The sequence below is a fragment of the Callithrix jacchus genome, chromosome 6 (assembly GCF_049354715.1).
Source record: "Callithrix jacchus isolate 240 chromosome 6, calJac240_pri, whole genome shotgun sequence".
In the NCBI taxonomy this organism is placed as follows: domain Eukaryota; kingdom Metazoa; phylum Chordata; class Mammalia; order Primates; family Cebidae; genus Callithrix; species Callithrix jacchus.
The window spans coordinates 66,459,903-67,613,335 of record NC_133507.1 but is presented as its reverse complement, the minus strand read 5'-3'; the positions used below and the strand labels follow the sequence as shown (position 1 = coordinate 67,613,335).

Below are 1,153,433 nucleotides of genomic sequence, written 5' to 3'. Positions count from 1 at the left end.
ATCCCAAGTTTGTAATTTGGCTAGCGTTTAAAGTAGGGTACCTGGAAACAGAAGGTGTTAAGTATCTGAGTCCACATTACCTGGACCATCTAGGTGGGAATCCTTTATATAACTTGTTACCGCACAAGAGGAAAGACCAGTATTGCTCACAAATAAGGTCAGAGTGTAATTTGTGACACCAGAGGTTGGGGTTTATTGTGCCTTGTCTTCTAGCATATTGACATCTGCAAGTCTCCATCCTCCATGAATTCTGTCAGTCCACAGGAACACAAAAGAAAGGCTGTGAAATATCTGATACAGGAGGCCATTGGTTCAGTTTTGGATAGATATAAGGCTTAATTTTGTTATGCCCAGTCCAGAATTTTGATCAATCTGTTTTTAATCTTTGGTATCTGCTAGCCTAATGAGTATCCAAAGTTACACAGGGCTGACTTTGGAAGTTTTTATAATATAATATCTGGTGATTTGGCAAGTGTTTGCACCATAAGAGTCAGGGTCAGAACTGCTTATGACCTTTGTGAAAGACTTAAGGGTGCTGTGGGTGGAATCAAACCACAGGCTTTGACTGCAGTGCCTCATTACTTAAGTAAAGTATGTTACTTAAGAGAAGTTCACCATTATCCCTATTTATACTGCAGAGAGAAAAATTCCTTTCTGATGACTTTACTAGAGCAAGGACAGTCTTTGAGGTCTTACAGAGATTCTCTGTGCCTAATTGACTCACTGAAAAGAAAATAGTGTGTTGTTGTTTTCTAGGTGGTGAATGCCACGCCTTAACATACATCCATTCTCCAAACTTAATCCACTAGACACTTGCATTGGCAGGAACAAAAATAAGTTCAGGGTTTTACTTTGCATAATCTAGATGTTGACGTGGTCAGTAGTCAGATTGATTAGTTATTCTAGCAAGGGTCTGGAAGACTGGTACAAAGGGTTGTCGCATTTATGCCTGACATGTTGGGAAAATAGTGAGGGCTAATGAGAGCAAGACACAGTTTTAAGAAAGGTCATAGTGGAGGAGCAGAGGGTGGATAGTTAGATGGAGACAATCTTCAGTCAGCTTTTTAAGTAGGCTATCAGCAGATGGGGGCGGGAAGCATCTGTCAGGAAAAAAGAGATTTTTGTGTTTGTTTGCTTGTTCCTTTGTTTTAAGGAAGAGTATAGAGAGATCTAAAAGGGGGAGAAAATAGGTGGGAGTAAAATTTCTTGATCCCTTGTCTTGAGAAAAGCTGCCTACTTTGAAAAAATGCCATCTGCTTCTGGGGCTTGGGAATTAGCCCTGGAAATCCTTACTTTAAAGTCACCTGTAGTGATCTTTCAACTGACTTGGAAGTACCGATCAGGATCTAGCTTGGTGTCACTTGTGTGAACCCAGGAGGATTTTTCTTTTATTTTAATGGCAGCATAGGTAGTCAGCTGTATTTCATAAGGGCCTTCCCAATGAAATAACAGTGTGTGCTTTCCTCGAAAAATGTTGATGGACTCACAGTCTCCTCGTTGAAAAGGATAGCAAGGCTTGTCAGTTGGCAGAGGCCACATCCTTTTTACCTGATGGTGATATGCTTCAAGTATACATCAGTGAGTGCCTGTACATAGGTAGACATAGCATCACGTTGTTTACTTAAATCTATATAGTGTCTATTCAACCTAAGAATGGAAGGTTTAGGTATGCCAGTAGGCATAGGTTAGCCAAACACTATTGCAAAAGGGGTTAATCCATATCTTCTATTTGGAGTATTTTGAATTTTTATAAGGCCCAGAGATAATGCCTTCAGTAATTTAAGTTCAATTTCTCTAAAAACTTTTCCTAAAATCCATTTAATGTCAAGATTTGCCTTCAGGATTGGCAATAGTATGGGGTATGAAATTTTAGTGAATATCTGAGAGATTTTGCAAGTAAGTGGTTTTCTCCTGTTGTAAAATGAGTCCCTCAGTCTGATTCAGTCCACAAAATGATGCCAACACAAGGAAAAATGCTATTCATTTCTTCATTGTTGTGGTGTTAGCACATCTAGTCCGATAGCATTCAGTTCACTCACTAAACATGTAGACAATAACCAGTGAGAAAAGCCTAAAGCTGAAAGTAAATCTATAAAGTCTATCTGGAGTTCTGCAAGGGAGGTTTGGGGCTTGGAGGACTTGCTCAGGAATGTTGGTTTCCTCCAGAGATTTGGTGAGAGTTATAAGGAATGTACTAGAAAATAATTTGGTCAGAAATTTTGTATATCCCGGGGCAATTGTAGACCCCAATTATATTTTAGAACTTTCATCATCCCATATCTGCACATGTATATATATATATATATATATATATGTGTGTGTGTGTGTGTGTGTGTGTGTGTGTGTGTGTGTGTGTCCCATTTGATGATCATTAATATCAGCCAAAGATAAAGGCAAGTTTATAAACTGGGCAGAATAAGGATTAGGGAGCCTGTTTTTGGCTGCACAGTTAACAGCTTGTCTGCCCTATCATCTTCTTAAGATACACTATCAGTCTCCTTAGTGTGGGCTGTATAATGAACATTGGCCATTTTAGTAGGAAGATGAATAGCCTGTCATAAGGCAGCAAGTATATGTCCACGGGCAATAGGAGCACCAGCAGAAGTTAGTAGTCCACAGGGTTGCCAGGTTGTGCCAACAGCATGGCAGACTGTGAGAGCATATCTGGTGGATACTGGCTGTTTTTCCTTTTGCCAGTGTGCACATCCTTCGCTCATTTAGTAGCATGTGTTTACCAGGCAGGGATTGGGGTCAGGGGTGGAGTGGTAGTACTGGGGCTACACTGTAGTTGCCATGATTTAGGGAAAGAAGTAGCAAGGACCAGGAGCAAGAACCAGAACAGGGCTGGGAGCACACCGAGACCAACTTGGCTGTAGAGACCCCCACCCAGGCGGTGCTGAAGGCATTAAGAAGCAGAAACCCAGATAGAACAGCAAAGTGGGACTATCTGGGGGCCAATAGCATTCAGAGCTGAGAGCCTCAGGGGGCTGACAGCATCCCAGGCTGAGGGCCTTGAATAGACTCTGATCCATGTTTTTAGTATCTCTGAACAGGTGATTATTATTAACAAATAGGTGTTCTCTGTTTTCTCATAGAACCAAGATAAACTAGGTAGGCAGTTGGTGCCTGCTTATCACTGATCAAAGACAAACTAGAAAGTATTCTCCAGAAGGGAGCCACAGGAGCAGGATCACATATCTCGTGATTAAAGAATTGTTTTAACCAGTGTATGATATACAGATACTGTTTGCTACTTTAGAATGTCCCAAGCACTTTGCCACTTGTGGGGGCTGGCCAGGTTTTCCTTGCCATCATTCTCAGCAAACAATAGAATTTATCATACATGTTAGGTCTTGTCCCAAAAGGGGCAGGCCCCAAACTACACTAAAAAGAGACATCTAATTTGCCAAGCCAGGGAATATTTATTTTTGAGCAAACTGTATTAATTTATTTACAATTATAATTTATAAATAGTAACACAAACATCTTTATATTAATATTATGAAAAATGTCCCATGGCTGAAATGGGTGAAAAATGAGACTTCAGTACATTTCTAAAGGAGTGCCAAGAAAAGGGGAAAAAAATGCAATGCGACAGTTTTGGGGAGAGTTATATCAAATATGCACCCAGGTGCAATTTCATGCAGATGTCTTCAACCACTCAAACTGTTTTTATTAGAAACTAGAATAAAATCTCCTTAATTATGTTGCCTTCTATTCACTTGATTTTCAAAAGCAAATGAAAATGACTGGCTGTTAACTGGGTACATCCAAATATTTATCTTATTAACCCCTTAGAGGTGATTCATTACATTTTAGAACATGGCAGATTGTAAGTATTTGCTATTTCCCAAATATATTTTACAAAACATCATTCCATAGTCCCAAATGTGTTCCTGGATTTCTCTTACCAAATGTGTCTAACATGGACCATTATAAATTAATGGAGAAAGCTGCAAAATACAGCAGAGCCATTTTCAGTACATTAAGACAATAAAAACAATTTCAACCAACTGGAACTTCAATGAGAGGACAAAACCAAAAGAAGAGAAAGAAATTCAGAAAATGATGACAAAACAATTGTACTTTATAAGGTCTCTGATTCTTTGGACTTTATGTAAGTGGACATTAGTGTGGTCACAGAACATAATCCTCAAAGAGGATAAATCAATATGTAAGCCAGGGAACATTTATTCCTTCTTGAGTGGTGGATTACATAATTAGAAAACCATATATAAGAGGGCCTTCTAATTCTAATGTGTGCTGATTTGTGAATAACAATAATCAAGGAAAAAAAGGGTTTATGCTTATTATTGGATTAGAGTGAAAAATGTCATCTTTTTAAAAACTTAATTTAATTTTTTAATTGCATTTTAGGTTTGGGGGTACATGTGAAGAACATGCAAGATTGTTGCATAGGTACACACATGGTAGCGTGATTTGCTGGCTTCCTCCCCAGTCACCTATATCTGGCATTTCTTCCCATGCTCTCTCTCCCCAACTCTCCACCCCCCACTGTCCCTCCCCTATTTCCCCCTGATAGACCCCAGTGTATGATACTCCCCTCCCTGTGTCCATATGTTCTCATTGTTCAACACTCGCCTATGAGTGAGAACATGCAGTGTTTGATTTTCTGTTCTTGTGTCAGTTTGCTGAGAATGATGGTTTCCAGGTTCATCCATGTCCCTACAAAGGACATGAACTCATCATTTTTGATGGCTGCATAATATTCCATGGTGTATATGTGCCACATTTTCCCTGTCCAGTCTATCATCGATGGGCATTTGGGTTGGTTCCAGGTCTTTGCTCTTGTAAACAGTGCTGCAATGAACATTCGTATGCATGTGTCCTTATAGTGGAATGATTTATAATCCTTTGCATATATATATATATCCAGTAATGGGATTGCTGGGTCAAACAGAATTTCTATTTCTAGGTCCTTGAGGAATCACCACACTGTCTTCCACAATGGTTGAACTAATTTACATTCCCACCAACAGTGTAGAAGTGTTCCTATTTCTCCACATCCTCTCCAGCACCTGTCTCCAGATTTTTTAATGATCCCCATTCTAACTGGCATGAGATGGTATCTAAATGTAGTTTTGATTTGCATTTCTCTAATGACCAGTGATGATGAGCATTTTTTTTATATGTCTGTTGGCCTCATGTATGTCTTCTTTTGTAAAGTGTCTGTTCATATCCTTCACCCACTTTTGAATGGGCTTGTTTTTTTCTTGTAAATCTGTTTTAGTTCTTTGTAGATTCCAGATATCAGCCCTTTGTCAGATGGGTAGACAGCAAAAATGTTTTCCCATCCTGTTGGTTGCTGATTCACTCTAATGACTGTTTCTTTTGCCATGCAGAAGCTGTAGAGTTTGATTAGGTCCCATTTGTCTATTTTGGCTTCTGTTGCCAATGCCTTTGGTGTTTTGGTCATGAAGTCCTTGCGTACGCCTATGTCCTGAATCCTTTTGCCTAGATTTTTTTCTAGGGTTTTTACGGTGTTAGGTCTTATGTTTAAGTCTTAAATCCATCTGGAGTTAATTTTAGTGTAAGGTGTCAGGAAGGGGTTTAGTTTCAGCTTTCTGCACATGGCTAGCCAGTTTTCCCAGCACCATTTATTAAACAGGGAATCCTTTCCCCATTGCTTGTTTTTCTCAGGTTTGTCAAAGATCAGATGGTTGTAGATAAGTTGTGTTGCTTCTGAAGCCTCTGTTCTGTTCTATTGATCTATATCTCTGTTTTGGTACCAGTACCATGCTGTTTTGATTACTGTAGCCTTGTAGTATATTTTGAAGTCAGGTAGTGTGATGCATCCTGCTTTGTTCTTTTTGCTTAGAATTGACTTGGCTATGCGGGCTCTCTTTTGGTTCCATATGTAGTTTAAGGTGGCTTTTTCCAGTTCTGTCAAGAAGGTCATTGGTAACTTGATGGGGATAGCATTGAATCTGTAAATTACTTTGGGCAGTATGGCCATTTTCACAATATTGATTCTTCCTAACCATGAGTATGGAATGTTTCTCCATCTGTTTGTGTCCTCTCTTATTTTGTTGAGCAGCAAGTTCTCCTCAAAGGGGTCCTTTACACTCCTTGTTAGTTGTATTCCGAGGTATTTTATTCTCTTTGTAGCAGTTGTGAATGGCAGTTCATTCTTAATTTGGCTCTCCTTAAGTCTGTTATTGGTGTAGAGGAATGCTTGTGATTTTTGCACATTGATTTTATATCCTGAGACTTTGCTGAAGTTGCTTATCTGTTTCAGGAGATTTTGGGCTGAGATGATGGGGTCTTCTAGATATAAAATCATGTCGTCTGCAAATAGAGACAATTTGACTTCCTCCTTTCCTATTTGAATATGCTTTATTTCTTTTTCTTGCCTGATTGCTCTGGCTAGAACTTCCAGTACTATATTGAATAGGAGTGGTGAGAGAGGGCATCCTTGTCTAGCACCAGATTTCAAAGGGAATGCTTCCAGTTTTTGCACATTCAGCATGATATTGGCTGTTGGTTTGTTGTAAATAGCTTTTATTATTTTGAGATACATTCCATCAATACCTAGTTTATTGAGGGTTTTTAGCATAAAGGGCTGTTGAATTTTGTCAAAGGCCTTCTCTGCATCAATTGAGATAATCATGAGGTTTTTGTCTTTGGTTATGTTTATGTGGTTAATTATGTTATAGACTTGCATATGTTGAACCAGATTTGGGGTGGAGAGTTCTGTAAATGTCTATCAGGTTTGCTTTTTCCAGGGAGTTCAAGTCCTGGATTTCCTTGTTAATTTTCTGTCTGGTTGATCTGTCTAATATTGACAATGGGGTGTTAAAGTCTCTCAGTATTATTGTGTGGGAGTCTAAGTCTCTTTGTAAGTTGTTAAGAACTTGCCTTATGTATCTGGGTGCTCCTATATTGGGTGCGTATATATTTAGGATCATTAAATCTTCTTGTTGTATCGATCCTTTTACCATCATGTAATGTCCTTCTTGTTTCTTTTGATCTTTGTTGGTTTAAAGTCTATTTTATCAGAGATGAGAATTGCAACTCCTGCTTTTTTTTTTGCTCTCCATTTGCTTGGTAAATCTTCCTCCATCCCTTTATTTTGAGCCTTTGTGTATCCTTGCATGTGAGATGGGTTTCCTGGATACAGCACACCGATCAGTTTTGGCTTTTTATCCAATTTGCCGGTCTGTCTTTTGATTGGGACATTTAGCTCATTTACATTGAGGGTTAATATTGTTATGTGTGAACTTGATCCTGCCATTTTGATGCTAGCTGGCTGTTTTGCCTGTTAGTTGATGCAATTTCTTCATTGTGTTGATGCTCTTTAGCATTTGGTATGTTTTTGGAGTAGCTGGTACTGGTTGTTCCTTTCTATGTTTAGTGCTTGTTTCAGGAGCTCTTGTAAAGCAAGCCTGGTGGTGATGAAATCTCTGAGTACTTGCTTACTCACAAAGGATTTTATTTTTCCTTCACTTATGAAGCTTAGTTTGGCTGGATAGGAAATTCTGGGTTGAAAGTTCTTTTTTTTAAGGATGTTGAATATTGGCCCCAACTCTCTTCTGGCTTGTAGGGTTTCTGCTGAGAGATCTGGTGTGAGTCTGATGGTCTTTCCTTTGTGAGTAACCCGACCTTTCTCTCTGGCTGTCCTTAGCATTTTCTCTGACATTTCAACCCTGATGAATCTGAAAATTATGTGCCTTGGCATTACTTTCTTGAGGAATATCTTTGTGGTGTTCTCTGTATTTCCTGGACTTGAATATTGGCCTGCCTTTCTAGGTTGGGGAAGTTTTCCTGGATAATTTCCTGAAGAGTATTTCCAGCTTGGATTCATTCTCTCCATCACATTCAGGTACACCTATCAAACGTAGATGAGGTCTTTTCACATAATCCCATATTTCTTGGAGACTTTGTTCATTCCTTTGTACCCCTTTTTCTCTAATCTTGCCTTCTCATTTTATTTCATTGAGTTGATCTTCGACCTCTGATATCCTTTCTTCTGCTTAATCAATTTGGCTGTTGAAACTTGTATATGCTTTACGAAATTCTAGTGTTGTGTTTTTCAGCTCCATCAATTCACTTATATTCCTCTCTAAGTTGTTTATTCTCATTAGCATTTCATCAAATCTTTTTTCAAGGTTCTTAATTTCTTTGCATTGGGTTAGAACATGTTCTTTTAGCTCACAGAAGTCTCTTATTATCCACCTTCTGAAACCTGATTCTGTCAATTCATCACACCCATTCTCCATCCAGCCTTGTTCCCTTGCTGGTGAGGAGTTGTGATCCCTTGCAGGAGGAGAGGTGTTCTGGTTTTGGGTGTTTTCATCCTTTTTGCACTGGTTTCTTCCCATCTATGTGAATTTATCCACCTGTTGTCTTTGTAGTTGTTGACTTTCAGATTGGGTCTCTGAGTGGACATCCAATTTGTTGATGATGAAATTGTTTCTTTCTGTTTCTTAGTTTTCCTTCTAACGGTCTGGCCCCTCTGCTGTAGGACTGTTGAGGTCCACTCCAGGCCCTGCTTGCCTGGGGATCACCTGCAGTGGCTGCAGAACAATAAGGGTTGCTGCCAGTTTCTTCTTCTGCTATCTTTGTCCCAGAAGGATACCTGCCAGATATGAGTCTGAGCTCTCCTTTATGAGGTGACTCTTTGGATATATGGGGGTCAGGGAGCTGCTTGAGGAGACAGTCTGTCCTTTATAGGAGCTCAAATGCTGAGCTGTGAGCTCTGTTGTTCATTCAGAGCTGCTGGACAGGTACGTTTAGGTCTGCTGCAGCAGAACTCATAAACCCCCTTTTTTTCCCTGCAGGTGCTCTGTCCCAGTGAGTTAAGGGTTTATTTATGAGTTTCTGTTGTGCTGCTGCCTTTTTTCAGGGCTGCCCTGCCCAGTGCAGAGACAGCTAGTCACTGTCTGCCTGCAGAGGCTTTGCTGAGCTGCTGTGGGCTCCACCCAGCTGCTGTGTGAACTTCCCTGAAGTCCTGTTTAAATGGGTGTAGTTAGAACTGCCTTGGTAATAGCGGCCCACCTCTATTATGGTGGGCTGCCTCAGCAATGGTGGGCTGCCTCAGCAACGGCAAACTACCGTAGTGGTGGACTGCCTTGGTAATGGTGGACACCCCTCCCCCACAGAGCTGGCCCATCCTGGGTTTAGCTGTGCTTGCTGTGAAACTCTCAATCCAGAGTATTTCTGATTGCTGTTTTTTTTTTTTTTTTTTTTTTTTTCAGGGGTGGGACCAGCTGAGCCTGATTACCTGGCTCCCTGCCTCAGAGCTTTTTTTCCTTTAGTTGAATGGTTGACTGTCTCCCAGGTGTTCCAGTCGCCTGTTGAAAAGGCACTGGGATCTGTGTGATTTCCAATGTGGCAACCCACTGCTCTGGCTGAAAGAGTGGTGCTGAGATTCATGATGCTTTTTTGCCCAGGAATCTCCTGGCCTGGTTCCCTGTTTCAGTCCCCCTTTTAATCAGATGAATGAGCAACTCTGCCTTCCCAGAGCTCCAATCACCAGCTAAAACAGCACCTGGACCCATGTATTTTGTACGGAGAACTGCCACTCCAGGGTGCCGGCAAAACAGCCGCTGGCCAAAACAACCGCGCCGGCCAAACCAGCTGTGCTGGTGACCCATGGGGCTCCTCCGCCTGGGAATCTCCTGGTCTGTGGGTAATAAAAATCCATCTGGAAATGTGGTGTCCACTCACCCTCTGTGCTTTCACTGGGAGCTGCAATCCTGAACTGCTTCTAATGAGCCATCTTGGATCCCTCATCTTTTTTTTTTTAATTGTGGGGAAGTAGACACAACATTTACCTTCTTAACCATTTCTCAGTGTATAATTTTTTTAACCAGAATAATCTGAAGCTTATAATATAATTTTAGTGAATTAAACATAGAACTTCAAATTATTCATGTAGGACTCCCCTTTTCCTTGGCAAGATGGCAGAGTATGACTTAACTACTCATATCATATCTCTTTTGAACTGGGATCTTGTTTCTGCTGCTTGAGTTGCTCTTCATAAAGCAAATATAAGAAGGAAAACAATAACTACATAGAAAGTTGGGTCTTCCCAGTGATACCACATAGTAGCTTTTGCTATAGTGTATGCAAATGCCTTCATTCTGGTGAGATTCCTCATGCTTTGAGAGAAGAAATGACAATAGTTGTAATCCTTCAAATAGAAACAGAACAAACTGGAAAGATGTTTGGAAAGGCAGAAATTACAAGGTAAATGCAATCCAATGAGAATGGTCAGATGCTGTTTGGCTCCTTGGCTGAAAAATATAGTTTTGGATGGAAATATTGACATAGGTTCTGCAGCCTGTTTCTCAGGGTTGCTTTTTTTTTTTTTTTTTTTTTTTTTTTTAAATTCTCCACAGTGATTTCCCTGACCTAAGCATGTTTTAGCCTTTTTTCCTCCCATTTCCCTCCATGAAATTATAATACCACAGATATACTATATTGTATTTGTGTTTATGTACTATCTGGAATATATATATATATATTTCTGTGCTTCATTTGTAGGAAGAGTGTTGCTTTTGCCCTCAATAACCAATTTTCTTTCCCTTGGGGGCAATATTGCCCTCATTCAGAATGCATGCTCTGGAAACATGCACTTCTAGCATGAGTGTGTCAGTGACTCAGGATCAGCTGAGTATCACTGTTCTTTTAGAGTGCTGCTTCCAGCACATGATAGAAATACTGAATTCATTCTGGGAAAGCTCACATCTGAACTCTTTTCTTTTCTTTTCTTTTGAGACAGAGGCTTGCTCTGTTTCCCAGGCTGGAGTGCAGTGGCGCTATCTAGGCTGACTGCAACCTCTACCTCCCAGGTTCAAGGGATTCTCTTGCCTCAGCCTCCTGAATACCTGGGATTACAGGCATTTCCCACCACACCCAGCTAATTTTATTTAGTAGAGACAGGGTTTCACCATGTTGACCAGGCTGGCTTCAAACTCTTGACCTCAAGTGATCCACCTGCCTTGGCCTCCCAAAGTGCTGGGATTACAGACATGAGACACTGTGCCTGGCCTCATCTTTGTGCTGAAAGACTGAATATGAATATGCAGAAAGTAAGTGGCAAGACTGTGCCTGACAATTGGACTCTGCCCCACAGCCTCTATTGCAATCACCCAGAACAGTCAGGATTATAAATTTTGCTTCTGATTCAGGACCAACCAGAAAAGTATTTCTATGCTCCCCATACCAATCTTGTCAGATGTCCTGCTTTTAGTTAGCCTACCTTCTGTTTCTTATGCTAACAGGCTTTGATCAGAGCACATGTGAAGCCTTTCCTGTTTTTATCTATAAAGCTTTCCCCTTGCCCTGCCTACCTTTGAATCTCACTTAGCTGCTTGCTAAGTGATGGTGACTGACTCCCTTGCTACAGTAAACATTGAAAAAATAATCTTGTTTGTTCTCATTTGGGTGGTTTTCATTTATTTCCATATTGCAGAATGGGGATGCAGCCATGGAAGGCCTTACACATTTAAGACACCACTGATAATAATTGTTCCACTCCAGTGTTTTAGCAACAAACATGTCTCATTCATCCACCTCTGTTGTCTTCAACTACCCCTACAGCTGTGTTAACATTACTTATCTCATCCTTTTCAGCCATGCTGTTTTAATAGCTCAGATGTGTCTCTGCTATTTGACTGCAGTAGCCTTAATATTCAAAGGTGCTTGGAAATGCAGGAAGTTAGTAAAAGATCTAGCCAAAGTTTTTCAAAAGAAATTCTACATAAAAATGCTGTTGAAAGCTTTACTTTGATGGGGACCAGGAAAAAAAATCCATGCTCAAATGTTTACTTTTTGAGTATATCATTAGAAATATTTATGTAAGACTTTCTGATATATCCACTAGAGTATTAGCATTAGTATGTTGGCAGATAAACTAAAAATGATCTCGGGAGAAGCTGAAGGATGACTAATACTGAGAAGTTACTATGCCAGGAACTGTCCTGAGAATATTAAGTTGAACAAGTCAGGATCATCTCCAGGATTACAGTTTACAACCCAGTTTACAGTTGTTAATCCATCTGAGCTTGCTAGCAAAACTCAGAAAGCTAGCAAAGACTAGCAAGACTAACTGAGATAATTAGGCTTTATTGCCCCCACCCCCAACCCCACTTAAGCATTTTTCAGAGGAAGCTGAGGAAGGAGATTAGAATTCCTGGAGGCCACATTAATCCACTGGGCTATGGATCTGACATTCAGAGTGTAGTGGTCCTCCTGGCTCCATCCTATAAGTGTCCTGTTTCCTTCCTAGGTCTTGCCATCTCTTTTTCAAAGTCTCTTCTATGCCAATAATCCCTATCTGTAGTATTTCCTTCCAACCAGTCCCCTTCCAAAGCCCCAATTTCTTTCTCTATTCTAACCAAATTTCATTAAAGATTTCATATTTAAGTGACAGCATGCAATATACAGAGATAGAGACTTAAACAGTGGTGACCAGGGTTGGGGATGGGGAGAAAATGGGGAGATGTAGGTCAAAAGATAAAAAGTAGAAAATGTAGGATAAACGAGTTGAAAGATTTAATATACAACATGAGGCCTCTAGTTAATATTAGTGTATTGCACTCAGGATTTTTGCTGAAGGAGTATCTACTTCATAGCTGCTTTTGCCATAATGGGGTTGGGTAACTATGTAAGATGAAAGGATATGTCAGTTTGTTCCCCTCTAGAAACCATTTTGCTATACATATGTATTTTATAATATAGTGTATACCTTTAATATACATAATAACATTTATTAAAAAAGAAAAAACTTCATCTATTCTGATAGACTTGGTGGAGGCTGACAGGATTGACATAACGTGTTTCATCAGGACTTTTGGAGCTGAGAGGCCTTTCCCAATTCTAAAAAGTTGTGCCAAAGATATGCCCTGCTCACACCTCCTTCACTCCTTGGGCATATTTTATTAAAGTGATCTCTCTGACCTTGCTTTGAGTGTGGCAGCCATGCTCTATCATTTGTTACACCAGTGCTGGGCTAGAGTAAACTCAGCCATGTGCCAAAGTTGACAACATGGAGACAGCCGCTCACCAAGCCACCTACAAGGCTGTAGGGAGAAGAGAAACAAGTGAAGACTTTACAGTCAGACAAGCCTGGATCTGCAATCCAATTGCTATTTGCCCTTGATTGTTTTTTTAAAAACCTTTATTATGTACCCTTGGCTGTTTTTTTAAAAACCTTCCTCTCAGAGTCACAGAGATTTAATGAGGTAAGAACTGAATCATCTCAGTTACGTTCAAACCTTCCAATGTATCTCTATGCTGATGTTTCTGCTTGTATTTCTCTAGCTGTAATCTCTCATCTGGAGTCTGGGCCTTCTGGAAATCCCCACCTAGATGACTCACAAGCCCATTAAAACTAATTTAGCCAGAGAGAGTTAATAATTACCAACTCTACTCAGGAGTCCTCCTTGATGCTTGCTCACTCCTTATCCCACACACAGACTTCTCTCCTTTTTCAAACTTCATCTATTCTAAGCTCATTTCATTTAAGATTCCATATATAAGTGACAGCATGCAATATATAGATAGAGACTAAAACAGTGGTGACCAGGGTTGGGGGTGGGGAGAAAATGGGAAGATGTAGGTCAAAGGATAAAAACCTAATCTCCCTTTTCTTTGTCCACGTCTCTCTATGCTTGCTCTTCCACCTTTGCTCAGGCCTTCCACTCTTCCAGACCAGGGCATTGCCCAGCCTGTCTAACTAGCCTTTCCTCTTGTCATTTTTCTCCATGGCAGCCTCTTTTACTTTCCTGCTTAAAATTAGTGGCTTCCCCTGCTGCAGGATCAAATCCAAATCCCTTATCCTGTTCTGGTCCCTGCTTAGCCTTCCTTCTCATGGCTCCTCCCCAACCTCTCACCACCTACACTCTAAGATACATGCATGCATTTCTAAGAATTGAATTGCAATCTCTGTTTTGCTCTCTCCTTTGCTTTTGAAACTTCAAACACAACGTTCCCTCTGCTTGAAGTTCGTTCACTTTGTTTTTCATTTAGCTAAGGTCCTAGTCAATGATTGCAAGTACAGTGCCATCTTGTCCAAGAAGCTTTGCCACCCACTGCCCTAGTAAGGTGCACGGCTCTGTGCTCCTAAAAAGCCTTGTGCCTCACTGCTTTTTAACAAAGCACTCATCACTCCGCAATGCAGTTATCTAATGTAATAATTGCTAATATTCATGAACCCCATGCTAGGTCTGGACATTCCTGTGAGCTCTTTACTTGTAATAGTTCATTTAGTCCTCATAACAGTTCCATGCAGAAGTACCATTATCATCCCTGCTTTGCAGATGAGGAAATTGAGGTGCAGAAAGGTACATACTCTTCTCAGTATTACATAGCCAGTATTTTAACTCAGGAGGCCTGACTCCAGAGCCCTATAATTATCTACCATTATCCAGTAATATTCAAGGATTTTGTCTCTGTTTTTCACTGAAGCACTCCTGGGGCCTAGAATAATGTCTGGCACATAAGAATTGCTTATTATTGAGTGAATAAATGCTGACTCATTTGTGTCTTTTCTTCCTGATGGGCAGGGATTGGGCTTTATTCCATTTATTTCTAGCAGCTAGCTTGGAACCTGGCACATAAGAAAATTGCTAAGTTTGTCTCTCTGCATAGGGTCTTTGCTACTCTGAGAGTTCCATGATTTTGTTTTGCCGTAGTGCTCTTCTGAGACCCTGTATTCACCCCACCATACCACAGCACACTGCTGCGTGTCAATTTTTAGTGCTTAGAAAAAAATCTGGTCAGCTGCTGCTTGACAGCTGGAAAAATAGAGCTGCACCTGAGCCAGTTTTGCACCTCAGAAAAGCAAGGGGGAGAATCTCCTGCCTCACGCGGTGTGTGGGAGGAAGGCTGAATCATCAAGTTCTTTGAGTTCCTTGGGAAAAGATAACTCAAAGGAATATTACACAACATGGAGAAATAGGAGGAAAATAAGCAGAGACACAAAAATGACTCAAGTGTTGAAAAATATGATCCACACAACTAAAAATATGTTTCAATTGAGTTTGAAGAGGAAAAGTCTGGGTGTCAACATTCCAGTGGCCCAAAGGAGTGTACATGAATGGGCTTTGGTTTGAAGGATGGTGAGCAGATGGTCACTGGCCTCACAGAGAAGGGGGATGTGCAATGGGGCCTGGAGGCCCTCTGAGGATCTGAAGCAGAGAAAGAGCACAACTTTACCAGGGACAAGACAGCCCCAGCTTCAGCAAAACATTAGAAAAGAGTGTCCTCAGTTCCATGTGACCCAGGCAGAGGGAGGAATAATGGTAAATCCTGGGGGGTTGGTGTATTATACATTTTTCTTTTCTAAATGAGCACTTAAAATTCCATGTAAATTAAAAAATTAAGTTGTAGATTTTTTCTAGAAACTGACAACTTTGGGTGGGAAGGGTAGATCAGGCTCTCATGGACATGCAAACAATTCTCATGTTCTACTCTCTGGCTTCTCTAGCAACTGACGTTTGAGAGACATGTTGGTGTAGTAGATGGAACATGAACGGTGGTCCCTACTGCTCTGTAACCTGGGTGAGTTGCCTCTTTAGGCTCTGCCTCAATGCCTTTTTTTTTTCTTTTTGAGATGGAGTCTATTCTGTAGCTCAGGCGGGAGTACAGTGGCACCAACTCGGTTCACTGCAATCTCTGCTTCCCGGGTCCTAGTTCAAGCAATTCGCCTGCCTCAGCCTCCTGAGTAGCTGGGATTATAGGCATGTGACACATGTCAGGCTAATTTTTGTATTTTTAGTAGAGATGGAGTTTCACCATGTCAGTCAGGCTGGTCTCAAACTCCTGACCATGTGATCCTCCTGCCTCGGCCTCCCAAAGTGCTGGGATGGCAGGTGTGAGCCAACTCGCCAGACCTCAGTGTATTTTTTTGAGCAGCACTTTACAAACAATGTAAATACTAAAGAGATATAAAGGATATTTAAAACACTACCCAAAGGGCATATGATATGCTTAATGAATGAGAATAAAGTTGTCATTAGAATAATATTTTTACCATCTTTATTTCCTTAATTTCTGAAGTATCGCCCTATCATAAAAAAGATTAAAGTAGATCCCAAAATCAGAAGAGTTTTTTATTAGAATGAAGGACCTGAATTGGTTTTCCAGATGGACTCACTTGTTAAAAGGGGATTGTGACAAGTATTTATTCAACAGTTTGTTCCACAGCCGGTGTTTGGGCTATTGGAAAGGAGGTGCTATATAAGTGTATTGTAATAATGAATGCCCTTAGGCAAGAGGGGAATTGTGTAAGGAGATGTATTCTGTAATTCTTTCATGTATATTCATCTTTTCTGTCCAAGTAGAATATACACCCTTTATGGGCAAGGAACACCTCTTCTAATTTGTATTTATAAACTATTTTTTCTTTCTCAGGGCTTTCAAGGACTGAGAATGCACATATGGATAGAACAAATCTAGAAATTTAAGCTACTTCTATTGCTAAACAAGTATAGAGTTTCATATAAATATAATTCATAAAAGGTATAAATGGCAAGAGTTTCCACTCAAAGATTTTGTGAAACACCTGGTATTCTAGCAACAGTGGCAAGGCGTGGCATCCCTTAGCCCCTCAGAGACCTCTGCCCTCGGCAGATGTGACCGCTTTCTTGGATCTCAGGAGTGCAAGGGTGAGTGTGCCAGCATCTCCACCTCTGTGGTCCTGCTGTGCTCACCAGGCCTTCTAGCTGCTTTGAGAGGGAAGTAACCAAAGGATTCTTCCTTTTGAAAGGAGTGAAATAAAATCTGGACAAACCAGGTTCTCAAATGAAAATCCATGGATCTTCCCATTTTCCAAAGAAGATTCTGTTTGTTTGTTGCTGTTGTTTTTTTTTTTGCATATACTCCATTGAAGGTATTGCTGGTGGACAATTTTCAGCAGCATTTTTTTCTGTTTTTGAGAGGCATTGATTAGTAAGTAGGATCTTTCTGTTCAGCAATTGCCCTTTGAAGTTTTATTCAAGCACAGAATTTACTGTAAAATGACCAAACTTCATTCTTTTAGAGAAAACATAAAGTCTGAAGCATATACACTATCGTATTTCTGGACTTCTAATCCACCCAGCCACCCCGTATGAGGTTAATTTTTAGGAATTGGTGAACAACTTCTAATGAGAGTTAAAATATGACATTGGGGATAATCTGTAGGATATTACTACATGGCTGTTACTTGCTTTTGGCATTTTACTTAATGATTGGGTGGCAGTAGTTCCTGATAATGGAAAGGGATTAAAAAACTGCATGGAAAGATTAGACATGAACCATATGAAACTGCTGATCTTTGACCATTTTTGAGATACAAAAATAAATATTTAATATAATACAACCTAATATGTTAAGGTTTATTCATAAAACAATACAGTATATATTCTGTCAAATATTAAATTGACATTGGAATACTGACATAGTATACTTAAGGAGATACACTCAAAACTGTTTTAAATACAGCTATAAAAATTCCATAATAATGGGTCATTGATGACACAATTGTGTTATATATTGTATCCAGTAATTAAATAGAAGCCTTGTAATTATGGTAACTGATATAAACCAATGTATTAATATTAGCTTACCCTAAGCCCTGGAGTCAATAACATTTTATGAAACAACTCTTAACTATGTTATATGAGTCAGAGGCAAACTATATAGAGGTTTAGGAGCTCTTCCTTTATCTTCCTGAAGTCTATATATTTGTCTTAGTCAGTTCAGGCTGTTATAACAAAGTACTATGTATCGGGAGGCTTATAAACCACAGAAATTTATTTCTCACAGTCTGGAAGCTGGAAATCTGAAGTCAGGGTACCCACCTATTCTGGCTCTGATGAGGATCCTCTTCAAAATTGCAGACTGAAGGCTTCTCCTTGTATCATCATGTGGCAGAAATGAAGCAGATTAGCTCTCTGGCTTCTTCTCAGAAGGGCACTAATCCCATTCATGAGGGTTCCCCCTTTATAATCTGTTTTCCTCCTAAATGTCCCATCTACAAATACCAGCATATTGAGATGAGAGTCTCAACATAAATTTGGGGGAATACAAACATTTAGTCCACTGCAATATTTCAATAAGAAATACTGTGAAAAAAAATTAAAACTACCTTGCACATGAATAAAAAGTGCTAACATGTAAAATTAATGAATATGGCTGATAATAATTTTGGTTGACTGTTATAATGAGTACTCCAAGAAATATATGAAATATTTTTGTTTTGAAAAAGTTCTGGCTAATGTCCAAAAGTCATCCCTCCCCCGTTTATATTTTGGTCCCAGGTACAGTAATAATTTACAACTCTGAATTATCCAAAACAGTGAATGCTTTTCCCCAGTCTGTGCACATCTCATAGACAGTCTTATTAATAAGGAAACTAACTAGTAGCTGATGCCATCATGCAGCATAAACATAAGAACACCTAACAGGCTCACTAATCTAGGGGTGCATTGCATCCTGTGGGAAGCAAGAAAATGCAAAATTGGAATGACTGCATCTTTACCTAAGAGAAAAGACTGGATTACCCTTCTGTCAATTCCAGGGTGCCAAATTGAGACGCCCCCAACCTCAAAGATAAATATATTAAAATGCTCTATTGCTTTATTACTAGAGATTTTACTTCTGGATCTGCAGTTTTTGTTTTTTTGTTTTTTCAATGGAAGCGTTGTACTTTAGCACTCATGGGAAATCTTTATTTCCATCACTGGGGAGTGGTCATTTAGAATTGTTTCCATAGCCAGTTGTGGTGGCTCACACCTGTAATCCCAGCACTTTGACAGGCTGAGATGGGTGGATCACTTAAAGTCAGGAGTTCAAGACCAGCCTAGCCAACATGGTGAAACCCCGTCTTTACTAAAGATACAAAAATTAGCTGGGTGTGGTGGTGCACACCTGTAATGCTAGCTACTTGGGAGGCTGAATCAGGAGAATCGCTTGAACTTGAGAGACAGAGGTTGCAGTGAGCTGAGATCACACCACTGTACTCCAGCCTGGGTGACAGAGTGATACTCCATCTCAAGGAAAAAACAAAAACAGAATTGTTTCCCCATGGAATTCCATGTGATGGTATTTTAGCTGTATCAGTTGTTTCAGTGTTTTCCTTGCAGTATTTCTGAGGAGTGTAACAAATCTTCCTAGCAGCCTACAATGTGTTCTCCCTCCATCACATCCAGTCCCAAGACTCGGCCTTCCCACATCCAGTCCCTACTGCCACATAGGGCTGCAGGTTACCAGCACTTCTCTTATCTAGCCTGCTGACTCCAGGCTCCTTGCCCACCTCATTTCCTACTGCTCCATCAATTCTCTGTACTCTGCTTTGTGAGACTGATCTCAAATGCAAGTGGGGTTCTTTTGTTTCCAATCCCTTAAACATGTCTGTAAATTCCTCCACAACATCACCTCCACTCCCTGCAACCTTCTTGGTCCCGACCTGTCCTTCAATCCAGGCCTTTGCTTATTCAGAATCCTCTCTCAGGAACACTGTCCTTGCGAGTACTCCCAATTGCCTGGACCTGTATAGCCCCTATTTGTTTGTAAAGCTTCTGCTTAAATGCTGCTTCCTTCAAATTGCCTTCTTAGATCTGGAAATTCTGAGTGTCCCTGGTATCTTTACTTCTCTTCTCCTTTAGCACTAACTGTACTATACTGCACTGTCTTTTTACTTTTCTGCAATTCTCTGCAGTCTGCAAATGCAACCACTGTATTCCCAGGGCCTAGCACATTGCCTAGCTCAGAGGAGTCACTGAATGCAGGCTTGTTGAATGAGCAAATGAATGAATGAATGAATGAATGAATATGGACAGGCATAGAAAATACACAATAGTGCTTTGAGCAGAGCTCCTATTTTTGAAGAGATTACAGTCTGCTTTACTTTCTGTATATTGGATGATTAGATGGAATAATAAAAAGAATAACTTTTTAATTACACCTGGCTTTATAATTTGTCAGCTCTGTCAATTTGAGTAATTTGTACAATCTTCCTGAATCTCAAAATATAAATCAGTACAGTACAAAAGATGTCCTCCTGGTGGAGTTCTTGTGAGCACTAAAGTAAGCAATGTTAAACGTGTGCCATAATAGACACTCAAAGATGCTGGCTCCTCTCCTTGCCAATGGGCAGCTCTGCTTCCACTTAACTCACATCTTTGGTCACCATGTCAGTGAGCTCGAGATGCTCCTCCATCATTTATGTGATTGCAAGCCTATATAATTTAAAAAATCATATTGAAGAAAAAAAACTAAGATAATTTAATCAAAACAATTAAGATAATTTAATTAAAAACAATATTCATACATATAATACATTAAAATAATATGTATTAATAAATAACTTATAAATGTTTAAAGCATTGTGTGTCAAATATCCCATCCTACTGAACAGGATAAGTAAACTTAAAATTAGATTTCAAGTCTGGGTGCAGTAGCTCACACCTGTAATCTCAGCACTTTGGAAGGCCGAGGTGGGTGGATCATCTGAGGTTAGGAGTTCAAGACCAGCCTTGCTAACCTGGTGAAACCCAGTCTGTACTAAAAATACAAAAATTAGACAGGCATGGTGGCACATGCCTGTAATTCCAGCTACTGGGGAAACTGAAGCAGGAGAATCGCTTGAACCTGGGAGGCAGAGGTTGCAATGAGTTTAGATCATTCCATTGCACTCCAGCCTGGGCAACAGAGTGAGACTCCATTCCCCCCACTCTCCCCCAAAAAAGATTTCAATAGGCTGAGCTCCATTTTATAGTGTAGGGTTCAAACTTTAGGCTACTATACTTAATTTTATAGTACATTATCTTAAATATCATGGCAATTAAAAATACTCTTACAATTTTATATTTTAAATGGAAATAAAATATATAACTTAGAGTTGTATTTTTATACATGGTGACTAATGATATAAATTTTAGACTACATTTTTCCTCTAAATAATGACAGTAACTATCTGCTTTATTTCACTATGTAATAAATTAAGAGACATGCAGACAAAAGATAGAATTTCTTCATTACTGTTACTTTACCAGTGAAAGTATATACCCCATACCAGGGCACGAGAGAGTGTACTGAGACAGCTTTATTTCCACAAAATTTACAACCCAGTGGCTAGTTTTGCATGCTTTTCTCACCTGCTGGATTGTGGCTAATCATGGCCAAGTATTTTGATGCTGTTGGTTTGGCTCTTAAATGAAACTGGATCCTTATAACAAAGTTCAAGAATTATTGTCGGCTTCTCTGCATAACTTAGAAGCATCTCCAAAGGCATATGTACTATTGCCCTGGCAGACATATATACACGAGTGCAGTGTAACACCTCTATTCTCCATGCTTGGCAAGTTAATGTGGATGTTCATTTTTATAGCCGCTAACTTATTAGCTGTGGATTACGTTGTCACTTTGTGTGTTTCATTTCCAAGCATAAGAAGTGTGAGTGAGTTCTAAGACATGTGAAATGAAGGATCAGCTCGCAAAAGCTGGTCTTGAAGGCATCAGAGTAGGGATAAAGACTTCATCATGCAGTTCATAGAGCCTGCCAATTCCTTGATTGACAGCTCTCTGTATGGCAAGTCTTGAGGGATTGGGTATTTAAATCTTAATTACAAAAAAGTGTTACAGAATACTAAAAATCATTCAAGGAAACTGGAAGGCTTATAATGTAGCATTCCACTATTAATCTCTTATACAGAATAGATTTGATTGACAAGATCCATACAAATAGTGTAAAGGAATTTAGAAAATCAGTACAAAACTGAAAGGAAAATTTTAAACAATGTGCCACAAACGTGTTCTATTTTATAATTTAAATTGCTCCACAATCATGTATGCAAAAATAAAATAGATTAAAACAAACTTTGTTATAGGATATAATTCTAGCTGGCCTAATAACTAAAATCTCATTAACAAGATTTAAACAAATAAAATCACAATACAAACAACTGCTTTGCTTAGGAAAAAAATCTCAAGAACTTAATATAGAAAAAAAAAAGAATTGGATTTCAAAAGATGGAAATAAACTAAATATAAGGAAAAGTCATTATAATAAAAATTGAGGAGCATTCAAGAGCATATCTTTGCATGTCCATGTCATTCTCCTGCTAATTCATTAACTTAATTCATTAACTCAAATACTAATTAAGAGACCTAAACTGAAAGTCCAAACCTGTTGCCAAGTGCAGAGAATAGGGAGATAACAATGTCAGGGTCATACATAGTCCAGTGGAAAAATACTCATGAAAACAGGTCAAAGCAATAGAATGTCATTGAAGTTATGAGTTTAAAGTCTGTATAATTTTTGTTCTTTCATATTCCTGTATCCACTCTCTATCCTTTTCACCTTTGCGCTTTTCCTTGGGGAGGGATTTATATTGACTGTATCAGTGGGTTCTTGAATTAGTCAGAGTTCTCTAGAGTAACAGAACCAATAGGATATGCAGTTGACCCTTGAATGCAGGGGTTAGGGGCACTGACCCTCTGCACAGTCAAAAATCCATGTAGAACTTTTGATTCCCCAAAGCCTTAACTAATAGCTTACTGTGGATTGGAAGACTTAACACAATATAAACAGTCAATTAACACATGCTGTGTGTTATATGGATTATATACTGTATTTTTATGATAAAGTAAGCAAGAGAAAAGCAAATGTTATTAAGAAGATCATAAGGAAGAGAAAACCTACTGACTATTCATTAAGTGGAAGTGGATCATCACAAAGGTCTTTAACCTTGTTGCCTTCATATTGAGTAGACTGAGGAGGGCGAGGAAGAAGAACAGCTGGTCTTGCTGTCTCAGAGGCTGGAGAGGCAAAAGAAGAGGCAGAAGAGGTAGAAGAAAAGGCAGGAGAGGCAGACACATTCAGTGTAACTATGGGAAAAAAAATGATGTGTAAGTGGACCTGCACAGTTTAAACCCATGTTTAGGGGCAAACTATATCCATATATATATATATATATATATATATATATATATATATACATACATACACACACACACACACACACATATGTATATATATATGCACACATATATATAGATAGATATACAGTTTGCCCCTAAACTATATATGTGTATATATATACATATACACACACTCTACCCGAATTTAGAGTAGGGTGCATAGACCCCAGCTCTTAGTTTCTTGATGAGAAAACGGTCAAAGGCTTTTTTTCTACTTTTTAAAGCTATCATGATCTGTGATAATTTATCTTGTTAGACGCAAAAACAGATGTAGGACACTTAAAAAGCATCATTTTTTTTTTTTTTTTTGGTAATGTGGTGACCATCTGAATGATCCAGATGCTTATGCATACGAACAGTATCATAGTTGGAATTTTTTCCTTAAACTTTAAAATTGATAATTAAGACCAAAAACTGAGGACAAATGTGGTGGCAAGTATTTCCCACTTTAAAGGGGTCATATAAAGAGATTTATTATAAGGGATTGCCACATGCAATTATGGAGGCTGGGAAGTCCCATGATCTTTCATTTGCGTGCTGGAGGTCCAGGAAAGCCTGCTATGTGGGCCTCCCTTAGTCTAGTCAAGTTGACACATAAAAATTAACCATCACGGTTCCTTTGCCTTTTGGCTTCTGGTTGAGTTCAGCCAGTGAAGACTCTGGTAGCAGATAAGAGGAAAGGAGAAGTGTGAGGTGGTGTACTAAGCGTGTCCTCAGCTTTTTCCACAGCCTTTATCTGTTTCTCAGAAGTCACAGTGGCTTTCTTGTAATGTTTTTCAATTATCCATGGGAACGTGCCATTTGTTTCCTGCAAGTCCCTGACTGATACATTGTGGGGCATTAAATCCTGTGGGGATTCCAGAAAGACTTCACGGAGAAATTAGCAATTGAGTTGGGTCTTTATGGAGGAGGAGGAGATCCTGAGGGCACAGGGGAGAAGCTCCAGGGTCTTGAGCAGAGAGCAAATAGATGAAAGAAAGGAAAAAACTAAGATGATTTTGGATGTGGATTGGAAGGGCTGTTTGGGCTTAATATAAAGAATATAAGCAATAGGGTATTTTGGTGAATTTTCAAGCAGAAGGTAACTGATAATAGTAAAAAGTGGTGTTTCTCAGAGATAACAATTACATTTACCCTTCCAATGAGAATATTTTTGAGATTTTCAAGATTAACTTAAAATGTTTTTATTGTAATATGTATCCTGTATGTGTCAGTTTTAACTAGTTATATATAAATTCATTTTGCTTATAATTTTTAAACAACTAAAGAACCAAAATTAACTTACATAAAAGATAAAAACAAAACCATATAAACTCTAAAATCCAAATTAACATTAACTTAATGTAAAGGATGATGTTTTCCTGAAATGAATGTGTAAAAAATGATTAAGTTCATTGTTTATAAAGGAGTTCAACATGCCTGTAATACCTTGTGTTTTAGGATGACTCCCTTCTTCCACGTCTTTTCACTGCTGTAACTTTTGAGTGTCTTCTCTCTGTACAATGTGCTGTGATGTCATCTGACCTTCATTTAATTTATCGTCTCCCTCAAAAGTTAGCTGCTTAAACAACCACTATATTATGCTTATGGATTCTGTGAGTCAGGTATTCAGACGAAGTGCAGTGGAAATGGCTTGTCTTTGCTCCATGATACCTGGGTCTCAGTTGGGAAGACAGGTGCTTTGATCCTGACTGTCACCAGGGACCTCAGCTGCCACTGTTGCAGAGGCCTCTCCACCTGCCTTTCCATGCAGCCTCAGGTTCTTCAGCATCATACCCTCAGGGTAGCCAGACTTGGCTCCCAAGTATCCCAGCCCACAAAGTAAAACTTGTGTCATGTCTTTCATCCTAGCTTCAGAAGTCACATGATGTCACTTCCCCTGTATTCTACTGGTTACAGTGAGCCACAATTGTACCCAGATTGAGATCAAGGGTGTATGGAACCCACTTCTCAGTTTCTTGATGAGAAAACGGTCAAAGACTTTTTTGCTACTTTGTAAAGCTATCATAGTCTGTGATACTTTCTTTTGTTTGACACAAATACAGATGTAGGACACTTAAAAAGCATCCTTTCCCCCTGCTTTTTTGGAAATGTGGTGACCATCTGAATGATCCAGATGCTTATACTTATGAACAGTATCATATTTGGGATTTTTTCCTTAAACTTTAAAATTGCTAATTAAGACCAAAAGCTGAGGACAAATGTGGTGGTAAGTCTTTCTCACTTTAAAAGGCTCATATGAGCCCTTATCCCATGGAAGAGAAAGTGCAATGAGGTCTGCATGAAGAAATACCTAGTGCTTGCTACTCTGCAAACTATACTGCCTGGTCACATGCCAGGGTGGCACTCTGCCATCTGGATATCTATCTCCTTCACCAGCCAGTTGCAAACCACTCATTCTGGCCAGGGACCAATATTGAACAGCACTTGTGAATCACTTCATATCCTCTCAGTCTACCTCAGCAGCCACTGTTGTGGTGACCACTTCCACACAGACTTAGCAGCTTCCCACAGGTACCAGCGGACAGCAGCTTTCCTCGACACAGCATTCTTTCATTGTGCCTTTTGCTTCCTGCCCCATGTTTCTCAAGTGCCATGGCTTTGGGTTCCTGCAAGGACCAGCTTGGCACTCATGCATGTACAGCCTGGAGGTGTAGGGAAATGAACACCCACAAAGCCATCTCTAATGCAGGAGGTGGGAACTGACAAATCAATGCTTCCCCTTTTCATTACTTGGCAGCATTCTAAGATACATTTCAGAATAATCTCCAGAAAGTCCTGTGGATTGAACACTAGTCACCCTTAATGGCAGCCAGTTTGTAAACACATCCTTTGATTTCCTCTTTTTCTTGCTTCATGCTCCTGGGTCCTAACCCCTGCACTCTGGACTCATTTTCTAAATAAACTATCCACCTGCAAGCCTTTATTTCAGGCTCTTTTTCTGAGATCCAGACTATGCTAAAGTCCAAGGAGCTGCTGGCGGGAATTCATATTATTGGTGCCCAAGGAACATTGCTCCAACTCAAGGCCAGCAGTGAGGAGAAAGTGTCAGGAAAGCTAGGCTGGGGCTCCTGTGACCTTAAGGCCCCAGTCTCTGTTTTCACCTCTGTTGTGTATCTGTCCATTTCTGGCTGATATGCTCATTAGTGGCATGGAAACTAGACAAGGTGGCTGCTCTGTAAGGCACAAATGTGTTCTGTAAACCAGAACTTCAATATGATTTAAAATACTTGATGTGTGTGGTAATTCTCTTCCAAAGTGGACTCTAATGGTTCTTGCCTCTGCAAAGTCATGTCCTACAGTCCCCTTCCACAGTGGACAAGGCTCGCCTGTGTAAACAGTAAGTTATTATAGAAACAATATTGAGTGTTCTATTCAAGACTAGATTATGAAGGATGTTGTAGCCTCCACCTTGCTCTCTCAAATAACTTGCTCTTGGGAAACCAGTTCATGAGAACATTCAAGAAGCCCTGTGGAGATGTCCATGTTGTAGAAAAACCAAGCTCATGCATTGCATTCTGTGTTTGTCATAATGTAATGGCATAATATAAAAATAATGTAATAAATTTTGTACCAGTCCCCAGAAAACCTTGGGGCTCATTCATGATATGCCTATGACTAATATCATTTTTAAATGTTTATGAGATATTGAGAAATCTCCTGCCCACAGCCAGCAACAACCCACCAGCTGTGTTAGTATTCTATTGCTACTATAATGAATTACCACAAACTCAGTGGCTCAAAATGACACAAATTTGTTATCTTACAGTTTCAGAGATCAGACGTCTAAAATCAGTCTCACCAAGCTAGTCAAGGGGTTGGCAGGGCTTCTGGAGACACTTAGGGGAGAATGTGTGTTCTTGCCTTTTTCAGTTTCTTGAGGCCACTTTAATTCCATGGCTCATGCGTCTTCCCTCGCATCACACCAACCTCTTGCTTCTGTCTTCACATCTTCTCCTCCTCACCCAACTCCTCCTGCTTCCCTCTTAAAAGAATCCCCATGATTGCATTGGGCCCACATGGATAGTCCAGGATAATCTTCCACTTCAAGATCTTAATAGAGCCTCACCTGCAAAAACTGTTTTAACATATTAACAAACTTTGGGGATTAGGACAGTGGCATCTTTGATGGGGCCATTATTCAGCTTACCACACCAACTATGGGAGTGAACTACCTTGGAGGTAGACCCTCTGTCACCGCCCAAGACTTCAGATGCTTTGCAGCCTCTGCTGACAACTGGACTGCAAAAATGCCCAGATAAGCCATTCCTAAAGTCCTGATCCACGGAAACTTTGTGAGATGATACCAAGTTTGTATTATTTTTGTTTTTGTTGTATTAGTTTGTTTTATTATTTTGTTTTATTATGATTGTTGTAAGCCATTAAATTGTGAGATCACTTGTTACTCAGCAATAGATAATGCAAAATGAAAAAGTTTATTAGTATTTAAAAGTCCATTTACATTTTCATAGAAAATTTTAATACTAGATTTATTAAGGAGGAAATGACTTTTAGATTCTTTAGATTCTCAGATTCTATTTTATAATTATAGCTGTTGGAAATATTTGATTAGTTATAAATAAATGAATTGACAGTTTTACCTACTTAAAAGAATAAAGTTTTTATTGATGCCAAATTCCAAAAAAAAAATAGAGAGATTTAAAAATCTTATTCTGGGCCTGCATAGTGGTTTACACCTATAATCCTAGTGCTTTGGGACACCAAAGAGGAAGGCTCCCTTAAGGCCAGGAGTTCAAGACCAGCCTAGGAAACGTAACAAGACCCCATCCCCACAAATTTTTTTTAAAGTTAGCTAGGCATGGTGGTACATACCTGTAGCCTCAGCTAGTCACAAGGCTGAGATGGGAGAATCACTTGAGCTGGGGAGTTCAAGGTTGCAGTGAGCTATGAATATCATTGCTCTCCAGCCTGGGCAATTGAATGAGACTCTGTCTTAGAAAAAAAAAAAATCTTATTCTGGGCTGAGGGAGGGCAATGAGGGAGAACAGGAGTGACTGCTAATGAGTATGGGTTTTCTTTTAGGGATAGTAAAAATGTCCTAAAATTAGATTGTGATTAGGGCTACATAACTCTGTGATATCAAACTCATATTAAAAACCACTGAATTGCACAACTTAAATGGAAAGATTACATGGCATATGAATTATATCTCAATAAAACTGTTAAAAAAATCTTATTCAGGCATAACTAATCTGAAGTTAGAAGTCAGGATAATGGTTTCCCTGTGGAGGGGAGAAGTGACTAAGGAAGCACCAGGTAGGCTCTGATGAGTTTTATTTTATTTTATTATATTTATTTTATTTTTCAGACAGACTCTCTCTCTGTCACCCAGGTTGGAGGCTGGAGTGCAGTGGTACAATCTCAGCTCACTGCAACCTCCGCTTCCTGGGTTCAAGCGTTTCTCATGCCTCAGCCTCCTAAGTAGCTGGGATTACAGGAACAAACCTCCATGCCTGGCTAGAGAGTTTTATAAAAAATTTGGCTGCTGGCAACATGGATGTATTTGTTCTGTGAAAATTATTAGGTACTTAAAATTTGTGTGTTCTTCTGTATGATTATTATACTTCAATAAGTTTTACCTTTAAAAGTTATATAAAAAAGCTGAAATGGCATTATGCAAATCCCAGTTCTCAGTGATGTGTATAGAGTATGTAATAATCGTTGCTCTATCAACAATTAAGGATATGCATAGAAATGGGAACTGTGACAGAAACGATGGCTTTTGGATAGAGTCGGTTTACTTACCATTCCCATATGCACCTTATTCTTTCATTACGAAGCAACTTATTTTTAAAACCTGAATATATTAAGGTAGTATTTGTAGAAATTTGTCATTCTAATAGTTATTATTAGAAAAGTCATGTTTAGAAAGTACATAGGGGCACTTCATTTCAAAAATCTGGCATGAAGATTGTGTTCAAAGAAGCAAGCTCACTTTAGTTCTTACTGAATCTTTTGAAAAGATTTTATTTGGAAGTTTCATGAAAATTCAATAGTATCCTCCCTCATGCATTGTATTGTGTTTTTATCATAATATAATGGCATCATATAAAAATAATGTAATACATTTTATACCAGTCTCCAGAAAACCTTGGAGTTTACTCATGATGTGTCTATGACAAATATCATTTTTGTATGTTTATGAGATATTGAGAAATATCTAGGACACAGTTTTCAAAATGTAGATGTCAAGAACTGTGAAATGCAGTGAGATTAAATCTTACTGCAAGCTAGTAGGTCAGCCTGCCATAGTCATAGATGCTGGCAGAAGCCATGAGATTCCTGTATCAGAGACAACAGTCTGTTATTCACAACTATGGAAGTAGCCAGAGTATCGTCGATTTTGCACTAAGTTCATGTAAGTCCAGTTCCCACATAGCAACATGAAAAGTATCTGGTGATATCTCCACATGCAATGAACCATGTTATAGGAGAGAAACCCCAAGCTTTGGGAAACGGAATCTTTTATAACGGTTATTACAGTCTTTTTTTAATGGCCTTTGTCACAAAGGGAGACATTATCTTCATTTTTATTTGACAGTAAACAAACCTGCCCTTTGCCCTGGAGGTAAGCATTGTCTGTATTCCCAAGGTTGTTTGCTATACAAATATGCTTGGAAAGATAGTCTTTATGAAAAACAGTTGGTGCCTATGCTGAAAGGCATACAGAAACATGAGAGATTAATAGAGAATTATCTCCCAACAATTGATGGGGACCTCTAAAGGTCCCTAAGACCTTTACTTGGGGACCCTATTAGGTCAAAACTTTTATAATTATGCTAAAATATTATTTTCAGTTTTCACTTTCATTCTCTCATGAATTTACAGTGGAGATTTTTAGAGGATTACATGAAATGAGATGATGGCTATGTTTTTAAAATTTGTTTTAATTCTGATACAGTAGATTTTGATAGATGTAGCCCACATAAACAAAAGCTCTTTGAGGTCTTCAATAGTTTTTAGAATGGCAAAGGAATCCTGAGACCAAAAAGTTTGAGAACTGCTGCCCCAAGACAATCATCAGAGAGAAAAGACCTTGGAGTGCTGTTTGTATAAGACTGAGTGGAAAGGGGACTTTGAGACAATGCTTCCAGAGATCATAAGTACTTTAAAGGGAAGAAGAAGGGGAGGTCAATATTTTTTCCCTGAGCACATGCCTGCTTATACAGTTGACTGCTGAACTGCTACTATGCTAATTTGAGCGGAAAGTGCAGAAATTCGAAGAGAGATGACAGGGTGGTATGAAGAGCCAACAATGCCATTGTGGCCACTCCTGCCCATTGGTGTGGGAAGGGTGCATTTCATGATTTTTCTTTGAGTCACTCAAATGCTTTATGCGATAATCAAGCTTCAGTTATCTTGCCAGTACCCCCTTCCCGAAGAGCTGTTCTCTAGGTGAAGCTGCAAGAGAGTTGGGGTAGGTCACTGGGGAAAAGAGATGAAAGCCATGGACGTTCTAGTAAGTGCTGGTATATGTTTAATTGGCTTTCCAAGAGGAAATAAAGAAAGGAGACCAGAGTTATAATTTTTGCTAATTTCTGTAGTGTGAATTTTCTCACTATGGTCAATTTCAAGCTACCAATGGATTAACAACCAGCTCACAAAATTCCTGAAAATTTAACAATAGGCTGATATGAGTCAGTGTACAACTGGATATAGAGATTAGAATAAGTGAAATCAGGACAGATCTCCCATACCCAAAGCAATGCAGTGAGTGGGTTCTCCCACAAGAACACACTATTCCCAAAAGTGAAATTTGCACTGTGTTCCCCTAAAGAGCTAGTGTCTGGACTTCTACCACATCAAGAAAGTGTAGCCCAGAGAGAACCATGTGATAGCACTTATTAATTAAGCAGGACTCAAATACCCCTTTACATAACTCCTCTTCCTCCACCCACCCAGTCATCTAGACAGTGGAGCCACCAAAAGAAAGTGAGGACCACACCTTTTCTGTCCTTCAGGTTTCAGGCCATGGGTCAAGTAGCACGAGCTCTGGGCAGAGGAGTGAACTCTATGAGAATGATGTTTTAACTGGATTAAAATTGATTAGACTGGAACCAACCTAAAAGTAACAGGGAAGGGAGGTTTATCCTAGCACAATTGAATGCAGCAAATTGGAGGAGAAAAGAAAACTGTTTTAGGTTTGAACCCCTCCAGTTCAAACTGTTTGATAAACTAATTATGTGCATATTTTATTGATTTGAATTTCATTATTGAAATAAACACCAACCAAAAAAATCTCCTAGGTAACAGAGAGAAAGACACTCTAACTAGACTGAAATGGGCCAGGCGCGGTGGCTCACACCTGTGATCCCAGCACTTTGGGAGGCTGAGGCAGGCGGATCACCTGAGGTCAGGAGTTTGAGACTAGCCTGACCAACATGGTGAAACCCCATCTCTACTAAAAATACAAAATTAATCAGGCACCGTGGCACATGCCTGTAATCTCAGCTACTCAGGAGGCTGAGGCAGGAGAATAGCTTGAACCTGGGAGGCAGAGGTTGCAGTAAGCCAAGATCACGCCATTGCACTCCAGCCTGGGCAACAAGAGCAAAACTCCATCCAAATAAAAAGACTGAAATGGGAGAGGTGAGTTGTAGAAAAGAACTATGGGACTGGCTGAGGCACAGAGGCAGGTTCCTACTCTGTCCTGGGTCAGGTGCTATGGGGACAAATTTTCAGGCATGTCCATCAAAGTTTTGGTACTTTGGAATCAAAGAATCCCACTTCTCTAAGATAGGCAAGAAATAACGTGAAGAAGTTAGTACAGAGCAAGGGCTCAATGTATGGTCTTCGGGGGCTTAATTGTTCCACTTATTATATTTCTAAGATTTATCTGTACTCAACTGTGTATAGCTGTAGTTTACTCATTTCCCTGATGTGTCTTTTATTGGGTAAATATATTACGATTACATGTCTATTCTTTAGCTGATGGATATTTGTGTTGGTTTCAGTTCCATGTTATAATTGTGCATACTACTGTGAATACTGTCTTGCTATTGATGTCAGGGATACTATGAGGAAGAGGACAGGTATTTAAAATGTTTTAATTCTAAAGCTGGCGGGGGACTTCATAAGGGTTTATTTTATTGGTATGCTTTATAGTGTGTATATGTGACCACCTGAGGTCAGGAGTTTGAGACAGCCTGACCAATATGGTGAAACCCCTCTACTAAAAACACAAAAATTAGTCAGGCATAGTGGCAAGCACCTGTAGACCCAGCTACTAGGGAGGCTGAGGCAGGATAATCTCTTGAACCTGGGAGGTAGTGGTTGCAGTGAGCCGAGATCATGCCACTGCACTCCAGTGTGAGCAACAGAGTGAGACTTCATTTCAAAAAAAAAATCATATTATTTTGTATATTATCAAATATTACATTTTAAAAGATAATAAAATAATGCTATGGAGAAAATAAGTAGAAAGGCAGAAAACTAAATATGACATTATGATATTATTTCCATAAAGCTCTAAAACAAGCAAAACAATGTTATCACTAAACTTGGTACATTTCACATGATAAAACATATTCATCAGCTTTAACTCAGTTGATTGTTCAGATAAGACTATTCCTACTTCAACATCAACTTAAATTATGTCTTCTAAATTGCAGACAAGCAGCTAGAATCTAAGTCTTCATTTTTACCAAGTATCATATTAGGATTCCATTCTTATTTGCTGTCTTCCTATGGTAGTTTTGGAAAGCTTAAGTTCCAGAAATAGGTATAAAAATTAACTCTTCACTTTCCTTTCTTCTCAGGATGTTATACATGTTTTTATATGATATATCACATTTTTTGTTATAAAAGCAATACATTTTTATTACAGTAAATTTGGCAAAGACTATCCCAACTGTGTTCATGGGATTCTTTCTACTCTTGTTTCTATGAGTGTATTTATATGTGTACCTGTGTGTGTATATACATGTGTATTTTAACAAAGGTTAGGGATGATCTACCGACACTGGTTACATAATCTGCTGTTAACTTGAATACTTTCCATCTACCCGTTTACGAAGATTCTTTGAAAGCATAGATTTCTTTTTTTGTTCTGTTTTTGTTGTTGTTTGTTAGAGACATGGTCTCACTATTTTGCCCAAGCTGGTCTCAAACTCTTGAGCTCAAGAGATCCTCCCACCTTGGCCTCCCAAAGTGCTAGGCTTAGAGGTGTGAGTCACTGTGCCCCGCTGAAAGCATAGCTTTTAATTGTTGCCAAGCACTTAGTTGTATATAACATTTAAAAATCCTCTTCAATAGTGATTTTAGTTAAGATTTTGTTATTTTGTTTTTAAATGTTTGATCACTTTGACAATCACATGGTGAGACCTAAGCTAGTAGTCAGGACTACAACTCTGAATCCACTGTTTATTTAACTATTATAAATTCTTGAGGCTAGGGACAATGCTTGTTTGTCCTGGTTAGCCTTTAAAGATAGTCTGTAACAAACCACACTTACATTCATAGCCTTGGGCCATCTTCTCCCACAGTGAATCTGGACTTGTCCTGTGTAGTGACAATAGAATTCAGTGGAAGTGAGGCTGCGTGACTCTGAGCTAGGTTATACGAAACCTTGCAGCTTCTGCCTTTGTCTCTGTGCTCCAGAAAATGTTGGAAGACATCTGACTACCCGAGGCTAACTTGCTGTAAGAAAGCCCAAGTTGGCCATGTGCATAGGCCATATGCATGAAGAGAGAGAGAAGGTCTAGACAGCTCCAGATGTTTCTAGCCATCCCAGCTGTGGGCACACAAAACAACTTGGATGTCCAGACCAGTCAAGCCTTCATATGCCTCTAGCTCCAACCACTATATCTTTGTCTCTACATGAGCAACACCAAGTGGGAACTGTCCAGCTGAGTCCAATCAATTCACTCAAAGAGCATAATGAATTGTAGTTTAAAGGCATTAAGTTCTGAGATGGTTACAGAGAAGCAGAAAATCAAAAAACTACTCCACCTCTGTCTCTTCAGAACCTAGCATGAGGCTGGTATACTTGGTATATTGTAAACACTTGAAAAACATTTGTTGCATGAGTAAATAAGCTTACCAGATGACTTGCACACACAAATAATATGTGTACAATTGTGAAATTTCCTCATAATTAAAATGCTAAAAAATAGCTCACTTTCTATTTTATTACTTATTTTCTCAGTTTCATTTTCCACTGGACTGACTGAGTTAGTATTTGTACAAACACAGTAAAGCCAAACGCCGTAAATGCCTGAAATTTTTCCTTTCTTCAGAGAATCCCACTTCTTTGATGAGATAGGCAACGGGTAATGGGAAGACCCAGTGCAGAGCAAAGTCTCAGCCATAAGTACCATTTTTTGTTCTTCACACTCTTTGTTACAGGAGCCTCAGTGTTCGCACAACCACACTGCACAACTTACAGGGAGATTTCTGCACATCTGAAGCATCACCTAAAATAAGGAGCAGTGTATGCCACTCAATATCAAAGTCTCTTTAGATGTAAGCTCAGGCCCTGAGATGGGCTCTGTCATGTAGGAGAGGGCATGCCTTCCACTCTGAACTTGTGCCGTCTTGCCCCAACCATTGAGAAATGTGGCAAGCATAAGCAAACCTTAGAATTCCCACAAACAATCCCCATGAACACATGGGAAATTCATTCCAAGGGAAAATTTTAGTAGAAATCACAAGCACCAACTTGAGACTTCTATAAAAACGACATGAAACACACTGGAAAAGGTGGGCCTATGTAGGTTGTTGCCAGATTTCGAATTCACAAAGTGGTGCACTCTTCTCAGGTTTGTTATGGAGGCCTGGCCACTTGCTGTGTACAATGGGAGATGCCTGGAGAGCCTTCTTCTCACTTTAACTTTTTTTCTAACTAATCTATTTCTGATTTTAGCTTTCAACATTTCTGTGCTCAGATTATTCACTTTAAACGGGCAACCCATGGACTCTCTTCTCTGTTCTCCCGGAAACTGTGGGAGCTGAGTGGCTTTCCATGATATGCACTACTTGGTCTCACCCTGGAGCAGAGAAGATTTTGCCTTGTACAACTTCAAAAGGCCCTTTGATAAGTTGATTTTGGCTTCTTAACTTAAATATAGAGCAATCCAGCTTATTATCACTTCCAGTTTGTTTTTAAAATAAATTCTTTCTTTATCACACCCACAAATCCATCCAAAGAATGTTTAATTTCCCCTTAAATAATTAAGAAAAGTTACCCAAGATATTAACTGCAGAGTGAGACTTGTGGTATGATGCAATGTCTTACAATGTCCCCTCTGCTCCAGAGTCTTGTCCTTTAGTCTTCAAATTCAGAATATTCAGCTATCAGGCCACCAAGGGGGCTTACTGCATGCATGCGCCAGATCATGACAGGCTAATCCTGAATGGTCAAATCCAACAGGCTCCTTGGTGAAACAGTAGACCAACCTGCATCATTTGCAATGAATGAAGAACTAGGTCAAACTGCAGAGCAACTGCTGCGAATAGGGATACTCTGTCATCCACAGAATATTTGTTATTAAGCCACATATTAGAGTTCCTTCATTTGTAGCTTGAGAAGTGCTGATTTAGACACAATGAATTGAAACAATATCATTAGTTTGTCTCAGCTTTAATGATTCAGCTGAGTGTCAGCTGCTCCAGGAAGCCTTGTGTGACCCGAGAGCAGTTTGTCTCTATTACACCACTATTGTGCAATACACTGCTGCAGTTACATGTCTCTGTTCTCCACTGCATTGCTTTCTCCTGTTCTCCTTGAATAAACTAATCACAAGTTTGGCTTTGAAGAGTTCATGAATGGATGTATGAATGCTGAATGAATGAATGAATGAATGAGTGAGTGAATGAGTGCAGTGTCAGATGTGTAATACTGGAAGAACACTGGTCACAATGGTAGCTGTAGAACTCCAGAACTTCTCCTGACAGTATTATCCTTTTTGCAAGGTTTTGAGGAGTAAAACAATGAGGTAAGCTGTATTATTTTATTAGCAAATGTATAATTGAGTGTCTACTTGGAGCCAAATACTGTAAAAACATTCCAAAGTGCTTTAAAAATGATATTGTTTCTCTTTATTTTATAATAGAATTGGTTGGTCAATTTCTCTAACTGTACATACACCACTAGGCAGGGTGGCTTTCCATTGTTCTGTAACATCCTGTTTTTGTATTTTCCAGCTAGGAATTCACATTTCCTCCTAACTTACTTTTATTACTACTTTGTAGTACTATAGCAGTATAAACGGTCCTGTAGAGAGCTTGAACTGTGAGTATTTTGATAACCTTTCTTTATGGTCATGCTTGGTTTAATTTGGACATGATTCAGGAAAAAGAAAAAACAGAAAAGCAACACTCAGATTTGTTTTTTTAATAATTCAACATAATCCTTTAAGGATGCAATGCCATTTTATTTTAATTTTTAATTTTAGTTTTTATTATGCTTGATGTGTTTAATTAGAGTGATTTGAATACAGAAAACAAGTTTGATAGAAATTTGAATTTAAGTTTGTTTGGCAATTGGATACCAGAGAGAAATGTAAGAAATATTTTCAAAATTTGAGAACATTTTGGCTCTTAAAAAGTATGTATTATGTAAGTTAATGTTTACATGACTTTGAAATGGTACAGGCACTAATATATGACTGAAAGGAAAACTTAGAGAAAAAGACATCTTCACTTAGGAACAGCTGAATTTGGGAACTAACAAGAGCAAAGCAAATAATTCAGTAAGTTGTTGCAGGGAATAAATTTACTATGGTAAAAACACCATTTACTTTGAGAACATTCCTATATTTTTCAAAATAACTCATAAGATCATTTTGTATAATGGATGAGTTTCTTTTAGTGGTCATGGTTTCATAATTTATAAAACCTAAAAAATGTCTAACCTTCTAGTTAGAGCTTTTATTTTTGTACTTCTTTTAGAAGTACAAAATTCTATGCTATGACATATTAATTTGCTATGGGTTGAATGTTTTAAATTCCAAGAGATATGGCTTCCAAAGGCACTCACATAAGCAGGCAGAAAGGACAGAGTTATTGAATCCCAACAGTTATTTAAGTCAAATGGAGCATATGCAATCACAGCTTCAATTATGGTTCTGAACCAATGAAAAGGTTGAGTTTCAAAACTATGAGGTTTGGGTATCAGACTCATTTTCATAGAAACCCTGATATAAATGACACATAAATTCCCAATCCACTCCATCAGGCCAATTTAATGGGTGTGATTGCTGGAAGGGTAACCCCAAATCTGAAGTTGGGGACTTGTCTCATTGATGACGACTGTACTTGAAGGGTTGCTTGTGGTGTTGTGTGAGTGGTCTTTGTGGTCCTCATGTCCTGAGGCTGAAGCCCTGTGAAGGGAGCTGTACAGCCTCATATAGAGAACTGTGAAGGTTTGTTACTGGAAAGATGTCTGAAGTAGCAGCTGCTTCAGACAGCAGAAGGCTGCAGAGGGAGAGTTTTGGGTTCTGTTGCTAGGGTGTTGTGGTGTTGTAATCCAGAGACTTGGATCAACCCTGGGGAGGACACACATGGTATTGGAAGACATGCTGGTGTGCAGATTCTGCCATGGCAGAGACAGGGAAGGTGTGACTGGGCTGCATGTCTTTCATAAGTCCTGTCTATAAGTCATGCTATTCTAGTTGCTTGGCTGAGTAACAAATGACCCCAAATCTAGGGGTGCAAAACAGGATTTCATCATGTTCATTGAATCTTTGGATAGAGCACAGGGAGGATAGTTTTTTTTTTTCTATGAGGCCAGGTATCATATCCAGAAGACTCAAAGGCTGGGACTAGAAACATATGAATGCTGGCTCACTCACATGTCTGGAGGGTGCTTCTGGCTGTTGCTGAGGGTATTTCTAGGACTGTTGCTGTGGACTGAATGATCATGTCTTCCACAAACTTCCATGTTCAAATCTAATCCAGAGTTAGGTGGCATTTGGAGGTGGAGCCTTTGGCATGTCATCAGGTCCGGAGCTAGGAACACTCATTAATGGGTTTACTGCCCTTATAAGAAGAGGTCGGAGAGCTAGCTCATCCTCTTTCCACCATGTGAGGACACAGCAAAATGCAGCTGTCTGTAAACCAGTAAGACAGCCCTCACTAGAACCTGTCCCTCCTAGCATCCTGATCTTGGAATTTCAGCATCCATAACTGTAGGAATAAATGTTTGTTGTTTGAGACACCCAGTTTATGGTATTTTGGTATAGCCGTCCAAGCTGACTAAGCAGCTGTCAAGTGGAATAGCTACACATAACTCCTCCATTTGGCCTGGACTTCCTCTCAACATGGTGGCTGGTTTTCAAAGATAAGCATCTCAAACAGGGATGGCTTCGTGGGTTTGTGTCCTGTGTAATTACACAAGGCTCACACACAGAAGAGGGCTCTGTGCTTGTCACTGTTTTGAAAGTCTTAATTTTGAATAAGGGGCTGCTCATTTTCGTTTTCTCCTGGGTTTCACAAATTTTGTCACTGGTCCATATTAGAGAGAGAGAGAGAGCATGCAAGAAAGAAAGAGAGTGCGGCTGGAGGGGTGGGGGTTAAGAGGAAGTAGCCAGAAGCTATATTGCCTTCTTTTACCTCAACTAGGAAGTCAGGAAGCATCATGTCTACTACACTGTATTTGTTAGAAGCAAGTCATTGAGGTATCCCATATTCAAAGGGAAGATAATAGATTCCACTGCTTGATGGAAGGATGTCAAGGTTCTGGGAGAGTATGTGGGAACATAAATATTGCTATGGCCATTTTTGGAAAATACAATCTGCCACACTTGCTTTGCATATATTTCTGCAGGTGCCACCTACTGGGTTAGTTTTTATTTTGTTTCTTGTGTAATAGAGTGTTAAAATTAAAGTTAGAGACTGAGACACCAAGATAGAATTGATGTGATATTCCAAAGCCAGTTCACAGTATGTGAAATTTACATTCCACGACTTGAATCCCCTCAACCATTTTCAGAATGAAAAGAGTTGACGTGCAGGAGAATTTTGAAATAATTTCTTTGGAAAGATCAGTTACTCCATTCTGGTTTACCCCATGTTTAGTAAGGGAGACCTCCAAGAGTCCATTTGGAAAGTTTTGAATTATATTCCTTCAAGCTAGGAGCAATTCATGCTGTAAAAAGTCAAAGAAGATAAGACAAGAAAGGCAAGAGGATAAGGCATTATCTTTATTTTTTATTAATAATCTTGTATGTTATTAAAATTTTGTATTTATTTTTTTTATTTAAATTAACAGCTTTATCTTATTAAAATTAGTGATCTTGTTGTATTTATTTATTTATTTTTGAGACAGAGTTTCGCTCTGTTGCTCAGCTTGGAATGCAGTGGCACAATTTTGGCTCCCTGCAACTTCCTTCTCCAGGGTTTAAGTGATTGATTCTCCTGCCTCAGCCTCTGTAGTAGCTGGCATTATAGGCGAGCATCACCATGCCCAGCTAGTTTTTTTGTGTGTTTGTTTTTAGTAGAGACGAGGTTGTCACCATGTTGGCCAGGGTGGTCTTAACTCATGACCTCAAGTAAACTGCCTGTCTTGGCTTCCCAAATTGCTGGAATTGCAGGTATGAGCCACCATGCTCAGACTAAAATTCATGTTTTTAAATGGTAATTTAATCAGTAAGGTATTTATTATTGCTACATAAAACAGACTTAGATAGGGGCTTCTATGGTTAGGGAAATTTGTAATTTGTAGGCTCAGCAGATACATCAAAAGGACGACAGGAGATCACATGCACAAAAAATATGCACCTTTGCAAGAAGCCCAGACTACGCACTCCTTGAGGCCCCTTGACCATTGCCAAGTCTCCTCAAAGGTGTTAGGGAGGAATCTGTTCTAATCATCCCAGGACAATCCTGAATCCTCTCCAGAAAAGGGGAAGGGAGGTCAGGGAGCTGCTTTGCCTATGCACATGCAGATGACCTTCACAAATATTGAATCCAGGCAGAATGGAGAGATTATATCTTCAGATTTCAAAGAGCAAAGGAGTATTTTCTGTGGACTAGATATATGTGGGGTTATTGGGCAAGTGAGTCAGTGTGGATCTTTTTATGAATTTGTCCAAAGGCCCTAGATGATAGAAGGACTGGAAGACAGAATTTGAAGTTAATATCAGATAAAGGCTAAAGAAGGACTCATGAGTAACTCCTAACTAACCATTCTGGTTTGCCTGGATCTCAGAAGTTTCACAAGATGTGGAACCTTTAGGCTAAAATGGGAATTTTTCTGTGGGGATGGTTGGTCACCTTACTTACCTTAGGCCACCCATAATAGGATGTATTAACCCTGGATGAGACTACAGGGTGGGGGCCAGGCAGGGACCCTACAGGACGCCTGTGAAAGTGCCCATGAAAGAAAAACTCATCTGCAAACATTTGCCAGGCCTGAACAGCCCAAAGCTGGTACAAGAAGGACATTTCCTGCTCCTTTACCATGTCTCTCTTCTAGCTCTGGCCTTAACCCAGAAACTGGCTAGCAAGCTGCGGGGACAGCACAGAATTGGGGAGGGAAAACACCAGGTGGGGAATAAAGAATAAGCCATCCACAGTGGAGCAGTCCAGGAACAGGAACGGGAGAAGGTTCAGTGCTAAATCAGTTTCGGTTTCTGGTTATGTAAGATGTTCTGATTACTGAATTCCACTCACTGTTACTAAAAGGATTGTAGGATGTTCTTGTCCTCACATACACACCCAAGAGTATCTAGAAAAGTCCTGGGATGCACCTGAATGTTCAACTAGGGGCAAGGGAAGGTTAACTCCACTGAACACGTGAAGGGGAGTGCTGTGATTTTATGATGGGTTGTGCTTGTTCAATATACTTCTTATACTTGAAATTTCAAAAATCCTGCTCCAAAGAGAAGTGTCAAATAGCATGTCAAGGAAATAACTTGTTGATTCCTCTACTTTGTAAGGATTATGCACTTTCTATGAACTCTTTAAAATTCCTCAAATGATGAATTTAAGTTAAATTCACTCAGTCTCTAATGGCTATCAAACATCAAATACTTTCCTCTTCCCTAGGCTGGAGGCTTAAGGACTCCAGGAACTAAACATCAGATTTTCCACAGAGAATTGTGGGTTGATTTGTTCTTTGGGATGATTGTCAGATATTATTTATCTTCCTTTACCCTCACTGTTCCCCTCAATCAGATGAACCCACCTGCTATGGCTACCTGTGCTCAGCTCATCTCAGCACAGCTGCTTCCACTGGGGTCCTGACCCTCATGAAGTGCCCCTTTCGCAGGCACTGGCTTGTCAGTGCTGCTACTTATTTCCATCCAGCCCTGTGCCATCCATACCTGGCACCCAGTCTCAAGAGCTGATGCTGATTCTCTGGTCTCTTTGGACCAATCCGTTAGATGCTTCTGACTCAGTTGCTCAGGATTTCTGTGTTAGAAAGAAACTGCCTGGGAACTGCTTCTTGATTTTTCTGGATCAGGCTTCTGGTCTTAACTCTGTTAAAACTCTTGATATAATCTTAGACAGTTGTTTTAACCTCTGCAAGCCTCAACTGGGATAACAATAGTTGTGTTGCCTAGGGATACAGTGAAGAAATCAATTAGTAGATGTGAAAACGCCTTGTAAAAGTTAGGGAGTAAATATATGCATAGTAGTGCATATATATGCATTACTACAATCTGGTTACCATGCTGGAGTTGGGATTTCCGATATTATTACCCTTAACTTTACCCTTCTCCATCATTATGGCATCTCTTGGCTTTTTGCTTAGATCCTTGATCTTCAGGACCTGATGTGCTGAATGTTAATATCCATCTGCTCACTGAGATGATCTTACCAGGCTCGATGTCATCCTGTTGCATCATACAAAGGTCATTTTCTTGCTCTCTTTCAATTCCAGGGGAGCCACCTGAGCCTTCTCTCTTTATTTTTCTTTCTGACCTAATCTCCTATGGAGACCTGTGCAATTCCAGTTCAACCAACACTCTGCTCTTTTCTTCCTTCACAACTATCAAGCAGAGGAAACCGAAGATGTTCCAACATGTTCTGGAAGCCAGGTGAGGAGAGTTTTTTTTAAGAGGGAGTGAGTGAAAAGTTCTGTCAAATGTCAAACTGTTTTCAAGGAAGATGAAACCTGAGAATTGACCATTGGATTTAGTAATGTGGAAGTTACTGGTGAGCTCGAAAAGAGCAAATTTGGGAAAAAAAATAAAATAAATTTCAATTAAAGTAGGTTCAACGGTGAGCAGGAAGAGCTAGATTAAGAGGAAATTTTTTTTTTTTTTTTTTGAGATGAAGTCTCACTCTGTTGCCCAGGCTGGAGTGCAGTGGTGCAATTTCAGATCACTGCAACCTCCACCTCCTAGGTTCAAGTGATTCTCCTGCCTCAGCCTTCCAATTAGGTGGGACAGCAGGCAGGTGCCACCATGCTAGGCTAGTTTTTTTGTATATTTTAGTAGAAATGGGGTTTCACTGTGTTGCCCAGGCTGGTCTTGAACTCCTGACCTCGTTATCTGCCCTCCTCTGACTCCCAAAGTTCTGGTATTACAGGCGTGAGCCCCCATGCCCAGCCTGTTGTTTTTGTTTTATTTTGTTTCATTACTTTTTTTTTCTTAAGGTAAGGAAAATAATGGGCAATAGCTGGAAAGACAATAGGATGATGAAAGGTTTTACTAGGCAATACAGACAAAAAGGAGAGACTACGTTGATAAGACAGGAGAGAGGAAAATTGCTGGAACAATGACTTGAGTAGGTTAGAGCAGATGAGATCTAGTGCCATACTAGGGGCTGGCCTTCAGAAATTCGGATGGCTCAACTATATCGCAAGAAAAAAGGTGGAACATGTATACACATATGCATAAATGGAGGAAATGGAGGATTTCTTCTGATTGCTTCAGTTTTTTCAGTTACACAGGAAGCAAGGCCATCAGCTGGGCATGAGGATGGAGGAGGAGGTGTTGGAATCTGAGAAGAGAGAAGTTAAGAAATTACCACATTGGAGAGTAGAACAGTAAATTATCTAGGGAAATACAGTATAATTGCTAGGCAGTGTTAATCACCCCTATAATGTTAATGATCATGAATCTATATTAATGTTACTAGTGGAATTTTCACTAGATATATTCATTTGTGTGAGTGTAGTCACAACGTAGGCAGAATGCCAAATTTAACTACGGTTTGGCTTTATCCAAGAGAGTCTGATGAACAAGAGTAAGGCAGAGAAGATGGGGGCATATTTAAGGGAGTGATTATAATGAGTGACCACGAAATTGAAACAAGATGATGACCGAGTGAGTGAGGCTGCAGGAAAAACCAGCAGGATCAACAGATTGAAGATGGCAGGATGGATTTAGCCAAGTGGCTAATTAAGGAAGAGAGGTCCAGGCAGATTGTAGATGTTGGTGAGGTGGGGATGGGGGACTATTGGAAATGAGTTGAAAAAATAGCAGTTATTGACCAGAAAAGCAAGCCACTTAAAATGGATGTTATGGAGGGTTTGCAGTTATGGTAAAGGTACAAGGGTTTATCCATGAGAATGTGTGGCCAGGGTAAAGAGGAGGACAGGATCTCTAGAGGTGAGGAGGCCAAGGAACTGAGAGAGCATCATCCATAGGAATATTGAACTCACTAATAGGTAGGAGAGAAGTAGAGGTAAACAGAGTGAAAGATTGGCAACAAGTAACCAGTGCTGGTGACAGTGGAGTCCCTGGGTATAGATGACCTCAACAGACCCTGTCACTTCCAGAATGCATGCACATCCGGCTTAAAATGTTCTGGTCATTCCACACACGCAAGTGGATAACGAGGGACCATTCTTTCATGCTCATGTTCTTATTCTCACCATTATTCTTTTTCAGTTGTAGTTCAGCTCATGAATATTAGAGAAGAAAAAAAATAGGAAAGGATATGAAGTGATGATAATTCAGTTGGTTTAGTCCTGCTGAGTAATTAATTTCAAAGTGGGGTTTTGGAACCCCTGGGGTTCCGTAAGACCTTTTTCAGGTTATAACTATTCTCCTAATGATACTAAGATGTCATTGGCTGTTTTTGCTCTTTTTGCCTTGTGTTTTCCAGAAGCTAGACAGCATACAATAGCAAAATATGATCATAAAAACTGAGTACAGAAGCAAACATGAGAATCTACCTGTCTTCTGTTAAGTCAGCAATTAGAGATTTCAAAACATGTAAAACAATGCCATGTTTCTCGTTATTTTTTGCTTTGGAAAATACAATCTTTTTCATAAAAATATTTATGTTAACTTGTAATGGTACTATTCTTTTAACTTAAATGGATAAAACAAAAATTTAGGACTTTCTGTTTAATTTTGGATATGCGAAATGTTAATAGGTATAGCCTGCATAAACAAAAGTCCTTTGGGGATAGTCAATTTTTAAGAGAGTTCCAGAGACCAGAAAGTTTAAGAAGCTCTGATTTTTGTCACTCGCTAGAAGGTGAAGACTGGGAAGGCTGAGAGGTTGGACATATAGAGAGTAGTGGGGCTGAAGAGTCCTGCATGAGCACTTCTAACCACTGTGACCTGCAGTATGTGGTAACATCAGCTCCCTGAGGCTCTAGCAGGGGACATGCGCATGAAAGTTTCATAAAGTTTCTCTCCCAGTTACGAAAGTTCTCCTTACTTTGACTCTCACTAGACGTATTTATTGAATCAGATTGTTATGAAAAATTGAACAATAAATCAATCTGTATAAGAAAATGGCATATCTTTGCAGCTTACTTTTCTTTTCTTTTTTTTTTTTGAGACGTTGCTCTTGTTGCCCAGGTTGGAGTACAGTGCCGCCATCTTGGCTTACTGCAACCGCTGCCTCCCGGGTTTAGGCGATTCTCCTGCCTCAGCCTCCTGAGTAGCTGGTATTACAGGTGTGCGCCACCATGCCTGGCTAATTTTTTGTATTTTTAGTAGAGATAGGGTTTCACAATATTAGCCAGGATGGTCTCGATATCCTGACCTTGTGATCTGCCCGCCTCCACCTCCAGAAGTGCTAGGATTACAGGCATGAGCCATGGTGCCCGGCCTGCTTTACTTTTTTGATTATGAAAGCAATACATGTCACTGTAGAAAATTCTGAAAAGCATTAAGAGAATAGGAGTTAGTTATAATTTTACCTCCCAAAGAGAATGAGTTAGCTTACTACCTGTTTTCTTCTGTCTCTATTTTTAAAAACAAATATGTTATCATGCTGTATATATCATTTGAAATTATTATGTTTAATGGAGCAAAATATCCTGTTTGAATTATATAATAATATATTTAGCCAATCTGCCTATAGTTGGTTAGATGTGAAAAGATTCTCCCCCTTTTCTCCTCTTTTATAATGAATGTTTGAATATGCTTTTCTCTCTATCTCTCTGGATTACTTTATTCTGCACACGCACACACACTCACGCCAAGAACTATATATATGCAGTTGTCTACATCACTGGTTCAAAGCATTCATTTTGCTGAAGGAAATAAATAATGCAAAGTTAGAACTTTCTTAAAAAATTGATATATTTGACGTTACTGATATTGTTAAATTTATTAGCAATTCCAAGTGCCATTGTAGATTTTTAAAAAATTGATTTAATAAATCTAAATTTTATTTGATAAATTAATGGATAAAAAGGATTTTGAAAACGAAGACATAATTGAAGACGAATAGTGGTGACAGCAGGTTTTAGAAGATATTGTAAAACAAGAATAATTAAAACGGCATGGCTTTATAGGAAGGATTGACAGATAAAGGAATGAAATTCCTAGGAAATATTATCTAGCATATATAAAAATTTAGTATATGATTAAAAGGAGTATCACAAATAAGTAGTGTCACTAATGAATATTCAATAACTTATGTGAAAATATCATTAACTCTGTGGAAAGAAGTAAATAAAAACAAAAATGCAAATCCAATTTCTGGTTATTGAGATAATTAGAATAAAAGATGTATGGTGCCATCTAGTGGTTAAATATGTAATTGCACACATATTGTTCTATGTAGCGTCTAATGGCAGAAATTTAAAGCGGATGGAGACTTGAAGGGAGGTAAATTATTCATTAATAAAAAGGTTTACATCTCACACTTCAGCACTAATTTAAGAAAACATTTTTAAATACTGACTGTTTCAGAGAATACTATAAACTGCAGCCTATATAGTGATCCTGCATGAACATACAAGATATTGCAGTTCCAGACATTCACATAAACAAGCATGCCAACCTGTCAGATTTTTTTTAGTAACACAATGAAACAAAAGAACAATTTGAGTAAAAGTGTGCTGATTGAAAATTCATATATGAGAGCAGAATCTGCCAGCAGTTATAGTTTTGAATAAAGAACACCAGGGGAGCAACCTGTCCTGTGGCCCATGGGGCCTAAGGGAGGGCCGGAGCCTGCCCTGGGCCAGAGGCCAGTGCGGGTGGGTAGTTCCTGGGCTTGGTGGAGACTGCACCTCTCCCTGCTGGCCTCAGGCACAAGCTGCACAAATGCAGTCATCTCCGTACTGGGTCTGTGCCTTCAGTCTTCCCATTGATGAAGGCTGCTGCAAGGACACATGGCTAATCTAGAGAGCAGTCCTGCCTTCCATCTCTGGGAACGCACCCTCTTTCCCATCCAGTGGCTGCAGCAGCAGCTGCCCTGTTGGATTGCACAGAGCTTCCTGGCCCCAGCTCCTCGGTCCAGAGATGAGCTCCTAGACTAAAGCTGGGCCTGTAAGTCCTCTTCCTTGGAGTGTTGAATTTGGAAACAAGAGAATTGGGCCAGTCTATCTCTGGATTGTCAAGACTGGGAGCTTAAAACTCAGAAGCTTTGGGTGTCCATTAGTGTAAGCTGGAGAAACAGAAAGAGCAAGTGGAGAGGATGAAGCCCAAAGAAGCAGCAGCGGGCGATGAATGAGGCAGCACCACTGTGTTCCCCTCCGCTCTGTTGCTTCACTCCATTTGGATGCTCACTCTTCGGATTCCTCGGATTCCCAGTATTCCTCAGATAAGCCTTTCCTTTTGCTGAAGCAAATGTAAATGTTTTTCTGTCCTCTACATTCAAAAGTCTGCCGATAAATCTTTTGAAAGGACAAACCTGATCTGTATCATTCAATGGCTGCTCATTACCTGCACATCAAGGGCAAATTCTTTAACATGACTTTTGAGGCTTCTTCTGACCTCTGAAGCCTCATCTCTGACTTGATCTTGCTGTCTCCCTCCTCCCAGTCCCCTCTATCCTCCGTCTGTTCTCCATGTTCCAGCCATATCCCAATGCCTCTCACTTCCCATGCTGCTGCACTCTACTAGCTTCTCCCCACACTGTTCCCTCTTCATGAAATACTTTTCCACCAGTCGTCCCCCAAAAGTACTGATTCATACTTCAGATCCCAGCTTGGGCATTATTTCCTCCAAAAATTCTCTTAGACTGGGTTGGTTGCTCTTCATATGCTATCCCACAGCACCTTGTTTGCAACTGTGTTGTAGCTTTTACTGCTTGGCATCTAAATGGCCTGTTTATTTGGAGGAGACACTAAGCTCTGAGGAGGGAGGACAGTCTGGGCCTCACTGTTACACCCCTGATGTGTTGTACTTTACCTAGAATACAGTTTTCACCCAAATATTTGTTCAGTATACAAATGAATATATACAGAGAACCATGACTGTTATCTAAGTGAGAAACACTGAGGCCCAAATGGGCTGTAAATCTTTTCACAGGAAAGTGTCCAGATAGCCTCATTTCTGCTTAGAGTCTATAAATTTCTAATAACATTTTTGAGAGCTGTTGTCTCAGGCTTCACAACCAGACAAATGCTTTTAATATATGCAACTTTCTCTTATGCTAAATCAGAGCGAAATGCACATGAATCGATATAAGGATTATCTGCATTTTGTGGACATGGGTGGTCCAGACACCCACAAGGAGATAAATAAATGTTTGAGGTGGGTCCTTCAATGATTTTTACAACGGATGCCAATTTGGCAAGCATGACTGGGCCCTACCAGTGTGAGGAACCATGATTTTGGTATGATGTTGGGGAATTTGTGGCTTCCATCTGCTGGTTATCTCACAAAATGTAGAGCTGAGAAAAATCACATACTGATTAAATCATAGAATCCCACACTTGGAAGGGACTTCATGAGATGATCTGGGCCCGCCTCCTGAAGGTCAATGCATAAATCATCTTGTGCAGATGGCTGTTTATACTATTTTTAAAGCTCTTTAAGGATGGAGATTACACAGCTTCCCTTGGTAGTCTGATCTTCATGGTCAAGAACTTCCTTTTTTAAAAGCCCAGCTCCTTACTGCAGTTTGGCTCATTTCCTCTATTTTTCAGCTCTCTGTGAACATGGAGAGCACATAATCAACCTTTCCTGGTAATTATCTCTGGCCCACACCCATACTCTTGTGATTAATTATTAGGATTTATGCTACTTTCCCCCTCCCAAGCTATGCAGTTACAATTCCTTTATTTTTTCAGAAGACTTATTTTTCCCTCTTCAATTACTTTTGTAATTTATACTTTTTCTCCTTAGAGTCTGTCCCATAGCTCATTATATATAACTCGTAATAGCAGCTCTCCTCAAGTCGTAATCAGCTGTAAATAAATAGCAAAGCTTGTGTCTTATCTTACTCCAGTATCATATTTGCTGTTTAGATCACAGCATTTCCTTTTTGTTTGTGGTGTAGATTAGGTTCCACAATAAACCTCAAGCTTTTTACTGTCAAACTGCTACTTTCTATGTGTAATATCTGTGTAATTTGTCTTTGGTTTTTTGATAGACTGAGTAATGCCTCCTCACCCCAAAGATGTCCATGCCTGGTCCCCAGGTCTATGAGTATGTTACCTTGCCTGGCAAAAGGGACTTTGTAGATGTGAGTAAGGGTCTTGAGAAGGGGAGAGTATCCAAAATTATCCAGGTGGGCCCAGTGTAATCACAGGGGTCCTTATACAACAGAGGCCAGGGCTGGGTGCAATGGCTCATGCCGGTAATCCCAGAACTTTGGGAGGCTGAGGTGGGGGAATCACGAGGTCAGGAGTTCGAGACCAGCCTGACCAACATGGTGAAACCTTGTCTCTACTAAAAAAACAATACAAAAATTAGCCACGCATCGTGAGGTGCATACCTGTAATGCCAGCTACTCTGGAGTCTGAGGCAAGAGAATTGCTTGAACCCAGGAGGCAGAGGTTGCAGTGAGCCAGGATTACACCACTGCACTCCAGCCTGGGTGACCAAAAACAAAAACAAACAAAAAACACAGAGGTCAGGAAGATCTAGGTAAAAGAGAAAAGATGGTGTAGAGATGGGCTTTGAGGATGGAGAAAAACACCACAAGCCAAGCAGTGCAGCCGCAGGAAAAGGTGAGGAAATGGATTTTACCCCCGACACTCCCATGGAGAAGTATGGCCCTGACCTGCCCACACCTTGATCACGGCCCACTGAAACCTGTTTGGGCTTCTGACTTGCGGAACCGTACAGTAATACATTTGTGTTGTTTTACGCAGCTAAGTTTGTGGTGATTTGTTACAGCAGCAATAAGAAACAGACACTTTACAAATGTAAATCTGTGCTTGTCTCAAACTTCATGCTCTTATTCAACAGAGCATTTTTTGATTTATAGAGGTTTCTTGATACTGTGTTCTCATCATCCAAAGCCACATCACAATAAGTGAGTATTTACTAGGCTATTGATAACCTAAACTTCCTGTCAACTGTTTTAAAGGAATTTCTGTACTCGAGGATTCCACTTATTGAACAGATACTATGTGCCACTTAGTTGAGCTTGGAATATGCTATCTCCCTTAAGCGTGACAACAAAACCACAAGGCAGAGATGATAATCCTAGCCCCGTTTCACTGGGGCTTGCAGCAGTGCAGCAGTGCAGCTAGTTGCTAACAGAGTTGACAGTCAAGCTCCAGCCTGCTTAATTGTAAAGTCTATCTTCTCTTCCATGATGACCTGCCACTGTGCTGTGCTCAGTTTCTCTAGTGGAGTGCAAAATTGTGAAGAATCTGAAGCATTGAATTTTCAAGGAAGATGTGTTACTATATATGTAATTTTCTTGGAAAAAAAAAGCTACTTTCCTAGAAATGCTATGTAATTATTCCAGATGTCAGATTGAAATGATTCCAAACATCAAAAACAAAATTATAATTGTTGAAAGTGAGAGAGATCACTCAAAGACATTAGTTGGGAAAGCAAAAGCTCTCTCTGTCTTGGCAGAAACCTATAATTTCCGCGGGGAAATATCATTTCTAAGAAGCAAAACTTCTGAATTAGTTTTCAGCAAAGTATGCTTTAAATACTTCTGTCCTATGAAAGTTTCTGACATTGTGTCATTCTTCTGTTGGATTTTGTTGCCTACATAATTTGACATGTGAGACAAGGAGGGATGCTATTTTACTTCCATGATCCTCTTCCTTTTCTCGTTCTGTTTGGAAGAGAGGAGAGTGCAACTTTATTTTTAATACTAACCTTTCCCAACTACGCTTTCCATGTGGTCTGCTGAGGCTGGGAGGATATATACATTTGTTTTCAAGTCATCTCATTTTAAACTGACCAGCAAATATTTAATCAGCTAACAACTACCCTTTGGTTCTGCTAATTAGCCCTCGCCCTGAACAATTAGTGAATTTTCTTAATGTCATAGTAAATACTATGCAGATACAGCTTCAGTTTCCACCTGTCTTCCACACATGCTACTGTGCCTATGTCCCTGATACATAAATCTGACAGCTTCCCTCCCTCCTGTATTTCCTGGAAAATCTCAAAAGACCACAGCGATCTACACTGTTATCTGCATCCCTCACTTCCTCGTCTCTTCTTAACGCACTATAATTCCATCTGCTCCATCATTCCTTTGTAAGATCATGACACTTGTCTCACAAAAATTTGAGTTCTTGTGGGGTAGGAGTGGGAGTAGATGTCAACTTAGTATCTTTTATGTGTCCCAAGCTAAGCCTCCTGTTTCCCCTCCAGCCTCTAAAACCCACTCTTTGACCAGTTTTTACCCTTCCATGAATGGCACAATTTAGACGTCAAGCCAGAAATCTAAGATGTAACTCTATACTGCTTTCTTTTATCCATGCCATCTTCATTACCTTATAAGGAGTAATTCTGGGTCTGGTGCAGGGGCTTACACCTGTAATCCCTACACTTTGGGAGGCTGAGATAGGAGGATCGCTTGAGCCCAAGAGTTCAAGAACAGCCTAGGCAACATAGTCAGACCTTGTTTCTACATTAAATAGAAAAATTAGCAGAGCATGGTGGCATGAGTCTATATTCCCAGCTACTTGGGAAGCTGAGGTAGGAGGATGGCTTGAGACTAAGAGGCAGAGGTTGCAGTGAACCAAGATTGTGCTAACGGCACTCCAGACTGGGCAACAACAGAGCGAGACCCTTTCTCAATAAAAAGTAATTTCACTCACTTCCTCCTGCTCACTCTTGGTTTCTTAATTGAAATTTTCATCTTTTTAAAAAAATTTAATTTTGTGGGTACATTATAGGTGTGTATGTTTATGGGATACACGAGATATTTTGATACAGGCATACAATGTGTAATAATCACATTAGGAGGATATGTTACTATATATGTAACTTTCTTGGGGAAAAAAAAGCTGGTTTCCTAGAAATGCTATGTAATTATTCCAGATGTCAGATTGAAATGATTCCAAACATCATAAACAAAATTATAATTGTTGAAAAGTGATCTATCACCTCAAGCATTTATCCTTTGTACTACAAACAATTCAATTATACTCTTTTAGCTATTTTTAAATGTACAGTTAAGTTATTTTTTATTATAGTTACTCTGTTGCACTCTCAGCTTTTAGGTTTTATTCATTCTTTCCATTGTTTTTCTTTTTTATTCACCCATTAACCCACTTTCCTTCTCATTCCCCCACGGCCCTTCCCAGCCGCTGGTAGCCTTCCTTTTACTCTCTATCTCCATGAGTTCAATAGTTTTAATTTTTAACGCCCACAGATTAGAACATGCAAAGTTTGTCTTTCTCTCCCTGATTTATTTCACTTAACATAATGACATCCAGTTCTATCCATATTGATGCAAATGGCAGGATCTCATTTTTTTTAATGGCTGAATAGTACTCTGTGTATATGTACATTTCCTTTATCCATTCATCTGTTGATGGACACTTAAGTTGCTTCAAAATCTTGGTTATTGTAAAAACAGTGCTGCAATAAACATGGGAGTGCTAATTTCTTTGATATCCTCACTTCATTTCTTTTGAATGTGTACCCATCAGTGGGATTGCTGGATCATATGGTAGCTCTATTTTTAGTTTTTTGAGGCACCTCCAAACTGTTCTCCACAGTGCTTATACTAATTTACATTCCTACCAACAGTGTGCAAGGGTCTCTTTTCTCTATGTCCTCTCCAGCATTTGCTATTGCCTGTCCTTTGGCTAAAAGCCATTTTAACTGGGGTGAGATGGTATCTCTTCACAGTTTTGATCTGCATTTCTCTGATGATCAATGATGTTGAGCACCTTTTCATATACTTGTTTGATATTTGTATGTCTTCTTTTGAGAAATATCTATTCAGATCTTTTGCCCATTTGGGCAAAATCAGATTACTAGACTTTTTGCTAAGGAGTCGTTTAGGCTCCTCATATTTTGACTATTAATCCCTTGTCAGATGGGATTAATATTTACAAATATTTTCTCTCATTCTGTGGGTTGTCTCTAAACTCTGTTGATTGTTTCTTTAGCTGTGAAAAAGCTTTTTAACTTAATGTGAACTCATTTGTCTGTTTTGCTTTTGTTGCCTGTCCTTGTGGGGTTTCCTGAGTAATAACTCAGAAAATCATTGTCCAGATCAATGTTTTAAAGAGTTTCTTCAATGTTTTCTTTTAGTAGTTTCATAGTTTCTGATCTTGATTTAAGTCGTTAATCCATTTTGATTTAATTTTTGTATATGTTGGGAGATAGAGATCTAGTTTCATTCTTCTGTATACAGATGTATAGTTTTTCCAGCACCATTTATTAAAAAGACTGTTTTTTCCCAAATGTATGTTCTTGGCACCCTTGCTAAAACTGAGTATACTGTAGATGTATGACTTTGTTTCTGGATTCTCTATTCTTTTCCATTGGTTTATGTGTCTATTTCATGCCAGTGCCATGCTGTTTTGGTTACTCCAGCTCTGCAGTATAATTTGAAGTCAGATAATGTGATTATTCTAGTTTTGCTCTTTTTGCTTATTATAGTTTTGGCTATTCTGGGTCTTTTGCAGTTTATATAAATTTTAAAATTTTTTTCTTCTTCTGTGAAGAATGTCATTGGTATTTTGAGAGATTTTATTCAATTTGTAGATTGCTTTGGAGAGTGTGGAAATTTTAACAATGTTTATTCTTCCAATCCATAAGCATGGAATATCTTTTGACTTTTTTGTGTCCTCTTCCATAGTCTTTATTATTTTTTAGCGGAATTACTGAAATACTTCCAAACTGCTACTTTCCTTTAATTTTTGAGTTTGTGTTGTTGTTGCTGTTTTTATGAAACCAATGGGGACTTCTTAGGTGGAGGTGACATACATATATATGTATGTCCAAAACAAAAGACACCTGTGGTATTAAGATGGCTAAAATAAGAATTTTATTATTATTTTCTGAGTCAGATTTTCACTCTTGTTGTCCAGGCTGGAGAGCAATGGCATGATCTCGGCTCACTGCAACCTCTGCTTCCAGGGTTCAAGTGATTCTCCTGCCTCAGCCTCCTGAGTAGCTGGGATTACAGATGCCTGCCACAATGCCCAACTAATTTTTTTAGTAGAGATGGGGTTTCACCATGTTGGCCAGCCTGGTCTCAAACTCCTGACCTTAGGTGATCCATGTGCCTCGGCCTCCCAGAGTGCTGGGATTACAGGTGTGAATTACCATGCCCAACCAAGAATTTTATTTTTAATGGTGAGAGAAATTGAAATGAGACTGAAGACATGGAAATGTAGGGGTCAGCTTTGAAACATATGTGGACTAGTGGGCTCCTAAACACTCGCCTCTCAGAATATTATGCTATAATTGAACACCAATAGATAAAATGTAGTCTATGTGAGCACATATTATTCCATGAGTATTTGTGGTGGTGAGAGGAGCTGAGGTTTTAGAATTATAATCAGAATCACCAGCTATGGCTTCAAAATAATGAGTTATTATTACTCAATATTATCATTATCTTGTCTTCATGTTTATTTTATTATAAACTTGAAACATGATAGCTCTTTTACTTTTTCCTCTTTATTTTTATTTCATTTGTCATTTATTATGATACACTTGTGACATTCAAAAATGTATAAAGAATAATTAAGCCAGGCACTGTGGCTTACGCCTTTAATCCCAGCACTTTGGGAGGCCAAGGTGGGCAGATCACTTGAAGTCAGGAGTTCAAGACCAGCCTGGACAACATGGTGAAAACTTATCTCTACCAAAAATATAAAAATTAGCTGGGCATGGTGGTGCATGCCTGTAGTCCCAGCTACTTCGGAGGCTGAGTTGGGAGAATCTCTTGAACCTGGAAGGGGTAGGTTGCAGTAAGCTGAGATCACACCACCGTACTCCAGCATGGGCATCAGAGTAACAGAGTGAGACCGTGTTTCAAAAAAACTAAAACTAAAAATAAAATAAAAAGAATTATTTAATGAATACCCATATACTCACCACCGACCTTAAAATATATTCCAAATATGGTAATGATCAGTACCTGTGCCCTGGTGCCCCCTTCTCCCCTGCACTCCCAACCACAGATAGCCCACTGTCCTGAAATTTGACTTCTTTCTTTCTCATGTATATTTACTTTTAATACTTAAATTACAAGGACTCTAATTTACCTAATGTAGGATCTCAGCTACTTTACCCAACTGTCGAAACCAAAAACTTAGGCCTAATCCTTGTTTCATCACTTTTCTTATCCTGGGGTGTGTTGGCACTGGTCTCACCTACTGAGAAGAGGCAGTTGTGCACATCTCCCAAATCCACGTTCAGTTTGGGATTGTCATGGTGGGAGTAGTTACATGATGGGAATTGGCAAATACTACAAATCAGGGATCTTCCCTGACCCTCCCAGAATGGTCTGTTAGATGCTTACCTACACAATACTGCCCACCACTCATCTTCCACATCCAACTAGTTCTGTTAGTTATCCTCCAGATTGTATTTCGAGTCTGCCCACTAATGTCAGATCTATTGCTACATCCTTGACCAAACAATTATTAACTTTTTCTGTTTTTCTTTAATTAAGAAGTTTCAAACACAGACAAAAGTAGAGAGGATAGCATAATAAACTCCTCTACATCACCTAACTTAATAATTATCTACATTTTGCCAGTATTGTTTTATTTATTCCCCCTCCCTGCTTTTTATTGTTGTTGTTGTTATTAGAGAGAAACTAGAGTAATTGAAAAAAATTTCCATATTATTTCACTCAAATTCTTAATATTCATATCTAAGTCTATATCAGGATATTATTACTCTCTAACAAATTAATGGTCATTCCTTAATATTATTAACACCCAAATTATTTTCAGATTTCCCTAATTTTAAAACAATGCCTTTCTGCAGCCTTTGGTTGCTATATTTTTACTGTAACAGATTCTTTCCTTTTTTTCTTTTTTAAAAAATTATTTGATAAACTTGATAATTTATCCTATAGAGTATTACACATTTTGCATTTAGTTCACACATTCCCTAATATTCTTTTTTTTTTTTTGAGACGGAGTTTCGCTCATTACCCAGGCTGGAGTGCAATGGCACGATCTCGGCTCACCGCAACCTCCGCCTCCTGGGTTCAGGCAATTCTCCTGCCTCAGCCTCCCAAGTAGCTGGGATTACAGGTGCGCGCCACCATGCCCAGCTAATTTTTTGTATTTTGAGTAGAGACGGGGTTTCACCATGTTGACCAGGATGGTCTCGATCTCTTGACCTCGTGATCCACCCGCCTCGGCCTCCCAAAGTGCTGGGATTACAGGCTTGAGCCACCACGCCCGGCCCCCCTAATATTCTTTATTAACTGATATTCAGATTAAGAGTTTCTATTAGATGCAAGTTCAAGTTTTTAGGCAGCACTAGCTCAGGGTGGTGGGTTCTAACACATCACATCATAATTAGTATATTCACATATTGCTAGTCTGATCCATGCATAACCCAGTTCCACACCAGTTTTTCACCTAATAGTTTTAGTATCTTTTGATGATAATTCACTGGATTCAGTTTTTTCTTTCAGATTGCAAAATGGTGATTTTTCTCATTCTATAATTTTATTTTCTATTTTTTAGCTAGGTTTCTATAGAAAAATCTTTCTCTCATCAACTATTTAGTTACTCTGAATAATAATTGTTGCAGAAAAGGAATAACAAATGCCTCTCTCTTTTCCTATATCTGTCATTTTTTAGAGCAACGAGTTGGTATCTCAGCAATCATCAATTGTAATAAATACTTTTTATAAAAAAAAAGCTTTTCTAGGCCAGTCACAGTGGCTCAGACCTATAATCCCAGCATGTTGGGAGGCCCAGGTGGGTGGATCACCTGAGTTCAGGAGTTTGATACCAGCATGGCCAACCTGATGAAACCTAGTCTCTACTAAAAAACACAAAAATTAGCTGGGGGTGGGGGCGGGGTGGTGGGCACCTACAATCCCAACTCAAGAGGCTGAGGCAAGAGAATGATTTGAACTCAGGAGGTGACAGTTACAGTGAGCCAAGATTGCACCACTGCACTCCAGCCTGGGTGACAAGAGTGAAACTCTGTCTCAAAAATAAATGAATAAATAAATAAGCTTTTATAGAAACATATTAAATCTGAAGAGAAGTTGAAAAAATAGCATAATGAATACTTATATGCTATTCACATTCTAGGTACACCAGTTGGTAGCACTGTCACATTTGTACAGGCTCCTTCATTGGCCTTTGAGCACCTCCATGTTTTCTGGCACCACAAGATATTCCAAACTCAGCTTGTACTGTACATGTCTTGGAAGATTCAAGCATTTCTCCAAGCTGCCTTTCATTTTTTTACAGGGATTTTTAAACCCAAATTAGTGTGTGTGTATTTGTGTGTATAGACATATATTCATGTATATGTATGTCCACAAATAAGCATATATTGAATATACGTTTATACTAATATCACCAATTCAAATCCACATAGCACTTACTCTCACCTTTCCTATTCCACGTATGTTTCTCCCTTCTCCCTTTCTAACAAACTCAATATATTTACTCATTTGTTCTCTCCTTCACCACACATGAAGGAGTTTCAAAATTAGTATATCAATAATATTAGTAAAAACAAAACTTATCTTTATAAGCTGATACTCATTCTTTTTTTCTAATGGCTACATAGTTCCCCATTTCATAAACATATCTTGATTTGTTCGATCAGTATCCTATGGATGGTGATTTTGATTGTTCCTCATTTTTCACAATGAATGATCAATATCTGCAAAGAATAACCTTGTGCATATGTAGTTTTGAATGCTTGGATGTGTATCTTTACGGTGAATTTCTAGAATTGCGGCTACTGAGTAGTTTTGGCAGAGTGTCAAATTCCCCTCCCTGAGCAGTTACTACATTTTGTATGGTCATCTGCACTGTTTGGAAGGCTCTGTGTACTGACAGGCTTGTCAACAGAAGTTATTGTTAGGTTTTTGAATTAGAAATACTATCTCATTGTAGTTTTATTTATATAGGCTTATATAGTTTTATTTGTATATCTAAATGCATTTATTAAGGCATAATTTAGTTTATCTATCACAAAGTACAGAAGTCTTAAGTGTTAATTTTGTTGTCTTTTGATAAATGTATGGTCTTGCCCAGGTTATCCACACCCCAATCAAGATATAGAACATTTCCATCATTCCAGAAAACTCTTTTATTCTCATTTCTACTCAGTTCCACACTTCCTTCTCCCAGAGGCAACCATTAAACTATTCTATTACCACTGCTTAGTCTGTCTTGTTCTTAAATTTTATATGCATATAATAATGTAGTATGTCCTATTTTGTATGTGGCTTCTTTTCTGCAACTTGTTATTTGTGAGATTTATCCCTGTTGTTGCATGTCTTATTGCAGTACAGTAGTCTATTGCATGAATATACAATTTTTTTTACCCATTCTTCTATTGATGAACATTTTGGTTGTTTCTAATTTTTTTCGCTGTCATGAAGGCCACTGAGAACATTCTTGGTTCAATCAATTAATCATTTAATTTTATTGATGTAACTTGATTTATTCAGCAAGTATCTTACAGATGGCGATCTGGCATGTTTACATATTTCTGTTAGTATATATGTATATATATGATAGGTGTATATTTAACTGTATAGGAAATTGCCAGTTGTCCTAAGCAGGTGTCCAATTTTATACCATCACCAGGAGTATATAAGACTTCCAGTTATTCCACATTTTTAACATCATTTAGTCTGCTGCCTTATGCAGATTTAATATGAGTATATAATGCATTAATTATATTTTACTGACACTTTATAATGAAGAATAGGTCTTGATTTTTGTCAAAGGTCTATGCAATATGGGTGAAGTTAATAAAAAGTTTCTGTTTAGTTCTCTTAATATGGTAGATTACATTAATGGATCTTCTAATATTGAAACACCCCTGACAATTTTAGAATATGTTACATTTGGTCATAGTGGATCATTAAAAATTTTAATATGCTATTAAATTATAGTTTCTGGATTTAAGAATCTATATTCATAAGTGAAATTAATCCATTTATTTATCTTTATCAAGTTTAGGTATCAATGTTATACTCAGTTTATAAAAAGAGAATGTTTTTTGTTCTGACCTATGAAACAGTTTATACAGCATAATTACCCATTCTTTAAAAGTTTAGTAGAGGTTACATAGCAAACCATCTGGACCTGGCACCTCTTTATGAGGTAACTCTTTTCTCCATTTCTTCTATGTAAATTGGTTTATTTAAGCTTATACTCTCCACTGGTATACATTTTTTAAAGTTACATTTTGTAAAAACTTTTACCAATTTCTTCTAGATTTTCAAATACATTTGTTCAGCATTTCCAATAGTCTACTTGTTTTGATTTTTTTCTGTTTCAATGGTTGTTTCCCAGTTCATTTTAAGTATTGTTGGGTCATTTTTTTTTCCTTGCTTAGGCTGGCTAGTAATTCTCTCTTTTGTTGTTTCTTTTCAGAGAATAATTTTTATTTATTAGTGCTGTTGTTTTTATTTTGTTTTCTACCCTTTTTTACTTTTATTATTTCCTTCTGAGAGTTTAAAAAATCATAAATGGGTTTTGAATTTCAACAAATGTGTTTGCTTCACTTATTAAGACAATCATATACTTTTATTCTTTTTATTTCTGTCAATTGCATCAATTGTTTTGCAAATCACAAATCAGCTCAGAATTTCTGGAATGCACCTCGTTTATCTTTACTGTATTATTTTTATATATTACTGGATTTGATTCTTTGATGTTTATATAGGATTTTTCATCTATGTTCATGAGTTAGATGGGTCTGTTGTTTTCCTTTCTTGTAAAATCTGTCAGATTTTTATATTACAGTTATCCTGGTTTTATAAGCTGAGAAGTATTCCCTTTCTTTCTTGGTATATTTTCTTCCTAAGATGTTTAGAAGAATTCACCTGGAAAACCATCTGGGCTGGAGGTTTTTTTGCAGAGAGATGTTTAAAATAACAGATCCAGTTTCCATAATAGATAAAGGGCTATTAAAATTTTTCTATTTTTTCATCTGTTTTAGTAACATTTTTAAAATTATTTTTTTATTTCATCTAACTGTCAAATTTATCAGGCATATAACTGGTATGTAATATATTTTTATTACCCTTTTATTGTCCATAAGATTTTTAGAGATATCACCTTAATTATTGATATTAATATTTTTCTTATTTTTTTTACTAGTCTTGCTAGGAATTTATTAATTTTTTTTATTCAAAGAACTAACTTACAGTTTTTAAAAAATTTTTATGATAGATTTTCCCTACATTATTTTTTCCTCCTCTTTATTTCCTTTCATTTGCTGTCTGAGATTAGTTGTCCCTTTTTTCCCAAACTTTTGGCGTAGAAGTTTTGCTATTGATTTTTCAATTTTTTTCTCTCTTATCATTGCATGTATAGCAATACTTTTCCTCTAAAAACTATATTAGTTAGATTTCAAGTTTGAATTTTATTGCATCTGCATTATTATAGAGTACAAAAGTATTTTTTTTAATTTTCTTTATGATTTCTTGTTTGACCCGTGAGTTATTTAGAAGTTATTGTCTAATTTTAAGCAGTTGTGAATTTTAAGATATCTTTTGTTATTGATTTCTAGGTTAATCCCATGGTGGTTAGAGAGCATAGTATGAATTATTTCAATCTTTGAAATTTGTTGAAATTTTAAAATCCAGCATAAACTCAATCTTGGTAAATATTATTTGTGCACATTGAAAAAAATGTTCATTTTGTTGTTATTGGGTATGATTTTGTAAATATTGTTTATCTTGTTGATTGTGTTTATTGAATCTTACAGACTTTTCTGTTTTCTTCACAGATATTAAACAAATTGTTTAAGTCGTCCACTATGATCACAGATTTGTGAACTTTAAAAAAAATGCAGCCATTTTAAACCTCATCTACTTTTAAAGCTATGTTATTTGTTGCACAAATATTTAGAATGATTATATATTACTGGTGAATTTATTCTTCTATCATTTTGAAATGTTCTTCTTTATCTGTAGAATGCTAATTTTTAATAAGTCTACGTTCTGATATTAATATAGCCACATAAGCTTTCTTGTGTTAGTATTTGCATGTTATAAATTCTAGAATCTTTTTATTTTAATCAATCTTAATTTTAATGAAGACATACAAGAATTTTTATGTCTTTATATACATACTTCTTGTAATTGTTGATTGAATGTTTCTACTCAGTTGGATGACCTGAGTCTTCAGTTTGAATATTTAATACACTTATCTTTAGTTTACAACAAAATGTGTTTAGTTTTATTATATTTTGGATTATACCTGCCATTTTACTCTGATTTCTGTTTGAACTAGAGTTGATCCTCATTATTTACAGATTTCATATTTGCAAACTCACTAAAATTTATTTGTAACCTCAAATCAATACTCAGAGCACTTTCATGGTTACTCACAGACATGTAGAGTGGTGAAAAACTTAAGTCCCCCAATGCACACAATTCCAGCTGAGAGAGAAAAAAGGTGTCACTTTGCCTTGTTGTTTCAGCTCTCATATGATAAATAAGTGTCCTTTAAGCAGTCAGTTCAGTACTACTTTTTCACATTTTCGTACTTTGGTGATTTCTGTTTAAAAATGGCGCCTGGCTGGTTGCGGTGGCTTTTGCCTGTAATATCAGCACTTTGGAAGGATGAGGCAGGCAGATCACTTGAACCCAGAGTTAAAGACCAGCCAGGGCAACATAAGGAAATGCAAAAGTTATCTGGCTAAGGTGGTGCACACCTGTAGTCCCAGTTACTTGAGAGGCTAAGGTGGGAGGATCACTTGGGGCCAGGAAGTTAAGGCTGCAGCGAGCCATGATTACGCCACTGCACTCCAGCCAGGTCTTGCCTGGGTAACAGAGCAAGACCCTGTCTCAAGAAAAAAAATAAAAAGGCTCCCAAGTGTAGTGCTGAAGTTGCTATCTAGTGTCCGAAGTGCAAGAAGCAGCTAAATTTGTGGCTTCATGAGATGACTACTGATTTCTAAAAGCATAGTGGATAGCACTGTTTTGAGGTTGAAAGCTAAAGAACGGCATACGTTACCCAAGGTCAAGCAAATGTTAAACCCTTTGCAGCTAGTACTGGCTTCTGTATTTTAAAAGGTGATACAGCATGAAAAGTGTTAAATTTGCAGATAAATGAGGCAGCTTCTGCAGATTAGGAGACTGCAGAAGAATTTTTAAAATACCTGTTAATGCAAAATTTAAAAAATTCTGCATTATGTAGGGAAAAGGTTATGTGGAAGAGCAGATTTTCTTTTTATTTAGTGAAAAATCTCTAATTCTTTATTTGAAACAATGTAATAAAAAATTAAAAACACTCAGGTGACTCTAGAACATAAAAGCAAAAAAACTTGCAAAATTTGCAATAAAGTAAAAGGAAAACAAACCAGCAAATACTGTATACTCAGTCTCAGCAGAAAGGGAATAATTGCAATGTAAAATGCTTGAGTATTCCTAATTTCACCTATCAAATCATATTTTTTTCATGTGATTATGACAAATAATCCAGGGATGTTGACCAACAGCCTGCAATGAACAGGTCACCCCACAGCACAGAAACTATGTAGCAAAAATGTTAACACTGGGGAGTTTGAAGAGCTGTTCTGTCCAGAATATGTCCAATCTTAATGCATATGTGATTCAACTGGGGGATCTCATTCAAATGTAGATTCTGATATGGGACTTTTAGGATGGGTCCAGACATTCTGTATTTTGTAACTGTGTCCCTGTGGATGTTGATGCTACTTGTCCTGTTGTGTGGTCCACTCTTTGAAGATCAAGGCTGTGGTCTCGTATTAGAGTCACATAGAAATATTTTGAGGACTTCTCCAGCAAGAATCCTATCACATTTCATATTCAAATATATGTTTTGAACATTTTTAAATGCCTACCTCCTCATTTTCTATTAACAAAAGATTATATGTTTATTCCACCTGATTCCTTTACTCTTTCATGTTCATTATTTAATCTTAGTCTACAATTAAGGATATAAAATGTCATACCATACAAGTATTATGCTGAATGTTCTTCAATAATTCTTTTTTTTTTTTTTTTAACAGAGTTTCTTTCTTGTCACCGAGACTGGAGTGCAATATGGCAATCTCAGCTCACTGCAACCTCTGCCTCCCAGGTTCAAGCGATTCTCCTGCCTCAGCCTCCTGAGTAGCTGGGATTACTGACGCCCAGCACCACATGCAGCTAATTTTTGTATTGTTAGTAGAGACGGGGTTTCATCATGTTGGCCAGGCTGGTCTCAAACTCCTGACCTCAAATGATTCATTTGTCTCGGCCTCCTAAAGTGCTGGGAGGGATTACAGGCATGAATCTCTGGACCTGGTCTCTTTTTTGTTGAATGCTTTACTTATATTCCATTCTGAGGGAGTCCAAGGTTCTGGAAACCCGCTTGAACTTGAATCAGGCTAACACATCCCCATACTACAAACATGACACTCAATGAAATTAGCCCTGGGTATTTCAACTCTGACTATGGAAACATGCCTTTTAATTTTAATTGTCTATACCATATTCATTATTTCCCTTATTCTTACAATAGGATCCTAAATTTTCTATGGGATCCAATATATCCAGCTGAGAGACATTTCCCAGCCTCCTTTGTAGCTAGGATGGGTCATCGGACACATTTTTGGCCAACAAGACATAATTGAAAATCTACTCGGTATTTTTGGGGAATGTTTTACTTTCTCTAAATTGGTACATCCCCTTGCAGATTGTTAGTTCTCCTTTCCTACATGTCTTCTTCTTGTTTTTGCCTTTATCTTCTTCCTCTTTCTCCGTCTTCTCCTTCTTTTCCTTTTGTGTCTTCCCTGGAAAGCAGAGCTAGAGATGGAGCAGCCACATTTCAATCTGGAGTTACCACTGGAGGAAAGCCATGTTAGTGATGGCAGAGTAGAAAGAAAAAGACTAGGAGCTATCCCTGACATGTTTACCTTTGGTCTTCTTGCCTCTGGGCTTCTGATTTTGTGAAACATATTACCCTTTTATTAGTTTAGTCTCTGTTGTGGGGTTTATATTACACACAAACACAACACCTAACTGATATAGTCTACTTAATTTCTACACTTGAATAAATCCTCACTCACTTCCTTAGCTTCCTTTCTCAACGACATCTCTTCGTTTGCATCTTGAACTTCAGGACAGATTTATCTAGTTCTGTTTTTGACCCTTGGTACTCTTTTGAGCTTGATTCACATTCACTGTCTTATGCTTCTCCCTTCCATTTACCTCTGCTATGTGCCAATTTTCTTAGTGGACTACTTTCTCTCCTTTGTATGAGCGCACCCTGGATTTCTGAGTGCTGGTGCATCACTGTGTATGTTCTGAGGTGTTCTCAAGGTTTTGACTTTGGTTTCCTGAAAACACACACACACCCCGCCCCTGCCACATGCATGCCTGCATGAACACGAAGGTATATATTCAGTTTCCAGATCAAATTTTAGTTATAAATAGGACATTTTAGGCCACCTGTGGATAATTGGTGTAGGGGTGGTAAAGACAACACTTTGCACAAACAAAACATACTGAACATCTGAAAGTTACCTTGAACTCCTTCAGTGAGAACTGTGAAAAGTATTGTACTTTTATCTTACCAGTTGAATACTTTAACAATCAACATAGCCATCTTCTCCTTAAAAAAGTAAGAAAATGAACAAACAAAAACCCTCCCATGAGAATATATTTGTGTAGCCTGTGAGCCTCCCTCATTGAGATGTTTTGGAGGAAGATATGATGGTTTTGGTTTTGGAGAAGCTGACAGACATAATTTTGATACTTATATTGGTCACTTCTGCCCTGAGCTGCCCCGTGGCAACCATTTTAGGATGAATACTTCAGGCTGCTATTTTTACTGAAATCTCATTATAAGGCAAAAATACAGTTATAGTCAAAGACTTCTTTAAGGAATGATGATGATTGGACAATTTTAACTTTATATTTTCACATGAGGAACTTAGTTCCAGAAAGCATATTTGACCTGCTCAAAATCCTACAGCTAGCAGTAGCCTTAGTTAGACAACTGTGGTCTTAAGATAGCTATCCATTTCAGGAAAAGCTCATCACTAGGTAAACGAGTGAGGGTGATTATTACAGGTATTAGTTCAAATTCACTACTGCTGATCAAAGTATATAAGTAATTTGCAAATGTGGGAGCACTATAGAGATAGAGAAAGAGAGTTGGCAGTGCTGAATACAGCAAAGAAATGTCTCAGGCTTGTCAATCACCATCAGACTGTCCCAAGATACTGGCATTGCAGGATAAAGATAACAGTAAAAGGCATGATGGGAAATCTCAAATGCCTGTAGGTTCGGTGTGCAAGTAAAGTGGGCCAGAGGTAAGTTCCTTGATGTCTGCCTGCATTATGTAGGTGGGGTGTGTGCGCATGCATGGGTGTGTGCTGGAGCATTACATGAGCCGGGAACACCCGATCCTTTAGTAAGAGGCAGGTGCTACTTAGCTATAGGATAGACTTGCCTTTTGGGTCTAATATTGACTGATGACCTACTTTTTCAAGAGATGCTAAAAATCAATAGTTTTATATGAAAGACCCTGGTTTTTCAATGTTGGCTCAAAATGTTAAAAGTTCAGTGCAGCCATTTGAAGCATGAAGTCATGTCTGTGCACAAGATTTGACTTACAGGCTTCAGCTTAGCAAGCAGGGGTGCATGGAAGGAGTGAGGCATGAAAAAGGGGGGAATAAAGAGAAAACAGACAATGATAAAGAAGCTTGAAAATTTTATTTGATTGTGTCTTGCTTAGATACACTGAAAGCTGGTCATTTTTAAGACAAAGGTTTCAAGAAGAAAGTTATCTTTCCAGTTTCACCAATTTGGCTGTCAGTTATTCGCTTCTCCTATTATTATAATTCAGATATGTCATGATTGGAATAATTTACATTTACAAATCATATCATAGAAAAATAATTTCATTGCTAAAGGTAAACAGGTTGGGGTACTTTATCCAAAATAAGAAGAAAACAGAATCTAGCACTTTTATATTTTAAAGCTGATATTTTAGCAATATTTTGACAAAAGCTTATTTCATTTATAATTTTTGGCTATGCAACACTGAAAGAAAATTTATTTATTGGCATGCAAAGCAATATGGCCTTAGAATACACCTCTTAAATTTACAGGACTTAACATTTCAAACATCCCAAGTGGCTAGCAGGTGATGTGGTGAAGATGATCTTGAATAGTTTATTTCCTAGAGATTAAAAAAAGAAAATTATTTAACATAATTATAATAATAAGATGATATAGTTAACTTATCCAGAAAATATTTCAATGAATTATTTTGATAAAAGTTGCTTATTAATCTCTTCGTCTATAAATCCCTCTGTCCTATGGACTCTTAAAATATTTTCATTTAAAGATTATTTATCCTAAACTCTGCCCATCAAAGCAATTAAAGATTTATAAATAATTATTTAAAAAATCAAAATCCATCAATATAGGTATTTCTGGTTTCCAGTTTTTACTACTCCTCTTATAAAGTATGTAATATTGTATATACCTCATTTTACCTTTGTGCTAAAATTTCAGCATACATAGCAATTTTTGATGTGACAATATGTGAATGATATAACATTTCCAATGTTTGATTTCTATCTGTGTTTCTAGCTTCTTGATTCTAATAGACAGTAAATATTTCTGGAATAAATGAATAAATGGATAAAAACTATAATGATACAAAACAAACATAATGATGTACTCTTACAGGACTTAAACATGCATAATTATTTCTTATATGATGAGATATTACAGACTTTCCCCCTACATGGAGAAAAATTTGTAGTAGTATGACAGTCAGTATTTGTGAAAGCTTGATGGTTTTTGAATTAACTAAAAGGCAATCACCTGTCAGTGATTTTGGTTTGAATCAACCAGTTTATAAAGTCCCTGGCAGCAAGATTATCAAGGATTGTGTTCATCTCATCAGAGAAAGAACCATCAGCATGTCTGCGGCCAAGTTCTTCAACAATAGCGACCTCTTCCGGGAAACTAAGAAATAAGGGTTAAATTTGGCATTTGATTAGACATTTTAAATAAACGATCACAGATTTTCTACACGGATAAGATGCACAAGTGTCTTGAGGAAACAATAAAGGATTATGTTTATAGAGGGCATATTATGAAACACCTGATGAAAACCCATGTGAACCACCGGAAAGAGAAAGTAGCAGAGCTAAGATCTAATACTAAACCTGCATACTTTCATGCCCTTTTCAATCTTCTAGGTTGTTTCAAAGATTTTAGTATATTGACAATACAGAAACTATTATTGAGATCATTAATTTGTCTATAATTTAACAAAATATATCGTATCCTACAAAACCAGAGATTGTTGGAACAGCCTTGCAAAATGCAGTAAGGGGTTAAAGCTTCGTCTGTTTTAGATTTTCTTTCACTGGTTTACCATTGTAGAATTTTTGGTATCCCTTTAAAACACTACAAAATATCATCAAAAGTAAGAAACTATTTTACCATTGGTTTTACAAGTTTGATTGTTAATGTTTTAAAAAAACAACTATTATGCTAGTTCTCTTTCATCTTGAGATCTCTAAGTTTCAGTAAGCTTGTTTTAAATCGAATTTAAAAATCAGAGTTGAACATAAGTTCTCTGTCTCTCATATTTCAAATGCCAATAAAAACAATCAGGAGAAAACGAGAAGGTTTAGGGGTCTGTTTGGTTGTGTTAAGGTCCAAGCAGGCAGTTCATGGTCTTGGTTGCATTTTCAACTTTGATTATTTAATAAATATCGATCTGACAACCCCATACAGAATTAGATATGTAGTTAAATATGTGGATGCCTTTACCTATCTGTACTTTGCGTATCATTTTATCAATGTCTTATGTTTGGTCACTCTCAGTCTTTACCACATTTTTATCTGAATATTTATCAACACATAAATATATGTTGATCACACATGTGAATATTTAAAGTTAAGCTTGAAATATTACATGTTTTCTTGAAATATTTGAAGTTTTCAGCACTGTTCCTTAGTAAACAGTCCTAGTTTAAACTTGTTTCAGTGTAGTTATTAAAAACACCCTGTTTACTCTCAGAGGTGGCCTGGTTTGGCTAAATATTTAATACATCATTATCATACAACTATAAGGGGGATAAAAATGTAACCTGTTTGGCTCTATTGTTACCCAAAACGAAACAGACTTGACTTTTGCATACTGTTTCTCATCAATAGGAGTTATTTCCTTACTTTGCAAGACTATACTAATTGCTTCTATAATTCAACTCCATATATAGATAACTGTAGTCTTAAATTTTCTGCATCAAGGCAAAAAATGTCAAATAAGAATGTACAGACTTACTCTCGCCTTCCTCGGCCTTTCACCAGCCAAGCAATGAATTCCTTGGCAGCTTGGCCTTCCAAATAAGAACTTACATCACTGGTAAAGGTCCCTTCAGCATGTCTCTCAAATTCATCGTGACGTTTGGCAATGTTATTTCTGAAAGAAATGTGAAAGTTAATTTGAAGATCTGTCTCTTTGGCAATATGGTTCTCACCTATAAGCAGTGGCAACTTTGGGTTCAGGATTCTATGGAGAGGGGGTTAGGGAGTTTAGGAGATGAAGTTTGCTAGGGGATTTGTCGTGAAGCTACGTTAATGTTCTGGATTGAAGACTGGTGGAAGAGGGCAAATAACAATTAGTGGGCTAAAGCTCCCTTTCCCTTCCCAGCATACCCATCTGCAATCCCCAGCTTACATATGCCATTGGTTATTAAAACTGCCTTACCTTTGACTTTAGTCTCAAGAGATACAGGCTATACATTGTGCTATGTGACTTGCAAGCAAGGCAGCTGTTTGTTATTAGTAAATATGGGGTCAGCATTAGTTAATTGATTTGAGGGAAAGCAAAAGACCATCTTGAATTGTCACCAAAAGGACCACATGATATTGGATTAAAGAAAATGTATGATCTGCTAGTAACAAGGTAAGCAAAGAAGATGACCCCATATCAACATCAAGAGTGTGCAGAGCGCCATGGAGGTGAGCTGTCAGCTGCTGTCAGCGTCTCGGGCACATATTACCCCATATCACCTTATCTTAAAGGCATAGCCAACACTGCCTGAGTGTGAGGATTGCTTTACATTAATTTACCAAATTGTGGCATTCCCATTCTAGAAAATGAGGACAGTTGTTTTCATTTTTATAAATTTGTGATTTCTCACTTTTCACTGTAGTCTTTAACAGGGACGTCTCCCGTTGTCTGCTTTGACCATGATAGCCATCTTCCTGTGCTTGTGCCCTTTACTTTGGGAACCTTTGGTTAGCAATTCTATGTTGCCCATTCCTCCTGCTTGCTCCTCCTTCTCTCTCTGTCTCTCTCTTTTCCTCCCCCCCACTTTCTTACTCTCGCTTTCTCTGTTCTCCATTCTATCCAGACAAATCCATGTCCTTTTCCTGATTTTTAGATATCTTCAGCTACTTTCTATGCATAACTCCCTTCCCCTTGTGGGCCACCCTCCAAAAAAATTGTGAAATTCCACCATCTCTGTGAAACCCTTGCAGTTAATTTCCTCCAGTAGCCTAGATGCAGCAAAAAACCCAACACTCGTCAAAGAAAATCCAACATTAAAATGTATGCCTCACGATAGGCTTGTGTTCTTATTTGCTGCCTTCTCTCTCTATGCTGTGTAGCTAGGCTGTAATTTTAAATGCATGTCTTGGATTTTATTCTAAAGAAAAGGAATGCATCTGTTTCCATTCCTTACCCTTGGCTAGGGGATAATTTTAATGTTGGGTTTGAACCCCACAAGAGAATGTTATATTTGCTTGATCTTTTGGTAAAAATTAGATTGGTGACCTCGTAGGTCCACAAAAGTAAATTTTCACTTTAAGGGAAATCAGTAAGCTCGTAAATATTGCTAGGACTACCACTGGGAAAATAATTTAAAGTCTATGTCACACTGGAGATTGAGTAAGTGGTTTAGAGGGGTGCAGGTTAAGACATTCAGAGGCATAGTACAGAGGAAAGCATCCCCAACCCTGAAAATCTTCAAAATTCTAAGAGCTTATGGGCACTGTCTTATGTTGAACGTAAGAACTTAATAATGTCAAGAGAAATTTTAGACCTATTTAATACATTTATGTGCAAGTTTTGAATCAGGTTTAGACTCCTACCTGTTCCTCTTGGTATTCATCAGCCACTGCACAAAATCTTGGGCACGCCTGGAGTCCAGATACTTGCTGTAGTCACTGGTGAATGTGCCCTGTGAGTGGCGCTTGTCCTCATTCATTTGATCAGGATCACTCAGAGGGTCTGTCTGGGAAGCTGAGAATGATCTGTGAAGAACAGTCATGGGTACAACATAAATCTCTCTTCAAGAGTAGACTCACTTGAGAAGCATCTTCACTACAAAATACAAGACCATATAAAACAAAAAGGCCCAGCTACTCAGGAGGCTGAGGCAGGAGAATTGCTTGAACCCAGGAGGCGGAGATTGCAGTGAGCCGAGATTGCACCACTGCACTACAGCTTGGGCGACAGTGCGAGCAGGACTCTGTCTCAAAACAACAACAACAACAACAAAACAAAACGATAAGGCAGGCATCCAGAGTATTTTGGTAGGTAGTGTAGACAGATCTTCCTTTGCTTGTCATGAGAATCCCATCGTTTTAGTATAGTTGCATACATTATTATTCTGAATTCTAGTAACATGTTTCTCAACTGGCTTCTTTTTTTCTGAAATAGGATTAAATAAATCTTTTTCTACTAATTAATCTACTCATGATTATGCTAATAGTGACAGAAGAGAGTAGTGACTTGAATATTTTAGAAGAGTGAAGAATCCCAAATCATTTCTTTGGGCAGCAGATTTATGTTTCCAATTTTGTTTTGCCTATATTAATATGAAAACAGCACAATTATCTAGTTATATGGTGGCTAATAGTGGAAGGAAGACAATTAAAAGTTCAAAGAAAGGCAAGAAAAAGGACACTTGCTAATTTGAAACTGTATTATGAGTAATCCATATGCCAGCAATCAACAGTTGGTTGGCATGGTAAATACATGAGAAAATAGTCAATGTAATTAATAGTTAGAAACGAGATACTATTTTTACCTACGAAATTAGCAAAGGTTGAATACTGAGGAGGATATTATGATTCTATACTGCTGATGAGAGTGTGCATGTGTATGAACTTTCTGGAAAGCAAGTTGGCAAGGTATTATAAAGGTTTAAACTCATTCAGACCATTGACACAGTATTTCTACAACTAGAAACCTATGTGCAAAAAAATAGTAAGAAATGTAGGGAAAGTGTGTATATAAAATGTTGTTTACAACATTCTTTGTGGAAGAAATGTGAAGACCTCTTAAGTGTCCAGAAGAAATAGTTAAATAAATATATTGTATGTTTATGAGATGAAATAGTATGCAGCTATTAAATATCATGTTTAACATATTTTTAAATAATAAAATTGTATCATAAAACAATGTTAATATATTAAGAATGATACAAAGCCATATAATGAGCCGAGAGACATTTATGTACAGTTTACATAAAACACAGGAAAGTAATATACCAAATTTGTTTACTTTGAATAGTTTTCTTTGGACAGTAGAATTTTAAGTTCTTAATATTTTTTGCGTATTTTTTGTAATTTCTGTCAGGAACATGTATGGCTTTTACATTTAGCAAGAAACAATGTTATTTTTAAAAGGAAGAAAAAAGAAAATGGTTTATGTGAATAATTGAAATAATCTATTATGCAGTGTGTGAGTAATGAATTGATAGATAGGATCATCTGAAGATTTCAAAGAGCTATAATTTCCCATGTAACATGTTTTTCAACATTTCTCACCCCTTTGGTTATGAAAAACACATACTCTGATCTACACTCCAACAAAGTCTGCTTTTATCACGAGGATACTTTAAACATTTGGTCATGGTGCAGAATATTTACTGAGACCCTATTCACTAATCATAGTTTCACAGGCTTTATTCTAACCATATCACTAGGTTAGTTTGAGACTATGGATTTAATACCTGGATTTCTCCTCTGTGTCTTGAAGGGAACGTTGCCAGCTGCCTTGTACCAGCATTACAAACAATCCAGCCACAAAGTAAATGCTTTTCATTTCTGCTGTCTGTCAGAACACAGAGTGGGGGTAGGGTGAGGGGGACAAGCAAGCATTTTTTAAACGTGTCAGTCTACATTAGTTAGATTTGATTAGATAAATATCATAAGCAGAAAGAAAAAGCCAGTGTTACCAGTTTTATTCTGATTATATTTCCACCTTAATTTTAAAGAGTAGATTATATTTTTCTCCCTAGATTTTTTTGGAGGCAAAAACAGAATACAAAAGATGCATTCCACCATTAAGCTGTTTCATTAATGTAGGGACATTTCTGTTTAATAATTAGAAGGCTCATTTCCAGACTGGAAATTAAAATGTCCACAATCAACATTTAAAATACCCACTGTAGATGATACGCTACATATGGTTAGCCTGAATGGCACCTTATCCATCATGCCACCCCCCTCACTATCAGTCTGGCTTTCAATTAATAGTCCTTCACTTCCAAGCATTTACATTATACTGCATTTCAACCATCTTAAAGCAGCCTCAGGCTACAACTTGGCATACCAGCTGTCGGTTCAGATGTATTATTCATTTATATTTTAAATAGTGTAACTTGGTCTAGACTTTGTAATTATAAAGCGGCCAACAGATTTGAGGTATTTTAGGGTGCTTTGACCTGTTCTAAATTAAAGGGAAAAAATTATTTTAAAGACAAGCAATTTGCAACAAGAACTAATGCTTCTGGCAACCTGAACAATCACAACTAAAAAACTAAGAGATTACTATCTAAAAGAAAATGAGAGCTTTCTTCTAAAGTCATAGAAGTCCTCAGGTCGTTTTCTAATTGGACTTAGATGAGGACATGTAATTCACTGCTGGTGACACTATAGACTTGGTTATAGGACACACCTGATAGCTTATCCTTGTGTCACAAGCAGATGCCTTGAGAAGCCATAGTATGTTAAGGACGTGACGATGCAGTGTGGATGGGGACTGGGACCAACATGAATGTGGGACAAAATGTCCCCACAGAGCAAGCTCTTCTATTTTCTGAATGGGAACCTCAAGTTCAGTATTTGTTATGGATCTCTGCTACTTTGAAACCCAATAGTGTTTCATTTGAAAAGTGGGCATTTCAATCCAAGTTTGATTATGTTTATCCATAAATAATTTGAATGATTATTTTTAGCAAATGACATTTGGTTTGGAATAAGGATTTTACAAATACCATCATTTTAAACTATCAATCTTTTCCTTCACATCTTAGCTGTATTCACTATCTATCTCTGGCACTAAAACATAGAGACTGGAATACCTTCAGCAGTAACATCTTTCTTTGAAATATTAAGGTTTTTGTAGACTGAATGGATGTTTAGACAAAGGAACATAATAGGAATTATATATTTACCCTTTTTCATTCATCAACTTTAAATTACCAATTTGACATTTTGCCGTGCTTCAGTTTAACCAGTTAGCAGACTTTGGAAACCTTGCCATTTATTTAGGTAGTGTCTTCTGATTATAACTCTCAATTGTTATATCCATGCTTTCAGAAATATTTAAATATTAAGTAAACACTTCTTTTTAAAATTATACCACTGTGGGAAAGTTCTTATAAAAGACTGAGTGCTGTCAATTTACTCTTAAATAACTCAATTCACCCAAAGTCCTAAGCATTTTGTAGTATCTCCTATTATGTTCCATTAAGGCAGACTTAGAGCAGGAGGTATTCTGCCACTTCAGGAGCTGATGGAAGAAAGAACAGCTATACACAACATAAACAAGTGAGAGTTTTGTATCTAATAATATTACCAACAATAAATGACTTCTTCTGAAGAAGGAACTGACTTTAAAAATCTCACTTATTTGATTTTGAAAGTCTACCAAATTGTGAAAAAAAGAATAGTTAATTAAATGTTTGAATACAATTGCTGGGAAAGTAAATATTTATGTTATTTTAGTATCAAAATCCTACTCAATAAGAAAATAATTTCCACTTAATTTCCCCCTCATTAGGTTTAAAGAGAGGCTGCAGTTTTGTAAGAACTACAAATTTCCACTTAAATTTGAAGGAAAATATGGTAACAATAATAAGTAGGATGTCTTACAGAAAGATTAATCTTAGATCTAAAAAAGAAGACATATATTCTATCCCCAAATATATTGGCATCATAGTCTACATAAATACTTTTTTAAACTGGTTAGCTCATTTTATCTAATAGGTCTTCAGTTTGTATGGAAAAATATACCACTTAATCATTTACTACATCGAAGATCTTTGTAAATTTGTTTTTTGTCTTTGGGAGCTTAATCTAAAAAGACAAACTAAAATTTTATTCCAGAGAGTAGCCATTTTAGATTTTATTACTATTTGTCCTTAATACACAGTAAATAGTTGTTAATCTATGGCTTCACTCAGATCCATCCAAAGAAAACCCCAAAATAGATGATACTTGTTCTCTGCACCAAATATGCTATGTTGCTTTCATGGACTTTGATTTTTGATAGATGTCTGAAATTTGAATATTTGAAAGATGATATTGATTTTGCTCTTTTGGAAAACGAGAGATTTTAATTGGTAAAGAGCAATTTCTATTATAGCCTCCCTAATGGACACATTTCTGCTTACTTTAAAAGGCGCCTTCTGTTCAAAGTAGTATACACATCTATCAAATCCAAGAAAAATATTTATTCTTCAAAATGTTACCAATTATTTTAAAATACAATTCTCATAACAGTTAAGTCTTATAACAAGTGCATTCATCTTTGTTTTTCTTTCTAGTTCATATTTTTGCATGGGAGTATTTTTCCAACTCGCTTTGTGGCTTCGCTGTATTAAAGTACACATAAACTCATTTGATATAACTTTTTCATCTCAGTTCCTCTCTGTGTACAGAACAACATTTTAATTTATAATACTTTGATCCCTTAAAAATACTTAACTGTCCCCAAAACAGGCTTTACAATTTTGTAATCATCTTACCTTCCAGTAGTGTGCTGTGGAACAGAGCAGGTGAAGAGAGAGCAAGCCCTCTTTGGGAACTTTTGATGTGCTCTGTGTCCTGAGCTCTGCACTTCTGCACCAAGGCACACTGCTTTTATATACTCTCCAGCTCTGTTTAGCTTCACAGATATTACGCTGACAATATAAATTTCTCATCTGTAAATAATGAGTTTTTGTTACAAATGATTTCCCTCGCCCACTCACTTTACTCATCTGCATTCTATGCCTGTATTGGGTGAGAGACCTCAGAGACCTGGAAACTTTTTAGATACTCTTAGAATGGAAAGAGCAGTTTGGAAATTCACCTTCCACTTTCAGTCATGCATGAAAATCACTTAATTTCTTAAAGTGAATTTTGATGTTGAAGACAAAAGACCTTGAAATTACATAGCCCATGGCCAGCCTCGGTTTGTGCATGGCCTCATTTGATGTTCTTACAAGTCTTCTGGTTTACTACCTAGCCACAATGAATTTACCTGAATATAGCAATAACTTTAGTCATTCATCTATCTAAATAAAGGTCATTCATTCAACACATACTTATTAAAAATCCTCTTTTCCTCACTACATGGAATTTATTTATGTTATGTTTGTGGGAAATTTAAGGATGTTGATTAAGTCCCAATGTGTCCTGTTTTAATAAATTGAATTAAGGTGAAAGGATGGAGCAAAATGAAGATTGAACATCCAAGATAGCTAATGTTAACAGGGAATAATCTGGTATATTTTTCCTCCTAATGTATATTTAAAATCTAATTTTACTGATAAGAGAGTGGGGTACTAAGTTACAAAAGAATGATATATGAAGAAAACTGTTGCAATGAGATGTATGCTGTCGTGTTTCCTGAGTTTTATGTATGACTGGCCACATAGACCTTTAGTGATCTGTAAGATCCAGCAGAAATGATTCTGGTCACTGCAGAGAAATAGAAAAATGGTCAATAATCTGGGCAGACGGCATAAGAAGTAGTGTCAGCATAATTTGATTTTAGTTTTGCTGCTATTGATCACCTCTGTGACCTTGGTCAAGTCACACACTCTCTTTGTGCTTCTGCCTTCTTATTTGTAAAATGAGAGGGGTTGGTAAAAGTCTCTTCTAAAATAAAAATTTTATTCCATGTTGCAAACTCATCACAACATTTCCTAACTAGATTCTAATATAACCAACCACATGATGTAACTGATGACTTGTATGGAGGTAAATCATTGAGGCACCTGGAGAAATATTCCAAATGAACCTAATTGTTCAGTTTGTGCATGAGACCAACGTTTGAATGTACAGCTACTTACAGGCCATAGAGATCAGTTCCAAATCAGACTAGGAGATCTCACTGAGGTGTTTTTGTGCTGGTAATTATTGATGCTAGAAAGCCTTGCTATAAACAAAGTGTGGTCCAAGGACCAGCATCATCTTGGAGCTTGCTAGAAATGCAGAATCTCATGCCCATCAGAATCTGTATTTTAACAAAATCCTCGGGAAATCTGTGTTCATATTAAAGTTTGAGAAGCACAGCTGCCTAAAATATCCATCTCACTGTACCTCCTCATTGTTATTGCTGGTGTCTTGATCTGAGGCCTGCTTCTTGGCACTACCAGCAGAGGGGGTGAAAGAGCAGAGAAAGGTGTTACGCCTCAGGTCAGTCTAGAGATTAACACTTAGAAATAAATACTCTAATATCTTGAAAGAGTGGATTGATTTAATATATGATTACATTGTCTTTCTGGCTACAATCTTCATGCGACTATTAGCTGTATTTTTTAATTGTTTTGGCAGATTCCGTTCAATTTCCCCGTTGTCTATTTGAGTAGATGTTTCTGTCTGTCTCTGTGTCTCTGTCTCTCTTTTTCCTTTTCAGACTCTTCTTGTTTGTGAAGCAGCCCTAAGAAAGAAGATCTGCAGATGATGTATATAAAACCCTCAACATAGCACTGGCCTCTCAGTAATTATCCTCTCCCAATATTTAACTACCAAACATTTTTCTTCCCCTCCACTCAACTTGCTTCCGTTATTCCAGAAGTGACATCCCAAGTTGTTCCAGAAAATTTCTTGTGACTTTACCTCCAGCCCACTGACACTAATTCCTAGGTTCCCTAGTACAATAAGGATGTGTATCCCGAAGATGTATAAGCAATAAGAACCACATTGAACCATGCACTGTTCTCCTTTCTAGGAGGGGCAGGTCAGGCTTCTTCATGGACACTGAATTGTCAGAAATTAAGACAAAAGTCAAGTGCAATTTGGACTTGCAGATCTTCTTCCAATGACTGTTCCAGCATGAGCCTCTACTTGGCCTGTTCCCATCAATACAGTTATTCCGTGATTTACACGTGAGGCAAGGAGAGGGGTAGCCCTATATTTATATGATTAGTATCATATATGATTTCTTTATGATGTTTACTACTAAGGACAGTTTCCACAGATTTACAATCCGTGCAGTTGCACGAGGCTGCATGCTTGTGTTAATGCTTTTATCATCTTGAAATTCTTAATAATTTACACAAAACCGTGTCTTGTGGGGTTATTACATGTTTATTTTCTGTAGCTGCTCAGAATACTTAGGTAGGAATATTTGAGAATGGCAAAGATCCAGGTTCACAGTGTGCTGTGGTGGGAAGTCTATGGGCAGGGAGAACTCTCAGGCATTGCTTGTGGGAGTACAAAATGTTAACTATTTTGAAAAGAAATTTGGTAATATTTATTAATGCGACAAATACCTACCGTTTTTGGCCCAATAAGGCTAAGGCACTATTCTGAACATTTATCTCACATATATTGCTATGTAGCTATGTAATGGTGTAGGTACAAGGTTGCATATAATAGTAACAGGTTGGAATTAATCCAAGGGGCCAGTAATAGAACACTATTTAGGGGGAAAAAAAAGAACGCTCTCAATTTACGGATATGGAAATACTCCAAGATATGTTGTTAGTCGAAAACAGGAAAGTGCAGAGTGGGTATGTAGTAGGCTACCTTTTGTTTTAGAAGGGAGAGGGGCAGAAATACATGTATATTTTTCATAATTGCATGAAAACATTGGAAAAGACAAAAAACTGATGAAAGTGATTACCTGTAGGGTGTAATGTAAATTAGTGGGGTGCATGTGGACAGGGACAGGATGCAAAGTATACTTCTATAGATATACCTGCTATATGGTTTGGATTGTTTGACCATTTGATTGAATTACCCATTCAAAACAAACAAAAAATATAATTTAAAAAGGAATGACAGTACAACTACTTTGGAAAAAAAGTTAAAAACTTTAGAGCTAAACGTACCATCACCCTTTGACCTAGCAATGTGCTTCAGGATAGTTTATCCAAGAGAAATGAAAGCATACATTCACAAAATGACTTGTAAAAATGTGTTCAAAGAAGGTTTATTTACAATACTTAAAAACTGAAAACAACTGAACTATCCATCACCAAGAGAAAGAATACACAATTTGTGATATGGAATTCATACAGCAACAAAAATTAAGCAACAGCTGACTTGGGCAGCAATGTGAATGCATTTGCAGACATTATGCTGCATAAAAGAAAATGGACATGAACAACTTTCTACTGTATGAATCCATTTATAGAAGTTCAAGAACAGGCAAAACTGATGTCAAAAAAAAAACCCCTCAGAATTGTGGTTGTGTCTTGGAAGAGGATGGGAGAGGATTGCCTAAGAGAGAACTTTCTGGGGAGTTAGAAATATTCTATACTATGATAAGGGTAGGTTTTACCAGGTTTGTCTTATTATCAAAATAGTACAGCTGAAACTCGTGATTTTTAATTTATGTAAATTTTACCTAAAAGGAAAAAAAAGAATAGTTAAAATAAAAGAAGTCTGAAATGTGGGCGGAGGTACAGATGAGGCAACCATGGCAAAATACTGATGATAACTGTTGAAGCTGGCTGGTGGATAAACAGGGTTTATTGTGCAATTCTGCTTATTTTATTTATATTTGAAATTTCCCATATTTAAAAGTTAAAGCCATAATCAAATGATAGTGGGGATGGGGCATTAGCACCAATTGGTCAGTTACTTTGGAAACCAAAGAGGGACTTTTCAGTGACTATGGATTAGCTAGGTAAAATAAGTGAACTTCATTGACACATGGTGGCAACGACCCTGGTTGAAAAACAGTAGCATAGGCCAGAGCCAAGACAATGAAAAAACAACTGCAATGAAGGCGGAGAGAGGGAGCCACCACACAGAGGTAATGGAATCAAAATCACTGCTCCTGTCTTCCCAGTGTTATTCAATACCCGTCCCTAGGATTTGCCTCAGCTCTGTTTGACAAAACTGCAGTAGTGACCAGTCAAGCTTTCCTGATATGCTTGAGGTCCATTTTTGATTCTTGGGCAGTATTTGAATACGCTGTGCTATAGTCTGGCAAGAGCACACTGTATTAAGATACCATCCAAGGGTTGGCAATGAGGGTCTTCTGAAAATAGGTGTGAACCTTCAAAAGAGCAAAGAAAAGTTATGTATAGCATTTGAGGAAAAAATTGTTATTGATTAGTTTTAGCTTTGAAGATAAAACCATCAAGAGCCACTTAACAAGAGCATTTGAAAAGTTAGAAATTGAGTACATACAATATAATAACCAGATGTCCTTCACATCTCTATGGGTGATTTAATGGGCTCAGGGATCCAGGGATAATAAAAGAAGAACTTCCAGGGGAAGTTCTGAGTTTGCCAGAGGATGTGAGAAATACCCTTCCTGAAAGATATTTAAAAATCAGTTCATGACCCCATCCATCTGGAAGGATTCTGAGGAAGCCTGCTGGGGTGGGGGAAAGATTCAGTAGTAAGATCAATGGACAGTCTTCCTGCCCTGAGGCTCCGAGACCCTGCAGACAGCCTCCTCACAAGTCTGTGCAGAGGACTGTGTGGCATCACGGCTTTGCATTCGTTGATTTTATCTTTTGCAAAATCCCTGGTATAATGAGATGTTTAAAATTGTTCTAAGTTTCAGTTGTTATTTTTATTCCTAAAGGGAACAAGAGAGAGAGAAAGAAAACAAAATCATATTTGTACAAAAGAATCTTATCTCATAATTTACAAGCAGAATATATATTTATATGTATAAATACATATATATCATTGAATACATGTGTTATGCTACTATTTTTCGCATATTGTAGCTATAAAAAACAAACCATATGTCATTACATTTATCCAACCTCTTGCTCATCTGGAAAGACTTTTTTTCTTCAAGCTTCTAAGAGTCTTTAACGTGAACCAATTAAATCATTGCAATTTTTTAAAGTCTTCTGTAAAAGGAAGTAACTTCAGCCATTAGAAAATTTCAAATTTGAAGTCTGAACACTAAAAAAATGCAGAGAATGCAAAACTGAGTGATAAAGACTTTTTCCTGTTCATTATACCTTGTAATAAGACTTGCCCCTGCCTGAAACTTACTCAGTATTGCCAAATTGTATTTTCTCAGATGTATTATCAAGATATGCCCAGTTTTCTGGTGAAATTAAAATGCTATAACCATAGAAGGGAGGATAATTCATAAAGCCATCTAGGCTATTACCCTATTTTTAAGCAGAGCTTTATTTAATTTATTAGAATTCATTGTTTGACTATTTTATTTTACAAAGCTGGAGAATAAATTTCTACATTTCCATTTTATAATAAATTGTCAAAATAATTTATTTATACAGTCAAAAACATTTCTATGACCAAAAGTATTCCATATCTGTGTTCTAATCCTGGCTCTTACTGAAAAGTAAATCATTTCTTTGTTGCCATGTTGTCAGAAGATGAAAAAACTGACTTTTCACTTTCATTTTAATAAGAATTCTCCTCATAAAGCACATTTGACTAACTATAAGCCCTTTCTAAGGCTGAAGATGAGTCTCCCTTTGTTTCTTATATGTCTAGTCCATGATAACCAGCATTCTCCTCCATAAATTCTTATCAACAAAACTCTAAAGGTCAAAGACCATGGCTTTTACACCTTTGTTTGTGTTTTATTTTCCCCACAAATAATGGGCAAAACTTACAGCAGAAAAAATTCAAATAATCCCTAATTTTAATATAAATTTTTAATATATTAAAATATAAATATTAAAAATGGTTTTAATTTATTAAGCATCAATTTGCCTCTAATGTTTTTATGAACACTAGTCCTAAATAAATATATTAAGACAGTTGACATTGATGCAAAGTATCAAGTAAAAATTATAAATTCAGAGCCACACTTGACTAAACACATGGGGTAAACTGTAATAGTCATTCCTTCCATTGGTTAGCACATAGCTTCAATCAGCTATTACTTTTTAAATTTCTCACCTGGAATTCATATAGAGATTTAATCGTAGGCAACAGATTTAAAAATAGTAAGATGAGCAGAATAGAAAAGTATTTGTTTTGTTTGGGGCCAGCATCTATTACAATTCAGAGATGAGTGTGAAGCCTTCTAAGAGTAGAAATAACTTCTATTTCCTGAATACGTACCAAAGGCAAAGCTCTCTGAGTATATTATTGTCTAATCCTCAAAATACATAGCTAGTTTAATATTTTTGTCTTCATTTTACGAATAACAAGACACAGGCAACCAAGTTGCTTAAAGCCATATCTGGGTCTGAATACAAGACCCCACTACTTTGCAACTTTCCTAGAGCAAGGCTTTGCAAAGTAGTCCTGGGAGGCCATGCAAAATCTCCTTAGCTCCTCAAATCAGCTTTGACTGCCGTCTGAATCTATTCAGAACTTCCGGATAGCTAAGATAGCAAGACATCTAAATGATACACAATTAGTGATTGAGGTATTTTTGGGCTTAGTTTTTAAAGCATGTATGATTCAGTGGTTTTTAGTATATTCAGAATGTTGTGTCACCATTACCATTATCTAGTTTCAGAACTTTTTCATCAACCATAAAAGAAACCCCGTACTCACCAACAGTCACTCCCTCTTGCCCTCTTTCCTAGCTCTTGACCACTGATCTACTTTCTCTGTACACATATTTGCCTGTTCTGTGTATTTATATAAATGGAATCACTCAACATATAATCTTTTTTGTCTGATGTCTTTTATTTAGCATAATATTCTCAAGGTTCATCCATGTTGTAGAAGGAATCAGTACCTCATTCCTTTTTATCGCTGAAAATGATTCCATGGTACGTATTTACCACATCTAGTTTACCCATCTGTCGGTGATGGACATCTGGGTGGTTTCCACTTTGGGTCTACTACAAATAATGCTGCTGTGAAGACTCATGCACAAATTTTTGTCTGGACTATGTTTTTAATTCTCTTGGGTAAATACCTAGGAGTAGAATTGCTGGCTTATATGCTAACTCTATGTTTAACTTTTTGAGGAACTGCCAACTGCTTTCCAAAGCGACAGTGGAGATTCTGTTTTTTAAGAATCAGATCCACGAATTTTGGATATGTCACACGATTGACTTTTTCGCCCTTTTCAACAGCTACAGATTTCAATGAGGATAATAAAAGAGCATAAGATTGAGAGCTCAGTGGTGCGGCAGGTCTTGGCACGGAGGAGAGACCATGCTTTTTGCTTTCTCTAAACTGAATTGGAGTGTCAGTGAGAAGGAGGCAAGATGAGGCTGGATGTTGGAAAAAGTCTCCTTGGAAGAGCTGCTCTACTGAGTGCAGTTTAGCAGGAAGCTGAAAGTCGAGAATGTAGGGGTCAGAAAAGGGATTTTCTTATATGGCAGGTTTAAGCACTTTGAGTGCTCATGGGGTCTAAGATATGGATCTGGAATAGTGGCGGGGGTGGGGTAAATCCTATGGTTTCCTTTGTGCTTTATACAGAGACATAGTGGTATGAATGGCAATTCGGTAAAATAATTATAACTTAAATTTTATTTTTTTCTTTCAATGAGCATAAAAATATTCCTCTTATTGGCAACAACAGTGGATCAAAATTTTTCTAAAGCACCTGAGAGCCCAATTTCCTGGGCTAGTCTATTATATCAGAAGCTTTAAACTGCAATTTAGAAATAATGCAACAATTATTATAGATTACTTATACTGAAAATTATTACAAATAAAATTGTCAAAAGCAGTTTTTGAAAAATTATTGAGGTGACATTTACATAACAAAATCAATGCTTTAAAAGTGAACAATTAAGTGGCATTTAGTACATTTGTAATGTTGTACAATCACCACCTCTATTAGATACCAAAACAATTCCATAATTCTAAAATAAGAACCCATGTTCAATAAGAAGTTTCTCCTCATATCCCTCTCCTCACATCCTTTGGCAGCCACCACTTTGAATTCTGTATGGAGTTACATATTTTGAGCATGTCACATAAATTAAATCATACAATAGCTTTTGTGTTAATGCATTAGAGATTCATCCATGTGGTAGTATATGTTAGTAGTTCCTTACCACCACAGTGCAATAATATTCCACTGTATGTATATACTACTATTTGTTCATCCATTCACCCATTGATGGACATTTGGACTATTTCTGCTCTTTGACTATGGTGAATAATACTGCTGTGAACATGCTTGTACATGCTTTTGTTTGAGTATATCTTTTAATTCTTTTGAGTGCATATATATATATATATATATATGCATGTGTGTGTGTGTGTGTGTGTATGTGTGTATAGGAGTGGAATTGCTGAGTTATATGGTAATTCTACGTTTAGCTTTTTAAGAAGTTGCTAAAGTGTTTTCCTCAGTGGCTGAGGCATTTCACATTCCAACCTGCGATGCACAAGAGTTCTGGTTTCTCCACATTCTTGCCAATATTTATTTTATTTTCTGGAATTGTAATGGTCATTTTTGTTGGCATGATGTTATACCTCATTGTGGTTTTGATTTGTGTTATCCTAATGGATAAGGATGCTGAGCATCTTTCCATGTGCTTGTGGACATTTGTATGTTTTCTTTGGAGAAATGTCTCTTCAAATCCTTTGCCCATTTTAAAATTGTGTTGTCTGTTTTCTTATGGTTGAATTGTGTTTTTAATATATTCTGGATACTGAACCTTACAAATAAAGTTATATAGGTATATGTGTAAGTATGTATGTGTATATAGCTATGAGACATATATACAAATATGTATATAATATATATTGTTATTTACCAAAAAGGAATGAATGTTAATGGTAACAATTATGCATTTTAATAAATTATACATCTTAATAATTACCTTCATAGTTTCCATTACTTTACTTATTTTCTGGAAAATATAACACAAGGATGATACTAGGATTTCCTTTAGGTTTCACTGAGCATGGCTTTTTTCATCAAAGAAGATTATGTCAACAATATTTTATAGCTCCTGATACTGTAACTTGAAAAAGTAAATAGTAAAAGTACTCCGGATATGTTGGAAGTGCTTTTGCAACCTGGAGGTAGATGTGTGATTCTTTGAAAGCATGAATTGATATCCGCTAACTAAAAATGGGGAGAGACATAAAAGACTTTTTCTTTGAAACGGAGTATCACTCTGTGGCCCAGCCTGGAGTGTAATGGAGCAATCTCAGCTCACCACAACCTCCACCTCCCAGGTTCAAGCAATTCTCCTGCCTCAGACTCCCGAGTTGCTGGAATGACAAGCACACACCACTATGCCCAGCTAAGTTTTGTATTTTTAGTAGAGATGGTGTTTCACCATGTTGCCAGGGTGGTCTCAAACTCCTGACCTCAAGTGATCCAACTGCCTCAGCCTCACAAAGTGCTGGGATTACAACCATGAGTCATAACACCTGGCCATAAATGACATTTTACCTGTAATCTTCTAAACTGTACTTTTTTGTTCTTCTAAAAACCTAATCTAGAGGAATAAAGCCTCAGGTTTATACACTCATTGTTCCTTATTTCTGGAGCCTCTGCTTTGGCAGCCTGGGTGCAGTTGGCATGACACAGTTGATGGCAATTTGAGGACCATCCTTGTGTAATATCTTGCAAGTGTCCCCACCACCCTTCCCCCATCTGTAGTTCCATGGTCATGGTATGGAAGTTGGCAGGAGAGCAAGTGTTGGAAGACACAGTGCAGGGGTTACATGAGAGAGAAGATATCAAGAGGCAGCAGCATCAAGTGGAGGAGAGTGATGGGGAGACTAAAAAGCCAGTGCCATTTTGAGTCCAGTTATGAATTGGATTTTCATATTGATTGGTGTGTTTGGACAGACACACAATTTTCCTGGGGCCAGAAACAAGATGTAGACCCTATAGAAGTTATGAAGTTACAGAGGGAGGCACAAAACTTCAGTTTCAAAAGCAGCTGTCAAATGTTTATTTAGCAGTCACTTAATGACGATTTCATTATGTGTACTTACATTCTAATAATGGCTTATAAGGGCCTGCTATTAGGGTTGTGTTTATTTATACTCCCTTATGTATTCAATATTTGATTAGTGACATTAATAGGCAACAAAGCCATCTGAAAAGGCATTCCACATATTTCTTCTAGAATACCTGAGAAGAGGCACTGCCAGTGTTACACAGTGGTACACAAACTGTGGTCCAGTGGGCCTGGATCTATGAAATCTTAGGTGAGTACTATAACTTACACCTCATTTTCCTAGTCAGAAATATATTTATTTTAATTTCTAATTTACAGAGTTTCAAAAATTAAATGGAAGAATATATATGGAGCACCTGGTATACAATTCACATCCAAAAGAAAGCAATCAAATTTTCCTTAAAATAGAAATTGATACCCACAGCCCAAATCTGGCACACAGATGAGTTTCTTTTACTCATAAATTAGTTGTCAAGGGTTCCAAATTGAGAGTTTACATTATAAAAATCCAGTTTTCCAGTTTCTTTTGACAAATCAGAATATCTAGCAACAATAACAATATTTCCAATGGCAGCAGTTTGAGCCAGTAGCTGTTATCCCTTTAGTGCAGTAGCCAGCTCGTCAGAGTCTCAGCCTTAGTTTACCAGGAATCTTCTTGACCCCTTTCTTGAGTTGCTTTATTCATTCTGATCAATTGCCTGGACTCAGTGGTTCTTGAGATTGGGAACTCTACTCCATGACACCTGTTGTATTTATCCAATACAAGATTTTCAGCTATCAATTTAACTCACATAAAATTATGAAAGAAGATGTTGGATGGTGATAGTGATAGTAGTCCTTTTGAAAATGTTATCACCAGGTGTGGTGGCTCATGACTGCAATCCCAGCACTTTGGGAGGCCTAGGTGGATGGATCACTTGAAGTCAGTAGTTCGAGATCAGCCTGGTCAGCATGGTGAAACCCCGTCTCTACTAAAAACACAAAAATTAGCTGGGCTTGTTGATGGGCACCTGTGATCCCAGCTACTTGGGAGTCTGAGACAGGAGCATCAATTGAACCTGGGAGGCAGAGGTTGCAGTGAGCCGAGATTGTGCCACTGCACTCCAGCCTGGGTGACAAGAGCAAAACTCTGTCAAATAAAAAAAAGAAAGAAGGAAGGAGGAAAAGAGGGAAGAAAGGAAAAGAAAGAAAGAAACAAACAAACAAACAAAGAAAATGTTATTATATAATAATATAACCATCTAGCAAGTTGCCATGGTGGGTCGCTGCCCTCACTTTTACTGCCTAAATCAGAGAGAACACTTCAACCTCAGTGTTTCTAAGGGATCTGCAGTTGCCATCCAACCAAATATTTCCAACTCCAACCCAAAAATATAGCCTTAAAACGGACTCTTGAGAGCTTCATATTGAGAGAAACCACTATAATCCCAGCAAGATGTTGAGATCCACAGGAGAAAATAGTAAATGAAAACACAGAATTGACTCCTATTATTTAACCTACAGGCCTCAGATTTTGGAAGATGATTTAGGGATCAGGAATTGCCTTACACTAAGTCCTAAAGGGATACCAAAGAATTCTTAAGGCTTGCAAAATGTGATTTGGAAGCCATGGATCTAGCACAGTACCTGTGGCATATAGTGAGTAATTGAATCTCAGGAGGATAAGGAGATTGCCCAAATGACAAGAATTAGAATTCTTTCCTCTTGAATTTGTTTGCCAACTTTGCAGGTACACGGGACTACACTCTATTGTGTCAGTGGGATACTGGGAAGTTCAGTTTACCCATGTTGAATGATCAACAACAAAAAAAGATCTAAAATGCAAAACCTTTGCAAGAGATATTTCACTGATTTATTTTTAATGACTCCAAATTTATAATGAATTTAAAATTAAAATTTAAAAGAACCAAGCAAACCAACCGGACTTTCAGGTTTTGAACATGTAATTTCATCCGGGAGACAGAAACAGAACATGGGTATCCTTGTTTTATAATGTAAAAGAAACCACTAGTACTTGAAATATACTTATTAACTAAATATATTTTTTAAAAAGTAGTGTTGTTTTTAAAATAAAACCTGCTAGAGTAATCAATCACATTCCAGATATTTATTTGTCATTTTCCAGCCTGAACATTTGTGCCAAACTTCCTCAGCCTGCAGTGTCCCGGTGGTGATTCATCTAGAGGCAGCAAGTATCTAAGTTAGGACAGTGAAGTAGGCTGTGTTTCCATTTCCTAATCCAAATTATTTTTGTTTCAAAGACTAACTTCTTTTAGATCTCTGGCTAAAATTCATGTCCTCCCTAACCTTATTCTCCTGACCGGGACAGGGATTTTTCTTTCTCTTTGCTTTGAGGAGGACAACAGCAAGTTCCTATTATACACTAAGTTCCAGAAAGGGCATGATCTGTACCTACTGTCAGATTTCACATCAGGATTCCAGTTTCACGGGCTCTCTCATCCACAGAATGTGAGGATACATTCAGCAAATACTGTTTGAGGTCCTCCTACATTATTCCAGGTACTGTCTAGATCCTGGAGACAGAGAAGTAAAAAAAAAAAAAAAAAAAAAAAGACAAGCTCTCTGCTCAGAGGGAGCTTGTACGTGATAGGGAACAACAAGTATAAAAATAAATCAAATTCTTTAATTTACATCAAAGAATTTCTGATGCTTCTAAGTGCCCTCAAGGAATCAAGATTAAATAATGTGGTTGGAAGTATCTGGCTGTGACAGAAACAATATGAAATCCAGTGATCAGGGAAATTCTCTCTGAGGCAATGACATCTGAGCTGAGACCGAGATGGGAAGTAGACAGCCAAGTGAAAAGCTGAGAAAAGATGTTCCAGACCCTGGCACAGAAATAAGTTTGGCCTACACAAAATCCACAGAGGAGACCAGGGTGGCCGCAGTGTGGTAGGTGATGAGAAACCGGTGGAGACAGGGCCAGAGAGGAGGGCCACGGTGGTGCTTTACAGGCTGCACAGGAAGCTGGGTAAATGTACTGCCCATGTCCTTCAACTACACATTGCCCTGGCAGTTTGTCTTTCTCAAAGGTGTTTCACTGCTAGCAAATATTAGACTCCTTAGACAGGTGTTGAGTGAGATACAAGGATGAACAACTTACTTAAGGTAAGTACCAAGGAAGATGAGCTTCCTTGGATATGTATGACTTCAATATTCGTTATTCCTAAAAGGCCATCTTGTTTTACAAATAAAGACTCGTGTATAAGTGATTGAATACACTTATACTACGTTCTCCAGCATGGGAAAGAAACTACTGGCTCCCAACTAAGACTACTAATTTCTTGAAAATTAGTTTTAATGGTCATTGAAAATGACCATTAAAAAGTTGTTCATTTTATGCAGCTAACAAACACCTACAAAATACTTACCATGTGTAAGACACTGCTCTACAAATAATAACTGTTTAAAACAACAATCGATTCCATGGAGTAACAATGGTTATTACTTCAATTTCACATATAAGGAAACTGAAACAGAGAGAACTTACGAAAATTTATCAACATTGCATAGCTTATATGTTACTAAACTGGGATTCAAACCAGGTAGATTCACTTTAGCCTCCATTCCCTTACCCATTACAGTGCTGCCCCTAAAATGAGATGTAGTAAACATGCTCTGTTTACAAAATTGACAAGTGAGCTATGTTGTATTTCATTTGAAAAAAGAAATTTATTACATTGAAAAATACTGCTTTAATCTTCTGAAGGAAATTAGAGAGCAGCATTGTTTCCTGTGGATGTAAAAAGCACTTGTATATTTTAAAACATCATCACTTTTTAATGATCATTTCTCAAAGTTGGAAATTCCGTGTAGTACCAATGGGATATAAGGAAATTTTCTCACATATCTAAAATGTTCTGTTGTGTTCATAGATATCTAAAATGGTGTTTCAATAACAAGCCTAATTTTGCAAATTGACAGTAGTTTTTTAACATACAAATCACTTTTTAATATTCTACTGTTTCATTATGACACTTGTTTCAAATATTCACCTTCTGTAGCAGTGACAACAATTCCTGGCCATAAAAATAATGGCTATTTAAGATGTTTCTATCTTTGCTTGTCAACAAACAGTAAATATGAAAGAAGGAAGATGAGTTGTCAAGCCATTGTGGCATGACCCTACCTTGATTGTACAAGGTACAATCTTATTGACACAATACTGGTTCTCTATAACCACAGGGCAAAGGATGGAATGCTATCCCAACGAGTATCTGTTAAAACATATACTGTCAATACAATGTTTTAAGTACATAAAAAATGGAGTATTAGTTAGAAACCAATGGAATAAAAGCAGACTGCTCTAGCTTGCCAAAGATATTACCTGTGTGTCAAAAGAAATGTATTTATGACCAGCATGTTAGTATTGCATGACAGTAATCCGAGCAGGTGGTCATTCAAGGTTTATGCTAGAAGCCAGATCGTTTTCCCCATGAATATCTTGGTAAGGTCTAAGCTTATTTCTCCCGGAATTAAAAATTATTCCACTTCAAATTGCCAAGGTACCTGTCCATAATGCCAAGGAAGTGTTTTAGCAGTTCTCTTTCACAGGCTGAGAATGATTTACTGCGTTCAGAATTTTTCAATCTGTTTTATTGGATAAACTCAAAATATCTGTTTTATTGGATAAATTCAAAATCTCTGTTAGGTGCCTTCTTTCTTCTTTACAAACAGCATAATTGAAAGCATTGTTTTGGTAGAATCTTCTCAGAAGACCACATTATCACCATTTAAATTAGCCCAAATTCATTTTACATTTGCTTATTTTACTGTTAACTTTCCCAGAACTATTTTTTTTTTTTACAATTAGAACATCTGAATTTTAATTACATTACCATCAAGAAGCTCATTAAAGTCACTTAATTGGCAACATTTCCAAAAAAACCTTAGCTGGGTTTAATATATTTTAAAGAGTTACTGTCAAAGTATAATTTCACCATTACAAACAGCTTGGCAACAACATTTGCATAAAGATCTGTCAGTTTCTGAAAAATGCTCAAATGTTGGGAAAATCAGATTCGTTAAGTCGCCTTTACTGAAACAGTCTAGAAATGGAGAAATTGTCATATATATTCATCTTTGTAACCCCTGCAGTACCCAGAATACTACTATGCACAGCATAAGTATTCAATAAATGTTTCCTTAAGGAAATAAATAACGCATTTCATAAATAAAAGCAGATTAAAAAAACATTAAAAACTCCAGTAAAAGTTTTCTCATTTGTGTTACATTTAACCAAATACTCATTTGCTTGCTGCTTTTTTTTCTTACTCTACGAAATATTAGATGGTCATCTAAAATTTTGAAACCTTTAAAAATAGCTGTCAGGCCAGTCTTGTGGGACTAAAATTTGAAATAATTTTTAGAAATTAATTGTTTTATGGCTTCCCCCTTACACTAGATTTTTTTTTTTTTAATCAGGTGGTTACCTACAGTACCTAAAATAGTGGCTTGCAATTGCAGTCGCTGAATGAATGAATGAATGAATGAATGAAAATCTCATTTGTTGTATGTGAAGGATGATTATGCTTTGCATCTTTAATTAGGTTATTGGGAGACCCCCTTTCCCATGTCTCATATCTGAGAATAAAATGTGGTAAATGATTATTATTATTATACTTCAGCTTTTTACAGATAGAAAAGGCAAGATCTTTTTAAAATTTTTCTTTTAGTTTGATATTTTCTACTTAAAATCCCTCCCTTTTGTACTTCATGTACCTTTTATTTTCCTAGCTAAAGTAAGAATTTAATAAAGCTGTATGAAAATGTGAACATTTAAAAAACTGCCACATAAGTTGCTGCCTTGCTCTCACTACATCCTCAAAGTCTTGCAGTGTTTGATACACAATCTGACTCAGTAAATGTTTGTTGGATAAATGAATGAATAAATAACTGAAAACATATGGAGAGTTTTGAGGAAGACCTAGGCGATTCTACCTGAGGGGGTCAGGGAAGACTTCATCAACAGTAATATATCTTTCATGAATACAAAGGCATTCATTCATTCAACAATTAGTGAGTTTCTGTGATATGGCACATTCTAAGACAAGGACAGTGAAGATTTCTCTCTAGGGTACCACTGTTCAGCAGCACTTTCTGTGATAATGAAAATGTTCTACATCAACATTGTCCAATATGGTGCTAACCATGTGGCTACAGAGCAGGGAAATTTGGCAAGTGTGACTAAAAAGTTTTATCTAATTTTAATCTAAGAGTCTACAGAAGCTGGTGTCAGGGGAAGGGTTTGGAAAACATGCATGGGGACAGACTGTCAAGGGCTCTCTGTGTCATGCTGATTTTGAGTGTTGTTTTGTAGACAATGGAGAATCATTGAAGGGTTCTAAGTGGGAAAATGACACTATTAGTTTTGTCTCAGCAGTTGCCTCTGTGGCAGTGCGAGCAAAGGCCTGAGGTTGAAGACCACTTACTGCACATTGATATTAGAATCCAGTTTTGCAAATGTCACAAAGGCAGAAAATCAGTTGGAGAAATAGCATTTTTCTTCTTCCTATTTGTAATGACCCTGTGGTCTCCCTAGATAGAGTATTAGAAAATGACTGGTTATTAATCTCTTCCTAGATGGAGAGAGTGAATAATGAGAAAATCTCTTGGGCTTGCTTCAGATGCTGCTCTGTGTAGAACAGAGAGAGAAGATGGTAGCTTCCTTTGATCCTCAGGGCATTAGTCATTGCATGAAGCAGGAGAATAGGAGCTGTGGACAGTCCTGAATCTGGGGAGTTTTTGTCCAGAATTCCTGACCACCATAAAACATACCTTCCTGATGTGCGAGGTGGAGCTATGTGGCCTGATTTGGGGGCAATGGTTTCAGAAAGCAGAAGTGGAAAGAATACTGGATTGGGAAAAGTCAGAAAACTCTAGTGAAGACTGCATGTCTGCTCTTTGTGGCCTTCCTGCTGTAATATTCCAGGCCAGGATTTGTTCTGGCTACAAGGCATGAGAGGATTTAACCTGCAACTGGAAAGAAAGTATCAGGCGAGGGTTGGGGAGAAATTACCCAGGGCAATCTAGTGCTAGGGGTTACACAATGAAGAGTCCCTTAATCAGTAGCATGGTGGATACTTCCAACATTCATTCAAGAAATATCTTCTGGTGACCTGATACAGATCTTTTTATTCTGAGGCAATCACTGAGATGGCAGGTCACCAGTACTTTCTAATTGAAGGTGATAATAACTGACAATGCATTGCTTTGAGACTGTAGGCATTACAGTGATTGTTTTCCAATATGAACTTTATAATGTAGAACTAAAACTCCAGAAAAACCTCATAGATCTAAAATTTTTCTTTCTAGCTATTGATGTCCATTTAATTTACTTATTTATTTATTTTTGTTTGGTTTGGTTATAGGTTAGTGATCTGAAGGCAGTTACCATTACTAGCTCTAAAAATTGATTCAAAATAGGAACACTTCCAAATTAGAAGCATTTTTTAAAAGGAGCCTGAATTCAAATGTCTGACTTTATCTTTATCGAAGGCTTTTGGCAATGTTGAAGAAATCTTCTGGGAGAAATGTAATAAACATTTCTTGGAGGGACAGCATAGAGTGCAAACATCTCAAACGTGATTCACTTACATTTTCTAAACAATGCTTTTGCCTACTCTGAGCTGTTGGTTCCAGTATTTGGAGTTTTCATGACAGAAAGCCAAGACCGCTTCTAGATTCTTCTCCTCCATGATCACCCTAATATTATCTATGCACTTGCTTTGCACAAACACTTCTTCCTGTGATAGAACCCGGAACCTGAAATCAATGAATACAGACAACACAATAGCACTTGAACTTTTGACTTTACTATTTTTCCTCAAACAAACAGGTGATAAAACACTGTTCAAAGAAAAATGCCTGACTCCATTTTGTCTTCTTTCACAGAGTACCAGAAAATGTAAACAATACTTAGCTTGAACTTCTGAGTCCTCATCATTTTTTTTTAACCAGCCTTTAGAACAACATTCATTTGTTTGTTTATGCCAGCATTTTACAACATGAAAAATAAAACAAGCAAATGGTCTGAGGCATTTATATAAAGTTTTCAGATTCTGATACAGGCTTGCATCTGCATCGTTTTTAGTCCGACAAAGAGAAACACTGCTTGAGGAAGTGGGTCATGTGGGTGTATAAGTGGTTCGTGGACTGGCCGAATAACCCGTGGTTCTGGTCAGAGTACCACTGAAACACAAAGAAAGAAAATTTTTTTATTCCTCTAGCCACAAAATGCAATTAGCTTGGACCTTTTTGTGCTTTCAGGACCTGATAATATTTCTATTACGGGGAAATTCTATCTAAGAACACTCCAATAAATAAAATAGCTTACATGTAAATATTTACAGCAGGAAGATTTAAAGAGCTTTCATTAACCTCCACTACTGTTTCAAATGCTTTAAACATATTTTAGATCTCAGTGGCTGAGCCCTCGCAACATTCAGCATCCTGGCAGATCAGGATCAGGAATTAGAGTTTCCAGAAGTGATGTACTGGGTTTGTTACTTTGCTGCTTTGGAGCGTGGTTTTCTTATTTGAAAAACAAAGGGGTTGGATTTGATTTTCCCTAAGAATCCTTGTAGCTCAAAAATTCCATGAGGCTTTCAGCCTGTGAATCTAATTCCTCTCTGTTGCAGAAAATCTACAATATAATGTATTCATATATAACCATAAATACCCTTTATAGGAGTTAAAAATAGCATTAAGAAAGTGAAAGATAGTATTATAATTTATTGTTGGAGAGATGCCACTAAGATTATTGCTTTCACTGAATAAACGTAGCAGTGGTCATGATGTAATAATATATATTTACTAAGTTGAATTTACTTTGGGGATCACAATAAAAAAGGTCAGAGAAAGCTCATCTCACTCTGTACATTTTTAAAAATTTGATATATAATCGTTGTAGATCTTTTAGGGGTACAGGGATATTTTCATGGTTGAATCAATGTGTAATGATCAAATCAAAATAACTGAAATATACATCACCTCAAACATCTTTCCTTTATGTTGGGAAAATTGTAATTCTTCTCTTCTAACTACTTTGAATTATACAATCAGTTATCAGTGGCCATAATTTCCCACTGAACTTATTTTTTTCTATCTAACTGTGTTTTTGTACCCCTTAACCAACTTCTTATACCCCCTCCCCATTTCCTTCCCAGCCAGTAAATTTTTTAAACAAGTCTTGAAAAGATGGGGGGGTCTCCATTTCAGGGTTTTTGTTCAACATAAGCAATTGAGGGAGCATTTGTGAAAGGAAAAGGTAGCTACCAAGAATCCCCCCACCCCCCGCCCACTTGCTTTGGCTTTTACCTTATTTTCTTTACTGGTTCTATTTCTCATTTCTCATGCAACCTGGATTTTACATTTGGCTCATTCATTCATTCACTCACTCAGTAAGAAGCTGAGCATCTCTGATAGGCCAGGTGTATGCCAGTGGATGAGAATACATAGGTGAAAAGTTCTCTAACCCCCAATGGAGCCATATGATTTCAGGGAGCCTTAGAGGTTTGTGATGACATTCTGGAACTGCTTCTTACTGAACAAACAGAATCTTCTAGCTCCTTAACGATGCTCAGGTTTTGCAGGGACTCTAAGCATGTAGTTACACTTACGTACACAGGATTTCGGAACTACTGGATGTTTGAACTAGAAGATCATTTAATCTTGTGACCTCCTTTATTTTACATGACTCAACTGGGAACATGAGAGGTGATGTGGTTTGCCTCGGGTCCTTCAGGAGTTAAAGAAAGATCCAAGATTCATTTGTGAATGTTCTGCCTACCCTATCCTGCAGCCTCTTTGTCAGATTTTACTTTAAAAGTTTAAAAAAATAAAAATGTGAACCCCTCCTTTTAGTTTGAGGGTCTAAGGCCGTGAACATGAGTAAAACAAAATTATGTACCATTGCTTGGAAATCCACTTGTGCATTAACCAGAGCTTTAGCAATCTGTGCTGAGTTTTGAAAGTGCACATTATCTGCAACAAAGAGAGAGAGAGTTAAAGTGCTGCTAAATACCAGAAAGCATAGAGTGACAATGTACTGCCTGGAAATGAACACCAACAATTATCTAGTCATGCATTTGACATTGTCAGCAGTGAGTAATCACACTCAGATATGGAAATGTCCCTGACTCTTAGGTACTGACCCTGAGCATAGGCATAGGAGGATGCTTAATGTTTCTTAAACAAAGTGATGCTGGCTCAGTATTTTTATGTGTAAGAGTCTTGCTTAAACCTCACCATCTGCTGTTCCGTGGATGAGAAGATAGTCTACATTTCTGAAATATTCTGCTCTTGCCATCACAGTTGAATTCTGGAAAAGAGAAAAAAATTAACATTTTAGTTGCTGCAAGTTCTAATAGAAAACTAGCTAAATCATTGTGCAATGGACTTAGCACCAATACTGAAATTATGTATTGCTTTGGTTGATAAATATTTAAGAGTCAGAGCAACACATTTTCATCATCATTTGCATTACTTCCATCTGATTCTTAGTTTGAAAAACTGAAAGTTTATGTGTCATATGTTACATATGAGTGAGACCTTAGGCATAAATGATGCCCGCTCAAGCTGTGTAGGGGTTGGGGGTGGGGAGGAAGATTGAGAAAAGAGAGGTTAGGGAAGGGAGGATGGGAAAAGAAAGAACAGAATCCAAAAGGAGTAAAATCCTTTCTAGTGATGTGTTTTGCAATTAACAAAAGATTGTATTTGTTTAGGGACCCGGAATTAAAACTGTTAACTCTGAACTACTGCTTTAAAATTATTTAGCTTATTGGAAATTAATTAATAACCTAAATAAAATGGCAACACTTACTTTATAGTGCTTAAGATTATCATCCTTTGTTGGGAGACCCATGAATCTCTCTGTGTAGATAGACGCTATAAAATACATAAGAATACATTGTTTGCATGTGATGCATGTCATTTCATTAACCAACAAGATCTTCTAGTTTAATAACTTTTTATCCATTTTCCCATCTTGAGCTCTTGAGGTATATTCTTCCTTTACTTTGCTATAATGATTGGCCTCAAAGAATATGTGTCATCTCTGCAATTTGCCTCAAAGTGGTTAGAGAAGTACGAAGGAAGAGATTATGGAAACAGGAGCATCTAAACATTTTCTTTCCATGACTAATTTTAGTATTTTTCACTCCTCTTCTATAGGGGCAAATGCTGAAGTAGAAATGACCTGTAGAATGGTCTCAATATATTTTAAGGAAAATCACAAAACCAGCCATCTTTAGGACTTTTACTGATATTTCATCTGAGATGAAAATATGTTCCCCAGATCCATTCCCCCTACACACACACATAGATGCACACATTTTTTTTTTCTTAATAGAGATCCCCTACAAGTCATGATAGGTTTATTTCCACCCCAAAACAGAGGAGAGAATCTGATGAAGCCAATTTTTGTGTAATTATTAGAGTTCCTTCCAAATAATCATCCTGCATTTATATAATGATAAAAATAGGCACACACAGGAGTATTTCTCCCATAAAGTTTTTGTGACTTCGATTTCTGGAGCAATGGAGCTGGCAATTGCTAACTGTGGCATGGAGGTGAATTGCTTGGCCTCTGGCCTGACCACACAGAAGATGTGCTTAAAAGCCAATTATGCTGTAGCTGTGTGCCTGCAAAAACAGAGTTAGCTCTGATTTTAAAGACTTGGTTAGGCAGGGAGTCAAGGTTTCTGGGAGAAAATAAGATATAGTGAATTATGAAAGAGGCTTTCCTCACTCTTGAGATTTCTTTGATTGTTACGACATGTTTATAATGAATGATATAAACAACTTTGTTTATAGATTATATTTTCCCCAGTGATGTTGGGGTGAATTTTACTGCACAATCAATTTTCCTAGCAACATCAAATATAGAGTAATTATGTGTTAAATGCTTTCACAGTAATATTTATGAATGTTTCCATACCATAATATTCCCAGCTGGAGACTGGAGCCACTGCTATCCCGCATTTGAAAAGACCAGTTCCAGATGCAAGGGCCAGTGATGAAATGTATCCTCCATAGGACTGTAGAGACATTGTTACCAATCAGACCCAGATTTACTTTCATAAGCTTTCCTCTATATGTTTATAGAAACTCTACTCACAACCCAGACCGAAGGGAGCTGGAGAATATGGCTAAGGGTGAATTAAATGCCTATCTTACATCCTCGGCAGCAAGCTCCAGAGAAATGACCAGACATATTGGTCATTTCATCCCTAATGTATTAGAAATGCTTGGTGTGCTGATCAGAACAGACTCTCTTTAAACGTGGGAGGAGCAGTTTAAGAGATAGATAGAATTGCAATTTGCTTTTGCAAAAAAAATTATTGTTTTTTCTTTATATCTTTCCAACTAGGACCTTGCTGGAACAGGAACTGGATTTTACTTGAAAGAGATGCAGGGAAAAAAAAATTACCAAAATTCAAATGTAAGATACATCCTCACAGTTTGCAAAAGTCCTGTGAGGCAGAACATGTATCTATGTATTCACTTATTTATTTTCACAACAGAATACTAAAGGATGGCCATGAGAACTTTTTGGATAATTTAAGACATGGCCATCATTTGTGTGTGATGTCCTGGTACATGTTCTGGTTTCAGGATTTCTGACATAGCAAATCAAAGAAGGAAAACTCATCGGTGTCTTTAAAAACCTTATATTTCTTCTGGCAAATGTAAGGAAAAGGAAATAAATACAAAACAGGATGCAAATTGCAGAGTCAGGAGTAGGTTTAGCTCTCAGAGATTTTCTTCTCCAAGGAACAAAGAGGTGATTCAGAAATGGGATCCTGTTAACAGAAAGAGATCTCTGCCCATTTCACTTGGAAATTTGAACCTTTTCTTAAATATGAAGAAATGAACAGGGCATCCAAATAAGGTTGCATTGCCTCGTGAGAAGCAAATTTGGTCTGTACAAACACGCTGTAAGAGAGGTGCTTCTCCTGGGAACGTGGACTAAGCAGTTGTCTGGGACATGGACCAAAAAAAATGTGTGCACTAGATTAGGAAGTGATTCTCAGTGTTTATTCTTGCCCTGATGCAAGGACGTCTCTAAAAATCATAAGGGGACAGTGTGACTCTCCAACTAAAGCCATACCTTGTTTTAATGACCTATGACCATAGATTTCTGGGAATCACTTCCCTCAGATCAGGACAGATCATATCTTCTTTCCAGAGAAAGTCACTCTTTAGAGAGGGAGAATGAGTGAGGGAGAGAGAGAGATGTAGACAGACATGGTGCTGGTAATAGGTCAGTGGCAGGGGTCTATTTTTAATTCGGAAAATGCATGGAATGGGAGAATCAGCTAAACAGTCTTGCTGAATCCAACAGTTAAATAAAGAATTCTCAAACTAATTTACGGTTTTATATTTCTAGCTCTGGGGAATTTTATTGAAGACCTTTAGCTACAAAACACAGAATAAAAGAGGGGGCTCCGATTGTACCATGAACTGTTTGTTATACTTGGAGGAGAACTGAACCATGTTTTAATAGGGGAATAGTATATTTTAAAAACAGAAGATACACTTTGGGTTTGAAAATCCTTCTTGCAAGTGAAAATTCTCTGTCTGGTTTAAACTTTCACTTATAATTTAAAAAATGACTTGTTTTGATTAGCAGGTTTGTAGCAACTTCTGCTGAAATGGAAGGGGTTTCCTTCCTTCTTAATTTCAAGTTCAAGTGAGAGCAGAGTAACCCTGAGACTTCTAGAAAAAAAATTATTATCATTTACGGTTTTATTGGCAAAGAGTGTTTACTACAAATAAAAATACTGAGTCCGGCTTCTCCTTTCCTATACCCCAGAGCAGGAAATAAAGTGAGACTTGAGATTAAAATAAAAGACTTTGCATATCATGAAAAGGTTTTTGAAGATTTCTGTTGAAAATCTCAGGAATTATTAATCTGTATCTATTCATTGATTAGGTGATAGTGCTGTATTTAAATAAACTTTTCCTATTTTCAGAATGAATACAAATTTTCTGTGGGAATTTGTAAGAGCAAAAGCAATGATATCAGCAGCACAACAAAAGAAGGTGTACTTTAAATTCTCGGGCAGCTTGGAAAAGCTATTCCTATTGTAGAAATGAAGAGGGGGGAAAAGAGAAAACCCGAGTTGACTTTTTCCTGCCCCCCCCTCCATGAGTGGGGCTCCCAGGCAGAGTGGGTGGCTGTTGCAAGAAAAGAACCCACAGAGCAGATTGGCCATGAGAATTCTGGAATTTTGTCCTTTGCACTTAGACGCCTTGCCATTTTGTTTAAATGAAGGATATCTTTAAAAACATTCTTAGAAGGGCACAGGATTTTGAAGGAGGGTTTACGAAACACTCTTATTTGAGGCATAATGTACACTGGAACATTTTACCTCTAGGCAATAATAATAACTAGCTAACAATAATGTGGTCAGGGTTATTGCAATGGCCTTTGTGATCTCACACAATCTGTCTCCCTTCTCCCACCTCATTTCTCCCCTTCCTTTCTCTTCCCCTTGCTCACTGGCTCTCTTGATGTTCTTTGAACTCTCCAAGCATGATCTGGCCTCAGGACGTTTGCAAATGCTGTGACCTTCTGCCTGGAATGCTCTTTCCGCAGACATTGTCATGCCTCACTTCCTCTCCTCTTCAAATGTCACCTCAAATGAGCCTTCTTTGCCGTTCTGATTTAAAATCGTACCAACCTGTACCATCCCTCTTTTTGTTTTGTCTTTTTCCACAGTGCTTAACGTCATTTAACACTCTCTATATTTTACTAATTTATCTTGTTTATTGTTGTTGTCCCCAACCATTCCCAACTCCGTAAAGGTAGATATTTTTGTCTGTCTTGTCAATGAATGTATGCCTATCACTGAAAAGAAAATAAGGCCTGAGACACATAGGAATGGAATAAATATTTGCTGAGTATGTTACTTTGCTATTACTTCATTTAATCCTCAGTTTCTCAGTGAGGAAATTATTGCTGCATTTCACAATGAGGAAACTGAGGCTCAGAGCAAACTTACAGTGGCTATGGAGTCAGTAAGCAGCAGAGCTGGGACTCAAACCCAGGACACTTGACTCAGTCACCCATGCCCCTTCCTCTGTATCCCTATACTTAGGGCAATCTCTTTTGGGGAAACTATAAGTTTAGAGTCTAATATAGTCTCATTAGAGGTGCATTTGTCCTACTTTTACATCGTTGATCACACATAGCAATTCAAATTACTTATAATTAGTCACTGGGAGAGAAAGGAACTAAGATTAAATCATGAACTAATGCTTATTCAACACCACCTGGCTAGGCCTATATTAACAAAGCAAAGCCCAGAAATGAGGCTGTTATTCTAATAATTTAGGCAAAACCCTTGCTGCTCTTCAATTGTCAGAATAATTGTGTTGAGTCTTCTTTGCATATCAGGGTTTTGCAACTCTGACACTATTGACAGTTTGGGATGGATAATTATTTGTTATGGGGGTTGCCCTGTGTATTATGGGATGCTTAACAGCATCCCTGGCCCCTACCCACTTGATGCCAGTAGCACTCCCCTAGTGTGACCATTAAAAATGCCTCCAGACATTGTCAAATGTCCCAAGGAGCAAAATCACCCTGGTTAACAACCACTGTCATAAACAAACACTTCTTAGGCACTGTGGTGGGCATGTAGTGAATATTTATCAAGCAGCTAAAACCAGGGTTAGTGGGCTTTGTTTTTTGTAAGCCAGAAAATGAAAGGAGAAGATAAAAGGGTTTCTTCTCCATTTCTTGAACTCAATAATGGAGGGTAATGTGGGATTTGGAGATTATTGACTAATTGACTCCAAAAAATTTTGTCTGGTTGGGTATGATGTATTTCCCTGACCACTATACTAAAACTTCATGGAAACACATATATTTATCCCTAATGTGAAACACAATAAGAGCTAAGTATGGTAATTTTCAATGTCATTCTCTTTCCCATTTCCAATTTGCCAGAGGTCCCTGCTTATTACATTGTATAAGAGCACACAGAGCTATGACCTCTTTTAACTGCTACTTCCCTGCCTAAATTCAGGCCTTTTATATCCGTTTTCAGTATTACTGCTCTCCTAGCCCCTTGTCCCATCCTCTCCCCACATGTCAGATTATCCTTTACTTTGCAGCCAAGATTATCTTTCTAAGACACCAAAACCATGCCCTGTTGACTTCAAAAGCACCTTACAAAGTGGTGTCCATAAAAAACGTTGTCAATATGTGTTCTGGGATGGTGCAGGAATAAGGAATTGTGGAATCAAATACTTTTTGGTAATATTGTGTTAAACAAAACTTGACAGTTTTCTTTACCAGTCTTTATAGAGCCTATATACACTATTACCTAGAATTTGTGATTTGCCAAATTATTAGACCATAGAACATTTTCTTGGTACTAGTGGGGCACATTTGAGGGGAGACATGGATTTATAGGATTAAAGTCAGTTTAAACAACATCATAGATGCTTGATGTGGCCAAGTATTGTGCTAAACAAACACAATTCTAGCTTTGTGCTCAGAAACAAAGCTAAAATGAGACACAGTCCATTCCTTTGATGAACCTACATTCTCATGGGAGAAACTAACTAGACAGATGAAGATAAAACATGATAATTACTATAAGAGAAATACAAAGAGCTACTGGAGCACAAAGAAAATAATTTCTGTGTTGACTCTTAAAGAGCAAGTGTGAGTTATCCATTTGACAGTGAGGAAGAGGTGGAGAATGGAAGAAGAGAATGGACGTTGAAGATGTGAGAAACAGCATGTACAAAACATGGGAACAAGGAGGCATGGCTATGATTTAAATTATTCAAGGCACAGGGAGAAGTGGCAAGAAATGAGAGCGGACAACTAAGCTGGAATCAGATCGCCAAGGGCTTTGCATGCCAAGAAAGCTGTCTGGGCTTAATGATGCAGGCAGTGCAGAGTCCTATAAAATGCATAAGCAGAAAAGCCACACAGTAAAAATTGTTTTGGAATGATAACTTCATTAACCACATTGGACCTTGTAAGACCAAAGCAGGAGGATAGTTAAGAAGCAATTAGAATAGTTAAAAGATGCCACCCAACCTGTCCTCCATGGACCCAATCATCAGCATTACCTGTGGTCTTGTTGGGAATAAAGACTCTTGAGCCCCATCCCAGAAGCATAGACTCCAAATCTCTGGTGTCTTAACAAGCTCTACAGGTGATGCTTGTGGAAACTAAAGTTTGAGAATTTCTGGCTTAAATTAAAAATGAAGAAACTTAAACTAAGTCAGTGTCAGTAGCAATGATGAGAACTGGCTTTGAGGTTTAAAGGTAGAATTGACAGAACTTACTAATCAATGGAATTTTGAAATCAGGGACAGAGGAGGTTGAAAACAGCTCTCAGCTTTCTAATTTGGGTGAATAAGTGTGTGGAGAAGCCTTAATGAAGATTAAGGCTTGTTTTAATATAGACTTTAAGAAGTTTACCTTAGGTGTAAGTTAAGTTTGAGGCCCACATGAGACATGGGAGAGATGACCGAAAGGCATTTGAAACATGGAGCACAGAAGAGTGTGCTGGTGGCAGGGATCTGTATGTTATCATCATCTTTGATGCCACAAGGGTTTGCCAAAGGAAAGGAAGACTAATGAGGGTCAAGGTGAGATCCAGACCCAGAAACACCAATATTTAAATAATAAATGGAGGCCTGGTACGGTACCTCATGCCTGTAATGCAGTACTTTGGGAGGCCGAGATGGGTGGATTGCTTGAGCCTAGGAGTTTGAGACCAGCCTGGGCAACATGGCAAAACCCTGTCTCGAAAACAAAAGAAGGAATATTAGCAGGGCTTGGTGGCATGTGCCTGTAATCCCAGATACTTGGGAGGCTGAGGCAGGAAAATTGCTTGAATCTGGGAGGTGGAGGTTGCAGTGAGCCAAGATTGTGCCATTGCACTCTAGCCTGGGGGACAGAGAGAGATTCCATCAAAAAAAAAAAAAAAAAAAGTATAATGATCGTAGATTCACAGAAGAATGAAGAGAAAGATGTCACAGCCATGCACAAAGCCCCTTCCCTTTAGGTGGACTAAAAGCCTGTCTGTTATCTGTATACTTACTTATTCAGACTCATTTCCTACACTTTCCTCAAGATGCTTTACAGTTTTCAAGTTTCAGGGATCCCTGGCCAGCTCAGTCTTTCCATGTGCACCATGCTCTTTAACTCAAGTCCTGGGCATTATGGTTTTCCCTCTGCCTGGAATGCTCTGTTCCTCAGCTATCTTCACCAATCTCAAATGCTAACTTATTTTGGAATCCTTCCTTAGCTCTACAGCCATAATTATCCACTCTTGTCCCCCTGTACTCTACAGCAAGTTGCATCTCTCTTAACACTTGGAACATTGCTGAGCCAATGCTTATTTTGTTGTCTGTTCCCCTACAAGAGGTCTAGGACTTAGACTTACCCATCTTTTCATGCCCTATGGAACCTAGTACAAGACCTTGTAGAAAATGTACTACGTGGATGAAAGAATGAACAAGTCAGTGATTAGACAAACAGATTCATAAACATATGTTAAATCTGAAGAACTGATTTAAAAACCCAGTATAGTATTAATGTCTTTATCTACATACCAGTTCCTCCTGCTCAGATGTTATATCACGTGGCTCAAATTTGCTCTCAGAGTCAACCTCACAGTTACCACCATGTTGGAAAGTAAGCAATTGAGGGGTGGGGGTTCTAATGTACTATTTCAGTTGCATTTGTCCAACTAGATGTGGTGTGAATCTATTATTGAAGAATTTCAGGCTGATAGGGATATATTTTTGGGTGATGAGTGGGTTTTTAGAAAATCATCCCACGTAGATGGTTTTCTACCAAACTAATACCTAGAATGCTATAAATAAAATGAAAAGTTCTACTTTATGGTTATTTCAAAGCCTGCAGCAAAAGCAAAGTCCAACTCTAAGAGAAATGTTAATGATTATATGTATATGTTCAACTTAAAATTAGAATCTTTCAAGGATTTGTTTTAGGAAATTTTATAAAAATGGATGATAGGGTAGGTATTCTCTGAAATATTTCACTATAGAAATATTTCATTTATTTCTACTCATTTGAATTTTATTCTGTTTAGATATTTAACATTTGATAGTTTTAAGAAGGACCAAATGGCTTGAAGTAACAACTGTCTTCAAATTCCTAACAGCTCTTCATCTGGACACTGAGCTGAGTGGAGCTGAATCCTGCAGATTCCCTTCAATATTGGGTTTCATTCCCTTCTCCTGGTGCAGGCCACTCTCAGAGAAAGCCAAGAAAAACAACCCAGGCACAAATGGCTGCAAATTGACTTGCAAATGTACAAATTCAGACCAAAAAGTGAAACAGAAAAACTTCTTTGAAGGGTAATTATCATAATTTATAATGGGCAAATCTAAACTCTTTCCAATACTTCTCTTAACTTTCCAGTGACTTAATAGTCATAACTGATAAGTTTGGCCACTTCCTTTAAATGTGTATTTTCAAAATATGCACAGCTCCTCAAATGTGAGATGTTTTCTCCATGACCTATAATTAGGAAACTAAATAGTACTTCTCTCCAGTTAGACAGACGAACATTCCGTCTAGTAAAATAATTTGATTGCCAAATAAAAAGAAGCAAAATCAAACAGCTAAGACGTGACTGCTAGGCTAGGTAGGAAGGAATTTATATTCTGAAAGTTACTGTGATTTCAAGTTGTAGCTCAGATTTTTATAAAAGAGAAATGAAAAATAAGAGATATATATTTAACTCTAAAATAACAAAGGAATTTAAATCTCTGATGGATATGGTTCAGTTCAGTATGCTATAATCTAGTAACAAAGGCTTAAATAAAAATGTGTCAATTATGAGTTAACTTACTGTACAGGAAAGAAAAGATAGAAAAAAAGAAACAAACACTTAAAACCACCACTTTGAAGCCCAGATTATCCAAATTGACTGTTTCCATTGACAGATTAAATTATGTTGCAACATTAACATTTCATGAGAAACCTTCTAAACGAACACTTCAGAAAATGATGATTGCTGAACTGAATAACAGGCATAAAAAACATAAAACAACTCACCCAGCCCCATATGGCTATTCTTTTTTCATCAATGAAACCCATTTCTATGAATTTTCTGAAGTAAAAGAAACAAATTTTTAGAATGTTAAGTGTGTACACATGACATTTACTTCATTACACAAGCATACTTAATCCAAAAATTTAATAGAAATGCTGCATTTTCTTTGTTTAAACACATGCATAATAAGGCTGCATTTATAAATAGTTAAAACAATATTATCATGTTTTCTGCAAAGAGATAAAAGGATCCTCTTAGACTCTATTGTACAGTTATTGAGTGGTAATCGCAGAGCGGTAAGGTCTTGTATCCTAATTGTGGAAGGGTACCTGAGACTCATGGAAGCCAGAATACCAGTTCATAGTAACACAGGAAGTAGCAGTACCATTGAGCAGGACCAAATTTCCAAATTCCCAGCTAGTGGAAAGAAGGAGTTTGTTCTTGCTGCTTTAAATTGCATTAATTTCTTATCACCTTATTTGTTTAGTTGTTAATGATAATCACCATTTTATTTTGAGTGACATTTGAGAGAAATATACAACCCTCTTCCATTTTGTACTTAGGCATCCTCAATTCATGATATATGGGGCAATTACAAGTATCTTTTAAAATATGGAAATAATTCCTTTACAGCTCCATCACAGAAGAGCATCCATTTGAAAACTATGTTGAAAATAAATTTTTCTCTAGGAGCAAAGGGCTATGCTGAAGGACAACCTTTAAAAAGTCATGGGAAACACTCAAAATGGAAGGTTTCAAGCTAATTTCTATCATATTCCCCTGAGGGCTGGTGTTCTAGAGCAATTGTGATTTATCTGGGGATTGGTTTGATAAAAACTACAGAAAATTTCAGAGAAATAGAAGCCAGAGTAGAATATAGCAAACTGGATCAGCCATTGCCGAAGCCACTGTATACAACAGTAACAGGAAGGACGGGAGGAGACCAAAGTGAAGCACACAGTCGCAGAAAAACACCACATTCTTGTTCCATTCAATCACTGTTAATGACCTTTCTCATCAGTTCTTCTCTGGAAGTAGAACTGAGTGATTTTCATTACTTGAATAATGTAGTTTCTTAAAGGGATTTCACAGCAACCATTTCACTCTTGCATTGATTCAACATGCACGTTTCTGATGCATAGAGGAGTTGGGCAAATGCCCGGGACAAACAGATGGGAAGAGGCCCCGTTAGTCACAGCTTACCCGACACTGATTCTGAAGGACACTGAGGAGTCTACAGAGAAGAAATGCAGTAGCAAACGGAAAGTTGCTACCTGTGTGGATGCTGCTTATGGTATAGCAGAGAAAATGTGCAGCAAATTGTGGCACTTGAGCAATTCTTGCACAAACTTCACAAACCAAATGAAAGAAGAGAAGGTTCACTTTCTTGTTAAAAAAAATCTTGCTACTAGTGCTTGAAGACAGTTCTGAGCCATAAAATCAATCGAGATTTTATGATTTCCCAGAAGCTAGCAATCATACTGCCTTACATCTGGGGTAAAAAGTAAATAACAGGTGATACACGGGAACAGGAAACTCTTAACAGCTCTCTTCCTAGGTTTATTCTGAAAGGATGACATTTACAGGAAATGATAGTGCAATAGTTAACATGGAAATGAAACATTAACACTGGATGTGGCAGGACTAGGTTAAAGGTTAGCTAGATAAGCTCAGCACTTCCAGACCAAGGAGGCACTATAAAATTCACCTTCAAATTCTGAAGAGTTTCCCAGAGGGTTGTAAATACTGTTGATAATGCAGTTATATCAACAAAATGTCAGTAATAAATAAAAAGGATGTTTTTCTAATTTTGGAGGCTGGATTGAACTTTATAATTTTTATCTCATAAAAATGGCCTGAAGCAAAGGTAAACTTGGAATCCTAGTGATCAATTATTATCCTATTTTTGAAATATCCTTATTGATACCATGTATAAAAGCATGATAGAATATTTCATCTCATATAATACTTTCCCACCACTAACCTTCAAGTTTTCAAGTTGTGGGAATATAAAAAATCCCAAATATACTCCAAATGAGCAAAGTTGCCCTTATAACCACCAAAGTTTTAAGGGTCTCACATATGTACCATTTGGAGAGAAGCCTAAAGAAAGCAGGTTCCAGTCTGCTTTATGTTTGTGGCTTCAGAAACATCTCTTCTGAAGCATTTTCTTTCATATAGACAAAGGTTATACAATGATATAACTTCTTTTTCACCTAATTTGCTTTGTTTAAATCTATTTGTTGGCCTTGAGTAGTATTTACTGTTGTTTCCAAATGCGTATGTACAATTTTCTTTTGGTATGTCAAAAACTTAGCCAGATTGCGTTTTATAAAAGATTCAGGGGACAAATTTTATTCTCTGAGAGGAAATTTAAGTAGAAGTATTATAATCTCAATTCCCCAGGTCAGATATTCAGTGTCTGATTCCTCACTTCCTTAGGAGGTATATTGATTGACTAATTCCCAGGATTATCATTCTAAGTCTATCCTGTTTAGCTTTTGTTTTCTCAAAGCATTGGCTTATAAGGTTTCATTTTCACTGTTGCATAAGAATGATTTCAAGCAAAAACCAAGGCCAGCTCATCATCTGTCATCACTACTGTTGTTTATGGGCTTTGCATGGGACCACATAGCGCCCATGTTTTCTGGGGTGTTTAACAAGAGTTTGATCTAACAACAATGTTGTCCCTTCAGAGTGTAGGTGGCTTATTCTCTTTTACCAGATCATAAGCACACTGAAAACAGAGATTGTAAATTGCACAATTTTATACAAGGTGTTCTGCAATGGCAGGTATTAATACTAATATCAGATATGTTGCTGAATGGCTGAGTAAATGGGTGAATATATGTTTTCCCTACAGCAGGAAGACTTTCTTTGAATTGCATCCTAAAAATGGCTCAGAGAAAGTAAAGGTATCTGATTACCATCTCTAGTCCATCTTCAATTCTAAATGCCAAAGACAAACTAGTATTACTGTGAAAATCAGTAGAAGCTAGAATTTATAGCTTTGTGTTCTGTATGTTGAACATCATGGCTCAGGTTTAATGTTTCATTTCACCCAAGCAAAATATTGAGAAGGTATTTCTTCTTAGGTTCAAATGGTGCATTTGTGGTAATAAACAAATGCATAAAAGTATAATGATATATTTTGTTGTTACTGTTGGGTTTTGATGAGGATGATGATGAAGACATGATTTTTTTAACCAATGCCAAAAGAAACCACTTTTTAGCTTTTTCAGCTTTGGAAAAGATCTAATTAAATTACCAATGAGGCATAATTGTTACCTCTGTTTTCATATAGTTCCAGGATTACATGTCCTTGATGCTTATTGTGTGGTTTAAATGCAAATAGATGTGAGGCACAGTGCTAAAAAAAGTTCCTCATGGAATTAGGCTATAATTCTGAGAATTGTGTTAATGTTCTCATTAAGATACACAACAGCCTTTATATGAGAAACTGATGTCTCAGTGAGGTTTTTCTATGAACTATCTTGTTCAAACAAGTTAATAGTTGAAAGGCCAAAAGTCTAAATCCATAAGAAAGAGGGAGCTTCCAGAAATTGAGTGATAGCTACAAATTTTAGTATTAGTAACTTACTTACTAATTTGTCATACTGTACTGAGATAGATTTTATGTTTTATTGAACATTTTGTGTGCTCTTAGCATGAAAAAACACTTGAAAATGTATGAGTTATGGATTTTTATTTTTATTAATATTTTAAAAAATAATCACTTGTGAGTCTAATCTCTTCTGCTTTGATTAGAGACAAAAATATAGAAAAGTGTTATCTAGGCCTGGCTCCTGGCTGTAAAATATTATCTTAGTTCTGCATGTTGTAGTGAAATAATTAAGTGTTGGTGACAGTAAGGAGATAAAAAATGTACTAAAGAAATTTCCAAATTGCTGTGTGCCTGTGAAGCAGTGTTTGACCTTTAGCTCTGCACATGCATATATATTCATGACTAAAGAGTGCAATTAGCCTACCTTTTAGATTTATAAACTATTATTCTCTAGCTTCACCTACTCATAACATAATAACAGAAACCCAACAACTATAGAGACATTGCAAGAAATATTTGCACTGTGTTTCTAAAGAAGTCACAATTTTGATACCTATATAGTCCTATTTCCGAAAAAAGTGATTGAACCATAAACCATGTTTGAAAATATAGTTGTGAAGAAGAAATCAGATTATGAATCTGTCTGTCCTCTAAATGTTTTCATAATATAATTTCTGTTGTGTAAAATGACTCAGATTTGTCAGATGAAAATAGGCAAACACTTTTATGCTGCCATGGCTGACTGATAGCTAGTTTAACCACAAATGAATGCCTAACATCTAAAAGTCTGCAGTGATGATAAAATCTGGAGCTGTTTCTACACTTATGAGGTAGAATCCACAATGCTTGAACAAATTCAGACATTTGTTTGCCTGAAGATCATCATTAGAGTTAAGTTTTTCTATCAATTGTTAAGTAATGGAACTAAATTAAAAGAGAATGAATGACAGCACATCAAAAGAGGTTGTCATTTAGCACTTGAAATCATTTTTATATACATTTATTAGCTCTCTTCCATGAATACTTTTATTCCATATTTGGCAAAAATACCCCTTTAAGATTAGTGATAGTTTTAGACCAAGTTAGAAAGAGAGAGAGAGAAAAAACAGAATGAAGTCATTAAGAATGAAGAAACACAATAGTGATTGCATGACTTTTGTTGAACGTTGACGTCTGCTTGAATGAGAAGGTGCTCACCTGACAGCTGTAATCTGGTCTTCAACTTCATAAACACCCAGCTTTCGATACACTGCATACAGAAATTTGTCACCTTGGAAAGCTGTTCCTCGACCATCCACCAAGGCAATGACCATCCCTTCCTTACTTGCAAGATAAGATATCCAATTAACAGCAAATACAGACCTTACACTCTGACTGCAGGGACCACCATACCTAAAGGGAAAAAAAAATCTTTGATTCTTTTATAAAACTAAATTTCCCATCCTTGCCAAGCATTGCTTCTAGTAATTCCCAGTACAATTATGTGATAAAATAACAATGGCGTTAGAACTGGCTCAAAATCAAGAGGAGTCCAGGCTTTTCCCAGAGGTTTGCTACAAGGAAGTTGTTTTGGGACACAGCCTCTCCTATTCCCCAAAACGGATACATCTAGGGTTGGCATTTCAAGGAATATGTGTGGGTTTTTCGTCATTTCTGCCACCTGCCACTTGCTAAAAGCAGACATAAGATATACTAAAAAAAATGCTTGGTGTTTTAAGCAAATTGTGTGTAGGTCAGCACTGATTTTGGGTGTGATTCCACTAAATGTATTCTATTCCTTTATTTCATTTCTAACTCAATTACATAAGACGCGAAGATGATTTACAATATTTTTTTTGGCTGCAATTTCTCTATTTCAAAGGTATTCTGACACATTCGGCAAATTGCCATACAAAGGAAATTTGACACAGCAAATGCAAGCAAGTCCAGCTAAAATCTCAAAACTTCCTCAATCTATTTTAAATAGCCATATTTTATTTACTCTGATTAGTTGAGGAATATATAAAAACAGCATCAATAGGAACGGTTACCAAGGAGAATGGTTCATTCTATTTCATAAATGTGTATTTCATCTAACATATTTTCAGTAAATAGTTTTTACACCAAAGAAAATATTACATACACTTGAATTAGCAAGGGATACTTCTTTGATCTGTCAAATTGAGGAGGAAGAATCATCTTGTACCATAAAGCTGTGAGGAAAAAAAAAGGAGAAAAATCTATATTCCACAGTACTCATAGCATCATTTATTGTCTTTAATAGCAATATATACCATAAGATCAATTTACAACTACTGAATTGTTAAGAATTGAGGATATATTTAAAAGTAACTTTCATTAAATTTTTGTGTTTAATGTATAAATGACTAGAAATCTTGAATTACTGTTCGTTCTAGAAAGACACACTCTAAAATTAAAATTAGTTAAGTTCTTATTAAAAAATGTCAATGTGGAAAGGAAGCTATTGAAAAAGTATAGGATCAACCGTATTCACAAACATATTAAAGATATTTAGTAAAACTAAATATCATTAGAGTAAGATTATTTTAAATGAAATCCTGTAAGATGAATAGATCACAGAATTTGCACTCTAATGTTTACCCTACACTTTTTTGAAAGCAAGAAAATTGCTCAGCTTCATATCTATAAATGAAAAGTTTTTAAAAGATCTTACTAATTTCATCTACTTCAAGCTTCTTAATTTCCTCTTTAGGCAGCTGGATATTTTTCAGAGCATCTTCCAATTCCTTGTTTCCTTCCAGGATTTTAATTTCTGAAAAAAGTTAAATGTTCATTTTAATCAAAAGTATTTCCATGAACAATTTTTTCCTTAAAATTCCTTTGACTTCAATATGGGTGAAACTGAAACTGTGAAATGCTTGCTTAAGAAGTTTCATATTGACAAATGTATTTATAATCCAAGCTTTAGAGCAGATACACGCTTGTGAAGGACATCACATTTTAATCACTATCTCCTTAATTAATCCTAATGGTATCAAAACACATTTTGAGCAAAATCACGGGCGCAACAATGTTTATTCAACCATGTTTTTCCCTCTAAACCTATTTTGTTTTTAAGTTTAAAGCCATGACCTAAGTAGGCTTTATTTTTTTTATCATATACTTAAAAAAATGTAGTGGAAATACAATCTGGATTCCTAAGTCTTCAAATTTAAAATAATTAATTGTGTAATTACAAAGTTTTTTTTAAATTTTCAATTTAAAGTTGAATATTATTTATGTGATTTTAGAAATGTTTTTTTTTCTTACCCATTTCCTGTTGTACTTGACTAACATAGGATATTTTCCCTTTTTTGGAAATTGAATTACTGTGTATGATAGTCTTTCAAATCCTTTCTCTCAAGATAGTTATATATCTGAGTAAGACAACAATACACATATACACACAATATGCTCTTTCTCTGTGTTAAACCTTCAAAAATCTAAAAACTACTATGTATGCTTGAATACAGTTATATTTCACACCTTAATATTTGAAAAGGAACAAATCTATTACTCTTCTGAATCTGTAGATTGGTCATAGATGCAAATACGTTTCTAGCAATAGAGGGCTTTTTGTAGGCTTTATTTTGAACCTGGGATTTACATCAGCATCTTCTCTAGAAAAGTTAATCTTTCAATTATGTGCAGTTCTAGCTTTATCTTTTGAAAGAGGGGCTGGATGACTTGTGAGATATGTTTATTTCTACAAAAGATGTCCATGGACTTCTTGTTTTTATGCCTTTTTGAAAGAGTGGTCTCTGAAGAGAGGGAACTGGAGGAGTGCTTGTAACTATACTAAATTTGCCAAACCACTTCTCTTGTAACTCTCAGTTTTCATATACTCATGGCATTTTGCTCCAACATGTTATATTTAATCTTAGCACAAGTATAGATGTTTTGGGTATGATTTGTATAAGATACATAATGAATTTCACATTAACTTTGGGTAATCCATCAGGGAAGAGATACTTATGACACCTTAAAAATTAAAACCGAAAAAGTAAAATGAATACATAATTCTAAGTACAGTAGAGCCAACCCCTTCATTCTTGCATGGATTCTGTGTGTGGAGCTGCCATGGATAAAGAGACTCCTGTGTGGACCAAGCACACAGAGTGGCTGATTGATTGACTGATTGTTATTTTTATTATTTTACCATAAGCACTAGAAGTGAGAGACAATATCTGGGTGTTGTCATGTTTTTACGGCTTTGACTCCTTCTCCATTCTGTTCTTAGCTGTTGAACTTTTCTGATACATGACTTAATGAAATGCCAAATTTAATCTAAATGCTTTTATGGTTCAGAGTTGCATTTTTATGGATAGTGAGTGGGCAGTTTTTTCATCTCTTGGAGCACAAACGCTATCTCGCAGGGCTGTGGGGAGAGTGAGAGGTGGCAGCTGGCTTCTCAATAAGGCTGTGCATTAAAAATCTATAACCTAGCAAGGGGAGTACAGGTCAAACTGTACCTTTTACTTTTTCACCCATCACTGTATACTCAGTACCCTGCACACACAGTACCTAGTATCTGGCGTGAAGTATATGCTCCATATGTATTTGTAGACTCTTCATTGTAATAAAATTGAGTTGTCAGAATGATGGGTCTTATACTTGATTTCTTTTTGAATCGTTTACTATCCCATATTGTTCGTTAATTAAATTATGTAAAGAATCCATGGAAAGGATGATTAATAGGGGCATGTCATGAATTGGTTAATTTTAATGAGCATTTTCTGTGCCCAAAGCAACTAACCTTTAACTAGGCCCTCCCTGTCAATTCCAGCTCTTCTGGATTCCCACAGAATCTGGTTCAAGTATTACTTGCTATTTTCAAATAACCTTCCCCCTCTTTGCAGGGAAAATGAAACCATTTCATTATGTTCCAACTTTCATACAATTATACTAACAATTTCTTTATTTTCTCCCATCTCATCACAAGATGTTAATCTCCTCACCTCTCTCTGAACTGCATCCTCTCTCAACTTCTTAGGAACCTCCCTCCTCTAAGTTTTCAATCCATTTTTTCTCCTGATTTCCTCTATCAACATTTACTCATACTCAAATGTTTATCCTCTTTCAAAAACAGAATTAAACCTACAACAATCTTTTACAGCTTCCATCCCACCAATCCCCTTTTCTCATCACAGACCGACTGGAAATACTGCCTTTTTTAACTCACTTATGCAGACCTAATTTTGCTTTAATCTGGCTTCCACCTCCACTGCTCCACTGAAATCGCTCAGACCAAGCTAATGTCAATCTCCCTCTTGCTGAGTCCATTAATTTAGAGCAAGTCTTCCTTCACTCTCTGCAGCATCTGACACAGCTGATTATTTCCTCCTCCTTGAGCTCCTCTCCTCCCCTGCTTTCCACAATACCATACTGTCAAGTTTATCCCTCTGCTTCTGTTCCCTCTTGGTCTCCTCTCCAGGCTCATTTTTCTCCTTCCATTTCTAAGTGTTGATGTTCCATTCAGTTTTGTTGTACGCTCACTCTCCACTAACTCTATGCACTCTTGTTTTGTCCATTCTGCTCATATAATCCACTTCCAAGGCCTTAGTAGCCATGCGCTCCATAAACTAATGACTTTCATCATTATCTCAGTCCAAACGGGTCTTCTGGCATCCAGATCCAAAATGCTGTCACTACAGAGCAGCTCCATTTAGATATCCCATCAGCCTCTCAAACTCAACATTTAAAACAAAATTCATCATCATCCCAAAGGCTGGTCTCCACAATGAGTGCTCTATGTCAATAAAAAACCATTAATTTCAAGCCAGTTATCCAAACAGCATCAACACCTACGTCATATTCATGAGTTTCAGGTTTGTGGTAGCTATCATTAGGAAACATTTCCTAACCCCTCAACCCAGATGAGCTGCTCTTCCTGTGTGCCTCCAGGCTTTCGGTAGCTCTCCTATCTTAGAACTTACCCAACTGTATTGTAACTGCCCATTTCCATGTTCATATTCCCCACTCATTTATAACCTCATTGAGGACAAGGACATTATCTAACCTGGTATCTCTTTATTTTATAGACCCAGGAACTAGCACAGTGCCTGGCTTAATGTGGTAGAAGTTCCATAAATATTTGTTGAATGGAGATTGCTGACACTAAACCCAATGTAAATAAGAGACACAGCATCTGCTGCAAATCAGCAGCTGAACATTTACTGTTAAAAATACAAATTTTCAAGCATAATATAAGACGTACCGTATTAAAATCTTTGGGGAAGGTCTGCGAATCTGTATTTATAATGAATACAGGAGAATAATTTCACATTAGGCAAGTTGTGGAACTGTGCTCTGAAAGAATTTGAATTCTATCTTTTTCAGTTAGCACTTATTTAATTACGTCAGACATATTTGAGGTCAACACGAACACTACCTATTTTGTAAATAGTGAGTAAAGTGATAGAGCTTCAAAATCAGTACAGAGATTTGCCAGGAATCTAATAAGGATCTCAAGAAAGTAGAAATTCATGGTATGGAAAAAGAAAGGCTGGCTATTATATTGCAGTCATCATAAAATGAGAATTATACACTGATGGTGATTTCTATTAAAACAAATCCTTGTCTACTTGAAATCAATCTCACTGACTGAGGTGGCCAAATTAAGAAATAAAACCCGTTATTCTTAAAAGTATTTCCTTATTAGACACAAGGTTTAAAAAAAAAACCTTAAAATGAAACTAAGTTCACAGTCCCATAATTACAATGTCTGTCCTGTCCAGAGTTCCTGAATCGACTCCAGTTTTTTTCTCGTTATTTTCACCTGTATTTGAGCCATTGAGCTGACAGCCAAACTAATCCCAAGGCAGTCTCCTGACTTGTCACCAAAGCTGTCCAGGGACAATTGCAGGCACGAGTGCTGAAGAAAGTGATATCTGCCTCATTGTCCCCAGCCTCAAACAACTCCAACCCATAATGTTGCTTAATAGTAAATCAAAATATAATAGACAGCCAGCAGGAAGAGTATCAGAACAATTAGACACTTGGACAACTCTGTTGAGAGCAAAAACGTCATCTTTGAGATGTGAACTATTCTGAACCCATATCACAAATACAGGATACAGGAGGACTGCCTTAATAGCAGTTGAAAATGGAAAAAGCCTCCAAATTTCAGGGCATTCATACATGACAACAATGTGATGTAGCTGTTAAAACAAAAAAAAGCTGGCATGCCAGTCACCTTCTGCTCTGAAATGAAGAAGTTACATGTAGAATTTGTTTCCGGTTTGGGATGTTAACACACACACACACACACACGCACGCACACACACACACACACAAACAATCCCCTACCCCCAACCCCCTGAGCAAAAAAAATCCTAGGAATTCTATTTTGGAAGGAAGATCGTACTGAATGTGCTAAGTTTTTTCCCAATTCTAATCTGTGCTTTTTATAAGGCTGATTGGAGAAGATAGAATTAAACTCTCTGATATAACTCATCTGTGATATGCCAGGTTCTCATTGCAAAGAATTATTAAATTTCATAGGATCATGTTTGACCCAAATAATATCCAAATCTGTGCGATAATAAGTTGTGTGATAACAGGATTCTGTTGCAGTTACCCTTGGTGTGGGAAAACTGTCCTGCTTTCTCTAGCGGAGTATCACAGAGATTTCAGGATTTCTTGAGACAAGATAAATAGCATGCAAGAGAGAGAGAGTACCTTGATCAGTGCGTCCATCATGAAGAGTAGAAATAGGGATACCCGGGCCTGTGTGCAGGATGAAAACAAAATCATGGCTTAGTGTTAAAATAACACTTTGTTTTCAAGATGGGCTGCTGGTTGTATTTATGATTAGTGTCAAGTGCCAGTACATCTTTTAATTCTGCAGCTATTTTTTCCCCATAAAGAAGAAAACATCACTTTTAAGTTACATTTAAACAATACATGAGATCAAAGCCCACTCAAAGAACAGCTGTGAGAGAAGCCTTGCCTGTGCACTTTTCCAAGACTAATCCTGAATTGTTAATATCTAATTACACAAATGCACCCCAGAAGCTGCAGTGACAAATGGCCTTCTGGGAAGATGTCATGCTGTATTGGGCCAGTTTTGACTGTGTCTTTATTATCAAATAACCTTCATGACTACCCAGATTGTATTTTCAATCTGGCTTCTTGGTTCAATGTTCAGTTTATTTGGATGGGTAAAATCCAGTATTTTTTCCATGCAGTAATACATGCAGAAGTTTATATGGGATATACTTCCTTTAAAGAAATGCTGTGGCAGGTACCTGGGAAGCAGTTCTGGAAGGAAGTTTTGGGGGTGGTATTGAGATGCACACTTCTGGGTGAAGCGGAGGAAGAATAGGACAGGGAAGGAAGGTGGAGGTCAATACTGTCACATAAAGACCCCTAGATGACTTGTAGAGTTGTCTTCAGTAGGGCAACAAGGCTGGCCTTTAACCTCTAGCATGGAGCAGCCATTGGATATGGTCTGGGAGAAGAGAAAACTCCAGTGTGTGGTGGGGGAAGGTAGCAGTAGGGGTGGTCAGCTGTGAGTCGTGAGCCACTAGCACTCTCAGCTGGAGAAATGAGCGAGTCAGTCCTGAAGATGGGGATGAAGGGATCTGGCTGGCACACCAGTGTCCACTACATAGTCCAACATGCATTCAGCTTCTCTGTGCAGAAACTGGCCATTTTAACAAGACCTACAAATAATTAAAAACTAACTATTTCTTACCTGAAGTACAGAATCAAATAATGTCTGGAAGTATACCTTTTAAACGTAAATTTCCTCAGGTGCTCAATAGGTTAAAAGCAACAAATGTGGAAGTTGGGGATAGTTGTTCATTTGCTCAAAAAATGAGACAAATGAACAGGATACAGGTGAGGATGCTGCCTTCTGTGTGGAGGGAACCCATTAGAATAGCATGCTTGGCCCATGCAAAGCAGAGGAAAAATGAATTTTTTGTAGAGTTCTGAGAAGACTTGGGTATGAGTAGCTCCTTCTGTTTTGCTTCTGGCATCTTTCTGCCTGCAGAGAACATGCTTTTGATCTGTTCCTCAGTGCTATACTTGTGCCAGTGCCAGGCTCCATGGGGGAAGATTGTGGCTGCCCTGTTGTACCCATATTTGTGTAAGTACAATTCTGGGGTGCAATATTGGGTATTGGAAAGCCACACAGCTTTACCACATTTTCCAACCAGCCTTTACAAATAAGAAAGATAATATTTTGGTTTCCCATCTGAATCCTAGTCTAATTTGGAAATGAGAAAAAGGGATAGTATTTATTAGGCTCCCTCAGGACCCAAAGGTTCCTGTGTGGAATCTCAGAATTTTATAGAATGTTATTGCAGAGATTTTTATTTTGATCAGTTTTTCATCAAAGTTATGAAAAAGGACAAATACACATATTACACTTTCGGTAAGCATGTAAAGATGTGAGCATGAATCTAAATTTCTAGACTAAACAACCAGTATCTAACTTGTGGAATTTTCATGGGTGCATAGTTTCAGTAATGGAAACATGCATATCTTTTTCCTTTTTTTGCCTAAAAAATGAGACCAATTAATGACTGACTGCATTTGACACTGGACGGAGGGTATGATCATAGCAGCCTAAACATCAGTCCTTGAGAAACTTATCTTGTATGCTTTTGTTCCATCAGCATCATCGATATGATTTTACCTGTTTAAATCCTGTCAACTGGGACTTACTCACCATCCCTTGGGAGAGTTTGAAGTTACATAATGAGGCTTTACTCTTAGTCCTGAAGGGAAAGATTTCAAGGTTTTTCCTATGATGGCGCAGTGACTCATTTTACTGGAGCTTCAAAAACACCAGACGATGTGATGCTTCCCACACAGTATATTTTTTGCTAAATGGGAAATTACCATACTGCCGAGGAAGAGTGAGTGGTGGAAAAGTCAGGCGATTCAAGTTCTAGAAAGGACTCTTCCACCAACTTTTGATAAGAGTTTAGGCTTTTATTCTTCATTTCTTCAGTGGGCACATAGGCTCAAGTAAATATTAGGAAGACAAAGTAATATAAAATGTGGGACAATGCCTTCCCAAAACATTAGAGCATTATACAAATGCAGAACGTATACATATATAAGAACATGGATGTAAAAATGTAGTGTCACTGATGCATTCCTCAACAAATACATCAGCATAAAACCAGTTTTTTGGTAGACTTTGCAAGGCACAGCAATGCTTTGATATTACCTCATACCTATGTTAATGCTACAAATATTGAATGTCCATTATGTATTAGACATTCTTCTTGGTCTTAGGAATACAAAGATGAAAAGAAAGTAGCCCTCGCCTTTCAGGAGAAAAAGATAGATAAACAGATGACTCAGTATGGTAAGCTCAATGATACTATGTGCCTGGCATGTAAGCTTTCAATCTATGTTGCATAAATACATAGCTTGGGTTGAAAAATGTTGCATATAACTTGAGAGGGACATTTAATGTATACCTTTAAATGCCAGTAACCACAATCAGCACATATGGTCATGCACAACAATCTCTTGACATTTCAAAGATGCCACTGACCAAACATTTTATGAAAGTGTTATTTCAAACCGACATCTTTGTGCTATCTTGAAGAGAGCATTTGGGTTAAAATGCTTAGTCATGTCCACATAGTCAAAGGAGCTGCAGCTCAGGTTCAGGGGCCAGGTGGCTGGACTGAGCAAGTGGCATATTAGGGTGGCCTTCATTCTGGTTTCCTTTATGGAATCTTCAGGGCCTCTGCAACTGAGCAGGGATATCAAGCAGTCAAAGATTCCGTTTGTTCTTTTTAAGTCACATACCCCTACCAGGGGAGCTGATACCAAAATAGGAGGGTAGCATACATTTTGCAATACCTTTTCCAAGTACTCTCTCTCCCAGCCCCAAGACAGGAATAAGTTGGGGGAAGTGACAGAGATTGGAGAATTGGAGATTCCCAAGTCCCCATAATGACTACTTAGACCCCGATACATTTCACTGATCTATATTGGCCTCTTAACCTAACCTGTTTTATTGCTTGCCACATGCTCAAGATATAAATAAAAGGTTGTGCATAAAATAAAATTATATGGGTAGAAATTATTCATTAAATGTACATATGTCCTAAACAATCAGGAATTTTTTGTGTGTGTTTTATTACCTATGGGTTTTCATATTTGAATCCATTGCTAACAATGTTTTCCAAATTTAAAAGGACAAACTGAGTGACAAAGGTTCATTTTCTATCCCCATTGAAACTACAGGTTAAGGAATTACTGACCTCTGAGGTGGGGATCTCAGGTTTCTAAGCCATTGTTCATTCCCCTGGCTGTGAGAGTTTGACATTTCTCTGGGCAAATGGGGCCGAAAGTCCAGCCACCATTTTATCAGAGAACACTTGTTTTTCTGGTGTTGCTCAAGTCCTGCCAAGGCTAGCTGGTAGATTGCCTTTGCATGCAATTTTAGTGCTGCAGAATGTGGTGGTTAAGAGCATAGGACTTAGAGGCAACAGACCCTTGCTTTAAGCCTGGCTGGTGCTTAGCAGCAGTGTGGACATTTGGCACATTACTCTGTTACCCCAAGCTCTGTTTCCTTAGCTGCAAAAAAAGTGAAGATAATAATACCTTCCTATTCTCCCTTCATTTTTTTTTCCCAAGCACACGATAAGATTGTTATGTATAACAGGTGCTCATTAACTGTAGCTAAGAATTGATCAGATAGAGGTGATGAGGATGACAACAGTGGCCATGGGGATGGTACGCTTATGTGAGGTTCGTTACCTACCATAGCAGATAAGTGCATAGTACTTGGCGTAGTCGCTGAAAGTTGCTGTGTAATATTGGCACCTTTCTTTCCTTAGATGGCAAGTAACACACTTCTTGCTTGGAGGATAGCTTCCAATGCTAATTCTAGAGGGAAATGAAAATAAAACTAAGCTGAAATTTTGAGATTGTATTTATCAAAATGTACTACTCCATGTAAAGTGACTAATTTACATATTGACATCAAACCCACTCTATTTTTCTGTTGCCAATATCATTTAAAGTAAAGGGGAATTACAGTATTTTGATGTAGCTTGATTTTTGATCCATCTTTGCCTTAATAGACACAAACCTTGAGGAAGAAGCCCTATGTGGTTCCCCTGGAGTGGGAGAAATATCTAACAGCTCAAATGGCAGTGAGGTAGTCACTTCCCATAACCATTCAAGTCTTACTCTTCACATAGTGCTTGGGAATGCATAGTTCTTCATCTTGTTATCTCTCTTTTTCCACCCCATGGCAAAACATAAAAGGAAAATCTGGCAATATTACCAAGAAAGAGTCCCTGTTCTTACCATATATCAGGAAGGGGAAATTAATAATAAGCAAATTGGAAACAAGAAATCGCAGTTCTATGTGCCTTCTGTGCCTTCATTCCTTTCAGCAGGAAATTTGGGCTCGTGGAAGCTCAGACTGGGAATGCCCCCTCCACGCAGTCTACACAAGCCAATCTGCGTGGCCCACATTGGCCCCACATTCACTCTGCAGAGCCATCTGTGTGGTTTCTGAACAGGGTGATTGATTGGCTTTAATACACAGACTCGGGGACCTTATCCCATACCCTCAGAATCAGAATTCCTGTGGAGGAGTTTAGATGATGTCATGCCAGGGTCTGGGCAGGTCAGGACCTCGTGATAAAGTAAGATCACGATCCAGGAGGGAACAAAGAAATATGACAGAGGGAAAATTTCTTATTTTCTCATTTCTCATTTCCTCTGTGAGGGTCAATATGCTGGCATATGTCCTCACTTAGGTGTGACCTTGGAAACACTAGGGAGGTAGTTAAGTGCAAGGGCTCAGAGATCAGCATGCCCAGGTACAAATCCTGGCATCAACATTACCTGCCTCGTAGTGCTGTAGGAATTAAATGAAGTTACATAGGTAAGTCAGATTAAAAGGTGCCTGGTATATAATAGACTATCAGCATGTAGTAACTATTGTTTTTCTTTCCACATCCAGAAAGGGCTGTTGAGGGCACCATTTCAATCATCAAGGGGACAACTGGACTAAACTTAAACCCTAATATAGGAACAGAGATGAGTTATGCCAAGGTGAGCCACAGTAAAAGAAATCACATATTATAAGAATAAAAACAATGCCTGGTTCATACTAGGTATTCAATAAATGTGTGTTCAATAAAGAAGTGTCCTCAATTACCTCTATATTTAGTTAAAGTGTTTAGCACCAAAATAGCATCTAGCATTTAGATGAACATTCAAATTCCTTGTTTTTTTTTCCATTTGAAAACAAATATTTTGAATTGGCTAACATTTTAGAGAGTGTGTGTTTTTAATACTGATGTAGTATACAACATTCTCCAAATGTTTTCTCTCAATTCATAAAAGGATTTTTATTGCATTCCACACTTTAAAAATATTTTCCATCTCCTGGGGATGATGATTTTTTAATATTAAAATATAAATATATAGAAATATCAGAACAAATGGATATAAATTACCTATAGATATTTTTTCTTCCTGGGTAATCTTCAAATTCATTGCTAGAATAAAACCTGAAAATATATTCAGAAATTATTAAGTATTGATAAGTAAATGATAATATAATTGTTACTAATATATTAACATAGATAAGCATTCATCCAATTAAACTATTTGTTAATTGGCACTTAGGTACACAAATAACTGCCATTCATAACTAAACTTTGGGTATTTATTCTGACTTCCAAATCATTAGCAGAAGATCAAATTATGCTGAATACTGTTTTTATTATAGGTGTATTATATTCTGATCCATTATGAAACATGCAAAATAAATTAAGAAATTTGATTAATATTGCACCTTGTTTTTTCCATGATTAAGAAGAGTTTACTTGTTAATCTGTACTATATTATTTAATTTTATCTGTGATTCTGAGTGCGCCTGGAATTTATTTTATAGAAGCTCTGTCAATAGACAGGTTTGATACTAATGGAGCATATCACACTGGATACCACACACAGGGCATGTACGTCTAGCCAGATGCAAAACAAGTTATGAGAGAACGCGCTTGCTACTTAAGTATCCGGGTTCTGACTCTAATCTGTCTTAAAATAGCTGTGAAGTGGGAAATACAGTTTTATGACACGTTTTTCACTCTGCTGTGTGTACATCTGAGTATCAGAAACAGTCATTTCTCCCCAGGAATGTGAGAAGTTTGGAATAACTGAAGTTTGGTTTAATTCTCAGGGCAATTAGGCAGTCCAGTTCTCACTGCATCCCAGATACCATAAAAATCTTATTAGCACTAAGAAAAAAGCAATGGAATACAATTCATTTATAGTACCAAATGTATCTCCTAAACTAACATCTTTCTATGCATCTTTACTAACTTCGCATAACTCCCATCGTCACTTTCCCTTGCCATCCCCACATCACCTTAAACTCCTTTTGAAAAAAGGACTCAGGATCTTTCTCCAACATCTGCCTGCTGCTTCTTTGTTACGTGGAAGCTTCCCTGATTGTCTCCCTCTCTAACCCTTGCAGTGGAGTCCAGTTTCCCTCTTTTCTCTCTCTTTTCCCTCACAATCTTGCTTTGCCAGTCCTGTTTAGCCTTCATCTGTCTTTACCATCCACCCCGTTCTGTCTTCTTCCATTTATAGAGAGTGTGCATTGAACTCCTCTGTGTCAGGCGCTGTGCTGAAGGCTAAGGATGCAAACAAAGAAGGAGGTGCAGTTTTGTCTTCAGAGCATCTACTGCATTGCCACTATTCTAGTTCACGCCTCTTACGACCAGAGCTGGGGCTCTCCGCCTTCAGTTTTTCCCCACCTTCTTAACACATTATGCCTACCTGTTTTGAACATGTCACTCCCCCTTACTCTAGTGATTTTAATGGCTGCTCCAAAAAATATCCAAACACCTTTGCCTTCCATTCAAAGAATTCCAAAGATTGGCAATAGACTTCTGACAAGCTTTTATCTCATGAGCCTGGACTAATGGTCTTCACCTTTTTCTCCTAGAATTCCAGCTAATAGCTGGCAGATTTTGAACACTAAGAGAGGACTCCTAGATGCAGACTATATTAGAAATGATAGAAAGTATCCTTTGGGAATTAGAGAAGTTTCATCATAAATGATTATTTGAAGATGGTTTATTTAGATAGTATGTGGAATGGACTAAAGAGGAAAGAACTGTAAGAAAGCAGTTCCCTGTTGAGGTTAATAATAACAGCCTTAGATTTAATGCTTTAGAATTGAATCCTAGTCTGCTACTAACTAACTGTGGCCTTTGGCCAAGTTAATTAAATTTTATGAGTATCCCTTTTCTCATCTACAAACTTAGGATAATCATTTCTACTTTACAGTATCTGGCACACCGTAATTGCTCCATAAACGATAGCTGTTATAAATAATAATGTTAAACTTATATAACAATGAATCACTACAAAAGATGTTCCATATCTATGGGCTGCCCTCCAGGGAATTTTGAAACTTGCTCATTGCTTCAAGTGGTGAAGAGTAAAATTTGCCTTTAGAACCAGTTATTATTTTAAAATCATATACTTTTTATATAATCACCTAAGTATCAGAAAAGAAACGATCACCTACTGAAGACTTTTTTCCAAAAGGAAATCATTTTGACTAGTTATTTTAAAATGTGCAATCATAAATGAACTCACAACTGTCTGAATTATAGAGTAACAAAAATCTTCTCAACTAAGAGAGTTGGTACAGTATCATTTATGTCCATCGGTGCCAATTAAAACCTGAATGGTGCATCGCGCTTCGTGCAATACTTACAGTGAATCCTGTGTTACTCTGAATATATTTATGGCCTCCCACTTGCCACTTGTAATTTGAATAGCATTTTCCTATAAAAAGACAAACATTATGTTGTGTGAAACTGAGCGTTATTTGAGCAACCTCAAGTGAATGATCTTTGAGGAGACAAATCTTGGAAGGAACGTACCACAGTGTCTTTGATATAGTGAATATGTTTGTAGCCATCCTTGTCGCTAAATATTTTGTAGTATGAAATGGCATCATAGCTGAAAACTGGTGTTGAAACAAAGAACTGAAAAAAATTAACAGAGGTTATGTTCAAAAGACAAACCAAACTTAAACCATAGACTTTTTTAAAATTTATAAAAGCGATGTATGGTCATAGTTATAGAAATCAGAATGTCTTGCCTCCCCTGTCTTCTGTCATTCACATCTGAAATCCCATTCTTTCAGATAAACAGCGATGTAGTGATTCTAACAGGCACTTGAACATGCCAATCACTGCTTGGTTGCTACTGCATACCCTTGGATTTATAATGTTTAATTTGATTAAATTTCTAAGTTGAAATGTATGTGGTTTGAAACAGAGGTAAAATAATCACAAACAAATGTTGATATTTAACCAAACCACACTTTAAAATGAAGTATTTGACTACAGTGTGATGCTCATTAAGACTTATACCTCTTTTAATCCTTGATTTGTCTGATGCCAAGCACCTAATGCCAATGATTCAATGAAGACATTTTAATGATTAAAAGATCATGGCTTCTAAGCCACAGTTTTTAATGGTGAGGAGGGGCTTCTGGACTTTAGATAAAAAGGTTGCCTATGTTGGGGGAGATTTACTCCTTGAGTGCAGGTAGAAGACTGCAGACTGACCTTAATGTTCTAGTTTGATCTCTAACAGGTAACTCCATGCAGAACTTGCTGGGAACCACTTAATTACCAAAGGCATGCTAGGCTCTAGTGTGCCTTAAAACAGAAAGAGCCACACCTCAACATTCTAAATAGTAAATATAACTTTAATTCTGCAAATGTTCTTATTCTGAACTTCAGAAAATAGCTTCATATTTTTTCCATTTAAAAATTTATTGACTTGTCTTAGATTTGCTGACTTTTTACCCCATTGGTCATTTTTTGGTGAAATGACTGCAAATCATTAAAAGAATTACATGAGGAAACAGCTACTCTACATCATGCAGAGGAGATTTAAAGCCAGCTCTCTCTAGTTGGTGTCCCTCCACATGAGAACTGCATCAAGTACAACTAAAAGCTACCAGTATCTTTTAGCTACAAATACCTATCCTGCTGAGACGTAGTGTGGGACCCATTTGGAGCAAGAAGAGAGTGGAAGAAGTCACTGATTACCCCATATTTGATGCCTTTTTGATACAATTGATCATTATTTCTTATGAAATAATTATAATTGTGTGACATTAAAATGCAACTAATTTGATGTGATATCTGTAATGGACTAAGTTCCCCCAGAATTCACGTCCACCTGGAGCCATGGAATGTGACCCTATTTGGAAAAGGAGTCTTTCCAGATGTAATCAAGGTAGGAATCAAACATGTGCTTGTACTGGCTTAGTACAAATCTAATGACTGGTATCCTCACAGGAGGGGAGGACACTGAGAGATACAGGGAAGAAGACTATTTGAAGACAGAAGCAGGGATTAGAGTGATACAGCTATGAACCAGAGAATGCCAAGGGATTTCTAGAAGCCATCAGAAGCTGGAAGAGACAAGGAAGATTCTTTTCTTGAGTCTTCATAGGGAGCAAAGCTCTGCTGACACCATGATTTCAGACTTCTAGCTTTCAGAATGGTGACAGAATAAATTTTTATTGTTTTAAGCCACCAAGCTTGCCATAACTTATAGCAGCCCAAGGTAACTAATACAGTACCCCAAGCCTTACCACATTTACCTAGAATCCATAAATCAGTTAAATCAAATAAGTAGGAGGGGATTAACCTGAGGCTTTCTTTATAATTTGAGTTCCTATATAATGAAACACAACTTTAGTATATATACAAACCAAAACCTAACCATAAGTCCAGCAAACAGGGTTCCAGTCAATCATAGGCAGCCATCATTTCACACCACATCCAAATAAGGTAGATGCCTCTTCACTCTATGACCCAATAAGGTGAACTCCTAGCTATAGCCAACCAGGGATTTATCTACCTTGCTTCTATGTTTGGCCTATAAAAGCTGGCTGCTCACATTACTTGGCAGAGCTCTCAGAACCTCTTCTGGTTCTGAGTGCTGCCTTATTTATGAGTTCTTTTTGTTCAAATAAACAACTTACATTTAACTTGTTTAAAGTTTTTCTTTAAAATGAAAAAAAGAGGAATAAACGAGAAACAGCTGCCTCCTTACATGATTTCTACATTAGTTTCATTAATAATAAGACCAACCTTGGTAGGATTTTGCAAATTGAGACTAATACTTCCTAGTGAAATTAATAACCAAGAGGCCCAGGAATAGGAAATTCTGATTAGCAATTTTGTGGGTAGAATTTTATTACTGTAAGTCTTTAACAAAATCTTTCTCTCATTTCAGAATGAAGTTTCACCTTCTTAGCTAAATGATAATATACATACTTACTAGTAACCTCTTATAATGTCTCCTTTTTTTTAAAAAAATGGAATTTCACTCTTGTTGTCCATGCTGGAGTGCAAATGGCATGATCTCGGCTCATCACAACCTCCATCTCCCAGGTTCAAGAGATTCTCCTGCCTCTGCCTCCCAAGTAGCTGGGTTACAGGCATGCATTACCAGACCCGGATAATTTTATACTTTTAGTAGAGACAGAGTTTCACCATGTTGGTCAGGCTGGTCTTGAACTCCTGACCTCAGGTGATCCATCCACCTTGGCCTCCCAAAGTGCTGAGATTACAGGTATGAGCCACCAAACCCAGCCTATGTCTCCTTCTTATTCTTCACTGTGAAACACAAAAATTGGTTCTATATTGCCTTAATCACTAAATTAAAAGATGAATCACATAATTTTTACAAGGGGGCCGGGCGCGGTGGCTCAAGCCTGTAATCCCAGCACTTTCGGAGGCCAAGGCGGGTGGATCACGAGGTCAAGATATCGAGACCATCCTGGTCAACATGGTGAAACCCCATCTCTACTAAAAAATAGAAAAAATTGGCTGGGCATGGTGGCGCGTGCCTATAGTCCCAGCTACTCAGGAGGCTGAGGCAGGAGAATTGCCTGAACCCAGGAGGCGGAGGTTGCGGTGAGCCGAGATTGCGCCATTGCACTCCAGCCTGGGTAACAAGAGCGAAACTCTGTTTCAAAAAAAAAAAAAAAATTTTTTTTACAAGGTACCACATTAAAAAAAAAATTGTATGCAAGCCTGCAGTCAATTAAGCTAAGGGACTTTTAAAGGAGCTTTGTTCTAGATTAAAACTTAACATTTAATTTTTATTGAAAAGAAAAATACAGGGCAGAGTGTTATGTTTTAAGATATTAGAATCAGGCAAACAGGAAGAATATTTCTGATAAGCAAAGACTGTTATCTTCTTGCCTTTCATTGCACACATCGAGGACAGCTGCTTTAGATGAACAGCTCGGGTGAGGTAGAGTGTGAAATATGTCCACATTCATTTTGCTAGAGCTAGGCCCATAATGTGTTCCAAGTTAAGTGCTTCTTGTAAGTCACACCTGGACCCTAGATAAGCACCCACACTAAGTTCTCCTCAGTTTTAACGAAGCCCATACACTGGTTTCTTTATCAAGCTTGGATTTCCTGATAGATAACTAATCTCTATATGAAGTGCAAAGCCATTTAAAATATTTTACTTGGAAGAAGAGATTATTTACCTCCATGGAATATCTTGCTATAGCTGTTAAATGACCTAAAGCTGATTCCCTAAACTTAGTGCACATTTATTTGATCAAAAGCACAAGCTTTCAAGCAACAAGAAGAAAATTCATTTTTTTTTGAACCAAGGGATTTTTTCTGCCACCTAAAGAAGATGTAGTGTATTGCTTAAATTATTTTAGAACAATTGGTGTGACTTTGCAGTATAAGCATAATGCCTTCAGTGCCTGTTTTTCAAATTTAAGGAATTAAGTACAAGTTTCCTTTGATTAACTCTTCACTTTTCTGTCTGTTCTTTACAGGGCAAAAGAAAAAAAACATGTTTTGTGTTTTATTGTTGTTGTTGTTTTGCTTTGAGACGGAGTCTTGCTCTGTCACCCAGGCTGGAGTGCAGTGGTGTGATCTTGGCTCACTGCAGCCTCTGCCTCCCGGGTTTAAGTGATTCTCCTGCCTCAGCCTCCTGAGTACTGGGATTACAGGTGCACTCTACCATGCCTGGCTAATTTTTGTATTTTTAGTAGAGACAAGATTTCAACATGTTGGTCAGGTTGGTCTTGAACTCCAGACCTCGTGATCCACCCATCTTGGCCTCCCGAAGTGTTGGGGTTACAGGCGGGAGCCACTGCACCTGGCCAAAAACAATGTTCTAAAAGCAAATTTGTTGTTATTTTTTCTGATTGAATACCAAAAAAGAAGTTAGGTTATTAATCCTAAATTAAGAGACTGGATATGTCAGTACTGGAGGAAACAAGTGGTATGTTAAGCCCTCAGAAACCTGTTTGCTAGTTCTGTGCCTGCAACTAACAGATCAGTTACTTTTAGCCAGTCATTTAATCTCCCTTTTAAAATTCATAGGTGATTTCTGAGAGTCTTTTTTCATTTTAAATCTTTCACAAATTCAAAAGAAACCACATATTGAAAATAGCTTTTAAAATTTATACTAATATGACTATCCTGTATACTTTAACTAAAACCCTATAAATGTTACTTGAACCAATGTCTAAAATATATACACATTTCTAGTTTTTTTTTCTGGTTAATTTTATTAATTTGCTAGTTTGATTATAGGTCAAAGGAAGCTATTGAATATGCAATATTTTATGACATATGAGTTATGGCTATAAAAATTATGACTAAACTTTTTCAAAAGGCAAGTCAGAACTTACAAAAGTTAATTAATAATTCATTTAAAGATAGTGTGTTGGGAGGATGTAAACTTACTCTTGAAAACGATCATTGTAAATAAATTTTGATATTTCCTCTTCTGGAATTTAGAAGTTTTACTGACTAGTGGATAGATGTTAAGAGATTGAGATTAGTACATAAAAATAAGTTGCTCCCAATAGAATTATAAAACTATGAATATTAAAGTGATCTGGCACAAAATCACATGTCCCAGATAAATAACTCATTTGCTCTCTAGATTTAGTTGGGAATGACTTTTGATTTAATATAAGGACCTCATTTTCTCTTAAAGGAGACATATGTGCCTCCACTGAGGGTAGGTATTTTTCTTAAAAGTTCTACAGCTCTGCAAGCAATTTATTCATTCATTCAGCTTAGTTTGATGAGAATGCAAGGTTGGTGCAATACAGATTTTTTAAGTTATTAAGATATAATTGACCTGAAGATGATTATAAATAGGATCTTTCAAAAGATGCATTCTAAAATGTTTCAAAGTGTTTTGAACACTGCAGCATTTTCAAAATAAATGTATATAGATGCTCAAAATAATGTCTTTGAAAGGGTTTTTGGTATTATTGTTGATCTAATTGTAAAATTTACATTATTCATGTAACTGTATAGTAAATCTAGTTATATTGTCATCTTGGAGAACATAACTAAAAATATTTTCAAGTATTCTTCCTTCCCTTTATTCTTTACTAGAAATCTTTGTAATGTAAGTAAACTGGTAGATTAATTTTTTTTCTAAAAATTTCAAATACCAATCTAAGAATAACCTTTCTAAAAGATAAGATTCAGACTGATTAAGAATCCATAAAATTTAGAGAATACTTTTCTTTCACTGAACACTACTATTTTTTCCTGTGCTATACAGGACAGTAGGAAAAGTGAATTTAAATAGGAGGGTTTGTTTCTTTTTCTGAATTACATACTTATCTTTATTATCTTGTTACCTCAATGTAATTTACATTTACTGTATATAATAAATAAAGTAAATATTCCCTAGTTAATGAATAAAACAGAGGTATTTTAATTAAAGACAAAGCAGGGCCGGGCGCAGTGGCTCAAGCCTGTAATCCCAGCACTTTGGGAGGCTGAGGTGGGTGGATCACGAGGTCAAGAGATCGAGACCATCCTGGTCAACATGGTGAAACCCCATCTCTATTAAAAGCACAAAAAATTAGCTGGGCATGGTGGCGCGTGCCTGTAATCCCAGCTACTCAGGAGGCTGAGGCAGGAGAATTGCCTGAACCCAGGAGGCGGAGGTTGCGGTGAGCCGAGAGCGCGCCATTGCACTCCACCCTGGGTAACAAGAGCGAAACTCCATCTCAAAAAACAAACAAAAGCCAAGCATACATTCAATAGCATGTAAGCTAAAATTACTGGATACAAAAAAGTGTACAATGAAGACTTTTTAATATTTGAAGATTGTCACTTTACAATTTATCTTCTTCCTAGCCAATTTAAGTTTAAATTTTTATATAATTTATCATCTTAGCACTGATTTCTGAATTTTTTTTTGTCCTTGGATCAAGGGCTAATGTGTTAAAACAGGTCCTAAGAGTTTCCTTTTTCATCACATAATGTGTCCAAAACTTAGAGAAGTAGCCTTTCCTCTTCCAATACTAATTGAATTGAATTATATGCTTGTAGTAAGTGGCAGCATCTACCAATCTTCACTTATTCTCTTCTCTTAATTTTTATTCTTCATATACTATATAAAGTACAATTGCTATTACCTAAAGCATGATTTTGCATTAAAAATCCCCGCAAATTATTGGATAAACCTATCCTAAACTTCCAAATATAAATGATCACAAACAACGAAACACACATTTTACTATTTTATACCAAATCATTATCTAAATACTGGAAAGAGTATACATATATGAAATTTGGTACATGTTATATGAAATTTAATAAGAGGTAGACTGTCTTTAAATTACAAGGATAACCAATGTGCTTATTTTTCTTGGATTCAAATGGCTAGTAATTATTTTACCTTATGAGGGGTTGTGTTTCATTTTGAAAAATTATCTATATTGTATTTCTTTAAAAAGTAATATTAGTCATAGATATCAAGGATTCAGTTGACAAACTTAAAATTGAGACATGAGGAATATGTTTTTTTGATAGAATTCTAAAAAAAAGAATATTGAAATTGTCTAGCACAAAATCACTCAAGAGATTACTACCTATGTGTTTTTCATTTTGATATTTTTCTCTATGAAAACAAGTAGTACCAGTTGGGCACATTGCAAATAGTCCTTTGATAGCTGAGAATGTCAAGTTTCATTAAAACATAAGAAAAAGATAACAAAATCATACTCCACCAGCCCATCCAGTTCTGCTTTCTTCTATATGCTCCTGTGTCTAAAAGACAAAAGATCACATCAAACATAGTATTAGGAGAACATGTTTTTTTTCCTAAATATAATTTGGACATTTGGAAACAGTTAAGCTGCCTGATCAGAGTGTACCATTACTAGTCAGCTAACTTGAAATTTGAGTTTAAGAGGACAATATTAAACATCTCATGTAACGGCACTGTTGTATACACATGGGTAATTTTCTTGCAGATCTTTAATAATTATGCTTAAATCTTCCCTGAAGCAATGACTTAGAATTATCACATCTATGGAGGCCTGGCACAATCCACTTGATGTGGTGTGGTAAAACAATGGAGTTTAGGTTAAATTCTTTCTGTTCTGGGTCTTATGAAGTAGCCAAAATTTTTAAATTTGCCTGAATCTTATTTTGGTTTATATTTTAGCATAATAAAACTGATTATTTACTGAATAAATATATAGTAATCCTAAAAAAAAGAATAGACTTTTCTAGACAAATAATTAGAAAAAGAAGAACCTTATAGGTAAAATAAATAGCATAGAGACCAGACTAGCTTAGTCACCCAACAGATGGCTCAGTATGGCTAAGTGGAGAGTGACTACAGGAAAGAGTTAAAAGATGAAGGAGAATGCATATTTATCAGCAAGATCTTGGAGAAACTTTATGGTAGCCTAAGAAGCTTCCATTTCTCCTATTTGGTAAATCGTTTGAAGGTCTTCCAACTCACAATTTGGAAAATATAATTATGAACATGATATAGCAGATAAATTAGAAGTGGGTAAGATGGAAGTAGGCAGAGGGACCAACTGGAAGGCTATTGTAATGTTTGAGAAAATAATGATTCTAATCAAGCTCTAATCAAGCTCATGGCAGTGAGAATGGAACAGAGAAAATGTAGCCACACATATTGAAAAGTTCAAATCCTTAGAAATAAGTCTGAGAGTTATTGGCAAGTATAATATAAAGCTCTGGTATAGATTAAAACTACCCAAAGTGAATGAATACAGAGTTGAGACAGACAGCAGGATAATCAGCAGACCATTTTCTATTTTTGCTACGGACACAGCTATGAAATATATTTCCCAGCCTTCCTTCAGTTGACCATGGTTATTTGATAAGTTCTAGTCAATGGTGTGTGAGCAGAAATACCTCATGCTACTTTTAGGCTTACTCTATAAAAGCCTCACATACATTATTTTTCATTGTTTTCTCCATCTCTTAGCTGGATGTTGATGCTCAGGTTTGACAAACTTTGGAATAGTGTTGAAAGCCAGTTAGCAGAAATGCCATCACTTGGGTTCCTTAATGACTATATGGAGCAGAGTACCTCATTCCCCATCCCTCACCACATACCACTTACCCGGACTCACTATGGGATAGTTACATGAATGTGCAACAAATTTCTACTGTATGAACCCACTGAATTATTGGAGGTTTTTTATTGTTGTTATAGCAGTGAGCCTACCTTGCAAATACATTAACTTGGAGAATAATAACATTTCTAGAGAAGTCAGAAGAAGAGCTGGAAAGGAAAAGAACAGTCAGTGAAGCAGAAGGAGAACCATGAGAAGGTGTACTGTCATAAAAGGCAGGGGAATAACAAATTTTAAGAACACAGTCTGGATTTTCTCTTACAGGAATAGGCCAATGCCTCAGAGAGAACAAGTAAGATGAGACTTGGAAAAAATAGTGAAACTTTTTGATTTATTATTTTTAGCCATAAAAGTAAAATTACTTTTAATTCCCTTTTCAGAGGAGGAAGTATAATATAAAATATGTTTCTTTCTCTATAAATTTCTTGATAAATCTCACTAATGTAATTTTATTACCAGTAACTGTTGCCAGTCTCCTTTGCCTCTTTGTTTTGGGCATGACTCTCAGCACGAATAAAATGTTGCTGGGTCACTTAACCTTAAATATTGTTTTCAAAATGTGTGCCTGTACACATGCACACACACACACACACACATCAGTCATGAGAATGGTTTCTGGGAAATTCAACACTGTTCTCAAATCTAAAAATGTGTTGCATGTATTTATCAAACTATTTTGAAACAGAGGTGTTTAGAAATTCTAAGGTTATTCAAACATGATATTCTAAATTTAAGCACTGTTTTCTGGCTGTAAAACTAAAGTTTATATTCCAGGGGCTTCCACACCTCATTGAATGAGCATCTTAAATGTTCTGTCAGTTTGGATTAAAGTTGTCTCAGATTTTGATAAATTAGAATTTCAGATTTCAAAGCAATCACAGTTTTAAAATTCCTAGTTTTAGGAGCTAAAAATTGTGTCTAAATTATAAATATCATCATGTTCAAACTAATAAAATTAAAGCAATAGTCCCTAATACCCAGATTTATTGAAAAGTTTAAAGATATAGTCACACAAAGCTGACTAATCTAATTAACTAGTATAATCAAGATTAGTCTATCCTTTCTTTGCCTATGATATTGCACTAAAGCCAAAATCTTTCTGCTTTGTATATCAAAATATATATAAGATAAAAATACGCTTCTAGCATATTCCATCAAAATTACTCAAGCCTCTCACAGACACAGTAGTGATTTAAAAAAATATTTTTAGCCTGAGTAATGTTGACTATTATAGTCCTGATATATTTCCAAACAGACTCATGACTTTTTTCTTCCAAAACATAATGTCCTAATTTCTAGATGAAATTTAGTGATTTACTTTTATTGTTCTGTCCTTTTCTTATTACTTTATAAAATATGATTGTTCTATGTTTGTTTTAATGAAACATTTCTTCATAATTAGAAGTCCCATGTAATGTACCCATCAAATTTCCTATTTGAAGAAAACATTTTGTATCTCTTAGACTCTAATATGAGTAATTAAGAACAGGCCTATTTTAAAGGTTATACATTGGTTAAGCAGTTTTTCTGACTCATTAATTCAACAGATTACATTTGAATTTGAGCAACAGAAACAATTAAAACTCAACAATAAATCTGTGCTTAGTTTTCAAGGCTTTTTCTGCCCGAAATTAGTACATATGTAGTACTATCCTAAGATAACAAGATAACAGAATAATTCGATCTAATATATGTCATGTTCTCAGTACTTCTCATTTGATTTTAAAATCAGAATATTTGGGCCAGGTGCTGTGGCTCAGGCCTGTAATCCCAGCATTTTGGGAGGCTGAGGCAGGTGGATCACGCGATCAAGAGATTGAGACCATCCTGGCCAACATGGTGAAACCCCGTCTCTAGTAAAAATATAAAAATTAGTAGGGTGTGGTGGTAGGCACCTGTAGTCCCAGCTACTTAGGAGGCTGAGGCAGGAGAATCACTCGAACCTGGGAGGCAGAGGTTGCAGTGAGCTGAGATCACACCACTGTACTTCAGCCTGGTGAAAGAGCGAGAGTCCATCTCAAAAAAAAAAAATCAGAATATTTGGCTTTCTTTTGATAATATCCATTTTGTTTAGAATTTTTCATTTAAAAATTTTAACATTGAATAGAACATGCCCCATTTTCATTTCTTCTCTGTTTTTTTTGTTTGTTTAAAACATATGTATTTCCCTAGTAGACCCATGTAATGGTTTCATCTGCATTATTTTGCTTTTTATTGGACTGTTAATGTTATAATCTCTAAAGGCTGGTTTACCATAATAATTGAGAACCAGATATCTGATTTTCCCAGTGTCATGATGTCCCATTTTTTCTTTTTTGGTATTCAATTTCAAGGTTAAGTCATTCAAGAAAATAAAAGGTATCCTATTTAATAAAATGATGGACCCGTGAATACGGAGTGCTTCTTTGCAAAGCAGTTGGGAGTTGAATGCAGTAATCCTGGCTTTACAGCATAAAATGTTAGCTATAAATGAGTCCCCACTATTGTGCTCTGATCTTCGGAAATACATATCTGTGACTTTAATATACCCTACCTTTGGACAATCCCATGTCTGCCAGTCTTCCCTGAAATCACATATAGACAAGACAGAAACATTCTGGATTCTTTTTAGCCACTGCAAACATACACGTTCATCAGTAACCCACGTGAGCCAACTGAAATAATAGTCACTGCAAATAAAATAGAAACAGTCACAAGCACAAACTAGTTTTACACACAAATAATTTCTTAATTTTTTTTCTAAAGGATATATTTCATTATGATACCATATTTATTTAATAAGAAAGACAAAGTGTTCCTTCCTCTGGAGAGAAAGTTTAAATATCTCTACTTACTTAAAAAATATCTATGAGGGTTTCTTCATCTAATGAAATTATTTCATATATGGGTTTTCTCCCCATTTCTGGATTTTAACATCTTAGAAAAGAATTTAAAACATAATGCCAAAGCTACTGCTTAATCCAGAGGGGGAAAAATGTAATAAACTGGCTATTTTGCACAAGTCAACTCAATTTTTCACCTTTTAATTAGTTGAGAGAGAGACAAGCGTGATAAAAGGACAGTCTTTGTCTCCAGGCGAATTCATGTTGGAAGCTAAGTTTTAGCTGTGAGATCAAGTATTGAAATTTAGGCTTGTGGAATAAATCACAGAAAACATGCAAAATAACTCAAATAGTGTTTGGCACATATTAGACGTCAGTGATGGCAGCAATGATTATATGATTCTAAGGATGAATGTGTAGCTAGAAAACATCAGCATAAAATGAATCACAAAATTCATTGGAACATGAATCATGAAACATCGATGTAAAGGAAATCACAGAGCTGGAAGGGGTCTCAGGCTCAAATCCTGGCTTCATGTCCTAATAGTTATATGCCTTTAGGCCAGTTACTTAACTATTCTAGTTTTACATAAAATGAGATTAATATTACCTATTTTAAAGATTGCTGTAAACATTGGCTGAGAGTGCTTAAACCACTTATGAACCGTGCCTGCCACATCATGAGTGTTCAGAACATGTTTGCTACTACTATTTTATTGTTAGTATTTTGCAGCTGTTTAAACAAGCCTCTGGAGTCCTTGTGTTATGCTCATTTCACTTGCCACCAATGGAGAACGACACTTTTAAAAAAATGATGTATTGAGTCAAGTTTTCATTGACTCTATCGTAATGGGGAACAGCAGATAATTAAAAAATGTAAAGTCATGTTGGATTATACAAAAGTGGAGTCATCTTAGCAAGGCCCAATAGAGGCCTCTAATGGGGTTCTTGTCCCTATTAGTGATCAGTCATTTGATCCTGGTTGTTCTTCATGAGGCAGGAGGAGAAGACCCAAACTTGGCCTGCTAGGCATTGGGAAGTGTTAAGAAAGCACAGCAGGCAGGGCTTGGGTCCCTCTTCCCCTTATCCACTTCAACCAGAGAGACCACAGAGGACTGACTGAAGGTCGCTGTAATCTGGACTAATCAGACAATCAAACATAGGGCATCACGTTGGGGAAGTGAGAATGCTTCATGTCCCTGCCTGCCTACAGTTCATCTCTAGACAATTCTAAAACCAGATAAATGAGAATAACGTGCTTCACAGTGAAAAATGCTAATTTTTAGAGAGGGTTAGCTTATCTTCTCTTATGTATTATACACATGTGATTCACATAGATCCATAAACGGTGGCTTGAGATTAAAGCCAGTCAAACTTGAAAGAAGCCCAGGTGAGGACACACATGTATTTTACTATCTGCTTCTTGGTCCCAAGTTCATATATGTACATCTGAGGAAAGTTTCACTTAGAATGATTACCGAGGTCATGTTTATATGTGCGAAAGGGCTAATTTTGAGAAACCAATTAAGAAAACTTATTTGTTAATTTTAATTTTGTATATCTTTGGCTTTGTATGAAATTTTTATTTACTTATTTGTTTTTCCTTCTAGCATGCATAGCATAAACTCACTAGAATATAGACTAGAAAGATGGGAGGGATATGAGATGAATTACCTTGAGGCTATCATTGCCGGAACAGGCACTTCCTGGGGACCTAAATATGCAGGGTAAGTGGTATCAATAATAAATACCCGAACAACAGGATTCTTAGCTCCAGCCTGTCAAAAAAATTAAGATATATAAGCTCATAAAATTTCAAGTACCACCAACATTTTAAAGAAACTTTAGGAATTTAGATATATTTTTCTAAGCTAATAATATTACATACATCACTGTGGAATACATTCTATTTGTAGCATGACCAGGAATTTTATTTCAATTTTACCTGCAGGGCAATTACAAATGTTGTGTCAACCAGAGTGAAAATAGATATTTTAAAGTTCTAATGAGAGAGCTTTAATTTATAGGGAAAATCATTTTTGATATATAATTGCGGTTTTGTGATCTGTATTCTCTTTTCTGATTTCCAAGACAGATCTCTCTCATTTTAATTATTGGATAATTATAATAATAATCATATCTCTGTATGCTAAGAAGAGTTCAGAGGGGGATTAATTTGGAAGGAGAATGGAAAGGAGAAATAAATGAAAGAGACTTTTTGCTTTTGCCGTATGATTTGGTCTAGGACAATCACCAAATGCTCAGTCTCCTACCTGATTGTATTATTACTGCCACCATCTCCAAAGGATTAGGGAAATTTCACCTCTAAATGAAGTACCACGAGATTTACACTTTTCTTGTTTTTGTGCTTTCTATACTACTGTATGCTTAAAATTTACATGACAGTGTAGCTCATACCTAGACAATTTCTTAGACGTCCTCTGTTATTTTGCTGTAGAAAGAGAGAATCTTGCAGTTGTAATAAAATTTAAATCCACCAAATACAGGTACACAGTTTTTAATGACTCAGTGCTGTTTTAATTTATCTAAAGAACTGTTTGATCTACCCTAGGACCTCCCAGTTTCATTCCCAAGTTTTGCAGGGACTTCCCTTAGTTCTTTGGAATTGTCGCACATCTTCATCTGATGCTAGATGTTTTAGCAACTTTAAGCCTCAAGGAAATAGGAGAATGTGGGTCCCAACTTCCCAATCATTAACAGTTACTCTTCAATTCTGGGTTCCCCATCTCTTCTTACTCCCATAGATCCTCCCAAAGATCTGAGTTATTTCACATCTTGGGTCCCCCAGAAGTGACAGGCCTCTCCCAAACATCTTCAGCTTTTAGAGGTTTTATACCGCTTTTAGACTTTTAACATAAACATTAGACTATCTGCAATTCTATTTCTTTTTCTATGGCTACTTTGGCTTGCCTAGAATGCACTTGTGCATATGCCACATCCATCCATCTTTGTCACACAGGGACCCACTGTATCTAGCCATGATAATGTTCCCCTTGGCAAGTAAAAGCAATAGGATCCAAAGAACAAATAATGAATTCTAAAATCTCATCCGATTCCTTGTGCAGGAGGTGAATTTGTGCTTTGATTCCATATTTTTTCTGATATCTTTTTTACATTGAAATTAAGATATGATGCTTCTTCGCTGAGACCTGATCATTCTCCTACTACACACTCAGGTCTCCTCCCTCCAGACGTGAGACTGAATAAAAAGACTGTATAACAACTCTATAATGTTAAATATTCAAGAAAGTATGGGCTCACACCATGTCTAATTCTTTCAAGAGAGAAATTGAGACTTATAAATTTAATCTATCTTGTATATCCAGAAAAAACTATAAACCATGCCTGCTTCTACCTGACGGGAACATCAAATTTGACATTTGTATTTCTCATTCTAGTTTGCATTTACATGAGAATTCAAGAGAGAATTGCAAAACAGAACTTTACCCTGAATTTGGAGCATGCAATATGAAAAAAATTAAAATTAAGTTAAGCTTGTTTTTCCTCCATGATCAAGACCATATGTTTTTCAAAGATTCTGCAATAGATTTTGCAAAGACTACTTCATCCAGCACAACCAGATGTCCAAAGCAACAGATGTCCACATAAATAATAGAGCACAGTACGATGTTTGCTTTACAATGCACAAGGATAAGAAGCTCTCCAAACTTGTTGATCCCACCTTCACTCATGGTAAATCATTGCTCATTTTGATACCAGGAAAATGAAAGCATCTGCTGAAAGTATTCAACATACCTTTGGGTATGGAATATTTATTGTTCTAGGATATTGTCCATCACCATAATAGGAATAGGCAATAACTGGTATATCTGTATCATTAAATTCCACATATGCCAAAAATTTTCCATTAGGAGACCACCAGAGAGCATATTTTGTAGCAAGCATTTCCTCTGAAAAATAAGTGCTAGCATATTAACTATAATTACATCTTATTCCTAAAATCATTGTAAATACTTCTAAATAGCTATTTATTGACTGAAATAATTTATTTAAAGTGAATGTGACATATGTCATACTTTGGTTATTATAAAATCACGTAATCTGAGTTAAGACAAATAGTTTAACCTTTATTCTATATCAAACATCAACCAGTCTTGTTAGAATATGACATTAATCAGAAATGTAACTTTTAAAATAAATGATGAACATGTTGACAATAATTCATGTTTTCCTTCATAAATGCTTCTTGTTTTTATTAGTCACCTAAAATAGCGAAAAAAGAAAGAAGTATAATTGTACAAGAGAGTGACATAAACATTAAAAGTTGCATTTCCCTCCTAGGAATTAAAAAAGAAAACAGAGTTAGTAGATAGATATGTAGGCAGATAGATAGATAGATAGATAGATACTAGAAGTCTTTTTAAAGTCCAGTTAAGTCCAGAATTCCACCTGTTCTAGAATGAGGACAAAAATCAACAGAGTATCAGAAAGTAAAAATATTTTCCCACAAGATAACATAGACAGTGGTTTAGTTTTGAAAAAAAAAAATGTCTTTCTGAAGAAATACTAAACTTGAGAAAATGTACTAATGCACTACCTAAGAACCATATACCTTTTGGATTTTAAATCATTACTACCACTTCATAGTAATGTTAATGAAAATCAATTCTACCAATTTTCTGGTAAAAAATTTGTTCTTTTAAAATATGTATGCTCTATTCCTAACCTAGTGACAACTTTCAGCAATGCTGCCCTTCTTGAAAATAAGATACTACTCAGCTAAATCTTACTAAATAAATGAAATTATTTTAAATTAAAGCCTAAAGCATTAGCAATAAGAAAGGAATATAGCTTACCTTCGTAAACCCAGTCTGGGATTCCATTAAATATTTTATTTTCTCTTCCATTAAATGTTATTTGAAAAGGTGGATCTCCTGGTCTTTGTTTCAAATAGATATTGTTTTGATAGACATATGCCTAGAAGTGGAGATAAGTTAGTCAATAAGGGGAAAATTCCACAACAAATTCAATGAAGCCTGTACATTTGTTTAATTATTCATCTAATACCTTTAAAAGGAGTGGTAATAAAAATTCATCTAATACCTTTAAAAGGAGATTCAAAAAATATTCACAACTAAAATATTATTTTAATAAGTCAAAAAAATTCAGCCAACCCACATTAACATTAATTATAAATTTTAAAGTCTGAATTAAATAAAGAATAAAGCCTACTGTTTTCTTAGTTGTTTTATTACCCCCAAATAAATAATTATGTATATTGACAGAAAGTAGAATAAATCTCTGAATATTAATAGCTAGCCAGATCTAATCTTTATTTAGAGTCCTTAAATAAGAGCTTGGACCAAATTTCATGTTGTCTGAAGCTAGTCTGGGAAACTTGTGAAAACCATATTTTTCCTGAGCTTTCTGGCACAACGCATTCTGGCTGAGTATAAGGATAAAGTTTTTGACTGCTATATTTAAAGAAGTCTATCCATGAGCTTGAGATTTTGCGGAATTCTCAGATGGGTTTCAATTTATCAAAACTCTTCCCGTTTTTAACCACTAAAATAGTCATGAATGTATTTTTTTTTCTTTCAGGCAGGGAAATTTAACAAAGGCCAAAATCAAATGGCTCCTCTTTTATTTACATGATTAAACACTTCAAAAATTTAAACACTTACTAATTTACTCCCAACAGGCGACCAGCATAAATACTGAATTGGACGAGGAAGCTCATTTCCTCTTACAAATTCTCTAGAAGGAAAGAAAGAAAGAAAGAAAAACAACAAACCTTGCATTCAATGCAAATAAAAATATCTGTATAAACAGAAAAAATACACAAACAATTAAAATTAAGTATCAGCCCCTCTGCAGCTACAAACCTAACGAAAAGAATGCAGGAATGAAGAACTGGAGACATAGGTGGTGGTTGCTGTTCTTCCAGTAGTTACTTAAAAGTCACTTAACTTTCCTGGGTGCCAGTTTTCTGACCTTCATAGTGAGGTGAATGGATTAAATACAGACTGTGAAAGTGAGGAATGGCTCTAGAAGTTATCTAATAGAACCCTCTCATTTTGCAGAAAGTAAATATAAGGTTTAGCCAGCTGATAGAAGTTTTTAAGGCCACATTGCCAGTTCTTGGCAGACCTTGAATTAAACTCAAGTCTTTTTAACCCCTGGGATTGTAAAATTTGCACACACTAGACTGAAATGGTCACTGAAGTGCCTTCCAGCTCTGAAATTCTATAATTGTGCTGAAGTTTAGTATGTGCTCTTCTACATTCTCATTCACAACCCCCATCTCTGTGAATGCATATGCATTTCAAATTTTTGAAAATAAGATGCCATTTGACAATCTCCCCAGGGATCTGACTTGAAATCAGAAAAGGAAAGGAACATCTGATCTCAAGCTAAACTGAAAAACGGATTGTATACTGGGCACTATGCCTTAGGCTTGTAAAGTCCTCCACCCATGGGGAAATTTCAAATAGTCTATTGGCCAAAATTCTCACTTTGATGCTTAGAGTCCCTCTGCAAGTATTCAGTTAAGTGACTTGCATTGTGGAGCTTTTGTAGTTCTTCAGCAAGAATGCATTCAGATTTTTATAAGTGTTACAGAGTCATAGAATATCATGCTTACTTTTTGACTTTTGTCATATTGAAGACTGTATTAACAATTTCATCAAGATTGCCTTCGTGTGAAGGCAAAGCAAGACTTGCTTCCAAAGCACAATTGGAGGAGCCTCAAAAAAGACTCCCGTCCAGCCCCTCCAAAAAAACCTCTCCAACGTGGATTTAACATGTGCCCGACATTTCTGCCTTTCCCACTGTTTTAATGTTTGGACAATTGTGAAGATATGTAACACACACTGCTTTGATGTAACTTTTTAGGTGCCTGCATGAGGCCTAGCAAGTGATGAGGGAACATGGCATAATTTTGGATGGGGAGAGTAATGCCCATGGAAAGTGACCATTGGTGCTGCAATGAGAGTCCTGGCCGCCAGAGAGAAGTAGGTGAGTACCCGGCCCTTGGGTGATCCAGAACATTTTGAAAGGGATGCTAGAGTCCAGTTAAAGGAATGACCCAGGCCTGGCCTGCTGGCTCACGCCAGTAATTCCAGCACTTTGGGCGGTGGATTACTGGAGGCCAGGAGTTTGAGACTAGCCTGGCCAACACAGAGAAACACCATCCCTACAAAAACACAAAATTACAGGCGCACACCTGTAATCCCAGCTACTCAGGAGGCTGATGGGGGAGAATTGCTTAAACTCGGGAGAAGGAAGTTGCAATGAGCTGAGATCGCACCGCTGCACTCTAGCCTGAGTGACAGCAGGGAGACATTCTTCACAATTTGATCTCAAGCCAGTGCTCATGTTACCTTTGATACTGTAACACTATCTCAGTTTTCTACATATAGTGGAATTATCTATGCAATCACTCAGACAGCACTAAGCTAAAAATCTCAGCGAAAATCTCAGCGCATGTCTCAAGCCACCACAGCTGCCATTTTCTGTTTTCTGAGTCACTAAGGTATGAGATAAGGCGAGGGAGTATGCTTTACAAAGGTGTCCATCTCCTCAGTCTTGCCTCCCTAGCTTGAAATGAGTACTATCTTATTTTCTCTATGCTAGATTTTAATAGAGTCTTCAGAGGCATATAAAAGACTTGAAACTAGTGGTATTCAGTGATGCCTGTAATCTCAAGCAATTTGCCATCTATCTTTTACTTCCTAAATTATGCTGTATTACCCACTCCCCCACAGAAATCCAAAATATTAGACAGTTGTGCAGAAAACAAAAACAAATAGACAAAACCAGTGGTTAGATTGAATTCACTGCAGAAAAACTAAATAATTAATGTGATTTTAGGCCATAAAGCTTATACAATCTATGATTAAATATTAGGATTATCATCCTTTTGAATGCTGTTCAATTTGGTGAACCTCAACAAAAGAATTTCAAAATGATTAAAAGAAAAGCAAAGACATAATGAGAGCCTTGATAAATTGTACTGAAAGACTAAGATTCCCCACTCACTAACACAAAGGTTTCTAAAGAGTAGGACTGGTGCCCCAAACTCATTTGCATCTCATTGTTATATGTGTTTCACAGAGTAGGGGCTCAATAAATATTTCTTAAATTTGGTGATGATATGGATTCAGAGACAAGAAGGACTCAGAATGCATTAGACAGATTTTAGATTCTACTTTAAGAAGAAGTTCCTATTTCTTAATTTGACAGTTTAAGTAGATCAGAGTAATTCTTTTCTGAACGTTTAAAGGAAGTAGATAATTTTTTTTTGAATTTTTGTGCTCTTGCTAGACAAAAGGAGAAATAGACCAGAAGATATTTTTTCAATACCTCTTCAAGCCATATAGTTATTTCTCCTTTTATATAATAGCAAAGAGGATATCACATTAAGATGAGTAGCTAGCGCAATTCATTGTCCACCCTTAGCCAGGGTGATTTTTCCAAAGTGCAAATCTGATCATATCATTTTCCATTTAAAACCTTTGAATGAATCCCTATTGTCATCAGAAAGAAATATCTAAACTCATTTTAATGATATCCTCATTATTATTTGATGCTTCCTGGCCTTGACTATTGCCTAATCTTCACCACCTCCTCCTAGTCAGCAGGCTCCTCCTTCAGTTTCAAACAAATTGACCTACTTTGCATTTCCCCGATTGCACCATGCTCTCCCTCCCTTCTTTAGGCCTTTACACATTCTTCGTACTGCCAGAAATTCTCTTCGTCAATCCTTTGCCTATCTGCACGTTCATTTAATTTTTTTCTTTTAAATGGTAAATGTTTCAAACAGTTCAAAAATATATATCTAAATAAAGAAAATGGTATTGTTTGACAATTTACGTACCATCTAAGTTCAAAAGAATGTTTAATATTTTACATTTCAAATGTTTTTTCATTTAAAAAATAATTTTAACATTTTGTCATTTTCATAATAATTAATTTTAAAACAATTAATGGAGTATGTTTTCAGACACAGCTAATGCTGCATCTGTCTCCCTCCCTTCCTCTTCCCATCAGAGAAATAGCTGCTCTCCTAAAAATAGTGTCTCATTCCCAAGAATGTTTTTGTACTTTCCTATATACATTTTTTCCATAAATAGCACATATTTAATTTGATCTTCAAAAACAGAAAAACCAAAACGATATTGTGAATAAAAATGCAAAATATTAGTCAAATAAAAAGAAGTGGGTATCCCATATAAGTATTTTCTGGAATGTTGTAAGCTTTATGAAGCTTTTTGTGTACATATATACTGTATTACTAAAAAGTAAGAAACAAATATCAGTAAAAAGATAAAGCCTTCTTAACCCCAAATCAGAGTTTGGAATGAAAACAGTCTAAATACTAGATTTAAGAAGTATTATTAATTAATAAACAGAGGTGTTTTACCCATTGCTAAGGTCATAGATGTAATATGTTGCTGTGTAAGAGTATCTCCAAAGCTGTCAGAAAGAAGAGAGACAAAAAAAAAAAAATTGCAGTTATCAAAAAGCTTATATCAATAAAGTATAATCCTATATCATTCAATTCAAAGTTCAGAATTATAAAAGGACTACTTTCACAAGGCACTAGGAAGAATATGTTTCAATTCCAAATGAGTCTTCATTTAAAGAGTCTTACTGTGGACTTTTGTGCCGTTTGTGCAAGTTCCAGAACTAATCTCAGCAGTGATTCAACCCTCACTCCATAAAAAGCATACCCACAGAAATTTCCTAACATAAAAAGCTTATCTTTGCATACTCTATCCCAGAAATTTTCCCTTCATGTTTTACCTGTATTGAAGTAAAACCACAATGATTTCCACAGCCCATAAGGATTACCCTGCATCTGGGTAATTCATTCTAATTATACCCTTTAAAACTGGGTTAAGAGAATTTCATTCAACATGTATTTTTGCTGCAAAATGCTTGCCTTTTTTAAATTCAGTATAGTTTTTAAAAAATAATAATTGAAAAATTAACTAATATTTAACTTATAATTCTTCCTCAACAAGACTGTTGGTTTTCTTGTTAAGTATGTTTATGCTGTTGTTAATGAATAATGCAAGTATTACTTTGGACTCTCTTTCTTAAAGGGCTTTCAAACTTATAACAAACAAGCTCCATAAGATTGAAACATGTCTTGCTGAAGATTATTGGTGACCAGGGCCTGAATATTTAGAGATAAAGACAGATTCTTGCTTTCTCTTCTTTTTTAAACCACCTTGTGGGTTAGTAGGACATATAATTGGATATAACCAAATTAAATAATTGATACCTTTGAATAATCACTTTCTAAATAAATAAATTGCCGATCAGGTGATAAGCCGTAACTTGAAGCATTCACACTTTTCTGAAAGTATAAGGAGGTTGATTAGAATACAGAAAAGATAAAAAAGAGCCATGTAATTTGTAGTTTTAAAAGAATATTATATCACTGACATACTCCTACATACAAAGATTTTCAATGCAGTTAAAAAATTAATGTGGAACTTATTATAATTCAAATAAATTTACTAGATACTATGGGAGTAGGATGCAAAAGATAATATATACTTTGTGATTTCAAGAAACTTACAAACTTGTTAAGGAGTAACATATTACAAATTAGAATCTTCCATAAAATATTCAATATAGCATTGCAAAATCATTAAGAAAGAAGTGATTACATTCAAATGAGAGGATTCTTGGTTGCAAAAAGGAAGAGAGTATTATCTAAACTTGGCTTTAAATAATTAGCAGGTTTTTCAGGGTGGAGAAAGTTGGAGGACTGAGAACCCAGGGATAAAAAACAATTAATTGCCCATACTTTATAACTACCACTTATTAAGCATTTATTCTGTGTTAGGCACTGCCCTAAGCACTTTCAAATGTTATTTTATTTAATTCTTTTATTAACCAAAAGAGGTATTATTATATTCCCACTTTACCGAGGAAAGCACTAAGGCCTAGTAAGGTTGGTGTAGTGATACCCCTTACCCAAGGTTTCAGGACCAGTAAGGGACTGAGCCAGGATTTGAACCTCAATTGGTCTGACACTAAGGACTGAGTTCTTAACTCCTATCTTATGCTATACTATATTCAAAGAGGAGGAAAAGTACTAGGTGATTTAGAAGGAGGCAAAGGCAATAGTTTAATGGGACTAGCAGAGAAGACTGGAAGACTTTAGTGGAGTATGGAGCTAGGAAGGCAGGTTGGATCCAGATCAGGTGCTAAGACTTTGAACTCTGTTTCTTGGTCAGTGAAGAAATGGCAAAGAATTCTGAAGGGAGGCTGATGTTGGATACATACCATGGTTCTATTACTCAAAATGGTATAGGATTGTCCTGTTTCAATATTATAAAGTACTATATTATTTTCTGCAGATTTATGTAGATATTCTTGTCCTTTAAACAAGAAAGAAAACAAAATTTGAAATGATCTCTCTTAACAGGAAATACATTCCTAACAAAAGAAACCTCTCCTATCTCACAGACCTACTTTATTTTCCCTCTATGTCCAGTACATATTGCTTTGCAAAATGTAAAATAATAAGTTGGTGGTAGAAGGAAGAACGTAGAGTGCTTTGTTCTACTTCACACAAAGATGCCAGATTTGCCAACAGCAGCCTTATTTTAGCTGATTCAGGGTGCTTGAAATACAATTTTGTTTTCTCTGAGCTACAAAGGGGATATACTAGTTTGAAATAGTAAATTTCTTTTGCAATAATTAACATAAATTACATTTAGATTATGTTTGATTCAACTTAAAACTCACTTTATATTAATTTTCTTTTCTAAAGAGAAAAATGAAAATATTTAATTTGTTCAGTGAATTAAAACATGCAACTAAAATGTCATAGGCTATTTAGTTGATCTCACTATTTATTTGATTGGATTTGCTTTATAACATCCTATTTTGAAAACCTATATGAAAATATCAATTTTGTGACCCTTAAAGGGTTCATTGTCAGAGTGAGATTAACCAGATTAATGATGGAATTTCTCCATTGGTAAAACTTTTGTGAATTTTCCTAAATAGGAGTATTTCTACCATTCTCAAAAGTGGTTACAGGCATTCAAATTATTTCAATAATGCATTTTCCACTTTTCTTTTTTCTGTTAAAAACCCTATTGGCTTCGTTACTATGGGGCAAATCCAGTATGAATGGTTTTGTCAAAAGTGCTTTTTTGAGCATTCGAATCATTCAGATAATTGTTCTTTTTGTACATTTCCACTGATATGGCTTCAGTTACTATCGAGATGCACTGGCACTAAAATAAAAACAAAATAAAATACATTTTTAAAACCCCAAAAGATAAAAAAATAATGCACTTACCTGAAATCCAGTTTGGAAAAAATGTTTTATAAGAAAATGTCCCATTTAAAATATCCTGTAGTGTGAGTGTTGTCATTGTATTTTCTTCAGAGCTATGAACTTTGGGGGGAGAGCAAACACATTCTTATTAAAAATAAAGTTAATATCTCAAATAAATTCTAAGCCTGGCCTTCATCTGTTCTTTCTTACATAATTGTAAGATCTGCTATTTGCTAAGTGCTTGCTGAACTTCTATCATAATAACTATTATTATTAATAGTAGTATCTCCTTTTTTGTAGACAGGGTAATTAAGAGTTAGGGAGGTAGTTTCACTGCCTGGAAGGGAAAACTTGCAGGAAACTGCAGAGGAAGATAAAGATTACAGAGGAAGACCATTCAGAGTAGCTAGAACATGATTCTTCAGGCAGTGAAGAGTTGCCAAGGTTCTCCAGAAGGAAGATGACATGAAGTTCCAACAACGCTAGTCATTGCAGAGTTGGGGTTACAGACAATGTAGGTTTGGCTAAAATCCCAATCTCTTCACGGGTAATTCACTGTATTTCCTCACACAGGTTTGGTTCAGATCTCAACTAATTTGTCAATAACGTATTTTAGCATACCAGTTGATCCAATGAGATTGGCCAGAACCCTTACCTTAAGAAATCTCAAGAGAGGCATTATGAATGTAGGTAATTTTCTCGTATTGACTATGGATTTTTATAAAAAGAAATCAGACCAAAAGGAAAAGATAACCCCTGAATCTATGCAAAATATCTTAGAAATCCCAAGTAGAGGCTTTTCTGTAGAAAAGCTAATCTAGTGTAATTCACAAACCACAAATAAATTCAATCTATATTTGAATCCTCAAAACAATTGTGTTTTTCAAACATGATCTCAGGACAAACATTTATTACAGAGCTCTGAAGCAAGCAGCTATACCAGCAGATAATAAGGCAACCAAAGCCCAGTCCCCTTTTATGTCCATATTGCCATTCTCCATCTCTCCCACCTTACTCTTTCCATAGGCCACTACAACTTACAGGAAGGTCCTATACCTTGAATGCCATTTATGAATCTGGCATTTGTCCAGGTGAAAACAAAACTGTCAAAGATAAGAGCTATAACTTTATCCTGCTAAAACTCTTTTGTAGCCCTCCACGACTCTTCAGGTGAAGACCACAAATGATGATCTGGATGGACTACAGGCACTGGCTGGTATGGGGCACTCTACCCTGCCAGCTCTTCCTGCTCCTCTCACATTACTTTCTAGACACAAACAAGTCAGGCTTTCTTTTCCTCAAATACTCTTTCTGAAGGGTGTCTACAGCCTTTCCCACCCTCTCACCTTTAATGCTCAATCAAAAACTATTTACTTCCTCTGGGAAGCCCTTTCTGACTCCCTGGTTTAGATCAGGTTTCCTTTTACACCTTCTCATAGACCATGTTCCTTGCTTTTAGAACACTTGTCTTGGTTGTAATCATGTGTGTATTTGAGTTATTATTTGATTAATATTTTTCCACATCCCCCTGTATAATCAAAATAGTAACCATAAGGGCAAGAGTCATGGTTTGTTTTTCTCATATCACATCCTGAGCATGTAGCACATACATTTAATAAATAATTGTTGAATGAATGAATGCATGAAAGGAAGGCTGACTAGATGGCTGGATGGATGGCTGGTTGGGTGGCTGGCTGGATGAGATGTGTGCCTTTTCTTAATTCTCTGCATGGTTTTTGGTAAGTAGATCTCTGGTACCTTGGCTTGCTCACTGATAATATAAAGAAATGGACTAAAAGATGCTGGCAATCTCTTCCAGCCATGATAGATTTTTAAATCTGAAATTCAGCCAGCTCTATTAACATTTTAATGTTCTGCTATGTAGTAAGAGCAAAAAAATAAAATGGAATAATATCATCTGTTATTAACCGATTTATGCTGATGCATGTATGTTCCAAACATTTGATTAGGATCATGAGTTTATTTGTTTTCTTAATTTGCAGAAACTTATTCCATAGTTGTTAAGAACAGTGGCTGGTGAGCCCCTTTGCAACTAGACACTGAATACTTAATAGAATTGTTATCCGATTTTTAAAAGTAATTATCTTTCTGTATTTTCTATGCATCCTAAATAAGGCTGTATATACTATACAGTTATTTGTAATGAAATATCTTCTATTTAGTGAAATGGTCTTAATGTAGAATTCATACCATTGATTTTGTAATTCTCATTCAATGCATAAATGCCATTTATTACAATAGCATTAGAATAATTGCCAAGTATTGTATTTAATTCAATTTTATTTAACTTTCCTAAGAGCAAATTACAATCTATTTCTAATATAATAAAGGGAAATTTATCATACTATTTATAGTGGAACTCATATTCCATTTGAGATGCATTTAGTTTGTGCCTACACAATCCTGAATATCTAAATGGAAAATTATAAAATGTAGTAAGTCCGTTTACTGTGAATACCAAGATAACACATTTTTTAAAAGAATGCTTTTGTCATTAATTCAATAAATGAATATAACCTTAGTTTTTTTTAAAGTATGAATAATGCTTCACTTATGACTGGTGACATAATTTTTTCTATTTAAGCATCTTTGCATATAATTTTCCTCATTTGTAGTTATGTTCAATTAAGACACTCATAGCTATGCTTAATCTTTGTTTTCATAGAAGCCTAAATTAAGTGAGATAATTCAACTAAAACATCTAGCTCTATACATGGCACATGGTAGCAGTCAATATATGTTACCTTTTAGTATTATCATAACTCATCAATATTTTCAAATAAATATTTTAGATCAGTTTTTCCCAAACAGCTTTGTCCACAGGGAATTTTTGTTTCTGACTATTTACTAAAACCAGAGTTTGAAAACACAGTTCCAGACAAGGCTATTAGTATATCCAATTAAGCTTTACTTCTATTCTAGTTTAATGAAATCCATCAGTCATATTTAAACATTTTGTCTATTGCCTAGCTCTATAACTGAACTGTTACAATTAAAATCATAAGTGCAATTGATACTAATATTGTACAATGAATAAATAAACCATAAAAAACAAGTTTCAAATTACTTTTTAAATACCTACTCATTTTCCTTGTCATATTATTAAAAAGCATTTTGATCTTATTGGATTTCTTAAAATGATTCTAAGAATTTGTTATTTATTCCTTTAAACCTCTAATTTAGATTATCCAGGAAGGTTGTACATGATACTAAATTTCATATTACTGCCTAGTTAGCAATTAATTTTATATGAGTGCATAGTAGCTATAAATGCCAACAACCAATATAGAAAACTTAGCATATGACTCAACATATCTGTAATGTTAAACATGTATTAATTGTACTACTAATTGCCACAATGGGAATAATCCTCACCATCACCCAAGAAGTGATGAGTGGATGTATGAATAATGTATCAACATGAGCCAGCTACATGTATGTGGGAATAGATTTCAGGCACAAATCAGGATGGGATGATGACGCCTAACCTCACGTTAGCTTTATAAACCACCTCATATGTGATGTATCCAGGGCTTAGGAAGTGTAACTATGTTGATGTCAGACTGGATACATTAAATTCATCTCCAACATAATTGGAGAAATTTAAATTAGGCATTCTTCTCTTTCTGCTAAAAATGACCACATGTTCATAAACACGGTGAAGTAATGTGTCTCCTCTGAGATGCTGCATTCAGTCACATGTTAGAATAAAAATACAACATAAAGATTAGTTAGAATTTTCAATCGAAGCTTTGATTCTTTACACACATGAGTTTTTGTTTTCTCAACATTTATCTAAATGTATTAAACCTGAATATTTTTCATCTCTATATTTATGTGGCAAAGAATTGTGTAAGTCATAGTTCTCCACCCGTAAAAGTAGAAGCAATGATTGATTTTTCTCACTATTACATGCGCAGTTGCTAGGACAGTGCTTGACATAGCATGGGATCACAATAAATATTTGTTAAAAAAAATAACAAAACAAACTTGACAGATTTTGTGTTCACTTGTTTTGGGTAATTTTCCCCCAAAGATATATCTGCCCTTACTTTCCACCCTCTATTGCATATTGTAAATTTCATGTGGAGACTTTTTTGCCTTCATTTAAATATTTCTAAAAATTTGGTTCCTGGAGCCCCTTGGAGTGTGCTTATATAGAAAAATTCCTAGTACTTACTTCAAACCTACTGAATCCAAATCTCTGGGGTGGGGTCCTGGTAGGTTTAATTTAATTTTTACTCAGCCTCCTTGATGATTCTTCTGCAAAGGTTCAGAATCTCAATTTAAGAATTTCACTGAATCTATTCTGCTTAAGCACTCCTGTGCCTATCAATAGGAATCATTCCTTGACTACAAACTCATGGTAGGTGGGTGAGTCTGGCCTGCACAGTAATACACATGTCAGAGGGAAGAGATTCCACATAACTGAGTATAGACCATGACTTCCAAGGAATGTAAATGGTCTCCGTTAATGTTTATGCCCCTGTTCAGTGACATTGCTCATTGACTTCGAATACATTGACGTCTTGAAGTATATTCCCTTTCCCAGACCTGGAAAAGTAGACAAAAGACAAGGGGACTGATTCTGCCTCAGACTTGATTATGTAAGATTATGGAAAAAGCATTAGAGTCATTGTTTTCTAGTGTTTGAAATGTGTGTATGTGTGTGCCTGTGTGTAAATAAGTATAAAATCTATCTCCACAACACCAAATACACTAAAAAAGTTCTAGATGCCCAGAAAATATTCCATTAATAATTGTTGGATGAGTAAATGAATGTTCATATTCCTTTCCAAATAATGTTTTAATATTAAATGTAATTATTTGATGATTTTGGAGGATTAGCTTTGACATCTATAATTTTTAAATTCTAATGGTTGAATAGAAGTAAACATGAATTCTGAAAGCATATCTCTCCTCTGTATATTTTAACTCTTACTTGGTTAGCCCTTAATTTCTTTTTGGCCCATCTTTAGCATAGTTACTGATACACTACTTACACTACTTAAACACTCTAATGCTTTAATTATTTGCATTTTCAACTTATTAAGCAAAGCTGAAAATTATTTCAATTAATAATAAAAAATTACAATTCACAGAAATGATTCACAAGCAAGTAATGATTTACTATTCTTCTAATTCTTTCTTAAAATGTTGTGCTTCTGTATTAGACTTCTGTTTCTGTCACTTGATTGTCTAGTATTAAAAATTAGGAATGGGTGTCAGAGCAGAGACATTTGATGTTAGTTCTAATGTTCATCATAAACCAAATGAGAAAATTAAGTGGGCATAGACCTTGCTGGCAGGTCTTTTTGTTTTCACTTTTGCACTTGATTTGTAATTGATGCATATGAGGTCATACCAAGGAAGGGGACTAAGGCTCCTGGGCAAAACACACCCATCTTCCTCCTGACTCTGCAGAGGTGCTACCTATGGGGAGGCATTGTCTCCAGTCATCACATCGGGTCACGTTTGTTTCTGAAGTGAGCAGCAAAGCTGGCAAGGATAGGAAATATTAGGGGGGAAGATACTATTTATAAGCTAATATGATCAAATTGGGACAAGACTGACAACTTTGAAAAAAAAAAGTACATGAGGTAGCTTTAGATGAATAATAGAAAGTGTTATAATTTACTAAGTTCTTGTACACACCAAGCATTCTACATGCATAGTCCTGTTAAATCCTCACAGTAGCTATCTGAGGTATACATTATTGTGAAGATCATTTTACAATAATGATCTTTCATTATTTGGAAATGAAATCTTTTCAGATTTGGAAATGAAAATTAGCAAGGTGAACTAAAGGAAAGCTGGGGTTTAAATTCAGCGGCATCCTGTTTTAGATGCAGCGTACTTTGCAACTATACTATAATTAAAGTATAAGTGTACACATAATAAAACAACATACGACAAACACAAAAATAGGCAAGAACCAAGCAACACACGAAGGAGTAGAAGGAATAATTATACCCCAAAACCTAGGTGAAGAGAAAGTGAGGCAACTTGAGCTTTTTCAATGCTAATAGGTTGCTAGCTATAACACTACTAGTGATATTATTATTACTCTCTACCTGAAGAATGTCTCAGCTCTAACAGCAATTTTCCATAGTTTTCTCTTTGTACAACACTGAATAGCATAAGCTATTCAAAAGACTTGCCAGACTTTAAAAAATAGCCCTTTTGTGTGTTATATTCATTGTTGAGTTACGTTATTTTAATTAGGGTTCATTTATTTTTCCGGATAACTAAGGCCTTCAAAGATCATAAGATATGCACATAATGTGCAAGAACATGAATGGCAGATGACCCTTTGGTGATCCTGAAGATGAAAGCAAGCCTTGTTTATTTTTGAAGACCTCAGTCTCCTTTGCCAACTCATTTTCTTCTAATGACATTTTGGCATGACTGTTACTGCTGCTAGGTGGGCCTTGAGGACGAGCAACTTTCCTAGGCCATTTCATTCTCCCAGGGTTTCTACTACATATCCCTGGGCTGACCCACCCCCTGCCACCGCTGCCACACCTGACTTTCACTGGGTTGTCCTTTGAACTCCAGACATGTATATTAAACTTCCTTTAAAACCTCCACTTACATATCTCACAAGAAATTCAAAATCAATATGTTAAATGCTAAGAAAAAAAAAATATTCCATGCTCCTTTTCCAAATTTCTCCAAGTAAATACCACTACCTACAATTCATGTAGTTTCTCAACACAAATAGTTTGGTGTGATCCTTGACCTTTCTCTTCCTTAACCAACATCCATGCCTGCCAGGGCTATCTACTATATCTCTCACTATTGTCTGATTGTCTCCATTTCTACTGCACTCCCAAGGGCAAGCATTCAATAGATAATAGGCTTTAACGGATGCCTAAATGCTCCTCTGCAATTTCATTCTTGGTATTTTGTTGTGATTTTGTTTTGCATTTTGCAATGACTAATGATGTAGGGCCTCACTCATGTGATTATTAGTCATTTGTACATCTTCCTTGGCAAAATGTCTGTCCTTTGTTTAGTTTTTAATTAGGTTGTTTATCTTTTTATTATTGAGTTGCCAGATTTCTTTATATGTTCTAGATGCGTGGTCTTTATTGGATACATACTTTGCAAATATTTTTTTCTCACTTTGTAGGTAGTCTTTTCACTTTTAAAATGGTATTCTTGGCCACCCTAAAATGTTAAATTTTGATGAAGTTCAATTTATGTAGGTTTTCATTTGTTTCTTGCATTTTTGGTCATAACTAAGAAAACTTTGCCTAACTCAAAACATAAAAATGTATCTGTATGTTTTAAGAGTTTTATAGTTTTAAACTCTTAGTTTAAGTCTTTGATCCATTTTGAGTTGATTTTTGTATTTGGTGTGAGGAACTGGATATCCAACATCTTTTTTGTATTTGGTGTGAGGAACTAGATGTCCAACAGCTTTTTTTTGCACGTAGGTATCCAATTGTTTCAGCATCATTTGCTGAAAAGATTTTTCCTGTTGAATTGTCTTGGCACATGCATCAAAAATCAATTAAGTATAAGGCTTTATTTCTGGACACTAAATTCTATTTCATTGATCTATATATCTATCCTTATGCCAGTAAAACACTGTCTTGATTACGTAGCTTTGTAGTAAGTTTTAAAATAAGGAAGTGTGATTCCTCCAAGTTTATTATTCTTTTTCAATATTGTTTTAGCTATTTTGAGTCCCTTGCATTTTTGTATGAATTTTAGGATCAGCTTGTCACTTTCTGCAAAAAAAGAAAGCTATCTGGGATTTGGATAGAGATTACATTTAATCTGTTGATAAATTTAGGCAGTATTGCCATCTTGAAAATATTGAGCTTTATGATCCATAAACATGGGATGTCTTTCCACTTATTTAGATCTTTTTGGATTGCTCATCGGGAGTGTATAAAATGCTATTCATCTTTATACATGGATCTTGTATTCCGCAACCCTGCTGAGCTTTATTAGTTCGAATAGTTTTTTAGTAAATTCCTTAGGATTTCTACAAACAAGATTGTGTTATCTGTTAGTAGAAATAGCTTTACTTCTTCCATTCAAACCTGGATACTTTATATATATTTTTTTCTTACCTAATTGCCTTGGTTAGAACCACTGCTAAAATGTTGAATAGAAATGATGAGAGAGGACATCAAGTCCTGTTATTGATTATAGAGGGAAAACAGTGTGACATCAGCTTTATCTGTAAGTGTAACATTAGCTATTTTTTTTTTTGTAGATGTCTTTGATAGGGTTGATGAATTCATCCTAATCCCAATTCATTAAGTGTTTCTTATCATGAAATGGTGCTACATTTTGTCAAATCCTTTTTCTGAATCTATTGCAATGACTGTGAGGTTTTTGTCCTTTTTTTCTATTAATGAAATTTAGTATATTAATTGATTTTAAAACGTTAAACCAACTTTGTAGTCTCAAGCTAAATCCCAATTTGTCATGGTGTATAATCTGGATTTGGCTTGCTAGTATTTTATGGAAAATTTTTGCATCTATATTTATAAGATATCGATTTATAATTTTGTGTTCTTGTGACATCTTTGGTTTTGGCATTATAGTAATGCGGGTAATATTGGCCTTATACAATGAGTTGGGAAGTGTTTTCTTTCATTTTTTGAAAACATTTGTGAAAAATTTGTAATAGTTTTTCTTTCAGTGTTTGGTAGAATTTATCAGTGAAGCCATCTGAGCCTAAGATTTTTTTGTGTGTGGGAAGTTTAAAATGACGAATTCAATCTTTTTCAGGGTTATAGTTTCATTTATGTCTTCTTGCTCTGTCCCCCAGGCTGGAGTGCAATGGCACAGTCTCGACTTACTGCAACCTCAGACTCCCAGGTTCAAGCAATTCTTCTGCCTCAGTCTCCTGAATAGCAGAGATTATGGGCATGTGCCACCACTGCTAATTTTTGTGTTTTTGTAGGAATGGAGTTTCTCCATGTTGGCTAGGCTGGTCTCAAACTCCTGGCCTCAAGTGATCCCCTGCCTTGGCTTCCAGAAGTACTGGGATTACCACTGCACCCGGCCAGTTATCTGTTTTTTTTTCTTTTTCTTTTTACATAAAATTGTCATATCTTGTTCCTTAAAAAGTCCTAACATATCTGCTTTTTCACCAAGTATACATCATAACCTATATTTAAAATTTAATTTAGATACTAAACAATCCTGCTTTTATTATTAATGGGAATTAATGTTAACAAATATTGTAAGCTATTCTGTTCTTTATTGCATAATTTTAGTCAATTCAAAGGGATACTGGAAATGACAAATAAGTTCTTGGCCCTCTATATAATGAGAAATAAAAAGAGACTGATCTGTAATTGATTAACTGTCCTATGAGAAGATAATTTTATTACATGCCTACTGTATTAATTATTTGCTATATTTTAAGGCTCAATTTGATTGTCTCTGTTTCTTAGGAGCTTTTAGTCTTGAAATTTCACACCTCTGGTTCAAACTTTTGAATATGTTTTTCAGGGTATATCTATGACTGAATATTCTTGTTGAAGTTGTAACTCAATTTGCTTTGGAAATTTGAGACAGGTAAACTCCTCTCCATTATGAGAAATATACAAGGATTTGGATTTCTTTTTAAATTATTTAGAATTTGGAAAAACTCAAAGAGAGTTTGCCAAGATTCATCTGTGATTTTAAAATTCACGTGCAAATTAGATAAGTATAAACTGCAAATTTGATTTCTTTATCTTGACTAAAAAGCTCTTTTATATTCATGAACTTTCTGAAACTTTTTCTTAAACTTTTAGACTTCCACATATTTTTCCCAAAAGAATAGTGAAAAAATAAGCTTAAAACTCTTAAGATGTTTGACAGAATCTGTTTCATAGACTGAATTTTGGTCCTAGCATTTTTTTTTTTTTTTGAGATGGAGTCTCCTTCTGTTGTCCAGGCTGGAGTACATTGGCACAATCTCTGCTCACTGCAAACTCCGCTTCCCAGGTTCAAGCGATTCTCCTGCCTCAGTCTCCTGAGTAGCTGAGATTACAGGCATGTGCCACCACTCCAGGCTAATTTTTGTATTTTTGGTAGAGACAGAGATTCGCCATATTAGCCAGGCTGATCTCGAACTCCTGACCTCATGATCTGCCCACGTTGGTCTCCCAAACTTCTAGGATTACAGGTGTGAGCCACCATGCTCGATGTGTCCTGGGAGGAATTTTAACCTTACAACTTACATATTTATGTCTCCTTTGAAGATGATTTTATCTCACATATATCTTACTTTACCAAAAGTGATTGTTGAAATATAGTAGTAGTATAATGCTACTACCACTAATAACAACAATAGATTTCTCCCTAAAACTCAGACTTTCCAAATGATATTTCTTCTTAAAAGGTATTGATCTCTGTTCTAACCAAATTGTTTGTGACCTTTAAATATTTTCTTCAATGCATTATAAAAGGCAGTACTCAGCTAAATAATCATGACATATTATATATGTGTATATGTGTAGAATCACAATTACATGTGTATATACATATTCTCCTTGTTCATTTGTTTAAATAATTTTGGCCTCATAGCTCTATCAGTTTCCTTTTGGTTTCTTGAACTTCCCAAACACTTTCCTGATACTCAGCCTCTTAAATAGCTGAGACTGCAGGTGGACACCACCATGTGCAGCTAAGTTTTGTATTTTTTTTTTCTTTATAGAGCAAGAGGTTTCACCAGGTTGCCCAGCCTGATCTCAATCTCCTGGGCTCAAGCAATCCTCCTGCCTTGGCCTCCCAAAGTGCTAGGATTACAGCTGTAAGCCAACACATCCACCCACCCTTCTCTTTTTTGCTCTCACTCAGCTTTATTCTCCATTTCTCCACTCTTAACTTCTTATATCTTTCTTCTTTTCTTTTGTTTTGCTTTTGCCCTAGAGCCATCAATGTTCTGTATGAGTGCCTCAGACACAAAAGTTTCTGAAACATTTGTTGTTTCTTTGGGGAAAAAAAAGTGGGGGATAGGAGGAACAGGGATGATATTCTGGTATAAAGACTCCCTACTCTAAGAATTAAGACATTTTTGAAATTGAAATACATCGCATAGAAGGGCCAAATTGCTGTTGTTGAGTGTATATGTATATATTCTCAACAGTGGAGAACACAGACACAGAATGCTATCATTTATGAAGTATTTACTAAGTTAGAAATTTTAGAAAAATAATAGCTAACACTTTTTGAGTATTTGTTCATCACCATGTGGGGAACAAAACAAAACTTTTTGTTTTTCAAAACAAAAGAAAAAAGATATAAGAAGTTAAGAGTGGAGAAATGGAGAATAAGGCGGAGGGAGAGCAAAAAAGAGATTGTATTGACCTCTACACTCAACAGAATCTGAGACGAGGTCAAATAGCTCCTACAATTTCTTTCTGTAAGCCAAGGAGGAATGGTCCAGGAATTCAGAAAATATAAATCATGAAGCAAGTTCATGTAGAGTTTAGTCGCCAAATTCTGCAACCTCTGTACCTTTCCACTTCTAGTTTTTTGCTTGTCACCTCTGTTAAATCTCTTCAAACAAGAAAGTCTGTATGTTTGCCTTCGGGGTCAGCAAAAATAAGGGCAAGTAAAAGAGCTTAGTTTCCACTCTCAGCCTTGTTGCATATTCACACAAGAAGAGGGGTGATGCTTGTGAAGAAGAACTTCAAAAGAAAGAGGGAATAGAGGTAGGAGAGAGGAAAGAAGTCAGTTGAAAGGGTATAAGCCGAAGGCAAGGACAACCTGGGAGTAAGGGGCAGAAACTCATGTGTGTTCCCACTTTGGCAAAACCAAAAAAGGGGATATTTTACAAGATTCAAAAAAAATTTTTTATTATAGTTAATATTTTGCTAATGAGCTAAATGGATTTTTCTCACTTCACTACTACACTTTTATATTTGTTCCTACAATCTAGTTTAATTATTCCTAAACCTTTTTAATCCTGAGGCTAGTTCTCCTGGGATGGAAAAGCCTCTCTCTTTTTTTCTTCTCTTTAGACCTGGTGGGAAATAACAGAAATCCTTCTCTGGTATTTGTGGTATTGACCACGCATCTTTGGGTTCAGAAAGCACTGGATTCTTACTCCCCAACTTGCAGAGAGATAGACTGCTGTACCTCCATATCCTCAGCAACTGGCATGATTATAGGCAAGGAGTTAGTGGGATTAATGCACTAATATGAAAATGAATGAATGAATGTTTCTTAAGTGTGGCTTTACGTTTTTCAGAAGAAGACTGTTTACATACTGATGCATAAAATCCTGGGCTGAGGATACGAGGGATCCTAAGGCAAATGTAAGGTAATGGGATTTCTGATAAAGTGTGAGAGGAGGCTAAGTAGGAGCTCCCTTAGCTTTGAATTCTCTGTTCTTTTTTCCCCTTCCTCCTTCCCTTTCCTGCCTTACCAACTCAGATCCTATTCTCATAGGCACTGGGTGGATGTGAGAGTGAGGACTGGACCTGGCACTCCAGATGGGAGATGATTGAGGAGTGAGGTGTGAGAAGAAAGGAGCAAAGTCAGAAGGGAGCCACCACCCCTAATGTCAGGGCTGCCCATGGCACTGACTTCCCTGGGTCCTTTTCAGGAAAGTAGGTGAATGACTAGTGCCATTCACAAACTGTTTAGTTGACATTCTAAAAAGTTATTTAGCAAGTTTCAAACAGAAAAAGAATGTATAATGGACCCAAAACAATAGTTCTCACCTTATTTATGATTTTTCTATTTCTGAATGAGTATTCTAATTTCATTGAGTACTCGAGTTTAATTTGATTATTTCACCCTATCAAGATATCACTTTATTCTCAGAATTTTCCTGTTAGTTGAAAATAGAAAAGTGTGTTATAAATTACATAGAACTTTTACACTGTATATAGTTTACAACATGTATTTATATGTAAGCTATTCATACCTAAACTTGGAAAGAGGGTAGGGATAGAGATTATGTGTGATTACTCAAATATCGGTGTATGTATATTGCTATATATTATTTGTAAATATGTATATATAATATATTTCTTATTAGAAATTATAATTTGAATTCTGTGGTAAAATTCATCCTTCCCTCTGGACATGGAGGCAAGTGCCCAATAAAATTAACAAACTTTTGCTCCAAGAACATTTATTTCTGAGGGTGCAATGTATCAATTTCAAGGTTGAGTTTCTTTAAAAATCAGGAGCTAATATTTTATGAATTAACATTCAAAGGATCAATATGAGCTAATCCACCACCTGACAACTGCTGGCATGAGGAAAATGTGGTCCCAAGACCACTGAGTTGAGGGTCTAAAAACAATTTTAACATGAAAATTTATGAAAGATATGGACACTCACTAGATACCTCTCAACAGTCTAAGAACAATGCTGTGCTGGCAGAAAACAGGAACAAAGACTGAAATTAACACTGAAGATATAAGCTGAATTCATCTTATGGGTTAACCTATTTCATGTTGTAATTCTATGAAAATCTCATGATTATTTTCAATTTTCCAAAGCATTTTTCTACATTTCCTTTTTAATAGCAACAGTCATTCAGGTCTCATACATTCTTTAGCTGAAGGTATTTTATTGACCCTCCTTTACTATCAATTAACATTTAACCAAAGATATTTCCCACATTTGTTATCACAAACTTTTAGTATTTATTAATACAAATTTTTCCCTTTTTCCTAGACCCAAAGACATAAGATCTGTTATTAGATTTTTTCCATTTCAGAAGCTTGAGTTTCTCTTCATAAATATTTTTATAAAAAGCTATTCCCCTAATATCACTGGATTATCTATCAATATAGTCCTACTTCATAGTTAAACTACCTCTGATATCAGCCCACAGTACCTAGCGAAGTCAGATCAATGTCAATCGAATCCATTTATCACTGATCATAATGCTTGCTTAACAAAGTTTTGTTTTCTAATTTGATGTACAGTGCTACTACATCTAAAACAACAACTCGCTTTTTCTATACAGCTATTCCTGGGAGCTGTATTCTCAGCTTCCTCCTTAAATTTTTGGAAAGACTATTTAGTAATAAAAAAAAGTCCATAGATTCTGTTTTAACTTTTCCATTCTTACTTATTTTAACTTTCCATGAGACAAACCTAATAATGAAAAGCAATGCTAGTTAAAAATGTTGTCTCTAAAGGCCTGTCAAAGCTTGTATTTAGCATATATTTTTGGGGGTTGTGGGGGTGATGCAGCATAGTTCTTAGGTTTTTCTATTGCTGAAATAACACTGTAAATCTCTTCCTACCCGTGCCTTAAATTCCTCAGTATTTCTGGTCTTGCACAACAACATATCTGTGAGCTTATATGTCTTCTTAGAAATAACAGACTTACTTTGGAACATAAGCACTGAGGAAATGTTCAACCACTTGTGATCTTGCATTAGTACATTTTCTAAGCTATTCTAGGCAGAAAGAGCAAATCAGAGAAAGTTCTTACCTCTTGAAGGACGTAAGACAATGCACATCACCAATAAAGCAAGCACAGCAGAGGTGGCAACTCCAGATAGAATTTTTACCCAAGTCTACATAAAATAAAGAGAATTAGGCATACACACAGTTCCTGCTAAATAGTAGAAATGGAAAGATTTTGTTTACACTTAAATCCTATTTCTCTCACCCCACAAAGCTTTTGATTGCCTTCCACTGATCTGGCTATAATTGCTGGAATTCTTCCAGCTCTGCAGGGAAAAACGTTTCTACAATATATTTAGAGCAATTTTCCAATCCCAACCCATTCAGGAAGTAAATACTTATGTACAAATCCTTACTTTCTAAACAATAGAAAAGTCTGATTACATTCAATCCAGCCAACCCTCATTTTTAAGCAATACCTGTGTTTGCTTATACTAACCTTCATTTTTCCAGATGTTTTTGAAAGTTTGCTAATTCTGTCTTCAGAGTGTGGGTCACTGGATCTGTGAAAACCGTTGAAAAGGACCAAGTCTGTCTTTGCAGTTGGAAGCTGAAGTCAGGACAAGGTTTTTTTCTTTCCACGGACTTTTGAATACCGTGCCAAGTTTCAAAAGATTTCTGTAAAATTAGAAACAGATTTTGGGGGCGTTCTTGGCCCTCAAATGAACTGTGAGTGGCTCAAGGGAGGTTTTATAGCCTTCTCATCCTTGTAAATGCTATACCAACATCTGCTTACGTTGACATACAGAGGTTTTTCTTTTTTCTTTCTTTCTTTTGCAAGTTCAGGGTTATGTTTCATTTTCTTCTAGAAATCACTCAGGGATCACTTTAGCAAGTCATTGGGTTTTGTATAGCATTTTTATTTGCCACCAAAAGATGAATTTAAAATAATGAAACTTGCAGGTCTGTACATTAAACATATATCTAATTTTTAACAGAGGAAGAACATTGAAGCCACATAAGATTTTGTGAGAAATGTACTATATAACTGCACTTTTTTTTCCTCTGGAAGATTATGAGGTACTGCAGACAGAAATGTTTTTCTTTCAGCACAATTTCTTTGTCCATATAGCACCATATGCACTTTCAGTAAATACAGAAGTTTAAAAATTCAACTGTCTAAACCCACGGCTGCTTTACTTTAAAGAAATAAAATGCCATCTGGTGAAATTTAGTATGGGTTAGGTGTGTATGCACAGGCTAGAAAGATGGAAAGATCAGTAAGAATAATTTACCAGCAGACCTTTGGAAGAATGGAAATGGCTTTACAAGAGTGGTATTTTTGCTTTCCTCTCAGAATATCTTCTGAGAGAGGAGAACATTTAGTAATTATAAAGATTTAAAAATAAATTAAAAAGCATCTGAAAAGAGAAGTAAATCTTATGTACAATTTCATTTTGGCTAACTCTACATAATTCCAAAGAAATTGGTCATCTTGACAGATTAGTAAAATGGTTGACTGAATTAAAAAAAATACACATACAACAGTTTCTTGGAGTGTTCTGTCTGTTTTAATGCAATTCACTTGGATAGATTTTGTTATTCCACGTAAACACAGTTGTTAAATCTACTGTGTCCTTAATTTTTCCACTAATGGTTTTCTTTTTTGGAAATTTATAATGTTCCCAGCCCCCTTAAAACACTTCATGGCAACCTTTCCTGGATTGTACATGAAAGGTAATGGGGAAATGTTACCAAAACATGTTGCTATTTGCCTTAGTCAACTTGTCTGGCTACTATGGGGCATTTTCTCCAGCAAAGAGCAGGACAGTGGCTTGTGAACTTCCTTTCAGACATTCTCCAGACATCCCTCCCTGAATTCCAGCTTTATGAAAATTCTGTTGAGGAAAATGAATCATTAGACACTTACTGGCAGAGAACTGTATTCCTGGTGGCTTGGGGCTGGGCCCTCTCCTTTGCTGTTGGTGGAGTCACCTCTTTACAAACTGAAGTAATCATTAAGAGTAATATCCAAGGGGTGCTATATACTTGCAGGTATCTCCAAGTGATTGTGCAACACTTAGATCTGAGATAAAAGCCACCAGCCAGGTCCTGGATGAATTGTTTCTGTGTAAGTCCTCCCGGATCGATTGCCTTCTGTGGAACCCAGTGTGTTCTCAGAAGTTCTGTCCTAACCTGCCAAAGCCCCAGAATACAAAGGTAATTTTTAGTGGGTGATTACCAAGACTTTACATTGTAGAGAGAAACAGACTATAATAAATGATTAGGGTATAATTAAAATACCATCCTGAGAGCACGTTAGTTCTTGCAATTAAGAATGCACTGACATGTGATTGGTCTGAGCACCACTTAGGATTCTATGGCTGCATGTGGCCACAAGATACTCATGTAATAGGCTCTGTGAAGAAGTTGGGGTGCTTTAACACACATTTAAGTTGAAACTTAGTAAGGGGGGAAAATGATGAGAGTGAAACAATGTCTTTTAAGTTTTTTTGTTTTCTCCTTGGAAGGTTGGGTAGGTCAAGCTGTAACTTCTGGAAAATTCTTACTAGTTTGAACTGTTTTAAGAAAACTTAGACTGCAGAAATAAAGATGTCAAGTTTTTCCATCTGATTTCATAGTTTAGGAAGGTATTGTTTTTATAGAGTCACACGTGTTCATTCATTTGAGATCATGTGAATGTGTTCTAATTTTCATCCAGACAAGAACTCTTATAAAATTTGTATTTTAAAAATATTATAACATCTTTATGAGCTTTTTTTTTTAAAATTTTGGAGTCAAAATGAAAACGCTTTTGCTAACTTTTTAAAAACATGTAGGAAACTAACTCTTATTCCTACTTTTACATTTGTTCAGAAAACAAAAATGAATCAGACACAGTCTGTGTCCTTAAGGAACTTACATTCTAGTACAAGTATGGCAGGTACATTCTTACATACTTGCTTCCTTCAGCTTCCTAAATCTCTTGCTCAGAAATAGCCTGAAGCTGAGCTTGTGTTCAGTAGAGTTTTCTCACTGGTTGGTGATTTCTGCATGGACCTGGAAGGAGAACCAGAAAGGACACATACCACATGCATGTAATCCTTAGGTCAAGTCTAACCTTTGTTAGGACTGAGACTTTCCTAGGAAAACAACTCTGGATCTATTAAAATGCTATAAAATCAGAAAGGATGACGTTGGCATGTAAAAATGTAAGGACAACAATTAAGACAGTAGAGGCTCATCAACTGAGTTTTTTCCAGAGAGGGGACCTTGTGAGGTTGACGTTGGAATATGATTACAATCTGGTAAGCCCACTGGATATGTGAGCTATGACATAAATCCTTAGGTTATAAGGAGGAGAGCTTACTAGAACTATTTATTAGAAGCCAATGTATGTCTGCAAAAGTGATTTTGATTTATATGTTTTCCCAGAAAAACACATTCAGAGATATATTCCTAGAGTCTGAAGGTAAGACCATGCTGAAAGCGTGAGGATATTATATTTTTATTTAAGGTGGGGAGATGAAAGAGAGATATGTTGATTAATCAAAAGCCATGGCAAATTATTTAAGGGCAAGTTACAAGTTAGGAGAATAAGGGTTAAAGTGCAGGAAACATAAGCCTGATTTTACATTCTTTAAAATAAAAATTTGCTTCTAGAAAGCAAAAGCTCCTAACATCCTACCCATTTGATTCCTCATATTCAATACACATTTATTGTTCACTGTTATCTACAAAGTGATTTAATACATTACTTCATGTGATCCATATCAAAATTCATTTTTCTGATTAGGAAACAGCCCAGAAAAACTAGATAACTTGCCCACGATTTTAACAAGACCTGGTGTTACTATCTTACATTGCTTCTTTGTGATACTTTCTCAAGTTTTATTCCAAAATGATAAATATTTTTAAAAAATTATAATTGACATTTCACTGATTTGTAATTGGGGGACACCTTAGGGATGTGAAGGTAAAATAATTAAGGCTAAAATATTAATGATCTTCGGATCCTCAGAGTACTTTTTTACACATATCTCAAAAACACAATTTCACTCTACAAAGATTGTATTCAACATATTAACTTATTTCGAGTTTTTTTTTATTTAATTGGGGTCTGGTAATCAGATAATTATTTATATAGTGCATGGGTTAAAATCTCTTCCTCCACGGACTTGCTTAAATGAAAGGATTCATCAACATACCCATCATCCATAAAGATTTTTGAGTTCCAAGCTAGGAAGAGTCCTGAGGTCTTCAAAGCTCAAAATAACTATCACATAGTTATAGATCTGGAAGAAGTGGCATAATATAGCACCAGTGAGAAACCATATAGCTCAAACTATTTTTTGAATCTGATCTCTTTTCTAAAACCACAACTGTTACATAAGGAAGAATATAAAGCCACATGCCTCCCAGTTTGTAATTTGTACCTACTACCTTCATCAATGTTAGAATTAGATGTTAGTGTATTATTATCCTATCATAACTAGGGCGAGTTCTCTTTGGAGACCCAAAGGGTTGACTTTCAACATGGGATTAGAAAAGAAACAGAATAGGGACACAACCCCTTTCTTTGAGTGCTGAGGACACAAAGACTCAGAAGATAACTCAGTGCTTCACTGTCATTTAAAAATTGAAATATTACATCTTTTTAGAAGTGGGTAACCAACAAGAAGACTGTTTGAATAATATAAATAGAACATGTAAGCACCTATAGACTTTAACATAATTTATTAACACATATTGTTATTTCATTAACACTTTTAGGTAGAGAATATTGCAACTAGTAGTTAATGTCTAATGAACACTTATTGATAATGAAGCTTTTCTTGGCACTTTGCATGTACTATTGCCTTTCATCCCCAGAACATTTGTACTATTATTAACCTCCTTTTACAGATGAGGGCATGGAAGCACAGAAAATTTAAATAACTTCCCCAAAGTCCCACAACTTATGGGTGGGGGGATGGGATAAACCCAGGTAGTCTCACATTATATAACACAATTTGATTGATTCATGTTTAGGGCTCAGATAAAAGGGTATTTATTGGTACAGTGGTTGGGATGTATAATCCAGCTGGAACCGGGAGGAGTTGAAGATGAAAGGAAAAAATACATGGGCTAATAAACTGGACATTTTGATAAATTCAAAGTATGAGTAGTAGTAGTAACTAGTAATAAGGTGGGAAATAAAAGAGTTTTTTGTTTTCTTTTTTAATGAGATAGCAGCAGGTTGTATTTAAAATTTCAGTTCCAGTTACAACACAGCCTAAGGTGTGCTCACAGAAGTGAGTAGCTAAGATAGAAGAAAGAAGTGAAGATTCTCAGAGTATAGTTGGCAAAGCAGTGAGAGACTAAAATATCCTTTGTGATAATCACCTGGGAACTTAATTCACTGCAAATTATGGCTATAATTAAGGGCAGGGGAGAAATTGTCCCAATTCTTTATAAAACAGATGGAGACATCTCCAGTTTAAGATGCCAAACGGAACATATCATTGCCTATGGAAATTCCATTAAACTGATGGTAAAGGAGGAAAAGGATACAGGCATGACATGAAGAGACTGGAGAAGTATCATCAATAGATAAAGCAGAACAGAAATAGCAACTGCCTGGACTACACCCAGAAAGGAATAATTTTGCTTGGCAGAAGCATGAAACAGTTCCATATTTGAGATGGCATTTACCACTGAGGGTAAGAAAGGGAGATGGGCTGAAAAAAAGAGGACCGGTTGGAAATCTACACATGGACTCTTCACCTCTGGGTGCAAAAATAAAAAAAATGCAGCTACTTATTTATCCCGGGAGTTTGGATGGGAGTCAGTGCACCAAAGTCAATCCAGTCCTCCAGTTTAATGGCTTTCTGACCTTTATTCTTAAGCCCACCAATTATATACCAGGATCTCTCCAGTATCACCTCATTCTTTTGTTGTTGTGACAGAGTCCCACTCTGTCTCCAGGCTGGAGTGCAGTGGCGCAAGCTTGGCTCACTGCAACCTGTGACTCCCTGGTTCAAGTGATTCTCCTGCCTCAGCCTCCAAATAGCTGGGATTACAGGCACAGGCCACCATGCCCAGCTAATTTTTGTATTTTTAGTTGAGACAAGGTTTCACCATGTTGGCCAGGATTGTCTCGAGCTCTTGACCTCATGATCCACCCGCCTCTACCTCCCAAAGTGCTGGGATTACAGGCATGAGCCACCACACCAGGCCTCTCACCTGACTCTTAATCTGCTACAAAAATAAGAATCAGTAGACAAGAATAATATTTTTAAAAAAGAAAATGAATCAAACCCTAAAACATAAAAGAAAAATCAATTTTTTTAAGCAAGATAAATAAATCATTTAAATGACCATAGAGATAATTCTGGGAACAGAAGCCTTTTTCAAAAGTTTGAATTAGCATTCTCAATATCTTGATATTCAACAAGATATTGCCCACAATTTAGAGATGAAGCTAAAAAAATGTAACATTCAAAAAAAACACTGTGATAGATAAGTTTATGTGTCAACTTGCTGGGATAAGGAATGCCCAGGTAGAGGGTAAAACATTTTTTTCTGAGTATGTCACCCTCATTTTGAGGGTGTTCCTGGAAGAAATCAGAATTTGAATCAGCATTGAGAAAAGAAGATCAGTCTTTACCAATGTGGGTGGAAATCATTCAGTGTTAAAGGTCTCTCTCTCCTTGAGCTGGAACATCTATCTTGTCCTGCCCTAGGATCCTGGTTCTCAGACCTTCTGACTTTGAAACTTGTACCAGAGCCCTCCCTGATTTTAACCTCTATAATTGCATAAGCCAACCTATTATGGGTTGGCTTTTTATCTATCATCTATCTATCTATCTATCTATCTATCTATCTATCTATCTATCTACCTACCTACCTATTTCCCATTAGTTTCTCTCAAGAAGCGTGATGAATATGCTCTAATATATTGAAAATATGATCACCGAATTTATTTAAATCAAAATAGGTTTTGTGAAATAAAATTTAGAAAGTCTCTCAGAACAGAAAGACAAAGTTAGATAATATGATGGAAAATTAGGAAACGTAAATTATGAACTCAGGAAGTTTCAGAAATAAAGAGTAAAGAAGGCAAAGGAAAAAAGGTTATTACAGAATGAATACAAGAGACTTTCCCCAAACTATAAAAGAAGATACATTTTTTAGGGCCCACAAAGTGTCCATCACAAAATACGAGAAAAGACTTACACATAATTGTGAAATTTTGTAATACTGATTATTAAGAGAAAATATTATATTCTTTCTCAGAAAAAAATAAGTATCATGTGAAAGAAGCAAGAATTGGACTGACCACACATTTGTCATTGCCAATCAGATACTGCAAAACAATGGTTCTATTTTTTCAAAGTTCTGAAATAAAATGCTAATCAAATTAGAATCTGCTTAGCTAAGACACTGCCAAGTATGAGGACAAAATAAAGGTATTTTCAGATGTGTAATAATTCAGAGTTTATACTCCAAGCATTCTTTTGTAGAAAGTCACTCAAGTGTGTATTTCAGCAAAATAAAGAAGTAAAGTACGAGAGTCATCACTCAGAAAGCAAATGAAGCGATCAGATGCTAACAACAAACATTGTGTGACTTCCTATCACCAGCCACTTCTGAAGTCAGATCTATTTTCTTGAGTAAGTAATTTTCTTCTAAGTTTGGGTTGTTTTTCATATCATTTGTAACCAGGATTCCTGGTATTCACGATATGTTTGGAGGTACTAGGTGAAGTATAAAAGCAGAATCTCTATGTACCTTCTCCACTGAAAACCATAAGAATTGGTGCCACAGAGAAAGAAATACGATTCTACTGAACCAGTTAGCTCAAGAGTAATGGCTAAGTAGTCATAGTAATTTAAACTGTTTATTGATTTTAAATTTTTAGAATTCACTAAGACCTTTATAATCAGAGAAATTATCAACCTTGACAAGTATAAATATAAATGCACACGTAACCAAAGTTGGGAAGTGAAAGAGAGTGAAGAAAGGTGGGTGAGGTAGGCAGAGGGCACGAAAACCTGTGTCCTTATCTCCCAAAACAGATAGTGAAGAGATCTCTCCCGTGAAAACCAGAATAAGCAATGGAGGCACACATAACAGTCCCTGCCAAGTCATCACCAAATGGTGCTGAGGACACATTGCAGGAAGTAAATACTTATATTCATAGAAATATAGAAGCCACATGATTTTTTTAATGTAATTTCAGAAGTTCAAAAATATGTCTACAAACTCATGTGATGGGTATTAGGTCTATTCCTAAATAGTCTCATACAATAGATGAAATTTGTGCTTGGCATCTTTTTCCCTTTTTTGGAATATTTGCTCCACAGTGCAATAAAAAAAATGGGTAAAGGATAAAACCAGGCAGTTCATGCAGGCAAATCCACACATTCAAAAAAGGTGAAAATATAAAAATAAAGTTTCTAAATATTACCAGGAATCAAAGAAATGCAAAATAAAATATCAAAATAGGATCATTTTAATTTGGATGATCAGAGATTAAAAAGACTGGAGAATCACAGTGATAGCGAGGCTATGGAGAAGCTGACACTCATACTTGGTGGTAGAAGAAGGACTGAAAACTTTCTAGAGGGAAATTTAGGAGTAAATGTCAAAATTATGCATATTTTTTGGTATAGCAAATCTACCTCTAGGAATGTGTTTTAAGATTAACATTGGATAAGTGTACAAAGATGCAACTTCAAGAATATTTGTTGAAACCCCGTTTACAACATTCAGAAATTAAAACTGTTTAGGAATTCATCCAGACAAAATCAGACAAATTAATTATGTAACACATAAAAATAAATGATGCAGGTATAAATTTGTTGACATAGAAAATGTCTACAATCTATTGCTTAGTATATCTAATACGACTTTATTTTTGTGGAGGGTAAGAAGGAAATGTTTATGTAGCTGTGTACATAGTGGAAACTCTGGAAATACATGTCTCAGAGCCATGAGTACCAAGGTGAGGGCTTGGTGCCATGGTCTGCCTTGGAAGTCAGTAAGAAAAGTGGTACAATGTCTATAGTATATTTACAAATAGTAGTAAAATCTCACTAAAAGTTGATCTTCTCTTTATTGTCACCCTGTCCAGAAATTCTAAGCTATTTTTGAGATAAAACATTTGTTCCTGCTGAGGCAGATGACTCTACTCCAACCATACCCCTTCCTTGGTGTGCTATTTCATCAGAAGTCAAAATTATGATATCCCAGTGAGAAGATAAAATTAGATAAGAGGGCTAGCTGATCAAGAAAATTACAGAACATATTTCTTTGTGTAAGTAAAAAATACCAGGCCAAGTATAAGGACTTCCAGTCCTTGCCTGGTCTCCCCTCTGGACTTCCTGGACTCCCTGTCCTCTAATTTGGCTCTTGACCCATCAATGGGAGCCTGGGGTCCTCTCTCCACAAACCTACCAGCCATGCCACAGATGCAGCCTTTTTCTTTCATGAGCTTGAATGATTTTTTTATAATCTTATACCCATGGCAAGTTTGAATTTTAAAAGAAAATCCCTAAAAATGCCATGCTTTAATCTAAAATAATGAGTATCTTAACAACGGTGAATTCAGGCACCATGGCTGGCTGATGGGAAGGTTATGTAACTATTTCAGGAAGCAGATTTTAAGGCAGTGAAGAGACTAGGACAGGAGGAGACAGAAGTTTGTGTAGCACATCTTACATCATATCACTCAGGTATCCACCTACTGTTACCATATCCACCTACTGTTACCATACTGAGTAAGGCCAGGCCTCAGGTTTTCAAGAGATAAATCAGATGCTATCACGGAAAATCAACTGGCCTGACTCAAGGTTTGTGTAGTTTTAAGCCCATACATACATAATGTTTCTTATGTGTTTGGTAGAAGACATTGGAAAAGATAAAGAGAATGATAAGAACATAAAATTTATGGATGAAAAAATAATAAAGACATTACCAAAATGAGCTTAAGTCCTTGCTCAAATGTTACCTTCTAAATGAGGCCTAATTCCCCATTTAAAATCAGCTCCCATTAGCTTCCAATTTTTCTGAACTTACTTTTTCCCTCCATAGAACTTACCACCAGCCAACATCTTATAACATTTATTATTTTTATTGCTTATTACCTCTTTCCCTGCATGGAGCTCGATGAGAGCAATCACTTTTGTTTGGTTCACTCATGTATCCCAAGAGCTAAGGAACAATGATTGGCATAAAACAAATATTTAATCAATATTGTAGCCTGAATGAGTGAATGAATGAATTAATGAATTAATGAAATAATGAAGGACAGAGAGGTTATGGAGCTTTCCTTTGGCCCTCTGTGGCCCAACCTTTTAGTACACCAAAAGGGAGCACTTCCAGGTGTGACCAGGAAAGAGTCAAGCTCCTTTTTTTGTTAAACAATTAGATGTCAACCATTGTTATCTAAAAATGGTCATTTAATCCTTGTGCTACTACTTCAGGGTGACTTTCAAGATAAATTCTAGGTTTAAAAAAATTATAATGTGGAGAATTAGTAATAGGAGAATTTACTGCAGCTATTCAGTTATTTTTTTTCCTGAGAACTGAAAGATTAGCAGCTATTTCTGAGAAGTATCTGTTTTATGGATTAGTAAAGTGAGAATTAGTTGAACTTCATGTTTAATTCCTTTTGAAATTTTAATTAGTGAAATTTGAATGAATGCATAATCTAATCAATACTGTGTTTCACTGTCATTTTTTTCAGCAACTGGTAGTTTTTATAAAAACATATGATAGTACTAGAATACTGTAATTAATTATAAGAACAATTATTCGATTAAATTCTGGAAATGCTAGAAATCTCCAAAAATCCTTGTGAGGTTCTTGTGCCAAAACTGTGGGACTCTTTTTTTAACAAGTGATTTACCATACTTTTGGGGGATGACTTGGTATAACATCAATTTTGGTGGCAATGCTAAGCTGATGTAGATACAAAGTTGTCTGGGGGCCTCTGAGCTCTGCAAAGCCTATGGGGCCATCTGGAGCATCAGGCTGCTGAGGGATTGAGCTTTCCCACCAATTGGCACAAACTCTGATGCAGCAAGTTCTCCCTTTCATGCTGCCTCCTCCTCCAGACTCATCCTCTAGAAGAAAGCGTCACAGGGGAGGGAGTTGTGAAGAAGGATGGAGGAAGCAGTAGGCAGGAGAAAGGAAAGCCGAGGAAGGTGGACTCTGTGGAATCACACAATCTGTTCAGGCATTAATTATTGTCCTATTATGTGACTGCCACTAGCATGGGCAGGACTTTGTGAACAGACAAGCCCAAGTTTTAAGACAAGACGATTTGATCTCCCCACACGCTATCTTTTAAAGTGTTAAAAGACTATCAGTCTAGACTAGACTACCAGTCTAAAGCTTTCAGATGCCTAGCAGTGAAGAGAGTGTTCTGGGAAAGCAGAGAACCACAGACACCAGCAGGGGTTATAAATATAAAGGCTAGAAGGGTGGAATTTCCCTGAGGATGAAGACAGAAAATGAAGGCAATTATTTCATTAGAAGATGAAGCTATTAATGGCAGAACTGTTCTGCATCTCTACCCATGCAGATCAGCCCTGGGTAAAGAAAAGACCACTGTATTCTACTGGTGTCAATACATGTACGGACTGCCATATTGTGCCGTTGATATCTTTCACATTTGGGGCTACGTTTCTCATGCTTCAACCCAATGCTGTTGCTGAATCTCAGTTTTGACCATACCCATTATTCAGTTGTCAGTTTGATCTTTGGGAAAAATACAGAAAAAGAAAGGCAATGGAAGTGAACAGAAATGAACAGCCAGAGGGTCAGAGTATGCCCTTGCCTTGCTCACATGTGGGGAAGTGTAAGACACAAAAATGAATCAGGGCCTGGTTCTGCTTTTCCTCTCTCACCTCAAGCACTGCTAATTATCTTGCCTTAGTAAAAAAGAGAATACTTTATATTCTCTTTTAAACTGAGTTCCCTGGAAACAGATTTTCAGATGAAGAGATGCATGCAGAATCAGTTGTATTTTTTTGGAAGGAGTAAGGGGGAGTTTTTCTTATAAGAGACACCTGTAGGAATGTGAAGGAAACAGGATGGGGCAGATTGAAATGCTGAACTGTAGTACAGTGGCAAAAGAGGCCTCAGCCAACCCTTCAGAGACTTCAGGATTTGAACTGTCCCTTCAGAGTTGTCTCAAGTGGAGTAAATGAAATAGATGTATGCCTCTCATCAGGCATTATTTGGCTTCAGTCTACTCCCCAGTTGGCATAGCCTGAAGGGAGGTAGTTCCCTATAGCCTACAACAATATCCACCAGGAGAAGCAGCTGTGAACTGCCAGCAGTCAAATTCACAGCCCCGGGAAGCTGGTTGCCTTGGCCCTGAAGAGGAAATCCTCACAAAGAACCTGTTTTGGTCCATTCCTTCTCTGTAACAAAATGCCTGAGACTGGGTAGTTTATAAACAATAGCAATTTATTTCTTAGAGTTCCAAAGAATGCAAAGTCCAAGATTAAGGCTTTTGGTGTCTGGTGAGGGTCTTCTTGCTGTGCCTTCATATGACAAAAGGTGGAAGGTCAAAAGGAGCCCAACTCACTCCCTTAAGCCTTTGTATAAGGGCACTAATTCCACTCATAAGGACAGAGATCTCATAGTCTGATCACCTCCTACAGACCATTCTTAATACTATCACATTGGGTTTTAGGTTCCAATATGTGAACCTTTGACGAAGCTAGAGTGCAATGGTGTCATTTCAGATCACTTCAACCTCTGCCTCCTGGGTTCAAGCGATTCTTCTTCCTGAGCTTCCCAAGTACCAGGAGTATAGGCATTACAGACGTGCACCACCACACCCAGCTAATTTTTGTAGTTTTGGTAGATATGGGGTTTTATCATATTAGCCAGGCTGGTCTTGAACTCCTGACCTCAGGTGATCTTCCCTCTTTGGCCTCCCAAAGTGCTGAGAAATTAATTTTACCCTCACAGTTCCTCAGCCTCCCAAAGTGCAGGCATGAGCCACCATACCCTGCCAGGGGACACATACTTTCAAACCATTTCAGGACCACAGTGTTCATTATGTAGTCTCATAATTAATTGTTTTATGATATAAAGATGGACCCAACTAGAAAGAGAAGACTTCAAATTGTTAAGAGGAAAACAAAGAACTTCAAAGCCAGGTAACAATCCTCAAGAACAAAACTGGGACTTCATATTTAAATATATGGTGTCTGTGTCTTTCTTAAAAAAAAAAAAAAGGAATGTCTAGAACTGCACTATCTGGTACAGTAGCCACTAGCCACATGTGTCTATTGAGCACTTGAAATGTGGCATGCCCAAATCAAGATGTGCTAAAAGTGTAAATAGCACATCACAACAATTTTAAAAGACTTACTAAGGGCTGGGCATAGTGGCTCACGCCTATAATTCCAGCACTTTGGAAGGCTGAAGCTGGCAGATCACCTGGGGTCAGGAGTTCGAGACCAGCCTAGCCAACAAGGTGAAACCCCATCTCTACTTAAAAACAAAACAAAACAAAACAAAACAAAACAAAACAAAACAAAACAAAACACCTACAAAAATTAGCCGCCATGGTGGGTGTCTATAATCCCAGCTACTCGGGATGCTGAGGTAGGACAATTTCTTGAACCCAGGAGGCAGAGGTTGCAGTGAGCTGAGATCTCGCTATTACACTCCAGCCCGGGCAACAAGAGTAAAGACTACATCTCAAAAAAAAAAAAAGAAAAAAATGACTTAGTAGGAAAAAAATGTAAACTATTTTGTTAATAATTTTTATATCAGTAGCATGTCTAGAAGATAATATGTTGACTATGTTGAGTTAAATGAGTTAATTAATTTTACCTATTTCTTGGGACTTTTTAAAATGAAGCTATCAGAAAAATTTTAAATTAGCTATGTGTATCCCACTGTAGGTTTATTAGGCATAACTGGTCCAGGATAATCTTAAAGTCTGATTAAGTTGTTATTTCAGGCCACGGACTATAGCAGAGCAGAAATGGAAAACACAACATAATGGACGTTTTCCTTATGAAACACTCTCAGTAACATATTTCCCTGGCCTTTCTAAATTGGTAACCTTTTGGGCTCCTCACTTAGCTATGGAGAGACTGAATTAGTTCAGGCTGTTATGCAAAATGCCTTAGACTGGATGGCCTGAACAACAGAAATTAATTTTCTCCTCTGGAGGCTGGAAGTCTGAGGTCAGGGTCTCAGCATAGTCAGGTGCTGGTGAGGGCTCTCTTCTGGGCCTGCAGATGGCCACCTTCCTACTATATACTCACAAGGTAGAGGGATGGGGTAGCAGGAGGAGCTCTCTAGTTTCTTCTTTTGCAAGGGCCACACCTCATGATGTCATCTAAACCTAATTAACTCTCCAAAGGCCGCATATCCAAATACCATCACAGTGGGAGTTAAGACTTCAATATATAACTTTGAGTGCATTAAAAAATATTCAGTTCATAACACAGACCTACATTGATAGGATCTAGGCCATACAACTCATTTGCCCTGGTTGATAGAGTAGAAATGAGCATAGGAAGCCCTCAAGACTCATATGTTACTCTTCTAGGGAACTAGAATCTCTGGGAAGTAAAAAGGTTTGTTCTACTCATATTCAAAAGAGATTCTGACTCACTTTAAACATTTTCCTCAGGACAAGAGAATTGTATCTGCCATGGCTCAGTGTGGATAGACTATGAAATAGCTGGAGCCCAGTGAGCAAGTTTTTGGGTATAATAAAATAGTTATTCCATATGCCAGGAACATGACATGTGCACTGATTGATGACCAAGCAGAACTATGAGTCATATTTAGGGTAAAAATAAGGTAATGCAAATAAATTACTTGCATTTGTTTCTATCACCAACTGTGCTATACTTTCATATTTATTTTATTTATTGCCTTCAATGTCATGCTAGCCTGCTTTCCCCAGCTCATGATTTAATTTGAACATCATCCAGAATCACTCATTCCTCCCATTCCCCATCCCACTGCCAATGACCAAATCCAGATTTTCGTTAACCTCAGCCAGAATGACTGCAACCAGCTTTTTCCTTGATCTTTTTCCGTCCAATTTTTTTCTTCAATCTTTAATTTAGGCTGTTAACTCCTCATAGGCCATCTTTTCTAAAACATGCCATTTCCCTGCTCAAGAATAACTTCATATTGGTTACCAATCAAGCCCGGATACAGTATAGCATTCTAGTAGACTTGCAAAACATGTTAGTCTTTTGCCTTCTCCCTCTTTACCTCTGTTTGGAAAATCCTTCTCTTTTCCTACCTTTAAATAATGTTAAATATGGATCTAACACCTCATATATGCAAGATATTATTTGAATTACTTATTAATTATAATTCAGAATCTTTTCTCAAATAATCTAGAACTTCTCTTGATTGATCCCTGACTTTTATAAACTCTACACCACCTATAATTTGTATACCATGCTGTTGTTGTATGATTATTTTTTTCTAATAATTTTATGCCTATAATCATTGAACTCTCAACGAATTTATTAACTCCCCAAGGTCAGAGATTACATTTTGTATCTCAAGTCAGAAAAGAAAATTAATATTTATTGAATGCTTCCTCTATGCCAGTCACACTCTGTGTTCAACATTTATTATTTAGAATTCTCTAAATCCACTTTTTTTGTGTGTGTGTGCATGCACTCCCCTCATCATTTCCACATTGCCCTGCCAGGCAGCCCTTACCACTCATGCCAAATGACACCAACCCAAGAAAGCAGTAGGTTTACTAGTGTTTCAGGACAATGATGTTGGAATTTCCACTAGTTATTTCTTTTACTTGGGCTCCAGCCTCCTTCCTGTTCCAAGCACTTTGTCTTTCTCCAGCATTTTCTTGCTTCTTCTCTAACTCCTAAATGATTCTGTTTTGCACAAAACAGTTTAGCTATTTCTTTGATTCATTCCCAGTAGTCACAAGAAGGTCTCATCTTAAAAAATAAAATTACCCATTAGGGCCTTTCTAGTGCAATGACAGTTTCTCTCTGTCTCTCTGCCTCTCTCTCTCTCTCTCTGCCTCTCTTTCTCTTTTTAAAATAAAGGAGTTAGTTTTTTGAAAGATATAATTTTTCTCTACTCTGCAAACATTTTCTCATTTAATCCTCCCAATAATCCATTTCACACCAGCTAGTGATACACATTTATTGTGTGTTTACTATGCACCAGGCACTGTTCTAAGCGCATTAGTCATATTATTTCACTTTTTTGAAATATAAAGACAAGACACAGGTATTCTTATTACCCACAGTTTACAGGCTGAGAGTGAAAATTAGCAATTTGTCTAAAAGAATAAGTGAAAGAGCTGGAATAAAAACCTAGGCAGTTTGATGTTGCTGTCCTGCCCCACAGAGAAGGAAACAGACATTAAGAGGTTAAGTGATCTTCTGTGCTCGCTCAGATGGTAACTAATGTGACTGAAGTCTTTGCTCTGTCCACCAGGGTCTCATGTTTCATTCTCTCCTTTTTGTAGCATTTCTGTCCTCTTGCTGTCCTCACTTGGCTTCCCCAACATGTACTTAATGTAACTTAATTGTGTATATCAAATTCACTGAGATCTGAAGGGTAGGTCAGTACTTTTATAAGATTTTTGCTCAATTTCTCCTTTTGTTTGATTTTTTCATATCCAGTCTATCAACAAATCTGCCACCAATAAGCCTCTTATCTAGTCCATTCCATTTCCTCAGCCCTATTCCACTCAGTAGACTTGCCTAGTGCCATCTAACTGCTCTCTCTGCTTCTATTTTATCCCTTTCAACCAATTTGTCAGAGTAGCCAGAGTGTCTATCAATTCTTGTCACTCCCCTGATGAAAATCCACAGTGGCTTCTGATTGTCCTCAGACTGAAATATAGCTCCAGACTTATGTGGCCCTGTGTGAGCTGGCTCTGCCCTCTTTTCCAACCTCATTTTAGGTCATTCTCCTTATTCATCACTTTTTAGTCGCCCTGGTCTTTTTGCAGTTTCTTGAACATTCCAGGCTTTCTTCATGTGGGGACTTGGCCTATGTAGTTGTTTTTGTATGGGAAGCTTTTTCCCTCCACTGTTTAAGGTGGTCCTTTTCTTGTTTTCCAGGTCACCCTCCATTCAGAGTCCCTCCTTAACCTTTATATTCTTTACATGCCATGTCTGCTTCTTGTGCAATAGATAGATAAATAAATAAATGGTGAGTAGATCCACTGGAGAATGGGTATATGAAATGGATGATATTGAATAGATAAATAAGTGCAATGACTGCTAGATCCATTGGAGACATAAAGCAGAAACACACACAATAACTAGAAAACAAGTCTAAGGTAATATGTAACAAATATTTGCCAGTGTGTACAGATTAAAAGCATGATGTGTGAGAGAAGCTAAAATAAAAGAGAGAAGATTAACATAAGGACTAACTCAGAGATGATTTACTGGAGGTAGTGAGACTTTGCTGTGAAGTACTGCATGGTTTTGGATTGGCAGAAATTTTTATGGACAGAGGGAAGCTGTAAGAAATCTAACTTGATAGGATCTGAGAGGTTATGCTGGAGGGTAATAATAATGACTATATGGGGTCAATTTGTGATGGACATATTCATACAGCAATTGTAAATTTATGTTAGTGATTGATTTTTTAAAAAGTATAGTAGAAATTTTGGAGTGTAATATTGCCATTGCTGCTCAAAACTTTTTTGAATATTTCCTGTGAAATGGCCCAGAGTACAATATGCATTTTTTCCTTCAATTTTTTTCCCATTTATTTTATTTAGCAAATATTTGCTCTTTTGGATTAATGCCATTTTTGAAAATAGATGAAAGTTATATAGAGCCAAACCCAGTGAATGAAATGGTGATATGCTATTACTAATATCTAGGGTCAAATTTAATATCTCACTCTACTGATATTAATATCTTTATCTATAGCTGGTTTTCCATCTATCTGTTTGTCTATTCAATATGTCAATCTACTTAATATGTCATTAGTATGCTCTGAAGGGTTTACAGCTGAAGACATTTCAAGACTTAGGAAGTTCAGCATAACTTGAATTTGAATACAACTCCCAAGAGAGAAAAAATTCATTTACAAACTTGGGTTCTGGTGGTTTCTTAAAAAACAAACAAACAAACAAACAAAACTTCCTGCTTTTTTTAAGTTCCATTTTTTACTTAGGTCCTAAGATTCTAAACACATATATTGCATGTAAATAGACAGATTTTATAAAAGAAAAGTGACATTTTAAAGAATTGACTACATTGGTCAAGTCAGCACTCCTTAAGGGATTTTTTGTCATCAAAGTCACAATACAGTGATTCTTTTTTCTTTCTTTCTTTTTTTAATTTGAGACGGAGTTTCGCTCTTGTTACCCAGGCTGGAGTGCAATGGCGCGATCTCGGCTCACCGCAACCTCCGCCTCCTGGGTTCAGGCAATTCTCCTGCCTCAGCGTCCTGAGTAGCTGGGATTACAGGCATGCGCCACCGTGCCCAGCTAATTTTTTGTATTTTTAGTAGAGACGGGGTTTCACCATGTTGACCAGAGTGGTCTGGATCTCTTGACCTCATGATCAACCTGCCTCGGCCTCCCAAAGTGCTGGGGTTACAGGCGTGAGCCACCGCGCCCGGCCTACAGTGATTCTTTAGAAGAGAATCAATGCTTACTTTGGGGTTCTAAAGGGAACAATAATATGTCTTGTAAAAATAAAGAATCCTTAACTGAATAATTTGTGTACAACACTAAAGATAGTGCCTGGCATATATGGTATATTTGGTAAATGCTGGTTCCCTTTCCACTGATCTTGTTTTGAGAATTCAGTATCATCCTCTATGGTTTTATTTTACCTTTATCAATGGTAACCTGCATGTTTTGAACAGGAGCAGGGATAAAGTTCAGTAACGGGGTAAGGGAGAGCATCGAGATAAATAGCTAATGCACGTGGGGGCTTAATACCTAGGTGATGGGTTGAAAGGTGCAGCAAACCACCATGGCACACGTTTAACTATGTAACAAACCTGCACATCCTGCACATGTACCCTGGAACTGAAAATTAAATACATTTTTTTTTTAAACAATAAGTTTAGTAACATTGTCTTCTTTCACAGGAGAGAGAAACTTTTGTTTCAGTTACTAGTGTTACAAAAGTGTTGTTTGGAGTCGGAAAATGAAACTATCCAGTTATGAAATTCGTCCAGCACTGTTTCTAAGTTATTTGGTTAGAGAATTGGTCAGATGTGCTTGAGTCATTTCCTGTGTGAAATACAATGCTCATACATGAGAGCAATTGGCTCTTTGGAAATTATAACTTCTTATGAAGTAATTCTCATATTTTGCTAGTTATGATTGAATCAGTCTGAGTCCAGTCTGAAGGGAGAAACCACATAGTAATATGAGCAGGCAAAGAAGTTTAATGTAAATAATTATGAACTATAACTGTATTGAAATAATAGAGGATTATGTAATAAAAAGTAAAAATTCTAAAGAACATAGAAACAGCAGATATATGAAGCAGCCACCACTGTTAGACCTGAGAGAGAGCATGCAAGGCTGAGATGAAGGCCTTACTGGAGAAAGCAGTCATAGGTGTGGTCACTGAATGGTGAAGTTGTTATGGTGCCAATGGAACTTGCTGGAAATGTTCCCCCTAGGGTGCCAGAGAAAGCTGTTCATAAGAGGTGTCACTTGAGACACTCCACACAAAACTGCTTGAGGAGATGCCAGCAGGGTTGCTGACCACTGAACACTGCTGGCTGCAGTGCACTGTAAGAGCTTGCTGCTGGAGAAAGCCACATAGACTACAGGACCTGGATGGTGGAGAAGCCACCCACATTGCAGAAGCTGGCTAAGCAAGCACATGAGAACAAGGAAGCAAAACCCAACCCTTTCTTCCTGCAATGTATCTCCAGTACCTCCCACTTGCAAAGCTTAATACTGTGCCAGGAGTTAGAGAAGAAATATTTAAAGGGCCCAGATGCTTTTTCAGAGGGCTGACAAAAAAGTTGAATTTGGAGATAAGAGTCAACAAATTGATAACTGGCACTGTTGTTTTCTGATATTGTAGGGACTAAAACTATTAACATGAATATTCACAGAAATTCCCCCTCTCCCTATTCCCATTTCTAAAGTATAAAAACCATTTGAGGTTCTGGTATCCATCAAGTCTGGGATAATGAACAGAGTGAGGCAAGGAAAGAAACATAGTAAAACCATACTGATTTACATTATAAAGGAAGCAATCAAGGAGACCTTGGGAGAAGAGGTCAAAGAGATAAACAGCAACACAGCATGCTCTTTAGGAAGATAATTTTAAGAAGAAGTATACTAAAAAGTAGTGTTCATGCTATACTGAACGGTTCTTTGGGAAATGCAGAGTTAAAATAATTTCTTTAAAATATTGTATAATATATCATTTCTCTTTGTCATTTTTTCATTTGCATGTCAGGAATAAACTTTTTAATTGGTTTTATATTAATTTAGATGCTGATGTTGAGTTTCGTGTAAATACAACTCTATGCTGAGAGAAGCCACAAGAGGCCCAGCTTTAACTGGGTTACACTGGCCACAACATTTTAAAGCTTTTCCAGTATATAACAGACCTTAATCTAGTATTTTGCACGTACATATTTATTGAATCATCGGTTCCACATTTCTTATTTTCAATTTAGCAGGACTTAATAATTCTACATGGCTATCCTTCTGTCAGTTTCTGAGTGGTCATTTTGCATTTATCAAAGTAGGCTAAAAAAATCTTTACTATTCTCCTTAGATCCATCCTCCAATCTACAGCCCAACTCTAAGCAGACAGCCTAGTGTTTGATGCCAGAGAATCAATTTCATCAGTCTTCTACTTTTGTTTCTCCACACTAAACTGTTTCCTTCACTCATCTTTCTCCCCTGCTTCAGAAGTAGCAGCAGTAGCTACCCTTCTGCCCAACCTTAATAGATTTCTGTGCTCTTGGTTTCATCCTCTCCCATCTCCCCAGGCATTTTGTGTCAACACTTAATTCTTCCTCTCTCCCTTTTTTGTCTTAAGTTTCTCCTTGTTTCCCTACTCTGACTTCTCAGCCTGCAAATAGGACTTGAAACTTTGAACCTCTTTTCAAAATTTTATCCCCATCCCTGTCCTTTTTTTTCACAATGCCCATTTAAAGATGTAAAGTTATTACATCCATTTCCTCACTTCCCAATTCATCCTTTGTTGAATAATACCTACTAGGCTAACTTGTTATGGGTCACTCTTCCATAGCCTAATCACATAGTTTAATCAAATTGAGCACTAATCATTGGATGCTGTGAACAAAGATTTACATGCCACCAACTCCCCATCACTCCATCTGCCTCCCTGGTTTCAGAGCAAACTATGATTATCTGGGTATTCTTTTACTCAGAATGGTTATGACCTCACCTGGGCCAGAAGATGACTCTACTGGAGTTGTTACTGAGTCCTTTGTCTAAAAGAATGTTGGGAGAAAATAGGATCTCCAGGCATCTTTTTTAACAGGATGCATGTGATCAGGTCACAGGGATCTCACAGTTTTTCTCCCATCTTTAGCTCCATTCAGATAGTCCTGACCTGTTCCAGAACTGTTAGATCAGAACTTACCATTTTATTCATTAGTTTATTTATTTCTCAATCGCATACAATGGAGTTGAATCTTATGGATATTAGCTCGACTTCTATAAAATTACTTAGAAAAATAAAGTTTGGTAGTATCTTTGAAATGAAACATTATTTTATCTACACACTGCTGACCACGACAAAATTATCTTAAATTATATGCTTTAAAACAAATATATTTTATTTTGAACATAGTCAAAATGACTTTTGCTTTTCTAAATGGTGATTATCATAACAATATTTATTACATTAATCCATAAATTCATACAAGTATCTTTTATGGGTTGTCATGTGTTCCACATTTTTCTTATCCTTACAACATCATTGACACTGTCATCCCCAAGATGGAACAATCCCCAAAGGGACTTTGAGAAATCTTCTAGACATTTCACAATCCAGTGTGATCTTCTTTATTCCCTTCCTGTTGAAAATAATCTCTCCTTCTCCTCTCTTATGGCATTAATCCCTGTCTTCCATATACTACTGATACATAAGAACATGGATAATTTCTGTAAGCAACTCCTGAAAGCAATGTGGACAAGATCCTTATTTTACTCACTATTCTCTGTGGCTAAAATACAGTTTCTTACAAATAGTAGACCTTAAAAATATCTGATAAATGAATTAAAAAGTTGGTCATTATTTAATGTATGTATCTTGCTCAGATAAATTTATTTTTCCTACTTCCCTTCTCATCTCTTATTCTACATGTTTTAATGTGGGTAATTTTTTAAATCATTTTCCTCTTATTTGATTATGTTTCTATTTATTGCCTTTCTCCCATCATTTCTTCTTTTTCATTTTTTACATGGAGGGCAACATTTAAAAATGTTTATTATAGTTTTTTTTGCAGTTTATGTCAAAATAAACAAGTGATTAAAAATAAAACACTGATATTAGCCATTACAGGCCTGTATTAAAGTATCTCATGTAACCTATACAAATATGCACCTACTATGTACCCACAAAAATTTTTTTAAAAAACTAAACAATTGTTTATTACAAAGTTTATTGCATCTGAACTGATTTTTCTCTATGAGATTAGTGGATTTCAACAGAGAGAAAAAAAACTAGTGTAACTAACCACAAAAATATTAATGTTTTAGATAAAGAATTAGGATTCACTTGTCAAATAAGAGAAATCTTCAGAAAATTGTAGTAAATGGTAATTTGGAGTCCAACAGGTTATTTGGTATGAATTGTACAGAGTAAGGTAGTAAAAGTACAAACCTGGGGCAAATGCTGAGGAAAGAATAAATTTAGAAGGTAGAAACCTTGGTGTGGTACCGAATTGGTACTGATCTCAGGTGGGCAAAGGAGTCCAAGATAACTCCAAATTGGTTGTTTTGACCATTTTAGTATTGTACAAATTCTTATAGCTTGATGAATTATAAGATCATCTCCACGGCCTGTTAGGGGTGCAAAATGAAAGACATAAACATCTGGCAGTCCATTGATCCTACGTGTCTATAATAAGACACAAGTTCATAAAGAAAAGCAGAAGCCAGCGTTTGAAAGAGACAGTTAAGATGAAAAACTGCTCATCTTTGGTTCATTACTATTTTATATATGTAACTGAACTAATCACACATTTTTCTTCTTGTTGCTGTCCATTTTTGAAGTTAGTATGGAAAAAAACTAATATACTTCATATTTAAGTAGTGGCCCAAAGATATTCTAGCAACTATATGTTTAAGTATTGCTTTCTAAAAATAGTCTTCCTATAGCCCCATCTAGCATCTGGGCTTTAACTTGGATTTAAAAGTTATGAACTAATAAATAAGGCTCAGCACATTCGACATCTCACCTTTAAGTGAGATGCTTATGGAATGATTGATTTCATATAAGAAGAATTTGGTATACTCTGTGTGAAAAAATTCTAAAAATTATAAAGTAATCTGCAATGCTTTTTAAAAATATTTTGTAACCTATGACTTGAGAAAAATGTTTAGGGATTTAAAAACAAAGATAAGACAACCATCACTTGTGCTGGACAAAAATTACTATTGACATGCCACAACCTAATTATTCTCTCTGTCTCTTTTTTATGCTGTGTATGACTGGGCCAGCACAATAGCACTATTATATTTTCTTGAAGGTGAAGACAGGATCTTATTAAAATTTTGTCTTTATAACAGACCTTGTTAAGTAACATGGTCACTTCATGAATAAGTATTGATATTGATGATATGTATATTTTTGTTATGTCCATAGAAGATCTGAACATTAAATTGTCCCCCAGACACACTGAACAGCATATTCATAGCAACCAGGTTTCATTAGAGATGCTACTTACTTTTTGGGATGAGTCTTTTTTCATTGAAAACACCAGAATTCTTTTCTCTAAGGCAAAACACTCTGCTGTAGGGACTATTAGACTGCAGAGAGGAATCTATAGCATTATTCACTTTCAACAATTACTTGTGACATGCACTAACTAATCACTCTTTGGAAAACCATTTCTTATTTATGTTTGTTTTGCCATAATCGATGCCTTGCATTCAAGATATTTATGTAAACTCTAAGTCACTGTATTTTAATTTCATATGGTCTGAAATGATATCAAACTTTTAGGATTATGCTTTATATTTCTCATCCACCAGGTCTGCCAATAATCTGTTGTCTTGAAAATGCTTGTTCTATAATTTCCTGATACTTTGGGGCCTTTTGAAACTGCTTAAGACACATGAGTCCAGACAGTGTACCTGTTCTATGAGATCCCTATAATTTTTTTTTAACATACACGAGCTACATTTCAATATGTAATGTTCTGAGCAGGTAGTTAGTCCATGGTTGATATTACCACAAGTCATTAGACAAGGTCTTAAAATGAAAGCAGAAAGTGAGCCAGTAGCATGGACTATGAGGATCCTATAGTTGTAAGGGACTTTGACATTATCTAATCCAACCACTCATTTTCCAGGGGAGAGAACAGTGTGAACTAAGGTTGTTCAAAGTTACCTACTGGTTAAAGGTCTTTTTTTTTTCTGACCTTTGTGGCAAAGTCTCCCTCTTTAGCCTAGGCTGGAGTGCAGTGGTGCAATCTCGATTCACCACAACCTCTGCCTCCAGGATTCAAGTGATTCTCCTGCCTCAGCCTCCTGAGTAGCTGGGATTACAGGTACCAGCTGCCACTAATTTTTGTATTTTTAGTAGAGGCGATGTTTGACCATTTGGCTAGGCTGGTATCAAACTCCCAACCTCAAGTGATCCATCCATCTCAGCCTTCCAAGTGCTAGGATTACAGATGTGAGACACCACACCTGGCAGAAGGTCTTATGGAGACTAAAATTCAGGCATTCTAACTCACAGACTGATAGCTAACACATTCTGTAAGTGACCCTAACATATCATGAATATTGAACTGTTCAGTAACAATCAACTGAAATACTGTAATAATCATCGTTAGTTTTTGAATGAAATATATGCACCACAGTTCAAGTTCTCAGGTACCATCACATATTAAGTTTCACACTATTTAAAACATGTATTTTAAAACTTTAAAGTAGAAATAACACTTTTTTAATTGAAAAAAGTTACTGAAAAATATAGATGAAAAAAACCTGATATTTGTTGACACCTCAAAAACAGTCTACATATGTTACAGTAGTACATTTAGCTATTTTATGCATTTGGTTTCTTGCATAGTTTCCAAAACATTCTAGAAGACAGCAATACTTTAAATGGAGTCAGCTGGAGTTTTAAAAAGTATTTTAAGAAAACCATCAATTATATGTGTCTTCTTTTGTCCTCCTGCATACCCAAGAGATCTGATTGGTTAATATTCATCTCTGCTTAGGCATTATAAAGAAAAGATTCAAAACTACTGTAATATCAACTCAATTAATCCATCAAAACTGCAGAGGAATGTTCTTTTCACACCCTCCAACATTTTGTTTCTCCTTAGTCACAGGAGATAACTGTTCCCTTGGAGCAAGCCATCTGTGAGACTTGCTAAGTTTTGGTTAAAATGGTCATTTGTGGCTCTGTCTGAATAATGAGGCTCTTCCTTTTCAAAAGAAGCTGCTTTTCTCCTGGGAGAATTGTCTGTGGTGTTCTGGGAGGGACAGACGCAGACATTTTTCTCTTTATTCTCCAACAACACCCAGTATCTACTCCCTACTAACTGATCCTAGAGTGGAAGGTGAACAGCTGTCCAGGGACACGGGTAATCTTGTTGGAATTAATGGTCAGCCTGAATTTAGCCACTACTGTGTAGTAGTTCTGCAGCGTAGTATTATGTTCCCTGAAGGGAAGGCCTAGGAAGGAAGCCTTAAGCTACTCGATGCTGCTTCTTAACCGGTCTTTAATGGTACTTCATAGCTTTTAAAGTGCTTTCCTACGACATTATTTAGTTGCAAAGACTGGGGGAAGTGACATAGGAGGCAAAGCTCTAAGATGATCCCCACGATTTCCACTGGCTGGAGTGATTCCCTGAATAATCTCCTTGCAGTGAGTTTGGGGAGGACCTATGGATATGACCAGACAGTCACTTCTATGTTTACAGTTAACCTATCTTAGACTCCATCTGAGCAGACTTGAGAGAGAGATTCTTCTCTTGACCATGAAGAAGCAAATATCTAGTTGGGCGCGGTGGCTCACGCCTATAATCCCAGCACTTTGGGAGGCCAAGGCGGATGTATCACGAGGTTAAGAGATAGAGACCCTCCTGGTCAATGAAACCCCCTCTATACTAAAAATACAAAAATTAGCTGGGCATGGTGGTGCACGCCTGTAGTCCCAGCTACTCAGGAGGCTGAGGCAGGAGAATTGCTTGAACCCAGGAGGCGGAGGTTGCGGTGAGCCGAGAGTGTGCCATTGCACTCCAGTCTGGGTAACAACAGCGAAACTCTGTCTCAAAAAAAAAAAAAAAAAAAGAAGCAAATATCTGTGCTGTGAAAGAGACTTGAGCGTGCCATGTGGTAGGGGTGTTGCTGGAGCTGAGAGCAATCCCCAGTGAACAGACAGCAAAACAGCCACCCTAGTCAGCTGCAAGCAAACAAACTCTGCCAAAACTCTGAGTGAACTTGAAAGTGGATTCTTTCCTTTGTGCCTCCAGATAAGAACACTGTCTGGCTGACACCTCGATTGCAATTGTGTGAGACCCTGAGCAGAGAACCCTGCCTTTCTGACCAACAGGACATGCGTTATAATTAATGAGTGTTGTTTTAAGCCACTAAATTTGTGGCAATTTGTTATACAGCAATAAAAAATCAATAAAAAGAAAAAGCAGAGAATATTATGACCATTTCATCGATAAGGAGACTGGTTCAGAAAGATCAAATGATTTGCCTAATTTTATTCTGACAATAAGTGACAGACCTGAGATTGGTACCTTGAATTCTCATCTGTACTCCATCATACCTTGAATTCTCATTTGTACTCCATGATTCTTTCCACAGGACTACAATGCTCCACACTAATGAGAATTATTGGTAAATTTTCCTTACCCCTGCCCACCAACAAGATGGAAAATGGATAATGGATAATATGTTCCTAAAAAGAGCTCGATCCAGAGTAAAACAATCATTTTATTGATTCTTATATCAGCTCTGTAGCATAATTAATACATTAATCAAAATCATATTAAATGTTTAATTGATAGTATTTAAAAAGAATCTTGAATCAAGTGCTAATCCTCATCACTAAATAAACAGTGTTCAGCATAGTCAAGATCTGGAAATGTGATGGGTAATTCAATCCACCTTTTGTATTGTTCCTTTGTAGAACTATTTTTGAAATCCACTACAAAATTTCTTATTAAGAGACAAGGCAAATCTAAGCCTTTGTGGACCATCATTGTTCCCCAAGCCTGGAAAATAAAAGAGAAAACAAGAGGAAAATTAAATGCATATGCAATTAAACATTCCTTTGGGCTAAAGTAAAATCAGGTCCACAACAACTGACTCACCTGGCCACATTTGCAGATAATTTCACCATTGATTTGGTAGTCGGCAAACTTCTTTTGCAGTGCTTTGTTTTCTCTCACAATGTAGAGTTCCCTATAAGTATCAAAGGGGAAGAAAAATCATCACAACTGACAAAATACCAATGGGGTTTTTGTTCATGGGTTGTTGGACCTGAACCTCATCCACATGCATGCGTTATTCTACATGGCATTCCTTCCTTCCCTTCTGCTTCCCAGGCTTGTTATGGCAACTCAGGTAATCTTTCTCTTCTACATATATCTCTCAAAGGGCAAGTTACCTATTGTAACTTCTTTCAAGTTTGTTGGTTATATTAACTTGACTTTAGTTGTTCAGAAATTTGAGAACAAATGATGAGCATACAAAAATACGTGCCTTGGATCAAAATGGCTTTGGTTCGTACACTTCTCCTTTCCTGCTGCAGTGCAGTTTACTTAAAAAATAGACATTTGAAATAGGAATATAATTGAGGGGCTAAAGGATGGAAAGTTGTAAAATCTCAGTTGCACTATTTTGAAAGAACATTTACAATACAACCTGCTTCACCCCTGGTAGAAAAATTTTAAAATGGTTCTTTCTGGACTCACTTGAATGCTGGTGTCACATTGACATGATGCATCTTCTCAATTACATGGATGTCTTCCCCAGAACAGGCTAGGACACTGCAGTTTCTGCAAAGGAGAGTTATTAGTGATGGGTTTTCCTTGTAATGCTTGGCAGTACTTCTCTTGATTTTCATTTTCTTTTCCATTATACTTTGCATCTGTAATTCCAAAATCTGCACAGAGAAAGGAAGAGTTAGTGGTTTTAGGTTTGTTTTCTTTTTTCAGTTTCATAGAAGTAAGTCACTTGAAACTTAAAATACATACTTAGCTCATGGTCTACGAGATAAAAATAATGAGGTAATGATCCCCCAAAGAATTTAGTATACAATCATCTACTGTAACCATGAAAATGTGGAACCTTCAGGTGTTCAAAAAGTAGCCCATTCCATTTCAGAAATTCTATTGTGAGAAAGTCCTTAGCAATACTCAACAAAAATTCTCTGTCTAGCCTACCTATTTATTTTATTTGATTTATTTGTTGATTTATTTATTTAAGATGGAGTCTTGCTCTGTTGCCCAGGCTGGAGTGCAGTCACACTATCTCAGCTCACTGAAACCTCCATCTCCTGGGTGCAAGCAATTCTTCTGCCTCAGCCTCCTGAGTATCTAGGATTACAGTCGCCCGCCACCACACCCAGCTAATTTTCATATTTTTAGTAGAGATGAAGTTGTGCCATGTTGCCTAGGTTGGTCTCAAACTTTTGATCTCAGTGATTCAACTGTCTCAGCCTTTCAAAGTGCTGTGATTACAGGCACAAGCCACTGTGCCCATCCTACCCTTTTGTTTTAATTCTGTTCCATAAAATAGGTCTAAACTTTCTTCCGCATGGAATCTCTTTACTAAACACTGTTATTACATTATGAACATCTTCTCTAATCCATGCTAAGCATCCAAATTCCTTTAATCTTTTTTCATGCTTTATAATTTTCAAACCCTTCACCATCTTAATCAGTCTACTCTTTACACATTTGTGGCAGAAATTGCTAGTTTCGCACTCAGTATCCATTTTTCCTAGGAACAGAACCATAATTTTATTCTGGGTGGAATATGCTAGCTAAATGACTACATTTCCAAACCAGCAGTCAATGACAAGTAAAAAGCTGTTGAGTGGAATTTTCAGAAAATCTTCTTAAAAGTTTGATAGCTGGCATGTGTACTTTTTGTCCTTTCCATTTTCTTCTTACTTCCTGCCTAGAATAAAGATGTGGCAGCTGAAATTCTAAAAGCTATCTTTGACCTTGAGAATGAAAGCCCAATGCTATAATGGCATAAAAGAGAGAGAAAAGGCCTGCATTCCTGCACTTTGGGAGGCCGAGACCAGTAGTTCATGAGGTCAAGAGATCGAGACCATCCTGGCCAACATGGTAAAACCCCTTCTTTACTAAAAATACAAAAATTAGCTGGGTGTAGTGGCACGTGCCTGTAATCCCAGCCATTCAGGAGGCTGAGGCAGGAGAATCACTTGAATCTGGCAGGCGGAGGTTTCAGTGAGCCGAGATAGCACCGCTGCACTCCAGCCTGGCGACAGAGCGAGACTTCATCTCAAAGAGACAAACAAACAAAAACCTGGATTCCTCATAACATCATGGAGCCAACACTGCCTAGATTCCTTATGTGAGAGAATATGTCCATAGACACCTTTATTCTAGGCTCTGTGAGTAGCAGCAGCACTTATTTCATAATAGAAACAATCTAGTTTATTTAACATATGAAACTTGACATAGGGACATAGGGGCTGACAGTGTTTATAACAACCCAACTTTACAGTAAAAAATCTGGTTCTTGAATAATTTACCTCCAAACTGACTTCTCATAGATGATATATTTATATTAAATAATTGTGGAAGTAACTATTTTCTTTAAGACTGAGGGGGAAGTTTTCAGAAAAGTAAGTCATCAGTGCTGATGAACAAAGCCCATCTCTTTGGCTCCCAACTCTACATTTTAGATCTCCCTTCAAGGCAGCCATATATAGCATAGAAAAGAGATTAAACCCTTGCAAGCAAGCTTGGAGTCTATATAATAGATTAACCAGACAAGTACCAAGATTAATTTCCTATGTAATTAATAGCAAAATAATATATTGAAATATTTTTCCCTGGAAGTTTAAATAGGTTACTTTTATAAGACATTTACAGTTCAGTAAGCTGGTAAGGTAATATATCATAGGATCACATACACGTGGGAATTAAGAAATGTGTATAAATGAGACAGAAAAAAAATAAAGTATATAGATTTGTAATCAGAACATAAGAAGTTAAAAAAAAAGCTCTAAAATAGTAAAGGAATTTGAACCAATTAGAGGGGCAAACAAACAAAAAAAGGGCTCATAATAAATACACAGGAGGCACAGCTAAAATCTGCGTAAGTCCAAATAAAGTGCAGAAATGTAGCAAAAGTTGAATCAATGCTAGAGAAAAACATTTATGATTGTCAACTTGCTCCTAGCAGTCTGATTTCATTTTAAGAAGCTCTGTTATGTATAAACCTGTTTATGACATGGAAAAAAAGATTTATCTGTTAATTATCTCCATTCATTGATGGTTGGTTGAAGATTGTGTTGAGAAGGATGCTCAAATCAGAAGAAAGGAGACATCTTCCCAGTAGCAATGTTTTCTACAAGCTTTGAACAGATTACTGGTGGCACGTAGCCTCGCTTTCCTATTGTCACTCCTGCTCTAAGTTCATCTACCTGAAGTAGTTTTAGGAGGGCAAGGTTCTTGGCCAAAGGAGACCTAAAAAGACAGTCCATTCTGCAGCCCCCAAAGGGACATTGTCTTATTCTAAAGAATGTCTGGAAGAGTTTGACCCTTAAACTCCAGAGATTGTCCTAGTGTTGATCCCCAAAAAACTAGTCTTAAAACACTACTCTTTGTAAACATCTATTTGATTCATTCTTTTAGGACATTAACTGGGAGGCAGTAACTTTCCAGTGGCTTAATTTGGTGACAAAAGTTAGAATTGATACTCTAAAATGTTTGCTTTGTCTTGTATTTAACGGGGTTTTAAAATAAAGGTTTGTGTAGAAACCTGGCCAGGAAACCTTGGAGTTGGTAATAGCAGTGCACACCAATTTGAAAGCATCCCTTTAGTGAAACTCTATTTAAGGTAGAGCCAATTCCAATGTTAAGAAACTAACATTCACACCCATATGCAAGGGTGTGAATTTTCTTCTAAATGGATTGTTTGCTATTATAATAGTTACAGTCTTTAATTCAGTGGTATGGGGGATTTCCTGAAATACTATAGAAATACATTCTTTCTTCACTGCATTCTTTTGCACAACTCAAATAACTGTGCGTTAGTAAACTGAGATATAGCTAGGTGACATATTCTGTACTTTCTTATTATTCAGATCCAGCTTCAGTGTCACTCCCTCTAACAGAACTTCCTCAACCACCAAATTGAAAACATCCATCTAGTCACCTGTTTCATATCATCCTATTCTAACTCTCTCATACTTATCTATGTTATACACTTCTTTTTAAAATTTTTGTTTACTGTTTCTCTCCTCCAGACCTCACCAGGAACACACTAGAATATAAACTCCATGTAGCAGGAGTCTTCTGTGTCTTGTTTGCCTCTGTTGGCTGTTCCTATAATGTTGCCTGGCACACAGTAGGCATTTCATTTACATTTCTGAAATTAAAAAGCTGTCCCCGTACAAACGAATTAGATAAAACCAAAATTATCATGTTGGATTGAATCAGTGAGTTGTACTAGTCTTTCTGGAACAAGTCAGCCTAAATTATGTTATCAAAATTTATGGTTGATTTTACTGGAATAAGCAATGGCTGCCTGATAATTTCCAGCCCACCATGGGATCTTGATTCTCTGCATATGAATCTGTATTAAGCACAGTTCATTAAAAAGGAACTTACAATTCAGTACAATTTTTGTCTGGGGAATGAGTCACAAAGGTATCAATGGCAACCACATGTTGCTATCTTTAAATGAAAATCAAATTCAGAAGTGGTCAACAATACCTTATGAGCATACTCCTCTGGTTCCATATTTTGAACATGATGTATAGCTTTATACATCATCTTCTCTCGGAAATCATTAACTGTCTCACGTTCTATAACTCCTGAACTGCTGGAAGCAACCAGGACATAGGTGCTTTCATCAGCTCTGGCTCGACCACGGGCCTGAAAACACAAAGAAATGAAGTGAATGAAAGGGTACGCTCTGATACAAATCCTCCTGGGTTTTTCTTGGAATGGTATTTGCTGCTCAGAATGAAATGATACTGGGTTGTTCAACATGCCAGTCTTCAAATGGATAAAGTTAATAAGCTAGTTATTAACCCATTCCTTGTAAGTCAGCTCTTTGAAACTTAAAATATGCTTTAATACAGAAACAGTGTTCTAGGGTGATGATGGTTAGGCCTCAATGACATCATATCATCCTGTCCAGCCTTTGTGCTCCCAGAGCTTCTTTCTCAAACTATAAGAACCATGCTCATTGACTTGAACTGAGAAGTTGTCTTTCATGGTAGAAAGCTAGGAGGAATGAATGGAGAGAAGGGGTGTCTCTGACCTTTATAGCACGCCTGGTGAGAGGGCAAGTCAGTTTCTAGCACCCTACATTGAATTTTTAGCACATTTTCCCGTGGAAACATATTTAACATGGTGACAACTTTCTATAAGCCTCTTTAGGAAAGTGATATTCAGGTACATTTTGACTAATAGAAACTTCTATGGCCTGGCCCAGAAGCCTAACTACCAACTATAAAATTATACTCAAGGAAAAATGCATTCTAAGTTTTTGGTTTGTTGGTTTTTGTTTTTGTTTTTTTGAGACGGAGTCTCACTCTGTCACCAGGCTGGAGTGCAGTGGCATGATCTCACCTCCACCTCCAGGGTTCAAGCGATTCTCCTGCCTCAGCCTTAGTAGCTGGGACTACAGGTGTGCACCACCACACCCAGCTAATTTTTTCATTTTTAGTAGAGACGGGGTTTCACCACATTGGCCATGATGATCTTGATCTCTTGACCTCGTGATCTACTTGCTTTGGCCTAAGTTTATCACTGACAAATAAACTCCTGAAATAAAATTACTTTCTAATTTGATGGCATTCTGGTTATCTTGGTCTTCTATGACTTGCCTTTTATTCAAAGATCCAGTTTAAATTATTTTAAAAATCCTTTAGTTAATTTTATAGGAAGAATAGTATATCTATTAATCATCATAACACCTATGCATACTTAACAGAAGGTTACAATAATGCAATTAACAAAGGCAGGTAAGCGATAAGGTGAAATGTGAATGAAAACTAGAACGTCTCGCTCTTTTATTCACTTTTGCAGTTATAAGTCTGCCCCCAACCAACATTTTATCATAAAAACTTCTAAACATATGGAAAAATGGAAAGGATAAGGGAGGAAAATGCAGAAACAACAGGGCTCCCTCAGGTTTGGGCATGTGGCTCAATCAGACTTTGTGGTACAGTATACTTTAGGTTCCTGGTCCAGCTCGGAGCTCGCAGACATCCTAGAAATGAGGAGGCTGCTTTTGACGCTTACGAATGGGGCTACTGTCACGGTCCTGGAAAGCCTTAAGGTACAGAAATGGCCAAAAAGGAGTTGATGTTTAAACACAGAACAGATATCTAGTTATCATATGAATTGACAGCAATATGAAAGGCAACAGTGCACAGCATTTAAAAAGTGCTCTTTTAACAGGAAAAGTGCTTTGTTTTTAAAACTAAAGAGATGTTTTGTGCTGTTTGACTAAAAGAAAGCAATTAAAATAGGAACACACAAATAAAAATTAACATAGTAAGTAGAGGTATTTGAATGTACCTGGACCATGGCTATTTCATTGGTGACAAGACCATAGCGGATAACAATGTTACATTCTTTAATATCCAGACCTTCTTCTGCCACTGTGGTAGCTATAAGCAGATTTATTTTTCCAGTGCGAAATTTACTAATGACTTCTTTTTGTTCATTCTGCAGAAACATTTTAATAAATTAAATTTTGTGATGCTAAACACATTAAAATCTTCTAATTAGGAGAAGAAATAATAAATTGCAACTGGTCAGTGTAAATCAAAGGATTAGATCATACATGGATTTGTTGCCATCTGTTTTTGGCATTGAACAAAGAAATAATGGTGAGACAACATTTGATTTCCAATCTGGGATTACCACACAATTAGAAAAATATTTCCATCATCCAGTCTGGAGGTGGAAAGACCATTTTTTCATGCCAAGGAAATAAATTGATGGGTGACTCCAGAGGAAGGAAGGAGGAGCTGTCAGTTGAGAAGAGGATATGACAATCAGAAGCTAAAATGGACATTTTCCCTCCATTATATTAACTTCAGAATCTCTAATATTCAGAGGATAAGATGCAGAGATGCTCTTACATATTGTTTTCAGTCACAGAGAAAATGCACACTGTATATTCATTTGGTCACTTTAAGAGTCATTTGAGTGAGAAGCTATGGAATATTCCTAAAAGAGTACAAGAGAAAATGAAAACATCGGCTTCATCTAGGGAGGGGAGCTGGAAGACTAGAGGTCTAAAGGTATGCCTTGTGCTTTATTAATTTTGAATGAGGTAAATATATTATATAGATAAAGGGATAATACAAATAAAAATAAGAGGTTATACAACTATAATTAAAAGTATTTTCAAATGAAAACAATCTAAATTTTGAAAGTCAATATAAATAAATTAAAATATCCCCTTCTCATCCTTATGTGGGAGGAATGAATGAGAAGAAACCTAGCTTGATATGGACAATGTGGTTTTATTTTCATAACCACTCTCACCAAAGCTGTTGGTCCAGTTGGCATTTGATGCACATCCATACTGTCTTTTGCCCCCATACATTAAACAAAAATAAAGCTGCCAGACCAAAAGTATGTTCTTCTATCCCCCTCCCTTTCTTCTCAGAGGGAGTGTGAGTCCTTATTTGACTCCTAACTGTCGGAGAACCCTGTAGAAAGGCCTCTCTTGAGTCCTCTCTGAAAATTTGTCCCTGCTGTCCTCACTTCTCCCGATAAAAAATGACATGTCCTTGGATTTTAGCAGAAGATGTCTGTGTCTTAATTCAACGAAGTAACTTTAATGACAAAAATTCCGGACAGTATCAGAGGTTCAAGTCACATCATGTAGCTGCCTAACACCATTGCTAAAAAATTTGTTCACCCCAGTTTACAAGCGGAGGATGCAAGGAGTGGGAAAGGAAGGAAATATGTTCTGTATTTTGGCATACAACCCCTAGGTTTGAAAATGAATAAGGAGCAGAAAGTAGCTTGAACATAGGCTTTTCATTTGTACTCTACCTTTTTTCAAAGAGAAGCTGAGCCCTTTTACAGTAAAAGTCATAATGCTAATGCTAATATAATATAAATTTATAAACAGAACTCATAAGAATCAACATAGAGGCTGTGAAATTGAACTTGAGTTTTGCCTGGTAGCTTTCTGGAAGCTAAGACAAAAAGAAAAACATGTTAAGCAAACTATATCTCATAAAAAAGAAGGAAGCAAACTTGTTTTCCAAGGAAAACCGTGCTTTGTCCAGCATTAATTTTATTGGCAATGCTCACATGAGTGCATGAAGAGAGTATAGAGAGTTATAGTAAACCATTTCAAGAATTTTTTTCAGAAAACACTGAAACAGAATTTGCTCCATTGGCTTGAATAGTGATGACTATAATAGAAAGGAAGTATCCATTTGTCCAGCAAGACTCAGGGTCAATATGACTTTAGCCCTCAGAAGAATATTTTACTCTACCAAGACACGATTGCTTCATGCATACTTGTAATGTCTACACAAGTCTTTTTTCTTATCTAAATGTTTTCTACTGTGTCCACAGTAAGCCGTATGTAAACAAAATAAAACAAAACACCTTAAAAAGGAACAGAAAACCTACTCATCAGAATCCCAAATCTCTAATGTATCAAATTCTTTAATTTTTCCAAGTTTTCCTATACCTCTCATTCTAGGTAAACATATTTTGCATAGTTCTAGTTACAATGCACATATTTTTGTGGGAGTTTGAATTTTACACTTGATACTATATTGCAACCACTTCTAAACTTTGTTATTAAGTTCACATGTCACTCATTTTTGCAAGGGAAATTTAACTTAGAAGGTTCTTCAAACTATGTAGGAAAAAAGTGACTCCTAAAGCAACACTTAACCTCTCAAAAACCACAAATTTGATTGCAATTAGACTTAGATTTTATTTCAAAAACAAGTGTTTTATCCTGTAATCGCATTTGTGGGTGGTGAGAGGATTGATAGAAAAAGACTAAAAACATTTGAGAAGAGTAATAAAAGCATTAAAAAAGAAGTCCAGGCTGAGTGCAGTGGTTCATGCCTGTAATCTCAACACTTAGGAAGGCAGAGGCAGAAGGATGGCTTGAGCCCAGAAGTTTAAGACAAGCCTGGCAAACATAGTGGGACAACTTTTCTACAAAAAAAGAAAGAAGAAAGAAGAAAGAGAAAGAAAGAAAGAAAGAAAGAAAGAAAGAAAGAAAGAAAGAAAGAAAGAAAGAAAGAAAGAAAGAAAGAAAGAAAGAAAGGAAAGGAAAGAAAGAAAAGAAAATTAGCTGGGTGTGGTGGTGCACACCTATAGTCCCAGCTGCTTGGGAGGCTGAGGCTGGAGGATTGCTTGAGCCTAGGAGGTGAGTCTTGATCATGCCACTGCACTTCAGCCTGAGTGACAGAGCAAGGCCTTGTCTGAAAGAAAAGAAAAGAAGAGAAAAGAAAGGAAAAGCAATCCAAAAGGATATTTATACCTGCGTCATGGGTTTGAACTCACTGCTATGTCCAGCTCCAATCAGATGGTGGGCTTTGACTCCTACTTGAGCAAATTTTTCATTTTCAGTAATCCACTGGGAAAGAGCATATGCACTCTGTCGTGTTTTTGTAAAGATTATTCCTCGTGCTGATCCCTCAGTCCTAGTATATTGCTCCATTATGGTATTTCTTAATTTGGCCAGCTTTTCATTTTCATGTTCTGGGTTTTCAGCCAGGTTTTTCAACATTTTATTGTTTTCTTTAAGAAATAATTACAATTAATATGTTACCTAGCTTGATGTAGCCATTCTATATGTATACATATATCAAACATCATTTTGTACACAAAAAAGATACAGTTTTGTTGATCAAAATTTAATGAATTAATTTAAAAATGAATCAAAGTTTAAATTAGTGAAACATACAACTAATTACACTAGAAGATTTCATGAATTGTGGCTCATCTACAAATTGTGCTATATCTGACAATTAGGATGGTTTAATAAATAAACTCATTACAATTGTCTTGACAATGCAACTGAATGACCAAATGACTGACTGTGATCATACTACTGGTAACTAATCTGGTCATATCATTAGAAATAGCTCCCATCTGAGTGGGATTTCTTTTTTCAAAAGAAATTTCTATTTTTGAAGAGCTTATGAGAAGCAGTAGGTTCATGTTGAAAAGGTAAATGAATGAGACCAGTACATATTACTTTGAATCTTACCAAAAAATAAAGTCATGAGAAATCTCTCTGTTTTATCCAGTTTCCAAGGTTTCTTTAAATCATCCTCATGTTCATCGCGATCACAATACTCATCATCACCACCCTCATCACTATCGTCTTCTAGGACTGCAAACTTCTTTTCTTTCTCTTCATTATAGAAAGTTTCAAGATGATTATAAGCATCTATCATTCGAATTGTGTCATTAATTTGTAGAGCCTCATTGTACTTCCTCAAATGCTCTGCACAAACACGGTCCTTGCGATTTCCTTCTTTTGCAGCTGTGAAAAAAATGTATGATGTAATTTGAATGATAAGCATATAACCTCCCTAAAATAGTGCCAAGGACTTGAATATATTTATGTTACTAACTCCAAAATTGGCTTCACCTTGGGTTTAAAATGGGCAAGTTAAGGCTCAAAATACGTTATGGGCTCTGAAACAGGGCAAGTTTTCCCACTCCTTGACTTGCTGCTTGAGTTCTGCCTCAGCAAAAATACGTAGCTGATGCACGGAGAAATGGCATGAAAATATATTAGTTGAGTTTGCCTTTGGAGACAGAGCTATTAATATTTATCTCAATACCTTAAATATACAATAAATATGAGACTCTGGAGACAAAGTGAAAATTGGATAGTTTTGGAATCTCTTTCCTTAGAAAAGGAATTAGAACATGTTTATTATGCTTGTCCTACACAGAACACAGAAATTTTATTTGGAACTATATTTGCTTTCAATTTTTTGGGGAATCTATGATATACTCATTTGAATCTTGGAATAAACATAGGATAAACTAAGTGTTAGGTTCAAATCTAAATTACCTTTTTTTTCCATTTGAACGGCCCATTGTTCATAGGGTTGAGTTCCAAAATCTGGCATTGGACTCATTTGACAATAAGTTTGAATTGTTGTCATTATTTCTAGAAGTTTCTCTTTAAATGGATCCTTAAAAATAAAATATACACTTATTCTTATGTATTCTTATTGTTAAAGGAATAACGTTATCTTTGTTAAAATGAGTTCCAGGCTATAATAAATCTGATTCAGAATCTTTGTTTAGACAACGTTAACAGGTTAGTGTCCCATCACTTGTCTGTACATTTACTTTTGTCAACTTCTCTTTTAAGTCTGTCATCAAGCCACACCCACACCAACACCACGTTACCTCTGCTGGAATCTCCAACTTAAAAGGATGGCGAAAGTAAAGCTAATGAATAACATAAACCTTGTATGTTAAAGGTAGTTCAGAAAACACATATTGCTTTAATGCCACCATTATTTAGAAAGCTTACAATGTAACTTAAGAAACATTTACCCTTTGTCAAACTGGTTTCAGTAGTATTTCTGCTAAAACAAAAAGTTGAAGTACAGTCTGAAAAAAAAGTCAGAAATAAAGGAATGCATGCCATATGATTCCATTTATATAAAGTTCAGAATCAGTGAAAACTCATTTTTTGTTTTGGAAGTCAAGATAGTAGTTATTCCTGGGGTATGATAACTGCAAGGGGAACCAGAAGATTTGGAGTACTGGCAATGTGCTGTCTCTTGATTTGAATTTTGTTTACATATGTGTATTCAGTTTATGAAAATTCAGCAATCAGTACACACACGAATTTGTATTTTTCTGTATGTATATTATACTTCAAAGTATATCAAAAAGTTAAGTAAGTTTAAAAAATGGCAAATACTTTTAAAAATATATCCTGAGAAATGTAGTTTTAAAAATCCTTATGTGTAGAAATACAAATTTAAATCTATCAAGTAAAACCAAATAAGTAAAAAAGGGAAAGTGAATAAAATGTATTCAACTCTGCTAGTGCAGCTGGAATAGATAGCAGTCTTCTTCAGAATTAAAAAAAGAGATATATGGAGGCTGGTTACTAACATTGGTTTAGTGCCTACTATATTTCAAGCATTGCTTTCTCTATTATGCATATTTCATATTATTTAATCCCAACATTCTTGTTTCCAATGGTATTATCAAGTACATATGACCAGAATTTGTAGTCCTTTCTAAATTTAACAAAATAAAGCATTGACATAATTTACTGGTCATAATGTCCAAACTGACTCTCAGTTTACTTTTATAATTACTGAAAAATTCATCAAAAAGGCATCATTAAAGTAAATATTTCACTTCTTTACCATTGCACTGTTTTCCTGAGGAAGTAAATATGCAAGTATGCAAATTAGGTAGGATTCCCATTATCATTGCCAAATGTAATTTGATATCAACAAAATGGTTCTGCGGAATGTCATCAAATCAATCTTGGAATATACCAAGAAGATTAAAAAGCCTAAAATGAACTGTCGTAACACCTTCAGCTTAGTTATACATCCCCCTGCCCATCGTCCCCGACTATCCCTCATAACTCATGTGTAGCCAAACAGTGAATGAGCTATTCCTAATGTAAATTAGAAAACTGAAAGAGGACTGGAGAAGAGAATTCACTGTAGTGTTTTGCTGCCAAATATCAGTTTTTTTTTGGAAAAAACCCTGTAATTTGTTTGCTAAAATGGAAAAATAATATTATTCAGATGGTCAATATAAAATAGGCTTAGCCATCTTTCAACTGAATGGGTAGTATTGCCAATGAAATAGATATAGAACATTAAGCCCATACTTCTCTGGTGTTATCTGCAATTGCAAACTTCTTGCATGGCTCCTGTATTTGGTTTTTCAGTTGATCAAGGTTTTCTTCAACAGTTTTAATAGTAAATGCATCAAGACTGGCACATAGCTGAAAAAGACACATTTTTAATATTTATGCAATTATTTTTTCCTTTCACTTTATTCAGTGTAGAATTATTTTTCATGTAAAAAATATGTAGCATTAAATTGTATCATAAATACATAGCATAAAATTTCATGAAAGTAATATACAGCATTTTAACATTGTCTTATTATGGATTTCATTAACCAACAATTGATAACATTTGTCTTAATATAGGGAAAAAGAGCTTCTAAATTAAGTTGGTGGATTATTCCAGGGAAAATGAAGTATTTATTTTCATTTCTTAAATTCCATTTTCCAGGTGGAAAGGTGATATGGAAAGAGTATAACAGTTTGCCGTCATTGACAGAGAATGATTTTGAGATAACTATGTTACATAGGCAGGCATATCAAAGGTCATCTTAACATCTATGGATTATACTACCACCTTCTACACATAAAGCAGGCAATACAAAGCTGGGCGATCCTTAGCCATGTGCCTGGATTATTAGCTTAACATTAGCCCTTAATCCTAGTAATAAATTATATTTTGGAGCCTATAATTGCATCTCAGAATGTGGTGTCTACTCTATAAGCAAGGGACTTAAAATTCAAATGCAAGTGCCTTGGTACGAAAATACTTCTTGGGCTACTCTGATTTATTTAACACTCAAGATCAACAGTAGCACTGTATGTGGTGTTACCATTTTGGGGCAGCTGATGAGCTCATCTTTAAAGATCTTCATATCCCTATTTCCCTTTAATTTTAATTACCTAGATTTCTAGAATCACATGTGAAAGACAGAAAACATGCAGTTTTGAAACTCATGGAATAAAACTTTATTATGTGTGACAACTAAAAACTTTCATAGTTTATGAATATTTCTATATCAAGTAGATCATTAAGTTTAACTATAAGGGTAGATGTTCAAAAGAAGGCATCCTATTTGTCTAAACTTCCCATTAATTACATTACTATCCATCATTTTTATGATGTTTGTGTTTTTGCAATGTATTAAGACATATTACTATTTTATAAAAGGCTGAGTATATTTATTGTACTAAAGCGAACAGATTTCACTTAACTTATGATCAGGGCACTTGAACTCAAACTTATTTAGCAAGATCAAGAGGTACTGGCATTTGTTTTAGCTTTGCTCTCATTGGTTACACATAAAATTATGACTTACTTTTAAAATGTGTTCTTCAGCTTTGGCTTGCTTTCTGGCCCCTCCAACACCAGGTGAAGCTGTTAGTCCCAGTATCTGAGGAAGGGGAATCACTGATTGGTTTTCTTTCTTGAGTTTAATGTTTTTCAGCTTCTGCTTCAAATAACGCCTCATGATGTTATTGTAGACTTCTTCTTTGTTAGTGTGATGACATTCATCAATGATAATCAGAGAAAAGTCTTAAAAGAAAATTCAAAGCGTTAATTTCTCCAGCATACTACAGTAAGCAAACAGCTTTAGACCAGTGAATTGAGCTGCCTTGTGGATGCCCTTTCTTGGGCAGGACACAAGAGCAGCCCACTTCCAGTTTTCAGGAGGGAAATCTAACTGTACTAGCACCTATACACACAGAAGTTCATACATACTAATCATGAAATTCCCTGTTACACATTCTCCTTCTTTAATAGATGAGATTCATAAAGTTTATAGAACTAAGAAGTGTTAGGTGTGGAATTCACACCCGGGTTTACTACAAATCAAATCTCAGGATTATACTTTTGCTTTAATAAAATATTTAATTTTAGGTTGGTGAATTTTAATTACATCAAGTAAAAATGACACTATGTTAAAAGAGAAAAATGTGCCTTGTTTTAACATTGCATTTAGTTGTTATAAATTATTTTTACTTCTTTCCCGTTCTTTCTCCTACCTTCTCATCCTATCCCCACAAAAGACAAGGTTTGTATTTTTATTCCATGGGAAAGGGAAGAAAATCTAACAACATTCACTAGCAAATAAAAGAACTTGTCAGAATAAATGGAAAGTCCAGTGAGTGCTTGCTTTAATAATCGTATTCTTATGCAGAATAAAATGGTCTAACTAAAAACTTACATTTTTTGTTTCCTCCAGGAAGTAGAAGGATTTTAATAAAACCATAAGCAAGAAAAGACCATTTAAACCAAAGTAAATTTTTATAAACAATTAAAAATTAATTAACAAATACAACCTGTGTTATCATTAATATTACTATTAATTAAAAAAAAATAAACACTTCAACTGACCTGACAATTGAACACCAGCATCTTCTCCATTTTCCAAGTTTAAGAGGGAGTTTTCAAGGATTTGAGCTGTACTGATAATAATATCACAGGACTTGACAACTTCTGGAAATGATATTTTCAGTTGGGTATCACCACTTAGTCCAATAACACGATACCATTTCTTCAAAAATGGTTTGAACTCTTTGTGGAAGAGCTGTTCAACTAACAGTACCTTAAAAAAAAAAGTGAAGGTTTTTTTAAAAAGAGAAAGTTAGTCAAAGTCAAAGGAGTATTAATCAAAGGCTTATTCTGTGTTCAGCATTAAAAGAGGTGCTTACGTTATCAGTGAATCAGGCGTAACAACTTACCCATCAGTCCTTTCATTCATCTCTCAATAAGCATTTATTATAGGCTTGTTAGGTGTAGGCATTTTTGTCTGGGACACAAAGATGTTTAAGACTGATTGACAACTTTGGGGAACTCTGTCTAGATGAGCATACAGACCAAAACTAAACAACATAAGACAAATTATTACAACACAATGTAATTATGCTCCCCTAGAAACACACACTAAGTGACAGTTAAGAGAAGATGCAACTAAAAAAACCCGAGGAATTGGAAGGAATTTGAATCTAGTAAGCCTTGAGTCAGTGAAAAGATAAACTGAAGCTAAGGTTGAATAAGAAATACTTTGTTTAATTTGTAGAGCAGGGCCAGGTTATAAACGGCTGTAAACATCAAGCAGAGTATTTTACATTTAGTATAACAGTTTACAGGCTCTCTACCAGTTGTACTGTTGAAGTGATTTATTTCTGTTGTTTGTTTTTGGATTAGACTAGAAGCAGCAGGAACACAGGATTGGAAGAAGCAGGGAACCACAATGAGGAGTTAGGACATTGATCCTAGTGGAGAATAGATGTGAAGTGAAGAAATGAACCGCTGGAATAGCTGTGGTGGCTGAGCAAGAACAAAACTGCAAGTAGACTTGGCAAAAGAAGTGGAAACTTCTGGTACTTGTCAGCTGATTCTGTATGTTGTTACATCTGCTAAAGGTAGGTGGTTTGACACCTGAATGCCACACATTACTAGTCACTCAAACTGCCTTCTGCATTAGGGGGAAAAATATCAGGCACTCTTGAAGGTCATATCCTAGAAAGATTTATGCAATAGAAGCCCAGCAGTGTTAGGATGGCAAATAGAGAGTTGGTAGGAAGAGTTTCAAGGACAAACTTCAAAGAATGCACATTATATTTTTTATTCTCCGTAATTCTACCTGAAATGCAATCAGTGGTTACCTTTTCCTAAGTCTGTAGAGTTTGTGTTTTTCATCTTTTTACTTGAGGAAAGCCCCACTTAGGTGTTAAATAAGGAATGGCTGATCCCCCTGGCTAAGGGGAACATCTTATGAAGAATACTGGTTTACATTATTATTTAGTGGAAATGATGGAGGCTTTGAAAAGTAGATGTCTCTGTGGAGTGGAAGAAAGAGTGGGGAAGAGTTAAAATGAAATCCACGAATTCCAAGGAAGCAAAGTGGACTTAAAATCAATAATGAAGTTGGTGAGTGAAAGGACATTACCTTATCACAAGGTGGAAAGGGTAGAAAGTGTAAGAGGAGAAACTTTCATTTAGTTTAGTTTAGTTTTTTTTTTTTTAACTGAAGTCTCTCTGATCTGCCTGTTATGAAATCACTTGAGAAGTTTGAAAAATACAGACTCCTGAATGGCACTCAAAAATTACTTAATCTAGGGACCATCTCTGGAGACAGAGGCTTGAAATCTTCACTTTAATGACATTTAAGCCTTTGAAATTTGAAAGCCACAGCTTTGCTCTTTTCTTTTCCACAAAGCCATTCCTGAATCATTTTCTGGAAGTATTCTTTCCATTCCATTTATGCAAGACAGAAGGATTCTGTGGAAAAGAGTGGAAATTAAGTGTAGTCAAAAGAGATAGCATGATGCGAAAGGAAGAAAGCTCTGAAAACAGCTACTCCAGCTACTTAATCCTTGTGTACCTTGGACAAGGTCTGAATCATCTTAATGCTCTCAATATCCAGATTAATGAAATGAGGATAATGTTAACCTATTATAGGGTTGTGAAAATTAAACGAAATAGAGGATGCCATCTTGTCAGTACTAAAAGTTCCCTGATATTTCACCCATCCTTTTATTCTAGAAGCAGAGTGCAGTGGCAAGGGAAGACCAGTTGACTCAAAAGATAAAAGGCCAAGTCTCATTTTTGCTGTTTCTTGGCTGGATGATCCCTGAATTGCCAATTAAAAGCTTGGAGCTTCAGTTTTCTGATGGGAGAAATTGGAATAATAATAATGACTACCTTATTGGGTAGCTGTGTCAGTTTAATGAGATAATATATCTGAGAGTGCTTTATAAAGTGCAATAAAATATTAATTATCAACATTTATCTCTCATCTCTCTTCTAGACTGTATATTCCTTGAGGACAAGATCCGCACTTGATTTGTCTTTAAATATACTCCTGCTGAATGATTTAATTAAGAATCTCTGTATTATGGAGTGGCATCGCACCACAAAATTCTGCCCATAAAAGGTGAGTCAAAAATCTTCAAAGGCGGCAGCACACTCTGATGTGCAGAACAAGAAGTTGTCACAGCAGATAGCAGGTGCTAGAAATCCTGATACTCGCTCTGGGTGGTGTAGACTTCCTACTGGAGGACACAGAGAAAGCCAGATGCAAGTCTGACATGGCTAATTGGGAGGTGTGTGGTCCTCTTGGAGCCTTTTCTTGAGATGTGACAGAGTGCCTGCCAAGACTAATCAAACCCAACTGCTACCCACTTCTGCTGAATCATATGGGGCTGCATTGCAGCATCTGAAGGAACCTGGGATTTATCTCTCATGATGTTGAAGCCCTAGATAGGAAATGGAAAGTCTGGGAACACAGGTGGTGTTTTCATTTCTCTCTGCATTCGAAGGCTATAACTTTGGAAAGGACGGAGGAAGGGAAATGAAAGTAAATGGTGTTAGAGAACAGGATGTATCTTTTCTAGATCAAGGGTAACAATACCTTCTTATTGGGCCAGACACAGGATTCAGCTTATGCAGACTTACCGGGACAGAGGTGCTCTGACTCAGTCAAAAATAATTAAAGCTAAAATTAATTATTAAAAAAATGGTATAGTAAACAATTATGACACAGATGAAACAATTAGTAGATGAGTTCCTAGTAATTCTAAGGAAAAAAACAGTAGAAAAGCAGATAAGGGATTAGAGTCAAGTCCCCAAATGTTGACCCAACAATGCAGTGACTGTTGAATAATTAATGAAGATAAATTAATATTTAAATGTAGCCATAAATGTGCATTCATAAGAATCACCTAGATCCAGTGCAATGAAAGATTCCTGGCTAGAATCTAGCATCGAGAGAAGAGAATATTATAGAAAGGAAGATGCATTAGACACATACATAATATAAGACTTGAAAAGATCAATATTTATAATATAAATCAAAGTATTTGAATTTAGGCTCAATAATTGGCTACAAAAAAATAAATGAAGAGTGTTCTAGTGTAAGAGATTTTCAAATAAAAAGGAACTGAGGAATTTGAGTTTATGACAAGGTCCAGATAAGTCTGAGGATGCCAGAGGCAAAAGTGGTCATGAGCTGGGTGTCACATTTCATCTCTCCTGCTTTCTGCACTGATAAGATCTCATCTATAGTATTTTGTCTGGCTCTGGACACCACATTTAAGAGTGTCCTAGAAAAATGTCTGAAAGAGTATGAGCACTAGGAGTGATGACAGGTTTAGAAACCATGTTATATGGAAAACAGTTAAAAGAACTGTAGACATTTATTCCCAGGGACCAAAATCAACATAACTTAGAAGCTACGTGATGCTGCCTTGTCTATGTGCAGGGCTGTCCTTAGGCTGGAGAATTAAGACTTCATGTGGTTGCAGAGGAAGGAACTCTAACAAGTGACTGTGGGATTCCAAAGAAACCGATTTGGATGAATACAAGCAGGGCTTTCTAACAGTGTCAGTGGTTCAAATAATGGCTGGGGCTGTCTTGTTAGAAGGATAACTTCCTTAATATTAGGAAGTTATCCAGCAGAAGTGAGGAACCACTCTGCAAAGGAAGAAAACTGGATCTCGAAGCCCCCTTTCAACTCTAGAAGCCTATAACCCTATAACCGGATAAGGGAAATAAAGGAAGTAGATGAATTAAAACTAACTCCTAGGTGTGGGGACCGCAGGCTTTGGAGGGGGTGGTATTACTAACAAAGAAACAGGTAAATGGAGAAGAAGAGCCTTTGGGAAGGTAGATGGTGAGGCTGAGTTTGAGAAAATGGTGGATGGTCAAATGGTTTCAAAATCATTAGCTTACGTAGCTTTGAATCCAGTTAACTTGGTTCTTTTCTCTGGATTTGGCAATTAAAAGCCTGTTCTCTATGTTATCCAGTTTCATGAGTTATGAAGGTGAAGAGGAAGGAGCAAAAGAAAGCTGGTATTTAAGAGTGGGAGAAAGAGTGATTGCTAGGCCGTATATAATCCAACTGAAATTTCAGAGCAGGGTAGTTATTATTTTGTTCATTTTAAAGATGAAGAAATTAAAGTTAGAATTAACTTTAATCAAACTACCAGCAGGTAAAAATAGTATTCAAACCTATTTCATTTTAAAAAATAATATCCTGTACAAAGGGAATATATGCAGGGCTATGGGCAAACAAATTTGAATGTGTTACCATTACCAGCAAAATAAATATAAGTGTTTTAATAGTGAGTATACAAGTATAAAGGAGAGCTCTTTATACTTAGCAGATGCACACAAAATGCATTTGGAACTACATGATAGGAACCAGTCAAATTATGGATTCTAAGTACTGAAAACAGGATGTAACTAAAACTTCTAGCATAATAGAAATAAAAAATAGAATATTTTACAGTCTACTATTTTTTTTTGTATAGGAAAAGATGAGAATGGAAAAAAAGACTTTCTGATTGAGGAAAAGTATACTCATTTTTATACCATAAAATAGTAAATATTCATATCCCCAATTTATATATTTATAAATTAATAAACTCTAATTTATCTGAATAAAGCTCAAATAAATTGATTTTGTTATATAGTGAAGCAGAAAGACTTATTTATGAAGATGACCTTCAAATACCCTAAGATACAAATTATTGAAGAAAAACCTCAGTTGCATTTAATGTAATATGTGCATATATAATACATATACTTCTTGAGCATTTTAAAATCTATTTAACTTGATGTAGATATCAAACATTCACTGAATTTTTTCTTTATCTCCAAATCACATTATATGTATTCTGGATAAAGAGGACTTGCCATCTTTGACTAAGGGTCAACAGCTAAAGAGGAAGTAAAAAACAATATTTGATCCTTGATTCCAGTGATATTTTGGGGTCATTCATTTTCATATGCAATGATAAATTAGCCAATTAACCTTAAATATAACCTGTGACCAGATAAGGGGAATAAAGGAAGTAGATGAATCAAAACTAACTCCTAAGTTTTGGGGCTACATAATTTACAGCTATTTGGTAAAATGTCCTAGTTTTATTAGAAATTTTTTATTTTCAGGTTCATCACTTAGATATTACACATACCTTAAAAAAGATTAAAAATAAAATAAACAGCTTATTTTGACATTACTCTTAATTAAACTAAATCTGTGTGAGTCATTGCCACAATTGCCATCATAGGAATGTTTAAGAATGATATAATGAAAATGAACAACTAATGTTATATGTTCTTTGAATACCTTATTAACAAGAACTATAACTTTTCCAGACTCAGATGCTTTTTTCTTCTTGTCTAAGTGATCCTTGGCAATGTAAACGGCCACTCTGGTTTTTCCACTTCCTGTAGGAAGGCAGATGATGATATTCTTCCCTTCCAAGGCTGGTTGGGCAACTTCCATTTGGTAAGGCCTGAGTTGGAGTTCTGGCTCGGGGGATACTCTTGCTGCCACATTGTCTTCATCTGAAGAAGGTTGAAAAGGAAAATAAGAGAAGGGACAACAAAATAACAGAGTTTAAAAGGCTGAAACTGAAACTGAACATAGGCTTCTTATACTTTAAACTCCTTTTCACATGTAGTCCAACCCATTTTCTCTTTTCTGTACCAATGAATGTCTGCTCTCTGCATTTGCAGAATAGAACCCAGGCTCCCTGTCACAGAAGGGGCCTAAGGGTGTGGGGGTGAAGAGGAAGTCGGCTGAATAGAGGACTAGGAAGGGCCACCGTGGGGGAGTGTTTTCGCAGAGTGAGTGAATTTGTGGAAAGGGCTGTGGTGCGGGATTGGCAGGTATGGTTGTGAAGGTGTAAGACTTCCCATTTCTTTGTTGAGCCATTATTCCCTGTTTGTTTCACTTAGACCTACCACCTACAAAATCAAGAGGAACTGAGAAAGTAGAAATCATTAGTCTTCTTTGTTCTGTATTTCCCCTTATTTTTTATTACAAAGAAGGTATGACTGCTGATACTATCTTCTTTCATTTATAGAAATTTTATCTGACAAACAAATACCAAAAAGCACACACACACATGCGTACATGCACACACACACACACACACTCACACTCACACACACACACACTCACACACACACACGCAATCTATCTCAATTTCCTTTTTCCATCTGAGGCAACCAGGTTGTACAGAAGTGATATTTAGGGAGTAGGGAAAAAACTCTTCCTATGCTAGCCTTTAATTGGTAGGTTTTCCTTAAAAGATAAAAAATAATTGTGTTGGTTTAAGCTAAATTATGACTAATTTTGCCATCTAGTTGTGAATCGTGATCTTTATTACTTCCTTATGTATATGGCTCCACATATTCCTACTTTTTCTAAAATCCAAAGTATAATATATTGAAAATATTTTCAATTAAAATGGATTCTAAAATTTAAAACGCTGATTAAGTACTAACATACATTTAGGGACATTAAAATAAGATTATTATAACATGTCTTGTTTTAGATATAATATATTTTATTTAGAAATGACCATATTGAACTATATTAGCCAGGGGAAAAGGATCTAAAATTCATAGCTTATAATGTGAAATGAAGTAAAATAAATATTATTCCAATTTAAAATTCCACCTTATGCCTTACATAATCATAAGAAAAAATTAAATAACAGTATCTATCAGTACTTCATCACACATGAAGTAACTGTTCTTTTTCTTATCAATGATTGCAATGAAACTAAACTAACATAATCCCATTAACTTCAAAAAACTTGCTGATGGCTCCATTTCAGCCACTGGGTAATTCTATTTGAGTGGGTTTTAACTTGTTGTGATAGGTAGAAAAATTCACACCAAATACCACTTAGAATTATCTACTAACCTGGCAGGAAATTTGCCTTCTGTATGGATGAGTAAAAACAGATGAAATACATTTAAGCTATCATTGGATCATCTGCTGATTCATTTAATATGATTTTTATGAAAAACTCATTTAAAATCACCAGCATTTAAAATAAACCTTTATAAGTATCCTTTCCAAGCTTGTTTTGAACTCTACAGTATTTACAATGATTCACGTTGTATTATGTTTATGTAAGAAGGCTCTGATTTATTTAAAAACAATGTTACCCCTCTGTAGCTTTCATAGGCTGTCAAAACCCTGATATTTCACCTGTATTAAGATAATTTATCACCCAACTTTCCCAAAAGAGCCAGTATATTTGTAAAGGAAGATGCATTAGAAATTGTCTAAACAAAGATCCAGAAATTTACTACTGCTAAATTCTTATTTGATCTAGGAAGTTTGTTAAAATATAACAATAAATCCTCTTTGTTTAATTTCATCTGAGGTACATTTTTGCATAGATTTTAAGAATACTAATAAAATGCTGCTTCCCTCATAATAGTTGCAGAATAAACTATTAAAGGAGTACATTTTAATAATAATTTCCCCCATTTTCCATGCTTACTACTATATCCTTGGCTAAGAAATATTAAAAAGAGAAACATAATAGCGATTTCCTAAGTCCCTTTCCCAAGAATCTAGAACCAAAACAAATGAGTAAAATATCAATATTACTCATGCATTTGAATTATTTATTATGCTGATACATTTAAGGAGAATTAGAATGTTAAAAGGACTATTGTTTACAATTTAACTTCAGAACCGAAGTCATAGATTTTACTGCTACTTAATTAGGCATGTACCACAAATTTATTCTTCAGTCATTATTGACTGGACACCTATTAAATGCAAGGCACTCACAAGAATACAGTTGTTGTCCTGAAGGACTTCAAAGTCTAGGGCACTATACCACAGTCAGACACACACACAAAATACCTGGTTAGACAGACAGCTCAATAATCCTCCATATTTTTGATTTAAGACTAGGAGATTTGATAGGTGACCCTAAGTTTAAAAAGCAGCACAGTGTGGAGACAGAAAAAATTAGAGTTGGATTCAATGTGAGACTAGCATCCAAAGAAAAAAAGCTGGGTGAGTGCTAAATATTCAGCCTGATTCTTGCCTTATCACATCCTCTGACATAGGGATGGAAGAATTTATCCACAGAAGCAATGAAAAGAGAGTTTTCTCTTCTCTGTCACCAGAAGGAGAGAACTGGGCTGGTATAAATGAGCCAGGAGCCAATTTCTTTTATAAAAGAAGTGTTTGGGTTTTTGTTTGTTTGTTGTTTGTTTGCTTTTGGCTTTCTCTGAAGAGCGTAATCAATTAAACGAAAGTAGCATTTAAAATATGCACAAGCTTTAAATAACACTGTGCCTTCCCTCTACAACAAGTATTGATTAAACATCTTAAAATTAGATTATATCATATAAATGGTCAAAAAAGAAAATCAAATAAGGCTTAAATAATAATATTCTATTGAAACTACACCATGTGGCAAATTTCATTCTCACATTGATTTTGACAGCTGAGTTATTCTTGGAGAGAAAAGGTCTGTCACTGCATGTGTTTGAAATCTACAAAGTATTCCTTTACCTATAGTATATAACCACAGAAAAAGACACCATTCCAGCTGGACAAATATTAATAGGCATTATCTTGAAATAGTAGGGAAACACTTTCTACATAACAGGCCAATGTGTATTGCCAAAAACATTGCCACTTTTTGAGAGGCAGTATATCTTTCTGAAAATGGGAAACAGGAAAAAAAAAGCCTTTCATAATAAAATTAGAATATTTATACTTTAAAAGTACCGGTAATTATGCTTACTATTGCATAACACTTCCACAAAGGAATATAATATGATTGTATTGGGTCACACCTTATGGCCCATACATGGCCTCTGGAGTAGGAGGAAGGACATATAGAATAAAGTCCCTTTTGATGTCAACTTCAAAGATTAAAACATAATTGCACATTCTGTAATACTTTTCAGTGCCTCAATATGTGTTTAACAGTTCACCAATTTATCTAAACCTCCTTTTGAATTGAATTCTATTTTAGCTTACATCAGGCACTTGCGGGTAAGGAATTTCATAATTTTACCATTTCAAAAATTGACTACCCACTATGCAAAGTAATTCTTTGCTCCTAAGTACTGATTCATCTAGAACTTCAAGTGGTGTTCTTTGAAATGTGTTTATCTTCAAAAATGTATTTGCATTTGAAAATGTATTTACTTTTCAAAAGTAGATTGCGTTCAGATTTATCGTGTCTTTCATGCCACATTGAAGGCCAAAAATCAGCAAATACATTTGTTAACAACTCTAAATAGGCAAAATGCCCTGCACATAGAAGGTACACATTAAATATTTATCGAATGAATGGATATCGTTGCAAAGCCCTTACTTAGTCAAATAAAAATCAGGATGATGTCCAAAACCTTACAACAACCTGTAAGAATGATAACTGTTAGTGAGGGTTTCTATTTTGAGTTCTAGCATAGCATGTAATAGAAATGTTAATTATTAAATTGAACAATTTTATGACAAGGATAGAAAAAACAAATATAATACACAGAAATAAGCACATGGCAAGAACTCAATAAACACTGACTGAATTGAACAGAAAATGAATTAACCCTTTTAAATGAAGATTAAAGTTTTGACTGACATTTGGCGAATTGGGTTTCCGCAAACTAATTTGTTCTAAGGGATTCAGGAGTGTCATTGTGAGAAAAGGACATGTGAAAAAAGAGGTGCTACAATCTAATTTGGAAAGCATTTAGGATTGATGACCATCTTTCCATAAACTATTTTGCCCCCTTAGGCCTCTTGGGGGTCTAAATGTTTATAATTCTTCTGACAATGCAGGATAATCTGAATTATTTAATATATTCTTAGGGGAAACAACTTAATCACAAATGAAGAATAAAGTAATTTGTTTCTTAATCTGTCATTTTTCCAATGCTTCTCAGCTGGACCCCTTGCAAAGCATTTTCCTTTTGTTTGTGATTTGTTCATTTTAATTGTGAAATACTTCAAACATATAGACAAATATAGAAAGATATATAATAGACCCCCACTAACCCATCACCTACACTTAATAACGTTAACATTTTAGCTTAGTAATGATCATGGAAATATACACTCAAAGAAAGAAACTATTTGAAATCTATCAGACTAACAAATTAGGAAAGCTGATAACAGGAAGAAGTAATGAAGGTGTGGGGAATTAGGAAGAGGAGCTCTCATTTATTGCTGGTAGAATGTACAACCAATATAGAGAGTAATCTGGTAAAATATTCATTTAGTGACCAAAATATTTTGCTAACTCTACCCCTATTCAAAAGATATTTATATAAATTTTACTTCTTTTACTTTTATATTTAATTTACAGTTAGTCATACTTCCCTTATTGATAGTATTAATTTTTTATTTAAAAATGTATTTGAATTTAAAAAGTAGGGTTTCGAAGTAAGCAAATGTACCAAATTAAATACAGTCAATTAAAATGCAGTCAAATTAATTGAAACAGATCTCATAAATAAAATAGATGACATGACTCTTTGGAAAGTGGCATATGCCAGACCAAAAAGATATGAACTGGATCAAAATTAGAGAGTTTGGTTTTAAGACTTTTGTAAGTTACACTTTTAAAGAAAGTGAATGGCAAAGTTCCAAAACTATTTCACGGTAGAAAAGAATTGCTTTAATTGCATAAATACATTAGGGAGGGTATGAACAGCCCCCATGCTTCCACTATATGGCGTCTTATTTCACACTTTTTAAGGTTTACACAACAGTTAGGCAGTACCTGAATCACTTCCCATGGTGCCTGAATCACTGCCCATGTTGCTGTTATGTCCAAGACTTTCATCTAAGCAGCTGACACTTCCTTCTGCCAAACTTGTGTCTGATTCTGCAAAGGAAAACATTTTAAAATATTTTAAAAATATTTCTGAGAATAAACGTATTTTAACTGCACACCTCTACAGCACACAGTACATACAGTTCAATTCAAGTGGGGAAGGCACACCCAATTATGAATAAAAGGTAAGCACTTCTGGCAGGCTACATTAAAAAAAAAAATCCACTATGGATGAGCAGCTGCTGGGTAGTGATTCAAATACATATTACCTACTTAAAGTACTATACATCCAATATGAGAGCTAATGCACTTTCCTAAGGGTTTATAACTTTTGTTGCCCTTCTACATGTAAATGTTGCCCAAGAAAACAATATTTAGGTTTGATAATGTCTTCTAAACAAAAGTAATACATAGAAACCTTTGAGTTATTTTCATTTAAAATGACAGGGAATTAATAAAGTACAAAAAATTAATAAAGTACCTGGATCTACTGATCAGTTATGAAAATGATAGTTTGGTGCTAAACATAAATGTAAAATATCAAGGAGAGTTTGTTCAAACAGAGTATCATTAAAGCTTGGCATCACAGCTGTTCTAGAAGCTCATGTGAGGTTGGAAATAAATGCTTTTCTTTACTATAATTAGACTAAGCCTCTATCAAAGAGTTATGGTTAGTATGGGTGGATGGCAGTACACACCCTTCATTTATTAATTTCAACATCCTGTTTTCAGTACTCAGGATCAATTCTTTTTGAAAACCTTTTCCTCAAGGGAAGAATTCTTTCCTTACAGTTTATTTCCATACACTTACACAATCTCATCCTCAAGCACCAGAACTATCGTCAAACTGGCAAAAATTAAAAAAAAAAAAAATGGTGATTACTAATGTTGGCTTTGGAATCAGAAGGACTTGTGAAATTTGCTATTCTTTTTGCTCTGAACCTAATAAGCTCCCTTTATTTAAAATGAGGCTAATCCCCCTTACCTCACAGCACTTGATAACCTTTAAGTAATATTAGCTACAACAAGCTCTTGGCACAGGGCTTTAATTGCTGGTGATTCAAACATGAAATAAAAATCAAGTGATGATATATTCCTAGGACAGGAGTTCCATTAGATAATGTTCTTCTTATAATAAATAATATTTTATAACATTTATACTTAGATAATTATTTCATCCTAAAGCTCCTTAACACACCAATGAGGTAGCTCTTAGCTATTTAAAACTAGTTTGAGTGTCATATTAAGGGCTGGAAATAAAAATGTATGAAAAGCAGACACATAGTATGTTTTAATAAAACTTCTCTGAAAAGAGACAATATACAACTCCTCAAAACTGCAAATATTTCCTTTTTCCTTAACTAGTTAATTTTTCAAGTCAAATATGTTAAGATACAATTTACTTACTAAAAAAGATTACTCTTTTTATGTTTATAGTTGAGGAGTTTGACAAATGTATACCATTTTGTAACTTTGAAGAATTTTACATATGTAGACAGTTTTGCAACTACCCTCCCGATTGAGATTTCTAGCACCCCAAAAGTCTCCTCAAGCCTCTTTGTAGTAGATCCCTCTGGCTATCCCCTGGCAACCACTGATTTGATTTCTGTTCCAGTAGTTTTTCCTTTTCCAGAATGTCATATGAATGGATTCATGCAATATGTAGCCTTTTATCTTTTTAAACTCAGCTTATAATAATTGCGATTCATCTATGTTGTTGTGTGTATTACTAATCTGTTCCTTTTTATTGCTGACTAGTGTTCCATTGAGAATCTGTGACATTTAAATCTCCCTTCCAATTTGGATAAGCCTATTTATTTTAAGAGTTATAACAGAATTACAGCCAATGCCAATCAAATATGTAAGACATCTTAAAAATTAAAAGCAAGCTGATAAGAAATTTGTAGAAAAATTCTCAATGGACATACATACTGTTTGAGTATATTAGCACAACATAAATATACTAATGTGAAAATACTGTGCTTATTAGTTGTCGCAGATTAGCTCTATAACTCAGATTTGAGGAATCCCTTATGATCATACGGGAAAACCTGTATATCTCACTGAGAGATTCAAAATATGGCACTCTGCAATTCCCAGAGGTATGTCTTGTTAGAAGCTCAGAGGCGAGTGTAGGATAGAACTGTCAAGTAGAAGAGCGTTTTGGGCAGATGTACTGATGAAAAGAGAATATGATTTGTCAGGAAAAGGCAAGGTGTAAAATGAGATGGGGAAAATGTCATTGCAAGAATAATTCTAGATCTAGAAATATAAGCTAAGATTTTTGAGGCACAAAAGTGAATTTGACATGCTTTTCATTTGCTGTTTTAAATGTAGTATTGAGAACCGAAGAGAATACCAAAATTACTAACAAATACCTAAAATCTAAGACTGTATTATTAAATTTTCCAAGTATAAGATAAATGAAAATTATATTTAACTTCCACTTTATTTCCTAATCACCAGTAATTAAACCTTAATCTTAAACCTACTTCATCTACATGTAGAGTCAAGATTTCTCCCAAGCTTTGTTCTAACATCCGTAAGTTTTGGGAGGGAGCTATCTATACAAAGTGCACGAATAATTTATGAATGGTTTTAAAAGTTGCTACCAAAAATAGGGTACTATTAATAAAGTCTATTATCTGGATTATTTTGATCTAACAAACCAATCAGCAATGTGCTAGGAAGACACTGAACTCAGAGCTTTCACAGATGTAATGTAAATTTAATTTTAATCTCTTAGTATCCTATGTGGTAGATACCCATTATTTCCTGTTTCAGGTGAGAAAACAAGGCCCTGAGAGGTTAACTGATATATCGATATCACACAGCTAGAGTGGGGCAGAATCCCCATTTTTGAATCCAAGTGCAATGTTCCAGTGCTTTCCCCCAACACTAAGCATGACTGATGATTGGGGGTGAAGTTCTGTAAACACAGTGTTAAGTGAAATAATAGCTGTGGTGGTGGTGTTTTTTTAACAGCAAGACATTTTCATTGTATTGTCAAATTTTCTATCAGTCTTGAAACAGTTTATATTTCCATGAAAAGAAGTTAGAGAGATGATACTTTGCTAACACTTCTGGTTTCGTTGACAGATATTCACTAACTTTACATTTAAGCATCTATTCTTATTTTAAAACTTTTCTCTGTGCTCAAATAAAAAGAACACCTCTGTCCTTGTTACATAAAATTAATTACAATAGTCCTGTAGAGATGATTATGAAAATGAAAGTGAATATATAGAGCTCAATTTTTTTTTGTCATTTTAAGTGTATATAAATCTTCAGTTTCTCTACACAAAAATAATTTTGTTTCCTAGGCAGCAAATTCTTATGCATTTTGATATATGCTTTCGCTTTCATAGAAATGTAAGTAAAATTTAATAATAAAAGAAAATATATTGTATTTATTGTAACGGAGAATGCCTTCCTCAGAGATTTTCCTCCTGCATTCACTTTAAAAACCACATTACACACAACACACACACACTCCCAAAAAGCGAGATCAAGAAAGTGCTTATGTGATGCCAAAATTAAACCAACCTGAGTTTAAATGCCAATAATTTCTGAAATTGATTTATTTAGGATTATCTTGTTTTGTTCTTTGTATTTTTCAAACTATGTCAGTCTGAATTTAAGCCCTAATGAATAAAATCGTGTGTTTATGATTTCATAAGTAGATTGTATAGAGTCAATTAAAGACAGGCCTTGGCATGAAAAGAACTTGTGCTTTGGAGCCCAACAGATCGCTCTCCAGATCTGAATTCAGCCACTGTGAACAAGCGAATTAACCTCATACTTAAAAAGGTAGAGAGATAGTAGTCTCTATTTTCTCACTTACTGTGAGAATGATTGTTAGACCAAGAAAATGAAACTCTAAGAGAAACAAATTTTAAATTCTCACTAAAGGAGCTTTGAATATTGAAGTTATATTGTATAATAAGTTCAGTTAAGTTTTATATAGGTGTCATTTCCTCTAGGGAAAATAGCAAAGCTAGCTATGAAACAGAGTAGAAGATGGCAGTAATTGAACTGTTAAAGAAAAGCAGTTACTCATATCAAATGCTATTGGAATGAACGGAAATTATAACCATCCAGTTAAGAGAGAGGATTTTCTTTAGAAATTTTGTAAACAACAGAAAAAAGAACAGCTTTGCCTACAAAGAAAGTGTCTAAGACCAGTCCAAAAGCCATGGGAAAAACCTGCCTTATTTTGCAATCACATCTTGAGTATTTTGCTAATAAGGCAGGAATATTAATTGCAATCCAAGAAATTTCATACTTAACACACTCTAGACCCTAAATACTTTAAAATATTTTAAAATCATTTAGAAACCGAAAATATTGAAATTAAAAAAATTTCAAACCAAAAACAACAAAAAAACCCAGGAGGTTGAAGTCCTTTTTAGATCTATTTCAATGTAAAGTCTGCCCTCTGCTGGATAAAGCTAATATAGCAAGTAGTGGACAAGTAGCTAGGTATTCTTTATTCAAAGACCTAAGCTTCATTAGGTAAAATTCAAATTGATTCTTGCTTCTATTCCTACCAGGTAGTGCCCTTCCTATTTTTGGCCTTGAGGCATTTGTCACTCCACAGTGACATTTCCTTTCTTTCCTCTGGCCTCAGTCTGTCACACATTCTTCTTCCCGAGAGTGGTTTTGCATTACAGCAGGAAACAACGTGAGGGGAAAGGGCCGCTGGGCATATTGAGATAGAACAGCACCAACTGCTCCTGTTCTCCTGCGAGTCAGTGTTGACAAGGTCTTTAAATAGTCCAGCTTCACTTTTCATGGTAATTTCATGTTTATTCTAGTTCTGACCTCGTGATGCGTTTTAGCTTCACCTTTGCAGCTATCCCCGCCTTCCCTCCACTTTCATAATCCTCATGCCTAGAACATCCAAGCTACCCCGAAAGCTTGAAACACGTGTGCACATTTGGGCACACACACATAAAGACTGTATGGGCTTCTCAAGTGGGCTTACACTCATACTGCTAATAATATATATTTCCTTTCCTTTTGAAATAACTTAATCTTTTTTGAGAGGAAATAGATCACTTTTATTTTCAGCTCTATGTATATGGATCCACACACAGGCGCGCGCGCGCGCACACACACACACACACACTCACATTTTGGTCTGTCAGATTTTGCTCTCCGTGCCAGGGAACATGTGTTCCCGCAGAATGGAGAGAAGCCACCTCCACCCACCTTGCATATTCTCTCCTGGATCCAAGCTTCTAGGAAATGAGTTCCCCAAAGAGAAAAATCACTCTCCTAGAGCCACAGGCCCACATGGCTATCCATGGAGCTCCTCTGCTCCTGTTTATAGAATTTCTACTGCTGAAATATTTCTAACAGAATTAAATTTGAAATTGTGTGTAATGAGGTTGGCTTAGATTGTATCATCTATGCCCTTTAGCCTTTGCACTTAGATTCTAACAAAGAAAGGTGGTTATTAAAGAACAGGTTGCCAGGATAACAACACCCACCAGAATGACCCATTCATTCACTGCTAGTCAGTAATGGAGGCAGAAAGTCCTAAAGTGGAGTCAGTCAAGAGCGAGAAGCCAGGTGACCACAAAGGAAGTAAATCTTGGCAATAACAAGATTTGGAGATGGTAAGGCAGAATGTGAATTAGAAACCTCTTTAGCTGGTAAGCACCTTTCAGGAAAGGCTACAGGAGTTCAGCAGACTTAGGCAGGTATGAAGAAAGGATGGAGGGAGATGTGAATACATTTAAGGGTCCCCGGGTAAATGTTGAACAACTGGCTCTTTGGTGGGAGGAGACATGATTTTTAAAAGGTTTGTCAATTTCCATGGAGTAAATATTTGCACCGTGGCCAATTTCAAGCTACCAGCATGATAACCCTGAGTGGAGCTCAGGAAAGAGATTTGCATCCTCTTACAAGCCAGTAAGATCCAATTCCAGCATTCCCCTAGATACAGTCCTCTACTTAAGGACTTCCCTACAATCCTCATCTGAGATAGTCACACAGGCGTTGTACTGGTATTTTATAATTATCCAAATGATAAATGATATACTTTTAAAAGTTTGTGTGTGTGTATGTTTGTGTGTATAAGTGTGTGTGTGAGGCACTGTAAAAATTACTGTTAGAGAAACTCATTAACGTTCACTGATCTTAGAAGTCTTAGATCCTACCACCTTCCTCCACAAATGCTCCTCTGTTATCAAACTGTTCCTCTGAACACATTTTGAGCTTTCTTGTGCCTGTGCTTTCGCTCGTGATGTTCCTGAAACCTGAAATGTTGCCTGCCACCTCTGTTTACAAATCCAGCATTGTGTTCCCAAGGCTCAGATGAAATATCTGATATTCCTCATCTGGCAAGCTTTCTCTCATCAGTCTTCCTTCTTTCACAGATCTTCTTTCTTCATCCTTTAATATAGATCTTGCATCTCTTTACCATGGCTAGATTACCATTTCTTTGTAGAGGCATGCCACTTGTTTTCCTGAATTTGACTATAAACTTTCTGAGAGTGAGTGCAATGCCTCAATGCTTGCTTCTCTCAAAGGTACTACATTATCTGACCAACTCACCTCCTTATTTCTATTTCTCTGGCTTCTGGCCTCATTCACATCCCAAAATTGTGAAGGGAAGATCTGATAGTCTAAATTAAAATCACTGCTTTTGTTAAAACTCTGCTACAAAAAAGCTTTACATACGCAGCCATAAGCGGATATCATGAAAATAAACGCAGCATGTATTAACTGCACTCTAGGGAGATTTCTCTCTGTCTTTCTGTCATAATATCTCTGTTCCCACTCCAGGTATGAATGGTAATCCTCCTAGAACTGTTATGCAACTGTAAGTCATATAACTGACCCAGATAGCTCATGGTAGGGTTCAAATAAAATACAAACTTACATAATCCTTTAACAAGTACCAATATCAATATCAGCATTAGCAGCTCTCTCTTTCTCTTTCTCTCAGCCCAAATTACTGTCTGTCTTTAGGACTGCCTTAGCAGTACTGCTAGTTCTCAATAATTAATAACTAAAGATAGAAAAATAAAAAAGTAAAGGAGTGCTATATGACTTCAAATGAGTCCTGATATAGCATGAGCGATTCAGAAACAGTCTTATTGTAAACTACTGTATCAATTATTTTTTCCACTTAGGTTTCAAATGCTATGGTTTTATTTCTAGAGAGTCTAAAAATCTCTAGATTTCTAGAGGTTAGTGCTACAGAACATTATTCTGGTCCTCAAGTGCAAGGATAAATTTTGTGGCACTTTTACAGAAATTAGTATAGACCAAATCTAAGATTGGACTTTAGTCTATAAAAAGGCAAAACAAAATAACAACAAAAAAAGTGCTATAACAGATTGGGCCAGGGAGAAGAAGGCTGTTTTATAAAGGTCAATTTTTAAACCCCTCCTACAGAACATGATCTATGCAAAATATATCCACAATATATTCCAAAGCATAATGTCACCGGATAAACCTAAGGAGTGGAACATATGGAGAAATATGAGAAAGAAGGTATTAAAGTCTGAAAACAAGCAGGTTGGTAAGCTCATTAGCTGGGGTGGAATTTTAAAATCTTCACGTGAACGAATATATAAATCAAAATATACACATGCATTCACAGTCATGCGCACTGTATATTCACACATGGCACACTCTACACTTACATTATAATCTTTCACGCTGAAACAGTGAAATTCCATTGGCTTTATAAATGTAAAAGCGCCCTCTGCTGGCCAATCTGAGGCATTTGCATTTTCCAGTTTTCACAATTGGGAGCTATAGCACGATGATTAAAAAAGTTTGGGGGGATTTTCTGCTACACTCTGCATAAAACTAAGTTTATACCAAATACAATAAAGTTGCTTAGTTTTAAATGTCACTTAATTTTCTTTTATTTTATTACAGAGCGTTAGTTCCTAAAATAGTATAATAAATAGAGTTGATGTGAAGTAACTACTCACTTGTTTTGACAGAGCAATGGTAGCAGACAAAGACTGATGATGGTACAACTAATTTTACTGTAAGCTTATAGAAGCAAAATAACCCAGTCAATTATTTTCTATAATTAAAATGCTTTGAATAGAAAATGAAAGCAGGCTTTGTGTCCCTCTGATGTTTCCTAGGGAAATCTAGGCTAGAGAAACACCAAAGTTTTGCAGTTATCTTCTTATTATAAGATGACCAGTAGCTTCAGAAAGCAGAACTGTAGCATCCAGCATTAAATTTCCGTTATTAGTCAGAATTGTTCAAATGTTGTTGAGAAATTGTTTTGTTAATGGGAAAGGGGAAATTTTAAAAAAACTGGTGTATCTTAATTACTAACCACTTTTTAAATGAGAAACAATTGATTGCAAATAGAGGTGGGAGGAGGAAAAAGGACATATGTCAGCCCCCAAGTCTGAAGATATGACAAAATCACTCTCTAGAACAATCCACTAGAGAACCCCTAATGTCAAAGAGATATGCGTTTAAAATTAGTTTCAAGGTGGGCCACTGTTACTGAGGGTAGTGTGTCTTACTCATCAGATGTGTTAAGGAGTAAAAGGTGCTAAAACACACACACACATACATAATCTTTGCATTAAAGTTAAAATAATTAACATTTGCAAGCACCAAGACTACTATGCAGTGAGAAAATACTTGGAAAACTAGTTCAGAAATAATAATTACAAATATCTCAATTTAAAATTGCAAATAATTGGAGCCTCTTTTTTCTTTATACACATAAAAATTATATTTACAGACTGTGTACAGCTTAAGTGACAAGTTGTTTTCAATGCTATCTTGGCAACTGTTTGAAATTTTAGCCTAATACAATGGAATTCAAAATAAAGACTAAACATTATCAATATCAAGAAGAAACACAAAACAAAATGACACAGATGCATATTAGAAGCTATGGTGTACGTTCACATTTACCTTGTTAATTGTCACAAAATACCTATGCAGGCAAAACTCTTCCATAGTAAATTGTTCAACAAAAACTTCAATCAAAAGAACTCCAATAATTTATCTGGACTAATGGTACTTTATAAATCATTAATATTCATAATTCTTATTCCTTAAGATAACAAGGAAACAGACACTTGGAATGACAGCAGCAGTCTCTAGAGCAAACACACTACATTTTCATAATTAAGTGACTCTTTGCTAGTGTTCTGGAAGGGACCAGAATGGATTAAACTAGCCTGCTCTCAAATCCACATGAGAAATCCAGGTATGATAAGGAACCTATGGACTAGAAGACCGTTAAGATGTTTATGAATTTGATGGGTCCTCAGACTACCATGCAGTTTACTGTATGCTCTTACATGCTTTCAGATTGTCCTGTATTTTAATACTGTCTACTTTTCTTTCATGTCAATTACTGCAAGTGTAGCTATACAGTTACTACTACTGCTGGGCTGACATCTCCCTCAGTGGAAAGCTCTGTGGGGGCCGAAGCCATTTCTTTTCTTTTCTTTTTTTTTTTTTTGAGACTGAGTGTTTTGCTCTTGTTGTCCAGGCTGGAGTGCAGTGGCATGATCTCAGCTCACTGCAACCTCCACCTTCTGGGTTCAAGCTATTCTCCTGCCTCAGCCTCCCGAGTAGCTGAGATTACAGGCGCCTACCACCACACCAGGCAAATTTTTTGTATTTTTAGTAGCGGGGTCGGGGGGTTCACCATGTTGGTCAGGCTGGTCTTGAACTCCTGACCTCGGGTGATCTACCCACCTCGGCATCCCAAAGTGCTGGGATAACAGGCATGAGCCACCATGCCCGGCCATGAAGCCGTTTCTATTATGTTCCTAACTGTGTTCATGGTACCCAACAAGGTGCCTGGCATATGACAGGAATTTGTAAAATAGTTGTTAAATGAAAGAAGTGAAAGGAAGAGAAGGAAGGAAGTTAGAGTGAAAGGAAAGGAAGGGAAGGAGGGAGACAGAGAGGAAAGAAACCAAGAGGAAAAAAAAATAAACAAAACCCCTTTCTGTTCCCTAATGTCATTATTAAGACTTTTTTTCCCACAAGATGCATCTTTAAGTTTTATACTAAGAAGTAAACATTTTTAAAATTTAAAACTTTTGCCTTTAATTTTGTTAAAATTAAAATTCATAGTAGATTAACTAGAAGATGATGCAATGCATTAGTCTGATCATCTTTGATGATAAAACCTATTTTAAGATGCAGGGTCATCTCTCAGCATTACCTCCATCTTCACTTGTTTCTACTGTGGATTTATAGAAAATGACCAGTAACTCATAGAGGTGTCAGGTAGCCTATAGAGGAAATCCATTAAAACATGAAAACTCCACACTCAGTGGATTTTGGCATTCCTGTAGAATCATGATTTCCAAAGGAAAGTGCAGCTGCTCAAGTGAAAAAACATCCTCTATGTGCTTTAGTCCTGGCAGCAGCAGCATCACTAGAGTTTATGAGAAAGGTGAAATCTCAGGCCTCACTCAGGCCTCACTACTGAGTCATAATCTGAGTTTCAGTAAGACTCTCTCAGTGTAGTTCATTTGAACATTAAAGCCTCAGAAGCATTGCATTAAAAAACAAACAGCAGCTCAAGCCTATAATCCCAGCACTTTGAGAAGCCAAGGCAGGAGGATTCCTTAAGCCCAGGAGTTTCCAGACTAGCTTGGACCACATAGTGAAACCCCAATCTCTGTAAAAAATACAAAAATTAGCCGGGTATGGTGGTGCATACCTGTGGTCCCAGCTGCTTGGGAGATTGAGGTTGGGAGGATCACTTGAGCCTGAGAAGTTAAGGCTGCAGTGACCTGTGTTCCTGCCACTATACTCCAGCCTGGGAGACAGAGTAAGACCCTGTTCCCTCCCCACTTCCCACCCTCCCCCAACAAAAACATCTTACAATCAGGCTAAAAAGCAAGCCAACCATAACAAAAATTGGTACTATTTATGGCAATGAATTGATGTCTCATATACTTAGGTAGTTCATATAAGCCAGCAAAAAGGAGATAAATATCCTAATAGAAAAGTGTATTTTAAAAGTGTTAATAGTTAACAAAACAAAGAATAAATTTACAAAATTCTTTTTCAGCAGAAATAAGAAAATGTAAGTTCAAATAACAAAATACCATTTTTAATAGCAGCCAAATTGAAAAAGGTTGAAAATGATAATATTATTCATTCTCATAGAAGAGAATTCAGGCAAGCACTCATATCCCATACTGTTGGAGAACATGTAGATTGGTACAAGTTCCTGGAGCGAGATTTGACATTAAGTATCAAATGTGTTAAAATTGTATAAATCATTTGACCCAGAAATTCCAATTCTATAATATGTTTTTAAGAAGCAAACTGTGACATAAGAACAAAGAGAGCTACTGATGCATTATTTAAATATTCAATAATTGGTTAATTAATTACGCTGCAACCAAATGGTTGGACTATTATTTAGTCATTAAAAACCAGGCTGTAGAAGAATAATTAATGAGCATGAAAGAAACGCCACTATATACACACATTCAGGTATGTAAAAAGCCCAGAAGCACACATATCCAAATGTTAAATATAATATCCGTACTCTGGGAATAGTGGTGACTTCTTTGTGTGTTTCTACATATTACAGATTTCTCACAATGAAGATATATTACTTCTCTATGTACAAAATAATAAGGCCAGGCACAGTGGCTCATACCTGTAATCCCAGCACTTGGGGAGGCTGAGGCGGCAAATCACCTGAAGTCAGGAGTTCAAGACCAACTTGGCCAACATGATGAAAGGCTGTCTCTACTAAAAATACCAAAGTTAGCTGGGCATGGTCGTGGGCACCTGTAATCCCAGCTACTTGGGAGACTGAGGCAGGAAAATCACTTGAGCCCAGGAGGTAGAGAATGCAGTGAGCTGAGATCATGCTACTGCACTCCAGCCTGGGCAACAGAGTGAGAGTCCATATCTCCCAAACAAAAATAAAAGCAAAACCAAAAAATAATAAACTTTTCAGTGGTGTGCTAGAGTTAGTTTATACTGGCTCACAGGAGCGAACTGGTAACTTTTCAGGAATTTCCTGAGTTTTTAATCACAGCCATTACAAAAGTTAAATTATATAAAGTTACTGTTAAAGAAATTACTTTCAAACAAAGGTAATAAGTATTTAACTCATCACTGAATCATTTATTGTAGTATTTGATCTGGAGGCTATCTCTGCCTTTTGCATCTGTATGGTGGGAATGCTGTACAATGACGTGCCACGGCACATTTCTTCCCAGCTTTGTGTTCAATGATCTTATGTTGGAGGCTTGAAATAAGCATTAACAAGAACATTAAAACCACAGACACTGGCAAATGCTGCAGACTAAGGCTTTTTCTTTCCCCCCAGAGAGCTACTTGTTACATTTACCAGCACACCACAGACTATAGGCTACTACTTTTTGTGAAAACAGAATATGGCCCTTTGGTGGAGAAGGGGAGAAGTGGATTTTCCTATCATGAGCAGATTAGAAAGGGAAAATAATTAAATAATTTGTTTCCTCCAGGCTGTTTCAGTATCGAAAAGGTGGACATGATGTTCTTCAGTCCTCACCGATTAGTTATGCAATTCAAGACAACCCTTGTTCAGCATCTGACCATCTTTCTTTTTATAGCTTTGATTTTAATTTTTACAACCCAGTTGAACCTCTCTGAGTTATCCCAGTTTAAACGAGAGAAAAAAGTAATGGCTCTCTTTTATTTTCAGGGTTCTGGATGCATTAAATTGACTAATCTCTTTGAAAGTACTTTGAAAACCATGAAATATAGGGCATTCTTAGGATACTTATAATGACTATGGATTCCTTATAAGCTAAAATTAGATGCAAATGTGTTTATATTTATAACACCTTGATATTGGATTAGTTTTAAAAAGCATTTTGGCCAATAATTATTTCAATTTAATCCTCTTTAAAGATATTATATTAATATAAGTGTTCACTAACCTTAATGTCCACATTTTCTCCCTCTGATTAATAGGTTCTGGCCAATTGCTTTTTCTTGAAGTAGTAATTAGTAAATTAAAGTATGTATGTGTTTCGAGTACCTGAAACTACAGAAGAATCTGCAAAAGATGATTCTGATGAATTATTATCCATGCCCCAGACCTCCTTCTCCAGATTTGGCTGGTCTGTGGTTGAAAGAAGTAGCTTTTCCACTTCAGGGCCATCATCTTGTGATAAATTCTCAATCTCTGTGAATAAAGGCATTAGAATGCAAATCATCGCGACACAAGTTTTTATAGGGCATACGTAACTGTTACTATTATTTTGAAAACAAAGTGGCAGTTAGTAAGAGAGGTTACCTGAATACATTTAAATATTTTGAAGTTCTGAACAGAACGTAAATTGAATTACAATGCAAGATTTTATACAATATAAATAGCTGTTACTGTTATTCTGAAAACAAGATGGAGAGCCCTCAATAGAGATTTGCTTTAATATATTTTAATATGTTTATATTTTGAAAGGCTTAGAACGTGCTTTTGTTATGGCACAGTATTTTTAATTTTAATATGGACACAATGAGTAGTTCTTTATAATGATTAGATTTTAGCTAAAAATACAGTATAATGATTATGCTAATCATAAGAAAAGTAATTTCCTGTCTGACCATCAGGTTTAGGAAGTAAGTCACTTATTCAGTGACACAAAGTTACATTTAAGGCTGAATTAATGAAAATGCAAATTCGGTAGTTTTCTTTAGCTTTGCTCTTGCCATTTTGTTTCCTCACTGTGTGTTCTGCATGAGACGTACATCTGCTTTAATGTCAGCCTATATTCATGTATTCTGAATTTCTGGGGATTTTTAAAACATTTAATCAAATATTCTGTGTCCTTCCTTTCTCCTTTCTTCCATTCCTCCTTTCTAGATTTTCTTACTTCAACTACATGTAATGGGTATTTTATTAAGGGCTTATGTGGGTTAAAAAGAAATTCAAGAATTTCTGCCTGTATGAAGCTGCAATCTGTCAAGAGAAGACTGATGCCATAAGGAAAATTTTCTAACGTATCATATTTGATTACCTCATCTTAAAGAAAACAGGGAAAACGTGCCCCACTTTGTATGGAAAATTTCCTAAAGAGAATTATTGTGACTTTGGACAAAAAGAAAACTTGGTAATGTCTGCAGTTAGATATTAGGTATGTTTGGGACTATTATAATAATTATTTTGCATTCACCATATAAATACCTTACATATATTAAGTTATTTAATTCTCGAAATAAGCCTGGATGATAAGTAATTTTATGTCTCCATTTTACTGAGGTGATAAGGTTAGTATCTCCAATTTACTGAGGAGTAAACGGAGGCACAGAGAAGGTCACACATTCAGGGAAGGACAAATATACATTCAGGGAATGATGCAGGATTTGATAAGCATCAGGATCCAGAGTCTAAGCTCCTACGTTAGTCTGTTTGTGCTGCCATAACAAATACCATAAACTGAGTGGCTTAGATAACAGAAACCTGTTTTCTCATAGTTATGGACACTGGACGTCCAAGATCAAGGTGACAGCAGGGCCAATGTCTGATGAAGGCTCTCTCCTTGATTTGCAGATGGCCACCTTCTCTCTGTGTCCTCATATGATTAAGTGAGAGAGAGAAAGGGACAAATGTTTCTCTTTCTTCCTCTTCTTAAAAGGCCATAATTTTTATCAGAGTAAGGTCCCATTCTTATGACTCATTTAATGTTTTTGTTTTTTATTTTTGAGATGGAGTCTTGGTCTGTCACCCAGGCTGGAGTGCAATGGCACGATCTCAGCTCACAGCAACCTCCTGGGTGCAAGCAATTCTTCTGCCTCAGCCTTCTGAGTAGCTGTGATTACAGGTTCATACCCCCACGCCAGGCTAATTTTTGTATTTTTTGTAGAGACAGGGTTTCGTCATGTTGGCCAGGCTGGTCTCAAACTCCTGACCTCAGGTGATCCACCTGCCTTGGCCTCCCAAAGTGCTGGGATTACAGGCATGAGCCACCACGCCTGGCCTGACTCATTTAATCTTAATTATATCCTGCCAACACTCTCTGCAGATAGAGTCATATAAGGCTCCATCATGTGAATACTGGAAGGACAAGGACAAAATTTCATCCATAGCATTTTACCACTGACTTCCCAAAATTCACATCTTTACTGCATGCAAAATGCATTAATGTCATCTCCTCAGCCCAAATACCTTAACTCACTGCAGCATGAACTCTAAGTGTAAAGTCAAAAGTCTCACCTAAACATTGTCTGAATCAGACATGGATGAGAATGGAGATGTGATTAATGATGAGGCAAATTCACCACTACCTGTGAACCTGTGAAACCAGATGAGCTGCATGTTTCCTTTCCACAGTACAATGGTGGGACAGGCATAGGATGGATATCTTACTCCAAAAGGGAGAAATAGGAAAGAAAGAATGGGTGATGGGGTCCACACAAACCCAAAACTTATTAATGTAAATGCCGTCAGATCTTAAGGCTTGTAAGGCTTGAGAATAGCTCTGTTTGGTTTGATGATCTGCCTTCCAGGTCAACGGAATGGCAGATTCATTTCTCAGGCTCTGCAAGACAGCCTTGTCCTGCTCTCTCTAAGGGCTCCATTCACACAGCTCTCTGTGAGGGTAGTCCTGCTTCTGAGACACCAGGCAGAGTCATCCTGGCTCACTAAAACCAGAGACAGCCTTGCCCTTTGAAACGAAAAAGGAAACTGCTTTGGCCCCTGGGTCTGCGGTGGAAGGGGCAACCCTCATGACTTCAGAATCACTTTGGGGACATTCTTTCCTTTCCTTAAGAATAGCACATATTCACAACCAAACAGCTCTATGTTCTGGTTCTGTAGGATCCAAAAAGTCCAGTATCCTTTTCTCATTCTGTCCTGTCTTCTCTGTCTCCTTCAGTTCAAATTTGAAGTGTATTTGCTGATATGATCTCTATTCCTGCCTTCCACTGAAATGGCTGATTAAGTACATGAGTGGCACCCACGATCTTGTTATCAATTGGTTGTTCATCTACACCCTAAGTGTTCTCTTTATAACACAGTTTCTCATTTTTTACATTATGAATAAGCTGAGAATTTTCCAAATATTTAAATTTTGGTAACTTTTTGCTTAACAATTCCTTTAATTAACTTCTCTTTTTTTTTGCATTTTACTATAAGCAGGCAAGAGAAATCAATCTGCTCCTTCAACATTTTTCTAAGAAATACTCTTAGCCAAATATCCAAGTTCCTTACTTGTAAGATTGAGTTTTATACCATTTTATAACAAGGATCACCTTTCTTCTAGTTTCCAATAACATTTTTCTCATTTCTGTCTGTGACCTCAGCAAAATCACCCTTAACATCCATATTTCTACCATTCACCCCAAACTCTTCTAGTCTCTAACAATTACCCAGTTCTAACGTCACTTCTGCACGTTTAGGTATTTGTTACAGCAGCACCCCACTTGTTCTTTAGTGTGGGTCACCAGAACAAGACTGCAATGATTATAATTAATTAATTAATAGTTAACTTTCAATTTGTCTTTCTTATATTTTTGGAAACATGGGATGCATGCTACAAAAAGAAAAATAAGAGCAGTTTAAGTGAGATTTACAAATGATATATGAGAAGATCTATAAAATGTTATATTATTACTATTATTGAATGCTTTTTAAAATCTCACATTAGGTAATGTTGTGGTATATTGACAAAACAATTCTTTTATCAAATGCTTAATACATTGTTTAAAATGTATAAAAATGTTCAGAAGAATATGCAGCAGATTTGTTACAACCACTAAAATACTTTCTTCCAAATAATTTAACATTGAATATTGTGTGTATTCAATGTTAAATAATCTTGATAAAAATTTCTGGTAGTTATATTGTTTCTAAAATAAGATAGTAGAAAGAGTGTTGGTTGGAGTAAAAGTGGTATTTGATAAGTTGATCTTTTCCCAGGCATCAATTTCCTCATTTGTACAGATAATAAAATAGATGACATATCACATACCTTCCACTCCTAAAATTTGGATTTTAAAAATGTTGGTATTTAGCATTGTGCCTATCTGCTTTATTGAACTCTCAATCACTAGGCAGAATTTGAACAATCTTCCTCAGTAAAATTACAAATACCTGCATTGCTTTCTGAGCAATCAGTGCCTATTAACTCTTGGACAAGTTCATTGTTTCCTGTTTGATGAAGAACATTCAGAAATGTAGAGAACCAGTTTTCTTTCTGCACAATCCTTTTTAGTAGCTCTCTTACACCTGATTCATTTCCATTGTTTTCTGCCGCAGAAATCTGTTGTAAGAGAAAATTAGAATTAAATAAGATCAAACATCTTTTGAATAACCTTAAACAGGAACTACCTTTTAGAAAAACAGCAATTAAGCATAAGCACAAATAAAGTTTTATATCGAAACACTAAAGAAAATAGCAATGTTACCTGTAGCCAATTCTGAAGTCAACAGGGAAAAAACAATTTCTGGACCAGGTGCCCTTTTAAATATGAACAATTTTTTTTAATAAAGCTATTGAATTATTCAAACCTGACACTTAGAAAATAATTTTTACCTCAGCCATTCCTGAATAAAAAGCACAAGAGAAAGTATCTTTAGTCTGGAGCCATATTATGTCTATTTTTACCTATTTCTTTCTACATATCTAGGGCTGGCTATACCTTTTCAACCTATGGAGTCTATAAATGGGAATTAAACATTTCTTATCTAATTCTTCTTTCTTCATGATTATCATTATGAAATAAGTAATTACTATGTAGATATATTCTTTCCTATTTAATATTTGCACAGTTCATTATTACTATAATCAATTTTTCTCAAATTTGTGTTTATTTAATATTAGGAGAAATTTATTTTTATACCTTTTCTTTGGAAATATGGGGGAGAATTATTTCTATATTCATTCATTAGAGTCTTTTAGCCTTAATTTATTTTCTGTTTTAGATTAATCTAGTACTCATTTGTGTAATAATTGTCACAGTGCACCTCCCCACATCCTAATACAGTGATAAGGATTTGGAGAAAAGATTAACTCAAGCCATGTTTAGACCTAAAAGAAGTTAGGCGGGACATCATTAGTTTTCTGTAGCATTAGGCAATTTACTACATTGCTCTGGACCGGTTTCAATATGTGGAAAACAACGCAGCTGAAAAGAAATTTCAGGATTTCTATATCTTAGCTACACATTAGAATCACCCATGGAGCTTTAAAAAATATTGATGTCTATGAAACACTCCTAAAATATTCTGATTTATGTTGTCTATGTTGGGAACTCAGATATTAAAGAAAAATTAAAGCATCTCATGTGATTCTATCAACCTTCCAGATAAGAAAGATTGACTTAGATATTATCAATGGTCCTTCTCAACAACTGCTAATCTTCCACATGTATAATTTGAATTGTCCAGTTCTTTCCTACAAAATTTATGTATTTTCTAGTTCAATACATATATTCCATAACCATTTATGTCAGAAATTTGTTAGCATGTTTGGAACAATGTCTGGCACTAAGTCAGTGCTAGCAATGATTATGGATGTCATCATTACTAAAGAGTCATCATTGCAAACATCTCACCTGCACAAGCATATACAGCATGATCTCCCCCACAAGGGATAGTTCTGTCTTAGTATCTAGTAGTTAAGCAAGCTGTTCTAAGTAACTTGAATATATTAACCCACCTGCCCAGAAGTAGGTATCAATATTAACCCATTTACAGATCAGAAATCCAAGGCACAGAGATGTTTAGTTACCTCTCTGAGGTCACAAAACCAGTATGAAGCAGAAGTAGAATTTGATCCCAGGCAATTGGATTTAGAGGCTGAATCCTACCGTAACTATAAATATAGCTTGTATTTTTCTCCAATTCTAAGTTCATTTTCTGGCAAGAAGTGATTAAAAATAACTATTTGATCTCAGTAACTTTCAAATGATTTCAGTTCATGTCCTCCACAACATTTTTTAAGCAGATTTTTGCTCATTTTTTTTTTTTTTTTTACCGTTTTTTTTCTAACTCTCCTGGTCTCCTAATGGCAATTCTTTGGCTTCCCTGGTGTTGTAGCATCTCAGTTATCATCTGCTAATTTAACAAGTAACTGCTATAGATGTAAATAAGACTGGTTTCAGTGCTTTCTTTTAACTCAGCCATTCTGATATTTTACTATCCCATCCTTTGATCAGCTTTAAATATATTTGACTGAAGCAATCAAGAAGGATTTCCTTAAAAAGAACTAGTGAGGCACCGTAACAAATACTGTTATTAAAAAACCCTAAGCATATTCTGTCCACAAAATTTTCTTCAACTACTAATCTATTAAGTGGACTTTTACAGTGGAATCATATTTGTCAAGCTTTCTTTGCCTTTACTGAGTCCAAGCATGTAAGGATCATGATGCCATTATTTCCTAAACATATTCTTACAACTTGAAGGTGGAACTACATATATCTGTGCAATTTTAGTAGCCTCATCAAAATGCTGAATTCTTAAGAAATCTTCCCAGTTTTGGTGCTGGAAAGTACATCAACTTCCTTTGGAGCAATTATATGATTTATAAAATTTAATCTGTTCTCCTAAAACATTATAAAGATATTAGATCCCAATATGTAAACACAATTATAGAAATTTGTGGGCGCTGAATATTTAGATTTGAGACTGCAACACACCATGAGACTATTCTCACCCATGGCCCTTCCCACTCGAAGTTTCCTCTATGAAGTTAAAAATGGATGGATGTTTTTATGACTATGTAGTCTATTTAATACATTGTTAACTAATTTATGAAATATAAAATAAAATGAATTTGGGGATAATACAACTCAATGCCTTCATAATCTAAATTCTTTGATGTGAATCTAACGTAGCATCAGGGAACTTAAATAACTTGGCCCAAAGTAAACATATAGTAAGAAGCCAAGATAGACCTCAAATTCATGTGTTCCATTTCTACATTCTTAACACACTTTGTTGCTTCATTTTTATTAAACTTATACGACTGGCTTACCAACACAATTGTATAGTTTAATAAAAATGTCTTCTTCCCTTCATAATAATCTTAGGCAGCTATTTAAATATAATGGTGATTTTTTTTTACCCAGCAGAGTTGAACTCTCAGATAAAAGTAAATCAGGAAACAAAACTGGTATGTTAAAAATAAAGAGTTTTTAATGACCAGTTTCCCACAAAAAGTTAATGTCTTAACCAAATGAATATTATTGTCACATTGACATAGCTAATTTCTTATTCATACTTTTTTTTTTTTTTTTGCAAATAAAATCCTTATCCCTCCTAATTTGCCACACCATACAATGTTCTTGGGGAGACTGACTTGGGTACTCAACTTCATGTTGGGAGAACTGGACTGTTTTTAGCTAGGCTTGTCATGGCATCTCTGGTTCTCTTGTGTAAATGGAAGGTGTGTGCAGTCTCCAGGACTACAGCTGCATTGTGTTCTCAGCTGGCCAGGAGGGAAACATGCACCAATCTTTAGCTGTTCAGCTTGATTACTGAGACACTATGGAAATGTTTATGTGATCACTTCTGTTCCCAGAATTCATGACTGTCTAAGTTGATGAGTATGCCAAGTTGTCACTAAGCATCCTAAAAGAGGAGCAGGGCCATACAGGGGTACCCACTTACTGTTAAGGACCGCTTTATTATAATGATTGATAAAATGCCATATATTGATAAAATGGCATAACATTGCTGAGTCTCTAGTATTTAGAATAGTGCCTTCAATATGGTAGACATTCTTTAATCAACACTGATGAATACCTCAACACAACTTCATGAAAGGACACAACAGTATCTGTGTTTTTCTCCTATCTTTTCATTACTAGTATGGCATCTGGCACAAAGATGAGACTCAATAAATTCAAACTGAATGAATGAATGAGTGAATGAGTTTTGGGGTACTTCCTGGATACAAACCGAAGTCTAAAATCATTTTCAGAAGCTGTACTCAGGGGCGGAAGCTAGGAGATGGGTGGGATTCCTAAACTAAAATAAGAGATCCAGTAGAAAATATCTATGATAAAACAGAAAAAGAATGAAAATACAAGACCATTTTATAGAAGTCTTCATTACTTTGTTACATGCTATTTAAAGCTGTCTAAAAAGCAAATTTGGAAATCTTATGTTCATCATTCATCCATTTTCTAACGCCTGGCAACGCAATCCAATACATTATGTGTTTTCAACACTTATTCCAGACACTTTCAGAAATAAATTCAATCAGTCTATCAATCAAGTAATCAATGCTTATTAGACACTAATCTTATACCTAATTCTGGTTAGGTTCTTGGATGAAAGAAGTCATTTCTTTTTCAAATCAGTGTAATCTAGGGACTTTAAGAAGTATATCTCTGGCTGAGCGAGGTGGCTCACACCTGTAATCCCAGAATTTTGGGAGGGTGAGGCAGGTGGATCACCAGGTCAAGAGATGGACACCACACTGGCCAACAAGGTGAAACTCTGTCTCTACTAAAAATAGAAAGATTAGCTGGGTGTGGTGGTGCTCGTGCCTGTGGTACCAGCTACTCAGAAGACTGAGACAGGAGAATCACTTGACCCCAGGAGGAGGAGGTTGCAGTGAGCCAAGATCATACCACTGCACTCCAGCCTGGGAGATAGAGCAAGATTCCGTCTCAAAAAGAAAAAAAGTATATCTCAATTGCAACATGGGTAATTTACCTAAGTATCTCAAACTTAAATTTAAAAGAAACTGTAATCAGATGAATAGTAATAAAAGTCAACATCATTATCATATCAAATAGCTCTGATTTATAAGCTTTTTCATAAACACTATTTCTGATTTGATGTTGACTAAAATACTGTGAGAAATTTTATGATGCCCATTTTCAAGGGTAAATGTAGTATCAGGGAACTTAAATAACTTGGCTCAAAGTAAACATATATAGTAAGAAGCCAAGATAGACCTCAAATTCATATGTTCCCCTTCTACGTTCTTATCACGCTTTGCTGCTATAAGATAAACATTCGTCAGTGACCCCCACATCAATATAGATTATTCTCCCAAACGTAATGCTTCCTTCTCATTGTCCACCATAGCTTATTTTTGGAACTGGTAATACATGTAAAATGATGCATACAAAAATTATTCCAGACTCTCATAGAGATACTACTGTTATAGCTGCTCGGTCTTTCAGGGCCTTTTTTTGAAATGTGAATCAGAGGGAGAATTTGGGTTGCTTTGGCCTTAACTGCTACCAGTACACAAAAGTCCCTTTACTCTGTATCTTCCTTGTGTCAAATCCCTTACATTACTGCTAGCTGCCTCCAAGCTTGCCAGAATCAAGAACTTGGATAAAATCTAGCTGGCGGAAATTCAATCCAGGCAAGACAAAAGTGATGCTGATAGGCAGAAGTATTTAGAGTAAATAGGGAGAAGTGCTGTTTCGCTGGCAATCGGGACATCATACCCACCAAACATAAACAGCTTTGTGGTGTTACTGGACTCTGTTGCTTCTGGACTTCTAACAGCTACTGTGGCTGGAAATGCCATCTTCCATCTCCAGCTGGCTTGAAGGCTGCATACTTTCTTCCAAATTAAGATTCTGCCACAGTGATGTACACATTTGTCATATCCAGCTGGACTACTATAATGCGTTCTAGCTGGTTCTCAATACACAAAACGACGTAAACATTACAGACAACAGTGTAAAGTAATTTACTTGTTGGGAAAACTGGCCATCAAAATTTGGTTCATGTTTGGGTCTTTGGACAAGCCCTGTGTCTGTCAAGTCTCCAAAAGACCATTAACTTTATTCACTAAAGACGAACTTGCATCATAGGCTATAGCCAATCAATCAAATGCCCAGAATTTTGTAATGAATATACAAACAATGGATGAACCACAAAGAGAAAAAATCATGTGAAAATCATAGTGAAGTGTAGACAAAGCCTTTGACTTTTAGTCATGCTGATAGGCAGAAGTATTTAGAGTAAATAGGGAGAAGTGCTGTTTTGCTGGCACTTTTAATCACATCTTTCAAAACAAGACTTTTGACTTACAAACCTGAGTAAGTCAGATTCAAACAGGTCAGCATTTATACACATCACAGTACATCTTCACTTATCAAAAAACAATTCATATCACATTCAATGTAAAGTCATCAGTAAAATTCGCCCTGTCAAAATGCCACCTTAAGAAAAATCCAGTTTCTTCACTAATATGAAAAACTGAAACTAGCAACACATTCTTCCAATGAATTGCTTCTAAATTTTGATTATTAGAGAATGTTGAAACTTTGATTAAAGAAAGAAAAAAGGTGTGTGTGTGTGTGTGTGTGTGTGTGTGTCTCTATGTGATTGTAATCTACCCATTTGGGCTAACTAAATGGTACAATGTGTAATGTAGGGCAGAGATTCGAAAACCTTTTCTCTAAAGTGCCAAGTAATAAACATTTTATGCTTTAAGGCCACACAGTCTCCAATTGCCTTTGGAGCAGAAAAGTATCCACAAACAATATGCAAACAGACGAGCATGACTGTGTCATATTGACTCAGAACTGTGTCAATAAAACTTTATCAACACTGAAAATTAAAAATTGAAATATCTAAAGACCATCCTTAGCTTGTGGGCCTGAAAAAAACAGTAGTAGGCTGGATTTAGCTGGTGGGCCCTAGTTTGCTGACTCCTGTTCCATGGAACTACATTAAATAAGAAAATAATTCAACACTGGCAAGAGCTAAAATATTAGCTCTGCCATGGTTTTTCCTGGGAGACTATGGGCTGATTATTTAACCTGCCTCCGCTTTCTCATCTGTAAAATGGAGTTAATAACATTAGAAGCCTCAGTGGGTTATTCTGAAAAGGAACTGTAGTAATACATTTTGAAAATGATACAAACTGCACATAGTAAGTGTTCAATAAATGTTACCTGTTAATATACGATTCTAAAGTTAAGTCCTTTTTAGTTCAGTGAAAGAATCAGAGAAGTAGTTCTTTTGTGTTTAAAGTTTCAAACTTGTCTTAAAGTGCATAAATGTTGTCTTCTCAAAGGAACTAACTAGATTTGCCCAAAGATGTCAAGCACATTTCGAATGGGACAAACGCACAAGGAAGGCTGCTTTGCAAAATATGCCTAAAAGGCCAGCGCCATATGAACTGACACCTACCCGGTTTCTGTCTTCAATTGTCAACAGTTCCTCCTCCATGCATTTATCCAAGACGTCTCTAACTAGAAGCTTGTCCACCAGAGTGGGCTGAAGGAGGTTCAGCAGTTGGAGACATTCATCATGAGCGTTCTCAGAGGTTGGAGAGGGCAAGTCAGTGAGCTCAGGGTTCATGTAGCGGGCGGCCAGAGGGCTGCCCGCTCTCCGAAGGGCCTCCACGAATTCCCGAGCCCAGCCAAGGTGCCAGACTCCCTTTTCCAAGGTGCTCAGTAGCAGTTCAACTGCCTGTATGTTCCCGGAGGTGGCAACAGTCCTCTGAATCTGCTCCTTCACCTCTGCAGGCAGAAAGGTCAGGTAGTCCAGCACAGGCTCCACCTGGATGTACATTTTCACCCGGGCCCTAAAGCACGAGATGAGATAGCGGAAACTCTCGTCTGTAGAATACCCATTCGACATCTTTTCTTCTCAGAGAAGGGAGAGGATTCTCCCAAGCAAAGGGTGCTGTTCTCTGCGGGACAGGTGAATTGCGCGTGCCGCTGTCCGCTGCCCAGTTGGAGGAGCAGGGTCTGTCGCCCTGTGCCCGACAACAACGAGGTTGCCCGCAGGGCCTTCCGGCCGGCGCGCGGGGCCGCAAACGCACCTGGGCAGGTGGGCAGGTGGTGGGCAGGGGGGCGGCGCGCGGGGCCGCGGCAGGCAGGTGCGGCCGGCGGACGTGGACTTTGGACTCTGCGGTGCGCGCCTGGGGTCCCAGACACTGCTGATCCCTCTGCACACTCGGGTGGGAGCTTCGAGTCCAGCTTTCTGGCGGGCAGTTCTTATGAATTTGCCTGACTTTGGTTTCTGTTTCGATTCTCTTCGCAGGACTTTGCAAACGTAATCTTCCGGGCGGGGAGGGAATTTCCTTGGGGAGGAGCCACCTATTGGTCGGGGCGGGCGAGAGGGACCTTTGGTCATGGACACCGCGGGAAACAGAAAAGGAAAGCGAATTCTCTCTGGCACCAAGACCAACGCTCTTGCAAAGCTCCTCCTGCGGGTATTTTGTCTTCCCAGCGGGGTTCTGCCTTAACAATCAGGTCCTTTGTAGGCCAAAATGTGTAGGGCATAAAAGCGTGTGATTTGCGACTTTCCAATGGGTAAGTGAACAGAAATGCCGCAGACCGGGACGTGAACAGGGAGTTAACCCTCGGCTGGTGAATGCACACAGGCCTGGCTGAGGGTGATGAGATGAGACGACGAGGGACAGGTGAGAGACGAAGGACAGAAGACATCTTTCCAGAGATGTGGAAAAGCCAGTAGGAAGCCACCTCTGTGCCCTTCCTAAAATAAACCTGACCTCCTGAGGGTTCCCAAACAATACTAACTCGTTCCTCTGGGAATTTGTAGGTGGGTACAAAAAAGTGAGTCACAATAAACAGTTAACTTTACTGCCTCATATTTACATTGCTAGTATTTATGCAGCTTTGACCAGGACCTGGTAACAGATGTGGATGGACTTGAACCACTAACTCAGCTTTGAAGGAAGCCAAGACAGAAGGTTTCCTAGATCCCAGCGTGTAAGTTCCCTATATTCTTTAATATACAACTTTCCTTTAATAAAACAAAACAAAAAATCCCCCAACAACTTATTTTTGATATAGCTGCCATTCTTTTCTTGGATTCAATACAGCAAGTTTTGGCTGGAGCAGCTAGAAACTTAATTAGCAACTAATGTACCACTTGTAGTAAACATCAACATTTGTCTATGTCATGAGAGAAAAAAAACATATTCACACTGAAAAATGGCAGCTTCATTTCGGCACAGAAGCCACATAAATGTGACTTCTTAAGGTTACCACTCACTCAGGAGGCATTCTGTAGCCCTGGGTGGCTGTGGGTGGTAGGCACCTACGTATCATAACTAGAGCCTCATGGTTCACAATTGTATAAAGGATGGAGAAATCATTTAGGTCATCAAAGAGACATATTTAGGAAAAATAATCTGTTAGCAAAGTACATTCAGTAAAGTCTATGTGAGCCAGGAAAACCTGGTGGTGCTTTGAACTGGATAATAGAAGTAGACTCTTGATGAGTGTTTACTAGGGGTATATAAAATATCCAAGTGAGCACTTTATGGTAAGATTTCTTATTTTATTCTCTATCTTATGTAGGAAGCCTTTTTCTACCCCTGAACGAGTGTAGGCTGCTTGAAGAAGGGATATATTTACACAATAACCAGTACAGTACTCACAACTAGTGGGCCCTTCATGATGTCTCTCCCCAGAGTTGTATTTGAGTTGATCCTAGCAGCTAGCATAATGTCAAATACATTGAAAGTTGAAGTAAATGAAACCTTGGCCTTGCAGGTTGACTTGATTTTACCGTTCCTTGTTCCTTCACAGAACCCTACTCCTTTTTTATTTAATTTTGGCAGTTGACCTTGTACTCAGATAGAAGATAATCCAATTAGATGTTTCTACAAAAGTACTCACATTATTCAAAGTATCGGGTCTATGAAAATACCTTTTAGGGCTACTGCAAGAACATACTCCTATCCCCCAGCTGCCAGTGGGTTTTATTCAGCATGTTAAAGCACAAACCAACCAACCACAGCACAGTCTTTTTCCCGGCACTTATCCTTCTGTTTCTTGGTTTCCAACATGGGGGAATGAGAAGGGGTTACTGATTGAATATGGGGAACTAGTTAATGTTATTTTCTTAGTACTACTTAATTGCTGCTTTGGAAGAGAAAGGGTCAAATGTTTGGTATTTGACCTTTTCTCAAATACCAAACATTTAAGCCAAAGATGTTTAAATATTTGGCATTCAAATTATATCATTCATTATATCATCCAGTTATTTAAAATATGTTTATTAAGTATCTATTACATGACCAGCACTGTTCTACGTGCAGTTAATAAAATTAACCAAGTGCCTACTTTTATGGAGTTCACATTCTAATGGGAGTGGGAAGATAGATGCTAAGCAATGACTAAAAAATATGCAGTGTGTCAGGTGAGGATAAATGCCATGCAGACCATAGTAAATCTAGATAATAATGTATATTACAGTTTCACAGGTTGATTTCCCAAATAGTCATCCTCATCTAACCCTATTAGCATCATGTAATACCCAACAATTACAATTCATATAAAGTTCTGGTTTTAGGTATTCACATATAAAAACTTTTCTGCATAGCAGTTTTGGCAAAAAATAAAAGTCACGTATTAATAGATAATTTTTGAAATATTCGTTTTTCAAGTGCTCCTTCCATAGCTTAAAGTCTTTTTAAAACACGTTACTTGCAAATGTTTTTGTTAAAACAGTACTTTTACCTCAAAGGCTAGATTGTAATTGTTTTATTTTAAAATAAATGCTTAAGAACTTGCCAAGATTCCCCTTCATTTGCCTTAAGTCCTGTAGGGAGAAGAGGACCTGGACCTTACTGGGCCCAAATTCACTGGGCATCTGTTGGAGGGGCAAGAGTAAGAGTGGGGTTTGTTTAGTGTGAGGATTTCTAGGAGGGGGCAAGTGAGAGGCTGAAGCTGGATAAGGAGGTCAGGATGGACCTGGAGGAGCAGGGCTTGCGGGAGTTTGCTCCTTTGCTGGGGGTGCTCCCTGAGACAGCAAACAGGAGGGCTAGATCAATCCTACATTGTCGGCAAAGGTCTGGATTGCCTTATAAGGTATAGAAACCTTGCACATATGGGCCTCAGACCATCTGTTCTCAAGTCTACAGAAAAGATCCAATTGCCGATGGTATTCAAATGAATGGTCCTTTCCTGAGGCCAAGCCACTCCTTCCTGTAAACATAATTTGGCCAAACCTTTGTGTAGAGAGCTATGAGGCATTTTTCCTCGAGATTCTGAGGGTCAAAGTAGTCCCAGTGGTTCCGGATATACTCCAGAGGAGTATAAGCTGGGGGTGATAAAGAGAACTGGTTGTCCATTCAGAAAGACAGGGAATAGAGGCATCCCTCATTTCCCTTCCTTTTTTCCCCAAGATAGAGTCTTGCTCTGTTGCCCAGGCTGGAGTGTAATGTGTGGCGTGATCTCTGCCTCTGCATTCTCTGCCTCCTAGGTTCCAGTGATACTCCTGCCTCAGCCTCCAGAGTAGCTGGGATTATAGGCAAACCCCACCATGCCCAGCTAATTTTTGTATTTTCACCACATTGGCCAGGCTGGTCTCAAACTCCTGACCTCAGGCGATCCTGCTGCCTCAGCCTCCTAAAGTGCTGGGATTACAGGTGTGAGCCACCATGCCTGGCCTTCCCTTCCTTCTTTCAGTGAAAAATTCAGGGTATGATGGAGAGAGAAAGTAAGCATCCTCCCTTCACTCTGCACCCCTTATCCCTGAGCCCCAGAGATCTTGGCAGGTGCCAGCCATAGATACCAATTAGGTATGTACCATGAGGCAGGGAAAACCTGGAGAATAGGAATTAACTACCCTCACCTATGCTTCCCTTTCAACCTGCTGTTGGCAAACTTTGAGTTCCTTGGGCCTGTTTATTCCAAGAAGCATGGCCTACTGTGGGGTCGGTTTTAATTTTTTTAAAAAATTAGCTGGGTGTGAGCATGCACCTATAATCCCGGCTACTTGGGAGGCCGAGGTGGAGAATCACTTGAACCCGGAAGGCAGAAGTTGGAGTGAACTGAGATTGCGCCACTGCACTCCAGCCTGGGTGACAGAGCAAGACCCTCTCTCAAAAGAAAAGAAAAAAGAAAAGAAAATAGAGCCTCTTACCCATAGGAAAGAGAGAGGTGGCAGGGTTTCAGATGAAAGACCTGACAGTTTTGCATTCACTCACACTCACATTCTGAGAACTTGGGTGAGCCCCCCAATTGAAACAGGAAAAGTTGCCTGGCTGCTCAAACCTCTAGGGGAGCATACAGACTGGCAGGCTGTGGGGGTCCGATGCCATGGCAGTGTCTAGGGGTAAATATTTACAGCTCCCGAAGCCTCGGTGGGAGTTTGTTACAGGGCACTCTTTTAGTTTTGCTATCTATAGGTGGCTTGTGTTTGTTAACCAGCTCAATTAAACCCTCTACATTGTTGCAAGGACACAGGGCTTTCTGTATCCTGGGTTCTTACCTTAGTGTACTGGAAGAATCAGATCACACCTGGGCTTGGAGCATGACTACAAGGTTTTATTGAGTGGAGGTGGCTTGGGTAAGTCAGAAACGGATTGAGTGGGAAGTTTCCCCCTGGAGTTGGGCCTCTCAGTGGCCTGGGCTCACCACTGGCTGCCCCAGCCAAACTCTGCATCATTCTGCTTCTGCCGGTCAGTGGCCTGACAGCCTGCCAGTGCCTGTCAGTGCTTCCCTATTCACATCCAGCCGTCTGGCTGATGTGCTCCTTTCAATGTCCAGCTGTTTCTGTATCTGCCTGCTAGGGTCTGAGGGTTTTTTTCAATAGGCATAGGATGGGGGCATGCCAGGCCAGGGTGGTCTTGGGAAATGCAACATTTGGGCAGGAAATGACTTTCCTGACCTAGGTCAATAAGATGGAGCCCTAGCTAGGGATCATGCTCTCCTCTACCCAGTACTTCCCTTCCCCACTTCCGTGTCATTTAAAGAGACCACATCTTCCCTTCCCAGCATTTCTGTATCCGTATTATAATTGACAAAGTCTTAAAGTAGGAGTAGGAAGGCGGCAGAATTAATTACTGAAATATTAAGATAAATTGAACCAAATTTTTGAACTGCTAAATCACAAAGGGTTAAACTAAGATTTTAAACAATAAGCATTATCAACTAAAAATTTTTTTAATTACAATGCACTGAATTATATAAATCACATTTTAAAATCTTAATTCATTCATTTGATTCCTTACTTTTTAGTTTTTGTTGTGTTTTATGATATATTATTATAGTTGTAGATGTGAAGATTTTCTAAATGAATACAAGTATGTTTATTGGGGTCCATGGTCAAATATATTTAATGATAGGAATAAAAACTTTATTTTATTGTAATTATTGCTATTTTAACTTTTAAATTCAGGGGTACATGTGCAGGTTTACTACATAGGTAAACTTGCATCATGGGTGTTTGTTGTACAGATTATTTCATCACCCAGGTATTAAGCCTAGTACATATTAGGTATTTTTCATGATCTTTTCCCTCCTTGGACCCTCCCCTCTCCAATAATCCTCAGTGTGTGTTGTTCCCCCCATGTTCTCATCAAATAGCTCCCACTTATAAGTGAGAACACGTAGTATTTGTTTTTTTGTTCCTGTGTTAGTTTGCTAAGAATAATGGCCTCTAGCTCCATCCATGTCCCTGAAAAGGACATGATCTCATTCTTTTTTATAGCTGCATAGTTTTCCATGGTATATATGTACCATGTTTTCTTTATCCAGTCTATCACTGATGGGCATTTAGGTTGATTCTATGTCTTTGCTATTGTGAATAGTTCTGCAATGAATGCATGCACACAGGTGTCTTTATAATAGAACAATTTGTATTCCCTTGTATATATACCCAGCGGTGTGACTGCTGGGTCAAATGGTATTTCTGTCTGCAGGTCTTTGAGGAATAACCACGCTGTTTTCCACAGTGGCTGAACTAATTCACACTCCCACCAACAGTGTGTAAGTGTTCTTTTTCTCCATAACCTTGCCAGCATCTGTTATTTTTTGACTTTTTAGTAATGGCCAATAATTTTGATTTTTAATCGTAAGGCAATGCTACAGTAGGTCAAGCCATTTTATTTGAATATTAAAATAAAAGAATGACCCAAAGAATGCTAGAAAACTTGCTTTCCAGTTGTTTTATTTACTCAAACACACACTGCCCTTGAAGACTATCTTCAATAGGAAGTACTGACATGGCCCATTCAGTCCTGTTTTGTGTTGGCAAAGCGAGCCAGGTGACCACTTATGAAGTTGCTCTCAACCTATCTCCAGATTAGACTCACATGGAAACCTGTATAAAATTATCCTTTGCCTCACAATCTCTATGATTGGAACTTTAGTGCCAGTTATTTTTCTTTTCAAACCCACCTGTAATTTCATTCAGTCAGAGGTGAGAACTAGGAATGAGGGCCTCTGTTAGCCTAGGGTCAACTGAAGATACCATCAATTCTCATTTTTGGTCGTAGTTAAATTCTATAAGGTCACTATTAGCACTGAATTAGTGAATAGTGAGCCACTGCTTTTAGAGAAAATGCAGGGTTAGGTTCCTATTAGCCCCAGTCACATTTTTGTCAACTAGTCAATATATAACCTTGTTTTGTATGTATTTCTGTTTAAAGACATTTTATTTAGCATATATTGTTGATTCATTAACACTGAATTCACAGCCAATCGCCCTATGAATCATACCTGAACAAAGCTCACCTAACATACTTACTTTCTTTTGTGCTCAGGAATGTTTGAATGTACTTCAGCACTGTGCTCGGAAGTCATTTTAAACAGTGAAATTGCTAGCAAAGATGTGATTTCATAAAAATTTGAAATATGTGGCACTAAATATTGACTTATTTATAGCATGAGAGATGAAACAAGAAGGCAGAGCACTGCCTTGTTTGACCTCAGTTAGGAATCTGGGCGTCAGGTGATTCAAATGTTTCACTGCCCTGCACGTTTTCAAATGACTGTGAAAGTGTTATAAGTATTGATTATTTGGGGGTTACAAATAAATATTAGCAAGTTGCTGAAGTCATACATATGAAACTCATGAATAGTATCAACTATTTTATGGTTTGAATTATTGTGTCCCCTCCAAAATTGATGTTGAAATATCATACCCAGTGCAACAGTGTTAAGAGGTGGGGCCTTTAGGAGGTGATTAGACCATGAGGGCTCTGGCCTAGTGGGTAGGATTAGTACACTTTTAATAGTGAGTGAGTTCAGCACATTTTGCCCTTCTGATCCACCATGTCAAGAAATAGCATCCATGGCACTATCTTGGAAGCAGAGGCTAGGGACGTCACCAGATACTGAACCTATCTATGCCCTTGATCTTGGACTTCCCATCCTTCAGAACTGTGAGAAAATAAATTTCTGTTTTTTATAATTACCCAGTCTCAGGTACTTCGTTGTAGCAGAACTAACAGACTGAGACAAACTGTGTGGTGTGTGTGTGTGTGTGTGTGTGTGTGTGTGTGTGTATCCTGCTGGCCTAAGCAGGAGAATTTGGAAACTGGATTTTTTTTTAGATACCTTCCTGAATCATACATAATTCAGTTTGGCTAAAGCTGTAAGTGGACACATATTTTCAGCAATATATGAAAGGACACATAGTCTGGAACATTCATGTGCTAAATTCACTGGCCTGGACAGTGTCATATATTTGCTTAGAACAAATAAAACCTATTATGCATTATATAAAATATATAACTTTACAGCAGTAGCCCTCCTGGACACTTTAGAGCATAGATCCTTAGCTAATATTTGGAAGAATCAAATTACAAATGAATTCAAGGGAAAAGTCCACAATGTCTGTAAACTGGAGAAAAAGTAACGAGTTCAGGAAATCTGAATCAGAGTTACTCCGAAGAATTTTTGGTTAACTCATGCCTGTTAACAAGGCCCATAGCAGTCCTTCAACTTGTGGTTCAGGAAAGAGAATGAGGGACTGAAGGCGGAAGTCCTAGATCATCGAAAAAACTGTTTTGCTCATAGTTAAGTAACTGAAGTTTCTTATATTTTTACCAACCATGAGGAGGGACGTTATGGAGACTATAAGGAAATTCAACTTCCACACTAAAATAATGCAAAGTCTCTTTTATTGCAAGGGCACAGATAGGTTCACCATCCCTAAGATGGTGATGGACGGAGGCTCAATGAGTGGATCTCTGGGTCCCATCTCTATTCCAAAAAGAGTACACTTTACAAAGAATTCATATTTTGGGAATACGCCTTTTTGGAAAGGTGTTTGAAAGTCTCTGATAGGGGATCAAAATATGATATACAAAGAATTCTCACAAAAACAGTCTTTCTTAGATTGCCTTACATTTATATATACCCAACAAGTACCAATATGAATTCAGAGTCGGTAGCTGCCTTTACCATCAGTTTTTCATAGAATCAAATGCTAGAAAAGTTGAGCAAGCTCTGAAATCTATATACCATTTTGTTGAAGGTGGGAAAGGTACTTCAATTCTATAATGCTACTATTGTTATAAATGAAAGAATGGATGAATAAAGCCAGTAAATGAATGAAGAAATGAGATACCTATTTATAAAGATCACAAATTATACCATATTTCGTAATGTAAATGTATACTGCATATTAAAATGTATTTCCTGACAACTGTTTTTCCTCTGAATTCCCAATAAATAGGCTATGTGTTTCATTTTTCTATCTGAGTATTTGTGTTGAGGGTATGTACATTTAGCAGCTTTGGGGAGATTGCATAATCCCTCCTCATCCTTAGAACTCATTCAAAATTTTAGAACCCTCCCCCAAGATGATTTCGTTTCATTCATCCTTTCTCCTTGAAATGCAGTAAGAGTCTCCAGGGATATATTCATCCTATGTGAGAGATTTTTAAATGATAAAGTGATCCAAATTATTTTGTTACTCCATATAATCTAGTTAAAAATACTTCAAGATGAAGTATTTATGATTTTAATAGACAGACAAAAATAAATAAGGCAGCATGCATGGACTGTGAGTGATACCTGATAGATATTTCAGAATGCTTTATTCATTTCAAGAACAGACTGCTTGTGTGCTCACAAATGTGCTGCATGCTGTTAATTACCAGTTAAATGTAATGTTAACATTTAATAATCGTGGAATACCCACAATAAACTATAGAGAAAACCTGAAACTTATCTTAAAAAAGGAATTCTGGAGGCTGACCGAAGTTCTCAGATGAGGCCAGTTACTGCCTAAGGCTCATCTTATTCCCTGGAATCTTGATGACACGGTGTCTACTCTGAGGAGGTAGCAGACACGAAGCAGCTCAGGCCAAATCCTAGACATCGTCTTATCTATGCCATTCTCAGAAAGGTGTAAGTGGGAAAGCCTTCCCTTGCTTCCTTCCTGAGGCTTCTCTGCACAGCTGCTCACAGATGATGTTTACTCTGCCGCCACCTTGTGGGGCTTTAACTATCAGATCTTAACTGCATGGGAACAAATTAAGCTGATTCAGTTAAACAAAATTGTAACTGTGTACAATTATAGATTTTTTTGACCAGTTAACAGAAAAGGGAGATAATCTATATTTCCCACTATGAAGGTAAAATCATGGCTGTATTTAAACTTAAAACATATTTTATAAAGACAGAGAAGATAACCTTCTACTTCATTACCTCTACTGCTAATGTTCTCCCCAAGCTTCAGAAAAAAATCATTTCAAATTAAGCTGCTCAGGGCCCAAGATACTTCTGCTACAGAATCAGGGGATAACAGTGTAAACATCTGTAGGTAAGGGACAAGGTAACATGTACTGAGGATGTTTATAGGGATTGTTCTTATGACTATTCCTATGTTATACCTCCCTGCACCTTCCTTTTGTGATTCCATGGCATTCTGAACTTGCCTCTAGCCACAACAGTCATCTCATTTTGTTACAATTGCATTTTGACTTATCTGCCATTCCTAGTAAGCTATGAGCTTCACAGGGACAGGCAACATGTCTTCCTTATTTTTGAATCCTCAATAGTAGTGTAGAGGCTGGCACATAGGAGGTATTCAATGCATACTCAGTGATTAAATGAACATCAAATGCCTACCACGTGCTAGGAGATGTTAGGAAAATAAAGATATATACCTATGCTTTCCCTGGGCTTTCTATATGTTACCACATTTAGTTTTCACAACTCCATGAGTGGGCCTGTTGTTTTCTCTTGCTCAGTATTCATTCCTTCTGTTTTCAGTAAAACTGCTCCTAGATTTTCTTCTGGAAAAATCACCCATTCCCTCATCCTCAAACTATCTTTGGGTAGGATTGACCCCTTTCCCAGTTATTGAGCTAGAGCCTGGTTAGTGTAACCTAATCAAAATACCCCACTCCCTGGCTAGGTACATGGGGCCCAATTAGAACCAGAGAAATCCCAGCACTTTGGAAGACCAAGGCAGGTGGATCACTTAAGGTTAGCAATTCAAGACCACCCTGGCCAACATGGTGAAACCTCGTCTCTACTAAAAGTACAAAAAAAAAAAAAATTAGCCAGATATGGTGGCAGGTACCTGTAAACCCAGCTACTGGGGAGGCTGAGGCAGAAGAATTGCTTGAACTTGGGAGGTGGAGGTTGCAGTGAGCTGAGATCACACCACTGCACTCCAGCCTGGATGACAGAGTAGGAATCCATCTCAAAAACAAAACAAAACAAAAAACAAACAAAAAAGAACCAGAGAAATAAAAGTGGATATTCTCTGTGGCTATTTGTAACAGTGAGTTATGGTTGGGTCAAGAGTTGGGAGCGGGCCTCCCTCTGTGTCCTAAGAATGGAGGCTGACGGGACAGCTGGAGAAATGTGGGTCCTTGGAGACACTGTCTATGTGCCAGATGAAACTTAATAGAAAGCTAGCGTAGGACTTTGAGTTACATGAGCCAATAAATTCTCTTGTTTAGATATATTGAGTTGGATTTCCTGTCACAATATAAAGAGGACTTACTGATCTTCTGATAGAGAGTATACCCATTTTGCAAAGGAGGGACTGAGATTAAAGAAGGTGCATTATATATTCCAATGTCATACTGCCAACAAAATGGACTTGGAGTCAATTGTCAATCCCTTAGTTTTTTTATTGCACAGTTTCTTCCAGAATTAGCATGGACAATAATGACTAGAGCCAATTAACCTATTCTCTTGAAATCAGAATGTGTATGTGAATGAATAAAATCAGTATTAACAAAGTTAAAAATATAAAATGTTAATAAAGAGAAATTGTCCCAACTCTTACATTGGTATTAATTTATTATCTGCATAATAAGGTTAGCTGATAGTTTCCTACATGGATGTTTCCTAAATATTAATAAGAGAAAATATTGAAATTTAATATCTGAATATCAGCTGATTTTTTCATTATTGTAATACTGTGATAGGCTCATAGCCTGGAGCTACATGGTTTGCTTAGTTAATGGTTCAAAGTTGAGTTCAAAAATAATTTTTCAAATTTATACTTGAAAAGCTGTATTTTAGGCAATAACAGAAATTAGTTTTGTTTCCTTCTAAACATTTATTTATTAATGTGTAGATATACTTAAAATAATGTACAGAAAGATATTTTACATAGGAAATCAAACACATGATGACTTTATCTTTGTTATCCATATACCAAATGGTTTCCATGTCCCTGCTCAACCTTTTTTTGTATCTTCTTCTCATTTTATTATTTTTTTGATATAAATAACTACCATTTTCTTAGACACTTTATGAGCAAGCTCCTGCCTAAAGATTCTGTTGCTAGGTAGCATCCTCCTTTCCTCTCTCATCTCCTCTTCCTTTCTTTTAGGCTGGTTGCCATAATGCCTTTTGTAATGGGTGGCTCAAGTCCTTACTGTAATCATGGAAGTTGAATAAAAACCTAAGTGTCTCTCTCTCTTTCTGTCTTCTATATAGCCGACTTGCTCAGTGAAGTATTTGGATTTAATTAAACACAGATTAATCATTCAATATAATTACTCCATAAATATCTACTTTATGCAGTTTATCTGGATTTTTGGTTTACCTTATAGAACAATTTCATGAGCTGAAACTCTAATTGACAAGTTGCTTAATTTGGGCAGAGTTCGGAATTTAAGTTCTGGAATTTCATTTGGATTTAATTAAATACAGATCAATCATTCAATATAATTACTCTATACATATCTACTTTATGCAATTTATCTGAATTTTTGGTTTGCCTTACAGAACAATTTCATGGGCTGAAACTCTAACTCAAGAGTTGTTTAATTTGGGCAGGTTTGGGAATTTAAGTTCTGGAATTTCTTTTTCTTCAATGTGCTTGACATTTTCCACCTGCCCATAAAGATCTACTTTTCACCTTTTTCTACATTGCTCTGTGCCTGGGGAGGCTGACCTTTGTGGACTGTATCCATGAGCTCCCTTTTCCTCTAGCTTCTGATCAGATTCAGCCAATGGAAACACTAGCAGGAAATCAGAGGTGGGGAGAAGAGTGAGGTTTTGGTATTTATTCCCTAGGCTAATCTTAATGCAGGTCATGGTGCATCTGAGTACTAAAAGTTATGTGTCAGGGGACCCTCTTGATACAATAATTCTACTTGGGTTTTGATACTGCTTTCATGCCTTGCACCTTCTGCCTAACAGTGGTAATGGGTTCTCAACCTTGCTTGCACTGGGACACCATATCAGGCCTGATTGGTGTGTCTTACCTATGTCAACACCTTTGCAAATAGTGACTTTCTTACATTCCCTCAATTACTGTGTCTGAATGTGCCATCTGCTTTTTTGGTGGAAGTGGCAGCGGCAGCAACAGCAACTGAGCTTTATGGCTAAAAGACAGAAAACAAAGAAAGTGTTCAAGATAAACAGATCGCGGGTGGTACATGAACTGGGCTCATTCTACACACTCATAACAGATCATGGGTCCTCATCTACATTAGTACCTATCACAATTCTTACTTCTTTTTGTACCAGGAGAGTACCAAGGTTTTTTCTTTTACTTCAATTTCTAATTTTGGATAACTTAAGCAATGAAGTGTTTTACAGTTTAATTCTTAGGTTTTAAGTAACATTAAAGGCTCTAAGAATAGGACTTCATTCACTCACATTCATTCAAAACTACACAAGCACTGGTGACTGCGTAGCGCAAGGTGACAGCACAACAGTGAACATTATGATCAAATGTCTCCTGTTTTCAACTTTCAGATTTTGTGTACCATTTTCTGAACATGAAAAATAATCAGTTCATGTTTTGTTTTAAAAATATTTTGCAACTGCTTTGATCTGTGTCTACATCCACAATGCAAGCTATTACTAACTTGGTTTCCTCTTAAAATGTAATTGGTGCTACTTATTTCACAAGATTGTTGCGAAGGTCAAATGTGATAACAGGCAAAATAGCTGTGAAAAAATATCAAGTGCTATATAAAAGAATAAGTTGTAATTTTAAAGTTTTTATTAACAGGTTTTATTCCCACCAATAATTTTACATAAATATGAAGGGGGCAGCCTTATTTTACACATAGACAAAACACCTGATGATTAATGTGGAAATGAGATGATCTCATCTTTTAGTCAGCTAATATATATTTAAGAATTGGGCCACTTTTATGTTTTTGATGAAACTATTTTTAATTTTTTGCAACAGGACTACTCTAACTTAACTGACACTATACAGAAGCGAGTTACTAACCAATGGGATAAGCATCAACATAAAAGAATTTGACATATTTCATTTATATCTTTCTAGAGAGACAGCTTTGTGGGTATATCATCCCATGTTATCTAAGTTCAGTCTAAATGATATTTGCAAGCATGCAACTTGGATTTAAAATTTAAGATAGGTATTTTTCTGATCTTGCCTGAAAAGTAGATTACTTTATTGAGGCTTTTAGTCATATGGTTGCTGTTCTTATTCAGCATTAGTTGTGACACATATTGTGATCAACATTATATACATATATATAATTTCTTAAGTTTTCATTGAATCCAAACTGCTTAATGGACTTAATAATCAAAGTGAGGATGTATATATACAGAAAGTATACCAATCATCACCTTTCTGAAGAGCCTTGATAACAGTTTTATGCTAAAATGCACTATTATTAAATTGCTTTAGAGTTTGTACTACTGCCAAAAGAGTACTAGTATTTTCAGAATTAGAAAAAGAAAACTGTGTTATTGAGAGCTTGACTGAAGAAAGGTCAGTTTCTCAAGTGGCTGCTTGAGGTAATAAATGGTAAATAATATTTATTTTTGTATTTGGCATGCTTATTATTTTTCCTCTGTCCTCACTGGTGGGGAGTAACCCTTAGACAGATATTGAAAGGAACAACTTTTGTTAAAATTATTACTGCAAGGTTTCACTTGATACTGTCATATTTTTATGTCTTATGCAAATAACACATATAAAATAATAATAATAAAATAATAACACTTCATTATTCCATATTAAAAACACAATGAATAATTTCTGGAAAAAGTATGATAATTAGTTCGTGTTGATCAATTAAGGAAATCCATGTAAAGGAATATTGGAAATGCAATTAAGGAAATCCCACTGATTTTAGCATAAAAGAGATAAATACTAGGGTGGATCAAAGTGGCAGCACACTAGTGAACATTATGGTTAAGTTTCTCTTTTTTTCAACTTTTGGATTTTGTGTGCTATAAACTGAATTGCTTCCCTCCCCAAATTTGCATGCTGCAACCCCAGTCACCCACATGGGATTACATTTGGAGATAGGTCTTTAGAGATAATTCAGTTTAGGTGAGGTCATGAGGGTGGAGTCCTCATGATGAGAATTGTGCACTTATAAAAAGAGACACCAGAATGCTTGCTTTATCTTCAGAACTTCAAATTCCTTTTGTTTAAGCCACACAGTCTATGGTATTTTGTTATGGCAGCCTGAGCTAACAGACACTGTGTATGTATTTTCTCAAGTGTTATATGGATTTAGAAGTTCTCAGAATTATTTTGCATATGTAATGGGCTATACTTTTAATCTTCTAAATCATAAAATTATTTATATTATTCATTAATTTTTATTATCAATGATACCCGAAGAGGCCTTAATTTCTTAGGCCCTTTCACTTTTATTATCTGCATCAGCAATTTGTTATTTAGGGCCATTTCGGAGGAATCCTCCCTCTTTAAAAATAAATTCTTTGCCATTTGTCAACACTTGCTGCCTATGTATCCAGTGGAGAAAGGTCTGTGAAGATGCAAATGCTGAGTGGTTGGTAGCCACCCTCACCAGAAATTGTTCACTCCAGGCAACTTCTTAGATCAACAGTCCTGACATAGTCACTTAGTATCACAGGTGTCTCAAATTTAACATGTCCAATATTCTTAATTTGGCACTATCCCAAACAGCTCTTCCTCCAGTCTTCACCATGTCATTGAAGGGTAAATCCAAAATACCAGGAAATCCTGCTGGCTATACCTTAAAAACAGAATAATAATCTCACTACTTCTTACCATCTCAACTGCTATACCCTAGTAAGTCACTATCATCTCTAGATTACCAACAGATTGCTAACAGATCTTGTTTCTACACTAACCCCCTTCTGTCTATTGTCAACACAGCTGAAAGAATGAGCCGTCCTAAATCGTATCATGTTCCACTTAGGTTCCAAACTCTTCAGTGGCTCTGTATCACATCCACAGTATAAAAGAAAGTACTTACAACCGTCTGTAAAGCCCTGCATGATCTGCTCCAATGTCCCTGCTCTGCAACCACTCCTGCTGCTCTCCCTCTTGCTCAAACTATTCTGGGCTCACTGGTTTCCTTGCTATTCTTCAAATAGGTCAAGCAGGCTTTTGCTTCAGGACCCTAAGTCTAGTTCTTTGTGGAAATCTCTTCCTATAGATACTTACAAAGTGTCTAACTCATTCATGAACTCTAACTTTTTGCTCAAATCTTGCCTTTTCAATAAGGTTATCCAATTACTCAATTTAGAGCTAGAACCTAGTCTATCATCTCCCTACCCTTAACCTTGACTTAGGTTTCCTTATTTTTCAATAGCATTTATCATCTTCTCACATGGTTTATAATTGACTTATTCATTATTTTTACTTACTATTATCTGTTCTACCTGCTAGAATGTAAGCTCCAGAAAAGCAAGGACATTCTTCCCCTCTTATTGATGTATGTTTTCCACATCTAAAGTGGTGTTACATCATATATGTTCAGTAAATAATTGTTGAATAAATGAATTATTCTATCTAAATGAAATTTCTTAGTGATTTAAAATAAATTCCATTAATGTTGATTTTCATTAGTTGGTATTTCTTATTTATTACATATATATGATTTATATGAGAAAAGTAGGCTCTGGCTTTGTGACTTAAATTTGCTGAGGAGCTGTGACTCTTGTCTCTTTCTCATTTATATAGTGGAAAAGAGAAAATGAGGTAGTAACAGATAGGAAAAAGAACTGCAATTAATTTATTGTTTGTATTTTACTGGTAAATGCGCCAGTTAATTGAATATCTAAACTTATGATAAGACCAATGCCATCAAGATTCAGAAGAAATTCCATAGTTAGACATAATCCTATAAGCTTTATGGTCACCAGAAAGCATGTATCCTGTGTAAGAGAAGTAATTAAATTGGCTAATCTTGGTCAAAACAATGCATTTCCTTGACTATTTCTCTAGTTATATTTTTCACTGTCATTTAAAAACTTTTAAAGCCTTTTTTTTTCTTTTTTGATGTGAATACTTTTATTATATTCTGAAATACAGTACTATGGTTGGGGGGTGGAAAGGAAAGGGAACATAAAATATTTAAGAGACCACATTCTGCAGCTGAACTCTCAGCTTTGTTAGTCACTATGCAACTGCAGTAGTGGGTAAATGAAATACAGTTCTCCACCTTACTTTTCCCATCTGTGAAAAGGGAATAATAGCACATACCTAATTGAGTTGTTTTGAGAAATAATACTTCACAACACACAGTGCCTGGTACACAGTATTCACTCTATAATTATTTTTATAAAATAAAGAGGATTGTATTAAAAGAAAATATTTAAAAAGCAATTTTTATTATATATGACATTTTTGTAAAATACTATTGTTCATAGTATTAACTTGACTCATGGAGACAAATTAACATCAATATTATTAAAAATAACTCTACAGGATTATTTGAATTTTTATACTAGAAAATTTATAATTTGAAACACTAGCTTTAGGGAGAGGGATGCTCTGTTGTTCAAAGTCCTCCTCTGCATCTTCATGGTAGGAACTTTCTTTGGTAGCCCTTTCTCTAAGTTAAGAATCAGGAACTGTGAAGGATCTGATATTTTACCCTATTTGTAAACAAACAAGTAGAGTGCCACAGTTTCATAGAAGGTGGCAGAATGCATGAGATTCCTGAGTCAGATACAAGAACTTCATTATTTCAAGGACAATAGGCAGCATGAGCTTCATATTTCCATAGATTCCTTTCACTCCAAAGTTCCACAGAGCGAAGAGAAGCTGCTACATGGGTGCTGTACATGTTTTGGGTTTGTTATCCAACTGGAAGAACTCCATGCTTAGGAAAGTCCTAAGAAGGCTGCTAGCAAACCTACCCAAACTTTGCCCTGGCAGGAAATACTATCTTTGAAATTAAATGTGCAGAAAGGCAAGAAACCCATGGGGACTTAAATCCCAACTACACAAATGCAGTTGCATCAATAAGGCTATTTTCATCAAAAGGAGATGCACAAAAATTTTGACCATAGCTAGACTAATATTGTAAATGCAAACACTCAATCCTTTCTAAGCATTTCTTTGAATATGTAATCATTTGGAATAAAATTTTGCAATGCTTTGTTCTTTCTTGTGCTTTGTCACTTGATACCTTCATAAGCCATGCCATTTTCCCCTCTTATCAAGTAGGTTTTACTCTTCCCATCTATATATTTATGCCAATAATTTAACCTTAGTGGCTTAAGTATTTCTTACAAAATTGAAGAAACTTACACTTTCCCAAGAGTGGCTTCCACATCAGCAATCTTCCTTTCTCTCCGCCTTTTCCTCTGAGAATTGTTTCACAAGGTCTAACATCCTCCTCTGTAGCATAGCAAACCTACCCAAACTTTGCCCCAGCAGGAAATACTATATTTGAAATTAAATGTGGAGAAAGGCAAGAAACCCATGGGGACTTAACTCCCAACTACACAAATGCAGTTGCACCAATAAGGCCATTTTCTATTTTTCAAATAGATACTCAGCTCTGCAAGGCTGATTTCCTTTGCAAATAGTTAACACTTTTTTTTTGACAGCCTTATTTTTAAGAAACATGTTAGCCCTTCTCTTGTTCTTCAGAGATAACTCAAAATAATATCATTTGATCTTTTTATTTGGTTTTATTTCTACAGCTTCCCTGTCCTTTTTAAGTCAGAGCTACAAAATTCATTTGAGTTCCAGAGACAAATCAGATTTGTCCATTGCTATTACTTAATAAGCCAAAGTAATTGAACATTTAACAAGAGTTTGCCCAAAGGTTGATTGAGATTATGTGCCAGACACCTTCTATATTATCAGTGTATAAACAGCAAATAACTTTTTAGTATATATTCATGTCCAGTGCAATATTTGGGACACACACTAAAAAAAATTAATTGGAAATCAAATTTAACTATATATCCTGTATTTTTTTTTTAATTTGCCAAATCTCACAATTCAGGTGACCATTTATCTACCAAACAAAATCAATAACTTGTTCGTATAATGTGGCCTCAAGTGGGTTTTGGCACAGAAGCACTCCTCTTAGAGCACAGGTGTGGTACTGGTTGCAAAGTTTTGACGTGACATCAACACTATACAAAAGTAAATGTAACTGCAAATTTTGAAATTTACAGATGGGTCTTTGAAGTCCAGCTCAAAAGAGTGGAGGAATAAGTTAAAATAAGTCACAGACCTGCCGGTTTGGGGTTTCCAGAAAGAAAAGTAACTTGGGGAGTTGAAGGCTTGGAGACCTTTCCAAAGAGAGTGGGAAGTTAACAAAAGGCTTCTTAGCAAGTTAGAAGTAGAGCGCCTGAGAACCTGAGCGAGCCAATAAGCAGGGACTGGCTGGGCTCCCGACGGGAGTAGCCAATCAGGGTAGAGATGGGTGAGGCTAGGCTGAGGGAAGGGGCGGACTACAGCAGAGTTGGCTCCAAAGTGCGGGACTCAGCCAATCGGAACCGGGCGGGGGTGGGGCTGGACTGCGGAAGGGGGCGGGTTCGGAGGAGTGAACTGTGCAGTTAGTGCGTCTTTCAGCCTCACCTGTAGCTGCCCCTCCCTGCACCTTCACCTTTGCTTTTCTCCCTGCACAGACAGCGTCGCTGACTCGGAGTGTGACGCTCGCTGCTCGTCATGGCCTACCCGGGATACGGAGGAGAGGTGAGTCCCAGCCGCTTGGTCGTGTCTCTCTCCCTCGCGGGATGTGGCGTCCCCGGAGGCGGTGCCAGCGTGCGGGTCCGCCCGTGGCTCCTGCTCGCGGCGTCCGTGCCTGGTATTCAGCAATGCCCGTACTCAGGGGATGTTGGGAACCAGGGTCGGGGCGAGCGTTGACCCTGGGATGACTTGGAGCTCAGGCGTTCTTGAGGTCCCTCGAGGAGCATCCTGGTGGAGCCGAGGGAGTAACGTGTGTTTGGAAATTTATTTCCTGGAATGTAGGAACAAGCCGCCCTCTTTTTGTTCCAGTAATAATCGGTGGTACATCAGTCCCCCGCCCCCCACTCAATGTTGCTAGAGATCCTCTTTCTGAATTTCTTAACCACTTCTTGTTCTTTAAGTTCCTTATGAATAAATTAAGGTGTATGGTAAATGACTCCTAGTCTTTACTGTTATTCGAATGGCAATCTGTTTAGACTTTCTCCCTCGACCCCAGGCGGGGGCACGTTGCTCTTTCTTACAACTTTTATTCTACATCACCTTTGGGAGTTGCAAGTTGTAATCCTAGTGTCCTGGTAGCTACCCCCTTATTTTCAGAAAGGAACTCAAACCGTTAGTATTGATGTCCGTTGTCTCCAAAATGCGGTGAGCCAGCTATGTTAACAAAGTTAACATTAGTTTGATCCACTGCGGTGTGGGTAGAATATATTTTCTATTTTTATTATATTTGTTTTTTAACCTGAAAACAGAAATTGTGTTTACTGATTTTAACATAGGACTTGACTTTGGGCTATGGTTGTGGTCTTCAAAAGAGTTACTCCTACCCTTGGGAGTTCATGGTTTTTGTTGTTGTTTTAGGGTATGAATTTCCAGGTCCTTAACTTTCACACATATTCGTTCCTTAAATTGATTTGCTTGAAACTCAGACTTACCTCAATTCCCTCTGGCACCTTCCACTTTGTAACGCCTACCCCTCCTCATTCCTTAAATTTAGTAAGGAAGTTTAAAGTGCCTAAGGAATGTAAAGCCTCCTTCAAAGATTAGTCAAGATAGCATAAACCTGTAGGGCTTTAAAAATGTCCCTATAGTTATTTTCATTTGGTTGAAGCTATCTGTTAGAAGTGTGATATATTTACATTTGTTGGTATGCTCTGAATTCATATATATATGATAAAGTGATGTGGCAAGAGTAATATATTTTCATTCAAATAATTTGCTGCTTCCTTATTCAACTTTTGTCGGAGTTCCTGAACTTGATGGAGAGTTCCACGACATAATTAAAAAAAAATCTGTATGTGTTTTGAGCATTTAAATTCCCTTTTCCATGTATTTGAAATAAACAGATATTTTTGGCTGTTATGCTCATATTAATAGTTGGAAAGAGAAGCAATATAGATTAGAGGCACTGATTTTTTAAAAAAGTAATTGAAATATTTTAAGATACATTGGATAAAATTTTGGGATAAAACACAATTTCTTTAATAGGAGTATATTAATAAGAGAGTTGAGACTTTTATAAATCATGTTAAATAAAGGCAACCTATACCTTATTAATGTTTCTTATATTCTTTTAACAAAATGTAAATTGTTAACTACTGGACCTAATTGTTTTGATGGTATACTTTTATCTAATTAAGTGCATGATTCATCTCTGTAGGCATTTCCAATAGATATTTACTTTCTTCTTTTAAGTATTGTTTATCAAAATTGCATTTTTTTTACTAATTGTATACTATTAAAAATTATAACTCAATTATAAAGGACTTTTTTTCTTTTTCATTTCTTATTTTGGTCATAGGAAATGAAACGAAATCTAAAACTTTGTTACATGTTTTTATTGTACATGTTGTATTATACAGGCTTCAGAGTTTTCAATAATAAAAGCACAATTTAAGCACAAAAACTTACATAGATTAGATTTTCACACAAGAAATAAAAAAAATTAATTCAAAAAGTAAAAGAAAACATAAAACTTGTACATTTTATATAATAGCCTCTTTAGGTCTGTTTGAAAATGGAAGGAGCAAGTACCAGACTATCAAAGTGTGTAGATGACACTGTGTGTGTGTGTGTGTGTGTATACTCTATTATAGTGTGTATTACTATATATGATACTGTGTATGTGTATTGTACTATTTTACACTATTATATATACACTATTATACATATATACACATATATACACTATTATATATATGCTTATATATACACTATTATGTAGTAATACATACTGTTTATATTTATACACTATTATATAGTAATATACACACTAAGTTGCTTATGAATAATATATTAAGCAATACGTTAAGTACTATATAGTAATACACACTAATAGTCTGTATATACATATTATGTATAATACATACTATAGTATACACACTATAAAATACACAATATTATATATAGTAATATACACTATAATAGTGTGCATATATATACAGATAAAAGTGTGTACTTTCCAAAGAGTGATGTAAAATTTTGTAAATGTCAAGATTTACAATATGTTGCTCATCGTATTCTTTACAACTATTTAAACTTAAAAACTTTATATGTCAATTTAAAATATGGGAAAAGGGTATATAGTTTTTCAAAAATCTTTTAAGGGGAGGGAAGCAAAATGTTTAAAGAAACTGCCGTGGTTCTGATAGTATCCTGAGGGATGAGATAGAGTTTTGTATGCTGGCCTCTCACTTGTTTCTTTTCAGCTTATTGTGATTTATTCCAGTTTATATACGTGGGATTCTCTGAAGTTATAGATTATGTGATCTACTTTTAACTAAAGCCCTCACAAAATATCAATAGTAAGGATTCAAAAGCATGCAAAACAACATGAAAGGCTTGGACATGAAAATATTGTCTAAGCCTTTCTTTAATCACATTACCTATTAGTAATATAGTGATCAATTTTGACTAATTTGAAACTATTAAGAGGACAGCTTGAAATAAGAATTTATGTAAACCATGTTTAGGGATGAACGTTGTTGGCCAGGGCCCCAGTTCTCCTCCATATGGGCCTTTTCACATGGTTCTTCTACTTCTTCATAGCATGGCAGTCAGGTTCTAAGAGAGAGAAACAGAAGCTGCCAGTCCTCTTAAAATCTTAAATCTGGAACTGCCATGATGCCTTTTGTACTGTATTCTACCAGATAAGGCTGAAACAGGCCCAGCCGATATTGAGGGCAGTGGAGAAATAGTTTGTGCTTTTGGACGAGGGGAGTGGCAAAGAATTTGTAACCATCATTAATCTGACCACCAGGTTCTCAAATTATGGGATTTGCGAAAGTTAATGTTGGAAATTGGGAAGGGAAAATAGATTAAAGGTTATTCCTAAGGACAGATTCTTCGTATAATACTGCTTGCCTGACTTTGTTTGAGAAAACAAGTTGTGTTTGTCCTTCACAAATGGAGATGCTGCTGCTAAGAGTCCATAGCCAGTCTTGTGGCACCATCTCTGCATTAGCTTTTCACCAATGTGCTTGTACTTTGTTTGTCTTCTCTTTTCAAGCAAAGGTTTTTCAGTTTTTCTTCCTTTTGCAAAGCTTAAGGTAAGGAGGGTCACCAATAAACCTTAAATTTAAATTCTAGGATATAGGCTAGGACTTCATTGTCCTCCATGTCCTTGGAGCTCTTGAAACCAAAGCCCAGGTATGTGTTACTGCCACATGTTCTCAGAGTCAAAGCTGTTTTGGGAATTTTGCTAATTTTTTACCTGTGGGTTTAGATTTATCTCCAGATATTGGCCTGGAAGTTTCCTCTTATCAGTACTCTTGAGAAGATGTTAAAATAATGCTTAATGAAACTGTTTGTTTTCAGTATTAGGGTGGTTTGAATTAGCATGCCATTATTAAAAATAGGAAGGTTTTTTTTTTCCTCTTGATTTGGTGTTTGTAATTTAGGTACTTTTATAAGTTCCTTTTCATCTATATTTATCCCTATTTCAAATATATTGGTATAAAGATATTCATAACATTTGTTTATATATATCATATATACTTATTTATAGATATACTAAATATATATTTCTTTCAAATTCTATTTGTGATTATATATCCTTTTTTTATTTCTGAAATTGGCCTCTTCTTTCCTGGTCTGTCTCTTTTCTTCTTTTCCAAGAGTTATTTTTGATTTTTGATATATTCTGTTTTAATGTTTACTGTTTTGTTTTTTTCAGACCTCATTGCTTCATAATCTAGATTTTGACCACCTCTACAAACACATTTCTTAGGGCTCCAGTACTTCCTCCATTAACTCACCCTCACTTCTCTTTCTGCAGCTATTCAAACTACTTGTGAATAATCTTGATATCACTTCCTCCTCTGAACTCATAAAAATGCTAAGTAAAATGCATTTTTAAGGTATTAAAAATGTATACCATTTCCCAAAGTGAAAAGAAATGAAGAGAGCCATAGCAGTAAATAAGTAAGTGTGTAGCTTCTGGGGTCAGATTGTTCATATATATTTGATTACACTTGAGCTCCAGGAGGTTGAGGCTGCAGTGATCTCTGATTGTGCCACTGTATTCTAGCCTGGGCAACAGAATGAGACTCTGTGTCCAAAAGAAACAAGCAGACAGGAATAATGCTTAGTATATAAAATCCCTTAATAAATATTAGTTGCTTATTGTTGTTGATATTCTTGTTATTATTCATTTTGAAGAGGATAATGGTTATACCTAGTCTGTGGTTGGAATTATCATTTTATCAATCCTTTCATTGTCATCTTGCTTTTTAAGAAAGTTTTCTGGTGGAAGATATGTTTCAGCTCAGAGCATTTTCCCATTAGGTTACAATTGCATTGTATTTACCCATGTATTCTTTTAAGTATGTGCCTTAAGGTATACTTCTTAGTTTTACTTTAGGTAAAATCTTGCATTTCTTTTTTTTTTTAACTTCTTCTTTTTGTTTACTTCAGGGATGATAGTAAAACATTTTTTTAAATTGTGCCTCATGTTCTTCTATTGAATTAAGTTCTTAGAGGCTAGCAACTTTCTTTTTTCTTTCACACTTCTTTTAATACTGAGTAATATATGTTAATGAATTGAATTATGTCTTAATGTAGGACATCTAGCACTTTGTAGTTAAAGTTTTTGTGATAATTAAGATTAGAAGCTTTTGGTAACTGTGTTTACTTTTTGATGGCCTTCTAATTTCTTTTAATCCACTTTTATAGATAATAGGTTTTGCATTACTAACTTTCTCCCCTTTCACTCTTATAGTTTGGAAATTTTAACAGTCAGATGCTAGGAGCAGCTCCAGACGTGCTCCTTGGTGGATACTCTGGGTACCCAGCATATTCAGACCCTTATTCCTCAGCTGATGACACCATGTATGCTTACTTCAGTGCTGTTGCTGGACAGGTGAGATGCTAAATTTATTGCATGTTTTAAAATACTATTATTTAAGCGAAATGTCAGCTTTTTTACTTAGGGTATCATTTATAATGATATGAATTTTATATTTTAAATTTATCTAGATGAATTTTCTTCCTGAGATCAGAGATAAGCATAGTCATAATTATTTCATTTTAAAAGTTTGTAGATGTGATACTTGATATACTGTTCATTTGACTAAAAGAGAAAACATTTTTTTCATAGTGGGGCAATGCTATTCTTTCTTACCTAGTATGCTTGCCTTACTGAAATTCTTCTGCAAGGGGCTCCTCTTACTAGTCACTAACACTCTACCAAAACATATATGTTAATATCTTCTTATGAGTTACCATTTTTCTTTCATTTTTTTTTTTTGAGACAGAGTCTTGCTCTATCACCAGGCTGGAGTGCAGTGGTGCAATCTGGGCTCACTGCAACTTCTATTTTCCGATTTCCAGCAATTTTCCTGCCTCAGCCTCTCGAGTAGCTGGGACTACAGGCATGCACCACCATGCCCGGCTAATTTTTTGCACTTTTAGTAGAGATGGGGTTTCACCATGGTGGCCAGGATGGTCTCGATATCTTGACCTCCTGATCTGCCCGCCTCGGTCTCCCAAGAGTTACCATTTTTCTATCACTTAAATGTTTTTATTTCTTTCAGTCTGTTTGACATTTAGAAACATCATACCCTCCCTGAGCGATTGATAACACAAAGCTAAGTAGGCTTAGCCTGTCCATTCTTTTATAGCATGTAAAACTGAGTATTGGAAATTTGAGGAAGGTAGAAAGTATTTAGAACAATTATAAGGAACAATATTTCTATCTTGGGCTTCACTCCTATTTAAAAAAAAATCTCAGTTAAAACCTAAGTATGTCGAACATATGATTGAAAATCACATCAGAATGTCATAAATTTATTCAAGTTGGTAAGTATATTTTTCACAGGTATAGCTATGTCATTTACAGTAACTTTGTTTGTATATGGGTGGTATATTTTCCAGATTACCAAAGTAATCATATTGGAATTTATTTTTACCTATTAAAAATTAAATAGTTTATTATGTTATGTTGTGGTATGGTATTAGGATGCTATTAGTTTCCAGTAAATCTGAGTGATTATTTAAAAGGCTGACTTTCTGATGCCCAATAGTCAATAGGGAAGGGTGAGACTGCCAATTCAAGTACATTAATTCTGTGGGTGAATTGTAACAGATGATATGTGAATACTGTGGTCAGGTGAAGCTTTTCTTTTACTCCTACATAACTGTGACACTATGCAACAATTTATTCTTTTTTAAGTAATTTTATATGTATTTTTCATGTGAACTTTCAAGGAAAATTAAGCAAATATGATATGTATTATACCCCTTTGTATCACTTATTAGTTGTATTTGACAGAAGTGTTGAGTAAATATTGACAATTGGAAGGAATGCAATATTAAAATATTCAAATTTCTTCCAAATTAATTAAATAATGTAATATTATTTGACTCAAATTTCTAAAGGTTTCTTCTTTTTTCTTTTTGGCATTTTCTGCAATGAATCTCTAGTCTGTCTTGTATGCTATGTTATTTAGAATAAATATTATAGTATATCATAATATAACTGTGTCATAAAAATTAATAATTGTGATAGTGTGGTACTAACCTCATCCCATACCATGTGGTAGCATTAATTCCAGCTATATCAAAGGATTGAAAAGAAGGTATATTGGTGTTTATCTCCTATTGTTGAAATAAATGAGCTTTTCTTTTTTTGCAGCTTTACTATATACTACGGTACCTGCTGTATTTGTGTTTTCGTGTACAAAACTTCTTAGAAGAGTGATTAACTAAGACAGTTGTGTGTGTCAGTGAAACATTTGGGAGCATTGTCTTTTAAAGATGTGCTTTTTCTTTTTCTTGATATGTTTCATTACTTGTTCAACAATTTTGGGGGGGAAATTGAAAGCTTTTCTGGGTTTGTGGAATACAGATTGCTGTATGGAGACTGTGGGCCAGAGAGGATTTGGTAAAAGAGATCTACATGAAAATCATCTTGAGTTAGTTGGGCAATGTATCAAAGAGAAGATTTGTAAACTGTGAATAATTCTAGGACAGGCTTTATGGTGAAATAGATTAGGAAAAGGTAAAGAAACTGGCAGAATGGAGGTTCCAACACTAGACTAATGGGCAGAGACAGAATTTCACTCTTGAGTCTTAGCTGCAGACCATATCTCTTTTCTTTTATAATGGTCAAGAAGGATTTATTGGCATAGGTAGAGTTTTATAGAACATTAATAACATTTTATTCATTCCCTTGAGTGTTCACTAGGTCTAATATTCTATTGTAGGAATAGACAATATGCACAGAATTAATGTATATGGCAGACATTCTGTTTTGGCTATCCCAGCTTCATTTACAACCTCCTTTTACCTTTTTTTTTCTGGATTAGAGGCTGGGGAACTATACTACTCACCATCCCAGAAAACTTTGTAGCTACTAAAGGCAGCCATGTGTCATAGGACTGACTATTGACAAGCAGATGCAGTATCTTTGGAAAATCTTTCTATCTCAAATGAAAAAGGCCTTACTGGGAGCAAGCCTTGGCTGTTTTTGCCCCTTCATTCTTCCTGCCTGGAAAGGGGACTTGAGGTATGGAGGTACAGCCTCCATCTTGTGACCCTGGGACACAGGTTTGAGATAAAGACCTATACATAGGGAATGTGAAAAAATGTAGAGATTGTTGACATGTCTAAGTTGCCATACAGCCCTGTTCTGCCTAGCCTCAGATTTATTGTGTGAAACAATAAACCCCTATTGGTTAAACATCTTTGGTAATATTTTTTGCTGTTTACAGCTAAATGTGACCCTAACTGTTCTATTCATTATATCATTGTCATTTTAAACGATTATACTGGGAATAAGCACTATTATACTGGGAAAAATCTATTATCTCTGTTTGACTATGTAATACAGTCATATAAAATCACAACTTAAAGTTTATGAACTGGGCATATATTTGGAGACTTTTTTGACTTTTTCTGAACTATGTCATCATTTTAATTGTCAACAATAAGTTTGTTATGTTTGAACTATTTGATACTTTCCTTAAATGTTCCAGTCTTGTGCTTTTGAATAAATAAACTCCATGAAGACAGGGTTCTGGTCATATTTTCCCTTATTTGACAGACAGGTACTAGGAATATATAGATATTTGATAAATATTTTGATTGGATGCACTAACTATCCCAATTTCAATTTTTAGTTTAAATATTTAGACGGTATTCTTTCATATGTTGAGTTCTATCAAGCCTTGAGGGATTAGGTATAATATCTAACTTATGTATACTGCTCGTAGAACCCAACTACTGAACTCATATCTATAGCCCTATCCTTTTTGGATGGGCCTCATATAATAAATTATGCTCTATGAAAAACATCTGATTTAAGGTTTCTGCAATGTTCTTATTTATAGGATGAAGTATTCCAAACACTAAGGATTCAATCATCAGTTAATTTGGGGAAATTTCGGTTTTTGTCTTTATACCTACATACATGGGCATTACAATAATACCAACAACTTTCAATTTTGTATGCACACTGCTTCTGCTTTTCCACATGGCAACTGTGATATGGGCATGACACATATACCTTTATATTATAGATAAGTAAGTGGAGACTCAAATTGAGAAGTTAAACAAATAGGGCTTGAAGTTGGATATTATTTTAAACTCTTGCTGCCTAACCAAGGGCAGTTGATTTTTATTGATTCTCTACCTGATGCTCTTGTAATTTACTTAGGAAATTCAGCCTTCTATCACTAATGCTACCTAATTCAGTTAAAGGTTTATGTAGTTAACCTGATCATCAGCTTCTACTATAGGAGAAGAAATTCAAAAGTGTCACTTGGATTTTATACATGTAGTTTAGGAATACACTGCTTCTTTGTGAGTTAGTCATTAAGATAACATGTTTTCATAACATCTATGAAAGTATATACTAGCAGAATGCTTTTTGATGGCAATGAATAACTTCCAGCAAAGCTGTTCTGGTTGTTTTTCTAACTCCAAAAATTCTGAAAAGAGAGTTCCATACATTGTACCAATTTTTAAATGTAATTCACATTTGAGTGAGAAATTCCAATCTTTTTAACCTTCTGAAATAGTAAATGAACATGGTCACAGTCAGAAATGCCAGCAGTTTAGTGAAGAACCAGAGGTAGTTGTCTTCATTCTACCAAACAACTAACCTTCTTTGTACTAGATATTCTGCAAGAGCCTTGAATGCAGAGATGAAGGAAACTCAGACACTGACTGAGAAGATTTCTATGTAGTCAGGGAGATACAGACACATAGAAAATGATAACAATGTAGGGAAAGATGTGCTAAAGGTGAACAGGTGAAGTTGATTACAACACCAAGAGTTTTTACTTGGTCTCTGCCGAGAACAGCACTGTCCAAAGTAAATATAACACAAGCCACAAATGTAAAGTGCATATATAATGTCTCACAACATATTCCAAAAAAGTAAAAAGAAATAGATGAAATTAATTTTAATATTTTATTTAACCCATTATATAAATAACCTAACATTTCAACATTTAATCAATGTAAAAATTATCAATTACATTGCACCTTTTTGTTATTAAATATAGGAAATCTAGTGGGCATTTTATATGCACAGAACACTGTAATTCAGACTAGCCACATTTCAAATGCTCAGTGGAACATAGGGCTCATGCCACTGTGTAGAATAGCAGGAGCCTAGTACACTTTTTTCTCAGGTGTCTGCATGGCTTGCTCCTGCACTGCCATAAACGCCTTCAAACATCTTTTAATTAGAGGAAAAATTTTCTAAACTGTCTCCCCTAATCTAAAAATATGCCTAATTCTTTAAAGGTAATTTTCTAACTACAGAATTTCAAATATAGTAAGCAAGATTCCCAGAAAAAGACCAAGAAAGGAACACTTAGATACTCTTGACTAGGGAATACCATACATATGGTTTATTGAGAAGAATGCTGCTTTGTATTTTGTAATTCCTGTTAGAACAACTGCATTTTTAAAAGTGATTCTTTTGCCAAAGATCCATTAGAATATGAGTGTTTATAATATTTCTTAGAAGTAGTTTATAGAAGTTTTTTGTTGTTCCTTGGATCTCTTATGAAGAGTATGTTTTAAATTTGCCTCCTTGATCCTTCATTATGGCTGATGTTTTGCATTTTTACCAAGGTATATAATAGTTCCAAAGAAATAACTTGTTGTAGTCAAAAACAAGATGAGATACTGAATCGTAATGAGAACACTCAACCTATTTCGTTTCCATTGTGATTTCTTGTTTGCATTTAAAAAATTTATTTTCTGTAATAAGTTCAGGCAAGACATGTTTGGACAGTAATCAGAAGAATAGCAGCAAAATACAGAGGGACTCTAGAATTTTGCTAGGGGTAGTGGTGGGAGAAAAATATATTTTCTCTTTCCAGTTAAAGCTTCAGTGTTATTTATAAATAATCTCCTTCCAAAACAGCATGAGTGGGGATGTTTTTGAGACTTTGCTGAACACATTTTAGGCATTTTTCTAACTGTTTTAAATAGAAGTACGATGACTCCTATAAGGTTATCTTGAACCATTATAGGACAGAGTAATTGTGCTATTTTTCAGAAGTAGAAGAAATTATTTATGTTGTATGATATTTTGTAATATGCCTCTGTTGCCAGTAATTGTCTCTAGAATTTTGTAGTTAATTATAGAGTAATGTTTCAAAGAATGCATATGTCTTGATTGGCCTAGAACAGTCAATTAATGTTTTAATATGCTTTTATACAACTGCACATATAAATTAGGTCATAATTATTTTTTAACAGGATGGTGAAGTGGATGCTGAAGAACTTCAGAGATGTTTGACACAGTCTGGTATTAGTGGAACTTATTCTCGTGAGATCTTTTTTCCACTCTTGTTGAAATTTTAATAGGAAATTTATTTTCTTACTTCTTTGTCTCTGTAATTATAATGTTTAAAAAAATCACAATTATATATGAACATAGTTTAAAGAATCAAATAACTGTAAAACTTGTTATAAAAATAACTGTTCATTGTGCATTCCTGTCTCCTCAACACGAACTGCTCATAGAAGAGACTTCTTTTAACTTAAAAAAAAGACTGATTCTTTTGAAATTTGCTTCCAGATTTCAAGATAACATATTTTTTCATGATTGAGGTTCAGTTTTTATGATTGTCAGTTGATATCCTGCTATGGAAGATGAGGATTTCAGTTTATTTCCACCGTAAACTCTCCCGTCTCTGCATCCCACACTGGAACCTTTCCCATCCTGTCCTTCCAGTGTCATTATATATATAATAATTTTGGTTAGGTACATTAGTCTTTACCTTATTTATACTATCTGAATGCTGCTTATAGCTGTGTCTTATGATAGTGTGTAATTACTTTTCCTTTTTATATAATGTTTTGCTTTTCTTGAAATAAGTAGTTGTTGGGCATTCTCTCTTTTTCATCATCCTAGAACTCTGGGACATGTTGTTTTTTATGCATAGCTGTCATGCTGGGATTCTTTCACCATCATTTTGGAGCTGGTTTCCCCATTTCTTTTGAGTTGAATGTCCATTTTACTCCATTTCTTATTGTCCTCTTTTAAAAAATTCATTGTTTTAGTGAAATACGTGAGAGGTAAATTTTTGAGAGCTTATGTATCTAAAAATGCTTTTGTTCTACCTTCAGAATTGACTGTCTGGGCAGGTATAGAATTCTAAGTTACAAATCATTCCCATGCAGAATTTTAAAGGTATTGCTCCATTGTTTCTAGTGTCCCTTGTTGCTTATCTTTCTCTTTCCTGCCTGGATGTGATGTAATTTGTTATTCCTCTCTGGAAACTTGTGAAATCTTTGTCTTTCGTATTCTGCAACTTGGCAGTGAAGTGCCTAGTTGTGTTGTGTGGGGAACTCAGAGGGTATTTTCAGCCTGTCCTGCTTTAGTTGTAGGACATTTTCTTCAATGATGTTTTCTGTTTCTGGAATGCTTTTTGTTTTGACTGGGACTTTGACTTTTCTCATCTTTTCCCTCCTTATTTTTTCTGAACTTTTTGGTAAATTTTCTCAACTTTATTTCCTAAACCTTCTATTGAGTCTTTCATTTCTGCTTTTCATTAAAATCCAAGAGCTTCTGTTTTATTTTCATGAATGTGATGTTATCTCTTATCTCTCTGAGGTTATTAATATATTTTTAAAGTTATTTCTTTTTATATAACCTTTGTTCTTTTTCCAAATTGTTTTTCCCCTCACTTTGTTTTGGTTGTCTTTCATGTTGAATGATTTTCTCAGTAATCTGATAATACTGCCTTGCTCATATTTTAGCTAAAATACGGATTAGAACCAGAGATCATGGTTGGGTGTTGATTATGGGCTTCAGTGTATGGTGGTTTGGCTGGGCAGTGTTGTCTGGGAACTCTGGGTGTCAGTATGTTTAGGGATTCCCTTTTGGGCTGGGTTTTTTTGTTGGCCTTCTACCTGGAAAGGAGAGGTGGACTCAGAGGGTTCTCAAGCCTTTTGTAAATTGTCCTTTAATTGCTTTGTTTTTAGAAGATAGTCTTGTCTCAGCTCTGGTATCATGCAATTCAGAGACCTCTCCAGAGAATAACATTCCAGACTTCTGCTGGATTGGAAGTAGGAGTAGCATCCATCCAACTGAACTGAGGCAGGGAGGGGATATGAGCCTTTGAATGCTCCTTAGATAGATATTCAGCCAATTCTACTGTTTTTATCTCTACTTTCACACCCACTTTCAGAAGTACTGCCAATTCGTAGGCATTTGGGGTCTTCTCCATGGGTTGCTTCTCAGCTTTTCTCCTTACAAGTTCAGGAATCCACGTTCTCAGATCTAGATTGGTTAACTCACATCCGTCAACTCTTCAACTTGCAAAATTTTGTTCCTTTGTTTCTTGACTAATTCTCTTTTTCTCTTAAGTTTTATGCCTTAAAAAATCAGTTTGTTGTCCATTCTATTGGGCTGTGGGGAGGAAGTGAAAAATCTGTCATCTTTCCTGAAAAGTCTCTCTCCTCACTGTTTGTTCAAAATATTTCTTCTTATACATACACATTTCTATTCTGAGAGTGAAGATCTGCTTTATTTGCTGACTCAGTTTTAGCCATCTATTACTATTAATTCAGATTCTCTCACTTTATGAATGTGTGCCAAGTTAATCATAAAGGAAAATAGATATTATTTACTTGCCCAAAAGAAGAAATACTATTCTAGAAATTTCTCACGTAATCTCCTCAGTCTGATAGTTTTATAGACTTAGCTTTGTAAGTTTGGGAAATTACCTTTCTGGGTCCCAGTTTCTTCCTTTTCAAAACTGGAACTGTTATACATTTAGCATGTTTATGTGAAGGCATGTAACACATACCACCTTACTTATAGTAAGAGCACATTGAGTATCTATTGAGTTGTCAATTTGAAGATAGTACAACCAACAATTCTAACATTGATAGCATATTAAACATTTAAAGAAAATCAGCGATTTTTAACTATGGAGTGTTTTATAATTTTTTCTTTAGTGGGTCTAAAATTTAGCTGAAATAATTTTCTTTTTCTATAAAATGTTAAAATGCTATGAATAAAATAAAATAATTTTGAAAATTTATATTTATTCATTCATTCACATTAACAAGCTGCTAGTAAACACTTGGTAAGTTTAAACTGTAATAACGTGATGTTTTTTTTATCAGGACTAGGAAATTCGTCTTGGGATAAGTCAGCATACTAGTTGAATGTAATTGTGAAAAGGTTTAGAAAAACTGAATTTTATCTAAAGGTCATCAGTTGTAGTTCTATAAATATGAAAGTGTTAATATTTCAAATCACCCTGGTTTCAAGATAGCTTGTATTGATTTCTTCTTCCTTTTTTCTCTTCCCAACCTCAGAGAAAAACCAGTTGCTTCTATTCAGATGCTCATTTTTTCTTACTGGGTCTATTACAATAAACTACCAAAGGACTTACCTATTTCCAGCATCACCTCACTTTATAGTTTATTTATTGTAAACTGAAGTTTCTAAAATGGAAATTTTAGAATTTCTCTTCTGCTTCTGAAAATGCTTCAGTGGCTTTTATTGGCCCAAACTTTTTGCAATAGTATTAAAAAGTTTCATGATTTGGCCCTCATTTGCCTTTCTGATGTCATCTTATGTCACTCCCTCCCATGTACTCTGACTCAAGTTTTGTGATCTCTAAGTACATGTCAACTTCTACTTAAACTCCATTTGTCATTTGTGTTGTGAAGACTGGAAGCCTTCCTTTTCTGCAGGCCTGGGTAAAGCCAAGTGCTTTACATTCCTAGAATGTCTCTGTCACAGTAATTTTCAGTTAGTTTATAATTGCTTATTTAAGTATCTTATTCCCCCACTCGATATGACTACTTGGGAGGCAGTAATTTTTTATTAAACAAAGGGTGTTTACCATTCAATAAAAGCTTGTTGATTGTGGTGATTTTATATATTTTGGCAGTTTTTAAATGTTTTATTTTGGAACTAGAGATTGTCATAATTTTACATAGATAAAATTGGGCATATTCTAATTCAAACATTGAATATGTTTTACAGCCTTCAGTTTGGAAACCTGTAGAATTATGATTGCCATGTTGGATGTATCCTTGAATAGAAATAGAAAATAGTAAATACTAGAATAAAGAGTAATTGCTTCCCAAATATTAAGCCAGTTGTTAGATTTCAGTGCTCATAGTAAACTAGTGAACTTGAAAATACTTTGTAATATCCTGATTAAATTCAGGCTTTTTAGTTTGAATGCAGAAATCTATTCATATGATGAGTTTGGCTAACTCTACAGAAGCATACTTAGGTTTTAGTCAATGATTTAGAGTCAGATAAACTTTCTCAGCTATCAGAATTTATTTTTGTTAATAAAACGATCAGAGAGATTACACAGGAAAAATGGGGTTTAATGAATTCAAAGAGCTATGGGCAGCTCTTAATGCCTGGAAGCAAAACTTCATGACTGTTGATCAAGACCGAAGTGGCACAATAGAACATCATGAGTTGAGTGAAGCCATTGCTCTCATGGGTAAGAACATTAACATTCTTTAGAATGTATAAAGCTCTTCTTTGTTCTTTGATTAGATGAATCTTAATTGCTTCAATTTGCTAAGCAATAAAGTGATATATTTTTCACCAGCAAGTTTCTTTGTTTTCAAGGTTGTAGGTAAATTCTGATCAAAGACCTCAACAAAACCATTTTAATTATGATTTTTTTCAAAAGATGATCTTCCATACATGCCTACATTCTGAATTTCTTCCGTTGAGTATGTTTAAATTTATTTCTTTGTTAATACTCACCACTTACATTGTATTCTTTTGTAACTTGGCAAGATCTCTAATTAGGAGCCAAAGCTTGCCTCTGTCAGTCACAAATCTGTACGAAATAGCTTTTCAGCAGTAAAAACCATGTTTTTGTTTGTCTTTTTTTTTTTTTCAGATATAGTACAGAATGCATAGCAGGTACCAAAATACATCAAGCTGGAAAGATTGCATTTTAGAGTAATTTAAAAGTATATAACTTTCTTTTTATCATACCTCTGTTAAGCTAATATTCTTAGTGTACTTTCAAAATGGATAGCAGACAGTGGTGTTTAATTTGCTTAAAGTCAGTGCAGTTCTAAGTAGCTTTCTGAATTGTTTTTATGTTTGTGATTTTATTATTATTTTTTTCGAGATGAAGTCTCGCTCTGTTGTCCAGGCTGGAGTGCAATGGCAAGATCTCAGCTCACGGCAACCTTTGCCTCCCGGGTTCAAGTGATTCTCCTGCCTAAACCTCCTGAATAGCTGGGATTACAGACGTGCACCACTATGCCTGGCTAATTTTTGTATTTTTAATAGAGACAGGGTTTCACCATGTTGGTCAGGCTGGTTTTGACCTCCTGACCTCCTGATTCACCCACCTCTGCCTCCCAAAGTGCTGGGATTACAGGCTTGAGCCACCATCCCCAGTCCCTTGTGATTTTATTTATACTCTTTTCTAAACAAAATATATTTTTATGAAAATTAATTTTTTAGAAGTTAAAATCTGAACCCAATGGAAGTAGACTTATCTTAAATTACAATCTAAAGAATTCAAACTAGTGATTTGTTTGGTTTTGTTTTATAAATAGACATTTTAATTTAGTAGTTAGGGACAATCCAGTCCATATTAACATGTGTAGTTCAGTTATAGATCCTTAATACCTAATGGATTAAACCTGGTCCTTAATTCAGCCTAATGTTGGGAGATTAATATAATCTTATCAGAAAAGTAAACCTCCAGAATTCAATTAGGCAGCTGGATGTAAAAAGGGTATTCTGGATTATTCAAATTTAAGATCTTCATATATATTTAAAAATTCTCAGATTATTTTGGTGAGAATACTATGGGAAAATCTAGGAATTTTATCAGTACCACATTTGGATCATAACTCTCTAATATGAAGTTCAAACTATATTTGCATATAATTACATTAGTTTGCATATTTTAATGCGTCTTTCAATTTATACCTTTATTTTCTTTTACTTTAAGCAGATTTCCTGCATTACGTTCTATTGTATTTAGCTACATGCATAATTTTCTCCTAATGCATTTATTTTGGTTGTTTTCACCTTTGAATGAATTAGTGCCATTTATTCAAGTCTACATATCCAGTAATGTATGGGCAATTATAATGGGCTACCATTCTTCTTAGTAAAGTGTACGCATCTCATTAAAAGCCTTGGGCCATCTATAAGGGTGCAGCAAGTAGAATATATTAATTCATGTTTTTATTCATTTTTTCTCATTAATTTTAAATTTTAGATTTTATGTATATTTTTAAATGGGAGTAATCAAACAGTAATACATATATAGAATTTAAAACTGATTTAAAACATATACTTGGAGTGAATGATCAAAAACTTCTCATTGCTATAAGTATAAAATAGAAAATTTTGGACATCATAGGACTACTAGAACAGAGAACCAATGAAATCAGTGAAATAGTGAGAAAGCTGTTATTATTATTACAGTGTGTGAAGAAACATGAAGAGTTCTAGGGCAAAAAGGAATAATGTTTTTCTGTTTTTATTCCCCTTCAGAGCAATGATGTTGATCCTCAAGTTTCCCTTAGCTATAAAAGATACTTTCAAGTAATATGTTCAGTGGGAAATATGATTTGAATAACAAAGATCATTAGTAATCTTTGCATTAATATTCTTTAAGAACTATAAAAAGTTACATAATTGAAATATTGAAGCATTAAAACCTGTGAAATTAGACATTATTTGAAAATAAAAATATATGACAAATTCATAAGAAGAGAGTTATTTTCTTTTCCTTAGCTTTGACTTTATTACAAAGTTAGAATTGTGATATTTATATACCGATTAACAGGATTAACAGTGAGGGCTTTGATCAATTTCAGTATTAATATATTTTGTTTCTAATTATATTTTTATGGAATAAATTTTGAAAGTTAATTTATTTTAGGACTTCATTAATGAGAAAGCAATCTTACAGTGTTCTTATGTTATTTACATTTAGAAGTTTTAATTTATCTCTTTAGGTTATAGGCTGAGTCCTCAAACATTAACTGTAATTGTTCAACGTTATAGCAAGAATGGCAGAATTTTCTTTGATGATTATGTTGCTTGCTGTGTGAAACTTCGAGCATTGACAGGTATTGACTATTTAAAACTAGGTATAGTATTATGTAGCTATTTTTCTTGAATAATGTGTCTCATTTTCTCCAGCAAATTTATAATAATATCTGCTTTCCCCCTTTATTTACTGTTTAATCTAATTATTTTAACGCTTTAAAAATTAAGGAATAGACATGATAAAAATTGTTATATGTTATTTTTGGAAGGTTTTCTTCATATCTGTGTTGCCTGGGCTATTCAATCACTTAAGATTTGGTTGAATATGACATTATTCTTTTTTTTTTGTAACTGGGGGGGACAAAATTTGTGAAACTGTATATCTTAAATTACAATAAAAAAGTAATTTCTTTGTTTAAAGATTTCTTTAGGAAAAGAGACCACTTGCGACAAGGGTTTGTGAATTTCATATATGATGATGTGAGTATCCTGCTTTTGATATTTATACTGTGTTATAGATATATTCTTGGTAAAAAAAAAAAAATCAGGTGATCCCAAGTACCAATACTGCAAATAATATATTTTGTATACCATATACTTTTTCTATATTTTTCAACTTGACACAAATATAAGATTATTATTGGTATAGGTGCCAAACAATTTGACTTCATGTTAAATTATAAATATTCTTTTCAATTTTTTATGACAGGTTTTTGGAGTTAAAAAAAATGATCTTTCAAATCACTTTTAAGGGCCCAAACCACCATTATTTTTTTAAAAAGTAGTTTACTTTGGTGATATATTTTCTCAGAGAGGGAACAATTTTAATCCAGGACAGATTATGAAGCTGTTCATTTCTCATTTCAAATGGTTACTATTATCCTGATACGCAGGGTTTTTTAAAATTCAAGCGATAAGACAGTTATATTTCACCTGTGCTTTAATGTTTCAGGGCTTTTGTTTTGTTTTTCTTATATTTACTGATGGAAGTTACAGGGTCAACATTACTCTACTGTTATTTATTGTCTTGAATTATAAGCCTTGGAAACAAACTTTCCCTCTTAAGAAAATGCTCTTATGGGATATAATTAGTCAAACACAATTAAAAACCATTTTATTCTTAATAGATAATTATTTTACTTATGTATTAGTTTTTGCAGGGCACTATGGCAATTTGAATATCTAGAATTCTAAACCTGAAGAGACACTGTGAATTCTTTTGCTTGGAGGAAGTGGACTGGATTACTTCAAAAATTTTAAGGGTTTTTCCATTTTCTTCCTACCTGTTGAATCTTTTCGCTTTCTATGTGTTTTTATTTTAGCAGGTAGTTCAAAGCAATAAAAGATTTTTTTTTAATTTGGGATATTACTGCTTTTGGAAAGTTACCATTTTACAGATATGTGCATATTGTCATAAAATATTGGTGTATGATTGATTTAAATAATGCTTAGCCTTAATTTTTAACAATGTAAACTTAGAGGAATGTACTTAAAAGATAGATTGTATAAGAAGTCAAATGATAAAAGCCTAGAAAAAACTAATTTATACTTATCTGAAGGTTACAAATTAGACTTTTAATTTTGTTTGCAGTTGGTGCTGTTTGAGGGTCAGCTAGAAATGAAAGCCTGGATTTTGTGCTATGTTTGTAATATAGTTTGTTCCTTGATCAAATAATCAGAAAAGAAACTTAGAGCTCTTTGTCTGCAAAGAAGAAAATTATCTCCCCAGTCAAATCTGTGATGACATAAGACTACAAAAGGCATTATTTTTTATTTTTTGTAATATATATTTTTCTTCAGTATGTTATATTGTCTTCTCTAAGCAAAAAGTTCTTAATAAACATAGTATTTTTCTCTACACCCTGTTTTGTTAGTAAAGACATAATTCATCTAAAATGGCATCTTCCTCTGAATCTAGACTTTTTGGAAATGGCACATATGATTGATGAAATCAACATTCAAATTTGTCCTAACTAAATTAACCACTCTAATTGTTCAGAAATTATACATTTGACTTATTTGACAACATTAGTGGTGGCTTTGCCATTAAAAATACCAGTAAATGTTGTGAGTGCATCTAGGTAATCTGGGGTTTTGAGCATAGTACACACCACAGCAATTTTTCTGAGTGATATTAAAACTGTCAAAAATGCAAAGTAGAATCACCAGATCTTTAGTGCTTAATATTCCTAGTTACAATTAATGTGATTTATTTCTTGCCAAATACCTCATGTCTTAGTGAAGATTTAATAAACTACATATTTTTCTTATGCTTTAAATGAATATCTTCCAGCTACAGGTGAGTGACATAATTTTATGACTGTTGACCAAATTAATTTATATATTTTATAAAATCCCATGTTTCTTAATGGATGGAGGATAGACAGCAGTATGCTGAACAAAACCTTTCATAAACTTACAGAATTTTAAATCAGCTTTCACTTTAAAAAAATCCTGGAGGGGAAGTGATACATAGTCCCTTGACACATAATTTTATATAATTTGCTGTCAAATTCACTTGATCAGTTTTATAAAAATGTGTGAATAAGTAATCCACATAATTTTGTTCTCTGGCTTTTTTTTTCATGAAGATATATTTGATAATGTGAAAGGACATAAACTGAGTTAATTAAAAAAATACAGAATTATAAGTGTTGTCAGAAAAAGCAGATGTAAAAACACCATGTGTTGTTCACATTGAATGGTGATAATGTGGCTCAGCAACCTGTAATCTTAACATCCAGGTTATATAGATGGTCTTTACTGAACTATCCTGTGGTTAATTATGATTATCTCTCTTACTTGGAGGCTCACAGTCGAGGTAAAACTTTTAAAATGACAAACGGTATTATTCATGTAACTTTCTGCCAAAAGACACTCTGTATTAGAACTCTAACACAGTTCTCATCTAAAAATGTTCCTATGACTTTTGGTCATAGGAGGTCTATGAAGGAGCTTCCATGGTCAAACATATTTAGAAACTCTCACTTTATAAACTTGATAATGTATATTAGCGTCTGAAAACCCAAGGTTAATAAAATCAGTCATGTTTAATTTTATTTGACCCAGTTTTTAAAAAAATTTTTTGATCACATATCCCCTTTCTGTAGCAAAACTAACATTCTGTGCTGATCCAACTCAATTTCCAGGCAACTCTTCTGTACTTTTCATTAGATAGACAAACTTTTATTAACAGAAACATTGGGCCTAGAGAATATTTTACTAGAATTTTTATACTGAAATACAGTTCACTTTTTTGATGGTTTAAAAATAACTGATATAAATATTTGTTATTAAAGATTTAATAGTTTTATGATGAACACAACTGCAATATGAATATAGAGTGGTTGTTTGCACTGGTTAACTTATATCCCAGTTTTTTTAATGATGATGTAAATTATTGAATAATGTACACTCTTAATGTAGAAGTGCTTTTATTTATACAGTTAACATGTTTCCATGTCATTTTGAGAATTTTTTAAATAAACATTCAAATAGCTTGCTGTAAAGTTTCATATCATACAAAATCTGTTACATATATATATTATGCGATGCTTCAGTTCAAATAACAGTGCAGTAATTCACCTATAACTAAAAGACTGCCAAATGATTAAATGTCTTGTATTGTACTTTTATTTTGAGTGGCAGTTTACACATTATAAATTACATCAAGGGTAAATCAATACCGTGGAAATCTTAATTTGGTCCACTTTAAATGTAATTTCAAGGATTTCTCATTTGATCTATTTAACATGCTTCCAGAAAAAAGTAACAAAAAATGTAGTCAAGTTACGTTTATTTCCAAAAGAAGTCATTTAACCTAGAAGAAAGTAGAATCTGTTAATGTAAAGTCTGTGGAGTTAAAAAAATAACAGAAAATCAATTTATTTGTGATTATTTCTTTTAAGTAAAATATAGACATCAAGTTCTCTTTTAATCTTATGGCATTACTAAACTGGACAAACAAAATAAATACTCTTTGTCAGAAATGTGCTCTTCTTTGTCTTTTTATGTTTGACAAACTCATAAATGGTATGTTTTCTTCTGTTTTTCTATGGTTTTCTGGGAAATTAATAGGAATAAACTTGTTAATATCTGGTGAATTAAATCTGGTGAGTAAAATCCAAGACTTCTTTCAGGCTAGCATATTCTGTTTCATAAGCTTTAAAATGCAACCATGGGTATTTTATTACTTTAAAACTTGTGTTAGAAGTTCCCAATTTTTTGGTCTTAATTCAATCATTTACATAGTGAATTAAGCACATTGGAATAAATAAGTAATGCTAAAGTATCATCCAAGAATATAGAGTTTATTATTGGATGATACAAATAAAAAATACTTAGAACTGGTAAGTATTTAGAAAATTTGAGTGCAGACAGGATTTTAAATGAATACTGCCCAGGTAATTTGAAGTCTAGAATGAGGTTATCACAGAGTACATATATTAAACTTTTCCTGTAAGTTAGAATACTGAGCATGAAACTACTTTCCAGCAAAACACTGGGAAACTTAGGAAAAATTTGTCTTACTCAGTATCAGCTCATTTGCTGGGAAATATGTGCTTTAAATCATTTCCTGCCATATCTCTTTCTACTTGTGTTTTAAAATATGTTTTTCTGTCATATAAAGAAAGATTCTTATATACTTAGCATTCCTTTTATCCAAGTAGCTTGGTAATATGCAGCTTTGTGTATTATTTTGTGAGTTTCAAGACTCAGGTGTGCTTCTATATATCTGAATAGATAGTGAGTAGACATTGGCAACACTTCTACATCACTATGATGTGCCATACCGTAAGAGAATGGTGAAGCTCTTTCTCTATGTGCTAGTTATGTTTTCTTCAGATGTGCCCCTTCTGTAACATCAGAGATGGTGGCAATTTGCAAAGCTTATAGGGAGTGAGAATTGGCCTAGATTCTCATTTAATAGCAATGTTCAGGGACAGTTATGTTAGGAATGATTAGGTCTTAATTCTGACATATTGTGAGAGGTACCCCAGCATTTTCCCTTAACCATAAAAATATAAGTATGTGCAAATACATGCATACAGATATTTGCATTCTAGTTGACTGTACTGAATCAAATTTCATTTTGCTGTAATTATTCAATTTTTGAAGGATAACCTGAAGAGTGCTAGTATGAATATACCAGAAACATTAAACATTCATTTTTTGAAAATTATAAGCCATTGTAGAGTGATTTTAAGATTTTTCTGAACTTTTGGATGCATATTTAATTTCCCATTAAATGTGCATTTGGATGCATATTTAATTTCCCATTAAATGCTATCTAAATGTGGTACCCTCATATTTATATTATGGCAGGTGATAATTTATCTTACGGTAAGTTCTAAAATATTTAGCTTCATATTTAGAATCTCATTTTCTGATCAGCCTCAGTTATAGATATCATTATAGTTTTTCTGTTTGTGTTTGGTTTTTCATTTGTCAAAGGGAAATATTCTCTTGGTGTTTTAAACCTTAAAGATGAAGGTTAGGAAATCTAAGCCACTAAACAGACTCAACAGTCCTTAGCTTACATGCCACATTATGGCCAAAAAATGTAATTTACAAGTTTTCTTGAAGGTGGTTTGATATTTTTTCCCCTTAAATAATAGAGATGCAACTAGGGGAGGAATTAAGAAAGTATGAAACTCGGGCAAAATAAAATATCTGGATATTTTCATTCTTGGTTAAAAAATGAAGCAAACATAAATTATAAAAAGTTACTTGCATGTACGTTAATGCCTGTTTATCCATCAGAAATTTTAAGTAAACAATAAATGTTTCAGTCAGTCACTGTTGTGGTCTTAACAGGCAATAATCAGTTAAATATTATGTTTCTTCTATTTTAGATTTAATGCTCTTTGCTACTCAGTCTAGCTTACTAGTGTCCTGATGGAACTCTGTAATAGCTGTAGCACTGTTATGTGATTTCATGAAATAACATCAGCACCACCATGCCTATATCTAGCACTGTTCCTAGTAAAGTGTTGGAAAAAGTTGGCTTGTCTAGAAAGTATCCTACTTAGCTAATGAGATTTACTTTCTTTTTCCTCAAAATAATTTCTTTTATAAATTCTTGAATTTTTCATGTATAAATAGATCAGAAATTATATGCTCATTCTTAAATTATGTATATATGTTTTCAATACAACTTGTACACTTCTTTTAGCTACCAAAAATTTGCAACCATTTTTACATGAAATGTACATTTTTCTTATTTACAGTTATCTGTAGAAGCTTATTGCAAAACTAGTTGTGCAAGTAGATTACACTGTCAATACCACATATCAATCTTTGAAGAAAATAGTTGCTAAAAAATAAATATTTCTGCACAGAATATTTCAAAAGCATTATGATTTCATGCTACATTATGTGCATAAAAACTAGGAAATAGTATGTGTTTTGGTAGATTGTTTCATTTCGTATAAAGCATTCCAAGGTACTTCCTACTTAGCCAGATGTGAGCTGCTTTGTATCAGATGACTGACATTTTCAAGTGATTACACACATTCTTTTTGGAAATGTATTATTCTTTAACTGGTAAACATTCCGATGTAATACATTTTCCCACCAAAATTATAAAATGAAAATTTCAGCTAAAAAGAGGTAATATGCCTTTAATTGAAATCAGTAGGTGGCTAGGAGATAAAAACTAAAGAATCCTCAAGATTTATAATCTTATTTAACATTTGGAAGAAAGATGCCATATCATTTCAGTGCCTTTATAGGGGCCTTTGAGGAGCAAAGATTACTGAGCCTTTAATTTTCCCCAAAATAAGAATGATGAAAATGTGGAATTTTTTATATAGCTAAGCAATATATGTCAGTATAAATAATACAGTTTAAATGCTAACAGTTGTATTTTCCATATAAAAACATTAAAATATACAAGAGGAAGTACAAAGAATATAGGTTAAACATAGTGCTTTAAAACCACAGGTATACCAAATTATTTTACATCTTTCAAAATATAAATTAATGGAAGTCAAAGATGTAGTGACTATAATTTAGGGGATTTATCTAATTTTTGACATTAGCTTTCCAAGAATAACTACGTTAGTCTTGCCACTTCTCATAATAAGTACTGTTTTATTGGGAGTTTTTCTGTAATCTTGCTATTCTCATTTAAAAGTTTGATCACGAATGGTAGAGCAATGAAATTTGTCAATTGATTGTATGGTTCTGTGTTCTGAAAATTGCATTTCTATAGATGTTTTAATGTATTCATAGTAATAACATGTTTTAAATAACTTCTTGTTAGTCATCTCTCAATCTCCATGTAACAGTTTGTATATATAAGCCTCACAGTAGTTTCTTTTCATGCTTTTGTTTATTAATAATTCATGTCTTTCTGTTATTTTTTTGTATTTGACATTTAACCAAAATGTGTTTCTGCCACAAATGCATGTGATGAATTATTGTACTCGGGCACTGATCAATCACAACACTTAATACTGTACATTTAAAACATGATCCTTTAAGTTTGAAAAGTGGTTTAACATCACATCATTGTAAGTAGAACCACAGAAAAAAATTTGAATGGGAACACTTGAGGAATGAGGGAAAGAAGGATGAGCTATTGCAAACCTAGAAAAAACCGGAATGCAAACGTATAAACTATTGAATGGTGGACAAAGGCAATATTTGACAAATATAAGGATGCTTGTATACTGGCGTTCTGCTCTGAGCAACTAGATCTTTGGGAGGTATGTGAAAATGACTTTATCAATTTTTGTTATACAATATGAGTGTATGTGCTGGGTAAAGGAAAGAGCAACAGAAATGTTTTAGAAGACCTTAAATAGTGCTACTGCACTACCACCATATTTCACTATCTTTGTGATGATGCACAAGTCACACAATGATCTTATAGATTTACTGTAAGAAGAAATAACGTGCTTTATGGTTTACAAAGCATTTCTACTATATATTTCAGAGGATCCTCAACATACCCCTTCAAGATATGTTAGATGCTACCTCCATTTTTATAATTTTGGATACTGGAGCTTGCTTTGGGTTTGTCCCAAGAATAAATGGAGAAGGTAGAATTTGAGTTCAGGTTTACCACATTGAGTCCCCTGCCATTTCCACCATTCCACACAAGAGCTTAGCCAGTTTAAGACTGTGTAACGTATCTGTGCAATGGATGAGTGACCTAGGAGTCTGAAAAGAACCATTGCAACTGTAAAATTCTATTTTCTGTAAAAATAGATAATATATTTACTTTCAAAATTGTATTTTGTAAATGCATTTTCAGATATCCATCTAAGGACTAAATCATAGATCTAAAAAGGGACTTCCACAGTGAGCCAGCCTTTATAGAATACATTCTAGTAGTACTGATCGACAGATTACTTTCACATACTTGGCATGTAACATCGATTCAGAGTAGATATGTTTATAAGATTGATACTCTCACTATTATTATAAATAGTATTACTTTAAAGCTATAAACCTAATAGTGCAAAATACAATTAAGAGAAAACAACAGCTATATGTAGGTTTTTCTGAATCAAAAACTTATCTTGGTAACAGCTTTTTTTTTTTTTTTGAGATACTGCACATTGTGCAAAATCTAAATCTTGGGAAATTGTTCTCCTGACTGTTTTTAATGCCATGTTTCTGGATGAGGAACAAGGAACCCAGCATTTCTTTTAGCACCTAGTATGTGCCAGGCACTTTACTATATTTTATCTCATTTCTTCCTCAAGCTTCTGTGAGACAGGTACCATTATCTTATTTTTGGAGATTCAAGAAAAAGACTTGGGGAGGTGAATTAACTTGCTCAGTCACACAGCTATTGATAAATAACTGGTATTGGAACCCAAGTTGGTCTGACTGCAGAATCTATGCTTGCTCTTCTATATTGCTAATTCTCAAATTTTTAGTGTGTGTAAGGATCATGTCAGAGAGGGCTTGTTAAAAGATAATTGCTGGATCCCACCCCTAAAGTTTCTGATTTAGTAGATCTGGGGTGAGGCCAAGGACATGCATTTCTGCCAAGTCCCCAGGTGATGCTAGTACTGTTGGTTGGTGGACCACACTTTGATGACCACTGTCCTATATCATCCTATCGTCTAGTGCCTCTTCAAACTCACGTGATAGAGACATGCTTGTTTTACTGTAAAAATATAACTTGATTTTTTGATAATTTATAAAAACTTTGATTTTTATAAATAATTTACTTACATTTATTTATTTATTTTTTGTTTTAGCCATAGATAAGAACTTTAAAGACTCTACAATATTAAGTTATAAGTTAATGTTGCAGAATTGTTTTTAATCACAAAAGTAGTTTAGAGAAAAGATGCTGTTATTTAATGATAATTATTTTAGATATGCTAATAAGGTGATACATTTTATCATTAGATAATATATGATGGGGTTTGAAAATGACATTTGGATAAGAACATTTGTTTTCTAGTCATTTTAGAAACATTTGCTAAAGTTCAACCTGCAAAAGGACCTTGTAAGCAACTCTTACACAAACATATTAAACCTGACCCCAAATGCCCTGACCTACTTTCCATACTTCTGACTAGAAGAGTAAGATAGTTCTGCTGTGATGACCAGTACAGTATAATGGACTTAAGAAACTATTCTGTCCCAAATCTGCCCCCTGCCTTCCTATGTTTGTTGAATGAGTTATTATTAATTTAAAAACCCCATGAGAACATTGCTTCATCATTTATTATTCCTGGTTTTCTCAATTAATTAAAGAATGTGACTTCCCTATGGGGGAGAATGGTAAGTCTAAGTTTCAGCTCTGCCCGGCAATTAATAACAGCAGGAGAGCATCTGATCCAAACAAACTTTAGATTTTAAATGACATTTTATTTAGGCCAGGGGACTAGGTAACATCAGGTTTAGGAGGAAAGCAAAAGGTGTTATGTTGGTGCTTCTAATTACCTAGAAGGAAAGCATTTGGTACACTGCAATTATGATTGGCTGCAGCAGTTGACCTGGCCTCAGCATGATCCCTAGATGGAGAGCCAACAAAGGGTGGGAGATGATAGTACATTTAGACATTAGATCTTTGGCTGGGAAAGGGTATGAATTTTGTACATCAAGATAATTGCTTTGGTCATCTATAAGTCACTTTAGCCATTGAGTCTTCTGACATTAATGCCCACTAATCCCATCTTTATATTGCTCAGGCTCTTTTTAAGCTAATGTCCTGTAGGAAGAGACCTTCCTAATCCTGTCCAATTCTCTGAGGGTTAAGATTTTAATATAAGCAATTATGTGAAGGGATGAAGAAAAAGGTTTGTGTTGTGCTAGAATTTAAACAAACTGGATGCTTGCACACCATTCCCCATCTTCCTATTTCTTCATGCTTAGTTTTCATAAATATAAACAGAAGTTTTATGTGGAAGGCTGGATTTTATTCATGTCATACCAAATGTTGCAGCTGAGGCATTCATTAATCAATCAGATTTCAATACCTCACCTGCCAAATTCCTCTCTCCCTGTAAATGAACATTGTCTGGTGAATTCATTCTGAATGTTATTGGAACTTAGGCTGGCAATCCTTATGAAATTTGCTGCAGCTGCAAAAATGTGTCCCAGTATGGAAACAAAATCCCAAAATAGTCCTCTGAATCAGAGTTAGCCATTAATGGGACTTCTCTTCCCTGCTAGGCACCCACTGAATGTTTGTTGAATGAGGAACTGAAAGCATCAGTTAGCCCCTAAGTTTGTATCTGCATAACACCAAATAATTTGGGAAACTGGTTATAATTATTTACCCTTTTGTATAATAGTATATATTTGAATTGACTGGTCATTTTGCATAATCCACTTGAACATTTATGTTTTGGTTTTTCAAAAATTAAGCAGGAGTAAGAACAAGTTTGTGCTTACAGATTGCCTTCCACATGGATTACCAATTTATGTGACCATTTAAAAACATGCAGGGGGCAATCTAAGGTCACATTAATCACACTTTAAACAGTACAATAGTTTTTGTAAATTTAAATAAATAGCTTGCATTTGAAGCTGATTAACAGATCCGTGTCAAAGTTGGAAATCCTGAAGGGATAGAAATTCACCCATTTAATCTGCACAGATAAAATGTTCTTAATGGACTAAGAAACTTCCAATAAATTTAAATATTTTTGTTCTGAAAGAAAAGATATAATGGATCAGAGTTCATAATTTTTAAATTGAAAAATAAAATTTCTTAACTAGAACTTGACTGACCATAATCTTAAATTGTAACATTTTCTTCACCTTAATTTTATGAGAGACATATGCTCCCCACAAAAAAATCTAACAGTTGAAGATATTTTAATTGAACGATATATTTCATTGTATGTTCTGATATTCTGAGGTCAATATATATTCATTTTAATCCATGCATAATATATTTTTGTTTAATTTTTCAATTGGCAAAAGTGTTCGAATAACTAAAAACTGAAATTTTACTGATGTTATGTACATTTTCCTTCTAGGCACACTTTTTCCATAGCTGGAAGTACACATCGAATAACATATATTTAATGGAAGCTAGTTTTGCCATGCAAACCCACTGAAATCATACATTCTTTGAAAACTATGTATGTCCACTATTTTTTGTTTGTTTTTTGAGACGGGGGTCTCACTTTATTGTCCAGAATGGAGTGCAGTGGTGTGATCAAAGCCTCCTGCACTCTTGACCTCTTAGGCTCAACCCATCCTCCCACCCAAATCTCTCAAGTAGGTGGGATTATAGGTGTGAATTACCACACCCAGCTAATTTTTAAAAATTTTTTGTAGAGATGGGTTTTTGCCATGTTGCCCAGGCTGTACATTCATTATTTTGATCAAATTCGGGATTTCTTTAAAATTTGAATCACAAGAAAGCCGTGGATATCAGTTTATGTTGGTTACAGTTTAGCAGTTCTTAAGGAGACCACCCCCCAATAAAGCAAAATGAGAAATGTGTTTTTAAGCCTTCTAGGAAATGTGCCAGTGGAAAATACTTTAGATGGTTTGTGAATGTAATTAGTGACAAAATTTTAAATAGAAAGACCTTTGTTCTCATTAATTTGGCCTATGTTTAGTATTTGGAGATGGCTTCCTATACTGTGAGAGGTTTATAAATCAAACTTTGTATTTTTTCTTCCAGTGTGGAGGAATGAATGTAACTTTACACATCTTGATACAGAATGACCTGAATTTGTTTGCAAAAGTGACTAAGTTCCTTTTATCCCCCTGGAATTCCCATGAGTTGAGGATCATCTGAATCTGAGTTGCATCCAAGAACAGATTTATCCCTTGGTTTCTTATTTGCATGGAAGGCATTTTCATATCAAAGTACCGGTTTAGTAAAAGCAGTAAATAGGAGTCTCCATGCAAGAGAAATTGGAGTTTCCTAACATGCATGTGATTTAAAAAATAAAAATAAAAAATAAGGTGCCATGAGATGCTGGCAGTTTTAACATTTGGAACCAAAAGTTCTTATGTATATTTACATCCTAACTGCTCAATTTTACCTTACAAGCTTCAATTTAGGAAAATATACAGTACTTTTGCATATAGTGGTAACTTGTGAGCCCCTGAGTCAAGTAGAGAGGATTTAAATAGAAAAAGGAAAACAGCCATTAAAAGCACTTACATTGTATGTGGAGTAAATAGTACAAAATGAATTATTTCCCTGGAAGACCAGGATCAGAAACATGCCTATGAAGACCCAAGATTCCTACAGTGCTTAGGGATGATTCTGGCAAAGAAGGATGCCTAATTGGATGAAGGTACGTTTTTCTTTGCCGCAGATGAAGCTCTAAAGAGAGATCACTGTCTTGTTTTAAAAGTGAAGTCAAATTGTCTTCTGAAGCTGTATTCAGATGCACCCCACTTGAAAGGGATTCTTTGGATTTAAGTTTAGATTTTTCAAGGTCTAGAAATTCAGGACACTGATGGAAAGAAAACAAAACACATTTTTACAATTCACATTGATAGACAGTCATTGAACAGTATACTAATAAAAACTTAAGCGTTTTCTTTCCTCATTAATCTATATTTGATTAATGGTATTAGCCAACATTTCCCTCCTAAAATGAGTCAAGACATGGGAGACTGGTTATCAGTATAGATAATCCTAAACAAGCATTCCAAGAACTTTTATTTAACCTTGGAGCCAGATTTTTAAAATCAGATTTAAAAAGTATTATTTTACATTGAGTTTTCCAGATGAGTTAAAGTCACAATTTAAGACAAAATTGGGATGAGGAATAGGATCATTTGGTGAGTAAGAGGGTATCAGGAGGAAAGAAAAGATGGGAAGTCAAATCAGTCATCTCTAGTGAGGTAATATTACCTACAAATACTAAAAACGAAGAACGAAATAGATGGTTTTACATGTTTCCCAGTCATCCAAAACTAGGTAAATTAATTTCTACTTTCAGATTTTAAAAATAATGCATTATTTTTCTTTCTGGCACATTACCTTCTGTTATTAGTGTAGTTTCATTTTCCAGGGCAACTTAAATTCCCAAACATCTAAAAAAGTTTTACAAGGTTGTTCTATAAATCCTTATTTAAATCACTGTTCTTAGGTCCAGTTTCACTATAGTGTTTAACTAATTGAGACTAATTCCCAAAATAGAATTAAAAGGGAGCTAGACTACTCATATTAACATAATTCAAAAGGATCCTCTTTGAGGGCTTCAGACGCAGGAGAAAGGACTCTTTAAATTGCTTCTCTTACCATGTTTACCATCCAAGTGAAAAAAAAATTAGAGATCTCTGGTGATGGGTGGGGTACAGACAAGATTACTAGTCTGATGGCATTTGAAACTCCGGTCTAATCTGGCCAGCATGCTATTTCTCCTCCCCTTCCTTCCTGAGACCTCACCCAGCCTTTCTTTGGCACTGCAGCAAATTACAGATTTTTCTTTGAAGCTCTTATTGGACCCAGATTTTTCTCTAAAACCCTTTTTGGAACATAGAAGACTATTTCTTAGATTTCAAAGCTCTACTGCATGAAAATTTAAGCAGGTTGATCCTGTAAAAAAAAAAAAAAGGTTTTCTTTAAAAAAAAATGCTTATGTTTAAAATCATTATTCTACCTTCATTGTTCTTAAACTTTAAATGAATGTAGAAATCAGCGTGGGCTTGTTTAAAATGCAGATTACAGGGCCCATTTCCAGAAATTCGAATTGAGTAGAAACAGAGAGAGGGACAGAAATCTGTTTCCACAGCACCCCAAGTGACTCTGATTTAGGTGACTCATGGAAACATACATTTTGAAAGACACTCTTGATTGGATAGTATCCACACTCACTTGTGAGGATGGGCTGAAACTTCGGTCAGTTTTGATAGATGCTAACGGTTGACTGGTTCTCATCAGCCGGATGATGGGTCTCTGATACTCTGCTCCTGCTGTAACCATACTGTAGGCTGGGGGGACCACAGTGGTTTGTTTCTGCAGTAACTGTAAGATGGTCTGGATGTCAGTGGTCATTTGGGATTCCAGCCTGCAGAACAGATAGAAGTAGGGAAAGACAGTCCTAAAAAAGTCCAGGATTTCAAGAGTATTAAAAAAAAAATTCAGCACTACCAGCAAACAGAATTATGGCCTTGCTTTAAACAAGAAGGACAGGAGAGGGAGCACAGAGATTCTTTCCTGACGGATACTTACTGTGTATGTCTCACTAATGATTCTGATAAAGACTATTGTTTTCCTGCTCATATTAACAGTTAACAGAAAATCAGATGAACAAAATAGACTACATGTTTACTAACCTTCACTGATTTCAAAATGTAAAACACACTGAGAATTTGTTTTTAATCAGTAATTGTCTTTGCTTTTTCATTAGGTTTTACTTAGTTTCTTGTGAACATTTTATTGGCTCTGAAAAAGTAGATTGGTAGCACATTTATTTCATAACTGCAGCACCCAGGATAATTTCTTATGTGTTTTTACATTTATATTACCTTTTTTTTAGCCTTACCTTTTTCCTATTCATATTAAGTATTGTGTGTTATTCATTATATTCTTTAACATTTAATGCTATTAAATACTAAGTTCTTTTTCCCTCTGAATATGTCACGGCCTTTGGTATGTAAGAAGCATACAAAATTTGACTTCACTTGGTTCTAATGACCCATCTGGCCTGCAAAATACCAGTCTATTTTTTTCCCTAAAGCTCACAAGTAGCCAACTGGCCTGTTAATTTTATTCTCATTTTAAATTAAAATTTAAGGGAAAATAGCAAAATATAATTGGTCAGATTCCCTTATTTTGCATGTGTTAACAGCATTAAATACAGAGGAAATTTTGTGGACATAAGAACAGAAAATTTGGACCATATGCCTCTTTAGAAAATTCTTCTAACTGTTCACTTATTTGTGCTGTTTTGCCTCTGAATAAAAAATGGAAAGAAAAGGCCGGGCGCGGTGGCTCACACCTGTAATCCCAGCACTTTGGGAGGCTGAGGCAGGTGGATCACGAGGTCAAGAGATGGAGACCATCCTGGTCAACAAGGTGAAACCCCGTCTCTATTAAAAATACAAAAAATCATCTGGGCATGGTGATGCATGCCTGTAATATCAGCTACTCAGGAGGCTGAGGCAGGAGAATTGCCTGAACCCAGGAGGCAGAGTTTGCGGTGAGCCAAGATCACACCATTGCACTCCAGCCTGGGTAACAAGAGCGAAACTCCGTCTCAAAAAAAAAAAAAAAAAAAAAAAAAGTAAAATCATAGGATTGATTTTGCCCACTTAAAGTCATTCTTGTTTGTAGAATTCAAAGTAGAAATTAGTGTTTAATTTGATAGACAACATAAACCTGGAAAACATGAGAAAATATCTTTTTTTTAGTTTTTGATATTTTGATATTAACACTCCAAATCTTCCTTCTAAGAATCATAACACATTATTCTTACAGTTTTTCTATAGTTGGTAAATATAGCCATACAGCTTTGTGTCTTCTAAACCAATAGCTATGAATTATACATGACTTTGCAAACGTCATTTTTGCAAATGTCAAAAACATACACTGAAAAGGGAAAAATTGAGTTATCAACTGGTTTATTTATCTACTTTTGTTACCTAAGGGTCTGATCTAATTTTTATGCTTCCAACTAAACTGAGCAGACCCATTAGTTCACTGTTATGTGTTATACATATCTTTCTTTCATTTTACTCTTCAAGTCCCAGCTTATATATTATCTGTACTCAAAAAATCTTTCCTTAGTTATCTCATCAAGAATTACTTTCTCCTCTGAGCCTCCAAAGAAAATTCTACATTCATATGTCATCATAAACATTTCTGTACAAATGTATTCCATCACTAACAGCATTCAGTTGTGAGTGGCTTATGCAATGTCTATTAGAATTGAATGTAAAAAGGATTTTAGCGGAAAGACTGGCAGAAGAATTGCATCAACAAGGGAGTTTCAAAACCAAAAATGAGTCAAAAATTATGGTGACGCTTTTGTCATATAAATCCTTTGCCAAACAGGAGCTGTCTCTGAGAAATAATATCTCTTTATCATGGATTCTACCTATTTGAATAGGGTTTATGAGGAACAAAGCTATTGGAAGGTGAGGCTTCAGCATCCACACGTCCAGTAAGTGCAGCCCACTGCCATGAGTGGGACTCAGGCACATGACAGCTCATGTGCAGGTAAAGTGGCTAGTGCAGGGTGAGGACAGAGACTGTGTCAGTATAAATTAGATAACAGCATAGCCCATCTCTGTCAACTTGACATTATTGTTTGTTCCAGGAAAACTTTGAGAAAAATAAAACTACACTAATAACTAACTTTGCTACTTCAGGAAATGTCTATAAATTGCCTTATTAGAGACAGTAGGCTGTTCATCTCAACAAATAATTTTTAATCAAACTTTATTTATCAAGACTCGCTTCAAGTTCCTCAACTTACTGTGTCCATTAGTCCTAAAGTATATCATAAACTTTGCCCAATTCCAAGTTTATATCATAAACTTTGTGTTCTCCACTCTGAAAGGCCCAGACTCCAGTCCTATAAATATTCTGCTTCTCATTTCCCTTTTGAGATATCACTTACACTCTGTCCAGATGGCAGAATCTCTTTCTGCAGTAATTCTGAATACTTAATTTTGTTTTATTAACTAGTTGTTAGATATAGTCCAACAAAAGGGAGAAGTTTACTGGTAAGTTTTTTCTATGCATAGGGTTGTATTTCTGTGTTTATTAAGCTAAGACAAGGGTCTGTTAGCTTAATAAGAATGGACTCTTGGGCCAGGCACAATGGCTCATGGCTGTAATCCCAGCACTTTGAGACGCCAGGGTAGGTGGATCACTCATCCTCAGGAGTTCGAGACCAGCCTGGGCAACATGGCAAAACTCTATCTCTACAAAAAGTACAAAAACTAGCAAAGTGTGGTGGTGTGCATCTGTGGTCTCAGCTACTCAGGAAGCTGAGGTGGGAGGATGGCTTGAACCTGGGAGATCACAACACTGCACTTTTGTCTGGGTGACAGACTACAGAGACAGACCCTATCTAAAAAAAAAAAAAGAAAAAGAAAAGAGAACTCTTCTATTGAGACTAAAAGGCCTGCTTTAGGAATTACAGCAAATTTAAAATAAATCCAGCTTGTTATTTAAAAGCGAAAATAACATAGTTTTAGAACTTTTTCTTCTGTCAGCATCATTATAAAGCTGTGTAAAGTGAATAATTTCATTTCATTCACTCATTCAGAGACCCACAATGTACCAGGCACAATGTTAGGTAGGAGGGTGAGGGAAGAACATGATAATGAACAAACATGAAATCTGATTTCACATTGCTAACAGGAACTAACCACTTAGGAAAGACAAATGAAGGGAATGCATAAATAACCACAACACTAGGCAAAACAAGTGCTCAATGCCATACTAGAGACATGTAGATAAATTGCTCTGTGTGTAATTGAAGGAGTCATTCTAACAGTTTTTACATTTTCTAGTGCTTCCCTACTCAAAGTATGTGTTGTGTTTGTGTGTGTGTGTGTGTGTGTGTGATGGAGTCTCACTCTGTCACCCAGGCTGGAGTGCAGTGGTGCAATCTTGGCTCACTGCAACTTCCACCTCCTGCGTTCAAACAATTCTCTGCCTCAGCCTCCAGAGTAGTTTACAGGCACCCACCACCACATCTGACTAATTTTTGTATTTTTAGTAGAGATGGGGTTCTACCATCTTGGTTAGGCTGGTCTTGAACTCCTGATCTTGTGATCCACCTTTCTCAGCCTCCCAAAGTCCTGGGATTACAGGCATGAGCAACCGCGTCCACCAAAGTGTGCTTTTTAGATCAACAACACTGGACATTGCTGGGGGCTTGTTAGAATGTGGAATCTCTTCCAACTAGGGCTTTTAACTTGGAATCTGCATTTTAATAAGATCTCCAAATGATTCAAATACACATTGAAATTCGAGACACAGTGCTCTAGGATCAGGTCTTAAAGATTTACCTAAATGGGTATATCTGCAGGCGTAACATATAAATATAGAAGAACATTTCTTATGTAAACCTTTAACCGTATCAATCATATAGGTTGATCAGTCATTGAAGCAGAAAAGAAGTGGTAGTAAGGACCTTTCAAGATAGACCATTTTATTTGTTTTTATTGTATTTTGTACTTAATATGTGTATTTGAATGAGACAAATGGTGTAGGAATTTACAGTTCTACATTTAAACACATGCCAAAGTTAAACAGGGTAGACCCAATTCTAGAAAACTCTTTCCTTTGTGTAAAGTAGAAGTCTGGGTTGAGCTGCCCCCTTCAAACTTTTTTGTACACATTTAGCTTGTAGAATAAAATAGAGGTGAAAGTTTGTTAGAAACAGCAGTAGAGTAAAAATGTAATATTTTGGATTTTTAAAATCCAAAACAAGCAAAAGAAAAAGTCTGTGAAAATATCAGAGATAATTGGAAACAAATGTCAAAGAAGATGTAGTATTGGTGGTAGTGTCAACCTGAATAATGAACAGAGGCACTCTAAAAGGAAAAGACATTTATATGGGAATATGCAATGCAATAGGAATATTCATGTCATAGTAAACTATGCACTCATTCTGTGAGGTAAAGACAGATATTTTTTAAAGAAAAATTGGGGAAGACTGCATGATTGTTTTGAAACGATTATTCTTGGCTACAAAGGTCAATAACAAGGGTGACGCTGGGCCGAGATTGGACAGGCAGTTTCTGGTCAGATGCCCTTGCAGAAGTACTTTTTGTGTAAGGTTGCAGTGGCTTCTGTGCAAGGTTGTGGTTTTTATAGAGTCTTCGTGAGCGCTTTTGTTATCAGGCACACAACCCTCTCTTCCTGGCCTTCCCCAGCTCTCTTTGTCAGGGTTTTTCTAACATTAATGTCTCTGTTTTGATGTTGACGACTTTCACAGCACCAATTCAAAACATCTTCAGGAAACACATACTGATATCGGGAACATGTCAAAAAGAGATTTAATTGCACTTTGTGGAAAAGTTTTATGTAGTAATAGCAACTTACTAATGTAATAAAATAGCAATAAAAATTTTTATTACTATTGGGTGATTGCACACCAAATGGATCATAGATAAATGTGCCTTTAAAAGTTTACATTTTTAGACCCAGGACATATTGAAAACAAATGTCTTAAGCAATGATGACTTATCCTAGCAGCAGTGACTGGCACCCATGACAGAGCAACCAGGTGATTCTAAAAATCTCAATTTTAGTTCTGATGAAAGGTCCAAGCCAGAAACTATATGTAGAGTAGGAGAATACACTCAGATGAACATCAGTAATAGAAGTGAAGTTCCTTGTTAATCAAATTTTACCTAGCTGCAGGTACAACATCTTCCATTTTGTATAGCATGGGTAGGTCCCATTTATATTATTTTAGTCCTTACAGTAGCATTGTAAGTAGGTATGAGTCAAAGTAGGCAATGGGGGAAAATTTAAATGATTTGACCCAGTCATCTTGTAAGTCATTAAGAAGCAGACTTAGGACCTTTTCCTATGCTCACCAATTGCAAGTACAGTGACAGCATTGTGCTAAATAAATCCCTGCTGCCTTTGTCATTCATTCACTCGTGTGTTCAGTGACAATAAACAACATGGACAAAATGCACAAAAAATTTTAAGCATAGTGAATAAATCAGTAGTTTATACTATCTAGGCAGAACTCATAGATGTGTTAAGTACAGATGAGTAAGCAAGCAGCTTGTTAAATATGGCAGAATTCGTAAGATATATTAAATACAGACAGCATGCTAGTAACCTGCCAGGCATATCAAAGATAGAACTATGTAACAAACAAGAGTGTGGCTTATACATAGAGATGGAAAGAGCAAATTATTCTCATGTCACCTCTAGGCAAACAACTGTCATCCCAAAACGTGGTCACCCATTGGTGATACATACCAGTATCATCGCATTCTGGCTCCATGTGTGCTGTACCTGTGAAAGGCTGATGAAACACATGGCTGTTGAGCTGGCTAGCTGGAAAGCCACAGCTGAGGTCACGTATATTATAGCTTGTATCCTTGTTATGGAGCAAGTGTGTGCCACTGGCACAGGACATTATTTTTGTCTGAAGGCCTGCAAACCTCAACTCTGGTCTTGGTAACTTCAATATATTACGGCAAATACACGAACATTGTATAAGTCAGAATTGGGGTAATGCAGTCCTTTCACCATGCTTGTGCATATTTGAAATGTGTTAATTACCCCATATGGTTTCCATCTTCTCTCATTTGTGCTTTAAATTGATTTAATAAATCTTGTGATTAGAGCATTTTAATTTAGTCATTGCAGTTTTTTTTTTTTTGTCTGGGACTGCTGGAATATCTTGCCTGGTGGTGAACTAAAAGAAACCACCCAGACTTAGGGGAAGGGATTACCTCCTCCCTAAACTGAAATGTATTCTTCATGTTAAGTGGTTTAGATCAAAGGGGAAGGAAACAAGAAACTCTGTGGGATTTTCAATTCAATTACATTTTTTGACAAGCTGACTGAATAAGTGAAAGTTTAAATCACTTTGTCAGTATTTTTTAAATGCCCTAACACATAACCAAGCTTCCAGGGACATACAAAAAAGTGTAAAACGAGGATTAAAAGAGGAAGGGTGTTAGGTTATGAATTCATTAGGAATTATCTTGAGAGGGGAGGAGGGGGCTTTCTAAGGCAGCCAGTGCTGGTGAAATACTAATTGGATGACAAGTAAAGAAAAAAATAGGATTTATGCTGCCAGAAGTATCAAGTGTTCTAAATAAACGCTCCTTTCAACACAAATTGTTAATTCTGTCAACTTCTAGTCTTATTTTAAAGAAGTAAGTGTATACAGAAATTATGAGATTATGGCAAGAAGAATCTTCCATTTGTAAGGAGTAAAACTGTACCCATGCAAAAGCTTGGGTTATGCTCTCCTTTTGCCCTGTCGCTGCTTATACCTGTTAAGTTGTTCCTGAAGCAGATCTAATCTTTGTTCCACTTCCCCATATGTGAGGTCACTTTCGGTTTCAGAGATACCCCAGGCAGCTCGCTGCTGTGCAGATGAACTGGAGTCTTCAGGCTGGGGATGTGCATTTTCTCGTTCCCAGCTTCTCATGTCAGTGATGTCTGCGGAAAACAGCAAGATGGATGTCAAGCCTCTTAGGTGCCTTTTTGTGTCAATAACACATAGATATCCACAAGACAAGCTGGAAAGGATTGGAGTATAACCTGAGAGACAGAACAAAAGTGTTCAGTGATGTGTCCAGGGGCCACGACCAATTGGTAACAGAGTCCCACTCTCACTCTGCTGGCCCTACCTCCCATATCAATTTCCATGTGAACAAAAACATGTAGCAGGTCCTGAGTGTTGATTAGGATTTTGTTTTCTTTCTGTTTGTGCTAGGAAAAGAGAAGAACAGCCAAACCAAAACTAATTAGAGAGCAATAATTCTGTGCTTTTCTATTAGGAAAGCAGCAGCATAATTTGTTTGCACTGCATTACCTAGGGTTTAAGATTTTTAGGCCTCTTTTCCACAGGATAAGTTGCATAGATATGACAGAGTGGGCGCAAGAAAAGAGCCTTAGAGAAGTGCTGATCTTCAGGGGGATTCCCTTCAGCCAGCCCAACTCAAATACAGCCAAGGGCCCTAAGCCATGAAAAATGGGAAGAGTCTAAAAAGTCCCTGGGTCCCCAGCTACTTTTTCATGTTTTCATGCTTTCTTGTAGCCCCTTCTGTGCTGCCCTTTACTATAATTGCATTGTTTTCTAGTATGTTTTTCTTGTGGTTCTTTTATTTTAAATATTGCTATGTAACTCTACTTTAAAATAAACTATTTGTTCAGGTCTACTATTAAAATGTTCTAAGTGTCTATTATGGGCCAGACACTTGATAAATACAGAGGAATTAAGGAGAAAGGAGGCCATAGATCCTGAACTTGAAGAATTCAGTCTAACAGGGTTGTGATCACTTTTACATAGATATTCATTTTCTAAACTTCTTTTAATTTCCTATTTCTCCTACAATCTCTATTTTTAAGCTGTCAACGTTTGGGGGCAAATATGTCCTTCCCCCCTCATTTTTGTCATACGTTTTGGATGCTTTTGCTGATCTCTTAACCTCTAAGAATGATTAACCAATTGGAAAGTAAGATTCATGAGAAATACTACTGGAGCTGGGAGTCGACTTTGGAGATGAATGAGAAACATTTTTCTTCACTGGGAGGGCTAGTAGGAAGGAAAGACTATCTAAAGCTGGTATTCATTTTCACATGGAAAGAGATTTGAATACAGAAAGTGATTTTGTTTTGATAGAAAGGCTTAAAAAAACTTGACAAGTATCTATGATTAAACACTGAGAAAAGTTATGTAAAGTTATGGAGTTCTTGGCTATTTAAATTTGGACAGAAAGCAACTGAATTGGGTAGGATTAGCTATGATTTTAGAAATAGAAAACAAGACCATTGGACGTCTCAAAGTTCCTTCCTTTCCTACAGTTTCTCCAGGGGTAGTTTAAATGCATCCCCTTTTCTCCAAGTAGAAGACAGACATGTCGATATTCTTTCTTCATGGTTTTCCTCTCACTCACTATCTTTTATCATTGAATATACAGAAATTTCTCAAATGAGGTGTCTATAATTTCTGCCTGAGTAGGGTGAGGCTTAACAAAGGAATTAGCATATCCAAAGTCAGCATTAGGAAAATATAGAATAAGAGTTCCTTCTTGGGCAGAAATGGCTAACAGACCTCAGAAGGCTTGCTTCGAATTCCAGAAAGACTCTTCTTGACTACATCTTTCTTACTATAGGGATCCTGGTTTCATTATTTAAAGTGGCAGTTTACCATTTCTTTTGACATTTTACCAAATGTGGCAAAATATATGTGAACCAAATAAGATATTGTTGGAGTTTTAAGCCATTTATCTGCAGATTTTCACTGAGAAGTAGTATTTGTTATTTACAGACATTTGAACCTGTTTAAAATGCAAAACAATAATGTCTTACCAAACTGAGTTTTAAAGATTGGACCAACAATGCTAAATAAACCTCCAGAGTGTCTATATAAATGGTTTAGTGATGCTGATGCTTGTCGCTGTCTAGTCTGCTGCTAGCCAGTTAATGTAAAAAATCTTTCTTTGGAGAAAACAAGAACTAATAAGATTGAAGTTACATGTTATGATCACAGGTTTTGTGTAAAGAAAGCTTACAGCATTTCTGCCTATGTTTAACAGCTCTCTTCTTCCAAATGATATAAAATAAATTGATTTTTAAATGACAATGGTGAATCACATGCAATGAATTATGGAGGATTATATGTTTTCTTCAGGGATCAAAAAAAAAAGAATTACCTTATTAGAAATGAATGAAATGTACACTCTTATGGTATACATATAATTCCATGATTATAATTTACTCTTTTATTAAAATCTGAAGATATGTAATTAGCTTGTTTTAACAGCAATATAAAAAATGAGGAGTTCAAAGGGGGAAATCCTGGTTAGTGATCTTAATCAAAGGAACATCCTTGTAGACACTTTCTAAATATAGCTCAGAAAGAATCTGCACTTGGTTGCCTTGGAAAATGTTGCTATAGTTGCAAGACACATTTCTGGAAATGGATGAACAGAAAGTAAACTTCACTTTGCTCTGAGTAGACAATTTTCCTAGAGTCAACTTTTGACCTCAATCTAAGTAGCAACAGAGTCCATTTAATTTGTTCTCTTTTCATTTTAGTTTTGCCTAAATGTGCCCCTCTGTTGGATTCAGCATTACAAATGTCGGGAATTTGAGTGAGTGAAATTTCCTATTGATAGCGAAACTAAAATTTGCAGGGGTTTAGTAGTTTGATCTGCAGCATTGACAAGTCACACCTCATTTATTAATGCAGTATGTCACCTTAAAGATCATTAGGGAATGAAATTTGCAGTGAATAAAATTTTAGAATTCCCCATTGGTTAATGATACTAATTAGCCAGGCTAACCATGTGTCACACTGATTGAAGCTATATGATTGACATCAATTCAATTGACCTGCATATTTAGCTATACATTCTCAAGATAACTATTATTTGAATAGGGATTACCCTGTAAATTTTTTAATATTAGAATATATAGGTATTAAATTTGTTAGAATACTATATTTGCATATATGGAAAAGCTAATTAAAGAAAGTTGGAAGAGGTAGCAAAGAAAAGTATAAGAAGAAGGGCCTGAGAATTCATTGTCAGAGAGAGTCATTATACAGTCAGAAAATCCCCAAACTATATCTTTAATAATTTGCCACCTGAAACTCTAAAACTCAAGAGGAAAAAAACAAGCAATTTTTTAGGTTCACATTATGTTGACCTTTGGAGATGGTAGAGATGGTTCAGCAAGTTCTTCAGAACTTCTGACTTCCATAATACAACCTGTTTCTATTTTTAGCACTTCCCAGAATCCATTTTCATAAATAACTAAAATAGGACATTTGGTAATCACATTTAATATTCCATTCTTCCTTTGTGATAAATGAGGTACTATTTTCATTCACTTCATCAAGCTTTTAGATCGTCCAGAGAACACTTGCATATATTCTTGGCTTACTTCAATGTGGGGTCATGAAAAAGTGGATGTGACATGATAGAGAGAGCAACTCTTGCAAAATATAAAGCCTAAACATCCTAGATTCAATAAAATCTTTGTAGCTAAATATGATATTTTGGAATAATGAGGATAAGTAATATTTACTTACTCTGCATTAATGTACTAATTTTGCTATCCTACCAAGCCTAGAACTTCCTATTTTCCCTTCATTTTTTAAATATTCTTTTGATGCTTTGTTAGGCTTTCTTAATCTTTATATTTCTATACATCCAGGGATATATTAAACTATTAAAACTTGAAAAGTAAAGCCTGTGAGAGAATACTAACAGTTGGGGACTTTATTTCAGAAAAAGTACTTTACATGTTATCTTAATAACCACAGCCTAGTTGGTTAAATAATAGTATTCCTCTTTTAATGATGCTAAAACTGAGTCTTGGTGGGTTTGATCAAATCATTTACCCAAAGACATAAAGGGAGCGAGTGTCAGAGCTGCACCTGGAACCCAAGCAGTCTGACCCCCACCTGTTACTGGTACTACTTACTAGGTAGATCTGTAGATCTAGCCTCTGGTATGCTAAAATAGTTTTTCTTCCATGTAATAGTTCTTTATGTTTTTCAGAATTTCTCATTTTTATCATTAAACCTGCAGCTACTAATCAAGCATTATTACTCAACTCATGCACACTTCCTACAACAAAATCTATTCATTTGGGTATTCCTTTTGGTAGGGATGCTAAACCAGAGTTGGATTCAAGACCATACTCTATTTCAAGCCATTTTTCCTAATCTTTCTCATATTTTCTGTAAAATTAAATTTATTTAGCATGTATTACAGTGTGATTGCATTAGCCTTTCATAGTATAATATTATAAGGTTGGGGGTGAGAAATGGGTACAAAAGATACATATAAAGGACCAATTGGTTAGCTGACTGAAAATACTCATTGATCCTCTCTCCCCATTGAAATCACTACAACAGACTTTCCCACAGTTTTCTACCTGACATTATATTGAGTCTGGTTAGTCATGAAAACCTCTCACGCTGGAAGTTTTTGGGCATAATTACCACTTGTTTTAGAATAGTGCGAACACTTGGTAGATGATCTGAAATCTGAATGCTTCACGAATATTTCATGAAGATGAAAACAATTAGATTAACATGTGTCAGTACAGTTCTTAATTTGTAAAAAGTCACCATTTGTGATTAGCACTGAAGAGAGATCATCTGATGTCTAACTCTGGATTACCTTTGCAAGAGTGACTTCTTTTATCTATGTGCATTCTTCCTGAGGTGGGCACTGTTTCTTCAAAATCGAGCCCAGATGCTTTCCCTATTCCTGGAGAAGAATCTACTATTCCTGAGAAGAGCGGCTTTTGTTCATCATCAATGGAGGAGATGAAAGATGACGATCTGCTTTTTTTTTCTTCAAAGTGTCTCTTGGAACTCTGATAATGTCTTATGGTATCTGCAGAGTCTTCAGGATCATTTGTACTGTTTTCTTTGCCAAAATATATCAAAGAAAAGTTATTTTATAGCAGATAATTAAATGTGAGACTGTATGCATATTACACTACCTAGCTGTATATAAACTATGTATATATAGTTTATATATAGCTTTCTCCTATTGAAAATGTAGCTACTTGGATACTTAAGTTTTTAAATTCAAGGGTTATTAGATTATCTTAGTGAAATAAATTATTCATTTCAAAATTAAAAGAATATTTACAATAGTATTAATATTTATGTATCAGAAGAAAACTGTAGGATAACTTACAAACTTGTTTAATTTGCTCAACAGTTATTTGTATTCTGAGAATCTGGTACACTGTTTCTTTAGGGAAGTGAAAAAGACAAGGGAAAATGGGTCCCAATTTTAAAATATCACGACTATGCAACTTGTTACTTGTTTCTTTTTAACCTCCACGTCCTATCATCTGTTTCATTTGCTCTTTCATTGCAAAGGTCAAAATTGGAAGCCTCCTTGTAGTAAAAGGCTGGCAGGCTGAATTTCAACCTTAGTCTGATGCATGTAATGGCCTTGGCATTCCAGGAAGTTTGGTTGTGTAGCATAAGGTAAAGAATATAAAGCTTAAATACAGTAATTAAGGTAGGTTTTACCTAATTACATTAATGCTGGTAGTACATATTGGTTGTTTTATACTGAAATGTCAGAATAATTTCAGTCCTGAAGGTTGTGTTAGAACATATTTCAGCAGGAAAAACTCAAAGAGACAAATCCAAGAACTTGTTTCTATTAGTGTCCTGGGGAGACAGTATAATTCTCCATCTGTTTTCTGTTAATAACTAACCAACAAAACTCCAGAAGGTATATCATTTTCTGGAGAAACGGTGAAGACAGTGTCCCCATCCACTCTGCTCCTGAGTGTGCTTATTTGATTATTTATAGAAGGCCAAATGAACCGATGGAAGGCAATGCCAGAGAAACTTCTAACTGTCTTTAAAAATTCCCATATGGCATAGAAATTCAACAAAGATTTTGTCCCTTTATTTTTTTTAAATCATAATTTAAAATATGAAAAGCCAGAAAGCAGCCCAAGGTAAAAGGAGATAAAATTTAAAAATCAGCTTTATGTATAATTGTTATTGAGGTGTTTATGTTCTGTCAATTAAAGTTAAATCTAGCAAAAGCAGATTGTTTATTTTCTTTAAGATTTCATGCCTGCTCAGTGATTTCATCATTGCTGAGAAAGCCACAGACCTTTCTGAACTCCAGTGTTACAGACATCATTGATTACTTACTGCTACTTGTATATCCTCACTCAATCACTAATCTAATTGGTTGTAAATAATCGAATCAAGTATTCTTACAAAAAACCTTTTCTCTTCAGTGTCATTGGCATGGACTTCCTTAAACCTTTAAAATTCTATCTTGCCATCTTTTTCCCAACTTAGTTTTTAACTTCTCCCCTTCTCTAAAGCCCTCTAAAACTTTGATAAATGTTATCTACTTTTTGAACATATTTTATTCCTTAAAAAATCTGGGTGCGGTGGTTCACACCTGTAATTCCCGCACTTTGGGAGGCTGAGGTGGGTGGATCACAAGGTCAGAAGACCAACCTGGCCAACATAGTGAAATCCCATCTCTATTAAAAATACAAACATTAGCCAGGCGCTTGTAATCCTAGATACTAGGAAGGCTGAGGCAGAGAACTGCTTGAACCCAGGAGGTGGAGATAGCATTGAGCTGAGATCCCACCACTGCACTCCAGCTTGGGCAACAGAGCAATACTCTGTCTCAAAATAAATAAATAAGTAAAAATTAAAAAAAATAGTTATAAACTTTAGGCTAGTAAATGTGAAAAAAAACAATAAAGAAAGTTTCATCTGTCTAAATTGTCCTCATACCTGCTTTGTGAATTGCACCAGTTTGCGCCTCCTAAGTAAATCTTTTTGTAGTCCCTGACTTGGGAACCAAAAATATTTGAATCAGCTCATGCCTCCTATTTTCTCAAAAATGTCTTCATTTCTACACTTTTGTGGAATGTTTTCCAGCAGCATCAAATGTAAGCTGAATTAACCATTAATTCATATGCTTCCAATCGAAACCTGGATAGTGCTAACATGGATATTGGTAATGAATGTACCTCACAAGTTATATCACTTTGTCTCTCTGGCTTGAGAGGTCTTGGGGAATCCTTACACATGGTAGAATGTTCTGTTCTACCTACCACTTCGGGCTCCAGTCTTAGTTTGCTAATTTATGACTTGATTTTGGATGCGTACGAACCAGATTCACCAGTTAACATGTATTGTTAAGTTGAATTATAACTTGGTGATTTCATCTTGAACATGTATTTACAAAATGTGGTGAATGAGAAATTACAATCATTTAGTTTTATAGTAAAATTGAGAAAATTTCTTTGCATACATAGGACAGAATTCTTTAGCAAAATTTCAGGTAAAAGCAGAATTTGGTAAAAGAAGAAGTAAAAATTTGATATCCTTGAATTTTCCCCATTGGTAAGGAGAAAAAAAAACCCAACCCCTACTTTATTTCTGTATTCATTGCTGCTGGACTATCACCCAAGCCATATGAACAATTTATCTGATACAACCCCACTGCAAAAGCATTTTTCCATTCCATACTAGATAAATTAAAGCTTCATTTTCTGCCACATAAAATGAAAGTTGAAATGACAATCTATTTGTGGATTAAAAATGGAAACTGTTCAGGCTTTGGCTGGAAAATTGATTGATGAAATACGTACATGAAATTGGGCAGCTGAAATGCGTTGTAATTAGCCTCCAGGTCCTTCTAAATTTTGATGGACTATACTATTTTTGCCTTTTTCTAGTTAAACTGAATTATTTGATAGACATTAAATAGCAGCAGCTACTATTTTTTTCTTACTTCTATTTATATTCTATGTAGAAATAATATTCTAAGGGCAGTTATCTGATTGCATAATCTCTCCGGTTACCATCATCTTATACAAAGAAAAATTCTTGCCTGCATAATTAAACCTCAAATTTCCTTTTGATTCACAAGATGAAAAACCTCTTTTTCTCCCTTATTTTTAACAAAAACAAGGTAAACAGTTCATCTCCTCCACTTTTTCCACAGGACACAATTCTAAAGCATTTGTGACTTGTCTGATGAGTGTCTCTCTGGGTTTAGAATGGATTCAAGAGCATAGAGTAACTGTCCTAATAGAATGGCTGACCCATTTATCTTAGGAATGATAATATAAAATCCTTCCTTTCAAAAACCTGGAATAAACATTTGTGCTCACTCCATCATTTATGGAGTCTTCCTCTCAGATTAATTACCATTTTTATTTGTCAGACCCAAAAGGGAGACTGGTCAAAGAGAAGCATTTAAGGTGCTCTCTCAGCATTTGAGTTTTAGACTCCCACTGGCGACAATTTAGAAATAGGTTGAGAAATTCCCAGCCAGATGCCTTGAAAAATTATTACATTGTAAAATTGGTGTTTAAAATATATTTTTTTATTTAAGATCACATACGTTAGACCCCCCATAGCTCTAAAGGATGTTGAAAGAGGACTAGATGCATATGTTTTATACAAATACAAAAATTAACAATTTTAAAAATTAAAATAAAAGATGCATTTGGGGAAACTTTGGTTTAGAGGTTAAAAGTTTCAGATATGCATAACGGATAAATTTTGGCACTTTATTGTATAGTATGGTAACTATAGTAAATGTATTATATACTTGAAAGTTGCTAAGAGATTAGATATTAAATGTTCTCCTGACACACACACACACACACATACACACACTGTTAACTATCTGAATGATGAGTGTTAAATTAGCTTGAGTGTGATAATCATTTCATAATGTATACAAATATGAAAACATCACTTTGTATACCATAAATACATACTTTTACATATCAATTATACCTCAATAAAGCTTGAAAAAAATCAAAACATACTTTTATAGATCACTAAAATAGATAACAAAAAGCTAAGCATTATTTGTTATTGAAGAAGATATTTCAAACACATACCAAAGTATAATACCAATATATTTAAATAATTTAATAAAACTAGAATAGAATTATCCCTATTCTATAAAAACAAGTTTATCAGTGAATACATTTACCCCTTCAATAATTTTCAGTGGAGTAATTTTATTTTGGAGAATTACTTTTAAAACTTACTGGTTTTTGAATGGCAATGCAAAATCACTAAACCAGTATTGTAAAGTGATAGCATTTGTTGGTATCCTTTGAAATGCAAAATGTAATGAGTTCAAGACACTTTCACTCTATTTTCTAGAACATTGGATTTTTCCTGTTGAGTAAATATTGAAGAGCTCATTTTAATAAGGTTATATGGATAGGGAAATGAGTAAAGTTTTCTTTCCTACTCTTGGGATGTATGTATCTCTTGAAAAGCATTCTTGTTTGTGTTCATGCATGCAGACTCATTTCGTCCAGTCTTTCACACTGATTTACAACTCTTCAGTTGTTACAGGCAGATCTTTTACACTGTTTCAATTTTTTACTCTTGTGACTTTTTTTATTTTGTCTTTTTTGTTTTTCATGCTTAGCAGTTTGTTCTTTACAATGGAGCATATTGTGAAAATATATTAGTGAAAGTAAGAGGGTCTTTGGAGCTCTGAGAATTGTTTCCTAGATTTTGGAAATCAAGAGGGTAAGAATATTTCCAGGTTAGGAAGGACAAACTCAATATTCTTTAACTTCACAGGCCAGTGTCCCTTTTGCTAAGAAAAATTATTTTCTTTCTAAGTCAATAATTTTTTCAAGTCCTATTTAATTGAGGCTACTTGCCAACTTTATTCTTGAACATTGTTCTTTATGCTTTTGGGAAAAGAAGTAGGACAAGATATAGAGAAGGGATATTAAGAAGAGTGGGTTCAGATACTTCTGCAGAGTTCTGATGGGGAATAGGAGGCAAAGGAATCAATGCCAAATCTGTTGGTTTGGGAGATGTGACCTCAGGTGACCTCAATGCTTTAGTAAAAAATATAGCAAGAGGATTTCTCTTAAAATGCATAACATCAGTGAGAACTAATTTTCACAATGTTTGATAAGTTTCCAAGGAATAAAACTAATAGAGTAAAAAGTTTCCTCTTCAAGGTTCTCCTTTTTTCTACTTACTACTTGTTACAAAATAGTACAAATAATTTCTGCAGAATTCTGTAGAAACAATTTTTTCTGCTAAAGTAACTAGAAAATGTAATGAAAATTAAAGAGGATAAGTATGCAGATACTAATTACAATTCAGAAGGAATTTCCATTTGTCTCCTTGTTAACCAATGAGAAATTTTCTTGAAAACGTTGAGACAAACTTTTGAAAACTAAAGTAGAAATAAACATGAAAAGACTCAGGGCACTTAGCAGACAGCGGATACTCAATGATAATGGACTCCAAGTAACATGGGATTGTTTGTGCCAGGTTACATTATTGCCCTCACTGGATTATTCTCTGCCAAAAAGTCACAGGCACCCTAATTAGCCATTAGTAGCCACTTGGATGCTGTATTTTCTGTCAACAGAAAGGGTTGAGCAGCACACTGCAAATATTTGGTCATATAAGCCCTGTAAGTAAACATACATAAATGTTTGTGTGTAGTGTATAGTGACACTATATATATATATATATATATACACACACACACATTTATATATTTTATAATATATAAAATATTACATACATGTGCATATTTAGATATAATAGATACATGCTATTATACAAATAAACCCTGTATATTATACAATACACACAACATAGAATTTTAGAAGAATTATTACTCTTATGGCTTATTGGACCTGGCTCATACTGGAGTAGGCACAGTCCAACTTTTAAGACCATGTAAATAGAAGTGATTTTTAATCATTTTTCTCGTTTATTTCTCTTCTGCCTGGTCATCTTAACAATGTTCATGGCCACTGAGCAGATCATTGAAGCATCATTTTTGTTCTTCACTTCTGTAATAATATTGTACTTCCATCTCAGGAACTATAGCACTTCTTTCTACAATGAACATTGTCATATTGGGGAGGTCCTGGGCACCTCTATGCCAGAATTTTAGGAATAAAAGATACCTACTTGAAGAAACCTTTAAAAATATAAGGTTCTCTCAAATTTCTACCTGAATTAACAAATCTCTCCCATAGGGAAGTAGGCTTTTTCCTTAGACAAAAAATATACAACTCATGAGAACAAGCCACTCTCATTGACAAATTTATTATGTATTCAATATGAGTGTATAATTTGTTTTTCAGTTTGCCAGAGGTTCCAGATATTTCATTTAAAAATTGTATCTTATTCAATGTGAGCTCTTTAGCACCTTATGGTAGGCATGATTGGAAGTGGAGTGGCTGGAGGCAGGTGTGGATTGAAGCCTGAAAATTTCCGTTGTTCCACTCAATAGGTAGAGAGTGGCAATGCAGGACTCAAACTTTGTCTGCTGCCAGTGACCAGCAACACGGTCTTCCCTCTGGTTCTTGATGCCACAGATGATTTACAGTCATCAACACTCTTGAATGTCTGTCTTCAAGGTTTCCTTTCATATGAACAATGAACTAATACTACATAAATGAATGCATTTCAAGGGAAGATTTCAGTTTCTGTATCCACAAATCGTTTAGCATCAACGATCCCCTGAAAGTTCTCTGTTCTTTATATTATGTGTATTTTTCTCGTATATGTTGATGCTACAACAAGAAGTATATAATGAATGCCTACCTTAAGAGCATTAGATTTGGATGACCAGGACTAAATTGATTTCAGCAAATTTTATAATTGCCTACAACACCCTGGATTCCTAAAGACTTTGGAATAGGCTCTTGGGCTCTAGCTAACTGGAGTTGTGTTTCCACATTGACCAACTCAAGGTAACTTACTGGCACAACCAGGAAACTTCAAAGAGCTGTAGGCAGAAAATCCCTTAGCATCTATACTTTATGTCTAGTTGCATGAGCACAGTACAAATTGTGACATTGCTCTCAGGGCCTTATCAGGAAATAAAAACATTAGATTATTTTAGCTTAAGAATGAGGAAACAAAAAAAGGTTGAAAGGAGATTAAACAAATCTTTAACTATGTGGAGGACATTATTATACTGACAACATTGTTAACCTGTTTTTCATTTCCAGTGAGATAAGAGATGAACTTCAGGATAAGGAATTTAGATTAAGTCTGTGGAAGAACAGATTAATAGTAATGGTTCTGATTTTAGAAAAAGTCACCAAGAAAATAATTAAAGACATTGCAGAACAAAATGATCAACTATCTATGAATAGTCTGTAGTTCTGCAATCATCCAGGGGAATCAATAATTAGTCCAATTCAACAAATATTTCTCAAACATTCTTTGCTAAAGTAATCTACAGTTTAGCAAAGGAAGAGGAAAAAATATACCAGCCATTGTACCGAGCATATTTGGACAATATTATAAAAAGTAAGTGCTTTGAAAATTCATAAAAGAAAGAGAAACTTTACATGTGAGGAGATAAAGAAACAATTCACACTAAATATATCATTGGAGATATTGATAAAAATGTAATTTTAGTGAATGAAACTGGTATGGAATGATATTGTGTATGTATGTGTGTGCAGGTGTGTGTTTTTGAGAATGGGGAAGCAAATTTTAATGAAAGGAATAGTATAAGCAAAACCAAAGAAAAAATGTACATCGAGGAGTGGGCAGTTTGTTTCCATTGAAATGTAGAGCAAGCTAAAGCTAGTAGATGATCTCTTCTAGAAAGAGGATTCATAGAGGAGAAAAGATGTGAAAAAAAGAACTTGGCATAAGAAAGCAATGAAAGGGAAAAGAATAAAAATGAAGATGCTCAAATTATATTTCATTTATTCTTTCCACAGATATTTGTTGAGCATCCGCTGTGCAGCAAGCACTAAAACTACAGGTGGCCAAATATTTTCCACTTCCACAGAACATATGATCTAGAGGTGGACAACATTGATTAAATAATGATGCAAATAAACCCAGAAGTACAATTGGATTAAATGTTGCTGAAGAGATGAACTGATGGGAAAGGAGAGGAGTGATGGGAGTAGTTAAGGGAAGCATATTATGAGATAAGACTGAAGAGGTAAGTTAAGACCCACCCTATTAAGTATTTAGGGCATGGGATGTCCTTGGAGGGCTTTGAATATGTGAGTGACATAAAAATAACTGCATTTAGAAAAAAAAGTCACCAGAAGTCCAGTGTGGAATAGAAGAGAGAGGGGCAAGTTGCATGTGGAAAGGCAAGTTGGAAGGCTTCTTCAATATTCCAGGTGGCAGATTATGGTAGCTTGGCCCAAAGCTGTGGCTAAGGAGATGGGGAGAAGTGAAACAAAAGGAGACCTAGTTTGAAGACTAAATGGAGATTTATTGAAGGTAGTAACAATAGGCCTTATCAACAGAATTGCTGGAGAGGTTGTGAGAAGTTTTGCTTCGAGATACCTGGCTTGTACAATTGGTTGAATAGAGACACCATTTGCACAGGCATGGGAATTGAAGAGGAGACAGGTTTCCATGGTGCACCATGAGCTCAATTTAGGAAATGTTGAGTTTGAACTGCCTTTGAGACTTCAGGTAGATGATTTTATGGACAGATTTTATGGGATATGTGAGACTGAAGCTCAGGTGGTCTGGAATTAACACGTAAATATGCACATCTCCTATGTGAGGATATAATTAAATGATTGACATAAATGGGATCACCCAGGGAAAGAGTATGATATAGAATGAAAATAAAAAGGGGTCTAGGACTATATCTTAAAAATGCCAACAAATTAACACTGCTGTAGAAGATAATAATCTTGAAATTATCCTCAGGGAGTTTATGAAGGTAGGAGGAAAATAGGAAGATTGAAGTATTACAGACGCAAAGAAAAGAGTATTCAAGAAAAAGAGAGGAACTGGTTCATAGTGAAAGAGGCAGCTAAGGGGCCATATAAGGTAAAGACAAGAGTGTTTATTGCATCAGCATGGGGCAAAAGTGGAAGCTTCTTCAGGAAAACTTTCTCTCATCTGCCCAGAACAATTAAATGTACTCTCATCTGGGTTCCCACTGAGGAATACTTATTCTTGTTACAGAGCCTACTATTTAAGGGTGTGTCTACCTCCCTCTCTAGGGAAGATGAGGGATGTTTCGCACAACTTATTTCTCAGAATTTTAAGTAGCTCCTTGAAAATATGAAATGTTAAATAAGTATTTGTTGGCTCTATGAGCAAAGCATAAAAAATAGTCAGAGAAACAGAGAAACCTGGAGAAAACAAGAAGTGACAACTGCCACAGAGCCTGAGGATCAGAAGGACTAATAAATGTGGCCTTCATCCCTGTCATGCATGCTTGTGGGGCATGTAAGAGGATTGTTCTGTTGGTCTGAAATGACAGTCCTCCTTTCAGGACACTGCTCAGAACTATAAGGCATAATCAACTGTTATTAATTAACCATCTTTTAAAAATCGATATACTCTATTTCTTAGTCTGTGATGTCCTTGTGAATATCCGATGGATTTGTTGAATGATATCATTGAGAACTATCAATCAGAAACTGTAAACCAGATTATTGGCTACTGAATAAAGCAAAGGGTCTCCCCTCCTAAAGCCTGAGTAAAATTTACTCTTGAAATCAGAAGTATAATGAACATTTAAGTAAGAAGGTTAATGACCATATCCTCTACATTTAAACTTTAGGAATGGAATGAATTACCTCTCCCTCCTTCACTTTCAGATGACAGTTTCCTTCTCCGTAGTTTACAGTTGTCTCCTTCAGAATCATTCATGGACTGTGATCGTAGGAGATCAGCCTTTGTTAATGGAACAGGACGATAAAATGAAAGATTACTCAATTAGAACATAAGGTACTATCAATAAACTACTATTTCATATTGTTTGAACCACCTTGAGACATTATTAGATTGCAGGCAAATAGCTATAATACTTTGCTTAATACTTGTCACTTAATTATAAAATAAACTGATAGAACAATTTTTAGTACTTTCACCTTTTGCTTAAGATATTACAGTGTAGAAGTTATTTATAAGAAATATTTAGGGATGATGTTGACATTTAAAGACAAAATATTTATTTATGTGGAATGTGTTTTATGTGACCTGATAAAGTTAAAATAAGAATAATACAGTTGATCCTTGAACAATACAGGCTTCAACTGTGCAGATCCACTTATACATGAATTTTCTTCCTCTGCCATTCCTGAGACAGGAAGACCAACCATACCTCTTCCTCCTCCTCAACAGCCTATTAAATGTGAAGATGATGAGATGATGATCTTTATGATAATCCACTTCCACTTAATTAATGGTAAATATATCTCCTTGTCCTTATGATTTTCTTAATAACATTTTCTTTTCTATAGCTTACTTTATTGTAAGAATACAGTATACAAAAAATATATATATAAAATATGTAATTGACTCATTAGATTGTTGGTAAGGCTTCTAATCCACAGTAGGCTATCAGTAATTTAAGTTTTTGTGGAGTCAAAAGTTATATGTGGATTTTCAACTATGCAAGCGTTGGTGCCTTGAATTCCCATCTTGTTCAAAGGTCAATTGCAGTAATTTAAAGAACTTTGCTTAACTTATAGTACTCCAAAGAAAAATGTATAAACTAGTTAAAATTAGCTATGATGTTTAAATGACATGGTAATTATCACAAGGTTAAATTTCACAACAATAAATATAAGGTCGAATTCTATAAACTCTACATTTTGAACCCTTTGTTATTTTGCTCCCAGCTCCTTCTTCCCTCTCTGGTTCATTCTGTCTAATATTGTCTAGCTTGTAAATAAAAATGGAAGCTCCTGTTTATTTGAGTGCTGACTAAACTTTTATATAAAGAAGTTAAGAGAGGTAGGTATTTTTCAAGGCAAAGTCAGAATGAGGTTAGTGACATAAAACCGGGATTGTGACAAATTACTGAATTAAAACCATTATTAAAACATATGCTGTTAATAACTAGACTTTTTCCACCTCAATTAAAAAAAAACTTTCCAGTGTTTTAAAAAGAAATAATTATCTGAACTGGCACATCAGGATATTAAATGGTCTCTAGGGGTCCTTACAATTTCTCTTTCTCTTTTAAGCCTCTCCTGGTACTTGGAAATGACACAAATACCGAAAGTATTAAATCTACCCCCTTTTACCTAACTATTGACTTTAGGATTTTTTCCCCCAGAGAATATATTAGTTACCATTTAAATACATTGGCAAGTATCAGACACTCAATATTTGATTTCTGATTTTAAAAAGCATTCAGAATTGGAGTAGAGTTGTGAAATTTTGGGGGAAAAGGATGGAAGAGGAATAACCTAGTAATAAAACTTGGGTTATAGTATAAGTTTTATAGCCATAGAACAGTAATAGCTCATAAGGGCACATTTTTACAGTAGAAAATTGTGAGAAACATAAGGGCTACACTCGAAGTTTATTCTAGGTTAACTTACATTTATAATTATTTAAACTGTTATTTCTGTTAGACCATATATTCTTCATTCTGCAGCATTAAAACTTACAATGCTGTAAATCCTGACTAATTTGTACTTCTCTGATTTGGAAATTATATTAAATAGAAAACTAAATTTGAAGGAGATTTTTTTCATTATTATTGTGAAGACATTGATAACCAATGTATAGCATAAATGATAGCTGAGAAAACATTTTAACCTCTACGTAAGATAAACTCAAGCAATTTTCAACAGCTTAAAATCATTCATTTCTAGCAAATAATTGGCACACTATAAACAAAGGTTATTTTAACTCAAGTATGTCACCTAAGGGTTTCTACAAGATCAAACAGAATTGATCTACTTGAAATTATGTAACATATATGAAAGCAATTAGGCTGTATTTCTTTCCTTTAATTCATAAATTTTAATATTCACCTGGCCTTTCCTTCCAAGTATTCAAAACTGGCAAACTTTTGCTGCAATACTTTGCTTGATTTTTCAAAAGAATTTGTGCAATTCAAGAATAAAATAAAATGTCAGAAATATAAAAATAAGCAAACAGTTAACATATACCTTTGCACTCTCATGCCTTAGGTTGAAAGTCAACTCTAGGTTTGTTAGAAAGTGATCGGAAAACTCAGGATACATATCCAAAACCTCTAGCAAGTCTTCTCGCTGAATCTTATGCAAGTCACAGTATGTGAGGGCTCTTACATCTGCATTAGACTTTCCAGGTTTGGCATAAAGATGAACCATTTCTCCAAATATATCATTTTTTCCTAAGAAAAGGAAAAGAAAAGAAAAAGAGGCAGAGAAAGGGAATCCAAATTCAATGATTTCCTTCTAAAAGTAAAAGGGGGTCATTAAACAATTAATCAATCCCTGATCCAGAGATTTCAAATGTAAGAGCCAACAGCCCACAGATACTTGGGCAGCAAAGTTTCAGCACCTCAGCTAAATGCCTAGCTCATGTTTGCTGACCGGAAATTTGTCTCTAAGGGTGACTGGTCTTTTTATTTCCTTATTTTGATTATTTGGCTAAGCATCTAAAATGTAGCAAACATACCTTCAGTCCAGTATGCCCCACTTTGCTCACATATAGGGTCTTGCCATACAGTATTTTAAAGATACTTTCAGGTAGGTGTGCTCTGATTTTGTCAATCCAGGAATATGAGAAAGGCCACAGTGAGTCAGATTCATAATCTTTCTGCCTTGGGATGGTCTCTGCAGGTGATGCTGAGCAAGGGGTTATGGTGGCATTGTTTTAACACTTAGTGGATTGGTGGAACAATTGGAACACATCTTGTTTCCTAATACCACTTTTGAACTTGCCCTTAGTAAGTATATCCAATTGCTTAATAAATCTGGTTACATTTTCTCAATGTACATAGTCCTGCTTTTTGTTATATGGCCTTTGTTTGGGAATTTTGTCCTTCTTGCTATTCTGTAAAATCTAGGATTTTTTCAGTGTCTAACTTCTAACAGGCCTTCCCCATCACCTTTGCCTAGTCACATACGACCTGCTTTTCAAGGTCTTATTCAATCAATGACCAAGATAAGAACAACAGCAACAATAACACATATTCATTGAGAACTAATAGGTGCCAGGCACTGTGGCAAATGCTTAGATGTGTTGCCTCAATTTATTCCTAAAATAACTTGATGAAGAAATTACTCACAATTATCCCAATTTGATGAATACAGAAAGCATTAAAGAGATAAACTAATTAGTCTAACTTCACCTTCTTAGCTGGATGAAGTGGAGGGAGGGAGAGAGCAGCCAGAAGTAAATCCTATGCATCCTGACTCCAGAGCCAAAGTTCTTACACACCAGATGATGTATATTTAATCGCCTTCCAATGATTTCCCTGAATGGCATGGCCACTTAGATTTTCCTGTTTCTGACCATCAAAGTACTTAAAATTGTACTTGTGGCATCGATACTTAATAAATACTGATATATTACTTGATTATATAACTTGTAAAGATAATCAATAGCAATGTAAAATAGTACTCTCTTGTATCTATCCTGAAGCTTCTTTTTATTTTTAGAAAAAACTCCTTGGGCATATTATTTTAGTTTTTGGTAGACAACTTCATGTATACTTCACTGTAGAAGCTATCAAAGACTTTTAAATAATAAGGTTCTAATTAATCAAAAAATGCTGTAATATTCTTGATTTACAAGGAAATTCAATAGTGAGAAATTGAACCCCATATCTTAACTTTGTAAGAAATACTGACATTAGAAAGGATACATTAACCACAGTTTAAAAAAATATGTAGCAGCCTTCAAACAAACAGGATAAATGATAATATTTGTAAGGATTTTAGGGGTCGACTTACATGGAAATAGGGACAGAAAAGGGTAATCTCCAGATATTTTTTGTAGTTTTGGTAGCTTAGTGTATATATTACTGCTTTTAAGAAAGCTCTGAACTATATTAAGCATGGGCTTTGTATTTCAATTACCAACATGACTATACATGAGCCAGGAGCAAGCCAGTCCATGGATATGGTTTAGCAACACTCTAAAATTACTACCTGATGAAGCAAGAAAGCTTGTTACCTTCTTGTAGAAGCTAGGACTGGCTGATTTGAAGATTAGAAATGCAATGAAGCATCCTCCTTCCCTGGCAATATAGCAGGGCAAACTGTCCGGGCCAAATCTAGTGAAAACCTAACTTGATTTTGTGACCTTGAAATGATTTAGAATATGTGTTTATTCTTTGTCAGCTTATTGGATAGAAAACAAAATTATACACCTTAGTCAATTTGGTAAATTTAAATAAAATCTAATAAAATAAAATTATCAAAACATATAAGAAAATCACTTGAATATCTTTATTCATGTATTTGAGTTCTATTCTATGTCATACTCTGGTTCTGTACAGCCACAGGGAAAACAAACAACATCCTATCCTATTGGAGATAACTATCAAATGTGAGCATCAAAAACTGAGTGACAGAAAATCATTGAATTACATGCTCACTATTTAAGTAGAACTGAATAATCCACAGGGGAATAATGCAAATTTTTATAGAAGCTAAGGATAGCCATTATCATAGGGAGAGTGAAGCTTAAACCTACCAGCTATGTGGTAGGAGAAGGAAATAATTGACTGTATTTTTCTCTGTTTCATTGTTCTTCCCCACTGTCCTAATACTCTAAAGAAGAACTACAAGTTCACATGGCCTAAATTTATTTTTAAAGAGGCAGATTAAACATGTGCTTTCTTTTCACCCAAACCAGTTGAAGTTATTACTAATTTAATCTCTTTATCACCTCTATCCCTGGTTGTTTTGTTCATAGGTCTATATTAATTACCTAGTTAAGGACTGTATGACTCCATTTCATGAAACAGTAGGTAAAAGTGCAAAAGTGCACAGTGGTTAAATTAAATTCATCAAAACATAAACCCAGTTCATGGCAGGGCTTTGGCACATGCTGGCAAGTATTTCCTACAACACATATATTTTATTTTAAGGTTTTGAGGGATCAAGCATGAAGCTAAGATCATCTAACATAAAAAAAAGAACGTGATTACTATTTCCTTAAATTTGGCTTCAAATGTCTAGGTGGCTGCCAAGAACTTAAAGAGAATCATCGAAGCATTTACACATCGGAGAAAAAGTGAGACAGTTAAGAAAACATATTTTATGTAAGGTTAATTTGGTTTGAATTAAATTTTAAATACAGCTTACAAATTACCCACTACTCTTAAACCGCTCTTATAAATACATGCATCAGTCTTTTTTTCTAATCATTTTAAACTATGCATTACAAGCTAATACTAAATCTGTCACCATGCACTTCTAAAACACTCACCCAGAATAGCCACCACAATGTCATCTTTGAGAATTTCAATGGAGCCTCTGGATAAGAAATAAAGTGCAGTGAGGACATCCCCACAGTGAACGAGGGTGTCTCCTGGAGGTGCATGGGTGGTCTTGAACTTCATTGCCAAAGCTCTGAGGCAACCTTTACTTGCCCCCCGAAAGGCTTTGCAGTTTTGCAGCAATGTCTGGTTGAGATGTAGACAAATGTCAGCTTGTAAGCATTCTGGGAAACCCTTTAGGACCTGAAGAAAAAAAAAGAAAGAGTTTCATACTACCAGCATTCTGGGTATCTCCGCCTGAAATACAGTCTATTTCTTGCTCACAAAACTGCAGGTGTAGTCATCGTCACGCTGGAGTTCCTACAACTTTTCTACCTCGCCTACCTTAATGAATACTTGGTTTGCTAAACATGTCAGAATTTTTAACTCAAATACTTGTTCTCTGAATCAACTGCAGGCATTCAGACTCAATACAAATGCTGTCTCATTAAAATGTAATGCCTACAATTTTTCACACTGCTTCTCTTTCCCTGCATTATGTTATGTGGCATACTGTGCACAGATATAATGCAATGTGACAATTAATAAGACATAACTAATGAAAGGCGGTACAACTAGAAAGACAATCAACCTTGTAAAAGAATCTCAAGTCAATTTAGGTTGCCATTTCTGGTATACATCTTAGTTATAATTAGTAAAAATGTTAATCCTGAAATAGCCATGGTATTTGTAAATGTCACATACCAGAGTGTGCTATTAGTTTACAGTATTTGGAATATTTATGTTTCATATACACATTATGAATACTAAATATTTTGATAAGCACTGAAAATAGAGAAAGGCAAGGAGAACAGCAAAAACACTTTAAAACTGTAGTCCAATATTCTGAAGTGGAAATTGCATCAGAATTTGCAGAGCATACGTAAGCTTCTAAAGTGCTGCTGTTTTGACAACCTATTCAGGGGCTAACTAAAAACTTGTTGAACAGATTAAACCATAGCTTGTGACAACTGCTACTCAATCTGAACTGAATAAAATTATATGTCATTTTCACACAATTCTCAGTATACAATGGTTCAAAGACATTGAACTTTTGCTTCTCTGTGTCCTGCTATTTTGGGTGTTGTATGTAGATTTTAATTTTTATGTTGATATTCTCCTAACAGTACAAGCAAAATTATTTAAATATGCTTTGATGTAGAGGAATGGGACATTGTATAGCACAATTTATAGTGCAATTATGCGATTTGGAGAATTCCTATCTGTTTGGATCAATCTTGGTATGCAATATATAGTTAAAATAGAGCTAAAAGTAATCATGAATTGTTTGTAAGGCAATTCCAATGTATTTGGTTCACAGAGGAACTTCAAATTAAATCATAGGAGAAAAAAACATACAATTATTACTATTTTTAAATATTCAAGCAAGCACAAGGATCCTACTATGTATAGAATCACTTTGATGCAAGTAGTCAGACTGGCATATTATAAAGAGCATCAATAAGATACCTGAAGCACAATAATCATGATATTGTGCTCTTGTTTTCTTCACTGTATGGAGTTACTCACAGAAGTGGATAGGGAGCATTTCAGATGAAAATTCATAAACCTGAATTCTATTCATGGATTTGCCACAGGTAGACTCTTGTACAAGTCACTTTACCAATCTGTGTTTCTCTACCATAGAATGATAATCTTTGCAACATTGAATTTAGCAATAATTTCAATAAACTACTCATAAATAGTGTGCCAATTGTTAGACACATCTCATCCAGCTTGGTGATGCTATAGGAAATCAGGTTTTCATCCTGAAGAGTCTGTATTTCCTGGCTCAGGTCCAAAAGAAATATGCCTCCCCTTGATAAGAGTTTCTGGGCACTCATCTGTAATCTCTCCCCTTAACTGTAACTGTTCTGCTTGGTCTACATGACTGGATTCCTTCCAGGTTCCTTGTTTGATAGAAGACCTCTTCCACATGATAACTTGCCTAGTCTTTTCCTGCTTCTGTGTTTGGTTGCTGGAGGCCCTACCTCCTCTTTGTTGGAATCTTATATCAACTCAGCTTCTCATGTGGAACCAATTGTCTGGGTTTCTGATCACTTCTACCATTTAAACCACTTCTTTGGACTCTTTGGCAAGTGATGCTCCACTGGAGTTGAATAAATTTGGACACAGCATTCTAAAATGTTGGCCACTTTGCTTCGGGGCCAGCATTTTAGAATGTTGTGGCCAAATTTAGTTAACTCCGGTTTTGGGGTGTAGTATAAAATAACCTAGTTTATACTGGCCTCTGCATATGAATTACTTCTCCTCCCTGATGCCCACTGCTGTGGTCTCTGAATAATTCTAAGTAACCTCATGAAGATAAAGATGTATAAAGCATTACACCAAGTTAACGAATTAGGTATATCCATCTATCTCTTAAGATTCACCTGTAATAAGGTACATGAAGGCATTATATTTCACATGAGGAAGATATTGCTATGATTATAGTAGTTAGCATAAGAATCCTGAGCTACTGAGACTATAGCTGCTAATTCTGGCATTTTCCATGAAGAATCCTTAAGTAAATCTTGGAATAGAAAAATTGCATGTGTGTGTGTCTGTGTGTGTGCACACATGCTCATACACGTTTATGCAAGCATGCTTTGAGTTGGAAGAGAGAAAAGAGATAGAGATGAGATTCTCCATTTCCCTGAATGTGTTGTATGAGCTATGGGATGAGATAGGCTTAAAGAGAAGTTCTAGCTTCAACATTTACTAGTGTGACTTGGTTAAATTACTTAACTTCTCTGAAAATCAGTTGCTTTTTTTGGTGAAATTAAATTAATAACATGTATTTCACAGAGTGTGGCCACAATTTAAATGTGTATAAACCCTTCCTTGCACGAAACAATTTTTAATAAACAATTTACTTTGGGCTTCCTTTGCTTTTTCATCACAAACTTGTTGTTCCTGAAAAATTAGTATATTCTTTTTAGTTAGGAATAGAAAGGCAAAAATCTATTGTGTTTTCTCTTTGGTCTGCCTAATAGGATATTCTCCACTAAGTTTTGTGTTCTATTGCCTCAGCAGAGTTTAAATGTTTTGCTCATCATTGCATCATCAGGTTAAGAATTGTTTTTCCTTGCATCTGGCTATAATTCTTGTTTCCTGCTTCTGGCTTGTTATATGTCTTGCAATACTTGTACTTAGGTTGTCACTGTGAGTTGCCCTAAATCCCTTTTGAAATTAGGCAGTTACTAAAATCAATTTACAGATATGTTCTTGGAATTCCAATAGATTTAGAATCACCCACAGAGATTTGCGCATGTTTCAAAATGTTTTTTCTTATTAAATGTCCTCAGCCCCCAACATTCATTCTGTTGGAAGTGACACCCATTGGAAAGGATAACATCAAGTTGGAGGAGCCATAGAGCTGCTGTTGTTAATGGAGAAGATACACAGATGTTGGCATGAACTTGTCTAGGTTAAGGACTTCTTATACGGTGTTAGTCCTTAACAGATTTTCTTAACTTCTTAAGTCAGTCACACAGATCACTGAAGTAAAACTCAATAAAATTAAGAGTCGGCTGTTGAATGTCTTATTAGCTCTATAATTTTAATGGCCTAAATAAGTTAGCAGCTCTAGGATTTGGGTTCTAAGCAAAGGGACTTTAAGAGGAACAGTTAAGAGTAGGAGCTATAGTGGAATAGAGGTAGAAGTACACAAAAGTCTGAAATAAGCGGTTCACTTAAGAAGATATTTACCAGGGCACCCCTTTTCATTGGCCACAGCTGTATTGCCTCTTGGGCTTCCTATTCACTGTACTTGTTTATTTTCAGGGTTGGTTCCCTTGCTAAACTCTGACATAGAAGCTCCTTGTTTATGATTCAGATACTGGCATTTTATCAGGCTTAGCAGATCTGGCTGCAAAGAGTTTCTGTGTCAAAGACACAAGTACAAACCAGGATGCATGCTGATTTGGTGATTGTTGTATCTATTTCCACTATATTGTACATAGCTTTCTTGATTATCCAGCCTTAAAGCTTTGAAGGTACATATCACCTTCCATTGTGCATCTGCAGCCATGGTTTTACTGAGGCAATCTAATTTTAAAGACCAAGAAACACCACCCAGAATCAGTTTCATGGCCTGCAGCTTGAAATACAAGTTATCATTCTTTTAGCAAATATTTATTAAGTATCTGCTTGATATGGTTTGGATATTTGTCCCACTCATCTCACGTTGAAATATTATTCGTAGTGTCAGAGATGAAGCCTGCTGGGTGATGTTTGGGCATGGGGGTGGATTCCTCATGGTTTGGTACTGTCTTCATGATAGTGAGTGAACTCTCATGAGATCTAGTTGTTTAAAAGTGTGTAGCACGTCCCTCCACTCTCTTTCTTGCTCCTGCTCCTGTCATGTGACATACCTGCTCCCTTTTCATCTTCTGCCATGACTGTAAGTTCCTGAGGCCTCTGTGGGAGCTAACCAGATGTTAGCACTATGCTTGTATAGCCTGCAGAACCATAAGCCAATAAAACGTTTCTTTATAAATTACCCAGTCTCAGGTATTTCTTTATAGCAATGCAAGAATGGCTGAATACACTGCTATATGATGGGCACTATGCTAAGCATGGGAGCATAACAATGAATTAAACATGTCTGAAAATATATCTGGACTTCCAGCCTTTCTCTAAATGCCCAAATTAAAACAAAATATTACAGGGATAACCCGAATTTCCCACACTCTACTTTCATGTCAAATTTGGACATTTATACTATACATTTATAATACTAAATGGTTGTTCAAAGAAATTCTCAAGGTAATAATTAATTTAGGGCAAATAAAAAGCTCTAATGTCATTTTTAAAATACTGGCTTGTTTGGGGGCAGATTTAAAAAATTTCAAATTACAGAAAATTTTTTCAAGGCTGCTACAAATCCTTTATCTTTATTATAATATAATATTACTTGAATATTTTATAAATGCATTAACTCCTCTTTACTTGAATTTATGTGAATACAACTCTTCAAGACTTTCAAAATCACATCATGACTTACAAATGAGAATTTGTTCTTTTAAGTGAGTATGAAATGCTTTCTGTGATTGTTAAATCAACCCTATAGTTTAGTACCTGAGGACCCCCAATTTAAAGACATTCAAACACAAATAACCCGACAACAACAACAAAAAAGAGCATTATTAAATCATAGTAAAACTCATAAAAGGAGTCACACAAAAGAGAGCAGAAATGAAAGTATCATTTCATATTAAACATCTGACAAACATGACCAGACAGTAACTCAGAAGTATTCAAAATTATGTAAAACTTCCCTAAAATGTACATATGCTGACACACACTTAATGGCATACAATTATAACATTGTTAATATTAGAAATTAGATGGTATATAAATTCAAATTTTCTTGCACTGAGTAATGAATGCAAAAATGGATGTATGCCGAACTTAATATAAGCCTGAACTTGTGATTTGATGCATGTTCTCATCAAAATCGCATGTCTTATTAGCTTTTAATAATTAATTCTTTAGATTTAGACATAAATTTATACCAGTAAAATAATTATAGAGTCTATTTTATGTGTTGGGGTGCAAATGGAAAAGAAGTTTAGCTCTGGACTGTGACATTTTAATTAAAGAAATGTGTCCTACGCATCAATCAGTGGAGTCAGAAGAGAGAAATATCCTAATAAATAAAGTTGTTTTTCCTATTATATGTAACTATTCTGCAACCTTTCAAGGAGAAAAGATAGATATTAATTTTCTTGATCAAATTTTACCTGGCTGCTGATAAAGGTATCTAAAATGGATTAAAATATTCACAATATATTGACAATAAACTATTACTCTTTCCTTAAATCAAAAATACAAGATTCCATATTTGCTGTTTCTAAGCTCAAGTTCCAAAACACTCTCTCTTATGGTGGTTCCATTTTCTCGATTCTGTTTGGATGAGTGTCAATAATTAAGTTGGTTCTTTTCTTTTTTTAATACCAAAACAAGTCTCTTCAGACTCCTTCCACAGGATTGTAAATTCCTGTATTTGCTTTCTGAAAAGAATGAAAATGTATTCTCTAATAGATATCCCATATTCACATAGTACAAGAAGGTTTATCTATATTGTAATAAAATTTTTTTATTTATTTCACTTAGTATATTTGCAGAAGGAAGAATTCCCAAAGGCAGGCTGAATAAGGCACATTTAGGAAGTCTGAATGTGGCAAATGACTCCTCTAAATAGCACATTAATCATATGGATGACTTTGGCAGCTGTGATAACTGACATTAGGAAATTTTCTCGGGAAATTCTCTAGGTCATTAAATATACGTAAATCTTGACAAATTAGGATTAATTAAAACACAAATTAACACTCCCTATGAAACACTAAACCTCAAGCATGATTATCAAATAGATGAGAAATATATTAAAACCTTAAATCTTTCCTAATGTACAGCTTTAATATTTTATAACCTTTCCTGATTCTGATAAAATCATTGTTTTCAATGTGGGCATTCAGCTTCTTAAAAATCTTTAGCACTTGTAAGATACTAAACCATGTTTTTTGTTGTTTGTAGAAGCTAATGCCTCAACTTAATGAATTCCGTAATTTCTAGGTCATTTAAGATCATTTTATTCCTATGGGTTAACCATTAAGAAATAGTAAACACACGTATTTCTTGTTTCCTTGGCAATTACATGTCTAATACTCCATTTTAACCACTGATCATGATAGGTGGACTCTTATAGTTGTTTTAATCTTAAAAATATGTATTGCCTAGTTAGAAGCCCAAAGTATTTCATCATCTAATTTCTTATTTTACTTTCTTGTGGCTGATGAAAAAAATAAGGAACAATTTTATTTTATAGAGTGCTTGCATAAGGCTACAATTTTGTCAAAGCAGAGCATTATGGAATGCAGAAGTGTGGTGTGGGAATATTTGTAAGTGTTGAGAGAATAAGCTAATTTTCTTCATGTAACTTTTCAACATTTAGCATATGATTTATATCCTTTAGGGAAAAAAATAAGGACAGGATAAAAACCTATCATACATGGACAGAGAGGACAATATTGTAAATCCCAAACCCGTTTTGGTAACGGTAAAGAGTCCTTGAAAAATGAAACAGAATTATCCTTGCTACTTCTCCTTCCTTCTCCTGCAACTCCAGTTAACAGTATAACTATGAGATGTTCCATTGCTTTTGGAAGAAAAGTTAAACTTTATTCTGATCCAAATTAAGTCAGGGCCAAGGATGGGTAGGAGTGTGGGTGATGATGTGTGGGCAGAGGGGATTTATTGCTTTCATACACATGTCCTTGTTACCCAGGCTCTGGAGGCCTTCTGTTAATTCCGCAGAAGGCTGACTTAAAAAAGGGTGCCTCCGGATTTCTAAAATGAGGTCTCAGGGGAAAAGTTGGAACCCATTAAGGTTTCCAAGGGCAACAGAAGGGATCTGCATCCTGAGGAGCATTTTAAGGACCTCTCCTCCTTGCCCCTGCTCAATTATTTGAGAGAGGTATTGGGGGAAGGGATGAACAGAATGTAACCATAGTGGATTCTGTTGAATGCTCGGCAAATAATTCTTTCCAAATGGATTTATTGTAGATGACCTTGCCTACAAAGTAAGGAAAAAGGAGGTACAGGTGATGAAAAGAATAACTTAAAAACCAACATGAACTTAAAATACCATCTTGAACTTGAATCAAGTTTTATGGTTTTAGAAATATTTATCATGTCTCGTATTTTAGCATTGAATTTTTTTATTGAGTTGTCAACATTATGTGAGGAATATACATTGGCGATCACCCCAGTTTTCAAATTTGAAAGCAGAGGCAATGCAGTAGAAATTTTATTTGTAAAAGAGACTCCAGGGCTTCTTCAACCATTTTGACGTGCCATTGCTGTCCATCAAATTGGATTTCTAAAGTTGCTGACGGTATAGTGAGACATAAAATGTTTCCCATTCATCTCATTTTCTGGTTTTGTAGAAAAGTAATAAAGGACAAAAGTTGAGCTCAGATGCCCATTTCATTTTTTACCTGTTGGGTATTTGTTCCTCTGGAATTTTAAGACTGGACAACAATGCAATTATTTTTTAGGGAAAGTAGATGACTGCATTATTAATTATCCAACTTTTTGCAAAATATTAAAAGCTTTCAAAATAGCAAAATATCTCTTCCTTTACCTAACAAATTCTCCTCCTATAAAATGTATTGACTGTTACCTGAGACTCTCAATGTTCCAAATACCAATGTATCTATGTACTTTCTGTTTCTACCACTCTAGTCATGAAAACAGCTGTGTGTGTTCCAAACCTATTTGTGCCAGCTGAACTTGTTAGTCGAATTATATAATTCAATCATATAAGACAAAAAAATAAAATTTTGTGTAAAGGAGGAAAGTAGTGTCTCCCTTGCCCATCCCAACTATGAAAATAAAGGCAAATGCTTCAAAAATCTTTTTATAAAAGTGGGTCATTAAGAAAAATGCAACCGGATTGTTGGATTAGGTGTGAGATCTTACATGTCTGAAAAGTAGAAGTTTTATAGTCACTGAACTCTGATTATAATCCAAGAAATAAGAAAAAAACAATAAAAAGTAACCATAAAAAAGGAGTACTTAGAAATTAAGACAAATACTCAATTGTAACTTTTTGGTAAAAGAGGACATAATTTAGAAAACAATAAAAATGAGAACATTTCATATTATTACTTGTAGAACTACAGAAGCTATGTATACTCAATGCCTTCCTTAGCAAAAACACTCAAACATCAAAATAGTTTAATACAAATGTTAACAATAATAAAGTTATCACAAAAATAAGAAAGAGGGAATTAATGGAGGCAATACTGAAAACAAAAAAAATAGTAGCAAGATAGTTTAAATACCTCTAAGGGTATTTAATAATACCTCTAAGGGTCCTTGAACAAACTCAAATAAAATGTATAAATCTTTCAAAGTTCTGCTGAAGGGAAAAGAGAAAGAGAAAAAATATGCAAGTTCAGGAATAAGAAAGCAGATGTATGGGCTGAAAATACTAAATTTTAAACAGAAAATATTAAGTATCTTATAAGAGAAGTCTATGTACAATTGTACAACTATGGAGGCCTAGATAACATACATAATTCTTGATAAAATTATTATATATAATTAAATATAATATAATAATTAAAATTATTATATTGACTAAGGAAGAACTAGAACAAATAATTTCCGAGTAGAGTGGGAGAGGTGATTAAAGACCCACTAATAAAACAACCAGATGATTTTACAGCTGATTTTTTTCTAACACTTGAAGAGCATATGACCAATGAACATCATTATATACTAGATGTGAAATACTAAACAATTGACTAACCAATAGTATCAACAATGTATCAAAAAATCTATAACCAGAAGTCCTACCCAGAGGAATTAGATAAGAAAGAGAAATAAAAGGCATCCAAATAAAAAGTCAAACTATCTACCTTTGCAGATGATATGATTCTGTATCTAGAAAACCCTATACACTCCACCAGAAGACTTCTAGACTTGATAAACAAACACAGTAAATTTTCAGGATACAAAGTCAATGTACAAAAATCCATAGCATTTCTATACACCAATAACACCCAATTTCAGAGCCAAGTTAAGAATGCAATCTCATTTGCAATAGCCACATAAAGAATAAACTATGTAGGAATACAGAAGACCAAGGAGGTGAAAGTTATCTACAGTGAGAATTACAAAATAATGCTGGAAGAAATGAAAGACAACATAAAAAATGGTAAAACATTTCATGCTCATGTATAGGAAATATAAATATTGTTATAATAACCATATGGTCCAAAGAGATGTACAGATTTAATGCCATTCCTGTCAAAGTACCAAAGTCATTTTTCATAGAACTAGAAAAATTATTCTAAAACCACATGAAACCAAAAGTGTGCCTAAATTGCCAAAGGAATTCTAGGCAAAAAGAACAAAGCTGGAGGCATCACACTACCCAACTTCAAACTCTACTATAAGGCTACAATAACCAAAACAGCATGATACTGGTACAAAAATAAACACAGACGAATGGATGGAATAGGATAGAAAAACCAGAAATAAATCCACAAACCTACAGCCACCTGATCTTCAACAAAGCTGTCAATAACAAACAATGAGGAAGTTATTCCTTATTCAATAAATGATGCTGGGATAACTCACTAGACACATACAGAATATTGAAACTGGACCCTTATGTCTCTCCATCAACAAAAATTAACTCAAGATGCATTAAAGACTTAAATATAAGACCTAAAACCAATAAAAAACCCTCAAAGAAAGCCTATGAAATGCCATTCCAGGCCATGATATTATATGGCCTTTTCAATCTTGGCGAAAAATTAATGACGAAGTTCCCAAAAGCAATTGCAACAAAAACAAAATTGAAAAGCGGAACCTAACTGAATGAAAGAGATTCTGAACGGCAAAAGAAACTATCGAGTAAACAGACAACCTGCAGAATGGGAGAAAATATTTGCACACTGTGCAACTGATAAAGGTTCAATATCCAGAATCTATAAGGAACTTAAGCAAACCAACAAGCAAAATATAAAAAACTTGATAAAAAGTGGGCAAAGGACATGAACAGATGCTTCTCAAAAAAAAAAAAAAAAGTCATACAAGTGGCTAAGAAACATATGAAAGAATACTTATCATCAATAATTATCAGAGAAATGCAAATTAAAACTCCAATGAGATGCCATCTCACAGAAGTCAGAATGGGTATTATTAAAAATTCCAAATACAATAGATATTGGTGAGGTTGTGGAGAAAAGAAAACCCTTGTACACTGACGGTGGGAAATGTAAATTAGTTAAGTCACTGTAGAAAGCAATGTGGAGATTTCTCAAAGAACTTAAAAGAGAACTATTCCATTCAACCCAGAAATTCCACTATTGGCAAATACTCAAAGGAAATTAAATTATTCTATCAAAAAGACACGCCCTTCTATGTTTATTGCAGAACTATTCACAGCAAGACATGAAACCAATCAAGATGCCCATCAATAGTGGATTGGATAAAGAAAATATGGTACATATATGCAATGGAATACTATGCAATCATAAAGAGAATGAAATTATGTCCTTTGCAGCAACATGGATGCAGCTGGAAGCCATTATTCTGAACAAACACAGGAACAAGAAACCAAATACTACACGTTCTCACTTATAAGTGGCAGCTAGACATTGAATACACATGGACATAAAGATGAGAACAATAGACATTGGAGACTGCTTGAGGAGGGGGGATGGAAGGGAATAGTGGTAAGAAAGGGTATCACCGGGCATTATGCTTACTACCTTGGGATCATTTTTACATCAAGCCTCAGTGACACACAATTTGCCTATGTAACAAACCTGCATAGGTACCCCAAAACCTAAAATAAAAGTGGAAGACAGAAAAACATTTAAAAATACATCTTTTTTTTTTTTTTGAGACGGAGTTTCGCTCTTGTTACCCAGGCTGGAGTGCAATGGTGCGATCTCGGCTCACCGCAACCTCCGCCTCCTGGGTTCAGGCAATTCTCCTGCCTCAGCCTCCTGAGTAGCTGGGATTACAGGCACGCGACACCATGCCCAGCTAATTTTTTGTATTTTTAGTAGAGACGGGGTTTCACCATGTTGACCAGAATGGTCTCCATCTCTTGACCTCGTGATCCACCCGCCTTGGCCTCCCAAAGTGCTGGGATTACAGGCTTGAGCCACCACGCCCAGCCTAAAAATACATATCTTTTAAAATCTATGATCCAGTAGGATTCATTTCCTGAGTACAAGGATATTTTAGTAGTATTTGTCTTAACACTTCTTTAATGAAATCAACGATTAATGTTTTTCTTAAAATAATAATTTTATTTTTTAAATTACATTTTTAAAATGAAAATAAACTTTTCAAAATTATTTTGGAGATTCTAGTGAACCAAAAAATACCCCAATAAATGATTGCTATTAAAAAAAGAAAATGAATTTATCTCTTTTTGCTGCTATGATTGTATACTTAGAACATCCAAGATTAAATCCTCAAGAGGACCTCCCACCATTCAATCAAACCAGAACAAACTAAATTAAACCAAACTAAAGGAGAAGTACTATCAGAATGAAGTCAAATTGAACCAAACCAACCAAAGAAAAAGTCCTTTAGAATTTGTTAAAGACAAATTGACCCAAAACTTGGTTACAGAGAAAACTAATTAAAACAAATAAAAAAATTCTAACAGAATTTGTTAAAGAGGCTGGATAGAAGATAAATAGTTTTATTCTTTATTATCTATAAGTAGGTAAAAATGGAAATGTGTAATATATTTTATTCAACTCACTATGCTATATAAAAATCAGTAAAGAAATTTAACAAAATAGATAAAGTTTCTAAGAAGAAAATTATAAAATCTTATTGAAAAAGCTTTTGTTTTTTTAAGATACAAATCAGTGGTTCTCAACCTTGCCTATATATTACAATAGATTAATAAAAACACTGACACAGACTACTATAAGCAATTCTGATTTAACTATTATACTTCATATGATTTTAATGTACAGGATGGATGAGAACTTAATATTTAAATACCAAAGTTATATTTAAATAAGGCTTAGAGTAGACATACAATCCATTTTCTATATTTCCCAAGAAATAACAAGGAAGAAAAATGGCCAGCTTCTGAAAAACTTTAGTGACCTGCTCCTGGCAAACACACAAAGGGTATTTATTAGTGGAATAGTCCCATTTATGGAGTATTTTTAGCAGGATGTTTCTAAATAATCACCGATAGAAGGCCAATCTTTCATCAATAGACTTAATACAACATGTCTTTCTGGAATATGTCATATAAGCTTCACAATGTCCAGAATATAAAATGTAAATCTTTAATGACCAAAAGAGATCCTTTTTAAGTGTTAAATAATCACATATATCATTTAGAGTTCTCCTACATTAAATCTGAGCCAGTACTCATACTAATATGGCAAGGAAGATCTCCGTGCCTATGCTCATAATTTGTTAATCCTTGAAATTATCAGTAAATCTTGATAGTGGTTATGATTTCTCATTCTTGGGAGCTGGATTTAACAATTTGATCTTTAGGTTATCTCCAAAGTCCAACATGGAGTAAGTTGTAACTTAATTAAAACAGTTATTTTTTTTTTTGAAGAATAAATGCTCTCAAATAGCCAAGGGAAATAAGCAAAATAAGATGATTAAGTGCCAACCTACTTTATCAGATGTTAAAATATGATATAAAGCTGCTAAACACAAATTATTCCTTTTTTTCTTTTTCTTTTCTTAGACAGAGTCTTGCTTTTGCTACCCAGGCTGGAATGCAATGGCATAATTTCAACTCACCGCAACCTCCACCTCCTGGGTTCAAGTGATCCTCCTGCCTCAGCCTCCCAAGTAGCTGGGATTATAGGTGCCCACCACCATGTCCAGCTAATTTTTATATTTTTAGTAGAGATGGGGTTTCACCATGTTGGCCAGGCTGATCTCAAACTCCTGCCAGACCTGAGGTGATCCACCCGCCTTGGCATTTCAAAGTGCTGGGATTACAGGCATGAGCCATTGTGCCCAAATAAGCCAAACCATTCTTATACTATACTGAGTGGACAAATAGAGTAGCTTTTAGAGTCTAGATATGTATCCCAATTATACCCAATGATGTAATGTGTGACTCAGGTGGTATTTTAATTAAATATATAAAGAATGGCTTACTTAATAAATTCTACCATGATTATTTCTATTCATGTGAAGAAAATCATTTACAAAAATGAATTTCAAATAGATTGTGAAGTTGTCTTTCTAATCATATACCAGATCTTATTTAAACATTTAGAAAATTACTCATATAATCCAAAGGTTTAGTAAGGTTTTTTTAAAATAGGAAAGGATCTATGAGCTATATAATAAAAGTTGACCAATTAGACAATGCTTAAAAAAAAACAGCAAAACTTTTGTATCCAAAATAGTCCTTAAATAAACTAACATACTGAAAAGACATTAGAATCAAATTATAATATAAAAAGCATTAATATTTACAAAGAGTTCTTATTAAATAACACAAAGATAATTGAAAATATGAAAAAATGCTATGAATGGACAAGTCATAGAATAAAAAAGCCAAATAATGTGTGTATGTATGTGTGTGTATGTATGAGTGAATGAAAAAGGTGCTTAAAATCAATAGTAGCTCAAAAATTGTCATTAGAGTAAAAACAAACTTTCACATATTCATTAAACTAGCAACAATTAAAAAGAACCATGACACCCAGTACTAGTAAAGGGAAGGGGGAAAAGTACCAACATTGTTGATAGAAACATAAATTGTTAAGCATTTTTGGAATGTAATGTTACCATAGCTATTAAAATTAAAATTACATATAATCTTGAACTCAAAAATCCCTTATTTGAGAATCTACCCATAAAAATAAAAGTGTTAGTAAGGGAATTATATGTAAGTGGATTTATTGCAGTATTGTTTGAAGTGGTATGAAACTAGGAATCAAATGAATTCCCAGAAATGAAGCCATTAGTATAAGAGAAGATGCCATTAATATAAATGTAGTATGTAGTTACATAACATTATATTATATATTATATAGTTAGAGTATATAAAATAAACTACTGTGGAATGTATGCACCATTAAAAGGAATGAATTACTTGTATCAGCCAACTTGGAAGTATTTTCACAAGATATTAAGTGAGAAACATGGATTGCACATAATTAAATGTTTTTAATAGATTAAATTATGCAATTATATATGTATGTAAATATATATGTATACATGCAAATATAAGCATAATTATATTAGCATGGAAATTTACTCACATAGATAATAGATAATGAAATGAGTAAAGTAGCGATGTGGGGAGAGAGTAGGAACAGATAAATAAATTGAAGTATTAAAAAAACCCTTAAAAATGCTGCATTTAAAAAGTCCTTCTCATTAAAAAGTAGAGATATTACAATTTTATTTATGTAAAGAAAACATGGGGAGGCAAATAACTTTTTGCCTAAGGAATGCAAGCCCCTTTAAATTATAAGACCTATAGAGTCCATGACATGTGAGAGCAGTTACGTCTCACTTTCCACCTTAAGCTAAATAATTCACCTGCTGTATGGACCCTAGACTGGGAGTCCCACCAATTGCTAGAAATTGACCTAACAACACTATATGCTGGATAACATAAATCATGCCCTATAATTTAACCATGTATAGCTAATCACTAACCAAGCTATTTCTGTAAATCAGTGAGAATTCCTGACAACTTTTCTAATTGCCCCCCTCCTGATTTGTCCTTTTTTAAAAACAAACAAAAAAACAACAACAACAACAACAACAAAAAGCAAAACCAAAAAGACCTTTGAGCCTCTCCTTTGTTCTCTGGAGCATTTCCCAGTGTTTCTTAGGCTGTAAATCCTCAACCTTGGTCCAAATAAATCCTCTATATGAATTTTGCTTCAGTTTCTTTCTTATTGACATATCTATGAAATTTATACCATCAGAGATGATGTTTACCAATTTAAAAACAAATTCTTATAAGTCTATAAGCGAGAAAAATGTACATATATGATATACCCCAAGTATAGCTGCAAGGTGATGTTATATCAGGGTGTTGTCTCTAAATAAAAAGACAGAAGGTACTTTTTAATCACTTTAAAACAAATGTTTATGTACTGTTTGATACTTTACAATTATTCTATACTTTAATTTGAAAAAAGTTAGGTCTTCTTAATGTTTTCTTTAACTTGGCTTCAGTGATTGGTTAAGACATTTTTTCTTTTTAAGAATTGTCAATATAAAGCCATAAGCTTATGAGAAATCATTAATGTTTAATAACACTTTTTTTTAAAAAAATGTATAAATCTCAATCCTGTATACTAAGATGGCTGAGAATGAAGGGAAAGGGAGAATGAAAGCAAAGTGCATAAACTTCCGTTTAATGTTATTCTCATATTTTGAAAGCATGGGACACAAATGTTATGTAACCATAGTCCTTTTTTTCATTTTGACCACTGTCTACATGACTCCACTCTGCTTTTACTCCAAGAATGTTTCCGTTTCTGATTACTCTAGACCAGGCTATATATTTTTGTTTATCTTTTAGAAGTCCAGCTTGCAAAATTTTGCACCACGTAGCTGTTTTCTGGCATTATACTTTTTTGTTCTTTAGATATCTAGTCAAAGGGAATTGCTTTATTTTAATATTCTGACCACAGTGTGGTATTGTCTGATATTAAATGTTAAGAAAGGCTCATAGGCTGGGCTTGGTGGCTCACCCCTGTAATCCCAGCAATTTGGAGAGGCTGAGACAGGCAGATAACAAGGTCAGGCATTCAAGACCAGCCTGGCCAATACGAGGAAACCCCATCTTTACTAAAAATACAACAATTAGCCATGCGTGTTGGCACTCGCCTGTAGTTACAGTTACTAGGGAGGATGAGGCAGGAAATTGTTGAACCCAGGAAGTGGAGTGTGCAGTGAGCCAAGATCATGCCACTGCACTCCAGCCTGGGTGACAGAGCGAGACTCTATCTCAAAATAAATAAATAAAAATAAAATAAAATAAAATAAAATAAAGAATAGCTCATAGACAAAATAGACAAATTTAAGTTAGGCTCTGGGCTAAAGCCCTATCTTGGAAAACACATTTTCCTAGCACCCATACCTTGCAATTCACAGCAAAGAATCAGATGATGGCTTGAGATTCACCTCTATGATCGAAATAAAATAATTTTGCCTTTGTGGAGAGTGAGTCGTTGGATTATTTTTCCACTATGATAGGTTTTCCTAACTACAGACATGTTTTGGCTTTGTGTGGGTTGCACAGCATACTGATCTAAGAAGATTAACAGAAGAGAGGGCAGAATGAATGACAGCATATATGGAAATGATTCAGCATAGTTTTGGAGTGTTAAAAATGCATCATCGGAGGTGGTGTTCCCCACCCCAACCCAGTAAAGATGGTCAGTTTTCAGGTTTCAGATGGTCCCTAAGGTAAGTTTCAGTTTCAGGTTTCAGATGGTCCCTAAGGTAAGTATAGAGTTCTGCTGGGGGTGGCTCACCTGGCTGATAGGAGCCCAATATGCAAAGTAAAGGAGATTTTTTTTTTAGGTATATCTGGCATGAAACATGTAATGATTATGTATTTTTTCCATCCACACTCATCCACATGGATAGCAATATGTCTAAGCAGAGAAAAACAATTAAAATATAACTAAATTTCTGGAGATATTGCTGCTTTAAGGCTATACGATAATTTGGGTTAAGATGGACTACATCTGCATGTTTCACCTTTAGAAAACAGTGATTATGAAATATGACATATTGGGTGGACCATTTTCATATCCATTTATATCAATCCTAGTACACTGGGTATGTCTTCTACTGAAGAAAATATAGAAGTTTTATTTTGCAAAAAGATTTTGGATGGTTTGATTCCATTAGGTTTAAGAAATGCTGAGTTATTCCCATATTTGAATGAAGAGACCTAAAATCATATTTCCAAAGAATATTTTATAACTGAACTTTGATGATCTCTATTTATATTAATTGCTTAACCTGTGCTGATTATCAAGTGATTCGAAACTTAATCAAGTTTGAATTATTCCTGTGCTTCTACCACTGCAAAGTTTTTTGAAACACATCATATCATTCAGCATAAGAAATTTAATCCTACAGTTCTATTCAAATAGGAACATTATTTTAGGAGTTAAAAAACAATTTGAGACATCACTTTCACCTTCCAACTACTATAGGAGTAACATTATTAATAAATGGAGAAACTGAAGTACCAAAGTAGGTTCACCACCTAAGTGTAATGTTTCTGTAGACTTTTATAATATGGAAAGCACTAGGGCATACTGTCATTATTTTTCTTGTCTTTGGATGGGCTAAAAGTCAGATCCTACCACTGAAGAACTCACTTTGCTTAGAAGCAGCATGATTCCAACTGTAAATAAGTCCTCTTTGATGATGGTTGGAGACCAGGATGAAGTGGCCATCATCACTTGTGAAAGATGAACACGTACCATTTGTGACCTAAAAACATTAGATGCCTGTTTTAAACTTGACATTGTTCATGTCAGGGTGTTCCAGATGGTGTTTTCTTGTTCTCTGTGATATTTTGAAGAAATGTAGGGTAAATAGCTTTGGTGTAAAGTAGGAAGGGCAAGTGAACTTGGCCCTTTTAAAAGCAACTGCTATTCAGGGGCTGACTGCAGTAGGTGAACATGAGTGATAAATTTTTGTGTTCATAGTAGTAGACATCTTGCCTTTAGTACCTTACCAGTTTCTCCAGAGCCAGATAATTCCTGTTAACTAATCTATCTGCATATAACAACATCTTTTCAAGTGCATTGTGCAAAACTATTATTTTAATTCAACTCCTAAATGGTACGTAGGTATTTATTTATAAAAAAACAAAAAAGGCAATACCAGTCCTGTGGATTATTATTATTTAAATGTAGTTTTTTTTTCTGCCAATCTTTATGCCCCCTTTTAAATGTATAAAGGATTAGCTGGGTAGGAGTGCATCATATTTTGAAAATTTTATTATAGCTGTATGATACACATATCAGTCTAGGTCATGGACTGTATTTATTAACTTCAGCAGATAAAAAATTATTAGAAAAAGTAAGGGAGATGAAAGCAATACGGTGAAGGCAAGCCATGCTACTTTGCAAATTTTGCTTTTACATTTCTAATGGGGTATACTGTCACAAGGATTGTTTTCATCTGAGTTGCTAATTGAACATAACTGAAAGAGCTCACCATTATTCTTTGCTACAGTGTATCAAAACACTCTGTGATCTAAATATAAAGGTCTGGACCAGATGAAGTCTTTCAAATAAGTGTAGAGAATGAGTGTAACAAAGTTTTTGATGGAGTAGGGTTAGATTGTAGATGCAGAGATAAGCTCTGTGTTAGTACTGGAGGCTACTCTGACAGATCATAGAGAAAGCAGAATAGTTATGAAGGTAAAGAAAATCAAGTTTTTATTAAAATGTTCCTTAGAAATTACATGAGCCCCAATAAATATACATTTCTATTAAACAATATATCATTCTTTATTATACTCTTTTCCACTTTTAACTGACTTTGTTCATTGGGTCCATTACAAGTCCAGGCTGTCACTCAGAATCTCACTACGATTCTAAGTTTGTTTTTAATCTATTAAGCTGAATTAATTAAAATCTCCAAAACTCTCCCTGTCTTGAGCTATTCTTCTATTTGCACCTCCTTCTTTCTCAGGATTCATCTAGTCTATGCTTAACGTAGAAAACTGAATGACACAGTGTAAGTGATACCAAGTTTCCCTTTAACCTGCAAGCTAACACCTTCACCCTTTCTCTTTTCTTTCTGTCCTGTCTTTAAGAAAAACTTACCTACCCACTCTACTGAGGGTTTATACCACTTCCTACTCCTTTCTTATTCCTACTCCTTTCTATGTCTGTATCTCAAAGTTTCCCCCATTAATATCCCAGGCAAAAAAAAGAAAGAAAGAAAGAAGAAAGAGAGAGAGAGAGAGAGAGAGAGAGAGAGAGAGAGAGAGAGAGAGAGAGAGAGAGAGAGAGAAAGAGAGAGAGAAAGAGAAAGAAAGACAAAGAAAGAAAGAAAATATATTGTTTCCTTTTCTTGCTAAAATAAATGAAAACTGTTTCTGTATTTACCCGAGTGGGGGGATGGGCAGCAGATACGTTACAATTGCCATCCTCAAGCAGAAAATCTTCCATAATAACGTTTTTGCACATTTAGCATATTTGGGTTCTAGTGCTTTAAAAATGTTGGAAAATGACGAGTTTAATGAAATTACAGAGAGGTTAAGTGACTTGTTCAAGAGTAGTGGCAGACTGAGAGTTATTTTTTTAGGTCTTCTAAATCCCTATTCTGCATTTTTTTCCTATTATTTGGCCATTATTTGGTGGGGGTGGAGGTGCTATTTTTAGGTAAGGAGTAAATCTACATTAAATGCAGGCATTTCTTCCATGCACATATAATATTAAATTTAGGAGTACTAAATAGTTTGTTTCTCTTCATCCAGAAAGATGTGTGGGCCATGGTCATTGGAGTCCTTCTTCATTCAAGCCAGACTCCTGTGTTTGATGTGAGGCCACTTAATTCTACACTGACATAGAAGATAATTTTCATTACTGTGGTAGTGTTGTAATTAAAACAGTGTTATGTAACCTCAGAAAGTTTCAGACTAAATCAGAAGACAGCTTTGATTTGGAGAAATTCATTGAGATTCCATCAGTCCTACTCTAAAAAAAACCATCTCTTCACTCCTAACTAAAAATTTTAAAGGTAGAAGGAAGAGGGTTTCCCAGAATTAATTTGTGCACATATTACAGATAATTTTTCCTATTGATAAATATGAGATCACACTCAAAAGAACATGATTTAGGTTAGGCACAGTGGCTCACACCTGTAATCCCAGTACTTTGGGAGGCTGAGGTGGGCAGATTACTTGAGGTCAGGAGTTCAAGACCAGCCTGGCCAACAGGGTGAAAGCCTATCTCTACTAAAAATATAAAAAATTAGCTAGGTGTGGTCCATGCACCTGTAATCCCAGCTACTCAGGAGGCTGAGGCAGGATAATTTCTTGAACCCAGGAGGCAGAGGATGCAGTGAGCCCAGATGGCACTGCTGCACTACAGCCTGGGCAATAGAGCAAGACTCCATCTCAAAACAAAAACAAAAGCAAAACAAAACAAAAACCATGATTCTTTCTTTAGCTTCACTATTCTGGCCCATTTCCTTTTGTACTCTGATCCACTTGGCTCAACTAAAAGGGAGTCCATAATTGTTCCTACAGTGCTTTAAATATTGAAACATTCTGGCAATAGCTTTTTCACAAAAAGCAAAAGATGCAGGGATTAAAGGATATAGCTACACTTTTTAGATCATTTCTTTCTTATTTTTTTTGGTCTATCAAACAATCAAATGCTTTTGTTCATGAAAATAATTTTGGGTTAATTAATGCACTATGATTGAATATCTTGTACTTCATTTGGACATGGTTGAACAGCAAAAATGACCTGAAATGTTTCATGAGAAATTATATTTAAGGTTATACTTAAAATAACATGGAATGCTAATGCAAAATACAAATTTAATGTGCTTTTATGCGTGACAACACATAAATTTGAATGATTTTCAACTGCGATTAAATTACAATTTAGTTGACAATACAGAGGGATTTTAAGTGTGGTTTTGGAGGTAAAAAATCCATTTTGATATTTTTGTAACCTCTCAATAGTCTAAGGGCACAGTTGCTTTTTCTCTAATCAACTTTGTTTTGTAAGTAGTGCCTAACAAGTAAGCATCCTTGATTTGCTGAGTGTTCAGAGTTATCTTGCAGTCTGCTTACTCACTTTGCAGTCACAAAATGAGAAATGTAGACACCATATACAAACAAGAGGTCCGTGCAAAGTCAAGCTCTCAAAACCACATGCAAGACTCAGTGGCACATGGTTTAGAGCTCACACACTCCAGGATGATGTAACACAGGCATGCAGATGAGAGGAAAGGAAAGCACCTACATCATGAAAATAGAGGATAATGAAAGAGAATGACATTTTATTTATGACAATTATCTAATGCAAACCGTATACCCATAGCCTTTACTAGAGTCGGGACTGGGGCAGAGAAGTGAATTTTTATGAGGACTGGGAAGCTGTATATAAATATAGTTAGAGGTCAAGTCATTGCTAAAGTTAAGGATTTCTATTCTGTACTTGGCCTCTTCCAGGTTGTCTTCCCCAGTTTCTTGCTTTGTATTTCCTCAGCTACATCATGCAAAAAAGATCAGAACTAACATTGGAAATCATTTAACAAGCTCTAAACCTGACAGATAACAAGGGTGCTCTCCACAATTTACACGAGAATTAAATTGGATATAAATACCTCCTGTTCTTACCGGTGGGTGTTGTGATTCCATTTATTAAGGTGTGAAGCAGACAGGAAAGAGATAAATCTTTCATAAGTACATTGTAAATAGGCAAGTGGTATATAAACCATATTCATAGGTAATAGAGTCAAACAATGAAAAGTAAATAGTTGTCACAAAATAGACTTTATCACAAAAAATGGTCACAAATCTAGAGTTACATGGGGGGGGTAAAATAGTTGTTTTGCTACTGTTTTTGAAATGATCTGGCAGTATGAAACAACAAAAAATGAGTGATATGTTTTGATTAAAAAATTTTGACACTGCTTCAGTCAACCCAGCAGCAGAGTCCCCAGTTGATTTTGAATGCTGATACCTTTGTTAAACAATAACAATGATGGAAATATAGAAAAGTGATCAATATGTAGGTGTTCTTTCTTGTGAGATTAAAGTGTTCCTTTGTGGGATCAATTTATCAAATGAATTTTTCACAAGGAACTTTGGGATGATTAGAAATGACTCATGGAATTTTGTGTGAAAAGTGCTAATTTGATTAGCTCTTCAAATCAACATTTTTGTCATGGCATGTCCTTCTCAATCAAATAAATCACACACGGCTATGATAAACTTATCCACAGATAAATATTACTTTTAAATGGGGCAATATTTGCAATGCTTCCTGCACCATTGCTGCTAATTTTGAACCCTTGCTTCTTCATTAGAATATTACTGGTCAAACAGAAAGTACCACTTTAAACTGCACAGTCTCACTTACACAAAAATTGTTTCATGCAATTGACATAATTAAATATTAATGCTTTTATTTTCTGACGAATTCTTAGAAACAGGGTCCTTGCCCAGTGGAGGAGTAGCCATATGGGAAGATACTCTATTTTTATTATTTTTTTCTGGTGCTCTGTGATATGTCATAGAATTTGGATTTGTTGTATAATTTGTTTAGCAATCAGCCTTTATAGCCAAATTGCCAGGTAAAAGAATGTGGGCAATTCTCCTAATAATAAAAAATAGGTTTTTGGACCACATTAGTATTATTAATTGTGTTGATTTTTGAGCAGTGATACAGAAAGGGAAGTTATGACAGGTGATTGTTGATGTTGAAAAATATAAAGGCATCTGCATTTTCCCCTTGAAAGGAAAGATGCATTAAACCAGGTAGAGTAAGAGGGCACAGCGTAGATTGTTTAAAATATAGAAAAAAAATTCTTAAAACAAGCGTGAAACTTCCTATCATAAAATGCTTATATATAGTTAAGATCCCTGACCTCTCCTAAAAGTTTTCAATTTCCTGTCTTTTAAAGTGTGTTAACCTGGGATCCCTGTTTGGGGGCATCATAATTATTGCTATTTACTTGCCAAATCTTATTGCAACTGGATCCAACTATTTACTGGGGGTGTTGGCAATGAGGCTTTGTAGTGAAAGTCCAAGTCCCAGCTAAAGCAATGCTCTCTCTCACCAGAAATGGGAACTCTACTACACACAGTTATATCAGTTTGCATCATGTTATAATGCCTTTGCCACACAGTATAACTAGATATAGCACCATGCAATGCCATGAATTGAGAATGAGAGACTATCTCCAGGGGAGAAAATACACATCCGAGAGAAGAAAACAAAAGCAAAGGGTTCAAAGCTGGTGATAAACTGGATTTTTTGTTCATTTTGGCTATCACTATAATGCCTGTGGCACTTTCATTTTGGAAAACAGAAATACATACCATGTTCATGTCAATGCCATTGGTGTAAGTCCATGCATGCTGGAAATATTCTTCAAGACGTTGCCTCAGAGGGTTGGGGATTTGGTGAAAGCGAATGAACTCTTTTACTCTCAGCATCTGCATGTGGTACCTGGCAGTTCCCGAGTATAGTCTTTGAATTATTGCAGATACATTCCCAAAAATGCTTGCATACATTAGTGCTGGATTGGATAAAAAACAAAGTTATTGTGGGAACTGCACATAGGCGTGTTTTATATTGTTAGAGTATCAAGCATGTGGATTTTGATTATCTCAGTCTAGTGAGGATTTACCATTGGATTACTGGGGAAAAAAGAAGTTAAACTAAAACTGCTTTACATTTTGTAATTTTAGTGGTAAAGCTGGAGAGGGAAAGTATCCAAATTCATCATGGATTCTAAACGAATGTAAAAACTCAGGTTGTTTATAATATCAGTGTGTGGCTAGGAGCATTCACCAAAGAGAAAATGCCTTTGAAATAAACCCTTTCATTTGAAAAAGAAGGCATGTCATGGCTCACCATAAATACATTTTCTTTTAAAAAGTATGAAGCAAAATCATCTTTTAGGGATTTCAAAACCCTTTCTGAATTGGAGTTAACATGTTAGTTTTAAATTGTAACTTACTTCTGCCTCTTAGCCTCAAATCTAAACTTGTAGAAGAAAAATCTATTATTAAATTTGAGATTATTTTGAACACATTGGGTTTGTTAAGGGATACCAAATTCTTTTAAAAAACCCAGTTTCCTTAGAGTGTTAATTTGTATACAGTTTTCAATCTATTCCAATTCATTTTCATAGTATTTTTGCATAAGAAACATATCTCTGGCTTAGAAAATTCACATAGCTTTATTTTGGTAGGGAAAAAATAGAATATACTTTTGTTCTTTTGTCTATAGGGAGAAACTGCTATGAGATTCCTTGTTATATAATCAGCATTTAGGTAGAATATCTGTATTGGTGCTTCTTCCACTAAATTTTCATGATTTAAAATAAGCTCTTTAAGTACTTTCTCTATTCATTTTTATATTTGTATTCGTTTATAATAATTCTAAAAAGAAATGCTATTATCTACACAGTCAGTCACATCAGGATACACAGTCTGAATGATGATCTTTGGGCATCTATCAGAATCTGAGAGATATGATAATAACCTATGTTTAAGTCACTGGAATAGCTATATACCAGGGTGGGGAAAGCAGCAACAACAAAACAGTGTGAAGTGTTTAATTAAACTAAATTCAAACCACACATTTTATTTCCTCAAATAAATTTTACAAACAATTGCTTCTATAAACCACTTAATCATTTTCCAAGTAGGCTTTGGCCAGATTCCTGCTATGTTTTAAACTAGTACGTTTTCCTGGCCACTTGCTTGCTTTTCCAACTTATCATGTTTGCTTATCTTGTCATGCTTTGTTATCAAGATCCTTGTTTACCATAGATATCCGAAGTAAGAGAATGTCCCAGGGAAAGCAGTAACCCCTTGATTTTATCTATTTAAGGGGATGAAAGCTCGGGAGATATGGAGGTTAATTTTACACCAACTTGACTGGGCCACAGTGTGTCTGGATATTTGGTTACACAAATGTTCTGGTGTGTCTGTGAGGGGTTTGCAGAGGAGATTAGCATTTGGGTCAGTAAACAAGTGAAACAGATTGTCCATCCCACTCTGGGTGGGCTGCATCCAACTCACTGAAGTCCTGAATAGAAGAAAAAGGAGAAGTAAAGGAGAATTTGCTCTCTGCTTGAATGTATGAGCTGGAATATCAGTCTTCTCTAACTTTTGGAGATACACTTAGACTGAAACCACACCATTTGCTCTCCCTGGTCTAGACCCAGCTACTGAGTACAGTTCTTGAGACGCTTTGTCCTCTGTAATCATGTGAGCCAATTTCCTATAATGAATCTCTTTATATCTTTATATTTAAACATATATGTTTATCTAATATCTATCTCTTGGCACTGCTTCTCTGGTCATCCAGACTAACACAGAAGATCTCTAGTGAGGCTGAACTTGCATGTGTAAGAGACATTAATCCTCTGTAAGATAGAGCAGATGTTTAGATCGTATCTTCTACATGAAGAAAAGGTGGGCCTAAATTGTTTCTGAGTAAATGAATAGTTATTTCAAAAGAGAATTAACAATATTTCCCAGAATTTATTACTGTGATCCAAGGAGACTCATGTGAGAAACATGCTTTACTCATCCTAAATGTAGTGGGGTAAGACTTAACATGTAATGCTGTTTTTCCAAAATACCTATCATGTGCTCTGGAAGTAGATTCATTAAGAGGACACAAAATCAATGCTATTTGTTTTACCTAAACCACACATGATCAAGAAATACATGTTTTACCTAAATCACTACATGATTGAGAAAGGTCAGGAAAAATTCTTTTTGCTAAAAAAAGTTTTTAGCAAATTAGATGTTATCTCTACCATCAAAATTAACTGAAATGTTTCTTTAGGTCATAAACAAGCATTTTCCACTAGCTACCAAGATGAGGCAGGTGGATCACCTGAGTTCAGGGGTTCAAGACCAGCCTGGGCAACATGGCAAAACCCTGTCTCTACAACAAACACAAAAATCAGCCAGGTGTGGTGGCCTGCATCTGAAACTAAGGCATGAGAATTGCTTGAACCAGGGAGGCACAAGAGCCAAGATTGCACCACTGCACTCCAGCCTGGCTAACAGAGTGAGACTCTATCTCAAAAAAAAAAAAAAAAAAAAAAAATAATAATAAAAATAAAAGTGATCCGAAATACTTATTTTTAAGAAATTCTGTGATTATGACTTTTTAAGTTATAATAAAGACATTAATCTTTTTCCGATTTTTTAGGAAGAAAATGGATCTAAAAGTTGTAAGCTAGAGAGAAGAATACAATATTTATATTCTGTATACATAATTTAGTTGATGCCCAACTGGAAAAAATATTAATCAAAAGCAAGTTTACAGACTATGGATATCTAGGCATCTCTCCTTAACTCAATATTTTTAGTTTTATAAAATAGGAAGCTCTTATTTCATCCAAAAGGGTCGCTTTAATTTAGGTATTATAGAAATCAAACAAGTGTATCTTAAAACTTCCTTCAGCACACCACGCCTTAATTCTGATATGTTAACCACACTGATACATTTGGTTGGTCAGAGGATATTAGTTAAAACATGTTGACAAACAAATGCATCTGCATTTCTACTACATAAATTTTAAAACTCTGGAACTTAATAAATTACATTTTATTGATGTGTAATTAATAAGTAAGATGTATTTATTTTAAGTGTATAGTTCAATCAGTTTTGACAAATGTATACACCCCTCTAAACACAATCATGATACAGAACATTTGCTTTCACCCTAAAAGTCTGCTTGTGTTCCTTGGCTGCTTTCACCACTCACTTCAAACCTTAGACAACCACTGAATTCCTTTATGACATTACAGATTAGTTTGCTTTCTAGGATTTTATATAAGTGGAATCATAATGTACATATTCATTATGTACATTTGTGCTAACTTATTTTGCTCAGCATAATGTTTTTGAGAATCATTCTGTTGTGTGTATCAGTAATTCATTTTTTTTTAATTGCTGAATTGATTTGCATCATATGGCTATACCACAGCTTGTTTATCTTTTCTCCTGTTGATGGAAACCTTGCTGTTTCTAGTTTTTGGCTATTATGAATAAAACTGCCATGAACATTTGTATACAAGTCTTTGTGTGGGCATATATTTTCATATCCCTTTTAAACACCTAAGAGTGAAATTGCTGAGTTTGTGTATGTTTAACTTTATAAGAAATGGCCAAACTGTTTTTCAAAGTTGCATCATTTTACATTCTCACCAGCAAAGTATAAAAATACCAGTTGTTGCATATCCTCTCCAACATTTGGTTTTGTCAGACTTTAATTTTAACCATTGTAGTGTGTATGTACATATCTCATTAGGGTTTTAATTTGCATTTTCCTGATGATTAATAACACCTTTTCATGTCTTTATTAGTCATTCATATGTTTTTTGTGAACTATATTTTCAAATACTTAGCCCATTTTTAAATTGAATTGTCTTATGAATTTATAAGAATTATTGATATATTCTGGATAGGAGTCCTTTTTTAGATCTCAGTATTGAAAATATTTTCTTCTAGTATATAATTTGCCCATTCCTTTTCTTAATGGTGTTTTTTGAAGAGCAGAAGTTATTAATTTTGATGAAATCCAATTTGTGAACTTTTGTTTTATCATTTAGGCTTATTTTTGTTTGTTTCAGTTTTGGTAATGTGTATAATTCAAATAATATTTTCATTTCATGTAAATTGTCAAGTTTATTGTTCTTCATAATGTTCTTTTCTTATTCTTTTAATGTCCATATGGTTTGTGTTATCTTTCTTTTATACAGGACAGTATCTTATGTTCTTTCAGTCTACTTGAAAGCTTATCAGTTTTACTGATTTTAAAAATTACTTCCATTAACTTTCTTTCTTGTTTTCTATTTTTATTAACTTCTCCTATATCTATTATTTCTTTTCTTCCAGTTGTATTGGGTTTTAATTTGCTTGCCTTTACTAGCTTCTTCTTCTTCTTCTTCTTCTTCATCTTCTTTTTTTTTTTTTTTTTTTTTTGAGATGGAATTTCGCTCTTGTTACCCAGGCTGGAGTGCAATGGCTGGATTTCGGCTCGCTGCAACCTCCGCCTCCGGGGTTCAGGCAATTCTCTTGCCTCAGCTTCCTGAGTAGCTGGGATTACAGGTAGGCGCCACCATGCCCAGCTAATTTTTTGTATTTTTAGTTGAGACGGGGTTTCACCATGTTGACCAGCATAGTCTCGATCTGTTGACCTCGTGATTCACCCGCCTCGGCCTCCCAAAGTGCTGGGATTACAGGCGTTAGCCACCACGCCCGGCCCTACTAGCTTCTTTAAAATACAAGCTTGGATTTTTTTATTTTAGATTTCCTTTTGAAATAAAAACACTTAAAGCTATGGATTTATCTCTAAAAATGCCTTAGGTGCTCTATATGAGTTTTGATACATTTTATTTTTATTTTCATTAAGTTAAAAATAGTTTGTAATTTTCCACGTGATTTCTTTTTTAAACTGAGTTATTTGGAACCTATTTCCAAACATTTGGGGACCTTCTAAACATCTATCAGTTTTTCCTTCTATTCCTTGTCCCCTTCCTCTTTTTTCTCTTCCTTCTTTTATTATTGATTTCTGGTTTCTCTATGGTCAGATAAGTACTTTGTATGATTTTAGCATTTTCAAATTTATTGAGACTGGTTTTGTAGCCCAGCATATGGCTTGTCTACTAGTAAATGTTCCATATGTGCTAAAAAAGAGCCTGTATTCTGCTAGGATTTTATAATTGTCAATATGTCAAGTTTAGCTGAGAGTATTATTTAAGTTTTCTATATTTTTATTCGTTGGGTCTATTTATTCTATAAAACACTGAGAGAGGAGTGTTAACATTGCAAACCATAATTATGAATTTTCTACTGTGAATTTGTTAATTTCTCCTTTCAGTTACATCAGTTTTTGCTTCATGTAACTTAAAATTCTGTAATTGAGTATATACACATTTAGGATTGCTATATTTATCTATTTTATCTTTGGCAATAGTATTTGTTCTGAAGTTAATACCACTACTTTGTCTGAAGCTAATACTGCTCCTCAGATATTCTTATGATTAGGATTTGTATGAACATCATTTTTCATCTTATTTTTATGCTTTATATTTTAAGTATGCTTTCTTTAGACAGCATATGGCTGAGCCTTATTTTTTAAAATACTCTTGATAATTTCTCCATTTCAGTAAAAGCATTTAGATAATTTACATTTAACATAATTATTGATACATTTGGGTTTAAATATACAATTTTGATATTTATTTTCTGCATTTCCCTTTTACTTATTTCCTACAGTATTTTAGATTTATTTTTTTTGTTACTCCATTTTATCTTCCCTTTTGTTGTGTTAGCTATAGTTGTAGGATTTATAACATGCATTTTAAATTAGTCAACATACACTTTAAATAGCAAACTACTATGTCACAAATGATGTAGGATTCTCACAACAATATATACTACTATTTCTTCTTCCCATTTTTTGGTGTTATCATTATCATAATTTTTCCTTCTACATGTTATAAAACCTGCACATTCATTGATATTATTTTTTGCTTTAAAGAGTCAATTTTTTTAAAGATATTTAGAAATGAGGAAAAAGTCTTTCTTTCTTTTTTTTTAAATATACTCACACATTTACCACCTCTAATTCTTATTCCTTTGTGTTTATCCAAATTTTCATCTGGTATAATTTTCCTTTCACTTGAAGAACTTTATCATTTCTTGTAGTCTGCTCGTGAAGAATTATGCCATGCTTTGTCATTTTTGAAGAGCCCTTTAATTAAACAGATTCCTCTGTTGACAGATTTTTTTTTTCTTTAAGCAATATAGGATTTTGTTCCATTGTCTTCTGACTTTCATTGTTTCTAATAAAAAATCTATCAACATTATATTTTTCCTTTGTATAGGATGTGTTATTTTCTTCTCTAGCATTTAAGATTTGATTTCTCTAGCATTCAAGATAGGATGTGTCATTTTTTCTGTAGCGTTTAAGATTTGATTATGATGTGCTCCAGTGTGTTTTATTTATATTTAACCTGTTTAGGGTTCACTAAACTTCTTGCATATGTGGTTCACAGTTTTCATTAATTTTGGAAAAAGTTTTGCTATTATTTTTAAATTAAAAAAATTTTTTTGCTTGTCTTCATCATCTTTATAAATTCCTGTTCTATTTTACTTGATTTTTTTCCTGTTAAGAATCACATTTTTTTATTTCTTATAATATCTATTGAATTTTAAATAGATACTGGGCACTATAAAGTTAACATTCTTCAATGCTTGTAACACTTTGTTTGTCTTAAAAAAAAGTTAGATGTTCTTGCAGGAGTTAAACCACTTAGGAATCAGCTTATACCTTTTGAAGCTTGTTTTATAAGCTTTTTATGGGGCCTGATTAGCCCTAGTACCATAACACTATTTTTTTCTGAGATTTCTATCAAATACCCTGCATATTCAATAAGGGTTTTCCACTCTGCTGGTAAAATTTGAAAATCTCCCACATCTATGTGAGCTCTGGAAATTGTTCAGCTTATAGTATTTCTGGTATTTCTTTGCCAAGTTTTGGGGAGTTTTACCCCATGCATTCGTGACTTAGTATTCTTCAGTAGATTCAAAAGGATACCTATGTAGGTTTCTCGAGCTTTTTCCATAACTACTTCTCCAGTTGTCTGTCTTGCAAATTGCAGCATCTTCGCCTCCATGACCTCTGATCTTGGTGGGTTTTTTTGTTTGTTTGTTTGTTTTCTCAGTAAGACTGCTGGGGCCTGCTTAGGTTATTTCTTCCTTCTCTCTTCACTGTGGTCCAGAAAGTGCCTCTAGGCAGAAAGCCAAGGTAACCTGTATCCCATATTGTTTGTTTTCCTTCTTTCAGTGATCAAACTTCCCTATTAATTTCCCCGTGTCTGAAAACAATTGCCTTATGTATTTTGTTTTTAATAGAAAGAGAGTAAGGTTTTAGTAACTCTGTCATAAATGGAAGCAGAATTCCAGTAACTTTTTTTTATATGCTACAAAAATAAGAAATTCTTCCAATCAAGATGTTTGTCAAGCAGGTCAGAGATGAAATACATTTGCCTTTATTTTTATGGTTTATGTGTTTTAAAAAATTAAATATATATGTTTTATTTATGATATTTAAGGCATAAAATAATGCTATGTTAGAAAACAGGTATAAATATATAAACATCATTTATATTTACAATTATTTGATGATTTCACAGTCTTCCCTTTTTGATTTTGAATTATATACACTTTAAAATGTATATAATTATCTGATTACTGTACTCTGTAATAAACATAGTGCTATTTATCATGTGGATTATTTTAAATTGAAGATAGATCAGTTCTTTACTCGCTCTACACCTAATCTCTAATCCCTCAATCAGGGAACTGTAGGCATTGTTCTTCCTTTCCCCTTCCTTTCTTCTTTCCTTTCCTCCCTTCTTTTCTTTTTAATATAGCACTAGACTATTTCTATTGATTTATTAAGAATAATACATGTTTTCTGTAGATGAACTGTATCTTTTAAGAAAAAATGAAACACTCTTGTCAAATTGGTGATAGTGAGATACACCCTCATTCCACATAACATCATTTATTTGAATAAAAGACTTGGTTCTATATACCTTAATCCAAATGGAATTATGTAAAGTTTTATATCATGCAGGAAATACATTATAGGTACTCCTGGAGAACTGTGCCATGCCATAAATAAAGAGTAAAACTGGGACTTGAAATTTAGCAATAATAATAATACTGAAATATGTGTACCCAAAAATCTAAATATATTTGTAAATGGTGTGGTTTTATCTATGCACATACTTCTCAGACCCACTAGTGGCCTTCTTTCAGCCTGAAAAAATAAAACAACAAATTTGTTAAAAGGTTGTATATACACTAATTACAACTATGTGATTATCAGATTGAACTTTCCCAGCATCCCTGAGTTAAACTTTAATCTTTATTCTGAAAGAAAAATTTGAAGCTAAGTTGTAGAAAACAAGGCAATCAATCTTCTATCTCATTGCAATATAATTTAAGAAAACTAAAAATAAAACATTAAATGCAAATAGTAAATATCTAATGCATATAGATTTTTATACTTATATGCATTTTTAAAAGCTGCTATTTGCTATTTGCTGACTGTGTACAGCAGTACAAAATCCTCACAAGTGGTGTGGATTACTAAGTGGTGAACTGGATAATGTGCATTTTTAAACTTCTTTCTTAAAAATTCTAAGTTTCAAAATACAAGTTTAATAAAATATTATTAAAAAGATATTTTGCTATATATGTGTTTAATTAAGACCAAGTTTTTTCCTTGTTTGATACCTATGCAACTAAAGCTAATGACCCCATAAAGTGTTTACTAGTAGCTGTAATCACAAAATAGTTGGAACTGTGTTCTGTGCTCAGTCTCTCTGGAATGCATATTTCTATTTTTTTCTAGGAGGTTCAACTTCCATTTCTTCCTAAGTACAGTGCTACTTCTGTGTTTGAAGCCTAGACTTGGAATGAATTTGTAGAATGTCTCAATATTATTGAACTGTAATTTGCTTATACAAATGCTAGTAAAATAGAAACACTAAGAAATATGAAAAGTACATTTTACATAAAGTAGACAATAAACTTGGTGAATTTATATAAATTTCATTAATAGGGATTTATCTATCTAAGCCCATTTTATTATCATGTTGACACTTAAAAATCAACTATCAGGATCTATTTTCAACTTTCTATGCAATCCAAGGATGATGTTCTTTTTGAAGCTTTAGAAATAAATCATGCTTAAAATCCAAGATATTTTCCTCATAAAAACCCTCTGCAAACTAGGCATTGAAAGAACATACTTCAAAATATTAAAAACAATCTATTGCAAACCCTCAGCCAATATCATGAATGAGAAAAACTATGAGCATTCCCCTTAAGCAGAAGCAACACAAGGATGCCCACTCTCACCACTCCTATTCAACACAGCACTGGAAGTCCTAGCTAGAACCAGCAGGCAAGAGAAAGAAATAAAAGGCCTCCGAATACAAAAAGAAGAAGTCAAATTCTCTCTCTTTGCTGATAATATGATTCTATACCTAAAAACAACCCTAAGACTCTGCAAAATTTCTAGAGCTGATAAATTACTTCAGTAAAGTTTCAAGATATAGAATCAATGTACAAAGATTAGTAACATTTCCATACACCAATAATGTTTCAAATCAAGAATACAATCCCATTTACAATAGTCAAAAAATAAAAGATCTAGGAATACATATAACCAAGGATGTGAAAGATCTCTACAAAGAGAACTACAGAAGACTGCTAAAATAAATCATAGACGACACAAACAAATGGACAAACATTTCATGTTCATGAATTGAAGGAGGCAATATTGTTAAAACATCCATGCTCCTAAAGCAATTTACAGATTCAATGCTATCCTATCTACCAATGTCATTTTCACAGAATTTCAAACAACTAATATGAAATTTATAGAAAATGAAACAGAGCCGGAATAGTCAAAGCAATACTAAGAAAAATAAACAAAGCCTCACATTACCTGACTTCAAACTATACTATAAGGCCACAGTAACCAAAACAGCATGGTAGTGGTACAAAAAAACAGACACATACACCAATGGAATGGAATAAAAAACTCAGAAATAAAGCTGCACACCTACAGCCATCTGATCAACAAAATTGACAAAAATAAGCAATGTATAAAGGACTCCCTATTCAATATATGGTGCTAAAACAGCTAGCTAGCCATATGCAGAAGTATTGAACTGGGCCCCAATCTTTCATCATCTACAAAATTTAAATCAAGATGGATTTAAGATTGGAATGTAAGACCTCAAACAGTAACAAACCTAGAAAAAAACTAGGAAATACCATCTGTATAACAGATGCTGGGGAGGCTGTGGAGAAAAGGGAATGCTTATATGCTGTTGGGGAAAATATATATCAGTTCAGCCACCATGGAATGTAGTTTGGAGGTTTCTCAAACAACTTAAAACAGAATTATCATTCAAGCCAACAATTCCATTACTGGATATACACCTGAAGAAAACAAAATCGTTCTACCAAAATACACATCCTTTTGTATGTTCACTGCAGCAGTATTCACATTGGAGAAGACATGGAATCAACCTAGATGCCCATCAACAGTGGATTGGATAAATAAAATGTAGTGCATATACAATATGGACTACTATGCAGCCATAAAAAAGAAAAAAAGCATGTCCTTTGCAGCAACATAGATACAGCTGGAGGCCATTATCCTAAGTAAATTAATATAGGAACGGAAAACCAAATACCACACGTTCTCACTTAGAAGTGGAGGGTAAGCATTGGGTACACATGGACATAAAGATGAGAACAGAAGACATGGGGGACAAGTAGAGTGAGATAAAGGGAGGGAGGCAAGGACTGAAAAACTACTTATTGGGTACTATGCTCATGACCTGGGTGATGGGAATCATTCATACCCCAAACTTCAGCATCACACATTATACCCATGTAACAAACCCACACACGTAACCCCTGAATTGAAAATAAAAGCTGAAATTATTTTTAAAAAAATGTAAAAAAATGAAAATAAAAATCCATCATGCTTTTGCCAATTGCTGCCTGGAAATAGCAAGTTTACCTTCAGTGGTTACACAGTGTGATTAAAAAATACATGATAACATTAAAACAACTCTTAACAAAGCTTTTTTAATTCCAAAGAATATATGTTATGAATGATGCTCATGACAGTAACTAATCACTTAGGTCTTGACATAATGTCACTGGAAAAGAAATGTTTTGTCAATGATGGGGGAAAACTACATGTATATTATGTATATATATGTATATGTATGTTGCATGTATATATTTATATATATACACATACACATGTATATGAAAGATCTTTTTCTTGTGATAATTGTTGTGATGATACATATGATTAATACTTTTTATATTTATAAATCTATCATGCAGTGTAAATGAGTACTTCCCATTCTAATATAGCCTTAGCTTGAAATAGAAAATAACCATTGGTAATAAATTACGGATACTCTTTTTATAGCAGTGAAACTGAACTGCAAGTTTCAATTCCTGAAACGGTGTTGCTCCAATTTTATGCCCATAATTTTCTAAGGTTAAAAAAGACCTTTTGGTGTCTCCACTTCACAGAGAGATTTAGATTTGATGGAACACAGTACCCATATATGTAATCCCATTATCTCCTCAATTTTCTCTAATTTTTTCTTTGCCTTACTCTAAATATTGTAGAAATATTAATTTCAAGGTATTATTCTATCCTAATAGACAACAGAAGAGAAAGCTACTTACAGCCAATCAACATGACACAAATTGAAAAGATTTTCTCCGAATTCGTGTTAGGAGATACATTCCCGAATCCTACACTGGTTAAACTGCTGAAGGTAAAATAAAGTGCTGTGACGTATTTGTCTTTAATGGATGGTCCAGAACTTGAGTCACTGTCATTGTAACGTTTCCCAATTTGTTGTCCTAAGGAATCCAACCATCCGATTTTGTCAGTCAGATAAGGCCTTTCTACATTCCCAATCGCATACCAAATGCAAGCCAGCCAGTGAGCAATCAGGGCAAATATGCACATTAGGAGCATTAGAACAGCAGCGCCATATTCTGAATATCGATCCAGTTTCCTGGCCACGCGCACCAGACGAAGTAGCCGAGCAGTCTTCAAAAGACCAATTAATGTTGTTGTCTGCAGAAATAAATGTGCACAGTCAAAAACTGTTGGTAAACAATTCAAAGTACATTTATGTGAAGCGAAGTGGACAAAAACAGCTTAAGACAATATGGTAGTATTAAGGAAAACTGCCTATTTAAATTAAGTATTAAACTTAGTTTTGTTTTTATTTTAAAATGTGATACCTGCTTTGGAAAATACTTTGAAAGTACATGACACGTTAATTCAGTATCATGACATGAAAAACCCATGGAGCAGAGGATCTCTTGTTTTATATTCTAAGTACTTTGCATAACTCCTGTGACTCGTTCTTTCACCAACATACATTCTAGTGTGTTACTGTATGCCTACTAAGGCCACACACTGGGTTTACAGTGTTGAACAAACAGACGTGGTTACTTTCCTAATAGAGACCGTTATTTAAAAGACAAAGGGTCTAATCTAATGAAGAGAAAACAAGATCACAGTCTACTGAGGAGAGGTAGATTTTTAAAAAATAAACAATTTCAGAGAGAGAAAAATGCTATGATTATAGTAAGCAGATAAATATGATAGAGGGTATTTGGAGGCATGGATTGGGGTAGAATCTGCTTTAAAAAGAAAGGCCAAGAAGGGCCTTGTGGAGGAGCTGACATCTGAGTTGAGAATGATCTGCATAATGAGAAGGAGCAACTCAAGCCCCTTCTTCCCATAACCGTGGGAACACTTACCAGATGACAGCATGCATGAATGAGGCACTATATTTAAATGCATTTTTTTTCTTCTTAAATGTGCTAAGCTGAGAAATTATTTCTTGATGTTCCAGTGATATTATAGTTGCATTTTGCTTTTGGCTATGATATGTGTAACTAATTGGGTGATTATTACTGACCAGGTATCTAATGATAGAATACTTCTATAATAACAGGATACTTAACTGGTTGTTTGGACTTCAAATCTGATAAGCACAAATTACAAGTTCATTTCTTAGGTTTCCTAAATAATGTCAGCTATAAGTACTATATAATTCACAGGGCATATAATTATTGCATAGTAACATGGTGTTTACCAATCAATTATTCAGTCATTTTATCTGTTCATTGTTGCTGCTTATTTCCCAAAGCACATCCAATTATCTTAAGAACACTTACATTTTCATTGAAGAAATAGCACAAGGAATAACTACCACACCGTATGTATTAATATTGATGATGACAAAGGAGCAATAAATATTAAAAAAAAATTCATTAAAATGTTCTGGCTGGGTATGGTGGCCTGTGCCTATAATCCCAGCACTTTGGCAGGCTGAAGCAGGAGGATTGCTTGAGCCCAGGCATTTGAGACTGGGCAATATAGTGAGAGTCTGCCTCTACAAAAAATAAAATAAAATAAATCAGCTGGATATGGTGGATGCCTGTAGTCCTAGCTATTCTGGAGGCTGAGATGGAGTATCACTTGAGCCTAGGGATTTGAGATTGCAGTGAGCTATGATTGCACCATTGCACTCTAGCCTGGGCAACAGAGCAAGACCCTGTCTTTTAAAAAAATGTTCTATTAAGTGTTTTATAGTTTCTTGTTTTCCCCTTGTGCCTTAGTGATCACAAAGGAAAGGGGACTTAGTCTCCCCTGAATTATCCTCTGTTAGTATTGAAACAGAGCCTGAATAGTCAAAGCAATCCTAAGAAAAGTAAACAAGGCTGGAGGCATCACATTACTCAACTTCAAACTATACTATAGTATTGAATCCGTTAAAGGTGAGAGGAGTTTGTGTAATTGACATGTATTTATCATAACTGGATAAATTGGAAGTCAGTATTGGAACCCTTTAAAGGTGAGAGGAGCTTGATACGTATTTATCATAACTGGACTCTGGTCTCTACTTATTTGGGGATGTTTAGAGAAGTGAATTTTATCTTTCTCCAATACTGAGTTAATTTTTTAGAGTGCAATGAAGGTAATAGCGTTTTTTTCCCCTTCTTTATAGGTTTAAAAGTATATTTCTTCCCTATGAATGAATGGAGGGTTTAAATTACTATTGTCTGGATCCCTAAGAGAAAATCAAACGTTCAATATAGGTATTATTAATATTTTAGCTTAACAGTTATGTGCTAGGACTTTGGAATAAACTTATGTTTGAATTCTTCCTCCATACCAGTGTATCACCTTGGACAAGTTATTCATGTAATCTCATACTTCAGTTTCTTCATCTGGGAACAAATAATAATGCCAATCTTACAGAGTTACAGATAATACCAATAAATAGAAATTCTTTGTATTTCTATCTAAACATCCTTTACAGTTTTCTTTCCATCAATAAGCAGGAACTTTATGATGTGAAATGAGTTGATAGGACTTCCATCCTTTTAAAATGCAATACTTTGACATCTGGAATCACATGTGAGGAACTTTCCATTCTGGCCTTGCAGCTCCTTTTAGGAAATGGTAAGAACATTGAAAGACAGAGACCTCACGTGGGCACACTGACTGCTGAGACTCTAACAGGAGTCACCCTGGTTCAACATTTCACCACTTTTACACAGCCCGGCTTCCTGAGAAATCAGAAATAATTGTGAATTATTGTTAAAAATTTTCTTGTTTTTGAAGCAAAATTTCTCTCCAACTCTCAAAATAAATGAAGCATAATAATAATTCTTTAGGTAGTTGGTTAAATGAAGTGAAAAGCTTTAAAACAAATGAGCTGTTTTTTTTAACATGTTGTGATAATAAGTATTAAAGACTCTGCTGGTTGTAAAGATGGTAGAGTAAAAATGGTATTATGATAAGAAAAGCAATGAAATTTGCTGTGCATGCAACCTTCCTTTTTGCCTTCCTTCCAAAGAAATCTCTGACACTGCTTCTAGCATTCTATCAAAACGAAGTTAAAATCTATGTAACAGTAAGTCCTCTAAGCAGATAAATCAATATAACTTACATAATGACATACAAGTGACATCTTTTCTGGAAAAAGAAAGTTTAAGATATATGGGACATGTTGAAGTGTCAACATGTATGACAGTATTCATACTAAATAATTGCAGAAGTAATGAGAGAGCCATAAAGGAAGGGGAAGAGGAAAAAATTACTAAGTAGTAATAATACCTCTCAGTTGCATTATAAGGATGTGAATATTGACTTCAACAGTCAAAGCTGTTCTCTTGTGATTCTGTCACATGTACCCCAGCATAACTACATATGCTGGCTTGATAATGTAACAAATGCCTTGACCTTACTTCTATTGTTATAAAATTGTGGCTAACTCAACTGGGCACTCTTTGTTAGCTACAGTTGTGTATAACACATCTTGTAGATGATACACAAGATTGCAATAACTCTTTCCTGCTTACTAGTTTAATATTGCTTTAAAAACTTAAAGTGTATTGCCCCAGATTGCACAATAGAGAGAAGTGATTGCACTAAAATCTAAGAGACAGTAGACTTATAATAATTATCAATCTTCTCCAGACAATTTGTTATGAACTCTTTTTTTTTTTTTTTTTTTTTTGAGGTGGAGTTTCGCTGTTGTTACCCAGACTGGAGTGCAATGCACGATCTCGGCTCACCGCAACCTCCACCTCCTGGGTTCAAGCAATTCTTCTGCTTCAGCCTCCCGAGTAGGTGGGATCACAGGCACGCGCCACCATGCCCAGCTAATTTTTGTATTTTTAGTAGAGATGGGGTTTCACCTTGCTGACCAGGATGGTCTCGATCTCTTGACCTCATGATCCACCCACCTCGGCCTCCCAAAGTGCTGGGATTATAGGCGTGAGCCACCGCGCCCGGCTTTGTTATGAACTCTTAACCCCATTTCTTAGTTTAATAAGTCATCTTTATGTTACTTACAAGTGAGAAAGAGCATCAACAACTACCTTATTATATTGTGCTAAGATCAGAATTTGACTGGGTATAATTGTTTTCAGAATGCATAATTATCTCCCAGTGCATCTAATTTCATGTAATATCCAGTCATTATGGAAATCTCAATTTTTTGATTTTTGAAAATTAACAAATGTAACTATCCATAAACCTATTCACAACAATTTTAAAAACTAGAGAACTGTCTCTTAGATGGTATTTCTTGAACATTTCACTGGTAATAGAAAAATATTGTCTGCTTATCATTATTCTTGGAAGTGACTAAAAAGAGCATAAAAGCTCACTAGATGGCAAAATATGGTTATTGTTATAAAATAGAAACACATAATAAAAATAAAATATAAAAAGAGGTAAGTCATTTTGCAGTACATTGAAGCAAGGCACTTGTTTTCTAGTCCTGCCACTAAGTGTGGCAAAGGGGACATAATGGACTCTTAACAACTCAAGTCTTCACCTGCCAGCTCCCGTACCATCTCAGAACTCAACTCATTTATTGTGATTGAGTAATTTTCCAGCTCTTTTTGCCAAAATGTCACAGTAAAGAAGAGATATGTAAGATTTTTATTTTTAATGCACCTTGTCAATATTATTGTTTTTAATCTAAAATGACTCTTCTTTCCACAAATTCAATTTTTCATTTTGCTGGGTGGCTGATTAATATCAGTTTTAAAACTTTAAAAACATATCCACATCCACTGTTTACTAAAGCCCAAGACACCATCTTATACTGAGGTAGAAGTTAGTTTACTTTATTAAGTATTTTAATTTTTAAACTAAACATTATATATATATATTTTTTTCTAAACAATTGAAGTTATGTATGTATATGAGATACTAGGTCCAGACTCAAGACCACCATGTGATTTTTTTGTACATATTTTACAATAAATAGATTAAGATTCTCTCTTCATGCCAGTGGAATTCTTTTCGAAGGCTTGAAATTAGAATAAGTAACTTCTTATCAGTATTAAATAATTTTCTACTCAAGAATAAATTGTCTACAGTTAAACAGAGAAAGACTCACTAATAAGAAAAAAATCTTTTGTTCAAAAATATTTAAAAATTTTTGAAAAATAATTATGCATATTTTTAGTAAACATTTTTAAGAATCTTATATTTAAAATATATTATTTCAGAGATTTACTCTCTAACATCTTTGCCTATAAATAAGTGAAATAATTATTCTTCTATAAATAAAAATTCATAAGTATGTGATCTTTGGTTCCATCTGCAGGGTTGACAGAATGATCCCTGAAGCTTTCTACTTAATCTATCATTTGTCCTTTCAATAAATATTTGGGTTCAAATAGGGAAATGTTAACATTTAACAAGTAATAAATTTTATTACTCTACATTCACATTTTGCTTTAGATTTCATTTCAACTAATTTTCTCTAAGTTCTGGTATTTTTATACATCATTCAATTATTATTTGTCTAATAAATCTCAATAATATTGGAAAGCAGTTTCTAGTCCTTTGTTCAGCTTGACTATACCATTGCAATATTCTAAGGACACATTCACTAATACAATCAAAGAGATACATTTTGAATGTGTCTGGAAGCTTGGGGAATTATTTAGATTGTCATTTATTTATGGCAAAACTCACAAATACTTCTAACATATAGCTTCTAAAGAGGAGATTTTTACAACTTCACTGGGAAAGTCATTTCAATATTTAACAACCTTTATTATTGAAACTCTTTTATTTTTGTTTTGTTTATAATTAACATTTTATTTTTCTGCAATTTGAACTCACTTTGGCTTTTTCTACCGTAAGAGAACACCGACCATTGAATGATTCTAAACAGTAGTATGCAAATGTTACACCAAATAAATAACTAGGGATGGAATTTTTTAAATGATAATTTGACTTTTCCTGAGAAATATTTTACCAATAGTTATGTTTTATGCCATCTCTAATGAGTATAGTCAACCAATCACATACAAATCAACAAATGATAAACTAAAAGCAAAATAATTTTTCCATTGGGGATCTTATATCTCTTACACATCATCTCATACATTTATGACCAATAGCTCCAAATATAAGCCAATAGAAACTTCTGTCTAAACTCCCAGAAACTAAGGAGATTTAGCAATTTTATGTGTAATCATGTATATGTATATGTGTCCTCAAAATGTGATTTGTTCCTAAAAGTTGAATATGATTATTTATGTCAGATGTTTTAGAAGTAAACTAATGACATCTATTGTAAAGCTCAAGTTCAGCTGTGAAAATGATCAGAGTCTGCACACAGATGCCTGCTAAGATTTTTCTTGCATCCATTTCACAATTCATCTATCAGACTAATAAATCAAACATATCATTAATAGGAAATCCTCTTATCTATTGGAATTTTCCTTCAAAGAGCACGGTAATCACTTAGGTTTCAAAGGTCTTTCTTGCTTGTATTCAGTATTCAGAAAAAACAGTAATGTGTGAAAGGAGAAGGGCCAATGAAGCAAATAATGAATTGCAAGAATCTTAATTTTCTGGGGAGTAAGAGGTTAATGAAGCATGTAATGAGCAGAATTTTATAGATTTTAGCTGTTAATATCTCTGAAATTAAGATTTGCCACAGATGAGCTAAATATGGGAAAATATGAGGCAGATAATAAAAAGTTAACTTTCTGGATACTGAGACAATAGCATTCTTCCTTTGCACCAATGATACAGAGAAAATTTCTCAGTGATTGAGGTAATGGGTTGTATGATGTTTGATGATGCAAAAATTAGGAAAGAGAGAATCCTTCTATTGTCTCTCTGGACAACATTATCATCAGGAAGATATTAATGACAGAGGCAAGCCTAGTTATTGCCAGTATTTATTTTCTTCAACATGTTTTTAACATTATAGAAGATCCTCTATTGTAGGTGATTTCTAATTATGTAGAAAAAAATTAAATGGTTATTTAGAAAAATATGAGCAGTTGTCCCATGTCTTCTTTGGTAAAAATGTATATGACAACATATTCTCTTAGCATTTATTAATACCTTACATATATTATATAATATAGATATATTTGAATCTTTTTCTAGGGTTGAATGTAAATAAAGTAAAAGCATTACAGTAGCTTAACATATGAAGAAATTGGCAAAGAAGACATTAATGTTTGATTGACATTGACAAAATTACATTTTCTAAGCTCATCTGCAATCCTGCAATGGATAGAAAACATTTTAGGCCCGGGCACAGTGGCTCACGCCTGTAATTCCAGCACTTTGGGAGGCTGAAGCCAGTGGATCACTTGAGCTCAGAGTTCGAGATCAGCCTGGGTAACAAATTGAAACTTCTCTACAAAAATTACAAAACTTAGCCGGGTGTGGTGGCATGTGCCTATAGTCCCAGCTCCTCTGGAGGCTGAGGTAGAGGATCACTTGAGCCCAGGAGGCAGAGGCTGCATCAAGCTGAGATCACACCACTGCACTCCAGCTTGGGTGACAGAACAGGAACTTGTCTTACAATTAAGCAATTAAGAAATTATGACTGTTCTTATAACTTGTTGAAAATCACTCTTAATTTGTTCATTTATGTACTCACACATTTATTTATGTACTTATGCATTTATTTAGTAGAAATATTTATCTATGAACACATGAAAGACCTTTCCTGGGATTCCTCTTTATCCCAGATATGGCCACTGGATCTTGTTTGTCTAAACAACAAAATCATCCCTGCCACTTTAAAAAGTGTAAGTTTTAAGACTTTATTTTAAACCTGTCAAATATGTGTCTCCAGACCTATAAGAGATCCACACATGAAATTGATACATGGTTCTTGTACAGAAGCTGATCCAAACCAAACTTTGCCAAGATTATATCTAACTTTTAATTAATGGATCTCATTTCTCTTCTTATACTCACATATTATCTTTCTAGGTGCTCATGGAGTACTTGACTGCCTACATGCCACCTGTAGTTGAATAACCAACAGTCATCACAAATTTAAGGTTGCTAATACAGGAATTTCTTTCCCACAACACAATTTTTCTCCCCAAGGATTTTCTATCTGAATAAATAGATTACCATTTATAATTTTGCTTAGGCAACTCTTCTGTCCTTCACCAAAGGAATGTTTCAATAAGAATAAACAAACAACAAAAAATGTTTGTACCACCCTTAATTCTGCTCTTTCTCCTACTCTTCCATTCAATACTTAATCCATCAACAAGTCTTGGCAGCTCACCTCCAAAATATATCCCCCATTTCTTTACTTTTCTTGATCTTGGTTGCTACCAAGCTGTTGTTTTGTCCTACATCACATCATGTGCTCTGAACTGGTTCCCTGCTCCTACCCTGACTCTCCAATATGCAGATGACAGCCTTTGTAGTCTTCAAAATGTCCATCATAGAATATCATTCCCATTCCAAAGATTCCATTGCAGCGAGCATAAATAAGAAATTCTACATCTCTATGTGATTCGGTCCCTGTCTCTGTCTCCTCAAACCATAGCATTCCACCTCTTATTGTGTGGTTCAGCCTGGCAGCCACTGGCCAGTTTTCTGTTCCTCTACCACAACAAACGCGCTTCCCAAATGTGACATTTTCACTAGTGTTTCCTCTTCTATGTAAAATGCTCTGCACAGTGGTCTCAAGTGGATGGTTGCTCCCTGTCAAGTCTCAACTCAAATGGCCTCTCCTCATTGGCCTTTGGTAACTTCCAATTCAAATTAGCCATCCATCCAGGTCATTCTCTATCATATCCACACATTTTGTTATCGTCACATAATTTACTCTTTCCTGAAACTATCCTGTGCTGTGTTTGTTTATTAACTGTCTTCTGCCCTCTTCTATCCCCTACCCCCTCTTCCTTGATCCTAGAATGTAAGTTCCCGGAGAACGTAAATTTGTCTGATTTACTTCTGAATCTCAAAACACAAGACAGTGCCTGTCACTTTGAAGCATACCCAATAAAAACTTGTTGAATGAATAAAGTATCATTGACTAAGAGTAATGCAGAAAATAGGACTGAGCATATCATTGAACAATTCTAGTTTTCAACAGTCTCATCTGTAAAATGGGAATAGTACTTTAACTTCCTAGGCAGAGGATTGTACTAGATGATTGCTTGTGGTTACTTCTAGTTCTAAGATCTACATTGGCAGCAGTACTAGATTTTAATTTGGTAGTAACACATTATGTTCAGAATTTTCAGAGTATTTTAAAATTCAGACTTAAAATTTAAAAAACACAAACTTCTGAAAACTTCTTCCATTATACTTCTAAGCTTTTCTACAAAATCACTAGTGTTTGCTGTTGGTGCATACATTTTAACTTTGAAAGAATGAGGTTTTATTATATTGTTCATCAACATAAGCTTATTTTGTGTAATGATATGAATTACCTATTATAAGAAACTCAAAGATATATATTAATAAAGAAGTATTTTACTCTCTTGTTTTTTAGTTAAAACCCAAAGTTAGGAGTAGCTAACATTAAGAGTTCAGCTAATTTAAGAACAGCTGATTTTTAAAAAGAATTTTGCTAAATCACATGTATTATCTCATTAGAGTCTCAAATTAGAAAAAAAAATCGAGAAAAGAAGGTAATGTTAATTATCCTCCTTTTACAGATTAGGAAAGTCAGGTTTGGCACTTTGTTTAAAATTATAGAACCCAGGGTCTGGGCAAGGTGGCTCACTCCTGTAATCCCAGCACTTGTGGAGATCAAAGTGGGTGGATCATGAGGTCAGGAGATTGAGACCATCCTGGCTAAAACAGTGAAACACTCGTCTTTTCTAAAAATACACACACAAAAAAAATTAGTAGGGTGTGGTGACATGCGACTATAGTCCCAGCTACTCCAGAGGCTGAGGCAGGAGAATTGCTTGAACCCAGGAGGCGGAGGTTGCAGTGAGCCGAGATCACATCACTGCACTCCAGCCAGGGAGGCAGAGTGAGATTCCATCTCAAACAAACAAACAAACAAACAAACAAACAAACAAACAAACAAACAAACAAAACAAAACAAAAATGTAGCACCCAGGAAAAATGTATTGTTGCATTGCCCTCTTCTTAACTGACTCTTAGATTCATCAGCATGGTCTGTAGGAGAGAGTTTATTTCTAACCAATAAACAGATTTAGAAATAAAATCTTTTGGTTCCCCTTGGTCAAGGAGGATTATCTTATTCTAAAGCCTTCAATGGCTAGGAAGTAACCATTGCCAAGAGGAGTTGTTCTCTTTCTGGAGGAGAAGAGGCACTTGGTGCAAGGCAGGGTTCTTATGTAGAAAAAGACACAATTTTTAAAGATTCAATATACTGAGGTTATCTTTTTCAACCTATTCCCTTGGAACTACTTTTCAAGCATTCTCTAAATCTTTCCATTATAGAATTCAGAAAATTTATAAATGGTAAAAAATAGCAGCAACTATATGAAGTGAACTGTAGGAAAACTTAATTTCTTTTGGATCAAAGAGTCTTTTGAGGAGCTGATTAAAGTTCCTCCATGCCGAAAATGCACAATACATACACTTCTCATATTTTCTCAGTTTCCAATTTTATTAGGAATTGGGATATGCAAGAAGTACTTTCCAGGCTAAGTATTATTTAAGAGAAAGCATTTTTGAATAAGGCATTTCAGAAGGTGCCCTCTTCACATAATTTGAACAAAAAACAAGTCTCTGCTGTCTCAAACCATAATAATGAGTTAAGAAAAACAGAGACATACTTAATATTTGACAGTTTTACCCTGTGAAGTTAATAAGTAGAGATTTTTAAATCCTGGGAATGTGCCGTGTGCTATGGACCACTTGTTTCCAAGTTTAATTTGGTGGGTAAAGAATGGAGAGCGTTTTGCACCTCTTAGCAAAAAACAGAAAGAATTTGATTTGCAATGGCAAAATGATTTCATTTCATTCTTTAGCATCCCCAATTGAAAATTAATTTTATCTATGAGATACAAGAAGCTTGCAAAGCAACTACTCTTTGTGCAGTTAAAACAGATTCACTTTTATAATTGCAATCTTTCAGAAAATAAGAATCTTAAGCAGTTCTTACCTCATCAGAACCAGATCCAAAAATCAGCAAGTCAAAAGGAATTGCTGCAACCATGTCAATCAGGAACCAGCCTTTGAAGTAGTGTATTGCTATTTTGGCGGGATCACTTACCACTTCTTCATTCTGATTTACATATGTTGTTCTGAAGTTTATTAAAATATCTATGATAAACATAATATCCACAATCAAGTCTACCACATTCAAAGGGCTACAAGAATAGCCACATTCTCGTCTTTTCTGTTCTTCTCTGTCATTGAGGAGGAAGGCTGCAGAGTAGGGAGTAAATATAGCAGTGTATATGACCAACAATAGAATAAGCCAGTCCCAGACTGCCTTGAAAGGGCTGTAGTGCAATATCGTAAACTTGTTGATGCGTGGTGTCTGCAGTTTGTATTCGGGTAGGACGTCTGCTCCTAAAGAGAGAACCTGAACATGGAAAAAAAAAAATCATACATTACATAAAATGTCATTTTTAATTTGGTAAACCTACAAAATATTAAGGTAACTATAGAGTAAAATTTACTAGAGAGAATTCATGTAACTTGAAAGTATTCATGAAACACACACATACATTGAATAAACCCATATAAACTCCTATTATGCAGTATATTTGGCTCAAGATAATCACACTGGCATTTCTTGATAAATATCAATCTCACTAAAAAAATAATAAATATTGCTGCTGATATACAACGGAATGTTACCGTTTCCTCTGGAACATAGTACTTCTCAGATGTAAAAATACATGGCTGTTTTTAGAAAATCGTAAAGTTGGTTTTGATATATTAATAATGCAGTTTTCGAATCTAGGAAAGGATTAGTTGTGATGAATAGAAACAGTCTAGTTGGATCCATGGTCTCATTTAATTTACATATATTTAATTTATAATTAAACCTTGATACATTAAACTCAACTCATTCAAATTTTAATTAAGAAGAATCTTCCCACCTGCAATCTGTTTTTAACATTAGGGGAAAAAAGGAAAATGAGATTAAAATGAACACAAAGGAGGCTTTTCCTTAAAATGTTGAGAGAGAGTATTTGATATTCTGGGACACTTTCATTCCAATCTTCCATCACATTTAGAGAATTGCAAAAGGAAAATGCTACAAGGAGATGTTTAGAATACCGACCTGAAAATGTTGCAAGATGTTTAGACTCCAAGTGGTATTCCACTTCCAAAATTTATTCTACTTAATAAGGCATCAAATGAACTAAAACAGTCCACCTTTTAGAGTTTTAGTTTACTTGAAAGCTAAATGACAATTTTGTCTCTACCAAGCAGAAAAGTACATAATTTAGTGATTTAAGGCTAAGTTTTAAAAACAAAAGTCAAAACAAAAAGGTTACCTAGCTACCCAGTAAAATGTAAGCCTTAATATATGTGTTTTAAAAGCTGAAATTTTGTAATGGCTCCACAGATGGCATATAGAGAGCCATTTAAAAAGGGAAATGTGGGTTATAATTTAATGCTATGAATATCCCAAACATATACACTGGCTCTATTTCAAAGTTAATTTCACTGAGTACATTTTCATAGACTAGATTCTTCTAAACACAATTAATATATCATCAGCTTTGCAGCATGGATCTCAGGTAATTCCCCTGAGAGAACCTGAAGAACTTAGTCAAGAGTGTTATTTCTGTGTTTTTGGCAATTCTATTTGTGTTGGTTTTAATTTGACTAAAATAATGAATTATGTCAGATGTAATTGAAATTTAATTCTTATATTTATTGTCATTTCTCATAACATTTTATCCCCATATAATGAGTTATCATTCCTAAAACTTTAAAGTTAAATAACTCCAAAAGAGATACAATATAACTTTTAAATATAACAAAAGATTCAGCTAAAATAGGCAAAGCTGCTTTTTGATAACTGTTAAACTGCTTTAACTAGTTTTGAATAAATTAATAAAGAATCTGACCTGACCATTTAATCAATCCACAGTACTTTGAACCAGCCAGTTTAAGAGAGAACAGGGCTTTATTTTAAGCTATTATGAGAAATGATGGAAGCTAATTATTAGCAAAAGAGCAATCTGGAAAATAAAGTGATTTTGTTATCTGTAAAATACTAGAAGTCCAAGATGATATATATATCATCTTGGACTTCTAGTATTTTACAGATAACAAAATCACTTTATATATATATATATATATATATATATATATATATATATATATATATATATATATGAGTTTCAAAATCCAAGTGGGAATAATTAGATTATTTGTCATTTTAGAAGTACAGATTAATGGAACTCTGATCCCATTATACTTAGTATGGAGGATCAGTGTGTGACATTTTGGTCTGTACAAAATGAATTACATCTCATTCCTTTCTAAAAAACCGTGACTACTCAGTCTATGAAAAGCAAAGTCTGCAAATTTATTTTGGCTTTCAATGTCATTGAAGTCATTTAAAATATGTACTCATTTTATCTTTCTAGTCCGTTCTTTCATTAGATTCCTCTGTGTACCCAGGGTACTCCAGCAAAACAAGACTAAAATTTTTGAGCCACTGAGATCTTTCCATATCACTAAATCCACAAATCTCTGTCATATAAAAAGGTATGTAGTCAATCAAAGAGGACAAATAAGTCACTTTTAATGACAGACACATTTGTGTGAGTTTGCTCACTGCTTAGGTGACAAACTTCTGTTACTAACCTCCCACATGAGGCAATTGCAATACCTCTTTCAGCAGGAGTATAAATTAGAATGCAAGCAGCATCTTGGAACTGTGGCTGAAAATCTTTCCATCTCACATGTGCAGACCTTCATTTAAAATTGAGATGATCACTGTGCTACAAGCTGGAGATGAAATATGGAGAAGATACAGTCCCTGAGATCATGGCGTTTGTCAGTTGGGAGATAGATGTGTGGGAAAATGAGAGTCCTCTTGGGGTCCACTTCACTCAGAGCCTGAGGTTGGTGATGGTGCTGATGGTGGAGGTGGTTGGTCTTCACAGAGGACTTTTGGGAAAAGATGGCAGTTGAACTGAGACTGAATAGGAGTCAGAAAACGACACAGGTAAGGGATCAGGAAGTTGGGAAGGGAAGAACATTACAAGCAGAGGGGACAGAAGGAAAAAGGGCAAGAAAGCATAAAATAATGTGCTGTGTGTTGGGGAATTGTAAACAGCCTTATATTTTGCTGAAGAATAAAATGCCAGGGAATTAAGGTTGAGGATGGCCATGGAGAGGGCCAGTTCTAGGTTGCTGAAGGTCTAATGTGACAGGATAGGGATCTCAGGCTCTGTACTTTAGGTCAACCTTCTCCTAGATGAATAATATACAGGCTCCTGTTAAAAGGAAAGACAATTATTGCAGAACCCCAATGAGGATTTATATTATTCTTGTTTACAACATTAGATAAATATGTTTAAAAATAAAAGTAGATTAGAAATTCTTATGCTTATACCTCTTAATATGACTTGTCAGTTAAATTGTGTACCCTAAAAGGATATGTCAAAATCATAATCCCCAGTACCTATGAATGTGACCAAATGATTTAAATTTGGAAAGAGGGATTTTGTAGATATAAATCAAGTTAAGATGAGACCATAGTGGTTTGGGGTTGGCCTTAACCCAATAACTGAAGAGAGAAGTTTGGATACAGAGACACAAAGACACACAGGGAGCATGTATCACGGGAGCAGATACAGCTGCAAGCCAAGGAATGCTATGGATTGTCCACAGCCACCAGAACCTCAAAGACAGAGAAGCACTGGATATATTTTCCGTCAGAACTCTCAGAAGGAAACGATCTTGCCAACACCTTGATTTCAGACTTCTAGCCCCTAGAATTGTGCAATAATAAAATTCTATTGTCTTTACCCACTCAGCTTGTGGTAGTTTATGATGGCAGCCCTGAAAAAAAGTAATACACTGGCAAAACAAGAAAACATTTGAAAATAAAATATTTATAAAACCAGTGAATTTGAACTATCATTACTAACTTAATATCTGACATTTTTGTATATCAAAATGATTTAAATTTGACTATTGTGTATGGTTTAATTAACAGATAAAATATTTTTCTCCAATATAATATTAATGCATTTGTTGAAAATGTATGTTGTTGGGATAGTACTACTAACTTCAAAGATTTAATTGCCATGTCAAAATAATCTAACTTAATTCTTAATGTGAACTCTGTTACTGTTAGGCTTTGAAAGCGAATTTAAATGGTGTTACTTGAAAAGTACACAAACATTTTTCTTCACTTGACCTTAGCTTTAGAGCATTATTGAGTTCTACATTATCTCTGGTACTGGCAGTTCAGTTTTTTATATTTCAATATGCCTATTGATACAGAACCACTGCAATTGGGTAAGCATAACAATGGAGTATGTTTTGAAAATACATTTGGAAAAATTGGTATGGTACCAAACGTTATGGTACAGGTTCTTTTGACTTTTGCATCATTATGCATGTTTTATGTGATCACTTAATTGTCTCATGACTGTTAGTGGCTAAAAGACTTCAAAAACCTTTATTTATATAGCGTGCCTTAGCATCAGCATCTTGAGGTAAATCCAAATGCAGTCATGGTTACTGCAGTCAGGTAGATGGCAGTACTTTGTTATTAGGTAATCATCTTAATGATTCAGAAGATTCTTATATTTATTGCTTTAAAATTTCACCAAGATATAGGAATTTTAAAGACTTTTCAAGAGAACTCGCTGCCTTCTGAGAGTATTTCTTTATATTGATATCAGTTTGAGAGTTATTAAATGTTATTAGGCAGAGGAATCAAGGTGGCCAAGTTTGGTTATAGATAGATGCATCTGGCAATGGGATGGAGGAAAATGAAAGAGGATCAATACCAGATACTTAGAGATCAATTAGGACCTTGATACTCTGGGAGGGAAATAATGGAAGCCTACACTAGGAACCAGGTGGAAGAGATTAAGAAGAGGAGACGTATTTGAAAAATAAATACATCTCAGAGTATAAGGATGAGGAGTGGAGAAATACTTGTTTCTTTGAAGTTCCAATAATAGCAAATCTTATTAGAGTCAATCAGGTAAAATACAAATCTTTGAAGTCTCAACCATGTTTGGAATAAGGGAAAGAGCACTGGACCTTAAATTCTACAATCTGAGTTTAAAGTTCAGATACATTTTTTCTGATATGCCATTTAATCTCCAGGTCTTAGTTCTTTTTTTTTAAAATCTGTGTAGGCCGGGCACGGTGGCTCAAGCCTGTAATCTCAGCACTTTGGGAGGCCGAGGCGGGTGGATCACGAGGTCAAGATATCGAGACCATCCTGGTCAACATGGTGAAACCCCGTCTCTACTAAAGATACAAAAAATTAGCTGGGCATGGTGGTGCGTGCCTGTAATCCCAGCTACTCAGGAGCTGAGGCAGGAGAATTGCCTGAACCCAGGAGGTGGAGGTTGTGGTGAGCTGAGATCGCGCCATTGCACTCCAGCCTGGGTAACAAGAGTGAAACTCCGTCTCAAAAAAAAAAAAATAAAATAAATCTGTGTAATGTAGATAGTAATCTTTGCAAAAATCCAGAGCTGCCACATCACATCAGATATTATCCACAAAATTATTTGATAAAATGGGAAATGTTTATAGATGTACAAAATATTTTCATTATTGTTTTGAGTTCTAGAGTTACCTGTTGAAATCCTGGTTCAAAAAACCAGCTATACCCAAAATATTTAAAAACTGATTGGATAAAATCAAACATTGACTGAATATTGATAATACTACAAAATTGTTGTAGTTATCTATTTCTTGTAACAAATCAAATCAAAACATAGTGACTTAAAGTAGTTATTTTGTTATTTATGATTCCATGGATCCAAAATTTAGGCAGGTCTTGGCTAGGCAATTTTTTTCTCCACATAATGTCAACTGGGGTCATCAGTGACATTTAGTTGGTCGGGGAGCTTGTGTGGAGAATCCAAGACTTCATTCACATGTCTAGTACATCAGTGAAGATAGTTGGAAGGCTGAGCTCACCCAATATGTTAGAATGGATGGGTCTCTCTCTCTCTCTCTCTCTTTCTGTCTGTCTCTCTTTGTAGACAGTTTGATCAATCAATAGATAAATACTTATGTTCTCTCCTATGGTCTCTTAAGCAGGGTAGTAAGATGTGGAGGCTCAGCACCCTCAAAAGAAGTGAAAACTTTTAGGCTTCTTCACATCAAGTTCTGGAACTTTACAGCCTCACTTATGCCATATTCCATTGGGCAAAGCAGAAGCAGACCAGCCCAGATTCATGAAAGTAGAGGAATTGGTCTCTACCTCTTGACAGGGAAATGATATGCATATGGAAGGGAAGGAATCAATCAGTTATTGTCATCTTGGAGACAAACTGTCACAGAAATTATTGACAACTATTGTTTGTAGGCACGAATAAGATATTGTAGTTATGTGCTTTTAAAAATAGTCTTTACCTTTTTAGAATATGGAGTGAGATAGTTATAAAGAAAATGTTATAATATTTAGGCTTTGCCTCAGAATAATCCAGAGTTGGGGGAGGGGAAGGAGATTGAAGTTCTGATTGTTGGCTGCATATTGATTTTTACTGAAACCGGATGATGGATAGATACTACTCTCTCAATTTTTATAATAAATTTAAACATTTTCAAAATAAACAAGTAAAAAATTTCTAGATTCTTATTTAGAAATGTTTAAAATAGTTAAGAATGGAATTTCCTGATTGCAGAAAGCAATTAGGTCTACAAACATTATGGAGGCTTACCTCCGTAAGAATTGAGTTGGTTCCTTTTTAGGCAAATTTAGATTTCTGTTTACACAGCAGAATGTTTACTTTGCTTTCTGAATATCTAGATCATATTGTGTAGATCTTTGTTCAGCCATACAGACTGCAGATAATCCCAATTTTGCCCAACCTTGAACTCTTTGATATTAAGCTTCTGTTAAGTTGGTGGCTAGGAAAATCATGTTCCAAGATAGTCAGACATGCTAACTGCAGATGCCCATTCCTCTGAGTACACGTAGCTACATTGTTCATCAAGTTAAATTAAAATACAGTCCCATTTCAGAGACTTATCACCTTACGTCTCTTACTGAAATACTTTCACTTTACTATAGTTACATATTAAACTTTCAAGCTTTCATTCTGGATTGAATTTATAAGAAGTATGTTTTTGCATTTCTCTCATAAAACTGCCACTAAATAAAATATTTACATTGTTTAATGTCATTTTAATAAATATTTGCATTACATATTTCTCTTAATATTCACTTCCAGAAAATAATTGGTCTCCCTTAAGGAATTAAAAAGTTTCCCCCCTCTCTCTCTTTTATTTACTTTAAGTTCCAGGATACATGTGCAGAATGTGCAGGTTTGTTACATAGGTATACATGTGCCATGGTGGTTTGCTGCACCTATCAACAAATCATCTAGGTTTTAAGCCCAGCATGCATTAGGTATTTGTCCTAATGCTCTCCCTCCCCTTTCCTCCCGTCCCACCACAGGCCCCAGTATATGTTGTTTCCCTCCCTGTGTCCATGTGTTCTCATTTTTCAACTCCCAGTTATAAGTGAGAACATGCAGTTTTTGATTTTCTGCTTTTGTGTTAGTTTGCTGAGAATGATGGCTTTTACCTACATCCATGTCCCTGCAAAAGACATGATCTCATTCTTGTTTATGGCTGCACAGTATTCCATGGTATATATGTACCACATTTTCTTTATCCAGTCTATCATTGATGGGCATTTTGAATTGGTTTCAAGTCTTTGCTACTGTAAATAGTGCTGCAATAAACATATGTGTGAATATGTCTTTATAGTAGAATGATTTATAATTCTTTGGGTATATACCCAGTAATGGGATTGCTGGGTAAAATGGTATTTCTGGTTCTAGATCCTTGAGGAATCACCACACTGTCTTCCACCAACAGTGTAAAAGTGTTCCTGTTTCTTCACAGCCTTGCCATCATCTTTGTTTCCTGACCTTTTAATAATTGTCATTCTGCTAATGTTGTCCCCCCCAATTCCCTCACACCTTGTTATCCCTCCCCAACCCACCCCACCCCCCAACAGGCCCCAGTGTGTGATGTTCCCCTCCCTGTGTGCATGTGCTTTCATTGTTCAGCAACCACTTATGAGTGAGAACGTGTGGTGTTTGTTTTTTTGTTCTTGTGTCAGTTTGCTAACAATGATGGTTTCCAGCTTCATTCATATCCCTGCAAAAGACATGAACACATCCTTTTTTATGGCTGCATAGTATTCCATGGTGTATATGTGCCACATTTTCTTTATCCAATCTATCATTGATGGGCATTTGGGTGGATTCCAAGTCTTTGATATTGTAAACAGTGCTGCAATGTACATATATGTCCATGTGTCTTTATAATAGAACAATTTATGGATGGATGCAGTGAACCACCATGGCATGTGTTTACCTATGTAACAATCCTCAGCAATCTGTACATGTACTCCAGAACTTGAAGTAAAATAATAATAATAATAATAATAAAGAAACTGCTATTAGTTTTTACAAAGTTCTGGGACATTTGTGTAATAACAATTGTTTTTTGCAAATATAATAAAAAGATTTTTGTTCCAAAAAAAATTGCTATTCTGACTGGCATGAGATGGTATCTCACTGTGGTTCTGATTTGCATTTCTCTAATGATCAGTGATGATGAGCTTTTTTTTCATATGTTTGTTGGCCACATAAATGTCTTTTTTTGATAAGTGTCTGTTCATGTCCTTTGCCCACTTATGATGGGGTTGTTTGTTTTATTTCTTGTAAATTTTGTTTAACCTTCTCGTAGATTCTGGATATTAGACCTTTGTCAGATGGATAGATTGCAAAAATTTTCTTCCATTCTGTAGGTTGCCTTTTCACTCTGATGCTATTTTCTTTTGCTGTGCAGAAGCTCTTTAGTTTAACTAGATCTCATTTATCAATTTTGGCTTTTGTTGCAATTACTTTAGGTGTTTTAGTCATGAAGACTTTGTGCATGCCCATATCCTAAATGATATTGCCTAAGTTTTCTTCTAGAGTTTATATAGTTTGGGTTTTACATTTAAGTCTTTAATCCATCTTGAGCTAACCTAAGGTGAAAAAGGGGTCCAGTTTTAGTTTCTGGATGACTAGCCAGTTTTCCCAGCACCATTTATGAAATAGTCCTGGTTTTTGACAGGTTTGTTAAATACGAGATTGTTGTACATGTGTGGTGATATTTCTGAGGCCTCTGTTTTGTTCCATTGGTCTATATATCTGTTTTGGTACCAATACCATGCTGTTTTAGTTTCTGTAGCCTTGTAGCATAGTTTGAAGTCAGGTAATGTGATGTCTCCAGCTTTGTTCTTTTTGCTTAGGATTGATTATCTTGGCTATGTCAACTTTATTTGGTTCCATATGAAATTTAAGGTAGATTTTTCTCTTTCTGTGAAGAAAGTCAGTGGTAGCTTGATGGGAATAGCATTGAATCTATAAATCACATTGTGCAGTATGGCCATTTTGACAATATTAATTCTTCCCATCCATGAGCATGGAATGTTTTTCTGTTTGTGTCCTCTCTTGTTTCCTTGAGCAGTGGTTTGTAGTTCTCCTTAAAGTGGTCCTTTGCACTTCTTGTAAGTTGTATTCTTTGGTATTTTATTCTCTTTGTAGCAATTATGAATGGGAGTTCATTCATGATTTGGCTGTTTGCTTGCTTGTTGGTGGTGTATAGGAATGCCTGTGATTTTTGCACATTGATTTTGTATCATGAGACTTTGCTGAAGTTGATTATCATCTTAAGAAGTGTTTGGGCTGAGACAATGAGGTTTTCTAAATATATAATCATGTAATCTACTAACAGAGACAATTTGACTTCCTCTCTTCCTATTTGAATACCCTTTATTTCTTTCTCTTGCCTAATTGTCCCGGCCAGAACTTCCAATACTAAGTTAAATAGGAGTGGTGAGAGAGAGCATCCTTGGCTTGTGCCGCATTTTGCTCTTGTGAAGCATTTCCAAAGGGAATGCTTCCTGCATTTACTCATTCAGTTTGATACTGGCTATGGGTTTATCATAAATAGCTCTTATTATTTTGAGATATGTTCCATCAAAGTCTAGTTTATTGAGAGTTTTTAACATGAAGGGATGTTACATTTTATCAAAGGCCTTTCTTGCATCTATTGAGATAATAATGTGGCTTTTGTCATTGGTTCTGTTTATGTGATGGATTATGTTGTTTGATTTGCATATGTTGAACCAGGCTTGCATCCCAGGGATGAAACCCACTTGATTGTGGTGGCTAAACTTTTTGATGTGCTGCTGGATTCAGTTTGCCAGTATGTTATTGAGGATTTTCACATCAATGTTCATCAAGGATACTGGCCTGAAGTTTTCTTGGTTTGTTGTATCACTGCCAGGTTTTGGTATCAAGATGATTCTGGCATCATCAAATGAGTTAGGGAGGATTCCCTCTTTTTCTGTTGTTTGGCATAGTTTCAGAAGGAATGATACAAGATCCTCTTTGTATCTCTGGTAGAATTTGGCTGTGAATCCTTCTGGTCCCGGGCTTTTTTCAGTTGGTGGGCTACTAATTACTGCCTCAATTTCAGAACTTGTTATTAGTCTATTCAGGGATTTGAGTTCTTATTGGTTTAGTCTTGGGAGGGTGCATGTGTCTAGGAATGTATCCATTTCGTCTAGATTTTCTAGTTTATTTGGGTAGATGTGTTTATAGTATTCTCTGATGGTAGTTTGTATTTCTCGAGGATCAGTGGTGACATCTCCTTTATCAATTTTTTATTGTGTCTATTTGATTCTTCTCTCTTTTCTTTTTTATTAGCCTAGCCCATGGTCTATCTATTTTGTTAATCTTTTCAAAAAGCCAGCTCCTGGATTCTCTGATTTTTTTTTAAAGGGTTTTTTGTGTCTCTATCTTCTTTGGTTCTGCTCTGATCTTAGTTACTTCTTGTCTTCTGCTAGTTTTTGAGTTTGTTTGCTTTTGGTTCCCTAGTTCTTTTAATTGTGATGTTAGGGTGTTGATTTGAGATCTTCCTAGCTTTCTGATATGAGTATTTAGTGCTATAAATTTTCCTCTTAACACTGTTTTAGCTGTATCCTAAAGATTCTGGTACATTGTCTCTTTGTTCTCAGTGGTTTCAAATAACTTGTTGATTTCTGTCTTTATTTATGCAAGAGTCATTCAGGAGCAGGTTTCTCAATTTCCATGTCGCTCTGTGGTTATGAGTAATTTCTTAATCCTGAGTTCTAATTGGATTGCACTGTGGTCTAAGAGACTGTTATAATTTCCATCGTTTTGCATTTGCTGAGGAGTGTTTTACTTCCAATTACATGGTTGTTTTTAGAATAAGTGCCACACTTATTCTCATGATGACACTGAGGAGAATGTATATTTTGTTGATTTGCAGTGGACAGTCCAGTAGATGTCTATTAGGTCTACTTTATCCAGAGCTGAGTTCAAGTCCTGAATATCCTTTTTAATTTTCTGTCTCTATCTAACATTGAGAGTGGGGTGTTAAAGTCTCCCACTATTATTGTGTGGGAGTCTAAGTCTCTTTGTAGGAGAACTTGTTTTATAAATCTGGGTGCTCCTGTATTGGGTGTGCATATATTTAGAACAGTTACTTCTTGTTGCATTGGTCCCTTTACCATTATGTAATGATATTCTTTGTCTTCTTTAATCTTTGTTGATTTAAAGTCTGTTTTATCAGAGACTAGGATTGCAAACCCCTGCTTTTTCCTTTCTTTTTTTTTCTTTTTGCTTTCCATTTGCTTGGTAAATATTCCTCCATCCTCTCTTTCCTTTTTCAAAAAGACAACAGGTTATTTGATTAATTGTCTCTTTACTTTTCTTCTTGCAGAAAACTTAGTTTAGAATTATAGAATGATTATTTCTATTTCCCTTTAAATTGTTGACTTGACCAATTTCAATTTTAGTGGCCTAAATGCGAATGTATTCAACTCATATCTCTTTGAAAAGTCACAAATAAGTTAAAATGAATCAAGACAGTGCTTTGGAGCCATGCTTTCTGGAAAGGAAACATTAACTAAGTAAATGTTTTAACAACATGAATAGGATTCTAAGAAGCCAATGACTAAAAAGGAAAAAGCTGCTACACAGTCTTACATGTCCTTAAGAAAGCCAACTTCTCCCACACATTTGAGAAATAACATGCTTTAGAAAGATAAAACATGATTAATTGAACTATCATAAGGATTTTATTTTAGGAGAGAGCGGAAAAAATAAGGAATAAGAAAGGGAAACTCCATGGTATCCAGAAAGATTTATATTCTCTCTTTTCTCAAACCACTAATTAAGTGTACAGTTTAATACAATATAGTTTTCTTTACCAAATGCAATTTTTCTTCAGGCTAGCACACTGCTATTTGTTTAACCTCTAATAGTCAAGTGTTATATAAACCAAAATCTTTATATGAAACAGCACTATTTATTCAATGAAGATCTACTGTGAAAATTTTGTGTGAACACCAGGATTAATAACTACTCTTCACTTTCAAAAAGTGCAATAGGGAACAATTAAGCTTTCCAAAAGATTATAGGGTACTCTTGACAGCTGTTAAACACCATGCTGAGGTGTTGGTTGAAGCTGTTCATCTGTTATTTATCCTTTACTCAGGAATTGCACTTAACTAATAGGCTAGCTGTATTTTTATCTATCACAAAGAGTACATAGTAACAAAATGAATCTTATAGGTTATATGGGAAGGACTTAAACTCTCCAGGCTTTTCAGCATATGATTTGCAAAAAACAGCCATACCCGAGTAACTATCACTGAAACTAGTGACCTCACTGATGATTACCTAGATATTCAAATTATGAGCTGGAAAAGAATCACACAGTAAATCAAAACTGTCACATAGGAAGTCATTTTTTAATTGAATAAAATATTAAAATTAGGTAGTAGAATCACTTCAGCATTCTGTATTTAAATGATTTTGCAAGCCTTAGATTAAAATAGGTATTTGGCTGTGTGCACACGTGCGTGTGTGCGTGTGTCTGTGTGCATGCAGGTGTATTGGGTGGGGTAGGGATGACTGTATAATTGGAGTCATTTAGATTCAGGTTCAGCTAAGTGTTGTTTAGTGTTTTGTTCTGTATATTAGCTATATATACTAATATGAAAAATAGCTGCTTCATAAAATATGTATGAGTCTCAGAATGTGAGAGAAATAGGTTGAATGATAAATAACTTAAACACTTATAATATTTACAAATTACTTTAAATATATGCATATTAAAAATACAGTTTCTTCTAGAGCCATAAACTCAACTCCAAGCCACCTGCCAACAAAATAATACCTCTTGGTTTCGTCTCCCAGCTCCTATGCCATATGGATTTGAGGGACTTATGGCCCACCATGTAGCCAATACCAGATGGTCTCTAGTCTAATGCTTGTTTCCTTTCCTCCTCCTTCCTTTTACCTTTCTCTTGGAAACTACACATGCATTCTTATCGCCATTTTCTTTATCTTTGTCTTAAACTTCCTTTCATTTAGGAAAAAAAGTAGAATTCAAGAGAAGGGACACTTATCATACTAGTTCATGAGTAAGAATTTTGCAAATGTTTCTCAAAAGCACAGATGCCAGAGGAACCAGGTTAGAAATAAGAGAAAGAATTAAATGTTTGGCTGGGACAATGTGAGGTAGAGGCATAGATACCAAAAGGAGGAGGTGTTTGGCAGGCAGTTAGAAGGTCTGAGCCTGGGCAACATAGTGAGACCTTGTCTTTACAAAAAATACAAAACAATTAGCCTGGCATGATGGCATGTGCCTGTGGTCCCAGCTACTTGGGAGTCTGAGTTGGGAGGATTGCTTAAGCCCAAGGAGGTTGAGGTTGAGTGAGCCAAGATTTCACCATGGCACTCCAGTCTGGGTGACAGAGTGAGACTCTGTTTCAAAATAATAATAATATAAAGGAGATCTGTGATAGAGCTCTCATGCTGTTGGAGCTAGAGATTTTATCTTGCAGAATCAATGGCTGAAGATCTGGAAAGTAGCTAAATTTTTCAAAAGAGTACAAAAAAAAAGAGAGCATACATGAAGAAATAACTAAAATGTGGGAAGCAGAACAAAAAGCAGAGCCAGTATTTCTAGTACTTAGCACAATATCTGGTATACACATGTAATGTACATAGTAAGCACCCAAATTCTTCAGCATGTTTGTAGCTTAAAGAGAAAGATGTGCAAATAGAAGTATAGAAAACTATAAAAAATTATGATAGAGACAGCTGCTGTGCACCAAAATTTGTTGTTCTCCATTCATAAAGTAGAGTTTTTGCTAGAATGTGTCTGCTTTGTTGAGAACTACAGTTTCCAGCGCCATGTGCAACCAGGTATGGCCATGGGTCTGATTAGTAGCATATCTTGGCCAAAGTTACTGACATCCAGGTGGATCTTTCCTGCTCTCCCTTTTTCCTCCTACATCGTGAAGTCAGGACCTTCCAAGGCCTCAGGTCTTTAAGTCTTGGGATAGTGGAACCTCCAAATGTAGGAAAGCTGGGTCACCAAATTAAGAACTGATGTTAACAATGAAGAGCATGATCAATGCATGAAAGATCAATAAAGCCACATCTGTATCATGCAAAATCATGTGAATCAGCTTATCCATCGGTTTGATGGCCTTTGCAAGGAAGAGTGCGGTGAATAGCAGTAAAGAAATGCAAAGAAACAGATAGGCTGATGCTCACTTTGCTCAGCCAGGCTCTTTTTGCCCAGGTGGGTGTCCTTAGAATCAGTGCCACCAAAACAAAGGGGAATGTGAGGGATGCTTCTGTGAGGATGGCTTCTCCAACACACCTTTCCTTTGGCAGAAGAAGACCAAACTCACTCTGTAGTAGCCATCACTATGTCTGGGAAGACGCTTAGCTGCCATATGATGCCCTATGTCAGTTTACTTTAGTTCTTGCTTAAAAAAAAATTGAGGATGCATGACACTTACTTTAGTCCTTGCTTTAAAAAAATAAGAAGGATGATGACATTTTTTAAAATATAAAGGATGGAATTAGAATTCCAGCTTAGTTCATCAATGCCTTCTTTTTTAGAAGAGAAGAAATACAGAGACAAAAACACAGGAAAAAATGCCTCAAGATGCTGGAGGCAGCAATTGGAGTGATGTGTCCACAAACCAAAGAACACCAAGATTTCTAACAACATCAGAAGCTCAGAGATGGTCTTAAAACATATTCTCCCTAGAGACATCAGAGAGAGAGAGAGAGAGAGAGAGAGAGAGAGAGAGAGAGAGAGAGAATGGCTCTGCTGACACTTTGGCATTGAATTTTTATCTTCTAGAACTGTTACAGATAAAATATCTTGTTTTAAGCCACCTAGTTCATGGCAGTTTGTTATGGAAGCCCCTATAAAATAATGTAGTGCTATCGTGTCTTTCACTTTGCAGATGTGAAAACAGATTAGCTAATTTTCCAAGGTGGTTTGGTTCTAAAGGGCCTGTATCCTTATACAACAGCATACCAGTAGGTAACTCATCTTTTTGTGGGGATAAAGCTTCTGTTTTCCTACTATTCATACTATTTCCAGGAGAGAAAGAAAATATTTTAAAAGGTATGTGTGGATGTTTTCAAAATACCTTTAACGAAGTCCTTATCAGTTGTGGCCAATGCAGAATAGAGAATTATGTAGAACTACTTCTTGCCTAGAGACTAAATCCACCTTGTTTGGATAGACACAAATGTGTAGGACACAAGAAAGACAAAACAGGAATGCTAGATAGTCATGGATGGGCATCAACAAAATATAAATAAAGACAATTTATTAAATTAGAAATTCAGAATAGGTCAAATATTACTGAAGAGACCAGGCTCTGGAAACCAGACTCTGGTATCTATAACAGGCTCTGGGCCCTATTACATATCCCAGCTCTGCCTTGGCCATTTTAAAATATCCTTTAGTGTCAACTTTCTTACTAGCAAAATGAGGACAACAATATCCATTTCATAGGCAACTGGGAACTAAGTAAGATAACAAATGTATGAAGTTCCACATATAGTCCCTATCTTACCATAAATATTCAGTAAGTAATGATTACTATCATAATTATATATTTTAGGCATATTTAACCAGAATAGCTCAAAATTAAGTTACAAATAATATTTAATGCTAATTATAATTAATGAGTAAACCCAGCTCTCTGGTGTGACCTTGGAACAAGTCAATTAGGCCAAGATAGATAATGCAAAAGATAGATGGCTAGGCCACTAGGCAATGTGTATTTGTTAGTAAGATAAAAATGTTACATCATTTGTGTACATCTCAGTTACCATATCTATTGGTTTTGGGGCCAGGTGCAAAGTGGTCCTTTAGGCAACTACTGTTTTTTAAAAGCCCTCAAACAGTTAGAAAGGGCCCCATTTAAGCAAGTGATGTATTATGTCCTCATAAAAGCAAGGATCCTGGATCTGGGGAACATTTAGTTGGCCTGGTTGGAATACCTATTATAAAGAGACTGGAACATCTGATGGGTGCTTGGAGGACAGAGATTGCATGACTTTCTCTAGTTCCCTACAAGTGATGCAATGGTATTTCTTTAAAATAAAGTCAGTATTTATGGAGGCTCTGTCATTTTTAAAATTTGAGTGTACTTTCCAGAGGTCCTGTAGAAATGATGTAGTAGGAAAGTAAGTTTAGGAGATCTCTGAGATTCTGACATTATTTTATTTTTCTTAACTCACATATGTTGTTTAAACAATTGCACTGAATTAGTGTGATCTTACTATGTTTGCATCATTTACAGGTCAAGGATTAATGCATTTTAAGAAAAGTAATCAGAAACACTACCCATGAGAACTCCAGGATAATGAGGAAAAATAAAAGTGTGTGTATATATGTGAGCAAGCACATAATACTTGACCATGGTGTATTGTCCTGGGATGTATGGGTAAGTTTGAACTCCTGAAGTTATTAAAAGTAATTTAGAGTGTTTGCTTGCAGTTTATTTCCCAAGGAATATGTATTTATGTCCTTTATCAAATTCTCAGTCATCTATAACCAAAAAGAAGTTAAAAAATCTGACTTAGGGCATGGATTTCTATGGATCTCTGAATGATTGTGTATGATCACAAACACATTTAGAATAATCAGTAGAGCAAGAGCAAGAGAGAGAGAGTCAGAGAGAGAGTCAAAAGAGTAAGATTAGGAAATAGAAGACAAAGCATAAAACTATGCAGGTAGCACTAGTAGGGAATGTATTTAATGTCACAAGAGTCATAATATAGCCAAGGATTGCAACTTGCCTGAAGCACAGTTACATGATTCTTCATTATTGACAGAGATTTTCTCCATATTTATAAAGTATATGGTCTGCGAATTCTCAGACTTGTGTTTTGCTGTTTAATAGCTTCGCTAAGTGATGGATGTGTTAATTAGCCTGATTTGGTCATTCCAGAATGTCTACGTGTTTCAAAACATCACATCGTATCTCATAAATATATAGAATTATTATTTATGACTTTAAAGTAAAATTAAATTTAAACAAAGGAAATACTAGTTTCTCATTCCTGCTAAATTTTTCTATCAGGGACTGAGTAAATTCAGTTACTAAGTAGCCTTAGCAAATATATTATCTCCATCAAATTAGTATATTATGAGCCTTACTTGGTTTGGCCAGGTCTGATGGTTAAATCAATTAAGAGTCTGTAAACTCTGACTCTAATCACAGGAATCTACTCAAGTCATTCACTTTAGTAACAGGTTCTTGGAAGGCTGTCATTTGCCTTCGGGACTTATTCTTTTTGGAGATCTGACAAGCTTCATTAGGGATTCAGAAGAGCAAGGAATAGAAAGTGCCAGAGTGGCTATAGGCCAATTCCACAGAACTACAAGAAGTAAAACAAGGTGTCCTCCATACAGTAAGATGTTAAAGCATTTATTTTTATTTTTTCTCCTTCCTTCTCTCCTTTTCCTCTTTTCTTCCCTTCCTTTCTTCCTTTCTTTTTTTTCTTCCACAATAAAGAGTTTTAACAGAAGTCAAACTTCTGGTTTATTGTGTCATGTATATAAAAAGAGGGAATATAATTAGGTTATAGAGTTGTTTACTAGATTCTAAGCTCCCTGATTATCTTAACCATGTTTGCTGTATTTTCTGTACTTTAAACTACCCCATGTGCACTGCTTCCCATATATAAAATGCTCAATGTATTATGTTTTTCACTAGATGGCTAAACTATGACCCACATTGTCAAAAATATGTAAGAAGGATAAAGTTGGCTATTTGAAAAACTAATTTCCATTGTTTAAAATTTAAAGGTCCTTTGAAAAACATATTTCAAAGACTCAGAAATATAGTTCTCCATAATATTATAGGCAAATTGATTACTAAGAATCTATTTCTTCCATGTTCAAATAATAACAAAAAAAAACAACTATAACAAAAAAGTAAAAGAAAAAAGCATTCCACTTTTTAAAAAGTTACCACATAAACCTGCACAGAGACAATTTGAAAAATATTAGATTTTAATAATGATATATTACATTTTTCCAAGGGAGAAAACAAATCATGTATTTTGCTGAAAGCCATGATGAATCTTAAAATTAAGTCTGAAATGGATTCTACCGTAGTCAAGAAAGAGCTATCCCTAAATGTTGGCCAGAAGTACTAATGAAATAACTTCCTTTTTCTATTAAGCAACCATCAACCAAAGTTCTTTAGTAGCTAATCTCATAACTAATTTTAAACCAATGGGTACATGAATCATCTGAAATAAATGAAAAGAAATAAATATGGCATTCTTGCTTATTTAAGAGACTTGATGTGGAAGCATAATTTTGTACCAGAGATTCATTAACTTCCTATTTTTGTGCATCATCTCGCAGGGATAACTTCCTAGGAGGTAATTTCTCTTCATTCCAAATGTTCCTGAATTCCATTTTGGCTGATATTATATTATATATCTCACGAGAAGTTTTTTTAGCTTTGATATTTTTAGATAAAAACTACAAAGATTTTTTATGTCTATCCATGTCTCCTAGAGGGAGGCATGAATCTGATAATACCTAACCGAAACAAAAAGTATTATGCAAGTGACAAAGAACAAATGGAAATCAAGCTAGTTTATGCCTCCTGATGACAACTATCACTTTCTTTCTAACCTCTAGCCTAATGAATGTGTAATAAGATAACTACATTCATGCTCCAGGCTCCTTGGTTTCTTTATTCTTACAACATTTTACATCTTACTGTTAGATAAAATATGCCAGTTTTTTTTAAATACAGCTAAAATTGCTGTGTTTACTCTCTTGTCAGACACATATGAATAACAAAAGGCATGTATGACTCCCTTTGTGACCTTTCATCAAATTTTACATGGTAAGCAGAAGCAATGTCTTTTAACATAACTAATTTCATAAATAATTCTTTTCAGTAATTTTGCCTTATGATAAATGTGTTTAACCTTCTCATATACAGATAAATCAATGAACTCTGTTCTTATTGGCATCTAGAATGGTGGTTCCCTAACCCTTGGATTTCAGAGTTTTGTAAAATTTTTTTAAAATAAAGCATATCATAGGGTTGCCCAGTTTTTACTTAACAATTTATGAATGTTAGGAAAAGCAACTATTTTTCTCTATCGTGATCATTTTGTAAAAGAATATGGAGATGAAACATCAGAAAGGGGAAAGTCTAGGAATAGAAGACAATAATTTTGAGTAAGCAAATTCAGTTTTATGAAGACCTTGCTATATTGTTTCATCTCTATCATTTTGTTCTAGATAGTATTATCTGTGTGATCAGGAAGCACTGCTATGAGATCAGCATATGAAAGAACTGTGAAACAAATTATCTCAAGTAGAAAATAAGTGGGTTGAGCTAAGCAATCTTTAATATCCATTTCAGCCTTAATGTACTCTGAATTTCCAATTGTTACTGCACTATTTATACCATAAAGTATTCCACTAGTCAAAAGTAATCATTGCGTTGGTGATATTAAATGCAAGCTCTATGATCAAAGAAAATTTCCTATTAAAATTATTTAAATTTTATTCTGATTTCCAATATACAAATATATTTTTAAAAGCATACATGTGTCCTATACACTTATTAGACAAGCAATCTGTGGCAGTACAGGACTTAATAATGGCAGGTCTCTGCATACAAAACTTTCTACCTTAGGGTATTTTGTGTTTAATCTAACTGTGCTAAAGTGAAACTTGCCTTATAACACTCATTTCAGTTCCAAGGATATTGTCTTGTATAGGGACAATTCAGGGAGTCATGCTGAGTAATGGTGTGCATCGTACTCTTGCCGCGGTTATAAGCAGAATCTGACTGTAGTTAACTGTGTACATCAATATTATACATTTACAAAAATATCCACTAAGTATCATGTAAATGTGCATCCTGTTGTGCAGTCATGCATTCCCTTATCCCATTTTTATTTTTTTCTCTATGAATTTTGAAGCAGCTATGGATCCAAAGGAGGCATCTATTTTCCCAAATGACAGACTGCCCACCATTAATTACTTTTCAACTGCATCATCAATATTCCATTTTATAGCATGTTACTTTGAACTAAACTCAACCTCTGAAGATAATTGGAATTTACCTAGTATTGCATGAAATCACACTTAACATCTCATTTGTGTACTGCCCTATCTCTTTGTTTAATTCACCACACCTACTTCCTTGCCACTATAAACAGTGATAGGGGATAAGCTTTATAACTGTGTTGCAAATAAGTATATAAATTTATATAAATATTTATGTTAGTATGCTATGCTAGCTAGAGTCTAAAAATAGCACAAGAGAGAAGCTATATGTTAAACATGCTAGGGAGCTCTTGCCTGACAATATTGCATTATGAAAGAAAACGTAAAGGGTACTGTATTAGTTTGTTCTCACACTGCTATAAAGAACTTCCCAAGACTAGGCAATTTGTAAAGCAAAGAGGTTTAATTCACTCACAGTTCTGCAGAGCTAGGGAGGCCTCAGGAAACTTAAAACCAAGGCTTAAGGAGAAGCAAACTGGTCCTTCTACACATGGCTGCAGGAAGGAGAAGTGCCAAGCAAAGGGGGAAAGCCCCTTATAAAACCATAAGACCTCATGAGAACTCACTATCATGAGAACAGCATGGCAGTAACCACATGGGGATTATTGGAACAATGATTCAGGGTGAGAATTGGGTGGGAACACAACCAAACTATACCAGGTACCAAAAATGCATTTCTGTTATTTGTCGTACTTGCCATAGATGCAGAATGATAATTTCTTGAGTAAAGTAAGCACCACCTGAGGCTGCCATTTTGTGTAGTGTTACTTCACCGGTAACTTGTTTGGTTGCTCATTTCATTTGAGAACAGGTAATGGACTTTAAGTGACAGTTACTCAGCTAAAATACTCAAAATTATCTAATTGTCAGTAAATTTAAGAACAATTTAATTGGACACTAACAAATAAGTTGTGAAATGAGGAAAGGTGGTTCAAATATATTAAATGTAAAATATAATAGCAAAAAGTTAAAAGAGAAGGAATCATTTACAAATGAAGAGAGGCATCATTTTAGTCAACCTTTGCTTATATATGTTCTTGAGGGAATGAGCGGATTGCTATAATTAGAATGTCATTTCCAAATAATTCTGTTTGACTTCAGGATGAATTTTAGTTCTTTCCTATGACACTGGGAGGTTTTGTTCTGGGAATTCACAAGATATTAAAAGAAAAACCATACAGCCTGAAGGATTTCACACTGTCTGAGGCTTGGAAAGCTGTGTGAATTGCCTGTCTTTAGGGAAGAGTTCAGTTAGCAGAAGTTATCTTGTCACTGAGAAGGTGAAGAGATTCTTTCACCTAAGATTATGAGATCAACATGTCAACTGAGCTCTAAATGTAACACACTATGTTTGCTATAGTTTGGATGTATGATCCTCCAAATTTCTTGTTGAAATTTGATCCCCAACATGGGAGTTGAAGCCTAATAGGAGATGTGTAGGTCATGGGGTATATCCCTCGTGAATGGCCTTGCACTGACTCACAGATATGAGTGAGTTATTGCTCTATCAGTTCCCTGAGGCCTGGTTGTTCAAGAAGCTGAGACTTCCCTTCTCTCTCTCACCTCCTCTCTTGCATTGTAGTCTATACAAACTGACTTTCTTTTGCCTTCCACTATGAGTGGAAGCAGCCTTAACACCCTTCAGAAGCAGGTGCTGGCATCATACTTCTTGCACAACCTGTAAACTCTGAAGCAGGTAAACCTTTATACTTTATAAATTAACTAGCCTCAGACATTCCTTTATAACAACACAAACAGGCAAAGACAATGCTCAATCATCTGGTGAAATCTTACATTTATGTGATGGGAGCTGACTGCTTTAGTCCTTTTGGGCTGCTATAACAAAATGCCCTAGACTGGGTTGCTTATAAACCATGGGAATTTATTTCTCACAGTTCTGGAAACTGAGAAGTCCAAGATCAAGGCAACAGCAGATTCCGTATCTGGTGGGGGCCTGATTTCTGATTCACAGATGGCACCTTCTTGTATCCTCAGGTGGTGGAAAGGACAAGGCACTAATCTCATTCATGAAGGCTCTTGCCCTCATGATCCAATCACCTCCCACATGCTCTATCTCTTACTAACATCACATTGGGAAGTTAGGTTCATCATATGAATGTAGAAGAGATACAAACATTTGGACCACAGAACTAACTCTGTCAGAGTGTTCAAGTGTTTTGATGCCCACTTCTTTTTGTCTTCTCCATCTGGGAGTAGTCACCCTGGCACTGGTGGGCTCAGCCATGGCTTCACTTTTATGTGTTTGGTATCTGTTTATGTTAACATGGAGGAGTCTGACTACTGGGCATTTGACACTCTCAGAGTTCCAATCAGGGAAGAAAAATTCTGCAGCATTCTGAAAACATTAAAACAACTGAGATACCCAGATCTAAATAAAAATCTTGACACAATTTGACCTATGTCTTCATACCAAAGAATATAAAGTTATCAAGACAACACAAGTGAAATTTGCATATGATCTAGCTTTCAGGTTGTAACCTCAAATTATGCAAGGTTATCAACAAAATATCTTGCAGAAGAATTTAATTTTCTTTTACTATTTCTATATCTTGGACAAGCTATTTATTCTTTTCCTTTTTTAAAAAAGGTGAGGTATTGCTCTGTTGACAGTGTGGAATAATCATAGTTCACTGTAACCTTGAACTCACCGTGAACTCCCAGGATCAAATGACCCTCACTCCTCAGCTTCCCTAGTAGCTAGGACTACAGGTGCATGCCACCACATCTGCCTATTTTTAATTTTTATTTTGTAGAGTAAGGAGACTTGCTATGTTGCACAGGCTGTTCTCAAACAATTCTCCCACTTTAGCCTCCCAAAGTGCTGGGATTATAGGTGCGAGCCACTGTGCTTTGCCTTCATTCTTTGTTATAGTATATTTAAAAATTAAGGTGGGATGTGATAGCTAAATACTGTTATGAAATTTTACGTTTTAATAAAAAGTCTTGTCAATTCATATAAACCAATACATTTAAGAGCAAAATCATATTTTAGAACCATAGCTGAAACTTCAGTAAACACCAATTGAACAACTATGCTTTTCACCCTGTACCAGAAGTACTGCCAGATATGTCCCTGAACTCAAGATGCTCTTGAGCTGACATGGGTAGTTTGCATGGAAATCAATAATATTCAACGAGTAACAAGGGCCAGGCAAGAAGGAGGAACTGACTACTGCAGGCCATCTAAGGATCTTTGACAAGGGTACTAATTGAGTGAATATTATTATTATTATTTTTGGAGACAGAATCTCCCTCTGCCACCAGGCTGGAGTGCAGTGACATAATCTCGATTCACTGTAACCTCCGCCTTCCAGTTCAAGTGATTCTTCCACCTCAGCCTCCCGAGTAGCTGGAACTACAAGCACATACCGCCATGCCCAGCTAATTTTTCATTTTGTTTTGTTTTGTTTTAGTAGAGACAGGGTTTCATCATGTTGCTTAGGACGGTCTTGATCTCTTGACCTCGTGATCTGCCTTGGCCTTTCAAAGTCCTGGGATTACAGGTGTGAGCCACTGTGCGCGGCCATAATTGAGTGAATCTGAAAGGGTATGTACTTTGGGTTTTATTTGTTTTCAGTTGGAAATAATACGCTTTTTAGAAAGAATACATTCCACTAGCAAAGCTTAGTGGTATGAGGGCTGTGGTCCTCAAACCTTTTTTTATGCATAAGGACTACCTAGAAAAGTTATTAAAAGGTAGACTTCCTGCTCTTTGCCCTCTGAGACTAGGTGAAGCCCAGGAATCTGAATTATAACAAGCACCTAAAGTGAATCCAATGCAGTTGGTCTCTCGTGTATATATTTGCATGTTTGAATATGTGTGCATTTGTGTGTATGTATGCTTGTACTTGTGTGTATGCATGTGTTTGAGAGCAGTCAATGAGATAGAGGCTTGGAGATGGTGTGGGTGAGGAGGTCTGTGTGGAGCAGATTCTGTGGAGTTTTAAATGCCTGACTGAGGAGTTTGACTTGTGAGTGAAGCAATTATTATGAAGTTGTAAATTTCAAAACCCCAAATAACAGAAAGTCAGGGAAAAAAATATTGATCTTAATTTAATTTGTGTCTTTAGAACTGTATATGAAGAAACATGTTCTTTGATCTAAACAACTTGTTTGGGTAGCTTCCTCTTCAAAGTCACAGTTGAAATATTCTTATGCAACCAGGACCTGGGGCAAAGGAATGAGTAAGTGGGTGTCAGAAGTAGAATCAAGAAATAAAGAAGGAGACGACATCAAAAATATCTCAAATCATTTTCTTATTAGATCATTATACCCATATTTATTTAGTACCTATTTATTATATACCAGGCACTGGGTTAGGCTCTACAGATATAGAAATAAGAGACTTCTTAGAAGAGGTCATATTAGCATAGGGACCATAGAGAAATAACGAATGGCAATACACTGTGGTGAACACCGTGAGAGAGTTACGCATAGGAGCTGAGGGAGTACAGAGAAAAGCACCGACTGGAAAATTGTATGCATAAGTGTATGCATTTGTGTATGTGCAAGTGTTTCTGGAGAAAAACTTAACTCTCTGAATTGAGTTTTTACGAATAAATGGAAGTTCTTCAGATAAAGACAGCTTTGTAAGAGGTCAAAATTGACTCAACACGGTAGGTTGCTGTGGTTACACAATATGGTGTGAAATGGCTTGGATAAAATGGGGAATTATAACAACAACCTACCCTTTTTAAGGTCTTCCTATGTCCTAGATACTGCACCAAGAACTGCACAAGAATTATCTTACTGAATTTTCACAATAATCCTACAAAGTAGCTATTGCCATTTCAGGTTTCAATGAGGAAACTGAAGTCCCGTAAGGTTAGCAAACTTGCCCGGGGCATAAAAATGATACATGGCAGAACCAGGATTAGAAGTCATGCAACTTGGCTTACAGCCTAAGACTTTAAATATCATTTAATACTGTCTTTATGCACTGTATATAAAGGGTCATAATAAGAAGATTAGACATTCTCCTGAGGACAGTTACCAGCTATTAAATGACGTGATCAGATTAGCAGCTTTTAAAGATCACTTTCATTGGAGTAGATCAAAATTGGAGGTTCTGAAACTAATTAGAGGTAGCTGTTATAATTCCGGAGAGAAAGGCTGATGCCTTGAATTAAGATTTCTGCCTCCTGGTATTCATCCCTTTATGTAATCCCTTCCTCTTCAGTTAGACTGGACTTCCTGACTTGCTTCAAATGCATAGGATATAGCAGAGGTGAAAAGATGTCACTTCTAATGTTAAGTTGTAAAAAAGGCTGTGGCTTCTGTCTGTGTGCACTCTCACACTCTCTTAGACTGCTGCTCTGGAGGAAGTCAGCTGCCGTGGTGTCTCTGAAGGAAACCAGCCTTGCTAGAAAGCTCACATAAGTGAGCTAAGAAGAGGATCATCTGAGGCCAGCCAATAGCCTGGTAAGCTGGCTTGGAAACAGATCATCCCTTGTTGATCTTTGAGATAACTGCAGCCACAACTGACAGACACCTTCTTTCAGCCTTGTGGAAGATCTGGAGTGAGAACTCCCTAGCTAAGCCTCTCTTCAATTCTTGATCCACAAAATCTGTGGGGGTGACAAATGCTTGTTGTTTTCAGACACTAAGATTTAGGTTAATTTGTCACTGAACAATAGATAACTAATTTATGAAGAACTCTTACTTTATTATATTTATATTTCAAGCCCTGGAGACATGTGGTATATATGTGCAGATTGACACTGTTCAAAGATGCCATTTATGTACAGAATACTCTATAGGAGAATTTTTCCAGGAGGACATTGCCATGTTTAATTGACAATAAAGTAATGAATTCAAATTGCCTCACAATAATAATCTGTTGTCTCACAAAATATATTTTGGGCATTTCTAGAATAATTTTGGGAGATCTGATATTGAACTCTATGCCAAATATCATGGCATGAGGCCAGAGAACAGAGCTTGCTTTCCCAGTCTCCACCCAATTTGTCCCTTACTCTGGATATTATGCCAACTCTTTGCCCCATATTTGGGTATATGTAAGAAACCACAAGTCTTACAATATAGTTGTTATTGTAACACATACAGTACAGCCAAGTGACTGTTCAGATACATATAGTGAATGCTTTCTGATAAAGATGAGATTATTATGCACGCCTATAGCTGATTGTCACAATAAAGGATATTTATACCTCTTAAATAACTGCCTTTCACTATTATTATCCCCCAAATAGTTGACAAAGGAGAGGGCAAATTTAACATGGAGTCCTTGAAGGCCCCCATCCACCCACCGGCAGTGTGTACTTTCTCAGCCTCATGAGTCATGGGCTGTGTGCATACAGTTGGCTCAGATGAGCTGGCACCCTTGAAACAGCAGCAGCTGCACTAAACAATTACCCAGCTCTAACTGAGAAAATTTCCCATGGGGGACAAAGAGCCAGCTGGGCATTGCTAGTGCTTATCTGGTGTATATTTGTTAGTTTGTATGAACACTGAAATTCCCAGAGCAGCAATCAATGGGTGAGATAATTCAACCTGGAATATATTAACCCAGAAAATGGCAACTGGAGAAGCCCCTTTTGTTGGGGGCACTCTGTGCCTTCAGCAAAGCAAATTGGCAAGCCTTGTCCTGAACATTTATAACTCACATGAAGCCTCCCAAAGCCTGGCATCTCATTAAAGGAGTCTGGTGCCCATTAATGAAATTCATTTTACCAGTCCTCAGCTTTCTTGGTGAAACTTGCTAAAATAATGCCCTTAAACTGTGTGGTCAAAATTACTCTGAAACTTTATATAGAGCAAACTTTTATAGAGCAAACTTCTAGTGTTAATCTTCTAAGACATAGTCATTATACCAGAGGCTGTATCAAAATATTAATATTTGCCTGGCATTACTATTGGCTAGGAATACCTTGAGAGCACCTTAATACATTCAGTAATTCAGCAAAACTCATTATCTTGAAACTATCGTTTAACTTCTTATGAAGACAGATGCTGAAACTAGATGATTTTTACAGCAGATATTATATTTTAATGTAACATATTTAAAATAAAGGTTGTGAATCTTAAACTAATGAAGTTTTCTTACCAGTTCATTTTAAATTACTTTCATTTTACCAAGCTATATGTCATTTGCTCTGTCTGTATCCTTAATATTATAGGTTCATTAGTATACCTTACTAAATACATTTTAAGACATCCTTAAATACAACTAATCTTGAGATAATTGATAAAACAGAGGTCAATCCTGTACTATCTTTAGTAAATAATAATGGAAGGAAACATCATGTGTCATTCCCTAATGAACTGAAGAATGAATGCCTTTCCAGAGAATAATTGCAAATTTGAAGCTTCAAAAACTAAGTTTCCATTGTTACCACCAGTGAAAACACAGCTTCTCAGATATTAAAAAGTGGTTATGCATATGATTAAGTCTCATATTTGCAATACAAGCTTTTACTTAATAGCAATTAAAAATGCATTAGTCAGGAGCAGAAGCTGTAGCCTTGGGCATCAGATTTATTTATGACTTAGTTACCTCAGGAATTAGGAACTAGGGCACCTAAGGCTTAGGCTAGGCATAGAAGAGTGATCATTCAGGCCACCTATTAATACTGATTTTTAAAGATAAATTTCCTAAATGCAATAAGAAGAACAAGAATGAAGGAGAAACATAAAATTTTTGCCTAGCAGTATCTTGAAAGCTTAGGGCCTTATGATCATTCCTGACATTCTGCAGATTTTCCTGCCATGGTATCTCTTCACTTACTAACATGGACTCACCCCAGAGGAAACTAAGACCCTGAAAGCATGCATCACCAATGCTCAGAGTTCAACTGCCAAGGGGCAGGGAGCACAAGAGTCAAAGCCAAGACCCAGGGCTTCTGGAGCACAAAGCTGCCTGGCTGCTTCACCAGAGACCTTCTTCCTTTGGGCTCTCTTCCTAGTTTCTAAGCAAGACTACTTGAGAAAAAAAAGTCAACAGGCTCTTTCCTGCAGGCTTCAGAGATAGAATAGAGAAGGAGGGACTTTACATGAAGGAAGTTTTATTTATTTTCCATCAGTCAGGCCCTTAAAAAAGCAGGTTGTCATTTCTGTTGTCACAAGGAATAATACTGATACATATAAGAAGCAAGTATAAATATAAATATTTATAAATATAAATTCTACAAAAATATTTTGTTCTAATATTTATTTATTTTCAATAATTTTCTATTACCGGATGAAATACTGTTCCCCTCTTAACAGCCAAATACCATAAGTGATTTAGGAGGGGATATGGTAGAATTCTGACTCTACCTTACCTTTTCAAACAAATGCCTACATTTTCTATATAGCCACTTGCCCACACATCTATCCATCCATCCATCCATCCATCCATCCATCCATCCATCCATCCATCCATCTATCCGCCCATCCACCTAACCTTTATTGAGCAGATTCTGGGAAAACTATGAGAAACAAAAAAGACACAGTCCATGTCCTCATGGAACATAGTCACTGGTGAGGCAAATGGGTATGACACAAATAAGTACACAAATAAAGATTTCATCTCAATTGGGATATGTGTGATAGAAAATAAAAGGAATGCACTGTGAAAGTGTGTGACTGGGTGAATTTAAATCAGGTTAAGGAAGGCATCTTTGAAGAAATGGGCTAGGCCCATCAATAGGGCCTTGGAAACGTCTTCAGACACCTGGATTAACTTCTCAAGGCTCCCAATGACCTGGGTATCTCCTGCAAGAAACTATGTCCATTTTCTATTGCTAATTCCAAGTACTTCATCTCTTCCTAGTTAATTGTTCATTATAGTACCGTAGACTATTACAGGTGGAAGTGGGTGAACAGATTGTCCAGCAAGATTTGTGAACTGCTTAAGGTCAGGGAGCACCATGTATTACCTCAGTGATGAGCATCTCAGAGATTTAATCTACTTGTTTGGGATAAAATGTTGTTAAGTGTAATAAGAACGACTTTAATTAGCATATTTACTCTATGATTCTTCTAATGTTATTCAGGAAAGTATTTTGTTCATCTATAATCTTATACACTAGATATTGCCCTTATTCATTTTGCAAATTCTCTCCTCCACTTCACCTCAACTCACTTCAGGGACGGCACAAAATGATTTCCGACTAAGTCCCCATCTGAATTAATGCAAATTCAAAGTTACAAAGTCCAAATCAATGAGGTTTTGAAGGCCTTATTACACACTGTATTTCCTCACCCTTCAGTCTAATATGGAGCCATAGAATCATGATTCATTGATGTTTCTGGCACTAATTTAATTTCAAATCTCCTGCTTGCCTTCCGTGTAAGGTAGGCCCTCAAGCAGTTAAAGCTTCTGACCTACTTCAGAGTTTCTTTTATGCTCCGGAATGCATCCCGTTTCAGAGAGCAGGTTAAACTCCAAAACATGTCCTTAATCATTGTGACTCCCTGGGCTTTCCTGGTCTCTTTTCAGAAGGAAGCAGAACGGATCCAAATAAAACATATGGGCAATTTTTATTTTAAAGCTTCAGATCTGTTCACAGAAACCACGAGGGAGGGGAGAGATGTATAATACTGCACTCTAAATTTAGGTCAGTGGGAATGACTCAATTATTGAAAAATTCTACCTCTGACTGATAGAATGGGGCCCTATAATGAGAATGAAAAAAAAAAAAGAATGTAAAAGCCTTCTTTTTTATTAAAGCCATTCAATACCTTGAATTTATCTTATATTCATTGATAAGTTGAATATAAATTACTTAATGTTTAAAAATAATGCTAATTATTTATTTGGTAAAGGATACTCTTGTGTTTTGATCAAAGATTTTATTTTTGTCGTGGAAATATTAGAGTTTAGATTCTGGTGAAATGACAAGCTTGTGAACTTTATATATTCTTATAGATTTCAAGCAAGCATGTTTATTTGTTGATGAAAGCAAATGATCAGTACCCAAAACACAATTCAAAACTTAACTGAATTAGCAATTGACTTTGACAATTTAAGCATAAATCATATTTGAAATAAATATATATTTTGCTCCTGTTTATTTCATTTTATACATTAGAAGTGAAATTTATATGCATACTCATAAGTAGGGAACAATAAATGATGTCTCCTAAGATAGAGGCAGCTAAATTCAACTTTAGATAAATTAAGAAATTGTGTGTGTGCATGCGTGCATGTGTATGTGTGTTGAAATGACTGTATGATTGAACTATAGAGTGAAATCAGGTATCAAAAGCTGAAGAGAAATAGTATTGTTACCTAACCAAGGATGCCTTTGGAGAAGCATTGCCAAGAATCCCTCCTAAAGCCCTTTTTTAGTTCATTAATCCCTGCCTTTTAGTCTTTCTTAGAATTGAAAATAAATGCAGGTTGAATGTCAAGATAAGAAATGAAACTTATTTTAATTTCTACTTCATGACAATGTCATTTTAGATTTCATTTGAAGGTATTGTAAATGTAATCTGATATTCCACAAAGCATGATTTTGTCACAAAGAACATAATTTCTCGAGTTTAATGAAGCTATTTTAAGACATTAGGAGAGGAAAGAAAACCTCTAGTTGAAGGCAAGCATTAGATTAAGCTATAAAAAGTGAAGTTCAGGTTAGTTACTATAAGAATTCTGTTTTTTAAAATTTAAGGCTTATTGGAATACTGCTATTTTAAATAGACACTTGTGGTGTACAAATTTTTTTGCGGTTTTCCTGATGACTACATTGAAAATGATTCAGTCTACAGTAAACACAGGAAGCTCCCCCCAATTGCACATTCATTCTCCTCCTTCAGCAGAAGGCTGTTTTAGTAAGCCCCTAACTCCTTCTGAAGGTGAAAAAGGGAAATTACTATAGTAATGGGATTGGGAAGGGACCTAAGGAAGGTGAACTTGTAGAAAATTTGGGAGGATGTAAACAAGAAGGCCTGTATCTAAAACATATCTTTCTCCTGCCATCTCTCACCTTCCTTTCACATACTTCAATCAATAAAAGATTTGTTTGCATTAATGAGTTTCTCATTCATGATGCAAATATATCCCAATGAGAATGAAAGTCTCAATTTTTTCATGCAGCTTTTTTCATGAAATACTCTCATCAAATTTGTGGCATTCAGAAAATATAGATTTTTATTATGATGGGACCTGAGGGGATTTAATTTTAAACAAACTGTGGTTATAATTTTGTATATTACCTGAGAACACTGGACTGGTTATCTGGTAGTCATCCATGATATGAAGGGAACATTTTAGAATGAAAAACTGGCCTTGGAGAATAGTCTAGCTTATATAGAGCAAGAAGTTACTAAGTGAAGGGGTTAAGGAAAAGGAGGTGGGTAAAAGGTGGGTTAAGAGATTGGAACTGTCTCATGCTGCTCTTCCCACAGCCACCTCTGGGACTTTGCCTCCCCTATTCACTGGTCTTGAAAATCACTGTATTCTTTCAGTGACTGCCTTGCACCCATGCTGCCTAAGTCTCCATTCAACTGACATCCTTCTGGCCTCCTTCATGCTTTAATGTCGACATTGCTTCTTCTGGCACCTCCAGACTGGGTTACATGCCCCCTTTCTGCTCAGATTACCCCATGTATTACAGTATAAACCTTGTCACACTTTGATTTTCTCTTATTCTATCTTTTCCCACTCAATTATATGGCAGGGATGTGTCACCACTGTAACCAGAGTTTCTAAAACAGAATCCTTTTCAGATTACGCACCCCATAAACATCTGGAGAACAAAAAAAATTATTTGCAGTTTTGCCTTGGAAATTAAACTTTTATTGAGTGTCTACAACAAAGAAGATATTATGCCTGCTTTACAAATTAGGAATCTAAGGCAGGGAAGAATCGAACAATGCAGTCAAGAACAGTGTCAGCAGTAAATGATAGGGGTGGGAATTTGAATACAAATGATATTCTCTTATCTTCCAATTTGGAAGCTAATGGAATAAGAGGGTCTCAACTTTCTACAATTCAGTCAAGAATGGTCTCATCTAAGATGTTCTATCCAGCACGGTGTATCCTCATCATTTCCTGTCTCTTTTCTCATTAGTAAAAAAGGAGAGAGCAAGGGCAGAGTATATAAAAAGAGGAGTAGAATTAACTTTTTTGTGTCTTATTTGGCTTGCTTGGAACTTAGTACAAACTCAATAAATGTCACATGAATGGATACATGAGAATGCTACTCCCTCTCATCCAGGAAGTATTATCAGATGTTAGAACCGTCTCTTATGAATGCCAAGAATATACTATATGCATTAAATAAAATGTATATTTTATTTATTTCAGTTACCGATAAATGAGTAGGCACTGTTAAGTTCTTTGAGAGATATTTTAGAAGATATTATGATCTTACTTGTAAAGGCATAGTTAAGAAAATGAAATAAACTCATACAGACATTTATACACACAGGCTATCTATCTATCTATCTATCATCTATCATCAATCTATCCATTATCATCTTTTTCTTCATCATCATCATCATCATCATGTAGCTATCTAGCAAGAAACACAAAGCATATGGAAATTAATTGTTTAGTTGTATAAAAATAGACTAAGAGTCTTTCGAGTTTAAGGATGGAATAGATCAGTGCAAGCTGGGAAGCCTATTAAATTTACTTGGAGATGATTTGGATCTCAGAAATGAGAAGGCTTTGATATATAGAGAAGAGTATGGCTATATGTCTAGTCTAGGAATTGCTGCAAGCAAATTTCCAAGGCTTGTCATGAGTAGGACAAGGGGAGTTTAAAAAAAACTGAGCAGAGAAAATGTGACGTGCTGATGGGGAGGGAGAATACAGTGATAGGGAAGAAGAAAGCACAAGTAGTGAAAGTAGTGAAAGAGCACTTGGAGGTGAGGAGGAGATACCCAAATGTCTTCTGCTGTGTGTGTGTGTGTGTGTGTGTGTGTGTGTGTGTGCTTGTTTTTCAGGAAGATAAACAGTTGATTCCAAAGTATCCTTTGGAATTAAAGCAATTTCATGTGGGGCATACTGTAATAAAAGAATTAACCTATTATAATTTACCAGTTTCTCTCTAAGACTTGGGAATAACTGTTGCAAACAATGCTATTACTTTTGAAAAGTTATATTAAGTTTACTGGTTGAACCAGAATCAAGGTGTGTGTCAGGTCACTCAGGTTAAGCATTAAGTCAAAGCAAGAGGAGAGAATGATATTATCCGTGTCTGCTGCTTCCTACAGCTGTAGAACCTTGGGAAATTGAAAATGTTGCAGAAGTAGGTTCTTCAAATCTTCATAGAGTAATCAAAATCTTTCCAACTTTTTCTGGGTAACTATGCCAAAAAAAAAGTTTCACATAAAACTGAAAGTGTATTCTTAATATTTTCTGAAACATACACTGAATGGCAACTGTTAACTGAATATAATTTTACGGCAGCTACTAGCAAGCTATTTTTTGCCTGGTGTAACTGAAAATTCTTGGAACTATCATGCACCAGTAATTATGTTCTGGATTTATTCTCAAGAAGAAGAATGAAAACGAAGAAGGACCCCTATTAATAAGAAATTAACTCCTCAGAAGCTAAAGAAATAAAAGTGGAATGCAGGATAAATAGCAAGGTATATTCCTGATTTTAACATATTCTAAAACTTCATTTTTGAATTTCATAAATTTCCAAATAGATAATTTAATGTTACATATGGTCAGGAAATGGAGGGGCATATATTAAAATAATACATAGGAAATATTTTAAAAATCTTACTTTAGACCAATTATTTTAATATTTGTCATTGTAACCCCTTCGGATCACATAGAATGAAGTGGGTTAATAAGGGGCTATACTAACAAAATCAAGTTTCAGGCTGTTTTCTCCATCTATGGGACATGTATTTTCATACTTTGCTACATGGCCTTTTGAAACAGATTTCAATTTCACATAGAATACTAGAGGGATTCTGCAATGTGGAATTACCATTATTGGCAACAATTAGCAATCCTAATTTTCAGAGATAGAAATAATTTCCAAAGGAACAGAAGTTCACCGTATTCTTTTTTTATAGTCTTGAATATTGTGTTTCTTCTTGACAATTAATATAAATTCTATATTTGAACCTGTTGGCACAAAAGTAGCATCAGATTCTTTTTTGCTGGGAATATTTTCAGAACAAATGAGTAATAACCTTCTAAATTTTCATTACTGTGTTATAAACTATTTGCTTTCCTATGAAGTTAATTTTCTTGAGGCAGGTAATAGAATTTTCATCTTTCAAAAATATCTTGTTCAACTACTTGGTTTTAACTAGTTATGAATACTCATTTCAACTAACAATCCTGTATTTCTTGAAGCATTTATCTTGTTGAAAAGAGGATTGAGACCAGAAGGTGTTAGGCTATGAAGCTGTTGAAATTCTGGCAGTTAGCCACCTCAGGTGAAAAACAGAGGATATGGGTATTAAAAAGACCTTGCTTTCAAATGCAAGTGCCACGTGAAAAGAGCATCTGACTCAGAGTTTAGAAATTAGGGTTCTAGTCTTGGGTGTGCAGTTTACTATTTGTAGGACTCTGGAAAGTTCACTTAATTCAAAATCACTATAAAAATAAGAACTTGGACGATTAGATTCAGTGAAAATATCTAAACAGTTTTGATATTGGGAAGCTCAGAACAAATAGCAGAACTAGACCAAATTTATTGAGAGTGCCCGACAAGTCGAGTTTTTCAAAACACACACACACACACACACACACACACACACACACGTCTTAAGAGAAAGCCAATATATAAAACCACGTAGAATGAAGCAGGTTTTGTTGAATCTGGGGAAGCGTACAGGTCTCAATGCTGTCTCCTAGAGGCCCATTCTCCTTTTTAGCACCCTGTATGCTAAGGAGCTTAAATTTCAAAACTATTCAAACAATTGCTTTAAGACAGTTTTATATGTTTTTAAGGAAGTTTTCCTCCAAAATTGCTACATTAATAATGTTGTAAAGAAACCAGAGAGACTGCAACTGTCAGGATACATCCTAACTTATTCATACAGTATGCAGTAATTCATTTTTAGTAGTTGTACAAAAGATAATTACATTGTGCTATAGTTTGGATGTTTGCCCCCCTAAGCTCATGTTGAAATTTGATCCCCAGTGTTGAAGGTGGGAGCTAATAGGAAGTGTTTGGGTCATGGGGCAGATCTTTCATGAATGGCTTAGTGCCAACCTCATGGTAATGAGCGAATTCTTGTTCTACTCATTACCTGAGAGCTGGTTGTTAAAAAGAGCATGACACCTCCCTGTGTCTCTCTTGCTTCCTCTCTTGCCTTGTGATCTCTGTGCATGCTGGCTTCTCTTCACCTTCCATCATGAGTGGAAGCAGCCTGAGGCTCTCACCAGATGCAGATGCCCAGTCTTGAACTTTACAGCCATCCAGAATCATGAGCCAACAAATTTTTAAAAAATAAATTACCCAGCCTCAGGTATTCCTTTAGAGCGACATGAAACAGATTAAGACACATGAAAAGAAAAAAAGAAACTAAGAAATCTGTGTCTGTGTTGTTTTCTCTGATTTCAAAGAGTTTGAAGATTCAGAATGGATCAAAATTACCTCAAAGGTGAGATTCCTTCAACTTTCTTTCGTGCCATTTTTTTCCCTCTATACCTTAGTGATCTATAGCAGTTTGCCTTCAAAATGCAAACAAATTTGGGGGAATCTATATAAGAAACATATTCAAAATCTTAAAATGACTAATCAGAAGTCTAAGCTGAGGGGTTTAATTCATTATTGGTATCTAAATATAAAAATCTGATAATAATCTTTCTCTTTTTAATACTCATTAGGTTTATGCCTTAGTTCTTGCTTTCAAGTAATAGGTTGTATAAGGTGGAAAGAAGTAATACTTGTTATTTAGACAATACTTTTGCTTCAGGTAACTTTATATTGAACTCTCATACTTGCAGTGTCCATTTGTTAAAATTAAAGAAAACTCTGCAAATTAGAAACTCTTCATTTCTTTAGAAGAAAATATAGGAAGGAAAGAGAAGCCTTTTTAATTGAAAAAAAAAAAGTGAGTTGGTAGAATCTGAAGGTGGTAAGAAAAAGAGTAAGAGAGAATGTATGAGAACTAATCCAGTAATCAATTTTAGTAGTAATTCAGGTGCCTGCAGGTAGGAAAATTTAAGGACCTGAAATCATTATTTTCCAACACAAATCCATGAATAATGCATATAGCTATGGGCATAATTTACAAATGACAGCTTATCACCCCGAAACAGGATTGTACTGGTGAACTGACGGCTGCCAGTCAACTAAGAAAGAGCAGTACAGAGCAACATTTTTCTCCATTACATCTTTTATTTTTCCCTTTTAACTAACTTTTTCACTCAATTTCACTGAACTTTATTTCCTTGACCTGAAAATTAAGACTGTGTTCCTGATAATGGCATAGAAATTTGTCAGCTTGACTCTTCACTTCAAATGTGACAAGGGTCAATAGGAAGCAGGAACTAGACCTGGCTGCAGACCATTTTGTGACATTTTTCCTGCTGCATCAGAAATGAATTGGAAGAGCAACAGAAAAAAGAGAAATCAAGAAAGTGTGGAAAAGACCATGGTTATATCCTGGTTCTCCTCACACCACAGGCCGCTTCAACTCTGCCCGGGGCCATTAAAGTGACATCCTTACTACCAATAACCTCAGCTCATTGGGATGAGGGGGCAGAAAAAGAAGGCTCTCCGTTTTCAATTCTTTGGCTGATAAATGTGGTAGGGGATCAGCTTCAACTACAGTCCCTCCCAGCAAGGAGATGTGGGTTCTTAATTCTTTTCTCCATTACTCTGCAGCCCACATTCTTCCCTTTCTAGCTAAATGATTTTTAAAAGATAGGCTTCAAAACACAGGTGGACTTGGAATGGATATATTTAAAGTAGAAAAAGAAATATAGGTGGTATTTCTTTATTTCCTCCAAGCTAAGTTCTATATTTGGGATATGGTTGAAAAAGAAACCTTTGTGGGCTTCATTAAAACAGGAAGAAAAAAATGTATTCCTAACTTATTCCTAATTCAGTCACTTTTACCCTATGCCTATCTCAAACTTTCCTTTTAAAGAGTTTTAAAATTTCTAACATATTCATTTTGAGCTGGATATATAGCCCAGTTATCTATGAAAATGTATATCCTAAAAAAAAATCACGCCCATATTAATTCCTCAGGATATCAGTGGGTTTTTTTTTAATTATTCATTTATTTATTTATTTTTTGAGCGGCATGCTAACATGGTATCTTTGTGGCTCCATGGTTGGGCCTTTGGTTTCCACCCTAACAGCTAGAGGCTACCTGAGACAGCCCTGTCCCTCGAAAGAAGGGTGGTTATCTGCAGATAGCAAGCAGCAGGGTCTTGCTCTGAAATCCTCAAAGCCTCCACTGTGATTCAGAATGGTGTATGTCTCAAATGGATGGTCCTATTTATCTGCTCTGGTTTTTTTTTTTTTTTCTTTTTTAATCCTATAATGTGAATAGCCTGCATTCATGATGCTCTCTCTGGACTGCAGTCTTGGTCTTCTGTCTACTACAGACTGTCAGTAATTCAGCGATTCATTCATTTGCTTTGATTCTATTCACTGTTCATTCTCCAAAATACATTGAGTGTTCACTATTCGGCAGGCACTATGCTAAGCCCTGGGATTTGTTTGTTTACTTGTAGATAGTTCCTATCCCTGTGGTTTACCACCAGCTGTGGAGAATGGCAGTAGTCAAACAATCACACAAATGCAAATTTATACTTCATACTGAATATAAAGAAGCACCTACTATGAAAGAAACTCCTATGTTGGGAAGGAATCATCCAGCGGTTTTTAACTTAGTCTGTCAATATTATTTCCAATATTATTTTAAATGAATTATTTATAATATTTTTATTTCTTTCCTTGTTACATTTTCTTATCAATTCTCATGCTACTTTAGTTGATTCCCTTGAATTTTCTAAATATGCCAACTTATAATTGTCAGAATTTATTACTTCTACCTTCTCATAAATAGGAAGAAAGCTAGAAATAGAAATGTGTTCTATTGGATTTTTAATTATCAACAATGGGTTTTTAATATCAACAAACAAACATAATTAAAAATGGGTTCTGTTGTGCAAAAAGTTTGAGAAATATTGGCAAATCAAGGTTTTATAATAAATTTATTTAATTCAGGAATTTGTATAACCTTAAACATGCTCATTTTCCACATTAATTTCTGGAGAGGGTACTGTTTGAACCTAAGAAAATATTTCTTCTGGGACATCTTTGGGAGATCAGTATTCTGCAAGGAAGATAGTTTAGAGCACTCTGGCATAGTAAGTTCTCTTAAAGGGAGGGTCTTTCTTAGAGAACTTTAACAATCATTCAATATGACAGTAGCTGCCCTCTCGTCACAGTAGCTACCTAACGAAAGTAAGCTTGTTTCTCCAGTATGACCATGTCAATACGAATTAATGTCTTCATTTTTAACTCAAATATTATGATTAAAATATTACAAAAATATATACCTGAACTAGTAATAATTAAGAAATCTACAGAAAGAGATACAATTTGCACTAACGATTAAAGAAATATACAATCCAAGTCTCTGCTGGATTATCTTTTGGGCTTCTTCAACTACAGAATGAAAAGGTTGGGCTGTTTATACTTCCCAAGTTTGCCTACTCTTAATAATGTGGCAGAAGAGGTTGCAGATGAAATGGAGTTTCATTTTATGTGTAATGAAGAGGGGAGAGTGTGTTCCAAATGATTCCATTGATTAGGAAATTTTGAGAAACCCTGGGGAAGATGATATCTAAGGTTCCTTTAAATTTTAAAATCCTGTGAAGATGAACTGTTTTTAATGAATTCTTTAGAAACAATTGAGTTTTAGAGGGTTTATTATCTAATTACATATTTTTCCATTACAAATGAGATCTGCAAAATATAGAGAAATAGGGCTAGAAGGGGAAAATGTATTACCCACAATCTCACCACCCAGATAATTAATGAGAACTTTTATGTTATTTTACCTTTTATTGTATTGTATTGTCTGTATTGTACTGTATTTTAAGACAGAGTCTTGCTCTGTTGCCCAGGCTGGAATGCTATGGCTAGGTTTCAGCTTACTGCAACTTCCACCTCCTGGGTTCAAGCAAATCTCCTGCCTCAGCCTCTGAAGTAGCTGGGATTACAGGTGCCTGCCATCATGCCCAGCTAATTTTTTTGTATTTTTAGTAGAGATGGGGTTTCTCCATGTTGGCCAGGTTGGTCTCAAACTCCTGACCTTGTAATCTGCCTGCCTCAGCCTCCCAAAGTGCTGGGATTACAGGCATGAGCCACCGTGGTTGGCCTATTTCACCTTTTTATATGGGATTTCTTTCTAAATAAGATTCCATGTTAGAATTCACTTTCTAACTCAGGGAATAGCTGTAATCAATGAAGTTTACAAGGCCTTGGGCTGCTTGGATGTGTCAAAATGCCACGTCTGCTATGGAATTTTTCTGTGATAAATGTCCTTTGTCTAATTCTTGCTCTATGATACATGGAATATTTACTGCTTTAGCTCACTTTCATTAGGCAACCCCCTTAAACTATGTGATTGTCCCAACCCCCAGGCCAGAAGGGCAAAGGAGCAGAGAAACTCTCCCCGTGTCTCTTTTCTGTTCCTGGTTCTGACTTCTATCTCAAGGCTCACAACAGCCGGTGGAGAAAGACCTGAACCATCTTGGAAACAGATATCAACAATCTTTGCAAGGTATCAGTTGCCAAAGCAACCAGGCTATTACCATGTATTAGAAGATAAATTAAATTTAACCTCTTTTGAGCATTTGTATTTACTTCTTTACTTCATGCAGCTGCTTTCAAACTGATTGTTCGACCAATATAACTTTTAAAGGAGATGATACTTTTTTCTTCCCTTAGCTTTAAAATGTGGGATGTAAGAAGAGCAAAAACCACCTGGTAATCATGGAACAGGCCCCAGTGACAAAACTCCTTATCTGAGGAATTTAGAAGGGAGCAAAGACCACCTGGCAATCATCGAACAGCCCATCCAGAGGCAGAACTCCTTATCTGGGAAAATTAGAAGTAATTAGATTTTCTTATGATCTAAAGCAGGCATCTGGTTCCAGATTTCTTTCCCTCTGAAAATCTCATAAGTAACAAAAGTTTCTATACATCTCTGGAATGCCATGCTGAAAATCATTTTACAATCCTATGCTCCCACCATAAGGTCCATAAACATCCCTAAGGAAAAATCCATGCTCAGTCTTCTCACTGAGGCACCCCTCCTGCACTGTTTTGCAGCGTTCTTCCTTTCTAATAAACTTTCCTTTTTCAAAACTGTACTATTGCCGGTAAATTCTTTTTACCAGCCCATGAGTCGACCACTTCCCAGTGCCAGGGCTCTGACAAATCACCTGACATGACGAACATGTAAAATCCAGTAGGTGCTTTTTAACAGCAATTATACATAAATACTTCGCCTTCAGGCTATGGAGTTTGGGTTCACCTTCAAGCTAAGTTGGGTACCAGAATTTCATATAAATGTTACTCCTTCATCATCTATAATATAGAGAAGTGTGATTTTACACACTTATTAATTACCTAGCTAATTAGGTATTTTAAACTGAAATCAAATTTTAATTTAGAATATATGTCATTATGTGATTGTGTTGATGTGCATACAGCATTTAGTTAAAAATAGAAAATTAATTTGTGCTTACTTAAAAATTCCACATTTTTCAAGAAACACTCTTATTTTATATTGATTATATACATAGCATACAACATGCATGCAATAGTCAATAGCTCGTAAAATGTTTTTTATTTTTTCTTCATCATTGGCCAGAATCAGGGGCATCCAATCTTTTGGCTTCTCTGGGCCACACCAGAAGAAGAATAATCGTCTTGGGCCACACATTAAATACACTAAGACTAAAAATAGCTGATAAGCTAAAAAAATGCAAAAAAATCTCATAATATTCTAAGAAAGTTTACAAATTCGTTCTGGGTCACATTCAAAGCCATCCTGACCCACATGCAGCCCATGGGCTGGGGGCTGGACAAACTTGGACTAGATAATAAAATATGTTTATTTGACGAGAGAAGACTAGAAAACATAATCCAAGATCTCAAAGCTCGAGGTCTGTATTTAATCAAAGGCCCTAGAAGACAATGATCTTAACTTACATTTTTTTTGTATCAGCCTTAATGTATAATATTTGACTTATATTTACCAGACACTGAAAAATACTGAATCCATAATTATACTAATGACAATTCTTTCAGCTTCCAGATATATTGTTGGCATTTCAATTTGCATATTTAAATGTAGTTTATATACTAAACTCAGAATATGGGAAAAACATTGGATGGGAATTTCTGGTTTGCTGAACCAAGCTTGCTGGTATTGTATAAATAACAACAAGGTAATGGAAGCAAAATTAATGTTATATTAAATCGGAATTGTTCAGAGGCAATTTTGTACTCCTGCATTACATCCCAAATTTAATGAGGAATTTTGTGATTACCACTATTTCTGGTAATTTAAGATGAATTCAATACAGTTTTATTGAGGTTACGTGATATATATAGGTTTAGATACAAAATGTAGTTTAGGCAAACACGTTAATTATATTCTAGAGGTACGGAAAGAAGTTAGCCAGCTTGCTTTTGGCAGACAGTGAGGGAAGGATCCCTGGAGAACCTCCAACCTGCCTCACAAGTTCATACACCAGATGTTTTTTGAAATACGGGAATTTGCACAGGAGGCTTGCCTAAACATGCCTGCAGAAGACTTAAGCGGCCACATGTGCACATGGGGCATGAGGTGGAGCTACTGGGAATTAGCACCTTATGCAAATAGGGAACCCAGCCCCATCAGCTTAGCTATATAGCCCTTGTATTCAACTGAAAAGGAGGGCAACCAGAAACCTACTTTCAGGACCTCTCTCTTTGCTCAGAGCTTTCCTTTCACTTATTCTACTCCACTCATTCTTCGAGTGTCCATATGCCTACTTCTTCCTGGTTGTAAGACAAGAAGCCAGGCCTAGTTGAGCTAAGGAGCAAAAAATCCTGTGTCATTGTGGGGGCTCACCCAGGATACCTGGAGGGTGAGTAAATGAGACCCAAAATCTTTCACTTTCACTTCCAAGACTTCTCGTCCTCAGACTTTCTCTGAAGGCTGATGCAGGACCAAACTTCTTTTGAGCCAATTACGGATGAGTGGTGCAGCTACAGAGGACAGGATGCTGGATAGGACCCCAACAGCCCCCCTGCCCATCACTCTCAGGGCTTGGGAATGTTGGCCTCGCTCCAATCCAGTCTTTTCTATGGCATTTTCCTTCTTTTTTTGGTGTTGTCATGGCACTAATCTCTTTTTAAATAATGTTAAGGGTGTTGCTGCAAACTGCAGAAATATTCCTAGGAAGAATGAGCATTTGGCCAAGCCATCAAATATACAATTCAGGACAATGTGATTTCCATCTGTTCTTAGAGGTCCCCAGCCCCACCCCAATGACCACAGGTATGTCCTCTCAACTCTCCCCTGCCCCTGCCAGCTGGGGTGCATGGCCATGTCTTCCACATGTACATGCTGCTTACAATGGCCACACAGGGCAGGAATTAGCTACAGCTGCTGCGAGGGTACCACAGCAATCTCGGGAGGCCAAGGCCCCCATGCAGCCTGTTGGGGTCAGTGTTTCCCAGTCACCGTTCCCTCCCACCATACAACTGTGGAGTCTTTCCTCTGGCTAAACTGAGAGGGTACAATGCTGAAGAGTTTCTCTCCCTGGTGGAGGAACACATTTGCATAGAGCTAAAGATTTTCCCCCAGGCATCATCCCCACCCTTCACTTAAGTGGTTCACTTTTCTTTTTCCCAGGGTGTCAGGAGTCAGCCCTGTGGATACAGAGAGCTTTACTACGCAAGAGATTTGTTTTGTTTTGTTTTCCTTTGAAGTCATTTTACTAGGCCAGGACCCCAATTCATGAGACTCCCTTTCCTCTCCATTTTTCCAGGGGGACCCAGCTCCATGGCTTCATCTTAGCATGACTAATTCCTGCAATTAACCCCCTTCCCATTTCATGGATAAGGGTCATGCTAGAATATTAGCATGACCCTAGACAAGGTCTAGGGAACTCAAAGGTTACCAACAGCAGGAAGGAGTCTGCATGGGTAAATGTGGAAAATTCCCACCCACTAGGCCTCCCTGTTAACATGGTGAAAAGCTTCATTGGCATCCATGGGTGGCACCTTGTTGAGGTTGCCAGGACTCAGGGATATAAGGACAAAAGAAAGAATGGGACACCAGATATTTGCTAGGAAGAGAAAGGAACTAGGGACACCTTGTACCCTCTTTCTAAAAGGGTAACCATTCATTTCCAGACTATTGCTCTCAAATGTCTTCTGAATCACTGGGATTCCTTTGGTGGAAAAAAAACCTTTCTTTTCCCTTTTCCTCTTCTGTTCTCTCTTCACAGATGGATAATTGTGTCATGTACCACAGGCCATTTCCCTTAGTATATCCCCAAACAGGGAAAAGTTAATTTCCCCAAACCTTAAACTGCTTAGCTTAAATTGAGCTTAGGGGAAGGGAACGCAGAAGGCTGACATGCCCCATAAAGGGTACGAATCCTCCCCAGTCAGACTTTTGGCCTCACTCCCTTGCAAACCAGTTGAATGAATGATAAAATCACTGTTTATATACTCTGTAAAGTTTTGATTACTGGAAAAAAGGATGTGTGAGTCTTATATTAAGCTGTAGCCAAACTGGTGTGGTTTGTGTGGCTTTCTGAATCATTCTGTCATAAAGAGGGGTACCTTAGGCTGGAACGTGGGCCTAGGACTCCATAAGCCTGCTGTTTAAGCCAGCCCAGCAAAAGTAACAAACTTGGCTGCAGGTCTCCATCTTGTTTTGTTTTTTTTTTTTAATTGCATTTTAGGTTTTGGGGTACATGTGATGAACATGCAAGATTGTTGCATAGGTACACACATGGCAGTGTGATTTGCTGCCTTCCTCCCATCACCTATATCTGGCATTTCTCCCCATGCTATCTCTCCCCAACTCCCCACCCTCTGCTGTCCCTCCCCTATTTCCTCCCAACAGACCCCAGTGTGTGATGCTCCCCTCCCTGTGTCCATGTGTTCTCATTGTTCAACACCCACCATGAGTGAGAACATGCGATGATTGATTTTCTGTTCTTGTGTCAGTTTGCTGAGAATGATGGTCTCCAGATTTATCCATGTCCCTACAAGGACACTGCTCAATGAAATAAGAGGGGACACAAACAATTGGAGAAACATTCCATGTTCATGGTTAGGAAGAATCAATATCGTGAAAATGGCCATACTGCCCAAAGTAATTCATAGATTCAATGCTATCCCCATCAAGCTACCAATGACCTTCTTCACAGAATTGGAAAAAACCACCTTAAACTTCATATGGAACCAAAAGAGAGCCCGCAGAGCCAAGACAATTCTAAGCAAAAAGAACAAAGCGGGAGGCATCACACTACCAGACTTCAACCTATACTAACTACAAGGCTACAGTAATCAAAACAGCATGGTACTGGTACCAAAACAGAGATATAGACCAATGGAACAGAACAGAGGCCTTGGAGGGAACACCACACATCTACAACCATCTGATCTTTGACAAACCTGACAAAAACAAGCAATGGGGAAAGGATTCCCTGTTTAATGAATGGTGTTGGGAAAACTGGCTAGCCATGTGCAGAAAGCAGAAACTGGACCCCTTCCTGACACCTTACACTAAAATTAACTAAAGATGGATGAAAGTCTTAAACATGAGACCTAACTCCATTTTGTTTTATGCCCTTGGGAGCTTGATTTTGTAACCACATGGCAGTACTCTCTTTTGGTCTCTACCATTTTAATGGCCACCTGGTACCAATCCTGGCTTAGAGAATGAGTACTTTCTAGTTAATACTTTTGTGACTTTTACCATTTGCTGATTTTCTTCCCCTCCATGAACAACTTCTAGCTTCCTTTCTTTTTTTTTTTTTTTTTTCTTTTTTATTGGATTTTAGGTTTTGGGGTACATGAGCAGAGCATGCAAGACAGTTGCGTAGGTACACACATGGCAGTGTGCTTTGCTTTTCTTCTCCCCTTCACCCACATTTGGCATTTCTCCCCAGGCTATCCCTCCCCACCTCCCCCTCCCACTGGCTTCCTTTCTTAAATCTTCCTCTCCCTGACCAACCTATAAAGATTCTAGATTTTGTAAAAACTGTTTACCACCTCTTTGAAAATACCTTGAACACTTGTGGTTAAGTCATAACCTTAGTTGAGGCTTGTTGGTTTTACCCGTGATGATATTTTGGTAAAGCTCAAAAGCCAGAATTATTGGTTGCGTGGCATGGCTGAAGCCAGGTAATAAGGAATTTAAAAGGACTTTCTTAAAGTGCACTCAGTTTAATTAAAAATGGATCTCCAAGCTATAAGTATATCTGAAAGGCCTCTATATTTTTCTCTTCTTGGATCTGTTTTGGTTTTTTTTGGAAAGATTTTTTTCCTCAGTCAACTGCATTACTTTTCACCATTTTGTCTTGGCACTCTTAATGCACACATCAGAGGCCGTAAGATAACTTCTGAATTGCCTGGGACTCCTAAGGAAAAACAGAGGAGGTGTCATAGACTCCATTTTGGGAAAAATATGTTTGTTTTCCTCATGGAACCCCAGGAATTAAAAGTAAATTGATCTCTCTCAAAATTTGTTTTTGTCTTCCACCTATGCCTGTTTTTTTTTTTTGGCCATGGAAACTACATCTTTTCCTAGCCCTGCTTCTTGGAGAGCTATATACCCTGAGGCCAATAATCCAATTAGGGGATAGGCAAATGAAAAATCTTACAACTATTGGATATTCTTTTGTCTGTTTAATCATATATGTGTTAGATGTGTAATGGTTATATTAAAAAAGAACTCCAATTAATTGGCTTACAGAAAAATAAGTGCTTAGATCAAATATGTTTTGAAGGATAAATAAAACCTATAATGCCTTTGGGTTCATGTGACTTTTATCTTTAAAAAATAAAAGTCTTAAGTATTATTGGTAAAATACAAATGTCTTCAAAAAGTAAATATGTAGTCTAAATTATGCAGGTCAGATACTAGGTTTGCTAAATGTTTTAAGGTTATAAGCTGCTGCTTTGGCATTTGAGAACTGCTTGACTTGCCTGCTTTACAATTTGGTAACCGCATCCCTAACTATGCTGGAAAGAGAATTTATCTGTGCCTAGAACATAATGAAACTAACTTACCAGGTTTTGCACTAAAATTAAAAATAACTAACAGTTGCCATCATAACCATGTAATTGAGACTACTGAAAATAGATTTATATGCAATTTGTGTAAGGACAGTAAAAGGCATTTTTAGTAAAAGATTATAAGAAAGCATGAGAATGTAAATTTTTGCCTAGGGTTAAAGGATTGTTTTGAAATAGGTAAGATAAACCTGAAGGTTTAAACAAATGGTGAAAGATTTGTAAAAAATAATCTTGCAAAAGAAATTCAGTGTGTGAACATATTGACTAACTTCAAAAAGGTATTATGTAGTTTTTCCATAAATTGTCTATTGAAATAAAGACACAACAGGTGTTCTTAAGGTACTGATCTGTTCTTTAACAGAGATTTGTAAAGGGTTATAAAAGGTTTACAAGAATCTTACCTCATAGTCAATCTGGTTAAGATTCTATACTCTAACCAGATAATTCTACAGATAGAATTATTTATAAGGTTTTATTTAAAATTTGGAGTTGATATTAGTAGTAGACTAATGCATTTGGCTTTCGCTCTCTTAAATAAGATTTTCATGTAATAGTAAAGAATAATGAAAGGTTTTTGTCTTTCTTAAAATTTTTGAGTCATTATTTTGGCTAAATAAATAACTTAGGGTAATTGGGAATTCTGTTTCATAATATCAAGTGCTTTGAACCTTTACCCTGTTTGGCAGGCTTCACAAAATCAAACTTCAGTTTCAAGGTTGTCTTTCCTGACCCCTAACTTTTAGATGCTAGAGAGGGCCCCTGGAGCATCCAAAAGTGAGGTAATAAGGATTGTTTGACATGTTTAGTTATGTGGGATTTCCAAACTGATGTTTAATCTTCTTTAGGTTATATTTTAGTGAACAATATCAGTATATGTTTCAAAATTGTAAAGGATGTCTAAAATTCTAATGTGTGAGTATATACTATCAATCATAATAAAGGTTATTATGTTAAGCTTTTGTAAACCACAGAAAAAATAAAATTCATCAATCATGTTTTTGACTATAACTATCCTGGATATTTTGTCATTCATAGACAATTTTTGTCTTGCTTTGATCCTTTGTAAAAGATGGTTTATAATCAGCTATAGGACTTGGACAGGAGCTCTTAAATACAAGTTTCTGTTATCTTTGGAGATTGTGAGATGGGAATAGAGGGAAACATATGAGACTCACAAAGAGCTGAAATGCTCATGGATATCAAGCAGAACAAGAGTTAACTGATCGACCGAACTAATGGAAAACTGAAGTAATCTTTTAACTTTTTACTTAAAATGTTGCTGATCCTTGTTTTGTTTTCACAATCAAGGAAACTTATTTTGAGCTATTTACAGCCTTTGATAATTGAGTAAGTTATGCTCCTATGAACAAAATTTGGAGCATATTTGTTTCTTTCTGCCTGCCTTCTCCAGAATTTGGAAACTATTTGTGAGTATTTTTAACTTACGGCAATATAGTTACTTGCATCAGTGCAATAAGAATCCATTTTCTGATTTGCTGTTGCATTCGGCTTGCCAATATTTTATTGAAGATTTTTGCATCTATGTTCATCATGGATATTGGCCTGAAGTTTTCTTTTCTTGTTGAGTCTCTGCCGGGTTTTGGTATCAGAATGATGTTGGTCTCGTAAAATGATTTGGGAAGGATTCCCTCTTTTTGGATTGTTTGAAATAGTTTTAGAAGGAATGGTACCAGCTCCTCTTTGTGTGTCTGGTAGAATTCGGCTGTGAACCCGTCTGGACCTGGGCTTTTTTTGTGTGGTAGGCTCTTAATTGCTGCCTCGACTTCTGACCTTGTTATTGGTCTATTCATAGTTTCAGCTTCCTCCTGGTTTAGGCTTGGGAGGATGCAGGAGTCCAGGAATTTATCCATTTCTTCAAGGTTTACTAGTTTATGTGCATAGAGTTGTTTGTAATATTCTCTGATGATGGTTTGAATTTCTGTGGCATCTGTGGTGATTTCCCCTTTATCATTTTTTATTGCATCTATTTGGTTGTTCTCTCTTTTCTTTTTAATCAATCTGGCTAGGATTCATCCCGGGGATGCAAGGCTGGTTCAACATACGCAAGTCTATCAACGTAATTCACCACATAAACAGAACCAAAAACAAAAACCACATGATTAACTCAATTGACGCAGAGAAGGCATTTGACAAAATTCAACAGCCCTTTATGCTAAAAACCCTCAATAAACTCGGTATCAATGGAATGTATCTCAAAGTAATAAAAGCTATTTATGACAAACCAACAGCCAATATCATACTGAATGGGCAAAAACTGGAAGCATTCCCTTTGAAATCTGGCACTAGACAAGGATGCCCTCTTTCACCACTCCTATTCAATATAGTTCTGGAAGTTCTAGCCAGAGCAATCAGGCAAGAAAAAGAAATAAAGGGTATTCAAATAGGAAAGGAGGAAGCCAAATTGTCTCTATTTGCAGACGACATGATAGTATACCTAGAAGACCCCATCACCTCAGCCCAAAAACTCCTGAAACTGATAAGCAACTTCAGCAAAGTCTCAGGATATAAAATCAATGTGCAAAAATCACAAGCATTCGTCTACACCAATAACAGACTTGAAGAAAGCCAAATCAAGAACGAACTGCCATTCACAATTGCTACAAAAAGAATAAAATACCTTGGAATACAACTCACAAGGAACGTAAGGGACCTCTTTAAGGAGAACTACAAACCACTGCTCAACGAAATCAGAGAGGACACAAACAGATTGAGAAACATTCCATGTTCATGGTTAGGAAGAATTAACATCATGAAAATGGCTATACTGCCCAAAGTAATTTACAGAATCAATGCTATCCCCATCAAGCTACCATTGACTTTCTTCACAGAACTGGAAAAAACCACCATGAACTTCATATGGAACAAAAAGAGAGCTCGCATAGCCAAGTAAATTCTAAGCAAAAAGAACACAGCGGAGGGCATCACACTACCGGATTTCAAACTATACTACAAGGCTACAGTAATCAAAACAGCATGGTACTGGTACCAAAACAGAGATATAGACCAATGGAACAAAACAGAGGCACCGGAGGCAACACAACATATCTACAACTATACAATCTTTGATAAACCTGACAAAAACAAGCAAGGGGGAAAGGATTCCCTGTTTAACAAATGGTGTTGGGAAAACTGGCTAGCCATGTGCAGAAAGCAGAAACTGGACCCCTTCCTGACACCTTACACTAAAATTAACTCCAGATGGATTAAAGACTTAAACATAAGACCTGGCACCATAAAAACCCTAGAAGGAAATCTAGGCAAAACTATCCAGGACATAGGAGTAGGCAAGGACTTCATGAACAAAACACCAAAAGCATTGGCAACAAAAGCCAAAATAGACAAATGGGACCTAATGAAACTCCACAGCTTCTGCATGGCAAAAGAAACAGTCACTAGAGTGGATCGGCAACCAACAGAATGGGAAAAAATTTTTGCAGTTTACCCATCTGACAAAGGGCTGATATCCAGAATTTACAAAGAACTCAAACGGATTTACAGGAAAAAAACAAACAAGCCCATTCAAAAGTGGGCAAAGGATATGAACAGACACTTTACGAAAGAAGACATATATGAGGCCAACAATCAAATGAAAAAATGCTCATCGTCACTGGTCATCAGAGAGATGCAAATCAAAACCACATTGAGATACCATCTCACGCCAGTTAGAATGGCGATCATTAAAAAATCTGGAGACAACAGATGCTGGAGAGGATGCGGAGAAAAAGGAACACTTTTACACTGTTGGTGGGAATGTAAATTAGTTCAACCATTGTGGAAGACAGTGTGGCGATTCCTCAAGGCCTTAGAAATAGAAATTCCATTTGACCCAGCAATCCCATTACTGGGTATATATCCAAAAGACTATAAATCGTTCTACTATAAGGACACATGTACACGAATGTTCATTGCAGCACTGTTTACAATAGCAAAGACCTGGAATCAACCAAAATGCCCATTGACAATAGACTGGATTGGAAAAATGTGGCACATATACACCGTGGAATATTATGCAGCAATCAGAAATGATGAGTTTGTGTCGTTTGTAGGGACATGGATGAATCTGGAGAACGTCATCCTCAGCAAACTGACACAAGAACAGAAAATTAAACACCGCATATTCTCACTCATAGGCGGGTGATGAAAACTGAGAACACATGGACACAGAAAGGGGAGTACTAAACACTGGGGTCTATTGCGGGGAAAAGGGGAGGGCCAGTGGGAGGGGGAGGTGGGGAGGGATAGCCTGGGGAGAAATGCCAAATGTGGGTGAAGGGGAGAAGGAAAGAAAAGCACACTGCCATGTGTGTTCCTACGCAACTGTCTTACATGCTCTGCTCATGTACCCCAAAACGTAAAATCCAATAAAAAATTAAAAAAAAAAAAAAAAAAAGAATCCATTTTCTTTCTGCAATAGGTCACAATTGGAGAAACTGGTTGTTTTACCAAGGCTTTGATTGGAAGGATGTGCTTCCCTGTAAGAAATCAAGCTTGACTTGCAGAACCAATAAAAGCTCTTTAGGAACTCTGGCATCATTCTTTATCTACACAATCACCTGTGGTGAGTAAAGAATGTCACTTTCCAACAGGCCCAGGAGCCCTATGTTCTGAGGACCTGAAGAAGAGAGGAATTTGCCCAACTCATAAGTATTTCAGAGTACAAACCCATGGCTGAACTAGGCTTTAAAAGGTCTTATCTGAGATTCCTTGTAGGACAGAGTTCTATCAAAGCCAATTTAAATGCCTATGTAAAATATAACTATTCTTGCTGCACTTTATGCAGATAATCAAGCCAAGTATAAGACTGGTGTTTATTTTACAAAGAACTCAGTCCAATCATGATTTATTTTTGCCAAAAATGAGGACTGGAGACAGAAAAGTTATGTTTCCAAACTTATACACTTGTGATTCCATTCCAATCTCATCAGTTGTTTTTAAGTTTTTGCCTACATTTTAGACTAACCCTGCTTATTCCTGTGAACCAACCAGTGATATCTAGCTCTAGCTCAGAAGAAACAAAAGGGCTGGGTAATGTAAAAATCTAGATCATTATTTTAATTCTGGACAATTATCCTGCAAATCCTGCCAAGTGATAGAAATAAATAGGATGCCCATAACCTGGAGGTTTCTTTGTTTGGGAAAATAAGACCAAGGGAGCTAACCAAAGCCAAGCCTCATATACCCAAATCGTAGCAGGGATAACTATGTCCACAGTTATTTGGGCATGTTAGCAGTCTCAGAATTGTTCAACTGTACTTATTCCCCAGTTTCATTTTGATTTGTGTCTTCTGATAACCCAAATTATTTCTTCTTACTAAAAGGCCATCGAACTTCAAATGGCAATGCAAATAAAACCATGCATGGATGTGCCATTCTTCTAGTGACCCTTAAACAGATCTCAGGAGGAGCTCTAACTGTCACTTTTCCAAAAACAGAACTCCCTGTCAGCAGGAAGCAGTTTAGAATGGTCATTGTCTACTTTCCCCAACAGCAATTGGGGTCTCCACTCCTGAAGTAGGAAATGAAAGTAGTTAGCTAGCTTTCTTTAGGCAGACAGTAAGGAAACAGTGCCTAGAGAACCTCTGACCAGCCCTACAAGTGCTTCCACCAGATGTTTTGTGCAGATAAGGGAACTTGCATTGGGGGCTTGCCTCAGCATGGCTGCAGTGGACTAACTGGATAGCGTGGAGCCACCTGGAATTCACATCTTACACAAATAGGGAACCCAGCCCCATTAGCTTGGATATATAGAAGCCTTTGTATTCAACCGAAAATGGGGGAAACTGAGAACCTGCTTTCAGAATCCCTCTCTCTTTGCTAAGAGCTTTCCTTTTGCTTAATAAATTCTACTCTGCTCATTCTTTGGGTATCTGTGTGCCTAGTTCTTCCTAGTCATGAAACAAGAATCCAGTCTTAGCTGAGCTAAGGAGCAAAAAGTCCTGCATCAGTATTGCGAATTTTGCTTTTATTAATTTCAAGAGTGAATAATCAGTGAGTCTTCATACAAACAATTGTTGAAAATTTACCTTTTTAATTAAGTGTAATTTTTAAACCATGAAATTATTATGGAAAAGTATTGCTATATATACAACCACTTTTAGTTTGTTGTATCTGAAAGACATTTCAAATCCTGTCATTGAAGAAATTTAGGACTAAAGTTATCCAATTTGAAGGAAACTACAGAACATGTTAAACTATTTTGTACTAACATCTATGGGCATACCACCCTGAGTACATGCAATCTCATCTGATCTCAGAAGTTAAACAGGGTTAGTCCTGGTTAATATTTAAATGGGAGAAACTTTGTACTCCTAAGCCTGAGATACTAAATAATTTTAAACATTAGCTAATAAGAAAACATCAATATTATTTCTTCATTAAAATTTTTTGATTACGAGTCAGCCTACATTCCTAAAAAAGTACTAAATCATAAATACTTGTTTTGGATTTCTATAAAAAATAAACATAAATTGAGAGAAACTGAATCACAATGAAGAGATAATGAACCTGTTCACAATGAACAAAGTTCAATATAAGTAAGAGGCCATAATCTTTCAGCTCTTCTTAAAGTCAGTAATATCAGAGTGGTTTTGCTTTTACTGTAACTGAGCAGCATACGACTGAAAAAATGCCTATCCCATTATTCTAATCTGAACTCCACATAAAGTAGATGGGATGTAAATTTAAACAAGAGACTGTGCTGGAAATGAACCTCCATGGCAATGATAGCTTTGTAGGCTTTTTGAAGAGTTTGAGGAGCTTTCGAGAAAATCTGCCATTTTTTCTTTCCTATTTTTGTAAACTCATTCTCTGATTAGTTACTACTAACCATTCAGATTGGAACATTGGGTGTCACAGTCAAATGTTACAAATATGTCCAACTGCCATAGTAGCTCCTGAGGAGATTTAGGTGACAAATGGGAAAACAGAACAGAATCATAATGAGGATATATTTTAGAGACTGAGAACTTCACTTTTGGAATCAGATTACCTCGGTTTGAAGCCTACTTCTATCATTTACTATCTGACCTGACCTAAGCAAGTTGCTTCCTCTCTCTAATGTCTCCTCTATGAAATGCAGATGATAATAATAGCACTATCTCATAGCCCTGTCATATAGATTAAAATTGATAATCCACTAAACCATTCACCACTGAGCCTGGCACATATTAATTACTCAATCAATGTCAGAAATTATTAAAGTTACCATAATTCTACTTTCATGACAATAATATACTTACATGAATCCTAAATCTTGGGAATCTATTTTGGCTCTAACGTTCTACAAAGACTTAAAGATTATATGGCCTTTTTAATATTCAGAAATTTCTTTGTGACCTAAGCCATTTTGTGATTAAATCTGAACTAATTTTCTTAAGTACTTTCCTTAATAGAGCTATAGAAAAATTCTACATGTGGATGAATAGTATATTTTTTCTCATCTGTTCTGCAGATTTAAATCTTCTGGCTCGTTAAGGTCCCTTCATACATCTTATTTTCTCATTATCTCAAAATGGGTTTCCACTGAATTCACCAGACATTTCTCTTAGCAATAAAGGCCAACTGATAGAACAATGTGGTCACAGTTGGACCAATACTAAGTTTAAAGGAAATGTAAACTATCGTTACTTTCATAATATGGCTGTGTAGCATTTATTAAATTAGCATGTGTAAATGCGATATACTGTTACGTAGTGTTTTTCCAAGTAATTTATAATGTCTTGAGTATCTATACAAGATATTATATTTCTTTTTTTCTAGAATCTACCCATCACCCGATGTGGACTCTGTGTGTGTGTGTGTGTGTGTGTGTGTGTGTGTGTGTGAAGAGGAGGGGTGTGTGCATGTGTGTGGTTAATGCTGTTAGTTTGAATTCCTATCTTCATCTCTGCAATGGGCCACTGTTGTTAGGTTCTCTTGCTTTACAGGCTTGTTTCTCCCACTACATTTTTCTGGTGTGACTGTCAGTCAAGAGGTTATACTTCTTCCACCACAAGGATGAACATAGGGCCCAAGTTGGTCAATGAGAGTCGTCTTTTTCTGGGAATAATATGGACACTGGAAGAGAGAAGGTCCTTCTCCCCAAATTACTAACTGTGAGCACTGGGTGAGAGAGGAGAGTTTGAGGAACTTTCTGCTATTAGGTGGGGAGTGCAATCAACACAGAAGAAAGGGAGAGACTGCCACAAGTTATACAAAAATGAATGTAGCCTGCCCCAGAGCAGATCTTTCTCTGTACCTTTCAGTCATTTGGCCCAATAAACTTCCCTTTTCTTTTGATTTTTTGCTTAAAGTGGTTTGAGTTGGATTTCTGTTACTTGCATTCTGTTACAGTATTGACCGAAACAGTCTCATATGGCTGGCCAATAAAGATTTGAAATCCACAGTCCCACCTTCATAAACTATTCTGATACTCTCATTCAGGAAGAGTGGTCAAATACAAAACTTGTCAAAGCTGAACATGACAACAAAATGATACATTTAATCCTAAAAATTAGCACAACATCTAAACTAAACTAGCCTCAAGAATAACAAAATCATAGAAGAGTGTAAAATTGTGGTTCACTTTTATTAAAATGGGGCAAATATAGCCAATAATTTGATCTTCAATTGAGAAGTGCAATTGCTTGGTAAAAGGAGACCTTACCTTTGTTCTCCGCCCAACTTTTCTTACAATTCATTGTTAACTCTTCACCACTCCATTGAAATTTGGTAGAAACGGCCAGCCAAGGGCTTGCCTCCCTGAGGTGTACACTACTGCACATCAGCCTGTACTGGCTGGACTGTAGTGAAGGAAAAAAACACACACACATCTTCTGAGAATTATATTCTCTTTTCTCCAAATAAATAAAGAAGGTCAGATGAAATATGGCATAATGAAATATGACATGATGCATTTCAGAAGATTAATAAGGTCAAAGAGGTCTATGGATCCCAAATAACAGAAAGAACTGGAGGCTTGCCTAACAAAAGGTTTCAGAAGGAAGGCGTTTTGCTTTGGAGATTTTTGACTGCAGACTTAATCTTGCCTTATTCAACCCAATACCCTCAGTGGTTTATTTTTGAATCTTTTACAATGCTACTGTATGTCACATAATTATACTAGGCACTAATCATACAAACACCTCATGCTTCATGCATTCTTTGGTACATAGAGATTCCCACATGTGTTTCACTTCAGATTTTTATTCTTTATCTTGGAAAATTCTCAGCTCCAAAACTCACTTAAGAGTTTATATTCTCCAAACACTAACCCAAACTCCCAATGCAGGTAAAGTTTCCTCTCTTAGCACCGTCTGCACACTCTGTGTTTACCCATAGAAAAATACTTTACATTGCATGATAATGCCAAGGTACTGTACTTGTCTGTCTTCTTCAAGATTCAGAGGCAGAGATTTGCCTTTAAACTCTGAATTCCCAGCACCTGGCACTGCATGTGTATATATTACATATTGATGTACATTATGTATCATATATAATATACATATTGATATATATTATATATAATACACATAATATGTGTGTATTATATAGACATATGTAGTATATACAATACATATATAATATATTATATATATACATAATATGTAATATATTGTATATAATATATAGTGTATATATAATATAATATATAATGTATATCAATAAATGCTTTTGAATGACTAAACAAACACTCAAATGAACAACAAACAAATGAATGAATGAATGAATGAATGATCACATAGTCCCTACATTGAAGGTCACTCTAGCTGAGGAGGCCAATAACTAATCACCTAATTCTAATTTAATGTAAGAGAGATAAGATTCAAGTGGTGAGACAGAACAACATCTATGCTTTTTTCTCTTGATGACTGCTCTACTGTTTGTGCACTGAAGAGTGTTTAAATTTATTGTTGAATAATCTATAAACAAAATCTTGACTTCTTTTAAAGAAAATTACAAGTCTATTATGTGAATAAAATAAGCAAGAACATTTGATTAAGAAAATACTGCTGTCTGTCTACAGCAGATATGTTGGAAATTTCCTGACAAGGAGACTCTCCAGGCAGGCCTAAAAAAGAAATAAAAAAGACAAGTAAAGTGTTTTAGTTATTAACAAGTTGTTTGTGGTGACTAGAGGACAACTGATGTTAAAACTAGTGAATATGGAAAATCAAAGATAGCTGTAATTTCGAAATTTCACAAAAACAAAATAAAATATATAATCCTAAAATTGAGTTATTGAAGAGCTCTGCTGTCAAGTGGTTAAATAAAATTTCAAGAGGCTATGCCTGTAGGAGGAAGTTCTTGATATTTGGTCTCTACGTTGTTTGGTTTGACATGTGGATGATTGGAAGGTTTGCTACTGAGAGCTAAAGGGGGCGCATACAAAGAAGATAAAGCATTGCTACTGATGCCTTTTTTCCCAGTTTGTGGTCACAGCTTTTATTCAGTCCCTTATTATTTCTAGCAAGGACCATAGCAACTTAAGTGTTTTACCTGCCTCCAGAATTTCCTTCCATTCATTGTATTTTTTACAGTGTAAAAAAAAAGTGAACTTATATAAAATATGATCAAAATTATGATATTCCAGCACTTCGAAAAAGTCTTTCACCTGTATTATACCACTCCAATTGGGGTGCTTTGGAAAGTAGGAGGGGGACACTCCATAATTTGTGGAAAGTATAAGAAGCTTTATGAAAACTCTGGAGTTTTTTAGTGGGCTTCATGGTCACTGAGTGGTAAGTAGTCATCTTAGTCCATTTGGGCGGCTAAAATAAAATACTTAGCAAGTTGGTAGCTTACAAACAAGAGAAATGTATTGTCCACAGTTCTGGAGGCTGTAAAGTCCAAGATCAAGTTGCCAGCCCATTTAGTGCCTGGTTGAGGGCCTGCTTCCTTGTTCATAGATAACCTTCATTGTAACTTCACAGTGCAGAAGGGGGCCAAAGAGCTCTCTGGGGCCTCTTTTATAAGAACACTAATCCCATTCATGACAGCACCATACTCATGACCTATTCTCAAAGGTCCCACCTCCAAATGCCATCACCCTGGTGATTATGTTTCAACATGTAAATTTTGATGGAGATACAAATATTAGGTCTATAGCAATATTTAAAACATTGTTAAAACATTATTATGTTACAAAGCTAAATGTGAAAGTCAGAGGGCTTTTAAAGATAAAGCATGAGACCAGAAAAACATGCAAAGCTTCTGATGGAAGCTGTTGCATTTTACTCAGACTCCCAAGACATTTATGTGAAAAGGTATAAAAGGATTATTTTGAAGGCAAATTGTTCAGACTACCCTCTCACTGGCTGAGAAGGCCACTTGTTCTAAAAAGACATGGGCTTTAATGCCTTCATAACTTTGTTATTATGTTTTTTTTTCTACCTGGAATTCTTATCCCTTCCCTTGGCTAACTCTTCCATCAATTTATGCACTCTTTTATTCAGCAAATATTTGATGAACTCCATTCTGCCAGGGTTCTACTAGGCCCTCATGATGTAGGGATAAAGAGATCCTTCAGAGATGGTGAGGAGAGCAGGGGGATCATATAGGAATATTAATAAACATAATAATGATCTGACATTTCTCATTACGTACTTAGTAGTATGATGAACACTTTCCACATTTCTATTTAATTCTTATATCAACTATGATAAATAAGTTTTCCCAGTCCTGAAATTTGCCTTAATGTCACACAATAAATGCTGCTTGCATTCATGACCTACAATAAATAACTGAAATAAAACACAATCCAGTTTGACTCTGATTTATGCTCTTGAAATTTACTGACTATGCAGTTTGATGTAACCTTCTAGATCTGGCTTAAGTGTTTAATCCTGTCTCTTTTTCCTCCCTGTAAATTCTTCCCTTATGGAATAATAACTTTCTCCCTAATATTCTTTATTATCATGTATTTCATTATTGATATTTATATATATATGTTTCCTGTCCCACTACCTGGGAAAGCCCCTAGAGCAGGTGCTTCTCAGATCTATGTGTGTATCACGCTCTTCTGGCACAGTGGATCTGCTGAACATGGCAGGATAGAGTAGCCTCTGTGGTGGACCAAGCACATCTAAAACTTGCTGGGATCACACACAGCTGCCCACAGGCCTTAAGATGTGTTTTGTTTGACCTAAAAAAGTTCAAAGCATTTTTTAGTTTGTCAAATTTAAGAAATAAAGAAGTTTTCTTAAATTCTGCATTTCCAGCTTATCTTTTAAAATGGAAAGATTTGCAAACATTCATTGATTGGTCAAGTATTTCTGCCTAACCACAATTAGCTAGAGCTGTGTATCAGCTGTCTGCTTGAGATGAGGCCTGCAGTCCACAGTTCACCACAGTCCCCACTGCCATGCTGTGCTTCTCTTTGAATTTGATTCCCTTATGCGCTTTCAGGGCCCTGACCCTAATATTTCCAACTTTTCTTCTGTCTTCTCTTAAGTCTCTTGATTTCTATATATTCATATAATGGTCGGAATCTACAAATAATAGAACTTTTAAAGTAAAAACAGATGAAAGGAAAATACAAAGGGATGTTAATGCAATGTGCATAACAGTAAACTGTTACTAAATGTAAGTTAAGTGAAATGCCGAGAATAGAAAGCCTCATTACTACATAAATATTAAAATACATAGAAAAGAAGCTCTCAAGAATGGCATGTGTAAGTTCTCATCTCAAATAAATATAGACGGCACAGGTCTATTTATAACTTGCTCATGGTCTTTTCATAGCTGTTTCAGCTCACATGTAAGAGGTTATCTGGAACGGTACTATAGTGTTGTTTGTAGCGATTACAATTACAGAAAAACTTCGTTAATTCAAAAACTTCAATGCTTGGGATAGAGAATGGGGGCAAGCTTGGCTTTATATTGTAGAGAGTTTATGCAACGATTTGCTAAGCAAATATACTGAGTAAATTGTTCATAAAAGAATTGCTTGCTTGACTAATTTTAGAGTCATGAATTCCCAGCAATGTAAGTGCATTGTAAGCAAAAGCTAGGTACTGCTTAGATTGGTATATTGGTATAATAAGTAGAAATCATTTCTATCTACTCTCTGAAGCAGTATTCCTGCTAGACATAGCTTTTTATACTAGTTCAAGTTGCAGTATTTATTTGAAAACAATAAGATATTGTTTCAATAAAATGTGTAGTTTCACTGACTTTTCATCATCTCAGACAGCTCTTTTCCCCAGGTTAATTGACTTAGGTCTGACTCTTTTTAGTAGAGTAAGTGCAAAAAGGATACCATGGTTCAGAGAAAATCCTAATTAGTCCCCTAAGCTTCAATAGACACATCCATTACATTAAAAAAACCATGCGATAATAATATGAGAGTTGACAGCCAAACAGTAAGTGTCCAAACATGATGAATAGCAGGTTAACTACCTCTACAAATGTAGGAGCAACCATGTCATTAGCCCAGTTTTGCTTAGTCTTGTAATAGACAAAATCATAGTATATAGCTTTATTAATCTGTTATATTAAAGAGTTGCTCAACATCTCAAGATAAATAGGAGTACAAATAAATGTCTTACCTCTACGGATAATCATTTATAAGAAAAATAATATGTTTTATGGTGCAGAAAACAGCCTGTAAAACAGTTGAAATTAATAAGAAAATTGTGTCCTACCTGGGTCACTTTCTCAGTCACATTGTGTGTTCGATCTTTAACCTTGGGTGCAATAATGGTTTTATCTGAAGAAGGAGGAGATGAATTCTTTTTCTCAGTCTTGACATCTGAAAAATTCAGAGTGAGCTGTGGAATCTTGTTAATGGTGCTGTATTTGTTGAGGTTTGAATCCGATGTGGATCCCAGGAGGCTTGACTTGATATGATTAAAGGGCCCTTAAAAAAAAGGAAAGTATTTGTAAGAGTAATATAAGAAGATGTAGAAGAACGAGACAGTTCTCAACGCCCTGCTAATGATTCATGACCAATATGATCCTGATTTGAGTGTGCTAAATGCAGCCAGCTTATACCTGGACATGGAGCTTAGGGTCACCTTGGGTCACGTGGAGTGGCATGTGACTATCTGAGAATAAGACTGGGTTCTAGTTGTGCACCCAGAGAGTAAATGGCAGTAAATAAGCTGTTAATTAGCTTATTTCATTAAAGGTTGGAATAAAAGAAAAAACTACACTCTGTGTTATTGGTCAAATTCTACCTTTAAAGTTGTTTAAAAATTTCATTTTGTAATTTGAGGATTATTTGAGGAAGGACTTAGCTATGGTTAAAGTCACATTGCCCATGAAATTTCCCAAATGGGCTGTTTACCCTGCTCCAATCTGTATTACTCCCCTCTCTGTGTTACTGAGGAGTGACAAGCCATCTAGGTTCTTCATGTTTCCACTACCTATATGAGATTCTCCATAGAGCTTCTAAAAGAGTTAAACCCAGATAAAGGAATTACAGACAAAGCTGGGGAGGGTGAAAGGCCATTTTTGTGTGCATGTGTGTACTCTATTAAAAATTCTAGGATCATATGTGGAATTTTTAGATCGTTTTTTTTCTTTCACTTATATTTAAGACTTGACCACTTTCTGAGAAAAATAAAAGATGCTATAAAAACCACACAAGAAGAATGCTCTGGCAAACATAACTTACAATAGAAGTGACCACAGTTAGGTAATAGGGCATGTCTGGAGCTGATGGTATCTAGTCACTTCTTGAAATTTTTCTTACAAAGATAATTTGGCAAAGTGGCAGGACTCCTGGTTTCCTTGTTGAGGGAGTAGACTGACTTCCTATATCTTTCTTTGGGATGACTCTGTTGTCTGTTGCTTATTGAGAATAAGGAAATTTTCTGAGAAGTATCTTGTGTAATGAGCAATATTACATATGCTGTTATTTAGCTCTTAAAAATTAACATCAGGGAGAATTTTATAAAAATCATGAGCTCCCTATTTTTGTGCCCCAGGAAGTGGTTAAAACATACAAACTGGATCAATAAACTTGTTAGGCAGCATATTTTGCCTTATGTTATTTTTTTCTTTGTTCAAAATGAAGTGAAACTATTTTCAGGATTGAAGTGTGTTTTAAGCATCAAGCAAGGTATAAATGCTTTAAAACTAGACTTAAAGAATTTGCCTTTTGGACAACAATCAATCAACTCAGGTCAGATATAATACTAAAAAAGCAATGCCCATCATTTTGTTTATAGTCACTATGGGGGAAAATCACACTATACTTGTTTATTAATGTTTACACTTTTTTATTATAAAAGTTTAAAGTAATATTAAGAAATTTTCATGTATTTAACAAATACTATGTTGCTTGAGTTACATTTCTGTTGACTCTCTGAGTCTTATCGATAATAATGACCAAGTCCATCTAGAAGAAAAATGTTATGAGCTCTCCAGGCATTTATTGCCTCATATGTTCTCATTTACATATAGAACCTTACTCTCTTATCTATTTATACAAAGATAGAAATAAAAGCTAATGCAATAAATTAATCTAGGCTTCAGATAGTTCTTTGACAGAAACTCCATTCTTCAGGTCTTTTTAGAGGCCTCCAGCCCACATCACTAATTTATTTTATTGTAATGCATACCAGGATAGTGTTTCCCTTTCTGCAACATTCTACAGTTGAGTTCTAGGTTTTATATCTTAATATTTATAATTTGTAAATTATGCTAAGATTTTAGGTTTCTTAGATATTGTCTTTTCACTGACTTTAATATAATATTTTCACTCTTTAGGTTATTTAACTAATAGGGATACTATTAAGAGATTATAGGTAACAGAGCTCAAATATATAGTTAAATTGTATTCAAAACCCAAGCTCATCTTTCCATTCTCTTTCTGCATCATCCTTCTCTATGCTGCATTTCCATAGTAAATTGTCCACAGAGTTGCTTAAAATTTGGGCTAAAATCATGGATCATCGATGTTATCACAGATTCTATGATGTTGATAGAAAGACACCGTGTGTACTTTAATTGCCCTTGCGACCAGTTCCAATAAACTCCACTGAATGGGCTGCACTTATATAAGCGTGTGATTTCAACTGTGGTAGTATGTCACTCTAGGGGAGATTCATGGGGGCATTTTTAGTCATGACAATTACGAAAGGATTTCAGTGTCACAATTCTCCTGCCTTAAAGAATTGCCTTACATGTCTCAACGGCGTTCATGTAGGTGAAAAGCCTGTTTATTCATAAATTGAGCTTTAAAATGAACTACTTCACATATAAATACCACAATGTACTTTTTACATGAGGCTAATATAAATTGAAATTTCTAGAGCTACAACTTCTGCATAGAGGTAAGAATATATATTGTTTTGTTCAGAACATTATCAGAATCGTTCACCATTTTGGAAAATTATGCCACTTTGAGCTACATTCCTTATGGCATTTGAGTGGCCAATATAAAATTTCAGAGTTTAGATTACAATCTGTGTTTGGATCTGTCATTTGTAAATATGTAAGCTAAGAGATTTGAGTCTTCTTTATCAGTGTTGGAACCAAATATTATTAAATTTGCAGAGAATTACCAAAATCACACTAATAAAATTTCCTTCAAAAATATTTCATATAAATATCCTCCTACATATGTAAAATGATATGGAACAATGAAAAGAAAACTATGTCTTAAAAAGACACACTTTTTAAAGATTATTTATTTGTCTTTGGGTTGCCTGTTGGTTTTCAATCTCATTCACAAAACTCCCTGGAGATCTGCCACAACTTCTCTATGTCTTAATTGCCATTTCATTTTCCATTCTATCTTCTGTTTCTCATTACATAACAAAACATGTTTACAGAATCCTTTTTATGTATTACAGGATGAACATATGTCCTGACATCTAGTGGGATTTCTTTCTCCTGTGCAATTCACTACTATTGCATTATATCACATAATGTATCATTTTTAACACTACTATTAAAAGCAAGAGCTAGATCATTTGTGAGAATACCATGCTTCATTATTTTCTCTTTAGTTTGTATTGGTATATTAATCATAATTCAATTTTAGTTACTTCCCATTTTGAAAAATTCATATATAAATAAGTGATACAGTTCTTGACTTCATTGGTGGTTTTGTTTATGCTGCCCATCCATACTCCTGCTGTACCATTTTATCTGGTACTTGTATGAATGTTTTCTCATGTACTCATTGCTTTTAAAACCACATTTTCTTCATATGTCTGATTATTGCATTATGTTTTCTAGTGTAGTTATATTTGAACACTAACATATTGAAATAAATATTTTATTATAAACTGCTTTTCTTTTATTTCTCCCATATATTACAGTTAGGGAATCATGTTGGTATTTTAGAACTAGGTTAAATTATCTTAGAGTTCCATTTCAGGATAGCAAAATAGTATAACAAAATATTTGTAGAGATAAGGAGACATTGAATCTGATATGACTGAGAAACTGGTTGATAAAATGTCATACTCAGATTTGGCCTCAGAATTTGCAACTTCATTACATTCACTACTTGAGGTTCTCTTATTTGCTGGTGAAAGAACCTTCTAAACTGGTTCTCTTTTTTTTTTTTTTTTTGGCTTAGTCTTAAAGAGTTAATCCAGATTTTCTTTTAATATACATTTTAATTAATTCAGCAAAACTTAAAATATTACTTAAAATAACTTGTGCATGCTACTTAGAAAAGGCATTTAAAGTTTATTTAATGCTGTATAAAAAAGATAATTATGCTTCTTTCTACTGATTTTAAAGCAGATGTTTAAATGAAGAAGTCTTCTAGAGTCTGCAAGATAATCAGTGTCGGCTTAGGTTCCTCTAAGCCCATCTAAATGCAAATAAAAAAAAATTCAACATTTTAATTAAGGTATGTATTAACAATATCCCTATTTCACCAATTGTAAACCTAAGCAGACAGAATATGAGGCCAAAAAAGAATAAGAATAAAGGACCACAATACATGGTTTCCTACCTCCTAAGTCTATATTCAGAGAGGCCTTGGTTGAGGATTTAAAGGTGAAAGGCAGCCTCACTGAGAGTGATCATGAACAGATGGGATTTAGGATTCTAATAAAAGAAAGGAGAATAACCTGAAAAACAAAGTAAATAAATTTAAAGGAAATGAATGGGCAGAAATAGAGGGAAGTAAGAGATTCAGTAGAAAGTAATGTAAAATTTAGGCACATAGAGGAGGACTTGATGTTCTTAAGAGAAGCATTTACAAGATGGATGACCAGATTATATTTTTCAATATATTAGGAGAAAGTGGAAAACAGGTGACCAAGTAGACTAAACCAACAGCTAAATAGTGCTATAATATATTTCAAGTGTCTGATTAAACATAAGGTAGGCCAGTTTCCAGCTACAAAGAAATACCTACATTTAGAAATAAAGCTAGAAGTTAAAGCCACAACTGGGAAGAATTTTAGATTAAAAATATTTAAAATTTGTATGAGGAGGCTATTTAAATTTATCATGAGTTATGAGATGCTAATGGGGAATATATTGTTCTTTTAGATGGTGCTGGAAATATAGCAAAGAGCATCTGATAGATTTAAAAAAAAATAATCCTGCTTAAAAAAGTCATTTTTGGGGGCCAAATGTGATTGGAAAGAAGGAAACCAAACAAAGGTTGTTTTAAAATCATCAGGTATTTGTACAATTTTTCATAGGCCACTGAATTTATTTTTAGCTAAAGTTTAATAAAACTCAAATTGCTGAAGTGACTTAACATGAAGGAAGATGCAAATGCGGTGCTTAATAATTAAACTTTGTAAAGAAACACTGTCAGTAAGTATAAGGAAACTAGTTTACCACTTAGATACATAAGAGGCAATCATCAAATTACTTTTCTTCACATTGTCTGTTTCAATGCATGACATTATTTGCAGGAGAAAACTATTTTCATGGAAAATCAATTTGCAAATTCTTATCAAACGAGAAGACACTGGGTAATGGTCCATATAGCCTATAAGAAACAAGTTGCATTAGATTAATTTATTTCGTTTATGAATCAAATAGGCTAGAGAGGAGGTAAAAGCTGTAACAAACCTTGAAAATAGTTTTACTTCCGAGTCATATGACAGATTCATAGATAAACTGGAAATGGAACACTTCAGTGTCAGAGGGAAGCTGGGTTACTTGAGATAACAAGGAGGTGGAAGCATTAAAGGGACAAAATTGTATCATGACTTATTTATGAAGTACAGAAAGTGATGCAGATTTTTATTGATGACTTGGAAAGCAAAATAGACAAAAGCCACTATGTTTGAGGTAAAAATTAGTATATGAATGATGGAGGTAGGATTAGATACCTCTCTCACATATTAGAGAAATTGTGAAAAAATTGTAATACATATATATGTATACACAGAATGTGCAATTTATTTGAAATTACTTTTCCACTCTTTGACAATGGGTTAGACTTTTAATGAAGAACTTTGAAGTATTAGCTTAAGGAGTATGAATGCTAAGGAAATTTATTAAAGGGAAACAAAACAGATCCTAAGAAAGAAGATGAAGTGAAAATTAGCTTTAGAAATAAGATTGAGTACCAATTTGCTGTCTTTTTACTGTGATATTTCATCAGGATTAGTAGTAGTCAGCTATTATCTCTGTCCAGTAGAAATAGATGCAGCGGAAAAAATACATATCAGAAAGGAGGATTTAGGTTACCTCTTTGTGTAACAGGCACTAACACGGACATCCCAAGAAAGTTAAAGAATGGCCTCCTCCGGAGATAAATGTACCACCTGCGTAAGGGATTTAGACATCACCCCACCTGACATGAATAAACCAGATAATCTTGAAGACATTACCAACACATTCCTAAATTATTTATTTTATTATGGTAAATAAATGTTTTTTGGTTGAATTAGATATTAAAATAATTATGATTTTGCATTTTGTACACAAAGCAGTGTAGAAACCTGCATTTTTTTAAGTCTTATATTTAGATCTGATATAGAAGCCAAGTCAAAAAATTTAAATTCATGCTTAATGTAGGGTCCTGTAAGTAATTAGCAGTAGTAATGGCCTTGTGAAACATTTCGAGGCAGACACTTAAACATTGTTAGTAGTTTTTAAAACCAGAGCTTGAAAAATGTAATGTAGACTTTGGAGTGAATGTTTACATTAAATTTTATTGTTTGCAAATGTTTTCTCCTATATGGGAATATAACTTCTTATGTATTAATATATGAAAACTTTCTACGATAGTTTAGAGATTTGTAATGCCAAATTCTGGCTTTGATGATTCTACCATATACTTTAAATCATGATTGTAAAATCGATGTGCAATCTGAAGTCTATGTAATAAATAAAGAATATCTGTATTCAAATACTACTTCTGTTGAAAATGAGAGAGTTGAGAAAAAAGGATTGGAGAGTAAATGAATTATTTTGACACTAAAATTATTATGACACTAAAATGAAATAACTGTATATATATATATATATATATATATATATATATATATATATATATATATATAACACATATGTGAACTAGTAGTTGGAAAAGTAAAACAACTCCAATTTTCTATTTATTGAAAAAAAGTAGATTCATTTATCTCTACATGCAAAAATCATCTGAAAATTAATTAATGCCTACTAATTTACTGTTAACATTGAATCCTAAACCCAGTTGGCAAGAGCTATCTGTATCCTGCTTCCTGAGGTTACGTTCTGAATTATATCAAAGCAAAACACCACACACAGTTGACACTAATTTGCTCAATTTTAGAAATCACAGTGGACAGGCCAAAAAAAAAAAGAATGACGTCGGTGAAATCCCATTTCACTATTAGGGTCAACCTCCATAGACCTTTTTTAAAGTGCTTACAAAATAAAATTGGGGTGGGTTTTGGGGAGATACTGCCATAATTTCCCTGATTTTTAAATTTCCCTAGGCTGCTGACCAAACATCTTTGTTTCCTAGTACCATTAATACATAACCATCACCAACTCTGATTTATTTTAGGGAAGCAATTGAGAAATCAATATACAAAATTTCACAGCAGTCAGTGTACCAGCGACATAAAGGAGAGAGTGGCCAAAACAGTGAATTCTAAATCATGACGGTTACTGGTGGAGACTTGTTCATGCAACACACATGCACAAAATAAGTCACTGTCACCATTTGCACACCCACAGCAGCATGCATGGCCTTTGCTGAAAGACCAAGCCCCAACGGTTTTCAATTTGATGATAATCATATGGTTATTATATTTTGTCATCCTTGTATCTACTATGATATAGTAGAAAACAGAAGTGAATTTAAATTTTTAGCTCAATCCAAATTTATCCAGAGTATTCCCAGTTAAACATAACCCTATGGTAGTTGTAGGTCATGCCAGTGGTTTCAGACTAATGTAGAACACAGTTAAAAATGATTAAAATATAATAGAGAAAAATAGAAAATGACTATCATGCATGTATAGTTTACTACTACAGTAAGCTTAAAACCATACCCCCTGCCATCCAGGAACGTGAAACTAGTTTTAAGGAAACAAAAGAGGAACAAGTGAAGTGATGCTGTCTTGGAGTACTTGGCTTATTTTATTTAATCTTGCACGCAAAATTTTTGTTTTCCTGAAATAGGCTTTTGTGCCTCTGACACACTGGAATATATTTTGCTCGATATTTGTTTATTTCTAAATGATTTAAGTATTTAGGAAGTATTTGTTGTCAACCTAGGCTTATAATTCTTGCAGGCAAAAGGAGCTCATAATCATTTTGGTGACACAGCAGAGAAGTAACAATGTCTCTAGCAAAATCAAGCCATGATGTCTCCACCAGGCACCCCGACTAGCTAATAGGCAGCATGAAGGTGTTGCATTGGACAGGGCATACAGCAGGCAAGTTAACATGCCAAGTAAAGGGGCACGTTGAGCATCAGATGGTGAAAATTGAGTCTGTACATTACCTTTGACATTGCGACCATTGTCTGTTTTGAGCACATAAGGATAAAAAAAGAGAAATATAAAAAGAAGACTAAAATTATATTATATACACTGAATTACCTGTAAAAAAACAATCAGAGAAATCAGAATATGATGGAAAATTTCTCTTCAATTGAAATTAACACTGTGTACTATTCAACTAAGTAACATGCATATTCTAAAAATATCTGTCATAATATACATTCTTATTTAAATATGTGAAGCATTTATCTCAATTTAAATGGATTCTAAAGCACAGATTTTATAATTATGACAGTTTAGAAATAGACTTCCCCAGCTGTCTAAAGTTGTGACAAAAACTTTCAACCTTGTCAACAGCGAATTTGAGTGTCTCCTCTACTGTTACTTAGGATATGCTCAAAGGAAGACTTCACATTATGCATTTTAAGTACTTTTCTGCATATAATTTAACCTAGTATGTTAATAAGGAAAATGTTTCTAAGATAACAGTTTCCTTTTCTTTTTTTATTTTGAGATGGAGTTTTGCTCTTGTTGCCCAGGTTGGTGTGCAATGGTGTGACTTCAGCTCACTGCCACCTCCACCTCCTGGGTAAGTGATTCTCCTGCCTCAGCCTCCTGAGTAGCTGGGACTACAGGCATGCACCACCACTCCCAGCTAATTTTGTATTTTTAGTAGAGACGGGGTTTCTCCATGTTGGTCAGGCTGGTCCTCGAACTCCCAACCTCAGGTGATCTGCCCACCTCTGCCTCTCAGAGTGCTGGGCTTACAGACGTGAGCCTAATTTAGAATATTAATGGCTTTGTGAAAAATCTTAGAGGCAGACACTTAAACATTGTTAATAGTTTTCAAAACCAGAGCTTGAAAAGTGTAATGAAGACTTTGGAGTGAATATTTACATTAAATTTTATTAAACTTGCAAATGTTTTCTCCAATTTGGGGATATAACTTAAGTATTAATATGTGAAAACTTTCTACAATGGTTTAGAGATTTGTAATGTCAAATTCTGACTTTGATGATTCTACCATATACTTTAAATTGCGCCCTGCCAACAGTTTCCTTTTCTCTCCCTTCTTTCCCTTCCTTCCCTCCCCCACCTCCCTCCCTCCCTCCTTCCCTCCCTCCCTCCCTCCCTTCCTTCCTTCCTTCCTTCCTTTTTTCCCTTAGGGACAAGGTCTGGCTATATCTCTCTGGATAAACAAACTCCTGGGTTCAAGAATCCTCATGCCTCAGGCTCCTTAGTAGCTGGGACTACAACAACATCACTCTGCCTGACTCCACTGTGCCTGGCTCCAACTTATATTATTAATCACAATTTTATTAACTTCCCTCCTCCAAACGTTCTTCGATGTATATTTTAAAAACAACAAATATAGATCAAAGAGTCATTCTTAGGCAACAATAATTGCAAGAAGTAAATGAAAGATTAGACTGTTTAGAAAAATATAAACATTTTTATTTATGTTGTCACAATGAATTCAGTATAATAAGTAGAATTTTAAAAATTTTATTTATAATAAAATGGGCTCTTAATATCTGAGATAAATATTTTCATGTTTATTTTGAGATCAACAATCTAAATGTTGCATACTTGCTACTAACAAAATATGCATTACTAGCTATGAAACACACAAGCTTAAAATAAATGTCACTGTCATATCAAAACCATTCATATATATCCAAGAAAAATCTGTTCAGCATTTTGTTGGTATGTATGCTAACACTGTGCCCATTTAAAATCTTGGGATATATCATAATAATTTCAAAGCTTACAAATGAAGTAGTTCTAAGAGTGTGGTATATCGCATTGCTAGTTGATATTGCATTGGATAAAGACATGCAAATAAAATTGTGGCCTTAGATGACAACTCCCTTTCTTCTTTGAGAGAATCACAAAAAAACAAGCAGAGATAGTGGAAGAGATCTTGATTACCCAGAATGAATGTGTCTATAAGAAAGCTGGGTCCAAAAACCATTAGTAAAGTATCAACTGCTTGCAAGTAGTTATAAATTATAATTGTATTCATTAAACCTGAAAATTATATGTAAAGATTTACCAATCCCAAGAAAACTAACAAAACATTACATTATATAGTTATTACTGCTTTGACCTTCCAAGGCAGAGTGTGTCTTGTGCACCTAGTTGAGATCTGCTTGTTATTCCTCCATGACAATGTAAGTACAGCAATTGGAGTAAATATGTAGAAACTTTGGTAGCAGTTTGACAGAGTAATTTTATGACTGATTGATCTAATAAGAAAAAACTTGGCATTTATATTTTATGTCTTTTTTAATATTTCATTTTTCTAGTAGTAGTATTTTTTTTTTTTTTTTTTTGAGATGAAGTTTCGCTCTTGTTACCCAGGCTGGAGTGCAATGGCGTGATCTCGGCTCACCGCAACCTCTGCCTCCTGGGTTCAGGCAATTCTCCTGCCTCAGACTCCTGAGAAGCTGGGATTACAGGCATGTGCCACCATGCCCAGCTAATTTTTTGTATTTTTAATAGAGATGGGGTTTCACCATGTTGACCAGGATGGTCTCGATCTCTTGACCTTGTGATCCACCCGCCTTGGCCTCCCAAAGTGCTGGGATTACAGGCATGAGCCACCGCGCCCGGCCCCCTAGTAGTATATTTTTATTGCATTCACAAATCACAAGTCAGTGATGAGTTAGGTAACAAAATTCTGGTTCTTTATCAAACATGATTTGAAAAGTATGGTTCTAAGGTACTTGATAATGTGGATTAAATGACAGGATAAGGTAAAATATTATGCATTAGTATATCTGCAAAATAGTTAAAGTTCTGTGCAGATAGCCTGTACAGGAGAACTTGTTTTTATTTGAATGAGGAGACCACAATCTGAATTTGAAATCTTGTGCATGATTTCACCTGTTACCTGTTAATCAGTTACATGAATTCATAAAACTATAAACAGTTCTAAAAGTTTTCCATCTTTCCTTATCAATGGCTCAATTTCTAAAATATATGAAATTATAAAGTCTTAAGAAGTGTAGTTTCTTTTTTGCTGATCAGTGATTTTGTAGCTAAAATCCCTCTAAAGATTGCTCTAAAATTTGCTCTAAAATACAGTCTGAATTTATCAATCTATAGTCACATGTTGACTATAGCATAATCTGTAAGAAAGTAATACATTTTCTGAAGATAGCTTACTTTGGGTGAGGGAGAAAAATCGAGGATGATCTTAGCACCAAATGTATGTATAGTACCTGTACTGAGAAATCCAAAAATATTAAATCATTCTTTCTCATAATTGTATCAGTAACTGTGCACTAAATGGAGAGCATATAAATTGAAAACAATGAAGTTAAGTCATGAAATATAATCTAAACTACTCAGCACCATTGTCCAACACAGGCTCTCTGTACAATGCACTAATTATGTATCAGTTTGATTTTCAAATTTATTGTTTTTTGATTTTATTATACTACTGTTATAAGTCAGGATCTCTCTAGGGAATATCTAAAAAGGCAATTTCTGAAAAGTCAGTATGATTGCTAAAAGTGACTACACTAACTAAACTAGCTTAAATATATGCTGATCATTTGAATTACCACATTGAATTTATCATTGCTGTTCAGCCACAGGATTCACTGATCAAAGATCAAATTCTAGTGGTTTCATTCTGTCAGAAGATATTGAGCCTGTCATTTCTAAATGGAATAGGGCCTTCGATGATTATCTAATTTGGGAATTAGCCTTGTATTTTCATTTTTCCCTCTCTTTGGCCCACATATTGAAATGGATATGCTAATTTGCTCTTGTATCTGTTTCTGAGATATTGATTTGTCTTTCTTTGAACTTTTTCCTGCCAACTCTTTCTTTCACCTCGTCTGTTTTCTCTACTTCATGGTACCCTTCAGATAGAGATTCTCTGCATGATTTACTCCTAAAACCTCAGTTTAGCTTCAGAGTATGATGGAGCAGGTAACTCATTGTTTTCTGATCTGCATGATTTTGAAACAAAATTCATGAGCACAGTCCTTACAATGTCACATGGTCTTCTCAATGTTACGCCAATAGTTATTGAGTAACTGCCATGAAGTAGACAATTGTGCCAGATACTAAGGCTGCAGAGCTCACTATGCCAGAGTGCCTATGCTGGAGGAGCTCACAGCAACATAATTGTTTGCTTACATATCTGACAAGAATGACAGACATATAATATACAATAAATACAAAATGTAATCCATGCTGCACTATATGTAAGTATTGGTTTGCACACTCGAGTGTGAAATGATTTAATTCTTCTGGTTTGGGAAGGGGAAAATGGGTTCCTGCCAGTGAGTAGTAGTGTAAGGAAAGACAGACTGGGGAAGAGTATTCCAGGCATAACAAAGTAGTGAAGCAGGAAAACACATGTTACATTTTTTGGAAAAGGCAAATTATTGCTGTGCAGTTGTAGAATAGAATATGTAGTAGGGAAGGGAGTCTTTCTGGGGCTAGAAATGAGGCTGGAAAAATAAGTGCGATAAGCTGACAAAGTGCCTAATACCCCATACTAAGAATTAATGTTTTAAAGACAAAACTAGCAGCAGCCTGGATAGCAGGTCTCTCAAGAATTCAAATCTATGGGAGTCTAAAAAGTGGGTCTGACGTACTCATGCCAGGAAAAGGCAAGAGATTCAACAAAAATCACCTATGGCAAGGTTTCATGGAGGTGCAGGAGTGAGGAAGGAAAAAGACTGCATAGATTTGATTGTAGACTATGGAGACAGGCAGTCCTGAGTTTGAAGCCAGGCTCTCACACTGACTAGCTCTGTAACCTTGGTCTAGTTATATATGTTATTTATTTAAAATATCTGAGCCTCTATTTCCTCATTTATTAAGTAGGGCTTAAAATGATTCCTAAGTTGTGTTTGTTATGAGAGTAAAATGAGACTTAATGTGTGTCAAGTACTTACATTGCTTCAGACATAGTAAGTATTTAACCAACGTTATAAATTACTATGTTCATGATGAATTGTTTCTGCCATTGCTTTTTAAGTATCTTTAATTTCACTGCTGGCTTATATAAGAATGTGAACACAAAGAGGCCAGGGATAAATAAATTCTAATTTTCTTTTCAATTTGGTTTTAGTTGAGATCAGGATTTTCAGGATTTTTTTCCCCTTTAAATTTTTCCCCTTCTTCCTACCTATCTTGCACCCCTGTCAGCTTAGAGCTTTCTGATCACTCAGTACATCACAGTTCCTATGCTGCTCCCTTTAGAAATTGCTGGTCAATGAATAGCCCTCTGATGGCACACAATTCTTTCTTCCCAGGGCATGATCATTTGCTAAATGCAGCAAAATTAATTATGCTTCAGATGATAGTGTTAATCACCTAAGCACATGTTATAATAAGCATTAATTAATTAACACTCCATGTGGTAGGCAGATAATGGTTATCATACTATTTCAGAAGTACAGATAAAGAAGCCAGAAAAAACTAAATTACTCACTAGAATTCAAAGAGGAAATCAGTAACAACTCCGAGTTTAGGACTCAGGTTTTTAATAGCTTTTAATCACATTCCTTTTCCTAATGCATAGGGATTATTGTTGAAACTTAAAACAGTATGCAAATAATCATTTGCTACACATTAATATACGTTTCCATTAAAAAAAATCAAACATACCTTCACTGGCATGCCGGTCTCTAAATATGTTCTTGGGGTGGACGCTGAATCCTTCTATATCGTGAACTGAAGAGGCTCTTCGTATACTACATAAGCTTTCCCTTGATCTGGAATGGGACAGCTGGGAACTTGACTGTAGCATGTCAGGGTAGAGTCGGTCCCATTGCCTTTTGGGAGAGGAATGGTCAAGAGGTCCGGATATATTCACCAAGGGAGAACATTTGCTGGGCTGTATCAAAGCTTTTGTATCATCTGCTTCAGAGGGGCTGCAGCTTTCTTTTGTAGGAGACTTAAAGTGCTTCATGGCTACTGAATCATCACTGTGCTTAGATGAGTCGATGACCACCACATCGGGGTCTTCTTGTGGTAAGGACTGCTTTCTGTAAGTGAGAACTCTCAGAGCAGGGAACTTGAACCCAAAAAATTTCCCTATAAATGGAGACAGGAGAGAGCATTATTATAAAACAAATGATATATCCTGCAACAAAAACAGACATTGTTGACTCATATTTAAATGCCATGTAAAAATAACTGAATTAATAGTTATGGTTGGAATAAGAGATATTGTAGAAAACTTCTCTGAGACCCATGTGAAGTATCATATAAGTAGTAAGAAAACAGTAAATAATTGTATCATGTTTCTGATAATTAGATGCATACCAGTGACATAAAAGCATTTGAATTACAGAAGACTTTTGATAAAATAAAAACATGCATCCACTACACATCCACTTTTCCAGGGAAATTGAAGGATGAACATAGTTCTAAGAAAAGATAATCTAGGGCATCGTATGTCCAGGAACAGACCTAGGAATGATCATAGACTATGTACATGTATGGATGGTGGGGGCTAATATGATGGAGTAGCAGGAAGGAAGTGAGGTGAGGTAAAGTGCAGAACTGGCATATTTAGATTTGTGTTGGTTAACATTGTGAGTCGAGTTTGGGTGGAAAGAGCGGGGTCCACTGCTTATGAGAGGCTCATCATTCCATTTGGAATTCTTAAAGACTTTTGGTTTCAAAGAGAGATGCACTGTACAGGTAAGAATATCTTTTTCCTGTTTTCTTTTTTACGGCCCCCAAATTGGAGAGTATGGCATAAAATGTTATATATATATCTCAGAGTGGTTGATGCACAGGAGGAAAACTAAATATAAACTTTAAGGAGCAGATGTTAAAAATTAAAATATTAACATAAACATAACATTAAACATTAACTTTAATTTTTAGCTATATAACTCACTAGTGGTAAAAACTGTAAAGTAAAACAAGAGAATATGATTTTTCTAGTCCTCAATTTTGCAGTAAATGAAAGAAAGCATAACATCTAGTGCTGGCAAAGAATGCGGGGGAGCATTTTGACATCTTGGTGGTGGGGTTGCAGATTGCTACAAACTCCTTGGAAAGTCATTAGACAATATCTATTAAAATGAAAAAAACATACACTTTTATTTTGACTCAGCGATTCACGTATGGGATATTGCAAAGGCATAAAAATTAGAAAGAGTTGGATTATCTGTTAGAAGGAGAATTAACTGAATAAATTATGGCCTTTTTATTCTTTAGAATCTTATAATATTCTTTGAAAGGTTGCTCAAATACAATGTTAAGTAAGAAAAGCAAGTTTAAACTCCATATGTCTATATAATTTTCATTAAAATTAACAAAAAGTTATATATGTTCATATATGTTATAGGGCAGCAGAGAAAGATATGGAAGAACATACTTCAAAGTTTTAATGTTGACTAACTCAGTGGGTGGATTTGGAAGTAGGGAGGTATAATCTATTGCATTCTTCTTTCTATGTCTTTATTTTTTATGTTAAGCATGAATTTGTTTATAAATTTAAAAACTAATAAGGTAAGTAAACCTTCCACTCCTCAAAGAACATGAAAACATGAGAAAGCATCTAAACAATAATCTGTAACCCAAAGCTTCTCTAAGTATTATTTACAACAAAATGCAAAGATTGTCATTTTTATTGTCACCACAGTAATCTAGGTCCACATCACTCATAGCTTTACAATTAGACACTGACAATAAGGTCTCCTTATTGTCAGTGTCTAATTGTAGACAACTTACATCTTTGGGCAGCAATATTTACTACCTTCTTATATTGTCTAAATGTCATGACACCATTACCTTTAATATATTTACTATAAACTTTTCTTCAATGCATTTAAGATGGTTCTAAAACATGGAAGAACACTCAAAACTCATGAACTTTTCTCCATTTTGAGTATACTCTCCTAGTGGATGGTTTATTTCTATATGCACGTATTCAATTCTGTCTTCAATCCAATGATTCCTAAATATTTGTCTCCAGCAGACCTCTTCTCTGAGTTCAAAACCTGTATATTTAATAGATTCATCAATATCTCCACTTGAAAGATATGTTATGATCTCATAACAAATGCAATTTTATGATCTGACCCTCCAAGACTAGGCCTTTTTTTTTCTTCAGTGAATGACATCACAACCATGCAGTCATATAAGCCTGAGGCTTGAGGACCATTCTAGATACTGTTCTCTCTTTCCCACTCATCCCCAATATTCCATTAATATCAATCCCTTAACTGTGTTCATTTCACTTCCGGAGTGTCTGTTTACATTTCTCTCATCATCACTGCACCTCCATCATTCCAAGCTACTATACTGATTCACATAATTTCTTGCAAGAGAATGCTAATCACTCCTCACATTTGTACCATTATTGTCCACCATTAAAAATAATAATTTTTATTTTGTAAAAAATTCAGAGGATTGGTACAGTGGCTCATGCCTGTAATGACAGCACTTTGTGAAGAAAAGGCCTAATGATCTCTTGAGGTCAGACATTTGAGACCAGCCTGGGAAACATAGCAAGTTTTCCCCATCTCTACAAAAAAAAAAAAAAGCTAGGTATGGTGGCATATGCCTGTAGTCCTAGCCACTTGGGAGGCTGTGGTGGAAGGATAGATTGAGCCTATGAGTTTGAGGGTACAGTGAGAGTGAGCTATGATTGAACCACTGAACTCCAGCCTAAGAGACAGACAGAGAGAGAGAGAGAGAGAGAGAGAGAGAGAGAGAGAGAGACAGAGAGAGAGAGACTCTGTCTCTAAAGAAAGAAAAATTAATATATGATTATGTAAACTATTGCATAATTCCACCCTTCCACTATCCTCCTCTGCTATCAATAACTTTCTCTTTGGGGATGAAGACAAAACTATCTCCATTCTGCAGCTTCATCTCTGTTCTTTGCTCTCTAGAACCCAGTCATATGGAATTTTAATTCCCCTGGGGGTCTGTGCTCCTTTCAGATTGATGGCTTCTTGCTGTTTGATTCTTTTTACTTTGCCTTGCTGAGCTCATCCGTAGATTTTAGCACAAAAGTTATTTCATGGGGAAGCTTTTCCTTCCTTCTGAACAAGATTAACATCTCTTTCATAGCTTTCACCACAGTTAGTAACTCTGCACTTGTTGATTTTCTGTTTAACATTTTTTTTCCAGGACTGGACCATAGGCCTCATAAGGGCAGGGCCCCTGTCTGTTTTGCTCACCATTGAGTCCCAGCTCTGACCAAATGACTTGGCATGGTAAACAAATTTTCACAAATAGATTCAGAATGTGTTCAATTTTGACTGTGGGAAAACTAGAATATTTAATTACTCTAACCATCATAATTAGAGAATCTTAACCTCTTGGAATTGTACTGACTGATATTTAACAAAAAATATTGATTGAGTAGAGCTCCATAGTTCATGGAAAATAGTGAACTCTATACCAGGCCCTCTTTACTTGATTTAACTCATCTATAAGTTTATGTAAAATACCTTGTTACAGTAAATTTGAGAATTTAAGCAGGCTAATTTATTATTATAAGCTTTCATTTGTGGTCCAGCAGTTAATAGTGCTATAAATAATTGAAATAGAATTAAACAGTTATTATTAATAGTTATTATGGATATATAGTTGTACATATTAATGAAGTACATGTGATCTTTTGATACAAGAATACATCGTGTAATGATCAAATCAGGGTAATTGGGATATCCAACATCTCAAGTATTTATCATTTCTTTGTGTCAGAAACATTCCAATTCCACTCTTTTAGTTATTTGAAATACTCAATAAATTATTAACTATAATTTCTCTAAAGTGCTACCAAACACCAGATGCAATTCCTTTGATCTGACTGTATTTTTGTACCCACTACCCATCCCCACTTTATTCCCCATTCCCGCATCCTACTACCCTTCCTATGCTCTGGTAACAAGCATTCTACTACTTATCTCTGGTAAAAGACGTGGCAATGTACAGACAAAGCACAAGTACATTCAACATTAAACTCTGGATTAGTAAAACAAAGAGTAACAAATCTGCACAAATAAGATTAAGGAACAGTGTATCGTGACAACTGTTTTGCAAGCATTCTTACCTATCTCTAATAACTTTTATATGCTCAAGTAAATTGTCAAGTTGAAAATCAGTGAACTGCATAGAAGTCATTTGATTAGTTTTTAATGCACATGAAATTGAGTTTTAAAGCAGTTTACAAATCAATTCTGCAAGCTTATTATGATGCATTGAAAGTCAATGCCTACTTTTATTAATTTTCTATCATTTACTTTACAATCCTCATTTAAAAAACAATTCACTGGCTTTCTTAAATTAATGACCACACAAGGCATTGAGTTTATTCCTATAGTTTAGTCAAATCCAGTGTGGTACAGATGGTCTTTTCTGCATCACTAGGTTAATAGGGCCACGTTATATTGCATTACAGATTTAGTTGTCTAACTGTAGTTCATCCAGAAAGAATGCACATTGAGAATTTTGCTCAATGCTAGCTAGCACTTTCAGGCATGAAATGTAAAACATAGATGAGTGCAATCCTGTTACGGATCTCAACACTAAAAAACATCCTTGTAAGTTAAGTCTTCAGATTTTATTATATATCATTTTTAATTTGAATAATTAAAATAGATACTCTTTAACCTATTTACTATAATGCTCAATAAATGTGAAATAAGAGAAACAGAATAAGGTTTTGCACACAGTTTTACACATTTTCAGAAAGAATTACAAGTACTGGTAAACTAATTACATGAATATAATTTTGTTTAAACACATTCTTTTTTTTTTTTTTTTTGAGACGGAGTTTCGCTCTTGTTACCCAGGCTGGAGTACAATGGCGCGATCTCCGCTCACCGCAACCTCTGCCTCCTGGGTTCAGGCAATTCTCCTGCCTCAGCCTCCTGAGTAGCTGGGATTACAGGCACGCGCCACCATGCCCACCTAATTTTTTCGTATTTTTAGTAGAGACGGGTTTCACCCTGTTGACCAGGATGGTCTTGATCTCTTGACCTCGTGATCCACCTGCCTCGGCCTCCCAAAGTGCTGGGATTACAGACTTGAGCCACCGCGCCCGGCCAAACACATTCTTTTCATTCAAGAAGGCATGCAGTTGTTAATGTACATGAATATAATTATAATAGTTATAATTAGCTACTACTATAATATCTTTCTCAGGACATGTCATTTTTGTGAAGTGGAATTTAAATTTAGAGTCTGCATCTTCATGAATTCTGTGTCATATTTAACAACTTTTCAGTTCTTGGCCAAGAAAACAGATATTCCCATCATCTTGCTTTAAGAAAAGTCTAGAATAACCACAGAATATATGCAAAAATGTTAAATATTTGGCCAAATTCATATAGAGAATCCATGTCAGGTTAGCATAAAACAGCAGTTTCCTTGATTTTATTTTAGTTTTACCCAGGGTTTGGTATTTCTTGAGTCATAAATACCCACAAGATAATCTAATGAAAACCCTAGTTTCTCTTGGAAATAAATGTAGATAAATGCATATACAAAATTTCGCTTATGATTTCATAGGTTGAATAACTAACTCCTCCTCCAACCAAAGCCTTTCAACTTTGACCTCCCCTAGGATGCCCTAGTATTAGTTGAATCTTGATATTCCTTTTAGTTTTATATTTATTTGCTTACATATTTGTGTTAGTCACATTTCTCATAAAATTATAATGATCACAACTACATTTATAACCTATCTCCTGTGGCAATGGGCTTTAGAAATTGGCTTTACTAAACTTTTCAAATTTGAGAAGACCTCATCAATCTGCTGCTATTATTCTCTCCCTCTCCCTCTTTCTGTCTGGCTCTCTCTCTCCCCACTTCTTTCCTGTGTGAATTGATTCTTATCTATTACAGTTTGGAAGAAAACTATTACACCCGTTTTTGACCTCAACCAATTCTTCTAACTTAAGACCCTATTTAAGGATATTAAAAACAACAATTTTCCTGTGGAGAAACAAAAAATCTCTGCGAAATTATCCATCTATTTTCAATCATTGATTTTCCTCCCAACACAACTGCAAATTTCCAATCATTTCCTTCATCCAATCTTTCATCATTTCCATAAATTCTTGGAACCTTGATTATGTCATATTTTTACTGCAAAAACCCAATTAAATATAATTAGAAACAGTTTATTCCTGCTTGGTTTTACTAGGTTGAATTATGGACTGAAAAGTTAAGAGAAACTTAAGTTCAAGTAGTCAAGCAAATTGGACACTATGATGAAATAGGAGAAGACCTGTGTGGGAAGTAAAGTGGAGGTTGTTGTAAAGGCCATAAGCAGAGATCCGTCCCCTCACAAAGGGTTGGAATGATGGGAGGGTATCTTAGGTTGGCTTCCTGAAAGTAGACAGTGAAAAAGGCTTATTGAGGGAGAACTCTCATGGGTTATGTCTATTAAAAACACAGGATTAACAAGAGGAAGTTAAACTTATTTTCAAATGCAGCTAAAGCTTCAGCCAGTCCTCCTGGAACTCAAGAGTAGGAATAGCCCCTCAGAATTCCTACAAATTGAAGCCAGGGTACCTGGCCTTTGCATTCCCATATCTACCAGTCAACAATTATAACCATACCATGGGAAAGGCCGTGATGCTGGGTAGATTCCTGCCTTAGACCACAATTTCCAGGGAGGGGCAGCATTGTACCCAGAATAGCTGATATTTTCAGCAGCTGGGCTGTGTCAGCCCTGAGGAAGATGTCTGGGCTTAGGGCCACAATGTCCAGCACAGAGAGGGAAATATAGCCATCTTTTGGCCTGAAAAAGTTATGATCTGAATTATGCCTTCAATCAGCTATTATCACACCAAATAGGGATGTGTGAATTGGTATCAGTGTACCTTTCTAATGTCAGAGTATTTACAAATCTGACGTTAAATCTGAAGCCTTAAAATCAGTGTGAATATTTTCTCCAGCCAGATAACCCTGGATTTGCAGTGAAACATGACTTTAATTCCTGAATCAGAGAGAGAAGAAAATTAAATTTGGTGAGCTAAACAGGGATGATGACTAACATAGCTGCCTTTTCTTTTTAGAAAGAAAATTTTCATAGAGGGATTCTGCAAGGACATGAGTCTCTCCTACTCCTACATATGTAAGAAGGTATATGACGTTACCTATGAGCTGCTAGAATAACCCAAAATATTGTCAAAGAAGGATGTAGATAGCAGCTAGACTGAGAAAGATTATCATTCAATGTGAACTTAGTTCTAGCCAAGTGGCTACCCTGAGTAGTGGGTGACAAATAGGCTACTGTAGCCAGTGCAGGCCTGTGTTAGTGATAACAAAAGATCTCCAGGGAGTCCATTGACCTAGTAAACTTGAAGCTAGATAGATATGTGATTCTTTAAAGGAGGAGATCTGATCAGTAATGCCATGAAAGACTAAGAATCCTGTGACATTTGCTAGGGTATTAGATACCAGGGAAAGAACAAAATCTTACAGTGAGCAGTCAGGGGACCAACTTGGAATCTGGAAGTTATGTCAGTTAAAGGAAGTAAGTGGAGGTTAGAGGAAATCAGTGCTGTAGCAAGGCATGAGAACAATCAGAGGAGGTGCAGCAGCAACAGAGCACTCCCATAAACATATTCACAAATATTGATGATATCTGAGGGATACTGCTTGTGATCTGGCTGAGTCATCACAAGAGCAAAGAAGCAGGAAACATGAATTTGAATAAGGAAGGTAAGGCAGAAGACAGGACAAGGTTGTGGGCTGCTTTTAGCCTCTTAGGGTTAAAATCTCTCAATAAGAGGGGATTGGGAATGAAAGTAATCATAGCAGCACAATATACACCTAATTAAGTTTCTGTGTGCTTAAAATAACAGCTTAATAAATTATGCAATATCCATAAATTCTTTTTGATAGATTTCTTCCTTTTCTAAATGTCAAATTAAAAACTCTATTCAAGTCTTGTGAAAATGATAACATTTTAACCAAAATTGAACATGGCTGATCATGTAGCCATAACATAGCCAGACAGAACACTTGATGGAGTGTTCCAAACACAAATGGTACAGACACCAGTTACTCAAACACTGTATGAATAGAGACTGTCCCCAATTGGATGTTGCTAGGTAACAAAATCTTCCAAATGATACTCATATGGGGGCTCTCTGGTGTGGATATGCCTATTTGGGCATTCATTAACATCCATTATTAATGAAGAAATAATGTGTATTTTTTTTAACTACCAGCAATTTTCTCGATCTTATAAATAGATACTTTGTTCAAATCCTGGTGGTGGTGGGGAACATGACATAAAATTTATTGCAACTATAACTGAACTTTCCTCAGATTTCTTTTTTGCAACCATGTCATGGTTCCTTTTTCCATATCAAATTTAATTTTTAAAAAGAGGAAACTTTCAAATACACATGAATAGTAAACATCAGTTATGCTGTAAAACCTTTAATTAAATTCCTCTGAATAATAGATTGTTTCTATAGTAATGCTTACTGAATGGGAAACTATATTACTATTGCAGCTCTTCATCTTTGAATTAAGGAATGACTTTCAGCTCCAGTGGAGAATACTAAAAACACTGTGAAAGCCCTGTTATAAACCAGTTATAGAAAATTTCTTTGTTTCTTAGCTTGAGGTCTAAAAACTGAGATACAAATTTGAGGGAGTAATGTAGCTGTTGAGGCAAATGTGTATTTTATGTGTCAATTAGCCAGAGTATTGAGTCCACACCGTGTGACTATGATTTTTAGTGACTTAAATTAGCTAGATAATTGCCTAAATTATCAACTATATTCTGTGTGGTTAGGCTTAGCTTCAGTTGAAGGTTTTAGAATAATTCAAAATTTTAGTAAGCATAAAAGTAAAATTTTCTTTGATTTGGGAAGTGTAATTTTAATCTTTTCAAAGATAATGGAATGTCCTTTATGGTACCTTAATAAGATTAAATGAAAAAATATCCTTTAAAAATTACTATGAAAATAAGATACTTCAGAAATTTGAATCTACTTTTTTTATATTTATTTTCAATTAAAATTTATTTTTATAGTTTTATCTAAGCATTCATTAACCTAGATCATGGTTTTCAAATTTTCTTGGGCATCAGAATAACCTGAAGTGTTTGTTAAAACACAGCATGGTGAATTTGTGTGTTTCTGAATTAGTTGTTCTGGTGTAGGGCCCAAGAACTTGGGTTTCAAACACATTGCAAGGTGACGCTGATGGTCTCACACTTGGAGAACCACTGACAGGCAATCTGAGTAATGTCCATTCAGTAGGAAAAATTAACTTAATTATTCAAGGCAAAAAATAACTTTTTGTGTCTTCTACAAATATGTATTGGATACTTACTATTTGCAAAATATTAGGTCTCTATGGAAGAAAATAAAATGTCCCTGCTATGAAGTAGAGCTGAAGGGTTATGGGCCACTTCAAATAAGGTAAATATATTCTCCAGTTTTCCCACAGTCCTCACTTCTCTCTACAGTTTTACTCCTAGCCTTCTTCATTCATGTTACTTGCTTACTAAGCAAACAAATGTGACCAATGTGATAGTAGAGACAGGTATGAGGTATTATGATGTTACAGGGGCAGGAACATGTGGACCCATGTGGGCGAGTTAAGAATGCTTCACAGATGAGGAGTCCTTTGGAATAGGTATGTTAGAAGAAGGAAATCATTTTAGTAGAGGGGACACCACATGATACAAATTAGGTGGCATAAAGTAGTTTCAAGGAACCCCCATTAAAATGTGGGATGCGTTGGGAAATGAGACTGAAGAAGTATCAGAAGTTATATCATGATAGGTTGATTGTATTATGCATGCACTAGGCTTTGGAATCTTATATTTTAGGCAATAGAGGACCATTGTAAAGGATATAGACAGTGGAATATTATGATGTGATGTACAATACTATGACGTGATCCTGAAGTAAAGAAGCTTAAAGCAGAAATACCAATTATGGGACTATTATATCAGTCCAAGAAAGATGTGTTGAGGGTGTGAGTAGGACAATACAGTGGGCTATATGAGAGAGATAGTTAAGAGATGTGTTTCATAGACTTTGGCTACCCTTTGGTTGAGTGAACACAGGTTTAGAGAGAAGGAGACATTTTGTATCATGTTCAGGTTTCTGGCTTGGGAGCCTTGGATAGTGACGCTATTCATAATGTATGAAAAAGGAAGAGTTTTTTGGTGAGATGAGATGGATGGTAGCTGAAGATGGAAAGGCAATTCTTAGTTTGAAATGCTAAATTGCCTAGAAATACTAAAATCTTCCAAAGGAGATGTCTAGTGGAATATACAAGGTTGTAAATAACAAGAAAAGTCTAAAGAAAGATATGAGCTGGAGATACTGACTTGTGAGAGGGTCTTTGTCCTATAAATAAAGGATGAGTTTGCCCAAGCAGGGTATATATAGATGACTAAGAAAGGAGGAATATTAAGAGCAGCTCCCAGGGGAGAAACAAATGGCTTTTAAGAATAGAGGAAGAGGAACAAGCAAATGGTACTGAAATAGCTGTTACAGACGTGGAAAGACTCAAGGGAATGTGGGGACATGGAATGTAAAAGAAGGGAATCCAACTTAAGTAAAAGTGAAAACCTCTTGTACTTGATGACAGTTAACTCAGGAATTAATCATGTAAACAAGAATGCATAATTTGTTTCTCTTCCATTATTCACAAATATTCTATACCACAAAATATCACAGCTGAAAAAAAAAGCGAACACACTTTTCCATTACTATTGGCTCCTTTAAATGTGGCCTCTTATGCTTGACAGGGAAAGCAAAATTTTTTTCTTTCACTCTGTATTATTTCCATTTTTTAGCCTGCAAACTTTATACAGAATACTTCAGTGAGAAAGTGTTCAATTTCACCTTTTATTTGGTATTTATATCTATTATGTGGCAATTAATTGGCTCAATTATAAAGTGCTTATCAAAATTTGATAGTAAGATATATCAAAATAACCCTTTCTTCTGTACTTGCTTCATTCCAGAGGACATAAGTCATCTAATTGTGGCTAGTTCCGGGACTTCTACAGAGAATATGTTTATGAAAAATTAAATCTTCTTAGAGAAAGATGCTCACTTTTCTCATGCAGAGATCCTGGCTCTGAAGCCAGGAATTTGTACTGAGAAATGATCCACTATTTAATTCAATATAAAATAAGTCCCTACGTTTTCAGAATTTACAGAGCCCAATGTATCATAATGCCTTTGTATAATTCATATTTTCTATTTTGTATTTAACTCCTTTTCTTTTCCTTAATCTTCTCAATTTAATACCTCCCTTTTCTTGAACCTATGCTTCTTGTGTAGTCATGTCACATCTTTTCCTTTTTTGTCGCTATTTCAGTAGAGGTATTTAAATTTTCAGAAAGTCACATCTTCCCAAACACACGACAACCTTTTTCTTATAGCTCTCACTTAAATCCTACCCCTTAGGCATGCATGTATGTGCACGCATGTGCATGTGCGTGCGCACACACACACACACACACACACATACACACACAATTACTAACACTTTAGATAAGAGAATAAGCATTGGTTAAAGAGAAATGCCAGTTTAAAATTTGCTTTTGTGGATACCATTGTATATTTCTTTGTAACCATATTTCTATTTCAGATCATTTCAAGTGATACAAAAGCTGGCAGTTATGATGTAGGTTTTGAAGTAATAGTATTATTATTTTGAAGGTTAAGATGTGTCTCCTAAAAGAGGTTCATCAGAATTTTCTATTCTTTAATTTTTTTTAAAGAGGTTATCACTGGAACAACAATGTTTGAAATAGCCAATATCATTATGTTACACTGGGAGTAACTGTAAGGCCAGTTGCCTCTCCGGGAGTCATACGGACACATCCATCCCTCCCTCCCTCTCCGAGTAATAACTATGTCATCACTCAAGCTTGTTATCCCGCCTCGCCACATGCCTTCCCCACACTCGCCTCTGCATATCATACCCAAGGACACACTCAGCATTAAACTATGCATCCAACCCCCAGCCCGCTGTTGAAAAGAATTTTTTAAAAGAAGCCGCCACCAAACCCTGCGCAGTAGCGTTCTGCCCTGTTCGCTCCCGAAGGCCCACTTACTCAAGGTCCTGCCCACCTACCAATGACAGCTAGCTCCAGGCACTTCCTGCCTCTCAACAGCCAATGAAATTGCCCTCCCTTTGTTTCCCTAATAGCCAAACAATTGCCTTCCCTCCCCATAAGACTCCACGCCCTAAGCAGCCAGGAGAGACTTCTTTGGCCCCTTCCTGGACCACAGAGCCTAGCCTGGGAGCTGAGTAAATTAGCTTCTAATTTTCTTATACTTGCCTCAGTTTCCTCATTTTACCTTGGGAATAAACCTTACAGTAACATTATATGTCAAAAAAAAAAAAAAAAAAAAACAGCAGGGGTTTGCCAAAGATGAGAAAAAAAAAAAAAATGAAGTAGAAATTAGAGTGTCAGAAGCTACCAAGCATTTCTCTCTTTTTAACTTTTATGCTTGATTTAACAATCCATTCTTCAAAGACTGACACCAAGTAAAGGAAAATCTAGGCTATATAATGACAGAAGGGTGTAATCAAAACAATATACAGGTGGTAAATAATGGGCCTTTGTAATGCTCTGCAAACAACTTTTTCTGCATATTTGTACTCTCTCCAATGAGTCCCTGTATAAGTGACAGCTACAGCATAGGGAAAGCACTTATGTTCACAAAATAAGAAGCAGAATCTCTACTACATTTATTATAACTTGCACATAAGATTTTATTTTAATCACAATATAAAGTTGCATAAATTGTGTATTATATCCTGGAGGCTACTGTAAAGAATATCTTCCACTTAGGAAACCAAGGTTTCAATTCTCCATTTACATTTCAGTATCAAATGGACAATTATTTTTTTTTAAAGTCCCCTTCTCTGTCATGCTGCTGATGTACCCTTCCTTTTTCATTTCCATCCAATATGACGAACCAAGCAAGATAACTATTCCATAGGAAAAAAATAAAAATTTGAGAAGACAGTGAAGAAACTAAACTAGGTATCTGCTATCCAAACAAACTACCTTATTGGTATTCATGACAGAAATAGAGGTTGATATTAGCAGTGTACTCCCAGTAATCATTCATTAATGATTGCATTTGTTAATGAAAAGCGTAACAAAATCAAAACAGTCATCAACTTAGAGGATCAAGACTTTGGAATAAGAATGGTTTTTTATGGCAGTTCAATTTTTTTCTAAATATGTCACCAGGAATACCGATGAATTTGTAATTCTGATAGAGTATTCCCCAAGTGTAATATTGTTCAGGGTAAAACATTCAGAATATTAGAATCATATTACATTAATGTATTTGTGTCAATATTGCTTTAAAAGAATATTGTACTGTCATTTAGACATACTTAAGGAAGAAGTTGCTATTATGAAAATTGTCAGCTGAGCAGTGTTTGATTTGGTATTATACTTAGGTTTACAAAATAGGCTTTTAGGACCATATTTTTTATTATATGTATATTTTTGCTATCTGAATTTATACATAGTATAACAATTTCTTTTCTCAAATATTCAAGTTTTTGTGATAAGGCCTCCAGCGTCTCATAGATAATGATAGATACCTAAATTCCCAAATCCTCAAGGACCCCTATATAACCATTTGAGATTAATAAAGGAGGGTTCAAATAAAAGTATCCATAAGCCATCCCTATAGAATTACTACAGAAAGACAACTTACAGACTTTTATTTACATGTAGGTGGGGAATTTGCTAATACCAGCAAAATTGGCTCAGAAGAGCACACTGCAATAGAGAGTCAAGTAGAAACTAAATGAAGAAAAGAGGAGTACAGAGGTCTCCCTGGAGTGATGAAAAACTTATTAAACAGAGTTCCCCTTCAGCAGAAGAGGGCCTCACACTGAGTATGAAATCTCAAGAGCAGGTCTGTAACATGAGCACCAGTTTCTGGAGAGAAAATAGAAGGGCTTAAAAAGTACACAAGACCCCAGATACCAAACTCACTTACAATGGACAGTCTAGCAGGTTTGCATCAGACTAGTCATCAGCAACAGTTGATGTAAAAAAAAAAAAGAATGAAACAATGTCTACCAGATTCACAAGGCATAGAATATGGACCAAATACTATGTCACATCTGCCTAGGCTGTCCTTCAAATGTCAAAGTGATATAAAAACATGTTAGACACGAGAGAACTCTGAAAATACTTTACCCAGAAACCTTTTCCATAGGGGAATACTTCATCTAAGAAGTAGTGTTTGGGAATCTCTGACAAAAAGATAGACATAAATATATTTTGCTAGAAATGTGAGACCAAAAGACAAGCAAAAAGTATATACACATTACCTACTTGATAAGCTGGAAATACCATATCCCAACAAAATGGGAGGGAGAGGAGAAGAAAATAGATAAGCTCACTGAGTGCCTTTCTGGTAATAGATGAGAGTCAAGTGATGCTATTTAAACCTACACACTGAATGGTGGGAGACTAGGATACTCAGGAGCAAAAAGATAAGCCTTAAGAAATAGAATATTGTTGATGAAAACTGAATGATGGGAAGAAGAGGCAAAGGATTATAAGCTATTAGTTTGGTGCAAAAGTAATTGCGGTTTTTGCCATAATTTTATTTTTGCTCAAAGTAAGGAACCAATATATATTGCCTGACAAAAAAAAGGCAATGGTTGAGGACAGCATATAACATTTTCTTATAAAGATAACTATTGGAATTGGAAAATGATATAAATTTTCCCAAGCACCAAAAAAAAAAAACAAAAACAAAACAGAATCAAGCAACAAAAAAACAGTTTTTAAAAGGGCAAAAAAAAAGAGATACATAATGAAATATTTTAAGAGAGTGTATTTAACATAGAATATGTTAGTACCAAGAAAACAAACACATGGATTGCATTGATAAATGTAAATATCTACTGTAGTTATAATCAATTGAAGTAGAGGTATTATTTTCTTATAAGCAATAAAGAAAAGCACACTATATAAAAACCGCACACTGTATAAAAAAGACACAACTGAAACAAAGACAAATGACAAAAAGATAACTTTAAAATACAGCAAGAAAATGGAAAAAAGTCTCAAGTGTCATGATTTAAGATACAGTAGAATTTAGATGGAAAATTAGTAAACAAAAAAGAAGATCCTTTGTAATGCTGAACGCTAATTTATACGAATAAAAAATATGTGACTATGAAATGTGACTATGAAATAAACAAGAGCAGCAATACTCATAAAACAGACATTGTAAGAGATAGAATGAGAAATACCAAGAAATATCCTAACAGTAGAAGACTTTAATACACTTTCTTAAATCCAAGACATATCTGGAGGACAGGAAATAAGTAAGGATATAGAAGACAGCATAATAGTAAGGTAGAGTTTTAAAAAGCAGATATCAACCTTTGTACCCTGATACTCTGTAATATCACTTTCTTTTCATATTCACATGACATACTCAAGAAAATTGATCAAATAATAAACTATGAGAAAATCTTAGACAATTACAAAAGGAGAAATAATACAAATAGCATTTTATGACTAAAAGACAATAAAACCAGAAGTTTTTTTAAACAAAAAAATAATACTTTAAAAATACTTTTCTGGCCGGGCGCGGTGGCTCAAGCCTGTAATCCCAGCACTTTGGGAGGCCGAGGCGGGTGGATCACGAGGTCAAGAGACCGAGACCATCCTGGTCAACATGGTGAAACCCCGTCTCTACTAAAGATACAAAAAATTAGCTGGGCATGGTGGCGCGTGCCTGTAATCCCAGCTACTTGGAAGGCTGAGGCAGGAGAATTGCCTGAATCCAGGAGGCGGAGGTTGCGGTGAGCTGAGATCGCGCCATTGCACTCCAGCCTGGATAACAAGAGTTAAACTCCGTCTCAAAAAAAAAAAAAAAAAAAAGAAAATACTTTTCCTTTCCTACTGGAAAACTGAAAGCTATCTATATTAAACAACTCAAGTTAAAAAAACAGGAAAAAAATTGCATATTTTCTAGGAAAAATAATATTACATTTCTAAATTCTTAGGGTATAGCTTAAACAGTGCTTAGATAAAAATATATAGCCTTAAAATCATATACCAAAATACTGAAAGGATGAAAATAAATGCAATAAAAAAGAGGTCACAAAGTAAGTTGATAAAAAGTCAATTAAGAAATATAAAAGCAAAATTTTGTGAGTTTGAAAACTAATAGAATTAATAAACCAATAGACAGGTAGATCTTTAGAAAAAAAGCTATTGATTAATCAACAATTTTAAACGGACTAAACAATAGTAAAAGAAATGAGAAATTTGAATAAATATAAAGAAACAGGATTTTTAAAAAAAATCATACTTGCATAATTCTATTAAAACAAAATTTAAATATTTACATGAAATAATTTCTAGGGAAATAATGTCTAGCAAAACTGACACTAGTTAAGATTGATAATTTGAGCTGACCATTATTAAAGAAGAAAAACAAATTTGTCAAGGAGCTACTTCACAAACAGGTACCACAAATAAGTACCTCGATGAATTCACAGGGAAATCACACCTAACTTTTAAAGTCTAGATAATCCTCAAACTATTTAAATGGTTCAACAGCATGCAAAAAGGAGAAGAAACTCCCAATTATTTTTTGAAGGAATTATAATATTAATACCAACACCTTAGAAAATTGCACACATACAGGCAAAAATTACAAGTCAATCTCACTATTTGGTATTGATGCAAACTACCTAATGAATATGAGTTAAGAGAATCCAAAAACATACTACAAAATGAAGTGTGTCATGTTCAAATGTGGCTTCTTCCAGGGACGCAAGAATGGTTCATATTAGTAACTTTATAAAGTATATTTAAAAAATAAGGAAAATAATAACACTCATTTCCACAGAGGCTAAAAAAGGCATTTTACAAATTTCAGCACCCATTCTTAAAAACTTAAGTCAGTGGAAACTTCCTTAAAAATTTAAAGCACGTACAATTCAACTCACATGTCATCATTTCAATTAACGGGGAACATTTGAATTAAAGGCATTCATATGACAATCAGAGCTAAGGCATAATGTTCACTGATGATTTCTTTTTAATGATACCTTGGAGATAATACCCAGAACATTTTGGCAAGAGAAAACTATGATATATACAAGAATTGAAAAGGAAATGTAAAACAATTTCTATTTTATGTGATAGAATACTTAAAAAATTCATAAAAGTCAGTATATAAGTCACTGTAAACTAAGAATTCACTAAGGTAGTTGGATGTAAAATTAATGTATTCAGAAAGAAAAGTTACTTTTATAAGAAGATATAATGGGAAAAAGGGTCTCATTTATAATAGCAGCAACAACAAGTTAAATTCCAAGGAGCAAAGTAAACAAATGAGGAAAATTTTAAGACATTCCTGAAAGACACAAAAATTAGACTTAGAAAATACAAATACATACTATATTCTTGAATAGAATTAAAACTTTATAGAGACATCAATTATCTTCAAGTTAACTTATACAATTAATGTGAATCCAACAAAAATATTAAAGAATCTTTTCTACCTCTAGAAAAGTTGCTTCTAAAGATCACATGGAAAATTAATAAAAAAAAAAACCTCAAACTTCTGAAAATTAGTATCAAATAATAAGGGATCATGCAATATTAGTTATTTATTGTATATATGAACCGTATGATTCTGAGGGGTAAATAAACCAACAGAACAGAATAGAAAATCCAGAAATAGATTCAAGCACATATGGAAGTTTAGTCTATGATAAAGGTGGCATTAAATTACTCATGAAAAATAGACTTTTTAATAAATAATGTTAGAACAATGAGTGAGCCATTGGAAAAAAGATAAATTAACTGTACACTCTATACTATACATAAAAATAAGCTTACAATGGATCAAGGATCCTAAAAAATGAAATCATATAAGTTCCAGGAAAAGGAAGTGATTTATTTAGAACCTTGGAATGGTTAAAGCTTTTCTAATTATGTCTCAGAAATTTAGACAAAACAAAGGAACAAGTTATAGATTTAGACACATTACCAAAAAACCCTTTAAATAACAAAATTTACGAAAAAGTTAAAAAACACATTATTTTTTAGGTAAGTTATTTGCAGTCTACTTTCCAAATTGATGAGATAGAGAAACTAAACAACTGAAATGTACATAAGAAATGGACAGTTGATAAAGAAATCTCTATTGTACTTAAATATATGAACCTTACTCATAGAATAAACATAAACTAAAACTAATTGAGGTACTACTTCTCACTTATGGTAATGACAGTAGTCAAGAAAACAGATTCTGATTCACTCTGTTGGCATAGTTTTGGGGAAAAGGGCTAATTCATGGTTGGTGGTAGCATAAAATGGTTCAAAGCATGTGGAGGAGAATTTGGCAGTATTTGAAAAGATTATACATGCATCACCCTTGACCCAGGAATCCCACTTACAGGACCCTGAAGATACATTTGCCCAATAATACACATATGCACATATTAAAATACATAACTAGAATTTATTCTGGCATAATTTTAATAGCCAAAGTTTGAAAACAACCTAAATGTCCATCAGGGGTTAAATACATTATATGATATCCAAATTAAATGGCTTTCAGATCAGCCAATAAATTCTGGAAGGTACCAAAAGGTAACATGAGCTAATGCTTTCTCATGTAAAATTACTTTACTTCAAATTTAAAGATATTTTGAGACCGAATTGAAATAAAGACTGTATTAAAATGACTACAGTAGCAGAATTTTCAAGAATATTTAGTACATATTGCCTTTTACTTACGGTTTACAGTTTTGACTGGTAAGATTGGGTTTACCCTCTGTGGAGAAGTAGCATTTTCATCATCTGTTACGTATTCAAAATTAATGATGAACATCATAGCCACACCCTCTTGGTTTTTCACTGGAATTATGTGAGTGTTACAAATAAAAGTGGACCCTAAGGAGATGAAAAATGAATGTTAGTTAAAAATATGCCTTCATTTTGAACTATCAAGTAATATTAAAATTGAAATACACTCCTAAGGAAATTTGTATCTTAAATGATCACTGGTATTAAAAAATAATTTGAACTTTTTTACTACATATTTTATTGTATACCATATTCATTTAAAATATAAATGTTTTTCCAGAAAAGCATTACAGATAAAATCAGTTACTACATTGCAGAAAAACAGAAATATCAAATTCTCTTTGCTTTCACACCCATCCCTGTAATAATTAATTTTTAAATATATATATTCTTTAACTTTCTGGAAGTAATTCTTATCATCTTCTTATAAATTTTGATTAAATCGGAATCTCTACATAATATAGCTATATAAAAATGAAGATAACTCGTCATATTGATTTTAACAAAAGCAACTTTTATGCTTTTTCTCTTTTAACTTATTGCACATAATATAGTAAATTATTGACTCATATATGTTACAGTAATTCTTTGCTTTTTTGTGCAAAATTCACAACATCCAAATTACAATGGTTTTGTTTGGTGTTTATTCTGTTAGAAAATAAGAACAAAGTTTTGTCTGTCTTATTGCGTCAGTAATCTTCTTCATGAGATGATATTCTTCCAGATGACATTGTTTTACAAGCAAAATTACAGCACTAGTAAGATGGATTTCATTAGAATTATCTGGAAAATGAATAATCAAAGGGATGACTCAGTTTGCAATCAACCACCACCATCCATCTTCCAACAGAAACCAACAGGTCCAAGATTCAGAGCACACACTTGAAAAGTTTACTTCTATTAAATCAACTGACTTCTGACTGACTCCTTGGAGCTGAGTTCTAGAATTCCCTCAGAGCAGTTTCCTCACACTTTCACCCTGTGAATATGCTCTTTAGTCAAGATAATGGAAATTTCATAGTCTTGAAATTTATTTCAGTTCCAGCTATTTGAGTTAAAAATAAAATATTTTTAATATGCCAAAACTTCAGAAAGTATTCTTAATCATTTACAAGCTTGTTCAACCCCATGGCCTATGTGCCCCATGTGGCTCAGGACAGCTCTGAATGTGGTCCAACACTACTTTGTAAACTTTCTTAAAACGTTGAGTTCTTTTTGTGATCGATTTATTTATTTAAGCTCATCAGCTACTCTTACTGTTAGTGTATTTTATGCGTGGCCCAAGACAATTCTTCCAATGTGTCCCAAGGAAAGCAAAAGATCAGACCCTCCTGATTTAAAAATAGTGTCTATTTTGACTGCTTTTGTTTTTCACAACTAGCTGAGACCACCTTGAATCTTCAGGAGAACGATGGTTCAATGTAGAGGTGGGGGAAGGTTGAGAACAAGACTAGTCTAGCATGAAACTTGAGAAGGAAATGTGAGCAAGTGCCAGGACCCCTGGAAGTTAGACAGGGGCCGGGCAAATAGCTGAATGGTTTTGGGAGCCCTAATATCTGCAAAGGCCAGTAGATGTGAGTATTCCCAAACGGTGACCTATGTAAGCTCTACTACAGTAAGCATAAGAAAACTATTTCCTTTTTTCTTATTCTGCTTCTTGGCTCCTGCTGCTAGAGCTGAGAAGAAAAGCTATAATGGATATTTCTATAGATCGAGGTCTTCACAGGGAAGGAATTTTGAGGGTAGACCTGGAGATCTAACAATTATTTGTAAAATTGTTTCTATGGGTAAATATGTTCTAATTTCCAAGGAATTGATCAACAAATACGCTTTTAGAAAGCCTTTTTGTAAGTTGGGAATGCCTATGTGTTACTTATCATTCAGACATGCTAGTTATAATACAAATGTGGACAGCCTCTCAAATTCAAAATGTGGATAACTTTATTTATAACTAATTTCATATTTTCTATAAATGTGGCAATGGTTTTACAGATGTTGGAAAATATGCCTTAGAAACAGCATGCTGAATCTTCAGTCTTCAGCTATGTCTCCAATTCATTTAATAAAATAGTTAGCTAGAGCACTTGTCATAGTTTCCATGGTAACAAACTGGATGACTTTAGTAAACAGAAAATAAGCAATTTAAGACTGTTCCATTAGAATTAAAAATAGAAGTGCTTCAGGCCAGGCATCACAGTACACACTGGTTAAACAGAGTCTGAGGAGATGCTAGAAATAGTCATTATGTACTTTTCTAATGAACCAAAATACATATTGATTTTACCATTTAAAATGACATTTCCTGGATCATTTAGAATACCACTGTGAGTTCACACATTTGTTATTTAGGCAGTTTCAAATTTTTCAACATGTAGGATATATATTTTTATATATAAAAAATAATTTTTTTGAGAAATCCAGAAATAAAATATGTGGGGATAGCAATCTAATAGTTTTGTAATAGAGCAATTTTGCTTTTGGTAATAAGGGATAAAATCATGTTTTTCAATACAAGTGTTTGTAAATTTACTGTCTAGTACTAAAAATGGTAACATTATAGTGCTTTATTTAAAAGTTCGGCTATCTGCATTGGCTCTACAGCATATTAAATAAATGTAATTAATCTGGGATTTACTGCCCACTATCATTGTTTCCCATATATTTCTATTATGTAATATATTTCCTCTAGAGTCAACTGAAGACTCACATTCACATGCTTTTCTCTTTTAGTTTGGGGATTTAACATCTCCATCAATTTTGCCTAGCCTCCTGGAAGGCAGACAGTGAAAGGAGATACATGGAATTTAGAGGAGAAGAATAGAATACATTTTATAGAACAAAAATATTTTAGCTTGGAGAATTCTACGAACTCCAACCAAGTTCTGTCAAGATACTACTTTTTTCAAGTGACATTGCCCTAAGAAGTCATCACTCTGTGCTCCCAAATATTTTTCTTGCATGCAACACTGGGAGCAAAAGCAATGGAAACCTACTCCAGCAAACACTAACCAAGCAATGAAAAACCTTATCTCAGAGAAGTTTCTCAACTAAGTAGCAGAACCAAGGTTTAAACTCAGACTTGTCCTGTGTTCACTCTTTCCCTTGCATCAGTGTTACCCGAAGAGTGAGATGTTAATGGATGTTACTGGAAAGGGCTTGCTGTAATTAATCCAATTCAGGAAATATCCTTCTCTAGGAGATGCTCCATGCACATCAGTCTAATAGAAGTTCTGAGAAATTCTGCAATAACAAGCAAATATATACGTTGTCCAATGCAGCATTTTCTAAGTTTACTTGACTCCGACTTCCTGTTTTAGAGAAGTCTGTGAAAACATCCAGCTCCTTGGAATGTCATTGGAAAACACTGAATTGTGTACTGCTCCTTCCCTGTTTCAAAGACACCTTCTGAGAGGGAGGAAAGTAAATATCACAGGTCACTCAAGTCACCAAGGAGAGGGACTAACTACAGAGACAAGGGGCTGGGCCAGGAGAGGAAAGGGAATGCCAAAGGCCACTGTTACCTATTTGATATATTTTGCTTGATATTGGCTCTGGTCTGAGATCCTAGGAATCCAGTTAAAGTAGCATTATCATATTTGATTACATATCTTCAAGCAATGATTTTCTCATAAGCTTATTCCAAGTTAAAAGGTTATTGCTAAATAAAATAAGATAGAGTTTTTCACATCCCAAAACCAATTCATACTGTTTGACAGAGATCAGGTTTTATAACATAAAAGACCTAATTCAATACTCCATTAATATTCTGTACCAGAAATTTTATTAGATAACTGTGACATATCCAAGGAAATATTTTTGGCTGTGTTTCCTCAGGAGTTGTTTCCCTTGCTTTTCAAAATATGGATATATGTGACTTTCTAATTAATTGCTGACTATCACCCCTTTTCATGATGCATTCTCTTAACATTACACTCAGGTGTTAGTGTCTTTTCATACTTATAAATTTTATTGTTGAGAAAAGCAAAGTCAGCTCTTTTTTATATTTGATAAACAGTGGATAAATTATTTGGTGATTTAAATTAGGAAGAACCTTTACACATTTTCTGACACGTAAATCAGAACCCAGCTCTTAAGATGCCCCATGGTGCTTACCCACTTCTCAGTTCTGCTTCCAATTTAATTTTGGAGTTTTGTGGATTGAATTAGTGTATTGGGAAATATGAGTGTTAAAACAAGCTGAGGCTGATTTATAGTGTTGCACTCAGTCTCCAGGCAAACCAACTCTACATTTATTATCAGGAAGTTTGGACACATTTATGATAGTTTTTAATTCTTTTTGTTTTTTTATACCCAAGCAAATATTTAGTTACTTGGTCCATTTTTTTTTCACCAGAAATATTTATGTTATCAAACCTCAAAGGTATTTACTGCCGGTCCACCCCACTAAGCTGCTATTTGTTTAATCAAGTTGCTTTAACACAATACTGAACTTTCTGGGCTTACTTAGAATATGAGCAAATCTGCACACTGCCATAGTAAGTGCATATAATTGTCAAGGTTAAGCCACATTGAGAATCCTGGGGACAGCAACACCCTGTGTGGATGTCATTTCTAACTGAGACCGTGAATGGTGGTATGCCTGGTGTGCTCATGATGTCCCTATGACTGTCAAAAGGAACCATACATTGTGCTCTGACTATGTTTACAGCTTTGGAGCCTATTTTATAGCTTAGAATGAGTAAAATATATTGTAGATGAACAAAATTTAACAAAAATGGGTAAGACACCTACTGTGTACAAGGTAATATACCAGAAATTGTAGGAGTTACAAACATAACTAAAAACAGGAATCTTCTGTTAAAAAAAAAAACAGAAAGAATCCAGCTGGTCGTGGTACCTCACGCCTATAATCCCAGCACTTTGGGAAGCTGAGGCAGGCGGATCATAAGGTCAGAAGATCGAGACATCCTGGCTAACATGGTGGAACTGTGTCTCTACTGAAAATGCAAAAAATTAGCTGGACATGGTGGTGGGTGTCTGTAGTCCCAGCTACTCAGGAGGCTGAAGCAGGAGAATCACTGGAACCTGGGAGGCAGAGGTTGCAGTAAGCTGAGATCCTGCCACTCTACTCCAGCAAGTGACAGAGCAAGACTCCATCTCAAAAAAAAAAAAAAAAAAATTCCAGCTACTCAGTAGGCTGAGGCAGCTGGGGACATTATGGAGTGTCCAAGGAGAAGGCAAGTAATGCCTTTCAGGTATATAAAAGGTTTTGTAAAGAAAGCTGTGTTAGTTACCCTGCTATAAAGAAACTACCTGAGAGTGGGTAATTTATAAACAAAGGAGATTTCATTGACTCACAGTTCCAAATGGCTGGGGAGGATCAGGAAGCTTACAATCTTGGTGGAAGGGGAAGCAGGCACGTCTTACGTAACAGCACGTGAGAGATCATGTGTGTCAGTGTATGAAAAACTACCATTTATAAAACCATCAGATCTTGTGAGAATTCACTCATTATCACGAGAATAGCATGAGGGAAATTACTCACATAATCCTATCTCTTCCCACCAGGTCTCTCTCTGGGGATTACAATTTAAAGCCTAACCATATCAGAATCATGGTTTAAAGCTGGGTCTGATGTGATTGTGATAGGTAGAAATTAGGAGGAGAGGCATCTCAGGCAGAAGGAGAACATGAGCAATGTGGAAACTCCAGGGCAATGTGAGTGGTGTGTGGCCCCTTTTCAGGACAAATAATTTTATTACTCCCATTTCCAGTACATCTGATTCTGATAATAGGTAACTTTTATTAAACAATTGTTCTAAAACAGTTATTATGCTGCATTCTTTACATTCTTTGTCTTGTCTAACCCTCAAAAGAACCCTAAGGAAGTACATGCACTTAATATCCCCATATAGAAGTGGAACTTGAGACATAAAAAAAATAATAATAATTTCCCCCAAGTCACATGGCTAGTCTGTAAGAATGTCAGGATGCAGACATAGAAGGTCTAATGCATGCCAAGGTCTCTTTGTAACAACGGGAAGCCGTGTGTGTGTGTGTTTTGAGACAGAGTCTTACTCTGTCACTAGGATGGAGTGCAGTTATGCCATCACAGCTCACTGCAACCTCCACCTCCTGGGTTCAATCAAGTCTCCTGCCTCAGCCTACTGAGTAGCTGGGACTATAGGTGCAAGTCACCATGCCCAGCTAATTTTTGTATTTTTAGTAGAGATGGGATTTCACCATGTTGGCCAGGATTATCTCAATCTCTTGACCTCATGATCTGCCCACTTCAACCTCTCAAAGTGGGATTACAGGCGTGAAACACCAGGTCCGGCCAAGGTGATGTGACCTAAGTCACACAAAGCTCTATATTGTTTCAGGGTTTGACTTCAGCACATATCTTCAGGATTCTCTGCTGCAGCCAACAGGAAAAGGCATATTTTAAAACAACAAACAGATTATTGAAGGTGACTCAGAGCTCTTGTAAGAGTCCGCTTCAATAGGTACAGAGACTTTAGTGGGATTATGATTAGGCTTTGTAGTCATGTCAGGCACAAGTGTGATGATATAGAAGCAGAAAAAGGTGACAAGGAAGGTATTTTTTTCTAGGTGCTTTAGCCCTCTACTCCTCTCACAAAAGTTTATATTTTTTTGGACTATTGTAACTTGGGATTTTTATTTTTATGTTTTTAATGCCTATACTATTTTTACAGAAGAATAAAGGGGGTAGAAAAGATACCCTGGAAAACTAATGAGAATAGGGCTTTTACTTCCAGTTGGCACTGTCATGTTTAGCACTGTTCCACCCTTAGTTGGGAACATCCTTGTCCCAGGCTTGGACACCAGACCTTGTGGCATATAGCTACCATGGATGTTTCCTGCTCCCCAATGCTGCCAGAGGCATGAACATGCAGCAGATGCCTGATAGCAGGAATTGCTCTGCAGTGGCTCATCTTGCCCCAGATGTGTTCTTCTAAAGGTGGTTGCAGGAGGGAGAGGTTTCATTTCAACTTCCCATAGACCACATTTACTGTTATTTTTGTGTCTTACATCCATATCAGGCTTCAGGACCTAGCTTAGTCCCTTTTCAAAGTAACAGAATAATGATTGCTGTTGTTCAGTTCTACCCTGAGACCACAGAAAAGGACACAGAATCAGATGATGTGATTTGTTCATCCAGCAACATATGTTTATCTGAGTGGTAGGTTGTTCCCTGTGTCTATGAGAGGCTGTGAAAGGTAGAGGTAAGCTTAAAGCCTGCATAAATTGCCAGGGGTTAATTCCAGGGTCTGCCACTTCCCAGTGTTTCATCTTGGAATAAGTTACTTAACTGCTCTGACACCCTGATTTCCCCATCTGTAAAATGGATATGATAGTGTTACCCACTTTATGGAGTTTTTGTGATGAAATAAGTCAGTATCTGTTAAAAAGAGCTTAAAATATTGCCTTGTATATTGAAAAAGTATGAGTTATCATTATCATAAAGAAAATATCAAAGAATAAGTTTAAGTTCTGTAGCCACTAAGTTATTATTGACTGTAAGATAGGGCTTGATATTGATTAACTGGGGAATGGGGAAAATGTGCTTGCAATATAACCGTGTCCTTTTTGAACATCTGACTGCCTGCTCTATTCTCCTTATTTCTGGTCCTATTAGCCTGTAGCTACAGTTACTTCCCTAGACCTTGCCTCTGGTTCTGAACTTTTCCTGAGTCTTATCCCTTATGAAAAGTTACCAGTCCATACATTTATCCAAGAGTCTTGCTTAAGCACTTCCTGACTTCAGAGATGCATGAGGCTTAATTTTAAGATAAGAGAATAAATCTCAGCTCCAGCTTTAGAAGTTTTTACAGCAATCTCTATGCTCCTCTGGCTTTACTCATAACTAGAAATATGTTGGATATAAAAGGTGGGGTTAATTCCATCAGCTGAGGGTTAAGCCGTTAGCTCCTCTAAACAGGAACTTTCATCAAAACACCACTGTTCCTTCATTTTGCCTGATGACTTTGAAGCTGATCATTGAATGTGTCAACATGTTACCTCTCTTAGGTAAGCTAAATCCACTTAATAAGCACTTTCTGGAGATAAAGTCCTGTATCAGAAAAGTTACTCTGAAGCTGGAAATTTCAGTCATGATGGTAAGCCACTGGGAGAGACTTTTTGATGTCAGTGGAGACTTTTTATAATCCTTCAAATAGTACAGAAGAATTGGAAAAAAAATAAAATGAACACACTGGTAGGATTATAACAGACAGTATAAAACCATTAGTAAAGCTGACCTATCATGTATTATATTTGAAAAGAAAGAGATTAAAACTTAATAAGATAAGGATTAATTTCCTATATTCCCTTTCCTTATTGTTGTTATAAATTGCTAGAGATGAATAAAGCAGATAATATAGCATCAGTGCTTATAGAAACAAGGGAGGAGCTAATATTTGGTCATCTTTTAACATCACTAGGAAAACATAGTAAGAAGGCCATATAAGCCGGGCGCAGTGGCTCACTCCTATAATTCCAGCATTTTGGGAGGCCGAGGCGAGTGGATCACGAGGTCAAGAGATCAAGACCATCCTGGTCAACATGGTGAAACCCTGTCTCTACTAAAAATACAAAAATTAGCTGGGCATGGTGGCGTGCGCCTGTAGTCCCTCCTACTTGGGAGTCTGTGGCAGGAGAATCGCTTGAACCCAGGAGGCGGAGGTTGCGGTGAGCCAAGATTGCGCCATTTGCACGCCTGGGTAACGAGAGTGAAACTCCAACTCAAAAAAAAGGCCGTATACCCAAATTTCAGTTAACAGGAAGAGACTGAATTTATTTCATTGATATTATTTTAGATGCTGCTGCTTCTCAGAACTGCACCTAAGAAACAACAACTATTCATAGTCTCTGTGTGGAGTATATGGAAGGCTTCCCAGAGAGGTGAAATCAAGTTGCATCTTAATGGGGAATGCATAGATATTTTCAAACTTATTTCAGAGGCCAAAGCGGTGTGAAATGCTTGGCAAAAATATAAAGATATCCAATGGTATTTTGGAACCTAGCTTCAGGAAAAATGATTGGACAAACAAAAATATTCGTGATATGCAAATCCTAAGCCATAACCGCTCTAGGAAAAAAAATTGAGATGGTGGTACCAAAGGTAACGTATTTCTGCTGGATTTCCTCAGTTTGCCCTTCTATGTTCACTGTCTATTCTTCTCTTCCTGCTCAGAATAGAAAAAGGTGCTGCAAGGATTTCCTTTTTTTCCTGACTTCCCATTTGGTTTCAAGCAGTGGGAATTTCCAACAAAAAATTGGAGAGGAAGGAGAATCATGTTGGAGAATTTATTCCTCAGATTAGACTCTGATGGGGTTGCAGTAGTTGGTTTCATCTTTCACTGAAGTTTGTAGATTCTGTCAACCCTCAGCATTTAGCTGTCTCAGGGTTCCAGCAGAGTGATTCATTTCTGCTGCTTGCCCCTTTTAGTGGCTCTACACTGTTACTATCCCTGGGCCAAGGTACCATTCATTTGTGTTTATCTTAAACACTCTCAGAATTCTTGTGAATAATCCTGTCATCACTTCTCAAATTACCAAATTTGAGTGTTTCAAAATGTTTGAATCCTGAGTATTACAGGATAAAATTATTTGCCAAAGAGTGTAAATGGAATTTTGGTAAGCAGGTATTCCATATTTAAAGAACGAAAATGCAGCCAAATACTATGATAATGAGAATCAGCTGAATATGGTAGAGAAGGCAAAAAGAACCCACAAAATAAGGCTATATAATAATAATAATAAGGCACTACATTTGTCTCCATATAGATTGGCAGAAATCTTAATCAGGACAAAAATGTTGGTGTCAGATATTTAGAGAAGATAAATGACTTTCCAACATTAAATTCTTCTAGAACTTCAAGGGGGATAAAATATAATAGATTTAGTTCTGTGTGGTGTTCAAAAGAATGACAAATTATTATTAAAGATAATTTTCCAAGATCAAATTCAACATTTTAATGAGAGTGAGGGGAACTAAAAATATTCATCAGAAGGGGAGTGTCTAGTCACAAAAAGTAAAACAAAGAAACAGCAAAAAATGATAGAAGGCTTAAAACATTTTAAAAAATGTTACTCAATATTTCAGGGGAAATCTCAAAGTCATTTAAAAGCATCACAATGTGTTTACAAGAAAATAACTTGCCCACAAATCTTGCACAATTAAGTGACAAAACTATATTCATGAATGAAGAAAACAAGCAGTAAGTTAGAACTTTTTTTTATTGTTTCAAAATGAAGAAATTGTGAAAGAGAATTGGGGAACCTAGTAGGAGATGAATGTCAGTCGTAAAGTAAAAACAAAGCCAAGAATAATTTGAGGGGCAATTGAATTTCTAGTCATTGATTAAAATTAGAAATTATTAGAAGATTAAAAAAAAAAACAGAGGTGAACTAGGGAACAAATTTGATCACATCACTGAGAATGTACTAAGGGAAGAAGAGGAAACTCAGCTTAAAAATTATTCCACTAGATATGGGAGAATTTTAGAACCAAACTATATAAGCAAAATGTATTGCATGTATCAGACAAAAACATTATAAATAAATCACCTCCCATAATCGATACTTAAAGTACTCAAGGTACAGTGTGGGTGTCCCAAGTATGTAATTTATTATTTTAATGATCAATTCATGGGTCCATGTGATTGCCATAATAAGCATTTAAGAGAAAACAGATTAGAATAGCACTTCAATTCCAGGCAAGCTGTTGGCATTGGTGATAAATTGTGAGGATTCTAAAGCCCATTGAGAATAATATATTGGTGGAAAGGTAAAATTTTTCTGTATGGCAAAATCTGGTCTGACTCCTCTTTTGGAGATTTTTTTGCATTTAAATACAAACCTAGCAGAACCAAAATGGAAAGAAAATAGAAACAAAACAAAGCACAGAAACTCTTAGTTGAGCACTCTGGGCCTACCATTGTGGTAAGAACATTAATAGACTCATTAGATGATGTTCTAGGGATAGCAATTATGGTCCCAGTTTTACAGTGGAAACTTCGACTAAGAGGGCTCCATAACCACTTTGCTTACTGACTCTGGTCTAATAGCTAGTAAATTCAGACACTTGCCCAGATATACCTGGTTCATAGTACCCTGTTTATTTTACTAGTTTTTTAGACTTGTTGAAAATTTTTAACAGATTTTTGTCAGAGGTTCTAGAAGGCTTTAAACATTGAATGACAGTTCAATTGGATAGTGTTTCACAAAGATAAGGAGCCAAATGAAAAATAAGAGCAAAAAAACAGGAAAATGGGATATTTCTCTGGCTAGCAATCACCAACAGTATTTGCCAGGCAAAATTCTAAGATGGTTCCCAATATTTCATTTCTCTGTCATATACATTCTGCAAAATTCCAGTGAAAATGAAGGACTTAGACTCCCACAATTAGTTTGTGTTATATGACAAAATTTACTTTAAGAAAGGGAGATTATCCAGGTGTGCTTACTAGAATCACAGGAGGCTTAAAGGCAGAGATTTGTCACGGAAGAGGAAGTCAAAGGTGTTCCTACTGGTCTGGAAGAAAGCAAACATGTGCAATTGAACAGCTGATGAGAAGGGAAGCCCCTGGGAGCTGAGAGCAGTGATGAATAAACAGCCAGTAGGAAAGTGGGGACACAGTGTTACGACCACAGAAAATGGATTCTGCCATTAACCAGTGTGTTTGGAAGAGGACCTGAACCCAGATGAGAACCACTGCCACAGAGTCACAACTTGATTTCAGCCTTGTAACACACTGAGTGGAAAACCCAGCCACACCCAGCCCAGGCTTCTGACCTACAGAACTATGACTGAAAAATGTCATTGTTTAAAGCAGCTAATTTGTGGTATTTTATCATTCATCAATAGGAGAGTAACACACAGCAAAACCTACTTCTGGAATTTTTATTATCTGACAGTTTACAGAAGTCCAGGCAGTTGAATGGGAAAATGATAGGAAGTTTGTACATATAGTGAAAGTTTGATGGGCGGGAAGTACAGTGTATGGAAATTGAGTTATGTTGACTGTATGAATTGGTAGCTGTTTCAGTGGAGGCACTAAGCAAGGCATTTTAGGAAGAAGCAATACAGCTGATATTTATGAGATGATGCACAGGTCTCAACCAGCAGTTATGATTCACTAAAGAGCCACAGGGGGCATTTTCATCATCTCTGTAGACATTAGCATAACATGCTACTGTTCAGAAGACAAAAAGAAATGTCTGAGCATTATCAGCAAGGGTGTTGGAAACTAACCAGAAACAAAAGATTTTCAGAAAATATGGTTAATTGTCTCAAAAGATAATGTGAACTTTAGGACATTAGGAAATACATCAGTGATAGACAGGGTTCCCACATGAGCGACTAAAATGATCAACAGGTCAAACATTATCAGGTAGTACATTTTACAAAAATGCCCTTTATCTAAAGAATTGAACCTTGAGTTATAAACAGTAAAATGACTGATTAGAAGGTCTGTTGGCAACAATCTCAGAATCTAGTTATTTGAGTAATGTTTCTTCTTTCACTTTTCTGACATTTCCTCCCATGCCTGGATCAATTTAGTTGTTCATGCAACAGTAGCATGTTATGCTAACGTTTACAAGGAACGGACAAAGTGACCCCTTGTGGCTCTTTAATGAATCATAACTGCTAGTTGAGACCATTCATCATCTCACAAATACCATCTGCCCATGCCTCTGGGGAGAAAGTGTGAATTACTCCGTTGGTAAAATCAAGAAAACATATTGGGCATACTTGACTCATCTCCTCCTTTTTACTTCTTAAGACTAAGCCTGACCAAAGAGAACTCCTTTTCTACTCTGCAAACATAATAGATGAAGCTGTTTCATTCTGGAAAATATAAACCACAAACTCCATCATAGCCTTTTTTTTTTCTTTTTTAAGTAATAAAGGTGAAAATTTGCTCCAAAAATGTCCTATATTTTTTAAACTAGTTTAAAGCCTGGTGTATTTAAAGCTTGAAGGTCAGAGAACCAAAATGGTTTGGCAGGGCTGCATTTCTTCTGGAGGCCCTGAGGGTGAATTCATTTCCTTGCCTTTTCTAGCTTCTAGGGGCCACCTGCAGTTTTGGGTTCATGGTCCCTTCCTCCATCTTCAAGCAAGCAATGTAGCATCTTTCAATCTATCTCTCTGAGTATGAGCCCTGCTTCTGTCATTACATCTCCTTCCCTCCTTCTTCTTGTGGGTCAGATCTTCTTCATTGACTGTTCCCTCCTACCTCCCTTTCATAAGGACCCTGTAATTACGTTAACCCACATGTATAAATCAGGATAATCTCCTCATCTCAAGATCCTTAACTTAACCACATCTTTAGAGTCTTTTTTGCCATGTAAGATAACATATTCACAGGTTCTCAGGTTTAGGGCATGAACTGTTTTCCAGTGCCATTATTCAGCCTACTGTATGGAATAACTTTCATTTATGTGTCTTTGTCTGTAACATTTCTCGATAGAGAAGACCTTATATGATGACACTGAGGAATAAAAGCTTTTGTTAACATATTTATATGTATAACTCAATGACTTCATGTAAAAGATCTATTGTGCAAAAATGTTCAAAACATCTAGCAATCGTGAAGGTTCCAGAATTGCCAAATGGATGAGCTTGGATATATCTAGCTGGCTGAAAGGTGGTGGCTAGCACATTTTAGATTTGTCTTTCCATAGCAAGCTTGGTATTTTTACAAGGATGTTATATTTTTTTGAAGGGAAAATTAAGACCGGAGGCTAAGGAAACTATTGGAGCTAAATTCTTCCTTCCTCTACTCCATCAAGACAAACCCCTTAGCTCTACCACTACTAGTGTTCAAAGATTCTGCCTAAAGGGATTGAAGATAAAAGACAAAACAGGCAGGTTTGTCTTGCTGTGCGAAATTTACCAGACTTATACTGATTAAACAAGTTTCTGCTCTCTTTGACATTTTATTTTATCCTTTAGGTCATCTCAATTTTCATGTGCCAGTATACTTCAGTTTCAGTCAGGTTCTTAGAACCTATGATATGATATCCTTTTCACAAAATCTGTCTTCAGATATGTGGGCATATTTGGAATTTAGTATTTACTTTTTGATTAGAATTCTACCTGTCATAAAAAATAAAAGTTCTGTTTATTACATGCTGACTTTGATATTAATGTAGACACTCAAAAGATTTTTTTGAACTAAATTGTTTAAGAGAGCTGATAATATGGGATCATTAGATTTTAGGTTTTCTAGTTTTTATGATCTTTTTTATTATTTTCATCAGTATTTGTTATTTGTAAAATAGCAGCCTCTTAGTGTCTATAATGATTTAGAATCAGTAAAATACTTGTCATATGATGATAAGCAAAATATTCTGATCTACTTGAGTAAAAGTCTTCATACACTTTAACAGGATCACTTTTTCTGTTTTTCTGCTTATAAGATCCTGTGTGTTAGATAATTTTCTAAATAAAGATGTTTATTTTAGTGTTTTATACTAACTCAAAGTGTTTAAAAAATAAAATAGAACTCTGGGTATTTTTCACAAATATTATACTATCAATAAATTAGAATACAATGTGATTACAAAAACTAATGAGACATATTTCTATATATCATTATGAAATCATGTCCACAATGTATAGTGAATAGCTCAAAAATTGACTTGAAAACTTAACATTTATAATTATATAATTTTTTGTTAGATACATATGATATATATGTATATTTATGTATGCTTAGAATAAAATCTGAAGGAAACAAACTTACACATCAAACTGTTATTAATTAAAACTAACATTTGTTGAATATCTACTGTATTCCAGGCTCTGTTCTAAATGCTTTGTATTTACTATTTTATGTAATTCCACAGCAGTCTTATAAACTAGCACATATTATCTTCATTTTGTAGGTTTTAGGTTTTATACGTTGTATTTACATGCTAATTTCATCTTCTCTGAAGAACTGACTTGTATAGTAAATTGCAAAAACACATGAAATATATCTACATTTTAAAACTATGGAATCACAAGAACACACAACATTACTATGAGGAAACTACTAAAGGATTTAGTTTAAATATCATGCTGGTCTCAAACTGTATTAATGAATTCACAGGAAGGAATGAATGACAATCACATTTGGAAAAGTCTTGCAGCTGATCAATTGGTGTTCTGGTTGTCTGTTGCTGTGTAACAAACCACCTCATCAGTTAGTGGTTCAAAGCAACAATTTACGATTATCTCACATGGCTCTGTAGGTAAGTTCTGAGCTGGGTGGTTCCAGCTTAGATTCCTCCATGTTGTTGCAATTAGATTTTGGTTGTGGTTGCTGTCATCTGAAGGTTGACTTCAGACATTCAAGATGGCGTATTCATATGGTTGGCTGCTATGGCTGACTGATGATTGCGGGATCAGCCAGCAATATGAACTGAAAGGTCTACTTATGCCTTCTCCAAGTTCCTTGAGCTTTTCAGAGAATGATGCCTAAGTTTCTGGAAGGAGCATCAAAAATGGGTGTTCAATTGCAAACTTTCCAAGAGGCAGGAAGTATAAGCCGTTGGGCTAATTAAAGTCAAAACCTAGAACCAGCACAGCATCATTTTTTCCATATTCTATTGATAAAGGAGTCCACAGGGTCCACTCATATTCAAAGGCATAAGGAAACAGATTTCCCTTCTTGATGGAGCAGTGGCAAGAGATGGGAGATGGAGGGAGATATTTAGCAGCTGTCTTTGGAAAACGCAACCTGCTGCAGTTGATTAAAAAGAAACTTTAACAGAGCCTTTATAAAACATATTTGATGTAAAAAATATATAATGTCACTAACAGGGAAAGGTTAAATTTATGAATATGATGACTACAATAATTACTTTCACTTGGGAAGAGATTACCTGGTCACCACAGATGATATCTTCCCAAGTGACAGTGATTATTATAAATACTGTGGAATATGCTACTTTACATTTCTGAAAGTCTATTTGTAGGTCTTGATTACTCTCTTATTTGATAGTTGGTGATTAAAGAAGGGAGGTATGCAGAATAAAGAAAGGTAAGCTTTAAAGAGTGAATAAACAGAGAAAGTTTTCAGTGTAATTAAAGATAATTTCTGTTTATCTTCAAAGTTAATAAAATAGGGAAGATAATCCTTTCTATGTAATTGTGATAACATCATATATCTGTGTACCCTACAATTTTTAAAGCCCTTTTCCATATATTACCTGCTTTGAGCCTACATAAAACATTTTATAGGTCAGAAAACTGAGGGATAAGTCAGTTATGTGACATCCTTAGAGTCACATAGATAGCACCAAAGATTGAAATGTAAGTCTTCGATCTTCAAGACTCTTTCTTTTGCATTATCTCAATTATTGCCGAAACTGTTTTAAGAACAAATGAATAAAGGATGAGAACCTGCAGTATGTAAGGATGGAAGCTAGATATGTCATGTGGGGCAAGTTACATGACCTTTTAACCTGGAAAAGAAGTAACATGGTGATGGAAGTAATGATGCTCACCTTGTTTAATTCTAGGGAAAATTAAATGAGATAGTATAATACAATCAAAGAGGGTGTTCGATAGGAGTTATTTCATACTCTTACTCTGGCATTATTACTATTACATTAAAAAGACAATATGATGCAGTTGAAAAAGTATGAAGTCAGAACTAGTTTTTATTTTTCAATGTAAATGATAAAAAATGCCACAATGTTTTTAGACAGAATTCATCAAATTTAGATTCTTCAATTAACAGATGTAGAATCTGAGGCCAGAGAATTTGAGAAAGTATACTCCAGACTGATAGATAATTTCTAAGGAACTCTGAATTACAAGGCCAGGTTCAAAGAGCTCTTATCAAAGAATTCTAATAAATCATGCAGAGAAAAAGCAGTGTGAGAGTCAGCTGTGACCAGTAACAGCAGGATTAGTGATAAAGGTGTTAAATTATGCCAGAAACTGCTTAAAATGATCTCAAGGTCTACTATTAATCCTAGTACCAATATTGTTATTTGCAAAACATTTATTTTAGAATGCTTAAAAGCAAGGATTTTCTTAGTTTACCATTTCTATTACTTCAATACATGCAACCAAGACACCCATGATTATTTTATAATATTATCTCCAAGTCCCCTTTGGTTATTTTGATCATTACCATTATCAATCTTCATTGTAAACTCTTTACAACTGAAGCTGTAGATGTGAATATAGAATGTAACAAGGAAAGAGCTGAGACCAATAAAACAATATCTCATATTGATGGGGTAAGGTAGTCCACCAAAATGTGTCTGCATCAACTATATAGCTGAGCTATAGCTGTGTCTATGTGAACACTGGAAATGGAGAGGATGTGGCTGTGTGCCTGAAGTATGTTTGTCAAAAATATTTAAGAGACTGAATTCTAAATTTTGTGAGCACAGTTTACAATGTATAGCTTTTTCACAGAAATTTATTGGTTAACAAAACAGGGTAGAACATGGTACCATTTTTTGAAACTAACACCCACCGTGGGCATTTAATAGTTTTCTAAAATAATTATTTGCTCCCATGTAAACTGGACCTATATGTTTGTCTGTGATGAAGGTGTCTCTCTTTGGGGATAAATTTCAAAAAGTAGTGAGGACACCAACTTCAAGAATAATTCTTGCATGGCAACTAGCTAGAACATCATGTTCTCAGAATTGGATGAAGTAAATGTCAAATAGCATTGCCAGAAAATTTGTTAATCGAGGAAACAAGTTTTTCCTCTGTGTCTGGAAGTTGTATTTCTGAAGCATTTTTTTGCCATTTCAAACTTTTTTCTGAATGTAAGGCTCTGAACTTAGAGATGCCTGTGCTGAAAAGTTCTTTTTACCTCCTGGCAAGTAGTTAACTTCTAACTGTAACATTGGAACAGGAGCAAAAGTATCACACTATCCTAGACTTAAGGAGATTTCAGAAGATAGGAGAGACCATGGCTGACAGGGAAGAGCTCACATAACCAGGTTGTGGACAGCTGGACATCAGAGCAAGTCGATGGGTGGCTAGCAACCAAGGTTAAATAGGGGACAGAGAGACAGAAATAATGTATCATGCCCAATTCAGTGTCTCTTTTGTACTTAAAAGGCTATGTGCAATAGTCAAGGTTGAAAGTTTTGTGTTTTTGAAAAAGTGATGCCAGTCAAGTATGAAAATGAATTAGGTAATTTTTAGAATCTATGGTTTTAATGTCTCTATCATCCTTCAAATGCTGAAATTGAAGGAGCACCAGATCAAATTGATGAGCTTTCATGAAATATATTTTATATTTAAAATAGAAACAATTTTGTTACTACAAATACTTGTGATTTAAAAGTTTGCAGTTACAGAAAATAATGGTGTTGCATTCAAATTCTTTAAAAGGTAACTCTTTAGCCAAGGCTTATCCCATCCATAATTCACTCTACTTGAAATAATAAAGTATGAAAGCCATTTTCCCAGTATGTTAGTGTCTGCAAGGGAGTCTGATGTTAAAATGGAATTATTCTTATATGAAACTATAGTGATTAGACAGCTTCATATTAAAAACACAGAAACAAAATAACCTTTTATCTTTTGCTACCTGGAAATGTTCTTACTGACTGTTGGATTTTATAGTGTGAAAAATTTTGCTCAGTAGATTTCTCTGAAATCTGAAATTTTTGTTTATATTTTAGCAAGATCATAATTACACATCTAACTTATATTGAACACTCATGATACATAATACATATGCTTCTTTTTTCCTTTAAACCCTTATTTTTCTTTCTTCATTTACTTTGCTGTGGCTGTTGCTTTTGCTATGAAACAATTGTAGTTGCTGTTGTTGCTGAGAAGAATCAGCATTCTATGTTCTTAAAACCAGTTTTTAAGTGAAAATGTAAACTTTCCCTTTGTTTGCAATATACAAATTTAGCATCACTTTTTAATAAAAATTGATGTTTGTTGTATAATATAAATGATGTTATTAAAATGTTGTTCATATGTAATTTACATTTAGGAAACTGAGACAGGCTTTAGTTATAAGGATGTGGGCTTGATACCTCCTTCTGTCTATGTATGTGCCACTGTGTGAAACTGTGCAAATCCCTAATATGGAGGCTGGGCATCCTGTGTCCTGCTCTGAACTAGTTCTACAGTAGCTATGGAGTGAGTGCAGGATGCAGTAGCAAAGGTGAAGTATAAGAGAGTAGATATTCTTGCTGCTGACCACCCAGGCAAAAGTGCTTGCTCCTTAACTCAGATGACTGAGCTTGGGAGGTGAACTTGCCTCTCACTGGATCCTGCTCACTTGAACCTGGGCTTTGAGGAAGCTGAGGATATTGACAGGAGGTAAGAAAGGTCTGGCTCTCACCAAAGAGAAGCAGCTTGACAGTGAATCCCAAAAAGAGAATCTTGAAAACCCGTTCTTCAACGTCTGTTACTTTCTTTATCTTGCCCATCTTGCTATTCCTGGGTCTTTGGCAAGGTCTAATTTAAATGCTCTAGCATAAACTCATTCTCCCTAGAGTCCAACTTTTGTATTGGGTGTCCACACTTGTGTCACATAGCCCAGTGTGGAAGTGGCAGTTGCAGGAGAGAAGACTGTCCTGGTGGAGAGCCCATGACTCTTGGCAAGATTCAAGGATGAGGGTAGGATATTGGTCTTTCTTCAAACTCTTAGCTGACTCAGAAACACAGGGTCAGTTTTCATAGGGTAATTATTTTTGACACTTGTAATTCAAGCAACTGCTACTAAATAAAAGATAGCACATTCACTGAGTTTAAATGTACAGTGATAAGCACCTCCCAGGCAAGGACAATGGTTAAGCTTGAGTTTGAGCTCTGCCATCTACTAACTGAGGAAATCTGTTTTCTTCATCTGACTACTCAGTTAATTCTAACTCTCTTGTAGGGTGTTTTCAGCATGAAATTATATAATGGCTTATGCAAAAGCACTAGACACATAGATGGTACCATGTAGTAAACAGCAACAGATAAGAGTATTAAGATAAGCAAGCAGTTGCATTTTAATTACCTTACCCTATATTTCTTGATTAACACAATATAGGGATTTATACACACAGGCACTCACACATATATGCACATCCTTCTCAGTGGTGGTTTTACTTGCATGGCTTAGAACACAAAATAATTATGCTTTTTCTAGTGAATACTAATCTAGAGTGAAAGGGTATGAGTCTATTAGATAAAGAGGGCCTTTGTAAAGATTCAGTTTCTTGTGTTGTGACCTTGAATTGTCAAATATAACTACTTACCTTCTGATCTTTAAAAACAGAAGTGAAAACTGAGCTCAAAATTCATGAAGTGCAAACTAAGAAAACTAACACAGCCTGTTGGCTGGGTGAAAGCATGTAATTAGAGCTCTAAAATGAAATCCTATTAGATATTAAGAAGTGACTTTATGGCATTGTCTCCTTTTAGTTATAGACAGCATCTAAATCTGAAAATCTGTCATCTTACAAAGAACATTTATTTCTAGTTCTTTCTTTTCCTTCTTAGCGTCCCCTTGCACCTGGTGTGTACAGCAATGATTTATTGTGGGATTATTTAAGGAATATATTTTCCCAATAAAACACACAGCTATTCTTATCGAAGGCTTAAACAGTTGTTTCCTATGATAATGTCTTGATTGGTCATTAATTCTTTAATAACAAAAAACTGATACAATTCAAAGTTATTTTCTTTCAAACTTAATCTGTATTTCATTTTTTCTATATACTTCTCTCCACATACAATTTACTTTAGAACAATCTTACCACATATAGTTAAATTTTTAAGTCACTGAATATGTTGCTCCTTTGATCCTGTTTTTCCATCTGTATTTCCACCCTTCCCTTCTATTATTATTTAAAATATCTGTTAGAATCCTTGGGTAGCATGGTTAAAATCTTTATTTTTTCTGTCTGGTTTATAGATATGACCCAGAGACTTTAAATGACTTGACAAAGGTTAAGAAACCAGGCAGAAATTTCACGGGTGCTGAGTCCCAGTAAAAAGTGTTAGGGTAGACCTTGAAAGGGAATGTTATATTTGCAGAATTCTTCTCAATTCTTCTTACTTCTGTCAACATAAAGCAGGCCACATACTCCTGAGGAAATTGGGGTCCAGAGAGGTGAAAGATAATTCACTAATCCCTAAAATTGTTTATATAATTGATCTTCTCTGACTTTCTTTCTTGGAAAACCTTGGAAGACTCTGGAGTAAATTTAAAGAGACATTTATACAGGTTATTTTCAGTTATTACATATTGCAGAATATTTTATGCATGACCTTGACCACTAACTCTTTATAACATCAAGGATGAGGAGGATTATTGGTTTAGGATTAAGGAAGTACAACATAATATTTTTGCATCTGTAAAATTACTACATGGTTCTACTTCTGAGGTTCATCAAAGGACAGATCCCCATTCTCTTCCCTTTCAGCATGTTCATATTAACGTATCTTCTTCTGCATCAAACTGCTTATTTCACATTTCATGAACTTGGAAGATCATAATGCTTTTTTACAGTGTCTCCAAAATCCTTCTCTGTTAAAATTACCCTCCTATTAGGCTAAACATGTTATTGGGAGCCATTTTTATATTTGAAGGCTAATTCAGCTCAGAGATAGATTAGTAATGGTATATCCCCTTAACCTCCAAAGTAATTTGTTTTTATTTTTTCAGGTTGGATTCATGCCCTCACTATTAATATTTCATACCAACAAGTAGAGGCTTCAATATGTCCATCTGCTGGGCTGGCAAAATGCCTGCCACTGAGTCTGAATATTGTCCCTAGAAAGGAGTAATTATTTTCAACCTTTTTGAGTTGCCATGGTATGCTTCCCCCCACCCATATAGATATTTGCTACACAATATTTAGGCTTGATTAACATAAAATATTTATTTCCTGATCATCACTTGTTTGGTAACAATGCAAATACATTATTTTTCTTGAGAAAAAAATCCTTAACTAGTCCTAGGAATATATCCATTTATGTAAGTTAGATAACATAATCTATTTAAATAAATTCAAATTATTTAGTATATATTCTTACTGAAACATATATTTTATAAACAAAAATATCTAGATAAGAAATACCAAAGGATGACAGCCTTTACTGAATGGTAAAATTAGATGGAAAGGAAAAGTCAGCATTATTTTTCTGTATGAAAGATCTCAACCTGTCTCATTAAATAGTCATTTGTTGAATGGTACTTAGTTATCTTGATGTTACAGAATGAAAACTTGTTTCCATCATTAAATACATACTAGAACATTATAAGTCTGATGTCAGCCCTTGGTCTCCCAAGATTACTACAAATGATGTGAAAAATGTATTCATACAATTTTACCATATGAAACATTTTCCTGATATATTTTAAGTTTGAGAGCAGGCTAGTGGCTAGGAATGCACTAACAACTTAGTGTAGGTGGGCTTGCATTCAAATATTAACTTTATTTTGAGGTATGTGACCTTGGACAAATTACTGACCCTTTGTTTTTTCATCCATTAAACACATGATAATAAAGGGTTTTTATGACAATGATATAATAGCTATAAGGTACTTTGTATACTAAATACTTAGTAAATATGAGCATGTCATTTTATGTTTTAAGATATTTTACAAGGTACTTTTAACTGTTTGGGAACCATAACCTGCCACATTAATTCTCATAGTGGGGGACTGAAATTCTTCAAAAGATATTCACCTAAGAGGCTACTGCCTTTTGGGGAATCACTAGCACCAACTCTTCCGTCCTCAAAAAAAGAATCTGTTATTAATTATTCTGTGCCTCCACTTTCCATCATAATTCATGGAGTTTACCAGCTTCATAGCCAGGACACGTACCTAGGCTTAATGTCTTTTATAAAATCTGTTTTTGGGAAAAGCATGGTCGCTTTGTCAATCCAATGTTATTTGGGGATAACATAATATTTTGGGACTTGCAGGTGCTCAGTAAATGCTTTGTAACCATGTACAGCTCATTCATTTATAACAAAGTTAGAATGAGACTTAGCTCACAGACTCAATTCCATGTGGTCCATCCTGCAATCACAAACTACCTGCTTAAATTAAATGAGTTGTCTTGAAAATATGATTATTAAGTACTAGAGGAAAAAATAAGAGATAGTCAATTTATGATCTCATGTAGACGTTTATTCATTGATTCATTGTGCATTTAATCAGAAAACACTCATTAAGGATCTAATAAAGACCACATTTATTAAGTACCTAGTAAAGACCAGGTAGTTTTTGCTTGAAACTACAAAGACAAGACAGAGTAATTGCCATTGTAGGGCTTCCACTTTGATTAGCAAAGGTGATGGTCAGGTAGAGATCAAGATTTGGAAATGCCTAAATATCACGTTTGTATGATGAATATCACATTTTTGAGAAAATTATATACTAAACACAGGAGTATCCAAAGGGAAAGTGAAACCATTACACCTGGATAGGTGAGCCAAGGATGTCAGTGGAGCCTCGTCTTAAAAAATAGTAGTATTTGATCAGCTGGGTGGGATGGAAGGTTTCATGTATTCAAATGATAAAATCTATTAACATATGAAAACGGTGCAATTTTTCTCTGAAGAAAGGCAGTCCTATTGGTATACCTGTATATGGCATGAACCCAGCACATACAAGAAAATAAAATAACTGAAGAAGTAAGAAGATAACAAATACACAGTTGAGTTTACTTCAAAGACAATATTGGAATAAATGTAAATGTGGTCATTCCTTAGAAGGAAGAAGATGATAATTATAAAATGATCACTTTAGTAGAAGATACAATATTCCAACATAACTCTTTTACTCTATCTTACAAATGACCTTCTAATAAAAAATTGAAATTTACAAAGCATTGGGAATAAAGGAGATGCCTCTTTTCTTCCTGCCTTCCTTTCAGAAAATAACAGTCCAAAAGCCATTTGGTGAGGTTAACAAGGTAAGCATTTGCACGAAATTGGGGACTGGAGTTGAGTAAAACTGAGAATAGTGGATGTTACTGCTGTCATACATATTGATTGTCTGTACCCTTGCTAGGAAGTGTGCATCATGGGTGGCAAGTCATTTTTAATTTGTTTCTCTCCCCCTACAGTAAAAAAGCAAGTATGGCTTCAGTAGAGCATCCAAGTGTTTATGGTAGGAAATGATACAAAAGCACATACCTTATAAGTGTTGTATATTTATTTGTATTGTTTATCTTCCTTTTCTAGACTGCAGGCATTATAAGAGTATTTTTTCCCCTGTTTTATTCACTGGCTAGAATAGTGCCTGGCACACAGTAAGTGCTCAATAAATAATTTTCAAAAACAAGAATAATTTGGATAATATGAATGTATGTATGAAACACTGAGTCATTTATTTTAAGATCTTAAAGATGTTAAATACAATTATATGCTACATAACAATGTTTCTATCAATGAAAAACTCTATATAGGATGGTGGTCCCATAGGATTACAATACCATATTTTTACTGTACCTTTTCTATGTTTAGATACACAAATATTTCCCATTGTTTTACAGTTATCTACAGTATTCAGAAGATGTATTAGTCTGCTCTCACAATGCTAATAAAGATATACCTGAGCTTGGGTAATTTATGAAGAAAAAAGTTTTAATTGACTCACAGTTCAGCCTAGCTGAGGAGGCCTCAGGAAATTTACAGTCATGGTGGAAAGGGGAGTAAATGTGTTCTTCTTCACAGGGCAGCAGGAAAGAGGATAAATGCAAGGAAGGGAAATGCCAGATTCTTATCATCAGATCCCATGAGACTCACTCACTACCATGAGAATGGCATGGAAAGAACTGCCCCCATGATTGAAGTACCTCCCCCTGGGTCCCTCCTATGACACATGGGGATTATTGGATTACACTTCAAGATGAGATTTGGGTAAAGATACAAAGCCAAATCATACTATCAGAGTAACAGGCTGCACAGGTTTGTAGTGTAAGAGCGATACCATATAGCTTAGGTGTTTAGTAGGCTGTACCTTCTAGATTTCTCTAAGTATACTCTGTAATATTTGCACAAGGATGAAATTACTTAATGATACATTTCTTAGAATATATCCCCATAATTAAGCACATGTGACTGTAATTTGTATAATTTTCATTTCTACTTAATTAATGATATAAATATTAAAATGAGAGAAAGTTGAGTGACATTTTAATATACATTTTTTTCTTTGTCAAACATTTACTGTTGAATTGCATGACCAGCAGTTGCTGGTACTCATGGATCATAGGATAAAGGTAGAGCTGTTGGATAGAGTAGAAATAAAGAGGAAACAGAAAAGATACATAAGAAATATATAAAAGAAGTCTAGCTAGAGGTCTAGTCAAAAGAATGAAAACTCTTTAAGCTTTATATAGTAACTTCATATTTTTTCTCTGATATTACATGTATAATATAAATGTATGATGTAAATAATTTTTAAAAATGTTATGACTTTGGATTCTGTAAAAAATTGTCATGAAATTACAAATATGGCCTAATAATTTTTACACTTGATCTCAATATACCCTAAAATGAATTTCCTCAGGAAGTGTTGTGAAATATGAGGGAAAAACTTTATGCAAATTAAATTAAAAATTTAAATAAGATCAAGTATAGAAAAGTCAAAAGAGAAATTATGATAAGAGATGGAGGAATTATAAAATCAAGCTGTGACTGAGTGTGAGACCCTCAAGTGTAAGAATAGTAGCTCATTCTTCTTTAATATGACAGTATCTAACCACTCCAGGGCTGAACAAGAGAAACTATTAAACATTTCCTGATAAAAGAAATACAAAAATGAATAAAAACTTTTATGTAATAAATGTAATACTAATAGCATAATTAAAATATAAGTGAAGATCAGGCATAAAGATTTAAGCTGAAATACCTTAGAAAATAGCACGATATGCAATTACATTGCTTGAAAATTTACAAAGATTTTATTAATTATGTGTTTAACAGAGTTTTGATAAGATATGTATTATCAAAAACATTCTAAGATATGTTTCTAAGAAAACAATAATGTTCTCTACAGATATATTCTAATAATACATATCTTATCAAATATATGTATATTAAAATAATACATATCTTATCAAGAATCTGTCCACCAAGCAGGTAAAAATATTTTGGCCACTTTTTTTGTGTGTGTTTGTGTTGCATACATCTAAATTAAGAATAACAAAATTATTCTAGGTACTGTTTTGTAAAATTTATCCAATATGTTGTTATATTCAATATGGTATACTTGACTGCTTTACAAAATATTATTATACATTCAACTGGCAGGGAGCTTCTAATTTTCAACTTTTTAAGGAAAATGCAGAGATATTTGAAACATAGTTTAATACCTATGCAAGGACATTGTAGCATATAGTTAGAAGGAAAAAAATACCTGTGAGGACAGGTTGCTATGAAAATCACAAATATATTATAAAAAGAACAGAATGAGCAAATTTCAAATTATAATTCTTAATTTATCCAAATTATCATCAAATCTTTATGCTTAAGTGTGTAATTTTTTAGAGTTTGAAATGTATATCAAATATTAGTGTTTATCTAAAATCACATAATTCACTGAATACCCATTGAATAAATTTATACAACACAGGTGTATTTTTCATCTCTAAGGCACGGATGTTTATATTTTTCATTGGACACTGGAAAGTACATACTGTACACTGAAGCGTAATGAAGATAAATGCTTAATACAATGCAAATGTGACTGCTTAGGAAAGTTTGGGCTGTACATTCTCACTTTCCATTAGCCATTCTTCACGTTGACAGATGATCCTGTCCCAACTCATTATTTTAGGGCTTTAATAGTCTTGTTAACTTCGGCATTTTTTAAAGTATTAATTTCTTCTTTTTTGTAAAGAAAAACCAGAACAAAAACTCAATCATATACCTGGTAAATAGTTGGCTTAATAGGACTGTAATAATTCCTTTTTATGGTCTCTTACTACAGTTGCGTAAGTGCACTTGAAATAAGTTATTTACTTAATAGACTGTAATGACTTTCTGAAGCCACTTAGAGCCAAAACAGTTTTTTTGGTTTTCATTTAAGAATTCAATGTTATAAACGCTGTTGGAACTTTCTAGAAGAAAATCCTGGGGTGCTTTAGTAATGTTCATGCCTTGGAGTTTTGAAATAAAAATGTAGAAAGCTGGAGCTGAAAGAAACTTGTGAGTTCTTCCTGCCAGATGACACATGACAAGAGCAAAGCTGGGTGGTGGCAGAGAAGCTACAGTCAGTCCCAGAAGGCCCATGATACAAAGGTTGCCTTTGCAGATTCAGTTGCATGTTCCTTCCTCTATACAGTATTATCATGTTGTGTAACAAAAGTAAAACATTAACTATTGTTGCTTCTTATGATCACATGTATTTTAGGTGGAATGCTAAATGTAGAGGAGAATACTAAATATTGCATGAGCTATCCTCAGCATATGGTATCAAATGTTAGTGGAAGTGTTAGGCGTAAGGCTTTTATTCCTTCAATGTTTCAGTAACTGTGGAAAAATTATAGAATTCTTACCAGGTCTTGCCTCTGCACAGCCCCAACCCCCTCTTCTCTAGCTAAGTCACTTGGCAGGCAGGCTGAGCCAGGATCTAGAACTGGGAATTTGACCACGCATGAAAGGGTTTAGAGCGTGTAAAGCCTTCTATTTGTGGACACAGGATCAAATCACATCTGCTGCTAGTTTAACCCTGACCTTGTAGATCAAGTTGAATAATTGGCCTTCTGCCTTATTCCTCAATCATTGTTCTCTTCTTGCATTTACTGTACGCTTGCTTTCTTGTCTGAATCCCAGCTTTGTAACTTGCTCCTCTAGAATATTCTTCCACAAGGGACTTCAGTCTGCCTCTTTCTAATGTCTAGGGCTCTGTTACTTGTATACAGATTTGCCTGGGGCTCCCTTCCCACCTGCCTGTCTGGAATTCCTGACAAGTCAGAGAGTCACCCCATTAACCTCTATTGGATCTCCTGATTCCAAATGCTGTCCTGAATTTTATACTCTACTATGTTATATTTCTACCAGCACCAATGGCTGCACTTGATAACCCAAAGACTGACTTTCCCATGGAACACATAAATTTTCAGGTTCTGGCCACGATTATCTGCTCAGTTCTTTTGCATGTACTTGCATTGCCTTTTTAAAACAAGAGTATCTATTTGTGAATTAACTGGAAAGACTACATATTGCCTTGGAACTCAGGGGATTATGTTTATGTCAGTTGTAGGTTAGTTTTAAAAATTTAAAATTAGCTCACAGAGAAATTTTGCAATTTAATTTCTCAGTTTGCCATGTAGCTGTAAAATTAAACCAAACAATTTATTATTTCAGTCCTGGAAACTTTATGAATAATCTTTCAGACAGCTGACTCACTTGAAGAAAATGGGGTTTTTCCATGTACAACTTTGAGAACTACATAATTTGGGTTTGATTTAAAAGTGAACGTGTAAGTTTTGAAAGAGGTCTGAATTTGGCAAAATGCATTTTTTTAAAATAGCAACATCTAATCTTTGCATAAAGCAAGATCATGGCTGCATACCAAATAACTCATATTTATTTTTAATTGACGTGAAGAATTCAAATCCTCTCATGAAATTTTCTAACTGTGATTTTACTAACATTTGGTTTGTTAAACTTTATTCTTTGACACTATTTGAGGCCAAGAATTAGGAATTCATGATGCAAAAGACAAGAAAAATTGTGGCTCCCTTAACTTCTTCGCAACTTGCCTGTCATATCACCTTCCTAGCTTTCATTTTCTCATATGTAAAAGTAGAGTTTTGGGGACAGTAAGAAGGAAGGAGATGAAACGTCTCCCAATTGTATTATGCTAATATTTAAAAAGTCAGAGTAATACTTGGAATGGGACCTATTCCTTAATGGAATATTTTCTTTTAAGGCAGAAAACTGGAAACAGCTAATGAAATTAGCCCCTCCTTCCATTTTACCTAATCTTAACCTTTTCTCACTTAAATCTATTTTTCCTCAATGTGCCTCACCCTTTTCCCCCTCAAAAGAGTCCACCTCAACCACAAACACATTTCTAGGGTTTTGAGTTTTTTTTGGGATTTTTTTTTTTTTGCCTGTTTACAAGAGGGCACAAAGAAAAAAAGTGGTAAAACATAAACTTTTAGAGCTAGCAAAGACTCTAATGATGACCAAGAGTCTGTAATAAGAGAAAGAAATGAAGAGAAAAGAGGTGACAGAAAGAAAAAATAAGTTTTTAATTAGATCTGGTAGAACAAGGAAGAACAGAAACTCTTTCAATTAGGGTAATTTATTATAAACTCTTCCTGCAATTTCTTTTCTTTATTTATTTGTTTTTTGGAGACAGGGTCTTGCTCTGTTTCCCAGGCTGGAGTGCAGTGGAGTGATCATAGTTCACTGCAGCCTTGAACACCTGGGCTCGAGTGACCTCTTGACCCAACTTCCTGAGGAGCTGGGACTATAGGTGCATACCACCATGCCCAGATAATTTAAAATTATTATTATTTTTGTAGCTATGTGGTCTTGCTCTATTGTTCAGGCTACTCTTGAACTCCTGGCCTCAAGTAATCCTCCTGCATTGGCCTCCCAAACTGCTGAGATTACAGGCATGAGTCAACACCTCCAGCTTTCCCTAAAATTTCTCTCGTCACTCTCCCTCACTCAAGACCATATCGAAGTATTAACAGATCTATCTATTTATCTAGCTAGCTCGCTAGCTGGGAAGAAGCTTCGAGGTCGTCTACTGAGGAACTCAAAGAGATTTGGAAACTCTTTAAAGAAACTTGCCTTTACTGGAGAAAATAATAAATGATCATGGATCAAAATTCTTTAATTTGCAACTCTTAGCACCAGACCCAGCTTTCCTATTCCTATGATTTTCATCTGCAATTTTAGCCAAGGCACATAACCTAATTTCAGTTACTTCTGCATAATTGAGAAAATACAACCTGTTCCTTTTTTCACAGAGTCATACCAACTTAGATGAGGAAGAGTCAAGGGAAAGTACTTCATGAACTTCAAAAGGCTATGTCAATATAAAATAACTTCATCTGTTTTTTCATCAGAGTGAATTTGCTTACTCCTCACTAAGAACAATTTTATTTACAAGACTATTATTTGCTAGAATTTTCCAGAAGTTCCACACTAAATGAATGAAAACTATTTCATGTATTTATATTTACTAGTGTCAGGCTCTTTCCACATAGGCATAATTATTTCCATTTTACAGTTGAAGAAACAGAACCTAGGGAGATTAAGTTACCTGCTCAAGGTCATAGAACTTCTAAGTGGCTGAGCTGAGATGTAGTTCCAAGTATATCTAATTCCATAATCCATGATTCTTCAATTAGTATTGGATTCCAAGGACTACTGAGACAAGTCCCTAGTACAATGCATACAAATGTGCCCTTAGTGATTTGGAACATTTTCGCACAAATTGTTTCTACCATATCTCCAAAGCATGACACTCACGGGATAGTCTCCTCTCCAGTTCTGTCCACTGACTTATTTTTTGCTGACTTAGATCCTCCACCAGGCCTGGGTGAAGCCAAGCTAGGGAGCCGAAAAGAACAAATGGCAGAAACTTTTCAGAAAAGAGGTAGGCTAGAATTTAGTCAAATTGTCAAGGTGAGCATGGATTTTACCATCTTGCCCAGGGCTGTTAGTGCCTTCTCTCCCCTTAGCCCTTTTCCTCTTTTGGCCTCTTCTTATCAGCATTGATTCCTATAAAGCATCTTTTCTAAAAAATATTATTTATATTTTACTGTGAAATTCAGTTGTTAAACAAACCTGCTCTGGGAATATTAATTATCTGCAATTTTCAGTGAAATAATTAGTCTCCATAGGATAGAATTTCATGACGAAAAGAAGTGGGAGAGGGCTTTGGAGTGATATGTGAGTAAATGTGCATGTGTGTGTGTGTGTGTTTGTGTATGTCTTTGTGTGTGTCTGTGTGTTCACACATTTATTGATTCACTCATTCAACGAGTGCTTTCAAAATGCCAGGTCCTGGAAAAGCAAAAGTAGGCCAAATAACATAGTCATTGGCTTCATAGTACTTACCATATATAAGGAAGGCAATAAGTAAGTAATTACAAATAATGTGTGATGACCTTTATAATAGAATATGGGAAGATACTGACCTTACCAATCCAGGGGGTTTGTGTGCATGCATGTGTGTGTGAGAGAGAGACAGTGGGTCCTTCAACACTAGCTGAGACAATAACAAAGAGAGGGAATTGAAAGTAACATTTACCAAAAATAATTTTTTGGCCAATTCATATCGATTGAACCAGACATTTAACGTAAGTTATTTCAGGGTGTTTAAATATTTATATTTATTTTGTGCTTTTCAACTTTCAAACATGTTTCCACATAGATAATGGCAGGCCTTATCATGTCCTGGTAAAGTAGATATTATTTCCACTTCACAGAGAGAAGCCAATTACACATGTAATGTATAGCAAACAGCTAAGGCCCGGCGCGGTGGCTCAAGCCTGTAATCCCAGCACTTTGAGAGGCCGAGGTGGGTGGATCACGAGGTCAAGAGATCGAGAGCATCCTGGTCAACATGGTGAAACCCCGTCTCTACTCAAAATACAAAAAATTAGCTGGGCATGGTGGTGCGTGCCTGTAATCCCAGCTACTCAGGAGGCTGAGGCAGGAGAATTGCCTGAACCCAGGAGGTGGAGGTTGCGGTGAGCCGAGATCGCGCCATTGCACTCCAGCCTGGGTAACAAGAGTGAAACCCCATCTTAAAAAAAAACCAGCTAGTGACATGGCCAAGGCTTCTGACCCCCGGCTTTGGGCTCACTGTCCTATGAAGGTCAGTTCAGTGCCCAAGCAGGGCAGATGAGGGTAGAGCATGGCACTAGGACCTTAGGAAGCCAGGGTTGAACCTTAGATGACAGTAAAAAAAATAAAGACAGAAAACTTGAGTACTTTGTCCTCTTTAGTGTTTTCCCTTGGGCTGACTGGAAGGTGGCCCCTAGAGAGATCATGCTCAATCATGGCAGAGGAACTGAAGTCTGGGGTATATCCACTTAAAAATGCAAAGGAGAGAAGTAACCCCTAGTGTAGAAGTGGGACCCTATTTTCCTTGCTAAGCCATCCTTTTCTATCACTGGAAAAGCAAACATGAGAAAAATCCTACCAAATTTTAATCATTATTACCATTATTATTATTATTTTCATTTCTACTAAAAACAAACAATAGTTTTCATTCATATATATGAGGTTTTTTTAATCTGTGGCAGGGAAATCAACTTTATGTTACTTCTACCTATCTACTGAAACACCAATACTTGGATTGATCGGCTAATAAAATAATTCTATTTGTAAGTGAAATTCAGGCTTAGCATGAAGAAAAATATGTCAGATTTTTTTTTCTGAGCTCATTTATGAGGTTTATGAGAGCTCTGTCCATTCTTGAGTCATATAAATAATTTGAGCAGCAGGCCAAGGCATTTCTTACTTGCACTGCAAAGCAGGGAATGGGGCTAGAAGGGATACTTCCTGCTTCTGCATATGAAGCTCCTCTCTCTCCAAGAATCGAGGTCATGCTAAAGTGGTCCCTTGGCTCCCTTGTAGGCTGAGCCACTCTTTAGTCTCTTCTGGGAAATAGAAAAGGAGCATCAGTAAAATTCAGGCTTATTCGACTGGTTCCTGTAGAGGGAGATGCAGCACATAATGGCTGATGGAAGTTTATGGAAAGAGCCATTGTAATCACTTTTCCAAGGAGGTAATGTCCTTCTTGATCTTCACTTATGTCAATATAAAAGTTCTGTTTTCCTCAGTTTCAGTGAGTAGGTTGGAGACTCTTTAATCTCCCTAGTGTCTGACATATGGGTTGGAGGACAAAAACCTGTAGGGTCTCATCTTTGGTGCAGTGAAACAGCTGGGGAGCAATTCCAGGGGATATTGGCTGATAAATTGCCCTGCAGCAAAAGGGGACATATAAAAGTATGATTTATTAAATAGGGTGAGCATGTCTGAAATGCAACAAGCCTTCCCGAAAGTCTACATTTGTTATAATGGCAGCAGAAGAAGTTGGTTTAATGAAGAACCCTAGTCAAGACAGACACATAGATAGAGTAATCAAAGAGAGAAAATACATTTTTTTTTTTTTTTTTCAGAAAGGCTGACAACTGGAAATGCGGGATAAATGCGTTACATAGAAACAATGATTTCTCATTTCTGAAATACTCTGGTAATGATTTTAAGATGACCTTTAATGGAGAAGTAGAACTTGTTTACTTGGATTGAAAAAAATAATGGTGACACCCTCCTGAATAGCTGTTGTTACTTCCTGTAGTAGTTCTCTACATTCATTCAAAATGGGCTTAACTATAGATTAGGTCATAGATACTCCAGGCTATTCACTTGAAAATATGCAGGGAATGCAACTCTATGACCTTTTTAAGCTTGTGCTAAAGGCATCATAGCTCATAGTCAGGAAGGTCTTTTTAACTGAACCTTTGTCCTCTGGCAATACTAACTTGTTTATATTATTTATGGTTGACAGCACATGTCCATCACTTAGAAATGGTGTGAGTTGGTTCCCAGACCAAAGAAAAAAAAAATTTCTGAGTGCCTACAAAGTAATAAGAAATGAACAAGATCCAGTACGTATTATTCAGGAAGATATCTTTTATGATTCATTTTGTAATAAAAGTGTGTAAATAAAAGACAAAACATGAAAGAAATTATCACCACAGGAAGCAAACTTTGTGCTTACTATAAGAATATGAACAAGGGAGGCTTCAAAGAGGAAGGGCACAGCACAAAATTACCCCATTCTACTCCATCTTATAATATTCAGTCTATTCCACGGCATTCAAGTCAATTTAACTCATTCAGTTTTGTTTAATCCAACATTTTAAAATGACAAGATCTTCCTTCATGCTTTGTTTTAGAAAGGAGGTTTCCTCTAAATATGTGTCTTACATGAGCAGTGAATTATTTCGGTTAAGAGAAAGAAGACTGGATAGGAGAAGAGATCCGACAGTTCCACTCTAACAGGGGAGAACCTTTTTTAGCAGAGCAAAGTCAGGGAAGTTAAGAAGTGTGTTTGGTTTGGGGTAGGAAACAGAGGGCACAAATTCAAGTAGAATATCCCGTAGAGAGAAACCTTCATAATGCCTAGATAGAAATGGTCCCAGGATGCCAAGAGGTCTGGGTTATATAAAGGGGAAAGTGAAATGAACAGAACTTTTTGAAATGCGGTAGAATTAAAAAAAAATATTAGCTGCACATAAAGATGGTAAATGAAGCATTTATTGACATTGCTTTCCTATAATTAAAACTCAGAGAGAGAAAGGATATACAGCAACACAATTTTCTCAAGTTTTGAAGAATAAAAGTGACCATAGTGGGTAATGGTGACAGGATTCAGGCAACTAAAATTCGATAAATCCCTGAATGTCTTCCTGATTTCTAAGCAGAAGAATTTCTATTTTGATTTTAAATAATAGCAATTGCTTTTTTTATTTGTGACAGATTCAAACCAATAGGCAGAAAGACCCAAACTTTAAAAACTGTGTTTTTTAAAAAATTCCAATCTAAGCATTGAGTACTATACAACTTACTTTGCTCATAATTGCACTTTTGTATCCATAAGTAATGAAACAGAATTTAATAAATCAAAAAACAATGGATAGCTATTTTCAGAACTGCATGAAATATATGAATGGCTGAACAATAGAAAAATCACCACTATAACAGCTGAGCAAGAATAGAGTCATTGTTTTATTATATCCATTACAAAAGTATTTGGGACATATTCCATTAGAGGTGAGAGCTTATTACCTTATTATAAGAAGAGGCATTGCAGGTCATATCCCCTGCTTGTCCTTTCTAACCATGGAAAATTACCTTGTTTATCTGCAACTCTTTTAAGTTTTTTTTCAAAACGTATATTTAAATGCAGATTTTCTTACCCAAGATGCAAATTTTTAAATATAATGGTATCTAGTTACATCCCTAGACTGATTGAAAATTAATATCTATAATTGGGCCATATTTGCACTTATTGGGAATAATGTGATATCAAATGCCAGGAGTAAAATGACAATGTCATATATCTTAGGTTATTGGAAGTTGGTTTGGTTTACAGTTAAGAAAACTGCAATAATCCAGAAAGATGCCTGAAACCTTGTTGCTACAAAGGGACCCACCCACCCAAAGAAAGAAAAAGTAGTGATGAAATACTCATAGTAAAAGCATAAACTGCTGAGTTTCACTCTCCCTCAGACTTCTCATTTGAAGGTGATAAGCTCAGTGTCTGCAGGAAGGACTGGGGAGATCTCCAAGTACAAGCCAGCTTGCAAAGCAAAATAGGCTGAAGAAACTGAAGGGCGATTTAGACAGGGGTGGATAAGCATGGCTGAACAATACTTCCCTGTGCAGTTTAAGAGTTAGAGAGAGGTGATTCTAAAAGGTCAAGATTATCCCTGCTGGAATAGGATGTAAGACTCCATTTGGACTTAGCTGTCCACATAGTTTCGTTTTGGGTGATGTTAAGCTGAGATTTGCTGCTCAAAAACATTAACCACAACCAGCCATTCTTTCTTAGGATTGAAGAGGGTTTTCTGGAGTTCTTCATTAAAATATAAAGAAACCCAGGAGGAATTATCCCATACTCTTTTATACCAAGTGACACTCTAGATTTAACTCTTTAGTAGTAAGGAGTAGCAGGGATAAAACAAAAAATAACCACTTTAGAACTGGTAGAGAATTTTCTTACAGAAACTCTCCTATTTCATAACTTGGTTGAGACTTTCTGCCCTTTTACTTGTAGGACAAGTCCAGGAACATACAGCACTTTGACTCTGCAATCTAATTTTTCATGACTCAGCTTTGAAGCCAGCCCTGCTGAAGGGGGTCTGGCTGAGTCATGCTGTTTGTCCCTGGGCTTGCCCTATTGCACTGTTAGACGATTGATCTGCAAACCTCATGGCAGATAAGGTCACATCCTCCTTAGATTTACAACACAGTATTTCAGATAATAACAAAACTGTTCAAACAACTGGACTGGAAGGAAGGGACCTGACTCTGACACTAATTAGCTGTGTGATCTTCTATAACCTAGGAAGCCTTTCCAACCAAGATAAAGAAATTGAACCTGATTTTTCTATGACCATTGCTTTGGATATTAGGGGACACCTGTATCTAGAAAGTAAAATCAGAAACAAATGAGAGTTTGATATAATTGCTTGCTCATAAATCTTCCCACGCTGAAGTAGCATTTTAAATGTTGTATTTTAGTTGCTCGGTGAAAGTAAAACATTTTAAATCTAGTTTTAGCATAAACAATGGAGACAACTTCTGTGGTAAATGCTAAATTTCAAAATTGCATCCCTGCTTGTGTTTTTGAAGTTTTAAAACACCCCAACTATTTAAACAAGCCTGCTTGATTAGTAGCTGTAAACTGTAATTGGCTACAATATATTTAGGGAAATTTTTATTTACCAGGATCTACAGATACTTCAGGTAGGTGAGCAGGTCATCAGTAGCAAAGAGAAGATACAGATTTCTAATAGTAAAGATACTGAGATTTTCATCATGTTTTCCATAAAGAGGAAAATTGAGACATACTTTCAGAGCATGTATAAGTAGTAAAAATTGTTCTTCCTGATACACAGCAAGATATCACAGCCATCTTTTACTATGGAACTACATTTTCTCCAGGGTAGTTTTGTCAGTATATCAAAGCTTAAACAGGTTGAAATTTATTAAATTATCACCTTGTTATCCTTGTTTTAATTATTAAGTATAATGTTAAAGAAACTTTCTTAACTATGATTAATACATCTATTTTTAAACCAGCAAAGAAAAAACTCCAAATCTTTTCAGTGCTGACCTATAATGATTTTGCTATACAAATATGTAAAATACATGAACAGACAAAATTCAGAATTAATTTCAAATGTGTACAGTTCCTAACAGATTTATAATCCAAATGCATTTACAAATTTAAGACAACAAAAACAACACAATGGAAATGAGTAACAGTACTTAATATTATGATTGGTGGTGCCTGGCTGGAGAAAACACCAGCAATAAGAATAGGGCACTAATGTCTTCATAAAGCTGTCCTTAAAAGAGCTAATGGGCACTGGCCACTAATTCAGATTATTTTACAGTAATCTCACCCATATGGATCTATACATGTCTTCTAAAACTGAGGCAAGATCTATTTCAGATTTCACAGTCTTTCATATTTTAGAAAGGGAAGTACCCAATAATCAAACACATTGATATCTATGCATTAAAATATATGAATATATAAATGTTCACAGAATATATATATATATGTATGTATTATATATATATATATATATATATATATATATATATATATATGCAGCAAATAGTTTCATGTCCATACAGGTCAGGCTTTGCATTTATAGTTACTTACTGCATGTGGAATTGCACTTACTTACATACATGCTTACTGCATTTTGAAACTACTTACTGCATTTACAACTCCAGATACAGGTGTATGAGCCTCTACTACCATATGCTGTGTGATGACATAATTTTACATTCTCTTTTGCATCCTTTCACACATGCAAACTTGTGAAATTCTCATGGGATGGAAACATCATCTATATCTTATGCCCATTTCCATTTTATTTTTATTAGCAGTTTCAGTTTGGTTAATATAATTATTGTAGAGCATTCTCTAATCCCCAAGAATATGTCCTTGAACTTTTTAGAACCTCAGATCTTAGTTTAAGAAATGAACCAATATCTAATACACTTGGGAGCTAACAAGGTGGACCCAAGGTACCACCTAAAGTGGTTTATTTCTTCAAATATCAAAAGAATCTTGTTACATAACAGGGGATATTGACAGTGAGGTATAAATCCTAAAGCTATGGAAGGTTGTGGTGAAGGTATTTGAGGTAGAACCCATCCTTTAGTCTTTACATACATCACCTCACTGGAAACCTATTATACCTGGCAAATCTAGATCTCAAGGTTAAGTAGCACTAGAGTTCAGAGGCACTGCTGTTGCAAGATTACGGTTTTTCCCACTAATTATGCTTCTAACTTAAACTTACTCCGTGTAGAAAGAAAGAAGTCATGGGGTAAGCATGAGACCTAGGTTTTGTCCTAATTCTGTCTCATTTTAATTTTTTCTTTTAGCTCCAGGTGAGTCACTTTCCCTGATTCAATCCCCAGTTTCTTTTTCTTCTTCATCTTTTTTTTAAATCTGTGTAGCAAGAGCTCTACCTGTCTCACCAAGTTTTGTAAGACTTAATGAGAATATGGGTGTTTATGAAACGCTTTGTAAAAAGATTTGCTGTCAGAGTGCAATTGAATACCAATGAACACCTCACTTCTGGGCAAGAGCAGAGAATAGGCTCCTGCAGCCAGCCTGGGTTCCGGGTTCTCAGAGGATGTGGATGCAACTGCTGGGTGCAGGCTCTCTCCTTGCTCTTTCTCCTCCTGCCTTGTTCTCCTCAACCAGGGGCTTTAAAAGTAACTAATTTGGAAACATAAATAGGACTACTTTGAAGCCCATATGCTTCTTGATTTCTATTTTCCTAAATCTTTGCATTTTTTGTGTGCTTAGATCTTTCTGCTGGTAGTTGTAGACTCTTTCTGTCAGGATTGGTTTATTCATCTTTGTGTCTTTTCCAGTCTCACTTTTTCTGTCCCACAACTATCAAATTTTTTTGCAGAAATCAACCGCTGAATACTTGTATTTGTTTAATAAAATGTAATAAAATGGAACATCTACAAGTTTAAAAATATAGTATATCTTAAGACCTACTCTTTTCAAACCAAGATACATCTAATCCTGTATAGATTTTTATTCTAATAATAGGGATTTTGTAAGGTAATTAAATTTAAATTAATCTTCTGATAATAATTGATAAAGCATTTCTAAAATATCTTATATAACCAAATGATAGTTTCTACCTGGATTAAGGATTAAATAGTGTCCAGCTTTCTGTGTCATATTTCATCAACTCAAGTTTATAGTAAGAATTTTTTGTGTTGGAGTTGATCATGTTGACACATCTTATCTGAACTTATTTATAATGAATAAATTATATATCATATAGAAATGCAACAAATGTGTGAATACACTAAGTCAAAGAATGATTTGTCTAGAATCTCGCAATACTTTAAAGAGTTTATCAAAGCCGAAAATGGATTTTCACATAATAAAAGGTTTCCTTTTAAAAAACTAAATTTTCTGATTTTCTTCCTATATATTTATAATTAGATCATTATTAATTCATCAAAGTATTGTCCTCTTAATTTGATGGCTGTGACAGATTATTAAATATGCCTGCAAAATCTTCCATCTTTCTATACACACCCATTTACAATGTGACATCACTGCTTTACCCATCAAGGGTTCAGTTCTTTCCAATCCCATTCCCCTTGAATCTGGGCTGATCTTGCATCTTTCTTTGACTAACAGAATGTGTAGGAAGTGACACTACACCTTTTGAGATGAGACCTCAGAAGACCTTCCTTATAGCTACTATTTTGCTCTCTGGAACTTTGAGAACAGCAGACTCTGAAAAACCTTCGGATAATGAACTATGCGGGGAGAAAGGCCCAGGCTACCTGGCCATTCCAGCCATCCCAGCTGAGCCCTCAAATTTGTTAGTGGAGCCATCTTAGATACCCCATATCCAGTCAAATCTGATGACTGCAACCCTGAGAGTGACGCCAGGTAAGTCCAGCCAAAGAGTTACCCAGCTGATCAGAGTCCAAATTGCAGAATCATGAGCAAATAAATGGTTTCTGTTTTAAGCCACTAAATTTGCAAAGATTTGAAATGCCTGATTAACTAATGCTGTAAATAACTGACATAACGATAATGGCTTCTTTCTTTCTTTCTTCTTTCTTTCTTTCTTTCTTTCTTTCTTTCTTTCTTTCTTTCTTTCTTTCTTTCTTTCTTTCTTTCTTTCCTCTCCTTCCTTCCTTCCTTCCTTCCTTCCTTCCTTCCTTCCTTCCTTCCTTCCTTCCTTCCTTCCTTCCTTCTCTCTCTCTCTTTCTTCTTTCTTTCTTTCTTTCTTTCTTTCTTTCTTTCTTTCTTTCTTTCTTTCTTTCTATCTTTCCTCTCTCTCTCTTTCTCTCTCTCTCTTTTTTTGACAGAGTTTTGGTCTGTTGCCAGGCACCAGGCTGGAGTACAGTGGTGCAATTTCGGCTCACTGCAACCTCCACCTCCCAGGTTCAAGCAATTCTCCTGCCTCAGCCTCCCAAGTAGCTGGGACTACAGGCGCGCACCACCACGATCAGCTAATTTTTGCATTTTTTTTAGTAGAGACAGGGTTTCACCATGTTGGCCAAAATGGTCTCGATCTCTTGACCTCGTGATCCACCTGCCTCGGCCTCTCTAAGGGCTGGGATTACAGGCATCAGCCACCGCGCCCAGCTTTTTTTTTTTCCTTCTAGAAATACAATGTTGAATTTAGAATTAACTCAAATTAAAAGTTTAAGCTTATTATGAAATTCAAAATAGTACAAAATGTATGAAGTTCTTATTATAAATATTTTTATCATATCATAAAACCCATTAAAATTAAAAAATGAAAATAAGAAATATTATGTCAACTTTACATGTAAAGTTAGCCATACTATACCTTTTTTTTTGCATAGTTCTATCATCATGACCAAAATTTAGTCAAGACTCCACGTCCAATTTAAGCCCTGACTTATATACTGCACACATATATTTTTTCCTATGTAAGAAATAGCTGCTTGTCCTTCCATCTCTACTTCTACTGATTAAATGTTACTTGTAAGCAAAACTCAATCAGTTAGTATTAGAAGAATTCATATATATTAATTTTGTCATAGTACAGCTGTAGTTTTTTTTGCCTGTAATTTATGAATTTTATTTTCTGCTTGTTTATTATGCCATTTACTATATATTTTTGAATGACCTGCCAGTCTCATTAGGAAAACTTGTGTAGACTTCAGGAAACATGTTTACTACATTTTTTATTTGGGTAGATATTTTAAGGTTCAGATACTATTTTTCTGGGAAATTGTCATAAGAATGTTGGACACAAAGAAACTTTTAGAATAAAGTGCAATGAAGTTTCCTGTGGAATATATATTTTCTTCCTCCAGTCTCTATGGCATCAACTCACAACTTCCTAGAACTTTCACAGCTTGCTGTGGAAGAACTAATACAGAGTTCATGTTGCAGAAATTACTGAGAATGTTGTTTATATCAATTTTATTGTGAATCTTTTGTCCTTATAGCATTTTAAAAAATTTTAAAAAAATATAACATAGCAGAAGCAGCAAAAAACCCACTTTTATATTTAGTTATACACACACACACACACACACACACACACACACACACACACACACGTACATGCACATCCCAACCTTCTCTGTGTTTTATGAGTTTATTTTGGTTTATATAGTTTCCTTTTCCCATTTTTTTCCAGAAAAGACACTAGCATGTACAATGGTAAAATGCAATAAAAAAAGCATCTCCCTTTTTGCCTTGTAGTGAATGGTTCTATCTATGGAACAGTCAAACATTTACTTCTTACCATAATGTATGTCAACTTTCATTTGCTTTGCCTTTGATTCCATAAGAAGCCAAATGCATTTAGCTCTGTTTTCTCACACCCTACGAACACATAATGAGTCAGTATATATAAGAATACAGGGTAACAGCCAATATACCTACAAGTTCTGCTGCAGATACCAAACAGGGCATTTCCTAGGAAACAGTCATATCTATAATTGCTGCCAAGAAATGAAAGCCAGTCATTCTATTGAAGAGGAATACTGGTGGCACTGGTCACCCCATGCCTTCTTCCTCCCATTGCTCCTGCACTGAACTAGCTGTTAGAAGACCATGGAATTTAGACAACCAAAGCACTACCACATACCTGCCACAAGAAAAGAGGCAAGGACAGTGATGACTCCACTTCTGATCTTCACACCTCTGACTGTTACCCAGATAATGATATTGGAAGAAAAGTTAGGGAAAATATTAAGAAGCAGCACAAATATTTCTTTGGTTATTTTTCTGAAAAAAATCAATTTTTATGTTATCTTCATGTAATAAGTAGGTTCTGTTTGATACAGATTTTAGTAGTTTCATTATTAGATATAATGTAAAGCAGATGTAAATGTTCATTAATTTTTTTCTATTAACTAATTAACATATTACTATAATATGTTACTATTACTATGGTCTTTTCCTTATACCCCCTCAAAAACAAAAGTTGGATGTTTGTCAGGTGGAGATGTGTGTAGCAGATTTATGAAACTCTTGTTGAAATCAAATTAGTCTTTCTTAATTCAGTCTTTATTTGGTATATTCTAGATTCATTTTTAAGTTATTTTGTATACTTTAAAATTTTATTTTAATGACACATAACTGTACATATTTATGGGGTACATAGTAATGTTTTGATAAATATAATGTATAGTAATCAGATCAGGGCAATTAGCAAATCTATCATCTCAACATTTATCATTTCTTCATGTTGGGAACATTTGATATACTCCTTCTAGCTATTTGAAATGGTATAATATATCATTGTTAACTATAATCATCCTACAGTGGTATAGAACACTAGAACATGTACTTCCTATCTAGCTGTAATTTTGTGCCCTTTAACAAAATCCAATATTGGTATTGTTATTAAACCACCTACCCTCTTTCCTCGAGGGTGTGATCCTAGGACTGGGTTACTAACCTCAAGGAGCACAGCTTGGCTAACCAGGAGCCCTGGCACTCTGCCTCACCAAACCACATTTTTATGAGTAGATAATCTGGGTAGTTAACTTGGTCCCCAAAATGTGGTCTAAATTCTTCACTTTTGAATTTGTGCTAAAGATTTCATGCCCACTTTTACTGCACAAGTCTGATGTAGAAGAAATGCAACTAGAATTCCAAATGGAGAGTGGCAATGTGGCATGGCACTCTGGGACTTTGTAGACAAAACAACTCCCAGTGGAGGTCATAAACTGGGTGAATCAGGGGAGCAATGACAAAGGTCTGGAAAGCTGGACTCACTATTTACTAAACAAAACTCCACTTCTGTAGAAGGCAAATATTCAGTGTTTTAATAAGAGGCAGAGAAAGGAACATTCTTCTTGGTAGCTGAGATGCATTGCCATGATCCTAGGAATGAGGGGTGTGTGTGTGTGTGTGTGTGTGTGACTCATTATCAGAATTAGTGAATTGTAGTCATAAAAAGTAGAACTAATAGAAAAGCTCCCAAACCTGATGTTTTAAAGAAACAGAAATGGAATAATTTTTTAACACTGAGGTTTTCAAGTGTATTTTTTAGTGTACAAAATCTCACATGGATACATATCTCAAGCATAGTCATAGGATGCACAGAAAGGGTTGAAAGGGTAGCTCCCCCAGTCCCCCAGCACAGCAGCTTCATCATGCTTTTCATGTATCAGGGATTGGAATCCCATATAGAATTATATCTGAGGAAGAGTCCACTGATAAGATGAGTTTCAAAATAAAACCACGGATTTAACATAAGACACTACATTTTCAGATTTTATACTTGGGTGGCTTCTAATACAAAAAGTGACAAGTAATGATGATTTTGAAAGTGCTATGACTGCTAGCTACTCTGTTATTTAGCTGTGGAATATCCATAGGTACATTTGTTCCCTTAAACAGTCATGTTCTTGTTAAAGTCAGCATATTAAGGTAAGAACTGACACACTGAGGAGTGAACGGAGGAAAATAAAATTAAATTAGTTTAATTCAATTCAGAAAGCATTTGTTAAGGGACAAAGTGCTAGCTGAGCACTAAGTGAGTAACGCTGGGTGCAAGTCAGGGGCGGAAGATATGTACAATTTTAGAACATGGAAGCTGGAAAATAATTGGTTTTTAGAGCCTTTTATGTAGAAACACACCTGAAGATAGTTTTGTCTCACCTAAATCAAAGACTTTTAGAAAGTTCCCAAGCACAGCAGGGCAGGAAAAAAGACACCTTGTACTAGGAGTTTATCCTAGTGCATCTGAGTGGGAGGAGAGCCGCACCTCCTGAAGCTCAAGTAAGTGCCATCACTGCAAATAGGAAAGAGCTAGAGCAAGTATTTTGAAAACTGCAATTGGAGACAAAAACAGAAAGGTCACTGAGATTCATATTTCAGCTCTAACAAAGAAATGAGATTAAAGTGTTGGGCATCTTGATGGATCATACCTAACTTGACCTGGACTGGAAGGCAACACAGTGTATCACAGGGTACCTAGACCCAGAACAATAGCAAAGAGAATATGGAAAGTCACATTCTCTAGTCTTCCTCATGCTCAACACAAATACTTTAGATATATATATTTTTTATTTTCCCAAATTATCAGCACAAAATCCCTGGTCCATTCTATCAGCAGTAAGTATTCTAAGTTAGATCTCCAATGTATATAACAAGCCCATCCATTGACCTCCATTTCTAATCTGTTGCCCTAGTGACTGCCATTTGTAGCCCAGATGACTGTGATAGTCTCCACTTCTTCTCTTCCTTTCTTTTTAAACTTTTCCATGCACATCTGTTAGAATAATTTTTAAATGTGTAAATTAGAGCATGCCATTAATGTCCTCTAAGTGTTTCCCAATATATCAAGAACAAAATTCAAACTCTTGTACATAGCTTATAAGTACCACAGCCTGGCCCTTGCCTACCATTTGACATCATCTCATACCATGCAGTGTTTCAGCTACAATGCACTTTCTGTTGCTGCGATATACTTACCCCAGTGCCCCTGGGGATTTGCTGGTTCCTCTTTTCTGACTGCGTTTCCCCAGCTCTTTGATGGCTGTCTCCCTCTCTACCTGTAGGGCTCAGCCAAACTCTCTTCCCAGAGAAATTTTCCTTGACCAACCACTTCACCTTTATCAACAAGGTTATTTCCTTTATACATCACCCAACTCATTATCTATGCCACATTTCTTTTATTTTTATGCATTTCTTTTAATTTTTCTTTATTTTTTTGTGTGTCTTAATCACAATAGAACACAATTTCAACAGTCCATGGACTCTCCTTCATATTTTTCTTCTCGGACCTTATGTATAACTGTGCCCAGCATATTTCAAGCATATAGCAAGAGCTCAATGATTATTTATTTAAAAAAAAGCAAGTTAGACTCACTTCTAACTATTCCTATTCCAGAATTCTAGCTTTTATCCCCTAGAATTAAACAACGACATATTTTGTGGAGGACACAAACATACGCTCACAAAAAATAGATACCATGCAAGGGATAAAAAAATAGAAAGTATCTTCATAGTGGTGCAATGAATTTGCATGCAGCTGCTGGTGAGCAGCTAAATGAGTAACTTTAACTCTTGGTGAGTCATGGGGTGACATAGGTCATATAGTATCATCATGCCACTATGTCAAAAATGGGTAGCTGTATGTGTTTGACTGCCACAAAAAGTCTATAGAATATTTTTGTTATTAAAATTAAAATAATCATGGAAATATTTTCTTATTTTAGAGGTAGCAATTAAATTTTTCTGTTTTTAAAATGTAATCCTCATTATTGATAGATTTTTCTACTCAAGAGTCATCACACCAGTTCTTCTTGTTAGCACTCTTTTTTCCTCTCAGAGATTACACTGCTAGCTCTGGTATTTTCAGGCAGCTGGTTATGTATGTCCATTTAGTAACTTTCTGAGAGAAATTTTTAGACTTTAAATGTTGATGTAATCATGAAAGTCTCATGCAGAATGGATGAAAATTCAGTCCACTTTTCTTTTCCCTTCTACTTAATTGACCAGAAAAGAGAGAAGGGGAGGCAGTCTTATCTTTTTCTATTTAACAAAAATATAGACAAAGAAACAGTTAAGAATAGTGTATTAGGTTGGTGGGGTGATTCAAGCCTCCTACAGCTGAAAGGTTATTTAATTCAGAGTTCTGCTGAGTTTCCTGATCTATACCTAGTCTCCTGAGAGAAAAAAGGTTTCACCCGCAACCTGCAACCAACATTAGAGTTATATTAAGGTAAGGGGACTGATGTGGTTGTAAGTATTTAATACATCGCCAAGGAAAGGGGTGGAGGCCATTAGAACCAGGGGGACATTCTTAAGTACTAAAGTGCCCAGCCTAGTAAATATCATCCCCAGACATGTGTCGGGGAGGATGAATAAACAATGAGTACACTCACTGTATCGGGGCGTCCCCATGACTCTTTTAACCACAAAATCTGGAGTACTTTGAGAAAATGGACTCTTGGCTATAGGCTATGGGTAGGCTTAGAAATTCAGCAGCATGAATAGGTGTTAGGACTTAGGGAATCTGGCTCAAAGAAGCTAAAATGAAAACTGCAAAAATTGGCTGCAGCTAATGCTTTTACAGTCTCTTCCTGCAGGGACCCTCAGACTTTTGTTTACTTACCAGAGAATTCAACACTACTTTATTCATATGTCTGGGTTAGCATAATGATGTTAAAATAAATACATAAAGTTTTTATTTATGACTCCTATTTATTAACTATACTGGCAAAGATTGGCCTTGTCAATTCAGTTTTTGTTGAGCTGGCCAAGTTTACCAATAGAAATAAAGACAAGTCTAGGCATCTTGTTACCTAAACATTGATGTATTTTAGACATCTCATCCATTACATCAGAAGTGTATCTCAGCACTTTGTAAATGGAATGAATATCTGCATCCTATTTCTATTTTCTTGGTTCAGATAGATACATTCTATTTTTATTTAAATCATTTGATTTACTGATCATCATCTCAGTTATATTTTAAAGAAACTATATCATTTATATCTCTGTTAAGGGCCAAATAATAAAAATATTTTAGGACTTATGAGCCACATAAGGTCTCTATCATTTCATAATCATATTTTTGGCAACTCTTTCAAAATACTAAGAACATTCTTAGTTTGAGGGTATATCAAAAACAAGGTGCAGGCCTGCAGGCTGAATATGACCCGTGGGCCTTAATTTTCTGATCTCTGGCATAAGTAATGGAAGTTACATTTAAGAATTTGCTTTACTTCAATCAAATAGTAACACGTCTCCTTCTCTGCATAACGGGGATAACAATATAGGCAGACAGAATTGACAAGTGTTCTGTATTATTAAAAAAAAAAGTGATGGCTCTCTTGAAGATTAAGGATACTAAACATTTCCAAATGCTCACAGTAAGCAGAGTCAATCTGAGTCTAATTCTAGTCTAATCTTAGCAAAAATGTGACCCAATTTAACATTTGTAGGTAGCAACATTTTTTCCTTCCAGAGAAAGCACCGTATATAATTCTGAAATGCCATTGTCAATATTGTTCTTCAGTTATTGAAGTTGGAACAGTCTGGGCAGCAATAAAAATTGCCACTTCTCATATGTGATAATATGATTTTTTCATCCTTTTCTTTCCTCCCTCAGGCTAAATCTTCAGTCTTGATAATTAATCACAACAATAATAGGGCCATGTGTCTATTTGACATTTTGTAATTTGCAAAACTCATTTCTAAATGACAATGAAGATGAATTCCCTACCATTTTTGTTTCTATAGCTTGAGTATCCCTCATCCAAAATGCTCAAAAAAATTTGCAACATTTTGAGCACTGACATGGGACCCAAAGGAAATGCTCATTGAAGCAGTTTTGGACTCAGATACCTTTCCTGTCTTGCAGGTGACTCGCTAATCCTTTGTATAAAGGATGGCATTAGTAGCATCACTTTGTGTAGGGAGTGTTACCTTCCATGACCTTTTGGGACCAGGTCTTCTCCCATCTGAGAACAGCTTTCTTTGATTTTATAGCACAGTTTCAAATTAGGCCTTCCAAATTAAACTTGAAATTTTGATGTATCTCTTCAGCATTTGGGGAAGGTGGGGGCATATCATTCCAAGTGTCTTTAAAAAATATTCTAGCTTACTTCAAAAACATGCTAGTTTGTAACAAGAAAATATTCCTTTGGAACCACTGACTTCATACAATTGCTTTAACTAATTTTAGTCTTTGTTGGTCCTTGTCAATCTATTTCTCTCTCTCTAATTTCTACTCTTCCCATCCCCAATCCAAGCAAAATTTCTTGTGGGAAGGGGCTTTGAGTTGAGAGCAAGGAAAAGAGATTATAGCCAACCCATATTTACATTTAGAAAAGTTTAAAATAGAGCATACTTCCAAATTAATTTTACTTGGCCAGAATTATTCTAATAATACAGCTAGTTGAGAATACTAGAGGAAAAGAAAACTATAGGCCAAGATCTCTGATGAATAAAGACACAAGAGTCATAAAAAAACCAGTTATCCCTTCATATCTTTAGGTTCCACATCCATAGATTCAATAAACTGTGGATTATAAATAAATTGGGAAAAAGGATGGCTGTGCAGTGCCGATTTTGAACATGTACAGACTTTTCTTGTCCCTATTGCCTGAACAATATAACAACAATTTACATAGCATTTACATCATATTGGGAGTAATCTAGAGATGATTTAAAGTATACTGAAGGATATGTATAGGTTATATGCAAATACTACATCATTTTATATAAGAAATTTGAGTATCTGGGGACTTTGGTATCCATGAGAGGTTCCAGAACCCATCCCTACATAGACATCAAGCTAGGTTTGTACTAGCAAACCATATTCAACAGCATATTAAAAAGATAATTCAGGGCCAGGCATGGTGGCTTAAGCCTGTAATCCCAGCACTTTGGGAGGCCGAGGTGGTTGGATCACGAGGTTAAGAGATTGAAACCATCCTGGTCAACATGGTGAAACCCCGTCTCTACTAAAAATACAAAAAATTAGTTGGGCATGGTGGCGTGTGCCTGTAATCCCAGCTACTCAGGAGGCTGAGGCAGGAGAATTGCCTGAACCCAGGAGGCAGAGGTTGTGGTGAGCCCAGATCGCACCATTGCACTCCAGTCTGGGTAACAAGAGCAAAACTCCATCTGAAAAAAAAAAAAAAGATAATTCACCATGATCAATTGGGATTTATGCCACAGATGCAAGGATGGTTGAACATATGTAAATCAATAAATGTGTGTGTTAGCCCATTCTTACACTGTTACGAAGAAATACCTGAGACTAGTTAATTTCTAAAGGAAAACACATTTATTGATTCATAGAATCAATTGACTGGGTAATTTCTAAAGGAAAGAGGTTTAATTGACTCATAATGAAAAAAGTTATCTGCTAGGAAGGCCTCAGGAAACTTACAATCATGGCAGAAGGCAAAGGAGAAACAGGCACAGGATGTCAGAATAAAGTAAGTGCAAGCAGGGTAAATGCCAGATCCTTATAAAACCATCAGATCTTGTGAGACTCACTATCACAAAAACAGCATGGTGGAAACTGCATTCATAATCCAATTACTTCCATCTGATCACACCCTTGACAAGTGGGGATTATGGGGATTACAATTCAATATAAGATTTCAGGTGGAAACAGAGACAAACCATATCAATACTATTCATCATACTAACAAAAGAAGGACAAAACCCATATGAACATCATAATAAATACAGAAAAAGCATTGAACAAAATTCAACATCCTTTCATGATAAAATCTCTCAATAAATATGTAAAGAAGGAAAGTTTCTCAACACAATACAGGCCATATATGACAAGCTTACAGCTGACATCACACTCACTGGTGAAAAGCTGAAAACCTTTCCCCTGAGATCAGGAACAAGGCAAGGATATTCACTCACCACTTCTATTCAACATATTTCTGGAAGTCCTATCCCAAAGCTATTAGTCAAGAAAAAGAAATACAAGGCATCCAAACAGAAAAGGAAGAAGTGTATTATCTCTGTTTGCTGATGTTATGATCTTATATATAGAAAATCCTAAAGACTCCACCAAAAATATTAGAACAGAGAAACAAATTAAGTAAAATCACAGGTTACAAAATCCACAAATCAATAGCATTTTATACATTAACAATGAACTGTCTAAAAAATTGAGAAAAATCACATTTATAATAGCATAACAAATAAAATTCTAAGTTGTAAAGTTAACTAACCAGGTTAAAAATCTGTATACTGAAAACTATAAAAATAAATTGATGATAGAAATTGAAGATGACACAAATAAGTGGACCAAAAAATCTGTATTTTTTCATTAGAAGAGTTAATGTTGTTAAAATGCTCATATTATCAAAGGGATCTGTAGATTCAATGCAACCCCTATCAAAACTCCAATGACTTTCTTCACAGAGAGAGAAAAAACAACTTGAAAATTCATATGGAACTACAAAAGACCCACATAGCCAAAGCAAATCTACAGCAAAAAGAACAAACTGAAGACATTGTACTACCTGATTCCAAAACATATTACCAAGTCACAGCAATCCAAACAGCATGGTACTGGCAAAATAACAGACACATCAACAAATGGAATAAGATAAAGAGCCCAGAAGTAAACTTATGTAGCTATGGTCAATTGATTTTTGATAAAGTTGCCAAGAACACACAAAGGAGAAAGGACAGTATCTTTAGTAAATGTTGTTGGAAAAACTGGATCTCAGCACACACAAGAATGAAATTGGGCCACTATGTCACCTCTGATAGAAGAATCAACCCAAAATGAATTAAAGCCTTACATGTAATATTGAAAACTATAAATTTCTAGAGGAAAATATATGGGAAAAGCTAAATGACATTGATCTGGTCAATAATATCTTGCATAAGACCCTAAAACCAAAGGCAACAAAAGCAAAAATAAACAAATGAGATTAGATCAAACAGCAAAGGAAACATATATACTATATGTAAGTATCATATATATACTCTCTATATATTCTATATTCAGTAGAGTGTAGAGACAATCTATGGAATAGGAGAATATATTTGTGAATTGTACATCTGATAAGGGGTTAGTATCCAAAATATGCAAAGAACTCAAACAACTCAATAACAAAAAATCAAATAACCCAATTAAGAAGAGTCAGAAAACCTGAATAAACATTACTCAAAAGAAGACATACAAGTGGCTAACAGGAATGTCAAAACATGCTTAACACTACTATCAGGGAAATACAAAATAAATTCTCAATGATGTATTACTTTACACCTGTTGAAATGGTTATTTTAAAAGATATAAAATAAGTGTTTGCAAGAATTTGGACAAAAGTCTGACCCTTGTGCACTGTTGGTCAAAATGTAAATTACTACATCCATTTTGGAAAACAGTATGGAAGTTCAGAAAAAACATAATAGAACTACCATGTCATTCAGCAATCCCACTTGTGGGTGATATATCCAAATGAATTGAAATCAATACACCGTAGAGATATCTGTCCTCCCATGTTCATTGCAGCATTGTTTACAACAGATAAAATAAAGAAATAACCTGAGTGCTCAACAGATAAATCAATTAAAAAACGTGGTATATATGCACAATGAAATAGTGTTCAGCCTTAAACAGAAACAAAATTCTGTCATTTGTGACATGAATAATCTTAAAGAACATTATGCTAAGTGAAATAGACCAGGCAAAAAAGACAAATATCACATGATCTCACTAATATGTATAATCTAAAAATTCAAACTTAGAGAAATAGAGAGTAGAATGGTGGTTACCAGAGGCTGAGGAGGTATGGAGATGTTAATGGGGGTGGGCAGCAGGGGAGGGAATGCTGGCTGAAGGATGCAAAGTTTCAATTAGGTGAAAAAAATTCTGGTGATCTACTGCACAGCAAGGTCACTATAATTAATAACAATATCCCGTGTATTTCAAAGTTGCTTAAAGAATGGATTTTAAATGTTCTTACTGTGAAGAAATGAAAAGTATGCACGGTAATGTATAAGTTCATTGACCTGATTTTCTCATTCCACAATGTATACATGCATCAGAACATCTCATTGTATCCCATAAATATATATAGTTATTATTCATCAATTAAAAATAAGAATGAAATCTAAAATAACATTGTGAAAAATTCATTTTTTTCTACAAATTAACACATGGAATAGTTTTGAATATGTGCTGAATCAAGTATGTAAATTGTGAAATTTAAGTTTGAGTTCTGTTTGTACACTATTTTCCAGAGTCTTTCTATCCCTAAATCTCAGTGTTCCTAGCCAATCTCTTGTTATTTTGATTCCCGTTTACCTGTATTTATACGTTTTTTATTGCTTTTTTTTTCTTACCTTGGAGATAGCTGATGACAGGGATAGAAATTTTCTCTCATTTTAAAGGAGAAGCTGGTGAAGCCAACACTCTGAACACAAGTTAAGGTGCTCCAAATCTAGGTGGCTTCTGAAGAGATTTTGAACAATTAATTTTAAATACCTATGAAGTTAATGGGATGTTACCATCCAGTTTTTCTTTTTGTAGGTAAGCTAGGCTATAGTAATGGGATGGAATTTTGCAAAAAAGAGGTCTTTTCAGGAAATTAAGACACAAGTGAGAAGAAAACCCTTTAATTATACAAAGAATAATTTGACAGATAAGTATGATATAAATGATAACTATCTGTATTCACAAATAGTCACACAAATTATTTTAGTGTTATATGTGAAAAAAATCCCCTCTAGGTATTTAGGGGAATCAATATTTTAAAATAATAGTAGCGTCTATAGACTAGCATCTGGGATATGTATTTTATGTGCATTTGAAAGACCCAAAACTGAGTAATTTGGTCAAATAAAAATATTACTGCACACTGCAGAGTACTGTGTAACCATCACTCCTGTATTTATAACTATAAAAGCCATCATCACATTGAATATGCCAAGTGAAATTGTTTACTGAGATTAGTAAACAATCTAAGAACAAAAGAGTTGTTTCTAGTATTAAAGTTTCATATACAGTATACAAGGTTTCACACCAGTTTTTATTACTTTACACAAGGAAAAGTTTATGGGGTATAAGCATTATAAAGGAATGCCACATATTCTTTGTGGTATTCTATATGAACTAATATTCAAGATTTTAGATTATATGAAAGAGTTTTGAGAGAAATTTTGAGAGAATATTATAATTTCACAACAGTTAAAACAGTAATTTTGTTTGCTTTGAAAGCTTACATGAGGGCCTGGAGTGGTGGTTCAAACCTGTAATCTTAGCACTTTGGGAGGCCAAGGTGGGTGGATCACTTGAGATCAGGAGTTTGAGACTACCCTGGCCAATATGGTGAAACCCCCTCTCTAGTAAAAATATAAAAATTAACCAGAAATTTTTGAACCTGGGAGGTGGAGGTTGCAGTGAGCCAAGTTTGTGCCACTCCCCTCCAGCCTGGGCAACAGAGTGAGACTCTGTCTCAAAAACGAAAAAGAGAGAGAGAAAGAGAAAGAAAGAGAGGGGGAGAGAGAGAGAGAGAAAGAGAGAGAGAAGGGAAGGGAGTGGGGAGGGAAAGAGGAAAGCAAGGAAGGAAGGAAGGAAGGAAGGAAGGAAGGAAGGAAAGAAGGAAGGAAGGACAGAAAGAGAGAGAGAGAAAGAAAAAAAAGAGAAAGCTCATGTGATCAAACAATTCTCAGAAATTAGCATTTCTTCAGAGTGGGAATTTAAATGCCACATAAGTGTTTCTCCTTACGAGGTGACATTATCCTGGATCATCCACACAGTTGGATCCAGGCAAGGCTGTAAGTTAACAGTGTAATCTTTACTAATTTTATGTTTCCTACTCTTGTAATTATTCATTATTTCTATCTACACTTTGTCTCTAACATTTTTAGGTTTTTTATTATTACTAATTTGTGTATCTCATTACTTACTTTGGAAATGTTACTTAATGATTAATCTATTTTTTAATTGGTTTACTAACAAAATTATATACTATGTTTCATGAAATTAGATTATGCATTTTTTAAAATTCAAATTACTTTGCTTTTCTTAATTGTACAATCAGTGAAGCCATGTCAACTAAAGTACAGCTTAGGTAACAACCAGTACTGGTCTCAACTCATCCATTTCAAACTTGAATTTGTGCAGTTGGAGGTCTATTTTGCAGCATAGTTGATTGCAGGGAACTCAATTTCATTTGCTTGCAATCATTTTCAAACAGTTAAGGTCATTTTTAATGCTAGTCCTGTCTTTTGAGGTGCTTACCTCTCCTGATGATGTGATGTACTTGGCAAACTTAATGACCGCTCTCTCTAGCTTCTAATCAATCACATACAGGGATGTTAAATGCACCCAGGACTGATCTCCATAGAACATCACCTGTTACTAGCTTAGGGGCAATGGGTGTACATTATGTTATTTTTACTTTCTGGTGATTGCCTTGTTCTCTACACTGGGGCTTACAGGAAGATAAATAGGGAGCTCATTCAATTAAATGAGATCAAGCAGCTCCAGGAAGGTGATCACTGATCAGTCCAGCATCTTCCTTTAGGGCACTTCACAAATTATGGCACTCTGCTTCGACATTCACTCATGAACAAACCAGATAATTTGGGGGTGGACAATTTTGTCTCTGCCACAGTTTTACTGGCCTTGTGATTTTCTAGACAGCAGCAAGTACCCCAGTATTTAGGAACACTTTATCTTGTGGGCATGAAAATAATTGGTTTCAGTGACAAGCCCCTAAATGCTCTAATATGTTGTGTAGGGTAGAAATGCTAAAGATGTGAGCCTTTCGAAATTAGCTCTGTACTAAACAAGTCTACGTATACATTTTGGTTCAGAAACTTAAAATTTGGGGAAAATAAGATGGAGGTTTTACTTCTTGCATGAATTAACATTTCCAGTAGAGACAAATTCCATTTCAAGGTTACAGGCTGTGTCTCTAACCCAGTTCCAAGTAGTTTTGGGTCCCTGTTTTCTTTTTTTAGCTGTAAAATGAAAATTTGACTAGATCAGGTATGACAAGTGGTTTTTACCTGTAGTACCAGTTGATTGGAAGTGGATGCCTTAAATGTTCTATTAGAAATTATGAGATGTATTCTATGCTTTATGGGAAAGGACATTCTGTAGAGGAGTAATGTCTCCCATGGGAAGAAAAGAACAGAGAAAAAATGCTATTATTTTCCTTGGACTATATTATAAAAATTATTATTATTTTAAGACAGTCTTGCTCTGTTGCCCAGGCTGGAGTGCCGTGGCGGGATCTCAGCTCACTGCAACCTCCGCCTCCTGGGTTCAAGTGATTCTCCTACCTCAGCCTCCTGAGTAGCTGGGATTATAGGAACCTGCTACAACACTCAGCTAACTTTTTGTATTTTTAGTAGAGATAGGGTTTCACCATGTTGGCCAGATTAGTCTCAAACTCCTGACCTCATGATCCACCCTCTCTTGTCTCCCAAAGCACTAGGATTATAGGCTTGAGTCACTGAGCCCAGCCTGGATTATTTTATTTTTAAAATTCTTTTTTTCTCTAAGATTCAATAGGAACTTAGCCAAAAAGAAAGGGGCAAAATGGGTAACTCATATTGTTCATACCAGTACTCCTGAGAGAACAATACTTAACTGAAGTTCTGTTCCCCTAGTTAGTTGGAGAAGAACCCAATTGGTTAATGTATGGTTCATGATGCTCCATTTTATGAAAGTCTGTGGCCTACCAGTGGTCAGTGGTTTATAGATAACAGGGCAAATGCTATCAATTGACTGAGAGTTCCTTCATTTAAGATGAAGCTTTAAATTTACTCGTTGATGTTCTGGGCATTTGGCTCCAAACTGTATTGCCAATAATCATCTGAGTATACTGTATTTGTTCTGACTTAACAAATTTAAAAAACAAGTACTTCTTTTTCTTTTTTTCTTGCTTACTTTGGTGTTTTTAACATTTCTCAGATGGAACTTCTAGATCAGGACACAAATAACCTTTAATGATCTTGCTATTATTCGATTTATAGTTAAATGTCATGTTCCCTAACAAACTATAAAATTAATCTCTTTAACATTTTGCTTGAACCATCAGTGGTAAAGTTAATTGTAACTCATCTTCTTTGAAGGTTAATAATCCACACAATTACCTGTGTACTAAACTATGTACTCAGTCAAATTATCTGTGTACTAACAATGTACTCAGTCATAGTTGATCAAAGTTAAGAATTCTGGAACACTTTATCTTAGGAAGTTACATTAAATATTGTAAACACATGAGTTCAGGAGCTCCCTTTCATATGTGAAACATGAACTGCACTTTATTTGTCCTAATAATCTTTTCATAATATGCACCTTATTAACCTTTATAAAGGATGAACAGTTTGTAGCAGTTTTCAGTCATGTTCTCTGACAAACGGATTAATGTCAATTTTAAGAAGAAAAGTGAAAATAGTTTAGTTGTGAGATAAAAAGAGATTTTACAAAATGTTATAAACCAGAAATAAAAATTTTTAATTATTTGAGTCTCACTGGGAGAGGAACTGGAACTAGAAACATCCTTTTAGATATTAGGGTAATTGCAGAGGAGGGGATGGAGTTACGGTTGGAGAAGACTCATGCAGGAGAATTCTATTTACTACATACTTTCAGATGGGTGAGGAAAAAGATCCAATAAGTTTGGTTAGAGGTGAGTTGGGGGTCTAGAAAGAAATTTGCAATAGGTGTCTCTCGAGTGAGAGCCAAACCACGACAGATGAGAGGCAGAAGATATACAGCTTCAGGGCCTAGATAAGCTGGAAGGTTGTTTCACAAGTTCATCCAAGGAAGCCTGAGGCATGGTAGCTGATGGGAAAATCCAAACCATGTTTGAAATTGCACCAAGGTTAGCAATCTGAGGAAGGTCCTAAATATTAATTTCTTTCCACAACCTACAAAACTAACTAATTTGGCCTCAGGCTACTTTTAAAACTTTGTTTTCTTCTCTTTTTCTCACTCACCGAAATTGAGCCTCTTCTCTGTTCCTAAGTATGCCAAGTCCATTGCTGCCATCACAGGGCCTTTGCACATCTGTTTCCTTTGCCAGACCTTCACTGGAATCACTTCTTCACTTTATTCAGGTCTCTGCCAACACTCTGTTTTACAAAAGAACCTCCCTAACAACTTTATCTAAAACATTTGACTATAGTTATCAATTTTTTTCTGAATTTTTAAATAACTCCTATGATCATTTCATATTATATTAAATTATGGTTTTGTATCAGTGAATAAACAGAGGTGAGTAATGGGGAAATTAGCAGTAAAGAAAAAAGCTGAAAATATCAAAATCCATTCTAGATATAAAATGTCACAAAACAAAGAAATTGAGTCAGACTTTCAGAATTAAGACATTAAAATATGAGGAGAAAGAAGTGGAGCTGGAGTGCCTTTTTTTTTTTTAGGGTTTCTGAAGAATAACATTGAATTCAGTTTGAAAGCACAGCAGGAACTACACAGGGTTGGACTAGTGCATCATCATACTAAGGAGATACTTTGAGAACCAAACAGGTAAATATTACGAGTTGGAGATTGAATTTTGGCAACAACTCTGTGATTTTTGAGATGTTGGATCATATTATTTTTCATTTTTTCTGAGTTCTAGGACTTAAAAACACAAATAGAGTGAAGTGGTCCAACACGTATGCCAGATTATAATTTGACTTTGAGATTTACAGATTGCAAGAAAATACATTATGATCCAATAAAATAGAATATGGTGGGGTTTACTATTTATTTTTTATTTAATAAATCTATTTTATGAAAGGGTATTAATGATGCTATGATTCTCCCTCACTCTCATTTTGTTCTTAGATTTGCTGAGTTTTGAAAAATTGTTTTTGTTCCATATAAATACTATACTTTTAATATAAGGCAAAGAATTTCTGTTGTATATTTTTAAAGTTTTAATGAAAGATGCAAAAAGTGGTTGTGAAAACACTATTCTTGCTTTCTTCAAAAAAGAAAACAGAATTACAGTTTTTAAAAAGCAAGTAAAAGCTGGGTATAGTGGCACATACCTCTTATCCCAGCTACTTAGGAGGCTGAGGTGGGAGAATCACTTGAGCCCAGAAAGAAACACAGCCCAGAGAACTGGGCAGAAACAAGAAATAAGTAAACTATCAGCTTTTAGAAAATACCCTGTCTACTCTATACCACTTTTTCTTTCCTACTTTGTATGTGATATTTACTTGAACACTGTCCTTAGTACATTCTCCTCCAAGAATGGAAAGATTCAGTTTCATAATTCAAAGGCTATCTTATTATAAATAAACTTTACTAGTATTACATTTAAAGGCATATAAAATATTTGCAGTATTGTTTTCATTTGTTATAGATGGTAGTCAAATACCTAATAGTGTTCAAATATACCCTTTAAAAATAAAAGCTCAATCTGCAAAGTACTGCAACTTAAATTATTAAGGAAACTTGGTGTTTTAATTGCTCTTGATTGACATAAAAATATGTTAGTAGCAAACACTTCCAAAATAGAGTTTATTAATTTAGTTAGAGAAAGCTCGGTTTTATACTAGGGATTCTATCTGAAATTAAATTCTTTTAGGAAAAAACTACACATTATCCCTAATTATGTCTGTTGACTTCATTATTTCTTTAAGAAATAAAATTATGTAGCTTATACATGGTGAAGTTGCTTCTATGATGAAAAAGAAGGTAGTAAGAAGTAGATATGAACATTCTAGAAAATCTACTCTTTGCATTTCTATTATTTAACCAAATGTTCAATATATTTCAATAATGGATTGTTGAGGGGTCCTAAAATTAAGAAAAATTTAATAATTTTCCATTTGGAAAACTGGCATAGATTTACAGACTATTGCCATTCTACTTAGCAATTCCCACCTAAGGCCATTGTTTCAATGACCTCTTAGGTGTTAAGGATTCCCAGATCAATTTCTTAAGCTCTGATTTCATTCTTAAGCTACCATCTGCATATCAGACTTCCCATTCCACACATAATTTATATGCAGTATAGCCCAAACTGGGCTCTTTGTTTTCTCTTCTAAATCTCTCCCTCTTTTTGTATTTCCTATCTTATGCAAGTGTCCTTCACTACACAGTGCTTAACAGAAACAGAGGAGCTAATCTGGAGGTCTTCCTCTTCCTCAGTGTTGTCTTACTCTGATTCTTTTTAACCTTCTGATTTTAATTTCTCTAAATCTGTCATATATATACCCTGCCCCCCTTTTTCATGCTGAGGTCTTAGCTGACCTTTTTCTTGCCATAGAAAAAAGGAAAAGAACAATCCCATTGACCTGCAAAGCAAGAAAAGTCTATGTTCAAAAGAAGAAAGAAATATTAAAAACAGTTTTTTTGGTATACAAAAATGAGTACTGTTAAGCAGCTAAAAATGTTGTATTTAATATATTTGTATTCAAAACTAGTAGTACATTAAGGAAAATAACTTCAAATGCTTAATTATTTCACAAATCAGTTCTAAATATCTTATCAATGAGATTGTAAATCGTTGAGGTGATAAACAATCATTTTTCTTCCCATTTGAAAATGGAAAAATATCTACCTTACATTAACCTGAAATGAGAATTGTGAAGAGGAAATGCCTTTAAGAGAGATTGAAAGTGTGCAGACACGCTAATCTTCCCTGTGTAGTGGAAATGAATGAAGTTCAACACAGGTTTTCCACATACCTAAATTGCTACTAGGTTTCTTGGGCTAAACATGGAAAGAAAGCTAAGACAGCATTAATTACTGTCACAGACTACATGCTAGGCTAGAGTTCACCTTTAGAGAGGCAGATTAATTTTGCTTTTCAATTTAGCTTCCTCTGTAGCTTTGACAAGATAAATCATTTCAGGGAAGATTTGTTAAATCTGATTAGGATTCTTGTTTTTGCAGCTATCAGACTTTTATAATGGTCCAGTGGCCAGCAATAAACAGATACCTAGAGAATTACAACTAAAAAGTTTTGGGAAAGGGATACAGAATGCATTTTTATTTCTCAAATTGCTAGGAAAAAGTAAAACCTCCACTCTTCTGAAAGATTTTTCTTGTTTTGATTTCTAGATGACTGGAAGGTGACAAATGTGAGCACTAAAATTCTGCTTCAATGTGAATTCCACAACTATCATTTCACTAATGAAAAATATTCTAAATATAAGAAGATATTCTGGTTGCTTAAAGTTTCATTTTTCAGTGTTGACCCTTTCCCCTTGAAAGCTTGCACCATCTCTATTATTGAGCTTGATAATTTGCTTTTCTTAGCATTGAAACAGACCCATGACAAAGTCAGAAAGAAATTTTCCACAACTTTTACAAGTTAAAAAACATGAGTTTCCACCTACGACTTAGATACAACTGATTCAGGATATTCATTTAATATTTACTTCAGTTTGCCAAGACTTTTTGTATTTTTACGTTAGTATATAAGGTGGATGTATTTTATGCCTTCTAGAAAACTCCAAGTGTATACATTTATTTATCTTAATTTTGCTAAAAATATGTTTTGTTTGGACATATTTTATAAGCAGTGGCTAATTACATAGTGAAAGATGGTTCATTTGTGTATAAAAAAATCTCTAATTAATTCTATTGTTGAGATTCATTTCTGTGGCCGACGAATTTTTCTTTCAGCATTTTTGGCTACTAGTAAGTAGTGTATTTGAGTCTGTAGCCTGGGAGAAAAAAAGAGTATGAGTAAGTGAAGGAAAACTGTAGCAATGCACAAATCTAGAGTGAGAAGGTTGATTTAGGAACTCAAAAGTCAAAGCCAAACTTAAACCAAAATACCCAGAATTTATTGTGTTAATTAAAATTATCACTCATTTAACCAGCAGTAAATGAGAAGTTGATTAATTTTTAAGTATTCATTCAGTTACAAGGTGACATTTACTGTTATTATTTTTTAAATTATTTTATTCAACTCACTGTTTTAAATCCTAAGTTCTATTTAATTAATTGGAAAAACCGTAAAATAAAGAATAGTTAATGGAAGCAATACAAATCACTTATAAATATGAAAAACCTTCCACCTCAGTATTTATCGTATCAATGAGAATTTGAGCAGATGACCATTTTCTGCCTACCATGATGAGCAAGATAAACAGTGTTCAGGCTTATACACTTTGGTTTAAATTGGTTCCAAAGCAAACAAAATACCTTGAGAAGAAAAATGTGGCAAGATCATTTAAAAAATTATATAGTTGATTCAATAGTTCTAGAAATCTGTTTCATTGAACTAATCAGCACATTGAACAAAAGATATTTAAAAAAACTATCAAAATGCTATTTTTAATAAGATAAAAACAATTTTAAAGTACTAGATTTTACCAAAATAAATTATATTTTGGGTTCCTCCAAATCTAACTAATTCAGCCAGCTTGAAGATATAAATATAATTATAGAATGACAAAAATATGGACACTACAGCCTTGTGAGGTTTCCTAAATTTTAGAGCAATCAAATAGTGACTAAATAAATTATATTTAGAGATTGGAATGTTATATTATCACCAAAACTGTTTTCTGAGAGTACATATTGACTTGGAATAGTGTTAAAAATAATGTCCATATAAAAACATGTTTATATAACACCAATTTTTAAAATGAAGGGGGATTAAAAATAAGACTAGAAATGAATATATGAAACTATGAATAAATTTGTTGGTGGTGGAACTAAAATATAGATTTAAAAAATACCTTTATTTGCCAATGAATACTCATTTTATAATTAGGAAATTAGAGTTTTTGAAAATTAAGAGAAAAATGGCTTATTGATTGCATAGTTGCTAAATTTTGAAAGATTAAGAACACATTTTGAAAAAATATTGTGAAGTACTACCTAGTGTTTCATTTGTATCCCAGAGAAATTAGTGAAAAATCATTAAAGCCATATAAAATAATCTTTATTAAAAGTATTTCAATAACAATTACATACTTAAGTTGAATGAAAATTCCAACCACATTACAATTTATACAAATTATTTCCTAATCTATAATAGTTAATATTCTACTTTTATTTATCTTTACATAAAAATATACAATTTTAAAGTACTAGATTTTACCCAAGTAAATTATATTTTGGGCTTCTCCAAATCTAACTAATTCAGCCAGCTCGCAGATATAAATATAATTATAGAATGACAAAAATATGGACACCGCTGCCTTGTGAGGTTTCCTAATTTACAAAATCCAACTTATTCTATTAGCTGTTTCTAGACCTAATAAACATTTTTATTTATATTTCCTAGACAGGTTTATTTTATTATGCTAGGTCCGAAATGTAGTAGTTGGGGATGTACTTGGACTGGGGTTTATTTACAAAGGAGTCATTTTCTAAATATAGAACCTGACTCCCATGTGTTGACCATATCTACATCCACGACACTACAACAAATAGTTCGGTCAGTGAGATACTGGTATGGCCCAGACTGGAGAGAAATTTTGTGGGAGAGTTTGATAGCATGATTAGCTATCAGCAACATAATTCAGTACTTTCAACTCCAAACACAATATTCTTTAGTAGGGTTAGCTCATGCTACAAGCACAGAGCAGCACAGAACTCTGGGGTGTAACCTGGACATCTCTCATCTGGACAATAGCAGGGCATAATGTGGGCACAGTTCTGTACCCAGAAACCATTTCTCTGATTTTCTAAGTTAGTACAATTTCCTCTCCCTCCTAGTGGGCAAGTGGGGATCACTTTGTGGAGTTACCAGAATTTTTCTTTTTATTTAGCATTAGGAGAAAGGTATATTTGGAGGTGCAAATTTTATCCAGTGAATCTCTATTCGTATCCTGACTTTTATCAAATGGGCCCACCTATCATCTGTTGAAGGTTCCATGCACTTTTCCAACTCTGCCTTTAATCACACTGTTAACTGTACCAGGAATAACTTGTTATCCTATCCTCTCCACATGGGTTAGTGTACCTCATTTCAAGTAACTCTTGTTATTTAACTAATTAAGCCACAGCATTCTGTCTACCTTACACAATTGGCAAGTCACTTATTTGCTATGACGTTGCTTGAATTGGACATTACTGTATGGTTTTATATTGCTAATTAGATGCTCTCCAGCTAGACTTACATACTACTAGTTGCCTGAATAGGAGGTGCCCTTTCACCAACTTCTGAAACATTACAAGGGCTATTCCCTTTCCTCAGACCATTATCCTCTTCTGTTTCAATTTGATCATGGCTCTATGAAACATATACAACACACAGAGACCTCTAACCCCCCGACACACACACTCTTCACACCATTTTCAAGGGTTTGCTGAGACATCACTTTTTCCAAAAAGACATTTCTGCCTTCTCCTATGAGAGGTGGTTGGGTGCTTTTCCTACATAAACCCGAAGTATCCTCTACATTCCCCATGTGTCCTTTTGTAATTGTTTGCTTCACCTGTAAGTAAAGCCCCACAAGACTAACAGTTTCTTTATTATGAATAAAACAATGGATTTCTCAAATATTATTTAACTTTTCTTGCATGGAGGTCTTCTATACTTCATAATGAGGTTAAAAGGCTGTTCAGACTAGGGAATGCATTTTTCGTTTTTGTTAGCCTGTTCCCACTCAGCATTTCATACATAAGGATTTTCAATACTTAGAGAATTTTTTAAAGGACTGTATTGGATTTCTCCCTTGCACTGTTGCCCTTATATGAAGTCACCGAACTCATGTCTAGGAGGGTCCTCAGAGATCATTTAGTCCAGCCTTTTTATTGATATTGCTCTTAGATTTCACTGTCAAGGTATTTTAGGTATTTTGGCCCAGAGGCAAGATAAGTTAGTTAAGGGAGAAAGTGCTAAGTATGCATAAATGAAGTTGAGGCAAACTTCTTACTGCTTTTTCCTCCTTTTTGAAGGGAGAGTTGGCAGAAAGTAGAAGAAAGGGAGGGGAAACTGGGGAGTGGAGAAACTCCCAAAAAAGACTGAAACACTAATAATAGCAACTCCTGAAGAGTCAAGAATTTAAATGGGTGGAGGGGCGGAAAAACGGTCCAAGAGTGCTATAAGACTCTGAGGGCTGATCTGATCATGGGAAGAACCTGACAGAAGATTATGGTCAGGAAGAGTTTGAATCCAAATCTAAATTAAGTCAAGTTTAGGCCCAAATCAGGCCACCTCTAGGAGGGTTCAGATTCTAAGCTATCTTTAGGAGAATAGGGAGCTTGGGGCAGATTACACTTACTGTGTGTCTCTCCCTCACCAGCACTTTTACGTAACATAGTGGGTTAAATTGTACCTCAGAATGAGCTGGAAAAGAGACGCAGTCACACATTACCAAAAGTTGGAAATAAGGTCAAGAGAATGTGGTATATTCATTCAACATCATACTGGGGAATTGTTCTTACCTTTGAAAAAGTACATCATAGTAATATAACCTGAGAGGGTATGGAGCATGAGCAGGCAAAGCTCACCTGAATGCCTGGGGACTCATTTACATTTTAGTTTTATGTACCACAGTTCCTTTAGAGAACAGCTAAATGATTTTTTTTTTCTTTTTCCACCTAGGTCTAGCTTTCTACACCATCTTCAAGAAACAACTCCCATTAAGCACTCTGCTCTGAAAGCCTAGGACTTAAGCACAGCATTTCAGTTCATTACATGCTAGGGCTATTCTGCCATTGAACCAGAAAAGTAGTTAGAACATTGTATTTACATGTGTATTTCTGGAGACAAAGATTCTGTAATTTTATTAACTTGCATATGACCCACAATTTATTAAAATATCTTCCAATTTCCTAGCCTCGGTTTTCTGCCAATATTATATAAGCAAAATTGTAATCTACTTAATAGGAGGATAGGCATAGAACTGATGATTTAGCTATTTTTATCTTCATTTATCTTATCTCTGCTAAGGTATTGAAATTATAACTGGATTAATATTCTGAAAATTAGTAATGTGTTTTCTTTTTTGCCTCTCTAAGTACTGGACCTTTACCCTACTTTCCCCACAGTAGGGAGAGAAGAATGTGGAGAAAACTAGGATTTGTCACAGAAGGTATTAAATGATAACCCAAAAAAGGACTGCTCTGTAAGACAATAAGTGTGAAAGCCAGGCTCAGTGAAAACACAATTGTTGGCCAAATGGGGAAATGTGTTAGATAAATGAGGTCAGGGGAACTCCAGATTCTACTCCCAGTAGGGACACTGAGAAAAAGCCACACTCTCCCTCACCAGTTAAAGGTACAGCATATGAGAGTAAATTTATAGGCATAGAAAACTTCAGGCAGTTCTCAGGAAAGTCATGTGGTTTAACTTTTCCAAATCATTTCAGACACACTTGGCATTGGCGCATATTTGAGAGCTGGGGGCCCACCATGGGGCCTGCTGGGTGGCACTGGTGCAGACCAACCAGCAGAGGAGCAAATGGTGATTATGGCAGTGATGCAGTATGCCCTAGCCAGAGTCAAAAGAAACAAGATCTTGAATTACATGGGCCTTATTCATTATCTAAGAGTTCTAGCAGAACAAGCAGCAATGAGGTAAACAAGAGATCTTATTCCGTGACATAAGTATCCAGATAGCATCACACCTCTAGACTTTGACTTTTGCCTTCTGTTACAAGTTTGTGTAAGATACACTCTGCTCTCCGATACTCAGATGCCATTCTGAGGGGAACTTTGAAAATGATAATGACCCAAGGAATATAAAATACAAAGAGATGTTTTACTAGAGGGATTAATCAAAGCAACAGATCTAAAAAAAATTGAACAGATTAGGTGTTAAGTTACTGTTATAAAACTGAGAAGTACATGAGGCTATGGGAAAAGATAATTAATAATAAGAGTAAAAAGTGTTTTTATTTTTGCATATTTGAGCATAGTGTGAATTAAACTTGCAATTTTAATTCACCATGTACCAGCTATATACTGAAGAAGGGTATCACCTATTTTCTCCCCGAGACACCAGCAACTGAGAAGAAATCAAGATGATATTACTGCTGAGCTGATATCTGACTCTTATATGACAGTTGACTTTAGGGTGGGATAGTCAAGGGATGCTTCACAAAAGAGGTAGAAATTGAGTTGTCTTAATGTATGGATTGGACTTAAGAAAATGGAGAAAGTCATTGCAGGAAGCACAGGTGTTTGGAATAGTCAGGATCACAGAGCATATGACCAATATAAAGGATAGAATTTCACTTCTATTTTCAGCATTATGACATGTCAAATAATTTGAAAAGCCCTATGAATACAAAAGACCTAGAAACATCAGATAAAACATAGTAAACCTTAATTTTAGTCTTAGAAGTGAGTTTCAAGAAATGGTTGAGTAATGAGCAGGAATCAATAAAAAAATGCACTAAATACAGAGGTAAGGTGATGTAGACATCATGGCTTCTTTGCAAGAGTTTGCCAGTCTTGGCAATTAAGAGGATTGGATATTAATGGTTATGTAAGTTTAGATCAGCAGGTACCACACAAAGTCAGGATCTCTAAAAGATTAGATCCTCTGTGAAAGGCAGACTTAAGAAAAACAAGTACACTCATCTATCTTGACCTGAGCTTGAGTGGGAGAAATAATCTCCTCTAAAAATGTATAAGCATTAACCTATATTCACATAGGTTTAAAGTTCAAATTTGCACTCTCTAGGTGGCCTAGGAGACCTCAAGTAGTAAAATACCATAAGTAATTGATATTGATTGATATTGTATAGGAACATCTGGCAAAAGGAAATGACACTTCCCAGGATTTCCAGAGATAACACCCTACCAATTATAAACTTGAAGTCCATAATTTAAAAATACATGAAGAAGAATCAGCAAAGTGACTAAAAGCAGATTCACAAGAACACTATATAATTTAGTGACTAAGTATATGATATACATATATACATTTAAAATGTTTAGAGAAAAATAGGTTGAAACACAAAAAATAACAATAGTTTTTTAGGTATAAAGCATTTATAGAAATAAAAAATAATAATTAAAATGGAAAATCCAATGGAATTCTTAACCAAGTCTGCACCAGACTCCAGTTGAAAATATCACTAATAAATTAGTAATATGTTTTGAAAGAGTTATCCTGAATTTTGTACAGAGGTGCAAGATGAAAAATATGACAGAGTTTAAGGAACTTGGAGGGTGGAATAAGAATATGTGATATGTATTTACTTGGGCTTCTGGTAGAAAATAAAATACTATATAATGAGAGAAAGTAAGAGAGAAAATAACCACATATTGCATGGAAAAGCATGGATACTCAGATTAAGGGAGGCTAATACATTTCAATCAAGGAATACATTTCAATACAAAGGAATCCACAGTCAGCGGTATCATATCACAGTGAGACTGCAGAACAGTAAGTACAAAAGAATATTTCAATAGCAGCCTGAAAGAAAGGTAGATTTTCTCCAAAAGATGATAATTAGAGTGGCTATCAACATATTGATAGCATCAATAGAAGTCAGAAGACAGTAGAAAAATTCTTCAATCTGTGAAGAGAAAATCCTGTCACAGAATTTTATTCAAAGAAGGAACATGTATTTAATCAAAACAACACTAAGAATTTGCTTTAACAAATCCTCAGCAAATGAAAAATTCTAACTCACAAAAAAAATCTTAGTTACTAAGAATAAAACTATCCCTGTAGCCTGTTATCTAAGCTTTTCATTGGAATTTACACTTTAATTGCCACTATTTTTTTTTGTTTCTGAAACTCCTTTTTAAAATTATGACTCTCTTTAAAAAATACACTGTTCTTTATTATATTTCAAACTATTTTTATTTCTCTAAAGGTATTGCTCAAAAGGTATTGGGGCAAAAACAAAAAAGCCACCTGATTAAAATTTAGGTGATCCAAGACAATCATGGATGTTATAAAAAAACCATTCATTTGAAGGGCAACAAATGAGATAGGAGAAATATACTGGATAAAAATAACATGTAAGAGGGGAGAGGGTAATCACAGACAAATATTCATGCTGCATTTTTGAAGGGTTATCTCTAACAGGAAACAGTGTTTAAATTCTACTAGAAGGGAAGCGTGAAGTAGAAACTTAAATAATCCTTCACCAAAGAGAAAGTTTTTCTTTGTTTTTAAATAAGCAGAGTACAAAGAAACTGCGCCTCTTACCCACTTCTAGTGGAAGTCTAAGTCAGCACAACTATTTTGAAGAATAATTGGCAATAACTTAAAGATGAAGTTGTGCATAACATGACAAAGCAATTCTGTTCCAAGGTATATAAACTAGAGCAGTACATCTTAAGCCATCTATAGTTATAAAAACCCTTTAAAGTGCCTAATCTACTACAAAACCATAATTTTGCAAAATGAAAAAGTGCATACATTGAGGCTGTAGCAATGCCAAATTGCTATGAAAGTTTTCACATGTTTACTCTTGGTGGTTGTACTTATCTCATCTAGATAACTAACAATTGAGAGATTGACACTCATCCACAAACCACACTTTGAGTAGCATTGTTTTATAGAAAGTCTTAAAAACATGCATAAGGAGAAATGTGCCAGACTAATCATAGTAGCATTGTTTAGTACAATAAACAAAATAAAACCAAACAAACTAGCTAAATGGCTCTCAACCAATAAATGGCTAAGTAAAATATGAAATATTCATACATCTGATGATATTTAGTGTGTGAATGAATGAACTAAAACTACATTAATCAGATTTATCTAAGTGGATAAATATTAAAAACATAATAGAGTAGAAAAATCAATTTTCAGAATACATGTCATATGATAGTATTTTATAATACAAAATGATGCTATGTTTTCTTGAGGAATATATGTACATACATATTTATAGTGAAGTATAAAACGTGACAGGAAGAAGAATTGCAAAATTTAGGAGAATTACTTTTTCTAGGTGGTAAAAAGGGAAGAAAATGATATTGGATAGGGCTATTGAACTGCATTTGTACTGTTACACTTCTTTAGCTGAGTAGAAAGTTCAAGTGTGTTCATTGTATTCCTTATATCATTTTTCTATGTTTAAAAGATTTCATAATTTAAAAATAAAAAGATAAGTTCATAAAGTATTTCATAAATTGAGAACTTAGAAGTATAGCAATATGGTTTAAGTGTAAGCCATCATTGAGATCTGCCATTCTCTAAGATACTTGAAGGATTTGGTTCTTCACTCTACAGAACCTCAAAGGGTTTGTTTTTAATATTTCAAGCTAGCATATGTCTGTCACTTGTGGTTTTCATTCACTTGAACACCTTGCCCAGAGTCCTGCCTCTGCACAAAATGTTTTCTAGGCATCAGTGTGCAGGGGGCCTATAGCCAGTCACAGGTGATTGCATATGTAGATTATAATAAGCATGGAAAACTGCTGTGCCTCTCATATTTGTAAACCAAGATTAACTACTGTATGCTTTTCATTTTCTTATTTAGCACTTTAAACATTGTCTACAAATATGTCCACTGTAAATAAATAGGCAATTGCTATACTCCATTGCCTATTTACATAAAGGAAAAGACATTAACAATATATTGGTCAAGGGATTCAGTTAACAACTTAAATCTAGCTAGGATTTGCCTCAGTGGTCAGGGTCACTTGCGTGTTCTTCGTAAGATTCTCCTGAGGCTTAACAAATGTATTAGCTGTCTTAAGAATCATATTACACAGTACATACATAGAAAGTATATCTATTGTTACATTTAATTATAATTACTTATCATTTATGCAACATTCTTTCAATGCAGAGTAATTTAGAGTCATTTTTATTTATTGTTAAAGTGGTAAAACAATGAGGTTGTGACAATTGTTCTACTCTATTTTTTTTTAAGATTGTGATCAACAAAATGTCCTAGCTCTGGGATAGTGTTTATGATGCAATTATAATTACGAATGCACACACAGAAATGTACTGATGATGAATACTCTAAATACACTGGCAAGAAAAGTAAGACTTTTCTCCTGGATTGCTTATAAGTTAGTTTTCAAGTAATTAAAATGATGTCCTATTTCCCACTAAATTAGAAGTTACTGAATTAGAGATAGAAAAATTGCTGAGATGAGTTTCTACACTATGGTTTTCTAAACTGCCTTCAAATCAGAAGTGCTGCTGGAATGGAAATCACGCACATTTATTTTAAAATGCTGAAGATTCTGATTGTTTACAGGTTATGACAGGCATGACCCATCAGTCCATATTTTATTTTTCTCATTAGTCTGATCTCCATTTCCAAAGTTCAATTTATGACTCATGGGATAAAGGAGTGAACTTAAACTCCACCTAATTCATATGTATTAAATAAACCTATGTCCCTTACATTGTAATGTTTATAAAGGTTGAAAATGCAGTGGATAACATAGCTCTTCTTATATGGACACTGGGTTTTGGGGAGAGACAAGCCATAGGAATACTAAATCTTTAACATGGGGAGAAATGACAGATATAGGTGATCGGGATGGAAGCAGCAAACCACCTTGCCATATGTATGTACCTATGCAACAATCCTGCATATTCTTTACATGTACCTCAGAACCTACAGTGCAATAAAATTACATATATATATATATATATATATATATATATATATATATATATACAATAACTCACACAATTAATGTACCATTTTAGGGATGGTGGAGAGAAGTCACCTGGACTTTAGAAAACTTAAGACTTTTATCCTGTTTGTCACTAACTAGTGGTACATTGGAACAGTATCGCTTTTAACTTCTCAGTGTCCTGGTTCATCATCTGTACAGTGAGTGGGTCAGATTGTATGATGTTTAAATTCCCTTCCAGTTTTCCCACACCATCAACTGTCCTAGACTCTTTGTACGTTTATAAAATTTGTCATTGGCCTCCTCCTAAACTTCTTTACATCACGTTGAAACTTGGGTTGGGTAGCAGGATGAAAAACAAGTGGCACAGAAATGAAAACTCTATAAAAGCCATTAGAGTACTTCCATCCTGGGATTTATCTGTGACATGGGGAAAATTTATAATGATAGAAAGCATTTGTACAATGTATATTACAAAGAAAATTTATTTCTACTTAAAAATGTACCCTATTTTTTTTTTCTCCAAAATGCCACCAACTTTTCTGCTTGAAAGTGCAGAAATTCATTTTAAAGAGGAGACTTCTGTCATCCCATTTATGCCTACAGGGTGTCTTTTAGTTTGTGCATAATTGTTCTCTCTCTCTCTCAGGCTCTACATACATCAAGTCACGTCATAGACCTAGAAAAGTAAAATTTAAGGTTGGGGAGGGGAATGGTGGATCTGAGATATAGTAAGTCAGTTAACAATGTGCTAAGAGTAGCAAAGTTATGAAGAAGGACAGCTGAGACTAAGATCTTGGACAGGTTGTCAGTTGGCTTCAAGAATTTAGAAAAGCAAAGTAATATGTCTCCAAGAGAGACTGGATTGGGTCACACATTAGAGGAATAATAGGTGATACAGAAAAACATGAAAACAGTGATTTATAGAAAGCTGAGCCTGAATTAGGATTCTGGAGACCATGATTGCTTGTCTCAAATCAGATACACAGAAACGGTCTGGAGAACAATTGTCTGGCAACCAATATTAGTGTAACATTTCTAAGGGATTAAATGAGTTATTCATGTCTAAAAAAATCAAAATATTTGTAATGGATTGTGATTGTGTCTAAATAGAACCTGTAATAATGACTATAAAATTAAATTTCTAAATAGGGTAATAATCTTCTACATTCATTAAAATGATGTGCAATTTAGAATATTTTTTTCTAATTTCTTATCTCCCTTCAAAGCTCTTGCATAAATCATAGAATGAGTACTTATAATTTTGGGGCTGTTTTATCCTGTCACAAGCTTAAAATTTAGGGAGATTTCTAATATTTATGTTTATTTTTACAATACAAAATTACAAAGAAATGAATAATAATATTTTCAGTTAAACCTAGCTTTAGTAAAGAGATGTATGTTATTAATGTATTCTCTCAAGTAGAGAAATGAAGAAAAAATATTGTTTAGATTTTCTAAGTAAACACCGCATAATAATAGTAAAATGACGATAAGGTCATGCCATCATAGATTACTGCATCTTGAAAAGTTTTATCTATCCTTTTCTCTTATTATTTAGTCTCAGGCTTCTTTATTTCATAAATGACAAATGCCCAGTTGCTCTTTCAGGCAGTATTACTATGGTTAGGAAAGATAAAATCAAATTATTCTGGTAATCCTTGATACTGAATTTTACCTACAATATCATTAAATAAGCTAATTATTAGAAAATCTGCATCTTAAAGACCACATAAGAGGACACACATACATGCTTAATAGAACTTTAATTTAAATGTATACACAGAAATCACTAGTTAAGAAAAAAACCTTCAAGTACTCATTTGAATAATAAAACTACATGATTTAGCTTAATAAATGTCTCTGATTCTTGATATACACTAGAGAAGGTGTAGAAAACTGTCCAACACAACAAACCAATTTTAAGACATGCCATCATATCAATTAATTAAATGGGGATTCAGAAGAACAAATTAGCTAGATTAGGAAACATTAAACTAAGCAGTGTTGCTATGGCTCATTTGCCTATTTATTTATGCTCCTTTGATTCATTATTTCAGCAAATATTTGTTAATATTTTGGTGTGGGCAAATTACTCTTCTAGACTCTGTTAGAGGAAAAAAGATGAAGTAAAGAAGTTGGTGTCCTTAAGAAAATTATTATCTTGGACAGTTTCCACTGAATGTTCAGCTCATCTGCCTATCCATTCATTTATTCATTCATTCAATTACTTTTCATCAATTGTGTGTCAGAGCTCTGCTAGTCTATTCAGACACTAACCATGGAAAGTACAGTTACTAACTAAGAAAAAGTAACACACCATAAGAAATATGATACACTTAACTTTAAGATGTGCCCCAAACAAATAAAAAAGGCTTGAAAAGATACTAAGAGGGGTGAGTACAAGGTCAGAAAGTATCAAAATTTTATTAATTGCATATATTCTATGGCCAGTCAGGGAAATAGACCTAGGATAATATTGGAAAGTTCTTTGAGATGTAGTTACATCTTTTATAATTCTCTCCAAGTATGGAACAATAAGAATTGGCCCATTGGTCCAGGATACTCAATTGTTCAAAAAACAAAACAAAACAAAAAAAAACAAAACAAAAAAAAAAAAAAGAAAAGAAAAAGGCAAATTTCCTTTCCTAGTTTCTTTCCGCCCAGAAAACCTTCCAAAATCAATGTCAGATGACAGCTAATCTAGCAATTTCCTCTGTGATAGCACAACCTGAAAGCAAAACAGAAGACAATTATATCTTTCTCGGAAAGAGATCCTTTTTATAAATAAGCCAGTATATATCCCTATCACCAATAAAAATCATCTGTTTTGGTAAGTATTTGCTGAAAACTAATCACCTTGTTGGCAATTGCAACTTAATCTCCAGATCCTGAAGGCTGCTCCATAGTGATTAAACTCATCTTCTTCTACAAGACCTTGTTCCAGAGTATAAAGCTTGGCATTCAAATTTATTATTTATTAATCAACTTTTATTTATTTGTATACCTTATTTTTAAAAGGACATAGGTATTTGCATAAATATCTAAAGTATAATACTTATTAACCTTTAAGCTTTGGGGATTTTACAACTTGTTCTAAGAAAGCAGCTGAATATTTTTTTCACTTTTTTTTAAATTGCATTTTAGGTTTTCAGGTACATGTGAAGAACATGCAAGATAGTTGCACAGGTACACACGTGGCAGTGTGATTTGCTGCCTTCCTCCCCTTCACCTATATCTGGCATTTCTCCCCATGCTATCTCTCCCCAACTCCCCACCCCACGCTGTCCCTCCCCTATTCTCCCCAACAGACCCCAGTGTGTGATGCTTCTCTCCCTGTCTCCATGTGTTCTCATTGTTCAGCACCTGCCTGTGAGTGAGAACATGCAGTGTTTGATTTTCTGTTCCTGTGTCAGTTTGCTGAGAACGATGGTCTCCAGGTTCATCCATGTCCCTACAAAGGACACGAACTCATCGTTTTTGATGGCTGCATAATGTTCCATGGTGTATATGTGGAAGCAGCTAAATTATAATGAAGAGCTAAGTCCAACATTCTGGGACTAGGAGACCTGTGGTCAGTTCTCTGAGCCACTGTAGTATGTATAGTGAGAGAGAGAATATGTGTGTGCATGTGTATGTGTGTGTGTGTATAACAATGGATAATGAAAAATCTATTGATAGGTAGAGAAATAATTAGAAATGTATTTCTGTCATGTAACCTTTTATTTTTTATATGTACACAAATAAAAATATATGTTAAAATATATAGAGAGTAAAATCTCTCTATAGAGAAAATTTTCATATATATATATATGGATGTTCATGAAATTATATAGTTAAGGTGTTAAACTCATGATCTCAAAGGTCCCTTTTAGGATTCAAATGTCATCGTGGTCCAGAAATTGTAAGATCCATGCAAAAGCACCTATATGCTGGTGATTTCAACTGTGGATTTTCTGCTTCTTTATACCTTTATTAGTTGAGCATTGGAGCAGGTCATAACTTCATTGGATTTCCTTTTTTGACCACTGAAAATAATATTTTAGACCACGGTTTCTTTAAAAATCTTCTTCCAACATTTTATCCCTGTTATTGACAATGTCATTTCTCCAAGCCCCTCAAATTTACCACTTACATGTACTTTTGAAATCTTTCATCTATCATGTTTTATTTGAATTACATTTAAATTATGCCGATTATCATTTTTATGAGATCTCATAGATTATCCTTATTTGTCTTCTGATCAATAAATAACAGTTAATTCATGTAGAAAGAAATGGTGAGGCCTCCTTAAAATTTTTCTTGCATCCTTTTTATAGGTGCCAAGAAATCATAGAATAATCTTCCTATTACAGATCCTCTGTCACGTAATTCCTTTGCTCAATAATGCAGGAAATCTCTAATACCTAGCATAAGTATGACAGATTATCCGAACTGGGACACATTTGAGAAACAGGAATTCTGTTATTATGCTCGGATGAAAGGCATAAGCTGGGACTGCCCCAGTAAATCGGGACATATGGTCACTGGTAAACATAAATGACCCAAACCTCTTTCATTGACTTCCAAATGCTGCCATCAAATTACCTTGTCCCAATCTCTTTCATTTCACACCTTCTTACAGTGTGTGTATGTATTCATTTGGTTAAGCAGTTCTCTTAGTTGTCTCCACAGGATGTTGCTAATTTTAAACATTGTGGCTTCTATAAAGGGAATTCTTTAATTTTATTTTGTGGGTTTTTTTGGGTTTGTTTTTCCTCTGCTTCACAACTTGGGTATCATCATCTTAAGAGAGAGAGAAGGAGAGAGAGAGAATGTGTTAGAGTGACCCATAGCATGGGGATTACTGAAGACATGCCCCTGATGGCAAATGAGGAGCCACAACACAATGACATGCTTCTCAACTGAGAACACTTCTTTACTCTGCCACACTCAACAATGTTACTCCCTGTGTTCCAAGGTAGGAATGAGAAAGAGGGCTGAAACCTTTTAACAGATACTGCAATCCCATACATACTTCTCTGAGGTTTTGAAAACAATGCATGCTTCATATATTTTTCTTGACGATTATGTACCACTTGCTGAGTGGATGAATAAAACCACATACAATCGTATATACATATATATTTAAGTAACAGACTTTAAATTCAGAAGTATATATTCAGTACCTACTCTCTGCCAGTGTATATATGCATAGAAAAAGCAAAAAGATTAAATATTATTGGATGTTTATATTTCTCCAGAGGCTGAACTTTTACATAACATCTTGTTTTATATGAGAGATTGTTCAGTACACAAAGTAACCATTGACTTTTGTTTTAGCAAAATTGAAGCAGGTTTATTTAGTTACATTTGTTAAAGAATCAGTTTGCATGATTCTCTGTATTCTCATTAGTTGCATGCATAGTACGAATATTTCTTTTATGAGAAAATTAACCAAACTATCAAAAGATAAAATTTCTATTAAAGGGTAGTTTCCTCTTGCCATTTCTCATGTGTCTTTTTAAAGAATATTCACTCTAATTTCTCTCTTGATATATAGTTTGCTATTCTATTTCTGCAAAATGAGAACATTCTGTTCTATTCATTCTCCTACTTACTTTTAGAAACTGCAGAAAGGCTTAAATTAAACTCCTAAAGAATTAACTGACATTCTTATGCACAGTTATCAAATATACAATATTCCTGTGTTGGCTGCCCATAGGAGCTGTGCCTTGCTTATGAGAATGATCACCTCTGCATTCATATAAAACATCATGGGAGGGAGTATTAAAATTGGGTCAGTACCATCCCTTCATATGATGATATTCAGGCTTTGCTTTTGTGAGCCAGTGAGGGAGAAGAAAAAGGATGTTAGCCACCTACCTGATCACAATGGGATGTACAGAACAGAATGGTTTCTTTGGGTCTAACATAACTATTTTGTTCATTATTTTATTAGAAAAAAATAGCAGGTGTCACTAAACAGGTCTTTAAGGCTGGCAGTTGTCAAATGGATTTAAATTAGCTTCCTCTTAACACAGAATAGTTACAGTTAAGTAGCTACATGCCTAAGGATACTTCAGTACTTCCCTTGGTTTCAATTTTGTCCTTTACTGGGGATGGGTGAATGAATGAATTGATCTCTGAATTTTCTTCCAGGTTCAAACTTGTGTCTCTTAATTCCTAGACTCCTGAAAACCAATGCTAAATTTTCTAATTTATATTTATATGCCACTAACATGCCAGTTGCAACTGGTCGTAAAACCTGGTAGTAAATCTCCTAAGAATAAAAAGTCCTGATTACAAATGTCCAAAGAATAAAAAACTATTAGGAGATATGACTAGGAAATAAATAAGAGGTACTGGCAAGGAATTTGTGCTTTGGGTTTTGGCTTTGTCTCTCATATATCCTGTTTCATTAATTTTTGCAGTGGTTTTTCTACAGATTTCTATTCTACAAAACAAAGAGGAAGCATAAAATATTTCATATTTGTATTCTATGAACCAAATTAGCACAAAGATAAAAGAAAAGTAAGTAAATTTTTATTTCAGAAAGATTCCTACATTATTTACGGTTGAGATGGGTAGAATGCAATACATTTAGACAGAGTCTTTGTGCTCAAAAACAGTCATAAGGTGGTTTTGAAAATTTCATGGATTATCTGAATTCTGTTTTCCAAAAGCAGTGATTCTACTAGGGTTTGGTGATTTTCCATAACACTAACCTAAAAAAGTTGAAGATATCTTCTTTCTTTACCTCTGGGTTTCCTTAGAAGCAAATATTCATCAGTCACAGCTTTACTCTAAGCGTTTCTAAAACATTTATATTTCACAAAACCATTTGCCTAAAGATACTGCATATTGTAACTTGTTTTTTATTGTCAATTTTGTAAGTCTAAAGTGGTTTAGCATTAGTAATTTCATATGGTCTCACCTAACAGTAATAATTTATACTTTGGTAAGAATTATACATTATCTTGTAAAAGAATTTTATAATTCAGCAAAAATAAACTCATTTGACTGTAGAACTGCTTTTGATATGTGGTCTAGTAATATCATGGACACACATTGAAAAACACTGATGTAATTAAAGTTCCTCAATGTGATTTAGTGCAGAGATTTAGAGCATGGATTCTAGAGCTATGCTGCTTGAGTTCAAAGCCCACCTCTGTGAATGAATTATGTCACCTTGTATGGATTATGTCACCTTTCAGTATTTCAGTTTCCTATAAAATGGGGACAATACTAACTTATGTGCCTGTGATGAATACAATATGAGCTAACACTTGTAAAATTATTAGAACAGTGAATGCACCTGATATTCACAATATATGTTAGCCAATATCATTATTTTTTGACTCAATACTTTGAGGAGCCCTTAAGAAAGCAGTTCTGCTTTCCTCAGTTTTAGTTACCTGCAGTTAACCACAGTCTGAAAATATTAAATGGAAATAACCAGAAATAATTAAAAAGTTTTAAACTGTACACCATTCTGGGGAGCATGAGAAAATCTCATCCTATCCTGCTCTGTCTTGCCCCAAATGTGAGTAATCCTTTTGTCCAGTACATACAAACTAAAGTACTGGAATTACAAGCATGAGCCACTGTGCCCAGCCAAAGTGCCCACAACTCTAACTCTCTAAGTTCAAATACCAGTTCTGAAACTTACACAGTCCCATGAGCTGGGGCAATATACTTAACCCCTTGGGGCTTCTACTTTTTAATCTATAAAAGAAGGAAAAGAAGAGCCCTGGCCTCACAGAGTTACTGTGACTATTTCATTGATGCAGGTAAAGCACTTAGTACTTTACCCAGTATGTGATCAGTCTTCAACATAAGTAGCCTGTTATTATTTTCTCACTTGAGCAAAGTAGGAGCTAGAAAGGGGTGAACAAACTAGTTGGGGAGGAAGCATTTGAGAGGTACAGCTGCTTTAGACAGAATCAGGGCCCAGTCAGCAAGATCCTGTTTTAATGATGCTTTGTAGTTCTTACAAGATGTGAAAAATAGAATTGGGTAAACACAAAGAAAAATATCAACATAAGAGTCTTTACAACTCCACCCCACCTCACAGGGGTTTTTTTTTGCCTAGCTTTCTAGTATTTGTGATGGCAGGTAGGATAATTGGTAGAAAGAGATGTAGAGTTTGGGGATTACATTGTTTAGTTTATATTGGAAAGAGTAAAAGCTTAATAAAAGGAAATAATTAAGAAAAGTAAGGGAGGAGTGAAATAAAAAGACATAGATTGAGATGTGTGTGAGGTGAGAGAAGACAGTCTTTGGTCTCTTGGGGGGAAGAGATTCTAAAAAGTCTTGGTTTGGAAATCTTAATACATATTTGAAAATGTAAAAAAAAATAATGCATAATTATGCCCTTCAAATAGAGTTCACTTGAATGTGATATTGCCACAGAGCTAGGCTTAGGGGCAATTAGTTAAATTATTGTTCAACTTTGGGTGCAGTTGCTATAGATAATGCAGATGTGGAGAAAATTTATATTTATATTGATGTATAATTGTTTAGCTCAATTTTCAATAAATATATACTATTTTTATGATATACAGTTTCAGTTACACTCTCAAACGTATCTCAAAATAATAAAAGCTATTTAGGACAAACCAACAGCCAATATCATACTGAATGGGCAAAAACTGGAAGCATTCCCTTTGAAATCCGTCACTAGACAAGGATGTCCTCTCTCACCACTCCTATTCAATATGGTACTGGAAGTTCTAGCCAGAGCAATCAGGCAAGAAAAAGAAATAAAAGGTATTCAAATAGGAAAGGAGGAAGCCAAATTGTCTCTATTTGCAGATGACATGATGGTATATCTAGAAGACCCCATCGTCTCAGCCCCAAAACTCCTGAAACTGATAAGCAATTTCAACAAAGTCTCAGGATATAAAATCAATGTGCAAAAATCACAAGCATTCCTATATACCAATAACAGACTTAAAGAGAGCCAGATCAAGAATGAACTGCCATTCACAATTGCTACAAAGAGAATAAAATAACTAGCAATACAACTTACAAGGAATGTAAGGGACCTCTTCAAGGAAAACTACAAACCACTGCTCAACGAAATAAGAGAGGACACAAACAGATGGAGAAACATTCCATGTTCATGGTTAGGAAGAATCAATATTGTGAAAATGGCCATACTGCCCAAAATAATTTACAGACTCAACGCTATCCCCATCAAGCTACCATTGACTTTCTTTCCAGAACTGGAAAAAACCACCTTGAACTTCATATGGAACCAAAAGAGAGCCCACATAGCCAAGTCAATTCTAAGCAAAAAGAACACAGCAGGAGGCATCACACTACTTGACTTCAAACTATACTACAAGGCTACAGTAATCAAAACAGCATGGTACAGGTACTAAAACAGAGATATAGACCAATGGAACAGAACAGAGGCATCAGAGGCAACACAACATATCTACAACCATACAATCTTTGATAAACCTGACAAAAACAAGCAATGGGGAAATGATTTTCTGTTTAATAAATGGTGTTGGGAAAACTGGCTAGCCATGTGCAGAAAGCAGAAACTGGACCCCTTCTTGACACCTTACACTAAAATTAACTCCAGATGGATTAAAGACTTAAACATAAGACCTGGCACCATAAAAACCCTAGAAGAATATCTAGGTAAAACCATTCAGGACATGGGAGTAGGCAAGAACTTCATGAACAAAACACCAAATGCATTGGCAACAAAAGCCAAAATAGACAAATGGGACCTAATCAAACTCCACAGCTTCTGCATGACGAAAGAAACAGTCACTAGAGTGAATCGGTAACCAACAGAATGGGAAAAATTTTTTTCAGTTTACCCATCTGACAAAGGGCTGATATCCAGAATTTACAAAGAACTCAAACAGATTTACAAGAAAAAAACAAGCCCATTCAAAAATGGGCAAAGGATATGAACAGACACTTTACAAAAGAAGACATACATGAGGCCAAAAAACATATGAAAAAATACTCATCATCACTGGACATTAGAGAGATACAAATCAGCACCACATTGAGATACCATCTCACGCCAGTTAGAATGGCAATCATTAAAAAATCTGGAGACAACAGATGCTGGAGAGGATGTGGAGAAATAGGAACACTTTTACACTGCTGGCGGGAGTGTAAATTAGTTCAACCATCGTGGAAGACAGTGTGGCGATTCCTCAAGGACCTAGAAATAGAAATTCCATTTGACCCAGCAATCCCATTACTGGGTATATATCCAAAGGACTATAAATCGGTCTACTGTAAGGACACATACATACGAATGTTCATTGCAGCACTGTTTACAATAGCAAAGACCTGGAAACAACCCAAATGCCCATCGATGATAGACTGGACTGGGAAAATGTGGCACATATACACCATGGAATATTATGCAGCAATAAAAAATGATGAGTTCATGTCCTTTGTAGGGACATGGATGAATCTGGAGAACATCATTCTCAGCAAACTGACACAAGAACAGAAAATGAAACACCGCATATTCTCACTCAGAGACGGGTGATGAACAATGAGAACACATGGACACAGGGAAGGGAGCACTACACATTGGGGTCTGTTGGGGGGAATAGGGGAGGGTGTGTGTGCGGGGGAGCTGGGGAGGGATAGCATGGGGAGAAATGCCAAATGTGGGTGAAGGGGAGGAAGGCAGCAAAACACACTGCCACGTGTGTACCTATGCAACTATCTTTCATGTTCTGCACATGTACCCCCAAACCTAAGATGCAATAATAATTAAAAAAAACCCACTAACTGTAGGCAAAACAACTGAGAAAAAATGTCAGCAAACAGGCCATTTGTTAATTAAGACAATAAATATTTAGACACAGAATACCTACTGAAAACTGGCTTATTTGGAAGATGAAGGCCTTATGTAAATACAATGTTTTATAGCCATTTTAAGTCATGTTGCAAAGCTCATAAAATAAATACAAAACTGCAAATAATCATAAGACAATTATTTTGAAAATGGAAGATGCTACTATTTGAGAGAAAAGAGAAGTGTTTAACTTTATATAAAATTGGAATTCTGAAGGTCATGAAGTACACTGATTTATTTTCTGTGATTGAAGATACAAAGTTTATTTTACTTGCAAAAATAACTGACCAGCATGTCTGATATATGGTCATCTAAAAAGAGTTTGATGAGTAATGGATGCTGTGACAAAACAAATTCAGTCATACAATTTGAGCCAATTTATCTGAATTGTAGGCTAGCTGTATCAGCATTAGGAATAGGTGCTATTACTGCCTAGAGAAGTTCAACTATATTCTTTATAGTGGTGTTCTTAAATATGTAGTTAACACAGGGTTTTTAAAAATGCGAATTAATAACTTACCCTGTATAACAACAAGATGTAGACATTAAAGGTAATTAGTTAAAAAGACAATTATCATTATAGGAAATAGAGGGTAACAGCTGATGGAACTTCAATTATTATGCTGAATTATTTCTCCAAAACCCCAGGAGTGAGTTGTTTTCTTATGCTGTGGTACCAATAAAAGATAAGAATTTAAAAACATGTTGTTATTGAATTTCTACATCGTGTCAATTTGCAGGATCATGCTTATAGAATGCACTCCAATAAAACTGTTAATTAGTAAGCGAATTCCCTTGCAGCCTTGAGACAGGCTCTTCAGCCATGTGGATTACATATGCGGGGAGACTGAAGTCTATCCTCTCACATTTTGCTAGAGGCATTGAGTGCGTTACATGCTAGATTTACTTAGGGCTTCCAGATTCAGATAGCAGTAGCTATTGAAGAAGTCTTTGATTGGCCACTGAATTCCCCATCTGTCTGTATTATAACTGGTATAACAAAGGGGTTGAGATTGTGAAATTACTATCTCTTGCCCAGGAGAACATTATCCTATCAATGCCATAGTTAAATATGTGAAAAAATTGAATCCATAGACACTGAAGCAAAGTTAATATGTATTTTCTTAAATAAACTATGTTTCTAAACCTGCATTGAAGCAAAAAAAATTAAGATAACTGAAAATTTTAATTTGCTTATGAACAATAAATATTAAGATAACAGTTCATAGCCAATATGAATTATATCAAATCCATGGCTAAATATTTTTGAATGAAGTAAAAACTGAAGGATATGAGACTGTGATTGGTTTTCAAATTTTATCATTTATATAATGAAAATTTCAGTGTATTTGACTTGGAATCACTAAGGAACGTGTGGTGGCTCTGTGGCTGGCTTGGACTCTGGACAAATCTGGCCATGGCATCTGTCACTATACTGATTGCCAGGAAAGACTTGCCTAATTGAGTGATTGGCATAGTCAACATTTGAATTTTCTAGTATTAAGATCTTTAAGAAGAGAAACTATCTTTATTTTCCCTTTAGCCTCATAGTGTTGAAATGACCTGTGCTAAATGGGCACTTAGCAGTTGCTAGTCAAAAGAATGACAGATTATTGACTATAACATTTAAGAAAGTTTGCCTTTGTTGTCCCTACTGAAAACATAAAATTTAGTAAAAATAAAGAATAATGAATTATAGTTTTTATAAAATCCAGAAAATTTGGAAGTGTAGTAGAGGAATATGTGTTTATCTATCCATCTAGATAGACTCTTTTCATGAGAGTATTGGTATTAAGAGGAAAATACAGTATTTTCTTTCAACTGGCATAAATTGTATTGTAATGCAGATTTTTAAAATAGTATGGTACTTGAGAAAGGTAATTCTTCTCCTACTTGAAAAATGCCTTAAAATGAATACATGGAACAAGGAAATTAGATTGCTGATCCATAGAACAAGGAAATTTCATCCTTTCCTTGTTCTAGGAAGAGATTAGTGTTAACCAGTCACAAGGAGAAGTCTTCAGGCCAAAGAGGTTTTGTGATGCCTTAGTTTCCGTACCTTATCCCAATCTTTTCACACTCTCCTTTCTCTATGTGGGGTGAGGAATTTTCTAACTTTTATTTGGGGGTACATGTGTGGGTTTGTTACATAGGTAAACTTGTACCATGGGAGTTTGTTGTACAGACTATTTCATCACTTAGGTATTAAGCCTAGTACCCAATAGTTATTTTTCCTGATTCTTTCCCTCCTCCCACCCTCCATCTTCCAACAGGTCCCAGTGTTATGTTATTCCCCTCTATGTGACCATGTGTTCTCATCATTTAGCTCCCACTTACAAGTGAGAACACGTGGTATTTGTTTTTTGTTGTTGTTGTTGCTGTGTTCCTTTACTAAGGATAATTGCCTCCAGCTCCATCTATTTCCCCTCAAAGTACATGATCTTGTTTCTATTTTTAATGACTAGCTAGTATTCCATGGTGTATATGCACCACCTTATTCCTAGAAAGAGTCCTCCCTCACAGAAGATTGTAGGTGTTTCTGAACATAAGGACCAGTATACACTTTGGACCTCAAGTTCATGAATGGCAGAACACATAGCATTATCATCACTCTTGGGGTGAGGCATGAGTGCCTTAAAGCATAGAGGATTGGGACAAGGACAGAATCAATCAATGTCACCCCCTACCTGCACCACAACTACATACACACAAATTTTCTGTAGAGCTAGAAACTGTATGGCAATGTGGTAGAAATATGAGTCTCCCCCACAGGCCAACACTGACTTTCTAACCTCACTAGGGGCTGATGAATAAGGGAAATACACAGGGCTCTGGTTAGTGTTCCCAAGTAGTTATTCTTCCATTGGATCACTGACATGAGAGACTATGATTGAGGCATTTTAGTGGAAACTCAGAGGATCCCATAATAGAGCCAGCAGCTTCCTTTCCTGGCTATTGCTTCCCCTGACATTCCCATTGTTGTTTCTTCCCCCACCATTGCTGTCAGAGGAAGTATAAATGTAGGGCCTGATGGGGTTTGAATCTGTCATGAGGTGAGATATAGAGGAAAAGGAAGTGTAGAGGCGATGAAGTGAACTAAGGTACAATTGTTGGAGATAAATGAAATACCAGGACAAATCTGCTCAGCTTGCCAGCCTGGTGTTCTTGAAATTCAGCTAAGAAACCTCACTGTGCCTAGGTCCAGCAGCAGTTGACACTAAACTAGTAGTGGTCTTTTACTCTGGATTTGATATGAATGGTGATAGTGCTGGAGTCATCTTTGCTCATGCAAGCTCTCCAGAGCTAATAGTGCACAGTTTTCGTCAATACCACGTTCAGTGACATGTTAGCAGCTTGAAATTGGCTATGGTAGGAGTATTTACACCCCTGAAATGGGCAAATGCTACAGATTAGGGTTTTTCTTTTCTGTGAGGTAGTTATCAAATGTTTACCAGCATACTGCTGCTTGAAGTGAATCTTTAGAGACAGGACATTGAATTACTAATAGTGACAGAACAACACTAGAATTTAGATTTACCCCCCAAAAGACTATATACTGTGACTTGGAACTAAATGAGAAAATTTGGATTGAGTTGGTTTTACTGAATGACATAAATAATTTATATTTCAGTTTTCAGAGGCAGAAAATGTCCAAATGATGACAACATCCAAATGTTTATCATGGAGTAAATTACCTAAATGAAATGAATATGAAGCTCCATGGAATTAAGGCAGTCAAGAAACTACAAAACTTAGGGCCTGGAAAGGTCATCCTGTAGGCATGAAAATAACTCAAGGTGAATAAAAACTCACTGAGTTAAATTTTGCAAATATTGAATTTGAATTCTCTACAGGGTCCTATAAATAGATAAATAATAGTCACAGGATCTATGGATCTAGGGCTTAGAAGAGCATAGAGGTTCAAAATGCAATTCTGGGAATTACACGCATTGTTATGACATGAAAATATGAAGCCAGATGAGAATTATCTAGGGAAAGACAATTTTCCTAGATAATTAACTAGAAAATAGGAGTTAGATGGGAGAAATACATTAAGGACAAGACTTCAGGAACATCTACAACCAATAGATGAGAGAGGAAGAGGAATAAAAATAACATTAAAAAAAGACATGGAAAAATAAAGATGCAAGAAAGGTGAAAAAAATATAATGTCATAGCTACAGGTGAAGACACTGGCTTTACCAATTAGGATTTGTTTTTTTTCCTAAAAGGATAGTTGTTTCAGGCAGTGGATTAAAATCAGACAACAAAAACACTGAATGCAAAGTATCCTTTTTGAGAATATTAATAGATGTTGTTCAAAGTAAAAGCAATAAATAAACGCAGATTGGCAATATTAATGTAGTGCATTAATAGACTCTAAGCAGGTCTAAAGGTTGGGTCAGCCAGAGAAAATAGCACCTATGAGAAAATAATTAAAAAATAAGCTCTCCCATTAAGGATGGAAGTGGGCTACAGTTTTAATCTTAAAAGGAGAGGGTAAAAGTTGGGTGGAGAAAATATAAGCAACTCTGTCTTGGTATTCTGCCAGCCTAATCTCCCAGATCGGGTTCCACGTAACTGGGAGAGTCCTGGCGTGGCTGCTATGGTTCTGAGGTTCCCTATCTGTCACAGGCCCTAGAACCATCACCATTCATATTAAACCCAGAATGAAAGACCACTACTAGGTTAGTGTCAACTGCAGCTGGTCCTGGGCAGAGTGAGGTTTCACAGCTGATTTCAAGAACACCAGGCTGGCAAGCTGAGCAGGTTTGTCCTGGTTTGTCCTGAGAAGGTTTGTTCACTTATCTCCAACAACTGCATTTTAGGCAATTGAATTTCATAGGCTGCCACTTATTGTGTTGTAACAAGGTTCTGCTGCCCTTTCACCTGATGAGATGCCTGCCCTCTGCTCCGACTGCTAGTACCACTGTATTACTGACTCATTGCATTTTTATTTCTGTACATTGAGGCGAATTGCATTTTTTCCCTGTGTCTCTCAGTATTTTTCTATGAGAGTATATCTCCCTGTGATGATTGTGTGTAATGAGTGGTTAAGATATGGTAAAAAATTGGAGGAAAAAATATATCTGAACTGTTTCTTATCAATGAATAGATTCTGTATTTAACTCTTAAGTCAGAGTAAAGTTGAAATAAATTCATGCACTATTATTTCTTAATTTTAATTTATAAGATTTTGTTTAAAATATTGAATTACAGAAAAATCTGTGAAAAAATGTTATAATTAAATCATAAATAAGTTTATTCCATTTTATCTGAGTAGGTAAATATATCTGTAACACCCAAAAACTATCTGAAACATCATAGAATAAAATATTAAAAAGCAACCATAAGAAACAATACCAGATAATAATGAATCACAGAAATAAATTAATAGCTTATTGAGAAGGAAGAATTTGAAGTCAGAGACATTAGAAAAACTAACAGAGAATTAAGAAGAATGTAAATGTAGTTTGACATAAGAAATATTAAAGCTTGGCAAGAAATTCTGTTTACAAACGTCATTAATCAACTCCAAAAATTTAATGAAGATTATCTACCAGAAACCCATACTAAAAGTAATTATTCCTAGTGGTTAAATATTAGAAACAGTGGTGCCTCTAAATGCAAGGTAGAAAACCACTAGTGAGCATCATATCTAGGTCTTATTCATTTAAAGAAAAAAAAGATAAGTGAATAAAGGTATAAATGTTGGAGAGGAAGGGACAAAGCTGTCAGTATTTGGAGATGATAACGTTAGCTAATAGATAAATCTACATTAATCAACTGAAAACTATTGAAAGACATAAAATGATTCAGCAAGATGGTAAGTTTAACAAATTCAATAGCTTTTCCATAAAGCAGGAATACCCAATGTGAAAACGTAATGGAAATACAATATCATTGGAATAGCAACAACAACATGGCATAAAATACTTGAGAATGAACTTAAAAAGGAAGGTGTATGCATACATGAAGAAAACTGCAAGTTTAACTGATCGTGTGGTGCTAAACCTAACTCAGTGATTACAGAAGTATATCAAATCAAAGGTTTAAAAATATCAGTGTTTTAGGATATAAATTTTCCTCAAAAGAATCTATAAACTTAAAAAAATTATCAAACACAACATATTTATAGAACCTGATAAGTTGATTCTACAATTCATATGAAAAAGAAAATATTCAATAATGGAAACAAAAAGAACAGTGTCTAAAAAGAGATCAAAATATGAATCCATTGTAATTATAACAGAGAGGTTGGCTGAGGAGTCCATAATTGTTCAATAAAAAAGAATCGATTCCCAGAAAAGACCTATAAATAAATATAAATATATGTTGAATAAGCTTTCTTTAAAAACCTGAAAAAGGGATAGGCTATTAAATAAATAATGTCGTGACAATCAGCTAACAATTTAAAATGAAATAAAATTAGATAATATATAGTGCTCTATCCTACCAAATAAATTGTATATGAATTAAAAATTCAAATATAGATAAAAATACAGGATAAATAATTTTTTTATAATTAGATGAAGGAAGTTGTAAAGGAGGGAAAGACTCCCTAAAAAAATGGAAAACCCAGAGGTTGGAGGAAAAAATTTGACAGATTTGGCTAAATAAAAATGAAAGGCTATTCATGTGCAAAATACCAGAGAAATAAAGGTGGCAGTAAGTAACTACCTTGGAAAAGTATTCGCAAGTTTCATATCAGAAAGAAATTAATATTAATGTTTATAATCTATAAAGCTATGTAACTAGGATCTTAACTCCTTTTGTTTTTTAGTCTATCATGTCATTTATTAAGTATTTTATTATGTTTTAGGTAATACAAGGGGGCTTTATTCATTTTCAAATTTGTCATGTTAAACTTGTAAGGTATATATTATTTCAAAAATTCCTTTTAAATACAAGAAAAATAAATTTGCCTGAAATAATCAGGCTAAAGCTGTATAGTTACATGTGTCCTATTTAAACCAAGGTAAAGAATTCCTAACTGCAGTACTCTATGAATTTCCCTTTCTTCATGCTTATGTAACCTTTTTCAAGTTTATGTTTTATAATTTAATTTTGTTCATATGTTAATGATGATACAAAGTTGAAAGATTTTACAGATGTGTAACTGTTAGTTGTCTAGGTGATTTACTTTCTTTAAAGTTTACTACTTTCCCTACACCCATCAGTTAATATTTTCATTTTATTTCTTGGTGTCATTTCATATGAACTCTTAATCCATCTAGAATTTGTTTTTGGTGTACATCACAAATAGAAATGTAAACTGATTTTTTTTTTTTTTGCAGATGACCTTTTTTCTATGTTAACTTGTTTTACTAGGGACCATTTTGAATGCATTCATTTTATTTCACATATTATGTGTCTATTCTTGTACCTATATTACATTGTTTTACTTATTGCAGCTTTGTAGTTTGTTTCATACTTGAGAGGGCAATCTTATTATTCTTATTTTTCAAAAATATCCTGGAAGTTCTCCACAAGCCATTTAAAAGAATTATGCTTCTCTTCAACATTGAACCTTTTCATCCAGGAAGAAAGCATGACTACGCATTAACTGAAATCTTTGTATACATTGCATAATTTATGTAAGTTTGACAATTTTCTTTGCATAAATTCTTCTTGTTTATTTTTAAATATTTTCCTGGAATATGTATTTATCTGTGCATGAATCAAATGAGTTGTGTGGGAAATTAATGTTACTATAGTTACTGGTATGTTTTCTGTTCCTCATATCTTCTACTCATCGCTGCTACTCACTGCTGTATACTATAATCATTTTAAAGCACTATTAAATACTATTAAATACCAGACTCTGTGCTAGAAGTATAAAAACATAGGTAAGACAGGGATCTCGAAAACATGTATAGGTAAGACAGAGACCTCAAAAGCATGCGGGTCCTGGGAGAAGGGCATGTCATCTTTATATCAGCAGCTAGGATGACATATTGACAAGAAACATATTGACATCAGGCAGAAAAATTATTGGTACTTAACTATACCTTTAATTATCTTCACAGCAATCAGCACATTATCTTATCCTAGCAACAACTACAGTAGTATCAGGTACAATTTACTGCCTTTTATATAAGTGTTGCAACAGGAACTAAGAATATTGCCATTAATCTTCCCACCAACCTATCAGGTGAGCACTGTAATCCCTATTTCACCGATGAGGGGCCTGAGACTAAGGGCCGTAAGGAACGTGCCCACGGTTACAGTGCAAGTCCAACAGGTCTGTGTGCTTAATATTCTTCCATTGTGCTTGGCTGTAGACAGAGTCAATGGTTATGAGAGGGAATAGGCAACAAAAAAAGTCATTGAAGGTAAATAAGAAAAAAGACTTGTCACCTTTCACTGACAAACTGTAAGACTGTTTTCCTTTACTTCAGGTTTCTTGATGAAAGATGATAAATTGGAAGATAATAGCTAGATAGTAGCTAGATAATAGTCAAACAGTATTAAAATAGTCAGAAAACCAACATGTTCTGTTCCCTTTATTCTTTTGTAAAATATAGCACCATACTACTTAACCTGTGGCTACTTAATTTTACATTCAACTTAATTAAAATTAAATAAAATTAATAATGCAGTTCTTCTGTTATACCAGCCTTACTTCGACTGCTTAATAGCTACCAGAGACCAGCAGTTACCATGTTGAAGAGTGTAAAAAAAAAATATCATTACAGAAATTTCTACTGGATAGTGCTGATTTAGCATAGTTGACCCAGAGGTCATATTCTGCAGTCACTTTATTATTTCATTTTCTCAAAATATTTAATGTATTCCAGGATATAAGCTAGATTTGGGATATAAAATAATTTCTTTCCTTAAGTTTCTCAAAATCCAGTGTCAAAGAAATGAAATGAAGTTGCCATTCTTGGGAATAACAATAATAATAAATAGCAATAATAATAGATCCCCAAGATATTACTATACCTTTTCTGGTCTCTTTCCCTATAGAATTGTTGCCTATTTCAGATTACATAATCATTGCTTATTCCAGATTGATCTGGGGCACTCTGAATTATCTATTGCCTCAAGAATCTATGTGTTTAGTCCATATTTTTGGCTTTAAGTTTTGAAAATCCCAGTGCTGATTTTACAGCCACTGACACAGGCCTAAAACCGCTTCCATGCACATACCTGTATCACAATTTCTACTAATTCTTTTTGAATAGTAACTATGTTGGTTGTGATCTAGTCACCTCTTCTTTGTCTTTGTTACCTAATGAAAAAGAGAAAATCTTGACCTACAATATTTCTCCACTTGCTTGTGCAAAATGACCACTGACAACATTTTCAGTGACAATGCAGTTCTTTGCTACTAAATATTTGAAAATTTTAACTTATGAGAAGCTGCTGAAAAACCCTGTTTTCTCACACAAGAAAGCTCAAATTCCCTATAAGTTTTCATCCACAAGCCAGAGGAATTTTTGGAAACATCTTGCTGCCAGAAAAAGCTATCAAATATGCCTCCTTAGTGGGTTCTCTCTTAAGAATAATTCTTTTTCTCACTTTAGAAAATACACCAAAAGCTCACTTTACCTTTCTTGGAAGAGCCCATGTCCATTTCATTAGCTTCCTTTTTGACACTTTGGTTTCAGGCATTTTAGAATCTATGCATAAAAGGTATCCCTTCCAAATTGATGTTCAGTAGTATTTATTTATAACTTTTTTTTTTCTATTTGGCAACAGATTTTATGGGTGATTTTATTTCATAAAAAAGTCTAAAATTAGCACTATCAAATCAAGGGTAAATTAGAATCTCAGCCAAAGATAGAAACAGAAAAGAAGAAATTGTTATGTGTATTTACAACATTCGTCTTCTTCTGAGAAAGACTTGTCTTCTTCTGAGAAAGACTTGTAGTTGAATGTTTCCCAGAATTTACCTGGATCATTTTGTTTGTAAGACAGTCATTGTAGCTGTTGCCAAGTGCTGTCAACCAGAGAGCCAATGTTGTGTCAATTACTGCTTCCTGCTAGTTGGACTCTCATTGTGTTTCCTAATCCATGCAAAATCAGCCTTCACTAGTTTCTGGTGTTCTTTTGCTTTAAACTGTCTAGATAAAATTTTCCTTTTGTTCCCAGTCCTAGATGATTCAAAGCACCAACATTTTATTGGTTCAGTAAAACCAACGACTGAACATAAAAATTCATTGACATGACATAGTCATCACATACTTCATGTCACGTCACAAGTGCACATTTTAATAAACTGATAGTAGTTGCTTTTAGGGTTTTTTTCACAAAAATGGAAGCAATATATTTTATTAATATGAATGGAAGCAAATAATCTCACTGGATTAACCTACAAATCCCTTGAGGATAGAAAACAAAGCTATTTTATTTTCCTCCAATGTCCCAAGTCCTGAACATTGTCCTGCAAGGCTAGCCTGATACCTTTTACTTAGTAATGGATCTTGCTTTGTCATTAACAGTTTTACTGTCAACTCCTTGCTATTATTCAGTCTGTTTCTTCACTTAATCTAGGGCCCATAGGCTGCTTAGCACTACCCTCCCCATTATTCTTTCAAACTATGAAATTTTATATGAGAAGTCCCTTTTAAAAGAATTCATTACAGACTCAATCAAGAAAACTCAGTATTGGATTTTTCTTTCTTTTAACTTTTAGTCTATTATTTATTTTATATATTTTCTTTTTTTAAATATTTTATTGCATTTTAGGTTTTCGGGGACTTCTTTCTTCTTCACTCCTCACAATCCCCTATGACTTTGCCTACTTCAAAATGTACCTCTTTGTGCCTCTTTTTTCTCATCTCTGAAAGTTGATAGTACCATTTTCCATGTTAATGGTTCCATCCTCTTGTTTTCACGTGGAAAATTTCCACATTTCTATTCTCTTTCCATACCATTTAATCCTTCCCTATGTGACCTGTTCTCTCCTTTGCCAGGTCCTGTGGAGTAAGGCAGTGATTCCCCTTGCAACTTTCCACGTAGGTGTCTGCTTGGCAGACTATCCCTTGGATCATCTTGCATTAGTGGAAGAAACACACCCGATAGTTCCAAGTGGCAAACATCTAAGCCTTGTTCTCTAATCCATTTAACTAATTAGAAAGCTCATATGCTATCAACTGATATATTAGTCAGAGGATAAAACATTTCACTTAGAAAGAAGTGAGTTTAGGAGCTCTAACATACAGCATGGTGACTATAGTTAGAAACAACACATTACATACTTGATAATGCTGAGAGTAGATTTTATGTGTTCTCACAATAAATAAAACAAGTCTATGAGGTAACACTTTTGATAATTAGCTTGATTTAGTCATTCCATAATGTAAACATATATCAAAATATCATGTTGTATATCACATATATATAATTTTTATTAAAAAACAAAACAAAAAAATTGATGTGCTGATCTCCATCTGATCTTGGGAAGATAGAGGAGAGATGGTTGTGATTTATTAGTTCCTTCAGATACAGACATTAATATGCTGGTTTACATGTAAGTTGATGAAAAGTTCTAGTGTGTTACATGTCTTAGTGCCTGTTTTTGCATTATCTTTTGATAGTATTATGTGAGAAATGATAGTTTAATTCAAAGGGGTTACCATGATTGAGGAACTCAGACTCAATGACAGGCCTATGGAGGAGCATTTTTTAAATAGGATGTACCACTTACAGTTTATTGTTGAATGGGAAGCTCACTCTAGCTATAGATATAACACTTAAGGAGAAAGGTCCTGGCTAGATTGTTTTTGACATTGAGGTGATAGTTGCTACATGACCTGGAGGTACTTCTTGGACATTTCTAGCTTTACCTTCAAATACCAAGGATTGTGTTATGAAAGTGCTTATGGTCAATGACAAACCTCACAGGAAGCAAAACCAGTCATTGGAGGCATGAAAAATTAGATTCTGCCTTAGGTTGGTGCCCTTGGGAAAGGATTTATACTTAATTATCAGTTGAATTTTTTATACTGATTTTAAAGCAATTTTTCAAATGCTGATTTGATAATCAATATGAGGTCATTTTATATGCATTGGTGTTTGGAGTACTTTTAACAGAAAATATTAATTGCTTAGGGTTATAACAAATTAAATTTCTGCATTTTGAAAGCAGAGGAGAAATTTCCTAGCACTGTTACTGAAACTTATTGATAAACAAAATGTCACATCATTAATTCTGAAAGGTTGATGAAAGAGTCATGATGAGCAAGAGTTTAAAAAGTAACCAGTATTTCAGACAAAAAAGTCAAAGCCAAAAGAAGCATTATTAAATGTATTTGATGACTATTAGCAATATGTAATATAAAATGAAGTTATTCCCAAGGAATATAAAATTTCTTTGTGCCAACATTTACTGTCTGGCTGGTGACCCAGTTCAGATTGGTAAGCATAAATTAATATATAATTGAAAGTATACCAGACTAAGGGCATTTCTAAACTGGGGGAGACCAATCAATAAGAAGCCCTAGAGAAAGAAGGTCTAGTTCAAGGGTTAAACAGGAAATGGAAATTCACTGGTAAACTGTAAGCTGTTTTTAAACTATTCACACACAGACATCTATCCATACAAATCAGGTTTTGCCAGTCTTGGCACTATTATCATATGAACATTACTAATAATTCTTTGTTATGGGGGATGCTGTCCTCTGCATTGTAGGATACCTAGCACAATCCTTGGCCTCCTTGGCCTCTCTGTACTAGATACTAATAGCACACTTCCCCTTACCACCAGTTTTGGCACCCAAAAATATCTCCAGACGTTGTCAAACATCCCTTGGTGATGGGAAAGATCATTCGTTTCATCCCAGTTGAGAACAACAAATTTAACTACATTCTTACAGGAGAATCTTTTACTCAACACTATTTTATCTAACAGTAGCAGTGATGATAGCTAAAATTTGAATTCTTACGCTGTGCTAATCATTTTACTAGCATTATTTCACTCAGTTCTCACAGTTCTGTGAGATAGGTAGGTACTTTTATTATCTATTCTTTAAAAATATTACATTTAAATTTATTGAGTGAATGAATGCATTGTACCATTTTTCAGATGAAGAAACTGAGACTTAGAGAGCTTAAGAAATTTTCCCAAGATAACACTACTAGAAATTGATAGATTGAGGAATTATAGCTAATTCTGACTAACTTCAAAGCTCATGCATATAAGTAGAACATTATAAGGATTTTCACTATAGTCTTTACTGGCCTGTTATAGAAATTTTAAAAGACATTAAAATAGCTGACATAATAGCTAACCATAAAGACAAAATTACAAAATCAGAGAGACTGAAGAACTGAATACTTTCCCCCTAAGACTAGGATAAAGGTAAAGATGTTCAATCTCACCACTCTTATTAAACGAAGTGCTAGAAATTCTAGTATAATCAGGCAAGAAAGAGAAACACAAGCATCCAGATTGGAAAGGATGAAATAAAATGTTCCTATTTGTAGTTCACATGATTGACCACATACAAAAATCCTAAGGAATTTGCCAAAAAAATCTCTCCTGAACTAATAAATGAGTTCAGTAAGCACACAGGATAAAAGATGAATATACAGAAAACCCATTATATTTCCATATACTAACCATGAGCAAAATTAAAAATGTAATGCCATTTCAATCACCACTAAAAGTGAAATACTTAGGTGTCAATTAAAAAAATATGTATAGCACTTCTATGATGGAAACTAGATGATGCTGATTTTTAACAATCAAACATTTAAATAAATAAAGTGTGTTCATGGATTGGAAGATTCAATAGAAATGATTTCAAATTTCCCCAAATTGCTATACAGGTTAAACGCAATTCTTATCAAGATCCTAGCAAAATAGTTTTTATGTAAATCTAGAGAATATTGCTTCAATATTTATGTGAAAATGCAAAGGAATTAGAACAGCTTTAAAACAATTTGAAAAAGAGTAATGAAATGGAAATAATTAGCCTATATAACTTTAAGACTTATTACCTAGCTATGCTAATCAATATTACATGTTAATAGTGGAAGCATAGATGTATAGATCCACGGAATATAACAGAGTACCTAGAAATAGACCCACACAAATATGCCTGCCTAATTTGACTTATAAAACATTTCAGTAGAAAAAAGATACCTTTTTCAACAAATGAAGCTGGAGCAATTGGACATCCCATCCATACACTTAAAAAAAAAATGAAGATTGACCCAAGTCTCAAATTTGTACAGTAATTAACTCAAAATGTATCACAGGTTTAAATATAAAATGTACATCTATAAAACTTTAGAACCAAACATAGAAGAAAATACTCAAGATCTAGAGTAGGCAGTAATTCTTAGACTTGACACTCAAAGCATGATACATAAAAGGAAAAACTGACAACTTGAACTTGGTCAATATCAAAAGTTTTTCACTGCAACAATTATGTTAAGAAGATAGAAAAAGAATAAGATGTAGTATGGGATAAAATATTTGCAATGACATACCCAGATCTAGAATATGTAAGGGCTTCTCAAAGCTCACCGGTGAAAGAAACAACCCAATTAGAAAATAAATAAAAGTCATGAAGAGATGTTTCACTGAAAAGGATTTTCAGATGGCAAATAATCACATGAAAAAAAAGTTTGACCTCATTAGCCATTAGGGAAGTACAAATTAAAATGAAAATGAGATATTACTATACATCTGTCAAAGTGGCTAAACTAAAAAATATTGATAAAACCAAATGGTGAGGGTCAGAAAATCTGGATCACTCTGACATAGCTGGTAGGAAGGTAAAATGATCCAGCCATTCTGGAAAGCAGTTTGACTGTTTCTTTAAAAACTCAACACAGAACTATCATGTGACTCAGCAATTACACTCCTGGAACTTGTGCTCACATAAAACCTGTACATGAATGTATATAGTAGCTCTATTTGTAATAGTGAAAACCCATAAATAACAGAGAGACCTTCAACAGATGAACAGTTACACAAACTGTGGTATATCCATGCCTTGGAATACTAAAAATGAACTACTGATACATGCAAAAACCTGGCTTGATATCCAGGAAATTAAGTTGAGTGAAAAATGCCAGTACTGAAAGACTAAATTGTATATGATTCCTAGGCTGGGTGCAGTGGCTCACACCTGTAATCCCAGCACCTTTGGAGGCCAAAATGGGAGGAACCCTTGAGGTCAGGTGTTTGAGACCAGCCTCCTCAACATAGTGAGACCCTCTCATATGCAATTTTTTTTTTCATTTTTTAAAAAATTTATTTATTTATTTATTTAATACAGAAAGAGTCTTACACAACACTTTGGAAGTGACAGAATTTCAGAAGTGGATAACAGGTTAGATATCAGGAATTAAGGAAAGGGTTGGGACGTGATTATAAGGGCAGACTAGTTGTGAGGGAAATGTTTTGTTTCTTCACTACATCAGTGATGATATCCTGGCTGCTGTTTTGTAGTATAGTTTTACAAAATGCTATTATTGGTGGAAACTAAGTAAATGGTACATGGAGTCTCTCTACATTATTTCTTACAACTGCATTTTTTTACATTTATCCCAGAATAAAAAGCTTAATTTAAAAATACGACATAGGATCTAGGGAATTTGGATACATTTAATAACTGAAGAGCCTTTCTTGACCATTTCAGTTTCAATGGAGCCCCATGGTCACTTTATTTTGTTTGCTCATAGAGAAGCAGGACAATGATGTGGCCATTCAAAGGACATCTTTCAAATCAAACTAAAGACTCTTCAGTCCAATAATTTTCAATAGATAATTGTAGAGTATGAGAGTTCTTTCTGTAGTTAAATTCAGGATCTTAAGTCTTAGCCATTTTTGCACAATTCTCTGCAGGCTTCCTAAATACTTCACAGTAATGGCTCCTGTTAGGACTGTTAAGGCATTTGATATGTAAGCACAGCTCAGCTAGTATGCTAATTATAACAATAAATATGTATTGATTTTCCCGTCTGTGAAGCACTGAGCAAAAACACTGCCTTTACATTATTATCTTGTCATTTAATATTTATTCTTTTAAATTTGCATTTGCACATGCTTTTCTTAAAATTTAACAAATGAGTTGGATGGCCCTTAAGTTATTTCTTGCCTCTGAATCTTGTCTCTGTATGTACCATGACCCTACTATAAGACCTTATAGGCAGTAGGCATATTGCACATACTTATTTCCGAGTTATTTAACTGGAAGAGTCTCAATTTAGCTATTCATAGTACTTCCACAGGAAAAGGCATAGCATACATTTAGGTTTTTGGAGAAATGTATTGTTGTCAATAGTTGAATGATTCATGCAGGACCATTTCTGCTGTTATAGTGCTTCTTTCATTTATATCATACTGTGGTAACTTCTAGGAGCAAGAGAACACCTGGCAGCAGAAACACCTATATATGTCTGTTGGAAGCCACAGATGTACTCTAGGGCTGCAGTGACACTTGCCTAACTCAAAATTCACATCAGCATGCAGCTGTGTTCTTGCTCTTCCTATAGAATGGAGAGTAGATAACTAGGAGGCTGTAGGAAGCACTAAGTAACCAGAAAAGAGCTAAGAAAAGTACCACAGATTTCCATCTGTATTTAACTTTATGCTGAAACAGTTTAACTGGGCATAACATACTGGTCAAATTAGGGGCACTTAAAATGGGAAATGTGAGATGAAAGAATGCATATGGTTTGAGAATTTTAAGAATGTTTTATGGAGTGCAATAGAGATAAAATAGAAATATTTATGCAATTAAAGCTTGAAACTGTACACAGCCCAAGCTATTACTTAGAGAAACCCTGACTTAATAGAATTTCTTCCTTTGAAATATTTTAATGACTCTAAGAATTGCCCTTCCAATATTTTATGGTGATTTTTGCCAAATAATGCTGAGGCCATTCACCTTCCAAAGTTTTTGTATCAAGCAGGGCAGCAGGCTGGCTCAGAGCAGCCCCAGGAGATGATCATTTAGACTCTTGACTTCTTTTTAGTTAGCACACTGAGGAATTCATCAGAACCTATTTGCAAAGAAACAAAAACAAAAACAAACAACAACAACAACAAAACCCAAAAAAACTTCTCAGAATATTTATACAGTAAATTAAGGTATAAATATTAGGAGAAGTATTTTTGAAAATTTATAGCTGAAATGAAATCGCATTTACTTTATGGAAAAAATAAAATGGATTTAATTGTTTAAAAAAAAATGATTAATGGAGCAGATTGATGTATTAGTAAGAGTTGTCTAGACCTTTAAAAATAGTGATTCACACTCAGGGGATAGAGGAAACATTACAATGGAAAGTTCTAACTAGTTATTTAGTGGCCAAACACTGTGTTTATGGGCTAGGAGTTACCACCATACTGCTCTTTTTCTACTTAACTATCTTTTCTGTGGTATGTTTTTCTCTCTCTTTTATCTGCTTTTCCCTCCTACCCCTGCCCCCTACATCTCTGTCCATGGTACAAGGAAGTCCTTTACCTTCAGAAAAACAAATGGGCTTGAGAAAAAGACTGCACCATATCTGTGCTATTGACAGTGACCCACTCAGCATCAACAAATAACCTGCTTCTCTAAAAGGAAATTAGCAAGTAAGAAGTCATTTAAATGAGAGGAAATTGTTAGTGGTGTGTGTTTTTAGTGCATTATTTTTTTTTAGTAAAGTTGCCCACTTAAAACAGTTAAAAGTGACCAATGGTCCCATCCCAGAGCAATACCCAATAGCATTATACATTGGATCTATTTATTTTTATCAGTTAAAACGTTCCCTTAGTTTCTACCTCAACATTTCTAGAATTATTTTTGTTCAAAATGGTGAGCTAAGCCATTCTGTCCTGAATATAACCAAAAAAGTAGTTTGATGGTTTGAAAACTGACCAACATAAAGATTAGTCCAAAGTACAAATGTAAGATTTTATCTATCAATACTTCAAAAATAGATAATAACCATTCATCTTACTAATAACTTTCAGTTAAGCAGTAACAATTTAGAATAAACTCCTTTTTTTTTTGTACTAAAGTGTCATATACCTAGGGGGAAGAAACCTCTTTTCTTTGTCTTTTCCAAACAAAATGACACTAATTGTTTCAGAGGTTCTAGTTTTTCTTTAATTATTTTAGTTTATCTTCTCCAAAAACCTTTAAACTTCTTACAGCAAGTGAAGACTATATTTAATGCACTGCTTTATTAAATTGCAAATACTGCAAAATATGCAGAATGCCTATTTAACCAGTTATTTGACACTAGAAAATAACAATCTTGTGAATACAATTTAGTCAATATATGTGTGTGTATGTATAAATTTCTAAAAATCATTACCATTTTGCCTACTTATATTTAATTAATGTAAGTACAACTTTTCTGCTCTGCTTTAGCAAAATTAGTTTATGTTTGAAAAAATTTATATTTAAAAAAGAATCCCCATGGCACCACTTTGTTTCACCTTTGCTTAACATTTATTGAAGCTTGGTTTTTGTTTTTGTTTGTTTGTTTGTTTTTGAAATAGAGTCTCATTCTGTCGTCAGGCTGGAGTGCAGTGGAGTGATCTCGGCTCACTGTAACCTCCATCTTCTGGGTTCAAGTGATTTTCCTGCCTCAGCCTCATGAGTAGCTGTGACTACAGGTGCCTGCTGCCACACCAAGCTAATTTTTGTATTTTTAGTAGAGACGAGGTTTCACCACGTTGCCCAGGATGATCTCCATCTCTTGACCTCATGATCCAGCAGTCGCAGCCTCCCAAAGTGTTGGGATTACACCTGTGAGCCACCTCACCCAGCCTATTATAAAATGAACTTTTAAAGGAAAACATTCACCACGGAACAGAGGTACAATGCTAATCTGAGGTCAGTTGCAAATTTAGAATGGGCTTAACACTATTATCTTTATTTCATCTCTATAAACATGAAAATTAAAGAGGACATTGCTCTTTTCAGATTTGTGAAATCTTGGAAACTTTATCTAGATTTTTTTTTTAGGTTATAATATTTCTTCCCTACTTTCCTAGAGATTGATTTCCTTTACAAAAGAGGATAGGTCAATTCATTAGTTTTCATTATGCATTAAGTATGGGTAGAATGTCCAACAGTAAACACTTCTTCCAGCTCTCTGTCCTCTTTCCCAAATAAGGTCACATTGAGAGTTTCTGGTAACACCTGGAGACTCTACGTTTCCCTGGAAAAGTTTTTACATTGCTGCCCAGTGAGAGAATTTGAACTTCTCATGTAACATATCTCCCAATCGCCCTTTTCCCAGGTTGATAAGCCAGTCACAGTTATTTGCCCATCTAACTCTAGAAAGGCACAAATGAGTGCTTTCCAGACATCATAAAACCTCTAGGGACTTAAAAAAATATACAATCCATGGGGTTAAATTATCCAAGAACTAGTTTTGTCAACTCAGTGTATACAGTAAAACATACCATGTTTTGAGGATTCAAGCCAGGAAAAACAAGAAAAGAGTTCCAATAAGCTCTTTATATTTGCAAATATGTTTATCTGTGTTTTATTTGTATATGTGGGAACTGAGAATGCCCATGTATGAGAGAGTAAAAGTCCTTACTAAAACACAACACTGCTGCATCTGCTTCTCATACATCAATATGATCCATCACACTCTAAAGAGGAAGATGAATTTATCTGGTTTATTATGCATTTCAGAGCTCACACACAAGTAACCTATGCTGTTCTCTCTTCCTCCTCTTTCCTCTTCTTTTACTGCTTTCTCTTTCTATTCTCCCCTTGTTTCCACCCTACACCACAGAATGGCCCCTCCCCTCAAAGATGTCAGCTGTCATCTCCAAAACCTGAAATGTAATGAGATACCACTCTTGTGATTGTGTTATGTTGTATGGCATAGATGACCTTAAGATAAGGAGTTTATTCAATGGACTTATTCTGTGACATGAGGACTCAAAAACAGAAAGCATCCTCTAATTGGTGGCTGAAGGGGAAAGCAGAGAGAATTGAACTCTGAGAAGGACTTGATGAGCTGCTTCCAGTTTGAAGACAAAGAGGACCATAAGAGAAGAAATATAGGTGATTTCTAGGAGTGGACAGCAGCCCTCAGATGATAATCATCAAAAAGAAGGGTCATCAGATATATAATTGCAAGAGACAGGATTTTGCCAAGAACCTGAATAAGCTTGGAAAAGGATTCTTCTCCAAATCCTCCAGGGAAGAGCCCAGCCTGAGTAACATTGTTGATTTTAGCATTGTGAACCTTGAGCAGGAAAACCAGCTGAGTCCATCCAGTCTTCTAACCTATAGAACTACGAGATAATACAAGGGTGGTGTTTTAACCTGATAAGCTGTGGTAATTCATTAGCCAGCAATAGAAAACAAATACATACATTACTCAGCAATAGAAAACAAATATACACAGACCTTATCTAAAGTCTGTCAGTGATACCAAAAAATATCAATGGGGTTTTCAATGGGGACTTTCCAGGGTCATGATGTTGCTGGCTTGAAAAAGAAAAGGTAGAGAGAACCTTAGCTTGTGTATCCATCTAATGGCATGGGGCCATGCTAATTGGTTAAGTAGTTCATAGCCCAAACTCCTAAGAGACTTACAGTTGCCCAGGGTTGCTGCAGTCTCCTAAACTCCTGTTTCAACCAGGGCTCTGACATGTTTTTTTGTGTGTTTTGGTGTATATGTGTTCAAGTGTGTTTTATGGAGATTATTATACTTAATAGATACAGTAAAATGCAGCTAGCCCTTATTACATACGAGGCTTTTACGGTATGTTTGATGAATTGTTTAAAAACTATGGGGGTGCGTCATCCCTAAATTTGTGTGGCCAAATTTATGAATTCTTTATGTTTATATACTAATATGATTTGGCTGTGTCCCCACCCAAATCTCACCTTGAATTGTAATAATCCCCACATGTCAAGGGCAGGACCAGGTGGAGATAATTGAATCATGGAGGTGGTTTCCCCCATGCTGTTCTCATGGTAGTGAATAAATCTCAGGAGATCTGATGGTTTTATAAATGGAAGTTCCCCAACACAAGCCCTCTTGCCTGCCACCATGTAAGATGGGACTTTGCTCCTCATTTGCCTTCCAGCATGATTGGGAGGCCTCCCCAGCCACATTGAACTGAGTCAATTAAACCTCTTTCTACCATAAATTACCCAGTCTTAAGTTGTCTTATTTGAAGTGTGAGAAAGACTAATACATATCCCTTTGTAGATTATAATCAAGAAAACCCTAAACACCTTGGGAATAAAAACTATGTTATATGTATTGTCATATCCCTAGTTAGCCTGTGGTGGGCACTAAATAAATAATTGTTGAATTGATGATGTTCATAAAAATAAATAAATCATAGAGGTTAGGATATAGGATCTGGAGTCAAATTCCAGACAGCATTCATAAGAAGTGATTGGTAAGTGCTACTAATGAATTATCTAGTATAAACCTGCAGTATTTATCCATTAACTAAACTTTGCCACTGTATTAGTTCACTCTCACATTGCTATAAAAAACTACCTGAGACTGAGTAATGTATGGAGAAAATAAATTTAATTGACTTGAAGTTCTGCAGACTGTACAGGAAGCATGATTGGGAGGCATCAGGAAACCTACAATCATGGTGGAAGGCAAAGGGGAAGCAAGCATATTTTCACATGGTGGCAGGAAGGAAAGTGAGCAAAGAGGGAAGTGCTACAGACTTCCAAACAACCAGATCTCCTGAGAATTCACTCATTATCATGAGAACTGCAAAGGGGAAGTCTGCCCCCATGATTCAGTCACCTCCCACCAGGAACTTCCTTCAACATGTGGATATTACAATTTGACCTGAGATTTGGGTGGGGACACAGAGCCAAACCATGTCAACCACATCTTGCTAAGCCCTCCATTATCTAGCCTACAATACATTTCTAGTTTTCTCTCTCTCTACTTTCTCATGTGCCCATTCACATTCCATGAATACACATCTCTGTGCTTTTGCTTATGCTTCTTCTCAGACTAGAATATTCTCTCACCCCCCCCCCCCCCAGTTCATATCTTTTTAAGTCAGGGGTCAACAAACTGCGGACCACAGCCAAATCCAGGTTTCCATCTGTTTTTTATTAGTTTGTCTCTTGTCCTATAGTGTCTTAAATATTTACTATCTAGACCATTACCACCCCCCTTCCAAAAAAAAAATGTTTGCTCACTCTTGCTTTAAGTCCAATTCAAATACTACCTTCTTCAAGAGCTTACGTACATTTTTCTAAGAGGCAGAGCATGAAGAGGGGGAAGAGTCTTCTTTTAAGTTTGCAGTAGATGGCTTATAACGATTTTAAGCACTTATTTCACATTGTTTTGCTTATGTCTACATATAAAATGCTCAAACATGATTCTCCAGGTTTTGGCTGGACATTGTTTTCACATGTCATTCTTGACAAAGAAAAATTAAACATACAAGGACCACTTTAATAAAACTATTTAGTTAATAAATGTTAATATTCATAGATGACATTTAGAGAGTGAGTGTTCATAAAATTCCTATGCCTAGCTGACTTGTATTTACTCCATGTTGCTAAAACCAGGCCTCTGATCCCAGTACACACTATTAATATGTTTTATATATTTGGAATGTAATAGTACATAAAATATCCATGTTTATGATGGCTTAATGGTTTGTGTACTTTTGAGAATATATAAATCCTATGTTTAAAAGTTTCAGAAGTGTTACTGGGCACAGTGGCTCATGTCTGTAATACCAGCATTTTGGGAGGCTAAGGGAGGCAGGTGACTTGACACCAGGAGTTTGAGACCAGCCTGGCCAACATGATAAAACCCTGTTTTTACTAAAAATACAAAAATTATCCTGGTGTGGTGGTGGGTGCCTGTAGTCTTAGCTACTCTGAAGGCTGAGGCATGAGCATCACTTGAACCCAGGAGGTGGAAGTTGTAGTGAGCCGAGATCACAATATTGTACTCCAGCCTGACCCCTGAAGTGAGACTCTCTCAAAAAATATATAAATAAGTAAAAGCTTCAAAAGTATAAAAATAGCTGAACCATGTGAAATGACTCAGACAAACCACAAAAGAAATGCTAACAATATATTGGAATCTATATAGATAATTATACTAAAATCCTGTAATAGGATGTTGAAGATGGATGGGAACACTGCAAAAACAGGAGTCCGAATATGAGAACATTGGACTAGGTGCAGTGGCTAATGCTGTAATCCCAGCATTTTGGGAGGCTAAGCAGGGAGGATCACTTGAGGTCAGGAGTTCAAGACTGACCTGGTCAATGTTGTGGAACTCTGTCTCTACTAAATATATAAAAATTAGCTGGGCATGAAAGCAGGCACCTGTAATCCCAGCTATTTGGGAACGTGAAACCTGAGAATTGCTTGAACCTGCAAAGCAGAGGTTGCAGTGAGTTGAGATTGTGCCACTGCACTCCAGCCTGGGTAAGTCTTAGAGCAAGACTTCATCTCAAAAAATAAAAATAAAAATGAATATAGGAACAGTGAAATTGTTTAATATTGATCAAATAGAAGTACTGAATGTCAGTAATAAACACATTGTTATCAGGAAAGAAGGCTGTAATGTGGAAAATATAATAATATTATACTATTGGTATAATACAGAAAATGCTGTAATGACAGAGAGGTTTCATTTGGCCTGCTGTTTTCAACATATACTTTTCTATAGAGCTCTTCTTAAGAAATGCACTTAAAGAAAAAAATTGCTCTAAATGAGAAGGTAATTGAGAAATGGGTATTTACATCTGTGGTGTCAATATTCATTCACTTTCTGAAACAGGCCATATGGGTTTTCAATGCAAAGCAACATAAATAGAAAGTGTTAATATTTTCTTAATAACTATTAAGATGCTGCGAAAGTATTTCTCACTAAAGGCTCAGTAAATATTAGCTTTATTTGCTACACTGACTCCCTTACTATGACTTTGAAGTTGTTCACACAAAGACATTATCTATTGTTTGTGTATGTATCCTAACTGTATTGTCTTTGTCTAAAATAGGTACTTAAACATTTTTAAATAAATGAAAGAATAAGAGGTTAATTAATGAATTTTGAATGAAACTTATACCACTCTTTAAACTGAGGTATGCATGTCTTATGGGTACACAATAGTAATCAAGGAATTTAAAAAAAAATCGAATAGTGCTTCCTTTCAAAGCTTTTTGTTAAAGAGATTTGGGGGGGAAAATCACAGAAAGTAAACAATCATGTATCATGCAGTAAGGTATAAATTTTGCATATTTCTTAAGTTAAAAGTCAGAACTTTCAAGAAATACATAGATTGTACAAGGAACATTTATCTATTACATGGCAAGGATGCATTTTCATTCTCTTCTGCTATTAGGAATATTTATGTGGGACAGTTTGAGATGCTTCAGCTTAAGTTAAGGGAAAGAAGATAAATAGAGATTCCAAACTATATGTTGGTGTCTCTGCAATTCCAAAATATGTAATCCAATTAGAGCTAAATATGACATTATAGTTTAGAAACATGGGGTCTCTTTACCATGTCAATGTATAGAGCTCTAGGTTTTGGGATCAGAAGTTTAGCCTCATTAATATTATTTAAGACCCAGTATTTGTTAACTACATTTTACATCTTTGAGCCTTATCAACACTAGGAGAGAGATTTTTAAAATTAATTAGCCAAGTAATGGTGGATTGATAACAAAGTAGTTAAGACATTGTGTATCAGTCATACCTAGTCCAAGTTCTGTCTTTGTCACTAACTAGAAGTATGATCTGCAGTAAAATATTTTTATAAACTTTATTCTCCTTATCTTCAAAATGGGTATAAAAATGCAATATAACTCAGAACATTATGAGAAATAGAAGAGATAATATTATAAAGAACTTAGCATGGTTCTTAGCATAATGTGAGCACTTACTTAATTTTACATATTAGTATTAAACAAAAATTCCCGGTTGAAGAAAGAGTAGTAATTCCTAAATAATCTGCTAATAACTATTGGCATTTTGTTTAGAAATGTATGGTTTCTTTACAGCTTACAGCAGCTGGGTTTTCACATAATATTAACAAATGCTTAACAGCCTTTGACATGCCTCCAGCTAATGTCTGACCTACTTATTAGGAAAGGAGCTCCAATAATCTCACATTAAAGAGGCTCTGTTTCCTTGGCCTGAGGAAGTTGCAAAATTTCTACTTTAGACATTGCTATAGAATATTTTCAATTGTATTAAAGTACTACAATCTGCAAAGTAGGTAATTTGTTACTTTTCCTAAATTTATTCTTTCTAGCACATTGCAAATACCTCAAATCCAAAGAAAATGTAGTAAATAAATTTTTACATAATTTGTTTGTAATGTGGAAATTATTAATAAATCACACTTTGGAGTATATCCATTTAAAATCAGCTACAACAAAATGTTGCAAATAATATTAAAATTCCATAATGCAATTTTAGTCTCAGTTTCTAAAAATTTTAGTGGCCACACAAATAATGGTGTTATGATCTCTGGGCTTCCATCATAATAGGATCACACCTGTCCAATGAGATCATAATAAGATTAATATACTCTTGCATTCTTGATATGACATTTTTGGAAGGGAAATTGATAGAATAGAACTGCAAAGCAAGAGACAACAGAAGATTTAAAGTCTGAGGCAAAGTTCATGTGACAAATGCCAGGAAAAATTAAGATGTTCAAGAGAGAAGAGTCTCAAAGGGCCATGAGACCTGTAATCAAAGTTGAAAGATGGTTGTAGGTGAGAGAAAATAATTAGTTATTATAGAGGGCAGAATACAGATGAATAAATGAAAGTTACAAATAGCTTTGTTAAAAAATGGAATGTACAGTTTGAGAGCAATTTGGGCCTCCCTATCATTGGAAGTTCTCCAGCAGATGCCAGATGACCACTTATCTGCCATGTTTTGTTGCTACTTTGTTGGGATGAGAGGCTGGTAAAGATTTATTATGCTTTCTGATTTAGGGGCTCTAGAACATTAGGCAATTGAAGTTCATTTCTTTTTTGGTTTCAGGTCTGTAAAATAAAAAGGATTGGAGAGGTAGCGGCCCTAGCTAGTATTCGAAGATCTTTTAAAAATGTTATAATTCTGTGTTGATTATTTTGTAAATTTTATTTAAGAAAAGTATAAATATAACCACTTTTATGGTCTTGGTTTTGAATTTATGTAACTCTACAAAAAACCCTGCAAGAGCCACTGTCTGCTTCAATGAAATACTATCAGTAGTAATAGTGATCAGTCTCTGAAGTTGAAAAACAAAAACTCATTTAAATTAAAATGGGTTGAGCAAGAATATATGATTCCATCATGATAATTTTCTCTTCAATACTGCTAATATAGTTTTACTTGAAATTAATGGAGATGGGTAAGTTCTCAAAAATTTTCACAGCAGATACTTTATATTGCTATTAGGAGTTACAGTTATGTCAGGTAACTGTACACATCAGTATTAGGTAATAACAGAAGTAATAAATACAGAGTTCATGTTGCAGCAAGATGGAAATTTCATTAAGACTCTATTTCCACTATCAATTATTAAATAAATTCACCTGAGTATTTTCTTTCTCTAATCTATTCAACAGGAAACCTCAGACAAAGAGTATGCTGTTTGTTATGCATGAATGGATTTTGAAATAAAATGCACCAAAACCTTTTTTTGTATGCTGAAGGTTTCCTTAAAATTATATCTGAATAATTATGTCACAAGGCTTTTTGTTTTGAGAGAAGCTTAACTCTATACAAATGATAAGTTGTTAGAGAATAAAAGCATGCCAAAAATTTGAAAATGATTTTTACCTTTAGCTCTGTAATAACAACTGTCTGGTGCTATTTTGCATTCAATGAATTTTTAATATTTACTTATTATATTGAAGTCATTTAAATATTAACTGTCTCCTGAGAAGTCCCATTGCCTGTGTATAATAGTACAGCATGTGTCTTCTTGTTCTGTGCGCTGACTCTTAGAGACTTCTCATGAGAACTCAATGCAACAATGGCAGAACCTGAGGACAATTCCTATAGAAATGAGTCTTGATCTCCCATTCCCGCATTGAAAGACTTCTGTGATCTGTTGCCATTGTATGCTGGTACGAGATAGAGCGAGCGAGAGTGAGAGAGAGAGAGAGAAAGAGAGAGAGAGAGAGAGAGAGAGAGAGAGAGAGAGAGAGAGAAATGTTCAGAGGTTATTTTTCATTCAGAACTTTTACTCTAAGTTGAAAGGAAGTCTACAATCTCTCTTTGCTGAGTCAGTAACAGAGCATAATTAAACATAGCTACAATTGCCTTCATACATACACCTAAACAGCAATAAAAATGTATCTTTATTTTAATGACACCAGGTTACTTGATAGCATGTTTACTCATATAAGACAGTTAATATATTCCTAATACATTGGGCCATTAGGTAAAGCAAAATAATGCAGTAAAGACTGGAGAAAAAAGTTCCTTCCAGCATTATGTTTTTACAGCACTTAAATAAGCTACTGAATTTGACCCTTTACATATTACATACTATTTAGCTCATTGCTATTATAGATCTTTAGTTTGATTGTGGGCTGGGAGCACACAGGCATTATCTTATATTTCTTTGAATCACTTAAGCCTAGTATAATTCCTGGCATATGGTAGTAATTTGGAAGGTCTTTAGAGAATTCAACATGGCTAAAACTTTTGCACATTTCTCTATGGTCAAAAATAATGTAATAAAGTTACCTCATATGTCAATAAAAATGCTTAATAATTGTTTCTATGATTATATTGTTAAAAATCTTTTTGGTATGAAGATATGTATGAAACAAGAATATTTTAATGATTTTAGTAGTTTATTTGTAATTCTACAGTAAATCTTTTAAATAATTTAGAATCCAGGTGTTCAGGAATACTCGAGGGCTATGTTTCAATATATGATATCCTTAAAAGTATGAAAGAAGCTACCAAGGACTTTTGGCATATGTTGCTACTATGAGGGGAAATTTTTCTTTCCTCTTCATTGGATCAAGTCCTATTCATTCCTCATCTAGGTTCATATATCATCTCTTCAGAAAAGCCATCTCTGAACTTCCTGACAAGGTTAAATTCTCCTGTCAGATACCCTTGCAGCACTGGATAATTCTCACTCATGGAACCTAACTCAGTTGCCAATTTTCATCTTATCAGTGTGACTACTTATGTGATGCTGCCTCTCCTACTAGATGTTCAGCTCCACCAGAGCAAGGGTTGTGTATGCTTTTGTACTCACTCTCCCAGTATAATATCTGATAAGTAGAAGGCACTCCATCAATATTCAGTGAGTGACTGAATAAATAGAGAAGAACCTGTAAACTCACTGAGGCCTTGTCAGCAGGTAGGTATGTATAACTAAAGCCACACTCTACCCTCAAAACTCTGAGAAAATCACACCATGAGTAGCATTCAGAGATAACATATTGAAAACATGAATAGTTACTTATTGTCTTAAAAAGTGCATGCTTTCATGTAAAGGAGGACTTCTAAGGTTTTGAAACATTTATGAAGGATTAAACATTGCCCAAAGGTATATTGACCATTTTTAAAATTGGTATAAAGTTCTGCATGCATGTCCAAGATTAATTCTGAAATATGAATATTATAAAATGTAAGGGATAAGTATCTTAGTGCATACATTTTAAAACCGGATTTTTAAAAAAACTTTTACTTTAGGTTCAGGAGTACATGTAAAGGTTTGCTACATAGGTAAATTTGTGTCACAGGGGTTTGTTGTACAAATTATTTCATCAACCAGATGTTAAGCCAAGTACCCAATAGTTACCTTTTCCACTCCTCTCCCTCCTCCCACCCTCCTCACTCCAGTAGAACTCAGTATCTGTTGTTCCCATCTCTGTTTTCCTGAGTTCTCATCATTTAGCTCCCACTTTTAAGTGAGAACATTCAATACCTGGTTTTCTGTGCCTGTGTTAGTTTGCTAAGGATAATAGCCTCCAGGCTTTATCTGCAAAATATGCAATTTTGTTTTTTTAATGTCTGAATAGTATTCCACAGTGTACATGTTCTCCATTTTCTTTATCCAATCTGTCAATGAAAGGAATTCATGTTGATTCCATGTCTTTACTATTGCGAAGAATACTGCAATGAACATTTATGTGCATGTGTCTTTAGAGTAGAGTAGAATAATTTATACTCCTCTGGCTATATGCCCAGTAATGGAAATGCTGTATAGAGTGGTAGGTCTGTATTTAGCTCCTTGAGGAAAGGTTGGGCTAATTTGCACTCCCACACACAGGGTATGAGTGTTCCCTTTTCCCTGCAACCTCATCAGCATCTGATATTTTTTGACTTTTTAATAATAGCCATTCTGACTGGTAGAGATGGCATTTAATTGAGGTTTTGATTTGAATTTTTCTAATGATAGTGATATGGAGCTTTTTCTCATAGGCTTGTTGGCCATAAGTAAGTCGTCTTTTGAGAAGTCCCTTTGTCCACTTTGCGATTATTTTTCCTCTTGTAAATTTGTAAAACAGGATCTCAATTAAAGAAAAATGTTTTGTTTCTCATGAACTTTATATTTATTTTTCATTTAAATTAGGAAAATTCTGAAGAAGTGAAATTTAAGCTTGTGATATGGGGGAAACAGCTGAGACTTTGTAACCTAAACTGTTAGGTTCAAAACCACACACTAGCCATGTATTCTTGGGAAAAATCTAAACTTTTGAAGCCTTCAATGTCTCATCCTGAAAATGGGAATTGTAGTAATACCACTTAGTAAGACTCCTGTGAAGATTATATGAGAACATGAAATATTTGGAAAAAAAAAAAAAACCAATAGACTTATACAGCAGCAGTCCCCAATATTTTTTGGCACCAGGACCAGTGTTATGAAAGACTTGGACGGGGTAGTGGAGAGTGTTGGGGGAGGGCTGGGGTGGGGAATAGTTTCAGGATGAAACTGCTCCACCTCAGATTATCTCAAATCATGGGGCATTAGTTAGATCCTGTCATAAGGATCACACAACCTAGATCCCCTACATGTGCAGTCCACAATAGGTTTCACTCTCCTAGGAGAATCTAATGCCACTGCCGATCTGACAGAGGCAGAGCTCAGGCGGTCATGCTTGCTTATCTGCCACTTATCTCCAGCTGACCTGCTGTGTGGCTCAGTTCACAACAGGCCACGGACTGCTATGGGTTCATGGCCCGGGGGATTGGGGGTCCCTGCTGTACAGTAATAGTGCACTTTAGATACTTTATAAATAGAAGTTTCAATTTCAACATTTTCATAATGACAAGTATTTATAAAAAGCTCCTTTTCTCTATATAGTATTACACATTTTCAAAAAGTTTTAAAAGCTGTAGACTATTTGAACGAAAAAAGATGGATGTCAAGGAATCTGAATGTGGAAAGAACCTTTCTTTGTTTTTGGAGCGAATGTAGTTGCAAATAGCATTGAGTGATTCCTTTATGCCAAAGGCCTTACTTTTTCTCATCTTATCTTCATGCAAACCCAGAGTTACAATTCCATTTCATTTGGGGAAGCTGAAGCTTATGGGAAAAATCTGACTAAGCTCTCAATTTAGAATGTATAATGTTGAACCTAGTAAAACTATGCCACCAAACTATATATTCCTGTAATTATATTTATACAGATAACGTGATGAACTCAAAATAATTATTGATTGACATTTCTATTAAGTATGGTACTGGAAGTCTTAACCAGTTAAATTAGGCAAAAGAAAGAAATAAAAAGCACCCAACTTGGAATGGATGACATTAAATTGTCTTGTTTGCAATAGGCATGATCTTATATATAGAAAATTCTAACTATTTTACTAAAAAAACTGCTAGAACTGAGAACAATCAAAGATGGCTGATCGTTAACATCTCGGGATTGCAGCTCCCAGTGAAAGCGCAGAGAACGAGAGGATGCCACACTTTCAGACAAATTTTTGCCACTCATGGAGAAGAAAATTCCCAGTGGAGGAGCTTCACGGGTTGCCAGAATGACTCTTGTGGCCAGTGCAGCAGCTCTTGGTGCAGTGTAAACGGGACTGGTTCCCCTTCTGACCAATGTTTGGAGCTCCGGGAAGGCAGAGTCACCTATTATGGACTCAAGAAGGAAACCAGACTGGAGATTCCCGGGCAGAAAAGCACCATCAGTCTTAACGCCGCTGTTTTGGCCAGTGCAGTGGGTTGCCCATATTTCGGCCCTGAGAATTAACAACTTGGACGTCCACTCAGAGACCTAATTTGAAAGTTGGTAATTACAAAGACGACAGGTGGATAAATTTACAATGATGGGAAGAAACCAGCATAAAAAGGCTGAGAATACTCAAAACCAGAATGCCTCTCCCTCTAAAGAGGATCACAGTTCCTCATCAACAAGGGAGCAAGGCTTGATAAAGAACGAGTGCATCCCATTAACAGAATCAGGCTTCAGAAGATGGATAATAAGAAACTTCTGTGAGTTAAAAGAACATGTTGTAGCCCAATGTAAAGAAACTAAGAACTTTAAAAAAGGTTTGATGAAATCCTAATGAGAATAGACAATTTAGAGAGGAATATAAGTGAATTAATGGAACTGAAGAATACAATATGGGAACTCCTAGAAGTATGCACAGGTTTAAACACTCAAATTGATCAAGCAGAGAAAAGGATATCAAAGGTCGAAGACCAACTTAATGAAATATAATGAGAAGACAAGATTAGAGAAAAAAGGATAAAAAGGAATGAGCAAAGTCCCAACAATTGTGGGACTCTGTGAAAATACCTAATTTACGTTTGATAGGTGTACCTGAATGTGATGGAGAGAATCAATCCAAGTTGAAAAATATTCTTCAGGATATTATTCAGGAAAATTTTCCTAACCTAGCAAAGCAGGACAATATTCAACCCCAGGTAATACAGAGAACACCACAAAGATATTCCTCAAGAAGAGCAACCCCAAGGCACATAATCATTAGATTCACCAGGGTTGAAACGAAGGAGAAAATACTAAGGGAAGCCAGAGAGAAAGGTCAGGTTACCCACAAAGGCAAGCCTATCAGACTTATAGCAGATCTCTCAGCAGAAACTCTACAAGCCAGAAGAGAGTGGGGGCCAATATTCAACATCCTTAAGGAACAGAACTTTCAGCCCAGAATTTCATATCCAGACAAACTAAGCTTCACAGCTGAAGGAAAAATAAAATCTTTTATGAACAAGCAAGAACTCAGAGATTTTATTGCCACCAGGCCTGCTTTACAAGAGCTTCTGAAAGAAGCATTACACACAGAAAGAAACAACCAGTATCAGCCCTTCTAAAAATATACCAAAAAGTAAAGAGCACCAACATAAAGAAGAATTTACACCAACGAATGGATAAAACAGCCAGTTAATATCAAATGGCAGTAACCCTAAATTTAAATCGACTAAATCCCCGAATCAAAAGACACAGCCAAAACCCAGTGGTATGCTACATCCAGACCCATTTCACATGCAAGGATACACAAAGACTCAAAGGGATGGAGAAAGATTTACCAACCAAATGGAGAGCAAAAATAAATAAATAAATAAAAAGCAGGAGTTGCAAATCTTGTATGGGATAAAATAGATTTTAAAGCAACAAAGATATAGTGGTAAAATGATCAATGCAACAATAAGAGCTAATGATCCTAACACCTAGATACATAGAGACTTAGATTCAATGAGACAGAAAATTAATAAGGATATCCAGGACTCAAACTCAGATCCGGAACAAGTAAACTTAATAAATATTTATAGAGCTCTCCACTTTAATTACACAAAATATACATTCTTGTCAATACCACATCATACGTACTCATAGGTTTAAACGAAATATTGATTGGCCATTATTAATACCCATTTTTTAGAATAAAGCAACATTTCCATTCTCTCTCCCTCTTTTTCTTCCTCTTTCTTCCTCTCCTTCACTTCTTTTTTTTTTTTTCTTTCCTTCTCTCCAAAAAAAAAAAAAAAAAAAAAAACTGCTAGAACTAATAAATGAATTAAGTTAGAGGACACAAAAATCAGTAGAATTTCTATACAGGAACAATAAACTATCCAGAAAAGAAATCAAGAAAACAATCTCATTTACAATAACTGCAATAAATAAATTTAAACAAGGAGGTGAAAAATCTGTATATTGAAATATATAAAACATTGATGAAATAAACTGAATAAGACATAAATCAATAGAAAGATGTTCCTGTTAATGAATTAGAAGAATTAATACTATTAAAATGTCCATACTACCCAATACAACCTATAGGGTCAATGCAGTCTCTATCAAAATTCTAATACACTTTTCACAAAAGTAGAAAAAACAAATTCTACAATTGGTATGGAACCACAGAAGATGCCAAATGTATCTTGAGTAAATAGAACAAAGTTGGAGGCATCACACTACTTGACTTTCGAATATATGACAAAGCTATAGTCACAGAAATAGCATGGTACTGACATAAAAACAGATACACAGGCCAGTGGAATGGAATAGAGAGCCTAGAACTAAACCCACACATTTATGGTCAATTGGCTCAAAAGTACCAAAAACACACAATGAAGAAAGAACAGTCTCCTCAGTAAATTATGTTGGCACAACTGGCCATCCACATGCAGAAGAATAAAATTAGACTCTTAAGTCAACCATATACAAAAACCAATTCAAACTGTATTAAGGAGTTAATTCTAAGTTTGGAAATTCTAGAACTACTGGAATAAAAGATAGGAAAAAAGCTCCATGACCTCAATCTGAGCAATAATTTTTTTTTTTTTTTTGGAAATGACCCTAAAAACACAGGCAACAAAAGCAAATATAGAAAAATGTATGATATCCAACAAAAAAGCTTATACATGGAAAAGGAAACAATCATTAGAGTGAAGAGACCTATGGAGTGGGAAAGAATATTTGCAGACCATACATCTGATACGTGTTTAATGTTCAAAATGTATAAGGAGCTCAGACAACTCAGTAGCAAGTAAACAAATAATTCAATCATTTTAAATGGGCAGAGAATCTGAATAGAAATTACTCAAAATAATTATACAAATGGCCAACAGGTATATGAAAAAATGTTCAACATGACTAATCATCAGGGAAATGCAAATGAAAACCACATGAGAGGACAGGGGGGACTCAAGATGGCGCTGTGAGAACAACCCAGGATTGGAGCCCTCATTGAATTCGCAAACGGTGAGTCAGTGCTGCATTTCCAGACTGATCTTTGTTGCCCACAGAACGGGGAAACTCCCAAGTATAAAAAGACACGGGACGCCAGGCAGTAGGTCTGCCTGGCGAAGCCAGCAGCCGGGGCGGCGGCGGCCGGCCCTACCCAGCAATCCCCACAGGGCGCGCTTGTCCGGGTGCCTTGTTGAACCGGCAACCTGAGACTTGAGAGGGCTGGACTTGAGACTGAACGAGACTTGCACAGTAGCCCAGCCCAGGGGATTGCAGGGACAGATCGTTTGGGATACCCAGTGGGACGAACAAAACCGCGATTTCAAACTATCCCGGGCAGACGATCCGAGACGCTCTGTGGGGGAGGGGCGTCCACCACTACAGAGGCAACCTGCCCCAACTGATATACACGCCCACTGCTGACGCAGCCAGCCGTTGCCGAGGCAACCCGCCCCAACTGAGATACACGCCCACTGCTGACGCAGCCAGCCGTTGCCGAGGCAACCCGTCCCTACTGAGATACACGCCCACTGCTGACGCAGCCTGCCATTGCTGAGGCAACACACTACAACAAAGAGACTCCGCCGCAGGGCGTGGCGAAGACCACAGCAGAGCCGGCAGGAACAGCGCGAATCACACAACAGCAGGGCGGAGCCTGGGCAGCCAAACAGTGGCTAGTCTGCCTTTGAGCTGGGCAGGACACCTGATCAGACATCCAAAAATAAAGCCCAAACCCCTCAACACAGAGCATTTGAGAAAAAAAAAGGGGTTGTTTAATGAGCTGTGTTACAGCAGAATCAAACATAGCAGCCTAACAGCCCTGAATGAACAACAGAGTGCACAGCTCAGAAATTAAACCCCTATAAAGCACAAACTGTCTCCTCAAGCAGCTCCCTGAACCCTCTATATCCAAAAGACTGTCATTAGGCAGGCATCATCCTGGGACAAAGAGAGCAGAAAAAGAAACTGGTAGCATCCCTCGCTGTGCCACGGCTACTAGAGGTGCACCCCAGACAAGCAGGGTCTGAAGCGGACCTCAACAGTCGTACAGCGAAGGGGCTAGACTGGTAGAAGGAAAACCAAGCAACAGAAATACTTCATCAACATTCTGGGTGTCCACTCAGAGACCCAAACGAAAAGTCAGCAACTATGCAGACGACCAGCGGACAAATCCACAAAGATGGGAAGAAACCAGCGCAAAAAGGAGGAAAACACCCGAAACCAGAACACATCGCCTCCTAGAAAGGACCAAGACTCCTCACCAGCAAGGGAACAAAGCTGGACGGAGAATGACTATGACAAAATGACGGAATTAGACTTCAGAAGATGGATAATGAGAAACTTTTGTGAGCTAAAAGATCATGTATTAAATCAATGCAAAGAAACTAAGAACCTTGAAAAAAGATTTGAAAAAAGATTCGAGGAAATGATAACAAGAATGGATACCTTAGAGAGGAATATGAATGAATTAAAGGAGCTGAAAAACACAATACGAGAACTTCGCAAAGCAAACCCAAGTTTCAATAGCCGAATTGACCAAGCAGAAGAAAGAATATCTGAAGTCGAAGACCAACTCAATGAAATAAAACGATAAACCAAGATCAGAGAAAAAAGCGCAAAAAGGAATGAACAAAGTCTCCAAGAAATGTGGGACTATGTGAAAAGACCTAACCTACGTTTGATAGGTGTACCAGAAGGGGACGAAGAGAATGAATCCCAGCTGGAAAATACTCTTCAGGACATCATCCAGGAAAATTTCCCCCACCTAGCAAGACAAGCCAACACTCAATTGCAGGAAATACAGAGAACACCACAAAGATATTCCGCAAGAAGAGCAACCCCAAGGCACATAATCGTCAGATTCAACAGGGTTGAAATAAAGGAGAGAATACTAAGGGCAGCCAGAGAGAAAGGTCGGGTCACCCACAAAGGGAAGCCCATCAGACTCACAGCAGATCTCTCGGCAGAAACTCTACAAGCCAGAAGAGAGTGGGGGCCAATATTCAACATTCTTAAAGAAAAGAACTTTCAACCCAGAATTTCATATCCAGCCAAACTGAGCTTCAGAAGTGAAGGAGGAATAAAATCCTTTGCGAACAAGCAAGTACTCAGAGATTTTGTCACCACCAGGCCTGCTTCACAAGAGCTCCTAAAAGAGGCACTACACATAGAAAGGATCAATCAGTACCAGCCATTCCAAAATCACACTGAATGCTAAAGAGCTTCAACATAATGAAGAATCTACAACAACTAACAGGCAAAACAGCCACATAGAATCAAAATGGCAGTATCAAATTCACACATAACAATATTAACCCTAAATGTAAATGGACTAAATGCACCAATCAAAAGACACAGACTGGCAAATTGGATAAAAATCCAAAACCCATCAGTGTGCTGTATCCAGGAAACCCATCTCACATGCAAGGATACACAAAGGCTCAAAATAAAGGGATGGAGGAAGATTTACCAAGCTAATGGAAAGCAAAAAAAAGCAGGAGTTGCAATTCTCATCTCTGATAAAATAGACTTTAAAGCAACAAAGATCAAAAGAGACAAAGAAGGCCATTACATAATGGTAAAAGGATCGATACAACAAGAAGAGCTAATGATCCTAAACATATATGGACCCAACACAGGAGCACCCAGATACATAAGGCAAGTTCTTAATGACTTACAGAAGGACTTAGACTCCCACACAATAATAGTGGGAGACTTTAACACTCCACTGTCAATACTAGACAGATCAACCAGACAGAAAATCAACAAGGATACCCAGGGCTTGAACTCAGACCTGGAGCAAGCAAACCTGGTGGACATTTACAGAACTCTCCACCCCAAATCCACAGAATACACATTCTTCTCAGCACCACATCACACCTACTCTAAAATTGACCACATAATTGGAAGTAAAGCACTGCTCAACAAATGCAAAACAACTGAAATCATAACAAACAGCCTCTCAGACCATAGTGCAATCAAGTTAGAACTCAGAATTCAGAAACCAACCCAGAACCGCACAGCTTCATGGAAACTGAACAACTGGCTCTTGAATGTTGACTGGGTAAACAACGAAATGAAGGCAGAAATAAAGAAGTTCTTCGAAACCAATGAGAATGAAGACACAAAGTGCCAGAACCTCTGGGACACATTTAAAGCAGTCTCTAGAGGAAAGTATATAGCAATAAGTGCCCATATGAGGAGAATGGAGAGATACAAAATTGACACCCTATTGTCAAAATTGAAAGAGCTAGAGGAGCAAGATCAAAAAAACTCAAAACCCAGCAGAAGACAAGAAATTACTAAGATCAGAGCTGAGCTGAAGGAGATTGAGACACGAAAAACCCTTCAAAAAATCAATAAGTCCAAGAGCTGGTTTTTTGAAAAGATCAACAAAATAGACAGACCACTAGCCAGATTGATTAAAAAGAAAAGAGAGAACAACCAAATAGATGCAATAAAAAATGATAAAGGGGAAATCACCACAGATTCCACAGAAATTCAAACCATCATCAGAGAATATTACAAACAACTCTATGCACATAAACTAGTAAACCTGGAAGAAATGGATAAATTCCTGGACTCCTGTGTCCTCCCAAGCCTAAACCAGGAGGAAGCTGAAACTATGAATAGACCAATAACAAGGTCTGAAGTTGAGGCAGCAATTAAGAGCCTACCTCACAAAAAAAGCCCAGGTCCAGATGGGTTCACAGCCGAATTCTACCAGACACACAAGGAGGAGCTGGTACCATTCCTTCTAAAACTATTTCAAACAATCCAAAAAGAGGGAATCCTTCCCAAATCATTTTATGAGACCAACATCATCCTGATACCAAAACCCGGCAGAGACCCAACGAGAAAATAAAACTTCAGGCCAATATCCATGATGAACATAGATGCAAAAATCTTCAATAAAATATTGGCAAGCCGATTGCAACAGCAAATCAAAAAACTTATTCATCATGATCAAGTAGGATTCATCCCAGGGATGCAAGGCTGGTTCAACATACGCAAGTCTATCAACGTAATTCACCACATAAACAGAACCAAAAACAAAAACCACATGATTATCTCAATTGACGCAGAGAAGGCATTTGACAAAATTCAACAGCCCTTTATGCTAAAAACCCTCAATAAACTCGGTATCGATGGAACGTATCTCAAAGTAATAAAAGCTATTTATGACAAACCAACAGCCAATATCATACTGAATGGGCAAAAACTGGAAGCATTCCCTTTGAAATCTGGTACTAGACAAGGATGCCCTCTCTCACCACTCCTATTCAATATAGTACTGGAAGTTCTAGCCAGAGCAATCAGGCAAGAAAAAGAAATAAAGGGTATTCAAATAGGAAAGGTGGAAGCCAAATTGTCTCTATTTGCAGACGACATGATAGTATACCTAGAAGACCCCATTGCCTCAGCCCAAAAACTCCTGAAACTGATAAACAACTTCAGCAAAGTCTCAGGATATAAAATCAACGTGTAAAAATCACAAGCATTCGTCTACACCAATAACAGACTTAAAGAAAGCCAAATCAAGAGCGAACTGCCATTCGCAATTGCTACAAAAAGAATAAAATACCTTGGAATACAACTCACAAGGAACGTAAGGGACCTCTTCAAGGAGAACTACAAACCACTGCTCAACGAAATCAGAGAGGACACAAACAGATGGAGAAACATTCCATGTTCATGGTTAGGAAGAATTAATATCGTGAAAATGGCTATACTGCCCAAAGTAATTTACAGAATCAACGCTATCCCCATCAAGCTACCATTGACTTTCTTCACAGAACTGGAAAAAACCACCATGAACTACATATGGAACCAAAAGAGAGCCTGCATAGCCAAGTCAATTCTAAGCAAAAAGAACACAGCGGGGGGCATCACACTACCGGATTTCAAACTATACTACAAGGCTACAGTAATCAAAACAGCATGGTACTGGTACCAAAACAGAGATATAGACCAATGGAACAAAACAGAGGCACTGGAGGCAACACAACATACATACAACTATACAATCTTTGATAAACCTGACAAAAACAAGCAATGGGGCAAGGATTCCATGTTTAACAAATGGTGTTGGGAAAACTGGCTAGCCATGTGCAGAAAGCAGAAACTGGACCCCTTCCTGACACCTTACACTAAAATTAACTCCAGATGGATTAAAGACTTAAACATAAGACCTGGCACCATAAAAGCCCTAGAAGGAAATCTAGGCAAAACTATCCAGGACATAGGAGTAGGCAAGGACTTCATGAACAAAACACCAAGAGCATTGGCAACAAAAGCCAAAATAGACAAATGGGACCTAATGAAACTCCACAGCTTCTGCACGGCAAAAGAAACAGTCACTAGAGTGGATCGGCAACCAACAGAATGGGAAAAAATTTTCACAGTCTACCCATCTGACAAAGGGCTGATATCCAGAATTTACAAACAACTCAAGCAGATTTACAGGAAAAAAACAAACAAGCCCATTCAAAAGTGGGCAAAGGATATGAACAGATACTTTACGAAAGAAGACATATATGAGGCCAACAATCATATGAAAAAATGCTCATCGTCACTGGTCATCAGAGAGATGCAAATCAAAACCACATTGAGATACCATCTCATGCCAGTTAGAATGGCGATCATTAAAAAATCTGGAGACAACAGATGCTGGAGAGGATGTGGAGAAAAAGGAACACTTTTACACTGTTGGTGGGAGTGTAAATTAGTTCAACCATTGTGGAAGACAGTGTGGCGATTCCTCAAGGCCTTAGAAATAGAAATTCCATTTGACCCAGCAATCCCATTACTGGGTATATATCCAAAAGACTATAAAACGTTCTACTATAAGGACACATGTACACGAATGTTCATTGCAGCACTGTTTACAATAGCAAAGACCTGGAATCAACCCAAATGCCCATTGATAATAGACTGGATTGGAAAAATGTGGCACATATACACCATGGAATATTATGCAGCAATCAGAAATGATGAGTTCGTGTCGTTTGTAGGGACATGGATGAATCTGGAAAACATCATCCTCAGCAAACTGACACAAGAACAGAAAATGAAACACCGCATATTCTCACTCATAGGTGGGTGATGAAAAATGAGAACACATGGACACAGAAAGGGGAGTACTAAACACTGGGGTCTATTGGGGGGAAAAGGGGAGGGCCAGTGGGAGGGGGAGGTGGGGAGGGATAGCCTGGGGAGAAATGCCAAATGTGGGTGAAGGGGAGAAGAAAAGCAAAGCACGCTGCCATGTGTGCACCTATGCAACTGTCATGCATGCTCTGCTCATGTACGCCAAAACCTATAATCCAATAAAAAATTAAAAAAAAAAAAAAAGAAAACCACATGAGATATCCCTTCATACCTATTAAAATTGTTTTTATAAAAAAGATGAAAGATAATAAGTGTTGGTAAGAATGGGGAGAAAAGGAAATTCTTGCACACTTTTGGTGGTGATGTAGATTGGTACAACCATTATAAAAAATAGTAAGGAAGTTCTTCAAACAACTAAAAGTAGAATGACCATGATCCAGCAGTTTCACTTCTGTGTACATATATAACAGAAATAAAATCAGTATGTCAATCAGATATCTATCTACACTTTTGTGATCACTGAGCATTATTCACAGCAGCCAAGATATGGAATCAACAAATGAATGGATAAAGAGAATGTGGTATATACGCACTATGCGATACTATTCAGCCATAAAAAGAAAGAAATCTTGTCATTTCCAACAAATGGATAAGCCCGGAGGACATTATGTTACATGAAATAAGTCAAGCACAGAAAGACAAATACTACATGGTCTCAATCATGTGTGGAATATAAGAAAGTTGAACTCATAGAAGCAGAGAGCAGAATGGTGTTTAACAGGGACTGGGGAAGGGAAGGAGCAGGATTAGGAAATGTTGATCAAAGATACAAAATTTCATTTAGATAGGAGGAATATATTCAAGAGATCTATTGTATGATGATGTGACTACAGTTAATACTAATTTATTTTATTTTGAAAATTGCTAAGACAGATTTTAAGTGTTCTCACAAGAAAAAATAAATATATGAAGTAGTGCATATGTTAGTTTGAGTTAGTCATTCCACAATGTATATGTATTTCAAAACATCATGTGTATAATGAATTCATATAATTTTATACACATATATAATTTTATCAATAATAAATTAATCAATTAAAGGTTATTATTCTTTTCAATGTAATAAATATTTTTAAAGATATTGATCAAATTTTAATATTTTGAAACATCAAGATTCAAAGTCATACAGTTCAAGGTTTTAATCCCAGCTCTGCCATTTATTTTTGGTGAAATCTTGGACAATCTAAAGCTTCATGTGCAAAATGAGGATAATTATATCTAGCTCACAGAGTTATTGTGGTTATATTTTGAGACAGCATATCAATTCATAACGTACTTCCTGACACATCCACAGTTCTCAAAAATGCTTGTCTTTAATAATGATAATAACAATAGTGTCTCTAGTATACATCTCTCATAGGAACAATTCCCTGATCAACTGTTTGGCACAAATAACAATAATATAATACATTTTAAAAAGATACAGCTGTGTACATCTACAATCACTTAAAATGATTATGGGGCAAGCCCTTCAAAAAAATTTCATTGTATTATATATCGTATTGTATATAAATTTTGCAAATATGAAAGTCAAACCTATTTTAAATGTTCCCTTTTGATTCGAAAGGTCTGTGTGGATAGCAAGTCTGTATAAATATCATCTTAGAAGTAAAAAATGATGCATGTTTTTCTAGAGAAAGAGAAGCACAAACAACAAATTTACTGATTTGTTTCTATGCAACCTTCATGTCAGTCTTCTAAACATTCTATAAAAAAGTCGATATAGATCATAAATTCTGTATGGACCATAAAATAGTGGTATACACACACACACACACACACACACACACACACACACACACACACACACAACATAATATATGACGAGTAAGGGTATAGAAATGTGTCTCAAATTTAGTTCTCTGTTGCTCTATCTCCTTGACTTCCCCTAATTTTCTTATCCATCATTTTTATAAGAAAAGAAGTCTTAAGTTGAAAGCATGCAGAGAATATGGGGAAGCATGAAAAGGCATCATGATGATTTAGCAAAAATGATTAGGAAGGACAGATGAGCATAAAAGTAGCAAAGTCACTATTCTCCTTTTCACTTTTATGAGACTGCACCCAGGGTATGTTATTAGGATACTACATTTTGGTTGACATGTTGGATGATATGGTAGAAAACAAAGTATTGATGATATGGTAGAAAACAAACTTTCGCAATATAAGCATATTGCATCAGTGATGAATTTTTGTGGCATATTTATTGTGGATCATCAAAAGAGAGTAGAAAAATACAAAGGAAAAATTCAGTGATTTGTTTGGGTATATTTAGCTTAAAAGAAATACTGACTATTGCAAGCTCACGCATTGCAAATTCACATGACTACAGATAAGAAGAATGAGAAACGGGTTAAGTAGGGACCATGGCAATTTGGAAAGCATGTCTTCTTTAAAGGCGCTAAAGCAGCTTTAGCAGATTGCTGCTAGAAAATGGAATTCTTATGCAAAACTGCCATTTTAAAATACTTTATTATTTAGAGCAGTTTAGATTCATAACAAAATGGAGGAGAATGTACGGAGATTTCATATATACTCTCTCCCCTCACACAAGTACAGCCTCCTCCACTATCAACACCCTACACCAGACTGGTACATTTGTTTTAATGGATGAACCTACATTGATGTACCATCATCATGCAAAGTCCATAGTTTATGTTAGTGGTCACTTTTAGTGTATGTTCACTTTATAAGTTTTGGAAAGTTATAATGAAATATATCTACCACTACAGTTCCATAGAGAATAGTTTCACTGCACTAAATATCCTCTGTTCTTCACTGTATTCATCTTTCCACTTTTCCTGAGCCTTCTGCAACCACTGATTGTTTGATTTTTTTCACGGTTTTTCTGTTTCCAAAACGTCATACAGTTATCATCTGACAGTATGCAACCTTTTCAAACAGGCTTTTTCACTTAGTAATATGCATTGAAGTACCCTCTTAAACCATGTCCTTTCATGGCTGAATAGCTCATTCATGTTTATTGCTGAATAATATTCCATTGCATAGATATACTGCACTTTATTTATCCATTTACTTATAGAAAAATAATTTGCCTGCTTCAAGTTTTGGCAATTATGAATAAAGAAGATTCAAACATCTGTGTACAGGTTTCTCTGTGGACATATGTTCTCAATTCATTTGGGTATATAACAAATGTGTGATTGCTGGATATATCTAAGTGTATGTAAGGCATTGCTAAACTGTCTTCCAAAGTGACTGTACCATTTTCCATTCTCATGTAGGTTTACAATATTCACAAATATTAATTCAAACTGGATTGTAGAACTAAATATAAAAGGCAAACTATAAAACTAATAGAAGATAACATATGTCAAGTTCTAGATGGCTTTGGTACTACAGACTGAAAATTTGTGTCATTCCTACAAATTCATAAGTTGAAAACATAGCCCCCAATATTATAGTATCAGGAGGTGGGGACTTTTGCAGGTGATTGGATGATGAGGGTGGAGCTCTCAGGAGTGAGATTATTGTCTATATAAATGATACCCTAGAGATCTCCCTCATACCTTCTGCTATGTGAGCACACAGAAAGAAGATGGCCAACTATAAACCAGGAAGTGGGTGCTTACCAGACACCAAATCTGCTGGTACAGGCTCAGGGTTTTGTTTTGTTTTGTTTTGTTTTTTTGAGTGTGGACATCCAGTTTGTCTGGCATCATTTGTTGAAAAGACAGTGCTTTTCTCCATCTTATTGCCTTTGCTCCTTTGTTAAAGGATAGGTGACTATATTTGCATGGGTTTAATTCTGCATTCTCCATTCCATTGCATTGATCTGTTTGTTTATTCTTTTGCCAATACCACAGTCTTGATTGCTATAGCCTTACAGTAAGTCCTAAAGTTAGGTAATGTCAGTCTTGGGACTTTTGTCTTCTCATTTAATATTAAATATAATGTTCTGGCTCTTTTGTCTTTCCATATAAACTTTAGAATTAGTTTGTTGATATTTATATTAACAAATAACTTGCTGGAATTTTGATTAAGATTGTGTAGGTTTCACAGATCAAGTTGGACAATCTTCATCTCTATGAACTTGAGATTTCTCTTCACCTATTTAGCTACTCTTTGATTTCTTTCATCAGACTTTTATAGTTTTTGTATGTTTAGATTTAGACCTAAGCATTTTATTTTGTGATGGTTATGTAAATAGCATTGTGTTTTAAATTTCATATTCAAATTATTAATTCTTTGTACACTAAAATTGATTAACTTTTGTACATTAGCCTTGTATTTTACAACCTTACTATAATTGTTTATTTGTTCTAGGAGGATTTTTTAGTTAATTCTTTTGAATGCTCTACACAGACAATAATGTAATCTGCAAAGACAGTTTTATTTTATCCTTCCCGTTTTTAAAACTTTTATTTCCTTTTCTTGTCTTGCTGCATTAGCTAGGATTTCTAGTACATGGCAAAAAAGAATGACATGAGGAGACATCCTTGCCTTGATCCTAATCACAGAGGGACAGCTAGTAGTTTGTTGCAATTAAGTATAATGGCAGCTGTAGATATTTTTAGATGTTCAGAAAGTTGAAGAAGTTACCTTCTATTGTTATTTGGTGCAAGGTTTTTTTTTTTTTTGTACTTTAGGTTCTGGGGTATATGTGCAGATCATGCAGGATTGTTGCACAGGTACATACATGGCAATGTGGTCTGCTGCCTCCATTCCCCTATCACCTCTATTTGGCATTTCTCCCCATTTTACCTCTCCTCAACCTCCCCACACCCTACTGTCCCTCCCCTAAGCCCCACCAACAGATCCCAGTGTGTGATGCTCCCCTCCCTGCGTCCATGTGATCTCATTGTTCAACACCCACCTATGAGTGTGAACATGTGGTGTTTGATTTTCTGTTCTTGTATCAGTTTGCTGAGAATGATGGTTTTCAGATTCATCTAAGTCCCTATAAAGGACACAAACTTATCCTTTTTTGTGGTTGCATAGTATTCCATGGTGCATATGTGCCACACTGTCCTTGTCCAGTCTATCATCGATGGGCATTTGGGTTAGTTCCAGGTCTTCGCTATCGCAAAGTGCTGCAATGAACATACCTGTGCACATGTCTCTATAATGGAAAAATTTATAGTCCTTTGGGTATATACTCAGTAATGGGATTGCTGGGTCAAATGGAATTTCTATTTCCAGATCCTTGAGGAATCGCCACACTGTCTTCCACAATGGTTGAACTAATTTACACTCCCACCAACAGTGTAAAAGTGTTCCTATTTCTCCACATCCTCTCCAGCATCTGTTGTCTCCAGATTTTTTAATGATAGCCATTCTATCTGGCGTGAGAGTTTTTATCATGAATGGGTGAAAGAGTTTTACAAATGCTTTCTCTGTATCTATTGATTTGATGATTTAACTTTTCTTTTTTAGCTTATTGATGTGATGGATTCCATTAATTGATTTTCAAATGTTAAACTAACCTTACATACTGCATATGGAAATACAATCCACTTGATAGTGTCAAGACTCAGTCTCACTTTGTCACCCAGGCTGGAGTGCAATGCATGATCTTGGCTCACTGCAACCTCTACCTCCCAGGTTCAAGTGATTTTCCTGCCTCAGCTTCCTGAGTAGCTGGGATTACAGGCATACACCACCACACTCAGCTAATTTTGGCATTTTTACTAGAGACAGTATTTTACTATGTTGGCCAGGTTGGTGTCAAACTCCTGACCTCAAGTTATCCAGCTTTCGTCAGCCTTTCAAAGTGCTGGGATTATAGGCCTGAGCCACTGTACCTGGGCAATAGTGGCATTAAATTCTTTTTATACGTTGTTGAATTGAATTTGGTAATATTTTATTGAAGTATTTTGTATCTATATTCATAAAATATATTGGCCTCTATTTTTTTTTCTTGCAATGTCTTCATCTGCTATTAGTGTTAGGGTAATGATGGCTTTATAGAATGTTAGAAAGAATTCCCTCTAGTTCTATCTTCTTGAAGAGATTATAGAGAATTGTTATAATTTCTTCATTCAATTTCTGGTACAACTCACTGTTGAACTCTTCTAAGCTGGGTATTTTCTCTTTTAGAATATCATTTTCTTTTTAATATCCAAGAAATGTGAATTGATGTCTCTTCTTTCATTTCTGATATTAATAATTTGAGTTTTCTCTGTTTTTAGTTGGCTAGCCTGGCTAGAATATTATCAATTTTATCGGTCACTTTAAAGAAACAGCTTTTTGTTTCATTAGTTTTTCTCTATTAATATCCTATTTTCAGTTTAATTGACTTCCACTCTAATTTTCATTATATCTTTTCTTATGCTTACTTTGGATTTTATTTGCTGTTCTTTCTGGTTTCCTACAATGGATAATTAGATTATTGATTTTAGTTATTTATTCTTTTCTAATGTAAGGCATTCTTTGCATCCCACACATTTTGACAAGTTCTGCTTTCATTACCGCTTAGTTCCAAGTATTTTTAATTTCTCTTAAAATTACTTTTTTGACCTATGTGTTATTTAGAAATGTGTTATTTAATCTTCAACTTGTGGATCTTTCAGTTATCTTTCTGTTATTAATTTCCAGTTTAATTCCTTTGTGGTCTGAGAGCATTCATTGTATTATTCCTTTTATTTTAAATGTGTTAAGGCACACTTAATGGCATAGAATGTGTTCTATTCTGGTGAACGTTCCATGTAAACTTTAGAAAAATGTTTATTCTGTTGTTGTTGAGTAAGTATTGTGTAGACATTAATTATACTCAATTAGTTGACGCTGCTTCCTGTTAGATTTATTCAAAACTCCTATTTTTCAGTTTAGAAATTAATTCAGTTATTTTTTTACACACTGTCAAACCAAAGAAATAATACACATGCTTGAAATATTATAATGTGGACTTAAATCTAACACAACCTTTAAAAATGCGTATGTCAAAATAAACACCCTGAGAAGGTAAACTATCTGTATATCATACAGCTATTTCAAGGTGGGACTGAGAAAAAAACTGAGCTCCTTAGACCCCAGGAGACCCCAGTATTATCTCCTCTACACCATGCCTCCCAATGATTGTTAACAAAAAGTTCTGTACAATAAAATAGTACTTTATTTGGCAAGGAATCTATCTATTAATAACTTTTAAAATATTTGATTTATTACTATTTTGAAGAAACTAACACAAATTAAAATTATTTTCAAAATTCTTTGAAGAATGACATATTCCAATTCAAGATTCAATTTGGCAGTATCATTCCAGTGTCCCAAACATACAGTGTTATAGTTCAGTTGCCACCTCCTGCCTGCCTATAGAGAAGTGCTCTGTCAATGCAAACTTGTTGGATCTTTATCTGTTAGAGAAAGTAAAATCAATTTTTATCCCTCAAATTTGCAGAATTTTACCAAAATAGTTCATTTCTGTTTTCAACAGGAATTTGGAAAGAAATTCAGTGTGGAGGGAAGGTCATAGCAAGCACGAAAATTCATAAAATATAGGGGGGATCAAAGATGGCTGAATAGAAACAACTCTGGAGTGCAGTTCCCTGTGAGAACAATGCAGAAGATGGGTGATCACCACATTTCCAAACAAGTTATTACCGCCCACAGACCAGGAGACTCCCCAGGCTGAAAAGTGCCGTGAGTTTCCAGCATGGCTGCTTCAGCTGGCATCATGGATTTCTGCACAAAAACTCAAACAAATCTGGGTGGCCATTTCAACTAGCGCCTGGAACACCAGGGAGACAGAGCCGCCCATTCAACTGAAAAAGAGGGTGCTGAAACAGGGAGCCTGGTGATCTGGCTCAGTGGGTACCAACCCCATAAAGACTAGCAATCTGAAATGCTCTAGATTCAGAGTTTCACAGCAACCACAGCTGGACCCGGGACGATCCAGCTTAGTGGGGGGAAGGGTGTCCACCATTACCGAGGCAGTCCACCACTACTGAGGCAGTCCACCATTACTGATGCAATCCACCATTACTAAGGCTGTCCATCATTACTGAGGCAGACCACCATTACAAAGGCAATTCTAACTGTACCTCTGTAAATAAATACACAAGGAAGTTTACACAGCAGCTGGGTGGAGCCGACAGCAGCTCAGCAATGCCTCTGCTGGCAGACTGTGACTAGACTAACTCCTTGCTGGGCAGGGCATCTTTGAAAAAAAGGCAGCAACACCTCAGGAACTTATAAATAAAGCCCCACCTTCCCAGAACAAAGCACCTGGAAAAAGAGGTGGTTTTGAGTTCCCCTCCAGCAGATTTAAATGTACCTGCCCAGCAGCTCTGAATGGAACAAAGGAGCTCATAGCACAGCACCTGAGTTCCTATAAGGGGCAGATTGGCTCCTCAAACAGCTCCCCAACTCCTGTAGATCCAAAGGGACACCTCATAAAGGAGAGCTCAGGCTGACATCTGGCAGATACCCTTTTGGGATAAAGATAACAGAAGAAGAAACCTGCAGCAACCCTTACTGTTCTGCAGCCCCCATGGGTGATCCCCAGGCAAACAGGGTCTGGAGTGGACCTCCAGCAGTCCTGTAGCAGAGAGTTCTTACTGTTAGATTGAAAATTTAAAACACAGAAAGAAATATCTTCAACATCAACAAAAAGGATGTGCACTCAGAGAACCCATCCAAAAGTCACCAACTACAAAGACCACAGGTAAATAAACCCATGAAGATGGAAAGAAACCAGCTCAAAAAGGAAGAAAACACCAAAAACCAGAATGCTTCTCCCCCTCCAAGGAATCACAACTCCTCACCAGCAAGGGAACAAAACTGGATGGAGAATAAGTCTGATGAATTGACAGAAGCAAGCTTCAGAAGGTGGATAATAAAAAACTTCTCAGAGCTAAAAGAACATGTTCTAACCCAATGCAAAGAAACTAAGAACCTTGAAAAAGTTTGGATGAAATGCTAAATAGGATAAACAGCTTAGAGAAGAATATAAATGATTGATGGAGCTGAAAAACACAACATGAGAACTTCATGAACCATATAAAACTTTCAACAGCTGTATCAAACAAGCAGAAGAAAGGATATCAGAGAATGAACTTAATGAAATAAAATGAGAAGCCATGTTTAGAGAAAAAAGAGTGAAAAGAAATGAACAAAGCCTCCAAGAAATATTGGATTATGTTAAATAAACTAATCTACGTTTGATAGGTGTTCCTGAATGTGATGGAGAGAATGAATCTGAGCTGCAAAGCCCTCTTCAGGATATTATCCAGGAGAACTTCCCCAACCTAGCAAGGCAGGCCAACATTCAAGTCCAGGAAATACAGAGAACACCACAAAGATATTCCTCAAGAAGAGCAACCCCAAGTCATATAATCATCAGATTCACCAAGGTTGAAATAAAGCAAAAAGTGCTAAGGGCAGCCAGAGAAAAAATTCAGATTACCCAAAAAGAGAAGCCCATCAGACTCACAGTAGATTTCTCAGCAGACACCCTACAAGCCTGATGGGAGTGGGTGCCAATATTCAACATCCTTAAAGAAAAGAACTTTCAACCTAGAATTTCATATCCAGTCAGACTAAGCTTCATAAGTGAAGGAGAAATAAAATCCTTTACAGATAAGCAATTGCTGAGAGCTTTTGTCACCACCAGGCCTGACTTAAAAGAGCTCCTGAAAGAAACACTAAACATGAAAAGGAACAACCAGTACCAGCCACTCCAAAAACGTAAGAAATGATAAAGACTATCAACACAATAAAGAAACTGCATGAAATAACAGGCAAAACAACCAGCTAGCATCAAAATGGCAGGATCCAATTCACACATAACAATATTAACCTTATATGTAAATGGACTCAATACCCCAATCAAAAGACACAGACTGGCAAATTGCATAAAAAGTCAATATCCATCAGTGTGCTATATTCAGAAAACCCATCTCATGTGCAAGGACACACATCGGTTCAAAATAAAGGGATGGAGGAAGATTTACCAAGCAAATGGAGAGCAAAAAAAGCAGGAGTTGCAAGCCTAGTCTCTGATAAAATGGACTTTAAAGCAAAGAGACAAAGAAGGGCGTTACATGATGGAAAAATGATCAATGCAACAAGAAGAGCTAACAATTCTAAATATATATGCACCCAAATACAGGAGCACTCAGATACATAAAGCAAGTTCTTAACGATCTACAAAGAGACTTAGACTAACACAATAATAGTGGGAGACTAACACTCCACTGTCAGTATTAGACAGATCAACGAGACAGAAAATTAACAAGAATATCCAGGACATGAACTGAGATCTGGACCAAGTGGACCTAACAGATATCTACAGAACTCTCCACTCCAAATCCACAGAAGATACATTCTTCTTAGCACGACATCACACCTCCTCTAAAATTGACCATGTAATTGGAAGTAAGTCACTCCTCAGCAAATGCAAAAGAATGGAAATAATAACAGTCTCTCAGACCACGGTGTGATCAAATTAAAACTCAAACTAACTCAGAACAACACAAATTCATGGAACCTGAACAACTGGCTCCTCAATGTTGACTGGATAAACAATGAAATGAAGTCAGAAATAAAGATGCTCTTTGCAACCAGTGAGAACGAAGACACAATATGCCAGAATTTCTGAGATATATTTAAAGCAGTGTCCAGAGGAAAATATATAGCAATAAATGCCCACATGAGAAGCAAGGAAAGATCTGAAATTGACAGCCTATCATCAAAATTGAAAGAGCTAGAGGAGAAAGATCAAAAACTCAAAAGCTAGCAGAAGACAAGAAATAACTAAGATCAGAGCAGAACTGAAGGAGATAGAGACACAAAAAAACCTTCAAGAATTCAATAAATCCTGGAGCTGTTTTTTTTTTAAAGATCAACAGAATAGACAGACCTCTAGCCAGATTAATAAAAAAGAAAAGAGAGAATAATCAAATAGATGCAATAAAAACAATAAATGGGATATCTCCACAGATTCCACAGAAATACAAACTACCATCAGAGATTACTACAAACCATCTATGCACATAAACCAGTAAATCTGGGAGAAATGGATAAATTCCTGAACACTTGAACTCTCCCAAGCCTAAACCAGGAAGAAGTTGAAACCCTGAATAGATCAACAACAAAAGCTGAAGTTGAGGCACAAAATAATAGCCTACCAACCAAAAATGTCCAGGTCCAGATGAGTTCACAGCAGAATTCTACCAGACATACAAAGAGGAGCTACTACCACTCCTTCTGAAACTATTCCAAACAATACAAAAAGAGGAAATCCTTCCCAAATATTTATATGAGACTAACATTATCCTGATACTAAAATCCAGCAAAGACTCAACAAAAAAAGAAAACTTCAGGTCAATATCCACGATGAACATAGATGCAAAAATCTTCAACAAAATACTGGCAAACCGATTGCTACAGCACATCAAAAAGCTTATCCATCATGATCATATGGTCTTCATCCCAGGGATGCAAATCTGATTCAACATACCCAAGTCTATAAACATAATCCACCACATTAACAGAACCAAATACAAAGACCACATGATTATCTCAATAGATGCAGAGAAGGCCTTTGACAAAAATCAACAGCCCTTTATGATAAAAACTCTCAGTAATCTAGGTGTTGATGGAATATATCACAAAATAGTAAAAGCTATTTGCAACAAACACACAGCAAATATCATACTGAATGGGCAAAAACTGGAAGCATTCCCTTTGAAATCTGGCACTAGACAAGGGTGTCCTTTCTCACCACTCCTATTCAAAATAGTGTTTGAGGTTCTAGTCAGAGCAGTCAGGCAAGAAAAAGAAATAAAGGGTATACAATTTGTAGAGGAGGAAATCAAACTGCCTCTATTTGCAGATGACATGATGGTGTATTTAGAACACCCCATCCTTTCAGTCCAAAATCTTCTGAAACTGATAAGCAACTTCAGCAAAGTCTCAGTATACAAAATCAATGTGCAGAAATCACAAACATCCCTATACACCAATAACAGACTAACAGAGGACCAAGTCAAGACTGAACTCCCATTCACAATTGCTACAAAGAGAATAAAATACCTAGGAATACAACTAACAAAGGATGTAAAGGACCTCTTCAAGGAGAACTACAAACCACTGCTGAAGGAAATTAAAGAGGATGCAAACAGATGGAAAAACATTCCACGCTCATGGTTAGGAAGAATCAATATTGTGTAAATGGCCATACTGCTTAGAGTAATTTACTAATTCAATGCTATTCACATCAAGCTACCAATGACCTTCTTCACAGAACTGGAAAAAAAATTTAAACTTCATTTGGAAGCAAAAGAGTCCACATAGCCAAGACCATCCTAAGCAAAAATAACAAAGCTGGAGGTATCACACTACCTGACTTCAAAGTATACTGTAAAGCTACAGTAATCAAAACAACATGATACTAGCACCAAAACAGACATATAGATGAATGGAAGAGAAGAGAGGCCTCAGAGGCAACGCCACACATTTACAACCAACTGATCTTTGACAAACCTGACAAACATAAGAAATAGGAAAAGGATTTGCTGTTTAATAAATGGTGCTAGGGAAACTGGCAAGCCATGTGCAGAAAGCAGAAACTGGACCCCTTCGTGAAACCTTACACTAAAATTAACTACATGTATATTAAAGAATTAAACATAAGACCTAACACCATATACACCCTAGAAGAAAACCTAGGCAAAACCATTTATGACATAGGCATAGACATAGACAAGGACATCATGACTAAAACACCAAAAGCATTGGCAACAAGAGCCAAAATAGACAAATGGAATTTCATTAAACTCCAGAGCTTTAGTACAGCAAAGGAAACAATCATTAGAGTGAACTGGCAACCAACAGAATGGGAATTTTTGTAATCTACCCGTCTGATAAACAGCTAATATCCAGTATCTACAAAGAACTAAAACAGATTTACAAGAAAAAAAACAAACCCATTCAAAAGTAGGCAGAGGATATGAACAGACACTTTTCAAAAGAAAAGGCCATTTGTGAGGCCAACAAACATATGAAAAAATGCTCATCATCACTGGTCATTAGAGAAATGCAAATCAAAACCACATTGAGATACCATCTCATGCCAGTTAGATGACAATCATTAAAAAGTCTGGAGACAACAGATGCTGGAGAGGATGTGGAGAAATAGGAACACTTTTATACTGTTGGTGGGAGTGTAAATTAGTTCAGCCATTGTGGAAGATAGTGTGGCAATTCCTCAAGGATCTGGAAATAGAAATTCCATTTGACCCAGCAATCCCATTACTGGGTATATACCCAAAGGATTATAAATTGTTCTATTATAAAGAGACATGCACACGAATATTCACTGTAGCACTGTTTACAATAGCAAAGACTTGAAACCAACCAAAATGCCCATCGATGATAGACAAGACAAGGAAAATGTGGTACATATACACCATGGAATACCATGCAGCCATAAAAAAGGATGAGTTCATGTCCTTTGTAGGGACATGGATGAAACTGGAAACCATCATTCTCAGCAAACTGATACAAGAACAGAAAATCAAACACACCACATGTTCTCACGCACAGGTGGGTGTTGAACAATGAGATCACATGGACACAGGGAGGGGAGCATCACACACTGGGTTCTGTTGGGGGTGGTTGGAGAGGGGCAGTGGTGGGTGGTGAGGTAACAGAGGGATAACATGGGGTGAAATGCCAGATACAGGTGATGGGGGGATGGAGACAGCAAACCACATTGCCATGTATGTACCTATGCAACAATCCTGCATGACCTGCACATGTACCCCAGAACCTAAAGTACAATAAAAATAAATATATAAAATAAAAAAACATGTTACACAGAAAGTGGGGTATTGCATCTTTAACAAAATACAGTAAAAAAAATATTGTTGGGAATCTTTAATTTTTTGAGAATGTTATTTATATTTATGAACATAAAAGGTCATTGTATGTAATAAAAGATTGTTTATGAAAGAGGATGTAAGATGTAAAAACCCTAAACATTTCCGCACATTCAAATGAGATGTGTCAGTTTTTGATATTTTTGATATCTTGGGGGATCAATCTCTGTGATACAGACAGGGAGCTGTGAATTCTAATACATCGAAAATGTCTCTGTAAGAAGCTTTTTTAGGTAATGAAAACATCATAAACTTCATGGGGTAAAGGCTATGTAATATTGAGAACGAGATGCTACACATTTAGAAACGAAATGAGAGTGATCCAATGATACCTACAGATGTTTCCAAAGAACTACTGCATCATCTCTCTTTCATAGTCTGCAGATGTTATAACGTCCTGATGTTAAGTAGTTTTGTTTCTAATACAGCAGCAATTCCAACCTCTCATATTATTGTTGTGTGATGCCATTTTTAATTTTAAAGAAAATTATATTGTGTTAAAATTCTGATTTTCCACGTAGTATTAATGAAAGTAAAAAGGCATTCATTGAACACACTACTTACACACTATTGTGGATTTCACATATATTTGTAAAATATATATGTTTTTATTTTCAAATAAGCTTGTTTTAGGCAAAGCAAATTATAGACAGAAAGTTGAAATACTAGTCAATCAATTTATATCATCTCTCTATGTAAAACCATTTTTATCCTGTGTGCCAAAAAAGTCTTTGATTGTTGTGTTCATTAGAAATTAACAAATCTAGTCTCTCTGCTATTTCAGAGTCTTTGTACATCTTCTGTCTGACTGGAACATATGAAAGCTCTTTCTTTATAGCTAGTCCCTTCAGAGGTCCTCTGTGATCACCCTCCTTCTTTGGTCTCAATAAAGAGTGTCCTCTTTTCTTTATAGCCCTTGTTTGCTTGCTTGTTTACCTGTTTCACCCAAAAGTGTATAAACTCCATCAGAATAAGGAATAGAAATGTTTCTTCACCACGATTGTGTGCACAGCTTTTAATAAATGCCTGGCAAATATTAGGTACACAATAAATATTTGTTCTGAGAATAAGTAAATGAATAAAAATGACATAGTATAAAAAGCACTAAATTTGAGGTCAAAAGACTTGGGTTCTTCTTATTCCTCTGTTACCTTTCCATCTGTGTAAGCCAATTATTTATCTTGGCCTTATTGAACAGGTGTAAATAGGGATATAACAATAAGGCTTCCTTTACAAGGTGGTTATTATGATGAAAACCAGTCAATGAGAAGTGTGGGCACATGATATGTTCTTGGTAAATAGTTGCTATAAAGGTTGTGTAGCCTTGGGTAACTCATCTGTAAAATCAGTAATTGAGTTATTGTGAAGTGACAGTATAATTACTCTAAGTTCTGTGCCTGGCACAGAGTAGCCACATAGCAGATGTCTGTTGAATATGCATTTTAAGAAACTTATTTTCCAATATTAATTTCAATACCCACATTTTCACTTTATGTGTTTGAGAAAAAGTTTTTACATATGCAGAAATTTTTTTCTTACGGTTTAATCAACATTAGTTTTTTTTTCATATTTAGCTTTCATTTTGGATATTTTTTATGATAATTATTGTTTTACTAATGACAATAAACTCAAGTTGAATTTCTTTTTCCTTTTCACTTTCCTTTCAGAGTAACACATGATTCTGATTATCACTAAATTTTCTTTTTAATGGAGCACTGATTAGTTTACTCTTCTAGAAAGCCATCATTAACTGTTTCCCCACTCAGAAAATGTTCAAGAGAATCAAATGATCAGCTGTCAGAGTGAATAGAAATTGAAATGCAAATCTAAATATTTAACCTGTGTAGGAAAAAACATTCTGAATAAGCTTCATCAAACCCTAATATTAGTATTAAGAATAAGGAGCATCAGACAATATGATAACATCACAGTGATGAAATGGCTTGGATGTCTCAAACTGGGATAGAAATATCAATGTGAAACACTCATTACAATAAGTTGAGCTATGTAAATGGTTTTGAGTATCAAGGAAAGATGAAACAGAAGCAATTTAAAATGTAATAGCTTCCCAGGAATTTGTTAAGAATCACTGCCTTACTGCAGGATCCAATACAAATCTGAAATTCTTTCTGTCCAGATTCATTGATTTTTAGTTGATCGCATCTACTCATTTCCACCAACTGAACTTTTCCTTCCAAGACCATGTCAAATGCTGTGGCCTGCTTTCTCCGCAAATTCTCCACATTGATTCCTCTGTTTAGTTTTCATCGGTTCCCTGATCTTCATTTCTTTCTCTTTCCATGTCATTCCCCTTCCTCTTTCTGCCAACTTGTCTTCACTTTTTCTTTCCCACTGTTTTAAATTTCAAACATCCTTTAAGAACTTTACAAATGTTATTGACCCTTTCCCAAGAGAAGTGCATATATAACCTCTTTTACTTTTAATTTTTGGGGATTCTTGGACATCGTAAAGTCTAATCCTGGATTAAACTCCAGGTGAAGAATTGTGTTAGCAATTTCTTTCCAATTCTCCAGGCAGTAGCAACAGTTACCATTTATTGGGTAACTGTCATACACCAGGCGTTATGCTGGATGTCTTTTATTCTTTATCTCTAAAACTCACAAGCGTCATTTAACAGAAGATGAAACTGAATGGTATAGAAGTTAATTGCCTGCCGATATGCAATTAGCTGATAGTAAAATTGGGATATGAATCAAAACCTAATTCTAAATGCATCTTGTTCTCGCTACACTACACTGCTTCATGAGACTTAGTGAGAAGAAGGAGCGACGGAGAAAATAATTGAAATATTGTAGATTACAGGTAATAAATTTGAGTTTGAATAAGGTATTAGTTATTCCATATGCAATGTACAATGTCCTTTTATATAGAAATATTAGGTAGAAATGAGCAATGTTTTCAGCTAGTATACAGTAAACATACTAATTGTTAAATATTGAAAAAGAAGTATTTGCCAGTTGAAGTATTTGACAGAAAAGGTTCAGCATTAAATTCCCCAAGTGCTCTTCTTATAGCTGATCTGGCTTCCCAGCCCTTCACAAAGGATATGTCACTATCACAATGCTAAAGCTTGTTTACATCAGGCCCCCAGCTATGGCCTGTTCAGATGTATAGACGTTAAATACTTTGAATATCACTCTTGGTCTTTCTCTACTTCTTTCTTAACTAGTCATACTCGACTCATATTTTTAATCATTTATTATTCACTTTGAAAGTGTACTTCTATTCCTATAAAAGTGTTAGGAAAAGTGAAAAAAAGCCTTTGAATTTTGCTCACAATTTTGATATGTATTCTGATCTCCTATTTTTCTCATTTCTTTTTTATGAATTCTGTAGGAACATAAATGATTTAAAATAATCTTGAAAACATCCTACATCACACAAGTCATGTCAAATTGGAATTTGTATTATTTTATTGTCTTATTACTATTGAGTGTAAAAAGCAAACAAAAATTCTCATTTTTATTATAGGAATATTGAATAAATCCAAAGTCATAGTAAAGGATCTTGGATTGTCTACAAGTAAGAATGAGCTTGTTTATAATTGAGATTTTAAAAACGTACATAGACTCTACTAATAAGAATACAAAATTTTAAATATAGCTCACTAATATACTGACTAGTCATATATTTTGATGAAAAGTTATGTTTGACACCAAAAATGTGAAAATACCAGAAAAACTAAATTTGCCATTTAGTAAATAGATTTTTTTCCTAATGTCTCTCTAAAAAAGATGAAAAAAATTTCTAAATACTAATAGAAACTGTTGCAAACTAGAAAAAGAGAGACTACCCCTAATCTGCTATCTTGTATAAGCAACCCATTTTTGGGTGTTACTAAGAAAAATCTTGATTCCTCTCTACTTCTACTTATCCGATGATTTAATAATCAACTGTTTTGCTACATGGACCCTATGTTCTGACTAATTTTCTTTAGTCTAATTCAATGCTATTAAAATATGCAGGCAGTCCTCTTTGCTTCTCTGCATATTTTTTTCCTCTCCAGCTCTTACTCACCTCCTTATTCTTCCCTAGTCTCATCAAATTTGCTGCTTCAAAGCATGCATGGATGTGATAGGGTATGGGAAAATCAGTATTTTGTACAGCATGGTACACATATAACAAGGATAGCATTTAAAGGGTATAGGGAAAAATATTTTCTTCATTTTTACAATTTTATTTTTTATTTTAGTGTAGATTAAGAAAATAACAAGAATTACCATATCAAGAAACTACTTTCATGAAAATTATTACTTAGAATGAGTTTAGGAGTTCAGATTCTCCATTACTTTGTGCTCTAGAAGACAACTAACACTTAAGCCAAATAGAAAGGCCAGCTGCCCCTTGGTTTGCAATCACACCTGTATGCTCTAATTTTCAGCACCGAAGTCATCAAGCCACATACTTCTGTTCACCTCCGACAGCACTAGGAACTCAACTTTCTCAGATTCTCTAACATCGTATAATCTTCCAAATATTCCAAATGCTCCATACAATCCCTAATAAATCCTGTCCCTCACCCCCTTCACAACTTCCTTCCTAAACTATTCCAACATACCTTTGAGAATTCTCATTGCATCCAAAGAGTACATCCCTCCACCCTCAAACTCATCTATGATTTTCTTCACTTCCATACTCTTAGTAAAAACTTGATCTCGCCTGAGACTTTTGTTTCCCTGCTATGTTCAAATAAAACCCAGGCTATTTTTTCTTTTCTTTTTCTCCTATACCTCATGTGCCTTTAGGACCTGTAGCTATAATAAGTGTCTTATTTGGTCACTACTGCTCCTTCCTTTCTCTACCCCTTTCTCCTTAAGAAACAACTCCTTTAAAGCACACTATCAAATTTTACCACCCTTTACTTTTTATTGTCATTTACTAACCCTGATCACATTATGTCATTTATGGATGATGTCAGCAACTGGCTGCTGATATCTCTGCCAGTGTTCTTAGAGATTTCCACTGTCCATTCCAAGCCTGGCCTTTTAGTTCCTCTAGTAATTAAAAATTATCTTTTCCTTTACTTTGATCTTTAGTCACTGTTGTGTCCTCTGACTTTCTTGTTGAATACCATCATTTCTTGCATATTTGCTCTCAAAACGTTACCCATACCCATTCCACTCTTTTGGCAGAACCATACCTTCTAGTGTATTCTTTTTCTTTTCTTCTTTTTTTTTTTTTTTTAGTTAGGGTCTCACTCTATCACCCACGCTAGAGTTCAATGGCACAATCATGACTCACTGCAGCCTCAACCTCCCAAGCTCAAGTGATTCTCCCACCTCAGCCTCCCAGTAGCTTGAACTACAGGTGTGCACTATGAAGCCCAGTTAATTTTTCTTATTTCTCATAGAGATAGGTTCTCACTTTGTTGTCTAGGCTATTCTCAAACTCTTGGACTCCAGTGAGCCTCCTGCCTCAGTTTTCCAAAGTGCTAGAATTATAGGCATAAGCCACCATACCTGATCTCTATCCATTCTTCACACATCAGTTAGGTGGGTTTTCCAGAAGTGTAAATCAGATCATGCTACTCCCATATATAAAGCACTCTAGTGGCTCCACATTCAACTTATTAAAATATCCAAATCCCTCACCATGGCCTGTATACTTTATTTATCCTGTGCCTTTAACTTGATCATATATTCCTCTACTCATCTCTTCATCTTCTATAATTAGTTTACACTGCTATATTTCTTTCCTCAAATACTCAAACTAATTTGAATTTCAGAACTTTTTCAATTGGTACCCATTCTGTATGGAATACCCTTCCTCTTTGAATGAGTGTCTAGTGTTCAATATTCATGTATCACTAATATTTTACTTTCTCAGAGTGCATGGTTCCAATTCCTTGGTAAATCAGACCCCTTGTCTCAGATAAATCCAGTACATCACCTTACTTTATTTGTTTCATGGCACTCAGTGATGTCCAACACTACTCTTTTTAATGTATTTGTTTTGTGTTTGTTGTTTTACTTCCTTCCACTAGAATATGCTAAGTTCATTGAATTGATGAATTCCATTCCATCACATGATACGTTAAGTCCTTAAAACAGAGAGTATTGTATATGTTCAATAAATATTTGTTTTATGGTTAAAGTAGCTATCTTTGTTAGGCTTTAGTTTATTTATATAAGCTAGCATTTTAAAAGCATGTAAGATTGATTTCCACTTTCAGTAGTATATCAGAAAAACTCTGTGACTGATGTTTATTCTTCAAAACAACTTAAAAGTCCTTACTGAATTATTTTATATTTTTAATTTTATTGCTGAGATGTCAAGAAAGTAGGGAAAATACCAGAAAGCTAAAACAAGGGAAAGGAAGAATCTAGGAAGGTTGCTATTATCTGAACTTAACAGCTACCCTGAGGACATCTACCAATCCATGTTTATGGTAGGCTTAAATTTGAACATTTTCTCACTATGTAGATAACAAGGCATAAAGTTTAGGGTTTATCAGACTTTAAAAATATGACATATGAAACTTAAAGCCTCAAAAGACTATGCTTCAAGGAAACTACACTCAGCAGAAGTACAGATTAAATATTTTTTCCTTTATCTGGTTACCAGGTAGAGGGAGGACAAATCTTTTCATGAGAAGTAAAAATCAGAAGCCATCATTGATGTAGAGTTGTCACTCAAATTAAGTTACCTGAGTCATCTGTAAAATGTAAAATGCCAAGTACAGAATCAAAGTGATCCAGGGTTTGCAGCATTCGCTAGAGCTTGATCAATGCAGGAACAACTTCTCTTTGGAAAAGACAATAAATCTTCCACAAAGGGACTATAATGTTTTTCTAGATAAAACTCTATTGACTATGAGCACACACTCACAAAACACATACGAGAGTAAGGTATCATGAAAGGCAGTAGGGAAAAAAAATGACAGAAGCTTTACAATTTCAAATATTTTAAGTGTTGGAATTACCTGACAAAAACTATAAAACAACTATAATTATTTTGCTTACAAATGTAAAAAACACCATAAGTACATATGAAGATTCAGAAACTTTAAAAATGGCTGACAACTTTGGAAAAGAACAGTCTTATGGAAATTAGATATTTAATATTTGAAATTAAAACTTAATAGATGTGTTCAATAGCAAATAATGCAGCTAAAGATAATTTTTAAAACTCAGAGTGTAGATATAAGAAATGTAACTAAAAGGTATCCTAGATAGAAAGATTTACAATCTGAAAGGTTAAGAATTATAGATGATAGAGTGAGAAGTTATAATATATGTTCAGGTGGATATCCAGTAAAGGAGTATAGAGAAAAATGAATAGAAAATAATGAAAGGGATGTTTTCTAAACTCATTTTCTAAACTCATAAAAAGATGTGACTATTTAGACTCAAAAATCAAAATAAATCCAACATAGAGCAGATACAATGTAGACTTACTTACATCCATTAATAAAATGATGTAACTTAGACAACTCATTGAAAAACTGCAGGACACCAAAGGAAAGTTAAAGAAGACATATTAGCTTCAAAGAAATGACAATATTTCAAAAGTAACAATAGAAGCCAAAAGCTAGTGGAATGAATCTTAAAATTGCTGAGAGAAAACAACTCTTAATCTAGAATTGTATGTCTAGGAGGTATACAATTTTTCTGCAAGATTTTTATTTTGCTATTGCTCTCAGATGAGCAAGTCAATCTGAGTTTAATAAAAAGGACACTTCTAAAGCAGTGGTTCTCACACAGGAGTAATTTTTGGTACCCCTATTTGTATCCCTCATTCAGAGAATATGAGAATATTTTCTAATGTCTGCAACATTTCTGATCTTAATAAATGGAGTTGCTGGCATCTAGTGAGTAGAAGTCAGGGATGCTGCTAAACATCCTGTATTGTATAGGACAGCCCCCAACCCACTGGTCCCCAATGTCACTTGTACTGAGGTAATGTTTAAAGTATGCGCTTAACAAAGAAGGCTGGGCACAGTGGCTCACGCATGTAATCCCGGCACTTTGGGAGGCCGAGGCGGGTGAATAACCTGAGATCTGGAGTTACAGAGCAGCCTGGCCAACATGGTGAAACCCCATCTCTACTAAAAATACAGAAGTTAACCAGGCATGGTGGCACATGCCTATAGTCCTAGCTACTTGGGAGGCTGAGGCAGGAGAATCTCTTGAACCCAGGAGGCAGAGACTGTAGTGAGCAGAGATTCCGCCACTGCATTGCACTCCAGCCTGGGCAACAAGACTGAAACTGTCTCAGAAAAAAGAAAGAAAGAAAGAAAGAAAGGGGGGGGGAGAGAGAGAAGAAAGATAAAAAATGACTCCCAAAAGAACGAAATGCCAATGCATGAAAAGATTATTAGAAAAGGTATCCAGTAGGCTAGGCATGGTGGCTCACACCTATAAACCCAGCACTTTGGGAGGCCAAGGCGAGTGGATAACCTGAGGTCAGGAGTTCGAGACCAGTCTGGCCAACATGGCAAAACCCCATCTTTACTAAAAATACAAAAAGTAACCTGCCATGGTGGTGCATGCCTGTAATTCCAGCTACTTGGGAGGCTGAGATAAGATAATCACTTGGTCCAGGGAGGCGGAGTTGCAGTGCGCTGAGATCACACCACTGCACTCCAGCCTATGCAACAAGGGTGAAAATGCATCTCAAAAAAGAAAAGAAAAGAAAAAGCTACCTAGTCATAAATATTGACTGCATAAACAATAATTCAAAAGTAAATAATAGATTTAAATTACTAGAAATGAATAGTATATAAATTAGGAGGTAATTACATTTCCATTGCCCTGTTATTCTTTAGGAAGCAAGTGAGATAGTGGTAAGATTTATACTTTGTCAAGTAAGGTATATAGGATACATTTCCTAGGATAATCTGTAATGATTAGTTTTGCCAATCTAAACATTAATGTAGAAAAAATAAAAAAAAATTTAAAAACCCTAATTTAAAAAACATAAGAAAGGTGGAAAAATTCTTCCAAAAAGGCAGGAAAAATCAAAAGCATAAAATAAGGTGAAATAAATGAAATGAATAAAACAGTAATCATGATAAGTTTAACTTAAAGACAAAGATTATCAGACTAAGAAGTGAAAGTACAAATGGAATTAAAAGTATACAAAATTTTCAAAGGACGACATAAGTATGTAAAAAATGCTCATCATTAATCATCGGAAAAATGCAATTTAAAATTACAATACCATTTTATACCAGTCAGAATGGTTATTATTAAAAAGTCAAAAAACAACAGATTTTGGTGAGGATGCAGAGAAAAGGGAACACTTATAACCTATTGGTGGAAATGTAAATTAGTACAAAAATCTATGGAAAACAGCATGAAAATATCTCTTAAGACTAAAAAGAGAATCATCATTTGATCCAGCATTTCCACTACTGGGTATCTACCCAAAAGGAAAGAAATTATTTTATCAAAAAGACACCTGGACTAGTATGTTTACTGCAGTACTATTCACAATAGCAAAATCATGGAATCAACCTAAGTGTCCACCAATGGATGACTGGATTAAAAATGTGGAATACGCTCAAGGTGTGATCCAAGATGACCAAATAGGAACAGCTCTGGAGTATAGTTCCCAGCAAGAGCAATGCAGAGGATGAGTGATCACCATATTTCCAAATTGAGGTACCAGGTACATCTCAATGGAACTGTTAGCACAGTGAGTGTAGCCCAAGAAGGGCAACCCAAGGCAGGATAGGACACTGCCTCACCCAGGAAGTGCAGTCCCCAGAGGACCACGCACCCCTACCCAACAGAGGTCATTGGGGGCTTTTCTATCCACTCCAGCACTCTGGTCCAGATATTGTGCTTCTCCTGCAGTTTTTGCTGCCCACAGACCAAGAGATCCCTGGCCGAAAATCGCCACAAGTTTACAGCATGGCTGTTTCAGCAGGCACTGTGTGCTTGTACACAAAAACTCACACAAATCTGGGTGGCCGTTTCAACTGATGACGGGAACACCTGTGAGACAGAGCTGCCCATTCAGCAGAAAAGGAGGGGGCTGAAAGCAGGGAGAAAGATGATCTGGCTTGGCGGGTCCCACCCCTTCAAAGACCAGAAATCTGAAATGCTCTGTATTCAGAGTCTTGAAGCAAGCACAGCCAGAGCCCAACAGTCCAGCTCTGTTGGGGGAAGGCCATCCACCATTACAGAGGCAGTTCATGACTACCGAGGCAGTCCACCATTATTGAGGCAGTCTACCATTATGGAGGCAGACTGCCATTACTGAGGCAATCTGCCATTACTTAGGCAGTCTGCCATTACCGAGGCAGTCTGCCATTACTGAGGCAGACCACTACCACCAAGGCAGTTCTAACTCTAGCTCTGTAAACAAAACCACAAGGAAATTTACTCAGCAGCTGGGCAGAGCCTGTGGCACCTCAGCAACAACTCTGAAGGCAGACTGTGAATAGACTACCTCCTTGCTGGGCAGGGCATCTCTGAAAAAAGGCAGCAGAACATCAGGACCTTATAAATAAAGCCGACCTTCCCAGGACAGAGGACCTGGAAAAAGAGGCGGTTATGAGATCTGCTGCAGCAGACTTAAACATACATGCCCAGAAGCTCTGAATGGAACAGAGGAGTTCACAGCACAGCACTTGAGCTCTGATAAGGGACAGACTATCTCCTAAAGTGGCTCCCCAACCCCCATAGATCCAAAGAGGCACCTCATAAAGGAGAGCTCTGGCTGACATATGGCAGAAGCCCTTCTGTGATGAAGATAACAGAAGAAGAAACTAGCAGCCACCCTTACTGTTCTGCAGCCCCTGTGGGTGATTCCCAGGCAAGCAGGGTCTGGAGTGGACCTCCAGCAGTCTTACAGCAGAGGGGCATGTTAAAAGGAAAACTAAAAAACAGAAAGAAATAGCTTCAAAATCAACAAAAAGGACATCAACTCAGAGACCCATTCGAAAGTCACCAACTACAAAGATCACAGGTAGATAAATCCATGAAAATGGGAAGAAACCAGCACAAAGAGGATGAAAACACCAAAAACCAGAACACCTCTCCTCCAAGGGGTCACAATTCCTTACCAGCAAGGGAACAATGCTGGATGGAGAATGAGTCTGATGAATTGACAGAAGCAAGATTCAGAAGGTGAGTAATAATAAACTTCTCTGAACTAAAAGAACATGTTCTAACCCAACACAAATAAACTAAGAACCTTGAAAGAAGGTTAGACAAAATGACAACTAGAATAACCAACTGAGAGAAGAACATAAATGACTTCATGGAGATGAAAAACAGGGAACCAGAATTTTGTGAAGCATACACAAGTTTCAATAGCTGAATCAAACAAGCAGAAGAAAGGATATCAGAGATTGAATATCAACTTAATGAAATAAAATGAGAACATTAGAGAAAAAAGAGTGAAAAGAAATGAACAAAGTCTCCAAGAAATATGGGATTATGTGAAAATACCTAATCTATGTTTGATAGATATGCCTGAATGTGACAGGGAGGATGAATCCATGTTGCAAAACACTCTTCAGGATATTATCCAGGAGAACTTCCCCAACCTAGCAAGGCAGGCCAACATTCAAGTCAGGGAAATACAGAGAATACTACAAAGATATTCCTCAAGAAGAGCAACCCCAAGGCATATAATTTTCAGATTCACCAGGGTTGAAATGAAGGAACAAATGCTGAGGGCCGCCTTTGGTTCTATTAATTCCAAACAACACAAAAAGAGGGAACTCTTCCCATATCATTTCATGAGACCAACATCACCCTGATACCAAACCTGGCAGACTTCACAAAAGAAAAAAACTTCAGGCCAATATCCATGATGAACATAGATGCAAAAATCTTCAATAAAATACTGGCAAACTGATTGCAACAGCACATCAAAAAGCTTATCCTACTTATCATGATCAAGTAGGCTTCATCCCAGGGATGCAAGGCTGGTTCAACATATGCAAGTCTATAAACATAATTCACCACATTAACAGAACCAAAGACAAAAACCACAATTATCTCAATAGATGAAGAGAAGGCCTTTGACAAAATTCAAAACCTTTATGCTAAAAATTCTCAATAAACTAGGTATTGACATAACATATCTCAAAATAATAAAAGCTATTTATGACAAACCCACAGCCAATTTTATACTGAATAGGCAAAACTGGAAGCATTCCCTTTGAAATCTGGCACTAGACAAGGATGCCCTTTCTCATCACTCCTGTTCAATATAGTACTGGAAGTTCTAGCCAGAGCAGTCAGGCAAGAAAAAGAAATCAAGTTTATTATATTAGAAAAGGAGGAAGTTAAATTGTCTCTATTTGCAGACAACAGGATTGTATATTTAGAAGACCCCGTCACCTCACCCGAAAATCTTCTGAAGCTAATAAGCAACTTTAGCAAATTCTCAGGTTACAAAATCAATGTGCAGAAATCACGAGCATTCCTATACACCAATAACAGACTAACAGAGAGTCAAGTCAAGAGCGAACTCCCATTCACAATTGCTGCAAAGAGAATAAAATACCTAGGAATACAACTAACAAAGGATGTAAAGGACCTCTTCAAGGAGAACTACAAACCATTGTTCAAGGAAATAAAAGAGGACACAAACAGATGGAAAAATATTACACATTAATGGTTAGAAAGAATCAATAACATGAAAATGGCCATACTGCCCAAAGTAATTTGTAGATTCAATGCTATTCACATCAAGTTACCAATGACCTTCTTCACAGAATTGGAGAAAACCACCTTAAACTTCATAGGAATCAAAAGAGAGCCCACATAGCCAAGTCAATCCTAAGCAAAAAGAACAAAGCTGGAGGCATCAGGCTACCTGACTTCAAACTATACTACAAGGCTGCAATAATCAAAACAGCATGGTCCTAGTGCCAAAACAGAGATATAGACCAAAGGAACAGGACAGAGGTCTCGGAGGCAATGCCACACGTCTACAACCATCTGACCTTTGACAAACCTGAGAAAAACAAGCAATGGGAAAATGATTTTCTGTTTAATAAGTAGTGTTTGAAAAACTGGCAAGCCATGTGCAGAAAGCAGAAAATAGACCCCTTCCTGACACCTTACACTAAAATTAACCCCAGATGAATTAAAGACTTAAATATAAGACCTAACACCATAAAAACCATAGAAGAAAACATAGGTAAAACTCTTCAGAAAATAGGCATAGGCAAGGACTTCATGACTAAAATACCAAAAGCATTGGCAACAAAAGCCAAAATAGACAAATGGCATCTAATTAAATTTCAGAGCTTTTGGACAGCAAAATTAACAATCATTAGTGTGAACTGGCAACCAACAGAATGGGAAATAAATTTTGCAATCTACCCATCTGACAAAGGGCTAATATCCAGAATCTACAAAAAACTAAAACAGATTTATAAGGAAAAAGCAAACTAACCCATTCAAAAGTGGGTGAAGGATATGAACAGACACTTTTCCAAAAAAGACATTTATGAGGACAACAAACTTATGAAAAAATGCTCTTCATCACTGGTCATTAGACAAATGCAAATCAAAACTACATTGAGATACCATCTCATGCACGTTAGAATAACAATCATCAAAAAATCTGGAGACAACAGATACTGGAGAGGATGTGGAGAAATAGGAACACTTTTGCACTGTTGATGGGAGTGTAAATTAGTTCAGCCATTGTGGAAGACAGTGTGGCAATTCCTCATGGATCTGGAAATAGAAATTCTATTTGACCCAGCAATCCTATTACTGGCTATGTACCCAAAGGATTATAAATTGTTCTATTATAATGACACATGCACATGTATGTTCATTGCAGCACTCTTTACAATAGTAAAGACCTGGAACCAACCCAAATGCCCATCAATGATAGACTGGACAAGGACAGTGTGGCACATATTCACCATCGAATATTATGCAGCCATGAAAAAAGATGAGTTCATGTCCTTTGTAGGGACATGGATGAATCTGGAAACCATCATTCTCAGCAAACTGACACAAGAAGAGAAAATCAAACATCACATGTTCTGACTCATAGGTGGGTATTGAACAAGGAGAACTCATGGACACAGAGAGGGGAGCATCACACACTGGGGTCTTTGGGAGGGCTAGAGTAGGGACAGCACAGGTGGAGAGGTTGGGGAGGGATAACATAGGAATCATTGTCAGATATAGGTGAGGGGGAATGAGGCAGCAAACCACATTGCCATGTATGTACCTATGCAACAATCCTGCATGATCTGCACATGTACCCCTGAACCTAAAGTACAATTAAAAAATGTGGAATATATGTACCATGGATGACTATTCCACCATGAAAAAATATGAAGTCATGTTTTTTTGAAGCAACATGCATAGAACTGGAGGATTTTGTCCTAAGTGTAATGACTCAGAAACACAAAGTCAAAAACTGCATGTTCACACTTGTGAGAGCTAACCAATGAGTACACAAGGACACACAGAGTGAAATGACATTGGCAACTACAAAAGGTGAGAGAGTGTGAGGGAATTGAGGGATGAAATACTACCTACCTATTTGGTACAATGTCCTCTATTTGGGTATTGCATACACTACAACCCCAAACTTCACCACTATGCAGTACAATATATCCATGTAACATACCTGCATGACATGAATAACTGTACCTCCTAAATTTATAAAAATTTTCAAAATGAGAAAAAGGAAATAAATATGTTCTAATAAAAAAGATGGGCCAAGTAACTGGAACCGAAAGAAAGCTGATCTAGCTATATTAGTACAAATAATATAGGTTTAAGACATAAAACAATATCTAAAGATATTAGATAAACTGGAGATTAATTTTTCAAAATATATGATTAAAATTTAATTCACTATACAGCTATAAAAATACATGTAAATAATAACACAAATATAGCAGACATTCAATGAAATAAAGAAAAAATTATATGTAACTAATGACATATAACTAACATATACCTCAATAAACATAAAGCAATGATTGACAGAACCACAAGAAAAAAATTTATGAATTCATTATAATTGTAGAAGATTTTAATACATAGTACTGATATTTCAAGTGGACAAAAATATGCAGACAAAACATTTGACAAAGACAAATAACAAGCTTGATTTAAGAAAATATGTAAAACATTGCTAATATGTATATGAAATATTTACAAAAGGTGACAAAATAATATGCATAAAGTAAATTTTAGGAAATTTCAAGAGGTTGAGTTATGTACACCACATTTTCTGATCACAGTGATTCTGTTAACAATAAGTAAAGAGATAACTTGAGATGATCAAATGTTTGAAAATTTTAGAATCACATTTGTAAATGTAACTCATGGCTCAAAGAAGAAAAAATAATCAAACAAGAAATATTTGGAAATGACCAATAACAAAAATAGTTAAAACTGTGTGGGATACAGCTAACGTAATATTTAGAGGGAGTATAATAACACTAATTTCTTTCTTTTTTTCTTTTTCTTTTTCTTTTTTTGAGATGCAGTTTCACTCTTGTTACCCAGGGTGGAGTGCAATGGCGTGATCTGGGCTCACTGCAACCTCTGCCTCCTGGGTTCAAGCAATTCTCCTGCCTCAGCCTCCCGAGTAGCTGGGACTACAGGCGTGCACCACCGTGCCCAGCTAATTTGTGTATTTTTAGTAGAGGTGGGGTTTCGCCATATTGACTGGGATGGTCTCGATCTCTTGACCTCGTGATCCACGCACCTCGGCCACCAAAAGTGCTGGAATTATAGGCATGAGCCACAGCACCTGGCCTAATTTCTTTGTTAAAGCAAGATGAATAAACTCAGCAACAGACTTAAGAATGTATGAAATAATCAAAAATGTTAATGAAGAGAAGAAAAAAATAGAAATAATAGTAATAGCTTTTAACCTGAGGAAGCTGAAAAAAACTGTAATAGCTGACACCCACATAGTGATTACTGTATGCTGAGAATTGTTCTAGGTTTTTTATTTTTATTACTTAAATTCTCCTTGCCAGGAATATGATGAATTATTATACCAAATATTAAAACATGATATTTAAAACAAGCCCAAATATTCTTTAAAATAAGAAAATAGGCAAATTATAGAATAAAAGAACCCACCAAAAAACAAAAGTAAGAAAGAAAAACAGGGCAAATATACTGATGTGATAGTCTAAATAACAAGAGGATAAACCAAACAACATTTTGAAAATAAAATGCCAATTTAGCTGCGTTAGACTAATTTCTAGCAAACTGTAGCTTATCTAAATTGATTTAAGAATAAACGGAGGAAAATATAATAATTAAAGGGGTATATCAATACTTTATAAGAGTTCCACATGCAACCAAGAATGTTTACAAACAATTCTACCAAGAATGTTTACAAACTACCAAATTGCAATATTTGCAAATTCTATCAGAATATTCTACAAAAGGATTATAAAAATATTCACCTTTTCTAGACTACAATAGTATTGATGCCAAAAGGAGAGAAGAACAGTAGTAGAAAGAAAAAATAGACGTCAGTATGATCAGTATCACTCATGGATATAAGTGCAATGGTTTTACATAAAATACAGCAAATCCTATTTCACAATGTATGAAAAAGAAGAAACAACATCATCAGTCAGGTTAATCCCAGAATATTACTTTAATATTAAGATATCAACTAGTAGAATCTATCGTATATCAGACTGTATTATCTAGTCACAATAATTCATTACTTCCCTTCCTGGGATGCTTCTTAATCCCAGGGTCTGGGATTTGGCTATGTGATTTACTTTGCCTGATAGAGTGTGAAGAAATATAACACACCATGTCCAATTGCATAATTTGGTTTTCTCCCTTGTACTTTTGCTCTCTGCCATGGGAATAGAATGCCCCACTTAGGGGTTGCTAATTTGATACGGCCCCTGGAAAGGGGAGAAATTGGAACTCAATTAATATATATTTGACACACAACAATTATGTAACATGAGGAATAAATGAGTGTTTTGTTGTGAGCCATGAAGACATTGGATTATTGGTTACTGCAGCAAAACAGATTAAAGCAGCAAAGCCTTCTGATAATCTTTGATGGAGAAATACATTATTAAAATTTAACATCTACTTACAATTTTTACAAAAGATCTTAGCAAACTAGAGAATGAAGAAAATTCCCTTATGCTATCTGCTAAAATACCAAACCAAAACAACAAAACATATTTACATAGTACTTAACAATTTTTAGTAATAAAATAGCATAAATTTTATGTTGAAGATTGGAAACAAGAAAAAATGTCCACAATCATCACTGCTATTAAATATCATCTAGCCTACACAGTAAGGCAAAGAAAAAAATGAACATAAAATGAAAAAGAAGAATTTGCAGATGACACACTTATATACAAGGAAGTTTCAAAAATTGATAAAATCTTAGAACTAATAAGAGAGTTTATCATCTTTGCTGACTACCTATTAATATAAAAATCAACTGTATTTATATATACCAGAGAAAAAAGTTTTAGGAAATGTAGCAAAAATGATAGTAACAGAATTATTGAGTAATTAAGTATAATCTAGTAAGAGATATGTGAAACCTTTATGGAAAAAGATTTAAAATTTTAATGAAAGACGTTTAAGAAAATCTGAGTAAATGGAACAATGTCCACATTCCTGGATAGAAAGTCAATGTCTTCATTATGCTACTTCTCCCTAAATTTAACCGCAGAATCCATGTAAGTACAATAAAATCCTAACAGGTGTTCTTTGTATAAATAAAAAGCTGATTCTTAGACTTTTATAGAAATGAAAAAGTCTATGAATGGCTTGAATACTGATTTTAAAAAGAAAATATTTAGGGGATCTCTCCAAGAGATATCAATATTTATTTTGAGGTTAGAATAATTAAAAGAGATGATATAGCAGAGACATAAATGAATAGAGCAATTCAGCAAAATAGAAATTACAGAAACATTTCCATACATAACAAAAATATCTAAAGAACAGAAAAGGCATAGCAGACCAGTGTATAAAAAGACCATTTTACCAGAAAAATATCTATATATACTTCAAAGTACACTGAAAAATCAATTCTAGGTAGATTAAAGATCACACATGAAAGGCAAACTAAAAGGTTTAGAAGATAATTTGGAAAATATCTTTACGACCTTTCAATAGGGAAAGATTTATTAATGAAGATTTCAAAGGCGTTAATCTTAGAAGAAAATGCTGATCAATATGATTACCTTATAATACACACCTTTTATTCAACAAATAACAACTCAAAAAATTTATGATGACAAACTACAAATTGAAAAATGGTATTTACAGGAAATAAATAACAAATAATTAAGACTACAATAAACAGCCTAACAAAATAGGAAAAATGAGCAGATCCTTTATAGAGCAAGATATATTATGCTCTGGTTCTACTTAAAGATGGAAAAACAAAAACATAACAACAAATGATATGTAGAATATATGATACATTAAAATATTGAGATATAATCAAGATAATTATTAGTAAATAAGATTCAAATCAGAGCTACAAATGTGTGTTTGCATTTTATATTTATTTAGTAGTGCCAAAATTAAGAAGTTGGAGAGCATCAAGCATTGATAATATGTGGATCTAGAGGCAGCCTATAGACTCTTCCAGAAAATAAATTGATACAACTACTCAAAAAAAAAATTTCGAATTATCTAGTAAAATTAAAGCCTACAGAATTGTTTGCAACAGCAAAAAGAAAACTAGAAACAATAAATGCATATTAAAAATATTGGAGAAATAAATTACAATATATTCATAAATAGGTATCTCACTTAGGGGTAAAAATGAATGCACTATTGATACATGCATTAGTACAAAATAAATCTAACAGTTGTAATTTGAATAAAAAATATGCAGGTAAAAAGTAAGATTCAATATATTACCACTTATGTGTAATTCAAAAACATTCATATGTAACCTTATGTTTTACAGGTATCTTACTAATTTTGTTAAAAAATGAGAATAGTGACAAACAGAAATACATTAGGTAGGAAGGAGAGGATATCCTAAGTGGATTTTAAATGTTCTACTTCTTACGCTGAGTAGTGGATAGTTAGGTATTCTTTCTGACTTACATATTAAAATACTATTTTATATATGTTAATTATGTTATGAAATTCAAAAAGTTAGGCAAAATTTACTATGGCAAAAATCATGAAGGTGGCATGCAAAGTCTTAGAATTAACAGTGTATACAGATCAATTAAGATTCTATGAAGTTGTCCTATGTATGTTAACTACTAGAATTCAGTTACTATATTAAACACATGGGTAATAGCATTTCAAAATTAGAAATATGCTATCTGGACAGACACAAATAGTTAAGAAATCAGTGGTGAATCTACCTGTATTTAACTCCCATGTCCTTTCATAAACACTCCCTCTTCAAAATTTAAATTAACTTGAATGCCTAAAAGCAGACACAGTGTTTTCCTGAATACCTTATACTAGCTATTCTGTTAAAAAGCTATCTTCCATGCAGGCAGGAAGATTTACCTCTAAGGCTCTGCTTCACTTACAGGAAAGCATGTTAGCATCTGAAAAAAGTTTGTTAAGGTTTTAAAGATAATCAAAACTATGAAGCAATCTCTTGGTAAATCTCATTGACGGCACCTCCAAATTTCTGTTGGGTTTAAACAGACAGCAATGTTATGGTAAAACAGGTATGGTTCATGTCCTTATCTGTTTCTGAAACAATTATAAATTTTTTAGCATTTGGGATTCAGAACTTAGGGAAACAATCAAGAGAAATACCAAATGTTCCAGTTCCTCTACTTCCGTGGACATAGTTGCATTAAAACAGTATTTGGTCTCAAAACAGAAAGAACAAATTGCACCTTCCCTAGTAAACAAGGCACTTTCAATTTCTATTTCAATGTCTAGGAGATATACAACTGTCAGAGTTGACATCCTCTGGAGCTTTTGAGGCAATTTTTAAAGAAATTCAGAACTAAATGGTGCAAACAGAAGTACCTTGGAGAGCTCCAGTATTTACTACAGTCATGGGTTTAAAATTTGAAATAAAAATGATGTCCCCCAGTATAACTTCACAGAAAACCTTTCTCTATTCTGTCCTACCACATAAGTGTCGATTTTGTGACAGAATAAAACTCACTTTCTTGTTTTGCATGCTTAATGCTTCCCTGGGAAACACTATTCATGTCTGGGAGTTTACAAGGATATCATTTATGAAAAAAAATTTGCTAACATGGCTTAAATATAGAAATAAATTTTGAGGAATTTGTTTAAATTTGTTAAAACATCACTCTACAGCAGAAAATAATAATTTTGTGTTGATTAATAGCAATAATCCCTAAACTTTTTAAACTGTTTTAAACAATTTCATTAATTGAATGTAAAAAGATTATTTTAAAAGACAGAAATCATAGCAAATCCATAGTGCTAGTAATTTTTTAAGATTAATAGCAGAAAGTATAGAGATCTGGGAATATATACCTCAAAATATGTTTGTTTAATTGTTTGGCCATTAATTCATTCATCGATTCATACTCATTTTGCCAGTGTCATCACATTATTTCTTTAAACATTTTATTAAAATGTATCACATAGAAGAGTCAGCAAATTGTCATGCATAACCTAATGAATTTTTTACAAAATGAATATATCTATTTTATCAACACCCAAATTAAGAAACAGAGTACTATCAACACTGAAAAAGCATCCTTCATACCTCATTCAAGACACCAATCCTCAGATAGTCTTTTGTGCCTGCTCCTTTTATTCAGACTTACATTGGAAAGAGCTATCAATGTTGCCGCCTGGAGCTGTAGTTTGTTCATTCTAATTTCCATGTAATATTCCATAGTATACTACAACATGTTTATCTATTGTACTCTTGATGAGCATATGTAGTTTCCAATTTAGGGTCATTATGAATAATGCTTGCATAAACACTCTTGTTTGGCAAGAATGTTTATACATTCTTGTATAAACATTTCTTTGGCAAACGTATTATACATTTCAGTGGAATTACTGACTTATATGGTACCGTGTGTTTAGCTTGGTAGATTCTGTCAAACATCTTTCCAACCTGAGTTTGTCAACTTACAGTCACATCAGTTGTTTGTGGGCATCTTAGTTGTTTCACATTCTTCAAATATTTAGTATTTTAGCAATCCTGGTGGATGTGTAGTAGTATCACATTTTGGTTTTAATTTGCTTTGTTCTGGTAAGTATCTATTCATTTACTGGACATTCGAATAGTCTCTTTTTAAAGTTCCTGTTCATTTTCTCAATTGGATTATCAAGTTGTTTTGAAGATAAATTAAAACACTACAATTAAAAGGATATTTGTAAATTTGCAAGTGTTAAGTAGAAAGAATTTTAATAAATTAATATATGTATATATGTATGTACACATATATACAAGTGTGTGTGTGTCTGTGTCTGAAAGATTGAAGATGCCCATTTACTAGATCACATGAAGGCTGAGAGTTTTCCTAATGTGGCATTTTCGTTTCTTTCTTTCTTTTTTTTTTTTTTTTTTTGAGATGGAGTTTCACTCTTGTTGCCCAGGCTGGCATGCAATGGTGCAATCTCGGCTCACTGCAACTTCTGCCTCCTGGTTTCAAGTGATTCCTCTGCCTCGATCTCCTAAGTAGCTGGTATTACAGGTATGCACCTCCACACCCAGCTAATTTTTTTTTTTTTTTTAGTAGAGATGGGGTTTCTCCATGTTGGTCAGTCTGGTCTTGAACTCCAACCTCAGGTGATCCATCCATTTCAGCCTCCCAATGTGCTGGGATTATAGGTGTAAGCCACTGTACCCAGCCAAATGTGGCATTTTCTTAAGAACTTTCTTCTTAAGAGAGTAAGAAACTATGTTTGTAAATTCCTCAGGAGAGAATATGACATGTCATACAGGCTCAATAAATATGATAGCTACTCTTATTATATATACTCTTATTATAAAATTTAGTTGACTTGAGTTTGAAGCATTGATAACATTGCTAAGGAATGATGATATCCCTGAGCTACATGGAGCTCAAAATCCAACCAAAGGAACAACTGATAGTTGATCAAAGATTTTCATCAACAATTATTATATTTTATATCTAATAAAAATCTCCTCACAATGACTTCACATATATTGGATAGAAGAACCTTGTGTAAAGTTTACCAATAACCTCAGAATAATCTGAGAAAGCTGGCAGCCTAAGGATTATGGCTTCACCGGCAGCATTAGACAACATATCAAACTCAAATGAATATTCTGGGGTCTTTTTCTATGTAGATTTTGCGTTAAGTCTATAAGAGTAAGAAAATTCTCTAACCCTTATGATTAACAAATTTGGATACATATGTTTGAATCAGGGAACCTAATTTCCTGTTGATCACAGCCCAGGAACTCTTTCAACGTTCTTTTGACTGGTCATATTTTCCTAGGAGATACTGATCACATTTAGAGAATAGGGAAATTATTTGCCTTACAAAGGATATTTATCCAAATATAGAGTGAGAAAAGTCTGTTGCCTTGAGATTGAAGAAAGTTGATGATTACACATTTATGATAAAATTGACCAATGAATTTGAAGTATACACAATTGTCACCAATGCCTTTGCAGGATGTTTTGAGTCCAGGATGTTTGTATTCCAACGTGAACTTTCAGAAATATACATTAATGCTGAGGCAAAACTTGAAAAACAGATCACAGGTGTGAAACTGTAAAGAACTGCACATTATCCTGGAATGCAAGACTTCAGAAGCAGGTGACTCTTTTCAGCGAAATTGACTGTAAGTCTCTGAGTTATAAAGGAAAGAGAAGAGCCCCCATAAAATAAGACTGACAATAATACTTTCTCAGAACAGCAATCTATTGTTTTCAGAATAGAAAGGGTTGCTATCATGTATTCATATCTTCAGTCATCTAATTGTTCAACAATGTTAATATTTTAATATTTTCAGGTTTGCATGTGTACACTTACAAGTTTGTGTGTATTTATTAATATAGTAGAGTACATTGGTAGATGATTGAGATATATTGTTTTAATTTAAATTCTCTGTATGCTATGCTTTTGGAAAGAGGGATTATTAAAGCTTTAAAAACTTCTAGAGTTAAGACTATTATTCTATACTAATGCATCCCCAATGTACTAATTACTGAAGCACTCTGAGCAGTTGTTTGAAATATAGGATCAATTTAGAGGGTTAAATACAGAATAACAACATCAAAGTATGCATGTCCTGCTTTTCTGTTGAGTTTCACATTCAACTTTTTCTTTATATCATTATATTATTTCTTATCCATTCATTAACCTAAGAGTCATACCCAAAATGCTTTACAGTGTTGTTTTCAATTATCTGTCTTTCAGGGTGAAAACCAAGGCAGGGTTCAGCTTTGTGTTAATTAATGTATTACGCTTAATTTATTTCTACACCCTAAATTTCTCTGTTTTATTTGGCCTTCTGAAACATCTTTCTGAATTTGAATTAATGTGCTTTTGAAGAACCTTTCTAGAAATGTATTTGAAGTTTGTAATGTCTGTGAAATTTACAAATTTAAGGCAATAAAAAAGTTTTGTTTTATAAAAGTGGAACACATGCCATATTTAAATATGCTGTAGAAACAAAATCAATAAAGAATATAGCATCTTTCTAGTTAAATAATGGCAATATGTTACTAATTGATGTTTTGCAATTTTAAGGGCTTATAGTATTTAACATTACAGTCTCCATATTTTATGCTGATTCACTTTGATGGACAAAAGCAGAAAAGGAAGCAATTTTTACTGGAACAGTACCATGATTATTCTCAGAGAAGAGTAGAAGCCTGGGTGATGAACACCCAGTGGGCCACCCTCCCTCTAACAATATTTTACCCGAGCCAAAGCAGTCTGTAAGTCTTGAAGAGAAAGAGAGGCAGGGAAGAAATGGTGAAGAGAAACATACAAACGGAGTCATGTGAAAAATCAGAAAGAGATGACACAATTGCTGGGCAAGAATGAGTGAACAGGACTCATGGAGAAAGAAAAGGAGTCAGGTATGTGTGATGTGCATATACAACATAGAAAAAACTCAAGTCTTTTTATGTATTTTCCATGGCACCAGCTGAATGTCTATAAAATGTGTATGCATGTAAATAATCAGCCGCAGTCTATCTACTCATTTATTCATTAGATAAATACTCAGTTCCAGTAACTAGGATTACAGTGGTGAACAATACGCAGCTGTGTTCTACTCTCATGGAACTTATAATCCAGTAGGAAGTTGACATTATACTAATAGATATATAAATACCTACCATTAAAATAATGACTCCTCTATGAAAGTGATGTTCTGTATGAGAGGATCTCAAATCTTGTATGAGAGTCCAGAAAAAACAGTGTGGAAGAGGGGTTACAAGTCTGAGTTTTGGAGTTAGGGTCTTAGGTTTGGTTCACTTATTGGCTGAGTGGCTCTCAGTTATTAAATCTTCTAAGCCTTCATTTACTCACTTTTCAGTGACTGTAATATTAGTATCTACTTTATAAAATGTCCATAAAAATTAAAGAGCTAATATGCCAAAGAAGGGGAGTTACAAGGTGAGATCAGGAAAACACCCATAGGGCTTTGGAATTGGTATAGTTATACTTCTCAGGTTGCAGAGTACTGTGTGACTGAGGGTTATCATGCTAATGTACATCACATATATTCTCTTGTATACATAAAAATTCTTTTTATTTAATCTTTAAAAACAATTTTTAGAACAGTTAAGAAAAGTAAGACATCAGTAGTCTTACATGGTGATTATTTCTGTGGCATAGGATTATGGGGAACTTTCACTTTATTAATCATTTTTGAGAACTTTCAATTTCTGAAAATGAACTTATGTCTATTTTTAAAAAGCACAGAGGCAAAACAAAAATAAAGTGATAGTAAGTGTAAACAAAATGAATAAAGTGATAGTAAGTGTAAAATGTTCATATTCCAGTAATGGACTGTAGTGAGCTGTAAAAATAAAGCTTTCAATGTTCAGACAAAAAGCAGTGTAAGTTAAATAATGATTGGGGAATGCAGTAGTATGAATATACCACACAGAAATGGTTTCTAAGTGACCTTTAGGAAGAAGGATGAGGATGGTGATATAATCAAGGTATAAGTGAAATGTTAGGGCTTATGGTGATATTATCTTTTTTGTTCTGGTGATGATTATATGGGGTGTTCATTTGTAATAATTTAGAAAGCTATATGCTTATGAACTATGCACTGCTCTCTATGTATATTTCAACAACTAAATCCATTTAAGAGAAAAAAGAGAAGGTACAGACTTCACCTTCAGCCATACCCAAAAACTCATAACTTAGCAGTGAGTACTATGTTCATACTCTGCATATTGGTTGAATTTGGAACCCCCTGGAAAAAATCACCCCATTAATTTTGCTAATTGAAATGTTACAGGTTTTAGAGTTTGTTTGAAGCCAAGGTAAATTTAGATTTTAAAATTAAATGTTGATTACAAGCATAACAGTAGCTTGCAACTAGTTTTAAGTATGTACATTTTTAATTAACATAAAAAGAGTTCAAGTCAAGACTTGGGGTCTGTGACAATTTTTTTCTTTTTACTTTAAAAGAAATCCCTGTATTATTTAACTTGCTTTGATGCATTTGGAAAACAGTGCCTTATAAAATGAAAGTCCTAAGAGATAAAGAAATTTCTGAAAATCTTAACTCTTTGACCCTTGTTACTTGCTACTATTATAGAAAATTAAATTTTTCTGTATTTTTCAAAAGTAATTTTTTTCTTAGAGATTGAGTAAAATGAATTTATTTACATGATTAGTTAACAAAGGTAAAGACATGAAGCTATTATTGACTCTGTTAAATGATGAGTCAGACCTTGGAATATAGTACTTACTCTAATGCACAGACATTTCATGAAGCCACAGTGGAAGAGCCAGACCTCCTTTCCTTCCAATTCAAAATGCATTCATTCATTGAAAAAAAAATATTTATCAAAATGTCCATAGGTGCCAGGTACTGTTCTCAGCAATGGGAGTCCAGAATGGTAATGCATAAGTGTGATGTACATAGCAATTGAAATCTGTCCCTCAAAGTTAGAACCATAAAGCCGTGGTGTTGACATCACCCAATTCTTACCAATTATGAGAACTGATTCATTAATAAGTCTAGTTGTCCTGAGAGGTGGGTGGAGAGAGAGGGAGAGGAGAGAGAGAGAGAGAGAGAGAGAGAGAGAGAGAGAGAGAGAGAGAGAGAGAGAAATTGGAAAACTTTGTAAAAAAAATTGTACCCATATCTAATACAACAAAGTCATAGTTTAGATAATCTTATTTCATAATTTGTGGCAACAGTGATATATTGATAGAGTGACATGTTTATTTTTCAAGGCATAGGTATTATAACATAAAATACTGAAAGAATGTCCTACTAAATGTTATCCACAGTTATTCTGTGTAGTTGAGTTACACACAATTTTACTTTCTTTATGCATTCTGTAATTTAAATTTTAAATAGTAATTGCTTTTGTAATCAAAGGGAAAATAGGAAATTGTAAAGTAGAGACCTTGAAAGTAAGTTTAAAAATTGACAAAGAGACCTGTCTCTATTTGCAATGATCAATATCACAACATATATATATAACCATGGAGAACCATCATTTCCTGAATGTTGGTCCAGGAAAAACCCAGACAATAAATGATTTCTCAGTCAATACAATTCAACTCCAGAAAGACTATTTATAGTGTTCTGGCACTGAGTTTGGATTGGTTAATATAGGATAGTCTAATTTTTATTTATTTCTTCTTCCTAAGGGTTTGGATCAAAAATAGGTATAGAAGTTGATATTGAAATAGAATATGCTGAAGCAAGAGTTAAAATTTGAAGCATTGTAGCAAAAAGTGTAATATAGAAATGGTTTTACTGCTAAATGAACCAGAACTCCCTGTTGCAGGGCATGACAAGGTGATGGAGTCTATTTGCTTAGAGACACATTAAATTTAAGGACGTAGAGATTTACATCCCTCTTTGTGTAACAAAACAGAATATCCAGTTTCGTAAATACACATCTCTTATTCAGTAACAAAGCATACAATTCCCCATTCAGAGAGAGTGTATTTTTTAAATTAACTTAATATCTTTAAATCTATGTGTTAAAAATTCTTCATTTAGAAAAATTTCTTACTTAAAAATTATGGTATTTTAGTGATGAAAATAAGCTTTGGATTCATCATGTATAATTTCCTTACTTTTGAGATGCAAGTACTGAAATAAAAAAATTAGGTGACTTTTCAGCTCAAACTTTCAAGGAAACTAATCCAGGATGACAGAATTCACAAAGGTGAAACAAAGTGGAGACATTTTGAACAAGAGGGATTGGGTCACATTAGAAAAGTGTCTAATTTCCTAAAATAGAAAGACCTTCCCATATGTCCTAATTTATTTAGAAATCATGTTTCTCAAATTAAAACATAGCATTTTTCTGGTATCAACAGATAATTTTTTAGTACTTTTTGGGTACCTAAAAAATTATTCCACAATGCAATCAACATAAAAAATATTTTTGGACCATATACTTGGGGAACTTAGCATTATACTTAAGAGATAACCTGTACAATTAGAACATTGCTATAGTACAAAGTAATATGCAATAAAATCCTGACTGAATATATTCTAGTGACAAATTGTATAGCAAGAGGATGACTTGTTACAAATGCTTGGAAGGAAATATTGGGATTATTTGGAATCGCTCTAGGATGAAATCCCCTTCCTAATCATCTTAGTGTACCTCAGATGGTGCTGGGAGATTGGTAGAGTTCTGAAAACTGAAGCAAAGGTACAAACAAGTCAATAGATGTATGACGTTTTACAGCAGGGATAGAAGTGCCTGGTGTGAGGAGCATTTCAGATATATGAGGAAAAAAGAAAAAAAAAAAAAAAAGAAAGAAAGCCAGAATGGGAAGCTAGGACACATTTGAGAGGCTATGGTAGTCATTCAGGAAGAAATCTGTCAGGTCCTGGCCTACAGAACAGAAAGAAAGGTACACAACTAAAAATCAGAGAAAAGTACACTAAATAGGATTTGAAAAAATCAACTTAATAATGAATGATTGTTACTCATTGTTCAGTCAGGAAAGATAGAACAAAGCAGAACAAAACAATAAAATAGATGTATCAGGCTAAAATGAGAAACAGTCGTTCTCTAACATTACTGTCTAGACCACAGCTAGTTTTAAAAGAATAAGTCAACCAGGCCAAGGGGAATGAGACATAAAGTGGGAAAGTGTACTCATCTGCTATTGAGAAAAGTTTAGTGTATGATGGGGCAATATTATTACCATCTGATGGGCATAAAAAGTTTCCTAAAAGATTTTGCTGTAAAATGCAAAAAATTGAAATCATAACAAACAGTCTCTAAGACCACAGTGTAATCAAATTAGAACTCAGGATTAAGAAACAAACTCAGAACCACATAACTTCATGGAAACTGAACAACTGGCTCTTGAATGTTGAATGAATAAACAATGAAATGAAGGTAAAAATAAAGATGTTCTTTGAAACCAATGAGAATAAAACACAACATACCAGAATTTCTAGGACACATTTGAACCAGTGTCTAGAGGAAAATTTATAGCAATAAATGCCCACATGAGAAGCAAGAAAAGATATAAATTTGACACCCTATCATCCAAATTGAAAGAGCTGGAGGAGAAAGATAAAAAAAAAAATCAAAAGCCAGCAGAAGACAAGAAATAATGAAGATCAGAGCAGAACTAAAGGAGATAGAGACACAAAAACCCTTCAAAAAATTGAGAAAACCAGAAGCTGGTTTTTTGAAAAGATCAACAAACTAGACAGACCTCTAGCAATATAAATGAAAAAGAAAAGCAAGAAGAATCAAATAGATGCAATAAACAACAATAAAGGGGATATCACCACTGATTCCACAGTGATACAAACTACCATCAGAGATTACTACAAACAACTCTATGCACATAAACCAGTAAACCTGGAAGAAATTCATAAATTCCTGGACACTTGTACCCTCCCAGGTCTAAACCAGGAAGAAGTTGCAACCCTGAATAGACCAATAAAAAGGGCTGACATTGAAGCAACAATCAATAGCTACCAACCAAGAAAAGCCCAGGTCCAGATGGGTTCACAGCCAAATTCTACCAGATGTACAAAGAGGAGATGGTACCACTCCTTCTGAAACTATTCCAAACAATACAAAAACAGGGAAATCTTCCCAAATCATTTTATGATACCAACATCATCCTGATACCAGGACTCAGAGACTCAACAAAAAAAGAAAACTTCAGGCCAATATCCATGATGAACATAGATGCAAAAATCTTCAATAAAATACTGGCAAACTGATTGCAACAGCACATCAAAAAGCTTATTCATCATGATCAAGGAGGCTTCATCCCAGTGATGCAAAGCTGGGTTCAACATACACAAGTCTAAACGTAATCCACCACATAAACAGAACCAAAGACAAAAACCACATGATTATCTCAATAGATGCAGAGAAGGCCTTCAACAAAATTCAGCAGCCCTTTATGTTAAACTCAATAAACTAGGTATTGACAGAACATATCTCAAAATAATAAAAGCTATTTATGAGAAACCCATAGCCAATATCATACTGAATGGGCAAAAACTGGAACTATTCCCATTGAAATCTGGCACTAGACAAGGATGCCCTCTCTCATCACTCCTATTCAGTATAATAGTGGAAGTTCTAGCCATAGCAATCAGGCAAGAAAAAGAAACAGAGGGTATTCAAGTAGGAAAGGAGGAAGTCAAATTGTCTCTATTTGCAGATGACATGACTGTATATTTAGAAGACCCCATCATCTCAGCGCCAAATCTCCTGAAACTGATGAGCAACTTCAGCAAAGTCTCAGGATAAAAAAAATCAATGTGCAGAAATCACAAGCATTCCTATATGCTAATAACAGACTAACAGAGAGCAAAATCAAGAACAAACTGCCATTCACAATTGCTACAAAAAGAATAAAATACCTAGAAATACAATTAATGAAGGATGTAAAGGATCTCTTCAGGAGAACTACAAACCACTGCTCAGGGAAATAAAAGAAGACATAAACAGAGAGAAAAACATTCCATGCTCATGGTTAGGAAGAATCAATATTGTGAAAATGGCCATACTGCTCAAAGTAATTTACAGATTCAATGCTGTCCCCATTAAGCTACCTATGACTTTCTTCACAGAACTGGAAAAAACCACCTTAAACTTCATATGGAACCAAAAGAAAGCCTGCATAGCCAAGACAATCCTAAGCAAAAAAAAAAAAAAAAAAAAAACAAAAACAAAGCTGGAGGCATCATGCTACCTGACTTTATACTAGAAGGCTACAGTAATTAAAACAGCATGGTATTGGTACTAAAACAGAGATACTGAAAAATGGAACAGAACAGAGGCCTCAGAGGCAACACCACACATCTGTAACCATCAGATCTTTGACAAACCTGACAAAAACAAGCAATGGGGAAAGGATTCCCTGTTTAATAAATGATATTGGGTTAACTGGCTAGCCATGTGCAGAGAGCAGAAACTGGACCCCTTTCTGACACCTTACACAAAAATTAACTACACGTGAATTAAATAATTAAACATAAGACCTAACACCATAAAAACTCTAGAAGAAAACCTAGGCAAAACCATTCAGGAAATAGGCATAGGCAAGGACTTCATAACTAAAACACCAAAAGCATTGGCAACAAAAGCCAAAATAGACAAATGGAATCTAATTAAACTCCAGAGCTTCTGGATAGCAAAAGAAACAATCAGAGTGAACAGGCAACCAACAGAATGGGAAAAAAAATTTTACAATCTACCCATCTGACAAAGGGCTAATATCTAGAATCTGTAAAGAACTGAAACAGATTTACAAGAAAAAACAAACAAACCCATTCAAAAGTGGGCAGAGGATATGAATAGACACTTTTCAAAAGAAGACATTTATGAGGCCAACAAACATAGGAAAAATGCTTATTATCACTGGTCATTAGAGAAATGCAAATCAAAACCACATTGAGATAACATCTCATCACCTTAGAATGACAATCATTAAAAAATCTGGAGACAACAGATGCTGGAGAGGATGTGGAGAAATAGGAACACTTTTACACTGTTGGTGGGAGTGTAAATTAGTTCAACCATTGTGGAAGATAGTATGGCGATTCCTCAAGGACCTAGAAATAGAAATTCCATTTGACCCAACAATCCCATTACTGCATATATATCCAAAGGATTATAAATCGTTCTATTATAAAGACACATGCACACGTATGTTCATTGCAGCACAGTTTACAATAGCAAAGACATGGAACCAACCCAAATGCCTATTAATGATAGACTGGACAAGGAAAATGTGGCAAATATACACCATGGAATACTATGCAGCCATAAAAAATGATGAGTTCATGTCCTTTGTAGGGACATGGATAAATCTGGAAACCATCATTCTCAGCAAACTGACACATGGACAGAAAATCAAACATCACATGTTCTCACTAATAGGCAGGTGTTGAACAATGAGAGCACATGGACACAGGGAGGGGAGCATCACACACTGGGGTCTATTGGGGGGACTCGGGGGGTGAGTAGTAGGTAGGGAGGTTGGGGAAGGATAACATGGGGAGAAATGCCAGATATAGGTAATGGGGGGACGGAGGCAGCAAACCACATTGCCACGTGAGTACCTATGTAACAATCCTGCATGTTCTGCACATGTACCCAGAATCTAAAGTACAATTATATATATATATATATTTATATATATAAACATTTAAAGATTTTGCTGTCATTCTATATACTCCTCTTTTATAGCAGAGGATTTAAACACTAATTCATTAACAGCAATCTCCCAATTCAAAAGTCCAAATTTAAAAACATGTTTGCTTGCTTTTTTTAGCTGGTGTTATAATGAAAACAAACAAAAAAATATCCAAAGTAGTTAACTTCTCAGCCAAGCAGAGAAGTGAATGTACCAATTCATTTCCAATCCTGAGTTTTTGCTAATATAATTTACCAAATAAATAAAAGTAATTTATCAGCTAAGATTAGACAGTACAAACTATATTCTATTTATCATCAGAGATAACATTACCAATCTTGGCGAGTAATGCTATAGATGTTTGTACTGGTTTGATCATAAGGGGTAACCAGTGAGACAATGTGGATCATGTTTTACAAATGTCAGCATACAAAATACACAAATTAGTTCAGGCTTTAGAGAGAGTCCAGCAGGGGTTCATCTAAATATCTGAATAAAGTTGCATGCCTTATGAGAACTATAGATCTCTACTTGTCTTCTTTGAAATGTTTCCCTAATCCTTTCTGTAATTGTGTATATTCTTCTCTATTCTTTCCTTTTATAAGTGTGCCTGTGCCTTTTAGGCCTGAACAAGTTTCACAGACAAACCTACCAAGGTCAAAAAAATTCTTGAGGGTCATCAGTCTGCCTGGCATGTGGCCTGCCACAGATGAGGTTTCAACAATTACTTTATTGAAGATGAACAATTTTCTGTTCATATGATACTCCAGATCCCCAGTAAAGCCTATGTTCAGTATGGGACAGGGTTATTTTTAGAAGAAAGTATTTCTATCAAAGAAGAGTTGTGGCTGCTAATGGTCCCCAGGATTCTCTCTCTAGATTTGTAAAGGACATCATAAGCAGCAAGACACCAAAAACTGAGTATCCCTCAATCTTTCCTCAGTCACAAAAATTCCTATTAGGAAAAATATGGCTGGTAACACCCTCAGCCTTGACACTGACTCAGCTTGCTCATTCTCAGGTCATATTCTCCACAGTGGCATCTTCATGCCCCACTCCCTCACATTCAAAACCTTGACAATTTGCACTGTTGTGTGATCATGGAGGAAATGTGTTCAGTAACAGTGGCCTGCTGGACCTGGCTTATATCAGTTCATACTAGTTCATAGTGGCTCTAAAGAACCAATTTTCAGAACTTTTGTGGAACAGTGGCTAAACATAACTGTTTTTAATATTAAACTGTGTACATTTACAGTTAAATGGATTATATTTTTTAAAAGGTAACAAATATACAAAACTCTTACTTTTGAATTATTGGACAACATTTTATTATTTTCTTTGAGTTACATATGCCTATGAATCTGTACAGTTGAAATTATTTAATAGGAAATAAGGCTTGTGACTATGTGATTTTTTCCCAATGCAACATTCAGTGATGTCACTTTGGTAGCTAGGGATCAGCTATGTTGGAAATATTTACACCACAAAAATTGACAAATGCTACAAATCACAACTCCCTGGCTCATTAGAAAACTGCTTATTAGATATTTATTAGCATACTACTAGTGAAGACTCACTGTTTTGACAGCTGAGCCATGGGTCAAGATTAAGAATATATTAATTTAAATATCAGCATTTTTATGTGTGAACATCACTGGACTAATTTTCTCTAACAAGAGTATATTCAAAAGATGGGTTTCTAAGTAAAATGGCTTATAAGCCATTCTAGTAAATAAAAACTATGTGTATGCACAATGCAGTTTAATGCTATCAGACATTTAATCAAGAAATTTTCCACTAAAGCATATTTCACTGTATGGGAAAACAATTAAAAAGCAAATTTAGTAGTGATAATTTATAATATGTAGGACCAATATTAAAGTTTTGAGAATAAAATTTAAGCTCTTCATGCAATTAGGAAGCATATAGATTTAACCAGCCTATTTTATTGCATTAGAGAGGAATATAGGGATAACTCTAAGATACTCCATTTAAAGTAAATGTACAGTTTCCCAATAGAGTTATGATTTATTAAATAACCTGGTTCAATTCATCCTTTAGCTGTTAAGAATTTTAAACATGTAGATGAAGTTACCTCAGGAAAAAACACAAACTGTCTCCTGTCATATTTATTCCTGAACATATGTTCATATCCTTTTGTCAAATTTAATTTTAGGAGACAGATTCATGGATTCCAGTTTTTCACCTAAAAAGTTTTACTAGCACCTTTCCGTAACTATATACTTGTACACTATGCCTAGGATTCTCTTGTGTCACTCCCAGTTGGACTGCATACAGGGATTCCACAGCCTCAACAAACAGGGAACAGAAAAGGTTAAGATTTGTAATCATGTGGCTAGCACATGAGAACAGAGTAGTTTCTCTTTTAGTTTAATCAGAAATCATAACATTGAAATCTGTTTTTGAGGTATATATATAACTCTTTGCACCTGGAATTCACACTGAACTTTGTCCTGGATACAAGCCACTGAATGACTCCTAGAATCTGCATGAAAATCACTGTGGTATTGGTATTTTTAATATAATTATCTGGTTCTGTGTTACCTCTTTAAGAACAAGCCTCTCCGGCCCTCACTCTTCCCCCACCCCCAACCTCCTTTTTTTGGTCTCTGCTGTTTAATGACATGTTGTGTTTCATTGTTATTTAACAGGTGGGTGTATGGTCTTGTCTCCCAGAGTTTTATAAGCTGCTACAGTGTGAAGAACCAATATATGGAGGCAGAATGATCTGGAATGAATCCCTTTTCTGTCACTTATTTGCTGGGTAACTTTTGAGCCTTACTTTTCTTATCCATTAAAGGGATTTATTTCCTCCTATCTTGACAGGGTTGTATATCTAAGCAGAAAGGCAACAGTGTTCCCCAATTGCCCAATTCACTATCTGGCACATCATACATCTTTGTTTAAATTCTATCTATTATTATACTCCCATGATACTAAATGCTGAAGACAGTATTTCATTATTGTATTAAATTTCAATATCATAATTATTTTTATTTTTTTGAGGCGAAGTTTCACTCTTGTTGCCCAGGCTAAAGTGCAATGATGTAATTTCAGCTCACTGCAACATCCACCTCCTAGGTTCAAGCAATTCTCCTGCCTCAGCCTCCCGAGTAGCTGGGATTACAGGTGCCCACTGCTATACTCTGCTAATGTTTCGTATTTTTAGTAGAGATGGGGCTTCACCATCTGCCAGGCTGGTTTTGAAATCCTGACCTCAGGTGATCCACCCACCTCAGCCTCCCAAAGTGCTAGAATTACAGGTGTGAGCTACCATGTCCAGCCTAATTAAATTATTATGGTTATTTAGATGTATCTCATTCAGTAGCACAGGAATGTTAAAAATATATTTTCTGCTAAAAAAGCAAATGCAATGCCTGGAATAACAACTCGACTATAATATGCAACATTTAGTTAAATCTTCTTACATTGTTTCTGTTAAAATGTATTTAGGTCTCACATTTTAATATAAAACATTTTATTTAGTTAACGTTTAATTTAATAAAATAAATTAATTAAATATTATTCAATGTTTAATAGGAAACAATATAAACAGATTTAACTTAACCTTACATATTGTAGTTATTGAGTTGTAGTTCTAAGGCATTACGTTTGCTTTATCAGCAGAAAAAATATTTTTAATGTTCCAGTACTGCTGAATAAGAGAGAAGCCCAAATAACAGAAATGCCATTCAATCTAGCAATCCCGTTACTGGTTATATACCCAAAGGAAGAAAAATCATTCTATTATTAGTACTAAAGACACATGCATACATTATGCTCATTGAAGCACTATTCACAATAGCAAAGACAATGAACCAACTTAAATGCTCATCAATAATAGACTGGATAAAGAAAATGTAGTACATATACACCATGGAAAAATATGCATCTATAAAAATAATGTTCTTTGCAGGGACATAGATGGAGCTGGAGGCCATTATCTTTTGCAATGTAACACAGGGACAGAAAACCAAATACTACATGTTCTCGCTTAAAAGTGGGAGCTAAATGATGAGAATAGTAGGACACATAGAGAGGAACAACACATATTGAGGCGAACAACACACATTGAGGCCTTTCAGTGGGTGGAGAGTGGAAGGAGGGAGAGGATCAGGAAAAATAATTTATGGGAACTAGGCTTAATACCTGAATAATGAAGTAATCTGTACAATAAACCCCATGACACAAGTTTACCTCTATAACAAACATGTACTTATAACCCTGAACTTAAAATACAAGTTTTAAAAAAAGTATTTAATGCCTTTCAGGGACTTATTGACTCAAGTAAAGGAAATAGTGGTTTTAGCGATTATTCATTTCTCTTGGATTGTAGATGCACTATTTAGTATACAACTAAATGATTTCTAGAAATGTTGTTTCATAAAGAAAATGTATAAACATCTCAACATGCCTTTTAGATTTAAAAAAATACTTGAGGAGAGTGAGGAGGGTAAGGAGCGTGAGTAGGAGAAGCATTACTACCTTATTTATAAGCAATGGCTCTTGGAAGAATCTCTGCTTTCTACTGGCATCCTAGGATGTTATACAATCCAACAAGGAGGAAGAGAAGAAAGGGAAGCAATGTCTGTCCTTATAAAGTAGAATTTGATCAACATTATGTTCTCAAATAATTGGCATGTTAACAGCACCTTTATTTAGGAAGAGAAAACTTACATAGAAAAGTTTGCTTTTTATTTCTAGAGAGGAAGCCTATTGTTCATATCATTTTCAGCACTATCCCATGTGCTAGAATTTCTTGGTCAGCTGCCTGCACTCTTATTAGGTAAATATCAGGTCAGTTCCAATTATCTTTTCTTTCACTTCTCAGTGCTAATAAAGTTAGGGAGGAATTTGTTTGCTTCCTGGCCACAGACTCTACTCAGTAGGGTTATTTCTATCCATGAATAATAGGGACTGACTACTAAATTAAACAACAATAACAACAAACAGCTCTCTAAATAAATATTAAATAGGTATATCTGCAAATATTACATTTGGGATTAAATGACTATACACCTTAACTATAATAGAAAGCATGTTGATAAACTAATTTCATAGAGAAGGCAGAGTCATGGTTTCCTCGGAATTGTTTTGAATTATTTTATTTTTCTAGGACCAGTGTTATGATTTAACTTTCTTGACTCCATTCCTATTTATATTTTTATGCTTTATATGCCACTTGTTATTGCTCTAGGTCAATAGTTAATTTTTTTCTAACCTCTGGAGACCTTTGTTTGAGTTAAATATTATCTATAAACTCATTTTAAAAACTGATCAAAGAGGAATTGTTTAGCAGGTAAGGTAAGAGTGATTTCTGCTAACTCATTTCTCTTATGAAATTTTTTATAGCAGCAAATTATTTAAAATGTTGAATTATAGGAAAAGCAAGAGATACTTTTTGTGATAATCCTTTTATAACTGTGGTCAGTCTGTTAATGTAAGTTCATAAGTATTATGATTGGTTAGGTCATCTCTACACATGAAGATAACAGGCTAAGAGGTTATATTTTTCACATGTGTGTGAGGCACAACTCAAAATTCCATTGAAATAAGCCTAAAAACTGTTCCTTGATTCTATACTTCAAAACCAACCCCTCAGTTAAATAGAAAACAAGACTACCAGCACAATTTGATAATTACCTCCAAAAATACCTATTAATTTGGCAGATTATGTCACATTTTAAAGTCAAATATTGCTGTTACTACTAAGTAATTTTTAAATGATGATATTAGTCAATTGAAAGACTGTGAAACCATTCTGACCTTCAAAGAATAAGTTAAACACCAATGTCCCTGAGGTTAAGATTTGGTAGTTGTCTCTTGATAGCTTAAATTAAAAACTTACATTTTCCCCCTGTGATTTCTATTGCTGCTGATTTCTTGGTGTCATGATAAGATCAATTGTGTTTAGTTCTGCAAATATGATAATCTGTATCTACTTGTCATTAGGACTATGACATTGGCATTGCCTAGGGAAATTAATGGCGATGCAAACAACATTGAGATTTTTATTTTTATTTTTTGAGACTGAGTCTTGCTCTGTCACCAGTCTGGAGTACAGTGGTGCCATCTCGGCTTACTGCAACTTCCACCTCTTAGGTTCAAGCAATTTTCGTGTCTCAGCCTCCCATGTAGCTGGGACAACAGGCATGCACCACCACACCTGGCTAATTTTTTGTCTTTTTAGTAGAGATGGGGTTTCACCATGTTGGCTGGGCTAATCTCCCACTCACCAGGAGTACAATGAATTATGAATCTTAGAATCCATTCCTGACTTCTCTAAATAAAATATCCTGGTATACACACATGCACACTCATTCATAACACACACACACACACTTCTGCATCTGGAATGTCAGTTAAAGTGTGTGAGTACTTCAATAAAAAGACAGTATACGAAATTTGAAAAGTCTCTGTGACAGTGAGAAACAGATTTTCACTGCCATATTTTTCTACTGACAACCCAGTAGGTACAAAGAGTGTAGATAATTTGATTTTTTTTCCTCTATCGATATTTTAGAGTATAGGCTGGCACAAACACCGTGCAGGAAAAAGCAGTTCTTTAGGTGAGCTGATAAGGGTTGAGAAAAGTTCATATTTGTGCTTTATTTTCAATCGTTGGAAAAGAAAACAAATATTAGTGTTCAAGAATTTGGGACCACTAGGGAGATCTTAAAAGCCACTTCAAAATAAATGAAATCCAATAAAAAGAACCACCATAAGGTAGCCAGTACACCAAGAATAATCCAGCAAGAGAGAGTGCAAAACGAAGTTAATGCTGAGATTCTAAATACACCTAAATAACACAGATAAAAAAGCTAAATAATCAAATAAAGGAAAAATACATGGTCATTTATTTTGCTTAGTTTGTAAAAAGGTAAATTTGTAAAAAGAAAAATTTGGATTTTCTTCTCATAGATAATAATACTGAGTAATCCACATACAGATACTGAATAAATGGGGGAAGTGATGTTTTGGGAGAAAAGGAAAAGGATTCTCTAAATAGTTATCTTCCTGTACTATTTGTTAGGGGTCTTTTACTTGTTAAAATTGCTCATTGAAAAACACATTCCTGAGCCCTTTGGCTTAACTCTGCTTCTTCATTACAAAGGAGCTCTTGAGTAAATTGACCACACACCAAAAAATGATCACATCCAGCACACATTCATCTGCAATACCTAGAAACAGTCTGGAAGATAAGAGGTTATAAGGGAAAGAAATGAGCTAAATTTTCAAGGTGGGTGTGGTGAATAAGGTTAATTTAGTAGTTTTCAACTACAGCATGAGATTTGTGCTTTTTTCAGACCAGCTCTAATCACACATCAGAAAATATCATGCATTCAGGAAGTATTAAAGATAAATAAGGTAATGTGGAAGAATTATTCTATGTTCAGCAGCATCAGGAGAGTTGAAGGTTATTTTCAATGTGCAATGAGTTAGGGCCTTAGCAGATATATCCATTGCAAATCAGAATGGTTAAGGAAGAGAGAAATCACTGATGGCTGCATGTCTCAAGGCGTTCTGGCAATATTTCTCTTGGGAAGAAAGTTGGCCAAGGGGCAGTAGCTTGTGAAAATGTGGTCAAACCTTACAAAATAAGATGGTATATCTTATTTAATGACTGCAAAGAATGAGGATAATTTCCAAATCTCTGAAAAATGTGGCAATATAAGCTGAACACAAATATTAAACTTTTCTCATGTTAACCAATATAGAATAAAAAAAGGAAGACTGGCCTCTATATCAGAGGAGATTACAGATAATAAAGAACAAATTAATATATTATGGACAGAATAAAACAGCATTCTATTGTTAAATTTGAATGGAACAGTCATTTAATAATTTAATGGAAAAAGCCTGTGAAGATTGATGAGATAGTGTTTTTAAAGTCCTTTAGAGAAAGGTGTTACACAAGTATAAATCTAGCTATTAACAAGTATCTACATATTTTAATGATATATATTCCCATTCTGAAAACATTCTTGAGAAAGTATAATTAATAACCATAGTTTTAAATCTCTTATCATTCAGTAATTTACGTAACATAAGTATTATAAAGAACTCTCATCTGTGCTTCAGAGCTTCAGAAATAATGAACATCGTTCATAGTTTGGAGTCTGGGCTTTTACAACTAATAGAGAAAAGGCATCCAATGTCATTGAGAAAGATATCTGTAATAGATCATTAAAACTTTAACTCAGAACTCAGATTGTTCTCCTCTACCCTAACAGCTCAGCTTTAAATAGTTCTATTTTACTCTGGCAGAGAGGCAGCGGGCATTCATAGATCTTTGCAATATTAAACACTCAGAGAACCATCTGGTGTATGTGGGTGTGTGTGAATGAGTGAGTGTGTGTGTGGGAGTGTGTGTATGTGTGTGTGTGTGTGATCCTCATATAAGGAATCTGGGCCCTTTTGATTCTTTAATCCCCTAAATCAGAAATCTGATGTCCCACTCCCTGAGAGTGAGGCTTCATAATCAGAGGTAATCTCATTGGTTCATGCTCTTTCCAAGAATGCACTTCCCCAAAAATGGAGGAAAAGCTTTAGCAAAACTATTAACCGGAGGTAGGAAAGTAGAAGCACTCCTCACAGCCAGAAGATTGCCTGAAATACAACTTTCCGTGACCTTAGAGTCAAAGGAAACCTGTACTTTTTTTTTTTTTTTTTTTTTTTTTTTTGAGGCAGAATCTTGCCCAGGCTGGAGTATAGTGGTATGATCACAGCTGACTGCAACCTCTGCTTTCTAGGTTCAAGCAACTCACCTGTCTTAGCCTTCCGAGTAACTGGGACCACAGGCATTTGCCACTATGCCCGGCTATTTTTTTTATTTTTAGTAGAGGTAGGTTTTCACCATATTGACCAGCTGGTCTCAAACTTTTGGCCTCGTGATCTGCCTGCCTCAGCCTCCCAAAGTGCTGGAATTACAGGTGTGAGCCACCATCCCCAGCCTAGAAATCTGTACTTTTAAAGTCATTATTTTATCAATTATTGGAGAAGATGTTTACTAAATCTAGCTATTCTTACTTTGCAGTGGTTTTTTGGATACTAATAATATTTTAAGGAGTAAAGTATCATGCTTTTCCTAAGGAAGCACTTGGAAATATATTGGTTAGGTTATCTATGTAAGTATATTAATTTTCTATATGCTGTTAACCAGAATATTTTTATATCTCTACTCAATCGCAACCAGTTATTGGATTTAGGAAAGATGGTGATGGCCGCAGCAGCACATAGTTTTCAAATTTGCTCAAATCCCAACATAAAAATGAGCAGATTAACACGATAGCAAAACCAAAAATCCATAGGCCACAGTTGCAGCAAAAGTGGGTGACAAGATATTTCTGTGAACTCCAAAATGAAAGATCCTGACAACAAACCACTGCCAGCCATAGGCTCAAGGATTCTTTGAGTCTCTGTGATGAGGAAAGTTAACGGGTATCTGATGACCCTGAGAATCTCAAAATATTCTAGAAGTTTTCACTGAACTGCACAAAAGGCCAGCTTGAGAATATCAGTTGAATCTGGGGATTTTGCCTGGTATAATGGTGAGTGGTGCAAGAGATGCATGCTAGATATATCTTCAAAGCAGAAAGGTCGGCAGCCGTTTAGGCCCTGTAGCTCTTGAAACTGAAATGCCAGGGCCCCACACCAGGGAAAAATATTGAAGGAGGGCCAAATCCAACTGGGTATTGACAATAGAGTTGAAGGAGAGAGAATGTCCATATGAAAGTGGGATAAAAGAACAACTACATGAAATCCTGGAAAGCAAACCACCCTATATTTTGAATCACTTCAAGAACACAACACAAAATAAACTATGTGTAGTTAGAAAATAAATCCTGCCCAGTACTTTGGAAGGCTGAGGTGGATGGATCACGAGGTCGAGAGATTGAGACCATGCTGGTCAACATGGTGAAACCCTGTCTCTACTAAAAATACAAAAATTAGCTGGGCATGGTGGCGCGTGCCTGTAGTCCCAGCTACTTGGGAGGCTGAGGCAGGAGAATTGCTTGAACCCAGGAGGTGGAGGTTGCTGTGAGCCAAGATCGAGCCATGGCACTCCAGCCTGGGTAACCAGCGAAACTCTGTCACAAAAAAAAAAAAAAAAAGAAAAAGAAAGAAAATAAATCCTGAAACCTAACTATTCCTACAAACTCAGAAAGACCAATTTCAAATCAAGAAATATTGTTTGCATAAGCTCTTCCTAAGGAATCTACCAGGCAAGGAGCTTCAGATAAGTTAAATGACTAGTGAAGGTATAGAAATAAGTGAAAAGGTGATAAGTAAACGTATGCTTTACTTGTAAAACTAAGACTTAATGATAGTAAAAAGGAAAATCAAAGCCTGCATACTTAGATAATGTAGATAGATATAGTATATATAGTATTACTTTATCTACATTATAAAAATGTAAATGGGGGACAGAACTGAAGATATACTATGCAAAATTGTTTTATGAATGCTTTTAGTAGTTATGTTGAAAGTGGAATAAGTAGTATTGTTATTCTGCATCTGTTAGGTGTGTAATGTGGTACAAAATAAATAAGTAATTGCAGGTTACTATAATTCTATCATCCCGAGTCTTTCAAAACTAGAATTTTTGCTGTGGAAAATAAAGAAAAGCTTCAATAATAACCACAGTAAATCCTGGAGTCCTGATATGAATTGAGTAGAAAATCATGTGGTATTTCATTTTTACAGATGTATTTCCTGATGCTGTCTACTGAAGAAGGCTAGAGACAAAAACCACTGCACTAACAATGAGCAACTCTTGCACTTGTATTGTGGCCTTAAAATACACTTTTCCTCAAAAAGATCCTATCACTTCTTCTTCTTCAAAAAAAAAGATTTAATCTAGGTTTGGAGCAAGGTCAATATAAATGAGCCTGAGAAATCTTGTCATATCAGTTATTGAAGAAACTAGCAACAACTGGTCTAATCATATGAAAGGAACTGAGGAACCAAAGTAAAAATGCTTCCTCTGCCAAAAGCAGAACTATTTGAGCTTCAATGAGAATAATAACTGCAATGATTGAAATCTTCTAAATAGTTTTAAATCTATGAACTCAGAATTATATTCTAAAAATCTAATTGGTCTTTAGGTGATGATAGGAAATCATTTTATCTTGAAAACCAGTAAACAAACAGAAGAAATCTAGTATTTTGTCTTTGTTATTTACATTTATTTAACTTTCCTATATAAACTGATGAAGGGGATTTCTTTATAAAACTATTTTCATTAATAATTAAAAAATAAATGCTTAAGGTTTGTAACCACCAATGAATTTGTAGGTCTAGGTATTGAGCACCAGTGAATGTTTACATCACAAAAGAGAGGCAACTTGATTTTATATCCCTCCTGAGAAAAGAGTATACCATCACCCATAATTTTGCCAGAAGGGTAGAACTGAGTTTGATCCAGTCTGAATCCATCTGTTGCCATGCAGAAAACACAGTGTACAGAGAATCATGATGCATTGTACAGCAAAATACAGACTGTGGGAACTCTACAGGTCAAAAGCCCTGAATGCTTGTGCCAATCAACTATAAGAAAAATAAGGGTCTAAGGGACAACCTGTAGACTGAAATAATTTAAAACACGTTTTAAATTAATAAAGAATGGGCAAGGCTAAATAAACTATTGTATCTAAGTATATCAACTTGCGTGAGAACTCTAAAAGTAAATTCCAGAAATTAATGATATTAAAGTCAGTGTAATGATTATTTTCAGGGGAAGGAAAAGTCAGGAGATTGAGATTGGTAGAGGGAACGGAAAAAGCTTCTGGGACAAGTGATAGCCCACATTTCTCAACCTAGTTAGAGAATGAAGACAATCTGTCTTCTAACAACTCATAATGCTAAACATTTGTTTTGCATAATTTTCTGTATAAGTGATTTACGTGTTAATGTTCCAAGAGAAAAATAATACCAATGAGAATATTGCTGAAGTGACTTAAGGACTGGACAACTAGTTTCTTTTTACCTTGGTTGCCTCATCTTAACTCCTCCTGTTTCTAGTTTTAATCTCTTGTCTCTGACTTTCTAAGAAAAACAACTGCATATTATTTGCCTCAATTTCTGAAAAAAATAAGAATATTTAATTTCCCAAGGAGGACTTTAATTAGTTTGAATGTGAGATTTTACTATTCCTAAAATTAATGCTGCCCCACTCTTCTCATAGTTTCAGAGCACATACAAATTAGATTCAACATTCACATGCTTGATACAGGAAGACTAAAATTCACGGACTCTAACTCATCTTTTCTGTAATTACTTTTCCTTAACCTTGAGTCTGCTATTACCCTATTTTTACTTCAAACCTTTAAAACATTTAATTTTTGCAGAAAGATAACATTTTATACATATGAATGGAATACTACCAATAACCAAAGAGAAAGTGCTTTATCCTGTTAAATTGATTCCTCTGTCTGGAAATATTATGTGCTGTAGCACATAAGATTGTATATTGAGAGCCTGACAACTTAAAACCACTAAATTTTCCTTTTAACTGTTCTTTCTGCCCGTGACTCTTTGGGACAGTGAATACAATTTTTTGTTTTCTAGGAGGATAACTTTAATTGACATATTTTTTTTTAACTTCCATTGCATGAGTTTTCCTCAGGCTTATTAATATGCAATATATTTTTTAAAGGTTTGTATTTCACATAAGATTTCCATTTTTTAAAATAATAGTTAAAATTATAGACTCCTAAGATCAAATGTGTTAGAGCAAAACTCAAGGAATTGGATATTAGAAAGAGCATCAGCTTCACACGAAACAGAACTGTAATTCATTCCTAGGTTCTGCATTTACTTAGAAAAATAACTACTTTATCTCCTCAATTCTCAATGAGCCTCAATTTCTTCATCTGCAGAATGGAGAACATAAGGTAAACATCACAGAACTACAATGGAGATAAATAAGAAAAGGCACCTAAAATATTTAGTGCATTTAAAATACTCTCTAGGTTATAATTATGCTTTACTTTTGGCATTTTACAAGTTATTATTTTTCAGGTATTTCTAAATTATTATTTTTATTATTTATTTATTTATTTATTTTTGAGATGGAGTTTCGCTCTTGTTACCCAGATCGTGCAATGGCGCAATCTCGGCTCACCACAACCTCCACCTCCTATGTTCAGGCAATTCTCCTGCCTCAGCCTCCTGAGTAGCTGGGATTACAGGCACGCACCACCATGCCCAGCTAATTTTTTGTATTTTTAGTAGAGACTGGGTTTCACTATTGACCAAGATGGTCTCGATCTCTTGACCTCGTGATCCACCCGCCTCGGCCTCCCGAAGTGCTGGGATTACAGGCTTGAGCCACCGCGCCCGGCCCTCTAAATTATTTTAAAAATAATTTACATGTTATTATTTTCTCAATTTTGTGTTCCATGGCAAAGTAGATTTAGTTCTGAAATAGTTACTATGTGGGAAAATATTCTCTTTGGTCAGGCATATTTGCAGTTTTCTTAAATTGACAAAATTATATATCTTTATCATATACATATTATGTAAAATATGTATACATACTGCAAATGGCTAAATTGAGCTAATTAACATATGCATTACCTAACATGATTATCATTTTTTTGTGGAGAAAAACTGAAAATCTATTCTTTTAGCAATTTTCAATAATATAATACATTGTTGTTAACTCCAGTCACCATGTTGTACAATAGATCTCTTGGACTTATTCCTCCTGTGTAACTGAAGTTCTATATCCTTTGATCCACATCTCTCCAATCACCCCAACCCCTATAACCACCAAATGTAAGTGAGGTCATGTGGTATTTGTCTTTCTGTACTTGGCTTATTTCACTTAGTGTCATCTAGGTTCATTCATGTTAGCACAGGTGACAGGATTTCCTTTTTTTAATAGTAAAAAAGTATTTCATTTGTATTTTTGCAGTTTTAAACTTCATTCTATCCTCATTCCCCATTAATTTATTTTAATCAAAAAGATATAGTAGAAATGTATTAGATATGTGTATGGTACTCTATGACTTACACTCTTAAGTAATGGGTCTTTATTTCATATTGAGTTTCTTGTCAAATATTTATATTTTTACAAATTTGCTACCTTTGTGATAAGCTTGAAAGTTGATAGCATATGAATCTTTTATTTGCTTTTAACTTAGTGAATGCTAACTGACAAATGGATCATCAATAATTACCCCTAATAACTTAAGCAACAGTTTTTCCTGCTCCTGGTGAACACAGCTTTCTTTCTCGTAATATTCTAAAGAAAAGTGGAGGCCACCTTTTGAACATACTGGAAAGAACCATTAAGTTCTACATCTTTAAGATAATGCCCTCCCTCTCCCTCCACTCCTTGTTTTCCGAAATAAATTAGTGATGGGGAAATAAAGCAAAGGAAACAACAGCACTTAGGAAATGTGACCTAGTAAATTAAGAAAACAGCAAAAATATATATATTTTTTTCATTAAAAGCAGCTATGATACCTTCTGACTCTTGACCAGTCTTTCAAGTTGGCATTGACCTCTGTAGTATGATTCCAGAAGCAATGGAAAGAAACACAAACTTGAAAATCTTTATGTATTTCCTTTTCAGGAAAATGTTTGAGTGTTCCCTATTAACATATAAAGGCATTCAGAATATAAAAGTGTTTCAAAAGTTGAGGCTACTAGGCATGAGGGGGCACAAAATCCCCCAGAGCCCCAGCCAAGGGGAGGAGATGAGAAGAGACATTCTGAGTACCACTGTAGGAAAATACCAAAGCAGACACTTTTCATTTGCTTATGATTTTGCCATGAAACCATGAGATGCTATTCTGAATCCCTGTTCATGCTGCAAGCTGACTGACCTCGTGATTGGAAAGTCAGAGAGATCCCCTTGGGCCAGCTTCTCTGCTTTCCTTTCAGTGAGAAAGTTTCCACTCTGTAAAGATCATGATTTGAAATCTATCTTTTGATACATATGAAAAAGGAAAAGGGGCTGACTTAAACACGATGAGACTGCCATTCCTTCCTCTAGTAGACAACCAATCTAGAATTCTACATGTAAAAATGTAAATGTTTGCAAGGATTCTCTTCTTTTAAAAAGTCTATTACTTCATGACTGTCAGCATATTTGAAAAATAAAGATCATTTCCAACTTCTTTGAAACGAACAGAATCTGTTTCTTAGTGATTGTGTCAGAGGTTTAAAAACTGTTGCTCTCAGTTTTTTCCTTAACATTTAAGAATCTGTTTCTTTTTTGAGTCTGTCAAAAGCTTTTAACAAATTGGAAGATTGTTGCTCATTCATTTAGATTTTTTTTTCCCCTGGATGAACATGATACAACAAATCTGTTTTGGTGTCTTTAAAATCAGAGTTTTGGCTTATTAAAATAGTTAAATATTGGTTGCTCTCTTTAAGGCTTTGGGATTGTTCATTAGAAATGGAATTATCTTGTGTTTGCCCTGTATGCCAGGGCACTGGTTTTATAACTAATGAGACCAACAGTTTTTCACATAGTCAGATGCCGTTAATAAGGAATGACAATCACAATGCATCCCTTGCCTCTTCAGAACTATTACAGTACAGTCAATGAATTGTGACTAAGGACACTGTCAAAGATAATGATTCCAAAGAAGTCACTGGAGAACAACAACAAAAAGCTATTTTCAATATTGCCAGATATAAATAATCAGGATATCTAATTTCTATGGTTTAGTTTTTATTTACAGTTTATCTAGTGTAAACGTTGGAAATATTTGTATTGTGGGATATGCATAATAAACAGTTTGCTAATCATGCATTATTAATGAGCTACCTGGAGAATTATCATGTTTGGCAAACATATGCCTGTGTGTGTGTGTGTGCATGCGTGTATGTGTGTATAAATAATAGTCTATTTTTTATCTTAGAAGTCCTCATTACATACTTACAAACTACATCCAAAAATTTATCTCAGTTCAAATCCATTTATATAGTATTTTTCTCTTTTAAAAATAATTTTACTTAATATTTTCAGTCCCAAGTGTCCAGAAAATAATGAAGTTGACAGAAGGGACCAGATATAATAGAAATGGCTATTTGGGGAGCAGGAAGACACATAACACATTTTATTCAAAATTGTAATCTCATAACACATTAGAATACTTCTAGAAGGTAGTCACTAAACAATTTAAAATGAGGCTTAATGGTTAGAGTTTAACTTTATAAACGTTTAAGAGCAAATTAAAAATTATATGTTGGGCTGGGTGCAGTGGCTCATGCCTGTAATCCCAGCACTTTGGGAGGCCCAGGTGGGTGGATCATGAAGTCAGGAGTTGGAGATCAGCATGGCCAGCATGGTGAAACCCTGTCTTTACTAAAAATACAAAAATTAGCAGGGCATGGTGGTGTGCGCCCATAGTCCCAGCTACTTGGGAGGCTGAGGCAGGAAAATTGCTTGAACTTGGGATGCAGAGATTGCAGTGAGCCAAAATCATGCCACTACACTGCAGCCTGGGCAACAGAGCAAGACTCCATCCCCCGCAACCAAAAAAAAAAAAAAAATCTATATTGGTGCTCATCTCCATTGTATAGCTCAGTTAATTTCAATTTTTAGAGGAAAATGCACGGAGAAAAATTTTATTGCCAAAATATTAGGCTCTTTTAATGTAAAGCAAGAATAATGAGAAATAACAATCAACAAAAATGATAATACTCAGTATAGTATTATTATTATTACTGATTATGATAAGCACAATATTCTCTTTAGAAGTCCAAAAAAGCTAGATTTCTATTTGGTAGCTCCCTCCTTTCTGTTAAAGTATTGAAAATCTGAGGCTATTACATCATATTATACATAGATTAACCACAGTAGTAAAGTAAGTTGTATGATATCAATTTGTTTTGTCAAATAAAAGACATATCATAAGGTAGAGACTACTGGTTCTCACCTTGAATATAATGTGCTATCACTTTATTACAGTCAATGGAATTACTGTGCCTTAAATGTTACTACTCATCATTTGCTTAAATCACTTAAAAATTATCTAAAAATAATTGCAACAATTATCCCATAATATATTGTCTGTCAAATAGTGCACTGTAGACATAATTGGAAAGAATTTAAGACATGTATTTCAATATTTTAAGAAAAAGAAGTCAAATTCCTAGTTAAATTATTATTCATGCATTTAAAGTAGTGCATCTCTAATTCTCCTTTCTCTCTTAGCACTCTGGTTCTTAATAAAAGCTAATCTCTGATCTTGGGGATCCTTCTCCTAACTCTTGATTCTGTCAAGTTAGTTTCTATTTGTCATCTAAACTCTCACTTTAAGTTTACCTCTTCCAGGTAACCTTTCTTAATCCTCTCTGGTCATAGTAAGTATAAATCTCTGAATATTTTCTTTCTTCCTAATTAGACTGAATGTGTGCTCAGGAACAGTGTTTGCTTTATTTTTAGAAATATAGGGCTCCTCAAGTACACTAGATTTTGGTAAGAACACAATAAATGCTTGTGCAAAGAGTGCTGTTATAGAATAAATAGTTCAGGAAGGCAGCAAAGATCTAGTTTATCACCACGGTTGAATAAATGATTCTTTTAAATGCTGAATGTATACACATTTAAAAAATGAGTGGTTCTGATATTTAAGTAAAGTATACTATTCTGAGGTAAATAATAATAGCTAATAATTGATATGCTCCACAATATGCAATATCTAGTTCAATCCCCCAAACAACCCACGAAGTCCTACCATTATTATCTCTACTTTATATTTGAGACACCTAAATTACAGTGAGCCTAAGTGATATATCTAAGATGAAATAGATAATAAGCCATAAGAACTAGACTTCGGGTTCAAATTCAACCCTAGGTATAATAGGGTATAATAATACTCATGTCTGAACTCTTAACTTTTCATTTTATTTCCTCAAAGGGATAGGGTCCATGACTTCAAGGATTTAAGCATGTATGCTTTAGATAATACAACAAGCGGAAATAAAAATTGTCAGAAGAAATGCTTTGATGAATGTATACAATTTCTATTGCTATTTCATAAAAATGTTTGCATTTCAGCAAGAAATCAATTGCAAATGACAATGTATTTAAACACAGAGAATGTTAAGCATTATATAAAATGTCTATATGATAGCTGATCTCTTTTAAGGGGGCAGACATTTTAAAACTGATAAAAAAAATTAAAGAAGCGTGAAACTTAAATTTAACTACTTCACAATTTGACTGAGAACACTGACTTTTTCTAGAAAGGCATCTCCTACACCATGGCCATCACAGTACCAGGAGAATAACAGAGGCCATCTGAAATACTGACTCAATACTGCTAGATCTTTCTGCACCTCTGAGACACAACATATGATGTTGTAAAATGGCAGAAACAGTAGAAGGTGATTTGATCAAGCAATCCACCTGCCAACTCTTCAAAAGTTATATGTGAGTTTCTTGGAAAACAGTAAAGAGAAGAATAATATATATTTTTTTACTAACATACAAAATATAAAGGTACAAAAGGTTTGCTTATAATAATACTGTGATTTCTGCTACAAGATTATGTTTTAAAGGGCCATGGTGAGAACCATCATATTAGCAAATAACTGAATGTGTACTTTTCATATGAGAGTGAGTAATATTTCCCAGAGTAGAAATATGTTTTAGATATTCTATTATGCCTCCCCAGCCACTGAAATTGTTTGACCTTGAGTAAATCTCACAATATTTCCTATGTTTTAGTTCCCCCAGAGAAATGTACCTGTTCCAGGGTGGGCTGATGCTGCTAGATTGGAAAATTAAAAGGTATAATGGCAAATCATTATTCTTACTTTAATATGTTCAACAACAACAACAAAGTCAATTAGAGAAGCAATTCAACTATTGAAATCTTAGGGAAACATATTATAAACACTGTTTTTTCCTCCCATGAGTTTAAACTGACTTGAAATGCAACATTTGATTGTATAGAAATTACAGCCTTTATTTTATGAATTTTATGTTTGGGTTCAAGGTGAAAGTAGTGTTAAAACTCAGAAACTTTTGTCTTTTTAAAGTGATATTATTTTTAAATATGTGATTCAAAAATCCACAGCTTTATACAGCTAGAATTTCTCTTTCCAGCTTCAGAAGATATGATACAAAAAGAACCCTACTGGGCAATGGAAAAGCCAATTTCTTTCCATCTCCTTTTCTCAGGCTGCTTTGAGCCTGAGTGTTAGCCATCTGTCTCCAAAACCGTGACCCCCACTTGGCATCTCTAGTGATTGAAGGCAAAATGGCTATATGGTCAGGCAGCATGTGCAAAGACTCAGAAACCTACATGAATATTTTTTTCTCTGTCTTCTTAATTGGAAGTAGTTTGAGATAAGGAAGAATAAATTCTTTTATTTCAAGAGTCTCGTATTTTTTAAAATCTGTGTTTTGACAAAATTAAGGTGGGTAAAACTTAAATGAATTAAATGTTTCAGCACTTTTAGTGATTTTTGTAACTCATAATTCAGGTCATTTTTATATATTTTTACAAACTCCAGCTATGTGGAAATTGTTGTCATACTATAAAAGAAAAACTGATGCAAAATATTTCATAACAACTTGGAAACCTACATCAAATTAATCTAATAGTTAAAAATGATACACAATTAATAGAATTTACCTATAGTCCACATTGCATAGTCTGCCGTGGGGTTCTATTGGAACCATAAACACATTCTTTAGGTCTATTTCTTAATCAGAAACTAGAGATAATATCTGTTTAAGTGAAAGCAGATACGGAATGGTATATTTTAAAATATTCAAAAAGTAGCAACCTTGTGCAACTATAAGGTGTAATGGCAATTGTATTTTTGCTAGGGTTCTACTCAGATACAATTTCTAAATCTTGAGTTTATATGAAGGTTGTAACATTATATAACATTTGTCTTTTCAAGTCACTGAAATTGTGAAGTAGATTCAAGTCATTTACCTCACTTTTCATTAGTTAATTATGTCTGGATTAGGTCTTTCATGTTTCCTCAGATTTAAGTTCACTACAGTGTAAATTATGAAAATGTTGGCTGGGTGCAGTGGCTCACACCTGTAATCCCAGCACTTTGTGAGGCCGAGGCAGGAGGATCACGAGGTCAAGAGATCGAGACCATGCTGGTCAACATGGTGAACCCCCATCTCTACTAAAAATACAAAAAATTAGCTGGGCATGGTGGTGTGTGCCTGTAATCCCAGCTACTCAGGAGGCTGAGGCAGGAGAATTGCCTGAACCCAGGAGGCGGAAGTTGCGGTGAGCTGAGATCGTGCCATTGCTCTCCAGCCTGGGTAACAAGAGCGAAACTCTGTCTCGAAAAAAAAAAATTATGAAAATGTTAAGCTGGTCTTCATGGATTTGTCCAATAAGAATATTCATTGCTATCTTTGGGCTGATAAAGAGGACTATGCTATGTTACGAATAACTGGCAAGACCCAACTCAAGTAGTTTCAGGTTTCAAGTAGTTTTAGATTAGCCTTTGCCCATCTAAATCCTTGCTGAGAGGATCCAGGAGAAAGTTAGTATTTGGTAACTAAGTCAACAAAATATTTTTCTTATGAATGAAGTTTGGAAACCAAATTGGAAAGGACCAAAGGTGCATTAAAAATTAAAACACTCTAAATTGACTGTCGGCTGGTGCTTCCAGCCAGAGTACTCACAATTCAATAAAATTAGAATGTTGGAAAGAAAACACATTCTACACAAATGTACTTGATTTAAAAGTAAGACTTCACATTTCAAAGTTTCTGATGTTTCAGATGAGCTTCTGCTGTGCATGCCCACAGAGGTACACTTTTGAGTCACAGCAGAGTGCTCTGCTAAATGTAAAATCTTTTGTGCTACGTTACACAAAGATAGAAGGACGATGGAGCTATGCTGGAGACTGCGATGCTTTGTTGCAGGTAGGATGGCTTAGCCAAACCAGTAAACCTTGGAGACTTATTTAAAGTTCTTCCTTTTAACCTGCAGATACCTTAAGAAACTAAAAATTTTTCCAATAATAAAAAAACTAGAGAAAATCTATAATCTCCATAGAAATTAGTAATTCCGTGATCATGATTATGATATGAATGATGATGCTATTGTTATTGATAATGATGATTGGAACAGTTTTCATATACTGTCCACTATGTACTTTATGTGCCTTATTACAACCTCATAAAAACCTCTGTAAGAGAGATTCTATTATCCTTATTTTACAGATGAGAAGACTTTAAGTCACAGGTATTAGGTAACCCCACAAGGTCACAGGTATTAGGTAACCCCATAGGTAGCAAATGTCAGAGACCAGTTAGGAGCTCAGATATGCCTCACTACAATGTGTTTTCTCTTAATATCCTACTGTATGACATAATCAAAGATGTTCAAACTCCACCAAAAATATTCTAACTGGTTAACTGGTAACATGTTTTTATTTCAGAAGCTTACAGAGCTTTTGATGAATTATTTGCCTCTAATTGCCTTCACCCACAGGGAAGTCATGGCACCATCTCTGAAATGCAGCTGCCTGTAGGAGGGAAGAGGCTTGGCATAATGCTTTTCCACATAGAAAATAATAATGTTAAAATTGCCTCTCATACTTAAAAAGGCAATAGCCACTGTTGGAGGTTGATCTGGTCATTTAAACCAACACTTTATTTTTTACAACGTGTGTCACTGAGACCTTTAATGAGTACAATTGGAGCGGGGAGCTTTCTATTTCTGAAAGCCAAGGGACATCTCAAGTTTCATGGTGTTCTCTAACAGCGCACTAGAATATGCATTCACTCAAGCCCAATAACACAACTTATTAACACCTCTTGTAATAGTGCATTTTTTTCCCTTAAGAGATTTTACATTCAAAGAACATCATTTATTCTCTTTGCATTTGGAAATTAAAGACAATACAAATTGGTATAACTATATAGCATCTAATTGGTTCCATTTTTGTTTAATTTTTTTTTAATCTTGGCTATAAATTTGAGGTTAATTCAGGAAGATCTAGCACTTCTTTAGATTTCAAAGAGAAAATAGAATTCATAAATTTTAATAATAAGTTAAAAGAACTAGAATCGTTAACCTTTAAGAGAGAAAGCATGGGCATCAGTTGGAAATGGCCAAATTGATTAGTAGATATCATTCTATTTACAACTGACGGATATGGTTTAGATAGTTTCTATCACAAACCATTTAGGTTGCCCTCACTTGTACCTGAAAAAATTAGCTAAAATAATTTTATATATGTTTTAAAAGAAATACTGCATTTTAGTGCCATCATTTATATAATTTAATTCAGTTAAAGAGACATTGACCAAGCACATCTATTATATTGAAAGAACAAAGGCAGTGTCTGTGAGTGATACAACCATGAACAAGATTAAACACTACCGTAAGGAAGATGAAATTCAAATAAGGATGTAGGAAATATATATAAATAGTTCTGACATAAAGAAGTATTAATATCCCCCAAAAATGTAAGGCAGGGAAGGATACACTAGAAGTAGAAAAGTGGCATCATTGGACATCTGACATCATCTACTATTACATTTCCCCCATTTGATCAATTCTGGCCAGACTGACCTCTTAGTGGTTTCTTGAACAACCAGATACTCTTCAGTGTCAGTGCCTCTGCACTTGCTTTCTTTTCTGCCCAGTTATCCATGAAGCTTGCTCCCTCATTTTTATCTAAACTTTATTCAAATATTTCCTTCATACTGATTCCTCCCTCTCTGATCTACTTAAAATTAAAACTCCCCATCTACTTCCCATTTCTCTTGTCTACCCTATTTTTCTTGGTGGCTCTCTTAATTTCTATGGTAAAATATTTTCTTACTTATTTAATATATTATTTCTCTCCCTTCTACCATGTAAGGACAAAGAATTTATTTTGTTTACTGTGAATTTGCCAGACTATGGAATAGTTCTTAGCATATAGTAGGCACTCAACAATATATTGTCAAATAAATATACAAAGTATTGACAAAGTTATAATGGGGGTCCTTAAAACAAAGGAATAAAAGACTTGAGATAGCAGCTAGACTATCGTCAGGGTCCAGAGAAAGCCTTGGTTTAGTGAAGCTAAGGTGGGTTTATTTGTAGGCCAGGAAATATGAGGCTGGGACTAGAGAAAGAAAAAGAATTTTTAAAAATGAAAGCATTGAAGATCAAAGTCCTGAAAGAATGGAAGAATACATGCCTAGAGGTATAAGTAGAGCAATTAGTTTTCTCTCCAGAGGAACACCTCATCTTTTAAGTCAAGATCAAAGCTGAGAGAAAGCTAGGTGAGAATTTTTTACTGTGAGAAGAGTGAAGCTCAGGAAGCTCTTCTCCAAGGCCATTTTCTAAGTGAAATGATGTAGGGGTAGAAACGGGAGCTCTGGGAGGATGAAAGATTGGAATCACTGTTCAATAGAGTACTAAGGAGAACCACCAGAGATGAGTGGAATGGTTATGAGTAGTGAGGATGGGACGACAAGTATATAACCTGCAACTATAGAGGAATCAACATTACACACACACCTTGCCATCCTGGAGAAAGACTAGAGAAAGAACACTGTGAATGTCATCTACGCCTAGAGACAGGGAAAATTAGAGTTGCAGAATATCAGGTGACACAGATATGATGCAGAGAAAGTGAATATATACTTGGAATCAGCTAATACTGGTATTAACACAGTAGAGAAGCACAAGGTAGGCACTCAATAAATGATTGCTCTTATCTTATTGCTACTATTTAAAGAATTATACAAATGAAGGAATAAAGGTTAGATTTTGTTGTAGAAGTGGGACAGCGGCATGCTGAGGTCATCATTAGAAAGTTGTGTGTAACCCTAATATGCCCTACGATTCCAAATATGCCTCAATGTTATCATCTGAGAAATAGAGATGGTATTAGTACCTATCTCTTAGGTTTATTGTGATAATTAAATAGAGTTCATTTTAGTCCTGGAGAGAAAAGATATTTGGAGAGTGATTAAAAACTGATGGAAATTTAAGACAAAGTATTTAAAACAGTCCTTAGCTCAGAGTAGGCAGGATATAAGTATTAGCTTAAAAAAATATCGAACAATAATGTGACAGTTAGGTGTTGGGACTCTCTGGATCCAGAAGCTTATTCCTTATTGTTGATGATTGAGTGAAATCCTGGAAACCAAACCTCTCAATCCAATAGCAGTTTTCCTTCCCCTAAAATAACTGAAAAATAAGACGGGTGATCATCTGTAACAGTGGTATAATAAGGCAGAGATTCTTAATTGCTCACGTAAAATGGTGGTCTGAGTCTTCTGCAGCTATTTCTTATCTGTGTAGAAAAAAATTTGAACTTCTAAGCTTGGAATTTAAGGTCTACCACATTCTGCTCCTCTCTTCTTTTATAAAATTTTATGCCAATCAAACAGGTCTGTTTATACTTTTCCCAGTAGCCCAAGGCACACTATATCTTTAAGCCTTTGTTTTTCTTACTGTGTTCAGAATTCCTTTCTCCCGACTTACTAGCCACCTTCATTGCCTCTGCAAATGCTGTACTCAAACCCTTCCTAAGAACTCCTTATCTTCACTAACCTTTAGAAATACTTTCCCTCCCTGAATATCTGTCAAATTTATAATCTGCACCCTTGCAGACTGCCCACTATGTACTATGTGCTCAGAATTGTATAATGTCACTGAAATTACGAAGGTATACGGCTTGGTAATTTAACAATAGATATTGAAGAGACAAGAGTGGATATTGAAGGGAACCCACACTATTGCACACGCATGAGCATGAAATAAGAAAGACAAGAAAAAAAGAAAAGAGCAAATGGAAGTACATTAGTTTTCCAGGGTGACAGCCAAAGACTTGCCAATAATGTGAGCAGAGATAGTCAGATGTTAAAATAGCTTTGCTCTGTATCATATGAAATAAATCTGACACCCAAAATTATCTCCAAGACTCAAAAGGGGCTTTGAAAGCCAGTTGCTCAGAATTAGCCAGACAAATTCTGGCTAATTCTGAAGCACTAAAATGACTATGGGGAATGCCATAATAATTTGAAACAAAAACAATGCTAAGCTGTAAACTACAAAACATGCATGTATGATAAAATTAGATAAGCTTATTGTTAGATTTTTTTTTTTTAGAACTTTCTATTTTTGTTTCCATTGATCTGCTAATGACCCAAGCCTATTTATTGTTTGTCCTTTGGCGCTGGTCCTGCGGAGAAGCTGAGTGCACTGTGCAGCAGATTTGCACAATGAGTCATCAGAAACCTGTATTTACACACACTCAGAAAGTGCAAGCAAATTAGCAATATTGTCTATTAATATTTAGGAGAAGACACTTTCCAATTTTAGTGTTTGCTTGGAATGAGGATCACAGACTCCAAAGCCTTCAGGGAAAGTTGTATGCATGAGTGCAGCAGGAGGACAGCAGGCACATAACACACGGACTGTGTAAGGATGCAGTAAGTGTCAAGGATTCCAGCGAACGTTGGCCAGAGCAGCTTGTTAGCAGCTGCTGCTACTTAGCTTTTTATATTTGCTGTTTCTGAACATAGGCTTAGTGCAGCCAGATCTTCCACATTTTCAAGAGAGGCTTGGCACCCTGACTTTTTAATGGGAAATTTATAGATTTTAAAAGTTGACTGAAATTCTTCTAATATATTAAGGGACAAGCAGAACAGATGTGTTATGGCCTACAAACCGCCATTTTGCAATTTTACTTTGGATTCATATCATGATCCTCTTCAGTGTCACTTCGACTTTATAACCACAGTAAAAAGAACTTACCCATAAAATGTTTAAAATAACCATTCTACTATTTATAATGCATTTTCATGTGTCTGAAAGAAACATTTTTCTAAAAATAACAGAAAAGTCTTTGAAGTGATATGTGAAAACCACGAGGCAAAGGGCCACAGTTATTACATGATATTCTTGCCCCTGTTTTATTCAGTGCATGACCTCTGGGCTGAAAATATACCCAAAGTAATAATCTAGATGTCGTCATCGGGCCTTCTGTATCAGCAGAGACTTTGAAAGGTATCGTATTTTTAGAACTCTTTCACTGAGGCTGCTATTATCACCATTAATCTATTAGTCTCTGGCTTTGCCAGGAAGGCACTTGAAAACAGTCTCTGACCAGCAACACCTTGATAAAATATAAATGGGAGAAATGGCTGGTCCTTTGGGAAACAGGTTATGTATCTGAAAGCCTTCTGCAACATGCATTGCTCAAAAAAAAATCACAAGTAGTCCCCCACCTCCATCTTCATCCTGCATTTTCAGTAATAGATTTCAAAGGGAACTTAGTTCATATTATTTTCATTATAAGAATAACTTTTGAGCTGTTCTGTGCCCATTCAACCTTGGAGGACCTTTTCCTAATGCCCAAAAGTCATGTCACTCTCTGGCAGTTAACATAACTCAAAAATTGTAAAGGGTAAAATATGCTCTCAACTTAGAAATCCACAACCAGAGTAAGTTCTGAATGCTTCACACAGTAAATGCTTTCTTGCTCCTCTGAAAGAAAGACCACGCAGCGGAAGCCTCAGTTCCCACAGTGAAGCAGATTTACAATAGCTATTACCTTCAGAAGGGCAGAGAAAAGAAAGGAAAAAGGCAGAGGCCCAAACAGACAAAAAAAAAAAAAAAAAAAAAAAGCTAAAGGCAATAAATATGAAAGGGTAAAGAGGGAGAAGATGACAAAAGGAGAGCAGTTTCTCGGTCCTGTCTTCCCATCTCTTTTCCCTTTTTCATTGTTATACGTTTAAGATGTTGCATTTTCTCTTCAAAGCTTCACAACAGGACCTGAGTGCTTTGATCAAAGTGTGCTTTGCCCTCAAGTACAGGACTCTTTACATAGCCCTTAAAGTGGCTAAGTTTTGAAATGTAGCATGGTTTATCCAGTCATATTTTTAGCCGGTGAATTCTTGGCATCTTTAGAATGGAAAAACAAAATGAAGAAGTTTAATGTCAGCTGAACAAAAGCAGACTTTGGAGAATCACAGAAAATTGACCTATGATGCACATTATTTTTTCTTTGCAGTTCTGAGCATACCTGTTTGTCCTCTTTGTGAAAATGTCTCCAGGTTTACTTTATCACCAGCTCCAAAGCCTGTCTCTATCTCACTCGATAAAGTTGTTCTCTGGCACTGGCAGAGGGCTATCCAAGAGTCCTACTCTGCAACCCCTTCTACTTTCTCTTCTAGCTTTTTATGAATAAAAAGCTGATTTTCTGTTGCATAAAGGGACAGTGGTTCAGACACAGTTATTCATCTAAACTCAGAATGGCTTACAATAATAATAGTTTGAGACAGACAAGCTCTCAGAGTGATTTTAAAACAATGGAAGATGAAGATTAAATCAACAAATCAATCTCAAAATTTTCTTAAAATAGGTTAATGTATACTTTCTAAAATATCTATGGTGCCATTTTTCATACATGAATACTTTAATACTGTTATTTTAGCAACTTACTTGCTAACAGTTTTCAACACGTGCCATTTAGATGACCATTTAAAAAGTATAGAAGGCAATTTCAGCTTTCACTTTCCAAGCATCACTTGTCACAGCAGTTCACTGAGCCTTACTAGGCAGAAGAAAGTTTCTTCCTACTTCATTTAAAGTAAAGGGAAAAAGTATTTATATTTGATTGTAAAATGCCAGTTGGATGCTGTTTAGGAAAATGTAGCTACTTGGCTGTAATCACTCTTGTTTTCAGTCATATAGAGGGAAAGATGTGTACAGAGTTTAAATAAATGATTCAAGATGAATCCCTGGGTTCAAGTGATTCTTCTGTGTCAGCCTCCTGAGTAGGTGGAATTACAGGCACCCACCACCATATCCAGCTAATTTTTGTATTTTTAGAAGAGATGGGTTTTCACCATGTTGGCCAGGCTGGTCTCAAACTTCAGGTGATTTCTTATGACTGGAGAAAGCAGACATAGACAAGATATTTACTGCAAGAGACAACAGGGATGTAGATACTTTATTTCACTAATTGAGACAGAAAGAGCAACTCAACTGGGAAGGCAAATTCTGAGACAAAGAAGTATTAAGAAAACTGCTGTTTGAGCCCTAAAATATCTGATAGAGGACAAGTCATGTGGCTTGTACCTGTGGACAAAATCATAGTATTTTGATCCCAAACTGTACTGAATACTTAGAAATTTTAGTATTAAGAAAGATAAAAAAAGGAGGCTTATGTTTACACTTGATTATGAAGAATTACATAAAATTTCTCAGGCTAGTTTAGTGAGTAAACATAAAATTAAATATATTGATAACGAAAAGCAGTTCAAAGCTAAAAGTTAGCAAATATAAATAGAATGGTATGCTTGAGCGTAGATTTTAAATTCTGAGTTGTTTATTTTAATAAAAATTATTTAATTTAAAAAATAAGGTTGAATTTGAAAATGTGAGTTAAACATCTAATGAACCATATATATATATATTAATGTAGCATTACTGTTTGTTTGTTTGAGACAGTGTTTGCCCTTGTCAACTAGGCTGGAATACAATGGCATGATCTTAGCTCACTGCAACCTCCACCTCCTAGGTTCAAGTGATTCTCCTGCTTCAGCCTCCTGAGTAGCTGGGATTACAGGCATCTGTCACCATGTCCAGCTAATTTTTCTATTTTTAGTAGAGAGGGATTTTCACTATGTTGGCCAGGGTAGTGTCAAACTCCTGACGTCATGTGATCCACACGTCTTGGTCTCCCAAAGTGCTGGAATTACAGGTGTGAGCCACTGTGCCTGGCCATTGTAGTATTATTCTAATAGTTATAGTCAGAATATCTGAGTTCTGTGCCAGGTTATTCCTTTTACTAGTCATTATCCACTATTTCGGCAGGTTTATGTCTAATTTGAACCTAAAGAGTTAGGTCAGAGCCAACAGACTCCAGCATGAGGGTTCGGTTAATAGTTTTTATTGCCTCTGACAGGTAGGAGGACTTTTTCTGTAGGAAAATTTTGCAGGCAATAACTAGCCAGTATGTCTCATATCAGTTAATGGTCCAAACCTGGGCTGCAAAGGAGTATAGGGATAGCCAGTTAGTGTGAAGCTGAAAGACTAGAATACAGCAAAAGAGCTGTGAGGAAGGAAAATAAGGTATGAATTAAGCTGACAAATATGGTACATTAATAGTATTTCTAGTCAAAGTCACATATAATAACACTCCTAACCCTTTCAAATATTCGCTGAAGGATCTTAGACAAGTGACTCAATAATCTGGCTCAACTTCTTTAGATATGTCTGTTTAAAACCTAAGGAGCTCTACATAAATCTAAAACGGGGGCTTGGCAAACTTTTTCTGTAAGAACCAGATAGTAAATATGTTAGACAATGCAGTCCACATGGCTTCTCTTGTAACTACTCAACTCTACCATTGGTGTGAAAAGCAGTAAACTGAGGATAGTTGTGTTCCAATGAAACTTTATTTATGGATACTGAAATTTAGATTTCATATAATTTTCTCATGATACAAAATATTATCCTTAAATTTTAATTCTTTTTTCACCCATTTAAAAATGTAAACCCATTCTCATGGGCTGTGTAAAAAGAGACAACGGACCAGGTGTAGCCCAGGCGCCAAACTCTGCTGACCTCTCTTCTAAAGCTATAGGTTAGTTAAAACAGCTTTGTTATAAATGTCATGCTAATAATGAGAATATCTACAATAATAAAATGATTAAAATGTATTACACTAAAGTCTTTGAAGTACACCATTTCATCCTCATGGCAATATAATAAGTTGGTGTATTAGGCTTTTGTAGATTGCTATAAAGAAATACCTGAGAGTGGGTAATTTTTTTTTTTTAACAAAAGAGGCTTAATTGGCTCATTGTTCTGCAAGCTTCACAGAAAGGATCTGTTTCTGGGGAGGCCTCAGGGAGCTTACAATCATGGTAGAAAGTGAAGTGGAAACAGGCATTTCACATGGCAAAAAGCAGAAGCAAAGAAGTGGGTAAGTGCCACACACTTTTAAACGACCAGATCTTGAGAGAGCTCACAATCACGAAGACAGTACCAATCCATATGGAATCCACCCTCATGGTCCAAACACTTCCCACTAGGGCCCACCTCCAGCATCAGAGAATACCATTCAACATGAGATTAGGGTGGGGACAAATATCCACACTATATCACTTGGTATGGTGGACTGATCCCATAATGGTCCCAGATCATTCCTAGCATTACCATGAGAACCTGCTGAAGAACGGAAGACATAAAACAGAGCTGAGAACCCCATAACTTAATCCAAGGTCGTCATAGGCCAGTCAATAGCCAGGGAACCATAGACATGTGAGGAAGCTCAGTCTAGATCAGCAAAAGCACCTTACCAATCCATAACTGATTTTGCCTACGTGAGTAATCTTAGTCAAAATCAGCTCACCCTTGCTTATATGTGAGCCAAATAAATGTTTATAACTGTATGCAACTTAAATTTTGTGACTGTTTATTATGTGACATTATTATGGCAATATATAAAGTGATGTAGATATTTTTGTCTGTGTTTACAAAGGATCAAACTTAGCTATATTCTGAAAAGAATTCTTTAAGAATCTAAATCTGTGAATTTCCTTAAGTCATAGTTAGTAATTGGCACAGTTAGTAAAAGTGATTAGGAGGGCAGACAAATTCCTTGTCAGACAGGGATGAGTCCCAGTGAAACTCAACCTTCAAACCAAAGATAGTCTGAAGTCTGACCACCAAACTACCAGTTCTAGATAGAGTCCACAGACTAAAGTGAGGACTTCCATTCCTATATGGTGTGCTCAGCCCCTGACTGGATCTGGGCCAAGGTCCTGGGCCAGGGTTTCACTTCAGCCCCCAGTTTGTTCTTTCCAGTATTGTACTTCCTTCTGAATGGTGCTTTTTCCAAGACTACCCATGAATCAATCAGCTCACATTTCCCCATTCTAAGCCCATAAAACCCCAGACTCAGCCCAGCCCTGCAGCTGGCAAGCCACTTTTGGGTGCCTTCTCACTGCTGAGAGCTTTCTTTCTTTCCACTGCTCAATAAAATTCTACTGTGCCATACTCACTCTCCAGTGTTCACATGCCCCATTCCTATTGGTCATGTGACAAGAACTTGGAACTCGCTGAACCGTAGGAGTCAAAGAAGTATAACATACCCTCCCACTTGCCGAACTACAAGAGTAGAGAAGCCGTAACACTTAAGACCAGAACTTAGGTTATTTATTTGCAAATCGAATCTGAAGAAAACACAGAAACTAAGATGCAAGAGGTAAGCATGTTGACTGTTGAGAAGAATGTACAAAGAAGCAGTTTAAGAGACGTCTAAGACTATTTATGCAGAGCTATGAATGCATTTAATAAATGTATTTCAAAGAAAACTTTATAGACTTACATATCTATCTACCTATTTATCTATACCCTGAAATAAAAGATAACAATCTAATTCAATTATTTGCCTCTAGGAGTCAATGGGAATGTGTTAGGTGACTCATAAATGAGTCTTAATCTTAAATACTATGAAATAAAATCTCATGCAAGCTTTATAGGTATTCAAGTAGGTTCTGCTTAGATTGCAGAGATTTAAATTTTGTTATCAACCCTGATATGTCTTCTTCTCCTAAAAGTGATATATTAGAGAATGTTATCCTAAGTATTATTTTAGGTAAATGCATTTTGTAAATTGCACTGTATAACAAATCTAAGTCTCCAAATAACATTGAACAAGGTGTGCTCATGTATAAGACTGAGCAATGCCTCATACCAAAACATTGAAAATATCTTTTTATATTGGCTAGAGGGTCTAGAATGCTATCTTAAAAAACTCAGATTACTTTTATGTGTAAGTCATACATATCAAGTGCCAATGTGGACTCTTCAGGATTTGACATCGGAAATAGTTTGTAATCCCAATGTGGTATCATCTGGGCGCTTTAGAAAGTCACAATGGCTTATATTTTATGAGATCATTTAGAGACTACAAAAAAAGCCACACAATTTGTTTTTCCTTTTGGAATAGTAACTGGTTTATTTTGAAAAAGAGCCATAATCATTGTCAAATACTAATTAATAATTTATAAAGACTGTCATGTGCCAGAAATACAGATATATCTGCAACCCTCAAATACTCATTTTCAGATGAGGAATCTGGGGCTTAGAAAGTTCCAGTGACATTTAAAGATTGGTATTATACCAGCAAATGGTGGAGCCACAGTTTGAATTGTATTGGTCTGCTCCCAAACTTGTGCTCCCTCTTCACATAAACTTATAGCAGGAAATGCCTTGGATATTAGAATGCCAAAGAGCTTTTCAAAAGGGCTTAATAGTCAATGATTTCTTCACCTATTGAGAAGCCCTAATAAGTAATATAAAACACTTTATTGTAGCATGTAAGTACAATACTATACTAGCTGGATAAAGTTTTATTACAAGATTGTGTGAATGTAAAGCACTCAGCAATCTGGGAAACAGGGATGAAAGAACACATACAGTCTATCTTCTGTTTAACAGACAAGAATACTGAGGCTCAGAGAAAATGTTATCTGTTTAAAACTCACAGAAGCTAAAATACATTTTAAAAAATTCCAAACCTATTTCAGTGCCTTTTTAATTTTTGAGAACATTTTTTAATAGAATAAATATCAATCACATGATTGGACTTCAAAAAAACTTAGAATATTAATTTTTGGCTGGGGTTTGCTTTGTGTGCTGATCAGCAACCATGAACTACAAGAGCCTTGTTTCACTGAAGGCTATGACCAGCAGAATTTTGAGAAGATTTATTTTGAGAGTATGTAAGATAATGTCATAGAAAAGAACTTAAAGTATGGAAATCCACTATTTTAAATCTATTTTGTCTAGATAGGTATTCTATTTTGAATCTTTTAGAATAAGAAGCATTGTACTGTAGGAAAAGTAAGGAATAATAAAAATTTTCAATTGTTTTAAAAATTACTGATTTAATAAAGGACCTTCCAAGTGTGTTCACGCACACACACACACACACACACACACAAAACATACTCCCAGTTGGAAAGATTTATACTGTAAATACATCAGAACAACCCAAATTAATCTATGCATTTAACACAATTTTAATCAAAATTCTAAAAATACTTCCTATACTTTCCACTTATTTTTAAGTAAAGTTTAATTTTGAGATAATTATAGCTTTATATGCAGTTATAAGAAATAGAAGAGACGTATATGTACATTTTACCTAATACACCCAAAGGTAACAACTTGAAAAGCTATAGTGCAATATCAAAACGAGGATATTGACATTGAAACCGTTATGACACAAACATTGCCATCACCACAGGTCCTCTCATTGTTTTTTATAGCCATACCCACTTCCCTCCTACACACACCCCCTTCTTAATCCCTAGCAAATACTAATCAATTCTCCATTTCTATTATTTTGCCAAGAATGTTGTATAAGGGAAATCAAGTGTGTGTGTAACCTTTTGGGTTTGACTTTTTTTCACTCAATGCAATTCACTTGAATTGAATGAATCTCTCTCTTTTTTATTGCTGAGTATTATTCTATGTCATGGATGTACCACAATTTGTTCAACCACTTATCCACTGAAGGACATCTGATTGTTTACAGATTTTGACTATTCCAAATAAAGCTCCTATGAAATTCCTGACAGGTTTTTGCAAGAATACACACCTTTATTTCTCTGAAATAGGAGTGCAATTTCTGGGTCAGGTGGTAGTTACATGTTTAATTGTTGAAGAAACTAGCAAACTGTATTCCACAATGTTGTAGCATTTTACATTCATGACAGCAATGTATGAGTGATACAATTTCTCTGCGTCCTTATCAACAATTGGTGGTGTTCCTATTTATAAAAAATTAATCATTCTGATATGTGTGTAGTAATATTTCTTCATGGTTTTAATTTTTATTTTCCTGATAATTAATGAAGTTAAACTAGAGAAAGGATTAATGAAATCCTTTTACATTTGATTTATAACTAAGTTTTGTTAAAAGGCCACACAATACACAGATACACACACACTCATATACATACTCTCTCTCAGAGACATGACATGTTCCAAAATGAGAAGATGTACAAAATAAAAATGTCAAATCTCCTCAAATTCATCTATAAATTTAACATAATTCAAAAAAAATCTCCACAATACTTTTTTTAACTTGATAAAATGATATAAATTGTATCTGGAAGTGTAATAGACTAAGAATAGACCAAAATAAATGTTAAGGAGGAGTAATGTATTGTAAATTTCCCTACAAGATATTTTATTTTTGTGATAATATTATCATATATGTAATATATTTAATTCTATTGTAAAGTCTTTAAAACAATGCTGTACTGGCTTAAAAAATAGTTCTAGGCAATATTAAAAGTGAAAAAAAAAAACCCAAGCACTTTTTTTACATCTTACTTCTTGGGGAGATTGTACCTTCGATCAAGTGATATGACAATGTTTGCCTTGGAAAAAAAATGCTAATTTCACATTTTATCATACAGCAAAATAAAATTATGATGAACTAGAAAATTTAATGTTAAAATTAAGCCATAAAATATGATAAAACATATACCACAATATTAAATTACTGGAAATAGTTTAATTCACTAATATGTAATGACCTTGAATGATATTCTGTTATTACAGCCATGACACATATTACTTTCCTGTATTTATAATTCTGGTTGTTAAAAATTTTTTTAGCAAACATTCAATACTTTTGTAATTATAGAAAAAAAATGATCAAAAAGTTAAGTTGTGTTTTTTATGATGATCTTGGGTAGGAAGCGTGTTGCTTTAAAGAAAGACAGCTAAACCTAACTGTAAATAAATGGCAGCTGTGGCAGAAAGTGTTGAAAGAAATAACGGCATGGAAAGCGCTAATAATGAGATAGAGCTAAAAGGCGAAATTGTTGCAAGATTTTGCCTTTTAATATATGAACAGCCAATGTTCTTTTTTTTTTTTAAAAAAAGATACAACTTCACGTCTTCACTCTTTCTTCATCTAATATTTCATCTTTGGTGTAATATATAAAGTGCTGTACACATTATTTAACTGCCACATCAATGAGATGGTGCTACTGCTTTCCTCATTTGTCAGGTGGGGATTTCCAAAACATGGAGAAGTTAGTTATATTGTACACAGATAATATTCGATAAAGCTAATATATAGACCCAAATGATATGACTCCAGGTGCTGTGCCCTTCATTACTTTCCAAACACCATGCTAAGGCAGGGTCCATCTCTCTTATCACCAGCCCCTGCTCACTCCTTTTCAGCCTCAAGTTGCACCTTGCCATTCTTCAAAGTCCTCAGAATCTATGCAGTTGTTCCCTCTGGTAGGAAAATATTTCCACTATATGCATTTAGATATATGGTCATTTGTCATCTGTTCAAAGAGGACTTTCTTGACTAAATTGGGATTCCTTCACACATCCTTCTTTTGCTTATTTTTTCCTCATAGCTCTTCTTATCTTGACTCTATATTAGTCATTGCATATTTATTGTCAGTTTCTTTCATTGGAGAATAAGCACCTGTTTTCCCACAGCTGTTTTCCTAACACTTGAGTGAATAAATGAATGAGAGAAGAGCTGCTTATTGAAATGAATTCAGTATTATTTGAAAAGGACAACAATTATAAAAACAGTACCTAAAGAATAAAATTCCTTAGCTGATAACTAGAAGAAGCCCTAGAAACTCTGGACACCAATATTTGATTTTGAAATCTCATGCCACATGTAACTGAATTAATTGTGTACCTAAAAAGTGATGTAATTTTTTAACATATCAGACAAGACTGGGCACATTCAGGGTTGTATGGCCATAGACACTTTTTAACATATTAGGCTGTAACTTCCAAGTAGTGTTTTCATCCTAAAATCAACCTATTGGCAGGTGGTGCACTGACTTCAATGACCGTCATTGTCTAAACATATTTCTTACCACTCTTTATCTTCGGAGCTTGTGAAAATTTAACGTAACATTAATACATTTAACAGTAGATGTGTTTTATCTCTTAGAGAGTAGACTTGGTTTTGGAAATAGCCAGAAATAATTTAAAGCCCACTGTAGATAACATGGTATGAACAAAGCAGAGCTTATACATTTTTCATCAAAAACATGTTGAGACTGAAACATAATGAGACTCTCTTTTTCACTGATTGCTCATAAAGTGGCACTGGAAGAACTTTCATAATTGAGCTGTGAGTGTCATAGTATAAGAGCCATGCTATAGTATTAAAAAAGACACTCATTTTGATATTTATATTATGACATATTTTATGTTTAAAAAGTGTCAATCAATTCTTATAGTTAACATACACAGAGTTTAGAATAAAACATTTCCTCTCCAGTCTCCACAAATCCTTTAATTTCAAAGTCTCTGATTCTGCATATGGATACCTTTTTAGTTGCTCTCTATAAAGTAGTGTTCATTACCTAAGTGAATAAACTTTATTTTGCCTGGTGGTTATGTTTCTTACATGTTGTGTAACTACCCAATTTTAAGAGTCAAAGTTAAAAATTTTCAAATGCAGAATATAATTTGGAATTAAAATCTCCCACTGCACTTTCAAAGAGATAATTTTATTCTCTCTGAAACAAGTGAAGTCAGGTGACACAAGATCTTGTCCCCAATATACTGTACATTTCAGACAAGATAACAGAGCCTTAATTCATAGAAGTGACAATGTGAATGTAGGCCTACTAACTCCAATTCCTTCCATCCTAGTCATTCATTTATTCAGCTCATTAGTGGGAGCTTGCTATTTCAAGAACCTTATTGTAAAATATTTTATACAGTCAGTATCTATGCTTATTCTGCTTTTTAGGAAAATGTAGTAAATCTGCATAAAACATGGCATAACAGCATTATTTTTATTACAGGTATGCTGAATTTATTAGCTGCAGGATTTTTTATTTGTTTATTCTTGTTGAAGGATGTATAATAAATCCTAACTTGCATTCTAAAAGGTCAAAATGTCAAAATACTAACAATGGGTAACTAGGAGAGGATTTGTTCTAAAGTGAATTGACTTATTTTTTCTTTTCAAATCTCCATAGAATAGCTCTGATTTCTTAGTAATAAAGTTTTCACATGTTTTAGTGAGAAATATTCTATTTTATAATATTAAAAAATAACTCCCATACTAGGCAAATACCAGTTTTAAACAGATGGAGTGAAAAACCCTAATTTTTGCAACTTTGTTTTTAAATAGGAATATGTAGGCTGGATACTAAATACAAAAACATGACTTCAACCTACTCACTATTTCAAATTGTTAGCAATTTTCAATCAACATTCTCAGACTCAAGAAACAAACAAACAAACAAACAAAAAAACAAACAAAAAAACCTCTCCCAAGACAGAAAAGGTCTGCATGAATTTGCCATGCAGACTTGCCCTTCATGTTAAGAGTCTTTGTTTAAATAGTTCCCTGTAACCTTCCTTGTAATGCACTCTTCATTTGTGGATATGTGTACTATATTTAAAATACAAGCTGTTAGGCATGGCCAAGAAAAGTCCTCAATCTCAATCTAATTTTCTGTTATTTTTATCGGTATTGACACAATGGTCATACATGGCTTTTATTTCTGCCTTGAGATAGATTTTATCAGAAAGTCCAAGAATCAGGTATCTTTACTTGCACACTTCACACTGAATCCAATTTCAGTTGCATCTCTACAGCAATTGTTTGCTGAAATGCTAGTATTCATACAGCTTTTGAAGAAGATTTGAGGTGCAGATTTTTTGTCTCAGTCAAGTAGAAGAGAGCAACTAAAATCACAAATTCTTTATAAGACTTCCTTTCTGGGTACTATCATGTCCTTCACCATCTAGTGATGTGTAATTAAAAAGAAAAGAGAAAGAGAGATAGAGAAAGAGAAAGACAGTGAACCAAAGGATGAACCATAATGTGAGAAGTTAAATGGATGTTTGGAGTTATCTCAGACTTAATCCATGTGCACAGTTGTAGTGCTCCTAGGTGTTTAAAAACCAGCTGTATGTTTTTTAAAATCTACATATGTATATACATATATACAAATTCAAGTTTACTATGATTTTTGCTGATATAAAAGTTGTATAGCACACAGTTTAAAAATACTAACAATATATATACTATTCTATTGTAAGTTCCATATAGATCATTAATTCTCACATAATTCTTTAGTTGAATTTTCCTGAATTCTATTATCTATAGCTAAAATAATTGCAATTGATGAATTAGTGTAGTTCCAATTTGATTATTGGTTGACATTTTCTCTTATGATAATAAATAAGATAAAAGTGAAGCGACTCTGGTATGTGTAGAAACATCACTTTTTTGTCTTGGACATGAATGACTCCTTTGTTGAGTTCAATAATTTTTAATACTAGAAGAATATTCCCTCATTTTTTTGTGCTAATCACTACAGTCTCTACACATTTTTATTTGTAATCTACTGTATTAGCATTTTATTTATTACTTTTCTAAATTTAGATAATCTACAAAACAATAAATAAATCCTAAATTGCACTGCTTGCAGATTTCCAAGGTGTAGATACTAACACGCTGACTAATTTCAAGCTACCAGCTTCTGATGCTGCATAATGTGACAGAAGAGATGCTGCATAATGTGACAGAATGATGTGTGTGCACAGCAGCACATCATTATGTGACATTTCTACCATTCAGAAAATAGATGCAAAGAGCATTGATAATAGTAAAATTCGGTATACTAACAAAGAAAGTGATGAGCTTTCTCTTGAATATAATTTAATTGTAAATTTATAGAACTTAATTTTTATTATTGGCTGGCATTTTAAAATGGCTTTAAAATTTAAGACACTAAAATAACATAGTAAATGTACTCGAATAGTTTAAGGTAGATATAATAATAAAGTAAGAACTAGAAGTCATTAAAAAGATTTGATAATAACTTGAGGAATAAACAATATAATGTGAAATGCATATTAAAGTATATCAGAAAAGTGCAAGATGAAAAAATCCAAATAATAATTTACTTAAGAAAATCAAATTGATGTGCTATAATAGAGGGCAGAGAAGATAATGAGAAAATAGACTTTTTTTAAAAACGAAGCAATTTGTTTTGAGAAATCCACTGATGGCCTTATGTGGATGTCTTAATATGTAAAAAGTCATTTTTCTCTTGGAGTTTTCAGAATTTTTCTTTTGCCTTTTTAAAATTCAATAAAATAACATTTCTCAGTGTAGACCATTTGGGTTCATCTTACTTGTGATCTGTTGAACTTCCTAAATATGAATATCTATTTCCCCAGATATGGGAAGTTTTCATTCATTATTTCTTTGAATATGTTTTTTGGCCCTATCTTTCTCTTATCTTGTTATGGAACTAACATAATGTGTACACTAGCCCATTGATTGTGTCCCATAAATTGATCAAGCTTTTTTCAATCCTTTTCATTCTTTTGTTTGTTTGTTTGTTTTTTGCTCCCCTGAGTAATTTCCACTGATTTGTTTTCAACTTTTCTGACTTTTTTTTTTTACCTAATCTAGTCTGTTGCTGAGCTCTTCTAGTGAATTTTTAAATTTAGTTATTGCATTCTTCAGATCCACAAATTCTGTTTGGTAAATTTTCACATAATCTCTGTTAAATTCTTAATTTATTTATGCTAACCTTGCTGTCCTGCTGTCCTGGTAGCATCTTTATGAAATACATTTTAATTTATTTGCCATAGGATGATATTTTATTTATGTATCATTTAGGCAAATTATATATCTCTTCACAAGTGTTAGTTTTTGGACATATTTCTTGTTCCTTTGGGCCATAATTTACATGTTTCTTCATTTCCCTTAACTCTTTCTATTGTTATATGCATATTTGTAAAAACAGCCACCTTTCTCAGTCTTCATGGACTAATCTCTTACAGGAGAAACCCCCCACTAATCAGGCCAGACAGAAACTCCAGGGGTATCTCAAATCCTCAGTGTGCATGTTTCTTCTCTGGAGTTGTGTACATACATTGCCAATTAAAGGAATCTCCAGTGACAGATGAATGAATAAAGAAAATGTGGTATACACATACAAAGAAATATTATTCAGCCAGAAAAAAGGAATCTCTGCCACATGTGACAACAAGGATAAACCTTAAAATGCACCATCAAATGATGAAGACGGGCTACCATATTATTTTGTTCAATTTAGCTTTAGCAACTTTGCTAACCTATCCTAGAGACTCTAATTGTTAATCTTACTGATTTTTCTATATAGTCACACTGTTTACAAATCCCATTGTTAATCAACTTTCCAATCTTTATACCTCAATTTCTTTTTTTGTACATATATGAGGCAAATTCATATACATTTAAAACCCAAATGTAACAGATAAAATCATAGTTATGAAAAAATAATTTTCAAAGAATATCTGGTCATTCACAAGTGGTGAGGAATTCCTTTAAAAAGTATAGAGTAGGGAGGACTCAAGATGGTGCTGTGAGAACAACCCAGGATTGGAGCTCTTCTCGTTGAATCCGCAAACGGTGAGTCAGAGCGGCATTTCCAGACTGATCTTTGTTGCCCACAGAACGGGGAAACTCCCAAGTATAAAAAAGACATGGGACGCCAGGCAGTAGGTCTGCCTGGCGAAGCCGGCAGCCGGGGTGGCGGCGGCCGGCCCTACCCAGCAATCCCCACAGGGCGCGCTTCTCCGGGTGCCCTGTTGAACCGGCAACCTGACACTTGAGAGGGCTGGACTTGAGACTGAACGAGACTTGGACACTAGGCCAGCCGAGGGGATTGCAGGGATTGGGATACCCAGTGGGACGAACAAAACCGCGATTTCAAACTATCCCGAGCAGACGGTCCGAGACGCTCTGTGGGGGAGGGGCGTCCACCACTACCGAGGCAACCCGCCCCAACTGAGATACACACCCACTGCTGACACAGCCAGCCGTTGCCGAGGCAACCCGCCCAACTGAGATACACGCCCATTGCTGACGCAGCCAGCCGTTGCCGAGGCAACCCGTCACTACTGAGATACACGCCCACTGCTGACTCAGCCTGCCGTTGCTGAGGCAACACGCTACAATGAAAAGACTCCACCGCAGGGCGTGGCGGAGACCACAGCAGAGCCGGCAGGAACAGCATGAATCACACAACAGCAGGGCGGAGCCTCGACAGCCAAACAGTGGCTAGTCTACCTTCTAGCTTGGCAGGACACCTGATCGGACATCCAAAAATAAAGCCTGAACCCCCCAACACAGAGCATTTGAGAAAAAAAGGGTTTTTTTAATGAGCTCTGTTGCAGCAGAATCAAACATAGCAGCCTAACAGTCCTGAATGAACAACAGAGTGCACAGCTCAGCAATTAAACCCCTATAAAGTACAAACTGTCTCCTCAAGCAGCTCCCTGACCCCTCTATATCCAAAAGACTGACATTAGGCAGGCATCATCCTGGGACAAAGAGAGCAGAAAAAGAAACTGGTAGCATCCCTCGCTGTGCCACAGCTACTAGAGGTGCACCCCAGACAAGCAGGGTCTGGAGCGGACCTCAGCAGTCGTACAGCGAAGGCACTAGACTGGTAGAAGGAAAACCAAGCAACAGAAATACTTCATCATCAACATTCTGGGTGTCCACTCAGAGACCCAAACGAAAAGTCAGCAACTATGCAGACGACCAGCGGACAAATCCACAAAGATGGGAAGAAACCAGCGCAAAAAGGAGGAAAACACCCGAAACCAGAACACCTCGCCTCCTAGAAAGGACCAAAACTCCTCACCAGCAAGGGAGCAAAGCTGGACGGAGAATGACTGTGACGAAATGACGGAATTAGACTTCAGAAGATGGATAATGAGAAACTTGTGAGCTAAAAGATCATGTATTAAATCAATGCAAAGAAACTAAGAACCTTGAAAAAAGATTTGAAATAAGATTCGAGGAAATGATAACAAGAATGGATACCTTAGAGAGGAATATGAATGAATTAAAGGAGCTGAAAAACACAATACGAGAACTTCGCGAAGCAAACGCAAGTTTCAATAGCCGAATTGACCAAGCAGAAGAAAGAATATCTGAAGTCGAAGACCAACTCAATGAAATAAAACGAGAAACCAAGATCAGAGAAAAAACCGCAAAAAGGAATGAACAAAGTCTCCAAGAAATGTGAAACTATGTGAAAAGACCTAACCTACGTTTGATAGGTGTACCAGAAGGGGACGAAGAGAATGAATCCCAGCTGGAAAATACTCTTCAGGACATCATCCAGGAAAATTTCCCCCACCTAGCAAGACAAGCCAACACTCAATTGCAGGAAATACAGAGAACACCACAAAGATATTCCGCAAGAAGAGCAACCCCAAGGCACATAATCGTCAGATTCAACAGGGTTGAAATAAAGGAGAGAATACTAAGGGCAGCCAGAGAGAAAGGTCGGGTCACCCACAAAGGGAAGCCCATCAGACTCACAGCAGATCTCTCGGCAGAAACACTACAAGCCAGAAGAGAGTGGGGGCCAATATTCAACATTCTTAAAGAAAAGAACTTTCAACCCAGAATTTCATATCCAGCCAAACTGAGCTTCAGAAGTGAAGGAAAAATAAAATCCTTTGCGAACAAGCAAGTACTCAGAGATTTTGTCACCACCAGGCCTGCTTTACAAGAGCTCCTAAAAGAGGCACTACACATAGAAAGGATCAATCAGTACCAGCCATTCCAAAATCACACTGAATGCTAAAGAGCTTCAACATAATGAAGAATCTACAACAACTAACAGGCAAAACAGCCACTTAGCATCAAAATGGCAGTATCAAATTCACATGTAACAATATTAACCCTAAATGTAAATGGACTAAATGCACCAATCAAAAGACACAGACTGGCAAATTGGATAAAAATCCAAAACCCATCAGTGTGCTCTATCCAGGAAACCCATCTCACATGCAAGGATACACAAAGGCTCAAAATAAAGGGATGGAGGAAGATTTACCAAGCTAATGGAAAGCAAAAAAAAAGCAGGAGTTGCAATTCTCATCTCTGATAAAATAGACTTTAAAGCAACAAAGATCAAAAGAGACAAAGAAGGCCATTACATAATGGTAAAAGGATCGATACAACAAGAAGAGCTAACGATCCTAAACATATATGGACCCAATGCAGGAGCACCCAGATACATAAGGCAAGTTCTTAAGGACTTACAAAAGGACTTAGACTCCCACACAATAATAGTGGGAGACTTTAACACTCCACTGTCAATACTAGACAGATCAACCAGACAGAAAATCAACAAGGATATCCAGGGCTTGAACTCAGACCTGGAGCAAGCAAACCTGGTGGACATTTACAGAACTCTCCACCCCAAATCCACAGAATACACATTCTTCTCAGCACCACATCACACCTACTCTAAAATTGACCACATAATTGGAAGTAAAGCACTGCTCAACAAATGCAAAACAACTGAAATCATAACAAACAGCCTCTCAGACCATAGTGCAATCAAGTTAGAACTCAGAATTCAGAAACCGACCCAGAACCGCACAGCTTCATGGAAACTGAACAACTGGCTCTTGAATGTCGACTGGGTAAACAACGAAATGAAGGCAGAAATAAAGAAGTTCTTCGAAACCAATGAGAACGAAGACACAACGTGCCAGAACCTCTGGGACACATTTAACGCAGTCTCTAGAGGAAAGTATATAGCAATAAGTGCCCATATGAGGAGAATGGAGAGATCCAAAATTGACACCCTATCGTCAAAATTGAAAGAGCTAGAGGAGCAAGATCAAAAAAACTCAAAACCCAGCAGAAGACAAGAAATTACTAAGATCAGAGCTGAGCTGAAGGAGATTGAGACATGAAAAACCCTTCAAAAAATCAATAAATCCAAGAGCTGGTTTTTTGAAAAGATCAACAAAATAGACAGACCACTAGCCAGATTGATTAAAAATAAAAGAGAGAACAACCAAATAGATGCAATAAAAAATGATAAAGGGGAAATCACCACAGATTCCACAGAAATTCAAACCATCATCAGAGAATATTACAAACAACTCTATGTGCATAAACTAGTAAAACTGGAAGAAATGGATAAATTCCTGGACTACTGTGTCCTCCCAAGCCTAAACCAGGAGGAAGCTGAAACTATGAATAGACCAATAACAAGGTCTAAAGTCGAGGCAGCAATTAAGAGCCTACCTCACAAAAAAAGCCCAGGTCCAGACGGGTTCACAGCCGAATTCTACCAGACACACAAGGAAGAGCTGGTAACATTCCTTCTAAAACTATTTCAAACAATCCAAAAAGAGGGAATACTTCCCAAATCATTTTATGAGACCAACATCATCCTGATACCAAAACCGGCAGAGACCCAACAAGAAAAGAAAACTTCAGGCCAATATCCATGATGAACATAGATGCAAAAATCTTCAATAAAATATTGGCAAGCCGATTGCAACAGCAAATCAAAAAACTTATTCATCATGATCAAGTAGGATTCATCCCGGGGATGCAAGGCTGGTTCAACATACGCAAGTCTATCAACGTAATTCACCACATAAACAGAACCAAAAACAAAAACCACATGATTATCTCAATTGACGCAGAGAAGGCATTTGACAAAATTCAACAGCCCTTTATGCTAAAAACCCTCAATAAACTCGGTATCGATGGAACGTATCTCAAAGTAATAAAAGCTATTTATGACAAACCAACAGCCAATATCATACTGAATGGGAAAAAACTGGAAGCATTCCCTTTGAAATCTGGCACTAGACAAGGATGCCCTCTCTCACCCCTCCTATTCAATATAGTACTGGAAGTTCTAGCCAGAGCAATAAGGCAAGAAAAAGAAATAAAGGGTATTCAAATAGGAAAGGTGGAAGCCAAATTGTCTCTATTTGCAGATGACATGATAGTATACCTAGAAGACCCCATTGCCTCAGCCCCAAAACTCCTGAAACTGATAAACAACTTCAGCAAAGTCTCAGGATATAAAATCAATGTGCAAAAATCACAAGCATTCGTCTACACCAATAACAGACTTAAAGAAAGCCAAATCAAGAGCGAACTGCCATTCGCAATTGCTACAAAAAGAATAAAATACCTTGGAATACAACTCACAAGGAACGTAAGGGACCTCTTCAAGGAGAACTACAAACCACTGCTCAACGAAATCAGAGAGGACACAAACAGATGGAGAAACATTCCATGTTCATGGTTAGGAAGAATTAATATCGTGAAAATGGCTATACTGCCCAAAGTAATTTACAGAATCAACGCTATCCCCATCAAGCTACCATTGACTTTCTTCACAGAACTGGAAAAAACCACCATGAAATTCATATGGAACCAAAAGAGAGCCCGCATAGCCAAGTCAATTCTAAGCAAAAAGAACACAGCGGGGGGCATCACACTACCAGATTTCAAACTATACTACAAGGCTACAGTAATCAAAACAGCATGATACTGGTACCAAAACAGAGATATAGACCAATGGAACAAAACAGAGGCACCGGAGGCAACACAACATACATACAATTATACAATCTTTGATAAACCTGACAAAAACAAGCAATGGGGCAAGGATTCCCTGTTTAACAAATGGTGTTGGGAAAACTGGCTAGCCATGTGCAGAAAGCAGAAACTGGACCCCTTCCTGACACCTTACACTAAAATTAACTCCAGATGGATTAAAGACTTAAACATAAGACCTGGCACCATAAAAACCCTAGAAGGAAATCTAGGCAAAACTATCCAGGACATAGGAGTAGGCAAGGACTTCATGACAAAAACACCAAAAGCATTGGCAACAAAAGCCAAAATAGACAAATGGGACCTAATGAAACTCCACAGCTTCTGCACGGCAAAAGAAACAGTCACTAGAGTGGATCGGCAACCAACAGAATGGGAAAAAATTTTCGCAGTCTACCCATCTGACAAAGGGCTGATATCCAGAATTTACAAACAACTCAAGCAGATTTACAGGAAAAAAACAAACAAGCCCATTCAAAAGTGGGCAAAGGATATGAACAGATACTTTATGAAAGAAGACATATATGAGGCCAACAATCATATGAAAAAATGCTCATCGTCACTGGTCATAAGAGAGATGCAAATCAAAACCACATTGAGATACCATCTCACGCCAGTTAGAATGGCGATCATTAAAAAATCTGGAGACAACAGATGCTGGAGAGGATGTGGAGAAAAAGGAACACTTTTACACTGTTGGTGGGAGTGTAAATTAGTTCATCCATTGTGGAAGACAGTGTGGCAATTCCTCAAGGCCTTAGAAATAGAAATTCCATTTGACCCAGCAATCCCATTACTGGGTATATATCCAAAAGACTATAAATCGTTCTACTATAAGGACACATGTACACGAATGTTCATTGCAGCACTGTTTACAATAGCAAAGACCTGGAATCAACCCAAATGCCCATTGATAATAGACTGGATTGGAAAAATGTGGCACATATACACCATGGAATATTATGCAGCAATCAGAAATGATGAGTTTGTGTCGTTTGTAGGGACATGGATGAATCTGGAGAACATTATCCTCAGCAAACTGACACAAGAACAGAAAATGAAACACCGCATATTCTCACTCATAGGTGGGTGATGAAAAATGAGAACACATGGACACAGAAAGGGGAGTACTAAACACTGGGGTCTATTGGGGGGAAAACGGGAGGGCCAGTGGGAGGGGGAGGTGGGGAGGGATAGCCTGGGGAGAAATGCCAAATGTGGGTGAAGGGGAGAAGAAAAGCAAAGCACACTGCCATGTGTGTACCTACGCAACTGTCTTGCATGCTCTGCTCATGTACCCCAAAACCTATAATCCAATAAAAAATTAAAAAAAAAAAAAGAAAAAAAAAAGTATAGAGTATACAAAAGCACATTGAGGCCTTACTTTTGGGGCCAGAACTATGTAGGCTACAATCATAACTAAGGACTATCTATACAGTTTCAAATATTGGTTATTGTTATATTTTCCTGGAAAGATAAATTTGACAGTGAAATTATTGGTTGAAAAATTTATAATGAAAAATTTTCTAATACCTGTAGTTTATGTTATTAAATTGGAAAAGGAGTTAGAGCAAAACAACAACTTTGGTGTAACAGGTAATACTGAAGTATGATAACTTCAACCTGTCCAATATCTTTTCCATTTAGGATGACAGTTAATTTGCTAGACCTGTTAACCTAATTAAACCTACTCTGTGTGTGTGTTTGTGTGTGTGTGTGTGTGTGTGTGCGCGCGCACCTCATAGTATTAACAATGAATGCAGTAGCCTCCAATTATCTGCTGGGGATATGTTCTGCGACCCCCCAATGAATATCTAAAACCACAGAAAGTACCAACGCTTTCTATATATTTTTTTCTATACATACATATCTATGATAAAGCTGAATTTACAAATTAGGCACAGTAAAAGATTAATAACTAATAAAATAGAACAATCATAAGAATATACTGTAATAAAAGTTATAGAAATGTGATCTCTCTCTCACAAAATATCTTTTTTTTTGGTTTCCAATAAATTTATTTAATCAGAACTTCAAAGGGTTCTAGAAACTTGCATTTTTAACAAGCACTGCAGATGATTCTAGGTTTTCATTAAAAGTTTGATTCAGGTAAGCAACTTTACCCTTAATTGTGTGTCAGATTACATATAGAGTAAAACAAAAAGCCGTGTAATGGAACAAAAAATTGCTTTATACAAAATAGTAGTAAATACAATTGGTCTTAAAAATAAAATCATATATATATAGTTGTATTCCTAAGTACAGCAGTGCCTCACTCATTCCAAGTTTCCTTTCTGTGGTTTCAGTTACCTGTAGTCAACTACATTCGAAAATAGGTGAGCACCGTACACTGTATAAGAAGGTATTTTGAGAGCAACAGAGACCAACCACATTCATGTAACTTTATTACAGTATGTTATCATTGTTCTATTTTATTAATCTCTTGTTATGCCTAATTTATACATTACACTTTATCATCGGTGTGTATATATAGAAAAAAGGTGTATAAAGGTTTGGTACTATCTGAGGTTTCAGGAGTCCACTGGGGGCCTTGGGATGCATCCCCTGAAGATAAGGGGAAACTACTGTATGCAAAATCGAAAGCTATACAACAATTAAAAACATTGAGAGAGCAAATCTAAGTATAAGTGAAGACATTCCTCTGAATTCCCAGGTTTCATCGAGCATCAAAAACGACCAATCTTTTAGTCCTTTTCTTGTACATTATTCTGTATCTACATTCTCTGCATCTGATTGGATCCCTAGATTTTATTTCATTTTCTGTGTGACATTCTCCACAGATATATATCATTGGTTGCTGCTTTGGAGGTTGAACATCCTTCTGAGTGTCCATTGTTAGCCCGCAACACGGGAAAGTTTCTCCGCATTTCCAAACACAATCTCACACAAAATATCTTGTACTGTACCATACACACCTATTTTCAAACCATGGTTGACTATGGATAACTGAAGCCATAGAAAAGAAAACCATGGCTAAGAGGAGACTACTGTGTAGTCAAATAGATATTATAGCAACTTACTGCATCAAAGGAAAGGGTTACTTCCTTAAATCATATGCAGTAACCCTGAAAAACACTTTTTCTCATGACTCACTGATGTGTGTTTTATTTTTGTAATGTCTTCTGAAAACCTAAGGTCACATCAGCCAATGGCTTGCTGATGAAAATTTCTGTCATTTGAAAAAGAAAGTTCATAAACCAAATTTTAGCTATGACTGTGTTTTTCTCAATTTGATTGTATTTAGATTCAAGGAAGATTATTTCAAATGTTTTGGATAATATAAGATTTAGTTACTACTTTGAACTCAAATAATGCAAACACAAATTTGTTATTTGTAAAACTTATTTCTATGCTTTATATTCACTCTGATTCTATGTAATTAACCATATTCTATTGTAAAAGTTGAATAGACAGTATAAATAATATCACATTCATAAAAAAAGTCTTCCGTAATTTTTTTCCTTATTATGTTTAAATTGTAAAAAGATACATTATATATATATATATATATATATATATATATATATATATATATATATATAATTTTTTTTTTTTTTTGAGACAGAGTTTCGCTCTTGTTACCCAGGCTGGAGCACAATGGCGTGATCTCAGCTCACTGCAACCTCCGTCTCCTGGGTTCAGGCAATTCTCCTGCCTCAGCCTCCTGAGTAGCTGGGATTACAGGTACGTGCCACCATGCCCAGCTAACTTTGCTTATATTTTATAGTGAATATCCTTTAGGGAAGTATTTCTCTTATAAAATACATAATTATAACCAAAAATCTTTAATTATAGGGTAACTGCAAACATTCTAGAAGATACATTCAGAATATGTTCATACAACTTTCATGAATTCTTTTTACCAAAGATACTCTATATTATCTGAAGTTTAATTATCTTATCTTACTCAGTCTCTTCTCTGTATACTAGAATAAAAGAAGTACTGGGAAGTTATTCATGAACAAGGCCATCAAAAGGGAGAAGGCAAGCTTTTGTTTTATTTTGTTTTGTTTCTTTAATCACTCTCATGTAGGTCTTGTCTGTTTCCTTTTACACTGTGTATATAAAGGACGAGTGATTTTGCCCAGAGGGACATTTTGAAACATTTTTTATCACGGAAAACTTAGAATCTATTCACAATAAGAAAAAAATAGAGTAAAACTACCCCACATAGCAAACATTCAGCTTATGTAATTATCAACTCATGGATAACGTTTCATTTTCACCCTTACCTGCTTCCCCAATGCATCAGATTTTTCGTAGCAAATTCCAGATACCATATCACTTCATCTGCACATATTTCAGCATGTATTTCTAAAATGTTATTTTCTTTTAAAACAAATGCATAGTTGCAATTCTACTACCAAGCTTTTAAAACTTTGCCAATAAATGTAAAAATGTCTCTAATTTAAAAAAAGAAAACTGTTTGAATTGAGATGCTAGTCCACTCATTGCATTTAGTAGGTATATACCTTTTCTATTTGATCTATAGATTTTACCTATAAATTTTCATCTTTAATTTTGATCGATACACTTAGCCTCCCTCTGTTTTTCATATATATATATATAAATGTATATATGTGTGTGTGTGTATATATATATGTGTGTATGTATATATATATGTATGTACCCTGTTATATGTATATATATGTATATATACCGTGTTATATGTATATATATGTGTGTGTATGTATATATGTGTATATATATATACATATAACAGGGTCATTCATTCTGTAGTGTTTTCTGCAGTTTGAATTTTGATGACTGTATCCTCAGATACCAAATAGGGTAAGTGTTTATTACCCTTTACTTGCCATTTAAAAAATAATGAGCTGATTTCCTTGAAGAATAACAATAAATTTTTTGTATGTATTATAAAGCTATATACATATTTTAAGGGTTTCAATCTTGGAGGTTATTATTATCATTTTTGAAATGGAGTCTTGCTCTGTTTCCCAGGCTGGAGTGCAGTTACATGATCTTGGCTAACTGCAACCTCTGCCTCTCAGGTTCAAGTGATTCTCCTCTCTGTCTTCTGAGAAGCTGGGATTACAGGCTGCCCGCCACTACACCTGGCTATTTTTTGTATTTTTAGTAAAGATGGGGTTTCACCATGTTGGCCAGGCTGGTCTCAAATTCCTAACCTCAACTTATCTGCCCACCTCGGCCATGCAAAGTGCTGGGATAACAGGTGTGAGCCACTGTGTCTGGTCTATTTTTTTTTTATGCACACATAGCCCCATTTTTGTTGTGTGGAAGCCTTTTCGATTGACTTTAGTATCTTTTTGATATGTTCTTAATGGCTTCAATAGTTTCCTTACTTTCTGATACGACATTCTGGGCTCTAGGTTCGTTTGGCACCCAAGGCCTGAGTGATATCAGCTATTTTCCCAGGAAACACTGATTCATTCTGAAAGGAAATAGTACATAGAGACTACAATCCAAATATTGGGGAGGGTACTTATCACTGCTACTGGATCAGTTCTTATTTTTAGGATTTGTTTTTCAGTAGAGAGAAATAGAGTTGTTTTTCTTTAGAGATAAAAAGTATAATGCATTCATACAGATATTTTTAATTCAAATTTAGCACTGCAGAGTGTTTACTTAAACACACCTATGTATGTCTGTTTCTCCCATCATCTACTCCAAAATTTCTGGTTTCCAAGGACAAGTTAATAGCTTATATACTTTCTACGATGTATATATACAAAATTCTTAGAATAGCAATAGTGAGTAATATTACTGATAAAATATGCTTATATAAAACATTTTAAGATTTTTTGATAAAATATATTTTGTCTCAGGGCACAACATAATAGAGATGGCTAACAAAATTATTTGTGTTTTTAAAAATTCATGTTAATAAACTATCATTAACATGCAATAATATTGACCCATTTGTTGCAGTTACGACAGAGGTTTAAGCTCTACCATAATCAATACAAAAATCATCACCTCACAATTTCCCTTAGATCTTTTTGTAGTTGAACTTCCTCACCTCACTCCACCCATAGTCCCAGATATTAACCGATGTACTTTCTGTTACCACAATTTTACTTTTTTAAAAATTTCATGTATATAAATTAAGATTGAATATTATTCATAGAGTAATATTTTTTCTCCTCTATTCCCTCAACAGGATGTTTTGGGGATTCATCCATGTTATTACTATCTCCTTTTAGTAGCTAAATAGTATTCTATTTTATGAATATAGAGCAGCTTGTTTACATGCTTTCTTGTTGATGATCACTTCGGCTGTTTCAAGGTTTTGGCTATTAACATATTAACTGTAACAATTTATTATTCTTTTTTTTCTTTTTCCATTGTTGTTTTGATTATGATACATTTTTTGTATTCCCATATACATCTTAGAATCAGCTTGTCAATTTCTTTGAAATTGTCTATTGGGATTTTCATTTTGAATTTGTAGCTACTGTAGCTGAAGTTGAGGAGAATAGATATTCTAAAAAATTGAATCTTTTGATCCTTTGTAGTTTACAGTGAACAATTTTTACACATATTTTGCCAAACTTAATTCCAAAACATTTCATATTTTTGATGCTAAAATGTCAATTGAAGGAGTCCAATTCATATTTGACAATTAATCTTGGTTTCAACAGATTTGGTAACCTCGTGTATTAGTTCTAGTAACTACGTTATCACCTGTATATACAATCTTATTTTTTCCAACCTGTATACTTTTTAATTTCCTTTCCATACTTTTTAAACTAGATAGTACCTTCAGTAAAATGTTAACTATAAGTAATAAGAGTGGATATTCTTGCTTTATTTTCATTTTGGGGTAAGTATTCAGTCTTTCCTCATAAAGTATTATGTTATTAATAAGCTATATTTTAAGGTGCCCTAAAGTTTGAGAAAATAATGTTTTATTGGCAGTTTTCTACTCATATCGTTACTGTTATATTGATTGTTTTTTTATGGTGGGTGTGTGATTATTTTGTCAAAATTTTTTTCTGCATTTCCTGGGATGATCATATGTTTTTACTATTTAGCAATAAAATCAAGTCTATAAAATAAATAGTTTTAATTATATCACTTTTAGAATAAGAGTAGAATCACATTCGACTCATGATGTGATTAGCAAGTTAATCTGAACAGGTTCATCTTAAAAATATATAAATACAATGGGTGAAAATTATAGTCCAGTAATAAAAGTAAGAAAAAAAATTAAAGAATGGTTTAAACATTATATTAGACATGGCCAGATTAGAAAACTAGAAGATGTTGAATGAAAAGAGGTGGAAATATGAAAGAATATATGAAAAATTAAGAACTATGGATCCAAAATATTTCTAGTCAGAATACTAGAAAGAACAAATAGAATGGAGAAGAGTCAACATAAAAAAATGCTTATGTTTGAGAGTTTCCCAGAATTCTTGTGAAACATGAGTTCTCAGGTTTATAAGTAAAAGAAATTCCAAGGCAAGATTAAAATTTACATACCCAGATATTTTGTTATAAAATTGTATTTCCTAAATGGGGAATCAACAAAACTAGGAAATGCACAAATACTATTAGAAGTGAAAGGCTCAAAGCTAATGACAAGCAATTTAATAAATCATTAAAGGATACTATTAATAAATTTCTACATTAATATTTTAATCTTACTAGCAATAAAATGGATTAAAAACCTGAACAACAAATGACAATTAAGACAACAAAAGTAATAGGTTAAAAACTGCTCCTCTCCAAATCTTCTTCCGAAATTGGCCAATAATGCTCATTTGGGATGATAGGCAATTTCTACCAGTCTTACATAAAGCATGGCAGACACTTTAAATCAAGAAACTCACTGATTCATCTAACCATTCTCTTATAAACCTGATATAAAACACAACATCAGCGAGAAAAAGGAAAATATGTTCCAGTATCATTCATGAACATGGATGAAAACATCTTCAACAAAATTAAACGTACCGAAACAACTGGTTATCAAAACAAAGAAGAAAGGAAAGCAGAAAGAAAACAAAAAGCCAGGAAGGTAAGCTAAACTAATATTGGTTCTATCCTTACACTATACAAAAAATTGAATTGCAGTGAATTATAGACCCAATATGAAAATTAAAATGAATAACAAAATATAAGAGAAAAAAAATTTTATTTTATCAGAGCAAAAGTATGTCTTAAATGAAATACAAAATGTAAGAGAAACAATTGGGGAAAACTGACAACAGTAGAAACATCTCTATCAGAAAAAGACAAAAATTTCATAAGCAACATGGAAAAAATAAAGTCAGAGCCGAGAAGACTTTCTGCAATGAATTTTGACTCTTAAAGGATTCATGACCTGCATATAATACACACACACACACACACACACACACACAACTCTTAGAAATCAGTAAAAGAGACAACTTTCCCTAAATTCTAAAAGGCAAATATATGAATAAACAATTTACAAAAGAGGAAATTCAAATTTCAAATAAACACAAAAAGATGTTCCAACTCACTAATGACATATAATTGTACACCTATGATACTAACAAGTATTCCTGAAGCCGTGAAGCAATATGTGATTTTATAACCAGTAAGTGAAAACAGTAAATCTGTAGCACTCCTTCTGAGAGTAATTTGGCAATATTTAGTAAAATTTATAGTATAGCAATTCCACTTCTATTTTATAGACACTAAAAAATTTTTGCACATGTACGTAAGAAACTGCTTTTATAACTTTGTTTGCAATATTGAACTAAAAGAAAATTAAAAGATAAAAAAGAAAACCTAAATACCTGTAAACAGAATGTTGATAAAGCAATCCTTGGATATTTATTCTATTGACTTCTATACAGTAATTGAAAGAAATAAACTTATGCTACAGGTATCAATTTGGGTAAATAAATAGTGATTGAAAAGTAAACTGTGCAGAAAGTAGCCATTTTATAATATTTTAGAAAATGTGGAATGTGATGCCTTATTTTTATGTATATCTGCTATGAATGAAAGCATATAAATATTTATGAAAATGATATATACCAAATTTAGTGTTGCAGGTTACTTCTGAAGTGGTTATAAGGTTATAAAGGGCAGGGAAATACAATTAAAGAATGTATTTTTAGAAAACTGAAATAATTGCAGCAAAAGTTAAATTGAGCAAAGCTGGATGGTATGTATAAAGATTTCAATTATATTACTTTCTATGTTTGAAATATTAATTACAAAGATATAAATATAAGAAGAAAGCTGTGGGCTTAGAAACTTGCACTGTTGACCCCTAGCAGATAAAGTTGGTGGAAACAAGGCATTTGAGTTTTCAACTAAATGGCAAAGTAAGCTAACAGTAAGTAGCTATAGCCACTAGGTAGATGTTGAGGGGACTGTCTGGGGATACCTTGCTCTCCCCTGCAGCCATAGGGACTTCACTACCCCGTGGTAGTGTAGGGAGCAAGATGCACTGGCAGTGGGCAGATTCTAGGACCATTTAGAGGGACCATGTGTGAAGAGGATGGAGATGTTCTTTTCCCTTTTCTGTAGCAAGATGTCTCCTGAGCTGATATTAGTAGTTAAGGGAACATTCAACTCATGATGTGACAGCCTCTGATGCAGACTGTGAAAGAGAATGTCACCAATGATCAAGGACCTGTGAAACCAAAAGGTTTTATATAGAAAAAGGAACCTGAAAGTAAGTTAAGCACATACCCAATATATAGATATTTTATTCTTTGATATCTTTCTTCAAAGAATATGTTACCCTAGAGTAAGTATGTTCATGAGGATATGGAGCACTTCACATTTAACCAGTTACCAGTTAAAGATAGAGTGTTTTAAAAGTTACATATTAGGGATCTGGTAGGCAGAACTAACCTGAAGGCAAGGAACAATGGAAGGACAGTAGAATTGGGAATCCTATGGTCTGCGTTTTCAATTATAAGGTGCACTCACATCACCAGGGTCACTGCTTCTTTGAACCTCAATATCCTCATTTGTAATAGTAGAATTATAATTGCTAATTTCTGCTTCAAGGCATTACTGTGAGGTTTGAATAGCATGATGAGAAGTGGGCAGTATCCCTTTACAAGTTTCTGATACTTCTGTTATGCCTGATAGAGATAAAAATTTCTCCCTCTTGTAAGTTGCTGACTCAGGAAAGTGTGGGTACCTCTCTCCACACCTCCATCATTATTCAGAAACTGTGGTCAGTGAACCAGATTTTGCCTGACCTGAAACAATGTTTTGTTAATCTGGCACTTCATTTTAAAATACTTGAATTTATTGATGATATTGGAAAATATAAAGATTTTATTTAATATTCCAGATTTATGGCTTGTCTCAAAAATTTGGCATATTTAGCAACAGTGGGAGTCCCTTCCTTTCAGTCCTGGTATATTCTTACATGATATTAGAGGTCTGGAGCCAGGACCTTCCAGGAGGTGAGCTTGGCTCTAGGAGCTATGAATTGACCATCATCAGCTCCCGGCTTCTTTGAAAATACAGCTTTGGTGCTTTCCAGTGTTGTGTGGAAGCAAATTAACTAGAGCTGAGTCATTAGCTGTGGATCATTCCCAGATTCTCTATTGTCTATATCTTACCTTCTTTAAACTCATTACTTTTTCCCATGTAGATTACATTATTGTTCAAAATATTTGTTAAACCCCTCTCTATTGCAGGATTGTTTCTGCCCAAATCATTGACATCCAGCTTGGCCATGTAGTTTGCTTTGGCCAATGAACTGGGACATACACCACTTTTAACGAGCAGAAACTGTAGGAACCATCATGTGGCTCTGTCTTCTGTATTTTTCCCTCAGCCAAGGGATCAGGATTTCCCCAGATGGGGGATGATCTTTTAGTCTATTCTCAGAACAAAGATGATACAGAGAAGAGTTAAAACAGACTCATGATGTGCATGTAGCATGAGCCAAAATAAGTGATTGTTATTGTGAGCCTCTGAGACTTTGGTATCATTTTCCATCACAGCAGAACTTAGCCTAAGATAACCCATGCATCCTTTCAGCTCCTCTAGTCATTTTATTTTGTCAAACATCAGCAGCAATCCCCTGCCTGCCTAAAAATAAAGAAGCATTTGATCCAGTGATCTGAATCTGACATTTCTGAAGAAAGAAGTGAATAGAATAAGATAGAAATATCCACTCATTATATAAAATGATATAAATATTATTTAGTTTGTCATCTAGAGTGAAATGAATGTAAATTAATATTAAGTGAAGTCTCACCATGTGCCAGGTATTTTTTATACTTTACCTCATTTAAACCACCAGCATTACTGAAATGCATAGTTACTGCTTTTACCAGTTTTCAAATAACTAAATTGAGGCTTAGAAATGTAAATAATTGGTAGTGTCTATAGTTTGAACAGATACAGTTCTTGGTTCAGAGCTTAGGTTCTTCTTCTTTTTTTTAATTTAACTTATTCCATTGTTAAACTGTGGACTCTAGAAAGTCTTATTCAAAAAGCACTACATAATAATATGATAGCATTTTTTAGTAGAGATAGTAATTCCTTCATGAATCTGGGACATCATATGATAAAATTTATTTTTGTTCCTCCTAGGACAAAGAGAAATACTATGAATAGGACAATGTGGTGGCTCCATTTTTTTTATAATATTGCATATTATCTTTAAAAATTTTAATAATTTGGAGAACAATGCTTTGTTTTTAGATCATAACCTTTTTATGTTTTTATAACAAATGTTTTTAAATGAGAAATTATAGTGGTCATAGATGTTGATTTTATGTAATGTCTTCATCTGCAAGCACTAAAGCAACATGGTGCCCATTCTCACCTTTTGTCAATATTGTGTTTTTCCTGCCCATTATGACAGAATGTATTTTGAAAAAATATGCTTGTTTTCTCCACCGTGATTCTCTTCAACATGAAAGCCCTTCCTCCCAGAAAGATGCTGTGGCACTCCTTGCCTAAGGGGCAGATTTTTAAACAAAAATTGAGTGATTTGTGTTTCAAAATGGACTTTTCAAACTCATGCCATAGATCATGTAAGAATATATATATATATATATATATATATATATATATATTCAAATTTCAAAACCATGGCTTTAAACATTAAAACCCAGAGCTCAGTAGTACTCAATACATGAACTTTATATCATAAAGCACAGTCATAGAAAAACTTATGATTACTTGACAGTGATCTTTCTTGCCAATCCTTTTAACAAATGAAAATAGGGACTGGAGAGAGTGGTGTAAAAGTAAAGGAATCACAAATGAAAGCAACAAACTTAGATGTTGATGGGAGTCTTTGAAAAGGAATTTTAAACCCTGTTTCTTATTCTGCCTTCTATCCAAGCCTAGTGGTCAGGTGATCTAAAAGGCAGCAGAACCTGTTCCTTCCTCCCTGGGACATGACAAAACTTACAGTAAGTTTCACAGGATGTGAAATAGTAAGCAATGATTGTAACATGTCTAGACATGCAAGAGACAGTGCTCACCAATCACTTTGAAACTGCCTTTGGAGAATTATAAGTAATGAGAGAAATCTAACATGACTGACTCCATCTTGCTTCTAATCTCAGAAGCTGAATTGGTTTTTCTTTATTCTCGTATGAAGGCCAAGAAAACTATGAGAGGAATTCACTTCACAGTTAAATTCTGAAGCAAGGATAATTGAACCCTCTCCTTGTTTGGAGAGTGAAGCCAAAATTGAACCCTCTTCTTGTTTGGAAAGTGAAGCCACATTCACATGACAAGGTTAAAATCATAATAGGAGATTGAATCCTGCTAAAGAATAAGCATAGCTTTTAAGGTGTTAGGTCTTATGTTTAAGTCTTCAATCCCTCTGGAGTTAATTTTAGTGTAAGGTGTCAGGAAGGGGTCCAGCTTCTGCTTTCTGCACATGGCTAGCCAGTTTTCCCAACACCATTTATTAAACAGAGAATCCTTTCCCCATTGCTTGTTTTTGTCAGGTTTATCAAAGATTGTATGGTTGTAGATATGTTGTGTTGCCTCCGATGCTTCTGTTCTGTTCCATTGGTCTATATATCTGTTTTGGTACCAGTACCATGCTGTTATGATTACTGTGGCCTTGTAGTATAGAGATCTAACACCATAAAAACCATAGAAGAAAATCTAGGCAAAACCATTCAGGACAAAGGAGTAGGCAAGGACTTCATGACCAAAATACCAAAAGCATTGGCAACAAAAGCCAAAAAAGACAAATGGTATCTAATCAAACTACACAGCTTCTGCACGGCAAAAGAAACAGTTATTAGAGTAAATCAGCAACCAACAGAATGGGAAAAATCTTTGCAGTTTACCCGTCTGACAAAGGGCTGATATCCAGAATTTACAAAGAACTAAAACAGATTTACAAGGAAAAAACAAACAAGCCCATTCAAAAATGGGCAAAGGATATGAAGAGATACTTTACAAAAGAAGACATATATGAGGCCAACAAACATATGAAAAAATGCTCATCATCACTGGTCATCAGAGAAATGCAAATCAAAACTACATTGAGATACCATCTCACGCCAGTTAGAATGGCGATCATTTAAAAATCTGGAGATAGCAGATGTTGGAGAGGATGTGGAGAAATAGGAACACTTTTACACTGCTGGTGGGAGTGTAAATTAGTTCAACCATTGTGGAAGATAGTTTGGCAATTCCTCAAGGACCAAGAAATAGAAATTCCATTTGACCCAGCAATCCCATTATTGGGTGTATATCCAAAGTATTATAAATCGTTCTACTATAAGGACACATGCACACAAATGTTCATTGCAGCACTGTTTACAATAGCAAAGACCTGGAACCAACCCAAATGCCCATTGATGATAGACTGGACTGGGAAAATGTGGCACATATATACCATGGAATATTATGCAGCAATCAAAAATGATGAGTTCGTGTCCTTTGTAGGGACATGGATGAACCTGGAGAACATCATTCTCAGCAAACTGACACAAGAACAGAAAATGAAATACTGCATGTTCTCACTCATAGGTAGGTGATGAACAATGAAAACACATGGATACAGGGAGTGGAGCACTACACACTGGGATCTATTGAGGGTAATGGGGGGGATAGCGGGGAGGGATGTTGAAGAGAGAGCATGGGGAGAAATACCAGATATGGGTGAAGGGGAGGAAGGCAGCAAATCACACTGCCATGTGGGTACCTATGCAACTATCTTGCATGTTCTTCACATGTACCCCAAAACCTAAAATACAATAATAATAAAAAGAATAAGCACAATTAAAAAATAACCTTCCATTGCTTTGCTTGTTTTTCTATAAGTTGCTTATTGCCCCAGAGTCACATAACCAGAAGTGACAAGATTTATAACTTTCCCAACTACTCCTGTAGATAATGTCACTATTGCAAATCATAAAGAACTGGTCTTTGAGATATTTTTCAGATTTAGCATTTTGGTAATCCTTCTACCTTGTCCTGAAGCCTCCTCCTGGGAACTGACTTGAACTCTGCTAAGAAAATTTAGACACTTCTGTGATTTCATCCCCAGTTGATTGCTTTAGTTCCCCAGTTCCTCAGCCTCTGCTCACCAAATTACCCTTAAAAGCCCTAACCTTCAAATTCTTCAAGAGGCAGATTTGAGAAATACCTCTTATCCTTCACTTGGCTGGTCATGCAATTATTAAACTCTTTCTTTGCTACAATACTTGCTGTTTTCAGTGCATTGGCTTTTCTGAGCAATGGGCAAGAACAGCCTGTCAAGCTGTGACAATTTTACATATTATAATATATTACTTGAGAAGGGCTTGGAGTTAGCTAAGAGAAGGCCAGCAGAGCCTCATGATCAGAATAATCGAATGCTGAGGTACTTGTATGGACCAATGACTTGACCATGAATGGAATGGACATTTTAGCTAATGTCTGGAAGAACTGATGTTGATGACAAATAATAATACATAAAATAAAAAAAAATCAGTGCATGCTCTTCCCGTTAAATGATGCCAACCTAGTCAGGAGGTAAGGATTCAGGACTAGTTCTTTCTCCCTTAGTTCACTGGCAAACCTGCAAGGAGAAGAGAAGGATCACCACACTGACTAAAAATCCTGGTTCAACTAAGAAAACCTTTCATACAAAGACTTGCTTTTTTAATTGAATGGAATCCCTTAATCAAAATTAAACGTGATTATAGAAAAACAACAGAAATTAAAGTTATGTTTTAGCATGTATGATTTTAAAAACTCTAAATTTTTCACTCATTACATAGGAACACCAAAATTCTGGGAACCTATGGATGTTGATGCCTTTGTGGTTCCCATCAGATATGATTACATCAAAATAGAGGCTTTTAAGGAAGAGTGTTTTGTATAAGAAATGACTGAAGATGATTTTCTTTTATAAAGCAAAGGTGAATGATTATAGATTGAGAATGATGTTGCTGATTAGAAATTACCACAAAGGTAAATGATTCCTCATTCATTCACCTATTATAGGTGATGTGATGCCTTCTAATAAAAGGAATTGCTGTAATTTATGAGGTAACCAAAGTCACAGAAGGACAAATGGATGTTGGACTGTAGTGGTTAATCAGAGGAGGGTAGAGAGCATCAAGCAGTACACTGTAAGGCTGCTTCTGTAAGATTATGCGGTTATCTTTATTGTGGTTCTGCCCAAGGACTACTAATTAAACCTTAAAAAAAAACCTTTTTTTTTTTTTCCCCTGAGGATTCAGCAGCTAAAGTAGCTTTACTAGGGAAGTATATTCTTTTTACTACCCAATTATATTCATAGATCAAGGCATCTAAAATTAACAAAGACAAAGTAAGGACTATGATTCTGGAAAAAAACACACTCTAAACTCTAACTAGGAGAGAAAGAAAATCTCAGAGAAGACTGAGAATTTGATCCTCTACCTAACTCTAAGAGGACCATGTGTACAATATCCCAGTGAAGCATGAAGCCCATTTCCACCTGCTTACAGAAAGGGTAGTTCCAAACACCCCTGGGGCTACTGATGTTCTTGGTCTGTATGATTTGGCTTTTTCTGCCTTGAGTGATATATGAGCCAAGAGCAGTAAGGACTTATAAGATCTAAGAGGAACAGCTGCTAATGGGTTCAGAGAAGACCCTGTTCATGCTCATAGATCAGAACAGTGAGAGTAGCCTTGCAAAAACACAAGGCCAGATGAGCTCACCTGAGGCACAAGGAGGAAAGGAGACATGGAGACAAAGGCAGGTGAAAGTGAGAATATTCCAGTATTCCAAGCATTCTTAGAAGTATTAGAGGAAGGTGTCAAGGTTCTGCTGTCATTTGGTGCAAGACAAAATATAGAACTTGAGCTATATATATTGAATTAAATAAGACCTCTCATGCATGAAGACTAACATAGGCCTTTTAAATCACATATTGTATTTAAGGCAAATTATATTAATGACTACTAGACAAGAATAATAATGTTCAAAGTAAATCACAAACACACTATGAAACTTTACCGAGTCCAAAATAATTTTGCCTTCTCCACTATTATCTGCAGTCCCCACTTTGCGATAAGGCAAAGTGGGCCAAGCACAGGACAATATGGCCTGGCATTTGAAAATAGTTGTGAAAGGCTGGGTGTGGTGGCTCACACCTGTAATCCCAGCACTTTGGGAGGCAAAAGCAGACACTTGAGGTCAGGAGTTCGAGAGCCACCTGGCTAACATGGCGAAACACAGTCTCTACTAAAAATACAAACATCAGCTGGTGGTGGCATATACCTGTAATCCCACCTACTCCAGAGTCTGAGGCAGGAGTATCATTTGCACAGGGAGGCGGAGGTTGCAGTGAGGCTAGATCTCGCCACTGCACTCCAGCCTAGGCAGGCAACAGAGCAAGACTCCATCTCGAAAAAAAAAAAAAATTTGTGAAGAAAGAACAGCTCTACTTTTTGCAACAACAAGGTAGAATCTTTCTGTGTAAGTTTCTTTTAAAAATTCTAACCTTAAAATCTAGTACTCAAGTCATTGGTCATGTTCTGATGATGCATGTTTTGTATGTATGTGTCTATGTATATACACATGAATGTCCTGTAACTCTTTATTTGTAAGGACTCTACCCCCTCTGTGTATGATTTCTGTTGAGTGAGGTTTTAATGACCTTCCTTTTTGACTTCTAAGATGTCTTTCTGCCAGAGTTCTTCAGCACAGAGGAGCAAAGCCCTTGTACATTAAGATAGTCACTGTCCTAATTTGACATTTTTCAAAGGGCAAGTTTACTTCGGTGGTTTTCATTTAATCAGGGTTCTCCAGAACTTGCTGACGGAGGATTTCAGACCCAGTCAGGAGGTACAGCTTCATATTGAATGTTGCTTAATCTGACCTACTTCCCAAAAAATAAGAGGCCTACAGGAAACACTGGAACTGAGTTGATGCTGATAGAGCACATTGGACCAATGCTCATAAAGGAAAAAAAAAAATCAATGTCCTTTATTCTGCTATGTCTGGCTGTCAAGCAATTTCTTATTCTTATTGAGATTCATCCATAAAATTAGGCTAACACCTACTTCACGTGGGCTCCTTGAAGAATAAATAAAAGAATAATAAATATAAAATAGCATTTAATACATTTTAATTGGAATCTGTCTCTTGAGAGCTTGACAATCAAGTTGTCTATATGCCTCCACCCATATCTATGCTAAACTCTGTTACAAGGTATGTTTTTTATTGACAGGGCATCATTTTCATGAAGTCTAAGTCAGAATCAGCCTAATTTCTAGTTCATGATCCTTCTGCACTGGATCCCCACTCTGACACACCTGCTCTGCTTCTTCTTCTGGGTACTAATCACAACCTGTGCAGGAGCTCAACTTCCCCTGAGTTCCCCATGCCCACTCTCATTCAGGTCCCTTTGCAGTACTGATGCCCATCTTCTTTGGGAGCCTCAGACACCCCCTGTGTACCCCGTCTCTTATAAATAAGCTTCTACCTTGATGCCCATTTTCAATGACTCTTCTCAAAACCTCCCTTGTATATCTGCTCTGCTCTTGGCTCTAAGTTTCCTTCTTACTACATTCACCCTAATCTTGAGGGCTAGGAACACCATGCTTCAAATACCTGCTAAATGGCCAAGGACCACTTCCCAGCTGAAGTTATTTCTGATGTCAGCAGTCCACCCTCATTTCTGACTGTTGTCACCATGGATTCTTAGATACCTCATCTGACAGTTTGTCAGCCACCCCAGTCTAATGTTCTCTGTTTTTGCCTTATCACTGGGGCAAAAACAGAGAACTACCTGCTAGTTTTTTTTAAGCAGCTAGTTTTGTACCTCTATTAACTGCTACTGTAACCACACAGTGGGAACTATGCTGAACTGTTGCTGACCACTGGAATATGTTGATCCAGGTCCTCCATGGGGCCCAGTCATCAGGTGAACCTCTCCAGGATTTTTCTGTCTCCCTCAGAGGCTGGGACCTGCAGTGAGGGCAGCCTAGGTCAGGTATGCTCCTGAGACCTGATCATTGGAGGGTCTCCTCAAAATATTTCTATGTAGCTTGGTCTGGCCCTAAAGGGTGGTCAGAATCCCAGGCCCCAGATTATTCCTCCTATCTTATTCTACTATGAGGAATATGAGTTCAATAGCCACATAGAAAGATGTAATCATTAGATCATATGAGAATAGACACAGATATGAGATAGGAATATTAGGAGGGCAGTACATGGGTGAACAGGGCTGGGTGTTGATTGAGTCCAAGTGATTACTCATTAAATCACTACAAATGGGGACAGCTAATTGGATTTCAGAAATGAATCCAAATAAGAGGAGCCAAGTAGTTCACAGACCAGTGTCCCAAGGGGCCACTATGTCAGAAGTAACAGACAAGCTATAACATGTCAGTACCTGGGGTGGTTCTAATTCCATGCATGGTGCTCAAAGGCACTGAAGATTCAGTGAAAGATGATAATATTAAGTCATCATTGCTCAGGCAAAACCTTCCTCTTGTGTCAGAACCCCAGCCAGGATTTGGACACCAGGTATTTGTGTTGGGATAAGGTGGAGTTAAGAAGAAATAGGAGTCAAATATTCAAAGGAGGCAAAGACTTAATACAAACATGGTCTAGAGCAATGTCCTAGTTTTAGGTAAACCTGAGGCATTAGGCAGCTAATAAAGTAGATATTGTCTAGCATTTAGGAAGCATTGTGAGTGAATAGCCAAAGTGAGCCCATGGCTTCCTCCAGGCACAACAAGCATTAACAAAGGTGGTTAACTCAGCTGGCTTCCAATCAGCACCAGATGGAGCAGCTGAGGAGGCTGAACTGCCTCAAAGACTGGAAGGAAGGAAGTTTGTATCTGCAGGTGAGATTCATAAGTATATCCAATTAAAGAGAAAGGCATGGAATACAGCAAACATAATTACAATCATACCATGCTCAACAACTGTAATGATGCCTCAATAGAAATCAAATTTGAATCCTGAGATTGGTGTCCTCAGCCTGTCAATCTTACAGAAGGTCCAAGTCCTTTGAATCCCTGGCCAGACCTCCAGCAGTTACCCTCCACTCTACATCAGAGAATGCCATCTAATACTACCCCTTTAACTTTCTGCTCTTTCCACCTCTATGAATTTGCTCTAGTCCCTCCACTGCAATTTCCTTTTCTCTTCACCTTACAATTGCAGGCCCTGCCAGGTCATTGGAAGTGCTATGGCTCTTAGGGTCAGTGTGTATCTCCAAAGTACTCTTTTGGACTTTCTGGGTTTGGTAATTTTCTATATCTGTGTTTGTTGTCATCTCAAGGACTTGGATTTTTCTTAGTGTTTATTTGGAGTTCTCTATGAATCTTGATTCAAAATCTTGCATATGATACAGATTTCAGAAACGCATGATGATTGACTAATTTGTTATGCAGATCCAGATAAAAGTCAACCTAGTATTCTCAAAGTAAAATTAAAGCAATGCTTTGGAGAGGAGTATTTAATTTTATACCATGGTATAGTAATATGCTAGCATTATACATATTAACATATGTTACTTTCATGTTAAATTAAAAAGCAAAGCAAAAAATAAGAAGAGCAATAGCATTTTGTGACTGAGTTATATATATTTTATATTATTATACTATACCATGTTATATACCATTGTATTATATATGTTAAACAATATATGCTATGTGCTACATATTAAATACTTTATCCATATATCATCACTGTTTTACTAGTATGCTCAGAAATTTTTGTAATTTCATTTTAGTCAATAGCCTGTTAATTGATTGCAGGTTTTACATGTCAAGTATGAACATGTCAGCTTTAATAGTATTTAATGTATCCCTCTTAAGAAATATGAATAACTACCAGTTCAAAACATAAATGTAATAATCTTTTACACTTAGGTGGAGTTTTATAAAACACTATATTTCTCAAGTCACTTTACTACATCGTTAGAACGCTTTACAAAATATCCAGTCATTTTTATGAAGCAATGAGAGCTATGCATAAGATATTGAAACTTTTTAAATGTTAAAAAGTCTTGTTTTCTTGAAGTTAATATAATTTATTTTTTTAAAGCAGTCGAGTTTCTTGTGAATACATTTATACATGCAGAGAATAGCGGGATTTCTTCATATTTTGTTTTGAAAATATATTTATTTTATTTCTTGATATGGAAATATCAGTGTTCAAAATGGTGTGGAGAATTCCAAATTTTGTCTTTAAGAGCAGGAGATGATTTTAGGTACAAATTAGGACATCAAAAATTCTGCACCTGAAGACCACATCTGTAGATATTTGCCTCATTGATTCTACCAGAAACACAGTTTTAAGGAATGAAAGAACCAGGAAGGAGGGTGGTATGGATATTAAGATCCAGGTGACCCGAAAATGACCCAGAGCAAAGGGTATGATAAGAATGACACAATTATTGGTTTCATTTATCTTCTAATTTTTTTTTTCTTTTTGAGTTTATATTTGTTCATGGAGTGGTTGTAAAATGGGCTTCCCCTCACGTTCTTTCTTAATTTTTCCTCTTGTTTCTTCATTAGCTATAAAGTGAAAAAATAGTTTTTCTTGTTCTTAGAAGTTAAATGTTAACTTGAATCTATTGTTGATACAAATATGTTTGGCATATTTAATCCATTTTGATATCTGTTTTTGCACATTACACTTTTTATATTTCATTCCTTGATATAAATTGAATACTTTATATTTTCTGTTTTCTCTTGAGAACTAAAAGTTTTAAACATATTTATTCAGAGAAAACGTAACATGTTAGGCAAATTATCTGCAATTCAACTAACTGTATGATTAAAACAGTACAGATGTTTTCATTTTAGGCCTTATTCTTTTCACTCTGTGTTATAGTATTAACTTTCTACTATAGAAGAGAAGAACAAAGAGAGCAAGAGACCTCCCTGTGATATAGATGGTATTCTTGAAATTTGGCAAAGATACATAACTTGCTTGTGACATATGTTAATGGCTCTTGTGACAAGTATTATAGATATGCTCTACTTTAGGTAGTAGAAGGTGTTTGTTTTTGTTTTGTTTTAAATCAAGATACCAAGTACAGAAGAATAAGACCCGTTTCAGAAGTAATACATTCAGGTTTTAAGTAAAGTAGAATGTTATTCTTTGCTTTCAGTAACCTGATACAGTCTATGGGGACCCAGAAGAAACTAGTTGTCTACTAGATTTTGTCCTCAGGCTTCCCTCCTGTGAGTCTTTCACTAGTTGCTGCTGCTTCTTATTTCATTGATTGCCCCCTAAACCTACCAGCTCTCCTGTTAGTTGCTACATACCTCTGTACAATAGAATCTGCCATCCACATGTCTCTCTCTGAAACTGGTTACCCTGTTAATTTCCAGCAAGTGGAACTGGATGGCCGGAGGTGAGAGCCTTTTGCATATAGTTTTTCACATTTTGAATTTTGTACATTGAGCATTTGTTTAAAAAATGAATAAATTATAAATTTTAAAAAAGTCCAGAAACAGCAATTTCTACGTGGTAACATTAAGTAAAAAAGGGAAGAAAGATAATAAAAGATGAATGCATTTAATATTAAATAAAAATGACAAACCAGAGGCTATTTTCAAAGTCAAAATTATATTGGATAACGTAGAATGTTACCAAAGAAAAAATGAAAAAGCTACAGAACATCAACTTACTAACATAGTTAAGAACTAGAATCAAAATGTAGACTAGTTAAAAACCTAGTTAAGAACTGGAATCAAAATATAGGCTCACTGAATATGGAATACAAGATATATCATATTTCTGGTATTAAGAATTAGAGGCATATAAAATGTTTTAATGTAGGGGCTCTGCAAATCAATGGACTTTGTTAAAAGACAAAATTTCAGTAGTCCAGAGCAAATTGTCAACAATGACAACAAAGACAATAAAATAACAAATACTGACTGCAAAGATGTTCTTAAATTTTAAATTATGCCACTATAGAAAGCCAGTTCCTGGGTTACTCATTAAAACCTTAATCATGGAATAAGAAGTATGACACATTATCTAAAAAGAAATAACATATATTAAAATATATCTTCATATATCATATTAGTGGGTAAAAGGGAATAACCACCTGGTCAAAATTATCTAGCAAATTTCACATTCATTTAAGTTCTGGGGAAATGGATTTATTTCACGATATTTTACAGACACCAAGGGAAGAACTATTTATCTACTTCAAATCCCACATAATACATGGATTCACCATACCCTCAAAATGTTGATGACCCAGAAATCATTAGGGAGGTAAAACAATTAAGAAATAAGAAAGAAATCATCCTTGCAATAATATCCATTTGTTAGATTATGGAAAATCTGACAAATATGCCTGAGTACTTACATCTCAAATCGCAGAGGATTTAAAAGGCCATAAAGGCCCACCTGGTTAAACACAATATAAATTGTCCTAAAATACTCATTGTCAAGGAGGACTTGATAGCATTTTTATTGTATAAAACAAATATTAATTTTTAATAATTTATCTAAACTGTGTAATTGCTGTCAATAAAACCTTTTAAGATTAAGCAACAGCCTTTCTTTTCTCTCAAGGTTCTATTATTTTTTCTTTGTATGCACTGTAATTAAGTTCTCCCCAGGTAAACAAGCTTCCCTACCAGGCAGGTATACCCAGTTTCACCTCTTTCTCCAAACTATATTCTCCTTAGCTCTGTCCTGACCATTTAATTCTACACATACAGTTTTATTCTAATTCACAAAACTTTCAATTACAACTCTAACCTGTGATTCCAGAAACAAGATTGATTTGTCAGTCTTGCTGACACCCAGACATTGCTTAACTTCTGGCTGGCTTCCACATACAAGTAACCAAACACTTTGCAAGATACAGAAGAGTCTTGTTGACAATTATGAAATAGGAAGTGATTTGATATACTCATTTGTCAATTCAATCTCATTATGTTTAAACTTCATTTACCTTAAAAGAGGCTCACTTATCTCTACTAGTTTACTGCATTGGATCTACCTTTTATAACTGCAGCTTGATAAAATAAATGTCTTTACCTGAAGGCTTATTTTTTTTTTTTAGCTAAAGAATCCATAATTTAGAGCAAATAAATGACTAAGAACATTATATGGAATATCTAGGAAGTGATGGAGGTTAAGCCCTCTAATATAGATTTTCTTTTAGTTTGAAAATAAATTCATACCAGATAATTTCAATAACAATTTCCTTTAAAAAAGAAATAGTAAGCATGGCTTCATGGCTTCTATTACCTTTCTTTAAATAACTTTTCTTTGAAAAATCAATAGTCCCTAACAGAAGATATTTTCCAATAGGACAACTTGATATTAAATATCATAGTATAAAAATATATGGCAGTATACCACTTTCTACTTTTGAAGTGTTTTTGTTTAATCCTAACTTAAGAAAACCAAAATTTAAAAATAATAGATAATATGCAATTTATTCTAAGCATGTAATAGATAAAACATTGCAAAAATTCTCTATATCTTAGATATTTTTCCTCTTACAAAAGTCTTTCTGCTTTTTCTCAGTTAATGTTTAGATTGAGAAAAAGAATGTATTAAGGAGCACTTCAGTGTGTTGCAGGCATTTTTTTCTAGGCCAAGATTTGTTACATCCCAGCTCAGCTAACACATTGATACTGAAACTGATGTAACTTTGTAAAGAGGATTATTTTTACATATAAAGACTTTTCAAAATGCAACTAATAAATTTTTACCTTATAAATCTAAGGTAAAATGTTAGTTGTCCCTATATTTGAATATCTTTAAAAATAAGAATATAACAATTATTTTCCTTTAACTGGTTTTTAGATTTTCAGGCTGAAACTTCAATATAAATATAGAAACAAATATTATGGAAAATGGGTTTAATAATTGCAAAATTCACTGTGGATTGCAGAAGAATAATTTTTAACAATGATACAGCAAAATTTAAAATCTTGAAATAGTGATTTGTCACTATAGCCTGTAAAAAGATGACTAATTTGGACAGTAATGTTTTGAGTGTTAATATATAAAAAAAAAAAAATTTTGAGCTAGAGGTCAGAAAGTATTTTTATTCTTAAAATATTTATAGTAAATTTAAGTACAGTTCCTGTGGGTTCTTATCCCTAGAGGTTTTCTTTGAGATTCAGGCTTAAATGAACCAGAGAACTCAAAACTCATCTCACACTGCCAAACTTTACAGTTTTTTACCCTGAAATAATAAATCACACTTGAATAGCCCATATCTGTTTAAAATTTGTTTAAAATTCATATTTTATGAAATCACTAAGGTCCTGAAAATGTAATAAAACTTGCTGTAAACCTAAATCAGATATGGAAATCCAAAATCAGATTCAAAAAATCATTGTAAAAATTAAAACTTGAGTTGTCCATTCAGCCTCTCAAAAATTGTCAGGGTAAAATAAAAGAGGGAATAAAAACAGCAGAGATTCTTTTCTTCATATTTCCTGGGTTACCATAAAGTTTTTTTCCTCTTAGCCACTGATAATTAAAAATCTAGATTTTTCTGTCCCCATGAAAGTGATAAAGGAGCCAAAGTAACAAAAAGAAAAAAAGTATGAAAACTCTTAGTCACTTTGTTGGATAATGATACAAAAACTGCCTATAAAATATTCTTAATGCATTTATTTTCAGAATTTTAAACTTCAACTCCAGACTGTAGCAGACTGAGTATTCCATTGAATGGAGAAGGAGCTGGATGAAGAGATAAGAAAAAAAAGTCTTAAAAATATGGTAGCAAAAAAGCCATCTGGTGTGAACAGCAGTTGAATGAGTAAGAAAACTGTGAATTTTAAAAAGAAGCTTTATTTAAATGGGGGTTAGGTTTTGAGGGTTTAACAACAGTGAGAGTTAAAAATAATAAAAGAAACCATCAAGAACTTTGATCTGTTAGCACTGAAAAGGACAGAAGGCAATATCTCACTTCTTGGGAATGATTCCCAAGTGTTTTGAGAAGCAAGTACATATTCTATACTTTTACTACTGAAAACAAAGTGGTTATATTTTATTGCTTCTTGTTGATGTGTTTAAAAAGTGTTGTTTGTACATTCTAGTTGGGTGTGAGTTGAACAGCTGGGATTTTGTGGAGTGACAGCAAATGCGTAGGCAGAACTGAAGTCAATATTCCACCCAATAGTCTAGTTCAAGAGGGTGGACTGACTTGCTAATTGAAATCACTCTACCAGATAAATTGAATTTAAAGGCTTCTTATAAAATGGAGCATGCTGGGAGTGAAGGCTAGCAAAACTAACCAGGTAGTTTGATGTTATGACTTAGTGGGATTCTCGATACTCACATGTACCCAATACTTATATAATTTACTTTTTTAAAGGAAAAATGTTTTATATCATGACCCAGTGTCTTATAAGAACTACTGACAGTACTTTTTACAGTGGTCCAGAAAGAAGATGCAGTAATGTATATAATGTGCATACCTTCACTATGAGCAAGTATTTATTCTAATTTATCATTCTTGCCTTTCTTGGCAGCTCCTATATGGTTTACAGATAGAGTGACTGAAATGGTTGCTGAGAGTCAAAGCTAATAGTGAAATTTGAAATGATAATCTGTGGAGATAAATAAAAATATTTTACAATGAAAAATCTTTAAAAAACACTAAACATGGTTTATGTAGACTTACTTGCACAAGGGAAATGCAAATGCTCTTGGGACCTCATTATTTCATAGCCCTTGGGGAAATCCTATAGGGTACTCAGAACACAATATAGATCTCTTCGTACCATAGCTTTTTTGTTAAAGACTTCTGTGAGTGTGCCTTAAGTGTCTTCACTGTAGTTTTAAAAGTTCATATGCTACCAAGTGATATACAGGTTGAATTTTTCATGTTTCACATATTTTTCAGCTAGAACAATAGTTCTTTCACTAAGACAAGGTGCGTTGTTTCTATGCCTTTCTCTAGTTCCTCATTTTTCAGTGCCTAGTCAAGCTGTTTGATGAACAAATTTTTGCGTACATGTGGAATATAAAATACCTATGCCAAGGCACTAACGATGAAATGAAAATAGAAGAGTCCTCATGCATTAAGATTATCTAAATGTAGTAGTCTTATTGATTGGGCTGATTCAGCTGGCTAAACAGATATCCTCTTCCTTCCTTGTAATTGCTTTTCTTCCAAAATTTAAGTTTCCCAGACAGAATGAAATAAATCCTCTAATAGTAGTTTACAAATTGCTTTTCTCTTCTGTAATAACTTTCCAATGACTCTAAAGATTATGGAGATAATGACCACAAGCGAAGGAGATGTGAAATTAACAAAGCAGTATTCCACAGAGCCAAACCCAACAGACATATCTTTACTACTGCTTCTCCTTCTTTCCTTCCTTCCTTTCCTTCCTTCCTTCCTTCCTTCCTTCCTTCCTTCCTTCCTTCCTTCCTTCCTTCCTTCCTTCCTTCCTTCCTTCCTCCCTCCCTCCCTCCTTCCTTCCTTCCTTTTCTTCCTTCCATCCTTCCTTCCCTCCTCTTTTGCACTGAAAAGGACAGAAGACAATTATCTCAGTTCCTGAGAAGTTTTCTGAAGAGTTTTCAGAAGCAAGTACATATTCTATACTTTCAGGTCTGAGATCAAAGTGGTTATATTTCTTTCCTTTTTCCCCTCCTCTCTCTCCCCTCCTCTCCCTCCATTCCCCCTGCCCTTTCCTCTCTCTTCCTCTGCTTTCCTTTATTTCTCTTTTTTTTTGCTCTTTCTTTCTTTTGACTGGAGATCTACCCAGTTAGGACTTTGATCAACTTTTTGTAAACACACTGCACTAAATATTAAGGAACATGGAAATGGGATACAAACCAGAAAATAGATACTAGTCATTCATTCAATAACAATTTCTAGAGCACAGATTAAATATTGGGTACTCTTTTAGAATCACATAATATATTAGTGATCAAAATAAAAATCTCTGCTCATGTGGGTCTTAAGTTCTAATAAGAAATTCAGACTATAAACAACAACAAACAAATATGTAAGTAAATTATATAACATGTTGTGGAAGTAATGTGCAAAACATTCAGCTCTCTAAGGGATTCAGGAATGTGGCAATGACAAGTGTTGAGGAGAGGGTAACAAATCATTTTAAATTAAAAACCTTGTTAAGTAGCTGACATTTGACCAAAGATTGAAGGAGTTAGCCAGTCCTCAAGTTAGTTAATCTCTAAGATGCTTGAATTATAGTGGGCAGGAAGTACCCAATAAGGAGGGAAGATAAACCAAACATGACAGATAATACCAAAAGCAATATAATCTAAAGGGCCAATTAGTAGAATGTAGCAGGTCTCTATGGGTGTTAAAAGAATGGATAGCATAGAAGTGATTAAAATTTAAAGACAATAATAAGAATTGAATGAAAGGAAAAGAACATTCCTGCTGAGAGTTGGGTAAAGCATGAAGGTAAAATGAAATAAATTCTATAATAGAAGTAGGTAAATCTTTTTAATGAGTAAACTTAGTTTTATTCTACTAACAACCTGAAAAGACCTTGAAAGTGGGGCTTCTCTGATTTCAAACATAAAACTTACACTGGGGACTTGGATAGCCTAGGAAGGTTAATCAGATTAATTAAAAGGTATCACAACTCTGGATTCAACATATTAACATGGAGAAAATAAGGATGAAAACTTTAAAATCATTAGTGACAGGAAATCAGCCTCTTGATGTGGTGATGCCACATCAAGAATGTAGCAATGGAATAATGAGTTACAGAGAAAGTGAACTACAGCCTTGCTGTATCCTGGAGGGAGACAGAAGGCACAGAGAGGGCCCTTGAACTTAACTTTTAATGTCACAGAGAAGAAAAAAATCATGGGAGCAAAAATTAACAAAAAAAAGGGGATACATTTTGGCATATATACTGTATAGTAAAAGAAATAAAAGACTTAGCAATTCTGGATAGACCTAAAGAAAAACATGATTTTAGAATTGCATAAGCTTCATGTAAAAATGAATAAAATGGTTTTAGAATGCAGATAATTAGCACAACCCATAAAGTGTGTGCAAAAGAATTAATATAAATTATAAAACATTTTTCAAGTTAAGGTTATATATAATTAATGAAGATATACCTATTCTAGAGATAATTTACAGAGGTATAAGAATTACATTAAGCCATTTATAAAAGTTAAAGGACAAGTTAATAGATACATTTAACATCGTAAGTTTGATTTATGTAATTTTCAAAAGTATTTAAACTGTGTTTGAGTCAGGTGCATTGGATGCATGGAAGAATGTGTCACCTTGGAATTATTTTTTGTTCAAATTCTCTCACACATAAGAACAAGAGGGGAAGAAAGTTAGGCCTCTCAATATTTATGTGGAAAATACGCTAAATCTGAAAAAAATAAAAACCTCAATGAATATATGTACTTCATTTTTCATATTATGATAAATATATATTTTCAATTCTCCAGTTTTAAAATTTAATTGGCTTTTTTCCCCTCTAAATTTGCCAAGACTAGTTCCCTTATATTCAACTTAAAAAACAAGTCAACAATTGATTATCTCCTAAGCACCATTCTTCCCTAATACTCTTTCACAAGCATAGCATGGTCTCAGCATCTATTGGTGTGATACTCAGGTTTATCAGATTTCTGGATGTCTTGGGCTTCTTATCTCATGTAACATTATATTTAACCTTTATCTTAAGAGGAAGTTATTCATGTTTTCCCAAGAATGGATTAAAATAAAAGTGGAAATTCAGGCTGTGGTTTATAAAGCAAATTATTTTTCACCAATGTATTACATTATTGTATATTGTTCTACTAGAAGAATGTTGTACAAAAAGGGTAAGTAAAATAAAGAAATAATGTACTAATTTATCTTTTTCTGCTTATATTAAATTCCACACTAGCTTTTCTCCTACTGTCACCTTTTTGCCATAATTTGTATTTTGTACATCACAGTAAACATTATTCTATTTAACTGATGTTATATTTACCTAAGATGAAGGCTGATTGTGCAAATAATTTATTATATAAAATATCATCTCAAAATGTTAAAAAGAATGTAATTCTCTAACTCACTGAATTTTCCAGGAGAAAGAAAAAAATAACATTTTTGTTGCTAGAATAGAATGTTGAATCTCTCAAAAGACTAATTAACTAGTTATCTAACTAGCCGCGATCATGAAAAACAAAGATATTTTCAAGAAAAAAATAAAATATTTCATTTTCTCAAGTATTTGCTTGTTTTCCAGTATGTAGCTTGCATTTTTTAAAATACAGGGCAGCTAATGTCTTTCTTATTTTTATTTAATAATTTTCTCATCAGTTTTTAAATAAAAGTAATTTTTCAGGTGAACACCTAGAGATAAAATAAGCAGGTAGTCTAAATAGTTTTTGTGTGCTCAGACCGGATCATACCTTGGAATTGGCCTTAACTGCGGTTCAGTGGGTCCATTATTTGAAGGGAAAAAAATTTTAGCACAGGGACATTAAAAATTTCTACTTCTTTGTTGCCAATAGAAAATAAACATTTTTTTTTTTTTTTTTTTTTTAAACGGAGTTTCGCTCTTGTTACCCAGGCTGGAGTGCAATGGCGCGATTTCGGCTCACCGCAACCTCCGCCTCCTGGGTTCAGGCAATGCTCCTGCCTCAGCCTCCTGAGTAGCTGGGATTACAGGCATGCGCCACCATGCCCAGCTAGTTTTTTGTAGAAAATAAACATTGTTTTATTAACTACGGTGTTGTAGATATCCAAACCGTTATTGATACGAGTCATTTCTTTGAAATCATTACCTTAGGTTTTCTTATTTAATGTTCTATTGAAGAAGCAAACATATTTGTGTCACAAACTTAATATCATATTTTGAAAATCATTTGAATAATTACCATTTAATGAAATCAATTCATTTCCTATTAATTTTATTCTTTTGCATTTGAAAATTTATTCTAAGTTGGGCTTAGAAGTCTTCACCAGGATGTCAAAGAGGCACACACATGGCACAAAGAAGATTAAGAAGCCCCACTGGGAGCGGTGGCTCACATCTGTAATCCCAGTACTTTGGGAAGCTGAGGCAGGCAGATCACCTGAGGTCAGGAGTTTGAGACCAGCCTGGCCAACATGGTGAAACCCCACCTCTACTAAAAATACAAAAATTAGTTGGGCGTGGTAGTGCATTCCTGTCCCAGCTATCCAGTGGTTGAGACAAGGAGAATCACTTGAACCCAGGATGCAGAGGTTTCAGTGAGCCAAGGTGGTACCTCTGTACTGTACTCTAGCCTCCTGCACTTTTTTTTCAAAAAAAAAAAAAAAAAAATGAACCCCTGACTAATAATAGTCGAACCTAGTCAATCCTTGTTTGATTTCTAATGAAAATACCTGAACATCATCAAAAACACATTTAACAATTAAGATGAAACCCTAAATTCATGAGGATGGATAATATTTGCTGGGGTTGTTCTGATATTTATTCTCTTGTGTCATCCCAAATATTCCTCACACTGTCTTTTTGCTTGTTTAATTTGGCCTGGTTAGATGTGGAACATACTCACATACAATTTCAATTTCCTAAAGAAACTGACACATATATAATTTTATCATAATTATTTTCTGTATTTAAAATAGAATTTATAATTTCGCAGAAGCTAATAAGAGAGATTAAGAATCAGGACTTAAACCAGGCCATTCAGATGCTGGCTCTCGGGAATCCGAATCATGAGAAGAAATTCTGAGCAGATGGCAAAGAGGCTGAAAACCGTGGGTGTTCTATTCTACCCTAGTGGTGGTGCTAAAGTGAATCCAGCCACAACTCAGGTTGCAGAATGTTTAAAATATTTTTTCAATAATTTCTTGTTTATGTTAGTTGGAGTCAGTTCTGTTGAAACTAAACACTTTAATTCTGTAATGTCTCAGTTGGCATCCTAGAGGAGTTGCTGCAGATGGGATTATTTCATTTTATAATTTTTTTTATTAGTTTGGAACAAGCTGCTCACCCTTCTTTGCTAATAAAATTTCCTATATAAATGATTTTGGGTTTAAGAATTATTTCCTCTTTCTGTTTAATTTATGTTTTTGCTTTCTCGTCCTCTGAAAGCCTAACAAAGTCAAGTTGTGAAAGACCTATTTGCAGAGTAGTAACTCACATGGTTTATAATCTGATTATTTATATTTTTCCATTTTAAGCTTGATTAAACATTATATTAAATAACAATTTTAAATATTTACAATAATCTATATGAATTATGAATATAAAAGCATTTTGAACAAGATCAAATGCTACCCAAATACAAGAGAATAATATAGTTTATTAAATGATGATGATATTTATTATTTCCACTATAATATCCTTAGAAATAGCCTTTCATTTCCCAGAGTGCATAATGCCAAACCAGCACAATGACTTTCATAACAACAAAGGGTGAATTTGAGTGGGAAGAAACTGAAAACAGAGAAGGGAGAAAGGAGATTGCTGCAATAGATCAACAGGCAGCAGTCTGAAACTATACAAGAGTAGTAGAAATGAGAAAACAAATGGAAAGAGAATGAAAAAGAAAGACATCGCAGAGAGCGAATCAACAACTTTGGCAATTAATTTTGGAACAAGGGATAGAGATGGTATAAAAATTGTAAAAAGAAACAAGATTTCTAGCAAAAGTTAATAGATAAGAAAGCAAATGATTTGAAAGAAAATACTTTATTGGTGTAGTTTTCAACAGGAAGAGAGATTGGGGTATTAGTAGGATTTCAATGTGGAGACATCCAGATAGTAGGTAAAAAACCAGGGCTTGGTGTATACATTAATAAATTATAGGAAAAAATAATGCAATTGTTGAAACAAGACCACAGGAGCAAGTCCAGGAACAGAAACTTGGGGAAATACCTTGACTTTTACGAGAGTATGAAATTTGAGAGATGGGTTTTAAAAATCACCTAGAAAAGGAGACTGAGAAGTAAAACCAAGAGGAAGTAATCTTTAAATCCAAAGAAATTAAATGCAAAGAAAAAAATGAAACTATGAGGAAGCCACTGTAGTCAGAACTTAGTAAATTTTTGGAAACTGTTAGGAAAGCAGCTTTTGTGGATTGCTAAGAACAAGAGTCATTTAGCAAGGAATTAAATTTGCTCCAAAATGAATATATGAATTCCTGATTGCTAAGACTACATTGCACTGGAATCAACTACTCTGTTCTGATCTTAATAACTGGCACAATAACACTCTTCCCAGAAATACAAAGCTTCTTACTTTATAGCATTCTTCCTATCTGTGTTTAAGATTCTCTGACATTATTTTTTCCTCTAGAACAACAGCAACAAAAATTAACACTTTTTCCAAAACAATTTATTTCATTTCTTTAGAACAGAGGATCTGTTCTATATGGTTGATGTTAAAATATGTATTTATTACACACAAACACACATACACACAAACACTGGGCACTGTGGCTCAAGCCTGTAATTCCAGCACTTTGGGAGGTTGAGGCGGGTAGTTTTCCTGAGGTTAGGAGATGGAAATCAGCCTGACCAACATGGTGAAACCCCGTGTCTGCTAAAAACACAAAAAGGAAAAAAAAAATTAACTGTGCGAGGGGGCAGGCACCTGTAATCCCAGCTACTTGGGAGGCTGAGGCAGAAGAATTGTTTGAACCTAGGAGGCAGAGGTGTGGTGTGCCGAGATCATGCCATTGCACTCCAGACTAGGCAACAGAGCAAGACTCTATCTCAAACACAAAACAAATCAACATCTAAAAGTTTACCCATTTTCTTTATTTAATGTAGTTTTTTGACCTACATGTTTTGCTCAGGATTGTTTAGTTAGAATCCTGTGTGACACTGTGTGAGCATGGATTTTATTTTAAAGATGCTCACATTGAATAGCTCTTAGCAAAACATAAGTTGAAGGAAATATAATATACCTACTTTAAAGTATTATAAAAATTTCAATCCAATACAGACATATTCAGACAGATATTATTATTTCATTATTGAATTATAAAAACATTTACCATATTTTATGTTATGTATGATATGAAATACTATGAGCCATAGTCAACATGTATTTTGGAAAAGAAAATCATTAGCATATACTTGGTACATCTAAATAAAAATGAGGAAGAATTCCAGAAGTGGTGTATACTCAACCAGAGTGGTAGTCTTATTTATATCTGCTTTATTGTGGTTAAATTAGGTATGTTAAGATCTTAATGTTATCAAAATGCTAAGTTAAGATAAATAAAGAGAAGCAAGTGATATTTTTAATTCAATGTTTCACATTTCAAGAGTTCTACTCTAATTATGGTGACTAAAATTCTGTTTTTGAGTTTTTATAATTCATCATAAATGAGTTATAAACATAAAGACACAGTTTTATTATTCAGTAGACTTCAAGAGTCTGATATAATTGTTTAAATTGTTCATTCAAAGTAAATCAACATTTTAATAGTATGAGCTTAAACAGGAGTTCAATCTTACATATAAAAACAACCAAAAGAGGTCAAATGATGTACCAATGTTCCAATTCTAGTTAAGGTCACAGGTTTGCATGTAAACTCTAAGAGTGGAATCGCTGCTATAGGCAGAACCTAGGACAAATTCTGGCATATATTAGACTCTCTATTAATGCTGTTGAAGTGGCACTCCTCCTAGTTCTTTTATGTCACATCTGAGGAAAACTTCAACTCTTTTGCTTCTATTTAAACTTGTTTTTATTTTACTTTTAGAGACAGGAATCTCACTCTGTCACCCAGGTTGGAGTGCAGGGGCACATTCAACTGACTGCAGTCTTGAACTCCCAGGCTCAGGGGATCCTCCCACCTCAGCCTCCTTAGTAGTTGGGACTACAGGGACGTGCCACCATGTCTGGATAATTTTTGCTTATTTTTTTTAGAAAAACAATATTTCTCTATGTTGCCCAGGTTAGTCTAGAGCTCCTGGGCTCAAGTGATCCTCCTGCCTTGACCTCCCAAGGTGGTGGGATTACTGGTGTGAGCCACTGTTCCTGGCCCTGAAATTGTTAATTAAACTAAATTAAAGTATCTAGAAGACTTGCTTTAAGGGACAATTTAACTTATACACAGGATATTTCTAAAGTGAGATTTGCTTTAGATGACACAAATTCAAAAACAACCAACAATTAAGGCTTTAGCTATAAAAATCACAAAATTTAAAGTCAATATCAATGTTTTTAATGCCTAAGTTAGTCATCAAAATAAAATCATGGTAAAATTAAGTCCTGTTTAAACGTCACTGTGAAATTTACTTTCTACTTTTTGAGAGGTTAAAATGAAAAAACAATCTTGGTTTAAAAATACTTTTTTCTATGTTTAATTTTAGTTGTACATTTTTCATTTTTAGATTATTATTTTTTTATTTGAATCTGTAAAGCTGTTAAAAATGTGGAATAAATTACTGAGGTAATCATCTGTTGTTTTACCATTTCCTTCTGGTGCCAGCTATAATTAAAATGGGAATATCAGTGTTTAGAAATTTAAATGTTAGGCATGATTGAAATAGTATCATTTGGAAGAAAGGGTCCCAAACAAATCTCCCAACGTGTATTGAAAAAGCAGCTGATTTTAATGACAACCTTTCAGGTTTCTCCATTAGTCTATTTAATAATTTTTTCCCTTTACAAAAGTGTAGTCTTAACCAGGTTCCTGATGAAATAACATAGCCTTTTTTGCTAAAATTCAAATCTGCTGAGAAATACAAAACAAAATCTCCCTGGAATGATAATAAAGTTAGCCATGTCTCTCTGTAATCCCCAGAATACAATATGTACAGCCTTAGAAACGATTGACTGCAAAGATATCTCAGTTACCAAAATTTCTAGATAAAGGAACTGCCATGTAGAGATACTCATTTCCACAGGTTCATAATCATCCTATAGAGAATGATGTGAAAAAAAATTCCCCCTGTATCCTGGGAATACATCATATCAGACCCTGGATTTCTCACAAGGCAATAACTAGGTCATGAAAACTGAGTAAAAGCTAATAGCAGATGAATATCTTGTTTCTTGGAACAATTATGGTCAAGTTACCTAGTTTTTCAATGACTTCTTGCCAGACACACTGCCATGGAGTGCCATATTTTTATATGCGCAGCCCTCCAATTCATACGAATTAACATGCACAACTGAGATATCTTCCTATTCTCAATAAGCTCACTGTACTTGGGCAGAACCAAAGCTAGAGTAAGTACTTTGTGAGTAATAGTAGATTTATAGCTACTCATAAAGGAGATTCTATATGCAGATATGGTCTAACACCAGTTACCAGGAAAAAAGTAAAAACAATTTATTCTCTGTTGTTTCCGTGGGATCTGTTGTCACTGAAACATAGCAAGAGCTGAATAAATATATGTTGAAGAAAAACTGGATGTGTTTAATTAGTGTGTTCTAGGAAAAACATGGGACCTAGACCTTGAACTAAGAGGAAAGTCAGGGAAAGTTCTCTGGAGGAGATGACAGTTCCCTGAGATCCTGGACAGATAAAAACATTGGGAAGGGCCCAGTATAAGCAGCCAGGCTATATTGTTATTGAAGGACATGTTCTTTAGCCAAACTGGAACACCATTTATTTTTTTAAATAAACAGAAAGCCAAAAATGTTGAAGAAGCTCATGCTTTTAAAAGTAACTTAAAGTTTATATGTATATATGTGTGAGTGTGTATGTGTGTATACGTATATTGGTTCCCAAAGCCAAAATATATACACACATAAATGCACACATATATTGTTTATATGTATGTAAACAATATAACTATGGGTATCTACATATACATATATATGTATATATGTATCTACATATAAGTATATACACACACACACACACACACATATATATAAACCAGTATATAATTAAGCAAATCTGATAAAACATTACATTCAGTAGAAATTATTTTCTATATCTAAGGCTTTACCATTGAATCCTCTTATAGGTTTGCCTTGTCTATGTCAAATGTGAGTCAATTTACACAAGTTTCAATAAAAATTAAAAGCAAATAAGCAATAACAACTTTACTGCTTTTTAGCTAAGTTTTGAAGTCTCGTGATTTCAAAATCACACAGGATAACATTTAAGGGTCTGCATTTTGATGCCAAGGAAATATGAAGGAAAAAGAGATAATTATTTGATAAAACAAAGGATGACACAAATAATATTCAAATATGGTGTAATTCATTGATTTAATGAAAATTCCTTGTTAAAGAATGGCTTGAGAAATTTTTGACTCTTAAAAAGGAGAGGAACTTTCCATTTTTTCCTAGATAGGGTAGTGATTGGGCCTGGGTTTTTTTTCACCTCCAGGAGTCACAGGTTTTTTTGTTTATAAAAATGTAGATCTGTGAAGGGAGTATTTAACCACACCCTCCATAAGGAATAGATTAGAGACCTTTGGACTTTTGGATTGAAAGGTAAGACTGCTAAGCCAGAGGAGTAAATTGGATTGTTCTCTCTGTTAATGGTGGAGATGCACAACCTTGCCTCACACGGGTCCTAGGAAGTTGTATGTCTTATAGGGACTGAAAGCTGCATGGTATCATTGGGGTCTGGGGAGAATAGGCCAGCCCATCACTGAGGGAGTAAACTTGACAGCAGAAAGGTCATCTTTCGAGTAGATCCCTAGGACAAACAGGGTGCATTTTCAGTGGTGATCACAATGGATTAACCGATCAAGGTTTCTCAACCAAACTTCTGGAATAATGTAAGTCCTGGAGTCTCTACAGCCTGAGAATAGTAAGGGCACATCACAATGATTGCTCTTAGATTTATCACTGATGTTTATTGGAAAGAAGTTGCAAGCTAGGTGTGGTTAGATTGAGGACTAAAATGAAGGAGAGAGGGAGGGAGCGAAAGAAGGAAGAACAGGAGGGCAGGCAGGCAAGCAAGAAGGAAGGAAGGAAAGAAGGGAAAAAACAAAGAACAGAGGAAGAGAGGGAAAAAAGGAAAAGAAAAAATCCAGAGAACAAAAGCTTTTAGAATTTTTAAAATGAGAAAATTTTGAAGCAAATTAATGTCACAAATTCATAAATACTTTCTAGATAATAATGTATATTTGCTTCCACTAATTGTTCTCAACTTTGCAAAAATTGCCAAAAATTGGCTTCAGAGTCCCATTTATTAAGGCATTCAAAAGATACGATGTCCTGAAGAGTATGTGATAACTTTTCATGTAGTGGGTTTACTGAAAATGAAAGCCAATAATATCACTTAAGTGGAAAAGCCTTAGTATTTTCACTATGTTAACAAAGTGTATGGTATGTGGCACACAATTACTTATTGCTATGAATTTGTGTAGCTTATGATAGCTAGCTAGAATACTTATTTATTTTCAGAAACACTTTGCAGTAGTCTGAAACACGACATGTTCAGTGGAAATCTAATGCGGAGGATTCAAACATTTTCCCATTTAATAACCACCTTGCATAATTAAAAAAAATTCTCAAGTAGAAAAATAACACTTTGGTCTTAATTTACATTTTATAAATCTCAATAAACTTCTTATATTTGAAAAAAATCACTATGTGTGCAATACATGTCATTTATTCAATGTTCCGATATGCTTATTTCTCCTGTAAATTCAGGGGATCCATGAAGTAATTCTGCATCTCCTTAAGGTTTGTGCATCATAGATTTTAAGAGTATAATCACTTAGTTACCACTAAAAGTCCAAAATAGTATAAATTTTTATTTTTAGTGAAATGATATTAATGGCCCCCTTCTCATTACTCCTCTAAATAATATCTTCTAAGCCATATACTAGCATTCTAAATGAGATCAAAAGTAGTGAATTACTTGTCTTTAAACCTAATTACACCAGAAATGATTAGTGTCTGGTATGCAGACAAATAAGCTTGCCTTCAGTATTTTATTTCATCACAGCATCTGCTCAACAGGGACTTTCCCTCTGAAATATATGCTTTATTGAATACCTAAATACGGTCTTTTGAACAGCACACTTAAGATTGCTCTAGAGTATGTGTTCTAACAAAACTTCCTTAGAAAGATCTGCACAGGGTATTATTCTTTCACTTATGAACAATACGTTATCTATGTGTAGAATAGCAACTAACTATAATTGCTCTATCATTCTAGTTGCTTGGCTGTGATTTCTAAGTTTATAAATGCCTTTATAAAATTCTCTACCTAAGAGTCAGGTTGATACATTACAGTAAAAATATGCTTGTTTTTATTATTCTGCAAAAATAAGTACCACAGTTTTCTTTTGGTCATACGACACATATTGAATATCAATACTTTTGCTTCATCTACATTTCCCGTACGTTTATATCCCTGTCTATATCAAGGTCTTGATTAGAAAGCTACTCAAGCAAGCTTAAGTGAGGGAGTTCTATTGTAGATATTGAATTGATTTTGCTGGCATCTATGGTGAGCATATACTGTTTGGTTTGCTTAGCAACATTTCCACCTTTTCCTCTGGAAACATCCTTCTTTTCCTATTTCAAACTTGGAGTTTCAATATCCCTGTGTCCTTACAACCTGAACATATGTTCAGAATATCAGAGGCTTTCTCAAGTTGTTCGAGTTGTTTTCAAACTATAACTAAAGAGAGTCTCTGTCTGGTGAAAGCACTAAAAAAAAAAAAAAAAAAAAAAAAAAAAAAAAAAAGAGTTCCCAAAGCCAAAATATCTGATTTGATTACAGCAATAACAGTTCGTATTTATTAAGTTCAGATATTCTGCTAAGCACTTTAAACATTTTACAGCAACTCTATTGTTATACACCACATGTTACAGGTGAGGAAACTGTAGATTAGAGTCATTGCCCAAGTCCTAGCACAAGTAAGTGATAGTGTTTTTATCTAAGTCAGGCAGTCTAATTTTAATCTGGCAACTTTTACCTATCACTTTCGAAAAGTGGGAAGAAATCTGCCTGAGCGTGTGAGGTGCATCACACAAGGAGAAGCACAGATGAAGGATTCAACAGGAGTGGATGGTGATATTTGAGTGTATAGCCCCACCTGCTTCTCAGCTGTGCCTGCACCTCTCCCCTTCCTAGAGTGTGACTGTTAAACATTCCTTTAATTCTGATGTTTCCCATTCTCCCAATAAGTCTCAACTTTTTTCTCCCTTAACCCAATTTGAGTTGAGTTGCTGAATTTCCAAGGAAGGAAAAAATAGCAAAGGCAAGTCCCTTAGGAATGGGCAGAGGAATTCAGAAGCCAAAATTCAATGTTGCTCTCTTTGCCTCCGCAGAATACAAAGGCTTCCTTTCTTTCCACTTCCCTCTCTCTTCTTTAGATCTTGACCTTTTCTCCACTGCTTTTCACCAACTACCCATTTTATTTTCCCTGGCTAGATATCTTCTTTCCTTTTTCTTAATGTTTTTGTTTGTTTGTTTCTACACAATGTACCATTTATTTGAAAGGGATCAAGAAATTATATATATAAGGATGGACCTAAAATCCACCTTCTTTCTTCCCACTGCTCCCAAAGGCGTATATCTTCTCTCCACATCTCCTTCCTTCACCCCTCACTCCCAGCCCCAGTCTCTCTTTCCTTCCAACAAGATCTTTCATATTAGCTCAAGTTATTTGCTGGCAAGGTGTTATAACAAAAGCCCACTTTTTTAACCCAAAAGTTCTATATCCATTTGTATCAAATATATTTGTGTGTGTGTGTGTGTGTGTATATGAATACCTGAGACATTTAGAATGAGTTCTAAATGAGTGAAGCATACAATCCTGCTAGTGTTGAGATGAGCATCCCCCACCCCCATATATATATATATATATATATATATATATATATATATATATATATATGGCTTTTGTTATAACATCTTGCCAGCAAATAACTTGAGCTAATAAAAGATGTTGTTAGAAAGAAACAGAGCCTAGCACTGGGGATTAGGGTGAAGGAAGGAGATGTAGAGAGAAGAATTATGCTTTTGAGAGCAGTGGGAAGAAAGAAGGTGGATTTTAGATCCATTCTGATCTAATTGCCAGATGTGAAACTGATAAAGACCACACTGTTGCACAAAGTTTAGTGGGGGTGGGGGGCGCTCATCTCAACACTAGCAGGACTGTATGCTTCACTCATTTAGAACCCATTCTAAATGTCTCAGGTATTTGCGTTTTGAAAGTTTGAGCTCTTTTATTGGAGAATCTGAAGAAAGTTTGGAGGAACTGTGAAAATTGGATTTTAGTCACAGTATCAGTATAAGCTTCATTTATTTTTATACAATAATTATAACTCCTGTTCACCTTATGAAATTGTTGTGAGACATAAAGTTATATAAGTAATATAAATATGCTTATGAAAGTGAAAAGGCATAGGTAAGCATGAGAGATATGAGTCTTAATCTGTTTTATCTAGAACAAGCAATCAATATATTCTATGAATTTAAGAAACAATTATTTAAGCAGTTCATTAAAATTGAAGAGAAAGAATCTTCAGCCAGTAAAATAACACATTCATCATGATATCTTGAAAGTATTTTATAATACAATGGATAGGATAAACATGATGAGATTCATAACTGCTACTATGATTCTCTCTTTTTTCTAATTGTTTTCCACTTTTATATGAGTATTTCAGGAATCTTACCCCAAGATTCCATCTAACCGATTTCCTGAAGTTTCTATAACTTTGTCCAACTGTGAAAATTTACTTTCATAAACAAATGGATGTTTGTAAATTAGGGATTCTTTAAGACAGGAACCACGATTGATTAAGCACCATTATAAGTACTCAGTAACCACTACAAATATTATTTGAAACATTTTTACAATCATTTAATGAATGAGTTTTGAACCCAAAAGTCCTATATCTACTTGTATCAATTATTACTATGCCATTTGCTTCCCACTTATGATATAGCAAGTAGATGTAGTTTTTTAATTGCAAATAGCACCCATATGCAGTTGACTTTCATTATCTAAAACTGCAAATTACTCACTGCAAGTTACACAGTGTGCTTCTTTCTAGTTTCTCTCACCATGCTGATACTTAAAAGATCAGTAAAGTTCCAAAATTGTTAGAAAATAAGATGGCCAGAGTTTGATGCATCTGTAGACAGTAAGCAATTCAACCAAATTGTAGGGAGAGAAATGGGTTATAGGGATTGGGTTAAGAGAAAAGAATGACCAGGAGAAGTTAGAGGGCTGGTTATGTTGTCTTAGTTGGTAGAATACCTAGTAGAAATTTAATTTGGAAGGAAGGCATTTGCAGCAGGAGGGTTTGTTTGTTTGTTTTTACTCCTTTTGCTTATTGGTTCTTTCATTTGGTCCCTACTATCTGTCAACTACTATAGTAGTCTCTGCAGATAAAATGTAGCTATTTTGCCTTTGTGTAAACAATGTTACAAAAAAATCAATATGAGGAATTTAATAAAGATGCCACAGGAATGTGTGTGTGTGTGTGTGTGTGTGTGTGTGTGAAATCTGTGTTTGTGAGGGGTCCTCTTCTCTGCCCTAAGGAAAGACTTTATACCAGTAGGCAGTGTTTTTAAAGTTCCTCTTTAGTATTTCTTTCCTTCCAAATATTGGGCTTTTCCCTTGCTTATATGTTTCACATAAAAATGGGTAAAATTTCCTAATAGTATATTACTACAACTGTACGATTCCCTAAGGTGTCATGAAAATCTCATGTCAGAGTACTGCATATCAGAAAGAGAAAAATCAATAGTTGGCGTGAAGTCTCTGAAAGTTTCATTTTATAAAAGAAAAATATCAACAGCTACAAGAATCCATGATGCTTTGATTTTATGGCATGATCATAAAAATTCAAAGCACACAGTGGCAATATTTTATATGTATTAAGAATGAAATCATTTCCAAGGAAATATGCCTTCTCTCCATGTAGCCTCCCTCATTATATTTTATAATTAGACAGTATATATTTTTCCAATTATCTAAATATTGTTAAAGATGATCAAATCTAGTATAAAATAGCATTATTATTCTAAAGTCATTATTATGAACTGCTAGAAATGCAAAATGATATATAATGCACTTTAAAATGTACAGAATATACCTGTTTTTTCAAGAATTATGTCTAAGCATAAATAATCACTCCCTCTACAGATTACTGCAAGTACAAAATCCATATCAAAACTGACAGGGAATAAGCACTGTAGGCTTAGATACAGATGCCTAAAAAAATCAATTCATGAGTTATTTTTAAAAAAACTAGACATTTGTAAAAATATCCAATGTAAACATAAATATATTTAAGCAGATGCAGTTTTAACTTTAAATTTATTTCCCCAAATTCATGATATTTTAGCATGTTATGAAGCATCATACATACATTTACTCTAGCCAAAATAAATTTACTTTAAATAGGCAGAGAGAGCTCAGCCAACATATTTTGGTTAGCCAACATAATTTTTTAAAGCTGTTATATTTTTAAATTGTTAGACATATATAACCACATAAACATCAGAGCTATAAAAACAAATTTAAAAAATATTAAAATGTCACAGTGCTGACATGAATATTTACACTGACTTTATTGTATTGGATATAACTGGGAGAAGGGTAAGGAAGTAGGAAAAAGAATATAGGCAGGCACAAAACAGAAGATCAAGCTGCTACTAACACCAACATTCAACATAAACTTACTCTTCAGAGCACAAGGTGGAAGAGAAAGAAAGCCTGATTGCAGGGTGCAGAAAAAGGGAAATGAAATGAAGCTGTAAATGTCAGAACTCCACTAACAGATGATACTTTATTGAATCCCTCTATGTGTACAAGTCCAAAAATGTACTCACATGTATCTTCTTGTCTAAATATCAAACAACCATCAGTTTACTTCTGACATTGTGGTTAAGAGTGAGAACCCTGATTGACAAGGATGAGTGTGCACACTTTCAATCTTGCTCTCTGTAACAACTTCAATACTCTGAATTCTGTGGGGCTTCTAATATATGTAGTAGGTTCTTTGCTATGTGCTTCAAGGTTTTCTTCATAGGGACTGGGGTACATATGTCTTACTTTGATGACAACACACTATTCTAATGAGTAGTGTTTGTAAAAGATAACAAAGATGTATATTGAATTTAATAGAGGGGGTGATAACTATAAATTTAAGTGGTCATATTACTGTCATGGTGATGGCTCAGTATATAGTAAAGAATAAATATAATAAAATACAATAAATTAATGAATTTTACTTCACTTTCATGATAAAATTCTCTGTATTTTTCTCTTTTTGAGATAGGGTCTCACTCTGTTACCCAGGCTGCTGGAGTGCAGTGGTATAATCGTAGCTCACTGCAGCCTTGAACTCTTGGGTTCAAGTGATCCTCCTGCCTCAGCCTCCCAAGTATCTGGGCCCATGCCCCACCAAGCCAGCTAATTTTTACATATTGTATTTATAGAGATTGTATCTCACTATGTTACCCAGGCTGGTCTCAAACCCCTAGCATCAAACCATCCTCCTGTCTCAGCTTCCTGAGTAGCTGGGTTTACAGAGCATCTTTTTTCTTTTATAACAAATGATCTGCTATTCAGACTCATTTTCTCCTTTTCTCCACTTTAGCTACTAAAAGACATTTCATGCTTTTGTTTTCCTATAGTCTTCATTTTCTTTTTGAAATAGTCGTGTGTGTGTGTGTGTGTGTGTGTGTGTGTGAGACAAATGAAAAAAGGCTTAAATTACCTGTGCCCCTTGCTGATCAGGAAAGTTCAGTTTCAGCATTAGTTAGCGTTGCTCACCTTTACACGTGTACCTTGAGGTGAAACAAGTTATGCAAAAGCAAACAAAACAAAAATCTAACTGCAAGAAAGGGCTTGTGAATTTGTGAACGACCTAGTTGTCAATAAAAAGAAGGTCTAAAACATGGCAATAGAGTCCCTTTTGTTAGTGTTTCAAGTCTGTCCAGCACCCCCTTGTTGTCACAATATTTTTTTGGTAAGTCTAAGTTCCAGGAATGATCAGAAGACCAGGAGTTTCTCAACAATAAAGCAAGCAAACGAACAAAAAAGCTTGATTAATGGAGAACTCTTGGTAAGTTTGATTCCTGTTTATTTTAGTTGTCATTTTTCTTTACATCTATGCTGTCGTCTTCCAGTTTTCTGCATAACGTTTGAGAAGCACCTATTAGAAAACAGCCATTTTACATACTTCGATTTTCATATGGGCAATATCTTAAAAATTCAACATGTACAAAATATATAAAATGAAGTCTCTTTCCCAGCTGCAATGCAGACACTGAGCTACTGTTCCAGGGAAGTTTCGCTGCTTCTGGGGAATCTGTGCTCTGTGTGTGTGTGTGTGTGTGTGTCCTTCCAGAGATGTTCTAAGCACATCACACACACACATGCACACGCACACACACACACACACACACCATTTTTATTTCTACACAAAAGGTAGAATGCTCTGTACATTGTTTTCTTCTGGCTTTTAAACAAATTTAACAATTTATATTTGAGATTGTTCCCTATAAGTTTATGAAGAGTTCATGAAAAGCATCCTCTCTCTCTGTCTCAACCTCCTGGTCACAATGGCAGCATGTTTTCCTATAATATGAATGTGAAATAATGTATTTAACCCACGTCATATTTGTTGGCATAAATGGTATTTCCAATCTTTTGCTGCAATGAATAACCACGTATGTACTTGTATGTTTAATTGTACTTGGAGGACTCATTTCTAGAAGTGAAATTACTAACTTAAAGTATATTCACATTTAAAAAAGTAAACAGTATGCACATTAAAAAATTTTAAAGTTATATCAGAATTTCCTGTCATAGAAATTTTACCAATTTACCTTTCCACAAACCATAAATAAAAGCTTGGTCCCCATATTTTTATCAACCCCAAAGATAATCATACATTTTTTTCCTGAACTTGAGAGGTAAAAAGATGTTTTTCAGCTCTCACCATCTTTCTCCCATAGTTTTACTGCTATTGTAGTTTCATTGTTTATATTTAACTCATCTATTTGGAATTTGTTATAATGTAAAGTTTAAAGTACATGTCAATTTTTCCCCAGATTCTACTAAAATGGTGCCACATTATTAATTAATGCACCCTTTCCTCACAGATTTAAAAGATTATCTTTATTGTATACTGTAACTATATAAGTAAGTTGGCCTTTGTCTCAGTTTTACCATATCACATTGATCTATATATTTCTGGGCAAATACTTCATAGTCTTTTTAAAAATTTTTCAAACATGTTTAATAACCAATAGCTTATAATTTCCCATGTCTTAGCTTATAATTCAGGATTTTAAATTAATATGAACAAATTTTAACAAGGTTAGCCCCAGTTAAAAAGTATCATTTAAGTTATTGTTGGATCCAAAGGCTTGTTTATATAGTGCCATGTTGTAAATTGAAAAGCTCAAATAGTATCCTACAACATTACAAAGATAAAAGATTTAAGAGAAATATGAAATAAATAGATTTGTGTTTGCAAGGTAGTCAGCCATGTTTTGGGTTAGCTGAATAGTTAGTAGGTAGTATCCACAATAAAATATGTTCCAAGTTTAAAATTATTAACTTAAAACAAATTTAAGTTTATAAATGATTCATTTAAAGACAAATTTTGGAGTACAAGCAATTAGTAAATTGAAGGCTATCAAAGGACATATAAAAGTAAGTCAGTTGTTATCGATAGATTAAAACACAACTTCGGAAAAACATTAAAATAGAAATAAAAGGCCTCAAATTTTAATCATTTGGGACAGAGTTTCAGAGGCTGGGTTTAAGTTTTATAAATAGTGCCTTTTTATGTTTTACCATATGGAGGGAAAAAACCAACAGCACTGATCATCAAGCATCATCCATTTACCTCTGAAGTCAAAACTGTCCTATCTTCAATCCAATTCAACACTAACTCTTGAATCAGCTAATCACAGACTTAGTTAAGCAACGCCACATTTGGCTCATAAACATGGAAATAGGATAGAGAAAAACTGGCACGAATGGCAGAGGTGAAAGAAATATCATTACTTTATCAAGTAATGAGTGACAGAAGCCAGTAGGATTTTTTAAAGGAGGATGAAGGAAGGTTAGGGAATCAAGGATTAAAGTGCTCCATAAGTGTTGTCAGGTTCTTCAGTCTTTTCATAGGATTTGGCCAGGAACAATCTTCCATCTCTTGCAAAAAGTGAATACAGGCTATAGTGTTCACTTTGGTTCCCCATGTCAAAGCACCAACCACCATTTCTGTCCAAGGGCAGTCTGTGCTGGTGCAGGAATGGAAAAGAAGGAGGGGTAAAGAGGAGAGACTGGCTAGTATTAAAGGGAGAGTTTTCCACAGGGTTCTATGGTTGCTGTAGTAACAGCTTCTTTTGTTTGTACATATTCAGAATAGCTGCTTCCTTTCAGTGTCTGGTAGCAGGGATATTATGGAGGTAACAAAGACAAAGAAGCACCACTCTACCACAGAAAATCATTTCCATTGTCAGATTATTCTTGTTCAACTGGGTTTAACTTTATTGTAGGGCTAAATGTAGCTTCTGAAGATTGGTGAGTAACAAGATCTTTTAAAAGTTATGAATTCCAACAGGAAAAGAACAAGGTATGCTATGATCTACAAAAACATTGTGCTAGCTTGAGCAACACACCTCCACTCTCTTGTGGCCTTAAAACTTGAAACACTCCATTTTATTTCTACCTGATAATGCTCACAAATTGTACTGCAAGCTCCCTAGGAGGTATTTTTCTCAACAGGAGAAAAAACATCTCTTCAAAATGCCCACAAATCCCTGTATACCTTTCCAAATACTAATTAATTCCTCTAATTAGAGCTTTTTTTGGCTGCAACCATTTACAAAGTTGAATTTCTGCATACAAACAAATTTAATGAATATTCATAAACTAATAACATTCACTGAATTTTCAGTCTTCTTGCCCACATAATGCTATTGCAACCAGCTTATAACAGTCTTCTACAGACCATACTAAAGAAAGGCCATCTCCAAGGAAAAGGTAGAGAAAAATATAGATTTTTTTCAAGAACAGACAGCCTACCAACTGAATTGTATATACTATAATTTATGTATATACATATTTTATATGTAGTTTATAATTATTATTTATACATATGTATATTATGTTATAAAATACATGCATATATGCCTATAGATGATAGATAGATAACCTGGAATAAAATAGAAACTCAAGGGGTTAAAAGCATTGAAGAAAAACATTAAAAACGGCATCTGCAGGTTGAACAGTCGTATTCTGTAAACACACAAACAGGATGCAAATAAGCAAATCAGAAGGCACAGCTGTCCTTATAAACAAATTAATCTTGAACATAGTTGTATTATCATGTTTTTAACCCTTTGGGATTCTGGAAAAGTACAATATAAAAGCAAAGCAATGCTCATTATTTAAAATTTAAATTTATTCACTATTTGTTCAACTAAGAGCTTTTAAACTTTAAATTTTTAATAACATTAATGAAACAATTGACTGGTTTAATTTGGCAACTACAGCTATTAACAGGTGCTACACCTTAAGACTTGAGTATATGACAATTTGATTACTTATTTGCCTAATAATTCTCACAACAATCCACTAATTTTATCCCTCTACTTTATAAAACCTGAATGAACTTATTTTGATGATTCAAAGTTGAAAGGAATCTAGAAAACATTAGAGATGTTTAAATTATTTAATTAAGATACAGAGTTCCTGAACACTATTCTTGGATATAATATACATACATATTTATTTTGCTTATTTAAATAATATTTTTAAATAAAAATGTTTTATATTTATATTTATTTCAGTTAATTATAAACTATTAAAGGTGAGATTTACAGTCCAAAGACAAGTATTCCAATATCTCTGCTTTCAGATCGTATGCTTTGGGGAAAATGTCTAATCTGTTTGACCATTCATTTCACAAACTGTAAAACAATGATACTAACAACTTTTATGGCTTTGAGAGAATCAATTAAGATGACAGAAATTCATGCTAAAACTGTGACTATTGTATGATTCTGTTGGAATAATATACATTAGGAAGACATAGTAAGTTTTGTTTTTCATCTCATGAATCCTTTTTATTTTTATCTCTTCTCTTCCTCTTATGTTCTTGTGTATTATAAGTATTATGAATTGATGATATCTGTATTTCTAAATATACTCTTGAATTTTCTTCCAGGCTCCAGACCTGAATTTCCTAAATATTTGCAACTAATGTCCTATTAGTTAACTCAATTGCACCGGATCCAAATCTGAACAATTCATCACATCTTCCTAAAAAAATTTCTCCTCACTGTCATACTTTTGATAAAGGCATTACCTTTCTTCTAGTTTCTAAGGTCCGGTCCAAAAATCTTGGAGTTGCCTTTTCTCCTACCCAGGTAATGGTTACATTTTATACCTCTACAACATGGTGCTATCTCATGGATTTGAGCTCTCATTTTCATTCTCATTCAACTCTGGTTGAGATAACCACACATTCTTGCTTAGACTAATGTAGTGTCTACAGATCTCCAATTTCCCCAACATTCTGCAGATCATTTCCTTTATCTGAAGTACATTACTGACTCCCTTTATGGTTTCTGGCTTCTAACTGCACAGCTAAAAACTTCTTAGTTTGACTCTCAGGGCATTTCATGATCAAGATCCAGTCTACATGTTATTGCTATGTTCATCACTCTTATAAAATGAAATTTCTCATGATTCTGTAACATTATTCATGTATTTGCAACTTGGCTTTTGTGAGTCTATACTTATTCTGTTTCCCTCACTTGAGTAGCTTTCCTCTATCACAACTTCTAGAGGTCAAATATCACTTAAGCCATGAAGCTTTCCTCAGTTTCTTCCCTCTGTGTTAAGGTAGACCTGCTTGCTCCTTCTGCTGAAATTTACTTTTGGATTTGCATCATTCTTATTTTTATACATTTTTTATTGTTTCTACTAGATTTTTGGATATATTTAATTTAGAATTACTATAACAGCTATTATAATAAACAAATATAAAAATTATTTCAAATGAATAAAATTTTTATGAATTTAAGCAACTTACATATGAATGCTTATAACTTTTTGATCTATCAATAAAGTCTCAGAGTGAAAGTTAGACTTTTTTCCTAGCCTTTTATCTGATCTCATACTTTTACATCTAGCACTATTTGAAATCTTCAGAAATAATTTTAAATTATTGTTATAATGCTATGTAGTTCACAGATTAAATTATTGCTAGAGTACACCTAATGGATAGTCTGTGCTCTTAAAAAGAAATGTGCATGAAACAACACTATCCCTTTTTCTTTCTCAAGACAATGATTCCTGAGACTGAGGTATTTATCTGAAAGCCATTGAAATCACCAGCTTAACAGGTAAGCCTACAGGCTAAGGTAAAAAAGCGTAAAGATAAGAACCTGGATCCATCATGCCATCGTTGATTTGTTGAACTACCACTGCTCAATCTGTTCTACCTCCAAATATTTTGTTATACAGTCTGATTAATCTCATGTTATATAAGCCTATTGAAGTTAGATTTTCTGTTATTCTAGACCAAAAACATCATAAAGAATGGCACAGGCATTAAGAGAAATGAGTTGATGACAGACCACAAGATCCCAGGGAGAGAGAAGGAGAGAAAGAGAGTAATGTAGACTTTCCTTTTTTTTTTTCTTTTCTTTTTTTTTTGGAAACAGAGTCTTGCTCTGTCGACCAGGCTGGAGTGCAGTAGTGTGATCTTGGCTCACTGCAACCTCAGCCTTCCAGGTTTAAGTGATTCTCCTGCCTCAGCCTCCGACTGGCTGAGGCTACAGGTGCCCATGGCCATGCCCACTAATTTTTTGTATTTTAGAAGAAATGAGGTTTCATCCTGTTGCCCAGGCTGGTCTGAAATCCCTGAGCTTGGGCAATCTGCCCACCTCAGCCTCCCAAAGTGCAAGGATTACAGGCGTGAGACACTGCACCCAGCCAGACTTCCCATTTTTTTAATGAATTAAGCTATACTTTTATTATTATTATTATTCAAGGAATTTCTCTGTACCCTCTAAAATATATCCCTATTGTATATGTATTAGTAAATAGTTTTCAGGTTCTTGTATCTAAATCATTTCTAAATAAACAACATATTATCACATTCAATCCCCAAGACAATAATTGTAAATTAAACATTTTTTTTGCTCCAATTAATTCAGTATTGTGCATTTTATTATCTTAGAGTATTGAATGTCTTCCATTTTCTCCCTTTTTTCATTGGCCACAAGTGTTAAAGTCAAGTGACCACTAGATCAGCCAGCTCAGATATATTTGGAAACACATCAATCTATTTTAAACTTAAGATACTGAAAGCCCCATTTGAACACACAGAATCAGTAGTGGAAGCCAATTAGGAACACAGTTAAAGTAAATATAACTTTAGCTTTTACATCTCCAGCATTTTGCTTCCTTTTTCTTTCTCCCACTTCAACAAATTCAATGCATTAACCATTCATTTAATGTAAATATAATATTATCCCTGTAAGATTCTCATACAATGTTTTGAGAATCTTGTACAGTGGAGAAAATAGACATATATAACTCAGAGAAGAAAAGCAAAACAGACTAGTTTCTACTTTTTCCATAAACAGGAAAAATCCTATACATGGCTAACCTAATCTCTCTCCTTGAAGCTTTGCTCCTATCTTTTCCCAAGTACCCAACTCTTGCAAAGTTTCACCTCAAGTGTTAAGTTCAGCTCAATCATGACGGTGGCCTTTAAATACATTTTGTAGACCTGTACTTGTTTAATTTTTATACCATGTCAGAATTCTTCCTAGAGTAAAACATGGCTGTATTTCCTTAAACAAGGTAATTTGCAACTGTCAAATGATAGACATAATCTGTCCTCCAATGTCAAAGAAATAGAATCTAAGTGTGGTAGGTCACCCATGTAATTCTAGCACTTTGGGAGGCCAAGGCGGGGGAATAACTTGAGGTCAGAAGTTTGAGACCAGCCTGGCCAATATGGTGAAATCCTGTCTCTACTAAAAATACAAAAATTAGCCAGGCATGATGGCATGCATCTGCAGTCCTAACTACTTGAAAGGCTAGGGCATGAGAATCGCTTGAACCCAGGAGACAGAGGTTGCAGTGAGCCAAGATCACGCTGCTGCACTCCAGCCTCTTGTACAACAGAGTGAGACTATGTCAAATAATAAAAACAAGAAACTTATGTCTTATCTTGCCAACTTGAACTAAAGGTGTCAGCAAATAACAATGAAAGAAGAGCAAATAAAAATAGCGTTAACTTATGACTCACAAAATGAAACAAAAAGCACACCAAGAAACAAAAACAAATAAAAACCCACAGAAGCAAAAAACAAAAGCAAAAATGTGTAGAACTCAACGTTTTCAAAACATATGAAATAACTTTTCATTTTGTAACTGGAATTAAACTTTAGGTTATCATAACCATTGTTATCACAAAACAGTACTTAGGATAAAACACTTCTAAGGAATACTAGTATTTCATAAATGTTTACAGCCTTATTATTATTCATTCTGTTTTAAATAAAAATAAAATGATATGATAAGCAGGGGATTGTCTTTCTATTAAATTTATAAACACATAAAAGTATTTTTATCACTGCTTTCACCAACTGTGACAATTTAGTTTCAACACTCAAACTTTATATTTTATGAATTTTTTTTCTGGTAATAAAATTACTGTTAAAATAACTTGAGGTGCTATTTTAATTGAACTTCAGAGCTCCAATGTCAGTTTAGTGATTTCTTTTTTTTTTTTTGAGTAAGTTCGAGGATATACCATGAAATACAAATCTAAGAAAATTAATATAAAGCCTTTCAGATCAGGAAAAGAAACTTTCTATACTTACTTTAATGTCTTTATTATAAATGTTATTTTAAATATATTCTTATTATTTTCACTTTAAGCTTATTTTAAGCTTGAGTCACTTAAACTTGTACTGTTTAAACTTTTTATTTTCTTTCCCTCATTTATTTTATACTTGCTTTAACAATGATTAGCAAAAGATGGGTCAGAAGTGGAGAGATCTTATATCCTCAACAAGGAAGGGAGAGAAAGAAGAAATTCGATGGAAACATTCATCTCTGTGCTGCCTATGCCAAGAATTTTATTCTGAGAGTGGGATTATCAGAATGGTGGTATTTGATCCTATTTTACAACTCTTATCCTGGGTGGAGGTAAGGTCACTGCAGGTTTCTTCTAAGTTAGAGCCATAAGATTTTGGGTCAAATGTACCAAGAGCAAGCCTGTTCTCAAGATAAACTGGCATATGGACTCTCTGGGCTTATGTGTGGTAAGAAGTCAAACAGTAAAGAAATTCCTTTAACTACAAACTCAGTGGAAGAATACTACCCTCAAAACAAACTTTTTATCACAGAAAATTTTGAACATAAAATTTTTTTTAAAAAAGAAAAGTAATGTATCATTCTACCACTCTGAAATAATGATTGTAATAACTTGGTGTCTTTCTTTTGAGTCTGCTTTTGTTTATGAATGTGTATGCATCCATAATTTATTTCTTGGAATAATTTCATAGGCATCACTTCAAGGGCAATTAATAATATTAATTTTCTGTAGACATTTTAATAGCACAATATTCACATGTACAATTTGTAATTTAATATTGTCTCATTATTAATCATTTAAATTATAAGGCTTAAATATGTATAAATAGAACATTGAGGAGCAGTATTTTAAACAAATTTATGAGATCCTTGAGATAATTTTCTTTGAATATAATTTTTGAAAGTGGAGTGAATGAACATTTGAAGGCTTTCTTAGTACATATAATCATATTGTTTGCTAGAAATATACTACAGTCCTACTGTATGCCTTCTCTATATCAGGAAATATTATCTTTCAGAAAAATAAACTAGTTTAGTAAAAAAAAGTATCTGATTTTGTTAGTCTGCATTTCTTTGATTAACAATGAGTCTAGTTTTAATTTGAACTATATTGTACTTTTCATTTCATTTTCTTTGTATTATATATAAAGTATTTGAATTTTAGAAATTACATTGCCATTGTGACTTGTTCTTTGTCGCACAAAAGACACTCCTCTTATTGTCTACCATGCTTTTCTTTCTACTCACATGTTACCCTTTGAGGAGGCACTGATGAATTGTGGCTTGGGGCTCCAGAACAGAAATAGGGTGTAAATGATGCTTTTGAAAGAGTAGCCATCATATTTGAGAGACAAATGGATATGGATAAAATAAATAATCAAAGTAAAAAAGAAACTGATTATAAAAGGAAAGAATGTAGAGATATATAACCAGAGAATGCAAAGAAAAGGGAAAAAAGCGAACAGAGTTTTAGGGCCAAGATGATTACACTCTTTAGGCATTCATATGCATTGTATACCAGAAAACTCTTTAAATTCCTTGGTGTCCATTAAGTCGCTGCTATACAATTTCGTTCCCTTGTTTTTAAAAATCACTACTACAAAATGCTAAAATGTCAGTAGTGGTATAAGTGAATATAGACTTGCTTTATATTGTCTAGAATAAAGTGCATGTGGAGAGTGGATTCAGCATAGAAGTTAACAGTGTGGATGCTAAAGTCAAAGTGCCTAGGCACATTCTTGACTCTGCTCTTTACTAGTTCTGTAAACTTGGGCAAGTTACTTAGGCAATCCATGCCTGATTTTCTCATAAGAATATTGTGTGGATTACAAAGTGAATACAGGGAATATTTATCAAACAATCTCTGGCTCATAAGCACACCACATATATTGGCTGTCATTTTTTAGTAAAGCTAGTAAAGTATGAAGAAAGCTATACATTTACAAAAATAAGCCATGAATTTACTGTTATCTCATTTATTTAGCAGGCATTTATCGAGCACATGCTACATTCCAGATCTCTTGCATGGTGGTAGGAATATAAATGATTTCTTTCTAGTGAACATGCTCTACCTGTAACCTCTGGAGGGGAGGCTTCATGTAAGTATTACATGTACACAACCCTATGTGCTCATCTTTAAGCCCAGGGAGGCCAATCAAATCAGTTTCTCTCTGAGAAGTGTAATTAAAATAGTCCAAGACTGAATTGGTTATCTTTGGGCGTTCAGCTGAAAAGATATATTGATTTGAAGACTGTATTTTAGGCCAAGTGTAAGTCAAAAAATGCTGGTAGAGACAGAAAGAGAGGAGAGAGGACGAGAGAGGAGAGCTATTAAGGATATGCATTGGGAGAGAGAAGGGAGAGAGATATACAGAGGAGAAATAAAGGGAAGGGAGAGGAAAAGAGAAAGAAAGAGGAGAGAAAGGAGAGAGGGGAGCTATTAAGGATATGCATTGGGAGAGAGAAGAGAGGAAAAAGCTTCAGACCACGTAGACTCTAAAAAAGAGAATAGCTCAGCCTAGGACTTTATGATTCCTAATTTCCTCTCCAGGGGACCTTGCCGTACGTCATCCCATAATATTAAAAGGCAATAGAATTTACTCTCATATCTTCATCATATCTGCTCTGATCCCACTGATTTTTACCTGAGGCATTAGGTGTATTTCTGCTTCTATTTCCCAAGGAACTTTAATTGAAGTAGTGTAGAGAAGATGAACATGAAGTAACTTTCTGGCTTGGGTAGAGATTGGTCATGAGACCAGTCTTAGTCTATAAGAGTTTTATATAAGTCTTCTAACAACTTTTATTTCTTCTTCACTCTTTCCTTGTTCTCAGTCTTCTGTTACTAGAGTTGGTACTTGGAGTTCAGTGCCCACCCACTATCTCTGACTAGTACATAAAGGCTGTGATTTAACATCAATAGAAACTCTGAGAGAGGTGTTCTAAAACTCCTAAAGGGTTTCCTGGACTCCATAGCATTATTCTTCTGTTTGTTTAACAAATACCACCAGTATAGTACAGACATCACTCACTATCTGTGGAAGATTGGTTCCAGAAACCCCACAGATACCAAAATCTAAGCATGCTCACGTTCTTTATTTAAATGGCATAGTATTTGCACATAACGTATGTACATCTTGCTGTTTACTTTAAATCATCACTATATTACTTACAATACCAAATACTGTGTAAATGCCATGTCAATAGTTGTTATATGGTATTGTTTAGGGAATGATGACAAGAACAAAAAGTCCATAACATGTTTAATGTGAACACAACCATTCCTTATGTCAATATTTTTGATCTGTAGTTGGATGAATCCATGGATGCAGAACCCATGGATACAGAATGCTGACTGTACTTTCTACTTATGATAGTACAAGTGTAAGAGTAAATATTAAAGTTGAGGAGACTAATACATGTTGAGCATCTCTTATGTAGGCCAAGCACTATCCTAAGTGCTTTACATAAACTGACTGTATTACAGTGTCTCATTTTATTTTTCTAATAACTTTGTGAGGTTTGCATCATCCTCATTACACAAAGAAGAAAACAGAAAGACTCACCAAGTGAAGCACTTACCAGCAGCCTCATGGCTAGTAACAAGACCAAGATTTCAACCAAGATTAAAATGCATGACTCTGACTATGCCATAAGTGAGAGAGTACTGTGTACTTTATTTGGTCCCTTGTGAAACAGGTAAACTAGTGATATGAATTGAATAAACAGTAATTGCACTATCATATTGCATATAATAACTTGAGGCAGATTTTACATAATTTCTAAAACTGGTTATTGTCATTTGTTTTTGAAAAAAGACTAACTTTGTCTAAAATGATGACCCTTTTTGGCATGTGTTATGTAAACAAATGATTCTCCAAATAATAGCAATTCGATAAACTTTAAGTTTCTATTTTGAATACAAAGATGGGAAAAACAGAGATCCTTCTTTCTCACAAAATGAGGCTTTGTAGAAAAAATTATCTAAAGAGCCATAAATCAAAGGAAAATCAGAATTTCTTTTTATTGGAAGCAATTTGTTTTTTAGAACTAATCTCGGTACTCTATATACATAATTTTTCATTTAATCTTTATTACAATGAAATTGATATCATGTGATTTATCTGATAAAGAAACTGATATGTAAATCTTGTAAGGTCAAGGATTTTTACCTGTTTTATTCATACCTGTTTGTCTAATATCTTAAACTGTAGTAGGCATATGGAAGATTCTCCTTAAATATATTTTGAATAAATGGAGAATTAGAGATGCTTATTCAATTGTCAAGTAATGCAATCTATGAGCAGCATCTTGGTATACCAGACAAGTCTAAATCCAAATCCTTTATTTTCTCATTACACTACACTCTGAGGGGCAGGACTATGTACATTTTTCTTGATTTTATTATCAGTAAATGCACAGAACCTGGCACATGGTAGGTAAGCAGTGAATGATCTTGAATAAATAATCTCATAAGGTTCTTTCCTATATGCAATAAATATCAAAAGATATATTTTATAATGTGATTTGTAATACTTCTTTTAAAATTATTAAATCATGTGAAAAAGGTTGATAGAGAGTAAATGGGTGTGATTGTGATTCATATTACCTCATCGTGAAATTGATATTGTAGATATTTGCATTTTAAACTAATGTACATGCTATCACATATCACAGCCTAGCAAGATTTTCTGAAATAGAACTGACCTATGTCTACTTACAGTAACTTTATTCATTGAGTCATACACATTTACTACTTGGTAAATTATTGACCTATTGAGTCTGCACACTTTAGTGGAGATAAACCAATTTTTTTCTCTCTCTCTTTTTGAGGGATTTCTCTTCCTAGGTCATTCAAACCAACTTTTAGTGGAAAAAAAACTTTATTGTCATTTTAATTACTTATATCAACTATTTTACTTTCCAGCTTAATTTTATTTAGTAATTGGCAAAATTTATGGCAAAAAGTATGTTTTCCAAAAGTTGTAGGCAAGCTTCACCTTAAGAAAAACAACAGCATTTAAGCAAGACTGAAAAAATTTGAGACATTTTATACATGTACACACAATATTATACTTTTATACAGTCCTGTAAGAGCAGAGTTATTATATGTACTCTTGCTATAACTTCTGAACTGTTGCTCACAAACTTCTTTCTACTTTTTAATCAAAAAGCCATTTTATTTTTACCCTCCCTCTGCTAGCCCCCTTATAATAACATCCAAACGGTCTTGGGTTGATAACGCCACCTGGTGGTAGAAAACTGTCTAAGCCAACCATCTTCTCGCACCGTCTCTTCCCTCTCAGAATAATTTTGCTCAACTCACTGTCATTGTACATAATTACTAGACACAGTAATTATCTTGCTTTAATTAATCTCTTTCTCGCATGTGTTCAGACAGCCTTTTAAATCCTCTTACTCTTCCCCCTCTCAATTGCCTCTACTTCCTCAAGGTACATGTCTGTTTTCTCCTTCACTCTGTTGCAATTGAGTTTGAACAAAAACTTTCTGATGCATGATTGACTGGTACATCAAGAACACTAGTGGTACAAATGGATACAATGAGGTGGAAAACACAAAGTTAAATATTTACTTATGAATTATGAATTTGATAAAGTACAGCAAAATTTTTCCTGTCTCTCTTCCTTGTTGGCAGTAAAGTAATTCTCTTCCTTAAAGATGACAGAGTCAGTAGTAATCCACAGACACATGTATAGAAATATTATTTTCCTCCACAAAAAAACTGTAGCCTATTACTCAAACCTTTCTGCATCTCCTTTCATTTCCATGATGATGTGTCTTAGTGATGTTTTCAGATAGGTACACAGAGGGTTATCTCATTCTTTTTAAGGGCTGCATTATATTTTACTGCATGGCTGTGCCATCACTTATGCAACAGATTCTATACTGAAGCATTTGTAGGGATTTTTTCCTAATCATTTACTACTACCGCAAAAAATGATGCACTATCATTTACTGGTACTACAGAAAATGATGCACTAAATAACACTGTGCCAGTCAACACTAGGGTAGCTGTGCAATCAATATCTAGAAACAGAATCGTTGAGTTCTAAGGGTAAGGGCAGAAAATAGTATGAAAGATTACAACCCAGTGCCCTAAGTTTTGTGACAATGTCCAAACACAACTTTTGGACTCTGCAAAATTATTTTATTTACCCTCTTATATTTTCCTTATTGAACTAATTTTTTCTTAAGCATGGAGACACACAGCCCCCATGCCTAAACTTTTGTAAAGTTAGCTACATGTAAAATATGTTAGAGTTTCAAACAATTGACTCAAAATCTTTGGAACAGAATGTACTTAAGAGATTTCTTGTAGTAGACATTATTTTGACTAGTTATTTATACAAAAATTACTCAATTTGAAAAGTGTACTGTTTAAAATTAATATGATTTGATCCCTTTTAAGGTTAGAACAGCTGTTAGTCACATAAAAAGACTGCAATAAACTGGTAAAGTGATGTATTATGTTAAATTACCATCATTAATTAATTTATAGGGTAATTCAATAGAGATTATTTCCTATTTTATGTATCCAAATATGGTCATTTACACACCCAATCTATATATTATAGACTCAGAATTTTATAGCTGATGTGGAGATTAAGGATACTCTACTTTTTAAAATTATATTTCTGAGGAAACTAAGAACCAGACATTGGAAGTATTATATATCAGGTGTAATATACACCCATCTATATATTATAAACTCAGAATTTTATAGCTGATGTGATGATTAAAGATACTCTAGTTTATTATTATTATTATTATTAATTATTATTATTATTATATTCCCGAGGAAACTGAGAATAAGACATTTGAAGTATTATATATCAGGTGTACATTCACATTTATAAACAATAATATTGGCAATAACATGAATTTAGTGTATATTATATCTTCAGCATTGTGCTAGATGTTTTGTGTGTATTAGCTCATCTCACCGTAATAAATGCCTAATTTGATAGCATCTATTATTATTAATTTTTTTATTTAGTTTAATGGATGAAACTAAGAGAAATAAAAAGAATTTACAATGTCAGGCTGCAGTAAGCAATAAGGCCAGAGACTTAATTAACTTTGTTTATTTACATTAATTTACATATTTATTAAATTTCTAAGTTTATCAACTAAATCCCTATTTATTGGCTTTCTACTTTATGCATATTCTGCTAATCTAAGAGAATGAGAACAAAGACACTTAGTGGAAAAGAATGAGGAAGACGAAAATTAGACTGAAAGTGGAAAAGAACATGGAAGTAGTAATGGGAGAGAGCAGTGATATAGTAAGCAAAGGTGTTTTAGAATTTCATTACATATATTCTACTTTTCTCAGCATGGGGTACTTAAAGATTAGTGTCTACATACTGACATGTAAGGAATCAGCAATTTAATCTAGATACGGTTTTGGACTATCCTTTCCTTAAGTCACTAAGCTCCACCCTTAACATTTCAGGGGTCAGTTAGAAAATGACTAATTCAAGCCTTCAGCTGGAGAACACATTGCTCAAAATGGCTGAGAAAATTTGCCTTAGTGATTAGCTATTTCAACACCATGAATGAAAGAAATTATGAAGCTAGACAAATATAATGAATATTTCCTCACGTTGCAGGTCTCCTCATTAGTGAGATGAAAATAAGAGTGAAAAACTGACTGAAATTTAGGTTTTTCTAGTGTTATTAATTTTGAAATATGGCATTTCAGATTAGGTCTTGCATTTATGACACAAAACCCATGCATGATTCTTACAAATAGATCAAACCATTTTGTGACTCTATTTTATAAAATACATTCAACAAATACTTGAAACACTACTGGCTTTGGTCCACCCTCATGTGCCACACATTGCAGTAAACAAAACAGATGAAATCCTTGCCCTTACTGTACTTATGTTCGAGTATGCAAGAAAAGATAGAACACAAAATACATATGTGCTATATTGTAGGTAGATAATGAAAAGGACAATGGAAAAAAAACCATGAAGGTTGAAGAGGAAGTAAGGGGCACAGTTTTAAATAAAATTTTCATGAAAGGCTTTTCTGAGAAGTCGACATTTGAAGAAAGACCAGAAAAAGGTGATGAAATGAGTCATGTGGCTATTTTAGAGAAAGGCATTCCAGGAAGAGCAAGTGCACAGGCACTACAGCAGAGCATGTCTGACATTTTCAAGGAACAATGAGAAGGCTAGTGTGGTTAGAGCTGAGGGAATGAGACAGAAAAGGTTGGGAGACAGGATTAGAGACCAAATAAAGGGTCCAACCTTCAAACCTTGTGGGTCATTATAAGAATTTTGGCTTTAATAATGAGGATAGAAACAGAGTCACTGGAGAGATTTAATGAAGAAGAGACAACATCTGAGTATCAAGAAAAGCAATGATTCTGAGTATGTTTCTGTTCCATTATTCTGACAATAAAGCTTCAAAGAGACTCTGAAAGATCCTCACCAAGGCCATCCATGGAACAGGTATCAATAGCATGTAGGATGAAGCACTATTTGTCTGGTTAAGCTAAAAATCATGTTTTCCCCAAATCTTCTTCCTTGTTTTTTATAAGTTGACAACAAGAGAAGCATGTGTGAGATTTAGGAGGTGAAATGGATAGTTGAGTAGCAGTTAGTCTCTGAGAGTCATCATAGTCAGAGGTTGTGATGGACAGATACAGAGACATCTCGTGGGTCATAGCCTGTCTTAACTCTTCTCCACTATGCATCCAGCATCTTTCTGACCACTGACTCTGTTATTCAGCAGTGGCTAGGGCCACCACAAAATGCTTCACTGTGGAGCCACAAAGGTAAGAATGTGTCAGGAGCAATAGTTGCCTACAGAAGTCTTTATAAACTTTCCTTGGCTGGAATTGCTTGGTTTCCTGGATTGCTTTTCTGATGATCCAACTATAATAATCATTTGGCTTCACTTTCATGGTTCCTTCCACAGTTGTGCAAGATATAATTGTGATAATAAATTCCTACCCATGACACTCATTAATGACTCCCCCTGCTTAGAACAGCCTAAAATAGTGCATTTGCAGAAAAACATCCATTTGCTTCAACATTTGATAAACCTGGCAAATATTGGCAAGTTTGGAAAATTGGAAAACAAAATTATATTCTTTGTAGGACGTGTTTGGCTCAGAAAACAATGTTTTGAGATGTTTTCAGGAAGGTTTTTCTGTAGCAGACGGAATGTGGTTGCATAGCATGATCCAAGGTTTAAGAATAACATTTAATCCCAACTTCTGCTTTCGAATGCTGTCAATTTGGAAAATGAGAGCAGATGTTGACAGAGATATATTTGCTGGTCTGATGCCTCAGCAAACACTCTCTGAAGGAAAGACAACGTGAGACTAGACTGATTAAATATTCTCTCTTAAATTTATTTTGCCAATCCTTTTAGCAGTATCCTCTAGAGACAACATCTCCAAGATGATGAATACAAAAAGATGTCATTAAAACTCAACAAAGTTTCCATCTTTAATACTTGAGCTTTGAACATCAGAAACCTGTATTAAACACAATATTTCTTCATGTTTCAATTTTAAATGTTAAAAAGAGTCTGCTTATTCTCTGGTGATTCCTGATGTCAGGGTTTCTTCTTTCTAAATGTATTGAGTCTACTCTAGTTGCAGTTCAAAGAGCTAATTACTAGATGTCTGAGTAAAATACATGTTGATATTCTTTAAAACAACAAATTTCAGAAATTCTTACAATTTTGGTTTATGGAGAACTTCCAATAATCTGAAATTTTTTTAATAATATAGTATTTGGATTTTGTAAAATACAGACCACCTATACAAGAGCAGTGGAAGTCTTCAGCAAATTAAGAATGAAAATATTTTATGCTACTGAATACTATTGTTTCAAAGTCATCAGTGATTTATTGAGCTTATATATGGTCATGATTCCCTATCGCATTGTTTCATTTAATCTTCATGACCAACCTGTGGGCTGCTTTTATGTAACATGGCGGTTCCAACAGGTTAAATAATTTGACCACCTTCTCAGACCCAGTGGCTGGCTGATTTACAGCGTGGACCCTGGCATAATGACCACTAGTGCTCTTTCCTTCAACCTCCGTCATATTAGGTATAGAAATAATATACTGACCCCAATATTTTATTATTTAATCCTTACCAGAGATGTATTACCAGTACTACCTAGCATCTCTTCTGAGAATGAACACTGGGTTGTAAATGCACCACTCTTATTAGACTATTAATTTTTCCAATTATTTAATAAACTACCCCTTTTAATGGTTTGACAACTTGAGTTAAAACTGGAAACATGAGCCAACATTCATGGAACACTTACTGTGTGCCAGGTACTGTTTCATGAGCTTGACATATGTCTAACCCTCCTTACTTAAACTCCGTTATGTATCTACAATTACCCCCATTCTACAGATAGGAGAACATCCATACAGGTAAGTCAATTGTCCAAAGCCGTACAATAAGCAAGTCATAAAGCCGGATATTACACCTGAGAATGTGACTTTTGAGCTTTTACTTCTATTATAAACAAAACAAATTTTAAAACACATATGATTTTTATATATTCTGTTTAAATAAATGTTGGTATAATATATTTGAAAATGTTTCAAAAAGCTTCAGTGTATTTAAAGCAAAGTATTTTTAAATTACATCTTCAATTAAAAAAAGTCTAAATGTAAGTTGCTTTCTAACACAGCATGCTTAAATTTACTGAACATGACCTATGTTAATTTAGGGAGCTATCAAGTTTTTCAGCATTTTAAGCTGCATGATTTAAAAATAAATAAGAGGAAGAATACATCAGCAACATACTAGAATAGGAGTTTCCCCTCACAGAAAATATCCATTTGAACAGCTATCCATACCTGAAAATACATTCACAAGAACTAAGGAATGCAGGTGAAAGATTACAGCCATTTGAGTGAAGCACAAGAACAAGAAAAGATGCATAGAAGACGATAAGGAGGACAGTTTTATATTACCTGCATCACCTTCCCTAAAAACCATGCAGCATAGGATGGAGAACAATATCATCCTTAGCATGTGAGGAGAAAAAGGACATGGGCAATCACTTCATAGTGAACCCCAGTATCAGGCCTTCTCCAGTTAACCATGGTGTCAGGCTAGGCCGTAGAGACCCAAGCAGTAGGCTTCCCCTAGTTTCAAGCTGGCCTGGGCAGTCCCAGGCTCCAGGCTGGCACTTTGGATTTAGGCTCCACGTGTAGGATATCCTCCATGGACTCAGACTCCAGGTCAGTGCCCACAGACCCAGAACTCAAGTCCACTCTTCAGACTCAGGCTCCAGGCTCACCTTAGTGTCAAGCTGACTCTTGCAGTCCTGGGCTCTAGGCTGGCACCATGAACCCAAGCTCTAGACTCACTCCAGTGCAACAGTAGCCTTAGTGGCCTCAGGGTATAGGCTGGCTCCCATAGCCCCAGGATCCAGGCCCAACCCAGTGTCAGGCCAGCTCTGTGACCAGGAGCACCAGGCAGCACCCATGAATTTAGACTGGAGGCTTGTATTCGTGGATCTTGGATCCAGTTCCACATGAATAATCACAGACATCAGACCCACCTCTCTGTATTCAGGTGCCAACACTACCACAGTAGACTGCAGTGCCTGGCTAGGTTTCACAGACTCAAAATCAAGTCTTTCCCATGGATCAACATAGCAGGCCTGGCCCAGCACCAAGCCATCCTCCACAGACTCAGACTCAAGACCCAACTAACATCAGTTCACATGCTGTATATACAGTTTCCAGGTCCACCTCAGTAGACTTTGGTATTAGGCTGGCATGCCCAGACCCACAGACCCACAGGCTCCAAAACCACCCACAATGATCCTAGTTCCAGGCCTACTCCAGTGAACCAAGGCTCCTGGCCCATGACCTAGGCTCCAGGCCAGCAACCTAAGGACTCCAGCAGCAAAGTTCCTGCAGAACCTCAGCTTATCTACCTAGAATCTTTGGAAAGGCTGACTAGTCAACTGCTTTCTTTGCCCAACACAATATATAAAGAGTACAGGAGGACCTGAATCCTTCAAATGGTCAAGAGGAGACAAAAAGGATCACATATAATCAAGAAATCATGATACCACTAAAGAAAAAAAATAAAGTACCCATAACCTATCCTAAATAAATGAAAATCCAGGAACTATGTGGCAACAATTCAAAATACAAATAGTCTCTAAGTTATGATGGTTGACTTATGATTTTTTGACTTTGCAATGGAATTGTTGCAATATTAAATGCAGTTTTGACTTATGATAGTTTTATCAGGACATAACCACATCATAAATTGAGAAGAATCTGTAATAATTTTTAAGAAGCTCAATAAGCTACAAGAGAACACCACTACCTAAAATAAAAATCAGGCGAACAATGAAAAACAAAACTAAAAGTTCAACAAAGAGACAGAAACAATATGTGTATATATACATATAACAAAACAAAAATTCTGGAACCGATGAACACAATAGATAAGATTTAAAATTCTTTCAAGTGCTTCAATAGGAGACTTGATAAAGCAGAAGAAAGAATTAGCAAATTCAAAGGCAGGTCATTTGAAATGACCTAATCAGAGAAACAAATAGAAAGAAATAAAGAAAAAGATGGAAGGAAGCCTACAGGGCTTATGTGACACCATCAAGTAAAACAATTTATGTGTTATTTAAGACCAAGAAGAAGTAAACTAAAAAAAGAAATAGGCAGAGGCATTCCTTAAAGAAAAAATGACAGAAAAGTCGAAATCTCGAGAAGGAGATGAGTATCTATATTAATAAAAGGTAAAACACCCCAAATAGATCAAAGAGAAAAAGATCTTCACTGAGATGTATTATAGCCAAATTATCAAAAGTCAAAGACAAAGAGAAGATAATAAATTAGCAATAGAAAAGCAACCTATAACATACAAGAGAAGCACAATAAGAATATCATAAGACTTCTCCGTCAGGCGCGGTAGCTCAAGCCTGTAATCCCAGCACTTTGGGAGGTCGAGGCAGGTGTATCACGAGGTCGAGAGATCGAGACCATTCTGGTCAACATGGTGAAACTCCGTCCCTACTAAAAATACACACACACACACAAAATAGCTGGGCCTGGTGGCTGAGGCAGGAGAATTGCCTGAACCCAGGAGGTGGAGGTTGTGGTGAGCCGAGATCACGCCATTGCACTCCAGCCTGGCTAACAAAAGCGAAACTCCATCTCAAAATAAATAAATAAATAAATAAATAATAAATAAAAAAAACTGTCTACTGAGAATACTACCAAGATTTCCTCAGAAATGATATTTTACCAACAAACAAAACCTGAGGGAGCTAATCACTGCAGTTGCCTTACAAAAATGCTAAAGTGACTTCTTCAAGTTGAAACAAAAGCAGACTAACAATATAAAAATGTTAAAGTCATGGTAAGAGTAAGAACATAATCAAATTCAGAATATTCTAATACTGTAATGGTGGTGGGTAGACATTCAACTTTAATATAAAAGTTAAAAGACAAGACTATTAAAATTACTATGGCCATCATCATTTGGTAATAGATACACAATATCTACTGAACCACATAAGTATATAAAGCGAAAACTGATGGAACCGGAGGGAGAAATAGACAGCAATACAATAAGAATAGAAGACTTTAATAACCCACTTTCAACAATGAACAGATCATCCAGACAGAAAATCAATAAGTAAACACTGGACTTGAACAACACTGTACACCAAATGAATCTAACGAACACATATAAAACATTCCATTCAACCACAGCAGAATGCAGGTTCTTCTCAAGCACACATTGAACATTATCCAGGGTAGATCATATATAGACCACAAAACAAGGCTTAACACACTTAAGAAGGTTGAAATCATGTCTAGGATCTTTCATGAGAATGGTATGAAATTAGAAAACAATAACAGGAAGAAAATTAGAAAATTAAAAAATGTGCTAGAATTAAACATTCAACAAAACAAAGAAGAAATAAAAAAACTAAGCGTTCAATAAATCAATGAAGAAATTAAAAATATCTTAAGACCAAAAAGGAAGCACAACATATCAATCTTATTGGATATAGTAAAACCAGTTCTAAGAGGAAAGTTTATAGCAATGAACGCCTACATTAAGAAAAAATAAAGATCTCAAATAAACAGCCTAACTTTATACCTTAAGGAACTAGAATAAACAAAACAAAACTAAGCCAAACATTAACATAAAAAATTAAATAAACTATATTAGAACAGAGATAAAATAAAGAGTAGAAAACAATAGAGAAGATCAATAAAAGTAGGAGTTGTTTTTTAAGAAGATAAACAGCATTGACAAACCTTTAAGTAGACTAAGATAAAAGAGATGACTCAAATAAAATCTTAAGTATAAAAGGAAGCATAATCACTGATGTCATAGAAATATAAAGAATTATAGGATACCATTTGTATGATAAATCACCAACAAATCAAATCGCTGAGAAGAAATGGATACATTTCTAGAAAAACACACAAACAAAGACCGAATCATAAAAAAAAAATTAGAACAGAACAATAATAAGAAGAAATAAAATTGAAGCAGTAATCACAAATCTCTCATCAAAGAAAAATGCAGAAACTAATGGCTTCTCTGGTGAATTCTACCAAACACATGAAAAAGAATTAGTACAAATTCTTCTCAAACTCTTCCAAAAAATTAAGGAGAAAACACTTAAAACTCATTTTACAAGGTCAGCACTACCCTGATATCAAAGCTGACAAGGACACTACAAGAAAAAGATTATAAGCCAATATCCCCAATAATCATAGATGCAAAAATCCTCAGCAAAATACCAGGAAACCGAATTGAACAGCATATTACGAGGATCATTCATAACAGGCAAGTGAGATTTAAGCTTGGGAGGAAAGGATGGTTCAACATACACAAATTAAAAACTGTGATACACAAATGAAGGATAAAAATCCTATGATTATCTTAAAATATGCATAAAAAGCATTTGACATGATTCACAGCTCTTTCAAAATGAAACGCTTAACAAAATAGATATAGAAAAAATGTACCTCAACATTAAAAAGGCCATATATGACAAATCCACAGTTGAAATCATACTCAATGGTGAAATATTGAAAACTTTTTCTCTAAGACCAGAAATAAGATCAGCATGCCCATTCTCACCACTTGGTATTCAACATAGTACTGGAAATCTTCACCGGAAATATGAAGCAAGGAAAAGAAATAAAAAGCATCCAAATTTGACAGGAAGAAGTTAAATCATCTCTACTCACAGATGACATTGTCTTATATAAAGAATACCCTAAAGACTATACACAAAATTTGTTAAAACCTAATTTAGTAAAGTTTCAGAATACAAAAGTCATACAGACAGAAATCAGTTGCATTTCAATACACTAACAATAAACTATCCAGAAAGAAACTTAGTCAGGTAGCATGATGTCTCCAGCTTTGTTCTTTTTGCTTGGGATTGCCTTGTCTGTTTGGGCTTTTTTTTTTGTTGTTGTTCCATATGAATTTTTAAAATTATTTTCTACTTCTGTGAAGAATGTCAATGGTATTTTAATAGGAATAACATTGAATCCATAAATCGCTTTGGGCAGTGTGACCATTTTTACAATATTGCTGCTTCGTATTTGTAAGCATGAACTGTTTTTCTATTTGTTTGTGTCACCTGTAATTTCTTTGAGCAATATTTATTGGTTCTCTTTGTAGGGATGTTTCACCTCCCTAGTTCCCTGTATTCTTAGTATTTTATTCTTTTTGTGGCAATTGTAAATGGGATTACATTCCTGATTTGGCTCTCAGCTTGACTGTTGGTGTATAGGAATGCTAGTGATTTTCGCACATTGATTTTGTATCCTGAGACCTTGCTGAAGTTGCTTATCAGCTTATTATTGCTTAGTCTCAGCTTTTGGGCTGAGACTATGGGGTTTTCTAGATATCGGATCATGTAACCTGCAAACAGGGATAGTCTGACTTCTCTTTCTATTTAGATGTCCTTTATTTATTTCTCTTGTCTGACTGCTCTAGCCAGGACTTCCAATACTATGTTGAATAGGATTGGTGAGAGAGGGCATCCTTGTCTTGTGCTAGTTTTCAGGGGGAATGCTTCCAGTTTTTGCCTATTCAGTATGATGCTGAATGTGGGTTTGTCACTGATGGCTCTTATTATATGGAAGTATGTTCCTTTAATATCTAATTTATTGAGTTTTTTTTTTTTTAAACAGGAAGAGGTGCTGAATTTTACTGAAAGTCTTTTCTGCATCTATTGAGATAATCATATGGTTTTTGTCTTTAGTTCTGTTTATGTGATGAATTACATTTATTGTTTTGCATATGTTGAACCAATCTTGCATCCCAGGGATAAATCCTATTTGATTGTGGTAGATAAGCTTTTGGAAGTGCTGCTGGATTTGGTTTGCAGTATTTCGTTGAGGATTTATGTATCAATGTTCATCAATGATATTGGCCTGAAGTTTTCTTTTTTGTTGTATTTATACCAGGTTTTGGTATCAGGATGATGCTGGGTCATAGAATGAGTTAGGGAGGAGTCCCTCATCCTCAATTTTTGGGAATAGTTTTAGGAGAAATAGTACCAGCTCTTCTTCATATATCTGGTAGAATTTATCTGTGAATCCATGTGGTACTGGGCTTTTTTTGGTTAGTAGGCTCTTTATTACTGACTCAATTTCAGAGATCATTATTGTTCTGTTCGGGGATTCAATTTCTTCCTGGCTCAGTCTTGTAGTAAGTGTGTGTGTCCAGAAATTTTTCCATTTCTTCTAGACTTTCTGATGTATGTGCATGGAGGTGTTCATAATCTTCTCTGATGGTTGTCTGTATTTCTATAGAGTCAGTGATAATATCCCCCTTGTTGTTTCTGATCTCCCTTGTGTTTATTTGAATCTTCTCTCTTTTCTTCTTCATTAATCTAACAAGCAGTCTATTTTTTATTAAAAAAAAACAGATCCTGGATTTGTTGATTTTTTGAATGTTTTCTTTGTGTGTATGTCTCAGTCTCCTTCAGTTCAGCTCTGATTTTGGTTATTTATTGTGTTCTGCTAGCTTTGGGATTTGTTTGCTCTTTGTTCTCTAGTTATTTCAGTTGTGTTGTTAGGTTGTTAATTTGAGAGCTCTCTAACTGTTTGATATGGGAATTTAATCCTATAAATTTCCCTCTTAATGCTCCCTTAGCTGTGTCTCAGATTCTGGCATGTTGTATCTTTGTTCTCATTCGTTTTGAACAACTTTTTAATTCTGCCTTAATTTTATTATTTACTCAATGTGGTACACATACATCATGGAATACTATGCAGCCATAAAAATCATGTACTTTGCAGGGACATTGATGAAGCTGGAGGCCATTATCCTTAGCAAATTAGCACAGGAACGGAAAAGCAAATACTATGTGTTTTCACTTTTAAGTGAGCGCTAAATGATGGCAACACATGGACACCTAGAGGGGAACCTATTGGAGGGTGGAGGGTAGGAGGAAGGAGAGGATCAGCAAAACTAACTAATGTGTACTAGGCTTAATACTTAGGTGATGAAACAGTCTGCACAACAAATCCCCATGACACAGGTTTACTTATATAGCAAACCTGCACATGTACTCCTGAACTTAAAAGTTAAAAAACAAATTAATAAATCAATCCAATTTACAATAGCATAAAAAATAGGAATAAATTAATAAAGAGGTAAAATATATAATGAAAACTATAAAACACATATAAATGGAAAGATACCCACATTCATGGACTGAAAGGTTAATATTGTTAAAATGTCCATTCTATTCAAAGCTATCTAGAGATTCAATGTAATCCTTATCTTAAAAAGTCAAGTTCACAGAAGCAGAGAATGGAATAGTGGTTGCCAGGGACCAGGGATTGGGAGGAAAGGAGTGATGTTAGTCAAATGGTAAAAAGTTTCAATTATTCAGACGAGATAAGCTCTGGAGATCTATTTTTAATTTTCTATTTATTTTTTAACTTAGAGTTTGTTTTGTCTTGTATGGAAATCTAATGTATATCATGGAACTGCTGGTGACAGTGCTGTGTTGTGTACTTGAAATTTCCTAAAAGAGTAGATACTTAATATTCTCACCACAAAAAAAAGATAACTCTGTGAGGTAGTAGATATGTTAATTGATTGTGGTGATTACTTCACAATGTTTACCTATGTCAATACATCACATCTCACACCTTAAATATATGCAAAGAATTACTTGTCAGTTATTCCTCAGGGAAGGTGAAAAATAAAATTTACTTCTTCCTCATTCAGAATTTTGCAAGAATATATTTAGAACTTTAAAAAATAGTGTTTATACTGGATAGAACTTAAAAGTAAAGTCAAAATATGAAAGAAAAATAAGAAAAGAAAGAAAGAGAGAGGAAGGGAGAAGGAAGGAAGGAAGAAAGGGGGAGGGAGAGAAGGAGGGAGGGAGAGAAGGAAAGAGGGAGAGAAGGAGGGAGGGAGAGGAGGATGTTAATCATTGACAAGACAGGAACTAACTCAGATGCCTTGTATACCTGATAACTGAGCATACAATCTACTTCCTGTTCTTGCCTATGTGCTATAGGTGTGCTGCAGATGGCATCACTACTTTTCTCCTAAAAACAACTCCACTCAGTCCTAGGCTAGAAAAAGATGCTAAAACATTGAAGAAACTATTAGAGTTGTGGCTATACAGAAGCCACTTGGTACTTATACATTAACTGCCAGAATAAATTAAGCAAATATTCAACAACCTCTGTCTTTTTAACGTTTACTTCTTCTCTTTTTTCTTATACATATGTTCTTTAAGACATTCATCATACTCTTAAGCCTATTCTTACTGCCCATAAAGTAAAATAAAGTCTCAGACAAATTTTACTTGATTGAATTACTTCAAGTTGCCTATTAGACTTACTGAGCCAATTTTTATTGTATAATTTATGTATTCCCATTAGTAATATATGATAATGCCTTCCAAAAAAGGCTCACCTCAAACTACAACATAGTTTAAGACAGAAGAATTTGACATAAAAATGACCTTATTAATATGTATAGAAACACATCTATTTTGTTTCTTTATATCCTTCAATTTTAATAGTTTTAAAAGTTCTCATTAATGACCTTGAGTAAAATACATATCAGAACTAATGAAATTACACTACATTTTTTTAATTTCAAGCTGTTCATTACACTCAACTATTTTGCCCAGTTGGTCAGTAGTTAAGAATACGATTTAGTTTTTACTATCTTTAAAATGAATAAGTATCTAAAAAATCTATATTCTTAGACAGGTATCTCATTTCATAGATATAGAGGGACCCATTAATTAGTTGCATATTGAGGTTTGCCTTGCATATTGTCAATTATTTAATGTTCTATTATTCAGTAATTAGGCAGTACAATTGCTTTCTATTAAAATCTTTGTTATCATTACCAAATTCGGTGGATAAACTGGAATAAATTTCACTTTATTATAAATAAACTGGAAGACTTTACACTTTCAGGGGAGTTTGAAAGGGGAGAGAGGATGGTATAGAGTGAAGGGGGCAGCAACAAATGAAGAATCCAGGCTATAATGGTGTTCAATTTTTTTTTTCATTTCAGGGACTCTCTCTTTTTAAAGGACATTCAATTCAAATGTAGCTTCTCTGGTTAAAGTATGGTGAAGTCTGTCCTGTGGGCATTCCCTATTGACTCCTAGCAGCCCTTAAGCCCCATCTTCAGGATCCATATTTTGATAGTCAGTGACCATTAGTCCTGAAAATCTATAGATCCAACCCCATGAAATGAGAAGAATGTTGAAACTATAAAGGAGGTCTTCCCTGCATTCAGATTCCTAAACCAAGGACTTCTCTGATTATACTGAGGTATGTAGGAAAACCTCTGGAAATCAGGGACCAATTCTCTTCATCTTATCTTGAGCCACACCCCAAATATTAGTACATATTTGTAGAATCTAATAAATAATTGTGAACACCTTGCTCTGACTGATTCTATTTTTACATTCCGAGAGAATACCATCCTGTATTCTCCCTATCAACAAGGCTAGGAACATAGGGTCATGGACAGCCTCTGTGAACAGAATTACAGTCTAATGTTGAGTAGTTTGCTCCTGTAAAGTGAAGGGAAACAGAAAAGTAAACAAAGAAGACCACAGTATGTCACCTGAAAATATAAACATGAGGATAAGAAAAACCAGGTTCACGGAACAAATGAACAGGAAAGTTGAAATTCTAGAATACATTTGTTTTATACGAACATTATTTGCATCTTGTTTAAATGAAAAGTTGTTTACGTACACCATGGGTGACTACAAAGAAACAGTGTAGACACTGTAATCAGAAGCCTGTGTCTGAATTTCATGTGTACCACTGAACAACTACATGGCACTGGGAAATTTATTTAGTTTCTATAGACTTCATTTTTCTTATCTGTAAAATGGCTTTTGCAATCTGAAACTGAAAGGTTTCTTGACAAGATTGAATGTGATAATGCATATAAGGGGTCAGGATGAAACCCAGCACATAAAGACTGCCATCTGACACTGTTTTCAAAATCTGCTCATTGAAACTGAAGGTGCCAGTGTCTGTTGGGTTGAGCATGTAGTGGGATGCTCAACTATCTGCCTCAGGTAACCTTAGTGCGCCTACGTACTTAACTAATGATAGCAAGTTTAGAGATTCTTTGCTCATGTAATTCAGGTGATATCATTTTTCTATGGTTATGACCTACCCACCTTGTCTTAGATAGTACAAAATATGTGATATCATCACACACTTCTTATCAGGGAAATATTTCAAAGGACAGGTACTTTCAGTGGTTCCTTAGTAACAGCAGCTATGTGGAGCATCTTCTGATATTAGCATGTTGCATATATGAGCAAGTAATCACAACTCCTATCCACCAGCAACTGCAGAAATGTAGCTTCAATAAAATAGGTGATGTTCGTATTTGTTGATCATTTGCTGCTTTTTAAAAACAATTTTTTGCTTAATCTTATTTTTTTTTAATTCTAAACCCTTTCTGTGTAATGTTACAGCAGAAAAGGACTCAGAAAATGTCTCTTCTGATATGGCACAGTTCCAATTATGTGGATAGCCTTCCATTTGTGAAGCTCTGAAATAAATGTCATAAGAATACATAGATTTAAGATGCAAGTCCACCTAGCAGGAGTACAATCTGGTTGAAGGATGATGGGGCAATACAAGAAGCACATGACTCACTTTGTTACAAGGCATAATATGGTAAATCCTCATCTATTGGGACTACAGAAGTTTGACAACCTCTATCTCTCATATCCTATGGCTACCCAATGACTGCAGTCTCTTATTGTGAACTTGCGTTTGGTCTCAGAAATCTTCTCAGTGCTATGCTCTGTGAAACCAACAATGTTTGAGCAAAGTCAGTCATGTATTTAGTATCTCTGGATTATTGCATTGGTGATTCTTGCTGAAAATACTCAATTCACCTAAGAGAACTGATCTGTTTATTAATAGCTTTTAGAATATTAACATTTCATATTTGAACAGAAAAATCTAACATTACTTGGTGGAAAACAGGAGTGGTCATAAGGATAAAAAATTAATGTATCTTCAGGAACCAAGTTATTATTATAAACGAGTCTCATGGCCTGCATGCCAAAACAAGGACGGATTGGACTAGAATTATAGCAGATCACAGACACAAAGGTATTTAAATTTTAAAATTCTGTAAACAAAATATAACTATAGTAAAGAATTCTTTGTACTATTTTTGGCCTGTGGATCATGGTTTGCAAACCCTTGATCTGTGACATAGATGCTAAAGGTGGGGTAATGAGGTTGTGTGTGCAGATCTCCAAACACCAGAGCATCCTGGGCAGCACTAACCTGCAGGGTGCCCTTAGGAGAGCTGTAAGCCTGAAGCAGATTTTCCATACTGGAAATACAAGCCAAATTGTATGCTGGTAATTCAGCAAAGTTCAGAGAAATATGGCCTGAATTTATACGAATTAATCAAGTGCATAACATTAAGAAACTGTAATTTTGAATTGTTGAGTATGCTGTTTATAGTGGCCCATTTCTATATTAAAAGGACTATTTCTGCTTTTCTCTTTCCACTTGATAAAATTAAGAAAAATGTGTACAATGACAAGAATAATAATAGAATTTGTAATGTGAGTTCAAGCCATCCTTAAATAAATATACATCTATCTGCTTTCAGTGAATGTAAAACAAAGGGAGAAAGCTATGTCGCTATGTCCTTCCATGTCCCATATACACTGTATATAGTTATAGATCATTTATACCACTTTCCCGTTCTCCTTAGTAGAAGCATCCTTCCTAGAAGCAGAGTATTTTAAGAAGAAAATGAAAGTATTTTGCCCTAAGGCTCTGAAAAATTTATGTTTTATTCCTTGTAAATTTGCTGTCCCAGAGAATTGCTGAAAGAAGAATTACAGAGCTAATACTTTTGAAAAAAAATTCAAGTAAGAAAATCTTTGCCAAATCTCTGACCTACATTACAACTGATATTAATATGGCAGGATTCTTAGGAAATACACATGAATTTTTGAAAATTATACACAGATGTTTCAAAATCTTTACTATATAGTCTACATATTAGGTGATAGAATATTGAACAAACTTCTAGGATTCATTTTCTAAGAATTTTGTTGTTTTTGTAATTCAAAAATATTAGTTACATAATCCAAATGCATTATTGGTGAAACTTTGGCTCAAATCAAAACAGTCAGCAATATTTATTGAACACATTATGTTTGTGTTTGATTCTGCCACTTTCTAAAAAAAGCAGTATGAAAAAGTTTACCTTTCAAAGTGTTTTATAAAATACTGCCTTAAAACAATATTTTAAAAAGATTTATAGTGATGCCCCATAGAAAGTTTTGATAGAAGACCTGTAACAATTTTTACACTAATTGTTTGCCCATCAAGTGTATAGTATAAACTAGGTACTATACTATGAATGAAAAGCAATCTCCAGCTATAAAGAGTTCCCAACTCAATAAGGGGAATAGACAATAAAAAGCAATGGCAAATCTGCTGCAAAAGACCAGACATCCAGTGTGATTTGACAGACTGTACATTTTGGATTGGCTAATTACAATGCAACACTTTTAAATAAACTCCAAATGGTCATTTATAATTAATTCTAGTATATTCTTGGTGAGCAGTGTTTGGAGAGTCAGTTATGTGTCTATTACCAAAGACCCTCTCTGTGAAGCCCTACTTGAGAAATATCTTTTATTTTTTAAGTAGTAGGCAAAGCTTTGCTTCCTGTGAGAAACAGATGTTTTCTACATTTTCCTGAAGCTGTCAAAAAATTCAATGCCAAATTCAATGCTGAAATATAGCAAGGATGTGGTCTGAATGGGCCATATATTGTGTTTAATTTTTTTCTCTCTAAATTTTCTATTTAATTTAAATATCTTCTTGCTTACATTTTTGGAAAATATTTTGCTATTGAAGTGCATACATTTTTGCTAAAGCAGTTACATATTCCTCATGGAACCACATGAAACATAAGTAATAATTAATATTTTTTAAATGAGATAAATATTATCAATCATTTTAACTCAGATCTTTAATATTTAGAAGACTATTTTATGTATCACAAATATTTATAAGTAATTCTCAATTTCTCCAATTTTTCTGTTCAAAACATAATATTCATAAAAGTAGAATTTATCTAAAATCAGATTTAAGAGTACCTATATGATCAAGTTCCCCTACTTTTAAAATTCTAGAATATTTTGTGGCTAAAAGAATACCAAGAGCAAAAGTTCAACTAATTTGCAAATCATAGCAAAGCACAGGTGCAACTGGAACAAACTGCTGTCATGCAAAAGGACATTTTCATTTCTGGTAAAACAATCTGTGTTCCTGGTTCCCATTTCAAAGCCTTAGGAAATCCAAGGCACTATCAATTTTACACTTGTCTTTTCTGTATTTCTGTCTTACCAATATTCATGTAAATGTAAGAAAGGGGACTTTGCATTATAAAGTACTTCATTTTACACACACACACACACACACACACACACACACACACACACTGAATAGCTACTCAGAATTGGGTGCACCAATTCAAAACTATTGAATACAAAAAGTATAAATATACACATTTTATCTTTTATAAGAAAAATAGATTGCTTATCAACATTCCACCACTACAAACAATGGGTATTCCAGGAGCAGATCATGGGACATTCATTGAGCCTTCCAAAAAAGAAAGAAGGACTTACGGTGAAGGGAATTAAACTAGGATAGAAAAATAACCAGGTGCAGCACTGTAAAACATGAATATAAGTGAGAATTGCTATTGCTGCCATAATTTTAGCAACCTAAATATTTAAGTATAAATATGTAAATTAAGATGGGAAACATTTATATTAAAAATATTTTAAATACCCACTAATACCTGGGGATTTGCCAGGTCATTTTACTGAAAGTCTTGTACAATGTCAGAATTTTTAGATTTTTATTGAACATACTATTATCAACAACGGTAATTTGTTTGTTTCTTTCATCCATCATCTCCAACTTAAAAACTTTGACTAAAACAGTTTAACTTCACCAGACATCAAGCTCTAATTCCAAATACTTTGTGAAGTGTTCTTTGAAGTATTTAGCTGACTTGTCATGGTGAAGAATATTGTTTATTGCCCACTCACATGATACATGATTATTAAGTTTTTAAAAAGGTATTATTCATACACATGTACAAGAATATCACTTGCTAAAAACTACCAAAATAAAAATTTCTATGGCTTTTATTATTTCTTGTGCTTTGAATGCTAAAATTCAATAATCATCAGTGTTGACCATGAATGGCAAATGCCAATGTACTCGGCCTTTGAGACCCTCAGGATGTTGCAGAACTCCTACCTTTGGAGCACTAAAAGTAATCCTGCGTTCTTGTAGTCTTATCCTATTTGTTTACAATTTTGTATTAGGTGTCAATGGGTATTAGTTAGAAAAACGAACTTTAGGGCGATGGTAGTTATAAGAAATCTCTTGCTGGCTTTTCTTGTAAGAAAGGGAAAATGCACTCAAATGCTACATAAAAATATAAACATTTTATTTCACATTTTACATAACATTCATGTTTTTTAAAACCATGTTTATACTTATGCAAGGAAAAACACAAGGATTCTCTTTTTTTTTTTAAGAAGAAAAAAGTACTTGGCATATTCTGAACTAATGTGAAGAGAGTAGAACTACTTAAAAAACAAGTGCATATTTCATAAAGTAGAATAAAGCCATTCTAAAAAATAAATAATAATAGAGATAAGGTATTAATAGGATTTGGAGTATGAAAAAGACAAGCTTTTTCAAACAAATATTTCCCTTCTTAACCTAAATATTTACACTTAAATATTTAGGGTGCTGAAATTAACAGCAGGAATAGCAATTTTCAACAATTGACTATATTTTACTTACACAAGCAAATTTGGTATAAAAAATTAGTAGAATTCTGAAGTAATTTCTTTTTTTCTCAAATTCTTTTTTACCATTTTTGGAAGTAATTTCTTGAAGCACCATTTTTTCCTTACTAAGAATGTCATATCTAAAATAATTCAGCACCACAAAATGTTACATAATCATTCTGATGTTCTCAAAAGGCAACAGAATCCTTTTTACTTACAAATAGATGAAAGATAGTGGGATGCATTCAGCAATTCTTCTGTGCCATTATGAAAAGTAAAAGCATTGCAGCGGATTAGACTTTCTTGTATCACAATAAAACAGACGTTATTTGAGAATGCTAAGCAATAAACTCCATTAAGAACTCAATTAATAATAATGAAACCCTACACAAGGAAAATCCCCATTTGGGGTTGTGCCTGAATACTAAGAATTTAATACACGTGGTAGTTGGAAGAGGGAGCCATACTTGTACTTAAATGAGTTCCTTACAGCTTCATACTTCATTTTGGCCTTGAAGTTATTCACTAAATACCTGTTCACTTACTAAAATCTCAGTCTATTAGAGCAAATTTTATTCATCAGTCAGCAAAATATGGTATATTCCAAAACAGTGGATCACAAACTTTAGTGTGCATCAGAATCACCTGGGAAGCTTAAGCCACAGACTCCTGGACCTCATTCCCAGAGTATCAGATTCAGTAGGTCTTGTGTGGAGCTGGAAAATTTGCATTTGTAGTAAGCTTGGCAGGTGATGTAGATGCTCCTAGTTCTGAAACTACTTTGAGAACCACCCTGTTATTTTAACAACTTTCTGGTTTCTTTTCAAAGAAAAGACTGATAATTTCCCAATATTATCAAATCGTATCAAAGTGTCCCAATATTCAAGTAGGCTGGGAAAAACCTAAGCTATTAGTCAAAGTGGTCAGTAGAGCAGTTTCACATACTAGTTGTTAGGACTAAACTCCACATTATCTTCTGAATCAGAATCTTTAAGAGCAGACAACTTTTGTTAAACTTCTGCCAAAGCTACCTTCTCTTTCAGGTCATATTCTAAGTCTGACTTGACTTGCATAAGGCCTGCAATTAATTCCCAGTGTGGTATTTTAACTCAGAATTGAGTAATTTTACTCCAGCCATCTCTCTATACCAGTGTTATCAAATAAAAATGGAATGTATGCTATAAGTATAATTTTAATTTTCTAGTAGCTAAGGGAAAAATGTAAAAAAGAAACAAATAAAATAAATTATAACAATATATTTTATTTAATCCAATATAGCCACAAGAATAACATTGTAACATGTAACAATATACAATAATAATTGAGATATTTTACATTTTTTGTACTAAATTTTTAAAATTCAATGTCCATTTTGTATGTAAAGTGCATCTCAATTCAGATGCCAGATTTTTAGTAGTTTGAATTAAGATGTGTAAGAAAGATAATAGTTTTTTACAGAAACATATTTTATGCTTCAGGTTTTAAATTTAATTTATATAACACAAAGTTTAAAAATTCAGCTTCTCAGTGATACTAATCAGATATTCATTTCAATTGTCTCATAGCTACATATGAGTAGGAGGCCACCCCAAAAGACATACCAACTCTATATATTTAAACATAGCATTAATCCCTTTCCTTTGTTAGGAGGCTTCCCTAAGATTTCTATTTTGATTAATAAATGTTATCCTAGCTCTACTAAGAATAATTCTTACAATTCAAACATCACCAGTGAGATCGCTAATTTATTATTTATTCTAAACTTTTTGATAGTCTCCTCTGGAAGAGGACTATTTTAATTATTTAAAATACATTCCAATTTAGTTCAATTTCCATAAACGAGGAATTAACTTTGATTAAACTAGCAATAGACAAAAAAAAAAAAAGTATTAGTTTGAAAGTGATTCTGGATTAGCTGCCATTGATAAACTAATCATGTTTACAATAAACTTGTAGGCATTTCTGTCAATCTATTAAATACTTCTGTGAAATGTTTCAGTTGTATTGTAACATTGGACTTAACTCTCCACTCACAGAAGTTTATCACGCCTATTTTACAGATGAAGAAAGCAATACTTGGAGTACATAATCTTCCCAAGGTCAGACAGCTCCTAAATGATTCATTTTTGCCTGTGGAGTAGCCTAAAGACTTTTTACTGTACCATGAGACAATATATAATTTTACTTTGTAAAAATCATTACTCATAGATTAATTATCTGACAGTCAAAATTATTGTTACATATTTCATTCTAATGAGAGAATCACCCCTGGAATCTGAGGGCTTGTAGCAAACAGTTTTTACTTTGGTATATAATTCACAGTACAATATTTAGCATAAAAAGGGAACAGGGACATTTACTGAAACTTGGAATTTGGCTAAAGCTTCACTTCAAATGATTGGTGCCCCCTTTTCTTGTGTTTGCATTTTTTATTACAGGACCTATGGACAACAACACATTCTGTACACTAGCCCTGATTATTATGACATGCCTGAGTATCTACAATTATCTTAAAAAAATTTAAAAAATTGCACTACAAAGTATTTTAAAATCAAATTAACTTAATTTCATTTTTGAAAGTAAAAGTATATCTGACACCATTAGTAAAATTAAAATAATGCTATTTTTGTGAATGAGAGAATAGGTAGTTGACGAACAAAAACATTAGGCATATCTAAATTCATAAATATGAAATTTTCTAGTTCACTGCCTCAAGGAACTATACAGATGTATAAAATCATTCTAAGCATTCTCTCTAAGAACTGAAACAAGACAAGGATGCCCACTTTCGCCAGTTCTATTCAACATAGTACTGGAAGTCCTAGCCAGAGGAGTAAGGCAAGAGAAATTAAGGGCATCCAAATAGGAAGAGAAGTCAAACTGTCACTGTTCGCTGATGATATACCTACAAAACCTTACAGATTTCTTCAAAAGACTTCTAGATTTGACAAATAAATTTCAGTAAAGTCTCAGCTTACAAAATCAATATACACAAATTAGCAGCACTGCTATATACCAACAGTGACCAAGCTGAGAATCAAATGAAGAACTTAATCCCTTTTACAATAGCTGCAATAAAACAAAACAAAACAAACACACCAACAAACAAAAACAACCCTAGGAATGTACTCAACCAAAGAGATGAAAGATGTGTACAAGTAGAACTACAAAGCACTGCTGAAAAAATTCATAGACGACACAACGAAATGGAAATTCATCCCATGATCATGGATTGGAATAATCAATATTGTGAAAATGGCCATCTTTCCCAAAACCATCTACAGAGTCAATGCAATATCTATCAAAATACAAACGTCATTTTCATAGAATTATTTTTAAAAAGTAACATTCATATGGAACCAAAAAACATCCCAAATAACCAAAATAATCCTAAGCAAAAAGAACAAATCTGGGGCCGGGCGCGGTGGCTCAAGCCTGTAATCCCAGCACTTTGGGAGACCGAGGTGGGTGGATCACGAAGTCAAAATATCGAGACCATCCTGGTCAACATGGTGAAACCCTGTCTCTACTAAAAATACAAAAAATTAGCTGGGCATGGTGGTGCGTGCCTGTAATCCCAGCTACTCAGGTGGCTGAGGCAGGAGAATTGCCTGAACCCAGGAGGCGGAGGTTGCAGTGAGCCGAGATCGCGCCATTGCACTCCAGCCTGGGTAACAAGAGCGAAACTCCATCTCAAAAAAAAAAAAAAAAAAAAGGGACAAATCTGGAGGCACCACTTTACTGGACTTCTAGTTATACAACAAGGCCATACATATCAATATAACATCTTACTGGTATAAAGGTAGACACATAAACTAAAGAAATAGAATAGAGAACCCGGAAATAAAGCCAAGTTCATATAATCAACTTATCTTTGACTATCATAAATTGGGGAAAGAACATCCAGTTTCATAAATGGTGCTGGAAAAACTGGCTAGCTACATGAAGAAGAATGAAACTGGATCCCTATCTCTTACCCTATGCAAAAATCTACTCAAGATTGATCAAATACTTAAGTCTAAGACCTGAAACTATAAAATTCTAGAGGGCAACCTTGGAAAAACTCTCTCAGACACTGGCCTAGGCAAATAACTCATGACTAAAGCAAATGCAACAAAAACAAAAATAAGTAAATGGTACCGAATTAAGCTAAAAAGCTTCTGCACAGCGAAAGAAATAATTATCAGAGTAAACAGACAACCTAGAAAGTGGGAGAAAATTTGAAAATCATGTATCTAACAAAAAACTAGCATTCAGAATCTACAAGAAACTCAAAAAAAAAAAAAAAAAAAAAAAAACCAGCAAGGAAAAAACAAATAATACCATGAAAAAGTGAACAAAGGACATGAATAAACATTTCTTGAAAGAAGATATACAGATGGCCCAAAAATGAAAAAACGCTCAATGTCACTTATCATCAGGTAAATACAAATTAAAAGCATAATGAGATATACTACCTTCCTCCTACAAGAATGACCATTATTAAAAAGTCAACAAACAATAGATGCTGGTGTAGATACAGTAAAAGGAGAATGCTTATACACTGCTGGTAGGGATGCAAATTAGGATAACCTCTAGGGAAAACAATATGGAGACTCCTCAAAGGTCTAAAAGTAGATTTACCATTCAATCCAGAAATTCCACAACTGGGTATCTATCCAGACGAAAATAGGTAATTATAAGAAAAAAACACATATACATGTGTTTGTTGCAGCACAATTCATAATTGCAAAGATATGAAGCAAGCCTCAGTGCCCATCAACCAATGAGTGGATTAAAATCATGTGGCATATAAACAGCACAGAATACTACTCACCCATAAAAAAGGAATAAAATAATGTCTTTTATAGCAACATGGGAGAAGTTGAAGGCCATTATTCTAAGTGAAGTAACTCAGGAATGGAAAACCGAGTACCATATTTTCTCACTTATAAGGGGGAGTTAAGTTATGAGTACACAAAGGCATACAGAGTGATATAATGGACATAGGAGACTTAGAAGGGGCAGGGTAGGAAGGAGATGTAGAGTAAAAAACTATATATTGGATACAATATACACAACATGGGTGACAGGGGTACCAAAATCTCAGAATTCACCACTATGCAATTCATCTATGAAACTGAAAACTGCTTGTAACTCAAAAGCTATTGAAATTTCAAAAATTAAAAAACAAAACAGAATAAATTTTAAACTTAACTAACTCAATTTTAGAAATAACAGCTTTTCTCTCCATACATCACTTTCAGTAGAGGAGCTTTTGAATAAGGATAATAAAATGCTATTTATAATTTATTGTGTCTTTACTATGTGCTCTGTTTCTTGATGCCAGAAAATAGTAAATGCCTTAGAATGATAACTAACACATATTGTTACTATAAGTCATAGATTTCCTTATGTCTGTAATTTCTGGGTAGGGAGCAGGTAGTTACCAATGACTGTCATTACAGTTAATAAAATGGAAAACGATTTGGTCTTCTAGCTGTCGAATTCTGCTATTCACTGTTACAATTTACATTGTGCTTTAGGGTATTCTCTTAAATTCAGCAATGGAAGAAATATTGGTAGTCTCAGACCACAAGTTGTTCTAATCTGGCAATGATAACTCAATATTACGTTAGGCATTCTCACCACTAGCAATACTGAAAATTTAAATGGAATTTGTGGTTTTGGTAAATCTGAAGTTGTGAAAGTCAGGAAAAATTGTTTTTGTTTTTAATTAGGTCAAGCAGGAAATTTTTTTTTACAAAAAGATAATTTGTAACTAGATTAACTCAAAGCATAACAGAAATGATTTGACCATCAAATAGATTACAACATAATCTATGTGTTTAAACAATTATGTTGGAAATCATTAAAATAAGGAACTATAACAATAGAAATAGAACTATAATACAGAAAGTAGAGTAAAAAAAACCTACTAAAACAAAATATGAAACTATAGAATTGAAATGCAGTAAGTTACCATGAATTTCTTGCAAAAACAAACAAGACAAAGAAAAAAAAAACAAAAACAAGAGTAGGTACAGTGGCTCAAGCCTGTAATCCCAGAACTTTGGGAGGCCAAGGCTGGTGGATCACTTGAAATCAGAAGTTCAAGACCCCTACCAGCCTGGCCAATGGGGTGAAAACCCATCTCCACAAAAAATACAAAAACAAACAAATTAACCAGGTGTGGTGCTGCACGCCTGTAGTCCCAGATACTGGAGAGGCTATGGCACAAGAATCACTTGAACCCAGGAGGCAGAGGTTGCAGCAAGCTGACTCATGCCACTGCACTCCAGACTAGGCAAAAAATAAAAAGCAAAACCAAACTCTAAAAATATTTACTTGTAAGGGTTAATTTTAATAGGCAGTGGAGATTCTGATACAAGTTCATGGTTTATTTGTATTTGAAAAAGTTTAATATCCCGCTGCAAGCTGACAAAGACACAAAATAGAAAAGTGATTTTTCAATAGTTTATAAATCATTAGGCTTGAAACCACATACTATTTATAATATTTTCATCAATTTATCTGTTCTTTTTTTTCAGCAAATATTCCTTGAATGCCTGGTATAGGGATTGGTTCCAGGACCACTATGGATAGCAAAATTGATGGATGCTCAAGTCTGATATATAAAATGGCATGGTATTTGCATACGACCTACACACATCTCCTATATACTTTAAATCATCCCCAGATTACTTGTGAAACCTAATGCAATGTAACCCTACATAGTTGTAACACTGTATTTTTCAATTTGTATTAATTTTTATTGTTTTTTAAAACATATTTTTGATCCATAGTTAGTTGACTCTGTGGAGGCAAAACCTGGGGATAGGAAGGCCAAAAATTCCATAAATGCCAGACACTGTGCAAGGCTCTGAATCTATGGTTACAGTCTTTACCCCACAAAGTTTTTAGTATAGAGGAATTTCACCAGGAGAGAGCAAAAAGGAGTTCATCTCTGAGGAGCAGAACTGGGCTTCAAAGGGACAGAAGAAAGACTTACTTTTGACTTTATACTATATACTCTGTTCAAATTTTGTTCTACTAAATCTGTGTTAAATTTTAAGTGATTTATTAATTTTTAAAAACTGTCAATCCACATGTTAAGACTAGGCAAAGAACAAATCCAATAATGGAATACAAACTTTAAAAGAGTTTGAAAATATGACTCACCACCTTGATACTCTATTTCTTCAGCTTATTTCCATTTTGGGATGCACCGTACACACACATGCACACACACACTCACATGCATATGTAACTTGTGTGTGCATATATATATGACATATATACACACATATACATATAATAAACTAATATTAATTGTATTTTTCATAAAGAAATTTAGGTTAGTTTTCAGTGCCTAAGGACAAGAAGCTACGCAATAGAAAACAAAAGGGAGAAGGGTTCCAGGTGGTGCAGTACAGGCAGCTGCTGTTCAATTTTGGCTGGGATATGTTATCATGTTAGCCCCAATTTGTACAGTCTAGTGTTTTTTCTGTAAGCCTCAGGGTTTGGAGGGTGAAGATTGTTTCATATACATTTGTGATTAGCCAGTATCCACTGAAATATTTTTCTAACCTATTAACAATCGAATATTACAGACAGAAATCTAAGTCACAATTTGATGGAGTCATTTTCAAGATTCTTCAACTGAGAGTTGGTTTGACTTAAGATAATTGTTTTCATTGACAATACAAAATTAAACATATATTGTGATATAGAATTAAGACATTATTAAACCCTATATTGTAGCAGACAGAAGTTGAAGACAAAAATTTACCTAGCAACTTCCCCCACCTTTTCTTGATGGAATCTGAATTAAAAAATTAAAATTGTTATAGTTTAAGTTGTAGGTCTGTTAACATTCTTCAGCTTCTTGTTTCTTTTGATGTAAATTTATGAAGAATTAAATTTTTCAGAAGATGCCATATTTTTAACTTGCAAAACTAATAAACAAAAGAATGACATTTTATAAATTCTTGTTCTTCCTATTCCTCCTAGTTATATCAAAGCTTTATTGATATGTAACCTAATCTCACTGAAGATAAAGCTTTATTCAGTACTTTTCACTCCCATATTAACTACTATTGTGCATTTTAGTAAAAAATAAATATCAGACCTGAATATCGAAAATAAACTTTGCTAGAAATATATTTGAGGAGCATAAGACCATTGGAACTTGTAAGAATTAAAGTTTAATAAAAATATCTTTCTTTTAGGACAAAAATAACCCAGTCCTTGAAATGAAAAGTATAATTTTTACATTTCATATACATATTTCTAGGTATTAAAGGTAGTAAATATCTAAGCAATAGATAACTTCCAAATTTTCCATATTACTGACAGGAGCAGACGCACTCTGACACTAGAATAACATTAACTCATTTATTTGACTTTATAAATGTTTTTATAATTTTGATTGTTATCAATTTAAAGATTACAGAATTCTTTTGTAATCATATGTTCTCACCTATTGTTAATATACCTTTATAATCAAATAAATCTATATATGATATTCATTGTGTAATCAAATAAATTGAAACCAATAGAAGTTATACTTTAAACATAAAAAATAAGTTTATTACACTGTGGACACACCTCTGAAGTGGAGAGAAAAGTGAATGAGTGAACGAAGATAAGAACTGGGTGTCAGCGGAAATTCTGTCAGGAATTTGGCATCACATCATAGGATATATGCAACGCACATAATAGAAACCAAACGAAATAGGAAAGATAAATGTTTTATACTGCATTTGGTTTAAGTAGAGGCCAGCTAATATTAATAGGAAAGTTACGTTTATATTTAAATTTGCATTTCTCACCTATCTTTAGCCTTTAGATGTGCTCTAGGTCCCAATTACCTTATGCCATCTAACTGATGTTAGATAATTTATGCCAGAAAGTAACCCTCTTGGGAGACTTGGTGAGTAAAAAACTATTTTTTAAAATTTAAAATGCTTAACAGACATGATTTTATGTGTGTCACTTTCTTTTTAATCTGCATATATCACAGTGCAGAATGTTAAAAATGAATTTAAATTTAGTTCTAAAATCTGATGCAATATGTGCCTCTAAAACTTAGTGTCCTAGTTTATCTTAAAATATGAAACCTTCTCTTCGTAAATAAAAAAGCATATCACATTATAATTGGTTGAAAAACTAGTTATGGTAAAGGCCACCCCCTCCCCCAAAAATGAGAAGTTAGCACAATATGTTTCCCTTTTTATTTCAGAAATTTGTCTATTTTTAACACATTTTAAATCAATTTAATTTGATATAATGAAACTTCAGATTTGGTGGCAGCAAATCTTATGAAGAATGGCTCTTCTACAAAGTAAATACAATACAGATTCTGGTCTTATATCCCTTTGCCCTCTGAAATATTAGAGTCATGAATTGAATACTATGAAGGAAGACAGGAACCTGAAGGCATGGATACTTTTCCATTTATTTTTTATTATATTTTATTTCAAACAAATTTTTAAAATCTGTCTAGCAAGTAACTGGAATAATCAGAAAAGTATAATAAAGAGGACTAGAGAAAGGATTGTATTTGAAGGTACTATAAACAAATAGAAAGAAAGTTAACAACGTTATGAAAAGATTATGCCAGGGACAGTATATTTAACACCGAACGTTCATTAGGTATCGTGTTTGCCAAAGTTTTTCATGAGCCATCTGGCAATTTTCTGAGGCAAGTTTTAGGGTTCCTATTTTACAACTAAGGAAGAGAGATTAAGGATTTTACCCAAGATCCCGGGACTCAAAAATATTAGAGCAAGGGTTTGTACCTAGGCCTTGAAAACTAAATTATTTTTGTATCATCACATAAATCTGGCAGTATGAACAATGAACTAATTACTCTTCATATTTTATCAATTAAAAAAGAATCTAATATCTAATATCTTGACTATTTAAAGTGCTATAGGAAACATAGAGCTGTTCTCAAAGTGTTTATAAAGTAGATAGTCCGAAGAGATACAATTTACTGTTATAAAACCATTTGAAAATCAGCAGAGGATTAGGGGTCATCTCCGTAGTACAATTGTCGTTTGAAGGAACTGTGGATTTTTAAGAGGTAAAATTGGCAGAGAAGTCTTCATGATTAGAAGAGACTTGAACTAGAAAAACATGACTGAAAACTCAGAAACTAGCACTGCATGCTTACAAGGCAGGCATAGACTCTTTTGGACAAAGTGGATGGGGTGAAGTATAAAGGGATAAAAAAGTCAGATAAGCTGGGCTCTTCAAACCATGGGCTCATGACAGGAATTCAATATGGCAGCTCATGTACTTCATCTTTTCAATAAAACATAATAAAACACAAAAATTACAGTGAAAAATTGTTTTAGAAAACATTTCAATTCAGCCGGGCATGGTGGCTCACGCCTATAATCCCAGCACTTTGGGAGGCCGAGGAGGGTGGATCACGAGGTCAAAAGATCAAGACCATCCTGGTCAACAAGGTGAAACCCCATCTCTACTAAAAATACAAAAATTAGCTGGGCATGGTGGTGCGTGCCTGTAGTCCCAGCTACTTGGGAGTCTGAAGCAGGAGAATTGCTTGAACCCAGGAGGCGGAGGTTGTGGTGAGCCGAGATCGCACCATTGCACTCCAGCCTGGGTAACAACAGTGAAACTCCATCTCAAAAAAAAGAAAAAAAGAAAAAAAAGAAAGCATTTCAATTATGTGAATGTACAGATATATGTGTGTGTGTATGTGTGTGTGTGTGTGTGCGTGTGTGCATGTGAGAGAGAGAGAGAGCACATGTGCATATATACTAAGTTGAAATATAAAATATATTTTATCTGGTCATGGTTCAATAGCTTGATAAATACCAGGATGCAGACTAGAGGTAATGTATGGGATATCTGGAAAATTAACACCATAGCAGAGAATTTACACAGGAAGCAGAAAGAAGAGAGAGGCCCCTGCATATTTAAGGAAAAGTGACACATTGAAAACACAGCCTAAGTGAGATATTAGATTGGCAGTTAAATATTAATATGAGATTGGCCGGTGTGGTGGCTCATGCCTGTAATGCCAGTACTTTGAGAGGCCAAGGTGGGTGGATCAGGAGGTCAAGAGATCTAGATAAGGGTTGTGGATAGAAAGAAAGGAAAAGTAGAGACTGGTTTTTCAGAGCACAAACCCACAGGGTGATTGTTACCTAAGTAAGAAGAAAGGCAAATAATAAATCAGAAAGGACATGAAGCCTCTGATCCTATATGCCAAGAGGTAAATGACTTTTTGGGACCAGTTTAAGGTGAGGATTATCCTGAGGAGAAGACAAATATGGTTTTTGCCAAGTTAATCTTGCAGTAAAGCTGAAATAACCTTTGGACATTAAGATATAAAGTACTTCACATGAAGAAAAAGTTCAGGTAAAGTTTGAGAAGTCAAACTACAAATGAGAAATCAATAATAATAATAAAAAATTAGGATTCAAAGACAGTAGGAATCAAAAAACCAATGGGAGGAAAAGGATACTGCAATATCAAGAAAGCCAAGAAGGGAGAGCTGATCAGAGTGTATTTGAGGAAAGACTAGATGACTTTGGAGTAACTGGTGACCTTTGAAAGTGCAGTTTCACTAGGATGCCTAGAACTCAAAGATTTCTGGAACTTGAGGATACATAATGGGATAAGCACATGCAAGGAGAACATGAAAAATGTTGTTAAGAATTTTTACATGGAAAACAGGGGACAGGAATCACAGTAACCATCAGGAAGATAATAAACCTCTCTATTCGCCCTCTGTAAATTTAGGGAATATATTTGCATGTTCAAAGTCTGATAGAAGACTATGGAGACAGGGAATTGGAAATGTTGAAGGTAAGAGGCTAAGTCAGAAAACATTAGTGTGTAGTTAACATTAGATTACTTCTCTCCTTCTCTCCATAACCCAAGCAGGCCCAGGAATACTGAATCCACTTTAACCTTTAGTTCAAAGAAAAGTGAGACAATCATGGATAAAAAGGAATGCCAAATGTGCACTCTTCTGCCTGTCAGAATAAGATACATTCCTCAATCAGGTACATTCCTCTATATTTGTGTACACAATGGTGGTGTCACTGAAAACTAGGGAAGAAAACTTTATTAGAGGAGCTGTAAAACATCAGACTGTCATCAGGGGTGATTGGTGAGGCTTATTAAAACTTGAGAAACTTCTAAAGTCTTTGGGTTAGCACTTTACCTCCATTGTTCGTTCTCCCAATTATTGATGGAGAAAGCTATAAAACCACTGAGGGATTTAATGATTTTTATCCACTACCAACCACTGCTCACGTGGCTTGACACATTCAACAATTCACTCAAATTTCTACTAAGTCTGTCATTAGGAAAACATCCTTTTAATATTTGTATTCTCTTTTACATTTTTATACACTAAATAGCACAGAAATATTTAATAAACCATGCCCTAGCTTTATTTAGGACCAGAAGAAATGAGTTTCAGTGAATTGTATTGTCACTTACTTCCAAGATTACTAACTTCTAAACTTCATTTAGTAAGAAACCTGTAATTAACATGATAGAATGGTTCATAAAAATGTTAAAACCTTTTTCTTTGAATAGCTGATATTGAGACAAACAAACTGCAGTGCACTATAGTAATGTATCTACCATTGAAAAATTATAAATCATTCCATTAATATATTCTGATTTTCTTTTTTGAGGAAGGGAGGGAAGAAGGAAGGGAGGAAGGGAGGAAGGGGGGAGGGGGGAGGGGGGAGGGAGGGAGGGAAGGAGGGAGGGAGGGAGGGAATTCAAGCAATGAGAGAGACATTGCCAACCTGGATCTAGAGGTTTAAAAGTTGATTTCTTTTTTTTTTGAGTGAAGGAAAGAAGAAAAAAATGAGTAAAGGAGAGGAAGAAAGAGGAAGAGAAAGAGGGAGAAAGAGTGGAAATATTGCTTTATTCTTAAAAAAAATGGGTATTAATAATGGCCAATCAATGTTTCATTTAAACCTATGAGTACGTGTGATGTGGTATTGACTAGAATGTTTATTTTGTGTATTTGAAGTGGAGAGCTCTATAAATATTTATTAAGTTTACTTGTTCCGGATCTGAGTTCAAGTCCTTGATGTCCTTATTAATTTTCTGTCTCATTGTGTCTAAGTCTCTATGTATCTGGGTGTTAGGATCGTTAGCTCTTGTTGTTGCATTGATCCTTTTACCACTATATCTTCGTTGCTTCAAAATCTATTTTACCGGATATGAGAATTGCAACTCCTGCTTTTTATTTATTTATTTATTTATTTTTGCTCTCCATTTGGTTGGTAAATCTTTCTCCATCCCTTTGTTCTGAGTCTTTGTGTATCCTTGCCTGTGAAACAGGTCTGGATGTAACATGCCATTGGGTTTTGGCTGTGTCTTTTGATTGGGGAATTTAGTCGATTTAAATTTAGGGTTACTGCCATTTGATGTTAACTGGCTGTTTTATCCATTCGTTGGTGTAAATTCTTCTTTATGTTGGTGCTCTTTACTTTTTGGTATATTTTTAGAAGGGCTGATACTGGTTGTTTCTTTCTGTGTGTAATGCTTCTTTCAGAAGCTCTTGTAAAGCAGGCCTGGTGGTAATACAATCTCTGAGTTCTTGCTTGTTCATAAAAGATTTTATTTTTCCTTCAGTTGTGAAGCTTAGTTTGGCTGGATATGAAATTCTGGGCTGAAGGTTCTGTTCTTTGAGGATGTTGAATATTGGCCCCAACTCTCTTCTGGCTTGTAGAGTTTCTGCTGAGACATCTGCTGTAAGTCTGATTGGCTTGCCTTTGTGGGTAACCTGACCTTTCTCTCTGGCTGCCCTTAGTATTTTCTCCTTCCTTTCAGCCCTAGTGAATCTAATGATTATGTGCCTTGGGATTGCTCTTCTTGAGGAATATCTTTGTGGTGTTCTCTGTATTACCTGGGGTTGAATATTCACCTGCTTTGCTAGTTTAGGAAAAATTTCCTGAATAATTTTCTGAAGGGTATTTTCCATCTTGGATTCATTCTCTCCGTCGCATTCAGGTACACCTATCAAATTGTAGATTTGGTCTTTTCAAATAGTCCCACATTTCTTGGAGACTTTGCTCATTCCTTTTTATCCTTTTTTCTCTAATCTTTTCTTCACGTTTTATTTCATTAAGTTGGACTTTGACCTCTGATATCCCTTCTTCTGCTTGAACAATTCGAGTGTTTAAGCCTGTGCAAACTTCTCGGAGTTCCTGTATTGTATTCTTCAGTTCCATTATTTCACTCATATTCCTCTCTAAGTTGTCTATTCTCAATAGGATTTCATCAAACTTTTTTTCAAAGTTCCTAGTTTCTTTATGTTGGGCTACAACATGTTCTTTTAACTTACCGAAGTTTGTTATTATCCATTCCCTGAAGCGATATTCTAGCATTGGGATGTGCTCGTTCTCCATCAAGCCTTGTTCCATTGTTGATGTGGAACTGTGATCATCTTTAGAGGGAGAGGCGTTCTGACTTTGAGTATTCTCAGCTTTTTTTACACTGGTTTCTTCCCGTCATTGTAAGTTTATCCTCCTGTGGTCTTTGAATTTACCAACTTTCATATTAGGTCTCTTGAGTGGGCATCCAGGTTGTTAGTTCCCAGGGCCAGAGCAGCGGCGTTAAAACTGATGGTGCTTTTCTGCCCAGGATTCTCTTGTCTGGCTTCCTTCTTGTGTCTGTAGTGGGCTACTCTGCCTTCCCGGGGCTCCAAACCTCGGTCAGAAGGGGAGCCGGTCCCATTTACTCTGCACTGAGCGCTGCCGCACCGAGTTGCGGTCACAGCCGCTGCGCTGGGCTCTGGTGTCCTGCTGGGGGCCCTTGTGGGTCCTCCAAACCTGTTTACTCTGCTCTGAGAGCTGCCGCGCCGGCCACGTAAGTCGCGCTGGCGACCCGTGTGATTCCTTCACTGGGGATCTTCTGTTCCGTGAGCGACCAGAATTTGTCTGAAAGTGTGGCGTTGTCTAGTTCTCTGCGCCTTCACTGAGAGCTGCAGTCGCGAGATGTTAGCGATTGGCCATCTTGGATCGATCCTCTATATTCTGATTTTTAAAAAAGAATTTGAAATACAGAAACCTAGAAATTGAACAAAGCAAATTGGACCCTGGTTCTGATGCCGACTGACCTTGGGCAATTGCTTGGCCTTGGTTTCAACATTTATAAAATAAAAGATGTTGAAAATAAAGAGGAAGGGGAGGAAGTAGGAGGGAGAAAATGAAGGAAAAGTGGTCATGATACAAGCAGGTTTGCAGAAAGTTGGTTAGTCAGGGAGCATTTGGGAGGCAGCTTTCTGGGCCACAAACCATTGGCACACTTCCTGGAAAACAAAATAGATGACTCTAATTCCTTATTATCTTAAAATTATGTGATTCCGCAGCATTTCTTCTTTAGACAATATTGTTTTAAATCGACTCAGGGACAGAATTGCCATTATTGTTATCCTCTTGTTTTCCACGAGGCTTAATCTAGTTACTTCATCAAAGACACAAGGTGTGGAAGGCAAAATAGGCCTCAAGTCTTCTTGGAAAAGTAAATCTGTCGTTTGGAACAAAGACTTGTTATCTACAGAGTGGGAGCTCTTTCTTCTGTGTAACTGTCAATATATGGTTCTCATACAATAAGATGTAATGAATTCCAGTGCTTCTGCCTTTGTTACAGAGACTATTAGGGTGTTCTGCTATCAATTATTCATCACTCTCACCTCAGCTCCAAATAGAACAGTAAACAGATCCGAGGAATAAATATTCTTCACACTGAAGAACTCATCCTTCTACGATCATGGTGTCTAGCTTCAGATAACCCTCTTGAACTTCTGCTTGTCAGAGATTTCATTGGCATGCTCTCTTTTGGAGGGAGTGAGCTGTAGTCTTTTTGCTGTTGTCATTATTAATCTTTTTTAAATGTTCTTCTATTATTCTTTCTAAACCTTGAAGAGGCTTAGAAAGCCTCTTCAAGCAGTTTTCCTACTCTACCCACTCTCCACTATGAGACCGCATACTTATTTTCCTTACACCTCAGAGTTTTGTCTTCCTATATTTGAAATCCTCTCCTTTTTTTTCTGCCTCTGCATTTGTCGGTTACCTTGCCTCCTCCCATACCTATGTAGCATATATAAACTTTGCCTTTATACTCCAAGAGTCATATTTTTTTTATAGAATAAGTAACCTCTTTAAATATTTCAAATTTAAAGACTGCACATCTTAATTTAATATTCAGTATAATTAAAGAAATATTTTACCCTTCAACTTATTCTAAATATGTTGGTTGAGTTTATAATCAGAGGAACATAATTATCAAAATTAAGCCTTCTATTGAAACTAGGGAAGTCTTAAAGATTACAAATATTTGTAAGTAATCAGAGTAATATAAAAAATGAGAAATGTTTTTTCCCATGAAAGACAAAAATATGTTTTCAATAAGCTATAATGGTTTATCACATAACAAAATAATTATGACACAGTTCAAGCCCTCCTTCTAAGTATGAGTAAACATTCTGTCATTATAAAAATCTCATGAAATAATGCAGTTGTATGTGCAGTAGGTTTTAGGTGTAATTTTGAATTGATTTTGAAGCTATCAAATATAAAGAATAAAAGAAAGTGAGAAACAACAAAACCTGGGTCAGGAAGCCCTGCTGGGTTATACAGACAAGAAAGCAAGGGGCAGACAGACACTGAGGAAGATACTTTATGTCAGTCTCAAAAGTCAATCAAATGTTAATTTTCCATCTCAGATATGTTTGTCTCAGCACTAGCAGCCACAAATCACCTTTTCCTTTAAAACATATTTATAAATTCAACCAGTACCATCTCTTGGGCATAGCCATGTTAATCTCAACTTAACCATACACTTAAACATGCTTCCTTTCGGTCTTCAAAGAAAGTTCCAACATCTAAATTTCAGGATTATGGGGAAGAAGGGATCCATCTGACCACGTAAGTAGCACACATATATCTTTTGAATTACATAATTAGATTTCCTCTCAACATTATCTTCCAGATTTAAAAAAAATACTAAGAAATGTGCCTTACATTCCTATTATTTCATTTTCCTTTCTTCACTGACTATGTGTTTTTAGTTGAACTGTGAATCTGCATCAAAGAAGAACCGACTTTCATTAAAATGGTAATTTCTTCCCTTTCCCATAATAGAATCTTGAATATCACAAATAGAAATCAATAGAAAGCACCCTAACCTGAAGGGCTCAGAGACTACTGAAGATCTATTTGCCACTTAAGAATAAAAATAGGGCCCCTAAACAAAACCCTCCACATCACTTTCTAACATAGAAAAGAATTAAATGGAATCAGTTTAGATATAGTTATAGAGGATGAAATATTGGATTAAAAATTACAATTCATCACAGTTATAAGAAATGAATGTGGATAGTAAATAAGCCAATGCATAATAAAACAATAGATTTAGTTTGTTTGAGACATTGCTAAAATCTGAAAGAAAAACTGGGGAAAACAAACTAACACAATGGCTGATCAGTATTGGTAGCCCTGATTTCTTAAATCATGAAAATAAACCCTGGATAATACGTCAGGATATTTCAAGTGTCTTTCAATGTTGAACTTTTTTAATACAAAAGATAAATTATAGACTGCTTTGGATGAAAATTCAACTAACAGAATATTAAATACAAGCCAATTTTCCTATACATAAAAGCTCAGAATTTCAAGAATGTATTTTCCTTTATATGCCTTTATTTGTCTCACTAAGTCTGCGTAATGATCATGTGGTTATAGAAAAAATAATCTGATACTGAAAGTAAACAGTGACTTTATGGAGTGAAAGCTTACAAACAGTGAAAGGCAAATTTATACAATGTGTTGGGTTTGCATTGTACCAATGCACAGATTCAAGTAATTAATACCCAGTCAAGATGTAGAATATGCCTTCATTCCCCAAAACTCTTGTGTGTTCCCTTCTACTCAATCCTTAATCCGCCTGTCCTAGAGGCAACTACTCTTTTGATTTCTATCACCATAGTTTAGTTATTCCTAATCTAGACCTCTATGTGATTAGAGTTATGAAATATGCATTCTTTTGTTTCTGGCATTTTTTTGCTTATTATGTTTTTGGAAAACATGCATTTTTTATATCAATAATTTATTATTGTTTATTATTGATTAGTGTACCATTGTCTGGTTGTACCACAACTTAATTTACTAACCTGTTGATGATAGACTTTGGCTTGTTTCCAGATTTGGGCTATTATAAACGAAAACCATTATAAATATTTCATACACATTATTTGTGGACATATATTTTCATTTTTCTTAGATATAGACCTAGAAGAGAAATTTCTAGATAATATAGTGGCTGAATTTTTACCTTTATAATGAAACAATAAACAGTGTTTCAAATGTTCATGTCATTTTTTAAATCCACTGGCATTACCTGAGTCTCAATTGCTCCACATTTTCACCAACATTTGGTGTTCTCAGTCTTTTTAATCCTATTCCAGTGGGTTTGAATAGCATCTTAATTTTAAATCACACTTCCATTTTCATGTGCTTATTGGCCATTGTGTATCTTTCCTTGGTGAAGTGTCTACACAAGCTTCTTACACCTGTTTTTATTTGGGTTGTCTTTTCATTACTGATTGTAGACACACATATATATGTATATAGAGATACAAACATATTTAATATATATGCACAAACCTGTAGAAAATAATTGCTTTGTCATATCAATGTATTAAACATTATCTGTCAGTCTGTGTCAGTTTTTATTTTCCTAATGGAAACTGTATCCACATATACACAGCTTTTATTAATGGGATGCTATGAAGTGTACCAGTTTTTAATTTTGATGAGGCCATATTCATTATTTTTTAATCTTATGGTTAGTGCCTTTTATATCCTTTTTTTTTTTAAATATTTACTTGCTCACAGTTACAAAGATATTTTTGTTTATATCTATAAAATTTACAATTTTTGCTTTTATCTTTAGGTATACAATATAAATCAAATAAATTTTTGTGCACAGTATAATGCAGGGGTCAAGATTTATTTATTCTCATATATTTTTCCAGTTAATCTAGTTTATTTGTTGAAAAGACTTATTTTGGTGCTTTGTCAAAACTTAAATCATATATGTGTGAATCTATTTATGAATTTACCCTGTCTCCTTGATTATTTTTTATCTACACTTATGCTGATGCCATACTGTTATCATTATCATGGTTGTTTTACAGTAATTTTTTTTTTTTTTTTGAGATGGAGTCTTGCTTTGTCACCCAGGCTGGAGTGCAGTGGCACAATCTTGGCTCACTGCAACCTCCACCTCCCGGGTTCAAGCAATTGTCTGCCTCAGCCTCCTTTGTAGCTGGGATTACAGGTATCCACCACCACACTCAGCTAATTTTTGTATTTTGAGTAGAGACGGGCTTTCACCATCTTGACCAGGTTGGTGTTGAACTCCTTACCTCATGATCCACCTGCCTTAGCCTCCCAAAAGTGCTGGGATTACAGACATGAGCCATCATGCCCAGGCCACAGTAATTCTTAAAATGAGGTGCTTTGAATCTTCAGAATGTGTTCTTTTCAGCGTTTCTTCAATCTATTCTAGATTCTTTCTGTTTTTATACACATTTTTGAATCATCTTGTTTAGTCTACTATAATTTTGGTAAGGATTGCAAATCAATTGGGAAGACTGGACATCTTTTCAATACTTAAAGTTTCAATTCATGTATATAGACTATTTCTCCTTTAACTTATTTGCTGTTTAACTTCTCTTAGCCATGTTTATGATTATTTTACAAAATAAGTCTGCACATTTTTTTTAGATGGAGTTTTGCTCTTGTTGCCCAGGCTGGAGTGCAATGGCACAATCTTGGCTCACTGCAACCTCCACCTTCTGGGTTCAAGAGATTCTCCTGCCTCAGCCTCTAGAATAGCTGAGTTTACAGGCATGAGCCACCACGACCAACTAATTTTTGTATTTTTAGTAGAGATGGTGTTTCCTCATATTGGTCAGGCTGGTCTCAAACTCCTGACCTCAGATGATCCACCCACCTTGGCCTCCCACAGTGCTGGGACTACAGGCATGAGCCACCACATCCGGCCAAGTCTTATACATTTTAGTCAAACTTATTCTATTGGTGCTATTTACGGGGTATTGTTAAATTTCATTTTTCAAGTTTTTGTCACAACATGTAAAACATGGCATGACGAATGACTAAAGTTAACCCCACCAATTACAGCACACACAACATCAAGTGCTTCTACCAATGGTCAAAGTAGGATATAACACTTAAACCTGACAAAAATCTACAACTTAAATCATATCAAGAGGTTTCATCAAAGAAATCCAAACTGGACATTCTACAAAACAGTGAACCTGTACCCTTAAAGAATATCAATATCATGAAAGACAAGAAGAGCTGCATAAGTGATCCAGATTAAAGAAAACTAAAGAGACATGACAGAAAACTACAGCATGTGATACTGCTTTAATCCTGAACTGTTAAAAACAAATGATCTGTAGGGTAATATAAGGAAACTGGAAAAATTTATAGTTAGAGTCTGTTAGATAATAGTATTGTATCAGTGTAAAATTGCCTGAATAATTAAGTTGTGGTTATATCAAAGAATTTCCTTATTATTAGGAGATAAAATATTGAAGCATTTAAAGATGAACGGTCAGCATCTGTGCAAATAAATGCAAATGGCTCAGCAAAATAAATAAGTAGATACAAAATAGCAATGAGTATATAAATAGATGACACAAACAAAATATTGACAGCCCTAAAGCAAATGAGGCAACTTATAAACAATAACTGAATCTACTCGAAGATTATAGGAGAGTTTACTGTAATATTTTTGCAACTCTTCTGTAGGTCAGAGTACTTTTTGAAATGGAAATTTTAATTAACATGATAGTAGTAAAGTTAGATATATAAATCATTCCATCCTGTAATTTAGCAAAAACAATGCTAATCTGCTTGCCACTCGAAGGACAGTAGTACATTTTTTGTGTGTGTGCTGTTAAGGATTTCTACACTCCTTGGCTTGCTATGCTTAGTTTGGATGGAAGACAATGGTTCCCTGGAATAAAGAGTTGGGGGATAAGGCAGAGTAGTAGACAAGAGAAATGGCTCCTAAACTAAGAATGTCCTGGATATTATTTTCTAATACTAAATTTTCACAAAGACTAAACTAAAGATAATGCAGAATGAAAGCCTGTTTGCTGTTGTTTTTGTTTTTGTTTGTTTGTTTTGTATCATCTTAGTTCATTAAAAGGAAAAATAAAGCATTTTTCAGCTCCAAATATAACTACCTACAATAATGCAATTTCCATCGCTACACATCACATAAATTCTAAAATGTGTTTTTTGGGTATTTATTCCATAAACTTTTATTGATCAAATACAAAGTGAAAAGGATGCCACAGGCAACAGGAAAAGTCAGTTAGGTGTGGAAGATATAATTCCTCATACCTTCATTAACTTTGCCATCATGTTTCTGGTGATATTTCATCACATACAATGACCTCAACATTCAAGGGTAATTTAAAAGAAAAAGTTTGTTGAATTTGCAAGGAAAGAGAAGGGAGGAGATTTATAGTGGCTAATTCATGTTTTGAGTTTTTTTCTTTCTTTTCTTGGATTATAAGTCTGCAAAAGCTAAACTTGTTTACAAACCCAATTTTCACAAAGATAATTTTCCTTATGTTTGTATTGTATCTGCAGAATTATAATTATGAGTATACCAGCTATATCACTTTCCTTTAACTTTCCTCTGAGAAATAATTTCTTATTTCTTAATTTTGATTTTTTGATATCTGCACTTTTCTCTTGAAATCTGAAGAAATCATTTTCTACTCATGAGAACTAATGAATTTACTTTATATCACAAATTTGAATTCATTATTCTGTATTGTTTTTATTAGAATGTTAATAACTGGCTGCTTTAATGCTAGCAGTTCAAGCTTTTTCAGGGGTGTCCCTCCTACTTAATAAACATCTTTTAGATAACAAAGGTTACACGCAATAGAACTCTAATTTTATCACAGGATTACAAATAGACTAACACATATGACTAAGGCCTGATGGAGAGTCCAGAAAGAAAAAAAAATGGCTCTACACATACCCTATCCACATCCACACTTTAACAGATTCCAAGATAAAGATCCTTTTCAAAGTCAAAGTCACGTAAGGGACTGCTGCCATCAACAATGACCTCAATCTTTTTTACCTTTAGTCCAGTGCTGTGCTTGTGACTTACTATGGTTCACAAAATGGTTAAGGTTAATTCTCTTTACTAAGAACCTTAAACAATGGAATTTACAGAGGGATTCACTGGCAGTCTTATCTGAAAGAAGTCAGAAGGTGCAATGTATTCTTAGCGTAATTCTAACTCATTTCTCCAGATTGCAAGATAACATCTTTGTCTACAAAATAAACATTTCAGGCATCACAAGAATGAGTGGCTACATTTTTAAACTCACAGGTTTGGAAAGCCTAAAAAATGTTCATGAAAACTCTATACTGTAGAATGGCATACATTTTGAAAAATGTCAGGTATAGTTTGTATTCAGAGTGTCTATACCATTCAGTTTGCCTGGATCAGTCCTGGATTTTTTCTAGCATCTTGGTACAATTTATAAAAACTTCCCTCTTTCACTTTAAAAAGAATCTTGCTTTGAATAATAAATTATATGGTCACCTCAACTGTAGTGTTTATATTTGGACATTTACATCTACATATTTTCTTCAAAAGATAGGTTTACAATTATTTTTACAGCTTTACTTTCAATAAAATTTATCTTGAGTCCCACTAACTTCTGGAGAGTAGAGAATTTACACCTTACTGAGTTTACAACTCACTGTGTGAATTGAGTAACTTTTGCTTTAAGATGTAGTGGTTCCTGGAACACCATTACTGAAATTGTTTTAATATAGCTGAAAGACAGCGATACACAGGGAAATCGTGAGCCCAAGTTCTCCAAACTGTTGATATTTTCAATACAGCCATACATAAAGTGAGTTTCAGTGTTCAAAATTTTTAAAAAATCTCCAGAATTTGACTGAGGCCACAATCTCCATAATAAAGCCCCTAAATTTTCACATTTTAAATGTTCAAAAAACTGCTGATTTCTTCTTTAACCTACTGATGTCAAAATTTGTTTTATATTGCTTTACTAAGCCACAGATGTGACTGAAAATGTTATTTTGAGCACAAAACTCAATAAGATATAAGCTTAATATGTATTTTAAACCCAATTTCTTGTCACATTTTTTTCTTTTCTTATTTAGCACTTCTATTGCATTTACTGGTACCAGGAGCTGTTTTAAGTGCTTTTACAAATGTAAACACAGTTAGTCCTCACAAAGCTGTATAGGATAGGTTCTATTATAATCATAGCTCCCATTCCACTGATGAAGAAAGTGAGGACAGGGCAGAAAGGTAACAGATCACACAATGTGTATGTTAAAGATGTGGAGCTAGGTAATACAACTCCAGTGTTCACAATTTGAAACACTAGACTATGGTCCCTCCTTATCATCCCTTTCAAACAGGTAAGGAAGTACTTTCACATTATCAAAGCAGTAACTAATAGATCAAATGCAAGCTTGGTTAAGAGAATGTGTCTAATGTTTCAAGTCATTCAATTAAAGAAACTATTTATTGAGCGGCTACTCTAGGCAAGGAGGTGTGGGAAACAGAGGTGAATTTAAATTATTTCTAAAATCCTCCAGAAGCCATAGGTAATCAAATCAACATATAGCAATGGTTCTTAAACCTGACAGTACATGGGAAACACAAGGATTATAATGCCTGTTGCTTCTAAAGGAGAGTAGGATTGGGGTGTCAAGGGCGCAAGCACATCCTCCTGTACAGCCGGAGGCAGATGTTGGTTTAATTGCATTTCAGGAAAGAAGATTAGCAGCCTCCAAAATTAAAACATCTAAATGTCTAAAATCCAGAAACATTTTACACTTTGTGTCAAGGGGAGACCTGACTGCACATATGTGTGTACTGAGTAAGTCATTGCATCTACCTGAACAGGAGATGGGCAAGGTGGTAGAGTGCTGAGCACACGGCTCTGAAAGAAGACAGTCTGCACTAAGCTGCTATGTACTACTTGTGTTGTATTGAAGAAGTTACTGAACTTCATCTTTTCAATCTGTAAAACAATAAAATATATATATCTTCATATGTGCTAAAACTTGATAAAAAAGATTTTAGAAGAGTACAGGCACATTACAAGTACTCAATAAATATTATTAATTTTAAAGTGTTCAAACCACACTCTATTATTTACGCCCAAGTATAGAATTTCATAGTGCCACAGAATAATTTAGCTCAATCTTTAAAATAATTACCAATAGAGTAGTGTGCATGAATGTAAATAAACTAAAATCAACAAAAATAACAAAATTCCAGGATCTGATTTCTCACTTGAGTTATAGTTAAACTTAGTGTGGTAATGGGGAGGGGCTGATAATTCCATTTCTAGGACTATGGGATTAGTAGCAAAAGAGCCTTGCCTGGTTATATTATAACATAGTCTTTACTGTACTTTATAGTATAATAAAGTTATTACATTTAGAAAAAGTTTCTGGTCTTTTTTAGCCCGTGTTTCTTGGAATCTTTAATGGAAGTCAGCACACATAACTTCTGCTCGAATGAAAATTCAGTGCCTGAGATTTCTTTTGTTTGTCTTTTCCAGGAATTTGATAATGCAACTAAAGCTGTTAAAGAGCAGACTTCATCTTCATTCTTTATATTTTGTATTTTAAGTTTATGAAAGTTTAAATGTAGATAGTCTAACTAAAATCTCTATTTTCTTCTGGAAAAGAAAATTTAAATGTTATCAATTATTTTTTTTAATTGCCATATAAGAAATACCTATGAATATAATTATGTCTTTTCTTTTACACTTGAAATTAATTTTCATTTCTCTAGCAGAGCATTAGCTCTGCCAACATTTAGTTTTATTTTCTAATACTGAAGAAAAATCAAAAATTATATTATAAAATCTTACTTGGTAAAGATTTAAAGGCTGTAAGCAGCATTCTTCCTATTTTCAAAAAGTTTAGATTAATAACAAAAAGTAGTAACTCTTTGAGATGAAGTATTCTTTAGAGGAAAATACATTATTGAAGTTATTGAGGGTGCCAGTAATTAAGACAAAATGTTGTCTAACTCACACTATGCACACTTTGCTGTGAATATATTTAAAATAATGAATGTTGGCCGGTATGAAATTTCACTAGGACACCTTCTTCTTACTCTGGAAACATGACCTGCAAAGAAACAAGTTATGAGATTTTAGAATGAATAGATGCCAGCTAATAGGACAGTTGAATTTGTGCATCATTAATGGTATTTTTGTGTAGTTCTTCATTGGGGAGCAAATTCGGAAAACAACAATCTGAAAATCCATAAATCCTACTGAGTCTTGGTGAAGTGACATTCATTATAAAGAACACCTGGAGGGAAGACCTGACAATTGAGTTACAGCTAGAAAGATCAGATTACCAGAGCTCTGCATGTCTTGGTTAAGTAAGGCAGCCTAGGAAGAGAATGATCCTTCCCTGCATTCATTTTAATAATATTATATTGGTATAAATTTAGCAGTTTATCTAATACTGTGTTATAATTCTGTTGCTTATATCTTTCCTCACATATCATATGTAATTGTGAGCATTCGATGCCACTATAAGTGGCATTTCATAAATGCATTTCACTTCTGTTACATGATATCCTACGAGAATGTTTATTTATTATGACTTTGCTAACTTCCCTGGCCATCACTTTGCATCTCAGCAAAACTATATATGTATATATAGTATATTTAGTATATTTAAATCTGAATATACATATACATATATATTAAGATAAAAACTACTGAAGAAAAGCTCTTTCATTAGTTACAATTTTCATCAGTTTATTTAGATAAGAAATATTAAAATATATGAGAAATATTGAAAATAACTTAAAATCTAATTTATAGAAAGGAGAAAATGTGTCAAAGAATGTTTGAACTTTTAAATAGTAAATTATTTAAATAGTAAAGACTTGGTATCAGTGTCTGAATATGAGGCTTGGAAAAATGCCAGCAAAGTACTTAAATGAAAATGTGAATGTGAAAAGTAGTATTTGGAAGAGTGAACCTGGTGTGAAGTGGGGCACCCAGTGAGGATAGTCAACTATTAAAGAGATTCTCATTGCTCCCTAGGTTTGAAAATACTTAGCATTTTTTAAGTAGGCAAATAAATTGCCTCAAATATTTTCTATGTGTGTTTTTCAATAAAGACTTTGGATTAAATTTAGTGATTAAATTTAGACAATAAGGTACTCTTTTTACTTGATCAACAAAAATTAAAAAGAATGCCAAGTTCTATTAGACACATAAAATGTGCAGCTAAACATATTCCTTTTTGGAGTTATAATTTGACAAGAGGTATCAACAATTTTTAAAATAGTCATACTATTATGCAGTAATTATACTTCTACAAGTATTTTGTAAGAAAAAGAAGTACAGGTGATCTAGATGGATGAATAGACTCTTGGTACATTTGCACAATAGTAAAACGTTAGAAATAGTTAAGCGTTCAATTATTATTAAGTAATAAATATTGATAATATTCTGTGGATATTAAAACAACTATGGGCTGTCTGTGTAAAAATACTATGAAATCATTAAAAAGCATATGCATGTTCAACAGAAATTTGTCAGCAAGGAAAACAAACTACAGTTTGATATATATAGTGCTGTTCTGGTCTTGTTAAAAACATGCATGAATGCACACACAAGTGTATTTGTGTAGGAAAATTAGAGCTGCACTACACGCCATCATTGTAACAGTGGAGATCTCTTAGGATTAAGATAAATTTTTTTTCTATTTTTTCTCTGTATTTTCTAATTTTTCAACAGTGAAATTATATCACCTTGACAGAGACAGAGAGGGAGAGTAGAGATATGAAGTCCTTGCTGAAGTGGTGAAATCCTGTATCAGGATGTGACTGTTAAAGTGTCTTCTGATAGCATACAGGCCTTACAATCTCAACCCATGACCCAAGGTTTGGAAAAAATAATTAAATGTGTTGTGAGACCAGTGTAAGTATGAAGCTGCTTCCAATGGGTGGGAAAAGATAGCAGAAAAATACATCAGAATAATTGAAAGGTTTTATAAATTTTTTATCAAGTGTATTTAACTGAGGAGATCCAGAGTGGGCTGGGATAATTTATAAACATGCGCATATTATTATGAGAACATGTAGAGATAGTCTTCCTTTTATTGAACTTGTGGATGTTCCATCAGAATCAGTCAACTGTGTTGGCATCAGGGATCTATCTGAACTCTTCTGATCTTTCACCTTTTTCTTTCTAAGCTAACTAGGAAGAGTGATTTTTTATGTAATTTTATAATGAGTTACAGGTTATTAAGTATTAGAATAAATTGCTTTATAATACATAAACCACATGGCAGCAAGTTAATAATTTCTTAGCCAATAAACAATGTAAATTATTAATTTTCACCATTCTCTTAGTTAGCAAAATGGGACAATATGGTGAAGGAATACAACTTTTACAGATGCTGACACCTTACACACATATTCATCTGTAAATGAGTGTATTGCTGGGATCGCTAAGTCTATTCTTTACTCACCCACCATTTCTTCTACTTTTTAAAAACTGCCTTAAAATATTCCTTCAAAATGTTCAACACAGAATGGAAAAGACAGACATAGAAACAAATTACTACAACACAATTTCATAAATTTTCCAATAGAGAAAAGGAAAACATGTTAGGAAATGTGGAGAAGGCTGCCTGAGGGACTTAGAGACCTTAGAAATAAGCTGAGATTGACGCTGTACAGAATTTGCTTAAAAGTGAAGGAGTGTTGAAGGGTTCAGGGAGGGGACATTAAGGCTATCTCAGGAAGAAGGAACCCAGTGGTCAAAGGGAGGAATCCTGAGGACAAAGGATTTGGGAGGAGCTCAGGGAAACAAGAAAGTAGGCTGTGTAGCAGGAACTGAATCTGACATTTGGCTCAAGATGCAGAAAATTGAAGGCATTTTAAATCAACCAGATTCTCTCCATACAATGTATTTATGCTTTCCCTTTGAAATACTAGCGGTGAATTTTGTCAAATCACAAAATCTTGCCAGGAAATAAAACTTTCTTGTGGGAAGGAGAGGGGAAGAGGACACTATACATGTCCCTCCGACTGAACCACAATACTCTATGAATTTTCTTCATAACTTTGTGGATAAAGACGAGACATATAGTAGCTGAGAGGGCCTTAACCAAAAATGCCCCCAAAATCTAAGTCAACCATACAATGATAGTCCAAAACTGGAACACTTTTAAGAGCAAAAAAGAATGCCATTAAAAATGATGCAGATAGCCGGGTGCGGTGGCTCAAGCCTGTAATCCCAGCACTTTGGGAGGCCGAGGCGGGTGGATCACCAGGTCAACAGATCGAGACCATCCTGGTCAACATGGTGAAACCCCGTCTCTACTAAAAATTACAAAAAATGAGCTGGGCACGGTGGCGCGTGCCTGTAATCCCAGCTACTCAGGAGGCTGAGGAAGGAGAATTGCCTGAACCCAGAGGGCGGAGGTTGCGGTGAGCCGAGATCGCGCCATTGCACTCCAGCCTGGGTAACAAGAGCGAAACTCCGTCTCAAAAAAAAAAAAAAAAAATGATGCAGATGATAAGCATATTCTAGCTATCATCATTCTACTAAAATCTAACACTCTGGCCGGGTACGGTGGCTCAAGCCCGTAATCCCAGCACTTTTGGAGGCCGAGGCTTCCCAATCACGAGGTCAACAGATCGAGACCATCCCGGTCAACATGGTGAAACCCCGTCTCTACTAAAAATACAAAAAATTAGCTGGGCATGGTGGTGCGTGCCTGTAATCCCAGCTACTCAGGAGGCTGAGGCAGGAGAATTGCCTGAACCCAGGAGGTGGAGGTTGCAGTGAGCCGAGATCGCGCCATTGCACTCCAGCCTGGGTAACAAGAGTGAAACTCTGTCACACACACAAAAAATCTAACACTCTGTCTGATAGAGATTCATTTGATTGATAAAGTTCTGTTTAAAATGCAAAATGCCTTGCTTTATTCACTCTTTGATATTAACCAAGTTAATCAAATTTAAACCTTGGATGATCAGTAGAATCTATGATTAAGAACTATAACTGGGAAATATAGAATAGAGTAGGTTGATGTTTAAGAGGTGTATCATTTAGAGGCAATGTGCTAGAGTTTGCAAGCATAGATAAACATGAATTGTAAATCACAGTTCCACATTGCTCTGTGATCATTAGTACTTAATTTCTCTGAAACTCACTTTAACTTATCTGTAAAATGAGATAATATCTGCTCCCAAAGCTGTCATGAAAATCACTTAAAGCAATTTATATGGAGAACCAATCACTGAGCTCAAACTCAATGTTCGACCTTTGGGAGAAAATCTATACTGAGTAGAGGGCTGGTGTCCATTGCCTACAACCAAGAAAATTAAAATCTAAAGAGCACATCTATTACATGTAAACCCCTTGAATAAATGTACAGCTAAAGATCAAATGATTAATATTATTAAAGAAAACAGAGGGTGTATATAGGACTTTTTAGCAAAATCAGAATAAATTTTAATGGATTTAGCTAAAATAGTGAACAGAAACATTAAAAAGCATTCACACACCACACAACCTTGCATATCTGACACTGATTTTGTCTAATTGATATAGCCTTAATTAGTATATGCAAATACCCTAAGGCTGTGTTAAAATAGGTGATCATTTTTTAACACAAATAGATTTTTATTTATTTGTTATTTGTTATAAAACCACCACTAGTTTTGTATTTTCATTTTTGTCATCATGCCCATCATCTTAAGTCATTGATACAGATTTCACTGAATAGAAGAAAGAAGAGTGTTTTGAGGCTAAAGGACAATAATCTCTATGATAGGCAAGAGACATTTTAAGTTGTCTTGAACTCATGCAGTTATTACATTTCTCTCAAAACCAGTATTTCAAAAAATGTGGAAGAATTAATGTTCTATCAAAATTAAGAAAGACTGATAAATGAAAACACTCCTAATGATCCCAAAGGAAGAAGGAAAGAATAAAATAAAACAGAAAAAGGAAACAATAAAACCCACAATGGTGAGAGTCCACTTGCTATACACTGTATTCTGACTCATCTGGAAAGAAAATGCAGGTAAGCAAAAGCCACGTGGCTCAGGGAACCTCAAACATCCTGCCCTGCACAGTCTCGTTTGAGATCATTTTACAAAATGAGCCAACTAAAGGCAGAAATGTACCCACAGTCCTCTCTCACTCCTCCCTTGAATTTCTGCCCACTGAGCACCAGCCACAGCTGTTTTTGCCCATTTTCTGAGTAAAAAGTAGTGTGAGACATTCTACAAAACAGTGGGAATCATGAAAAGGACAAGTTTGCACACAAGCAGGCCTACTTTAACTTGGGAAAAGTCATAGGAGGTGCCTCAGCCAGAATTCAAGCTATCATGGAAAGGGCCCTTTGCTTTTCTTAATTAGATATTCCATGTAAATTAAAGGAGGATGAGACAGAGATTATGGAATATTCAGTAACAGCCATGAGAATCTGGGATTCTGTTTTCTCATAATCTATTAACTTGCTTAATTTGTTCATAATAAGACATATTTTCTCACTACTGTAATTAATGCCTTATAACTACCTGACTCTATTGCTTCTTGGTAGTTCAGTACTATCTGTAAATGCAGGCAGTACAGTAAAGAGAGAGAGGAAATATTCATTTGTAAATTATAATAATTAATGATTAATAACCTAACTTTATCACTTTACATTTTACATTTGCATTATTGTATAACCCTGAAATCAAGTTTCATTACTGATTAAGAATTTTCAAGAACCAATGGAAGGATAAATTGTTGCATTAGATATTGTGTCAACCATAGCAATGAAATCAAATTAGAAGAGAGCAGAAAAAAAACTTCGATTTGTTCTATTAGAGATTGTTGGAGACACTAGTAAGTCATTGGTGGGGTAGCAAGTGAGTGACACTCAGGTAACAGGTTAATAATTTCTGGTGAGAGTTTCTCACTAACCCTTCATTAAATATTTTTCTAGCTATTCATATAGTTTCAGGCTAAGAAGATGATTTAATATCTTAGATTACTAAACAAAAAATATGGCCACTAATAAAATTAAGGTAAAAATTGTTTTTAATATTTTAGAAGTGTTCTTAAGAAAATGAAAAAAAATTCAAAGCATCACACTTTTCTTATAACACACTTCCCCCTAGATCTTATTATCTTAAGTAGCTTTTTTTTTTCTAACCACATGGTACCATTTTTCATCTATTTTTCATTCTTTAAGTGAATACTTACAGTGCACCCATTTAGTACTAGTCACTCTTCTGTATATTCTGGAGACAGAAATTAATAAGACTTGGTATTTTATCTGAATAAACTAAAAATAGACTAAATTAACTACAATAATACATAATAACAAGGAGTACACTTCAGAGGCTACCATGGAGTCTAGAACCAAGTGCTATAGGGACACAGAGGTGCAGACAGTGAGAACATCAGGCGGAACTTCACAGAGAGGTCTTTTGACCTGTCTTTGAAAGGATAAAGATGGTTTCTTTAGGGTAAGAAGCTAAAAGAAGGGCAATCCATTTAGAAATACTTTGAAGTATTCATTATAGGTAAAGAGAAACTTCTAAAGGTTAAACAGAGTATTAGTAGAAGAAAAATATTTTACTTCTTTAAGAAACTGAGCAATCAAGTATGACTGGATCATAAGATTTGTGGGAGACATTAAGGTGGCAATATATTCAACTAATTGATATTTATTGAACAAATTACAGCCAAGAAACCATGCCAGAGATAATGTTGTGTTCTTAATTGCATGCAACACACTCAATAAGCCTGACAACATAGATGATATTGTCCAAATAGGTATCAGAAAAGAAAAATGAGGCACGAAGAAGGTCTAGTTATTTTCAGAGCTGGGAATACAGTTTGATTTCTCTAACATACCTATGATGGTTTTAATGTATGTGTTCCTTCAAAATTCATACGTTGGAACTTCAACCCCAACATAAGAGTAGTAAGAAGTGTAGACTTTTTGGGGTGTGATTAAGTCATAAGGGCTCCACTCTCCTGAATGGGATTAATGCCTTTAAGAGTCTTCAGAGAGATGACTACCCCTTTTAGCCCTCTGTATTCTGCCTTGTGAGGTCACAGGCAACAAAGTTCCATCTTGAAAGTGAAGAAACCACCTTTACCAGCCTTATGCCTTGATATTGGGCTTCCCAGCCTCCAAAACTGTGAGAAATAAATCTCTATTATTTGTAAGTTACCCACTCTAAGGTATTTTGTTATCACAGCAGGAAAAGACTAAGACAACACCATTCTTGAAATCCCTAGTGAATTCAATTCTGAAGGCAGCCAGTATCCTGAGAGGTTTAATGACTGAAAACAGGTTTTCAAGCTGAGGTCTGATATTGGTACATCGAGCAGCTATAAGGCAAATTTGTTAAGGGCTCAGTCTCCACCATGTATAAGCTATGTGCAATTTGGCAAATTATTCAGTCTCTCTGGGCCTCAGTGTTATTTCCACAAAATGGGGATAATAAGAATATACATTTTATGGGATGGTTGTATCCACTATTTGATATATAAAATTTACTTTCAGTAATTTTTGGCACTAATAAGCCATTAGTGTAGGTGATTCATGTTTTGGGAATAGCTCTCTGATAGCATATAGAGAATGTATTGGAGGAGAGAAACTAGAAACCTGATTACTTCAGGAGGACAACAGGCTTTAATCAGACCACTTGAAGTGGTTGGAAAAATGGAGGAAGCATTGAGAGATATTTCTGATGTAAATATTGAAAGGATTTGTAACGACTTGATTTTAGGGAGCTGAGAGATGGAGAAAAGTGAAAAATTATGCCAAAGTTTCTAATTTACAAGCCCAGATGAATGGTGACAGCTCAGTACTCATACCCCAACTATTACTTCCCTGTGGCTCAACTAACTGGGCTGGCCAGATTGCTAGCAATGGACTCAGAGATTACTTATAGGAAACAACAACAACAACAAAAACAAAACCAACCAAAAGCCTTGTTTCTCCCATTACCCTATCTTGTTTGTATAATACTAAACTGACCTCTTCTCAAGCCCCTTGGATGTGAAAATAACTGAGAAGTTCGCTCTCAAGCTGGCAGACAACATGGCTTCTTGTTGGCACCAGAGCTGCTTAGAGGTATGATGTTGGTGAATAGTGAAAAGTAACTGATAAACACAGCTCACCTACATTTTAGGATATTTGGTTTTACTTAGGACAATATTGAAATTGTTTTCGAATTGTGAAGAAGAGCGTCTATTGAGAATGCCTATTTTACCAATAATTACAACTGATCAAATTTGAATTCTGGATAATATTTAGGCACATGAAAGAAATGAATTTTAGGATTACTGTTGTTGCAATAGTCTATTGAATAGAACATAAAAATTTATAAACAGAAAGTTAAAATGAACACCCAAGCAAACTCTAGGCAAGATACTCTCTGAAAATCTTTCTCATTGCTTGAATTACGCACACAAAAAATATATTTTTGTTCTTGTCTAAAAAACTACCATCTGTATCTCTTCTACACAATCCAAGAATTAAGAGAGCTGAATATTTTATATGCCATATAACTTATATAAAGCTATTATGAAAGTTTTTGGAATTTCTGTTTGTGCTAATAAACTTTTAACTAAACTTCATTGCTTCTTTAATATATTATTATGTATACATGACAAAGGTGAAAAAAGATACACATAAGCATGTTTATTTTAAATTTGGGGAATAGAAGGAAAACAGCAATTAATACTAAATTTTGTAGGCTCTCTATGCATTTAACAACCCCATAGTCCAAATACTGTTTTTCCTTTAAAAATAATTTTATAAAAACAGCTGCAATGTAGAAGATAGAAATGAACATTAGCCACTCTGTAATACAAGTGTTCCACAGAGATCAGGTGAAATCCTCCTATGTATCTCTTCCTACTGTTCTTATAGTGCCTGGTACATTACATGAGAGAGAGGAGGCGCTCAATCTACATCTTCGCCTTGATTCACAAAAATAAAGCTGTTTTTAGAAGATCTTTCCACATAATGCTCAGATATAGTAAGTTCAATACTACCAAAGCAAGACCTCTTCTGAGTTTAGTTAATAAAACTCTACCTCTGTAGTGATATCTGACTGGATTAGGCAAGGACTTACCTCAGCCCCTTATCATTCTTCAGTTCTTTAAAAGCAGCATGAAGATAAGGAAAGTAGCACTATGTATTTCTGATTTGTTAGCAAAATTGCTACCATAGTGTGTATGGAAGCATAATGGCAAAAATACAAGAATGTTCTGACCTCAAAAAATAATACATTTTAAGTCCTTCTTTCCAACTGAGTAAAGATCTTTATTTCTCCTGGAGAAATTTACTTTGATTTTTCAAATGTTTAAAGTTGCTTGATAATTTAAGGTCAATGTCACATTTCTAAATATGCCTGAAGGGGGTTAGCACTTAAACTAGCTCGCTCTATTCTGTGACGTAGTCCAAACAAGATGAAGGATAAACTTAGTTGTGGGAGCTATTTTTTTTCTGTTTCCTTTCTATTTGCATCATCTACAAACTACGAACTAGTTAATAACTGAAGTGTTTGCTATTTTTTAAACTTTGTTGCTGAAAAGGTGTTTTTAAATGAATCTATTATGCTATTAAAATGCATGCCCATCCTTATATAAGTCACAGCATAATTATAGTTTTGTATAATTAGAGTTTTATGTCAAAAGATTTACAGCTTTATCACCTCAAGCAATATTTCACAGCTGCCAAGGATGATTTATGCAATAATGACTTAAACTGTAAAATAGAATCCTCAAAGGAAGAGCTGTCAAAAATTCCTACTGCAAATAACTAGGTTTTTAAAAATTGATATTCTGATAAACAGCAAGTTTAATTGTACCTAGCACAATCACATATAGGAGCATAGTAGGAAGTGTTATTTCAAAATGACAATCATGCCATTCACCATGAACTGCATCAATGTGAACTCATTGCATAGATCACGGGTTTAAATTGCTTATAAAGCCTCTGGGCCACTTTAGTGAACAAGCTTTCCAAAATAATGCCTCAGTGATATTTTTACTCCGCCAGTAAGAGCAAATGGAAGAAATGGAAACAGAATGTATCAATGTTCTGTTGATTTGTTCATTGGGCTTATTACATCACTCTTCATATTCTTGTGAAATGCTAAATAAACAATAAGCCAAAGAAGGATTTACTGTATGCAGTTAAGAAATCAAGAAAGTCTCAAAAGTCATGGCATCAATAACAAGGAATTAAGGAAACTTTGAGAAACAAATCAACAAAAATGTTGGTGATCTTCCCTCTTCCTGCTTTTATAAATGTAGCATAGCTGGCAGTAGTCTTATCTCTAAGTGGTAAGACTATCTAAGAATTTGTACCTCATAAGCTCTAACTGATTTTGCAGTTGTCATATAAATAATCCCAAGACACAGTGAAAATTCTATTCAAGGTATTTGAACTAGTAGCTAAAACACAAGTTTATTACATGTGAAGCAAATAAATATGACTGTGTCTTCACTATCTAAAAAAGTCATTCAAATTAATATTTTTATTTGGAAGAAAAAAAAATGCTTGGCTCATCAGCTCATGTTTTCCATATCAATTAAAATAAAATGGGTAGATTTTATTGTTAATGCTAAAGATACTAAAGTCCTTAAAGATTGAGTTACATCTGAAAATGAAGTCAACAGAATCAAAATTTTTACCAAAGATTAATTTTTCAGACCTAAACAAGCTTCCAAACCAAAAATCCTTTACTGAAAAGGGGGTGTTTTAATTCATATAACCAAGAAAATAATTCAAACAAAATTCAGATAACATTTTAATTCATAGAACCAAGAAAATCATTCAAACCAAAAATTCTTTACTGAAAAAGCGGCATTTTAATTCATATAACCAAGAAAATCATTCAAAAAATCTTCTGTTTAATACAGAAGATTCAACAATATAAGAGGAATTAATCATGTTTGTGACTCCTATTAAATTGTTGTTTTAAGGTGTTTTGAAATCAGTTTACACACCCCCATTGAACAACTTTCAAAACATCATCATACCACTTGTGGTGTAATAGATAACTGCTACTTGAAAACACTCTGAAAGATACCTGATATCCGAGCAATTTGGGCAATCCAGATTAATGTCATACTTAAATTCTATGAGTTGTAAAAAACCGTGAAATGGTCTAGAAAATATAATGACCAAAGATGGACCAACATGCACTCAAGTTGCCACAATATAGACTGTGTTGATATCATAATAAATATTCAATAAGAAAAAATGTCAGACATTCAAATTATTTCAGACATCCAGATTGTTGGCATCAGATACTCAAAAGACATGAGTTGAATTTGGGTAGTGAGAGTTCAATTCAACAAATTTCAAGACAACAGAGAAATTAGGCTGTTTCTAGTATGCCAACACTACTGACAGAAAAGTAAGAGAAATGTAGGCAGAACTTTAAAAACAATTTCTATCTGTTTGATAACTATACAATTGATTTTATTACAGATTACTACAAAGTTATACAAACCTGTTTTTCCTGTAATGTTTTGTAACCACTCAAGTTCATGTTAAGGAAAATGTAGTAATTAAGAATTGTACATTGTACTTTGTATTATAAGAAAACAAGAGTAAGAGTTAAACATTTTCCCTGCTGCTTTTTCTCTCTGTAGTTTACGAAATGATGAGTCATTATATGATATAAGCTATGGCACATTACATATTCATAAGAAACTTAAGAGTTTTCTAAAAATCTGAACAGTTACCCCTCTGCCTTACTAATTTTTGTTAGTGGGATAAAAAGAAATAGATGATGATAAAATATCAACAAAATTAACTATAACATGCAAGTTTTTAAAATAATTTTACCTTTAATCCCTAGATTGTCAAATATCATTATAGATACAGATATTTGGGAATATATATACCTTAAAATGGGCATACTGAGTATTTACACATGTGAGTTCATTTACATATATATTGTGTATTTAAGACATGCCTATATATTACATGTGTAATTTTTAAAGAGAGCTATTATGTCTAACTCTTATTGCTCTCATAGCAAGTTTGACAGAAGAAGGTATTGCCCTTGAAGTTGAGGTATGACCTTAAGTTTAAGGTGCCAGTTTTGCTGTAGTTATAAAAATGAATACTAATAACTCCACAGTATCATAATTTATTCTACATTTCTTATTTTAGAACAAATTATGACTACATAAACAGCCTTTATTATCTGAATATACACAGGTTAATTGGATCAATGTAAAAGTTCCTATTTATCATCCTCAATCCTATATAAGAAGGAGCAAAAGAAGCAAGAGGTGTTGCCTTTCAACTAAATCTAAAGAGCCAAGAGACATAACTAATAGTTTTAGATATAGTTTTGAACACGAATTTGCTTTGTGGAGTATTTTAGAGTTAAAACAAATAACACTGTATTTTTCACCTACCAAATGCAAACCAATACCAGCAGTAAATTGTTGATCTTTCTATAATTCTGTAAAGAGAGAAGTATCTAAGACTGATTTGTAGCATTTTAACTTTTGTGACATTATGTTATTGTACTTTTGAACAATTCACAGTATCCTTATTCAAAGAAGAAATTGTTTCTACCAGACCCCTCATCAGAGTACCCATATGCAGGATCCCCAAATACTACAAGCAAAGCACATATCTGTAATTGAACATTTTGGGATTCTCTGCATATGAACTTTTAATCGTCAAAATATCTTTTCAATGGCATCAAATGGAAAGAATCCTAAATAGATAAATTTTACCATTTTTGTGATAATAGGTGACCTCCACTTTCCTTTCTTCTGACCCCAGCAATGCCTGGGCAATTTGGGCAATATCATGCCTCTTGGTCTCAGGGCCATGGAGAAAGTCGCAGGTGCATGGCTTTTGCATGACATCTGGCCTGGAGAAACCAGTCATCTCACAGAACCCATCGTTGCAATAGATGATGGCACAGTTCTGCACTCTGGCATTTGCAATGATAAATTTTTTATCTGTAATAAGAAGACAGTATGGCATCTTTTAAAAAGCTTCCACAATATTCTCTGTAACACTGAAGCAATTTGTTGCATAATGAGTCTGAAATGCAGGTGCACCCAAATTACTAATTGCCCCAGCCTTTATAAAAAAGAAAACACAAGAAACCCCGTAAACTTTAAATGTGAGATTAATTATCCTAAATAATTTTAACAGAAAATATTAAGAAACTACCCTTCTAATTGCAAGAATAGAATTTCCCAAATAGTCTAGTTCTCAAGCCCTGCAACTGCTAGGGATCCTAGTGGACACTCAGACAAGCAGCTGCCCATTGATATTTTCAGAATGTTACTTAATTGTAAGGTAAATGTTTTCGAAGTCAAACAGTGAAACATTCTGTAGTTGTCAGACCTCTCATTTCAACCTTGGCCCTTTGAATACAACTTTCTTAAAGTAGTTATTATTCTTTGGCTTCTCTCTATCTCTCTTGGGCATGTCACACACATCATGTTAAAAACAAAGACAACTAGCTTTGCTAATGAAACTACTTCACATTTAATATCAGTTCAATAATGAAAAGGTTCATCTTTTCATAATATATTTTTTCTGAAACAAAAAATATTTACATACACACAGTAAATATCATGATAACACCTTTTACTTTTACTTTGGGAGATTTTTGATTTTTTTGTGTGTAGTAGTAGGCATTTTAATACAAGGAGCTTATTAATTTTGATCACAGATTGTATTTACTATTTCCAGATAGATGGTGAAGCAAGATATACAAGTTTATTTTGTATGCAAGGTACCAGATCCTCACATCTCTAAATGCAGTGCTAAAATAACTGCAAAATATATGACATACAAATGTATTAATAGAGTTTTAAGAAAAGGACGAAAATAAGTTTACAAATATAGGATCTTAAGTTAATATATTTGTATACCAACAATTTTTTTCCCTGTAATTAGTCCACATGAGAACATTAAATTTCTGTGCATTCAGTCTTTGTGGAATTTACTTCTTACAATTCATTTTTAAATTTCTAAATGGAAATGTTAAAGGGGATTTAAAAAAAGAATAGGAATATTATTTTGAATAATGAGTTATTTGCATCGGGAACCACCACAGATGAGATACTGCTTTTCCAAATTATCCTGCTGAGGATAAATTTGCATTGATTCAATACAAAATTTAGCTTCTATAAACTAATAGCAAGCAAGCATCCCTATCATACCACTGCCTTGCAGTTTAACCAAGGTAAAATATAGTTTGCATAGCCATTTACATCACTACTACCATTTACATTATCTTGTTGGAATAGTATGGTCTGCTCTGCTTCCGACTTTCAGAAAGTCTACAGTAAAACAGCCTCAAAATATAAACCCATGTTATCCTAGCACGTTCCCTTTAAGATAGTAGAATAGTAGGACATTAAGTAGCAAGGCAGATAATGGAGCAGTGGTAGAGAAGGATCAAATTGCCTCCTATAATGGAGACCGTAATCTAAAATGTAAATCAAAATTAATATCAGAAGGAGAACACTCCCGCTGCCATTCGAACCTCCTGGCTCGGTTTCACAGCCTCTTAACTTGACAGAGCCTGGAGTTGCCGGTCTCCCCAGCTTCGAAGCGGCGGACGCAAGTGCACTATCAAAGCAGAAAGCGAGGGCGAGAGAAGAGAACAAATGAACTTACTTTGCCCTTCAAATTTCCGAATGATGGTCCCCAGAAATGTATTTTGTGGTGCCACATGCCCCCTGCGCACAGGCATGTTGGCCCCGGTCTTCCGAGGAGCGCTCCCCCGGAGCTCTGGAGTTCTCCCGGGATCTCTCCTCGGCTAGAGCCCAGGCCAGCGCGCGAGCCGCTCTTTGTGGCGGAGCATCCTCTTTTGAAACCAGAATTCTCTTCCCATTAGCACCACTTCTAGACACCCGCTTTCCCCACCGGAGTCCAATCCATTCCCCTCACCTTCCGGAGGGGGCCTCGCACCGGACTGCCGCGGGTGAGAGGGTTTGGGGGTGGGGAGCGGGAAGGAGGCGGGGTGAGGGGAGGTGGCGGGGGAGGAAAAGAGGGAGGGAGCGGTGGGGGTGGGGTGGGAAGGGGGCGGGGAGTCACAAGGGCAATCGATCTGTTTCTCTTCTCCCAAACGGCGCCAATTTCTCAGTGCAAATGGGCTTAACCTGGCGGTTGCCCAGAGCAGTGAGGGTGGCTGAGGGGGGGATGGAATACTTGTGCAGCTTTTGCAGGAAGGAGAGAAAGAAAAGGAGGCTGGGGGTCGGGGAGGGGGGGCTTGACGTTTCTATCTCCGCCCTCTCCCCCTAACACACACACACACGCACGCACACACACACACACACACACACACACGCTCCCTTTATCCCGATAGCTTGGGCGCCGCCACAGCTCGGATTACTCAAGCATGCTTTAACGGAAGCCAGCCAAGAAATCTCCAAAACTCAGTGACAAACAGCTACTCGGGGAAGGTGATCTCTAAGGCCACCAGCCACAGGGTTGAGCTCCTCGCGCCGCAGTAGCTAAACGACCCTTAGCTGCAAGGAAAAGACAGGTGGGAAAACAGTTCCTTAATGAGGATTATTTGTAAACTCTGTTGGCGCTCAGCAGGTTGAAGATTGAGAATGAACCATCTAAGGGTGTAGATTTAGCCTCAGGGAGCAGCTCGGATCCCTGGGTTCAGCTGAGGTGGGTGCTGAAGCCCGAACTGAACTGGCACGCGGGTCCCTGCCCAGCGCTGAGCCGCGCCTCGGAAAGACTGAAAGCTGCCCGCGCCTCTGAGCATGCCCAGTTTCTGCCTGAGTCCCAGGAGGGTTGCAAGGTTGGGGGTTGATTTGGTCTCCAGGTGCCTTAGGCTGCGAGAAAGATGAGATGGCCAAAGATGAGAAGGCCAAAGACTGCGCGCGACTAGTACAAAACAAGGAAAGAGTTTGAAATAGGTGAGACTGGGCGCCAGGGGGAACAAAAGGTGGGTGGGGCTAAGAGTTACCAGCCTTGCTGCGACCTCCAATGCCATTCATCTCCGGAACCCACTAGCCACATTCTGCTTTCCTCCACCACCTCTAAAGAATCATCTCATATGGGATAGGAAAGGGTTCAAATCGCAGAATAGAGTCCTCTTCCTTCTCACTTAAAGGCTGCCAGCGTGGGAATCTCAGGATATACAGAATCTTCTGTTCAAACAATCCTCCTGGAGACTTAGGAAAACAAATGTGACAATCCATGCCAGGAAAGCTGATTTTGAAGTTGTTTTTCTAATTTTTCTTGCTTCTTTCACCTATATTTTTGTTTTCTCCCCCGCTCCCTTAACCCAGTAGCCCCTCTCCACGCTCCTTTCTCTAAATGGAATTTGCTACAACTTCGATCTACTCAAGCAGAACACAGACGAAACTCTCATTTCCTGCTGGAGATAAGGGTCCAGAGATTCCTGTCAACACATGCAGTTGCATGATAGAATTTGAGGGGGGTGGGATGGTTCTTGCAGCTCATTAGCCTGCTATGCCTGTACCTTGAGTCAGCTGGGTTCTAATTTTCTCAGTTACAGCTTAAAATCTGAAGTGACATAATGAGTGTGGAACTGAGAGGGGCCGAGAGGCAGGGTTAGTTTAGGAAGGTGAATCAGGTGGATTGCAATAACCAGGAATTAAGCATAACAACTTTTATGTTCCAAAACCACAACCCTCCCAATATAAACGAAAACAAGAACCAAAGTAATTCCTCATGTTTGATATCAAAGTAATGCAAATAAATCAAACGGAAGACGTTCCTAGGAATGTTGAATTGTATGGCCAATGAGGTTTACTTTAAAAATAAGCTACTTATGACAACCTCTAGGCTCTTCTAGTAGTTTGAGCTTTCCTGAATCCTTACAGTTGCCTCTGTGGGAATATAAAAAGCCATACATTGCTAGTGTATGGTTTTATTTTCTGCTAATATATATATATATATATATATATATATATATATATATATATATATATATATACACATTCTGTCATACTGTTCGCTAGCGGCAGCTGAGCTTGGGAGACTACAGTTTCTCTCCCAGGTGCTGAAAGTGTGGAGCTATCCATGGTTTTGAATCCGACTCTGCCGTTGACAACTGTTCTCTGCCTACAACCAGCCACAGAAAATAGAACTACAAACTCAGGCAAGTGTCCCTGATATATCCATACACACCACTTGTCTTCACCAAATACCCAAAGAAATACAGAGTGCTTTTTACGTCCATTTCTAAAACATATTTCTTCTCTTTAGCATCTTAACCGAAGTTCAACTTCCTTTCAAAATGCATCAGAACTCCAAAAAAAAAACTGAAGAAATTGCACATTGTGTAGATTCTAACTAAAGTTTCATGTATAATGTTGTATTTTAATTAAGATTTCATAGCATAATATAACAATAAATTAGGCAAAGGTCAGATAGCTAAACTTTTTTAAAACTACACATAAATTTAGTGAATGAATATATTTAAAGAAATAGGTATCTCCAAATACAGCAGGAAGCACAAAGTTTATCTGTCACATGACAACATATATTGACATGCAGAAGGTAACTGTGTATAATGTCTCTAATTATAAGTCTGAAACTAACTTTCATAGGATATTGAATCTGGAAACCCTTGAATTCCACTTTTCTTCTTCAAGAGAAAAAGTTGCTTAATGTTTCCTGAAGAATTATGTCTTTCTCTACAACTTTCAGAGTGGTCTCTGTTTGCTTGGGTTGGTTAATTAAATATGTGGTGGTTAAAGCTCCATTGTCTGTTATAAGTGTGTGAGCTCTGTGGGCTTCACAGGTTTCCCAATTTCATTTAAGTCCAAGATTAGTTCTATTAAGGATTCATTGTAAGATCACAGAACATTTTATAACTTATGTATTGTAATTGATTGATCTGAGCAGCAGATTAAATGTATCCCACTTCTAAATCACCCCAGTAATCGTGTTTATATATTATACATCAGAACAATGGAGACAAGTACATTAATCTATATTCGGCCAATAATAGAATCAAACCAGTGGATGGTAATCATGACTGCTTGCTGGCTGGAATATTATCTCCCCCACCCAACTCTTTACAAAAGTTAATGTGACATTTTGTGTTAAGACCCAGTTTCATAAGTTTTTAGTACTTTTGGACCCTTTTGGAAGTCCAAATATTAAACAAAGCACATAAATTCAACTTTTGAAATCCTATAATGTATACAGCTTAACACTCAATACAATCTATTTATAGGCAAGGATGCAGAATAGATTGATATATTCTTAAAATTACCTAATTATCCATATTACTTTAAAATTAAGTCATTTAGTATTTATTTAAGTAAAATACTTTAAATGTCTACAACATAATAACAGCTCAATAAATTTTACCCACACAAAATTCTGCCTAAAACCTCACAGAGTTAATGAAACTCTGCTTAAAAAAAACTACATTAGAAATAATGCAAGCAGCATATTTTATTGCAACTGTCATTATGAAATGTATAAGTGACAGTCATATATTGGTAGAGAATGAAAACTTTTTAATATTGAATTAAGTAATGTGATTTGTTTTACATTTTTAACAATGCTGCAGAATATAAATCAAGAAAATTAATGTAAAGTTTTCTCAATTTAGCAAAACTAGTTTAATAATCTGATAATTACAGTGCACATTTTAATTTTTCTTATTTATTTAATTTTTTTCTACAGACTGAGTCTAGTTCTATTGTCCAGGCTGGAGTGCAGTGGCATGATATAGCTCACTGCAGTCTCACACCCATTGGTGACTAAGTGATCCTCCCACCTCAGCCTCCTGAGTAGCTGAGACTATAGGTACAGACCACTGTGCCAGCTAATTTTTTAAAAACCATTTTTTTGTAGAGATGGAATCCTGCTTTGTTGCATAGGCTGGTCTCACACTCCTGGAATCAAATGATCTATCCTTTTGGTCTCTCAAAATGCTGGGATTATAGGCATGAAAAATTATACCAGGCCTAATGCAACATTTTAATGGCTATTTTAATGTAGCCTTGTGTGAGGATCCCAGGTATTATTGTACTAAGTGGGTCACATTTAACTGAAGAAACATCTGACTTTACAGTTACAAGTCAGGAAAATTTCAGCTTGCATTATTATAATGTAGTCTTAGAATCTCAGAAGAGACAGAGATATTGGAGCCGTTTATCAAAACCATAATATTTCTGAGTAGGATAGAATAGTGGCAAGTGTAAGAAAGAAACCTGGTTCTAACTTAAGATGACCATTTTTAGGAGAAAATGATTAAAGTAGTTCAGCTATTTTTCTCATAGCTTTATTTCTAAAATCAGTATATCAATTCCCAACATATAATTTTGTGTGAAGTAGGAAAATAGATATGCAGTGATTAGGACAAAATCTGGCACATAGTGAATATTTAAGTAACAGTTATCCTCTAATGTAAATGTGCTACATTTTCAAAATCAGTAAATTAATAATATTTAAATTAACATGTAGTATTTAACTAATTTAGATTAAGTATGTCCTAGTGTTTTGTGGGGAGGGAGGATGAGAATAAGGTATAAAATGGAGTTGGTGAATCATGCTCATCCAGGCAACATGAACTAATACCAGTGACTAATACCAATGACTGTTCCTAATATATTAATATAATTATATGTAGTTAGAAAATTGAATATCACTTTAGAAAGTTTAGATACCTTTCTTATTACATACTTTACATATTAGTTTTAGTCCAATGGTTATTAGTCACTTTATCTCAGATACTTCATGACAACATATTCCACATGTAGATTTTTATCCAAATGTGTAAGATTTGGCTAATCTTATTGACAATATGTGAATCTTACTAGAAGAATAAATTCTTCCCTGTAAAGAATAAGTTATTGGCAGTCCTTTTCCTAAAATATGAATATTTCTGCAGAAAATAGTCTGTCCATATGTGTGTTGTTAATATTATATATTCATCAATAATTGACATACAGGATAGCTAGGAACCCAATAAAACTACTATATTTTATGAAAAGAATACATATATATACCTATAAATGTGAGTTTGTTAAAATAAAAATTATATAGATATTCTAGGTGAAGATTTGTTAGAGTGCATGGGTAAGGCTGTTTTATAAGATTGTTTATATACTAAATTTAATAAGTAATTTAGCACATGGGTCAAAAATGAGCTTTGTTACATATAGCTTTATCAAGGCTAAGAGGATGTATGAAACACTTTTATATAAGTAGGCCTTAAAATTGTTGTATTGTTTTGGCTGGCATAACTACTCTTGCAATTATTCAAATTAATGGCTTCACTGTATTCATTAAGTCTAACTTGATTGGTCTTTGCATCTTGTGGAAATATGTATACGTGTATATAAATAGATATAGATATAGGTAAATAGTTATAGAGATTTCAAGTTACACCAAATTGCATTGCTTCTTTTCTGGACAAAAGGCACAGGTGTTTGTTTGTTTTTTCAAATGTGATGGTTAAATTGTCTAACTATGGATAGATTTAATTTGACTACAGAAAGTCTATATCTAGTATTCAAATAAATCTGTGCACAACGAATCGCTTTTTTCCAAACTTAAATAATTTGGAAGTCATTTAAGGCTTGTACATCTATCTGCTCATGATAAAGTAATGGAGTCAGGATTTAATGCCTCACTTTAACAATTGTATATTTGGACAAAATAGAGAAATGAAGGTGCTTAGGCATTGAATAGCAAGAAGTACAGGAGACTATTTCCTGAAAGAAAAGCAAAACCAAGATATACCCTACGATTTCCCTATATTACTGGCTAAAAAGATCTTCCAAACCACAGTGCATGGAGTAAGAAACCAAACAGAGTTCAATTGACTGAACTGAGGAGAAAACATTATGGAACAGAGGGAGCTTTACAGAAAGAGAAGTCTGGATATCTTCATAGGGTCAGCGTAAGTCTGTCTGAGTATTGATTTGTGCAGCTGTGTAGGGAAACCACCCAAGACTAGGGGAAGAAACTAAGAAAAATATTTATCAGAACAAATAGCTAAGCTCACACATAACTGGAATTAGTTGCTATTCTCATCACCTAAAGTGAATAACCTTTGTATATATAGGACACTGTTTAGCCTCTTTAGAAACATATTGCATTAATGGAGTGGTGAAATGATAACTTAAGTAAAGCTTCTTTGTCAAGCTCAAAAACAAGTTTCAAAAGAATTATCCTGGCATGCTAATTTTGTCCTAGAGAACAGATCAACAATATTTAAAAATATATATAAGAAAATAAATCACCATATGACATAAAATAAACAATGTCCAGCAACTAACCAAACATTATCAGGCATTCAATAAAGCAGAAAACCCTAATCCATAACCAGAAAAATCAATCAATAGAAACAGACCAGAAAGAACACAAATGCTTTTGAACTAGTAGAGAAGGATGCTATGAAGTTATTATAAGTATAGTATATATGTACAAATAAAGTAGAGAAAATGTAAATGTGATAGAGACAAAATGGAAGATATAAAAAAGATCCAAATCAAACATGTAGATATAATAAACATAAAATCCAAGAAAAAAATATGTTTGATGACATTAACAATAACTAGACACTACCAAAAGAAATCAGTGAAACTGAGGACATAGCAATAGAAAATCTTCGAAACGAAACACAGAGAGAAAAGATCTGGTCAAAGAAAGAACAGCATTTGTTACCTGAGGGACAATATCAAGTGGTCAAACAAACATATAACTGGGGCCCCAGGGGGCAAAAAGGAGTCAAAACAGAGAAACTGTTTCAAAGGTAATGCTAAATAGCTTCTAACTATAATAGAAAATTTAAATTAAGAGATCTACAAAGTACAACAAAGCCCAAAGAGAAGGGTAAAGTCACACCAAGACATATCATAATCAAATTAATGATGACTTGTAGTAGGCATAAAAAAAATCTTAAAAACAAGTTAAAGAAAGAGACATATTCCACATATAGAGATTTTTTTATCAGAATCTATTATAGTCATAACATAATTCAGCAACATGCATGGCATAATAAAACAAAAACAAAAGAAACACCTATCAGCTGTCAATCTAGAATTCACTATGTAGTAAAATTTATCACTCACAAATTAAGGTGAAATAAAGAATTTTTTAGACAAACAGAGCCAAGAGAATTAATTAACTGCAGACCTATAATAAAATTATTGTTAATTTAGAACAAGAAGGAAAATCACACTGTAAGAAAAAGTAACCCAAAGCAATGAAGACCACAAATAAATGGTAAATCTGTGGGCAAAATAATTTTTTCCCAAGATTTTGAAACTATTTTCAAAGATATTTGAATATTTAAGATGAAACTAAGAACAGTGAATTGTGAGGTGTGTAATAATATTGAGAGGGAACTAAAAAGTATACCTGCAAGTTTCTTATAATAAATGCAGTATATTATTTCAACTTATGTTGTAATATTCTAAAATGTATTTTATAAACCTAAGGAAACCATGATATAAATCAGTAAAGATATATGACTATTGGGCCAATAGTAGAAATAAAAAAGGATCATAAAAATTTCAAACAAATGCAAAAGAAGAGAAAAGAAATCGAGAACAGATAGGACAAAAAATAGCTATGTAGTAAATTCAACTCAATCATAATTATTTTGAGAATAATGATTATATTAAATTTAATCTAAATGTTCCATTTAAGAGGCAAAGTTTATCAGCCTAAAATCAAGACCCTGTATCAGTTATCTATACAAAATCAACTTTAAATAAAAGGTGAAAATAAGTTTAAAGTCAAATTATGAGAAAAAGTTTAACCTGCGAACTCTATTTAAAAAAAAAAAACTGAAGTTACTATATTAATGTTACACAAAGTAGATTAAAGAACTAGAACAATTACCAGGGATAATGAGGGACATTTTGTAATGATGGAGACATTAATCTTTCAAGAGAATATGACAGTCATAAATGTGTATTCACTTCTAATGGAATTTTAACACACATGAATCAATAATTAATAGATTTTATATTTTCATACAATGGATATTACTAGGCCATAGAAAGAGTAAAATACTAATACATACTACAACATGAATGAACATTGAAACCATTATAGTATGTGAAAGAAGCTAGACACATAAAACCATATATTGTATGATTCCATTTTTGTGACATGCCCAGAACAGGCAAATCCCTATAGACATATAATAGATTAGTGGTTGCCAGGGGCTAGTGGGGAGAGGAATGGGGAATAACCTCTAATGAGTATGAGGTTTATTTTTGGAATGATGGAAATATTCTAAAATTAGATTGTGGTGATAGTTTCTCAAATCTGTGAATATACAGTCATGTGCCTCATAACTACATTTTGGTCAGTGAAGAACTACATATATCCTTGTGTTCACAGAATAATATAATATTATATTTTTACTGTACCTTTTCATGTTTAGATACACAAATATTAATACTTACCATGGTGCTATAATTGCCTACAGTATTCAGAAAAGTCACATGCTGCATAGATTTGTAGCCTAAGAGCAATAGAGGATACCATATACCCTATACCTATAGCCTATAGCTATACCATATAGCCTATCCTGAAATATTTTTCAGGATGCATTCCTATTGTTAAGTGATACATAACTATTAATAAAACTCATTGAGTTGTGTAACTTAAAAGGATAATTTTTATGGTACATAAATTAGGTATTAAAACTAAATTATTAAAACTGGCCATTTAAAAAAATTTAAACAAAAAACTTGAGAGAACAAAAAAGATGAACAATTCTATCATTGTAGTTATAAATTTTAACACTTGTTTGTCAATAAAAGATAGAACAATGTGTTAGTCTGTTCTCACATGGCTATAAAGACACTTCCTGAAACTGGGTAATTTATAAAGGAAAGAGGTTTAATTGACTCACAGTTCAACATGGAAGGCCTCTGAATACAATCATGGCAGAAGGTGAAGGAGAAGCAAGGGCCTTCTTCATATGGTGGCAGGAGAGAGAAGAATGAGGAACAAAGGAGGAAGAGCCAGTTATAAAACCATCAGGTCTCATGATAATTCACTATCACTAGAACAACATGGGTGAACTGTCCCTGTGATCCAATCACTTCCCATCAGTTCTCTCCCTAGACATGTTGGGATTACAGGTGTTACAATTCAGGATGAGATTTGGGTGGGGACAGTGTCAAACCATACCATTTCACCCCTGACCCATCACAAATCTGATTTCCTCATATTTCAGAATCAATTATGCCTTCCCAACAGTCCCCCAAAGTCTTAACTCTTTTCAGCATTAACTCAAAAGTCTAAGTTCAAAGTCTCATCTGAGAAAAGGCAAAATTTCAAAACCATTCATGCCTTCCCATCACTGCCACCAAAGTCTTAACTCATTCCATCTTTCACTTAAATGTTCAAGTCCAAATTCTTATCTGAGACAAGGCAAGTCCCTTCTGCTTATGAGCCTATAAAACCAAAAGCAAGTTAGTTACTTCCAAGATACATTGGAGGTGCAGGCGTTCAATAAAACCTCCCATTCTGTATCAGAGAAATTGGCCAAAACAAAGGGGCCACAGACCCTATGCAAGTCCAAAATCTAGAGGGGAAGTCATTAAATCTCAAAGCTCTGAAATAATCACCTTTGACTCCACGTTTCACATCCATCTCGTGCTGATGCAAGAGGTGGGCTCCCACAGCCTTGGGCAGCTCTATCCCTACAGCTTTTCAGGGCACAACTCCCCTCCCAGCTGCTTTCACAATTTTATCATGAATTCTATCAGATACTCAACTCCCCTCCTGGCTTTCACAGGCCAGGAGGGGAGTCGAGTGTCTGTGGCTTTGAGTGTCTGTGGCTTTTCCAGGTACAGGGTACAAGCTGTTGGTGGATCTACCATTCTGAGGTCTGGAGGATGGTGGTCCTCTTCTCACAGCTTTACTAGGAAGTGCCTCAGTGGTGACCCTGTGTGGGAGCTCCAGTGCCTTCTTTCCCTTCCACACTGCCCAAGCAGAGGTTCTCCATGAGGGTTCCATCCCTGAATCAGATTTCTTCCTGGACATCCAGACATTTTCATACATCCTCTGAAATCTAGGTGGAGGTTTCCAAACCTCAGTTCTTGAATTCTGTGCACCCACAGGCCCAGCACCACATGTAAGTCACCAGGGTTTGGGGTCTGCACCCTTTGAGGCCACAATACAGCTTTATTTTTATTCTTTTAGCCCCAGCTGCTGGGATGCAGGGCACCAAGTCCCTAGGCTATACACAACAGCTGGGGCTCTGTGCCAGGCCCAGAAACCAATTTTTCTTCTAGGCCTCTGGGCCTCTAGTGGGAGGGGCTTCATGAAAGTCTCCAATATGTCTGGAGACATTTCTCCCTTTGTCTTGGCTATTAGCATTCAGCTGCTTACTTATGCCAATTTCTGCAGCAGGCTTGAATTTCTCTCCAGAAAAATGGGTTTTTCTTTCTATCACGTTGTCAGGCTGCAAATTTTTCAAACTGTTATGATCTGTCACCTCTTGAATGTTTTACTGCTTAAAAATTTATTCTGCTAGATATCCTAAATCACCTCTCTCAAATTCAAAATTCAACAGATCTCTAGGGCAGGGGCAAAATGCCACCAGTCTCTTTGCTAAAGTGTAGCAAGAGTGATTATTCCTCCAGTTCCCTATAAGTTCTTCATCTCCCTCTGAGAGACCTCAGCCTGCACTTCATTGTCTATGTCACTCAAAGCTTTCCCACATCTTCCTGTCTTCTTCTGAATCCTCCAAACGGTTCCAACCTCTGCCTGATACCCAGACCCAAAGTTGCATCCACATTTTCACGTGTTTTTATAGCAGTGCCCCACTCTTGGTAACAATTTACTGTATTAATGTGTTTTCATACTGCTATAAAGATTCTACCCAAGACTAAGTAAGTTACAAGGAAAAGAGGTTTAAGTTTCCTGAGGCTTCCCCAGTTTCATGTGACAGAAGATGAAGAGGCAGCAAGGACCTTCACCTGGTGGTAGGGGAGAAAATAATGAGAAGCAAAGGTGGAAGAGCCCCTTATAAAACCATCAGATCTTGTGACAACTCACTCACTATCATAAGAACAGCACGAGAGTAACATCCCCCGTGATTTAATCACCTCCTACCATGTCTCTCCCTAGAGATGTGGGGATTATGGGGACTGCAATTCAAGATGAGATTTTGGTGGGGATACAGACAAGCCATATAAAACATGTAGACCAGTCTTCAGTGAGGATGTAGAAAATTTTAACAAAAATTTAAAGCTATTTTATATTTATAGAACACTCCACCAAAGGATAGCAGAAATTGTTTTAAGTAGTTATGGAAAAATTACCAAGATAAAAAAATCAATAATATAAGCTCTATTAATGTAAAAATATTTAAATCATACAAAGTGTGTTCTCCTACTAAATGGAATTAAATTAGAAAGCAAAAAGAAAAATATTTTTGCTTTCTTTTGGAAAGCAAAAATCCCCAAATACTGAGAAATTTAAAAATGTACTTCTATTTTACTACTTAGTCAATGTGATGACCAGTGGTTTGAATGTTTGTGTCCCTTCCAAAATTCATGTTTGAACTTAATTCTCAATGTGAGGTGGGGCATTGAAGAGGTGATTAAGCCATGAGGCTTCTGCCATTATAGATTTGATTAGAACCTTATAAAAGGGTGGAGGCAACTAGGTAGCCCCTTTTGTGCTTCCCTTCCTTCCACCATGTCAGAACACAGCATTCAAGGCACCATCTTGAAAACAGAGAATAGGCTATCACCAGACATCAAACCTGGAGCACCCTTGATCTTAGACTTCCAGCCTCATAATTGTGAGAAATAAATCTATAATCTTTATAAATTATTGTCTGTGGTATTTTTTATAGCAACATAAATGGATTAAGGCAGACTGTTTGTGTATTAACTTGGCTAGGGTATAGTTTCAAGTTATTCAGTCAAACACTGACCAAGGTATTGCTGTGAAGATATTTGGACCTGATTCAATCAGTTGAAAGTCTCTAAAAGTAGAATTAGGCTTCTCTGGAAACAAAAATCATTTTGTGGACTATAGCTTCAGCTTGTTCTTACGAGTTCCAGCCTATCTTCTTGACTGCCTGCCCTACAGAAGTAGGAGTTGCTAAGCAAGCCATTGCAATCATGTAAGCCAATTCCTTTTTCTTGCAATAGATTTTTATATGTATTTATATAAAAATCTCTCTCACTTTCCCTCTGTGTATTTCTGGTGAAAAGAAAAAGTGAAATTAGAAGATAATTTAAACTTTTTGAAAAAGAAAAATGTGACATATGAGAGTTTGTGAGATGAAAATAAAACAGGACTAAACAGAAGATTTATAGCATTAAATGCTGGAAAAAAACCCAAATTTGTCAAATCAATAAGTTAAGCTTCCCAATTAGGGAACTTTAAAAAAACAGCAAAACAAAATCCCCCAAAAATGTGCACAAAGGGGAAAATATCAAATAATAAAGATAAGAGCAGAAATATTAAACAAAAACTATAGAGAAAGTCAATGAAAACAATAACCGGCTCATTGAAAAAATCAATACAATTAATAAACCCTCTTTCCAGATAGATCAGGAAAAAAAAAGAGGAGAAACACAAATTAACTATATCAGCAGTAAAATAGGCATTAATTGCTTGGATCCTACAGTCATTTGAAAAATAACTTTTAAATTCATGAAAAACTATGCAAACAAATTTGCCAAATCAGATGAAGTACAAATATTCTTGAAATACATAAATTAAGACAATATCTTCAAGAAGTAGGTAGCCTTAGTAGTCTTATATTATTGAAGAAACATAACTTGTAATTAAAACATTCCTAAAAATAAATTCTGGTTGTAAATGTCTTTATTCCAGAAATTTAAAGAAAAATACTAATTCTAAACCAACTAATTCTAAGATGGGGAATATACTGTCATAAGAATAGTAATCAGATACTAGAATCAGATGAATAAGTTACAAGAAAATAAATCTTATAGCAATATTTTTATGAACATACATGCATCCCTCTTCCCTCTAAAACTTAGAAAACTGAATGGAATTTGTCTGAAGAATGTAAAGATGTTGTAACATTTAAAAATCAATGTAATTCACCACATTAACAGAAAAAAAGTATATGTATACATGTTCACATACACACATATATTCACATATACATATAAATATATATACACACATGACCTTACTACATACCAAAATAATAGTAATATTGAATACAAATTTATCATTTTAAAAAATATTCTGTTAAGTTAGGAGTGCTAGGGAATTTTCCTCAATGTGACAAAGCGCACCTAAGAAAAGCCGCTTTCAAAATCATACTTAACTATAAAATAAATTTTTCTTCTCTAAGATCAGGAGCAAAGCAAAAATATCCACATACAACTTTTATTCAATATTCCATTGGAGGTTGTTATCAGTGTAATAAGTTAGGAAAAATAAATAAAGCATACACCACATTGAATATTAAGAAGTAAAACCAGCTTTTTCAACCTTATAATATACAAGAAAAATTTTTAAAGTCAGTTATATTTTTATATGCTAGCAATTAATATTTAGAAATACAAATTTATATATAACACCATTTAAAATAGCTTAAAATTGTAAAAATCCATAGTGATACATTTAAAAGATAATAAACAAACATATACATCAAATATTACTAAGAGAATATTTCTGAGGGAAATTAGAGACATAACAAATAGAAAGATATATAATATTCATATATCTAAAGACTTAATAGGGTCAAAATTTCAATTATCCCTAAAATTGGTCTATGGATTCAATTTAATTATAATGAAAATCCAAACAGATTTATTAAATAAATTAACAGTCCAATTATAAAATTTATACAAAATTTATACCACCTAAAATAGTCCAAACAATTAATGTTCACTTAACAATGAATGCTAAAAGGGAAGTGGGAGGACCTACATTATCTGATTTCAACACTCAGCATAGAGCTATGTTAAGAGCATGTGGCATTGTGCAAAAATAGAAACATAGATAATGAAAGCAAAGGAAGGGTTCAAACGTAGATCCAAATATATATGAGTAATAAATAATGATTTTCAATAAATGAGCCTAGGTAATTCAATGGAGAAGTAATATTCTTTAGTAATACTTGATGCTAGAACAATTGGAAGCCATAGGAAATAAAATGAGATATCTCAACCCTTACATTACCACCATATACAAATTTATCTCAATATATGTTATACCCCTAAATATCAAAACTAAAAGTACAAAACTTCTAGATGAAAGCATACTTGAATCAAAAGACTACACAAATGTACCATATTATAAAAGAAAAAAATGATGATTTGGAATTCAATATAATTAAATCTTTTATTCAGTTAAGAAAATCCAAAGGCAAGTTTGCTTAAAGGTCAATAAGACAAGAAAAAATAATTACAATGAGTGATATATTTAAATAGACACTAATATTTCCTCTCTTAGATCTTAAAGAAGACACTATATTACAGAAGATTTGCTCTCTTAGATCTTAAGAGGTCTCAGGAAAGAAGGAAGAAAGGAAAGAGGGAAGATAGAGAGAGAAATAACTCTGTGAGGTGATGGATATATCAACCGGTTGCTTGTGCTAATCATATGACAATGTAAACATATGTCAAAACATCAAGTTGTAGACGTTAAATCTGTACAATTCCTATTCATCAATTATACCTTAATAAAACTGAAAAATAATTATGAAGATATAATAATAAGAATGGCAATAAATACTTGAAAATATGGTCAATATTTTTTCTTACTAGAAAAACACTAATCAAAACCACTAAGCAATACCAGTTTACCCCCAATAGAATGACTAATTAAAAATATGTTTGACAATACCAAGTGTTGATAAGGATGTGGAATGGCTGAAATTATCATGAATTGCTGATAGCAATAAAAAATTGTACAGCCACTACTGACAGAAGTTTCTTAAAACATTTACAAAGTTTCTTACAAAGATTTTTAAAGTTAAGTATATTTTGTCATATGACCCAGCATATGTCTGTAGAAAGACATGTATTTTAACCTTTATGGAAACTCTGTTCATAATAATCCCAAAATGGAAATTATCCAAATGTCCAATAACTAGTGAATGAATAAGGAATTGTGGTCTATTAACACAATTGAATAAAATATAAAAACTATAATGATGCACTTGACAATATGTGTGAATCTCTAAAGTATTATGAGATTCTAAACCTATAAACAGGTTAGTTACAAGAGAATATGAACTGTGTGATTCTAGTTAAATAATATTCTTTTTAAAAGGGCAAAAGTATAGTCAGAGTAAGTAGGTTGGTCGTTGTCAACAGCTAGAGAATGAAGAAGTAAATTAGATACAAAAAAGACAGAAGAAATATTAGGGAATGGTGGAGGTGTTTTATGTCAGTATTGTGGTAGGTACATTTATTTGGTTGTAAAAATGAAATTGAAAACAAGATATATATTGAAACTTTGTAATTCATAAAATATCATATTAAAAATAAAAGTTTGCATGTTTCACAAACTTAAAACAGTATGTATTTTTCATTGGCTAAATAGTGAGCAGTCTGAAAGCAATTATGTAACAAATTTAGTAAAAAACAACAATGTATATTTAAATATATTATCATCAATAATGAGTTTCTGGCGGGGTAAAAAAATTACAGTGGAGAAATAATAATAGAAACTATTAACTAATCATCAAATAAATGTGTAAACCTTTCATTATAGAACACATCACCAGATCATTCATTCAATAACTGATTAGGTTAAATTATTCTACTAAATGACATAGTTCCTGTATCTTTCTTCACTGTATTTTTGGGTCCAAACTTTAAGGTTTCAGACTTTTATTGCCTCATTTCTGGATCGTCAAAGTAGTCTCCTAAATTCTTTCCCTTTTTTAAAGAGTATTATCAGTCTAAATCATCCTACTAATTAATATCACATTTGTAATCTTGAAAACACTAAATTTTAATTGTACCCATATTAGAAACTTTTAATGGTTTTTATTACTTCTTGAATAAAAATCTAAGTTCTACTTATTATTCAAAGTCTCTACAATTGCATCCTTCACCTATCCAACCTCATCTCCCACCACAATCACATATTAATAGATTCACTTCCATTTATAGTCCAGTACCAAATATCCTCCCTTTTTATTCATGTTTTTATTTCCTCCACCACCTCATTTCTCCACATGTAACTCAAATCCTACCATCTTTATAATTCTGGGAGTCCTTTAATCATTGTTTTACTCTCTTCTCATGAATCCCCAGGTATATTTACTTTTTGCCAGCCACGAGGTCATTTTTGTTGCCTTTTTATATAAAACTTTAAAAAAATTTAAACTTTATAACTTATGAGGTAAGTAGTTTTATTTTCTCTATTTTACAGATGTGAAAACTAAAGTTGAAAGAGGTTGAGAAACTTAACCAAGATCACGTGGTTAGCATGTGGCAGAACTACAATAAGGCCTGCAAAAGCTTGGACATTGTTTTATAATAAATTTATTAATTTCTGCAATTCCTGGCACAATGTTAGCATTTAAAAAGTACTTGATGTTAGCATTAAATGTTAACATTAAAAAAGTACATTTTGAGTTGGTTGAGCATGGGTTATTAAATTTATCTTTTTTTTGAAGGAGGCAGTTTAATTTGTGTCTAACTGGTTTTACCACATGCTAAAGTACTTCTTACAAAACAGTGGGGCCGCCTTACAAAAGACGTTTTGTGAGAGAGACTGAGGAGGCTTGTGGGGCAGGGAAATATTCAATCTAAGTGGAAAAGCATCAAAAATTGATTTAGTAGTAGAAAATCTTATTATTATGAAACACATAAATGTTTCAGACTATTATACAAAGGCCAAGGACTAGGGTCTTGTAACAAAGTAACTTTGAACTTTTTAAAAATCACTTCTATTGAGGTATAATTCATATGAAAGAAATGTACCCATTTTAAAGGTACAATTAAAACAAGTGTTTAAAAATATTTTATCTTGAGATCATTATTGGCCTACATGTAGTTATACAAAACAATACATAGTGATCTTTTATGCTTTCACAGGTTTCTCCCAATGGTATCATGTTCATAACTATAGTACAATGTGTGGTCTGTAGAAAGTACAGGAGAATTGGCAGACATCTCTTGGTATGTTGGGGGTCCCCAATACTACTCTCATGCTTACTAAACACTCACAGAACTCATAACATTGTTATAGTTTCTTACAGTGAAAGGATCAAAGATTAACATCAGCAAAATGAAAAAGCACATAAGTGAAATTCAGGAGAATCAGGTATATAAGATTCCAGATGCTATCTCCCAGTGAAGTCACATGTAGACAGGATTAATTTTCCCAGAAATGATGTATTATCACACATGTGAAATGTTGCCCACCAAGGAAGCTTACCTGAGACTTGTTGCTTAAGGTTTTAGTTGGAGATGAGTAAGAGAGCTGTGCAGTACCTGTGTAACTGACTTCAGCTTCTCAGGCTCTAGATACCCAGAGATCAAACTGATACAGCATCATCAAAGGCCTCAGGCAAAAAAAAAAAAAAAAACCACACTCTTATCAAGCAGAATGTTCCAGAAACTCAGAGATTGATTCCCAGGAGCTAAACCAAGGGCCAGTCCTGAAAATGGGCCTTTTTGGGGTAGGGTAGGATGGGGGAAAAGCAGGCATTGGAAAATCCAGTTAGGTAATCTCTGGTGCTTGACTAATCCAAGGGTTCTTTGGAGTGAATTTTCTTATGACATTATTATGGACTATTCCTGAAAGAAGAAACGGAGATCTACTGATGGAGGGGGTAGTTTTTAATGGTTGTTATAACTTCTATCACAATGTGTCACTATGGAGGAGGAGGCTCATTGGCTGCACTAGATACCTGAAGTGGTCAGCAAAAGTTAGGCTAGAGGGTAGAAATTGAAGATTGTGCACAAATGGCATTATTCCAAGCCATACCTCTTTCTCCATGGTTCTTTGTATGATTTTACCAAAATGTTTAAGATTTTCTCTTTCTTTCTTCTAGACGCACTTTCAGTTCCTTGGAGATCATGTGTTATTTATTTCAGTATTCCTAATATTGAGTTGTCCTCTGGCACACAGCAGGGTCCAATACATGTTATTTTATCAAAGAAGAAAGAAAAGCATACCTGGTGAATATATGAATGGATGGATGGAAGGGAGGCAAGATGGATGCAAACAAGGAAGAAAAGTAAGCAGGATGGATGATTGGAAAGGAAGTCATGGCAGAAGATAGAAAAAGAAAAAAGATAAGAGGCCATGGGGATGAATGGGAAAGAAAATAAAAAGAGAGGAAAATGCAAAGAGGAAGGATGAAATGAAGGAAGCAAGAGAAGAAAGACAGAATGGAAGGAGGAAGAGGACAAAGCAGAAATAAAAGGAGAGATAAGGATAAAGAAAAAAGTAAAGGAAGTTTGAATGAAAGGAAAAAAGAAGGAATAGTGGAAAGAAGGAAAGATGAAGAGGAAGGAAGTAGAAAGAAGAAAAGAGAATACCACCTCATGCCAGTTACAATGGTGATAATTAAAAAGTCAGGAAACCACAGATATTGGAGAGGACATGGAGAAACAGGAACACTTTTACACTGTTGGTGGGAGTTTAAATTAGTTCAACCATTGTGGAAGACAGTGTGGAGATTCCTCAAGGATCTAGAACCAGAAATATCATTTGAGCCAGCAATCTCATTACTGAGTATATACCCAAAGGATAATAAATCATTCTACAATAAAGACATATGCACATATATGTTTATTGCATCACTGTTCACAATAGCAAAGACTTGGAACTCATCGATGAAAGACTGGATGAAAAAAATTGATGCATATACACTGTGGAATACTATTCACCCATAAAAAGGATGAGTTTGTGTTTCTTGCAGGGACATTGATGAAACTGGAAACCATCATTCTCAGAAAACTAATGCAGGAATGGAAAACCAGACATTGCATGTTCTCACTCATAAGTGGGAGTTGAACAATGAGAACACAAGGACACAGGGAGGGGAACATCACACACTGGAGCCTATTGGTGGTGGGAGCTGGGGGACGGATAGCATTAGGAGAAACACCTAATGTAGATGACGGGTCGATGGATGCAACAAACAACCATGGCATGTGTATAACTATGTAACAAACCTGCATGTTCTGCACGTGTGCCAGAACTTAAAGTATATTAATTTAAACACGATAATCACACACATTAAAAAAAGAAGGAAAGAAAAAGAAAGGAAGAAATTGAGGTAACTGTGAGCCCACCATAACCTTTATGAAAGTTGGTCATCCCTATACCTACACAGTTTAATAACCAATAAAAAGAGCACTACCCCAAATCCACACCAACACTCCCATCTCAAATGACATGAAGGAACTACCTAATTTCCAAGAACCATTAAAAACCTATTTCTAAATAAACGTAGATACGCTTCAATCAAGTTGATTACAATCACAGTATATGCTTGGTAGTACAAAGGAGTCTAGAAATAATTCCTACAAACTGACATCTATTTTAATGACATTACAAGAAACAATATATATGTATACAGAGTAAAGCAGCATGTTTATTTGCAATACAAAACAAATTCCATCTTGAAACTGCTAAATGAAAATATGCATTTTCAATTAAATAGCTTGTGCTTGACTATATATCAAAAATAATCATATTTGCAAGTGGTTGTTACTGACGGTAACAGCAAAACCCAGGACTTACACATGAAACTGCATGTGCATTCCTATTTGTTTTTAGTGCCTTTTCCTCTTGAACCTTCTCTGTACTGATTTTAAACGAAACTTTCTGTTCAGAGAGGGAGACAGGTGAGAGAACAAGACTGTTGTCTCTCTCAGCTCAGTTTTATAGCTAAGAAAATTGAGATCCAGAGATTTGTTTTGGGTCACAAAAACGAGTTCAGTTCAGTTCCCAGCCTTGTAACTAATACATAAATCTTATGCCCTTCCTAACTGTTAAAACATACTCCTTCTTCTAAATCTGTTAAATTTCTAAATTTGATCACTAATTTGAATGTTTCTTTTTAACCAGCACTGCATATCTAAGCCACACTGCACTTTCAAGCACATTTTAGCAATGGTTTACAGCACTTGGATCTTGAAATTCTTTGAGATGTTTTTACCCAATCAGGACATATTTAATCTTTTCAAAGATAAATTTTCATTTATCTTTCTGTAATTTGTGCTAACTAAATATTCTGCCTCTTCTTGGTCAAAATATAATTTTGTAAAATTGTATCACCCTAATATTTTATTTCAAGCCTTCTGAATTAAATTCTTTTGCAGAATATTTTAATATATTTTATTAATGGAATTAGTATAACAAAATTGTAGTGTCTGCCCTCTATTGAATTAGTCATTAACATTATTAGCTCTGAATAGAATTAAACATTAGAAATACATACATTCTTCCTATTGTACTTTTGAAGATTTAATTTCTTATCATGTCTTATCTGAATTAGTATTTCATAGTATAATGTCACATAGCAGCAAATAATACTGGATCATTTTTCCTGGCAGATCATTTGTCACTATCATTTCTTGTTATGCTATCAACTATAATCTAAAAAATGAATTCAGGTCAGAAATTCCTCTTTCAATTCTTTTCACTTTTTTTTCATGACATTTTGTCATTCACCATTATGGCTAAAAATGGGATTTCTTATACTTTCACCTGGAAGACACTACATTATGAAACATGCGGAAAATAAGAGTAGGAGAAAAGAGACATTATACCAATAGAAATCCTTTGTTCTAATCCAAGTTGGTCCAACCAGCGTAGGCCACATATGGCCCAAGAAGGCTTTGAATGTGGCCCAACACAAATTTGTAAGCTTTCTTAAAGCATTATGAGACTTTTGTGCAATTTTTTAAAGCTCTTCAGTTATCGTCAGTGTTAGTGTATTTTGTGTGTGGCCCAATCCAATGTGGTTCAGGGAAGCCAAAAGATTGGATAAATCTGTCTAATCAATTGCTTTAACAGTCCATAAACAAACCACCTTGGGCCTTGGGTTCATGTGTGGTATTTTTTATGTTGTGTAAGTTTCTGTAATAATAATTCAGCATAGTTCTAGCATCTGGAAACTTTATAAAGACTTTTAGGCCAGGCATGGTGGCTCAAGCCTGTAATCCCAGCACTTTGGGAGGCCTAGGCAGGTGGATCACTAGGTCAATAGATCGAGATCATCCTGGTCAACATGGTGAAACCCCGTATCTACTAAAAAAAATACAAAAAATTAGCTGGGCATGGTGGTGCGTGCCAGTAATCCCAGCTACTCAGGAAGCTGAGGCAGGAGAATGCCTGAACCCAGGAGGCGGAGGTTGCGGTGAGCCAAGATCGCGCCATTGCACTCCAGCCTGGGTAACAAGAGTGAAACTCTGTCTCAAAACAAACAAACAAAAAAAAAAACAGATTTTTAACATTGGTGTCTGTATTAATCAATATTGGCATTGTCAGCTGGGATAACCTAGGAAAGTTCAGGTTATCTCATTGGCTTTGGTACTGATACAAGATTAAGTGGTAGAGGGGGCAATTCCTTTCATGATATGCTTGGAAGTGTATCTTACAGTATTGTACTTGACTGCAAGCAACTCAAACCTCCATACTAACATACTTGACTCAGAAAGTCTGTCAGTCTTAAGCCATTAGAGTCTCTGTTAGTCCTGGACCAGACAGCTCAAGCATATGCCATTAGAGACACAGAGTTGTTCTAACTTTTGCTTCTCTCTTTTGCTCATGTTTGCTTCTTTCTGGCTGCAAAACAGCTATTGTATCTCCAGCCTTTCAATCAGTATTCCAGAAAAGGTGAGTTAAGGCAAGAAGAAAAATAGGGACAAAAGGGCAGAAAAAGATATACAAGTTGAATCTGTCTCCTTTTTTTAAAATTCAGGGAAATCATATTCTCAGAAATCCCACTCAGCAAACATTATTTTATGACGCTTCGTCAGAACTATGCATCACAGCAGCCCTCAACGGGAAAGTGGCTAGTTACTTTAACAAGGGTTACTTGATAGCTGAAATTCTACCAGAGTTTTCTTCCTTTCTCAAACACAAAGATCTCAAGAAAATGTATACATGCTGAGGCAATAAAATATTCTCATTCCATACTCTTCTTCACATAACTCCTTCCCAAAATACTTTGACAAAAACAAATATGTTTAGTGACCCAATATTCTGGCCATTAGATTTCCAATGTTTAAATCAAAACCATAACTGCTAAAAGCAAAATTTAAGGGATATACTAGTAAATCATTTGGAGTAAACTCTCTTTTTCTAATGTACTTCAAATCATACTACCCCCAACACAAACAAATAGGACTACTTCTTATCTATATTATGATTTCCAAAGAGTTTCACTTTCTTTCATTCCTCCTATGTCATACCAGGATAGCATAATGATTCCCTACTATTCTTAGCAAAACTCAGCATCAGAAGTTTATCAGTCAAGGGTCCATCACATGGTGGCTCAGTTGATATGATCAGGTTTTTTGCTACTTTTTCCACCATATTATCAGTTGAACATGATTGAACATAGGACATGATTCTCTAATCAGAAAATATAACTATAACTTGGAAATAGAAAAATACATATAATTATATATATATAATACTTGTAATTTTATTGTTGATACATATATATTGATGCAAATGTTTTACCATCTGTAATTGTACATAAGGCTCTTTTGTTGTTTAGCTATATAGCATTAAGAGACATTACTTTTCAGTCATAAATATTCCATTAAACTTATATAACTTTTGCATATACCTGTGGCAGATTGTTGTAAGAGAGTAACTGGATAGCATATTACTACAAATTTTTTTTATAATTTTTACAAAGCTGTTTATTCTAAGAAATAGTTTGCTCTGCTTAAACTTCTTTGTTTTAATAGTTCATTTAGTAGAGTCATACTTTTAACTCTGGGAACAAGTAGTTCATAAATGTGCACAGATTATTAATTGGAGAACTTTTTGTATTAGGATATTTGATATGAAACAGTATATTTTAAAATATAAATAAAATTTTAAGAAATTTGTTATCTATATTTTCTACATGTTTGAAGACTCCATTAAACAGAATAGTGTTAAAATATATGCTGCATGTAAATACTAATACTTATTATAACATCTGCACAGTTTACAAATGTGCATCTAAATGAGAGGGAACATCATTTAATAGACATTATTTAGCTGTATGTAGTACCTATGATTGATTATTAAAATTCACTTTATGCTTTTGGGCATTCAAGGGGTAAAGGAAAATGAAATTGTTATATAATTGTATTGCTTGATACATAATTAAATATTTCAAGATCAACCGATATCATTGGGTATCAAATTCTAAAATTAATGTATTTGTACCAGAAACACACACAAATGGCTATAAACACACAAAATAAAAATAACAAAATCGTGACATAAAAATAGAGAAATAAGTCCATTAAGGATTAACAGAATTTTAATGACTAGAGAGGGTCAAAGGTTTTACAATTTTTAAATAGTTGCTATTTCATATTTCATCAAAGTCTTTATCAATTACAGTTATTTATTTGAAATTATTGATCTTTTAACCTATGATTTTTAAAGAAGATTTGACTAAATGTAATTATTCTGGCTGAAAATAATATAACAATTTTCAGCTGCAGTAGAAAAAAAGTGGTTATAGAAATGTTCCTCAAAGTCTTTTGCTAATGGATAAAACCAAACATGTGTTTGTCCTCACAAAAAACTATGGATGATCAAAGTCCCCTGTTCTTCATAATATCTGCTTTTTGTTGTGCTATTTTCTCCTCCTGAAATGTTATCCTTTCCCATATTAGACAAAGAAAAAAAAACTTCATTCTATAGGGATCAGCTTAAATATTTGTTACTTCCCACTGAAGTATTTCTTGTTTCTATATGGTTGATATCTTCTTAGATTTCCATGCTTAAATGGCTCAAAATTTCATTTTATCTCGAGTTATAGTTATTTCACCTATGTTTCTCCTAGAATTGGATTAGAAACTTCTTAAGTACATTTTCTATTACCTATATATCTCCCCACTGACCATAGTACCCAACATAGTTCTATGTATGTAGTTGATATATGATAATAATAGACTGTCTGAAAATAATTGATAATAAATGCCTACGCCTGAGGTCTTGTCCATTAAGATTCATTCTAAGCCTTTAAGTATCTTTTAATTCTGAATGTTGAATATTTTCAACCTTGGATATCTTGAAGAAAAGGATTTAGAAAAACTTATAGGGAAATTGAGAATTAATTAGGTTTGATAAAAGGAGACTTCAGAGATACTCATTATGGCACCAAAAATGAATGCCTTGAAATGAGAATAAAATTAATGCAATTCTCATATTTAACACTTAAAAAACTTCACAATCTCTGTAAAGGCCCTTGGTTTATCATGGAACAACCCAAAGAGACCACGTTGAGTATTAAAATAGAAAGATTTAGTACCTAATTTTCCCAGCCCACCCCACCCCCAAAAATATTTATTAATGAGGTAATGTAGGATGCTAAACTAAGCTGGAAGTTAGCTGAAAACTGGAGTACTCTGCATCTTTGGAAGTTATTTGCATGAAAATTAATTCACATTCATTTGTGCTTTATGGTCAAGGGCTCTCACATACAGATACAAATCTACATATGGTCAGCAATTGTTAAGAAAATACAGTGGGGATTTGCCCAAACAGGTAACAACATTTTAAACAATTTACTACATTTCCTTTTACAAAAAAGTTAAAAATTCCATATATAACTTTTAAAGATATTTATCTGTTTTCTTTCAAGTGACCTTTGTAAATTAATAAACTATATAAAGGATTTGGTTATTAGATTTGAAATCTATTTAAATGACTCACATATAACAAATTATTTTATAGTCCATCATATATTCTTGCTATATAACGTGTAATTTTCATGAAGCAGAGTTTTTGTTTGTTTGTTTCTATTGTTTACCACTATATCCTCAGAACTTGACTAAGCATGCTTATCACATGGCAGGTAATAATTAATATTTATTTAATTAACTAACACAATCACATTGCTTCTTTTTAAATATTAAACTAACTATAATTACCAAGGATTTATAAAGTGTGTGTTTACATAGTATTCATATAATCCTGCAAGGACCTAGGAGTGCTATGAATGATACTAAAGTCCTTACTCTGTTTGTCCCTATAAATCCATTCTCCAATATTTTCCTGTCCTTTGTCCTAGGAAGCTGAATCACATGGGCTACATCAACAACACTCCCTTGCCCTATGATTCTGATTAAGTTTATTAATGAGTATATCAACCAGAGAGTGAGACCAAAGTATTTATTCTCTTGCAAGGTCAACTAAGACTGACTGTATCTCTCAACCAGTAGTTACTGCTCATCTCAAAATAGTTGATAAACAACTGTGCTGGTACATTCTCATGCTGCTATGAAGAAATACCAGCCTGGGTAATTTAAAAAAAAAAAAGATGTTTAATTGACTCACGTTTCCACATGGCTGGGAAGGCCTCAGGAATCTTATAATCATGGCAGAAGGGGAAGCAAACATTTCCGTCTTCACATGGCAGCAGGAGCAAGAAGTGCCATCAGGGGAAATGCCAGATACTTATACAATCATATCTTGTGAGAACTCACTCACTATCAGAAGAACAGCATGGAGAAAACGACTCCAGTGGTTCAATGATCTCCACCTGGTCCTGCCTTTGACATGTGGAGATTATTACAACTGACAGTGAGATTTGGCTGGGAACACAGAGCCAGACCTTATCATTCTACCTGTGGGCACTCACAAATCTCAAGTCCCTACATTTCAAAACACAATCATGTCCTTCCTACAGTTTCCTGAAGCCTTAACTAACTCCAGCATTAACCCAAAAGTCCAAGTCCAAAGTCTCATCTAATACAAGGCAAGTCCCTTCCACCTATGAGCCTGTAAAATCAAAAACAAGTTAGTTACTTCCTAGATACAATGGGAGTACAGGCATTGGGTAAATATAGCCATTCCAAATGGAAGAAGTTGGCTAAAACAAAGGGGCTACAGGCCTCATGTAAGTCCAGAATCCACCAGGGCAATCACTAAACCTAAAAGTTCCAAAATGAACTCCTTTGACTCCAAGTCTCACATCTAGGTCTTGCTGATGCAAGTTGTGGGATCCTATGGCCTTGGGCAGTTCTGCCCCGGTGGCTCTGCAGAGTACAGCCCCACTCCTGGTGACTTTCACAAGCTAGCATTGAGTGTCTGTAGCTTTTCCAGGTATACAGTGCAAGCCATTAGTGGATCTACAACTCTGGGTTCTGGAGGATGGTGGCTCTCTTCTCAAAGCTCCACTAGGCAGTGCCCCAAAGAGGCCTCTGTGTAGGGGTTCTAACCCTTTATTTCCCCTTTGCACTGTCCTAGCAGAGGTTCTCCATTACAACCTCTCTTCTCTGCTCCTGCAGCAAACTTCTACCTGTATATCCAGGCATTTCCACATATTCTCTGAAATCTAGGTGAAGGTTCCCAAACCTCAATTCTTGACTTCTGCTCACCTGCAGGACCAACATCATGTGGAATCTGCCAAGGCTTGGAGCTTGCACCCTCTTAGGCTTGCAATAGCCTAAGCTGTACCTTGGCCTTTTTAAGCCATGGCTAGAGTGGCTGGGACACAGGGCACCAAGTCCCAAGGCTGCAGACAGCAGGGAAACCCTGGACCCAGCCCAGGAAGCCATTTTTTCCTTCTAGGCCTCCAGGCCTGTGATGGTAGGGGCTACTGTGAGGTTTCTGACATACCCTGGAGACATTTTATCCATTGGCTTCGTGATTAGCATTTGGCTCCTAGTTAGTTATGCAAATTTATGCAGCAGCTTGAATTTCTTCCCAGAAAATGGGTTTTTCTTTTTTATCGCATGGTCAAGTTGCAAATTATCCAAACTTTTATGTTATGTCACCTCCTGAATACTTTACTGCTTAGAAATTTGTTCTGCCAGATACCCTAAATCATCTCTCTCAAGTTCAGAGTTCCACAGATCTTTAGGGCAGGGTCAAAATGCCACCATTCTCTTTGCTAAAGAGAAACTTTACTCCAGTTTCCAGTGAGTTTCTCATCTCCATTTGAGTCCACCTCAGCCTGGACTTCGTTGTCTATATTACTATCAGTATTTTGGTTGAAGCCATTCAACAAGTCTCTAGAAAGTTTCAAACTTTCTCACATCTTCCTGCCTTCTTCTGAACCCTCCAAATTGTTCCAACTTCTGCCTGTTACCCGGTTCCAAAGTTGTTGCTTCCATATTTTCAGTTATTTTTATCCCATTATCTTCAGTACCAGTTTACTGTATTAGTCCATTCTCATGCTGCTATCAAAGTAGCAGATAATTTATAAATAAAAGAGGTTTAATTGGCTCAGCATAGCTGGAAGGCCTCAGGAAACTTACAATCATGGCCAAAGACATCTCTTCACAGGGAAGCAGTAGAGGGAATGAGTACCAAGCAAAGGGGGAAAATTCCCTTATAAAACCATCAGCTCTCATAAGAGCTCACTCACTATCACAATAACAGCATGAGAGTAACTGCCCCCATGATACAACTACCTCCCACTGGGTTCTTCCCAGGACACATGGGGTTTATGGGAACTACAAATAAAGATGACGTTTGGGTGGAGATACAGCCAAATCATATCAGGTGGTATAAGGCATGATGGTCTGGGTCCCCTCAGGAAATCCTGACAACATGTGCCCAAGGTGGTTGGGACACAGCTTGGTTTTATAAATTTTAGGGATACATGAGACATCAATCAATATATGTAAGAAATACATTGGCTTCATCCAGACAGGTGGAGACAACTCAGAGGAAGCTCCCCCCAGTCCCCCTGGGGGCTTGCATGTCACAGGTAGGCAAGAGAGAGTTGCATTCTTTTGAGTTTCTGGTCTTTCCAAAGGAGGCAATCAGAATACGCATCTATCTCTGTGAGCAGAGGGATACTTTGAATACGATGGAAAGCCAATTTTGTCCTGAGTCGTTCCCAGCTTGAAGGGGTCCAAGATACTTTCCTTCCATAAGGTTCTTAATGTGTAACTTCCACCTTATGATCAATTGATGCTGGGTGCACCTGATTTTATTACTTGATGTGTCTGACACAAGTCAGTTCAAGATGAGTTGCATGGTTGTTTGATGGTCCTTGGTTAGGCACTCCATCTCTATGAAAGCCCATTATCACATCAGAGGCTGTTTTTTAATTGATGTGTACTTTTCAGAAACACATATTATTAACTTTTTACAAAACCTCAGGTGTCTATGTAGTTATCCAACTGGAACTTGCCACCAATTCTACATAGTATTTTCTTCTCATCACAGATAGCTCTACTATCAGAGGATCTGCCAGGTCATATGTCTAAAGGGGCAGAAGCTCATGTGTTGTATCAAAACCCCCAATGTATTTTTTACTATTTATTCATTTGAACTGAGTAATCAATATTATTAATATGGTATACCAAATGTCATGTGTAATAGGTAAGTAATTCAGGTCTCTTGGGACTGTATTATGACACAGATAGGGGGAATTAACATAATGCTTGTGTGAGATAAAAAATATATACTTTATCCATTTTATGTGAATATGAAGTATCTTTGATTCTTACACCCCATTGAAATAAAAAATGTATTTGCCAGATTATTGGCTGTGTCCTAAAACTATGTTACTCTATTCTAGATAAGATACCACATAGGACACCACAGTTGCAAGTAGGCTACTAATTGGTCAAGTTGGAAGTAGCCTATTATATCACCCTGGATATTTCTAATTTTGTAGGAGTCTGATTGATAAATTAAATGGGTATAGTTTGGGCAGCATTATCATTCCTTCCTTTAGATCTTTAAAAGTGACATGAGGATGTAGAGCAAGACATTGGGATAGAAATCTCCACCGTTTGTCTCCCATGCTAGGATACCAATTTAACAACTATCTAAATAAATAAAACATCTTCATAAGCACCAAAAATCAGGTGAGTATTCAGAGTATCCTGTTTTTTTTTTTTTTTTTTTTTTTTTTTGAGACGGAGTTTCGCTCTTGTTACCCAGGCTGGAGTGCAATGGTGCGATCTCGGCTCACCGCAACCTCCGCCTCCTGGGTTCAGGCAATTCTCCTGCCTCAGCCTCCCGAGTAGCAGGGATTACAGGCACGCGCCACCATGCCCAGCTAATTTTTTGTATTTTTAGTAGAGACGGGGTTTCACCATGTTGACCAGGATGGTCTCGATCTCTCGACCTCATGATCCACCTGTCTCGGCCTCCCAAAGTGCTGGGATTACAGGCTTGAGTCACCGTGCCCGGCCTCCTGGTTTTTATCTTTATTTCACTTAAAGAGGCACTGCAGAGATAGAAAAAAATACAATCTTGAATCACTGTCACCACTTCTCTCCCACTCCTTGGAAGTGGTGGCTGTGGTGTGGAGAGCATCTCTAGGCATTGAGGCAGGAAGAGCACAGTCATTGTGAGGCACTGATTTCAGTACTGTCCCATTAGAGCAGAAAAGGAAACCAGATCAAACTCAGCTTATATCTGCCCACAGAGGGGGCATTTAAACTAACCGTAGCCAGAGGGGAATCATGGATCCTAGCAGGGGGAACTTGAGTTCCTGTTAACCTCAACACTGAGAGTTAGAGTGCTCTGGGTCTCTAAGAAAACTTGAAAGTCAGTCTAGCCCATAAGGACTGCAACTCTTAGGCAAGTCCTAGTGCTGACCTAGGCCAAAAGAGAGTAGACTGTAGGGGCATGTGACCTATTGAGACATCAACTGGGGTGGTTAATAGAATGCTTGCATCACCTTTGCCCTAACCCCAGGCTAAGTATCTCAAGGCTCCAAAAGAGACCCCTTCCTTCCTTTTGAGGAGAGGAGAGGGAAAAGTGGTGAGGACTTTATCTTGCATCTTGGATTCTACCTCAGCTGCAGCAGGATACGCCAATCAGAGCTGTGAGCCCCTGTTCCATGACCTAGCTCTAGACATGTCTAGACAAGCCCTGGGCCAGATGGTAACCTGCTGCCTTTGAGAAAATGATTCAGTCCTGGTAGCATTCATCACCTGGTAACTGAAGAAACTTTGGGTCCTGAATAACCAGCAGGGATACCCATGTACTAAGTCAGGGGCCTCAAGTGAGCCTCTGAGACTTGCTGGCTTCAGGAGAGATTCAACACATTTTCAGCTTTAATGGCTTAGAGGAAAAACTGCTCCTGCTTCAGAAAAGCACAGTGAAAAGTAAAGAGTACTTTGACTTGCACCTTAGGTACCAACACGGTCACAGGATGATAGAGGCCCAAGGGGGTCTTGGGGCACTTAGTTCCAGGACTTGACTCTTGGATATATAGCATTTCTGGACCTTCCCTGGGCCAGAGGGGAGCCCACTGGCCTGAAGGATGAGTCTCAGGCTAGTCAGCATTCACCATAAGCCGACTTAAAAACCCTTAGAACTTAAGAGAACATTGGTGGTAGTCTTGCAGTACTCCTCATGGTCTGTGGTGATGGTGGCTATGGAGTGAGACACTTCTGTTTTTGTAAAGGGGAGGGAAGAGTGGGAAGGATTGCATCCTGTGGTTTGAGTGCCAGCCCAGCCACTGTACAATAGAATACAAGGTAGATTTCTAACATTTTTACTCTAGTCACTGACTGCTGGATGGCACCTCTGGACCCAGCTGGGGGCTGGAAGGAACTTATTGCTTTGAAGAAAAGAAAACAGTCTGGCTGGCTTTTCTACCTGCTGATTGTAGAGCCCCAGGACCTTGAGCAAAAATAGGCAGTAGCCAGGGAGTGAATACAGCAGTCCTTAGGTGAGACCCAGTCTGTGCTAGTTTCAGGTCTGACTCAGTACAGTCATAATAGTGGTGACCACAGGGTTACTTATGTTACTTTACTCTCAGCTTTAGATGGCTCAGAATGGAGAGAGAGATTCTGTTTGGTTGGGAGAAAGTAAGGGAAGAGAACAACAGTCTCTGCTTGGTAATCCAGAAAGTTCTCCCAAATCTTGTCCAAGACCATCAAGGCAGTACTCAATGAGTCTGCAAACAATACAACATTACTAGGCTCAGGGTGCTCCTTAAATCAGATGCAGCTTACATCACAACACCGAAGTCCTTTTAAATATCTGGAAAGTCTTTCCAAGAATGATGGGTACAAACAAGTGAGGATCATGAAGATGACAATAAATATCTCTTCAATGCCCAGACACTGAAGAACATATACTAGCACCAACAATATCCAGGAAAACATAACCTACCAGAAACCAATTCTGGGAAACAGAGATATATGACCTTCCAGACAGAGAAGTCAATTTGCTGTGTTGAAGAAACTCAAAGAAATTCAAGATAGCACAGAAAAAAAAATCAGAATTATATAAGATAAATTTAATGAAGAGATTAAAATAATTAGAAAGGATTAAGCAGAAATTCTGGAGCTGAAAAATGCAATTGGTATACTGAGTAGTTTAATAGCAGAATTGAACCAGGAGAAGAAAGAATTAGTGAGCTGGAAGTCAGGTTATTTGAAAATACCCAGGAGACAAATGAAAATATAAAAAACAATAAACCATGTCTACAGGATCTAGAAAATAGCCTCAAAAGGACAAATCTAAGAGTTATTTGTCCTAAAGATGACATAAATAAAGGAGTAAGGGTAGAAAGTTTATTCAAAGAGATAATAACAGAGAACTTCCCCAAAATAAAGATATCAATATCCACGTACAAGGTTATAGAACACCAAGCAGGTTTAACCCAGAAGAGACTACCTCAAGGCATTTAGTAATCAAACTCCCAAAGATCAAGGAAAAGGAAAGGATTCTAAAAGCAGCAAGATAAAATAAACAAATAATATACAATGAAACTCTAAAATGTCTGGCAGCAGACTTTTCATGGAAACCTTATAGGTCATAAGAGAGATGCATAATATATTTAAAGTACTAAAGGAAAAAACTCTTTTACCCTAGAATTGCATATCTAGTGAAAATATCCTTCAAACATGAAGAAGAAATAAAGACTTTTAAAGACAAACAAAAGCTGAAGGATTTCATTCCCAGGTCTGTCCTACAAGGAATGCTAAAGGGAGTACTTCCATTAGAGAGAACAGGACGTTAGTGAGTATATTAGTCCATTTTCACACTGCTGAAAAAGACATACCCAAGACTGGGAAGTGAAAAGGTTTCATTGGACTTACAGTTCCACATGGCTGGGGAGGCCTCAGAATCATGGCAGGAGGCAAAGGGCACTTCTTACATGGCAGCAGCCAGAGAAAATGAGGAAGATGCAAAAGCAGAAACCCCTGATAAAACCATAAGATCTCCTGTGACTTATTCACTACAGCAAGAACAGTATGGAGTAAACTGATTCAAATTATCTCCCACTAGGTCCCTCTCACAACACATGGGAATTATGGGAGTATAATTCAAGATGAGGTTTTGTTGAGGACACAAACCATATCAGTGAGCAATAAGAAATCATCATAAGGTATAAAACTGGTACTAGTATGTACACAGGAAAACACAGAATATAATAACACTGTAACTGTTGTGTGTACCTACCCTTATCCTAAGAAGCAAGACTAAACAGTGAACCAATCAAAAATAATAACTGTAACAACTTTTTAAGACATTGACAGTATGATGAAATGTATGTAGAAACAACAAAAAGTTAAGAAGCAGAGGGAAACAGTTAAGGCATAGAGTGTTTATTAGTTTCCTTTTTGCTTGTTTCTTCGTTTAAGCAAAGAGTGGTAAGTTGTTATCAGGTTAAAATAATGAGCTATAAGACAGTATTTGCAAGTCTCACAGTAACCTCAAACCAAAATTATACAACACATACACAAAAAATAAAAAGCAAGAAACTAAATTACATCAACAGATAAAATTATCTTTACTAAAGGAAAACCGGAAGAAGGAAAGGAAGAGGAGACCACAAAACAAACAGAAAATAAACAAAAATGGCAGGAGTTAGTCCTTATTTATCAATAATAACACTGACTGCAAATGAACCAAATTCTCCGATCAAAAGTCATGGAGTGAATGAATGGATGAAGAAATAATATGTATTGATTTGTTTCCTACAAGAAAGAAATTTCACCTCTAAAGACACAAGTAAACTGAAAATAAAGAGATGATAAAAGGTATTCCATACTAAGGGGAACCAAAAAAGAGTAGGAGTAGCTATACTTATAGAAAATAAATTTCAAGACAAAACCTGTAAGAAGGGACAAAGAAGGTCACTATACAATGATAAAGAAGGCAATTAAGCAAGAGGATACAGTTTTACATATATATCCACCCAACACTGGAACAGCCAGAAATATAACATAAATATTATTTGAGTTAAATAGAGCAACAGGCCCCAATACAATAATAGCTAGAGACTTCAATACCCCATTTTTAGCATTGGACAGGATTTTCCAGATAGAATATCAACAATAAACTTCAGACTTAATCTGCATCCAGATAGAAAATCAACAATAAAATTGAGACTTAATCTGCACTGTTGATCAAATAGATCTAAAAGATGTTTATAGAACATTTCATTCAACAGCTGCAGAATACACAAATTTCTCCTCAGCACATAAATAATTCTCAAGGATAGATCGTATAGACCATATGTTAGGTCATGAGACAAATATTAACATATTCAAAATACTGAAATAATATCAAACAACTTCTCCAACCATAATGGAATAAAACTAGAAATTAATAACAAGGAATTTTGGAAACTATGCAAATATGTGGAAATTAAACCACATGCTCCTGAATGATCAGTAGCTCAATAATGAAATTAATAATTCAAAAATTTCTCAAAACAAATGATAATGGAAACAAAATATGCCAAGACCTATGGAATACAGTAATAGCAGTACTTAAAGGAAATTTTATAGTTATAAGAGCCTACATCAAAAAGAGGAAAAACTTCAAATAAACAATCTAATGATGCATTCTAAAGAACTAGGAAAGCAAGAGCAAACAAAACCCAAAATTAATAGAAGAAAAGAAACAGGCCAGGCGTGGTGGCTCACAACTCTAATCCCAGCACTTTGGGAGGCCAAGGCGGGTGGATCATGAGGTCAAGAGATCAAGACCATCCTGGTCAACAAGGTGAAACCCCGTCTCTACTAAAAATACAAAAATTAGCTGGGCATGGTGGTGCGCACCTGTAGTACCAGCTACTCAGGAGACTGAGAAAGGAGAATTGCTTGAACCCAGAAGGCAGAGGTTGTGGTGAGCCTAGATCATGCCATTGCACTCCAGTCTTGGTAACAACAGCAAAACTCCATCTCAAAAAAAAAAAATTGAAATAATACAGTTCAGAGCAGAAATAAATGATATTGAAATGAAGAAAACAATAGAAAAGATCAATAAAACAAAAGGTTGGTCTTTTGAAACATTAAACAAAATGACAAATCTTTAGCCAGACCAAGAAAAGAAGAGAAAATATACAAATAAATAAAATCAAAAATGAAAAAGAATACATTACAACTGATACTGCAGAAATTCAAAGGATCATTAGTGACTACTATGAGCAATTATATGTCAATAAATTGTAAAAGCTAAAAGCAATGGACAAATTTCTAGACACATAAAATCTACCAAGATTAAACCATGAATAAATCCAAAACCTGAGCAAACCAGTAACAAGTAACAAGATTGGAGCTGTAATAAAAGTCTCCCAGAAAAGAAAATCCCAGAAGGTTTCACTGCTGAATTCTACCAAACATTTAAAGAAGAGTTAATGCCCATTCTACTCAAACTATTTTGAAAAATAAGGGAGGTAATAATTACAAATTCATTCTATAATGCCAGTATTACCCTGATATCAAAACAAGATAAGTGCACATGAAAAAAAGAAAACTACAGGCCAATATCTATGTTGAATATTGATGCAAAATCCTCAACAAGATACTAGCAAACCAAACTCAGCAACAAAACAAAGAAAGATCACTCCTCATGACCAGGTGGTATTTAGCCCTGGATGCAAGGATGATTCAACATATACAAATCAATCAATGTGATACATCATATCAGCAGAAAGAAGGATAAAACTACATAATTTTTTCAATTGATGTTGAAAAGAACTTGATAAAATTTAACATCTCTTCATGGCAAAAGCCCTCAAAAAACTGGGTATAGAAGGAACATAGCCAACATAATAAAAGCCATATAAGACAAACCTACAGCTAGTATCATACTGAATGGGGAAAAACTGAAAGCCTTTCCTTTAAGATATGGAACATGACAAGGATGCTCACTGTCATCACTGTTATTCAACATAGAACTGGAAATCGTAGCTAGAGCAATCATACAAGAGAAAGAAATAAAGGGCATCCAAATTGGAATAAAAGAAGTCAAATTATCCTTGTTTGCAAAAAAAGTGATTTTATATTTGGAAAATCCTAAAAACACCACAAAATCTTTTAGAACCGAAAAACAAATTCAGCAAAGTTGCAGAATACAAAATTAACATTCAAAAATTAGCAGCATTTCTATATGCCAACAATGAACAATGTGGAAAAAATAAAAAGTAATTTCATTTGCAATAGTCATAAATTAAATACTTAGAAATTAACCAGGAAGTGAAAGATCTTCATAGTGAAAACTATAAAACACTGATGAAAGAAACTGAAGAAGATACCAAAAAAACAAGAAAAAGAAAAATATTCCATATTCATGAATTGGAAGAATCAATATTGTTAAAATGCCCATACTACCCAAAATAATCTATAAATTATATGCAATCCCTATCAAAATACCAGTAACATTATTTACAAAAATAGAAAATAACTATCCCCAAATTTATATGGAACCACAAAAAAACCAGGATAGGCAAAGCTGCCTGTCCTAAGCAAAAAGAACAAAACTGGAAGAATTATATTATCTGACTTCAAAATATAATACAGAACTATGATCATTAGAACAGCATGGTAAGGGCATAAAATCAGACACATACATCAATAAAATAGAAAACAGAACCCATAAACAAATCCACACACCTACAATGAACTCATTTTTGACAAAGGCGCCAAGAATGTACACCAGGGAAAAGACAATCTTTTCAGTAAATGGTGCTGGGAAAACTGGATATCCATATGCAGAAGAACAAAACTAGACTCATTCCACCATATATAAAAAAACATTGATTCAAAATAGATTAAAAGTTTAAATATAAGATCTAAAGACTTAAATCTAAGACCAAACTATGAAATGACTGCAAGAAAATGTTAGGGAAAATCTCAGGACATCAGTCTGGCAAAAATTTCTTGAGCAATACCTTACAAACACAGGCAACCAAAGCAAAAATGGACAAACAGGACCACTTCATGTTAAAAAGCTGCACAGAAAATAATACAATTAACTAAGTGAAGAGACAACCCACAATATGGAAAAAAATATTTGCAAACCACCCATCTAACAATGGTTTAATAACCAGAATATATTAGCAACTCAAATAACTACAGGAAAAAATCTAATAACCTGATCAAAAATGGGCAAAAGATTTGAGTAGACATTTCTCAAACGAAAACATACAAGTGACAAACAGGCATATAAAAAGGTGGTCAATATCATTGATTATCAGAGAAATGCAAATGAAGACTACAGCGAGATATTATCTCACCCCAGTGAAAGTGGCTTATATCCAAAAGACAAGCATAACAAATAATTGTGAGTATACGGAGAAATAGAAACTGTTGTACACTGTTGGTAGGAATGTAAATTAGTACAACCACTATGGAGAACAGTTTAGAGGTTCTGCAAAATACTAAAAATAGAGCTACCATAAGATCCAGCAAGCCCACTGTTAAGTGTACAACCAAAACAAAATAAATAAATATATTAAAGAGATATCTGCACTCCCACGTTTGTTGCAGCACTATTCACAATATCTAAGATTTGGAAGCAGCCTAAGTGTCCATCAACAGACGAATGGATTTTTAAAAATGTCATATGCACACACAATGGAGTACTATTTAGTCATCAAAAGAATGAGATTCTTTCACTTGCAACAATGTGTATGGAACTGGAGATCATTATGTTAAGCGAAATATGTCAGGCACAGAAAGACAAAGATTTTGGGTTGTTTTTAGTTTGAGAATATAATAATTAAGACCCCTGTGAACATTGTTTTCCTGTCTTTTAGAGTATCCAATTGCACTCATGGAGATGAAATAGAATGAAAGCTTTCAGACGCTATTGTTGGGGCCTAGCAGGAGGGTGAGGAAGATTAAAGAATGAATAAGACCTGATATAATAATAAGAAGAAATATGAGTACAAAAAATAGAAACAATAAGATCTAATATTTGATAGCACAACAGGGTGACTGTAGTAAATAATAAATCAATGGTACATTATAAAATAAATAAAAATGTATAATTGGATTGTTTGTAACACAAACGGATAAATGCTTAAGGGGGTTGGATACCCCTTTCTACATAATGTGATTATTTCACATTGCATATCTGTATCAAAACATCTCATGTGCATGAAAGGACTCAAGATGGCACTGTGAGAAAAACCCAGGATTGAAGCTCTCAGTGAATGCGTGGAGAGGTGAGTCAGAGCTGCATTTCCAGACTGATCTTTGTTGCCCACAGAACGGGGAAATTGCCGGGTATAAAGGAAATGCGGGACGCCAGGCAGGGTGTTGTCTGGTGCAGCCGGCAGCTGGGGTGGTGGCGGCCGGCCTTACACAGCACTCCGCACAGGGCGCGCTTATCCGGGTGCCCTGTTGAACTGGCAACCGGAGACTTGAGAGGGCTAAATTTGAGACTGAACGGGACTTGGACAGTGGGCCAGCCCAGGGGATTGCAGGGACACAGCGTTTGGGGTAGCGCAGTGGGACAGACAAAACAGTGATTCCAAACACTCCCGGTAAAGACGTTCCCTGAGACGCTCCATGGGGGAGGGGCTTCCACCATTACCGAGGCAATCCGCCCCTACTGAGATACACGCCCACTGCTGATGCAGCTTGCCGTTGCCGAGGCAACCCGATACAACAGAGAAACTCCACCGCAGGACGTAGCCCGTGGCAGCAGGGCAGAGACCGCAGCAGAAGAACAGAGCCTGCAGCAACAGGGCTAACCTCACAATAGCAGGGCTAGCCTCGGCAGGCAAAGAGTGACTAGACTGCCTCCTAGCTGGGCAGGACACCTCAACAGACATCCAAAAATAAAGCCCCAACCCCCCAAGACAGAGCATCTGAGAAAAAAAGGGTTTTTTAATGAGCTCTGTTGCAGCAGAATTAAACATAGCAGCCTAACAGCCCTGAACTAACAACAGAGCTCACAGCTCAACAATTGAGCTCCTAAAAAGTACAGACTGTCTCCTCAAGAAGCTCCCTGAACCCTCTATATCCAAAAGACTGACATTTGGCAGGCATCATCCTGGGAAAAAGATAGCAGAAAAAGAAACTGGTAGCATGCCTCACTGATCTGCAGCTGCTATAGGTGCACCCTAGACAAGCAGGGCCTGCAGTGGACCTCAGCAGTCATACATCGAAGGGGCTAGACTGGTAGAAGGAAAACCAAGTAACAGAAATACTTCATCACCAGCAATCTGAGTGTCCACTCAGAGACCCAATTGAAAAGTCAGCAACTACGCAGACGACAGGTGGATAAATCCACAAAGATGGGACGAAACCAGTGCAAAAAGGAGGAAAACACCCGACACCAGAACACCTCGCCTCCTAGAAAGGACCAAAACTCCTCACCAGCAAGGGAACAAAGCTGGACGGAGAATGACTGTGATGAAATGATGGAATTAGACTTGAGAAGGTGGATAATGAGAAACTTTTGTGAGCTAAAAGAACATGTATTAAATCAATGCAAAGAAACTAAGAACCTTGAAAAAAGATATGAAAAAAGATTCTAGGAAATGATAACAAGAATGGATAACTTAGAGAGGAATATGAATGAATTAAAGGAGCTGAAAAACACAATACGAGAACTTCGTGAAGCATGCATAAGTTTCAACAGCCGAATTGACCAAGCAGAAGAAAGAATATCTGAAGTCAAAGATCAACTCAATGAAATAAAACGAGAAACCAAGATCAGAGAAAAAAGTGCAAAAAGGAATGAACAAAGTCTCCAAGAAATGTGGGACTATGTGAAAAGACTGAAACTACGTTTGATAGGTGTACCAGAAGGGGACGAAGAGAATGAATCCAAGCTGGAAAATACTCTTCAGGACATTATCCAGGAAAATTTCCCCCACCTAGCAAGACAGGCCAACACTCAAATGCAGGAAATACAGAGAACACCACAGAGATATTCCGCAAGAAGAGCAACCCCAAGGTACATAATCATCAGATTCAACAAGGTTGAAATAAAGGAGAAAATACTAAGGGCAGCCAGAGAGAAAGGTCGCGTCACCCACAAAGGGAAGCCCATCAGACTCACAGCAGATCTCTCGGCAGAAACACTACAAGCCAGAAGAGAGTGGGGGCCAATATTCAACATTCTTAAAGAAAAGAACTTTCAACCCAGAATTTCATATCCAGCCAAACTGAGCTTCAGAAGTGAAGGAAAAATAAAATCCTTTGTGAACAAGCAAGTACTCAGAGATTTTGTCAACACCAGGACTGCTTTACAAGAGCTCCTGAAAGAGGCACTACACATAGAAAGGAACAACCAGTACCAGCCATTCCAAAATCACACTAAATGCTAAAGAGCATCAACATAATGAAGAATCTACAACAACTAACGGGCAAAACAGCCACTTAGCATCAAAATGGCAGTATCAAATTCACACATAACAATATTAACCCTAAATGTAAATGGACTGAATGCACCAATCAAAAGACACAGACTGGCAAATTGGATAAAAATCCAAAACCCATCAGTGTGCTGTATCCAGGAAACCCATCTCACATGCAAGGATACACAAAGGCTCAAAATAAAGGGATGGAGGAAAATTTACCAAGCAAATGGAGAGCAAAAAAATCAGGAGTTGCAATTCTCATCTCGGATAAAATAGACTTTAAAGCAACAAAGATCAGAAGAGACAAAGAAGGCCATTACATAATGGTAAAAGGATCGATACAACAAGAAGAGCTAACGATCCTAAACATATATGGACCCAATGCAGGAGCATCTAGATACATAAGCAAGTTCTTAATGACTTACGAAGAGACTTAGACTCCCACACAGTAATAGTGGGAGACTTTATTTCCACTGTCAATATTAGACAGATCAACCAGACAGAAAATCAACAAGGATATCCAGGACTTGAACTCAGACCTGGAGCAAGCAAACCTGATAGACATTTACAGAACTCTCCACCCCAAATCCACAGAATATACATTCTTCTCAGCACCACATCACACCTACTCTAAAATTGACCACATAATTGGAAGTAAAGCACTGCTCAGCAAATGCAAAACAACTGAAATCATAACAAACAGCCTCTCAGACCATAGTGCAATCAAGTTAGAACTCAGAATTCAGAAACCAACCCAGAACCGCACAGCTTCATGGAAACTGAACAACTGGCTCTTGAAGGTTGACTGGGTAAACAATGAAATGAAGGCAGAAATAAAGAAGATCTTCGAAACCAATGAGAACGAAGACACAACATGCCAGAATCTCTGGGACACATTTAAAGCAGTCTCTAGAGGAAAGTATATAGCAATAAGTGCCCATATGAGGAGAATAGAGAGATCCAAAATTGACACCCTATCGTCAAAATTGAAAGAGCTAGAGAAGCAAGATAACTCAAAACCCTGCAGAAGACAAGAAATAACTAAGATCAGGGCTAAACTAAAAGAGATTGAGACACGAAAAACCCTTCAAAAAATCAATAAATCCAAGAGCTGGTTTTTTGAAAAGATCAACAAAATATACAAACCACTAGCCAGATTGATTAAAAAGTAAAGAGAGAACAACCAAATCGATGCAATAAAAAATGATATAGGGGAAATCACCACAGATTCCACAGAAATTCAAACCATCATCAGAGAATATTACAAACAACTCTATGCACATAAACTAGTAAACCTGGAAGAAATGGATAAATTCCTGGGCTCCTGTGTCCTCCCAAGCCTAAACCAGGAGGAAGCTGAAACTATGAATAGACCACAAACAAGGTCAGAAGTCGAGGCAGCAATTAAGAGCCTACCACACACAAAAAAGCCCAGGTCCAGACAGGTTCACAGCCGAATTCTACCAGACACACAAAGAGGAGCTGGTACCATTCCTTCTAAAACTATTCCAAATAATCCAAAAAGAGGGAATCCTTCCCAAATCATTTTATGAGACCAACATCATCCTGATACCAAAACCCGGCAGAGACCCAGCAAGAAAGGAAAACTTCAGGCCAATATCCATGATGAACATAGATGCAAAAATCTTCAATAAAATATTGGCAAGCCAATTGCAACAGCAAATCAAAAAACGTATTCATCATGATCAAGTAGGATTCATCCCGGGGATGCAAGGGTGGTTCAACATACGCAAGTCTATCAACGGAATTCACCACATAAACAGAACCAAAAACAAAAACCACATGATTATCTCAATTGACACACAGAAGGCATTTGACAAAATTCAACAGCCCTTTATGCTAAAAACCCTCAATAAACTCGGTATCGATGGAACGTATCTCAAAGTAATAAAAGCTATTGATGACAAACCAACAGCCAATATCATACTGAATGGGCAAAAACTGGAAGCATTCCCTTTGAAATCTGGCACTAGACAAGGATGCCCTCTTTCACCACTCCTATTCAATATAGTACTGGAAGTTCTAGCCAGAGAAATCAGGCAAGAAAAAGAAATAAAGGGTATTCAAATAGGAAAGGTGGAAGCCAAATTGGCTCTATTTGCAGACGACATGATAGTATACCTAGAAGACCCCATTGCCTCAGCCCAAAAACTCCTGAAACTGATAAGCAACTTCAGCAAAGTCTCAGGATATAAAATCAATGTGCAAAAATCACAAGCATTCCTCTTTACCAATAACAGACTTAAAGAAAGCCAAATCAAGAATGAACGGCCATTCACAATTGCTACAAAAAGAATAAAATACCTTGGAATACAACTCACAAGGAACGTAAGGGACCTCTTCAAGGAGAACTACAAACCACTGCTCAACAAAATCAGAGAGAACACAAACAGATGGAGAAACATTCCATGTTCATGGTTAGGAAGAATTAATATTGTGAAAATGGCTATACTGCCCAGAGTAATTTACAGAATCAACGCTATCCCCATCAAGCTACCATTGACTTTCTTCACAGAACTGGAAAAAACCACCATGAACTTCATATGGAACCAAAAGAGAGCCCGCTTATCCAAGTCGATTCTAAGCAAAAAGAACACAGCCGGGGGCATCACACTACCAGATTTCAAACTATACTACAAGGCTACAGTAATCAAAACAGCATGGTACTGGTACCAAAACAGAGATATAGACCAATGGAACAAAACAGAGGCACCAGAGGCAACACAACATATCTACAACCATACAATCTTTTATAAACCTGACAAAAACAAGTAAAGGGGAAAGGATTCCCTGTTTAACAAATGGTGTTGGGAAAACTGGCTAGCCATGTGCAGAAAGCAGAAACTGGACCCCTTTCTGACACCTTACACTAAAATTAACTCCAGATGGATTAAAGACTTAAACATAAGACCTGGCACGATAAAAACCCTAGAAGGAAATCTAGGCAAAACCATCCAGGACATAGGAGTAGGCAAGGACTTCATGAACAAAACACCAAAAGCATTGGCAACAAAAGCCAAAATAGACAAATGGGACCTAATGAAACTCCACAGCTTCTGCCCTGCAAAAGAAACAGTCACTAGAGTGAATCGGCAACCAACAGAATGGGAAAAAATTTTTGCAGTTTACCCATCTGACAAAGGGCTGATATCCAGAATTTACAAAGAACTCAAACAGATTTACAGGAAAAAAACAAACAAGCCCATTCAAAAGTGGGCAAAGGATATGAACAGACACTTTACGAAAGAAGACATATATGAGGCCAACAATCATATGAAAAAATGCTCATCGTCACTGTTCATCAGAGAGATGCAAATCAAAACCACATTGAGATATCATCTCACGCCAGTTAGAATGGCGATCATTAAAAAATGTGGAGACAACAGATGCTGGAGAGGATGTGGAGAAAAACGAACACTGTTGGTGGGAGTGTAAATTATTTCAACCATTGTGGAAGACAGTGTGGCGATTCCTCAAGGCCTTAGAAATAGAAATTCCATTTGACCCAGCAATCCCATTACTGGGTATATATCCAAAGGACTATAAATCGTTCTACTATAAGGACTCATGCACACGAATGTTCATTGCAGCACTGTTTACAATAGCAAAGACCTGGAATCAACCCAAATTCACATTGACAATAGACTGGATTGGAAAAATGTGGCACATATACACCATGGAATATTATGCAGCAATCAGAAATGATGAGTTTGTGTCGTTTGTAGGGACATGGATGAATCTGGAGAACATCATCCTCAGCAAACTGACACAAGAACAGAAAATGAAACACCGCATATTCTCACTCATAGGCGGGTGATGAAAAATGAGAACACATGGACACAGAGAGGGGAGTACTAAACACTGGGGTCTATTGGGGGAAAAGGGGAGGGCCAGTGGGAGGGCTAGGTGGGGAGGGATAGCCTGGGGAGAAATGCCAAATGTGGGTGAAGAGGAGAAAGGAAGCAAAACACACTGCCATGTGTGTACCTACTCAACTGTCTTCCATGTTCTGCTCATGTACCCCAAAACCTAAAATGGAATAAAAAATTAAAAAAAAATCTTATGTGCACTATAAATATATACACCTACTATGTACCCAAAAAGTTAACATATATAAATGAATCAAAAATAAAAAAGTGACACTAATCTCTGTCATTCTTTCTGGAATGGATAGTGTTTTGATCCATTATATAACAAGGGAGGGGCATTGGTAGTTTCAGGAGCTTCTGCTTTGAATTCCCTACTTACAACAGCTCTCACACCCCATAGGCCAAGAAACTAATATTATGGCTCTGCCAATTATCATGTAATGTGCTTTATGATTATATACTCAGAAACCCAGGAAATGAACTCCAGTTCAGTCTCTGAACCCGATTGAATCACTGTAAGCTGAGTCTAAGTTAGGGCAGTACAGTCAGCCCTCCATATTCAGGAGTTCCACATCCATCGATTCAATCAACTGCAGATTAAAAATATTCAAGGGGGGAAAATGGCCAGGTGTCGTCACCTCTGCCTGTAGTCTCAGCTACTCAGGATGCTGAGGTGGGAGGATTGCGTGAGGCCAGCCTAGGAAACACAGTGAGATTCTGGTCTTAAAAAATGTGTGTTTGAGTCTATATTGAACATGTACACTGCCAAACATGTACAGACTTTTTGTCATTACTCCCTAAACAATACAGTATAATAACTATTTACATAGCATTTACATTGTATTAAGTATTATAAGTAACCTAGAGATGATTTAAAATATACAGGAAGATATATATAGGTTATATACAAATACTACAGCATTTTATTTATGGGACTTGAGCATCAACGAATTTTGAAATCCACAGGGCATCCTGGAAGCAATTTCCTTAGCTACTGATGACTGTATTTATTAACTGCTCCATACAGTAATGACTGTATTTATTAACTGTTAATCAGTGGACCATAATGATACCTCAGGCCCCTGAGTATCAATCAACATTGAACCTGTGTCCAAAATTTTTCAAAATGTTTGAGAATGACTCTTTTTCCAATGGATGGTAACCTGAGTACATTTATATATACCCTTTGAGAAAGGACTTGGATAATTTTTACTAAATATACTTGCCACTGTATTAATAGTTTCTGTCTCATAAGGACCCAGCTTTTCCTCTGGCCAATGAATTTGGCTTCTGAGGACTAGCTGATGTGCAGAAACTGGGTAAGAAATGAGGACTTCTTATTTATAGGAGCTGTTCTCAGTCTCCTGGACATTCATTCTTATATAAATTAAGTGATCCTTTTGTTAGCTGCCCATAGGTTATTCATCTTTATAATTTCCTAAATGTCAGCCCCTCAACTGTCAAATCAGCCTCTAAAAGACAGGCAAAGAATGTTCACAGGGGTCTTATTTATTCTATTCTCAAACTAAAAACAACTCAAATATGTATGAAGGGTAAAATAGATAAAGAAATTGTGGCATATTAGCAAAATGGAATAATATATACCATCAATACTAAATTAACGACATCCATAGGAAATCATATGAAAGAATCTCACAAACATAATGGAGATTGAAAGAGACTGGACCTCAAAGAACACCTATTTTATAGTTTTACTTTTATAAAATTTACATACATTTATAGAAATATATAATAAATTTTATAAGTCAGAACTAATTCTGGTGTTTATGGATACATGCTTAATTAATTAATATATAAAGAAAAGTAAAGAAACATTTACTCTAAAGTTCAGGATCATGGTTGCCTTTTGCAGAAGAGATGGGTAGGGATTGAGAACTGGCATGAAAGGGCTCTGGCTTCTGACAAGATTCTGTTTTCTAGACCTGTGAGGATAGTAACATGAATGCCAGTGTTTATTTTCTTTAAACAAATCTTGAGATGATACAAACTCACTTAATGCACTTTCTATAAGGATTTCCCAATAAAGAGTTTAAAATGTATTTACAACCAAGTTAAAGGAATATCACTCTTGACCTATTCAGACAAAAATACTTGTGCTCAATTTTTAAATTCCAGTTTCTACTATTAAAGCTGAACCACTTCAAAACATGTTTGACATCAGCAGTTGGGTATCTATAATGCTTTACTTTAAATCCTAGATCATAATGTACACTTGGGGTAAGCACTAATATGGTTTCTATGTAAATACGCTCCTTGACTACAATGAAGTTACATCCCAATAAACCCATTGTAAGTGGACAACATTGTAAGTTGAAAATGCCTTTAATCCACCTAACTTCCCAACACCACAGCTTAGCCTAGCCTACCTTAAATGTGTGCAGAATACTTACCTTAGCTTACAGTGGAGCAAAATTACCTATCGTGAAGCCTATTTTAAAATAAGATGTTGAATATCTCACTTATTTAATTTATTTAATTAATTTGTTGAATACTGTACTGAAAGTGAATAACAGAATGGTATTATGGGTACTTGAAGTATGGTTTCTACTAAATACATATTGATTTGACACCATTGAAGTAAAAACGTTTTGAGTCGAATCCTTGTAAGTTGGGATTGTATTATAAAACCAACTTCCAGGCACAAATATTGAATTTTTATTTGCTACAAACTGTACTGTATTTTTAAAAAATCACTAGATATTTCTCAATATCTTTTTTATGAGAAAATAGTTTATCGAACTAGTGCATCATCTCCTTCAAAACTCAACTTGCTAAAAAAAAAAAGAGTATTATCCCTTTATTCTTCATGGCTTTATTTCACCCTATAACTTGTTATAAGTCAGTTTTCAAGGTACATAAAAATGATAATTTCATTTTTTTCTTTGTTCCCCTGACTGTCCTTCAGTTTAGTATGCAAAAACATTAGGGGTGATGACAAAGTTTAATGCTAAAGATAAGAAAAGCAGTGAGTTGAAAGTCAAGGCATTTGTGACTAACAATGTCGGAGAAAGTCACTCTAATGCCAAGTATTATGATGCTCTCCTCTTCTCAACTGTTACCCGGAAGTTTCATATATAGTTTTAAAAAAATAAACAGTAAATCTGCCTTCTATTTTAAAATTGCCAATACATGACTGATAAAAATGAGAAAAAAATCAGAAGAGAAGAATATGATGAAAAATAAAAGAAGAAAATCTAGTTATTTTGTAACTGCCCACGCAACCTGGTGAGCTACAGTTTGCTCACCCATTTCCAATGCCAGACCCTGGTCTCTGAGGACTATAGCAAGCAGTAGGAAAGCAGCTGTTCTTGCTGTGCTTTAAAGCAGTGATTCTCAAACTCTGCTGTGGATTTTGATTAACTGGGGAGCTCTAAAAATTCTTAATGTTTAGGCTGTTCCCCACAATAATTATATCAGAATCTCTTGGAGTGGTGCAGAAGCATCCGTAAGTTTCAAAATACCATTGGTGATGCCAATAGGAATTCAGATTTCAGATATAAGTTTTATTTTCAGTATCATAGTTGATATGACACAAAATAGGTAAGTCAAATATATGTTTCATTCCTAGCCTCCCAAATGAGATACTTTTGAGAGTATTAGAATCCTTTTCTTAAATGATAGGAATGCTAGATGAAGTCATTCTCATATCTAATGACAATTATCCTTATGATTGTAGCAACACTCATCAATCACACAGGCAATGTCTTGGGTGCTTTACATATATTAGCCTTGATCTAACCATACTCTCACAAGGTATTTATGGTCTTTAACATATGGCAAAAAACACTTTGACAACTTTTGAACTTTAAAGAGAGCTATGTATGAGCAAATACTGAAATAGCACACATTATTGTTAAGCAAACTTTGAAAAAGCTTTGTAGAATTAGAGTGAGCTATGTATTAACTAGAGGTAGGCTGTGTTCCATGTGTCAGGAAACCTGAAACAAAAGTGGTGTGTTTTTTTTTTTCCTGAGTTGAAGTCCTAAGGGAGGCAATCCTGAAGTAATACAGCAGCTCCTCTGTTTCAGGGACCCAGACTTCTAATTTGTTTCCTCTATTTTTAGTGAATTGTCTCAGGATGGCTGCCAGAGCGCCAATCATTACATTCAAATTTCAGGCAGCAGGAAGCAAAAAAGAACTGAACATTTGTAAGCTCTTTCTTTGATGGCACTTTCTAACATTTTACATAGCCCTCCCACTTGTATCTTATTCCCCAATATCTATCCACTTACTTTCATTGGCCACAATTAGTTGGGGACCAAAACATTTTATCTATATGGCAATGTCCTAATTAATATTAATTTTATTACTATTAAGGCAGAGTAGCCAAAAAGTTACTGGGACACACCTAACACTTTTTGTCATAAAGAAAATTCTTACAGCTAGATGTACTGAAATATATGACAAGACAAAAGTGTAAAGGCATCATGAAGCCTTGAAAATTACTTTCTAGGGGCACTTGTTATTTTCAAACATTTGTTATACTGTACTATTCTTTCTCTTTGAGAATGGATAGGAAAAATAGCCTAGAATGGAGGCTCTCAGTTGGGAAGATTTTGTTGAGAGGATCTTCCCCTGCTAGAAAATTGTCTGGAGTCATTTTCAGTTGTCACAACTATGGATGGTGCTTCTGGCATTTACTGAGAAGAGGCCTGAGAAGCTACTAATTATTATACAAGACATAAGGCAATCCTTCAAATAAAGAATTATCCAGTATAAAATATCAATATCTAGGTGTAAACTTAGGTTTTTCTCTCCCTTTTACTCAAGATGAAATCAATACCCAAAATGTCAACAACTACACGAAGAAAAGCAGCAGTAGCTAATGACATTGTTGAGAGTGGTGTTAAATAAAACACAAAACTCTGAAATTAACAAAATGAATGTATTGACATAAAAAAGTAAAATATCACAAACTGAAAGTCTAACAGAGACCAAAGGTATAATATGAGTAAGGGAGATTGGCTGAGTGGCAGATGACAAATAGTAAATGACATTTAGCATTTGTGACTAAGAAATCATAGGGGTGTCAAAGGCTATCTTGAGCTCCATGAACTGAAGATCACAAGCCCTTTCTAAAGGGGCGGTCTTCATTCATTTGTAGCTTATGGTTACTATGTGAGTATTCTAGGCTGACCTAATAAAATATTATAAATTAGGTTGCTTAACACTGTAGAAAATTGTTGTCTCACTGTTCTGAAGGTTGAAATTTCTAAATTGATGTGTTGGCAAGGCCATTCACTCTCTGAAGGAGAAGGGAGGATCCTTCACTATCTCTTTCTAGCTTCTGGTGGTCACCAGCAATCCTTGGCATTCCTTGGCTTGTAGACACATCACCTCCATCTCTTCCATAATGATAACCTCCCTTTGTCTATGTATATTTGCATGGCATTCTCCTTTCTGTGTGTCTATGTCTCTATGTCCACATTTCTCTCTTCGTATAAAGAGACCAGTAATTAAATTAAGACCCATAATAATCCAATATTACTTTGTGTTAACTTGTTTATATCTGCAAAGTCTCTGTTTCTAAATAAGATCACATTTATAGCTACTGGGGGTTAAGACTTCAATGAATGCTATGTGGAGGATCATGTAACCCAAAATAGCTGAAAAAACTGGAGCTCTAGATCTGTTAGAAATTAATTTTTAAAGGGAAGCTGAAAATTCAGTTTTTAAGTTAAATCCTCAATCATTATAAGTTGGCTGGTGAAAAATACATCTGTGGGCTGGAGACAGTTTGTGATTTTTCTAACTTGCCACCTCTATGTTGATGAGCAAAGAATGTGAAGAGTTGAGGTATTCCCTGATTTTTTTCCAGGAGCTGGCACCACAGAAAAGGAAAAGGAAAGTGATAGTGGATATAAGAAACATGAGAAGGAGAGGCAATGTGGAATACCTAAGATATCTGAGAGATGGGATTTTGTGATTCAGACAACAAAAGAATTTGAACATAAAGATGTGCATAAAGATAACATAAATAAAATTCCAGGAATTTTTTACAAGCAGTATGTAAACTTGAATTCAAGGACTTATTTGTATGGTTAAATGAGTTCAAGCATCACTTGAATTAATGCACTCATTCTTAGATTAGACTCCTGAGATATAACACCAGCTGGATAGTTAGTAGACATCTTAGCATTGTTGTTATGCATACTAAAGGTGTACTTAACTTCTAATATAATGTATTTTTGGAAAACGTGCATAAAATATTTTCTATCTCTGAAATAGTTGAGCTTTCAAAGCATCTGCATTCAGAATTGGCAGGCAAAGTTAATACTTATACTTTCAAAATCCATATGGCACCCTTGAAGCCAAGTGTGAAATTAACTCTACCTGAATCACACATACTGAATAGAAAAGGGTGCTTCCTAAGAAAATTACTACAAGGTTGGATGGATTCATGGATGGATGGATGGATGGATGGATGGATGGATGGATGCTGGTTTGGCATAGTAACATATATGTGTATTCCTCCCTCCTTTCTTCCCTCCCCTCTTCTTTTTTTTCTTTCCTTCTCTATTCCTTTCTTCTAACTCAATATTAGTGGCTAATATCTAGCACTGTTATAAATATAGAAGAATACATTAATTAAAATAATGGTTCATTACTGGAAGATTAGTCTAGTGCCAAAATACAGACCATAGCAAAACAATATAATAAGTGACTATGGAGGCATACACAGGGTACAATGAAAGTAATGAAGAGGGGGGTTGGGCTATCTGCAAATGGTGTCTGGGTTGATTTTTCTAAGGAGGTAAGATTTAAAATATTTCATGAAATACGAGTCGGAGTTAGCCAGATAAAAGAGTGGAATAAGGACTTTACCAAAACATGGAATTGAATACTTAGCAGGCAATTTGGTGTAGCTTCTTATCTGTGAATGAGAGTCAGAGGAAGCTGGGAGTCATTAACAGGATATATGATAAGAAGTTTGGGTTTATTCTAACATCCATTGTGAGGTTCTAATGAGGCAAGGGAGAATGAATGAGTGTTATTACAAAGCAGTAAGGCAAGAAACAAAAGGAAAGAATTACTGAAAGCCCGGCAAACCATTGAAAGGGTAATATGATAAGGTCCTGCATTAGTGTCACACTGTGGGCATGAGAAAAGAGGATGAACTGAGGCACTTGGAGGGAGAGACCACAGAGGTCGAAGGGAAACAGAGGTCTGAAAAGAATATTTCAGAGGCAGTGAATATGGCTGGGGTTAAAAAAGTAAAGGAATAGTAAAATATTCTTGAGGCAGGGAGAGTATAATAGCTAAAATGTGTGTGTTGTTGGGGATGTTCCAGTTCAATGGAATACTGGGGATAGAAAAGGAAGATTGCAGAGAACTGAGATGCTGATGGAAAATGAGGAAGTGAATTTTCAAAGCTATAATGATGAAGGTAAGGAGAGACATAATACAATAGCCAAGCAGAGGCCTTAGGTGACCTGATGGGTATTTATTTTAATTTTAAAATCTATTTATTATACTTTAAATTCTGTGGTACATGTGCAGATTGTGCAGATTTGTTACATAGGTATACATATGGCATGGTGATGGTTTGCTGCATCCATTGCTCTGTTGTCTACATTAGGTACTTCTCCTACTGCTATCTCTCCCCAATACCCCCACCCTCTGCTATTCCTCCCCTAGCCCTCTACTCGCCAGCAGGCCCTGGTGTGTGAATGTTCCCCTCCCTGTGTCCATGTGTTCTCATTGTTCAACACCCACTTATGAGTGATAACATGTGGTGTTTGGTCTTCTGTTCTTGTGTCAGTTTGCTAAGAATGATGGTTTCCAGTTTTATCCTCATCCTTGCAAAGGACATGAACTCATCCTTTTTTTATGGCTGCATAGTATTTCATGGTGTATATGTACCACATTTTCTTTATCTAGTCTATGGAAGGAATTATAGCTTATGAATATACATAGGGAAAAGAGGCAATGTACCGAGAGGTTAAATGTCTATAAATCAGGTGCAGAGCAACAATGAAGAAATTAGTCTTGATTTTAAGCACTCACCCAATGTAAATGCTTGCTTCTCCCTCCTCTCATTGTACTATAAACCACAGCCTTACAGCTAAGACATAAACTCTCTGAATACTTTCAGGGCCATGTAGCCAGTAAAAGCAATTGGTTTCCAGGTTTGTTCTTTATCCAAACACCCACTGTTGGATCAGAAGGGAAATATTTGTGGTAAGATTTCAAATTTGCATGTGTTTTCCTTTCTTTTCCCCCTTTTTTTCTAACAATTTTCTTCCACACTCCACAATTAGAAGAAATGGCTCAGTGAAGCTATAGTCCCCTTTTTACAAGGTAACTAATAAAGGTGGCATTACTGGCATAAGGTTCCTCATCCAGCCATACTTTAGTACAGCAAGTCACAAGTGTCCTTTCCCCTAATAATCATAATGGCAAAGGCAAATGTAAATAACACCAGGGGAGATGGATCTACATATGGCATGTGATTAGATTTTCCTTTAATTTCTTTATGGAAAATGTAATTTGATAGCAACTGGTGCTATGAAGGTACAGATGGTGAGTTTCAGGCAGATCTTATTACCTGCAATGACAGAGTCCAGCTTGACTTCAACAGCTGTAATTGGCCTCCTCGAGGCTCTTTGGAATTAGGGTAAAAACACTACACCTGCGATGTTGATATTTTTGCAAAAAGAATGGAATGGTTTATTTTTTATTTATTATTTGTGACAGGTAGTTACCTATCACAAGAGGAAATGCTGGCCTGAATTCAGGAGAGAGATCAATTCTGGAAGAAAGTCTCCTCATGTCCCAGGAGAATGAGCAGCCATAAATGTGTGCATAATTCAAAGATCATTTTATAGTTATGTCAAATGTTTGGCAGGAGTCAAGTGATAAAATTCCTTTAATTGGTCAGTTAATACCTATAGCAGCTGCAATTATTTCAAATGGTTCTGTAAATATAGAACAGCTCCATAAACACATGGCACCTCTAAAGCCTGTTTTCCCCCAAAGCCTGCTTTCCTGGCGTGGGACTTAATTAAAATTGAATGTGCTGGCCAGTTCATTGCTGATGAAGGATTGTGGCCAACACTTGCTATCAGATCTAAGAGTTCTGACAGCATTTCACCAATGACACAAGCTGCTCAAAAAAGGTATGAAGAAATAAGAATGGGTTCAATTATATTTTTATCCTTTTCTCACTTCTTGCTTTATAAAAGCCAAAATGATCATTTTAATACCAATATAAAAAGTTAAGTTTCTTTTTAGACTCCTTTCATCCCCTGGATTATAGGGAAGATGACATAAAAAGTGCTTCTTTACAAAAGGGAAATTATTCTCTTTCAGTTTTTGTTTGGTCGGAGAGAATGCCTCACTGATACTTCTCGACAGGACTCAAAATTTGGCATTTGAATCCCAAGAGTTAGCACACGTTTCTGTGGGAAATCATTTATCCTCTTACACTAGAGATTTGACTACAACTTTTTCTTTCCCAAAGTTTAAAGTGTCCATTGCCCAAAGTCTTTCCCATAATTGTAAATATAAACCTTAAAGTATAAAACCTCAACCACCAAATGATGGTCTTGCTCAGTTTAATTTTGTGGAATTAGTTTAATGTTTAATTCCATTAATATCTGCTTTATATTAAATGAAGGATTCAGGAGTGTACATGGTACTCCCATAAGACTCTCATCCTCACACATTTTCAAATTTGGATCAAATCAGGAGAATAAATAGATCCCAGAAGAGAACATAAAAGAAGCATGCCATTTTTCTAAATGAGGCTTTTACTGATCAAGAATGTAAAAGACAAAATTATTTTAATGAGTGACTTAAATGCATCAGAATACCTAGGATTAGTAGTCTAGTGCCATTATCATAAGTCTGACAGGAGAATGCTTAAACCTGTTAAAAGAAGAAGGAGAATCTTAAAACTATGAATCCTTTAGTAACTTGGGTTGGTATCTTGAGGTATAATTCCAGGTCAATTTTATTTACTTCAATTAAATAAAATATGTATTATATGCTAGGTAATAACTGTGCTAGGTACTGTGAATATAAATGTTAGCAAATATGTCCAAGACACAGGTGCCAAACATACCTTTTTGGAAGGGGAAATTAACTCATTAAAGTCCAACTTCTATTAGCTACTGGCCAGCCAACAGCCTACTGGAGTTTTGGAATTACAAGGTCCAAATAGAAAATGTTGCACATGTATCAATTTAAAAGTCCTTTGCACAGCTGCTGTAAAATTGCAGTCTTGAAGAGCTGCTAAATTCAGATAGGAAAAATATACAAGGGAGGCATAAGGACACCAGTCCTCACAGCTACATTCCAGTCATAAAAGCTAGAAGTATTCTAGGAATGAACTCCCACAAAGACATAGACCACATTCTCTTTGTCTACATTTCCAAATTCTTTTTTTTTTTTTTTTTTTTGAGACGGAGTTTCCCTCTTGTTACCCAGGCTGGAGTGCAATGGAGCGATCTCGGCTCAACGTAATCTCCGCCTCCTGGGCTCAGGCAGTTCTCCTGCCTCAGCCTCCCCAGTAGCTGGGATTACAGGCAAGCGCCACCATGCCCAGCTAATTTTTGTATTTTTAGTAGAGACGGGGTTTCGCCATGTTGACCAGGATGGTCTCGATCTCTTGACCTCGTGATCTACCCGCCTCGGCCTCCCAAAGTGCTGGGATTACAGGCATGAGCCACCGCGCCCAGCCCCAAATTCTATCACATGACATGATAAGCACCCAATACATGATTGTGGAGTAAATGAACAGTTGAAAAAAATAACTGAATAGATTTGCAGATTTGGTAATAGAAGTAGACAAGCAGACTGCAAGCTCCTAAAATCAGATAATCTCTTTTTTCCCTTTTCCAGTCACCATAACCTTAGTAAGTTACTTAACCTCTCTAAAGCGTCAGTTTGCTCATTTGTAAATAGGAATAAAGTAGTCTAGCTCAATAGCATCGTTATGAGGATTAAATGAGAGAATATGAGTGAATCATATAAAGAGTGCCTGGCACATATAGGTCGATTTAGTGTTAATTTTGGTGATTGTTAATTGTGGCTGTACCAGGTTTTCATCTGGAGAACTTTTAAAAAATGGCCAGGTCCTATTTCCATATATTTAAATTAATTGTTTTAGAACAAGGCACAAGCATCTCTCTTTATAAAAAACTTCTCAAGTGACCCATGATTATAATGTGATGCCAAGGCAGAAAATCACAGTTATAGAAGAAATGCACATGCACACACACACACACACACACACACTTTGTTCTTAAAAATATAAACCAGTCATTAAAATCATACAGCTGTTCTGTGAGTTAATTTTTAGTTGTTCATTCTGTCATTCTCCATGTAGTTCTGGGGTGTTACAATTAGGTGTCCTTTTCTCTGACAGATTTGTTCACTTCCTGTCTGAATGTTTTGTCCACTATAACTAGACTATAGCGATCTCCATTCAATCTTCTGGCGGTTTATTTTTCTCTGAAAATCAATTTTGAGTAGAAACTGAGTACTCCCATCTCTTTATTATGGAACCATAGAAGAGTCATAGTTCGAAAATTCAATATTTGATGATTCAGGTTCCTAAAGACTGAATCTTTTCACTTTATTCATTTTTCTATTAGCCTTGAGATACATTATATTCTCTTTTTAGCAAGTCAATTTCCTTGCTTAACCTATAGACCATCCATTATATAAATGCTTGAATTTCTGTGATACTTAAAACCACAGTCTGAGTGTACAGTTTTATTTTATTACTCCTCTCCTGCCTGAGACTATGTTATACCCTTCACTGTGGGCCATAACCCTAGTTGTTAGTCATCATCCTTTGAAAATTAAATCACAACTTAATCATAAATGGAAACTTCTTTGTAAAGGAAATACTCAGTGATTTATTATTTTGTTAAAACAAAGACAACCCAAATTGCCTTCTTATAAATTCTATATATTTGCTTAAATATAGTTATATCTGTTTGTGAGAGTTACAAATATACTGAATAAAATATATACCATTTTAGTATTTGCATAGAAATATATAGTTTATTTTTGTTACATTAAACCTTGTCTAGATTTTCAAAAAAGTCTTTTACTTATTTTTATAAGATTCTTTTATTTTTATGATGTACATGCTTCTTTTTTTACTATGAAACTCTTCTAAAACGTTGGCTCTCAGCATAGCTGCCTTTTCTTCTAAGCCTCTTTCTCATATTTTTGCATAAGGCACTGCTATCTTGAGGACATTTTGGCCTCATCATGGTACTGTAAAGTGGTTACTAGGTGACGCGTCCTGTTTTTCTCCCAGGCCATTTATTTGTTGTCCTCTCTAACATTCTTTTCTTAGATACTGAATTGCTTAGATTCTCTTGGCACATAGCAGTGTCTTCTCACTTCTGAATCCTGGCCAAACCCACTCACTTTACTTGTCTTTAGATACACAAATTACATAACCTTTTTTGGCTTGTATGATCAGGGCCATTACACTTTATTTCATTAAAGCACACACATACATACACATATGTGCACACATATACACATATCCCATATCTAGAAATGATCATATAAGGCTGAATTTTTATGTGTTGTATGTGCAATTTCTTTCTCCTATATTAGCTGTATATATTCATGTGGTATGGTTGTGGCTTTTGTTTCCCTGTTTCTTTTATGAAACCTCTCTTGCTCAGTGCTAGGTATAAGATAGGCCCTCATGGACAGGGTGAATGGGACCAAACTAACTTTGTGTGGCTCTAGATAAGTGAAGTAGATTTGCAATCACTGATAACATATATGCATTCTTCCTAGTCATTGTTAGTATGGCAGCAAAATAGTCATTTCTAGGCATCAAAAAGAACTATAGGGTAGCCTTAAAATATAGGAATAATATCTGGCAGTACATTTCAGATAGTGAAATGCCAGTTCAGTTTATCAAAGAAGACATATCCTCAGCCTAAGTCTGATGATCCACACGAATCTTGTTAGCTTCATGTTTTCTCTTTAATGATAAGGGCTATTTTTAACATCTACAATATTCCAGAAATTTTGCTAGGAGCTTTGCATAAATTAACTCTAATCCTCTTATGAAACTGAAGAGAAATGTGTTATAATTCTAATTTTTCAGCTGAGGCCATGACACACACCTAATAAAACTGAAAGTGATGCTACTTCACTCTATCACACCACCTTGGGAGTGTCTGTTTAGAAGCATGCCAAATTCCCTTAGTGGTGTGAGATTTTGGTGTACATTCAAAAAGAAAGAAAGGACTGTCCTATTGTGATGTAGTAAAAAAAGTGCTGGTGTTGGAACCAGAATTCCTAGGTTCAACTACTCCTCCTTCAGTCAATTTATGTTTTTATTTTCTTATTATGAGATAGAAATAATTAGTCCTATTTTCCTCCCTTCTTCCTTCACATAGTTTCTTGAGAGCCAGATATAGTAGAACATATGAAGAAACTTAGTAAAAATATAAAGCAATAATTTGACACTAAATATATACACATGGACTGAACTAACTCCAACATAGAAATACATTGTAATATGTATGAATAACTTAAATAGACACATATGCACAACTTTGCCATACCTGCAAGCTTGAAATGAGAAATTCCTCAAATAGAAAAAGTAAATGACAGAAGTCAGCAGTGCTGTTCTATGAGATTCATTCACTAAATGCATAATGAATTAGAACAACTTGAACAGAAAGAGTCAAAATGATATTCAGCATTATGATTTTCTTAAATATGCATTATTTGAGAGGATACAATAAAATTTCTAGACTTTGAAAAATAATAGTAAGTACTTGGATCTATCATGATGTAAAAGGTTATATAAATAGAGCAGCTATAAAGAAAAAACAGACGCTTAAGCTAAAAACAGATACTTCTGTCTTGGAGATTTTAGTTTGAAAAAGCACTTAAACCAGAAGGGAGGTCATGAATTACATCTATTTGGTAACAAAAGTTTATTTATTATATTTTCAAAGATTAGTCTGCTTAATTTCCTTTTACTGCCAAGATTAAAGCCACAGAAAGTGACAGTTTAAAAGAATGTTTATCCTTAAAATTAAAAAATATTCTTAAAGCATTTTAAAGTTATACTTTGATAATTAAGCAGATCTTTTTGGCATCTCACTATTTTCATTTTTTCCTCACTAACGATATACTGATGAATCATTGATAATTTCATTCCTTGTAATTTTTAGGGATTACCACATAGTTTATTGAAAGAACCAAGACATAGATATGAAGAATGCTTACACTAGGTGTTTGAAAAAGTCTGGGTAACGTCATTTGTGTGTTATGGGAAATGACTTTCACTTGGTCTGCCATCCATCTTTGCTTTGCTGCCTTTTCTATACTCTTGCCACCAGGTGGCAGGGAAACAACACACAAGGTACCCATGTAATTTCTCACATTTTAGTATGAAATGGTAAAATAAATAAGTAAAAATTCAGGATATCATTTAATTAATCACTAAGGTCCAGTTTGTTAATAAGAGGATGGTCATTTAATATATGAAATGTCAATTGACAATAATATATTCAAGAAATGCATGTATGAAGACATGTAAAAGCATGACAGGGTAGTTGATTCCTCTTTAGACAGTAGAATCAATGTCGGTGAACATATTTGCAATGATTGCATGCACAGTATTCAAAAGAGTAAACCACTTTTGAATTTAAAAGGAAAGAGAAATAGCAAGAAGTTGCAGATTATCAAAACGATTGCAATAGCACTCATAGCTAAAAAGAATCTTTAAGATCGAAGACTCAGACTTGTAAGGTTCCCACATGCTCAGAAGATGTGTAGGTTGCCATGCCATTCATTGTCTAAACAAAGACACTTTTGAGAATAAAAGGGATACTAATGATTAATAACCATATCAGTGTTAATATATACATGCAGAGCATATATATGTATCTGCTTTATCTTAAGTGTCTAGTAATTTCTACCTGCTCTATATACTTCTTCACATCATGATAGAGCCAAGTATTTACTGATATTTTTTTAAATCTAGAAATTTTATGCTTATGTAAGTATACATATACATATATGTATACACACATATAGGTATGTGTGCATATGTATATGCATGCACAAGAGAGAGAAGAAATATGTAAAACATGAACATATATGTGTGTGTGTGTGTGTGTATATATATATATATATATATATATATATATATATATATATGAGAGAGAGAGGAAGACAAACTTGTAATATAGAAAACATTTAGTTTCATAATTCTTCAAGCCATGGAATATTCATATAATAATTTGCTTCTTGTGAAATATGTTTTCCTTCCCCATTCACCTGTGTAGCTCCTGGTTTTTTCATATCACAGATCAATTTCTTCTTGTCTTTTCAAAAGGATGTCATTCTTGTCTTTCAGATTGTCAAATTTCCCCATTATAGATTCTCCTTATGGCACCAAGCTTCTTTAACTTTGTTATTACTTGAACAAGCTTTTGATTGTTATCTATTTCTATCACGATATTTAAGCTCCATGTGACAGAAGATAATTCTAGATTTAATCAGCTTTTATTTCCCCACCTCATCTAATCTAGCATTGTGTGCGTGTATATATATATATATATATATATACACACACATATATGTATATACACACACACACATACGCACACATATATTTAATAAATGTATGAACATTCCAGTCATTGTATATAGAAATTATACTGGTTTTGTAGGGTTTTTGTTGCCCAGGCTGGAGTGCAATGACACACTGCAAACTCTCCCTGCCAGGTTCAAGGGATCCTTCTGCTGCAGCCTCTTGAGTAGCTGGGATTACAGGTGCGCATCAGCATGCCCAGCTAATTTTTGTATTTTTGGTAGAGACAGGTTTCACCATGTTGGCCAGGCTGTTCTAGAACTCCTAAACTCAAGTGATTTGCCTGCCTCAGCTTCCCAAAGTGCTGGGGTTACAGTCATGAGCCACTGACCCGGCCAATTTTCACTATATTCTTAAATAACTATGCTGTCCAAGCATTATAGAAGAATTATAATTAGGAGAGAAAATGTTAGCATGGTCTTCATTTAATTAAATTGTCCAAAGTAATATTGATTGTTTCTGTGGTCCGTATATGGCTGTGTAGCTCATTCTGTTGCTACCATTACTTTTTTAAAGGTCAAAGACAACATAGGAAGATGCATGCATTTCTTCAAACATCAAAGCAACTTGAAATATTTTATGACCATCATAAAGCCTTTACACTTTGGTTAAATTCAACTATGACAGAAAGAAAAATTACCTTAGTTTTGTTTAGAACCAACTCCAAATCATGTTTATTCAGACTTTATTAACTTTGAAACTTGGATAATTTGATTAAAGACCCAAATTATATTCAGTTAGCTATTTCTTCACATCTAGTTAAAGAGCAAGCTTTATAATAATAAAGTCTATATTTTCCTATTTATTTTCTGCTAATTGTTCTATTATTAAAGGTGGAAAGTTAAGGTTTCCAACTATTATTGTTGAATTATCAATTGCTACCTTTAATCCTGTCAGTTTTTGCTTTATGTATCTTTGGGCTCCGTTGTGAAGTGCATATGTTTGTAATTGTTACATATTTCTAGTGGATTGATATTTTGTCTTTATTCTCTTTATCTCTAGTAACATTCTTTGTTTGCAAGTCTCTTTTGTCTGTTTATAGTGTAGCTCTTCTAGCTATCTTTTGATTGCTGTTGCATCATATAATTTTTGTATCTTTCTACTTTCTCTGTATTTGCATCTTTGAATCCTAAATGTAACTCTTGTAGGTAACATATAGTAGAATATTGTTTTTTTAAAATCTAATCTGTCAATCTTTGAATTTTCATTGAATGTTTTAATATTTTTACATTTGAAATTATTATTCATATATTTGTATTTATAATTGCCATTTTAATTTTGTTTTCTATGTGTTTTACATCTGTTGTTTCTCTATTCTTCATTTACCACTATCTTTTGCATTAAGCAAATATTTTTCTATTGTAACATTTTTAATTCCTTAATTTTTTTACTACATAAAAAATAATTTTCTTAGGGCTTCTCCTAAGAAGAAGTCTTCTCCTTCCATTCTAGACTGCTCCTTCCTCGCTATTGATTACCTTGTTCCACAAATTCCAGGCACCTCAGGGAGTCCAAACTCAGATATTTTACTCCTTATCTTACTAGGACCTCTACATTTTCCATAGGCTCATCTACTCTATGCTGTGGTCCAGAAAGTTCTTCCAGGAAGAAAGTGAGAAGAACTTGGGGCCCAATTTGTGTATTTCCCCAATCCAAAGAATTATAGTGCTGTACTCCTTCATATTCAATCTCTCAAACAGTATACTCCTACATTTTGATGTTTTACATGTTTTGCAGCAGGAGAATAAGTCTGGCAACAATTATTTCATTGTGGTGAGAAGCAGAATTCTCAGAAATTAGATTTTTTGAAAGATTACATTCAAGTTTTTAGAATACTGCCTACAAATAATAGAGACTAAGTCATTGTTTTTGAATAAATATTTTCGAATTTATTACCTTTTTATAGAGAAATAAAAGTAGGAAACAGATTGAAATTAAAATATAACAAATCCCAGAAACTACAAATTGTAGTTCTATGACTTGGAAAAATGTATTAGACCTTCTAAACTTCACTTTCCTCATTAGAGAAAAATGAAAAAATAAAAGGAACTGGCTGGTTGGTAGCCAATTTTCCTTAAAGGTTTGTTATGTTACCCATTGAGGTAGTAGGTATGTGAGTGTGAAAATGTCCATTACATAGAATGGTAAAATCTTAGGCATTTAGAAGGAAGATCTCAGGGAAGAGAAGGTATTTATTGTGGCAATTATATATGTGAAGTGTAAAGATTTGCGAACCTGTCTTCCATTCATAGCTCCATCCTTTGCTGGTTATGTGACCTCAAGTTACTTAACGTTTCTGTATGTCAGCGTCGCATATAAAAATAAGTTAAAAGTAGTATCCACCTCAGATTAAAAGTAGAGTATAAAACACTTAGCTCAGTGGCTTTTTATATAATAAGACCTCAATAAATTATAACTATTATTATAATTGTCATTTTTAGATCTTCTCAGGCACCATGGTTGACAATTTTACTTTTAAAACCAGTCTTGCTGGTTTAGTTTATACTCTAACAATAGGATATCTAAAGATAAGACCCTGGGGGGAAAAAACTACTAGTATAGGACATCCCTAAATAAAATAAACTCCACAGCTGCTAGGGGCAAAAAGCATTCTCAGCATATGGGCTGCATATGGGCTCTAGTGGTTGTATTGACAGGAATGCCTAAAGGAATTAAGTGGAGTTATATGGAACTCACACTTAGATACATGTTCTAACCTGCTGGAGACAGTGATAGAAAAGACTCCCATATTCCCTCAGAAATAAATATGAAACTTAAATATTCCCAGATTACCTTTGGTAAATTTGTGTTTGAGATTCAATCTTCTTTTTTTTTTTTTTTTTTAATTTTTTATTGGATTATAGGTTTTGGGGTACATGAGCAGAGTATGCAAGACAGTTGCGTAGGTACACACATGGCAGTGTGCTTTCTTTTCATCTCCCCTTCACCCACATTTGGCTTTTCTCCCCAGGCTATCCCTCCCCACCTCCCCCTCCCACTGGCCCTCCCCTTTTCCCCCCAATAGACCCCAGTGTTTAGTACTCCCCTTTCTGTGTCCATGTGTTCTCATTTTTCATCACCCACCTATGAGTGAGAATATGCAGTGTTTCATTTTCTGTTCTTGTGTCAGTTTGCTGAGGATGACGTTCCCCAGATTCATCCATGTCCCTACAAACGACACAAACTCATCATTTCTGATTGCTGCATAATATTCCATGGTGTATATGTGCCACATTTTTCCAATCCAGTCTATTATCAATGGGCATTTGGGTTGATTCCAGGTCTTTGCTATTGTAAACAGTGCTGCAATGAACATTCGTGTACATGTGTCCTTATAGTAGAACGATTTATAGTCTTTTGGATATATACCCAGTAATGGGATTGCTGGGTCAAATGGAATTTCTATTTCTAAGGCCTTGAGGAATCGCCACACTGTCTTCCACAATGGTTGAACTAATTTACACTCCCACCAACAGTGTAGAAGTGTTCCTTTTTCTCCACATCCTCTCCAGCATCTGTTGTCTCCAGATTTTTTAATGATCGCCATTCTAACTGGCGTGAGATGGTATCTCAATGTGGTTTTGATTTGCATCTCTCTGATGATCAGTGACGATGAGCATTTTTTCATATGATTGTTGACCTCATATATGTCTTCTTTCATAAAGTATCTGATCATATCCTTTGCCCACTTTAGAATGGGCTTGTTTGTTTTTTCCTGTAAATCTGTTTGAGTTCTTTGTAAATTCTGGATATCAGCCCTTTGTCATATGGGTAGACTGCAAAAATTTTTTCCCATTCTGTTGGTTGCCGATCCACTCTAGTGACTGTTTCTTTTGCCGTGCAGAAGCTGTGGAGTTTCATTAGGTCCCATTTGTGTTTTTTGGCTTTTGTTGCCAATGCTTTTGGTGTTTTGTTCATGAAGTCCTTGCCTACTCCTATGTCCTGGATAGTTTTGCCTAGATTTTCTTCTAGGGTTTTTATGGTGCCAGGTCTTATGTTTAAGTCTTTAATCCATCTGGAGTTAATTTTAGTGTGAGGTGTCAGGAAGGGGTCCAGTTTCTGCTTTCTGCACATGGCTAGCCAGTTTTCCCAACACCATTTGTTAAACATGGAATCCTTGCCCCATTGCTTGTTTTTGTCAGGTTTATCAAAGATTGTATAGTTGTATGTATGTTGTGTTGCCTCCGGTGCCTCTGTTTTGTTCCATTGGTCTATATCTCTGTTTTGGTACCAGTACCATGCTGTTTTGATTACTGTAGCCTTGTAGTATAGTTTGAAATTCGATAGTGTGATGCCCCCCGCTGTGTTCTTTTTGCTTAGAATCGACTTGGCTATGCGGGCTCTCTTTTGGTTCCATATGAAGTTCATGGTGGTTTTTTCCAGTTCTGTGAAGAAAGTCAATGGTAGCTTGATGGGGATAGCGTTGATTCTGTAAATTACTTTGGGCAGTATAGCCATTTTCACAATATTAATTCTTCCTAACCATGAACATGGAATGTTTCTCCATCTGTTTGTGTCCTCTCTGATTTCGTTGAGCAGTGGTTTGTAGTTCTCCTTGAAGAGGTCTCTTACGTTCCTTGTGAGTTGTATTCCAAGGTATTTTATTCTTTTTGTAGCAATTGTGAATGGCAGTTCGCTCTTGATTTGGCTTTCTTTAAGTCTGTTATTGGTGTAGACGAATGCTTGTGATTTTTGCACATTGATTTTATATCCTGAGACTTTGCTGAAGTTGCTTATCAGTTTCAGGAGTTTTTGGGCTGAGGCAATGGGGTCTTCTAGGTATACTATCATGTCGTCTGCAAATAGAGCCAATTTGGCTTCCACCTTTCCTATTTGAATACCCTTTATTTCTTTTTCTTGCCTGATTGCTCTGGCTAGAACTTCCAATACTATATTGAATAGGAGTGGTGAAAGAGGGCATCCTTGTCTAGTGCCAGATTTCAAAGGGAATGCTTCCAGTTTTTGCCCATTCAGTATGATATTGGCTGTTGGTTTGTCATCAATAGCTTTTATTACTTTGAGATACGTTCCATCGATACCGAGTTTATTGAGGGTTTTTAGCATAAAGGGCTGTTGAATTTTGTCAAATGCCTTCTCTGCGTCAATTGAGATAATCATGTGGTTTTTGTTTTTGGTTCTGTTTATGTGGTGAATTACATTTATAGACTTGCGTATGTTTAACCAGCCTTGCATCCCCAGGATGAATCCTACTTGATCATGATGAATAAGTTTTTTGATTTGCTGTTGCAATCGGCTTGCCAATATTTTATTGAAGATTTTTGCATCTATGTTCATCATGGATATTGGCCTGAAGTTTTCTTTTCTTGTTGGGTCTCTGCCGGGTTTTGGTATCAGGATGATGTTGGTCTCATAAAATGATTTGGGAAGGATTCCCTCTTTTTGGATTGTTTGAAATAGTTTTAGAAGAAATGGTGCCAGCTCTTCCTTGTGTGTCTGGTAGAATTCGGCTGTGAACCCGTCTGGACCTGGGCTTTTTTTGTGTGGTAGGCTCTTAATTGCTGCCTCAACTTCAGACCTTGTTATTGGTCTATTCATAGTTTCAGCTTCCTCCTGGTTTAGGCTTGGGAGGACACAGGAATCCAGGAATTTGTCCATTTCTTCCAGGTTTACTAGTTTATGCGCATAGAGTTGTTTGTAATATTCTCTGATGATGGTTTGAATTTCTGTGGAATCTGTGGTGATTTCCCCTTTATCATTTTTTATTGCATCTATTTGGTTGTTCTCTCTTTTCTTTTTAATCAATCTGGCTAGTGGTCTGTCTATTTTGTTGATCTTTTCAAAAAACCAGCTCTAGGATTTATTGATTTTTTGAAGGGTTTTTCGTGTCTCAATCTCCTTCAGCTCAGCTCTGATCTTAGTGATTTCTTGTCTTCTGCTGGGTTTTGAGTGTTTTTGATCTTGCTCCTCTAGCTCTTTCAATTTTGACGATAGGGTGTCAATTTTGGATCTCTCCATTCTCCTCATATGGGCACTTATTGCTATATACTTTCCTCTAGAGACTGCTTTAAATGTGTCCCAGAGGTTCTGGCACGTTGTGTCTTCGTTCTCATTGGTTTCGAAGAACTTCTTTATTTCTGCCTTCATTTCATTGTTTACCCAGTCAACATTCAAGAGCCAGTTCTTCAGTTTCCATGAAGCTGTGCGGTTCTGGGTCTGTTTCTGAATTCTGAGTTCTAACTTGATTGCACTATGGTCTGAGAGGCTGTTTGTTATGATTTCAGTTGTTTTGCATTTGTTGAGCAGTGCTTTACTTCCAATTATGTGGTCAATTTTAGAGTAGGTGTGATGTGGTGCTGAGAACAATGTGTATTCTGTGGATTTGGGGTGGAGAGTTCTGTAAATGTCTATCAGGTTTGCTTGCTCCAGGTCTGAGTTCAAGCCCTGGATATCCTTGTTGATTTTTTGTCTTGTAGATCTGTCTAGTATTGACAGTGGAGTGTTAAAGTCTCCCACTATTATTGTGTGGGAGTCTAAGTCCTTTTGTAAGTCCTTAAGAACTTGCCTTATGTATCTGGGTGCTCCTGCATTGGGTCCATATATGTTTAGGATCGTTAGCTCTTCTTGTTGTATCGATCCTTTTACCATTATGTAATGGCCTTCTTTGTCTCTTTTGATCTTTGTTGCTTTAAAGTCTATTTTATCAGAGATGAGAATTGCAACTCCTGCTTTTTTTGCTTTCCATTTGCTTGGTAAATCTTCCTCCATCCCTTTATTTTGAGCCTTTGTGTATCCTTGCATGTGAGATGGGTTTCCTGGATACAGCACACTGCTGGGTTTTGGCTTTTTATCCAATTTGCCAGTCTGTGTCTTTTGATTGGTGCATTTAGTCCATTTACATTTAGGGTTAATATTGTTATGTGTGAATTTGATACTGCCATTTTGATGCTAAGTGGCTGTTTTGTCTGTTAGTTGTTGTAGATTCTTCATTATGTTGAAGCTCTTTAGCATTCAGTGTGAGTTTGGAATGGCTGGTACTGGTTGATCCTTTCTATGTGTAGTGCCTCTTTTAGGAGCTCTTGTAAAGCAGGCCTGGTGGTGACAAAATCTCTGAGTACTTGCTTGTTCGCAAAGGATTTTATTTTTCCTTCACTTCTGAAGCTCAGTTTGGCTGGATATGAAATTCTGGGTTGAAAGTTCTTTTCTTTAAGAATGTTGAATATTGGCCCCCACTCTCTTCTGGCTTGTAGTGTTTCTGCCGAGAGATCTGCTGTGAGTCTGATGGGCTTCCCTTTGTGGGTGACCCGACCTTTCTCTCTGGCTGCCCTTAGTATTCTCTCCTTTATTTCAACCCTATTGAATCTGACGATTATGTGCCTTGGGGTTGCTCTTCTTGCGGAATATCTTTGTGGTGTTCTCTGAATTTCCTGCAATTGAGTGTTGGCCTGTCTTGCTAGGTGGGGGAAATTTTCCTGGATGATGTCCTGAAGAGTATTTTCCAGCTTGGATTCATTCTCTTCGCTCCCTTCTGGTACACCTATCAAACGTAGGTTAGGTCTTTTCACATAGTCCCACATTTCTTGGAGATTTTGTTCATTCCTTTTTGCGTTTTTTTCTCTAATCTTGGTTTCTCGTTTTATTTCATTGAGTTGGTCTTCGACTTCAGATATTCTTTCTTCTGCTTGGTCCATTCAGCTATTGAAACTTGTGCATGCTTCGCGAAGTTCTCGTATTGTGTTTCTCAGCTCCTTTAATTCATTCATATTCCTCTCTATGTTATCCATTCTTGTTATTTCCTCAAATCTTTTTTCAAATCTTTTCTCAAGGTTCTTAGTTTCTTTGCATTGATTTAATACATGATCTTTTAGCTCACCAAAGTTTCTCATTATCCATCTTCTGAAGTCTAATTCCGTCATTTCGTCGCAGTCATTCTCCGTCCAGCTTTGTTCCCTTGCTGGTGAGGAGTTTTGGTCCTTTCTAGGAGGCGAGGTGTTCTGGTTTCGGGTGTTTTCCTCCTTTTTGCGCTGGTTTCTTCCCATCTTTGTGGATTTGTCCGCTGGTCGTCTGCGTATTTGCTGACTTTTCGATTGGGTCTCTGAGTGGACACCCTGAATGTTGATGATGAAGTATTTCTGTTGCTTGGTTTTCCTTCTACCAGTCTAGCCCCTTTGCTATACGACTGCTGAGGTCCGCTCCAGACCCTGCTTGTCTGGGGTGCACCTCTAGCAGCTGTGGCACAGCGAGGGATGCTACCAATTTCTTTTTCTGCTATCTTTGTCCCAGGATGGTGCCTGCCTAATGTCAGTCTTTTGGATATAGAGGGGTCAGGGAGCTGCTTGAGGAGACAGTTTGTACTTTATAGGGGTTTAATTGCTGAGCTGTGAGCTGTGTTGTTCATTCAGGGCTGTTAGGCTGCTATGTTTGATTCTGCTGCAACAGAGCTCATTAAAAAAACCCTTTTTTTTTTCTCAAATGCTCTTTGTTGAAGAGTTTGGGCTTTATTTTTGGATGTCCGTTGAAGTCCTGCCCAGCTAGGATGCAGACTAGCCACTGTTTGCCTGCTGAGGCTCCGACCTGCTGTTGTGAGGCTCGCCCTGGCTCTGCTGTTCTGCTGTTCTCCACCACGCCCTGCGGCAGTCTCTCTGTTGTAGCGTGTTGCCTCGGCAATGGCTGGCTGTGTCAGCAGTGGGCGTGTATCTCAGTAGGGACGGGTTGCCTCGGCAACGGCTGGCTGCGTCAGCAGTGGGCGTGTATCTCAGTAGGGACAGGTTGCCTCGGTAATGGTGGCCGCCCCTTCCCCTCAGAGCGTCTCGGGCCGTCTGCATGGGGCTTGTTTGAAATCGTGGTTTTGTTCGTCCCACTGGGCCAATCCTAACGCTCTGTTCCTGCAATCCCCTTGGCTGGCCCACTGTCCAAGTCTAGCTCAGTCACAAGTCCAGCCCTCTCACGTCTCCGGTTGCTGGTTCAACGGGGCACCTGGACAAGTACGCCCTGTGGGGAGCGCTGGGTAGGGCCGGCCGCCGCCACCCCGGCTGCCGGCTTCACCAGGTGGAATATCTGCCTAGCGTCCCGCGTCTCCACTTCACTTGGGAATTTCCCCGTTCCGTGGGCAACAAAGATCAGTCTGGAAATGCAGCTCAGACTCACCTCTCCGCAGACACAATGAGAACTCTAATCCTGGGTTGTTCTCACAGTGCCATCTTGAGTCCTCCCCGAGATTCAATCTTCTTGACTGATTATCATCAATCATCAATGGAGACTATATTTCTCTCTCGTTTCCCCCATAAAAAGACATAGCTCTATCAATCAGCCAATTCCTTAAAGCAAAATCATTAGTCATCCTTGTTTTTGTTTTTATTCACCGACTTTCTGCCTCCATACCACCAGGTCTAAGTTCTTTGTTTTGTTTTGTTTTGATTTCCGTAGGTCATTGGGGAACAGGTGGTGTTTAGTTACATGAGAAAGTTTTTAGTGGTAATCTGTGAGATTCTGGTGCACCTATCACCCAAGCAGTATGCACTGAAACCTGTTTACAGCATTTTATCCCTCACTCCCTTCCCACCCTTTCCCCATAGGTCCCCAAAATCCATTGTGTCTTTCTTACACTTTTGAATCATCATAGCATAGCTAACACTTATGAGTGACAACATACAATGTTTGGTTTTCCATTCCTGAGTTACTTCACTTACATAAATAGTCTCCAATCTCATCCAGGTTGCTGCAAATGCCACTAATTCATTCTTTTTCATGGCTGAGTAGTATTCCATCGTGTGTGTGTGTGTGTGTGTGTAAATCACAGTTTCTTTATCCACTGGTTGATTAATGGGCATTTGGGTTAGTTCCACATTTTTGCAATTGCATTTTATGCTTCTATAAACATGCATGTGCAAGTATCGTTTTTGTATAATGACTTCTTTTCCTCTAGGTAGATACCTAGTAGTGGGATTGCTAGATCAAATGGTAGTTCTACTTTTTAGTTCTTTAAGGAATATTCACATTATTTTCTATAGTAGTTGTGCTAGTTTACATTCCCACCAGCAGTGTAGAAGTGATCCCTGTTCACCACAACCACACCAAAATCTACTATTTTTTTATTTTCTCATATGGTCATTTTTGCACGAGTAAGGTGGTTTTACATCGTGGTTTCAATTTGCATTTTTCTGATCATTAGTGACGTTGAGCATTTTTTTTCATGTGTTTGTTGGACATTTGTATATCTTCTTCTGAGAACTGTCTATTCACATCCTTAGCCCACTTTTGATGGAATTTTTTTTTTCTTAATGATTTGTTTGAGTTTATTGTATATTCTAGATATTAGTTCTCTGTCAGATACAGAGATTGTGAGGACTTTCTTCCACTCTGTTGGTTGTCTGTTTACTCTGTTGACTGTTCCTTTTGCCGTGCAAAATCTCTTTCATTTAATTAAGTACCAGCTATTTATCTTTGTTTTTATTGCATTTGCTTCCGGGTTGTTGGTCATTAAAATTCTTGCCTAAGCCAATGTCCAGAAGGGTTTTTCCAATGTTATCTTCTAGAATTTTTATAGTTTCAGGTCTTAAAGTCCTTAATCCATCTTGAGATAATTTTTTGTATAAGGTGAGAGATGAGGATCCAGTTTTGTTTTCCTACATGTGGCTAGCCAATTATCTCAGCACCATTTGTTGAAAAGGGTGTTCTTTCTCCACTTTATGGTTTTGTTTGCTTTGTAAAAGATCAGTTTGCTGTAAGTATTTGGGTTTATTTCTGGGTTCTCTACTCTGTTCAATTGGTCTATGTGCCTATTTTTTTTAGCAATACCATGCTATTTTGGTGACTATGGCCTTACAGTATTGTTTGAAATCAGGTAATGTAATGCCTCCATATTTGTTCTTTTTGCTTAGTCTTGCTTTGGCTATGTGGGCTCTTTTTTTGGTTCCACGTGAACTTTAGAATTGCTTTTTCTAATTCTGTGAAGAATGATAACGATATCTTTATAGGAAATGCATGAATTTTTAGATTACTTTTGGCAGTGTGGTCATTTTCACAATATTGATTCTACCCATTTGTGAGCATGGGATGTGTTTCCATTTGTTTGTGTCATCTATAAGTTCTTTCAGCAGTGTTTTGTATTTTTCCTTGTAGAGGTCTTTCATCTTCTTGGTAAGGTATATTCCTAAGTATTTTGTTTTCACAGCTGTTGTAAAAGGGGATTAGTTCTTAATTTGATTTTCAGCTTGGTTGCTGTTGGCATATAGAAGAGCTACTAATTTGTGGACATTAATTTTGTATTCAGAAACTTTACTGAATTCTTTTACCAGTTATATGTGCTTTCTGGATGAGTCTTTAGGGTTTTTTAGGTAAGCCATCATATCATCAGCAAACAGCAAATTTTGACAACCTCTTTACCAATTTGGATGCCCTTTTTTTCTTTCTTTTCTCTGATTGCTCTGGCTAGGACTTTCAGGACTATGTTGAAGAAGAGTGGTAAGATGGGCATCCCTTTCTTGTTCCAGTTCTCAGAGGGAATGCTTTCAACTTTTTCCCATTCAGTATTATGTTGACTGTGTGTTTGTCATGGATGGATTTTATTATTTTGAGGTATGTCCCTTGTATGCTGGTTTTGCTGGGATGTTTAATCATAAAAGCCAGATCACCCCACCTTTGTACCAAAACCAGGAAAGGACATAACCAAAAACGAAAACTACAGACCAATATTCCTGATGAACATAGATGCTAGAATGCTTAACAAAATACTAGCTAACCCAATCAAACAAAATTTCAAAAAGATAGTCCACCATGATCAAGTGGGTTTCATACAAGGGACGCAGAGATGGTTTAACATACATGTCAATAAATGTGATACACCACATAAACAGAATTAAAAACAAAAATCACATGATCATCTCAATAAATGTGGTTGTATTGATTTTCTATTGCTTCTGTAACAATGTCATAATAGCATCTTAGTGACTTAAAACACGAAAACTTATTATCTTACAGTTCTGTACATTGTAAGTCTGACACAAATCTCATCTGACCGAAATTAAGGTATCAGCCAGCTGCCTTTCTTTCTGGAGTTACTAAGAGGGGATTTATTTCCTGTTATTTGGGTAGTTGGCAGAATTCAGCTGAACAACGGAGGTCAAATTTTCATGCTGGCCATGAGCTAAGAGCTATTCTTAGCACCTAGGGGCTGCTGCATTGCTCAATTTCTGACCCTTTCCCTTCATTGTCAAACTCATTAATGACAGGTAGATTCCTTATCATGTATCATCTCTCTAATCCACTTAGCTTTCCTCTTATACTTTTAAGAATTCATCTTTTTAGATTTGGCCCATCCAAATATTCAGTATAATATCTGCTCTCAAGGATTACATCCCAGTGGGGCAAGATAATAAATGAGTAGATAAATGATAAAAGGTATTTCAAATTGAATCACATTTAGGAAGACCCTTTTGCCACATATGGTAACATATTTTCAGTTTTAATGGATTAGGCCATAGATATCTTTGAAGGGGGTATAATTTTGCCTACTACATTGGTTCAGTCTTACCTTTTGGCATCCAGCAAATATGCCAAATGAAATATTTCACCCACATCACCAGTCATTCTTTACTACATTGCTGTAGTACATTTCCTTAAAAGCATTTGTAATTTTCTGAAATAGCTTGTATCATTTATTTGTTCATTTATTCTTATCACAGCCCATTGGAATATAATCTTTATGAGAGCAGAGATTGTTTTGCTTGTTCATTTTCTTACCCCCAACACCCAAAACAGAACTTGGCATATAGAATATACCAAGTACTGAATAAACCATTTCAAATTGAATGAATGCATGATTTTAATATTTATCATAGTCCAAAATTCCATGACTGCTTTGGTGGAAACAATCTCTTGATGTTAACTCTTGATAGCATAGACTATTAAATGTACTACTCAGTTAATTATTTTCTGTTCAAATACATTTTTTTAATTTATTCTAGCTAGTATAACCTAGTTTGTATTGATTGACAAGATTTTTGCATTTCTTCTTTTAAACTCCTACTACCAAAACAGAAATGGAAAATTTTATGTTTTTATTTTGCTAACTGTGACAGTAAGATACAATGCTTTTCCCAGCAAACCATTTAAAACTTGCTCTCCTGGTCATAACTTCCCATTAAATTTTTAAAGCAGCTTTAGGTTCTTAGATTTAAAAGTCACTACATCAATGCAAAATATTGTCTTTCACTTCTTTGCCTAGAAGTAGCCTTAAAATTGCTGTAATAGCTCATGTAAATGTAAAAGTATATCTAATCTCCCTTAGAATAATCAGTTCCTGTTAGGCATAAAGGTTGACATCATTTCCCTTAATACCTTGAAAATATATTCTGTCTCAGCATAAGAATGGTTCTGCTTCTTGTAGATTTGAATATTTGCTGTAGACTGAATTGTGCCTCTAAAAATGAATATTTGGAAGTCTTAACCCCCAATGTGATGGTATTTGGAGATGGGTCTTTGAGAGACAATTAGGTTAGATGACATCATGGGAGTGGAATCCTCATGATGGGACTGGAGCTCTTCTAAGAAGGGTTTGCTCACTTCCTCTCTTACATGATGTAAGGACACAGTGAGAAGGAAGCCACAACCAAGCCAGGAATACAGCCCTCACCAGACACATAACCTGCTGGCAACCCAAACTTAACTTGTGGCCTCCAGAACTGTGAAAAAAGTAAATTTATGTTGTTTAAGCCAGGGTCTTCAACCCATGGATGGTACTAGTCCATGGCCTGTTAGGATCCCTGCTGCACAGCAAGAGGTAAGTGGCGGCAGGCAAGCCAGCATTATTGCCAGAGCCCTGCTTCCTATCAGGTCAGCATGGCATTACATGTTCATAGGAGCTAGCCTTGTTGTGAACTGCGCAGGCAAGGGAGTTAGGCTGCACACTCCTTATGAGAATCTGATGCCTGATGATTGGAGGTGAAACAGTTTTATCCTGAAACCATTCCCTCACTGTTTTCAGTGGAAAACCTGTCTTCCATGAAACAAGTCCCTGGTGCCAAAAATGTTGCGGACCACTGCTAGTTTAAGCCGCTCAGTTTGTAGTATTTTCTTATGGCATCCTAAGCAAACTATCACAATCTTTGCATTTTTTATTCATAGGCATGTTTCAAATCACTATTTATACAAATAAGGAAAACTAGAGCTCATGAAGATAAGTCACCAGTTCATATTTATGTATGAAACGACTGGAAAAACCAGAACCATAACCCAGAATGCCAGCTCCCAGTCTAGCACTTTTTCCATTACTCTTCACAATTTCACTACAAATGGGATGCCACATGGTGAGTTGCAATGCTTTGATTATTAATAATTTTAGGCAAAAAGCCAAAAAAAATTCCAGATTTAATTTGTAAAATGGCATAGGTGGTGGGAGGGTTGTTGAATGGCCTTTGTTCCTAACATGTAATGACTTTGGCCTTCTAAATGTAACTCACTAAAAGATCAAAACCCAGGAACTTCTAGCTTGTAATTGCAATCTTAAGACTTATTAGCAACTTAAATAATAATTACAGGGTCAACTCATCTTATGAATATAATTATCTGGTCTCTGCAAATACTCAGCACTGCAATGATGACCACTGAGCAGGCCGAGGCAGGGGACTGGTTTGTTTGTGTCTGGGCTTGACCAAGCTGTTGAGGACTTATCACATAGCAGCCCACACAGTCAAACATCAACACACAGTGCTGGCATCAATTATTTTCCATCCTAGCCATCTAATATTAAACAATCAAGGGAACCTTCATGGTTATGGGAAAATTAGGAATTTGCTTACCTCAATGTTGAATTAATGCTTAGCTACGGCTTCAGCGTATATGGAGTATCTTTTCATTATTTTTAATTGAAATGCATATCAATTTCTGATCTATTATATGTAAGGAACAAAACTGTTGATTTTTAAGATTTCCTTCCAGGTGAAACAAACAACTTAGCACTATATAGATCACTCTTGTCTTAGAAATTCTATTGTTATTTAATTTGTTATACATGTTCCTAAATTTTCTCTCAAGATTCTGCCCATTCTTTCTTGGCTTCTTTTTCTATCTCCTCTTGTTTATTAAAATGCTATTGACCTACAAGGTACTGACAGCCCCTTCTTCTTCTGTATGATTTCCTTGGTTAAACACTATTAATATAGCTGAGAATAGTTCTCTTAAACTGTTTTTTCCCAAATATTCTCTCATGTATCTTTTCCCTATAATCTCAGTCTTTATCACTGGCCTAATCAGCATGCCAACAGTCCAAGATGAATATTTTAAAGCTATCTTGAACTCCCTGCTATGGGTTATGTATGCCTTCCCCAAATGTATGTTGTAATCCCAATTCCAAGTACCTTAGATGTGACCTTATCTGAAGAGAGTCTTTGCAGAAGTAATCAAGTTATGGTACAGTCATCAGAATGTGCTCCACTTCAATACGACTGCTGTCCTCATAACAAGAAGAAAATATGGACAGAGACACACAGGTAGAATGCCACGTAGTGTCAGAGACAAAGACAGAGTGATGCCCCAGAAGGAAAGGAATGCTGAAGATTGATGGCCAACATCAGGAGCTAGGAAGAGACAAAGGATTTTGCCCAGAGTCTCAGAGGGACTGTGGCCCTGCTAACACCTTGATTCCAGATTTGTAGACTCCCAAACTGTCAGAGAATAAATTGCTATTGTTTTAAGCCACCCGGTTTGTGTGGCCCCTTGTTATAACAGACCTAGGAAACCAACTACTCTCAAAGCTTCGTCCTACATTTAATTAATCACCAAATAAAGGATGTATTTATTTCCCCATAAAAATCATCATGAAGGACTTTTCTGATGCTGCTCCTATTAATTTCAAACAATTTTTAGTCCATTAGATTTATTATCTACAAGCATTTTATAAATAATCAAAGTGGAAGGGAGGAAATAGAAATTTCACAAGTAAAATTACTATTGTTTGTAAATCTCCCTCACCCATTTTTACCCAGCCTTAAGTAAATACAAGAGAGCAATTGTAACATTGTGGTAATATTTTGAAATCACATCTCAAAACATTCATCCTTGTTGGGTTAGGTATAGTCCACAGGCAAGAGGCAACAATTGCTAAATTACTGAAAACCCTTTCTGATCCCAAATTGCTTTTAGTATGATTGTAATATCTTAACATTAAATGAAATATATATAGTTTGTAAGTTTTAATTATACTATTTGAACAGCTTAATAACATAGTAAGGCAGACTACCCATAGAAGTATATAAATAAATACTTCTGAATAAATGAGAAAGCTGAAAACTCAAAGCTAGGTTCGAGTCTGTTGGTAGCAAATGCCATCAAAAAGTGAAACTGTTTGGCAAAAAAAAAAAAAAGTCAAGCAAACCTGTAAATGCTGCTTTAATTTTCCAGAGTGAGAAGGACTCAGCTCACTCTTTTCCAGAGATGGCCTAAAGGAAAGGTACTATCACTTTTATGATCAAATCTGAGATGTTGCTTGAAATGATCTAAAATTAGAAATGTTTATTCTAATGATTACCAGAAGTCAGCTGCTATGAAGAGATCATTTATTTATTCAGATATATTGATCTGCTTATAGATACTAGGTGGAAAAAATATATAAGCAAGACATCCAAGGTCTTTGATTTTTTGGAAATTATAATTTGATTAAGTTTCTAGTACAAAGGTATAGGCTGGTTAGAAAAAGGTGGGGTAGGAAAAGGAAAAAGGGATGTTATGAGGGCTTCAACTTTGATTGGATGGCTTGCATGGGTCTTTGGGATTCAGCAATTCCAGCAATCCTTAGGATCTAGGAAGGAGGAACCTGGGATACAATTCCCAGAATCTGGGGAGTGTGTTCCACAATCTATGAGGGATACTTTCAGGAAGGTAGGAAGTCCTGGAGGTAAACTTGACTCCTTCATAAGTATACTCAAGGGCTGACTATGTGTTTCTTCTTCTACCGTGGTAATTATAAAACTAATGTTAATTATGTACTAAATGTAAGACATGATTCTATCCAAAAGGATTTCACTAAAACAACAACAACAATAACGAAAACAAACAAACAAAAAAACACAAAGAATGATTTTGTTGAAGGCCTTCTCTGTATCTGTTGAGATAATCACGTGTTTTTTGTCTTTGATTCTGTTTATGTGATGGGTTATGTGTATAGACTTGTATATGTTGAACGAGCCTTGCATCCCAGGTGTGAAGCAACTTGATCTAATGGATAATCTCTTTTATGTGCTGTTGGATTTGGTTTGCTAGTATTTTATTGAGAAATTTTGCATCAATGTTCATCATGGATATTGGCCTGAAATTTTCTTTTTTAGTTGTATCTCTACCAGGTTTTAACATCAGGATGATGTTGGACTTATAAAATGAGTTAGAGAGAATTCCCTCTTTTTCTATTGTTTGGAATAGTTTCAGAAGGAATGGTACCAGCTTCTCCTTGTACCTCTGGTAGAATTCGGCTATGAACCCATCTGGTCCTGGACTTTTTTTGGTTGGTAGGCTATTAATTGCTGCCTCAATTTCAGATGTTGTTATTGGCCTGCTTAGGGATTCAACTTCTTCCTGGTTTAGTCTTGGGAATGTGTGAGTGTCCAGGAATTTATTTATTTCTTCTAGATTTTCTAGTTTATGTGCATAGAGGTGTTTATAGTATTCTCTGATGTTAGTGTGCATTTCTGAGGAATTGGTGGTGATATCCCCTTTATCATTTTTTATTGCATCTATTTGATTCTTCTCTCTTTTGTTCTTTATTAGGTGGGCTAGTGATCTATGTATTTTGTTGATCTTTCCAATAAAAACTCTCAATAAACTAGGTATTGATGGAACATATCTTAAAATAATAACTATTTATGACAAACCCCCAGCCAATGTCATACTAAATGGGCAAAAACTGGAAGCATTGCCTTTGAAAACTGGCACAGATGCCCTCTCTTACCACTCCTATTCAACATTGTATTGGAAGTTCTGGCCAGGGCAAGCATGCAAGAAAAATAAATAAAGCGTATTCCATTAGGAGAAGAGGAAGTCAAATTGTCTCTAGCTGCAGATGACATGAATTTATATATAGAAGATCCCATTGTCTCAGCCCAAAATCTCCTCAAGCTAATAAGCAACTTCAGCAAAGTCTCAGGATGTAAAATCAATGGGCAAAAATCACAAGCATTCCTATACACCAGTAATAGACAGGGAGTCAAATCAATAGTAAAACCCCATTTACAATTGCTACAAAGAGAATAAAATACCTAGGAACACAACTAACAAGGGATGTGAAGGGCCTCTTCAAGGAGAACTACAAGTCACTGCTCAAGGAAATAAGAGGACAAAACATTTCATGCTCATGGATAGGAAGAGTCAGTGTCGTGAAAATGGCCATACAGCCCAGAGTAATTTATAGATTCAATGCTATCCCCATCAAGCTACTATTGACTTTCTTCACAGTATTGGAAAAAACCACCCTAAACTTCATATGGAACCAAAAAGAGCCTGCAGAGCCAAGACAATCTTAAGAAAAAAAAAAAGCTGGAGGCATCATACTACCTGACTTCAAACTACACTACAAGGCTACAGTATCAAAATAGCATGGTACTAGTTATTTGCAATCTACCCATCTGACAAAGAGCTAATATCCAGAATCTACCAAGAACTTAAATAAATATATAAGAAAAAAACCAAACAACCCCATCAAAAAGTGGGGGAAGGGTATGAACAGACACCTCTAAATCAAAGACATTTATGCAGCAAACAAACATATGAAAACAAGATCATCATCACTGGTCATTATAAAACTGCACATCAAAACCAAATTGAGATACCATCTCATGCCAGTTAGAATGGCGATTATTAAAAAATCAGGAGGCAACATGCTGGAGAGGATGTGGAGAAATAGGAACACCTTTACACTGATGGTGGGAATGTAATTTAGGTCAACCATTGTGGAAAACAATGTGGTGATTCCTCAGGGATCTAGAACTAGAAATACCATTTGACCGAGCAATCTCAGTACTGGGTATATATCCAAAGGATTATAAATCATACTATTATAAAGACACATGCGCTCACAATAAACACACTAAAATTATTGTGGCACTGTTCACAATAGTAAAGACTTGGAACCAACCCAAATGTCCAATGATAGACTGGATAAAGAAAAAATTCCATGCACATATACAACATGGAATATGATGCAGCCATAAAAAGGATGAGTTCATGTCCTTTGGAGGGACATGGATGAAGCTAGGAACCATCATTCTCAGCAAACTAACACAAGAACCGAAAACCAAACACTGCATATTCTTACTCATAAGTGGGTGTTGAACAATGAGAACACATGGACACAGGGAGGGGAACATCACACACTGGGGTCTGTCGGTGGGTGGGGAGCTAAGGGAGAGATAGCAGGGGGTGGGAGGATAGGGGAGGGATAAGTACCTAATGTAGATGACGAGGTGATAGATGCAGCAAACCACCATGGCACATGTATACCTATGTAACAAACCTGCACATTCTGCAGATCTTAAGTATAAAAGTAAAAACTTTAAGTTCATGTACCCCAGAACTTAAAGTATAAAAACAAACAAATAAAAAATTCACTAAAGAACAAAAAAACTCTAAACTGATTATAATTTTCTTCTTGAAAGCCAGATTTGGATAATAGTTTATTTTGATTATTTGGACTACTGCTCTTTATTTCTTTGTTGTATTCTCAGATCCAGTTTAATATTTAAATATAGGATACAAAAAGTCACAGAAATCATAATAGTAAACTTAATATCTGACACTAAAAATGAAAAGGTATCACTGCCAGGGCATCATCACCTGGTCCTGTGTTTTGACTGGTTTTCCTAGCAGTGATGATGTATTTCACAAATACATGCTTCTCCACCTTTCAGAATTTTAAAGATTGCTTTGGGGCAGAGGGGTTAGGAGATGGACAGGGAGAAGGCAGTCTAGTTAACCCTTAGCCCAGTTAAGGAGTGGCAATATGTTGACTATGGATCTTATAGGCAACAAAACCTGTATGTTTCATTCAAGACAAGTGGCTGAAACAAATGGATTTTGTATACACATATGAAATATACTGTGTTATACTTGTCCCAGCAATTGGAACATTGAATTTCAGTTTTACTCTATAAGTTTTAAGCCAATCTGCTGGTCATGCCTCAAGGGTCCATGTTACAGGCTATGCATATTTACCCAGCACTTGCTTGTTAGTCTGGAAGAACCTTTGCATTAAAAATAGATAAAACTCAATAAAATAAAATCAAGGCATGCAATTCCATATATAGTGGATAACACTGTGCTGGAAGCTAAAGAAGGAAAACAGAAGTAACCAAAGTTATATTAATAAGTGGCTGTGAATATTTTTTCTATCCATCTGAACTATCATTGTGCTTATTTTGCTAATTAAGCCAATGCAGCAAAATAACACTTTGAAAATTAGGCTCTCAAACTGAGACAAAGCTTCTGCAAAAGCAAGTTGATAATTCAGTAACCATTTCCCAATATTCTATTCTGAATGCTATAATTCAAACACATTCAGGTCTTCATCATCATGCATTTGTCTGACCCAGATTTCCTGCTATTAACTGTCACTTTTCCATGGTTCCTTGGCTTGAACTGATAAAGAAAAATATACAGAATGGAGATAACTTCCTGCTCCCCTTCCACTACTTTGTCAAATATTTTTTGGAAATGAACATTATTAGAAAACTAAGCAAGCAAGATATGAAAATCTGAAGTTATTCCACAAATCCTCTGACATCTTGCACTCTTCTGTAAGGAATTGCTTTTCATAGTTATGGAGTTAATGGGAATATTTAGTTTTGATACATACCATCTAAATTCAAACCTTCTTGACTTGTTACCAAAATCTCCCTTAGACTATCTTTCACTTTCTCTTTTCAAAAGAATGTTGATGGAGATTAATTGTTCCTAAACAGATCTGCAGGGAAAAGTGTAGGAAACTATAAATTTCAAGATCTGATAATCTGTCTCCCAGTGACAAAGATCTTATGCTACCTTTAAGACATTCCAGAGGAAACTGAAGGGATCGTCACCTAAATCTTGCCTCTCATTCCTGAATGCTTCTGGTTCCCCTGGAATGTCTCTGTGATCTTTTTGCTTTTCTCTTTCTACAATGATGTCTCCCAGCCAACACCCACTTGTGACTACGTAACAGACCTGGCACTCTTCTCGTCTTGGTCTCTGCCAATTAGTCCTGTTAAAATGAGTTTAAAAGAAAACTCTGACTACAAAATTATATATCACATACACTTTTTTTTTTTTTTTTTTTTTTTTTTTTTGAGATTGAGTCTCACTGTCACCCAGGCTGGAGTGCAATGAGGCGATCTCGGCTCACTGCAACCTCCGCCTCCCAGGTTCAAGCGATTCTCCTGCCTCAGCCTCCTGCGTAGCTGGGATTACAGGCGCATGCCACCATGCCCAGCTAATTTTTGTATTTTTTAGTAGAGATGGGATTTCAATATCTTGGCCAGGCTTGTCTTGAACTCCTGACTTTGTGATCCACCCACGCTGGCCTCCCAAAGTGCTGGGATTACAGGCGTGAGCCACCGCACCTATCCCATATACTTTTATTCCATATTGATTATATCTTGAACTTATGATCATTTAAGCACATAAAGTTGCAAAAGAAATTTTGATGAAGAAAAGTATAAAAATAAACACTCTAAAAATCTTCAAACTGATCTGAAATAAGACAAATGATGTTATGTTATAAACAAATAAAGTAATCTTAGAAAAAGCAATATGCACTTTTTTTTTTTATTCTATCGGGGCCTATATCACACACTGGTACACAACATAAGGGATAATCAACTTAGATAAATTCCAGGAAGCCAATTCAATACCCAAGATGTAACACTATATACATAAATTCAATGAACATAAATCTTAAAAACCAGTAGAAAATACAAGTTACAAAGCTGAATATCATTTTAATATACTTGAGAAATTTGCTACTCAAGCTCTTAAGGTATTTCCATAAAAGTAATAATCACTTTTTAAAACATAAATCACAATTGTAATCAGTTGTGATTAAAATTTTAATTTTAATCAACTAAAACTGTAAAACATTTTGTAACAGGATACTTGTTGGTATAAAACAAATCTATAAATCTTTGTTGATATCAAAACTTTTCACAGTTATCATAGGTATTACTAAATAAACATGATTTATTTTAAGTTGCTTTTTGTTACAGATTGTCTATAAATATTGATAAAGAAAAAATGTGCTTGATTAGAAATTATTGCCAAAAACTAAACCACCAGGCACACATTTCGCCATACCTCTCAATCTTTATATTTTTTCAGAGAAAGAAAGTTGTCTTATTTTAAACTGAAGATGAGAGAAGCAATTTTTTTCCACACTTCAAAACACTTGTTTTGCAGTATATGAATTTGAATAAGACAAGTCTGACATAGTCAGGTTATACTTCTCTTCATAAATGACACAAAAGACATTTCAAAATCATATTTCTTGGTCTTTAAACTCAATACACAGAGATGAGTGTTCTATGGTTTCCCTGTCTGAGAGGTTCATCTTCATGCTTCTGTATCTTTTCTTCTTAGAAACAGGATTTTAAAAATGATTTCTACAAGTACTTATACAAGTATAGGCAAATACAAGATGCCCAGTACTATTTTATGTTATACCACATTTTAAAATCTTCTTTAATAGAATGAGACAGTTTTTGTTTAAAGTTTTTTTAAAAAAAATCTTTAATCTCAAATGCATATTGTATACTAAAAACAGTACAAATAAATGAATTTTAAAAAACTTTATGTGAAAAGAAGGAAATTATATCTGCCTTGAAGAGGCTCAAGAAATAGCTACTATTTTTATGGTATATGGTGCATATTTATGTATAGGATAGCTATTATAGCACATTTTAACTTTTCATTTCTTAGAATTTCAGAACTTAAAGAGGACCTTAATGTCATCTTGCATATTCCAGAAGAAACAGCAACAGCCTAGCAAAAAACAAGACCTTGGTGGTATTTGAACCCAGAACTCCTAATTATAGTTAATTACCCTTTCACAAGAGCACAGGCTTGTGCCATTTGAGAATAGTTGGTGCTGGGGCTGACATTTTTTGAACATCAGTTCTCCATCAGTGACTAGACAAGGCACATGACATGCCTTATCAATTATCATTTATCAAGTCAGATATTTATTTTATTTAATCTTCTGTGCATACTGTAGTATAATAATTAAATGACCATCAACTTTCATTTTTTTAAAGAAGCAAATGAAAACATGTATGAAGTATTCTTTCCGTAATCTTCCTTATATCCATCTATCTCTTCCACTTCCACTGCCTAAATCTTGGCTGCTCATATCATACCTGTTCTGTCTCAATGGTGTCTTTACTGACATCTTATTTACAGTGTCTCTTCATTTCAAGTTATCCTACTCACCACAACCAGGTTAATGTTAACAAAGCTTTGCTTATATAAACACTTTCCTTTGGCATAAATAAATACTCTCCATTGCTTTCAGAATAAAGTAAAAATTTCTGAGTCTGCATTCAAAGCTCCCTACTACCTGATATAAATGTATTTCTAACTTCATTCCTATGGTTATCCAGTTTGTACATCATTATAATTTGTATGATTTATTCAAAATCTCTTAAATATCCTTTGCTCATTTATTCATCCCTAGGATTCAATTTCCCCTCTCTGAAACATATTTTCCCATCTTCACTGATATAAATTCCATCTATTTTTATGATTCTTCTCAATGCTTGTGACTCTGTGGATCTCTCTTGCATTCTGCCAATTGGCAATTATTTTAATTGATTCTGGGTTTACATTTTTATATATGTCTCTCAAACATAACAGTATATCAAATTTACTTGCAATGCCTGTAAAGTGCACCTTTTCAGGGTCCATTCTAGATACTCGGATTCAGTAAATCAATGGTGAGCCCAGAGAATTTTCATTTTTAACAAAATTCACAAGTGATTTAGACTCCAGTGGACTCGTGATTATACTTTTAGACACATCACACACATAGCAGTTATTATTGGGTTTATTTCTTTGAATCTTAATTATGGGTTCATTAGCAATTTGCAAATTTCCTATTTGCCACTCTAATTGCCCCAATAAGATTGTAAATTAATTGAGGGTAATGACAACATATACACTTTTTTCTAATCTGTATAGTATTTAGTATGTGCATGAAGCTGGAGCCCAATAAAATATATAAAAAATATCCAACTAAAATATGCTTATTACTAACTTATCTAAAATTATCATATATACTTATTTGCTAGTGTGTTTACTATCTGACCCCTTCTATAGGATGTAATCTTCATGAGTGTAGGGCTTTATCTCTTACTCACATCTAAATTCCATTCATACTTAAAATGCAAGATTTTTTGCTGAATAAGTTGTGCTTCAAGAAATAGTCGAATGACAGATGAGTGTCTTTCTTCTTTACAGTATTTTCCTCCCCTAGTCACATTTAAAAACCAACAACAATAAGAAGTATTTACCCTATTTTGTCACAATGTGTTTTGTTTGTTTCCATCCTCAGTTTGAAAGATGTCTCTCCAGTTGAAATGTATCACCTTATGCAGTGGATTCTGTGATGTATCATTCAGATCGCCCTTCAGAATGAAGGATTTATTTTTCACTCTTGGACTATGCCTTTAGATGTCAGTTGTCTTTTTTTTTTTTTTTTTTTTTGAGACAGAGTTTCACTGTTGTTACCCAGATTGGAGTGCAATGGCACGATCTCGGCTCACCGCAACCTCCGCCTTCCGGGTTCAAGCAATTCTCCTGCCTCAGCCTCCCGAGTAGCTGAGACTACAGGTGCACACCACCATGCCCAACTAATTTTTGTATTTTTAGTAGAGATGGGTTTTCACCTTGTTGACCAGGATGGTCTTGATCTCTTGACCTTGTGATCCACCCGCCTCGGCCTCCCAAAGTGCTGGGATTATAGGCGTGAGTTGCCTTAGCTGAATGAAATTACTTCATTCAACTTCAGGCTTCCTTCTAGGAGAAGCTTGCATACAGATTTCTTAACAAAGATATAAAAAGATCTTGTCCCAACTTGATACCACTCTTGTGAACTCTTACATTTCCAGAATTTCCCATGGTACCAGTTTAGGCATGTGTTTGAACTTCATCCCAGCTCAAGGTCTCTCTCTGCCTAATCACCTTTTGTTTTCTGCCCTTCCTTTTGTAAATGTTGATCCCAAGGGAATTCCTTAATATATCTCTTCCAGGCTGGGCACAGGCTCATGCCTCTAATCCTAGCATTTTGGGAGGCCTAGGCAGGTGGATCACCTGCAGTCCAGAGTTCAAGACCAGGCTGGCCAACATAGTGAAACCCAATCTCTACTTAAACACACACACACACACACACACACACACACACACACACACACACAAACTTAGCCGGACATCGTGGCTTGTATCTGTAATACCAGCTATCCTGGAGGCTGAGGCAGGAGAATTGCTGGAACCCGGGAGGTGGAGGCTGGAGTGAGCCGAGATCCCACTCCACTGCACTTCAGCCTGGGTGACACAGCAAGACTCCATCTCAAAACAAAAACCTCTTCCTACATACTAATCTGTAGCTCAGAGTTTGCTTCCCAGGGATAAAACTCCCTGTTATGTCAGTGGGGTCAGAGAAAGCAGACATTAAATGGTATTTTAAAACTGGATCACCTGAGCTTTGCTGGAGATTAGATTGAGGATCTCATTATTGGTAGTAGATGAGCACAGATAGCCCCTGAGCATAAGGAAGCAACAGACTATTAAAAGTTCTATCAGTGGCAAACAGCTTAACATGGACGGGATAACATTAGCTTGTGTAATGCATTAGGCATTTGAGAATTACGGAAAGTATGGTGATTTCAAGATTTGACTTAGGTTGCTATTGCTAAGTTCTATCACTATTTGGTGAAAGATAACAAGCTAAAAGTAATTAATCAGCAATAAAAGCTAAGTGTGAAAGCCAGAGGGCCTTCTTGGTAGCATGAAAAGAAACTCTCCAATCTTATTCAGCAAGAAAGGAGAGAAAGCTGCGGACAAGGCCTAGAACTGAATTATAGAGTAGCCAACCTCCAAAATAGGTTAAAAACAAGGCTAATGTGTTATGACAAGGTAAAGTTTTTGTGGGGAAAGAATGAGATATTGACATCTAGAATGGAGCTACCTGAGATGACATCTAGATGTCTTGAATTTCCAACTCCAAGTCAATCCTCCCAGTTTACAGAAGTTCTAATCAATCTTACTAAGGGTTAGCAATCTCCTTTGTCTCAACAAAATATAGAGACATCATTCCTAAAAGATAACAGGTATTCCTACTTCAGTATTGACCTTCTCTCCGTGCCTTTCAACCTCCTTGGCTATCAGGAAAATAATTTAGGTAAAAATTTACAATCACCTAGGAAGGAATGTACCAGGCCACTAAGGGACAAAAGGAATTACACCTCTAAAGAACACTAGGACCTGACTAACATGTAAATACATTAGTATGAGGTGGGAGAGTATGCCTGGGACTGGGCTCTGAGAATGCTGCCCCAAGGAGGGAGGGTAGAACATAAACCTGGATAATACTCTTCAAGAAATTAGAATTAATCACTCTGGAAAGAACCCTGTAAGATGATGGGAATGCATAGCTAGAATGTCACGTAGTAGCATGCCACTCAGATGGCTCATTCTAAGTGAGGTGGCAATTTTGGAGCTGTCAAGGCAGATGGTAGAAGAGGAGATAAAAGTCTCAGAGATATGGTTATGTTAAACATATAATACATGGTCAGAAAGCCCTTTAGATACTTCTATTCTATGGAGGTGTAGTGGGACAATAGGTCACAGCATTTACTGAAACAATAATGAGTATGCTGTGAGACTGGACCTGGCATTACTGTGAAGTTTGTCTATTGCCCTGTCTCTAGGCCAGTTGAGTTGAGAAATACCAATACAGAACTCAGACGACTAATAGCAATGGGGATAACAGGACCCAAAACAATAGGAGCCAAATGGTAACTCTTAATCATCAGAAGGGAGATGGTTGCATTTACCATAGGGATCAATAAGACTGAAATTAAGTAAAGAGGTCAAGGAAGCCCAACTCAGAGTTATGGAGATGGTTAATAGAACACAGAAGGTAGCCAAAAAAGTATATCACTCAATGTGGAAAACCAAAGATAAATAATCAGGAATCTGAAGGTTATTGCAGATATACTGATAAAAAGCCAAGATGACCTACTCAGTTTCCATTTCAGAGCCAGATTTTGGACCTCCACATTGACTGAAAAAGTCTGAGTCACCAGGTGAAAGCGTTCCGCAAAGCCACAGCAATTGTACATGGCTATGATTAGCTGCCAAGTCTTTTCCCAAGGGAGCCTTCAGGTATTTACTTAGGTAACCTCAGTAGGGAAAGAGAAATAGCTGAACATTTTAAGAAATGTTGGACATAAGGCTGAGATATTATGATACTTTGAAACCTGAAGACTTTCATGACTCACCTCTTATGGTGGAATCATATGAAAATATATAATAAATGGTGTTCTGACCCAGAAATAATTCACAGTTGGGTCCTCCAGATATATAGACTCACCCAAAAGTCATTTCTAGAATTCTCAACTGTATAATGGTTCTATTTGATAGTTGGTGCCATCCCATATGCTGGGTTCTTGGCCTGTGGTGTAGGAGCAACTGTAACCAAGTAGAAATCTCTGGAACTGCTCTATCCATACCCCTAGTCCAGAGTAAATAAAATACAATATCTCACTCTTAGGGAATGATGGAAATTAGCATCACCTTTAAATACTTAAAAGATGCAGGGCTGGTAGTCATGATTATATCTTCATTGAATATAGAAGGATTTCTTCTGAAAAACAAAACATAATGAACAAATATTGGAGCATAAAGTAGGTTACTGTAAATTCAAGAAAACAGTAGCCCCAATTATCGCTATGATGGCAGATGTGGTATATTTGCTAGAATGGAGTAACACGGCTTTAGAAATTTGATTAGTGACACTGATTTGATATATCGTTTGTATCTCTATTAGAGAAAAAGAAACAGACAACAAAATATATTTACAGCTTTACTTGATGTCACTGGTAGCTATTCTGTCTCTGTCATAACATAGATTGAAGAAATCCAGGCTGCCTGGACATGTCACAGAATATCATGCTGCTCCACTGTTAAATAAATGACTTTATTATAATTGAACTGGATGAGCAGAAATAGCTAGCATGATGGAAGTCTTGGTAAGCCACATGTACTCCAGGTTTTGAGCAATAAACTCTATAAAAATTCAGGGTCACATTATATTAATGAAAATTTTAGGGGATCAGTATGCCAGGACATTCTCTGCAAAGAATAACATCATACTTTATGAGTTCCACCACGAAGGGTGAAACACATGGCTGATAGACCTGGAGTCAACATGTTTTACACTTAGGGATATACCTAGCAACCTGAAAGGCTGGCAGCTTTCTGTGGAGTCCTGATAAGATAAGCAAGCAGCCACAAGGAAGGAGTCCCAGGTGTGGGAGAACAATTGTTCTGAGAAACAGCTAATCACAAACAACCCCTGGACACAATGACCTCCTTCTGCATGTAGCCCCAGCAGCAGGGCCCTATAAAACTTTCCTCCATCCCCTGCCTCCTTGCAGGCAGCCCCTTCTCTGCTGTTCTGCCTGCTGCTTTCTCACAAGGTATCTTCATACTTTCTCTAATATTTCTGACTTCTTTACCCATAACTGTCCTGGTATATTCTTTTACCACTCACGACGCTGGCCTCAGGCTGTTGTACCCATAGCATTTTGGTGGTGCATACAGAGACTGCTAGGAGTCTCCTCTCCTACTCACTCTCTTTCCTCTCCTTCAACTCCAGCTTCTCATGGATAGCGTCCAAGCCTGGAGACAAGTGAAGGTCCCCAGCCAGGGCCACTTACTGGAGGATCGGAAGGTCACAGTGTGAAGACTTCTGAGGACTGTCATGCCTTCAGCTGAAAGTTTAGAGTTTTGCTTTTATTTTCAGTCTTGCAGACAAACTCTAACATCCCTCTGGCAATTGATGGCAACTGGTCTAGCCTGAAGGCCAGAAGGTAAACAGGTGTGGCTGCCATCTCAGGGAGGGAGGAAGGCTCTCTCCTGTCCTTACTGGTCTAAGGTTCCCAGTCCCTATGAGCAGCTTGATTCTCAGTGGAAGCTTGACGAGAGCAAATCTACATGTGTTGTTGGGGGCTCCCTCCTTCTCTCTCCAAGTTCCCACATGAGGACTGCCAGCCACCCTACTTCAGACATCTTAAGCAAAGTGATCACTGATAGCACCGGAAGGGTGATTCTTCCTTCAACATTTTCCCCACCCCCCACCCCTGCTACCTGGATTGAGGGCCCTGGGTAATTTGTACCTGGACTGACCTGGGCTTGCTCACCAGTGTTCATCCAGCAGAAGGTCCTAGCACCAGGAGATCCTTTCCAATAGGTTGGATGCCCCTTTGAAAAGTGCATCGCTGTGGAACCCCCTTCACTTGGAGGGATACCCTGAGATAAATTGTGTTCATGTTCCTGGTGGACATTCTTTCCCAGTCCCATCATGGGACAAAGCCCTTCCATTCCTTCCAACTTGCGCTGGGCTGTGTTTTAAAACTTTGGGATAAATCTGACTCTCAGACTCTCAAAAAGAGACATCTAGTTTTCTTGTGTAATACAGCATGAACACTCTATAACCTTCGAGGTCAAGAACCCTGTTGGCCTCCAGGCAGGACCATTGTCCCCAGCACCATTCTGCAGCTTGGCCTTTTCCATCACAGCTCTTCTAAATGGTCTGAAGTTCCTTATGTCCAGGCCTTCATGACTCTCTCTGGGGATCCTGATCTCTGCCAAACCTGCAAATGTGCTTGGCCAATATTTGGTCTCAATGGCTGTTCTGACATTTTGGATGAACCTCCTTTTACTCTCTTCTGTTCTCCCCATCCAACTGAACCAGCTGAGACCACACCTTCCCCTGAAAAACCACCTTCATATTCAATTACACCTACTCCATCTGCTTCTTCTATCCCACCTTACCCCCAACATCCCAAACCTGGATGTCATTTTCCAGTAACTTACTTGTCAAATTTATGTCTTCTAGAATTCAGCATTTTCAACTTCAAATGATGATGTGAATGGGATGTCAGTATCTCCCCAATAATGTCTGGTATCTTTACAAATCTCCCCTGGATTCAGCTGGACACCAGTTTTGCCTTCACATGGTCTTCCTCTCTGATGAACCCCTTCCTCTAGCCAGATCCAATATCGTAAGTCCCACATTCTGGGACAATGACACACAGATCAGTAACCATAGGTTGGGTCAATTCTATGTCCCAGGCCATCAGGAAGCAGTTGGAAGACGAGACCTCCACCCCAATGTCAAAGATTTGTCATTGTTGTTCTGTCAGGAGGGAGGAATGTGAAGTCCTAATAAGTAAGCAACAAGGAAGGGGCTCTGGGTAGGGGAGAACAATTGTTCTGAGAGTCAGTCAATCAATCGACTGGAATAATTACTTTGGTTTGCATGTAGCCCAGCAGCACGACCCTATAACATGTCCTTGCAGTACCCGATGCTTTGCAGACAGCCCCTTCTCTGCTGCGCTGCCTGTTGCTTTCTTGCAAGGTATCATCATACTTCAATAAATCTGTCTTCTTCACTTCCAACTGTCTTGGCAAATTCTTTTACCTCCTGCAACACCATCCCCAGCCAGTCACCCACAACAGGCTCCTAAGCAGGAGGGAGTTCTGCAGTAATTCCAGGCTACAGTGCAGGCAATCTTGCTGCTTGAGTTGTGTTATATGACTTGGAAGGCCCTGTGGTTTTGACTGGAAAGAATGCCATACAGATTTTATGGCAAGCTTTTAATGGGAGAATCTCATGCAGACCCCTATGATTCTGGAGATTTGTAGTGTTTGAGAAGCATTTGATACTGTGATACTGGTTACTAGGGCTAGATTGTCCCACTAACTTTCCTCTTAACCCCTGCTAATATCTAGAGAATAGAGATGTTCCCAGAACCTATAAGAAGTGAATCCAAGTGATAGAAAGTGAGCTATGGTTAATGTGTGAGGCTGTACTGCTCATATCTCCCTTCAGGAATAAAGCACTTATTTCCGCAACTTTTGGGAGGAATAGCATGGGATAGCCCTCAATTATCAGCCTTTTAGGGAGTTATTCTCAGAAGAAAGTTGCCTTAGCCAAGTCATGCCTCTTTAGGATGTACCTACATTTAATGTCTGATCAATTTGGGAATATAAAAGCCAAGCTACTTCATACTAATTTGAGAGATCCCTTAAACACTAGATGACTTCTGGAGCTTCCAGTGAGGTGGGCTGAGGTTTTGCTTGGGACTACAACCTTGTTCAATTATGCTGCTCCCACTTTCTTTTTCTTTCTTTCATAAGGATTGATCCTAAGTGCACTCCCTCATAAATATACCGCATACTGATCTCCATCTCAGAATCTGCTTCTCAGGGAATCTGTGGCACATTGTTTATCCTTCCTTGGTTGACACATATTAAGGTAAAGTCACAACTGATTGTGTACAATTTGTTAGAATAAGAAAGAGATAGTCAATAATAAGTCTTTTATTTTTTCCTTTTTATCTGACCTCTTAAACTAGAAGTTTCAAGAATGTCTAATCATTTTTTTATTCAATCATATTTACTTAACTGAATTTTTTTTTTTTTTTGAGATGGAGTTTTGCTCTTGTTACCCAGGCTGGAGTGCAATGGCGCGATCTCGGCTCACCGCAACCTCTGCCTCCTGGGTTCAGGCAATTCTCCTGCCTCAGCCTCCTGAGTAGCTGGGATTACAGGCACGCACCACCATGCCCAGCTAATTTTTTGTATTTTTAGTAGAGACGGGGTTTCACTATGTTGACCAGGATGGTCTCGATCTCTTGACCTCGTGATCCACCCGCCTCGGCCTCCCAAAGCCTGGGATTACAGGCGTGAGCCACCGTGCCCGGCCCTTAACTGAAATTTTTAAACAGGGAAAAAAACAAACATACTTGTAAATATTATTTAAAAAATAACTTCTATCCTCATGACTCTCACTTACATACATGCCCCTTTATTTAATGTTTCTATGTTTAAAGTATCAGAGGCTGATACAAACACCGTTTTCAAAACATTTCTGTGATTTTGTGTCACTCCAGTTAAGTCATAGTTTTTCATAAATATTGATACATTTATAGATACCTGTTGTTTTATGCTTTATTGTTTCTCCCTTCTATGGGTTTTGGTGAGATAATATGCAGGGGACATAGTCCAATTATAGGTAATATCAGGAGGAAAATATACTACTATATGCAGTATGGTTCAAGTTATTAGCCAGTACTATGTTTTTCTTCCTTCCAAGGTTATATTGAATACTTACATAATATTTCAAGAGAATAAAACAATGAGATCATTGGGAAACCACAATGGTAAGAATTTGCAGACACTTTGGGAGCTAGGTAAAGAGTGGCAGTAAAATCATGGCAGATGAAATATCAGAGCCATGCTTTTCAAGCTGTGTATTGCACAACTGTAGTGGCTCGATTTGCATAGACTTATGCAGGGTTTAACCTGCTCAGACATCTAGAGATGCTCTGGAGACAGCAGCCCAAGGTATACTTGTGAATCTTTTCCACAAATGAATCCTAAAGGAATCCCAAATAAAAGCCAACAAATTCGAAGAGAAAAAGTGGGCCTTGGGGCCATAGAGAAAGTCCTTAAATGATTTAATACAAAATAGCCCAAAGCATAAGGCTTTGCTTTCTCCCACAGCCAAACAGAATGGTAAGAAAATATTTGCTCTCAAGGTAAAACACAGAAGCAAATTGCAGAAAGTCTCTGGTCTGTCTGGGAAGGTTTGAAGTCCTAAGAGAGAAGCATCATGGAGCTTTAGAAAAGTCCTGAGTGCCACAGCACATAGGATGGGGAAACTAGAAATTCTAATCTGCCCCTGAGGGAAAGAATTTATCCTACTTCACCTCGAGAGTCACATCTTGTTTTGGCAACTGTATGGGTGTCCAGGCTCCCTGCGTATATTAATCAATCTAGTCATTCAATTAATTATGAATAGGCAATCAACACTAATCAGAGAGTCGAGGACAATCAGCACCATGGGTGTTAGCAATAATAAGAGTGCCTAGGAAACAAATCATTTGAGAAAGAAGAGATAATTAAAATATATACTTAATACCTTTAGAGATTTTCAAGTTGTATTGCGTTTTTAAAGTAAAATCAGACTGTCATGATAAAGAATGACAAAAAATTATTGAAAATTAAAACATGATTTTTGAGAGCAAAAATAATGAATTTTGTAGTTGATACTATAAAAATGGCTGAAGACCAAATATGTGATCAGGAATAAAACAAATTTCCTAAACTATATGATAAAAAGATAAAGTATGATAAAAAGATAAAGTATAAGAAGGTATATGAGAAAAGTTACAATATGTGGAGGATAGACTCAATGTGTAGTGAACAGGAATAATGGAGAGGAAAAACATTTAAAAATTAATAGAAAATTTTCAAAACTAAAGAATAGTATAAATTTTTATGTTGAAAGGACCCGCAGAATTAATGAAAAAATATTACAAAAAGACACATGTAGATAAATCCTGAAAGATCACAAGAGAGAAAAGGGAGAGTGAAAAACTTAAATATCAAGAAATAGAAATTATATTTATCTCAGTTTCATCAGCAACACTGAATGATAGAAGGCAATGGATAATATTTTCTAATTCTAAGCCTATAATTCTATATGTAAACAAATTATGAGAAAAAATAAAAATTAGGGAATATGGAGGAACTCAGAAATTCCTCACTTATTAAATACAGATACACATATATATGTTTATATGTAAGAATATGTATATACACATATGACTTGACATGCATATACACATATATGTGCATATTAGAGTTTCTCAATTTTGGGACTGTGGACACTTTGGGTCAGATAATTCTTTGTTGTAAAAATGTATCAAGTGTATTGTGAGATATTTAACAGTATCATTGCCTGGTGGAAGCAGGGGACCAAAATCACCTCTAGTTAGAAACCACTGGTATCTTTACATATATATGTATATGTGTGTATATATCTGTATATATATATATATATGTGTGTGTATATATATAGTATATATCTATCTATACATACTGTATATATACTGTATATACTGTATATATATACAGATACATATGTATCTGTATATATCTATATATACATATGTATCTATGTATATCTATACACATACACATATACAAAAACCACATGTTATATACATATAGGTGTTTGTGTAAGAGTTTATAGATATATAAACCTATAAGATAATATGCCTGCATATATACATATATGTATATATGTAAGATTTTATACAAAGCATACATAATATATAGTTGACCCCTCAATAACATGGGGTTATGGACAATGACTGCCCCCCATGCAGTAAAAAATTTGAATATCACTTGATTTTTCAAATCCTTTACAAATAGCTTTATGTTAACAAGAAGCCTAATCAATAATATAGTCAGTTAACACATATTTTGCATGTAATATATATTATATATTGTACTGCTACAATAAAGTAAGCTAGAAAAAATCATAAGAAAGAGAAAATATATTTAGTATTTATTAAGTGGAAGTATATCATCATAAAGGTCTTCATTCTTATTGTCTTCACATTAAGCAGGCTGATGAAGAGGAGGAAGAGGACGGCTTAGTCTTGCTGTCCCAGGGGTGGCAGAGGTGGAAGAAAATCCATGCAAAAGGAGAACCAAACAGTTCAAATTTGTGTTGTTCAAGGGTCAAATGAATATATGGACAGATGATAGCTAGAAGATTAGATAGATAATAATGGATGGATTCTCTCTAACACATGCTCTCTCTCTCTCTCAACTTTCTCTCTCTCTCCCTTTGTCTCTTTCTCTTTCTCTCTCTCTCTCTGCCCCCCACCTCTCTCTCTCTCTTTCTCTCTCTCTCTCTGCCCCCACCTCCCTCCCTCTCTCTCTCTCTCTCTCTCTGTCTCTCCCCCTTCCCACCCCTCTCTCTCTAGAGAGAAAGTCAGCATTCTGGAACTGGTGGCCTGGTAGTCATTAAGTCTTGACATTGGTCCTGGCACTCACAGATAGACCTTGGTTTTTCCTGTTGAAGTTAAGTAGTTTCATAGAATATCAACAGGAGACAAGTCTACTCTGTGACCATAATGAAATAAGAGAAATAAAGACCTCTAAGTAATCATGTTTGAACACAGACAAAATATGAATATCTTTCAAACCACAAATGGGGCCAGCATCTTCCTACCTTGTCTAATAAGAATGACTAATAAGAATTAATTCTAATAAGAATGAATTTCTGATAAGGAAGAAATTCCTTATCAATTATGTCCTTAAACTTTACCTAGTGTTCTCTTTTTCTAGATAGATTTACTAGGACATCCAATTACAGAAGGACTTCATTTCCCGAAAGCATACAATTTAAAGGAAAGTCCTACTTACTTAAGCTCTCCTGAATCATGTAAAATAATCCTAAGTCCCATAGTTGGTTCATCCTAACTCCCTCTTAGTGAGATGCTGCCCCATAGTTTCCTGCTGCAATAAGTAATGAACTCAACTTCTTCAGCTGCAGATGCAAGTAGTCCAAGGAATTACTTTATAACCCAGTATTACATAGGATATAAGAACAAATATATTTGAAAATGACCTAGAAAAAGTGAAGGACACTGGAAAGAAAAAAAACAAAAAACAAAAAACAGAAGCCATTAACCATTTTCTATTTAGAAGCTTCAGTTACACAGGATTTTATTGCTCTTTTTATGATCCATATATCTTATTTGAGTCTATGGTAAATAGTATCTAAATGTGGATATAAAAAGGTTATTTATTGGTTTTTAGCTTTGATTAAAAAACATTCAAATAATGGAAAGTAGACTTAAGTAGAGTGAAGCAACTGAATACACTGATCAATATTATTAATCTTTATGTTACAAAAGTCATGATAGAGATGATGGAATCTGAGACATGGAACAGAAAAAAATAAGATGGAGAAAAGGCCAGTGAGTTTATCATTATCTCATCTTTTATAGAGGAGACTCAGTAAATAGTGGTAAAAGTTGATAAAAGAAGAAATAAATCCATAAATATAGTTTACTGTAGTCTAAAGTTGAAATTACTACACAGTAAACTAAAGCTAAATTAATAAAAATGTTGAATTTGTAGCAGGGGCATGGACAATAGTCTAACTATAGTAAGCTCTCAAACTTTATTGAAGGAAGTAAATAGTTACTGTTTAATGTTGACAAATCAAAGAATAAAAGTATTGCACAAGATTTAAAGTTTTTATATTAAACTCAGTGTAACCAATATAATAACTTTTAGCAGTAGCAACAGCAGCAGGACAGGACTGAAGCTTGCAAGAGAAATTCAGCCTACTTATTCTGAGTGGTAGTTGTAGCTTATAGTGGCTCTTAGAGGTAGTTGAAAGCATGGACTGTAGGAGTTGGCTTAGGGAGACCAAGTGAAAACAAGGAGAAGAGAGACATACAGTCTCTGAGGAACATAAATATTTGATGTTAAAAAGAGTATTAGTTAGAGATAGGTCATGTGGTCTAGAAGCTGCCAGGGAAAACATTTAGATCTCTTCCTTCCTAATGCATTAGGGTACTTCGGGAGAAGCAAGGTTTAGGATAGGAATTTGACTTCACACAATTGTGGAAGCTGATTAAACAGTCTCAGATCATTTCCTGTGTTTCTGATGCTGGAACTTCAAATACAATAGGCTCGGACAGTTGGGAAGGGAAGATGGATACAAAGTCAGGGAGCACCAGGACAATCAGGAACCAGTGAGCAGGAGGTGATTGTAACCTTAGGGGGACAGAGTGGAACTGCCTCCAACCTTGATGACGTGGCTGTCCTTCAGGAGAAGCTGGTACCCTTTATCATGGAGTAAACACACCCTGGCCCAGACGTCAGAAAACCCACAGGAGAGTCAGGGAAGATGAGGCAGTGCAGCTTGACTAGGACCCCTACCGGAATAATGCAAGCAAGCAGAGAAGTGGCAACATGTATAAGCTACAAAAGTGCCTGCTTTGACCTGAACCTGCAGACAAAATGGTGCTGCTTCACTTACCCTCAAAATCTCTCTTAAAAATATTTCTTGGTACCTGCCTTATCCAGGAACACGCAGGGAATTTGGGGAAATGTAGTTCAACCTAGCCAAGTTGACAATTTAAAAGCTGTCAAACGTGGTGATGCTTTTAAAAGATGTAAAATTAGTCATTTTTACCTTCTTACTCTCCATTATCTAGTTTATTTTCTAATTCTTAGTCCATGAAGTTCTTAGGGGCCCTTCGCAGGTATTGCCCTTTTATGTGTATGCTAAATAATCAACGTGCAGCCTCTTAACCCACTCCCACACCAAATTCAAATTCCTTACTGTACTTAGCAAGACTTCAGGAAGTAACAGCACTCCACACAGTGCTCAACAAAGTTTGTTGAATCCAGATGAATGTATGACTCCAGATTGAATTAAATCACATTAAAATATAAACCGTTAGTAACACTGCAGAGGCAATGTGGAATAGCAGAAGAAGCAGCCGAGATATTCCCTGGGGTTCGACATATCTGAATTTTGGCTCCATCACCCTTGTCTTGGTAAATTACTTAACCTTTCTTTCTGAGCTTTGGCTCCTTTCTATCTTAAATTGGATTAATATTAATATAGCTCACAGGGTAGGTGTGAGAATACATGTCTACCACAGTGCTTGTTACTTATCAGTCACTCAACAGATATTAAAACACCACTGCTAATTCTTGGAACCCAACGAGTGGCCTTTGAACTCTTGACCCAATATGAAGTTAAGTGAAAAATTCAGCTAGCAAGCATATGAAGAAGTTAGATTTGGCAGTGGGTCACAGAGTGGGTCTATCAACCTGGTAAAAGAGTATAAAACTCTACTTCTAAAATACATTTTACACACACACACACACACACACACACAAAATATATATGTAATTTTTTATTGCCTTTTAACCTCTTTGTGTCTTCCTTTGCCTTTGAATCCACAGGCTCCCTAACAATAGCGATTTTTTTTTCCTCAAGATCTAACACAGTGTGCAGGAGTGGAAGACAGCTAGTGACAGCGAGGGAAAATTGGTAACACGGAGAGGCAGCAGGGACCTATACTGGTCATTATTAAATCATGGACTACCATTAAAAATTTAGCACTAGTCAATAAATATATTTAGTCGGCTCCCACCTGCAAACATGCTGTGGGACATGACACTGTTAAAATTGTTGCCTGGTATAATCTCTTTGCTAGACACACCACAGAAATAAAGAAATAGACTGTGAGTAATAGGTACTAAGAAAAGAGCTGAAAATTTTTTATTCAGGTGAGGACTCTTTTACCGCACCCTTCCTGTGATACTAACCTGTAAGTGTTTTCTGGAGGCGTATTTCACAAAAAGTTTGTTATATCATCTGTTGGCAATTTTTCTACCTTCCCCAGCATCACAAAATAGCCATGGTCTTTGCTTTTTTTTTTTTTTCTACTGGTTACTTAGGCACTTAGCTCTTTATTGTTCTATTTTACTTTCTGTTCTATTTTTTTTTACCAGAATGGAAACTTCCTATGTGCTCAAATATTGGTAATTGAAGGTATGGGAAGACATTACAGTTTTCAAACTTGGACCTGCTTTACACAAGTTTTTCAGTAACAATTGCCTGTTTGTTCTTTGTTCTAAGACCTTTAATATACTTCTATGAACCACCTCCTGTAACATGCTTTCAGTTACCTAGATGTACAAAGATGAATTTCCAAAACAGAGTAAGCAATTATGATGTTAGCTATTTCAATATTACTGATGTTTAGCTTCCTACATTGAATGTATGTCTATAAACAACATTCAGATTTCACTAGTAATGATCTTCTTAGTTCAAGTTATGTTTCTGCAATGTCAAGGGTGTAATTTCAGTCTGGTAGATTATGTATTTTATATAATCAAACTTTAAACCTGATGCAGTTTTTCCCCAGGCTAATGTACATAAGTCCATTGCTTATGTAATAACAAAATGTCTTAATCTCCAGGCTCCGCTCCTATGAGTTAAATTATGGGTCATATTTTAATATCCTTTTATAAGTTCTTTGTTATACATGTGTTTTTTTTTTCAATAAGCTATACAATTGCTGCCTTTCGAATCTGAAGTTGACAGTAATGATGGGCGACACACTCGACATTTGCATCCATGCTTGGAATGATCCCATTGTGAGTTACGTTCCTACCAACACAGCTCGCACATACAGTTTGGCTCCCTTAGTACTCATCCCAGCAGACTCTGTACCTATAATGTAAAAAATTCCATATTTCCTTCAAAGTGAGTGAGAGAAAGACAGAGAGAGAGAGAGAGAGAAAACAGAGAGAGCACCAGTTGTTTGTATCTTGTAGACTTCATAATCTAATGCGCCTTTGACTCACTGTCTGTGTGTCATATTGACTCAGTGCTGTGAAACTGGCAGTGTTCCAGGCACTTAGTTGTAGGACTTCTGCTTTGCCCTGGAATTTTGAAAATGATCCCAGGTAATGCTGATGAAACAGCTGTGCCAGTGTAGTGTGTTATCTGTGACAAGTCCAAGTCTGGCATGTGTTTTTAAACAAGATCTGCAAGTTGCTTTGTGAAAGGTAACATTTGAAAGTCAATGACGTTTGAAAATACTTTAAAAATAGAAAACGTGTTATAAACATGGGTATCTGTGAATAACAGGGGTGGAGTTATACAAAATCTTCCAGTAAACAATATAAATTCACAAGTATTTAGGGAATCCCAATTGAACAGAAGAAATAGAAATTATTGCCAGATTAACATTTAATGAACATTCCAGACTTAAAGAGTAACTTTAAGATAAGTTGCTCAACTTTGAGATAAGTTGCTGCTGAGGGAAGGGCCTCATTGAACTTCCTCACATTACAGTTGCCTACAAATGATGATTATGTTTCCCTGTTTCAAAAGTAGGTCAGATCCCTGTATGCTTTGCATCATTTTAATTCCAGTCATGAGGCTGATATGAGAGAACCATAGAATCGGCCTCTTCTTTTTCTAAAGTTTCATTCATCTGCAGTCTTTTTTCCCTATTTGTATTACAAAGCTAAATTAGTTTTTGTACATTATGAATAATCTGTCTTTATTGTAGCCATCTCCAGCCATTCATCTATGTTGCTAATCACCTATCATGAACATTCTAAGTACCCTTAATATATCAAAATCTTTATGACATCTTGTATTTCTAAGGTATTTCAAAGGACTATGTAGAAACAGTAAAATAAAAAGCTGCTGTATTTCACACACCTGGCAGTTTAAAATCAGATGTAAGCCCTAGTGAAAACTTCTGCTTGATCTTAAAATTACAAATATCATTTGAATAGGAAGAGAAATAAAACCAATAATTTCTCGATGGTTCACTCACAAAAATCCCTTAGACCATTGAAAATTAATGCAATCTAGGCAGGAACTTGGGCATGGCAGATGAAAGGGAATGTTTATACTAGTAACAGTGCTTATCCAAAACCAGGACTGAGCAGAGTGAGTAACTACATTTATGTGCCACATAATGATGTTTTGGGTCAGCGATGGACTGCACATAAGAAGATCGTCCCGTAAGATTTTAATAGAGCTGAAAAGTTCCTCTCACCTAGTCACATCTTGGTCTTGATCCTGTATAGGCCCAGTGTAATGTGTTTGTGTCTCCATTTTCAACTACAACCAAAAAAGTTTAGAAAGAAAAGCTAATAAGGATAGAAGATATTTTCTGTAGAGTTATATGTTGTTTTATGCTGTTATTACAAAAAGTTAAAGAAATTAAAAGTTTATGAAGTAAAAAAAAAAAAGTTACAATAAGCTAAGATTAATTTATTTTTTAAGACAGAAATTTTAAAAATAAATTTAGTGTAGCCTAAGTGTACAGTGTTTATAAAGTCTGCAGTGGTGTAGAATAATGTCTTATGCCTTCACATTAACTTACCATTGACTTGCTGACTCACCCAGAGCAACTTTCAGTTCTGCAGGCCCTATTAATGATATAGGTGCCCTATACAAGTATACCATTTTAAAAAATCTTTTATATAACATTTTTACTCTATATCTATATATGTTTGATTCACAAATACTTTATATCTTTTTTACTATATCTATATCTATGTATGTTTAATTCACAAATACTTACCTTTGTGTTACTATTGCCTATAGTACTTAATACATACTGTACGGGTTTGTAGCCTGGAAGCAATAAATTATGCCATATAGCCTAGGTTTGCATTAGGCTGTACCATTGAAGCTTATGTAAATATACTTTTTGATGTTTGGTCAGTGAGAAAATTGCCTAAGGATGCATTTCTTAGAACACACTAACGTTGTTAAGCAATGAATGTCTGTAATTATTTGTGGTTGAGAATTGGGAAGCTGTTTTTCAAGCACAAGTAAACAAAGATCACCACTCCTTTTGAACTTTAAATTGTAGTTGGATTTTGAAATCCTTAAGAAGCAGCTCAGTTTTCAATTTATTACTCTTCTAATGGTATTAACACTTTCTCAATGTGTCTTATTTAAGATGGAAGCAACACAAATAAATTCCTAGTATGTATAGGTATTCATATATTTTTTTTTGTAAACTTTAATTTTAAGTTCAGGGGTACAGTACAGGTTTCTTATATTGGTAAACTTGTACCATGGTAATTTGTTGAACAGCTTATTTCATCACCCATATATTAAGCCTAGTACCCATTAGTGATTTTTCCTGATCCTCTTCCTCTCAACATCTACCCTTTGAAAGGCCCCAGTGTGTGTTGTTCCCCTATATGGGTCAGTGTGTTCTCATCACTTATCTTCCACTTATAAGTAAGAACAGGCAGTATTTGGTTTTCTGTTCCTGTGTTAGTTTGCTAAGGATAATGACTTCCAAATCAGTTTTGGACAGCTATTAATTTCATTTTCTAAGTTGATGCCCTAAAGCAAGCTTGTCCAACCTGCCGCCCGAGGGCCGCATGCAGCCCAGGACAACTTTGAATGTGGTCCCACACAAATCTGTAAACATTCTTAAACAATATGAAGTTTTTTTATGATTTTTTTTTAGCTCTCCAGCTATCATTAGTGTATTTTATCTGTGTTGCAAGATAATTCTTCTTTTCCAATGTGGCCCAGGGAAGCCAAAAGATTGGACACATATGCAGCTTAAAGGAAAAAAAAAAGTCAGTCCCCAGATATTACAGTCTGCAGGAACTTCTGTCAACATGGAACATTCATATTCATAAGATAAAAGTTAAATTCTGCTGGAAACATATGAGAATACTCTAGACTTTACTTATATCTTAATGGTTTAATTTAAATTAGTTATTTTAAAGATGTTTTAAAATTATTTTGATATGTTCAGTATGCAATTTGGCATTCATTTACTTATCTTTCAACAATATGTTCATTCACAAAAAGTGTATTTTTCACAGAATAGTCAATATTTTCTAGAATAGTTAATGATTTATTGAAATTTAAATTTCATACACGTGATCTCAGGAGCAGATTCTGTGTATGAACAAGACAGTGTGTGTGTGTGTGTGTGTGTGTGTGTGTGTGTGGTGTGTGTGTGTGTCTGTGTGTATGTTTTAATCCACTTGGGTTCTCCAGAATAACTCTTACTCAAGAAGTAGTACTCAGGGTGTCTCCTGAACACTTGCCACATAATTTTTCCAGGATAGAGTGGTACTTGTGAGTCACTTAGATAAAGTGAGGTATATACACAAAAACACTCTAAAAAAATGACCTCTACTCACCAAGACCCACCAAATTTTTCATTGGGTCTTTATTTTCTTCAGGAAGAAAAAAATGCTGGAGAGATTTGGACTACACTTTTATATTTTAGCCCATAGATTCAGTGTCTTAAAGCTTCTTTTTTTTTTTTTTTCTGTTTTTCTTATGTCACTAAACTCTTTTAGATTTTTAAATAACAACTGAATGCACTTTGTAGGAACTCTAAGGATGTAGGCAAAAAGGAGAAGTAACAGTCTCCTTCCTTCTTTTTAACCCTATATCTTCCTTTCTTCCACACATTTTGCGTTCACCCCAAAAATCCAGTCTTTTTAAGTCAGTGTGAAAAACACTCATCCTAATATGTTGTGCACAAATACTATATATACATATGTATGTATGTACACATATGTATATATATTTATATTGTAAATATATATTTTCTCTATAGTGTGATGTTTTGACCTCTTAAAAATCCTTTCTGGGTGAAGATAGACTGCCCCACATGGGCTAGCTAGTTCTTAAAGACAACAAAGGGCCCAGCCAGGGGCGTGTCTTTGCTAAATGAAGTGAGCAATTAGGGCCATTTCACCGATTTGTGGTCCAACCACCCAAGGATACAATATTCCCCTACCTTAATTATTCAGAGCCAGGTACCAAGCAACTCAAGATCACCCCTCTAGTCAAAGCCTGCCAAAAATATTTAAATTAGCCAATCCTGAACTGTTTACCCTGCCTGCTTTGCCTTTACCATGGAAACCTCAATAAAGGCAGCAGCCTGAACCTTCCTATTGTTCCGGTCTTCTGCCACCTGACTACCCCAGTGTCTTTTCCATGCACCCCTATGTGGTGTGAAGTGCCTCCTGTATACAGGACCTATGAATGTAAGAAATTGGTTTTTTCTTCCCCTGATCCTCTGTTTCTGACCATAATTGACTGACCATGTCATAGAATACAAAACTTAGGTTTATACATAAATATATACAGACACATGTATGTACATATAGATAATTATTTTTTAAATTAATATTTAAAACTCTACACTCCGGTTTTTTTTCCCTGAATATGTATCATGCATGGTCATCCATATCAATTCATACATCTTTTAATAGCTGTATTATCCCACAGTGTCCATAAAACCTGAATATTGTTCTGGATATCGTCTGCTTGACTACCCAGATCTGCTCATCACTCACTTCTATGCTGCCCTCCAGGAGGCAAACTCCCATGATTTCCCTTCCCCGCTGGTTGGTTTGCCAAATCGACAGGAGATTAACAAGAGGAGAAAAAGGTGAGGGCATATTTACACCCTGGCTCCCTTCATCCAAGTCAGTCTCATCTTTTTTTTTTCTCTTCTTTTTTTTTTATTGCATTTTAGGTTTTGGGGTACATGTGCAGAGCATGCAATACAGTTGCATAGGTACACAAATGGCAGTGTGCTTTGTTTGCTTTCTCCCCTTCACCCACATTTGGCATTTCTCCCCAGGCAATCCCTTCCCACCTCCCCCTCCCACTGGCCCTCCCCTTTTCCCCCCTATAGACCCCAGTGTTTAGTACTCCCCTCTCTGTGTCCATGTGTTCCCATTTTTCATCACCCGCCTATGAGTGAGAATATGCGGTGTTTCATTTTCTGTTCTTGTGTCAGTTTGCTGAGAATGATGTTCTCCAGATTCATCCATGTCCCTACAAATGACACAAACTCATCATTTCTGATTGCTGCATAATATTCCATGGTGTATATGTGCCACATTTTCCCAATCCAGTCTATCATCAATGGGCATTTGGGTTGATTCCAGGTCTTTGCTATTGTAAACAGTGCTGCAGTGAACATTTGTGTACATGTGTCAGTCTCATCTTGACTGTTTTTCAACTGAATGCCACTTCTCTCAGAGTTCTCTTCTCCATTTTCTCTTTCATTCATTCATTCGTCTTGTCCTGTCCTGTCCTGTCCTGTCCTGTCCTGTCCTGTCCTGTCCTGTCCTGTCCTGTCCTGTCCTGTCCTGTCCTGTCCTGTCCTGTCCTGTCTTGTCTTGTCTTGTCTTGTCTTGTCTTGTCTTGTCTTGTCTTGTCTTGTCTTGTCTTGTCTTGTCTTGTCTTGTCTTGTCTTGTCTTGTCTTGTCTTGAGTCTCACTCAGTCACCCAGCCTGGAGTACAGTGGTATGATCTTGGCTCACTGAAACCTCCACCTCCCATGTTCAAGTGATTCTCCTGCTCAATCTCCCTAGTAGTGCACTACAATGCCTCGTTAATTGTTGTAGTTTTAGTAGTGATGGGTTTTTGCCATAATGGCCAGGCTGGTCTTGAATTCCTGGCCTCAAGTAATCTGCCCACCTCTACCTCTCAAAGCCCTGGGATTACAGGCATGAGTCACTGCACCCAGATCTTCTCTACTTTCTTCTTCTGAACTTTGGACACAGATTCCTCTCTTTGGACTTAGGGTGGGCAGCAACTCCAATACTATTAAACTTTGGTCATTGAAGTAGTACATGTGGTTTTCCTACCTACTAACTATACTTTTAAAATACTCCCTTTATGGGTAAACACTCTTCAAATAATCATGACTTCTCTGTTCCCTTTGACTCTGGCTGATAAAATTATCCAATGTTCTCCTGCTACTGAATATTTATTTTACTTTCAGTATTTTCATTGAAATAAACATATTCTACCTATATTTTTATGTACTGGTGCTTTTATTGCTGTAAAGTATTAGCCAAAAGTTGCAATGTTCATTCAAAAGTTAACTTTTAATATTTATAAGTATTTCCAGATAAGTCTTTATAAGGTTTGAAACAATTCACACTTTCACTAGCAGTTTATTTAATTATTTGATTGACTTTTAACAAGAAAGTTTAAATGCTTACCATATGCCAGAGATGCTAGAAAGGGTTTTAAGAATATTAACATAATCCAGTATATGAAGTTTCCCATTTCCATACATCTTTACCATATGTGTGCAAAATGGTGTCTCATTTAAATTTGTATTTACTTGGCTATTACCGAGGCTAAGTTTAGTATTTAGTTATCATCTATCTATCTGTCTATCTATCTATCTACCTACCTACCTACCTACCTACCTATCTACCTATCAACCATCTACCCTCTATCTTATCTAAATGCATTTGCCTCTTCAATGAATTCTCTATTCATATTTTAGCCATTCTATTGAATGTGTTTGTTAGTGAGACAAGTTAGGTTGAGAGGGATTTGGATGGGTGGTTGTAATTCAATAAATTTAATAGCTTTTAAAATAGATCACAATTTTCCAATTAATTATGTAAAGACAGTAAGAAATCATATGTAATTAATCATATAAGCCATATGCTGTTAATCAGATTAATTAATCATATGTCATATACATATTTCTATGATCCACAGCCAGTACTTATGTAGTAAAGTATAGTCAGAAGGAATGTTTTTTATTTCACTAACAGAATCTGAGACATATGTAGATTGGTGAACTGTAAAAAATAATGCATTTTTCTAAGGTGTTATTTGTAAAGTAATGTATTATGGTTTATAGGTTTGTAATGTGTAAATATGTGTAATATTTGTATTATGGTTTATAGGTTTGTAATGTGTTAATGTGTAAATATGATTCAATCATACTTGAAAAGGCCTTGGAAAAATTGAGTTTATGTATCAAGAAACTGGGTTTCCTAGTAACACAGCTGGCTGGTGACATTCAAGTAAGAAGAATCTAAGATTGACTGAGTAGACCATAATGGCTTTAGCCTTTGTTTCTAATCCCTAAAGCAGGCAAAATATTCCAGCAGTGTTGGGTAGACCAAATGAGACAATCGACATTCTTGTGTGAGAAAACTAACTCACTCTTTAAGGCAATGCTTTAGGGAAAAACTGGATCTAGAACTCAGTTACTCTGGCTTGTCTATCTCATACTCTTTGTGCTGACTCCCTCCAAGAAATTCTGGCCATAGGCATTTTGTTGATCCTGGATAACTTAGGAAAAGGCATGGCAAATTGCCAAATAATTCTCCGGTTACTCTTTAATATCCAGGAACCTAGAAATCCTCAGTTACAGATATGTAACTTTTTTTTTAGCTCAGGTTTCAGCAACAGAGGTAATAGTCAAAACAAACATCAAGTATTTTTAGCTAAAAGGTACCAGATGAGAGATAACTCCTTTCACTAGAAAAACTCAAGTCTGTGTGTTTGCTTATGCATCAAGCACATTGCTTTTTCCCACCATCACCCTGCTATCCTACATAAAGCACTTAGATAAAAAAGATGCAAAAGCTCCAACCCTGCTAAAAATATGTTGTGCTAAGCAAGTGGGGATAATTACAAGTGTGAATAATGCAAGGCCACATTGAGCTGTATCTAATGATATATTTTAAAAGCTGATCCCAATAACAAATTTGTTACTTAATGAGAATTAATAACAAATTTAATGAGAATTCAGGGAAATGCGATTATTTTCAAACTATTAGACTATAAAGTAGTAAGCTTTTTATTATATATGTAGTCTACTCTGCTTAGTTTTTATTTAAAAATCTATGACATGCATTTTTTTCTACTGTAATTTCTAAGAACTGAAGTGTGCAAATTTAAAAATCTGTATGGTTAATTATGTAGAAGAATTAACATCTTAACTACGTCAAATAAAAATGCATTTTTTTTAAATTTTTTATTGGATTTTAGGTTTTGGGGTACATGAGCAGAGCATGCAAGACAGTTGCGTAGGAACACACATGGCAGTGTGCTTTTCTTTCCTTCTCCCCTTCACCCACATTTGGCATTTCTCCCCAGGCAATCCCTCCCCACCTCCCCCTCCCACTGGCCATCCCCTTTTCCCCCCAATAGACCCCAGTGTTTAGTATTCCCCTCTCTGTGTCCATGTGTTCTCATTTTTCATCACCCGCCTATGAGTGAGAATATGCGGTGTTTCATTTTCTGTTCTTGTGTCAGTTTGCTGAGGATGACGTTCTCCAGATTCATCCATGTCCCTACAAATGACACAAACTCATCATTTCTGATTGCTGCATAATATTCCATGGTGTATATGTGCCACATTTTTCCAATCCAGTCTATTATCAATGGGCATTTTGGTTGATTCCAGGTCTTTGCTATTGTAAAGGTAAAACATTAGCGGTAAGTATATTCTATCCAGGCATGAAGGATATTTATTACATTTAGTATCTTTATCTAAAAAAGCCTGTATTAGTTCCAGTCTTGAAAAAGATGAAGTAAGCATACTCCCACTGACTGTACCTAAAGCTTCGGGATAGAATGCATGCAGAAGCTCTCTGAGGACTCTGAAAAATAAATGGGAGAAGGTGCGATTGGGGAAAAGTGCCAGAATTTAATGTAGTGACAAAATTAAGATTTCTCAACTTATTTTATATTCCCACTAGTTCCAAGGTTGGACTCAAAGGAAGCTTGAGACCCATAACTGCTCACTATGTACATTCAGAAAAAGTACCACAGGAAAGTCTCTGTTTCTTGTTTTAAGACTGGGAAAGAGAATTAAGGAAATATCTGTATTTTTGTTTCTTCCATTCTCTCCTCTTCCAGTCCCAGGCAGTCAACATTCAACATTCAGACAAATACCTACAACTCTAAGCCTAAGGGAGGTGAACCCTTCTCTCTATCCAGAGGAACTTTGGTCCAAAGGGTGTGGAAAGAGTCTCAGTCATGCTCTCTCTCTCTCTCTCTCTCTCTCTCTCTCTCTCTCTCTCTCTCTCTGTCTCTCCCTGTTTCTCTCCTCTCTCTCTTTCTACTTTCTCTCTGTCTCCCTCTCTCCATCCTCTTATTGGTTGGCCTCTAAGGCAGCCATAGTCATTCCAAGTATGCAACAGAGTGGGGAAAATAAAACCCTGGCTTTCTTGCCAGAGGGCTGGAAAGCATGGATCTTGTGAAGTGAAACGTGTCACAGAGGTGGTAAAGAAGATAAATAACACACCACATGAAGTGGGCTTATCCTTGGAATGCAAGGCTGGTTTAACATTCAAATATTAAATAAAAAACAAAGAAGAAAGCAGATAATGTTAACTAATCGAAAAACTTTTGGTAAAATTCACCCTCTATTAAGGAGCAAAACTCTCAGTCAACTAAGAATAGCAATGAACATCTTTTAACTGATAACAATAATCTACACAAAAACTTGACAGGTATCATCAGACTTAATGAGAAAAGACGGAATTTTTTTCTCAAAAGATTGGAAACATGCCCAGGATTAAGTTCTTGCCACTCCTCTAAGCACTCCTATCCCACATTGTAGTGAATATTCCAGACATTATAATAAGGGTAATAAAAAATACATAAAAGCAATTCATTGGAAAGAAAGAACAGCATTGTTTCTATTTGCAAATAACAACTGTCTATGGATAATATCTAAAGGAATTTACAGAAAAAAAAGTTCTCCAAAACTAATAAGTAAGCTTAGCAAGTTGTAGGATATGAGGTCAGCATAAAAAACTCAGTCATATTTCTATTTACTAGTAATGAACAATTAGAAACTTAAAAAAATCAATTACAATGGATCCAAAATGTTTACAAATATACATCTTCTAAAACAGAGTCTTTATACTGAAATGACAAAATGCTAATGAAAGAATTTAAAGATGACATATATAATATATACAGATTGAAAGACTCAATCTATTTAAGATGTCAATTATCCCTAAACTGATCTACATTACCATAAAAATCTCAACAGGATTTTGTATACAGAGAAAAGAATATTTTAAAATTTATAAAAAATGTCAAAATAGCTAGAATTGTAAAAAGTTTTGGAAAAAAAATTTGAAGCCTTCACACTATTTTAAGGCTTACTATAAAGCTTTAGTATTTAGGATGTAATGTGGACAAACAAATAGATATAGATAAAAAAAAATACTGTTTTCAGAAAAGGACCATTCCTCCAAAAATGTAAGACAAATTAATTTTGACAAAGGCACACAGGCAATTCAGTAGAGTAAAAAGAATCTTACCATTTGTTTCAATAAACAAATGATATTGAAACAATAGACATCCATTTATACGGAAAAAAAATGAACTTCTACCTCAAACCTTATAGAAAAATTAACTCAAAGTAGACCAAATAACTAATCACAAATTGTAAAATCTATAAAACTTTCTGATAAAAAAGAAAAATTTCATAGCCAAATTCTAAGAAGTTATTAGATATGAAACCAAAGGCATGATTGGGTAAAGAAAAATATTTATGAATAAGAATTTCATCACCATTAAAAACACTTTTTTCATGTGAAGGAAATGATTAATAAACTGAGAAAACAAGTCACATAGGAGAAAGTACTGTAATTCATAACAAGTCTCAAAATTCATCAATAATAAAACAACTAACTCAATTAAAAAACAGGCAAAATATTTGAACAGACACTTTACCAGAGAAGATATACAGATGGATAATAAGCATATGAAAAAACCTAACATTGTCAGCCATTTTAGAAATGCAAATCAAAGCCATAATGAGATATCACTGCAAGGCTATAAGAATGACTAAAACCATTGACAACAACAACAAAGAAAACTTAACAATACCAAGGGTTGGCAAGGATGTGGAGCAACTAGAACTCTCACACACTGTCAGGGGGAATGCAAAATTGTACTCTCATTCCATAAAATAGTTTGGCAGGTTCTTGTGAAGTTAAACATATCTTTGCCACACAATCCAGCAATTTCCATTCTAGGTATTCCTCATATAGAAATTTAAACATATGCCCACGCAAATGCATGCACACAAATGTTTATAGTGTCTCTGTTTATAACTGCCAAAACCTCTAAGCAATACAAATGTCACTCCTTGGAGAATGGATAAACAAATCATGGTACATCCATGTAATTAAATACTCTCAGCAACCAAAAGGAAAAAATACTATTGACACAATAACAGCAGTCTATGTCAAAAATATTATGCTGAATTAAAGAAGGCAGTTTCAGGGACTCAGGTTGGGAACTGAGATTGCAAATTTAGAGTGGTGACTGAGATTAGGGATGGAGAGCAAATCCATGATTGACTGGCATTAAGCAAACAGAGAAGGTTTGATTTCAAATTAGTCCAAGATGCTTTTTAGGGGGGATGGAAATGATTGTAGTGGGGAATACCTGAATAAATAAATATACATTATATTTCATATATATATGAATATAATATATATAATGTATATATAATTATATTTTACATATAATTACATTTCATTTATATGAATATAATATACATAATATATATATAATTATATATCTTGCAATTTTGGAAGAAAATAAGGTCAATTTTACTTACATAAATTTTAAAACGGTAACAAAACCCTTTCACCATAATCTTTAGTTGCATTTTTTGTTATGCTATCACCTAGAGCAAACCACATGATTTTAAACAATACCAATCATAAGGCCAAAAGAAAATAAATAAAGTTGCTCCATTTGTTCTAAGCTGTTGTAGATACTCCATGGTGTATCTTCATAGGAATCTTCTCTATATTCCTATAGTTCAATGGTTTTATAAAACTTATTAAGCATTATGAAAACAACGCCTCTAATTTTCTGTTAATGTATTAATAAATCAGGGTATCAGTGTTAAAGCTATTCATCATTGACAAGTACATTTAAGGAGTCTACAGAATTATGTTTTCTTGTTTAAATTTTTTTTTGGAAGAGGGATAGTAGAAATGCATGCTCAATGCCATTTCTTATAGGAAAGTGTATGCAGAAATACTTCCTCTTCACAATTATATGTATTTATAAGGATTGACACAAACATTTATGGTAAGAAAGATTTCAACTTTCTCTGACTTAATTTGATTCTCTGATTATTCAATAAATCCAGACTTGAATTTCAATTGAGTAATTTTAAGTGCTCCATGGGATTTGAAGAAGTCAACCAATATTTAAATTCACAATGATATGGACAGGAGACAAAAATACTGGGTGGCAGAGGGCAGTTACCCAGCAAAGGCCCCACCCTCAAGCCCGAAGACCCATGGTGCTAAATAAGGACACACATTTCTGTTTTTGAGCTCCCCAAATTTTCTGGGCCACCATGACCCGAAGTCATACCCCAATATAAATCTGAGACCTTAGCAGTCACACCCAAAAGCAGCTGAATGTGGAGACCAGCAGATCAGCGACAGTGGAAGGAGGTGGTAGAGAAAGGGAGAAGAGGAGGGACATCTGATCTTCCAGGGGAGCTTGGCTAGGGGTGGTCAGAGAACAGCCACCAGGCAGCCCAACTCCAAGGGAAGACTACCTTCCCACTCCGTACCCCCTACTGGTTCCCCATTCCTCTTGCTGAGAGTCATCTCCACCACTCAGTAAAAGCTTTCACTCATCCTTTGAGCCTGAGTGTGATGTGATTCTTGCGGGCCACTAGGCAAGAACTCATAATACAGAGTTCTTGTCTCTCTGGCCCTCTGTCCTTGCAATAAGGCAGAGGGTCCATTGAGCTGATTAACACACAAGCCATCTGCAGACTGCAAATTTGAAAGAGCTTTGTAACACATGCCCACTTGGGAGTCACGGACACCCACACCTACATGCCGCTGTGAGGCCAGATCCCAAAAGCTCTCACCCAGGCCTCTGCACCTGTCCGTGCCTGCTCCTCCTAGAGGTTTGAGCAGCAGGGCAACCAAGCAGGCGAGCAACACCTCTGTCGCACATCCTGCGAGGGGACTCAGGGAACTCTCCTGTTTCAACATTACATTACTGTGATAATCTTTTTGGTGTGTCAATTTGATTAGGCTATAGTTGAATACTAATGATGTTGTTGGTGTAAAGATGTTTTGTAGGTGTGATTTAAATCCATAATCAGCTGACTTAAAGTGACAGAGATTATTTTAGATGAACCTGATTCAATTAGTTGAAAAGTTAAGAGCAGAGGTGAGCCTTTGCTAAAGAATAAAACATTCTGTGAACAGTAGCTTCACTCTGTGCCTGAAAGTTCCAGCCTGCCCTTCCTGATGCCCTGCTCTACAAACTTCAGATATTCTTAGCCAGTCATCAGAATGGTGTAAACCACTTCCTTGCAATAGATCTCTCAATGTATATCTCCTACTAATTCTACTTCTCTGGTTTAACCTTGATTGATACAATTTCCTGGATTATAGTTCCAAATATAATGTTAACAATGAAATAGACTTCAAAATTACCAAATTGTGTTTACTGCCCTTGAGGAAAATACTGTAACATATTAGGAATTAATTAAACTCAGAAACTATATACTTCATTGCTAAAGTAGTCTTTCAGGTTTGTGAATATTTATCATAGCTACAGTTTATTTTTCTTGGGTTAACCTCAATAATTTTGTATCAGCCTATGGAGTCTTGCCTGTTTTCATGCTTGATCCTTTAGATATTCTTATAAAACTGAATATATTATAAACACACATGTCTAAATTAATATTAATAAAAGAGCTGACATTACTGGCAACCTTAGCTCTTAAATATATATGATGGAGAATTTTTAAGTCAAGTAAAATGGAAAACTCGTATTTTTCTGTCTTTCAAAACCAAAGTATGACATTCCCTTATTTCTAGTCAACCCCACAGTATAGTCGAAAGCCTAAGAAGGTGCTGAGTTTTACTTATAAAATGTTCTCCAAGAAGAGTTTAACCAGCATACTTCAGGGGTTTATTTGGAATATTTTGGTTTTATTTTCCCTTATGAAAATATCACAATTATGCCTTATATCTTATTATGTTAGAAAGCTGTACTGCTAGTCATGAATCCTGGAACTAACTCTTGTCTTTCTAAGCACTTACAAATGGATAATAAAACATTGTAGTAAAGTTTTCTTCACTTTTGTTGTCCCAAGGCTGTTACTGATCTTCAATTAACCTCATTTTTAAACAGGACTTTTAAAAACTTTCCACCATTCTTTGGGAGGCCGAGGCGGGTGGATCACAAGGTCAAGAGATCGAGACCATCCTGGTCAACAAGGTGAAACCGTGTCTCTACTAAAAATACAAAAATTAGCTGGGCATGGTAGTGTATGCCTGTAGTCCCAGCTACTCGGGAGGCTGAGGCAGGAGAATTGCTTGAACACAGAAGGTGGAGGTTGCGGTGAGCCAAGATTGTGCCATTGCACTCCAGTCTGGGTAACAACAGCGAAACTCTGTCTCAAAAAAAAAAAAAAAAACTTTCCACCATTAGTGCATTTTAAAATGTCACATCTCAGTTAAAAACCAGCACTTGCTCATTTGATCAAAGGTGCTTTTTTTTTTGGTTGTTGTTTGGTTATTGTTTAATATATTTGGAGTACATGATTCGGAAGGATAAATTCAATCTATGCTGATGAGCAGAAGATGGCAGCAGGGTTCCTGACTCACTGAGTAGTTTTTATCCTTCAGGTTAGCTCTGGGCAATATTTTATGATGAAAGTCAAAAAAAAAAAAAAAGAAGAAGAAGAAGTTTCTTCTACCTCAACCCTCATGGGCCATATTTCTAATGTGCGGCCGTGATGACATTCGATCAGGATTTTACGTTCTAGAGTTTTCATTACAGAGCTAAAAAACAGCTTTGAGATCAATGCTGGAGGACAATGAGTGAGTGGTATGAATAAATCATATGGTTGTGTATCGACAAATATGCACTACTGAATATACAGAACTTAATATTATGGTTTTGTGGCTAGATTTTCAAATACCACTGCTAGCATATGATTAATTCTGTTACAGGCTATTTTTCAAAAATCAGAGTCATCATTTTATTAACATTAGTAACTGTTTACCTAAATTGTGTGCTTCAGGGAACTAGCTCATTGCCTTTGAGACCCAGAGAGCTATTGTTACCCAAACTGAAAGGATAAAATTGACTACTAGCATAGGGGACATTTTTTACTGAACACTGAAACTTGAGGAATTTTGAGCATAGCCAGAAGCAGAAATTCAGCTGAACAAGTTAACAGTCAGACTCAGTGAGATAAATTTGATGTTGTTATCAGGGTAACCGACTTCTGTGTATATTTTATTATTTTTTTTCTTTTTTCATTGTATCCTCAGCTTACAGAGAAAGAAAGCACTGGGGAGACCCATAAAATATATTTTCCAAAGCAATCAGAAAGAGTTGCTTCTATCGAATATTATTAGCTTTGTTCCCATGTAATCTATAGCTATTAAAGTCTTTTAAGATCACTTTTCAATTAAAAGGGTGAGATGAAACTGGAAAGTAACAAAACCTATTCTTTCATGCCTCTACCCATATCTACATTATTTCAGAAAAATGAAAATGTTCTTTTATTTTGGAACAGATCCTTTGCCAATATTTATCGTTGAGGAAGATGGCACAGGGGACAGTAATGTGAAGGAATTTATTGGAAGTGGATACCTCTTGCCAGTGAAGCAAGGTGTCCAAGAGGAGTTGGGCTTGAATCGCACTTGAAAAAACTTATAAGAACTGGACAGTCAGATGAGATGAAAAATTATAATTTATTTGATTACAGTGGTCACAAACAATATTATCGGTATATCAGGCTGTGTATTTCATACAACAGGTACTAATGAAATGTTACATAACTGAATATTAGCTGGGTGTGGTGACTCACATCTGCAATCGAAAACTTAGGAAGGCTGAGGCAGGTAGATCACTTGAGATAAGGAGTTTGAGACCAGCCTGGCCAATATGGTGAACTCTTGTCTCTACTAAAAATACAAAAATTAGTCGGACATGGTGGCACAGGCTTGTATTCCCAGCTATTCAGGAGACTGAGGAAGGAGAATTACTTGAATCTGGGAGGTGGATGTTGCAGTGAGCTAAGAGCACTCCACTGCACTCCAGCCTGGGCAACAGAGTGAGTCTCTGTCTCAAAAACAAAAACAAAAATAAACTTGAAGAATAATTTCCCTCCTTGCTGGCATTAAAAATCAAAATAAGAACAATGTTTGGAGAATTTCACTTCTAAATAACATGGAATAATTTTTAGGAGGCTAACACTTAATGTGAACAGCTAGAAAACCAGATAAATTATAAAAATAATATTATAAAGGTTTCAGATATCTGTGAATACAAGAAGGATTAGATAAACTACAGGTTTAGAGAAAAGTTTAGAAAAAATACTCAGAGGTAAGCTCAGGATTTGTAGTTGTCTTTCCCCTGTGAGAATGTGATGACTTTTAGTATGATACAGAATCTGAGGACCTGGGTTTCCTTCAGAAACAGAAGCAATGGGAAGGAACAAATACACAAATAAAGCTTTTACTCCAGGGCTGGAGACATAAATAGCCTCAAACACATGACCAATTTTTCTCATAATTTATAGATGGGCAGTGTGAGTGCTTAAAAGAACCAAGCTAAAAATTGTAGAAAATTAGAGCAAAAATATTAAAGTATCTCTGTAAAAGAAAAGGACCATAAAAACACAGTTTTTGAGAGCTATGGAGAGAGTGGTGAATGGATACTGACAAGCTACCATTTGCTTTTCTTTCTGGGGATATTTGCCTATCCTGAATAAAGCTAGAGATAAAATTAAGCCTGACTCTGTGGCAGAGAGTTTTCGGAAAACTAAGAAACAAGCAGGACATTTGGCAGTCAGACACACAGCCAGACTCTTTCTTAGGATGTTTGGCATTCAAAAGCTTCACAAGACAAGAGTAAATTGAAAATCTCTGGAAGCAGAGAAGGAATTCCTACATCATCCCATAAGTCGGAGAAAGATGCTTTCCAAGCCCTCAATTATATGAGTTTGGTGTGGCATACTCTAGAAATAGGAACAAAGTAGAAACAAATTGAATGTCAACTGCAGTGCAGTTTTGACCTGGCTCAATTTCTGACTGGATTAAATTGATCACTCCTCAATTTCCTTTGCCTTGGACCTCTTTATTGGAAAACAGTGTCTATAATCTGAACCTTCATAACTTAGTACAGTGTTTATCATTACATGAAAAACATTAGACATGTAGAGAAATAGGACCATATGATCAGTAACCAAAAGAAAAGTTAGAGAATAGTATCAAGTATCCTGATACTGAAATCAGAAATTAATCATTTTCAAACAACTATGATAAATATGTTGAAAAATTAGAAAAATAATGCAAAAATTGGTAGTATATAAAGAGCTTTAATATACTAGAATAATAAAATGAGTATTGTAGAAACAAAGACACAATATCTGGGATTTAAAATTCGTTGAGTATTTTTTCACTGACATTAGGACAAAGTAGAAATTTCCTGAACAATTCAACTCAAAGAGGACTTAACCAGGGAACATCATAATCAAATTGATAAAAATCAATGGCAAAGAGAGAATTTTGACAACAGCAAGGGAAAAGAGATATATTATGTACAAGAGAACTTTAACAAGATTATCAGTGAATTTCTCAGCAGAAACCTTGCAGACCAGGAGAAAGGTGGATGATATATTCAGTGTGCCAGTAGAAAAATTAGGATCCTGTCAAATCAAAGTGATTTACACTATAAATTTGATCTTTTTAAAAAAAATTATTTTAGATTCATGGGCACATATGCAGTTTGTTTTATACATAAATTTGTGTCACAGGGGTTTGTTGTACAGATTATTTTATGACTCCAGTACTAAGGCTAGTACCCAATAGTAATTTTGTCTGCTCTTCTCCTTCCTTCCACCCTCCACCCTCAGATTGAATAAAAAATTTACCAGGTGTTGTGGTGCACACTTGTAATTCCAGCTACAAGGAGGCTGAAGCACAAGAATCACTTGAATCTGGGAGGCACAAATTGTAGTGACCTGAGATTGTGCCACTGCACTCTAGTCTGGATGACAGAGCTGGAGTCCATCTCAAAATAAAACAAACAAACAAGCAAAAAACACAAAACCCAACAAAACTTATGGTATGCAGCACAAGCAGTTTCCAGAGGAAAGGTCTTAATGCCTGCATTAAGAAAAAGGAATGATCTCAAACTATCTAATGTTACACATCAGTAAACTAGAACAAGAACGAACTAATCCCAAGTTTCACAAAAGGAATAAAATAACAAAGATCAGAAGAAAAATTAATAAACTATAGAAGAAAAAATAGATTAGAAAAGATCAATGAAATTGAGGATTGTTTTTGAAAAAAATAAACCAAATTGAATCGCCATTAGCTATACTAACCAAGAAACAAAGAGAACACTCAAATAAACGAAATCAGAAATTAAAAAGGAGACATTACCTGATAATGCCTAATACCATAATGTCTGATATCGCTAATACCACAGAAATACAAAAGATCATAAGAGAATATTATGAACAAGTATACACCAATAAACTGGATAAACTAGAAGAAACGGTTAATTAGAAACCTACAAACTTTCAAAACTGCATCACAAATAGAAAATCGGAATAAATCAATAATAAGTAAGAAGATTAAACCAGTAATGACAATATCCTATTAAAGAAAACTCGGGACCAGATGGCTTCACTAACGAAGTCTACCAAGTATTTAAATAAATAATACCAATTTTTTCAACTACTTACAAAAAAATTGAAGAAAAGTGAACACTTTCGAACTCATTTTATGAGGCCAGAATTACCCTGATACCAAAGTCAGATGACGAGAGTACAAGAAAAGCGAATTAGAGCCCAACATCCCTAATAAACATAGATGCAATATTTTTGTTTGTTTGATTTTGTTTTTTGTTTTTTTGCTTGTTTGTTTGTTTTTATGTTTATTGGGGATATTGGGCAAACTGAAGTCAAAAGCACATTAAAACAATCACCCAGCAGGAGAAATAAGAGTCCTAGCTGGCTCTCCCACTTGCTGAAAAAAGTGGTCTGGGGCCAGAATAAATTTAAATGGCAGTCAGGCTATGAGGACTACAGTCCTTCAGCAAGACCTGGAGGTTTGTCTGTAACACACAATGCATTTGGGATATATGTGACCCACTATGACACCAACTACAAAGGCCGAGAAATGCCTGCATCACATTTTCCTCAATTCCAGGCAGTGAAGCCTGAGGAGAGATTCCTTTTTTGGGGGGAAATAAGAGGGGAAAGTATTGAAGATTTTGTCTTGCAACTTGGATAACAGCTGAGCCGCAGTACAAGTAAACAGAAATAGGATTCCTGAAGCACCCAGTAAGATAACTTAATTTGTGGATGGTATTTCTAGACTCATGAACCCACAGCCCTGAAAGAAAGAACCCAGACTCATCAGGATTCACCATCAGTTGAATAAAAAGCCTGCTATCCTTGAATAAATGTTAGCAATAGATAGTAGTTTCCACAGGCCTTGGACAAGACCCAGTATCACAATGGCTTCAGGTGTGACCCAGTGCAGTGCCTGGATGGTACTCGTGGTACTGGTACAGTGTGGTACTGATGGCCACAACAGTGCTTGTGTGACCCCTCCGCCAACCTGATATGAAGAAAGGAGGGGAAGAGAGTGAGAGATTTTGTCTGGTAACCCAAGGGATTCTCCCATATCTTACCCAAGTCCCCCAAGGTAGTGCCTCTAGGAATTGTCAAGAGTTGCAGCATTTCTGGGCTTAGGGTGTTCCCTAGTGCTGAGACCGCTGAAGTAACCACAAGCTTGGATCACAAAACATGAGCTCATGAAGAGCCTTCCCAAGAAGGATGCATACACATAAGAGCAGACTGCAAAGATTGGAATAAGTACCTAATTCTTCAATGACCAGAAATCAAGAATGTCCACAAGCAACAAAAACATCCAGGAGAACATAGCTTCACCACACAAATTAAATAAGGCACCAGTAACGAATCCTAAAGTGATGAAGATATGTGGTATTTCAGTTCAGACAGGAAATTCAAAATAGCTATCTTGAGGAAACCCAATGAACTTCAAGATAACAGAGAGAAGAAATTCAGAATTCTATCAATGATAATTTAACAAAGAAATTGAAATAATTATTAAAAAGTCAAACAAAAATTCTGGAGCTGAAAAATTCAGATAATAAAGTGAAAAAATCTTGAGAGTCTAAACAGCAGAATTGATCAAGCAGAAGAAAGAATTAGTGAGTTTAAAGACATGCTAAATAAAAATACACAATCTGAGGAGAAAAAAGGCAAAACAGAATGAAGCATGTCTACAAGATCTAGAAAATAGCCTCAAAAAGCTAATGATAAAAGTGACTGGCTGTAAAGAGGATATAGAAAATGAAATCAGGGTAGATAGTTTATTCAAGGAAACAGTAGCAAAGAACTTTCCAACCCTAGAGAAAGATATGAATATCCTGGTATGAGAAGGTCATAGATGCCAAGAAGATGTAATCCAAATAAGAGTACCTCAAGGCTTATATAATCAAATTCTTAAAGTCAAGGACAAAGAAAGGACCTTCAAAGGAGCAAGGAAAGAAGCAACTAACATATAAAGGTGCTTTGATATGTCTGAAAGCAGACTTCTCAGCAGAAACCTTATAGGCCAGGAGAAAGTAGAGTCAAATATTCAGAGTGCTAATGGGAAAAAAAGACTTTCAATTTAGAATATTATAGTTAGCGAAAGCATCCCTCAAACATGAAGGAAAAATACTGTCTTAGACAAAAGCTGAGGGATTTTGTCAACATCAGACCTGTCTTAACAATAAATGCAAAAGATAGTTCTTCAAACGGATAGAAAAGGACATTAATGAACAAGAAATAATTTGAAGATATAAAATTCACTGGTAATAGTACATAGACAAATATAGAATATTTTAACATTGCAATTGTGTATTATCACTCATATTTTGAGTAGGAAGACTAAAAGAAATTTACAACAATTATAACTACAAAAATGTCTTTAGAGGTAGACAACATAGAGAAAATAGAGACAACAAAAATTTAATGGTGGCGATGGAGTTAGTGTGGAGTTTTTAAATTTTTTCTCTTTGCTTGTTCTTTTTTTTTCCTTTCTTGTGAAACTTTTTAGTTTTCTCTTTGCTTGTTTCTTTTTTTCCTTTTCATGTAATTAGAATTAAAGTGCCATTAGCCTAAAATAATAGATTGTCAGATGTTATTTATAAGACTCATGGTAACCACAGAACAAAAACCTATACCATGCACAAAATAAATCCAAAGCAATACACTAAAGCATATTACCAGAGTAAATAACTTTTACACAAAGGAAGACAGGAGGGAGAGAAGGAAGGGAGAAAGGAGGAAAGGGTGAAAGGAGGGAAGGAAGGAAGGGAGGAATGGAGGAAGGAGGGAAAGAGGGAAGGAAAGAGGAAAGGAAGGAAGGAGGGAAGGAGGGAAGGAGGGAGTGAGTCCTTACCTATGAATAATAATATTGAATGAAAACGAGCTAAATTCTCCAATCAAAAGACATAGACTTGCTGAATGGGTAAAAAAAATCAAGACCCAACTATACCCTGCCTATAAGAAACTCACCTCACCGATAAAGACACACATAGCCTAAAAATAAAAGAATTGAAAAAGGTATTCCATGCAAATGGAAATTTTAAAAAGAGCAAGTATAGCTATATGCATATCAAGACATAACACTTTCAAGACAAAAACTGTAAAATGTGACAAAGTTATTATATAATGACCAAGAGTCAATTCAACATATATATATGTATAAATATATTTTGCTTTATGTATCTGGGTGCTCCTGTCTTGGGAGCATTATACTGGCATAAAACTAGATGCATAGACCAATGACACAGACAGAATAGACAAACCCAAAGTGTGGCAGCACTAGCCACAGTAGCCAAGAACTAAAGAACATGGAGAAAATTATCAGAAATTTGTGTTTATTTAATTTTAATACAACTGAAAAACTCTCATATTTCAATTTAAGAAATCTTCTCACAGTGAACATTTCCAACTATAATACATTAACCTATGGATTCTTCCAAACACCAGTATCACACAAAATCTACCAGAAAATAAAGATGGCACACTTCCTATTTGCATGGAGATTACATTACCATGATACCAAATCCCTACAAGAATGGGAAAAGAAAAGAAACTTACTGACCAATGTCTTTCAACAGTCTAGTTCAAATTCCTAATTAAAATACCAGACAGTAGAATTCAGTGATATTAAAAATGAAATACTCTAAGACTAAGCCGTTTATTTCAGAAAATTAAAGCATAATTTTATAATTGTAAATCCATCAGTGTAATATACCACATTAATATAAACATAAAGAAAATTATATAATCATCTCACTAGAAGCAGGAAAATGTGGTAAAATTAGGTAACTATTTTAAAAACAGTAAAGTATATCTTCATAATAAAAAAATACAAATTAAAATCACAATGCAAAACCACCACTACAAGAATAAACACAATGTAAATGATTATAAGCAACAAGTGTTGGAAATGATACACTATTGCTAAGAGTAGTGCAAATGGGTTCGAAAACTTTGAAAAACTGATAGCATACACTAAAATTGAATGTACCTGTATCCTATGACTCAGAATTTCCATCCCATGGTAGAGATGTAACAGAAATCTGGATATATATTCACTAAAGATATGCACAAAATGCTTAAGGCAGTGCTATTCCTAATAATTCCACATTGAAAATTGCCATGTTGTCTGAATGTTGAAGAGATAACTAAACTGTAGTATATTCATATATGGAATTTTATCAAAAAATGAGAATGAACAAACTAGAAGTACAATACACATGAATCTAAGAAACATAACTTTGATTAAAGGAAGACAGATAAAAAAGAGTGCATATTATATGATTCCATGCATTTCAGGTTCAAAATAGAAACAATCTGTGCTGTCAGAAGTTTTATTAGTGGTTACCCTGGGTAACAGCGTAGTGAATGGAATGGGGCATGAAGGAGGTTTCTGATGTGCTTGTAATATCTTCTTCTGTCTGGTTAATACTTACACATGTGTGAGCAATTTGGGATAATTCATTGCCTAGTTATTTGCACAATTTCTCCTATATGTATTATAAATAATTAAATGTGTATACACATATATTATATATTATATATAATAATGTATATATCATATATACTATTAGCTTTCTATTGTGGCTATAACAAATTACTACAAACATAATGGCCTGAAACAATACAAAGTTATTATCTTGCAGATCCGTAGGTCAGATGGTTGACTTGTGTCTTACTGAGTTCTGTATCTTTTTACAGGCTGTAGGGGAGAACCTGTTTATTGTATTTTCCAGCTTCTGGATGTTGCCCACATTTCTGGCTCATAGCTCCCTTTCTCTATGTTCAACTCTAGCTGCTCTCTGTTCCATTTTCTGTCAGCATATCTCTGACTAACTAGCCAGGGAAGTCTCTCCACTTTTAAGGATTCATATGATTAGACTGTACTCACCTGAATAACCTATGATGGTCTCCCCATCTCAAGGTTTCTAACTTTAATCACATCTGCAAAATCTCTTTTGCCACAGAAGTTGACATAATCACAGGCTCCAACTTCTAGGAATTATGATACAAATATATTTGGGGGTCATTATTCTGCCTACTGTGTGTGTGTGTATTTATATACTTAGGAAATTTTCACTTGGCTCTTAAATCTTAATCTATCCTCCTGTCCACTTTCTATAGTGGAAGAATAACTCTGGACTCCATTCATGATTTGGATACTTGGTGGGTATATGATTGTGCAAATTATTTCACTTAGTTTCTTCAAATGTTGTACTTGGAGGCTAGAATAGTCATCTGAAATTGACTACTCTTATCTAGAACTGATATCATACAACTACTCATGTCTAGAACTGATATAATACAACTACTACTAATAATATAAAATACTTAATTTTTACCTCTCATTAAAATATTTTATAATACAACTTTTTAACTACCTGTGAATTTTTAACTGTGGGAACAAACTAGTCCAATCTCATCCAGTTGTTTTCCACCAGCCATCAGATTTCTTGGTCTCCATCTCTAAATTCAAGACATGAAGATTACCAAGGTATATTTACTGCTCGAAATGTATGAAAAACAATTCAAATGTCAACATAAATTATTTTTGAGGCAGAGAGCTCCAGATCCTCAATGTCTTCAAAGAGGAGCCATATCACTTGCAATTCAGGGAACAAGCTACTTCCATTTTAAAATGTGAATGTAATAGTTTAAACACTCTTTTTCCTTTATGCTTCATTTATTATATAACCTCAATTTAGAATCCAGAAGATACTAGCTTTGCTATAGCCCTTTTTACAGTAGCATTTTTTATGCTATGCATCAGTTTATACCAAGTTCATGATTACAGTGAGAAATAACTCATTTAAAGAATGGCAGATTGTTTCCCAAACCTGAAATGCTAATACAATACCATCCTAATTATTTGTTGTGTCTTTCTAAGAGAGACATTTGGTCTCCCAGAGATCATTAAAGACTTCTTCTGATGCTTAAGGCTGGGACAGAACGCACTCTCTTCAAGAGAAGTTCCACTAAAATCCAAAATGACTTTTATTTCTTACCACTGCACATGATACATGCGTTACAAAAGTGTACTAAACATCCTTGAATATGCTGCTGTGGTTTTTCTCACCAACCTTGTTCGGTTCCACAGATCATTAATCTTAAATTCTGGAGTTCTCCAAGCCAGGAGAGTTTTCATTATAGCTGATGCAACACAAAATCCAGGGCAAGAACGCCTGGCCACGTGACTGACTTCCTAAGAGAATTAAAAGTCAGAGGAACTCCAGCTCTGCACTGGAAATAGTGCAGCATGTTGCCTACATTTCAGTCCTGAAAGGATTAGAGCAATTAGGAAGGGTTTATTCATCCTGGATAACATGGTCTGAAGGTCCTGTTTTAGAAATTTTAAGCCTACAAAATTTTTGAAGAAGTACTATATGTTGGCTAGTAAGAAATTTAAGAACATTTTATGTCAACTCGAAACCACTTTTGCTTTGTATTTCTATCTTCAAAGATTGTACATAAATTCTTTATTTGAACAAATGTAAATGAGATGTGGTACATTTACATTTGCTTCAAATGTAAACGAGATGTGGTACTCATACCTGGATTGCATTGTTTCTAGATTACACCAAGCTGCAGAAAGGTTTTTAAATAATGGAGTTGAGATATTAATGCCTTCTTCAGGAAGTGAGAACAGGAGTAGTCAACCTACTTTTGGTTGTCTTTGAGTTTAAATAGTGTTCTCCTTCAAGTAGCCTTCCTCCCACATTATTCTGTGTTTGACACTCTTGAGAACAGTGTAATTAATGTGTGTCACTGCTATGTGTGACTTTAGTATCACTGTAGTTGGTAAGACACTAAAATGAGGTTTGTGATGAAATATCCAAACAGTCCCAGGCTGTTCTATTAAGTAAGCAAGAATACAGAAAAATAGAATGGAAGAATCACCGTAATACACCTGTTCTGAGGCAATCAATCTTGGGTCATATTCCATATTTTTGCATCTCCAAAGCAGTTCATGAATTTGATATGTAATGAATACTATTGTGAGGGTATGCTCGATAATTTGGAAAACCTGCTTATAATATAGTAAACAATGTGGAGCATAAGAATAAATACAACACGTGTGTGTGTGTATGTGTGTGTGTGTGTGTGTGCTTGTGTGTATGTGTGGTCATGTGTACATTGAACTGAGGAGACTGCAGATAAAATTAAATATTTGATAATTTTGTTTTTTCCCAGAGTATCATTCATTAAAATGTTTCCATATACATAGCAAAAATTATATGTACTGAAACATAGCTACTTTTCCAGTAGTCCTAGAAATAAACATTTTGCAATTTTTAAAGATATCTGAACAGAATATAAAATAAAAACCACATTCTGTTGAAGTAGTTTATAAACATATACATACAGAAAAATTTAATTTTCTTATTGCATAAATATATTATGAATTTATCTATCTTTTTTCTTGTAACTCTCTTTGTCATTGATTAATCTCCTTGTGTAGAATAAACTATGTGCTTTACATGCATCATCACAAGAATCTGAAGTGACAGACATTTGTATCCCATTTCCAGGATGAGAAAATAGACAACTTTAGAGAGTTAAGTAATTTTCTCTTCATCACACAGTCTGTGAGCGGCAGAACTGGCATCAAACTCAGGTATGTCTGAGTCTGCCACACTACCTTCCCTCCTCAGTGCTATCTGTCAGTTGCACTAGTAGTCATAAACATGAAATACAAAGTGGCTGCTTTCCTTTGCTCTTCTTTGTCTTATTTCATTTATTAATAAATTACGACTCTGTCTCCTTATCAATAAATGAAGCTACAGTGTATTCACTTCTAAGGCTTTATTGTAATGTTGCTCATAATTTTTCAGTATTCACAAGCATTTATTAGCCAATTAAAATCTTTATTTGTAGCCTATCCTGTGTGAAGTGTTGTACTCCAAATAATATGTTTATAAATATACTTTTGGCTTGTCATTCAATAATTTCTTTCAGATATATTTCTGAAAATTGGATGGTTGTAGCAAAAAGGGGAGTGAGTAGACACAACATTACAGATGAAGGATTTTGTTATTTATGTAGTATTAAAATTATTTTCATTTTTAATTGAAAAATAATTGTACATACTATGGGGTGCACTGTGATGTTTAAAAACATGTATATTTTATGTACTGATAAAATCAGGACAATTAGCATATCCCTCACCTCAAACATTTGTCTTTTCTTTGTGGTGGGACCATTTAAAATTCTATCTTCCAGCTATTTTGAGATATTATCTTAACTGTTGACTATAGTTACCCTACTGTGAAATAGAATACCAATACTTATTCTTCTTTTCTAATCAGGATTTTATTATTTGTAACTTTTTGGAACAGTAGTATAGAAGACTACTTATTTTCTCTCAGTCTCACTGAAACAAGATACTCTAACTTTAAAAATGCTACTGTGATGAGGAAAATATATTTTAAATTTACATTTTATATTATAGAAATTATATATTTAGGTACATTTTTTGGCCATTTTAATTTTCATTGCATACTATATTTATGAACTTTGCATAATATTTACTGAGTAAATTGGCCATTTTTTTTTTTTTAGACCAAGTCTCACTGTGGCCCAGGCTGGAGTGCAGTGGTGTGGTCTCAGCTCACTGCAACTTCTGCCTCTCAGGTTCAAGTGATTCTCCTATCTCAGCCTCCTGAGTAACTGGGATTACAGATATGTGCTACAACACCTGACTAATTTTAGTATTTGTAGTAGAGATGAGGTTTCACCATGTTGGCCATGCTGGTTTCCAGCTCCCGACCTCAAGTGATACACACGCCTTGGCCTCCCAAAGTGCTGGGATTACAGATGTGAGCCACCATGCCATTTGCTTGGTTATTTGAATAATAATTCTAAAAATTATTTACTGTAAATATCCAAGAACATTTTGAATAAAAAAGTAAAAATTGTTTTTTTTTATTTTAAAATACCGCAACTAATACTTTGATTGGAATTCAATAATTTATTGAACTTTAAGTTTATGGGATATTAACATCATTATACTTAAGAAATTTCCAATTCAATAACATTTATTTGGTAACCAACATGTATTCCATTTTTCTTTTATGTACCTTAATAAAGGGTTTTATTTTACAGTAAATCTATAGTATTAATATGTTTAATCCAAGATAGATTACAATTTTGTTGGTGTTATGAGTGAAATGTATTTTATCATATTTTCTCAGTGATTTTTAATTCAAATTTATTATCTGAATTTATTTGTCATATTATTTTATTTTACATATATATGTATGTATGTGTTTTTATGTGCCCAATATTTACATGATACAAACTAAATAGACTTGGTAGATCTGGTATCCATAAATGACACTATTGGACTACTGAAATGATAAAAGAAAGCAAAATAAATAAATAAGGAAAAGAAAGAGAGGAGAGAATGGAAAAGCCCATGGGGAGAAGAAGCAAGGTCATTTTTGTTAGTTGATAATTGTGTTGAAAATTATGAATTTGCTTTGTTTTGGTACCTAGAAGGTAACACTGAAAATCTTTCTGGACATTTACTTTATGCTTATATACAATTACAGCAGGTATATAAATCTTTCACCATTTAATTCTAAATACTGTGTTTGCAACATAGCATCTTTCTAGAACACAGGAACCTTCTGCTAAAGACTTACTGTTTGCAAATTCAAGGCTAAACTCTTCTCCCACTATACCCTCCTATAGCTTCTGCTACAACAGTATCTTTATTGGAGAGTTCTTTTCTTACTCAAATCAAACATTTCAGAAGCATTCTATCCTTCACTTTAGTTAGGGTGGATTAACTATATCCACTATGGTTAAAGTGGACTAACAAGGATTTATGGTATTATGTGTGGTAGATACATCTTTGTGAGTATTAAATTAAAGGATATTAGCACCATGGAACTAAGATTTTTGTTCCATATGAATAATAATCACCCAGTGAGGTTTAGTTGTTTCCTTTCCTTAACCATTTCTTTAGTTTACGTAAACTCATTGTGCATTTTTAATATAAAATTAAAATTACTTTCCCCATTCTATCCAGAAACCAACCTGATACTGAAAATATTTGCAACAATAAAAAACAGAAACAAAAATTTTTAAATAAAATAATCACTAAGATACTTGGAATTAAACATATATTTTAGTTCAGGAACTCAGGGTAGAAACAGTATTAAGTAAACTCCAAATTTTAACTCACTAAACACAACAATGAGGGCTTAACTCTCAGAGAGAGAGATCCAGGAACAAAGAAATACCTCAGTATAACCTTTTTTTATTTAGCTGAGAAAACTTCAAATCCTCAAAAAATGTACATTTGTGCCTGGGCAAGGGGAAATACATTCTAATTTGTTGGAGGCTTTTAAGAATTGTACATGGCTTAAATATGTATTTTTCTGAAACTCCCTTTCTGACTCTTCTTAACTAGCCTATAACCTCAGAAGAATTGCTGCTAGGTTATTATATCCATAAACATATGACAAATTGAGAATAGTATAATTCCCATAGTTAACATCAAATATTATAACTAAGTATATGCTGAGACTCTTAAGGCCTGTGTAATATTTTCCACAAATCATTATTAATCATATTCATATCCATTCTTCTTCTGGGTAAAAAATTCTTCCTTATAATTCCATTCTTATGTGATCCTTTTTTTGTACCCTCCCAATTTTCTTGTCAAAATGACCATTTATTTAAAAATACTTCCAGAATGAATGAATGAAAGAAATAAGTAAAAAATTCAAGTAAGTATTACTCTGGGTTGTAGAAAAATCTCTTTCTCTATGGGCAATACATGCTTTACCTCATATTTAATGCTACTAGATAATACTTTTACAGTTTATCAATAATTTAGTATTTGTCAACATTTTCAGCAAACTGGAAAGAAATGTATTCTAGCCTCCAGGTCTCTGCATTGCAGCAGCTTCATTCTCTAAACATTTGATTTAACGTCTGTCTCCATCTCAGTTCATGATCTTATAGAGAAAGTAGAAGAGGTGAGATAAGCATTCTCATTTCCGATAGCTATTATCAAACTTACTGACTTCCCTGAATCTGCATTCATCATTTTCCCTTTTTTCTTTTAAAATAAAAGTAGTGTTTTTACTGTTGTCTATAGTGAATTTCTCCATTTGATCTTTGTCTTCTGACTCTTCGCTTTTATATGTTTTCTTGTTCTGTGCCTAGACTAGATTTAAATATTGTCAAATTTTATAATATTTTCATCTTTAAAACTTTTCACTTGATATGTTATTTCCAGCTACAGCCTTGTCTTCTTCCTCCCTATACACAGTAAACTTATCCTTTAGGTTCTCTGTTCTTACTGTGCCTACTTTCTTCCCTTGTAGTCACTCCTGAATTCATAACATCTTTGATTTGGCATTTCCAACTCCACTGGTACTATTCACACGAGGGTGCCAAGAACCAGTCTGTTGCTAGACCCAATAAAATCATCCCAGCCTTACTCTGCTTGATTTCACAAAGTACATATATATAGCTTAATAGATTCACCTCTCTTTCTTGGAAAATATGTTTCTTTGGCATTCATGCCTGCAGATTTTTCTGTTTTTTCTTCTACCTTTGGTTGCTATTTCTCTTTTAAATGCACACACAGACACACACACACACACACACACACAACACTGTATTCCTTGAATGTTAGGGCTCATCTGAATTCTTTCTTTCTACTCTTATTTCTTACTGCAGCCTCCACACCACATTTTCTCCAACCTAGCCCAATACTTTTCTTCATATCCTCTGCTGACATTCATGGTACTGAAAGTCTGTCATTGGGACCTCCAAACATGCAGATTCTTCCACGTTGATTATCCATGCTTTTACCTAACTTCTGCTCATGGATTATTTCTCAGCTAAGATCTAAAATCCTCTGGAAAACATAACCTCACTAAATGCCTTTCTGATATGCTGCCCTAAATCTACTTCTTTACCGTTAACAGAGTGAACTGAAATTGCCTGTTTTTTTTTTAATATTTCCCCAATTAGACTGGAATGTAGAGAACATATGTGCCATCATAGCACTAAACATATGCTCATACCTGGCATATAGAAGTTGCTTAATTAATGTTTTTCAAGCTGGATAAATTAATAAATTATACTACAAGTATACATTCTTTTTATTTTAACATTGAGCCCTGAAAGAAATCCAGAATAAATTATTGAATAGATAGTTTGTAAGTACTTTGAAATTAAAGTGCTGATGACTAGAAAACATAATGGAGTCACAAAGAACAAGTCATGCCCTATTAAGTGGATTCCCTCTGGTAGATGAGACTGCCCTAGATGCAGTGCTTAAACCTTTCGCTTTGGAAATGCATTTGCTACTGAAGCATCTAATAAGTCTTATGATCTCCTGTGTCACTGTGGACAAGATACTGAGATAATGTCAAATATAAAACAAGGGATACTCTTACCACTCCTATTCAACATAATATTGGAAGTTCTGGCCATGGTAATCAGGAAAGAGAAAGAAATAAAGCATATTCAAATAGGAAGGGAGGAGGTCAATTGTCTCTGTGTGCAGACAACATAATTCTATATTCAGAAAACCCCATTGTCTCAGTCCAAAAACTCCTTAAGTTGATAAGCAACTTCCACAAGGTCTCAGGATATAAAATCAATATGCAAAACTCACACACATTCCTATACACCAACAATAGACAAGTGGAGAACCAAACCAGGAATGAACTCCCATTCACAATTGCTACAAAGAGAATAAAACACCAAGGACTACAACTAACAAGGGATTTGAAGGACCTCTTCAGGGAGAGCTTCAAACCACTGCTCAAGGAAATAAAAGAGGACACAAGCAAATGGAAAAAAAAATCCATCCTCATGGATAGGAAGAATCAATATTGTAAAAATGGCCATACTGCCCAAAGTAATTTATAGATTCAATGCTATTTCCATCAAACTGCCATTGATATTCTTCACAGAAATAGAAAAAAACTACTTGAAATTTCATATGGAACCGTCAAAGAGCCTGTATAGCCATGACAATTCTAAGCAAAAAGAAGAAAGCTGAAGGCATCATGCTACCTGACCTCTAACTACACTACAAGGCTACAGTAACCAAAACAGCATGGTACTGGTACCAAACAAACAGACATATAGACCAACAGAACAGAACAGAGGCCTCAGAAATAATACCACACATCTACAACCATCTGATACTTGACAAACCTGACAAAATCAAGCAATGGGGAAAGGATTCCCTGTTTAATATATGGTGCTGGGGAAATTGGCTAGCCATAGGCAGAAAACTGAAACTAGACCCCTTTCTTATATCTTATACAATAATTAACTCAAGATGGATTGGATACTTAAATATAAAACCCAAAACCATAAAAATACTAGAGGAAAACTTAGGCAATACCATTCAGGACATAGGCATGGGAAAATTCTTCATGACTAAAACATCAAAAGCAATTGCAACAAAAGCAAAAATTGGTAAGTGAGAGCTAATTAAATCAAAGAGCTTCTGAATAGCAAAAGAAACTAGCATCAGAGTGAACAGACAACCTACAGAATGGGAGAAATTTTTTGCAATCTACCCGTCTGACAAAGGTCTAATATCCAGAATGTACAAGGAACTTAAACACATTTACAAGAAAAAACAACCCCATCATAAAGAGGGCAAGGGATAAGAGCAGACAATTCTCAAACAATGACATTAACTTGGCCAACAAAGATATTTTAAAAAAGCTCAATGTCACTGATCATTAGAGAAATGCAAATCAAAACCACATTGAGATACCATCTCATGCCAGTCAGAATGGCAATTATTAAAAAGTCAGGAAAACAATAGATACTGGCAAGGATATGGAGAAATAGAAACACATTTACACTGTTGGTGGGAATGTAAATTAGTTTAACCATCATAGAAGACAGTGTGGCAATTCCTCAAGGATCTAGAAACATAAATACCATTTGACCCAGCAATCCCATTACTGGGTCTATAACCAAAGGAATTTAATCATTCTACTGTAAAGACACATGTGGCCTGGTGCAGTGGCTCACACGTCTAATCTCAGCACTTTGGAAGGCTAAGGTGGGTGGATCACCTGAGGTCAGGAGTTTGAGACCAGCCTAACCAACACAGTGATACCCTGTCTCTACTAAAAATACAAAAGAAAAAAATAGCTGGCCATGGTGGCAGACACCTGTAATCCCAACTACTAGGGAGGCTGAGGCAGGAGAATTGCTTGAACCCAGGAGCTGAAGGTTTCAGTGAGCCAAGATTGCACCATTGCAAAGACATGGAACCAACCCAAATGCCCATTAATGATAGACTGGATAAAGAAAATGTGGTACATATACACCACAGAATATGAGGCAGCCATAAAAAGAAATGAGATGATGTCCTTTGCAGAAATATGGATAAAGCTGGAAGGCATCAACCTCAGGAAACTAACACAGGAACAGAAAACCAAACAAAACATGTTCTCACTCATAAGTGAGAGTTGAATAATGAGAACACATGGACACAGGAAGGAGAACAGCACACACCAGGGGCTGGGGCCAGTTGTGGGGAAGGACAGAAAGTGAAGAATGAGCATTAGGAAAAATAACTAATGCATGTGGGACTTAAAACCTAGATGACTGGTTGGTAGGTGCAACAAATCACCATGGCACACATGTGCAGACACACACACACACACACACACCCAGAGCCAACCTGCACACGTTCTGCTTTTGTATCCCAGAACTTAAAAGTAAAATTAAAAAATAAAATAAAAATGGAATAGTGATGTTTCTAATAGGTCTCTTAGTGATATGGTTTGGCTGTGTCTCCACCCACATCTTATCTTGAATTTTAGTTCTTATAATCCCTACATGTCACAGGAGGGACCCAGTGCGAGGCAACTGAATCATGGAGGTGGTCTTCCCCATGCTATTCTTGTGATAGTGAGGAAGTTCTCATTACATCTGATGGGGCATCCCCCTTTGCTCTGTTCTCATTATTTTTCTCCTTCCTGCTGCCATGTGAAGAAGGATGTGTTTGCTTCCCCTTTCACCTTGATTTCAAGTTTTCTGATGCCTACCCAGCCCTGTAGAAGTGTGAGTTTATTAAACCTCTATCCTTACCCAGTCTCAGAAAGTTCTTTATAGCAGCGTGAGAATGAATGGATACACTGGGGCTACAGAGGTAGCATTTGATTTGCTTTGTTCAACAATTTTACAAATGCCTAGGATAAAGATATAGGAGGTTTTTATTTTTTTCTATAGTAGAAGCTTTAGAATGGAATACTTGCAAAGCATTCAAAGTCTGGGTGATAATTTCTGTTAGGGATATCCTTGTCAAAGAAGATATTTCTGTCCTGAGTGGGAGTTTGGCTATATAATTTCCAAAATCTTTTCCATATTTAAAATGTCATGATTCTGTGAAGAATTATCATTTCAGGATGTGCTGGAGATGACTGTATAATCCTAGAATGTTCTACATAACACAAATTACAGAATATATCACTGACAAAGAATAGGAGAGTTAAGTGTATTGCCTCTACCTAGGGCTTTTCAAAGAATACAGAATGAAAAAGACAAAAATAAAGACTGCAACATCATTTGGCAATACATCTTCAAGAGATATGTAGGAGGCAGACCCCGCCAAAGTTTATGCATTTTAGGTGGTAACGTTTGGATTATTTATCTATTACCTACAAACCATATATGTTTAAACTATCTGACTATATAAAGAATCTAGTTGTAATACTGTTTCTTTCTTACCTATTTAGGATGTTTTAAGAACTTTGGAAGTTTTTGTTGTTGTTGTTGTTATTGTTTTACCTCCTTCAAAGCTGATCTCTGTCTCTAGCATCACCTTAAGTACCAAAAAGCTAAATGGAGCTTTCATGTGGTCAAACTCATAACGTCTGTGTTTTTAAAATCCTTTTAAATTATAATGATTCTGCATTGCTATAGAGTTTAATGTCATTTTCTGTCTTCAATGCAGACAGAGGGTTCTCCCCCTGTCAGATATGATTTGGAAAGGACATTAAAGGCCAAGGAACATTGTTGGCTTGGATAAGCTCCACAGATGAAAAGGCTTAATTGAGGGGACTGGCTAAATTCTGATAGACAGTATATGAGTGAAGTGCTGTTTCCAAATGGTGCTTGAATAATTGTATCCAAATAAGAACATTTTCAGGTTTGACTTTTGTGACCTTTTAAGTAGTAAATTGTCACACATTTCAACTGAGCTAATGTTCCACCAAATGGATTCATTTGAGACTTCTGATTACAGTTGAATGGTTGAAGTACAAAGCTAATAAGCATTTGCTACATCTCAGTTCTTTCTTTAGAAAAACTATCACATCAGAGCCTTTCTTTCTGTTTCTACTGCCATGACTTCCATTCAGACCTTTATTGCCTTATATGTACTTTACTGTGATGATTTCACAATGGGTCTCCAGCTCTTCAATGTCTCTGCTCTCTAATTTTTTCAATGTGAACTATCAAAAGTTTTAAAGGTGCTGTTTTGATCACAAATAACTGTCCTCTGTAAAAGCACTCCATGGGTTCTCCTTGTTTATAAAATGAAACCCAAACTACTCAGCATGTGTTTGAACACCTAAGCCAACCTATCCTTGCCAAAAACGCCATTTCTATCAAATAAATTATTAATTGAAACTGTCTTAAGATCCTGCCCCTAAGCATTTAATGACAGTATGGTTCTCCCCTGGAGTGTTGCCTTGTACTTATACCCATTTGCAAGGTTCTTCCCCTCTGGATTTCTTAAGCTCTCCAGATGAAAGGGATCTGTATGTTCTTGGAGGTCTTAATGCTGTTACATAAACAATTCATCATTGTGCAATTAATCTTCTATTATCTTGTGACACCTCTTTTATTATTATAATTGAACTTTATGTTTATTATTTCTTATCATATTCTTATGTGTTTGCTAGAGGGAAGAAAATCATAAATATATTTTCAATTATATCTAATATAGAGTCTACAGTGATCTTCTTGGTCCCATTTACTTGTAAACTTCAAATAACTTCAACTGAAATTCATATACCTCCACTTGAAATGTTCTTCTCACCCTATCTTTAAGCTTCCATTTGGTAATAATAATAATATGGTTTTTAGTCTGGGAGAAGCTAGAGACCAAAATCACTAGTTTAATAGTATCAAGTTATTTAGAAGTTTATCTTTCTAGTTGTGCAATTATTTTCTAATAACTGTGTTCTTCTATTGCTGGAGGTCAAGCTCACATCCCACTAAGAATCATTGTTCATTGCTCTAGTTTCTTCACTGATAGTTTTCCATCTCTATCTCCATCTACTGTCAACTTCTGGCCTCTTTCAAAACTGACTGGTTCACTTTAACAAGCCTGCCTAATTTTGCTTGATCCTCCATATACTGGCCAGTCCTGCTTTTGCCAAGCTTTTAGTCTAACAGTGTCTTTCATATAATAAATGTTCCATAAATAAGAGTGGATTTCATCTGATACTCTTCTATCAAGCCGCCAATCTCCTGGAATGATAAATAACATGTGTCCATACATGTACAATTTGATCTCTACTGTTGTTCTTCTGTGATTTAAATCTGACACCAAAAATTAAGCACAGTTTTTGGCCAAATTGCCTAAATACTAAAGGTAATTATTCTTTTTCCAGGATAATTTATTGTTCTCTGTTTTCTGTTACTTTTTCCTTAAGAATCTTTCTCCTACCTCAGTGCAACCATTTTCAACCTGATTCCTCTACTTTTGTCACCAAGAAAACAAACACTTTAGTGGGAGAAAACATTGGTTGAAAAACCGTGTTTTGTATTATATGTTTTATAATTTTGAATTGTAAAGCACACTGATTTTGAAATCTAATAGCCTTGTATTTAATAAGCAGAAGGGAGCTGTTCTTCCCGATTGTAAATAATGTATTTTGCAAGTGATCCCAAGTATTTCAGTTCATGAGAGTCATTAAGTGCTTTGACACTGCTCTGTCATTTGTCGTTGAAAGTATTAAAGAAATAGGTTATGTGTTTCTGAGGAGAGATGTTATGGAAGAGATACTAGAACCAAACAATGGTTAAACTAGGTCACTGACTTGTCCTGAATGCACATCAGAATCACGTGAGAATAATTTTTAAATATCTTAGCACCTTAAGTTTCACCTTAGTAATTTGTGGAGATGGCACTTGAGTGTGTGTGTATGTGTGTGTGTGTGTGTGTGTGTAGACATGTGTGCACATCTCAATGGATTCAAATGTGAACCCAGAGTTGAGAACCAGTTTAGTTAATTAGTGATATTTCAGTTTAATTTTAGTTTCAAACTTGCTTATTTTATGATTTTATAATTAAAACTATCTGTAAGTTTGAATATTTAATTCAAATATGTCTGTAAATTCTATTAAAATCCCATCATAAGAACTTAAAATTAAGGTGGCCATTAAAACCAAAATAGCGATATGATTTAGCCAGTCCCCTCAGTACAGTAAGAACCACAGAATTGAAAGGATTTTCTTTTAAATTTTGTTGGACTAGAGAAAGTTTTTTTTTTTTCAAAGTGAGCTTCTATTGCTGCTGAAAAGCTTATTCAGAATTTGAATTTGGCAGGTATTATTATTCCTTGGCATTAGGGGTTTTGAATCCTTTTTGGTCTTTGAAAGCATTAGCAGAGAAAAGTACTTCGACTGGATAAGGATTCACTGAACTCCTAGTTGTCCAGGACTTTACAAAGTCTTCACAAAAACAGAGAAGGATTTGACCCATTTACATTCTCAGGAAATTCGTTAGTCAGAGTGAATAGCCAAAATTTACATTCAGAAAGTAATTATTGAACTATATGAAAACATCATATGATTTAATAGAACATAATGCCAGAATTTGTGTGCACATGTATATAAAATGACTCATCAGGAAGAGAAGATACCAAAATTCAAATAAACTATGGACTGTCTAAGGTATGAGAGAATCAGGTGAAAAGAAATGGAATCTAAAAAGTAAGATGGGTAGAGAGTAACTAGGAGATTGGGAAGAAGAAAAAGAAACCAAGGAGAGAAATGGTCAAATGTTAAACTGTTGGTTTCTCTTTTGTGAATTGCCCCAGTAACAGCAAAACATCTAGAAGAATATCATGCTCTAACATACTAATATAACTGGACCTAACTATTTCAATTTCTGCCCTGGTTTAAATCATCGATGAATTTAGGCATAACCCTAAAATAAGTGTCCAAGATTACAGTCCTCACATTTTTCATCATCCGTTTTCATAATATTTCCCACTATATTTGTTACTATTCTGATAGAGTGGAAATGATCAGGATTTTTGCATTGTAACCTCTGGTTTGTGTACTGAGTGGCCTAGGAAAATTATTTCTTTGTCTCTGTTTCCTCATCTGCAGAATGGTATATTAATGTCGTTGCTTGAAAGGAAATGATGCATCCAGTTATGTTTAGGTAATATTTGTGTTGGGATAATTTAGATTAAATATATTATGTAATTAGCACTATGCCTAGCACAGTGCAAGCACTAAGTGGTAGCTGTTATTACTGTTTTTATTATTATTTGGCTCGTAGACATACTGTTTGTGAATAACCAGAAGCAGCCTTGCAAAGTGAACCTATGGACTTATTGAACAAAAGAAAGAGTTCAAAATTTGCATGCCTTTGGAAGCAGGTGTCTCATAGTCATCTTTATGTTACTGCTCAGGATTTTAATGTTATGTGAAATAGGTCTATCATGCAACATGTCCTAAGAAGAAAGTCACTTTCATCGGTGAGGCTAAGAGAACTGCATTGTGCACTCCAGGTTTTTTTCCATTCATTTGCCCAAAGATAAGCAGCAAGCTATTACACTCTTGTAGGGCTGTCTTCAGACACTATTTCTGGCCACCACTTGTGGGAATGCTTTATGAGATGTCAGTGTGTGTGAAAAGAGATAGCATGGTTTGTCATGGGCTGATAGGCCACATTCTGCTACAAACTGATGGCTTTGTCTTTTATCACTGCCACAGGCTTATTTAACAAGCTGTGACTCTGTGGTTCATCACTAAGAAAACTGTCATCCCCAGACACGTGGCCTGAACATCCTTTCATTTTCCATGCCAGTAGGATCTGTCATGTGACATCAAGCAGACCAGAAACTCCAGATGGACCATGTGTCTGCAACCATGTAACAAGGAGGGTTTGTATTGGCATAGATCCAGGCTTTGCACCTTTGATTAGATTACACGGATGGGAAAAACATATGTAAGCTTTTAAGTTGTGCACACTGATAATATGTCACAAGTATCACCTTAAAGGAAATGGTACAACTCATTGGGTTTAGGTGATAATTATTTATCATGGTGTTATTCTGAGTAACAGATAAATCTATTAAGATTGATTTGCTCCACCTTCCCCCCGATCTTAACAAACTGTTCTCATCTCCAGGTATTAATAACATGTAATTTTTGAAGCAATTATATAGCTTTAATTATTAATGATGTCTCAAAATTGTTAATAGGTTAAAACTCTGGGGTGTGTGTGTGTGTGTGTGTATGTGTGTGTAGCAATTCTGTAAATATTGTTAACTGTAGTCAGAGTATCAATTAAGAAATAACATACCCAGAAATCTAAACAGAAAATTCGTCAACATTTTCAGAGGAGTTCCATGGCTGAGAGTTGAGGGATTTTCTTAACTTGCAACTTTTCACCACAGTCTATAAAACGTATGTTAGCATTGGAAGCTGGGCCCTATCCTGCTGAGTTCAGCACATTGTCTGACCCTGGGACATAGCATTATGCTGTAGCTCTGACTTAGCAGATCAGACTAAACTACTTTGGGGACATTAAAATATAAATATTTCATAGTGCCCTCATGGGATTGAATTTAAACTAAAATGCTTAAAAGCCTCAGTTGTTTGGTCTTGCTGATGATTTCTGCATTTTTCTTCTGTTTACAATTTCACATTTTGTGAAGTTACCTCTTACAGAGTTTAGTTTTGACTTTTTGCTACTGTTTTTTTATAAATTCAAGAATGTTTAAAGCTGAAATCTTGGCTGAAAAAAAATGAAATCTAAAGGTGAATGACAAGATTGCTATACTGAAGGAGAGCTTTTATTAAAAAGTCAAAATGTAGGCAATAAGCATAGAACAGCGAGTGAACTCAGGGACATCATGCACATTGAACACTGCACAAAAGTGCCAGCTGGGCTTCTGAGTAAAGACTCAAATTCAGCCCATACTTAGATCACTGAGCAGTGTGCTGATGAGAGTGTATCTGCCCAGAGGTAGTGCCACATCTGAAACATTGTCATGATCAAGGCAAATTGCATCCCTTTCATCAAGATAAATTCTCTTCGTGCACAAAGATACCAGATAAATTACCAATGAGTGCATCAGGTAAACAGAAGGTAGACATTTAACAAACAAAACATTTGCTAACATAAAATTATCACCCCCAAATATTACCAGAACTATAGAAAAGAAAATATTGAATTTGATAGTCAACTATAAATACTGCTTTAAGTATTTAAACAATATAATAAACAACATAATAGCCTTTCTAAATTTCTGAATTTCTTCTTAGAGTTTTAAGTATTCTTGGGAAATCTATATAATAGATAAGAATGGGTTTTACCTTCTTGGTGTTCCCTTACCTCAAATACATGAGAAGTATTTTACCTAAAGAGATACAAATATTTATTGTAACTAATACATCTATCTAGATAAATTGTAATTTGTCTTACTGAAAAGGATGTAATTAGCCTTGTTCATGACAATGTTTCAGATGTGCATTCTCTGTCTTTGTCAAATTCCTGTTTCAACTTTTGTATAACTAAGTTTTTCCAATATGATAGTGAAGGTAGTCTTACTACTAAACAAAGAGAATATGTACAGAGGAATACTTAGGGAGAATTTTTGATTATAATCTAGAGTTGATTAGTGACCTATTTGCTATCTCGGGCAAATAATTTAACTCTTCTATGCCAATGAGATTCAATGAGACTAGATGAAGCACTGAGGCACTTTCTCCCTCACCAACTGTGCATGTACTACATAACTTTATTTTTAAAAAAATAATTTATAGTTAAAAATTAATATTCAATAATGAGATTTTTTTAAATAGTGCCCATATAAAAACATCTGTTTTTTACACACAATATGCAAGAGAAATAGAAAATTTATGAACCAGAAGAGTTTTATTTTCTATTGCACTTTGATTCTATATGACTTTAAGGAAAAAAGTTATATAGAATACAAAGGGAAGCTGATAATCGATATAGGTTTATAATAAGGGTACAATCTACCCCTTAACCAAAATGCTTAGATGAGAAGTGTTTCAGATTTTGGATTTTATCAAGTTTTGAAATGTTTTCACATATCTAATGAGATTCTTGGGGATAAGACTAAACAAAATTTATTTAGTTTTCATATGTAACTTGTTCAAATAACATGAAGGAAATTTTATTTAATATTTATAATAATTTTTGCATGAAACAAAGATGTGACAGTTTTGATTGTGACCCATCACACGAGGTCAGAGATGAAATTTTCCACTTGTGAATGCAAGTTTCAGATTTTGGAGTATTTTAGAAATAAATTTTCGGATTATGGCTGCTTAGCCTGTATATACATAGGATTTCTATATTGACATTCATATGTAATTAATTTCATGGTCAATTGAGGTCAGTTAATTCAATGGAAAAAGATGCTTGATTCTTTCATTTAATTGAACAAAATAAAATCTTTAAATTTAAACTGAAGAACAAATATCATACATTAACCCAGCTATGCACATGGTATATTCACACAGTTGTGAATATATTACTTAGAATATACATGTTCTTGCATCTTCAGGATCACCGAGCAAGATGCGAGCCAATCTCATACAAAATCCATTCCATTCAGACTATCCATTAAATTGAGGAATTATATTTGGCATAAATAGCTTCCACTTTGGTTTACCATCAGGCTACAAACAAATAGTGCAAATGATATATGAAACAATGATGCAAACCACTAAGACGATGTAGCTCCCAATGAGAACTAGGAATTCCCTAGTTTCTCATAAGGATGCCTCCCAAATTTAGTAATCAGTGTGATTTATGTAGAATGAAGATTTTGGCAGACTGAAGTAACTTTCAGCTGTTTACTTTCTGTAATTCAGGCTGGATGAAGGCCATGTCAATATGCAAAAGTTATCTACTACATTTAAAGCAAGTCCTTCCTGTGAGGCATAAGTTTCACTTCTTATGGTGTCATTGAGCCAACAGCAGCTCTGGCTGTGAGCTCCTACCAAGAACTTGTCAGAAATTAGATGTTCCCTAAATTTTTGTTAAAATGACTCAACAGCGTTTAGGTTATTCATCATTTCAGACATTGCTTGAGGGGATCAGGATGATCTACTAGACTCCCATGAATATAGCAAATCTTGCTATTACGGTTACTCTAATAGAAAGCAAGCAACATGAAAATAACAAATGAAATGTTTTATTGTAATATGGAATAATTTCCATATTTGTCTTTTGCTTTACACAGTCCATCCCAATACTGTAGCTAAAAGATTATTACCGTGCTCATACTTGTTGGGCTTTAAATAGAAGTACTACTTTATATTCCTCAAAATTAGATCTCATATTGGTTTTATCTCCAAAGACTATGTTGTGGCATCTTTGGTGGCCAATTTTCATTTTCCTCCTTCAAATCAAGTCACTAGAAAGGAAGTCAGATAAGAGCCAGAAAAAAAAAAAAAAAAGCCCACAAACTGCTGGAGATCTATCTTGGAAAGCTTTTATGAACACAAGATATTCCCAGGTGGAATGTCAATAGCATTGTTTATAGGGTGACTATTTGTGTTTTACAGAGAGATTAGGCAAGATTTAGCAGCTTGCCGATGTAAAGCCATCATATTGACTACATTAAGACCCAAGAAATATCCCTGCATAGATGAAGCTAGAAACTATCATTCACAGCAAACTAACATAAAATCAAATACCACACGTTCTCACTCATAAATGGGAGTTGAACACTGAGAACACGTGGATGCAGAGAGAGGTATATCACACAGCAGGGCCTATCAAGGGGTAGGGGGCTAGGGCAGGGAGGGCATTAGGACAAATACCTAATGTAGATGAGAGGGTGATGGCTGCAACAAACCATCATGGCACATTATACCTATGTGACAAATCTGCACATGTACCCTAGAACTTAAATTATAATAAAAAATTTTAAAAAGAACCAAGAAATAAATTTAATATATTTCTTTTATATAGCCAACAAGTTCTCCAGCCATTTAACAGGACATCACTTTTATTAAATATTAGCCATGTTAGCAAAACTAAATGTAATTTGTAGTGGCTTGTTAAAACTAAAATCCCTGGCATGTTAATATCACAGCTAAAAACACTAACTTGAAAGAATATAATATGATTCAAAGAGATTTAGATGTCCATCATTCTTCTCTGAACCCCAGTGAGGTGTGGCTTCTATAACTGAAATCAAATTAGGAACAGTCACCACAGTGGTTCAGAAGCAGCTCAAGAATACAATTAGTGCAGCTTTGTTTTTGAATATTATATGACAAGTTGGAGAGGCTAAGTGATATTTCCATAGACTTCAGTGTTTGTTCAATAACTTATGAAAATTCTATTTGGTCTCACTAATTAAAATAGAAGAAAAATATTTTTATGCTCAATTTTTAGCTTTGTTTCCCCTTTCAATTGTCAAGATCAAGTCTCTATTTCTGGCTCCCATTTTATGCTTTTCAAGTTTATATCTACTCTAAAGAAACAATAGCCAATTTGTATATGGAGCACCTTTTTGCAAGCTGTTGTGCATGGGCATGTTAGATCTGCTTTCCCAGCACAATAGCATTTTGAATATTTTATAGCTATTCCTGAGTTGAATTCATTCACTGACATCTGTCTCAGAACAATAAGCATTTTGTAATCACCTTGTCTGTGTTTTCTAAACTCCCACATTTTATTTTTCCTAGAGGGAGATCAGAAATGCAAAGATGATTAATTAGGCATCCTGTCTACCTGTTTTGTGGCAATCATTCTTGGATGCAACATTTTATTTGTAAAGAGCTTAAATGCGAACATTAACAACAACAGTTTATACAGCACTCCATTCAAAAACAGAATCTGGAATGGAGTACATAATAATAAACAAAAAAGGAGCATGTACATACAGACAGCTGTGAGTGACACACACATACACACACACTCTCAAGTGGGAAATTTTCCTTAAAAAGTCAAGCAATGGTGAAGGGAAAGATGTGTGAGAAGGTAAGTGAAGTGAATAAAGAGACAAAAGAGATTTTAAATCCCCGAAAATGGTATTGAGATAGAAAAAGGAAATTTTCTTGCCTGTGTTGCTTACAAAAAATATGTACAAAATGAAATTTAAGTTAGAAGTGTTTTATGTCAGGCTTATACTATCAAATATTTCCAATGTACCTAACTGGGTTTAAAGAAGCCAATATCAAGAATTTTGCCTCAGGAAAATTGCGACACCCCACTCAGAAATAGATGGAGTGGGGAAGGTTGCCAGGTTAGAAATCAGAAGCCTCAGATTCTAGTTTCAGATTGAATGCTGCCTAAATTATGTGACTTCAGATGTTATTTAACCAAACTGTGTTTGGTTTTCTTCATCAAGCAGGAAGAAAATATTTTGAGATTAAAATAATGTAAAAAGTATTTTAAAATATATGATATATAGCAAAAATTAAAATTGCAAATGTAAATATATAGATATACAGAATATGTAGAATGTACAATTCCTTAAGTTAGAATTTTCATCATATCTTTGTGTGTGTTTGTATACATAACATAATATAAGTGTATGTAGGTCTTGAAATATTTGCAATAGTTATAATTTATTGAGGGTACAAAGAGACTGTATTTTAACTATGGAGCAATCAGAGAGAATAAGTGCATTCTATTTCTATTTATTTAATCATTAACTCTGATATACATTCTGAACATTTTTTTCTTTTAATTTCATAAAAATGGAGATAGAATAGAAAAACCAAGCAAAATAATTTATTTTTTGGTTTCTCATGCAAAAGGTCAAGGAAATTCAAGTTTAAGAGCAGTATTAGTGAAGCAATAAGATTATTAATAGGTAAAAGTAATGAGTAGCCGAAACAAAAAGAGAACATTTATCACAAATAATTAGATCACATAGGATGAAAACTTTTCTAGTCACACACAGACAAAAACTCTGCCTTTTCAATTAAGTAAAGTTTTCCATCAAGAGCAATAAAAACCCATTTTAACGAATAGCAAAAAAAGTTAAAAACTTGATTTCACAAATTCTTATCTAACAAATCAGCATCTGGGTAAGGTGACAGATTATATATGCTTATTTGTGTGTGTTGGAGTGTATATATGCACATATGTAAGGTAGAATCATGGTGACAATCTATGAGCAAAAATAACATGAAATTTTTTAATCTTCTCTGTATTCTTCTATAGTCAAAAGACAAGTGTAGGGGAAGCAAAGCAAAAGAAAATAGATTCCGATTATTTGTATGGGAGTTTATGACTGAGTTCTAATTTTAAGGTGAATGATAATGATTGCTAGACATCTCGTAGCTGTAATATTTTCTATAACAGTGTGTCTATAATACATTAAGTGTCAAAGTCATTATTTGTTATCAATGAGATAAATTGCTTGCCAGAGGTAGCTAGGCTTGTGGTAACACACTGTTTATTCATGTTGATCAAATTTATCCTCTGGAACAGCTTATATTATCAAATAATGCCTTTGACTCTGGGAAGGAAAGGGAAAAGAAGGGAGGGGGAGAGGGAGGAGAAGAGGGGAAGGGAAGGGAGAGGGGAAAGAAGGAAAGAAGGAGGGAAAAGAAGTGATGGGAAGGCAGAGAAGGGAAGAAAGGGAAGGGAAGGAGGGAAGGGAGGAAGGAAGGAAAGAAGGAAGGAAAAATAATTATGGAAGGGAGGGAAGGAGAGTTACAAACAGTATATTACAATTTTGAAAGAATTTCTAGTAATTTGTGGCTAACTATAGTAAGTAGACAAATATTTTAATGTCAGCTCAGAGATTCATGACCTCATTAAGACCCTTAATGATCTTAAATTATGTTTTCTGATACAATCAATTTACTACAGTAAAATCTAAGTCATCTAGCTGCTTTTGTGCTTGGATTCTATCAAGTAGAGACAAATATAAGAAAAAAGTGAGTCCCAAGAGGCTGATATTAAAAAGAATTACTGAATATTTCCTTTGGGCCACTAAATATTCATTTCAGTGACTCCTACCTTATTATTTATTCTTCATGAGAATGTAGATCCCTGAAGCATTTTAGGATTCTGTGTTAGTACAGAAAGTCTCAGGTTGTTTTGTTTCTTAAAATAGAAAAATGTACAAAACTATATGTACAACAATTTGGAGACTTTTTTGCAAAGTCAAGGCCAAGAAAAAAAATCCATGTTAAAGAGAACAGCTCAATTCTTCAGCGTGCCAGTCAATCAAATTTTTATTAGGTTTAAAAGCGATAACATCCTCTGGGAAAGGACTCGGCCTGTACCCTTTGACATATATAATGTGGTTTCACATTTTAAATCACTCACTACTATTTTAGCATTACAATATTTTTTATAGTTTCAATATCATACAAAGATAGAATTTCTGTACTGAATCAAACAACTTCTTGGCATAATTTCACTCTATGTGGACAGCTGTTGCATTAATCTCCTGAGCTATAATGTGAATATTTACTATTCTACTTTAACAATAATGATTAATTTACCTGGTTAAGGAATATTATTTTTCAAATATCAGGAATAATTTTCTTTAAGTTTTGTCTCAATACTTGAATGGTGTGAAGTTACCCAGGCAGTGTGTTGTATACTTTAGAGACAAAGAATTCACTTCTCTTTCACTACAAAATCCCATCCTATTGCTGGTTGCTGGTGTGTTTGGGTTGTTGTGTCTTGTTTTCCCTTCCACTTCTGACTTGCTGCTCTTTAAGCTTGGGTTGCCAGAAGAGACAGGTGGTGCATGAAGGTTACTTAAAACAGTGCCAATTTTAGCTCTGCAGCAAACATGGGTAAAATCAAGTGGAAACTGATGTCAGGATGGAAGAGATGTTGAAAGTTATAAATGGGAATGATCTTTTTCATCCTTTGGATGGATTTTTAACATTTTCTCTTGTTATAGCTGGATAATCAATGGAGACTTCTGAAATTGCGATTAACAAATTTTATTATTGATACATTCTTTACCAGACACTGCAACACAATATATCATTTAGTTTTTGTAACATTTCTACATGGTAGTTAATATTATATACATTTTATAAATGAGGTATCTGAGGCTTACAGTAAAGTGACCTACCCAGGACTGTATGTAGCTAAAAAATGACAAAGTACAAATATAAATAGAACTGCAGTTACATCAGCAGTTGTCAGCTACGGGCAATTCTGCCCTCCAGGGGGCATTTGCTAATGTTCAGAGGAGAAATTTTTGGTTTTCACAACTGGGAAAGAACAGTACTGGTGTCTGGTTTGTAGAGGCCTGGGATACTACTCAGTATCCTGCAACACACAAGACAATTCCACAAGCAAATAGTTTTTAAGCTCTTAATTTCAATGTTACTGAGTTTGACAAACTCCAAAATAGAGGTATTCAAACCCTAAGTTTAATTTTTTTCTTATCACAACATTAATTTTTCCTCTGAGGCAAATGACTTTGATTTTACTGTAGTAAATTGATTGTATCAGAAAACATAGTTTAGGATCACTAAGGGTCTTAATGAGGTCATGACTCTCTGAGCTGACATTAAAATACTTGTGTACTTACTATAGTTAGCTATAAATTACCAGAAATTATTTTAAAAATGTACAATATACTATTTTTAACTCTCCTTCCCTCCCTTGATTCCCTTTCTTCCCTTCCTTCCCTTTCTTCTTTCCCTTCCTCTCTCCCTCCCTCCCTTCCTTCCTTCCATCCTTCCTTCCTTCCTTTTCTCCTTCCTTCCCTCTTTTTTTTTCCCAGAGTTAAAAAGCATTATTTGATTATATAAGCTGTTCCGGAGGGCAAATTTGATCAACATGAATAAACAGTGTGTTACCACAGGACTAGCTACCGCTAGCAAACAATTTATCTCATCTATAACAAATAATGAGTTCTACACTAAATATGTTATAGACATGTTGTTATGGACAATATTATAGTTACTAGATATCTAGCCATCATTATCATTCACCTTAGAATTAGAACTTGGTTGTAAACTCCCATAAAAATAATCTGAATCTATTTTCTTTTGCTTTGCTTCTCCTGCACCTGTCGCTTTTGACTACAGAAGAATTATAGAGAAGAGAAAAAATTTCATTTCCTTTTTGCTCATAGATTGTCACCATGATTCTACCTTACATATATGCATATATGTACACAAATGCACACAAATAAGCATACATAATCTGCCACCTTACCCAGATTCTGATCTGTTAGATATGAATTTGTGAAATCAGGTTTTTAATCTTTTTTGCTATTTGTTAAAATGGGTTTTTATTGTTCTTGATGGAAAACTTTACTTAATTGAAAAGACACAGTTTTTGTCTGTATGTGACTAGAAAAGAGTTTTCATCCTACATTATCTAATTATTTGTGATAAATGTTCTCTTTTTATTTCAATTACTCATTACTTTTACTTACTAATAACCTTTTTACTTTAAAAGGACCTCAGTGCAAAGTATGCTTTATTTCTAAAACAGTTCTAAAGTTTACCCTTTCTGGATCAAATATCTACTAAGCATCTTCTCTATGCCAATCACATTAACCATTTCTTTGACACTTATAGACCCCAATAATTAGATATTATTATTTCAATTTTTTAGATATGAGCAACTGAGACTTTAAAAGTTAAATAAAATAATTAGTAATCTGTGGGGTTACGATTCAAATATACAGTTATCTATTTTATATCTATATTTGATTACCTCACGTAATGAAGGAAAAGTAAATTATATCCCAGGAGAAATAGAAGACCCATGTGTCATGATAGTTATATATTTATAATTCTCCCTCTTCCTGCAACAACTTCTTAGAGTCATCTACATCTGTTGACTTTATTTCTTGCCTGCATTTAATCTATTGTCTGCTCCATTCTAACTTCTACCAACAGAACTTGATCATGTAAAGTAGGTCTTCTATGGGTATATCTCCAATGGATACTATTGCTTCCACATCTTACTCTCTCAACAGCAGTCAAAATAGTTAACTGTTTTCCCTTTCAGAAAATATTTTCTTCCATTGTGGTACGTGATGGCATAGTATTTTTGCCTCCCTGTAATTGCCTCTTTCTCATTTTGATGTCTGATTTCAACTCCTTTAGCCAAGCTTTAATTGTCAGAGCTCTTTGGGGCAAAGTTCTAGGAGCTCTTTGATTCTCGCTCTTTACTGATTTCCGAGAGAAAATGTTACCTACTCCCTCGGCCATGGTTACTTCATTTAACAAACTTATTTCTCTAGTCTGCCAGATACCTCCATTCAAATGTTTCAAACATCTTTTAAACTTTTGTTGCCCAAGATATAACTCATTATATTCCTCCAAAACCTTCTCCTGTTTCTGTTTTTCCAGTCTACTCCAAGTCACCATCTCATCTGTACCATGCATTAATGTCCTAACTGATCTTTTTGTTTTTATGACGTTACATCACTATAAGTTAGAAACCAACATTTTTCTAACAGTAACAGGCTTTCTGAATTGAAAACAAAACTGATTTTTTCTTTCATCTACAAGTAAATTTGTAGGACACAAGAGTTAGATGTCATGCTTTCAAGTCTACCTCTTTTTACAATTTTTAGAAGAAAAACGCATAACTTAATCTTTTTATCATTTTATTTATTCAACAAATATTTATTGATTGAACACCATATGCAAGACCTTATGCTAGGTATTGAGAATTCAATGGTGAACATAGCGCACATACTCTCTACTTTCATGAAGTTTGAATTCTGAAGAGGGAAACATTTAAGAAACAAATAAAATACCACATAGAATACTATACATTGCTTGCTATAAGGAAACAATAGGATGCTGTGATGTGTTGCATGAGAGATGACACTTGTTATTTTTTTATAATGATTAGAAAATATATTTATGAGGAAATGAATTTTCCATAAGAGCAAGTCAGGCAAATATGGAAAGAGTACTGCAAAAAGAGGGTATATCACATGCACTAATTCTCAGGTGGGAAAATGACCTATCTGCAGAACTAAAGGTGAGCAATATGGTAAGTTCAGTCAATGTGGTGGATTGAGTTATTAGTTCCAATCCTTCACCCTTATATCCACATTCTTTGCCATGTAATAATGCATTTTCTTACACTACAAGAAAAATGTATCTCTATACTTTTTGACTTTAGACTCAATGTGACTTTCTTTGATCAATGAAATATGAATGGAAATGGCAGTGTGCTGTGCCAAGTCTGAATGATCTTTGCAAATATTGCAAATTTTGTTTGGCTTGTCCCATTGCATGTCTGCCATCTCTCTGTTAAGAACATGCTGGGCTCAGCCCACTAGTGCAAGAAGAATAAGAGACATATGAAACAGAGTCACCTGGCTGACTGACAGATCAGCCAACTTTTTTCAGTTTTAAGCAAAACTATCCAGCAAGGTCTACCTAGTTCCACCTACCCCATGCTGTGCATGTATGAGCAAGCCTGGCCAAGATCAGCAGAGCCACTTCAGCCAACCCATAGACATGTAAGAAACAATGCTTATTATTGCATGCCACTGAGGTTTTATAGTTGTTTATTATCCAGCAATAGCTGTCCAATATAGTCAACCATAGGAAAGACAAAATTAGGCCTCACTGAAAATTGCAATATATCATGATGAACCAGAAATGAAGACCAAGTTACAACCACCAGGGAGGCAAAAAAGAAAAAAACAATTAACAATTACGTGTAATATCATGGAAGCCAAGATAGAAAACTGAGTCAGAAAAAAGGAGTGTTCAGCCATAGCTAGCTAAGTCTAATGAGTGAAATAAAAACTGATAAATGTCCACTGGATTTGGAAAACACTTGTGGCTTTGACAAGGTAATTATCTTGAATGGTAGAGAAAAAACTTGGATGGATTGAGATGAAGAGTAAATGGGAAGAGAAGTAGAGATTTTATCTATAATTTCCTCAGGAGATATATTTGCTCTCAGTTTTAAATAGTACAAATCTTTCTCTCAAACACAAAATATGGAAATTAGCTTCCAGCCATGTTACTTGAATTGAAATTAAAAAGTACTTTTATATTTTTTCAGGAGCCTAAGTGGTTTCTTAAGAGAGTGTCATTCACTGCCAAACAAACAATACTAACATGTATGCATGTTGTGATTTATTGTTGTGATAAATAACAATATATGTGTATATTAATATTGCTAATTCAATTTGTATAACAATGAATAAAGCTTGATATACTTTACTGTATATGTTAAACAAAGTATTTTACCATTTTTACAAAACCATGAATAAAAGTGAAAATTTATCTCAGGAACAAAGCAACAAAAGAAAAATAAGAATTTTCACAGATTCATAAAACTATATATGGAAGAAACAGTAAACAGCGAAGAACCCTGTAGACAGATGCTGAGATTAGTTTAAAGCCAATAGATGTGAGAGGTAGTTTGAACATAAAATGACCAAGAATCTTTCATCAAAACAATAACTGTACAGGCTGCTCTATCAAAGTAAACAGCCACAAATTTAAGAAGAATTTACATTCTGTATCTAATAGGCTATTAGCATACAGCACATTCAAATTGAAAAATTAACAGAACAAAATCTTATTTTTACTAGATAATATTTTTCCATTTAAATTACAAGAACAAGATCGAATGCTATTACAAATATTTTTGATGTGAAAAAACATATACATTAAGATGCCAAAGCGTACACAGGCAATGTGACATTTTTTGCTTTGAATCACCAAACTTTTACATTTCTGCCAAAACAAGCAATCTTTTTAGGATGGCACATCTCCAGTTTGATAGTTACTTTGTCAGCCTGCATGCTAAAAAGGTAGATTGTTACACTTTTGGAAATCAGATATAAGCCCAAAGTGGATACCTAACAGGTGAACGATATTCTCATAATTGAAAAAAGAAAATGATCAAACTCCTGCATGCAGCTACCTAAAATATCACATACCCAACAACCAATATACATCAGCACAAAAGCAAGGATGTGATGGTGAGAGACTCAAGAGAAAGTGATAGAAGACAAATATTCATAGGGTTAGAATGCAAATACCTTGGGCAGAGTAATCATTTAATGTCCCTTCTGATTCATATTCTCTTTGTATTTCTTCAACATTTATTTAGGGAGATTAGGATGAGTATCTGTTAGAAATAGTTTACTTGTTTCTTTGTTCGTTTTCCACCTGAAGGGGTGATCTAAAGAAATGAGAGTGAAACTAGTCTAATAATAATGATCTTTATAAGGAGAACAAAGATAACAGACAATATTTTTTTCTGTTCTTAGTACCAATGGGTTTGCATGGTTTGAATCTCTCTTCAAAAGAATTTGCTGCATAGAGCATAGCTGACTGAGCTTTCAGTACACTTTTATTCCTCCATTACAGCCACACCACAGTCGTGCTTCCCTTAGGCTGCTTATAGCAATGACTGACAATGGCAGAACTACCAGAGCCAGCCATTTTTGGCTGATATGGAACTCCTCCAGGAATACCTTTTCTGAAGACTTCTCATTATTTCAGACTAGATTTTCAATTCCAATTCAGTCTGAAGCTCTCCTGATGCACTTTTCTTTTCTTTCCTTGCTCCTTTTATAGGTATCAAGCCTGTACTCAGAAAATAGGACAAGAAATAATTTGAATTCACATGCAATGGACAAAAATATTCATTTTACAGTTTTGCCCCAGGGTTATATAAACTCTCTGATTATCTTTCATAATATAGTTTGAAGAGATCTGTACCTTTTGGACATTCTGCGGAACATGACATTTCATTGACAATCATTGCCATAATCATTTCACTTAGGACATCATGGTGATCAAGGCAGAATGAGCATGAAGAGGTTAGAACATGGGAGGACTTGGTAAGACACATGTATTAAATGAGTAGAGATTAAGCCTTGTGAAATTTGAGAGATTCAGAGACCTTCCATTTGGTTAAAAATGTTAGAAGATCCATGGTCAAGGGCATGTCAGTTATTCCCTCCAGAGTAAGGAACAAATTGCAGCAACATATATCCTCTATTACAGAGAAGGAAGCACAGGACCTGCCAGACCTTGTCAAGCTCTGAAGTCAACACATTTCAACCCTAGGATTACTGCTGCAGCCTCCATACTGTGTGATATGGAAGGCTTCCAGTGTTGACTGGGGTCTTGAGTAGGAAAGGGCAGCACAGAAGCCCCAAATTGTCTCTTGGCCCATAATATCTGGAAGATCCTATAGTACTGGAAATATAAGTGATGGGAAATGATTCAGTGTGGAATTTATGACAAGCCCAAGTTACTAGCAATGTAGACTTCTGAGATTCTGAAGCAAAGACATGCCATTCACATTGGATAATGTTGCATTTTTTCAAAAAACAGCTCCTGGCATGTTGCTGGGTCCTTATAAGAGAGGAAATACTCTGTACAGAATGATCATGTATCTGGAACTTCCCTTAAATGACATGGCCTTTGTTGGAACCTTCAAACCACAAAGGTGAACAGGCCCATCAGTAGTCTATCAAAAGATGGAAGTGGTACATCAAGACTGAGCTTGAGGAGGATCAGAGCAAGTAAGCTGCATGAGCAGATGGCCCAACCACCATGTCACCTACCAAGGTGCACAAGAATCCATCCTCTAGTCCACTCACATGTTCCTATGGAGTAGGGAAAAGCATCTCACATGGCAAGCTGAGGGACTATGAAGGAGCTCAAGCATGGATTACTAATGAACAAACATGGTATATGATGCCAGCTTATAATTAACAGTAGCTGCAGTACCACCACTTTCAGGATGACCTTGAGAAGCAGTGGGAATGGAGGTAGTCAGCTTGGGCTGCCATAGTAAAATATTATAGACTGGGTGGCTAAAACCACAGAAAATGTATGTATATATGTATGTATGTATTTTCTCTTAGTTCTTTAGGCTGGAAGTCTGAAATTCCTGTAATAACATGATTGGGTTCTGATAGGGCCCTGTTCCTAAGTGGCAGATGGCCATCTTTTCATTGCACATTCACTTAGCCTTTCCTTGGTTTATGAGCTTGGAGAGAGAGAGAGAGAGAGAGAGAGAGAGAGAGAGAGAGAGAGAGAGAGAGAGAGAGAAAGAGCTCTTTCTCTTCCTCTTCTTATAAGACCAACAATCCAATTGAATTAGGACCTTGCCCTTATGACTTCATTTAACTCAAGTTGCCTATTAAAAGCTCTATCTCCAAATACAGTCACATTGAAGTTTAGAGCTTCAACATACAAATTTGTAGAGGGAGAGCACGAAATTCAGTCCATAGCAGGTAATGAGGAATAATACATGTGAAACCCATGTATCTTAATTATAACTGAAATAAACATATGCAGCAACATTGGTTTGGGAAGTTAGGGATGGCTAACTTTAAAAACAATTGATTCTAAAGTAAATAAATTATGAAAATATTACATTAGTGTCTAATGAAATATGACTGTTTTTAGACTGGGTGTTGTTCTGTCACCCAGGCTGGAGCACCATGGAGCTCACTGCAGCCTTGAATTCCTGGGTATCAAGTGATTTTCTCATCTCAGCCTCCCAAGTGGCAGGGACTACAGGCATACCCACCACTCCTGGCTAATTTATTATTATTGTTACTACTATTATTATTATTGCAGAGATAGGCTCTCATTATGTTGCACAGGTTGGTCTTAATCTCCTGGCTTAAGGTGACCCTCTTGTGTTTGCCTCCAAAAGTTCAAAGATGACAGGCACGAGCCACTATTTCTAGCCTGAAATATGATTTTTTGGGGTCACACATACTGGGAATATACTTTTACTCCTTGATCTACCAAGTTACAGGTTTGTTATACTACTATTATACTGTAACTTGTTATACCAAGTTACAGGTTTGTTATACTACTATTTTAAGTTAGGCTTCTAATAAATGTCTTATGTGTTTATTTATTTATTGAATTGAATTAAACTTAGTAGAGGTTCAATGGTGGGCCTTCATCTCATCTGCGGCTAAGAAATTAGAACTCCAGTACCTTAGAGGTTCCTTCTTTTTTTCTTTTTAGGGTTAGGTAAAATGCCATACTTTTTTAGAAAATGGGTGTAGTTAATTAAAAATACATATATATCAGTCTGCAAATCACCTTTAATATGTTGTACTTGTAGTTCTTTCCTCACAGCCTTAAGCGGATGACCCCAGATGTCCCTCAGGCATCGCACAGTGAACATATACAATTGAAGGTTGTGATCTATTTCTGGAGGCACAGGTTCCCACAAATGGGGATGCTGGGAATATAGCATGATGAATCAAGCTGAATCACAAAGCCAAAAACAAAATCCATCCAATTATGGTTCTCTTCACAGGCCTCCAACACTTATCTGAAACACAAGGCCACTTCTTGCTCACTGGAGTTTGGGCAGTATTGATTTTTTTCTTCTAAAATGTTTATTGATTTAGATATTTTGCACAGCATAAAGCATTAATGTGTGGGTTGAGTATGTCTTGTCTCTAAAATTCTCAAATTCTTAAAAGCCACAACTATTAAAAATATAGATGCAGCACATATGATATACTTGTCATAGCACAGAATGATGGGGAAACTCAAAGATATTTTGAGTAAAATAAATTACAAAAGTTCAATTTCCTTCAGAGAAATAAATAGCTATTACAGTTTACGCAACACATGCAAGGTTTAAATCTACTCAAATTGTACTTTGAGAGGGAAGAAATCTGTTATAGGTGAAAAGCTATCTGGTCACTCATGCCTGTAATCCCACCACTTTGGGAGATGAGGCGGGTGGATCACAAGGTCAGGAGTTCAAATCCAGCCTAGTCAAGACGGCAAAACCTCGTCTCTACTAAAATACAAAAAATAGCCAGGTGTGATGGCAGGCACCTGTAGTCCCAGCTACTCGGGAGGCTGAGGACAATTTCTAAATTTATAACATTAGCCCTTGTGAATATTAAGCAAATCATCAGAAATTCTGAACCTATTCTGAGGGAAAAACAGCATTATGTAGCAGATGCAAGTGGTCCACAAAATATCTTAAATAAGATATTTTGAAAGAATATCTTATTTCTTTATTCTCCTTTAATCTAGTTAAAGTCAGTGCAGGTTGATGAAGAGCCCTCATTTAGTTGTCCTGCTGAGAAACTCCAATTATTTCTGATGTCTCCTCTACTCCAGAAAGTAATGTAAAATACCAAGGGTCTCATACAGTGCATTTGGGGGCAGCCTTTCTGGTTTTCTACTCTTGGCAATTATCCTGGGAATACCCATTTGTTCTGGCCAGCAGCATATCTTGAAGTCCTTACAATAAACTGTTCCAGTAGAAAGCATGGAGGTGAATGTTAGGTGCTTTGTGCCTTAAAAAGAATGGCAAATAATAAAAGAAATTACATCTATTGTTGCCGCAATGTGTGGTGACAAAAAGGACAGATGTGAAGAATGTAGAAAGATGAGGCACACATATGTCTTGCTTTTTGTCTGTAAGGTGGGAAATGAAAGATATAAAAAACAGACTAGGAGAAATACCCTTGAATGAGTGCAGGACTAGAAATCACTGACACGAATGAGTGGTCTGTTTTCCTGGGAAGGCCGTAAACTAGGGGTAGTTCAACAGTCACATCTATTATGAGGTGGCAGTATTCCACAGCACCGCCACAAGGAAATGCCTAGAGAAATCTTTTGAGATGCTTCTGGGTTCCAAGCCCTGTGTGAAGCAGTAGGCATCCAGATATTCCTGTGTGCCTTGGTTGAAGAGCCACAAAGGAACTGTGAACATTGGTGAATCTGCAGAGGCCTGGATGAGAACAAAGCAGCCACCAAGAGTGAGGACTTTCTGACCAAGGACGAGTGGCCCTTCGAAGATATTGGTGGCTGAATAGGGCCAACCTCACCTCAGCAATCACCAGTCCAGAGAGTAGCCCAGACTAACCATACCACAGCATTTGCCACAGAGCATCCGAAGGCACAAAGTGAATTAAAGGCCCAGCCTTCATTCTCCACTTTCTTCCAATACAACATCATATAATCCCTAGTTTTCACTTTATCTAAAATCTACCTAGGAAAGTGGTGGGGAGAAAAAAAAAAATATCTTCAAGATTTGTTTTGACCTGAAACAAAATAGACTAAAATATTGAATTGAATTGAGTTTACCAGACTGAACTAAATTTACGTAGAAATTTTTTCTGGATTGGATGGATGTATATGTAATGTGATGATGGGATGTTCTTAAGGAAGGTTAAAGAAATTAGATGAAGCGATGATCTTGAGTGACCAATATAAGACTAATTTATTTGTTATTATTATTATTATTATTTTCTTCTCTGCCAGATATTTCCTTTGGTCCAAGACTCCACAGTGAAAAACATTTGAATAACAAAAATCCTTTTTTTTTTTTTAAGAAAGGAGAGAGGGAAAGAAAGAAAAGAAAAAGAGTGAAGGAGAGGAAGAAAGAGGAAGAAAAAGGAAGAAAGAATGGGAATATTGCTTTATTCTAAAAATGGATATTGAAAACCTCTTTTATGCCAAAAATTGTGCTTAATAATGGCTGATCAATATTTCATTTAAACCTATGAATAGGTGTGATGTGGTACTGACAAAAATGTATATTTTGTGTATTTAAAGTGGAGAGCTCTATAAATGTTTATTAAGTTTACTTGTTCTGGATCTGAGTTCAAGTCCTAGATATCCTTATTAATTTTCTGTCTCGTTGATCTATCTGATACTGATGTTGAAGTCTCACACTATTATTGTGTGGGAGTCTAGGGAGTCTAAATCTCTTTATAGGTCTTAAGTAGCTGGGTGTTAGGATCGTTAGCTCTTCTTGTTGCATTGATCCTTTTATCACTATATCTTTGTTGCTTTAAAATCTATTTTATCAGAGGCGAGAATTGCAACTCCTGCTTTTTATTTATTTATTTTTGCTCTCCATTTGGTTGGTAAATCTTTCTCCATCCCTTTGTTTTGAGTCTTTGTGTATCCTTGCATGTGAAATGGGTCTGGATGTAGCATGCAGTTGGGTTTTGGCTGTATCTTTTGATTGGGGAATTTAGTTGATTTAAATTTAGGAATACTGCCATTTGATGTTAACTGGCTGTTTTGTCCATTCATTGATGTAAATTCTTCATTATGTTGATGCTCTTTACTTTTTAGTATATTTTTAGGAAGACTAATACTCGTTCCTTTCTATGTGTAATGCTTCTTTCAGAAGCTCTTGTAAAGCAGGCCTGGTGGTAATAAAATCTCTGAGTACTTGCTTGTTCATAAAAGATTGTATTTTTCCTTCAGTTGTGAAGCTTAGTTTGGCTGGATATGAAATTCTGGAGAGAGATCCAAGATGGCTGATCGCTAACAGTTCAGGATTGTAGCTCCCAGTGAAAGCCAAGAGAACGAGAGGACGCCACAGTTTCAGACAAATTTTTGTCACTCACGGACCAGAAGATTCCCAGCAGAAGAGCCCCATGGGTCGCTAGCACAACTCTTGTGGCCAGCGTGGCAGCTCTTGATGCAAAGTAAATGGGACTGGTTCCCCTTCTGACCAAAGTTTGGTGCTCCGGGAATGCAGTCGCCTATTACGGACTCAAGAAGGAAGCCAGGCTGGAGATTCCCAGGCAGAAGAGCACCATCAGTCTTAATGCTGCTGTTTTGGCAGGCACAGTGGGTTGCTCAGATTCGGTGCTGGGAATCAATAAATTGGACGTCCACTCAGAAACCTAATTAGAAAGGTGGCAATTGTAAAGATGACAGATGGATAAATTTATAACAAAGGGAAGAAACCAGCCTAAAAAGGCTGAGAATACCCAAAATCAGAATTCTTCTCTCTCTACAGGGGATTACAGTTCCTCATCAGCAATGGAACAAGGCCTGATGGAGAAGGACTGTGTTCCTTTAACAGAAGTGGGCTTCAGAAGGTGGATGATAAGAAACTTCTGGGAGTTAAAAGAACTTGTCCTAACCCAATGTAAAGAAACTAAGAACTTTGAAAAAAGGTTTGACAAAATGCTAACAAGAATAGACAATATAGAGAAGAATATAAGTGAATTAACGGAGTTGAAAAACACAACACAAAAACTTCAGGAAATATGCAGAAGTTTTAATAGCCAAATTGATCAAGCAGAAGAAAGGATATCAGAGGTCGAAGACAAACTTAATGAAATAAAACGAGAAGACAAGAATAGAGAAAAAAGGATAAAAAGGAATGAGCAAAGTTTCCAAGAAATATGGGACTATGTGAAAAGACCTAATTTACATTTGATAAGTGTACCTGAATGTGACAGAGAGAATGAATCCAAGCTGGAAAATACTCTTCAAGATATTATTCAGGAAAACTTTCCCAACCTAGCAAAGCAGGACAATACTCAACTCCAGGTAATACAGAGAACACCACAGAGATATTCCTCAGGAAGAGCAACCCCAAGGCACATAATCGTTAGATTCACCAGGGTTGAAATGAAGGAGAAAATACTAAGAGCAGCCAGAGAGAAAGGTTGGGTTACCCACAAAGGGAAGCCTATCAGACTTACAGCAGATCTCTCAGCAGAAACCTTACAAGCCAGAAGAGAGTGGGGGCCAATATTCAACATTCTTAAAGAATAGAACTTTCAGCCCACAATTTATTAATATATAATTTGTTTGTTTGTGGTCCCTTCTCCTTTCTTGACAATCCAGTACTAAATAGAGTACTGGCTTTACCTCCTTCTTTTAATGTAATTTATGCTAATCTGGAGCTTTTCCAGTAATTTATACAAATGTCACCCCTTTCCAGGAGTACTCACATTTACTAGTGAACATCTTAGATGCAGAAGGCCTGTAAACAAGATAAATAAATGTTTAATTTACTGGAAGAAACTATGAGCACTTGGTTAGCAACAGCAAAAATTACTGACACTTACAAAGCATTCACTATCTTCCATGAACTGAACTAAAAGCTTCACATGATTGTTGTTGATAGGTCTGTGAGTTTATAACAGCAAGGTCAGAATGAGATATTTGCAGTAGAAGATCATCCTGCTATATTCAATTCATACCACTTGGTGGTGATGAACTGCAACACAGTCTTCTGTTTTAAGTAGCCTTATTTGTGCCAAGTTTGCATACGAGACCACTTTGTGGCTATGTGCTATGCTTTCCAGCCACTTGGTTACCTAATGGACAAAGAAAAATGAGTGTGATGAAAGCCTTTGTCAAGTATAAATTCAAATATTTCTTCCAAGTCATTCAAGAAAAAAGGTGTTAAACAGTAAAGGAGATAATTTTATTCAGGCTATAGCAATAGAGAAATTGTTCATTAATAAAGAACAGTTATGGACAGACAGGTAAACAAGAAAATTATTACAAAGTCTCATGGGAGTACTGAAGAACAGAAACGACTCAAATCTGAGTCACTGAGGAAAGGTGCAGGTTAAGGAGAGTGTTTTTTTTGGAATATGAGAGAGCAAGAATGTCCTTTGTGGTTAAGTTAACCATTTCTTGAAACAAAATAGTGAGGAGATTTCAGAAAAGAAAATGGTAGGAGGATTTCTTAACCATCTTAATGTCTTCTAGAAGCACATGGCTCACATAAAGAATAACATTGTCACTTCCTGCATAGTAATGAAACAAAGCTATGGGGGAAAATAATATTATAACGCAGTATACGTTTATAGCAATTTTCCTAATGTCCTTAAAATCTTGATTAACTTGCTCCAACAACAGAAACTTCTGTCAGTAACAGGGTTTTTGTCTTTCTAGCAGAATATAAAGAAATTCAAATGTCATTTATGATACAGAAAATTCCTATTGTCATCAAGCATTTATTGACATTAAGAATAAACTGAAAGTATAGTAAAATAGTATGGTATAATATAAATAACAACAAGGATCTGAAAGAGAATGGAAACTCAAATTCGAGGAAAGATAAAATTAAAAGAAAGAAATAAAGGTGAAGAATGAGGCAAACCCATTGCCAAAAATGAGTTTCCCTTTATTTAGTTCCATACTCTATTGCATTAAGTAATGCTTATTGAATCATGAGCAACTTCATTTCTAAATGTGCAAAAAAAAAAAAAGAAAGAAAGAAAAAAGAACATATATCAGTATAATTTCTGAAGAGTGAAGAGAAAGATGCATTTTATCTTAATACTCTTTTGAAATTTAAATGACTGCAAACCACCTGCCTTATTGTATAGACATTTTGTCAAGTGACATCGTTGTCACTTTTCAAATTTGTAGTGCAGGATTTCTTACAAATGATATTCTGGCTCTCTTCCTAATTACACAAATGCAAACACCTGCCCTTATACTGAGGCTAATTAGCAATTAGCAAAACAATTAAATTAGTTTGGTTTCCCTACTGCGTTCATAAAATTCTTCAAAGACAGCACAAATGTTTAATTACTGACAGTAAGCCAATACTGTGTATCTTCCTAGAGGTGATGATCCACCAGAATGACTCTATTGCTAAAGACAACATAATAGAGTGAGGAGACCTCACATCTCATTGCACCTTTCCTGTCTTGTCTCCTTTCCAACCTTTTCTAAATGAAGTATTAAACTCAAGTCTGACATTCATTTATTCCACCTTTTTTCCTTCTCCTTAAAATTGTCCATACCTGTTCAGCCTGTAACAGTAACTTATTTTTTTCTTTATTAGCATAAAGCTTAGTGCTTTGAATGAACTATGCAAACTTGGGCAAATTAAAGAAACTTTTCAAGATTCAATTTGCCTGTTTATAAGTTGGAGAAATAGTAATTACTGCATGTGGTTGTCGTAAGAATGAGTAAAATAACATATAAAAGTTGACTAAGAGTGATGATATGTGGACATGTAGCAATGTCATTTTTCTTGACTTGTCCTTTCTTCCTTCTGATACTTTATTTTTAATAAGAAATCTTAAGTTTTAGGAGCCAGCCTTAAAAGAATCTTGAAATTGTGTGTATATTCTACATTGTCAAGAATTCTAATGGTTGAGGTTATATTTCATTGTTTCTGCACTGAGGATTGATCATCAATCAGTGCCATGGTTATCACCACTCTCTGCCATAACTGCAATGTCAGTGTCAAAGTCATCACTACCACTATTCTTTGAGAACCTACTACTAGGGACTTGAAGATTCCCAAGATTATTTAAGATGCTTTATCTGTATCATATATTGTATTTTTATTCCATGCTTGTTCATCTCTCATTCTACTTGTTGCTTCTTATCCTTTTCTGAAAATTCCACTTTCATAGCAGTAAATGTCAGGGAGAGCAATTGAGGTCCTAAGTTGCTACAGTTTCTACCCACCTATGCCAACTCACAAATTCTAAGAATAAACTTCAGTCTTTTACACTGTGGTCCTTTTTATATACCAAGTATAACACGGCTTTTTATTAAGACAGTGTATTTATAGTGATTGCTGCCATAACAGTGAAGAAATTATGACTATTACAATGTCCAACACATCCTCAAGTACTGATGTATTATTATTTACCATTCTGGTCCTTTTGCATCCAGTGATTTTCCCCTAGATTTTCTCAGTATAACAGCATTAGCATTTTTCCCCAGTGGGCTTCCTTTCATCCTGTATGTTTCAATGCAAATGTCCTTCCTTAGAAACACCTGCCCTAAATCCTTTATAGTCTCCCCCAATTTTCCTCTCACCTCCTTTGTTGTTTACTACATAACACTTATCATAATCTGTATTTGTCTTGCTTATTTGTTACATGTTTGTTCATTCATTTAATTGATTACAGTTTTTCTCCTAAAGTGGGGTTCATGTTCCATGAGGACAGAAACTTGTTTCTTTGTGTTCCCCCCAAAATTACAGCCTGGGGAAACAAGGACTACGAAGTAAGTAATTTACGTGAGACATGATACCAGGCACAAATGAGAGAGTGGGATACGTGAGACAGGGAAGATGGCAAAGCCAAAAGTTCCTGATTGCCAATTGGGGCTCAATTGCCCTGATGAAATTCTGAGAAACAGAATGTAGAAAGTATTGTCAGTTCTGATATAATAGGGCATATGTGTTCCTAAAAACAATTACTGCTATACGAAACCATGCAATAGAAACCACAAGGCTTATAAAAGAAATGAAGTTGGGGTACAACACTAAGAAATGGTATCAGTCACACATAAAAAAGATATAAGTCTTACAAATGATAACATAGTTTCACATGTGATAAATGGTTAAGAAATATATAACATCTATAATAAATATAGTGCTTTATTTTGAAGAAGGTTTGACATTGCATATGGAAGGGCATGTGGGAAAGTTGTAGTTGGTGAGTTATTGAAAAATGTTGGAGGAAGTTAGGCGAAAGCTGATAGACAGCTGTTAATACCAGATTTGGCTGAGTGTGGCTCATAACACGTGAAGCTCCCTGAGGCCACTGGTAGATATTGAACTGTGCAGATGTTCATTTTGATGTTTTTATGTGGCTTATGCCAGATATATGCTGTTTTCCGTATGTATCTAAATCAGAGATTATCAAACTTTTCCTTAAATAATCAAATAGTAAATATTTTCATTATGGCAGGACATATGGACTCTTGTCACAGAAAAGAGCCCCCCAAAATGGAAGTGTCTGTGCTCCAATAAAATCATATTTACAAAGAAGTGAGCCAAAGTTCCCCAACCCCTTATTTAGTGCTCCTCATGGAATAAATCATGCATAATCAAACACAAAATTTGGGTCATATTTAACTTTTTTCTTTATGTCTCTATTATGTTAAAACTAATGCATATTTTCAAAACAAGCATTATAGTAGAACTGACTGTACCTCAGAATTTTCCCAGTGAGGGGATTTGTCCTGAGAATGCTGAATTTCCAACACTGCTGGACTGCCCATTGTGTGAGATGAACAGCTTCATGAGTCCTTAAGAAGGCCTAAAGTTTAGACTTGGATGCAAAAGTACTTGAGTGGAAAACTGTCAGCCTGCATCGAAATTGTCCTCCACTGTCACTGGCCCAGGATATAAGGGATGTGACGTCACAAGCATCTGCTCTACTTGTTTGTCTTATTATCTGCTGTATCTTCAGTTCCAGGAATGCATCAGGCACTTGAAACGAATGACTTACCTGGGAAAAGAGTCCCACTCACCAAGGCAACTAGGAATGAAACTAGCCTGGTCCATTCTTAGTTGAGACCTTTATCTCACTTGATCGGTTGTAGTACTAACCCCCAGAATGTTTCATTTTCATGGTTACAATACTGCAGAATCTTTATAGTTTTTCCCACTATCTCTTGGTCTTCCAATATGTTACTAAGACTTCTTTTACTCAGACTACCAATTTGGTATATTTTAATTATAACAACATACGTTTTCAAGTGCAATAATTACATGATCATGCATTTCCAGCTCGCTAACAAAATCTATTATATACTAATTTTACTTTTTTTAGTAAACTTCCCTGCCAAAGGATTTACCATCTGATCAACAATAGTGAGCAGTGGCTCTGACCTATAGGTGGTAATAGGTTTTCAGAGTGAGAGCAACTGATACTCCAAAAGAAATATGGTTATTACCAGAATGTTGCTTAAAAAGTGTTGTAGATAGGATCATACACCTCCAAAATTTATAAGTTGAAATTTTAATTTCCAAAATGCCTTTTCTGGAGATAAGGACTTTATGAAGGAAAGTTAAATGAAATCATAAGAATGGAACCTGTATTAGTCAGGGCTCTCTAGAGAGACAGATCTAATAGGACGTGTGTGTGTGTGTGTGTGTGTGTGTGTATACACAGATAGATGATATAGATATATACATTAGGCACTTGAAACACATATATGTGTATATATGTGTGTATATATCTAGATATATGTGTATATATACATGTATTTGTGTGTGTATATATATATAGATGTATCTAGATATATATACACACATATATATCCTATTAGATCTGTTCTTGTAGATATATGTGTATATATATATCTCTCTTTATATATATGTGTATATATATATATACGTATATAGATATATACATTAGGCACTTGAAACACATATATATGTATATATGTGTGTATATATCTAGATATATGTGTATATATACATGTATTTGTGTGTGTGTATATATATATATGTATATATATATGTGAGGTCTCAGATGGAAATGAGGAATTTGTTATTGAAAACTGGTGGAAAAGTGGTCTGTCTTATAAAGTGATAAAGAACTTGGCTGAATAATGTCCTAGTGCACCTGTGAGTGATAACACTGGATATTTATCAGAGGATATTTCTAAGCAAAGTTTTGAAGTTGCTCTTACTATTAATAAGTGTGAAGTTTCTCTTATTATTAATTGTAAAATGCAAGAGGAGAGATACCTATTGAAAGAATCATTAAATAAAAAGAAACCAGAACTTGAAGATTTGAGCATTCTCAGCCTACCAAAATTACAAAACATAACAAAAAGCATTTCCTGGAGAGAATGTCAAGGGAAGCCCTGGAAATCATGCCATAAAAAGATTACATGTGGATTTAATCAGCCATATCAGCTGGAGACAGAAATAGAAATGAGATTATACCAACAGAAGCATGCCAGAATGAAAGGGACAGAGAAAATGTGATGGAATGAAAGAAAGGTTTCAGAATTCTGAGATTCTACAGAATAAAACAATATTGCTATCCAATATTATCCTCTAGCAGAAAAGAAGAATGACCCGGAAGGCAATTCAGAGATGTCAGGCCTGCCATTCCCACCTTAGGCAAAGTCAAGGTTATTTCCTCCTTCGTTTCACTGGACTAAGATGCTGCCACCCAGTGCCTCTGGGGCAGAGCCACACCATGGAGCTGAAAGGCAGGCCAGGATGCAGAACCAACTGTCACCCAGGACCATACAAATGATATTGCTGCCCCAGTGGGCCCTGGGGGCAGAATGTCCAATCAAAAAGGATTATTCTCAAGCTGTAATATCTAATAAAATCTATCTTGCCAAGTTTTGAACTTCTTTTGGATCGATTACCCTTTTCTTTTTTCCAGTTTCTCCCTTTTGAAACAGGAATGTCTAAACTATGTTTGACCCAACATTATATTTTGGAAGCACATATCTTGTCTGGTTTCAAAGGTTCAGAACTGGAAAGGAAACACCTTCATGCCTTCAGTCTTGTCCATTCTTGAATTAAATAATATTTAGATGAGACTTTGGACTTGAAGTTGACACTGGAATATATGAAGAATTTGGGGGCTCTTGGGACACAGTGAATGTAATTTGTATCTGAGAAAAACATAAATTTTAGGGGGCCAGAAGGCAGAATACTATGGGCTGAATTATGTCCCTCAAAATACATATGTTGAAGTCTTAACCAGTGAATGTGACTGTATTTGGAGATAGGACTTTTTAAGGAGATAAATAGTGTTATATAAGGTCATAAGGTCATAAGGGTGGGGCCCTAATCAAATTAGACTGGTGTCATTAGAAGAGGAAGGAAAAAGACACCACCTCTCTCTCCCTCTCTCTCTCTCTCTCTCTGTGTGTGTGTGTGTGTGTGCGCACTGAGAAAATTCCATGTGAGGACACAGTAAGAAGGCAGCCATCTGCAAGCCAGTAAGGACACAGCCAGAAACTAGCTCATCTGCAAGCAGTCTGTTTCACCAGAAACCAACCCTGCTGATACCTTGATCTTTGACTCTAACCACCTGATCGATGAGAAAATAAATTTCTGTTGTCTAAGCCACCCAGTCAGTGGAATATTGTATAGCAGTCTAAACAGATTAATGTGGGAGTATTTCACATCCAGGAGAAAAAAACAGCTAATGAAAGATTTCTGAAATAACAAAACATTCTTCATATTAGGAACTGTCAAAAGCAAGTATAAATCCAAGCAAAGTAACTCAATAAACATTTATTAAGCCCTGAATCTAACAGACTTTGCTGGCTGTTTAATCAATAGTCATTGCCTTTCCCCACCCCACCCCCCATCACTTTTGCTTTATTTCTAGCATAATAGAACTCCTAGAGAGCAAGAGACAGAATTAGGAAAAAATCACATAAACATTTCAAAATGTTTGTTTGATTTGATTTTATCATGTGGGTTTTAGCAAGGGACTACACAACAGAGAGAAATTTAACTTTAAGAAGTTTGATCTGAGAGGCGAAAGGACGGAAAATGCAGTGTTGAGAAAGAACCCCTTTACACCACGCTTCCCAAGGTTTATAAAGCAATTTCTCTATCCCCAAAATGTAGCTAGTGCCTTCAGAGAATTAGGCTATAGATGATTTTGCAGAAAACATAATCGTTGAAAGTGAAACTTAAGCCAATTTTAAGGTTCTCTCGTTAGGCATTCTCTACCAGACAATGAACAAATTTGATTAAGAGTGAAATCTGATTAATGGCTATTATTTAGTGGATTCAAGGCAGAGTGCATTAAACAAAAGGTTAGATGTGGGGAGAACATCAAATTCAGTGTAGTCAAGATCTCAGTGATAGTTGTGAGTCCAGTAATTAAGCATTAGAGAAGACTGCTAGATTTTTGAGAGGACTCTATTGATATAAAGAAACTTAGGAACTTGACAATAACCTATAAATGCTCAATCCTAAGGCCACCAAGTTAACTCCAACAGGAAATGGACTACTCAAGCAGTGGAAACACAGGAAGGACCCATCTTCCTTGTGGTCCTGAAACACAATAGAGCTCTTTCTTGAAAACAAAACTATTATCTTCTGTATCAGATAGGAAAGAAGTTGATTCCACCATCAGACAGGCAAGGACTCTTAGTTATTTCTATTTAGTACTGAGTACATGCTATGGAGAAGAGACTGCTGCATTTCCTATTTTGCTGTTTTTCAGACAGGTATCTTTCTTATGGGTATTGTATTTCTGTTAATCCATTTCATATTACATGTTTTGGAGGTAGATAACACCAGACAAAAAGGTGCCTCCTTCAACTGAGAACAATGTGCTGGCCATAATTGTGTCTTCTTGTGTGAGGATTTGGCCTCTTGTACTTTCCTTGTGTTTTTGTCTATCAGGAAAAAAAAATAGAAAACATTTTATTATACACCAGCATCAAATATGTTACTTAAGAAAAAGGAATTACTTTTTTTGGTAGGGAGATCATTTTTCTAAACTTAGGTTTAAATAGACAGCACAAAAATCATTTTAAAGTAAACAATGTCATGACATTTAGTACTTTGCAGTTCTGTGAAATCACAAAACAGTATCACCCCAAAAGGAAACCCCATACCTACTATACAACCATGCCCCGCTGCCCCCTCCCTCATGCTCTGGAAACTACTAACCTACTTTCTGTCTCTATGGATTTGACTATTCAGAATATAACAGAATTTCCTTTTGTTGGGTTATTTCCCCCTAAGATCCATGCAGAAAAAGAAACAAAAAGTTTAATAGAATAGTACAAATAAAGACAATTTTAGAACCAAGCCTTATTGACCAATGAAAAATAAACAGATTCATTGTATATTTTACATCAAAACTATCCAATATATGAAACTAAACAGATTTTGTGTGGCATTATTCTTTTCTCATACAATATCATTATTAAAGAATTTTTAGGAAATGTCCCATATTCCCATATTCTTAACTGGTCTCATTTTTCTTTGTGTAAAGAGAGAGAATTCTAAATAGAAATTGACAAAATATCTTTTACTTATGGCCAGAGACGTCCACTGATCTTTGTTTGATTCTGTCTAATGACCAACCAATACTAAATAATCTGAAAGTTGCCATTGAAAGAAAAAACTATCAGGTCTTTTAAAAGATTCTGTAGTTCAAGAAAGAGTAATTTATTTAAAGATATAAAAGTGTATTTTCATTAAAACAGTTATTTAAAAAAGAAAAAGAAAACACATTAGAAGCGTAATATTTTTGTTCTCAATAAGGTTCAAAAGAGACTGCCTATTTGAGTCACAAACAAATAGTCATAAATATGAGGTTAGTTGACCTTATGGAGAATTTTAAGTGAATTTAAAACATACTTGTTATATTTTTTAAAATTGAGACTGAATACTGCAGAAAATAAAATTGCTTAGGAAATCAGTCTAACAGAATTTCTTCAAATTCAAAGGGATAAAAAGAAAAAAAATAAAAATAAGGGAACAAAATGAGAACCTTAACATAGATTCAGGATAATGTGACCTACCAAAATAGAAATTTCAAAGGGTATCTAGAAGAAATAATAGCATAAACCCTTTAATCTAAGGTAAATTTAGTCTAAAAATTGTGAGTTGAAACTGTTTGAAGTAAAGTTAATAAAAAGAGAATCATATGTATCTTGGTGAATTTTGGCAGATTAAAGATGGGCAGTCATGTGAGCACCTCTGCCTGGAAACTTTCAATCCACCTGCTTTGCTACTGACAATATTCCTCACCTTTCCCATGACTTAGCTCTCAATTTCCATCATATCACCTTGGACTTTAAACTAAAGTCGCTTCTGATATTTTCTATCACAGCACAATGTTTGTTATAAGTAGAACATTTTTGTAAGTTTCATTTATATATTTATTTGTTTTTTTTGTACTGACTTCTTTACTACATCTTTTTCCACTAAACTCTGTATCCTCAGGATCAAGTCTACTTTATTTTAGCCTATTGCCTATGCTATGCTCAATTAACTATTTGTAAAACCAAATATTTATCAAATGAAACAAGAAGGAAACAAGGTTTATGTTTGTGGATTAAATTAACAGAAAAAGGGAAAACAGTATTAAGCAACAAACAACACTCAGGTCTTCCATAAGAATGAGGAAGAAGTTACTAATTTATTACTTATTTTTATAACATTATGATAATCATAGTAATAATTATAATTTCTATCAACTGAATGTTGCTTATGGTATGCCAAGGAGTGCACACATATACTAATTTAATTCTCACAGCCAACCATTAGGTAATGTTATAATTTTTGCTTTGCATGTAAGCAAACTGAGAAACAGAGCAGTTAGGAAACTTGCCTAAAGTCACACATTGGGAGGTATTAAAACAAGGATTTTATCTTATTCTCCATATTTTATAGTATAATGTTGGTTTATAAATATTTTGGAATAGATTTAAAGAAAGAATTTATATGATTAAAAAGCACATGACTAACTGAAATAACTTCAGAAGTTGATAAGCAAACAAGAATAAGACGTGGAAAAGGAGGATAAAAACACAAAATGGGAGAGACACATGCCAAAATTAAAAATTATAGCTTTAGATAATGGGTTTTGTTCTTCAGTCCATTCAATGACTGTTTGTGATTACCTACTATGTGCTACGTAATATTCTAGATCCTGAGCCTAGAGATGTTAATAAAACACCAAAAAACTATGAGAATTAATAAATTCAGTAAAGTTAAAGGATACAGAATCAACATTCAAAATTCAGTTGCAGTTCTATACACTAACAATGAGCTATTCAAAAAAATTGATAATCTCATTTATAACAGCATCAAAAAACAAACAAAACAAATAAATCTAAGGAGGAAAATATCAGTACACTGAGAACTATAAACCACTGATGAAAGAAATCAAGGACACAAATAAATGGATTGATTCTCACATTCACAGATTGGAACAATTAATAATCTACAGATTCAATTCAGCTCCTATCAAAATTTCAATGACTGTTTTTCAGGAAAAAAAATTCTAAAATTTATATGAAACCACAAAATCACTGAATAGCTAAAGCAACCTTGATCAGAAAGAATAAAGCTGAGGTATCACACTTCCTGATTTCAAAAAGCACTACAATCCTATACTAATCAAAGTAGCATGGTATTGCACTAAAAGCAGACACAGAGACAAATGAAACATAATAAGATCAGAAGTAAATCCCTCACATATGTGGTTAACTACTTATCAACAAAGGTGCCAAAAATACACAACAAGAAAAGAATAGACTCTTCAATAAATAATGTTGGGAAAACTGGATATCAACATGCAAAAAAAAATAAAAATTAAAATTAAATTGGACGCTTTTTTTAAGTTAGATATAAAAATAAGCTAAAAATGTATTAAAGACTTAATCTTAAGACAAGAAACTGTAAAACTGCCAGAAGAAGAATATAGAAGATAAGCTCTTTGACATTGGTCTTGGCTATGAGTTTTGGGGTTTTATACCAAAAGCACAGGCAAGAAAAGTAAAAATAAACAAGTGAGATTTCATCAAACTAAAATATTTCTGCACAGAAAAGTAAGTAACAATAAAAAAGGCAGCCTTAATCCCTTATCAGATACATAATTAAAATATTTACTCCCAGCCTATCAAATAGGATATATATATATATCTGATATATAATAAGCAAATAGTGGAGTGATTGTGGATCAAGATGTCTCTAATATGAGAAGTTATTTTCTTGCATTATAGAAATACTCTTTTTACCCATGAGTGATTGTGCTGACTATAAATCATTTATATCTGTATATTAAAGCAGATTCCCTCAAGTAGTCAAATTTGGTTACCCAACCCTAGTTATTGTTTGTACTTGAAAGTAATAAAGCCGCATTTCCTTAAAAATAAAATATATATTTTTTATTAAAAAAATATATTTTATATATTATATATATATATATCTGATATATAATTAAAATATATACTTCCATTCCATAGGCTGGGGAGTAAATACTTTAATTATATATCTGATAAGGGGTTAATACCAAAAATACATAAATAACTCAATAGCAAAATGATTAACCCAATTAAAAAAAGTGAGTAAAGGACTAACACAGTTTTCCAAAATAGACATACAAGTGGTCAATGCGTAAAAATAAATAAATAAAAATAAAATAGTTGGTTTAGAAAGTTAAAACAATACTTATATATTACATAAACTTTTCCCAAATTCTTCTTTAGAAGTCATTTCATGGCCCTTGTTTTTATTTTTCACTTTTAAAAGGAGAGAAATCAAATCATGCAAATAAAAATACATAAATTAAAAAAAAAAAGAACATACTCAACAAGACTATTCATCAGAGAAATCCAAACCAAAACCACCAGGAAATACACTTCATATGTTAGGATGGTTATCATCAGAAAGTCAAAACATAAAAGTGTTACCAAGGATGTGCAGAAATTAGAACCCTTGAACATTTTTGGTGGGAATGCAAATCGGTACATCCTTTATGGAAAACAGTATGGACATTCTCCAAATATTAAAAATAGATCACCATATGATTGAGGAATCTCACTTCTGGGTATATACCTAAAGGGAATAAAATCACTATTTCCAAATAATCTCTGCACTTTCATTATCATTTCAACATTATTTACAGTAGACAAGATACAAAAACAATCTAAATATTCATTGACAGAGGACTGGATAAAGAAAATGTGATATGTAGATACAATGGAATATTACTCAACATTAAATAAGAAAGAAATCCTGCCATTTGGAAAAATATGGAAAAACCTTGAAGATAGTATGCTAGATAAAGTAACCCTGACACAGAGAGACAAATACTACATGATTTCACTTATATGTGGAATTTAAAAATAAAGGTTGAACTCATAGCAACAGGGAGTAGAATGAGTGTAACCAAGGGCTGGAGGATAGCAGAAAGGAGAGATATTGCCCCAAGGGTACAAAATAAGTACTGGAGACCTAATGTACCCCTGATAACCATAGTTAATAATCATGTATACAGGCATACTTATTTTATTGTACTTCATTTTATTGTACATCACGTATATTGTGGTTTTTATAAATTGAAGTAATGTCAATCAAGTCTATTGGCCCTGTTTATCCAATAGCATGTGCTCACTTTGTGTCTCCATACCACATTTTGGTGATTCTCAAAATACTTTACATTGTTTTATAATATTATTTGATCTGTTATGATGATCTGTGATCAGTGATCTTTGATGTTATTATGGTCGTCGTTTTGAGACACCACAAGGGGCACCCATATGAGACAAACTTAGTTGATAATGTTGTGTGTGCTCTGATTGCTTCACCCACTAGCTCTTCCCCCATCTTTCTCCCTCTCCTCAAGCCTCTTAATTCCCTGAGACACAACAATATCGAAATTAGGCCAAATAGTAATCCTACAACGCCCTCTAAGTGTTCAAGTAAAAGAAAGACGTCTCTTGGCCAGGCGCGGTGGCTCAAGCCTGTAATCCCAGCACTTTGGGAGGCTGAGGCGGGTGGATCACGAGGTCAAAAGATCGAGACCATCTTGGTCAACCTGGTGAAACCCCGTCTCTAATAAAAATACAAAAAAAATAGCTGGGCATGGTGGCGCTTGCCTGTAATCCCAGCTACTCAGGAGGCTGAGGCAGGAGAATTGCCTGAACCCAGGAGGCAGAAGTTGCGGTGAGCCGAGATCGCGCCATTGCACTCCAGCCTGGGTAACAAGGGCGAAACTCCGTCTCAAAAAAAAAAAAAAAAAGAAAGAAAGAAAGAAAGACGTCTCTCACTTTAAATCAAAAGCTAGAAATGATTTAGCTTGGTCAAAAGCCTGTCAAAAGCTTAGATAGGCCAAAAGTGAGGCCTTTTGCACTAATCAATTAGGCAAGCTGTGAATGCAAAGAAGTTCCTGAAGGGAATTAAAGTGCTACCCCAGAGGACACAAGAATAATATGAAATCAAAACAGGCTTTTTGCTGGTACAGAGGGAAGTTTGGTCCGGATAGAAGATCAAACCAGCTATAATATTTCCTTACACCAAAGCCTGATCCAAAGCAAAACCCTAAGTCTCCTCAACTCTGTGAAGGCTGAGACAAGAAAGTTGAAGGAAAGACTGAAGCTAGCAAAAGATTTTCATGAAGCTTAAAGGAAGAAGCTGTCTAGTGCAGCAAGTGCTTATGTAGAAGCTATACAAGTTTTCAAAAGATCTAGCTAAGTTCATCGATGAAGGTGGCTACACTAAACAACGTATTTTCAGTGTAGACAGAACAGGCTTATATTGGAAGAAGATGCCATCAAGGGGTTTAATAGCTAGAGACAAGTCAATACCTGGCTTCAAAGCTTCAAACAAAAGACAGGCTGATCCACTTGTTGGGGATAATACAACTGGTGACTTTAAGTTGCAGCCAGTGCTCATTTACCATTCCAAAAATCCTAGGACCCTTAAGAGTTATGCTAAATCTACTCTGCCTGTGCTCTGAAAATAAAAGAGCAAAGCCTGGATAACAGCAAATCGTTAACAGCATGGTTTACTGAATACCTCAAGTCAACTACTGAGATGTACTACTTAGAAAAAAAATTGTTTCAAAAATATACTTATTGAAACAAAGCAATACTTATTGCTTATTGCAATGCACCTAGTTACTCAAGAGCTCTAATGGAGATTTACAAGGAGATTAATGCTGGTTTTATGCCTACTTACACCACATCACTTCTGCAGTCCATATATGAGAGAGTAATTGGCCGGGTGCGGTGGCTCAAGCCTGTAATCCCAGCACTTTGGGAGGCCGAGGCGGGTGGATCACGAAGTCAAGATATCGAGACCATTCTGGTCAACATGGTGAAACCCCGTCTCTACTAAACATACAAAAAATTAGCTGGGCATGGTGGCGCGTGCCTGTAATCCCAGCTGCTCAGGAGGCTGAGGCAGGAGAATTGCCTGAACCCAGGAGGCAGAGGTTGTGGTGAGCCAAGATCATGCCATTGCACTCCAGCCTGGGTAACAAGAGCAAAACTCCATCTCAAAAAAAGAAAAAAAAAAAAAAAAAAAAAAAAAAAAAAAAAAAAGAGAGAGAGAAATTTTGACTTTGACGTTTTATTATTTAATAAATACATTTCATAAGAGTATGGCTGCCATAAGATAGTGATTCCTCTGATAAATCTGGGTGAAATAAATTGAAAACTTTCTGGAAAGGGTTCACCATTCTAGATGTCATTAAGAATATTCATGATTTGTGGGAGGAGGTAAAAATATCAACATTAACAGGGATTTGGAAGAAGATGATTCCAGCCCTCATGGATGACTTTGATGGGTTAAAGACTTCAGTAAAAGAACTGCATATATACTAGTAATAGAAAGAGAGTCAGAATTAGAAGTGAAGTCTGAGGATGTGACTGATTTGCTGAAATCTCATGATAAAATTTCAATAGATGAGGAGTTGCTTCTCGTGGAAGAGCAAAGAAAGTTTACTTGAGATGGACTCCGCTGGTGAAGATGCTGTGAACTTGTTGCAATGATAATAAAGGATATAGAATATTACATAAACTTAGCTGATAAAGCAGTGATAGAGTTTAAAATAATTTATTCTAATTTTGGAACAAATTCTACTGTGGGTAAAATGCTATCAAATAGCAGAAACAGAGATCTTTCATGAGAGGAAATGTCAGTAGATTCAGCAAACTTCACTGTCATATTTTAAGGAATTGTCACAGTGACTGCATCCTTTGGCAACAACCACCCTGGTGAATTAGTAGACATCAACATCAAGGAAAGATCCTACATAGGCTGCCAAAAGATAGTGATTTCTCATCATTCTTTCTTAAATGGCTAATAAAATTTGCCATCTGGATTGAAGATTACTTTATTGGAAAGTCACTAATTACACATTCAGTTTTTTTAAAGATAAAAATCTATAGGTTTTCTATTTCTTTTTTATTCAGTTTTGGTAGTTTATACCTGTCAAGAGGATTTGTACATTTCATGTAAGTAGCCAAACTTATTGCCATGGAATTGTTCATAACATTGCCTTATTATCATTTAATGGCTGCTCTGACGTCCACAATTTTATTCCTACTATTGGTAATTTGTTTTTCTCTCTTATGAAGCTAGCCAGATATTTATCAATTTATTGATCATTTCAATAAACTAGATATTATATTCATTGATTTTTCTCTATTTTTTGGTTTTCAACTTCATTTTATATTTGATCAATTTCTATTTGTATAATTATCCCCTTCCCTCTGCTTACTTTGCATTTAGCTTAAGTTTTTAAAAATTTCTTTAAAGTTTAAATCACTACTTTGAGACCAATTTCTTTTCTAAAATGATGATTTAATTTAATGCTATAAAATTATCTGAAAGTAATGCAGATAATTTATGTTACTCAAATTTTGGCATGTGGTATTTTCATTTTCATTATAATTTGCCTTGTCAGTTCTTTTCCAACTGCGGGTTTTTTCAAAATGTGTTAATTTCCAAATACTTAGAAAATTTCCAGATATCTTTCTTTCATTTAATTCACTTCTGATTTTTTCAAATACATGCTTCGTATAAATTCAGCCAGCAAAAGGCCTTGAGAAATACAAAAAACTGTTTTCATGGCCCTTGTTTTTGACCAGTGTATTTTTGCTTTTACCAAACCACTTCCACCTATTGGTAGTTGTTGCTTTGATTGTGCTTTGTCTTCTTTCATCTCCTGTTACAGTTCCTCAGAGAAACGTTTCAGAATCCTGATCCCACATGTTTAAAATTTCCACTCAAAGCTCTGCTGTTGTCTGCAGCTCATCTGAACACAACGGCACTCATCAAGTAGAACTTTAATTTTTCAGTCAGAATTGGGTAAGGACTCAATTGAGATGTCTATGGTGATGGGTATTGTTTCTGCTATTAATCATTATTCTCTTCAATTAGGACATAAACAATATTTGTTAATCAAAACTTGACGTGGATGGTCTGCTGCTGTGTATTTCATCTTCACCAACATCTTGTCCATTTTAAAATGCATTATCCATTTGTAAATTGATGATTTCTTTGTGGCATTGTCACCATAAATTTTTTATAATGCATCAGTGATGTCACCATTCTTCAACCCAAGCTTCACCATAAATTTTATGTTTGTTTTTGTGTCAATTTTAGCAAAATTTATTTTGCTCTGATAGGTGCTATTTTCAAGTAGATGTCTTATCCTTTTTAGTGCTTCAAACTAGATCCTGTTCAGACATGTTATAACAAGTTTGTATGAGTTTATTTTTCATGGATAAATATTTGAAATATATGCATAGCATTTGCATATATGCATTTTCCATAAACTTTTTGAAGCCCCTCATATGTACATTCTGTCTATCTATCTAGCTATCTGTCTGTCTGTCTGTCTGTCTGTCTGTCTGTCAGTCTGTCTGTCTGTCTATCCATCTATCTATCTGTCTATCTGTCTATCTAATCTTTCTTCAAGTTTTCTAGAGCTGTCATAACAAAGTACCACAGACTAGGGGGCTTAAACAACAAAAATGTATTTTCGTACTGTTCCAGAGTCTAGAAGCTTATGATCAAGGTGTCATCAGGTTTGGTTTCTTCTGAAGCCCCTTTTCTTAGCTTACAGATGGCTGTCTTCTTGCTATGTCTTAAAATGTCTTTCCTTTGTGCATGCACATGGAGTCTGGTGTCTGTGTGTTCATATTTCCTCTTCTTATAAAGACAACAGTCAGGCTGAATAAGCATCCAACCTAATAATTTCGTTTTGCTTAATCACCTGTTTAAAAACACTATAACTCCAAATACAGTTACTTTTGAGGTACTAGGGGTTGGGCCTTCAACATGAGACTATGGCAGATAACATAACATACTATACTCTCTCTCTCATCTTTAGCTAAAGCTTTATGTATATAAAATTTCCAGATATTTATATCTATCTTTATAATATGCATTTTCCTAATTTTATGATATTCTTATTTTTGGTTTTCAACAATTTGACTATATATGTTGTCCTCTATTTTTGGTTATCAGCATTTTTAATATTTGTATCTAAATGCGGTCTTATGTGTGATATTGTGCCTTATATTTTCTGAGTTTTTTGAAGTTTTTGTTCTTTGCCATACTTAAAAAATTTTCAGCCCTATAACCTCAAATAGTTTTTCTACCCCATTTTCTTTCTCTGGCCCCTTCCAAAATCCAATTGCATATGACAGACCAATTGTTTGGTGTTACAGATCACTGAAGCTCTTTTGTTTTCTTGTTGTTTTTATCTCTGTCTTTAAGCTTGGATAATTTGTAAACTCTCCCCACTCACATAGATCATTCTTTATCTGCAAAAGTCTGATCAATTTTAGTAAATTTATTTCATACATTGTGCTTCTAGGTTCTTAGATTTCTGCTTGCTTCTTTTAATTTCTAATTTCTCTGATGAGATTCTCCACATAACAACTCATTTTGATAATATTCTCATTTCCATCCATAATACTTATTTATTTATTTATTTATTTATTTATTTATTTTAATGATGGGGTTTCACCATGATGGCCAGGCTGGTCTTGAACTCCTGACCTCAGGTGATCCACCCACCTCAGCCTCCCAAAGAGCTAGGATTACAGGCTTGAGCCACAGCACCCAGCCCATAAATATGTTTTTAAATAGCTGCTATAAAGTCCTTATCTAGAAATTTCAACATACGAGTTGTCTTAGAATCCATTTTTATTGACTTTTTTTCTCTTAAATGTTAGTCAGTTTCTCCCCCACTTTATCCCATATCTAGTAACTTTTACTGTATACTGGACAAGGTAAATGGAACTTTGTAGAAACTCTGGATTCTGTTAAACTTCTCTGAAGAATGTTGATTTTTGTCTTTCAGACATTTAGCACATTGGTTGTTAACTATGGACTATGGGAGCTTGATTTTATATTTTATTAGGAGAGATTTGTTTTGGTTTTATTCTTTGTTCAAGATAAATGCTTTAGTTCTGCTATATCATTTATACTCCAAAAGAGTGGTCTTCTGGTGTTTCCCTGAGAAGAACACAGATTCAGTCTTTTATCTTCTTTTGGTGTGAAGAAATTAAGATATATGCCTAGTGCATTCAGTCTTCTACTTGATGTTCTACACTATTACCATTACAGTCTTCTCCATGCATGCACAGTATAGGAAATGGGTAAATAATTTGAGAATGATTATCCACAGATTTGGAGCCTATTCCTTCAGTGTCCTCTTACTTTTCAAAATTTTCATCCTGAATTTCCATCAACTGTGATGGTCTCAAACTCTATCCTCTGAGACCTTATGGCACTGAGACACTCACAGTTTTCTGCTAGAGTTCTAGTCACCCTGTACTATATAGATTGAAGTGCACTGTAGTAGAAATGTGGAACTCACTTTTAAAATTTAATGTCTCTTAATTTTATGCCTATATTTATTTAATCCTGCATGCTTTAATATGATTATTTTTAAAAAATCTTATTCAAAATTTATTTTTCTTGCCCAAGAGAAAATAGGTTATACCAGTAAAAGGCACTCTACCATAACCAAATCAAAACCCTCTCAATTTATATTTGCAAGCAAGGAAAAATTACTAACTAAAGAATGATAAAATGATAAAGGAAAATATAAGCAATAGTGATATGCTGATTTCTTAGATGGTATATGTAAAGTGCCTTTCAGTAGGTTCTTGAGTTTCAGCAATCTGGTTTTGTTTTTATTTGAACAAATGTTAGGAATACCAGGTAGTTCAAACCAATTATAAAATAAATTGACAGAAACAGAAAAACGTCAAAGAAACAAAATTTGGTTTTGTAGCAACATGTTAAAATCTTATTTTAACTAAGTCTCACATAAGTTTGCTAATTCTACTGCTACATGGAATCATTTCAGTTACTGTATCTAAGACTTCAAAGGAAGAATAAATAATATGAAACTTTTAAATGTTTTATCATATTCTGTGAAAAAATAAGATTTTCCTTCTTATGGCTGGTAGAATTATTCTATTTATAATAAAATGTCAGGCAGTAATCACTGTGTGCAGCTCCGCTAGTAAACCATATAAGGATATATTTAGAGGATGTTCATGAGAAAATATTGATGTCCACATATGCCATTTTCTGTTCTTTAAAATTCTCCTGAAACTGAAAAATTCTTGCAAACAGCTTTAACTGTCAGAAAGTAGAGTAATCAGCAGTTCGCCTTCACTGAGGAGGCTCAGTTTCATAAAGTAAAATTTATACTCATAATTATAGGGCAGTTTTCTTTTGCATTCACACATAATTTCAAAAATTAAAATTAAGTCTTCCTTACAAATAGCCTTATAAAAATTTGTTCTAGCAAAATGTGTTAAATAGAAATATAATTATGTTCAAAGAATAAAATAATGAGCATCTCAGCCTAAACATTGAATTTTTCTGCTATGCCCATATTGTGCCTACCTTTTCTATTTCCTAAGGTTAGGCCTTTGTTCATAAACTCTCCCTTTCTTATTGTGCTTGCAAATGAAAAGGCTGCCTCCAAAATAAGTAAAAGGTAATTTTATGGGAAAATAATGTTACACTATTAAATGCTTATTTTAAAGATAAACATTATGTGCACAATTATGGTATTTTAAGCTATTATACCTTATTGAGGAAATCTGTACACATTTTTTTTTCAACCTAACCTTGTTTACCAAGTAGACCACAAATATGCAATATAAGTTTGAAAAGCATATTACCTATAAGAAAAAAGTCATTATAATTGATTGAGTATACATAAAATTTTGTTTGTATTTTTTCTCTATCTTACATATGTTTGTTCCTGATAGCTTTAATTTTTTGGATATTTTTCTGAAATATTTAGATGGCATTTAAATGTCATCCTTCCAGATTCTAATCACTGGTCTAGACATAATACAGTGAAAATACTAATGCTAACTCAAAATGGCACTGGTTAAGAGCTTTTCAGAATTGCTCAGTTTGATCAGCTATTTTGAACATTATCTCTCTGTATGGGACTCTGGGAGTCAGAGCACTTTGGGAGGCCAAGGCAGGCAGGTTGCTTGTACCCAGAAGTTCAAGACCACCCTGGGCAACATGGCAAAATCCTGCCTGTACAAAAAAAATACCAAAGTTAAGTGGGCATGGTGGTGCATGTCCATAGCCCCAGCTATTCTAGAGACTTGAGATGGGAGAATCACTTGACCCTAGAAGGTTGATATTAGAGTGAGCAGAGATTGTACCACTGCACTCCAGCCTGGGCAACAGAATGAGACTCTGTCTCAAAAAACAAACAAACAAGCAAAAACAAAAACAATAAATATAATTTTACAGTATACATACATGTGTGCATTTTTTCTTATCTCTTCATCACATGTCCCTGTTATCTTCCACCTCTTTCTCATCTCTCTCTGCCCACCCTCCATTCTCTCAGCCTATTATTTAAATTTCACGGGTAATTATTTTGCTAGGGGCCTTCTTTATAATTTATCATACTTTCTGGTTAGATTTAGCTACTTGCCTTCTGTTGCCCTCTAGGCACAGATCTTCTTTTCAAATTCTGTATATTGTCCAGTATTTCCCCCTTGCTTGTCAATCAGGCAGAATATATTGGACTTCCTGATATTCTTTTGCACCTACTGGTGTGAGAAACAGAGAGAAGGCATGCGTCAAGTGAAGAAAAGTGTATATCATCCAGGTATGGGCTATTTTTGAGGAATTGTTATGTCAGCTCCTCATCTTTCTTACTATTTGTTTTTCTTAGTACTGCTTCTGCTGAAATATATTTACAGCTTTCAATAATTTGTATATTCTTGAACTCTTATTACAATATGTTGCATATAGCATTGTAGTTCTTTTATTTCTTATTATCTTGTTAGGCGTGTGAGTGACTATCATCTAATTGTTTTGTACTTTGGGATAATTTAACACATGAATCATATGTTATCTAAGACACCTGAATATAATTTTGCTATTTAAATAATAGAAATTGCATTAATAAAATTACAAAATGACAAAGTTTAATTGATCATGCTTTAGTAACATTACTTATTTCTGTTGCTTGTCTGTTTCATAGTTGTTAATTTTGAGTAGCATTTATATAGTGATTAAATATTTTCATGCAAATACAACAGAAAAATATGAAATTTTAAAGCTGTAGCTTCCTTGGAAATAGAGGGGAAAGTTTATGCAATTCATAGTTATTGGGCACAGACAGGTGCATATCATTTGTTATAATCTACTTGCCAAGTGCTGCTTGCCAGAGCCAGAGCCAGAGCCACATCCATTATCTTGTTCAAATCCTGGAAATTTGTTGAAACATTCAGGAGGCTCTGTGGTAGAGGCAATGTCAACAATGGATAATTTTTTTTTTAATTACACTACTAGATGTTTGGCATGGTGGTGAACACTAAATTGCAATTAGATTTCAGCTCTTGATTATAGGCCAAATCAACTCTGTTGGCATTGCTTACTGGCTGTGGTATGTTGAATAGTATGTCAAGGACCTTTTCTGTCTCAGGAGAGAGTGATGAATTAGTGCTCAAGGAACTAGGAGTGGCAGCATTTTTTGACTACATTTTTCAACACTGGTTTGGACCAAAGCACTATTGCTTTACATAATTTGTTCACTTTATTATTACTATTATACTTTAAGTTCTGCCATACATGTGCAGAACGTGCAGGTTTGGAACATAGGTATACATGTGACATGGTGGTTTGCTGCGCCCATCAAACATCATCTAGGTTTTAAGCCCCATATGCATTAGGTATTTGTCTTAATGCTATCCCTTCCCCTGCCTCCCCACCCCCCAAGAGGCTCCAGTGTGTGATGTTCCCCTCCCTGTGTCCATGTGTAATAAATAAAGAAAAAATTCTTAATGTGTAAAGCAAAGACTGGACTGTCATATATATTAAGAAAGGATTTTCCAAAAGTCGAAATTAGGAAGATAAAAAGATTCTGAAACGTGCTGTCTTGAGAGATAAAGCAAAATACTAAATAATGATATAATCAAGTAAGAAATGCTGAGATATTATAAATTAAAATTTTAAAAATTGGAAAGATAGAAAGGGATCAGGGTGTCTGTTAAACATTGGGTTGGAAATTAATCATTCTTTCTTTCATTCACCTACTGTTTGGCTTTTGAAAGGACAAGAAACTCATTATCTCATAAGCAAGCACATATCTTTTTTACACAGTTTTAATTGTCATTAAAAAATTAACAAATATATCTGTCTATGAAATTTTTACACATCAGTAGACTTTTGAAAATTAAAGACAAGAACAGGCTTAAAAACTATGCCTTATCATAAGACACATTTTATTATCTGCTTTTGTTGAAAAGAGAACTTCTCTATTTTTAGCTATATGAAGACACCAACACAAAAATAAAACAAGAAAGGAAATAAGCAATCTAAGATGATCACTTTCCAGTTTCATTCAGGTGTATGTTTGAGGTGAAGATATACATATTTCTTTTAAGATTTCTTATTGGTAAAAATTTTTTTGCTTCCCTTACTAAGTAAGTAAAAGTACAGTAAATGTTAAACACGCCATTAAATGTTCGAAGTGTTTTCAACCTTTCTTGACTGATGGTAAAGTGACTGTGATGCTGTGTCAAGTGGTGTGCAGAGGTAGAATAGACTGTGCTTCCCCTCTTTCCTCATCACCTGCTTCCCTCCACTATTCTCTACATATTTATTCTTCCCCAGAACATTCCAGATGTTTTCTTATTTAGATTTCTAAGAAGTCCTCTATAAATAGCCCCTTTCTCTTCTACTCATTTCTGAAAAAAAAATGAAAACTAAAACCAAACAATGATAACAAAGGAAAAAGTACTGCTTTAGATGCTGATAGTGAGCAGATTACTATATGGTTTTAGATTTGCTTGGTAAACAAATACACTCACCTCCTCTTACCCTACAGGTTACTGGAAACCCTGGATCATCAGCCTAGGCCACCTCCCAAGGAGGTAAGCTCTTGGAAACTTAATGGAGTGAGTGTCTCTGCAATAGACAGCTTGCTTTCTAGAGAAGAAAGGCAGAAGCAAGCCAAACATGCCTGGTTGGTTGTCTCAAATTTGCCAATTGGTTAACTTATTTCATCTTTCCAATGACCAAGAGAGGTGAACAGCATGCTGAGAAAAAAAATCATCCTCATAGAAGCCAGGAATAGGAACATAAAATAAATCTCACTTAACATGATCAATGAAAAAATCTCTCCCTACTGTTCCTGGAAGCTGCAGAGCACTGTTTACTTCCAAGAAGCTGATTTTCCAAGGAAACTTCTGATGTGCTTCAGAAATATTACTTGATGATATTTTTACCCTATTTTAACTAGTTTCTTCTCCAGCTTTTAAATTCATGTTCTAGAGGCAAGTATTAGCATCCAAAAATCTACAGTGAGTGCTGGGTGTGACTATTGTGTTCCAACATCCATGCCTCTGCAACTGTGTATTAATGGTTAATTCTTTCTTTCATTAATTTGTATTAAGTCCAGATGTTAAGATATCTAACTGTAACAAGGTAATTTCTATCATGACTACCTTAGAATTATAGAACGTTAGAGAGAGAGAGGCTCTTAGTACACATGTAATCCTAGTTTCACATTTTTTACATATAGAAACTGAAGTCAAGAACAAACTCCTATGAGGTCATAAAATTAAGACGAAATGCTACAAAGAGAATAAAATACCTAGGAATACAACTAACAAGGAACGTAAAGAACCTCTTCAAGGAGAACTACAAACCACTGCTCAACGAAATAAGAGAGGACACAAACAGATGGGGAAACATTCCATGTTCATGGTTAGAAAGAATCAATATTGTGAAAATGGCCATACTGCCCACAGTTATTTACAGACTCAACGCTATCCCCATCAAGCTACCAATGACCTTCTTCACAGAACTGGAAAAAGCTACCTTAAACTTCATGTGAAACCAAAAGAGAGCCCACATAGCCAAGTCAATTCTAAGCAAAAAGAACACAGCAGGAGGCATCACACTACCAGACTTCAAACTATACTACAAGGCTACAGTAATCAAAACAGCATCGTACTGGTACCAAAACAGAGATATAGACAAAAGGAACAGAAGAGAGGAATCGGAGGCAAAACAACATACATACTATCATACAATCTTTGATAAACCTGACAAAAACAAGCAATGGGGAAAGGAGTCCCTGTTTAATAAATGGTGCTGGGAAAACTGGCTAGCCAAGTGCAGAAAACAGAAACTGGACCCCTTCCTGACACCTTACATGAAAATTAACTCCAGATGGATTAAAGACTTAAACATAAGACCTGGCACCATAAAAACATAAAGAAAATCTAGGCAAAACCATTCGGGACATAGGAGTAGGCAAGGACTTCATGACAAAAACACCAAAAGCATTGGCAACAAAAGCCAAAATAGACAAATGGGAGCTAATCAAACTCCACAGCTTCTGCACGACAAAAGAAACAGTTATTAGGGTGAATCGGCAACCAAGAGAATGGGAAAAAAATTTTTGCAGTTTACCCATCTGACAAAGGGCTGATATCCAGAATTTACAAAGAACTAAAACAGATTTAAAAAAAAAAAAAAAAAAAACAAGCCCATTTAAAAATGGGCAAAGGATATGAACAGACACTTTACTAAAGAAGACATACATGAGGCCAACAAACATATGAGAAAATGCTCATTATCACTGGTCATTAGAGAAATGCAAACCAAAACTACATTGAGATACCATCTCACTCCAGTTAGAATGGCGATCATTAAAAAATCTGGAGACAACAGATGCTGGAGAGGATGTGGAGAAATAGGAACACTTTTACACTGCTGGTGGGAGTGTAAATTAGTTCAACCATGTGGAAGACAGTGTGGCGATTCCTCAAGGACCTAGAAATAAAAATTCCATTTGACCCAGCAATCCCATTACTGGGTATGTATCCAAAAGACTATAAATCCTTCTACTATAAGGACACATGCACACAAATGTTCACTGCAGCACTGTTTACAATAGCAAAGACCTGGAACCAACCCAAATGCCCATCGATGACAGACTGGACTGAGAAAATGTGCACATATACACCATGGAGTATTATGCAGCAATCAAAAACAATGAGTTCGTGTTATTTGTAGGGACATGGATGAATTTGGAGAACATCATTCTCAGCAAACTGACACAAGAACAGAAAATGAAATGCTGCATGTTCTCACTCATAGGCAGGTGATGAACAATGAGAACACATGGACACAGGGAGGGGAGCACTACACACTGGGGTTTATTGGGAGGAATAGGGGAGGGACAGTGGTGGGGGGGGAGCTGGGGAGGGATAGCATGGGGAGAAATGCCAGATGTGGGTGAAGGGGAGGAAGACAGCAAATCACACTACCATGTGTGTACCTATGTAACTATCTTGCATCTCCTGCACATGTACCCCAAAACTTAAAATGCAATAAAAAGAAAAAAGAAAGACAAAATGCTTTTTAAAAAAAAAAAAACAACTTTTTTCTTTTCTTTTTTTTTTTTTTAATTTTTTATTGGATTTTAGGTTTTGGGGTACATGAGCAGAGCATGCAAGACAGTTGCGTAGGAACACACATGGCAGTGTGCTTTTCTTTCCTTCTCCCCTTCACCCACATTTGGCATTTCTCCCCAGGCTATCCCTCCCCACCTCCCCCTCCCACTGGCTCTCCCCTTTTCCCCCCAATAGACCCCAGTGTTTAGTACTCCACTTTCTGTGTCCATGTGTTCTCATTTTTCATCACCTGCCTATGAGTGAGAATATGCGGTGTTTCATTTTCTGTTCTTGTGTCAGTTTGCTGAGGATGACGTTCTCCAGATTCATCCATGTCCCTACAAACGACACAAACTCATCATTTCTGATTGCTGCATAATATTCCATGGTGTATATGTGCCACATTTTTCCAATCCAGTCTATTATCAATGGGCATTTTGGTTGATTCCAGGTCTTTGCAATTGTAAACAGTGCTGCAATGAACATTCGTGTACATGTGTCTTTATAGTAGAACGATTTATAGTCTTTTGGATATATACCCAGTAATGGGTTTGCTGGGTCAAATGGAATTTCTATTTCTAAGGCCTTGAGGAATTGCCGCACTGTCTTCCATAATGGTTGAACTAATTTACACTCCCAAAAGTGTAAAAGTGTTCCTTTTTCTCCACATCCTCTCCAGCATCTGTTGTCTCCAGATTTTTTAATGATCGCCATTCTAACTGGCATGAGATGGTATCTCAATGTGGTTTTGATTTGCATCTCTCTGATGACCAGTGACGATGAGCATTTTTTCATATGTTTGTTAGCCTCATATATGTCTTCTTTTGTAAAGTGTCTGTTCATATCCTTTGCCCACTTTTGAATGGGCTTGTTTTTTTTTTTTCTTGTAAATCTGTTTGAGTTTTGTAAATTCTGGATATCAGCCCTTTGTCAGATGGGTAAACTGCAAAAATTTTTTCCCATTCTGTTGGTTGCCGATCCACTCTAGTGACTGTTTCTTTTGCCGTGCAGAAGCTGTGGAGTTTCATTAGGTCCCATTTGTCTATTTTGGCTTTTGTTGCCAATGCTTTTGGTGTTTTGTTCATGAAGTCCTTGCCTACTCCTATGTCCTGGATAGTTTTGCCTAGATTTCCTTCTAGGGTTTTTATCGTGCCAAGTCTTATGTTTAAGTCTTTAATCCATCTGGAGTTAATTTTAGTGTAAGGTGTCAGGAAGGGGTCCAGTTTCTGCTTTCTGCACATGGCTAGCCAGTTTTCCCAACACCATTTGTTAAACATGGAATCCTTTCCCCCTTGCTTGTTTTTGTCACGTTTATCAAATATTGTATAGTTGTAGATATGTCGTGTTGCCCCTGGTGCCTCTGTTTTGTTCCATTGGTCTATATCTCTGTTTTGGTACCAGTACCATGCTGTTTTGATTACTGTAGCCTTGTAGTATAGTTTGAAATCCGGTAGTGTGATGCCCCCCGCTGTGTTCTTTTTGCTTAGAATTGACTTGGCTATGCGGGCTCTCTTTTGATTCCATATGAAGTTCATGGTGGTTTTTTCCAGTTCTGTGAAGAAAGTCAATGGTAGCTTGATGGGGATAGCGTTGATTCTGTAAATTACTTTGGGCAGTATAGCCATTTTCATGATGTTACTTCTTCCTAACCATGAACATGGAATGTTTCTCCATCTGTTTGTGTCCTCTCTGATTTCGTTGAGCAGTGGTTTGTAGTTCTCCTTGAAGAGGTCCCTTACGTTCCTTGTGAGTTGTATTCCAAGGTATTTTATTCTTTTTGTAGCAATTGTGAATGGCAGTTCGCTCTTGATTTGGCTTTCTTTAAGTCTGTTATTGGTGTAGACGAATGCTTGTGATTTTTGCACATTGATTTTATATCCTGAGACTTTGCTGAAGTTGCTTATTAGTTTCAGGAGTTTTTGGGCTGAGGTGATGGGGTCTTCTAGGTATACTATCATGTCATCTGCAAATAGAGACAATTTGGCTTCCTCCTTTCCTATTTGAATACGCTTTATTTCTTTTTCTTGCCTGATTGCTCTGGCTAGAACTTCCAGAACTATATTGAATAGGAGTGGTGAAAGAGGGCATCTTTGTCTAGTGCCAGATTTCAAAGGGAATGCTTCCAGTTTTTACCCATTCAGTATGATATTGGCTATTGGTTTGTCATCAATAGCTTTTATTACTTTGAGATATGTTCCTTCGATACCGAGTTTATTGAGGGTTTTTAGAATAAAGGGCTCTTGAATTTTGTCAAATGCCTTCTCTGCGTCAATTGAGATAATCATGTGGTTTTTATTTTTGGTTCTGGTTATGTGGTGAATTATGTTTATAGACTTGCGTATGTTGAACCAGCCTTGCATCCCTGGGATGAATCCTACTTGATCATGGTGAATAAGTTTTTTGATTTGCTGTTGCAATCGGCTTGCCAATATTTTATTGAAGATTTTTGCATCTATGTTCATCATGGATATTGGCCTGAAGTTTTCTTTTCTTGTTGGGTCTCTGCCGGGTTTTGGTATCAGAATGATGTTGGTCTCATAAAATGATTTGGGAAGTATTCTCTCTTTTTGGATTGTTTGAAATAGTTTTAGAAGGAATGGTACCAGCTCCTCTTTGTGTGTCTGGTAGAATTCGGCTGTGAACCCGTCTGGACCTGGGCTTTTGTTGAGTGGTAGGCTCTTAATTGCTGCCTCGACTTCTGACCTTGTTATTGGTCTATTCATAGTTTCAGCTTCCTCCTGGTTTAGGCTTGGGAGGATGCAGGAGTCAAGGAATTTATCCATTTCTTCCAGGTTTACTAGTTTATGTGCATAGAGTTGTTTGTAATATTCTCTGATGATGGTTTGAATTTCTGTGGAATCTGTGGTGATTTCCCCTTTATCATTTTTTATTGCATCTATTTGGTTGTTCTCTCTTTTCTTTTTAATCAATCTGGCTAGTGGTCTGTCTATTTTGTTGATCTTTTCAAAAAACCAGCTCTAGGATTTATTGATTTTTTGAAGGGTTTTTCGTGTCTCAGTCTCCTTCAGTTCAGCTCTGATCTTAGTTATTTCTTGTCTTCTGCTGGGTTTTGAGTTTTTTTGATCTTGCTCCTCTAGCTCTTTCAATTTTGACGATAGGGTGTCAATTTTGGATCTCTCCATTTTCCTCATATGGGCACTTATTGCTATATACTTTCCTGTAGAGACTGCTTTAAATGTGTCCCAGAGGTTCTGGTTCTGGCATGTTGTGTCTTCGTTCTCATCGGTTCGAAGAACTTCTTTATTTCTGACTTCATTTCATTGTTTACCCAGTCAACACTCAAGAGCCAGTTGTTCAGTTTCCATGAAGCTGTGCGGTTCTGGGTTGGTTTCTGTATTCTGAGTTCTAACTTGATTGCACTATGGTCTGAGAGGCTGTTTGTTATGATTTCAGTTGTTTTGCATTTGTTGAGCAGTGCTTTACTTCCAATTATGTGGTCAATTTTAGAGTAGGTGTGATGTGGTGCTGAGAAGAATGTATATTCTGTGGATTTGGGGTGGAGAGTTCTGTAAATGTCTATCAGGTTTGCTTGCTCCAGGTCTGAGTTCAAGTCCTGGATATCCTTGTTGATTTTCTGTCTGGTTGATCTGTCTAATATTGACAGTGGAGTGTTAAAGTCTCCCACTATTATTGTGTGGGAGTCTAAGTCTCTTTGTAAGTCATTAAGAACTTGCCTTATGTATCTGCGTGCTCCTACATTGGGTCCATATATGTTTAAGATCATTAGCTCTTCTTGTTATATCGATCCTTTTACCATTATGTAATGGCCTTCTTTGTCTCTTTTGATCTTTGTTGCTTTAACATCTATTTTATCAGAGATGAGAATTGCAACTCCTGCTTTTTTTGCTCTCCCTTTGCTTGGTAAATCTTCCTCCATCCCTTTATTTTGAGCCTTTGTGTATCCTTGCATGTGAGATGGGTTTCCTGGATACAGCACACTGATGGGTTTTGGATTTTTATCCAATTTGCCAGTCTGTGTCTTTTGATTGGTGCATTTAGTCCATTTACATTTAGGGTTAATATTGTTATGTGTGAATTTGATACTGCCATTTTGATGCTAAGTGGCTGTTTTGTCTGTTAGTTGTTGTAGATTCTTCATTATGTTGAAGCTCTTTAGCATTTAGTGTGATTTTGGAATGGCTGGTACTGGTTGTTCCTTTTTATGTGTATGCCTCTTTTAGGAGCTCTTGTAAAGCAGGCCTGGTGGTGACAAAATCTCTGAGTACTTGCTTGTTCACAAAGGATTTTATTTTTCCTTCACTTCTGAAGCTCAGTTTGGCTGGATATGAAATTCTGGGTTGAAAGTTCTTTTCTTTAAGAATGTTGAATATTGGCCCCCATTCTCTTCTGGCTTGTAGTGTTTCTGCCGAGAGATCTGCTGTGAGTCTGATTGGCTTCCCTTTGTGGGTAACTCGACCTTTCTCTCTGGCTGCCCTTAGTATTTTCTCCTTTATTTCAACCTTGCTGAATCTGACGATTATGTGCCTTGGGGTTGCTCTTCTTGCAGAATATCTTTGTGGTGTTCTCTCTGTTTCCTGCATTTAAGTGTTGGCCTGTCTTGCTAGGTGGGGGAAATTTTCCTGGATGATGTCCTGAAGAGTATTTTCCAGCTTGGATTCATTCTCTTCATCCCCTTCTGGTACACCTATCAAACGTAGGTTAGGTCTTTTCACATAGTCCCACATTTCTTGGAGACTTTGTTCATTCCTTTTTGCGCTTTTTTCTCTGATCTTGGTTTCTCATTTTATTTCATTGAGTTGGTCTTCGACTTCAGATATTCTTTCTTCTGCTTGGTCAATTCGGCTATTGAAACTTGTGCATGCTTCGCGAAGTTCTCGTTTTGTGTTTTTCAGCTCCTTTAATTCATTCATATTCCTCTCTAAGTTATCCATTCTTGTTATCATTTCCTCATATCTTTTTAAAAATTCCTTAGTTTCTTTGCATTGATTTAATACATGTTCTTTTAGCTCACAAAAGTTTCTCATTATCCACCTTCTGAAGTCTAATTCCGTCATTTCATCACAGTCATTCTCCGTCCAGCTTTGTTCCCTTGCTGGTGAGGATTTTTGGTCCTTTCTAGGAGGCGAGGTGTTCTGGTTTCGGGTGTTTTCCTCCTTTTTGTGCTGGTTTCTTCCCATCTTTGTGGGTTTATCCGCTTGTCGTCTGTGTAGTTGCTGACTTTTCAATTGGGTCTCTGAGTGGACACCCAGATTGTTGATGATGAAGTATTTCTGTTACTTGGTTTTCCTTCTACCAGCCTAGCCCCTTCGCTGTACGACTGCTGAGGTCCACTCCAGGCCCTGCTTTTCTGGGGTGCACCTCTAGCAGCTGTGGCACAGCGAGGGATGCTACCCGTTTCTTTTTCTGCTATCTTTGTCCCAGGATGATGCCTGCCAAATGTCAGTCTTTTGGATATAGAGGGGTCAGGGAGCTGCTTGAGGAGACAGTCTGTTCTTTTTAGGAGCTCAATTTCTGAGCTGTGAGCTCTGTTGTTCATTCAGGGCTGTTAGGCTGCTATGTTTGATTCTGCTGCAACAGAGCTCATTAAAAAAAACCCTTTTTTTCTCAAATGCTCTCTGTTGGGGTGTTCAGGCTTTATTTTTCGATGTCCTTTGAGGTGTCCTGCCCAGCTAGGAGGCAGACTAGCCACTGTTTGCCTGCCGAGTCTCCGCCCTGCTGTTGTGTGATTCGCCCTGTTCCTGCAGGCTCTGCTGTGGTCTCTGCCACGCCCTGCGGTGGAGTCTCTTCATTGTAGCGTGTTGCCTCAGCAATGGGAGGCTGCGTCCGCAGTGGGCATGTATCTTAGTAGGGATGGGTTGCCTCGGCAATGGCTGGCTGCATCAGCAGTGGGCTTGTATCTCAGTTGGGGCAGGTTGCCTCGGTAGTGGTTGACACCCCTCCCCCACAGAGAGTCTCAGACTATCTGCTCGGGATAGTTTGAAATCGCGGTTTTGTTCATCCCACTGGGTATCCTGAATGCTCTGTCCCTGCAATCCCCTGGGCTGGCCTACTGTCCAAGTCTCGTTCAGTCTCAAGTCCAGCTCTCTCAAGTCTCAGGTTGCCGGTTCAACAGGGTACCCGGACAAGCGCGCCCTGTGGGGCTTGCTGGGTAGGGCCGGCCGCCGCCGTGCCCCTGCTGCCGGCTTCGCCAGGCAGACTTACTGCCTGGTGTCCCGTGTCTTTTTTATACTTGGGAGTTTTCCCATTCTGTGGGCAACAAAGATCAGTCTGGAAATGCAGCTTGGACTCACCTCTTTGCGGATTCAATGAGAGCTCCAATCCTGGGTTGTTCTCACAGCGCCATCTTGAGTCCTCCCCGTTGTTTTACTTTTTAACCTTCAAAATCCATCTGGGTCTTTGTCCCATCAAAGCCCTTCACACCAAAAGCCAGCCAGGTGTCTGCCAAAACAACTTTTTTCTTATTATAAAACACATAAAATGTATTAAGCAACTAGAATATATATACTTCAGATATGTATCTCTCTATAAAATGATATGCATATCTCAATATCCCAAGTAAGATTTATAACAGTTTACCTCTTCTATGAGGTATATACCATAATTTTCCTAATTTTATTGATAGAGAATTGAAGTTCAATGAACTTATAAATATGCCTAAGCTCACAAACTTAATAATTAGCATATTTCTAATTTGAACTTTTCTGACTTAGAGACCGGGTTCTTCATAGAACATTTGGAAACTATAAAACTGTGTAAAAAGACTATGCGACACAAAATTCCAAGACCTAGAAATATGTCATCAACAATTTGGTTGTTATTATAATAATTTTTTCTACTTTATTAATATAGATTTTACATCATTTAAATTGTTGTTTTAGTATATATTTTCTATTCTTTAAGACAAAATCCACTCTTTTAAAGTATAAAATTCAGGAGTTTTTAGTGTATTCACAAATTTTTGTAAACATCACCATTGCCTAATTCCACGACATTGCATCACCCAAAAAAAAGACTCTATGCCATTAGCAGTCACTCTCTATTTTCCCCATCTGCCAGCTCCTAGCAACCACTAATCTTTCTATCTCTAGATTTGCCTATTCATTCATATAAAAGGAACCAGGCAATAAGCAGTCTTTTGTGTCTGGCTTCTTTAACTTAGTGAAGTGTTCTCAAGGTTCATCCATGAGGTAACATGTATAAAAGGCAGTTTCCTTTTATGGCTGAATACTATGCCATTATATGGATATACTAAATTTGCTTATCAGCTGATGGACATTTAAGTTGTTTCTATTTTTGGTTATTAGGACTAATACTATTATTAATAACATTCTCATACAATGTTATTATTCTTATACAAATTTTTGTGTGAATGTATGTTTTCAATTATTTTTATATAACTAAAAGTGGAATATAAAAACATGCGGAAGTGCTGTGTCATATAGTACGTTTCTGAGGCACTGACAAACTCTTACAAATCAGCTGTACCATTTCATATTCATCAGCAATGGATAAGGATTCTGATTCCTCCACATCCTTGTGAACACTTTCTATTGTCCCAATTTTTGATTAAAATGTATTTTATATCTTACTTTTATACTTATTAAATTATGGCATTAAAAATCTTTGTAAACAGATCTTTATAATAATTTAAATTTTAATATTATTTTACACAATGTTTTAAAATGTTGCTTTACTATTTAACATTTAGATTTCTGCGAATTTGGAGTATTCATGGTAATACCACCAGAAGCGTGTTTATGCAAAATGGCGTCTGCATTTTTTTTTTTTTTTTTTTTTGAGACGGAGTTTTGCTCTTGTTACCCAGGCTGGAGTGCAACGGCACGATCTCAGCTCACCACAAACTCTGCCTCCTGGGTTCAGGCAATTCTCCTGCCTTAGCCTCCTGAGTAGCTGGGATTACAGGCATGTGCCACCATGCCCAGCTAATTTTTTGTATTTTTAATAGAGACGGGGTTTCACCATGTTGACCAGGATGGTCTCGATCTCTTGACCTCGTGATCCACCCACCTCCTCCCAAAGTGCTGGGATTACAGGCATTTTTAACTATCACAGGGATATATTCTTAAGAATTAGACTGATCAGAAGGGTGTAAACATTGTACATATTCTTTATAAGTGTTCCAAACAGTTCTGAGACTTTTACAAACATATTCTTTTTGGAATTAAGAATGAATGTCTTCCAAATTTCTCAGCTCTGAGTAGTAAGTTTTTCTGAAATGATGAAAGATATTTTTATTAATATCGAAGTTGAATAGTTTCCTCAGCATCTGCTGATAATTCACATTTTATTTTCTGTGAGTTTTTTGGTTATCAATATTGTCTTTATTCTATTATTATTTATAACTGTATTTGTTTTCATCGATCTCTATGACCTCTATAAATACTACATGCATATGAACTTTTGACATATTGATTGCAAATTATCATTTGGGTTTTTCTTTTATCTATAATGTGCATTAAAGAGAAATATATGTGAGTTTTATCTAACTAGCTAATTTATTAGTCATTGGTAATTTCTTCCATTGCTTAGAGGTTTAGAAGTTCCACTGTGAGAGGTCAGTTAAATACCTGGCAAAATTTTATTTTGCATTGCTATTTATTTATTTCACATTTGTTTTTACTTAATTCACTTTTTATTTTGCTATATAGCATGTGTTCAGATCTGTTTGGAAGTCTTAACTTTTTCTTCACAGGTGAGGCTGTGAGCCATGCAAAATATGATGTGTCTTATTCCATTTCTCTTAGGACTTCTTAATACCAGTAACATCTTGCTAGCTTCAAATCAGATTTCCATTTCTTGATTTCTCTCTCTCTCTGTCTCTCGTGTGTGTGCGTTTGTGTGTGGTTTGGAGCACATATATTGCTTTTGCTATATGCTTTCTGATTCTTAACTGATATCACACTCATTATTATAGCTTTTAAATGTGCTTTAACTCAGCTGCATGAGTTCTCCATCACATTTCTTTAGAGAAATGTTTCTCAGCTCTTCATAACTGTCTATTTTTCTTCAATGTTTTAGTTTAATTTTTGCTTTGCACATAAAAAATTAAAATAGTTTTACAAGGCATATGAGAGAAAAAAATTTTACCAACTTCTGCTGTCTCCTCTCTTATAAACACATCCTCTTCCCCTCTTATTACCACGATTTCTTAGTACAGAAAATTCAAAATCATTGGCTATGACAATATTCAGGGGTATATTAAGACTATATGAATGCTTCATAATTGAACTTTCATATTGCTTTCTTTCACATATTAAAACTTATTTTTAACATAGTTTACTTGGTTGGAAATCCTCTCAATATTTTCAAATACATCAGATTTTCTTTCAATTTCATGCTCTCGGGGATACATCTCTGAAATCTCTTGCCCTGCTCCAGTATTCACTGGCTGCTTTGTAAGTCTATTTTTGGGATATTTCCTTGTGACCTGTCTTCCCCATCATTCCCATACTGCCCTTCATCACTTTCCTGTGTGTGGTTTTCTGTTTCTTAGTACTGATTGCTTTCTCTTTCTAAATGCTTGAAAAAGACAAAACATCTCTGACAATTAGAAAAAGTGTATGAAAAGTAAATTTTGTGCATCTTGAATGTTCAAAAACATGCTTATTTTTCCCCATGCTTGATTAATATGTTTGAATTTATTGAAAATTCTGGAATGGAATTTTTATCAAATATTTTGAAGATGTTTATCCATTATCTTCCATATTTTACTGTTGAGAAGTCTGGTGTCATTCTAATTCCTGATATATCATATACAACTTCATCTTCTCATTCAGAAGATTTTCAGGATCTTTTATTTCCTGAGTTTCTTGAATATTTAATATCAAATCTTTGTGTGTGTTACTTCATTCATTGTGCTAGGCACTCTGTATACCTTTCACTCTTAATTCTTCTGTCTTTGAGTTCTGGAAGGTGTCATTTTTATATTTCTTTTTTTTTAGTTATTACCGTGTTTTTATTTACATTGTTTATTTAAAAATTTTTTAGTTTACATTCGGGGTACATGTGCAGGTTTGTTAACACTGGTAAACTTTGAATCACAGGGGTTGGATGTAAACATGGTTTTTTAACCTAGGTAATAAGCATAGTAGCAAATAGGCAGTTCTTTGATCCTCTCCCTCCTCCCATCCTCCACCCTGAAGTGGGTTCCTGTGTCTGTTGTTCCTTTCTTTGAATTAATTTGTGCTTAATATTTAACTCCCACTTATAAGTGCAAACATGTGGTATTTGATTTTCTGTTCTTTCATTAGTTCACTTAACATAATGGCTTCCAGCTCAATCTATGTCACTGCAAAAGACAAAATCTCCTCCATTTTTATGCTGCAGTGTTCCATGTTGTATATATACCACATTTTCTTTATCCAGTCTACCATTTATGGACATTTAGGTGGATTCCATAACTCTGCTGTTGTGAATAGTGCTGGAGTGAACATATGTGTACATGTGTCTTTGTGGTAGAATGATTTCTATTTATTTGGGTATATACCCAAATGGAATTGATTTTATACTCAAATGGAATTTATTTGGGCATATACCAAAATGGAATTACTGGGACAAATGGTACTTCTGTTTCAAGTTATTTAAGAAATTGTCACACTGGTTTCCACAATGGCTGAACTAATTTACATTCACACCAGTAGTGTATAACCATTCTCTTTTCTCCACAACTTTGCCAACATGTTATTTTTTTGACTTTTTAATAGTCATTCTGACTGGTGTGAGATGGGATCTCATTGTGGCTTTGATTTTAGATAAATGCAAATCAAACCCACATCTCACACCAGTCAAAACGGCTATTAATAAAATGTCAAAAAATAACAGATGCTGGCAAGGTTGTAGAGAAAAAGGAATGCTAACACACTCTTGGTGGAAGTGTAAATTAGTTTAACTATTGTGGAAGACAATGTGGTGACTCCTCAAGGGCCTAAAAACAGAAATACCATTCGACCCAGTAATCCCATTCTGGGTATATACCCAAAGGAATATAAACCACTGTGTTATAATGGCACATGCATGTGTATTCACTGCAGTACTATTCACAATAGCGAAGACATAGAATCAGACTAAATGCCATTAATGATAGAGTGGATAAAGAAAATGTGGTACATATTTACTATGTACTACTATGCAACCATTAAAAATAATGAGATTATGTCCTTTGCAAGGACATGGATGGAGCTGGAGGCCGTTATCGTTAGCAAACTAACACAGGAACAGAAAACCAAATATTTCACGTTCTCATTTATAAGTGGGAGCTAAATGATGAGAACATATGAACACATAGAGGGGAACAACACACACTGGGCCTACTGGAGGGCAGAGGGTAAGAGGAGGAAGAAGACCAGGAAAAACAATGAATGGATACTAGGCTGAATACCTGGGTGTTGAAATAATCTGTACAACAAATCCCATGACACACATTTAACTCTGTAACAAACCTGCACTTGTACTTCTGAACTTAAAAGTGATATGTTATATATTTATATATATGTTTAATATATTTCACATATAATATATATTTAAATATATTTCATACAATTTACCTTTAGAATCTGTTAGTATTGAATATTTCTTTTATATTCTGGTTAGTCATTGTTAGGATGACAAAAGTTAATTTTTTTATGTTGATGCGTCCAGGAAGAAGTTACACAGCTCTCTTATTAATCTAAATTGCTTAGGTTTCTAAATAGGTGATCATAACACTTGTTAATAATAGTTCATTTGTGAAATGTTCTTTTATGTAATATTGAATTTAATATAGGCAACCAAGTTATGAAAACACAACTTGTCACACTCGTTTGTACATGAGCAAATTATATAGCATTGGAATTAGTTGCTACTGTAGTTTAGATATACTATATATAAAAATGTCAAGCCTTAAGCACTAATTTTGAATTGATATCTGATTTCTAAAAATGCTGCTGTTTTATTATCTGCTTAGGTTCTCTCTCTCTTTGTATATACATATATACTTATACATAAAATACAAATATATTTTATATAAATATGTATATATAATACAGTATAATATATATTTGATGTGTTACATATATAATTACAAAAATTTTTCCTTTTACTCCATTAAAAAACTTTTATAATTATGTAAAATATATAATTATACTTTTCAATCTCCTTCTTACATTTCTTGTTACATCTCTGGCTCTCCCTAATGGTTCTCAGGAAGAACCAACACTGTGGACACTTTGATGTCAGACCCTTAGACTCCAGAACTGAGAGACAATTTATTTCTGCTCTTTAGGCTGCCTAGTTTGTCATATTTTACTACTGCAGTTCTAGGAAACAAATCCAGTTTTCTATCTGACCAAACAATATAAAAGGATTTTTCAATTGTAAAAATCAGATTACAGAATATTTTGAATTTTTCTTTTTAGATGAAAACTAAATATCATTATTATTAAAAATATTCCAAAGTCAGTTAAATTATATTCTTTCAGAATATAAAGTGTTAATTGAACAAGGATTTATCAAGTTTATAACGACTAAAGAACTTCTAGAAGTGCTGGGGCAATTTCAGTGAACAAGGAAGCGCAAGTCTGTGATTTACAAAACATAAGTAATAGAGGTACAGATAATGAACAAATAAATAAATTTTCAGATTGCTTTGCATTCTATTAAGTAAATATATAGAGTTTATACTGCAATATACAAACAGTAAGTCATGGAGAAGAGATCGGAGAAGGTCTCTAAAGAGATGATATCCAAACCAAGAACCGAAGATTGAGAAGGAGGTAGCCAGTTGGAATTGTAAGGGCACATCTTGGGCAAAAACTAACAATAAGCTCAATCAGCAAGGTAAGAATAAGTATGACCTGTCCAGCAATGGAAAGGAGACCAGGTTACCAGAGCAATGTAGAGAGTGGTTGAAACTGGCCAGAGACAAGTCATGGAGCCAGTGAGTGGAGTTTGCTATGTTTTGACATCTAGGGTTCATTTCTATTTTTTTTGGTAAGAGAACCCAGTTGTCTTCTGGGGGAACCAATTTCTCCTCCAATCCCAGGCTAGTGCAGAATCTCAATGTGGATCATTTGCCCTTTCACAGAGAAATACTTAACTCAGGCCTAACTACACAGCTCATCACATACTCTGCTATACACTTGAGACCAAAACAGAGGAGTCCTTAAGGCAAAACATGCTGTCTTCTGTAGCATAAGAATCATGTGTTTTTCATCATGTGGATACCTCATTCTAATGCGGATGGCAAAGCCAAGTGTTGGTGAGAATAGATTCTGTAGGCATCCTAAGTGCTTAGGTAAGCATATTTTGAAGCCAGATCTATCTTGATGGAGCAGTTATTTTGAGTTAGGTTTTTCTGTCTCTTAGAATCATAATGGAATGAGATCATATATGCTAATTAATCTTTGTGAAATATATTGCTCCAACTGTTCCCATTTCTCCACCTATGCAGTCTTTGATCAATACAATTTTAAAAATTCTCATTGCAATTGTATTTCTGTCAATGTCACATTGTATTTCAGCCTTTAGATGTGCATCTCTTTATTACAACTTACACTGGTATTGATGTAAAATGGCCTGTTTTGACTCATTTGATTGCTCCAATCCTGTAGTTTTCTCTACTATTAAGGGGGTTCCATCTTTGCCTTTGCTTTCTTTTTTTTAAAAAAAATAAAAAGCAGAGTTCTTTTTTGATGACTATTATTAGTTGTTATTTACTTATTTATTTATTTTTATTTTTATCCACCTGAATTCTTACCTTGAAGTAGCAGGGCCCTGGTCCTTCAGTAACTTTCTGGGGACATCTACTATCAATCTCACTGCTCCGTTTACATTGACCTCCTTGCTATTCTATGAACACACTTGACATTTCCACTTTAGAACTGTTGCCTGATGTTATTTGTTCCTGTAATTCTCTTTAACCAAATATCCCCATAGCGATTTCACTTTCCTTGGGTCCTGACCACAGAATCACCTCAGCCTTCCGTAATCTCCCTTTTAAAATGTCACAGATATCCTCATCTGGAGGACACAAATATTACCCCTTTTTAATTTTTTAATTTTTGTTATATGCTGTTACCTAATACATTAACTATTTTACTTAATCTTATTGATTATCCGGCTTTGATAGCAAAATGTGTAATATATGAGAAGAGGAATATTTTTCTGTTATTTCCAACTCTATTGAGGTGTGGTTGACAAATAAAAATTGTATATATTTGGGAAATGCAACTTGATATTTTAATAGATGGTAAAATAATTACCACCATCAAACTAATTAACATATCATCCCCTACATATTTACCTTTCTTATTGTTGTGAGAAAACTTACATTTCAACTACAGATCCTAAAGGTTGGGTTTCAGACCACTGCAATAAGGTATGTGTCACACAGTAAAGCAAGTCACGTACATTTTTTGCCTAGTACATATAAAAGTTATGCTTATACTTTTCGTTTTACAGTACATATGAAAGTTATGCTAGATGTTTAGTAAAAACTAATTTTACACTAGCTGTTTCAGAAGATAGAAAAGAACATTTTTTTTCACTTATTTTATAAGGTCAGATCATCCAATCTTGGGAGATTGTGTGCTTCCAGAGATTTATCCATTTCTTCTACATTTTTCAATTTGTATGCATAGAATTGTTCACAGTAGTCTCTAAGAATCTTTTGTATTTCTGTGGGATCAGTTGTAATATCACCTCTGTCATTTAGATTGTACTTACTTGGATCTTCTCTTTTTTGTTAATCTAGGTAGCGATCTATTAATCTTATTTTGTTGAAGAAAAAACTCCTGATTTTATTGATATTTTCTATGAATTTTTGCATCTCATTTTTATTAAGTATTTCTCTAATTTTAGTTATTTATTTTTTTCTGCTAGCTTTGAAGTTGGTTTGTTCTTTTTTTTTCCCTAGTTCCTTCAAGTGCAAAATTAGATTGTTAATTTGAGATGTTTTTAAATTCTTAATGAAGGCATCAGGGCTATAAACTTTCCTGTTAATATTGCTTTGGCTGCACCACAGAGATTTTGGTAAGTTGTGTCCCTATTTTCATTAATTTCAAAGAATTTTTTAATTAATTCCTTAATTTCAATATTCTTCCTCTAATAGTTATTCATAAGTAAGTTATTTAATTTCCATGTATTTGTGTGCCACTTTAATATAATAAAATATATGAAATACTAGGTGATAAACTTAAAAAACATATACACAAGATCAAGCACCAAAGTCTACAAGGAATTGGTGAAGAACTTACAGAAGACCAAAATGACTAGATAGATATAGATATATTAGATATGTACATATATATATACACACATATGTATATATACACATACATATATATACACACAGAGACATCCACATGCACCAACTTGTTAATCTACTATTGCTAAGCTGTTAGTACCTCAAACTAATATGTAAGTTTTGGTGTAGATGTTGAAAAACTAATTTTAAATATTTGCATGAATGCAGAGGACCTAACTTAGCCAAAAGATGTGGGAAAAGTAGAACAGTGTTGGAAGACTCACACTACATGGATTTCAGAATTACTATAAGGCTATAGTAATGAAGACAGTGTGATATTGGCTTAAGGCTAGACACAAAGGTCAATGGACAAGAGTAGAGAATCCGGAAACAAATTCATACATACATGGTCAATTAATTTTAAGAAAAAGTAACTTAATAAGAAAAATTATTGTTGTGATTGAGTGGATAATCCTGCCCCACTCCACCAAAGATGTGCCTGTCCTAATCCTCTAAACCTGTGAAGATGTTACCTTATGTGGCAAAGGAACTTTGCTAATGTTATTAAAGATCTTGATTTTCAGTGTAGGCCTAATGTATAATTATCTAGGTAGACAATATAATTATATAGGTCTTTAGAAGAGGGAAGCAGGAAGTTAAAAATAAGACAATATGATGATGGAACCAAAGTTAGTGAAGGATTAGTGACAATGTTATTCTGCTGACATTGAAGATAGAAGAATAGGCTAAAAGCCAAGAAATGCAAAAGTCCTCTAAAAGCTGGAATAGGCAAGGGAAGGAGTCTCTCCTAGGGACTTCAGAAGAAACCAGCCTTCCTGACACCTTGCCTTTAGCTCAGTGGCTTTATTTTTGGCATTTTGAACTCCAGAACTATAATACATTTCCATTATTTTAAGTCACTAAAGTTTCTTTCTCATCATTTGTCCAGCAGCAATAGGAAACTAATGCAATTGTCTTTTCAAAGAATTCTGCTAGAACAATTGAATAACTGTATGCAAAAAAACTTCACATCTTACCCGACATGATTATAAATTTTAAAAAAATAAATAAAAAACTTAAATGTAAGAGTTGATGAATAATACTTCTAGAAAAAAATAGAAGAAAATTAGATTAGACAATATTTCCTATGTGGAAGACAAAAATGTGAACCATAAAATATAATAAATTGGGTTTAATAAAAATTAAAATATTTTGCTCTTCAAAATATAGTTAAGAAAATGAAACAGAAATCTATAGATGTAAAAAAGATATTTGCAAATATGTATCTCATAAATGACTTATACTATATAAAAAAGTCAAATCTAACTCAAAATATTTAAATAGACAAGATATTTTAATAATTACTTTACCAAACAGGTTTTATGAAAAGCAAATAATAACATGAAAAAATTTTCAGCATCATGTCACTAGGGAAATGCAAATTAAAAACATAGAATAGTACATCATATTTATTAGAATGCCTAAAGCAAAACAAACAAATGAACAAGTAACCCCAAAAAACTCCACACACAGGCACGCACGCACACACACACACACACACACACACGAACAACTGACAACTCCAAGTACTAGTGACAATGTAGAGCACCTGAAGCTCAGACATTGCTAGTGGCAATGCAGAATAGCACAGGCAACTTTGGAAAATGTATTCGTGTTTCCTTGTAAGGGTAAATATACACATTTATCATAGAATTTTACAATACAATTCCTAGCTAATTGTGTTAGTAAATAAATGAAAATAACTTCCCATATAATGCTTGTACTTTAGCATTCATATCAACTTTATTCTTAATAGTCCCAAATTGGAAAAGAAACTGAAACAGTTAGGAATTGGCTCATGGATAATCAAGTCATATCGTATCCATGTAATAAAACACTCAGCAATGAAAAGGAGCAAACTACTAAATTTTAAAGTGAATGGATGTTAAAAGCATTATTCCCAGTATAAAAAATAGACGTATATACCATATAACTTGTGACTGCATTTATACAAAAGCATAAAATACACAAAACTATAGTGACAGAAAGCAGATGACTGTTTAATAGGAATGGATGGTTGAGGGAGGGTGGGGAGAGAAGAAGGTCACAAAGGGGTATGTAGGAAGTGTCATGCATAATGGATCATAGTTTGGGTGGCGATTACATGATTTTATATATATATTTGTTAAAAGTTATTTAATTATGCACCTAAAATTGTTAAATATGATTTTATGTGAACTATACCACAAAAAGTTGATTTTAAAAAGAATTATGAATACACTCAGAACATAGATTAATAACGTGTTACATGGAACAAATGGAATCAGACACAATAAACACTCTATGATTTCATTTATATGATGTTAAACAAGACAAATCATCTGCAGTCATCGACAAAGAAAAAACAACCCAGACAGGTATTGTCTATGGAAATGATGGTTGACTGGAGTCTTACACCAGAATGTTTTCTGGGTAATGGAAATTGTCAATATGTTTACCAGTGTGGTTGTTACTATGATGTATACATTTGTCACAACTCATCAAATGTACACTTTGGATTTTAAAAGTTTTTTTAAAATTTAATAAATATAAATTTTACCTCAATAAGAGAAAAGTATGAATTTTCATATTTTGACCCAAACTAAGAGCGCAAATTTTGTCCCTGTTTTATAGTTTTATACCATGCTATTTATTTCAGGAGTTATTAAAACACTAAGTTTTTCTGTGATTTGCACTTTCCAGATATCACAAAGTCACCTAACAAACATGCTAGACCAAAAATCTATGACTTCCAAATTCCATATTTAATCCCTTAAGGTAACATTAAGTTGTAAGTGTGTCTGAGGTTATCTCTTTCTAAAATATCCTGACTCTAGAGTGACTTCCTTTGAGAACTAGGCACATTTCATTCAAAAACAACATAAATTTGCAGAGATGTTCTTTCTGTGATACTCTTTCTATTAGTGGGCTGAATTCTCAGACCATTTGTCATAAGAGGGGGCCATGGTATCTACTGGGCAAACTGCATACAAGCCAGGTCTATCCCTTAAAAACACTCTACTACTTATAAAAACTGTTTCTATTTAATGTAACATCTAGTATAACTTGCTGCATTCTGTTTATATTCTATGCTTGTTAATTATTTAATTATTTGATAGTTTAAATGAAAGAGCTTCCCTTTATAAATGTAGCATTGGCAAATATGTTAATTCATAATTTTAGTTGTCTAAGTAACACAAAGAAAAGTGGTTTGAGCAAAAAAGAGAATGTATTGACTCACCTGACTAAAAAGTATAGAGTATAGTTTTGAGACTGAGAACAGCTCCTTAGATATTATTATCAAGGCTAGATATCTCTTTACAACTCTCAGCTCTGCTCTCTTCCATGTTGGTTTTATTTCCAAGTTGGTACTCTACCCAATGGTGACCCCAGAAATTTGATGACTGTATCTTAGTAGTTCATGTAAAACATAATAACAACATCTCTTTCTTAGTAGTTTTAGCAAAGTTGCCTAAAAAGACTGCCATAGATCTAACTTGGGAAGTCTATGAACCAATTTCTCTGCACAGCGGAAATAAAATTTTATTCCTGGCCAAGAGGATGGTCATGTGCTTATCCTTAGAATGGCAGTAAAGTCAATATACCCCAATCACATAAACTGAGAGTTAAATAGCTGTGATTTTCAAAAGGTGAATCAATACCCTTCTAAGAAAATTTGGGGATTAGAAGCTATTCAGTCCACACATATAACAAACAAAACTGACATCTTACAAACTATCCACTGTAGTAATCGAGAAGTATGCTTAAATAAATCCTTTGCATAGAGTTGTTTAAGAAATATTTGTTCATCGAATAATAGCACTTTAATGCTTACTTTTTCTGTATAAAGTTACATTGTTCTTAAAACTAAAAGTGTTTCTCTTGAGATAACCTAATCTTCCTAAACTTTAGAGAGCTCTTTTGATATGAATTTCTAAAGGGGAAACCATAAGAATTCCTCTCCTAATTTGTCTTCTGTTTCCATATTTTTTTAATTTTTTTTCTTGTAACTAAAGTTCTTTTTAAATGCTGGATATTAGAACTTTGTCAGATACATAGACTGTAAAAGTTTTATCCCTTTTATAGGTTGTCTGTTTAGTTTCTTTTGCTGTGCAGAAACTCTTTAGTTTAATTTAATCACATTTGTCAGCATTTGCTTTCCTTGCAATTGCTTTCAGTATCTTCATCATGAAATTCTTTCCCATGTCTATGTCCTGAATGGTATTGCCTACATTTTCTTCTAGGGTTTTTATAGTTTTAGGTTTTATACTGAATGCTTTACTCCATCTTGAGTTCATTTTTGTTAAAGAAAAAACACAAAAACCCCATCCAAATGTCAGCAACCTCAAAGATTGAAAGTAGATAATCCCAAGAAGATAAGAAAGGATCAGCACAAAAATGCTGAAAACTCAAAAAGCCAGAGTGCCCACTTTCCTCTCTCCAGCAAGCGTTTGGAACTGGGCTGAGGCTGAGATGGCTAAAATGACAGAAGTAGGCTTCAGAATATAAATTAAAAATGAACTTCGCTGAGCTAAAGGAACATTTTGTAACCCAATGCAAGGAATCATGATAAAACAGTTCAGGAGTTGAATCGCCAAAATAGCCATTGTAGATAGAAGCATGACCAACCTAACAGAGCTGAAAAACACATCTCAAGAACTTCACAATTCAATCACAAGTATTAATAACAGATAGATCAAGTAAAACATCTCAGAGCCTTAAGACTGTCCTTCTGAAAAAAGACAGGTAGACAAGAATAGAGAAAAAAAGAATGAAAAGGAGGGAATAAAATCTCACAGAAATATGAAATTATGTAAAAAGACTGAATCTATGACTGATTAGGGAACCTGAAAAAGATGGGAGAATAGAACCAATTTGTAAATACTTTTCAAACCAAGAGTAAAGAATACTGGGATGTTGAAATCAGAATTTTAACAAGCCAAATTATTCTGATCCCCATGAAGCTTCTTCTCACTCAACACTGGGTTTTTTAGTACTTCACCTTCAAGTATAAATCTTGTTTCACATAAACCAATCTTCACAGTATTATTTCTGACCCCCAGAACTAGGCATATGAGCTAAATCAGGCTAATGAGATTTTAATCCAGCTGTTGGCAAGGAGAAGACCAAAAAGCTTCATCTTTCCTGCTGGATTGGAAGGAAATAAAGAATGGAGTCAACAATGGTAAGTTGAGTGAAGAAATATGAGAAAAATACCAGGTCTTTATTTGAGCACCAAGATCGATTCTCACATTAAGCAGTATTCGTCATGGTAGCATTTGTTTACAATACTAGTTGTACCAGCATTGCTGGTTTTACTGTCAACACTAGCTATATGACCAGTAGCTAATAAATTGCCTTTATTTTTAGGCCATATTGAGGTGATTTTCTGTGAATTGCAAATAAAAATATCCTAAGACTTAGGATTTGTATTAATAGTGATAATTATGTAGTATTTTTTTTTGTGTGTGTGTCGAAATGAGCCTTGCAAATAAAAATATCCTAAGACTTAGAATTTGTATTAATAGTGATAATTATGTAGTATTTTTTAAGGAAAAAAAAGAAAAGAAACCAAAACACAATCAAAGATAAAACTCTCAATGATATATCAGGAAACCTGAGTTTTCAAAACAACTAACAGATTTTTCTGGGATTTTTTTTAGCTATAATACTGCACTAAAAACCTGTCCTATACTTTTTTGAGGCTCAGATGGGTATATAAACTTCATAATAACTAAAGAGTCATCAAAATTTAATTTAATATGGTGTTGAGGCTAATGAAAGGGTAACGCAACTGTGCTAAGACCACTCTAGACCATTTGGATATGTCTGGCCACTAGTCCTACTTCGTTTACATGCAGTAAGGATAAATTTAGACCAAGTCTCCATGGACAAGGCAAAAAAGAAAATCAGGTTGCTTCCCAAGATAATTCAGATAGCAAATTTATCTGCTCAAGGAATGACCTAATTCCCCTCTATTCACTGGTCAGTTGCCTCAAATGGCTGCTTTGTTTGATGAGCAGGAATACTGTTTATCACCATGTCCTGTCCGATGAGAAAATGGAAAAGCACAAACCTTTCTCTTCTCTTCACCCTTACTCTCTCTATGTTTCTAGACTCATCATGTTCTATTTATAATCCCATGCTGCCTTCTTACATGAATAGAAACTGAAAAAAATATGAAAACAGACAAAGATTCAAAAATAAAAACAAAATCTGGCATTGAATCTGATACATTTTTAAAATTTTGCCTTCATACAGTGTATATAGAAGGGTGGCCTAGGACCACTGACACAAAACTCACCAAAGGTGATTACTAATGTTTCCTAGTTCAGCCTCCACCCCCAGAGATTCCTTTTCAGTACAACTGAGACAGAGGCTACAAAGGTGAAATTTCAATAAGCCTCATGTGAGTTTCAGACACATGAAAGTTTAAGAAACATAGACACAATTGAGGTTTTATGCTTTTCACCTTTATCTAGTAATTATTTGGCCTGTATAGCAGGTTTTAAGCTGATATCATAAATACCATACACACTTTTTTTTGCTCAAAAATGGGTCTTGAGAAAGTTTAAGTAGTTGCCCATAACAAATGAACTTTGAAGTAGGCAATAGGGGCTCTACTGTCATGACCATGAGGAAAAACACTTTTAGCTCTATGTTACACTGATATTTTTTACAGGATACTTAGCATAACACATTATTATGCAAGGGATATTGAGCAATTGAGCATATTTAGTGATAATATACTTTTTGCTATTTGAAAACAACAAACACTATCACATTAGTTCTGTTTTTAAAATAGCAGATCCCAGTTACTTAGCCTGTGAGGTTATGCATCCAAAATTTTTGTGGGAATTTTTAGCACAGGCATATTGTACATGCATGGCACCAGGTTATTTTGGCACAATTACATCAGATTAAAGATCCGCTGAGACATCCTGTAAATCTAGATAAAATAGCTCCCAATATCTGCAACTGTCAGTGACAGAGCTCCAAATGCTCACAGTCTGCAAAGCAGCAGTAACTTATATAACAGTCTACCTACAACTAGGTTTTTGTCAAAGCACTACATACAGATACGAAAGAATGTACCCAAACACTGTCAACTAGCTGTGTAGAGGCATGAGAGAAACATAAAATGAAACCGGAATATAATCACCTAAATAAAAAACACTCAGCTGCCATGTCTATCCATTCTAAGAGAAAGGATAGAGCAAAAGAAGGAAGGAGAAAGGAAACAAAAAAGAATTCCAGGTATAAAATAATATTCATATTATTATATTCCAGTATGTAAGCAAGCATATGAAAGTAATTTTATTGTATCTTTAGGAACAAATTTTATTTGGTCTAAGAAATACTTTAGCTCTAAAATATGTATTTCGTCAATATCAAGTGTTAGTATTTGGTCAAATCCTTTATGTCTTATTAAAAAAATTTCAAGTGCTGTATAACAAATCTGGTCTCTAGATGAGTGAGAATTAATCTCTATAATAAGGATCAACGGTTTCACACTATTTCCTCAGAGATCCCAGGACTAGAGCATAACTAAGCTCCTATGTGCTGATGGTATTAACACACTCTCCATTTCCAATCATTTTTCCTTTGAGTGTGGGACCAGCTCTGAGGTGACCTGTGGGAGGGGAAAGACAGAACAGGTTTTACTTTGGAGTAGTTAGTTTAGATGTGGTTGATTCAGCAAGCACATTCAATTTAAGCATCTGCTTCAGATCAGAACCTCTAGGAAGAAGATAACAGGGTGAAACGTTGTCCCTGATATTAAACAATTACAGTCTAGTGATGGAATTCTCCTTGCTGTGCTCCACCTTAGGATGACTTGATTCCAATCCTTTGTGTGCTGAGATTTAGAGAACTCTTCCTTTCTGATAATCTGTCTCCCAAGCCTTTTTTTTTTTTTTTCATCTTAAAAACTGCGCTCCTCTTACTTTCCCTTATATACAAAAATTTTTAAAAGGATGTCATCTCTCAGTGTTTGTAATGTTTAACCTTCTCTTATAGATTGATTTCTGCTTCCACTGTATCTTTACAATTGCTGTTGCCAATGTCCCCACTTCATAAATGTTAGTTTTTAGTGTTTATTTGAATAAAACTCTGGTATATTTTATACCACTGTTTGTCTCATGTATTCAAGGTTTATTGAGTGTCTATTAAGGTCTCAACACGGCTTCCAGTGCTGGTGATCAACAATGAACAAGTAAGGCAAGCACCTTCCTCTCATAAAGCTGGTACTTTAGGTGAACACTGAGGTTGATTATCTACAAAACTCCTTAGCTTCAGTGAAATCATTTTTTTATTGTTATTCTTCTTCTACCTCTCTGAGAATGTCTACTTTATAATACCTTTACAGTCTATCTATTAATATTCTTTTTAAGTTTTTGCCCTCAAATTATTTTTATTATTTCTCCTCTTTCCCTCCTAATGTAACTTTATTCACTCTACTACCATCTATCAATTCTGACGGAATTTCTATATCCCGCCTTGAAATTTCCTTGTGATTCAGGCATTCATACGCCTGCTGGATAGCTGGCTCTAACTGAATTTCTTGAAGAACCTCTAAAGTAACATGCTCATAGCTTAACCCATCATATTTCTGTCTAAAATTAATAACTTTTCCTGTATCTCTTATCTTACTTGGTGAAGGCATCAACCATCCCAGTCTATGCTCAAAATGTGAGATCACCCTCAACTCTTTTCCTTCTCTTGCTTATCTCCATCACATACATATAAGCAATCATCAGAAGTAAAAGGCGTAATTCTAAATATTGCTTACATATATCTTTAATTCTGCTCCTTTCTTATTATCCCTTTCATAGCCAAGGTGAAGACTGGACATTTCCCACCTGAACCATGGCATCCCCTTCTTAGTGTAGCCCATTGCCTCAATTCATCTCTCATACAACATCCATGTTAATTTATTTGCTTAAAATTCTTGAACAGTACCTATCAACAAAAATTTAAGGAAACAATTTTTGACACACAGTAACTATGTACCAAATGTTTGTGAAACTGAACTGTTCCATGCCTTATAAATTATTTTGCCCTGTGTGATGGTTAATACTGAGTGTTGGCTTGATTGGATTGAAGGACACAAAGTATTGATCCTGGATATGTCTGTGAGGATGTTGCCAGAGATTAACATTTGAGTCGGTGGACCGGGAAAGGCAGACATACCCTTACTGTGGTGGGCACTATCTAATCGCCTGCCAGCAAATATAAAGGAGGCAGGAAAACATGAAATGTAGAGACTGGCCTAGCCTCTCAGCCTACATCTTTCTTCCATGCTGAACACTTCCTGCTCTTGAACATTAGACTCCAAGGTCTTCAGTTTTGAGACTTGAACTGGCTCTTCTCACTCCTCAAGCTTGGAGACAGCCAATCATGGGAACTTGTGATCATGTAAGTTAATATAAATATGTATATTACATATATTATTATATCATGTAAGTTAACACTTACATATACATATATAAAGGGGGTTATTATATGGGAGTTTATTAAGTATATATATATTATTAAGGAGATATTTATATATATACACATATATATATACACATATATATGTATATATATGCACATATATACATACATATATACACATACATATACATTTATGTATATATACATATATATATGTATATATATCTCTCCTATAAGTTCTATCCCTCTAGGGAACCCTGACTAATACACCCTGTGATCTAAATATGTTGTTTCATCAATGGAACATGTCCAGACACAGAATAGATCAATATGCCAAATAGTGACACATAATTACTATTACAAACAAACAAACCACAAGCTCTGTCCTCAAGCTCTGAGGATTGAGTCCTGCTGAAAGTAAAGGGCAACCATAATATAGATTTTTTCAATTAGAGTCCTCAAAGTGTGTAAATGTGCAAGCAAGCCACATTTATGATGTTTTGCTATCAGACTAGAAGTAGATATTACTTAAAAAGAACTTGAAATTTTCCGAAGCTTACATTAAAGAGGCATACATTTCTTCTACAAGCAGTACGTTTTATCAATTAAAACTTTGACTAGACACAGTGGCTCCTGGCTGTAATCCTAGCACTTTGGAAGGCAGAGGTAAGAAGATTGCTTGAGCCCAGGAGTTCCAGACCAGCCCGGGCAACATGGTGAGAGCTTGTCTCTATAAAAAATAAGAAACAAAAATTAGCTGGATATGATACTATGTGCCTGAGGTCCCAGCTACTCAGAAAGCTGAAATGAAAGGGTCATTTGAGCCTGGAAGTCAAGACTTCAGTCAGCTGTGATTGTGCCCCTGCACTCCTGCCTGGGTGATAGAGTGAGAACCATTTTCAAAGTATTAAAAAAAGAGAAAAAGAAATAATTATTTCTGTATATAAAATGTTCTTAAATAAAGAAGTCTTCATCAATTCATGTTCTAGAACATAAATGGTAATTTTTAAAGTATTAGTAATATGTTGGTTCCCCAACTACTTTCATACTAAATGTCTATTCTCTATATAAACATTAGTAATAACAAAATCACAGGATTCATTAAATAATTCAAATCCCCACTCATAAGCTCAGTTGAGCTTCCTCCTTTCTGAGATGCTCAGCTTCCCTTTCACTTTTTTATACAAAAGATTGAGTTAGATGTTTACTGAAATTATCTCTCTACTTGTCCCTAGGTTCATGATACTATTATTCAGACTCAAACTAATGCCTGCATCTTCTAGGTAACTTTTGAATTAAGTAGATTGTGTATCTTTTAAACATGGTATCTATATTGTGAATCTGTATTGTCATTTCATCATTCTGATAATGCTATCAATAATTGATGTATACATTTTGAAAGTATAAAGGATGGGTCATTAGAAAAATCAATTAGGCTATCCATTAAAGTAGTTGGCAAATTTGTCAGAGTTTAAATTGTCATACTGAAATCTAAAGGTCATTCAACAAACCATGTTCCTTGCATTCAGCATGCTAATATCACCTTCAGAAAAAATAACGTGGTCTATACTCCACCTGAGGCCAGCTCATTCCTTTCACAGGGTAGACCTCATTTGGGGTTGTTTATTCAATGTGATATTCTGGATAACATTCCTTTTTTGATAAATGTATAGCATGAATAATTCTGGATTCTTAAAGAGGTTAGATATTCTTCTAATAACACACTGACACATTTTAATAAAAATACCTTCCGAGAAATCCTGTGAACATTTGCCTTGTTGAATTAAATACATACATACATGTTTAAAACATGTATATATGCATGCATACTTTTTAAATAGATATTTTAAACACACATATCTATACATATGTACATAATTTAAGTATGCTAGTTTTACATATAGAAAAAACGCCAATAGTCTCTGGTATATTTTTATAACATCTGAACTCTGCTCCACAATTTTTTTATTATATAATTTCCCTGAAGGGAAAAAGAAAGCAAGCACATTATATAATTAGAAAATCTTTATTGTAGGTATTTAGTAACTTGATACACCATGGATTTTGCATATTACTACTTATTTGCAAATTTCAAAAAACTCGGTTTCAATTTCTTCAAGACTGCTGGAATTAAGAGAATATGTAACATATTTTACAGTATGTCTAAAAGCATAGTACTAATTTAATATTATCTTTGCCTATAGAAGTACCTCTTGATAACTGTCCTAATGCAAGGATTTGAGGCATTTTATAGCAATAATTTTCCTTTCAATTTAGTCAGGAGTCACAGCCCTAGAAGGAAAGTTGCTTTAAGGCTTTAGAATCTCCCCCAAATACAGAAGGGGTTAATGCTAGAGTCAAGATGGGTTCCAGGTGCCTGTAATGACATGGTGATGCTTGTCACCAAAGGCTGTGTTAGTTCTCTTCAATTCTACCTACTGTCATTTTTTTTCAATGTTCCCTTCTGGAAAAGGCTGGAGATCACAGAACAAAAAGGCTGCATCTGTTCAATAGTGCTGGCACCTCCCCTCTTGTTAGGTTCCTGTGGCAGGCTCAGTTGAATATTTATCTATGACTAATAGAGACCTCTTTTCTCAACTCCAATTGACTCATTGCATTTTGAAAAGGCACTGATATTGACAGTCCAGTTACCACCCCTGGGACTGCTTCTCAAGCTGGAAATAAAAGGGTTTGCTGCTGTTTGTTAGACACACCTGTACAGAAAAAGTCATCAAATAAGCAAAGGTCTTCACTTGCTAGTTTATTCAGACTCCTGACACATTTTAATTTTATTTCTTTCTCCCCTGATAAAGCAAAACAGAACTATTCTTATATCCATACACTGTGTGCTTCAATGCTTTCAAACTCTAGCTTAAGGTTTTCTCCTTTGTCTGTTATTCATAATTTACTGATCCTTCAGGACCAAAATTAAACAGAATTTCAACCCCAGTGTCTTCCCAGAGCTATGCTTCACAACTGCATACAATATTTTCATTTCTAGAGTGCCACAGAATTTTATCTCTACTTGTTTTATAAAATTGACATCATATACTTTGCTCAAACCACTGCTCTTGCCATAACATAGATATCTATATATAGTTTTTCTTTTTTCTTTTCTATTCCCTTTGTATTTTTCAATTTTCTATTCCTAAAAATTATAAGTTAGATTATCATCACAACTGCTAACCTTTATTAAACTTACCCTGGGAGCATGACACAATAATAAACACTTAATATGCATTATCTCATTTTATCCTTGTACTTCTATTATTCTCATTCTTAAGAAAAAAAAAAAAACAGGAAATTGAGTGTGAAACATTTAAGTATTTTTTCCAAAAATGCTGTTATCCAATGGCATGGTAAGAATCCAGAGCACAGTCTTTAACCACTACATCATGTGCCTCTACCTTTTACAAAATAGGAATTAATATAGTTTCTGCATCGCTTGATGAATTCTACAGAAGCTAAACATATTTTATATCACTTTTATTTATTTGGGTAAGTGTCCAGGATTTTTGTCAAGTAATTAGCAAAAAAACTGTTCCCTATAGCTAATATAGAACAGTGGTTTTGAAGGGCTAAACACATTAGAATCACAGGACACTAGTTAAATTGCAGATTCCCTAGTGGCTCCCAATACCTTCTGAATCAATTGCCTTGGGAATCTGGGTTTACAAGTTCCTCATATGAAGTTTATGCACTGTAAATTTTGTGACACTGTGGTTAAAATAAAATGCAGAATGTTTTCATCTCTATAAATTATGATAGATTCTGTGAGAAAGTTGACCTTTCCTAGTTGTAGGGCCTGTATTTACGATTTCAGGCTTTCTGGTTCCAGGCTATGAAGGTGCTGCTCTGACATAAGACACTGCACCTTATACCTCTTCTCATTCAGTCATGCAGGAACTGCAACAGAAAGTATCCTTAGTAGGAGTGTGGGTGCAGATTGCATGCTCACACATAAAGTGACAGGTCTAATAGAAACAGAAACTTCTAGTGGCTCCACATGCCCATTGCCTCTTCTGTAAATTTGAGGCTTTATGCATTCACCTTCTGACCAGTTAGAAGTTTCACATTTTTCCCCCCAATGACTCATTTTTGTCAACCTATAACTCTTTAGTCAAGAGATTTTTTTTTTTTCATTTAACTTTTCACTCTTTCAACACACATCAGTATTTTTAAGACACTGGGATAGGATGATGAATTAAAGGTGAATGAAATATAATCTCTGCCTGGGAGGAGATATAGAAGCAAAATAGGAACAATGATGATACAATCTATTACAAGCCAGAGAAGTAAAGCTTTGCTTGGTAGGTGAAGTTGAGAAAGGCTTGCAAAAGGAAAAAAGCACGCCAAGAAGAAATAGCATTTGCAAGGAGACAGAAGCATGTTATAGTGTATTTAGTTTAGGGAAACCACAAGTAGCAGTAAAGGCTGACCTTTCCTGAAGCAATTTAAAACACATTCTTTATAGTCTTTATGATGCAAAGAAAATATAATTTATTTCCTCTCCTGTACAATAATCCTTATATATCCTTTACATTTCTCCTTTTTTTCCTTACTTCTTTTCTTTTTTCTTAAATGTATTTATTTTTTGAGACACAGTTTTGCTCTTGTTGCCCAGGCTGGAATGCAGTGGCACAATTGGGGCTCACTGCAACATCCGCTTCCCTGATTCAAGTGATTCTTGTGCCTCAGCCTCCAGAGTAGATGAGATTACAGGTGCTTGCCACAACACCTGGCTAATTTTTTTTTTTTTTTTTTTTAGTAGAGATGGGTTTCACCATGTGGGCCAGGCTGGTCTTAAACTCCTGGCCTCACGTGATTGGTTTGTCCACCTCAGCCTCCCAAGGTGCTGGGATTACAGATGTGAGCCACCATGCCCAGACTCTCTCACTTCTTCTCAATATCCCTCTTTGCATATTGTTCCCCAGAGTTTTTCTTTTCTCTCAAACTGGTTGGCTAAAGACAAAATACATTTTATAACCTATTTTATAAGGTTGGCAGAATATAAAAAAGACCTGATCCACACATTATGCTCATTAATTATACATCAGCAGCCCTACATTATATTGTTGACTTGTATTTAATTGAAGCACTTTTCAAGTAAAGTGGCAGCCTGTTTGAAAGCAAAACATAAAACCATTCTGATTCTATAGCACACAACTGAGGTGATTTAGATAATCTCTGAGACTGTTGCTAACTTTCAAGTTATATGATATTTGAGTCTATTCTAGGATCTACTTAGGATTCAAGACAATGGAACTAATTCTATTGCAGCTACCATGTGTACAGATAACAAAATCCTCAAGCAATCTTAACAATTATGTCAATCTATACTTTTCAAAAAACCTATTGCCAAAACCTTAACAAATAAACAAATTGGTATTTTATGTCTCTTTCCCTCCTTTGTCACTACAAGATAGACATATTAATCCAAAGTAAAGTGCCAAGAAAATGATCGTAGAGATGTACAGTTGCAGCAAAGCAAATAGGTTTTTTACATATTGGACACTGACAGTGAATACTCAATGTTAATTTTCTTCCATGCTCCTTATCAAAGAGTCTTGCATTTGATAAGCCAAGGGTTTATGATATTGGTGGGCATCAAAGTCACCTAGGAAGCTAGTTAAAAATATAAATGACCAATCCCCCAAAGATCCCAATATAGTAACTTTGGGGTAATATTTGAGCATCTATGACTTTAACAAGTTCTGCAGGTGTTATGATGTACAGTAAATTAAAACCTAAGAGCCATTCTGTTGGTTAAGTATAATGATCAGTAACAGCAGAGTACCTGAGTTTTGGCTAATCATCACGTGTGCATGATTAGTTAAGAACAGAATTTTAATCCTCTGATTTTAAAGACTGTATTTCCAGACTAAGCCAATGAATTGCTTGGGTTTTGTTTTTGTTTTAACAATTGTCACCTAATTCTTTAGTTCCATCGTGATATTTAACCTTCTAACTTTGTTTCAGAGAGATCTATTATGACTTTGGAAAATTTTGTAATATAGGAAGTCTACTTCTTTTATTTCTTTCTTTTGCTCTAGATTTATAGTCTGTATTTCCTAAATAGGACTTTCCTACTGTAAGAAATCAAATGAAGTAAGTGTCAGGCTTTTCACATGTTTCCTTTGCCATAAAAAGAAAACAGTGCTATGCCTTCCTTAGGGATTTTATTGGATTTTCAAATGGCACTCAGTCATTGATCAGTTGTCTCAAAGGTTTCAGCGGGGACAGAATCCTGAGTGAAAAGAATTGTCAGTAATGGTAAGTCTCTTATGTTCATCAAGAGGAGAATTGTAGTTTTCAATTTATATATTCCCATGATGTATACCGAACACCTGAGCAATAAAGTAAATAAAATTGTACACAAAAGGCATGCTTGCCACTAGTCATGTGTAATCCCTCAGGGTATAACATGGTAAAAAATTTTAAATGTAATCCTGAAGCAGCCCACATAAACAACTTACTGCTCATCTCCTTAAGGGTGGCGAAAGTTGATCCCATGATGATATACTTGAGTTCGGTTTCCAAGATAATTTTTCATTAACAATTTCAGTTTTGCAGAGATATTAATGACATGTGTTTAACAATTTAAAAGTCTGAAATTAAGAATAAAAAATAAACTTTTAGGAATAAAAAGATGGTAACCAATGAAAAAAGAATATTATGTAGAATAGAATTGAATGCTTTTTGCCTTTCCATAAAACCTTAGAATCAAGTCTGCCAATATTAACAAAATAGCTTGTTAGAATTTTGATTGGGATCACATTAAATCTAGAGACTAAGTTGAAAAGAACTGAGATCTTTACAACACTGAGCCTTCTACTTTGTCAGCGCACAGTACCTCTCTACGCATTTATATCATCTTTAATTTCTTTCAGCCATGTTTAGCAAATCTCTTAACTAAATTCTGCACAAACTTCTTTAGATTTATGTCTAAGTGTTTTTCTTTTCTATGAACTCTGATTATATAATACCATCATCAGAATATTATTTTATTTTTATTTTTTGCCAGTCTTCCATTTCGTCTACTTTTCAGGGACATTTTCCTCTTAAAAATCTCAAATGTAAACCAACCCAAATGTCCATAGATGGTAGACTGAACTGGGAAAATGTGGCACATATACACCATGGAATATTATGCAGTAATCAAAAATGATGAGTTCGTGTCCTTTGTAGGGACATGGATGAATCTGAAGAACATCATTCTCAGCAAACTGACACAAGAACAGAAAATGAAATACCGTATATTCTCACTCATAGGCAGGTGATGAAAAATGAGAACACAGGGACACAGGGAAGGGAGTACTACACACTGGGGTCTATTGGGAGGAATAGGAGAGGGACAGCAGGTGGGGGGAGCTGGGGAGGGATAGCCTGGGGAGAAATGCCAAATGTGGGTGAAGGGGAGGAAGGCAGCAGAACACACTGCCATGTGTGTACTTATGCAACTATCTTACATGTTCTGCACATGTACCCCAAAACCTAAAATGCAATTAAAAAAGATCTCAAATGTAACCTCTTGGTTACTTTCCTCCTTTCTGCAATGTCTCTTATCAAATTTTTATCTTAATATGTACTCCCTCGGGCACCTTCTAATTTCTTCTTCATTTTCTATTTTCTGGTTAGCTTTTTCTTTAACTTCTTTTCTGAATTTGATTGACTGTCTTTGCATTGTTTCCTGCATTTTGTTCTTTTTCCAATTTTTTTTTTTAATTTCTGATTCAATGTATTTTTTAAAACATAACTAAATATTTGTTGACAATTACTTAATTCAGTCGGGAGTGTTTGCTACAGTGTTCTGCTTTCTTATTTATTTTTTGGAGAGAATACTTATCTCAGGACATATTTTGTTTGAATTTTTTGTGTACTTTTTGCAGTACTTTTGTATTGAATTGGTTTGGTTTTTTCAATCCTTAGCCTTTTGTTGACAATTTTTCCTAGCTCAGGAATACTGCCCACTTCTACCAGTATAATAAATGCATTTTAAAATTTAATTATGTTGCTGGTGGTAGTGATTGTGGTAGGAAGAGAGGAGAGATAGTGTGTCATGTTGTCTTTTGTTTCTGTGGCAGCCTTAACTTTCAATTCTTCCTTTACTCCTTTCTTTTTACTTCTGCCCCTTCTCTATTTTTCACATTCTCCCTCCAGAAAAAATGCGTTCCAAAGGGTAATACCTCCCGATCTGTTCAGTCTTAACCCCCAGTGCAGCAGTTAACACTCAGAATTACTAATTTCTTAATTTGCATTTGACGTTTCAGAACTCTCTATTGTAATTTCTCTTTCTGAAAGCGATTTTATCTGTCTTTTATCTAAATATTCTCTTTCAGTCTTCATTTTCACAGAAGCTGTTGAGTCGTGTGTTTCCTTCCTTACTTTCAATACCTACAGACTTCTACCAGTCATGAGAGCTTTGATTTTTCTGCCTACAAATAATTAGAAGCACGTGGCATTCTCTGTCCCCTAGTAATGCCTATTATAATTTTACATGTGTTCACGGTTGATATTGCGGTTTTCTATAAGGTTATATGAACAGATTCAGGTTCATGTGGCTGCCACTATCCTCCATAAATGGACAATTGCTCAGGGGAAGTGTTAAGCAAGAAAATGGCAGTTTTAGAACCCAAATACAGTCTCTATTGTAGGATTAAAAGAGTGGAATTAAGAGATGCAGCAGTAATTGTTCAGGTTGGTGAAATAAATCACAATAAAAGTAGCAGTAGGCGGTGGCTCACGCCTGTAATCCCAGCACTTTGGGAGGCTGAGGTGGCAGATCATTTGAGATCAGGAGTTTGAGACCATCCTGACTAACATGGTGACACGCCATCTCTACTAAAAAAATACAAAAATTAGCTGGGGGTGGTGATGCACCCCTATAGTCCAGCTATTTGAGAGGCTGACACAGGAGAATTGTTTGAACCTGGGAGGCAGAGATTGTGTCATTGCACTCCAGCCTGGGCAACAAGAATGAAACTCCATCTCAAACAAACAAACAAACAAACAAACAAAAACCAAAAAACCAGCCAAACAAACAAGTAGCAGAAGAACTTATAAAGTAAGGATAAAGACTAATTGTCAATTTCTTAAATATGTTCGGTCTCTATTTAAATAAACTCATACTTAACAACTACATTTTTTATTTATCAAGACCAAAATAATCAGTTTGTGGATTAAGATATCCTCCTGCCACTGAGCAATAAAGACGGTATTTGCCATTGACCTGCCGGGAAATTCTAAAGGAAGAACTACTGAAAATGATTTGTAATTATAATATTATCATATCTTTATTCACTATGCCAAATCTTAACTTGATATTATCATTATGGCTCAGATATTTTGGGTTTATATTTAATTAACTTAATTAACAGAATTTTTTTTTTTAATTTTTTATTGGATTATAGGTTTTGGGGTACATGAGCAGAGCATGCAAGACAGTTGCGTAGGTACGCACATGGCAGTGTGCTTTGCTTTTCTTCTCCCCTTCACCCACATTTGGCATTTCTCCCCAGGCTATCCCTCCCCACCTCCCCCTCCCACTGGCCCTCCCCTTTTCCCCCCAATAGACCCAGTGTTTAGTACTCCCCTTTCTGTGTCCATGTGTTCTCATTTTTCATCACCCACCTATGAGTGAGAATATGCGGTGTTTCATTTTCTGTTCTTGTGTCAGTTTGCTGAGGATGATGTTTTCCAGATTCATCCATGTCCCTACAAACGACACGAACTCAACATTTCTGATTGCTGCATAATATTCCATGGTGTATATGTGCCACATTTTTCCAATCCAGTCTATTATCAATGGGCATTTGGGTTGATTCCAGGTCTTTGCTATTGTAAACAGTGCTGCAATGAACATTCGTGTACATGTGTCCTTATAGTAGAATGATTTATAGTCTTTTGGATATATACCCAGTAATGGGATTGCTGGGTCAAATGGAATTTCTATTTCTAAGGCCTTGAGGAATCGCCACACTGTCTTCCACAATGGTTGAACTAATTTACACTCCCACCAACAGTGTAAAAGTCTTCCTTTTTCTCCACATCCTCTCCAGCATCTGTTGTCTCCAGATTTTTTAATGATCGCCATTCTAACTGGCGTGAGATGGTATCTCAATGTGGTTTTGATTTGCATCTCTCTGATGACCAGTGACGATGAGCATTTTTTCATATGATTGTTGGCCTCATATATGTCTTCTTTCGTAAAGTATCTGTTCATATCCTTTGCCCACTTTTGAATGGGCTTGTTTGTTTTTTTCCTGTAAATCTGCTTGAGTTGTTTGTAAATTCTGGATATCAGCCCTTTGTCAGATGGGTAGACTGCGAAAAATTTTTCCCATTCTGTTGGTTGCCGATCCAGTCTAGTGACTGTTTCTTTTGCCATGCAGAAGCTGTGGAGTTTCATTAGGTCCCATTTGTCTATTTTGGCTTTTGTTGCCAATGCTCTTGGTGTTTTGTTCATGAAGTCCTTGCCTACTCCTATGTCCTGGATAGTTTTGCCTAGATTTCCTTCTAGGGTTTTTATGGTGCCAGGTCTTATGTTTAAGTCTTTAATCCATCTGGAGTTAATTTTGGTGTAAGGTGTCAGGAAGGGGTCCAGTTTCTGCTTTCTGCACATGGCTAGCCAGTTTTCCCAACACCATTTGTTAAACATGGAATCCTTGCCCCATTGCTTGTTTTTGTCAGGTTTATCAAAGATTGTATAGTTGTATGTATGTTGTGTTGCCTCCGGTGCCTCTGTTTTTTTCCATTGGTCTATATCTCTGTTTTGGTACCAGTACCATGCTGTTTTGATTACTGTAGCCTTGTAGTATAGTTTGAAATCCGGTAGTGTGATGCCCCCCGCTGTGTTCTTTTTGCTTAGAATTGACTTGGCTATGCGGGCTCTCTTTTGGTTCCATATGAAGTTCATGGTGTTTTTTTCCAGTTCTGTGAAGAAAGTCAATGGTAGCTTGATGGGGATAGCGTTGATTCTGTAAATTACTTTGGGCAGTATAGCCATTTTCACGATATTAATTCTTCCTAACCATGAACATGGAATGTTTCTCCATCTGTTTGTGTCCTCTCTGATTTCGTTGAACAGTGGTTTGTAGTTCTCCTTGAAGAGGTCCCTTACGTTCCTTGTGAGTTGTATTCCAAGGTATTTTATTCTTTTTGTAGCAATTGTGAATGGCAGTTCGCTCTTGATTTGGCTTTCTTTAAGTCTGTTATTGGTGTAGACGAATGCTTGTGATTTTTGCACATTGATTTTATATCCTGAGACTTTGCTGAAGTTGTTTATCAGTTTCAGGAGTTTTTGGGCTGAGGCGATGGGGTCTTCTAGGTATACTATCATGTCGTCTGCAAATAGAGACAATTTGGCTTCCACCTTTCCTATTTGAATACCCTTTATTTCTTTTTCTTGCCTGATTGCTCTGGCTAGAACTTCCACTACTATATTGAATAGGAGTGGTGAGAGAGGGCATCCTTGTCTAGTACCAGATTTCAAAGGGAATGCTTCCAGTTTTTGCCCATTCAGTATGATATTGGCTGTTGGTTTGTCATAAATAGCTTTTATTACTTTGAGATACGTTCCATCGATACCGAGTTTATTGAGGGTTTTTAGCATAAAGGGCTGTTGAATTTTGTCAAATGCCTTCTCTGCGTCAATTGAGATAATCATGTGGTTTTTGTTTTTGGTTCTGTTTATGTGGTGAATTACGTTGACAGACTTGCGTATGTTGAACCAGCCTTGCATCCCTGGGATGAATCCTACTTGATCATGATGAATAAGTTTTTTGATTTGCTGTTGCAATCGGCTTGCCAATATTTTATTGAAGATTTTTGCATCTATGTTCATCATGGATATTGGCCTGAAGTTTTCTTTTCTCGTTGGGTCTCTGCCGGGTTTTGGTATCAGGATGATGTTGGTCTCATAAAATGATTTGGGAAGGATTCCCTCTTTTTGGATTGTTTGAAATAGTTTTAGAAGGAATGGTACCAGCTCCTCTTTGTGTGTCTGGTAGAATTCGGCTGTGAACCCATCTGGACCTGGGCTTTTTTTGTGAGGTAGGCTCTTAATTGCTGCCTCAACTTCAGACCTTGTTATTGGTCTATTCATAGTTTCAGCTTCCTCCTGGTTTAGGCTTGGGAGGACACAGGAGTCCAGGAATTTATCCATTTCTTCCAGGTTTACTAGTTTATGTGCATAGAGTTGTTTGTAATATTCTCTGATGATGGTTTGAATTTCTGTGGAATCTGTGGTGATTTCCCCTTTATCATTTTTTATTGCATCTATTTGGTTGTTCTCTCTTTTATTTTTAATCAATCTGGCTAGTGGTCTGTCTATTTTGTTGATCTTTTCAAAAAACCAGCTCTTGGATTTATTGATTTTTTGAAGGGTTTTTCGTGTCTCAATCTTCTTCAGCTCAGCTCTGATCTTAGTAATTTCTTGTCTTCTGCTGGGTTTTGAGTTTTTTTGATCTTGCTCCTCTAGCTCTTTCAATTTTGACGATAGGGTGTCAATTTTGGATGTCTCCATTCTCCTCATATGTGCACTTATTGCTATATACTTTCCTCTAGAGACTGCTTTAAATGTGTCCCAGAGGTTCTGGCATGTTGTGTCTTCATTCTCATTGGTTTCGAAGAACTTCTTTATTTCTGCCTTCATTTCGTTGTTTACCCAGTCAACATTCAAGAGCCAGTTGTTCAGTTTCCATGAAGCTGTGCGGTTCTGGGTCGGTTTCTGAATTCTGAGTTCTAACTTGATTGCACTATGGTCTGAGAGGCTGTTTGTTATGATTTCAGTTGTTTTGCATTTGTTGAGCAGTGCTTTACTTCCAATTATGTGGTCAATTTTAGAGTAGGTGTGATGTGGTGCTGAGAAGAATGTGTATTCTCTGGATTTGGGGTGGAGAGTTCTGTAAATGTCCACCAGGTTTGCTTGCTCCAGGTCTGAGTTCAAGCCCTGGGTATCCTTGTTGATTTTCTGTCTGGTTGATCTGTCTAGTATTGACAGTGGAGTGTTAAAGTCTCCCACTATTATTGTGTGGGAGTCTAAGTCCTTCTGTAAGTCATTAAGAACTTGCCTTATGTATCTGGGTGCTCCTGTGTTGGGTCCATATATGTTTAGGATCGTTAGCTCTTCTTGTTGTATCGATCCTTTTACCATTATGTAATGGCCTTCTTTGTCTCTTTTGATCTTTGTTGCTTTAAAGTCTATTTTATCAGAGATGAGAATTGCAACTCCTGCTTTTTTTTGCTTTCCATTAGCTTGGTAAATCTTCCTCCATCCCTTTATTTTGAGCCTTTGTGTATCCTTGCATGTGAGATGGGTTTCCTGGATACAGCACACTGATGGGTTTTGGATTTTTATCCAGTTTGCCAGTCTGTGTCTTTTGATTGGTGCATTTAGTCCATTTACATTTAGGGTTAATATTGTTATGTGTGAATTTGATACTGCCATTTTGATTCTAAGTGGCTGTTTTGCCTGTTAGTTGTTGTAGATTCTTCATTATGTTGAAGCTCTTTAGCATTCAGTGTGATTTTGGAATGGCTGGTACTGATTGATCCTTTCTATGTGTAGTGCCTCTTTTAGGAGCTCTTGTAAAGCAGGCCTGGTGGTGACAAAATCTCTGAGTACTTGCTTGTTCGCAAAGGATTTTATTCTTCCTTCACTTCTGAAGCTCAGTTTGGCTGGATATGAAATTCTGGGTTGAAAGTTCTTTTCTTTAAGAATGTTGAATATTGGCCCCCACTCTCTTCTGGCTTGTAGTGTTTCTGCCGAGAGATCTGCTGTGAGTCTGATGGGCTTCCCTTTGTGGGTGACCCGACCTTTCTCTCTGGCTGCCCTTAGTATTCTCTCCTTTATTTCAACCCTGTTGAATCTGACGATTATGTGCCTTGGGGTTGCTCTTCTTGCGTAATATCTTTGTGGTGTTCTCTATATTTCCTGCAATTGAGTGTTGGCTTGTCTTGCTAGGTGGGAGAAATTTTCCTGGATGATGTCCTGAAGAGTATTTTCCAGCTTGGATTCATTCTCTTCATCCCCTTCTGGTACACCTAACAAACCTAGGTTAGGTCTTTTCACATAGTCCCACATTTCTTGGAGACTTTGTTCATTCCTTTTTGCACTTTTTTCTCTGATCTTGGTTTCTCGTTTTATTTCATTGAGTTGGTCTTCGACTTCAGATATTCTTTCTTCTGCTTGGTCAATTCGGCTATTGAAACTTGCGTTTGCTTCACGAAGTTCTCGTATTGTGTTTTTCAGCTCCTTTAATTCATTCATATTCCTCTCTAAGGTATCCATTCTTGTTATCATTTCCTTGAATCTTTTTTCAAATCTTTTTTCAAGGTTCTTAGTTTCTTTGCATTGATTTAATACATGATCTTTTAGCTCACAAAAGTTTCTCATTATCCATCTTCTGAAGTCTAATTCCGTCATTTCGTCACAGTCATTCTCCGTCCAGCTTTGTTCCCTTGCTGGTGAGGAGTTTTGGTCCTTTCTAGGAGGCGAGGTGTTCTGGTTTCGGGTGTTTTCCTCCTTTTTGCGCTGGTTTCTTCCCATCTTTGTGGATTCGTCCACTGGTCGTCTGCGTAGTTGCTGACTTTTCGTTTGGGTCTCTGAGTGGACACCCAGAATGTTGATGATGAAGTATTTCTGTTGCTTGGTTTTCCTTCTACCAGTCTAGCCCCTTCGCTGTACGACTGTTGAGGTCCGCTCCAGACCCTGCTTGTCTGGGCTGCACCTCTAGTAGCCGTGGCACAGCGAGGGATGCTACCAGTTTCTTTTTCTGCTCTCTTTGTCCCAGGATGATGCCTGCCTAATGACAGTCTTTTGGATATAGAGGGGTCAGGGAGCTGCTTGAGGAGACAGTTTGTACTTTATAGGGGTTTAATTGCTGAGCTGTGCACTCTGTTGTTCATTCAGGGCTGTTAGGCTGCTATGTTTGATTCTGCTGCAACACAGCTCATTAAACAACCCTTTTTTTTTTCTCAAATGCTTTGTGTTGAGGGGTTTGGGCTTTATTTTTGGATGTCTGATCAGGTGTCCTGCCCAGCTCAAAGGCAGACTAGCCACTGTTTGGCTGCCGAGGCTCCGCCCTGCTGTTGTGTGATTCGCACTGTTCCTGCCGGCTCTGCTGTGGTCTCCGCCACGCCCTGCGGCAGAGTCCCTTCGTTGTAGCGTGTTGCCTCAGCAACGGCAGGCTGCGTCAGCAGTGGGCGTGTATCTCAATAGGGACGGGTTGCCTCGGCAACGGCTGGCTGCCTCAGCAGTGGGCGTGTATATCAGTTGGGGCAGGTTGCCTCCATAGTGGTGGACGCCCCTCCCCCACAGAGCGTCTCGGACCGTCTGCCCGGGATAGTTTCAAATCACGGTTTTGTTCGTCCCACTGGGTATCCCAAATGATCTGTCCCTGCAATCCCCTGGGCTGGGCTACTGTGCAAGTCTCGTTCAGTCTCAAGTCCAGCCCTCTCAAGTCTCAGGTTGCCGGTTCAACAAGGCACCCGGACAAGCGCGCCCTGTGGGGATTGCTGGGTAGGGCCGGCCGCCGCCGCCGTGGCTGCCGGCTTCGCCTGGCAGACCTACTGCCTGGCGTCCCGTGTCTTTTTATACTTGGGAGTTTCCCCGTTCTGTGGGCAACAAAGATCAGTCTGGAAATGCAGCACTGACTCACCATTTGCGAATTCAACGCGGGCTCCAATCCTGCGTTGTTCTCACAGCGCCATCTTGAGTCCCCTCTCAACAGAATTATTTTGATTGCCATTTATAATTTAATTATTATAGCATTTAAAGACAATGCATGGTAGAGTTTTGCTACTGGAAAAGTGAACTAGTTTGGATTGAACAAGGATTTATATAAATTGCCACCCATATAAATCATTTAGAGAATTCAAATAACTTACTAGAATTATTATAAGAATTCTAAAATTAATAAGCATAAAATGCCTGGAATAGTGTCTACCACATTGTAACTACTCAAGAAATATTAACTCTGGTCGGGACATAGGCTGCACTAACTTTTATTTTGTTTGTACAGCTCTTCTTTTAGATGCAACTAAGAGCAGAAGTGGGGAAAAAAAAGTACTTTGTAGGTCATTTCCATCTGACTGTGGTCAATAATATCAAAAATATCTCAAGAAGCCTCTTCATTTTAAGAATCTAAAATCTAAAACAGATAAATTTCCTGAAGCATTAGTGCTTTAAAAAAAAACTCCAACCATTGTTAAAAATATAGATCATGACAAAAGAAGAATGTAAATATTTAATATAAAAGACAAACTCGCAAATGCTTCGAAATCTGAGGTCTTTTGATAATAAGTTTTTTACTCTTATTTCATAGTTGTATGTTTTCTTTCAACCCAGTGAATTATCCATACCTTCTTTGTTCTAGTGTAATGTAACCATGAAGACAAAAGGGGTTTCTCAGGTGGATACTGAAATTCATAGTTGCACTTTCATGATTGCTTAAATGTCTCCATTCTGGATCTTTGCCATGATATCCTGTGGGTTTTAATTATTGGTTAAAACCTCCTTTTGGGGAATACACAATACACACACACACACACACACACACACACACACACACTTTTCCCAGGGAGAGGTGCCATAACTAATTGAATCTTGGGCTATCAGGTGTTTATTAGGACTGACAGTCATTCTCACACTATCATCAGAAGAATGTGATAAAGTAGGAAAGGAACTTTAACATTATATTCTCTTTCTTTCCTCTCTTGCTTCCTGCCTACTTAACTAAAAGATGAATGATCTTAGATATCTGCCAAAAAGTATTGAGTAGAATAGAAACTAATGCAATCAAAAGAGATAAAATAAGTGGACAGAACTGAAAACTTTCAGCTCTGAGACACCACAGAAGCCATCTAACATGAAAGCCCTTTGGGCCAAGTTTAACTTTAGTGTCCTCCAGTTAGAGAAATATCTATCATATAGTTCCTACTGGAAAAGATGCTGCTACCTTTTACAAGCTTTGAGAGAAGATAACGGAAATAGTGGTAGAAATAATAAGTAGGAGAAAGACAAAGAAGGAAGATGGTGGTATGTGTGACAGTCTGGGTTTGGACCCTAGTCTATATTCCTGTGTGCAAGAATAAGTGGCTGGCCACAGAAGGCAGCACTCCACTCTTTAGCTTACGTGCGTATATTGCAAAACCCCTGAGGAATCACCAATAAGTAGGAATGTTTTCTTTGATACTGAAACACAGACCTTCTCGTTTTGGGTAAGCTTGTACTTACCAGTGAAATCATAAAAGAACATCACCTTTCACTTTCTACCTCCATGAAACACTAAAAAGTTTATCCTTTAATATCCATTCCTGTTTTTCTTGCTTGCCAGGGAAAGTAGGAACCTGTATTAGGCAGAGACAAGCACAGTGGACTGCAAATGGATACTAATTTTTATTGATTCAGCACTGGCAATGGTTCACACATGTAATGCTTTCTAACATCTATGAGAGCAATATGGACCACAATGACTAGTGGAAAAAGGTAATAAATCTTAAAAACAAGTGAAAGCCATGTGCAATATTATCAGCTAAATGCTTTGTTGTTACTGTTTTGTAGATCACGGGGTGCTAAATATGAATGAGCTCAGATCATCATCCTGTATAATATGCAAATTTTTAAAAAGCTGCAATAGAAAACAAAAATGAATAGACCATAATTTAAAGACAAAGAAATAATGAGAAAATATAAAGGCATATTCAGTAAAACTTTGTTACAAATGTTACCATAAGAAATTATTGCTGCATTTTATATTCAGTTTTTTGAAACTTTGTGTGAGAATTATTTTATTTGAGGAGTTTTGAACTATAGAAAATAGTCAGTTCCGTATAGGCAATGTAGTTCACATCACATAGTCAATTTAAACCTTGAATTTGGAGGTAGAGCACATAATAACATTGCTGAGTGTCCTCAGTCACCACTTCCTTACACTTTGGAAAAAGAAAACCAGAAGAGGTTGTGGGTGGTAACAGATGCTACTTAGAATTCCGCTTGTGTTATTTCAAGATTTAAATCCTCTATAATCTGAATTTATGATTAATTTTCTATTCATGTGGTGTGATATTGTTGTATTTGAGAAACAGAAGTTTGGCCACAAATGTTCAGAGTAAATTATATATTCTTTTTTTAATGTGGCATCAATTAAATGGCTTTTTTGGTTTGTTTATTTTTGTGGGTTTTTTTTTCTTTTTTTTTTTTCTGAGACAGGGTCCTCCTCTGTCACCCAGGCAGCAGTGCAATGACAAGATCACAGCTCACTACAACCTTGACCTCTGGGACTCAAGCAATCCTCCTGCCTCAGCCTCCCAAGTAGCGAGGACTACAGGCACACTCCACTACCCTGGCTAATTTTTAAATTTTTTGTAGAGACAAGATCTCATTATATTCCCCAGATTGGTCTTGAACTTCTGAGCTCAATCAATCCTCCCACCTTGTCTCTAATGGCTTTTGATAAATTGCCCAGCTTTGTTAATCCTAACTTTTCTTTATTTAAGATGAAGATGGTTCTTGCTGTATTTCCTCACTATTATGTCATAAGAATTTAAAATGTATCTACTGTACTTTTCATCTTTTATAGAAACATTTTTTTAAAGTCATAGTAATAAAATATGAAATGTAAAGGTCAAAGTTATCCTAATATAAAAATAATCACTGAATTAATTAGAACACATAATCATGTGCTGCAAAAAGCCATTTGCTTTTATTAGGATTATTATTAGGCCATAGAGCTAACTAGGCTTTAGTCACTAATACAAACCAATAATTTAAAAACAGGTCAGTCAAGCTCAAATGTAGAAGGAGAAATCCCAACATCCCTCTTTTCATAAAGGCAAAGAGGTAGTGTTCAATATGTGCTCAATATGCAGAAAATAGAAAAAGGGACAGACTTCAGCTAGAAAATTCTTTTGATTATATTTTTTATATTTTATTTGAATAATAATAGCAAAAGTCAAATTAGTTCTCATTTGTTTTTAGACTTTATTTTTACAGCAGTATTAAGTTCACAGCAAAATTGAGTGACAGAGATTTCCCATATATCCCCTCATTACACATACATAGCCTTCCTCATTATTAACATCCCCCTCCAGAGTGGTACATTTGTTGCAATTAATGAATCTACACTGACACATCATTATCTCCTAGAGTTCATAGTTTACATTAGAGTTTACTCTTAGTGTGTATTCCATAGGTTTGAATAAATTTATGACACATATCCATAATTATAGTGTCATAAAGAGTAGTACCACTGCCCTAAAAATCTTCCGTGCTTCACCTGTTCATCATCTGGCAAACACTGATCATTTTACTGTCTCTGTAATTTGCCTTTTCTAGAATGTCATACACTTAGAATTATACAGTATGCCTTTTCACATTGGCTTCTTTCACTTAGTAATATGCACTGAAGGTTTCTTCATGTCTTTTTTGTGGCTTGATACCTCATTTCTTTTCAGTGCTGAATAATATCTCATTATCCAGATGTACCCTAGTTTTTTTTTTTTAATCCACTCACCATTGAAAGACATCCTGTGGAAGCCATCATTCTCATCAAACTAACACAGGAACAGAAAACCAAACACCGCATGTTCTCACTCATAAGTGGGAGTTGAACAATGAGAACACATGGACACAGGGAGGGGAACAACACACACCATGGCCTGTCAGTGGGTGGGGGCAAAGCGGGGGAAGCATTAGGACAAATACCTAATACATGCAGCACTTAAAACCTAGGCTATTGGTTAATACGTGTAGCAAACCGCCATGGCCCATATATACATATGTAACAAACTTGCACGTTCTGCACATGTCCCGGACTTAATTTTTTTTTTTAAAGAGAATGAAAGACATCCTGGTTACTTCTAAGTTTTGATATTTATAAATAAAGCTGCCATAAAAATCCATATGCAGCTTTGTGTGGCTAAGTTTTCAACTGCTTTGATTCGATAACAAGAAGCATGATTATTAGATCACATAAGATTATGTTTACTTTCATAAGAAACTGACAAGCTACCTTCTAAACTGGCTGTACCATTTTGAATTCCCGCCAGCAATGAATGAGAGTCCTTGTTGCTCCATATCTTTAGTGTACTTAGTTCTGAATTCAGCCATTTTAAACGTGTATAGTGGTTTCTCACTGTGTTTTAATTTGCATTTGGCTGATGACATATAATGTGGAGCATATTTTCATAGCCTTATTTGCTATCTCTATGTCATTTTTGTTGAGATGACTGTGAAGAGCTTCAGTTTATCTGTGTGTTGTGTTCCTAGTATTGAGTTTTAAGAGTTTCTTATATCTTTTGAATAACAGCCCTTTAATAAATACATCTTTTGAAAATATTCTCTTCAGTCTTTGGCTTGTCTTTTAATTCTCTTCACAGTGATTTTTGTAGATCCAAAATTTTTAATGTTAACGAAGTCTAACTTAACAATTCTTTCTTCATGGATCATGTTTTTGTCTGAAAAGTCATTGCCAAACCCAGGGTCATCTAGATTTTCTCCTATGTTACCTTTCAGGAGTTTTGTAATTTTATGTTTTACATTTAGGCCTGTAATCAATTTTGAGACTTTTTGTGAAAGGCATAAGGTGTGTTTCTAAGTTTATTTTTTATTTTTTTGCATGTGATGTCCAGTTGTTTGGGCACAATTTGTTAAAAAGAGTAGTGTTTCTCTATTGTATTGCCTTTGCATCTTGTAAGAGATCAGTTGACTATATTTATGTGGGTCCATTTCTGGGCTGCCTATTCTGTTTCTGTTCCATTGACCTTCTTGTCTATTCTGTTGCCAATACTACATTGTCTTTATGACTATAGCTTTATAGTAAGTCTTAAAGTGTGGTAGTCTCAGTCTTCCAACTTTGTTCCTGCTCTTCAATATTGTGCTGGCTATTCTGGGTCTTTTGCTTCTTCATATAAACATTTAAATTAGTTTTTCCGTATTTAAAAAATAATTTGCTGGGATTTATTTTTTGATTGTTTTGAATCAAAAATCAAGTTGGAAATAACTAACAATATTGAATCTTTCTATCCATGAACATGGAATATTTCTTCATTTATTTAGTTCTTTTTTATTTCTTTTATTAAAACTTTTTATTTTGTTCATAAAGATCATGTACATATTGTGCTAGATTTATATAAGTATTTTTGTTAGACACTTTTAACTGAAATTATATTGTGTGAAGTATAAGATATTGAAGAGTATACAGTATTAAATCTATTTATTAAATCTGGAATTGATTTAAGTTACTAACAAGATTCTTGAGAAATATATCCACTGTACAGCAGATATATTACAAATATTTCAGTAAAAGCCTGAGAGCAAAAATGTCAACTGAGTGGAACCACTGTTTTTTTTACTACAAGTTAATAAATGGTCTGTTTGTTGATGCCTGTAGAAATAGAAGCAAACTTGGATTGAAACTCAAGAGGTTGTAGATACACCTCAACAAGGGTATTAGATGTATGATATGCTATAATTAAACAGATGCAGAAGGATTTGGGAAAACCCATCAGTTTGGATCAGGTGAAGTAAGGGAAAATAATTGGTTGGGGAACTTATAGATATTAAGATCGGGGAAGGAAACACAAATGAGAATTTCTAAAAGGAAAATTTGGAAACTCAATAGTTAAGTCTCCTGAGTGGCTTTCCATACACTAGACTTAGTGATATAGGCTATTTATAGAGAAAAGCAAGATTATTTATTAGTGCAAGTCTAGTTGGACACATTTAATAAACGTTTATCTAGCAGCTACTTTGTATCAAGGATGATGCCAGTCTCTGAGCACAATATGAACATATTATTTTTTTGCCTTCCTTAGGCTGTTTTTGCCTAGAATGCCTTTCCTTTGTATTCCCCTTTTCAATACAACAACAAATGTTATGATTATGTAAGGTGTGAATTTCAATATACAAATTCTTGTCTCTAAGAACTATATTTTCTTTGTCTAATTTCACTTAATTTTGATTTCAAACATATATTCCAACAATCTGTATGGAAATTTAATTCCAGAAGTTCTTTTGAGCCACACATCCATAAACTGGAGTTGTGTGCCAATTCTTGGAGTTAACACAGATGAAAGAAATAAGGCAGTGGTTGAAATTGAGAATCTAGCTATTGCCTATAGGATATCAGGTTACATCTGAATATGATAAAACTTTAAAATGAATATTAAACATGTAACAGTGAGAAGCTTATTTTTATTCTAAGAGTGTTGATTTATAGCTCTTAACAGAGTAGAAAGAATTGCTAAACTTAGCTACTTTGGTATATAAATACGAATTCAGTCTACAGACCAAAATAGATCCAACCAGGGAGTTTTTGGTATATTTTTCTTGTGCTGGAAAGGAGTGCTGTTTCATATTTCAAGTTACATTGTACAATATATATTTTCAGAATTTGATGTGCCTCAGTGGTTCCATCACCTTTTGCATTTGCACAATTTCTGTTCCTTGACATTAATGTAATGCATTTACTAACAATTATGTGTCCTGTTTATTTGCATACATATTTACATTAATTTATACATATAATTGCATAAATTTAACTATAATTTATATGATTATATATTACCGTATGCACATGCATGTGTGTATGTGTATGTGTGATCTTTTCCTAAGATGAATGAAACTGTGCATTCTGAAAAGACAGAAGAGATTCAGTAGCATCAAAGGAATTTGAGCTCTATATTTAGCAAAGATTCATTTAATTTTCTCAAGATTACATATAAACTAAAGCACTCCAGATTTTTGATGAATGACAAACATACACGTATTTTATAAATTACAACTGACAATATTTGCTTTTCAAAACTATCTAATGCAAATACTACATATGTTCATATAGAGTGAAAAATATATTATTGTTGCTTTATATATGACAGTCAATTTTTTTCCTCGAACACTGAGATAAAATTGTTTTATCTAGAATCCTGAAACATAAAATTCCTCCCACCCTATATTTATAGTAATCATACAAAGACAAATTAGTGAAAATTTTTATAGTGTTCTAATGGATTCTAAGGTACATTCATATTTAGAGTATATCTAAACTATGCTTAGTTTTAGCATATTTTCTTGTAATTATAAATATCAAAAAATAATTTTACCTAACCTCTTACTGGAAGAAAACACAATATTCACAAATGAGTATTGGCATAAACATTTTGGAAATGAAATAAAATGCAGCAATGATGAGATTTGGGAAGATTACTGGAACAATATTATATAAAACGTCTTAGTGGCAACACCGATGGCACCATCTGTTATTAAAATAATGTAGAGTTCAAGTGCAAGGTTAAAATACATTAGTATCTGTTGACTGAAGTTGTATACAAAGCAAAGGAATTTGGTATCTAGAGGGCCCCCCAAAAAGAAGATTAATATTTATCTCATGTATATTTTATTTATATACATATATCTATGTGTGTGTACATATATATGATACATTATTTGGTTAATTAAAATAACCCCCATAAAAGGACTATTTATTTGTTATTTAGTAGTGACACATATTTCTTGTATGAAGAATATTGATAACAATACTAAGTTAAAACAAAAAATGTAAACTTAATAAGAGAAAAAGTAGACCAATATTACTTATAAATATGGATATAAATGTCCTAGATAAAATATTATAAATTATCTCCAATGGGACACTAACAGATTGCATTGCAATCAAGTAAGATTTGTACCAAGAATGCAAAAATAATGAAACATTATGGAAAGTGTAAGTAATTAAATTTACCTAAAGAGATAACCAGCATGAAAAATTTTAGATGCTTTAAAAAATATGAAGTCAGAAATGGAAAAAACGAAATCCTAACTTGATAATGTACTATCTTATAGAAAGTTAGAGAATCCCATACAGTCCATGTAAAGTTTAGTGGTGAAAGCAAAATTTTATACAATCACTACTATATTCAGTATATGTGAGAAATTATAATTAATTATATAAGAAAACAAAAAGTGGCACTATTATTTGAACTGGGGTGATAGAACTATAGGTAGTTTTTCTGACATAAAAAAAGATGAAATTTGTTGCCACAAAGAAATTAGTAAGAATGTTAGAAACTGGTAAGAGCTTCTTAAAAAGGACCTTATGCCTGCCCCTTGTGCTGAAGGAGAACTAATCAAGAGAACTACTCCAGATAAACTTCAAAACATGATAGTAAGAAAAGCCTATGTCCCATTTCATGCCTAGGGATCTGATAGGAGGCAAGTGTTCTCATCTTACTGTGGCACAGAAGAGTAGAGTAAAAATGGCTACCTGGGGGTGCCGAGGCAAATGGACCTATTACAACTTCAGAGTTTCCATGGAACTCAATGGAGAAATAGAAGCAAACATGTTCCCATGTGGCTGAGACCGAATCAATTGCAAATACCCATGAAAGCCAGCAGATCATCTTAGCAGATATTGTGTGGAGAGGTAATAACCAAAACAAGTATCCTCCTGTTGATATCATGTTTCTCTGTAAGCCCTTGGAACTTAAAGATGTTTCTGAATCAAGTGATAAGTGTCTATATCAACTGAGTTTACCATAAATTTGAGTAGTCTGAACTATTTATTTGTTTTTCTTAATAATGCTTTTCTTTCTTGATCTCAAAAATGTGCAAACTTTTATACACAGATTTTATGAGGAAAAAGTAGCAATACATTTGAATTTCTAGGCTATCTCGAAAACTTTGGCTGCAAGACACTTATTTCTCAATGGGAGGTGTATTGCCTATTCCCTTTTACAGTTTTTGTTTAAAAGAAGAACATGCATTTTGTCACATAATTCAGATAGTTGCATATCTTTTTTGAATTTCATGAAATAATTTAGATAACAAAATTTCATAAGTGTGATGTTTCAAATTACACTGTTAAGATTAAATTAATTATTTGTATTTGTATGTTGCAACAAGCTACTTCAGGCATGTGTATAATCATTGCCATTTCTAACATCATGACTGTTAATATTTATAAAGCACAACCATTATGCTTTACATACAGTATCTCATTTAATCCTCACATCACTATCATATTTCATCAACTATATAATGCCATCAATTGTGAGGTGCCTCATCACTTTTTATGTCACTAAAGGAAATGTTTCCAATCAATGTTAAAATGTCATAAGCTGTAAAATACATCTGAATTTTGGAGATATTGAAATGCCAAAAATGGCACTTAAAAATCAATCTGATACAACTACTCCATAATTCCCAAGATGTTTTCATAATTACTTCATGAATTGTAAATGTTCTGGGGAAAAATATTAAATACACACACACACACACACACACACAAACACACACACACACAATGTAGGGCATTAATGAGGTATAATAAAATGATTTGTACTTTGGTCTAGTTACATTTCCAGTTACCTGGTAAATAGATTTTTCTGTATATCATGACAGTGTAGGCCTTCGTTGTTTTGCCACCCATTTTCTACTCATTTTCCTTCTATTAACAGCACCCTCAATTTCCTTGGGAAGATCCAGGTTTGGGTTATTAGATGCACTCACTTTGGAATTGAAAGAATAAATGACCAAAGTCAAAAAGACCTACCATTGTAACATCCAGAAGAGACTGACAGTTTCTTTGTCTCAAATATTAAGAGCTGCCTTCAACCTGTCTTTTCTAAGCTTGATGATTCAATGATTTGATTTTTTCTTAAATTGTGTGAACTATCTTATTCCCAAACGATTGCCTGCTTCACTTACTTGCAGCTAATGAACCCTGAATGAAACCTACCATGACTGCCAAATGATCTTTGATATAACATGATTCCATGGCCATTTAGATGTTATAGGACTAGGGCAAACATTCAGATGAAAACATCAAATCTAATTAACCTGGAAACTCGTAAACATGAATCTATCAGTTTTCTTTAATTTTTAGTTAATTGGTTAATTAAAGTTTCAATTTTTATATTTTGAGTATTTTGTAGATAATTTTAGGCATCCTTACAAAAAAATTATCTGCTGGCCTTCAAAAATACACATTTAACTTCCAATCTACTGAATCAGTATCTGCATTTTTAAAAGGTCCCCATTTAAAAAAAAAATACAGCTTGAGAAACATTGCTTTCAGTTCTTTCTGAATTGAATACCTGAAACAGAACTCTGTTAACATAAATAGAGGTCTTTCTCAAAGACATTATACCTCTCACAATGAGAGAAATCTGTGATTAAGTGCACTTGGAAAACCTACAACTTTTTAAAGTGTCTAATAAGTATTCAATTAAAAATGTCTGTATGCATTTTTAATCATAAAGTCTTCTTACTCTTAAACTAATGAATAATATATGTTATGTATTATAAATTCAAAATATTGAGTATTTTAATTAATTTCTTTTTAAAATCAAATGTGAATATTCATTCTCATTATAAAATCCCCCAAAAATAAATATAGCAAAAAGGTATAAGTCCTGTGCACACTGTCTACCCCAATGATTTCTCATCTCTCTTCAGAGATAATTTATTATATGCCCATTCAGGTATTTTTCCATGTATTTGTATGTGTATTTATATGTTGTGTTTGTGTTTACATGTTATTATAGGCATAGATATAGACAGATGAATGTTCTATACTTGATCTTAACCAAAAGGTCAAGAAGTGTTTAGATAAATGAATGTTTTATATACCAGTTTATATAGAGAGGTAAGAATGAATATAGATAAAATGTGAATCTGTGAAATGGGCCATAAACTTTTCTTGTGAAGAAAAAATACTGTCTTTATTTTTGTTATACCTGAATTCTGCATGAATCTCCATTTTTCCCAAAAATGAAAACTTTGTGTGGTCTTGTTATCAATTGTGAGCACAGGCAAATTTCCTAGCATTTCAACAAAGAACTGGGCACTCTTTCTTTCAAAAATAGGTTTTGAATGAAGATTGGAAACATTAATTATATATAACTTCTAGAAAACAAATGACTATATATGTGTATAAATATAGCTGGCAGTGTCAGCTTATGATAATTCAGTTATTTGCATTTTAATTCTTTTATTTGTATTTTCACAAATAGTGATTTACTACTGTTAGTAATATAGTTAATAAAGTATATCAGAAAAAAGATTATTTGAAAACTTCATATTTATAAAGATTCTTTTTTCTTCAACTTACATTATGCTTTCATATGAGGAGTCAATTAATAAGGATCTGTTGCTTATTTATGTAATTACCATCTAATTTCTATTCCTGGTTACTAATATTTTTCTATAATGCCTTTTATTTATCTACTTTCCATTATACTAGCTTTGCTGTAAAAAAAGTCTATAAACAAATGTGTCATTGGATACATCCTTTTATAAAATAAAAAAATGCATGTTTTTATTTTGTAATAGGCATAAATATCTTGTAACTTACTTGAGTAAGATTAAAGATTTTAAGAATTTGTGAGAGGATTGCTGGCAAGATGGCCAAATACGAAAAGCTCCAGTGTGCATCTCCCAGCGAGAGTGATGCAGAAGGCTAGTGATCTCCACATTTCCGTCTGTGGTACCTGATTCATCCCATTGGTACAGGTTAGACAGTGGGTGCAGCCCATGGAGGGCAAACCAAAGCAGAGTGGGGCACCACCTCACCTGGAAAGCATAAGAGGACAGGGAACTCCCTCTCCTAGCCAAAGGCAGCCATTAGGGACTGTTCCTAGCACTCCAGCCCAGATACTGCACTTTTCCCACAGTCTTCACAACCTGCAGACCAGGAGACTCCCTCTGCTGCCTACAACACCAAGGCCTTGGGTTTCCAGCACAAAACTGGTGGCCATTTGAGAAGCCACTGAGCTAGCTGCAGCAGTTTTTTTTTTTGTTTTCATACCCCAGTGGCACCTGGAATGCCAGTGAGACAGAACTGTTCCCTCCCCTGGAAAGGGGCTGAAGCCAGGGAGCCAAGTGTTGTGGCTCAGCAGGTCCCACCCACACAAAGACCAGCAAGCTAAGATCCACTGGCTTGAAATTCTTGCAGCCACCACAGCAGTCTGAGCTCAACCTGGGGCATTCCAGCTTCATAGGGGGAGAGGTGTCCACCATTGCTGAGGCTTAAGTGGGCGGTTTTAACCTCACCTGTGTAAACAGAGTTGCCAGGAAGTTCTAAATGAATGGAGCCCATGGCAGCTCAGGAAAGCCTCTGCAGGCAGACTATGTCACTAGACTCCCTCCTCACTGGGAGGGCATCTCTGAAAACAGGCAGCAGCCCATCAGAGACATAAGTAAAGCCTCCACTTTCCTGGGACAGAGCACCTGCGAAAAGAGGCAGTTGTGGGCACAGCTTCAGCAGACTTAAATGTTCCTGCCTGCTGGCTCTGACAGCACAGTGTTCAAACTCTGATTAAGGGACAGACTGCCTTCTCAAGTGGTTTCCAGACTCCCATGTATTCTGGCTGGGAGACACCTTGCAGAAGGGGCCTACAGACACCTTATACAGGAGAGCTCTAGCTGGCATCTGGCAGGTACTCTTGCAGGATGAATTACCAGAGAAAGGAAAAAGCAGCAAACTTTGTTGCTCTGCAACCCCTGCTGGATTCCCAGGCAAGCAGGGTCTGCAGTGGACTGCCAGCAACTCCAGCAGACCTGCAGCAGAGTGGTCTGTTAGAAAGAAAACTAACAAACAGAAAGTAACAGTTTCAACATCAACAGAAAGGATATCCACTCAGAGATCCCATCCAAAGGTCACCAACTTCAAAGACCAAAGGTAGATAAATCAATGAAGAAAGAAAGAAACCAGCACAAAACGGCCCAAAATTCCAAAAACCTGAATGCCTCTTCTTCTCCAAGGGATCACAACTCCTCAAGAGGAAGGGAACAAAACTGGATAGAGAATGAGTTTCATGAATTGACAGAAGCAGGCTTCAGAAGTTGGGTAATAACAAACTTGTCCAAGCTAAAGAAGCATGTTCTAACCCAATCCAAGGAGCATTGCAAGAAGGTTAGATGAAATGCTAACTAGAGGTAAGAACTTTGAAAGAAGGTCAGATGAAATGCTAACTAGAATAACCAGTGTAGGGAAGAACATAAACAACCTGATGGAGGTGAAAAACACAGCATGAGAATTTCGTGAAGCATACACAAGTCTCCATAGCCAAATCGATTAAGTGGATGGAAGGATATCAGCGATTGAAGATCAAATCAATGAAATAAAGTGAGAAGACAAGATTAGAGAAAAAAGAGTAAAAAGAAATAAACAAAACCTCCAAGAAATAGGGGATTATGTGAAAAAACCAAATCTATGTTTGATTGGTGTACCTGAAAGTGACAGGGAGAATGAAACCAACTTGGAAAACACTCTCCAGGATGGTATCCAGGAGAACTTCCCCAATCTAGCAAAGCAGGCCAACATTCAAGTCCAGCAAATAAAGAGAACACCAAAGAAACTTCTCAAGAAGAGCAGCCCCAAGACACATAATTGTCAGATTCATCAAGGTTGAAATGAAGGAAAAAAGCTAAGGGCAGCCAGAAGGAAGGTTGGGTTACCCACAAAGGGAAGCCCATTAGACTCACAGCAGATCTCTCAGCAGAAACCCCACAAGCCAGAAGAGAGAGGAGGCCAATATTCAACATCCTTAAAGAAAAGAACTTTCAACCAAGAATTCCATGTCCAGCTAAACTAAGCTTCATAAGTGAAGGAGATATAAAATTCTTTATCTACAAGCAACTGCTGAGAGATTTTGTCACCACCAGGTCTGCCTTACAAGAACCCCTGAAGGAAGCACTAAACATGGAAAGGAACAAGCAGTCCCAACCACTCCAAAACATACCAAATTGTAAAGACCATCAATGCTATGAAGAAACCTCATCAACTAACAGGCAACGCAGCCAGCTAGCATCGTAATAGTAGGATCGAATTTACGTATTAACAATAGTAATCTTAAAAGCAAATTGGCTAAATGCCCCAATTAAAAGACACAGACTGGCAAATTGGATAAAGAGTCAAGATTCATCCATGTGCTGTATTCAGGTGACCCATCTCTCATGCAAAGACACACATAGGCTCAAAATAAGGGGATGGAGGAATATTTACCAAGCAAATGTAAAGAAAAAAAGATTCTAGTCTCTGTTAAACAGACTTCAAACCAATAAAGATTTAAAGAGACAAAAAAGGGTATTACATAATGGTAAAGGGCTAACTATCCTAAATATATATGCACGCAATACAGTAGCACCCAGATACATAAAGCAAGTTCTTAAAGACCTACAAAGAGACTTAAATGCCTATATGATAATAGTGGGAGACTTTAACACCCCACTGTCAATATTAGACAGATCAATGAGACAGAAAATTAACAAAGATATCCAGGACTTAAACTCAGATCTGGATGAAGTGAACCTAATAGAAGTCTACAGAACTCTCCACCTCAAATTTACAGAATATATATTCTTCACAGCACCACATTACTCTTATTCTAAAATTGACCACATAATTGGAAGTAAAACACTCCTCAGTGAATGCAAAAGAATGGAAATCAAAACAGTCTCTCAGACCACAGTGAGATCAAATTAGAACTCAGGATTAAGAATCTCAGTCAAAACTGCACAACTACATGCAAACTGAACAACCTACTCCTGAATGACTACTGGATAAATAATGAAATGAAGGCTGAAATAAATATGTTCTTTGAAACCAATGAGAATGAAGACATAATGTACCAGAATCTCTGGGACACATTTAAAGCAGTGAGTGAAGGAAAATTGTAGCACTAAATGCCAACAAGAGAAATGAGGAAAGATCTAAAATTGACACCCTAATATCCTGATTAAAAGAACCAGAGGAGCAAGAACAAACAAATTTAAAAGCTAGCAGAAGACAAGAAATAACTAAGATAACAGCAGAACTGAAGGAGATAGAAACATGAAAAACTCTTTGAAAAATCAATACATCCAGGAGTTGGATTTTTGAAAATATCAACAAAATAGACCAGACTAACAAAGAAGAAAAGAGAAAGGAATCAAATAGATGCAACAAAAAATGATAAAGGGGATACCAATTCTTCAGAAATACAAACTACCTCCAGAGAATTCTATAAACACCCCTATGCACATAAAGCAGAAAATCTAGATTAATGGATAAATTCCTGGACACCCTCCTAAGACTGAACCAGAAAGAAGTCAAATCCCTGAATAGACCAATAATAATGTCTGAAATTGAGGCACAATTAGTAGCCTACCAACTAAAAAAAGTCCAGGACCAGATGAGTTCACAGCCAAATTCTACCAGAGGTACTAAGAGAAGCTGGTGCCATTCATTCTGAAACTATTCCTAACAAGAGAAAAAGAGGAAATCCTCCCTAACTCATTTTATGAATCCTGATACCAAAACCTGGCAGAGACACAACTGAAAAAGAAAATTTCAGGCCTATATCCATGATGAACATTGATGTGAAAATCCTCAATAAAATACTGGCAAACAGAAGCCAGCAGCACATCAAAACCTTATCCACCATGATCAAGTTGGCTTCACCCTGGGATGCAAGACTGGTTCAAAATATAAAAACCAATAAACATAATTCTTCACATAAACAGAACCAAAGACAAAAAATCACATGATTATCTCAACAGATGCAGAGAAGGCCTTCCACCAAATTCGACATCCCTTTAGGCTAAAACCTCTCAAAAAACTAGATATTAATGGAACATATCTAAAAATAGTAAGAGCTATTTATGACAAACCCATAGCCAATATCATACTGAATGCGCAAAAACCAGAAGCATACCCTTTGAGAACCAGCACAAGACAAGGATGCCCCCCTCTCTTACCACTCCTATTCAACACAGTATTGGAAATTCTGGCTGGAGCAATCAGGTGATACAAATAAATAAAGCGTATTCAATTAGGAAAAGAGGAAGTCAAATTGTCTCCATTTGCCAGCACATGATTGTGTATTTAGAAGACTCCATTGCCTTAGCCCCAAAATCTCCTTAAACTGATAAGCAACTTCAGCAAAATCTCAGGATACAAAATTAATGTGCAAAAATCACAAGCATTCCTATACAGCAATAATAGATAGAGAGCCAAATCATGAGTGAACTCCCATTCATGATTGCTACAAAGAGAATAAAATACCTAAGAATATAACTAACAAGGATGTAAAGAATTTCTTCAAGGAAAACTACAAACCACTGCTCAAGGAAATAAGAGAGCATGAAAAAAGATGGAAAAACATTTCCTGCTCATGGTTAGTTGATATTGCTCAAAGTAAATTATAGATTTAATGCTATCTCCATCAAGCTACCATTAACTTTCTTCACAGAACTCGGGGGGAAAAACACCTTAAATTTCATATGGAACCAAAAAAAAAGAGGCTGCATAGCCAAGGCAATCTTAAGCAGAAAAAACAACAACAACAACAAAGCTGGAGGCATCACACTACCTGACTTCAAACTATACTACAAGGCTACAGTGATTAAAACATCATGGTACTGGCACCATACAGACATATAGACCAATGAAACAGAACAGAGGCCTCAGAAATAACACCACCATATCTACAACCTTCTGATCTTTGACAAAAACAAGCAATGGGGAAAGGATTCCCAATTTAATATATTTTGCTGGGAAAACTGGATAGCCACATGCAGGAAGCTGAAACTGGATCCCTTCCTTACAACTTACACAAAAATTAACTCCAGATGGATTGCAGATTTAAATGTAAGGCCTAACACCATAAAAACCCTAGAAGAAAACCTAAGCAATACCATTCAAAACATAGGCATGGGGAAGGACTTCATGACTAAAGCACCAAAGCATTGGCAACAAAAGCCAAAGTAGATAAATGGGATTTAATTAAACTAAATAAATCTTCTGCACAGCAAAAGAAAACTATCATTAGAGTGAACTGGCAGCCAACAGAATTGGAAAATTTTCTGCAATATACCCATCTGACAAAGGGCTAAAATCCATAATCTACGAAGAACTTACAGAAGTCTACAAGAAAAAGCAAACAACCCCATCGAAAAGTGGGCAAAGGATGTGAACAGACACTTCTCAAAAGAAGACATTTATGCAGTCAACAAACATGAAAAAAAGATAATCATCACTGGTCATTAGAGAAATGCACATCAAAACCACATTGAGGTACCACCTCACACCAGTTAGAAAGGCGATTATTTAAAAATCAGGAGACAACAGATGCTGGGGAGGATGCAGAAAAATAGGTACACTTTTACACTGTTGGTGAGAGTGTAAATTATTTCATCCATTGTGTAACACAGTGTGGCGATTCCTCCAGGATCTAGAACTAGAAATACCATTTGACCCAGCAATCCCATTACTGGGTATATACCCAAAGGATTATAAATCATTCTATTGTAAAGACACACCCATATGTATGTTTACTGCAGCACTGTTCACAATAGTAAAGACTTTGAACCAACCAAAAATGCCCAAATAGCAAAGACACAATAGCAAAACTTGGAACCAAACCCAAATACCCATCAATGATAGACTGGGTAAAGAAAATGTGGCACATATACACCATGAAATACTATGCAGCTATAAAAAAGGATGAGTTCATATCCTTTGCAGGGACATGGAAGAAGCTGGAAACCACCATTCTCAGCAAACTGACACAAGAACAGAAGACCAAACCACATGCTCTCACTCAGAACTGGGTGTTGAACAATTAGAACACATGGACTTTGGAAGGGGAACATCACACACCAGGGCCTGCCAGGGGATGGGGGGCACGGGAGGGATAGCATCAGGAGAAATACCTAATGTAGATGATAGGATGATGGATGCAGCAAACCACCATAGCACCTGCATACTTACGTAACAAACATGCACATTCTGCACATGTATCCAAGAACTTAAAGTATAATAATAATAATAAAAGAAATGCATTACAGAATTCTTTTAATAAAATGCAAAATCCAAAGTTAATAGCTATATATATTTTAATAACACACATTTACTGCTACACATAATGCATTGTATACATTAAATGTGACGTTTCCAGTGGGCAATAATAAATGTGATTTATAAGTTACAGGAAAAACTTAAAAATAAATGAATAAATAAAGATTTTAAGAATTTGTTTAATACGCTAATTGTATGAAAAATATATTGACTATGGACTTACATTTTGTATAAAATATTGGCAAGATCACAACACATGTATACACTTATAGGACCAAAGTATGTATTTATGAAGCTAATTTTTATGTGGTTAGTAGCTGAAAAAATATTTGACAGAGATAAAATCTATAAAAATAGCAGTTAGAATCTTCAATAAAATTTTGCCACATGAAAACAGAGATGCAATAGAGGATAAAGTCTTAAGTAAGTTAAAAGAGCAATGAAAAAACATTAGCACTCTTATGTGAAGAGGACATTATAGTTTGCCTTTCTTTTTGTGGTTATAATTATAATCTATAAAATTAAAAGAGCCTACAGGTTTAAATAAAATTTTATTTCTTCCCTGAGATGAGGATTTTAAAGAAAAAGCATATTTTGTCTTCACCTGCATAAATAGTTCTTAATACTTACAAAGTTTGGGGGCATTTTTAAAAATGTTTCCAAAGAAATCCTCACAAATAAAATATAAGAGAACAAATAATACCTTCCAAACCAGATGGTTGTACCTAAATCCTAAGAGGTTTAATTAAGCCAAGACTCAAAGTATTTTCAATTTGATTTGGATGTTTTGAATAACTGAATATGAAATAGTAACATTTTTTATGAAATCCTATAATCAAGATAGTAAAAAAATAAAGAATAATGAGTGCAATGAAAAGTGACTTACGATCATATGCATTGCTACAATTATAACTTGAGAAGTGTATGAGTGATGTGGTATGTAGCATATACAGTTTAGTTGTGTTTGTAAGGGTGTAGTTTATAGAGTAAAAATCAATAGTATTGAAATTTTGTTATCAGTTTTCATTTTGAATTAACAGTAATCAAGCAACAAATTCACAATTATATTTATTTGAATGTAAGAGTGCTATGTCTGTTAACACAGAAAAAAAAAAAGCCTGGATTGGTTTTCATCTTAATGAGTTTTGATTCATGTACACCTCTTTCTCATTACTCAGAGAATTCTTGGGACACTGAAGGATGACAGGGAGGTGGGGTGGAACAAAAGCCAGTAAACAATCTAAAAGGAAGGTAGCAACTGTTGAGCAGATTCACAAAACATCTCACAATTATGAAGGAGACAGCATCAGTACAGAATGAGTCCATTCTCAATGTGAATTGTGAAATGAACTGTTGTATTTGAGAGCACTTCAAGTATTAAACATATTCTGTCAATAAATAAGCACAAATGTTTAAGTGTTAAGCACAAAAATAACAGAATCCAAAGCATTTTTTTCAAGTATCATTCTGGCATCTTTTAGGAGCCCTTTGCACAAATACATTCAACTTTTTAAGTTGCCAACTTAACCTCCCACCTTGGCCATTTTTTTTCCTTACAAACTATTAAATTGAGAAAAAGAAAAAATACATTAAAATGGCCAAATAACTCTTTTACCCAGGTAGGTAAATTAAGATTCCTTATCACTTTCCCTATGATCTCAATGTAATTTTAAGTATTATTTATTGAGTTTAAGTATTATTTATTGAATAGTGGGCCAGCCACTATTGTAAGTACTTAACAGGCATTATCTCACATATTTTCGCAATAATACTATAAAGTAATAATAATTATTTTTAAAATAAAAGAACAATGAAAAAATATTAGATTACCTAAGGCCTCAGGGCTACTAAGCAACACACTCAGAGTACTAAGTCAGATGTGCTAATTTTAGAACTTACACTGTTAGCGACCATACCTCTGTATAATGGTATTTACTCAATTGCTGATAACTTATGTACTTCAAGAACACATTCCAAAATTGTATTATTCGTAGAAGATAGACCAAGTCCTTCTCATGGCTTTTCAAATTATTTATTTGTTCTAGGAGAAAAGCCGTTTTTATTTTCTTAGACTACTAAAAGGAACAATAATATCTACTTTACATAATCTTCAGTCATTTTGAAAGAAATGAAAGAGTTAATACATGTGAGAACATGTTAAATGTTGTAAAGCATTATAAAAATTATATGCAATTACCACATATTAAGTGATCCTATGGCACTGAAACCAGTTATTGGTTTAAATTTTTTATGACTTAAGACTTTAATAGCAATAACGAAAAATTCCTGCCTGTTTGACGACACACACTATAATAGTGTGGGGACAAGAGTGACTGTTTTAAATACTAATCTACCTTGTAACTTCTGACTAACCTCAAGTTGGGGAATGCCTCCAAAATGTCTAGTTAATTTGTTACTCTTTATGTAGGAATATATATTCATTGTAAGTTTCCTCCAAAACAACCTTGTTGTTCCAGAAATCATAAGCTGTAATGCCCAGAGCCACCTACTAATTGCAAAAGTCTTCCTTGAAATTAGGAGGCTTTTCCAAAAGTCGGAGTAGATGAATGTATGCAGCAATAAGTGTGATGGTGAGGGCTTAGCCATGCTTGCATGTGTGCTTGTAATACTGATATTCTTATATTAGGTAAGTTTTCTTATGGTACCTATTTCTGGGCTCATTATATTACAATGACCTAAAAATTAATGTCATCTCTTAGAAGTTCCTATGTATCCTTTAGCAGCTCCAAGTGATATTCAGAGGCAATTTTTATATCTCAAGTATCTCTTAGAACTGGATTTGAAAACTCAATACCCAAGTGACATGCTCAAGTGACAAGCAAAACAGACCAGGTATAGAGATTGCAGAGATATAAGCTTCAGCTCATTTTTGACATTAAAGATTGTGGACCTATGATTACCAAGTTTTCTGATTTTTGAGAAATATCAGAAAATGGATATTTGAGTGAACCATACCCAATTTTGTTTTAAATGTTAGAAACTAACTCAAAGCAAGACAAGTTGGCTGAACAAAGTAATTCTGTTTGTGGGATTCATTTTGTAGTCTCCTAATTCATTATCTCTAAATTAGACTTTTATAGTACATTCCTTATATTATTTTCTGCAAAGTAGTCTCATTATCATTTGATACTTATTGTCATGTACTTCTCATTGAAAGCAAACATGAAGCACATTTTAAAGAAGTCATAGTTAAGCAGCTATTCCCAATTACTATTGTCAAAGGAATCCCTTATTTCTGGTAGAAGTACCAGTTTTAATATTCTGTGCTGAACTCATGTTGCATAAGAGACTGTTGTCTCCACTGCAGCCAGATTACAGTGCGTGGGTATCATTAGAATTTTGCATGTCAAAGGAGTAGGTGCTTTGCTGGGAAGAGCTTCAGTTAAACCTAGGATCTAGAGATGCTCAAGAGTACTTGGCCATTGCTGTGGTGGACAGTGACACTTGTTTTCACAAGTTTCTGTAACAAAGCTGGGGACTCTCTGGCAATTGTGTAGACCAAATGTCTGTGCACAGTGGGATCTTCTGGCTAAATTTGGAATGGCGCAGGACCAGCTTCTCTCTGAACTCCCTGGTACAAGGTGACCTCTTATGCGATAGGACAAATACTGTATGCCTCTGTTGAAATGACTTCTTAGGAACTGGGGAAAAGAAAGCATTTACAATCCTGAGATCCATGGATATAAAACTGTAATGTAATTTCAGTGTTGGTATCAAGTGATAAAACAACGTTAACAAATTTTTCCACCCTTGGCTCTGAGATAGCAATCTATCAATGACTTAGCTTTCAAACTACAGATCACACATTCTTTTTTTTTTTTTTTTTTTTTTTTTTACTCATGGGTCTTCATGAAAAGATTGAAACATGTTCTAGTGGAATTTTGATTAACATCTCTGTGTGGAATTTCCCCGTAGGAGCTGGAAGAGGAGCAAAAAAGAACAGAAATATAGTACTTTTAACCCTAGGTTACCTCTATTAATTTTCTAATTTCCACCTTGGAAGCTCATGCAGATTTTACCGTAATGCCTTTTGAAGACCTTTGAAGAAGGCTTGATTTGGTATTTGTCGCAAAGTTCTTATTGGTGTTGAAGTTTCAAAACCCTAAGTTCAGCATCCCAACATCTAGAATGCTTAATGATTTTTTTTTTCCTGAAGGTTAGGATACATTAACCAGTTTTGGCAAGAGGCACTTTTAACGTAGATTGACAATTCTGAGCTGGAAAACTATGATCACAGCTCCACTCTCAAATGGAAGCTTAACTTGATTTGAAAGATGGCAAACCTGTTTATTCAAAATCTGTTTACCCCTCAATACATAACTAGAGTCTCTAGGTGGAAAACCATAATTTCCTTAAAAGAATTAGTTAAACTAAATGACCACCCAAACAGAGTATCTAGAAGTTAATAGTACTTTATCATCAGCAATTCATGGATTAGAAAAATAGTATTTCAACATAATTTTTCTGGCTTTTCAAATTTCCTTACCAAGTTCAAAGAGTTTAGTTTCGTACTGATGCAGAGTTAGCAGAAGGCAGTAAAGCCATCTTGCCATAATTCCTGTGTATGCATTTGTACGTCTGTGTTTAAACTGAGAACACATAGTTAACAGATTTTAATTCCATTTTGGGAAAAAGACATAGGTGTCTTTAAGATAACTACCAAACTTCGAGAGTCAAGTGTATAAATTATTAATAAAACACTGTCACTATTTTTAATTTCTAAATTGAAAACTTAATATTTTTATCAGGTAAAATTTCCTTTCAAGGTGTCTTGGAAAAATAGGTATGGACCATTTTAAGTTCTATTTTTGTTACTGTGTCAGCTCTGTTTATATTAATAACTCAAATCTATATTTTAACTCTTAACATAAGAACCAAGGGAGCATGAAACCTAGAATAAATTCTCCAAGGTACTTCTAGGTCACACCAGAATGTCAATACTATATTTCTGGGTTTGAATTCATTATCTTATTCTTCTTACAGAGCCTTAATGGAACCTTTTAAAAAAAAATTATATAGTCAAAGAAAAACACGGTTATAGAGATATTTTTATGTTATATAACATATAAACAAACATATAAAAATACAATGATATTTTCCAAAATGTGTTTATAGAACACTGGTTTTATTATAAGATGCTATGAAGGAAATAAAATAAATGAAAGAGAATTTATAATGCACAGTACTACATTAAAGGCTCTGAGAAGTTTTGCAGTGAATCAATCTTGTGCTTTCTGTATCAATAACTTGTGATTAAATGACAAATTATGTGATTGTCTTTTGAGTATTTATACAGTATGACATGCAATCAATGATTTATACTTGGAGAAAAACTGAAGGCCAAATAATTATTTACTTGATGAAAAACATGCAGATAAAATAGTGTTTTCCAAACTTTTGAAATATGAGTAGAAGCTCAGAATCAACATTTAAAGTGTGTGTGTGTGTGTGTGTGTTTGTGTGTGTGTGTGTGTGTGCATGTGTGGTGAGAAAGGGTACTACATTTTTTTAGCACTCATGCATTTATTTGTATGAAAAATCCCAAAAATAGTTCATAAAGCAGGGAGAGAAGGAAGTAAGACTTTTTTCTTTGTAGGGAATTGAAATACTGAAAATAAGAGAGAGGGGATTGAACAAATGGAGTTTCAAGGAAAATTCATGTAGATAAAAATAAATACAATAAGTATTTTTAACTACACTAACGATATACATTATATTTTTTGAGTGTGGAAAGGAGTAGGACAAAATGAAAGAAATAGGAACTATATCAAGAGAGGTTAAAAGATACAGGTAGACATTTGAAAGACTAGTGAACTAAGGGAGAGGTGCTTGGAAAAGATAGAGTGAGACAAAAAGAGGAGGGGTTCTAGAGGCAGTGAGCGATTTCTATGGTTCTAAAATGCTTGTTAACTGCCTTGGTTACAGGCTGTTAAACAGTTGAGCAATGAACTTGGGGGAAAAAACCTCCCATCAGATTTCTTTGAAGTGGTCATTAGCCAGCCAGGCTTTGTCTGCAGATCTTCAGTTGTCCTTTGTCCTTAATTTTCATCAAAAAATATTTGAATGAGGCAGATGCCAAAAGTACAGTAGGGGAAAGGTATTTTTGTTCTTATTTGTCTAGCAGTAGCTAGTGAAATCTGAAATCAAGTTAAGGATGAAAATATTACTTTGAGAAAATTCAAGAATGAAAAATAAAAGAGAAAGACAAAAATATGGAAAAGTAGAAATAATGGATGCCAGAATGAAAGTCTACTGAAAACTAGGAATCAGTTGCAGGAATGAATTTTGAGAAGTGGCTCTACCCCTCCTATTCATAGTTATTCATATTCTTCCCTGAGTAAACCTTTGGTTCCTGGCAAAGTATGTCATCATAGGCTAATTCCCTAAATTCTTTGTAGATTCATTTTCTCAACTTTCAATTAGAATACTAATAGTCACCAAATGAGGCTGGTCTCCTTAGTCTAAATTAAGTTTGCTTTTACCCATGTCCCTATCAAGTCTTTTTCCCATTTGCTCTTGAATTAACATTTTATCTACGCCATCCTCATGGAGTTCACATCTCACCTAACAAAATAAAAATATCATTTTCCTTCTCCTCTATCTTGTATGTATTCTGCAGGAGCTAGGACTGATTGCATATATGTCTTCATTATATTGGCTTGTCTCATTTTTGAAACTGCCTTGCAAAAATTAAAACAGTGAAAAAAGTATGAAAGTGAAAGAGATCTGATCTGACTAACTTCATTCTGCTTTTAACCTCCAAACTGCCATTGGTCATTCCTGGGCATTGGCCAGGCTAACTTGGGAGAAATGTAGTTTATAGCTTAAGTGGTAATAGCCCTTTTAAAAAGCTAAATCGCCGTGGTAAAGCTAATGAAAGGTCACCAGGAAAGAAGGATGAGAGGAACCTGAATTCTCCCTATAAGATGTAGCCATAGTTAAATTGTTACCAGCCATTATTCTGGAGGTCACAATATTTGCAACTTACCCAGTTCACTGTTGTAGGACTTAAGATTGAGCTTTTAAGATATCCTTTCAGGCTTTTACATTTCTGTAACCTGATGGCTCAACCAAGACCCCCGACTCTTGTCTCAACTGTTCCTGTGGTCCCCACTCAGAATCCAATTCAGCATGTCAGGACCATTTCCCATACATCCATGATTGTATCCCCAACCAATTAGTGGCACCTGTTCCTCTAGGCCCCTGCCCACCAAACTATCCTTGAAAAACCCTAGCGTCTGAGTTTTGTGAGAGGTTGATCTGGGTAATAACTTCATCAACTATGTGGCGTGGCCAGCCTTGTATCAATTAAACTCTCTTTATTGCAGTGCCATGGTCTCAGTGAATTGATTTTGCCTGTAAGATGGGCAGGAAGAACCCATTGGATGATTACAAATTTAAGGGTTTGTCTGGGATAGCCCCTGCGGCTATCTGCCTGCAATTTGGCAGCACCTCACTGGTGACAGATCCAGAGGCCTGCCCAAGCCCCCTAGTTCTCTTAGACTAAGAGCTGTCTTTGGCACTGTCTCTATAGGTGGGGCATTGTTGAGCCATAGTGCATAGACTCAACTGCAATGAAGAAATAGTCCAGGAAGCATCTTGTAACTTGGTTTGGCTAGTATTCCCGGTACTGCCAAGACACCCTTCCTTCTCCTGTTCTGTTGACCTCTCTAGAGGCACTGTATGCCTGTCATAGGGACTGGCTGGTTCTGAATCCTTGTTTTGGAAACTGTTCAGCTCTCCCTAGATTGTAGAAAGAGTCTCAGTCTGGGGAGATTTATCCCCAGTTAGCTAGAGAATAAGAAACTTGTTGGGAGGTATGCTTTTCTATTTTGGAATCTGGTCTGGAATCTTAGTTTGGAAGGCCTCCTGTTTGTCTTTGTTATGTGTGTTTGCATAAATAGAGAGGATCTCTGAAAAAATTGCTGATGGAAATCCAGCAGACTATCCTAGTTTGATTGATCTCAGTTGCTAAGCCCTGAAGGAAATTCAACAGGTGTAACTTGAGGTGATCATCTGTTCTTCCATTTTACCCAGAGAACACCTGTTGAAACTTCTGGTCAGAGGTCATACCACCTCCCTTTGAGTGAATCAAAAGATGACAAGGGCCCATGGATCAAAATTTGAGCCTTACCAGATGAATACTTGGAGACTGAGTAGGGTAACTGGTGACTGTCATTTGTCATGTGTGTTTTGTTCTGGCTGAAATAAGAAATATTAATAAGTTCTCACATACAGCCTGTTGGGCTGCATCTTGAAAGATTGAGAGGCTTTTGCCTATGATTCCATGAAACAGGAAAGAATGGTTTTTTGTATTTGTTTTGTTTGTAATGCAGCTGCGCCCCCACATCTATGGTATAGTGAGCAGAGTCAACAAATCATTCAGAGAAAGGGAACCCAGAAACCTGGCATGCTAGCAAAAGGATAAGAATTTCTTACCAGTCAGGGTTCTGGCCTCTCGTTATCTGTGTAAACTGGTTGAACAAATGCTAAAAGTAATTGTTTATTTCCCCTACAATATTCTGATTAACAGGAAAAAGAATTTGTGAGACTATTCTTAGACTATAGTGAATCTAGTGTACTTTGTGTTATAAATTTGTCTTTGTGTCGTTCTGTCATCATGAGGGCTGCCACAGGACAGAATGCAGGCCTAGGACTTCTATAAGCCCCATGCTCAAGCTGGTCAATTACAAACTTTGCTGTGGGACCCTGAAACAAAAACCAAATGAGTTTTCTCTTTTATTTTATATCCTTGAAAACTTGAGTTTGTAATCATGTAGGGGTACTTTTTCTTGGTCTCTGCCATTCAGAGGGCAGTAATTTTCAGGTTCTTGTCGTGGCTAGTCTTGAGAATTGTCTTGGGCAGTTAAAAATCCTTTGTATGCTTGAAAATGGCTGCCCTAAATGCCTTCTGAGAGGAGTAATGGTAAATGCCAATGCTATAGCTCAGTAGCTATACCTTTGCCCTGTTAAAATGGCAGCCAGCATTGTATTCGCATTTTTGGAAATAAGCCTGTATTGGTCTCTTTTCACATTGCTTATAAAGACATACCCAAGACTGGGCAACTTACAAAAGAAAGAGATTTACTTGCCTTACAGTTCCACGTGGCTGGGAAGGCCTCACAATCATGGTGGAAGGCAAGGAGGAGCAAGTCACCTCTCACATGAATGGCAGCAGGCAAAGAAAAAAGCTTGGGTAGGGGAACTCCCCCTTATAATACCATCAGATCTCGTGAGACCCACCTACCACCAGAAGGGAAAGACCTGGCCTTATGATCTAGTTACCTCCCCAGGGTCTCTCCCACAATATATGGGAATTCGAGATTTGAGTGAAGACATAGCCAAATTATATCAGAGTCCTTACATATTTAGTACTTAAGACACTTTTGCCATTTATTGATTATAATTTTTTCCCCATGAAAAGCTTTTGATTTCTTGTCCTCAATTTTTCTTGATCTGAGCTACCTTTGGGAAAATTCTAACTCTTATAAAAAATCACTTGCCATCTCTTTAAAAATACTTCCTACAACTCTGGTTAAGTTATAACCTTAACTAAAGCTTAAAATTGTTTTCACCTGGAAGCTTATTTTTGGTTAAGTTAAAAACCAGAAATATCAGCGGTTTGTCCTAGCTAAAATCTGATAACAAAATAACATAAAAGAATTTTTTTTGAGAGCTCTGTAGTTAAAAATAAAATCAATTAAGGTTGATATTTGAGCAATATGGGTAAAGATATTGGTATAAAGCCCCCATTCACTCTCTTTAAAAACTTATTTGTCAACTGAATTTGGTCTGTTTTTCAGTTACTCTGCCTGTCCCTCCTTCCACTTGTAGCTAATCTTTTTGAAATTTGTGGGGGGGACTGAAAATTATTTTACATTATGAGAAAATTTAATTTTGGTGTATAATAGTTACATAAGAGATACACTTTTAAAAATTGCTAATAGCAATTTCTTACAGTGAATGATTATTACTACAGAGTGATACTCCTTTTTTGTGTATTTCAATTTTTAAAAGTATGCTGTTAGACACCTGGAAGGTATGGTATGAGAAATGGGCTAATTGGTGTTTGTCTGCCTGGTAGCCTTGGGAAATGTCCTGACAATAAAATACACTATGGAAGCATTGTGCACTCTCATTCCATGGAATTTGCCTCTTTTGGGGACACAGGATTAGATGGATAAATGGGATCCTTGATTTTGAAGATCTGTTTTGCCTTCCAGCTGTGCCTGCTTATTCAGCCCTGGTAATTGCATGCTTTTCTGGCTCTGTTCCTTAAAAGGCTGCACCCTAAAGCCAATAATTCAATCAAGAAACAGATTTTTAACAATATATCCATACATAAGTGTGTCTGTCTTTCCTGGCCATCTTGAGGGAACGTTTACTCATGTCATTTTTAAATAAAATGTGAATTCTCTATTTTGTTTCACTTAAGAGTTTTCCTTTAAACATGCAAATTTGGAACTGCCTGGCTGACTTGTTTAGGTTGGGGACTATTGTTTAGGGTGGAGAACAGGTAATAAAGAAACTGAAAGTCTAAAATGAGAAAGAGAAACTTAAAAACTGGCAAATGAAGAATCTTATCACCCTACCAGATCTGCTTCTGTCTATATTTATATGTGTTGTATGTGTGATGTTTCACTACCAAAATATATGGAGCTCTAATTAATTGGCTTAAAAAAATCTATGTGTGAGCAAGTTGGTTAAAATTAAATGGAAATTATTTAGTTTTTTTCTGCAAATTGAACATTATAATAAGAACACACAGATACAGGGCCAGAATCTACACCTATGTTTCTGAATAACAGAGTTTTTAAGAACAATAATCTGCTCTTTAACAAGAAATTATAAAGGTTTATAAAAGGTTTATAAAAATCTTACCTTATGTTCAAAATGATTAAGATTGAATAGACTTGTTTATAAGACTTTACTAAGAATTTAGTTTAATCGTACACTAATGTGAAGGGAAAATTCAGCTTTCTCTTTTAAACAAGATGTTCATGTGATATTAAAGGATAGTAAAAGGTTTTTCTTTTTCTTTTTTTTTTTTTTTTAAAGTAGAGACGGGGTTTCACCATGTTGACCAGGATGGTCTCGATCTCTTGACCTAGTGATCCACCCGCCTCGGCCTCCCAAAGTGCTGGGATTACAGGCTTGAGCCACCGCGCCCAGCCCTTTTAATTTGTTTTTCAAGTAAACTACAGGAGAAAGAGGAGAAAGAAGAGACAGATTCAGTAGCCTCATGCTGTCTTTATTGGGTCTTGGTTTTCAGAAAGCTGTCTCCCCTCTGTCTACAAGCAATGCTATTTTTGCCTTTTAAAAAGCTTTAAATTATAATTTTGGACTTATAGTGGCCTGTATTCTGTTTTGTAATAATAAACTTTTGATATTTGACAATATTTCTAAAATCAAATTCTTAATTCTTTTTTTGACCTCACTAATTTTTTAAGTATTAGGTCACTTGAGGTCCAAAGGAGACATATTCAGCTTATTTATCGTCTTAAAATTATTCAGGAAGCATTATCAGATATAAAAATGATGTTCAACTTTTTTAGTTATATTCATATAAATATGTTGCTAGTATGTGTTCCAAAATTATATAAGATTCCTATAATTCTATCTCAGTATAATTCTATCTCAGTATATGTTATCAGTAATAATTTGGATTGCTATGTTAAATTAGTATGTGCCACAGAGATTACAATATTTCTTTTTCATTGCATTTTTACCAGTGGGTGTCTGAAGACTTTGGTCATCCACAGTCAATTATGTCTTATTTTGGTCCTTTTCAAATGGAGACTTATAATCAATTAAAGGACTCTAGCAGGAGCTCTTGAATGCAGCTATCTAATAACTTTGGAGATTGTGTCATTGAAATAGAGAAAGAAAAAAAAAAGCCACAACACCAGGACTCTACTACAAAGCCAAGGTATTCATAAGAACTGCTGGCCTAATATCTGACAAAATAATGGTTAATTGCATTAACTGAACTATTATGAGTTTTTGCTTAAACGTTACTGATTCTTTCTGTTTTGTTTTTCAAAGTCAAGAAACCTTTTTTCTTTTTAGCTATTTATAACTTTCAATAATTCAGTAAAATATTTGAGGAAAATTTGGAGCATATTTATCTCTATCTGATTTCTATAGAATTTGAAAATTATTCATGAGTATTCTTAACTTATGTCAAGATAGTTATTTGCAAAAGTAAAATGAAAGTCATTTGTAAGTATTATTAACTTATGGCAAGATAATTATTTGCAAAAGTGAAGTAGGTTATTTGCAAATGTAAAATAAGTTTCTTTTATAGCAGGACCAGAATGGAAGACATTGGTTATTTTACCAAGACTTTGATTGGAATGTCATGCTTTCAGATACAAGCAGATTGCTTTAAGGAATCAAAGTTGACTCATAGAGCTGACAGTGACCCCTTGGGAACCTGGTCTCATACCTTGACTATGCAGATTCTGTATAGAGTCCCTGATCTGTGCTATGTAAAGAATGTCACCTTCTGATGAGACCAGGAACCCCAAGTTATCTTGGGACCTCCAGAGAAGAGGAGTTTACCCAATTCATATAAGTATTTGTAGGCATAAATAAACCCATGGCTAGACTTGAGACTTTAAAGGGTTTAATGTGAATTTTTTTATGAAAAAAAAAGTTCCAGCCAAGCCAATAAAGAAAAAAAGAGCCTATATGGCAAATAATTATTCTTGCATCATTTCATGCAAATAATCAGACCAAGCATAATAAGACTAAAACTTACTATGCAAATATTTTTCCTATTATGGTTTGTCTTTAGTAAGAACAGGGATCGGAGAGAGAAAAGTTATGTTTGAAGCAAAAAAACAGAATATACTTGTTTTTAGATTCTAGTCTTATCTGTTGTTTTTGAGTATTTATTATTTTTTGCGATTTGGACTGAATCCTCAATTCTTTCTGGGCTAGAAATTCCAACACTAATACTTTCAAATTTTTCTTTCATTTTGCTGACTTGGACTACTGAAATTACTGTCACCTTTTTCCCAAGGCCCTGCAAACTGAAGTGCATTCCTTCTAATACAGGTGAAAAAAAAAAATGTCAGATGGCCACTGCTTTCCTCCTCTATAACTAAAGATGCCTTGAGTCTACCATCTGGAAAATTATGCCCAACATTAACCTTTGTCTTTCATCTGTTCCCATAGAAATGCCTATTATTAAAAATCTATTTGCCTTCATTGCATACAGAGGTTTAGCCCATCTGCAATGCTTCCTCCTGGAATGGGACAAAACTATTTAATTAAACTGATCTATTCTCAGTACTAAAAACAGAATAAAAAATATATGGGATGGGACATTTAAACTTACTATTTTTGTTTATCTCAATTTGCCTTTCAAACAACCTCTAGCCCAAATCTCAATCTACTAGTGACACCAAGATGGTTCTTGGGGCTGTTGACCTGGATCCCTCAGGGCTTCAGATCAATTCTGCAAGGGTGTCTAAAACTAGGACTTTTACTCATTATATTAGCACTCATTGTCTAATAGTTTGACTATTAATCCTGGACTAGGCACCTGTGAATACCTGCAGACAGCTATGAAGCAGTTTCACGCCTCTTTCCCTGAAGCCAACGCCTATCCCAACTATTCCCCTGTCAGCATGAAGAAGTTAGAGCAGTTTTGCCTTTTCCCATATTCATAACTCATACCTTAAAATAATGTGTGGTGAACCATAAGGGGGAATTAAAATCATCTTAGCAAAAGTTATAACAGTGAGAAAACTATGACAATGAGAGATCCACCTTCATCTTGCCTTTTACCTCCAAACTGCCCTTGGTAATTCCTGGACATAAGCCAATCTAACCATGGGAGTAATGTGGTTTATACTTTAAATGATAATAGCCCTTCCCAAGACTAAACTATCTTTAAAACTAAGGCCACCAGACTAGAAGAAGGGCCTGAATTCTGTTAAGAATGGTAGTTAAATGAACACCAGTAATTATTTCAGAGGCCACAAGATTTGCAACTTCCTTTATTATTCCTGCAAATTACATCACTGTTGTGGAACCTAAGATTGGCATTTTGAGATACCTTTTCTGAGTTTAGTATTTCTGATGGCCAAATGATCCCACCTAGACCAGCAACTCCTCTGACGGCTCCCACTCAGAAGTGGTCACAGAGCACAAAGACCATTTTCCACACCCCTATGCCTGCATTCTCAACGAGTCAGCAGCACCCATTTCCTAACCCCCTGCCTGCCAAACTGTCCTTGAAAAACTGCTAGCCCCCAAAGTTCCAGGGAGGCTGATTTGAGTATAATAACATTCTGGTCATTAGGCCAGGTGTGGTGGCTCATGCCTTTAATCTCAGCACTTTGGGAGGCTGAGATGGGCAGATCACCTGAGGTCAAGAGTTCGAGATGAGCTTGAACAAAATGGAGAAACCCTGTCTCTACTAAAAATACAAAATTAGCCGGGCATGGTGGCGCATGCCTGCAATCCCAGCTACTTGGCAGGCTGAGGCAGGAGAATGGCTTGAACCTGGGAGGCGGAGGTTGCAGTGAGCCAGGATCGCACCACTGCACTCTAGCCTGGGCAATAAGAGCAAGACTCCATCACAAAAAATAAATAAATAAAATAAAATTCTGGTCATTAATTTAGCTGGCTCTGTATTAAACTCTTTCTCTATTTCAATTTCTCTGTATTGATAAATCAGCTCTATCTGGGTAATGGGCATAAAGAATCCATTGGGTGGTTACAAAAGTGTAAATCTCCTTCCTCTAATTAGTGTGTAAATGCCTTAAAGTTAGTTAGAACATTTTCTGTTCTTTGAAATGAGCAGTAGATGTAAGGAATAAAAATAACTGTGAGATGGATCTTTAACCCATTTTCTATCAAGGGTGATTGAAGATAAAATATAATGACCGTCTGCCTCATTTTACTCAGTAGTACTCATGTAACTCAATATGTCTAGTGATATAATTCAAAAAGTGTTAAAGTTGTGTTACACAAATCGTATGGGAGGACATTGCTTGAGGCTGAACTCTTACACTAGGCCAAACAGAGCAGACCAAACCAAAATGAAGATATCTGTGCTAAATGCCACATAATCAAACTGAAGCTTTAAGGAAGTAGATAGATCCCAAAAGAGACCAATTCCTTGTTTTTTAAAAACAGGAGTTTCCAGTCTACCTGAGTCAGTGTAATAAGAAAGTGTCCTCTGCTTTAATATTTAAAAAAGTAACTGAAGTAACCTGATGTTAACCAAACATTTTTCAATTGTTCTGTTTTCTTGTTCCCACCTTACAAAACCCACCATTCTGTTACTGCCCAGAGGGAGTTCACATCTTATTTTGTAGAATGGAGGCTTCATGATTCATCAATCACAAATAAAAGCCAACTCAATATGTAACTAAATTCCTTGTAATTTTGTCTTTTGATATTTCTGGTGGAGATCCAAAGAACACCGCTGATGATTCTCAAGACCCCATGAGATATGCAAAAGAGGGCCTGTCTTCCTTATTGAGCCTTAATGGGTAAGTCCCTTTTAAGACAGAATCTGCCCTTTTTTTGTATTGAGTCCTCGGATCTTTTTGGCTTACCGATGCAGGGTTAGTTTTTGCCATGAGAGAGAGTATGACCTTAGGGTGAGTACCAAGGGTTAGATTTTTCTGTGACAGAGTGCAAAGCTTTCACCAGTCACTGGCAAGAGCTGCAGTTTTAAAGGTAACTGATAGCAATTGCAGTAAGAGGATGTCACTGTGGGGGTGTAAACTCTGGCTTTTACAATTTGAAGGAATTTGGGTTCCATCCCCTTTGCTTCTTTTTCTTGCTTAGGTAGGGGGAATTATTGTCTAAGTTGGTCAAAGAGAGCCAGAGCTGAAGTCACAACTTGACTAGTGAACATGGTTCAGGCCCTTAAAAACTATTAGAGCAGCCTGCCACCAAAAAAAAAAAATGAGATTATTGTAAAAGGATAAACTGGACACTGAACAGACAGCACCTGGCAGCATCAAGAAAATGTTCATGCAGGATGGTGTACTGTGAAAGCATTACACAGCCCAAATCCGTGGCATTTCCCTCTTGGCCTTTTTTTTTTCTAGGCTCTGATAGAGCCAGGTTTCAACACAAAAATGGGATTTTTGATTTCTAGAGAACTGAGTACTCCGCCTCCTGGGTATGCCTGCCTTTCACAATGTGTATAAATATTAGGCCCTGGAAGCTGAAAATACTTACAAATATGGTAAAATCTTACTAAAGATAATTTAGAATTGTGATCACCATCATGTGGAACAGATGAACAACACCGTACTTTAAAAAGTACATTTAAAAATGAGGGGTTTCTGGCTCAAACCTGTAATCCCAGCACTTTGGGAGGCTGAGGCGGGTGGATCGCGAGGTCAATTGAGACCATCCTGGTCAACATGGTGAAACCCCGTCTCTACTAAAAATAAAAAAAATTAGCTGGGCATGGTGGCGCGTGCCTGTAATCCCAGCTACTCAGGAGGCTGAGGCAGGAGAATTGCCTGAACCCAGGAGGCAGAGGTTGCGGTGAGCCGAGATCGCGCCATTGCACTCCAGCCTGTACGACGAGAGCAAAACTCCATCTCAAAAAGAAAAAAAAAAATGAGGGGTTTCAAATTGGGCCCATCAAGGGTTGTCTGTTGATGTGCAGAAACTTCTGCTAAGATTTCAAAATTTTGTATTGCCTCTTTTAAATGATGCTTTGCAAATGAAAAATGAAAAGCTTAAGCAACTAATTGGTAGGATAAAAACTGAATCTACCAACCTTTGCACTTAGTTCCTATACCACCTAGAAGCTAAAAACTGTTTATCAAGTAGGTTTGCTTATTTTTCAGTAGTATCCATGCTGAGTCCAGGCATAGAAAATGCTATGTCAGCTCTATTTGTTAATGGCCTCCACCCAGCAATCACTATTCCAGTTAAGAAATAAAAGCTAAATTGAAGACCTACCTATCTAATTGAGTACATTCTTCTAAAATCTTGTGGTGACTGCCTATATATATATATATATATACATATATATATATATATATATATATATATTTTTTTTTTTTTTTTTTTTTTTTGAGATGAAATCTTGCTATGTCACCCCAATTGGCCTCAAACTCCTGAGCTCAAGCAACCTTCCAACTTCAGCCTCTGGAGTAGCTAGGATTACAAGAACATACCACCATGTCTGATTTTTAACTTTCATTTCGATCCTTTGTGTCTCACCTAACTGACACACGTGAACCTAAATCTCCATCGTGTGAGGGCTCTCCTAGAAACTGAATATCCTGATAGGCCCATCAGGTCAGGGCTAGAGTTTATAGCCACTTTCTAGGCAGAAACCTCAAGATCAAGCTAAAGGAAAATACATCATATCTAATTTTAGCAGAAATAAATGTTCTGTCCACCAGATGAGCTTAGAAGACATTCAGATTTAATATTTATTCCACAGCCTCTATAAAATTGACTCATAATAATATGTAACGTGTCCTAAACTCTTTCTTAGAAAATACATGCATTCTCTCTGCATGCCTTTTAGGTATACATTTTTCAATCAATAGTCATCCCATTGTTAGTGTAAATTTAAGGTTCCCTGGCTAGGAATTGCTTAGGACAATGGTAGAGGTAATTGAAGGACTGATAGTCTGAAAAGGGGAAGAATCTATTTGGAAACTGACAAATAAAATATTTTAATGAAAGCCATAAGATCTGTTTTTGTCTGCATGTTTATGTATGTCTGTATATGTAAGTATGTTATTTTCTAACTCAGCTGATGTTGCCAAAATTTGTAAAGGACTCTATTTAAAACTGGCTTAGAAAAGAAAGCGCTTAAATAAATCAAGTATTCTCTCAAATAGAAAATAGGTCAAATGACTTTTAGTTCATGTGATCTCTGATAGTCTTTGGTAAATAAAGCTAGTTATAATATTATTGATAAAATACAAAAACAGAAATGTCTTCAAAATTGTTGGCATTAATTCAAAGGCAAACATACTTTTTTTTCTACCTAGACTTACTAGTCAAACAAGCTTATTTCTCCTAGATGTTTTAGCTTATAAAACTATAAATCCAACTTAAGAGCAGAATGCACAATGAAAATAAATTGCTTGGTGAATGTAAGTCACGAAAGTAAAAAAGAGAGTAAAAAACTGATTATCTTTTTAGTTTTTTGCCACCGTGGTATTTTTGATATTTACCTGATTCATTAAAAAAAATAACTCAAGATCATGGCCAGCCACGTTTCCCATGAGCAATACCAACACAATTGTTAAGATCAAATATATTAGGTGAGTGTAAATAGAATAAAAGTTTCTAAAGAAACTTTTTGTATAATTTTAAAATTCTTTTTCAGTAACTACAAATCTTAAAGTTATGTTGTAGTGGGTTATTTATTTAGTGAGACATGGTTTCACTCTGTTGCCCAGGCTGAAATGCAGTGGTGAAATCACAGCTCACTGCAGTCTTGAATTCTTGGGCTCAAGCGATCTTCCCACCTCAGTCTCCAACTAACCAGGGCTGCAGGCAGTAGCCACCGCATCTTGCTAATTTGTGTGTGTAAGTGAGGAGACAGGGTCTTGCTTTGTTGCCCGGGCTGGTCTTGAGCTCCTAGACTTAAGCAGTCATCACACCTCAGCCTATTACACCTCAGCACTGTAGTGCTGGAATTATAGGCATGAACTACTGCACCTGTCTTTCAAAATTACATTATGTTAAATTAAGTAATAGATATTTGTGAAATATCTGAATCATTTTTATGTTAAAATACTGAAGCATTAATTGTTGAATATAAACTTAAAGTACAGGTATTTTGGCATTTTGTTTTTCTATGGCATAAAGAAGCTAAATATATTCAGATCTGTTTATAAACATGAAAAAAAAACTGTATTATGAGAAAACACATTTCTAAAAATTAAGAAATAGTGCTAATCTACAAAATACTAATATAAAACATTTCAAAATTGCCTGCTTCTAGGTCCTTAGTATAATTTAAGCTTACTAAGACAACAATTCTTGTTTATATATGATAATTAAAACTAGAAATAATAAAGGAAACAACTCCTTATGCAAAGAAAGTAAGACGTATTTTTGGTAAGTAAACCTTATGCGAATGAGAAAATAATGTGGAGGGAGTTTTTGTTTGTTTTTTGTTTTGTTAAGGGAAAAAGTAATTTTTGTTCTAAAGTAGAATGACTGGTTATTTCATTATGAGAAAGAGGAAAATTAAAGAACACTGAAGGGATATAAGTAGGTTATAGAAGGTTTGTAGAAGGTGAGTCTTTTGGAAGAAAGTTTATGTGTCATCAAGTTGGGTAAAATTGGAAGAGTATTGTTTAAAGCTTTTCAAAAAATTGAGCATTAATTCCAAAATGTGACTGATATAAAACTAGAATTTTGACTTTTCTGTCAAAACAAGAAGGTTTGCTTGGATTCTTGATCCTCTTAATATGAAATAGGTAATTAGCATAGGAAATTTTAGATAATTCACCTAGAAAACAGGGATTCTATGTTTTATCAAGATGATCCCCCATGCTTCATATTGTTTTTCAGTAGGACTTTGATTACTTAAGAAAGAGTCCTCTCTATTAAAGAGGTAAGTTTTATTTACAACTATGTAACTTTTTGTATTTGCCTTTTAAAGTCTTGTAATTATTTTATTATTATTATTTAGTTTTTTAGAAACAAGGTCTCTCTCTGTCACTTAGGTTGGAGTATAGTGATGTGAATTCAACTCACTGTAGCCTCCGCCTCCTGCGCTCAGAAAATCCTCCTGCTTCAGCGTCCTGCATAGCTAGGACCACAGGTATGCACCATCATGCATGGCTACTTAAAAAAAATTTTAGAGAGACAGAATCTTACCATGTGACCCAGGCTGGTCTCAAACTCCTGAGCTCAAGTGATCCTCCTGCCTGGGCTTCCCAAAGTGCAATACTACAAATATGAGTTAGTACTCATATTTGTTAGTCTCATTAAATTAATCACTATTATTTCACAGTGACCCGTACTCCTATTTGATCAAGGTTTTTAAATGATTAATATGTTTACAAAATTTCAAAAATCAAATTCCAAATTGTGTTTTTTATCTTAAATTAACTTTGGAATTTTTAGGTTGAGTCCTTGGAAAGTATTTGATAATGTGTTTTTTACCTTGTATAAGAGAAATATTAAAATAATTCTATTTTCTTAATATGTTAAATTGTATGGGAAGCATTGTCAAATAATAAGCAATGCTAAACCTTCTTTAAGGTATGAGTATATTATAGATACGTGTTTTTAAAATGGTATGAGATTCCCAGAAGTCTGTTGTCAGTCATAATTTTCATGATGTTAAAATGCCATATATCGCAAAAAATAATTAAATTTCCTTCTAAATTGCTAGTTATAATTAAATCTCATTATATTTTTAACTATGAACATTGCCTTTGTCTTCCACAGTTATATTTTGATTCTTCTCTAAAAACATTTGCAATAGGCTAGAGTTCAAAATTGTATCTTTTTTCAAAGAGATTTATGGTAAAAACATTGATGAGTACTTTGGAATACAGATTTCTTACAACTTTAAGATCATGCCATTGGACTGAGTAAGAATTTATAGAACTCTAGTGAAGAGACTGATCGTTTCATGAAACTGCTAACCAACATGAAGCAAAACAAAAAATTATTGCATGGAACCAAATGATGTCAAAAGGGTAATATTTTATGTCTTTTTATATGAATTTTTTGGTTATTTAACTGTTTTATTTTCCATATTTAAAGAAAGTTGTTTTTGTAAGCTATCTATAGCATTCAGCAATTTGGTAAAGCATACTTTGGTGAACAAAAATTCAAGCATTTATTTTTTTTCCCTACCTGTTCCTATTTAAAATTCAGAAACTACTCATAAGCATTCTTATGTTTTTATGGTAACATAGTTTTTTGCCTTGCTTGATAAGACTCTACTATCTTTATAATAGGATAGAACTGGAAATAATGATTATCCTATCAAGACCTTGACTGGAATGCCATATTTGAGAATGTCCTTACAATGAACTATAGTACTGCAGGTAAAGTCTGAAGTCTGCCTTGCTTTGGCAAATTTGCTTTAAGGGTTTTTAAAAGTCTAATCTGATATTCCGTATCAAAAGTTCCAGCAAAGTGTACTTTAAAACAGTCTATGTGCTCAATTGCTATCTTTGTTGCATTTATGTAAATAATCAGGCCAAGTTGGATGAAGCTAAATTTACTTTGCAAACAAATTAGTCTTATTTTGATTATCTTTGGTAGAAATGAGGGTAATTATAGAGAAAACAATTGTATTTCAGGAAAAAAAAAAAAAAAAACAGTAGTACTTCCATTATTAGATTGCAACCTTATTCGTTGTTTTTGGGCTTTTGAAATCTACCTACAGACTGGACAGAATCCTGAATTCTTTTAGTTTCCTCCAATCTAATGTTATGCCATGGAATTGCTAACTAGAACTTCTCTGTCCCAGAAACTCCATAAGGTGGGGTTTGAAAATTCAGTGTAAATTTCAAGAGAATATTCTCATGCCAGATGTGTGAACCACTCAGATACTTCACCAAAATGCCCAATTCCATGACCAGAGACATTCAAACAGCAAACCAGGATAAGAAGTTGATGACTTCACTCTGTAGACAGCTCTACCTAAGTTATCAGAACAAGACTCTACATCATAATAAGACTCTTAGTCCTTTAGTTTTTTTCTTGCTTATGTCTACCTCTTTCGTTTGGCAAGATCATGCTATAATTAGAATTTCACAGTCAATAGCTTCTGTGGAAAACTTGACAGAGTGTTAGATTATTCATATCAAATCCAAGTCTTTAATGACCTAAGGGATCCTGAAGGTCACCTAGTGTCTAACATTAGCAACATCTTTAAAGAAACTGTTTCAGATTATATGAATGGTCTCTTTTACAGCATTAGACTTCTCTATCCACATGTTCTCACTGCCTGTTTTAATTTAACCCAGGAAATGCTAGTTAATAGAATTGCTACCTACTAGCTGAATAGAAAGGAGTCTGTGCAGTTGCTAATATTTCTTCTTGCATGTGGATAAATACATCAAGTATTTTAGTGACTCAGTTGCAAAAATTAACAAACTACTTGGTTAAAACAGGTAGAAACTTAATCTGGCTTTTTCTTTAGTCTATTTAATTTTAGTTGATTTGGTTCCTGAGGATGCTGGCTAAGAAGCATACTTCAAACTCTTGTTATTATACTCCTTATAGTCATAACATTTTATAGAATTGAGCCTGCATGTTCATGAATTATGAATAAAAGCCAATTAATTAGATCTATAACTAAATTTGTTGTAATTTTGTCTCTTGACAGTTGAAACAGCTTTGGCAGAATTCAACAAAAAGCCATTATTTTATTTTTTTTACTTCTTTTTAATAAATCTGTAATATGAAGGCAAGATATTAGGTCCTAAAAGTATTGTCTGAAAACATTACTAAGATCTACTTTCGGAGTGCATGGCTTCAGGTAGGGCTTTAAAAATACAGTTAGTGTTGTACTCAAACAACTTCAGAGACTTTCCAGTTTTCATTGCTTCCCTAGCTAGTTTAATGGCAGCACAAGTAATCGCTGCCTCTTTTTCATTTATTTTCTTGCATCTAAGAAAAAAATACAAATAAGAGAAATTAAATAAGGGTAAAAAGGTTTACTTTTCACGTTAGTTATGTAGATCTACTGCTTGGTTACATTTTATAAAGGCAGGGGTTTAAAAAAATCTGCAGAAGCGTTCACATGACTGCTTCATGGTGGAATTACTCTTGTATTACAACCTATTTTATAATCATAAGAATCTTGAAAGTATATGCAACTCTGGAATATATGCAAAAGTTGTGACATCATGAGGTCTAATGGAGTATATGTAAATTATAAAATTTAATTTCTTCTCTTGGTCTTTTTTTTTTCTCTCTTTTAATGAAATCTGAGTTAGAAAAAAACATTAGGTAAGGTGCAAAGCTTCTATTCCATGAGATTATATATTGTATAATGCCATGTTTTTTTTCTTTTAGTAGATGTAGAAAACACTAGTAATAATCACGGCTGGGCGCGGTGGCTCAAGCCTGTAATCCCAGCATTTTGGGAGGCCGAGGTGGGTGGATCACGAGGTCGAGAGATCAAGACCAACCTGGTCAACATGGTGAAACCCCGTCTCTACTAAAAATACAAAAAATTAGTTGGGCATAGTGGCACGTGCCTGTAATCCCAGCTACTCGGGAGGCTGAGGCAGGAGAATTGCCTGAACCCAGGAGGCGGAGGTTGCGGTGAGCAGAGATCGCGCCATTGTACTCCAGCCTGGGTAACAAGAGTGAAACTCCGTCTCAAAATAATAATAATAATAATAATAAATCACAATTTTCTTTTCATAGTCAACCAACCCAATTAGTGACCAATTACTCCGTCCTATTAACTTTTTTTTTTTTTTTTTTCTAAGAGGGAGTCTCACTCTTTCACCAAACTGGAGTTCGGGGCATGATTACAGCTCACTGCAATTCCTGCCTCCCCAGTTTGAGTGATTCTTCTGCCTCAGCCTCCCAAGTAGCTGGGACTACAGGCACACAACACACCTTGCTAATTTTTGTATTTTTAGTGGATATGGGGTTTCACCATGTTGGCCAGGGTGGTCTCGAACTCCTGACCTCAAGTGATCTGCCCACCTCAGCCTCCCAAAGTGCTAGGATTACAGTCATGAGCCACTGCTCCTGGCCCCGTCATATTCACTTTTAAATTTATGTTGATTTTGGGCAGACTTCTCTTTCTGTGTTTAAGTTGTGATTTAAAATGTTTTAAACATATATGTAAATGCACATGCAAGCATTTTATGGTGAAAGAGAGAGAAAGCTATACAGTATCTTAATTGGACAATTTTTTCACTGGAATTTCATGGTAAAGCTGATAGTGTTCTATGTCCTCTTCATTCCTAGATCTGATAGATTTCAAAGCATTAATGAGTTGTCCCCATGTCTCAAGCGGTGGCCAGTGGCACAGTGTTGTCAAGTTCTTTTCTCTCCCATGCTGATCATCATTTCTTAGTACTTGTCAAAGATAACTTATTCAAAACTACCAGTTTTATTTCCCATTAATGAAGCAGGAAAACACACTGATTTTCTACCCATTGATTCTGCTTTCTTAGATCACATCTTTTTTGCTTTTGTAGTCATGACAAAATATATAGGCTCACCAGCTTCTAATGTGTTAAATATTTAATACAAGAGTCTGGGTTAAATATTTAATCCCAGTGATGCAGAATATTTGGATGTAATTTAGAATCAGAACTAGCACAGGAATTACTAGAAGGAAAACTTTCTCACAGCCTAAAGCCTTTACAAAATTATGACTATAGGGTTTTCAAACAAATTCTTAAAATTAACAAAGTGTAGTATTCAGATTTATTGTTTCTGTTGTTGTTGATGGTGGTGTTTGTGCATTTCTTTTAACTGACTTAAAAATCTATGAAAAAATTTTAATGTATTCTATAAAAATATCTCAAGGACACTTAACAGAATCTTCTAAAGAAGTTCAAAGCAAATGATGTATAAGAAAAGTAACCTTGGCATAATCTAAAAGCAGTTTATATCTACTGATAAGTATTTTATCTACCAACATTGCAGTTCATTACATATGATAAATTATTTGTCATCATGTGTACTTTTATTATATTCTCCTGTCACTGCGTGATATATACCTTTTTCATTCAGTTAGTCATCCCATGTCTTTTCAATGGCATCTCAGCATATTTTCATTTCAAAATTCTCACATTTTCCTTTATTTATATTTGAAGAAATTTTTATTTTTATTGATGATGCCATTGATCACCAATAAAGCACATTTAAATAACCAATTGGAAATAATGCTTCCATGGAATATTCAGTCTAAAATCAGTTTATGGAATATCTGACAAGGGAATTGTAAGGGTCTTACACTGTTATTTCAAAATATTAACCTGGTAGAAATTCAGCTATACTCTACTAACATCTCCTCGAGTTGCTGCTTAAAAGAAATTTATATAAGGTATCAGATTCTTATAGATGGTAACAATTTTGTCATTTGCAAGCAAGAGAAACAACTTTCATTCCTTACAGTTTTGAAATTTATTTATTTATTTATTTTACTTTTTATTTTTTTGAGACGGAGTTTCACTCTTGTTACCCAGGTTGGAGTGCAATGGTGCGATCTCGGCTCAGTGCAACCTTCACCTCCTGGGTTCAGGTAATTCTCCTGCCTCAGCCTCCTGAGTAGTCCTGGGATTACAGGCACGCACCACCATGCCCAGCTAATTTTTTGTATTTTTAGTAGAGACAGGGTTTCACCACGCTGACCAGGATGGTCTCGATCTCTTGACCCAGTGATCCACCCGCCTTGGCCTCCCAAAGTGCTGGGATTACAGGCGTGAGCCATCGCACCCAGCCCTGAAACTTTTTTGTTTCTGAGCAAAATGAACTAGTGCTAAAAAAGGTTTATATCAAATCTTAGGTTTATTTACAATCCAAAAGCATCATCAAAAAGAGAAGGGTCTCTTACTCTATGAATCAGCACTATAATATTAGGTCATTAATTTTAATGACAAAACCTACAATCACTTTTGCACTGACATAATATTATAATATTCAATATTTATAACAAGCATATAAATACTATCTTCATTTTATTTATAGATGTTGAAACTGAAGCCCAGAGAGAGTAACTTAGTTGTAGATAATGGAAGCGTAATGAGCCACCAGTAACAGGGAAATGTCAGACAATTTGCCTTTGAAAAACATGAGAAGACAGTTTCAAGTAGGTTTCTTAGAGAACTTAGTCAATATATAGAGAGTAACATAACAAGGAGAGCAAAATCAAATAGCCTTACTACCACAATACGTTTTAACAATATTAACTAAGAAATAAATATATTTTATGACATATATATATAAGCATTATATCTAAAAATATATTCTGAATTGCCTATTTATTTGCTCTTTCCTTTAAACTATAAATGTATGCTTTCTGCTGTCAAACAAATAATATGTACTATCTATACCTAGTCAAATTTATTAGATAAGAAATATTGCCATGAATACGTTGTTAAAGTATTAGACTACAGTAAGTTGCTTCCAGTCCATTTGAAGAGGACCCACCAGTAAAACTTCTAATTCAGTATTTAGAATGGGCCATAGGCAGTTAGAGTCAATCAGTCAACTGTTTGATTATCAGTCAAAAGTTGTGAACTATTGACTATTGAATAGTCAAACTGTCAGCAGTTGTGAACTAGTCAACTAATGAGTACCTCAGGTGTTCTGATGTGATGGTTTAGCAATCACTACTCTAGATAATTTTTCTAATTTGCTCCTTTGCTGAGTTATGATTTTATTTTTTAGCTTTTAGAGCTTTCAGTTTTTTGTATTTTTTAATAAGATAGATTACCAACTAATTATAATCAAATTTGTTTACCTTGACTACGTTGCTCGTAATATTATTAAGACCTAGGTTGTACTTTGAGCCCTATTCTGTAAGCATATACACTTCTCGTATTTTCTACTGACAGCCTCATAAGATAATTTGTTTATAACAGAAATAGCACACTAAGGAATTTTTAAAGATCAGGGCAAATCCATGGTTACTGATTAACTAGTAGCTCAGAGAATATATTTAACTGGGGACTCATCATTTCTATTTTCTAAACAGTTTAAAGTCTTACTATTTCAACAACTTGCATATATTTATTTTCTTAATAATCTCTTTAAGTTGACTCACTTTCTAAACTCAAATGCATAAATGCTTGCACCACTATAAAACGAAAATGGTAAAATTGCAATAAATAAAATACAACTTTTAAATATATACAATAACACAGAAATCATGCTTTTAAATCTATAGGCATTTACTGCTGTCCACTATGGCTTTAAGCTGGGGTTTACTTACTTGTTGACAAAAAAGAAAAAAAAGGTTCGCAAGTAATGTGATATGGTTTGGCTATGTCCCCACCCAAATCTCAACTTGAATTGTATCCCCCAGGATTCCTACGTCCTGTGGGAGGAACCCAGGGGAAGGTCATTGAATCATGGGGACCAGTCTTTCCTGTGCTATTCTTATGATAGTGTATAAGTCTCATGAGATCTGATAGGTTTATCATGGGTTTCTGCCTTCACTTCTTCCTCATTTTTCTCTTGCCTCCATTATGTAAGAAGTTTTTTTTTTTTTTTTTTTTTTTTTTTGCCTTCTGACAGTTTCCCAGCCATGTGGAGCTGTAAGTCCAATTAAACCTTTTTTTAATCCCAATTTCAGGTAGGTCTTTATCAGCAGCATTTAAACAGACTAATACATAGTGACAAGTATCAAATATATACTAACACAAAATGAATATGCTTAACTTGGGGCTTAATTTCTATTTTCTGAACACTACTTTTTAAGTCTTTCTATGTCAACCACTCACATATATTATTATTTATACTTTGTAACATAATATACATCAAATAATTCATAGTTGTCAGACTTAAACATTTTTTGACATTTTAAATTTCCACAGAATCTAGATCAAATAATACAGTAAGATTACATTTATTAAATGAGAAAATAAGTTCAGGAAAAGAGACATATTGCTAATTGCTCATAAACATGAAAATTCAGAGTATCAGTGATGGATTTAAGATTATAATCCACATTTTAAATATTTATCTTCATTAGTCCTTTGGATCACATTGGGAAAAAAAACTAATTTCTGGCTATAAGGATGAATTACAAAGCCTGAGAATTTTTTGGTTAAAATAAAAACAAAAATTCTTAATAAAATAATACAAACATCCTTGAAAATGACTAGTTGAACTTTTGAAAAATAAAAACAAAATCCTAATAGAGAAAATGTGAAAAAGGAAAAGAAACTCAAAGAGTTGTGGAAAACTAAAACTGGAGAAATGCTCTCATGTTAGAAAGAAAACAGGCCTGGGCCATACAATATGATGAAATGCAATGAGATATTTGCATGAAACTGAGAACTTCCATAGGTTACTTCCTCATTAGAGGACATATTAGAAAAAATATTCCCAATGCAACTAATGATGACAAGAGAATTTGTCTGTCTTCACATAGATTATAGGCAGAAGAAAGATTCTGCACCCTGAGAATTTATAGCCAGAGATTTCTTCACACAATTTTATACCTGAGTTTACAATACTTGTGAGTCCCAGGACACCAAGTGGTTTTAGGTATCTGGCAGTTTCAAAGACAGATCATGTTCAGAAGGACGTACCTCAATTCACTCTTTTTTTTTTTTTTTTTTTTTCTTTTTTGAGATGGAGTCTTGACCTTTTGCCCAGGCTGAAGTGGTGCAGGGGCTCCATCTCAGCTCACTACAACCTTGCCTCCTGGGTTCAAGCAATTATCCTGCCTCTGTCTTTCAAGTAGCTGGGATTACAGGCAAACACCACCATGCCCAGCTAATTTTTATGTTTTTAGTAATGACAGGGTTTCACTATGTTGGCCAGGCTGGTCTCAAACTCCTAACCTCAGGTGATACACTTGCCTCAGCCTCCCAATGTGCTAGCATTACAGGTATGAGACACTGTGCCTGGCCCCTCAATTCACTCTTATTTCCAGAAAGGATAACTAAATATGAGCTCATAATCCCAAATTATCCAACACACAAAGAAATCACAGTCACTAGAGTAAGAGTCAGCAGAAATCATCAACAAAATTAGCTCTACCAATATTTTCAATTATAGAAAGGAGGAGACTATAAATAATGTGTTTAAAATTGAATGGTATTTAAGTGACCAATGAATGAGAGACTTTTAAAAAGGAGATAGCTATTAAAAACAAACCAAATAAAAACACAAATATATCTATAATAGGCAAACAACTAAAACTGGTGGATCACACAAACATCAGGTATAAATACACTGAAGATAATCAGTACACTAAGTTATTAATGGAAGTCTAGGGAATCAAAAGAATAGAAAACATGAAACTTTAAGATATAAAAATTAGAACATCAAATGCATCTTACCTGCAGAATTTATGAAGGACAAAATTAATAGAATGCTGAAAGAAAATACTTGAGGAAATAATAGCTGAACATTTTTGATAACCAAAGACATGGACTTTTAGATTCAAGATTCTCAACAAAATCCAACTGGGTGAAAAAAATGCATTGGACACATCATGGTAACATTGTATCACTTCAAAAACAAAGAGAATATCTTAAAAATTATCAAAGAGAAAAGACAGCCATCAATCAGCATTTGGACTTACAAACAACTTCTTAACTATAGAAGCCAGATGGTAGTAGAATAACCTCCTGAATCTGCTAAAAGAAAATAACAGTAACATTGAACTGTAAGCACACTTTAACTTACCTTTAAGAGGAGAATAAAAATAAGGACATAGTTAAGGACATTACTTTTAATGAAAAAAGCCACAATTACTTTTGCCCCAACCTAACAACATTAAGAGACTTTACCTTCAACAGAAACACACCAAAGAAACTTCTTAAAGATGTACTTCAAGGGCCCGTCACCTGAGGTCAGGAGTTCAAGACCAGCCTGACCATCAAGGAGAAACACTGTCTCTACTAAAAATACAAAATTACCTGGGCATGGTGGTGCATGCCTGTAATCCCAGCTACTCGGGAGGCTAAGGCAGGAGAATTGCTTGAACTTGGGAGGTGGAGGTTGCGGTGAGCTGAGATTGTGCCATTGCCTTCCAGCCTGGGCAACAAGAGTGAAACTCCATCTAAAAAAAAAAAAAGAAAAGAAAAGAAAAGAATAAAGAAAAAATATTTGGGAATGAAATTTGAGATACCAGACAGAAAAGTATGCAAAAATTTTGCAAACATGTAGGTAAATCTACATTAACATTGACCCAATAAAAACAATAGTGATTTATTTGTGGTGATAAAAATAGAGAGAAAAAAATGAGTACGAGAAAAATGTACCATATTAAAACAGAAGGTAATTTTCAGTTTAAATAATTCAATGTTCCTTGTATTGTTGAGTCAGGTAGAAATAATAATTAACTTAAATATTAGTTCAACATACCTGCTAAAACCCTGAGTGAAAAACAAAACGAATAGAAGGAATACATAATTTCATCGGAATGACTGGAAAGAGAAAATGTAATAGAAATGAGGTCACCCGAACTGTGAACATTAGGAGATTTATGATTGCTAAGTGTTATAACAAAGTTTTCTTTATTCACACCTTTTAGTTGGCTTGATGAGGTCAGCATTTTGACTCTGTACTGTAAAATGAAAGAAATAATCTGCTCCTGTCTTTATTGGCTGCAGCTGATGGGCCCCACAGCTTTCTCTGTTGGCAATTTCAGCAGCCACCAGAGTAAAAATGATTCCAGCCTTGAAAATCACTGATTCTAGGCTAGGTGCGGTGGCTCACGCCTATAATCCCAGCACTTTGGGAGGCCGAGGTGGGTGGATCACAGGGTCAAGAGATCGAGACCATCCTGGCCAATATGGTGAAATCCATCTCTACTAAAAACACAAAAATTAGCTGGGCATGGTGGTGCATGCCCGTAGTCCCAGCTACTTGGGAGGCTGAGGCAGGAGAATTATTTGAACCAGAAGGCAGAGGTTGCAGTGAGCTGAGATCATGCCATTACACTACAGCCTGGATAACTAGTGAAACTCTGTCTCAAAAAAAAAAAAAAAAAAAAAAAGGAAATAACTGATTCCGATAATTCCACAGCATATTATTTTAAGTAGAACAGTTCCACTACTTGTAAAGTATAGCTGTTGACAATAGTGTAGAGAGTGTTCAACTACTCTGGATTCTCTTGGTGTGATAAATTCAAGTTGTGAAAAATGGAATGAGATATTCGAATGAAACTGAGAACCTCTTGGGGTTACTTCCTCATTAGAAGATGTACTAGATAAAAATATTCCCTGTGGCAATTAAAGATGACAAGGGAATTTGTCTGTCTTCACATAGACTATAGGAAGAAGGAAAGTTCTGCTAATTATTATAGATTTCACCATTTGGTCATTTGCTGTGATTTTTGGTTAGCTGGAGTTACGGTGCCAATGAGTATATCCACCCATTTCCTCGTGTTTTCACCAAAGAGCAGTGATAGTGAATATCTCAAATATTCTTTTCTCAAAGTTACTAATCTGTGACTTCAGGGTTTATCCTTTAGACTAATGAAGACAGGGAAAAATGAACTGTGAGAATCTGGCTTCTTCCTAAAATGTAAGAAATAGGCTCCAATCAAATAAATTTCAAAATGTAGTGACAATACAATTTTTCATAGAACTTAGCAAATCCTTTTTATCATCCTAACCTAAGAAAGTCTAAATGTAATTCATATTTCCTCAGCACGTAGCTCAATTTGGCAAAGTGTTTTTAAGGAGTAAGATTGGTCAAGTGTGACTCAGGAGAGTCTGCCACTTACATGGACTGAATTATGATCAGAATCTGATAGGACATTTTACAGATTATCAAAACTACATTGTTCTTTCACCATTCGAGATGATGATTAGACAGAAATCAAAATCAGAGCATTGTGAGTATAGACATCTATTTAAATAAAATCTATTAAAGGAAATGTTGACCTTTGGTGCCATTGGAAATAACACCAACTGAACCATGCTCATTTACAAGCTGCTATATAAATAATTGACAAAACAGGAGAAAAAGTCATTCCAAGAATTCGTGACGGTCTTATCTCTGAGTGGCTCTTTCTTTTTAGCCATTAGATTTTCCCAACCACTTTGCTATAAAGGCAAACCATAAATGCTGAAAGGGCACAAAAAAGGACAAGCTAAAAATAAAGTTTCTTGAAACACATAGAGGCATGTGATAGGCAGAATTTCAGGCTAGATATAATATTGAATGAATTAGGTTCTCATGGCAAACGTCTTCTTAAAGAAGTATATGTGACAATTTCACATGCTGCTAATGAAAGAATGAGAAAGACTGTAGAGAAGGAATATTGCCCTTTGGCAGGCAGCCAGTCATTGCTGCACCAGCTGTAAGTGATGCAGCAATAACTAATGAGGCCAACTTTATTGGGCAGAACTGTTTGTCCTTATGTTACAGGGGTGTGACGCATATGCCTGAGAAAAATACAGGGAAAATAGTTAATTTTGGCTTTTATAGTTAAGATTTAAAAATATATACATATATTAATGCTTGAATTCTGTCTTGCTGGCTGCCTGAACACAAATATAGAGCTCTGCTCTGAGTTTCCTATAATATACAAGAAATGCACGTTGTTTACACACATACATATACAAATATGGGTTTTAATGTCCAAATATTTTCAAAGTCAGTGTGTTGAGTATATAACAAGGTAAGCTCTTACTTTATTTTAAGTAGTCTATTGAGGATTTTTTTAAAGGTTGTTTTTTGCTTTTGGGTATTTTTTGGCAATTATAGATCTGGAGTGAGATTGATTCATGTATAAGTTTGCACATATGATATCAAAAAATGATATTTATTTAGTTACTAGAGAAATAAAAACTCCTCTGCAGTATGAAGTGGCTCAGCATAAAGTGTGAGAGTACATGAGCACTATGTACATAAAGTGTAAGGAGACAGAGCCTCATTTCAGAAGCCAGAAAACAATCTATGATACAAAGGTATCAGAGATGAGAGACGGATCTGTCAGAGCCACGTCTGAAGTGTGGGGATCTTTTGAGCAAGAGCCCAGGCCAAGGCTGAGTCTAAGAGACTCTCTTTGCTAGTAAGTTACCCCTGTTCTTTTGCAATCCTTAACCTATGTCTCCAGCTACCCAGATTGAGACTTTCCTTATTTCTTGCAACAGAAGAAGCTCAGAAGCCACGAAGTCTAGCCTTAACATACATATCATTTCAAGCCACGTTTTCATTTGATGTTCTATATATTTAGCTAACGAGATCCAGGCCGTAAATATTTTACATAGAAAAGCAATCAAGTCAAATGTAAGACTGTTAGCGTGATATATCAGTTGGCTGTACTTATTTTATAAAAAGACATTGCCTGGGTTTTAAATTATTTTGTCTAACTATAGCTCCCTTTCATTTACTTATGTATGCACTAGAACCTAGAGAAGACATTATATCTCCTGAAAAAGCGAACTTAAGTTTAGAACTTTTTTGCTAAACCAATCTAGAATATAATTAAAGCCACACCGATTTACATTCATATCATACTATTGTGCCTGTAAAAACAAGGTTATAGCATAATATTTTAAAATATTTAAAAATGGCCTTGTACTAAATAGTGTGCAGAAAATAAGCCAAATTATGTTAAAAAAATAAAACAAATATAGAGAAAAGATTGAAACAATGTACACTGAAATACAAAGAATTATTCTGGGAAGGAGATTGATGCACTTTTCATTTCTCTTTCTTTGAATTATTTTTTACTCTCCAAAGTGAGTGTTTATGTTATTACATATACATTCTATTACATCTATTTTTTTTCTTTCAATTCGGCAAAATCCCTAGTTCTGTTTTCATGAGTTTTACATAAAATATGTTCTGTTGTTGGTAATGCCAAAGTAGAACATCCTTTCTGAGTAATGTAAGCTCTTAGATAGTTCATTTACATTAATTTCAGTCTATTGAAGCTTCATTTAGCTGAAGTTGAAAAGAAGCATATTTTGAAATTTTCCTGATTTTCTCAATAATGCTTTTTAATTTTTTTTTAGTTTTTTTGAACCCATGATCCAGTTAAGGATCACACATGGCATTTAGTTTTTATGGCTTTTTAGTTATGTATAATCTAGACCATTTCTACTCTTTGTTGTAATCTTTCATAACGTTGATATTTCTAACATCCTGTCACAATTGTTTTGCAAAACTCTTTTAATTTTCTGATTTTTGGTTACTTCTTCTTGATTAGATTCACGTTACATTTTTGGCAGAAAAACTGTACAAGGGAAATTGCCTCCTTCCCTGTATATCACATTGGGAGGCTCATAAGTCACTGTGCCAAATTTTTGGCAATGTCAAACTTGATCCCTTGATCAATGTGGCATCTGCCAGATTTCATTACTTTTTTTTTTTTTTTTTCAACTTTAAGATCTGGGCGACATGTGCTGAACGTTCAGGTTTGTTACATAAGCATGCACGTACCATGGTGGTTTACTGCATCTATCAACCCATCATCTAGCTTTTAAGCTCCTCAGCCATTAGGTCTTTGTCCTAATGCTCTCCCTCTCTCTTTCCCCTCACACTCTGACAGGTCTCTGTGTGTGATATTTCCCTCCCTGTGTCAAAGTGTTCTCATTGTTCAGCTCCCACTTACGAATGAGACTATTTGGTGTTTTATTTTCTGTTCCTGTGTTAGTTTGCTGAATATGACCCTTTCCAGCTTCAACCACGTCGCTGAAAAGGAAATGAACTCATTCGTTATTATGGCTGCATAGTCTTCCATGGTGTATATGTGCCACATTTTCTATATCCAGTCTGTCATTTGTAGGTATATGGGTTGGTTCCAAGTCTTTGCTATTGCAAATAGAGCTGCAATAAACATATGTGTGTATGTGTCTTTATAGTAGAATGATGTATAATCCTTTGGGTATATGTCCAGTGATGAGATTGCTGGGTCAAATGGTATTTCTTGTTCTAGATCCTTGAGGAGTTGCCACACTGCCTTCCACAGTGGTTGAACTACTGAAGTATGTTTTCTTTGAAATTCCCAAGTAGTCCGCGGAAAAACACTTGTGACTGCGTGAATCCTGTTCCATAAAAATCTTTTGTGCAATAGTTTTATCATCTGTTGGTGACTGCTGCTGAATTGATTAATACTATGATGATGACACCATATTTTTATCAGTCCTATATTTCTATCAATCCTATACAGGTTGGCATTCTGTAAAGGATAACTTCCCATTTTCTACTTTCTTAACTTTTAAAAAATATATCTATACAAAATCATGGATTCTTTTTTATTAAATGGGTTATAAAACCACTCATAGTTTTTGTTCATTTTGATACTCAAGTTGTGCCCAATTTGGCCAGTGCATGCTCATTTAAGTTGGCTCCTGTGTTCTTTTCATATCTCCTTGTGTTTCCAAGTCCTTTTATCTTCTTTCTGGCAGGTTCCCAACTTGTACTTTTTCTGCCTCACCTGTAGTCATTTCTTTAAGAAGGTTTGGTGATTTTTAATGGGCAATAATAAATATATTTTTAAAGATCTGGACACTTTATAGCTACTGGACTTCTAGATTCTGTCAGTGGACATTGCCAAGAAATGCTTAGAAGGTAGAGAGAGGGAGACAGAGAGACTTTTTTATAATAAAGAGGCTATACAATTGGTCCTTCATACCTCAGGTTCCGCATCTGTGGATGCAACCCATCACAGAAGGAAAATATTTTTCTGAAACAAACAACATAAAATAACAATTTTTTAAATTTTTATTACATAAAAATAATGAAATGAAAAATATAGTATAATGACTATTTATATAACAATTACATTTTATTGGGTATTGGAAATAATTGAGAAATAATTTAAAGTATATGGGAGAATATGCATAGGTTATATGCAAATATTATACGATTGTATATAAGGGACTTGAACATCTATGGGTTTTGGTATTTGCAGTGTCCAAGAAGCAACCACCTGTGGATACTGAAGGATGACAGTACTATCACTTCTAATACTCTCCCACATCACAAGGCTTTTTATCTCCATTCCTGTTTCATATTTGCATCTCTCTTCTCCCATAATGAGAACCTCCTTCCCAATAACATCAATATGTTCCTTTCTTTGTTCAGTTCTACACTGCATACAAATAGTTTTGAAATCACTACATGCCTGCCACTATCGACATCAAACCTACTTTGTAACTTTTGGAATTTTTCTTCATTTTCTCTTTTTTTTGTATTTATTTATTTATTTATTTTTGAGACAGAATTTCACTCTTGTTGTCCACGCTGGAGTGCAATGGTGCAATCTCAGCTCACTGCAACCTCCACCTCCTGGGTTCAAGCTATCCTCCTGCCACAGCCTACTGAGTAGCTGAGATTACAGGCATGTGCCACCATGCCCAGCTAATTTTGTATTTTTAGTAGAGATGGTGTTTCTCCATGTTGGTCAGGCTGGTCTCAAACTCCTGACCTCAGGAGATCTGCCTTCCTCGCCCTCCCAAAGTGCTTTTATGACTTTTTTTAGAGTATATCCCATTTAGGATGTCCTCTAAGAGTATTCTGTTCAAAAGGGAACAAATTCCATTTTAGAATAAGCAAATTAATTCTTCTGTATGATTATGCTATCAATTCTATGGTGATATATTCCTTTGTTTCTATTTGTTTTTCACCTTGATACTTGCTTCATTTGCATTCCTTTTGCTTTATTTTTAAATATGTAAGTTATTAACATAGTTCCAAAGTAAAAACATATTAGAAGAGTCCCACTCTCAGCTGTTTTTCTTCCACTCAATTCCCATCACTCTCTCATTTTCTGTAGTATCTGACTGATACTTTTTCTATGTATTTCTTTAAAAAATAAGACATTAAAACAATATATAAATACATATTTTATGCCCATTCATGCTTAAACACAGCTTTTATATTAAGTATATTTTCTTTTTACTTCACAATACATCCTAGAGATTATGTAATATTAATTCATGAAGATTATGCTCATTTTTATTATATAGTTGCCTGGTTGTCCATTCATGTGTGTTTAGCCTGGTTTATTCAATCAATTGCAGGGGTATGGATGAAACTGGAAACCATCATTCTCAGCAAACTGACACAAGAAGAGAAAACTAAACACCACATGTTTTCACTCATAAGTGGGTGTTGAACAATGAGAACACACGGACACAGGGAGAGGAAGATCACACACTGGAGCCTGGGGAATGGGAGGGGCTAGAAGAGGAATAGCAGGGGTGGGGGAATTGGAGAGGGATAGCATTAGGAGAAATACCTAATGTAGATGATGGGGCGATGGTTTTATGCAGCAAACCACCACCATGGCATGTGTATGCCTATGTAACAAGCCTGCACGATCTGCACACATACCCCAGAACTTAGAGTATAATTTTTAAAATAGGAAAAAAAGGAATTTTTTTTCATATACTTTGCTATTAGAAATGTTGCTGCAATTATTATCTCTGTGAATTTTTACTTTGATTTTCTTGGAGATGTATTTTAAGAGTATCTCTAGACGTGGGATTACTGGATGAGAGAGTAATTTCATATCAATTTTTTTTTAGCTATTGGGAAGTTGTTCACAATGCTTTTAAATTTTTGTATTCTGTTAGCAGTATAGAAGAGTGCCTGGTGATGTACCACCTCGGCAAAAGAGAGTCTTGTCACACTCTTGAATTTTTGCCAATCTGATAGATGACAAATAATATAAAGCAGGTAATTTTATTTTATTTTCTCTTATTATGAGTAAAGTTGAGCATGTTTTTATGAATTCAAAGGCCATTTGTATAATTTCTGTGGGAAATCTTTATTCACAATAATTGCTCAGTTTTCTAAGTTTGTTTGATTTTGTGTTTTTCGTTATTTTTGGTTGTTTGTTTGTTTGTTTGTTTGTTTAAGTCTTGATCTGTCGCCCAGTCTGGAGCAGCGCCGTGGTGAAATCTCAGCTGATTGCAACCTCTAGCTCCTGGGTCCAAGGGATTCTTCTGACTCAGTGTGCAGAGTAGCTGGAACTACAGGCAAGTGCCAACATGCCCAGTTAATTTTTCTATTTTTGGTAGAGACAGGGTTTCACCAGATTGACCAGGCTGGTTTTTTTTAATTTTTTTTTATTTTTGAGACGGAGTTTTGCTCTTGTTACCCAGGCTGGAGTGCAATGGCGCGATCTCGGCTCACCGCAACCTCCGCCCCCTGGGTTCAGGCAATTATCTTGCCTCAGCCTCCTGAGTAGCTGGGATTACAGGCACGCGCCACCGTGCCCAGCTAATTTTTTTTTTTTTTTTTTTTTTTTTTTTTTGGTAATTTTTAGTAGAGACCGGGTTTCACCATGTTGACCAGGATGGTCTCGATCTGTTGACCTTATGATCCACCAGCCTCGGCCTCCCAAAGTGCTGGGATTACAGGCTTGAGCCACCGTGCCCTGCCCCAGGCTGGTCTTGAACTCCTGACTTCGTGATCTGCCCACCTCGACCTCCCAAAGTGCTGTGCTTGCAGGTGTGAGCCACTGTGCCTGGTCTCTTAGCCTTGTTTTTAAAGAGGCTTTCATGTATTAAGAATATGATACATTAATTTATAGTACATAATGCAAGTATTATCTTTCACATCTTGAGAAATCTATTTAATTGTGTTATAGTGATTTTATTTGGCATGCTTTTTATTTCTTTTTATTTAATCTAAGTTATCCATCTTTCTTCTTGCTTTTCAACTTTGTGTTATAATCAATTTACATCAAAAGAATAAAATGTTTTAAAAAGGAAAAAACCCAAATAATAATTTTTCTTACTAGAAGTGCTTTTTTTTTTTTTCAAATTTCAAAGTGCCAAGGTGGTCATTTAAGCCATTTAAATTAATTTCTGGTTAATATTTAGTAAAGACAGATTGTTTTTCTAAAGGAATAACCTTCTCAATGTCCACCAGTCACCCAGGATGAATCCAGAAGCAGTGTTGAAGCCAACTACAATCTAAATACAACGTAACTACATTTCCTGCCAGATTTTATAAATGTACATATCTCCCATGCAGGTTTATTTTTTCAGTGAGTGATTTAGTTCAATCAGATCATTTCTGTGTAAGAAGTTTTCAGAAATACCTAAAAGATGTCTTAGTCTTAGAAGTTGATAGAAATTTGCATGTTATTTTGTCGATGTCTCAATTCCTTTAACTTACTTCTTTAAACAAAAAGGGAAAAAATGAACAAGTGAGTTATATTAAATGAGTTAATATTTTTCTTTTTTTTTTTTCTTTTTATTGCATTTTAGGTTTTGGGGTACATGTGCAGAGCATGCAATACAGTTGCATAGGTACACACAGGGCAGTGTGTTTTGTTTGCTTTCTCCCCTTCACCCACATTTGGTATTTCTCCCCTGGCAATCCCTCCCCACCTCCCCCTCCCACTGGCCCTCCCCTTTTCCCCCTATAGACCCCAGTGTTTAGTACTCCCCTCTCTGTGTCCATGTGTTCTCATTTTTCATCACCTGCCTATGAGTGAGAATATGCGGTGTTTCATTTTCTGTTCTTGTGTCAGTTTGCTGAGAATGATGTTCTCCAGATTCATCCATGTCCCTACAAACGACACGAACTCATCATTTCTGATTGCTGCATAATATTCCATGGTGTATATGTGCCACATTTTCCCAATCCAGTCTATCATCGATGGGTATTTGGGTTGATTCCAGGTCTTTGCTATTGTAAACAGTGCTGCAATGAACATTCGTGTGCATGTGTCCTTGTAGTAGAACGATTTATAGTCCTTTGGATATATACCCAGTAATGGGATTGCTGGGTCAAATGGGATTTCTATTTCTAAGGCCTTGAGGAATCGCCACACCGTCCTCCACAATGGTTGAACTAATTTACACTCCCACCAACAGTGTAAAAGTGTTCCTTTTTCTCCACATCCTCTCCAGCATCTGTTGTCTCCAGATTTTTTAATGATCGCCATTCTAACTGGCGTGAGATGGTATCTCAATGTGGTTTTGATTTGCATCTCTCTGATGACCAGAGACGATGAGCATTTTTTCATATGATTGTTGGCCTCATATATGTCTTCTTTCGTAAAGTGTCTGTTCATATCCTTTGCCCACTTTTGAATGGGCTTGTTTGTTTTTTTCCTGTAAATCTGTTTGAGTTCTTTGTAAATTCTGGATATCAGCCCTTTGTCAGATGGGTAGACTGCAAATATTTTTTCCCATTCTGTTGGTTGCCGATTCACTCTAGAGACTGTTTCTTGTGCTGTGCAGATGCTGTGGAGTTTCATTATGTCCCATTTGTCTATTTTGGCTTTTGTTGCCAATGCTTTTGGTGTTTTGTTCATGAAATCCTTGCCTACTCCTATGTCCTGGATGGTTTTGCCTAGATTTCCTTCTAGGGTTTTTATGGTGCCGGGTCTTATGTTTAAGTCTTTAATCCATCTGGAGTTAATTTTGGTGTAAGGTGTCAGGAAGGGGTCCAATTTCTGCTTTCTACACATGGCTAGCCAGTTTTCCCAACACCATTTGTTGAACAGGGAGTCCTTTCCCCATTGCTTGTTTTTGTCGATATTTTTCAAATGTTGAATTACTTTCTTCTTCATTATCAGCTAAAATTATATAATTTTGTAGATGTGTTTAACCTCACAATTTTATGGCCAGAGATTCTTTTCCAAAATGCACCTAAAGTCCAGACATTCTTGTGAAGAAAGTCCTTTATCTCTGGATCTGGAAGCTTCTATTTATTTATGCCTAGAACTTAGATTAAATAAGGTTATTTTGTTTCCCAGTAATGAGGGAAACAATAATGCAACTGTGTAAGAGAGTATGGGAACACAGTATGAGTTCAGTACAATATATTAAAAAAATTCTGAAATGAGAATCAAGAGAACAAATATGGAGTTGTAGTTCTGTCAAAATTACATCTTAGGAGCTTGAGTGATCAATTTCTGATTTACAACATGCATATCTGTAAAATCTAAGAGTTATGATCGATTAAATATAATCTAATTTGGAAACTTCATAATTTTGTGATTTTTAGAACTCCTTTAGCAACTTCTTTCCTCATACTTCTTTTCTTAAGACTATCTTACCTCCAACTACCCATACTTCCTGAATTCATAATTCCAATTCACTTCTTTACTAAAACTTTTCCCTTTGTCATCCTTACAAGGGCACAGAAATACTTAGTAAGAATATAACCAAAAAATAGTTAGTTATATTCCACAACAGTTTGTATTTTTTTTACCATCCTCTATCAAGTGCTGTCTTAGTCTATTCAAGGGGGTATTACAGAGTGCTATACACTGAGTAGATTCTCAGTATCAGAAATTTGAATCTCACAGTTCTAGAGGTTGGAAAGTCCAAGATCAAGGCACCAACAGATTCAGTGTCTGCTTAGGTCCCATTTTGTCGTAGATGGTGCTGTTCTCACTGCATCTTCACATGGCAAAATGAGCAAGGAAGCTCTCTGGAGCTTCTTTCCTAGGGTTCTGCATTCATGACCTAATCGCCTCCCAAAGGGCCTCACCCCCTAATACCATCACCTTGGAGGTTAGGATTTCAACATATGAATTTCAGGGGTACATAAATGTTCAGACCATAGCAACTACATACTGACTTTTATAAAACTAACTTTTCTAGGTCAGCTACCCAAGATTTGTCATTTCTGTTTAAGAGTATGTGTTGTGAAAGGAAAATAAAACCTCAGGACCCCAATTTGCTATGCCAGAAGAAAAAAAATATGCTGAAAGCTGCGTCATACAAGAAACTGCCTTTCATTTTGTTCCTAAGCAGATTGCTTCAGATAAAAGGCTAGAGGATATAACCACAGGTAGCTACTCTATGTTCACTTTACCTCAGGTAAAGTGCCAATTTACTAATACATAATTGACTATTCCCTTATGTGCTCCTTTTCTCTTGCAACATGCAGATTCAGTAATGTGGCCATACCCTTCCTCCTTTCTTTCCAGTCTGCTTTTTCCCTTTAAATATTGAAGCTCAAAGTCACCTTTGAAAAAAGGCACAGACCACAGGTTTTTCCTATGGATTTGTATTTCTTTTTGCTGGACATGTTCTTAACCTTGACAAAATAAACTTCTAAATTGATTGAGATCTGTCTATGATACTTTTTGTTGTATAGTGTGCGGGGGCATGAACCACATATATGTATAGAATATCATTTGGAAGCCTCATGACTTATAATGATGCTATGATGAAGTCTTTCAATAACCTTCAGGACTCAGAGAGCATGTGCAATCTGACGTACTAAATCTGGGGGAATTGAACATTGCTTCCAGTCTAGCATACTTCCTTTAAATGCAGTAAAGTTGTAGCCATTCTGATCTGTAAGACAGTTCCCATGCCTGAAGCTTCCTGGTAGTCCAAGAAGCTTCATAGTCCTTCGGGCCACTGGATCAAAATGATCTTCCTTTTTGTATTAATCTATACTCAGCCTTAATCATCAAGAAGAGCCCAACAGTACAAATATTTGGAAAATAATGCTTGAGTGGATGTACTTTATCAATTTGCAAAGGGCAGCTTTTTGTAATTTTATCTAAAATAGACTATCATGTGGTAATTCTGCTTAAGTAAAAAGAAAAAAATGCAGGAATAAAAACATAATTTAGCTGCATGGTCTCAAATGCTCTTTAAGTCCAAAGAAACTGATGACATTGATACACATATGTCTTTCTTACTCTTTTACGAGAAAGCATATTTATAAATCCTGTAATATATCTAAATTCAGCTCTGACAATTTAACCAGATGCCTTCCTTCATTACCCTCCACATGAGTTTCCAATACAGAAAAGCTTAAAATTGGTAAGATTTCAATTTAGCTAGCTATGTCCTTTAAATTGCCATTCTGCATATTTCTGAGGTCAATAATAGAATATCTAGAATTAATTACATGTTTCTTTGACATATCAAACACTTTTGATACAACTATACAACTTTCTTTGATATAGCTATTTGTAGAAATTGTATATTTGTAAAGTTATCACCTATTTTAACTTGGTTTTATGTATGTGCAGTTTTGGATATGCACATGCATATGTATATATAACATATCTGTGTCTATATTGAGCTGTGGCTGTATGAAAGAGATTTTAATCTAGCAATATAGTTTCCTAGTAACAAGAATCACATGTAAGTTCTTTAAGGAACTCTCTCTACAATCATATGCCTTCAGCTTTATTAGCAAGGTGAGAACTTTTCAGAAGCAGCTTCAATTTCTGCATAGGACATCTAACAATCAAAGTAATGGTGCAATTGTATAGAGGAGACAGAGCCAAATAAAAACTCAGGCAGCAATTTCTCTAGATCCAATTCAACTTAAGAAAATCACATGGAAGGATACCCCTATAATAATCAATAATATTATATATTAGTAATAATAATAAAATATAGTATATTGCATAGAGATTAAGAATATGTTATTTTACTTTCAGAGCTACATCTTTAAAAAGAATAGTTTAATTTCAAAGTGGGGTTAAACATATGGGCTCTGCAGATAAAAGACGGAATGATATTTATTTCCTATTACCCTGCCCCACCCCCACTCATAGCTTCAGAGATTAAGTACTAATCTATCTGGTTCTAGGTTCTGGAGATAAAAAGCTGCTGGCAAGTACATTATTAAAATTTGTCCTCAAGTCTTATATAAAACATTGAAGGCTAAGAGAGACAAATTTGAATCTACCATTTACTTTTAAAAATATATTTATTTACTTTAGCTTTTTGTTTTCTATAAATTTGTCCTGCAAAAGTGGAAATGAATTATTGTATAAAGCTTTAAGTTAATTAAGATGTAAAATATAAACATGAATAAGAAAACAATAAGCTAGAACTTATTTCTTCCCACTATGCCAAGCACAATGCAGTGGAATATTTAGTAGACTTAAGACACCCAAATTATAATCTGAGCTGTGCCAGTCTGTGTGTCTCTTCATGCTTTATAAACTCTATTTTCACCTCGGTTATTTTCAAGGGAATGAAGCTCCAACTCTAAGATACCATCAAATATCCTGTGTTACTCCATATTATATCAAAGGTAATACAAGGTATTTGACTTGCACCAAGAAAAACACTTAGATACAAGCAGAATGTGATGGGACTCAATTGTTGAGATTACTATGGATTAGTGGAAACAAGTCCATAGTTTTTCCAGGAGTAGAATATCTGTGTCCAGGGTCTGGTTTCATCACCTACTATCTGTATCTGTGTTTTATCTGGAAAGTCACCATAACTCACTTAAGATTCTAATTTCTAATTTGTAAGATGGAAAGAGTCTGACATGCTATCACATAGAGTGGTTGTATTAGTTTGTTCTCATGCTGCTAATAAAGACATACCTGAGACTGGGTAATTTATAAAGGAAAAAGGCTTGATTGACTTGCAGTTCCACATGGCTGGAGAGGCCTCAGAATCATGGAGGAAGATGAAAAAAGGGCAAAGGGACATCTTACTTGGCGGCAAGCAAGAAAGAGCTTGTGCAGGAGATCTCCCCTGTATAAAACCATCAGGTCTTATCAAACTCATTTACTATCATGCAAACCGTTTGGGAAAAACCTGTTGCCCATTATTTAATTACCTCCCACTGGGTTTCTCCCATGAACAAGGGGATTATTACAATTCAAGGTGACTTTTGGGTGGGGACACAGCCAAACCATATCATTCGGCCCCTCGACCCTCCTAAATCTCGTGTCCTCATATTTCAAAACCAATCATGCTTCCAACAGTAACCCAAAGTCTTCACTCATTCCAGTATTAACCTAAAAGTATAAGTCCAAAGTCCCACGTGAGATAAGGCAAGTCTCTTCTGCCTATGAGCCTGTAAAATCAAAAGGAAGTTATTACTTCCTAGATATACAGGCATTGGGTAAATACAACTATGCTAAATGAGAGAAATTGGCCAAAATGAAGGGGCTACAAGCTCATTCAAGTCTGAAATCCAGCAGGGTAGCCAAATCTTAAAGCTCTGAAATGGTCTCCTTTGACTCCATGTCTCCATCCAGGTCACACTGATGCAAAAGGTGGGCTCACATTGTCTCAGGCAGTGGTTAAGAAAATTAAATTGCATAAAAATATGTGAATTTTGTTTGCAGACTATGGATTATTTGTGAATATGAGGTATTTTTAAAGATCATTATTTATGTTGAATATAGGTCTTTCCCAAGACATGTAATATTGATTTAAGCACATCAATGTAAACAATTTAAATAATATGGAGTAAAATGAAAGAGTAATACTAATAAACATTAGGAAAGATGTTAGCAACTTCAGGAAATACTTGGATCAAGATGATTTGAGATTCCTGATTGTCATCTTTCAAGAATCTGTTTAAACATTAGTGTGCTCATTGCATAATGACTGATATACTTTAATATAATTACATTCTTAATTTCTGAAGCTCTTATTCACTTGTTGTGCCAAAATACACATAATTAATAGGCACTTTGCATTTAAATGAATTTAATTTTAGTAAAATATTTCAGATTTCTAGTTCACTAATAATTTGCAAATCAGGCAAATAAAAGTGAAGGGAGCTTTTAGCTTATAAATGAATAACCCACCTGCTGATAACAATTATATACTATAGACAAAATATTGAATACAAATATTTAAAGAAATTTAAGAGTAATAAAAAAAACAGACTGGAGGGGTTTTAGCACACTCTGGGTAAGATCTCCATTGATATGATTTTTTCCTGATGAAACTCACAGTTTATATGACATGCCTTTGAGAGAACTCAAGAAGAAAGCCACTATCTTGTTAGTCTAAGGAGTAAGAAAATGGGATTTGAAGATAAAATCTCAGAAAGAAGAGAACCACAGAAATTGTATATTAATACCTCTCAAATCATTGGATGGCCCCCTAAATTAGACATACACAAAACAAGACATCAATAAGTCCATCTGGGGAGAACATCCAGAAGTCTAGAAAAGTTGTACTATTAGCAGCTGCCTACTGGTGGAAAAACAGGATTAGAGTGAGAATTTTACCATTTTGAGGAAATTGGTAAATATTTCAAGATCTCCAATGAGAGATTCTGCCTCTGGACCCTCCTAAATCTCATGTCCTCATATTTCAAAACCAATCATGCCTTCCAACAATAATGCAAAGTCTTCACTCATTCCAGTTGAACCTAAAAGTACAAGTCCAGAGAAGCAATATAAGGGTTACACCTTAGGAGTAAAGGTTGCATACAAAGACAAAAAACTTGGCCATACGACTCAAAAGAACAAGCAAAATTCTTCATTCTAAGAAAGGCTAAAGGTAATATTTTAAAATATCAAGTCAACTTCCAGTAATTTAGCTGATGTCATGTAAAAATACAGCACCCTTCAGAAGATGGTAACAGATTCCAGAGTTCCTAGAATGCATAATATAAACCACTTAAAAATCAGGTATGTGATTATAGTTCACTAGAGATGACCTCACTTATGACCCAAATGTTGAAATTACCAGTAAGAACTTGAACATAATTATGCTAAATATGTTAAAGACATGATAAAAAAAAGATGAGAAAATTAGGGAAGCAAAGGAGAATGTCAAAAGAACTATAAAACTGTAAAGAAGGAAAAAATGGAAACCATAAACTGGAAAACACAATCTCTGAAATAAAAACTTCATTGTATATAACTAACAACAGATTGAATAAAATAGAAGGCATTTGTAAACTTGAAACTACGTCAACAGAAAATTTCCAAACTAATGTACAAATAAAAAGCAGACTGAAAAATAGAACAAATCCTCCAGGTCCATTTTGGCAATATCAAGTAGTATAACATATGTGTAACTAGAGTCCCCAAAGGAGAATTTAAAAAGGGTTTAGAAAAAAAATTTCTGAAGAGATATTGGCTAACATTTTTCCAAATTTGATTTAAAAAGAGCAGCCTACATATGTAGGACACTTGGTGAACCCCAAACAGCCTATATGAAGAGGAAAATGCACGTAGGCAAATTGTAGTCAAGCTACTGATAAATAGAAAAAAATATTAATAGAAACCAGAGCAGTCAAAAAAAGTCATAGATAGTGGAACTGCAAAAAGATTTGTTAATAACCTCTCTTAAGAAACAACATAAATCAGAAGACAATGGAATAATGAAATAATACTCTAAAAATTCTGAAAGAATCTGTATCCAGGAAAAGTATCTTTAAAGATTTAAGGCAAAGAAAGATATTTTCAGGTAAACAAAAGTTGATAGAATTTGTTGCAGCAGACATACACAAAATGTTGCTAAAGAAAGTTCTTCAGGCACAAAGTAAATGACTCCAGATGGAAGTTCTTTTATATGTGAAGAAATGATGAGCATCTATAATGGTAAATATGCAGATAAATATAAAATAATAATCTTATATTTTCTTAAATTCTTTAAGTTGATTGCTTAATTACAAAAAACATGGTATTTGAAACATATGTAGAAGTAAACTTTGTGACAAAATAGTACAAAGAATAGAAAAGATAAATTGTAATATAGGCTTATATTAGGTATGTAGTAGATTAATTTTAATTCATGATATACTATGATTAGTAAAGGATGCAAATTGTAATCATTAGACCAATTTGGAGAAAGATTGTCAAGTGAGAACATTTTCTTTTCCCAAATGGTAAATCAAATTTATAATTTCCCCCATCTTATTCCTTTTAAGAAGAATAACAGTTTAAGAGACATTAAGTATTTACATGTGGTGAAAAAATCAGGAAAGTTTTTATTCAGTTGATTCTTGATAAATATCATATAAAACCTTCCTCCTGGTCATTAGACATTTCTGAGGAACACCTTCTGTGTTAGTCCAACGAATAAAAGGTGGAATGAAACATTTATTACAACCTTGTTGACTCATTATTCTGGAAAAATGGTATGAAATAGTGAATTACCAATATCAAGATAGTTAATTCCAAGTGATATGTTTTGAATATGTGTCCTCACCCAAATCTCTAGTTGAAATGTAATCCCTAATGTTGGAGGTGGGGCCTGGTGGGAGGTGATTGAATGAGGGGGGTGGATATCTCCCTTTGGTGCTGTTCTCATGATAGAGTTCTCAAGAGATCCAGTATTTTAGATTGTGTGACACCGCCACCCTCTCACTCTTCCTTCTGTTTTGTCTACATAAGATGTGCCTGCTTCCCCTCTGCTTTTTGCCATAAATGATGGTTTCCTGAAGCCCCCCAGAAGCCATCATGCTTCCTATGTAGCCCATGGAATTGTGAGCCAATTAAAGTCCTTCTCTTTATAAATTACCCAGTCTGGGGTATTTCTTCATAGCAGTGCAAGAACAGACTAATACACCAAGTAATTTTTAAAAGTGCTAATTGCTGCAGTGGTATAAGGAAAAATAAGAGTTGTACCACATCACCATTTTCCCTTATCTCCCATTCATAGTTTTAATGCATGATAATTCTCTTCCCCACCTTAGTCTCAAGACAAGATACACTGGATATGGGTAGAAGATGAGATATGATAACTCTTAGTCTTCAGCATCAGTTGCTAATTCAACGCACGGGGTTAAGGGGTAGAACCAGGTCTCAAAAAATCAAAACAATAACCATGATGGGTTTTACATTTTTTCCCTTGCTCTTGTCACTGGAAACTGGGACAAGTTCCTCATGAGCCCATATTCAACTAAGCTTCCATATCCTAAGAAGGGGACTACTACCAGGTGACATATTTATAGAATAGGACTTTTTGTGAGAAAGCAAGCCCATTTATTTACTGATAAGATAGACAGCATGTTTTCTGGACATTATTTCTCAAGGACTACTTGTTTTGAATATTTTTTTGATAAGAATTGAAAGAATTAACATAGGATGAAACTCTCTCGTCAGTGTCCAAAGGGCAGAAATTATAAAGTGGTTGAACAGAAACTCCCTTGCTATAGATAACTTGTCTGAACAATGGGAAATTCTTGTCTCTACTACTCTTGGTCTTTACTATAGTTCATAAGAAATTATTCTTTTTTGGTAAGTTCTCAAGTACATTTCGACTTGTAAGAGTAAATAAATTATTTAGTGATTATGTTCTTAACTCTGCTTGGGCTCATATATTTAAAAACTGAACAAATTTGTTTAGCTATATACTAAGCAGAAAAACAGGAGCCAAGACACAACTATGATTTATTCCCTTTGATATCATTCATTTGTCTTTCAATGAGCCATTTCCACTCATTCCAATTCTGGTAAAATATGGCTCAGACATAGAACATATAGAAAAATATCCTAAATCTATAAAGCTTGAAGTTAACAGGTTTCTATTTATGGACATAGAAATACATATAATATTAATAAGACTAAATGTATAATTTTTCTCTTTTAATTTTTCCAAGTTAAAAGGTATGTGAGAAGAGAGAAATGGTTATCGATAATTGAAAAAATGTGTGCTCATCATGAAATGTCTACTTACACAGTAAATAATTTTTTTAAATAGGAATCACCCTAAATCTCACCATGCAGATATAATTATTGTCAACATTTTGGTGAGTAATTTGTTTAGCTTTTTACACACACACAAACACATGCACACAGTTTACCTATAAATTTAAATTATCAGAATTATACTGTTTTGTCTAATCTGTTATTTTTCTTACTATTATGTTATGAATATCTATCTATCATTCATCTCACTTATTTTTCAAAAAGGTGAAACAAAATCTGTTAGTGATCAGTAACTGAACATTATCCTGTTTTTCTACTTAGTATAAACAGTAACCACCTGGTAAATCCTAGTTAATCACATTACCACCTAGTACTAAAGAATATAAACAAAAAATGAAAACAAATCATTATTTTATTATTTAAATGTTTTGTTATTGACTCAAATCTTTTCACAATTGATGGGTTTGCCAGGTATTAACCTGGGAAAAAATGAGGATTTAACAAATATAGACAAATCATAGCAAAGCAATAAAATTAGGAGAAATAATTTATCATTAGGATAAATAAGTTATCATTAGGAGAAATAAATTATTTTAATAGGAGAAGTAATTAAAATTAGGAGAAATAAGTTATCATTAGATTTTTATGCATTCTTGTGATGCCCGAGAGGTGTCATGGATTAAATTCCAAATTTCCTGCTGGCAATTTTCTTCTAATAACTATGTCACTTTCCCTGAGTTTTCTCTGGAAAGTTTACTTATAAACTATTTGCTTTTATTCTTTTTTTAATGTTTAACTATTTAACCACTTAGCAGTTATTGTGATAGCAGAACTTACATCTTATTTATGCAAGAACAGACACTAGTTTTAACTTACCCACAATCTTATTTGTTCAACAGACTAGAAACTGTTAAGACTATGACGCTTATCAGTCAGAGGTTTCTAAAAGCAGCCAACACAAAAGGCGGCAAACTTAAGCAGCAATGAGACGTTTATGAATGAAACTTTCGGCTATATTTTTGTAGATGATATTCAACTGTTCTCTAAATGCCTACTTTATATAGTTCCTCTTTTAAACAAGTCCAAGAATATTATACTAACTGATTTTTTATTTCATTCATCATTCATTTATTTATTTAATTATTCAATCACTGAGTAATAATTATATATTTATTGAAGTCCTCCTATGGACCAGAAATCATTGTAGGTGTTGTAAATGTAATCCTAACATGACAGACAAAATTCTTAAAATCTCATACTTGGATTTAGTAAGAAAAATAGACAAACAAGTAACTAAATATAGCTTGAAACGACTCAGTATTTTTTTAGAACATTTGTGCCCTGAACAGAATACATTGTCAGAAACAGATTCCTAGAAAAAAAGATTAATTAAGTTGAGACCAGATGATTAGTAGGAATTAGTCAGGTAAGAGGAAAATAGGATTACTTCATGTCAAAGGATGAGCATATATGAGGAACTAGCAGCTAGAGAAAGATTTGAAATTGAACAGAAAACATTTCTAATGTCTGGGACTAAATATTCTAGTGGGTAAATTGTAAAAAGGAAGATGGAGGTGGGACACAGACCAAACATAAAGATACTTATAAAACCCAGAAAGGAGTTTGAGATTTAGCTTAAGATCAATGGTTAAGTAATAATGTGATATTATCAATTTTACATTTTCAAAAAGATAACTTTCAACGTTGTGCATTGGGTGTGGCAACATGAGGGAATGGATTGCAGATAGTATGCTAGCCAGTATTTATGTGAGAATGGAAATTCAAAAAAATTTTTAATTGAGGTATAATTTTTTTGCTTAATTAAAGAAAAAATTTTTAGCATTGAGTTGTACAAAGGTATAGACCCATATAATCACCACCCCAGTTGAGATACTAAATATGTTCATCATCCTAAGTTACTTAAGGTCCATTTCTAGTCAAATCCTAGCTCTAAATGTGCAGTCCTAAATTTATAAGAAAAAACAAACAACCCCATCAAAAGTGGGCAAAGTATATGAACAGACCCTTTTCCAGAGTGGGCAAAGTAGATGATCAGACACTTTTCCAAAGAAGACATTTATTCAGCCAACAAACATATGAATAAAAGCTCATCATCACTGGTCATTAGAGAAATGCAACTCAAAATCACATTGAGATACCATCTTGAGCCAGTTAGAATGATGATCATTTAAAAAATCAGGAGACAGCAGATGCTGGCGAGGATGTGGAGAAATAGGAACGCTTTTACACTGTTGGTGGAAGTGTAAATTAGTTCAACCATTGTGAAAGACAGCGTGGCAATTTCTCAAGGATCTAGAAATAGAAATACCATTTGACCCAGCAATCCCATTATTGAGTATATACCCAAAGGATTATAAATCATTTTATTATAAAGACACATGCACACGTATATTTATTGTGGCACTGTTCACAGTAGCAAAGACTTGGAACCAACCCAAATGCCCATCAATGATAAACTGCATAAAGAAAATGTGGCACATATACACCATGGAATACTATGTAGCCATAAAAAAGATGAGTTCCTGTCCTTTGCAGGGACATGGATGAAACTGGAAACCATGATTCTCAGCAAACTGACACAAGAACAGAAGACCAAATACTGTATGTTCTCACTCATAATTGGGTATTGAACAATGAAAACACATGGACACAGGGAGGGGAACATCACACACCAGGGCCTGTCAGGGGCTGGGAGTCTGGGGCAGGATAGCAGGGGGTGGGAGGATTGGGAAGAGATAGGATTAGGAGAAATGCCTAATGTAAATGATGAGGTGATGGAGGCAGCAAACCATCATGACATGTGTATACCTGTGTAACAAACCTGCACTTTCTGCACATGTACCCCAGAATTTAAAGTATAATAATAATAACTAAAAAAAAAAAGTCAGTCCTGGGCAAGGAGGGGAAAGCAAAAAGAGAAAGCATATCTTCTTTCTATAAATCTGACTTTTTTCATGGTCCAGGACACATAGCCCTTGACTTGCAATGATTAACATTTTACAGTATAGGTAAGTTCTAATTGCTTCAAATCCTCTTCAATAGTTGGTATACTTAGGCTTTATTTTAGCTATTCCAGTGGGTGTGAAGCAGTACTTCAATGTAGTTTTAATTTTCATTGATGATAACTAGTAATAGTGAGCATCTTTTAATATGATTTTTGCAAATTATAGAACTTCATATATAAACTTCCTATTTAAAGTTTTGCTGTTTTTTATTGAGATATTTCCTATATTGCTGAGTTGTAATTTTTTAAATAATTTCTATATCTGTGATAAGATTTTCAATTGATTTATTACTTTGTGTTTTCTTGAGATCAGTTATAGTAAGTAATTTAAAACGCTTATTTGGTAATTATAACAGTTGGATCATCTTGAGTGTGGTCTCCACTGACTGCCTTTTCTCTTGATTATGGGTCATGCTTTTATATTTATTAATATGCCTGGTAAGTTTGGATTGTATCCTGAGCATAAAATATTATATGTTGTACAGATTCTGTATCCTTCTCTATTCTGTTCAGGGTATTAATTTTTATTTAATAATTAATTATAATAAATAAGCAGACATAAACTGTAATTCATGTTTATTCCTAAGTAGTTAGCATTTATTGCTATAGGATAATCAATGGAATTGCTGAGTTAAACAATTTCTGGCTTAAAATACCAGAAATTGTTAGTAGAAATTGGCTGACTTAAAATTACAAGCTGTCTCTTCTCTCACTTGGGTAATAGCTGAAATCCATGGATAGCTCTTTTTGTTATTGCTGGGTTGCTTAAAGTCTGCCCTATCAGTGTGTCATTCGGTGACCAGTCACAGATCTGTTCAGAGGTCAGATACAACTTGGGGCTGCCACTGTCTCACTTCAGTTGTGACTGTTCATACGTTTATTTTCTATTTCTTTGAGCAAGTAAGACTAACAATTTTTTCTCTATGCTTAGCTGCCCCTGTGGTAAGTCCAATCTATTTTTTTTATTGTACTTTAGGTTCTGGGGTACATGTACAGATCATGCAGGATTGTTGCATAGGTACAAACATGGCAATGTGGTTTGCTGCCTCCATCCCCCTGTCACCTATATCTGGCATTTCTCCCCATGTTATCCCTCCCCATCCTCCCCACCCCCCGCTGTCTCTCCCCTAGCTGCCCCAAAGAGACCCCAGTGTGTGATGCTCCCCTCCCCATGACCATATGTTCTCATTTTTCAACACCCACCTATGAGTGAGAACATGCAGTGTTTGATTTTCTGTTCTTGTGTCAGTTTGCTGAGAATGATGGTTTGCAGATTCATCCATGTCCCTACAAAGGACACAAACTCATTGTTTTTTATAGCTACACAGTATTCCATGGTGTATATGTGCTACATTTTTCTTGTCCAGTCTATCATCGATGAGCATTTGGGTTGGTTCCAGGTCTTTGCTATTGTGAACAGTGCTGCAATGAACATAGGGGTGCATGTGTCTTTTTAATAGAAAGATTTATAATCCTTTGGATATATACTAAGTAATGGAATTGCTGAGTTAAACAATTTCTATCTAGATCCTTGAGGAATTGCCACACTGTCTTCCATAATGGTTGAATTAATTTACACTTTCACCAACAGTGTCAAAGTGTTCCTATTTTGTTCCACGTCCTCTCCAGCATCTGTTGTCTCCTGATTTTTTATTGATCACCATTCTAACTGGCATGAGATGGTATCTCAATGTGGTTTTGATTTGCATTTCTCTAATGACCAGTGATGAAGCTGTGAAAAATGGAAAATCTATCCTAGTGTGGTCCCTTCTTCCAAGGGCCCACATCTGCAGTTTTCTGCCTGTTTTTCTTTACTCAGTGCCTTCATGTATTTTTTCTGTTTGTTTGGTTTGGAGTTTTATGTAGAAGTTGTTGTCATCTTCCGAAGAGTTGATTCAATAGAATCTACTCAGTAATCGCCAGACAGGAAACCTGCAGTCTTGATTGTAAGGTTTGAAAAAGTAGGTCTATTTTTTTTTTTCTGTCCTAGGGAGAATATTATGGTCAGGATGTAGTCTTCACTCCTATAGTAGCTTTCCTAGAGTTTCAAGACAACTGTTTATCAAGTGCCTCTGATTTGTCAGGAGTCCAACTCTTTCTTCCCTGAAATAGGCAACAAGTGAAAATCTCTATTTGACTCTTTTAGCCTTGTAGCTATTTGTTTCTGAATTCTTTTCACTTGGGATTTTTGCAGATCTGGAATAATTCATGTTCCGTGGGAGCTTATATACCCATTGGGGCTTCTCATTTTGTGGATCTGTCCTTTTGAAAAAGTCCACTCTCAATTTTCAACCACCCTTGTAGCACTGCCTTCTAGCCTTCTACTTCTCAAGCACACAACATCAGATTACTGCTTCAGTCCTAACCTCTCATGACACTGAGACTCTGGAGTGCCTTAAGGGGAAAAGGCTTATAAGTGTAAATCTCACCCAGTCTGTTTTTCGTCTTTCAAGGATTGAATCTTTTCCAATTCTCTCTGATGTTTGTCATTTTTTAGGGCTATGACACAGTAATTTTTGTCTGTTTCTACAGTGTATAATTGTTGTCTCTAAGAGAGTTTGTTGGATGTAAGCCACTAGCAAAAATGGAATTCATTTCTTTTGCCTTTAAGGTAGATAGTATTAAGCATATTTAAAAGATGATGAGAAAGAGGTAGGAAGAAGTAAGTGGGAAAGATAGAGGATAACAGGATTTAAAAGGAAGTGAAACTAGAGCACCTGAAAGGCAGGAGGAAATATAATTCAAAACATAGGTAGAAGGATGAGATTTTCATGTGGTACCAAGAAGAATACCTTTTCTTTTAAAATAGAAGAGAATGAATATTGAAAAAGTCAGGCTTGTAGAAATGGATGGCATAAATAATAGTGGCAATCACAATAATTTTAATTTATACTATTTAATGAGGATCTACTGTGTACAAAGGCACTATTTTGAATATTTAAAATGCACTCTTTCATTTAATTCTCACAATAATTAAATGAAGAAAAACATTGCATTATCATTATTATTACATAGAAGCTAAAACTCATTCAGAAAGGTTAAGTTACCAGGCCAAGCCATATACTTAGTAAGGCTAAGATTTGAACATAGGTCTGACTCTAGAGTCCATGTTCTGAATAGTTTCCCAGTAGGAAGTCAAGTGATTGTGCCGTAGCTTCTGTTTTCTTTATTAAATTCTGGTGTTAATGATACAAATGAAAGAAAGATGCAATGCCTGTGACATTCAAGAAGAATAAAACGGCATCTCTGAAGAATGCAAAAAAGGGTAGCAAAGTAGGGAAACACAGAAAGATTGCTGAATAATTCTAAGGACTGTGTTGCAGGTAGAGACCAGAAGTGCTACAGTTTTACTTGTGCGTCACTTTTTCCATTGAAGTACTTAGTATATTAATCATACTTATTTAAAATTTCTATTCTGGTAATTACCAAGTCTCTGCCATATCTGAGTCTGGTTCTGACATTTGCTTTGTTTCTTTAGACTGTGCTTCTCCCTGCCTTGTACTTTTTTGTTGAATGTTGGACGTGATATATTGGGTAATAGGAACTGAAGTAAATAGGCTTTTAGTTTATCTGGCTAGGGGTTGGACGGTGTTTTGTTTACTGTTGCTGGATTTGCCAGAGGTCTCAATTTCTTCTAGTGTTATTCTTTTGTTTACCCTGTTGTGACTTGGTTTTCCTAGCAACCACTTCTTTTTTTTTTTTTTTTTTTTTTTTTTTTTTTTTTGAGACGGAGTTTCACTCTTGTTACCCAGGCTGGAGTGCGATGGCGCGATCTTGGCTCACCGCAACCTCCACCTCCTAGGTTAAGGCAATTCTCCTGCCTCAGCCTCCTGAGTAGCTGGAATTACAGGCATGCACCACCATGCCCAGCTAATTTTTTGTATTTTTAGTAGAGACGGAGTTTCACCATGTTGACCAGGATGGTCTCGATCTCTTGACCTTGTAATCCACCCGCCTCGGCCTCCCAAAGTGCTGGGATTACAGGCTTGAGCCACCACGCCCGGCCGCAACCACTTCTTAAAAAGAATCTGTGCCTTACAAGACACTAAGATGTAATCTACTGCTATTATGTAATACTATAGCCCTGATAGTGTGTGAAGTACTGGGAAGGTGAAGCATTCTATAATCTTAGAATTAAAGCTCCATTTGGGAATTCAGGGAAACAGAGCCTCTGGGTTGTGGCCATCAGAAGAGTCTCATAGCCTTTTTCTCCACTTATGTGAGACAGGAAGGCCAGTGGGCTGGGAGTTGGCTTACTGCCCTTCTCCCAGGTCAGATGAGGTTCTGGTAAAATAGTTTCAGTTGAGAGCAACCTCTGTTAAAGAAAACAGAATGATCTGGGTGTATTTTAGAATGGTTATGGTTCCCCTCCCCATGCCTAACATACAGGAGGTTTTTTTCTCTAATCTTCACCACGAGAACCTGGTAGTGTTCCTGGGGGTAAAAATAATAAAGGTGTGGGATCTCCCAGGAGTTTTAACTCTGAAGTTAGTTCGCCTGTAGTATTTTTCTCAATTCTGTTAATTACTCCTACCAGTCACTGGCTACATCAGCTTCTGCCTTCTGGTAAATTGTACTTCTTTGCCTGTCTCTCCTGTTTTGGAGCAATGGTTTTCCAGGAATCCCAGTTCTCTGAAAAATCCAAGAAGAGTTGTTTATTTTCACTTTTTCAGCTTTCATCTTTTTGTAAGGATGGGAGTGATGACTATCAAGCTCTTTATGTGTCAGGGAAGAAAAATATTTTTACAACAGGAGAAGAATGATTATCTGGAAGTGGCTATACGTGAGTTGTGGTCTCATTTCCTGACTTTGAAGTATTTTATGAAAAGTTAAGGAAAATCAGTATTGCTTCCTTGTAGCCTAACTCAGGATAGAGAAACGGGGGAAGTCGGAGAACTCAGAGGAATGAATAAATACTTAATGAATCTCTATGCCACCTCTTAAACATTAGCTGTCTCAAGTGAACATCTGGTAAGTATTAAGTTGCAATTAATTCATGATTGAATTCTGTACACATGTCTGAAGTGCTAATATTCCATGTAATTAGAGGGAGATTTGTATGCTTTAGATACCAGATGTGCACTTGGTAGAATTAGTACTCTGCTGGTAAAGTGTTAAAGTATGACTTATGTTCTTGTCTAAAGAGGCCATTCTATGTGAACAGAAAGTATATAAATACATATTTTTTTCTGATATATATGTTTGTGTGTATATAAGATATATATATATATATATATATATATATATATATATATATATCTTTTAAAACAAGGGAAATGCACACACATACAAAAAAACTTAGGTTCTACCCAAATATTGTTAAAAATTTTAAATATTGTTTAAAAAACATAAAATATTGTTTCCACAGAGGACCTAAACCAGCTAATGTATCAGAGTACCAGCTGAAATTCTTTAAATAACTCATATTTCCCTCATACTCAGGGGGGAACCGAATTTTTTAGTGCACCATACTTAAGAACTTATTTGTGGTACTCGTTAATAAAAAGTTGAATCTACTTTTTCAAGTCATGACTATGTCATTATTGAGAACACTCATAAAACACACAGAGATAGGTAAAAATATTATTCACATTTGTAAAGCACACTTTTTAATTTTTTACACATAACTTCTGTGATGTCTTATTCCAATTAAATCCTTATAATAATCTTTGATGGTAGATATTATTTTTCCCACTTTAAAAATTAGCCGGGTGTGGTAGCATCTGCCTGTAATATCAGCTACTTGGGAGGTTGCGGCAGGAGAATCGCTTGAACCAGGGAGGTGGAAGCTGCAGTAAGCCAAGACCACGCCATTGCACTCCAGCCTGGGCAACAAGAGTGAAACTCCGTCTCAAAAAACAAACAAACAAAAAATCAATCATCATCAGAAAACTGAAGATCAGGCTAAAATGATTTCAGGTATTTTAAAGCATTGCATACAAATAATTTATTTCTATAAAATGAAATGTTAAAACATAATACATGATTTGAAAACTTATATATTTCTTGACTAGGTTTCTGGTGAGATGAATGTAGAATATAGCCAGAATCAAAGGAAAAAAATTAAAAACTAAAACTTGCTTGGTCTTTATACTGAAATATAATCATGCCCATAAAGACAATATGCACTGTGGCTAAAAGCTCAGACTATAAACCCAGACTGACCTATTTTTAAATTCTAGTTCTGCCTGTACTTGCCTCATAAACTTAGCCGGGTTATTTAAACTTTGGATGTGGAGGTCATTAAATAAAATTAAATTTAGCCTAAAGCTCCCTCAGTACTTTGAATTCTTATATCGTAAACTGCAGCCTAACTTAGTATGTAAGCAAACTGAAACCAACCTAGTATATTCTCGAAACAATTAGCTAAGTCTCAACCAATAGCAGCAACTGAACTTCAATAATTCATAGACTGTCAACTGATCAGAAGTCATATAAGGCAAATTCTGCACTGTAACTAGTCAAGCTGTTTCCGTATAACTTCTTTTCCTGTCTATAAATACTGCCTGCCCACAATGCTGGGCAGAGCATTCTCAACTTCTCTTGGTTCCAATTGCTGCCCAATTCATAAATAATACTTTGTTCAAATAAACTTAGCCATATTTAATGTTTCCAAAGTTTTTCTTTTAACAAGTTAATGTAGGACTATTTTTTTATTTGTCAAATGGAGTTCATAGACTTAAGATGAAAATTAGTATGTTTGAAGTATTGTTCAGCTACTAAAATTTGATAAATAGAGGTTATTAATGTTATGCCTATAGATTTTAGAACAAAATACTTTATTCGCCAGGCTTGGTGAATGTACAATTAATTTATTCTCACTTCTTTTTATTCATTATTGGACAGATATTGAAAATAACTTACAAATAAGTTAGATGAAGATTAGTGATCTATCATTTCCCTAGTTGTTCTCTTATAGCATTGTGGCTTTAAATACTGTGAAAGAAAGACTAAATAAAGTTGTGCTATTTGTTAGTAGTTGCTTTTTATCTCAAGAATTCAATACTACCCAGCATTAACAAGCTGCAAAAGTGCCATGGAATATGATGCCATAAAGCTAATTTCTTTTTCCAATTTTTAAAATCAAATGAAAAGATTGCTTTGATTTTCTATATGCAAAGAATTAAGGTTCTATTGCAAGCATTCAGTAATGTCAAACTGAAGAACAAGTAGTTAATTTATGAGACATTTATTACCTTAATACATTTACTAAATTTGTCTAAAAAGAAAGCTTAAAAATTTAATCTGAGATACACAATTGAATCACTGTTAAAAAGATTACTAAATTAATGAGGAGTGATTGTGAAAATCATTCAGAATATTAAATTGACTCTGATTCATCCACTTTATTTGTATTGAATCAATACTAATTTTTCTCATTTCACTCTGTAATATAGACAAATTATAATATGTTCTAATGAACACAAACTGCATGCTAAATATCTTAAATAACAAATGAAAACCATTTTTTTGTTCTCTGAATCAAAAACCTAAATTTGACAAATGAATTTTAACGTACATAATGAAGTTCTGAGGAAGCATAATTAAAATGAGTCAGGCACTCAAACTTAATAGCTTAATTATTTCTTAGACCCAATGGAAAATAATGGTAGTTTAAAATATTCACATTACATTTTTCTGTGTAATCAGTAAACATATTTGCCAATACAATTTTAATGTAACAGATGAGATTCAAAACTACTTAATTAAATTGCATCACGTAGTGTTAACAATTCGTTTGTTTAGCCACAATTGGATAAAACCATTACTTTAAAACACATTGTTACATTGTGCTTCACAGCAGAATCTATCAATATGTCTTCCAATATTAGTTTCGAATAGTAAATTTTATTATGAGAACAATTGTTTTTAAGTTTCAAATTTAGATAGTTTTTCTCTTAAATTATTACATTTCTTGTTTGTTATTTGTGTGGTTAGCTAAATAAAGGTAAAAAGAGATGTGATGAAAATAATTTGCTGGTATCATTGAGAGAAGTAAGAAAATGAAAACCTAGAGGAAAACGTGGTATCTATAGCAACGGATTTAGTATAAATTAGAAGAGTCCTTTCTCCTCCACTTGGCCAGACAAAACATGGTACATAAGTAATCAAAAACCAATGACAATTTAAAAAAATACCTATCAGCATCTATTCTATGCAAGAGACAATACTAAATACTAGGTGCCAATCTAGTTAAAGAAAGGAAACACATGGGATTTGAGCAAAGAAAACATACTGAAGAACAATGGGATAAAATATATGAAATGTATAAAGTCATATTGGAGAAGACTTTAAATGGAGCAATTAATACTTATTTAACGTTTTCTTTGATTCAGACACCAAGCTGTGTTCTTGAAATCACAAGACACATCTTCAATTCATTGATAGGAAAGCTGAAGTCCAAATGCTTAGTGATATTGCATCAGGGCATAACATCTGCAGAAAGTGTCTCATTTTCTGATGTTAATTTTATTCAGTCAAAGTGATGTTTAATTTCTCTACTCTATGATCCCTATAATTTCCTTTGCAACTATTAACCAATATGTTAGGAGACATTTTAAAACAATGCAAGTATCTTGGACCTCACCGAAATTTCCTTCTATAGATAATGTCCATTGATGATTCTTGCCTGAACTAATCTCCGTTATGATTATATGGTTTATATATACAATTGTATGTTGTTGTCAAATGGTTATTTCCCCACATTTGCATTCTTTCAACACTTGCCAGTCAGCTCTTCTATAGTGAAATAAAAGATGAAAGTTGATAATTGGGGGCAAGTCTAGGAGAGCAAAGGAAGAGTTCATTAGAGTTTGTTTTCTGGTTGTGGTTGATTAAAATTAAAAAAAAAAGTACCATGTATTAAACTAGAAGGAGTAGCTCAACATAAACAACACAGAGCAAAACTCTCAGGTGTCAGGAAATGTCGGGGTGAAAGGTTAGTTGATTATGGGTTATAAAGATCAGTACACCTTCCCATACAATTACTTTTCAGAATATAAAATATTAGGTTAAGAAGAATAGATCTAAGAGGTTCCATCTTTTCGATGAAGCCAAAGGTAAGCTCATAAATAAATAGCGTATGCATGTGGAATAAGAGAACCTAGAAATTAGGCAACAGATAGAATCACTTTGGGGGATTCAGTAATAAATTTACAAGCAGGAGAGCTGCCACTGAGTTGGCCTCTGTAAGGCAAAAAATCCACCTTTATCTGTCTCCTTCTGAGATTACTTTGTGACCCAGAACAAAAACAGAAAAAGCAAATTTGAAATTATAAGGCCAAGGACTTAGCAAAATGTGGTAAAAAGAAGAATCAAGTAGATAAACATGAAGTTTAGGCTGATGATGCAGTCTCAATTACCTCAGAATGAGTAATCAGGAAAATCTTGATAATTTAAGGAGTTTCCTTACTATTTTTATGTATGTAAGTTACTTTTTACAATTTTTTTTAATGGAGTTTCACTCTTGTTGCCCAGGCTGGAGTACAATGGCTTGATCTTGGCTCACCACAACCTCGGCCTCCAGTTTCAAGCTATTCTCCTGCCTCAGCCTCCCCAGTAGCTGGGATTACAGGCATGTGTCACCACACCCAGCTAATTTTTTGTATTTTTAGGAGAGACAGGGTTTCTTCATGTTGGTCAGGCTGGTCTCGAACTCCTGGCCTTGTGATCCATCTGCCTCAGCCTCCCAAAGTGCTGGGATTACATGCCTCAGCCACTGCACCCAGCCATTTTTACATTTACAGCATGAATACATATACAGTTGTGTATAGCTGTGTAGGCATATGTGCTTACATAAATAAACAATGTAACTAAATGTGATGTCTTTGTCTCTGAAACTGCATTTATACATAGAAATATGTTGCATATTAAAGGAGATTGTTCATTTTATTCATATGCGTTTGAGTCAGGGACACCTGTGACCATCCATGCCATCTTCCCCTATGCTTTCCCCGCTATGCTTTGCTGATATTTTATTAACTCTTATGCAGAAGAATGACAGGAACATCGCTGCTTCCAACTAGAGACCATAGACTGGGACCATAGGCAGGTGACTTCTCCCCAAAACTTCTGCTTTATAGCAGGAATAATAAAGCTGGAATGACAGATATAAACTGTCTAATAATGGGAGGTAGCATTGCATGATACTTCAGATAGTAGTTGGTTTTGGAATGACTTGGGCTCACCATTGATTTGCTATACAGTAGTCACTCTTCATCCACAGTTTCACTTTTCATGCTGTCAGTTACCTGCAGTTAACTATGGTCCAAAAACAATAGGTAAAAAATTCTGGAAATAAACAAGTAATGTTTTCAATTATGTACTATTGTGAGTAATGTAATGAAATCTCCACACTAACCCACTTTATCCCATCCAAGATGTGAATTATCCCTTTGTCCAGCCTATCTATAGTGTATATGCTACCTACCTGTTAGTCACTTAGTGGCTGTGGATAATCGGATTGAAAAATTGTGGAATATATAGTTTGGTACTGTTTCTGGTTTCAGGTATCCCTGGGGCTCTTGGGACATATTCCCCATGGATAAGGTAAGACTACTGTACAATGATGGATGGCATGACCTCATGGGGAATAGTAATTTGCTATGTTTTGAATGTGTCCCCCAAAATTCATGTGTTGGAAATTTAATTTCCAATGCAACTTTGTTGAGAAGTAGAACTTTAAAGAGGTGATTAGGTCATGAGGGCTCTGCTCTCATGAATGTATTAATGTCATTCTCCAAGGAGTGAGTTTCTTATAAAAGCGAGTTTGACCCTCTCTCACACTCCCTCTCATACATGTAATGCCTTCTACCATGTTATTTCACAGCGAGAAAAACTTCACCAGGTTGTTAGCCCTTCAGTCTTGGACTTAACAATCCTTAATAATCATGAGTCGAATAAATTTCTATTCATTGTAAATTACCTAGTGTCTTGTATTCTATTATAGCAGCACTAAATGGTTAAAGACATAACCCATTAATTTCATTCATGAGTCAGGGGGAGAAAAAATCAAAATTTTAAGCTGGGTTTTTTGGCTTACTCCTGTAATCCCAGCACTTTGGGAGGCCAAGAGGGTGGATCACTTGAGGTCAGGAGCTCGAGACCAACCTGGCCAACATGATGAAACTCTGTCTCCGCTAAAACTGCACATGGTGGGAGGTGCTGAGGCAGAGGAATCATTTGAACTGGGGAGGTGGAGGTGGAGCAGTGAGTTGAGATTGTGCCACTGCACTCCAGCCTGAGTGACAGAGCAACACTCCATCTCAAAAAAAAAAAAAAACAGAAAAGAAATCAAAATTTCAGTTAGATGGATACTGAGCATTTTCATGGGTATTAAAATACATATATTTAAATAGGATAACTTGGAAATTACTTTTAGCTATTAAAAATATTAGCTAATTTACATACAAAACATTTATTGTTTTTCTTTTTGTAGAGGAGAGGTGGTATTCATATTTGGTAATCACGCAGTTTTTTAAACCTCAAAGCAATTTTTAAAATCTCTAATGTAAAATACTTTTAGTTATTCAAGTCAAGGTAATTCTAAATTTGAAATACATTAGCTATTTGCAGCCAACTTTTAAATATTATTGTTTAATAATTGATTTTTGAGTATATGGATAAAAAGGTACAAAAAAATGTAACCTTTAAAAAGTCAAAATGTCATCTTCAATATGTAGGGAAATAAAATTGATTCTGTAGTGCTGACTATAATTGTTTAAAAATAACTAATCTAAGCAATGTCCCATCCTCCTCTTCCCCATTGCAAGGACAAGAACGAAGTTAAATCAGAGCATCACATACACAAGATACATCTCATATTCTAAAAATCAAACACAGTAGAACCAAACTGAAGAAAGAGTATTTGCATACCATCTAGTGGTCACTTTAAAAAATAGCAAAATTTTTTCAAAATAATTTGTGTTTTAATGGAAATAGTGTATATGGTACTGACCTAAATATAATTCAAAAAACCTGTCATTTCACATCATTAAAAAATAAGGTGAAGAGTGGTTTTGTTTACTTCTGAAATGTGCAAACACCTAAAAATTATCACTTAAACATAATTATTTCATGCTTGTCTAATTTTTCAAATATATCAAATATTGGAACTTTGCAGTAGCACACCATGTTTGTCAGATATTTATTTTTGTTCCTGAGTTCAACCATGGCATTAAGATAGAATGTCCTTATGCTCCACTTAAACAATTTAAATGAGGCTTAACTGTAGACAACGAAATACAACAGTCAGTGCTTTCGTGCGCTTTCCACAGATTGCAATCATGTTTAAAATCGAAACTTTACCACTGTTATTTCCTCAGGAGTACATGAATGCAGGCAGCAGCTAAATGACTGCCTCCCCAAACTTTTGTGAATAATGTCATAATGAAAGTCAATCAGATGGCTTTTCACAATGGTTTTGGAAAATGTCAGTTAACTGGTCATTATTTAAATAAAGAATGAGGAGTTGGAGAATTTACTTTTTTCTTAGATTAAGTCAGAAGTGTTCAGGTCATTGGAAGCAAGCAGAATGGACAAGCAAAGTAGGCAGAAGGCATTTCTTCTTGATAAATGCAGAATGAGAGGTAAGGAGGTGCCTGTGGCAATGTGGCTGTTGGGAACAATGCTTACATGTGTTCTGCTACCAGAGAAAAGTCAAAAGATACCAGGAATTCCAAGCACATTCAGTTGGAATGGATCATACTAAGAAAGACAAGCTGACTTTTATGATAAAAATAGAATAGAGCACATTAGTAGAGTCCTCAGTTGGGGGCCTACAAAATTGAAAGGAAATCTGCCTTAAGGCTGAATCTGTGCTGGGAAAACTTGCAGGGCAGAAAGTGTTTTCATTTTTTTTCCTGCTCAGAGCTCTAATTATGGGAGAAGGGCAGAACATAACACTTGAATATGGTCTTGAAACTTTGTGGTCTGGATTGTGTGCAATTGAAACAGGCTACATTGACCCCAGGTTCCCTCAAAGTTGGAACCATACGGCGTTCACTTTTTTTCTTACAGTGTTTTGGTTCAACCATTAATGTTTGGAGTTTATAGTATGAAGTAACATAATCTTTAAAAAAAATAAAGCCAACAGAGAAAGTTAGGTTATATAAAACAAAGACCTATAGTTCCTTGTGTTTTAACCTGGGCTTTCCCTACTAGCAGAGCTTGAAACAAGAGCCTGTATACAACTGCCTTATTCTGGAACTGACCCCAGATAAGAGAAATAAAAGATGAGAAAGAGCAAAAGTTGAAAGAAAGGAAGGGAATTAAAAGGGTGAGTTCTTGCCATGGTCACCACAAGAAGCAACTGGCCCTCATTCTTATTGTGAGCTTCTGAAAAGACATGCAGAAATTATCTCAGAATTATCTAATTGAGGAATTAGAAAAAAACAGAGCATTTTCTTCCTATCAGTGGAGCCTGAATCTACAATTTAGAGTAAAAGAAGATCAGATAATTTTAGAGTATCAAAGACTAAAGCAACTCAATTATGCAGATCTCAATGCACTAAAACCACCTGTAGGAACAATTTCTCTTGATGAGACTTCCCTTAATCTTCATTCATACTTAACTATTTCTATTTCTCAGATGACTCTCTTATTTGGAAAATAATGGAGAAAATTGGGTGATTGCAGCGTTCTACTTTTTCCCCTGTGAATTCTTTTAACAAATGGTAGTTATTGACCAGTTTATTGAATGAAGAGCTTGAGACCTAAGTTCACCATGACATATCTTCATCACATTGGCTGACCTACTCGATATTAGTCTGATTTTCTACCAAATCTTGTAAGGATAATATGAAATAAAATATATGAAAGCACTTTTCAAACTGCTACGTACTTTTCAAATATAAGTAAGAATAGTCTTATGCCATTTCAGCTTTCTGGTATCATATTTTTCTTGCAGCAATTTTCTACAAATTACAATAAAGGAACCCTTTAATATTTCTCCTAATAAATATCATCTAAACAGATTACTCAGAGCTTCCCAGACTTCAATAGGAAACCTCTTTCCCCTCACTGTATTCTATAGTTACTTACTATACAATAAAAATAATATGCAAAATATGGCCTGTCCTTTAAGGGGTTGCCATTTTGTTCTACAACCAAGCACTCAGGGGCCATTTGGGGGGTTTCCTTGGCACTGAATCTGGGTGTGTGTGACAGACTGAAAAACTCTGTTCAATGCCCACAGTGCTGAATATTCCACGTTCTAAATATATAGCTGGAAAACTTCCCAGATTGTACATCTGCCTCTCTAATTTACACCTCCAAAGATGAGGGTGAGCAAGGAAGAGGTGAGAAGCTTTAATGAACTACTTGGAGCCTTTGCATGTGCTATGAGAAACTTCCCAGCACACACCAAAGCCTGGCAGCAAAGGGCTACATGGAAAACAAGCATGTGAACATTCCGTTTCAGTGATGTCCACTACTTTCCAATGGCCACCCTACCTTCAAAGAGTGACCAAGAACCCCTTCCCCTCTTTATTCTTATCTTCTACCAACCCTTCTGATATGTTTCCTAGGCCCCAAATTGAACATTCACTGAACCCCTCCACTCAGTCATCTGCCAAAATTCTGGTCCTGGTGTGACTGGGGACTACTTTGATGAGGACATGTTGAGTTCACTTACCCCTACTATGCAGTTTACTTGAATAGAAACTATGATTTTGTTGGAACCAAATGTTTACCTTAAAAATAAAACTAAGACACTGAAATCAGCAGGACGGTGCTGGAAATATCATGTAAATTCTAAGTTGAATGTAGTGAAAGAGGAACAAAATTTGTAGAGCAAACCTGCTTAATGTTCAGTCTTAATTAATGGTGCTTCTCAGCAGGCTATTCTTACAGTTCATGGTGTGACAGTTATAATCTATTGCTCATGCATTGAGTATGGGCTTTATGATTAAATTCAAGGTAATCCTTAATATGGCATTTTCCTCATCAGCAAGGCAGGTTGTATCTTCTTTGTCCCTGTCATAAATGCCTCCTCATTTTTCCATAGGTTCTTAACCTAGGCTCATGCACCTCAGATAGACCGTGAGTAAAATCCAATATGTTTTTGAACGTGGATGGGAAAAAATATATGTTTACTTTTGCTACACTCTAACTAAAATTTAGTGTATATTTAAAAATTATTTGTGGGCTGCAAGCCTCTGTATTATTAGCAGAACCTATGACTTTGTCACCAACAGTAATCACAGGTATTTTCGTAACAGGTCACAATTTTTTTTATGCAATACACGTAAATTCACTTTAATTTTAAAACTCAAGACAACTTTATCTTCACCAAAGAAAAATACAGCATTTGCACGATAATATAGTTGTGGTAGCAATAGTGAAAAACAAAATTCAGCCACATAGACAGCAGTATGTGAAAGAGAAGAACCTTGTTCAAACCCATCTCCTCATCCACTTTTGTGTCAGTGTTAAGAAAGGGAAAAAAAGTACAAAAATACAGTATACTTTATGAAACATCATCCACTCAAAAAACTGTCTAGAAAACACACAAGAGAGAGAGCGGAACCATTTGCAAATGTGATTGTCAGAAAAACACATATATCAACGAAACATATGCAGCTCTCAATGCAGTTACATAGGAAATGAATTTTGAACTGATCTGATTCTCATATTATTTCTAGTTAATGATTCAAGTTGGCAGTTACTACTTTTTCTACTCCATTTCCAATTTTGTAGCTAATAGACTAAATATCACCTAATAACAAAATAGACAAAGTAGCCCATTTAAGAAACATGATTTCAATTTCTGAGTTTATGTATATCCATGATTAATTTCAACTTGAAAAAAAAAAGATGACTTGCCTCGAATGAATGGCTGTGCATAGCCTAAATCCCTTGGTAAAACTGCAAAAATAACTGTATGTGACCAAGATGAAAGCAGAATATCTTCAGCTTTGGATATTAAACACAGTACACTACTTGTGAATTTGGAAAATGTACATTCTTCTATTGATATTAGCCAGTATCCTTAAGCCATAACAAACAGTTAAGCTAATATTCTCTCAAGAGATAGAATTTGAATTTCTTTTTTCTTTAAATGGCCAATGTGAAAGATGTAATAAAATACACAACTTTCCTCCACCAGATGCAAGATGGGTACCTTTGAAAGAGGACTGATAGAATTGTTTATAAACTTGGCTTTGAACTATTTCACAGGTAAAGCAAAGGAAAACTGGCAGCCATATTTAGGGCAGAGAGAACATCTAAGAATTCTCCATTAGAAATTTACCCTTCCTATATCAAGCAGTTTTCTAAATAACCATTGATTTATCCAACAACCTATAACAGTTGGGCACTAACTTTATGCACAGCATTTGCTAGATGTTGCTAAACTTCTACTTTTCCAAAGGACCCTCATTCTAGTCTGATACTTTGGATGTATCTGGATGTTTTTCATTTGTGAGACCCACTCTTCAGAAAATGCCTTTCAATTTGACCATCAGTAAGATGCATGATGCCCTTCAGAGTAACCGATGTTTCTGAGTTAGAGAAAAATTCTCTTGCTATCAATAGGTTGCAGCAAATTTGTTGGCCTTTCTTTCATTTCCCTAGAAACACAGAATGGGAAGGAACAGAGTAGCAGGATGAGAAGGAAAACTGTGGCCAGAGAAGACAAAAAAAATTCATGTTCCATTCTGCGTTCATCATACCGTCGAATTCTACGGAGCCCACTATCCGAGACACCTTGTCAAAGTCCTCAGGAGACATAGGGAGCAGGTTGTCTGTGGACTGAAGTCTAGAAGGCTAAACTTCACAGGTCACAATTTTTATAGATATATCAAAACATGTAAGTTTTTACATCTTTGCACTAGGATAATTATTAGGATCATCGTGAGATCTTGTTATTTAATGTATTAATGAAGAAAAAATATTTTCTACATAAAAATTTTAGTTTTATTTTATAGATAACTATATTTCCATATAATTATTCTATGTATTTTATTTCATGCATTTAAAAATGTTGTCTGTGAAGGCCAGGCACGGTGGCTCACATCTATAATTCCAACACTTTGGGAGGCCAAGGCAGGAGGATCACGAGGTCAGGAGATTAAGACCATTCTGGCCAACATGGTGAAACACTGTCTCTACTAAAATACAAAAATAAAAATAAAAATTAGCCAGGTGTAGTGGTGCATACCTGTAGTCCCAGCTACTTGAGAGGCTAAGGCCAAGGAATTGCTTGAATCTGAGAGGCAGAGGTTGCAATCAGCCAAAATCATGCTACTGCACTCCAGCCTTGTGACAGAGCAAGACTCCATCTCAAACAATAATAACAGTAATAATAATATTGTCTGTGAAAAGTTTATCAGGCTACAAAAGGTACTAAATAAGAAGCAAGCTAAGCACTCCTATTAGACCTATGTCATAATTTACCTACTCTATGAAGCCTCCATAACTTCTCCGGAAGACATTAGACATGTCAGTCTTTGCGCATTCACTGCACTTAATTTAAAAACTATAATTGGCACATCACATTCAGTCATGTGTTCTTCTCCTGCTCCATATTGTGAGCTCTTAGAGGACAGAGATGCTCCCAGTAGCATAAGTTGCTTTGTAGATGGACTGCTTGCAGTCCACCCAGATGACTCACTTAAATGCAGATGTGATACCTAACTCTAGGGTGTGTCAGCTATGAGCAATGGGATGCTGGACAATATGCTTCAGTTTTCTCAACAATGGAACAAAAATAATAATAGTAGCTACTTCCTGTATTTGTTCTAAGGATTATATGAGTAAAACACTTAACGCAATGCCTGAGAGAAAGTAAGCACTCAACAAATGTTGGCAATCATTGCCTTCATCTTTATTATTACCTTTTCTTAGCAACAGCAGCAGCAACAATTTCATTAGTTGTGGTGGTGGAGAATATAGTAGAGGCAGTAAAAACTTTGCAGCTTCAGGGTTTTAGCACAGCACTTGCTTGGCACATAATAAGCACTTAATGAGTGAAGTAGTGAATAGAGTGTTTTTAATTCAGACAATTAATTAGGATAAGTCTATAATTCCAAATCTAAGAACAGCAGACATTCATATAAAATTACAAATCAACCAATAAACAAGAAATCTGTAGAATCTCTGCCATGCACCCAATACCATGCTGAAGATTCCAAGTTCTTTTACAACTCAAGGGAATTTCCGATTTTGCATGTTAAGGAAAGAAAAAAAGCACCCACACCCATACACACATATGCATGCTTATAAGATGAATAAGATGTTAAAGTGCAAGGGATTTTTGAGATGCATCCTTTGGAAACTGGGTGACTGCCAACTCTTTAAGGAGAAGCTTGAACATTTGAGTCCAGCATTGTCAAATTACACTCCTGTGACTTACTTCCTATGCCTACTCCCCCAAAGTCCTATCCTCTTCTTTATTTCATAAGCAGTTCTGCTTCCCACCTGACCACCAATTTTCTTGCCTGGGGCATTGTCTCTTCTCCATGAGGAATGCAGATGCTCCCGAGGAAAAAATGAGATAACTCAAGAAATGAGTGTTCTGCAGAAGGGAACAGAAGGAAAAGAGGTTATAGAGAAAGGCTGTGGGGAAAGACCATATTTGAAATCCAAGATCAGTTATGAATAGAAACTGTTATTGAGACTCACATATCATCATAGGCATTCCTTTACAATATTTAATTTAAAAGTTTTTTTTGTTCTAATCTTGTTTTTGTCACTACCTTTATGAGATTTATGATCCATAGCCACTAATTATCCATCTTTTGGAAAAATCAGGTAACCTCTCTGGATTTGAAGTTTCTCCTCTGTAAAACAGTTTAAGATTCTATGATCTTTATAGTCCTTTCTGTTACTAAGTTTCAAGTTTATTTACATATCTTTGTTCACTTTATTGTGCCTTCCATGTAGTGATTCTTCAATTTTCTGGAATCTGTTTAATATAGAATCTTGCCTATATCATACATATATTGTACCTTTTTATACAGGTACACCATGTGTGCCATTTACTTGTCTGTGTGGAAAGTAAGAAATAGAAATTCATTACATTTTATATCTTCTATGACTGCCATTTAGGCTCTGAATGTTCTAAAACAAATTATTTGGGATAATTTTAAACTCAGAATAGATAAAGAAATAGAGGCAGTTTATATTTGTGGAGAAACTCCATACTGAATAGTCCTGACAACAGTAGAAACTGCATCATGATTTCTGTTCTGTAAAGTCATGAAGCAAAAAGGCAATAGAGTACACAAAACCTACTTAACAGTCCCTGCAATTTTCAGAATGACTTCCATCAGTTTGATCATTATTTCTCTGTTCTTCAGATACCATGTTTTTTTTTGATAATAGATACATGCATGTACATTTTCTCACATCTAAAAGCCAGTCTCTTGACAGATGGGCAAGATGTATTGTTGCCTTTACTGAAACCTATACAGTATCAGATGTGCATAAAAAATGACTAGATTGTCACCTGTATTGAGTGATTAGCATTGTCACAGGACCACCGGGTTAATATGCCTGCTGTGCAGTAACAGACCAATACACTGTGGCATCAGAGTTTGCAGCAGAGAAAGAGTTTAATGGTTGCAGAGTGGCCAAGTAAGCAAATAGGAGGAATCCTCAAATCCATCTCCTTGAGGAGTTCTGGGCTAGAGTTTTTAAGGGAATCGTGGAGGACAAGAGGCTTGAAAATAGAGGTTATTGATTGCTTGGGATAAGAAGGATGAAATCATCAGGATGTGGAAACTGCATTCTTTTTTTTTTTTTTCTTATTTTTTTTATTGCATTTTAGGTTTTGGGGTACATGTGAAGAGGATGCAATACAGTTGCATAGGTACACACATGGCAGTGTGTTCTGTTTGCTTTCACCCCTTCACCCATATTTGGCGGGAAACTGCATTCTTTAGTGAGTTAGATATTCCTGGAGTTCTTCAGACCAGCTGGCATCAGTAGTTTTACTGACATGCCTGACCTTGAAAGAATATCTCAAGTGGAAAACTTGACATTTCTCAATGCTTAAGATGTTATCTGTAGAGCAGTTAAGGGGAACTGTAATCTTGTAACAGGTTCTATGTGATTTGGGGACAATAGGAAGAAAACAATTTGAGAAAGCTGGCCAGAGTGCAAGCTGGTCTAATGACAAATGCTAAATATGCTGCAAGCTTGGCTTATTTTCATGTCTCCCCCTCCCTTCTTCCCTGGTTGATTTAATAAAGTTTATAGAAACAGTCTCAGCATTGATAAAATCTCATACCATGTATATTTATATCTGCATTCTCCAATGTCATTTAAAATGTCATATTAATATTGTCACTACAATTAAATTATAAAACAAAAATAACATTGAAATTCAGCTATAATATTTAAACACCAGTCACTAGAGGAAAGACTACATTTCTATGTTTTCCTTTGAAGAAACAACCAAGGGATTTTCAGAACTTCACGATGCAAGATATGAATAAATAAAGTTGTGTTTCTTTTTTTTATTCAGACATATCCAAAATATTTGCTTGTCACATACTAAGCAATGCAATTAAAAACAGTAGACATTGCCAAATCTTTATAACTAAATCATGGAATACTCAAAGCTAAAATAAATTATGATCCATTTTGTGCATCATGAAGGAGTATTAGGTGAATAATTTCCATCTTTTAACGATTAGCTTTCAGGATATGCTGTATGACTTTCAGTGATCCAATGAGGGCATTCAATGAGAGAAAAATGAAGCAAATTTAATCAAATAATAGATAAAATGTGACTCAAAATTATACTCCCAATTTTAATACTGTTGAAGTTAATTAATTAAAAAGGACTAGTTTGCAATGAAGTGCTTTACTTGGTGCTTTTTATTAATGCTCCTGCCACATTGTATCAGTTTAAAACCATATTATGTAGAGTGTATGAAATATCATTCTCTAATGTATAATTATGTTTCTGTAAAAAGTGAATGTAAGATTTTTGCACAATACCTTTTTTCTCAAATATTTATACAAAATATCTCTAGTCAATACAATTAATCCATAAATTCATAACGAGTTCTATGGACAATAGATTAATCTTATCAACTAAAAATAAGTTTAGCAGAAAGTACTATTACATAATTGTTGCTCTTGACAGCCTAGCTAGCCACATTGAAGCTCTTAATGCTTAAACAAGTCATTTAGAGAAGATCTAAGTCAGTGGTACTCAAAGCATGGCCCCTAGAATGCAGCATTAGCATCACCAGGGAACCTGATAGAAATACAGGTTCTTGAAGTCCTCCCACCAGGTCTTCTGAATCAGACTCTGGAGGTGGGGTTCAGAAATCTGTATTTTAACAAGGCCTCCAGGTGTATCGATGCTGGAGTTTGAGAACTAGTTTTCTAAGGAAACAATTTGAAACCTATAGTGATCTTCATTTTTTTCTTCTGGTGTTTATGGTAAGATTAAAAGGACAAGCATTCACCAAAGCTTGCAGAGTGAGAATTTGTAGGAAAAAAATGACTTAAAGAAACCCCCCAAAACATCAATCTTTGATAAGGTGCATGGAACTGAACTTGATAAAATAATATCATGTTGTAGGAAAAACCTTAAAATTCTGACTCCAGAGTCATTCAAATGAGTCTTTGATTCAGAATGTGAAAAAGGTCCAGACTAAAACTTAGATAATTCTGTTGAAGAGAAAATGCTGTTTAAGTCTATGAATAATTATTATGGTGGTTAGTGATTGTACATGTGCATTTAGTATGGAGTTTGTTTCTCTAAAAAATCTAGCAATAGGCCAGGTGCAGTTGCTCAAGCCTGTAATCCCAGCACTTTGGGAGGCCGAGATGGGTGGATCACCTACGGTTGGGAATTCAACACCAACCTGACCAGCATGGAGAAACCTTGTCTCTACTAAAAATACAAAAGTAGCTGGGCATGGTGGCAGGCATCTCTAATCCCAGCTACCTGGGAGGCTGAGGCAGGAGAATTGCTTGAACTCAGGAGGTTGAGGTTGTGGTGATCCGATATTGTGCCATGGCAGTCCAGGCTGGTCAACAAAAGCAAAAACCCCATCTCAAAAAATAAAAAAATCTAGCAATAAAGGCATGTCATAATAGACGACATGTTAGAGCTGATGAATTATGATGGAAATTAAAATGCAAAAAATATATCGACCATATGTAGAGTTCTTTACTACAAGACTTTTCAGGATAGCTAATATTATAGAGCTTATTATAAAGTTCCAAAAGTTTCATAGGGTACACTTCATTTTTAAATTTTGACCATGAGGCCCATTTATTTACACAAAATCTTGTTGGAACCCTGATTTTTATTGAATTTAGTTCCATAAATTTGTTTAGATAAATGATATTTTTAAATGGATTCTTAAAAACATAGAGATGTCAGACATAGGAGTAAGTTACTTTCCTAAATTCCTAAGCTTTTTGGTCTGACCTCAAATAGAATAAGGATGACCTCATTCAAACCTTCCTTTCATTGATACTTTTGTCAGAGACTGAATTTAGGGCTGGATAGAAAAGAGACTGATTCCATTTGACTTATTAAATTCAGATTAACCTGTGGAAACTCAACAAGAGCTTTTCCAAACAAATGCTACTCTGAATGAGGTGCCCTAAGTAGTATAAAAGACCTATTTTATTGGCAGATGCAGTATCTCAATGCCTCAATGAGTGCCCAGCATGCCTGAAGTCCTCAAAATGATTTACATTTATCTCTAGTAGCCCCGAGAAAAGCTAAAGCAACCCATGGGCCAGATCCTAAGTCTTCATTATTTTTCTGATTCTACTAAATCATAATGTCTCAGTTAAGAAAATGCTCATTCATAAGTTATTAAAATAAATTTTGCCTAAAATACTCAAAATATAGTAATAGAAAGTCATAAAGTATTTCACTCTACTTAGTTGACTAATAAAACAGAAAAAGTACAAATTAAATAAGGTATCTAAATCCATTAGTGAACATCATATCACTGTCATGAACAAACAAAGCAAATCTTGAAAGCATATATTTGATAATATTTTAATAGTATAGACTGAACTATGCTTAATGCTATCAAATTTATAGGATAAAAGTATTATTTGTGAAACTTTTAATTTCATGGCATTACAATGACATCCAGTGGCTGTCTCTAAATAATATATATTTGGATACTTTATACTGCTCCAATAAATGGTGATTTAATGTTGTTCTGAAGTTTTTCCTATGTGCATTTCAGTCTTATATAATAAATCTATAGTTTCAAAGGTCACCCAAGAGGAAAGATAAAGTTTAAGTAGAAGGAATTGTATAGTGAGCGAATTATTCCTAGCCTCTTTCTGTCTCAATAGTGAATTCACCCTAAGGGATGAATATGACAGTATAGTTTAATTTCCTCATTTTTAGTCTTCCTTGAGGCCAGTCTTCCTTTTGGGCACCAAAAGGAGATTTCAAAAGGATTTTATCTTATGATATTTTATTTTCATTTATGTCATTCAATTAATTATGTATCTGTGGCTCAGACTCAGTTTAGATGCAGAATATTTTCCTTACAGTCATTTATTGCTACCACAAAAATACTCTTTGAAAGCCTTGGGACAGACTTAACTTATCTGCCCTCAAATAATACATTTTTAATTTTTTTTCCATTTAGAGGACTTTAAAGGGTTTACCTTAGTAACTGCTGCAATCTACATATTCTGCTGGGATTTTGTTAGTCTAACTTTTTATAGCAACACAATGTTAACAGAGCATAAGAATAAAGGCACACTTTTTTATAGAGCAAACTTTCAATCTAGGTCAAATATATGTTTCTCAGAGAATTTTTCCCTTATGACCTCACAGTTTTTCCATAATCATGATTCACTTTTTTGATAACTCAAAACAAATTAATCTCGTTTTAAAATGAAGAAGATGGTATGTAGAAAAATAGTAAGAAAATAGAGGGAATGTAAATTATAGTTTTTGGTAACGCTAAGCATTAAAGAATAAATTAAGAAATAATATGAAATGATAGATAAATTTTATACTTATGAATCATGTGACTCTGCAGAAAAATAAATTTCAAATTCTTATGAAATTATAACTCAGATCCTAAGATTAATTGATAGTGATGAAAAAGCAAAATAATGGAAAGGAGGAGTTAGTCATATTTTAGCCATCTGCAAGCATTTTACAATACGATACATAACATATTGTATATACATACTATATCTAAATATATTATGTAATATCACTTACAATAATGCTTCAAGAAGAGAAAATATTTTTAACTGTAGTTTTGGCCTATAAAAAAGATCAGACATTTAAGAACAAAGTTGGTGATCATATGTCAATAGTTATGCTATTTGAAGAGCTAAGACCTCATTTACCTGCTACTGTTGGAAAACACAGTATTCTTTATCAATAAATTTAAAGTTGAAGTTTGGATAACTGAGTGCCAAAATATGTCTGTGTATGTATGTATGTGTGTGCGTGTGTGTGAGAGAGAAAGAAAGAGAGAGAGAGAGAGAGAGTATTCAGTGGGAATTTTGTAAATACACGTATTCTTGCATTGGTCTAAAGCCTTCAGTGCTGCCCCTGATGGAACACTGAGAGTCAGACAAAAAAAAGGACTATAAAGAAAAATTACAGAACCCAGCCCTACTGCTAGTCACTGGAACTCCCTAAGAATGGTAAAAGCTTTGATAAAAGAAGGCATTACAACTAATGACTATAATTATATATACATATATATATTCTGTTAATGAGACAGCCAGGTGAGCAGGGGTTCCCAGAGAAACTCCATCTAGCCTGTGCACCAAGAGGAGTGCACACTGGGGTAGAGCCACAGAAGTTCACGTCATTTGCAGTGGGGAGGAACCTGGTCCTTCCTCTTCCTGGTAGAAACTGGAATTCAATCTGCCAGGTGGGAAGCACACTAGCAGGAAACTGGCTTTATGGATGGTCCCTGTTTCCCCCACCACCACTTTTTGTTTTTTTGCTTTTTTTTGCTTTTTACCTAATAAATCCCATTACTGTCATCTGACCCTTCAAATTGTCTGTGAGCCTAATCTCTCATGGCCATTTGACAAGTATCCAGTTCTTAGCTGAACTAAGGAGAAAGTCTTACAACATCTTGGGCACCCAACATGGGGCTCTAGAAGCAGTGAGTGAAATGGGAACTCAAAACCTTTCACTCACTTCTAAGCCTTTTCATCCTCAGACTTCTGAGAGTAAGAGAAACCATGCCTCCATCCCTGTCACTCCTGGGACCAGAGGACATTCCAGGGCCTTTTTCTTCCTGTTTCGGGCCAGATGGGTGAGCAATGCTCTTTATTCCTCCTCCACTCTTGGCTGTGGGTGGGGAATGCCATGGGTTCAAGGCATCTTTCCTTTCTCCAGCCACAGGGTTCAACTTCATTGGACATTAATTAAGCTTTTCTCCCTGGTGAAGGAACCAGTTGCATAAGAATAAGACATTGTTTCCCTAGGCATCCTTTTCCCTACCTCATCAGCAGGTAACTTTTAAAGTTTATTTTCCATTTGGAAGGTGTTTTACTAGGATAGAAATGATACAGATCACTGTTTATATTCTTTGTAAAGTTTTCATTGTGAAAAAGAATTTGTGAGGCTGGCCTTAAGCTATAGCCAGTCTGGTGTGCTTTCCTGTATGGTTCATAGCAAATTTCTCTGCAGGACGCCATCATGTTTTACATCCTGGGGCCCTTAACTCCGTGGCAAGGCTTTGCTTAGCGATCCTGCCTTAGGGAATGAGTTCCTTTCTGGTCTGATATCAGCATGTTTTCCTAGCCTTGTTTCTTAAAGTGCACCACCAAGGGAATGGGTTTTCTCCTACCGATCTGTATAGTTACATGTGTGTGTACGTGTGTGTGTGTGTGTGTGTGTGATGTCTATAAAAAGAACTCTAATTAATTTGGTCTAAAGAAAGACAAGCACGGACCGGGCGCAGTGGCTCACACCTATAATCCCAGCACTTTGGGAAACCGAGGTGGGTGGATCATGAGGTCAAGAGATGAGACCATCCTGGTCAACATGGTGAAATCCCATCTCTACTAAAAATACAAAAAAAAAAAATTAGCTGGGCATGGTGGCGCGTGCCTGTAATCCCAGCTACTCAGGAGGCTGAGGCAGGAGAATTGCCTGAACCCAGGAGGCAGAGGTTGCGGTGAGCCAAGATCACGCCATTGCACTCCAGCCTGGGTAACAAGAATGAAAGTCCGTCTCAAAAAAAAAAGAAAAAGAAAAAAAGAAAGAAAGAAAGACAAGCATTTGGATCACATATTTTTAAAAGGAAGGATACAAGCCGTTGAAACTTTCAGTTCATGTGACTTTAACTGAGAAATAAAAACATCCTAAAAGATTAATGGTAAAAGGCAGATGTCATCAAAGTGTAAATAAGGACTAAATCATGCAGGTTATATGTTAAGGTTTGCTAAGTATTTTGAGATTATAAACTGCTTTTTGGATTTTGAGAACTACTCAACTTGCCAGCTTCACAACTGGTAAGGCCAGGGGAGATATGGAACTAACCACGTTCTTAATTATGCTGGAAGTCAAACCATGGCTGCACCTAGCACACAGTTAAAACAATTTACTCGGTTTTACCTTAAAGTTAATAACTGCTAGGAGTTGTCATTACAACATGTAATTGAGCCTACTGGAGATATATTTACATGCAAGGTGTGTAAAAATAGTACAACTTTTTTTGTTTTGTTTTGTTTTTGTAAAAGGTTATAAGAATGCACAGAAATGTAATTTTTTGTCTAGGTTTAAAGGATTGTTTTAAATTAGATAGGATAAAGCTGAAGGTTCAAACAAGTGATGGAAGGTTTGTGGAAATTAATCTTCCAGAAGAGGTTCTCTGTGTGAACGTATTAACTAAACTCACAAAGGTGTTATATGAGTTTTCTGTATATTGAGAATTAGAATATAAAGCACAACAAGATATTTTTTAAGGTGCTGACCTGCTCTTTTGCAAAATTTGTAAAGGGTTATAAAAGGTTTTTTGTTTATTTAAAATTTCTGAGTTATTATGTTGGTCAAATAACTATTTATGGTAATTTGGAATTCTATTTCATAATATTAAGTGTTTTAAACTTCAAGCATATTAAACAGCCTTCCCCAAATTAAACTACAGTTTCAAAATTGTCCTCCCTAATGCCTGCCTTTTTGGATCGATCAGAGAGCCCCTGATACATCCAGAAAAGAAGTAAAAGGGATCACTTGACATAATTAGGTACATGGGATTGCCAAAATGATGTTCAGTCTTCTTTAGGTTGTATTTTTTGTGAATAATACTAATATATGTTCCAAAATTGTATAAGATTTCTAAAACTCTAATGTCTATGTATATGCTATTGATCATAATTAACGTTATTAACGTTAAGTTATTGTAAGCCGTGGAGATAACTAAACTTATTTGCCAATTGTGCTTCTAACTGTAACTACCCTGGACATTTTGCTATTCACAGACAATTATTGTCTGGTTTAACCTTTTTCAAAAGATGGTTTATAATAAGGTATAGAATTGTAACGTGTGCTCTCAAATACAGGTTTCTGATATCTTTGCAGATTGTGACTTTGGAAAATGACAAAGGAAAATGTATAAGACTCATGCAGAGCTAAAATATTCACAAATATCAAGCAAAACAGAAAGCTGAAGCAAATTTTTTAACTTTTGCTTGGAATATTGTTGATTCTTGGTTTGTATTTCAGGGTCAATAAAACTTATTTTGAACTATTTTTGCCCTTTAATAATTGCATAAGTATACTCCTGTGAACAAAGTTTGGAGCATGATTGTTTCTCTCTGCCTGGTTTCTCTAGAATTTGAAACTATCAGTGAGTATTCTTAACTTATGGCAATATAGTTTTTCATATCAGTGCAATAAGAATCCATTTTCTTTTGCAGCAAGACACAATTGAAGAAACTGGTTATTTTACCAGGGATTTGACTGGAAGTGTATACTTCTCTTTAAGGAACAAATTTTGACTTGCAGAGCTAATAAAAGCCCTGTGAGGAGACTGGCCTCATACCATTCCCTACACCGTCCCTGTGCAAGGTTCTTCACCTGTGGTCAGCAAAAAATGTCACTTTCTAACAGGTCCAGGGACTCCAAGTTTATCTTGGAAGCTTAAAAAGAAAGTATCATCCAACTCACAGTATTTGAGGATAAAACACATGGCTGGGTTAAGCTTTAAAGGGTCTTATTTGAGATTCGTTGTCAAACAGAGTTCCAGTAAAGCCAATCTAAAAGGCCAACAAAGAAATAGTTATTCTCGCTGCCCTTTATGCAAATAATCAGGCCACGTATAAGACTAAAGCCCATTTGGCAGACAACTTGATCCTATCATGATTTTCTTTAACAAAAATGAGGACTGGAGAGGGAGAAATTATGTTTACAAAGTTATCACACATTTGTCATAAAATTCTAATACTCATTGGTTGTTTTTAAGTTTTTGCCTACATTTTAGACTAACCCTAATTGTTCCTGGGAACCTACCAATAATCTCCAATTGCATTTCAGAAAGAACAAAAGGGATGCATAATGTAGAAATCAGGATCAATATTCTAGTTCTGAGCAATTATCCTGCAAATCCTGCCAGGTGATAGCAATAAATAGCAACCCCATCACTAAGTGGTTTCTCTTTTGGGAAAGTAATACCAAGGGAGTTAACCAAGACGAAGCATCCTGCTCCCAAATCCTACCAAGAATGTTTATAGCCACCAGCTCTCTGGATGTTTTATAAGACATCATTTTCTCTCCCTTGTTGGAGAAGGACTCAATTCCACAGCTTCACTTTAGCATTCAGCTTATAATAAGGAGTCCTGGCAACACCCCTCAAGACACATTTTTTGTCCCAAACTCAATTCATAAATGAGGTCTAGGAAATTCAAGGCTACTGATAGCAGGAGAAATAGGGTGTATGTGGGTAGAATTAATAATTTCCACACCCCTATTCCTTTCACTTCATGGGTGCAAGCTACATCAGCACCCATGAAGGCAGCTGCCAAGGTCACCAACACTCATGGATACAAAGATGGAAGAAAAAAGATGATGCTCTTCCTTCTCTCCCTTATGTACCCCAGGTATCTGCTAGAAAGAGAAGGAAGGAAGGAATGCCTGCTTCCCTCTTTCTCTCTGGGTAGCCATTCATCTTCAGTCTGTACCCCTTTTGAATGCATCCTGAACCCTGGGACTCCTTTGATAAACACTTTCTTTTATTTTATCCTCCTGTGTCCTCTCTTCACTGATAGGCAATTTTGTCTCCGTGCTATTGGACACTCTCCTCAGATGCAACCTTAAACTGATTGGCTTAGGATTGGCTCGGGAAAGGGAACTCAGAAGCCCAACAAGCTGGCAAAAGTGCAAATTTTTTTTTTCACCAGTCATGCTTTTGACTTCCCTCTCCCTGTCCAAACTGGTAAAAAGCTTCGGGATATCTGAGATGTCCTTGCCCCTCTCTTTGTTGTGTTTTGATACATGTTTTCTATAACCTGGTTTGTCTCATCTTGCCTTCAGGCCATCAAACTCTAAACAGCCATGCAACTGGCGCTTCAGATGATGGCCTTTTCTGCTGGGAACCCTTAAATAGGCCTCTAAGGGAGCTCTGACTGCTGTTTTCCACAAACCGCACTCCCTGTCAGCAAGAAGCAGTTAAGATCAGTCTTCATCTTTATCCTTATCTTTATTCTAACAGCAGTTAGATATAGTTCCTTAGAGGGGGAAATGATATAGCCAGGTGGGAGGGCATATCCAGAGAAACTCCAACCAACCTGCACAAGGAGTACCTGCTGGGGTGGAGCCGCAGAAGTCTGCACCATTTGCCGCAGGAAGGAACCTGGCCCCTCTTCTCCCTTGGTGGACCCTGAAATTCAGTCTGCCAGGTTGGAAGTGGACTAATAGGACCCTGGGCTTGCAGAAGGTACATGTTTCCCTTTTTCCCCCTTTTTGTCCAATAAATTGCCCTGTTCTAACCCTTCGAATTGTCTGTGAGCCTAATCTCTCGTGACCATGTGACAAGAACTTTGCTCTTAGCTGAACTAAGGAAAGTCTTTCAACAATGTCTTGTTTTTCTCAGTTCTCATCTCACTCTACTTCTAACCTTGCAAGGTATTTCTGTTATGAAGTGACTTCACTTTACCTTGGATTTATTTCTTAATAATCTCCAGGCATACCTACTTCTATCAACCATGCTCCTTATTGAAACCCAGTAATCTCTTTATGAGCTGTTTTGTTGTTGGAATGACCGTTTGTTTCCCATGCCTAAGATCATGGAATGCTTGGCTTTTTAAGTATAGTTTGCTATTTTTCATAGTTTATTTTATTTCTTGTTATTTTTGTTATTGGTTTTTCACTTCTTTCAGCTTGCTCTAGGAATCTCTCTCCTTAGTTCTCTAATTCATTGTGTTACCCTGCTATGGACAGAGGAATCAGACTAAATCTGTAAAAGTTGTCCAGAAATTTGATAACTATTTGTTCAGCAGAGTTTTTGTGTAGATTACAGTAGTAAGCCATTCACAGGTGTCTTAGATACAGCTGTGTGAGATATGGCCTCTTTCTTTGGATTGTTCTGGACTATATTTTTTAAGATAATGATTTTAATATTTCTTTTTCTATCTCTCGCTATCTCTCTCACCGTTTCTTTCCACAGAACCATATTTAATTCCCCATTTTAAATGATTTCTTCCATATGTAAGAACGCAAATTGAACTCATAACAAGCTTCAAGATGGCTGAGAAATATAAATTTTTCAGCGACTATGGAATTACACTTTGAATATTTCCCAAGATATTGTATGTCTTTATAAATACTAATTGTTTTGGTTATTAACCAGTTGTGCTCATTACTAGCTGAAAAATTTCAAAATTAGTTTTAAATCTGGGGTCTTGAACTCCTAGCCTCAAGTGATCCCTCCATCTCGACCTCCCAAAGTACTGGATTGCTGGATTGCCACCAGGCTCGGCAAATTTGTTCTTTTTTGCTTAGCAGTGCTTTGGCTATTTAGTTTTTTTGTGTTGTTGTTCCATATGAACTTTAGGATTTTTTTCTTATTCTGCAAAAGATAACCTTAATAGGCTCATAGAAATTGCATTGAATCTGTAGATTGCTATGGGTAAAATGATCATTTTAACAATACTGATTTTTCCAATCCATGAGTCTAATATGTTTTCCCATTTATTTGTGTCACCTGCAGCCTCTTCCATCAGTCTTTTGTAGTCTTCCTTGTAGAGAGCTTTCGTCTTCTTGGTTATATATATTCACAGGGGTGTGTGTGTGTGTGTGTGTGTGTGTGTGTGTGTGTGTGTGTCTATTGTCAATGAGATTGAGTTCTTAATTTGATTCTTGGCTTGAACATTATGGTTGTATAGCAATACGACTGATTTTTGTACATTGATTTTGTATCCTGAGACTTTCCTGAAGTCATTAATAAGGTCTAGGAGCCTTCTAGAGGTGTTTTTAGGGTTTTCAATGTACAGGATCATGTCATCAGCAAACAGAGATAAATTGACTTCCTCTTTTCCAAGTTGGATACCTTTTATTCCTTTTTCTTGCTTGATAACTCTGGCTAGGACTTCAGTACTATGTTGAATAGGAGTGGTGAGAGTGCACATCCTTGTCTTGTTCTGGTTCTTAGGAGAAATGCTCTAAACTTTCCCTCATTCTGTATGATATTGGCTGTGGATTTGTTATAGATGACTCTTATTATTTTCAGATTTGTGTAGTTCATTGAAGGTTTTTATCATGAAAGAATGTTGGATTATATGGAATATTTTTTCTGCATCTATTGAGATGATTATATAGTTTTTGTTTAGATTACCTTTATTGATTTGTATATGTTGAACTATCCTTGCATATCTGGAATAAAGGACACTGATTATGGTGAATTATCTTTTTGATGCACTGTTGGATTTGTTTTGCTAATATGTTGTTGATTGTTTTGCATGAAATTTTATCGTGAATATTTTCTGTAGTTTTAGATTTTTGTTATGTCCTTGCCTAATTTTGGTACTAAGAAAATAATGATTCATAGAATGAGGCAGATGGAATGCCTCCTCATTGATTTTTTATAATACTTTCAGTTAGATTGGTGCAAAATATTTATATGTCCAGTAAAATTTGGCTGTGAATCTATCTGATCTTGAGATCTTTTTATTGAGAGTCTTTTTTATTACTGATTTGATTTCATTGCTTATTTTTGATCAGTTTAGGGTTTCCTGATTTAGTCTTGAGAGATTGTAAGTTTCCATGAATTTATCAATTTTCTCTAGGTTTTATAGTTTCATGTGCATAGAGATGTTCATAGGAGTCTCTAATAATCTGTATTTCTCTGGTATCATTTGTTATGTCACCTTTATCATTTCTCATTATATTTCTTTAAATCTTCTTTCTTTTTCTTAGTCTAGCTAGAAATATGTCAGTATTGTTTATCCTTTCAAATAACCAATTTTTTTCTCATTGATCCTTTGTGTCATTCATTTTGCCTCAATATCATTAGTTCTGCTTGAATTTTTGTTCTTTTTTATCCCCTTCTATCTTTGGGTTTGGTTTGTTCTTTATTTTCCTAGAAACTTACAGTGCAATGTTAGGTCGTTAATTTGAGATCTTTTTATCTATTTGATGTAGACATTCATGCTGTGAACTTTCCTCTTAGCACTTTTTGGCTATGTCTCAGAGGTTTTGGTACTTTGTGTCTCTATTTTCAAAAAGTTTTTTGATTTCTCCCTTGATTTCATTGTTTACCCAAAAGTTGTTCAGGAGCAAGTTGTTTAGTTTCTGTGGACTTGGGTAGTTTTAAGAGTTCCCCTCGGTATTGATTTCTGATTTTATTCCACTGTAGTCCAAGAAAATACTTAATATATATTTTTAAATGTATTGAGATTTGCCTTATACCCAAACATATGATCTATTTCAGAGAATATTCTATGTGTTGATAAGATATATATTTTGTCATGTATCTTCTACAGAATACATCTTATCAATATATATGATAATATATGGTCTTATATATATATATTCTGCTGTTTCTAGGTAAAATGTTTTGTGTATATCAAAAGGCCCCCATTTGGTCTAAAGTGCAGTTTAAGTCCAGAGTTTCTTTGTTGATTTTATTCTTCAGTGACCTGTCTAATGATCTCAGTGGGGTGTTGAAATCCTCCACTATTATTGTACTGCTATCAGTCTTTTTTCTTAGATGAAGTAGTATTTGTTTTATTAATCTGGGGGTTCAAGTGTCGGATGCACACACATTTATGAGAGTTAAGTTTCTTTAACAGTCCATCATTATATAATGTCCTTCTATGTACTTTTGTTGGTTTAAAGTCTGTTTTATCTGATCTGAGAATAGCTATTCCTGCTTATTTTTCTTTTCCATTTGCATAATATATGCTTTCCCACATTTTTACTTGAAGTCAGAATGTGTTTTTAGCCAGTAGGTGGGCTTTTTGTAGACACCAGAGGATTGTGTCTTGTTTTACTAACCCAGCTTGCAACTCTGTACATTTTCAGTGGGGCTTTTAGGCCATTTACATTCAAGGTTAATATGAATATGCAGTGTTTTGTTCCTGACATAGTATTGTTAGTTAGTTGTTTGGAAGTTTTGATTATGTAGTTGCTTTATAGGATCTGTGAGTTTTGTGTTTATGTGTCCTTTTTTGATGTTTATTATTCGTTTATTTTCATATTTAGAACTCCTTTTAGCTAAACTGCAGGACAAGTTTAGTACTGATGAATTCTCTTAGCAATTGCTGCCTGGGAAATATTTTATTTCTCCTTACTTTCTGAGGCTTGGTTTGGCAGGTTACAAAATTCTTGGCTGATTTTTCTCTTTTTCTTTAAGGAGGCTAAAAATAGGTCCCCAAACTCTTCTGGCTTATAGAGTTTCTGCTGATAAATTTGTTTTTAGTCTGACTGGTTTTTCTTTGTAGGTGATTGAACCCTTTTCTTTAGCTGCCATTAAGATTTTTTCTTTAGTGTTTGACCTTGGATAGCCTGGTGATTCTTGATGTTGGTCTTCTATCCCAAAGATTTTCTTAGGATTTCATGTATCTGGATGATTATCTCTCCAACAAATTAGGAAAAATTTCTTGAATTATTCCTTCAAGTATGTTTTCCAGGTTGTTTACTTTTTCTTCTTCTCTTTTAGATATGCCAATTATTCATAGGTTTGATTGCTTTACATAATCCCATATTTCTCAAAGGCTTTATTTTTTAAATTTTGTTTTCTTTATTTTCTTCTTACTGGGTTAGTTCAAAAGACTGGTCTTCAAGCTCTTTCTTGTTCTTGGTCTTCTCTATTAATAAAACTTTCAACTGTATTTTGAAATTCCTTAGGTAATTTTTTTTTAATTCTAAAACTTCTGATTGACTTTGTAAATATGGTTTTCTCTTCCTTCATTTCCTGAATTGCTATAGTAGTTTCTTTATATTTATTTTCAACCTTGTCTTAGGTCCCATGACCATTCTTGCAATCTGTACTTTGAATTCTATTTTTTATAACTTTTTTTTTTGACAGAGTTTCACTCTTGTTGCCCAGGTCGGAGTACAATCGTGTGATCTTGGCTCACCGCAACCTCCACCTCCTGGGTTCAAGCAATTCTCCTGCCTCAGTATCCCAAGTAGCTGGGATTACAGGCATGAACCACTTTGCCTGGCTAAATCTGTATTTTTAGTAGAGATGGGGTTTCTTCATGTTGGTCAGGCTGGTCTCAGACTCCCAACCTCAGGTGATCCACAAACTTCTTTCTCAAGTGCTTCATCTTCAGCTCTGGGAAATTTCTTTGCTTTTTCTTAAGGGTTTCTGGCATAGCAGGAACTTTTTTTTTTTGACACCCTCCATAATTTGAGCTCGAAAAGAGGGTACTTTTCTTATTTAAAATATATCCTCCATTTCTTCCACATTAACAAAAAACAAATCTGATTCCTTTTTATCATTTTAATATTATCTAATATGAATGATATCAATGTCAACACACTAACCAAACATGCTGTGTTTTGCTGAGACAATGTAAAATTTTTATTTCGGGCTTCTTTATATACTTTTTTAATACTGTCTCTTGGACATCTAAATATTTCTTAAAGTTTATTTCAAAAGTATAGTTATTTTAGATAGACGTGTAGGCAGATAAATAGACTAATTTAAGGCTTATAAAACTTGTATCTTCTTTTGGTCACCACCTACTTTGAAATCTTTGTTGTGTTTCAATTTTCTTTTAATTATAGTAATCCAGAGTATTTTTGGATAGGGTAGATTGGCGCTATAATTTTTGGATCATTTTTCATCCTTGTAGTTTTGTCTTTCCTGGAATGTTATATTGCATCATCCTGGAAAGAAAACTCAAAGGATCTGGAAACCAGAGATCTGTGTTCAAGCTATCCCTTTGCTAAAGTTTTAATTTGTACTTTCCTTTAACTTATGGATCATCGGTGGGTGTATAGATCACAGCTCTCACTCTCAGGAAAATTTCCGATGTATTCTGTTTAATTATATCTTTATTCATTAGTTATATTTCCCATCTATAATTACCTTTATAAACAAGTCCCCTACTGTCTAATTAGAGATGCCTAGAAACAGGGTCACATCTAGGGTCAGCAGGACATCAAGAAAATATTTGATACAGGGTCCTTACTATATCTGCAAGGTGATTTTAAAATGCATTATAACACTCGGGTTTATATTTGGCATAGAGACTTATCATAAAGATGGTTTTTAATGGTGGACAGAAATGAGGCACTTCTCTATTTATTTATTATCCAGTTAGTGCACATAATTATTTTTTGTAGTACCCAAACACCGACTCCTTCTATTCAGGTTCATGAATTATTTTGTGTGAGTTGTCAAATGATCATCCAGGCTAGTTTCATATTTATCACCTTCAGAAAATAGAGGACATTATTGTTATTAATCACAATGTTGCAACTTTTTGGAACCTGTTTGTATTAAAACAGTATGTTGCCTCTACAAAATCTTAGTACCATTGACTTAATGCTGGTTACATCGCTGCTTATGATGGTGCATCATTCATTATGCCGAAAATGAATGCTAGTATTCAGTTGATCTCTAAAATTTATAGCTAAGCATCACTAATAATTTTCCAGAATATTCAGGAAAATATGAACAGTTATTTTCTAGTCATGATAAGTGTCCTATTGGAATGTTATACCACAAACTACACATCTTCCACCTACATATTCTTCGTGGTACAGTAGGTTATAGTCACTGCATTCCTAGAATCTGATGTCTCTCAATGCTGACAACACTATTACTGTTCTCATGAGGCCACAAGTAGGGAGGATAAGCAAGAGTCTACATGCAGAACAAATAGATCATCCCATTTGCACAAGAAATATACATCCTTGACAGTCGCAGCTTAGTACTAAACTAGGAGAGCATGACGTCTCCCGTTGATGAAGACAAGAGATATCTGCTGGAGGCCCATTGGCACTATAAATAACAGTCTTGAATGCCTTTAGAGAAGATAAGTATGACCACTTTTGGAAGACTGCTTGACACATACATAAGACAGAGCCAGTAAAGCAGGTGAAGTGGTAGTCACAAACTACAAATGTAAGGATATAGATCAGTTGAAAGTAAAATGGTTGACAGAAAAAGATATACCATGCAAAAATTAATTGAAAGGAAATAGTGTAGCTATGTTAATATTAAAGTAAAACTTAAGGCAAGGAGAATTTACTAGAGATTTTAAAAAAAGATATTTTGTTATGATAAGAAGTCCATACAGTTGAAATATGCAACAAAATAAATGTTTATTTGGACAATAAACTATCTTTAAAGAATATTTGAACCATGTGCTTGCAAGTAAAATATGTGATTATGAAGCTATCACTGAATATGCCCATAATGTTTTGAAATAAATGAATTAACTTTGACCTTTTAAGTACTTGAGAAACACATTTGGTATCCACCTCTCTGCTGCTCTGGTTTCCCATTCCCTGAAGTTCTGTTATTGACTGTAATTCAAATAATTACCACCAGATGGTAGTGGTTATCTGCTTAAAGTGTACATTGAAAATTAAAATTTCACAAATGTCAGTATCAAGCAAAGGTATGGAGAAAACAACCACTTGGCCTTTAGCACCATAACCTAGTTAGTTGTATAGAATGTTTTATTTAACAAGTATTTTAAAGACTTAATACACGTCAATCTATAAGGAATCAAGAAGTGTTACAATTCTTGCCTTCAAGGAGATTATGAACTAGTGGAACATACTGATGAGTCTACAGATAATGATAATATTGTATGATAAGAGCCCTGAGAAAAGAGAAGGATTCTATGTGCTCATACAGCATACAAACCTGATGCGACTGAGGTCAAGGCTTTCTGGAAAGTATGGTTCTCTATAATATATGACCACTACCATCTGGTAGAAGCTATTGATTGCAGACAAGTACCAAAGAAAACTAATGGATAATAAGAGTTAGCTGGCAAACTATATCAAAAGAAGAGTACTCCAAAAGGAGAAATAACATGTGCAAAGCCCCAGAGGTTGTGTGTGTGTATGTCTGTCTGTCTGTCTGTATAGTATTAAAAAAGATTTAGGAAGGCTGAGGGCAGAAAAAAGAAAAGAGCACAAATAATTTAATTGAGTTATATGGAATTATAATCTAGAACAGTATTTTATTTATTTTTTTATTGCATTTTAGGTTTTGGGGTACATGTGAAGAACATGCAAAATAGTTGCATAGGTACACACATGGCAGTGTGATTTGCTGGCTTCCTCCCCTTCACCTATATCTGGCATTTCTCCCCATGCTATTTCTCCCCAACTCCCCACCCCTCGCTGTCCCTCCCCTATTCCCCCCAACAGACCCCAGTGTGTAGTGCTCCCCTCCCTGTGTCCATGTGTAGAAGAATATTTTAAAATTAGTATAAGACTCCAGACCCAGACTATTTTGCAGGTACTTTTTGCCAAACATGTAAGAAATGCATACTTATTCCTTATCATTCCTTATAAACTGTTACGGCAAACAGAAGACACAAAAAGGATGATGGAATATCTAACTAATTCTATGAGACTAGTTAGTTAAATTCTATTACAAAATTAGATGTAAGAAAAAAATAAAGCTTATAGGTTTAGAATTTCAAGGTTCTGTTCTGGCGTGTAAGGAACTTACAAGTCATTGCTACATCCTACCATGTAAAAAGCTGAACAAACTGAAGAAATTTTAGATCCATCAGAGAAGTATTATTACAGCATAAACCACTACCCCCAAAATTAGCAAGATAGACAGGCACATAGAGAAAATCACAACTTAATGGCCACAAGCAGAATCCTCTAGAACTACTGGGGTAGGAAAACTTGAAATTTGACTGATAAGCTGCTGGAAGACTAAAATAGAAAGCCTGAGAGATGCTCCAGAAGGATTCAGTCATGAGAAGGTGGCTGTTATGGTTTGGGTCTGTGTCCCTGCCCAAATCTCATGTCAAATGGTAATCTCCAGTTTTGTAGATAGGGCCTGGTGAAAAGTGATTGGATCACAGTGGGGAAATTTTCCTCTTTGGTGCTGTTCTTGTGATAGTGAGTGAGTTACCTATTGTGAAATCTAATAATGTAAAAGTGTGTAGCACCCCCACATTTCTCATCTTCCTCCTGCTCTGGCCCTGTAAAGACGTGCCTGCTTCTCCTTTGCCTTCTGTCATGATTGTTTCCTGAGGTCTCCCCAGCCATGTTTCCTATACAGTCTGAGAAACCATGAGCCAATTAAAACTCTTTTCTTTATAAATTACCTGGTCTCAGGTAGTTCTTTATAGCTATGTAAAAACAGACTAAACAGTGGGGGAGGTTATACTTTTTTTGAGTTTTAACTCTACCAGGTCTCACTGTGAAAATCAGAGCAAAACCCTCTCAGGCTTCTAGAAGAAGGGGGAAAACAACCACTTTGAAGGACCTCAGAGCATTCAGTTCTTCTTAATAAGGCCTAGCCTTGGGAGAAACTATTTTACCATAGCCCAAGTATTGCAGCTTTATTAGAGGCTAATCAACTTGGAGACAAAGAAATACAGAACTCCAGCCCCCTGTAGCAATCCTGCATTACCTAGGGGATGATTAAAAACAAACTAAGGACACTTCTGAAATTTATAACCAAGGGGTACAGGCTCACTAAAAGACTGAGACTCAAAGTATGCTTCCCCTCTCTGCACACCTTACCATTACTTCACTAAAGGTCTGTTCACCAGGGTTCCTTTTACCCAACACGTCTTGTGTACCTTTTGACAAAAAATTACGAGGCATACTCAAAGGCAAAATCCACAGTTTGAAGAGGCAGAGCAGTATCAGAATCAGACACAGCTATGGCAGGGATGTTGGAATTATCAGACCATAGATATAAAACAACTATGACTAACATGCTAAGAAATCTTATGAAATAAGTAGACAGCTTCCAAGAACAGATGGGTAATATAAATAGGAGTGGAAACTCTAAGAAAGAATGAAAAGAAATACAGGATATCAAAACATTATAACAGAAATGAAGAATGCTTTTGATGGGTCCATGAGTAGACTGGCCATGACTGAGAAAAGAATCTGTGTTCGGGGATATGTCAACAGAACTTCCAAAACTGAAAAAAACAAAGAGAAAAAAGAATGAAAAAAAATCGAAACAGATGATTCCAAAACTGTGGGACAACATAAGGTGTAACATGCACATAGTGGGAATACCAGAAAAAGAAGAAAAAGAGAAAGAATAGAAGAGATGTTTGAACATTACTTAATGATGTGAATACATTCTGGGAAATGCATACTTAGGCAATTTCATCATTATGCAAACATCATAAAGTATAATTACACAAACCTAGATGGTATACCTACCACACACCTGGGCTGCAAATCTATAAAGTAGGCCATTTAACACAATGGTATTCTTGTATCTACTGACTACTGTAGGCCATTTAACACAATGGTACTCTTGTATCTAAACATAGAAAAAATACAGTAAAAATATGATATAAAAGATAAAAATTACTATATCTATATAAGGCACTTATGAATGGAGCTGGCAGAATTGGAAGTTGTTCTGGATGAGTCAGTCAGTAAGTGTTGAGTGAATGTGAAGAACCAGGACATTAGTATACACTATTGTAGACTTTATAAACACTACACTTATATTAGGCTAGACTAAATTTATTTTTAAAATTCTTTTGTTAATAAGTTAACCTCAGCTTACTGTAACTTTTTTGCTCTATAAATGTTTTATCTTTTTAAAAAAACATTGACTCTTGTAGGAACTCTTAACTTAAAACACAAATACAAGGTATAGCTGCACAAAAAATATTTTCTTTCTCTGTATCTTTATTCCAAAGGATTTTCCTCTTATTTTAACAATCTTAATTTTTATTTTATTTTATATATTTTAAAACATTTCTTTCTTTTATTGCATTTTAGGTTTTGGGGTACATGTGCAGAACATGCAAGATAGTTGCATAGGTACACACGTGGCAGTGTGATTTGCTGCCTTCCTCCCCTTCATCCACATCTGACATTTCTCCCCATGCTAGCCCTCCCCTGGCTCCCCACCCCCGCTGTCCCTTCCCTATTCCCCCCAATAGACCCCAGTGTGTAGTGCTCCCCTTTTTGTGTCCATGTGTTCTCATTGTTCATCACCTGCCTATGAGTGAGAACATGCAGTATTTCATTTTCTGTTCTTGTGTCACTTTGCTGAGAATGATGTTCTCCAGATTTATCCATGTCCCTACAAAGGACACAAACTCATCATTTCTGATTGCTGCATAATATTCCATGGTGTATATGTGCCACATTTTCCCAGTCCAGTCTATCATCAATGGGCATTTGGGTTGGTTCCTGGTCTTTGTTATTGTAAACAGTGCTGCAATGAACATTCGTGTGCATGTGTCCTTATAGTAGAACGATTTATAGTCCTTTGGATATATACCCAGTAATGGGATTGCTGGGTCAAATGGAATTTCTATATCTAGGTCCTTGAGGAATCGCCACACTGTCTTCCACAATGGTTAAACTAACTTACACTCCCACCAGCAGTGTAAAAGTGTTCCTATTTCTCCACATCCTCTCCAACATCTGCTGTTTCCAGATTTTTTAATGATCACCATTCTAACTGGTGTGAGATGGTATCTCAATGTAGTTTTCATTTGCATTTCTTTGATGTCCAGTGATGATGAGCATTTTTTCACATGTTTGTTGGCCTCATGTATGTCTTCTTTTGTAAAGTGTCTGTTTATATCCTTTGCCCACTTTTGAATGGGCTTGTTTTTTTTTTTTTTTTTGGAAATCTGTTTGAGTTCTTTGTAAATTGTGGATATCAGCCCTTTGTCAGATGGGTAAACTGCAAAATTTTTTTTCCATTCTCTTGGTTGCCGATTCACTCTAGTGACGGTTTCTTTTGCCGTGCAGAAGCTGTGGAGTTTGAGTAGGTCCCATTTGCCTATTTCGGCTTTTGTTGCCAATGCTTTTGGTGTTTTGGTCATGAAGTTCTTGCCTACTCCTATGTCCTGAATGGTTTTGCCTGGATATTCTTCTAGGGTTTTTATGGTGCCAGATCTTATGTTTAAGTCTTTAATCCATCTGGAGTTAATTCTAGTGTAAGGTTTCAGGAAGGGGTCCAGTCTCTGCTTTCTGCACATGGCTAGCCAGTTTTCCCAACACCATTTACTAAACAGAGAATCCTTTCACCATTGCTTGTTTTTGTCAGGTTTATCAAAGATTGTATGGTAGTAGATATGTTGTGTTGCCTCCAATGTCTCTGTTCTGTTCCATTGTTCTATATCTCTGTTTTGGTACCAGTACCATGCTGTTTTGATTACTGTAACCTTGTAGTATAGCTTGAAGTCTGGTAGTGTGATGCCTCCTGCTGTGTTCTTTTTCCTTAGAATCAACTTGGCTATGTGGGCTCTCTTTGGGTTTTATATAAAGTTTAAGGTCGTTTCTTCCAGTCCTGTGAAGAAGTTCATTGGTAGCTTGATGGGGATAGCATTGAGTCTGCAAGTTACTTTGGTCAGTATGGCCATTTTCACGATATTGATTCTTCCTAACCATGAACATGGAATGTTTCTCCATCTGTTTGTGTCCTCTCTTATTTTGTTGAGCAGTGGTTTGCAGTTCTCCTTGAAGAGGTCCTTTACATTCCTTGTTAGTGTTAGTCCTAGGTATTTTATTCTCTTTGTAGCAATTGTAAATGGCAGTTCATTCTTGATTTGGCTCTCTTTCAGTCTGTTATTGGTGTAGAGGAAGGCTTGTGATTTTTGCATATTGATTTTGTATCCTGAGACTGCTGAAGTTGCTTATCGGTTTCAGGAGTTTTTGGGTTCAGACAACCGGGTCTTCTAGATATACTATCATGTCGTCTGCAAATAGAGACAATTTGGCTTCCACCTTTTCTATTTGAATACCCTTTATTTCTTTTTCTTGCCTGATTGCTCCGGCTAGAACTTCCAGTACTATATTGAATAGGAGTGGTGAGAGAGGGCATCCTTGTTTAGTGCCAGATTTCAAAGGGAATGTTTCCAGTTTGTGTCCATTCAGTATGATATTGGCTGTTGGATTGTCATAAATAGCTTTTATTATTTTGTGATACGTTCCATCAATATCGAGTTTATTGGTTTTTAGCATAAAGAGCTGTTGAATTTTGTCAAAGACCTTCTCTGTATCAATTGAGATAATCATGTGGTTTTTGTTTTTGGTTCTGTTTATGTGGTGAATTACGTTTACAGACTTGCATATGTTGAACCAGCCTTGCATCCCCGGGATGAATCCTACTTGATCATGGTGGATAAGCTTTTTGATGTGCTGTTGCAATTGGCTTGCCAGTATTTTATTGAAGATTTTTGCATCTATGTTCATCATTGATATTGGCCTGAAGTTTTCTTTTCTTGTTGAGTCTCTGCCAGGTTTTGATATTAGGATGATGTTGGTCTTATAAAATGATTTGGGAGGGATTCTCTCTTTTTGGATTATTTGGAAGAGTTTCAGAAGGAATGGTAACAGATCCTTATTGTATGTCTGGTAGAATTCGGCTGTGAACCCATCTGGACCTGGGCTTTTTTTGTGTGGTAGGCTCTTAATTGCTGCCTCAACTTCAGACCTTGTTATTGGTCTATTCATAGTTTCAGCTTCCTCCTGCTTTAGGCTTGGGAGGACACAAGTGTCCAGGATTTATCCATTTCTTCCTGGTTTACTAGTTTATGTGCATAGAGTTGTTTGTAATATTCTCTGATGATGGTTTGAATTTCTGTGGAATCTGCGGTGATTTCCCCTTTATAGTTTTTTATTGCATCTATTTGGTTATTCTCTCTTTTCTTTTTTATCAACCTGGCTAGTGGTCTGTCTATTTTGTTGATCTTTCAGAAAACCAGCTCTTGGATTTATTGATGTTATGAAGGGATTTTCGTGTCGCCATCTCCTTTAGTTCTGCTCTGGTCTTAGTTATTTCTTGTCTTCTACTAGGTTTTGAGTTTTTTTGATCTTGCTCCTCTAGCTCTTTCAATTTTAACGATAGGGTGTCAATTTTGGATCTCTCCACTCTTCTCATGTGGGCACTTATTGCTATATATTTTTCTCTAGAGACTGCTTTAATGTGTCCCAGAGATTCTGGTATGTTGTGTCTTTGTTCTCGTTGGTTTCAAAGAACTTCTTTATTTCTGCCTTCATTTCATTAATCATCCAGTCAATATTCAAGAGCCAGTTGTTCAGTTTCCATGAAGCTGTGCAGTTCTGAGTTAGTTTCTGAATTCTGAGTTCTAACTTGATTGCCCTGTGGTCTGAAAGACTGTTTGTTATGATTTCAGTTGTTTTGCATTTGTTGAGGAGTGATTTACTTCCAATTATGTGGTCAATTTTCGAGTAGGTGTGATGTGGTGCTGAGAAGAATGTATATTCTGTGGATTTGGGATGGAGAGTTCTGTAAATGTTTATCCGGTTTGCTTGTTCCAGGTCTGAGTTTAAGTCCTGGATATCCTTGTTAATTTTCTGTCAGGTTGATCTGTCTAATATTGACAGTGGAGTGTTAAAATCTCCCACTATTATTGTGTGGAAGTCTAGGTCTCTTTGTAAGTCATTAAGAACTTGCGTTATGGCTGGGCATGGTGGCTCGAGCCTGTAATCCCAGCACTTTGGGAGGCCGAGGCCGGTGGATCAAGAGATCAAGACCATCCTGGTCAACATGGTGAAACCCGGTCTCTACTAAAATTACAAAAAATTAGCTGGGCATGGTGGCATGTGCCTGTAATCCCAGCTACCGTGGAGGCTGAGGCAGGAGAATTGCCTGAACCAAGGGGGCAGAGTTTGCGGTGAGCCGAGATTGCGCCATTGCACTCCAGCCTGGGTAATGAGCAAAACTCTGTCTCAAAAAAAAAAAAAAAAAAAGAACTTGCCTTATATATCTGGGTGCTCCTGTATTGGGTCCATATATATTTAGGATCATTAGCTCTTCTTGTTGTAACGATGCTTTTACCATTATGTAATGTCCTTCTTTGTCTCTTTTGATCTTTGTTGCTTTAAAGTTTATTTTATCAGAGATGAGAATTACAACTCCTGCTTTTTTTTTTTTTTTTTTGCTCTTCATTTGCTCGGTAAATCTTCCTCCATCCCTTTATTTTGAGCCTTTGTGTATTCTTGCATGTGAGATGGGTTTCCTGGATACAGTACACTGCTGGGTTTTGGCTTTTTATCCAATTTGCCAGTCTGTGTCTTTTGATTAGTGCATTTAGCCCATTTACATTTAGGCTTAATATTGTTATGTGTGAATTTGATACTGCCATTTTGATGCTAGCTGGCTGTTTTGTCCATTAGTTGATGCAGATTCTTCATTTTGTTGCTGCTCTTTAGCATTTGGTATGTTTTTGGAATGGCTGGTACTGGTTGTTCCTTTCTATGTGTAGTGCCTCTTTCAGGAGCTCTTATAAAGCAGGCCTGGTGGTGACAAAATCTCTGAGTACTTGTTTGTTTGCAAAGGATTTTATTTTTCCTTCACTTATGAAGCTCAGTTTGGCTGGATATGAAATTCTGGGTTGAAAGTTATTTTCTTTAAGGATGTTGAATATTGGCCCCCACTCTCTTCTGGCTTGTAGAGTTTCTGCCAAGAGATCTGCTGTAAGTCTGATGGGCTTCCCTTTTTGGGTGACCCGACCTTTCTCTCTGGCTGCCTTAGCATTTTCTCCTTCATTTCAACCCTGGTGAATCTGATGATTATGTGCCTTGGGGTTGCTCTTCTTGCGGAATATCATTGTGGTGTTCTCTGTGTTTTCTGGACTTTAATATTGGCCTGCCTTGCTAGGTTGGGGAAATTTTCCTGGATAATATCCTAAAGAGTATTTTCCAGCTTGGATTCATTCTCTTCGTCACATTCAGGCACACCTATCAAACGTAGATTAGTTCTCTTCACATAGTCCTACTTTTCTTGGAGACTTTGTTCATTCCTTTTTGAGCTTTATTCTCTAATCTTGCCTTCTCATTTTGTTTCATTGAGTTGATCTTTGACTTCTGATATCCTTTCTTCTGCTTGGTCAATTCGGCTATTGAGACTTGTGCATGCTTCCCGAAGTTCTCGTGTTGTGTTTTTCAGCTCCTTCAATTCACTCATATTCCTCTCTTAGTTGTCCATTTTTGTTATCATTTTCTCAAATCTTTTTTCAAGATTCTTAGTTTCTTTGCATTGAGTTAGAACATGTTCTTTTAGCTCATGGAAGTTTCTCATTACCCACCTTCTGAAGTCTGATTCTGTCATTTCATCACACTCATTCTCCGTCCAGCTTTGTTCCCTTGCTGGTGAGGGATTGTGGTCCCTTGTAGGAGGTGAGGTGTTCCAGTTTTGGGTGTTTTCCTCCTTTTTCCGCTGGTTTCTTTCCATCTTTGTGGATTTATCTGCCTATCGTCTGAGTAGTTGCTGGCTTTCTGATTGGGTCTCTTAGTGGACGTCCAGATTGTTGATGAGGAAGTATTTCTGTTTCTTAGTTTTCCTTCTAACAGTCTAGCCCCTCTGCAGTAGGACTGTGAGGTCCACTCAAGGCCCTGCTTGCCTGGAAAATACCTGTAGTAGCTGTAGAACAGTGAGGATTGCTACCAGTTTCTTCTGCTGCTATCTTTGTCCCAGAATGATGTGTGCCAAATATCAGTCTGATCAGTCCTTTGTGAGGTGACTCTTTGGATATATGGGGATCAGGGAGCTGCTTGTGGAGACAGTCTGTACTTTGTAGGAGCTCAAATGCTGAGCTGTGAGCCCCATTGTTCATTCAGGGCTGCTAGGCAGGTATGTTTAAGTCTGCTGCACAGAACTCATAAAGACCCCTTTTTTCCTCAGGTGCTCTGTCCCGGGGAGTTAGGGCTTTATTTATGAGTATCCGTTGCACTGTCCTGCCCAGCAAGGAGTCAGTCTATTCAGTGCCTGCTTGTAGAGGCTATGCTGAGCTGCTCTGGGCTCTGCCCTGCTGCCATGGGCTCTGCCCTATTGCTGTGGGCTCCGCTCTGCTGCCGTGTGTAATTCCCTGTAGTCCTGTTTATATGGGTGTGGTTAGAACTGCCATGGTGATGGTGGCCCACCTCTGTAATGGTGGACTCTCTCTGTTATTGTGGGTTGCCATGGCAATGGCAGGCTGCATCAGCAATGGCAGAGTACCTCTGTATGGTGGAGTGCCTCAGTAATGGTGGACCCCCCTCCGCCACCAAGCTGCACCATCCTGGGTTCAGCTGTGCTTGCTGTGAAACTCTCAACCCCAAGTGTTTCCAATTGCTGTTTTGTTTTTTTTTTGTGGGGGTGGGACCCGCTGAGCCTGATCACCTGGCTCCCTGCCTCAGAGTCCTTTTTTTTTTAAAGTTGAATGGTTGACTCTCTCCCCTGTGTTCCAGTCGCCTGCTGAAAGGGCACCGGGATCTGTGTGATTTTCCATGTGGCGACCCACTGCACCAGTTAAAACAACGTCATTACCCAAAACTCTCCTGGCCTGGCTTACTGTTTAAGTCCCATTTAATCAGATGAATGTGTTAATCTGCCTTCCCAAATCTCAAATTGCTGGTTTAACAGGGCATCCAGACCAGTGTATTTTGTACAGAGTGCTGCTGCACTGAAGCACCGGCCGAAACAGCTGCACTGGCCCAAACAGCCACACTGGCGGCCTGTGGGGATCCTACACCTGGGGATCTCCTGGTCTGTGGGCAATAAAGATCCATCTGGAAATGTGGTGTCCACTCTCCCTCTGCACTTTCACTGGGAGCTGCAATCCTGAGTTGCTCCTATAGTACCATCTTCTCCTCTCCCCACTAAAACATTGCTTCTTAAAGATAAAGGCAAACACACACATATTAGTCTACATGGGACCAGAATCATCAATGTCACTGTTTTCCACTCCCACACCTTGTCTCACTGGAAGGTCTTCAGGGGCGATAAGAGGCATGGAGTGCTCATCTCTTATGATAACAATGCCTTCTTCTGGAATACTTCCAGAACAACCTGCATGAAGCCATTTACCATTAACCATTGTTATATAAATAGAAGGAGTACACACAAAAGCAACAATAAAAATTAGCATAGTAAGTACAGAAACCACTAACAATGTTGTTTATTATTATTATCAAGTGTTATATACTGTACATAACTGTATGTGCTTTAGTTTGATATGACTGGCATCCCGGTAGGTTTGTTTACAACAGCATCAACACAAACAATTGAGTAACGCATTGTACTACAACTTTACTAGGGCTATACTGTTGCAAGGTAATAGGATTTTTTCAGCTCCATTATAATTTTATGGGACAATCATCATATATGCAGTTCATCATTGACCAAAATGTCATTATGCAGCTTACAGCTGTATATTTTTTTTGCTAAGTTCCTTGCTCCAGAACTTCATCTTTATTCACTACTGTTCTATTCAACAGCATATATTTATCTGATAAATTCTCTATCTATTTTGACGTATTTTACAAGTTTTAAAGGCAAAGTCATCTTTTTGTTTTATTTATTCAAAAATATGTGCTTTGAAAAAGATCCTTTTCTAATATATAAGTTGATGTACATAAACATTTTCTCAAGGAAAGTGATTTCTCAATAGGCAGTCATTGGTTATTCATTTCATTAACTGCCTTTACTAAAAAGAACACAATTATTTAACTTGATTTCTATTAAATATTTTCCAGAATATGTGGTATTTGTACTTTCTGTACATGTAAAAACATAAAGTATAACATAGCGTAACAAATACTATTGCCAAAAGTTTAAGAAGAAAAAGAGGATTAGTTAACTTGAACAACAACAACAAAAAGAGTTTTCAGAGACGATGATCTTAACAGGAAGCACGTAAGGAAGTTCTGACAATAGCAGTCAGTGACTCATTTTCCAGGCCTGTTTTCTTCAAGTGTTTATTTGGTTATAAAAAGTAAATAAATAAACTAAAAAATTTAGCTAAAATAAATGGCTCAGAAAATGAACAGTTCAGATTGTACAATTAATTAATTAAATAACAACATGTTACATTTCTTGGAAAAGATAATTGCATTTATTCACGTTATTGGATTAGGACTGACATTGGAACTAACCTAAGTCAGATTACCTGACAATGTTATTGTCCTTTTGTTCACAACACCTTTGCAAATAACCTTCCTCATATTCAGTCCTGGAGAGGCAACTCTGAATATCAACTCCCAATTCCCCACACCAAAGGCGATTGGTGGGGTATGTATTGGATTTTTCAGCATATTTTATGCTACTCTTTTCTGCTTAGCATACATACCTAGCTACACACATTTATAATATTTCAAATATGTGTCTAAAAGATTACAACCCTAACTATAAAAACAGCTTCAAACATATCCATATCAAAGACACAACTCAAAGATTTGAGAAGTGCAGGAGCAACATTTCTCAGAGTCTGCAATCTTGCAGCTATATCCATTCCTCTTCCAAGTTTTTTTTTTTCCAACTGGATATACTAGGAGGCCTTACTATCAAACTCTTAGTTAAAATTCCATCATTTCAGTAAAGGATGATTGTAATAAACATAACCATTTACAGAAAGAGAATACAGACAGAAACTCTTGGAAAGAAACTCACATTAGTAATGAAACTAGAACATATCTTATATACTAGAACACAGAATTTAAAGGTATATAATAGGATCAGCAACTTTTCAGGTGCATCCAATTATTCAGCCACTGTCCCGAAAGTGAATTCCTGTGTCTGAAAATGTGGCTGCTCCATATTCTGCCTAATGGGAGAGTTTTCTTTGTGGGTACAGCCTAGGAAGAGCAGAACACTTTGAGGTACTGATAATTTTTATTTTTTCTGTACACCAAGCGTAGAAAAAAGCTTGATTTGATGGGGGAAATATATCTCTGATAATGAAATGTGACATTTTTCTACATAAATATAATAGGCACCTGATTTTATTGAGGAGATTCTTTTGGCTGTAAAACAGAGGCGGAGATGCTGTCTTGGATAGCTTCTGTTGGAATCCTCCTATCATTCAGAGCCATTAGAGCTAAACTTCTAAACTTCTTTTACTTGGCAGCAACCAGACTTTGTTTAGTTTTTCTGCTTTTAATGCAGAAAAACTCCGTGCAAAAAAACTTTAATGTAGAAATTGCCTCAGTGTACTGACTGAAAAATATGTTTCTGGGTTCCTTCATTTCCAAACATTTAAAAATATTGTTTAAGTCTCATGACCCCATTATAAATTCCAAGACCAGGCTCACAATGATAGGATTCATCTGTTTTTTTGTTTTTGTTTTTTGTTTTGGATAGTTTATGGTGCATTATCACTTCAGTCAATGCAAAGCTTTTTCTATGTTTCATTTAATTTCTTTTTTTTTCTTTACCCACAACCAAACACCAATTCTAATATGCATTTTTAGTGGTCTTACATATCTATGTATCCTTAGCAGAATACAAGCACCATGAGAATGGCAATTATATCCTGGCGTTTAGCATGCATCTAACATGGGTTAGGTTGTTGAAAAGAGTAAGTGGTGGGCGGGGGAGGGGTGGATAGGGAAGAAAGATGAAAAGAAATAACTGTCACAACATTGTGTATATGGCTACATCAATTGACACTCCCATCATCAATTCTTGGCACCAACACTTGGTTAAAAATAACTTCTAATTTTTTGCCAATATGAAAGTAGCATTCTTGTTTTCTCTGTTTACTAATGAGCCTGAGTAGCTCTTCAAATATATGTCACCCAACCCAGCTTCACTTCTGCAAATTACTATTTCTTTCTCTCACCTGTTGTTTCCAGAGTTTCCTATAATTTTCTAGTTGATTTGAGAATTGGTTTGCGTGTGCCCAATGATACTCTGCTGTTTCAGAATATTGCACACATTTTCTCTCAATCTCTGCATGTTTGCACTGAAAAAAGGACTACTTTTAAGGTAGTCAAATTATACTTTGTTTTCAGGTTTGTTTGAGACATCTTAATCTTCCACATCATTAGAATGTAATTCCAAATATGATTCTAATAGCTTTATAGTTTACCTTTTAAATTTGTCTTTAGTCCTCTTGTAGTTTTTTTTTTTAATGATGTAAATTAAGCCTCAAAAACCACTTTTCTCCATGTAGTAAGAAAAATGTTTCCATCATTATCCATAAGAAAATTAGGATTGCTTTACTTATTTGTGATATCATAACTGTTATATTACTACCAGTAGAGGATCTTGACTGCAAGTTGTCCAGGTTCTTGGAGATTTGAACAAAGAATTGGACAAAACCCACAGCAAAGCAAGGGAAAAATGAAGAAACGAAAGCAGAGATTTGTTTAAAGTGAAAGCACACTCCACAGAAGGAGAGTGGGCTGAGCATCCACTTAAAAGCCCCCACCCCTGATACAGAATTGTCTTGCATCCAAACAGAATCTTCTTGGGTCCAAATACCCTCTCAAGATTTCCCACTGGCCACTCGGTGTTCACATCATGTAAACAAAGTGGTGGTCTGTAATGGGTTTGATCGGTTGTGGAAAGCAACCAATCAGAGGCTAAAGTGAAGTTACTAAGGTTACACTCCTATGCAAACAGTCGCAGAAATCAGAGGCTGAAGTTAAGTTACAAATTTACATTCCTATGCAAATGTCTGACTGGTTGCCAAAAGCAACTAATCAGAGGTACTTTAAATTTCTCATCTGCCCCACAGAAAACGTCTGGGTTTGCAAAGCCAGTAGCTTCTGGTTCTTTGTTATTTAGGTAGGAATGTTGAGGATTTTTTCAATTTAAGTCAGGGTAAATTGGCCTTAGGTTCCTTGCCTCCAGACCTCATTCTGCTACCTCAGTGTGGCAATTTCCAATATCTATATGGGTCCACTCAAAAAATTTATTTTCTAGCTGAGCATGGTGGTGCCTGTAGGTCCAGCTACTTGGGAGGCTGAGGCAGGAGAATTGCTTGAACCTAGGAGGCAGAGATTGCAGTGAGCCGAGATTGTGCCACTGCACTGCAGCCTGGGTGACAGTGGGAGACTCTGTCTCGAAAGAAAGAAAGAAAGAAAGAAAGAAAGAGAGAAAGAGAGAAAGAGAGAAAGAGAGAAAGAGAGAAAGAGAGAGAGAGAGAGAGGGAGAGAGGGAGGGAGGGAGGGAGGGAGGGAGGGAGGGAGGGAGGGAAAGAAAGAAAGAGGGAGGGAAAGAAAGAAGGAAGGAGGGAAGGAAGGGGAAAAGAAAAGTAAAGAAAAGAAAAGAAAAGAAATTTATTTTCTGTTCCCTTGGTCTATGTGTCAGGTCCTTCCTAAGAGCAACACTGCATTTATTTATATAAGCTTTATAGTCATACAATATGCAGCACAATGTGTTTTCTTTTGCCCATCTTTCTCAACATTGTTTTATCTATTCTTGGTCATTTATATTTCTCCTTATATATTTTAGAGTCAGTTTACTGAATTCTTTGGAAATCCACAAAATTTTTTATTGAAATTGCTTTGCATTTATATAGATTAATTCAGAGGAAATATTAAATTGTTCCACTCATGAATATAGTGTATTTCTCCATGTATTCAAGCTTTCTTTTTATATCTTTGTTGCAGGAAGAATAATGGGCCCCAAAGATGCCTACATTCTAGGCATCTCTGGAAAGTGTAAATATGTTACATCATATGGAAAATGGTATTTTGTTGATGTAATTAGGGTTACAGACTTTGAAATGGAGAGACTCTCCTATATTATCTGGTTGGGTATTAAATTAGGACATAATATAGTCTTTTTTTCTATCAGTCTACTTTCGCTTCTTGTTGTGTCCTTTCTTTTTTTAAAAAAAATTATTCACTAAAGCCCATAGTTTATTGATGTTCTTAGTTTTTACCTAATGTCCTATTCTGTTCCAGGATACCACATTACATTTATTTTTCATGTTTCAATTTCATTTTGACTGTGACAATTTCTTAGAATTTTCTTATTTTTGATGATCTTGAGGAGTGGTGCTTGTATATATCATAGGATGTTCTCTATTGCAATTTGATGTTTGTCTCATGATCAGACTGGAGCTATGGGTTTTGGGTAGGAAGATCACAGAAGTTATTGCTTTTATCACATTATATCAAGAACATATATGTCTTTTCAACAGGATTATGACTGTTGATATTGACCTTGATCACCTGGCTGAGATACTATTTGTCAAGTTTCTTCACTGTAAAGTAGCTTTCTTTCCCCGCTTGACATACTGTACTCTTGGAAGGGAAGTCACAATGTGCAGCCCACACTTAAGGAGCAGGAGTTACATTCCACTTCCTTTAGTGTGAAGTAGCTACATAATTTACTTGGGATTATTTTTCGCAGGAGATCTATTTTGTCTGCCCAATTTATTTATTCAATCATTTATTTATATTAATATTGACTCATTAATATTTATTTTATGCTTTGGGATATAATCTACTTTATTTTCCTGCTCCAGTTGTTCAGCTTTAACAATTAGGTTTCATTTCAGTTGGCTTCTGTACCTGTTTGACCTACCCTCATCAATGTGAAAGATTGTTTCATTGTTTGTATTTGTTTTTAGCACTTTTTAAACTTTCTCTACAAGATTCTCTAGGTTCTCCTTGTATACTTTCCACCCCCATCCCTAGTTACTTTTATTGGATAATAGTATTAATGAACAAGATTTAGACTCTAGGTAGATCTGTTACTACTGGAGTGTAGTAACAGATGTCAGCTGTCTCTCAGCTGACAGAGCAAAAAATTATATTTCAGTATACTTATCTCTAAATGTACACACATCTATAAATATATGGATATATAGTATGAATAGAGCCTACAAGACTAAAGGTAAAAGGCATTGCACATTAGTACTATAATTTAGTTGATAAAGTTGTTTCCTATGGAAATACCGGTTAATAATTCTGATACTGCTATACCAGGATATTGGAATTGAACAATTTAGTAAATGGGTGAGGAACCATGAAGAACGAGATTTTTCACTGTTGTTGAACCATATCACTATTTACAGATTAGAGGGGGTTGAATTGCATAGTAATGGATTCGTTTTGGAGACATCCATAGAAATTCATGTTTAATTTAATTTAGGTGAAATGGTTATATACAGAAATATTTTTCATTTTTTATTTCTTAAGTGTATCATCATAATCCTTTTCAATATTTCTGAGTAAAATATTTAGCTCACATTTTTATTCTTTCCTGTTTTCTGGTAGATGTACTTGACGTTTTTCTTTGCTTTTTAAAAATACTCCTTTAAATACACTTCAAAAATTTGGCATTTAGCTGTAAGTTATTATTTTTCTCATGACGTGTCTATCTCAAATATATTAAAGTGTTCAAATAGATGATATTTTGTATAGCTTTTGATTCTTACTCCATTTTTCACAGAAAATATAATTGTAGGCGAATGGCTCACCCATAGTACCCTGGTGACCTTTAACGTATTCACTAGGCAAAAAGCTTGAAATACTGTTTATCTGAATCTTGGCAGCACATCTTATGGTATTGCCAGACCTGAAAGTGTGAAAGGCCCGTAAGGAACTGCTGTGAGGCCATCTCCCACTTACCTCTTTATCTTCCCTGAAAGGCTATTTTAAGATTGTTGCTCATCACCTCCTGGATCTGATGAGTTAGGAGCTTTCTGCTCCACCTTCTTCAGAATAGAACTGCAGAATATAAAGCCCCCTAGCTGCAATCTTGATTTGGCTCCTAAACAAAATGAAATTCCTCATTTGCATGGCAGTCATTCAGCCCTTTTGTTTCATGTTATCCTTTTTTGGGTGTTGAACAAGGACCCAGAAAGATGTCACTTTTGGCTTACTTTTCCCTTTTTGCTATCTATGTAAGTAACAGACTAATTCTAAAAGTGGTTCTTTGTAGCTTTACGTGTTGAAATTGTCAGGCCTTGTCTTGTCTTTTTTTCGTGTGTGAACCTTTATGATATTGTTTTAAATTTAGTATTTAGTATAAATTGATTTTTGGCAATATTTTGTGTATGCTCCAAAAGAATATATAATCCAATGCAAAGTCTATAGAAATTAATTTGAACTTATTAAGCTTAATTGCACTTCAATTCCCCAAATATTTGCTTATGTCTGTGTCAGCAATCCTAGTATGAGATGGAGTATATCAAAATCCCCCATTGTATTTGTTGATTTTGATGTTTCTGCAAGATGTTCTATCAGATTTTGCTTATATATTTTGGAGTTAAAATATTATTTACATTTACATTGAATATTTAGATGTTGTTGACATGCCTTTTTTTCTTATATTGGTATATCATGCTTCTTTTTTGTCAAAAATGTTTCTTTCTTTGGTTATTATTTGCTTTTTATATATTTTCCTTGATTTTAGGATAAACAAATTTATCAGTGTATCAATTTATACATGTATTTGTTTAGTAAATTTAATCTTTAATGAAAAATATTATTATTTTTCCTGATTTCTTTCTATCCCTAATTTCCATTATCATGAGACAAATGTTTCAGCTATTTCTTCTGGTATGTATTTACAAAATTCTATACAACCAATTTATTCTGCTATTTTTATAGGTAGACACAAATCAGAAAGTATTGAAAGTCTCATCTGAATACATACAAATATCCCCTTTTAAATTTATTTGGTTTTCTTCTTGGAGTCTTTCCTTCCAGAACTAGATGCTAGAACTAGACGCTGTTTGAGCAACTTTCTTCAAAATCTTCACTTCATCATCTTCCTGGAAACTGACCTTTCATGTCTCCCCTTCTTTTGCATTCAGTGTTGGGTTTCCACATTTATCCTTCTAAGTGATCTGATTATCTATTATTGCAAAACAAACCATTTCTAAACATAGTGGATTAAAATAAATATTTTATTTTTTCCCAATTTTAAGGGTCAAGAATTAAGGAAAGGCTTTACTAAGAAATTTGTCCATGGTGTACCCAGTGCAAACATAAATAGCTTGGGCTTAATGTTCTACTTCCAAAATGGTTTCTTCACTCATATATTTATCCTGCAATGTACCTTGGCCTTTCCTACACTCCACATAGTTTCCTATTCTTCATTGTGTTTCTCTGTAGCTTGGTCTCCTCACAGCATGGCGGTCTGAGCACTTCTTACATAACAGATGGTTTCTGAAGTGGCAGCTGCCAGAACAGTTAAAGGTCATTCATGGAGCTGTCATGCTTCACTTATATAATATTCTATTAGTTAAAGAAGTCACAGAGCTTGTCAGATTGAAGTGGGCATAGAAATAGACTCTGACTCTTGATGAAGGAGAGGGAAGTCCATATTGCAAAGAGTACATAAAATAGAAAATAGTTTGGTGACTGCTTTGGAAAATTTGCCATACATAGTTTATTTCTTCATTTTTATGGAGCACAGTAACACTTCTACGTGAAGTGACTTCTAAGTAAAGGCATGTTGAAAGTAAAAATTTTGAGAACTTTCTTGATCTCAAAATTACTTTTTTCCAATATTTGATAATTTAGCTAGGTATAGAATCATAGATTGAGCATCATTTATGCTTATTATTGTTAAAACATTGCTTTATTATCTTTCAGATTTTCTGTGCTGCTCTATGGATATCCAATGCCAATAATTTCTGATGGTTTTATATGATTTTTCTCTTCCATATAGCTCTTTATTTTTTTCTCCCTTTTCTTCTAAATTTCATGATGATCTGCCTTAATGTGCTTCTATTTTTATTCATTGACCTTGATCATTTATGGTCCCATTTATCTTAAAAACATATATTTCTTATTTCTAGGATATGTTATTAATTCCTATGTAACTCTCCCTAGACTTTTAAAAGTAATTTTATGGAAAGGAAAGACACAAAAGAGTAAAAAAGTAATAAACATGTAGCTTGGTCGATTTTTATAAAGTTAACATACCTATGTAACCAATATCCAGATCAAAAAACAGTGCATTATTAGCATGCCAAACCCCTTTGCGACTCCTTCCAATCATTAAACCCCAGAAAGTAGACATTATCCTAACTTCTAACACTATATACATACATTTTTGTCTATTTGTGAACTTTACATATATGGAATCATACAATATACAATCTTTTGTATCAGGCTTTTTTGCTCCGCTTTATGTTTGTGATATTCATATGTGTTGTTAATTATAGATTTGGCTTGTTAAATCTCAATGTAGTAGAATATTTCCTTTTACATGTATGCCACAAAATGTTTACAGATTTTAGCATGGATAGACAACTAGATTTCTTCATGTTTCAGGACTGCTACAAAAAGTATCTATTAGTGAACATATGTAAGCATTAATATATGTAATGTTGTATGTAATCCTGGTTTCTTCAAAAAACATTATGTTTTTTACTCTTCACAATTAGATTTATGATCCACCTGAAATGTGTATATGTGCATGTGTGTGTATGTACATTTCAAGAATATGATAACAATACTAATTTTTCTCTCTTTTATGGTATTCCATTTCCCAGCACAGCTTTATTGAAATACCGCTTTTCCTCACTTCTCTGCAAAGTCCTTTTTTTAAAATCATAAATAAATGTGTTCTTGCACTTCACTTTGTTCTATTCAGCATTGCATCAATTTCCCAGTTTTTCAATTATCATTGCTTTGTAAAAAAGGGCTTATCTTAATATCTGACAGGATATGGTCATTTTTTAATTGCCTTTTGAGTTTCTATAGAGATGTAGAGGCAAACTATGAGTTTTACACACACACACACGCACAAATGCCTTTTATCTATGGAACAAGTTGAAAATAGTGATATGTTAATGATGAGAGTTCCAATCCATGATCATAATGTATCTTTTCATCTATATAGAACTTCTTTAATTTCTCTCATTAATATGTGTAGTTTTTGGTGTTTTGCATACTTTAATTGATTTTTTTCCTTATTGTTTCACTTTTTTATATTATTGACAAATTTTCACTTCCCATCTGCTTATTGCTAGCATTTAGAAATGCAATTAATTTTTGTACATTTACCTTATATATAGTTACTTTGCTACATCTAGCTACCCTGTCAAAGAGTCTGAATTTTCTGCATACACAATTATGCCATCTGCAAAACTAATTTCTTGCTTTGTGAACTAATGTATTTTTGTTCTTGACTTTTTGCTTCTTTTTCTTCTTTTCTTTCTTAACATCTTTAGCTGCTGAGATTTTAGTACAATGTTTTCTGCAGACAATGATATCCTCTTTTATTATTGATGCATGCATCCTTCTCTTATTATTGATCTCTATGGAAAATCTTTCAATAAATTGTTCATTTATTATAATATTTCATTATAATGATTATATGACTTTATAATTTTTTTAAAGATGTAGCTTTGAAAAGACACTCTTTATCAGATTAAGAAAGTTTCTTTGCATTCCTCAATGGCCAGGAATTTTTATTTTATTATAAATAGGTGTCAAATTTTATTAATTTTCTCTCATCTGTAGAGATGATCATATAATATTTCTCCTTTTCTCTGATAATATGTTAATTGAATTGATTTTATCTCTCAGGGATATTTTAGATGTTCCTCACAAGTTTTGATATGTAATATTTTAAATTTAATTTGTTCAAAATATTTTCTAACTTTCAATTTCATTTCAAAAAAAGTTGATTGAATAAAACTATTTGTTAGCTCTAGACTTAACTATACCAATATTCTGATTCTAAACATGCCATTGACTATAAGCCCATCATACAAGTATGACACGAAAGACGGAACCTTTAATAATGATAACAGGAACCAATTAAAGTAGACCTGGGTGTGTGTATGTATGTGTGTGTCATATATACTCACACAACACACATAAACCAAGAGACAAGTCTGAGTTCGAGATATTTTAATTCAGTTTCAAACTTAATAGGTTAAACTTTTAAGGCTTTATTTTCTTCATTCATGAAAAGGTTACAAATCCTTCATCAGATTATAAAGATTAAATAAAATTCTCCACCTGAAGTTTTAACATCATTCTTGGCATATAGTATGTGCCCAATAAAACTGGTCTTTAACTTACTACTACTAAGATTGTAAGCTTGGCTTACAAGACAAAACATCAGGAAAAAGCTTCTCTTTTGTTGTATATGAAGAAATCCTAGTAACCTGTAGCTTTCTTCTGAATGTGTGAAGTTTGAATACAGATTTGCTATACTAAAGAGTCTCTTTCTAGAACAGGTATAGGAAACGCTTATTTAATTGTTTCAAAATCTTAGGCAGTCCCTTAATGAGGCTCATCTTAAACTATAAAGGCTTTGGGAGGAAACAGAAGTTGAACTAAAAAATTTACTTTGTCTGTTGAATGCCATGGAGTGAGAATGGGGAGGAGATCACCCCTTGGGAGGCAAATTACCTTTTCTGTTACTATCCTCAATAATAAACCAAACAACAGTATAGGTGCCATGAATATATAGATTTTTAAAGAACTGAAATATACTCCTGAGGCTCATACAAATAAGTTTGGAGATATATCCATATCAGATATAAGTATCCCTTTTACTTATATACTTGGGATTTCACTGATTCTTACAATTCCATCAAAAGGTAGAATTTTAATTCACTCAGGGGTCAAACTAGGCTTAGGAATGTGGTGTACAGTATTTTTGAATAATCATATTTTAGAGATGACAATTTAGCGATCATCTATTCCACACATTGCAATTACAAGTGAGAAAACCATGGCAAAGAGAGGTTAAGTGCTTTGTAAAAGGTTGCACATCAAGTTAACCACTAATCATGGAATCATCAAAAAGGAAAAAGTCATCACTACTTTAAAGTTATAGTTGGAAAATTTAGAACTGAATTTGGCCTTTGAAATTACCTTGTCATCCCTTCTCACTTTGTGGATAAAATAACTATGGTCCATAGAGGTTACAGCAGCCCTAGGATTGGTAATCACACCACCTACCAACAGTCCACAGCTTTTCTCTCCAAGCTCTGTGGCCTCCATATTTTCATGCATGTCTGTGACACAATGATCTTAGTTTAGAAATATAATTTATATGCCATAGCACAGATGTAACTATAATTATAACCACAATTGCTTTATTATTGTTATTGTTTCAGAGAATTAGTTTTTTACTCAGATATTTGAACAAAAGAGCTATTTCTACCCTATTGCTTGCTTGCCAGGTGTAGTGTCCTTTCTGGCACCCACTTTATATTTCTGTTTTTTTATTTTACTCTTCCTTTAAAAAAAAATCCCATTACAATGTTACCATGGAAATTGCTCTCTTCTCCATCAATTTTCCCAGTCATTTGAAGCTATTTATTTTAAGGAATATATTCTGAGCATCTTTAATTCTTAAGGGAGATTCTATGCACTTTAAGTGTTAATGCTGAATTTATATTTTCTTGTTCCATTGAATGCACTTCCCTCACACTAAAAGCTTACCACACCCATAGAATCCTTATTTTAATTGAATGCCATTCATTACACACAGTCTCCTATAGATGTCACTGTACACCATATATTAAAACAACTTAGGAAATGCCTTTTATTCCAGTTTTTTTGACAAAACTATATTGCATTAAGGTTCATCAGATTATGTTTTGATTCTCTGTGGTTTCACATAATAAGGTACAGGCTGACATTGTAAAAAATTTGCAATGACATTAACAAAACAAATGACTTACACTTAGATTCTCACTCTCTAAGTAATATATGCGCTGTCCTTTATCTTAATTTTGTACCAGGAGGCCAAATTAAGAACTAGGTAAAATATAGTAGTTAAAAACTGTATTTAAAACAGGAATATTTAGTATTTGACTTTCAAGTATTATGTGCCTATTTGACAAATTACCAGACTGAATTATTTCCCTTTAAACTTTTAAATGAAAGCACTGGTCACATGCTTCTGTGGCCAGTGGCGATTGTCTGATGGCTTTCACTCACACAGCAGATTCATGAAAATGACTTCTGCATAAAATTCATGAGAAGCACATTCAAGACCTCATTTAGACACTTACTTCCAGGATTGAGAAACTGAGACGTACGGATGATAAATGACTTGGCCAAAGCCACAAATGATAATTTAGGCAGATCTCTACAGTATAAGTGGTTTTATATTATTCTTAGAAATGAAGATCTAAGCCTAACTAAGAAGCTAGGGCAGCTAGGGAAAAATGTTCAGAGCAAGCTTTGTACAATTATATTGACAACCAAAGCCATAATGACAAGCATACTTATTGAGGACCTTACTCCACAGCTGTATATGGGACTAGTTAAATGTAGATAATAATACTACTATTAAAATATTTATTAACTACCTACTATAGGCCAAGCAAATACAATAAAAGTAACATTTATTGATCACTTACATGCCAGGCATTGTGCTAGAATCATTACACAATTACACATATCTGTTATCCTTAAAACAGCTCTGAAAAAAATAATTGATATTCTTAATACCCATAAGAAGAAACAAAAACATCAAGAAGACAAATAACTTGTACCAAGGTACCCATCCACTAGGAACTGAAACTGACTTTGACTTCAAAATCCAGGCTATTTAATGCCTCACAGGTATCACTGGACCTAGGAGAGGTGCCACGAGAAGGGGTAAATATACATACACACATAGACACATACACAGATACACATACATGCAAACAATTATGTCAATATAAGTCCATGTATATATCTAATCTATATGCAATTTTATACTAAATATAATGAGTAAAATCAATAAATGATTCTAGAACTATGGGGTTGATTGTAGGAAAAGAAGTCAAACATTTATTAACTAAGCATTTTAATCCATAATTTTTTTGTTGGTCCTGGAAATAAAACACTCATGAAAAACAAAATAAAGAAAAGATGATTACTTATCCCTAAACAACAAACTTAGGCTTTCCTTCCTCAGTGAAGATAACAATAAAGATGGGAGGGGATACAGGAAAGAGGGAACAGCTACGTAAGAATCCAGTGTTAATTCTCATGAAGAAAAATGATGATTCTGGAACCTCAGGACAAAAGCTAAAGTTTATCAAAAGGCTGAAAGTTAACAACAACAAAAAAAGTGGTGAAATTGCCTATTTTAAATCAGCCATCTCAGTAACATGGGTTAAGGTAACTATACCAAAAAATCAGTAAATGACACAATGGTTAATGTCACTTAAAGCTACTTTTTGAAAAATTATTTATTTGGGTTAAGAACAAGTTTATCTTCAGTATGTCTTCCAAACTTCAAAACCGAGAACTTTAAGTAGTGTGGTTGCCATCGTTTAATGTTTAAAAAGAAAAAAATTGCAATTTATTTATTTGTTTGTTTAAGCTTTTCACTAGTTTAAATCCCCAAATCAACTGTTCCTTTCTCCCTTTGCAGTATTACTTTGTAGAGTTTGCAAATACTGTGAAGGTATGTCATTGTTTGGGCTGTGTCAACAAGAACTACCACAGCACTAAAACAAGGAATGGATTAAAGATGTTTCCAAAGCCCAGCAAAAGTTGAAAACAAACTTCCACTGAAATGCTAACATACGTAGCCTCAGAATACACTAAAGGAAAATGCAGAACTGCTTTGCTTGTTCTGGCTCTGCCTCTTGCTAATTGTAGAACCCTGGGTAACTCAGCAACTTTCTGTGCCTCCTTTTCCTTATCTCTACAATGCTATTAGCATCTACCTCACAGAATTGTCCTGTTAATATAAGGACTTAGAATAGTGCTGTGTGGTCATTGCTATCATTATCTGAAAGAAGGATCATCATTGTATCACTGGGTTAATCATCCTGTAGTTGCTCACCTGGACATCAGGTAGCTAGTTTTTTTAAGTCATTTTGATATCCAATGACCGTGATCTAATCTTGTCTTAGTTTGTTCTGGCTTCTGTTTTGTTTTGTTTTGAGTCGTAGTGTATGATAGATGAGATTTATTAAAAGCTCACAATCCATGGGAGTACATTGAAGAGAAATATGCCATAGTTGATTCGATTGATTCTTGAGCTTAGATAGCACTTTTTTGATTTTTATGTTGTGCTGCTAATGCATGCTAATTTTAATATAGTCCAATTGCCAAACTCCACTCTTAAAGAACTATTCCAAATTAATCCAAATATTGCCTAGAAATTTATTTCCTCACAAAGGTAGGCATTGTAGAATTTTGTTCCTTTTATTCTGCTGTAAAGTGATGCTTAATGTATATCTCTAGTTTTTCTTCTCCACTCATTCCTTTCTCTTCTCCTTCATATTCTCTATCGAAGGTTATAACTACATAGGAGTCAAAGGCATTGCCATAATTGGGGACACCTCATCAGAGAATAAATTAGATGTCTGCTTCTGTTTAATTTCTGAAGTTATTCCCAAAAAAAGATCTTGTTTCCTACCCAAGTAAATTTCTTCCCTTCTCATGATGAAATTCCAGGATTAGAAATCTATTTCTCTGTGTAAATCAATAACCTCTCCAGGCAATCTCTTTCAAAATGAAGATACTCAAGGGAGTGTTCATCATTAAGCTCTTAACACCTCTGTGTGAAGGATTTTCATCAGCTTTTTCCCACTATGAAAAAGCAGCTTGACCCTGAAACCCAGGCTTGGCTTGTGTGGGACTGTGCAGACACCTAAGCTGGAAGAAAATGAGGGTTGGCTTAAGAGAGGGAGAGGAGTGACATATTTGCATATGTTTCAAACATTTCTAGAGTGGTCTCCACAGGAGCAGTTTTAGAAACATAAAGCATACCTTTTCTAATTGAAGTGCCTCTGAGGAGTAAAGAATAGAATAGAAGAGTTAGTAGTACAGTTTGTTCCCACCAGCTGCCCCAACAGTTCCCTTAGGGCAAGAGTTGGTGGCGACTAAGATACTAGGAAAAGTTACGAAGGTGGAAACAGTAGATGAGTGGTGAAGTGTGTACATGGGAGCTGCACCTGGGGAGGTGCTTGGGCAGGAAACACAGGAGCGCCAAATCTCCCATCCAATCCACATAGGAGACACCCAAGAAAGGAAAGTTTTAGCCTCATATGTGTGGACATCCTTTTTTGAAGCCAATAGTAAAACAGGTGCTACACAAAGAGCAGAAGCTCCTTAAAATGTTAACTGCCCACGCACTAAAGTGGAACTCTTAGAGAAATAGCAACAACTCTCTATTTCTAAGTCTGTATTCGTTTTCTACATGTTGCAAAACTTGCTTTGTTCTCAAGTTTTCACATAAACAAGGTAAAAATTCTAACTGTACAGTTTCTAGGAAACAACTGACACATTTATTGTCTGCATGCTTCTGCTCCAAGGAGCCAGAAGTGTTTATTCAGCACAAGAAACTGGGGAAGGCACTCTGCCTTTCCCTTTGATCTGCATCAACCATGTAAATCAACATTCTCTTCCTTTCCCAGGACCTGAAGCCAAGGTAAGCCAGCTGAAGGCTGGAAGGACTGTACATCTGTTCTCCTTTCTATTGTGTTCTTGATTGTTTTTCCTGAGAACTTTCAGAGAAGACTGCATTTGTTATAGACAGATGCCTGTGTTCTCTAAGCTGATGGAGCAAATATTAAAAAGCACCCATGTAAATTTGATTTCTGTCTGGAGAACATTTTCTCAAACCTAGATATTAAAAATTATTTTTGCATTTGTTCTAAGTTAAAATATTTCCAGACCTTCTTTGTAGCACCATGGTTTAAAACAAAGAATTTAAAATCTGACCTCTGAGAGTAAGTTTGTTTACTTCCAACATTTGTAAACTCTGCAAATTCATTGCTGTGGGTTCATCTAGGTGTTGTAGGGATTGTTTTCCATATCTGCAGTTTATTTATAATTATTCTTAAGAGGCTTTAAAAGAGAAAACTAATTGTTTACGACTCTAGAACCAACTGTCAGCCCAGATTTTTCTCACTTTTGTGTATAGATGAGTACTTCCTACTATAAGCATAATCTCATTTCATCTAACTTAAGTGAGTAATGGTCAAGAGCCCTGGCCTGTGGGCAAATAAAATACCCTGCTGAAGCAAAGGCGGTTACAGTACAACTAAGCTGTCTGATCAAAGAATAACAGATCTAGAAAGATATTATTTGATTGAATCCTATGTACAATTGTAATTTAATACTATGCCCTAATCTATCTCTGCCCTATTTTCAATTCAGTTTTGGATGTCTCCAATTCATGCTGCTGTCATAAGTTGTTTCTAATGCTATTTGAGCATAAATAATACAATAGTTCTAAGCCATGTTTAAACAACTGTTTCTTAGTTCTGAGCCTGAGATAGATAAATATTCAAATTTATAAAGAGTATCAATTTCCTGCTACATTGGGCAACATTCAGTCAAAAGAATCATTAACCAGATATGTTTTTAGGTTATTTTTCTCTCCTGTGGGTCTCCTTTTAAAAGAGTTAAGGGCTACCAAATAAAATTTTAACTTCTTACTACTAACTCTACTGAAAATAATTTTAAATTTTTAAAAATATTTTTTCACTTTTTGCTCTGGAAATTCATACAAAACACTCATTCAAGCAGAAAGAAAATGGATAGTATGTGTGTATATCACCAGGCAGTTTGTCAGTGACTTAGATTGTGTGTTTCTCAACTCTCTGAAGTTAGCAGAGCAGGATAGGTACAATACTATCTTCTCCAGTTTATAGCTGGAGATAAAGCTGAGGTCAAAGAAGATGACATGACTGGCTCAGAACATACAGCCTGTAATTGGTATAATTGGACTCAAATGCTGGTGTATATCTCTCAAGTTTCTGGTGAGCATTTAAATGCTGTTTCATTTATAAAACATGAATATTCTTTTGAAGAATCATACCCCCAGTTGAGGTGTTCACTGTGGCTAAAATGGTACCTTGCAATTATTACAAGTGTCATCCTTTTAACTCCTGGCTGGGAGACCAAAAGTATTTATTTGATATATTTATAGCATAGAATAAAGAGTACCTCAGAATTATGGTTTTCCTGAATAGTGACCCAGGGCCTGCCATGACCTTTCAGTGAACTTGAGCCTGTGCAGCAGGTTGGGGAGCCCCAGAGTGGTCAGGTGACCATCTTGCCATCTGCGGTTCTGGACTGGTCATCTGGCCAGTGCTGACCTTTCAGAACATGATCCAGTGAAATCCAAACCCTGAGAGCGGCTGGCAGGCAAAATCTGCTCCTCAATGTCAGTTTCACTGCTGAGTCGCTTAATTGTCCACTACAACTTGTAAAGGGCCCATTAGGCTCAGGTCATGAACCTCCCATTTAGTATTAATGAATAATCAAATCCCATTTGATCTGAAATACTTTTGTCTCAACTGTATTTCCTTCATACTTATAAATACCTAACACTTTCATAACATAAACTTTAATATAATGGCATTCCTTTGTAAGTGTGACTTGAAGAAACTAACATCTATTGTCAAAGCTGAGCCATCAAGAGAATATAATTATATTAAAATTATATCCCAAACCACATAATAATGATACGCATTACAACAGTGTTCCAGTATTCAAGATAGTAGATTTTAACACTTTAAATCTCCTTTATCTCATGTACCTTGAAATTTTACCAGGCCTTTACCCAATGATCAATCATTCATTAATTCATTCACTGAAAACCTATTGAGCATCTTCCAGGTGCTATACTGAGTGTGTACCAGCACAACAAAGATGACTAAGACCCTATTCACAATGAGCTTGCAACTTACCTGAAATAATATACACATATAGGTATGATTATATGACAATCTGGAAAGGGAAAGGCTATTTATGCATATGGGGTCACAAAGTGGATACTGAAGACACGTAGGCCCGATACCTTCAAGAGTAAAAAATGCAAAGGAGTGCTTAGAACATGTTGATTTTAAGCTACCAATGAGGAAATGAGTAGAAGGCAACTAAATCTCAGGAGTACAGTTAAGCTAGTTCTACATAAGTGGGAATGAGCTTCCTATAAGCAACAATTAAAGTCATGGGAGTTTGTAATAGAAAGGAAGAAGTTCAAGGTTTTCCTAGAGAAAAACTTTCATTTAAGATACAGAAGAATTAAACACATTAAAAAAAGTGAGAAGAAATGTTTGAAATGTAGTAAAATGTAATGAATTTGTTATGGTACTTTAATATCTAACAGTAATAACTAATGAAAATTTATATAGGTTGGAGAATTCATTGATCTTGATTTGAAGTTGTATAGCCTGCTTTCACAGTCATGTTTTATATTAATTTCCTCTGAATTCGAAAACAGGAACTTATTCAGTCCATACTTAAGTTAACCCAAGTCTAAAATAAAGATAGGATGTGAAAGTCATCTTCCTTTTGATGACCTATCTTTGTATGAAATAACTGGAGTTTTCTGAAGAAAAAAATCTACTGTGTAAATTTAAGATGTATCATTGTTCTAAGTGGCCCATACCTATTTATAAAACTAAGACTATTAGAAGGGAAAACCCTCATCTAAATAGCCAGCAATTATTTAATTATAGGATAGTCCATACGTTATATATCTATACATGTAATATGTTCTTTAAAAATATGTGCCACATAACTCTAAGATAATTCTCCAAAGAGGTGATTACTCTGTTGTATCACAGGTATTATGCTATTAATAATACACAGATGAAAGAAAATCATCCAGTTAATGTGGTTAGCTAGAGACACAAATTGAGAGTCAAGATTCATTGGTTCTATTTTGAGCTCTACCACTGACTCTGAGCTTTCAGAAGTCACATATTCTTCAAAATAATATCGATCCCTCACAAGGGTACAGGATTTTAAAACCAGATAATTTTAAAGTTCTTTCAGCTCTTCTGAAGCAGTGGCATTATTATTTCTTTTTTTCAATTAGCAAGGAATCTTACAAGTTTTCCAAAGTGTGTGTCAGGTCTGCTCTGTCATGTACCCACATCACACAGAAGGGCTTTGAAATATTTTACATTTAAATAGAGACATTTAAAAAAGTAATTTCCTAAATGAGCCATAATTAAAATATCATGAACATGATTTCATTTGCAAAAGGACTAGGTCTAAAGTAGGTATTTAAACAACAGTGTTAGTAAAAGGTAATAAAAAATATAATGAGTGTATGTTAAAATACTCTCACACATTAAATGCTAAATTTTATAAAATATCAAAGTCATGTTATTTAAATTTTAAGACAAATCATTGTACAAGGCACTGTCTGTGTTTTCAAAGTTAATCAGGAAATAGAAGAGTATATAGTACTTGAATAACAGACAAATTCTCTATGAAGGCTGCCAATTAGAGTCTTGTATGGGCGTGCTAAGGCTCCAGGAGTTTTCATTTTACTTCTGTTTCTCTGTTGGAGTTCCTTTCAAGCTGTCAGAGCTTGGGAAGAACCTGGGCTTTGGTTTTTTTAAAAAAAATACCTTTCATTTTCCTACATGAAGTCAAGTTTTAAAAATTTAAACATGATAAAACTCCATGGGACATGACATGATTCAGTTAACGATTTGACTGTGTAATGATCCAAAACCAACAAGAGATTAAGATAGAAAAGATGGTTATTACTAGTAAAAAAATTACAGTGTTGAGGTATGGATAGCCAAAGAAGGTTATCTCTTTCTTAAGATTAGTTGCATTAGGGTTTCTTAAAATTGCTTCAAAGGAAATAGAGGATACTTCATGCTGTGATTTATATTAGGGGATGTTACCAACAGCAATAAAACATAGCAAAAGTTTAAAAATTCTATACATACATATGTATATAATTATGTGTGATATGATATTTTATTCACAAATGTGTATATGCATATATGTGTGTGTGTCTTGTTTAGGACTTCTTAAGCAATTAGTACCTCTACTGAATTTTATATGTTCACTCCTTTTAATTTTGTTTTATATTTTATAGACAACAAAGGTAGGTATTTTTGTTTTTACAGTTGATTGATAATAAACTATTTTACTTTTGGAACTATAGCTCCTGTGAGAAGGAAGGAGAATAACATCTCTAACATAGACAGCATTCAGAGCAGGACCTGCCCACTCATCACCCTCTTTCTTCTGCCATCTCTCCTGTCTTCTCTTATTATGTTAAACTTCACATTCCCATCTTCTTTTCCCTTGAACCAGTAAGAATTTGCACAAGTGTTTTTAGAATATTAGAATCTATTGAGGGAGACAAGGCATATGAA

General features: G+C 35.4%; 6 protein-coding genes and 3 long non-coding RNA genes across 31 annotated transcripts; 3 read left to right on the top strand and 6 right to left on the bottom strand.

Moving 5' to 3' along the window:
- Positions 1-13,542: 13,542 nt before the first annotated feature.
- LOC103793766 (uncharacterized) lies at positions 13,543-60,648 on the top strand. The gene is made up of 3 exons (XR_008482149.1): positions 13,543-15,531; positions 41,783-41,939; positions 60,396-60,648. It is a non-coding gene; the product is annotated as an uncharacterized LOC103793766 (long non-coding RNA).
- Positions 60,649-65,318: 4,670 nt separating this feature from the next.
- On the bottom strand, positions 65,319-74,726 carry GCG (glucagon). Its single transcript, XM_002749403.7, has 6 exons — positions 74,637-74,726; positions 71,616-71,716; positions 69,748-69,909; positions 67,934-68,071; positions 66,460-66,603; positions 65,319-65,806 (listed from the first exon to the last, which is right to left on the bottom strand). Exons 2-6 carry the CDS (start codon positions 71,705-71,707, stop codon positions 65,800-65,802), a joined length of 543 nt encoding a protein of 180 aa, XP_002749449.2. The 5' UTR covers positions 71,708-71,716; positions 74,637-74,726; the 3' UTR covers positions 65,319-65,799.
- A 17,980-nt stretch (positions 74,727-92,706) lies between these two features.
- FAP (fibroblast activation protein alpha) lies at positions 92,707-163,100 on the bottom strand. The gene is made up of 26 exons (XM_002749390.6): positions 162,977-163,100; positions 162,563-162,647; positions 148,138-148,236; positions 147,111-147,205; positions 146,098-146,172; positions 145,231-145,283; positions 141,491-141,563; positions 140,663-140,783; positions 139,602-139,756; positions 137,499-137,602; positions 135,536-135,671; positions 131,609-131,653; positions 124,445-124,549; positions 124,276-124,346; positions 121,997-122,050; positions 120,283-120,407; positions 116,223-116,270; positions 111,217-111,315; positions 110,665-110,734; positions 109,740-109,934; positions 104,980-105,034; positions 96,853-96,952; positions 95,737-95,801; positions 95,163-95,235; positions 94,825-94,898; positions 92,707-93,104 (listed from the first exon to the last, which is right to left on the bottom strand). The coding sequence occupies exons 1-26, from the start codon at positions 162,980-162,982 to the stop codon at positions 93,003-93,005; spliced, it is 2,283 nt and encodes a 760-aa protein (XP_002749436.1). The 5' UTR covers positions 162,983-163,100; the 3' UTR covers positions 92,707-93,002.
- Positions 163,101-189,596: 26,496 nt separating this feature from the next.
- Positions 189,597-241,221, bottom strand: IFIH1 (interferon induced with helicase C domain 1). Its single transcript, XM_002749389.7, has 16 exons — positions 240,378-241,221; positions 233,355-233,523; positions 229,302-229,448; positions 216,227-216,331; positions 210,796-211,016; positions 205,053-205,263; positions 204,013-204,230; positions 202,733-202,849; positions 200,930-201,053; positions 200,111-200,389; positions 199,379-199,638; positions 196,423-196,572; positions 194,605-194,766; positions 190,600-190,790; positions 189,997-190,087; positions 189,597-189,897 (listed from the first exon to the last, which is right to left on the bottom strand). The coding sequence occupies exons 1-16, from the start codon at positions 240,828-240,830 to the stop codon at positions 189,718-189,720; spliced, it is 3,078 nt and encodes a 1,025-aa protein (XP_002749435.3). The 5' UTR covers positions 240,831-241,221; the 3' UTR covers positions 189,597-189,717.
- Positions 241,222-260,133: 18,912 nt separating this feature from the next.
- On the top strand, positions 260,134-282,272 carry GCA (grancalcin). Of its 4 annotated transcripts, none has more exons than XM_035304676.3 (8): positions 260,134-260,309; positions 265,519-265,659; positions 271,518-271,566; positions 275,269-275,312; positions 275,599-275,746; positions 278,250-278,363; positions 278,705-278,763; positions 279,875-282,272. In XM_035304676.3, exons 1-8 carry the CDS (start codon positions 260,283-260,285, stop codon positions 279,956-279,958), a joined length of 666 nt encoding a protein of 221 aa, XP_035160567.2. In that variant the 5' UTR covers positions 260,134-260,282; the 3' UTR covers positions 279,959-282,272. The 4 variants fall into 4 exon arrangements, with proteins under 4 accessions (XP_035160567.2, XP_035160570.2, XP_035160566.2 ...); XM_035304679.3 differs by having other exon boundaries at positions 279,435-282,272; XM_035304675.3 differs by having other exon boundaries at positions 271,518-271,587.
- KCNH7 (potassium voltage-gated channel subfamily H member 7) lies at positions 281,705-790,236 on the bottom strand. Of its 6 annotated transcripts, XM_035304671.3 has the most exons (17): positions 789,937-790,236; positions 788,028-788,258; positions 460,278-460,433; positions 441,155-441,583; positions 435,520-435,540; positions 427,289-427,503; positions 366,926-367,351; positions 355,686-356,085; positions 343,721-343,920; positions 320,061-320,313; positions 316,805-317,010; positions 314,474-314,570; positions 304,540-304,791; positions 299,671-299,839; positions 292,556-292,748; positions 290,888-291,185; positions 281,705-282,103 (listed from the first exon to the last, which is right to left on the bottom strand). In XM_035304671.3, the coding sequence occupies exons 1-16, from the start codon at positions 790,010-790,012 to the stop codon at positions 290,919-290,921; spliced, it is 3,591 nt and encodes a 1,196-aa protein (XP_035160562.1). In that variant the 5' UTR covers positions 790,013-790,236; the 3' UTR covers positions 281,705-282,103; positions 290,888-290,918. The 6 variants fall into 6 exon arrangements, with proteins under 6 accessions (XP_035160562.1, XP_035160563.1, XP_035160565.1 ...); XM_035304672.3 differs by lacking the exon at positions 281,705-282,103 and having other exon boundaries at positions 290,777-291,185; positions 320,061-320,304; XM_035304674.3 differs by lacking the exons at positions 281,705-282,103; positions 304,540-304,791 and having other exon boundaries at positions 290,777-291,185.
- Positions 674,994-675,487, bottom strand: LOC108592192 (DNA-directed RNA polymerases I, II, and III subunit RPABC4). The gene has a single exon (XM_017973434.4). It carries the CDS (start codon positions 675,443-675,445, stop codon positions 675,269-675,271), a length of 177 nt encoding a protein of 58 aa, XP_017828923.2. The 5' UTR covers positions 675,446-675,487; the 3' UTR covers positions 674,994-675,268.
- Positions 719,254-745,597, top strand: LOC118154568 (uncharacterized). Of its 15 annotated transcripts, none has more exons than XR_013519330.1 (9): positions 719,254-719,281; positions 719,372-719,396; positions 720,736-720,911; positions 721,045-721,246; positions 722,168-722,227; positions 722,405-722,497; positions 724,875-725,051; positions 726,703-726,817; positions 728,239-731,288. It is a non-coding gene; the product is annotated as an uncharacterized LOC118154568 (long non-coding RNA). The 15 variants fall into 15 exon arrangements; XR_004744626.3 differs by having other exon boundaries at positions 719,372-719,448; XR_004744622.3 differs by lacking the exon at positions 720,736-720,911 and having other exon boundaries at positions 719,372-719,448.
- Positions 775,257-782,285, bottom strand: LOC118154569 (uncharacterized). The gene is made up of 3 exons (XR_004744631.3): positions 782,154-782,285; positions 781,497-781,534; positions 775,257-775,386 (listed from the first exon to the last, which is right to left on the bottom strand). It is a non-coding gene; the product is annotated as an uncharacterized LOC118154569 (long non-coding RNA).
- Positions 790,237-1,153,433: the final 363,197 nt, after the last annotated feature.

What these genes read in the sequence shown, in the direction of transcription:
- GCG (XM_002749403.7), bottom strand. Translation starts at nt 71,707, where the DNA reads ATGAAAAGCATTTACTTTGTGGCTGGATTGTTTGTAATGCTGGTACAA. An exon ending in ATGAATACCAAGAGGAACAG is followed by an intron (nt 68,072 to 69,747) that starts GTAGGAGTCTAA and finishes CATTTCTTTCAG; the next exon opens with AAATAACATTGCCAAACGTC. An exon ending in AAAGGCCGAGGAAGGCGAGA is followed by an intron (nt 66,604 to 67,933) that starts GTAAGTCTGTAC and finishes CTTATTTCTTAG; the next exon opens with TTTCCCGGAAGAGGTCGCTA.
- FAP (XM_002749390.6), bottom strand. An exon ending in GAACTGGATGGGCTGGTGGA is followed by an intron (nt 124,550 to 131,608) that starts GTATGATTTTGT and finishes AATTTTTTTCAG; the next exon opens with TTCTTTGTTTCAACACCAGT. An exon ending in ATAATCTTAAGCACTATAAA is followed by an intron (nt 95,236 to 95,736) that starts GTAAGTGTTGCC and finishes TCTCTTTTCCAG; the next exon opens with AATTCAACTGTGATGGCAAG.
- IFIH1 (XM_002749389.7), bottom strand. Translation starts at nt 240,830, where the DNA reads ATGTCGAATGGGTATTCTACAGACGAGAGTTTCCGCTATCTCATCTCG. An exon ending in AGTTCAAACCCATGACGCAG is followed by an intron (nt 196,573 to 199,378) that starts GTATAAATATCC and finishes ATGTTTCTGCAG; the next exon opens with AATGAACAAAAAGAAGTCAT. An exon ending in ATGAAATAGCCATGGTCCAG is followed by an intron (nt 194,767 to 196,422) that starts GTACATTCAAAT and finishes TTGTGTTTTCAG; the next exon opens with GCCCGTGGTCGAGCCAGAGC.
- GCA (XM_035304675.3), top strand. Translation starts at nt 260,283, where the DNA reads ATGGCCTACCCGGGATACGGAGGAGAG. An exon ending in ACCCGGGATACGGAGGAGAG is followed by an intron (nt 260,310 to 265,518) that starts GTGAGTCCCAGC and finishes TCACTCTTATAG; the next exon opens with TTTGGAAATTTTAACAGTCA. An exon ending in TCAGTGCTGTTGCTGGACAG is followed by an intron (nt 265,660 to 271,517) that starts GTGAGATGCTAA and finishes ATTTTTTAACAG; the next exon opens with GATGGTGAAGTGGATGCTGA.
- LOC108592192 (XM_017973434.4), bottom strand. Translation starts at nt 675,445, where the DNA reads ATGGACACTCAGAAGGATGTTCAACCTCCAAAGCAGCAACCAATGATA.
- KCNH7 (XM_035304671.3), bottom strand. Translation starts at nt 790,012, where the DNA reads ATGCCTGTGCGCAGGGGGCATGTGGCACCACAAAATACATTTCTGGGG. An exon ending in TGACTGAGAAAGTGACCCAG is followed by an intron (nt 367,352 to 427,288) that starts GTAGGACACAAT and finishes TTCCATGTTCAG; the next exon opens with GTTCTCTCTTTAGGAGCAGA. An exon ending in CTTCAGGAACAACTTAACAG is followed by an intron (nt 292,749 to 299,670) that starts GTATAAGCAGCG and finishes TCTGTTCTGCAG; the next exon opens with GCTGGAATCCCAAATGACCA.